The following is a 968,718-nucleotide window of genomic DNA, read 5'->3' as shown; positions in this document are numbered from 1 at the left end:
TAGCTTTGTGTGTCCCTTGAAATATACAAAAAGCACATGGACAAAATCCACAGAGGCTTCTCCAGGAAGCAAGTGATTACTGGCTGAAGGGCAAACAAATGGCAACAAATGGCAGCTCATTGGAGTTAGAGGAGAGATTGCACTTTTTTGCAAGGGATAACATGGGGTCTACTTTAGTACATTCGACTGCTTCTTTAAAAGATGGTAGATTTGTCTTACTTCTATTTCCCTACCGGAAGTGAAAATAAAAGAATTTGCTAGAAAGTTTCCTCTTTCTTTAGAGCAAGAAGTTTAGAGACCTGCGGTTTAACCTGGCTGGCAGCTCAGAACCGCACAGCCGATTGCTCCCTCCCCCCCGCCCCCATCACCCTACTTGGGATGGGGGGGAGAATCAAAAAAAGGTGAAAGCCTGTGGGTTGAGATAAAGACAGTTTATTAGGACAGAAAATAATAATAATAATGATGATGTGTACAAGTGATGCACAATGCAGTAGACTGCGATGCCTGGTCTATCCCTGAGCAGCCGGTCCCCCAGACCCCAGCCAGCCCCCCATATTAATTGCTCTGCATGACCCCATAAGGTATGGAATAGCCCTGTGGCCAGTTGGGGTCAGCTGTCCTGGGTCTGTCCCCTCCCAGCTCCTGCAGCACAACCAGCCTGCCTGCTGGCAGGACAGCAAGAAGCTGGAAAGTCCTTGGCTTAGTGTAGGCACTGCTCTGCAACAATTAAAACATCAGTGTGGCATCAACGTTATTTTTATCCTAAATCCCAAACACAACACCCTACCAGCTCCTAGGAGGAAAATTAACTCTATCCTAGCTGAAACCAGGAAACTTCTTTAGGGAGATGAATTAGCAGAAAGACACGGATTATCTAACCACGTGTAAAGACATTTTTTCTGCCCAGACTATTATTTATAGTAGAAATAAACATCACATGGTTTACTTCTCTGTTGTGAAGTAGGAGCTTCTGCATCACCTGCTGTTTGCAAAAGCAAATGCAATTTATACCTTAAGATTCTCATTTCTGTTAAACCATAATCATTACCAAGAACAAGGTTGATGCTGTGAGCAGCTTAGGCAAAAAAGCAAAACTGCCTGGAGCATGTGCACAGCACACGTTCCTCTCTGTCCCTTACACGCTATTTTTTTGTATTAGAATACAGATTTGTCAGTCATAAGAACATAACTTAAAAATATCATGAAATGTACCGTAGCTTTTTCATGAGCTCCATGTCCAATACTGACACAAGAATTCAGTGAAGATTCATCCCTTTGTGCAAGCCATGTGTGCCTGCCTCTGTGCATACAGGTGACCTAAAATGCCTTGCCTAAATCTGACAGCAGCGGCTGTAATGTTGCCATAGAACAGATGGAAGCATTTTTGCTTTACAGCATGTTATTTAACGTATTGTTTGGGCTTGTTAATGGTAAGTGTAGGTAGAGTCTATAGAGAAGAAAAATGGAAATCTCAACTGATTGTATCAAAGGCTTCTTCCTATACTTACCCACCATGCGCTTCTAGCCTGAAACACTGGTACCTAAACACAAACTGTGCACAGGAGTATCTGCTCAAACAGTACAGTTACAACCAGAAACTGCAAGCTTCTGTAGTGCCTGTGAGCTTGTACTCTCATTTCTGCTTCTTTTGTTTACAACAGTACAAAAAAATATTGCTTTGTCAGCTAATCTAGAGAATACCAGCCACGTGCCATACATATCCCAGCTCCTCCTCCCCAGTTATATAGGGTAAGGGTGCATATATAGTTCGGTACCAAACACATGGCCTCATGCCTGCCCTGCTGTCTCTTACTACTGTTGGCATGTCCTCACAGTGCATATGTGGAAAACAATGGAGTGTTGAAAAACAACCTCTTGGGAAACACTGGCGATTGTTCTCAAACTTCAGGCTACTCCACCAGGAACAGTTGGCTGTTTGTTGGGGACAGAAATGTCAGCTGGACACATACATACTGACTGGGGATTTGTTGTGGGTCTCTCCAGAACAAAACAAGAATTCACAGTGGGCTTGTGTTTATCTACATTTTAGTTGCCACCCCCTTTCAAGGCAATACTCCTCTGTACAAAAGATCAAGGTTAACTGTGTTGAGATGGACCAAACTGCGGTGGCAGGGTGTAGGTTTTTTACTACTTTACTACTGCTTCTCTGCTCTGAAGAAAGTAATTACCAGCACACACTTTACAAGAAAATTAGGTTGAGAGAGTAACATAACAGCTAACCTGACACAAGCAAATGCCTCTGCATGCCTTTAGCTCCGATGCAGTGCCTGCCATGTAGCAGCTTCTTCTTCTCCAAAATGCCCTGCTGAATTTCCTGTTTGATCCAAACAGAACACAGGTGAAACAGAGACCGTTTACTCCATAAAAGTGCTAAACCTGCAGGGAACTGTTCTGAGGCCTTAGCACATTCTGCCAGGCTCAACTAGTAAACCCCACTTCACACCAGCCCACTTTTGTGGCATTAGGGAGCAGTGTGCAAGAGCTATTTGGCTTTTTTTTTTTTTTTTTTTAATTTCCCTTTCAGAACAGGAGTGTATCAAACAACATTCCACATGAAGTGTTCTCAGAAATCGAACTGCAAAATTCAATCTGCTTTCCTGTGCTGGTACCTAAATGCATCTGGAGCTGCTGCTGGTTAAATGAAGAGTCCAGCTTAACTTTGTGTGAAGCACAACAGATTTTCACAATAGCTTTGTACAATCCCTTTGTGCAGATATCCAAGGGCTAAGGGGGCTGATCAGTCTCGAACGCTGTTCAAAACAGCCAGTCATTACAGAACACTGTCTGTCTTTCATACCGGGTCAGCAGAAATCTTGTGAGGATGGTCTTAGCTGTTTGCAGCCAGATCTGTACCCACCATTTCACCCCAGGGTTAAAAAGGAAAAGCTTTCATTTTCTAACATCCCTTTGCAATCTGAGCAGGGGGCGTATGACATTACTTTTTTGTACATTTCTTTCTCCCGAGAGCACAAAACCTACCGCTGACCTCAACATAAGTAGGCACAGTGCCATGGAAGCTGGTGGAAGTTACACAAGGGTGCGAAACGGTTTGTGGAGCCAGATCACACACTGGACCCAATGTTGGCTCGTGGGCTGTAGGTGGGGCTTTCGGCATTTGTGTGGGAGCTCTCCAATGAGACCCAGAGGGGTCAGGCTACAACATCTGGTTTTCATAAGAGCATCTCCCTCCAGTAGGGCTGAGGCATGGGCGGGGTTTGATCGAACTAAAATAAACACCGACATGCAGCATCTGCTACGTGCAGCCTCAGAAGGACAGCCTAATAGTTAAGACGACAGCTTATTCACCAAAACGTAAGTATGTCCACTTTCTGCACTTTAAAAATATAATTAGCAGCTCTATGGAATATCGTATTCTGGCTGTGTTTACTCACAGTCTCTGGAGGTGCTTGCAAGGAATTCAAGTATAAATATTTGGAGGGTTCTTGGTGTTCTCCATATAATTGCCTTATGTAACTCAAATATTTCTTACACGCAGCCACGATAGTATTGGCTGCAGTTACAGAAGTTCTGTGAGCAGCAGCTAAGAAGAGGTTTAAGGAGGGGTTGGGATTGGCACACAGAAACAAGCCAGCTAATACAGCAGCACATTTAAGCAGAGGAACATTTACTTCTCTGCTTTCTAAGATACCCAGGGAGCACAAACCAAGCATGTTTTCTATCAAGGTGTAGCAATGAGAAATAAAGTGAAGTGCCAGCAAAGCGTTATCAATTTTTTTTGAAATGGTAGCGTATAAAACATATTCACACTGTAAATTTCCATATAGATTGTTCACATTTACTTCCAATAACACAATTGGATTTGTGCCTTCTTGTTATGTTTGGATGATACATGTACGTATATACTATTGATAAAAAGTGTATTAATGTATAACAGTCCATTCCAGTCTGACTGCTGAACTTCATGCAGGTACCTTTCTTCAGGATGGGACAGGGAGGGGAACAGTGCCTGCTTTTTTTTTTTTTGGAATCAGTATCCAGCTGCATTGTTCTGGTATTCACACCACTACTCCACAACAATGGGAGCTACTAGAAAACACTTTTCAACTTGTGCATGTATGTGTGCTCCTTAAAGGATTATATGTGAAATCAGTGCCAACAGGTTGGGTTGTTGTTTTTTTTTTTCAATAAAATTCATAGATCCCAAACAGAAAACTCGCTGTAGCCACCTCAAAACCAGGGTAAAGGAGGAGATCAGAACTGAACAGCAGTCTGCAGCAGTGTATGATTACAGTGAATACGTAGTACTGCAGCTACCAGAATATCTCAAGAGATAACAGGACCATCATGTTTAAGACAGCATACCTTGAAGACTTTAAAAAATGCTGATCACAGATTGCACACGGTCTATCCGTTGTGTTAGATACCACCACCATTCAGCAAACTGAAACACTTGTGGACTTCAGGAATCAAGTGTCAGTGATCTGAGGTGGCATGATTTCACCGTGGCTCTCAGAGCAATGCTGTATACCTGCTGCTGGAAGTGGGGGATGCTGTCAGTTATAGCACCTTGAATTCAGTGTTTACGAAAGCCCGTGAAAGAAGTGGTCACGAGTCACAGAGCAATCAACAGCTTCTTGTGTGGGCAGCTATGAACAGCTGAGGAGGCAGAGAAATTAAAATTAACCCCAAAGCTGCTACTGCTGCCCAAGAAATACACAATAAAGCCATGTTCTGAGAAGACAATGCATTATGATCGAAGTATCACGAATCTTGCTGAATTAATGGCATGCTGCCATTGCAAATTGAGGTGCATGCTAAGGGTATTGTAATAAGGATATTGTAACAGAAAGCAGAGACTTTCTCTGGATGTAGTTGTGTAGTGCTATCTGCCTGGTGTTGACAAAAATGATAAACCAAGGCTCCAAATATTTCAAGGTAAGACTTAAAGAGCTCTCAATATTTCAGTAGTGGTTCTGATTATTTTGGAACAATGAGGGGAAGTTGAGTGTTTTCATGTTTTCAGCATTCTCCTTTCATGTGAAGGCTAGATAGGAAAGCAGCAACATATTCATAAATAACAAAAATCTCACCCAGTCACCAGACTCCGGAAGGTCTTCAAGGCATCAACTACTATGAGATTTCCAATAACGTTACGTATGCCATCAGTACTACAGCAGCCACCAACAGCGGTACCTTCTCATCCAGGTGCAAAGTGGTTTAACTGCTCAGGTCCATTTCACTTGCAGGATGATTTCCACCTTCTGTTTTGCAGCCAGGAAATGCCCTCACTTCACAGGGAAGGCAGCTTACACTGAAGGATGAACGCTCCAACAGCAGCCTAGCCATGGTTTCATGATCTTGATCTTGTTTCATGATCTTGTTTCTCTGTTCCCTCACAGCTAAAAAGATTTCAGTTTTTTTTGTTGAAACCCTTAGGATGAGGGGTGGAAGCCAAGCCCTTCACAATTTCTGGGACAATTACCTTTCAGAAGGCGTCTGGTCTTTGCCTGAACTTAGTCTTTGGTGCATATGTTACTGATAGGTCGGAGACCAGAGGCTGAGGAAAGCCTTTTAAATTTAGCAGAGAAGCCCTAATGTTTTCCCATATCCCATTCATACTGCATTGAGTGGAGGCCAATGAACTGTGTCTACCTTTCAGCTCCACCAAGATGATCAAATCCTTCAAGCAAACATTTCTGTCCCTGGATCTGCAGTCCCCTCGGTGGAACACAGCAGAGACAACGGTAACTCCTAAAGGCCAGGAGAACAGAGTTCTCCATTGTCAGGGTGGATTTAGGATTCCCAGTCTGAGAACAAGCATGAAGGAAGTGTTCCTACACTGTTCATGCCTAATTGCAAAGGGGGAAACAAGCACACCTACTCCTAAGCTCTGAAGAGCTCCATCTAAGGCAGAATAGCATGGTTTTGCAATGGAAGTGTCAGCATTTGACCCTGGGGGTACACCTGTAACTGCAGCTATGAGGCTGCTGGGGGTTATTTAATCACAATCCTTCCAGGCTGATTTGGAAAGAGTTGCCCTTTGTGTCATTAGTATTCATCTTGTGGTTACTGCGACTTTTGCTACCTTCCAGGCAAAGGATTATGAACTGCGCCAGTATGAAACAGCTAAGTGGGTCAGCACAGTCATCAGAGGAGAGACCCAGAAAGAAGCACTGCGCCAGGGCTTCTGGAAACTCTTCCACTACATCCAAGGGAAGAATGAGAAAGGTAGAACATGCTGGGTTTGAACTGCTAGAAGCACAAATGAGATGATGCCAAGTAGCTTACAGCAGTAGATAACCTTGGACACAGAGGCTTTTCCTAGTCTAACACCCACCTGCCTATACTAGGCCACCACACCTCTGCCAAGGCCCTCAGGGATTACACCTAGAGGGATGCTGAAAACTCTGTTCCAAGGACCACATAGGATTGAAGAAGCTGCAGCCTGGACAGTGAGAAATTGCTCTACAGTTAGAAATGAAAACAGAATGTGGCAGTACATTCCTTTGCATCAATGTCCAAACGAGCAGTAATGCTGGGAAGCTGTTTTGGCATGTGGTTTTAGGCAGCCTGCATCATCCCTTAGAGTTGCATTCAGACACTGTCTTTGCTTTCAGCTCATTACACTTTCTACCCTCCTTTAGAGATGAAGATTGATATGACTGTGCCAGTGACATGTCTGGTAAAGCGTGGCTGTGCAGACTTCAAGGTCTCTTTCTTTGTGCCATTTGAACACCAGGACTCTCCCCCCCAGCCCACAGACTCAGATGTGTTTATTGAGGAGCGGAAGGCAGCAGCCATCTTTGTCCGGTAAGCTCACAGAGGGTTGGGGCTCACCTAGCAGGTCTACATTCTTACTTGCATCTGATTTTTAACTGTGCATAGTGAATACACACTATTTAGAGCCTGGAGTTTAGATGCAGCAGTCATTCACCCTGACAACTTCTGATGTGCCATTTAATAACTACAAACTGCGTGAGAATTGCTCAAATACTGCATTGCTTCCCCACCCTGTCATCTCTTCAGCAATGCAAAGCAGGGAGCAGATATTTTGGCCTTCTACAAATTGTATAACCCCCCCCCCTTTTTTTTTTTTTTAAACTTCAACCAGGTCCTTCAGTGGATTTGCCTCAACAGAGAAATATGCTGAGGAAGCTGAAGTCTTGGCCAGAATCTTAAGAAACAGAGGCCAACTATTCCACGAAGATTTCTTCTACACTGCAGGCTATGACAGTCCCTTCAAACTCTTCAACAGGCACAATGAAGTGTGGTATTTTAAGAAGTAATGCAGGGGAGGAATACTAAGAGGCTACTAACCAGTTCTGAATGAAAATAGACCTTATTAATGGCTTTTGCTTTAGTGCAGAAGAGATTTAATTTGCACATGAACACAGGAACATCTCTAATTCACTTTATCTAGGATGAAAAACTGTTCAGCCTAAGAAGATTTCAGTCCTGTTCTACAGAGATGTCACTGAAGTTTAAGTAGCTCACACAGGCTGGGTTATGAGGGAGATGAAACTTAATGCTGTTCCTCATACTGAAAATCTCTTGGTAGCACTAATTATCTGAAAACATTCCTGCACAAGCATTTGTATGTCTGATTCTACTTCTTGGTAGAACTGCCACAGTAATAGTTCAAGTGTTACAGATTAAGTTCTTCATAAAACTTTTCCCCTATTGATATTACACCTGAAGCACCACAGAAATATGGGGAAGTACATTAAATCTTTTTTTTTTTTAAATAAAGAAACCTGGCACTAATTAGCTTTGGGAATAAAGCAAATCTTAACAGGCCCCAGTGCCACCCAAATGTTTATATTTAACAGGATTATCAAAACCTCCCTCCTCTGCTTATAGCTTTGTCTCCTGAAGGCTGAATGCTATCTTGCCCCAGAAAAATTATACTCAATCCAGGGGAAGCATGTCAGAATACAAGCTATATATTGTTGCTCCATTATAGACTGTCTCTATACTGTTTCCATAGTTGGTGTTTTTGAGCAATATTTTATCTTTTGGAATTATCTGACTAAAAAGTTGCATCAGCCGCTATGGGTCTTGGAATGAGCTAGTATCAGCACTTCAGCAGGCTTCAGTCTCAACAAAAACAAAGCTCTCCAAGTAGTTGCAGTCCAATAAAGCACCAGATCTTCTTACTGAAATTATTGCTGAAATTAGCATAATTAAGTCATGTATTACCAGACATACAAGTTTAGAACCAAATAGGCAAATCATGTTTAGCTCCCACCTATGAAACACTGAATGTACTTCTTTGTAGGTTTGCCTAAATCCAGACAGAGCAGACTGGAGTTGACATGAGCTCTGACACTGGCAATAGCCACACATCCTCTACAGTAAAGAACACTTGCAGGACTAGCATTACCTAGTTTGCTCCCTGCCCTAAAGTCAAACATTTGAAGCTTTTACAAAATAGCCTAGAGCTAGCTTACAGCAAGCCCTTCAAGTCAGAAAGCAGTTGACAACAACAGGCAGAGTTTACAAAATTTTATTGGCTCCAATTAGTGTATGAGGTAAATGTTACCACCGCAAAGTCTTGGCTTCCTAATGCTGTTCATGCAAGTGTAGCCCATTATTCTGGGATCTTCCACCTATTAAGTACAGCATAAGAACCATTATAAGGCACCAAACCAGCACAAGAAGCTGACTGGAACAGCTCAGACCTTAGATTTTCATCTCTGTTCAGTGAGAGAGTTCAAGCTAAGGTTTTAATCATCATTTGGTTCCAGCAAATAAGTTTTTATTACTACAGTTACACTCACCTTTCTCATTCCTCATATTAGTTTCAAAGTTGCCTCCTCACCTAAAGAAAGAAAATGCAGTTAGCACACAGTAGCACAACTACTAGAAGTTCCTCTCAGCAGTTGTGTAGCCTCAGAAAGAATGGAACGGAAGTGGTGATATCACAGTAACTCATCTGGCAGAATCAAGTTTCATCAGTGGCTACAAAAATTCCCTACATTTAAGAAAGAATCTGTGTGATCTTACCCAGTGAGGCAGCCGACAATAGTTCATTCCTAAGGAAGAGAGAAATTGTTTCAAAATAAGGTATCGCTATATGCAACTTCATAAAGCTATGAAATTCTATACAAATTAATTTTAACCTATAACAAGGCTGCATTTTGGCCACCAAGTGACAACTTCAACATTTAACATTCAAATAGAATACAAAAACTTAATCTTAATTGAATTAGCAATACAGAATTACTAATATCAGAAGAACCACAAAAAAGTAGTTGGTTATATTTGCTTTATGATACTGTCCCTCCCCAGAGAGACAGTTGGAGTAAGTTATGATACCTAAAATACAAGTCCCATGAAGGACATGTTTTTGAGATGAACTTAAATAGGCAATTTATTGTAGGTGAGACTGGGTCTAGTTGAGAAGTTTGTACAGTCTGGAACTTCAATTTGATGTGTGTACATTGAACAAAACCACAATTGCTACCACTCAGGTGATTTTTGCCAACTACAGGATATTAGATTTTTTTTTTTTTTTAATTATTTCAGGAGTGCAGCAGCGTTACACTGTCAGTTCATAAAACAGCCAGGTACATCAGGTAAGAGTTATAATGGGAATTGTATGCTTGCTGCTGTATTACATTAACAATATTGTATCAGCTTAAGTAGTTTCCACAATTTTTTTTATTTTTATTTTATTTTATTTTATTTATTTATTATTATTATTATTTTTTTATACTATTTCCACTGTGTAAAGACAAAATCAGAAGCTTGAGTCATGGAGGCCACATCTTTTGCTCATACAAACTGAACTCTACATTAAGTTTGTCAGTGACTATAGTTAAGAAATTGTCAGGGTACCAAAGCTGCTGGAAAACCTCCTATAGTGAAGTTCATTCTTGCTCCATGCACATCATTTTTATTCCCACAATAGCTCGGAGTGGAAGATGCACAATAAAAAATATATCTAATTATGCACTAATCTTATGCACTTAACATAACAGAAATATTGCAGAAATTACTGGACCACCACGATCAATAAAGTGTTCTATTTTACACTTACCTCAAAGAAGCAAAATCTTGGTTCTCACACACTCCTTCCTTCTCAGCTTCACTCTGTAACAAGTGCATTTTTATTAACACTCTACTTGGCCATGCTTGAACAGTTAATCTGAATGTGTGTACTGTTTCAGATCAAGAGTCCTCCTCAGTCTTCTTCAGAGAGATTCCCATTGCTTAAAATTCATCATCACAAACAGTACATGCTTAGAGTAGCTTAACATCTACCTCTTCACTCATATCACATAACTCTCATCTTGCCTCAGACAAGGAATTTACCAGATTACTCTGAATATAAGATCAGTACTGTCTGCCAAAGCCCACTGCATGCATTGAACAGCAAATAGGCATACTGTTTTCAATCAGCAGAAGTCATTGATGCAAGCTCTGCGCTGCTGAGTAAAGGCACATTCTTTCTGATCAACTAGAAAGTCAAATTGTGCAAAGCAGTCACATATTTCAATTGGTCTACACTATTTATTGCCAGGTCAGGAAAGCAGTTAGCATTTCAGTACAAAATGTTATCTTATGGCAACTGAGAAGCAAACAGCTTACCTAACATCTGTCACGGAGTATCTGGTAGTTCTTCCATTCTCAAAACTAAAATAAAAACAAAATAAGAGTTTCAGTGCAATGCTAATGTTATATTCCAACCATCAGACTTCAACGAACTTCCATTCTTGTTGCAACCATCACCACCTCTTTGCACTGTCTTTAGGGGTTCCACACACAGGTTGAAACTACTTACTGGTGCTCACAAATGCCCTCAGACTAAACTGTCATTCATCTGATGGCAGCCAGAAGCACTCATGTTACATCAACACCACCCCAGAAAAAGCCAGGTAAACTATCTCAAAGCATTCTGCTCTAGAAGAGATCCTCAATTACAGTTCCCTAAATTACAGTTCATATCAGTGGCATTTTATACCAACTGCACATCAACATTATAGTACTATTGCCACTATTTTTACAGCTACTGTCAGTTACAGGGTCTTTCAGTAAAGAGCAGTCTACATTAGTAGTTTCAGGTCAGACATTTGACAACATCATTACAACCCTGTAAGACATGCCACGCCTGTCTGCAAAATTACCAGATTATTTAAAAACTTCAAATAATTTCAGTCTTCCACATAAGATTCAATCCCCAGCACCTTGGTAAGTGAGGTTTGCTGGCTGCTAATAACTTGTGAAAATCTTGAAGGAGCCTACTACGTAAACAGGCACCAAAAGATGGCACTACAATTAGGGGCCAGCACCTCACAACTTCCCCATCCCACAGCACAGCTATAAGCAGTTATACAAATTCACTGGGAACTTACTTTTTCCTTGAGCACTACCAGCTGGTACCACCTCACAGCTCTACCACAACAGCACTAGAAAAAAAAACAGAATCAGGACAGCACATAAACAGACACAGGAATGAAATCCAGTCAGATGCCTGAAGTCAGATAGAGCTAATTACAGACCTCCACAATTGAAGTCAGTGTGTTTGCATTTCATCATACAGGCAGCTTATACTATCAGTCTGTGGACTGCTATCTGCTTTAGGAAGAAGGCAAACAGTGCAATCAGAGCAACTTCAGGAGCTCACAGATGCACTAAGTTTAGCAAAACCAGTCTGCCAAGTATGGGTCTTATCCAGCAGTTCTTCCCTTATGCATCCACCTGGTTTGGCTGAAAAGCAAGCAGCCAACACCACCCCCTTTGCCCACACCAGCCAAATACTTCACATGTATATTCTAGGCTTTCTACACTAATAAACTTGCAAAGTTGAAACAAGTACTTACATCATGACAAGAAACAACTCAGGAGTCTGCAAAGGAAAAGTCACTGTTAGTTGTGGTCCAGGAGAAAGTTTTAGCATAACAACTCCAAAGGCTGTATCAGTGTTTAGTCAAGTTTTATCCTCACTGGGATCAGAGACCTGATTCAACATCACATACAGCAAACTGCAGCGCTCCCATTCCCTTCCACAAGGGGGCCCAAACCAATCTCCCAGCTCTCAACATGAGATATCACTGCTGAGACTGCAGAAATCAGCACACCTCTGAAGTGGGAACACCTGACATTCAGACTGGTCTAACCAGGAAAAGCATTTTGGATACTGAACTCATAATTTCCTAAACATAAATGTAGCAGTACCACATTTATTTACAGAAGTGTTCTGTGAAATTTTAACCCTCCAAAATAATTACTTCATATTTCTATTGTGAAACATAAGGCACACTTAGGGCAGTTATATCTTTGCTTCACATTTTCCAGGAACAGAATGGATTTGCAGACTCATATATAAACAGAAGTTCCCAGGCTGAAATGCAGCCCAGTAGCTGACCTATTACTTCACAAGAGCAGCACAGCCAAACATAGCATCCAACTAAAACATCTTCTATTACCTTCAGTTTGAGAAGTCTCGTCTTTGCCAAGATCACTGACAGGTGAAAGCTTCTCACACCCAGCACAGGCATTCTGTCTCTGTCCAGGGCATTCTGCAAAGCAACACTTACAAGACTTAGAGCACAAACACCAGATGAGCCAAGTTTTCACTAAGAACTACATAGCAAACCCTATTCATCCTACATTTCAGCATTTGTCTGTCTCCTTTCCTGATCTTCTGAAGAGCTTGACAAAATGCAGAGGGTAGCATTTCACTGTAAGCTTTCCATTTCAGTTCTCTGTCAACTTATCCTAAGGTACAGGAGGCTGCATCAGATAGGAGCGAAAGACTGAACAAGTGATCACCACTGATCATCTGCTGAACTATGCTGTCATCATACGCAGCCTTTTCATGGACAGAAAGCTGGTTTTCACAGACACAGGCAATATAATATTTACCTTGCATAGCTTGTAGCTGCTTCTCCCAGTGCCTGCAACAAGAGAAAAATCAGATTCCCTCAGCTTTCTTGGCCAAGTCTACAATTTCCAAGCAATATACCACAACAGCAAGATACATCAGATAGGAGCGAAAGACAGAACTGTGTTCATCACAAGAATCTCTGCTGAACTATGCTATCATCACTGTATCTGCTGTGGAGTAATAGTATTGAGCAATCTCCTGTGATAGCTTTGGAAAATTGAATTCCCCAAAGAAAAAAATTAAAGAAATATTCAGGAGTATTTTGAATACTACGAAGCATCTATTATTTCTGTGCATTAGCAGAAAATAATCCCAGAACATTTCTTATCCATTTTACACACCCCACTGCCATGTGGCAGCAGCTCCATTGAGGAACCCTCAGCAGACTCCATAATGTTTCTTACCAGGTGATGTTTTTTCTGTAAGTGCATGATTCAAAACCTGAAAGAAAAAAAGCTTATGAGAAGTTTGTCTAAAGTCAAAATATCCAGGTAAATTCTAAGCTGTTGTGCCTCAGATGGAAATCATGGTGGTATGAGCTCTCATCATTGTCTTGGTCAAGAGTAGCAAACTATATTAGTCATCATTGTGGCACAAGAGGGAAAACTTAGCATAGGGAATACAGTTTGCCTACTGGTCACTAAAATAAGAAATGTACTATAGACAAACAGCAAATCCTTAAACACCATTTTATGTTAAATTTTCAGTTTTATATTTACCTTGTGAAGTAGCATCAAGTCTTCATATTGAGCAGCAGACCTAGAGGAAACAGGACAGTTTGAAGTGTGTGTAGAACCAGGTGCAGTATCTCTGACTGTGACACTAATAACAGAAAAAAGCCTCAGTGCAGAGTTTTCAGAAATCACTTCTGTCCACTACTCTAATAACTGAAAACATCACAGGCTCTCCAATTTAGTTATCAATCCTGATAGCTACAAGCACTTTTCTCTAGTCTGTTGCTGTGCATGATGAAATAGCAGTAACAAAGGAAATAGAGGTATCCATTATACTCCTGTAGTCCAATTAGAAGCTGCAATAGTGTTTTTGAACAGAAGCCTCACATCCCATCCTCAGCACAAAGAGCACATGACTCTTCCTAGTAGCATGAAAACTACTCAGAGACATCAGTCAACTGCTGCATTACAAATGCTGGTCCTGCAATGTTCTGGGACACAGGAGTACCCCAGGCTAGTATCTGCAAGTACACCTACACAACAGTTTATTTCCCAAATTAAAATCTGCATTTCAGCAGCTGTACTTACCTTTTGTGAAGCCACCGAAGAGGAAAGAGTGTATTTGATGCATCTTACACTGAAATCAAATGAACAAGCATTACTCTTTAAGAGACTAAAATCATTGCAGTCACCCATTCCCTTCAAAATATTTAAGTAAAACTTAAAGCAAAGCCCTGAGCTTTATAGAAAAGCCTTCCCTGATGCAACAGAAACAAGCCTGCAAAAGTAATTTCTAATCCTTTTTTTTTAATTTAGGCAAAAATCACAGGATCTTTTTTCCTTTAACTTTTAACCTTCTCTCCCGCCCCCACTGCAGTGCGCGCCCGGCCAGCCCTGCGGCCACGAGCTGCCCTGGGTGCCGCAGCGCCCCGCTCCGCGCCCAGCTCAGCGGTGTTGGCACTCATCAGCCCCTCAGATGTCCCTACCAACACGGTTCTCATCATGCGCAGGCACGCGGCGGGCTGCAGGATCCCACCTACCCCCCCCCCCTTCCCGGCACGAGGCCCGGCTCCCTTCAGGGCGCACCCCGAGGCCTAGGCCGCGGCCTAGTCCCCGCGGCCCCAATCCGCCTCCATCCTCCTCCGCCAGCGCCCGCCGCGGACCCACCGCGCCCCGCCGCGCCTCCGCACCGCCCGCCGGTACCATCAAAAGGCCGGGAGGGGGACACAACGCCGCGTGCTGCCGAGCCGCACCGGGAGCGTCGCAGAGCCCCCGATCCGCTCCGCCGCCGCGCCTCGCCTCGAAAGGCCGCTCGCCCGCCGCGCGCCCCTTATATAGCCGCGCCGCGGTGACGTCAGCGCGCCGAGCCCCGCCCCCTGAGCAGGGCGGGGCGGGGCGGGGAGGGGCGGGGCGGGGCGGGGCGGGGCGGGAGGGGGGATTTTCTTCCTGGGCGGGGGGGGGATGAGGGGGGGGGCAGCGTTGCGCTTCCGGGCCGGCGCCGGGGCCGATCCCAGCCCCGGGAGGTGAGCGCGGGGCGGGCGGGGGGGGGCCGGGGGGATCCGAGCCGCGCGGGGCGGCCCCGAGGGGAGCGGGGGGCGGGGGGGGCAGCGCCCGGCCCCGGCGCACGGGGCTCCCCCGGGACTCAGCGCGCTCCCGGCTGAGGCCGCCCGCGGCCGCCGCCAGCGCCCCGCAGCCCCGCGGGGCTGGGCTCGTGCCCCCCGCTGCGGGCAGCGCTCCGGGGGCAGGGCGCGGGGAGGTCGCGGACCCGGTCCCGGTCCTGGTCCCGCGGGGTTGTGGTGCCGGGGGTGCGGGGAGCGGGGTCGCCCAGCGCCGCCGCCGTGACCCCCAGCGCAGCGGGGAGCGCCAGGGCTGTGTCGGCTCTGCCGGGGAGAGCCCCGCGGCGCGGCTGCATTCCTCCTGCCTCCCTGTGCTTCGTCCTCCCGCAGGGGAAGGGGGCAGAAAGCTTCCAGACGCCGCAGCCTCGGAAGACGAGCAGAGAGCGAAGACACCGACCGCACGCCCCCCCGGTGCATGGTGCCGTTAACGTGACAGGTAGGGCAGCGGGGTGGCAGCGGGGTGGCATCGGCTTGGCCGCGCCTGAAGCGCTGCTCCGAGCCCTGTGCCGGCGCGGCTCTGCGTGCTACAAGCCGCTTCCTCGTCCTTTGTGGGTTTTGTCGCTTCCTCCCGAAGATAGGGCGAGGGGAGCAGCAGCCTTCAGATGTGGCACTGTTGAGCTGCACCTTGGGAAGTTGGATGCAGCCCTGAGCTCATCCGCCCCGCAGCCCGGCAGCCGTCCCCTGGTTTAGCAATCCCCGTGCGCGACCTCGGGAGATTGACAGGCTGCTCTGCAGCTTCAGGTTTAGTAACATATTTTGCCAAGTTTGCACAAAGGCAGTTCTGGCACACGAACATGCACTATCCTGCAGCGCCCGTAGCTGAGAACGAAAAAACATGCCGAAGCTCTAGGCCCCTGCCCTCCGAAGGCACATGTGCGTGAGCTGAGGCATGCGCTGGGCCCTTTTATTCGGAGATTTCTCAGAGTAGGCACTGTCAGCCTCAGTATTCCTGGACTGCCCGAAATTGTTTAGATATCTGCAGCACTCTGCCTAATCAACACTTCAGATGCCATCCAACTGGGGAGCAGCTCGTGCCACGAGAGGTCTTTAATGAAGGTATTTATTTTCCTTTTTTTTTTTTTTTTCTGGTGTGTGTGTGTGGGGGGGTGAGTTTACGGCTAATTTTGGACCATTCTGAATTTTGACCATATATGGTCAGGACTTCTTTTCAAACTTTGCCAAAATGAAATGTGATGATTATAAAAAAGAAAAAAAAAAAAAAAAGAGGAATTACGGAAAGGAAAGTAGGAGAGCTCGTGTGCTAATCCCCATTGTTCACAAGGCATATTCTGCTGTGCGCAGCACCTCAAACTACACAGTCGTTGGCTGCTTTTCTCGTGGAGTCGTTTGAGCCGGCTGGATGGTCGATGTGTTGGTGGCTGGAGTTGGTTACTGCTCTTTTGCTTTCACTGGCCTGGTGTCTGTTTTCTGCCCTGTGTCGGAAGTGCCACAATTGATGAAAATCTTTGTTTTAATGACGCGATTAAGAGGTCTTGAGTGCAAACACGTGCTGGTCAGCTTTTGAAAAGTCACTGGGGAAGACTTAGGCCCCTGTCTCTCCTTCATGATTCCTGCTCTGTAAAGGACAATCTTGTAACAATATTTATTTCCACTTCCAAAATGCTTAGAAGGTACAAGTGCTAAGTATTTTAATCCCTTATGCAATCATTACCTATTTTTAGAACCTGAACCATTTTCAGTGTTCTTTTTACAATGCAAATGCGCTTTTATTGAGGCTTGCAGAATGAACTGTTTAGAGCACTTAAGCCACAGGGAACGGGGATCTGTCAGGGACTGTTTTAACATAATGTTTGTAAAAGGCAATGTACAGAACATAAAGATCTGCTGTGAGCCACTTGTAAATTAAGCACTGAAAGCTCTCTAAAAATCCCGATATTTCAAACTGAATAGATGTAGATGAAGAAGGCTCTAAATGCAGAGGACAGAGCAGCTTTGTTAATGACAGCTTGTTTGGTTTTTTTTCTTTCTCGATCGGGTTACACCTGCAAGTGGGACAGCCATGGAGAAGAGCGGGAACATTCAGCTGGAGATTCCTGACTTCAGTAACTCTGTCCTGAGCCACCTGAACCAGCTGCGCATGCAGGGCCGCCTGTGTGACATCGTGGTCAACGTGCAGGGGCAAGCTTTCCGCGCTCACAAGGTGGTGCTGGCTGCCAGCTCGCCCTACTTCCGCGACCATATGTCCTTGAACGAAATGAGCACAGTTTCCATTTCTGTCATCAAGAACCCGTCTGTTTTTGAGCAGCTCCTTTCCTTTTGTTACACCGGTAGGATATGCCTGCAGCTGGCTGACATCATCAGTTACCTAACGGCTGCCAGTTTCTTGCAGATGCAGCACATCATAGACAAATGCACGCAGATTCTCGAGGGAATTCACTTCAAAATTAACGTGGCAGAGGTAGAAGCAGAGTTGAGCCAAACCAGGACAAAGCATCAGGAGAGACCCCCGGAGTCTCACCGGGTGACGCCAAATCTCAACCGTTCCCTGAGCCCTCGTCACAACGCCCCGAAAGGGAGCCGCCTGGGCCAGGTTAGCACAGTGCTGGACATCCGGGAGCTCAGCCCACCGGAGGAGTCTACCAGCCCCCAGATCATCGAACAGAGCTCAGATGTGGAAAGCAGGGAACCCATCCTGCGGATCAACAGAGCGGGACAGTGGTATGTCGAGACGGGAGCAGGAGACCGCGGCGGACGGAGCGACGATGACGTCCGAGTGCTGGGAGGAGTGCGCATTAAAATGGAGAACCTGGAGGAGTGGCTAGGGGCAGAGAATCAGCCGTCAGGAGAAGACGGGAGCAGTGCTGAGGAGGTCACAGCGATGGTGATTGACACCACAGGCCACGGATCAATGAGCCAAGAGACTTACGCGTTAGGGTCCTCAGGGGCCAAAGTGGTCAGGCCGACCAGCAGTGAGATTGACAGGTGAGTTCTCTTCAGCTTATGTCCTGACCTTGGCTGTAAGAGGAGACTGAGATGATTTTCACTTGGTTGGGTTGGTGCTTTTGAACGTTTCCCCCTAATATTTCACGTGTCCTTCTTAAGCCTAAGCACTGGAGGATTTTTTTCCTCGCGTTACAGAGTGTATCTGGTTTGGGTCATAATGTTTTGGCTGGACAGCCATCAGCCCAGGATCTCCAGGTGTAGGCTAGCTTGGGATCGTTAGTGCTCACAGATGTATAGAGTGGAATCTCTGCCTCTCAGCGTTTCAGCTGACGCAGGGTTTTTGTCTAAAAAAGAAGTTGCTGTGAAGCCTCAGTAGATGCCATGCTCAGCACTGGAATTAACAAGGTCGTATATAATACGTTACGCAAAGTACCATTGTAATGATGCCTTCTGGCCTGAAAATCTGGGAGTTGTTCTGTTCTAGGAACAAGCTGGCCACCAGCTGTAGGTCAAGAGGAAGCTTTCTTCCTGGTGGTCCGGGATAGCAGTGGGTCCTGGGGTTGCATCTGTTGAATCAGTTGTGGTGGGGAGCCCATTGGCCTCTGCTGTTGTTTGGATTTATATGAAACAGCAAAAAGCCTATACTGGGAATAGGGGGTGAAATATGCTGTGTTTTGTTTCTTCGTCCATTTGCTTCCCCAGCACTGCAGCATTTGTTTCCTTGCCCTTAGCTCAGACCAAAGAATGGATCTGATAAAGAGCGGATCTTGTGTGTCTGAGAGGGCTTGCATTTGATGGCGGGAGGTTCCCTTCACACTCCTCCTCTTCCAGCTCAGTCCCTCTGGTCCTATGGGGGAACAGCTTCCCGGAAACAGTGGATATTCCATCACTTACCATTTAATAAACCAGTCCGTGGGAGTTATGTTGAGCTGGCCCTTGGGAGAGCAAGCCTTTCCTAGCCTCTCGACTCTTCACCATGGGTCAGCGGGCCCCAAGCAACTCTTTTTTACACTGCACTCAGTATCCACTGTTTCCTACTTGGAGTCCCTGGCATCACTTTTGTGATATGCCGTAGTTTCACACTCACAAGGGGGATAAGCACGAGGGTGGTACGTGAGAGGTGCCCTTAGAGAACCAGTTTCTCCTCCTGTTGGAGAGTTCCTGAGTCACTGGGCCCATATCAATTTACTTGCTTGCAATAGCAACCCAAAAGCTCTCTGTGACTGAACTGGAAGCCAAATGACTCAGTTTTATTTTTCAGATGTTAAGACTGAAACCACAGACCAGTATGACTTGGTTTTTCCTTTATACTTGCGCTGTTCCGCCTCCTGTGTGTTAGCTGGTGAGGATGAAGAGATGCTATACAGGTGCCTCTATTGCTCACCCGTTGTTCTACACACCATAGTGACCTGATGCCCATTAAAAACTCCATTTACACTCTTCCCCCACCCCACAGATTTAGCCCTTCTGGCAGCATGGTTGCTGTGACTGAGCGGTACAGATCAAAAAGCGAGTCTCCCGGGCGGATGGATGAGCCCAAGCAGCCCAGTTCCCAGGTAGGCAGTTCCAGCAGTTTGCAAGTAAACGTTGGTGTTGAAGGTTAAGGGGACTACATTGCGGTGTAGCATGTAACCTTTTATATTTGCAAGCAATGCTGTTTGTAAAACGAAGACCAAATATTTACTAGTGGCAAGGGTTTGGTTGCCCATCCTCAGAATGCATGCCGTCAGTGTATGGTGTATAGCTGATTCTGTCTGTTGGTTGGGATTTCGTCCAGATACCTGGAAAACATGAGGAGTTTCTCTTGTTGTCTGAGGGCGTAAATGTCAACCCTCATTCTGGGCAGGGCACCAACTCCTGAGGAGAAACCCTGTTCACCTGGATCTGTGCTAAAACACTGCCAGCAAGTGCCCGAGCTGAAGGAAGAGGCGTTAGCTGGCTTCTGTAGGGGGCTGGGGGGTGACAACATGCAAACCTTTTCCTACTGGTACCAAAACCATTCCAAAAAGCACTCCAAGTACTACACCAGTAAAGCTTTTGGGTGGAGTATCGGAGGACTGGGGGTTTGTACAGAGGTCTCTTGTCTTTTGTCCCTTGTCTAATTCTTCTGTTGCATGCAGTCAGTGTTGCAGTGACAGTAGCGCAAGGACATCACCCAGCACCCTGTGGAAGGACATCTCGTGTTCCTGACACATAAGTAATGTGTTAGTTTGTAATCAAATGACTTTGCTGGAAGCATGTGAGGAGTTACCAGGCTGCTTTGACCTTGAGTAAGACTGAGTGAAGTGAAGAATAAAAACCATGATTTCTGTCTGCTAGCTTCCGGATGCCCTTCGATAAAACGATACCTTTTTGCTCTTATTTTGCCGAAGGCCTGTTTTGGGTCCTCAGAATATGTCTAGAAAATTTCAGGTCAAACTAACCCTCCAGGGCAAATGCAACAGAAAGCAATTTCAGCTCTAAGTATGGAAAAGATGCTGTTACTTCTCTGTAGTGAGACAGCCGCAATCTTAGAACCGTGGGCTTCAACACATGCAGGGAAGTGCTGTCACCTTTCACACTTCTGCTGTTCCCACGTCAATGTTATAAACAGCCTGCCTGCAATCCCTGCCCAGTGGCAGCGTGCGAGGGAGGCACCACAGCTGTGTGCATCTCCTTTAGTTCCGAGCAGCTTGCCACTGCTTGTGCAGCTGCACTCGGCGGTGCCTGGCACGGTTACACTGCTCCTTGTGTGTGCCCAGCCCCAGCTGTCGGGGCAGAGGCTCTTGTGCGTTCACACTGGTTGCTCCTCCATGCTTGGCATCCTCAGGAAAAGGCGTGAGGCTTGGAGTACAAACACGCAGGCCTTCAGGGGCTGTCTAGGTGTGCTGCCTCCGGGTACAGCAGCTCCAGAAAGCAGTGCCTGCGGCTGTCCTCGAGCCGTGTGGCTGAGGGATGCCCGTGGCTCTTTGGCTTGCAGCAGGCGGCAAAGAGCTGCTGCTCCTTGCCGTGCGTCTTGGAGCCGGTCGCAGCTCGCTCTGCTCAGCCTCTCCCCTGCAATATCGCGGGGGTGGATGGATTGCGTAAGCCTTTAGTCAAACGTGAGCCATTATAAAATGAAGCCTGAGGGACACCTGAACAAATACCCACGTGAAATGACACCCGGAGAGTTTCAGACGTGAGCTGGAGTTTATTCCACCTTCTTGTTACTGTAAGCTTATTAATTGGCTTTTTTCTAACGTTTAATAAGTATAGCAGAATACGGTATACAGTATTTTAGTCAAACTGCTCCAAGATTTTTTGGGGAAAAAAAACGGAGTAGCTTGTATTGACACCTTTGATCCACAGCTCAGTCAGTGGCTAACTGCCCTCCTGACAAAGGCTGTATTTTCTTCCCCAGACCCAGTGAATGGCTTGGCAGAGGGGGCCGCTAGCAGAGGTTTCTAATTGATTGCTCATTTGTCTCCAGCCCCAAGGCTCCAGTTAAGCACTTAAATGTGTGCTTGAGGTTGCAGGCATTAGTGCTGTTGATTTCTAGGTTTGGCACATGCTCCAGTGCTTAACTGGACTGGGGCCTAGAGGAAGAAACAGCAGATCTTTTCCGCATAGTTTTTTTTTTTTTTTCTTTTTAAGCTGCTTGTTTTTTGTTTCGTTTTGTTTTTAATCTGTTTTTTCCTTCGCAGGGGGAAGAATCAGCCATGATTGGAGTGAGTGGTTACGTGGAATATCTCCGGGAGCAGGAAGTTTCGGAGCGCTGGTTCCGGTACAACCCACGGCTCACCTGCATTTACTGCGCCAAATCCTTCAACCAGAAGGGCAGCCTGGACCGGCACATGCGGCTCCACATGGGCATCACACCTTTTGTCTGCCGCATGTGTGGGAAGAAGTACACCCGCAAGGATCAGCTGGAGTATCACATCCGCAAGCACACAGGCAACAAGCCCTTTCACTGCCACGTCTGTGGCAAAAGCTTCCCTTTCCAGGCCATCCTCAACCAGCACTTTCGCAAGAACCACCCTGGCTGCGTGCCTCTGGAGGGGCCTCACAGCATTTCCCCCGAGACCACCGTCACGTCTCGGGGGCAGGCAGAGGAAGAGTCTCCCCCGCAGGAGGAAGCTGTTGCCGTGGGGGAGACGGCACAGGGATCTGTGTCCACCACTGGGCCAGACTGAAAGGCAGCGGCAGGGTGTGGGGAGGAAGGACCACCTTCCCGTTTTGGCTCTAGAGAGTCAGCACCAACCTGGCAGGCTGGTACTGTAATTAGTGCAATGCCACCATTGGACAGAAAGAAGCTCCCAAGATGTTGCCAAAATAGAAAAATCTTTCTCTCTCTCTCTCTTTCTCTCACAACACCCCACAAACATAGTGTTAAAGGTTTTTCTCCCTTATTCCTCATCTTCCTGAGGAAAAACAAGACAACTGTGTCAATCAACTTCTTCTTATTCAGGGATCGACAGGATTTAAAATTTTTGTAATGTTCGATAGCGATCATTTGGGACAAGCAGTCCTTTTTATTTCTCAAAAGATTGTGGCCCAGCTGCCAATTCCTGCCGGCGCAGAGCCAGCGAGCCTGGCTGCTCCTCGCTGTGTCTTCTGGCCCGCATCAGAGGGGCAAGCAGGGGCGAGGGGCACTTGCCTTTCTCCCTTTCCCAGGTAGTGGCCACGTTAAAAAAAACAAACAGACTGTCCTAGTGGAACCTGCCTTGCCTGACTATATTTATCCCTGTCTTATTTTTGGTGTGTCTCTTTTTACATTTTTACGTAAACTATTATTTTAGGGCTTTTGGCTCGCCCGTTCCAGGCGTGTGGCCTCCTGCCCCTTGTTAAAAGCGGGCAGGGCTATGAAGCAGCATTCTAGAGGTCAGCAAAATTTGAAGCGCTTAGGCTACTGAAAGAGAAATTTAGCAGCTGTGAGGTTTGCGTCACTCTAATGTGTGGGGAGAAGGTTTGGAGGGGTCTTTCGGAGAGGGTTGTCCTCTGCTGGTGCTGAGCTGGAGGGTTCGGAGCGCTCCGACGTCCTGAGCGCTGCGCTGCCATGCTTCAGGTGCTGCCAGGCTTTAGGAAGAGGTTTGTTTGCTGGCTGAATGGAGGAGTTAGAGGCTGGCTACCAAATTCGTCCTTCACCCCAGCTCCCCCCTTGACACGCACTTGATCTTTTATAACAGCAATATGGTTTACTGAGATACTGTAATCCCAGCCAAGCAATCATGGGTGGTTGCTTTTGAACATGTTTCTACAAACTAGTTTGATAACTTTTTTATTGCTGAAATGAAAAAAGAAAACCCTACTTTATTTCCTCGTAATGGTTCAGGAAACTTAATATCAGTGGTTCCTAGAGCAATCACAACTCTGTCCCGTTGCATGGACTTAAACTTTTGTATTCTAAGAAGCTCTGATGTTTAGAGCAAGTTTAGCAAACCTGGAGAGACATGCCTGTGTTGTGTATTGTAGGTGTTTGCACGTGCTTACGTGTTTCCTAAACAGAAAAGCATGGGACAGGTAGATAAGTGCAAATATCTTGACATCTTCTGAAGAAGTCTTTTTAAAAATATGCAATACTTTAAGAGTTTTCTTTGGTTCTGTTGCTGAGTTGTTGGTGATGGAAGGGGAAAATGCACGACAGGTTGCGCAGATCGGGTTTGGGAGAGGACATTTGGTTGAAGGGATTCTCTTTAGGATTTTTAAAGTGTGTCTTAGGGAAGGATGAAGTTCTGATCCTTAGGACGATGGGAGGAACAATGAGACATTGAAAAAGAAGCACATTCCAGCTTGCTTTTGCAAAGAAAGCTGGACAAGTGGTTACAGCGTGGTCTTGGCAGGCAGGAGGCTTTCTGAGTGCAAACAAAGCTTCTCCTGCTGCCTGCCTGCACAGCTTTGGGCACAGGGAATATTTCCCGGCCTCGCTTTCCCCACCTGCAAATTGGGACTCGTGATCATTTTCCTGCCCTGTTAGAGGCAAGAATTTGGAGAAGGGCGAAGTGGTCTTGCCCGCCCTCCACTTTGAAGAGGCAAAGGGTCTCACTGTTCCTCCCACGTCTCTCAAAAGGCAGACATGGCTCTGATGCTGTGGTGTGTGGGGAGGGGAAGGGCTTGGTGCCAGGATCAGGTGCACCAGGGACGTGCTCCTAAGAGAGGAGCCTTGGCAGGTGTTCTGAGCAGGGCACCTGCCCAGCGCAAGTTCCTTGACCGTTTCGAACAGGACAACTGACATCTCCCCTTCCATTTTCCTTCTGTCCCTTCTTCTTCCTCTCCTGTCAAGTGCATCGACACGCAGGGGATGATGTTCTGAGCAGCCAACCAAGGGACCAGCCCTGTTCAGTTTCCTGTCAAAGGTCAAAGAGTAAGGTTGCCAGAGAGTAGTCGCAGAAGATGAGAGGTAAGAGGGTGGCTAAGGTAGGTTTCGTTGCAATCGAGGTGCGGGGAGGAGCGGAGATACGCAGAATATGCTGCTTTAGTCATAGCTTTTGAAATTACCAAAAATCATTAAGAAAAAAAGTTAAAAACTTTGAAGTCCTATCCCGTTCACACTAGAGAGTGTCAAAAGTTACTTTTAGTTGCTTCAAAGATTTTTTTAAGTGTTTTAAAATAGAACTTTTAAAAGAATACTACCAAACTATAAAAACATAAGATTATTTATATACATATATTATATATAAATATAGTGGGAAAGTTTCCCTGCTAAGCTTGCTGTGAAGAGAAGGGTGAAGGTGCAGTAACTGCTATACAAGCAACATTTTTCAGAAACAGATGGCAACTGATCCGTCAAAGCTTAGTGATGAAGGGCTGACATAAAATGGTGAATGCCTTATTTGTATGGCATAGCTGTGAGTTTCTTGAGCAGGTTTTTGTTTTTGTTTTACTGTATTGATACTGTGAATGGAGGAGCATCCTAGCAGCCCGGGGTGAGATTGGTGCATCCTGTTTGGCTGATTTGCTACTTTTAATTGGCCTGGTGAAAGTCGTGAAATTGTTCCTTCATATTGTTCTAGGCTAGCCTGAAAACAAAGCTTGTGAAAGGTTTTCTTTTTTTCTTTTTTTTTTCTTTTTTTTTCTTTTTTTTTTCTTTTTTTTTCTTTTTTTTTTTTTTTTTGGTGCAGAGGTTGCCACTGTACAAATGATCATTTCTGATTGCATGCAAAAGAGCCAATATTCTTGCCCAGGCCTCATTGAGGTGAAGTTTATAAGCTTGTAACTAGAGTCAGTATAAGGAATGGTAGTGGGAATCATTTTAATATTATTTCTGTACATTTAATGGACATGTATGTGTACGTATGTGTGGAAATCATGGTGTCTCTAATGCTTTTGTGAGCCGTGCTGAAAGCCGTCGAGGCCAGCTGCGCTAGGAGAGGGAACCAGTTCAGGAGGAGTTGTTTGTTCAACTTTTCTTTCAGCGATTGGCTTCCTCAGCGCAGATGCGGCTGCGACTGCAGGATCAGGGCTTGGAGGCTGTGTGCAGGCTGGAAAGACCTCGTGTGAGTTTTCCAGCAGCGCTGCAGCTGCTTGGGGTCGCTTCCCGTAGTGGCGTGGTAACATCTTTTGTTGCATCTCCATCTTGTAGCTCCACTGAAGCTGTGGAGAAACAGGTGCCGGCTTTCCAAGTGCCAGTGCTTCTGCGATGGGTTGAGGCACGGCTTGGCATTTCCACATCTAGCTTCAGCTTTTTCCCCTTTGCCAAAACTGTGATTTCAACTGTGATTCAAGGAGGATGTGAAGCGAACTGTCGTGTTTTAATACCTCTGTAACTTAACATTTCTGTCAGCTTCAGAGCTAGGGCTTGCTAACCCGTTTGTTTGCTCGCCTCAGGCAGCAGAGGGAACGTGCTCTGTTTCTGCAGCCTTCCTTTTTGGAGGGGGAACGCATTCCGTAGGTCTTTGCAGCGGCAAGGAAACCTTCCCGATGTGAAGTGTTGCGGTTCTCCCCGTGAGCCTGCAGAAAGCCCCAGTGCCAAGGCACAGCAGGGCAAAGCGCGGTGCTGCGGACGTTCCCTGCTGCTGCTGGGCTCCCTGTGAATAGCTGTGAAAATAACAGGAATTGTATTAATACTGTGCTGCTGCTTGGGGGAAAAGCTAACAGCCTTCCTCTCGGGAGGATGACTGGCGTAGGGCTGGAAGAGAGAAAGAAGCAGAACAGGCCGAGGCTGCTTACTTGCAGCAGCTACAGAGAGGGGGTTGTGAAATGTGAATTTCTAACGGGAGGCAGAGAACATGCTTGGCCACCTAACGCTGGCCAGGAACACCGGCCTGTGCAGAGCAGTCCTGTGGCACGGCCATGCCACCCGCCGCTGGCTTCCCGGTGCAGCTCCTCGTCAGGCTGCTGCCGCCAGGTCGTGGCCCTTTGCTTCGCCGATGTCTCCTCTGAAATACTTTTAAGCTGTGATCTGTTTAACCGAGCTTGCCGAAGTTTGGGTGGCTGAAGGCAGGAAGAATAGAAAGCATGTAGTGCCTCTGCGGCTGTTTCAAACCTGGCCGAGGTCGGCAGGGGCTGACCGTGGGCACTGGCCAGCCGCCGGGGCTGGAATGGTGCTTGGAGCAAGCTGCGGCCTCGTGGGAAGGCACAGCGGGGCAGGCACAGGGCCAGGAGCTCAGCCCTCTTCAAACTGAGGCCAAAACACATCAGTGAGACCGATCTCTGTGCTCGGCCTGCTCCTGCTTTGTGACAACTCAGTGACTTTTTAGCCAGGGCAGTTAGTCCCATGCCTCTCCGCCGCGATGATTTCACTTAATAATGTCACATAAAAGTTTGACGCGCAGTTCTTTAAATACTTCTAAGCAGTCTGGTCCTTGAGGACAGTCCTTCGTTGGGTGATGGAACCCATGTTGTGGGTTTGCAAGAGCAACGTTGTAGCTTTTATTTGCTTGGCCCTTCCTCTTCCCAGCAGAAGCCAGTGTACAAAAATACAACTGAACAGGTGCAGTTGGTTTGGGAGGAAGGTAGCTTGCAAGAGAGACTGAGTCATGCACCTTTAACGCCGAGGAAAATTAGCACCCCTTAAACTTATTATTTAATCTTCATAATAACCTTCTGTTTGATACTTGACGTGCCAACGTCACTGTGCCATTCAGGCATCCGAGTGTTCCTGCAGCTAAGTGACACCGATGCTGTTCTTCCCAGAAAAGTTTGGGGGATGGGAGAGGTCAGGGGGCTGTGACTCAGAAAACTTCTGGTGTTTCTTCTAGGCTTGGGCTCTGAGTTTCTGCAGTCAGAAACCCAGAGCCTTTGGGTGGAGCTGACTGCTATTATTCTGTAAGGTGGCGCTACAGTGGTGAGCACTACCCACACCAGGGGCTGAGATCATGCACAGGGCTTTGACATCGTCAGCGGAAGGTCCTAAAGAGCAGCTAAATATCTTTATTTTAATCATTGTCACTCAAAGGATATTTTAATATAAAATGCATACATACATTTGTATGTAGGTTTATATAGAGAGATATATTTGTAACCAAATAAAAGCTAGAACTATGCAAACACTACTGGCTGCTGCTTGAAACTAACACCTACCAGAATATTTTGGAATACTTTGGAGTAGATTTGTTGCCTTTTTTTTTTTTTTTTTTTTAAATAAAAAATGCAGCAGGGGCCAAAGTTTTGCTGCAGTTAGTCTCAATAGAAGCTTAGATCATTCTGAATCTGGAATCTGCTCATAAGTGGGTTATAAAAGTATCTGAAGAGTCCTCCAAACTCTAAAATATATCCAGCTGCGTTAGTATTATTGCTGAAAGGCTTTTGTTTGCAAAACATAGGAAAATTCAGAGGCTGGGACTGGGAGAGATGGAACTGTGGTGTTAGGGATGGTAGGTAGAGAAGAGGTAGAGTCAATAATGCGGGTGTTTGAAGAGGAAGGCCTGGGAACATTTTCTTTCCAGACATAGGACTGAGTTGGCTACAAGGCATCTTCATTGTGAACATCTCCGTCCTTGGGACGGAGGCTGTGATCAAAGCAGGACTGGGCTGAGTTCTGGTCCCAGGGAGGTACTGGAAATCTTCCTGTTGAGACTGATGGTGCCAGAGTTTAGCGTGCTGGGAGAAATTTCATGGGGTTTCTACCATTTCTTTGTGTCGGATCCGATCTTTGCTTTTAGGTTTAGCTAAAACATATCCGTCTGGAATCTTCACTGACCCGTTTGACTTTTTGTTCTTAGGGACTGTAGAAAATTCAGGTTTCTTATAACATTATCCTCATCCCAACTGTGAACAAGTTACTACTGCTTCTAATTTATTGTCTTTCTGTTCCTGAACGTCTGTGTCATCTGGCTGATTACCAGTGCCACCTTGCAGTGCTCCATTAGCTTTTATGCACAGGGAATTGTTGCAATGGATAAGGTGATGAAGCTAGTTGGAAGAGTAGAAGACTTTGGAGAGTAGCTTTTGCTTCCTCTAGCTGTCGTTAGGGAGTGCACACACACGTACCAGTATATGCATATATATGTATACATATATAAAGTATTTCAGTATAAACTCATTTAGCATTATTGTTTAATTTATATTTTAATCCAGTTATAAACCAAAGTATTACAGCTTGTGAAATGATGCTTCTTGGAAAGATCGTTGTTGACAAAAATGCAGGTAAGATGGAAGAACTTTTTCTTTTGAATGCTAGAAACTGGAAACCTCGGGCGGATTTAAGGCGTGCTAGTAAGGTTGGATTGTGGGGAGGCAGCGTGGGTGACCATGTGAAATGCTGTTGGTTTTTGTCTCACACAGTTTAACTTGGTGCTGGAGGAACTGCTACAGGAGCAGTGCGGCCTGGCAGAGACGAGGCACTTGCCTCTGCTGGAGGCGGTTTGAGTTCGTGCTTTGACCAGGTCTCGGCAGCGCTTCTGCTGCTGGACTGCCCCAGCAGAACTGCTCCGGAGCCCGAGCCGCCCCGCTGTGCCTGTTGGCCACAAAGCACCGTGCCTCTGCCCCGCCTGGTGATTTGGGGTACTTCAAAGAAGAATAAGGACTTCCCTGCTGGAATGCCTCAAGGATTTTCCTGCAAGGGAACTTGAGAGTGGCTTTGCCTTATGCTGTAAGATGGATCTGAAGTGATCCTCTGCCTGACCCTGTCCTGGTCAGCGCGGGATTAGGGTGATTTTTTGATACCGACGGGACAGACTGACTCGGTTCTGGCACTGGTTCTGCCTCTGTCCCCAGTGGCTTGCTGTTTCAAGCTGTGGTGTCTAACCAGGGTTGGAGGCAGGAGGTTCACGTTGAGGTGGAGTAGAGCTGCCACTGGACCCAATGCTCCAGGGCTTTGGCTCCTCTGTGCTGTCACAGTGATTAAAGCCAGCCCCGAGGGAGTTTCCAGGGCCTTCTGAAGGCTTCTGGACATCTTTGATGTACAGAGAAGTGGTTTTGTTAAACAAAATCAAGGCTTAAAGATGCAGTGTTCTCCATGGCACTTAAGTGTTCTGTAGGAAAACGAGCACGTTCTGGCAAGTCCAGAAGTAAAAAGGGAGAATGTGGCAAATCAGACCGTGGTCTGGCACAACTGGGTGCTGGAGAGAGGAGGCCACAAAAACAACTGCCAGTGTGTTCAGTCTCTAGCTTAGTCTTTTAGAAAACAGGCACTTGCTATTTAGTGATGTCTAGAGGTGCAGGTATTTTGTAGTAACCTCTGAAGAGATGCATGTTTTGCTGTCAGCAATGAAAAGAGGAAATGGGTTCAAAAGTGAAATCTGGCTATTTTTTTCTCTATGGGGGGAGTAATTGCCTTTCCGAGGAACTTACAAATGCTACAACTTGACCACAAAAAGTCTCCTGCAGGCTTAGCAGCAGCCGTGCTTCCTCTTGCTCTCCTGCTCAGCCCGCATGCCAGAGGCTCTTTTTATGGCAAGCTTCCCTGCATCCCTCCTATCGAGCAGTATGATACCCACCCACCCTTGTTGATTAAGTTCATTTAATACTCTCCAGCAGGATTAGTGCGTACTCGCAGCTCCTGGTGTACACGCAATACAATTTATAGCTCCTGAGTTCAGATCTGGCAAATATAAAAAGCCTGTAAGCTAATCTATTTCTAATTGTAGTCACTGGGGACTGCGGGCTGAGTACAAGAGCCCTTCTGTGCTGCACCAGTGCCTAGCAAAGCGTCACGGCCTCTGCTTTGCTTGGGTTTTGTGAGGAAAGAGATTCCATCAGGCTGAGGCATCCCGTAACCCTCCTTGGGGCAGGAGGACACTTCTCTGCTCTGCTGGCAGGGAGGAGAAGTACCTTAGACTGAGCTCTGGCTGCTAACTGGGCAGAACAGTTACTGAGACAGCCGTATGTGAAATTTCTGCCACTTCTCTTTAAATAACTTTCAGTAATATATATCCGTACATGCATAGCATTAGTTTTACAGAAAGATAGCCCTTTTCGCTGAAAATGCCCCAAACTGAACATTGAGTAGCAGCAGTGTGCTGCACGGGGCGGCTCCTTGGTGCTTAGGGGGTCGCTGCAGGGGTGTGCCTGAGGCTTTGGGCAAGGGCGTTGGAATTTCCTTCCCTTGTAATTGCTCTGATGGCTTTGGGACACTGCCCACAAAGCTGCTTTTTGTTTTTAAAGCTTTAATTCCTATCATGGAAATGCTGAAAAATCACAGGTCCCCTCCTCCCTGATTACTTTTAAGCTGTTTAGGTAATCTTGATGTGGCATGACGGCTTTCACTTTGTCATCTACATGCAACTTCTCCGTGAACTAGCCCAGAAGAGCCAGCCTGCTGCCAACGGGTTTACCTCTGCTGTTCAGGCACCTGCACTAGGAAACTTGTCGGACTTCACAGACAATCGGTTCAAGTCCGGGGCTGTAGGATCTGATGCTCGTACCAGGGCTTCCCTGCTGCCGACGGGCTGGGTTAGCTGGGGGACCAGAGCTGGGGGCTGTGCTGCAGCCTGGACCAAGTCACCGGGTGCTGGTGCCCACTTGTTGGGGTCCGTGATGTGAGGGACGTGGGCTGGGCTTTCTCCTGAAGTTTGCCTCGTGACTTCCCACAGACTGCTGCCTTCAGCTGCAGGACTGTCAGCACCGAGGATATGCTGGGGGGATCTGGGCAGGGGATCCCGTAGCTTCAGAACCAGAAGCAGCAGGACGTGCCAAGCGCTTCTGCGAATGAAGAATAAAAACTGCTTTTGGCAGGGTGGTAGAGCAGACCTGGGGGTACTGGCTGGTAACATATGTTCAGCTACTTGTTTTTTCAGGGTGAGATGAGCCATTTCAGAAATCTGGGACAGGAACAGTGGTAGCATTTGAGCCCTGCCTTCTCACTCCAGGCGGCCACCGAGACCCACAGCAGGTATGTCCGTGTCGCCGCCAGGGTGGGAGGGAAGGGAGCCCCAGTACCCGGCCGGGAGCATGGAGCTGGCATGCTGCGGGGGGAGAGGCAGCCCCGTGCTAGAGGTGCCCCAGGTAAATCGGCACCATCAGTTTCATTTTAAAAAAAAAAAAAAAAAAAGTATTCTAATTGGGTGATGGTGAGCTGGCAAGGAAAGTAGGTTGGCAAGGAGGGAGAAAAGGCACGTGTCCCCTGAAATACGAGGCGGGCTCATCTGCTCTCAGCACCAGCTGTGGCTGTTGCCACTGGAAGGCAACAGGAGGTGTTGAGTGGAATGGGGGTAGGTGAAACGACAGCACAGCATCCCTGGGGAGAAGCATGTGTGGATGTTGCGGGCAGGGAAAGGGCTGTTTTGGAACCTGCCTGTGTGCAGGAGCGTGCGGGAAGCCTCGTGGTCTTGGAAGACAAGAGATGCTCATGCCCAGTTCAGAAGCATTGGAGCTGAGCATCGCCGGTGTTCTCTGCTCTGGGATCTGCAGAGCTCTTCAAGGGATCTGAGAATGGAACCTAAGGAAATGAGCCAGGTTGTAGTGCAGGAAACTTTGCCCTGCAGATTTTGGAAACTCCCTTGGGAGAACCTCAAGGGTGGCAAGTGACAGTTGAGAACAGGTAGCACCAGGCAGATTGCAAAGTGCTGTTTTCTGAATATTATGCTTTCTAGCATGTGTTAAAGCTGTTGAAGACAGAAGTTTGCTTTCATTTCAGTACTCTTTCCTTCATGCCATTCCTTCTACTTAAACTCCGCAGCCAAGGAGAGGGTGCAGAGAAGACAGAGCCAAACCTCTCAGAGGCGCGTGGTGGAAGGAGCAGCAGCAGTAGGCAGAAGTTTGTACACGGGAAGTTCAGGTTAGGTATAATGAGAAACTTTTTCACCATGAACATAGCCAAACATTGGAACAGGTTGTCCAAAGAGCCTGTGAGCTCTCCAGCCTTGGAGATACTCAAGACCTGGCAGGTAAAACCCTGAGCAACCTGCTTGAAGCAAGCCCTGCTTCAAGGTGGGAGGCTTGGACCCAAGGGTCTGCCCCTCCCTCGGGTATGTGGGGCTCCTCTGTCACCCCACGGGGGTGTGAGGCACTGCCCCGCCACATGCTGTGAAGCGAGGGGTAGAGCCTTACCCCACCACTGCATTTCCATGTCACATTGTGTTTTTTTTTCAATTTGTCAAGGATTAATCCATGACAGAGCATCTTGTCTACAAAGGTCTGTGGAGAAGTCCAGCTGCGCCCAAGTGTGAGTGCAGCCTCCTTTTTTTCATCAGACTAAGCCAAGCTATATATATATTTTTTATAGAATTATCATATAAAAATGGGCAGCTTTAATGGGCTTCCTAGTTCCTATCAGTTAAGCTTTTGAAATATATTCAGGTGTCTTTTAAATACTGCTGTGTAACTTCCTTGTTTAATCTGACATATTCTGAGTTATTATTTTTCTGCAGTTGTCTAAGGCAGTACTTTAAGAAAATAAGTGCATTAATTTTTTGCCAACTGTCAGTTATGTTAAGCCTCCAGCTTTACTTAGATTTTGTAAATGTGCTTAATCCTCCTCAGCTTTATGGTTAAATGTCTTCATTATTTTTATTATTAATTGCAGTGAACTTATTTATTTAAACCTTCCCATTATGTTTGCAGTCTGAACCAATACCATTCACTAAGGCCCACAAAAACTGTGAAACTCACTAGAAAGTAAAAATGAAGCTAAATTGGTTAATTTTACTACTGGTCATAAAATACAGAAAGTAGCAGCATTAAAAAAAAATAAATTACTGAGTCTGGGGGAGGAATCATGAAGCCTCAGACAAGAAACTTCACTTGGAAATGAGCTACAACCTGATGATCTTTCACTGGTTCCCCATTTGGGCAAGGTCAGAAGCTGTCTTGAGATCGAGAGGTTTTTCTGGGGTCCTTTTTTTTTTTTTATTGATGCGTTTAGGGCATTGGTTTGGTCTGGATGCTCCCATGATGCTATTTTCTTAGACATCTTACACGTCTAAGGAAACTATGGATTACTGTGAAGCTTTTATTTAATACTTTATTGCATTAAGGTGGTAACTGAGCAACTGTTGGCTTAACAGAGGCACGGGCTGGTGTGGAGAAGGAAGGTGCCATGCCGGTGTTGAGGCAGGTAGCTGTGAGTTACACTAACACAACAGGGACAGTGCAATTCTCTGGATTACAGCTTCGAGTCTGGCTAAAAGCGTGAAACGTGCCTCGCATCACCCCTGCGGCTGGTCCCTGGCCCTGGGGTGCTTTGCTGGATGCACCAACGTGACCAAAAGTCAAAGTGAAGCAGTCTCACATTTGCTCTGTGAAAATACAGGGACGGGGTTGCTGTCAGCACAGGCTGTCCCGTGTGCGTGGTTAGAGGCTGAGGGCAAATGTGGTCAGGGACTCATTTTGTGCATGGTGCAGGTACTTTCCTTAGGGGTTTGAGAGTTTCCAAAGCCAGGGTTCTGCTGTTAGGTGAAGCAGCAGATCTGGATCGCAGGATCCAGATGGATCACATCCATTTGGGGATGGAGGGCAGAATTTGTCCTGCCCTCTGCCCAAGATGAAAGCCCTTCAGCTCCCCTGAAGTTCTTGCCTGGAAAAAAGCCCTGCGCCACTTTCCAGGGCTGTGTTGTCACAGAGCAAGCAACTATGAGAAAGATGTTGAAGCGCAAGGGGAGCGTTGTCACTCAAATAAGGCATGTTTCTTTTGTGATTGTGTACATAATATTGCTGACAGGTAGGAGAAGACAGGCCAAGGACAGAGTAATCCTTGCTGGCAGAACAGGGACTTTGCTGAATAAGCTCTTTTAAAAGTTGAGTTAGGAAGAGAATAATATGCAGCTCTATGTTCTTGTGGTAATTTATTCCTCACCTTGGGCCCCGTGCTTACAAGGAGGGCCAGTGAAGGACAAGGGCAGACTGTATCAGAGGCTAGTTGACAGAAATGAAAGCAAGCTATTCAAAATAGTGCTTTTGTCTGAAAAAGGGAAGGGAATGTACGTCGTTTTCCCCTAAGCCTCTGGTCTCTTAAACACTAGCTAAAGCTCTCGTGAGCTGTGCCCCAGTTGTTGCTGAAGGTGCCCTCTGCCCCCTCCTTTCCCCAGCCTCACCCCCCTTTCCTGTACAACACTGTGAATAGGACACCAGTAGCTCTTTTTAACATTTCCATTGAACTTGCTCAGAGCATGAAATGCTGTCTGATGCTGTCACGTGGTGACACTGCAGAAGATGAGCTGTGACTGAGAGCCCTGTTCAGCCCAACAATAACCCCCAAACAGGGACACCGCTGATTTAGCGCTTCCACGTGGAACAGTGGAAGAGAAGAGCATTGTAACAGGAGTTAACAACCTAAGTGGCTTTATATAGCAATTTGCTAATCAAATTTGATTTCGTAACAAGCTAAACTGACAATCAATTTCTAAAATAGAAAAAGCCTCTTGGAGGGAATAGTTGAGTATGTCTTCAACAGAAAGATTTAACTGGGCTAACTTCTAATGAAGAGCACAGGAGTTTTTTTCCTTTTTGATTTTGAGCAATCACTCCAGAAATTGAGTTGCATTAAGCAGCAGAAGATTCGCAGGACAGTAACTACCTCTCTCTCTCGGAGTGCTGAGGTTGCCATGCTACACACTATCAGCAAAGCTTTCACTTCAAACAGATTTGTTTTCCTTACCTCCGTTTCAGAAACGCAGGTCTGCTCTGTAAAGTGACTCTATGAAAATGGCATCGGGCAGGAGCGGGGAGAGCCTTTCAGGTGCCACAGTCCCCCTGACGCTGGTTCCTCGCCATGCAACCCCTGGGGACGAGCTGCGGGGCTGTGAGCGTGCAGGGTGCGTGCGTTCCTTCGCGTGTCCTGCGTCGCAGCAAGCTGGCCAGGGGCCGCAGGCTGAACTGCTAACCAGGACCCGAGCTAGCAGCACGGAGGGGGAGAGGAGAATCCCTCTCCCTTCCGCCTCCAAGGGAGCAAGAGCAGTGAAAAAGCAATAAACTTAAATAAAAATAACACTTTTATACGTCGGTCATTAGTCAGCAGATCTGACTCTGCAAATTTATATATATTATACAAGCATACAGGGAGCAGATCTGTCACAAAAAGGTGCCATTTTTTTCTAAGCAGAGTCCCTTTCCAAACTAGAACAGCACTTTAAAAAGGTTCCTCTTAAATAAAAAAAATAAATAAAAAAGAAAAAAAAAAAAAAGAAAAACCCTTTACTGAAGAAATGCACTTTAAATGGTAAGATGAGTATGGCTGTTGCAGGCTTTCGAGACAGCCGTACAGGCAGGGGGCTCGCCGCCAGCCACAGCCCGGGAGGGAGCGATGGTGCCAGACCCTCGGCTGCCACCGGCAGCCCCAAAACTACCGCAGCTCTACCTCCCGCTCCCGCACCCCTCCGGGCCCGGTGCTGCCCCTGCCAATGTTATGGACAGGATTTTCCACCCCGACCGCAAAGCTGGTCACAGCTCAGCCGTGCTGTAGCACTAACAGGACTGGCATGCGTTGACCTGTTGGAATACTTTCGTAACATGATCAAAAAAACAACAACAAAAAAAACACCCTTGCCTGTAAAGACTCTTGAAACCCCATTTGTGGTAGGTCAGAAGTTGCACCCAGTTGTGACACAGCAGGCGGCCTATCCGTGGGCACCAGGCTGAGCAAAGCCATGGTGAAGCTGTTACTGAGGTTGGGGGGGAGTCCGTACTGTAGATATGGAGCCCTAGTCAGTTCAGTATTTAAAAATAATAATTAAAATCCAAGTTGGTGTGTCCCACATTGATTCCGCTCTAAGCTGCTTTGCAGAGTAACCATTAATAAGAAAAATTGTGCTGTCACCATCAGCTGTTGGCCTAGAAATCCAACTTTTTAGGACAAGTGTCCTAAGACTCAAGACTTATTTTCACAGTTCAGAAATTTCCTGCTGTGCTATTATTTTTTCAATTTTATTTTTGGTTGCAATCCTTGTTTCAAAAAAAAAAAAAAAAAAAAAAAAGTCAGTGTTCACACTTAGTCTACAGTAGGTTGAAGTGTGATCCTGCTGTGTGTAACTTGTGGATATCAGACTGTTCTTAAAATGATTTTACAAGCTGTGCCCAAGCTGGTCCTCTGCCCTGGCTTTTCTTTTCCTCGTCCAGTGGCAGCTGGCAGAGGCAGATGCCCCAGCAGGGCTGCCTGCTCGCAGGCTGGTCACATACAGCAACAGCCGCTGCTGCTGGAAGGGGCCAGGCAAAGGCAGCGCGAGAACCAGAGTTGGGGAAGGGGGGAAAAAAAAAAACAAAAGGTAGAGGGATTGTACAATTGCATTTAAAGCAGTTTAACAAAAAGCGCTCTCATCAGACAGCTTTAAGAACAATGTGAATGAGAACTTAGCAACTTGGGTAGGAATCTTTGAAAATTCTATAAATGTATACTTGAAATTCTGTTTGTATTAAAACAAATTGCATTTTCTTCTTTCTTTTAACACTGTGTAAAAGAACATTATGCATGTGAGTGGTTTGAGAATTAAATGGTTTAATACTCAGATCCTGGTCTGTCTCTTGTAGCCACCCAGTCCTGGCCGATGTTGGCTTTCTCTGGGCTGCCCAGGCAGGACGGGCACCCAACCCTTCTGATCAGCAGTGCTGAGAGCACCCCGACCCTGCTGCCCTCAGCTTACCAGCGTGGCAGAGCCTGAACTGTCCCAGGCTGCTTTTCCTGTCACCTTAGATGCCTTCTGGTCCTGGGTTTTGAGCTTTGTCTACCACTTCTGCAGGCTCAGCCCTTTGCAGTCCCTTGGGCTGGGGAAGCCACTGCTCTCACACCCGATTCCTGTTGCAGCAAGAGGGCTTCCCCAGCTGCTGATGCCAGAGGAAGCATTTTGGTTCAGTGCCATGTTAGGGAGATCCAGGCATATCCTCAACCTTCCTTTTCTTTTTCCCCCCACCATCTTCAACGTCCGCAGTGTAGAACGATCACAACAAGAAAGGCAAAGGTTACAGGCAGAGATTGTACACAGCTGGAGCTGTGAAACGAGGTAAGCAAGCAGAAGGCAGCACCCAGCAAGAAAAGCAGCAGAGGTGGGTGTGGTAAGGGAAAGTGAGCTTTCTGACCCCTTTGTTATTTCCAAAATGCTCCCCCTTGTCTCCCAGAGTTCCAGCCTCTGTGTTAAAGTTGCTGCATGCAGTTTCTTTCAGAGGCATTACTCCAGATAAGCACACCAACAGGAGGATTTAAGACCCTCAGCATCACAAATGTCAGTGCCTCGTAGGCCTCTTCTCTGCGTAGGGCACTGACTGCAACAGCCATGAGATGCAGCAGAGAAGACAACTCTCCATGTCTGAACTGTGCAACACAGGTGCTCAAACCTTCCTCCTACAGGAGTGCTGCAAAGCCCAACTGCTCCCAAAACCACTCCCAAAACTACAATGGCCCCAGCCACGACCACACATCCTCCTGTGCTAGTCTTCCCACAGACTATTCACATCTGTGAACTACCTCACTGTTGGCGTGCCGAGGCACCTGCTGCTAAGATGAAACCTTTCTAGAAACAAGTTTTACTGGTCCTACAAAATCCAGATGAAGTTGCACTCTGGGGAGTGCCATCTGCCTGCACAGAAGCAGCTGCCTGCACACAGCACATCTGGAACACGTACCACGAGCAGGACCGGACCATGCTTTCACTGCCTTTTTTGCTCGTTTTAACCAGCTGCCTTGAACACAGAACTCATAGAGAAAAGCTCATCACACTTCACTTCTGCATCTCAAAGGCAACCCTGCCAGAGGTCCCACTGCAGCATAACCACCTCGGGTAGACCAGAATTCAAATCACACACATGGCGTGGCAGCAGGCCAGCAAGCCTCAGCTCTAGGAGTACACTCAGGTGAGATAGCAAACTCACACACAGCTGGAGATGGCAGTTGCATTAGTTGCAGCTATCACCTTAGTAGGACATCACCACTGTCCAGAGCCACCCCCGCTACAGTAACTTGAATGTGGAGCTAGTTTGAAGCTTACTTCTCAAAACAACAGATTCAGGAGCCTTGGCTCCATGAGGCTTTCACCAGCGCCTGTACAGCACTTGGACACATCAGACACACCAAAGCTGCTGGCAAGGAGGACTCTGCTACTCGGCAGCTCTTCTACCCAGCATCTGTTCAGTGCCAAACTTCAGAAAGATGTTTCTGGCCCAGCAAGCACGTGCCCTCTGGCTGTGGCAGTTCCACTGGCCTTGCCAGCTGTTCTGCCGGGACTGAGGAGTGTAGGTAAGGGCGCGTTCCTTGACAAGTCTCGGAAGCAACTTAGTGAAAAGCGTCCATTCAGAGATCAGTTTGTTACAGACAGACGTATAGGCTTTTAATGTACTGGGGGATCAGAGTTACAGTTTGATGCCTGAAAGGGAGGAGGGGTTGGATACAAGAACAACAGCGATGCTGGACTCAGTCCTGGATGCCACAAAAAATTCAGTTTCCTCTGAGCAAGAAGGAGAGGTGCCCTCTGAGACCCCCTCACCTGACACAGCAAGGAGGGGCAGGAGCAGCCCAGCTGGTTCCAATCCGTCCCCGCAGCTTGCACCAAACAGTAAGACCAACCGCCCCGGCAGCGATGTGGGCTGCGTGCCGATACCCTACTGCCCCTTTTTCAAGGGCAGAAAGGGAGAAGTGAGGCCCTGACAGCCCATTTAGGAGCAAGGATCAGATATTCTGCCCATGAAGATGATGGTGTTGAGGGCGGCTTCCCGGATGAAAAGCAAGAAGGGCCTGTTGGCTTCAAAGATAATTCTGTTCATAGGGAAGGAGCGGCCGGAGACAAGGACGGCTGTGGCCGCTGATGCCTCGCTGCCTTCTTCATTCACCTACCAACCAAAAGAGAAGATGGGTTTAAAATACAGGCATTATGCAGCAGTTGGAGGGCTCTCCCTCCTACCCCACCAGTTTGGAGCACAAGATGACAGCACAGGTCAGAGCACATTCTTTTACATTGGTAAAGAGGAGATCTCTACCCAAGGAAGGCAGGAGGATAGCACTGCCAGCCCAACCGTGCCAAGCTGTGCCACCCACCCGGCACACACCTGCCATGAAATAAGCAGGAAAGAGCACTTGAGTCTTGTCACAAAGCTTTGGATCAGGCCTCAGGCTCCCATCGTGTCCTACTTGTGCTCCCAACACCTGCAGCATCACTGGGGGCTGAGCACCTTTACACGCTCAAGGTACTGAGGTTCTACCTTACCCCAGAGCCCCAAATCACTGAGGAAGTGACCACCACTGGTCCAGAGCTACTTTTTTCCCTTTATGCTTCAAGTTTTTAAAAGAAAGAGCAAAACATATCCTGGGACAAAAGAAGGCTTACCTCAAGGAAGGCTTTGTGGAAAGCCTCAGATACGTACAGGTCTGTACGGCCCTCTGCAACTATGCCTGAAACCCAGAATAACAGAATGGGGAGAGTTACAACAATGTATGGAGAGAGCAGCTCAAGATACAAAACACCTCCATCCTTCATGACCTTTCATGACCTGTGTTCAAAACAGAAGGCACATTTGCCCTAAAACAAGGATATCCTCCATCAACTGTAATTGATTACTCAACTCCCATGCCCTTGGTGCTGAGCAGGGCTGTGCATCCTCGATGAGGACAGAGCACTGAGTCCCTCATGGGTGTAGCATCACTTCAATGTGGGCACAGTCTTTTTCCTCACGTGTTGCCCTGGCACCTGCAGAGGAGCGGTTATACCTCCACCTCCACCACCCCATTTCCACATCTGACCTGGGAGTCTCGCATTTTCTGGACTGAAGAGATCTTCCAGCCCCATTTTTCTCAGCTTCTCCTTGACACTGAAGCTGTCCTCAATGCGGAAGCGAGGGAGAGAGACTGTGAGAGAGACCTCCCGCATGGAGTCTATCCAGTCCTGCAGCTTCTCCGATGTCAGGTCTCGCTCTACCTCCACCAGCGGCGTCCCAGCATAGGGCAGGACCAGCACCATTGTGATATCGTTCCCCTTGTAAGGCAGCTCCATCACCTGCACTTTGTCCTGGGGAACGGATGCGTGGCGGAATTTGGACTCTTGGTACATGATTGGGACTTGACAGGTCTCCCCGTTGGCTTTATGAAACAAATCCAGTCTTGTGTTCGGAGTCGGGAACTGTGATTTCCAGTGCCCCTACAAGGGAGATTGAGGAGCACAGAGACAAACATGAGCATCATTACTCCCCCCAGGGAAGTTGGCTGCTCCCCCAAGTTTTGTTAGCTGTACCTTAAAATAAATGGTGTTGACCAGGACCAGGACAGTGAGATCATTGATGCTTCCCTCTGGGATCACTTCTGTAATGCGCCTCTCTGTCTTATTAGCCACCCACTCATTTATGATCTTCCTGGAAAGCTCTGGCTTCTCCTGAAGGACGAGACCAAAATAGGTTAAGTCAAGGGTTATAAAAAACTTCTTTGTAACCCTTCTGTAGGAGGCATTACAGGGTGCATGCTGAGGAAGGACACCGCACAGTGCTGCAGTGTTTAGAAATTAGGAGCTGCGAAGTGATTGTGGTTAAGGAGCTGGGACAGGAGGAGCTGTGTCCTGTCCTCCCGCCTGCCTTCACTTGTGTCCTGCATGCCCAGAGCGTGGCACTGCCTGCGGGCAGGAGGTGAGGATGCAGCAAAAGCAGAAGGGCAGGGAGGAAAAAACACTCCCCTCCCTCTGCCACAAACCAAAAAAAAAAAAAAAAACCCACACAGAAAAAAAGACACACACAAACAACAGAAGTTCACACTCACTTTGAAGTTCAACGGCCAGAGTTTGGCTCCATACACTATTTCGCTGATGTTCTGGTAGGTCTCGTTAAAGACCAAAGATTTCTCTCCGAAGAGGCGGTTGGCTGATATTAGCTCTGACGATTTGTTGGCTTTCTTGTAAAGCCGGCAGTTGAGCTTGGCAAAGAAGAAGTGGACCTGGTCGGACGTCTTTTCTGAAATAGTATCAAACTGGAAGACCTGGAGGGGCCAAGCAGCGAGAAGAGATTCACCAGCCAGCTCCTGTACTCCCCCACAGCTCCAGGATCCCACCAGCAGCCTTTGCCCTCCCTCGCCAGCCTAAGCCACAGAACTGAGAGCTCTACAGGCCTTCAGAGCTTTTGCTCCGCAAGTTTTTCCTCTGTGCCCCCAACCTCTGTCAGGGAACCAGTTCCAGCCCAGCATGTGAGCCACCAGGCTTTCCCCAGCGCTGTTACAACCAGCACAGTCCATGCTCAGGGATTCAACCCCCCTGCCCCAGCCCCGGGGGGCCTCACACAAGGCGGGCAGCACGGCAGGGGCCTGGAGGCAGCTCCTGGGTCAGCACAGGCCACAGGAGGTTTGGGCTAAGCCCTCCCGTGAGAAGGCCGAAGGCTGCTCCTTCCCAGGAGCAATTCTCATGGTCTGCTGAGTAATTCTGGTACTTGTTATCTGTTTTCTAAGATGTAGCAATTGCTTTGAGGGTAGGTTTCTGCAGCGCATTTTTTTCTCCCTAATCTGTTCCTAGCTGCCAACTGGAAGAACAATTCGAATTTGTCAGCTAGTCTCCAGCTCAAGGCTTTAGGCACAGAAAATCCCACAGCACAGCGCTCACAGACATCTGGGATCCCTGGCACCACCTCCTATGGGAGGGCACTGGCTCAGCGAGAGAAGGGTCCCCTCAGCAGGGGGGGCTGGCCAAGAGGGGAAGGATTTCAGCATTTTGCTGGTCTGCCCCCAGACTGCAGATGACCACAGGTGGTCCCTGCAGAGCTGGGATCTGAACACAGAGGCACGAGCAGCCTCACGTCTTCCTCCCCAGGGGCTGTTTAACCCAATGGTGCTTCTCAAGCCAGAGAGCCACCCTGACACGGATGGCTCTCGGCAGCTGTTGGCCACCGTCACCTCTGCAGCCTTTCAGCCCTTGGTGACGGCTACAGGGAAGGGCTGAGGAAACACCACCGACCTCCATGAGCTGCTGCAGGGTGTCACCACACGCTCCGAGCTTGGTCATGGCGAAGGCTGTAGAAATGCTGAGGGGCGACATGAAGATGTTTTCTCCATTGTCCTTGGAGTCGGCCAGGTACTTGTAGAAGACGATGGCGAAGCGCGAGTTGGCATTTGACAGCTCCCAGACCCGGGGGTTAGTGGACTCCGGGATCTTGCTCTTGCCCTTCCCTGGCTCTTGCCCCTCGCCCTCCTGGAACTTCTTCTCGGGGTTGCGATAGATGCACATGGGGTTCACCGGGATGTCGCGGGGCTTCGCAGTGCAAATATCTTCCACAACATAGGGCTTAGGGGCAGCCAGGCCCCAGACGCTGAAGAGACACACCACAAAGAGATGCATTGCCCTGGAACCAGAGAGAGAGCTCACTAGGCACCCGCCTGCCCAAGAAATCCCCAGTATTGTCACAGCACCCGAGCAGCAGGACCGCCACTGTACCCCCCTCCCATTGCCCTTTCATATTGCAGCTGCAGGACGAAGCAGGAGCAGGAATGCCTCGGAGCACACTCTGCTTTTACACATGACATAATGAAAACAGTGCTTTCCTACAGCCCCGGGTGCCTGTTTTTAAGCAGCCCTGGCAAATTGGTGCAAGGACATGTGGATCAAAGGTCTGAGCCTCCCCCACTGTACAGCTGCCAGAGCTGGGTCTGCAGTTCAGTTGCATTTATGCTTCTGTACAGCTCCTACCCAGCTTCCTCGTGTGGAGGGCCCCTAGATGCCACAAGCTTGGCAGACAAGCCAGCCTTAGACAAAATGTTTGACCGTTTCCTTCCCCTCTTCCAGTCCTTCCAAGTGCTGAGCATCTTCAGTCCCTAAAAAGCGCACTACATACAATCATATGGTGTAGCCAGGGTATTGCAGCTATTCCCATCCATGCTGCGATAAAAACTGACTGTCCCTGTTACCTGAGGAGGTGAGACTAACATCAGTGACCACATTCCAGCAAAAACAGGTCTTGAAAAGTCTCCTAGAAAGCCAGAGATCATTTACATTTCCACCTCTGCTAAAGCAAGGGATGCCCCTCCCACCAGCACTGGCAGCAAACCCTTGCTGGCCATGCAGGGGCTGATGAAGCAGCACGCAAGGCCTTCTGCACAGAGTGGTTTGGAGATGCCCTTTACGTGACTCTGTCGGGTTTATTCACGTGTCCTGCGGGAGGAAGCTCACAGACCACAGCCACAGCAGCTTGGGAAACAACTGCTGGAAAGGGCTGGCAGCTTGCCCAGGACATGCCCGCTGTGGAAGAGAAGCATCCAGCTTGGGTCTCCGCCTGCCCCCGTGCGCTCAGCACTGCAGTAACCGCGCTGCCGTGTGAGGAACCGGAGCATGGACAAGCTGCGTTCACCACCGGTGCCGCCCGTCTCTGCAGCACCTGGTGATCTGGGATGTGGGAGACCTCTGCCTTCTTTCACAGTCCCCTCACCGGGCTCTTGAGCAACAACTTCATCTGGGCTCCAGTTCTTCTGCAAAAGCAGCGATTACCTCATTTGGCACCAAGGCTGCGTTGAGCCCTGAGGGGCCCTCTCCAGCTAATAGCATAGCAACAAGCACTGCAAGAAAACATGCCAAAACAAGATGTTCTTGCTCAGGCCATGGCCACTCTTGGTGGTAAAAACAAACAGATTATCTTTCAAAAGGTTTAGTACGGGTGTGCAGAGCAGCTGCAACACCACGAAGAGCAAAACCTAAACCAGGCAGGAAGTCAGCCGCCCTGACACCAAAACCACCCAGGGCAGGAGGGGAAGAGAAAGGAAAGCTGTTCAGATGCTTTTGGGAGAGGTATGGTCACAAGGAGCACGATTGCCTGCTTCTTTCAAGGCAAAGGCAGATGGTGCCTGGCGCTACGCATAAAACCCAGCACACAGGGGAAGGGAGCATGTGTAGACTGCATGGTACAGTCCCGACTCCGTAAGTTAGGAGGTGATACAGAATTTTACACTTAACGCCTTAATTCAGATTTATCAGCCACTTTGGCCAGCTCAGCCCACCCAGTGCACGTACACAGCATTTTCAGGACGAGGGGAAGCACGAGACCTGCAGAGAACGCCCTCTACAAGAAGGGAGGGCTGCCCGTTAGAGCAGGAGCCCTCCCTAGCTGAGGCCAGCTCAGTGCCGTGTCACTCCGCTGAGAAGCGGCCCGCCTCCCTCCGCAGCTCTTCGCCTTCCCCTTTCCCCCTGCAGCACTGCCACGCATCCATATGGCAACCGCTCTCATCCTGGAAGGATCCCAAAAGCATTACAGCAACATCGCTGTCTAAAAAGGGTTACTGGCAGGGAAGAATGTACAAACTGGGAAGGGCTCATTTTTTCTGGGAGAAGTGTAGAAAGCCAAGAAGCGAGTTGCTGAATCAGCTCGAAACCAGAAGACTCCAGGCAAAGGCAGAGAAGCCCCCAGCCCACGCCTGCCGTGTGACACAGCCGGGCTGCAGCCAGCACAGCACATCCCCACCCTGCCGCCGCTCGGCTCTGCAGGGAAGGGCAGCCACAAACGGGGCTCAGAGCCCCCAGCTTGGGGAGCTCCCCCAGACACGCCGGGCTGAAACTGCCATCACTCTCTGCTGTGGCATGAGCGTCCCGCAGCACTCGCAGGGAGTACCAAGCAGTCCAGCAGCTCACACCACTTGAAGATGACTTATGCGCTCAAAAAGAGCTTTCCCTGATCCCCTGAGAGCCCCCAAATGGAGCAGAGAGCAAATCAGCACTGCTCCTTTCCAGCCAGCTCAGGGACTGGTGCACACAAGGGACAAGACCCAAGCACAGCACAAGCACCAGCAGGCCCGTGTGAGAGCCGGGCTGGCAGAGCCTTCTCCAAACAGCTCCTCCGGCCCGTGCCCGGAGCAAGAGAGCAGGCTGGCAGCAGCCTGGGTTCACAGGCTCCTACAAAGGGAAATGAACCTGTGACAAGGAGTTAATTAAAAATGAAAGAAGAGTGGAATTGGTTTCTCTTACCTGGCCCGCTGCCTCCAGCCTTCTGCTTTTGGGATGTAAAGACAAGTTGTTGAGAAGACAGGCAGTCTTGCTCGAGACCTGAGGGTGCCCAAATCAGTCCAAAGCAGTTTCCCCACTGGGTTTCTGTGCTTGAGCAGAGCACAGACGAAAGCAGAGGGTGGGAGGGGAGTAGGATGCTGAGGCCAAAGGCTGATGACCAGCTGCAAAAGGTTAAGCAAAGAGCAGAAAAAAACAGTGTTTGGTTTGAAAGAGGTTTTAAAGTTCAATCTGACAAGGGAAAGTTTGACCACCCATCGCACACCAATGCCAGCTGCCCATTTCTTGCCAATAAGAAAATTATCTGCTCATGAAAAAACTTTCAGGAGGGCAAATAAAAACCTGATCATCCTAAGGTATTTGTTAACCTCACATTAGCATCTCATAACTCAGCAAAATGCTTCTTTCTGCCCCGAGCCCTATCACTGTCCCATCAGTCCGTTTCCCAAACAAATGGGCACAATGTAGGACAATCCACCCCGCTTCCTGCCCCGTGGTTTCCAACACACGCCCTCCTAAATCCCCTCACCTTTCCACTTGCACAGCTGGGCAGCTGTGGGTTAACAGCCTCCACCCTGGCCCAAGCAGTGCTGGGGGCAGCATTGAGCAACAGATTTCAGGTCTAGGACACAGCTGCCCCACAAAGGGAGCGGCGCTGCCTCCGAACATGGCAGCGCAGGAGCTGGCTGGCTCTGCAGGCACCAAAGCCAACCGCTACTAGCCCAGTAAGAGCCAAGGTCTCAGCGGACAACACAGCTGCAGACTGGAATTAAATGGGACAAAGATTGGGGAAGTAAGTGCCAAAGAGGATGGCATGCTCTGCACCCAGCTTTGCTTTAGGGGTTCTCCCCCACAGCCCGTGGCCACAAGTGCCGCTCTCACAGTGGCTTTGTACAACACGAGCACCGTACCTGCTGTACCTTCGTGCTTGCTCTCATCTCTTCCACAAACTGGGGGGATCTTCACCAAGAACAAGCACAGAAGCTACAGGATCCCCTCCAAACAGTGCCCAGCAGCACACCCAAACCCACAAGCCCCTCATGTTTGCTTTCTGCCTGATGCAGGCCGGGGCAGGAAGCACCCAGCAGAGCAGATCTGTGATGCAAGGCAGGGATTCACTGCAGTGTTTTTGGCCACGTGGTAGCACAGGAGGTAAAATGTGCTCTGTGAGGACAGGCTTGCACGCTGTACCTGCTTGGGGTGCTCCATGAGGCGGCTGGTTTCCATGTGCTGAGGTGACACACGGGCTCACAGATCCCAGAGCCTTCAGAGGGAATCAGAGAGTCTCCACTCCCAGCAGGCAGATACCCACGCACAGGCTTCCATTCGTCCCACACTGAGGCAGTTCAAGGCAGTAAAAAAACAACCCATGAGCAAACATCTCCATACTCTGCACACCCCATACAGCTGGGGCTAACGTGAATGAACTGCCAGCAGTGTGACAAGGCACAGGAGCACTGCGACTTCACGTTCCTTGCAAACTGAGGCAACTGCCGGCATCCACACTGCAGGCAAGCCAGCTGCTTCCTCGAGGTATCCCAACCCTTGGGGAAGGGCTGACAGGATCTTTAAGCTGCCCGAGCTGTGCCCTAAAGGGTGGCTGACAAAAGCATCTAGGTGCAGCACTTCAGTGCCAGTTAATTATGGGTTCAGTTCAAAGCAACAACTCAGCAGCGGTGCCTGGGCTGTACCTAAGGAAGTATCCAAAATTTCAAGTGCTTTACAGCAAGTCCCTGGCTGCCTGACGGTGCTAGGGCAGAGACTTGTTCTCCCAAAGCTGCAGAGGGGTCCCAGCTCACACCGAGCAGCCACCAGCTGCCCCAACCCAACCCAACTACAGCACGGGCAGCCTGGGGCAAAGGGGATCAGGCACCTGCAGTCTCTGCTGCACTCACAGGCAAGAGCTGGGGAGTCAGAGCTGCACTCACGGGTCAGGGAAAGCACAAGACAACGACAGCCCAGCCAGGGATGTCGTGTCAGGGTGCTGCTGCCTTCCCTGAGCCCCCTCAGCACAGCACACGGCTCCCTGCCAGCTCTGCGGGAGCATCACAGGCTCTGCTTTTCACAAAAAAGAGCCCTGAGCTACTGAGAGCAACTGAGAGCAGCAGGGAGAGGCGAGTCATGTTTTCTGAATGTGCTTGCATGGCCCTCGTTTTGGAGAACCTGAAAAGAACCTAGAAAGAGACAGCCGTTAAACATACCTGAGAGGTAAGCAAATTCACGTCGATTTCGGTTCGTGCTTTGAGTGCTCACTGCTGTTCTGTGGTGGTGCTCAGGGAAGACACACTGAGCAAGGTGGGACGAGGGAATCTCAAGTTCTGGGCCAGGCTTTGCAGCTCACTCCTCTCCTGGTATCCCCACCCAAAGGTGAGAAGTTTTTCCAGCAGCTGCCATCCACTCGGACCAGCCTCCCCTCCTTGCCATGCAGTTTCCCCAAAGCTCCTGAGTTAAAGCCGCTCCTTTCCAATGGGATCAGACCCTCTACAGCACTGCAGATGGTTTTTTTTTTTTAGAAACCAACTGCTTGACAGAAACTCTGCAGCTTTTTATTAAAGCCCCTGAGCGTCCTGCAACTCTCAGACCAGTGGGAGAATGGGAAAGAAAGCCTTCACCAGTAGCAACGCCTATTTTTCTGCTGGATTGCTAGCTAAACACACCTCCCTTTACAGGAACTGAATGTTTCGAGCCTTTCCAGTGAGGAAGCTCAGCTGTGTGAAGCGTGAGGGGCCCTAACGGCGATGATGGGCTTTGGGTTAGCCAAGTGAGCACCTCATGCTGGATCTCTCCAAGTAGCAAAGGAGATTATTCTGAATATCCTTCCTTGTTCGAAGGAGCTGCTTGGCTTACACCAGCAGAGCCACCAGAGCACAGACCAGACCCTAAGAGAGGGGCACGGCTTCTCTGCTGTTCAGCATCGCTTGTGCTCCAGCACAGCGGAGAATAAACTTGCCTTGGTCTGAAGAAAGCCTTCAATTGTCAGGACATCACATCCCACTTCAGAGAAGGTACACTCATCCGAGACAGAAAATGAGAGATATTTCAAAGTGTTCACCATTAATTTATCATTTAATATAAATGCTGACAGAAAAGCAGATACGACCTTGTAGACACTTTCATCTATTTACAAACCAAGTAGCGAATCACCACCTTTCCACTCAATAAAGTATTTGTTTGTTGAATCTGCAGCTCAAAGGACCCTTACACACTATGTGGAAGCAGGGAGAGGCTGAGTCAGCTTTAGGAGGGAGAAAAACAAGGTGAAGAAAGAAATCGCATTTTGACATATGGCTTTTTCTACATAACCACCATGCACACACAACAGGTCTCCGCTTCCCCATTCTTTAGTAAGAAGTAACACTGTTGGCTCTACAGGTTAAAAAAGAGACAAACTCTGCTTTTTGGATCTCAGGATCCTCTTGCCTTTTGCCTCCTTCAATCTGCTCTGTTCCACTTCAGCACAATACCTAAAGGCTTTTCTTTCACATTTAAAAAAGTCTGTTGCAGGAGTAAAGACACAGGGAGTCAGAGTGAACTCCTCTGCTCTTTTTGTCATCTCAGAGACTTTCCAACAGGCAGCAAAGCCTCTAACGTTTCAAGGGAAGACATCTCAATACCTTACAGGCCTCAGTGTCTCCCCACGACTAGACCTGTATGTAAAAAGCTTCAAATTTCCCCTGAATTTGCAAAGAATTCAGTTTATGGAATTCTTCTCATACATCCTACTTAATCTCTACTCCTAGTAAAAGTGTTCTGGTAGTTACAAACAATACATATTCACAACAGCACTCCAACAGTCAGCCATCCCCATAAGGCTCAAGATTTTTTTTTTTGGATGGGGAAGAAAAGCAGGAAAGGAAGAAAACAGCAGGAGGAGGAGAAAAGCAACTAAAGAACCAGTTCAATAAACAGAAATAATGACATTTTGTTTAGCATTGACTTTTGAGAACAGCAGACAGGGAATTTCACTTATCCAATGTCCTAAATAAATTCAAGAAATAGTTCATAACCTGACTCAACAAATCTCACGGTCTCCTTTATTACCTAGACTATCCTTTTTATTTATTTTTTTGTTAAATATACCTCTGCAGGGCACAATCACATACAATCAATACGATTGGAAAATTACATGAGCTCTATCCCAAGCATATATGCACCAATGTTAAAAAGTTATTTAAAAAACCAACCAAACAAACAAAAAATAAACTCCACCCAAAAAGGTGATAATGACTGCAGAATGTCTCGGGGAGACTTGTACAGAACTAATAAGATCAAAGAAAACTAGGCTTACAAAAACAGGAGAAAAAAATGTCATCTATAGAGAAATCCCACAACTGGAAGCAGAAGATTTCAAAGAAGGGGGGGGGAACTGTCACAGAACAGATCCTGCAACTCTTCCTCCCTCCTCCCACGCATGCCTTGCCTCACCTCTTCTTCCCCATAGCAACAAACACAATGGGGAAGGAGCTCTCGACACTATGCTACCGGTTATAGAAAACAGGGAAAATAATCAAGCTCCAGTACAGTTGCTAAGCTGACTTCAGGGAAAGCTTCTCTTAGCATAGAGGCTGTTTACACAGCAAGCAGAGGCCAAAAGGGGTAAGGGGAACTTCTTAAAATCACAAAACCAAAGTCATTTGGTGTGCTAGATTTGCCCATGTTAGAGCAGCTTCCCTTAGGAGAGGCTGTGGATTGAAGGTACCAATTGGTAAACTGTGCAGCAGCTGCGATGCGAACAGTGTTCTCTTCTGTCTCTAGTTGCTTTATACATTTATGAAGTACTGCTGCCAAGTTTCATTTTAAAAAGCTAGAAATAAAGAGGTCAGTGCACACGTCCAGTTGTGGGATCCATCCAGTACACAACCTGGTTTGGATGCCAAAGACTTGTGAGTACTGTCTGCCACAGAGTTAGTAAATCCATTTAACATTACAAAGAAGCAAATAATTTCTTAAACATCAAATACTCCACAAGATTTTTTTTCCTTACAGGTATATATTTTGCCCATATACATTTCATATGTAATCACATCATCTTTTTTTTATTATTCTTCTTTTCAGAGACACTGCACCACCTGTTGTTTCTACCTTCCCCAAGATTGCGTTTTGTTAAATTGAAACTGATAACGTGTGTTTCTAAAACTTTCATTTGTTTCCTGGAGTATGAAAACTTCCAACCTGTATGTCCAAAGATACTCACTTTGTTGGATGAAGTTAGGTACCTGAATGTTCCAAAATGTTGAACACTTGGCAATCTGCACTAAAATCATACATAAACTCACTGAAATTGCAAAGATTACCTGGGAAAAAAACAATTATTTAGGTTACTAAGCTACAGACATCCAATTTTCATTACTGTGGTCACATATTCTAAGCTTCAAATGACTGGGATTTTCCTGATGCAGAAAGAAGAGGATACAGACAAATCCAAATTCCCACATGCTGCTGGGATGTAAAAAGCTGCACCCTCTTCACTTACCATAGTGTTCAGAGAGTTTCTGCAGAATGATATTACACTTGCCATTTAAAAAAATAAAAATCATTATTAAATTAAGTTTGCTCTTCTTTCCCTGCTAATCAAGGCTCTACCTGTATGACAATAAGTGCCTTGAAGACTGTGACAACACTGAACAGCTACATTCTTCTTCCTACACAAGAATAAAGACCACATGTTAACTGTGTAAACAGGCTTGACTGGGATAACATTCCCCTAAATCACTTACTTATGTAACTTGAACTCGCTCTTCAGCCTCTTTCATCCTCCTTTCAGTAGGAAATAATGCAGTTGATAACAGTTGAGTATGAAAAAGAGAATCCCCAATGAGGTTTAACATTTTAGATTACATTTGATCTGAGAAAGATCAATTTGAGCTACGTAGCCTGTGTGCTCACATCCTGCAAGTACCAGCCACCTGACTTCTAGCACCAAGGCCATACCTTAAGAGGTGGCCTAGAAGAGCTGTTTCACTTTCCTCAAATTCAGAGTTTACACGCAAAGAAGGCAGATGTTCTTCCAGTTCATTTCTAAATTCCTATTTAGACAACTCAAGAATTTCGTTTCCTTTTTTTTTTTTTGTCCAAGGAAATTGATCTATTATCATACAAAACATTAAGTTGCTGACACACTTTGTTAAAAAAAAAGTCAGTGCTAACAGCATTGGAAGTGTGTGTTTTCTAAACATGACAAAACTTGAGTATGACAGTAAGATCATGCCACAGTCAGCCTTGTGATGTTCCTTCTAGGTATTCTAAGACTACAAATACGTCTTCAAACACACAGACATATACCAAACTTGCATACTGCTGATGTGTTTTTTGTTTGTTTCCCACTTTAGAACAGAGAAGATGAGTTGGCACTCCTGCTGTTGAGCCTCCTGATTATTAGTACTGAATTTCTTGGACCATACAAGCGGCTCTGAAACAGCTAGTTTGTACTAGGGTTCGTCAGGACGCCACCTTCTAACCTGCTTCATTATAGTCCAGATTATAAATGGAAATCAGCAATTATGCTACTCAGATTCCTCTCTGAACCCCAAAACCTTAATAGCAGTCTGCAAGAGTTTAAGTTAGATCAAGGAAGGGAAATGCAAGTGACTTACTGTATTATCAATGAAAAGCTTCATTCCTAATCTTTTCTAAAGAAGAATTTGCCCCCACCTTACTCAATTCTTGCCATCATGAGACAATGTCATCATACAAGTTTGCTTCTTCCACATCTAATTTAATGTAATGGTAGTTTGACATATCTTTTCAGTTCCAATGGGCTTAACAGTCACATCTGCACCACACATTATCCTTTCCCGTAACTGAAGAGATTTAAAATCAGTATTCAAGTCAATTTAGATTGAAACTAAGACAAGGCTTCTTTGACAATATAAAACTTCTGTTCCTTCTCCCTCTCTAAATGAGCCACTCCATCAGCTGGGGGAGTGCACGTGAGACTAAAAACATGTCAGAATACCCCAGATACATCTCAGTACATTGCAAATCGCGTGACTACATGGAATGATTTTCCACAATTCAATGCATGGATAAGGCTTAACAATCAGGAACTTTAAAAAATTTCTATTAGGATAATACAGTCAACTCACAAAACCCTACAAAGATTTGACAATCAAATGGCTACACCAGGAAAAAAAAAAGTGTAAAGCACAAGTCTTTGGCTCTCCTTTAAAGAAAAACAGCAGTTTACCATGTTTATACAGATCCCCCGTTTGCCTACCAGTAGGGGCAATATCACATTTGTGCATCACTGAGTAATAACACCATTAGAAAAGGCAACTTCACAGAAGTTATTGGCTAAGCGAATTCATTTGAATGCTCTGTTTTGAGGCAGCAAGCTGTCACTGTTACACAATCAGGGAGGGTGAATGGGAAAGCCACAGAAGGAAAGAAAGGAAGGTACAGACAAAAGGGAGAGAATAAAGCTCAGAGGAAACTAGACAAAAGGAGTTGAGAAGAAAGAGGACAACAGTGCTGCAAGTTTTGAAAGGTACTCTGATCTAAAGAAAAAAAGGGCTGCTCTAAAATGGGACAGGATACACCAGTGCACAAAAGGAGCAGATGAAGACGTGGAGGTTTCTCTTATTTAGAGAACTAGGACATAAGAGAAGAAGCAGAGATGGTTACAAGGGAAGAAGGAAAATAACACTACAGCATAAAACAAACCACTTCTACAATGACCGAATCACTGTTCGACATACTAAAGCTTAACCTAACACCTGAAGCTTCCCATTCTGAGGGGTTTGTCCATGCTGGGGCTGAAACTCCCGTATCAACAAGTGTTCAAAGATGTCTACTGCAGTACAAAATTCAGCCTACCTACTAAATAACGCAGTAGTGCCCTAATGGTATTGTAGCATTGTTACTACTTGCCCCAGTAGGAGGGACTGAGCCACTGCCTAGGTGAGACCAGTTTCACTTAGGTAACAGTATTTCTGTACAGCCGGGGCCATGATAGGACCAAGCAATATAGAGTTGCTCCAGGGGTGCTGTAACCACAATTGCTTCCCTTACATGTACTATCAGTGCTATTAGCATGCTTTTTCAGAAAAAGTGAAAATTTTACGTGCAGCTTTCAAAAAGACTTAAAAGCATGCACTGTGTTTTTGCTGTTTGACTTCAGTCAACTCAACTTTTCCAGGGAAGCAGGGAAAAGGCAGGAGAGGGGAAAAAACCCAAAGCCAAAAATCAATATTGTTGGTAGATATTAAACAAACTGTTTAACAAGCCGAACTATAATACTGGGCAAACAGGCCTTTCACCTGGACACATTGATCACAACAAGGACACTATGCACAAAGTACAGCATGGAGAGCTGGACAAAGAAAAAAAAACAGTAAGGTCTCCCTTCTAATCCACGGGTTTTGGAAGCATTCACCATACGTAGGCCAGTAAAGGCAATCTGAATAGCTTCACTATTAATAGAACACCTCCCAAGAGCAGAAGTGGAGAGAAGGGGAGGGGAGGAAGGTAAATCAATCAGGAAAGGAAAATAGCTGGCACAAGTAATAAAAGGTGAAAAGTATTTTGCCCCTCCACATTTTTCTTCCTAGTGTTGAAAATGAATCTGTAGTTTCAAATTCATCATAACCATTTTTGACAATTCAGTTTACATAAACTGAATTCAGTTTACATAAAAAACCACTGCTATCAAAGAAAAGGTACATTCTGGGCTTGTCCTCCTAGATGCGAATATTGCACTCATTATCTCAGCTAAAACAAGCTCCCTGTGTTAATGAAGACACAGCAGGAAGAAGAGTTAAAATCAGCCAGGAGGTGGCTGACCTGACGGTGGTGCTCTGCGCTTAGGGATGGGAGAATGCAGCAGGGTGCCTGTGGCAGCTGAGTGGTGAGCATGCTGCCAGGGGAACCCTCTACTCATCACCAAGCCCAGGGCAGAGGAGGGAGGAACAGACCTGACAGGCTCAAAACTGCATTAGCCCAGTTCTGCTCAGCTCCTAAGGGAGCGGCTGGAATGCCAGGCTTCAGGTAGGAGATATGGATGGATGGGGGCGGGCGAAGCTGTTCTAGTGCAAAGACGATTCTTTGCTGAAAGTTAGAGGGATTTAAAAAAAAAAAAAAAAAAAAAAGCAAGCTTCAAAACTACTCTTAGCAGTTAAGAGGCCAAAGTTCAACTAAGAGAGAAATAAACCTGTGTAAAGACATATGGAGAAGGTGGGTGTGTGCTGAAAAATGCCTTTATTTTCATTCAGTGCTTCTACCTCCCAGACATTTGATCACAACAGCTGCACTCATGCGAAAAAATTCTTAAAACATACCCAATATATATACAGATATAACTATGTATATATGTATATATATATTTATATATAAATTTTTATTTAAATAAAAAAGAAAGCTCGAATCCCAAGCCAATATGTGTATCAAATCCTTTGACCAGCCAGGTCTGTAGGGCATAATCAAATTCAATGTGAAATAGTATACAAACGCGGTGCCTTGACTGGGCAAATTAAATAATTGCTACTCAAAAGAGTCTTCTGTTTGGACTCTCCTACTGGTAGGCAATAGTGGGACTGTATCCCCTCCCACCCCCCATTTTGTTTTATTTAACAGTATGATGAATGCAAAGCTTAGCCCAAGGTAGCTATGACCTCAGCAGGAGTTAAGGTTAAGGAAAAAACTAAAAACCAAGAAAATTATTAACTCTTGCTTTACCCAACCAAAGCAATGCAGTAATTTATTACATAACCAGTGCTTTCTGATTTAGTAGTCTAACCCAGAAAGAAAAAAATGAGAATGGGCCAAGAAGATGCAGAGGGAGCAGCACTTGAAAATTAATCTCCACAGAGTTCTTTGTATACAGGGTCTCACCCCAGTGCATGCAGATAAGTCAAAAAAAATGTGCAGCAAGAACAACTTTTTTTTCTAAAACTTTTAAAGAAAACAGATCTAGAAAGGCTTATGTTTTTTCCAAGTTATGCTTAAAAAGCCAAAGTTGCTTTTCACTATTATTGACAGAATCAATGCTGAAGCTTACATGGCATTTTTGATGCAACTTTCCTCCTGTGAAACATGAATCTAGGAAAGACTCAGTGCAGCGGTGACAGATAACCTGCAAATTGATTCTGAGGCATCTGATATTGATGCATACAGACCCTAAACAATGGGAACCTTAAAAGAGAAAAAAATGTTTTTGAAAGATTACTATCACTTACATGCACAAATCAAAGATGACTTTCTTCTCAGAAAAAGGCTCTCACAACAGCATTACCACTAATTAACTGGTGTACCATTGAACAGAAATAAGAAAACAATCAGGTCATAGAAGTTATGATGTTTTGATAGTAATTAAATAGCAGTGAAGAAATAACAAAGGCAAGAGTTGCTGAGAGGGTGGCACACTTTAAAGATCTGCTTCAAAAAGCAGAGGTCAGAAAGACCCTTAGCATTAACCTAATTGTACAGACTTCGGGTATGCTTATTTTAAAGGCCCAATGAAAATTGGAAACAAAACAAAACAACAAAAACTACAAAGCAACAAATGCTGGATGACCCAGCACAGTTGAGCAACTCATTTGCTGTTAACATCCTTCCAGCAACTGCACAGCCTTATGTTTTCCTTGTTTGCTATTTCTGCCTTGCTTGTGCTGCACAGCCTTCACTGGGTACTCAAGCCTCTTTACCCCAGGCCCCAGCTAACCAGCTTCAGAAATACCCATGTTGTAGTAGATCAGTCTGCATACAGCTGATCGCCTTAGCCCCAACAGAAAACAATACGCCAGCAACCTTTAAATAAAATGTGTATTGGACACTTCTTTTGTTCTTGTTTTAATCACACGTGCTGTGATAGCGCTTATGCTATGGACTGCACTGGTTGCATTGAAAAGATTCTGTCATTTGTACTTTAAATTTAAATTATTTAAAGAAGAATAAGTCTTGCAAAACCTAAGGTTCAGTTCCTAGCTACAAGGGAAAGATTTATTTTAAGAATTAAACTTGCTGCACATCTTTTGACACTGCAATTCACAGCTACTCTCCAACCCTCATTCCTTGTTTACTCTTAGATCACACAAGGAAGTGGCCAGGTTGTTTTATTTGTCAAGAAATTAAAGTGATAAGGAACTATGCACTGGCTATGTAATAATACCAAAATAAAAGAAAAACCTACTTCATTAAGATCATACAATTAATCAAACAGAGTATATATATAATATCTTTTTTTTTAAGCCCTGGGACCCAAGGCGTCCAAAGTTATTAAAATAAAGTTCATTCACAGAACAAAAACAAATTTAATTTGAATCGCTTGCAGATACTGCTAATTTTCATTTTTTTTTAATTAAAAAATGCGTTAATGTGAACTATGTGCAGGATTTGTTTCTAGTAGTTGTGTTTGTGCACATTGCCTCTGGACCTGCTGCTCTGCTACTGCTGTTACTCCTGGGTTTCTCCAATCACCCCTGGAAAAAAACGTGATGGAAGCTAACAACACCCCAGCAAAAGAAACTCTGGGGTATGCTGGCCTCACTTCATGGAGCAGATGTGGGTGTAACTCCCACTCTCTGGGAGTCGTGGTTGTCTCCTCCTCCCTCTGGGTCCTCTGACAGGCTGAGAGATGCTGTCTTGTTTGACAGGAGGCCGATGTTCTCCTGTGTCAAGGCAGATCCATTTGGAACATCACTGCTGAAAGAAAGTTGCAAGGAGAAAGGGGGTGGGGGTAGAGAGAAGTAATTACTCAAGGTTTTTTTTTTTTTTTTTTTTTTTTTTTTTTTTTTTAAAAAAAAAGCAAAAGGACTTCAATACTTGCTGCTGTAGCACCTCAATAAACAGTTCTGAACACATGTAGGCATGTAAAGACAAGCCTTGTCCAATCAACAGGTCGCCTCCTATGCTTCAGATAAGTATCAGAGAGAAAAAAAATAAGGCTAATTGCAGAGCAGAACTCAAGGATTGGTTATAAGAAGTGTGGACTTCATAAGCTATTGAGATGGATACATTTCCTGAATAAATACACTTTCTGAATAAATATGCAGATTCCAAACCGCTCATGTGAAGTTTTATAAACTTGACTTAACGAAGTATCTGCAGCACTTGAGCATTTCTGTTTAAGTATGACTGAGGTAGCTAACAGAAAACAGCTGCTACATGGACTCCCAGCATTGCTAGCCAACAACTTACTTCACGTAAGTATGAAATAAAAAGATTAAAGTAATCCCAGCATTTGTGGTAAAAAGTTGCTGCCTACTAATAAAAGTAAACTTCATTTCAAAGTTACAATATACCTTCCTAGAAAACATTCATATTACTAACCTTAACTGGGTGGAATAACTTCCCTCTGCATTTGGAACATTTCTTTTCCTTGAAACTAAAACAGCAGATAAAAATTTCTTTTATAGTTGTTGTGCTTCTCCTACTTCACCCTACTAAACATCCAATACGGAGTAGATGGACTTCTGGTCTGGCAAATACGTCATTGTTTCTGCTACATTAATTGATATACAGCTACCTGCCAGCTGCAATTCAAACAAGCGCTAGAAAACCTTAATGGGTGTGATCTTTTTCTAGTAGATGCTTGCATATCAGAGATGATTTAGCAAGGTGTATTATTTATAAATCAGAGATTGCCTCTGGTTAAATCACTCTCTTGTTGCGCAAAGGGAGACTGAAGACCCATGTTCACTAACCTGAATGTTAGTGCGAGGTCCTCAGCTGGAACCTTGCTTTGTGGTTCTAATTGTCCATTTTCTGTCTGTTTAGTGGTGCCCAGTTTGTTTTTTATATCCAGTGAAGACTGGCTCTCCTTTAGAAAAAAAAAAGGATAGAAGAAAAAAAATCTTTAACATAGTGTTAAAAAAATTGAGACTTTTTTCTTTGGGACCAATGATGAAAGCCTGTAAATTGGAGTTGTACAGTGTAGCCCACAAAAGCCATGAGACGAGAGACTTGCTAAGACACATTTATCCTCTCAGGACACAGTATTTCCTGAAAGGAAGGGATAATTCTTGTAACAACAAGCAAAGACCACAGACTGTAACAGCACACAGACTACTGAATGCTAGCCTGTACCTGCAGAAAATGTTTTCTGTATTAGAGCAGTTTACAAATCTCATGGCACAGTGACCTCGGAGACAACTCAAGGCTTTCAACAAACTCAATGCCACACATTTTCAAACAGCAACAAAATAACAGCGAAGTATTTTAAAGTGTCTCCAATTCAAGTTCTTCACAAAGAAGAAACAAGAAACGTCTCTAGAAGTTTTGAAGAGGAGAGAAGTGATGAGGGAGATGGGGGACTCCACCTATGGTCATCCAGCAGAGAGCCTTTTGCCAGGGTGGAAGGGCTGCAGCCATCTGCACGGCCCTCTGCTCCACCTCTCTGCCTCCCAGCCCCGCAGCACTCACCATGCTCAGCTCACGGGTTCTCTTCCCAATTTCCCTTTCCACCTGGTGTAGCTCCAAGCTCAGCTGCTCACTTGAGATCATCCCAGGCCACTTGGGAGGTGGGGGTGGGGGCTGTGGTTGGCCTGCCAGGGTAGTCGCCTCCCTCTGCAACAGCAGCCTGTTACTACCAGCCTAAATACATAAAGCCAAGCACATACACAACTGAGCACACAGCACGCTGAGCACAGAAAGGGCACTAGGCCATAACTCTGGAGTATTGCTTATTTGCAAAACCGAGTACTCTCTCTCCATGCTTAAAAAGGTCCCAATTGAAATCACTTCCAAGGCAAGTTTAAACATTTCTTTTTCCATGCAGCCAAGTCTTTTCCTTTTTAAACAAGCAACGTGAAATAGCGTCTACTGTAATGAATTTACATGGATTTTCCCTGCATACCCCTTCCTTATTGAAATTAAGGTGAAGCACATGAGCAAAACCAATCCTCTTTTGTGAGCTACTTGTTGAATAAAAGGTAACAGATAAGCAAACTTGCTGCTTTGTTTATACTAGTAGAATTTTTCAAAGCTCTACATTAGAGTTCAGTATTAGTACAAGTCACATAAAATGTTGTAAGAGGTGGACATCAATATGTAGCTCTCGACTGACCCAGATAAAGAAGCACAGGAACAAAGAAGGTCAGATGACTACAATCCCTTGCAAGCTACCAGCAGCCAAGTAAAGGCAGTAACCATGTCAGGCACTTAAAAAAAAAATCTGGAAACATCTGGGAATCAGTTCCTTATGTTTGTGCTCTGCGTTTAAACACAGAAAACACTATCTACTACTCCATGCAGCCAAACGTCTGGCTGGGCTAACAAGTAGAAATGCTCATTTGTTTGATAAGAAAGCAAGATAATCTAGTTCTTTATGCTCAGACTGATTTTGGTGATTGTGACAACCTTCTAACAGGTAAATTAATAAAGCCTTCTGGATTTCAAATACCTAGTTGCATCTTTGAACACAAGGGACAAATCTGTTGTTACTCAAAATAACTGACAAGTTCCAACAAATCCAAATTATGACAAACCAAAGTTCAAACCTGACTACGGAGGATTTAACGCTGACACAATTGCAATAATAATGAGGAGGAGAGGCAGGCCACTTCGGGTTGTTGAAACTTTCCAATACTCTTCCGTTGTGGCAAAGGCAGTCATGCAAAATTTAAAACAATTCCTCCTCTGGTTCCCAAACACGAACACAAGTTATACTCCAAGTAACTACTACTTTTAACTGTTGTTGCCACTTCAAATTTGTTAGCTATTAAGACAAATTTGCAATAACCCCTCAGCCATAACAGAAGTTATCAGGTAACGGTAGCTTCAGTGGGAACTGCAGTCCACCATTTATAGCAGTTCCTTCCAGGAAAACGCTAATATGACTAGTGGCTGAGGCATCTAGAATACATGTGGTTTTTTGTAGACAGAACATGTACTGATTTTTTTTTCCTAGGAAAGGAAAAAAAAATGCAACTAAAGCTTTAGTACATCCATTGTTTCACAATGCCTTGACATTTCTCCTATTTCTCACAAAATAGGAACAGAAGTATCAGCTCATTAATTCTTTTACAAATGCAGACTCCCATCTTTCCTTGTTTTTCAAGTGACTACATTTGTTCTAAACAAGGAGACAAAATATTGAGTTTTAAGTTTTCAAGCTAAACATCTTTAATATCTATTTTCTTTACTCATGTGTCTTAAGCCATTTAGGAAGAAACAGGCACAACACAAAGCCAAACACTGAACAGATGAAGGTCAAAGCTTTCTGTACATAAAATCAGACATTTTCAATGGCAGTGAAGCCAAGAGGAACAGATACATCAAAAAAGTGTGCCTCTGAGTTAACAGGTGAACAGAGGGGGAGCGAGAGAGATAATGAAAGCAAACATGAATGAGCACAGAGTGCAGCTTCAAATATGGTGTTGATTTCCATAATGTGAAGAGTAGGGAAGTTTCTGCTGCTAAGCAGACAAGTTTACACTTGTACCACAGGTCTGATGACTGGCATCAGAGGATTAAATATCGCTACAGAGTATTATTAGAGTCGGAGAAGGATTATCAGCGTATGTAAAGTAGCTTTGCTAGCTTCATCTCTCTCTTCCACTCCTTAACACCCTTACAGATGGTACCAACCTCTAGTCCTCGCATTTGTGTCTGCTGGCTAATCTGGTGGTCCACTTGCTGCAGCTCCATGCGCAGCTGCTGCTCCCGCTCAGCTGAAGGCAACTGTTTTCCATGACCAGCCACATCTGACATGGACAGTCTCTCCCTTTGGGATCAGAAAAATATTCAAAAGTAAGGAGATTTCAAAAAATATTTCCTCAGCTGCCACAGGAAGAGATAAAATGAAGATCTAGACAATGGCAAAGAAAAAAAAAAAAAACACAAACAAAACACTCCTACCTGTCATTGAAACGTCCCTGAGAAGGTATATTTTGATGGGGAGAATAAGGAGAGCCTCCCCAGCCACCATGAGTTCCATAAGGACTGTAGTCTGCAAGTGAACAGAAAAAATCATGTTGCAATCCTGCAAAACTGTCCTTCAACACACAGAGCAAGACAGACATTAGAAAATAATCAGGAAGGCCAGCTCTCTAAGAGTACAGAAGTCTAATATTTCCATTTCTGAAATTAACACAAAAATACAGCATGAGAAGTCACACATGCGTAAGGCAGGACTCTTCCTGTATGTGCAACAAGAGTTGCTATGGACTTTCTCAGTGGAAAAACAGCTTCAGCATCTCCAGAGTCTACAAGTTTGTGAAGGACTTCAGACATTCAGGTCACTAGGGGAAAATATCTGACAGCCACTGTAAGAACAATCATTTTTATTACCCAAGTCTCTAAAAGGCCTGAGTGTTGATTGATAATTCTGCAATACTTAGTTAATACCAGTTTGCAGATTAAGCCTTCATAGAAAGCTGAGTTCTATCTGTGATAAAGTCTAGAAAGTTGTTTCTTGAATTAATCAAAAGAGTTTTGTTTTTGTATCCTGCAGTTAACACCTGAAAAATCTAGAAGGAAGTTTTGGGGAAATATCATTAAAAAAAAAAAAAAGTAAAGATTATTCAGTACACCTCAAAAAAGAGAGCAGCTTTAGGAGTACGATATACAGCCATACTATACATATGTTTAGAAAACAGATGCATAGAAAGATAGAAAGAACTTCCTAGTTTATTGTTTTTTCCTAACAGTACTCAAAACTATAGCTGCATTAAGCCTGCAGCTGCAACCACCTATGAGCGCAGTACAGTACTTTATGTTACGATGGTTTTCCATTACATATCTGAGAAAGCAGTAGGTTTCTAGAAAGCTTTAAATTTAAATTTAAAAGAAGCTTCATCTGAGAGGGACCAACAGAACAAAGTAATTTTTCCAGAACAGTGACACCAGATTACCATTGCATTACCTGTGCACAAACTCGTCCTTGGAACAGGAAGTCGTGCAGCCTTTTTCTTTGGGCTTGTCAGTCTCCCGTAGCCCTATCTACAGTTATTTTAGTGTCTTAACATACATCTGATTTATATTTCTTAGACAAGAAACAAGCTGATAAGGGCTGCCTCCAACTTGCACTATACTGTAGCACTGAAGAAAATAGCAACAACCTGCAAAATCCCAGAGCACACATCCTACCTGAAATAATCGATTTGGTGGAAGCTCCCTGAACCGCCATGGCCTGCATGGGACCAGAATTCTGGTACATTGCTTTGGAAGTACGAGAGATAGCCCCAAATCTCGACACAGTTGGTCGGTCTCCAAATGGAATGAGGTCATCATCGCCAGTCTCTGCTGCTCTTCTCTGCATGTCCAAGCGTTGGTCACGCATGGCTTTACTATCTACATTCTACAAGAGATGGGAAAGGCAGTCAAGAACTTGACCAGAAGAGAACAAAAACACATTGCTTTTATAACAAGCTGACACCGGTATAGCAATCTCTCTCATATTCTTGATTCCTTTCACCCTTCAACTACACTTCCTGTTCTGCAGTTTGTAACTCCATTGTTAAGAGTTCGCACCTCTGTAACAGCCTAACTTGAGCCAACCGTTAGTACCACCACCGTGAAAGCTGCAGGATTAATTCTGATCAAACCAATAGAAAGGAGCAGCAGCAAAAGGAAGTAAAGAGAGAAAGTTTACTTGCACAAGAGAGAAAGAACTCCAGAACGAAGTCAAAGAGATCAGTAGGCATCGTGGAGGAATATACATTCCTTTCATAGTTCAAAAGAAATTCCTCTGAAGCCCAGCCTTAAGGCCCGTATCATCTAACAGACTGCAGATGACTCAAAATGAGAATTACTCAGTAGAACACTTGTATTGGACACATCCAGTACATCTTTCCATAGTCAGATTTTTCTTTAAGGAGTAGTACTGCTTGGAATGTCCAGCTTTCTAACTCAAAGTCAGAGTTACACACTCATGGGTCACAAATGAACAGATAAACCCAACAGTTAAGGGTTAAAAACAACTTTGCTGCAGTGCAAACTTAAATTAAAACTCTACAAGTTTTCATTGGGTACAAGGACTGGTGGAAACAAAGTAGCATAGCTAATTAGGAGTAAAGGGGGTGTAAAAAGAAATCACTACTGAGCTGGAAACTAAAGAAACTTAACATGCTAAAACTGAAAGAACCGTTAGACAACATCTACTTCAGAATTCTAAAAAAAACTTGTGCCATTTTAATCTTGAGCCTGTCAGATGCTAGCACCATTTCTAATTTGTTTCTTTTTACTGAGTGGGGAGGAAAGAAAGTAGCGCCATTTAAAGTGCCACCTGCATGAAATCCAACATAATACAGTCCCAGATGATACTACTCTTATCCTTAAGAAAAGGAATCTCACATGAACAACAATAAATAGAGAAAGAATTAATTCATTTGCCACCTGTAGAGAAGGTCTCCTGAGAATTTTTTTTCCCTGTGAAGAGACAAAAACCTGAAAAGCAGCAAAGATCCCATTTGTTTTCCTGGGATACAGCTCTGGGGCAGAACGTTAGCAATGAAAAAGGAGGCTGCTTCTTCTCAACTAAGTTAGTCTGTTTGCAGTTTTCTAGCAGTAAGAGTGAAATACAAGAATTTTCTGTTGGTTTCCTTGAAGGCTGCCACTTCAACAGCAATAAGAAAATACTGAGCATAACCTCAGCTCTTCCTCAAGCTAACTGTGACAGTGTTATGACTCAAGCCAAATACGTTCTGTAGTACAGAGCAGTAGAGGCCAAGTAAAACTGAACCAAAGCTGTATATGAAATTACTTTTCTAGATTTTTTTTATTTTTTCTCCAGGAGAAAGCCTTCTTTTTGTTCCCAGTTCCCACAGTTCCTTCAAGGCTTTCAAAGAAAGCTATTCAGCAGAAACCAAAAAAGAAATAAAATAGCATTGGTATTTCAGTCAGTGGTTTTTGTTTGTTTCCTCCATTCAAGATCCCCAGTAATAACACCCTAGCAGCCCTGCCTCTTTCTTTTTGCACTAGGAAAATAGCAGCTGCACAAAATAAGATTATAGACACTCAGAGTTTTAGCGAAGGATGGAATATGCAGAACCTACAGTTTGAAATAATTTTCAGGAAGAATCAGTCTAGTGTTATGTTACAATTACACTTCTCTTGAAAAGTTCCAAGCAAGTTTAGGGTATTCTTGTGGTCACAAAAATCACAAAAGAAACATTTAAGTAGAAGCTAGTAGCACTGCTACCACAATCACCACTCTGTACACATTCTTTGACCACAACGCATTTTTGAGCTTAAACACAATCACTGCCATCATCCTGGAAAGTAAATGGAAGAGGCCTTCCCAACTCAGAGGTATAAATTTTCCTCCTGTGTTCCCCTAATCCCTACATACCGCCATCTCCACACTCCTTGCTGCCACAACATCTTTGGGTTTTGCATCTTTGGTTCCAATGTAGGAGCCGATGGTGTCACAGGACCAGGGAGAATACTGGCTGTAGTCATTTCCTTTGTACTTCCCAGCTACCTTCAGGTCTTCATCCAAGTACTGTACAAAAACAAAAGTCTGGTTCTGTCAGTGAGGGGAAGAAGCACGTTCACAGCCACAGCTACTTAGTTCAACAGCAGGGAACTTGAAGAAAAATACCACAAGGATTTTTATTTATTTTTAAAATTTGATCCATTTGGAGTTGGACCACAACAAGCACAAAATTCCAATCACCTGGCTACACTCCCAGTGCTGACTGTTCACTTGGCCAGTATGAAAGTGGTATTTTAACCTTGGATAAAAACAAACAAAAAAACACTTCTAGCAAGCTGTTACTTAATTCTAAACATGTCAGGAGTAAACGATGCAAAGTCCAGTGGCTGTAAAGGCCGACTCCTTCAATTAATAATGGCTTGACCTCATTCTCTTGGTTGCACCAGAAGTAGATTATGTAGGATCAGTGGTAGATCACAGAACAGCCAGCCAGATTGAAGGCTGCACTATAAGGACTTCCCACCCACAACACAAAATCTCTCCACCATAAGTTTTCCAACGTTGTGCTGTTAAAATTTTCTTGTTATCTTCACTCCTCACCACACACAAACTCAACAGTGTTTTCTAAACATGTTTTTGAATCAGTTTTGTCAAAATATGCTTACCTCCTCCGAATGAAAAGGATGGGGCAAGGTTGGTGAAGGTGCAAAAGGAGGTGGAGAAATCACTTTCCTCTCCTCTAGCTGGGCCATGATCTCCTTCCTTCGTCGGTGAAGTTCATCCAGGCTGGGATGAGGCTGAAACAAAGACAGAAATACATTACAAAACTTATGAGGTACTAATATACAAAATTACTACTTTAGAAAATGCTGTTTATCCAAACAAAGCATAACTGCTATATGCTGCAAGAAGAGGAAAATTATACTTATCTACTTCGAACACTAAACTGGATCCTGCTTTTTTTTGCACGTTAACATCATTACAGTTACCGAGTTGATTACAATTACTGAGTTAACCAGTGAGTAGATTGCCTCCCAGTTTTTGATCAGCTTTATCAAATGCACCCCCTTCTGAAACTTCAAGCTTGTAATTCCTCATAAAACCCATCACCTCACTGCAAAAATATTCAATTTCTCAAGTAATTCATTTTTTCTTCTCACAGACACAGCTACAAAAATGCCGTTTAAAAACCATACCCTGTGGCATGAAGGTCTGATCTGACTGAGATGTGGAGCCACTGGGCAATAACCCTCTGTTTGCTGGTATCTGTCCCTGGATTCAGGTACATAGGAGGGTACAGCCGCTTGGGGAATTTCAATAGGCACAGGGCTTCCTCGGACCATCTCCTCTCGTTGATATGGCTGCACAGGGGGGTACACACGACGGCTGTCATAGTGTGGTGGGTAAATGGGTTGTCCCATAGGAGGATACTGCTGCGGCTGTGTGTACTGTGAGCTCACCACACGATCCTGCAGGTAGGGTGGGTAATGGTCTAGATAAGGTGGACCAGGTTCAGGAGCTGATGGAGGAGGTCGCACAAAGCGAGACATGGTCTGAGGATAGTAAACTCCTGAAATTAGGCAACAAGAAGAGACAAACAAGATACAGAATGTAATTATGACAACCGTTCATAGAAAGTAAAGATTTGTTCTGCCTCCTGGACAGCAGATGCAAATTTTAATACTCTGAACCACCAATGACTTCTAAGATTGAAACCTTCAGATAACCAGAAGGTACAGTAATTTATCTGGCACTTCTGGATAATTCAAATACATACATGGACACATGCACACCACTAACAATGAGCACATTCAATTTTGTGGACAACCGAGATCTTCTTTGGCACGCAGAAGTCAAATATAAGCTTTGTTCCCCAAAAATGCTCTGCAACTTTTTTTTTCTTCCCACTTTAGTTTTTCCATTCCTTCTTTTCCTTTCATGTTAGCTTATCTTCACTTTGTCTCCAATCTTACATTACATGACAAATATCATTCCCTACCTTTATAATTGTGCCTTTTCTTTTAAAAATCCCCTTCATTATTTTCTTTCTCCATTTGGCCTCTACATACATGCAACTTCTCCCCTTATTTCCTTTTCTTTTCCCTTTATTTCCTTTTTATACTGTTTTCTTTTGTGCCCAGCACTTTTCTAATATCACTTGTCTCTATCTCACACACGTGAAGACAGTTCTGAAATACCCATACACTTTTCAATGAGCACTTTTACCCCGCAAGCATAAACCCTTCTCAGGAACAGAGTCTTCAGTCAAGACATAAAAAGCCTGCTGAGAGGCAGCTCAGTAACTGCATTTACATGCTTAATACATCTGTATGTCAGACATGTCAATTTCCATTGTATTTATACCATAACCACATTAATTCCCACGGCTCATGTAACATAAGAAAACTCTAACTTAGTAACTTAAGTAAACACCAGGGAGGGAAGGAAGAATAAAATCAGCATGAAACTCAAAAACGAGACAGAGAACTTGGTCTCAAACTCACCCTGTTGGTATGGTGCTGGCTCAAACGGGGGGGCAGCTCCTCTGTGATCCTGATAAAACATATCTGCTTGCTGAGTACTATACAACTGAGACCCACGCGGTACCATTTGCAACTGCTTTGTGACAGACACTGAAGGCAGATCTGTTGGTGCCCGAGCAGGCACAGGATGAGGGTTCACTGGTAAGGCAGAAATAGAGTTCTTGGGGACAGATTCCAACCTAAAAAGTAGAAAGATGACATTGCACATTAAGGCCTGATATAGCTCACTGGTTCCTTGTCTATATTCCACCTTGTGAAGACTTTAATCATGTTTTCCAATTAAAATACAAGCAACCAGGGACATAAAGCAGTTTACAGCTTTAGCTTTAGTTTTCTACTGCACTCTACCACTACAAAACATCAACACCAGCCCCCAGACTAAAGAACAACAAAAAAAATGTTTTTTTTTTTTTTTCTCTTAGAGAATGGGTTTACTTGGTTCTACTGCATATTTACACACATGACACTTTCAACAAGTTAGGAAGACCCGTACAAGTCAGGAGGGGATCCAGGGGCACTGCTACTCAGATGGTCCATCTTCCCTGGCTTCAGAGCAGTTTCATAACCGGAGTCAGTCCCTCGAGAAATAAGTTGCGTCACTGTGCTGCCTGATGACACAATTCCATTTGGCAGAGCAGAGGTTTTCCTGTTGGGCAAGTCCACTCCCCCTTCATCCGAGAGGATAGCTCCTGAAGGTAGGCCCACTTCGTTCAGCTGGCCCAGGGAGGCACTCAGGGGTCTTCTTGGAACCAGACGCTTGTTCATTTTACGAAATCTTGAGAAAAAGAGATCATACATCAAAAATTGAAACAAAACGCTGAAAGGAATTTCAAGCTGTTGTTTTTTTTCCCCCCAAATACAGGTGCTACTCAAAGCTTGAAGTTGTAATTCAAATTTCCTAGGGGCTAGTGAGAGATATGTTTTTCATAGCAATGAAATTCTACCATATATCTGACCTGTTCATAGCAACTTTAATCAGAAGAACTAGTATCAGTCACACTAAGGATGGATTTGTCATGACAAGTATACCAACTATTCAGAGCTCAGGTTCTCACAGCAAGTTTAAAATCTTACCTCCTGTACATACATCCATTACAACTGTAGCAAAACCAAACAAAACCAAATATCACAAAATACTACCCATAATAATGGAAACTTAGAAATAAGAATTACAGGCTATTCAAGTCATTTTATTTAGAGAATAAAATGATAGCAAACAATTAAAGGGATCAAAGAAGATGAAAAGATTCCGTTACACCATTTGTCTGACAACAAGACAACCTAAGTCTTTAGTGCAATATGATATCATATATTAAAGCAGTTTGCCAAGATTTATGCTGCTATAGTCATATGCAGCTTTACCACTTGCACGGCTTGATAAATGAAGTGATTTCAGAGATAGTATTTCTAAACACAGTGTAATTCCAAAAATCTAACTGCTTCTGATAAGTCTAAACAAACACGAGCCTTTTAAGGTTTGACAAAAATCAGCAGACTGATGGTACTGGACTAACAGAGCAAATTCCAGAGTTGAAGGTCCTCCACTAAACCTCCTGCCATTAGATAGATACCAGAATGCAGGTGGGATGGCGTATCTGTCAGCCTGAGTGTTCCCACTGGTTATAACTGCAGAACAAGGGGCTGTTCCCTATCTAGGAAGCCTTCAAAGGGGTTGAATGGGTTGAAGCCAACACTTCCAAATCGTATCTAGCAAACAAAGTGAGATAACACAGACTAGGAGAGTACACACATTGCTGCAGACAAGGAAGAAAGTGGGCCATTATACTCTAGCACTCAATCCTTGGATAATCTTGAGGTTTGGCCACATAAACAGGATTATCAGCAGTGCAGCCAGTAGGAAAAAAAGTATTTTATATTTTTTAAATATGTGACTGACTGTATAGAGGCAGACAATTCTTACCATATATATCTGGGCTGTTCACCTGTAAGAGTTCAGTGGCAAGACACGTTAACTATCTTGTAGGTAACTCTGTAACTCTCCAGCAGCACCCCTCTTTCCTGGCTGGGTCACCCACGTACCCGAACTGTCAGTTCACGCTGCACAGTACTGACAGTGGACATCATTCAGAATGTGGAAAAAGGAGTAAACAAACAGGGATATCACCACGCTGTCAGCACCTGAGTAGGGCCAGACCACCTGTGGCTTTCTAATCATTTGCTGCTCCGAAGTTATTCTGGCATCTCCTGTCAGACAAGTGAGTCAGCTGGAGGGAGACACAGAGGCAAGCTGAAGTGAACTCCCCAGGTGAACTTACTGCTTCACCTGGGCATCCTGCTCAATGCCCAAACCAGTTCTCTACTGAAAAGCAGCAACAGGATGTTGGGAAACCACTGTTATGTTCTGCCTGGCAATTACTTCTGGTCATCTCCCTTCTATTAGGTCTCTTAGAGATGCAGTATTTGATAGCTCCTGACCCTTCTTCTGTGAAGGTTTGCAAGCAACTTGCAAGAGGATGACGACTAGACACCCCTGCGCATTCATCTAGAGCACAACAGCATGCTCAAAAGAGAGACAAACATATATAACACACATTCAGATCAAAAGTGACAGGAAGAGCTCATACGGTATTTTATATAATAAAATGCTTTGAAAGAAACCAAGTTGTACAGTGCTGCCCTCTGGATTCTTTTGAACAAATTTATGAATGTTTGCTGCAGTGTGTGAGGGACAAATTTCTTGTAACACCAAAAAATTAACCTATGCAAACAGGGTCTTCATCCCTTGCCAAGAAGGGGAATCAGCTGCTTTTTAAGCAGGTCTAGATTATAATTTGCAATCTAAGGCATTACCACATACTACCCTATAACATCTCTTGTAAAATTAAAGCTAATATATATATAACATATATATGTAATACATATATATGTTATATTTTATATATATAGGATCTACATAGCAACAGCAATTTTCTCCCCCAAAAAAGCATTTCAGATATTCTCCCATGCATATTGTACATACCAAGTATTTCTAAAAGGAAAACAATTAATGTAATATTTGCTCAAAGGAATTAAGCATAGATAAGAGACACAAGGAAGAATCAGAACTCAAAGTACTCCAACCACCTACAGAAACCACCACAACCTGAAGCAGAACATTCACCTTGCTTCACCCCAGGACAACATTACTACTACAGCAAACAATCCAGTCTGGATAAATTAGGCCTCCTCCACCCGCAAACCTAATGAACTGTCTTTCTTGACATACGCGACTAGTTTGGTGGTGAGAATACTGACTCACCACCCTTGATAACCACCCAAAACGGCACTACCATTCTCCATTTTCTTAATACTATGACAAAAGGGAAAAATTAAATAAAATAAATAAATAAAACAACTGTTTCTGCACAACATGTATCAAAGTCCTATTCTCTGAGATTTTGAATAACCGCTTTTGTCATTCTAAAACCATGTGCGCTGCTCTTTTTTCTTCCTATTTTGCCTATGCATTACATGCTATACAGCTAGTGAACTGCTGTATCAGTATTTCCAGTTTTAGACTTTAAGAAATCTACCAGTATCATCCTCTCTCTCACACCCAATTAAAAAGCCAGGATGAGAATCATGAAGGACTGACCACAACAGATGCAATCTAGTAGTATTTTAAGCCACACTTATGAGATAATGAACAAAGAAAGCCTACCCCCAACATCTCTAACACTTCTTGTGGAAATGTCAAATTTTCAAGCTGCTGTTGTATAAAGCAAAATATTTCATATTTGAGAATAAACAGCTCCAAAACCTAACAGGTGACTGTTGTAAAATTTTCATGTTATTTCTTGCCAATGTAATAGATAAGCAATGCTTCCTCTCCTCATTCCTAGATATGATTAAAAAAAAAAAAAAAAACTCCTAAGGATAAGGCGAAGCAAATGATTTGTACACTTACTTTTCTAGCTCTTCCTGTGAATGTGCAAAGGTGCAGCTGGCTCCTCGGGGGCATCCTCCTCTCTGTTTCATGTCTCGGCACATGTATGTCTTGTACTTGCTGTGCTGAGGAGGCTGGCAAGGTTAAAAAAACACAAGGAATATACCAGATGTAACAGCACTTAACCAAGAACTGAAGACATCCTTTTATTAAGAGAGAGGCACAACTGCTGAATATTCCTTCAATTTAAACATTCCAAAGGGTATCTAATGTGAAGCAACTGGAGCAGTATTGATGTTTGGTTGTTCAACAGAACATTAAAAGAATAGTTGTTTTGACAACTAAGGCACTATCACACTTTTAAAACTCGTTTATTCATTCCTGGATCTTGACTGGAACATAGTTTTAAGTTTCTGGAAACAGTTCAGTGAACAAAACTGATACAGACTGGAGAAAGATAATACCATGCTTAATCAGAAATTGCCAAATATTGATCAGGCTTTGTAGTAGACGGAAAATAAACGCACTTTGGTCAGTTACTTTTCCATTGCTTTCTGTTAGCTCAAAAACAGCACTGAATTATCCCTTTGATCTCTAAGACATAAACTTCACCAAGACACTTTGTGTCCTCCTTCGGACTAGAAGTCTCTTGATTACCTCTAATAATTATTTTTAGTAATAAATGTTGAGGATTCAGTCTTACTCCTACACAGATCATCAGGATATAGGCTGTCTTATAGATTCCTGTTAGTTTAAAAATATACAGTGCCTCGCTGCAATCTCACCATCTGCATGTATGCCTGTTTTCCAATCTTTAAATCAATTTTGACAGAAGGCCTGAGGTGATCTTGAAGTTATTGAAATGCACAAAATTAAATCAGTTGGAGGCAGAAATATTCCATATCAGACTTCTCACCAAGGAAAAGGTCTGTAAAAGTAGACTCTTGCTTTGTGAGAAACTCAGCCAGAAGATGCAAATCTGTAAGAAGTCATCTGCAGACTGTTCTTTTTTTTTTTCTCTTGCTATCTACTACAGTGAAAAAGGATTTAGGCAGAATGTATGTGAGCTGCACAGCCCTCTGCTGGCCACTGTTGCTAGCCAGCAAAACTCTGCCCCAAACTCAGCATACATCCCCCTTCCCACCTGGAGGTTGTGTGTTCCTTTACGAGCATATGCCACATCTAGGCAATGGCCCCTCCAGAACAAAAACCTTCATTGTTTTTCCCACCCTGATTTCCACTTGTGTATTCCTACTGCCTTTCCTCTTGCCAGTAACTGTGCTCATTAGACATCTGAGTGAATGCAAAAAGGTAGAAGAGCTGAAATAATTTACTTTGATTTTTCTTCCCCCTTGTCCTAAGAGAATCTTTCTACCTGTTCAGCTCCCTGAACCAGCTCTCCAGGAGGCTGAGTGCCAAGACAGAGAGGGAATGGGAACATATGACAAGCAGCTTTGTCTTTCTGCAGCATCTAGCATTTAGATCAACTTAGCTATACAACAAAATGAGATCAAAGGAACATGTGGTAAGATGTAATTGTGAGATAAGCTAGTATGTATTTGGCAACATCAATTTCTGAAACAATAGCAAAAAAATGGTTTAGAAACCCAGATGGTTCCTTCACATGAAGTCTTCCTAAATCTTTAAACTTTATACACCATTAAATACAGGTGTAAGATTCTTTTCATTAACAGAGCGACTTGGCTGAAATGTGTCATTAAAAACAAGAAAATTCCCACAGATCACAGTGTGAGGCACCCCAGCTCCTCCTCCCCACCCTCTAATGAGGAGTGTTAATTCATATCCCTATTCTTGTAGCTTGATCAGATTGTTTTCTTTTCGTCTTAGTGAGCTGTGCAAATCCATGTTTTTTTTTTTTTTTTTTTTTTTTAAAATATGAAAGAGTAGCAACGTTCTCAACCTGCTCCCTGTGAAACCAAATCTCTCCAGGTGGCACTAACAAACATCTGCTATTAGAAAGAGCCAGATAAGATTTACGAGTAAGCTTTTCTTGTATGATTTGGCTTTTACCTGTTGCTGATCCGTTCCTTTCTTGCTGTGATTCTGGATATAATCAACTAAGCCATGAACAACCGTCCTCACGGCAACCAGTCCATTTTCCAGTTGTTCCCATGTTGGAGGTGGAGCATCTATAGCATCGACAGGAAACAGAGAATATATATATAGGAAGAAAAAGAAAGTCAGAAGGATTTTCTAAAACCAGGTTTACTAAGAAACCACCAATATCATATTTTTTTTGTTGCTTCTGATAAAGCTTCACAAACGTCATTGAACAAGGATTAAGCACTTTAATTCAGAGATACGTACCACGTAATGAATAAAGGTATGTATAGAGTCAAGATTGAACCACACATAATATCAAACGGGCCACTCTATCAGCCATTTATTACCATGTCAAATCTCCTTTTACAAGAGCTTTCATATTCCAAAGACCTCCAGAGAAAATGCCTTGTACAAAATCTCCATGTAATGGATAATCTGTCTCAAAATCCCACTTCACAAATTAGGCAAGATTATTCTGTATAAATGCCATCATCACTTGCCTAGATCATGCAGTCACTGAACAGCAACCAAAATTGTTGTATCCCACATGGAAACATGTCACAAGGCTAGTATATGCAGCAGAGCATCTAACACAAAGCAGTGCAAATAAATTTCAGGCTTAATTCTAGAGGGGTACTTGCTCTATCTAGCTGACTGACACACTTGTCTAACCATTTAATCTGTTCCAGCAGGTGACACTCCCACTGGGTGCTGACACACTCTGCTGCAATACACAGCACCTCCAAGTGTTTCTCTAAGCGCCTTTCAAGATCTTTAACAGAATTATGTTCCGCTCACAAGTACGTGACACTTGCAGAGGAGCTGCAATGTACCTATAGAACAGCAGGGAAGCAACTCAATAGCACAGCAGAGCAATGACTTCAAAATCAGACTTCCCTACTGAAACTTCCAGCAAGGCTATTAGTGATTCCACTTTCCTTACCACTCTTTGGCTAACAAATTGCTAATACGCACTGTTTTGTCTCTGGCTAGTTACAATATGAACGATTTGGGAAGAAAGTACTGCCTTGCCTTTAACTGTGAAGTACAACTGTGAGAAAACTTTGTTTCTCACATAACTGGTCCTCATTTGAAAGGTCAGTTTATTTGCTTAAACAGACAGAAACTAAGAACTATGACTCCTGATGTCACAGTTTAGGCATTAACACACTTGATTAGTTTTGGTTTTAACAAAAATTAATGGGTATAAAACTTCAACTACAGCACTATCCCTTCCATCCCTACTCCCTCAGGGGGTCCATACTCGTATTGCTACTGACTTTTCCAACACTTTCCATCTCTCTTCTGTCAACGTCTTGGATTTTATTTACCCTTTATGCTCTTTCCAGCTTAATTTCCCCTTCCCAGACCATCGTTCACACTTCTACAGAATTCTAAATCAACAAGGAAAACAATAAATTCCTTAGCATAACACACCTGTCTCATTAAGACCAATTCTTGCCCAGCTTCTGTCTTTTCTGTAATTCCTTTCTTAAGGAATCTCCCCAGTTTGTAAATAAATTTGCTCTGGTAAAGAACTGGAGAGGATAAAAACTCAGACTGGCAGCTAAGGCTTTGCATTACGGGCTCTAATGATAATCCTGTTGCTTTGCAAATCTGGTTTCCAACAGCAGCATGTGTAATAAACAGGGAAAAGGAGAAGAGTAAGACTGCTGCCAGTCTCTCCAGTTAGAATTGCCTAATATGAGGCACACACCATGTAATCTCACAGAATTGTATGTATCCAATATCCTCATTCATGCTCACCTAGTGCTGTCAAACAAAGAAGATACCTTCTGAGAAGTTGTAAAATTATTCCTGACACTCTTTTGAATTTATTTTAGCTTCAAAATAGTTTTCTCACACAAATCACTGCTGTTCCCAGGCTGGTTATAAATACCATTTGAGAATCTTAAGTTTGAGTTACAGAAGATGTCTCCTACCACTTGAGAAACAATTTTTTAAACCGTTAACACTTTAAAGGCTCTTCTTGCTAAACCAAACGTGGTGGTTTCTTTTGGTCCCCCAGCCCTGCAAAACATCTAGACTGACCTGGACTGGGATCAATATTTGCCAGGAGCTCAAGGTGAGGTCGAAGACGATTCAGGTTAGCTGGATCTCCAGTCCTCTGAAGAGCAATAGTTAATTCCTGAACACTCTGTGCAAACGAGGCTGGGGTCTGCAACTTAAAAAAATTATAATAATTAACTTTCTACAGGCAAAGCAATCCTCAGCGTTTCTAATGGTTGCTCCACAAGATCACAGAGCTGCCTTACAAAACTGGACTATTTTTTAACTCACACAAGCTGACTTCAGCACCTTGTATTAAATTCCTTCTATGGTATTATGAACACACCCTTTTTTGACATTAGATATTGAAACGCAGTCCTAAATAGACAAAACAAGCTGGCGTTACTTCTAGCAATGTAACCTGTCTTTTCTGTGTTGTACTGGCACCCAGAAAGAAATGCAGATATTAGAGAACATTTAAGTAAGATTTCTGAACAGTCTGGTATCTCCAATCCCTGAACCAACAGCACTGCATCCTAGTTTACACCAAATGCAGATGACAGTAAAGAGCAAGATGGTAGAAGGAGAAAGATTACTAGCATCCCCGCATGTTAAGTATTGAAAAATATTGTAACTCTACCTAGAGCCTTCATATGTCCTCTGTCAGAACACCTGAAAATGTGGGCAAATACATCAATACGTAGCAGTCCTTGGAGCCAATCCTCCTGAATGGCAACCCAAAGCGATCATTTCACAGCTTTTGTAACTGTTCAAAGCATTACAGTTCAGTTCTTCCCAGCTAATTTAGGCACTTTTATGTGTTGCCTAACATCTTAGGGGAAATCCCCTAATTTAAACGTTTAGGGAACGTTTTAAACGTTTTAGGGAACACAGGACAAATGTTCCCTCTAACCAAAAAGAGGTATGAGCATTTCCAAATGCCAAGTCATTGTATTAAGAAACATGTTTCAACATCTCTTATTTCATTCACGTACAGACTAGGAGACCGATCTTCTTCCAACTTATTGGCTAGCTCCCTGCCTGAAAATGTGAACCATTAACCTCTCCTGCCACGTTCACAGTTATCATATGTTCACAAAGGACACCTCCCAGCTAGCCCCGGTGCAGCTAACCCCTGTGGCTTCTCACCTGCTGACAGAGGTAAAGAAGAAAGAGATAGCAAGATGGCAGAGGGAGCAAGATTCACTAGGTTACAGCTGTAATTATTCAAGCCATAACAGGTTTTGAAATAATATAGCAAATGATTAATGGGTGAGTACACCTGGGTACAACGCGTGTATATATCAAGCATTCAAATTATAAGCATATAAACCTAAAACAGTTGCAAGGAAGATAAAGTAGGCTGGTCTTAGGTGGCTTTACCTTATCAATGATAGACTGCATGTGGGATTTGTGAGATTGGTCTCCGTATAACAGGGAGGACCACTGATCTGGTGCAATGCGTAAACCTGCTTCCATAGCAATTTGAACAATCTGGGAATCGTGTTCCCTTCTCAGAGCTTCGTAAGTCCGAAATTCCTCCTTCAATTGCATCAGGGAGGAATCCTCATCACGCTTTGTCACCTAGCGGGGAGAAACAAGCCAAATACAATTAAACAGGGTAAGAAGATGTAAAGTCCAAGGCAAGAGAAATTGTTAGCCAGCAAGTAAATTCTTCCTCCCAAATGAAACCGAACTACGATAGTCTGCAGCCACCACCACTAGTGGTTCCTACTAAAATAACACTTGTCCACTTCTCGGTGGTTGCGGTTAATATCAAATATAGTTTACTCAGAATCTGACCCAAACATTGGTGGCAGTATCAGACTTCATAAACAACTTGACAGCCTCTAGACTTTACTTCTCAAACCAGGGTATTTTGTTTGTAGTGCACATTTTTGTTTTAGGGTATCAGTACCAGCAACAAAGCATTTTTCTAATTTAACAAGAGTGAAAGACATTAAAGTAGAGCACCTAGGAATGGACCATTAAATAGTGTAAAGCACTATAAACAGCTTAAATTCACTTTATTACAATTCTGGTACTCCAGTGCCTTGCATTTCTTTCTATCCATATCACCATTCAATTAACAGAACTGGAGATTTTCCAGCTTTAAGACTCTAAGAAGATAAGCCACACCGACTTACATACAGGTTTTGTTACTGTGCATCCATTAAGCCTGGACAACACCCGAACTTAGATTTACAGCTTAAACTTCCAATTTCAGCCTACACTGCCACCACAGATGTAGGAGAAAGAACTCTCTAAACACATTCCGGACTTGACTAGGAATACTTCTTATAACCATACATATTTTTAGACAGAATCAATAGTACAGGACAACGAAAACTGAAAATGAAGAACAAAAATGTGCATTTGTACACATTTTTGTACGTTTAAATGAAATGAATTTTAAATTGAGACGTCTTTTTGCTATATAAAGAAATATTTCCCTGCATTATGAAGTCTCCAGGCAGGATCTTCTTCATACCTTGAAGCATGAGGCTCTGTAAAGAAGCTGGACAACGTGCCCAATGCTAGTTTTAGAAGCCTGAGGAAATCGTGGCTCCAGTCTCTGAACCACAAAGAGAACCAAGACCTTCCGTGACAACGCAGATCCATCTTCCAGAGCTAGCAGAACCAGCTTTAAAGCCTCCTCTTGCATGGCTGGAGGGAAAACAATGAGAAGAGAAAGATGAGAGAAGACCAAGGAAGATATCAGCATTGTTTCATGTTTCCCTACAAGTAAGGGTGGGAGACCAGGTACAAGCCACACACGTGTACTTCCAGATTACCAGACTGTGACTGCAGAAATATTTTCTTTTATTATTATTACTTTTTTTTTTTTTTTTTTTTTTTTTTTTGCTTTATTCTCTTTTGGGTATCAGATGATAGGAAGACTTCTTCATTCCTGTCTGTATCTCTGTTCTAGTATAAGTTTTTGAAGTGCATTATCCCCACACCTTTCCCAGCACAGAATGCTGCCATACTGAGGCACAACAAGGCTGCTTCCTGGGCAGGTAAAAGTAATTAGTGTCCCCACAAACATATTAGGCGATGTACCACTAAGTATTTGACTAGATAACAAGCCTCTTTGATCCTTGCAGCAGTGCAGAAGTTAGCATCCCAAGGTTACTCTTCCTTTATCTATTTCAGTGGTAAAAAAAAAACAACAAACACTTCTGTTTTAAGCAACTGGCTTCCTATTTCACAGCATTCTTTTTTGTTGGTACTCAGAAAGTTAACTCTACATGTTCAGTAACCAGACTTTTTTTTTTTTTAAAGCAAATTTGATTTAGTGTTCTATGGAAAAGAATTTAGATTTCTAAATACGTAACTTAAAAAAAAAAAAAAAAAAAAAAAAAAAAAAGAAAAAAACACTTGACACACCCATACCCTATGGGTACCAGATCTCTTCTACACAACTCTAGAAGGGTCTTGCCTCTCCAAAGGACAGCTGAGAGACTATTTTCTATTTTATTTTATCACAAGAACAAAAGAACACAGAGCAGTCAGAATTTTACAGATTTGCAAAAGCATTAAAAAAGCGTAAAGTCCATGACAACATCCTAATAGCTATATCATTAATTCTGAAGACCTACTATTATAAAATCAGGCCAGTGCCCAATAAAAATCACTCGGACAATTTCAGTCACAAGGATGTCCATTTCTTAGTCCTTCCTAATTCTGAATTGCTTCTAGTACACAAGCAGTACTACATGTGTGTTACCTACCTGGGCCAAGAAACTGGCACCCCCTGGCTCTCACTGCAGCCCAAAGGTTAGAAGAAAGTTGCTGAGGATTTTGATGCTGAAGAATGAGCTCTGTGACTGTTCTTTCACCAAGTGACCGTGCAGCACGCATAGCTCTGATCCGTCCTTCTTCCTCCACTAGCTGGCAGTGAACTAGTGTCACAAGTTTCCTTTGCATAGGACGACTTAGAACGCTCTGAGTAGTACTGTTAAGACCCACACCTTCAAAATAAAACAAAGCAGAAAAAATATCAGCTACCTCTTAACTCCTCCTCTTGTGCCAGCCTTCAGCTGCCGTGCTGGAGAAATGCAAAACTAGTTCTCCTGATGTCCACTTGTTAAACAGAACACCTCAGAGAAGGGATATCATCACTTCGTTTTTGTCAGTTTGTTTCACCCAGCATTACAAGCTGACAGCTCCATGCAGTCAGCCTTCCCACAGATTGATGTTTTTGTCTCTGTGACTGCTTTGGCTGTCTAAGACGTTACAAATTCTCCCCCCATGTAGGAAGTCTGCTCTGAACCTTCCCCGATGGATTCTCAGGTGTCTCCTCAAGGACAGGATCATGCTGTAGCCCTTCCCTTATTTGTGGGCTTCAGGGATCACTGTCTTCTTTAACCACCTGTCCATTTTCAGACATAGAGTATCTTACCTATATTTGAGATCGATGCTGCTTTGACCTACCCAAACTAAACTGGTATGACCCAAACACTTTTGAGCTCACGTGAACAAATACATTCACAGATGTTCTGGGAACCACTGAGAGCAGGGTAAGAAACAAGTTACCAGACACAGAGCTACCTCGCTGAGCTTGTTCTGCAGCACGGGCCATGTTCATTAGGGCACTACTACTCAAGAGTGGTTACGGTACTACTGTTGTGCTGTACAAGTTAGAAAAGCTTGAGAGAACTTTTTGTAAAAGTCTAGTTTTGGAAACCTGACACCCATATTGCTCACCTCTCCTATTTCATTGGCTTCTACATCTAGGAAGGGTTGGCAGGTTTTCCAAGTCCACCATACGCAAGGTAGGTAAAATACATACTCTGGAACTCAGTTCAATTTTGTTACTTTAGAATTACTCAGACAATCCTGCACTTGTATATAATCTTATATATCAAAGTATTACTTGTTTCTCTTGTAGGTCCTATATCCAGTAGTTCTCTTGTTTCAGTTGATTCTTCTGCTACAAACATGCTGCACTACAGTTATCTCAAAGCAAAGCAGAAGTCAAACCATGATTTTTAGCTTTATCTAGTTTACTGAGGTGAATTCAACTAAGTTTGTCTCAACTTACTGTACCATGGCCAAATGTGCCTCAGCATTTTCTAGGCGTTATTTTTGACTTAAGGACTTAGAATTTATTTTCCCCCAAGTGAAGACATAACCCTAATGCCTAGGAAAGTGTTTTCAACCACCAGTCATTTTTAAACTAGATCTGTATCAATTTTTCCCCTAATAGACTAACTAGTCATTTGGACAGTTTGCTATGCACGTTACGTGTTTCCATATTTCATTTTGAAAGGAAACCATGTAGGAATTACCTCTTGCGCTGCTGAGTGGTTTGAGGTACAATGCTAATTCTTCCACACATTTCTTGCCCTCCTCATAATGCTTGGTATCTTCAGCTCCACTACATAAAGTAATTGGCTGCTGCTCAGGAACCTGAGAAGAGATGACGTACGTTTATGACAAATATGCATAAATAACAGGCAGTCATACTTACAAATGCCACATGAAACTAGTTAATATCAAGCATTTCCTGTTTTGTTCTTCTTCTCAGTGTTTTTCTACATTAGTAAGCATTTTTTTCCAGCTTGTTTAGTGAACAAATGGCAAAAAAAACTATCAGTTAAACGGAAGATTAAACTAGGCAGAAAATTTATGGTTGTATCAGACTTTTTATTTAGTGGCTGACAGGAAATAGAAGCATAACAAGAGATATATTAGCATGAGAAACTTAGCATTCTTTGCTACTATAAATTTTTGTTAAAGTCACATGAATATTGAGACATCTCCAGAGCTGGCTGACCAAATATAGAACAGATCAGACAAACTCTAGCTTGCAAGAACATGCAGATTCACAGCTAGGGCCTCACAGCTCTGATACCATCCAGGGCTAAGTGATCTGAGCTGTGTAGGTGGGAGAAATACCAAGCAGCAGATGCACTAGGCCACCCTTGCAGTGTATTCTGCCCAGGCCCAGTCAAGCAAGCAAAAAGACCACGTTACCCTGCATAGTACGAAGGAATACAAACTGCAGGTACCAATCTGGCAGCACAGGACAGTTACAGGCTTGATTTTATTTTTATTATGTTTTGGCTATGGCATTTATTCCTTCATCCAGGCATTCACCAGAAAACAATCATTTTTGAAGGGATGTTGAATCCCACCCCCTGCAGGTGTTTTTTTTTCCTCCTCCAATTTCAATTCCTACAGCTTTAACAAATCTGGGGGTGCAGCACAGCACCGTAGACAAACACTACTACTCAGCAATCAACTCAACAACTACAGGGTAGCATAAAGAACAGGAATTTTTCAGAAGACTAAACACAGGCACTTTTTGCGTATGCTACTGAAGTGCAAATAGATCTCAGACTGACTTCCACCATTTCCAAGTCAATCACTACAACATAATGCTAATCCTATGCAGCTGCTCACCCGAGCCTCAACCTGGAAGCACAAGTCTTCAATGCTTGAGCTGCAGACTGCTACGGACCCGTTAACCTTCACACATAAGTACCCCAGCCATGTCAAGAGTAACATTACAATGGCAGCAGTGAATAGAAGCCGTGAACTGATATAAACGTACCTCACCACAACCGTGGACAGGAGTTTTCCTATTAATTTTAACAGAAATCATGTTCCAGTGACATGATCACGCTTCTACAGGCCTACATGCTGAGTTGGGGGGAAATTCTCATTCTGACAGGCCTCAGAGAAAGCAGGGTTACTACTTGCATAACTCCTGCTTTGAAAGTCAGCAACAAAAAAAGCCTCCCAGTGCAAAACATAAGCTGCAACAATTACAAGAGTTGATACCACTCCAGAAACAAGATAATCAAAACAGCCTGGATCAGACACTTTTACTCCTCCTACAGGGGAAAACATGAGTTTAATCACACCAAGACAGGAAGGGTAGCCTGGATGCTTTCCACAGACTACAGTTAACTTATGAGGGATTTGTTTTCCTGTTTCTAAACAAGAAAGATTTCGCAAAAGTAGATTTTTGTAGCCCGATCTTACAGAGGTGAAGTGTAACTGTTTCACCAACACCAACCTCAGCCCTGCTGGCTTCTTGTGACTTGGGCACCAGGCATTAATTAACACTCTGGCATTCCCTTCCATGCTAACAGAACACCCCACCTCCTTTTCAAAGCCACTGCCATTTTCCCAGGCTGCTGTCTGGGAAGTCCTACCAGCACAACTGGCTCACTGATCCCACAGTGTGCATCTCATGCATTTGTGCCGAGACAGGCACTGCGCAGTCTCTGCCCTATCTCCAGCTGTAATGTATTTGGGGGAAATTCCCTCTTGCTCCTGCAAGCGTGCAGTCCGCCAACAGCACCGACTTGAAATGCAAGCACAGCACCACGACAGGCAGCAGACAGAGCGGGCTGGGAGCAGACAGGGCAGGAAGCAGCACTCAGCCTGGGATTTCTGTCTGGAATCAGTGCTGGGTTAGTGTGCATTCACGGCAGTGGCCTGGAATGCCGGACACAGCACAACACAGCTGGCAGCACACAGGCTGTCTGGCCAGCTCACAGAAAGCCTCCCCTGGCCCAGGAAAAAGCTGGCACAGGAAAACTGCCAAGAGTTGAAGAAACTATTCAACACTGTGCCTTTGCATTTCAGTCCCTTTTCTCCTCTTTGCAAGGGAAGCTTTAACATAAAATCCGAAGGTCCTGCACAGCTGTACTTCTGGTAAAACAACAGCTCGACAGAGATTTAACTTCCATCTTAAGCTGAAGCAAGCGTCACATGGAATGATAACACAAGAGGCTTATTTTGTGGCTTCAGGAGCCTTCAGAAGAGAATACATTTCTCCCCACATGGATCACACCACTGAGGATGAAATAACTCCCAGAAAAGCTTATGAGTAATTTATCCTTTTGCTGGTACTACTATACACAGTTCCAAGGCTTCCCCCCCTACTATTTCAGATTAGGGGAACAGCACTGACCAAGAAAAAAAAAAAAAAATAAGAACAAAAAAGCCATGATTCACAAAAGTCACATAAGAGCTGTATTTTAATGTTGGCTCTATCAAACAATCGCTGGGGGACAAGTGAGAAATCATTCAAGTTCAAAGCATTTTCACTTCCCCTTCTCAAAATATCTCTGAGAGCATGACCAAAGTGTCCGGCATGTCTGTTTACAATGCCTCTTGAGAACCTCAAAATAGATGCCCCGCAGAATGAGTTCATGATTTTCATCCTCATTCAATATTCCATTTTCTCAGACACCACACCCTTCACAGTTTTAGTTTTCACTGCAAGTACATTTACATAACACAACGAATGCCTCCCAAGGGAGGCTCGAACAAGACCAGAAAAATAACCTCAGATGCTTTATTTAAGCCTTGCTCATTCTGTGCACATCTGCCTGAGTGACAGGGGCAGGTACCGCGCAGTGGAATGCTGCCCATCAGCGTGGCTGCAGGACGAGGCAGGTTGCACGGTGCGAGGGGGGGGGGGGGGGGGGCAGAAAAGAATGCTAATGCACCATCCTCCATCCCCACGGATGGATGTCTTGTTTCCTGCTAAGAAACAACCAAAAAAAAAACAAACCAAGGCCACAGCCCACTGCCCAGTTCCTGAAGGAGCCTTCACCAAGGATAACTTCTTCACAGAAAATTCCTGTCATGGCGCTCGCTTCACCAGAAGCTACACCACCACATCACCAAGTGGTAATTCAAGCTTTGCAGCCGCAGTCTTCCCCTTTTCAAAGGGCTATGAGTTAAGATCACTCAGCATGTTCTCTCATTGTGCACATGATTCCGCTGCCTGCTGCCTGGAATTGCATTTATCATGTCCACAGGAAACTACGGAAGAAATTAAACCACCACAGGAATTACTGCCACTTGATGTCACCTGTTTGGAGTGCACACAATGCAGTTTCAGGTGCCGCAGAAAACAGGAGGGAAGAGATTAGATGACAGGTCCATGACTAGCACCTTCAAAACACTGCCCTGGTCATGTTTAAAATATTTACGTACCGTGAGTAATACAGGGATGCTTGAATAGTTAACATGCAAAACCTCGTTCCCTTAGAAATTGGCTTAAGGGATTTTTTTCCTCTACCTAAGAAGTTTAAAAAGCAAGCTATCCCAGGGATGATCTAATAAAGCCTTTCTGATTTGTATTAGAGGCACTGTGCCTCCCTTCCCTCACACTGTTCTTAGCTCTCTCTGAAGTGCTCAGCTAGCTCCAGCCCTCCCAGGAATAACAACTCTCACCCACTCCTTCCAAGCCCTTCTCCCCTGGCCTTCAGAGGCTGATCCTATCTACGTGCGTGCCAAACTGCCCAGCTACAATCCCACTGAACAGACCCTGTGTCCATGCTCGGTGTGCCCCACACTATGGCAGGGAAGCAGAAATTTGAAACTCTGCAACAGTTTTCGTATCAAGTATGGTTTTAAATTGGGAAACAATTTTACTCCTTGGAAAGGGGTGGGAAGAGGGAAAATTCATGAGCAGACAATAATTCAAGCAGGAAACCAACACTCTTCACCACGAGAGCAACGAAACCTTCACAAAGATAATGCTCTTATTAAGAAAATAGGTTACTGCTCCTCAGGTGCCTGTGTTACAAGTTCAGCACATTTTCTGCAGAAATACAGTCCTGCTTGCTTCACCCTGTGGCTCTGTGTGAAAGCCAGCCGATGTGACTTGCCCTGGAATCCTGTCGATGCTGCCAGTCACAGCAGAAGAGATTTGTTTCATGAACTGCCTGTTCTCCTCCTCTGCCTCCAGCAAAAAGCACACAACACTTATAAACGTGTGAACTTTTCAGAAACCTCCCCAAAGGGAGAAGAACAAACTGTTCTTTTCTCCCCCGGATAAAAGCTATAATTGTGTTCTACTGTATTTCCATCTAAAAGGAAGCCCGCTTTTTGGGATTCATCATTTAAAAATAAAGCATTACAGGTCTCTACGGACTCAGGTTAAGGTACACACGGGTTTGTTGGAGATTAGGGGAGTTTAAAGACACACACAACCTCCTGAAACTAAGACAAGAAGTGGAACAATAACGTGGGCTTTGTTTTGTTACGGAAATTGATGATACTGCTTGTTTCGTGCTCTGGCTTGCTGCTCTCAGATCGTTTTTGTTGATGTGTACCAAAGAGAGCCCATCTTCTTCATGAGACAGAGCTCAAAGTTGGTATAGTTTCTCTGCAGCACTGTTTTTTTGTCCATCAGCGAAGCCTTCCTCTGCAAAAGATGTCAAGCCTGGCCATTCTTAAAGAGACTCGAGGAAAAAAGCCACTGTTTCCCTGTCCTTCCCAGCAGAGCAGTCTAATTATGCTCTAGTACTCCAGAGTCTGGTAAACACTGCAAGAGGTGCCAGGAAGGGAAGGAGAAGAGGAGAAAGGATGGTGACTTACACTGAATGCTAATTTCATTCACAGCACTGCAACATGCTCACTGAAACTAGGAGAGCTGAGGGTGTGTGTGTGTACAAGTTTCTCTTAAGGGGAACGTGGGGACAGAAATAAAAGCCCCACTAAGCCCACCAATTACTGCTCACGTCACACACTGCAGTGAGCAAGCATGCATGCAGGAATGGGTGACAAACAAGAGGCAAGAGAGTACAGTCTCTTTTGGTGACATTTGCAGGTTTTAAGGTCACCATGAAACAAGGTTCTATGAATCTGGATTGTGGAAAATTTAAGATATGAAAAGGAGCACAAAAAAATATGCCATTAGGTCAAAATCTGAACCTAGAGCTCAGAGGGCTCTCAGGACACATACAGCACTGCCATACCCTTCTTCACACATACAGATGAGGAAGTTCTGACTAGCTAACTAGCAAAACCAGAATAAAACTCACAATTAATTGTAACAGGGGCTGGGTGATTTTCCATCTCATTCCACAGGATCTTCTTTTTGTGGAAATTCTAATTTAAGCTATCCCATAGCTTCCTACATAGACAAAGTATAACAAAGGTACACAAAACCACCAAACAAATGCAGAAGCAAAGACCTTTATCATAAATGTGGACATTTGGCTATAGTCGGAACTACTCTAGAAACTCCAAAGAGGAAGGAAGAAAGATACAAAGGAGCAAGAGGGGAAGAAGAGAATGGTAATATTTATGGCATCACCCACAGATCTCACACTGCTTGGAAGCCCTTCAAGGGTGGCAGCATATGCACATTACAGAAATGGAAGCACAGAAGCTCATTACCCTCTCCTGCAGAGCAGGATGAATCACCAGTACAGCCAGAAACACAAGGCAATTTTAAATCTTCTGATACAAGTTCCATACCAATACACCGCATGAAGAAGAGAAATAAGCATTCCTTGATAAACAAAAACACAGAACAAAAAAGGAAGTCGTAAAACCACACCTGGATCTTTGTCATAGTACCTTGTGAAAAATATCTTAAGAACACATTCTCCTTTTACAGTTTTTCCACAACACAGGTTATCTCTTTTCCCTGACCTACACATTTCCCTGAACTTTCTGCTGAAACTCTGCTGAACCCAGACAGGGAAGCAGGAAATGGGAAAACAACGGCCACTTCAAGGGAACTGCATTCCTTCTACATTTCTGCTTCTTACCCGTAAGTTTGACACAATCATCCCTTCTCTCCCCAAGATCATGACCCTGTCCAGCCTTGGGAGGTATGGGCTGCAAGAAACTGCTGATGCTCTAACCACGATACGCTTATATCAATTTAAGCCTGTGCTGCAACTGAACAGGACAGTCCTTCTTTCCCCTGGCCCCTCTCCCTAGGCTGCCAGTAGCACCAGTGGAGTACTCATTCTGGTCAGAACATCCTTCAGCTGGCCTCAGTGCACCCCTGCCAGCAGAAAGGGGCAGGCTCTCCCATTCTCCTGAGGGGGTTTAGATTAACATCAGCTCACAAAGTTATCTATCTCGTGCTTTCAGCAGAGCACAGATGGTCACACCTTAGAGAAGAAGGAAGGAAACAGAACCAGCCCTTTTGATTTAGTGTAGTTGTGAGCTGTCGACAAACCTAACACCAAATCAGTCAGTGACCAGTAGAAGCAAGATCTGACCTGCTGTTCCACTAGAGCAGGTCAGAGATCTAAAACCTATAATCACCACAGTCAGCCTACAGAAATGTAGATGTCTCTTCTACACTGTAACATTCTTTATTCATGAGTCTTTTTACTCCTTTCCTTTTGGAGGACAACACAGAAAGAGATAAAAAAAAAAAAAAAAAAAAAAAAGCATTGCTACCTGAGCACCCACTAGCTGCAGCAAGGCCGAGTTCACAGGAAGGAGTTCAATGTCGGTGTTGATAGTGGTCTGGTCAAAGGGGCACGCCTTCCGGTGGAGCTTGTTGAGGCACATCTTGCAGACAGTGTGGCCGCAACCCAAGCTGATGGGCTTTCGGATCGTTTCGTCGAAAGTCTGTGTGCAAATTGGGCAGGAGAGAAAATCTGTCCATTGTGGAGCTTGTACAGGCATTGCTTCAGGAGTTAATTGACAGGACAAAAATCTAAAGCACAGATTCCACTGGAATCAAAATCTTTGAAAAAAAAGTCTGTTTGTTTTTAAATATCTTCTGTAAGTACAGACGGTCAGCACATAGTGTGAAACATAACCTAAAAGAGAAGAGAAACACAGTTAGCATTCTCTGCTGGAACAGGCATTTCAAATCCTTTGTGCTATGCAAACGCCACTCACAGACGTATAGCTCAGCTAGGAGGGTAGTTCTAACATTAAATAGACTGAGTCACAACCTGTTTTAATTCCAGCTACTCTATGGCACTGGAAAAGCCACTTAGAACTGTTTCTGCTGTTAGGCATCCTTAAAAAAAAAAAAAAAGCAAGGTAGGTATCCACCTGAAGTTATGAGGCTGGATTAATTTTCCATTTTAATGTTTTCTTCTTTACAGGCAAGCTAATTAGCATCAACTAGATTTGAAACAAAACAAGACATTTTTAAAAGCATTATTGTACTGATTCTACTAAAACAATATTTATTTATTTAAAGTATTGATTAAAATTTTACTTTGACAAGGCTTCATCCAAAACCCGTATCACGAGCAAGTTTCCCCCGCCTTCAGGGGCTCCAGGCTGGCACACAGTGACTCTGCAGACACATCTGGGCTGCCACAGCCTCAGCAGTGCGGGGTGAATGGCTGGGGTGCAGCCACATACCACCTGCATCAGCACAGCTCACACACAGTGCCAGGTAACACCCCTCTGCTGCTACTACAGCACCAGTCCCAGGATCAAGCGGATTCCCATAGACCTGCGTTATGCCACAGGGACTTATCTGGGCACATCTCAATTATCCTGGGAATCCCCACGTGTTACGGGGTGTAAGTCAGCACTTCAAACTTGCCCTCAGCCTGTCCACCAAGCAGCGCCGTTCCTCAAAAGAAGGAAGAACTTCCACAAGTCATTTCTGACTCTAAGAGCAAGAACTGTCTCTCAAGAAAACCCTTTCTAAGCCTGATTTATATCATTAATTCCCTATCTAGAGATTTTATAGGCAGAGAAAGTCAAATTTTCTCTAATGCATTGACAGATGACACAAACACCATAACAGACGAGAACCCGGAGGCAGTCTGTTATTTGCCACTTTCGTATCAACACACAGAGGAAGCAAATGTTACTACCTGTGAGGGAGTGGGAAGATAAGACACCTCTCTGGGACGATAAAGAAATGCAAGACTACTTAATGCACACGATGAACGTTAAAAAACAGCACACAGGAGACATGAATTGATGTGAATAGAATCATTATCAGAAGCAAAATCAATAATGAACAAACTCAGTGTCTGTCCCGCTCTCTATAACCTGTGAAGTCAGCAAAAACCAGCTCAGGTAACACAGAATTAGTGCCAGGTTTTTCTCCATCTCTCACTTTCCCACACCGCATTGGCTTAGGCTTTACACCAAGGAGAGAGCACTCGCTTGCTATAATCTGTTTAAACAGAAGCAAAGCCAGCAACCTTTCACCAAATCTTAGCTATAACAAAAAGGAGAAAAACGTGAAAACAAGAAAAATCTCAACACCAAGTAAAGGCCAAGAGAAACTTCAAGTTAGAATTGCATAATTAAGAATCAAAGCATTTTAAAACAGCAACAAAAATGGGATGCTAAAACAGGCTGAAAAGCCCCAGGCTTTTGTTCCAGAGTGCAGCGCGATGTTGTTCAGTTAACATCATTTTGCCAAGGCAAACAATGAACAGTCACTAGTTAAGCTTTTAGCCGTGTTTCAACAGCACATCCAAAGCTTAGTTCTAAAGCTAATAAAAATAAGAGGCTACCTATATCATCACAAGATGCACAGCACCATACAGCCATATAACGAGGTACCCACTGCAAGTCCGTTTCCTCGGCAGCACCCTGTGTGGATAGAGGCACTGCAGGTGCTAACCCCAACATACCAGCATCCTGCAGCCTGTGCTGAATAGTGTTGTTTTTCCCTAAATGACCTCTTTATTAGAAAACCAGTATTTTTCATCTTGTCAGCAGACCGCCACATCAAACCCATTACTAGTGCCTCATTATATTCCAAAGGAAAACATGTACACTGGTCAGTTACTTGAATGAGCTAACTGCCTAAAACATTTAGGGAATTTACTTGCAAGCCTCCCCTTCCTTTATTGATTCCCTTTATTAATAAGCCTTGGCATTCAGCATCTCATCTAGAATCACTCTTTGTGAGCCAATCTGTAATAGGAACTACCTTGAAACACTACAATCCTCTCTGCAAAGAGCGTCAGTACACAGCTTCACAAGGAGCGTGCATCCTGCCGTACACCATCCGAGGTTCACAGTTTAAGAGCTGAATCACATTGCTTCCTTCCTACCCTGCTGGCATTAAAATAGCCAGAAACAATTTCCCAGACTCATCTGCAATTCAGAAGTAATTGGAACAGTCTATTTGAAACATTGATTATTAACCACCGTGTTAAACCAAGCATTAACAAGAGGAGCAATTTCTTACTGAGAAAATCTAAAAGCAGACACTAACACGAAGCTACCCTGCCAACAGAGCGAGTGGGGGAGCACAGAGACTTCACCAGCCCAGACTCAGAAGTGGAAAGAGGAGACTTCAGCACACATTAACACAGGAGTTAACTAATTAAAAAAACAGAGACATGTTGTTCCTGCTCATACCAGCACAATGAAGTAGGTCACATTTATTTAGTCTTAATGTTAGAGAGAGAAGTTTCTGTTTTCCAGTCGGGGGAGGGAGTAATTCATAGCATCACTGGTCCCTTAGCAAGTGTTGAAGGACAGCAAGGCAGGTTCCAAAACGCTAGGAAGCAAAGGAAGGCAGGCTTACACACAAGCACACTGCAGGAGGGTCCTCAGCAGCCCCAGCCTGGCGCTGAGCAGCCAGGCCAGGAGGGCACTCCCACCCAAGCAGGGGTGAGATGGCTACAGAGGCACGTCTCACTGGGGGTGAAAGCTCCCCTTCTGCCTCACGGAGTTCCCTGCCGCCCCTCACTGCGCTGAGCTTTTCGCTCTGCAGCACCTGGGGACAAGTCCTGGTGCCTAAACACCAGAGGAAGGCCGCTGATAGCGCTGACAATAGAAAATACGTCTGGAAGCAACCTCAGGAAGCCATCCATCCATTTCAGAGCAGTCTAACTGCCGAAACAGATGGCTAACTGGCTCAATCCAGCCAACCTTTTCCCCACAGAGGAAAATAGCTGTTGGAGCACCAAAACCTGTTCCGCCAATAAATCTCCCAAACAGAACAGCACAGAACCAGGAACTCCTCTGGTCCCGTGGCCAGTGGGAATGGCACGGCAGGGACCGACAGCTCCCAGGGCTGGCACTGCCCCAAGCACTGCCGCTGCCACGCAGCTCTCCACATCCACGGCTTCAGTTTCCCAGCTGGGTCCTCAGTCTTTGGGCTTGGAAGCGGTCGTGCACCGAGATCCAATAGAAACCTTACCCAGACACAAAGCGTACGGACGGGTGGGGTAGGTAAGAAGTGAAACTGGGGAAGATGCATCATTTGTACAAGGTCTGTGACTTGCCATGACCTTGTAAGTCAGAAAACACTTAGTTTCCAAGAACTGCTTTAAACACAGGAGACATTACAAGCTGCAAGGAGACAATGGCAAACAGTGTTTCATTGCCACAGACAGCTATCAGAACCACCACTGCTGGAAGAGGGAACAATTCCCAGAACAGATAAGGTAGAAAAAGCACATGCATGCCTTCATGGGACAACACTTTTTAAATATGCCTCTCCAGGATTATGCCAGAGGTACGGAGTCTGGTGAGCACAATGTAAAGCCTGCAAGCAAACCATACCAATTTGGGTAAGATCCCCCTCCCCAGGACATTATGACTTCTTAGCCCACTCTGCCTTCTCTTTCACACGTTAACTCCCAATATTTTAAACATTTACACATACATCTTCATGCATGACTGAAGATAAATACACGCTAGAAAAGAAGACCAGAAACTACACAGGTGCTGTCATATACAGGCGTGTAGTGAATAAGAGGTTAGGGACATTATTTGAATTGCTAGCATTTTGAACAGGGCCCACCATTTGCTCAAGTAATACGCCACAGATCTCAGGACAAGGAGGAGTCAACACACTTGCCTAGAAATTAGTTACCAATATTTCAGTTGCTAGTGTCATTTTATGCTATACCACGCACCTAGCCTACTCTAAATGGAGGTAATAGGCTTTTTTTTGTTCTGTTTTGCAAGCAAGCTTTACTACCACTGGTTTGCCTTCAGCTTCCTACTCACACACTGTGGTGTGGGGAAGAACACAAGAAAAAAAAAGCTACAAGACATCCATGGTGCAAGAACTAGAAAACACGGACCTGTAACTAGGAATGAAGAAGACCCAATGAAGACTAGGAATGAAGACCCAATGAAGACTAGGAATGAAGAAGACGTACCTTGGACACTGCACTGGGACCAGAGACAGTCTGAACATATGAAATGTCTGCATGCAAGTCTCCTGCTTATGCTTAGCGCTGTACAGGCTTTATTTTTCCAGTTAGAATTTGGAAAAAAATCACTGAGGTCTCTTCTCTTCTGGATCCTCCCCCATCCCCCCAAAATCCTTGAGATTCCATCCTTAACCCAGACTGGAAATGTCACACTGCGATCAGATCAGTGACCTGTCTCCCCTGGGATGCCACCGGAGAGCTCTGCCGGTGCTTCAGACAGCCAAGCCTCGGCACAGCGGCACGACGCTGTCTCGTGTTCCCTGCTCAGGCCGAGGCCACAGAGGCGGAGCTGCCTCCTGCCCCAGCCGTGTTCTGCCTCAGGGCCAGAGCCTCTCAGGCACAACTGGAAAGCTTCTGCAGCTTCGCCCTTGGAGATGAAAATGCTTTTAAAATCCACACTGCCTTGTGCCAGTACCTGCTGGCACCAAGCTCCGCATGTAATGACACCCAGGCAGACTCCCTTCTGCTTTCGGTTAAAATTCAACTCCCTCCGAGTTCACTGCGCTCCCCGAGCCCCTGGGTACAAGCCCCAGGTATCAGCCGACTTCCTCCCAGCCGCAGTACTCGGACCTAGCTCCGAGCCCAGCAGTCCCTATCATGTGTCCCTTCGTCACAGCCGCTCTCCGCGGGGCAGGCCGGCCGCAGTCACGTTACACTCAGGCAGATGACTCAGCACACCTCCAGGGCAGCCCCGCTCCCTCTGCAGTTTCAGGACACCCATCTCTTAAAAGCGCTGCCTGCTGCCCTGGCTGTACAGGGCTCCTTACGGTAGTTCACTCAGCCTTTTCTCACCCAAGCAGTATCAGCTTTTTTTGGACGTTTGAAGACCAAAATTCTGGGTAATGGTAATTTTTACCCACCTGCTTTTCATTTTGTCCTGAAGCTGTATTATTTTTACTTTGTCTTACTCAGAAATAAACCCAGCAGAACTTCCTCCAACAGCGAGCACACAAGCAAGCCTACTTAGTGCAAAGCTTAATGCAAAAGCAGTTCCTCATTGCCAAAACAAACTGAGCCTTGCCAACCAACCTGCTCATGCAAATACAGCTCTTAGCTAATCTATAATGTAATCTACTAAGGAAAACACCAGTTCATTATTTTCAAGACTCTTACTCCTTGGTAGTACCATAAAGATTTCTGAGAAAGAGTAACCTGCCCAAAGATGGGATCCTCTCTCATACTGGACTGATGTGGTGAGGCATGAATTACTTCAAAACCCCTCTGACTCTTGAGATGAAAAACAACTCAACAGCCTAAACAAAGCAAGCAGGTAACAGTAAAACAATTCCTGGCTAACGAGGACTACCTGATGCACACAGCACAGCCCTGCCCAACAACCAGACCCCTCTGCTACCACACAGACATGACTGATTTTCACTGGTGCTTCACAAGCAATATTTAAGTAAATAAGCCTCCCAATCTACTGCACTCTAGGTAGTGCAGATCATTTCTGCGTACACAAATAGCTTCTGTTTCCTGATGGGAAGCACAGCACATGATACTTAAAGTATCCAATTTTAATTTTTGGGAAAAACCGGCAAGCTAACCCATGTGAAACTCTGAGCAGCCAGAAGTAATCGGTTGTTTATAGGCCTAGCAAACACACTGTTCTCAAAAGGCATGCTGAAGCCACACACACACACACCCCAAAGCCAACCTCCTAGTCTGCAGAACAGGACAAACACCAGCCAGCGTTTTCCCTATCTAGTTCCACAGAAAAGTTTCTGGTGACAGGGGTAGAAAAAAGAAAGAAAGAGAAAAAGAAAAGGAAGAAAAAAAGGAGAGAAGAGAGAAAAAGAGAAAGAAAGCCCATGTCTGACCAGACAAGAGTAGGCAGAAGAAAAAGCTTCTTACCTCCACCTGGGGAGCTCCATGAACACCGCTACCACGACAAGCCCAGAATAGTATTTCTGACAGGTTGAGCTTTTCCACCCCTCTCCCGTTTGCTCTCTGAAACTTTGCTGTGCACCCCAGGCTGGCGGCAAGTGCAGCGCTTCCTCATTCCTCCCCTGCCGCGCATGCCCGCTCCCCGGCAGCTGAGCACTCGCCCAGAAGACAGACCTCAGTAACAAAAGAAATTCCCACCCAACAGCAAATCCTGGAAGTCTGTGTGTAACATGTTCCCACCCTTTTTTCAAAGCCATGTAAAAACCATCAGGCTCTGGTGACCAGAAGACTCTTAAAAAAAAAAAAAAAAAAAAGAAACAGAAAAGTTACAAATGTCACCAAGCTTCTGTCCCAACCCCCTGAAGCTCAGGTAAATCAGGTTCAAGGTTTGCTTTGTCTTCCTCAGTAACATATCTGAGCTATGAAAACAGATGAAGAAATGGATCTACTGTCATGCAAGTCTCTTGTTTTGGCAATCTGTAAAGTTCCTTCGGAAAATGGGGCCAATTAAGGACAAAATGTTATAATCCCTCATTTGAAACTTCCTGGCTTGTAACACCACGAGGGGCAGGGAGGGAGTATCGTAACTCTGCTCTAGTATCTCCCCAACAGAGGATCTAAAAGCAATTGAGAACAATTTGAGTTTCACAACATCCCATAAGGCAAGAGCTGAAGTCTCCTACAGACCAAAAAACTGATGAATAAAGTTATTTACTCAGCATTTTGTGAGGGGGAAAAACAAAACAAAACAAACAAACAAAAAAAGAACGAAGCTTAATGTGTCTTTTTCTTGACTTCTTAACTTTCCTTCAGTATTTGATCACTTACAGTATTGGGATCAAGAACAGGAAAAGGCAACACACGTGGAAAGGCAGCTGAGACCTCCCTGCTCATACTCCCTGACAGAACAGCCTGCGCTTGGCTGGGACAGTAAAAGTGTTCATGGAAGACAGACGTGACTAACTTCATCATTTCTGGTTGATATCAGACAGCCCTTACAGCTTGTTTAAAAGAAAGGGGAAGTGACCAACCCCTAATAACAAATGGCTTCATGGTCTATTACCTAGGAAAAATTTTTTACCAACAACCATAGGGACAACTAAACCCACAGCTGATTCAGGCTGGGGAGTGAGCAGCAGACAAGCAGGGCCAGAACACCGTATTTTCATTGCAGTTTAATCACCTGCATGGAAAATGCACAAACTCTTATAACAGCAGCACAATGAGTAAACCTGGATTAAAAATCAGGGACGAACCAAACAGATTAGCAGCAGATAGCATCTGAAATATCCACTGCGGTTTTCAGAGGAGTGGCTTTGGTCCCACAGGTCGAAGACTTGGGAGCTACCAGCCTTGCTCGTAAGAAGTGATGGAAGCAAACCCCTCGCTTTCTCCCGGAAGCAGACGCCAATCGAAGGGCTGCTTTCTGAACACCTAAGAATTAGAACAGCTAATTTGAGAATGAGAGCTAATTATCAAGCAATTGATGTGCCCCCAGACAGCTACATGCTGACACAACTGAGTCTGAAATTGGGCAGCAGACCAGCCACATAAACACCTCACCTAACAAAGCAACCTAAACAGCAGTGAACTTCAAAAAGAGAAAGCTACAGGAACTAGGCAGCCAACTAGAGACGGTGAACACTTTCGATGCACAGGCATCTGATGTGCTTGCTTCAGTGAAACATTTTTTCTGTCCATCTTCTAGTGACGTGAAGTATCAAAAGCAGCATGCCAATAACGAGATGGGCATTTGCTAATGAGGCAATCTAGATTAAATATCAAAATCACAAAGGCCAGTATTGTTCTTTCCCATGCAGGAAAAAGCTATGGTTACCTGACTACTACTAGAGGTGTTCCAGAGCTGAGAAGTAAGTTTAGGAAAAGGGGAAAATCAAGACCTTATTGCCACTGCAAGGCCTTCATCATGTCTTAGACTGAGATAAGTAGACATGAATCATTTTGTGAAGATCCAGGATGATTCACTGACACAGATGGCAAAAAAACAAAAACAAAAAACAATCTAACAACAAAAAATAAAAAAATAAAAAAATAGAAAGTGTTGTTTGTCACCTACTCTCTACTAAGATTTCTGTCCCAGCTTGATTCAGCAGCTGTAGTACTGCTTTGATGCCAGTAATTCTACAGCTACAATAATGCTACCACTGCAATAAGTAGCTGTGAGATGGAGAAGGGTAGAATTAAAGTTTGCCTAGTGACTTACCAAAAACTGTCCAAAAATAAAAAGCAGCCTTCCCCAGCCTCCAATAACACAGTCTCTAATAATTGCCACCACCACCTGCAAACTTTTACAAAAGCATCTCAGCCACTCTTTCTGAAAAGAAAAAAAAATATCAGAAATTACCAAAGCTGGAATTCTGGGAGCTGTGTAGGTGTTTCTGTTAGTTTGTCTCAAAACAAAACAAAACTAACAAACAAATAAAACAAAACAAAGAAGTTTACAGTTACAACTTTAATGAACATAAGTCTAGATTTACAGGCCTAGAGTTACAGGATAATCAGGTAATAAGTTTGAACTTCCCACCCAGCTCCTTCCCCCTCTGTTCAATGGATCGCATTGCATTATTGACTCTACCAAAGAGGTTTTGACTTAAAGTTACCTAGTAGACTGAAAACAAACCAAGCAACCACCACCAACAAAAAACCCTCACATGTCCAATGTTACAGGTGACACAGAAAGGAAAGGCTGAAACATGCTGCAAGTGTAGAATTAAGTGAATAAACCTGGCTACTGCCAAGCAGAGGAAAAAAAGCTGCAGCATCAATTTCACTGAATCATTAAAAGAGTAAAACGCAAACGTAAAAATTCCACTTTACACAGAACTTCACAGGGATTCAGGAAACAAGTATTCTACGTGTTCATTTGAAAATTTTGACTCAGGAGTTCCTCTTCCTTCTATTTGCTTTGACTAGGAGTTGGTTTTTCTTGTCACTGAGTAGATGCTGCCTCCATTTAAAGGCTTTACGTTAATAGCTGTTTACATAACAGTAGTCTCTAATAAAGCTTCAGTTACTCTATTTACCTTCAACTGCAGTTTATTTTGGAAGACTGCATTTAAACATCAAAAAGATCTTTTAATAAAAGCACAAAGTCATCAAAGAGCAGTAATGAATTTTTAAGCCACAGAAACCTACCGAAGCATTGCATGCCTGCCTGTTTCTTAATTCAGGAGTTCATTTTATTAAATGTACTGTAATCAAAAGAAGGGATCTCCTATTTTATGTTATATACAAAATAATCTGTAGACCACTGGGATATTATTTCAAAAGGTAATAGAGTATCTAGGTTATTGGTACAGCATTCATGATAGCAGGCATTCAGAACAACATTTTGCACCCCCAACCCCATTTTAATTCTACTCCATTATGTTCTCCATTCTCAAATGTTTTGAGAAAGAATTATTAAACTACATCAGCTTCAAGAACTCAACTGCTCTTCTTTGGGAACCTATTCAGCCAACCACGTGATATCACTTCTACATTAGTACAAAATTGTATGATATCATCAGCTTTGCAGAAAAGGCACAGGTTTGTAAACATTTGTCAGAACACTGCTTTGCCTACCACCACACTGCAGCCACAGCCACTTTCAAGCAGCAGAGGTGAGGAGCTGCTATCAGAGGATAATCTAAATTTTCCCCATTCTTCTCCCAGCTCACAGTTTAAGACTTGCTGTGCTTGTCTCATGAAGAACTAAAACCAGTATTGTTAGAAGTTTTTTTACTGGAAATACCTCTACCTACAAGCGGGACAATCTAAAGGTGGCTTAACACCACAGCAACAGAAACCTACCTCACTAAGGCACCAGACAGACCCATACTGCTCACCACACGCTAACATGGGCTAACCATTTTAACCTTGAAGACTGAAGCATCCAGACTTGTGTTTTAACTGCATGCCCAATGAAGACAGTTAAACAAATGTATTAAACAAACATATTTGGGGTTTGCAGTGCAGGTTTGTGCGGGGCTTACACTGGAGCAAATCAGAACCATTTCTTGGAGAGACAGCATGGCCTCGCACGTGCCAGCTCTAGATCAGACACATCTGTGTCATCTGTATCTGGGCCACAAACCGCCACAACCAAATCCCTCTCCTTCCCACGTTAGCTCTTTACAGGCTCCAGGAGCTGCTCCAGCTCTGTCAGCTGGTCAAGCAGTCTTGGGAACACTAGGGAAAGAGGGAGGAAGCACAGAAAGGGGAAACTGCGAGAGAGCCGCTTATAGCATCAACACGTGCTCACCAGGTTTTTAGATGCAGTTCCACGAGCAGCTTCTTGTGCAACAACTAGAGCAACAGACTTTTAAAGTACATTTTCACTAATAGAATCCATCTCTGATGTAGCAGCTAAATTTTCAAACCCTACTAAGCAACCCTACCAACGAGGATGACTAGAATAACAGTCAGGCATGACAAGAGCAGGTGAAATGGAACATGCAACTCAAACGACCACAATCGATCGAATTGCTCCTTTATGCTAAGTGCGCCTACAAAGGCATCTATGCTTCAGAAGTAATGCTCCACATCTAGGTTTAACCAATGTTTCTCAACAGTGCAATTCATGCAAATACAGTCAAACCATCCTTTTGGCTCACCACGGGGAGCAAAGTGCTCTCTGAATATGAGCAAATGCTGTAGCAGCTTGTACCTCTTCAAGTTTTCCACTGCTCCTAGAACCAGAGTTGCAAATGCAGAGGCCATCATGTAAATGCTACAGTAGCTAACAAAAATAGCTCAAGGGGACCAAACTAAGCCACATATGCCCCTCTGGCAACCCCTGCAGCAGCCTCACTGATTATAATAGTAGGAATATTAAGACAAAGAACATAAGTTTCACGGATGACTATTCTGCTTGTTTCCATGACAGAGGCTGCAGCTGTGTTTTAATAACCAACCTAGCTAAAGCTCTGGAGTCATCCAAGGTTAAGAGGCAGATTGTTGCAGTAATGGCACCAAGCCTGGAGAGTTTCAGCTCTGTTGCAACTGTTGCACAAAAAAAAATGAAGCTACTCAAACATACTGTTCCAAGATTTTCTCCACACCTCTGAGCACAGTTTTGTTACAAAAAGTCAAACACAAAGCAACACAGACAAACCTGCTCAACAATTCTAAGTAGTTTTAAATTACCACTCACACATGGCTCAAAAGCCTTTGAATATCAGTACCAGAGGTCACACCACCTTTGCTGGAAAGCAGGTTAATTCAGGTACTTCTGACTCAGAATGTAATTGAGCCTCATTTGCTTTAAATGCTACTGGCATGGTGATTCAATTTGTAGAATTGCTAAAAAGAGCAGTCCCAGAGGCCAGAAATAGCCTGGGGCAAGCTGCTATGCCTGAATGGGATTTTTCAACTTAACCCTTCAATTAAAAAAAAAAAAAAAAAAAAAAAAAAAGCACTGCTCTGGTATTTTGGTATTAATCTCACCTTCCAGATTTATAAATAGCATCTTTTCTTTACAACTTCGTAAAATCATTAAAAAACAATACTCATGTGGTTTTAGTGAATGGAAACTAAGGGCTTAAGTCTCAAGGTTTCCATTAACCACCTACCCTTATCCAATAACAGACATTTCAGAGCTTAACCACAAAAAAGAATACTACACAGTTTTTGATATATACTTTTTTAAATACACCTAACAATGCAAGACAGTTCTGTAAAAAGGAAAAAAGGAAAGCCTTGAACCTCCCATTGATCCTCCTATCAGTAATGGATGAGAATTATAATTATCTTTGGCAGAAGCCTGACTTCAAATAAGAAAAAGGACTATCGGATAATCTCTTAATAGGGGATTTTGAATTATAAAATCCTTTTAAGTTTCAAGTTACATAACTTGAACATGATCGAAGCAAAAGGGTAAAATACAATCCCAGGAAGTTACCTGTTAAAATCCACTGCCAACTTGCTGAATTTTGCTACTTGAGCCTTGTAATAGGAGATCTATTACAGAAATGTACTTCTTTCAGAACAGAGCGCTCTTATTTGCTGCTGACTCAGCAGAGCGCTGTTTACACAGTTTATACAGTTAAGTATTACAAGATTTACTCATCTCCAAAAACATATTACCACCATGTTTTAGCAGTATCAGCAACTGGAACCAAGTAAAATAAAAATACAGAGGATACTTCACCTCACGTGTCCTATTGCCAGAATTTTATCAGTATAAAGCACAGAACTCCTCACGGCATGCTAACTAGTCTATGTTTTTAAAAGCAAAGGGTAAACTTCTGCTAAAGAACCTCATTCATTAAGGAAAGGACTAGAAGGCATCCAGAAAGAAAACTGGAGTAGCTCCTCAGTGAAATGTCTTTGTACTTCACTTGGGTGTTCTGACCCCTGCTAAGGATTTTCTTATGGAAGCAGCCCCAGCCCAGCAGGAGCTGGTACCAGGCACACCACCACAGGCTGCAGCAAGACTACACGCGTTTGGGCCCTCACACGCCCTCTGACTGCAGCATTACTTGTTCCAGTACTTTGAGAGAGAATCTGGTAATAAATATTGCAGTTACTGTACACATTGACCACACTGAAAGCTACTTGGGTTTTTGAAGTTTCCTTCTCTTAGAGTCTTAAAATGGAGCGCATGCGTTTAGCTGCCAATCACACTTCCTTTGCTGCAAACCAAGACAGAGTAAGCACTAAGTAAGCCTCACACTGACAGTATTTTCATGAGTAGATCATTTAAACCCTCTGTCCTGTGCTGTGTAAGGCCCCAGTTAGACAGCAGGTATCTAAATATATTGTAAGGCAGAAGAAGGGAAAACCAGACATCGAAACCATCTTACCACCCGTGTCGTCAACGCCTCTCTATACCAATGCCTCTTTAGTGGCTTGGGAATAAAAGCTATGACTGTAAGCTAAAACCAAAAGACAAACAATCCAAAGGAAAATTCTCAAAATCCATAAAACAAAACTACTGTGAAGCCCTTGCAGTTGGTCTGGGAATTATTTTCTTTGATATACCAAGCCTAACAGGAACAAAGCATTTAAATGTATTTATTAGCATACTGCAGTCATTGGATTTTCACAGGCTTACTGACAATTTTCATTCCATAGTGACAGCTCATATATCAGCCCACTGCAGCAACCTGACTGATTTTATTCCCACTTCTCAAAAGCTACACTAATTCATTAATGCAATTTCAGGACTTATCAGCTGGGCTTGGAGGAAAGGATTGCTGTCACTCACTTCCCCTTCCTTAAGGCTCCCCATTGCTGTCACATGAACTGGTCTGAGGGTTTCTTCTTCCCCTCTCCTGGGAAAGGGCAGTGGGACAAGACAACTACCATTTTTATTTTGCAGGTGAATGCATACATTACTCAAAGGCAAACACAATGGTACGTATTTTTTTCTTCAGATTTTACATAAGAGAAACTATGCATGTGATCATTTTAATGCCTAGTGAGTAATACCAACACCACACCCCGCTCTCATCGTGCAGTGCCTAACGCGATAGCCACGCCATTACGTCCTCAAATACCAACGCATGCAATTTACTTTACCATTTACTCCTGTGGGTGCCTTCTTCCACGTATGTCCTGAAATCATCTAAATCATACCCAAGCTTCAGCTTGACAGTGATCAAGTTATTCTATTCTGAACTGGTCTAGCAAAGCTAAAAACCCACATAAAAATGGCTGTGATCATGTAATTCCTCCTTAGAAACACACCCAGAGACATCCCCGCCCAGTCCTTGTGTGCAATTTTGTTAGAAACATTTGACCGAGAAGTTCCACTGAGAAAGGAGTGACTGAAATGCTAACTACAGATTTCTGCTTGCTAAAGCCATGGAAATCCTCGCTCAGGCTTTGAAAACAGGGCGGGGGAATACTTAGTTTCTATTAGTTGCAACGCAGAGACATTGATGCTTAATGTAGAATAATCCAACTGGTTTGTTTCTGACACACCTGGTACAGAAAAAAATAGCTAAAAAAACCACACTTAAGGTAGCTTGCCCTTTTTAATGCCATCTGAATAGTCCTGTTTTTATTCATTCCTTTTTGCAAATGCTATAGAACTGAGACAGAACATCACACATTAAGGAGACGTGAAAGTGTTGCCAAGCGTTCCCCCACCCCTCTGGAACATTCTCTGCAAAAATTACAGTGCTTCGAGAGAGAATAAGTCTCAACAGCTCTGGTAATAGGAAAAAGAGGATACATCTCGTACAAGTATAACCTATGGAATGTGTTTTCATTTGTGGCCACAAAGCTGCCAAGCTTCCCCTAGGAGAGCTCTCTTATTCTAACCCAGTCAGACTTTATCAGCAGCTCTGAAACAACAAAGCCAAAACAAAAATGCCATTCTCCAAATTCACTCAGGCAACCAAAGGTGACTTACTGCAAGTCCTTAACTTGAGAAGTACCAACTGAACCACGCCTTTTTGCTTTCTGGTCAAGTGTTTCAGAGAGCATTGTCCACAGCACCATTCTTCTGCACTAAGGCACAATTATGAACGTGAGATAAGTTATTCATCTCTTTGCAGCTCCTCGACACAAACACATCCTTAAACCTGACAAACGGAATAGATGATTCAGAAGAGAAAAACAGAGGAAAACATGTAGTAAGCTGTCTGCAAGTCAGGAAAAGGCTCTTTGCAAAGTACAACACAATAGCTAAGCAGCATACAAAAGGTATTGTACAAGCCATGCCTTCAGACAGCAGTCACGTGAACACAAATACAAGAAACTAACAACGCACACAAGCATTAGCAACATCAGAAAACATCCCTGATGGCTCACACTTTTCTGTAGAGTCCAACAACTGCTGGCTACAAAGCAGTCATTTAAAATAGTCTGGATTATTCCAACCGAAGTTTAAATTTAAAGGATTAATAGCCTGGACTTTTCCAACCAAAGAAAGTTTAAAAAAGGAATTCTCACTTTCCTGATAACATTTTCCTTCTACTTGTTGCATACATCACCTACAAAGAAGTCACAGTATCCAGGCTTCCATTTTTAAGGCCTGAGCCGTTAAACAAAGAAGATAAAAATTAAAAAAATAAATCACCATTTTAACTAAACTGCAAGGTTTTTGCAGCACTACTAAGATCTCTCCTTTAATTAATTCTACAGGAGGCCTTTTCACGCAATTAAACAGGAGAATGACTCATAAACAGGAAGGACAGCCTGAATTGCAGCCTCTGGTTTAACTTACCAATCCATTTCAACAAGCCAGTTTAACCTAACTTATTTTTATCTTTCAAATTTACAGCAACAGCCAAAGTAGTCACGAGGGAGTGTGCCACGAACAATGCTTCCAAACTTCTCATCAGTTCCAGAGGAAGCAGTGACATTTTGAGAGTTGACAGCAAAGTCCAAGAACAAAGAGTCCCACAGCCGCTCCATTACCCAAGCAGCCCATCCTGGATTATCAAAGCAACAAAATTAATAAGCAATATGCCATCTCTGTTACCTTATCTAGATGAATTGAATAGTGGCTCAGATCAGAACAAAGCTTTTAAAAAAACAAACAAACCAACCCAACAGAATACTTAGAAGAAAAGTAGCTAATACCACAGAAAGATCATTAAAGACATCAATGCATTGAGGAGAAAATAACCCGCAAAAACCAGAGCATTGTAGCACACAAGCAAAGACCCTTATAATAAAGTCATTTGAAGTCTGAAAAGACACATGGGAAAGTGATATTTTCTTTCATTTGTTCTTTATCATTTTTGTTTTTGTCCTGATCTATTCTTGAGACAAAATCCACGTTCCCTTTACAAAGCAAGTAAAGCTAAGAATTCGTGTTCTTTTGGAACTGCTGAATAAAAGCTGCTGAGTACAAGCTGGTCATTTTCTAGCTTTCAAAAAATATAAATATTTTTGAATGTTAACATCTAACCACACAATAGTTATTAATATTGAAACTGTCATTGTTCACCTATGTTGTTGTAAGGAACAACTATTTAATCACGATCTTTTGAATTTGATTGTTTCTGTTGTTTACAACACAGTACTTTGTCAATTTGGTATGTTACTTGAGAACACCTGAGTTCGCCAGACAAGTCTTAAAAAGAAAAAAAATAAATCACTCAACTGCCACGTAAAGGACTTTTTAGTTGCTCTAGGAGAGCTCAAAAAATGCCTACCTCTTCAAGCCCTAAGTCAGCTAGAACGCACACCACAAGTACTGTGCAGGTGTTCCATGTAAGGAGGGGGAGGCTGAGACTTGCTTCCCAGCACGTTACACATTGCTCTTTCTTCTATACCTCCTCTGTGAAGCAGGACATTTTGCTCTTTCATAGTTCCACAAAACACCCAGAACACCTGACTGTGGCACAAAATTCAGGCTTGATTTTGTAAAACAGGCTGAAATACAAACCATCTCAAACAGAGACGATTGCTTCACTGGACTCATGAGCACAAACAGATATTTTCAAAATTTCATTAACATGATGTTCACTTGTAAAGAGAGGGCTTCTACTGAGTCTCTCAGAGAACAGCCTACACCCTGAAACATAAGATTTACTCATCATTAGGTCTGATCATAACTGCCAGAATTAGGAATGGTCATAAAATAATGTTTACACAGCATGTCACAAGTTCAGAGTGCCATGTAAGCTAATCAAACTCACTTTCTATTTCTTTTAAATTGGCTGATAATTTCCAAGGTCTTTTTGTTGTTGTTGTTGTTTTGTTTTTTTTATTTGTTTGTTTTTTTTTTATATACAAACCACTTTAGCCTTGCTGTGCTGTGATTACCAGATGCAACAGATACAAACACTGAAGGAACTCACCACTTTCATTTGTTTGTACAGTTCCAAATGTCAAATAGTACCTGAAGAACTTCCATTCCAAACTGATAACAAAAGGAAGGGGAAAAAAAAAAGAACAAGCAAAAAACATGTGACTTACAAGACAAGCAGGAGCCAGTAGTTAAAAGTTGTATTTAATTCTCATTTTTGCAGGAAAGCAGGCATTTATATTACACAATCATTGTAGTAAAACATGGAAGAGTTACTGATTCACATAAAACTGCTACAAACAACTGAAGAGGATTAAGTCAGTATGAATAACGTTTACTCTAAAAACAAAGCACAGAGAATGTAAAATGCTACTGAACAGTGGGAGTGTTCCAAAGAAGCTGGTTTACTAATAAGTGGGTAATTAAAACCACCCCCCTCAGCATGAATTTCAATTCATTCTCATTGCAATACCTCCCCTGAACCTGACTCCTTTTGCCTCAAAAGACAGCTCTTAAATTTGAGTTGGAGACCAACACTGCCTGCAACAATTTATCAAAAATAATTAGCTTGCAGGTCCCTGAAGACCTTCAGTGCATACTAAACAGACAGGATTCCTGCTTCTCTACCAGAAGTTTCCTTTCAAAACAGAAGGGAAGTTAGAAGTTTTAATTGAAAAACCTTCCAGCTTGTTCACCATTTTAACTGAAGTAATTGCTATAAATGACTTGAAGAGGAAATTCTGAGATGGCCTTTAGAACCAGGCTAACAGCACTATTGTTCCATCAGCTGATCAACCAGAAGTTTGTAACGAACAACAAATTTTAAAACAACCAGACCTCAACCTTCAAAGCTTGTCCTGACAGGGTTTGGTAAACAGGGAAGCGTTCTGAAAAACGATACTTGGAATGCCTGGATCATATGTTAAACCTAACTGCCTGCTTTTAAACAGTAGTTAAAAAGCATGATTTTAAAAACACATACTTAAACAGAATAGTGAAGGGATGAGAGTAACCAGGCTTTGTTAAAACAATAAACAAACCAAAAGGAATCAGGAACCTCCCAGAGCAGCATGGATTTCAGTTACTACAGCTATTCCACATGCTTTGTTTCTTCAGCAGGCTTGCAGCCGAAGTGCAATCATAGCACAGAAGTCCCAGATTAACACAACGTGCACCCCATTGTAGTTCTAAACATTTGTGTAATTGACGAATGGTGCTTTCTGAGAAGAATTACAAAAAAAAAAACACACTGATTTTGCAAGATTTTTTTGCAAGGAATCAGTGGTGGGATGGCTCTGTATAGCAAGAATGTTGTCACTTATGGCTATTTTAGTGACATAGAGGTTGGGATGAATAATTGTCAATAAACCCTGCAGCTTCTGGAATGCTGAATTCAACTCGCCTTACCACTGTATTACCCATCACTGAAGCAAACACCCTTTACTGCACTGTCTCAAAATACAGAGCAACCAGAGTGCCACTATCTGTGTGAAGCAAAGGAAAGATTGGTTCCTTTCCTTCTGCTACACTTGCAATACTCCTCAGTTTCACTGGGTATCTTCCATTTCTTATATTGCAAAACAGGAAAAAAATATATTTAATTGTCACAACAATCCTCTTCCCTTAATTCCTGTCATCTTCCTCCCAACCACCTCTCAGGTGAAGATTTTTTCTACGTTCCCATTAATTCCTCTTTTTTAATCATATAGGTAACATTGTACAAAATAGCGTAGGTAAAGGCACACAATCAAGTGACACAGATTTTTTGTTTTTCTACATGTAGCCTTTATGCTTCCTAAGATCCTGTTTTCTTTTTTCCAAGAAGAGTATGCTGAGTAATAGCTTCCATGTAGAAATCTGCAAAGGATGTCTAGGTCCTTTATCTGTGTGAATTCAAGTCTTTAGATTTTTCAAATGTCAATGGTTGGTGCTCAGGAAGTGCTGCTAACCAGATGAGGTGACATTTCTCATCTAAATAAGGCATCAGTCTCTTGCTCACAACAAGTTAAAGCTTGGCCCAGAGCCAAGAGCTACCTTCTCAATGGTAACCTGCTCTTGTTATTCTGCCAGTCTTACTGCAAATTATTCCAAGTCTGCCTGCGTAACATTTCTGTAACATGTTGCTGATGTACATAACAAGCCATTTGCACCTGCCAGAAGTTGCGCCAGACCACACGTACACACCTTCTTTCAAACTACATTAAAGACGAACCTCCTGGGAAAAATAAATAAATAAATCTTGCACAAAACATTTATCTAACAATTCCAGCACAGAGCACTGTACTACTGGTATTGCTCCTGGCCACACAAACTTCCAGCAAAAGATCTAGGAATCTTGATATTTCAATCAGAAGAGCTAGTTCCCCCTTCACCTGGTACCACACAACGAGTTGTTATCATGCAGTAACAGGAAAGTTATTTCCAAAAACACTCTAACCAGACAGCGTTTTATGTCAGAAGGACTATTTTAACAACCTAATAGGGCTTCACCTTCTTCCCATTTACGTATTTCCACAAATAAAAAAAAGCATTAGAAATCATATAGGTCTTTGAAATCTAATACCATTGCAGCTTTTACCGTACCGGTAATGAAGAAAATGAAACCGATGCAAGATAATGTCATCAGAAGTACTTCTTGAGAAAAACAAGTGACCGAAGTAAGTGATGGGAACTGCACCCAATATCTACGTACAGAGAGGAAAGTAACAAGAGTAAATATTTGTGGTTTTCCTTTTCAGTTATCGTGAGTCTGTAAGACTTCAGATTGCTTTACTGTAATATAGCCTACACTGAAGTAACCTTGAAGGTCACACCAATTTCAGCTGGTGCTGAATGTTTATATAATAACCTTTCAAAACAGAAACACATTATATATTTATTCGGTATGATAATAGCTGCATATTCATTACCAAGTGCAGTCCAAGGCATTAACTTCAAAGTACAAATTCTCCCGTGGCTTATCTCTCACGTACTTTGAGCCAGATTTCTTTTTTGGCCTAGCAGACCATATTACTTGGTATGCTCCAGCAAACAACTATTCTCCAACTTACTGGGGAGCAAAACCACACAGTTTTATCTGTCAGATGATTCAGTGAATCTAATGGGGAAAAGAATTTTACATGATGCATGGACTTTGCAAGTTCTACAAAGGATTGTCTGCTTAAAAGGTATTGTACAGCTGCGGCAGTCTGCTGCATAGCTATTTTGAGACACTGGGGATGCATGTTTGAGTCTAAATGCAGATGAGCACTTTCCTTTTCGTGCAGTTTTACACTTCATGTTATTTGAAAGCTACAACTTCACAAGTTCTTCCACAGGGATGAAATATTTTTTCCAGGTATCCAGCGTGTAAGCTATATGATTTCTCAGGTGGAGTAAAAAAGGTAATTATCTTTCATATTATTAAATAGTACAAAACAGGAAAGGTCAATTTCCTGTTTTTAAGTATCAGACACCCTTTTACTGCAGTGGTTAGTTAGGAGATACAGACACTAGATGATGGTGAAGTTGGATATCACACTTCACCATCACCAGAGGTGATCACTATCATCACCTGCAAGACCTCTGAATTAAATATAAATAATTTAGGTCAATATTTTTAATATACTTGCTCATTGAATCTTAGCATCTGCAGTGCTTAATTGAACAAGATAGACAAAGGTTTCCACCCAGATTGCTGGTCAATCACTGGCAGAGGTTTCTAAAAACAATCCTGTTCATTTCTGTCATCTGCTTTAACATGACCAAGTAGTATTATATAGCAATATGTGTCCTAAGATGCTCTTATATTAAATCTTGACATATTACTGAATGCAATTACTGGACTCATACATTCACCTGTTCATCGGAACATTAGATTTTAAAATTCTTAACAGCATACAACAATATTACAAGTCTCCAGAATATTTTTGTTTTAAACTAAAATAATTTGGATGCAACACTCACAAAACCCAGAAAACATACAAACAACTTCCCACCCATCTCCATTAACATTAATGCTGCACAAAAGTGACAGATGAGCATGGCACTCAAGATTCCGGTTGTCAAAACAGAGTATGTTGACAGCACCTGCATTTCCAAACCTCCCTCAACCCAACCCATCAAGCTGTCTGCTTTGACAGAACCTTTTCTAGGACAGGAAGGTAAAGCTATAAGCAGCTGCAGAGAAAAAGAAACGTGCCTTACTGATAAAGTCTGTCTCTATTTATGTTAGTGGAAACCATAAGTTCATATCCACATTAGGTATTAACAGATGAAAGAAAGCCATGGTCCATGGGTCTACTGGTGAAGCTTAAAAACTGCCAGTGATGCGCACACTTTTCCTAAGAACACCAGGCTACTTGTACAACCAGGAAGGCTCCTATTAGCTTCATGGACTCCAAATAGAGATATAGAAAATAGAGATATTTACAGTTGATAGAGCACCAACCCTGCTACCCTCGTAAAACTAAAGGGGTAAAAAAAAATAAAAATAAAAAGTTTAGGAACGCACATTTCCGTCTTGTAGTATCTGAGAGTTGCCTAACAATTCTGTGTAGGTATATAACGAGAGTAGAGCATAAACAAAGAACTTAACAGTGGCATTTCTCTTACAAGCAGGATCATTAAAAGATAGCACTGCTGAAACAGTTACAGTGATTAAAGCAGCTCCGCTACAGCCGAGGTTGCCTTGTCCCTTTTGATTATTTGAATCATTTTTTACTTGGCCATTTTCAGTATAATAAAAACCACAGTGAAAACAGTACCTACTATGTGGGGAGGGAGGGGCAGAAGATTTTTCAGTCATACTTGACCAAAAATTAAAAGTAAGAGAGCTATTCTTAGGTAAAAGACATACATCCGTATGGAGAAAATTAAATATTCCCACTTCTGAGGAAAAAATAAGCACATCGGTTTGCTCTTCATAAAATGGCACAGACTCCACAATGGCTTTTGAGGACAAAAACCAACACCAGGGCATTCCCAACCACCAAAACACATTAAAACGCGGCTGTGCCAATGCCGCACTCCCGGCACGAAACCTTACCCATCCTCGCCCTGTCATCCGACAGCTAAAATAACGCCAAAAACTAGTGAAAGCGAGCGGAGTTTCTGTTGTGTTCTGTCACGGCCGGGGCCACCTCGCTCTTCCCTCAGGCGCCACAGACAAAAGGGCGACAACCGGCGGGGGGAGGGCGGCGCGGAGAAGGGGGCTCCGGCCTTCCCTCTGCTGCTGCTGCTGCTGCGCCTGGTGCTGGTTGAACCGTGCGGGGATTTGCTTTTCTCTTCTTTCCAGGCACACACGGCCCCTGGAAAAACAGCAGCAGGCGCAGGCCGCGCACAAAAGCCGCCTGTCGCTCCCCCGCCGTAGCCTGAGGCAATGCTGCTTCGCCCCCACCCGGCCGGGCCCAACCGCCGGGCCCTCCCCGCCCCCCGTTGCCTCCGCCGGCCTCAGCAGCTCCCTCCCCGGGGCGCTCAGAAATCGAGCCCGGCAGAAGCTCGAGGCCTAGCGAGGCGAGCAGCAGCAGCAGCAGGGGCCCCAGCGCCAAGCACAGCGCCCACCCCTCCGCCTCGACCCCTCTCTGGGACGGGGGCGCAGCCCTCTCGCCCTCACCCCATTGTTCCCCGCACCCCCGGCTCCGTTCCCCTCCGGGGAAGCAGCGCACTCACCACACGGGCCGGGCTCCCCCCGCAGCGGCCACCGGCCCCCTCAGCTGCGGCACACGGGGGTGGCCGCAGCGCCCTGCGCCTCCAGCACCCACTGGCTCCGGGGCGCCGCCGCCGCCTCCCGTCGCCCCGCCGCCACCGCCGCTGCAGCAGCGGCCATCTTGTGCGTCGGCTGCCTCCCCGCTCCGCTCCGCCTCGCCTGCCTGCCTGCCCCCACCGCCTTGCCGCTGCCGCCCGCCCCTTCCTGCGCCCGGCCCCCCCCCGGCAGGTGGGGAGGAACCGGCAGAAAGAGCCGAGTCACGGGCTGGAGCCCGGGGACAGCCCTGCGGGGCGAGGGGCCGGCGCTGCCGGGCGGGGGTGCTGTCACCCACCGCGGGGCGGGCATCGCGAGTTCCCGTCAGGAGCAGCAGGCGCTCCCCTCTCCCCTTCGTGCCTTTTGGGTTGTTGTAGCTTTTTTTTTCCTTCTTTCATCCACCTTGTTTCCTCCTCCCTAGCGTTCACCGCGGCTGCAGCGAGGTTGTAGGGCCGAGGTTGTAGCTCTCAGTTACGTTACGTGTGTCCCGAGGAGCCGGGTGCGGTCCCGCAGCCCCCCGCAGCCCCCCGCAGCCCGCCATTTTACCTCAGCGCCCGCAGCCGAGGGAGCCCTGCCTCAGCGGGGCGCGCTGCTCTGCCCTGCTCTGCCCCCCGGGACTGCTTCACGCCACCAAACCTTAGAGTTTGGGGTTGGTTTCTTACTTTAAAGGGTGGTGTGTGTGCGTTTGCATGTGTGTGTGTGGGGAAATTAATGCTGCTCCCCATCCTGCGTATCCGTGCAGTTCAGAGGCCTCATTTCTTTATTCACCAGGCCCCCTGGAAGGCGCAGAGCTTGGCTTGCTGCTGAAGAAGGTCCTTCCTTAGCTTGCTTTGCTGCAGGATACATTTGTTTCATCATCATCCTCAACAAATATAAAGGTAAGAGGTGATGGGGACCCAGCAAGCCCTACTGCATCACGTACTATCTGGAACTATGTTTCTACATTTCGTCTACTTAAGAAGTTTTGAAATGAAGTCTTGAAGGATTTTTCCATATATTCATGACAACTTGCTGCACTGAGTTAGCACATACGGATTGCTATTTAGTTCTCAAAGCATTTTGAAACTGACATCGGGATATTTCAAGGTAGCATCAATTTGATTCACGTTTGAAGAAAACATGAACTGATATATAAGATGCTAAGGAATTTTGCCAACAAAATGACAAAACAAAATTTTGTTTTGATAACAAATACTGGGTTCAATGGTCCCATCCTGTTCCCCAGATATGTTATTATGTCTGTGCCTAGCAGGAGGCCTAAATGTCTGTAGTGGGCTCTCTGGCACCAGCACCCAGGTGAAGTAACATCAGTCAGAGGCAAAGCTTGGCACATGATTTGTTTTGTATGGCTTCTCTTGCACCTTGTTACTTAAGAAAATTCAGTGCTATAAAAACCACTAATAGCTAATTCTATGCTTTGCCCTTTCTATAAGGTGTTACGTAATCTCATCCTGATTTTTTTTCCCTATCATTCCCCTTTTATGAAAGGCTTTGATGTGCTAACCCAAAGTGAAGGCCTGTGCAGGATACTGTGTGTGGAATCACTGCATTTCTAAAGGCTTTACCCTACTGTAGGGAGCATGCGCTGCATTATCAGTTCAACATCCCAGCTGCAGAGGACTGCATGACCTTGAGACACCATTGAAACGATGCAATGTCAGGTCGGAAATAACCAGGCCCAGAGCCAGGGTCTTGAGACAGCAACCTGCAAAAGGAAGCTGGATCATGACATGCAGACACAAACCCGGAAACAATTAGCAGAGCTAGATTCCTAGACAAAAGGTAAAATTTACATGGTAGAATTTAATATTCAGCTCACATTTCTGGCTTTTGTATTGATTGCAGACTGCTGTGATTTTCACATTAATTTTACAAGAACTGTGGTGATGGTAGCTAAACATGAATTCTGTCACTTTTAAAAAAGAAATTGTCTATGACAGACTTTCACCAAAACAGTTAAGCTTAACGTTTTTCAAGGATCGGTGCTTGAATAAAATAATATTAAGAACAACTTTAGTTTCTGAAAACAAAGTTTTCTTGCCATAGTCACAGGCATTGGAGGTTTTATGAACAGAGAAGATTAAGATCTTTCCAAAGACCACCTTTAAATTAGCTAGACTCAATTCTAAATGAAATTGCAACCTAGGTTCTAAGTTGTGTGTTCTAAATTACCCATTAGCGATGTTCCTTGGCCTGTTTTCCTCTGTTGGCTAGAGAATTGAGACAGCTTTGTGAATTGGACCCTTCCTTCAACAATAATGAGTTAGTGTGAATTACAAACAGAAGTGCAACTTTGACAGTTTAACATGGAAGTGTGAGTCTTAAGCATTATGGCTGTTCTCTTGTTATATCAAAGAGCTTAACAAATGACTTAAACAAATCTAAAGGGATGTTTGCAAGCATCAGAACCTTTAGTACCATTGTTACAAAATTAAATATCTTAATAAATGATTTAATTGAGAGTACCAAAGTTTACCAGATTCAGAAGCTGGAGATGACCACAGGTTAGTGTGTTATTACATTTTTACCATTATGTTGGCATACAAATACTTCCTACAATGCCCAAATGAAACATTGAGATCACTTATTCCTAATGACCGTATAAATTATGTAAGAGTCTTTGTCTTGAAGTATAGTCTTTCATATAACCAATTGGCAAATCACAGCATGGTTTATTAAAAAAAAAACAACAACAGAATCATCATATTCATATCTAATTAGTCCTTCTTCTTGTGAACGAATCAAGAAGTGATATCACTGCATATTATCCTAGATCAGTTTAAATATCCGCTTCATCCTTTTACTCTAATTTAAAACTTTACATAACACAGAAAATTTTGAACCAGCATTTGTCATCTTTTGCAGCCTGCTTTCCTAAATGTTACACTAGAAATGTGAACCTTACTGAAGTTATTAGTATCCTGTTCAGACACAGAAGCCAGCACGAGGAACTAAAATGCTAGGTGTTCACTGCAACCTTTGTTTAAAGTTACAGAAACTATAAATGGTCAAGGCCTCAGGACATCCTCTTACTTCCTAGTGTATATCAAGTGGTTGTACACTGCACATCATATCATCCCGGTGTTTTCTTCAGTTGAGTTTTTAATACTCCAGTCTGGAGACCTTACCACTTCCTATAGTCAGTTCCTATATATGGTTCCTGTTTATTGAAAGGTTTTCATTTTCAGGTAGCTTATGTTTGCCCTAGCATTTAATTCTATGACCACTTAGTAAATTCTATCCAGTATTTACTTGCTAACAACAATTTTCAGTATTACAGCACAGTTTACCACAGTACTGCATTGTTTAGAGAAGTGCGATCTGGAATGACCTATGTAACTATGACCATGCAAAGATGCATGCATGCTCTAAATTTCAAAACCCATTTTAGAACTTCATCTGATTAACGCTTTTCTAGCTGATTATTCTTAATTCTGAATTTAAAACATTCAGAAATTTGTAGATGCGATTGTTCCCTCTTTTTTTCAAGAACTGATCTCACTAAATAGCTAGATTATTTTAATGTCTACCCTCTGCAGTTATCCCGCATTTCTTCCTTCATGATACACTGCTTTCACATATGAAACACAAAACATTTGCTTTTAGGATTACTGTTTTCATATCTCATTGCAGCTTGTTATTAATTCTGCTGTCATTTATCTCTAATTATTCAAATTGTTCTTTATTGTCCTGAAAAATCCACAGGAATTAGTTTAGATTCTAGAACGACATGTGTCAATTTTCCATGACTTTTTTTTTTCCTCACCAAAGAGGTGCTAATGTAGGCACAATTCTAGGATGTTATATTTGTGGACAACCTAGTAACCTTCAGATTATACATTCAAAATGTATCCCTCCATTAGAGTGTATTACCGAAAGGAAAAAGGTAAAATATCAGTGCAGCTGTCAGGTGGTATCATTTTGATTATTCAATTTTTGTATTACTGTTTCCATATAAGCTTCAATGCAGTAATACAATAGCTGTCTTCGTAAAAAGAAAGACTTTTAATGCGTTGGCAGTGTTTCAGTTTGCTATTTCAGTTATCTACATGACCACTAAAGCTGATAATAATGGAAAATTTCTCATTTTGAAACCTGTGATATCAAAATGAAAGGCAAGATTTAAATATTTTCCCAAAGGGCTGCAATCATTAAAAAACGTCATTGCTGTAGAAATAAAAAAAATCACACATCCAAAATTATTGCATTTGTGATGTAAAACAAAATAAAAAAGAAAATCTTTAGCACTTTTTAGCTCAGTATCTAAACCATAACATACGAAGTTTAGATTTAATTTATACAACAGAAGCCTTAATGATGTAATGGGATGTGAAAGGCACAAGTGTAAGATGAAAAGTAATTCCATGAATGTACTTTCACTTTCAATCATTCAATTCACACAAGCAAGATAATAGTATGTAACTCAGCAACTGTTATCAGATTTCTTTAAAAAATTGTAAAACTTAGTAACTACAAAGTAACTACAGTTACTTGATGGTATGCAAAATAGATTTGCAGAATATCAATGCAGTTCACATTTGCATTTTCAGACTACTAGGAATGAAAAAATAACATTTCCAGTGTGAAGGAAAAGAAGGAACGAGGAAGGTAAGAAAATTCCCTCTGATTTCTCATTAGAGGTACCATCTCATTAGCCTCCCTGTCCCACTGACAGGGATCACTTCATAGTGAGTGGCACAGATGCTCATGGTACTCCTTTTTGCTTACATGCCATTGCCTTGTTTGCTTTGATCCCACAGCTTCGAGTGTCATTCAGCAACATTTCTTTCTAGGCATAAGGGGAAAAAAAAACCACCTTGAAGCATTATAAAATATAAGAAGTAACAACATGACAAGAACACAGACCCACTCTGAGGCTGCGGGGATATCAGAGATTTAATGTTCACTGGGCAGAGCAAGTCAAAGGCACTACAATGTATTTGTTGTTCTGGTGCCCTCTGCTGAAATAACCATCTGTTTGGCTTCTGAATCCCCCAGGGAGAGCCAGGAGTCCTATGTGCCAAGTGCCATATGCTGCCACCTCTTTATCTTGCATTTTAGTTCCTTGATTTAGTTCCTTTTCTCTCTGTCTCAACAAAAAACAGAAGCACAAGCCTTTCCTTCCCTTCCTCCCTAGTACTTCTGTTGAAATTTATCTTTTCTTCCTTCATAAAGTTGTTGCATTGCAGCCTGCAACAGCCTTTCACTGGTTTCAGGAAAACAACATGAGTTGTGATGATGAAAATTAAGAAAATAACATTTTATAAGAATTCCATCTCATGTATAAAACCAAGAACCACCTAAAGTAGCCACATTATTTTTGTTCCTTTCTGGCAGCTTCCTCATGTTCTGTAAAACTGGGGGGAAAATGAAAGACGAGTAGGATGATACAGTCAGCACGGTTTTTCTACAGCAAGTCAATGTGTTTGTTTAGCTGCACGTAAAACCACAGCCTTACTCTCACTTTGAAGGGGAAGCTATAGAGGTTAAGTAACTGCTCAGGTTCACATCACAAGCAGTGGCAAGATGTGGAATAAAACCCAGATCTCACGGTCTGGTCTCCTGTTCCAACCACTAGACCTCACTACATCCTCCACACCTATGCAAATTACAGTAATTGCATTATGACTAAACTGCTGTCTGAGTAATTTTTCCAATCAAATTTCCAAGTTAGAGTACAAGTAAAAAGTGGGACTGTCTTAATTCTCCATGGTGGCATGACATTTCTGCAGTAAAATAAAACATGCTGCCTATTCCAGGAGTTATCCTTGCTTTGTGTCCCATGTAAAGACTCAAGTTTTGTACTGGTTTGCTTTAAGAACATCTGATACAGGACTTCCCCAGTGCATCTTCCAGCAATCATGACTATCAGTTGTTGTAGGAAAATAAAAGTAAAGGAGGAAACAAGCTTTAGCTAATTTTAACACATGAATGAATACATAAATTTGGATTATTATTATCATTTAGCTACTGTGGATATCTAGTAGCTTCTACTTTTTCAGATCTCAATTCTAGCACTTTTTTAAAAGTATGTTTTTTCAGGTAATTGCAGGGGGAAATAATATATCATCCCTCACTGTTTCTTGAAAAGAGTACTATAAATTTAGTAAGATATAGCTACACCACATGCTTGATAAACAGATTACAAAAATATTTTTTTTCAGAAGGAACATGTCATTTTTTTTTTAGGTAGGCTGAGATTGTTTTTGTGAGATTGTAGCTGTATGGTTATTTCCGTAATTCTTTTACCAGAGTCTACATATCGCATTCTACTTTCACAAGCAAATTCTATCACACACAAAACCCTACCTCTTTGCTACAAATTTCCTCCCCTGCTTTTAAATTTATTTTCAATAGAATATTTTCATTTTATTCTTTCTCTCATTACTGGTAAAACACTGTTACATAACATCCTAGGAGTTCAATTTGAGCAGGAAACACACAAGTATGATTTGTTTTTATTGTTAGTAATCTGATGTGTCAAGTGATGCTGTCTACTCTTCTTTAATTCCAGCAGGTGAAGGAGGAGGCATTTACAGAAGAAGAAAAAAGAAATTTCACCAAAGCGAATCCGTGAGTTGATTGAACAATAGTAACTAAGTAGTGGAATTAGCTCACATCACTAGACAGGAAGAAATAGTAATTGTGGTTTGGCTAGTAAACTACTGATATAATTGCTACAGAACAAAACAACAAAAAAAAAACACAACCAAATGAAGAAAAAAACAAAACAACAACAACAAAAAACACAAACAAACAAAAAATAACAACAGTGCAAGAATCGGAAAATACTCTGCAAATGTGATTACAGATGTGGCTTGTATATACATTTTTAAGACATTCAAATAATTTTAGTATAAGTGACTTCAGTTTATTGGAGATAAATGAAAACTAATTTCATATTCATTGAGGTACCCAGAAGGCTACAACATGGGTAAAAGTTTTAGCCTGTTAACAAAGTTAAAGTATTTTGAGAAGCGTTCTTTCTGGCCTGTTAGGTATGTTTCTCATTCTCATACATAAGGCCACAGTATCTCAAGTCTAGTTGTCTCCAATACTTCTGGTGTTCCAGTGGGTCTGCTTGGAAATTAGGAGTAAGAAAGAAAGAGAGACTCGTCTTGCTGTCATTGCAGTTTTTATAACTTGGCTGTAGTTGAACTTCATTTCAGCAGTTTGATATGGAAAGGTTGTTTATGCTGCAGTTTATCACTGTCTCGCCTAAGAGGCAGCTTTTCTTATCAGCATTTCCATTAGCACATAATGCTTTGCAATAAAAAAAAGGAGTGTCCTCTTTTTCATACACAAGAAAAGTCCCTCTCCTTAGATTTTCTTCCACAGGAAATGCACATGCATATATATGCTTATTTGTGTATTAAAGAGACAAGATAAAACTGTTTCTACTCCACATAGGTGAGTCAAACATTGAAAAGCACATGAGAGTGTACACAGACCTATTCACTGATTTATCAGATCTAACAGCCACAACCCACAAGTGTCAGGAGGCAATTAACTTGCTTTGTATTTATTGTACTTCTCAAGCTCACAAATCTAAAGGAGAATCATTGGAATGCAACATAAAAATTCTAAAAATCTGACCCTCCATCTACCTTTACATTTACCTGCTAAAAGAAAAAACAAACAACAAACCCAAACAAACAACAACAAAAACAGAAACCATTGAGAAATAAACTGTAATTTTAAACGATATTATTAGCAAATACTGAGCTGCAGCGTAGCATGGTAAATTATTGCTTCTCAAGTTTTTGGAAGTCTTGTCACAGGAATCTGCTACTTCCTGAGACTATAAGTGCTGGGTTGCTCTGCATTTTTCATTTTTTCTCTGCAACATGAAGGAAATATGTACTCTGTTAATCTTGTATCCTATAGCCATTGCTGCTCAGCCGTCTGTTCAGGGATTAGATCTTGTTAACAACCAACTGATAGATATTTTCCTCAGAAAACAGTTAATCGCACTCCGATTTTCCTATTCTTCTGAACTTTTCAGATGAAGGGATTGCTTTGGAGGTCAGGGATTCTCATACTAGATACATATGCTGATGAGCAGAGACACACTGACAATACAGAAGCTTTTTTGCCCCCTGTCATTTTGTACCCCGTTAAGACTGACATTTTGTCTTAGTCCTTACACCTTTGTAGGGCATCACTAATGGAACCTACCAATTGTGGTTTACCACAGACGGGCCTGAAGTTATATCAGCTTTTCTGCTGTTAAGATTCAGAAGCACATTTTTACAGCAACTTTTAGGCACGTCTTGCATTTTTGAATGAGATCAACAGATGGGGATTTATGGAAATAAGACCCTTGGCTTTAAAGGCAGAAGAGTATATAGATGTAGCAACAGTTACAGATATTTAGATCAGAGAATGTGTGTAATACACACAATGTTCATGTGGGTATGGGTGTATGTTTGTATGTTTATATAATACGAATAGTTGTGGATATTCTTTGTGTGCATATATATCAACAGCAAAGCACTTGGTGATGTGGTGATAACATTTCCTATCACACATCTTTGCGCTTACTTTGTTTCTTAAACAAGATAGCGATCTTCTAACTCAGCAGCATCTAATGTAAGCATGAAATGTCATGACGATAAGACTTCCGTAAAACATATTATTGTCAAGTGGATCTATATTACATGCACAGTGAAGTGACAGCTTACATGACACAGCTTTATCTCCATGGGTCTTCTGAAAATGGATATAATCCTTGTCAGTTTTTGCAGGAAAGTGACCTGTTTTTCCAGCCCCATTTCATGTAAAAATTCTATTCCTAGGTACTTAATGTGTTAAAATAGCCTTTTTTAAAAAAAAAACACTCTTCTGCCAAATCTGAGCTTGATACTAATTACATTATCAAACCTACGTTTCTCAGAAGGAGGCAGCTTCTTTGTTATGTATTCTATTCCATCTCCCATCCCCAAAAAGGAAAAAGGCTTCTCCCTTCATTCTACTGACCAGTTATTTAGTAGAGCCCCCTGGTTTAGCAAGGCCATTTGGAACCTGACACTTGATTCAGGTGTTACAGAGCAGCACCAGGAAGGCCACTAACAGCCCAGTCACTCTAGCACAATGACCTCGTGCTTGCATTCCTGTGTAAGGTCATACACTGTTACAAATGGCTGTGAGACAGTAGAAAATTATTTGAAAAACTTAATGGTTGGACCAGATGATCTTGAAGGTCTTTTCCAACCTTAATGATTCTGTGAAACCTTACTCATATCAGGAAACTTGCAGCTAGAAAAGTCTTCTGCTGAGCCTGGTGAGAGACAGGGACATTGTTTCTCGTCAGCCAGGCACAGGACATGTTGATAGGTAGCAAAAGGATTTTTAGGTTCATGATGTTATGTGGATGTCTTTGGGTACAGATCACAGCTCTAAAAAGTGTGTAGTTAACAAAAGGCTTGCTGTTCTTTTTTAATGTTCTAATTTCATGAAAATAATTTTACACTTCTAATTAAAAGCAGTGTATATCAATTTATTCTCTGTAAAATAGAGTAACGCTGTTTTTTGAGACAGGTGAAGTTTGTGGATTCAGCCTACATCTGTAACTGTTCAAAGGCCACATCTTCATCTTAAAAGTGGTAGCAATGTTTTCTGTATTTTCTGCCACGTAATTACTGCTGAAAATAAGCTACTTCTTCAGTTCCAAATGCTGTCAGATTCATACTGATTTGTTCTGTCAGAAATAACTTGTAGACTCACTTCTGTACTATTGAACTACCAAATATAGGAAACCAACAATCACATTATAAAACAAATAGTCTATATTCTGATCCTCGTTATGTGGACAGAATTCAACAGTGTGTTTATTTAGTGCTGTGTCAAGTTTAATTAGAATTAGACAATGTGTTGGACATCTTTAACACATCTTGTATCTAGAAAGTCTCAACAAGTATTTAAACTGTGAAATATTTCCCATAAACTTCAAATATTAATTAATTACTTGTTGAAGAGGATTTGACTCGATTTTATCTCTGGCATGTGATGTTTGGCACCAGCCCTATGGTTTTAAGGGTATCAAATCTCCCTGGAGAAAAGCCACTTCATGAGCTGTTCCTAAGTATTTCCAGTGCTGTTCTAAATGTGTAAGAAGTCACTCCGTTTTCTGAGTTCTAAAGCATGTTCCAGCAATAAAATCAATATATTAGGCTAGTGTGCTCAGAGGTACTGTAAAGACCCGAGGCAGTGTCCCTGTGATGATGCTAGGGTCTTAGCTGTGTGGGAAAAACAGCATGGCGGGATCAGTTCTAAACACTTTAAGGTTTTATTTTTATTTTTGAGCTTCTGGTTTAAAACAATATACAAAAGCACATACAAAGACCAAAAGTTTCTGGAACCATTCTGTCCATACAAGTTACACACAGGTATATCTGAAAATAGAATATATTTTTCCAGCTTACCTGCCCCAAAATTGTTGGTTTTGTTCCAAACTATGTAACTTCCTCCAATTATTTACGTGGATAAGATAGATTACCTCCTGAATAGGAATCCTGCCTCGAGCCTATTTTCAGACATTTCAGGCAGTCCCTCACAGTGTCCTGGATTCTGATACAGACAAGTCTCTAGCGGTGGCAGGAGCGGGTGCTGGCAATGCCCCTTCTGGGCAAATGCTGGATGACCTTGGCTTTGGCTCTCCATTATCCTTTAGAGAAGGTTAAATGGCATTCCTGTCAAAACAAGTACTTATATGTGACCTTTGCAGCATTCAGGTTGTGAAAATAATGCAAATGGACTTTATAGCTCCAATTTAGAATGCAGCTGGATTCCTTAATCACCATCTGTCCAGCAATATTAGCCTTCAGCTCCCCATAGTGGATACTACAGGAGAGGCCTGGCATTGATTTATTTTTTTTATTTTTATTTTTTTTACTTCAGTGGATTTTAAAATAAAAGATTTTCTTCTCAGCTTGTGGATGCTCTATGTCTTCAGGGTTTTTCTCATACCTCTCAGGACATTACAGGTGATTATTTGTGATAATCAGTGCTTTAGCCTGAGAGTTTATTATGCAGCAAAAAGTTATCTCCATTACTGAACAGTTGAGCTGGTGTGTGTATTCACTTTTCTCATAAACAATCTGCTTTCTTCATTTCAAATTCTCATATTGCCCAGGCTGGACATTTCATATGTCTTTGCTGGCTTTTCAAGTATCTATCTGAACTTCTTTCAGTCACGCTCAGGTTTTCCAGACTACTGGTAGCTTTTCACATTCTCCGCAGAACTCTCCCTGATTGAAGGAGGTGCCCAAAACAGAGAACTTTTCTTCACTAAAAGCCTTTTTGAGCTCAGTGGAGTGGAAACATTACTTCACTTTTCTTGTGCTTGACAGTCTTTTTCTTCCAGTAAAGTCGTCACAGTTTTTTTTTACAACCCTGAATCACTGTTGACTCATTTTCTTTTGTGAACTGCTCTGAACCAAGACTTCTTTTTGTAAATTAACTACTTAGCCAGTTTGTCTCCAGTTTACAGTTTTGCAGTCAGTTATTCCCAGCTCTACTTAAGTTTCTTGCCTCATGGAATTACATCCTATTTACTTTAGAACTTTGTTTCAACTTGCCATGATTTGTTCAGTTTTGTCTTCCAAAATGCTTGCAGCTCTCACCTGAACAGGATATCCTTCACAAGGATAATAAAAATATTCTCTGTCATACGGCACCAGGTAACATTAGGCAGTTTGAGATTCAGGACATAAATATTTGGAAATCTCACATGCTACAAACTTCTGGTTTTGAATGTGTGACACAACTTCTGGTTTAGAATATGTGACACTCAGAAGTAACTCAGCTACTTACCTATGTGAAACTTACATGACATGGTTAGAAAATGACACTCAGAAATAACCTAGTTACTTCTGACTGTAACTGAGTTACTTCTGAGTGTCATTTTCTAACCATGTCATGTAAGTTTCACATAGGCCACGTTCCTCTAGCCTTCTTATGAGAAGGGTGGATGATATAGCATGGGAATCCTCGCTGAAGCCAAGATCCCATGATTTATTTTTGACGTGTTCTTGATGATTTTTTTTAACACTTATTAATATTAAAAACATGACTTTCAGTTCTTCATGTTTATTACCCATATTCTCACAGAAGTGTGTCGCATCTGAGGATAATGACAGTTAATTTGTTTAATCGTGTTCCTCTCCTCTAATATTCTTCCCCCTTAATCTTTCTTAATTCTTCACACTGTTGTGGTTTATCTGAACCCTGTGGTGCGATAAAAACAGTCTGAAGATTATTTTACACCAGCTGCAGACAACTAGGACAGATAGCTCTAAGAGTGCATAATAGTAATACCAACAGAGAAACACTAATAATGCACACAACTGACCAAATAGTCCCGCATACAGTGGGCCAAATAGCTCTGTGGGAATGCTCACCCGTCTGCTTGCTTTGCCAGCCTTGAGAGCAGTTTGCTGCAGCACCGCAATGCAAAACGGCTGAGTAATAAATAAGCCAGCTCTGGGCCTTTTTGCATATTCAAAATGTGTCTGCTTTTCTTACATGAGAATTAAATGCTTGGATATATCAACTTTAAGTAGCTGCACTCTTAAAGTGATTTAAAAAGAGATTTAAAAATTGCACTTCGGCGTTACTGCTGCTGCAAGTGGTTGTGCTTCAGCCTTTCCCCTGTTCCCAGCAGTGCAGCCCTGCAGCAGGCAGCAGAAGCGGGACGTGCTGCAGCCCTGCATCATTCAGGACACGAGCTGCCTGCTGCGCTGCTGTCTGTCCGTCTGTCCTGGCTGTCCAGCGACAAGACACCCGCGTACACCCAGCGCCCGCAGGGCAGTCTGCGTGTCCCAGGCTCGCTGTTGGTGGCACTGACGGTTGTTTAGTGCTGGGGCCTGATGTTCCTCGAGGCTCCAAGGCTCCCTGTCTGACATGGAAAGGGCGCCAGTGAGCTGCGTAAGCTGTGGGGTTAATTTAAATGCAATTTGTTTCACACAAAAGGCAAAAGAAAAGAAAGCAACGGGACAACCTTTCATTATTTACACATAAACACTGCGGATATTTACTTAAACATACACGTCTATTTACCGTTTACACATTAAATATTTATTTAGCCGTACAAAAACACTGCTGATAAACAACCCACAGCTGGGATCCGCCGGCGGAAAAGTTTGGTTATCCCACGCCGGTCCTGTCGTGCCGTAGCTGGATCACCGGAGCCCCTGGGCGCTCAGCAGCCTCCCTGCGAGCCGCGCCGCTTCCCGGGGGCCGGAGGGCGACGTCTTTGCCGTGGGCGGGCCGCGCCCGAGCCGCTGCTCCTGGCCGCCGGGCGAGGCGAGGGACGCGCTGCCCCCGGGGGCACCCGGGCCGCTGAGGCGCCGAGGGGGCGGCGGTAGCGGCGGGTAACGGCTCGGAGCGGGGCGGGGACGGGAGGGAAGGGGAGGGCAGAGCGGGGAAGGAGGGGAAGGAAGCGGCGCTGCCGGAACGTGGCCGGCGCTGGCTCGGCCCTGAGGCGGCTGCGCGGCCCGCTGAGCCCCGCCGAGCCCCGGCGGCCCGGCCTGCCGCTGCCGCTGCCCTGCGGCCGGAGGCGGCCTGAGGCGGAGGCGGGCTGGGACGGGCCGCAGGGCGGTAAGCGGGAGGCGCCGCCGCCGCGGGGCTCGGGGAGGGAAGGGGAGGGGGCGGCTCCCTGAGGGGAAGCGGCGGGGGGCGGGAGGGCAGCGGGGGCCGGCGGCCGTCCCGGCCCCGCGGGGCTGCCTCCGAGCCGCCGCCCCGGCCCCAGGAAAGGGGAGGTGGGAGGGGGGCAGCCGGGAGAGAAACTTGGTGCGGGGCCGGGAGCGCTGCGCTGCCGCCCTGCTCTCGCGTAGGGCAAGGGGAGCCCCTTCCCAGGAGCCAGCGAGCTGCTGGCCTAAATCCGCCTCGTCTGCGTCGCTCGGGCTCACCCACCTTGCTGTGGTTCTTTTCTTCCTTCGTCTTCTACTTCTCACCAGCCCCCTTCCACAGTTAGGCCCTCCCTGGTCGTGGCTCGGCACAAAAATCCCTGTCTTGAGGTAAAGTACTTGAAAAAGCAGCTGAGAGCATCTGAAGTGGGTATGGCGCTCTGAATGAGCTGGGCTCGGCAGCTCTGCCTGTCTGCAAGTTTGTGAAGTGTGGCGCGTACTTTGGTCCTGCTGTCACTCTGCGAGCTCTGTGAAGACTGCTTGGTTGTGATTGCCTTGAGTAAATAACTTACTGCGTCTCCTACCCGCGTGCTAGCGGGAATCCCTTCTTTTCTGTGAGAGGGTGGAAAAAAAGATGTAAAATGGCAACGTTATGGTTTTTGAAGACAGTAACAGGTCTGGTAAGAAATAAGAAGTAGCCTGCTTAGGTAAGCATTGCTTCTCTCTTTCTCAGTCAGGCTGTACTCCCACGATCTTGTTGGTGACTTTTCAGACAGAGCTCTGCAGAAGGGCAGCTGGCTTTTCTGTCCCCAAAGGGACTTCTCAGTGACACCATCTCCCTGCATGCTCGGGCAGGCAGCATAGCCTTGTTTGACTGAGCCTCAAGGTGTAGGTGAGGATCCCAGGTGACTGTCATAAGTCATCATGTGCCGTGTCTTCTGAAGGCTTATGGGGGGTATGGGATAGGTTCTGCAAGCTCTGCCTGCATCTAGGTAGCACTGTAGGCAATGCTGTTTGTTTGTGTGGGTTTTGTGGTATTGATGGTGCTACTTGCGAGGTTAGTTGGCAGGCTAAGCTTGAAGGGACTACTGCTGCAGTTACACACAGGAAGCACAAATTGACTCGCTGTTGTAGGAATTGAAGCTAACTCAGAATGTGTTTTTTTGAAGTACTCTGCAACGTTCTCTTTAAGGTAGTTACAGCAAAATGTAGTACTGCTCAGTTAAAAACAGCATTCAGTCCTTTGAAAAGTGATCAAGATTCGGTGATGTTAGTAATGGAATTTCAAAAACATCCAGGCCATAATGTGGCTTTCTGGGGAAACCAAGTTGCTGGTGTGTTCTCAAGGGCAAGTGAAGACAATCTGAGTTGTGGTTACTCCTTCCCTGTGTCATGAATGGGACTCATGCAACCAAGAAGTGAGTTAGTCAAGAGAACTAATCTGGGCAAAAAGTAGTACTTCTTAATTTATTTTTTTCCCTTCCCAAGTTACTTTTTGGTTAGAACAACTTCCTGAACTAGTTCACTTGCCTGGTCTTATGGATGTTGTCTCCAGCCAAAGGAGGAGGAAGTGTGTTTTGGTAGGGAGGAAGGAACAGCTGCGGTCCTGGTGCAGTCGCAGCCTGTGATGGGTATCTGGGTCGTGCTTTTATGGCCGGTAAGTTAATCTAAGAAGGCACCGCTACTAAAAGAAGCTGCCCTGAGTGTATGATTGGTATATGGTGCTTGTGTTGAAGGTAGCAGGTGATATTAAGGGTGTAGGAGCTCCTGTGTGCTGCCATCCCTTGGTCATGAAACCCTGGTGTCATTTGTCTTTTTTTTTTTCTCTTCTCTCTTAGCAGCAGAGCCACCTCTGGTTCTGTATTTTAATTCTGCTTGTCCCCAGTAGCAGTTTGCTCTCTCCTTTGCATACCCTTTCTTCTCGCTAAACCTGCCGTTGATTCATTAATTGTGAAGAACGATCTGGGTGTTTTTAGACAGGGGTGTTTGTGCAGTTATTCCGCTCAAATTTAAAAATAATCATCCATATATTTTTGTTATTTCTGTTATAACAGGAAGGTTATTTCAAACTTGACTGACTTCAGTAATTGCTAACCTTCTGATTTCCAGTTTGAATTAATTTGTCATTAGGTTATATCCATTCTGTGTACCCAATGGACTGATACACCGTAGCAGCACTCTTAATTTTGGTGTAGCAGCACTCTGAAACAAATGGATGCAAAAATGTGTCAAATTGCAACACTGAAGCTTTTTTCCCTTCTGGCCACTGGCTGTACTAATCTTTCCTGTAATTGCTTTTTCTCCCCATGAATTTTAATGTTGACCTAAGTGAAAATTGAACCATACCTTTCAAATATTAACATAAGCTTTGTAGAAGTATTCTTTTAAAGAAGACTAAGATGTTTTAAAGTATATTTTCATAAGACTAAAATTTATGACAGCTTGTTCCAGCCTCAATCTTAGTTTGTTCTAATGGTACAGCTTTTAAAGGAGCCATTATTGTAACCTGGATCACTTAGGGGTTTCTCTTTGCTTTGATAGAATCCTGCTTGAGAGGCAAAGCTTGAAATTTTTGAAAAGAGATTGAAATTGATTTATTTCACCTTTTCATGTGTTCTTAACTTCAAAAAGAAACAGAAGTTGTGTTACAAAGTATTAAAAAAATACCTCCATGGATTTTTAAGGTTTGTTTGGTGTGTGTGTGTGATTGCTTATAAGTGATACCTAAATAAGTTTCTAAAACCTGCTAAGTAGATTACTCTGAAAGATGAGTAAGGCCATTGTGGGAAAACTCAGTTATATTGTTGCTTTGCGGAGATGTTTCCTGTTCTTTGGCAAGAGCAGCAGGAACAAAGGTCTTCCTAATGTTTTTAAGCAGACCGAAGAAAAATTAAAGTTTCTGCCACAAAGCAAGACAGGTCACAGCCCTCTGCTTTCCTGGTCTTGTCATCCCTGAGACTTGAATCAGAGTACCAAAGATGGTGTGTTTTCTTTCTAGGTCAAATGAGCTTAAAAGTGCAAAATTAACACTAGAAACATGTTTCTGTATGAGTTACAGGGAAGCACAGTGGTAAAATGGAAAAAAGTTTAAAGGGCAAGTGGCTGAGGGATGTTTACATTTGTGCATACTGCATCAGATGAGTGCTTCCTATATGTACAGGACAGCTGCAATTCTTAAATACATAACTAGCTTATTCTGTCTTGGATACAGGACTTTGCACTTGTCTCTGTTGAACTTCATGAGGCTCCTGCCAGCACATTTCTCTAGCTTGTCCCCATCCTTTTGAAAGGAGCACGTCCACGTCCTTTCCATTTCCTGAAAAAAAATGTTGCTTGTTTACCCAGTGCCTGCCTCACCAGTCTGGCTCTGAGGGTACCATGAGAGACAGTGTTGATTACCTGCTGTGTGAAGTGCTCTTCCATCATCCCCTAAACGGGCCATCTTGCAGCAAGCTGGTGTGTTGGTCAGGTGTCACTTGCCCTTGGTAAATCCACACTAGCTGTTCCCAGTCACCTTCTTGTCCATCTGGACAGGACGATTTGCTCCATCGTCCTCTCATGGACTTAGGCTGGTCTGTAGCTACCCAGGTCTTCCTCTTCCACCCCTCTTGAAGCTGGATGTGATGTTTGCTTTTCTTCCAGTCATAAGGAACCTTCCCCAGGCTTACAGCCTTTTAAAAACTTGCAGAGTGTGGTCTCTGTGACATTGGCCAGCTCCCTCTGGGCTCCAAGTTGCACCCACCTGGAAGCACACAGAGTTGTGTGCTTCTGTCTTGCTCAAGTGCTTCCAAACTCCATCTTCTTCTTTCGGAGGTCATTCTTCATTCCAGCAGACTGTGCTACCAAGCGCAGGGGTGTGGGAGGCTTGAGTGCAGGCCCTACAAGTGAAAACTGGGGCAAAACAGGCACCAAGCATGTCAACCTTTTCCGTGTCCTGTCTGAAAAGCAGAGGGCAGCGTGTACTCTGGTGCCAAAGAGACAAAGCAAGTTGAAAAAATGAACTAGACCTTAATTTTTGGCACAACTAAAAATAATAAATTCCAGGTAGAAATTTACAGCTTCAGTGTGTGTCCTTCCCTGTTGTGCACTGTAAATAACAAGTTGTTTATACTTAGGAGCAAGCTGGTTGAATTAATACTCAATGCAATCCATACACAAGTGCTTTCAATTGGAGTTCATTTTACATCTCTTTGTTGCTGCATAAACCCATTTTAGAAATCACTGGAATAAAACTTTGAAATTGTACCATTTTATTTGTGTGGAGGGGATAATTTGTTTCATGCTCTTGTTCAACCCTGCACATGTTATTCTTGTGTTTATGTCTTAGCAATTCAAGGACAAACAAAGTAGTTCTGGAAGTCGGTGAGCTGTAGTCTGCAGAGTGTTTGAAAAGAAAGTTCTTGTGTGGTTTGAACTCTCTGTGTGTGCTTGACGTTGCCTGTGACTTCTGAATGGGTGTAAGTGTTTGGGTTTGTGTTGATGTTGACTTAACCACAGGTTTATCTTGGTACTGTTTTTGGCTGGGTATGTCAATTATAGCGTAGCTGTGGGGGTCTGAGTAGGTCTCTGGCATTGATTCAGTCTCGCAATACGATTTGTAGCATGGCTGGGAATTCAGAATTGATTGCTGGTGGAAGGTATTTGAGAGGAGTTACATTTCCATGCAGTACTGTGCTCAATAAACCCTGTAGTAATGGTAAAATTGCAGCCTGGATGTTTGCCTTTCAAACGTGATCGTTCGTTTTATGTTCGGATGCTGGTAAACTCTTGTTACGGTGAAGCTTGTCCCTCGTGGTGGACAATAACTCCGTGACTTAATGGTTCAACTGCTTTTCAGGGTCTCTCACATGATTCCGGAATAGGAAAGAAGAGGCCAAGGGGCAGAAGAAAAAAGAGGTGTTTTTTAAGTACCAGCAAATTCTCAGAATAGAATTTCAGTCAGTGTCTGAATCTAAGAACAGATCCCGAAAGCTGTTTGGTAGGTGGCTGAGCAAGATTTCCTCATTGCTGTTGGGCTGAGGAGTGAGGTGTAGCGCGGTGGTGACCTGGGTGAGGCGTGGAGCAGACGTGGAGGCAATGGGCAGCAAAGCCCTTTCTTGGTACTTGCTGTAAAGCTCGCGTGGTGGTAATCCTTTTAACATAAAAAACCTGTTTTGAGGAGCTTATTTATGACCAATCCCTGATGTTTTCTTTTTCTTGCAGGTAAAAGCAGTTGTGAGAATATTTGCTACTTTCTCTCTTTATAGTCTTTCCTTTGCACAGCTTCTATAGGGCAGGTTTCCTACTGCAGGACGTAACTGTGTGAGCTGCCAGAGGAGAGTTACTGCGTAGTCATGGCCAAGTCCCAAAGGTACCCTTTTGGCAGTGAACAGCCCTTCTTAAACCTCCGTGCTTTCAGGGTGCAGAGATGAGTTCAACAGTGGCACTGTTTAGTAGAGCACAGCTGCTGGTTCTGGCTAACTTAGGTCCGTCATGTGCACCCTAAGACACGCACCAAGTTTTCCCTGGTGGGAATTGTGCACTGGGCAGCGATCTGTTGCAGCTGTCCATGCGTTTGGTAAGCTAATGCTCTCATTTTCCTTTTGGAAGAAAAAATGAGCGAGGGCTTTCTCTGAGAATCTTAAAGATTGACTTTTAGTATGTCAATATGTTTAGTACGTTTAGTAGTGTTTAGTTAATTTTAATAATATTCATTATTATTAGGGAGATAACACTTTTTATTATAAATATTTCTCGTTAAGAAACCAATAAATATAAACAACTGCTGCATTGAATTGCTTTTCTGTTCAGTACCATTATTATATAAGGAATGCCTTAGTTGGTGCATTGTCATCATGTGGTTGTTTATATACAAAACCAAATCCGTAACTTTAAGTTAGAAATAGGTGTAGAAATTTAATAGCTGGCTAAACTTTTAAAATAGGCTTGCAAAAATAATTTGCAGGTTTTTATTTATATTTATTTACACTTAAGGAACGTGCTGGTATATTTCTCTTCATTAAGAATGTTTGAACACTGCAAATTGATTTTTTTTTCACAGGAGACAGTTTTTGGCTGGTCTTCTGGAAGGAGAAAAAAAAAGAAAGGAAAACAAGAACCTTAGGCTGGGCCATTTGAAGTGCCTGTGGCAGAGACGTGGTTTCTTTCCCCTCCATTCTACAAACCCGATGCTTTATTTTGTTCTCTGGCGTATGCTTTCATTATTTCCTGTTATTTTGAACTCACATCTCACAAGTTACTTCTTGGTGGCAGTGCTGCCTAAGTAACGGTTGTCCCCAGTCCTCGCTGCCTGGTTTTGTCTGTTCTGTGCAGTGGCTGTGCGAACACAGGGGCTTGCTGAGCCAAGCGTTGCAGTGGCTGAAGGAGTGCTCTAATCCTCCTTTCTTTCCCTGGGGTTCTTTGTCAGTCACGTAAGTTGTCCAGCCTCTTTCAGCGCAGTACTGCCTGGACACTCGCAGTGGGAGCAGATGGTGGGAGGGGAAGCAGCTTTTTTAGGCAGTTCGTCACCTCCTGTGTCTTCAAGGTATTAATGAACTATCTGTAGCTTGTAAGTATTGATGTTTTCAGCTTGAATCGGCATGTGTGTGAGCATCTGAGTACAAAACAGCAATTAAGTTGAAAGAGATGAAAGAGAGCTTGATGTGCATGCCAGTAGTAGGTCTGGGAGTAAAACCTGAATTAGAGCTCCGACTGGGCAGTGCAATGAAGATGAGCCTGTGGAAATATCAGTCCTTTCTGTTTGTGTGCAGTTTGTGTTTGTTCCTGGACAGCTTTACCATAAAATGTTTTTTTATCCATGTTATACTTGATCCTAATTGTTAATACTTTAATCATTTGTTTTGGCTTTACAAAATTTCAAGAAACTGGCAACTGTTAGCTAGATTTTTTTTTTTTGGGGGGGGGGGGGGAAATAACTGTTCAGTGTTTTTAAGTCAAAAAAAAAAAGTGATTAAGGGCACAGAAAACTCAGTAACCGATTGCACATTGTTTTGAACATTAATTGTTAACTGTTCATTGCTGCAGGTATGTATAAAAACTGTTAAGAGAGAGGAGATGGTTGATGAAAACGTCCAAGGAAATCAGTTGTCAAGCCCCAAAAGACTAACATGAAGTTGGAAGTTCCTTGTTACGGCTTCTATATTTGCCTTTGACTATTACAATTTCTCTATTTTGATTCTTTTTTTGTTTTATTGAGACATCAGAAACTGAGACCCCCCTATGAAGGGGTCAAACTGAGGGACAGCGTAGATGAGTATCTAACTTCTGGTGGTAGCCAGAGAGATAAGGACAAAGGGTACGTAGTAAGACAAAGACAGGTGCTGCTCCTTCCAGTGTATCCTCCCAGTTTCCACCCCGGCCTCTGTGATCCTGCTTCTTCTTCCTTCTGGTAGCTGTATGCTTTCTGAGGTGGTATTGTGGAACATGGAAAAAGCAGCTGCGTTATTTTATATATTTTCTACGAAACTCCCAGGAAGCGCCGCAGTAATGTTCCGTTCTTACACTCTGTAGGAGTGCAGTGAATACCATCTGCTTTGCTGGGACTTGCGAACAGGTGAATTTTTGTTCCCTGCTCACAGAGCTTGAACACTTTGTTGGGTTTGTTGAAGACTGAAGTTCGACTTGAACGCGTGGCAGAATGCTGGAGCTCATCTAGGTTGCACTTTGTGTTTGGGGTTTGGATTCCTTGCATTGTAAATTGTTTGCTTGTCCCATGGATTAATGGCTTTTGTGAGTGTGAAAGGAAATGAGTGATCCCTATGATTATGTCCTACAGCATGTCCTGCTAAACGAGTTTATGGGTATCAGAATAATTACTGTCCTTTCGTTGGGTAGGTGAATACGAGTTGTAAGAGTTGATTGTGTCGAAACTTTAAAAGTGTATTGCTGGGATGCATCTGAGAGGTTCATGGCTGTGGCTCCTTTCTAATTTTGACTCTGTTGTTCTTGGCAGTATAGCAGGATTTAAAAATCCAAATGATAATGTGGAGTATAAATTTCAGCACCAAAACAGTGAGGCGTCAGTTAGGCACTTCACTCCAGCTTTTTCCTGGTGGTGTCAGCTTTATCCATTGTAACGCCGGCTTTGAGGTTATTGTGGGCCCCCCCTCATTACCTGTTGCACTCCTGCAGTCTCTCAGCTGAATGTCTGCCATTTTGCTGCCTTGTCCTGAGCTTAGGGGCTTGATAATGGGATGTTCCCATAGTGGTGCTCAAGGTAGCATGTTGGAAATGCTGTTATGGAAAGTAAATCCTTGTGTAATTATTAGAAGGTGAACTTCTGTCATTAGTAGTTCTGTGAATTTTATATTTTGCATTAGTTGACTGTAATACCCTCCTCTTGTTTCGTGAAGTAAAAATGTTTAATTGGAGTAGTTAGTATGTAAATATCGATAGTGAGTTTTATATCTATGTTTAATGACAACCACGCATAGATTGTGCTGAAACCCACAGCACAGCATGCTTTTTTGGGGGGAAGTTAACTTAGCCTTTGAGAAATTGAGACTGTGTTTTTTAAAAAACAAACAAAACAACAGCCAAAACCAATCCAACTGCATCTTTTTGGCTCAGGATTTTTTGGAATGGGTTTGTTTAGTTAAAAAGATCATACAACCAAAATCTTCCCAAAGAATGCACAGTTCTTAATAAATACATAATGCTTTGTTTTAGTCAAGGAAGGTATGTGGTATTCCTTGGCATGTGTCTTTCAGAAAGTTTCATGTGCGCCTCTTACCAGTTTCTAAAAGAGTTTGGGGACTTTGGAAAATATGAAGTGACCTGCATGTTGAGACCAAACCACTTTCTTCTCATCTTGATTGATGACATGAGCAAATTGTATTGATCCTTCAGACTTAACATGGAAAAAGCAGAAATAGAAATTTATTGTTATTATTATGTGATTAGATGGACAGAGCAGTTTATTAGTACCAGGTGTATCTGGTTACGTAGTGCCCTGTTCTTACCAGTGAAGTCTGTTTTTCTGGGAGAGAACCACTTTCATTTTCTTAATTCTTCTAAAACCTGTCATGACCTTTGAAACTAGTACTAGAGCGGCGTCGCAGAATATCGTTATAAAAACTTGCCCAGGGAATGTGGGATATCAGCAGATGACTTCTGGCATGCAGAGGTATTAAGAATTTACTGGTCAAATCAAAACTAAATACTGTTTACACCTCTACAGTTCAACATGCACAGGACTAAGGGAGGCAATAGTTAAAGCCACGTACTGTAGCTTTTAGTTGTGTACACCGTTATGTACTTACTACAGTCAGGTTTCCCAATGTGAAGCAGTTAACCTGACTTTCAGGAGGTTTCACTTTCAGTTAGTCTCAGCCCTTAAAAGAACTGTTGTCTCCATCTTTTCATGCTCTATCTAAATATTTTATTTTTCAAGTGATGATTTAAGATCTTAGCTTGGATTCTAAAAGATTTTAAGTGTGTTACTTCTGTAGAAAGTATTTGTTTTTAATGGGAAGCTTTGTTTTGCTTTATGTTATAAAGAAAATGTTTTTCTTATCTATTTTTGGGTGCACTGTTGAGACTGGACAGTCTTGCTGCAAAAGCAGGAGAACTTTTGGTGGCTGTCTAACTAAAACTCATAGGTCTTGCCATTTTGGAAAATCCATAAATGAGTAGTGTTGAAAAAAAAGAAGTCTGGAGTGGCTGCTCATTTACAGCTTATGATTGCTGTGACATCTGCTAGAACGAAAGACACAAGACTAAGGAAAATAACATTAAAATAGGCTAGGAAGTATCATTTGTTCAGCCTGCGGTGGTAGCGTTTGACCAGCTGCAGTTTAACAGCATCTGAGAAGTGGGAATCTCACTTCCTGTGGTCAGAGAGCACAAAGGTAGTTCCTGGGGTTGTGAACAAAACACTGTAATTTCATCTTGAATCTGTGAAACTTAATATTCCCCAAATTTATTCTGCAAACTTAAGATCACAATTGTAATGTATGGCACAGATTCCTCTGAGGAACAAGGGGTGTACTAGCTCAGGAGGCAGGCAGTGAATCGAGGTGTCTGGAAGAGACACTTCATAAGGCACTCGTTTGGCACGGGGAAAGATTGGCACCCAGGATCTCTACTGCCTTAGATCAGCCTGCTCTTCCATATGGTCTGCTTTGCATTACATCATGGTGTGTCTTTTTTTTTTTTTTTTTCTTTAATTTGGAAATAATAGCTTGTGGAGAAAATACCTGGTTAAAACTTTCAGTGTATTTAATGGAGAGAGGTTGTCCCATAGGCTAAATTGAACTGATGCTGTTATTTTTACTATTAGGGAATAAAACATTAACACCCTTTTAAAACACTGGTTGTCCTATGCTACTGCCACCCTCTGGAATATAGGTCATGAGATTTTTGGAGTGAGTGGCCATATGGTTTAGTAAATTAGCTAGTGCTTGGGTTCAGTTTGAATGCTGCCTGGAAGCATCATCTCGCAATCAAGAACAGAGGAAACGGACGTGCTGCCCAGGCAGACTGCAGCTGAGAAAAATCGGGCACTCTTTGCTGCTACCTTATATTTCCAAAGTAAGAAATGACTTACCGGCCCAAGAAGCCAAGTGTTAGTGCTTAGCTGATGGCAGGGAAGCAGTGTGAAGAAATACTTCAGGGCTCATTTACGTTGGTTGCTCTGTCCTTGAGGTACAACGAGCTGCTGTGCTTAAGCAAGTTGTCTGAAATCCTGGGAGGCTACCGAGTAAGCCTGGGTACCAGAACACTTGATGTGCAGATTTACTGTATTTGTGTGTGTTTCTGCCATAAGACACAAAAAGAATAACCTCTGTAGGGTAGTGGAAGCTGCCATATTTACACTTATTTCTGAAGTGTATATTTTGAAAGGTGGATAGAGAGGACAATAGCTTTGCTTTTAATTGGCAAAATATTAAAACAATCTTTAAATTGGTTCAATACTAATTGGATTAGCTGCTACTGGTTATACTTGTAAACAGCATAAAGTAGTATGTGTCAGTAAGAAGCAGGTATGCTGGTGTTGTCTGTTTGTTAGCTCCTTTCTCCTGCCACTCACTTGTGCGTGTGGACAAATCTTAGGCCTGAATAATTGTTTCTCTCTTCCTAAAAACACCCCCCTCAACCTTATTTGTAACTCTGTTTTGTCTAGTGTGTAGCTTGTTCACTGCAATGCTTTTTTCTTGGTTTGTGGAGTTTGTGCAAATGAAAGTATCCAGCTTACTGGCGGCTACCTGTGTGGCTAGCAGCTTACCTGATGTTTTTTCATTCACCTGGACTGATCTTTCATCTAGCATTTATGATACCCTGCCCTCTGCCCCTAAATTGTAGGGGGTTTGGATTGGTGGATTGGGTTTGTTTTACATCTGCTCCTCATCTTCCCTCTTGCCTTTGATTTGCAGCGGTGGCTGATCTCTGCTGAAGAGAAGAGATGGCCCTTCTCTGCTGGGCTGTAAATGTCAGCTGCTTCCTTGCCTGAGTCACACTCCGCTGATATACCAAGCACATGCCTACCATCGTTCTGGAAGGGTTCTTCACCCTGGTCATCTTAGAGTTAAGGTGAATAAGACCAGCAGTTTTCCCAGAATGACTCCCAAACTATTCATCTCTGCAATCTTTGAGTGGTTCAGTGGCTTATGCATAATCCGGTTTCAGCTCAGCAAAGCAGTTTCTCTCCTTTAGAATAAAGAGCATGGCATTCAAAATGGGATCTGTTTAAAAGGTTGTGCTAAAATTTATTTTGTAAGATCTGTGTGCAGTATGCTTTTGAAGGAAAATATACATTTTCTTGTTTATGTAGTTTTCTTTTGTTTCTGTCTTCCTTTAAGAGTTATTCCTTGGCTACAAAATTGACATAAGACCAGTCTGTATCTAGGCCTCTTGTTTCTCTGTATCTAGGCACCCGGTACAACAACTCAAAACAGTCTGCTGTCTGTGAACAGCCTCATTATTTGCTGTTGTGTATTAAATAGGAGTTTGCTTTCACAGAGGAGGCAGTGTTGCCAAAATAAGCTCTGTGGTTACTTTTCAGTTATATGGTTGATTTTTCTTTCCTTTTCTTGTGTGTGTGTGTGGTTGTTTTTTTTCCTGTTGTTGTTTTGAGCTCTTAACATTGCTTTAATGGAAATTAGAAGATGCTTTTATACATATACATATCTATACGTATTAATATTTTAATATAATATGTTTTAATGTTTTATGCAGCAGCAATCTCTTTGTGTTAGGTTGATTTTAATTTCAGGAAACAGTATTGGTAAGCCAAGTAAATGCTAATTTTGTTTTTTCCAGATGTTCTTTACAGTGCCTTTCACAGCCAGAACTAGGATTTTGGGAAACAATTGATGGATCATGGACCAGTAGTAGTGTGAACATAGGGACTTAGCTTCTTATAAGAACATTACACAGAGAGAATTTGGCATTAAGAGTAAAATTACAGTGCTGTTGATTTTGGTGAGATTTATACACTGGTTTTATGAAACATAGAGTTTTCAGCTGCATATGCATGCACTTGGTCAATAGGAAAGAAAAGGATTTTGTGGGAGATGGTTAGCTGCGCTGCTTAAACGTACAATGTAGTAAGGAATTTTAGAAAGCTATTCAGTCTTTGAGTGAAAAAGCATTGAAAAGCTAAAGCTTTGTGAAGTGTTTGTTGGCTTTCTGAAGAAGGTATGCCTCTCTAGTGGTAGCTACCTCACTGGGTGAGACTTCTGGTAGCAGTGTTTTGACATGCTGCTTAAAATACAAAGTAATGGTAAAGATACTCGGTTATTTGTGTGTGTGTGTGTGTGGGACTGTCCACGTCTGTCTGGTTTCCAGCTTCCTTAGCAGCAAATTAAAATATAATGCCCACCACTTCAGCAAACTGCAACTCTAAGTCACATCTGTGCTTTCAAGTGAAGTTGGCTAAATGCTCTTTTCGCACACGTGCGTTGCATTGTGTGGCTCAAAAAGGGAACAAGTTACGCTTCTCGGTGTACATTTGCACTTCAAACATCTGTTAGCAGAAGGTGAATCACTGCATAGTTTTATGAGACTTTCCAATTCGGAAAGCTCCCACAGAGTCCCTTGAAGAATATCAGTTCTGAAAAGAAGTAGGATTTGTTTACTGGTATGTTGAATGTAATACTGAAAGAAAATGAAATATAGGCCAAACCTACAGTGAACATCAGCAGTAACTTTGAAATACTCGAACGTGAACTGAAAGTAAACACAAAAATGTCAGGTAACTTCTTCAGAAGATTAGTTCCTGTTAAAGTTGGCATTTGCTAATGGGGACCAGTCTGAGGAACTTTCTGAATTTAGTCAGGTCTGCAAAGCAAGTCCCTTCTGGAAAGTCGCTGACCCTTCCTTTGATTCTCTCTTTCCTGTGGAAGACATGAGTCCTCCAGAGCTGCTGTTCTTCAGCTTCTCTTGCTCTTCTGCCACCGAGGCTGGCTTTGGCAGTCGCGATGAACCCATGGTGCCTTACTGGAATGAAGCAGAGAAGCTCCTAGGTTTGGGCCTTCTAACGCTTAGCACTGTACGCATATGCAGTGGGTTCTGGTCTCTGGCCACAAAACACTCGTAGTCCAACAGGAGTGGCTTAGCTTTTGTCTAGGACTTTGCATAAGCAAGGCGTTGGGAACTGAAGTACAGAAAGACAAAATGAGCGGTGTAAAGCTCATGGAGAAAAGCAACAGCTTTTCTTCGGTTGTCATAGTACCATTAGAACTTAAAATATTTTGCAGAGGAAGTTCTTCCCCCCCCGCCCCCCTCTTTTAGGTAAATCTGATTACTTTCTATGTCCAATATATTTTGTTTTGAAAAGCTGTTTGTCAGAAAGCCCTTTCTGAGATTGTTCCTCTTTTAGAATTGCAGTCGTTTCATCATACAGTTGCTTTATTTAGCAGAGTTTTGGGATAATTTCTTCCTGAGTAATTGTTGCTGAGTTTCTGAATTGTTTTCTTTGTGGTATTGCTCATCAGTGTGGAGGAAGAATTATCTTCTCTACAGGAAAGAATGTGACTGCTCAAGATACTTCTTTTGTAGAAATTACTTCCTTGCGGTAGTAGTACATACTTCCAGTATTACTGTCAAGAGAACTTTGAAAGCACAATTTATTGTCATCTTTTTGAAGGCATTGTTGGACGAGCGCTTCTGACTCTTCCTCCTGCTGGTTTGGGTAGTGACCGTCTAGCCTGTGGTTTTTATCCTTCGAGTGCTGTTGCCAGACCCGAAGGTGTATTCACACCATTTGAAACTGCATTAGCAGCTTAAACAAAGCCACTGGACTTCATGCAAAAGCAGGTGAGGTGTATTGCTTCTATGGGCTTTCCTGTCCCTGAGTGTCAAGTGCAGTTTGAGCAGTAACTGAATGCAAATGCTAAACCTCTTTCACTGAGTATTCTGAGAGGGCCTTCAGCTCCAGGATCATCTGCTCGTAATTTCAGGGAATAAACTGAACAGGACTGTAGGCTGTATAGCCGTCTATACGTTCTGATTAATGCAATCAACAATAATAAATAAAAAAAAATATTTCTGAGTTTAGTAGGGGGCCTGTTCTTTGCATATGCCTACTTGTGATACTGTCATTTGTTTTTTGACTTTTGTAAGGAAAAGGGGAGTTCAGGTTTATAACTCTGCAATGACTAAGGACTGAAAGTCCTTAATATGGGGTGAAGCTAATGAAGAAAGGGAAATAACATAATGATCTACTGATGTCCAGAAGTCGTTTGCCTTTTTTCTTGTTAATACAGTATAAAAAACCCTCTCAGGTGTTCTATTCCTTCTGTTCCCCAAATAACCTTGATTCATTCAAATGAGGTTTTTATTCTCTTCATTGCTTTTCTTCAAAAGTGCTTAGCTGAAGTATTAGAACCCGTGTATTTATGATGTGGAAAAAATAAACAAACATCGTTTTCCCTCTATGTAGCTTACTTCTTAAAATGCTATAAATCTCAGTAATCTTCTTGAGACCCCTAGTCAAATTATTAAACGCTCATGAACTTAAGTAAAATGGTTTAATTTTGAGTACAACTTGATCACGATTCTTGGTATATTTTCAGGCATTAAAAGTTATTTTTGATCACAGATTGGTCATGCAATATTGTATGGAAAGCTTTTGCTTTCTGAATGGCATGTGACTTGAAAGGGGGAGGAAACGAGCAATCTGTTCACAGTGAGATGTTCATCCTTATAATATCCACGTTTTCCATAGTTTCCATTATTTTTAATTTGTCACCTGGCATGATGTCTGTCATGGGCATCAAGAGGTGGTCTTAGCAGAAGACCTGTGTGGTTTGTAGACTTGTAACTGTGCTTGTGTGGGATGAGGAGTGTAGAGAAGCATTCTTCTGGTCAAGGAACTCACCTCCTGAACGGCTGACCTGTGCGCATTCATCTTTGGCTGTCAAGTGGAGACTGCCGGGGTTTTAACTGAGTTGGGGTAAAGAGCATTGGGTGAATAATGCTGATGGCAGCTTGGAGTAGGTTGGAATGAAAAGGTCGGGGTGGTAATTTATTCAGCTAGTATAGCTGTGTCTGGAAAAAGGTATGTGTCTGCACTCAGTGTGGTGGTTCAAGCTTGAACTATGCTCTAAAATACATTAAGTGCTTTGCAAATTGAATGTAATTGCAAGAATGCGAATGGTATGCTTTTAGCAAATTTGCACAGAATTAGAAACTCCCTGCAGTCATCTGCTGTTTATAATACTTCCTTCGTCTTCCTTATTTAGGAAGTAGGACTTCCCTTAAACTATCTTTATCCACATAAGGCAAGAAAAAACCTCAGTATGCCTTCCTTGTTTTGTTATCATTTTCTCTGGCTTTACCTGTATTTGTTTTTTCATCGCCTTCAAAGAATTCCATAAAGTGACGTTCTGCTATTGTATTGAGGATTGGCTTTGAAATTAATACTCATTTTCAGTTGGACTGGCTCTGTATTGCAAATAATAGATAGGTTCTTCAGTAACATTTTTCCAAGATTACATTTGTTAAAAAGCAACTAGATGGGGTTAATAAACTGCTCATAATGTACTCAGTGTCGTATATATAGATTTGGTTTTGTCTCTTGCCAGAAAGACCTTTAAAGCAAAGATACTTCAAAACACTGAAACAAAACTGACAGCAGTGGTGAATCCATTACTGAGGCTTGGGCAGAGCTCACCTTACATCATTTGTCTGCAAAAAATTCCTGCTTGTGAGTTCGACTCACCGCTGATCCAAATTTCTAATCTCTCTCTCAGTATTTTAGCCATTGTTTGGTGGCCTTTTTCTAACGTGAGTCTCCTAGCAAATTTTTGTGCTATAATACAAGTTAGTTATTTGAAGAATTTGAGTTCTTTAGTTGCTCTGAGACTTCTGGGTATAATGCCCTCGCTGCCTTGAAAGGTAAAATTGTGACTGCGTTAGGGAGAGGGAAAATATTTTGGTGGAGCTGTGTGTACATGGTTTTGACAAACCAAGTCTTTAAAAGACCAAAAGCATATTGACTGTGGTTTCAAAAGTGATACAAAATATTTTTGTATTGAAAGCGTAGTTCCCACGTTTGTCTTTTGATTCCAAATTACTGAACTGCTTCTTGTAGCTAGCAGGTTTAAATAACGCTTGCTGAGAAAGGAAGAGGGCTTTCATGGCTTTTCTTAAGTGATGTTTTTGTAGTTCCCTCTAGGTAGACCTAAATTTGCGTTCTTTTCGTGATCAGTTCTTGTTTTGAAACTGTAGCTCAGAAGGAGGCAGGGCCCAAGCAGTGTTTTAGGTCTCTACATCAAGGTAAAAATTGTGTTCGGCCTTGCAAATATGGCAGTAGGGAGCAGTTTTTGTCCCCCACTGCTCTAAGTGATCCTTCAGAACTCTGTGGCTTACGCACACCAATGCCCAGTGCTTAGCCAGACTAGGATTTTTCAGGAAATTGATATGGAAGCATACCATGTCTGCAGGTATCTGCTATTTATCAAAAGTATCTGGGGAAAAAAAAAGTAATTATATGCGTGTGTGTATGTATATTTGTGTGTGTATATATATATATATATATATATATATATATATATACACACACACATTTTAAAGAGAAAAAAATCACAGATATACTTTATTTTGAAAATAGCATGTATTGTCCAGTGTTCTTCATTCTAGGATGTTGTTCCCTAAGGGACCAGGAAAGATGTTCTGAATTGATGTAGGTGATGATTTCTTTGTGTTGGATACCTACAGTAGCTGTCGACATTCTGAAGTTCTGGTATTGGTCTTGATTGTGCAGGGCTTTTGTGTTTGTTTTGCTTTTGTTTTTTAATGAACTTGCTATGTAAAGAAATACCAATAAATTGCTATTTTTTGTTATTTTTTTCCCCTTTGTGGACAGGAGAAAACTTGTTCAAGTATTTACAGGTCTATTTCTTTGCTTTGTTTGTGCAAGTAACAGAATTAACTCTATTGTAGACAATTTCAGAGAAACTTGCTGAGAAGGATGTGATTGTGGTTTAGTATCATCTTTGACTTCATCAGTAGATATAATAATGAAAAAACAACTAACATAATAGCCTGTTAAATATGTTTTAATTTGTATAGTATACACTTTGATACATAATTTCTGGAAAACGAGTCATCAGATTATCTGCATCTTCACATAACCTGTATGCCACTCTAGTTAAGAAACAGATCTTTATGAGGGAGAAAGGAAAAAGGTGGGAATTTGGGAGATAGAGGGAGCAGGCTCTGGAGGATTATAAACAGAAGTGTAAGCTCCAAAGTAGGCTTGTTTTTGTGTTACCCATACACATAGATAACAGTTTCTGCTGTTGAATCATAGAATTTTTAATTAGACACCCTAAAAATCACACTTCCTATTAAAAATGAACTTGTATATCAATGAAATCAGTTTGAGAAATGTCATCAAGCACATTATAATGAATTTGTGTGACTTTAAGTATGATATTATCGTACAGAAACTTCCTATTACAACTATTATCATATTATTTACAGCTTGGAAACTCATTCCTTAACATTTTCCTTCTTCTTTAGGTTATTTTGGCAGGAGAAGACTACTGACCTGAGATGGAAGTCAAAACATCATTTAGTAAAGCCAGTAGAATTCCTGAAACTGTATCCTCGTTAATTAATGAAGATTTTGTCCTGGTTAATCAGCAGTCTGAGGACTCTGGAAAAGATGAAAAACCTCAGCTAAAGGTTTACTACTGCTTTATTTTAAATAAGTATTAAGATTCCTGCTGTTTCCATATACTTGCACCCCTTGTAGGTGTGGGACAATTGATGAAACAATTGAAATGGATTGGATATGGCTAAGAAAATAAGATTTTTCTATAAGAGAAGATTCTATAAGATTTCTATAAGATTTTTCTATATGGAAAAATCTGCAACAAAGTCTGTTATATTCTTTGAATGGAGAATCTAAGCACACAAACCCGTTAATTGAAGAGGTGTCTGTAGGTTTTAGATGGTTGTTGGACTAGCAGTGTGAATATGTGCAGTGTACATAATGGGAGGATACACTGGATTATATTTGATTTAATTTTCTTGATTCTGAGATCTTTGGTTTCAGTGCAATTTAGTACTAAGCTTTGAGGTATACATTAGTGTCCTCTGAAACTAGAAACTTATTGCCAATTTTGACTGGTGAGTGGGTAGTGTAGCAGTCTGCCAGGTGAAAATAGAATGGAAGTAGCTGGCTCCACTTCTGGTGTGTTGTGTGACTCAGGAGGAAGAATGCAGCTGTGGCCAGGTTACTTGTTTTCCCAGATTGTAAAGATTGTAAAATGTAATAGTCAAACTACAAGTAGCTATAAAAACTGTCATACCCTTCTACTTACAGGTATTTTCGAATGGAGATGATCAGCTGGAGAAGGCAATGGAAGAGATACTGAGGGATTCTGAAAAAGACCAGAACAATGCTCTCCAAGAAGGTTCCAGTGATGCCTGCAGCCAGGCAGCTGGAAATGGGTCAGCAGATCAAACAAATCAGCCATCTTTGCACCTTGTTTTAGACCCTTCTGCTACAGGTATTGACAAAATGCTTCCTCATCTTATATCCTGTTCCCAATCATATATGGCAGTTCTTTCCTTTAAAGTTTGAAGTTAAAACGAATATAATGCTTTCTGGAACTTCATTTGGTAACTGTTCTGGAGAATAGCCTGTACAGATCGTGCTTGGATCAATACCCCTTGCTATTCAGTTTTGGTCAATATTAATATTAAGCTGCTGAGTGGATTTCTTACTGTTGGAGTTGGACTTCTTACTCCCATGCTTCTCAGAAGCAACTGGAGATTTTGCTCTTAAACTTATTCAGAAAACCATACGTGAAAAATAAAACCAAATAGTTAAAAAACAAACAAACAAACAAATGTTTTCTTCATTTTCAGAAGTGTCTGCACCAAGGCCATCTTCTCCTACTGAACCCCTGGAAGAGGACAGTGTATTGTTTAACAAACTGACTTATTTAGGTTGCATGAAGGTGTCTGCCCCTCGGAACGAGCCAGAAGCTCTACGTGCCATGGCAAACATGAAATACTCATGTCAGGCCCCTTTACCCGTAACGCTTTATGTTCCAAATGTTCCAGAAGGCTCTGTAAGGTAATGTACAAATGTTCCTTTTGTTACTTGCACAGACGTGTAAAAGACGAGTTCTTTGTCGCTCACGTGGGGAAGTAGAGTTGTTGGATTTGGGGCTAGGATTCTTGTACGCTACAGTGGAAAACTTTGTCTTTGAAAGGGAAGCGATTTATCTGTGGAAGCGCTGCATTTGTGAACCCATTCGCTGCTTTGTGGTTATTTTCCCTAAAGCCTATGAAGGTTGATTTCAGCCTTTTCAAACCAATGAATCATGAAAATGAAATGTGAAGCTGGATCTTTTCAGTGTGGGATTACTCTGAGGGTCAAATTCTCTGTACTAATTATCAGTAACTGCCCACTTGTTAGCTGTAGAGCCACATAAGCATCTTGTTCAACGATTACTGGTATTTTGGAAAGGGAGAGCTGATAATGCCTGTTTTCTCCCATTTTTTTCTATTGTGTAATCACCTGCAAGGTAAATACGTTGAGGTAGTGGTAGTCCTGCAGGTCTTGGGTTAGCTGAGGGAGTTTGATTTATTCTTTCATTCTTCTTGAGGGATTGAGATGTTAGACTCTACTTCAAGACATAGCTATGGTAAAGCGAGGTCTCACCTGTGCCTGTCTCACAATGCATGCGTCGATTATCTCCAGATAGTAGAAAACATTTTTTTGTTTCCTGTGAGAAGGATCTTTTAATTAGTGATGAAAATGTCCTGTTAATCAGAATACAATAAAGGTTTTATCTGCAGCGGCCCCACATCCAGAAATAGGGAGCATCTTAATATTCAGGGGTTTTTACTTATTTATTTTAACTCTGAAGTTGAGATTTCTAAAGAATCTGGTTAGATTTCCTTCATTTCCTGTCTTCCTCTGGTAAGAGACATGGGTTCTTGGTCTAATTTAACTCTTGTCCTTAGTTTCTTGATAAATTAAATGTCTGAGCTTCTTGACCTTCTTTCTTCATCTTCTTGTGAAAACTGTGTTGACTATAATCTTCCCTAGACAGAGAGAGCTTTAGGCATATAAATTATTTTCTTCCATTTTGGTCTTTGAACTCGATTTAAGATTTCATTTGAGGATTTGAGGTTATGGCAATACTTCATTTGAATTAGGAAATTGCACTGCATGCTTTAAGTATGGCAGCTGTCACATGGGCGTTAGAAGTTAGGTTTGCTGTACTTATTTTCACAGATGCTGTGTGGCCATTCAAGAAGGTTGTTTTCTTGCAAGTAAAAACAGGTTTCTTTTATCTTTAATTGTAGAAGGCCACCTGTAAGGTAAAGACAGCATAAGAATCTGTGCAGAACTGTAAAGTTGAACCCGTGTGTGGTATAATATGCTCCATCGAAGTTCAAGTGACACCAGTGCCATTTTCGAGTGTTTCCATTCCTAATACCTGGCAACTTATCTGAAGTTCTATGTCACATGTTGCTCCAGTATTACAGTATGCTGAATCCTCTCTGGGCTTTTCTTGCCATTGGAAGAATACTTCTTTATTGTTTTTGACTTGGGATTCTGTTCATGTAACTAATGCTTAGTCAGCCTTGGTGTGAATGTGCATATGCATAAAGAGTGAGGAGACAGAGGAAGTCTGTGTTGCTCTGTTAGTGCTTGAAATTCATTGTGCAGTTGTCCATTGTGAGCACACTGTTCTCTTTAAAGTTTCTCAAATACTCTTTGGATTGTTTTAGGAGTTTGAAATGAGTTTAAAGCTTTGTGTGAGCCCTTAGAGCAGTGTAAGTAGCAGTTAGAGGGAAGGACTGGATGGGAAGGCATGTATACCCTTCTGGTGCTGCTGAAGCAGAAGTTATCCTGCCTGAGAGTGTGATTAGATCTGCAGCCAGCATACTGATAAGCCAGAGCATTACACAGCAATTTCTTCTTGATGGACCTACATACAGAGTGTTGTTGCTGTGATCTTTTCTTATTATCATTTGTTTTCTGCATTTATTTTCATAGTTGTTAATGCAATTTTCTTGCAGTTTTTTTTTCTTTTAGAGAAGCAAACACGAAACTTTCATTTACATTGATTATTTTTTTTCAGTGCTAAGGTTGTTTTCTAGTATGATAAACCTCTTTTTTTGTTTTTGTTTTTTTTAAAAAAAAAGTGTCACCTTGGAAGTATTTCAAGGGAGTTACTATATTTGTCATAGATGTATGGGTCCACTGAAGTTTTCTGAGATTACAAAGATGAGGAGGGTGAAAAGCCTAATTCCACTGGAAATGGTTTTTGTTTTTGAGCACAAGCCTGTTTGACAAATACATATAAATTATTAATTTTCTATAAATACCTAATTAGCTCAAAGGGTAGGGCAGTATAATAAATTCAGATGTTCACGGCAGACTGGATTTTACATTTTTGGTGTTTTTAAAGCTGTTGTGATTCATGATCACTTAACACTGCAGGAATTGTTTACTAAGATAAATAGTTTTACATGTTCTGCATAAACAATGCTTCCTTAAATGGATTTTTCTTTGGTCTTTGTATGCAAATTATGTTTTCACAGCTGTGGTGGTTTCTACATTTCTGCTTTTGTTTCTCATAAATGATTGCAGAGCAATGGTGGTCAGTATTATTGCATGAGATAGAGGTACTATATTTGTCTTACGGAGTGTAATAGGGGCTTAATTTGTTTTAAAACCCAAAATATTTCTCTCTTAAAGCTGGAACCTGACATACCTGTACCTACTCTGCATCTTGTATGCTTGAATTTAATAGTAATTACAGTTTAGATATTTTTTTAATTGCAGGAAAATCTTTTAGGTATGTCTGTTTTACTGACCTTTTTACTTGATCTTCCCTGTTCCTTCTCTCAACAGAATAATAGATCAATCGAGCAATGTGGAGATAGCTTCTTTTCCGATCTATAAGGTGTTGTTTTGTGTGCGTGGACAAACTGGAACTTCAGAGAGTGACTGTTTTGCATTCACTGAAAGCAGTTGTGGAACAGAGGAGTTCCAGATTCATGTTTTCTCCTGTGAGATTAAAGAGGCAGTGAGTATTAAGTGCTCTATAGTGACTCATATAAAGGATGGAAGGCATATCTGAAAAAGTTATTCTTGATGTGGAAACTTATATATAGCCGTGAAAAATACATGGATATTAACATGTAATGGATTTTACAGAACGTGCAGGTGGTCATATGTGAATATTAATAAAAATTAAAAGTTATACTCTAGAAAGCCTAGATTTAAGGTATTTTGTTTTTCAGGCATCATTTGGGTAGGTTTCAGACTCATTTTATAGTGTAGATCTTTGAGATTTACAAAGAATCATCTTACAGTACTATGGTTGCCCTATTTATTTTAGCAAGAATTGCATGATAGCTTGAGAGAAGGATTTTCTAGGGTAGAAAAATAAAGGATAGAAAAGAAGAATCTTATTTTTTAATGTTTGCATGAGCAAGCTGTGAGATGTATTTTCAAATGCATTACTTGAAATATAAATTGTTAAGCGTCCTCTAATGGTTTGCATTCCCAATCTTGTAATGTGTATTAACTTACTGAGTATTACAGCAGAAGTGAATATGATATGAATAGAAATAGGTAATATTACTATTGAATTTGCTTGGCTATTAAACACCAGATGTGATTGGTGGTGTTTTTTGTATTGTTTTTGTTGTTTTTTGTTTTTCTTTGGTATAAAAGGCAAGTGACAGTAATTCTAGAATTGACTGAATTTGGGATTGACTTCAGAAACTGTTGTATATTGGGATTTGTTCCTTAAGATAACATATCATAATACCACATTAAAATATACTGTGTCTTTTTATAATACCACTATTTCTTTTGCTTTTCTGCAGGTCAGCCGAATTTTATATAGCTTTTCAACAGCATTCAAACGTTCTTCCAAACAAGCATCTGATCATGTTAAGGACTTCGTTCTTCCCACTCCAGATAGTGATGTGTACACTTTCAGTGTTTCCTTAGAAGTCAAAGAAGATGATGGAAAAGGAAATTTTAGGTAAGCTGAATGGAAAAGTAGAAATTGTTCTGAATCATGCATGCTTGCAAAATTCACAACTCCTATGTTGCGGTGAAACTCATTTGACTTCTTTCCATTAGTAGACTTGCTATAAGTAGAAAGCTGTTGCTCTGTTTTTACTTTTTTTTTTTACTTTTTTTTTTTTCCCCACGTTTTCTATATAAAGGTTAAAAAATCAGCATCCATTTTTCAAATTAGCTTCTTCTTAAGACATTTTTTGGTAGAGATGCTCAAGATACATCTGTGCATATGGAAAAGACAGGAAGTCTGTACAAACTTCTGTTAAAACAGTTTTTCTGAATAAATAAAAGTTAGTACTCTTTTAATTGAGATTTTTGTAAGCTAACTAATTCCAAATTCATTGTAAGTTTGGAAAATTGTAAACTACTCTGAGCATTACAGGGGAACAAAATCATTTTTGCTTAACAGTTAATTACATAAATTTTGGAATGGACGAGAGAGTTGATGATGTGAAAATGTCCTCTTTATTTTTTGCTTCATATGTATTATACTTGCTATTATTTCAAAACACAAAATACCCCATGAATTATTGGCTATGTGGGCCTGATAAATCCTGTGGGCAGTTACGATGCTACATACGAACCAAAGTCAAACTTCAGTGGCTGTTTATTAATTTATGATTGTATTATGAGAGGTTCTCTCAAATTAACTTACCATTTAAGTTGGTTACTACTGTCTCTTCTGTATTTAACAGTTAATCTTCTCTATCTGTACTAAAGGAGCTTCTTTATTATTATTCTTTTAGCCCAGTACCAAAGGATAGAGATAAATTGTATTTCAAACTTAAACAGGGAATTGAGAAGAAAGTGGTTATTACAGTTCAACAACTCTCGAACAAAGAACTGGCCATTGAAAGGTAAGAGTAATAAGATAATGCGGATTAAGTTTTTGTGAGGAAAGTATTTAATCTACTTTTCCCTGGAAAAAGAAAGAAAAACAACAGTAGCATAGTATTATTGAATAATATAATTAATTTCTAGGTGCACAGTTCAGTTTCAAAGTTCTCTTGAAGTAATTTGTGTGATTGTTAAGATGGAAACAAGATGTCTTGGAAACATAGTATGTAATAGTCAAACTTCTCTTTTTGCATTTTAAATGTATTTTTTGAATGTGCTATTAGGATACTTATGGCATTCAAATGCTTTTGATTTTACTTTTTGTTGTTCTTAAGTAAAGCAGAAACACACGTTTATTGTAAGGCTGTATTATCAGCATCTCACTGTTTAGAGAAAGTGACCAAATTAGATTGTCTGGGCTATGTTAAACTCTGGAGAATATTTTTCCATTAGATCAATGTACTAGAATAGTACAAATTTGGACTCAATCCAGTGGTTAGAAGCAATCTCTTGTTGGAATCTTCCAAGACCAGTAGGATTTCATTGTAGTTTGTTTTTTTAAAAGTATGTTTCTAATGTTTATCTTTAAGTAGTGGTGAAGATCTTGGGACTGGTTGATAATCCATGTTATTTAGTAAAGTTATTAGTAAAGTTATAATAAAGTAAATATTATATTTACTGGAAATTAAATGAGGGGAACTCTTTTAGAATGAATAATTTGATCTTTGTGCAAGACATTTGCACAAGAAGCAGACCATGCACGTGAAGAATAACAATTAGTTAATGGGTTCGTTAACAGTAGACACTTGCTGCTACGATAGTGGGTATTGTATTAGCTTAAATTAGAAAATTCCTTCTTGATATCTCTATTTTTAAAAAGAGCAAATGCCACCAGATGGCAATCTTATCATAAAAGTAACAATAGGAGAATTCGAGTTTATTGAAAAGGGAATTCAGGATAACAGGAGTATCAAAAAAAAAACAAAACAACAACAACTCATAAAACCTGATTGATCTGTGTGCTTTCAAGGTATTTTTTTCAAAAATGAAACAAAACATTTAGACGAGGGATATAGAGCAGAGATTTTTAACGATAATGCTTTTCTATTGTAAAACTGTGCTTTTGCTATTCATCAGTTTAAACAATCTATTTTCAATAGGATTAAATTTTTAATTTAAATAATGTTGGCTTGAAATTTCAGTTCACGACTGATGAACTATTTTAAGCATTTCTGAATAACATTGAATCTCTATACATAATTTTCTTTGTGGGGGACCTTGAGGAGTCTGCTTTTTTTTTGTTTTTCTCCTAAAACTACCTTCATTAGAATTGAACGTTTATTTTGGTGTTATTTAGAACGACTCAATTTAGATGTTATTTTTATCACCACAAACTTGCTGATAAAAGTCGTGTAATAGATATGACACACACAAGCTTGTAAGTCATTTTATATACTCTTGGAGCATAATATATATGTGTGTGTTACACTATATAATAATACAATAAAACTGGTGTAAAAGATCAATTGAGCTTGCCTAAGAGAACACCAAAAGTCTCGGAAATATTTTTAAGTGAAATTATAATGCAAAAAGGAGGTTGCTAAAGAAATATGTTCTCTGGTCTAAAGAGTTCCAGAATCTTTATTGGCAGTCTCAGAAAATCAACCTGATACCACTGGCAGAACCTCTGCTGATGCCACTTCCTGGCGTTCAGGCTGGGCCCCTGGCTGGGTTGGATAGCACAGGTTACCCACAGCCAAGATACTCTGTCCCTTCCTACCTTTGTGGCCTGTTCTTGAACAAGCCCTGTGGAGCTTGCCTATTTTTATCTTGGTTGGAGCAGGTGAAGAAGCAACGTTCACTCCTGTCTCCCAGGTTTGAGTCATGGTGGCACTGCATTGGTTCGTTCCCCCAGTGTGGGATATCAAGTCTCTGTTTATGGGGTTCAGGAAGAAAATTCTAGTTACTAATTAGGGGGCTTTAAGAGTTGATTTTTTTTTTTTTTTTTTTTGAGAGTGAACAGCCTTTTATTTGGAGAAGTTCTAGAACTGACTCTGTTGGTTTTAAAATAGTGGTGTTTAAATATACTGTGCTACCATTCATACAGGAGAGTTACTTGCAAGTTATACAGATATTCCTTAGGTTAAGGTCTAGACTTGATGTCCTTAGAAGTGATATGCAGAATATTGGCTGTTTGCTGAGTGTTACTGGAAACTCATAGATCATGTTATCATGTTAATGTAATACCACTGGCTTTATTGGTGGGTAGCATTTGTATTTATACAAATGAAAATCTATATTAGTGAGGAATAGCTTAAATTCTTTTTCTTTTTACAGGTGTAGAAACTAGCTGAGTTTAAACAGAGTAGTGTACCTGTGTGTAGTCACTTGATAGCCAGCTCTAAGTGCAGAAAAGCCACAGCTCAGAAATGGCAGGACTGAAGCCCATGGTCTTTACAGGTCTTTCTGAAACTGAGGTGTGTGGTAGGTTGTTATCATTCTTCTGAAGGTGATGTTCGTAGCTGTCATTTTCACTTCTGAAATTGGCGGCTGAGCACAGTGACAACTGTTTGTGTAAAATCAAGCTCCTCTGCAAGCAGAGGTCTTGAGCTCCTTTAGTTCAGTTAAACTCAGTTTAGTCTTTTGAACTTCAAAGAGAAGCCCTGACTCTTCCTGTAGCAGGATGTCACCAGTCATCGTAAGTACCTATTTCTGTGAGAGGCAGGGGTTGCTTGTTGCCGACTCAGTCTTTTAGAAGCATATTTCTCAAACATTTTGGCTGGCACACGCCAGAATTTTTGTGTGCCTCTGAGAGAAGCACAGCAAGAGCTGGGATCTGTGAGCTGTTGCCTTTGAAAAGCATGGTTATTTTGCCTACATCTGAATCTCAGCCTCAGTGTTTTCTTTAGTAGATGTGCCAGAAGCTGGTGACTCCTCTGTTATAAGTTATAGATTATTCTTAGCTATTTCCACCTCAGGAACTAAAAATAGTGCAGTTGGTCTACTGTAACATTCTGCCTGGTCTAATTAGTCCTCCAGAGAAGTCTGCACATGTGGTTAAGTACAAGTCCTGGCATCCTAGCTACCATTGTTTTACATGGCACTGCCATAGGCTGTGTAGATACATCTGCATTGCTGCCTAATATTTCATTTACCACTTCACTTTTTAGGACTTTTGTAGTGCAGGAGCATGGGTAAGAAAAAATACCATTATGGATGTAAGTTAATGTATAAAAGTAATGAGGTAGAAAACAAAAATCATATATCCAAATGTGCTAGGGCCAAAAGTAATAGATGGTGTAATAATAGCTTATGTTAAGACTATCTTTTACAGTTCATATAGCATTATTGAAACAGTAATTGCTATTCTATCTCTGTTGATGATAGTGTTCTTGCCTGAAAGCTGTGAAACTATTCTGTCTTCTCTACTTTCCTATGACTGTTTAAATGATGCCTTACAATTTCTGCTTGCTGAGAAATCAAAATTTTCCTTTGGATAACTGGCCCAGATGACAGAAGAGTTTTTGTTGAGCCTTAGAGAAGGTGGGAGTGGGAGCTCCTCATAGTGCTTTCCCATAGCTTGTGGGGTACAGAGGAGAGGGAGCCAGTCTCTTCTTGGGAATGCGGAGTGGTAGGATTAGAGTCAATGGACACAAGTTACCTCCCTGGAAACTCCTCTGAGTTAGGCCAGTTGTTGTCAATATGAAGGGAGTTGAGCACTGGAACAGATTGCCCAGAAAGGTTATTTACTTTGTTGGTTTTTTTTTTTTTTTTCTTATTTGAGATCTAACATTAAAAAGTCTGTGCAAACCAGCTTGCACCTTATGTTATAAATGCATAATTTGGTTCAATATTTTTCATTCATCATGGAGTATGCTCAAAGGAGAGATACAAATGTGATTTGCAGAAACTTCAGAACTGAATTTGTACTTTCAATAGTCAGGAAGTTCAAAAGTTTAAATGATTGTTCACAAATCATTTAAATCATTTTTTTCCTTTTAACTACAAATCTTTTTTGATACTTTTAAATGACTCCACTGGAATTCTGGAATTCAAAACCCTGGCTTATTTACTATCTCCGTGGTGGAGTAATCTCATAGAGTTGCTAAATGGGCATAAAACTTCCTTTGTCTTTTCTGCTTAGGTTGCAAACTCTTTAAGGCAGAAGCTGCTTCCTACTCTTTTATGTATGCACATTTTAAATTGCGGGTAATGGTAGGATTCCTCAAAGTCTTGTTGTCTTGATTTCCTTAGAAGGATGCCAACAATAAAGCACTATGAGGGCTACAGTATGGAATATTGCATACAGTTCTGGGCCCCTTGCTTTGGGTTCGAGGACACAGAACTGCTTGAGAGAGCCCAGCGCAGAGCCCCGAGGACGATTAAGGGAGTGGGGCATCTCCTTTACGAGGGAAGGCTGAGGGAGATGGGTCTCTTTAGCTTGGAGAAGAGGAGACAGGGGTGACTTCATCAATGTTTTTAAATACGTGAAGTGTGAGTGTCAGGAGGATGGAGCCAGGCTCTTCTTGGTGACACCCAAAGATAGGACAAGGGGCAATGGGTGCAAGCTGGAACGCAGGAGGTTCTGCTTGAATATGAGAAGAAACTTTTTTACACTGAGGGTAACAGAACGCTAGAACAGGCTGCCCAGGGGGGTTGTGGAGTCTTCTCTGGAGACTTTTAAAACCTGCCTGGACACGTTCCTGCATGACCTGATCTAGGTGTTCCTGCTCCGGCAGGGGGATTGGACTAGATGACTTTTCAAGGTCCCTTCCAACTTGTAACATTCTATGATACTGTGATAACAATTCCTATTATGTGATCAGTAAGTATAAATAAACAAGAGGTACATCTTGAGATAGCTGCTGGTTGTTAAAATGCCATTAAAACCCAAGAAGAAAACATGACCTTTTGTCTAAAGAGAAGGAGACAGTAGAGAATAGGCATACATACAGAAGTGGTTATTGGCACATGGAACTATCCCAGGATACTTAAGGAGGTGATTTTTGCTCTTAGCAAATGGAAAGGGTGCGAGGAAGGTATGAGCCTACTTGCTCTGGTTTATCAGATCACTTCTGGCATGCAGTGAAGATAGTGGGATTGGTATAGAATCTATTTGAGCAAAATTAAACCTAGCTGTTTGTGCTGGATTAATACTGTGTTGTAGGGCTATGGTGTTTTTGATCTCATCCTAATCACGTTAATCACGTGTGTTGTCACAAGAGGTCAACAATGTAAAAGATGAAGGCCATAAGTTGCAATCATGAAGAGCCCTTGTGTCTGCAAAATACAGAACTTTGGTCTTAAGAAAAAGAACAAAAGTCTAAAAATAGAGCAAATTCTTATTTTAAGGGTCTGTGAGGCTAGGTGATGCTGCACCAGTAAGGTTATGAGTGATACAGTATGTGAAATTGTTACATTCATTTAGTTGTATGAAAGCAATTTTAAAAATAATTCCTAAATTCATTTTTGCTAGGGACTGAGTGAATTTCTTCTGTTCAATCTCTTTATAATGTACATGAATTGTTGGTATCCTTAAACCTAATATTTTAAGTTGTCTTTAAGAATAATTGTTTCTTCATAGGTTAGACACCAATTTCTGTTGTCTTTATTTTGGAAAATAATTTCATTGTCATTTCTGTAATCTGTGTTGTGGTATTTCCTGAGCATTACCATAATTCTAGCAAAAAATTACTAAGAAAGATTTTTTTTTATATTTGAGGCAGTGGGTAGCTGTGTCATTATGTTCAATAAAGTATTTTTATCTTTGAAATGATAATTTTTTTTTAATAAAACTTCACAGATGCTTTGGGATGCTACTAAGCCCTGGACGAAACGTGAAGAACAGTGACATGCATTTACTAGACATGGTAATGCTTAGTTCTAATAGTCCACTTAGATACAGGTGATTTAAAAACCAAATGAAAAACAAGCAGAAAAAACACAACCAAATAAAAGCACCCCCCAAAAATAAATCTCCCATTGTTTGTATTTGTTTGCTTCTGTTTTCTTAAATCCTGGATTTTATATCTTAGAACTAGAAACAGATGGTATGTGTAATGGACAAAATATTTCAATTAATTTCAAAACCTGTGGCATCTGTTTTTGTTAAATTGATGGAGACAACAATGAGGTCAGTTGATAGCTGGTTATTACATATAACCAAGCTTTCTGTATTGTGTTAAGCACGTTGCCTAAAAATATAGAGCAAGTAATTGAGTTTTTTTTTCTTATATATATATATATATACACACACACACACTTGGGCATTAAGGAAGTGGTGTTATTTTTTTTCTGAAAAAAATACATTTTCCATATTTCCAAAAATAACATTTCCATTTCTGAAAATTTTGCCATTATTTGCTTCATTTGAATTTAAATTCTTGTTCAGAACTTGAAGTAGTCGCTTGTCTTTTAAAATAAATATTTAAAAAGTATGTTGGTAAGCTGTCTTGCCTTCAGTTTCTTATATAAAATATTTTTTTTTCCATTATACATAATATTTCTTTTTTCTCTTCCCTATACCCTTTTTCAATCCATTATATCTGCTCCATTATAATCCATTATATTCTTTATTTAGGTTGTGTTTTCTTGATTGAACACAATGTTACTCTGAGCTTCCCAGAACTGTTTTCCCCACTCCCAGTCTCTTTGATCTACAGTCATGACTCTAGTAAAATCCTGTATGTTTTCACTTTTAGGAATCCATGGGAAAGAGTTCTGATGGGAAGGCTTACATAATTACTGGAATATGGAATCCTAATGCACCAATGTTTCTAGTACTTAATGAGGAAACACCTAAAGGTAGTTTAATTCTTAAATTTGTTTTTTATGTGACATGAGTTTGATGTATGCATGTTTTCCTGGGAATCATGGTGTATATGTCTGACTACATATACCACCATGTTCCAAGCATCCATGGCTAAAAGCAGAACTTGTGTATATAAATGTATGTGACATAAAAATGTGATGTTCATAGAGCATTGAGCATCATAGAGCATTGGGAAGGTGGAAGCAATGCATGGAAGTGCTTTAATATATAGCATAGTTCCTTATCCTTAGAATTGATGTTCTCTGACGTGATGTGAAGTTTGACTGCAAACCTGGAGTTTGTTTCCTGTCCCAAGGCAGAGTTTGTATCAGTTGTGTAAAGGCATATCTAAGTATATACGGTTAGTGGTGGTGTTCTTGCTGCTCAATTTTCAAATCACGTTATTTCTAGTAGTGTGTAGGCTACTGTGTGAAACTACTTGCTGTGAAGCTTGACATGGTTTCCATTTTAAGATACGACTTTGTGTTTGCATGTGGCTTTTGTTGTTTTTGAAATTCCCACTTGCTTCTTTGGTCTTGTGAGAAATACCTCAATAATTTTCTCCGACAGGGTCTTCTGTAAAGCTATTTTATTTGCGATTGCAGTGGCGGGTGTCCTGCCAGCCAGGAGTGCCCAGCAAAAGTGTATCATAACCTTTTCTTCTCTATTACCTAATGCTTGATTCCTCCTGTTTCCTCATTGACTGAGTACTACGGGTTCACAAACTACTTGATGCTTATTACTATACTTTATATGTACAATTTTATTTGACCAGCCATTAATTTCTCCTTTTCCTTTGTTTTCTTTCCTTCTTCTCTTGTGACTAGAGGGCCTGTTACTTTTTGTTTTCACTGATTTTGCACTGCTCCTCCTGTTTTTCTTAGCTATCCTCCTTATTTTGGGACAGTGGGACCTTCCCCTTATCTGCTTCACATACTCCCCACTGCTATGCCACTGTCAGGCCTGCACAATCACTTTAGAATATGCAAGGTTAGTGAAATTTTCCGCTGCTAAAACACAACTTTGTCTCTCACAGTCTGAGAAGACAAAAGGGCCTGGGGATCCATTATGTATGATTCTCAATATTAGTTTTAAAAAGCTGTGCTTCTTGGATGATAGATACCAGTTGTATTACAAAATGATGATTGCTAACCTTCTCTGTGATGATATAAGTTTCCAGAACCACCAATCCTTTTCTTGCTTTGTAAACCTGCAAGATAAACTTGGACTATTTCTGTGTCATCTTCTGGTCAGTTTATCCCGTGTTCTGCTCTACTTAAAAAAGTTTGAGTTAGGCTTAAGTATGAGGAAAAAAATAGCATTGCATACTGCTGCTATGAAGATAGCCAAGCACAAAGAATGGGACAGGGATGGATAAAAAGTATCCTAATGCTGTTTTCCATGCATGACGCTTTGAATCTGTTTGCACAGATATTTTTTTTTCCAAAAAAAAAAGTCATCGGAGTTATCATCAGATTAATAAATCAGATGCAATAGAATGAGTAATTTATAGAAAATGGTTTCAGTTTGAACAACAGTTTGTCATTTATTGTTTTAATTTTTGACACTTTTTCTGTACGTGACTTCTTGTGTTTTAGATAAGCGTGTATACATGACGGTGGCAGTGGATATGGTTGTCACTGAAGTAGTAGAACCAGTGCGGTTTTTGCTGGAGACTGTTGTGCGTGTGTATCCTGCTAATGAACGCTTCTGGTACTTCAGCAGAAAAACCTTCACAGAAACATTTTATATGAAGCTAAAACAGGTATCTTTTTTTTTTTTTTTTTTTTTTTTTTTAAGAAAATTTGATGCTGGGAGCATTCGTTTTGTCTGTTTTAATTTGTCCTTTACAAAAGTTAGTATGGCACTGCACCTTAGGGTTTTTTAACTTGTTGAAATGTTTAAATACCTTACGGTTAAGTAGCATATAGAAGTGTTCGATGCCTTTGTAAACTGAATTATTATATACGTCATAAGTCATTGGCTTTGTGGGCTTAAACAATTTTGAATCTGTCTATTGAATTCTCTATAACTTCATATAATCAGATGTAGGCACAGACATCTAAAACAAGTCTGTTTGGTAAAAATCAAGAAATGACATTAATTGTTCACTGTAAAATCAACTAATACGTAACATGGAAATCCTGGGTGTTAAGATTCAAAATACCAAGATAGGTGGCTGAAAGGATGTAATCAATTAAAGGCAGAGGAACCTTATGCAGTGGTTTGAGTTAGGCCATTACTACTTTTTTTTTTTCAAAGTATCTTGGAAGGGTGCATTTATTTCTTCCTCAAGCACTAAGAGATGATATATCCATCCATCTCATCTGGTCACGTTTGTTCAATAGTTACCTACTGAGTAGACTGCTAAGGACTCCTTCATTCTGGCATTGGGTAAGGTACATAAAGTGTATGCCTTCCTGTTATCAATATACGATGATATACAACGCATCCTCGTGCAGAGAGTTTTGACCTGCTTTCTCCAAAGATTTACCATTGAATCATAGAATGTGGGGTTCTTGGTTCAAAAAGGGAACAACAGAGGCTAGCTGTATCATTTGCACTGGCATCATGATCTATTATCTTTGACTAATGAAACCAAATAGGTGTGATTTAATTCTACTGAGCCTAGTGTGAATGTTTTAATTGTCATCATCCTGTGGGGTGTAGTAATGGGTCTGGCAAAACAAGCTGTGTTCATGCTATGTAGCAAAAGTGCAGCTGTGTTTAACACTTAAAGTAAATAAATAGCATGAAATGCTGTTTATGTAATTCTTCTGCAGATTAGCATAGTAACTTGGAATTCAAGAAAATGTGAGAAAACCAAGTGTTACATGCAAATGTTGAGGATATCTACATTTTCAATTTAAGGAAATCACATTCGAAGATATTACTTTTTCAACTGTTGGATACATAGCTATAATCAATTAACCTTTCCGCTTAAATCAGTTAAAACCCTACCAGTTTTAGTTTTGAGTACTACGGATGCTTTCCTTTTGCTTTCTCACCCCTTATAATGTGACAACACACACATGCCTCCCTTCCCTGAAGAAACACAAGCTTTTCTTCCGGCTGTAAAATTCCGAGGAGCTGTTCTGCAGACTTTCAGGGAAAGAGCATTTTTAATCCTGGCAATTTTACTCCAAGATTAGGCCCTGGTGATGGAAGACAGGATCTCTGGTCGACCTGTAGCAAGTTGTTACTCAACCAATTATCTGTTGGGTAATTTGTATTACAAGAGCTGTTGATAGATAACTCAGTAAAACTCAGTAAATAACTTGCAGGTAATGCTGAAAGAAGCTATATATAAGGACGCTTTCTTCTTTAAAAATAACTTTGCAGATGGCATTGAGATCAGCCACTTTGGAAAGTAGTTGAATTTAAGTGCATTTTAGCGAACCAGAAAGCTGTTATCAGTAGCCTCAGTTGTAGGATAGATGTTTTCCTCTGTGCAGGACAGTGAATGCTGTGGTATAGTTTGCCTGCTGATGTAAAATCATGACAGCAGTGCCATCCATTATTGTACAAGCGTAGCCTGTTTGACTGTAGCTGAGAAATTCAGGCATGCTGTCTGCCCAGTTCTGAGTTCCAGTGTGCAGAGTCCTTGGCAAGAAGCTTTTGACTTGGGCTGTCTGAGCAAGGTGCCCTTCCCAGTAAAGAAGCATTCATTACGGAGGTTCAGAAAGAAAGGAAGTAATGGAGTATCATTTCCCAGGGTGAGACTTGCCCGTAAGGAGAGAAAAATCAAAATTCTGGTGAGGAAAGAATCCTGTACACCTGCTAGTCTGAACCCAAATTTGTGAGGGGCAGTCAGGTATGAGAAACGGCATAAATGCAGGTTGCCGTGAGGTTTAGGACTGCTATAAACATACTGCCATGCTGCTGATACACATTCTCATCATCAAAACACGACCTTTGGAAAGGTTGTTGTAGATAACAAATTCAGGCTTCAGAAAAACAACTAACCAAGTTACCTGCATTGTGTACAGATGGTCTTGCAGTTAAGCAGAACATGTGCAAGGACCTGAAGACGCATGATTCTTGTATGTTGCAGAAGAATTCATAGTACCTCTCATGCCTTACTCCATGAAAAATAAAAGCTACAGATAGTGATGGTGAATAATGCTACAGGCATCAATATCTGATTTAGCCAAGTACTTTGTAATTATATGATAAAGGTGTTCTGTGAGAATAAAACAAGTAGAATGTAATAATGTAATAGCTTGCTAAATATTTAAAAGACAGAACAAAACAAAAAAAACCCAAGCGCCTTTATGCCTCCGTCCTAAAGTTCATTAAACACTTTGAGAAGCTCAGTCAGCAAAACTGATTGATAGTTGGAACCACATGACTGTCTTCTTCCAGGGTGTATCAGCTTTAAAGGAAGCAGATCTGAATGATTATTATCTCTGAAATAGTATAGATTTTCTCAATATAAAATTACTCATGTTGTTTTAGTACAAGCAGTCCTTATTTAAGCTACCTATCTGCATAATGTCAACAGCTTGTCGAAATTGCTAGTTCTGTTTAGTCGTTTCCAGCAAAAGGTGTCATGGAGTCGTCTTCCAACTCCTTCATAGTTTTGCTTTTGAATTAAATTGAATACACTCTGTGATTATATTCTTTTTCTTTTTCATGGTTAATTTGATGTTTTTAATATGCTCAAAAATTGTCTTATTAGACAAGAGCACAAAGAACAAAACAGAACGAAATTTTGTGCTGGTTCTAGTCCATTTAATATAGTCATTAGTTTGCATTTTGTACAATTCTCTGCACGTATATTAACCACTGCATGTAACTGAATAATAATTGTGTTCAGAACTTTAACTCAGAGGAAAAACTAGAGTTGACTTTACTTTAAAAACTTGCAGCGTTGTATCCAGTGGGGTATGGTTAACTAACTGTTTTCACGTCGAAGTTCACTGAATGTGAAAGACAAAGATTAAACTCTGACCTTCTCCAGTTTTAAGTAAAAATAAAACAATTTTCCCCTGCCCCCCAACTTTTGAGGTAGTTTGCCTTGGAAGTTATTGCACTACCAGAGGCAGATTTGGAAGAAAAGCTGCTCTTACAGAACAAAGTGTTTTCTGTTGAAAATGTTCTGGCCCCAAATCCATAGCTGCAGACACCACACTCAAAATTCCAAAGTTTCCAAGTTAAATTATGTGATAAATTAATGTATATACATGACCTCTACACATGTACACAGTCATATGAGCATATTTTTATATATATAATCAAACTTAGGCTACAAACACAAATTTTGTAGCTAGATACAGCAGATACATATCCCTATTGAGAGGAATATAGTATAAGTTATACTCTCTGGAATAAAGATGAGTTGGTCTGTTTTGTTTTGTTTTGGTTTTCTTTTCTGGGGTTGGTGGTGAAACACTAAGGAGTTTTTCATGATTTATGACTTAACGTTCTGTTGTTTCTTTAGTCTTGTCTTTACCTAATAAAACCCTTACTACTTAAACTTTTTTTTCTCTAAGTCATTTGATTCCTGTTTAAGTGGTGATGTCAGTTATTCCATTTTTTTTCCTATTCTCCCCTATTTTCTTTTGCTGCAGTTTCTCTTTGACCTCATCTCATTGTATCTGTGCTTAAACGGGAAAGCCTTTCTGTCATAGTTCTGAATGATAATTAAGATGGTGTCTAGGAGGCAGCTTTGGAAGTAATGCTGGTTTATTTGCAACTTCTGACTGTAATCCTTAAAAGAGAAGCACAGTTATGTTTTGCTGCCAGCCTACATATGCCATTACAAAGGAATCTGAGGGAGTCTTCCCCAAACTATTCTTTAGCCATGATATGATTTTTTTTTTTTTGTCTGTGTTTTGGTTTGGTTTTGGCAGACCATTAGAACTGTATTAGTCAGTAGTGGGGTCCTATACATGTGTGTATTTTGTTTTAGTCCGAAGGAAAAAGCCACACGAGTACTGGGGATCCAATTTATGAGGTTGTCAGTCTACAAAGAGAATCTGCAAGAGAGGAAGAACTGGTCAGCCCAACAAGTGGAGGAGGACCCATATCATCCCAGGAGGATGAGGCAGACGAAGGTAAGAATAAGTGAGCACTCACAGTTTCCATAGATAAGACTATTACATTTCTGCTGTTAATTTACTCATTTAATTCTTCCTGTTTGTGTCTATTAGAAGTACAGCTGGACAGTAAGATCACACACAATTTCCTTCTAGCAGCAGTTCTTTAGCATTAGCATTTTTCCCTGCACCATTATTTGTAGTTCTTTCAATACCAGCAGTAGACTGTGCATGTCCATTTTTCTGTGCACTTCAGAATTGGTTACTGCTGCACTTGTGCTCTGCTAATAAGATAGAAAACATTTTCTGGAGTGTTTTTTCATCTGACCAGAAAGCATTTGCCTTCAGTGTGCTGCTAAAGAATGACACTGAAATGGCTGGCTGTAAACGCCTATGTACAGGAAAACCAAACAAAATTGATGTGGAAATGGGCTCAAAGACAATTCCTCTGCCCCCAAACTGTGGGCCTAGCATGTGAGTTTTTCTCACTTCTAAATGGGGCTTATCAGAATACTTCTAGGTTCAGTTGGTGATCATGTTGGGGATTGCTGATGTTTCTGGAACCAGAGTATTTGCCTTCTCATCCCAAAGCTTATGGTTCCTCAGGGTATTGCCACATGTTTTTTGGAGCCCTTGGCCAACTGTAGTCCATGTGTACCCCGAGGGCTAGCTCATAGCCTTCAGAATAGGCTTTTAGTGCCAGCTTTGATTTGAATATTTGACCTACCAGAACTCATGATAGTTCTACAGTTATTCTTCAGATTTCTGGCACTGTTCTGTCAGTGCTGTAAAAAGTTTTTCTTATTGGAAAAATAAGTGGAAAAATTCCATTTTGATTCTTAGTTGATTGTAAATGGTTGGATATTGGTTCTGATTCACATTGCATAAACTCTGTCACTAATGCGGGAGCAGACAGATCTGGTTACTCCCTACTGTTTACAAACAACAGCAGCAACAAACGCAAATCCCAGGTGACGCTAGGCTTACAAGAACAGAGCTAACAGAGCTGGTCTTTGCAGAATTGGAAACCTTCCACCCCTTCCATGGGAGGGAACAGGATAGCTATTGACTATCACTGACATTCCACTATCAATTCTAAATAGTAAAAATGCTGTTGTCTCTAACAGAGCTTTTGTATTAAATGGGTACTTGGGATTACTTTGATTATAGCAGGAATTATTTCAGATTGACCTTTGAGTCTTGTAGTTCAGTGTAGTGAAGTTCAACATCTGTGGGTGTTCTTTTGTTTGCTGGATGTTAGAGCTGTCTCTCTAGAACTCTCTAAGTTCTAGAACTCTCTAAGTATGTCTCTCTAAGAAGTTAGCTTGTCTGGTAGGACAGAGTTTAAGTAATTACTTGAACGCTTTTTTTGCTTGTTTTTAATATTGCTTCTCACCAAGAAGAGCAAAGTGCTGTTCTTGAGTTTGATGAATGTAGCACAATTAGCAATAATGTAGATATTATCCTCTTGGTGCTATTATAAAGCTGTTTTACTTTATTATAGGGTAAAAGTATTCCACTGAGGAACCTGAGTTTAACTTTGGTTTAGCTTCCTAATGCTAGTTTCCATATTTTAAATGTAGATTACTTCCTAAGAGAAGACATTAAAAATATCATGATGTGACTCTGTTCTCATGGAAACTGCATTTAGAGCTATCTGCCTAGAAGTTATCTATCCTAGTGGATATGCAGGTTAAATGAGTCACTGCCAGTTGTTCTAAATAAATCTCTTCATTCTTTTTCTTTCTTTTTCTTTTCAGGGTACTAATTATGATGATGGAAAAAGAACTTGAGTTTACAATGTCTTGTCTTAGCCTTGGAAGAAGGCTTTTTCTTTTGTCTAATGTTAAGGCCATATAGATTTTTCTGCTTGCTATCATGGCAAGTGTGCATTATAAGGAATATTAGATAGGCCAGAGGCTGGTATTCCCATTTAGAGATATTGAGGATTATCATCTCTTTTCTTCTCTCTCTTTTTTTTTTTTTTTTGCTATATCTTTAGCTACATCCTATATCCCCACAGAACATTACTTAATTTAGTCCAGAAACACTACATACTGCAGTTTCATTTGTATAATGCTGTAAGAATGCATGTTTCATGTGCACCTTACCTGATTTCTGTGTACGCTGTGCATCTTACTTAGTAAGATGCCTTATGTTAGTAGTATGTGAATAAAGATGTTTTTAAGAAAGCATTTTTTTCAGTATTCTTGTTCTTTTTTGCTTTAATGAAAAGCCAAATGTATTTTCCCAAAACAAGACTGTTAGCTTTTTTTTTTTTTTTTTTTTTTTTTTTTTTTTTTTTTTTAATTTTAGCCTCTCTTTTATGTAGCTTTTCAGCTGAAAAATGATCTTTGCAAAGACTTTGAGATAGCTACTTAAGAGATCTTTCAGGTCAACGTGGAGTTTTTAATAAAATTATTAATATCATAATAGATATTTCTGGCAACCTAGCCTCGTAAGGTTTCCTGCTTTGGAAATAATGTTTTGCTTTTTTTTTTTTATGTTTATTTCTTGTGGATTTTTTTTTTTCTCCTTGGTAAGAAGTTTTCTCTTAAATTCAGGCTCTAATCTTTTTTTTTAAAAAAAAAAAAAAGCTTCAAATAAAATAGATTTATTACCAATGAGCTGAAAAGGATACTTTTTAATATTGAATTATGAGTAGAACCTTGTAAAAAGGTGCAGAGCACTATTGAGTGAACTAACCTTTCTGCCTTTTGGTGTGTTAAGAATGAGTGAGAACACATACAGAAAGCTTGATTGCATCTTGCATTATTCAGAAAAGTCAAAGCTGCATGGACCACTTTTACTGTCATGTCATTCTGAGGCAGGGTGAAGTGGCTGCATGTGTGAGCCTAAGGACTGGAGAAAACTGGTTTCTGACAAAAGCATTTGCAAGGAGAATGTAGTCCTGGAAACATTTAAGTGACAAAGGGGAAGAATAATTCTGCTTATTTTAGCAGAAGTGCTGGTTAGACAATAGATGAAATCATGACCTTTTGTTCTAATATTTTAATTATTATTTTTTAAGTGGTCTAACTTTTCAGGAGAATACCAGATAACTATTTGAGATTCATTTTAAATCAAATATTGTTAGGATCGTAAAGATCATTGTAAATAAGAGCAATTCTGTTTGAAAACACAAAATACTCTGTGTTTCCAAAGGCTTTAAACTGATTGTAATTAAGCTGAGGATTTTTTTAATTTTTACTTTTCAGTTTTATGTGGTCCCAAGTGTCTGGTTTCTAGCTCTTGTCCCAGGCCATTAATTGCAGGGTAAACACTGCATGTTATGTTTAGTAGACATCCCAAAGCAGGTAATTCATGCTAGGTAAAAGGTAACATGCCTACCAAGTCTCCAAAAGAAGCTCCTAAAAATGAGTTGTAGATTGCCTCTAGAACAGTCTGAAATGACTTCCAGGAATGCAGTACTATCTGTGCTTGTGTTTTTTGATTTTTTTTTTTATTTTTTTCTCCTGCAACATTAAATTTCTTGATCTTTTAAAATATTACATATCTGACAGCTGGGAATTGAGCAGAGATCTAGCTGACAGCACAGGGGATACTGATCCATAAACAGTTGGCTTAGACCAAGAAGGATCCTATTGAAATGTGTTCAGAGCTTAGCAATTGGCTTTTAATAAGGAGAAATTATATATAAATATCAAGCTGTAGGAGTAAGAAAGGGCAGAAGAGAAGAAATAACAAACATAATAGGGTAATGCTTTCTGTCTGTTCCCTCTAGTTATCTTGGCTCTACGTACAAAGAGAAGTATTCTACAATAGAAAAATTAATATATAAGATGTGGAAATTCAGTGAAATTTGACAATGAAAGTAGATTAAAAGGGTAGAGAATCCTGAAAGCTTCAAAGAAATTGAGATAGTAATGTTTTGGGAGAGCACAAAAAGACAGGGTGGGTACAATAATTCAGAGGTGGGCAATAGTAAATGATTAGAGATGATCAGCAAGACTAAATTAAGATCCTGGGTCAAACGTTGTGGGTGGGTAGAGGCTGTTTTCAGGAATCAAAAAAGCAAAAGAGTAGAGGAGGTGGCGTTTTAGGAGTCAATAAAGCTATTGAGAGTATTTTCTGATAAAACAGGGGCTTGTGACCAGGGAGAGTATGAACACACGAGGATGACTGAGTGAGACAAATGCCATTAGCACTATGGAAATAATGAACTCTGCATTTTTATCCTATTTAAAAATAGCTTTATGTAATTCATAAGAAACGTTTCTTAGAATAGCTCAACGCAGAATAATGTTGCTAGGTACTAAACAAGATAAATCTATATTGAAGTCTTATTCTTACAATAAAAATGAACTAAAATTTAAAAAATCGTAAATCCATTAGGCCATTTGGCTAGTGTTTATCTTCATCTCTTACGGAACTTCAGCAAAGGTGAAGTGTCTGATTTTTAAAGTGCTTTGGAGGAATATGAATCTGTAGCTTCCAAGTGGGAAAAAAAAATATTCTTGATGTCATTTTATGGGCTGTAGTATCCGTTGTCTTGGATTTTCATGCCTTACAGGTTAACATCTGTAATTAAAAATGTACTTGATTGACTTCTCCAGCTATTTTTGTGCTGCCGAAAAGAATGTGATCACTTTGTTATTATAAATTAAAAAAAAAAAAAAGGAAAGAAAAAGGCAGAATACTTTTTTTTTTTAGTTTGCTCTGGAAGGTGTTATTGATAGTTACAGCTGTGTTCAGATCTATTTGTGCATATTCGGATTTACTCATGCAAGTATGGCCTTTCTGTTAAAAAAAGCAAGAATTTCAAATGTTTTCAATTTGAAGCAATTTTGTGGCTTTCAAGTCAATTTCATTGTGATGAAATTGCAGGGTTATATATGAAATGGAAACAACCTGAAAATTCTCCAGCAACATGAAAATTCTCTCAATTGCAGTTTTACAGGTAAATGGATACACAGGGACAGTCATCTGGCAGGGACTTGTGTTCTTTCCTGTCATTTAATCCAGATCTCAGAGTTCATCTGTGAACTGGGTTTCCAGGCTAGGCCATCTAGAGCCATGTGTGACTTTCTCTGGAGTATTGTGTTCCAGAGGACATACCTGCAAGGTGCTTGTGGGAACATGGTTTTGTAAGGGATTCTTTCCCTGGTAAAATACCTTGTTTCGCTTTGTGAAGCTCAAGGCAAAATATCATTCCAGAACTCTGTCCTGTTGTTCATGAATAGTGGAGGGGAATCTTTTAGCTTTTGGGATTTATTCTTTGAGTGCACAGGTGAAATCTGGTTCTTTGATTTCAACCTTTTTTTTGTATTAATTTACATAAAATAACTTCAGATTGTGGTATAAAACAGACATTTTTCTCACAATAAGTGAGATTAAATTTGCATCTTGTCCAGAAGCAATAACAGATTATTTTGAATGTTTCGATGCTTTTTTTCTGTAGTGGTCTTTTCCTTGTCTGCCTACAAGCAGTATGGTAGCGTAAAAGTTGTTTGAAAAAGGATTTGCTGCTTTTTGGATTGCTGTTGGCTTCTTACGAATTAGAGCTTCCTATTGCTAGAGGATCTTCCCAGGTGTCAGTCATGAGTGCCATGGCTTTGTGTGCCTCAGAGTGCCACCATTATGCTCATACAAATTCACGTTTCATATCAGTTAAAAAAAAAAAAAAAACAAAAAAAACAACAACAACAACAAAAAAAAAACAAGTGCCTTTATATAGAGGTGATTACAAAGACTTCTCAACAAACAGTTCCCCACAGCTTTTTACTAATAATCGTGAGGTTCTTGTCTCTTTTTGGGTTTGGTAATTAACTTTAGCTGTTTTGTTCAGCCTTTGTATTTCATAAGTGGCTTAAATACTGCCCTGGCACTTTAAATAAACCATGGGCAATATACAATTCTAATGTTTTTGTAACATTGATTTTTTTTTTTAAACATAGATATATCAAATGTGGCATTAGACATTAATCTATACATTTTAAAATTCATAATATGGCAAATACAGAATAACAAATGGCATTGTCTTAGAATTGTGACAGCATCTCAAACTTGATTTTTTCTTGCGTGTTCTCAAATCTGTCATTTTTCAGACAGCATAGAACATGGGGAAGATGTTTATGTTTACAAGAATACCTCCACTGTGCAGCATTTAGTTGGCTTTGTCATTTGTGTGGGAGCAGAACTACTCAACTGAAGTGATAATTTCCTCCACTTTTTATTCAGCTTTAAGCATTTTTACATCCAACATAGAGAAGTCATGGTGGCACACTTGTATGTTCACTACAGGAGGGTAGGAGCATCACTTTGCACGTTTCTACACTCAGATTTGGCTGAACAGCTCAGGCTTATTTTTGTGAATTTTAAATCAATCTTTTTTAATGTGACAGCAGTGCAGTGCCTATGTAGCAACTATATGATTTGGAACTGAGATATATGCTTAAATGCAGAAATTTTTATTAAAAAGGAAACGACAGCTTTGCCAATGGGAGTGATTTCTAAGGGGAAGGTTAGGTCGTTCGAGAGGTATTGCACAGACTTCATAACCTGTGCAAAAACCATTATTGTTCGCAGTGTGAATATAACAGGGAGTGAAATACGGCATCATCTCTTCCACCTTCTTTCAATGCTTATCAGCTGTAGGTGTTTTCAGTCTGGGTTTCCAGTTGCATAGAGAAGTAATTAAGTTTGTAGGTTTCTTGCAAAGTAATGAAAATTTTGGAATTCATCAACATTAACTTACGTTTGAGTGACACTAAGTAACAAATGTATACATTTATAGTTCATAAAAAGGAATAGGAATAAAAATACCTTTTGCTATTACTGGTTAACTTTTAGGGGAAAACTTAGAATCCTTTTTGGTTTTGGTCTCTTTATATGTACTTCAGTAGCTGCTAAATTATTTTTCTTCAAGTTTATTGTGTAACTTAAGTATTAACGGAAGTTTATTGTGAGCAGAATTCAGTGCAAGTTTTCTTTGTTCATATTCATAAAACTTTTTTTTTTTTTTTCTGGTTCTGATTAATTTTCTTTCAGACAAATTGGGAAATATGCTGTATTTGCTCACTTTACTGAGCAGAATTTACTGAGGATCATCATTGTGTAAATATATCACTCGAAAGGCATTTTGAAATATTTTGTCTTCATCAAAATACTTTGTAATGCATTAAAAAGTTGAATCGTTCTGCAAATCTACCTTATTTGATAATACAGTGAATTTCATGGCTTAAACTTTGTTTCACTCTTGTCTTTTCTGTAGCTCGTGCTCTATAATTTCCTGTTACCTTATAAATGGAAGCTTGCTTTTTTTGTGGCCTTTCTCACGATCCTCTTTCATTTCTTACGTACAGAATGATTCCATGTCAGTAACGTCTATATCTTGTTGCCCTGATAATATGCTGCCAACTTCAGCTCCCCCTTCATTTTTGTTCTTCTCCTACATAAAAATCAAGCTTCTCATTTTTGAATTATTCCAATTCTATTCACACCTATCTTCACAACCTAATTTCCTTCTCCTACAGGCTGCCCTGCTCAGGTTGCTCCAACTATATTATTTTTCAGTTCCACCTACTCTTTATTTCACTTGCAACAGCTTCTCAATTAAAACTCATTAAAAATCCTTCTTTCTTCTTCATCTCAGTGCTCAAACCCCACCTGTTCATTTTTTTTTTCCTGCTATCTTCATGCATTTCCCGTCATTTTAGGATGTATTTTGCTTCTTTGCTTTTATGCTTGAACTCTTGGAATGAACAATATAGTTCTGTACTTTATTTGTATTTTTTGTTAACAGACAAATTAGTTTGACTCCTAAGGCACTGCTGTATTTCAGGTAATCTTGTAGACTTCTTGAAGCAGAGCAGACCTACCTTCCCAAAAGGTAGCTCTATATCTAGATAATGTATCTTTGTATCTAGCTCTGTATCAGGTTTCATCTAGGGGTTCTCCATGTTCTGCATTTGTGGGCTCAAAAGCATTGTGTTACCAAAATGAACAAGGGGGAAGGAAAAGCCAACATTTGTGTGTGTGTGTTAATTTCTGTGGGGTATTTGCTTACGGTAAAGAGCTACTGTCTGTGTAATTCTTCTGTTTTGAACACTTGATGTCTCAATATTTTGTTTGAACATGGCTCATCAAGCAAATACAGACTAGTTGAAGGGAGAAGGCAGAAATGAGCAGAAGCCTCATGTGGAAAGAAGTGGAGTTTTCGAGAGAAATAAGAATACAGAAGATTTTTCTTTTTGTTGCAAGATGTGCTAATATTGTTTTCTGTGGCAACTCTATTTAAGACAAAGTAACATTGGCATAAGTTGCAGAAAGAAAGAATTAGATTAGCAGTGAGAGATACAGTCCACGAGTTACAGTAATGAAGTCCTTGGAGTGAACTGCTCAGGAAGATGACTGGAGGGTTGTAGCGTTAGCTTAGAACAGTATCTTCAAGGGTCTAAATGATCAAGACCTGTGTTGTCTTTAGCCTAGTTCAAAAAGTGCCAACTTGGATAACCTACCGGAGCTGTCTCATAAGGCTTGACTTTATTACTCTGTGGGTTTCCTAGGAGATAGTCAAAGCCTCTTCTGGTTTTACAGTACTGCAGATGTGGACAACCATAGGGTGGCCTGCTGTGGCAGTTCATCATTTGTGAATGTTGTAGTAGAAAAAGAAACAACCCCTCTAACCTTACTGCCACTGGATATCAAGTGGAATAATTGTGAAAGTTCAAGTTGTTTTCCATTAAAATTAGCCTTTCAGGGTGTTCTGGGTTAGACTAGATCCAAAGAGGTGCTTCTGCTGTGTGGATGACAGGCCACATGAGGACGCATTTTGCAAATTATTTGTTACCAAGAATAATGAGCCAAAGTTTATTTTTCTACAAAGTGGTAAAAGGTCTTTCATATGAGCAGTCATATTTCTACAGGATGGAGTCTGTTTTTAAAGGGGCAAAAAAGTTGTAATTGAGCCTGGTAAATGGAGTATTGTAACATAACAAGTGTTAGTGCTGGGCCATTTAAAATACAACTCCCTGTCCCCTATTCAAAATAGTCTGCTCATATAATGAATAACTTATGTAATGAGTGTTTCTAAGCAGAGTAGGCACAAAATTACATACATCCAATAGGCTGCCAGTCTTCTTTTTAGTTAGTCATTAATTATAGTTTGTTCTTGAATGTTCCTGCAGATTTTTCAAAGAGGCCACTTGTGTTTGTCTATAGGCATACTAACAAAAGCAGCCTATATGCAAAATCTGTCATCTGCAGATCTTCCCCCCAACCCCAGTAGCATCTGTATGTGCTTCAGTATTTATCTCATGCAAATGGCCAATGTCTAAAACAAAATACAAGAAGAAAAGCAAGTACACTGGGCCAGGAGTAAGGTTATGGGCTGGTCAGTCTAACCTCAGTCTGTGGGACAGTTAGGGAAGAAGTCCTCCTGCAAGTTGGTTCTAACCACCTGAAGGACAGCAACGTGATTAGGAACAGACTACATCGATGGATGAAGGGCAAACCATCGCTTTCCTGTGACAAGGTGACCAGTGCTGTGGATGAGAAAAGAGCAGTGGGTGCTGTGTACCTTGACTTTAGCAGGGACTTCAACACAGCATCACAGTGTCCATACCATTAAATTGATGAGATAGGGACTGGAAAAGTGAAAAGTAATGTGGTTGAAAAGTTGGCTGGACTGCTGGGCTGAAGGGATTGCTCAGTGATGCAAAGTCCAACTGTCAGTCAGTAAGAAGTGGTATATTTCAGGGGTTGGTGTCGGGATCAGTGATATTCAAGGTCTTTAATAATGACCTGGACAGTGGGGCTGGGCACAGTCTCAGCAGGTTTGTGGACAACACCAACCACTGGGTCAGTGTGCTGGAGGGCAGGGCTGCTGCTCAGAGTGACTGAGGGACACACTGGAGAAAAGAGCTGCTGGGAACCTCATGGAGCTCCAAGAAAGGCAAATGTAAATCCTATATCTGTGATAGAAGAACTGTGTGACAATACAGGCTGGGGGCTAACTATCTGGGAGGCATCTCTGTAAAAAGTACCTGGAGATCTTTTCACCTGAGTGGAAAAAAACCTGCAAGGAGCCAGCAGGGTGGCCTCGCAGCAAAGAAGGCTGAGCCCAGCAGTCCACAGGTCCAAGGAGAGCTCTATCCCCTCTCCTCAGAGCTTGTGAGACTGCACTGGAGCACTGCATCCAGCGCTGGCCCCCCCCAGTACAAGACAGACAGACACACTGGAGCAAGTCCAGTGGATGGCACCAAGCTGGCCAGAGGGCAGGAGCACATGCCATATCTTAAAGAGTTAAGGAATTGCGTTCATTCAGGCTGGAAAAGAAAGCTTGCACGGAGGAGAGCCTTGTTGTTATCAGCTAATACATCAGAGGACTCAGGGGTGGACCGAGACTTTTCTCAGAGGTGTACAATGATGTGCCGAGGGGCTGCAGGCATCAGACACAAGTTGGAACAGGATCTGATCAGATAAGAGGACTTGTTTTAAACCACGATCCTGGTCCAGTAGCAGAATGGGTTGTCTGCAGAGATTCAAGAATCTTCTTTCTTGAAGGTCTTCAAGACTACCCTTGCTTTCAGGTCCCTGGGTGACCTGATCTAATTCAAGCTGTTTGGAGTAGGAGGTTGGACTAGATGACCTCCAGAGGTCTCTTCCAGCCCAAATTATTCTAGGATTCTGTGCTGAAGCCATATGGAGTGATGCTGGCTGTGGAAGTGCAGTCCTTCAGCCTTGCTTTAAACAGACTCTGAATTTAGAGAATTGTTTCATGGGGCACCCATGAATTATCCATCCACAAGGAAAGAATAAGTAATACGGTTAAGCAAAAAGGCAGAGAGGCTTGATGTTATCTGTAAGTATTCTTAAAGGCTATTTGTGTGTCCACACGTTCACAACCCAGCCCTTCAGGTTTGCTTCTTTGCAAATGTCACCTAGCCTCTTCCTGTTCTGATGAGGCATAGGTTTAATTTTGCAGGTGAGAGGCACTGAGAGCAGGGCGTATAAAAGAGGAAGGGAAAAATACACAGTATGGCTAGAAGAAGGGATCTGTTGCATTCCCTGCAGAATCAGACAGGATGTAATCATGCTCTGGCTAATGCTGCTGGCTTATAGATACTACAGAATGTGGGGAAAATGTGCGAAAGCACACTTCAGGGAAGAATATCTGCAGTTAAATATCCCTCCGAAGATACCCCTCCCCCCTCCATTTATACTTGATTTCTTAAACAGATCAGAATATGTAAATAATCTTCAGGATGGAAACAAAGCAGAGATTTTTTTTAAAGCTGTTTATTCTCTACCTTTTGCCCCGCTCTATTTTGAAGTTTGACGTTAGTGTCTTTTGAAAGGGAGCATATGGTAGTTCTAATTAAGGCCTGTGATTTTCTGACATACAACTGAATAATACATTCCAAATACTGTTAAGCCTTCCAGATGAAATAATTTTCAGGGCTGAAGCACAGTAGCTTTATAATCCATCTTGCTGGAATATATATGCTGTGTAACACTGATCTCCTTAATAACTTTGAAGAATTTGATGTACAATACCAGAGCAGCAAGGAAAGAAGGGTTTTGTTTCTGTTTTGTCTGATGCAAGCTAAGTTTGGATCAGATAACAATCAATGTGCTTTGTTCCTGAAAGTATTCCTTGTAGCTTTGTTTTTAAATGTTTTGGTCAGATTGAAATTTAATACATTCATCTTTATCAGGTTTTGTTTCAGATTGCTAGATTTGTTTGTTTTACCAGTCCCCCTGGTAGAGATGTTGTAACTCTTCAGTCTCTCCAAAGTAATTCAGATCTCTTGAGACCTCTGTGCCAGATTGTCTTGCTCTACCTTGAATGTGTGAAACCTTTTTGAAATAGTGGTTTATGACAAATTTCTAATGTGAGTCAGGTTTCTTGAGATTCTTAATATGTACCATATGTTCATCTTATGTCTCTGAATTGCCAGGATACTCTTACAATCTAGAGAAGGTTTCCTCAAATTCTTTTTCTCAGTTTCTAGGGGAGGTAGTAGGGCAGCATTTATAATTGATCTCTTTTATCCAGTTAGGCACAAATCAGGAGAGGAGAGGATTTAAAGAATGCAATGCATTTAAACATTTTAACTTTTTATATATATATATTACCAACATCGATATAAAGTGAGATTTCCTTGTAGAATATTTTAGGTAATTTTAAAATTAAAGGAAAGTTTAGTCTTCAAATTTATATATATACATATATATATATTTTTTTTCCCCCACTGGAGCTTAATGGTTATTGGAAGACCTTTTAGAGTGATATCAGATTTTAGTGAAAATTGTGTTGTGTGTTTTTTTTGTTGTTTTTTTTTTTTTAGGATCTTCATGTTTCCATCTTTAAATATAGGGAATATACGCAAAGGCTTGCAAATCCTTAGAATCATAATTTTCCTGTAGATTTATGATGAATGTTTTAAACTTCTATTTCAAATTAAACAATACAGCTTTACAGACACAAAAATATAAAACCAACCTGCACTTAAATACTTCCCACTGTAATTTAAAGCACGTGAGAAATCTTTTCATTTCTTTTCCTTTTCTCTCAGGACAGCATTTTTGCTGTTATTTGTCTTTGAAATACAGTATCTGCCATCATTTGTCCTCATGTTTTGTTATCAAAATAAGAAATCTGTGATGTTGTTATTAATGACTTGCACTTGGCAAAACTATTAATTCGAAAGGTGTAGTTGAAAACAGAATGACAAAGATGAAGACTTAAGGGGATAACTGTGTAAGTATTGATGGTCCTTCTGTACCTGAACTCCAGTTGTCAACAAGAAGTCAGATACGAAGTGTTTAATGTACCTGAGGAATTAAAAATACTAGGTCAGCAACCGATATGACTGGACTGATTGACTAGTTAAGGGATTCTGGGAGCAGATATGGCTTTAATCCTTCTTTTGTTTTATTTTAGCTTCTTAAGATAACTCGGTTCATAGCAAAGAACAACCTTAGAGACCTTCTATCATCTAAATCATCATGGTCCCAGAGGCCTCCAAGGGTAAAGGGACTACTTCAGTGTCTCCTTTTGGGTTGGGTTTCTTGTTTAGTTTTTAGCAATACTTTATTCAGATAAAACTGGAATAACTGCAAAGACATGTTCACGTGATGAGCCATTCTTAAAAGTTACTGTTCCACTTACTCTGAACAGCTGTACGGAGTTCTAAGACACTTTTAAACAGGATATGGTTACTGCTTATTTGAGCCCACAGTCACAGGCTCATGTTATCTCTTCTAGTTCTGTGTGTTTGTCATATATAATGCCCTATATTCCTACGTAAGTAATTTGTTCTTAATATTTTTGAGGTTTCTTATCCATTTTAAGCATTGTTTTCTGTCCCATGCAATATGACCTCTAATGTCACAGTGTCATTTTTGCTGCTCTTCTGTGAACTTATTTCAGTACAAAGTTCTTTCATTCATTGCTCCATGGAGGCTGAGAATGGTGTGCCACGTGAGAGCAGAGTGCTGTGTAATGGTTGAAGTGTACTGGAGCACTGTTAGCTGCTGTGTTTTACAAGAGACTTCTCTTTGTGTGAAATATAGAGTGGATGTGACTTTTAGATCATTTTTCATTGTGAAATATCATTGAACGGAGAGTTGACTGCCTTGAATCCTTTCTCTTGTAATGCTTTTCTACATCTCAACCCTTTTCCCCATAACAACATTGTGAATTGTTCCCTAGACTTCTCTTAAAGTTTATGGTAACTTTACTAATACACTTTTTTTTTTTTTTTATTAAATCAAATCTACTATACTTTCTTCAGATTTCCACTAATACTTTCTATGTCCCCTTGGTTTTAAAACTGATAAGTGAGAAGACTTTGTCTGGTACATATATGTATGCATCTTTATTGTCTGTTCTTTTTGGTAAATCTGTGCATGCTTTTGTTTTCTTGTTTGTGTCTTTGTTTTTATTTTGCAGAGAGTGATAATGAACTCTCCAGTGGCACTGGTGATGTGTCAAAGGATTGTCCTGAGAAGATTTTGTATTCCTGGGGAGAATTACTAGTGAGATGGTAATGCTGTTTTTTTGCTTGTTTTTCAATTTAGACTTTAAATACTAACCTTGTCTTTGTTTTGAGACCTGTATGCTCTTGTGCAGGAGGTTTGAAACTTCAATTTATGTAGTTTAAAAACTAAAATGCAAAACACTGAAGTGTATTTATAAATTTGGTTTGAAAGGTGAAAGGTGCTGGTAAATCCCTTTATTTTAACTTAGCTGTTTGACAAATGTCTTCTCCAGTTTCTGTGCAAGTCTTATTTCTTTCAGTGTTTTGGAGTATGTCTCTTTATGCTCGCACTGCTTGAACGAGTTTTCAAATAAAGAATTTCTGGCCACTTGGCTTCCTTGAGGTTGGATGTTGAACCCTCCTGAATCTCAGTGCCTCTTAGTGCTAGGATATAAAAGACGGAGTAAATCTAGTCTGCCATTGTGCTAGCTGATATGCATTTAACTAACTGATTTGTTTAGGAACACTTTTTTTCCTTTGATGTGCTGCATGTAATCACTTAAAAAGAGATTCCAGGAAGACTCTGACCCTCACTTAAACTCTTTCTGGTGAAGAGTAAGATGAGGATTATTTGAAAGCCTAAAGTGTATTCTTAGCAGTGTTATTTCTGTGGTTTAATTAAATGCTTCAGCAGCAGCATATATTTTGCCAAGAGAGAAAAAGTCTCTATTTGCTACCTCTGCAAGACCTTATGCTACTAGCAAATGCCAGAACCACTTATTTGGTTTTTCCCTTTTTAAGTAATAGCTCCTGCTGCCTGGGACAAATATAATCAGAGGTTCTTAATTTGAAATTGCCAAAGTTGTTTTTTCCGAACACCAAAAAGAGCAGAAAAACATTTTTAGGACTTATTCAGATGTTTTTCCCCTATGCTTGGCCACCTTGTAGTTTTAGAGAAAACCAACCTTTTGCTGCAGAGCTGATCTTTAATGGACATCTCATGGAAAAGTTTCCTCAAATGAGACCACCAGATTCTTAAAAGGACCCTTCCTTCTTGTTGCCTTTTTATTATGTTGTTATTCAAATTTCTGGTGAAAGATTTTGGGGGGGATGCACAAATATTTAATACAATGATTGTATGAATATTCCCACTATGGGCCCTCTGAATGATTAAGAAAATATTGAGGAAATGTGTGGAAGTGAGTTGATCCCTACACAGAAGTATGTTTTCCTCATCTGCAGTGGCTGTAAACGGATTTGCTCTGGGGCTATTTAGAACTCTCCAAGGCCTGTTCTAAAGGGCATCCCAAGTGAGTTTATAAATTGCTTGGAATTTTACATCTGTCTAAAATTTTGTTTGTACATTCTACGAGACTAATTAGTGAAGCCATTTTGAGCCCTTAGAAGAGCTGTGTGGCAGGTCTGTTTCAGTCTCCATTGCATTTGCATGGAAAGATGTTACCTTTTTTTTTTTTTATTTTCTTGCATAAACTTGACTGTCCATTGATTCAGTTAGTTTTAAGTTTTGCCTGTGACAAATATCTGGACTCGTGTAGGTGAGCATGCTGAAGTAAAGAACTGGTTGACTGCCCACAGCTCATTCTCTCCAGTTTCACGTAGCCAATAATTTCTTCATCTTAGTCAAGTACATTATTCAACAAGAAAAAAAACAAAAACACTTTTGTAGGAAACTATTTTGTAGCCCTAACATAAGTATAGAGACTTAACGCAGAGGATTATTTAGTAGCCAAAACACTAAATAATTTTTAGCCCAGCTAAAGTGAGTTAAAGGAAGAGAAGTGGGATATCCCAGCCAGCTTGAAGACTAGCAGTAGCAAATATCTTCTTTAGGAGTGTTTCACATAATGTTATTTTTTGAGATAAATTCAAGCATATAAAATACTTGGGTTCTTGAACAGTGTTATGTTATATCTTAAGAACAAAACCTGGAAAGCGTAACAGATGAAAAACGTTAACAATTTGAAAACTAAAAATAGATTGAAATCTTCTAGTGTTTTAAACATTGCACCATATGCTAAAGGAATATCTGTGCACTTGCAGAAACCATAAATAAACAAAAATTAACATTTCCACTTGGAGAACTGGTGTGCTGATTTGTCTCTTAGATGAAAAATTTCTTGCATTTTAGATGCTTCCTGTCATTTAATTAAAATGTCACTGTAACCTAATGGGCTGACTCAGCAGAAACATTGCTCTAAGTCTCCTTCAAAGGGTACCATATAACAAGGAATAAGAATAATTTCACAACAAGGTATGATAAACAGTTGGAAATTAGTGGAATACCTATTAATTTATTTCACAAAGCATACCACTTACTGCATCCTCAGCACTAAAGATTTTCTTGCAAGCTGGACTAGTTTAGCTGAGTACTTGTCAAGGTGGAGCATAGTTAGCATTGCTGTTCTATGTCCTTGCTCTTTGACCTTTTAAAATGATGCATTTGAACTTTACGCAAGAAAATTATAGCACTTTGTTACAAATTAAACATGTCAGCATCCATGAATGACCCACATGCTAAAGGATAAGACTGGGTGTAAGGCAGGCTTTTATTTAAAGCTCTTTTCTGTTACAGTCTGGCCAGAAAATCTCTAGCAATGTAATGTGCCTGGGCCTCTATACCAGGGAGGGAAAAAAAGTATATTTGTTCAATATTGCAGAACACGATTGTGAGGGTTATTAATGATCAGACTCTTTCCCAGACAGATATTCGGAAACAGAGAGGTTGCTTTTTAAAGCTAGTTCTGCTCTACAGCAGGCACTAGCATTGCAAAAACATTGCCTATACTGTAAAGCTTTGTAAATGTTTGGCAAATACATTAAAATATTGTGTGCTGTAGAATGCTTCATTCTTAGTTCCAAATATGGTTAGGAGTAAGGATGGTGGTGTAACATGGAAGGAGCATCTCTGTTAGTTGTTGCCATAAGCTATTTGTATTGTTTCTTAGTGTCACTGAAAAAGCTCTGTAACATTTATATGGGAATGTACCTTTTTAGGTGTTGATTTTGTGTTACCTACTTGTTGAGTCCTTAGAGAATGCCTTCTGTATTTCATATGTAATGCATATGACCAAATTAATTTAATATGCAGTGTCTTGTGAATGGTTCTTATTTGCACAACTTGTGTTTTAAGTTTCTAGTGTCTTTTATTTATTTATTCCTAAATTCCATCACTTTGTAACTGTTTAGAGTGTCTTGTTCTCTTAATAGTCCTGTGGATGGGACATTGTTTTTTGTTTCTATCTTTTTCCCATCACAAGAGTACTAACGTGACGTGCTACAAAACATACTGAAAAAGAGAAGAGGGGCTACGTAATGGCCTTCAGTTAGGCTGAGTAAATAATAAACTTTGAAATGATTTGTGTTGCACTACACGCTTACAAATACAGATAGTTACTGTGCTGAACAGAGTAAGGGCATTATAGAACAAGTTTCTCCCTCCACCCCCATTTCCCAGTGATTTGGGACAAGTATATCATGGATATCGTCCTCTGAGCATGGGAAAAAGGAAATTATTTAGAGCACATTTTAAATTTAAACTATAGTGGTAAACTGTTCACATACTAATGACCTGTTTCAAAGAATGAGTACTCTAAACATTTACAGAAAATTGAGGGTCAAATTATGGGTTATGTAGTTTATGTAATTCAGTGGCAGCTTGGTAGAATTTGGCTAAACTGCCATTCTCACTGTTCTCCTACCAGTAAAAATGAGAAACATAACAATGGTCAAAACAATAACGAAGCAAATTGTTGTCAGCATTTCCTACATTAGACAAGATAGAGCCAATGCATGCATTCTTCCTGCTGCATTGTTATGAAAATTGCCATAACCAGTCAAAGCCAGGTTTAATCTACGTCAGTAAACACTATTATCTCAAAAAGACTTTTTAAATATCTGTGACTGAAAGCTCAGCAATATCGTGTGCAGTAATTATCTCCTAAAGGTATGGGCTCAGTAACTAGTTTATGTTTGGAAAATATGTGATCTTCAGTATCCAACGGGTCTGATTACAGCCTTCTGGTGGCTGTATACACCCGCTTTTTGTAGGATGAATTATGTGCTGCTGGGGAGTCAGCCTGGAAGTGTGCTCCAGCGTTGTTTGGTGTGTACAAGCAGGTAGTAAAATGCCAGCGCAGCCCACTAGCAGGTGTGTTTGGAGAGCTGGGATTTTGCAAAGCTGTGTGCAAGGGCTACTGCTTTGTGGGGCTTGCAATATCCTCTTGGCATTAAGTGTAAAAACTTCAACTTGAACCTTTGCATTAGTACTCTTAAAATCACCTTTTAGTTGTTTTCCAAAATTTTTTCCCCTGTAAGGATTATTTTTCCTTTCATTTTTTTAACCTATGCTAAACATATACATTGAAGAAATATTTAGATCAAACTGTTTTCACAGATAGCATAGTCCTCTCTTTCAATTCAAATTGTTCTTTATTAGCCAGTTTAGATCAATTTCTGCAATTGTTTATTGTTCTAATTAATATCTCTAATCCTCCCAGGATTAATTTTGGAAATCGCTATGTTCTGCTGCTGGTGGTTATTGTAAATCCTTGCAGCAATTTTTCTTCCCATCTGAAGAATACTAGTTTAGTATGAGCAGTACAAGAATTATTTATTTGTCAGTTGATGACTCTTAATTTTCGGAGTAACATTGGAAAGTTGGAAAACTTCTCATATTTGTATCTTGATATCTGTTTCTGTAGAGTAATAGATGAATGATTGTCTGTTTCTTAGGCACAATAACCTTGTCGTGAGACCTAATGGATTATCTGCACTGGTGAAAAGAGGTGTTCCCGAAGCGCTGAGGGCAGAGGTTTGGCAGTTGCTGGCAGGATGCCATGACAACCAGGCGATGCTGGACAAATACAGAATTCTCATCACAATGGTAAGTGACTTTTTTTCTTGTTTGTTTTTTTTTTTGTTGACGTTTTACTCAGTTAAAATGAATTACACTGGCAGCAATTTTTTTCAGTGGCAAAGCAGCAGAAGAGTGAAACAGTTTGACTTGTTTGAAGCAACTGAAGTTGTGATTAGGTGACTTTACCTCCTGCCATGGGTACCTGCTGAATGGCATTAACAATGGAAATTGCTGACCTATATCTGTAGTAATACTTGACATTTAGCTTTCTATGCACTTGCTGTGATGATAATAAGCACATCAGCTTGTTGTTTGGTGGTGGTGTTTTTTAACTTCATGTTTTTTTCAGCAATTTCTGTTCACTGCATACTTCAGTTTACTGTTTCATTTTGGTTTTGCTTTAGTAACAAATAAGAAAGCAAGCTTGTGGGGTTTTTATTTTGTTGTTTATTTATAAAAGAAATTTAGAGGTATTTTACTTAGCAGGAGCTACTCTCCTTGCTGTACAGGCAGCTTGAGAAGAGAATCCTGTCAGGAATCTCCTGTTCTGTATGCTAATGCTGCCAGTGCAGTTAATAACCACTTCAAGTTGTCTGTAGCCTGTTCCAAAGTGCTTATAGCTGTGATTTAAAGATTGAGAACCACTGTACTAGCAAAAACTCTGTTCAGTTTCAGGAAGTACCCTCACTGTAGTCCTAAAATTCTTGCAAGGCAGGGTGCTTACGCACTCTGAGGAAAAAAGTGGTATCAAAAATGGTCATAATGACACAAAGAGATGAAGATACTCTCTACATGTTGCTCAAAGAAAGTGTTGGATTTGTTAGCTGGAGAAGGGACCATCTGTCCATGCGCAAGTTCTGGGGTACAGTAAACACTTTGTTTCATAATGTTGCGACATCTTTTTGATGCTTGCCCTCCTAATCTGATCTACCAGCTTTCTTACTAAAGTTTAAGAGTGTCCCCGGAGTGAGATTTGTCATCATGGCTTCTTTTTCCTTTACTAATAAAGGTATTTTGATAGTGTAAACCTTTCTTTTTGACGTGGTAGCTAGGTTATATTTTCCTTAGGAACCATTCACAGGACATCTGTCAGCTGCATGTTGCATCAAAACCACCTCCGTTATTTTGCCCTTGCTTTCCAAAAGTGGGGAAGATGTTTGTTGCACAGCGGAGGAGGGAGTGGAAAACTTCTAAAATACAATCCTGATCTTGAAGCTAGGGCCTCATGCCTTAAAAATACCTTGCTACGTTTGTCCTTTTCATGGCAGAAATATTTCAGTGACGTTATGTTGGAAGATGATATTGCATATAGTATTTAATATAAAAAAAAAATACACTGGTATGGATTATAAAATTAAATTCTATTCTGAAGCATTTGTGCAAACTCAGTTTTCTTCTAAAGTAAAACACTTTTATTCTGAAATCCAACTTTCTTGGATTGTCTGACTGTATGTAATTGCTGGTGCCTACACCATTTGGCATACATTAGATTAAAGGATTCATGAAAAGAAATGAACAAGAGAAATACTATACCAAAGCAAAAATAAGGTATGTTTTGAGGAATAGCTAACGTTAGGTGTGTTGGAAACACTTGTCTGTTTCATTTTGGTGTGCTTATAATGTGAATTAGGCTGTTTATAAATAAATAGGCATATATATATTCTCTGAATCCTACTAAAATTTTTGTAATAGTGTAGTAGTAGATCTTAAGTGTATCAATAATGAGATGCATGTTAAACAGATTTATTGAGTATTCATTGTTCACTTCTGTATGAAAAAGCAGAACTGATTTTTTTCTTCATTGTATGCTACCATCCCAATATACAAATGTGTACTTTATTTTTTCCATAATTAACTATTCTTCCCATCAAATGCATAGCTTTAATTTTGATTCTTTCGGTTTACTCATGAGTCTGGGCAGATTCATTGTCTCCTTGTATTTTGGTCATTCTGCTATATTGTCTCTGTCTTAATTAGGCTCACTTCTGATGTTTTTGCGTGTGTCTTGACCATTCAGTATTCTGTAAGCGTGGGCATCCTTGAGCACATTTCTGTAAGACAGACCAAGGCGGTAAGAGATGGCATAGTTCTGCACTGGGCAGTCCTGAGGATCGAGTGCACTGAGATATAAGAAGCAGGATCAACAGCTGAACCTGAACCCACTGCCTGCTTCCCTCCTTGTATGGCTCTTCCTTTGACAGCTCCCTGCTACAGCTGGCTTGCCTTGGAAGTTTGATGCCGTGTCCCATGCTGCTCAATTTTCTAGCTCTTTGTAACAGCTCTTCCAGCAGAGCCCTCTCTGAACGCCCTGGTGGAAAAATCTCTGTGCCTGGAGATTTGTAAGAAAGTACATTTATACAGGTGCAGGGTTTTTTGTTTGTTTGTTTGTTTTTGGCCTGGTGATCAAAATAACACAGCTAAATTGTGTCATTCGTAGTGAAAGGGTATAGAGTACTGTGGTCATTAACACATTAGCTGTTACTAGTAAGGTAAGGAATACTGGACAGTTTTGTTGAGTGAGGCTTGACTTTAAAAGCATCTTTGTTTATATGAGATGTAAATTTTTTTTTCTAAAGTAAATTTTAGAGGCCTAACTTGAGGAACAAATCTTGAAAACTGTCATTTCACTGTCACGAGTTGAATGTTAAACCCAGTAGCTGGAATTACCAGTATTGAACATATGATGCCTAATTTGTGACTTCAGTTTCTGGGGATCAGAGAGAACTATGTTAAATGCTGGGACTTTAAAGGAACTTTAAAACTACTCCAGTGTTGCTGGTTAAGTTCTGGTAAAACTGCTTACTAGTGGAGGAAAACAGTGTTGTTGGCAGGCTGAAAATGTGTCCCTTGTGATGAACTGAATGATAGCAGAGTCTCAACATTTAAATTTACTTCAGAGATTGTGATATAGACATTTGTTTTATGCCAATTGCATGCAGTTTGTGCAGAAGTGATATGTTAGATTGGCCAACTATTATTCACATCGCTTGACAAATCTGGTGTGCATGTTACAGCATGCGTGTGTGCGTGTATATATATATATTATATATATATATTCATCACTGTGCAGAGCTCTGAAATCTACTGCAGAGTTTTTCTGTTAGAAAACTGCTTTTTTCAGTGTGTTGTGTAAGAGAGTGAGTAATTTGGGATTTGTTTTAGTGGTTCACTTCAGCACAAAGGAAAACAAAATCTCCGTCCTGTAAGAAAAATGAGTGCCATACCATCTCCAAGAGGCACGTCCCATGTTCATCTTGTGCACTGGAGGCTGACAGTCAAGAACGTCCTAGTGAACTGAGTTTCCATTCTCATACCAGGGTCTTCACACGCTGATACGTTCCCCATTTCTGGCTGAGTTTGGAGTTCTAGGAGGGCAGGGATACAGAAATACTTCTGCTCACAGAAACATTTCTTACATCTCCTGCTGAGTTCCAGCTTGGTGATTTCTCTGGGCCTCTTAGAAATCTTTACTGGAGCACAATAGCAGGCCTTGCATACAATTTTAGAGAGTAGGAGTTGTGATTTGGCAGCTGTTTCCCTTCTGGCATATATGTAAATCTGCACTGTATGACAGAATCTTCCTTAGTTACCTTTCTGGTATGCGTGCCATAGGCTTTTGACCCTGCTGCATGTGGTACAGCACAGAGAGGGGAAAAGAAAACATATGTTAGAAGAGAGAAATATGTATTTCTCTCTCTTAAGGGGAAAAACGAAGGCAAAACAGTGTGACAGCACTGCTTATGTGATGATAATGAAGGGGTAATATATGTGATGATAATGAAGGGGTAATGCTGGTATATAGAGCTTTTGTAAAAGCATGTCAGGCCCATTTGTTAGATGAAGGCAGATAGAAGAACAGATGCACAAGTGAGGGTCACTTTGTTGAGGGAGTTTTTTCTCCTGCTTACCTTGGCAGTGTTTCACGTTCACCTTTGTGGTCCCTCTCAAGATGCTTAGGTGGACTGCTCCAATGATGAGATATATTTTGAACTCCCATAAACTAACCACCAGCAAGCCACAGTTTGTCTGCCTCATTACAGTTGAAGGCTCTGTCCCTGTCAGAATGGGTGTCAGGCATTGTTGATGCTAAATTACTAGAAATCTGTTGCCACTTGATGGTGGTAATAAAGCAACTTACTAAAGTGCACTTGTTACATTTGAAATGGAACAGATGTTTTATTTCTTACATTTATGCTGCCCATTAATAATGTTTTGCTTTTGTATTTTAGATGTTTTCCTTCTTGCATGTGTTTTCCCTGTTGAGTTTGTAGGGCAAGGCTTCTATTCACCTTTTCAGTGTTATGGGTTACTGGGTTCCTATTCCTTAGCACTGTTACTGTTGAAACTACCTTCTTTCAGGTCCTTTTTCTTAAGTTTAGAAAGCAACACGTGTCAGGGCTATATGGAGTTGCTTATGTAAAATAAAGAAAACGGAAAAAGAAAACAGCCACTCATGTTCTGTAGTTTGAAAACTTTGGGATGGATCCTTCTGAGCCAAGATTTATGATTTGGTTAATAGTATAATTCCTCAGTAAGAGATCTTCCATTTACAATCTGATTTCCACTAAGAAACGAGCAGTATGTATAAAGTTAATTTAACAGCATATGCAGAGAAGTTTGAAATGCTGCCGATTCTCTGGATTAAGAAAACAAAATCTCTCTTCAATTCTCATTTTTCTTTTCCCTCACTAGAATCAGAGCAAGAAGCCTGGTTTCAGATGAACTAGGCTTTGGTAGTAATGCGTTACTCAAGAGCAACGAAAGTTGACGTATGAATGCGAATGCCAATTTTTGAAATGGCTGATGATTTTGAGTCAAAAGGCTTAAAGAAAGACCGTATGTCTGTCCTTCCAAATGACTTTCAAGAGAACCAAAAATAAGATTGTTTGTTGTCATAATTACCTTTGGCAATATGAGCATGTGCCCAGAACAGTTAGAGATAATAACTAATTAAAAGGTCAAGCTTGAGAAGAGCTGGCCAAAAAATAGCTTTGTGTGCTGACTGTGTAATGTTGGTTTCTGTCTGGGCCAATAACATACCAAGTCATTCTACAGTAGAGTGAAAATCTGGAGAATTTTCCCAAATCTCAAAGCAAATATGAGATGTTTTGATTTGGGGATTATATATTGTCGAATCATGAAAATAATTTATGTCAGTAATGTGGTTATTTTAAATCAGTACTAATCACACTGAAGTAAAATTCTCTTGCAGTAAGGACCAGCTATATGGAAGTTTGTTAGGGCATCTAGCTGATTTAGAGCTAATATACATAGTTTATTATTTCTTTTCTGACCAGTACTGGAATTTCTGACTCCTACAAGACACATCCTCTCATTTTAAAGGAGTGAATAAATAAAAAATAAAAACCAAAACCCAAACCAAACAAAAACAACGGTATGATTTCCTACGTCTGTATACCTTTCAAATTAAGTTCTGCAGGTCCAGGTACAAAATTAAAGATTAACACTTGTTTGCTGGAAAGAACAGTAACTTATGGCAAATAGAAGCAGTCTGCATTCAAGAATGAAATTGCACTTTACATATTGCTTATACTAAATTTCTCGTACCCATGTACTCAGAAGCCCTGAGGTGTGTGCGCCTGGCTGCATTGGCCAGGGTCAGCTGTGTGATGCGTGGAGGACAAGGGATGCTGGCTGTGAAGTGCTCCCTACATCTCCTGGGTTTATCTTGGTTATTCTCAACAAACTTTTATTTTTAACAAGTTTTTTGCCCTCTTTAAGAGCGGGGCATTTCTTATGGCACAGTCCTTTCCCTCAAAGCTTGCTTTCTTCAGCCTCTGGATCAGTCACGTCCCTGCCCCTCGCCTCCGCTTCCTCCTTGCGGGTGCGTTGGAGGCTTGCGGCCTGTCCTGGTGGCAGGGCTGGTGCGTGGTGGCTTTGCTGCCCTCTCCAGCTGGCTGGGCATCTCTCGTGGGGCCTGAGCAGCGTGCAGCCTTCTGCTCGAGGTGTGGCAGGACACTTCTCGTCTGCCACTTGGGCTGCTGTCTCTTCTGCCCTCGTGTGTCAGTGCTTGCCCTTCTCCTAGCCCTGTCTCTATTGTTTCTTCTGGTGCTTTTGCAAGCAGATGCTGCCATTCGTGCTTCTTTCAGATCGATCTTAAGACTTCTGTTACAAATCTCTAAGAGTTACAGTAGAGAAAAACATTTGAATAAGCCCAGTTTCATTGTTCTAAGCACCTTCTCAGAACACAAGTGTTTTCATTGTAGTAGGGCTGTGGGACGTCTGAAGAACGGGTGTCAGCATCTTATCCCAGAAGTGTAATGGTAATCTCTTGTCCAAAAGTAAAAGTTAAAAATGGGATAGGTAAAATTAGCAAGTAGTGTTGTTGAAGTTTCATCATCTGCTTAAGCATAGCCATTGAATTAACTTCATTAAACTGTTTTTCTTGGTGCATCTGTCTCCAAAAAGATCTCAAAGGATTGAAGATGAACTTTCATGTAAACTCAATACAGAAATGTTTCCCTTTAACACTTTGAAATTACTGACACTGTTCCAAAGTAAAAAGGGTATTTGCTTCTTTGTTTCATATGTAATATTTGCTTTATTTTCTTTTAGTGCTTGCTTGTTAGCATAGGTAGAAATAGAATGTGGAGGAGATTACAAATGAACCATTCTGTCCATGTAAATGTAGTTGACTTGGAAACTGGTGCTGTGATGTCACTGCTTTTTTATTTGTGTGAAACAGTTTAGCCATGGTTTGAGAGGATTACTTATTTAGGAAGACTGTTTTGCTTGGAGTAGAAAATTAATCAAGCTTGTTATTTGCAGCTATACCAAAGGTTATTAGGTTAGCAGTAGGAAGAGGAATATCTTTTGTCCCAATGGCATCGTGCAGGGTTCCACTGCTCAGTGTTCTGAGACTAATTAATCAGTAAGGGAGGCTAATTAAAAAGATGACTGTTCACCAGCTGCCACAGCAGGTTGGTTAATGGACTGAAACATTAGAGTATTTTTGTGGCAAATATTTGTGTTTAGAATTCTGTATCTTTGTCCTCAGTGAAAATGGGTGAGCTTATGCTTCTGCGCAAAGTGCAACAACTTAATGCATTTGTAAAAATAAATAAATAAATAATAATTAATAATAATAATAATAAATGACTGCTTAAGCATTTTCTGATGTGTTATTAAATGCAGCTTATTCACTATATTATATTTAGTCCAATCAATTTGCACTTACACTGCAGCCTTCCTTAACGCATCTCCGAATTCTCTAAAGCAGTAAATAATAATGAAAGACAATGCAGCCCAAGAGTAGGCAGACAAGCTTTAAAACCTGGAGGTCTTAAAAATTATTTTCTTTGAATCACCGACTTTTGTAAATCAAGAGTGTTCTACAAGTGGTTTAAAAAAAAAAAAAAAGAGTACATATCTATGCTTTGTGTGACCCTGATTCAAATACGTGTCTATTAGAATAGGAAGAACATAAAATTCCTGATGAAAAATGCACTAACCTGTTTCCACAGTCTGATATCTTCATTTGGCACTTAAAATCCAGGAAGCGTTTAGTGTTAAGGCTGCAGATGCTAGGGCCTTACTGTTGGTAGCAACAAAGAAACGGTACCATTTCTCAAATGCATGAAGGAGGTAGCTACTTTGTCTACAAACACTATAAATGATTGCCTGGAGACTGATGAAAACATATGAGCACACCAAGATCTTGACAAAGCATGTGAGTTGGAGTTGTCCTCCCGGGTAACTAGTTATGATGAGGCAGTTTTGTGCAGTGATGGAGATTTCAAAACAGAACCGAAGGATCAGAAATGCGTACAGGACACAGCCCCTGATAAAAAGGCAACAAAAAGAATATGCATTGCATCAGAGCTGAGAGGACAAAGTAAATTTCTGGTGTTTACACTAAAGGCCTTTAGGCCTCATTGCTGCCTGTTCAGCCTTGCTAACATTCAATTACGAAAAAGTAATTTCATAACTCACTGTTAGGGTATTATAAAGGCTGCTCTTGAGGGCTGCATAGACAAGTGATAGTGTAAGTATGGTTTGCATATGCTGTGGAACAGCTACTTTGTTCTGGGTAGATGCAAGAGGAAAAGGTAATGGTGTCTGGAAAAAGAGCGGAACAAAAATAGTTTGAGTGTAATCGGGAGCAGAAGAGACACAAGCCAGCAGCCATGGAAACCTGAAGTAATGTTTTACAGTGACAGTGTTCTGTATTACTTTGGAAATAATGAAGTAGAACAGCTCTTGCTTGTACTTTTCATAGTACATTTGAAAAACTTTCACAAGAGTAATTAAAATGTGCTGAGTGTGTAAACCGTGCCAAATGGTATCCAGTGAAAGGCCAGCTCCAGGGCTGGTGTGGATGACAGAGATGACAGACTTCTGAGAAGCTTGTCCACGCTGATAGGGGCCGTGGCTATTGACCTGTTGGTAAGTTTGCCACTGTAATTTACGTAATGAGTGTTTTAGATGCCAGCTGTTTTTTGACTGTTCCTAGTATTAAAAGCAAAGGTTTTAAAAGCAATAACAGCCTGGGAGTATTGAAGGAGAGGTTGGACATGGTGCTTAGGGACATGGTTTAGGGGGTAACATTGGTGGTGGGGTGATGGTTGATGATCTTGGAGGTCTTTTCCAACCTTAATACTTCTATAATTCTAATCTGCGTTTTCTGCCCTGTTCAGTGGGGAGCATCCAGTATCCTCTGAGCTCTGCATGTGGTTACAGATACTACAGACACAGCATGCCCGTCTCCATGTTGTCTGTTTAACAATCAGTGGGAAATTTCAATGGTAATACTTTGGAAAATGCCAAGCTGTAATATTTTTGTTGTTCTAGCATTTTTTATCTTATTTTTTTTTATGCTAACTAGAAAAGGTTTTGCTTCACTTCTAAAGAGATTAGGTATCAAGAATGGTATAGTTATATGCTTCTCAGTTATTTAAAAATAAACGTTATGAGGATCAGGTATTAAGAAAAACATTTTTTATTTGACCAGAATGAATACTACTTGTTTTATTGCTTTTTTAATTAGATGCTTAGATATGAAGTAAAATAACTGTAGAGGAACGGATCACTGAGAGATGTGTATGTAACATTTCCAGTTTCATGTTTGTTTTAAATTCAATTTATTCAATATGTATAGGCAGATTCACAAGCTTTACTTACCCCTACCTTCCCTGAAAAAGGGGAGGGCTAGGATAACTTTTACTTACCAATTTTGTTAAACTTACATTGTTCATTTTGTGGCATGTAGATTCTTGACATTTTGTTAATTTTATGTCTTTTGTAGAGAAGGATTAAGACCATATGCTGGTTGGATTGATAGGACGCCTCATTTTTGGTATAAGCTGAGCTGTTATTCCTTGTGGTTCGTTTTCTGCTTGTTTGAATTATTTTAGTGGTGCTGCATGTTGTGGAATAATAAATTAGAGATGAACTGAAAATACTTACAGAAGTTAATAAGGAAGTATTGCCTCTGAAGAGCAGAGGTTGACAGAAGTTTTAATTCTTTAAATAGCTTCATTTAAATTCAGACTTCAGATAAAAGGTTTAGTTTATTACGAATGTACCAAGGTACCTAGTTTCATAGTAAATGTTAATACTTCTGTTACAAATTCAGAAATAAAGTGTCCCTAAGGTGAATTTAATTTGTCAAGTTTTGATTCATTTATAGCTCATCTGGAGAAAATCTTTCAATTTTTGTGTGCGCAAAATGAAAATCTTGTGTTCACTCTTCATGTTAAAAGAAATTCTTATGTTTAATGACAGCTCTTTTCAGGAAAAAAAGGAATAGCATCCATTAATAATTTTTATTTAATAATAATTTTAACCTTTATGCATGATATTTGAGGTATAAAACATAAAGAATTCTCTTGCAATTTTTTTGTACATAACCACTTATGATAGCATTAAAACGACACAATGCAATTCCGGGCTCTTGGGACACTGTACGACCTACTAGCTCTAAAATGCTATAAATTAACACATTTGTTCTGAAGGGTAGAGTGCAAATGAGATTTGCATTTGTCCTCTTGGAGACCATGTTCTGCTGTGGTCTCTGTGACTTTATAATCTGTTATCTGCAGAAGTAGGGGAGCGCAGTTGTTCATCACTTAAAATAGAATGATAGTAACAGTATTATGGCCTGAGTGGGTTTAAATGATGGTTACTGGAAGAATTGATACTTAAATTGATATTCTCATCAACTCTGTGTGTGTGTATAGCATATATGCAATATATGTATAGTATATATATGCTGATAATAGCATTTTGTTGGGCAAGATGAAGCAGGGATGTCTCAGTGTCTTGCTGTATCTTTACAATGTAGCGAGCAATAAGAGCTGGTAGTTCTGGTAAATTCTTTGCGCCTCAGAGCTTGTTCCTAAAATCCCTGATGCCCCTCTGTAGATAAAATGCTACTAGATATCCTGGGTTAACTTGCATACTGGTTTGTTAAGAGGTGTTCAGTTTTCCTGTAGCAGTAATGATGTTGATGCTGAGAGAGCAGCCACAGCAGAATTCGGTAGAGGTGTCAGTGTTCTGTGCTGCTCCTTTCTGAAGTTCTCTGCAGCGTGTTGTCTTTCTGCAATGCATATGTATCCTGTGCCTGCATCTTTCTGCTTAATCTGAACAGTGCCCTACACCATATCAAATAGTTGTGTGTGGACAATTGCAAGAGCACTGCAATCCCTGACAATATACATATTTTTTTTCTTTTTAAGTCAGCCTCCTCAGGGTATCACCTTTCATTTGAAATTCTTTGTATGCCAACTTCTTAACCATGCCTTGCTCTCAAACAAAGGTTGGATATCTGGAGTTCAGGAGGCTGCGTTACTCAAGGGCTGGAGTTATCTGACGGTGACTGGAGGAGACGAAGCATCATTTTGCATATGTTACTGTAATGGAGCAGTTAGTTTGAGAGGAGTTCAGCGATACATATAGGATCTGCAGTCTAGGAGTTGGAAGACTGCACTGAAAAACACAGTAATTGTATTTTAAATGCCTTGTTTATAAGGCTGACTAATTTCTGTTATTGCATGTATAAATTAATAGTGGCATTAGTCTTTGGGAGAAATCTGGGACAGCCTGAATCTGACATGTGAATTGGAAGGCCATTTGTGTGTCAGCTGCATGCAGAACTGCCACAGTGGATCCCAGTGCAGTGATTCCATCTAAAAAGGATTTTCTTGAAAATCTGAATTGCGTTTGAATGGTTTTTGCCTGAATTCAAGCTGTAAGTTCTGTTGTATGATTTTGAAAGGTTGTTTAAATTCTTAGGAATAAGAGTACCAGCCCAATCTGAGGTCCTGAACTTCCTCACGTAGAAAAGGGTGCAAAATACAGTTCGTAAAATAAGCGGTATTTCCTGTGCCTGCTTGATGAAAGCTATTGTTTCTAAATCCTTTTTAAGAGAGCTGACTACCTAATTGCTGGTTTCAATGTGTCAGTGTTTGATGTGATGGGAGTTAGAGAGCCCTGGATGCTCAGAAAAGAACACTAAGAATCAAAGGATCCCGAAGTACTCTTCATGTCTAGCTTTTTATTTCATAGCATCATAGAATATCCCGAACTGGAAGGGACCTGTAAGAATCATCGAATACAACTCCTGGCACCACACAGGTCTACCCAAGAAAATCAGACCATATTACTAAGAGCACAGTCCAAACGCTGCTTAAACTCCGACAGGCTTGGTGCTGTGACTGTGTCCCTGGCGAGCCTGTTCCAGTGCACAGCCACTCACTCAGTGAAGAACCTTTTCCTGATGTCCAACCTGACCCTCCCCTGTCGCAGATTGACACCTTTCCCTCGGGTCCTATCACCAGTCACTAAAGAGAAGAGATCAGCGCCTGCTCCCCCTCGTGAGGAAGCTGTAGGCTGCGATGAGGACTCCCCTCAGCCTCCTCTTCTCCAGGCTGAACAGGCCAAGTGACCTCAGCCACTCCTCATAAGTCTTCCCCTCTAGGCCCTTCCCTGTCTTTGTAGCCCCTATTTCTCTTTAGGAACCACAGTTTGAAGTCTCTTAAAATACCTTTGTTATCAAGGCTAACAGTGGTGGTCAATGCTTTAGTAAAGCACGTTTTACTACAGCGGTGGACAGTTCACAAACATTAAAATTGTAACAACAGCAGCAACCAAAAAAAGGCTTGACATGCACATGTAGAAAAATTAAAGCATACGTACGTGATGAACACAACATTTAAATTCCAACTGGAATTTAATATAGGGGAGAATGCAGATACCTATTTCAAGCTTAACTTATGTATGACTTCTTTATATTGTACTTTGGGATTTTATCACTACTCATTTTTTCTTTTTCTGTGATATTCTTCTAAGGGGATGAGCTAGTATTAACTACATTTCACAGCAATCACTTGGAAGGCAATGAGAGACCTATAGATCTTATTTACTGCCTGTATCCCATAAATGTTTTCCCTTTGTAGTGATGAGTATACTCATACCAATTAAGAGTAATTTCCCTATCAGTACCAAATTCACAGCTGCTGAGGTAAACTAACTAAAAGGAGACAATTGCTGTCTGCTAGTGCATTTACTCTTCCTAGTAATCTTTTATGTAGGTTTCTGTGAACATACACAAATATTTTGGCAGCTAAGAATTTTTTCTGGTTGTGAATTTTCATCAGATGTTTTTCGAGCTGACAATTGAATATTAGTGATATGGAGCTGTATCACTTTTAATCAGATACCATATTTGATAAAGCCATGTTTGTGTGGCCAGCTGGTCTCAGAAGTGATCCTGTGTCAAAATACAACCTTTTTCTGACCAGGTAGTACAATATATACAGTCTGAATCTAAAACTAAAGCTTCTCATTTGGGGGTGCAGTTTCAGACTATGCCTTATCCAGGCTGTCAGCTTGCCAGAAGAGGTTTCTTCTACTTCAGTTACAAGGCTGTTGCATCATGGTCGCTTGTAGATTTTTATTTAGAAAACTTCCTTCCCCACATTTCCCTGTCAGGGCAGTGAGGCTGCCTCTGCGGGTAGCTGTGGTGTATGGGCTGAGATGGGAGCATGCAGCTGGGGCAGGGCAGGAGGAGCAAGGGGCTGTCTCCTGGCAGCCTTCAGATAGCTGTGGGTTAATAGAAAATTGCACTTGAGCTATACTTCTTGTTACCTGTATGGCAAAGGAATTAGTGGCACCTTTTGGAATGATGCTGCCTTTTTTAAAAAACAAACAAACAAAAACAAAAACAAAAACAAAAACTCATAACTGTAATTTCAGAAACTGCTTTTGGTCTCTGTTGTCACACCTTGCAGCATTTCCTTTGCCTTTCTATGAAAATCACTTGCTCTCAAATTCTTCTTTTATGGAAAATTACAAATATAAAAACATGCGTTAGGGATAAAATGGGCCTGCACATATTAGAATAAATATTCTTTTGGGATGCTTATATATATTATATGTTTGGTACAGAATGGCTATATCTGATATAAAAAGAAATGTGCCCTCCGGATGGATTAATGTAGCTGTCAGTTAAGTGGCATGATATTTGGACTGCTGCACATTTTCTTTGAACTGAAAGACTTGCACTTCAGGCAAACATGCAGTTGATTAATTTTAGAAAATTATACAATGAGGAAACTAATTTCATAGAAAGCTCAGAACAGCATGTTTTCTGTCTTCAGTAACTGGTTGAGTCAGCAGCAAGCCTTGAGAATATGCAGCCTGACTCCTTGCGCCTAGGCATTACAGAGAACACTTTCTGAAATTTTTATTTAAACTTTGATATTCTTATGTCTAAGGTTTATCTTTGCTGATGAAAATTTATGTATAGCGACTCTAGTACGTGGAGTTTCCTTTGGTGAATCTGTGACAAAGTCAAGAGCTTCTGCAATTAACGTATTTTCCTGCATTGTTATTTGCACTTTAGAAATACTTGTAGCTTCGTGGGATGCCTAAGAGGGAATGAGTTTCCTGTGCACCTAATCTTGTGGATTAATATGGAGGTTGGGGAAGCAAAACTGCACAAAAATTTGTTACCCTTGCTGCACTTCCTTATGCGTTGCTTGATTTACGAGGTGCAGCTCTTGATTTCTGTGCAGGATTTGATCCGATTCTTTTAGCCCAAACCAGAATTCTTGGCCATGCACCCTGTGCACATTGAAAGCTCTGGTGGACAGAGCCAAGGCTTTCATGTGGGTCAGAAAAGAGTTGAGTAATGCTACTAGGAACCTTGGTGAACAGCAGGGAAGACGAAGTGCAAGGCATGTACTGTGCTAAAATGTTAGCCCTCATGGAGAACGCAAGCAAATGCTACGTGCGTGGTTCCAGTGGAAGGATTTCTATTATAAGTTACTCTTCAAAATCGTAAGTCTCTGAAACATCAGTTAAATACTTTGCTTAATATTAATTAAGGCTTATCTGGCTATGAGCCTTGAAAAGTTTCACAGTGCAAGGTTCTATTAACTTTTTAATTGAAGTGGCAATTTTGGCATCTGTCAAGAGCTGGCTGTCGGAGAGGGAGTTCTCTGTGCCTTTGCTGCACTGTCGAAGCCCTTGCGTAAGCTAAGAGCCCTGTAAAGATGGTCAACCAAGTATCAGAAATTTAAGTATAGTACTATCTTGTAATTATAGCCATGTCTATAATCCCATCTATATAAAGAGGCAAAACTCTGCTTGCTCAGACAGAGGACTTCTGGTGTTCCTGAACTTTTCAATGCTTGATTTAAAACCATCGAGTAACTTTCAGTTATATATTGTTCTCTGATCGCTGTGCTGACATAGTGTCCAGTCGCAGTTTATGGTGGTAATGAGCTGCTGTGTGATGCAGGGCTCACTAAGGCTGCCAGGGCATTAAGAAGGGAGCACGAGGTGTGGGGACTCAGAAAGCCCAATTTTCTGTTTGCCTTCACATCCTGCCTTGTGCTCTGCAGAGCAATCTGAAACCTGCGCTAATTGTGGTCTCCCAAGCAGAGTCAAAAAAAGGAACACTACTTGTCTCTGAAGCTCGTTCTGAAAATTGAGTCATAGACGTTACATTTTAAGCCAAGAGAATGTTTGATTATTCTACTTTTGACTGCCTTTAAAATTCTAGTTGCCATAACAACTTTATTTCTTTATTTTTAGCACATCAGTTGCCATAACAATAAAATATAGCTTTTTGAATGTAACCATTTTTTCCTCACTTTTTATTTTGCTTTGTTTTACAAATAACCTTTTGGGGGGGGGGGGGAGGGGAATGTAGCAAAGCTCTTCCCCTGTGAGCACTTTGGTTAGAACATGAGCTGAATTTTTTTTTTTTTTAATCTACTTTATCTGATTTCTTATGGAGTTTTTTGACTAATGATTGTTTTCATAAATTGTGCATCAAAAATAATGCAGATATTTGTGTGTAGTCTCTTCTTTTGTAGAAAATGACCACTGAGATTTTATTTTTATGCATTGTATGTAGTGTATTACAGTACTGTAACTGAGTAATTTCCAATCTCTTTATTTCACTGTATAGAATAGCTATAAATAAGATGTAGCAACTGCTGCTGAAATAGGGAGTGTTTTTCTTTACTCTATTGAAAGCTGTCCTTTCTGTTTGTTTGTTTGTTTTCTTACTGGAAGATTGTTTTGCAGCCAATAACTCCATTTTTGTCATGTCATTCTTTATCTATCTTTCATTAAAAATATGAGGACAAATTATGCTCAGTTTGCTCTTGCAGCAAACATAAGAGACGTGTTGGGAAGAAGGGTGTTCAGTAAACATTCTGTGTGCCTTTTCAAGCCAAATTAATTCCAGTGGCCATGTAAAAATAACTGCCACTGGCATACTATGCAAATAAAACAGGTAGCACCCACTGCTTCCATTTCTTCCCACGTGGCCTTCCCAGGCATAATGTCAATTAGTTGGAGTCCAGTATGTCGCGCAGTGTATTTATCTACCAAGCTGGGGCACTTGTGTGATGTGATACCTCTTCAAACCCTGTGAGATTCATGTTTAGCTTCAAAGCTCAATTTTGAGCAGAAGGGAAAAGGTTTAATAGTTAATTTAATATTAGTGATAGAAGCTGGACTTGAACTTGATCTATAGACTTGATCTCTGTATTCCCTGATAGAGTCCTTTCCAAAAACATTTCTAGATTCTCTCAAAAATGCTGTCTTTTGCCTGGGATTTAGCAATCCACAACATCATTTGCCCAGTGAGTGTTGTTAAGGCATGCGTGCACATGGGATGTCTCAATGCTAGTATTAAAGACATCTACATCTGATGTGCAGATGTAAGGTAAAATTAAAAATGAAGTGAATATGAAGTACTTAGTAATTTACCTACAGAAATTGTATCGTTTTTTTTGTTTTGTTTTGTTTTGAGGTTTCATGGAAGCAAAGCTTATGTAGATACACGTATTCCTTTTTTGGCTGCACAGATTTATCAGATACTTGGACCTGAAAAGATTTGTAATACTTTTTGCAAGACCTAAAATCAATTTATAAACAAGCCCTCTGTTTTTAAATGTATATAAGTGGTAAGTTTTATGAGGTAATGGGATAAAATATACTTGGAAAATCTTAGAGGGGGAATACATGCATTAAAAAGCAAACTCATTGAATTGTCTCTGCTTGGACATAATAACAAGAGAGGCCTGTACACAGAGTGCATGAATTGGAAAATTCTGTTCTTCAGTTTGCTGCTACTGTTTTTTTTTATTAAAGGGATATTTAAGCTATTAACGGTACTGACAAAGTATGTGTTCAATTTATTTTTTTTCTTTTGCAAATATGGCAAATAACGCCAATTTTTATTCAAAAAAAATATCAGAACTAATTTCGCAGCTCACATAACATTTTGTGTGTGCCAATTTCTAGACTTATATATAAACGTCCTCATTATATAATACAATCAAACTAGTTTAAGACAAAATTCACTAGATACTGGAAGTTGAATGTATTTAGATGTTATTAAACTTGTAATGTAGTTACCAGCTGAGAGATGATTTTATAAACTTGAATTAGCTAACTTTTAACTCTGGAAGGAAAAAATAGGTCAGTAATTCTTGCTTTCAGGGGCATTTTCAAACATCTGTCACTGCCAGGTTCCATATCTGTGAGTCTACTTCAGATGCTATTGTATGCTAAATTTTCCCTCCAGACTTCTTGGTGTAGGACTGTTCCTGATCCTTTCTCCTGCGTGGTATTGATGTAAGTGTGTGCTGATATTTCTCTTGCAGTGTGGAGTCTCTAAGTGATACCTCTTCAGCAGTTCCAGCTGGGAGGAAAATTCAGTCTAAATGAAGCTGAGCTTAAAACCCATAAAAAGAAATCGTACCACATTACGGTTTATAAATAGTTTTTATGCCATATTCTTTCCATGCTCCTCTTTTCCATTTCTTCACAAAACTGGTGGAATAGTAATACCGAGTAGCACATTGTTTAAAGATAGTTGTCTAAAAATCACAGATTTACTTGGGTGGTTTTCACCTTTTTCTTCTTGGGAAACAGTGAGTCCACATTTGGGATTGGTACCATGTGTTCCTCGGCAGATTTTGCACTAAAACAAATTCTGAATCTTTTAGCTCTTAACTGATTTTGCCTATACCAACAGGTAAAGCTGTCATTTTTGCTCCTAATGGTCCTGTTTGTGCAGTGTTTTTCTGAGCTAGAGCCGCCTCTTTTATCCTTGAGGAAGCTCTATTTAAAATCTGTTAAAAGAAAAGTTTAGGGTGGAACATGACCATTGTATAAGCAAATCAAAACTGAATTGTCTGTGTAACTAGGCACACGTTTCCAGCCAGCCCATCTTCTTATTAGGCTGGGTGCTCTGGGAAAATGCACCAGGACCGTTTAATATAGCCTGCGGCCATAAAAAGAGGAATTGAAGCCATTTCTGGCATGCATCTGTGAATTCGTCACCCAATGCTAGCTGCCAGTTAACAATTAGTTAGAAAAGAGAACTGGAGTGAAGCGGATAATTCTGAAGGATTTAAAACTATTTTTGAGAAGAAAATAAATTATGCATGCAAACGCAGTGTGCGTTGTAACTTTCAGCACAGATTCTCAGTAATCATGCGTAGCACATTAATGCAGCGTATTTTCCACCATCCTTCTAAGCCCGTATACTGTGTACACACCTATTTTTGTTAAAAGTAAGCTGACAGTGTTGCGCTGGGAGCTTTTATAGGATGGGTTTGTCATTGTGAAGGTTAATAATATTGTACTGAGATGGAAAAGAATTCGGAAGCACATGCAGTGGTGGACATTAGTAGTTTGCAGATGTGTGGCACTGGCATTGAGCTCAGTGGTATGTTTCAGGGATAAAACAGAGATGGTGCTCTTGGAAGAACTTCAAGAATTAATATTGGGCACAATTTTTCTTTCTTCTTTTTTTTTTTTTTTAAAGGCAATGAAGAATGCAAGTTATATGTGCATGTATTTCAACTTTATTCTTTGTTGCATCCAAACTTGTGATTCCGAAAGACTGACACATATATATGGTTTTGATCCTTGTGTTTACATCTTAGTAGTTGCTTTTGGGCAAGCCTCAAAGCTTGGCTTCCTAATCAACACTGCAAATGATTATTCATCATTTGAACTCATTTTAAATCAAAATCACCTTTAAAAGGTCATGCTGTAGTTTAAAACAACTACTTGTCTTGCGTTATGTGGAAAGACAAAGTAGGTGAGCATAATGTTTGTGATTTTTTAATAGGTATGCTGAAATGGAATTATAATACTGACCGAGTTTATGCTTTTGTGAAGACAGCTGGAATCCTTTTGAACATACTCTCTCATGGTGCACAGTTGTGATACATTTTTAGAATACCGTTATGAACGTATCTGTAGGATGTACTGCCTGGCTTGACACAGACAAAAGTATTAGTAAAAGCACAGCTAGGTCAAAATGTGCCTCTAAAAAGTTTAAAGGAATGTGATATTAAAATCAGTATTATTAAAAAAAATCAGTATTATTTTAATACACGAGGAATGATTCCCATAGGACAAGGGTAATACTGTGCTATTCAGACTATTCTCTAGGTTTCATCGTTTCTTTATTTACAGTTCTCTTAATTGCTATCTTTTGCCCTGTGATACATTTAACAGGTGTAACTTTTAATTGTCTCTTGAAAGCAGCACAATGTAATTAATAGCTAATTCAATTTTGTTTGCTCTAGTGTATTTCCACACACACAGACTGTTTTATGCTAGGATAGCTGCACAGCACATGGGTTTGTTATGGTGCTTGAAAGGCAGAAGGACGATTTGGAATGAAAAGCATGCTCTTTTAGAATGTAAGTATGCTTTCACAAACCGCTAACTAAGCATGAGTCACGTAATCAAAAGCAAGAGTTAAAGGAAAAGTCGGGGCTCTTCATCGGGCTGCCTGGAGCACTGGTGCTTAGTGAGTCTGCATGCTTTTGCCACTGAACTTTTTTAAAGCTATGTCTGGTTTAAGGACAGTTGGATTAGTTTTAATGGCAGCCACATGATCCTGTCTGTGGGCACCTCTATAATTTTTTGCTTTTCATACCATTCCTAAGACCTTTTTTCATGTTTCCATTTTCATTTTTTGTTCATTTTAGGGCTTTTTTTAATCATATGTGGTCAGTTAGTAAATAGCATCCTTACACAGCATTAATCCTAAACACTGTTTTTTCAAGCAGGTGCTATGTGTAATTCTCGACAAATGTTAATTATCACCATTCATTACACTTCACAGCAATTCCCTGAAGAAAATTCACTTCTTGATAGATAGCTTATTCCAGGGTGTTTTATTTATATTGTTGGAGGCATGGAAGATTGGTGGGATATGTCACTCCAAATAATACATGTGAAGTGAGTTCCATTTGTCCTAGGAGCTATGGCATAATCCTGAGAACCCTCTCCTGAACAAAAATGTTCTTTAACGTAAAATTCAGAAAATTCATGAGATCATAAGTAGTAATGTTTTAAGGGAAATTGTAGCAGTTTAAGAATTTGTTTAATACTTACTAAATACATGAATAACATTTGTAGCTAGTTCTGAAGCTACAAACTTCAGGGGTATTAAATGTTTACTAACAGCACAAAGGGCTGCACAATACTTGCAAACGTGCATGCCCAGCTTTCTCTCCTGATCCACCACAACACAGAAAAGCAACCTGAAGAGACACCTTTGTTCTATAGGCTGAGAAGAAGGTGGGTGGAAGAAAATATCAAAGACTTGGGCAAAAGAAAAGGAGTTGGTAGAGAGCTGTGAAGTAACTGCTGTGTTCTGCATCCCATGCTCTCAGCTGCATCTCCCTGCTCTGATCAATGGCTTTCTTTAAAAAAGATTTTAGAGAAATTTAGTCCATTTAGTCCAGCTGACAATCCAATATTTTAACAGAGTCTTGGAAGCCTTCAAAGGATAAATGAGTGATGCAATGAGAGAGATGTTGCTTTGTGCATTGCAGGATCTGCTTGCATTAGTCCTGTTTTCTTATGAAAAAAAAAAAAGAAGAGGGGGGAGAAGGATTTGGAAAATGGCAATATTCGGATTCATTTTCAGATAAGAGAAATGAGAAATAGGTTGCTTCCTTGCTCGGAGCTCCTAAGTCAACTTCTGGACAGGCTGTTTCTGTCAGAGCTTTCCCTTGCTTCCTTGCAGGGCCATGCCCATCCCTACAACTATCACAGGCTTTCTTTCTTTTCAGACATGAAGCTCGAGTTCCTTTCACATCTCCTCTGTTTTTAGCAGGGTGCTTTGGTGTGAGTCTCCTGTTTTGGATGGTAACTTCTGTTGTTTCTAGATGATTCCCAAAGAAGATGTGGAATCACTGCTTCCATTCAGCTTGAAGGAAGAGTGCTTCGTCCTCCTGGACAGCACCATCTGTGGGATTTATGCTGCATGCAAAATACCTACCTAGGGACACCTATTAGATTCTGCCACTATAACTACTCTTTCTCACTTCCTTTTCTTTAAATGCAAATGAAATTGTGAAGCGCGTTTTGTTTAGAACTGTGCCAGCATCCCTGATGTGTCTTTCCCCAGTGAAAACTTTTTCTGTACAGCTTTTTAACATGCTGCTTCTGATGAACTGTTCCAGTAATCTTGTAAACTTCTGGCTGCAATCGGGTAGTCTCACCAGGACTAGCTGATTTGTGCTTTAATTTTCACTCGCCTCCAAATGCATGTAAAATCCCGTACAGGTTGGTGCAGCCACTCCGCTGCAGTTTGCCCCAGGAGCAGCAGCGGGTGCTGCAGCCGCTGGCAGCTCACAGCAGGCCCTTTGTTTCTGTAGCAGAGGAACTCTGGTCGTAAAGAAAGAATTGAGATGTCCTTACTCTTCAATCACTCTGTCCCTTTCATTACAATTCAGGCAACAAGCATTCTACCTGCATCGAAAACCAACCAGCAGAGGTTGCCATTGATTTTTCTGTTCCCTCTTACCTGCTGAGCAGCTCTCGGCCTTCTTGTACAAGACCTGCAGTATTTGGCTGATGTGAGGGCTTGTTGTCAGAGCTCGGGCCTGTGCGTGCCTTACCAGGTGCTGCAGGGCTGTCCATCACCCGGGGGTGACCCCACGAAGGTGACTCGGTTGCAGTGGTGGCTGTAATGGGGGAGTCTCAGGAGTTAGCACTGCTCAAATCCATATCCAGCACAAGGGACTGGGATTGTCATGTCTGCGGTCTGCTTAGTTTTAGGCTTTGCCGTTGCTCATCTGCCTTGCCAGTGAGTCTCTTTCTAACAGGCCCTTTGTTTCTCTAGTGCTAACCCCAGCCTGGCCTGAGGAGGGGAGGGAGAAGCCCTGCCTGTGCCCTCGGTGTGTGTGGTGCTTTGTTCTGCTGCTGCACAGGAGGAAGGAGAACTGCTCCCTGCTCCACCTCTGCTCCCGATAGGTCTTGCTTAGAGCCCTACATGCAGACTGTAAATGTGGTCCTCAAATTTGTCCTAGCCGTTCACCATTTTGAGGTACCGGAGCGCTTTTTGTCTTCTCTTCAGTCCTTCGACGGCGGGCTCTGCACTTGCCGCGGGGCGTTACTGCGACCCCTTCCCCACAGCTCCGCCCGCTTTCGGGGCGCCCTGCCGGGAGCCCCAGGGCCGCGTCCCGCACCCCGCCGCCGTTCCCCCGCCGCGCTGCGGGGGGCGCCCAGCCGCGGCCATCGGCTCCTCGGCTGGGAGGAGGAGGAGGAGGTGGTGGAGGAGGAGGAGGAGGAGCAGGAGCAGGAGCTCGGGTGCCGGGGGGGGGCCGGAGGGGAGCGGCGGCAGCGGCCCCGGCCGCCCGGCGGGGAGCGCAGCGCCCTGCCCAGCCGCCCGGCGCAGGGCGAGGAGGATGCGCTCGGGGGGGGCTCGTCCTGCTGCCCGCACACGGGGCCGGGGAGCGGCGGGCTGGGACGTGCCGGCAGCCGGAGGGCTGAAGGACCGGAACCGTTGGGGGATGTGATAAAAGCCGATAAAAGCCGAAGGACTTGGCGCGCGGCGTGGCGGTGCGCGGCGGGAGGCGAACTCCGGGAAAGCGAGCTTGCCGTCGAGCTGCTGCAAGGGAATCGAAGACGATTTTTCTTTTCTGGTAGCTGAAATTCCTCTCGAAGACCCGGCAAGGACTGCCGAAAGCTCCAGAGAGGTTCCGGTACTTTTGCAGAGACTTGAAGCGAACGCCAGCGGAATATCTCAATGACCTTGGAAATCATTTTATGTGGATTCATTAATTCTCACCGCCAGTCTTCTGGTCTCAGGAACTCCAGGATTAAAGATGGTTTTAACCTGCTAGGGGCCTTTCAAAAAGCAAGATTGTATGCTATTAATTACCTGCCTAATGATTCCTGAACTAATCAAGCATTTACTTTAAACTGAACGCAGAAGATGCTTTCTTGTAATGTTTGCTTTCTCCACAACTGCGAATAAAATGAGCAAGGTAATGTCCTGCAATTAGAAGAACAATTTTGTTTACACAATTGTTATTATGCCGGTCATCTAATAAATCTAGCAATTCTAAAACTACCTAGAAGAAGCAGCAGAATAACAGAATAATGGAGTAGTAAACAATGGCAGCTTTTCTAGTCAAATCAGCATTTCATTAGCCTCACAGCAGAATGCAGATGGAAGTTTCTGTTCGTGTAGTGTGGGGGTTTGTGAAATGATTCAGGTGTTGCTACAGAGGTGAGCAATATCATGGATATAGCTATAAACTCCTGTGTGCCGACCCACTCTAGCAGATACAGCAGAGTTTCTAAAGATGATTATTTTAAATTGCCATTGCTGAAATTAAATTCAAGAGGATTTATTTTGTCTGTGGGGACCTTGAATTATGCTCCTGGCATTAATAATTGTAATGGACTATAACTGTTTAAAGGAATTATGAATATTGACACAAGTCTCCAAATTCTATTCTTAAACCCTTTGGATTTTTAAATGAGTAGACACGATCTTCCTCATTGTATGTGAGCTGTATGTTTTCTTTCTTGGGAGTCAGAGGACACATCTGCCTTGTCCCTCACCTGTCTCCCTCCAAATAAAATTCATTATTCATACCCAAACAGTGGTGAGTCTATTGGAATTAACCTTGACAAAAGTGTTTTCCTTTACCTTTCTAATGAATAGCATGGAGACAGAGTACCATCTCCTGAACAGAGCCAGAACAGACAGCATTAGATGATGAACTTTTTCATTTACTCTCAAGTCACTCTGTGATTTAAATTGAGACATTAAAAAGATTGCCTCCAGCAACCGCTGGACCAGGAAACCTGAGCTGTACCAAGATTCCTCCTTCCTTTCCTTCCCCTCACCCCCCTGTATTCCAAAGTAAATGACTTTCTCAGGAAAATAAACAGATTTCCCTGTCATACCCTGGGAAATGAAGGTGGCTCTTCAGTTTTTATTTCCGTATTTCACGGTACCTGTTTGTTTTAGAAGTGCCTTGTGTTTGTAAAGATTGCTCAAGAGCACTGGAGGAGCTGATCAGTGGCCTTTCTCTTTCTGGCTTTTTTTTCTTTGCTTTTTTTTTTTTGTTTGTTTGTTTGTTTGTTTTCCTTTCCTTCTTTCCTTTCTTTTCTTTCTCTCTTTTTTTCTTTCTTACTTTCTTTCCTTAAAGCTAAGGTGTGCCAGAGGTGATGCACTGATGCTGAGGAGGCATCAACAGCTCTGGAACTGTAGAACCCTCTCAAATGTAAGCACTGGCAGTGTCTACAGAGAGATCGTGAGACGCTGAAGCAGAGCTTAGCTGCTGTTAAGCATGTCATCTGCTCGCTAACACTCAGAGCGCAGTGTTCCCTAATCACAAAACATGAACCAGTCCCGATGGATTGAATGGAGGACTCTGAATCTGAGCAGTAGTGTTACGAACATATCTGAGCACCTCTCCTGCCCTCTTGGATTTGGTCACTACAATGCAGTTGACATCTGTATCCTTGAGACGGTTGTTATTATCTTGCTAACTTTTTTAATTATTGCGGGTAACTTAACTGTGATATTTGTTTTCCACTGTGCTCCACTTCTGCACCATTATACCACCAGCTATTTTATCCAGACCATGGCCTACGCTGATCTTCTTGTTGGAGTTAGCTGCTTGGTTCCTACCTTGTCACTGCTTCACTATTCAACAGGTGTCCACGAGTCCTTGACCTGTCAAGTTTTCGGATATATCATCTCTGTGCTAAAAAGCGTGTCTATGGCGTGTCTTGCTTGCATCAGTGTGGATCGCTATCTCGCTATAACAAAGCCTCTCTCCTATAACCAACTGGTCACACCTTGTCGCTTGAGAATCTGCATCATTTTGATCTGGATATACTCTTGTCTGATCTTCTTGCCTTCCTTTTTTGGTTGGGGAAAACCTGGTTACCATGGAGATATTTTTGAATGGTGTGCTACCTCCTGGCTAACTAATGCCTATTTTACTGGCTTTATTGTGTGCTTACTGTACGCTCCCGCTGCCTTTGTCATTTGTTTCACATATTTCCACATCTTTAAAATCTGCCGGCAGCACACCAAAGAGATCAATGATCGGAGAGCTCGATTTCCTAGCCACGAAGTGGATGCTGCTGGGGAGACTGGGCACAGCCCTGACCGCCGCTATGCCATGGTGTTGTTTCGGATAACCAGCGTGTTCTACATGCTGTGGCTCCCTTATATCATATACTTTCTGCTGGAGAGCTCTAGGGTGTTGGAAAACCCAGCACTTTCCTTCTTAACAACGTGGCTTGCTATAAGCAATAGTTTCTGCAACTGTGTGATCTATAGCCTCTCCAACAGTGTCTTCAGGCTGGGACTGCGGAGACTGTCAGAGACAATATGTTCATCTTGTATGTGTTTAAAAGACAGGGATGTACGGGACCCTAAACCAAGGAAACGGGCTAATTCCTGCTCCATTTAAAGAGAACTGGTGTGTGTCGTCAAACACGGAGTTTTGATAGTATTTGCTGTATCTGGGAACTTACCAGAAGAGGAATGTTTACGTGATTAGTGTGCTATGCTGTTAGAGCTGAGTTTAAAAGTGCTTTTGGAAAAGAGAAAAGCTGTTCTAAGAGGGGTCACTGAACTTTGCATATAGCTCTTGTGCAATTGTGAGGAGAGCCGTTCAACAGAGGTGATGAAGAAAGTCAGAACTAAAATCTTCCAAAGGGCATGTTATACCTACCACATCAAAGGAGGTTCCTCATAAAATAAATAAGTTAGTTACTACCTTACATTTTTGCCCTTGTAGAAAAGTTGTCTTACTATCTTTGTGTCAGAATATACTGTAGCCTTCTGAATTTAAATATATTTAAGAGGCAACAATCAACTACACAGTAAGTGGCTATCTGTAAATTATATTCCTGAGGACTTACAGTAGATGTTGCAGATTAATAACCAGCTCTGTCTCTGCTCAGATCTTGTACAATTTTCAGTTTTACAAACAGTCCGCAACGCATAAAACCTACACCGGGCATGATGCTTTTGGATAAAATGGCACATTCTGGTACAACTTTCACAGACCCTTGCCCTCATTTCCCCTGTTATTTATTTATTTATTTATTTATTTATTTAACTATTTAACTATTTTCCCTCCATTCTGTGCATCTCTAAATTCCATCAAGTTGCAGTGCTTCAGTTTGAGGACACCTACAAGGTAAAATGAGTTTCAAATCACTCTTCCTGGAGAAAGCAATACCCTTTCCTGGCCAGCTGAGTATCTGCAGCTGCCCGTGTACAATGACTTTTTCAGTCTTTCATTCTCTCAGTCCTGTTAAATTAGCACACAGTATTGATGTAGTGTCCTTTAGGGTGTACTAAAGCTTTTTCTTTATTGGCTACACAGATAATCCTAATGCAAATATGATAATCACACACAGCAGTGTGCTATTCTGCTTAGAAAATTAAAAATAAATAACAGAACCTTTTATTTGGGAAGTCTGAATAGCTTACTGTTGTAGCTGTCAATCCTTTGTGTGAACCTAGCTTGCACATACTGTATTCTTTTTTATCAAAAATTTTTTTAGAGAAAATGTAAATTGTGGTCTGTGCCTAATGTTTTCATAGCACATGGAATAGGTCAATGCTACAGGATTAAAAAAAAAAATACTCATTTTAAGAGAACTACTTCTGTGCAGTTGTTGAATCGATGTTTGTTGGACAAGTGCTTTTGGAGAAGGTGAACAAGACAGTCTAGTATTAAATACAGGCAAAGAGCTTCAGTATTTCCTTTTGTAGTGAACTGACTTTCAGGTCCACTGATTGAAACTTTTTTATTTTGCAAGGGCGCACGTTAGGTTTGTGTAATAAACTGCCAGGGGTTCAGATGCATGCCAATCAATAAAATATTTAAATTATTATTTTGAACCAAATGTAATTTTCTTAGATGGTTATTGGCTTTTAAAGAAGGCCCAATTATTGATTATTGGTGCCTTTTAACACTGCACTATTATTCCTTCTTTCACCAAAATGCATATGTAAAGACCGTGCCTATTACTTTTTGTACCAGAAGCTAGCCACGTTTGCACACCTGTGGTTTGACTCTAGATCTCCCTTAATTATGTACTCTGTTTTGTTGAGGTGGTTCTGAACCCCTGTACATTTTTAAACGTGTAAGAAAGTTGAAACAATGGAATAAAGTAGTATTATGTATATCAAACCCAGCCTTGGCTTTAGTTCCCTGCTGTTACACTCTGTTCTCTGTGAAAGTTCCTCTGGGCTCCGATCACCTTACAAAGGAACTCATGAAGGACTTACAAGTTGACTATTTAAAATCCCAAACTCAAAGCCGTTTGCTTTCTGTCTTAAGTATTTGTATGCTGGTTCCTAACATTGCACAACCTTTAAAGCAGATTGAAATACATCTTGAAACATTCCTCTGGCTAAGCTGAGCTGTTGCTGACAATTAGCCCTGACCTATTATGGAAAAATGAGTAGCTCTCCTTCTGTGGACCTCGTATTCCTCCACATCTATGGGAACGGGCCTGTCGCCTTCTTTTGAAAAGTTGCCGTTTATTTCCAAGGATTATTTTGGGCTGCTCCAGAAGGTTGTGTAAGCCTGTTTCTTCTCTCAAACAAGACTTGGATTTGTTTAGTTCTGTGATTATCTGTATTGTTTCCTGCTTAGTTAGGTTCTCAGTGTGCAAGACTTAGTCAAGGAACAGTGAAATATCTCATCTCTCCCAGCTCACGCGGCTGGTGCCATACTGATAACATAGTTCTACAGCTGTGCTCCAGAGCTGGGTGCTTCCTGCTTCTGGTTTTGTTGGCAGTCCTGGTAACGGGTTTCTGTGTGACCTCCAGAAATTCAAGAAAGGCTCTAGAAAATCCTTGAAGTTGGACAAACCTTTTATTAAAAACAAGAAACACGTCTTGAAGGCAGTAGAATATCTATTTAGCATGGTACTGTAACTACAAACATGTAGAAATACACAAGCTAACTCATTCATATCGGTAGTGCCTTAGTCGAACCCTGCTTGTAAAACCTCAACAGAGTTGACACACATCAACTCGGAGCTTTACTGCCTGCAAGCGGGAGGCCAGGCCGGGAGGCTTCCTCTCTGCAGAGGCTGCAGCACAAGGTTACTCACCAGCTGCTGGCCCCTTGCCCCACAGGGCAGAGTTAGCAATACATCCCTTTCAACCATCGTGCTGAGCTTGTTGAGTTATCAGGAGGGAGTGAAGATTTCTCTTTTCCTTAGGCAGGCTTTGAAGGGAGAAGATATAGCAGAAGTCCACTGCGAAGTCCACTGCCCTGCACACAAATCCTAGTTTTCTATACTCCTCACCTTTTTTTTTTTTTTTTTTTTCTTCCTTAACCATCAACATAACATTGGTGGAAGAGCACTAATTTGCTTGTTGGTAGCCTGAATTTCACTATTTCACTTTCTCTAAAATCAGAATTCATTCTGTTGTCTGTAAACCTGAGTCTCCTACTTTCCTGGAAAGTGTCAAATTAAACATCTTCAACAGAGTTAAATACCGCATTTCCTATTGCTGCTTTCAAGGTGATGGGATTTGACCCAGTGGTTAGTCATGCGAATTTTTAAGTTTAGTGTTTCATTTTTCAAAAGTGCTTTCTAAACTCATAATGTATTTATTTTTTTTTTTTTTAAGGGAGGTTTGTTATTGTTTTACTAATGCTATCTGAGGATTCCAGCTGGTGCTGACTTCTCTTCCAAAAATGATAAAGGCAGACGTTTCGATGGATAAAAAAAAAAGTCCAACAGAAATTTCAGTCACTCAATCTGTCACTTTTAATTTTCAATCTGTATAAGGTTCCATGATGTTGTATGAAAATCTGATTAAGGAATGGGACTTCTAAAGCTGGCATCTCATACACAAAAATGTTTTAAGAGTATGTTATCCCAGTTTCATGTGCCTAAAGTTCTTCATGAGGTATAAAGTTGCAAGTAATAAGATCACATAATGCTAACCAAATAAATAGATCTGATCGCACCATTACTGATATTATAGGTAATAAGGTAATTGCTAAAGCTTTAGGTTCCTTAAAAAAAAAAAAAGGGGGGGGGGAGCTAACAGCTACTTATATGTAAAATAGTAAATAAAAAGGTTAAAGTGAAGAGAGACATCTAATAGGTAAGCAAAACAAACATGCGTGGATTTCTTTTGTGCCGTTAGGTTTCTCTGGAATACTTCTGCTTGTAGGAGGCAAGGTAAAGGTCAACTGTGTTACTGTGTTTAGAAACTCATGTCTCCAGCCTAAGGAAAAGGAAAAAAAAAATAAATCCTGTAATGGCAGAAAAAATGCTACCAGAAAAGTATTATTTTCTTCTCCAACTACTATTTGCTTCCTTCTTTTCTGGAATAGCTGAGTGAATTCCTCTTCAAAATAGTCTTTAAAGGGAAAAACAACTGTAGTAATGAAAAGCACAAGGCTGTCTTTTAAATGTTTAATTACTGTTTTTCTTATAGGAAGATTTTTTTTTCCACTTACAAACCCATCTTGTGATTGTACTTGGTAAAGCATGAGGTCTCATACCAGGCTTATTTTTATGCAAAATCTTTGTGCATCCTTTGTTGAAAAGTTGTGTTCTGCTTTACTGAGCCACCTTTCCCAGGTACATTTTACGAAGACTTTTGAAAATAGCATTTATTTCATTTTTACAAATATTTTTATGTTATTAGTGTTTGGCAACTGAATATCTGTAGTGATGCTCAGTTTTTATCCTCTCCAAAATTAATAAAAATGTCTTTTTTTTTTTTTTTTTTTTTTTTTTTTAGTAAAGTAACTTACTAGTCAGTATTAGAAATTGGCTATTGAGAAAAAGTGGGTCGATATAACAATTTGCAATTTCATTAGCTTCTTATCCTGTGCATGACAAATGGAGCTGAAATATAAACAACAGATAGTTGCTGCAACAGGGTATCAAGTTGCTGGGAAATGCATCAGGGTTTCTGCTCTCCCAAAGCTGGTTTTCAGCATGGAACTGTTTCATCTTTCCGTATGGCGGCGGTAGCCCAGCAAATAACCATATGGATTGTTTTGTGCTGCTGCTGGAGTGTTGAGGCTCTGTACGCCAACGTCCGAGCTGCTGCGAATGCGCCTTAACCAAAGGTCTGGCTCAGTCCTGGAGCTGGCCCTGCCAAGGGGACGTGCCAGAGGTTCATCAGGCCATGGGTGCCGGGGGAGGCCAGTCAGCGGAGGTGGCAGCAGCCTCCTCAGCTAGCCTCTAGGATCGCCTCTTCTGCAGGGCTTTCAGTTCTGCTGTCACTGTCACCAGAAGGATCGGTTTAAGCCTTTGACTTACTGCCCCCTGTACCCTTGCCCTTTCTCTTTGTGCTGTTTTAAGTGCAGGGTCTACATCGTTCAACAAATTCACTGAATTAGGTAAAATATTTTGCGTGTCACTTGACTGGCGAAACCTGGCATCGCTTTGTTATCTAGGTGATGATTAATTTTTAGGCCTTTCCAGAAAAGGAAGCATCCTGGAGGTAGCATTTTCTTGTCGCTTGCAGACTGTCTGGAATGTTGCTTAAAGACGGCATTTTCCAAAGACTGTGTGATTTTTGCTAAACCAAATACCAAGTTAAAGTAAAATCTGTTTTTTTTCCCATTTATCCTATACGTGTTTATTTTTTTTTAGTTGATACTGAATTCATATGTAGATCTCTGCAGTCATTAAGTGTTTTTAATTGTTAACAATGGACTATGTCATTATTGTAGATCAGTGGGATGAAAGCGATTCAGAAGGATATTTAAGGTAGCTTCCTACTCACAGATTTTTCTAGTCAAGCTTAAATGGCATGACTCCTTTCTCCATCTGATGTTAGGAAAATCCTTCCAGAAAATATGATGTGAGCTCAACAAGCTTTAAGTGCTAAAGGAACAGTACGTGAGTGGAGGAGAAGCTGTTAATGGCTCTGTTCCCCAGCACAACCTCAAGAAAACATCAACAAAATCTAATCTCCCTTTAACATATATGATTTCTGTGGACTTTTCCTTTGTCTGTACTGTGTAAAAAGTACTGTGAAAGTACTGTGAAGGATAGGTCGAATATAAGGAAACCTTAGTGCTGTCAGCTGTGCTGACAGGAGGCTGGGAAAAGCAATTTCAGGCAGTAAAAATGCCTGGAGATTTTGGGATTTTATCACAGTCTTATGCTGACTCCTGCCAAACATAACCCTCTTGAGAAGAAGGTGATAGAAGTGCTACAGGCTTTTCATTTTACTGTTAATCACCCTGTGACTCGATTTGAGCAAAGCGAAGGCGATTCTGATCGAAATGCAGCTTCTATAAATGCAGTCATTACCAGGCAAAAAAGTTGTACGTTTTGCATATGATATTCACTCGGGCCTCAAAGCTTGTAATCTAAATTTTACAATCAGCAATATCAGAAAAAGTGACAAAACACAAAGTTTTTTGTGAAGAGGAAGCTCAGAGATGTCAGCATTAATCACGTGAGGGTGTTTCTGCATCTTGGTGATACTGCTTTTTCGGTATTTGTTTTCTTTAACTGAAATGCATATGCCTGTTGGCTTGTTTCTCTTCTTTTGTAAATTATTTGAATAAGCACAAATTCTTTTCATCATGGAAGAGGTCTGTTTTATGAAATATTTTCGTGAAAAATTGGATAGTGCCTTGGGGAAGTATGATCGAGTGCTCCCTGGGAGAAAGTGCAATGTGTTCCTAGCAAAACATACAAGTGCTTTGAATTTCATACACTTCAGTTAGGGAAGTCTTCAGATGTCTGTATGCAGTGAAAGTTTCTGGTCCTTGAATGTGTCTCTCAAGTGATATTTATGCTTGTGCATGTATTATTTAAAAGCTGTTCTTGCGTGACATTTGAATTTATAATTGCAAATGGACAAGTGGTATTTCCAGCGATCAGGCAGACTCGTTCTGACCTATGAAAGACGCCTGCTGAACCCACAGGCTGTTAAGGCTCCCGGAGTGATGGCAGCGCACAGGTTCTCGTGAGCTGTGCTGTTGTGGGGGGCACAAGGCCAGGATGTGCAGACTGAGGCAGGAGAGCTGCTGGATGAGCCTCTCCGTGGCTCTGGGGCATGGCAGCGGGTGACCTCTGGCTGAGTACTTTGTATTAATACCGTTGTGTTACTGTACGTCTGTGCTCACATCTGCGCTTAAACGCCAGCTGTCAAATACAAGGCGTTTGTGTCATTTTGGAAGATGCATTCTCTCGTCTTTCCTGCTGAGATTCCTGTAGATCCCTTTCAGTACCACGTGCCATTTAAACCTCTGATTCATGCTCACTGACTAAACCGGCCATGGTTTAAATGGTTCCAGTTGCAGCAGCAGAGGCAGCAGAACGAAACACGCCTGTGCCTCGCCTCCTTTTACCTTGGCGCTCCCAGGTCAGGCTGGCAGCTCCGAGCAGAGCCACGTTTCAGGGGCAGGGCTATGACATCCAGTGCGCTGGTGTGGCCGCCAAGCCCTCATGTGCTCTCGTACCCACGCTGAGTGGGGTTCAGCAGCCAGAAAAGGGCTGTGGGAGACAGCTGAAGGCAGCAGTGCCTTAAATGGCTTCTACAAGGTTTTTGCAGGGTTTAGAATAGTAAGGAAATTAGTAGAAAGTTTTATTGAAAAAAGGGGAAAAAGAGAGCTTCGTATGCTGAGAGTAATGAATTACTGGGTCAGGAACTGATGGATCTCTTTTTAACCTGTGCCCTCACAAGGTAAACAGGATCTTCATCAGAGAGTTTCAGTATAACCAGGTGGATTGTGGACACTCCAGTTTTTGTAATGATTATTGTGCAACTATACGTCCTTAAGGCTTGTAAACAGTCATATAATGGCAAGGTTCCAGTGGCAGCTTTTTCTTCATTTCAAGGGCTTTGGGGACCACTTTGTGGCTAGAGTCAGATGAGCACCAAGCATATGCTAAAACAACCAAAGCCAAAACAGTCAACGCTGGCTATCGGTGAAAGACCTTTATCCAAAACTGCTTTCTCCATAATACTGGCTACTTAAATGTTTTCCAGGCCACACTTCATATTGGCGTATGAAGATGACGTAAAACACTAAGAAATCTAATAAATATAATTACATAATATAATAAAATTAGTTTTAAGATTTTTAATTTTTCAACTCAGGACTTTAGGAGACCATATTTTCTGATATTCGGTATCTTGGGATCCAATTAATTATTTTCCTTTGCTGGCTGTGCTTTACGTTGACCTCTGGCATGTGTTGCTTTTTTTTTTTAATTCAATCTTAAATTTGAATTTGAATTTTAAATTCAATTTTGCTGTTACTTAGATGTTCTTCACTTGACTCATGTAAAAGCCTTTATGAGAATATTAGAAAGATCTCGTCCTTCACGGGAACACTATTGAGCCTTAAATCTACTTAGGATGTATTCCATTGTACCTAAAAGGAGCTGCTGTTGTACCTTTTTTACCAGATTTCAGGTGTCTTGGCAATAAGCCTCAGCTCCGGGTGCCAAGTTCTCCAACTTCTTCTGTTGAGCTAGAATAATGTTTGCCACTGATTTGTTTTTGTAAATGTTACTGACTAAAGAAACTCTGTTCTGGTGGTGAATCAACATTCTATTCTATAGAAATTTCTATTGCTATGGTATGTATTTCCTTTGATTTTGATGAGAGCATATGAGGGTTATTGCTTACGTGCAGCTAGAAGTTGCGTCCATGTTATCCCTGTGAATTTGTGGCTCCTTTCTTCTGGTTTGCCTTTCTTCTGCCTTGGAAAGCTCGTTTGGGGGGGGGGGGGGGAAGTGTGTTTGTGATGGTTGGTCGTTGATACAATTGTGCTTTGATGGTCATTTTATTTTATGAATTTCACTGCATTAGCGATGCCTGTATTTTAAAAATAAAAGTCATGGCAAAGTGCTCTTGTAATAATGGTATTGATTTTGTTTGTGGTTGAAAATAAATTTATAGCAAGACAATTTTCATTGGTAAAAGAAGATTTCAAATGTGATGTAGGTGAGGAACACCTGCTGATAATTTATTTGGGGAAAGATTTGAATTTCAAACGGCAGCTGAGATTCAAGAAAGAAATGTAAATGCTGATCCTGAAGTAAAACAGCCCTCGTTTTTCAGCTGGTAATGAAATGAGTTGTGTCCGTCTCCTGTCAGCAACAGGTTCTGGGTTACCAGAAGTCATCGTGTGGAAACATTAGTTTAACAAGCAGCAGCCAACCCCAAAGCTCTGGGATAGTAGTAGTTAAAATAAAGAAAATTATTTGAAAGCATCACTACCATCAGCATGGCATGCCAGGGTCTTGAATATTGTGTGCAAGCCTGGGCTGTGGTGTTCCAGCTGGAGGAGTGGTGGGGACCTGCTTGGCCCTAAGGCAGAGTGGAGGGGCTGGGGGTTTGGGCCTGGGGTTTGGGTCCAGGGCTTGGGCCTGGGACAGGAGAAGGAGGCACAGGGCAGTGAGAGGCCTGCACGAGGCCTGAGTGCCCTGGGCAGGAGGGTGGCTCACAGTTGCTCGCTGTCTCCCTTCCAGTGGAATAAATGAAGATTGAGGTAGTGGGATGAAAGCAAAGCCTGCGGAGTGATGAAACTGGGGGATGTGTTGACAAAAGACACTTTTCCATAGCCACTGTTGGCACCTGCTGGTGCAGGTGGCATGATGCCAGAGCTGAGGGTCAGCCTGAACGGTCTGCTCATAATTCCTGCTGTCGCATTGTTGCATCTTTAATACTTTTCTTATACTAACCTTGAATACTCCTTTTCATAGTTTTTCTGTCAGGAAGAGAACGCACAATTTACTGCATCTGTTTTTTATGAATAAAATTGTGAGTGAAACATGGACATCTGTGGCTGTGCATCTTTGTGTGTCTGTGGAACATGGCTGTGAGAATAGAAGTGTCAGGATGATCAAGTGTCCCCATCGTTTCTGCCTGCTGAAGCAGAATATCTGTTGGAAGAGCACCATCAAAGCAGTAGTTCTGATATCAAGTGATAGGGGGTAAACTTCTCCTTTTTTGCCCCAGTAATCATAGTAGCTAGGAGCCATTTTCAGCAAGTGTTACTGGCAGTCCACAGCAAAAAGGGCTTCTTAGCCCTTTCTAAACATCTTTTTTGTTGTTTGTTTTAAAATATAGAGTTGACTGAAGTTAACAGGGAAACTAAGAAAGTCCCACAGTGAACAAGGCAAGTGCCTTGATGAGCCATAGTAAGGATGGAGTATGACTGTGTTGTTCAACTAGTAATTAGCAGCATGTCATTTATTTTCAGAAACAACGCATCATCCATTCAGAAATAAAACCAAAATTCAAACCAGAATTCTGTGAAACTGGGGCTGATATATTTATGGAGTTGGAAGCAGCATCTAGTTTGCTCTGCCCGTCAGTGTATCTCCGTAACTGTATGTTCTCACCAGCTTTTTGTAGAGGAGAGCTATTTCATCCCACTCCTTTCATTCTGCAGTTAGATAAGTTAAATATGGCTTGTCCCTAATAACAAGTTCTCATTTTCTTTTAAAACCAGCATCAGTAGTGGTGTTCTGTGAATAAAATGTGATGTTTGATGTACGTTCAGGTCCTTTCCCCACTTAGATGCCTCATATAAACATTAGCGCCTTGTCTGGTTTGTGTTCTTACAGAATTTAAGCAGGCTTGCAGAAGCCAGCAAGACGATGGGAACTTTTAGTTTTCTTCTGTATGAAGTGTTTCTCAAATAATAACAGATATACTTGTGCAGTTGACCTTGAAATTTCAGGCAGATATTTGGTTTATACTATAGCTTTGTGTTTGGGAAACATTCTTGTTACTACTCATTTAAAATACTGAAAAATTAAGGTATAGGTACTAACAAGCATTTCAAACATGCCTCTCAACAGTATTTACATTCATGCACAGAAAAATTTCGGTCTAGAAGTCAGCAGAACTTTACAACATTTTCAGCAAGATGCCTTTTTGTAGCTTTTACATGTGGCAGCTTGTTCCAATGATTAATTGTAGGTAATTTGGTTCAACACTTCATCCTTTCTTCAAGTAAAATTCCCATTGACTTTTGGAGAAATCTTGAATTTTAAGGAGCCTTGGCTCAGTTCTCTACATTCAGTCTACCAGTGATATGGAAAGCCTTAAACTTGTGATTTTTAGGCAAGTGCATGACATGACTCATGATTGGCTCCATTGCAGTAGGAGGGAATGCATCAGCAGCATTACTAATGAGAACAGAAGTCTCACAGAAAAAAGTGTGCATCCGTGTGTGTGTGTATGCTAAACTGAAAATAAAGTTAACTTATGTCCAAAAAAAAAAAATCACATTTTTCATCTCTGTTAAGAAAAACTGCTAAAATGCTAGACCATAAAAGAAAAAAAAAAAGCGAATGTTTCAGTCTGGTTTGCTACATTGCACTTCATATTTTCAGTCCATTTCCAGAACAAGCACATTGACCAGCAGGATTGCAAAACAATATTAATTTTCCATGTATGTAAACATGCTAATAATTTAAGGGTATTAAACTATATTTTATAAGATTAGTAAAAAAAAAAAAAAAAATGTAGATATAGTTCGTTGCGGTAAACACATGACAGTTTAAAAAGTATAACTGCAGAATATTGTTTTGGAATGACTGTGTCTGAATTCCAAAAAGTTTAGCTAAATTTTGTTGTAGTTTCTTTGTTGAGCCCTCCCAACCCAATCTATTCTGAAAACCGTATTGCATTGCTCTTATTTTGTAGTTTAATAGGCATATTGACAGCTTTTCTTTAAGTGAAGTAATGCCATATGAACAAAAAGGCTTTAAGTATTTTATAATAAATTCATTCATTCAAGATCAAGTCTTATTTTTTATTATTGCCATCTGATACTGTCCATTTTACTTGGCAGAATACTTGAACATTCAAAAATAGTGTTGAAACCTCAAATCCTCTAGGAAATATATATACATTTTGAAATCAAAAACACAGTTTTCTATTTATGATTTAGACTGTGATCCTCACAAAACAATCTTATTTAATTGTTTACTGTTGTGTAGAATTTTTGTTAGATATTTAACATGGTTCCTTGACCACTGCTACAAGGAGCTTTTTTTCTGTGAGAGTTTTCCACATAACAGAAGACTGTTGGTCTTACCTCAGTTTATTATTTGTGCCTTCTTTATTGTCCACAGGAAAATAATCTCATGCATATAAATCAAGTTCAGGTCATATCTTTTGCTGTTACAGCTGGAGAAAATGTTTCATCTCGGTTCAGTCTTCTCAGCTCTTTCTGGGTCTTTGCAGCAGCATCCCTAGCTGTATTTGAGTGGGCCTGCTTTCTTATTAATCATTTTCCTTTAAAATTAGGGCAATATTTGCATACATTGTGTTACATTTGTATTTAATTGTTCTTAAAATTTCATTGATTTGGATAGATTTAGAGCCTGAATTTAGAATTTGGTGCCAGTAAATTTGTATCCTGTCTTGCTCACTGCCACAATCTTTTACAAGTGGTTTGGAAGATTGGTAACTTGGATCCTCATCAACCATGTAGTTATAGGTTGTAAAACAGGCAGCCTTCGATTAACACTCATTTTATTAGTAGTAAGGTCATTCACAAGACATAAAATGGTATGTAGGAATAGACACAAACCTATGCTAAGGTCTCTTTGACCTTGTGTTCTGCAATTCTGGCTTTAAAGATACCAAACCTAAAACCCACCTCAAACTCACAAAATGAATTCCTGAAGCCAGGACCTAGTCAGGCCACATAGGCCTACGAGCAGGCTTATGTCAGCCTCATGTGCGAGCACATGCATTGAATTTCATACACACAAGGCAGAAGCTACATGTGTTATGTTCCAGATGTGTTTTTGTGCTCCGATGACTGTCTTCCCTTAAAAACTCTTAAAACTTTTCCTCTATCAGAGAACAGGCCAAGCGACACTGGAATTCTGATGGAAATTATTATTATTATTATTATCATCATCATCATCATCATCATCATCATCATCATCATCATCATCATCATCATCATCATCATATTGGTGTGAGCAAAGAATTGTGTGTAGGTTTGCTGTTAGGGCTTATGTAAAATGTGAGGCTGGAGGAGGACATCCTTCCCTCTCAGCCTGCCACACGCAGAGATCCCATCTGGGGCATGGGATGAACTCCAGATAGGGCTTGGAATGCACCCAGGAGATGGTACAGAAACCTTGAAGCAAGCACAACAAAACAGAACCAAGCAAAGCTTTTCGGTGATGCAAGGGTTTTTTCGTGTGCAGGAGGCTACAAAGTGTTAATTCCCTCCAGCCAGTGTGGGAAGTTTGGGAAAGGGGCAAGTTTTAGGGGTTTCAAGAATGTTTTGGCTGAAACTTTATGCCTTGTTTTGGAGGGTGTTTCTTCTTGTGGTACTGTCAAATACAGGCTTCTGGAGCAATGCTCTTTTTATTCTCTAGTTAATTTATTTCTCCTAGCAGGACTGAGCATGAGAGAAAAGAGAAGCCTACACAGCCATCCTTACCTATCCTAGATTATATTTCTAACATTTTGGTATTTGTTTCTGTGAAAAGTCATTTTCTCAGACCTGTGAAGTAAAATCTTCCTTAGAAAAGCAAAAACGATTTTTTTTTTCCTTTGGATGGTTTTAAATTGCTGTTTTTTCTTATTGTTATACATCATTTTTTGATTTCAAAATATACCCGTAAGTCCAAATTTGATCTGATCTGGGGCATTCACAGTCTCTTAGTTTATATTCAGCTTATATTACCTAAACTTTAAGTAATAATATTTTAATTCTGTCATCAGGTATAATCTATCCAGTAATAATTCTGTTTAAAACAAAACAGAAACTAACTTATTCAGATCGTGCAAGAGCTGAGCTTCTAACTAATTTTGCACTTTCAGATCATCCATGTTTCTCTTGCCAAGGTTTCCCTTTGGTAGTTGATTGGTAACCCCAGTTCTCAATTTCTCATGTGCTGGGTCCACAGCTGCTCCAGATCTCTACTTGGGGTTTGTCTTTCAGTTTAAAAGATCTTACTGCTCTGAGAAGGTGTCAGAGGAAGCTTGGTGATCTGAATTGAAATCCTCAGGTCCTATTCAGACACAAGTCAGGCAGGGTTTCTTTGTCATCTGCTCCTGCTCACACCGTACTCGCTATTACAGGGCAGATACCCACAGGATATAGTCTGCAAAGTTAAAGGTCATTCTTAAGTGGTTATCAGAGAGGCAATGAATAATCAAGAAAGGTAGCATTTTGTGAGGCAAAAAATAAATCACATGGCTCAGAGAGCTTTGCGTATTGTGATCTTTTTTGATGGTGTAATAGATAGAGGTAGGTGAGGCCGCACCTCAAGTGCTGCGTTCAGCTTTGGGCCCCTCACTACATGAAGCACATCGAGGCCCTGGAGTGTGTCCAGAGAAGGGCTACGAAGCTGCTGAAGGGCCTGAAACACAAGTCCTGTGAGGGGCAGTAGAGAGAATTGGGGTTGTTTCGTCTGGAGAAGAGGAGGCTCAGGGGAGACCTCATTGCTCTCTGCAACTCCCTGAAAGGAAGGTGTGGAGAGCTGGGGGTCGGCCTCTTCTCACAGGTAACCAGTGATAGGACTAGAGGGAACGGCCTCAAGTTGCTCCAGGGGAGGTTCAGGTTGGAAATGAGGAGACATTTCCTCTCAGAAGGAGCAGTCAGGCACTGGGACGGATTACCCCCGGAAGTGGTGGAGTCACCGTCCCTGGGGGTGTTTGAGGAAAGGTTGGGCCTGGTGCTTAGGGACATCGGTTAGTGGGTGACATTGGTGGTAGGGTTGGACCAGATGATCTTAGAGGTCTTTTCCAACCTTAATGATTCTGTGATTCTATGGACTGCGCTTTGAAACTTGGGGATTTAAAGTTAAGTTCCCAAATACACATGCGGGGCTACTGAGTAGTCCTGGCCTGATTTTTCAGGGTTACTGAGCAACCCAAAATCCAAGTCAAATCACTCAGCAACTGTGGATTTGTTAGTAAAACAAGTAAGGAATCCTCACAGGTAACTTATAAACTTCCTGAGATTTGGAATTTGGTCATTTTCTTCTAACTAAGTTTGCATGGTGATTGTTTTCAGCCTGGTTAGGGATTATGAATACTTAATCTTTTATTTTTGATTGTTGGCTTCCAGGAGTTGAAAGTTTTGTCACTGATGTAAATACTGTTAGGAGTTAAACGTAATGGATACACCATCAGAATGAATCCTGTTTCCATTTTTCCTGTTTTTCATTCATTTATGTATTTTTAAATACCACTTATTTTGTCAGTCTTCTGTTTTTTTTTCCGATTCTCCTTTTTCCTTGTAGTTACAGGCAAGCGCTTTCTGCCTTTTCCAACAAATGGTGCTCTGAAAATTATCTCTGTTGCATTGTTCTGAGGGCACTGTGAGTGGAAGCACTGTGGCTGCAAATGCAGAGGAGAAAGAGCTGCTCCACAAGGGAACTGAAAGTAACTGGATGATTTGAGTCCTTTCCGAGACCGTGTCTAGGTGGTTCCTCCTGAAGGATGAGTGCAGCTGAATCCAGCTACGTGGCTGCATGCCAGCCAGCACATGCTTTAGGATGCTCTGATTCTGCCTTTTGGATCTGGCAGTTGTCTAGCATTTGGTTGAGATCAGAAGGGAGCAGAAAAGTTAGGCTACCTTTCTGAATACAAGTTATAATTATGGTATTGGTATCAAGTGTTTTTATACTACTACTTCCAGTTTAAGTTGGGAACTGGAAATCTCTAGGGCATGAACAGTTAATACTTAATAAAGAGCACTTGCAAAGTAAGCAAGTTTTTGTTGAGCAAAACATATTTCAAAGATACAGAGTTGTATTCCAAGTTGTGAGCATTTTAACTGGGTAAAAGACTTAGATGAGAGCTTGGACAGTGTAGGGGAAAACAAAGCCAGATGAAACAAGGGCTTGTTGTAAGCTGTTGTCCATTGCTTTCATGATGGGTTGTATCCATTGTATCCTTAACAGAGAGCTTGGTTTTGCTGGGCTCCATTGTAATGAAATTTATGAAGTAGGCTACTCTTTTAACAAATTCAGTGGTCATACTTCTGTCTGGTGTCTAGGACTGGTGATAGGATGGGCGACGTACTGTTGTTCTTCATCAAATACATAGGAAGTTGTTTCTGCTAGGTGGTGGCAGGTGGATAAGAATAAGTCATGTTTTGGCTCTGTTGGAACCAACACTGTTCATTTTCTCTATCTCTTTCCATCAACGAGTAGAGAATTTTTTAAGCTTCTTGTTGATGCCAAGAAGCAGACAGCACCCACTCCTTCACGCTCTTTTTTTTTTTCCAGTTCCACGGTGTGCATAACAAAATAATTACCTTAGCAATGAGAGGTTTCCTAGAAGTTGGCACTGTTACATTTGTATTTGCTATCTTGATCTGAGCATTAATAATCGTGAAACAGGATTAGCAATGTAACGTTTGGGAACACCTTGTTTGTTTGCCCCTGGTAATTCTTGGTGTGAGGCAATTTGCACTGGAGAGCTTTGCAGCATCCCTGGCTAAGAAATAAAATAACATCTTTTCTGAGGCAGTGGCGCAGTTTTGTTGAGGTGAATGACGTGTTTTAGAAAAACTGCTTTTAGTGCTTACAATTCTCCCTGCCAGCTGCATGTTTTCAAATCCTATGTGTGAGCTCTGGGAGCTGTGCCTCCTGTCCTGGGGCACTGTGCGGAGCAGGGCTGTGCCAGAACCGGTGCTGCTGAAACAGAGCTGGAAGCCAGAGCTCCGCAGAGGCTTTTCTGGAAAGCTGCAGGTGCACCTTGCAGCATGGTTAGGACAGTTTTCTGGAGTTTGGAGGTATTTCTTGGTTAAAGTGTGAAGAAAATCTCTGCTTCTGCAGAGGTTGCATTTGCTAGAGATCAAAACCAAAACAGCTTACACATACTTCACAATGAAAACAGGAAAAAAAAATTATACTGGTGTTAGTGATAAGTTTGTCTCCATTAAATAATTTGACGAGCGGTGTAGTATTTTAGAAAACTTAATCCAAGAGGGTCAACACACTTCAAACACCTCTGTTATTTCTGTGTAAAGTAGAAAGACATTTAGTAATGACTTCTGTTACAGACAGTGTGTTAACAGCATCTGAAGGGTACTGCATCCTGGCACAGCACTAACTGTGTGTCCTGTCTGTACTGTTTCATTCTATTGCCATTGTATAAGGGATACTGTACAGTGAAAAAATACCTTTTTAATACCAACCTTTTCACGCATCCCCTGCTTGCAAGTACAGTTACTCATTCATGCTCATACTATTCCAAAGTGGACGCGGTTATACAGGAAAAATACCTGAGCCACATGGACAGAGCATTAAAATTCTCGTAAGAGTCTGGGTTGTTAGTGCAGAAAGCCCCATGCGCAGGCATTAATGGTTCTCCACTGTAGTTGATTTTCTAACGCCTGAGTAAAATAGCAGGATAATTCTAATACTTGCATGGATGCTGCTGTGTATGGAGTCTTCAATCACAGGTTTATGGGATTGTTGTAGCATTACTTATGGGGAGGTCGCATCAGTGATAAATTGTATTGGTATTTATGGGCAATGTGTCTCGGGATGAATTATTAACAGGGTGTAAATAAATGGATAGTTTTGAAGTGCTGTTGTCAGCCCTATAGGTCATGAGGCTGTATTCTAAGTAGGCAGCTGAGAAAAGCTGTTAGCACTGTGACTAGGTAACTGCAGGCACCATAGTGGTGCTCCTCATCCTCTTCGTTTTGCAGATGCTGCTGCTGACAGGTTTTTATCATACGCCTCTCACTTCCCCCTGCCTGGGTAGATGCAAATGGCTCAGCCGTTCTGTCCTCCCAAAACAACTAAATTCTTCATGGTATCAAGGAGATAGCAGTGTGCATTTCTTTTAATAATGATAAAACCCCAGCCTACCCCCAAAAGTAAAGAAAAAATACAAGTCTTTAGACAGGGGAGCAAGTGGGATTGTTAAGTTGTGGTGCCCTTTGTGGATGAAATTGAGCTGTTGTCTATGGGAGCAATTAATTTGAATTATAAAATTGCATGTTTTTTTCTAAAAATCAACAACATAGAAGAAAGGGATATGAGTACAGCTTATTCAGAGTTACCTGAGTCAAACAAAATCTGTGTCATGAGGAAGAAGAATGTTTTACCCATAATTTAAACAAGCGACAGGAGATTTTTGTGAAGGACATTGCACTTACATTCCCTACTTGAGCCCTCAAAGACAAACAAGCAAACAAACAAACAAAACCTCAGCTCCCTAGCTCACCAAACATTCCAGGCTTTAAGAAACATGAAGGTGGTATCCACGTGTGCTTTTAACTTGCTTGTTATTCACAGATGCTATAACTGAGTGCCTTTAAAAGTGTACACTGCCCAACAGTGACTACAGAGACAAGGAAGAATGTGATCTAGTGAGAATATTGTGTTTGAAATCATTAATTTCCTCTGTCTTTATTGATGGTCGTATACATTTTGTCTATGGGTAAGAAGCTAAGACCTGGAGGTGTCAAGTGGCTTTGTGCTACGTGCCAGTGAAACTCCTCTCCTCCTGCCACTCACTGGGGGCAAGCAGAGGTGATGCCAAGTGAGGGAAAGCAGGAATCCCACAGTGGTTGGGGAAGATTCATTTCCATATGAAACAAAACTAAAAATACATCTTAATGCATCACTGGTATCGATGTATTGGTGAGAGCAAGTTTAATGAAAAGCTGTCTTATGCGTTTACAGGATAACATTGTTCCTGTAATTGGGCACTGAAAGCAGGCCTTGTTATTTGTTTCAACAAATGCCACAGAAATGACAAGATAAAGAAGTGAGGTCATGGAATGATGATGAAGCCTTTAAAAAAGATTTAAAATAGAAACAATACAAGCAAACACTTCCAATTATGAGATGGTGCATGAATGGTATCAGTGCTACTGTATAGTCAGCAGTGTTAAAGTTATTGTAACAGAACATGTTCTCAGGATACAGACAAAGTTTTATAGAGCCTGTTCCACTCGATCAATGAAACGATACTTGAGAAAAAGAAGAGAATGGATAAGAAATATATTTTGAAGTGGAGTGTCTAACACACTGCTCTGTCTGAAGCCATATGTGAGAATTTCAGTAGTCCGATGGTTCCTTATGTTACAAAGCCTGCGTGTATGGCTCTGCTGCGGGGGAAACGTGGGGCAGGCTGCAGGGCTGCAGGGCCCCAGGAGTTCCGCGGGGTGACCTGGCCTTCGGTGTCTCGCTTGTCCTGCACTCGTCCCTTTGTACGGAGTGGTGAGCGATGGAGAGGCTGTGCCAGGTGCTCTGCTCTGTGCCTTGCTGCGGGTGCTGGGGGCTGGCTGACGGGACTGTGGGTGGCTGTTCTTCTTCCGAGCTGCTCCGTGGGCTTGGCCAGGAAAATGCAAGTGAGGGGCTGCAGGGTAGGGAGCCCTGCACCCTCTCAGGCTACCTGTAAGCAGCTAAAGGGAAATTGAGACTGTGTGCTTCAGGCAGCAAGAGGAGCTTCCCTCGCTGATCTGTGCTGAGCAGTTTTCATAATAACATGTCAAACTTTATTATAGAGTTACTTTCCTTAAGGAGAGAAAGGGAAGTATAATCTCCCACTTTCGATTTCGCTCAATTTTATGTCTTTACATTAGTAATTGATTAAAATGAGATCACTTTTCCTCAGAAATTCGTTTGCAATTTGCAGTGAGGAGCATCAGAAGACTGCAATGCCTGTTGTCTTCGGTCCCCATTACGAGCAGCAGCGGCCTGCCTCTGCCTTCAGCAGGGTAGCTGCCAGTAGGCAGAAGCACGCTGGGGAACGTCGCTTCTTGGGAGTGCTGCTGCCAAAAGAAATGACATTGAAGCTCATGTTGGTTGTGTTTAACACACACATATTTTGCAGGGGGATTTAGCAACAGTTAAGTGGAAGTGACGCTTCCCTGCTTTAAGAAAGGTTTCGGTATAAAATATTCCAACCCAGGGACAATGTGTAACATTCTGGGTGCTAAACAGGTGTGTGGAGTAGGCATTTGTCTTAATTATGGTCAGTCATTTTCTTCTTAAAAGTGAAATACTAATATGATTTGCTTTTTAATTTATGCTGGACGCTTGGCAAAGCCAACAGCGTTGCCGGGCAAACCTGGTTATGGTCAGTCCCAGCCCTTTGTTGTGGTTTCTGCGGTAAGGAGACTCTGCTTGGCTGGGGACAAATAGCACGGCCCCAGCCTATGCAGGAAACATGATTCATTTCCTTCAAGCTGCTGCCCCCCCAGCCCATGTCCGTGCCTCCCTCCCGGTTCCTTTGGATTTCGTAGGTGTTGTGTTTGCTGCAAGGAAACTTCAGTAGAAATTCTTGAGGTTTAAAGTTGAAAAACCACCCAACGCACACAACAGTTAAAAAAATAAAAATAATAAAACAGGAGGAGGTGTTTGCAGGTGGGAGTTGAGATGAATAACAAGCTAACCTCAGCTTTGTTTCTTCGGTCTTTGGAAAAATACATGTCTTCTCTCCTCTCTCCTCACCTCTGTGACAAAAGCACTCAACTCCCTTGCCTGCATTATCCCCAGTGCAGTGTGAGGGAACTGGGCCCGCCGGGCTGAGCTGCTTTGGTGGCGGCCAGCGGTGCCTTGGCCAGTGCTTGCTGCTGGTTCTGCTCCACACGTCTCTACAGAGGTGCGTGTGTCTACGTGCAGGACGTAGAAGCATCCTCACTGCTGAAAAATACTGTGAAAAGGGATAGATTTGTTTGCATGCCCATTTCAATGTATATAAACTGGCTGTGAACATGTGCTACATCAGCACACGAAACCAATTGTGGAAATGATTCTATTACTGAAAAGCAGAGGAACTGGAATCCACAAGGTCCCAGGACTTGTAATGCTTTTATTGGTAAGGCCTTTGATAAAATTTGTATTTCTGGAGTTAAAAATGAGTAGTTATTAGATTATCTTAAACTCATCCACATAGGATAAACAAGATTAAACATTTAGTGATGGAGAGCCTTGCTCATAGCAACACGGACACTTTCTTGTTCAGGAGAAATAACCAGCCACTAGTTTTAACCTTCTAATTGCAATGATTCTTAAATAATTACTGAAAAAAAAAACTTTAATTTCACAAAATCCATTCTTATCTAAAAAGCAGGACCCAAATACGAGCAGATTAGCTGCTGTCTGCACTCTGTTTTTGGCTGTTGGTCTCTGTAAATGTCAAAGAGATGTATGTTGTGGTACTAACAGGTCTGACATGGATTGCTTTCATATTCATTCTGGTCGTTCTGATTCCCATCTCCTGGGCCTGATCAGTGGTATAATTACTGCCGTTTTTCCTTGAAGAAAAAGATCCTTGAAGAAGAGGAGCCTGTAATCACATTATTTTACAGCCTCGCTTTCTGTCTGCATTATGTTATTTTCATGCATTTCAACTTGATTGAAAATGCAATTTTTCTTTTTTCAATTTCTATATCACTTATTTTTCTTAAAATGTTATTTCTAACTTTAATGCATATAATTTCTTCAAGACTTCCTGTGTTTGATTGGGAGATATTGATTTATACGTATCTAAATTTAGGGTTGAAATACAGCATACTGTACATGCCATTGTCTTTTAATTGTAGGGAGTGCAGAACCATTTTTAGGTCTTACAAAATAAGATTCTTATTCTTAAAATGTGACCAATTATCTAATACAATCCTTTGTGACTGTGGGTTTGCATGGAACATGGCACAGCAAGCAGTGACGTGTAAGCTCTCTTTTGAGGAATATGTATTGTATTTTTAAAATACCTGCTGACAAGCGCTGCCAGAATTAGGCAGAAAAATTAGATTAAGAAGGTATTAGAAGCATGAACCTAATATCTGACATGCCACAGGTTTGTAACTGTGTATTGACTAATATCTTAATTTCATGAACTCAACCATGCATATTCAGTTTTCCTACTTCTATGACTGTATCTGTTCTTGTTTTATATCCCATATCACTGCGGCATCTAGCAATATTTTAAGAGTCTGTATGTACTCAGGCTGTGTTTTGTTTTAGTTGGACATAGTTCTAAAACTTAGAAATAAAAAGGCATATTTTTTGATGGCGCTTTCAAAGACACATTCATATGGATAATCTCCATGTGAGCGCAGCGATGTTTCCAAAAGGTAAGGAACAACTTTTTGGGGAAAGATGATCTAGATATTGGCAGCCATAGCGGCAGTGCAGAAAGAGGCGTGCGGCACTGCTGCTGCATCTTGCTTCTCTTTGTTATAAATGAAGTCTCATCTCAATCTGAATTTAGTAATATTTATAAAAGAATATTTATAAAAGGTATAAAAGGCAAGTAAACAGCGCTGGGTGTGCAGGGAGTTTACACTCCACCAACACGCACACACAAACATCAAACATTCTAAATATACAGAACATTGCTAAACCCAAATACGCCTATACATACGTACAGTCAGGAAAGCTAACAAACAATCCTTTAAGTTCCATGACTTAACAGTCTCCATTTTCTATTCCTTTTCTTGACTACAAACAAGTCTCCATTTTCCATTGCTTTTGAACAATATCTCTTGCTTTAAGTTGTCAAGCAACTCGGCCTTCAGGCCTTATGTATCCCGTTCTTCCTGGATCGAAGAAAAGCATATCCATCTCCTTTTCAAGGCCAATAGGCCTGGGTCAAAAGGCATGTCCAGGTCACCAGGGGGCGGAACAGCAAAAGACTTTGATGGCTGTAGCAGCAGAGGCATAGCAGTTGGATCAGTAAAGGAGCCAGCCCGCAGCTCCCTCACTGTCTGGTAAACCACACATTTGTGATTGTGGCCCCACAGGCCTCCATGCTTCTCTCAGCTTGAGCTTCTCTCCAGCTCCGGTGCGCCCATTTCCAGCAACTTTCAGTACGAGCTTCTCTGAGTGGTTTGCTGAGTGTGGCCGAACCCATCTTCATGAGGCGATCGATGTGCCTGTTCCCGTCCTGGTCTCCGTTCCACTAGCCTGTTCCTTTTCATTCCTTCTTTCTGCTTCTTTATTGATGACATAAGGCAGCTCGATGTGATGAATTTTTATTTTTATTTTATTTTATTTTTTATCTTGAGGACAGGCACCCCTCTTATATCCTTCTCCCCACAGCAGTTCTCTTCAAAACAACTTTTCATTGGTCAACAACTTTGCATATAACAGCAACGGCAAACACCCAGAAACTTCCATGCCTTAACGGCTGGAGAACAAGCCACCCGAGACTGCATGGAGTCTCCTGAATCACCCTTCTTAGTTCCCTCTAAACTCTTTTACATTCCTGATGGCCTCATCGTTAAGAGTCTGATGTTATCATCAATGATGGGGCTTGCTGACCTCCATGGCCACACTCCCACATCTCCCCCTTCTTTATTAATATCAACCATTTTCTCGACACGAATTACCACTCCATATATAACATCTTTGAGTGAAATACAGCTTCCACTCTATTTTGGCTAAAAGTTTCAACTTTGTTTGTGCTGTCATTTCCTTCTCCCTTTAAGTTCATGTATGATTTTCCACTAGGAGGTATGGAGGAATGTCTCGAGGCAGTACGACTGAAGAATGGCAGAGCTCAAGCACCTTTCCAGTTCCGCCCCTCCAGTTTTGTTTTGTCCTTCATGACTGCAAGTCAGGCTCTATTTTTCAGCACGAAATTTGAAGTGCAGTTGTTGAAATACTGTATTAGAAACTAAAAGAAGCATAAAAATTAGGAAAAGCCTTGAAAATGTAATTGTATGTAGTAGTGAACTACTAAAAGCTGTTCAGCAGTACATGTCGTGAGTGTTTAATTAGAGAAGTTAAAAGGTTGGTACTTGTGATTTTCCAGATGATTGAAGGCATTCAAAGCTTTTCAAGTCCGTGCCACTTCTCGACTCTCCTCCCACCTCTATTTTTTCATTCTCCTTTGGTTACCTCTGTGTGTGAGTCAGGGAGAGATGAAAAGAAATAATTATCAAAGCAGAAGAACACAGAATGAACAAATTAGATATTTTTTAAAATATTGTCAAATTCTGAGCTATATTTAGCACTCCTTTAGCATGGCAGAAGAATGGAGATGTGCGTTATATTTTGAGTTAACACATATTTGCAAATTGCACGATACTAAGAATATTCCTCAAAAGCAAGTATTGATGCAGCTCAACGCATATAAAAGAGAGAAGCTTTTAAATCAAACAGCATGAATTTTTTATGTGTTGGGATCTTCTCTTTACTATTCACAACCTTTTAAACTTGTGTGAAGACTCTCTACCAAGATTTTCATTTATTACATGCAGTTTTTCATGGTAATATTTAGATTTGTCTTCTCTTCTGGTAGACAAGTGCTCCCTACCCTGTCAGTCATTTGCCCCTCGCATGGCAGTAGTCTGCTTTCTTTGGGGATTTGGGAAAGAGCTTGGAGGGGGCTGCCTCTGACTGCTCACTGGGCTGGATACAGATGAATTGGATTAAATTCTGTCCTTGGTTTAAGAAGGATTTAAATAGATATTTCTAATGTCTCAAGGTCCTAGCTTTGAGGTGAACAGCAGAAGTGAGATGGATGTGCTCTGCGCATTGGAAGAATTTAGGATTTGTTAGGCCAGAGAAAGCAAGCGAAGCTGAGCTCTGAAGCCTCATAATTTGGGATGCTTTCTCGGAAAAGGAGATTTTCAAAAGAAGTTTCTGACTTAAGTTACAGTTCCGAGTATAGCTCGTGTCTCAGTCCCATGGCAGTTCGCTCATTTTCCCCCTCTGTGCCTAGTTACTGTGCTTTAATTTTTGAAGTGTTTTGATGCAATTGATGTGTCAGATTTTGCTGGGCTGCATCTCCTTACACTTGTCAGTGGGCAACTTTCCCCTTCCTCCCAGTGGGCTGTTTTCCTGCCTTTTCTCAGTTTCCACGCACACAGTTTGCCTGTCTATCCTGCTTTTTTTGGGTTTGTGGCTTTTTTTCTTCTAAATTTCATTTAGCAGTTAAGTGAGGAAGATGGTTTCAGTGCTGGACACCTTTTCTCTGAGGCTTTTCTGTCTTATATTGAACTCAGAACTTATTTTTTTCCTAAGGAAAAGAAGCCTGTGTAAGGAATTGATAAGTAATTGCAACAGTTTTTAACATTAGTCATTAAGATTCAATAAAATATTTAATTATCTCTCATTTTCTTCTTTCCAAATATTATAGTTTTTAGTGACAGATATTAACTGCAATGGAAATGACCAAAGGTGATTATAAATAAAAGAGATACTGGCATTTTGGTTTTCATTGTCCAAATGGATACATAAGAATGACAGCACATAATTCATATTAAAAGACACTGTGTCAATTCGTATTTAAACAATCGCTAATTGTATTTCCACTGCTTAAAAGCAAATCTTTCACCTGCTATGAAAGTGTTTTGTGGTGCTAAATTATTTCAGTATATTGCTTTTGTATCCCTTTGATAGATTTTTTTGGGGTTTCACCAACAACGGTATCCCAGACTTGTTTCTGGAAGTTGTTTTTTTCATCATGCTGGCTGTGTAAATGTCCTAAGGAATGTTCTGTGCGAAAATATGGACTTGATTCAGGATAGAGCTGTAGAAGTAGGGAAGAATAAAATCTGTGCTAAATTAGTTTAATCACAGATTAAGTGGAGGGATTTAAAAATAGGTAGTCTCAGATGGCATTTGATAAAGGTAATTAAAGCATGAAGAGTAATGATAAAAATCGTTTGTTCTGCTGCTCACCTGTAGTGCTTCAGGCTTAATGTTTAACAATCAAAGCACTTGTTTCTGGCCTGGAAACCTCACGGAGATGGAAACTCCTTGTCTGCTGCTGAAATGCTTGTTAGCCTCCACTAAATATACACATCTCTAAAGAAATAGACTGTTTCCAAAGGTATTGACATGGGAGCTTGTTGTGTTTTAACCATTCATTCGGGGCTGCATTTTTTCACAGAAATACCATCCAGAGAGAGTGATGTGTTAAAAGAAAAAAAAAAAAAAAAAAAGGTCTTTTATTAATTTCTCATGTGTATTATTTTAATATGAGTTGCAAATCCATTAAAACTCACATGATGCTGGCTAGCGTAGCTTGCTAGGTGGATATTCTTGTGTGAAGGCGTGGTGACCAGCTGTGCCCATGAGGGTCCACAAGGTGTACAGTAAGTGGGTGCGTGTCCTCCCCCTCTTTCTCCTCCTTGTGCATCGTCCCCCTCCTTTTCTTTCTCCTCCTCCCCCATCCTCCTGGTTCTCCTCCTGGTTCAGGGCTGCCTCCCAGGGCAGGGGGATGTGAGCACGTTGAAGTCACTGCAGGACAGGGCCATGGTTGCTGGAGATACTCGACCATTGCTGAATGTGGTCCTGAGCAACTTGTTCCAGCTGTCCCTGCCAGGCAGTCTCCAGAGATGCCTTCCAGCCTCAACAACTCTGTAATTCACTACTGGTTGAGGAACTCTAAAATTGCAGGAATTTGGCCGTGTATTTCTGTTGTGATAAGGATTTTTTGAAGCTGTGTTGATTATTAGCTTAAGCTCTCCATGTATTAGTGTTTCTTTGTGCTCAGAAGAAACCTCCTGTGTGCTTTTTTGCTTATTCAGACAGATGAATTTATCTTTTCAAGAATGAGATGAAAGTTTTACAAAGGATGTGTCTTACCCCAGTTGGCAATCTGAACATATAATTGAAAAAAAAAATCTTTGATAGTCACTTATGAGAAACTAAAATTCTGCCAGCTACCTTGGAAGAGATAATGAATGCTCCTGTTACACTAGCTCCTCCACTGAGACGAATTCTCAGGTGAAGGAAAAGTGGATGTTTAAAGTGTCAAGATTGTGCAAGTTAACAATACGTGGGTTAAAGTATGTTAAAGATTACCTTGTCAGAAAGATTACCTTCTAAAAAGTAAATGTGAGTATTTGCTATCTCCTCCTACTGACTTGTTCTGTAGCTACTAAAGTGTCTACTACATGCTCGGTACTTCACTCCTCACACTGAGCTGCTGAGCATGAAGACAGGCTTTGTGCATGCTCACAACAGAAATACAAAAACTTTGGCAGATGCTTGCTGCTGTTGGGGGAAATAATAGTGACCACCAGCTGCTGTCGTCCTGAACCAGACAACTGAGCTGGGACAAGTTCTTACCACTGCAAGTGACTTTAGAGCAAAGTTGGGAGCCTGACTCTGGAGTGGGATCTTATTTATCGCCTCAGAATTTCATCTTCCCTTCTCCAGATCTTGTTGGAGAGTTCTAGTCCATACAGCATGTCCTAAATAGAAACGGAGCCAGGAGAAGCTGCAGTGTGTCCGAGGGGTCTAGCCTGGAGACACAACCAGAGATGGGGAGAGGAAGACTAGTCTGGAGGTCGCCTAGTCCAACCTGCTTCCCGGAGCTGGACGGCCGCTATCCCTAAATGTAGGAAGCTGCAGCTTGGTCTAGTGAGGCCTTGAGACCTCCAAGGGGGGCGCTGAATGTGCTCCATGTAACCTGTTGTGCTGGGGCACTGCCTTCCTAGCGCCGGGTCAATGCAGAGCACCTTCGGGATGCTGTGTCACAGGTGCCAGGTGCAGAAGAATAACTGCTTCCCTCGAGCCACTGTAGGGAATGTATAAATGAACTAGCAGAGAAATGAGAGCTTCGTTTAGAAAGCATTGACAATATTGAAGAACAAAATCTGTGCAATGTGACAAAAGTACTCAAAGAAAATGAGTGTTTGAAAAATAAGCAAAATGTGCTTGCTCGATCTACTGATAATTCTACAAATACAGATTTATAAATGTAAGAAGTACTGCTGAATTTTGTGTCATTTCTGAATGGTGTGGCCAAAATCTTTATGTAGAGAGAGCTTTTTCTTTACAACAGAAAAGCCACAGCAGTGCTGCTGCTCGGCAGTTCTGATCCCGTCCACAATGAGAGCAGAAACGAGCCCTGAAGGATTGAATTGTGAGAGAGAGGAGAAAAGAGAAATCAAATGGCCTGTCTTCTTTTTTTTTTTTCCCAAATTAACTCTGTTATTTGGCAGACAGTAATTTTGTGGTCAACTTTCTTGCAATTTATTTCCTAGGGAAATGACACGGTTATCAGCCCTGTTGGTCGTGTGTGCTCCTAGGGGTCACCTCCATCCTTGGGCTGGGGATTGCTTGAAAGGTCGGGGACTGCTGGACATCTGAACTGCCTGGGTTACACTGGAAGCAATCAGCTACCTTCTGGTCACTCTGAGTCGAAGCAACACTCACAGGGTCTGTCCCCAGTGTCCAGCACTGGGCCACGATGCTGGACAGCACTGAGGGCTTGGGTGGTGGACGGCAAACCCTCGTCTCCTACCTCACTCCCGAGTCCTGATGCTGACTCATTCAGGTTAGGTCTGGCTCCCCAGCCGGATTATTTTTGGCTACTGCGGTTGATATTTGAGGTTTATTTTTATCTATTACTAATTTCTCTGTAACTGGAAGTAAAAATGGTGTCATTGTGAAGAATCGCTACAGTAAGAAAAGTGCCTGCAGACTCCACACGGTATTATTAATTATCCTTTTAAGGTTCTCTTAGCCTCCATATGATTTCTTTACAGCACACAGTCTCGAACCAGCAGTTAATTACAGCGATGCCGCCTTCGCTCCTCACCTCATTATCTCCGGCTCACACCCGGGCCCTGCGTGGCTGCCGGCTCCCAGCCGCGGGCCTGGCAGAGCGCGGGGTGAGCGCGCCAGCAGCGCCTTCGGCACAGGAGCCGGCTGGCAGATGGTGCAGGCACTATTTATAGCTCCGGCCAAGCTGCCCGAGGTGAGCGCTGCCCAAACAGTCTACCAGGATTGTTTGCAGCTATTAGGAGACCGAGAAGACAATTGGAGGAGGGAAAAAAAAAAGTCAGCATTTGCATTCTGCAGAAGCCACCTTGGAAATGTGGAAGTCTCCTTTAGTATTGATTTCTGCATTTTGTAAACAGTGGAAGCTATTTTTGCTTTTGATTTCTGCCCTGTCTCCTCCAGGCACCCCGCAAGCCTTCCGCAGAAGCCTCCCTTGCAGCTCCCTAGCACTCTTCATGGCTGAGCTTGAAGAATTTATTGTTCTGTGGAAGTTGTGCTGCCATGGCAACTCAGGCACACTGAATTTTAATTGCAAGGCACAATATATGTTTATGAAAATAATTAATAAAAATGCTAACAGGGATGATTTTATTACCTTAGTGGTATCTTTTCTCCTGTGGTATATTTTCTCCTGTCTTTCTCACTCTTGCTATTTTGCTGAAAAAGGATGCACTGGGGCAGAATTTTTTTAAATGACTAATTTTGCCGTTTTCACCTTAACCTTTTTTTTTTTTTTTTTTTTGAAAGATCCAGTGAAACATTGTTTTCTCAGTGTTTAACCCAGGCATGTATGGTCAATGTCTTTCAAATGTCATATCAAATGCTGTAACTAATTTTTGTACCTGAGCAGTCAACTTTGTGCAAGCAGATGCACACAATCCTTCAGATCCAGGCTTTGGGCTGATAGGACCCTGTGTGAGAAGGCAGAATGAAGAGATAGTATTTAAGTTTTGTATTAGTCAAGCAAACTTCTATTGCTTTCCAGTTACTGTCGCCTTTTTTTGTGTTCTGTAAGTGTTTGGCAGGTGCTCAGCCCAGCATCTGACCTGCTGCTGCCGTGCCAGCAGAGCGTGTGAGACAGATCCCTCTTCTCCCCCTGTGTGCTGTGTAGGACAGCCATGTTTGCACAGAATAAACCCAAACTGGAGAAACAGCGCTGTCAGTAACTTGAAATGGAGGCAGGGTGCACTGGGTGTAATCCTTGCAGGAGGTGAATTTCCTTATTGCATCTCATTCAACAGTCCAAGTCTGTTTTTGGTACCAACTGTGGGTTCTGACTGTAAGCCACACACTAGCCCTGTCTGCTCGTGAATAGCTAATTTTGGTTATTATGATGAAATATTTTATATTTTTATTTTAAAAAGAATTAAAGATGACCTGACTGGTTAGTTATGAACTGAATGAGGCACTGACCTAGTGCTCTCAATATGGCAAGTCTGCTTAGTTTCTCCACACGTTCTCCGCATTTCTCCCTGTCCTTCAGGCATGAAGATTTTTATGCCGTAGCTGCTAGTAAAGTGAAATGTCATCTAGCTCGTTACCACATTTTTTGCTGGGTACATACAATATATGAATTTAAATGCTAATGAGTAGATTTTTTTTTGAGGTGTGGTGCCTTGTGAAGTTTCTCTTAAAAATAAGGAAACTGAACAAGACTTCTTCCTTTAAAGATTAGTAGTATGTGGTATCAGTGAGACTTTCTTTTGGGACAGGAAAGCCAACTCCAATTCAATTATGTGTGTATGCATCACCACTTGTTACCGACCTTCTCAGGTGTTCACAAAATACTACCTCTGTTACGATACATTGTGCATTTAATGTGCTGGCTTAATGATTTTCATTGCTGTGTGATAGCTTTCAAATGGATGGGAAAACAAAAATACATTCTGCTCATTAAAGGGTTGTGTATCAAGTTCAACTTCATTAGTTTTGATTAGGACTGAGCCGGTGCCATCTGTGCTGTCAGTATTGTACATCTTTCACAGAAAAGATGAGAGATCTGAAATCCAATTCTCTCATGGTGTATTGCCCTCTTACTTTGTGTGGTTTTGTACAAAATTAACTTGGCTGGATTCCATTTCTTTGTAGCTGAGCTTTTTATTTTTGGCTTCAGGTACCCAGCAGCAATCTTTGGGCCAAGTTTTGATCTTGTGTGCCTGAATGGTTACCCTGATTTTTTTTTTCCGTGCTTCAAGTTTGTTGGTTTCAATGTATTTTCAAAACTGAGAAATACAGTGGTGTGATATCACCGTTTTTATAAAAAGCAGTAGAGAAAAAGTTGCCTGAGATAATACGGGAGTATCTTTAGAAGTATTTATGAAGCATTCAGAGCTGTACAGGCTGCAGTAACGAGGTGCAGAGAGCTAGGTCCTGCCTGGCAGAAGAGTTCTTGTGGGATCACCCATGAGTGGAACAAGCACTTGGAGTTCATTTACCAGCTTCTAGGAGTCCGCTACCAAGTCAGCCAAACCTGATCTCTTTTTAAAACAGAATCACAGAATCATTTAAGTTGGAGAAGACCTCTAAGATCATCTGGTCCAACTTTAACCTTGCCCTCAAAGGCAAGGTTACAGCGCTTTTGGGGCTGTTCTTTGCACATGGCCATTCCTACGGTGCTTTGTGAGATGGAATTCTTCAGATTTATTTATTTTTTAAGGGCTAGAAGGAATGTAGCAGGTGTGCAGATAATCTGGGAGCTAATGAATCGTGCCAGGTACTACCCGAGCTCTCATTTCATGAAGCAGCTTCTCTTGATCTGTTCTGTCTACTGCTTTCAGCTGAAAAGGATCTTTACACTTTGTCCTATAAGAAATATTGTCTGGCCCAAGGCTGCAGCTGTTCGAAAGCTGGGACATGGAGAGTTCCTTGGCAGCTTATGTGGGTCTGAACTGGGGCTGCAGCCTGCCTTCCAACTTCCCCGCGGACACCCCAACCTCCTCTGCTGCTCTGTTGCCTCTGTGGCTCCTACGGGCAGCCGGGGCACACACCAGGCAGTTGGCCCAGCTGGAAATGACCGCTGCCTTTCCTCTGTGGTAGCTGTGGCCTCCTTCAGTTCAGCATATGGTTAGTTCAGTGCCGGCCCCAGCTTAAGGGAGTGTGCGGGGACGTGTAGTCCACAGGCAGCATGGTTCGGGTAGCTGTCTTTATAAGGGACAAGATGACTTTTTAGCATTCGTGTAGCACACTCACCCTAAGATCTCAAAAAAAAAAACAAAACAAAACAGAGTGGCTTTGCTGCCTACACGTAGCAGCAGAGCCCAGGCAGTGTCTTTAGTGACTCGAGGCATCCACCAGTGCTTTCTAGTGTTGTGACTGTGTCTTAAAACAGCTTGTGTGGTTTGATGTTACAGTAAGTGGTGTGAATTTTAGACAAGTCCTGGATTCACAGTGCCATTTCCCACTGTTACTTCCATTTTATTTGGCAAGCCTGAAGAAATCCCCTATCTGGCTTGCTGCCTTCACCTCTGAAGTGAGGTGCTCTCTGCCGTGCTTGCCCGCGTGCTTGCAGTGCTCGAGCTGCAGTCGCTGCCTGTGCTGCTCTAGGAGACTCTCTCCTCTCTGGGAGGCAGCTGTAAAATAAGTAGTAAGCCTAATGAAGCATGATGAATTATTGGCCTGCAAATTAACAGTTAAGTACTTTGGGTTTATTTATTTATTTATTTTTGCTAAGACCCAGACATCTGTGCTTGTTTTCTCAAAAAGTAAAGAACAACCCCACAGCGTTGAAGTATTTCCAGAGAATCCTCTAGGGAAGAAGTGTGGAAAAAAACGTTGATGAAAAATACATTTAGTTTGCTCCTATGGTGAGAGTAATGTAGTATTTAAAGTGTGAGTTGAGCGTACTTTGAATGTAAGGTAGCGGTATCACATATCGCTTTGGTGTTGTTCCATGGAGATAAGTCCTTTCCAGCCTAGAAACACTGCTGCTGGGTACTGCTCTGAGGTGCACTCACTGCAGTGTCAATGTAAGGGGGCGTGCTATTAACGGTGTCGTTTGTGAGCGTTTTCCACCTCTTTTGTCTTCAGAGGTTTCCCAGTACTGTTTATTTCTCTTAGTAGTTTCCTCCAATCATTCTCTCAATTATTGATGAGGCCTTCCCTCGGAGCATTTGTTCATAATGAATGATTTCAAAGACAAATAAATTTTCCCCTCAGCAAATTAAGTGTAGTACCCTCTTGTAGTGTTTTATATCATTTTCTTGGAAGGGCACATTGGGAAAACCAATCCGAAGCACAAGCTACTTTGTTGGAAGTTGAATGCATTATGTATGTTTCTTTTACAAAGCTACAGTCCCTGGCATACATGTATTTGGGATGACTGAAAATGACAGGCAGCAGTGTGATTTGCAAATGGTATGACAAATCTTCCTTTTAAGTTAGCATTTTGTATATTAGTATTTTGTTTTTATATAGAATCATAGAATGCTTTGGGTTGGAAGGGACCTCAAAGACTACCTGGCTCCAGCCCCCAGCCATGGGCAGGGCCCCTCCACCAGCACAGGCTGCCCCCAGCCCCATCCAGCCTACAATCTAAAATGTGGATTAATTAATTCCGTGCTGGGTCTGGAAATCAGGGACAATCAGTGCTATCAGATTGCATGGCGTTTTCTTGTAAATGAAGGCTTGATCTGTGGCTTTATCATCATGTGTTCTTCTTTTCCTCTTTGTAGCCCAACCCAAAATGTCTTGCTGGAGGAAGCGATATCATTAGGGCAGCTGGGAAGCAGCTGAGTTAACGCGTCCCCTGGCCACTAGGAGCCTGCGATCTTTGTGTGTGTTATTCAGCACAGCTGAATCCTTACCTTCTTCAGGGCACCCCAGCGGGCAGGAGGAAACACCATCAGCCCTGCTCAGTCTGAGTCATCTTTGAGACTGAACTCAGCAGTGCTGAATGTACGGGGTACCTTTCACCCCTTCTCCCCACCAATTTGACTTGTGATGAGCTCTTTAAGCAGCAGAGTATATGAAGTAATACAAGGTAACTGGAAAAATCACAATCATAGTATACAAGATTTGATAGCTCTCTAGAGTTTTAAACCCAGAACCTTAATTTCTCCACACTGCTTTTTTTTTTTTTTCAATGTAATTTAAATGTCCTTTATTTATTTATTTATTTTTACTTTATTTGTTTGCCATTTCTGGCTGACAGTGGTTCTCAAATTAGGCAGAACTTTTAGGTAATTTTTCTACTGCTTTCTTTGAAATGATAAGTTTAGCAGGAGGAAATCTGTAGTGATAATTCCAAAATCTGTCTTCAGGCTGATCTTCCATATTTTGTCTCTTCTTTATGTGACATAAAGCAGAGCTGAACTAAAAATAGGCTATGAACTTTAATATAGTTAACTGCTGATTAAGCCACTGTCACACTTTGTTTTTAAGAGCAGCAATGTGCAGAGAGATTTAATAGGGTTAAAAATTAGATAAAAGCTTTTCCAATTACAAAGCTAGCATTATCTGTTAAATAAATAGCTCCCTACCTTACTCTGAGACAAGCATTGCAATTTGTTTATTTAAATTTTCATTATTAATAGGATAATGTTTTCTGATAGCTTTGCAATAAATTAGGCCTCAAGTCAAATACTTCTACAGTCTCTGGAGATCATGTCTTTTCCAGTTTAGGGACAGCTTGGGAAAGAGGTGGCTGTCATGGAGAAGAGTACTATGCAATATCAAAGCAGGAGAAACTCCAGGTGTTTACTAGATGCACATTCTGTTTTGCCTATAAATAGCAATCTACGTTTACACTTACTTATTCGTTGCATAAAAAGCTGCTGATATTCAACAGAAAACTTTGGTACCATATTCTGTTTAGAATCAAATGTGGTTTTATACAGTACTTTTGGTGTTTTCTATCTTTTATATTGGATATTGACAGGCATTTATATAGTGGGATTTTAATCTTTTGCCTCTGCTTAATCTCTCTATGAGAGCCTGCAACCCACTTTGCTGTGACAGCAGATTTAGGTTTCTGTCTTGGTCCTGAGAAGGTGCAAGTGCTGGTAAGGTTCAGGATCTGCGATGCCCTGGTCAACAGATCAGTGGTTATCAGTAGTTATCATCATTAAGATAATTAGTTGGTTTTAGTGAGAATGAAGTCCTTTTGGATCATAGTTATAAAGCAGCCTGGGGAGTTTTCCAATGCAAAAATCCTCATGGGAATGTACGCCATAATGCTGTCCCATGCTAGGTGGCATGGCACAAAAGAAATGTGCCCTTTGCTTTTCTAAACGGGGTTGTTGGTGTGCTACTAAGCTGGTCTTTCTGCTGATCCTCGCAGAGGTATGTCTTTTGAGCTTGTACGGGCTGTGTCGCCTCACATTGCCTCCTGGGATTTGCAAGTCTCTGCTCTGTGCTCTTAGACAGGGATTGTAAGGCCAGAGGGCGAGTGGAGAGGCAAGGGCTGTACCCTGGAAGCTTTACCACTGAAAGCTTTAGATACCTGCGTGGGGCAGCAAAATGAGATGCTTTTCACAATGGGTTGTGCAGCTGTATCGTTCTGCTCCGGATATGAGATTTTATTACAACAATGTAACTGGATAGCTGTGGTAAAGTTCCTTTAATTACTTAATAAGGTTTATCCGCTCCCCCACTTTCTCTTGAATACGAAGTAGTTTCAGCAACTGCTAGCAGCATGTGCAGTTTTCAGCAAGCTGCTATTAAATCTGAGACTCCTTGAGTGAGATGTCCTCCTCTGCTGGACTGAGCAGCTCTGCAGGTTTTGCTGGGCCTCAACCGAAAGCACTTACAAAGGAAAGTTTGGCCATTCTGCTGTAATCTGTGTGAGAAGAGCCCAGATTTTGCAAATTTGGTAGAGTTTGTTGTTTCTGTGTGAGTTTAGTCATACTTTGTGTTTGTTGGTGGTACTTTTTGCTTTTGGCATTGTTAGCTTGTTTACATTTGCTGGCAACACAAATAACTTCTGTAAAATAGTTTTGTCCGTCTAGTTTATTCCTTACTTTGCAGTCAGGAAAAGAATGAGTGTGAGAAGCGTGTAGTGTGTTCTGTGGGACTCATTTCATCCTCCGACCTTGTTCTGCACAGCTTCAAAGTGATAATACACACATTCTTATAAACCTATATGACATTCTGTTTTAAAATAGAACTAAATACCAGTTTACAGAAAGCAGCTTCATAAATTGCTTTTGACCTTCTAGATTAAAATTCCTTCTGGATTAAAAATTCTAACAACCCAAAACTTGGATGGATCTCACTTCTATGTGCCAAATGATCAGAAGTAATGTAGGCTATTATCTGTAAACCTCAAAGGCTACCAAGTATTTCAGAAGGAACAACCCCTGAAAATATAATAGAAACATTATGTGACTGATAGATTTTACCTACATAGAAATACAGATGTGAGGCAGAAATGGCTGGAAATGGATGTAGATATGAATGCGTGATGAGAGAGAAATGTAAACTCAGAAGTAGTGAGAAGCTATCTTTTTTTCAATAGTTTCTGATACACATCTATACATCTGTAAGTCGATCTTTCAATTACTATTTCCTTCAGTTGGCAAATTAACAGTTGTACCTGATGGTGAAAGTTGCAAACAGCCTAGTAAAACTCCTTGAATTAGGTTTAGATGAGCCATGATCAGATAGATAAGGAATCACACAAGATAACAAAATAAGATAGGGAAGTGTCTGTTAAGAAATGCACTGAAGCTACAGTAATGCTTGTCAGAAGGAGTAATAGGAACAGGAATGAGCACTTGTGATCTGTGTTGTTTTCAGTAGTACCTGTAAGTACCCAGGCTAATGTCAGTAATGCCGCGTATTCCATGTGTTCTTCAGTCTTGGCTTCTATTGGTGATAAAGTGCAAGAAGTGAGCATCAGTATCAAAAAATGGCAAAATGCACTTAAATAATCCCAAAGCAGAGAAGCAACTTCAGGAAGTCTAAAGTTCAATGTGCATCGGCTTTATAGGAGTTACAGAATTCTTGACGGTAGGATTGTTTCAATAGTGTAGTATATATTTAAAATAAGAAAAGAAAGCCTTTTCATCGATCTAATAGCTATAACCAGATTTTACAAAATTCTGTAGTCTGCATAGTGCAAAAGCAATTTGGATTTTCTTTAAAACTGATTTTTATTTATTTAAATGAAGATAAGGTATTTGATTTACAGCTTCCTTTTATGCAACAAGAACTAAATACAATCTCTCTGGTACTTCTCTTTTGTCTTGTTTTGTTTTATGTCCCATGATTTCTTCTTGTTCCTCTCCGTTTTGCCATCACTTCTTGGCTTCATTTCTGTCCCTTCAGTCTCAGTCTGCTTCTCCCCTGCCCTGTACTTCACTCCCTCCTTGCTGCTCATTGCCCAGTGACTGCTTTGCATGGTGACAGTCTGGCAGTGTTTGTTATCTTATTCTGCTGCTGACCAGCCCATCGTAATCATGTTTGTGAAGCACTCGAGGTCATTCAGCCACAGGTTGGAACCTTTCCTGCACCTCAGGCAAATACACACGTAATGAAGTAACTCAATTCATGTGAAGTATTTAGTCTGGAAAGCCAAGAGGATAAAATAAAGGAGGAAGGGAAGTGAAGACAAGGTTACCTCTTCACTGTAACCTTGTCTCTGTATGTTATCCTTCTTTATACAACCAAAATGTGCTCCCAGTTCCATGGCTCTGGGCGATTCCTCTGCAGACAGCAGCTTAATGTGAGTTTCCTTGATTTATGAGGAGTCATTTTGCTGGCAGTTTTGAGAAGACTTCAGAAGTCCCAAGAAATTGCCTTTCCAGCCAGCCCTGCCAAGCCCCAGGGGAGGATGCTTCTGTGTCTTTCCAGTTTTCTGTCATACCTGACTGGAGGATGCCTGCTTGTTACAGCTTCTGCCTACCACCAAGATCCTTTTAGGTGCTCTCAGAGGTGCTAAGGGTGTGGATGTTACTAAGCCTACTTAATTTTCTGGTGTTTTGTGGGTGGGCTTTGAGTTTTGGCAGACCTCGGTATAGATCCTGGTGGATGAGAATTAATTTTGTGTGCAAGCAGCCTTATCTCTAAAAAGTGGGGAAATAATCTTCTTTGCATCAAATGTAATGATCAAGTAACATAATAAACAAGGCTCCAGAATTATAAAATTGTGTTCAATTGATGATTACTGTTGAAAAATACTGTAAAAAAATATAGTTGACTTCAGAGAAGTGAACTTTTTTTTCTGGGGGGGGGGGGGGGGGGAGGAGGTGTGGGGGGAAGGAAGGGAGTGTTGTTAATTTTTACCCATTGAGCTTTGCTTATATATCATGTGGTTTTCAACATGGACGTTACTGTAAGTGAGTAACACAGCTGAGACATGTTTTGACTTTAAATGCATGGAAGGCACTTCTGTAAAAGCAAGTGCTGTCTCATGGTATTTTTCCAGTAATATCCTTTGTGTGAAGGGATTAACATGTTTTTGTGATTTGTTTTCATTTTGTCACTGTAACTTTGTTTTATTCCTCCATGCCTGAGGGTTTTTACTGAAGTGGGCTCATTGCATCTTCTGATGATAAAAATAGCTATTTTCTTGCGTCTCATGGTTATTCCTTGTTTCTGATGGGATGGGAAATCATTGATTTTCTTTTTGTTTTGCAGATTGGCACAAATGTCAAAGTTGCCAAGAAGGGCAGTGTTGATCCAATTAGAATTAGCATATTTAAACAGATTCCCTTTTTTTTTTGTCCTCAAGAATGTATGCACAGACAGAAATTTTGTTCATGTGTTACTTTTGAAAACTAAGGAATTCAGAAAGAGATCTTTGTGAAGTGACAGCATTATCTGTAAATCCAGAAAACCTCCCCATTTTAATCAGAATAATTGGAATAAACTAAACTTAATCATTATATAAGAGGTAGATGTAGGCTCTGTTGACTGATTCCAAGAAGAAAGAACAACTGAAGTATCCCTGGACTATAGGCTCATGCCTATACAGCAGGTACACTCTGAGAAGTAGTATATAGAAAACAGATATCATTTGAAACTAAGTTAGGGTTATTTTAGTGCACTGTGCTGTCTTTGTACTGTCTGGTCTTTATTGTTATGACCCATATATGACCAGATTAATGCTCTCTAATGTCAGTACTGTATTGATCTGAATCTTAGGTGGTACTGAATCTAAAGTGAATTTCATTTTCAAACAATAGGAATAAAACAGACCAAAATACAAAGGCAAAAATGGAGCTGCTTTTGGTGATTCACACACAGCCCCATAGGTCCCAATTATTGGCAGAGCTCTATAGCGTGGTCTTTCCTTTGTCATCTGCAGCTGTCACACTGCTGGCTCTGCTGGTAAGAATGGGATTTAGGGGACTTCAGGGTTTATGCTGAATTAAGGGATTGAGGTAGCCTGAAAGCGCTGCTTCTGCTTGTGAATTACAGGTGCAATTAGAAGGAGCTACTTAATGTGGTCATTTCTAGCCCCCATTCTGGGGGCCAACAAACTGGAAAGCAGCTTGGCAGAAAATGACCTGGGGGTCCTAGGTGGCACCGAGTTGAACATGAGCAAAGGAGGTCTCTGGTACCCTGCTGCTGCATGAGGAGGTCTGGGGGAGCTCATCCATGTCTCTAACTACCCCCACAGGGGTATGGAAAGGACAGAGCCAGGCCCAGAGGCAGGGCTCAGCCCGCAGCCCCTCAGGCAGCACCTTGGGGCCTGGCACAGGCTGCCCATGGAGGCTGGGGGGCTCCTCCCTGAGGGGCTTCCAGAGCCGCCTGGACGTGGGGCTGGGCACCAGCTGGGGGGACCCTGCTGGGGCAGGCCTGGGGCCTGAGGAACCAGGAGCCCTGTCAGCCTCAGCCGGTCTGGGATTCTGTTATTCTCTTCATTGCAGTATTGGTTCATCTGCCACTGTATGAAAGATTTCTAGTAATACACTCAGATATTGACAATCAGCCTAGGGAGCACCTGCTTAAAGCTACTTTATCTATACGGGGCATTATCAGCAGGTGAAGGCCCCTTCATGCTACATTAAACAGGAGAGGATTTGAGGAAAGGGTTAAAGCAGAACTGTAGCCCCTGTGTGTCAGCATCTCTAGATTGTTTATGTCCAGGATCCATCTTGCAGCAAATTCCAGAGCTGTGTTCGCAGTATGTGCCACCTTTGGTGACTGTGGTGGCTCAGCAGAGACTTGGGTAAGCGCGGTTTCAGCAGCTGTCTCTAGTGTCTGATACACTCAGAAAGATTCAGTGAGGAAATGTACATCAAGTGTTGACCAAACAGTAGATGAATAGAACATTATTTCCAGAATTTTATTTAAAAAGCAGTAACAAACAGAATAATATCTTATGTAAATGATATACTAGCCTTGCATAGCTTTTCCTTTTAGCACAGTGTTGTGTCACCTCCATAATCACTTCTGTGTTAGGAATAAAAGTGCTCGACATACACTAATTGCTTATTTGTGGATATTATCACTCTAGATTTATAAATGAGGAGCTTGATGCTCAGAAATTAATAAACAAAATTCAGTATATCTACAATTGAATCGGGTTCAGAGGCAGAAATGAAAACCATGTGCTTGTATTTCTGTCCTTTTCTCTAACCATCTGGCTGGCCTTCATCTTCTGCAGTGCACTGATTCCTGAAGCTGCAATAAAGACTTTAAGATATCATTGAAGAGTGGTTTTGGTGTTAAATACTCCAAACAAGCTAAAGAGCCTTGCTCTTCAGTGTTCAAGTCCGATATGAATGCCGAGTGATACCAAGGGCTGCCAGTGAAACCATCAGGTTTTGTATTTCTTATATAAAGAAAAAACAAAAACACATGGACAAAAGTAGGTTTAATTTCAGAATTAGTAAAAACATGCTGAAAGAGATGCTGACTACACAGACATCTACTTGGTCAGTGATGCTGCAGGAGATGAATCTTGTAGGCACTAGGTTTTTAAATGAGTTTACTTTTTTTAAATGTCTTTTTAGCTAGTAACTGTAGTTTTCTTTCTTATGTAAGAAAGAAAAATCTTTCTTGTAGTGAAGATTTCAAGACACTTAATAAAATTGAGCAAAGTTTTGTAGCACTACCTTTTTGATTTTATGTAAACAGTTTCAACATAGTCTTTCACAGCCATCTGCCAAGGGTGCAGTTCAGTATTGCTTGTTAGAAGCAGGCTTACCTGCTTCTGGAAGTTACCCAGTGAGTTGGTGGTAGAGTTGGGAATATTTGAATTTCAAATTACAGATTAATCACAAAAACATTTTTTCTAGCCTTTACAAATAGAATTGCATCTCTAACAGAGGAGACATAAGCAAAAACCATATCTAAAAATAAGCAAACCAGAAGGAACTTGAACAAAATTAACTTGCTACATAAATATGTTAGTGAATTAAATTTTTTTCTTGCCTGTTAATGAGGTAGTGCCTATACACTTTTCTAAGATAAGAGGTGAACTACTGGTGAGTAACCTGGACAACATGTCTTTCACCTGGTCTAATTGTTCTGTTCTTCATATCCTCTGCAGAGGTGAACCTTCCTAAGTAATAGCTATTAAAAACAAGAAAAAAAAAAAAAAAAGATAAAATCCACTGCGTAAAAAATTCTCTCCTCTCCACCTTTTAACAAAAATGTTTGATATCATTTTTGCTTAAGATTGTCTGACACAAGTAAAGCCCCAAACACAATAAAATCAAAATTGAAATGCTGTCATATCTACAAATAGATGCACGTGGCCCGTCATGCCAACTGTACATCATATGGAAAAGAAAGAAACCCAAAGCCATCTGCTTATGTACAGAGTTCCTTATATCTTGTGGGAGATCAGGGAGCTTTCAAGATAAGTGTTCAAGGGAAACTGGCTTCACAGCTTACTATGCCAATGGCAAAACTTTGAGCCTGGTGCATTCAAAATTTGATCTCTAGCCTGGTAGTACAAACAGCATTTTTCTTTTGACATTTTTCATAAAGGATATGGCAGAGGAAATAGAATAAATTATCTATCAGTCGCATACCAGAGAGGGACAGTGTAAAGAACAAGGGAAGGAGAATAAAACACAAAGATAGTAAAGGTCATGGAAAGTCTTTGTTTTGGAGAATGAGTGAGCACATGCAGAATGAGTATTTTGTAGCTGATCTAATGTTGCTGTGATTTGCTACAGAAAAATGTCATCTGGTTTGTGACTGATTGAAGGCTTAACCCTGATAAGAGCTGAGCTGCTTCTGCCTTACCTGTGAGAATGCTACAACAGCATGTCGTATTTTATAGCTGCATGTAGAATAATCGTTGCATTTATGCCAAGGAGAGAAGAGAGACTGACACTACATTCAGTTCTAGGTTTAAGCTGCCAGAAGCACAGGTCTGCTCAGGTTGGAGCTACTGATGGGGGGGTCTTTCTGCTTGGGGAAAGCAGTTTTGCCCAAGCAATGCAGCGGTCGCAATTTGCAAAGTGCAGTTGACCAATGTATTTACTGAGCTAACCTAAGTGTTATGTTCATGTCAAATATCTTGATGTGTGCCTTTTTTTTTAAAGTCTCTACAGAGTAATCCACTGCTTTTTTCTCAGTTTGCTTCTTTGTTAATTAGTACTCTTGTGTGTTTTCTGCTCTCTGCTGAATAAAAGCTGATGATGATAGAAATACCTATTTATAGAAAAGAGCTGAACTACAAGGTGTATATTACAAAAATGCTATAGAAGAACTGAACATAAGCCAAACCTCTTTTATTGACTGTTTTTAAAAGGAAGAGCTATTGATTTTTTTTTTTTTCCCAGATATTTATTGGTAAAGAACCTGGGATTTTGTTGGATCACACTTCTACTGAGAGGGCTATAATGTGTATGGAAAATGATGAGAGAAAGGGGTTGATGATATTTCATAGAGGTATCATCTATCAGAGGTCATTGTCATCTGGAGAGTTCCCAGATGACTGGAGAGTTGCTAGTGTGACACCCATCTATAAGAAGGGTCATAAGGAGTACGTGAGGAACTACAGGCCTGTGGGCCTGACCTCAGTGCCAGGAAAGGTGATGGAACAGCTCATCTTGACTGCAATTATGCAGCATAAGTCCTGTGAGGGGCAGCTGAGGGAGCTGGGGGTGTTTAGTCTGGAGAAGAGGAGGCTCAGGGGAGACCTCATTGCTCTCTGCAACTCCCTGAAAGGAAGGTGTGGGGGGCTGGGGGTCGGCCTCTTCTCACAGGTAACCAGTGATAGGACTAGAGGGAACGGCCTCAAGTTGCTCCAGGGGAGGTTCAGGCTGGAAATGAGGAGACATTTCTCAGAAGAGCAGTCAGGCACTGGGACGGGTTGCCCAGGGAGGTGGTGGAGTCACTGTCCCTGGGGGTATTTAAGGAGAGGTTGGACACGGTGCTTAGGGACATGGTTTAGAGGATGACATTGGTAATATGGTGCTGGTTGGACCAGATCATTTTGGAGGTCTTTTCCAACCTTAATGATTCTATGGTTCTATGATTTGTGTGCATGTGCTGGCACAGTGGGATGGTAGGTTTCATTGAAAGCAGGAGTTTGGGAGCATGTCAGTAATAAGGAGGGGCAAAGCTGCATGCTAGGTACATGGCTCATTGCAGACCAATACTGACTGATTTGTGTGTTCTGTGCTTGCTACCTATTTGTGAAGGTGGAGAATTTAAAGCTATTAGTCCTATTCCCATCAGAGTAACACACATCTTAGTTGTATGTGTGGAACTGTATAAGAACACCAAAAAAATCTTTAAGGAACAAAATAAGCAAAATGAAAAACAAAGTTATTTCTTCAGCAACATGTGTCGCGTACTGAAACAATGTCTAATAACATGGACTTGACAGTCAATAATTACATTTACAGCGTTTCAGGATTAAGAACCATGAATGATGCGTTTCCACATCATGTATCTCTGGCTAAAAGAGTGATAGACACCTGTGGCAGCCTGGGAGTGTTGCTTTCCATATAGGTCACAAGAGTTTTGGTATCTAGTCCCAAAGGAGTACGACACATCAGACTTACGATGTACTGTAGTATTAGATGCTGAAAACATTTTGATTATTTATTTTTTCTTATTTCCTGACACTGCGGTACCTGGCTATTTTGGGGTAGTGAAGAGATAAAGCACGGGTGGGACAATCTGATGAAAGATCAGCTGCTTACACCTCACCAGAAATGCAGACCTTGTAATTGGGTTCATTCAGGTGAACTTGTGCTGACTCTTTGGCACATATAAATCATTTTGTTTCTGCATGTAATGGAATAAAACCAAACCAGAAAGGTTTTTTATGAGATTAGAGATAAACCTTTGGAACTTAAGAGGTGCGGTATAAAATTGTCTACTCATATGCATTCTGACTCAGTCTCAATCACCCACAGTTCTGTGGTTTTGGTGTCTTCTTCCCAGAATCCCTGCCGTATTGTATACAGAAAGAATAGGACTTATCTAATGGGCAGGGTTTTGTTTGTTTGTTTTTCCTTCCCCACTTATTATTTTTCATTGTGTAACCCTGTGCCTTACTATAAACCATTCAAATCAGGATTTGAGGATGAAGTTATTATTTTCCGATTTGGCATTTCTGTAGGACTCAATCACTGCAGTATTTCTGCACTTCAGATGTTAATTGATTTCCACAACACCCCACTGAGATGGGGAATTATTATTAACCAGGGAAATGGAGCACAAGGATATCGAGGTCAGAAGTACTGCTCAGTTTGAGTGCCAGGTTTGAGACACCTGTGACCTGGTTTATTGTTTTTCTTAGTATTCACATAAAACTTTTGAAGCAACACTCCTTCCTTTCCTTGCGTTGTAAGTGATTCTGCATTTCTCCATACCGAGTCCACAGCGGTAATACAGGCAGCTATGTAATAAGGAAAACTCAACCAACGACTTGCAATTTTTCTTGTGGAAGCTGTATGCCTGTTTTCACAAAAGAATTTAAGGGTATTAGTTTGGAAAAGGATCTGAGTCTTAACAACCAGCATCAAGAGGCCGTGCCCTGAGAGATTTTTCTGTCTTCATTGCATTCTTCTGGCACATACCATCCATATCCTCCAGCTCTTACAACAAAGGAAAGCAAGGCAGGAGGCACTTTTACCGCATAAGCCAAAATCCATCTCCAGAATAGGTACTCTCAGGACAATACATGAGCAGGAATCTCATTTGAAGTGTCTGAAGTGCTCCTAATTAAAACATAATTCCTGATATACATACACAGTGATTGCCCTATATTTCTTACTTTGAGTGCCTCTATAGCCTTAATTTTCTTTTACTGTTTATTTTAATGTAAATAGCTTTCTTTCTCTGTATTTCTATTTCAGTCTGCCTTCTGGCATCCTACGTCCACATTCAGTGGCGTCTCAATAGTGCAAAACAACAGCAGTGTCGACAAGTCAGTATACCAGTACAGTTGCTTCACAGTTGCAGAACTTCAGCTGTTTTAAAGTGTGACGACTCAAAATAGAGAACTTGTTCAGTAGGATGTCAGCTGTCATAAAGTTGACATATGAAGATAATTCTTTTCCTCAGTAGAATATTGTTTCTCTGAGTTGGCAGCACAGAAATTATTAGAAGTGAGAAAGATCGTTAGAACTCGTCATGCTTTGATAGCCATCTCACCTTATCTTTTTTTTTTTTTTTTCATAAGAAATTAACTAATCATGAGTTTCAGAAGAATAAAAACTGTCTCTGAAATCCTGAATTAGGATAAGGGTAAACTAATCTGCAGTGGTACTCCTGAGAACAGGGCTATAAATGAATTCTGTTTGAAAAAAGGCAGAAAATTTAACATTTTTTTGTAGATATATATATTTTAGTAGTAGTTCTACACTGATCTCTCTGGACTTTTTTTTTTTTTTTTAAACTCATGGTTTTGTAGTATTTCAGATGGATGTTGTCTTTAGAGAAAAAGTTTGTTCTGTCTTTTATTTTAAATTCCTTTTTCTGTCCATTTAGTTTCCAATTATTTTCCCCTAGCTTTTTAGACGTGCCTGTTCTTACTGATGAATGAAGCCTCTGCTTCAGAATCCTTCCAAGGCAGTAAAAGTGAATTTGTATTTGGGCCCTTACACAGATATTTTGTGGTCCTCCTGTGGACATCTATGCTGGCAGCTTTTATGTGCTCACAGTTAAGGAAAAGACAGAAGTACAGGGAAGTCAAACATCATCTGCCTGTAGGACAGGAGAAAGATGAGTGTGGTGGACAAAGTGGCCCTCCTCTGACTTTCTTTCAAATGCCTGCATCTTTCCAAACTTGTGCTGAAGAATGAACAGGAAAATTATTTGTTTATATGAGAAAAAGTGATTATTATAAAGATACAAGTATAAAATAGAAGGGTTTTTCAAAGAGTGACTTGTTTACTGCCAATTGTAAGAAAAAGAGAAGATGCTGAACCAAGATATTGATTCTTTATCATGCATATTTTTATGGGAGTTTTCACAGGCGTCTTTCACTGTTCATGCTGTGAAGCTTATATATTTCAGGTAGTTTCACGAACAGTCACCATGAACCACCTAGAAACTGGAGGAATTGAAGTTTTTAACATCATTCTTAAGGCTAATCGAGACTGTGCCACTTGAAAAAGGGTATTTTAGGCAGTGCATTACAATTACTTTGCAGTGGTCAACAGCACAGCACTGTTACAGAGGTCTGTGCTTTCGCAGGAGTTTTGTTTGCTTCTGCATCTCTCAAAGGCTGGGGTTGGCCTCATTCAGAGTGAGACCACCAGGGTCCCGTTCTCTTTGGAGAGCATGCCTGCAGCAGGATGGTCAGTCCTGGGAGGTGCTCATGGGCAGTCAGAGAGGGATCAGACGTCAGGGTTTCAGCCTGTAGTGGGATTGTTCTCACAGCAGTATTTCTAGCATAAATCTGCTTCCAGACTGATATTTGGGGCATTGATATGAGAGCACTGAGTTGCCGTCCTCGCTGTGGGCCCTGAAGTTTTGTTTGCTGCAGCTGTGCCTGACCAGGCGGCCCCGTGTGGTACGGGAAGCCCAGCAGGCTGTTACAGCAGGCTTGGTAACTGTTCTGTGCCGGTGGGTCTTAAATGCTGCTCAGGGCAATTCCTAGGAATGTCACCAACCTGTCAGACCTGTCGGAGAGGGGGAGACTGCCATTATTTAGCTGCTCTTGTGTTTAGAAGCCAAGTAAATGAAAATACTCATTAAAGAAGTCTGTTTAGAGAGCTGCTCATTATTAAACATTTATTATTATTCCTGGTTTTGTTGCATGTGATTTAGACTGCGTGGTTAGTTTCAGTCGCTAATAGTTGTGTGATGCTTAGAGATCCTGCAAGTCCTGATGGTAACCTGGTGGAAGCACAAAAGCATGTTTATTTTCTCCAGCTGTATCAGCAAGTGTAATAAAAACACCTCCTCTCTGCAAGCTTTCCTCTTCTCAGCACATAACAACATGCCTGGTATTTTACAAAATACAGATTGCGTTGTTGCCTTGTACTAAAGATGTTACTGTCAAGCAAAGGGAGAGCAACAGTTGAGATCACTGAAAATTAGGGCGTCAGAAACAGAACATTCAGGATAGCAAAGATTCACAGAAGACCTGAACTTTGGGGGGAAAGTGGGGAGAGGAAAGAGGAAGACTGCTGTGTGCAACACCGGAGGATTGGACTGGGTCCAGAGGGTGTGGAGGAAGGATGGAGCTGAGGTGTAACACGGCAAGTTGAGAACAAAGGGAACAGAAGATTACTCAAACGAGTGCTGGTAGAAAACAAGTTAATGCCAAATTTGCACTTGATGCAACTCTAGCTATTGTCTTAGCTGCCATGGGAGTGAATGGAGAAACCACATGATTTCCTTGAGCTTAGGAAAAAAAAGGTTTATGATCTTTGGAAAAGAGGGCAGGCCACTCAGGAGGACTGTAAGGATGTTGTAAGGCCAACTGTATGAAGTTCAACAAGGCCAAGTGCTGGGTCCTGCACCTGGGGCACAACAACCCCAAGCAGAGCTACAGGCTGGGAGATGAGTGGTTGGAGAGCTGCCAGGCAGAGAAGGACCTGGGAGTGATGGTTGATAGTCAGCCGAATATGAGCCAGCAGTGTGCTCAGGTGGCCAAGAAGGCCAACGGCATCCTGGCTTGTATCAGGAACAGTGTGACCAGCAGGGCTAGGGAGGTGATTGTCCCCCTGTACTCAGCTCTGGTGAGGCCGCACCTCGAGTACTGTGTTCAGTTTTGGGCCCCTCGCTCGAGGTGCTCGAGCGAGTCCAGAGAAGGGCAATGAAGCTTGTGAGGGGTCTGGAGAACAAGTCCTGTGAGGAGCGGCTGAGGGAGCTGGGCTTGTTCAGCCTGGAGAAAAGGAGGCTCAGGGGCGACCTTATCATTCTCCACAGGTAACTTAAAGGAGGCTGTAGCGAGGTGGAGGTTGGTCTGTTCTCCCACGTGCCTGGTGACAGAACAAGGGGGAATGGGCTAAAGTTGCACCGGGGGTGTTTTAGGTTGGATATTAGGAAGAACTTCTTTAGTGAGAGGGTTGTGAGGCATTGGAACAGGCTGCCCAGGGAAGTGGTGGAGTCACCATCCCTGGAGGTCTTTAAAAGACATTTAGATGTAGAGCTCAGTGATATGGTTTAGTGGAGGACTGGTTAGTGTTAGGTCAGAGGTTGGACTAGGTGATCTTGGAGGTCTTTTCCAACCTAGATGATTCTGTGATTTTGATCTCTTGGGTTTTCAGTTTCCCATCTCTGGGGCAGCTGGGAGCTGCTTGTTTCATGGAGTCACAGACTCACAGAAGGGTTTGGGTTGGAAGGGACCTCGAAGCTCACCTAATCCTCCCCCTGCCATGGGCAGGATCACCTCCTGCTGGAGCAGGTTGCCCAGGGCCCCACCAGCCTGACCTTGGGTACTTGCAGGCAGCTGCCTTATTGCACAGCGTAGGTACACTGTAGGGCCCTTATGGGATTAGGAAACCACCTAAACCTGGGAGATTACCTGGTTGCTGACTCCAGCGGGTTTAAAACTTTTTTTTTTTTTTTTTTTTTTTTTTTTTTTTTTTTTTTTTGTGGAGAGTCCTGGATTACAAACTGTAATCTGAGGGCTTCTCTATGGTAAACAGATGTATTTTGTTCTCAAGATAAAAGTGTTTATAAAGGATTTCTTTCCTAAATTGCATGTGTAGTTTCTGTTGGTTTTTCGTTCAGGATTACAAAGGTAATAATTAATAGCAGTGTTTGCTATTTACTGACCTAAAGGTACTATAAAGGTAGTATCTCCTACTGAGAGTAACTGGAACCCAAAGATAATGGATTAGCTGCTGCAGTTCCAGCTCTGACGCTTTGGTATCACTTCCTCATACACACAGTAGCATTTCTCAGCTCTTTTTGCAACGATTTCCAGCTTTTCATAGCAATACAGTGTTGTAAGCAATTACTTCTTTATCTACAGAGGCAGGTATGGCTAGAGATCAATTCAGTTGACTAAACAGGGGCATTCGGTGTCATTTTAGACGTATGTGGGTATGCAGATCGTCCATGTAGAGCTTGCAGAGATGATGCAGCACTTACAGGAGGCTTGTATCCTTCTGCAGTAGCAGCTGCTTATCAGGCAAGGTATTTTAGGGCTTCTAAAACGGCATTTGACACACATGTTTAGGCACCTGAACTTATCCCTAGTTCCTTGTCAATGTAAAAATGAAATTAAAAGCTATCAAAGGTGTTCTAATAGCAAGGAGGATATGAGATTTACCTGAAAGTATAACATTTTCTTGTACTATTTCTGATTTTGTTCTCTTAAAGACCACTTAACAATGGACTTTGAACATTTCTAAGTAATAGCTCTAATTTGTAATTAACATGGTTTTTATGGTAGATTGATATACATTTAAAATTAATACCTCTGAGCCTTTGAGAGATGGTCTGATTTTCTTTTTTTGCTTGTAGAGAAATACAGTAAGCATATGTTCTGTAGGAAAAATGCACCTACAATTAAATAACCAGTCATTTTCTATGAGTTCTGAAGTTGAACTGCAAGCCTGAAGGGCAGAAAACATGCCACGTTGCTCTTGTTAAACTGTCAAATTATTACTGTGTTCAAAACTAGAAGCTTTTCAGTTTCTTCCCAAAGCATTTTTGGAGTATGACTCAGTCAGTAAAGCAGTTATCTAACGTAACCACATCGACTGCACATAGAATTTTGTGTTCTGTTTGTTTAATTACACTGTTACCAAGCCAATATTTTGGGATTTTTCTCTCATTTTACAGGATTCTGCTCAAGAGAGTGTCATCACACGAGATATTCATCGTACATTTCCAGCACATGATTATTTCAAAGATACAGAAGGAGACGGTCAGGAATCTCTATACAAAATCTGTAAGGTACAGTCAGTACTCTGAATTTTCAAGTGTTCATGTTTTTGCTGTGATTGTATTTTGCCCTGCTAACCTTGTTCTGATCCAAATCACTAATCAATACATTTTTAACACTTTACTTGGATGTATGTGAAGAATAGTACTAGGTATCCTGAAATAGTTTTTGTAACTTAGCATTTTGTATCTCCTAAGATGCACGTGAGAAGAGCTGAGGCTCACGTGAGTTTTACTGACAGGCAGCTTGCTATCAGAGGGCCGTTTCAGTAGAAGAATGGTGGATTAAAACTTTTTTCCTCCCTCCTGGCAGAGAGGATTTCAGAGGAAGAGAAATCCACAGAGCAAACTTTGCAGTTAGATTAAGCAGGAATATCTCTGAGATAATTATCTAGAGAACAAGTTAGCTGACCTTTCCACAACTGATTTCTGTGTATAGCTTTTCACTCACAACTTCAGAGCACCTCTGATCAAGGAAAAGTCTAATGTTTTTCAATTTAAATACATATATAGGGAAGGTGAAGTACTAAGTGAACAGATTTGGCTGGGCTATACAGATAGAGTTTTGTTGCTCAGGAGGGATCCGGAAGGTAGAACATTGCAGCTAGATAGGTAATTCTCTTGCTGTCAGATTTTATTGTGTTTTTGGCAGTTAGTTTTTGTTTTACATTTTTTTCTACATGTAGAAAAAATGACAAAGACATTTCTACTGCTCTTCTTTTCCTTATTACTCTGTTTCCTCCTCCAGCTGATTTATAGACAGAAATGATGGAGTTGTCATAACAAGTAGACATGAGTGTCCTGCCTTTGGGGTATATTGATACGTATTCCTGTTCTTCAGATAAATTCTATGATGATACAGTCTGCTATTCAAACAGTAATTTGGACAACTGTTAAAAATAGCTGCTTAGGTTACATATATTGAAGTTCATTGTCCTAAATAATCCACATAAAAATTAATAATAGGAAAATAAAAGATCAGGGAGGACTTCGGACCAGTTATATTGATTTCTCACTAATCTTGGAGGGCTTTGAAAAGAAAAACTAGGATGGGTAGGTAATTATTCACTTGTCAGTTTGCTATCAGTTAAGTGAAAAATGATGGAATGGCATTCAGCTTATCAAGAATTAAATGTGAGAAGTATATTATAATGAATGCCTGTAAGTTTATTGAAAATAGATCTTGACAAGCTAACATAAAAAAAGGAAATACGATTTTCTTTGGTGAAGGCAATTTTATCACAATTCTGTAGAACATGTAGTCTGATGCAATGCTAAGAAAATTATAATCACTGGACTAGTTAGAATATGAATAAAATACACATTAAAGAATTAAAAACTGTCTAACAGGTTGCTAAAGGTAGCAGCATTGAATCAAATGTATTTCAAACAAGGTGTCACGAAGATCTCTTGTTTATTTGATGTTCTCCTGTTAGTCACCTAAAAGAAAACAGAAAAGTCATTTCTGATAAAAATTTGTAGGGGACACGGAGAAGGGAATGGTAAATAATGAAGTGTAGAAGGATGTGTATGTAGATGAAACTTAGGTAGGAATAGAATCACTTGAACAACTCAGTCTTTTACAGTTGCTGCAGCTGCTTTTCATTACAGTGTCCAGAATTAGATGACTACTGCTAAATTGGAAAGAATCTGTAGAAGTTCCATGCCAAGGATGAACTTGATTTGAGAACATTCTTTGGAAAGAAAATCTCATTCTCATGAATGGGTATCTTAGCTTATTTTGTTTAATAAAGAGAAGATAAAGGAAGGAAACTGATTGAACTAGAAATGACTTAACAGACTTTTCTGTCTAGCAGACAGCTTCAGAGAGGTAGACATTTCAGTCCTTTCTGGGTTGTCTGTAGCAAAAGTGAAGAACTGCACTTCTCTCCCACAGCCGGGGCTTTTTCTGCCCTCTGGACCTCTACTTCTGCAGAGAAAGGAGCTGCAGATGTTGCTTCTCTCACCCTCAGGTTTCTGGAAGAGCCTAGATGAGAGTCCACCAGCATGTGCATCAGGTTGAGGACTGCTTTTCCCTTGAAACATTCTCTATCTGCAGTCGAATCACCTCTGCCATTTTGCCACTCTATTTATATGAACAGGTTCTGCATAGCATCTTTGCAATCAGCTTTTAATTTACTACTCTAAGCAGCTTTGTATCATCACCAGACTTCGTTTCTGTGCTATTTTTTGTGTTCTGTATGATTTATGGATATTTTCAGCAGCATCAGACCTAGCATATATTTCTGTAAGATTCTGCAAGAGACTTCACCTTCATTCTGTGGGCGAAAACCGACTGTTTATTCCTTCCCTTGATTTCCTATCATTTAATCAATTATTTGAGCCTTCTTCTGTGGCAGCTGAGTTTCCTAAAAAGTCTTTGGGAAGGAATCTTGTTGAATGTCTTTTAAAAATCCCTGTATACTATACTGACTGCCTTATTCTTTTATGTACTCAGTGGTTCCTTCAAAGAAGGATTTGTGAAGCATTGCTTCCTAGTATAACAGCCATATTGAATATTCAACATTGAATTATTCATAAGTTTACTGCTTTTATTCTTGCCAGTTTCTACCTACTTGCCAGTATGGAGATGAAGCTTAACTGTAAAGTGTATTTCTAGGCAGCCCCTTTTCCTCATACTTGTACAGTTTTCTGAAATGGTGATGGCTTTGTTCTGCAAATGACCCATCTATGGCTGTGTCTAGCTGGACCTTGAGTTTGTTATTGACTTGGTGAGTTTTAGAGGAATACTCTTAAAAACTAATTAATTTTCTTATAAAGTTGCCATTCCACTGGCTGCTCTATGTTACTGGAATAACTTCCATCAGAGGTGCTAATGCACTCACACCCTTCTTCTGAAATGGCAACAGGATGTTTGAAGAATGGGATTGCTGAATGAGGCCAGAAGAGGGACTACCCTCCCTCCTCAAGGTAAAGAGCTGAGGAGCGTTTTCTCCATGCCCTACTGGAAAGAGAGTTGATCTGAGCAGTCAGATAAAAAGGAAAAGCATTAAAAGCTCACTGCCTCATATGAACAGGTCTGTCAGTTCTAGTTCAATCTCTTAATCTCTTCTTCAGAACAGTGGGAAATCAGGAAAGATGGAAACTTCTTCAGTTGCATAACATTTATGTGACAAAGTAAAGTATCTAAAAATAAACTTTAAGGCTGACAGTGGTGATAAGGAATGAAAAAAGTTCCAGATCGGAGATTTCACTTGAGGACATCGCATAAGCTAGATTTTCCAGAGCAAGCATCTTCAGGAAATACTTACATTTCTTGCACCCTTTCTGTTTAAATAACATGAAAATTCAAGCTATATTTAAAGAGTTAATTCGCTGTGTTACAAAGCATAGCAGAAAAGTACTCTTGACCTCCTTCCATGCTTGCATATGTAGTTAACAGCTCTATCCTTCAGGGAATCAAGGTGTGTGGCTCTTGAGTTTTGGAGGGTACGCAGTGCACTATGTAATGCGAGATATGTTTTCTCTAATTTTTTGATTAAAGTAACTCCTCTTTGATAAACAACCACTGTGATGTTAATAGCAGGAACTGAATATGTTGCCTGGTAATCAATTTATCTAGGTTAATAATCTTACTGGACAAACTGAGAAAATTATATACAACATCTCTGTGTTTTTGTGAAAGTGGTTGAATAATTTTTCAGAGATTTGGAGTTGGTGTCAGTGTTTTCCAGTGAAAAAGGCATTATGAAAAGCTATGAATCATTTGTGTCATGATGTATTTTTGTTACTGAGTACTTATCTCCTTGCTTTATCAAATTCGGAGCTTTTTCTTAGACCCAGTCATACTTGCCTGGGATCAGTGTGATTTTTGGCTTGAAAAGAGACACTGCATTTCAGCAGTTGTCACAATGCCTGTTTGTTGATACCCAGATTAGTAGAGGGAATGATGAACTGTTTTTCTAGTAAAGCTAATACTTTACTCTCTTTGCTGTATAATTGAAATGCGAAAATGTCTTTGAATTGCTCTTTTGTGACCAGTAGCTTCTATATCGTGCTAAGCAACAAATGATGGATTACTCTAGGCTCATCCTCCAGCATGGCAGAACTGCTGCTGAATGCCATCCTGTTTTTTTTTGTTTGTTTGTTTGTATGTTTTGTTTTGTTTTCATTTTCACGTTGTTGCAGCATCTTCTTTCATATTATGACCTCTTTTCTGCATGCACGTGTTCTTCTGCATTTCTCAATATTTTCTTAGTATCTCTTCAAGTTTACAAATGAGTGGTTTAAGTATTTGTCCCCTTTGGTTTAATTACTTGTCAAAGAGCAGGTCTATTTCATTGCTATAGCAGTCTATTGTATTTTAGAATATACATAGGAGCATAAACAGAATCTGTTAAGAATCATTTTTCATCTATTTTTAGTTGTTTATTTTCTTCACTACTGGATTGAAGAGCAGTTTTAGTAAATATTGTTTCTTATTTCATGCAAAGGATTTTTAATGTTGCCTTGTCTTCTTCAATTTCTGTATTAATAAGGTTCCTCGTCTGTGCATCTGTGCTTAGCGAGGCAGCAGCAGTACTGTTCCTGCATATGGATTTTCTGCTGAGACTGTACTAGTAAAAAGGTCAGGGTTGTGAATCTCAAGTGCTAGAAATGGAGTAAAGACTTTACTGTGTTCAGGGGCTTGCCTGAGTGAGTGCGAACCCATCATTGTTCCCTGGGCCTTTGCTAGGCCTGTGGCTCTGTAGGAGGTATAGTGCATATGGTACAGCTGCCCCTCAGGGACACTCAATAAATGAGTAACTAATTTTGAAAAATGCACCTTTCAGTTAACATGGAAATTCCCTGTAGGATGGGACAGTCATAGGAATATCCCTACCTTCAGACTGTTGGCCCTGTAATAAATTTAGATGTGGAGCCTTACATTGTACTATTAGGTGTGGCGTTTTAAATTGTGCTCTCACTGACAGCTTCTTCAGGCACCATGCAGGTTTTTAACTCTACTGAGATGGACTCCAGCACAGAGTCATCTCTGTATCAAACACCGAGAAGATGTCCTGGATTGTTTCTGTCATTTCGGTAGTGACACAGAGAATAAGTCAAGGGAGCAAATCAGGCTTATAATTCTAAAAATTTTGCATTTCTGTTACATTTTCTGGCTTTTTTTCCCAGGGACAGAGATATCTAGCATGGCTGTTAACAAGCAGCTTGCCAGTTCGCCTGTCACTATTTCAGAGAAGCGAGTTCCCTGTGCCAGAAAACTTTACTATTGACAAGAGAGACACCGGTACTGCAGATGAGGAATGGAGATCTGTAGGGCCTCTGCTTGTACCTTTTCCATGGCATTGCTGTGAAGCGTGTCTGTATGGGTGGGGGGGGATGAAAGCTCTGGCAAACAAGAGAAAGATCTTTTTATGAGGCAGGCACTATAGAAATATTTATCATGAGATCTGCTTAATTTCTGATGTAATTGTAATTAATGGAATTGAGTTACTATGGTAAAGGCAAATTGGCAGTGTGACTGTAAGCTGATACTTACTAGTTAGTGTTTTGCATTTTGCTGCTATTTCAAGTACATGTGAACCTTCAGGAAGTATAAGCAATACTTTCCGTGCTTATGAGGACAAAATGGTGAACAAAGTTCAGTCTGGAATGCAAGATGTGCTCCTTACTCTTCCTTTTCTCAAACCGTTAGGACTGATACATAGTAATTGCAGAAATCCCAAAGCTGAGTTATTACATTCAGATCAGCAACCTTTCATTTTTCAGCAGTACATACCTAGAATTTTTGTATCCATGGAAGATTCTGATCTCGGAAGATTTTCCTCCAATAATTATTTTAAAGAAGAATTTCTGTCCATCTCTGGATTCTTCAACCACTTTCCCAATATGCATGTGGTTTAAAAAAAAAAAAAAAAAAAATCACTCCCAGAAAGAAGTCTACTTCTGTGATTCTCTACCATGGACTTTTTTTGATGAGACTCTTTTGCTTCCAAACTGTTCGCTTTCTGATGATTTGCTAATAACTGCACACTTCAGCTCTGCAGAAGACAGACAGTTATTAAAAAGACACTTTAATTCTGTAGATGAGGTCTTCGTTAAGTTAAAAGGAATTAAAGTAGGCTTTGAGACAGAATTGTTATTAAATCTCAGTTGTGAGAAAGAGAATATTTCAGATCCTGGTTAATTGATGCATTGTGACTGGAGGTTCCTGAAGAGCTTAAGAAAATAACAACTGAAAGTTTACTACATTATCAAAGCTTGTCGTGGGAAAAATCCCATTCTCTTGAAATTACAAAGTAAACAGTGACTTCAGTGGAAGTAGGAGGTTTGGGATTTTGCTTTGCTTTCATGTTTCATACAGAAAAACAAAGTTAATGCTCCTAAATTCCTTGAAAGGATAAATCTTAATTCATCTTAGATCTTTTATCAAGAACTTAATATTATTGAGGTATCTGTAGGCAGCATCCTTATTTTTGAGGGTAGTTTGGTTAATTACATCACATTTCAGCAATAACAAGTCCCATAGGTTATTTAAAACCAAATAATAATAATAATAATTGGAAATATGCATAAAGCTTCAAAAATGCATTTGCTTGGGGCAAATAAAATGAAACCATGTAGATTCTACAGACTATTTTTTTTTTAAATAAAAATCTTTTGCTTTGACTTATCAGCAGATTTTTTTCCAGTTTGATCTAATTCTCATGTTCAGATCTAAGTATCTTGTAACAGCTGCTTTTGAAGATGAGTTGTGGGGAGGGGCCTAGTGGAAATTAATTTAAAAACAAAACAAAAAACAAGCAGATTCAACAGTTAATACATACATATATATTTTCTTTAATAGTTCATGGTTTCTTCTAGGACATGTTAGAAATGTTCCAAGATATGTCCCATTTACTGGACCTCTCAGATGTGTTTCTCTTATGTCCTATGTATATACATGTCCACTAATTAACTTGCAATTTTTTAAAACCAAATTATCCAAAACTACTTGTTTGTAGTCCCATGGATTTCCTCTTTTTTACAAATGTCTCCCATTTGTTGTCTGTTCTTCTGATTAAGTAAGCCAATTAATGGTTTACCAGTTTATTTTCCTTTGAAACTTTGTGTCCACACTGTCTGTTCTTAATAAATTTTTAGTATTTTTTTGATCATTTTAATTTATAATTTCTTTCTGAAACTCAGTTGGAGAAAGACCCTTCAACACATTCCCTGTTAGAAGTGGTTCCAGCAGGATGACAACCTCAGTGATTATTCTGCAATAAAACAGACACCAGGAAAGTTCCTGTGGTTTTGTGCTGGAGTTAAAATACAATTTTGTACATCATGTTTCATCATGTATTTTCCAAGTAGAACCTTTGCCTTCCTGCTCTGGATGTGTTTGAAAATCGATTTATTATTAGTCTTATTGTGCTCAGGAAGTTGGTCATGAGAAAGTTCTTTGGTCTTCCTTTATATTTTTATGCTTAAAATGCAGAGCGAGGCTTTTCTTGTTGTTTGTTTCCTCCTGCTTTTCCCCCATTTTCTATCTTTTGCCACAATTTCATTTTGTTTCACAATCTCCAAGGCATATCTTTTTCTTTCTGACAGCTTTCCTTACCTCACTTTTTGTCTATGCTAATTCCGGAGGCAGTTTGTTTGCTCCACTGTGTTGATTTCCCAGTAGTTTTTTTGTTGTTGTTGTTGTTTGTTTGTTTTTTGTTTTATAAAAAAAAAAATTGTTTGCATTAGTTCAATACTGTTTTCAGCAAACTATTAGCTATTGTGCTAACATTGCTTCTGATAAGAGAATTTTCTGCAAATTATTACTGTTGCAGTATTATTACTTCTCAAGACAAAGGGAGCCTCCCCAAAAGGTCAATCATCTACTATTTTTCAGCTTGGATTTTTTGTTGTTGTTGTTAAGTAAAATAAAAGTGTTTTATGCAGTATGAAGAAATCATAAATCAAATTTATTATTTGCAATTTGGCATATCTGGAGCTGGCCTTTCAAAAGCAGAAATAATGCATCTTTTAGGAGTGCTACGGAAACAAACTAACAGGCATCCATAAACTGATAGATTTGGGGAACAAAGACATAAAGACTCTATTTACTGTGTATTATTAACCAGAGATGGTTTTAATAAGCCCTATGCAATATTAATTTAAGCGTTGAAAGTAATTTCTGTTAATTCCATGTTTGGAAGCTAAAGAGTAATTTAAAATTCACTTTTTCAAGGACAGCACCCTTATTTCTAGTTCCAAGTTCTGTGCCTGCTATTGTATCCTTCTGGAGTTATTTTGTGTATTTTGCTTTTATGGCTTGAATAGATGAAACCAATAAGCAACTTATAATGGTTCCTTAATTTTTTATTTTTTATTTTTGGCAATAATTTGTGTGATTAGTCTTCTTGTATTTACTTGACAAATGAAAATGAGCAGTGGGTTGGAATCCAGGTCACCCCAGTTCCAACTGCTGGGGACCAGCAGCAGCACAGACAAATGCCCAGTGATGGTAAGGCATGCTTTGGCTTTTCACAGTGCTGCAAATGTAGTAGGAGATGTATGGCTGAGTTGTTCGCAAACAGTGACCTTTAGCGGAATACTCAGTGAATATTCTTGATGGAAATCTTCTCTACTGGAGTCAGCGCATAATTTCTTAGAAATATTTCTTTCTTTGTTTCTGCCAGTCAGAGTGAAAAAGAAAGGTGGTTTAAAGACTTGACATACATTTTGGCCTCCATTTCAATGTTCTGGCAGAAATTATTGGCAATTATATTAATGCACTTGGCTTAAAAGGAGCCAAATGTCTTTCTGAGAAAAAATTCTTGACTTTTGAGGCACTTCTAAAATCCAGTGGGGCAGACCCCTGTGGCTTTGGTTCCCCCAGCACTACTCTTGTCGTTCATCCTGCTTCCACTTACTGAATTTGCAATCTGATTCCATTGCAAACTTAAAACCTGCAGGTAAGCACAGTGTTCCAGTTCGAAACACGCTTGGCTGTAAGCGGTGCTGGAGGTAGTCCGGGGGCAAAGCACATTTCTTGGTTCACGTGGCTTGTTCCTGGAGCTCTGGCCTGGTGCTGCTGTTGTGCTTCGCCTTGCTTTTCTCTCAGGATGGCTGTCTTTCTGCTGTCAGTCCTGCTCCTGCTTACTTTCTCAAGTCTCCTCAGATTTTTAACATCCTCTAACATCTCTTTCAAAACAGTATTCATCATCTTGTCTCTGAAAAGCAAAGAGGAAGGGAAGGTCAGTTATTTTTAATAGGAAGAAAAAAGTGGCGCAGCCATCATACTGTAGGAGAAGGAGTCTTCATTTTTCAGCATAGCAAGGAAATGGAAAAGCTGTTTCTGATGAAACTTTCAGTGTAGGGTAGTGCTCAGTGATTTTCAAACTAACAGCCTCAGATCCTGAACTTTCGTGATGTAAAGATTTGTTTTTCCAGAACGAAGTAAAGAAGCACGCTCCCCATCACACAAAGGCACCTGGTTCATAGCTTACATTTTTTATATTCCCATTATTTCATTACTGAAATGAAATTCCCATTCCTCAGTGAAATTATCTCCAGTTTAGGTGAAGGGAAATTGCATCCAACTCTTTTCATGCTGTTTTAAAAATAAAAATAGACAAATACAATGTTCATGGAAGACTCAGGGCGAAATACCCAGGTTTTCCTAAGTGCACTGAAAACCTATGCAAGGTGGGTTACAATCTCACTCCATTTATTATTTTAGCCTGCATGGTTGTACGTATTCTGAATATCAAAATGTAATACAATCAATAGCAAATGAGTAAATGCATTCTGAGTATATGTTGACTTTTATTTTTTCTAGGCATACTCTGTCTATGATGAAGACATTGGATATTGCCAGGGACAGTCCTTCCTTGCAGCTGTGCTACTCCTCCATGTGAGTTAATTGCAAAATGAAAGCTTTGATATTTGAAGCCAAAGCAGCTTTAAAATCAGTAGTACTGGAACATAGTGTTTGACAGATATTTACTCTTGTTTATTTGTCTCTGTTCATTTTCCTGTTGTTGCTTTTTGGCAAATAGTGAATAATGGCTTCTATCTTTACGGATGTAGATTTCATTTATCTAGGAGAAATCTGATAAATTATCAAGCATTTCTGTGTCAAAAACAGACACTGATGAGTTACATTTTTCCTTTGAATTTAATTCTTATGTAGGTAAACTTCCTTTGGGTTTAAGGGAGATATTCTCAGAGTAGCCAACAGGAGCAAGCAGTCTCATTAATTTTCAGTGTCCTAAGGACATTTTGTAATATCTTTTGAATGAGAGCTGAATTTGAACATTAGTATTTTAGCCTGTAACCAAGAACTGTAGAAACTTGGATCTGTCACCTCCTGTATATGCGTATGTACATGTATGTGTATAGTGATAGGGAGATAAATAAACAGTTTTTATATTTGGCTTTAACTTTGATCATGTTTCAGTGGAAAAGAAACAGATTCAAATAGTATGGATATTGGTGGATATTGTAAAGAATTTCTGAATAAAACTCCCCAGACATCAACAGCAACTCTAATTCAGGCCATTACCTTTTTCTATCAAGCTTTAATTAATAAATTATTAATCATGGTTGAAATATGCTTTAGATTGTGGTTTTGGATAGGACGTTGGTGGCATATATGCTACATGTACTCTCCCTAAGGCATCAAGAAATCAAATTCTGATCAATTCAACTATAATTTGTAATTCCTAGTGAGATCTAAGACTCCTCGAATATTTATGGAGCATGACACACAGTGGAAGTGTTATAGAGAAGCTTTAGATTTCTCAAGAGTAAACCTGAAATTAGTCAGGTTATTGCAGTCCCACATATGCTGCAAATCACCTCATCTCTCAGTTATTTTGCGAGTAAATTTTTACCCAAAGAAGTTGTTTAATTTCCACTGGAAGAATAAGCCAATTGCAATACGGGAGGGTTTTAGAAATGAGTAGGTGTCACATTCTTAATGTTCAACTAATACTTAGCTCCTTTCTCTTGGTAGTGTGCTGTCATCACGATAGAGACTCACCTTTGTTTCCAGTGTTTCTGCAGTTAGAAGAAATTGGCCTGTTATGTGGGGAATACTAAATGGCAATTGCACTCATTTTAATTTGCCCTTTGTAATGTTTGCTTTCATAATAGGATATTAAACTGAAATAATCAGAGAAAGGGGGGAAGGGAAGCTGTGTCACTCATGTAAGTTGGGAGCTTCCCAGGATGTCCTTGAACTTGTGTTTTTCTCAAATTTTCCAACCAATCTGTATCTGTGAAAGCTTGTGAGATCCTCTCTAACTCTCCAGTCTTTGCATGGATTCTATCCCCTTTCCTTTCCCCCTTTTTTCTGGGACAGGCTATCATTTCCCTTCAGTGTAGATATCTTTCAGGGATGGTTGGGTAACCTGAACTTCCATCCTGGCTTTTTGTGATTTTCCTGCTTTGGTGAAATCCCCATCAAAGATGAGCAAGTAATTTCTAGTCATGGGAGACCAGTGTTGCCAACTCTGATAGTTTTACTGTTAGTCTCATAATATTTGATTATTTTTTTTCTCACTGTCTAACTCTTGGAATCATTACTAAGTGAAAAAATAAAAATTCATTAAAAAAAAAAAAGCAGGTAAATTTCTGGCTTTTGTGATTCCAAGTAAAAATAATAAGGGACAGATAGCTGAATGTTTAAAATCAGAAATGCCCAAAATAGGCATTTTCTTAAAAATAATAATAATTTAAAAAAAAAGATAAACTTCATTTTATGATTTTGAATTCTTGGGGTTGGTAATATTGGAGAACCTATGTCCACAGAGTGAGGACTCCATGGCCTCTGCCTTTATGTCCTTTGGCCCAGTACTCACCTCTGTTCCCTCTCCCTGTGCTGGGGGAGGAATGACTGTCAATGCACGTGTGTCTGAGCATGCAAGGTAGGTGTGCTTGTGCATGAGCATCTGTCATTTTATTAGAAATAATTGTTACCTTACAAAAAATGTACGTGCTTGCATTTTACTCTAGAGCAGATTCAAGCTTTTTGGTCAGGATAAAACATTTTCTTCCCTTTTCTTTGTCTGCAGCCTTTATCCGCTGTCAGTGGGGATTGTTCTGACCAGATAAAATGGTGATAAAGAGCACTGAGATTTCTAAGAGCTTGTCCTAGGTGAATCTAGCCTGCACAGATAGCTAGCAGCTGACTTGGCAGTTCTTTATTCCAACTAGTTATTTTTATATATGCTGTCTGAAAATGAAAATGTCCACACATGGCCCTGGAGATAGGGCATAATCATAGGCTGAATTACAAAAGATAAAACCCAGAAGGTAAATATCATCAGACTAAAATTCTCTTTGAAAAAATACTGAGCTTTTATCTATTGCTGATATTTGATAAGGGACTGGCACGAGAGTGAATGAGGGAGTATACTAAAAGGTCAAGAATTGCCATTCTTGATACTCAGTAATTGTTTTCATTTGTAACAGTCTGGTGCCTGCAAAAGCAAGGTGTTTTTTTCAAAGACCTGATCTGTGGCCTGCAGGGACTCTGCTTGTGCATGTCTCCTTCCTGTGTTACCTGAAGGCATGGGGGAAAAGGGAAATGGCAGCACTGGAGGTTTGATGACACAGGGCTTCCCACAAATTCGACACTTTATAAGTTCAAGCCAATAAATCAGAGTGGCCCACATAGCTTTTCCATCAGTACCACCTTCTGAAATTCTGTTGGATGAGAAATTTTGGTCAAACTGGAATAGAGAGCTTATGGAGATACGGCTTCCGAAAAAAATCACAATGTTAATAGGGGGGAGTGGTCCCTCCAAGCTCCCAAGGAGGTTCTGTTGGCAAAACTTGTTATTTCCTTATTCATCGTTTGAAACCTGACTTCAGAGATTTTCATGTCTTGGGGTTTGGATGAAAGTAAACAAGCATTATTCTCACTAAGGGTTCTTTATCTTAGCTCTCCTGCTTTTTTCACTTAATCAAGTTTCTCTCAATAGAAATCAGTGTCTTGGGATGTTGTTTTTCTTTTTCTTCCCTTTTATTTATTTATTTATTTATTTATTTATTTATTTATTTTTAACTCATATTCTGAGGGTTGTGTGCTGGTTGATCTCGTACCTATTGGCAGAAAGAATACTGATGACAGTATCGGGGTGCTTTGCTGAAAATTTTAATATATCCCAGTTTTTGAATTCGTTGTTCCTGAGGTATTTAAGCATACGTGTGTGTGTGTTTCTATCTGTATAAAGAATTTCCATCCTCAGCTCAGTTTTCTAAATTATGTTTGTGTATTTTTCCAGATGCCAGAGGAGCAGGCATTCTGTGTATTTGTGAAAATAATGTATGACTATGGCTTGAGGGACCTCTACAGAAATAACTTTGAAGATCTCCATTGCAAATTTTTCCAGCTGGAGAAGTTAATGCAGGTGGGGCCAGAGTAACAAATTATTCTACTTTCGTAAATGGAAATATTGGTGAGGAGACTAATGTTTTGATTTCATAACCTACTGTATGATAAAACCCCTCTCCTTTAAGGTAGTATAGAACCAAAGCAGGGAAGTTTAATATCTGGATCCAAACATTGTGAGTCAGATTTATTTATAATTTCTTGATTTCTTTCATATACCAATCTTGCTGCTAATCTTTGTATCGAAGCAGAGTATGTATCTGTGTTTTTTTCACTCTCTGTTTGCTTACTGTCTCTCCTCCCTGTTTTGTTATGCTACTTAGAGAGAATTTTTCTGTTCTGTTAAGGCTAGCAAATCTTTTGGACTCCCACCATCAGTGTCCTACTTTCTATGAATTGTGTTGATGGTTAAGAGGTCAGGCAAATCAGGACATCCTGATGCTTATGAAATACAAATCAAGTGTAGGTTATTTTACAGATTTTGCTGTAATTTCAGTACATCGCTCTTTTTCAGATGTAATTATATCATATTCAAAGCAATTTAAATAAAAGGTTGCAGGTTTTACACACTGGTGTTCTGACTAATAAGCACTTACTAACAGTCCATTAAGCCTTGACCTGGATTTCTGTTATTATAGTGAAAACTAGCTGCTAGAGTCATTTACCATAAATGAACATCCATACCTCTGAGATTTGTTAAAAACAAACAAAAACGTTCACAGACCACAATTAATTGAATGATCTTTTTTCAGATTTCAAACTGTGCATATTTCCTACTTGATCAAGTACAATTTAATACTAATTAATTTGATTCTTAACACTAGTATATGGTCTTTTCAATATTTATGTTATGGGCATAAAGCTTTTTACTCCATTGACAGAAAATGAGTATATCATCAGTGTAGAGTATAATTATCGGTGATTATTTTGTGTTGGTTATATATGTTCCTAGTTAGAGACATTGTGTGATGAAGTCATGAACATTAGTGTGCTGTGCTGCTTTCATGCTCTGCAAGGTGGTCTATTACTTGTTTAGCAGAATAATTTGCAAGAAGACACAGTTAAGAAGTAACTTTTAAAAACATATACCATGCATGACATAGATTTCACATCTGCTCTGCCTTTTTCCCGTTGAAGATTTTGTAATTTCTCAGTATTACCTAATAGTATGTTGTTTGATGCCATGACAGAATCCATAGTGAATATTTTCCTACAAATTGTAACCATGGCCACTGAAAGTTATAAAGAAACATTACCATTGCTCTAAAGAAGCCAGGATTTCACTTTATGTTTTTCAGTCTTTAGCAACCTGGTACTTGCTGGCAATGCAGATGATGAACCTGAAGTAATGAGTAATACTGAAACATTTATTTTTTCCTTTACTCTAGGAGCAGTTACCTGACTTGTATAGCCATTTCTCAGACCTCAATTTGGAAGCTCATATGTATGCATCCCAGTGGTTCCTCACTCTTTTCACTGCCAAGTTTCCACTCTGCATGGTCTTCCACATCATTGACTTACTACTTTGTGAGGTAAAAATTCCTTGAATCAGGAATCCCTTTCTCCATCCCCCAAATGTGTTAAGAACTTTCATCTTTCTTTGTTTCATTTCATTGGAGTAATTTACAGTTTAATTTCAAAATGTGTATACTAAATTCTTTAGAAACCATGGTTATATCGAGAAAGATGTTCAGTGAAATGCTGGTTTGGTTTTCAAATTAGAATGGTGGATCGCTTCATTCTTTGTGAAGGGATCTAATTAAGAATATCTGATGTACACATCTGTTCTAATTTAATTTGTTAATAATTTATTCAAAGTTAGGAATTCTAATCTTTTGAAGATACCTAGTAGGCTTTTAGTAGGAAAACTCCCCAGATTTTCTGATTCAGAATGCCTAAAGACTGTAAGGATATTGCATGCTGCTTTGATGGCCTGGTATTAAACAAATAATGAGAACTGGTAAGCATCTCAATTGAATGAAGCTCTTTCCATCCTATTTTTTTTCTAATATTCCAACTAAGGAATACATTACTGCAAGTACAGAATGGTACATTTCTGAATTGTAGACATGTGAACTTTGTTTAAAAAAATAGAATGGAATGGGAAAAAAAAAAAAAGGAACGTTAATTTTGGTGAGGTGTTAGTACTTCTTTTTGTCACTGAGAAGTCAGGGCATAGAGATGGTCATATTCTACTTGTGTATTTTGAAAAATATGTATACATAATTGATATTTTCAGATGCAAAGGGCTTCACAAGTATGAAACACTGCTGGCTCTAGTTTCTTCTGTTCATTTCTTACTGTGAAGCATTCTACTTGTGAATTTTCAGTCTTGCTGCACACATGTTGGTAATATTAATTGCAAAACAAATATTGTCCACTACTCATAACTCAATACTTTTTCCTTAAGAGTATTACTTCCGCATATTGGTGCTCGGTTATCAAAAAGAGGTGAGCTAATACTTCCAGGAATCAATTCCATGTTTCCATATAAGTATGTTTTGCTTTTGACTTATCTGAGCTCTGATTTTTCACTACGCCTTGATTATTTAAGTAAGCAAATAGAAAGAGAGCAGAAGTTGTTAGTCTTGTTTCATCTTTGCCCTCCTTTTTGCAGAGATGGTTATGCAATAGATGAACATAATACCCTGACCACTTTTGAATTGTTAGTGAGCTCATTTTCCGAATGGACTTCTGGTGTGGATTTGATCATTCTTTGCTAGTTGAGTTCATTTCTTCATTCTGATATTGGTGTACAGTTGATCTCAGAAGTAACTGTTTTAAGAAATAGTTTGTCAAGAAGTACAGAACACCATTTCCTGGTGGCGATCATTCTGCTAGCAGTATAGTTACATCCTGACTTAAGCTTTTGCACTTCTTATTATATTAAGTTTGATGACAAAATACGCTGAAGAAATATTTCAGTCATTGTTAATATAGATTTAAAGTTTACAGTGAAAAAAAAAAAACCTTCCCCATTAAATATCTCACATCTGGCAGTGTTCATCTCAAAAGGTCTGAAGGAATTTCTCTGGGAAGGAAGGTGAAGGAATCCAAAAAGAAAGTGATAGAATCAACAGTAGAGTCTGCTAGGGAAAGAGAAACTTGTTAGCATCTGTGAAGGGTAACCACATAAAGCTAGAGAAACATCTTTTACAACAGTTAAAAATAAATCAGAACTGGTAAGAAAATTGATTTCAAATGGGAAGATGCATGCAGACATCTTGAGAAACAGTGGGGCAATGCGTAAACAGCATACTGAGGCAACAGCGTAGACTATCAAACTGCTCCTAATGTTCATGAGTCAACCAGTCTGGAGTGTAACAGGCAATTAGTTCTGAGAATCTGTGAAAGAAGCATAGATTAAAATTACATTAAAATGAAGATCTAGTTGGCCCTCATTGTAGAAGGAAAATGATATCAAAGGACTTGGGTCTGTTCAGCCTGGAGAAAAGAAGACTGAGAGAGGATCTCATCAATGTTTATAAATACCTGAGGCGTGGGAGACAGTGGGATTTGGTCAACCTCTTTTCAGTGGTTTGTGGGGACAGGATAAGGGGTAATGGTCACAAGATAGAGCGCAGGAAAATTCTGTGCCAACGTGCAAAAGAACTTCTTCACAGTGAGGGTGACGGAGCACTGGAACAGGCTGCCCAGGGAGGTTGTGGAGTCTCCTTCTCTGGAGATATTCAAGGCCCGTCTGGATGCCTACCTGGGCAACTTGCTCTAGGGAACCTGATTTGGCAAGGGGGTTGGACCTGATGATCTCTTGAGGTACCTTCCAACCCCCGCGATTCTGTGTGATTCTGTGACTAGACAGACTAGGCAAGAAATCATTCCTTAATGAGGGACTGAAATCATATTGTGAAGCTGTCCGTCCAGTCAGCCTCCAGAAGGAGCAGTCAAAAAATAATTTTGGTCTGCATTAAATTGCTCTTTACTTTATCTCTGAACAAACAGCATGCCTGTAATTCCAGCAACTGGAAGGAGAAAAAAACAGTTGCAGCTGCTAACACCAGAGCATATTCTTCTGGAAAAAAAAAAAATCTTTGAAGGCTTTTTTTTTTTTTTTAATAAGCTTCCAGCCTTCTCATTAATTTTTCATAAATACAGATGAATTTTAAGTAGCTTCAGTTTCCTTCCTGGCTGTGCTTTCTCCATATCTCTGTTCTGTCAGTCACTGACAAACTGTTTACATCACATGTGACTCCTATGAAAGAAAAATATTGGGGGAAGAAAAAGACTTAAACCATTGCTGCCTGGGTGCTGCAAACTGGACATCCCAAGGGAGGTTCTCTGGTGCCCACAAAAGTACTTGAGTTATGGATGGACAGTTTGGGTCATGCAGGAATTCTTGGATGAGATTTGTCTTTTTAGTTTTTGACTCTGGCTGGAAGAGTGACGTTGACCGTTACAGATACCTTTTAACTCTCAATCCAGAGAGGACTGGGTAAGTGGGCACATCTGCTTCCCTTGCTCGTGTTGTGGGATGGCAGCAGCCCAGCTGGGACGTGGCCCTCCTGAGCAAGACCAAATCCAGGGATGTGGCAGCCCATGAACTATTTGCTACATTGGGATATGAGAATAATCGAGAAACTTTTAAAATCACATCAAAATGCGTGCCATTACATTGAAGGTCTTTTCATCATTCTCAACTTAAATATGACTTGATAGATAAATAAATAAATAAATAGCCCAAACTCGTATGAATTTTGGACTTGCTGTGACCTGTACATGATTCTTTCATCCTGTTGTCTTCCTCTGACCTTTTTTTTTTTTAAGCCATATGCAGACTGTTGAAGATGTCATTCAACCCCCAAATTACCCAAATTTCCAGTGGCCTTAGAATTCTGCCTTGATAACTGTAGGACAGAGTCTGTCACCCAGGGTTATCCAAGAAGGAAATGTATTGAAGTGATTTGTCTTTCCTTGGACAGCAACTTGAAGAAAATTTCGGGCTTGCAGGCTGGTAATCCATAGTGCCATGGTACATATTATAAGGCTTAATACTTCACGTTTGACTGTAATAAAAAAACAAACAAACAAACAAACAAACAAAACACACAACCTGTAGATCCAGTTGAAAGCTTTTATATGATTACAGCAAAGTGCTTGCTTTTGAGCTTGGCTACGCAGATAAATTTGAACATGTCAACATCAGCTGAAGATCTTTCTACAAGGCTCCTTTTAGCTGCCTGTTTCAACACTTCGTTAGCCTCCTTTTGCTATTTCTATTTGCATTAAAGAGTAACTTTATGATAAAAATCCAAGTGCTATGTGGACTTGTTGGTCTTATCCATCAATGTGATATTATGGTATTGAACACCTTGTGAGTCTGCTTTGTTTTGCTGCCTTCTTTTACTGCAAATTTTAAATTATTTGTTTAACTTTTAACATTCAACTTCCTTTTGCATTTTAAAATTTACAATTCAGAATTAAAATATGTGTTTTAGAAGTACTAAATAAGTGACATTAAGAAAAGGGGGAAAAAAAGGAGAAAAGGAGAAAAGAGAAATGAAAAAAATGGTTGACAGACAACTTAAAAGCATTTTTTAAAATTTCATGAAAAGAAAATACTCAAATCAGTTGGGGGATGGGTGGACACGCACACACACACAGAAGCTCAAGGTTTTATTTGGTTATTACATGGTTATTAACCTGGAACTTTGAAGCTTTATTGGTAACCTGCCTTTGTCTGGCTGTTTTTGTGTGCAGTTCCTGAAGATACAAAATACACAAGATTGTACATCTTTGCTTTCAAGGAGTATAAAAAAACCCTTCATGCTGCCTTTTCGGGGCTGGTACAGAAATTTATATATTATAGTGTCAGTAATTATATAGTCTTCTTACAAAAATTGATAGTTTGACTACTGAGCTACGATTTTATGATCAGAACTAAATAGGAGAGGAAGCAACTGGTTATCTGTCACTTTTGAATATTAAATAATTCAGTGTTTTCTATACAGCTAGTATCAGAGAAGTGAAACTGCGTTTCCCAGGACTACATAGCAGCACGGGGGAAGATGTTGGCCTTTGTTTATCAAGTATCACATTTTGAATTTCATATAAAGTGGCTTTTATAATCAGTTTTGATAAACTACCTGTGATGGTGAAGGCTAATGGGTGTGGGCTTTTATTATTATTATTATTATCATTATATTTTATTTTAAATAGAAATTAAAGTGTGCCTTCTTGCTGGCAAATGAACACCTATCGCTGGTGAAACCGTGGCCCTGTGTTATATAGGCGTGGTGCCTGGGAGCACTGCTTTGTAGTGAAATAATGAAAACCTTAGACAATGTATAACTATCAGTGCTGAGGCTGTGGTTTCTGTCTTACATGTGCCGTACTGAAGAAGGGGTGTCCCAGGACCCCCTGAGCTGTGTGAAGTCGCTCAGACGCTAAGACCAGCCATCGCTGAGCGTTTGTCCTAACTGCAGAGTGGGTACCCCAACGGGCTGCTGGTTTGTGTCTGTCACTGCCAGATACTTCTGTGATCCCTTCAGCAGAGTTGAGAAAGAACAGATTAACGTTTTAATTTATTAAACTTCCTCAGGAACCAAGTCAGGAACAAGCCCACTTCCTCTGTAAATCAACATGCAGATGAAGTGTGAATTAAGTAAAATATTGTGCCTGGATTTTTATCTTCTGTAGAGCCACAGGGAAAGATTTGGAAAATTTTTGGAATTAATGATTGTTGTCGCATTGTTTGCATTTGTTAACCCTTCAAGCTGTGACAGTTTTAATAAACCTTACAACACAGCTGACAGGGCTTGCTAAAAATCAAATCTATTTCAGTAAAAACACATTAAAAACAAGACTGAAGTAATGAGTAGATATAGATCTGTGCTGAAACTTCTCTCATTATTCCCATGCTATTTACAAAAGTAAAGCCAATGTCATATGTGTGAGCTGGAAAAGGCTGGGGGGGTTGTTTGTTTTCCTTCTTATGAATGCAGGCAATGTGACTGGCGTGCAGACTGCGTCCTTCCTCCTGCCCGGTGCTCCTTGCATTATGGCTGCTCGGGAGCCAAGTCTCCTTTTGGAAGTCTTTATCAGCCACTGCTCCTTCTTGCAAAGAGACTGGAAAGGATTTCTTTCTGAGGTTGTTACAGTTGGGTTTTAAGTGGCTTAAGATGAAGGAGAGTGGGCTGTGTCTCAGGCTGCAGATGGAAGAGACTCGGATTTGAACATGTGTGTCCACTTGGGTAACACTGGTGTGCTACCTTTGGGGCTTGCTATGCTGAGGAAGAAAGTATGCATGGGTTAGTTGGTTTAAGGCCTTCCACATAGTCAGGCACAAGTTGCTATATAAAAGTCTTTATTTTTAAAATGGCATATATCAAGACTGTTAGGGTCTGAAATGTTGTCATTAAGGAGCGTGTCCCAGAATAATGTTACAAAAGCATAGCTACATTTGTGCAGTGTTCTTAAATCAAAGTATGACATGTACCTATACGTACAGTGTGTGGAGAGTCTCTTATCTCCTAAAACAGATGTTACTTTAAATGTTGTGAGGCAAAAGAAAGCTAGAAAATTAAGGTGATCCATAACCTAGAAAAAGGTAAGGAATTTTAAGTTGATTATCTGTGGAATAGAAATGACTTTTCTGCATCGAGAAGCATCTGCTGACATATCAGCTGTTATCATCATCTTCATTGCAAAAACCTAGGGTGTGCAGTAGGGTTAGCTCAGGTTTTCTGGCCCTGGATGCTTTGCTTTTATGTATTTAGGTGAATTATGTAAATCCATGCTAAAAGAAAGTTTAGCTTAATTTGTCTGATGACTACTGCCGTGTTATTTTTCAGTACTAGAAGATAAACTAAAAAGAATGAAAAAAGGATGTAGTATTTGATTGGGTGCTTTATGGATGAGCAACTTTTTGAAGTTGTTGTATGTGTGTGTTTGAAATGTTCAGATTATTATAATTAAGATTTTAAATTTATTTTCTAACTGAAGGCCACAAGAAGCATTGGGTGTTGGGATATAAAATTTCAATCAAAAGCAGAAATATTAGAGGTATATAACAAAATGTTCTATATTGCCACAGGGATACACAAGATGCTCTATTATCTTTTAAAGCTATACAGATTTTATAAGAATTCAAGTGTGGATTGAGGAAAAGAGTATTTTAATAGAGCACATTCAAGAGGTTCTTGGAGAGACACAAGATTTAACACAACCCTTTACACTGTGTTGTCCAGCTGTTCCTGTGAGCATCCATAATTTATGTGTCTTCCATTCATAGCTGCAGCTTGTTTATCCCGAAAATAACAAGGCTGGTGATAAATGCTCAGCATGAGCAAAGAAAAAACTGCTTCACAGCAATCTGCAATTCAAGATAACTTATGTGAACAGAAGGTACCTTTTTGGTGATGTTGATAAATGTTGTGATCCCAAAACATTGGGGCTGCTTCTGTTCTGAGATGCAGGTGAAAAGTTGCCGAAGATGAGGGATCCAAGCGAATGACCTAGTTGTGCCTTGCTGGGGTGAGACAGCTCATGTTGTATCACAATATGTCTCTGAATTATTTTCTCCATCGCTACTGAAAGATTTTAGCCACTTACTAGTTGATGTTCACTTGGTTGATTTTTCTAGGAATATAGTTAATTTCCATAATGCTTGCTTAACACCAGTGCCATCTGCTGTATTTGAGTAGCAGCATAGTCTAGGCAGCTTTGGCAGTACTGAAAAACACTTCAGAAATAACTGAAGGAAAAGGATCACAAATAGGAGAGTGATATTCTGTGAACAAATCCAGGAAGCTAAGCTAATTTGGGGACTGTTTTTAAAAGACAGGGTGGTGCAGCCTGCCTCTGCCAAAACACATTCTGTTACTTTGTACTTGGAACTTGAGGTTGTGCTGGATTTTTTGATAAAATACGTAAAATCAGAAAGTGAACTTTGCATTCAGGTGCATGTTGGAGAGGGGCAATGAAGGCAAAGGCAAGGGCCAAGGCTGTGTTGTCACTGGGAAAGGGACATCATGAATAACGAGTGTTGGGAAAGAGATCAGATGGTGTGGGGGCATACATTTTCCTTGTGTTGTGTGACTGGGGGAACATGCATAGGGGAAGGAGACACGTCTCTCTCAACAGGTGTTCTGAGCCCCTCATCTTGTCTCTTCTGAAGAAACTTGGGGTCTGGAAGATTTCTGCTTCTCTCAATGTGTCTAATGGTCATCCCATTTCCCTGTGAGAATTGGAGGACCTGTCTGTCTACAGAGATCTGAGGTCTCTTTTTCCATCCCCTGATGTGGATTCAGGCTCTTTTCTCTGTCCCTATATTAATCAGGTTAAGAAAGAGGGAAAGGAATGTCAAAGGGCCATCAGATTTAAACCTCTGAAAACCAGAAGAGCCAGTACCTGATGTTAGTAGATGGCTTGGTCAAGCAAATGGAGAAGGCATGCTGCCAGCCCATAACCAGCTGCCAGTGAATTAGGAGCATGCCACTGCAGAAACGCCAGATGTCAGGGAGCAATTTGATATGTAGAAATGACTTAAAATCCCACGGCTGTAATGTTCGTTCTTTGAAAACAGTCACAGAAGCTGGACAAAAAAAGGGCTAATCTCATAGCACGCTTGACCTTCATCCAGCCTTAGCAACATCTTAGAAGCAAATTACGTGAAAGTCAGCCAAAGCATCTAAATATTTACTAGCACTCCTAAATCACATTCATTTCTGTTAGAAGCAAACAACCAAAGAAAATGTAATGCAAAATCTTATTTTCATGGTTTCCTGGTACTATTACTCACATGCCTTTTCATGCTGTAAAATACAGAAAAATAGCACAATGAATACTGAATCCCATGGTACCATTTTTAATTATCTCCATGGTACCTGCTTATCTAATAACTCAGTCAACTGGTCTTAATTGGGTCTGTATATTACCCACCACATTGTAGTATCAGGATGGAGAAACGTGCATTTTCTTTGCTTCTTTTACATGTTTATAACATTTCCTGCTGTGAGTTTTTGTTGGAGCAATATATATGGGCGCACTGCAGGAAAACCAGTTTGCAAAGTCAGCTGTACCTCATACTCTAGCAGTAAGATCTTTTTGCAATATTTCTTTTCTCCAAGATAACTATTTAGTAAGAAGGCTGTCCATTGCTTATACAAACCTTGATATTTTACACAATAATAAGATCATGTTTTTGTAGCTTTTAGTTATATGAAGTCAAACCAGAATTTGAAAATTAAGTTTCTTTTGGCCTACTAGAGCAAGAGCTGTGAAGTAATTTTCCAGTGGAACTTAGCAATTCTTTTTGTGTGTGTCCATGATCTGCTAGGTTAGCAAGAGCTAATAATTCAAAGGGTATGTTAGTAGCTAAAGCAATAACCATGACTGAACACAAATGCACGTGGATGAGCTGTGTACAAGTGCAGACAGTCTTTGTAGCAAGAACTATACCTTTTATCTGGTGCCTTATTTGAATGAGTTGGCCTTTCTTTCCTTTAGTTGTCCTGTTGCTGAGCTTGCATAAACGCATGAGCCTATGCATCTAAGTAAAAGATCCAAATTAACGTGCAGATCCCTGCAGAGTGTGCTCCAAGTCTGCATTACTTACAAAGAGAAATTTTAGCTTCAGAGCATGTATTTGTGGTGTCAGCAAAGTAAATATATTTGTGACATTCCTAAAATTTGTTGTGTATTCTCAACATATTACAGTTGCCAACCAAATGTTTTGCTGAAAGCAATCCAAAACATAAATAGAATTTTAATTCTCCTTTAGAGTTTGTAACCCCAATTACCCTCTACAGCTCTTTTGAAAGAGTGTGCAGTCAAACACATCATTATGAAACACTTTCAAATAATGAAACAATGTCAAATGAACTTCAGTGGAATAGCTAATCTCTCTCTCTTTTTTAAAGGGAAAAAAAAATGGAAAATTCAGTTATTAGAAAACTAGCACAGGTTAACTGGTTCTTGATGACATGTCATGTGAGTCTGGAGACTTCTCAGCCCATCCTTAAGTGCTTATACATTCTTCTTCACTTGGTGTGGAGCTTCAGGGAATGTTGCATCGATATCTTCCCTACTTCCCACTATGTGTCACTCATATCTAGGAACAAAGCCACAGATAAGGGTGCTCATGTTAAATGAATTTCTCATACATTCTTTGAAGAGATTCACTTCCTTTTATTTGTGGAAATGATGCGGGGGTGCTTCCCTGTAACCAGAGGAAGGTCTGTCAGATGGTTTGGGCTGGAGAGGGATTATTGCTAGTATTTAATGTAGCCTAACTTCCCAATAGGCTTCTGTCAGCTAAGCAAAGCTTTAAAATGTGTGATAAACTCCAAAGAAGTCCCCATGACAAATGTTGTCCAGATACTGTATGATTAAATTGTTTGGCCTAACTCTTCTGTCTTCTCTGCGCCAGGCTGGTGAGCTTTGGCCTGTATGAGTTTACTGCTTCCTCAACACCCTTTTTTCCTGTCTCTTGGCAGATTTGCTAGGTCAGATGGATAGCTGTGCCTCCTCGCTTCTACAGGAAGCCACTAGCACCCTTTCTGTTGCAAATCACACCCAATAAGACCACTTTAATAGGCTCTTTGTCATCTTTGTTTGTTATTCCTTGTTCCCAATCCACTTTGAGGTCTTTGCGGAAGTCATCTCGTTTCAAAGCGCACAGCAAGTCGAACTGAGGGCACCTCAAGGAGGGCTTCTGTCTTTACGGGGAGTCACAGCTGCAGCGGGTGTTAGGGAACGGGGAAAACCTCTCACTAGAAGAAGGTTAACATAATAATATTTCCACTTATTTTAAGCCAGCCTTGATGTCAGTGTACATGTATCATGCGGTTGAAGCATTACATTTTTAGAGTCTCAGGAGATATGGTTTCAGGGTTTTGCTCATGAGAATTAGCTAGAACCTGATGGAAAGTACAGTCTTTTAACATAAATTTAGACAAATGGATACATGATAAGCGGGAGCCTTAGAAGGTTGTAAGATAGCACAAAGGTTGGGAAAGGGAACATTTCCTTTTCTCTTACCTCCTTGACTGCAGAATAGCAGAGTTGTCTGCTTTGACATGGGTTTGTTCGTTCTCCAGAAGTCCTGAGCACGAGCACTTTCATGGACCTCTTTGAGGCCTCTACACAAGCTTAAGAGGGTTCATAAATAACACCTGCTGGAAGAAAGAAGATACTGTGCAGATGCTTGGCTGGACAGATAAGCCTCTAGACAGGCTGTCATAGGAGCTGCTGGGCTTTCTGCAAAATGCTAACTAAAAGTGCTGTGGAGGAGCATATCCACACACTGTGTTCCTGGGGCTGTTGCCCATGGGCTTCATGTCTGAATCTGCACACTGTACACCCCTCCAGCATGCGTGCAGCATCAGTGAACCCCTTGGGGTGCAAGACAAGAGAATGGCTGCATGAGGAATGATATGACACAATGATAGGCCCCCAACCATTCCTGTGCTCTAATAACAGTTCTGGTTTAGAATCCTGAATATTTTTAATTTTGGCTGTTGCATGTTAAACAAGTGAGTGCTTAGGTAATTATTGACAACTTTCATGTTTGCAAGGATGTTTTTAATATTAAGATCAGATCTTCATGACATTAAAGCATTTGCTTCAAAATGGGTTAAACATAGGAACTTTGGTTTTAAAGAGTAATTATCTAAAGCTTATTTAATATGGGCTCACTCCTCTTCCCAGTTGTGGATGATTTGTATGTACTTTCATTTTTCCATTATAAAATTGCTGGAGGGATATTGCTAGCAATGATTTATATGTCTGGTACACATTGGTATTTTTGGTACTTCTGCTTCTAAAATAGATGGAGGAGTTTAAGCTGAATCTTATAAATCAGTGTGTTGTAAATAAAGTAGGCTTTTAAATAAGAGATTGTGGGGAAAAAAAAAAAAAAAAAAGAGTTGAACTAGCCTCCTTTTTCATAATCATAATCATTAAACTTGGCTATATCAGAACAGTCTTCCATGCGCTAGGAAAAAGTCATTCAAGTATGCAGATCAGTGGTTACACAATGAGTTGTTAAAATGGGTGGGTAAGGTGCTGCACTGGAAATGTAAAGCATTGTGCTGGAAATCCAAGCACCTGAGCAGAAGCCACCTCCAATTCACCCAGCTGTCGACGGGTATTCATCCTTAAGGTGCAGAAAGTCCGAGCTGGTCAGCATGGAGCTGCCGTTGCCTGCAGCACTTGCTGCCTCTGCTCTGCAGTATTGCCTTGGTGTGGGAGTTACCTCTTCTGTGGAGGAAAGGGAAAGGTGCAAATTGCTTTCTGTTCTCAGGAATAATGGGGTGCCAATGCAGTTCTGTATAAACGTCTTAAGTCTTTTGGCTTTCTCGTTTTTGGGTGTTTGTGGGTTGCACATCTAATGTAACATTAGGGAATCTGTGAGCCACCCTGGGCATGGTGAGGCAGGAAAAAGAGCTGGGGATCCTCAAGGCAGGAGGAAACCCATTTCTGCCACATTTGTTCTCCATACAAAGAGTTATGATGAGGAGAAACAGGAAGGAGTGTGATTAGTGTGAATTCATGAACAATTTGAGTTTCAGGCAAGTCAGAAAAAAAATATATTTAAAAAATAAACGAAGACTGGTTTTGTTTTGTTTTGTTTTTTCTTTTTTCTTGCTAATGCCGGAAAATATACAGGACATGAATTCCTCAGTAATCCAACAGTTATGCATTGTACCTAGTCATAAAATAACTAAATCTGATCAACCAGTTAGAAAGAAAGCAGAATGTTTGCCATAGCCTGTAGTTGTGACTCTCATTTATACATTGAATGCTCATACTGAATCCTCTCTGTTAGTAAATAATAGTTGTTAATGTGTCATGACTGTGCGCAATGAAGTGATGGCTTCAAGTGGATATTTGGAATAAAAGTGGGAGTGCTGTGAACTTAATTCACTGCTGCTGGTGCTCTGGTGTTAAGTGTCATGACTGAAATTCACAGCCAGACTTTTTTTCTATTAAAATTAAGTATAAAGAGCAAAATAACTATTGTATTTGAAATATTTGTTATCCCCTTTGGAAAGGAGTTTCCCATGAATGTTTTCTTTTTTTTTGGTTCAGTCCTGCTGCAATTGTGACCTCTAGTGGAAAAAGCCAGTTTGTTATCATAATGATGATGCATCAAATTGCAAAGTAATTCATTGTGTTGCAATATTCATTATGGCTGATGTAGTAGCATTTCCAAGACTAATTAATGGTAAAATCCCTTCAAGGCACTGTATGTATATGTCAGTGTCACTTGCGTGCAAATCTGTTAAGACATTTTTAGATATCTACTCTGAAAGATGTTACAAAGAAAGATTTATCTTTCCATTAAAGAAACATGTAAGAAGATATGTTAAATATAATCCAGGATATACGGCATTCTGAACACGAAGGACATGAGGCCCACATGGCTCAGTGCCAGGTCCTGCACTTTGGCCACAACAACCCCATGCAGTGCTACAGGCTTTGGGCAGAGTGGCAGGAAAGCTGTGCAGAGGAAAAGGATCTGGGGGTGTTGGTGGATGCTTACCTGAACATGAGCCAGCAGGGTGCCCAGGTGGGCAAGAAGGCCAACGGCATCCTGGATTGTATCAGGAATAGTGCAGCCAGCGGGACCAGGGAGGTGATCGTCCCACTGTACTCTTCTCTGGTGAGGCTGCACCTCGAGTGCTGTGTTCAGCTTTGGGCCCCTCACTACAAGAAGGATATTGAGGCCCTGGAGCGTGTCCAGAGATGGGCTATGAAGCTGGTGAAGGGCCTGAAACACAAGTCCTGTGAGGGGCAGCTGAGGGAGCTGGGGGTGTTTAGTCTGGAGAAGAGGAGGCTCAGGGGAGACCTCATTGCTCTCTGCAACTCCCTGAAAGGAAGGTGTGGGGAGCTGGGGGTTGGACTCTTCTCACAGGTAACCAGTGATAGGACTAGAGGAAATGGCCTCAAGTTGCATCAGGGGAGTTTCAGGTTGGAAATGAGGAGACATTTCCTCTCAGAAGGAGCAGTCAGGCACTGGGACGGGTTACCCCTGGAAGTGGTGGAGTCACCGTCCCTGGGGGTGTTTGAGGAAAGGTTGGACGTGGTGCTTAGGGACATGGGTTAGTGAGTGACGTTGCTGGCAAGGTAATGGTTGGACCAGATGAACTGGGAGGGCTTTTCCAGCCTTAATGTTTCTATGGTTTTATGATAACACAGCAAATAAGAATTACATAAGGTATTTTTCATATTTGGATGATCTTGAAGCTATTTATAAAGTTAAATTACCCAGATAGGTAGGCACAGTTGCCACTGCCAGGCAGAGGGGGGTGCACACAGCAGTGGGGCTGCTGGCCCTTGGCTGGCTGTACAGTAGGACCCCAAGAGCACTTTCAGCTAAGGTGCTCTAAAGGGGCATCCTTCAGTGTGTGCTTCCTTGGCTTCTGAGAAAATCTCAGGCTCTCAGTTGTCAAAAAGATGCTGAAAAATAGCGGAGGAATGGAATTCCAGATTTTTGTATAAAACAAGTGGAAACATAGCCTTTTTCACCCCTCTGTAGTCAGTAAATGAAGTGCTGTGTGCTTTCTTTGATTTTTACGTGATTAGACATTGTCACTGTATCATTTACTGAATGGATTTCTGTATACATGTGTTTCCAGCTTTTGTGAACCAGAAATCAGACTATTTGATGCAGATATCGATTTGCTGACCTATGAAATGGTTTTGACTTAGGCTATTACCAGGTGTATTTTGTACTTGTGTTTTTTTGTTGTTGCTTTAATGGTGTGTGTGAAAGATTTTACATGATTAATCTTGGCTTTCTGTTACTAGGCAAAAATCTTATCATCTTATCATTTTCTTGAGGACCTGCTTATGACAATATTCTGCACTGTTCGTGAAAAATATTGGGAGGAACCAAAAATCTGGAGGGATGTCCTGTGACATGCAGGGCACCTGGCTAATGACAGTGAGATTCCTAAAGCTCCCAAGAGCCTTTATTTTCTCCAGCCAGGAGTTTGGAAGCTGGGCCTTGGGGCTTTAATGATGAACTTTGAAGTATAGCAGAGAAAAGAGAGGCATTCCCTAGGGATTTGCAGTATCTCGTTAGAGATGCTACATAATGATAAGTAATAGGGAAAAGAGATTTGTATATGGGGAATGATTGAAATCTCTTTCTTCTTATTTTTCAGGGCATGAACATAATCTTTCATGTAGCCTTGGCTCTCTTAAAGGTAAGCCATTGATTAGAAGCTTTTTTATTCAACCGTATGGAATGTTTTCTCCAGCTGAATGTATTGTGTTGAAAGGGAATGATAACGGTGGGACTTCTGGGGGAGGGAGCAGAGGAGAAATATCATAGGTAGAGATGTCTTCAGAATTACACTTACGGTAAATTTGTTTTTATTAAACTTAATCATGTTCCAATGTTCCTGGAACAAGGAGTGCAGTCTCAGGATTTAAGTGTCTTCCGTGCAATTACTATTTAGAAAACAATTATGATTCACTTCACAGGGTATTTCTTTTGTGGCTGGATTCTTTCATATCAATACGCAAGAAAAGTAATTGAATATTATTTGGTATTAAATGTATTTGTAATGCCAAGAGAGGAATGGAAGCCTTTTATGAAATGGGTAACTTCTACCTTTCATTTAGGTGAACAGCATTTACCTAAAGCACAAAAACCCCACTGACCTCTAGGTAAACCACTGGTCCTTTGGATGGCAGCGAGACAGCTCAAAAGTAACTTATATCAACGTTCACAAGTTGTGCAGTTATATAAACTGGCTTTGAGACTGTGGGTGTGCACCCAGAGGTCAGAACAACTCCTCAGAAAATGTGATGAACGTTAGAAAGAACTAAAATCCTTAATTCAGACAAGTCATACCGCAAATTTATTTTTCAAGCCAAGTTTCTTTTAACAGACAATGCTCAGTCTTTTTATTTTATGTACATTCCACAATACACTGTTTTTCCAGTTGAACATTTCTCTTTGGCCTTTCCAGGAGAGGAAAATTCAAGGAAGTATTTTGTTAGTGTTATTATAAAACTATTTTCTAGGCTAAGGAGTTTTAAGAGTTGTTTTCTAATTCTGCTTGTAGTGATTCTTCTTGTGCTTATGCAGGATTCTCTATTTGCCTCTTTGGTAGTAATGGGCTCTAAATGGTAAGGGAAGTATTATCCTGATAAAATATTTCTGTATCATAGCCAAAAACAACTGTGAAGAAGATACAGCTAAGTAGGCTAGGATTCTAAATCAGAAGCGTTCACATCAGAGCACATTTCCAAGTGTTACCAGCACAGGGCTGGTGATTGTCTATCATCAAATTAGCATTATGAATTGCTCTCAAGCAGGAATTGCTGTTCTGTTAGGGGGTAAAATAATTTCATACCTGGAGACCTGAAATAATTTTTTCCTGTTCAGATGTGTTCATAACCTCTCTTAACCATTAAAGACAATGTGCTTTATTTTACTGGTCTTTTTAAATTGAAGAAAGTGAATACGAGTGCTGCAGAACAACAGCTTTAAAAGCTGTGAGTTTCTAAGGCGTGCTTCTTGCTGATTCTGAACCAGATGAGAACAATTAGTAAGGATTTGTTCTATGTTAAAACAGAGCTATATGTTCTCATCCTCAATCTCTTATATTAGTTTCAGTTTGGAGGAAGTCATAAATCAGAGGAATATCTGAGTCTTTACTCTGCAAATGCCAATTTTCTCACATTTTTGTGAAGTGTGTGCTTCTCAGTCCCTCACTAAATAACAACAGAAAGCTTTTAGATTGATCTTCCTCTTACTCAGTGCAGTTTCTCACTGTTGCAACCAGCTGCTTGTATTTAAAGTGAGTGGCTGTTGGTTTTGAAACGACAGTACTACTTCTGTGACCAATTACCCGTGACATCTCAATGCAAAAAAAAAAACACGCATTTAAGACACGAGAGGAATCCTTTCCCTTTCCACCTCCCACATACTGAGCATGTTTGCAGCAATGAGCAGCTAGCAGATTAAAGCTCTTCAGCCACAGAGGCCATCATTTGTAATAGGGCATTAATCTGATTTATCAAAGTATAAACAGAGTCTTATTTTTGTGTAGCTTTCCAATGCCTGTCGCTTCAGCAGGCACTGCTCATCAGTGTGCTCACCAGTCACGCTATCCAGCTGGTGGCAGCATTTTGCAGTTTGACATTAATCATTCAGTTACGTCATGTTGAGACTGCACCTGAATTAACATCCAGTGAGCTGAGCTAATAGCATAGACATTCCTTGCTTTTCATTTGCTGAGCATCGGAAAACATGGTGAATTCAGCACTGGGGTGTGAGAAGAGCCCTAGTGCTGAGAAAGGCAGCATAGACCAGTGTGGTTCAGAACAAGTCAGCAAGCAACATTGTATTGGTGTTTTCACTTACAAAATCTCCAGTAAGACTTAGTTGAGAGTGACAGAGCAAAATGAACCATTCCAGTGCCAGCATATTTTCTGGTCTCTTTTGTCATCAGCTAGTTAGTTTCTTTGTCAGAAAATACAAAATAAACATGAAAGTCTTCACATGTGGCAAGAAAGAAAGAAAGAAAAAAAAAAGCAATAAGCTTTGTTTCAAATTTGCATATTTCTGTAATTATTTCCGTAAACTTATGTTTCTGATCTTGCTACCTCGGGAAAAAAATAAAAAGCTAAATGCGTGCTTTAGTTTGGAATTAGCAAAATGAGGCAAGTATTAAAATATGTGATGTGGAAAAATCAGGTTCTAGGTTAGGTTACTACCTACTGACGAGGGAAGAAAGTTTCATAAACTGGAAACATAAGAAGTAACCACAGGTTTTTAAGGTAAGTCTACGTCCTAATTTTCTTTCCAGGGGATGCTCTACTCCTAGCTTGTGGTTTGTAACACCACTCAACGGCTAGGTTGTTGAAAGTTATTTCATCTGTGTAACCATTAAAAATGCATAGCTTAATGCCAGAGAAAAGCTATGGTTTTCATTGGTAAAGTACATGATATTCAAATTGAAATGGGTAGAAAATAGTAAGAAACAAATAAAGTATTTGTTGTTTATCATCTAGAGCTTCACTTCAGTAGGTATGTTGTCTTACAGTCAGCACTGCTATGTGTTGGTCCTTGAACTCAGGCAAATGGGAGCAGCATTTCTGATAGGGGCTCTGAGGTCTTAGGCTCCTGCTCTAGGCTATGCTCTCTGATGGTAACTGTGTGTTACATGAACAAGGCGGTGGTGGTTGTTGGTTATTTCTGTTGCCACCTTTCAGTCTCCGTGCTGTTTGTGGCAGTGTGTGCCTAACAGATTAGGAAGAATACCAGTTACACTGGCAGGGACAGCAGGTGATTCTATTAATTCTTAAATTAATAGATTAGTTGATACAAAGGCTCGTTTAAAAAATAATAATAATGATAAAAAAATTTTCAAAGTTGCCCTGGCTTATGAGGATTATTTGATATTTTTATATTATTATGCATGTGGACTGTAAAGGAACTTCTGGGCCAAAGAAATGCTTCTCTGCTGAATCGCACCATTACGTGACGTGGCAGCCATTTTATAAGCTAGTAACAGCAACAAAATTGTTGGTGGAAGGCCATTTTTTGCTTTTTGCATATATATATTTTTTTCTGCAACATTACTCTTGTTTCAGTCTAAACTTACTACTCAGCTTTCTACACTTCCCTGGTCTTAGATCAACTGTGTCCTTTATCTTAAATAGCCCTCTTGCAGAGACATGCTGGTGTTTCTCACCTTGAAGTATTTATAACTATCAATCATATTCTTTACTAAACAAATCAATATTCTTGGTATTCTTGAACCCTTGAACATCTTAGTAGTGGCCTTCTGCATCTGCTCAAATCTGCGTTTGTCTTTTTGGATGTGAATGACTGGATCTTTGAGAGAGGTTGTGTTGTGTTTCCTGTGTTGACATTGTATTCCTTATTTCTAGAAGAATCTACTTTATCTGATTACCATTAGGATTGTATTGTTCTCATATGTTTGTATGGAATAATATTCATGATTAACCAGAGTGATCCACAAATCCTGTTTCACCACTTTAGGTATGGAGGACTTCAGTAAGGGCAAAAAAATTGAATAAAATTATTCTGTACCAAAATAGACATTTACGTTTCACTTCTTAATTAACAGATTACAGGTTATATATTTATGTTTTTATTTCACTTCCAAGGCACTCATTTCTTTGAACAGACATTTGACCTAATCTGTCTTGGATTTTGTCTGTGATTTATCTCTTGCATTACCACTTAATGCCAACCCAGAACTTTAAAACCAAATCTGAAATTTTGTTCTGTGTTAAAGGCATAGCACAAAAATTTATGCTCATGTGAAGCAGACATACCAAAGATAGCTAGAGTAGTGATTCAGTCTCATAGGCACTGGATTCTGTTGTTTGTGGGTAAGTTACTCCTATTTCTTCAGGGAGCTATGTGGCTTGCATTGTAACCCAAATAGCCGGTGTAACATCCCTGAAAATAAAGCCGCCTTTTGTCACTCAACACATGCCCGGTGCTGAAATTACCACTTGCCACTATCTTTATTTGCCATCTTCACTTGCCACTATATTCATTCGGAGTAGCAATTGTCAGCTATCACTTATATGTAAAATTGATAGTTTTTTTTTCCTATTTGCATCAATTTACACTTGTCTACGTTGACTTGTAATTTACCGTACTATTTCCCAGTCATTCAGTCTCTTACAGTCCTCCAGCAATTCTTTACTGTAATCCCGTGTCTTTAAAACCCTGAATAATTTAGTAACATTCGCCAACATTGTCACCTTGAGATTCACCCTCGATTCACCCTCTTTTCCAAGCCATTTAAGAACAGGCTAACCAGCACGGACCCCAACACAGATCACTGTTGGAATCTGCTCTGAAAATTAATTTTGTTGTGTTCTCTCTAATAATGTTAAAGATGTAAACGTCACTCAATTCAGATTACACAGTTGTGATTAGACCCAGAGAACACAAAGGACAAAGTAATTTCTGATAAGGTAAGAGGTGAAGCTCTCATTGTGGGCATGATGTAATTGGTATGGATTTTCAGAGTTGTTCTGGTGCAGAATTTGTCTTATTCTTTGTGGAAATAAACTTGAAAGAGAGCTTTCTATTTTATTCTTCTAGTTTTATATTCTATTTAGCTTTTCAAAGCCGGTTACTTTTGCCAGTAAAACACTAAACACTAAAATGTTAAAGGCAATCCAATTCCTTTTTTTTTTTTTTTTTTTTGGACAGTTGACATAGAAAAGAGAGATGTTATCATACATAGGCAATTAGCAATTGATATAGCAATTATGAAAATGTTCAGTGTATCTCAGTGCTGACCTTTCAGTACCATGCCCCATTATCGTAAACATTTTATATTCTTGTCAACATAAAGCACAGGATAGGAGGTAGGACTAGTGATGCTTTTGCCGGGAAGATGGGGACAGAGAGAAGATACACTTGGCTAGGCTATGGGAGAATGTGGAGAATGTGTGTGCAGGGGAAGCAGAAAGGGAGAAAGGAATCCACGGCACTCACACGCTTGTATAACCCAGTGCCAGCGGTGCGGATGTTTGTTGCATGGATAGGAAGGCCAGAAACAAAATTGTATTTAAAAGCCCAGGTAGCCTACAATATGGAAATCAAAGCTCAAATAATAGGTGTTTAGCATAAGGTATTCTACTTCATGTGCAAGAATACAGGACAGCAAGCTAACGGTAGGGTAAGAGCAGTGGTGAAGGCACAGAAAGGAGCAGTGAAGTCTACGTGAAAGGAAAATCACAATTCCTCATCAGACATGGGTAAAAATAAGATGCAGTGTTCAGTTAGGATGTGGAGTATCTGAGAATGGCAGGGAGTATAAAATATCTTAAACTGCAAATCTAAATGACAGATCACTGTTACGCTGTGTGAAGAACTGGCATGATTTTCTCCCACATACTGTTTTGATATTCCCCCCAGCTCTTCTTCCAAAGAAGAGGCATAACAACAATGAAAGCCACGAAGTTTTTGTAGAATGAGAGCTGAAAAACCTAATAAACACTGGGCATTGGATTTTAGCTGATAATGCAGGTTTTTTTGTGAAGCTTTGGAACTTTTCAGGTTTTAGAGACCTATTTTTAAAGCAAGTAATCCAGGCCTGATGTAAAAATTGTAATGATGGTAGTAGACCACATCCCTTGGGATGCTAGTCCTGTAGTTAATTTTCCTCATTCCTAAAAATTTGAACCTTATTTCTAACCTGAATTCATCTGGTTTTAGCCTCTAACTATTGGATCCTATTACAACTTTCTAGAATTAAAGACTTTAATTAATAATCACTTCGTTCCATTATTCATAAGCCCAGACATTACCCAAAGTGAACCAAATGCAAAACTCTGTAAAGATGAGAGCTAGTAGCTTAAGTTTGGTTTATGCAAGGAAAAAAATAAGGCTTTTTATATGGACAGCACTCAGTTCTCTGCCCACAAGTTGTGTTTGGTCACCACTGACTCTTCCCATTCACCCCTATGCTTCCGGTTACGTCTGTATCTTCCTTGTTTCCCAAAGCACACAACAGAACACTCTTATTTCTTTCTTTTAATATTTTGAGTAATATTTTCATTCCCATATTGAGAATAGAACCTGAATGTCCCTTGAATATCATGTGTGCCCGCAGGTGTTTAAGCTAGATGTAAGCACTTGAAAAATTCCACACACACACACAAAAAAAGATCTACTTTCTTTTCTTTAAACCCCTTGCCCTACAAACATAGCTCACTGAGGTGAGACTTCAAGCTGTGATATATGACTGATCGTGGTCCTTGCATATGCACAGAGCACAAGCTCAGCCTGGGCAGAAGCGCCATCACCTCTCTCTTCGCAGTCCTGCTCTGTGCTCTGCTCCATCTGGGTGGGTTTCCTCTGCAAAGCAGCATCTCACAGCCCATGGTGCTTCAGCCAGCTTTCAGGTGATAACATGTATAAAAGAGCTCATTCAATACTGCACAAAATTTGCTGGCGAATTTGGTGGTGAAGTCAACTTCAATCCCATTTTGCCCCAGGAGAGTTCGCTGAGGCCTCGTTGTTGTCAGTTGTTGTCTCTGACCTGTGACTTCTGCTCTTTCTGATGCATCCGTTCTCCCACCTGCTTCACGTGTCTCCGTGAGCCAAGGTGACCTGTGTGCATGGGGAGATTTTCAATGATACTGTCCCTTTTTTTCATCTCTTCTTCTTCCAAGAAAACTTGCTTGTATTAGAAAGGAGTCTGGTATGGGTGGTGTATCAGACTGTACGAAATGAATTTATTTTTCTCTGCCATTTGCAGTTTTTATTTATGCTTGTTCATGGCATATTAAAATTAGTGTTCATATTTGAACTACTTGTGAACATCTTTCTTATTTCAATTCAACAAATCCAAGCTACTGATTTTTACTTTGCATTAGTATTTTAAATGATTTTTCTTGACATGATAGACAAATGGCTTTTATATCAAAAATAATGTATTTGCAGAAGTGTTTGCAATTGCTCTGCTTTAGATCTCCAGATCTCCTTGCGATATTTTAAATTATCGCCTTTCTCTGTGTTGGAATCTGTGCAATATCACCGCTGTGATTGAAAAGTGTATTGTTCTGTTACAGAGCCCAGGTTATAATTAGGCAGTGCAAAAGGGAAGCAGCATAAAAACATGCTTTCTAAAATACAGAACCGCAGAAATAGCCTGCTGCGTTGTCCTTAACCAGATGGCAGAGGCACCTGGCCTGCTCCCCGCACGGGGAAGATGCGAGGCAATTTAATGTGTGACATCACAGCATTTCCTTACAAACGTGCAGTTAATTTCTAGAACCAATTGAAATGCACATGCTGACATCATCCCCTCTCTACTGATTGTATCCAGGTTTAGAAACGCCTCTGGAGAAGACAGTGCTGGAAATGATCGTTATTTAAATTATTTAACTCGATCCTGCGCAGGCTAGGCTACATCTCCCTGGCTTTTCGGAAGCCGGCTGCTGCCCTCCTCGCCAGCAGTCCCTGGTGGTGTCCTTGCCCCTCTCCAGTTTGGCAGCCTGGGAGGGAGGTAGGAGGGTCCCTGCCCTACCTGCCCGGCTCCAGATTGCACTTTGTCTGTGCTTGCGTTATGCAGAAGCAGATCGACCAAAAGTCATTCCACTGCCTGGCAGGCTGATTTCTCCCTAAACATCGAGCGTTAGAGGATGCGGTTCATGTACACGAGCCTTGGATCCAGCAGCAAAACCCGTCACAGTTGAATTGATGTAAGGTAGACGGGGAGGGGGAGCTCATCCGTCCAGCCGCTCACTATTGGCTTCTTATTACGGCATTCTCCCCCGAGACGCACGCTGCATGCTCATTCACCCCCTCCCAGCCCCCTCCTCTCCTACCCCTTCATTACTGATGCACAGCAAGAGGCAGCAGCAGCAGCCGCCACGCTTGTCACGGATCCGAGCTTGCAATGAGCTCATCCTTTTCTCTTTGCAGCTTCCTAACTGCCCTGGCTTTATTGCTCTTATTGCTGCTGCTGTCTGCTCACACGCACAGTCTCAGACACGCTGAGCCCTGAGAGCTCTCCATTGCTTTCCTTCTGTCAGAGCTTTCCTGCACTCATTTTCTGCCATTTTCCTGCCTTTTAGGTACATTTTAGATCCATGTTTTCTTTGGTTTCTTTTTCAAATCTACTTCGGACTCTGGCTGAGCCAGCACAGTGGATCATATTTTTCCTTGATTCTTAGCAAAGATGCTTTTCTCATTTTGAGAGTGTCTGCTGTGCTGTAGACGCCCATCTGAACCGATAGCAAAGAGCTCAGGCTGGCTCTTCTGGCACTGCACTTTTTGAAATTGTGGTTAAAAGCCTGTTCTTCTCACTCTGGATACTTACTACTTACTGCTCATGGAAGAAGGGGTACCTTGCAAAACCCCAGCTGCCAAGCTCACACCACCTGTCAAAAAGTCACAGGACATGCATGACGAGAGAAGCAAGCTGGTGAATGAGTATGCATGTCGGGTGCTGGAACTTCTGGGGATGGGGCATCGCCTGTTTGTGCCTCGGCTGCTTGCGGTGAGATCACGTTTTCTTGAAATTAATTCTCTGTGAATTTGCCATCTTTCCTCCCAAACCTGCTTTCCCCCCAGGATTCTTTATGCTGAACGGAGGTGTGAGATGTCTCTTCTTTTTTTCCTTGGCTTCTTACAACCCTAAGCACCGACTCTTTCTTCTTCCTGGCAGCCTGGGAGGGCTGAACACAGGTCCTGCTGCTGGGAGCCAGTGCCACTCCTTCAGCAGCTCAAAGGGTCGCAACCAGGTCTGCATCACCGAAAAATCTTTTCTAAAGCTGTGAATGCTTTTGTTCTCAGTTCTGCAATGACTGCAGATAAGCAGCATGCCCTGTCTACTTCTAGGTGCTGATGGAAAGTGCGTTAATTCTCTGCAGTTCAAATCTTACACTTGTGACATCAAAGGTTTGTTTTAAGCATTCATAACATTTAAGCTGTGTTGATGTGTTTTGGTTTTCTGCTGTTTCTATATTCGGTTTTGACAAGGCAGGTGACACCATGTAAAAAAAAAAGTTTAAAATACATGTGTGGAATTATCTGGGAAATAAATTGTTAAAGATGTTCTTATCTGTCATAGCAACTGATGTCTGTGTGTGAAATGGCCTGAAATTGGTGTGGCATCTTATGGTACACAGAAGTACGCCTTCATCATTGCTGCTGCTGTGCAAAACACACCCAAAGCCACGAAATAGCAGAGAATCTGAAAGTCAGCAACTAGCCCTAGCTGGGTCTGCTCTGGGGTGCCATAAACTGAGCTACAGCCCTGGGGCATGCCTGCTCAGTGGTGTGACACCAGAATGTCATTTTTATGGGATGCCTGGGAAAAGAGTGCTTTTACTGACCTGTACCATGTTCTTGTAGCTTGGTGCCTTTCCTTCATTTCCACGCCCTGCGTAGTCCTGTATTGTGGTGTTATGGAGTGACCTGTCTTGCATTTTCATCGTGCTGCTGAACCTCTGCTTGGTGTTCTGCAGTACCCTCAGATAAATGATGGTGATCTGTGCATTGCAAGATGCTCAAAAAAATATATATAAAAAAAAAGCAGGTAGCTGAGTCTGTGTTGTGTTCCAAACGTTGTTAGATGGTAGGGACAATGTTCACAAAGTCTTAAATTGCTAGTAAAGTGAAGATGAATTTGGATACCTACAGGCACTTGTAGAATTGGGTGTTGTGCCTGCCGTAATGGCTAATAATGCATGGCTGAAGCTGCTGTGTTTGTAAGCATTATGCCAGTCTAGCTCAAAGTGCATCTAAACCTTCTTCCATCCCATCCAGCTGCTTTAGTGCTGTTGGTCTCCTGGTCAAGGACTACCAAATCATTCTGAATTGTTTTGTGATGACCTCTAAGGAAGCAGAGGCAAAAATACAAAGCTCTTTTTCACTTGACTTAATCAGGCTTTGGAGCTGGCCCTCCTGATAGGGCATACCAGGGAATTCAGTGTACTTCAGCAGCCAGACATCTGAGCTTTGCTGAATGACATTATTTTATTTATTTAAAAAAAGGGGAGGGGAAGGAAAAAGGCAAAACAATACACACAATGCTTGTGTTATCAAAGAGCCTTGATTTGTGAAGTCAATGTGATTTCCTGCCAGGTTTTATTAGCTAAATATACTTCTTTTGACATATATCCCTTCTGACATATACCCATTCCATGGAGGAGTAGAGACTGTTTCTGATGATTTTTTAAAAAAAAAATTAGAAAAGCCTGAGGACCAAGAATTTGTACTTTAATCAGAACTAAAGATACTTCAAAACCTTGGACTTTTGTAAAATTAAGAAGTAGATTCTTTTGTGCATATATAAGCATCTTTCTCTGCTGTGGTTTGGGGAATAAATGCCTATGACAGGCAGAATGTATACCTATATAATATATATAGGTGTGTATATATATATATATTATACCTATAGGTATAGGTATAATAACAACACTATATAATAGTGTTATTTGAAAAATATAATCTGTAACCTCAGAAAAATTCAGATCACCTGCTCACTGGCATCAGTTATATGTGATGATGAGCAAGTGGAACAGCACTAATTCTGTGTGGATTTTTCCCCTTGGGGATATCTGTGGGTGGGTAGAGCTAGGAGATTTTTTGTTTGCTCTTCCACACATTCATCAGCATTTTACGGGGCAGAATGAACATTGCCTTTCATAAGTCTGGATCTGCACACAAACACTGGTGTAATTTTGAGCAGAGGTGCACTGCTGTATGTAGGCAGTGGGCAAGCAGAGGATCCCTGCTGGATGCCAACTCATCGTGCACAAAACCCCAACTAGGCCTTCTGAAAGCTTTTGCCTATAGTCAGGTTATATTTTTTTGCCGTGACACTTTTATACCAAGCCGTGTTTAACAGAAAACACAGATTTTAACAGGAAAAAATATATGTCTTTGTGACAGTATAGCTTTCCCAGCAAAGAAGAGCGTAGAAGTGATGCCAATGAAAGGAGGCTTTTGATGGATCGTGTTGGAAGTGCATGCCAGCGCACCTGTGGCAGGGTAGCTTTGCCAGTCCATCTGTCCCCAGCCTGGATTCCAAGTCCACCCATCCTGGCAGTCCTTGGAAGCTCAGCAGGTCAACTTCCTCCTCTTGGAGCCATTTCACAGTCCTCAGGTCAAAGGGCAGCACAGCACAAAATCATGCAACATGCAGCATTGCAGTCTGCTGCTACCAGTGGGAAGGGAACCATCAGGTTAGAAAAAACACCTCCCATACCTTCATGTTACACTGCAGCTTCTACAAGAACTTAAAATCACACAGTGCATGTTAAGGATTTTTAATATTAAATATCAATATTAAATATTATAGTCTGCGAAATTGGTGTAAAATTACATGTGAGCATTTTGAATTTTCTGACAGCAAATTTAATAGTGGAGTAGAGTATGGCTGGATTCTTCTCTGCCTTTTACTTCATCTTGTTCCTGATTCATATTCCTAAGATTGTACAGCACGTACTTTATGTTCGCTCACATTCTATAGAAATTCTGTGTGTATATACCGTATGCATAGAACACTACAGATTTTTTTTTTTTTATCTGTTTGTGTAAAAGAGGAAGAATTAAATTAAGGAAGTGCCATGTGGTTGATCTGAAATTTCTTCTGCTCTATAAGTTCCCAGGTGGGAACAGGAGATTCAGTTGGTACAGTCAGTAAGGAATGAGACTGCAAAATTAATAATTGAAGACAGAAAAATTAAATTAAAGAAAAAAGCCAAGCCTATGTCTTAATCACATTTCCCTAAGTATTTTGGAGATGGCAGTAGTAACAGTATTTACTTTAAAATGATGATGATGATAATAGTAATAATATAAAAAACATCATTTAAGTCTCAAAAAAAAGAGCTGTGATGATCTGTTTTTCAGAACTTTGCAATTTCACAGAATTTTGTCTATTGACTTGAAAGTTTGCTGATTAATTCTGCAAAGGGGCTTGTCCTAAGTTTCAAATAATCCAATTAAGATCATTTTATGAACATATTGAAATACTTAAGTAATGTGGGAAGGACATGTGAGGGAACGTGTATAGCCAAACCCTAAAACGCAAGCTGAGAGTTTAGAAGTTCATTGGAAGTTGACGTTATGTTCATAGTTCTCAGTGAGGCTCATCTTTTGCCTGTTGTTTTTCTTTATATATTTTATACAAAAATATGATTATTTAAGAATTACATCTTGAATATTAAAAAATGCCCTGAAGTCCCAATGTGCCTCAAAATACAATGTACCTGCCAAATGTGAATTATTGCTTCATTAGACTTACAGATGGTTTATTGAAATGAGTTGTTCAGGAGATCCATGAGCTGAGTAACATGAACCAGCAAATTTACAAATCTCTGCCTGTCAAACAGCTGCCAAAAGGTGCCTGAAATGTCTTTATGATTTATTGATTAAAATCACAAAATGTCAAGAAATGTGAATAATAAAACAACAATGCTATACACTTTTTTGTACTGCATATATCGTATATGTATAAAAAATGTATATTCGTATGTATTTATATACACATACCGATTTTTGTTGTTTCCTGTTTTTAATTAGTACCTGAAAAGCTTTGTTTGCATAATTTAGACCAAAAAAAGCATTAACTATACAAAATGCAAAACCCAGTTAACATTGCTCTCAAAAGATTACTTTGATTTCTTCTGATTTTAATAGTGAAACTCTAACTTTCTGGTCAACAGATTATTTTAATGAAATGAAAATACTCAGCCAAGTAGAAAGAGCTGAATGTTAGGGGCCTACCTCTCACTTTATTGACATATATAATATTCTGGACTGGAAATGCAGCAGCAAGCTTGTCTCCAAAGAGGGCAAATGTATAATGTTGTAGGGAAATCTGTTTGACCTGTATGGCAAAAACAGCAGTCAGCATTGTGGAGAGAGAGGGGGGGAAATCACTTTGGAGTCAGCTGGTTGTTAAACCAATTACTGCTTTTCTATCACCGTTATCCAGCTGAACTTTGCCCAGAGTGCCTTGGTTGTCAGCGTGGCTTCTGGCACAGAGCACTGCTCGCTGCCAGCAGGTCACCCCAAATACAGCCCGCTGTGCGTCCGAAGCACTGACCAAGCCTCAAGCATGGCAAAAGCGTATACAGCCTTACTAAACCTTGTCCAGAAGAAAAACAGCGTGCAGAGGAGGAAATGGATGTGTTGGCCGTAGCTGTGTTCACGAGTGGGTCTGATTCATTAGGTGCCTAAGTGCACCAGCTCACTGTCCACATGACATCAGTCTTGTCAGATGGGGCCTCAGCCAGATAGTCCTTCTGCCAAAGTTTTGTGGACAGAATCAGATGTGAGAGTTGGTAAAGCTGAGCATTTCTCATCCACATCCTGAAGGCAGCTTTTGTTGTGTCCTTGCAGTGATGACCCAGCAGCTACCTTGGCTGGAAGTGAAGGGAGGATCAAAGAGATCTTGAGGGAACTCTGAGCAGCTTGAAGACAAAGTTAGAAAATGCTGCAGTCAAAGGGAAAGAGATCTGCCAAAGCAACTTCAGCTGCATTTAGAGTTTTCTCACTCTTACCTTGAGATTAATGTAGCAGAAACTACTAGTAAGTCTTCAGCAGGGTGTACGGTATGATCATCTCCAGAAATATGTAGGGTAATAGGTAAATGTACGGAATGGATATTTTGTTGGTCTTGATTGAGGAAGCCAAAGGACAGGTTGCTGTGCTGTCCCCAAAGTGGAAGGTTGGACACTGAGCAGTGATGATTATTGGTGCTCGGGTGGCAGACCTCTGATGTCAGCTCATGTTCTCCGCTATTGGAAATGCTGGATAACCATGAAAATGCCCTCTTAAATTCTGTGGTTCCCAGTTTTGTTCATCATTAAAAATCCATTCAAAAACCCTTCTCCATTTCCCCATCAGATAAAGCTTGGTCAAACTGCTATGTTTTAGTGGACCCAGCTGTAGCATTTTTAGCAGGACTATGGAATATGTCAAGCTGTGTTGGAGTCTCGCTGTTGCATGCTCTTAGTATCTGCAGTACCACATTGAAGTTCAGTTTGCTTTGGGAAGCAATATACTTGTACTTTTAATAAAATGTTTTACATAGTAGGTTTAATTATTTTCATGTAAATGAGCTACTGAGACTTGTTAATATGATACATAGGGAGAATTTGTAAATAAAACCCATTAGTAATTTTTTTTTTCTGTAGTGAGAATTAAATTTATTTCTACTTATTTGAAACAAATCTAACACCGAGGAGAAAGAAGAGTATCATCTAGTCTTACCTCTTTCATGACAAGGACTGCTGTTTTCCCAGTTCTTCCAGTGTGGAGCCAGATCCCATGTGTTTGGCTGCAGCGTGTTTGCTGGAAAGCGGTTGTGTGGAAGCAGCAACGGATTTTGGGTGGGTGAGAGGATAGCTTAGGAAAGGAGAGCCCCTTCAGCAAAGGCACCTGTGTCTCTCTGGAGGTGTCGGCTGAAGTGTGGTGGTACACAGCTCCAGCCTCCGTGGTGCTGCTCTGTACGCTGACACATGTTCCTTTGTTCCTTCTGGCTTAAAAGACATTCACATTTTGAGGTGATGTCCTGAATGTCTTGTCTGGATGTACAGTCTCTGTGAACCTTTTTAAGGAACAGCCTAAAGGCTTGCTTTTGCATATCTGTAAAATCTTCTGGTATAGTTCTCGCATCTCCAAAAATTAATGCATTTGTCCCTGACCCATGAATCATATTACTCCGTCAGTAGCAGAACTGGATTAATGCTGAGTGTTTAACATTTTCTGACCTGTTAGTCTTGCTACCACAGTGAGAGGTACAGTCTTATGAGAAATATCGAAATAAACATGTGAAACATTTTCTGGCAGAGTGTTCTTTGAGAAATTGTGTCACAGACTTCTACATATTGACTTGCTGATGCCTCTTATGAGTCATATGCATTTTTGCTTCTGCTGTTCATGTCTGCAACCATATCTATGTATCTATGTATTATCTTTTTAGGGTAGCACTATAAAAATCAGCGATGTTCTAAAGCATAAGCTCTCTAAAAACATTATGGATTCTCCTAGGTTTTTATTGTTTGCTTGGTTTTGTTTTGTTTTGTTTTTCCCTTACTCAGTTTCATCTTGACAGGCTTAGCCAGAATCCCTTTCTTACCCTGCAGGTACAGAAGGATGAAATACATTAATGTGTTGTAGTCCTCTGATTGTGCTACTCTGCCTGGGATTCCTGGGATAAGTTTTAGCCTCTGTCTTGTTTTATGAGAAATGGATTAGAGAGCTGATTTTAAAGAGGATGTTTTTTGGGCTAATGTGAATGTTGGTGGTTTGGAATGCAGTCAGTAAATGACAAATCCAGTAAAAGTGCACGACTACATGTTCTCAGTGTTTAGCGTAGTTCTCTGTGTTTGATTGCAGACCTCAAAAGAGGACCTTCTACAAGCTGATTTTGAAGGAGCTTTGAAATTCTTCAGGGTTCAGCTGCCCAAGAGGTACAGAGCTGAGGAGAACGCCAGGAGACTGATGGAACAAGCTTGCAACATTAAGGTAAGGGCAGTTTTCATTTCCGCTCATTCACCCAGAGTTCTTACAGAAAAAGTAAGGTACTGTGTATAAGAATGACAGTAGCACGTGCAAAGTAAAGCAATGAAATCATTAATTTATTATTTTTGGTGTATGTATGTATATCTGTACACACTTATTATATTTAAAGAAAGTACAGCACAGAGCTTTACCCTCTTTGCTTTGGCACATTCTTAATAATTAAAACAGTAAGCTTATGATCGAAAAATGGCACAGTCAAAACTTGCTAATTCATTGATTTATAAATAGTGACAGCACTAAACAATGAATCAAATATCTGATGATCATCATGGTTGTATATTATTTGTTTCGCCCCAAAGCTATTTATTTGCAGAGCGCCGCTCTCTGTATAAAACAATTGAAGTGGAGTAGAAACTTAGTTTTGTTTGTCTATCAAGCTTACCAAGAGAGAACATCTTTTTTATGTTCTATGCTACCAAGACCATGCTGTACACCCACAGGATGACCCAAGAAAGAGCCATGGGATGGGTTTTAACATTTGATTTTGAAATAAGTGGTTTTGTTACTTCTTGAAGTGTGAGCACTGATGGGAAATGTGTGTTTAGTGTGGTCCAATAATGGGCCAAGACCATGTGAACAGAAAGATTGCTCCTCTAACACTTTGCTTTATATCTCTCTCAATGTGTTTATTCACTTGCTTTTGTGCTGCTTGATTTCATAGTTTGTGTAATTTAAGGATTTATCAAGTACAGTAACATTATCTTTATGTTGTTTATTCAGTCCATATTTTTCTGATGAGAGGTTAAAATAGAAGTTCTCATGGTACTTTTTGGAATAGATGTTTATCGATTTTCTTGGGCTTCCCTTTCTAATTTCTTCTTGTAAAATACATTGCAAGCCATATGATATTTTTTATCATTTTTTTCAATTTGTACTGGGTATGTATTTCTAAGATGTGTTTTATTGGAAAGTATTTTGAAATGCATTTGAGGCAGATGGTAAGTGCACAGTGCCCTGCATGGGTTCAGCACGTGGGGCCTTTTAAAAGGAGAGAGTGAAATTCTGGACTCCTCTTTAGGTGGATTCAGGGTCAAGAATTATGACCTGGGATTAGCAGAGATGGGAAATAGCAGAAGATTCAAGCTGCCTTCTGCTGTGTTAATAACAGCCCACCCTTGCAAGGAGCCTAGCTGGGTTCTACTTGCCCACTGGGCTTGCAGTGCATTCCTTCATGCAGTGTAAGGCAATAGCAGGGGATCAAAACCGTCCTGAGCAAAACTGTTCTGATAGTTAGGCTCAGAACAGCTAAGCCTGTGGAGAGGCATGTTCTGAGATTCAGAGACTTTTAGTTGAGTTTGTCATCAGGATTAATAGCATAGTTTGGAAAACTAATCTAAATGGGAGGAACTCTGGACATCGGGGGATGTTGTAATCAGTGAGTAGCTTGTGGGTACTCTCATGGAGAACTGAGGTGGTCTGAAGTAGGGCCATGACTCATCTTAGCTCAGTGAATGTAGGTTTGCTTACAGCAGCTCTCTGCCTTTCTGAGTCACCAGCCTGCACGTGGGGTTATGCAGTGCCCATTTTCATCAAAAGTGGCAGAAAATGTGGAAGACTTACATGAATGTAATGCAACAAAACCCAGTGCAAGATCTTATCGGAGGAGAGGGTTGTAGTTACTTGGACTACATCTGTTTTCACTCACCTGTGCTCCTTCTGTCATGGATTTCATGCACGCCGGTGGCCACGCACTCACCACCACCAGGCCTACTGCTTGGCCAGGTGCACCCGTGTGTGGTGAGGAGGGCCAGTGGCTGTAACATCCTCACTACGTCTCTTGGGTTCCTCTTGGCCAATGTCAATAAACTGTTAGGCAAGTTTTTTGCCCTCTTTAAGAGCGGGGCGTTTCTTATGGCACAGTCCTTTCCCTCAAAGCTTGCTTTCTTCAGCCTCTGGATCAGTCACGTTGCTGCCCCTCGCCTCCGCTTCCTCCTTGAGGGTGCGTTGAAGGCTTGCGGCCTGTCCTGGTGGCAGGGCTGGTGCGTGGTGGCTTTGCTGCCCTCTCCAGCTGGCTGGGCATCTCTCGTGGGGCCTGAGCAGCGTGTGGCCTTCTGCTTGAGGTGTGGCAGGACGCTTCTCGTCTGCCACTTGGGCTGCTGTCTCTTCTGCCCATTGTGTGTCAGTGCTTGTCCTTCTCCTAGCCCTGTCTCTATTGTTTCTTCTGGTGCTTTTGCAAGCAGATGCTGCCATTCCTACTTCTTTCAGACTGCTCTCAGTATTTGTTACGCATCCCTACTGAGTGATTATGTGGTGCCTTGACTCTGTTAACTTGATGTCCCACATTAAATTAAAACACAAGGGTTGAACTGACTTCACATTCACAGTTTTTATTTATTTGGATCATTTTTCTCACTTTTGCCAAGTAGAATGTCTTTAGAGAGCCAAGTCTGAATCAAGGGAGCATGACCTCTGACTGCAGATGGCACATTAACTGTTTGATAGGCAGTAAAGAAAATCAGCTCATGAGGAAGAAAGTGATGAGGAGTAACCAACATGGATTTAAGAATGGGAAATGACACTTAGCCAAGCTGATAGCCTTCCATGACGAGACGTCTGGCTTGGTGGATGAGGGGAGAGCTGAGGATGTTGCTTATCTCAAGCACAGAAAGGCTTGTGATGCTGTCTCCCATAACATCCTCACAAACAAACTGATGAAGAAGTGGACTGGAATCTGGCTGAACTGCTCAGTTTAATGGGTTGTGGTTAGCAGGGTGAACTGCTGGAGGACAGCCACTGGTGTTGTACCCCAGGGGCTGATACTGGCATATTCTTCAGCTTCTTCATTAATGACTTGGAGGACAGAGAAAAAAGAATCCTCAGAGAGTTGCAGATGATTATTTTTTTTAAACTTCAGTGGTGATCGGACACAGTAACAGGTTGTCCAAAGGGAGTTGTGGAGCCTCCATCTGTGGAGATACTGAAAACACAACCGGTCCTGAACAGCCAGCTTTACCTAACCCTGCTTTGGGTAGGTGGGCTGGACAAGATGATCTCCAAAGTTCCCATCCAACCTCAATTTTTCTGTCAGTCTTTAATTAGTTATAACATGGTCTGTATTTACAAACAGGAACGAATAATTACACAAGTTGACATGCTCAAATAAGAAATTACGGTCTTGATAGTTACATTACAAGAGGTCCTAGGGACTGCAGAGGTTACATGAAGAATAGTTAGCTGTACTGTTGAATGCAGCAAAACCCGTGCTGTTAAAAAAGGCAACAAACAAAACCATTAAACGTGTATTTTCTGTTGTATAAGTCAGGCACTGTGTGTCTTCCACTGCTTCTCACTAGTGTATTAGTATTTGTAGACCAAACACCAGATGTTTGTAGGGTAAGCATCACACAGTAAGTGCCAGGGAGTGTTTTAGGTTTGTAAACTAATGACTGAGGCATAAAAACTTGAGAACAGAGTCATGGTGTAGTCAGACTTCATATTTGTGCTATATCTTTTGCAATATTTCTTTTCTTTTTTTTTTTTTTTTTAATTCCAAGTTACTACAAAATGCGTGCTTTAACAAGTAATTATCCACCTTTTGCTTTTCTTTTTTGCTTTTTTTGCTTTTTTTTTTTCTGCCATGAGCTCTGTCATGGTTCTAGAGAAGGCAAAAGAAAAAAGGCATGGCATTTTTTCCCCTTAGTTTCACACTTAAGTTTAACTCATGATTTCAGGAGCTAACCCTCAGATTTTAAAGGTGCTGTACTGGAAATAGTAGTCTTGTCATCTGATTTTAAAAACAAATTTAAAAGAATTAGCATGAAACTCTCCCTTGAGAACAATTCTGCGAATACAAAGAAAAAAATCCTATTAATTGAAAATTGTATTTAAAATGCGTTAGAGCCTGTCTCATTCAATTAAGGACTATCCATGGTGATCACCAACCAGGTCTGAATTTCCATAACTTACCACTGAGGAAATCATTGTGATCAAAGTCAGTGGAATTAGAAATAATGGCAGTATTTCCTGGCATGTGATCGTTGGATAGAATTCCGTGGCTTAGGAATGTTCTGTAGTAATTCATACTATGAAATAATATAGCCTAAGAAGCTTCCTGTCAGTTTCCACATATGCGTGTTACATAATTGGAGAGTAGGGTCCCACTGATACCCGGCTGATGTATTATATCCATCATTTGCAGAATATAAGATTTGTTCAGGTGGAAGAGACTGAATTTGTGAAAGTATCTGCTGAGACTCTTAGGGTAGATAGAGACCTGCATTGCATAAATTTCCCAGCTCAGAAACAGCCAAACAGAGGAGAAAGACATTAATCCTCTGAGTAGGATGTCAGATGCTAATTTAAGGGCTAATAAAAATTTAATAAAAGATGAAAATGACAAAAGATTAAATTCGGAGTTAATAAATGGGAGATATTCCTCCTTTGTTTCCTGTTGGTCTTCTGCTTCTAATGACCATACCTTCCATTTTGCAATGGCCTTTATGGAAGGAGGGGCGTATTCCTCCCAGAGCATCCAGCAAGCTTTACAGTAGTAAAAATGGGCTCGAGGATGATAATTTCCTACATGACCAGAGCATCTTGCATATTATGTCTCTGTGATAAAAAGTAACCCTAGAATGATGAACAGTGCTTTTTTTGCTCATGCTCTTGGGGGTGATGGTGGAATTCAGAGTTTTTTCTGTGTGTCTGGAAACTCAGTGTGATGAATGAATGAAGAAAGAAAGTGTTTATTCTAGATGAACGAAGGTTAAACTTAATGTTGCTGTTTTATTAAAACAACAGCACATTTGACATACTAGCTCAATCTGTCTGAGTTACATTTTGCATCTCCTAATGCAATTTCTCTTGCAGAGATCTGTGTATGTCCTAAGGAAAGTGTCATGTTGTTTCACTTTAATACAGGAAGCCTACCACCTCTATTCTTACACTTGACTTCAGTCAGTTGAACTGTAGATTGGGACAAAGTAAGGGGCATTGTGAGATTTTCTCCATAGGGAAATGTCTCGGTTTGACAGTACTTGAGTGAACTTGGAGAGTTCTGCTCATTTCTGTCCTGCGGTCTTTCAAAGACAAGGAGCTGGCATTCAAACCATGTTACATTGCAGACCGAGAGATGCCCCGCAGCTGAGCATAGCAGACAGGTAAGTGGAGAGCTACCGGGAACATCACTGTAGGCAGCCATCTCTTGGGGCCTGTGAAGGTTGGGGGAAGCCATGGAAGAGGCTCTACAAACACTGAGTAAAAGAACCTGCAGGACAGATTTTGTGATTGAAGGGCAGCTGCTGCAATGACACCTTCCTTCATGTAGTCCAGGAATAGCAGTGTCACCTTTTCTACTCTGTCATCACCATGAGTGGCTGGAAAGACCTGGCAGAAGTTCTTATAGGAGAAGCCACTTCCTAGCCATGTAGTGGTCTCCCCTCTCTGGAGGAAATGCAGCTGCTCAGTAGACCCAGCAGTGCTACAGGGTTGCTGCTCTCAACACCTCAGAAGCAAAGGGCCTTGAGAAAAAAATAATGGCTTTTTCAGTGTGTAGTGGGTTTACTTGGCAGTGTTTTGGTAGCAGGGGGCCATAGGGGTGGCTTCTGTGAGAAGAATGCAGAAGCTGCCCCATGTTAGATAAGGGGTCTGCTGCCTGCCAGAGCTGAGCACCCCCACAGCTGGTCTTGCAACAAAAGCTGTGTCTTGGCTCATGGGGAAACTGCATGAGCAGAGCCAAAGGTTGGTAGCAGGAGCTGTACAAAAGTTCTCCTTTCAGGGTAGTTCTTTGTGTAGTTTTAAAACAGATTAACTTTAATGATTTCGCTATTTCAATGTTTTGAAAATTCAAACCGATGTTTTGAAGCTAACACCTTGGTATTGTGAGAGATGGTAAAACAACACATGCAGCAGAAAGCAAAAGAGATACTGTGGAAAGGCTCTGAAACTGCACAAGGTTTTTATTCCTTTGGTTCTTCCAGCAATATATCTAATTCATCTTCCAATATAAAGGACAGGAAAAAAATTGCTCATTTATCAACTTCTCAAGAAAACACCAAACTAAACTGAAAAGAATTGTGTTTAGATCTATAGAAAACCCTGCTGTGTCTGGATGTGATTTCTTATTAAAAGCCAATGATCAATTCCACTTATGCCTGCGCTGTTATCTCCGTAGTGCAGGATCCTATTGTTGCTGTAAGGAGGGTCATGTTTTTTAATGCCTGCTCTGTTTTCAACTTTAGCTTCTTCCTTTCTGCTTGGCTTTGTGGTATAATGCAGCACAATGGCCTGGCATCTGGAAATCATATTAAAGTGGCAACAGTAGTGCAGTGGATTTAGATGTTTAATACTATCGTCATCTTGCTGATAAATGTTAACAATGTAGGAAGAGTCATGCATTTAAAAATCACTTTCAGCTATGAAGTATTTATTTGAACTCTACATATCTGGTTTTCCAGTGAGCAGACATGATGCTTGTGTTTGGTAGTGAGGTTAGATTTTCATGGTGTATAAGCATTAGGAAAACTTCTCTCTCTTTTTTTTTTTTTTTTCATTTGATTTGAGTTGGCATTGTAAATTGAATCAGGTCAATTGGTAATTTTTATCAACAGGGAAGGAATATGATTTTCTTATTAATAATTGCATATAATCACATTTTAACCATCTAAAGTATCTTTGCAACCAGACTGAATACAAATTGAATACAAATGTTGGTGTCCTTGTAGTACCCATTTGTCTGCATGTGTACTTGTACTTCTCAGAGTAATGCCATCAACAAGAAGAGTGTTGAAGGTAAGGGTTTTTAAAGTACTGTATAAGTTAGAGCCATTGTCCAGATTCCCAGCAAGTGTATGACAGTATATATCATTAAGAGATTTGCACTAGATAGTATAAGTTTAGTTGAGTACAGTATTGACATCTGGAATATATTCCAAGCGTTGACATTTGAAAACTGTTCCATGGTCCAGCAGGCCACAGGTAGCATATATTCTATATATTTTAACTTCCATTTTGTTCAGCGTCATGCTGTCAGGAGTCACAGCTGTCCAGGAGGACAGATGTTTCCCCTTTCAGACCCACAGAAGGAAAGCATGCTCAGAAGATCTTTTGGCTCAAGCTTCTTGAATCTGGCTCTTTCCATCTGCATGAATAACAACTCCTTTGCTTCCTCAGATCTTGGTATGAATAGCTCCTCTGTTTCTTCAAGAAAACCTACATGCTTTTTCTAGTAATGTCTCAGAATATCTGTGTGTGATAATTTCTCTCTGAACCTGCATTGTTACTCACACGGGAGGAGGACACAGTCATAGGGTCAGATGGATAGCACAAAGGTGCAGATTGTCTATAGAGATTGCTTTCTTCCAGAGTAAGCTTAAATTAACCTGACTTTAATTCAGAATGACTAGGCATGTCAAACCTAGCAAATGTATTTCATTGCATGTTGTATTTGCTAAAAAGCTCATTTGGATTGTGCAAAACTACTACAATTTTAAGTTGAAGCATTATTTTTTCTAGGAGAAACTCCAGATTTTTTGGAGAGGAGGGGGAAAATAAGTGTAATCTTCCACCCTCTTTGTGAAGGGGTGCCAAAAATAGTACAGAGAGCAGTAGATAAAGGTGGCATGGACTCTCACTGACATTTCTGTCTTCTGTGATCTTTGATACAATTTGTCTAAAATAACTCAGTTCTATGAAAGCGAAATTTTTTCCCAAGTTTGATAGGACACATGAATCCCATATGCAGGTTGGCTGGGAGATTTTGTTAGGTCCTGACTAACCTCCTGTATGGTGACGAGTAAGGATATTGTATAAAAAGTTTTTTATATCCAGTGGTCTGAAGGACAAGTGGTTGCAGAGTATGTAGAGTCACAGTTAACACTGTGAGCTTCAAGGTCATCTTAGTTGTTCTTTAGAAGAGAAAGTCTAAACTCTCTCATCCTTTGAAGAAAAAAAACACCCGAATGAAAGAGCAGCCTATAACTGTTTCTTCTGAGGGATGCCTTAAGTCTGAATATGGAGAAAGACTGTGATGTTGGAGTCCAGCAGGTTTGCAGTATCTCTTGTTCATGGTAAGATGTGTTCTTTTAGACACTTCTGTGACACACAAGAGGCTGTAGACGAAAAACAAATGTATCCCAGGATCGATACTTATGACCAGACTGAAAGATAAACAGAAAGCTAGGCTTTCCTGTTCTGTGGAGGAAGGTGTAGTTAAAAGTGCAGGTTCAGAAATTTCTAGAAATGAGGCCTATGCTTGTATTGGCCAAGCATTCCTTCAGCAGCAGCAAAACTGCTCAGGCTTAAGAAGGCAGAAACCTTCCTGGAGGTGGAAACTCATCTCTTCTTCTCTTGGGCTCATTCAGGCAGTCAGACCTGAGGAAACAGGCAGCACCTCAGCAGTAAGCAGCACAGCTTACTTCCAAGGAAACTTGGAAGAAATCTGTTTCTTCATATACAAAAGACCCTGGTGCCAAATTGCTGAAACCTTTGCTAACCTGAGTCTTTGTCTTGTCTGTGATAACCTATTTTTAACTGCAGGATCCCATAGAATATAGTGTCTTTATTCTTTTAAAACTCAGTTCCTGTAAATACAGATAAATTCTGTATTCTCCCTTCTGAACAGTGGGGAAAAAAGCTCTGTTGTCTGTTGGAAGTTCCTTGCTAGCAAAGAGAGTTATTATCTATTTCTATGCCTAGAAATCTTAGAAAATTTGCATTTGGAAGAGATTACATCTTGGCAGAAGTTTCAAGCTGCCTTGTGTCATATTTGATCAACCTTTCTGATATGCATCTTTGTTAGAAGTACTGTGATTATTTCGTTTCTACAGATGTTATAGAATTTAAAGCTTAAATTATTGGAAATGAGTCTTGACTTACACAAACCTCAGGTAATCCAGAGTCAATTACTACTGCATGGGGTGACTTAGGGGAAAAAGTGGATGATTCATTCTCAGCGTAGTGCAGAGGGCAGTTGGGTCTGGTCTGTTATCTGAGAAATTAAATGAAGTAACAGAACTCTGAGGCACTATGCCATACTTACACCTAAAGCTAAACTTTAAAAATAAAATAACAATAAAAAATAAAGTTAGAAAAAAAAAAAAAAGACAAAGGTTGACAATGTTCTTCTTTTTTTTTTTTTTTTTTCCCCAGAGCTTTTGCAAATAAACAAAGAAAAGACTCTGGGGACAGTGTCTTTGTGCAGTTTTTTGCTGGTGTTTGGTTTCTTAGGCACCTGCAGATGAAGTTCTGCACTTTAAAAATAAGTGTACAAACAAAACTAAGTATAGAAAAGTGGCAGTATGCATTTTATAAATGCAAAGGTCTGCAGTGACAGCAGCTTTTAGAACTGAGGTCCCTATTAATAACTTCCCATTACAAACCCTGGCTACTATTTTTGCCATTATTGATACAGTTCTAAGTCAAATACAGTGAGTGATTACTTGATTGTTATCTAAGCAATATGCAGCTACTGGAGTAGAAGTTTAGCTGAGTGCTTTGTAAGGCAATATTCACGTTTTTAGGATTTCCTTGTTGCTTTGCTTCAGGATTTTCTAGTGTCCTGAAGTTAATTCATTTTTATTTTGCTATATTATAGGCTTGTTTCTCTTGTGGAGAGTAAGTCGTGTAGTAAATATAGGGTTCAATTGTTCATATAATTTAATTTGTTTGTGTTTGGGCTTAAGTAAATGCAGGTGTGTTGAGGACTTGAAGAACTCCTGGGGGTCTTGGGAGGCTGGGAACAGGTTCCTACTCCTCTTTGCTTACACTTCCCCAGTTTCTCATCTCCACAACAAAAAGTAAAAGGGGAGGAAAAAGTTAAAAAGCATCAGTGTAGGTCAGGTCACTGGAAAACATTGCCAACGTATCAATGATTTTTCTCTTCAATTGTTTAAGCAGCAGTTGAAGATTCAGTCCTCGTAGTGGTTTCATATCTGTTTATAATTCTTTCAACTTCTTTACTTACTTAATACAATTACCTTGACAATAATTCTTAACCAAAATTTGACTCTGCAAGTGAAGTTAGTCAAAAGCTGGGGGGGGACAACAAACAAACAAACAAACAAACCAAACAAAAACAAACAAACAAAAAAACATTCAAGCAACAGAAAATCTCATCTCTGAGTAATTAATCAGCATAATACGTACTCTCTTAAATTGGGAAGTGTAGGGTACACTCGGTGTGCGTACATGACTCAGGCCCAAAGACAGCATGTCACATTGAGTCACCCAGTTACTGTGACAACAGAGCTGCAAACCCGGCAGCTTCAACAGACCTTTAGCCCAGCTGCATCTGCACATTTCACCACCCTGGAGGGGGATATTTTTCACTCCTTTCCCAAACAAGAAATAGAGGTGTGCTTCCATGAACAGAAATATGACGTGGCTGATACAGCTTGGAGGCCTTGACCTCTGAGAAAAATAAAACTAAAGCTAAAGTTCTTAGCAGAGTCAAGTGATTGTCTGAACAGCTTTTTCCTAATCCCAGAAATCCTTTTGTTAACCCATAGCTTAGAGCACAAGATCAATGACCTTATCGTCCATCCTCCTGAGGAACAATTTTACAGCAGTCTGAGAAAGCCACCTGATTGTGCCTCATGGGATGCTTCATCCTTACACAGTAGGGAATATCGATTATCTCAGCTAGTCAAGAGTTGTGGAAGAAATTGGAAACAGATCAAGGCTTTGATTCCTAAGTGGCTAACGAGAATGCTTCGTCCTGCTTGCTCACGCTGACATGCTCCCTCTCTCCCCAGAGGTAGCTGGTTGCAAGATACTGTGTTCAATAACATCTGCATCTTCTGATAAGCTACCTTCCTCACTTGAGGCTCTTTTTCCAGTGTTAATGGCACAAGAAAAAATTATTGTCAGGCTGTTAGTTTTGATGACTTTGCAATCTGTGTGACCTGTCAGAAATGAGATAAAAAATCATCACCTTCTCGGTGCTGTATTATTTTAAGTAGCCCTGAAAACAGTACATGTGATTTCTTTATTCGTGAGGTAAAAATGAAAGGGAGCTTCTTGCAGTGAGGAGCTGCAGTTCGATGCCTGCAGAATATAGATCCGAACAAACCCATTGCAAGGAAGAAAAGAGAAAACAGTCATTCTTACATAGGTCCATATAGACATAAATCTCATCACTTTTAATAGCAGCAGGATGTTCAGAGGCACTTTAGGCTTTTGTTTCTCTTGTAATAAAAGGTGAAATTCAAGCGTGTGTTGTAATGAACTTCCTTCAAGTGTACATAATTTGTTCTTTCCTTTTCCAAGCACAGCTTGAAGCAGGGAGTGTTCCTTTTTGAGGGGGAAGGACATGGATCAAGAAAGTACATCTTGCCAGGGACAGTTTGCGTCTCCCCCAGCAGGGTGCTTTGATGATGGGCTCATGCCAAGGCAGTGACTCTCTAGCCCAGTGGAATCTCTTTTTGCAACCTGTTTTGTCGTTCTGCCCTGAGATGCACCAGAGCCTTCTCTCCTGCTGCTGTGACAATCCTGACCACTCTGGGACTCAACCAAGAGGTGCCTGGGCAAGACTGGAGGAAGTGGCACTAGGAGGGTGTGCTGGGGATCGAGGTGCTGCCTGGGTTAGGTAACCCTCAAAAACCCTCCTCCTCTTGTTCTCTGGCAGCAGAGTAGCTCCTGACCTGAAGTGAAAAGAATCATCACAGACACCACTGATTCACTCCGAGGTGAATTAGGAGGACATGTGGCTGTGGGACGAGCCAGAAATCCGTCTTGCATTCTGCTTGCGCTCATCAATCTCTCTCCATCTGGCAGCTTCTCCTCCGGAAGCAGACTGAGGCCCTAATGGCCTAAGTGAGCAGGAAACGAGCAGCACATTTATAGATTGAGTGCTGGGCTGAGAGCGCACACAGCACTCATCAGGAACCCTGCTCTGCTGGGAGTGGCCAGGAGTCCCTCTTTGTTTTCCTTCCAGCTTTCTTTATTGTAACATCCACATTTCAGTAAGAATAATGTCTGATAGACGTACTGTGTCACAAACAATGTTTACAGACTACCTGTTTAAACAGGTGAACTATTTACCTGTATCCCTTACAGGTTTCCAGCCTTTGATCTGCAGTATAAGAATGCTATGCAAGATCTTGTACCATCATGGGAATTTGGGGGTAGGGGAGAGGAGGAAAAAAATGAAAAATGTTTTCAAGTCAGTGAGGTGAAGGATTTCATGGGTCCTTACTCGTCCAGGAGGGCATGTGTTGAAAAAGCACCTGCCTTAGGGTTATGTGTGTCTGTGTTTTGTATTTGTTTTCTTTTTGTTGCTTTTATGATAAAAAGCAAGTTGTAAGGATTAACAAGAGGACAAACAAGCCTATGCTTCTTGGAAATAAGAGCAATAATGGCTCTTAACTTTTTATGTGCCTTACACTACACTAATGGACCTAAACTGGTATTTTTATTCTAAAGGCAAATTTGTTGACATAAAGAAAGGAAGCTTGGCTGCTACAGAAGTGTAAAGAACATACAGTAAAATTCTGTAGGAAGATACTGAGCTTTTAGTTTTGTGCCTTGTCCAAGAAGATACCGAGCTTTTAGTTTTGTGGCCTTGTCCAAGTAGGAAGTAATTACAGCATAATTAAATTCTGAAAGTCTGGAAACCATGACGATTGACAGAATGACATTTTAAGAGAAATAAGCATGTGTATTAATGCATCTTGTCCTTCAAGCTCCTAAGCATTGTTGATCCTGTCTGCTCCTCCACCTTCCCCTTCTCTTCTGCTCTTAATATAATCTCTACCCTGCATATACTTGAAGTGGCTTCTGCAGGCAGTGCAGGCAGCTGTTTGCCATGCAAGGAAGACTGCTTCCCCATAAACTGGGGCTAAGCAGTGGAAAATGAGCAGTGTTGGGTCGTAGTTAATCTTTTAAATAAAAGTCTGTGTGGTAGAGAGTGATGTGAGCCAGTTGCTGTGCGTTGCTTTGCCCTGTAACTAGGATATTTGTATGAATATAGCAACCTTTTTTAAACTCTCTGGGGAGGTTAAAACCTGAAATGCATGCTGGCAAAGATTCACTTAGGAAAGTTGGAAAATGAACTCCCTTTTGAGTTTTGTTAGTGTTTGGTTCATATGACCTGAAATAAGCACATCTCTCTTAAGTCACTCATTTTGCTCAAGTTCAGAAGCTGTATGCTCAGACACAGCTCTTTGGCCGAGCGAAAAGAAAAAGCACCCAGGTATATGAGATTAGTGTGCTTCTCCAGCAATGTGATCACATTGTTCCCAACTGATTATAGTTGCCTATAGGTTGTTTTCTTGTGTTCATGTACTGTGAATATCTCAGGACAATCTGTTCTCTCTCCGTGTTTCTTTCCTCTGAGACTCGTCCTTACACCTTTGATAGATTCTCTTAATAGGCTCATTAAGGAAATGGAGGGCATCTCTCCTAAATGTTTGCCAAATCAGGAAGCCTCAGTTGCCTTCTTTCCAACCCCAAACAGGAAAAGAAAACATTGCCAAAGGTGCCTCAGCATGTGTAGCTCCCCAAGGACCCAGAAATCATGCCCATAATTATGCAGTTTGAAAATGGCCAATGTACTCTACAATCTGTAATTTACTGCTATGAAACATGATGGCTTGTAAAACAAGTTTCCGCTGTTCTTTTTATGTGTAAAAAGCAAGGGAAAGGTCCACTTAGCATTCCTTTCCTAACCTGACTGCCTTCTTGCACCACCGTCCCATGGGTGGTGGAGTGGGGATCCACAGCTGTGAGGGACCAGCTTCATATGCATTTAGCAGTGGAATCCATCTAGCTGTTGCAATCTGGCTCCAGAGTAAGTGACCTGGAGAAATCTTTCATTCAAAACTCCTATTCGAGGCTCCTATTTCCATGAAATGTTTACCAGCGTTGTTCTTGCTGTTCTCATTACTCTGTTCTCTGTAATCGCTGCTGTCTATGTAATGATCCTCAGTGGCCACATGGGGTTGTTGCAGAAGGCTGGAGAAGCAACATGATTTAGAATTATTTGGCCAGAATAAGTGGGTCTGTAAAGCTGAGATTCAGTTACTTGAAAGATTCACAGGGAGCAAATTCCTTAAGTGAAAGCTGAGATGGCATTGAGATAACCCAGAGCTGAAGTAATGGGGAGATGTGTTAGATGATTCTGAAAATGCAGTGTACAGTCAGCTGTCACTTACATAGCAAGGGTAGTCTGATGTGATTGGGTTTGAGATTTAAGATTGTTAACAAGTAATTAACCCGCGAGGTGACTGGAATGGACATCATTTGAATCAAGACTGAATTATTAACATGCCAGGTGTGCTTTGGAGTTTAGCAGGATGCAGGCAGGACAGAGCCCCTTTGCCACTGTAATTACAGCCTCCCCCACCCTCAGGAAGCACCCTTAGAAGATGCCTGCTGTGTCAGCTCATTGAGGTATTGCTCTTCTCCCCCTGCCTTTCTGGGGACACCTTCCCGGCCCCACAGAAGACAAACTGCAGGTAAACCTGCCAATTCCCTGCAGCCTCAGCCTGCAGCAGCCCGCTTGTTGCCAGGCAACCTCCAAAGTACGGGCTAGGCCGCAGGCCTCTGCTTGTCTGCAGCTGGCCCTCGACTCTATGGCTTTATTTGTGCTCTTCACCTCCTTATTCAGCTAAACAGATTTCTCCCACAACACGGAAGCAGGGCTGAAGGCCTCCGAGTCGCAGTAGTGCACCTTGCCTATCTGCCTGTCTTTTCTCGAGCAGCACCAGCCCTGTTTCTGCTGTTTTTCCTGGCCAGCAGCTGAGCAAACCCTCATGCTGTTTGCCAAGCTGCAGCAGCAGCCCCCAGGGGGCTGGAAGTATATTTTAGAGGCGTAGCTGGCCATGGACCACTGTACTCAGTGTGAATCTGTTTGGTCCCAACAGTTCTTGATGGATTAAAAACAAACAAACAAACAAAAAGGCGAGGCAGCTTTAAGCCATTTTTATGTTTGGTTTATTTCTGGCTGCTTTGATTTCAGCTTTATCTGTGTTGCAGGCTTCATGTAGCCTAAGTAGGTCTGTGAAGAGTGAAAAGATGTTATCCCTTACCTGGGAATAGCCCTCCTGCAGAAGCAGTTACACAGGAAGAGCTGCATTTTTGTGGGGTGCGGCTGGGCTACCAGCCAGGGCACAGGTTTGCCTTCAGTTGTATCGGCTAGAGGAACAGGTTGCTGCTAGAGGATTTGTTGTACAGACCAACCGGCAGCATGTTTGCAGTGGCTGCACCTGGATGGACAAAGGAGAGCAGAAGCGGAACGAAGCCATTTTTTCTGGACGTGCTCCCAAACTGGGGGAAGGTAGAGATAGTTTATGTGCAGCATCCCGTGTCGCCCAGAGGATCTCCTTGCCAAGCAAAAGTCAGCACCACTGGTTTTCATGGCTTTTCACAACCAGGAAAGTGTTAAGTGAAATAACAGAATAACAGAGTCCAACTTTATATGTCATGGTAGCATTGGTCATGCCAGCATGATCGTTCAACTCCAGAGATAACTTTGATGACAGAACTACTGCGCTTTTCAGTAAGGGCTTGAAAAGCTGTTCAGATGCTCTCACAAACTCCAATATTTTGCACCTTTACTCCATGCTGTAGAGCTTGAGAAAGAGGAGAAGGAATCCTGTAGAGATTTATTTAGAACAAACAGCTACCAAAATGTTTTTTCTTCCTTTTTTCCTTTTATGTTTTCTACTTTTTCATTTCATCATGCACACACGATACTAATGAGCTGATTGTCTGGACTACGCTTCTCTGGCAGCTGTTGCCTTGTGGTCCTCTCCTTACTGCCTTGTCTGCTACAGACTGACAGCTTTTTTGTCTGTGTTGTAGTTTTCATCACAGACTTCTTTTTGGTAGAAAGTCATTTTTCTGCTTTGGTGATCCATCCATTACCTGACCCTCTCTGGAGAAGAACAAAGACAAGCACGTGAATGCTTTGTTTTGTATGTGCACTCCAGCAGAACAGGGGTTGTGTACAATGCCTAGTGTAATTTTTTTTTTATTTTTTTTTTTAACATCAAAGTAAGATAAGGAAGTTGAGGTTTTATGTCCAGATTGAATTTTGGCCGTACTTGCTTTAAGCATTCAGTTACCTGTTTGGAAAACTAAAATATTTCTGGGAGCGGTTTGGCATTCTTGTATTAGCTGTATTCTGGTATTTTCTAAAGGAACTCTTGACCTTTTTGTCATTCATGACACACGTTTATCACTGGGATATCATGTTGTGCTATTTGCATTAGTGTGTACGTCTTGGTGCCATTATTCACTTAGAGCCCTGAAGTTTCCTGGGGGCTCAATCAAGTATTTTTCTCAGGTGTACTTGAGGCTGAGTTGTGAGCAAAACAGAGGAGGCTGAGAGCCATCTGAAATGCCCTAAAATAACTTCTACTGCCCTGAGAATTTGTTTCAGGTACTTCTAGCAAGATTGAGTTAATGGATCTTAATTTCATTAAATGAGGATAGAAAGAATAGGATCTTTCATATAGGAAGAAGTCAGATGTTTTAGGGAGTGGAAAATCATGATTAATACCCAGAAAGAGGCAAGTGGCTAGTGTGGATGGGGATCCCTACCCTTGTCATTGCTCTCCCTACCTGATGGACTTGGCTTTTGTTCTGTACATTCACGGGGTGTCAAATTAATATTTCATAGAGTCATAGAGTGGCCTGGGTTGGAAGGGACCTTCATGATCTAGTTCCAACCCCCCAATATATATACCCCTATATTTCAGTCCTGAATTTTCAAGTCAAGGCAAAATGCAGGGTGATTTGCAGTGATGAGAAAGGATGAAGTATACCTGGCTGAGAGAGACACTGCAGGAGATGTAGCTGCTCTGAGGCTACAGGATCAGTATTGTCAGTGTTCTTGCACCCAGCCAGCTGCCTGTAACCTGGAATCCTGCAACTGAAAGATTCAAGAAGGGCACAGGAATGCAAACAGTACTGACAAAGGAAGCTCAGCTCATACATTCCTGATAGATGGCCAAAAGTGTGGAGATCCTAAGATAAGGTGCTCAATCTTTAGCTCACTGTAAGCTTTTTCTTTTGGTGCTGTTTTACTCCATTGTGAGAGACAAGAAAAATTTGACTCAGACCTGTCTTGTCTTTCTCTATATATTGTATATTCCTAAATGGGGATAATGAAACTATTATTTTTATCCCAACATGGTTCAGCAGAGATAGCATCCATCTCAGTAATGTCAATACTATGCAACAAAATGAATGCTCTGTATCACAAGAATTGCTCATGCAATTCGTTCACGTCACTCACCTTATAACCACAAGGGGACCACTTTATGTACCACTAAATCAGTTGCCAGTCCCCAGCCAACTCTTCCAGTGCCAGGAGTGTTGCTAAGTCTGTAGTTCTCCAGCTTATTGTAAAGTTCTGCAGTGAGGTGTTTCTCTAGAAGCAAAAAGTAGTGTAACATACCAGTAAATCAACACCTTGGGCTGAGGAAAGTGATCAAGAACGGTGATCAAGTCTATTACTACTTTTACAGAATAATTAGAGGAGGAGCTTAGGACATCTGTAACCTTTCAAAACATTACATAAATCACTAGGATTTACATTACATATAGTATCCACGTAGAGACAGCAATATAGCTTTTCTTTTTATGTTAGTTATTAATTAGCTTATTATTTTTTATTAGCTTTTTTCCTTCATTTTCAGATCAGTATCATGTTTACACTATCAGATAAACTAGCACGATTCACTATTGCTGTAGGCCAAAGAAGGAACACTAGGGCTTTTTCTTGTTGTTTCCAAATGAGTGAACTAATGAAGACACTGATTTTCCCCCTATTCATTTGAACTGTAAACCCAGAGTTGAAATCTGGTGGAAGGGATCCTTTCTGAATACTGGTGGTTGGCAGGCTGAAGCTGCTGCCTTTTATCATAACCAACATTAAAACTGAGAGAAGCAGAAAGTAAGAGAAGCCAAAGAATGATCTCTCATAGTTATTCACGGCTATATGCCCAACTTTCCCATTTTTTAGGCTTTTTCTGTTTGTCTTAGGGATTGACTTTGACAGACAGTGAAAACAATGATGCTGATCATATAAAAAGTGTAATTTAGAAAATCATTATGGAAATTTATAGTAGAAACCTCTTTTTTTTAAAAAACTTATTTTTGCAACTCATCCTAAATTTTATTGCAACCTTTGTTTTTGTGCTGTTTTGTTGGTTTGGGTTTTTTCCTTCAAATCAAGCAGGAATTACCTCTCATGTACTCCATGTACTTCCCTTGCATTCCTTGCAGAAGGAATTACGCTTAAACACCTCCCCTCTATACAAGGCACGTTGAAAATCAAGAACAGGTTAAAAGCTGTGGTTCAATTTTCTCTCTAAATATAGCTCTTTTTTTTTGGACATTGAGGGGAGTCAACAGCAACAGAGCAAGCTTCCAAGAGAGCGCAGCCCTCGCGCTCATGGCAGAAATGCCAACATCAGCTTGAGCAGTACGTTGTGTGCAGCCTTCACACAGGGGTACAAGGAGAAAATGTTCCCTTGCCCTGCAGACATCTGTGCTAAGCTGGACCAATTCTTGTCTTTATTTTTTTAAGGGAGCGTCTCATTTCTTTTAGTCGTGGAGGTATAATAATAGCAATAATACCAGAGCTGTAGTTCAAAGTTTAAATAAAAAATAAACTTGGAATAAGACAAATGAGGAGGGAAGAAGGGTGTGTTGAAATATTTCAGGTTGTCTGCTGGCTGAAATACCTCATTATCATGCTGTTCCGGTAAAGTGTGTAAGAATCTGCCTTCTCTCCCCCCTCCACACATACCATTTGAGCTCTTCGAATAAGCTTATTAACAGTCAAATTGAGACAAGTTAATCTTTAAATCATATATAAATACAGAAGCTTTTCCCATTGTGGTATTTTGAGGCATTAAACACAGATGCAGATTTTCACAGTAGGAGACTAGATCAGCACAGTTAAGCACTGAAATAGTTTGTCTCCCAAATCATCTTCTGAGAACAGAATTTCCCTTTCACTGTACTAAGTGATGATGAATAAGGATTTAGCAGCAAAGGATAATGCCAGGCTTAGATTAGTGGATGGTGCAGATATCTTCTATGGCTGATCAGTTTGCACAGTCCAGAGCTGCTTCCCTCCTCTGGATGTGACCTGTACAAATCCCTCCATCTTCTCCTCTGGAGGACCACTGAGACTTCTTTCCCAGCAAACAGATCTCATGTCAAATGCTTTCTATATCTGACCCCTCTTACTCACCTTCAGTATGAATATGTACTAGCAAGTATGGTTTTCTGGACCTTTTTTGGCTACATTTCATCCTTTGACCTCCAAGCTAATATTTTCATCTTTAACTCCATCATAGTGGGACACACTGCTCTCCTGGAAAGCAGCAGTAGTTTATACTTTTAATGTATAATGCATGAAATGATCCCATTTCAGAGTCTACAAGCATTCCTCAGTCTAGACTGCCTCTCACAGTCAAGCTGTCTGACTTCTAAACCTCAACCACCAAGATACTCGGACTAGTCTGTCTGGTTTAATCCAGTGTGGTTGACACCATGTGCCATATCCTGCTCATCCACATAATTTCTTTATCTCATCTTCTAAGCAATCATAGTCCTGATTTATTTTTTGTTTGGGGGACATACCATTACTATTGTGTTAGGTACACATCAAAATGTCTCACCTTTCCCATTCAGCTTTCATCGGGGCTCCCAGTAGAAGATGGCCACAAACCTTTCTGGAGCTTCACCAGAAAGGGGTTTTATGTGGGGCTTCAGACAGAGGTACCAGCACAGCCCCTGCCTAACCACTGCAGAGCAGGATGGGCTACAGTGGTTTTGTGCCAGCCAGCTCATGTTGTGATGGATGGAGGGTGCACTGTAGTCCTGCTTTTATTATTATTATTATTATTTGGACTACAGGAATTTTTCATAGTGCCTGGCTCCTCAGTCTTTTGTTCGTTCTCCTTTTTTCTTGTCCCAGGCTAAAGGGCAGGTGCAAAGTTACAGTAACTAAATATACTAAATCACTGTGTAATACAGGGCACACCAGGCAGGACACTCTGGAGAAAACTTGACAGACAAATTACTAACAAGAATAACAAGAATAGTGATAGTATAACCTATAGTTTTGCACTTTTCCTGGATTTTGCCATTATTAACCTTCCACCAGGAGGTAGATAATGACTGTTAATCCCTGTTTAGGGAGGTAAAGATAAATTTGTGGGTATGTATCTACCTGGAGAAAGAAAGTCAGGAGTGGGGTTCAGCCTTGAGTCTCTTCGTGTGACGAACACCACTTCTCAATGTGCTACGAGACATTAATTAATGTCGATCATTTACTTGAAATAAAAAGCCAGTTGACCATGGATGAGGATAGCAGTACAAATCTATACTTATTGTGTGATTATTGCCTGTATGAAAAACTGGTTCTTTTACCCGGATGATTTTTTTTGCTTGATGAAATTGGCTCTGCTTGCATTAGCCTGCCTGCTGTTTGGGTGAAATCCCAGAACTGAAATACGAAATATGTCCAGAAAGCCAGTAAGTAATGTTAAGTGCAAAGCACTCCTACTACAACTCTTATGCTAATTTTCTTGAACAATACTTGATCCCATTTTTTTTTTCTTTTAAATACTAGTTGTAGCGATAAATTCAACAATTTTAACATAAAATTTCCTGTGTGGGATCACTTTATTACAGAATTTAGTTCTTAATGGCATTTGCCTGGTCAAAATGTCATACAAACCATTGTTCAGTTCTTGGATTAATAGCCCCAGAGAAGATGTACAAGAGACGTTTATCAGATTATTTATCTTTGTCCCTTCGGCAGCTGGAGGGACCTGTTTGCATTTATTTGGCCCCAAGGGCACAGATTCAGGAGATGCTGGCCATGGCCTGGAGCACATCTGAGGTTCCCTGGGACTTCCCCTACTCCTGCCCTGCTCTAGCTTCCCTCCCTGTGTATGTTGTGGGTGCCCACTGCCACTGAGCTGGGAGGAGGTAAAAAATAATTCCGCAAAGAGACGGGGCAAAACACAAAACAAGTGGCAGAAGTGTGCTGCCTCGGGGGAAATTATGCCCTAAGTCAGGTTAGGAATTTCTGTCTTCTGAATGGTTTCTGTGTGGAAATCTGTGATGCAAACCAGTGTGACCCCACTGGGAGTGCCTTAGGATCAGAGTGGCTGTTTGTGTGTCGTGAAGCTCATTATGAGCATCTCTTGCCTCTGCAAGCAGAAAAAAAAAATAAAAAATCACCTATTTTCCTAATATAAATGGATGGCTAGGAAAGAGTAATGCTCATCTATTGTAAGCCTCACTACGTTGTATTGGGTTCTACGTTCGATGCATGCCCTGGCTGTGCTGTAAAATCCATTTTCTCAAAAGCCAAAGACTTCCAGAAAGCTTACAGTAAGCTTCAGCGTGACTTTTACTTGGTAGCAAAAGCTGCTCAGGGACATCTGGTGCACTGCATGTGCTGCGCCCTGCTGCGTTCACCTCCCGTGACACCGCAGCTCTTTGTAGGGCCACACAATAAACCACGGCAGGAATTAGGCCAGGTGAGAGCCCTGTGCTGGCCTTGCCTCTGAAAAACACAAGCCAAAAGTCACCCCAACTCCCATACAAGCTTTTGGCAGTTAAGAATTTCAGGAAGAGAGGTGATTTTGCCAGACAGCTGGCATCTGAGGAGAACTTAGCTGAAGAGAGGAAATCACTGCTGGTGCCCTTAAAAAGTGACAGTGGCAGCATGGAAAAGAAATATGGAAACAGAAATTAAAAATGTGAATTTAATTAAAATTAAAAAGAGAGTCGTAAGTTAATTTAAAAGGCTGCAGAATATTCTGTCATGGACTGAGCTGACTGATAGCGAGTATGTACCTGTAGTCTAGCATCCAGTTATGCTGCTTTTTAATCTTTTTCAAGTTCATACAATTTTTAGAAATCAGATGGGTGGGTTTGTTTTAGCCAGCTTCACACCCTTGTTTAGCTGTAGTTCAAGCTGTAGTTTCATGTAAATGTCAAACTTGAAATGCAGACTTGACACAAGCCCTTTAAAATTGCAGGCATTAAGAACAGGCTCTGAGAAACGGAGCCAATACACAGAGCAGAATTAATTGAGAATATACTTTCAAAAATACAGGGAGTGACCTTCAGAAGCTTGTGGGGCTGTCAGCTGGCTTGTTCTGCCTGTTGTGATTTTGGTGGTGAGGCTGATGGTTTGAGGACTTTTTTCCCAAGCCTTGAGGATAAGTTAGGCGCTGCGGGGAAGGCAATTCCTACGTGGCAGATGTGGAGGGTGCAGGATGAGCACTTAGTTGGGCACACAGGTGACTGGGAAAGGCTGGAAGGAGGGTACCCGAGCGTTTTCTGCTACGTTCACTTCAATCCTAATTTTGTAAAGGTCCCTGCCTCTTTTACAGTGAGTTTGCTTTCCTGTACAACTGAAGCAGACGAGGGAGATGGTACCAGCATCTTTTATTATCTGTGCTCCCAGTTGATAATGCAAAAGGCAGAGCTGGCAACATAACTGAAGAACCAAAGGCCTTGCCCCTTTTCCTACGTGTGCAGCAGGCCACATGTTTACACGGAGGGGGAGAGCGCGGCAGCATCACCGGCTGGGTGGAAAAGCCCCTGCCTCAGCAATTGCAGCCCCGCTGACCTCTGCCACTGCTGGAGGGAGGATATTCACTCCTTCCAGCCAGCTTTCAGCTGTGAAAATGAGGTTACAGTTCTACCCGCTCTCGTATCCTAAGAATGTGGCATGGCTGCGGATGCTGCGGGTTTACCCGTGGAAGTACATGTGCTAAAGCACGTCGAGCCCAGATTTTTCCACACGTTGGGAGGATTATTTTAGGAGAAACACAGGTGCACACACCCACTTACTTGGGAAAAAAAATAGGCCATGCTATTTGACATTTTAAATAATAAAAATAAAACTTGGAGATGCGATTGCTGAACCAGCCTGATCAGCCTGAACCTGCTGGCTGCTTTTATCAACTGGCATAGAGCATTCTCCGTGAGCAATGGCTTAGTATTCAGAGCTCACTTTGAATCCAAAAGCACCCCTAGAGATATTCCTGATGTCTAAAACCGGAACAGAGTTATGAATAACATTGTAGCATTGCTGAGGGCTACACAGCACAATAGTAGAGGATTTGCTGCTTAATCCGGGGGATTGCCACCTTTGTGAAGGGCAGGCAGCTGCTCCCCACCTTGTGTCCCAACACAGAGGTTTCATCTGGCTGCTAGATGGGCACAGCAGAGACTTGTTGGGGGCAGCAACACGACCTGTGCTTGATCAGCTGCGACAAGGGGGCTTCAGGTGGGACCGCGGGTAACTTCCATGCATGCTGAAAAGTTGGGGTGTTCGCTGTGCTCCGATGGTCAGCTGGCCCTCCTTGGGTGAGGAGAGAAGGTGGCTTCATTTTGGGATTCACAGTGTTTGACTCTGTATGAAGTCTTTTTCACTGCCGGTTGTGTTGGAAACAGTTGATACTGGTCACTGCTGGGTAAGGGAGGTACCGAGAGAGCTTGATACTATCATTATTCATTCTCATTTGGGTGAAAAAAACACCCTGTAAGCTTACCCTGAATGCTGCCGAATGCCATTTCAAGTGCTATGAAAGGAGTGTTATGTTTCCTTATCTGAAGGCTGCTGTAAACTTCCCAGCGTCATTAATACAAGAAAAGCAAATGGCAGCAAGTGACATTTCAGAAGCACAGCGGCAGTAATGAGTGCTTAGCCAGAAACGGCACATACCTCACCTAAGTAACGCTTTCCCGTCTATCAGAAGATCCCGTCCCTGTCAGCTAGCAGTAAGACATTCCTGGGGGTGGAGTGAGAGTGAATTTATCTTGGGAGTGAGCAGGTTTTGCTTTGCTAAGCTAGCTGGTTTGCTCAATTCAGGAATTTTCCATTCACCTCTGTTATCCACCAGCACAGAAATCCCAACAAATGTAATTAGGGCTACTTACCTTAATTAGTTAAAGGTTATCTGCAGCTCACCTGTCCTTCTGCGAGCTCTCCTCTGTCATCTTGACTGCTCGGGTGAACCGTTTCTCCAAAAACTGCTGCTTTGGAGGTATGCTTTCAAAATACGTTGCGTGAGGAACTGCTCCTGCTCCTTGGGGAAGGCAGCTGCAAGGTAGAGCTGGTGTTACACAGAGAAGTGCTATTTGATTCAAAGCTGCACTATGTGGTTTTTGTAGTTTTTTTGACAGATTATTCATCAGTTCAGTAGTCCGAAATATTGGGGGGGGGGGGGTGACTGTATTGAAATTCTGGCAAGAATGCATGGTGTGGCCTGGGGAGGTAGTCACGGGTATCTCCATGCTTGCTGCCTTTTCCTTTCCAGTGTTTGCTGCTTCCACCAGTTTAGCCCACAAGTTTTAGTCTAACCGTATTGAAATACTTATTAAAATTTTGTGCTCTGTTTCATGTTGAATGCAGCACAGACTGTTAATGTGAATGCAGACTGCAGGTTCACAGAGATCTGGAGGCAGCTCAGCCATCCTAGCTTGAAATAACAGCTGAAAAACATCCTTTTTAAAGTGAAGATACGCATTAGCCAACATCCAAAATCAGTTGTTAGTTCCCGTGATTGCTAGTTAGAACATGCCAAAATTGTCAGCCCTCTGTTAAGGAGATATGTGAGAATTACTCAGGCAATGGTACATTAGAAGCCTGTATATCGAGCTCTGTTAAGTCATCAAACCCCTTCTGTTGAAGGTGAAAAAAGGAAATAGAGATTCAGGCTCTTAATTCCTTACAAATAAAAATGCCTGTTCTCTAAATCAGCAGAGGGATCCGAGTAGCTGCAGCTGCCGAGCACGTCTGATAATTTGCATTCCCCACCTCCTGCCCTTATTGCAGAATTAAATTGGTCCCTCATTAACATGGCAGTGTTTGTTGTTACACTGCGCGCTCTCTCCCCTGTGCATACATGACTATTCAAATGTAATCTCAGGCCGTGCTCAGAGCCTCTGAGCGATTGCCAGCGAGGCGGGGGCACTGTGGGAAGTTATTTTCTTTACCTCTCACAACAGGTGCCTTTGTCAGTGCGCCGCGTAGGCACCCGTGCTCCTGCCTGGGCGAGCCGAGGAGCAGCGCCTTGGAGCATTACGCTTTTAACTTCTCCTACAAAAACAGAAAAAAAAAACAAAACACCACACAAGGTGATGAAGCCAAAGAGGAAGCGGTCATTTAAAGTACTTCTGAAAACATGAGCAGATTTTAGCATATCAGGTATGATTTTTTTTTATAGGTGACACAAAGAGCAAACCTCTGAGCTGGATGTTGCTTCAGGATCTGAATCTGAAGTGTCCCTGCTGCGGGAAATAATTGGAAAAACTCTGTAAGCCTTTGAAGAAGGATAAAGATTTAAAAAAAAAAAATATAGAGGCATTTCAAGGAAAAAATACCTTTCTTCGTCCTGCAAGGGTTAAGCATGATCAGAAGCTGCTTTAGACTCCAGGATTTAACCTCAAGTACTGCATTTTTGTTTGCTATAAGCCTATTAGAATTCTCTCTGTTTCCTAGCAATAACATGTAATTTCTCCCCCTATTTAAGTGAAATACATGTTGAGTTTTTAATCCTGAATGCTACAGCTGTTGCTCAAATTTCCTATTCAAATGCAAATAGCACCTGGTTCTACTTAGACATCCATGTAATCTTTGACAAGGATACTTCAAGAGCACAGGAAAAAGAGAGCAGTGAGGTGCGTCTTGCCCTGCTAGGTCTGGAAAGCAAGAGCTTAAACATCTGCTACTGGCAAGTTGAACTGGATACTTCTACCAGGTTTGCAGCACCCAGCACATACTCTATTTTGGGACAAATGCACATCTGAAGTGATTTATGCTTCTCGAGCAGGTACAATTTTTTATATATATATTTTTTTCCAGGAAGAACAAAAGGCTTCCAGAGAGGAGAATGTAGCAGAGGAATCTAAGCAAAAGTGCTGGCTTAGTTAGAAGTTTTACCTTGCCAAAGTATCCTGAGAAGAGTTTCTGCTGGGGATGTGTGTTTGTTTTGTTTTCCAAACTATTTATTATTTTCTAGATTTTCATTTATAGCTTTGAGAATATTGATTTTTAATTTTTTTTCCACATTTTTTTCCTCACACTAGCTTTTTCTCTCTGTCAGATGTTATGATAAGTGAACTGGCAAGTCAGAAGTAATTTGAAAGACAACTTTGCTGCTTAGGGCTCTGAGACAAGATAGCATATTGCTTAACTGAAAGCAAAGCAGTCCTGGATTCAGGTTAAAAACCTTCTGCTGTGAATATTTTCAATTGGATAAATTGATTTTATTTCAATTGTGGAGGTTCAAGCTGATTCAAGGAAGATTTTACGCATTTCATTTGCGCTTTGCACGACTGTTTTACTGTGTTATGAATGGAAACTGAAGGACTCTTTTGTGGGGGGGTTGTGACTTGAGACCGTCATCTTCCTGCGAAAAGCAAGGAACCAAGTGGCACAAAACACAGTTCAGCTCTGCCTACAGGAGAAGGTGAATGTTTCTTGAGAGTTTCAAAGGAGAGATTTAGAAACTCATGGAAATCTCCAGGGAACGTTTGAAAGAAATCATCATAACACCGTTCTCTGTGAACTTACAAACAAGCCAAAAGAACTAACTCCCTGGGAAGCAAACCTCTGCTGAACAAGAATATCAGCTTTCTCTGGAGGAAAGCTAGATATAAAGAAAAAACTATCACTACCAAGTTTGAGAACAACAGAAGGGATTCCAGTTCTGCTGCCAAGTGCTGGTGGATCATTTCTTGATTAATTCTGATCTGGTTTGGCTACTGCTTTTTCACCTGCAGCCTAATACTGGAACTTAAACTACTTGCTGGGATTTTTTCAAACTTCAGGAGATGTTTTTGCAAGTGGGCTGTTGAGAATATGAGCAGGTGTTTCATATGTGCTTCCTGTAATAACAAAAGGCACCCTCGAGAGGGAAGCCTGTGTGAGAGCTGGTTTGCTAGGTCATATTTTCTCTTGTGACACTCCTTCCTCGTTAGCTTCTTCAGGTGGGTGTGAACAACTGACAAAGAACTGAGCCAAGGTTCAGGCTCGGATCGTGAACCTGCTCTCGCTGCTAACGGCAGCTTGCCGGCAAAATGATGGAAGAGATCTCCATAATGGTGGCTTACGATGCCCATGTTTTTAGCCAGCTGTGTGATGAAGACTTTCTAGCCAATCTGGTGGCAGTCAGCAAACCCAAATCTGTGGTAGGTGTTCCTCTTGCTCCTTTGTCAGTAGTGCTTAAGGTTATACTCTTTACAGTGGTTCAGTTCTTCTGCTGAAAACTATGTATTATTTATCTATTTTTTCTCTTTTATTACCTTTTCAGCAATTTACTTTTATCAACAAAATTAAAATTAACCCTTTATTTCAGTGGAGATAAGATTATTAAAATAATAACTTTCTGGGTTGCTAAGTTTAGAAGAGGACAACCTGCTTAGTAGCAAAATAATTGAAGTAATATTTTGGAAATCCTACTGAAATAAACTGAACTCTTCCAACAGTGGAATTGGCACTAAATGCTGTAAGCTCTTCCTGTGTCTGAACATGTCAGTTAAAGATTCAGGCCTGGGATCAGTGATATAGGTCACCCTCAGTCACTGAGTCTCTGAGGATGATTTAACACTTTTCTATGATCTTCTGAAATCAACTTAAGTACCTGTAGGAACTTCTTAGTCAAATTGTCTCTTGCTTTTTTGACAAGTAGCATATTTGTGTAAGTTACATGCAGTGTGAGCATCTGCTGCCCCCATGGAGATCCCAGCTCTTCTAGGGAGCTGCACTGAAGTCGCTGGTTTGAACTCTGAAATTTGGTGCCAAAATTCATCTTTGGTCTCAAATCGTACAGCTGAGCCCCTGTGTGAGTCAATCAACCTAGAATGAGTTGAAAGAAGACTTTGAAAATATATGAATGTCTAGATGTGGAGCCTAGCTTGAAAGCAGATACTGTTCAAATTTCACTGTGAATACAAATCAGGCTAATTATTTAGCAATCCAATTAAGCATTTGTGTTTGCAGATTTTGGTCTGTGAATGTATCCACGCACTAAGTACATCCTAAAGCTACCTGAGGTGGTTTGTTAAACTGCAACAAAGGAGGTGCTCTCAGAAGAGAATAATTTGGCTTTCTTGCCACACTGTGTAAAACCTTCCTACGTGTATTTCCTGCTTGGGTTTTTCTGCCTGTGCACAAATTCATCTTCTGCATCTCCCCCAGACCCTCACACCTGAATGAGGGTTTGCCCGGTCCCTTTGGTTGGGATGCCCTTCGCTGTCTCACCCGGACGTGAGGTGTGCTGGAGCAGCTGGCTATCAGTATGTAGCTAATCAGCATGGCAATCCAGACAAGCTGTGTACTTCCACGTGCCTTGGTTAGAGACCAGGCTCCATATAGCTTTTATCTTAGCCAGTGTACCAGGGGCTGCCTGCTGTGCTGGGGTCTCCCGGGTGAGCTGGCATGCTGCTGTGCTCTGGGGCTAACCCTAGTTGGTTAGATAAGAATCCGTGCGGTAAGGAAGCACGTCATGGGTGGCTTACCCGATAATTTAGACCTTTGAAAAGTGCTGCTTAGATGGCTTCAGTGGTGGCCTCTGTGCTCTATGGCTTCAGAGAAGAAACAAAGGATGCTGCCTTATGGACCTGGCTCGGGGTGCGTGGATTGCCCTGGGTCAGGAGCACCACGTAACAGCTCCTCCAGGTGCTTGCCCTGCTGAAGAGGCGATGAAATAACTTTTTTATTTTAGTGATTTCTCAGTGAAGTAACTGCTTACCTCCTAGCAAACAAATATTACGAGAGGAAAAAGTATCATTATTAATGTTTTTGATAAGATATGAGTGGTTGACTTTCCTGCAAGTGTGTGTTCATAGCAGCTCTGTTGCTCCCCTGAATTAAGGAGCATTAACATATTTCAGTGCATTATGCTGCCAGTTACTAAGTGAAGGTGGTTGTTTTTTTTTTCCGGATTTACATAGGAAATATTCGGTCTTTAAAATTGTTTTTGAAATGTTTAAGATATGCTAACAGTGGTGCAGTCAACCTAAGTAGGTTTAAGATGAAGCTCAACAAAATGGTGATAGGATTAAAGGATGCGTGGGAGCCTGTGCTACTATGGCATGACTCAGAAAGTTTCTTTCGGTTCTCTGTTGCTACGTTTAATCATGGGACAAGTGGGGATATGTTGGGGCAAATCCTACTGACTCTATCCTGGTCGCTTTACCAGTCTGCACCAAAGTATGTGCTGTCCGTAAAGCAAGGTTCTGCAGAACGAATTTGCAGAGTTTTCCTTTATTCTGAGAGTTTGTTACCATCATGGGTGTTTTTGTACCTGGGAATTCATCTGTTTGTTTGCAAAATCAAGGCTTGGCTATTTTTCAAGGTGTTTCTAGTATGCTTTTCTGGCTGCAGAGAAAAGTTAAAATATGATTCCAGTCGTATTTCCAAATGGAAAAAGGGAGCATTTTGGTGAAACATGTAGCAGTGCTTTTAGTGTTGCTTTCATGCAATACCAGACAAGTTAGTGGGAGTACTTTCTCTCTGTAAGAAACCTCGTACAGTACCAGCAGGTATTTGCTGTGTGTTTCAATGGCAGTTAACTCTGGCTGGTATTAATTCAATTTCAGTGTTTTGGGGGAATAATGAAAAATAATTTAAAATAGAGGATGCCATAAAGGTAGGTGATCTGAGGTAAAGTTTTGTTAGACGTGCCCCAAAGCAACACTGCATGACAGCAGTCCTGTAAGGTATCTTTTCAAAAACCTAGTCCTGTTGCAGCATGACCATGGCACCTGGGGTATTTGCTCTGTAGTCTTGCTTCTCTGCCGGTTTGCATCTTAGGTAATCACTTGCACCTGTGCAAAAGGAGTTTGCACTGTTAACCATCATGATATGGTCTCAAGGAGGGGCAGCTGGCTATCGCGAGAAAGAAGCACACAGAACCAGACAAATAGTGTCAGTAAGTGTGGGATCAGGATAACCTTCCTTTAGTTTGCTATGTCCTTGAGGGAACATTTCTTTATGTTATTCCAAGGCTACATTGCACAGAAGTGCAAAGAAGCATGTAAGTTGACTGCTGTGTTACTTTGTGCAAGAACCGAGTAGCTTTCCTCTAGGGAATTTAAATTCTCAACTTATCTGCAGAAAACCTGGATCCGAGGAGTTACAAATGTGCTGTGCTAAGTGGTATAATCCTCTTAATCCAGGGTTGAAGGACATTCTTCTGGAAAGCTTCGTTGTATTCTCATTTGCCTGCCTGCCTTGCCCCTCTGTTTAGGGGGATTATCAGGCATTTTACAGAAATCCTTTGTGGTTAGACACCAGCAGACCCTGCCACAATGATTTCTCTGTTTCCCATAGAGGCGGTGGAGGCAAACTGAGGAGGTGAGAGGGGACAGGTTCATGGCACAGCGAGTGGAGAGCTGAGGGTCAATGCCCAGGGTGCAGGGGTCTGTGGCCGGACCACTGGCACCTGGCTAAAAGTTGGTTTTGGGGTTGCCAGTGGGCTCAATGCTGAGGGTTGGTGCTGTTTAACATCTTCAGGCCTAGCCACTAACAGAGGACGAGCCTTCATTTTCAGCTGGCAGAAACTTGGTTTTCAGGTGGCAGAACCACAAGGGTGCATCTCAAGTACTGAAACCCATCGAGAGCTGCTGACAGAAAGGGATATTCCCAACCGGAGCGAGTTCGGCAGGGGGCTACAGACTCTTCTCAGAGATTCACAATGAAAATGCAAGAGGAATGGTCATGATTGGCAGCAAAGCAAATTCTGGTTTAATATAAGGGAAAGCAATTCTGCTGGGGGAGCCCCCAGCATCTCCACCCAACATCTCCTCCAGCCTTGGAGGCTCAATAATTGAGCTCATGCTAGAAGCTTTCAATGACTGAAGCTTTCAATAATTCAAGCTAGTCCTGCCTAAGCAGGAGGCTGGACCACGTGCCCAGTGGAAAGCCCTTCCAATCTCCGTTTGTCTGTGAGTTTGTAATTCTGTCGTCTCCTGTGGGGTCTTGCAGTTAGGAGGAGCTGCCAGCACATGAGAACCACATTTCTGTGGGTGGTATTATCCCCAGCTTGCTGCTGTTGCTGCTGCCAAAAGAAGAAAAAGAGTTTGGGTGGTCACTGTTACTAGGACTGGCTCTTTCCAGCAGATTTAATCCTCATCTGTGCCTTTCCCATTATCCTTCCTTTCTCTTTTCCCTTCCCAAAAGAAGCAGGGATCCAGCTTTCAGGAGCTCTCTAGGAGCTCTCATCTCTGCCCCTGCTCCTCCATAGGGCAGGGTCAGATTCTGCCCTAATCCTCTCGCTTTTTCTTTGGAGAAGCATAATTTTTCTTTTATATATATATATATATAATAAATAAGAAATACAATAACAGTTTGTTATAATCAGGTAATCCCAGAAGAAAAAAAAGAAACATCTAATCATTTTTGTCTTTCCCTTCTCTTCATCGTTCAAGTCCCTTGTCCTCTATGATAGCAGCACTCAGCTATGTTCCCTTTAAAAATCTGAAGATTTTTTAAACTTTTGTGTGTTTCACTCATAACCTGTCACCCTTGTTGTTTCTATATCTTTGATGCAGTTTCTTCTACCAGTACAAATCTTCAGTCTCCCAAAAAGTCAAATGAGGCTTGTTTATGTGAAGTAATAAAGACAACGAATATCATCTGAATTTTTATTTATAAAATAATACATACAACCTATTATGCTTTAGGGCGTCAGCTCTCCAATGTTATCTTCTTCCACTGAAGCTCATTAGGATTTGAAATAGGTAAAGAAACTGCTCGTGTGAAGCTGATGAAATGGGCAGTAGTGTCAGCCTGTGGTTTGCTTGGTAACTCTTACTTCAGATTTGACAGTGTGACTAACAAACATTAGTTGGCTAGCAACTTTTTTTCTCATCAAGACTTGATTGACACATTTGGATGCTAAAACTAAGCACATTTAAAATAAAATGCCTTGTTTCCGGTGTTTTAAACTTTAAAATTCCAGCATAATTAGGAAAACGGGCACAGCTTCCACAGCGACAGCGTGAAACACCTGTATGTGAAATCCTTTCAGGCCAGAGAGGCATTAACCTCCCTGCAATGGGGAAGCTCCTGGTCCTTTCTGCTGCTAATAACACAGCCTTAATTATGGAGCAGGCACTTGTCTGATAACACTCAAAGTGCTTGTTTAATGTACATAAATCCAGCCCCAAATGTGCGTCTTATAAACAGTGGAGCAGCGTATGTTTTACGGCACGGTACTGTGCAGCTGGCGTGTAGTTTGACTCTTCTTCCTGCCTAGCTGACCTTCTTCACTCATTAAACATGAAAATGAGTAACTGGTACTGAAATACCTCGGGCTGCTTGTTTTTATATTGCATCCCATTTGCTTTCTGCCATCCTGGACCTCCAGCTTGTGGCACCAAAATGTCTTGGCAGCAGTGCGTTACTGCTGCAGGGCAGAAGTGGACAGAGGCGAAGCTGCAGCCCTTGGTGCAGGGGCAGAAAGCGGCCAGCTCCCTGCTGTGCCGCTGGCTGGCAGCTCTGCTGGGTCCCTGCTTGTTCCTCTGAGGGTTCCTCTTCCTAGCCACGTGTCATCTGCAGATTTCATCAACAGGATTGGATTTTTCACTTCCAGGTCACTGATGTAACATCTAACAGAGCCAGATCTTTACGAGTCCCAGAAGAAACACTTTTGAATATCATTAACCAAACATGAAAAATGTCACTGAGTAGCAATTGCCTTTGGTAATGGTGTTCTGTTGTTTGTTTTTGACCCATCTCCTAAGCTTTCAAATTCATGCTATTATATACTCTTCTGTTTTTTTGTTTTTTTTTTTTTGGTTGGTTGGTTGGTTGTTTTTTTTGCTTTGTTTTTTAAATCTGTCACGTGGTAGTGAACCCAGTGCTAGAAAAGCCCAGTAAAGCTGTAAAGTTACTTTTATTAGAGGAAAAAAACAGAACGGTATCTCCACTTCACAAAATCACATTGATGTGGAACCGGCCACGTTCCTGTGCCAATTATCAGCTGGATCCTTATCAGTTTATCAGAGCTGGGGTGTGTGGTTTTCTGGGTTTCAGCTAACCAACTGAAGTGATCCAGGTGATTTGATTTGTGCCTTGCAAATATTGGTAATAACAGAATTCTCTTTTAGTCTAAGTGAATCTCTGCTGTGTTCAAGGATTTACTAAAAATGAACATCAGTGGGCCAGAGACCTCCTCTGCTAGTTCTGTCAGTACTTCTCTACTGCCTGAAACTGTACGGCCTGGTTTCCAACAGAGTAATGCTATTTTCTGGACACTTCTGACTCTTCTGTATAATGTTTTTGAGCTCTATTAACATATGTGAACAGCAGAGGAATCCTATTGTTTCCAATATGCTGTAGAATAAATTCTGTGTTGGCCTTCATTAGGCTGAACTTGAAACTTTTTATCTTCTGCTTTTAACGTTTTTTTGTCACTAACTTTGTTCCTGTTCAATAACCTGTATTATTTTCCATTCATGTTTTCTTCATGATTAAATGTGCTTCTTCTTGCTGTCCTCATATAGTAATTGGATCAAGAAGGATTTAATCAAACAATCTTTCTAATAAAGCACTCAAGAGTGGGATATTTCAGTATTTTGGAGCTTCCTCATTTTCTTCTTAGAAATAATTCCAGGAAAATTGATACACGCTTTCTAGGTACTCTAGAAAATCCACCACTATTACAAGCACATTTGGGAGAAGTGAAATAAGTTTCCAAACATGATCAGTTCACTAAGCCTTTAGGTTCGTTGACCTGGAATGTGTTGGGTATCAGTATAAATGTCTGCAACTGAAGAAGTGTAGGTGGCGAGCTACTTTGTACTAGGCCACATTTCATAATTGAAGTACAGAAGTAAAGTAACAGCTTATCAGAAGTCCTATGTGAGGCAGCATGCAATTTGCTTCTCTCCCCACAGGTGAGATAGGTCAGGTAAGATTGGTACGGCCACTTCAAATCTCTTAGATACAGGAGCTGTCATAAGATGAGAAAGCAAAGTCAGAATAAAGGTTGGAAGCTCCTGAAGTTGAGCCCTCCAGCGTTCTTACCTCACTTCTCACTTCTGTAGGTTGCCATTAATGTAATCCATTGCCACTTACTTAAAGCCATACACAAAACCCAAACTTGTGTGTGCAGTTATAAGAGATGCAGAGTACACATTTATCCATTTTCTGTTAATACCTCCATGAGGTTAATCCAATTTGAAAGGAGTGCTGAAACTAGATAAAAATGAAATTCATCTCTTTATAAAAGCCTAACTTTTTAAGTATTAGAATGTGAATAAAAAGTTCATACAGGTGGATGTATTAGTTAAAATATTCTGTTTGTTATCTACAACTGTTGTCACTCTTTGAAACCCGTTCTCGGGAGAATTTGACACATATAACTCCCGACCTTGTCTCTGGATGTACATTCCAGTTTCTCTTACCCTGGTGTTTGCGCTTTCATGCGCTGTTGTATGCCCATCTTTGTTTTTCTGCTTCCTTATAGCTGTGTCAATATGAACTTAGCACAAAAAAAAAAAAAAAAAAAGACCTGGAGTGCTGGTTATGCTGGTCATGTTGTTGTGAAGCTGTAGGCTGTCTTTTGTGCTAAGAAAAATCACAATGGTTTGATTTCAGAGTAGCATATTAGGTAAGTCAAGGCAGAGTTCAGCATATGCACAAAGCGCTGTGGTTCTGGCAATCCCTGCCAAGTCACAAGGTGCTGCAAGTTGCAGCATTAGGGAGTTTGTTCAGCCTTTACCCTGGGTGCCACAAGAGCGTGTAGGCAACACCAAGCACACGCAGATGGTTTAGGCTGAGCTGTCAGCGCTGTTGAGGCAGCACGGAGTTCAGTTAGCCACCAGCTGGGTGCCTGGGTCTTTCCCTGCCAAGAGGAAGGGGAGATGGAAGAGGCAGGCCTGGGACGGAGAGCTCGGAAAGAAAATGGGGCTGTGCTGCTGAGGTGGGGATGGCACCAGAGGGTGAAAAAGGTGGGAGTTAGGTGTTGCTGCTAACGTTATCTGACCTTTTCCACAAAAAGTGGGTGTTTTCGCTTTGTGGGAACTTTTTCTTTTGTAGAGTCCTTTCTTGAGAGGCGGTGGCAGCCTGGGTTTCCAGCTGGCCTTGGCATTGTGGCCATGTGTGGCCTTCAGCCCCTCCTGCCTGACGCATGCCTCCTGCTGCTGCCGGTGCCGAGATGCTGCTGGGCTTCCACCTGCTGGATGGTGAGGTGGTGAGTCCTGGTCCATCAGCAGTGGGTTAACCTAGCAGCGTCTCATGTAGTTGCAATGGATGAGAGCAAGTCTTCTGTGTGGGGGTTTATAGGTTGTGTTTACCACTCACTACGCCCACCTCGTCTCTCTCAGGGCTGGTGAGCAGCGGTGCTGTGCGCTCCCTTCCCCAGAGGTGCTCTCCAGCAGCACTCACAGCCTGTCACCGGGCAGCTGATGCTCTCAGACTCTCCGAGCCTGCCCTGCCTCCAGTGACCTGCTGGCTCCGTGACAAGAGGCTTTGCAGGTCCCATATAGGCTGAAAAATACACAAAATACGGCAAAACCCAAAGCCTCGTTAAAGGCACGGAGGAAACCTCGGCAGATGAAGGACTGTAAAGCTATCAGAGCAGGGCAAGCATTAGTTATCTGCCTAAAATACTGCCATCAGTGAGTGTTCCCAATACCTGGGAAACCGGGCGGTGTCTGATGTGCGTTTTCAAAATGCCTTCATTTATTGTGCTGTTTTAAACAATGAGGTTTTTATTTTGAGGCTTTTAGCGGTGTTTTTTTTATGGGGTTGGGCAAGTAGAAGGAAGGCATGGCTTTTGAGAAGATGTGGTAAAAGTTGTGTTAATTACTGAAAGGGAGGTAAGAGTATTTGATGTAACAGAAATGGCTGCGGAGCCCTGAGTGTAAGTGTATAATGATTCAGCCGTAATAAAGAAGAGGTACGTATTTTCTGCTTGTGGAGTAATGCACTAGAAAGTAATTGCTCTTAATAACCTGGGGGCCTGAATTATTCATAAAAGTAATGAAAGGTGTTCTTAGCATCAAGGACCTCACCACACATCAGAGAAATCTGACTGCGATTTTAAGGACACTTGCAAATGTAAGTGTGACAGCAGTAAGACTTTCTTAATATTGTGACGCAAAACGATTGATGTAAAACAACATTAACAAAATAATCCATGCTCAGAGAGCACCAGCAGGTTCCTCAGCAATGAACACAGCTAGCTCTTGGACATATGGCTTACACTTGCAATCCTCCTGCTCAGGAAGAAGACTTTATATATATATATATATATATATATATTTTTTTTTTTTTTTAATTTTATTATTATTATTATCATTTTTATTTTTTTTAAACAATCAGCCCTGTGCTGTGCAGGCAGTGTGACAGGAGGCAAGATGGGATGTGATAGTTCAGCAGTGTCCTGTGGACAGCTGGTTGCACCAGCCTCGTGGCAGGCTTCGGGTGCATTCAGCTGAGGGCGTGTAAGCTGCAAGCTGTTGGTTCTGTGGGCTAAATCTGTTCAATGGGACCGGCTTTACAGCCTCGATAATAGCAATATTTTTTACCGGGTTACTGATCAGTTGCTAGCCTCATGTTGGCAGTTTCCCATAAGTGTGCCAGTAGATAGATCTGTGTTAGCGTCAGGATCTTACAGACGGGGCTGGAAAGGGAACCCAAATACAGTGCAGCTGCTTCCTCTAGCTGGGGAGAGGTTGTTTCTTTGTGAAGTCACGCAAGAAAATTCCTGTGGGCTTTTTCCTGATTTTCTGATTCTGTTGTCCCAGGGACACAGGTGAAGACTTCACTTCTCTTCCCAATCCCTTCTGTTTCATTACTGTGATGTGTGAAGAAATGTGTCAAGAAGCCCAGGCCACGGGATTAGATTTTATTCATCCCAGATGTTCAACACTTCATGCCACCACAGGCTCTCATGTGGCAGTGACAAGAACAAGGGTGATTGAACTGGGAGGGAGTCATGGCAGAAAGTTTGAAAACTGCTGCTCAAGCCACACTTCATCCCTTTCAGAAAAAGTGGGGGGCAGTGCAGAGGGGTGGTAGTGGTATTTTGCACATGAATCCGAGTCATGAGATTTTAGGCACTGCAACGTGAAAAAAACACCTTGGGGCTGGGGGAGAGGAGTGGCTGACATGTCAGCTCTTAGAGTGTACAGGCGACAAACCTGGCACGGTGACCCTCAGTCAGGCAGCGTGCCTTTGAGGTGGGATTTATTGGTGAGCCGCGTGGGCACCACCAGGGAAAGCACTGTTCTAACGGAGAGCGTTTTGTTGCACCACCATGGCATTCCCTTCTCTCCCAAAAGCCAAAATGATTCCACTTGTTTTGTTTTTCAAATTTACTGAATTTCACCATTTTCTCTGTATTGAGACAGGATTTCTCCATGGGCTTTCTAGGGCTGCATGTAGTGTAACATAACAGTCCTCATTTCTTTTCATTGGTGTGGCTTAGGTCTACAGCAAAGAACGATGCACCTCGAAATGGGGGAGAGCTGAGGGTCTGGTTCTGCAGAGTCACCAAGGAGGTGTGTGAGTGTGTGTGTGTATAGACACGTATATACATAGTAAAACCTTTAGCACCAAGTGCTTTATACTGAAAGGTGTAAGAAAGACATATAACATCACACAGAACTCTTATTTTGCAAGGTACAAACCAACAGATAAGGTCTGTGATGGAAAAACTGCTGCTGTTGGTAGAAAACTCTTATGGAGAGCAGGACTTTGTCCCAAATGTCTGGTCAGTGCATCAGTTCCACCACCTACCCACTCCTAGCCCGTGTCCTCAGGATATATCAGGATTTCCATTTAGCTTACGTAGTCTTCTGTGGCAGAGACCTCATCGTTCGGACATTCTTTAAATTATGTCGGATAATACAAATGACCTGTGTACAGACCTCTTCCATCTAGAACGTTTGGAATATTTTCATCCTTCACAACAGTGCTCCTGTTGACCAGAGCTGATTTAAATGCAAAATGGTTGCTTGCTGACAAAGCAGGTGTAGCTGTTTCCCTTCACTGTGTACATCTCAGTACTAAAGCCCTTATCTATATGAGAGGAAGCAGTTTTTGTCTGTGAGCAGCTAGACATCCGTTGCAAGTATATAAAATAATCAGCCATTTCTAAGCACTGCTTTTAAGCCACTCAGGATGTTGGGTGTGGGTTTTTTGTTGTTTTGTTCTTGCTGAAACATAGTGTTAAAGTGGATAATAAACCCTCCATAGCTCAAAGTGCAAAGGAATTTTTGAATGCTGAAAACTAATTTGGGAATCTGGAGGTGAATATTTTGAAGAATCTCTGCCACAAGGCATAACGTGCTTTTCTGGAGCCTTTTTTTTTTTAATGCAGATTCCCCTGTAGTCCATATATGTGCCTCCAAAACACAAGTACTGCAATGAGTGCCAAAGTACGCTCCGGTGTTCAGAGCCACAGCTTGGGGAATCTGAATTTCTTGTTCTCTTTCCCTGTGTTGCTGGTGGATTGCTGTATAAAGAAGCTTCCCGAATATCTTTCGGCCTCAGCTAACTCTTAACTAAGTTCACTGTACTGTTAACTGAGCCTAACTAAGCAGATCTGTAAACAGAAGGGCCATGGCAGAATAATGTGTTATGCCAGGTTCCACAGGTTTAGATGAATGGAAATACGCTAGAGACTGAAGACTGACAAAAGGATCTGCTTTTGGAAATCATCCAGCGTTGCTGATCATGGCTACTGCCATTTTGAATCACAGCAAATTGTGCGAGTACGCTGTAAGCTTGCAACCTGCCTTTCCTCTTTTTATAAATTTCTATGCGTGTCTCAGCTGCAATTGAGATATTTTAATAGTGGGGTGATGTGAAAGAGTTGAATAAAAATAAAAGTTCAAAGCAAAGCTGATTTGCTTTGCCCCCAGCCAGCATTCAGCCTGGATTTGTGTTATCCTGAAGGCTCTCTTCAGGAGGTCTTACACCTACAGAACTGCCAAAGAGGTCGTGTACAGAAGGAATAACCCTCAACCCTGCAATGAAGGCACACTTAGGTGCGCTGTTTCAGAGCAAGTTGCTTTGCTGATATGAAAAGAGCATCTCTGTAAGTTCTTTTTTACAACTACAGGGTAGTGAGAGATGCTGCTCTGCAGCAGGCAGCCAGACAGGCGCACGTGAAGCAGACGATCTCTCCAGCATAGTGGACCTTTCCAAGGAATTCCAGGCAACATCTCCTTCCTGTCTCTGTAGATGGCAAAGTAACATCTGACATTCGGGGCTCTTACCGTGCTGCTGGCAATGCATGAGCGCGAGCAGAGTAACAGCAGTGCGGACCCACCTTTACCCGCTGCGATGGTACTGCAGGTTTTGTGCTGCAAATTTGCACAAAGCCAGGCTGCAGTGAGGATAATGCTAGAATCAGATAAGAGGCTTCTTCACAAAAACTTTTTGACCATGTTGCCCTAAACCCAGGGGTGATACAACATTCAATGAGATTTGTGGTTGTGTTTTAGAATGGGGATGTCAGGGTCCTGGCAGTGATACTGCAGCAAGGAGAAACAGTGATGACAGTTGTTCCACTTGCTTCACTGCAGGTTTGAAATCAGCCTGTTATCAGCAAGCCCTTCACTGCACAGTGACAAAAGGAGAGGCGGGAATCCTTCAAACTGTGTTCCAGCTTGTGCATTTTATTTAGGAAAGAGCTGATTTTAATCCCTACATTCATTCTCCATATGAATGCTGCAGAATTTCTTTCTGCAGTGTGAATGGAGTTTTGTGAGAAACTCTGATTTGGCCTTTTTCCTTTCAGACTTCATGCTTGTGGCTAATATTTCATTGGAGATAAAGTTGTTCTGATTGTTTTGCATAATGTCTCTATATGACATCCCACTCATCCCCTTTAAAATCTAATCCAAGAGACAAGTCTGTTGTGTCAACATGTTTCTGTGAGTTTTTTCTTTTTTGTTACTGTATCCTCCCAAAAGAAAAATAAATTGCTTATCTACTTCTGCATCTTATTTCCAGTGCCAGATCTTGCAAGGTGTTTCTTCACACCTTTTGCCAACCATGCTTTGAAGGAAGGATGATACATCTATCCACATCAATGACTGAATAGTAAAGCATCAAGTCAGTTTCTTCATGTATTAAATTTGAGTCTTAATTTGGCTTAATGAAGTGCTGAGCTGGACTATCCTTCCTTGAATCTAATTTGTCTTTTAAATATGAAGTATTAATTAGAGAAAAGTGAGACAGCAACTTCAGATGTGAACAAAGACAATGCATGAAATCTGTTCGGTTTAATTCCACTAATCCACCTTCTGAAGTTCTGTTTAAAGCTTGCCATCTTCACAGGACACACCTCAGAGAACCAAGCATCATGTCAAAATTAGCTTGCTTTTAATACTGTTTTAAACCATCACGTGAAGAAAACTAAGTATGCACAAGCGTAACTGGGATTCCCTCGAGGGGAGCATATAGCTGTGGTTTTGTGAGAGCCACTTGGAGCCAGTGCTCACTTGCAGAGCGAGGGCTGGACGCTGGTCCTGGGGTGCTGGCCCTGTCCTCTCCGAGTACCATGTGTGCTGGGGAGCGCAGCTTACAGCAGTGGGTAGAGTGGGGCACTGCAGGCTGAGGCACGTGACAGATGGGGAAAAAAGGGAAGTGGGACTGTAGGGTGTCTGTGGCTGCTGTCAGTGCGCACCCTAATCTCCTGTGTTGGTCACCAGCACGTCACATAACCTCATCTTTGAGGGAATGCAAGTGCCTGGCATCACTCCTAAATGCCAAGTGCATATGTAGCCAGGGAAACAGCAAAATTTTGACTACTTCAGAAATGGGAAAGGAAAGCATCACACAGTTTGGGCGCTGGCTGTGTGTCCCCAGTGCGTTTCTCAGAACCAGAAGGTGTGCAGAGAGCTGAATGCTGACTGTACTGGTCGCTTGATGAGACTATGTATTTTTGGAGGCTTTATGCAATGCTAGAAAGCAAGAGAAGGGGGAATGTGGGAAAGATGCTCTGCCCTGTGTGGCACTCTGATGATACTGGAAATTGGAAAACAGGTAATGGGATCTATCTGGATCAGCCTCTGGCTGTCTTCTGCATGTTCAGGAAATCACTTTACATCTCTGCTTCCATTTCCTTGGCTGCCAAATGAACATAATGATAACTACCTCTTCTGAGTGCTCGTGCTTCATTAGAGCAATAAAACATTTCAGAGGAAGGAGTCATAGATGTGTGATTTATTAATCCAGCAAGGTCAGACTGAACTGCCTGTAAACAGCAAAAGAAATTGCAGAATGAGGGAGAGGTCTCTTGGAGCTGAGTGAATGCCGATGCTCGGCACGCTGCCAGTGAGCAGGATTGCCAGAGAAGGTGAAGCAGATCTTTCAAGTCTTGCCTGAACAGGGAGCCAGCTAAAAAACAAGTATTTTTTTCTCACCTGAGGCATATCAGCTCACTGCAGTGACTCCTTGGATGCTCCATGCACCTGTCTATTATTTTTTCCAGAAAGAATTTTTGTTTGTTCGTTTCTTCTGCATGGACGTTTTGTTAAGATGCTCTGCGTGGCTTTTTCTATATGTATGACTAGTTGTGATGTGATTTTATGCATGAAGACAATAAAATAAAGTGAGTCAAGAAGATACTGAGATAAACAGATGAACAATATTTATAAACCATGAGAGTCTCCTAAATTTGATAACCATCAGTTCTAGCCAATATGTCTCGTGGTGCTTAAGGAAGAAGAAATCAATATTACAGAAGCTTTTACAGAAAATTTATGAGCACGCTTTGTTCAGGAGCAATCCATGAAGACCAAAGCACAGCTAGCACTAGGTGCTTATAGAAGGGCTTAAAGACAAGTCCCTTGCTGAATTCACAATTTGTTTAAGGGCATTAAATTAGGAAATATGGAAACAGGCTTTAATTTTGTTGTTGTTGTTGTTTTAGTTTAGCAGGGTATTTGCAGAAGGAGAAAGTGCTGTAATAAATCACAAAACTTCTTTGAATACTGTGGCTGAATAGACAATAACAGAGTAACCTAGTCTCTGCCAGAGTTATGAAGCATACCTGCTATGGTTTGTATTTCATGGGATAAGTGGATTAGTATGAACTGGTTCTCTAATAGGACTTTCCTACCACAACAAAATCCTTAAGATAGAATTTCACTGTATTTAGGTACTGCTTTCCAATTAAGACAAGGTTGTAGTGTACATTGGCATTGCCATGCCAAAGCCAGGATATTCTTTTGATGAGCACAGAAGCCGTTTTCTAACTACAACGCTGCATATTCTCATGTACCCTGATGCTTTGATCGGGGTTTAGCATATTTGCTGCTAACACTGGTAAAGAAACATTGGCACGCCACTTGCTGGAGAGCAGACCAGGCGTGCGGACCCTGCGCTTGGTCCCAGCACACAGCTGCTGGTCCATGGGTGGCTCTTGGAGGAGTTGTGAACTTGCCCCTGCTGTGGCCACAGAGGACCCAGGCATGGTCCTACTCACAGCTGTGAATCAAAACTGAGGAATGTAAAGAAGAGATGAGTGGTTGGTGGGAAGAGTTACAGGGTGTTAAGACGTGCCTTCTTGATTCGTGAGCTTGATTCCTGCTGAAGGACTCATGTGGCTGCATGCGTGGCACGCTTCTCTCCCTCTCTCTCTGTAGTGAGAGTTACTTCTTATTTGTACCGTAAAAGCTTAGTTAAAAGCACCAGAATCAGGAAAATATTTAGTTGAAGAGATCATCTCCTAAGTCTCACCTATGTTGCACCTTTTTGCTATACTGCCCCATGATGTTTCCCTCATGCCTATCTTAATTTTGTGCTGGTAGCACACAGGAGCATAAAATGCCAAAATAACACAAGAGAGCTGGGTCTGGAGGATCCTCGTAATGCTCCAGCCTGGAAGCCTTGATCTGTTTCTCTGGGTAAGATTAAAGTAAGCATTTTTGAAGGAGGGAATAGATGAGGCTTTGGATGTGTGATGGGTTTACGGAGTTCAAAATTCTGTGCTGAACTGATTTCTTATTCTTGATTACTAAATAGCCTCAGTGGTTTCAAGTTGCAGCTAAGACAAAAAGGGCTGGTTGTGTACCTAGTGTGTTGCCCGGCTGAAAAGTTAAAAAGCGCCTCTCATTAAATAATTTGTATTTCACTGTGGTTTGCAATACTGAGTGATAGAAGTGAAATTTGCATCTGTATGTCCGAAACACTGAAAGTTTTTGTTTCCCCTTTACTTTGCTTTTTTTTAAGGGGAGGGGGGCCTTGTGTAAGATTTCATTTGTGATTGTGGGCATCAGTATAGCTTTGTTAGCGCTGTCTGCTTCTCCAGGATAGCTCCTTGCACACTCTGCTGTGCAGGTCACGGGTTTCATGTTTTCTCCTGTACCTCCCAGAGGCCTCTCTGCAGTGACACTGAGAACTTGCTGGTCCCATCCCGTATCACAGAGGAAGGAGGTATCGGACTGAAAACCAACAACAAAACCACATGTAAAAATGTATCTCTGCTGATTGGCAGTAATTTTGTGCCCTCGGGCAAGGTGACAGTGGCATGCCCTTGCACCAGCAGTTAGCTAGACAAGATCAATACATACAAGAGGAAGAGACAGATACATAACAGATCAGAAATACATAACAAATCAGAAAGAGCATGTATTTACAAGTCCTGATGGTGTGTTGTGTTAGTGATCTCTCTGGATGCCAGCATATGATAATGGGCAGCTTCTCATTGTACAGCAGAGGTACAGTAATGCTATTACTGGTCTCCAGAGAGAGGCAGGATGGCTCGTAACGCATGGCGTTACCAATTAGGTGAAAGTAAAGCAAAGGATCTCCATGCGTTGTTTAAAAACATACTTGGGCTCTCTGTGTACCTTGTTTCATGTTCAAAGCTGTGCTTTCCCAGAAATCAAACTCCCTGGGACTTGACCTTTCTGCCTCGTTGTTTACCAAACGGCTTGTGATTTCTGTGTTGTTGCTTTGCTGCTTCCCTGCTGCGGCTGGAAGCGAGTGCTGCAGCGTCTCCACCTTAGCCTAGGATTCTGGTGCCAGACTGCATGAGGGCATTGGTCACAAGCTAGCAATTTAGACATTAATACTCTTTCAGCAATAAAAACCATTACTTTGATCTCCCCCAGGGAACTGTCCAGTCCTTGTGCATGCACACTCTTTTCTTCTAATCTCAGTGGTAGCAGTTTTTTTTGCTAAGGCACTTTGTTTTAGTGAATCATACATATCAAAGCATATTTTCCTCATCCCTGTTCTCTCAATCCTGTTGTTTGTGGTTCTTTCCTTCTTGTTTCTCTCATTAAAACGTCTCTCCTTCACTCTCATTTTCTGCTAAGTATTTGAAAAATTAACAACAGTAGGCGCAGAAGGATTTCTGCCAGTGTGAACTGTATTGGTAAGTGTTTGACATGGCTTGCTGAGTAGGGACGGGGGGGCAATGGGGAGCGACTTCATTCATCAGCAGCTTTCCAGCACTTGCTTTGCTTCCTGTTTGCAGGCAGAGCTTTCAGGCAGCCTGTCCAGCATTTCTCTAATCTCTAAATACACGTCTTCCAAATGTGTTCCACAGGTGCCAACAAAAAAGCTGAAGAAATATGAGAAAGAGTACCAAACAATGCGAGAGAGTCAGCTGCAACAGGAAGATCCCATGGACAGATACAAGGTATGGGAGATGCTGTATGGGAACTTGGTTCGTTGGCTACATTCTGTGGGAAGTGATCCAGTTCTAGCAGTTAAGCAGAGGTACGTGTACCACGCTCACCTCTCTAGGATATGCTGATGCAGATTTTAGGGAATTAAAATGGCAGGTGAAACTTTCTTGAAAGAGCACTTTGAACGCTTGGACTTAGTGTTTTACAGGAGTATTTGAATCACAATTTGTTACTCTCAAGACATCTTCAAATAGCCACATATAATATTTTTCTTCTTTCAGTTTATATGTTTGTAGGTAACTCTCCTGCTGTTGCACTTTTACGGGAGATCTTCATGAGACGCAGAAACAAAGGGTGATTCTCAGCTACAGACACAAAAAGGAGAAAATACATATTGTTCTAGCACAAGCTGTATGCAGTAACATCCACAGAGACTTTTGGAAGATGAACTCTTCCTTGACTGATATGATCCTTGTTTTTCATCTGTTTGTAGGAAATGTTAGTAATTTTTTTTTGCTAATATGATGCCTAGTACAGTGGGATCCTTAGCTCGCCTGGAGTCCTAATGTACTACTGCAATAGAATTCATAGTAATAAACATCCTGCTTTAGATCAGCAGAGGAATAGAGCTTCAGTTATTCATATGATAACTTGATAGTTCACCAAAAAAAAAATAATAGTTTTTAAATTTTGGATCAGTATTGCTTATCATTCTGGTGTATTTATTTTATTGTTACTGCTACATTCTGTTGCCATAGATTTTTGTGTGATGGAGGTTCTGCCTCTATGTTTACACTTTACATAGAGTTCAGGATTCATTTATTACTTGCTTATTTTAAAAAGAGGTTAGATTTCCTTAGGTGAAGCTGCCAGAATTGAAGCACTTTACTGCATATTGCCCAGTTTTGCTGGGAATTGATGTTGCTTACACACACCTGTATTGTTATCCTGCTGTTCTTCATTGTGCCTTATTATGTGAAGTGACAATGCTGTTGGTATAGAGAATGCCTGGAATGTGGAGTAGTAAATAATAGGGCGTGCAAAGGTTTACACAGTATGTGAACATAAGGAAAGTACACCATGTTCAGAAAACCACAGTGTGAAAACCTGTGGCAAAAGACTATGCCGTGCTTCATAAATAGGATGAGATAGAGTTACAGTTACAGAGAAAGTAAAACTGACTTTTTTAATTTTTATTTTTTTAAAGTATTTACCTGTGAACATCAATGTTTTAAATATAGTTTTTTATGTTAAGGAGTGTACGTTTTATGGTTCATGAGGACCGGGACTGCTGTAGCAGCCAAGAGTTGTTAACCAGAAAATTTCTATTAAAAAAAAATAAAATAAAAATTAAGTGGTTCACTCATGCTACTGTGGAATTAAAATAATGCTTAAAACCCAAAGAAGGCTTCTTTAAAGCTCTGTAGGAGCACCTTAACTAGTTAATCTTGGGCAACTGATGGTGAAGAATATATGCTCGTTTGCAGTTGGGGGATAATTAAAAAGTGGCTCTTTGGCCCCTGCGTGTGTGAGTCACTGTCACAGTCAAGATCACAGCCCAAGTTTGGGCTTGTACTTTTGTAACTCACTGGATTGGTTCTGCTCTTCTTACTGAGGCTGTGATTAGAGAGAGGCTCCATAACTGGTTAGCTTCACATTAAATGCACAGTTTGGACTCATTTTTCAGCTGACGGATGTCATGGAGAAATGCTTGTAAGTGTTCTCTGCTTCTTGTCTTGCTTGATTTTATTTATGTGTCTGGCTGAGATTGGTGGGAATGGACATTTCCATAGTGTTTCCTAGTGGGCAGAAAGTAAAAAGTCAGCTTCACTTGTCCCTTAAAAGATCATACAGCAGCCCATATGCTTACAAATGCATTTTGTTTTGGCAGCATCAGTGCTAGACGCTGTCCAGCTGGGCTTGGTTTGGGAAATGACTGAGTCTCCACTGCTTTGAAGAGCTGGTATTGCCTCTGAGCACAGCATTGCTGCTAGCTCCCTCTGGCCTTGCGTGCTCTCTGCCTGGGCTGTGCCCCCAAGGCCCACGTTGTTAAACTTTTTACAGCTTCTCTTCCAGAACAAAATGTTATTTTAATTTACTACCCAGGAAGGAGGTGTTCCTTAGATGCATGGAGATCCACGCCGAACATTCCTCTTCTAGGTCGAGGAGGAAACATGCTTTCAGTTTGTTGACAGTTTTTAGTTATAGCTTTTACAGATTTGTTGTTTGCAGCGTATCACAGTTCTTGTTGCCAAAAGAGATTTGTTGGGACTATAGAGGTGTACCACAGCAATGGGGGTGTGTTGGCACTTCGGAATTGCAGTGAGGAAGGACGTCTCCCTGTGAAATGACCTTCTGGGCACAGGAGTGCTGGGGCTGAGGAGCCCCGGGAAAAATTCCCTGTGTCTGAGGGCTGAGGGCAGCAGGGGTGTATCCAGCCAGCTGGCAGCTGCTGCTCCAAAGCCACCAACCTGAGTGCTCCGTAAGCTGCAGAAGAGGGCTGGTTTTGTGAAGCCAGGCCTGCCATTCACCAGTCACGTTTTCTTGAGAGGTTGAGTTCACGTGCTACAGTAAGATGTGTTACATGCCACAGGAGTTCCTGCGCAGCTCCTGTTTCACATGTTGATTGCAGTAGATTTGATTTACCAAAAGAACAGTATTAAAGAGAGCAATAAGGTTTGGTGTTTTTCTCCTGTATTTACAAGTTTTATGTAGGAAAAGTGTTTTGTTTTTTTGTGTTTTTCTTTTTTTGGATGTTTTCACAGTCAACTAATTTTATCTTCTATTACACATAACAAGCTATCACTCATATTTTTGTCAGATTTTAAAAGGTTGTAAAAGTAAACAAGTTCTAAATTCCTGTTTGCCACCAGTTTTCATGATTTTTAGTTAAAATAAATTAAAAATTGCCTATAGAAGTCAATAAAAAAGTGACCTGTATGTGCAGAAAAAACAGCAATATGATTCAGATTGATATTTTTCTATAATTTTTTTTTCCGTGTTTGAGAACAGAACATCTCATGTAACAGGGTTGTGGTTGATTTGATAAGAAATTGCTGAAGTTGGATCTAGGAATCTTTGAGTTTAAATAAAAAGGATATGTTCATGCAAAGTTGGCTGGAGTTTTCCAGTCAGACCCTGCCTGTGCCCAGGGTTCTGTTCTGAAGGTAGGAATGCATTTTCATCTGTGGACTTTGTTGCGTGACAGAGATGTTGTCTGTCTGAATAAAGGTAATTTGGAGATAACAGCCTTTTGTGTCTTTGAAGTGGAAGCAAAAACTAATACACTGGTCATTTTTATTCAGAGTCCTGGTAACTGCCATGAGGAAAAATGTAAGGTAACTCCTGATGTAGATTTTTTGTTTGTTTCTGGTTTTAAGAAAAAGGAAAGGAAAAAAAAAAGTGCTATGGCACTTCTGGGAATATTTTTTGAGTCAACAAGCAAAAAACACAAACCACCTCCGGGTGCTTGAGTTTTGCTTCCCATGAAAGGTTTTCCTGGACAGTTTGCTCTAAAAGCCTTTTGGCTTTCTAGGTGGCGTTTTACAGGATTTTCCTTCAGAGCTGCCTTCACAAGCCAGAGGTCTTTCCAATGGGCTTACGAAGACCTCAGTTTGCTTGCATCTAGGAAAGTGAATTTTAATTCATGCTGTCATTCTGCCACTGAGGACCTGTTCTTGCCCAAAGATCTGTGGTTTGGGTGTTTGTTCATCAGCAAATGTGACACTGAATTGCTTAACAAGGTTTGTGACTCATTACACCCAGCTTGAGTAGCAGCATAGAGAGAATACCTCATCATCACTAGTCATGTCTGGTATCGCTCCTTCATGCTGGCTGGATGGGAGCAAAGGGTGGAGTCTAAGCCTTTCGGTCTTCCTGGGCTGAGGCTCGCCTGCTGCTCTCAAGTTTGTCTTCTTTCTGTCAAGTACGTAATGGAAGTTGGAGAATATCCTCTTTAAAAATAGGAACCAAAAACCCACTGAAGATTTGGCTATTTTATTTTATTTTGGCTACTTTTGTTGGTATTAAAAATTATTTTATATCCTGTTTTCACTGTCTTTACACCAATGGTTGAAAGCAGTATTTGGTCTGTGACTTTACTGGAGGTAAGTTTTTTTTGTGTTTGTCCGTACCAGCGGTGTTTGTCCCTTTTGGAAATGCAGTATCCTCCTTTTAAAAGAGTTCACCAGATGCCTTTTGTAACAGGAAAGAGGTATTTGGGAAAGAGGGAATCTTGTGTTTTAATGATTGTAGAAACCTAGAAACTGGGTGATACTGAAGAGAAGGAAATTGTTGGTATAGTCAGTAAATTGTTAGTGGTGTCTGGAGAAAAGGCAGGGAGCTGTCAGTTTACACTGAGGACAACTAACAGGTCTGACTAGTTGGCTAATGTCAGGTTACAAAATACTGCTTGCGAGTCCTGCTATAATGAACCAGCTCCATCTATTGAGCTTCATTCCATTGCAACTGGTATTTTATAAAAACCCTGTGTATATCTCAGAGGCATCGGAAGTAATTTGCTAGATACAAAAAGCACTGTTTGATATTTTTGTCTTCATTGTGTAACGTTAGGTTTTATTTAGACGTAAGCAGATAAGAGTTTCCTCCTGAGGAAGGAGGCAGTTTTTCACTGCTAGATCTGGGGGGAGGAGCTGGAAAGGACAAACCATCTAATCGCACATACTGCCCTGTGTGGAGGAAGAGTAAAGGTGGCCCAATGAGAGACTCAGCTCTTAGATATTGACTGGATGTCCAAGGTAAGAGATATTTAACTTATTAAAAACGTATTGTGTAAATTTCAGTTTAAGAGGAGGATAGCGCATTTCCAACCACGTAGCTTGCTTTCCACTTGTCTGCGAATGCAAAGCAGGAACTCCGAACTTCACACCGTGCAGCTTGCTTTGCGGACACAGAAGCTTTTGGCAAAAGCATAGCAAAAATGTTAAAGCAAACTTCTTTCTGGGTTATTTTGTGGAAGTCTAAGAACTTGCTGATTTCTTGCTCTAAGCAACATCCCTACAAAAAGGTATTGGTGCTGTAGCACTTGACAGTAATACAGTCCTGATTTTGTCCCAGTTTCTAAGTGAACTTATGACTTTTTGATAACTGCTCACTAACAGACCTGTGTCTATATAAACCAACACTTCTTGGATGGTCTGAACAAAATACAGAAATAAAGCTTCATTGGAGTTGTTTATTATTATTATTACTGAAGATAGCAATTTGCTGTTATGCTTCCAAGTATATATCATCCCTACAGGATAATTTTACTTTAAAAATTCCTTGTCTCAAACAGAATATGATGCGATTAAAAAAAAATCCCCAAAGTTAGGTGTCTTTTAGCAGTGGTTATTTTAATTGTGTGAAATCACAAGTATTTTAGGGTTTCTATAACAAAACAAAGTTATTTAAAGTACAGTCTTTTGGGGAGGAAATGAACTTACTTTCCTGTAAAGGGTAGTGCACAATCCACTTACACAATAATGTCCCAGTAAGAAGAAGGTATTTGCAGAGGTTCTGCTTCCTGCCACAGAGGAAGCTAAGACAAAGAAGAGACCTTTTTTAGCATCCTCTTAGAACTGTAGTTGTCCTTTTTTAAGACAGGCATGCAAAAACTTTTTGAAACAGATGAAAAGCAGTTGTTTCACTGTGGTGAGCTTTGGAAAGAATTATTTGAGCATAGCTGGTGAACAAGAGGAAGTGAAGACTGGTGAATAATATGCTTATGCAAAGAAATCACATTTTGTAGGAAAACATTCAATGAGCAACTCTTGAAATATTTTTGCTGTTCTAAGTGCTGTTAATATATTCCCTTTTACTGTATTTCTTTGGAGACCATAACCTTTCAAGTGGCCTTTTTGAGATGTTAGCATGTAGGTTACTGTTTCTCCATCTATAAACTTCCATGTGAACTTTGCATTTTTCTTGAGTTTCCACAGCAAACAGATTCCATTTCCAGTCTCTTTTGCAGTCACTATGTGACTGAAAGTCAGCAATTTTTTTTGCTCTCTCAAAATCTGTTTGAGAAGGGCACCTGTATCAGACTCACCTCACTGTGTTCTTCTGAAGCCAGGGGATTTGATGTGGACTCCTGGAAGTCCACCAACCCACAGATACCTTCTGAATATAATTATGCTTCTCAGCCCTAAATAACAGTCACATAAATTGATTTTTAAGAAACATGAATTGCTGGTTTTCTTTTTTTTCCAATGCATTACCTTCACCAGTTAGTGCTCTATGTAGTCATTTCTGCCTTTATGGAGCAGGTAGGAGGTGCCTGCAGTCTTGAAGGTCTACATTTCGTGTTGTCGTGCATCGTGGGCAGAACAGGTTCTGGACCTGTGCTCAGGGACTGATGTCCCCTCTCCATCTGGCACTTTTTCTCAGCAGGTGTCCTGTAAAATGTACCTGTTGTCACTGGTGCAAGTTACAGAGAAAGCATACAGGTGGATGTACATGTTATATGAGTTGTAAGGAGTTCCCTTCTAAATGCTGTTCTTTACTGGTCCCACAGAGGACGAATGGTTGGTACCACAGCATCTCCAGAATGGACTATTTTTATGGATTGCCTGCAGATTAGGTTTTGTAAAATGGAGCAGAGGACAGCTTTCTGCATGGAAACATTATTTCGAGTTATCTCCCTGTTCACTGCTGCTGGGTGGGATTTTATCTGTCTGATTCCTCCTCATCAAAGGAAATAAGAAAGCAGATGTTTTTATTGAGAGGACTGTGTTTACTTTTGACAGAGAAACCCTACAGTGTGTCACTTATGTGACTCAAACATAACCATTGGGATGTAAGTGGAATTGCTGCATTTGCACTGCTGGCTTAATTCACTGTTGTTTCCCAGAGCAGCAGTCCTGTCTTAATGTGCACTCTTGCCTTATCAGTGTTTTATACATACAACATATTCGCTTACTGCTCTTTAATATTGATAAGAGTTAATTTCCTCTTTTGGTTGTTCCTTTCTTTCTGCAGAGGGAAAATCGCAGGCTCCAAGAAGCTAGCATGAGGCTGGAGCAGGAGAACGATGACCTTGCCCATGAGCTTGTTACAAGCAAAATTGCCTTACGGAATGACCTGGACCAGGTAATGCTGAAGGAGATGGCTCCAAACTCCAGCTTCGCAATGCTAGTTTTAGTAGCCCTGTTGTTTGCTCAAGTGAAAGCATTTACATAAAATTAAAAGCATTGGTATTTGTGCCTTTGTTTTCCTGACAGCCTTAATTCTAGTTGCTGTATCTCCACGTGGATGCAGGCAGAGGCATACACAGCAGTGTATTATTAACACTGACCGTACCTTCTCTGTTGCAGTTCATTTTACAAAATGTAAGCCATAATCTTTTAGGCAGGTACCAAAGAACAAACGTTTACTGGAAAAAGGTATCATATATTCCTCAAAAGAGCGATTGTAAGGGAAGTTGCTTTGCAGAATGTCTGCTACCTTATGTGGATCTATTTTTTTCACAGCAATTTCAGTATAGCCAACTACATTAAAGAGAATGAAGTGGTGTGGTATGAAATACAGGAGGGCCATATTCCACCACCCCTCATGATTAGCATCTTGCTTAGTGAAGGCTGTAGTGCCTCTTACAATGTAAAATCTTTTCCTGCAGGGGTCTCTCAATTTGATTTTCTGTATTTATTTGGCTTCTTTATCTAACCTCAGAATTGTAAACATCATTGGCCACAGTAGTGTATTTCTATTTAGTCAGACCCTTGGCAGCTAGGTACTTCTGATGTGGATTCGTGTGATTCTAAAAATCTGAGGCACCTTGGTGAGCAAGCACGGGCAGATAACCACTTTGCCTGCTGGAGTGGGCATTGCAGTGTAGAAGACAAAAACACTGCATCGAGGTGCTCTGTCTTCCCCAGGAATAGCTGTATGTAAAGCAGCTTTATATCTGCTTCTGCCCCTGCTGTGTTCTGAAGTATCATCACAAAGCTGTTAGACACACCTTTGCCAGCCCCATTCTTTGCTCTCCTGCATTTTAGCAGTTTCTCTGTAGATGAGTGGCTCCATTAAGTGTTCCCACACCCCACCTCAGTTCAGTGGCACTGAAAGAAAAGCTTTGTGCTGCTGCATTTCTCACTCGCAAGGAGAGGTGATACTGTACACCATGGCAGGTGCTTGGAAAACCTGGAATGACCATATAAAAGGAGGAAAGATTTTTAGTTGATTCTCCGAAGTATGTCCTAAACAAGTCTTTTGTCAAAAATACCTTTGTTATCCCTGAGCTCTTTTGTTTTGAGATGTCAGCCTTATCCCTCGTCTGTTCTATTGCTTCTCATTTTTGCTTTCTCCCATACAGCCTTGTATATGCAGTGAGCAATGCAGGAATCCTCAGTCCATCTTTTCAGACGAAGTCTTGGTGGAGCTGCTTCAGCTGCTCACAGTCACCACTAACACCCTCATTAATAATTAACACTGTAGCAGTAGATAAGCTAATACCATTGGTAGTAGAAAAAAACAAAGCGCAGGTCAGAGATAATATCTGCGCTGTTGTTGTTTGTAATATCATTTTCCCTCTTGTATTTCCAGCAAGTAAGTAATATTTGACTACAGTCATTGCCTGTTCTGCTCAGTAACTGGGTGGTGGAAGTGATGTGTTGCAGTATGTATCTCCCAGTTGGGGAAGTCAACAGAATACATCCAGGTGTTGAAAAATACATTTCTCTCCTGGTGCTCAATCCGGTGATCAGTGAGGACAGTGCTCTCAGAATCCAAAAAATTCCCAGTATATATCTACATAAGCTTGGCCCCTTAAAGAAAGGAGAAAGTTTGTATTCTCCAGTACGCACGCAGTATCAAGGCTCTCCAGGAAACAATTGTTAACAAACCTTTTTTTCTGGTGGTTCTCTTTGTCTCTTATACTTGTCTAAGCTCTGATGCTTTGTAAGGTACACTGCAGGCAACTAGCCTGAAAGATAGAAAAATTAAATGTTATCTAAAGTTACACAGGAGCTGAATCATGCTTCCTTCTCCTACATTAATATCATTCCCAACAAAAATATTTTATATATCATTTGTATTACGACATATGATCTATGCTCACCTGTCACCTGGGTGTGGGTAACACTTGACAAAAGGGTTCTTTTCCACAGTTGAAGCACAAAGAAATAATTTAGAAAATAGCTACTTGAAAAGGGAATTTCATTTACAAAATAGGTTGGGTGAGCCATCGAGGGCAGGAAAAGGCAACTCTAGATCATGAAGCTGCAGTATTTGTGAGATATATACACACCGATACACTTATATTGGCACAGATAACATGATTTACACCAGTGTTTCTAATTCTAGGCTGAAGACAAAGCTGATGTTTTGAACAAGGAACTTCTCCTGACCAAACAGAAACTAGTGGAGACAGAGGAAGAGAAACGGAAGCAGGAAGAGGAAACTGCTCAGGTAAGGCATTCTCCAGTCTTTCCTACTAAGCTGAATGCAAGCAAAAGGATAATCTGAAAAGCATGAATGTATTGTGGTTACGGAAGGGATTTTTGTCTTCAAAGTGCAGTGGCATTTAAAAGTTCAAAGTGCCAGGGTATTTTTTTTCTAAGTACACGTTTCAGTGTTTTCCTGAATGTCCAATTTTCTGTATCTTACTCCCTTCCCAGTATTATAACAATCATTTTCATAGGTGGTAAGCAGTCACAACTAAGGAGGCATGATTAGATGTCTCTTAATTATCTAGAGAGGGTTACTGGAGGAATTGTTGCCTTCTAAGAGGGTGCTGGTTCACTGAAACAAAGCTATGGGCATTCCTCTCAGAAGCTAGAATCAAAAGGACAGAACTGAGGGTTGGAGTGATTTTGCTGCCCAGACCTGACTTCACTCAATTGCAAAATGTTTAGTCTTAGTCTTTTGATCCTGCATATCTTATGTGCTGAATACTGATGTACATGTAAGCATGCTTTGAGAATGATACAGGGGCTCTCATTTTTGCCATTTGACAACACTGACTATAACAATTGATATTTTTTCTTCTTTTTTTTTCCTCTCTCTGCAAGTTCCGTGGTTAGTATATAAAAGGCAATGGAGGCCTTAATCCTGCTGAGATGGCTCTCCACGTTTAGTGGTTCTTAACGGTGGAGGAATGAGTTAGCTGGCACAACTAAAACAGATTCCTGCTTCTGTTTCTCTTTGTCGGCAACTAAAAAGATTTTTTTCCTTCTGTTTTGGGGATGAGCGTGATAGTGCTGAGAGATTCTTCTCCTTGTTCCATCTCCAAACAATTTGTCTGCCCAAACCCCCTGTGACAGTGTGCAGAGGAAAAACAAACAAACAAACAAACAACCCAACAACAAAGCACGTAACTGTGGACCATGCTGCACATGGAGAAAGAAAATTCCTGTATAGGACAGTTCTCTGAACAATGATACACTGTATCACAGTATAGACTTTTTTTGTTATCGTAGATGTTTGTATATTGAGTAAATCAGACTTTCTACTTCTGAAGCACTGGAAATTGGTAAGAAAAAGATGTAGAATTGTTGTAAACACAGCAATACTTTGAGAGAACAATTTGATGATGCATTTTGAAACCTTTTTTCAGTGTACTGTGTAACTTCTCTCCTTCAACTCCTAGCTGAAGGAAGTCTTCAGGAAGCAGCTAGAGAAGGCAGAATCTGAGATTAAGAAAACCACAGCCATTATTGCAGACTATAAACAGGTAATGGTTCTAAAGACACCCTCTTGTATTTATTTGTAAACTCTTTTCAACATGTCCTGAGAGCTGAACTTTTAGAGTTGCTTATCTCATCCTTTAAATAAGATACGTTATGTTTTAGGCTTTCAGAAAGCATTATAATTTGTGATAAATCTTTTTGATTTTCCTAATAGTCTGCTAATTTGGGAAATGAAGAATAACCCTTCTTTAAGCTATTTTGTGTACTGTAGGATGAATGTTTCTTTGCTGTGTGACATAATGCAGTGGAAATATCATAAACCAGTTAATCAATAAAATGTTCTGGTGTCCATGTTCAGGTTCTATGTTGAATGCTGCCATTTTTTTTGGTCTCCGTTATCCCCAGCAGTGGATTTGTTGAGGGTGAACACACGTACCTACCTGAGTGAGACAGAATTTAAGAAATGTTAGCTCTAAAAAAAAAAAAAAAAAAAAAAAAAAAAAGCTAAAAAGATTAAGTAATATTTTAATAAAATAAACTTTATCTAAGAGACTGCTTTCTCTGCTCCAGATTTGTTCCCAGCTGAGTACCAGGCTGGAAAAACAGCAGGCAGCCAGTAAAGATGAACTGGAAGTTGTGAAGGTGAGAGTGATGCCTCTACATACAGGACGGCTCTAACGCAAGTGTGGTCAGTGACACAAAACAAAAGGGGAAGTGAAATTTATTGCAACAACTGTGACATCCAAACAGCTGCACTGATAGCCCCATGTGCATTTTTCACACAATGTGAATGATTCAAGGGTGTATCTCCTTCCAGTGTTCTTTATCTTGTATCATACAGGCTGGAATTCTCAAACTGAAGTGCATATAGATTTTCATGTAGAAATGTATACTTTTGGCAAAAATGTACAGAGGCTGTATTTACTTAGATCTTTTATTTAAATGAAAACAAAAGATGTCTCTCTAGAGGAGAAAACGTGCTGCTACTCCAGCATGCATGCTGGAGGGGATCAGCATTGCTATTAGGCCACTGTTTATCTTTGGCTTTCTACACTTGCCTACCGTGTAAGTTAAGCAGAACAATTTTAAGTAATTAGCACAACTTGGTTCATACCCAGAATTTCCATAGCAGTTCCTCCTCTCCCTTCTAGTATCTGCACTGATGGTAAATATTTCCTGATCAGGTAATAATTCCATCCCTCTTCTGTGTCACTACTGAGTAGGCAGAATCATTTTCTCTCTGCTGTAACTTCTAGTTTTTTCCTTAGTACTCAAGCTGAACCTGATTTGTTGCTTTGTAGTGGTAATTTTTATCTGTTATTCATCCAAAAATATACTAGTATAGATGTTCCTATAATTTGCTGAACAGTTCAATATCCTGTGTTTGTTTGTGACCCAGGCCAGCTGTGCTATATCTTCAGCCATGAGCGGCTGGCTCACCTTGCCAGGTAGCATGAAAACTTTACTACTGTGTGTCAGATGTTGTTAGCAAAAAGGACCATCCCCTAGGAAGCTAAACAAGCATCAGGAAGGTAGCATTGTCCCTTGCAGCAAACACAGGCTGACTGCTTGCTTCTGGAAATGTGGAAAAGTTACCTGGGTTTCTTGGAAATATCAAAATCTGTACAAAAATTTGGTCAAGTGCTTTTGTGGAAGTTCCCAGCATGTAATTTATTCTTCTGAATTGTGCTGACATAAATACTGCAAAATATGAAAATGCTTTGGTAGCAAGAAGGTTTGAGTAATGAAGAGGAGCAAAAGCATTATCAGAGCATGCTAAATAGGCTTTAGGATTTCTTTATACTGTTTCATGCATTCAGGAAGTTGTTCAAGAAATTCTCAAATTCTCTTAATGTCAAGTGTGAAAACTTCAGCACAGAAAGGCAATCTAACATAAAAATGGCTCTTCCAAGAAACAGAGCGACTCCTGTAACATGGATTAAAAACGAGCTTTCTGGCTATTTCAGGGTAAAGTGATGGCCTGCAAACACTGCAGTGAGATTTTCAGTAAAGAGGGGACACTGAAGCTGCCTTCACTAAGCATGGAGAATAAAGGCATAGAAACAGATGACGAGAAGGATGCACTGAAGAAGCAACTGAGAGAGATGGAGCTGGAACTTGCACAGACCAAACTGCAGCTTGTGGAAGCCAAGTGCAAAATTCAGGTATGTGGAATGCAGGTACTGCAGGGCAGTCTCCTTAGCCTTGTCGTACTCTGTCCAAGTTGATCCGTGCAAGTTATGAATCATGGGGTTAAAAATGGCGCTAAAGGGAGCATATGCCTGTACCTGCTCTATACCTGTGAACTTCCAGAATCTTAGGATTGTCTGTTTTTGTTGTTGTTGTTGTTTGTTTGCTTGCTTTTAAAAAGAGAGAAGAACAAAAGAAAAGAGATTTCCATTTGTATGTCTAAATACTGTTTCAGTGATTTCAATGTTTTTCTCCCCAGTGCCTGGGAGGTTGCAAGGAACTGAGTCTGAAGATGCTCTTGTTTGTTTGTTTGTTTGTTTTTGATCAATTCTGACCATTTTGCTTTCTTAGGAGCTGGAGCATCAGAGAGGAGCCCTTATGAATGAAATCCAAGCTGCCAAGAACTCTTGGTTTAGCAAAACTCTGAACTCTATTAAAACTGCCACAGGCACACAGCCACCACAGCAGCCTCAGCAACCCCTGCCACCCAAAGAGGGCAGTACATAGTTCCAGCCAGACCTGATACAAGAGCACAAAGAACAACACAACTGAAACCCTGGAGGATTCTTCCAGTGGTCTCTCCTCTTGGGTAAAGGACAAAAGGCAGGAGTGCAGGCTTGAAGTGAAATTCTTCAATGTTTTTCATTCATTCTGATGTGATCCTTTTCAAAGGGGAAAAAATATTCTGTTTTATGTTGAATTCTTACTTCCCAAACTGCCTTGCTGAAAGCCACGTTCTGATACCTTCATACTTTTACACTTTATTTTATATGACTAGATGTTAAAATGAATAAATAATTCAAAACTAGTTCTTTAATACATGACTAATTATTCAAAATTATTTTTATCTTGCATAGAAGTTGTTTTTTTTTCTTCTGGAGGAAGAGAGAATGGAAAATGTAAAGTACTGCAGCATAATCTCTTCACAGAAAGCACAGTGTAACAAGTACTAGTGTGTGTGTGAGTGTCTAGGATAACTTATGCCCTGGGACCATCTCAGAAGTTTATCGCAGTGACTACGTCCTGCAGAAAAGCACTTTTTCACTTTTTTGTAAAGCTTAGGCCATAGCAAAGAAGCAAAGATAGTCTTGCACTGTCTTGGCACAATTGTTTGTGAGCTTCCCGGATAATTTCATAGTTTTGATCATTTTTTTCTTCAGAAATGCAAATAGTGCAGTTCTTTGTAGCACTGAGTAGCACTGTTGTTTATTTACAACTGAACTGGAATTTAACATAGTTACCTAGTTCCCCTTTTTTATTTCACGTTTATACTAAGAATGCCAAGAAAGAATTCCTTCCACTGGGAGAAAGGGAAAACTGTTCAACATTTATTCGATGTTTTTTCTGATAAGCCAACTGAAAACCTTGCATAGTTTTGACCTTTTGTAAGTCCTGTGCAATAAAGGGTAGCTTTTATGAATAAAATTAACAAAAACTTTTCCCTGGGTCTATATTCAATTTTTGAGTTTTACACGGAAGTGAGGTGTCAAATAAAACAAACAACAGGCTTTTGCTGCACTGATGAAGAAATCACCACAAAAACAAGATCAATTTGCCATAAATATTTGGCTAGGAAATGCTATATCGGTATTACTTATTTTTATAAAAACATTTTCAACTCTAATACAAAGCTTAGACTTTTCCCATGGGATAGACTTCTCTGATGATTCCCAAACCTCTCTGTTTGTTTTATATCTCTAAGGTAAGAAAATTCAAAAGTGTTTGTTTTGACTGAACATAAAGTGTTTATAGAAATACTTCTTTCATGGAAAATTAAACTATTGCTTGAACTGATGGAATATTTTTTTAATTATACTTGTCATGTCTATAAGGTGGTCTTGCAGATAAATATTGCTGGACAAAAGGTTGTGTATTAATTGTTCCATTTACAAAATTGTTCCAAGTACATTTGTTCTCTTTTGATCTTTTTTTAATTCAAAGGAATGCCATATCTTGTCCGTTTTGTACAATAAAAATTAATGATACTCATCTTGTGCTTTGTTGTCAAGCATAATTGTGAATTACTTCAAACAGGGCGGTACAAGTTTAATGTTTACTTGTGCCAGAGGAACAATTCTGAAAGGCAGTCACTTGTTTGAAGTAGAGATCAAAATATAATCACTGTCCTGACATAACTATCCTGCGATGAACTTCTAACTCTCTTCTAAGAATAAGGAGTTTAAAATGTTGGTATTTTTTTAAAGTACCTGCAAGAAAAGTGATCATCTGGAAACCTTAACAGGGTGAGGGAAAAAAAAAAAAAAGAAAAAAAAAATAGGAAAAAGCAGAAGGGATCTCTTTTGCAAAGAGAAAAAAAAAAATCTTCCTTTTTGTGGTCACTTCTAATAATATTTGCAAAGATGCTTCCATTCTGTAGGCTATCTAAACCTAGCATTATTAACTCACTTATCAGTACCATTTCACACTTGAAATAAACAGTGAAATAAATTTGAAGTGACACTTAAGAACACTTGATTGGTATGGTGAGAGTACTGTGCTGATGAGTGACACCAATGGTTGGACAAGTGTCCACATTTCTCATGTCATTTATCTTAAATCATACTTACAGGTGGATTTAAAACCTTGATTGGAAAAATGCAGTAATAATAATAATAATAATAAAAATGTTAAGACTGTGATTCCCTGAGCAGCTGAGTTCATGTAACAGCTCACTGCTGCTCCCTGCTCCAGCTCCCTGATGTACAGTCATGTCCCTATCCTTTTTATGGCACTTACTAGAGGTGATTCAAATTAAAAATTAAGTCTTGATTTTTTTTTCCCCATTTAGTCTTTTGCCAAGTCAATGTGTTACATCATGTAAAGGGTCCAATGAGAGAGAGTGAGTGGATGAGTGAAGCAGTACTTCCCCAGTTCATCAAAAAGGAAGTGTTAAATAAGCTTCCATGTTTCATAGAACTAGCTTTGACACACTATCATCCTTCTCATTGTAATATCTCTCTGACTGTGGAAGTTGAGTTTCTGTGAGAAATACATGTTTGCTACCTGCTAGCCATGATGATTTCAACACCCTGTAGGATAGGAACTGGCTTACCTTGTGCCTCTCACAGCACCAAAAAAGTTTCAGAAGGCAATGGCTGAATTACACATTTTTGGCAATGATGTAAGGGCAGTAAGCGACTTTCACCTTCCATCTGTGCATCCCGGGTAGCATTCGTAGCAGTGGCACTTGGAAGAGTAATATTTATGTGGAAACTATCTTCTCAAAATTACTGAAGGAATGAGAAAAATAGCTCTATGTTATTATCTTGATGAACAAGCATAGTTAAATGCAGAAACAAGGAAAGCAGCAGAGCTGCAGGATTAAACCAGGCAAGCTAAAGCTGCCTGCTGACTGTACATGCTGTTGAGATACTCAGTTTCTTGTAAGAAAAAAAAATCTGTTTTAATTAGTCCTTTCAGCAGTGGTTGATGGAGTACTTGCTATAAATACTCATATCCCAGACCAACTGATCTGTCAGGGATAGCTGGTTCAATATTCAGATTTTCAGAGGGAAACATCATCAAAGTCTTGCTGAAACTTATTTTCATGTGGCACTGGAACCCACTTCTTAAGATTCGAATGATTCTTTTTTTTCTTCTCCTTAGTCAGTATCGAACTATGTATCAACATAAAAATTGTATTGAAGATAATTTGAATGTTATAAATATATCTTTATGGAACTAAATCTATTTTTTAATTTTATTGAGAATGCACAGTTCTGAAATAAAGCCTTTACTTTGATTAGGGACAAACCTCCAAAGATTATTTTTAGTACAACTGCTTTATCTTGTCAGATTCTAATCTTCTCCTGAGATGCCCAATACAATATGAAAAAAAAAGGGGGGGGGTGTGAGGGGGAAATACACAACTGCTTTTTTCCACTTTAAAAAGTATTTACTTTGACTGTAACACTTTACAGGATAAATGAAGCAAGGCTGATTTAGTTCTGCAGTACATCTGTGAACTAGTCTTGGATTATCTTTGTGACTCAAACTTACTACGCTAAAGTAATAGCACTTCACTTACTTCAACAAATTCTAAACATACCTAGAAATAATTAAAGACAGTAACATAGAAAATATCATGGGTGGCTTTAATCCAAGAAACTGCCCAAGAAACTGCAAAGTCCCTGAGATCCATACCAGTGAATGATTAGTAAAACCTGTATCAGGAGAGGTAGTCAGCTGTGTAATCAGTACTACCAGCTGACAAACATTTCTTTGTATTGCCTGTTAATTAGTATATTGTCTAATTTGCTACGGTTAATTTACATGTTAGATAAACTTTTTTTTTCCTTGTTAGACATTTTAAAGAACTGAATTTAAAGAACTGGTTTGACCTTAAAATTTCTTCTAAATAGATGCTTTCACCTGTGCCATTGTGTGAAAAACAACACGGAATAAAGACAGCTGTTTACAACAGGAGAGGGAGCTCCAACATCTAACAGAAATAATTCAGGGCCTTGACAAAGCACAAAGGAGCCCATTGACTTCAGTGTCCCGGTATCAGTTGCTGACTGAACTTGGCACTTAGAAGTCAATACAAATCTAACTTTATTGACATAAAAACTTAAAAAATACATCAGAAATTAATGCTTTTTCCACAGGAAACAAGGAAGTCCATTCCCTTCTAGTACTTTCAGTGAGATCTGTGAAACTGCTTGTATGTGTCAAAGAACCTCTTATTTTGATTTCCTGTTAGACACGAGGATAATTGCCATACTTCTATGTAATCTAGTAAATCTAAATACCTTTGGCATTGAAAACAGAAACTCCGTTGTCTTACAATGCTGGTTTTCTCCCAGCTGCTGTAGGGAAAACCCTACTCTATGTCATTTTGGTTGACCAGCATGCCTCTTTTACAGCTCAACCCTGCAGAAAAGGCTGTTGTACAAACAGCTGGGTGCACAAAACACACAATGCTGTGCATGCCCAGGGCTGTGGGTGCACACAGCACCAGGCATCACATTGTTCTCACAAATGTGAAGGCTTGAACTAGATTCTATTTTCATCTATTATGCTACTATCCTACTGGGAGCTGTCCCGTTACCTCTTTCCAAGTAACAGTACTAAGGGGAGATACAACGAAGCACTGATTTTTGGACCTTTCAAGTTAGATTATACATCACAGCAGCCATTAAAACTGGGCTAATCCATAGTTGGTTTTGGGAAATTCAAAGAATTTGGAACTGGATGACTAATTATCAGCATTGATAAAGATCCTAACTTTTCTAACTCAGAAGTCTACACAATTTGTTTCAGGATCATAACTTAAGACGTACAGGTTAATCCTCCAGGAATACAGGGCTCTCCATTTCTCCTGGAATCCAGCTGCTTTGCGACTGAATGTATTTCATGTTATTTTTACCTGGGAAAAAAAAAAAATATGGGTAGAGAACTAGAACATTACTTCCTCTTATTTTCTTATTCAGTGGGACTTGCTTTTATTTAACCTGTAAAGGAATATATATGTATCTTTGGAAAACTATATCTTATATATAGAATAATATATAGGAAACTGAATCACAAAGGGATAAATACAGCAAAAGGATTTGGTATCACAGACTTCATTTGTGATTTGATACCACCAGAATCTTGAGCTGTACTAATTTCCTTTCAGTTTCTCTTATTTTTGTATTTTATATGATACATGGATGCTACTACCAATGCAAACAAAAGCAGATGTTCTCAGCTTTTTCTCCAGATTCCAATACCCCCCTTCCAGTAACTCTTAGGGACACACTGGTACTGATACCATCTTCAAAACTACCAGGAGCTCTCTTGAGCTTTGGGAACTATTGCTTTCCCAAGTAAGAGGATTCTCTGGCTTATTTAAACAGGGAAAAGATGGCAAGGCAGAAGAGGGTCTAATCAAGTATGATTCTGAACCAGAGCACTCTTGTCTGCCATTCAAGGTGGCTTCACTTCAGCACACTGAAAATAGAGAGCAGCTTCATCGTGCTGATGAACAATGACATTTTCCGGGTTTGTAGTTGCATTTGTTATCTGGTTATGGTCCTAGTATATAAAATATACTTTACTAGATAAACGTGGGGAAAAAGAACATTATAGTGCTGTGAGACTTTTAACTGAGAACAGCTTAGTACTGCCAGTTCTTGTGTAACAAATCCATGTATTATATAAAGTATAATACAGAAATATAAGTGTAATGCTTGTTATTAAAAGTGCAATTTAATGTACATGGTCACAACAAATGTTTACTTTTTTAATTGTTACAGAATTGTTTGGATCAGTACCTTGTTATCATTGTGTGAACGATGCCTTGTAAAATAAATGGAAATGCAAACAAAATGGGAATAAGGTGCTTATTTTCATAAGCCACTTAAACAGCTTAAATCTGTTTGCAATAGCAAATTGCTGAGTTGGGTTTTCTGGTACAGTTCACTCCACTTGGTTATTTTCAAGCAGCACTGTTGTGCTAGGACACTGGCTCTGCAGACTAGCTGCCTGAAACGTGTATGTCCCATAGCTAATTCCCAGCTGGCAGTATAGTGTACCTGTGCACAGGGGTAACCCATACCACAGTAATCCGATGGATAGGCACTGTGCTAGAAAGCTAACTGGTCACCTGGACACTCCTCTCCAAACACTGCTCTGAGTTTCCAGCATAGAGAACACAGTAGTAAACACACTTCTAGGAAAAGTTGTTCGTATACAGCAGTGGGGAAGCAGGAGTGGCTAAGGACTTCATGCTGCCCTAGCAGTGTGCAAGAGAAATGGGCACCATGCCTGAAGGAAGAGAAGCAGGGAGCAGGAGGAGCCATCAAGAGACAGAAACCCATTAAATAAGCATGACCATGTTACATATTTCCAGATAAAATCAACTGGCACAGCTTCAAACACTGTGGCTGAAAATCTGCAAGCTGAAGCTCAGTACTAGGAACGTTAAACATGACCACAGCGTTGGTTATTACAGCTCGTCAGTTAGTTACTAACAGTTTCTGAAGCCCCGGACCAGAGGGTTATGTCAAACACTTCAGTACGTCTGTTAAAACTGATTTGTGGAACTCAGCCTTGAAAACCAGTCTTTGGCTTCTGGTTTTCCATGACTTTCTTATCTTACTGGGATCTATTCTTCCCTCCATACCTTTGCAAAAAAAAACCCTCTACAGATTAACTAACTCCTGGATGGCCACTTTAAAAAAGGGGAAAAAAAAAAAAAAAAAAAAAAAAGGTGCACAAATCAACAAGTGAACTGACGTTCCTCAATTTCATATATTAGATGTTAGTATCTGGCACCCTTTCATTTAAAGAAAGTTGCTTTTCAAACGCAGAATGGCTGTATCCTGCCTCGGGCTCCCTCTTTCATAAGACACCTGTAGGAAGACGCTGAGTCTCACTCACAATCTTTCCACCACTGAAAGATTGCGAATGCATTTTATTTTTCCTCCTCTGGGAAATCTCAGTGCTCGAATGAGACCTGGGAATACACACGTTTTATTTTTTTTTTTAGTACACTGACTCGGTAACTGGTGAGACACATTTCGGTGTACTTTTCCCTTTGAGCACCTCCGGTAGAAATACCTGAGGAAAGCCATGCCAAGCCTTCTCCACAGGACCACCGTGTGTCATCAAAGCTCCCCTGGCCCACGGCAGGGTACAAAGAAAGATCGGAAAACGCGTGTTTGGGTCGCTCCGACACGGCCGGGACGGGCCAGGAGCCGCTCCCTCAGCTACCGCCGGGGCGCTGCCTCAGGGCGCAGCTAACGGTCGCTAACGGCCGCTAACGGTCGCCAACAGCCGCTGTGCCCCTCCCGTTCCGCTCGGCCGGCGGAAGGCGGCGGCGGGCTCCCGGAGGAAGAGGAGGAGGCAGCGACGCCATTTCCGCGGGGCGGGAGGCCGGAAGGTTCCAGAGGGGCCGCGGAGCCGCCGCTAGGGAGGCGCAGCGCAGCGCCGCGCAGCACCGCTCGCGACATGGCCGCCGCGCGCGAGGAGGTGAGCGGGAGCCTCATCCCCCCCCTCCTCCATCCGCCGTGAGGGCGGAGCGGCTCCGAGCGCGGGGAGAGGGCACCCGCGGGGGCAGCCGGGTGGGGAGTTGGATGCTGGTGAGGAGCGGGCGGCCTCGTGCTTCGCAGCGCACGGAGGGGTGGGCGGGCGGCTGCTGGGGCTGAGCGTGCTGCACCCGGCGGGCTCGGAGGCGCTGTGAGTGAAGGAGCTCAGCCGTGAGCCTGCATTGAAAAGGAGGGCGTAACTCACGCGCGTTGCGATCTCTCGTTTGCGAACCAGTTGCTGAAAGATTTGGAAGAGGTTAAAGAATTGCTTGTGAAAGTCACGAGGAAGCGGCTCCGCGATGTGCTGCTGACAGAAAAGCACAAGCTGGAGCTAGAAATCAAGAATCAGCCTCTGCCAAAGCCAAAGGATGCGGTAGAAGAAGAAAAGTCATCGCTGGGAGGGTACACGGTGAAAATAAACAATTATGGTAGGTTTAGTTTTCTTACTGCGTTTTACAGCTTAGGCATCTCCCTGAAGAGAAGCCTGGGAGGCATTAGTGTGAGTTACAGGTACCATTTAGTGCTATTGAGAAGTTCTCACAAATGTTAATTTCATACTGGAGACCTCACTTTAAAAGCTTCTGTGTGCTTACTGTGCTGTCCCAACCATGGCATGGTTAATTCTGTCTGGGTGATAGTTGTTCAGTACTGGTGGAGTGTCTTAAGGGTCCCTGGTGTACCAGCTAGTATTTTTCCATTGCCTAATACTTAGTAAGAATTAAAGAGTGAGCTTTGGTTTCTCTGCTTGCCATATAGGTGAAAGGAGAAGGAATTGCTCAAGATACTTGCTGTGCAGGGGAAAAGTGGGTCATGGAAACTGCAGCAAAACCAGACCTCTACCTCTGACTCCCCCCTACGCAGACGGGGTTGCTGTCCTTTTACCTGAGTTGATACATGGCTTTTCACAGAATTTAGAGAAGTTAGGGAACACGGCTATGTATGCACCTCCTTTTGCTCTTGAATTATGCCCAATTCACATCTATCTCTTGTTTCTCTGAAGATTGTTTTAATAAGGCATAGGTCATGGTCATTGTGGGGATGTTAGAATGGAATGTGTGAAGTTTATGGATGGAAGCTAGATCTTAATCTTTTTCCCTTGCAGGTTGGGATCAGTCAGATAAGTTTATTAAGATTTACATCTCTTTAAATGGAGTTCAGAAGCTCCCAGCAGAGAATGTGCAGGTGAATTTCACAGAGAGGTGAGTTGATCTTGTTGCACCATGCCACAAGGAGAGCACTGTTGAAGAAAGTTATTTGCAATGCAGAAATGTGTTTTGTTGAGTGCTGTTCTGCATCAGCCATGCCCAATGCTTCCCCCCTTTTCTCCGTTCTATTTATTTACTTAGCACATACCCTTAAGTATAGTGCTCCTTAAAGTGTTTTTTTTTTTTTTTTTTTTTTTAACTTTAATTTAAAAATGCTTGTTATACCTCATTGTGGTTGACAGGGTATGTAGTGTTAGCCCTGTTTTTTGATGGTGATAGAACTGAAATGTTGATTAAATAAATCTGCTTTACCAAGGTTGTAGGAGGCCAATGAGACAGAAAGAACCCCAAAGATTTGTTGTGAAGTCTGAGTAGGTCCTTTTCAGTACTCAGCATTAAATCTAATTGAAGATTTGGAAGCCTTGAGTAGAAAGTAATTCAAGCCAGGTGAAGTGCCCCAGAAATGAACCTGCTAAAGGGCTTTCAGACACTATTTTTGGTGGCAGGGTAGAACAGTCTCCCACCAGCTGGAATATTTTTTAATACCTTCCCTCTCCCCACCTTCTGGTTCCAGGTCGTTTGATCTTCTAGTTAAGAATCTGAATGGGAAGAACTACACCATGACCTTCAACAACCTCCTGAAACCCATCTCTGTGGAAGGCAGCTCTAGGAAGGTCAGTGCATCCCATCTGTTACAGATCTTTAGGCCCCTTACACAGTACCATGTTTGACTAGTTTAAGAGGTCCAGTGCTAACCTTCAGTCTATAAAGTGTCTAACAGTTTATCGATAAAGTGTTTTCCCTGTGAACATGATCTGTAATAATCTGTAGTTGTCACAATTGTGGAATCAATCTCTGAAGACCATGACCATGGGCTTCTACCCCAAAAGATCATGAATAGATACTATAGACTTTTTAAAATAGCTTTCCAACAGGATTTCAGAAATAATTAAGCAGAAAATTCCACTAAGCATCTATTATTTGCAATTTTAGAGTAGACGGGAGGCTTGACAGCAGACTGAAACCGTGGGTAGCTTAAAGAGGTATAATGCCCAAAACAGTGTCTAAAACTTGCTCTGATTTTCTTAAGGGTGCATTGCTCTGCATTGAATACCAGTAACATTTCACTGGTGATGACTGCAACTAGTAATACTGTCTTTACTTTGCTACTTGTAGCACCTTTGAACCAAAGCACATCATTGAACTAAATAATAGTTCAATTTGAAATTGCTCTAAAACTAGACTTGTACAAAATTAAAACAACTGAAATAAGTGAGAGTGATGTGCCAGTGATTTTTAATATGATGCAGAAACAAGCAATGGTTGTTTTGCTTTCTGAATTAAGCTAAAGCTCAAGCAGAACTTTGTTTGCTGTGGCATGCAGAGGTTTTGTAAAATTTAGGTCAGGGTTGCAATTAAACAGGCTTTGCTTTTAACTTGCAGACATACTGCAAGATTAAGCAATGTCCTTAAACTAGTTTCTTACCCTTGGAGAAATGAGTTGGGAAAGCATCTACCAAAACAAGGTATTCTAAAAACTCCTGTAAATATAGTCACCAGACAATCCTGGATACATTTAGTATCCTAAAAATTACTGAATGGTGCTTTTACAGCACTGCATGTTCTTCTCTACCGTAAAATTAGTACTATGCTGTAGTGTCAGTATGGTAGTACTGTGCTACTCTACAATGAGGTTATGACTTGGTGCCCTGAGGCTGAATAGATATTGCAACTTCTGTATATTACCTAAAATCAATAGCAGAAATAAACGCTTCAGGAATTTGCAGGGATAGAAAGACACTTGCGTCATAAGCTCATCTTATTCATTGTGATTGTAACTATTATTCTTTAGTATTCTAAACTCGTGTCTTGCTGTTCTCCATACAGATAAAGACAGACACAGTCCTTGTGATGTGTAGGAAGAAGCGGGAGGAAAAGTGGGATTGTCTTACTCAAGTGGAAAAAGAAAGCAAAGAGAAAGAGTAAGTGTTTCTGTACTCCTCTTCTGTAATCATCTTCTGTTAATTGTTTCCCAAATTGCTTTAGGGACAGTGCATTTCAACTCTTCTCTTGCCTGTGTAGTCAAACTGAAAACTGCTGCTCTGGGGGATAAGCCCATAAGGTATTTGAAAATCATTAGGTTAGTATATATATTATTATTTTTTTGGTGCACTCTTAGTGCACTTTTTTTGTGGAGGGAGGTGCACTTAGAGCAGCTGTCAGCCTCTCTTCTACTGATTTATTGCTAGTGATGAATGTTGCATCATTAGAAATGTGACAGATAAGGCCTGCAGTGAAAGTGCTGGAGATAATTAACCAAATAAAGAGTCAGTTACATCTTGCTGGCTGCATTCCTTTCAAGAACTGCTCTAGTGAGATTGACTGTTTTTAAGCTAAGTATATATTTCCTGCAGCTATGCTGGTCAAAATAATTATATAATTTTTTTGTGTGTTTGAAGTGCCTGCACAAAACCCCAGTATCCTTCTGGCAAAACAGGTTTTTGCTTACCTGGATTATTGTACAAAATCTCAAGCTAATTTAGATTACTGTGCTTCAAGTGCTTGGGAGCAATCCTACATGCAGCTTAGGTGCTGGATATGAAAGGGTGATAAACCACAGCAGGAGACACCTGCATGCAGGATGTTTTTTTAATATATCTAAATAGAAAATGTTGTACATAATACTCTGATATTGTTTTACAATAAACACATTTTCATCCAAAAGTGTTCTTCCTTGGAGTGTGGAAGCACTCACTTTTGAGATGCTTAGGCCTGCCAATGACTGATCACTTTGTGTATCTCTGTAGGATGACTTGCTTAGACTGATTAGTCCTAGCTAACCAGAGCAAAACTATTTTCCCATCCCACAACATCCCAAACAGCACTGGAGATCAGGAGAAGACGATTTGACTCCTGATACACATTGCTGGAGGGACTGGGTCATTTTATTTAATGTCTTGTGCAGAGAAGTACCATACGCTATCCAGCCTGTCAGGACTAATACTGCTGCCATATTCAAAGGCTTGGAGTATGACAAGTTACTTTCTAAAAGTGCTGGGGACTTTGAGGCTGGTAGCTAGCCCCGTACTTGGGTAACTTGCTCCCTCTGCTGTTTTATTGTCATCTGCATGTTTTTCAGGTAGCCTGCAGCTATGCTAGTAACTACCTATGTTGGCACATTCTGGGTCTGTTATGTTCGGGTCCTGCTCTGTAGGATTAATTCTGGGTGGTGCTTCAAGGATCATGTTCATTGCAAAATGCTTCCTGTTATCCTTAATAGGACAGCTCAAAGTGGACATGCACTTACTCTGAGTAGACCCTTAAGGATTTTCTCTCTTTATGTGGTGACAGTTGTGACTGAAGACTTACACAGTCTAAGACTTTGCCAAAGCAAAATCTTGATACCAAGATGTTTCTAACAAATATTAGTGTTTGGGTTTTGCAGAGAATTGTTAGATATGCCTCATATTCTTGTATGTATCCATCTTGCAGGAAGGCTGCCTATGACACCTCAGATCCTAGTGAGGGGCTTATGAACCTTTTAAAAAAGATGTATGCAGAAGGAGATGATGAAATGAAGCGCACCATCAACAAGGCCTGGGTTGAAAGCAGAGAAAAGCAATCCAAAGGGGACATACCAATGGATATTTGAAAGTACTCTAAGGGCCGCCTTAATATTGATCTTCCATGTGAGACTCACTGTGCTGCAAAGATCATTGTTTACAAAACCTTCTTCCAAGCAAAGACAGTCATTTTCCATTTCAGGTTGGAGAAAATATTTAAATAAAATAGCTTATAAAGCATTTCCTTCAGTCAAGTGGCTCACCATCTCCTGAAGAGTGGAGCGTAGGTAAATCCTTACCCCTCCCTGAAAAAGCATCTCAGCTGAGTGGAGTCTTTTCTGAAACTGAGAACAGAATGTAAAAGAAAAGGAATCCTAAACTAAGACGGGTCAAAGCCTCTCTGTTGCAAGTGACAATGGTACCCATCTGGTTACTGGGACTAATGTCATGCTAACTGCTGGGGTGGGTTTTTTGATGACGTGGGAAAGTATGTTGAAGAGTAAATACGATAAATGCTGTAGAAAGTAGAACCACTATCTCAAGACAGTGCACTTGCTATTAGAGCAGAAAAAAAATGATGTTTATGATGTGGTATTAAAATTGAATGATTACTTAGAAATTAACTACTGCCTGTTTAACCTTTTACGGCTTTTGAAAATGAAAACAGCTCATAAACCTCTGTGCTAATTCTGACCTCCTTGGGGTGTCTTTGAGGTGGCATCAGTCACAGGAGAACAGTGAGCTGCTGATGCTAGGTAGTGAGTTCACCCTGGCTCTAGCAGTATATAATGAAAAGAGAAAAGCTTCGTTATCTCCTATCGACTTTGAAGAGTTTTAAGGTAACAGAGTAAGTAGTACATTAAGATAGTTTATGCTCCAAAATTTGACAAAATTGAAGGTGATAGGTTGCTCTTAACGTGCTGCCTGTGTCTTCCATCTGATGGCAGTACGACTTGGCCTATTTAATTGCAGCCTCTCCCTGCTACTGTGAGGGACAGAATAGCCATTTCCTCTTTTATTGCCCTGCTTTGAAGAAGAGTACATGGCAAACATGAACTTAGCAGCAGGCTTGGTTGGGGTTACTGTTTCCTTCCTGCTTCCTTCTCATGTCTTTCCCGAGGACAAATTTATTTGATGTTACCTGCCAAATTAATCAAGCCATTACTCTCCTGTTGTGGTCTGGACTTAATTGCTACCTTGTAATTAAAGAACTGGACCAAGCTCTGCACTGTAAGTAGGAGAGGAATATTAGCATGTTGTAGTTTCTAATAGGTCCTTTATCCACTCTGTCTGTTTGTACATGTATTAAGTTTGCATAGCAAGAGTATCTAAACCTATGGCCATGTTTTATTTTTCAGTTCATGTTCCTTGTTCATGGTGGAATACTACTTTGCCCTGTTCTGCAGTTTCACTTACGCTTTTACCCAAATTACCATCGTGAACGCAATCGTATGGTGACAAAAAAAAGTGCTTAAATGAGCCTATGCTGTATGTCTTTATTTCTGATGTTGCCCTTATCACAAACCACAGATTAGTTCTGCAACAATCAGTGATTTTTCTCCTCTCATAATAAAATCGCCTTTCACACAGACCAGCTTAGTGCAGTTACCAGCTGACTGACAAAAAGCAACATACCAGTCACAATCTAGTAAATGCATGTAATGAATTAGCATGGCTCTTCTTCCTTCTGTATCAGTTTGATGCTGGGCTCATCCACAGGACAGTCTTGAACGCACAAACGGAGTTTGTGTTTTCTGCCTGAACGTACATCCATTCAGCGATCTACCACATGGCCCTCTGTATCCCAGACATCTGAGCGTGATCAGCAAAATGGCGGAAAACAATTCTGCTCAGCCTCCACCGCCTCTTCACCCCCCGAGGGCGGGATGTCAGAACACACCTATTTCGGATTCTCACAGGGCAGCTGTCCCGAGGCAATGCAGCAATCTCTTTATCAGCCACTTCCTAAAACAGAAGACCACAGCACAGAGTGTAACTATGTTCCCTGTGAATATGAAGTCTTATTTCCAGACCTCACAGCAGAGCTGTAAAATAGGTATCACCACAAGCTACCATTACCTCATGATTACGCTTGACCTTTTGATAGTAAACTTCCTCCTGCCCTTCCTTCTGGGCATCCTAACAGTGAATGTAAGATGACCTCCATGGAGGCCTCAAATTTAAACTTACAACCTGAAGCTAAAAATAAAAGCTGAAACAAACAGAACTACCTCAAGCCAAGTAAAAATAGAGTGGGCTAGTCCTTTAAGTTGAATTGAATTTAAATCAATTTCTTGTTAACTGTCTTCCTATGTAATATACTTTGATGTCAGTAAAAGGGATTTCACCCTTCAACAGGTGCTACAGGCAGAGAAGGACAGGTCAAAGTGTCTCTGCTCTAATGAGAAGGCTTAAGAAAGTTCTTTTTCTGTACAAGAGAGCAAAAACAGTTTTCAAAAAGCATGAGGTTGCAGCAACTGGAATTTCAGAACAAGTATGTTTAGCCAGGAAATGCAGTCTAAAAGAAGATGCTTGAGGTTAGGTAAGCGTCTAACTGTAGCACTCTTAATATGCTAAATTTTTAAGGAAAGAAGGGCTTAAAGAATCCTATGGTAGGAAACCTTGGTGGTTAAATGAAGGTCTGATGCTGGACTACAAAATCTCCCGTTATGTTGCATACTCCTGTTATAGAGTGCTGAAAAGCAATAATGTCAGGCTATCTTGTAAGGGGATCCTCCCTTTCAAAAGAGGACAGGATCAAGAGAGCAGCCAGGTGACTTTCAACTTTAGTAAAGGCAAGGTCAGCGGGACTTTTTGTCTTGGAACATTCTGTAGTTACTGCTTTTGATGTCCCATCAAGCACCTTACTTGTGTATGTGCTTGTATACCTACAATTTATCTAATAGGGCCAACCACTCGCAGTATTTTTTTAGCTTATTTAATTCCTAGGATTTTTATTAAGAAAGCAGCCTATACTTTCAGAGAACTCACAGCTTCTTCTTTTAAGATGTTACATTTGGAGTCCAAATAACATTTTGTAGAGGAGGTAAAAGTTACTTTCCTTAAGTTTTTGTTTCTAACTGCTGCTACAACTGTGACTTCAAAAGGTGACAAAAGCAGCTGAGGAATACCAAAAACAAAGCCAGGTGCAATCTGCCCTCCCACCCTTGCGTGAACATTCAACACAAACTAGACGTGCCAAGAAGATGGTAAAATCAGTACATAAAAGCAGATTCACAAACTTTCTCTCCCAGGACTTTTAAGAATGGAAGTATATCCCCACAACTAGGCATGATCAGACCAAATATATACATGAATATTTTAAGAGTATTTCAAACACTTGAAAATATTCTTAATGCTTACTAAGAAAGGCTGACTGCAGGGCAGCAAATATGTATACTTTAGAAAACACCTAATGTCCAGATCTGATGCAAATTTTATGTGCTTCTAGCTCACGCAAAAAGTTAAAATTACCTATTTTTAATCAAATAGGTGACTTTGGCAGGATCAGGCTTTCAAGTTTCTAAATAAACGCAAGAGCCAAAATCCTAAGTTTACTTAGACGACTATAAAAGTAACCATATAATACGCCATCATGGAAAACAGCTTTCCAAAGGTATGTAACTGATAACTAAGGAGCTGAGTTTTCACTGTATGTAGTGTTACAGCTACTACTTCAGGAGAGGCACTGGTGTAAGATGCCAACAAAGCCAGGAGCGTGCCCTGTTGTTATCACCTGGTCCAGCTGGTCAGTTTTAAATGCAGTGCCTGCAGCAGTGCTAACAGCCACGGGAGCCCTCACAGCGTGCCCGCAGGGCCCAGCTGAGCGCAGCGGCCCAGTACCTGCAGCTCCTTGGGCAGGATGGTGTTCTTTCGGATGGCGTTGATCCGCAGCCGCTCGTCAGCATACTCGTACGCCAGCTTCCTCCTCTTCACATCGCGCAGCATCCTCCAGTCCACGAAGTAGCTCCGCACTTGTCTTGTGCACGGTGAGGGGAGAACCTAATTAAAAAAAAAATCACCCACACTCGTTTTGCTTATTTGCCCAGTTCAGGTACGAATTACTCCCATAAACTTGAATTTGCCGGGCTTTTCCTAATTCCCTTCCCGCAGTGCAGCTCCTAAGACATTTCGCATTTTAGTTCGCAAAAGCCAGCGCGGAATTAATCTATCATCCAGCAGACACAAATAACCTCACAGTTTACCCCCCTCCAGCCCCCCAGTTGTTCTCAGGCGCTTCCCCCGGAGCCCCACGGGGGCCGTGCCCGCCGCCGCGGCGCCCTGAGGCGGCCGGGTTGCTGGAAGGGGCTGCCGGTGGCGCTGACCTGCCCAGCCGCCCGCAGCGCCCAGCGCAGCGCGCCCGCCGCCATCTTCTCGGCACCGCGCCTGGGCCCTCGCGAGCGCCACCAGCGGTCGCTGCCCGGCCTCGCCCTGACTGGAAGCCCGCCCGCAGCCCCCAAACGCGGTGCTGCCCACCCGCATCGACGGCCTCAAGGGGGCCTGGGAGGGGAAGGAAGTTAAAAACTGGGGTCTGTGCTCAGTCTTTCCTGCTATAGTGAAACAATTTCCTCTGCTTTTGTGGCTGGAAAAAGTAAAGAACCCGAACCACTTCAGAGGGTTGTGTATTATATGTCAGCCTCTGTAATGCCTCCTTCATTAGGGTGACTGAGCAGCTTCCACAAAAACCTCTGGATCTGTCCAAAAGGATCAGAGGTTGGAAGAGGAAAGTTTGTAGAAATGATGGGGGAAGAGTTCCATCAGGAAAATGTGATGCAGTGACATTGAAGCATTCACCACATTATGGGAACATTTTCAAGGAAAAAGAAAAAAAAAGCAATGCGGCTGTTGTTACTTATGGAGTGGTAATTCAAGTCGAGAAGTTGGTTGATATTAATGAAGAAGAGGGAGATTTGGGAGTGTGGCCATGGGGGTCAGCAAGCCCTGTGGTTGATGGTAACATCAGACTCTTAACAATGAGGCCATCAGAAATATAAAAAAAAAATGTTCGTGCGTGCGTGCGTGTTGGTGGAGCATAGACTCCCTGCACACCCAGCACTGTTTCCTTGCCTTTTATACCTTTTATAAATATTCCTTTTATAAATATTACTAAATTACGATTAAGTTGAGACTTCATATATAACAGCCCTGACATACAATCCCAAGAAGGTGTTGGATGTTTAAGGCTCCAGGTGAGCGTTGCCTACTGCTCAGCCCATTTAAACCAACCCAAAAGGGGGGGGAAGGCAGCAAAAAGTGCTTAGTGCCACAAAGCAGGCGGGGTACGGACCTCACAGCAGGGCTGCCCTACGAGCACCCATCCCAGGGCCCCCTGTGGGGTCCACACACGTGTGGGGTCCATCCCAGCATCGGGTCACTTCTGCCCCGTAAGGCAGACCTGAGGTGCAGGGGGCCCTGGCGGAGGCAGAGCCAGGTGTGCTTGGGTTTGTGTCACTCCTGGTGGGTTTTGTGGGTTTTAGGAGAGCAGCGATACCCCACAGCCGGTCACGGGTGGGTGCCGGCCCCACAGGGCTCGCTGGCGGTGCCCAGCAGCCGGCAGCGCCCCACGGCACTGCGAGCCCCCCGCTCGCCGGGAAAGGGGCGTGCCCTCATTAGCATGCGGCGCGGTGCACGCTGGGCATCTCGCCCTGACCTAAAGGCAGCCGCAGCGCGGGGCTTTATATACCCTCCTGGCACCCATAATGGCGTCCGGGGGAAGCTCACCGCCGAGGCCACCCACGGGGTGCCCGTCACCCGCCGGCCCCGCCTCGGGGAAGGTCTGAGGGAAGGGCCGCCCGCGGCCCCAGCAGGGCCCCGCCCGCGCGGGCGGGTGAGCCACCAGCAAGGGGGGGCGCCGCGCAGGGCCGGCCTGGGCAGGAGAAGCGGGGGCGGGGAAGCTCCCTCGGCCTCCCCCCGCCCCGGCGGATGCTCGTGGCCCCGCGGCGCCTTGAGACAGACTCACGGCCGGCGCGCTGAGTCCAATGGGTGGGGTGGGGCACGGCCCCACAACCCAATTCAGACTACTCTCCCCCGGGCGCCATTTTGTAGAGAAACCCCCAGCATCCTGCGGCAGAAACACGCACCCCCAACGGTTGGACAGAAACAGCTACTTAAAATACTCAAAACCCCACACCTAACGTTTGTAGTGTCAGAAACACTTCAAAAAGCCGCACCCCCAACATTTTGTTATATATGGAGTAATTCGTGTCGGTAATTCGTGTCGAGAAAGTGGTTGCTATTAAGAAAGAAGGGGGAGATTTGGGAGTGTGGCCATGGGGGTCGGAAAGCCCCGTGGTTGATGGTGACATCAGACTCTTAACAATGAGGCCATCAGGAATATAAAGGGAACAAAGGAAGGGTGATTCAGGAGACTCCATGCAGTCTCAGGGTTGCTTGTTCTCCAGCTGGTTTCTTGTTCTCCAGCTGTTAAGGCATGGAAGTTTCTGGGTGTTTGCCGTTGCTGTTATATGCAAAGTTGTTTGACCAATGAAAAGTTGTTTTGAAAAGGACTGCTGTGGGGAGAAGGGCATAAGAGGAGAGCCTGTCCTCGAGATAAAAAAAAAAGGCAACACAATACAATGAAGTTATGCCATCAATAAAGGAGAAAGAAGGAATGAAAAGGAACAGGCTAGCAGAACGGAGACCAGGACGGGAACAGGCACATTGATCGCCTCATGAAGATAGGTTCGGCCACACTCAGCAAACTGCTCAGAGAAGCTCGTACTGACAGTCACTGGAAGTGGGCGCACCGGAGCTGGGAAGAAGCTCAAGCTGAGAGAAGCCGACCCGCGCACACAACTGCCTCTTGCTGGTAAGCAGTTGCGCAGTATGGGAAATCATACATCCTTAGAAACAAAGACTGTCCTGGTAACCTTACAGCTTATTCTCCTCACTAACAATCAAACAGTTTATGATCCTGAAATACGGGACCAAATTGAGGTCAAGGTGTGGGACTCTGCTACGAAAAACGACAAGGTAGTGCCGGGATTGCTCGGCACCTGGCGAGCAGTCTCTGAGGCCTTAAAGAGCCCTGTGGGACCACAGTCAGAAACGTGTGGTTTGCCAGATAGTGAAGAAGCTGCGGGCTCCTTTACTGATCTGACTGCTACGCCATGGGCCCCTCTGCTGCTACAGCCATCGAAGGCTTTTGCTGTTACATCTCCTGGTGACCTGGACGCGCCTTTTGACCCAGGCCCCATTGGCCTTGAAAAGGAGATGGATACGCTCTTCTTCAATCCAGAAGGAACGGGATACGTAAGGCCCGAAGATCAAGTTGCTTGACAACTTAAAGCAAGACATATTGTTCAAAAGGGATGAAAATGGAGACTGTTGTTTGTAATCAAGAAAAGCAATGGAAAACGGAGACTCTTAAGTCATGGAACTTAAAGGATTGTTTGTTACCTTTTATGATTGTATAGGTGTACTCGGGTTTAGTATGTAAAAGCAATGTTCTGTATATTTAGAATGTTTGATATTCGTGTGTGCGTGTTGGTGGAGCGTAGACTCCCCACACACTCAGCGCTGTTTACTTGCCTTTTATAGCTTTTATACCGTTTATAAGTATAAATATTACTAGATTCAGATTGAGTTGAGACTTCATTTATAACACAGCCAACCTGTTAACTGACCTGAAGGTTTCTGCCCTGTGAATGTGCTCAGCTGATACCACTGATATATGTTACACAGAGAATTAAACTGGCATAGAGGGAAGATGTGTGACTGGCATGGAAACAGGTTTCTGGTGTTTGCAGGGAGAAAGATTCAAGACTTATTCCCTGATTATAATGTGTATAATTTCCTATTTCTGCATCTTTCCAGATGGTAAAATCAATCTGTAGTGTATAGGCAGTGAAAATTAATAAAGGGGGCAGACGTGATCAAAGGGCATTTGCATATTAGACCACATATTTACTTATTTAGTATTTTGTCATATTTCCCTCAGGTGTCTGCATGCTTGTTAGATGGTCCAGATAAGCAAGGAACACGAAGAGCAGGAGAAGGAGAATTATTATTTCATCCAAAGCTAAAGCCTTTCTCAAGTCTCTCTATAGCATCAAACAGTGCAATCAGCACCTAACAAGCTGTGCAGGTGGGAAAATGAGGTCCCTTGAAAGAATACCATGTTGAGAAGGGTCTGCCAAAGAAGGCTGAGGAATAGCAGAAGCTTTGAGTTGTGGTCTCTTTTGGTGGGATCGCTAGGTGGGATGTGTGTTGGAGCTGGTCACTGCCTAGGGTTAGGGACTGGGTTATGGTTCAAACATGAATTTGGGTTAGTGGTTGGAGAGAGAAAAGTGCAGACCCGCTGTGTGAGTGGGGTGGGGAAGGGTCTGCCAAAGAAGGATTAAGTGTACCAAAAGCCTTTTGGTTTTGTGTAGTTTTGGGTCTTTTTGGTGGGCTTTCTGTGTGGGGTGTGTAATGGAGCTACTCACTGCCTAGGGTTAGGGTTTGGAGAAAGTGCAAAGCTTCCTGGAGAGTTTATGGTGTTTTATTTTAATGCAAGAAAATGTGTCTTACTTCACACCCTGTCCATCCGTGGCTAAAATCTTCATGTGTATAGATAGTCCTTACCATCTCGAGTTTTTTACAGACAGTTTCTGCTTACAGAGACGTAAAGTAACTGGTCAGAGTCCTTGGATAGATTTTTATCTAAAAACATGTCTGTATAACACAGGTGCTTATGATTATCTTCTGGGCACCTTAGTAATAAGGGAAATTCTTCACTCGAAGGGCAGTGAGGCACTGGCACAGACTGCCCAGAAAAGCTGTGGATGTCCCATCCCTGGGGCTAAAGTGTTTAAGGCCAGGTTGGATGGGGCTTTGGGCTACTTTGTCTGGTGGGAGGTGGTCCTGGCCATTGCAGAAGCAGGTGATCTCTAATGTCCCTTCCAACCCTTCTGTTATGCTATGCTAACTGTAATTTTTATTTGAGTATTGCTGCTTTTTAAAAGTGTTACACTTTTGCTCTTGGTGTTGACTATACATGAATTTCACACCTCTTGTTCTTCAAAATTGCTTTTGAACATGTGGGTCTTCACAGCAGTGCTGAGGTGTTTTTTGCCACATGTACAGGTCTGGAAGGGCTTTCTGTGTGAGGTGGAGCATAAAATGAATAGGATGAGCTTCTTTCTGCTGGTAGGATGGACAACACTGAGTGGGGGATCCCTCCCAAACCCCCGAGGCAGTTCCCTAGGCAGTATGTGGGAAGGAAACACCCAGAGACCTTATTGGTTCCTTTAATTTGGAGCGTGGGGACTTAAATTCACTGCAGAGAGCAGTGGAGTGGTTTGCAGCTGGGCTGGGAAGAGAAGAGATCTCTGTGAGCTTTCAGCTTGCCCAGATCAGCTCTGCAAGTTGCAGATACATCAGAAGAGCTCTGTAAAAGGCAACTGAAAGTACTTGAAAGGTAAGAGAAGTGTTTTATTTTTTAACCTCTGACATTCTTGTTGTTTCTGAATGAAAAATCCATCTGTAGTACGTGTACTCTAAAGGTTTGAAAGCCTCACACAAACATCAACAACCCTATGTTATGGGGATGTATTATTACTGCAAAACATGTAGTATATGGAGCAGTAGTTAGTGTCACTCCTGGCTGAAGGGATTAAGGTTTAACAGGCTGTCTCTTCCAGTGGTATGAAACCTGCTGAAAGAAATGGGAGTTTTGCCATTGGCTTTATTGGAAGCAGGCTTTAACCTACAAACTAGTTATTTTAGAATGCTTGTTCCTGGCAATTTCCATTTTTGGCTCTCATTTCTGTGTCATAGCGATTGTTTTAAAAGCCCTTTCATACAGCAGGTCTTTCTGGAATTTGATCACATTTACATGTTATAATTGCAACAAACATTCTAAATGATTCTTCGTACTTTCTCACCTAAAATCTCCTTCTGTGCTTTCTAATGTACCTCTTCACAGACTCCATGTGGAAGTCAATTCAGTAGAAGGTCTTTACCACATAAAATGAAATAGACTACTGTTTCCACAATAATACCACTTTATTGTATATACTGGTTATATGTATGTGTATGTATATATGTATATATACACACACACATATATATATGAAAGACATTCTGTGGATAGGTAAAATTGATTAAATACAGGTGTTAAAACATTTTTGAACTATACATGTAACAAAACAAAGATTTTCCTCATGAAAAGCCAACTGCCTTAAGCTGGGAACTACTGATCTAACAGAAGAGAGAGAAGAGAGCTAGGGAATTTGTTACAAAATGCACATCAAAATGCACATTTATCCTAACCAGTAAATGTGAAAACACTGGTAAGCTTCTCTGCCCTTTCTAATGAGTATGTACCATTTTGGAAGCAATCTGTCATTCATGTGTGAAGAGTTGGTACACCTTGCTTATCGGACATCGCAAAAGGATTTGTGTCGCAGAGTATCTGTTACTCCTCTTGTGTTCTTCAGGAAACCTCCCTGGCTTTAGGATGGTTAGATGTGCCTGCTTTTCTAACTCAGCAATTAGGAAACTACCACCTCCTATGTTTCCAGTACTGTGGTACAACTTGGCAACTTCTGCTCTAGCTCAAGCTTGCAAAATGCTGTGCACAAAAAATAGCCTGATACATTGGCCCTTGGTACTTAAAAAGCTCAGGTCTCAGCCCAAGGCTCCTTTTTTTTCTGGCTGTTTTCCTTCAGCTTTAATTCATATTGCTTTTATTGTTGCTTTGCATAACTCTTGCTGTGTCCATACACATGTATTCCTTCTGCTGATGGACTAGGCCTCCTGGTCCCTGGTAATACTGGTTTTATTTCTCCATGGTCTTCTCTTCTGGGGACAGCTCTTTAATCATCCTCCAGCATGGTTAGTTCCCCACATTGCTCAGTCCTTGATCTTATTAATTGTTTCTGCCTCTCTCTTCCTTCTGCAGCCCCAGGGCTGTCCTGGACCTGCATGTCCTTTCTGCGCTGACTACAAGCTCTCTTTCTCTCCTCTGTCCCATCTCCATCCACACCACCTGGGTGACATGCTTCTAGTATTCACATCTGGGTCTTTATCAACTCCTGCCTTGATTGGACCAGCATCCAGTCATGCATTGTCCCCAGAAGTTCATACTGCAAAGGTATGTACCCCAAACCTTCAAGCACTGACATGTAGGGTGGAAAAAGCCTTACAGACTTAGATTGTTGAAGTCTTCCTCAGAAGTACTCTGAGAGCTGGAGAGGTCCTCTCCAGCTTTGGTTATCCTCTGCTTTCTTCTATGAAGGTTAAAAAGATGTGAGCAGAGCTTCTTCCATCCGTTTCCTTGGGAGAATGTTGTGTAGCCTAATAGGTCTGACTGCTAGGCATTCTTTCCTAAATTCTTCCGTTCCTTAGTCCCCCATTATCACTAGCTACATATATGACGCGATATTCTCCACGATGAGTCAGTTAAACCCACTCTTTAACAGCAGGGGAAAATCTCCTTATTACAAGATAATGAAGCCAAAATAGCTGTCCTTCTCTTTCATTATGCTTAACAGAAATGCTTACATTCAGGAGTTTTTCCTCTTGAATGATCTCCAGCCCCAGGAAAATCTGAGATCAGTTGGTGGTTTTCAGGAAGCCCTAATTTGTAATGATATCATGATGTAACCTCGGATGGTATTCAGGACTCTGTGCTGAGAGAAGGGATTTTGTGTGTACTTGGGGAGGTGGCATTGGATTCAGGGCCCTCACGTCCATAGGTCTGGAAATAAAGAAGAAGGATATAGGGAAGAAGCCTTGCCTCAGCAGGGCAACATATCCTTTGTCCACCCTCCTTTTCTCTAACAGTAAGTTAAATGTAGTAAAATACATGCTGAATGGAGGGAAAAAAACAAACTGCTCCTTGGGAATGAGAAGCAGGGGTGATGCCTTTATTATATATAATTCATACAAGAAAATTAAGAAAGTCTTGAAATCCGTGCTCTATTTTGTTGGATGTCAGTAATTTTGCTTGGAGGGAAATGAGGTAGTGCTGTAGTGGTCTACGTGCATAATATGATATTGGTAGTGTTTTGGTCTGTTTTTAGTAACCGAAGCCTCATGTTTCTGAGCATGAAGAAGACCTTCCTGTACAATGGTGGATGTGGACCTAATGGTAGTGATTTTTCCAAATGAAAGGCACATACAGGGATATTTCACAGAAACGGTTTGCTTTTATCATAATTGAGGACCTGGTGACTTTCAGAAACATAATTATAGTAGGAACAGCAGAGGAGCTGAAAACTTAGTGTTCTGTATGGTTGTTTAGGAGTGAAGTCTGCTGTTACTTCAAAAAGTATTATCTGGGAGATCGCTATTGTCTGGATTCAGATGTGCTGTTACTATGGATACATATTGGCCAAATGTTTTCTAGTTGTCACACTACCTAATTTAGCACTTAAAGTTTTTTTTTCTGCTGCTTGTGCACTGAATAACATGACTGCTTACTAAGTCGCATATGGTGGCATTTTGGTTTTGCATCCTGTGAGATGAAATTCAAAGCTTTTAACTAAGGATATATCACCTTCTGTACAGACTGACACCATTAATGCCAAAATTCAGGTTGTAATGTGGAATAAGCTAAGAAATAAATTTAAATTTAGACTTCTAATTTTACAGTTTATCCTTCCACCCAATGTTTGTTCAGTTTCTCCCTTCCTGTTATTCTTGTGTAGAAGGTATTCCTTTCTGAACTCCAAAATTCTTCTGTGGTTAACAACATAAAAGTTTTACAGCAAACAGTTTTGTTCTTGCTGAAGACTTTACCCTAAATGTTTGGACTTCGCTTTTGACTTTTAAATGTCAATGCAGTTCAACAGTAATTATTTTTAAGCCTTAGTTCTGATATTTAATCAGCCTGAAAAAAAAAGCTCTTCCTATGTACATCTGCGGGGTAGGAAAGAAAGAATATTTTTGAAATAAAAGTACAGGAAAACAAATGGGTTTACAACTTATCCTCACCGTGTATTAAGAGTTGCTCTAGTAGCTTCTAAATGAGCCTTGCCATTGCTGAGATAACACATCAGATATTGAGTCAAAGCAAAATAAACTTCAAGTTCCCCAAGCAGAGCCAGTGTTCAGGTACACACATTACTAACAAGTCAATTTAAAATGGAGGAAATGTTTGAATTCCCCCAGTCCAGGTAACAGTGTACGCTCTGCACTATATTGGGTGAGGAGGCTGGGTTTCATTTCATGCATCATTTGAGTCCCACAGCTAAAACCCAATAATCTAAAGGGCTTTTTTGAAGTCATGGACTAAGTCAGAGGTAATCAACACGACAGCTTGGAGCTGCAGGTAGCCAGTTCAGATGTCTCTCAGGACAGCTGTACCAAAAGTGAGCATTTTGAGAGACTTAATGAGGTGAGGTGATGCAAAACTGTCAGTCCTGCCTCTCCAAAGCAGGTGTCCTCAGCTCCACAGAAGCCTCTTTTCTGTCTTCAGCAGGCAGAAGCAGAGATGGGGACTCTAAGACAAGGGCTGGCACTGTGTCAGGTCAGCGCACGGTGTTGTCAGGCCCTGTGCTGAAGGTGGTACATTTGGAGAACCACAGGCTGTGGATGTCGGGAGGACGACATGGATGTTTGATGCTGCAGTGCAGATGGGCATGAGTCATTTTCCAGCTGCAATCAGCCATATATTTTATCCCAGTTCCCACTGCTCTTAGCTGACCTCAGAAAGTGCTCTACTTGTTATACTGAAAGATAAATGACAGCTCTCTGAATTTTTACTGGGCACAGCATCACCATAGTTGTCAAGCTTCTAGTTGAAAACCATGAGAGCTGAGGTGCTGCTGGAGATCACTTACCATGACCTGCCAATTGGTAATTTGGACCACAACTAGGAAACTGATACAGTGGCTGTTGTAATTGCAGTGGGGTGGGAAGAGCTATGGTGTAATTAATAATTGCAGAGGACTATAATGTTGTCATGTGAGAATTGCAAGTTTAAAGCTCCTAGTCAGGAGTTCTAGAAGCATGACTCTTTTCGAGGTGCTGACCAACCTAGTTCTGAATCAGGACAAAGTGGAGAAGTTGTCTTAAAAAAAAAATAATAATCATGAAATCCATCTTTCTGACCACATTTCTTACATTTTCTTCTTTTTGAAAGTAGCTGTGCTGTTTCAGGGATCAGTGCTTCCTCTGAAAACCTGCTGGATGGATTTTCAGAGCTGGTTTGCCTTCCTAGTTGGGGTATTGCTGTGCTGTGCTGTTCAGACATCTGCCGCTCAACTTCCTGCCTCTGACAACTGCACCAGCAATGGTCAACGAATATCCTTCAGCCACTCCTACAAGATTGACTTGCCAACGTCTTCTCAGATCAAGGTGGAGGCAGATCCATTGCAGCATGTGGACAACAGTGAGGTGCAGCTAGATCCTGGGGAGACTGAGGAAAACAAAGAGCAGAATATCATCTTTAGGCACAACATCCATGTGCACAAACCCAAAGGGGACTGTGAAACTCTGGCCCACATCAAAGGTCTGCTTGAGAGGATGGAGAAGCTAGAGAAACAAGTGGCAGAGCTGAGAGAAGTCTGCAGCCCTCAGAAGTGCTGTGGGGGAAGCCAAGGTACCTAACAATTGCAGTATCTGTTTGTTTGTTTGTTTTTCTTCCCACATATAGCTTTTTTTCCTCAGAGATCTGGGGACTGGAATTCATCTGTAAGGGGTTATGGAGGTTCCCTGTGAGTGAAATGCTTGAGTCCTGTGGATGAAGTGGTGCTTGGGGTTCTGCGATGTGAAAAGAAATACCGAGGTCCCAAAATGCATTAGTATGCACCATTTCTGAAACCAGTGCAAGGGAAATCTCCCCAGGCATGTAGATGGGAGGATTCAATGGAGGAATTTTGGAGTAGAAGATGGAGAAGGCCCTTTTTGTTACCGTCTTTCCTTTCTCATTTCTGCCTCCAGAATTTTTCAGTTGTTGAAAATCATTAGCTTTATTTCTTCTTTGATACCTGACTAAAAGAGGAGCAGAGTTTCTGGTGCTGATGTTTTGTGGCAGCCACTGGCTCTGCCTGCAATCCCAGGCTTATTCAGCATGGCCTCTAAGAAAGGATTTAACAAACTGGTGTTGTTTGAGGAATGGATGCAGGGAGAAGTGCTAAGTCCTTGGATACATGAAACAAACAAACAAACAAAAAAAGACTTATAGCAGATAGGAATAATGTGCTCTCCATCTTTACAGTAACAGTGGTGAGAAGTGGTGAGCTTCACTGACAACCAGGAAGATTGAAGTTAGAGGCTGTGAAAAGCTTTCTAGTTTATTGTTTGGTGTGTTTGTGGAATCTGCACTGCTGCTGACCCTGGACAAATGGACTGGGAAAGACAACAGTGGAGGTGGTCACCTTTGGACGAGGGGCAGGTGGCCCGTGTGATGCCTTCAGGTCTTTCCAGCCCATGTTTTCCCATGATAATTAAGCTTTCCCTTTAGTGGCCTTGAACGCACCTTCTCATTGCTCTGTTCCTAACTTTTTTCCTTTTTATTTTTTTTTCTTTCACCTGCATGCTGTCCTGGTGCTCTGGCCAGGCATCTCTCCCTGCAGCGGCCACGGGACATTCCTGTACGAGACGTGCAGCTGTAAGTGCTCCGAGGGCTGGGAGGGCAGTGACTGCTCCCGCCCCACCTGCCGCTGCCACGGCCGTGGGCGCTGTGATGGTGGGAAGTGTGTCTGTGATGAGCCCTATTTTGGTGAGGATTGCAGCCAGCAGCTCTGTCCTGAGAACTGCAGTGGCAATGGGATCTGTGACACAGCCAGAGGGGTCTGCCAGTGCTATGAGGAGTTCACCGGAGAGGACTGCAGTGAGAAACGATGTCCCGGGGACTGCAGTGGCAATGGGTTTTGTGACACAGGAGAGTGCTACTGCCATGAGGGCTTCTTTGGCCCTGACTGCTCCCAGGGTAAGAAAAGCTTGTGAGTTATTTCTGACTCCTTTCTTTCATTCTGAGTTTCCCTTTTTCCCTCCCTGAGAAGAACTGGGCTAATCCCATAGGCAAGCCAAACCTGGAGTCACCATATTTCTCTCCAAGTTCCTGCTGGGATTGTGCTCAAGGATTGCTGAGTGGTCCATATCTTCAAGAATTGCCTGGAAAACATTTCTGAATGAGGGAAAGGAGAAAACACAGGTTAAAGTACAAACCTACCTATGTGTAGCAGCTGAAGGAGAGAGAGAGAGAGAGAGGAGAATGAGAGTATCCTATAAAAAAAAAAAAAAGTTGTTTGGTATCTCAGCACAGTACTAGTTTAATCAAGAAGTCTGTGTTTGATGCCATAATCAGAAAAAGCTGGAAGGAAAATGAAGAGGGACTCCTGGCCACTCCCAGCAGAGCAGGGTTCCTGATGAGCGCTGTGTGCACTCTCAGCCCAGCACTCAATCTATAAATGTGCTGCTTGTTTCCTGCTCACTTAGGCCATTAGGGCCTCAGTCTGCTTCCGGGGCAGAAGCTGCCAGAAGGAGGGAGATTGACGAGTGCAAGCAGAATGCAAGATGGATTTCTGGCATGTCCCACAGCCATGCGTCCTCCTAATTCACCTCAGAGTGAATCTGTCTGATGATCCCTTTCACTTCAGGCCAGGAGCTTCTCTGCACATCTCCTGGGTTTTGTACAGTCCAGGAATTATTTTCCAGTCCATAAAAGGAATAATTAAATAGTGACTTTCTCATTCAGACAGACAAGGAGGTGAATGTTTGCTCTACAGATGGATGCTTTCTTTCTCTTCTAGTGCTTGCTCCTCAGAACCTGCGCCTGCTGAACTCCACAGAGGACTCCCTGACTGTCAGCTGGGACCAAGTGATTGATGTGGATAATTACCTCATTAGCTATTACCCAGTAGAACATGAGATGTTGGTGAAACAAGTCCATGTGCCCAAAGAGCGGCTCAGCTATGAGATTGTGGGTCTCCACCCCAGCACCACATACAATGTCACACTTTGTCATGTAAAGAAGGGGATTACCAGTGAGCCCAAGCATCTAGAAGCAAGCACGGGTAGGACCTGACAGTCTTTTTCTTCAGGGTCAAGATCTGTAGATCTTTAAATTTAGTTTCAAGCAACTAGAGCAAATGGTTTGACTTTGCAGGTTTTCAGTGTCCTGTCTGAATGCTGAAGAGCAGTTTCTCTTCCCAATCCCAGTCACAGTTTTCTGTTGTTTTCTTCTGGAGAATCTCTCTCTAGATCTGTGTTGCTGGAGCTGAAAGTATTGCAAGTTTCCTCTCTCCTTTTGTCTTGTCCAAATTGGACTGGCGTTGACACCTCTGAATTTCAGGGAATCCATGATGTTGCCCCCTGCAAGGAGCAGAAATAAAAGCAAGCAAAAAGGCAGCATGTTATTAAGACTAGCGTACTGTTTGACTGGATGAAGAAGACACTTCAGAGTAGGGAGGACATAGTTTCTATGTACACATCTGCCAAACATGCCTGCAGCAGTAAGTTTTCCTCATAGTCTCTTTCCAGGACTGAATGAACCTGATGTTACTGAGAACAGGAGGTTGTGTATGGAAAGACTGTATTTGAAGCAGTCTCTCTAGAAATGAAATGCTATTTTATTAGCAGCTCATGGCATGCTGGCTGCCTGCCCTTGGCCAAAAGTGAGAAGTTGGGTTATTTTGACTTTTTTTTTTTTTTTTTCCCTAGCACAATAGGTGGGAGATGATAACATGCCAACTCAAGAGCTTTCTGTCTCATGGATAAAACTAAGCCTTTTTAAAAACATGTTGTGCTGTACCCATGTAGCTTTTCAGTTTCGCTGAGGAAAATGTCTCGGGTCTAAGAGAAGGCAACTGGGGAGGGAGGAGGACCTTATAGTCACTTTCTGATGCTGATGCTGCTTCCTCCGGGCACTCTGCTTTGTGCTTTCCAGTCCTGTCAGCACCCAGTGCCATCTGGATGGCAGAGGAGATGGAGCACTCCCTAGAAGTGGAGTGGGAGAACCCACCAATGGATGTGGATTATTACAAGCTGAAGTTCAGGTCCCTGGTGGAGATGGATGAGAAGCAGGTTGTGGTACCCAAAAGCAGTGACCCCAAGAGCAGACACATTGTGACTGGTGAGTACTTGTGACTATTCCAAATTGGACAAGGACAGGGAGAAGTGGTAGGAGTGATTGATTTTGGTCATAGTCCTGAGACAATTCTCTCTCAAGTGTTCTTCACCTTCTGACCACTGTAGGCCAGAGTAAGATCTACTGGGATTCCCCTGTCCCATAATAACGGGTACCTCCACAAGGAGAAAGTTTCTGTGCCATATGGATAACAGGTTTCAAGGTATTCAGCTTTAATTCTGTTCTTGTCAGAAATAAAGCATTTTCTATTTCAGAGCTGGGAATACGGATGTTAGGGAAGTCCTCACTTACTGTGGTCAATGTAAACCCTAATGGCAAGACTGGAGTGCTACCAAGGCATTCTCAAGATGAATGGAAGTTTAGATAGAAATCCACGTTTTACTTTGATCTCTGCTGCAAACTTTTGTTGTAGAATTGTGTAGACTAAACAAAATAGCTTTGTTTAAGAAAAAATTCTGTCTTTCCTACTTGTTGGTAATGCTCCCTTTTGCTCTTATTAGGCCTGAAACCTGGCACGGAGTACGAGGTCACTGTCATACCTGTGAAAGATGGTAAAGAGGGGAAACCATTCTCAGTGAGTGGCAAGACTGGTAGGTGGGAAGTTTCTTTAATGCTAATGATGTTACTACAGGGTTCAGGGACAGTTCAAGGCTGCGAAAGGTACTCAGTTGGCTGTTTTCTTTATGCATACTGCAGTCAGGCGGGGGTACTTATGTGTTGTTTAAGCTTATCTATGCTGTTTGTTAAACACTAAACCTAGTCTTAGCTCAGTCTTCTGCCTTGGTTTTAAACCTACGGTATCTTTACCCTTAACTTGAAATGAGCTCAGAGCCAGGCCCAGCAGTAACTCTGAGTTTGCTTGTTCATGCCTTCCCTACCCAGACCATTGACAATTTAGTCTTGCTGAGACCTAGCACACAATTTCCAGTCTGTGTATAGCTGCTGCTGATGACTGCTTTGCAGACATTGGCTGCTGGTGATTTGTCTGGCCTCTGAGCTCAGGAGCAATAAAAAAGAAGGTAAGTTCTTCTTCCTTCTTGTATTCCCTGGCTCCAGCATTATTTTTCTGTTCACCAGGCTGTGACTGAACAGTAGTGGATATTTTTCCTATAAATGGCAGCACAGTCATTCCAGACTTTTAAGCAGGTCTGGAAAATCTGTTGGTTCTTTGATGCTTCAAACTCTTCAAAAACATGGCAGAATGTTTACGGGGTAGTTACTGTATTGCAAAAGGGAGTCTGAAGAATTTTGAAGTCTCATTCTACCTGTAAAACACTGGAAACTCTGAAAATCGATTTTCTTACAAAAGGGAGGGCGAGCGGCATCCAAAGACTGGAAAATACCAAATCAGGCCTGACATTCCTGAGTAAATTGTTCCATTAAAAATAAATTGATGTAAGACAACAAAACCTACAGCCTCTCCACTGTCATTTTAAGGCTGTGCTTCTTGCACATAGATTCTGTTTATTTGAAACTCCTATAGGTTAAGGTTAATGATCCTTGTGGGTCCCTTTCAACTCAGGGTATTCTATGATGGCATGATTCTATGAGTGCCCTTTGCTCATGTTTTCAAGCTGTTCTTCACAAACGTGGGGGCAGGAAAACTTGAAAAGAAAAAAAAAATCACAATGAATAATCCTGTTCATTTTCTTATATAACCTCTGAAATTTAGGACTAGAACAAATACCAGTTATTACAAGAGCCAACACTAAACATCACCTAAAATAGCAGTAGTCTGGGGGAGTCTGAGAGACAGGTTTGCAGGGTAGGCAGAAAGGAAGAAGCAACAAATGGCTGACACCAGAGACCCAGAAAGGATGAGTGCTGTGAGAAGGGCAGGCGCAGAGGTAGTGCTAGAATCATTACCCAAAGAAAGTGAGGTAAGAGGACTGTAAGATCTTCCTACAGAAAGTAATAGATTGTTTCATCTAGAAGGCAGAAAAATCTTGGTTTCTTCCTACCCTGACTATTCTGGATCCTTATGGATACCTTTCTTTCTTGAGGGGCTGTAGGAGGAGCCTGGATGACCGTTAAAACTGGCTAGAGCAGCAAGGCAAAATGAAGGAAATGTGTCCATGCTATGACAGGTATATCTATGGATTAACTTGCATGGAGTTCCCTAATCCTTTGTTTCAAAATGTTCTCCCAGGAATTGATAGCCCAACCAATGTGGTGACAGACCGAGTGTCAGAGGATACAGCCACTGTCTCATGGAATAAAGTGGAGGCTCCCATAGACAGGTACATGGTGAGATACACTTCAGATGATGGGGACATCAAGGAAATAGAGGTGGGCAGTGAAAACAGCATCATCACCTTACTGGATCTGAAGCCAGGCATGGAATATATCATCCACATCTGGGCAGAGAAGGGTCCCCAGAGGAGCAAGAAGGCCAGCACCAGAGCTGTGACAGGTAAGTTGTAGCAGCAGCAGGAGGAGGGAGCTAGGTTTGAATTTCAAACTCATTTTATTAATGTTTCAGTACAGCTTCTGCATTGCATGGGTTTTTAATAAGGCAAAAAAATCATGTCATTTTTACCTGTGTGGCTGAACAGGTCTCCAGCTTAGGAGAAGGTTCTTCTTTTTGAGTCCTGTTATGGACCAGTTACTGTCAGTAGTGAGAGCACTGAAACACAGCCAAAGCTAAAGCCTTGTAACTGGAATGTGTAATTTATGCCTTGTCTTAAAAATGCCATAAGCCACCTCTAAGCTGTTCGCTGGGTGACTCTTGTGACCTTGCCCAGCTGTGCTGTGGGCTCATACAGGTTTTTCACAGTCATAACAGGGTTCCTTAAAAAGGAAAAGCAAATGTATTGGTATCATGTCATAAGGTAAGAATCATGTCAGGAATCAAATCTCCTGAACAGGACATTTGGTCACTGTCCCCTGGTGGCAGGGAGCTTTAATTGCAGGGGTGCTTGCAGCTGCATCTGCAGCTCGATTGGGGAACTCCTTGAAGCACTGTTTTGCACAGTTCTTATGGTTCAGCCAGCCATGTGGCCGTGCAGGAGCAGTTTCCATCGACTGTTTTAGACCATTGTGATCACCACAGTGCTATACTAAAACTTCTAATAACTATTTCTGCTTATAGAAATCGACAGCCCAACTAAGCTGTTGACTGACCAAGTGACAGAGGATGCAATTACTGTTTCCTGGAACAAAGTCCTGGCTTCAATAGACAGATACAGAGTGAGTTACACATCGGCTGATGGGTATACAGAGGAGAGAGAAGTGGAGAAAGACAAGAATGTCACCATCTTAGCAGGACTGAAGACGGGCATGGAGTATGTGATTCGTGTCTGGGCAGAAAAGGGAGAACAACAGAGCAAGAGGGCCAGCACTGAGGCTGTGACAGGTAAGAGAACAAGGGTGAATTAAGAGCATAAGTGACAGCCCAGCTTTGCCTTAATGCTGAATAAGCCTCTCCCAAGGCAGTTTTACTGCTTTTTTTTTTTTTGGGGTGGGGGGGGGGTGGGAAGTCCTGTAGGTGGGTACTCCTGGAGTTTCCTCCAGGAGTCTCCTGGTGGCTCAGCACAGCCAGACTGTGACAACTTGTGTTTTTAACTTTTCACTCTGCAGATATTGACAGTCCTGCTCACCTGGTGACTGATCAAGTGACAGAGAGGACAGCCACTATCTCCTGGGACAGGGTCCACGCTCCCATAGATAGGTACATGCTGAACTACACCTCTGCTGATGGTGACACTGAGGAGATAGAAGTGGGGAAGAACAAGGCTGCCACAACTCTGATAGAACTGAAACCTGGCACTAAATATGTCATCTACCTCTGGGCAGAGAAGGGAACCCGGCAGAGCAAGAGGACCAGCACTGAGGCAGTGACAGGTATCTCAGGAGAATCTCTGTGGTACTACACAACACTGTGATGCAAAGGTGATCTCTGTTTCTGGCCCATTTCCTTCTGGCTTGTTGCAGAGCATATGCTAGACAGCAGTTCATCTTGTGGTCGCCTATGATGAGAAAACATCCATGTTCCCAGCACCTTCAGATAGAAAGCTTCAGATAGAAATGGTGTCGCTCCTTGAGTCAAGAGGAAAAATGCTAATTGCTTATAGGAACTAATAACTGAACTGGTCTGTTCAGAAACTATCAGAGTAGCAGAAGCTGCATTGTGCTTTAGTAAAGCACTGTGGTCCTCACTTACCAGCACTGCCTGCTGATTTTGGTGTCCAGGTGTGGCTGAGTGCTGCCCGGCAGTGTATATTGCTGCTGTTGAACCCTGCTCAAACTTAAGGTGGTTCAACTACTGCCACTAATAAGAAAAGTGTTTACCTGTGAATCCGGACTTGGAAGGGAATGATCCCATTTTACTCATCTTCTATAACTTGAAAAGGTAGAGAATTGTCTGAGCCCAGAAGAAGTCTCTTAAATATCAGTAATTCATTTAATATAATGAAGGCTTTTGCTCACAGGAATTGGCTGCTTAGCTAGGCTGAAGACTGACTGACTGGCAGCTTCCTGGGAATGGGGGATAGATGGGGCAGGACACAGGTCTTATGACCCTGATTAACTTGAAACCAGACATGGTGTACACCATCTATATCATGGGTCTTTAGAAAGCAAGAGCTTTAAAGAGCAATGTGTATGTCTTTCAGTTACTCATGCTTTATATTTCACACTTTATTTCTTAGAAATGGACAGCCCAAAGAATCTGGTAGCAGACCAAGTGACAGAGGACTCAGCCACCATCTCTTGGGATAGCGTCGAAGCTCCCATAGATAGGTATATGGTGAGCTACACTTCTGCTGATGGGGACACCAAGGAAATGGAAGTGGGGAAAGCCAAGAGCATTACAACTCTGACAGGACTAAATGCAGGCATGAAGTATACCATCCATCTCTGGGCAGAGTTGGGAAGCAAACAGAGCAAGAGGGCAAGCACGGATGTACTGACAGGTAACTGTGGGTGGAAGGGAAGAGGAACAGGGTAGAACCCCACTCTCTTGTTATTTTTTGTGGTCTCCAATTGCATTAGTGGGTAATGAAGATCCACAGTGGTAAACCCATTCTGGAGATAAGTGTGTGATTATAGCCTGGTATAGCAGAGACTATTACAGGCTGCAACAGAAGAGGCAGATGTCATAACACAGGAGTTGTGACAGCTGAGTACTGACCTTATTTCACTTGTCCTTAATCAAAAGTGTGCAGTGCTTTGCATGCTGCTATCGAGCCTAACAGTAACAGAGGTTTAACATCTGAAAGTTAAAATGTCTTAGATTCAGGGACAGTTAAAAATAATGGCCTGACTCATGACCCTAGGCTGGTCCTAGGAGACTGCAAAACAGGCTTAAATCTGTCCTGTTCAGTCAGCCATAAGGATTATGGTGTTCTGGGAATATTTCAGGGTCACTCCATATCCACTGGCCTTGCTAACGTACATTTTTTTAGCTTCTGAGTCAAGCTGGTGTGAGATAGAACAGATAAAGCTTAGATTTGGGGCAAGATGCCAGACAGTTCCCCAGTGCTTACAGAGGTTGAGGGCAGCTGATGGGAACAAATGAAGAAACTCAAGGAGAGTTTCAGCAAAATGTTTATTTTTATTTATTTATTTTTTTTTCAACTAGAATGAAAATGGATGCATATAGAAATTTCACAAGAAGTGAAACTGCCCAGAGAGGGAATGCATTTAGCATCAGTAGGGATATTTTTGATATATCTGCACACTTTTTTTCCTCGTAGTGATGTATTTCCAAATAAAATGACACCTGATAAAACAGTCTAACTTCTGATGAAAAAAATACATTTCTTAACTCTAGGTGATGGTTGCTTATTCCCTATCATTAAAACAAGCTGTAGCAGGGAGCTATTTGCAGTAATATCCTTAAGCCGTGGAAATTGCCGGCCTTTAGGAATAGCACTGTCAAATCTGAGGACTGTCTCTAAGGCTGCACTTCCCATCACTTGTTTTTTCTAATGGATTTGATACCTTTTAGCTCCCTCTTCTGTCCAACAGGAGGTGTACATATAATGAGCACCTCTAAGAGGATTTCTGAGTCATTTCATTTAAAGCAATTGTGTAGTAGTCTCCCATACCAAGCATGAGTTCACTAACAATGACCTAATGCTTCACTCAGGAACCTATTGAATGGCTATTTTCAATTATAATGGATAGCTTGTGTTTTGAACAACATGTGTGACTTCAGAGTTCTGTCACTTTGTTGTATTTGGTGTTTTGATTTCTTCTGTTTTTATACGTTTGTTAAGTGGTAACCCTATGTACACGGAATCCAGAGAAGCCACACTGCTCTGCTCTTCTTGTTTATCCAAAAAAGACATGGCTTGGCCTTGTCTTCATCTCTGGCCTTCTCACAAGTCTAATATTTCATTGTTGCATTATAATCCTTGTTACCATTGTCCTCCTAATGCTCTTCAAGGTCTGAAAGACCTTGCCTGGTTTATAGAGACAAGAACTGAATCAAAGGGCAAGTTAAATGGTATGCCCATTGTCAACCACAGAGATCTACAGAGGAACAGGGAATTGTGCTGAATTACTCAGTTGTAGTTTGCCATAAACTCAGGCATGCTTCAGGGTTGGAGCACTCTTCCCTCAAGGCCTGCACTGCCCACCAAGTACCCTCTCTCTAAAACATGGAAGTCCATAAGAACCTACTGCTGTTTTCTATAAGAGATTCCCCAAACACCAGAATATAGCAAGCATAGGGTGAAAATTAGTGAGAGGCTGCTTCCATTAGTGTTACTACTAGCTGAGCTTTAGAAATTTGCTTTTATCATTAGGGAAGCACTGGACCCCTGTTGTGGTTATCTCATAAGACAGATGCTTTTTGACACTTGCTGTGAACTGCCTTTTTCTCGGGCTTCTCAGGCAGGTGGATCAGGGGCTCCCAGACCCTGTGAGTCCCTGTACAGTTGAGCCAGTTGCAGGGCTGCAAAGCACCAAGTCTGATCTATAACAGACCTTGCCATGGTTGGTCTAGGCTGCTTCTTGCTAGCCATGAGCTTCACCAAGTAACTTCTGTAGTTCCCAGGTAACAGGATCAGGCATTGAAAGTTCTGCTCAGGCTCTATGATGGAGTTGCTGTCTTTCCTTTATGCAAAGGGACTTGAATCTTCATTTCTTTTTCAATAGAGATTGATCCTCCCAAGAACCTGCGTGTATCAGATGTGACTCAGTCTACTGGTGTAGTTACCTGGACTCCTCCTGCAGCACAGATTGATGGCTATTCTCTGACCTACCAGGGTCCAGATGGCACCAGCAAGGTATGGTGAATTCCTCAGCCCTGCAGAGCCCTCTGAGATAACCCCTGTGGTTATAGGCTCTGCCAGTTGGATCTCGTGGGTGTATGGACAACAGGGAAACAATGTTGAGGGGGAATCTATGCTATCCATAGCCTGGGGAGGCAGAACCTAAGGCTTTCAGGAGTAGAAGCTGTGGAGGGACTTCATGATGGTGCAGTGCCTCTTCCCAACAGATGTTCAGGGTGAAGAGAACAGGTTTGCTACTTCAGTTTGCTTTTCTAACATGGAAGAGTAGCACTCAGCAGGGATAAAGTAATAGTGTCGTAACAGTGTTTCTTGAGACCCTGCTCCAATTTTTCCTTCTGAGGAAATGGACTCCACATCTCAAGGGTATGCAGCCAGTGTGTGCCTGTCTGAACTCTACAAGAAAAGCCCATAAATAGATGCAGAGTGTGAGGCACTGTAGTCCAGAAAAGCTAAATGCTATTCAAACTTGGGTTGATCTTCAGTTGTTTTATTTGGCAGGCAGTGCAGCTGGGTCCTAGAGAACAACGGTTTGTGCTGGAAGGACTGGAACAAGGAGCAAAATATACCATTTTTGTGATGGCCTATAAGGGAGATCGCCAGAGCAGAAAGACAGACAGTACCTTCTCAACAGGTAGGATCGGGCCTTGGTGTTGCACTTTCCCCTGGGCTCTGCAGCTGTTATGTTTTATGGTAAAGGTCAGGGATGGAGTTCCTGTTCTACAGATACACTGGGAAACTATGTGATCAGAAGCAAGCCATCTAGTGAGTCAACAGCTTGTCTTCTGGCTGATTGTCTGTTCTAAGCCACACCATCTGGAGGCTTGAGAACACAACAGGATGGAGCAAGTGGAGATTGCCCACATTGGTCAGTGCTGCTGGCAAACCTTGCTGGCCAAGGGCAGGACAAAGCCTCCTGGTGAGCTGCCAGCAGGCAGAAGAGATTATAAGCTAGGGATTGTTCTGCACCGTTCTCTTAATAATAGGGTGCAGTTATATAAGTACTGTTGTAGCATTGGGCAGCTGCCTGGGTTGTTTTCAGAGATCAGGATATGTGCACCAGGATGACAGCAAATCAAACAAAATCTCACGCCAGCTTGATGTGGGAGTCTCTTGTACCATGCCAGTCCTCACAGAGGCTGCCAATTGTGGACGGGTTGTGAGATGCAGAGAAAATAAACTCCCTGATTACTGGCATTCCCACCATCACAGGCAAGGGCTCCTTGTCCTGCTCTCACTGTGACCCAAGACGGCATCTCTTGCAGCCTCTGGTGGCCCCACCCATGTGCCAGCTCCCAAGCAGTGGGGAAGGCTGCCTGCAGCTACCTGCTGGTGCAGCTGGGCACTTCCTTTTCTTCTCATCCAGAACCATTGTCTGTAGGAGATTCCTAAGGGTGTGAGATGCCTGCTCCAGCTTTATGGCCTACCTTGCTGATGTTCTGTCTTGCCCTCTCTCTTCTCCCAGTTAGCTTCCTCTACCCATATCCAGCAGACTGCAGCCAGATACAGCAGAATGGAGATGCCCTGAGTGGCACATACACCATTTACCTCAATGGAGACAGCAGCAGGCCAATGCAGGTGTACTGTGACATGACCACCGATGGAGGCGGGTGGATAGTGAGTGCTTCTCTGATTTATTTTTATTTTTTAAATGAATGTGGTCAAGTGAACCTCATACTGGGCTTTGCTGATGCTTTTTCCTCTGCTGCCCTGCTGTGTTTCAGCTCCTGCCTTGATGGAGTAGCAATGTTTTAGGAAGGGAGGTGGATGTTGATGGATAACTCTCAGACAGACAGTAGAAAAGCTGTGAGAGGCTGAGTGGCTCAAAAGCTTGACGGGGGATGCTGGACTCTTCATTACTTGTTCATGAGTGTGACTCGAGGCTTATATTGTTGCTGATTGAGGGTAATCACTGAGTTATGGCAGTTTAACATGCTGCCTCTTGCCAGTTGGGGCAAAGACAAGTTAGTACAACTTATCTTAAAGATCTTTTGTAATAAATTGACTAAGCTAGGTTATCTCATCTTGACCACAGTGTAAGGTTACATGTATGGACAGTTAATGCAGTTCAGCTGATGGTAATATTTTAAATGCTAGTACTGTGAGTCTGCACCCAGACTGTGACCACACAAGTGAGTCACTCAAGGGAAGCTGGAGGGAGAACACAGGCACTTTGAGGTGAAGAATTTGTATAAGGGTGAAATAATGAATCTGAGATTCTCCCTAAATGACCAAATAAAAAATCTTCATTCCCTTCTTCAATTTTTATTTTCACTGATAAGTGATTTTCTCCACTGAAACACATTGTGTGTTACTGCCCAAGTCCTGCTGATTCTGGTGAAGTTTAGAAACCTAAAAGTACCTCTGTATCTTGTCCATAAGCCTGATTCGCCCAAGTGTTGAGATCACGTGGGGATTTGCAGGATCCTTGCCTGCAGGGATTAGTGGAAAAGTAAATTGTACAATTTGTACAACTAAGTATTCACCCCAGGTGTTTTTTCGCTCTACAGTTACCTTAAAGGAGGGTATAGCGAGATGGAGATGGGTCTCTTTTCCCAAGCGCTAAGTGAGAAGACAAGAAGAAATGGCCTTAAATTGTGCCAAGGCAGTGTAGGTTGGCTATTAGGAAAAAATTCTTCACTGAAAGGATTGTGAAGTATTGGAACAAGCTACTCAGGAAAAGTAGCTGAGTCACTGGGGATCTGAGGTCACTGAGTCTATGGAGAGGTCTTCAAAAAACATGCAGATGTAGTGCTTGGTGACATGGTTTAGTGGGGGACTTGGCAGTGCTGGGTTAAAGGTTGGACCAGATGATCTTAGAGGTGTTTTTCAACCTTAGTGAGTATTTGATTCTCTGGAGTCAGAAAATGAAAACGAATGCATGTGTACCCTGATCAGCTGCAGCATACCATTAGCTAGATTTGTCTGTTCCTGAACACTTCACCTTTCAGAGTGTATTTGAATCACAATGAGGATTTCTCACCCCAATACTGTTTGTCTCTCCTCAGCCTGCTGTGAACTCTCACTCAGCAATTCTTGCTTTGCAGGTGTTTCAGAGGCGGAACACAGGCGAGCTGGATTTCTACAAACGTTGGAAAAATTATGTGGAAGGCTTCGGAGATCCCACTGGGGAATTTTGGCTTGGTACAGTACAGGGGTGTTACTGGTGAAGAGCTGAAGATTAGCGTTGTAGAAGCACCTAAATGTTGAAATACCCAGGCCCTGCTGAGCCTTCAGTCTTCACCTGTCAGCTTTTGTGTCTTCCCTGGAAGTGCTAATGAAACACTGAGGATCTGTAAAGGCTTGCTAAGTCTTTCCACTGACAAGTTTGAGGTTTGGAGTGGTCCCAGAGCAAGCCAAATTCTGGAAATTGCATGCTCCTATAAGAGGAGAAATAAAGAAATTACATTGATGAAAATGTAAAATCCATGGTATTGTGCAAAACCTAGTGTGCTGTCATTTTTGTTAGCTAGCTCTGCTTGGATCAGAGAATCCAGCCCTAAATAGGTCAAGGTCTTTGGAGCAAGGGTCTTTGAATGTTGGAAAAAATAATTGGAAAAAATAATTGGAAAAATAATGTTGCACAGTTTGTCTCATGCTGCTTTAAGCTTTTTTTTTTTTTTTTTTCCCTGACAATGTTATCTCTTGACAAAAAAAAATGGGGTAAGACAGCATAAACTTGGCAAAATGTCATGACAGCATCAAGCAGGGAAGGAGGCAGGCAGGAAATAGCTGATTTAACCAAAATGGCCACAGGGTGAGATTCCAGGACTGCAAAGGTGAACAGGCTTTTCCCTTTTAAAAGTATTTTTTTTTTTTCTTCCCTCTAGGTCTTGACCAGCTGCACAATCTCACAAGCAGCAGCCCCATCCGCTATGAGCTGCGGGTGGATCTGCGGACAGCCAATGAGTCTGCCTACGCTGTCTACGACTTCTTCCAGGTTGCCTCTAGCAGAGAGAGATACAGGCTGTCGGTGGGGAATTACAGAGGCAATGCTGGTGAGGAGTGCCTGTGACTCGTGCTTCCTCTGCTTCACACAGGGGAGCAAATGCTGGGGCCTTTATGTTGATTTTGCCAGTAGCATGGCAGCTTGTTAGGTCAGGTTAGATTGGATGTGGCTCGTTTTGAGGAGAGATGTCTGTACTTCCCAGGAGGACTGAGCAGGGCTGTCTCCTGTTGAGGATGGGAGAAAGTTGCTCTTTTGCTGGGAAGAGAATTGCTCTGTGACCCAGAGAAACACCAGCTGAACAGGCATGAAGCAGTTCCATGAGATAACCTGTGCCCATGGGGGAGCAACTTCTGGGGCTCCCCAGCTGAGAAATACAAAGAGAACTTTTTTTTTGTTCAGAAGGGGAGTTTGCTCAGCAGTAGGATCTATCCTCGTGCTGGCTTCTGCCACTAGCAAATCCTTACCATTGCCATTGTGTCCATAGTCTTCCACTTACTTTTTAATCTCCTGCTGCCCTAAGATCTGCATCTTCAGCAGCAGAGGACCCAGCCCTTGGACATGGCCTCTAATAGCAGCCAATTAGAAATTATTCTCCAGCCCCATCCTGCATTGTTGCCTTTCCCCTGACAGGCCTGCTTTGTTCTGCCTGACATAAACACTCAAGCCGAGCAACTGCACTCCCTTATTCCTATTCACGTCTGCAATTCCTTCCCTTAGGGGATGCCATGACCTACCACAATGGCTGGAAGTTCACAACGTGGGACAGAGACAATGATGTGGCTCTCAGCAACTGTGCTCTGACACACCATGGCGCGTGGTGGTACAAGAACTGCCACTTGGCCAACCTTAACGGGAAATACGGGGAGAGCAAACACAGTGAGGTGAGTGGCACATCTCTGTGTGATGGTCAGCTCTTCTCACTAGCCTTAGGAAGACTCACAGAGGGTGGGTGCTGCAGCAGAAGAGATTGCCAAGGCTATTTTAACTCATTTCATGTGAAAGGAAAATTATCCATAAGGAAGCTCACGGATCTTACTCAGTTATTCTCCCTCGATCCAGAGGGTTTGAGCTCACAGCCTCCTGATTCCTGTGTGGATGGAGATATCGGAGGTGGAGCTGTCTTGATGCACAGGGGAACAGAGAAAAGAGCAAGTGCTTTCAGTACATGCCTTGATGTGTGTCTTATTGTACATTCTGATTTTTGTGCTTGAAGACAGCTCAGTCCAGTTGGGTTCCAAAGCAGACAGATTTAGTTTGTATTAGGAGTGTCTGGAAAACTGATTACAATTACAGCTAAAATCTGGTGAACAATAGCATCTCTGTTTGTGGGGTGGAGGGAGAGTGGCAAACTCCTAGCACCGATCTGCTTGCTTTAATAAAAGGCATTCCTTGTTTTTTTTTTTTCCCAGGGAGTGAACTGGGAGCCATGGAAGGGCCATGAGTTCTCCATCCCTTTTACCGAGATGAAGATCCGTCCTCAGTCTTCTAGTAATGAGTCAATCCTTGGGAGGAGGAAGAGAACTCTACAGGGAAGGAGGAAGAAGATCAGGGCTTAAATTGTCCTCTGTGCAGGACCCCAAAATTATTATTTGGTATTTCTTATCAAAGTTAGGTTTGGATGACTTTTTCCAACACTTTGGAAGCAACTGTTGACCAACTTGCCCCCAGAAGGCTCTGTGTCTGCAGCCCAGCCTGCTTCCAGCCTTTGGAGCTCCTGACAGGTGATCTGTCAGAGACTGGGAGGGGGCTCGCTGGGGGCATTGGGCTTGTAGCTTCCCTGGTTGGCTAAATGTGACAAGGACCTGCTTGATCCAATGTATGCAACTTTTATGAATTGCGTGTAAAACAAGTGTTAATACATGCTATTGTTTCTTAAAACCCAGCTTGCTGACTCCTTGTTTCTCTGGTGCCATCCACCTCAGACTTCAACAAAAATAAATTTGATCCCACTGAAAAATGAAAGCTCCCTACATTGTACCAGAGCGCACTTTCCTGAGACAGTCTCCTTTCCTTCACTTGGTCTGTAGTCCTCGTTTCTTTTCCCCTCATCTTCTGGGGCACAGCATTCCTTTCTCTGCCTCCAGTCAAATTGCTGGGCTTTGGGAGACATTGTCAGGCTGTTAGCAGGGCTCATTAACCCAGGCAAAGTCTGTAGTCTGGCTTCCTCAGGTTCCTCAAGCTCCAATATCACATCTTTCCAAGTAAAAATTCTGCTCTATGTTCAGCTTGTCTCTTCTTGTCTCACAGTCAGACGACAAGCCTGAGGAGACATGCAGTGAATTAATGTTCATGCTCCCAGATGATGCCCAGAAAAAGGTGAGACTGTGAGGGTTACAGTCCTCCAAGCTCTTACTACCATCCCAAACCTCTACATGATGCTTACCTGATACAGGCCAGGAAGAAAATCCTCTGTGCGACTGTTCCATCTGCCGCCCTCTGCTTTTTCATTAGCAGTGTGGGTAGCCAGTGATTCTGAAATCAAATCGCTTATCATCCAACCCTAAAATGAGCATCTTTGAATTAAACTGATCATCCTGCACGCTCTCCCTCAGGCTTTTCTTTCAGGCTGTCTGCAGATTCAGGTGGGCTCCAGCATCTGGTTTCACATTTGGCTGCTTTCTTCTTCACAACCATAAAGGTGAGTTTTACTTTCTTGCCCTGAGCAGATATGTAAATTCTGGACCATCAGTTACGGCCAAGGAAGAAGTATGAGCTCACCAAACGATGCTTGCTTAAAGGCTTGCTTGTCTGAGCAGATTGGAATGTGATTGTCCTATGTCTTAGTGGCTTCTTCTATCCCAGTGCTAAGCTGAGCAACACGTTTTAAAGAATATTTATCAGACTGGGGAAGCAATAAAATTACAAATAAAGGAGGTCTGAAAATATTTCTGTCGTCTTTGCTTTGGGTGGTAGAATTATTATTGTTTTCAATTTAAACTAAGCTTTCTTTACAGAGGTGGAGTAATACCAGGCCCATAGCATTGCCAGAGCTATGTGGAAAAACTGGCACCATAACAATTAGTCCTTTGGAGTCTGCTCCAGAATGGAGACGGGGACTACGTGATCTCTTCATGACTTGATACTGCAAAGCAATTAACTGCTCTGTGGCTGCTAGGACCTGGCTGAGGAGAGCTAGCCAGAGAGTTGCCTCAAAGGTGAGCTCTAAATTCTTTGTACTACTTTCATTTCTATGTTGCTTGTCGGGGTGGGCAGGCAGAGACTCAGCTGAGCTGCATGAGGACATCCAAGCCCCCCCATATGAGGGAAGGAAGAGAGTAATGGAGGGCGGAGAGGAAAGGAAAATTGCACTTGAAGTGTTTTGCAGCTCTTTGCTAAGAGCATGAGAAAAGGACTTGGGAAAAGGAGAGAGATTATTTTTTGTGCTTAAGTGATTCCTCGCCATCATGCACTTGTCTGCATGAGAGGACAGGTTTCACTGTGATGGTCAGTTAAGGGGCATGGTGCAGGTGTGAGGCAGGTGAGCGAGGGGAACCTGAGGACTAGCCTTACGCAACAGCACTCTAAAATCAAATGTATGCTCTAAAAAGCAGCAGGAATGACTGCTCCCAGCAGCTCGTCCCTGTGCAATCCACAGAGGCAAAACATGATCCTCCCCCAAAGCTGAAACTTACTTGGGAGCAGGGAATGTTCTCTTAAGAAGGCTGGGCTTTGTATCTCAGCTAAAGGCAAGTGAGGCACCTTATTAGCAGTTTTGGAGGTGGCATTTACTTTTCCCTTCTAAGTGTGGGCCCTCCCCTTCACTCGGAAGGGCAGTCACCGGCAGCTGCTAGAGCTATGTGGGAAGTCAGTGTTTCCGAACAGCCACGGGATGGCATCCTCTCTTCATGCTAGCTTAGGAGAATGTGTCCTGTATCCAGCTGGCCTCCATAGAAAGACCTTTTTGGGGTTAACCAGTCTGTATTACAGCTTTAGAAGCTCAGACTGCTCCAATAACACAATTTCTTTGCCTGCAGGAGCTGGCTGGTCTGGTTTGAAGGCTTGGGCTGCTTGGGGTAGTCCCAGAAAAAAAATTGACATCCTCTTACTGCCCTTGTTTTGAGGCTATACCCAGCCCTGCAGTGGCTGTGCCTTAGGGCCAGAACAGCTTCTCAAAGCTTCTGCCTTGCAAATTTTGTGGACAGTGAGGTTTGCAGTGTGCCCAGGGCAGAACTTCAGTCCCAGAAGCATGCACTGCCTCGGCATCACTGGCTTGATGGGGACTGTGCTGTTGATGGCTATGCCAGGACCCATCTGCTGTGTTACGTCAGGCTCAGCACAGCCGCTGCTGCTGCTGGCACTTGGAGGGCTGAACTCTGCACAACGCAGCTGTGCGGAGCTGGTGGAATCCTCACCCACCTCCCCACTGTCCCCCCCACTTCCCAGTGGTGTAACTCAGCATTCAGTGGGCTATGGAGAGAGAAGACAGCAGCGTCTCACTGCACCGGGCGCTAGCTTAGCAAGCAGCCATGCTGCTTTTGGTCATTGCTTCAACCTTTCTTGGCTGAAGAAATAACACAACACTCAATGAGAATCCAATTCTCCCCTCCTAGGGGTGTTTCAGGAGCGTGTGGGACAGTTTTGGCAATCCCTGGACTGCTCCAGTTTAAGGGATGATCAACTTGACCCCCCCAGCCCCGGGGGCAGGTTTCATTTTTGTTTGTTTTCATGGACAGGGAGCTCTGCAGCCACTCACTGCCCCATTTGGGGAAGCTCTGGCCCTGCTGCATGCCTGGTGCAGACAGCTGCGAGGAGCTGCAGACACCGTGAAATACTTGTCTGATGAAAATCAGCTGGGGCTCATTCTGTGCTGCAGACCCTCCACAAGGAGGAAAAAAGCAGCGTTTTGAGCTGCAAAGAGGTTTTTTTCTTCCTCCTGCTACTTTTTGCCCTTGGGGAGAGGAGCTCGACTGTGTTCATTAGCAAGGCGAGGCCATTAAACTTGATTAAGCTAAGCTGTTTCTTTAAGAAAACATCTCGGAGCTGCACAGCTGGCTGCAGACAGGAAGGCACAGAGCCTCTGACCACTGAGCTCTCCCGCTGTCTTATCTAGGGCCAGGGCACAGATACAAGAAAAATTTCCCCATGAAAGTAAACATGACTGAGAGCTAGAGATACGGCACTTGATTACAGTTTTGCAGTAATTTATTTTTGTAAAAAAAAAAAAAAAAAAAAGGCAAAAAGTTTATTTTTTCCCCTGTTGCATGGACTCCTTAGGAAAATAAGAGGTCTATGCTGAAATGAAGTTGCAGGGAGACAGTGCAGGGGTGGCTGCAGTGCAGGGCCCACGTGGCGGCGTTTCTGTACCGTGCTGCTCTCGCCTCCTCGCCACGGTGGGTGCTGTGGGGTCACCCCGCAGCCCCTTCTTGGTCTGGCTGAACTGGGGGAGCAGTACCTGGCCAGGGGACGGATGTTTCTCTCTGGGATTAGGTGTGGCAAAGCCTCATTCTCCCACCATTATATGTGGCTTCCTGTTCTGGAGGAGGAGGGAGCTGCTTGTTTCAATGGTCACAAAGTGAAGTGGGAAATAAGGCACATATGGGGGCAATTTAAGCCCTGCATGAGGAGGAGCCTGGCCTCAAGGCTGTCACCAACACAGCCAGACGGAGCCAAGCCCTGTGATGTGACATTAGCGTCACCGCCCTGGTGGAGGCGGACAAACTGGGGCCGGGTGACACAAGTGACCGCTGGGAACTGGTGGCTTTCCCACCTGGGAGCTGGGAAAATGGCACTGCCTTTCCTCAGGCTGGATGTGGCCACGTCCAGCAGCTCCATCCAGGCTTGTCCTTGTGGGTTTGGCTTCTCCTCCCCAGATGTCTGGCTCTCGTTGGCAGCTCCAGTCTGCACCAGGGGCTTTAAAAAGTGGTAAAAAGCAGGAGGATGCAGGGCAAAAAATAGATGTGATGAAGCCTCTGATCACATCTGCGCATCCCTCTCTGGCAAAGCAAACTGGGGGAGACAGAGCCTGGTGGGATGGAGAGCGGGGCGCAGAGGAGATCCCCCAGCTCCTCAGGAGGTAGGTTTGGGGGGAGCAGAGGGTTAAACCTGAGCAGGGCTGAGAGCTGGGTGTGGGCTGGTAGCTGCTGAGGCCGGCTGAGCTATCGCTTGTCCAAGGAGGTGATGGAGAGACAAGGATGATGGAGATGGAGATGGGTGTGGGATCCAGCTGGGTAGGAAGGACAGGATGTACCCTCCAGCACATCCCAAATCCCAGATGCAGCTGTCTCAACAGCCATACAGCAGCTGGGAGAGCTGCCCGGCTGGCAGCAGCATGTGCTGGTGGGTCTGCGCATGTCCCAGTGCGTGGCATGGGCCAAGAGGAGGGCTGAGTGTGCCAGGCAAGTGTCTCTGCTGCTCCGATACCGATTCAGTGTGCCTAGCCCCCGGCAGAGGGGGCCTTTGGTCCTGCTCTTTAGTAGTCATTCAATAAATAACACTAATGCCCGTAGCTGAACTGTTACACAGCCTCAGGTTACGTCTCTGCTCTTGCAGTAGCACAGAGGTGGTGCAGCCTTTGCTGCAGCACGGTGGGCTCTTCAAAGGCAAGTCTGCACAAAACAGTCTTTCAAGGAACATTTTTGAAGTGCTGGTGCAAAAGGACTGGTCTTGTGGCCTCCTCGCTCCTTCCTGCCTCTAGGCTGGGTGGTAGCGTGGACTTCTGCTTTGCTGCCTTAAATTGGGTCCTGAGGTCTCTGAGGTCGGGCTGAGTTGCACCTCGCGGTGCTCTTATTGCCTTTGGTTTGGGGGCCAGAGGGGACAGGATGCCTCTGCGCTGTGCTGTAATGCTGCGCTCGGCTTGCTTTGTGACTCCAAGATGAGGGGGTGCACAGCCTGGTGGTGGGTCACCCCCAGGTGCTCAGTGGGACTGGTGTCCGTACATGTGTGTGTGTCCTTCACCGGGGTTTTGAGCTTCGGGCACACCGCTGCAGTGCGGGACACAAACCTGCGTCCAACTGCCTTGCTCTGTGCTCGCCCTTTGGTGCTGGACTCTGCCTCTTCTCAAAGTCACTGTGAAATGGCAGCAGTTTTGGCATCTCCTTGCCCCTCGTAGTGCGCAGCTGGAAGGACCGGCAGCATCTGCGGGGACAGACCGTGTGTCCTCTTGTCTGCTAGATGGGCAAGGATGGCCTCTTGTCCAGCAAGAGCAGCTTGGGCTGAGCTGAGATCCACAGGTCCTCTTCATCCTTCTTCTTCTTCTTCTTCTTGTTCTTCTTGTTCTTGTCGGCGTGTGGCTGTCCCTTGCTGCTGGGGCCGCCTTTCTTCCTACTTTGCCGCCGCCGCCGCCAGCTGGAGAAGCAGCAGTGGCAGCAGATGAAAATGGACGCGATGAGGACGACAAAGGGCAGGCCCATCAGCACTACGAGGCAGACAGTGTTGAAGACTCCCTCCTTGTGCTTGGTGCGGATGAGTTCCAAGATGGAATTAAAGAAAGAGCTGATCTTCTGCTCCATGTTGCCCCCTGGGCAGCAGGCTTCCTCTGCTTGAAGGCCCCTCGGGATACGTTTGGCTCCTGGAAAGAGCTATCGGGCTTCACAAGTGGCTCTGGATGGTGCCTGCAGAGACGAGAAATCACACAAGTCAGTTGCCTGCACCCTTGGCATTTTTTTCCTTGGAGATGCCAGCATGGCCAAAGCCTCCGCAGGGTGAGAGGTCTGCAGCCACAGAGGGGTCCGGCCAAGTGTCCCTCCAGCGAGGAGCACTCAGTAGGTGAGAGCCTGCTGAACCTGAGCAGATCACCCATGGTGTGGTGCGGGACCCCAGTCCCCAGAGAGCAGCCCTGCACCCAATTCCACCTCTGTGTGAGCAGGGGCTGTCTGCAGGAGTGGGATGAGCCTTGGCCTGGGATAGAGGAGTCTCTGTGACTCACCTGGGAATTGCTCCAAGGCTTGGGCAGGGCTGAGGAACATTTTTGTGGCATGACACGAGGTTTTCCTCTCCCTTGGAGGGAAAGGTGCTGCTGAGCCCCAGGTTTTTGGGGAAACCCTCCTGCAGGCAACCCGCCATGGAGGCAGGCAGGGGTAAGGGAGCTGCTGCCTCCACTCCCAGCTCTGGTCCTGCCTTAGGGCCAGACAAAGCTCCTCTGAGGCCTTTGAGCCCTGAATTTGAAGTTTTGGGGTCACTGAATTATGGACTGTGCAGACAGAGCCAGCAGGAGCAACATCAGGCTCTAAGACCATGTTTCACCCTTGCTCCATGTTTTACATCGGTGTCTCAGCCTTTGGTCTTCAAGCCCTATAGCCTTTCCAGGGAATACCGAAATCCCAGTGTGCACCAACGGGGAAACTGAGGTACGGTAAAAGGAAAACCAGACTTTCACAGGGTGACAACTCAGCTGTACAGCCTGAACCCCAGTGATGTCCCGGAGGGGCTGCACACCATCACCAGCAGCCAGACCCAGGGCGAAGCGGAGAAATTTTGAGCAGAGCCAACAGCCACTGGCAGCTGGGCTCTGCTCAGATAACCCCCAATCTCTGGGTCTCTGACTGCTCCTGCAGAGACCACACTCCCCCAGGGAGGAACAGGAGCAGCCCTGGCCTGCTTTTGCTTGAAGCTTCTACGACTGCGGTGCTGTCATTCCCCGCTCTGAACCATGCTTATTGCTGTTGCAGCACCTGTGGCCTCGAGGATGCTCGTGCACACAGCACTGTGGGTTTCCGCTGCACTTCGCCATGCACATCCTCCCGCCTAGCCTCACAGTCACACACCCTCCTAGTGACCAGAAAAAACCACCCGGTCTGAAAAAGAAACCAAAAGAGCCCCACCTAGCCCTAAACATAGTGCTTGTGACACCCCCAGAGGAAGCGGGGCTCTCCGTCAGGGGCGGTATCTGGGCAGCCAGGCTCCAAGGGGCAGCACCAAAGGGAAAATCCTGCCTTTGGAAGCGCTGCATCTTCTGCTTCCTGCACGCTCAAAGGGAAACTAAAAAGGGGTTTGTTCCCAGGGGAGGTACGGGACTGTCCCCTGGTGCCCATTGCTACTTCTGCTGCCCCCAGGTTCTGCACAGGGGGAACGCAGAGGGCAGCTTCTTTCAGATGCTCGGTGTCCCAAATTGCCTTCTCTCAGAGGCCTTTTTTTAGTAGAGATGTCATAAAGGTTAAATGGCAGCACAAATAAACAGAGCAGCTTTCCCTCGGCCTGAGCCATCTGCGCGAGGCAAGTTTGCCATTTATCCATAAATACCCTGGCCATTCATTATCCAGGCAGGAACATTGCCTCCTATGATACACTTAACTCCAAAAAGCAAGCAAACAAACAAACAAAACAACACAAGACCAACAACCGCCTTAGTTTCAGACAAAACAGGATGTACAGTTTTATTCCTGCACTGAGCTGCTTCGTGTTTACTGCCTCTGAGCTTCAGAGGAGGGAAGGAGGGCTGGGACTTCCTTTTAAGCTCATAATTAATTGTTTGCAGTTTAAAAAAAAAAAAAAAAGAAAAGCAGAGCCCTTTGAAATGCTTCCACTTGAAAATGGATCTGAATGTGCTGAAAAAAAGCCCTGACTGGTTGATTTTGGGATGTGCCTGGCCCAGAGGGACCTTCCTGGCTGAGGCATGTGGGGAAGCAGTGGAGCAGCGGGTCCCAACCCGAGCCCACCGACGTGGGGTAATGGCACCGGGGGCTGCGGTGCAGTGACCTAGCAGTATCCCTCTGAGGGCCCTGGCACTGCCCTGTGCCGAAACCACAGCCCCGGCCACCTCCGAGCACGGCTCCGCAGCTGGTTTATAAACGCCTTTTCTTTTTGGTGTGCGCATCGCCCTTTGTTTTGCGGATGAAGAGATGTCTATGTGCTAAAGAAAGGGGTTCTTCAGTTTTAAAGAACAGAGGGGAGGGGAGAGCAGGAAAACTGGTGCCTTTGGAGCCTGTGAGCGCAAGGGGTTAGCCGAGGCCACTCGTTGCTAGCTCAAAGGCTGCCTCAGTGCAGCCTCACCGTTTCGGAAAATTTCATGGTGTCGCTCAGTTTGGTGAAGCCACAGCATCTCCCTCCAAGAGAGAGGATGGAGAGGGAGAGCTGTGTCCATGCTATGGCCCCTGATGGACCTGAGCTCAGAGCCCGCAGAGCTGCTGGCAGGAGCTTGGCTGTTTTTCTCGGTTGAGGTATGGGAACAAAAATTGGGCCAGGGAGGTGCTCAGAGACAGGGCAGTGTCTTTGGGAAGGCTGCTCAATGCCCTGCTAAATGAGCTCTTTGTTTTTGGGTAGCCAGCACTGGCAGCATGTCAGGGGAAAGCTGACACGGTAACTCGCTCGGGAAATCCTGTGGTGGGGACATGGGGCTGGGGCTGCTCTCTGTGCCCCTTGTGTAAGGTTTTATTGACCATTGGTGCCCAGCGTCGGCTCTTTTAACTGGCGTCGGCTGGAAGCGAGCCGATTTTCAAGGGCGGGGAGCATCTCCTGCGTTACGGGCGGCCGTGGGTGGAAAACAAGCACAAACTGGGGCCAACACTCCTGGCTGGGGAGGCAAAGGAACCAAAACACAGAGTTGCCTTGGCAATGCCAGCTCGCCCATGCCTGAGACTGAGCAACCGCAGCGTGGGGGCCAGAGGTGAAGATTGTAGGGAGGCGGCAGCTCCCTGAGAGTGGGGCTGGGACCTGCTACGTGCGGACTTCTCCCTCGGGGCCTGCTGACACAGCCGGCACAGGGGTGGCAAGGCACGTATGGAGGGAGGACATCCACTTCCCCTTTGCACCTGCAGGCTTGAAGGGAACCCGGGTGAAATCTGACCCTGAGGGCCAGCGGTTCCCTTCCTAGCCGTGCCTGCACACTGCCCTGCTGGAAACGAGGCATAACACCAGCCTGGCCAGCCGGCATCCCCAACCCACAGCAGGCTCGGGAGATGTTCCTCAAATGGTAACAAATCCAAACGCACACCAAAAGCCACCACCCAAGCCCAAACCCAAGCGAGCCTTCGCCTTTCTCCCCCCTCCACCCTTCCAGCCCGCAGCGGTGCCGGCGCTCCCACCCCCAGCCCCAAAACTCCCGCTGCGGGCGCTGGATACCAGGCGCACAGCCAAACTCCGCCGTGAGCTCGGCCCCATCCCTGCGCCCCCCTCCCCATCAGCACGGCCCCGGCCCGGCCACCCGAAGCCCCCCGGCGCTGTCAGGGCTCCCGCAGCGCCCCCCACGGCCCGCATCCCCCAGCCCCTGCCCGCCCCCGACCTGCGCTCCGAGGCCTTCCTCCGTCTGCCCCGCGTCCCCGGCCAGGTGCTCGCCCAAACTCTGCCGGGGAGGCGACGACGACGCCGGGGCCCCCCCTCCCCTTCCCTTCCCTCCGCCCTCCCGGGGAGGGAACGGGCGCCCGGCCCCGCTGCCTCCGCCCCCGGCCGGCCCCTCCCGGACCCCCCCGGCCCCGAGCCCGCCCCCACGGGGGCGCCCCGAGAGGGGTCTGGGGGCTCCACAACTTTATTTAGTTCTGGTTGAGCAACGCCAGCCCCTCGGCCAGGTCCTGGGGGGCAAAGTGGAAGCATCCCCGGAGTCGCCCTCAGCGCCCGTGCCCCTCACGGTGCCAGCTCCCGTCACGGGGCACCGCGATGGCGCTGGGTTGGCATGGGAGGCTTCGCGCAGCCACCAGCTTTTTGGGGGCTCGGAGCCCACCACCTGCTCCTCTCACCCGTCCGCCACGCTGCCCTGCAGGCCGTGGGGCCACCCTGGCTCCTACAGCGTGTGCTGGGCGATGGCAAAAGGGGCACCCCCTGGGCAGGAGGTGCCCAGCGTGCCCGGGCGCTGCGGACGCCTTTGCTGTTTTTCAGAAGCGGCACCGAGTAAGAGGAAGCTGTGACTCAGAGGCCAATGAATCATTCCCACGCCGGATTTACGCCACTTTTTTTTTTTCTTCCTCCTGGCTCTCCAGCTCAGGCTGAGGAACCTGTGGAGACCTTTGTGGGAGTTTTGGTCCCTTTAAAGCTGAAACAAGACCTAAAAGTTTGGGAAAAGCTGAAGTGCCTCTGGCTGGCAGAGAAAACAGCACCAGTAGTGCATCGGCGCTCCAGGCGTGAGCCTACGCATCCCATAGGAGCCACAGGAGCTCACAGCAAATCGCCTATTTTTACCCAAAGCATGCAATCCCCCAGGACTTGTTTTGTTTGTTTTTAACCCAAATCAAGGGCAAAATCGTGGCTGGAAAGATGCATCCCACAGCTGAGAGCTCTTTTTGCCCCAGCCCCTAGCCGACATTAACGGGTGTGCATTCGCTGCAGCACTGCTTTTCAGGCAAATGTTTACTACATTCAATCGCAATTGTTACGTGATGTTAATTCCTCCTTGCTCAGGCTTGCCAGCAAACCCACCGCTTGCTGCAAACTTTTCCCCATCGAGGTGTTGCAGCCTTGCACCCTCACCCCCAAATTTCCTGATTTTGCCTCCCAGGCAGCACAGACAGGAGCGGCCGCAGGCATGGGCACACCTTCCCCTCGGCTCTCTGTTTGCACACACTGGCCCAGCTTAAAGTAAGCAATGGAAAACTCTGCTCCCAGGGAAACATTCCTTTCATTTTTCCCCGATGCTTCTGCCTTTTCCTTCCCTCTACCCCCTCCCAGCTATAAAAAAAAAAAAAAAGAAAGAAAGAAAAAAGAAAAAGGGAGGCTGCAGTTTAAACACCAAAAATAAAGCATGCCCAGTCACTCACTGGATAAAAATAGCAGCCCTTGGTATTTATTTGAACAGCAGCAGTTGCCTTTCCGGCTTTGGAGCAAAACCTGAGAGGTGGGAGGAGGATGGGATGGGCGATACTTTGGAGGAGAGGGTGAGCATGGCACAGTGCCTTGGCTGGCATCATGGAGTTTGGGGTCTAGGGGGCTCAATGGCAGCCTTTCCTCTCCCAAGGTTCGCTCTGCAATTTGCTGTGTAAGTGGGAACGGGGATCCCAGCACCCGTTGCCTCCCAAGGCTGTGTTTTTTGGGGGGGGTGTCAACCACCTGCGTGGGAACAAGCAATGCCAGGACACAGCCTCGGTGCCCACGGGGTTTTCCTTCCCCAGGGTCTGTATCTGACCTGGCTTCTCTCCATCGGGATTGCTGGCTGCAAGGCGGCCTCCTGGGGGTTAACGGCTGTGAGTGGAGATGCCGGTTGGGTTGGTTGGATTTCTTTCCCTTTATTATTATTACTACTTTTTAATCTCATGCTGCTCTGAACACCTGGTTTCTGCCTGATGCTGAGAGCTGCCAAAATTCCCTTTTAGGCAAAAACACGTTTGTGTTTGTGGGAGCAGGGTCGCAGCTGGCTCCCCCCTCCCAGCCGTGCTCTTTCCCTCAGCTGAGCGGTGCCCTTGGGGCCCCTGGGTGCAGCACCACCAAACCTGAGCCCAGGGGAGCAGTAAGAGCTGGGCAAGGTGATGCCATTTCTTTAATGATAAGCAGCTGCCTAATTAAAAAAAAAAAAAAAAAAAAAAGCCAGTTGCAAGTCGTTTCTGTGGGACATGCCACTTGCTGGTGTCTCTGGGGAGTTGAAGCTCGGCTCTCGAGGGGCTGGACCACTCTGCCTGGTGGCAGCGGCCCCACCAGGGGCTTGGACCACCTCAGATGGGATTTCCCAGATGTGTCTCTTGTCCCAGAGCTCTTGGTCACCTTGGCAGACTTTGGCTGCTGGAGCTGAAATTTAACCCGAATCTTCCCTGCTCCAGGAGCAGCAGCTCAGGATTTGAGGTGTTTGGGGTATTTTACAGGGGGTCACCATGTGCTGCAGACCCCTGGCTGCCAGTGTTGGTTGGTGGCACTGCCCCGAGCTCCCCCTGCTCACGCAGGCTCTGCAGGGAGGACAGCAGCTGGGTGCCTGAGGAAACGAAAGCGAGATGCAAATTGTGGGAGGTGAAAGAGGCAAAACATGCCTGAGGCCTTCCTCTTGCAGCAGCTTTACCTCTTCTTGCCCCCCCCCAGGAGGATGCTGGAGCTGGTGGGCAGGGGCAGCTCTGGGTCATGGGTGAGGAACCGATACGAGACGGGGAGTGGGCAGATGCTGGCTGCTTTCGACATGACTCGGGTGCCCTGGGGACGTGGGAGCAGGAGGGCAGCCCAAGGGCCTGGGCCTGTCCCCAGCGGCAGGGGGACATGGGATGCTGGCACTCCTCCATCCCTCCATGCCACTCCTCATGCCACAGTGCCCCTTCCTCCCCCCCTGCCCCCAGTTTCTCTCATCGGCTTGTCAAATCACTAATGATAGGATTTCCCACCTTATCGCTCCTTCTTTCACTTTCTGGAGGGTTTTTCTTGCAAAGCTGCTTTCTTTTCTCCCTCCTCAACATCCTCTTTTGTTGTGATGTCACCAAGGCTAGGGACAGCATGGGGACAAGGGGCTGTTGTGAACACCAAAGATGGCTTCTGCATCCCCCTCGCTCTGGGCACAGGGATGAGGTGATGGGCAGAGAAAGGAGGATGGTAGGGTGACTTCAGGAGAGGAGGTAGCGGGTTAATACTGCAGTTGTTCAGGCTCTGGGTTTGGGACTGGTGTCTGCCAGCCTGATCGGGGACCTTTGTCCGTGCTCCCAATGTTTGCTGGTGGGACAAAGTTCCTGAGCATCGCTCATGCAAGAAGGGGACTTTGGTAAGAGGGCTCTGATGAAACGTTTCAGGACAAAGTGCAGGCAGCAGGGCTGGGGGATCTGCTCGGGCTGGAAGAGCCCCGGGGGAACGTGGCTGCCATGCACAGCCCAGGAGGGAGGCGAGAGATGTGAAATGGCACCACGCAACTACACCTTGTTCAGTGCTGGATGGGGACCCTGGTGGGGCTGCCATCCAGCTCACTCATCTCTAAAAGGCTTTGTGGGCCTTGCTTGGTGCAAATCAGAGCCATTCTGGCCCTGTGCCTGCACTGGGCCATTGCCAGAGCAGCACACAGGGGCTGTTGAGTGCAGGCAGTGCTCGGCCGGGGCTCCTGGCAGTGGGGGGGCCGTGGCTGTGCCCCATGCACAGCGGTTCCTTTTTTTCTCTCAAATTGGAGCGAGAAACAGAAGTTTAGCAACCACCACCAAGCAAATTCCCCTGGTTTTGTCTCTCCAAAATTAAATTTTACAAATATTGTAGCAGTCTGGCAGAAGGGCTTCTTTCAGGCGTTCTCATCCCGGCTGGCAACACAGCGAGCATGGAAATTCAGGAGGAGGAGATCTAAATAAAGCCTCTGTGCGAAACGAAGGGAAACTTCCCATGCTCTCTGAAATTCAGACTTGTCCTGGAGATTTTGCTAAATTAAGGTTTTATTCTTTTTTACCAGGAGCACGTTCTGCTGGTGGAAGGAGGCTGCCTTGCAATTTGGCTTTTGAGGGGTTCCTTCGTGCTGGGGACAGATTCGTGTTTAAATCAGGAGGGGGCTTTAACCAAAGGTGTCGGGGTCTCCAGCTCCACTCCCGATCACTGGCACTGGTTGGTTTCTCTAGCTGTGAACTGCAGAGCTGAAGGCCCCTGGGAGCAGTTGAATTTGTGAACAGAAACTGAGGCCAAGGAGCAGCTCTGCCCCCGGCTTGCTCCTGCTGTACCTGGAGCCTAAGGACCAGCCACCCTGACCCAACTGTGGGGTCTCTCTGTTCTTCTGAATGGGGTGCGGGGGTAACTTGGTCCGGAGGAGACCTCAGAGGCTCAGGTCCCTGCTGCCCCAAGCAGACAGGGTTGCTCAGGGCTTTCTCCTTCTGGATCCTGAGAACTTCCAAGGATGGAGACTGCCCAGCCCATCTGTGCTGGGCTGTACCCAGTGTTCCTCCTTTTTTTTTTAAATTTATTTTTATTTTTAGCCCAGTTGCTCTGCCCTTTGTGTCTCAGTTGCTGTGTCCCCCTTCATGTTTCTTTGCACACTTGGCAAGCACGAAGACCACGTTCTCCCAGCCTAGAAGAACCTCGTGGCACAAACCCCTGGCACCCATGGCCAAGCTGTTGGGACACAAAAAAGCAGGAGGGGTCCTGGGTAGGTCCTGAGGAGGCGAGTCCCTGGTGGGAGAACAGGGTCAGGGCTTGGTGCCTCCTCCCAGGGTTGGATGGGTGCTAGGGGCAGGGGACACGGACAGGCGGGGACACAGACAGGCACACAGCTCGCTCCTTCGGTATCTTTTATTAATGTATAGAAAATGCATTAAAAAAAGGAACTATACATAGCCTAAGAGCGGTCAGGACTAAAAATACTAGTTAACAATGGTTAACAAGCGTCGATCCCATTCTCCCAGCTACGTTTTCATTACGGGGTGGGGAGGGTTGTTTAATATATTATTTATTTATTTTCTTTATGAATTTATCTGCTTTCATCTTCCCCCTCATTTGGCTGCAGTGGTCTGTGTTTTAGTTCATTAGAATCTGTCCAAGGGATTTCATTGCCTCCATTCTTCCTTCTTATCTGCGTGTGTTTGTTTTTATTTTCTTATTTATTTGTTTTGGATTTTTGAAGCAATCAGCACAATTGCAGTGTAATGCCTGCATGCAGGGGACTGCTTTCTGTTGGGCTGGTTCTGTCTCAGTGCCACCATCCCTCCAAGAAGCTGCTGGCACCTGCGGAGCTTTGGGCTTGCACCCCCAGGCTGGGTGCCGAGGGGGCCTGGAGGGCAGCATTTCCCCAGGGATGAGCCTTTCCCCCCCCATACCCCCAAACCTCTCCCCTACAGGGGCAGGGAGATGGTACCATCCCCACTCGGACACCAGCTGGTATAGGGAGGGGGGGAAGGTGGCCCTGGAGGGTGCAACCCATGTGTGGGGGGCTTGGTTGGGTGGTTGGTGGGGCTGGGCTTGGCCCCGGGACAGAGCCTTTGGTCAATGGGTGTAAGGATTAAAGTTTTTTTGGGGGGGTGAGAACTCTTTGTTGGCAGTGTCTGGGAGGGTCAAGGCTCACGGGCACTGCTGGGGGTGTGTGGCCACCCCAGGAGTGGGAGCTTTGGTTCCTGCTGAACTCCATCAGGGTGCCCTAAGCTCTGCTTCATGTGGGGTAAATAGCCCCTTGGGAAAGAGTTGAGAGTACATTTAGGCTCGTACTGCACTTTGAGATGCCCATGGTGAAGGAACACAAAGAGAAGGAGCAGAGGCAAAGGCTTCTCCCCAGTCTTTGAGTGGCGCTGACACTCCTCCAGCATCCTTCTGCCAAAGCCCAGATATTTCCAGGGAGGCCTCTTCAATAAATTATCCATCTCTGAACACTGTCTTGAGGATCAGTGTACTGAGAGCAGCTTTTCCTTTCAGGCCTTTTTTCTTTGGCTGTGTTTTAAAGCAGCACATGGTTGAAAGATGGGCTTCAGGTCAGCTGGGAATGGAAATGGAGGGAAAGAAAACATTGGGCAAGAGATGAGAAAGCTCCTTGGTGTTTCCTTCTAGGGTTTCGGGGTTAAAAGTAAGATGTGGCTTTGCAAGGCTGGGAGGTCCTGTGGGTCTTCTGCTGGATGATGGACATGAGGTGGCTCTGCAGGACCGGTGTGGGTTGGGGAGGGGCTTCAGGTTTGTTCTGGGGTCTAAGACAAGCCTGGGCCATACAAACTGGTTGGGCAGAGCCCGGCGATGGGCCACGTACTGGAGCGATGTTCTCTTGAGATGAGCACCGTGCAGGACCCAGCCTTCATTCCTGGGAGTGTCAGGCCTGAGCCACCCTGATGAGGGACAGGGCCAAAGTTGCTGTATTTGGAGAATGAATTCTGAAAAAAATGGCTTGCCCTTTTCTGGGTGATGGAGGATACAAAGAGGCTGTACTCAGTCATCTGGCCACTCTGTAGCATCACCATTAAACACAAGTTTGCTTGAAGCCACTGGCAGGAGCTTAGTCCAAAAAAAAATGTCATCGTGAGCTGATGAAAAATAAATTTCTGAAAAACTGCATCTTGTCTATGGACAACGTGAACGAGGGGCAATGGCCCAGAGGATCTGGTCATCACTGCTGATCATTTGCCTGGGCTTGGGTTAGGTTGTCACCAGGAGAGCAAAACTGCAGCTTGTAAATATCTTTCCTTTCCAAAGATTTTAGCAACTTCAGTGTTGCTTCACCAAACTAATGGAAAGGCAGCACCCTGCTGCCATGTGTGAGACAAGGGATGCAACGACAGCAGTGCCTGGGCAAAGGGTCCCTGAACCATCAGGACAGCAATGGAGAGAAGCCAAGCAGGCAAGAGCAGACCAAGAATCAGGGAGGAGCCAGGGTTTTGCACTGGTGAGGGCTCCTTTGTTGTTCTGAAAGAACCTGTTTGGTTTACAATAACACTGGAAGGTTGAATATTATCTCCAAGGGCGTCCCTCAGACCCAGCGATGGGGTGGTGTCAGCCGGGCTCTCTCATCCCAGCAGCAGGACTTATAAGAGGGATGACAGATGTAAGCAGGGAGGGAGGGACGCATGTCAGGAAACCTGCTCAAAGAATAATCAACCTCTTTGAGAATCTTCTTTTGAGCCTCCTGGAAAAGCAAGGCAAGTTTTGATTTTCTCTTTGTTTTGTGCTTATGAAAAAAGAGGTTTCTTGCCTTCCCCTTGATAGTAAATGCCGAGCTCCCGATTTCCCACTGACATCTCTTCATTTCACTTGGGTGCACCAGCAAACAGCACCGTCCGAGACAGGAGATGAATGCCATCCTCTGTAAGTCTCTGCTCCTGGCTATAACCACCACACAACAGTGCTTTTGTTAGGGCACTTCTTACCTACCAAAGCTTGGTGGTGGGGAAAAATGTTACCATGCTGGTCAAGTAGGAGGCTTCTTCACCTTTAATCAGCTCTACCTGATGCCACCTCTTGGCTCTTTGGCTCCTAAAATGGAGTGGGCTGCTCAGGAGGCATGAGATACTGCCATCAGTGACACTGCCTGTGTCAGATCCTATCATCTTGCTCAGCTGGCTGCTGCACCTGGTGCCTGATTTAATGCTGATGGGAAGGAAGAAGAGATGCCTCATTTCTGCATGAGCTGCAGCATCCTCCCTGTGGTCAGATGGCATGTTGTGAGCTGACTGGCTGAAGGTCCAGACCCTGTATCCGATCCTGACCTGGAGTTTGGCTGAGCTCGTGTGTCAATGCACAGCATGCATGAAGAGGCTGCGTTTCCTGCTGGAGGCCTTTCTTCAGCTCCACAGCAGCGATGAGTAATGTTAGCAAACCAAGGAACATGACCACGAAAGAGACACTGGCCTGAATTATAAGCTACTGCAAAGATGCCTTTATGTTCCCATCTGGAAGATGTTTCTTGAGACAAAGCAGCTTCAGTGTGATCAAATCAAAAAGCAGTGTTTAGCATTTGTAATGCTCCCTCAGCTGTGAATCCAATGATGAGCTGCATTGTCCTCAGACTTGTGGACAAGTCCCTTCTCCGAGGAACAATGCACAGCATTGACCGCAGCCCTCTGCGGAGGAGTGGATCCAGACAGATGGACACTTGGGTTTGTGAAGGTGGTGCCGATGACAGCAGAGCACAACCAAGGCTACCTGAAGTTTCTGTCTTCCTTAAGATGAGAGAAATTAAGGATGGGAAGGGTGAACATGTCTGCCTTTCATAGGTCTCCAAGTGCTCCGAAGTCTGAATGGACCAAGACTTCCTTCAAAGAGGGGAAAGAACTGATCTCCCATTAGAAAGATGGTGATACCAAGGCACTATTTGGGTCCCTCTTGTGATGGCAGAGAAGAGGGATGGTGTAGGAGAGGGAAGGGACTGGGCATTTCCCAGCTTGCATATATCCTCCTTCAGCTGCTGGCATCATTTCTCCACTTGCTGGAGGCCCCTGGACATGGCACCTGGGCTGGGCTGGGGTTGTGCAGTAGTTTATTGGTTGCTGGTCCTTCTCTGTGGCTCTTTGGTTTGCACCCAGTGACCTCTGTGAGTGACAATGCCATGGCATACAGAGAAAGCAGAGGAAACAGGCCCTAACAAGACTGCCAGACTGCATGAATCTTTTTTTTTTTTTGTTGTTCTTTTTTTCCCTTTTTCTTTTTTTCCTCTCCCAGCATATGAGTTGTGGGTTCTCTGTGTCTCACCTACGTATGCAGACCTTTTCCAGGTCCTCCTGGTGACCCCTGCGATAACCAAAGCTCAGGACAGGATGCCAGGGGGGAGAGGTGACCCCCTGCCTGCTGGGGGAGCTGGTGCCCATGGGGTGGCAGAGCTGGTGGGGTGGCCCTGGCTGCACCAAGGTCCCTGTCGGGAGGGGTTCTGCCATGAGCCCTGTGGCAAAAGCATCTGACAGGGTATTGCTGGGGTATTGACTTCTCTAAGTCTTTTAACAAAAATATCAAAAATCTATCGGTCTCTTTCCTTTTGTGTTAAGGGCCAAAGTACTGGGGTAGGGAGACTGGAAATTTGGTATTTCTCTGGGACAGATGCAAAGCAATGAGGTCTTTCCTCTCCCACAGCCCTTGCTTGTGCTGTGGTTCCCTCCAGGACTTATGAGGGTCAGGTTGCTATCTCAGAGGAGCAGTATTTTTTTTCCCCCTTTTCATATTATAAAATACAAACAAATGACAGAAAAGGTCAAGTGGTGGGAGAGGGGGTCGGCTGGCTCAGAGCTGTAGGGACCGTCGCTTCCTCCCAGAGATGTTACGGTGGTTGTAAGGTCGCATCTTCATTTCCACGAAGGGGATGGAGAACTCGTGGCCTTTCCAATGGTACCAGTTAATTCCCTGGCAGGAGGAAAATAGAGGTTCAGGGTAAAGAAAGACCCGTACGTGAAACTAGAGTGGAAGAGGAAGGAAACAAGCTTGACTGCCTAGAGAAGCCAGAAGGAAGAACCTGCTGCAGTGGGAACGAGAAGCTCTTCAGCTGCTGTGGCTTTGCTTGTTTTTTTCTCCCACAGCTCAAAGGTTCCTGATCAGGTTTGATGTATGCATTTTTTAGTGTAACTTAACAGCCTGCTATGGTAAATAACCAAGGCAGCCAAAGCGAGGCACGAAGCCCCAGTAGCTCAAAGGAGGCTTCGCTTGTTCTGGCTGCTACAGAGTCACCCCAGCTGTGATCTTCACCCCATGAACTGGCCACAGGGCCCCAGCCCCAGCCTGCTGCTGGGCTGGGTCCCACCACAAGGAGTGATGCTGAGGGTTCACAGCCCAGCTCGGCCCTTACCTGGCTGTGCCGGGCCTCTCCGTACTTGCCATTGAGGTTGGTCCGATGGCAGTTCTTGTACCACCAGGCCCCCTTGTAGGACATGGCACAGTTGGTCACAGCCACGTCATTGTCTCTGTCCTTGGTGGAGAAGGGGCGGCCCTGATGGTAGGTGAGGGAGTCCCCTGCGGAAAGAGATGCTGTTAAGGGCGATGGACAAACATGCTTGCTCTTGGCTTGCATGCCTCAATGCCCAAGCCATCTGGTCTTTCACAAGGAAATTGGGGTGTTCTAGTATGTGTGTCAGCCTATCGGTCACCAGCTCCAACAGCTGAAGGCTGGCGGGGTGGTGTGGGAATGACGTTTACTGGAACTGCCCACAGTTGGTTCATCTGAGGGCCTCTGCTGTTGAGTTGGGATCAGTGCAGACCATAGCAAATCCTAGAGCCTATTTGGATTTGGTAGGTAATTTGGTAGTAATCTGAGTCTGGATCTGAATTTTGGTGCTTTAGAAATGAACGAACCCCCCTGATTTCTTGCAGCCTGCATCTGCTGTGTAACTGCAGGACTTTGTCATCTTCCTTCCCTCCAGTTATACAAGGGGAACTTCTCCCAGAGGAGACCAAGCATTTGTCTCTTGAACCAAGATGTTTGGCTTATCTTTTTTCCTCTGGGTAAGGGGTGTTTTGGAAGGCATGTGATGTCTTTTTCTGCCCAAGCCACCTCCTTGCTATGGGGAGAGCAGCTCCTTTTGGGGGAGAGAAGAGCACTGCATGAGTGCAGCTGCAGAGCTGGAAGCCCAGAGGGCTATTAAATCCAGGACTATTTTTCTTCCCAAGCTGTGGGAAGAGCTTTAAGCGAGGTTGACCCACACAGGTGGGCTCATGGAGGCTTGCAGTCACTGGACACTTCTATCCCAGCCAGAGGGGCTGTAGCTGTACCTCTACTCCTCTTCTCAGGGAAGAGACCCCATGTTCTCCTCCCTTCACCCACCATTTTCTGGTGGGCAAAGCTGCTGTGTCAACTGAGCAAACAGGCGTGAGTGTCCTTGCAAAACTGGCTATGGTCTGGTCTGTGTGGGACAAACCCATGCAGAGGATTTCAGATTTTTCCATGGCTGTAGGGGAGGGTGAGAAACACACCCTGTGGCACAGCATCACTAGTGAGCTGAGGAGGCTGTTGAGTGAGGGGATACCTCTGACAATTGACCTGATAATCTGAACAGCAATGGCTCTGATATTTACTATCTGATCCCCGATGGAAAATTCCCTATGTCCTTAGTGTGATTTATCAGCCTGGTTTACGTGATGAACTGCGGGAAGGCAGGAAGGACTATGGGTTTGCATCTTGCTGCTCCAGAAGAGCAAGCTCTGATGTTGGGATTCCCTCTACAGCTGCAGAGCCACTGGTGGCAGGATTTCCCTACTCCACGGGAGGGGCTGTACCAGAAGTGCCATTGTAGTCTCCTATTCGGAGCTTGTAGAGGCTCCTGGAGTCGCCGATGGAGAACTTGTCGTAGTAGGCGTACGCCGCGTCCTGACCATCCCTCATGTCTATTCGCAGCTCATAGCGCCCCTGGGATGTGATCTTGTGTATGTTGTCCAGGCCTGGAGAGACATGCAGCGAGATGTTGGTGAGATGTGGCACCTGGGTCTGCTCTGAGAGCAAACAAAAAAGCTCCAGGCAAATAAACTGCTTCTGGGAAGTGAGAGCAAGGAGAGGAGCCAGAGAGCAACTTCTGGTTAAGCCTTTCTCTCCTGAGGCACTGGTAGGGGCTGAGCTCTGTCCCCACTCAAGCTTCAGCTCCCTGTGGCTATGGGAGGTGGGCTCAAGTCTCAGCTCTCTGCATGCTGCTGAAGCTGGGGGGAGCCCTGGTGCTGCTGGTGTTGCCCACCCACCTTGGGCTTCAGCTGAGGCATGAGACAGAGCGTGGCTATGCTGGAGGGCCGGCTTGTGTTCAGATCTTGGGGGAGAATGCTCCATTTCAGAGCTGGGTCAGATCTCCTATTCCCCCCTTTCCTACTTTGGGTAACTCACTGGCTAAGGCTGGGAGAGATCTTTGAGATGTGGTCCTCCATCACAACCTCTCAACAAGGGAAAATCCTGGCTCTTGAAGAGCCCCATCATGACCCCTCCTCAGCTGCCGCATGGAGCACCCAGGGCACCTTCACAGCGTGCTTTTTGGTCCCATGCCCATGTGTGCCTTCCCGACACAGCATCAGGGAACAAACAAGGGAAGGAAAAGGGTCTGGGGAGTGCAGGGGAGTGGTGAGAAGAGACAGCTGGGGCTGGGGAGGAAATTGTGCCGACACAGTGAGCTCAAACCTGGCACCTCGATGAAGGTCTTACCCAGCCAAAACTCGTCCTCCAGGTTGCCGAAGCCGACGCGGTAATCTGCCCATTTCCGGAAGAAATCGGTCAGTCCGTTCTGCCGCCTCTGGAAAACCTGCAGCAGGGAAAAGCCAGAGGAAAGCCTGGTGAGAAGTGGGACAAGCTAGCTGGGCTTTGGGATACACACAGCCTGGGGCGTGCTCTGCCCTTTCACAGAGCCTTTCAGGAGAGAAAACTGCAATGCCCAGCTGGGGACTGTTAATTTCAGCCATGCAGTCAATTCGGGTGCAGACAGGTAAGCTAAAGACAAGCTAGAAGATTATGGCATATTAATGCCATAATGGGCCTAGGAGGGAAGATTCAGCTTCAAACTCCCTGCTGTACCCATGGCACAGTTTCTCTGGCTTTCTAGCACGTGATTTCTGTTTGGCTGGCTCCTCTGTGATACCCAAGGGGATACTCTGAAGCAGAGTGAAATTTCCCAGCTAAAAAAAACAAACACAAAACCACTGCAAGAACTCAGCGTTTGAGGAAGCACTTTTTTTTTTTTTTTTTTTTTTTTTTTTTGGCCTTGTTTTGACTGTACATCAAGGGGGGTTTTGGGTAATACATGTGAGCGAGTGTTTGACACGAATAACATCAAAGTGCCAGAGCATTGTTTACCTAGGTTGCCAGTCCATCTAAGTCAAGACAAGCAGTGATTGTGCAGTTCAACAGCAAAACAGGCATTTGCATCTGAAATGCTCCTGTGCAGACCCAATCTGGGTGATGCCTGACACCATCATATTGCAGGCTGTGTGAATCATTCCTTATGAAAGCTCCTAGACATTAATTTCATTTCTAAAACAATAAATCAGCTCAGCTTCACTCACAGATTTTGTTCTCTAAAAGCACTGCAAATGTGTCAAATAAATCAAGGGGCATTTCTCCAAGTGTAACTATTATTACTGGAGCGTGGGCCATTCCCCATGGCGTGTGAAACGAAGCGAGCAATATTAAGCCTGCTCTTGTTCCTGCGCGGCGTGGTGCTTGGCTTTGCTGGCAGGATGGGGCTTGGCTCCTTTGCGATGGGGACAGCGTGTACGGGGGCTGCAGGGAGTGGTTCTGTCACTGTTCCCATTGAGCTGCAGTCTCTGGGTTGATGCTGGGGCTGCTGTGCTGCTGGAGGTGCTGCCCGTTAGGAGAGCTGGGGGAGCAGCTAGGGTTTTGTCATGATGCAGGCAGTATAGGGCCACAGCACCTTCTTGTTCCTCTAGGAACAGCCTGTGTTCCCAGGAAAGACACTATTCAAGCAATCAACATCTGAGGGAGAAGGAAAACATCAAAGCCTGCCCTTGGTGCACTCGCTACTCACAATCCAGCCGCCCCCGTCTGTGGTCATGTCGCAGTACACCTGCACCCGCTGGCCGAGGTCCCCGTTGATGGAGATGGTGTAGACGCCACTCAGCGTGTCTCCATTCATCAGGTGCTGGGCGCAGTCCTGAGGGTTGGCAAAGATGCGGCCACCTGTAAAATTAAAAAAAATATATAAATCGGGCAGGGGAACAACCTTTCCGCGTGTCTTGGGCCCTGCTGGTTACAATCCAGGAAGGGTCTAACTTGGCTTCTGCCAAGTCCCATGTTATTCTGCAAGGCGGTGGCCACTTCACATCCATCAGCATTGGAGAATGTAATGGAATAATCTCTGCACATATTAATTAATCTCCTGCACATCCTGTATTGGAAAGGTGTGCGGTAACATCATGGTGAGTGATGAGGCTCACTTCTTGGCCCATCTTTCTGCACCGTGTCTGAAACCCTGGGGTTTAAGCTGTCACTGGCGTATTTGGACAGCTGTGAAAATAGCAAAACCTGTTTTCCTCTTAGGATTGCCAACTCTAAATAAGTTTTTATGATTTTACTGACTCCAGGGGAATGCTCCTGATCGATGTCCTTGTAAATGATGTCAGACTTGCACTGGGCTGATAGTCGCTTCAAAATTGAGTAGGAATTCATTCACGTGAGATGCTGGAGATTGACAGCATGAGCCCTGTGGCCGTGTTCCAGGTGTCTTCCGCTGAAGACACATCTCATTTGGGGGACAGAGCTTAAGGGAGTCTCAACTGTGAGATCTCGGCAGCAATAGGAGGTCAGCTCTGTGTTCATTTTCTTTCTCATTTACTGTGAAAAGGGGACCTGCATCTTTTTTTTTTTTTTTTCTTCCATTGTCCAGATGACAGGGTACAGAGTAGGCAACGTGGATGTTGGCTTTCAAGAGCCTCTCGAGAGGAGACCTCAAGAGGGCGTGAGGGATGTGCTGCGTGCACCCATCCTGACTGCGTGACACCAGGACAAGGGTTCAGAACATCTGTTACTTCCCAAACCCCTGTGCCCTGAAGACCCAGAGGCGGTCGTTTTTTCCAAATATTGGAGATCCCCTATTTTTTTCCTGCCTCTGCAGTTTGTAGCACAAGGTCTGGTGAGACAGCGTTCACATTTTGTAGCATTCAGCAATGAAAACTGCTTCAAAGACATCCACTCTAGGCTCCCCTGAGCTCTGTGGAGATTACTTGTTTCTTAATTTATATTCATATCTTTAAGAGCCAAGCAGACCTTGAAAGGCATTTCAAACCACTATAAATTATAAATATTGTATCTGTTTCTTCCTTTTGTCCCATCTGTATACAACTCCCCAAGAACCTTATGCAAACATGAAACAAAGCGGCAGAGCTATTAATATGTCAGAGGGAATGGAGGAAACCTGGGATGTGTACTGTGAGCATAAGGAAGCAAAACATTTTAAATTAAGCCTTTTTTTTTTTTTTTTTTCCCTTTCATTTTCTTTTTCTCCTCAAACACAACTCCTCCTTTTCTATGGGGTAGATAGGGAGAAATTGGTTTCCTGCTAACGCCTACCTTAAGGCAAATTAAACCTCTCTTCAGATGCTGCATTAGCTGGCAATAATGTCTCTAATGCCATCAAGGTCCCAAATTTTTGTTTAATGGAAGCAGTGCTCTCATTGCCTGATGTGAGTGGGTTTCTGCTGATTTCTCTTTGCTAAGAAGCCATCCCTGAGAGGTTCTGTCCCTGACTCCAGAGCAGCCTCGAAGATTACAGACATTTTTCCGTTGCCTGCCTGAATTGCACTGGCTTTATGTGCCCACATAAGAGATGAGAAAAACAGGAGAGCCTCATCCATAGAAAAGAGTCTTGTCTTTTTTTTGTTGACGTAAATAGTTTCTATTATCTCTTGAAAGCAGGTGAGGGGACCTTTGCATGTAACGAGGATGGGGAAGTGTATTCACAGCAGATTCAAAGAAAACTCTCTTAATCGAACTGGCAGCACAGATGGGGGGAATTTTGGTGTAGGGGCATGGGCATCATCCCCTGGCTGCTCAGTGCTTTTGAAGCCCAGCAGAAATGCAATTGTATTCAGCCCTGAACAAAATGCACTCTGGCCATTAAGTGCATGGTTCTAATGTGAATGGTTGCAGAGGGTGGGGGCAACAGTGACATTTTCGTCCAAGCTTTGTTCTTGCACGTGTGAGCACTGTGGTGGCTGTGAGTACCTACCACTTGATTTAGAAAGGAAACCATTCCCCTTGCCTTAGCAGATCGTGACTTCTCTCTAATTAGATGGGGGAGGAATAATGCAACCAGACAAAATCGGTGGGATCACAGTCCTGAAGGTATACAGGCTCTGCCTCCACTAGAGGTGGTAGAGATGCGCCTCCTTGATATTCACACCAGATCAGACCATGTCTACAGTGTGGGGAGATGAACCAGGTCTCTCCCAGCTCACTATAAGACTGTGGTGGCACATTTTGTCAACTTTAATGTTTTTCCCTCTAGTTACCTCTTTGAGGAGAGGCAAGGGCAAGGCAAAGGGCCTGGTGGAAATGGGAGAGTGGGTGCCCGGCAGCACCATGGGTCATGGAAACGAGTACACCTGTGGATCTGGTGAAATGCTGCTTGAGGAGGAACAGCCCATAAGGGTGATGAGTGGTGTGAGCCTCACCTGTGGTGAAGGTAGTGGAGATGAAGCCACTCCGCATGGCGTTTTGGGCAGCTTGCAGGCGCACGGTGTACTCTGTGGTCTCAGAAAGCCCCTCCAGGCGGATCCATGTGTCCTCGGCATCCACAATCAGCTCCTGTACATGGGTCCCAGAAGGAGGTAGACACCAAGAGCAACAGATGAGAAAAACGATGGGGAGCCTAAAGAGCAAGCGAGGAGGGAAGGGAAGCTGCAGCCCTTGGTGCCTGGCTGAGGATGCTGCATGGCTGCTTATGACCTCTGGACTAAGTCAGCAGGAGGCCAGTGGATCACCTTTGGGATGGTGCAGGTAAGACAAAGCTAGCTGGTTCAGATGCAGGAGGTTTAAATGCTTGCATTCTGTGTGCTCTATTTACCAGCAGTGCTGGGACCTGCACATCCTCAATACTGGGCATGACTGATTGCCCAAGCACTGTAAGGAGCAGAGCTGGCCAAGCTTGGATACCAGACAGTTTTGGCTCCATCAGATGTTGTCAGGTTAATTTTTCTGGTCACCAGCCAATGCCACACAGCGTTGTATTGAACCCCTTCTGCAAAGCTGTTGCCCTTTGGCTGCTGCAAGCCAGTCGTGCTGGCAAAGGAAGTAAGATAATTTGCAGTGACACACTTCTGCTAGTGTTTGTAGCAGTTCCTCCAGGCAGACAGGTATGGACACACTCATTAAGTAATCAAATATATTGTATTGCGGGATTAATTAGCTGTCTGTACCTATCTTAATCTTTGCAAGAAGGGCAAACCACTTTGTTAACATCTCTGTTTGCTGGATATTTTTTTCCTGCCTCATCTTGCTTCACAATTGTCTTTCACAAGCTGTGAATTTTGTCTGTTCCTTCAGACTTCCCAGCTATACCCTCTTTGTCCAGACTTGCCTGTGTGTGCAGAGACTTTGCCCTAGGCAATCATTTTCAGCTTTCTCTGATAGTTTATCTAAAGTAAGTTTTGCTCCTGAAGAGTGTAGTATGCCCTTCTGGTCTCCCTGGCCTGGAGAGCGTCTTTTTTTTGCTTTGTTGGGTTTCCCCTGCTCACTTCTCCATGATCTTGGTGTCCCCCGCCTTACAGAGCCCCTCTCTCCAGGAGGACTCACCTTGCGGCTGCCGTCGGTCGATCTGTAAGTCATGATGTAGTTCTCGATCTCTCCCACGGGAGGCAACCAGGAGAGGAGGGCACTCCGCCGAGTGACTTCGCTTGCAGTCAAGTTGCTCGGAGGATCCAAAACTGCAAGGGTGGATGGGCACGCAGGGAAGTACAGGTCCTCACACACTTCCCCCCCTCCCAGCCTGCTCAAACCTGCTCCCCATCCCAGTGGGTTGGGATTCGACCCCCCCCCCAACCCCGTGCTACAGCCCAAAGTCCATCCTTGCCCTCAGTTTCCAGCCCTGATCACCCATCCCCTGCAGAGCTCTGCAAACCTCTAAAAGCCCTCTGCATGCTCTCTGAAGTGGAGTGTCTCTGAAATGCATGCGATACTGGGTCTATCAAGCTCCTTGGAAACTAAAAAGGTTGGAGACTATGGCCTTGGGAAAGAAGGAGACCAAGTCAAGGGTCTTCTCAGGAAACTACATCCAGGGGAAATCAAAGAAAGAGGTGGATGGATGTTGAAAGAGTGAAACTGAAGATTAATGTTTCCAGTGGTGAAATTCCTGTTCTTGTGTTGTGTCCACACCAGCCCTTGGGTGTCCTTTTGGCACATGGCTACGTTATTTGTAATGAGAGTTTAGGCTCAGACTTTTTGGCCTCTTTTCCTGCAGTGGGCGAATGGCTGGGGACATACAACAGGGCACATGTCTGTACGTACGAGTTGTGAAGTTGGTGCTGATGGTCTGGCTGGTGAGGGGCCCATTGGTGGCATACATAACGACCGTGTAGGTGGTGCTGGGCAGAAGGTTGGTCAGCTGGTACTCCTGGTTGGTCCCATCCACAAGAATTGTTTCTCCTGCAACTGTAAGCCAGAAGAGGTGAGTTAGGATAGGAGCTCCTCTGAAATACAGCTGTGAGCATGACCTCACGGTCAAAAAAACTTATATTGCTGAAATACCATGTTCAGGAGCTGAGCAGCAGGGGTGGTACTCAGTCTGAAGGATGGTCTTATTTTGCCACAGTGCATATATTTGCCTGCTGCTTTCTTTCCCTTCTATAGCAGGACTCATGGGCTTGCCATATGTTGGGTTTGCGTGGGATGGGAGATGTGTGGGGACTTGCTTGCCCCTGGGCTGCCAGCAGGCCAGTTAGTGAAGTGGGAGAATCCCAGTCCCCATGTGGACTGCCATGCAATGGGGCTGGGCGGTGGGCAGTGGAGATGCATAGGACCCCTGCAGGATGAGCTGGTGCCCAGGGATGGGGAAAGTCCCACCACCCACCAGCAGCTGCGTTCCCAAAGGAGGGACTCCTTCCTGTGGGGGACGACCACCAAGCTCCTAGCATTAGGGTGGGGGAGAAGTGGAGGTGAGCTGAAATGGAGCCCCAGCAAAGCTTGCAGCAGAGGGTTGTGGGGTCTAATCGCACCTGCGTGGCGGGTGAGGACAAGGATGTAGCTCTCCACGTCCATCAGCGGTGGGTTCCACTGCAGCAGTGCCTCCGTGGGGGTGATATTGGTGGCCGTGACACCCAAGGGGGCATCCATGGCTGCAGAGGGAATGGATTTGGACAGTCAGGTGCATGAAGAGACTGGACTGCAAACTGGAAGGGCTTCTTGTGGGCCTGCCTCGATGCCTAGGCACACATGCATGCCTGTAGAAGAATTATTGCTGCCCTAGCTGGAGAGCAAAGCTTGCACTGCTTTGCTGCTTGGCCTTGTCTTCCACTGTTTTCTTGATGTATGGTATGGGAAGTTAGTTTTTTTGTTTTGTTTTGTTTTAGGTTTTGAGGAGTCTGCGGATAGCAGAGTGTTTTATTCTTGCAATAGATGTTGTTTGTATTAGGGCTTTGACACATCTTTCCCCAGGGATTATTTCTGGAAGCCTGTACTTCATTTAGGAAAGGTTCTTATGGGTGTCCAACATCACTTCTCTGGCCTGGTACACAGATTTATTACTCCTTCCATGACAACCCATGTATATGGGAAAAAGTTTCCTTAGACATACTTTGAAAGTCCGCAGTGGGCCCTTGTGAGCCCCACTCATCATGAGTGAGAACCATTAGGTTCACCCCACTCTCACCTGTCTGATTGCCAGCACAAGCAGGGGCCAGAGCTGGCACAGTTTGATCACTGCCTGTCCCCTAGGAGCCCTGTCCCACCTGTGTACGTGGTGATGGAGGCCACCTCACTTTCCTCTCGGCCCCGCACGCTCTTCACCCCAATCTCGTACTTGGTGGCGGGCTGCAGGCGGTGGAGGCTGTACTCGGTGGCATCACTAGCGATGGCAGCGCTGTCTGTCCTCCCTGCAGGGACAGAGCCAAGAGCATTGGTGACACGGCTGGTCCCTGTGTCCCGTGGGGAGGAGAGGGCAATGCCACAAACCCCCTCCGGGGCTGACAGTGGGGGCAACTGGGTTCTGTGCCTGCAGGTGGATGCCGCTGTGCTGGCTTGACCTTTTCAGCATCATAGACAAAAACTGAGGCTCAGGGGTTGGAGGTGAGCTGGGGGAGGCTGGTGGAGGAGGTGGGATCTGGGGAGCTGTGCTGGTTGTGGCTGGGGTCATGCAGTGGTATGGGACTGGCCTCTGCCCCTGATCCCATCCCCAGCAGCTGCTTTTGCACCACCTTCTCCAAAAGAAAAGGAAAAGCAAAATGGGCTGCAGCTATTTGGACACTTCTAAAGCCCTTTCCTTAGCTTACGTCCAGGGCCACATGCACCCTGGGGTACAGCACTGCCAAGAGGGAACCTCCACGACGTCCCATCCATTACCTTCATTGGCACGGTAGGATATTCTGTAGTGGTCAAAAGCAGCGACAGGAGGGCTCCAGTAGACGATCATGGAGTCCTGGGTGATGTTGCCCACCCTAAGGTCCTTCGGTGCATCCATCCCTGGTGAGATGGAGCAGAAAGCAAAGCTGTGGGAGGCAGGTCCGCTCCCCGTCCCCTCGCCCGCCCTCCCGGGAGGGTCCCGTGCCCAGCGGGTACCTGTCGTGATGGAGCCCACGACGGGCTCGGAGCTGACCGCGCCATGGACAGCCACCAGCGACACCAGGTACTCGGTGGACGGCCGCAAGCCTGTCAGGCTGGCGTGCTTGAGGGTGCCATCAAGCACCAGCCGCTGCGCCGCCTCCTCATCCCGGGGGCTGTAGGTGAGGACCAGGTGGTCTGCTGGTGGGGACGGGTCACTCCACGTGATGTTCACGCTGGAGGATGTCAGCTGGGAGAAGTGCAGCTGTGTGATGGGCCGGACCCCTGCAAACCAGAGAGGGGAGGATCAGCCCACGCTGTCTGCAGTTCCCAGCCTCCAGGTTGTACCTAGTGCTGTGCACCAGTGCTCGCCTGGCAGATAGCAGGCAGAGGTGGCAAAACCCTGGGTCTGGGTGATCTGGTGGGCTGAAACTGGGATCCAGAGGCAGAACTGGGAGGAGGAAATTATGTTTTGCTCAGCTCTGCCTGCAAACATGCTCCATCCCAGCTCTGTGTGATGAGTGGTGGAGCCATCCTGCTATACCTGCTGTAAGCTGTCTGGGCTTCTCAAATTTTATTTTATTTTATTTTTTTTCCTCCTAGAGGTGCTTTTGAGGCTCCTCAAGGCCTGTTTTCTCCTCCTTATGGACACACGGGCCACTCTGACCACAGAGGACAGCAGGGGCTGGCAGTTCCCCCAACCCCACATCCTTGTTATGGGAGCCTCCAACCAAGCAAGCATGGTCAGTGCCAGCATCTGGGGGGACAGGACCCCTGCACTGGCAGGGCCATCACCCTTCTCAGGTCCATGGACATGCTCTCACGTGGATGGATTGCCTCCAAATCTCATCCCTGTCGCCATCTCATGTGTTTTGGTGCCAGGGACGTGTAGGCTGGTAGCAAGGCCAGCCCTGTGCTTGGCCTTCGCTCTGCTTCTTTTTCTTTACCTGTGAAAGCATCCACGGTGGCCTCCAGGCTCTGCTGACGTCCCCTCTCAGCGATGATGGTGATCGTGTACTCTGTCCCAGGCTCCAGCTCCGAGAGGGTGAGCTGTGACTTTTCTGGGGACACTGTCACTTCGGAGGCCATCCCTGAGGCAGGGGTGAAGGTGACTCGGTAGTGGTCGATGGGACCCATGGCTTTGGTCCAGGCCAGTGAGATGGATGTCTCCGTGGAGGCCGTCACCAGGAGGTCCCGGGGGCTGTCAAGCTCTGTGGGTTGGGTGTTGCAGATGCTTGTCCCCACGCACAGGTTGTCCCATGGGGGATGTGGGAGCTGGTGGTGGTGGGGCATAGGATCAGGCTGTGCTGAATGGGGCCAAACTCACCGGTTCTGGCGTTCATGGTCGCTGGCACGCTCTGCTGGCTATCCATCACGGCCGTAATCCCAATGCCATACTCTGTCCCCGGCACCAGGTCTGCCAGTGGGTGGAAAGGACACAAAGGTGCATGAGAGCAGCACCTGGATGGGTGGTCCTGGGGTGTGAGCCCTCCATCCCATGGCTGGGGACTGGGGGGCCCTACTGTTTGTCCCCAGGATGACCAGCTGTCCCACAGCTCAGCAGCTCCTCCGGGTGTTGTAGGAGAGCTGAGCATTTTTTAAAAGCCCCCAGATGCCTTTGGATAGGGAAATGGGATTAGTCTAGCTCAGAAATAACCAATTTATTAAAGCTGTTACTGAGGTCTGCGGTAATTGCTGGCATCAAGACAGAAACTGTGTGAGAGAGAGAGGGAGTGAGCTGAGATGGGAATGATAAAGTAGCTGTATTTGTTTCTGTAGTGATTCAACATCAAATATTGTCACAGGGTTGGTGTCTCAAAAAGAAATACATTATGCAGAGTAAATGAAACACACATTAATTAGTAAAGGCACAGTCTAGCTGGGAGCCGACTCGGGCATGTTGCTTGTGGTGGACGTATCCTGTGGTTCTCTCGCAGGGAATGGGAATCAAGCTAATCAAGATAATTTCCTCTACACCTGTTGCTGGTGGCTGCTTTATCTCTGTGGGACATCTCCTGGGTCTGTCTATCTCCCCTGCTTGGCATTTGGCAGCTACATTTATCTCCTCCCAATGGTGTATTGATCTTTCCCACTGGGTTAGAGAAAGCCATAAGCCTTCCAGCCCTACCTCTTCTCTCCCAGCAATTTTGGATAGGGAAAAATCACCAATATTTCTGACAGCTGTGCCAATTCACATCTCTGGAAAGAGACTTATGGGGCAGATCAAGGCTTGCTGGGTTTTAAAATTTTTGATAAGCTCTGCACAGCACCATTCCTCATCACTTTTCCTGGGGACAGAAGAAGGCTTTTATTCTGTGGATCCTACCAGGTCCTCAGCAACTGGAAATCCACCTCAACAGGCTGCACCAGGGGTAAGGAAACCCTAGAGGAGGGGGATGCCACGTGCTTGAAGCTACGTGAAGCTACGGAGAGGCTGTCTTCAGCTCTCCTGCCAGCTGCAGTGGCTGTCCTGTCTTCCTCTCCATCTCATCTAGCAAGGCAGCCCATGACCTAGAGAACATGGGACCATCACCAGATCCCCCATCCCTTAGACTGTCCAACTTTATCTCAATCCCACTTCTCCACGTGCATCGTTGCAGCAAAAACTGTCCCTAATACATATTTTTCTCACATACCACATTTTCAAGCTAACTGCTCTAATTGTTTTTCTCCCCTCCAGCCTTTCTTGTGACTTGGTGCTGCCATGACTGCATGTTTGCATTTGACTTTTCCACTGAATGTACTTGTTCCTGTAGACACAAATGGCAGAGGTGTTTGAACCTGAGATAATATGTGGAAGAACCTGGTGCCATGCTATACTGAAGATCTAGATGAGTGTCAAGCTTAATGAATGATTTTTTTTTTTAATATAGAAGCAATTTTTTCCCTCTAAAATGCCACTAGAGCTGCAAATTTGGCAGACAACCAGTTGTAGTTGAGAAAGGAAAATAGGTCTTGGATGGTTCTTCATGGTGCTCTTGCAAAGGGTGTTTGGGATGTCCCTGGTGAGGTTGGCAGTGGGAGGTGGTGGTGTTTGCTGAGCACAGTGACACCTGCATGCTAGCCTGGACTATGCAGTTCTGGAGGTACTTGCTCAGAAATGGCATCCCTGGGTCTGGGTTTGTTTTGTACGGATTTGGAAAAAAGCAAAGAACTCAATTACGGGGTATCAGTATCCCAGCAAGGGGGTGGGGAATAATATTTTTCTCTAGATCAATCTAAAACACCTTTCTCTCCCCATTTCTCACTCTGCCCCTTGCCAGCTCTGTTTGGGACCCTGGGACCAAGGTGCACCACTGTCTTCCTAGCTGAGCAGCACCCCAACCCATGGAAGGAAAATAGAGCTCTGTCCTGAGGAAAACCTTCTCTGCAGTAAGCAGAAAACCCCAAATCAGCCTCAAATCTGTGCCAGGGCCAGGGCAAGCACACAGTAGTGCTGGTCTGGGCTCTCCCTTACCCTAACTGCTTGTGAGGAGGATGAGTATGATGCGTGGGTGGGGGCATACCTGTGAGGGTGGCCCGGGTGGTGGGGCCAGTGTCCCGTGGCACCAGAACCTCGTGGTAGTGCTCTCCAGCTAGGGTGCTGTAGACCACCCTGTAGCTGTGTGCCTCCGCCTCGCTGTTGTCCCAGGCGAGCTCAAGGCTGGCGGGTGTCCGTGAGCCCACCCGCAGGTTCTTGGGGGCATCAATCTCTGTGTGACACAAGGGAGAGAGGCACAATCTCACCACCAGGCTCTGGGAGCCATGGCGAGGGGACCCAGGTGGCACATCCCCATGGCTGGGGGGCATCTGCTGTCACCTCCTACTCAGCACAGACCTGGGGGTGCCACCCGTGAGTTCACTGGGACCAAAGCTATAAAGCCACCAAACATTGGCCTGAAGTCCTAGAAAACCTCGAACATCTTTGCAGACTTGTTTGTGCTCAGACACTGTCCAGGCTGACCAAGTGGTTTATTAGTGCTGCCGAGGCTGTGTGCCTGGATTTGCACGGTAATCCCTCCTGCGAGCAATGGGTTTGGGCAGGGCAGGGTCTGGTGGCTGCTGAGTGTTGCTGTGAGCAGGGCATTAACACCTGCTCTGGGTCTGGCCTCAGGAGGGTTTTTTTTATGCTGTCATTTAGAAATAAAGCGAGGAAGGCCAACTCAGTGAAGCAATCGCAAAGAACATCTCATCCTAAGTACATATCTACACAGATATATACACACACAACTCACACACTGCGGTTATTGTAATAGGAGCCTAGTATCCACCAGTGATGTACATGACAAGTAATTTATATGCCATAAAAGAGCACTGATTTATGCTCTCTACCTCTTCCTTTATGGCATGGTAAATTAAACCTGTTAGCTATCTGCAGGCTCAACATTAATTAAGATTTTACTGACCAGTTCGGCTATTCATATACGATATAAAATAAGATAACTACATTTTTGACTGGGCTGCTTCCAGCTGCTTGATTGCCAATTTTTCAGGCAATGCCTTGGCTCTCAATGCTGAGCGGGTACAGGAGCATTGTCTTAAATTGAGACCTCCCTGGTGCACACTGATCTGTGGGTGGTATTAGGGAAGTAAATTGCTGTGTTTGTGGGGGTTGTTTAGTTTGGAGAATGGGAGGCTGAGGGGAGTCCCCATCGATATCTGCAACTCCCTGACAGGAGGCTGCAACAAGGAGGGGATTGGTCTCTTTTCTCAGGTGACAAGCAATGGGACATAAGGAAAAGGCCTCAAGTTGTGCCAGGGGAGGTTAGACTGGCCATTAGGGAAAATTTCTTCACAGGGAGGGTCAAGCACGGTAGTGTGCTGCCCGGGGAAGTGAGGGATTCCCCATCCCTGGAGGTATTTGAGAGACATGAAGATGTGGCACTGAGGGACATGGGTTAGTGATGGGACTCGGTAGGTCAGTTTGATGGCTGGACTTGGTGATCTAGAAGGTCTTTTCCAACCTAGATGACCCCATGATGTTATGATTCCATTTGTTCTGTAATGGGATGCAAGACACCTTCCTCCAGGTGTCTTCTCTTGGACCTGCACCCTAACCATCCCACTGCTTCCTCCCAAGCAGCAGCCCAAACCCTGAGCTCATTCATGCTGGGGAGAAAAATCCATGCTGCTAAAGCATGGACGCGTGCAGTGAGCCTTCAGGGGGGGCTGGCACTGCCCCCACTCCCCCCACCCACCCACCCACATGCCCGCCATATGCTTTGGCCTCAATCCCCCGGCCAGCTCCTCCGGCTACCTGTGGTGAACTGGGCGAGGGCCGGCCGGCTCTCGTTGGCACCCCGGAGGGCGCTGACGGCGAGGTGGTAGCGGGCACCGGGGCGCAGGGCCTGCAGGGAGTACTGGCTGAGGGGGGGCTGCAGGCGGAAGGTGGTCCTCCCGCCCTCCCCGTCCGCCAGCCCGTACTTCAGCAGGATGGCGTCCACCCGGGCACGCGGGGGCGTCCACTCCACGAAGGCCACCGTGTCGGAGACGTCCCGCACCAGGATCTGCGTCGGGCCGTCGATGACTGCGGAGGGTTGGGGGGAAAGGGGTGGTGGTTATTTGGGGAGGGTGAGGTAGGGAGTGCAGCAGATATGGGAATTCAACCTGACCTTCAGAGTGGCGTGGATTAAAGGTGATGTGGGCGAGGGACTTGACCCCTCCAACTCCAGGTGCTCAGGAGCCTGGTCCTGGTGGGTTCCCAGTCCCTTATTCCAGTCTCCTGGCTCTTTCTCAAACCCTCTGCACTTCCCCCTTATCTCCTCCTCAGCTTTGAACACCAGAGCAGGACCCAGTAGCTCTCCGGTCAATGCCCATTACAGATATAATGAAACTTCTGCCCTTCTCTCAAGCTGGGTGTTGGCAACAATTCCTCTTGGGCTTTTTTTCAGGAGGCATTGCCTGGGATAAAACCTCCTACATTTAGCTGTGGTCCATTTTCTTTGCTCCTAGATAACTGCTCAGACTCAGCAACGCATTGAAAAACATAGTTTTCCTTTGTGCCAGGCTCTTCAAGCCATTCAAACTGCTCTTATCGATGATCTCCTTCCACTCAATTTACTCTTTTCCTAGCCCTTCTGTCATTGAGAAAATTTATCAGCAATGATGTTATGTCTGTTATGCCTTTTGAAAAGCGTTGACAGTGTGTTAAATAACATGGGGCCAAGGACTGATCCAACCATCAAGAGCTGAGGAACGCCTCTAGAAATGTTCCTGCTTCAGTGCCAACTCCCGCTTTGTAGCTAAGCTGAGGGATCAGCTCCTGGAGCTGTCAATGTGTCGGTGCTGGGGGGAGAGAAGAAAATGCCACTGGTGGGTCCTTGTAACCAGCTGGGAGTGGGGCTATGGTGGGTGTCCACCACCGAACCCGCTCACATAAAGGGGATTTAGCTAAAGCACTCATACAGGAGAGAGACTAAGACTGTTTTGGACATTTTTATCTCTTTTGCGGAGAATCAAGCTCTTTCTCCTCCTGGACCCGCCAGTGCTTATCCCAGGGCCCAGGTGAGGGATGTTTTGAGTCCTGTGGGACCATCAGCATCTAACTGCTGCATGGATGGATGCTCCTGTGCCGTGGCACTGCTAACGCACTGGCAACCTGTTTGATCACTGCTGTGACCAGAAGGTGGGGAAAAAGGCACGCTGAACTATCTTATAGTTCAGACTGTACTGCATATGAATATGGCCAAGGTACTGTACGTATCAGAAATGTCACTACATAATAAAGGTGTGCTGAATCCTGTACCCCTGGGTGGGAAAGTGCTGGGGGAGATGTGCATGGGCAGGGGTGAGCAGGATGCAGTGGTGCTGGAGAACATCGAGTGCTGCTCGGTCCCAGCACGAGGTGCTGAGGCAGAACAAGGGTGGTGGGGGCAACACTGTGGGAGCACTGCAGAGGAAGGCAGGCCAGCGTAAGGACCCCTTCATGGAGAGAACCAGGAGCCCACTGGCCCAGCTGCGCTCCCCCTCACTAAGGTCAACCACTGAGTTTGATGTACCAGCCTCTCTATTTCTTTCCCCTGCCTTCCTAGGGAATGGGAAAGGTTTCGGCTCGACCAGGAGATGTCTCTGTTAAGCCATGTCAAGCAGAGCAGGACTGTGCTGAGAAAGCCCAGATCTTCAGCAAGCCAGGGGCTGCTGCTGGTGAGGGAACCCTCCCTTCAATCCACACCACCTCTGCCTCCCCAAAACCTCAAATTTAGCAGCCCGGAGAGAACAGCACCTTGTTACAATCCTCTGGGAGCTATCAAAATGCTGTTTCCATTTGCAACAGCTTGGACAGAGGTAGAGGTTTGCCTGGCTGCCAAGGCGGGCTGCAGCAGCTCTGGCCTGGAAAGCACCTTTTCCCTGCACTCTGCCCATTGCCATGTCCTCCTTGGCGCGGAGGAGACCTTATTCTTCATCAAGCTGTTTCTGGCTCCCTGCCCCAGTGCCTAATTTGCCTGAATGGGTGGGAGTAGAGGGTGTTTAGTAGCATGAAAGCAGGTGGGAGTTTTAATCTGCTACAGATGAGTAGGCAGTGCAATTACAGAGACGGTTCTTGGGGGTGTCCCGCCTCCAAAATGTGGCTCAGGTGAGATAAGCAGAGAAGAGGAATTATTCTGTTTCTCCAACTATATTAATACAAGCTGACCAGAGCCATGGCTCCCAACCCCATTAACCTCACCACTCTTTTTGTGCTCTCAGCAATTTGAAGGGAGAGGGTCAAAAAGTCTATTGCTGTGATGCACTTCTAGCTTGGGCACTTGGGTTGTGCTAGGCATCCAAATTCAGGATGTTGGATTGAAGAAAACCAATTTTGTGTGCCTGATGCCCCAAATATCTGGCTTGGACAGCTTTTTGGCCCTGTTTTTTTTTTTTTTTTTTTTTTTTTTTTTGAGCTGGTTTTGCTACAGGAGGGCTGCAAGCTCCCCATTACAGTGTATGGCAGAGTGGCTACTGGTGCTGGTTGGCTATACCCTCATTGCCAAATATCATTAGATCCAAATATCCTCAAATATCATTAGAGAGGCCACTTGGTGAGACAGTCAAAACCCTCATTTTGAGCCAAGTGGGAACCCAAACTCATGTATTTTCAGATTACAAAATATCCCTGCAGAAGGCATCACTATCTTTATCCATGTTGGGCTGCAGGGATGCTCTTGCTTCTGGGACCTTATTTTGGGGATGAAACATGGGATGCTGCAGTCCTTGGCCGCATGCTGCCTGGGGCTGGGCTCACTCACGGGTGGAGACGCTGTCGGAGGCAGGGGGGCTCCTGGCTTGGTCCTTGAGGGCCACCACGGTGACGGTGTACTCCTCACCCGGCTTCAGCCCCGTCTGGTTGAAGGTGGTGACGGTGCTGGGGAGCTGGGCGATCACACCGCCCTCGTTGTTCTGCCAGGGGACAGGGTGAGAAAAAGCATCGAGAATGAGAAATGGGTTAAAACACACACACACACACAAAGCTTTTTAAGGATGAATACAGGCGGGTTCCACACATCCAGTCCTATACCCCTCACACTGATATGTCCCACCATGGAGATGTAGAGCCTGGGGTGAAGTCACCCACGAAGTGTGAAGCACCCAAGATTTTAGGCTGAGAAATCCTTCCTTCCCCATCCCCTTTTTCTCTTCCTCCTCCCAGCCCCCCCCCGCCCCTTCCCCCCCTTTCTGTACTTTGCCATCTGTATATCTGCTGTTCCCCAGAACAGAAAAGATAATAAAAAACAAACCCTGCACTCCTTTTGCCTGCATGGCTGTTATTCAGGTGCCAGGATCTTTCAGCATTTCATACAGGGATGAAACCGTAACATCTTTATTTTGGCACCCTGTCCTTTTAAAGTATATTGATTAAATTTGCTATACTTTGTGTTTTGTGCTCTGAAAAACTCAAGTCTTTTAAGTAACTGCAAATGTCACCTTCCCTGCCAGTGTTTGGACAATGGATCTTTTCTTCCTGCTGTCTTCACCAATGATGCACTAAACAAATCTCTGCACATAGCTCTCAATTCATATTAATCTATTTTTCTCATTAAACAGGAAATCTTCCATTTTATCCATAAATTGCCATCTTACCTTTCCTAATTTTCTTTTCTAAATCTGTCATCACTTCTGCTTTTCACTGATCACCATGCAGAGCTGGTCTCATTACCCCAGATATCTCTGCATTGGTTTTAGTTCCCATTTCTTCCCCCAGTACAAGCAGCAGATGTGCAATCCCCACCTGAGACAGTTTTTGGGGACCAATAGCAATGTGGGGGTGCAGAGAGTGGCTTGCTCAGGGGGAGGGTGTGCACACCCCTGTGGGGCCACCAAGGACAAAATTAGTCTCCTCACACCCTGTTTTTGGAAAGGCAGATTGACCTCGATTTGCAAGCCCACAGCATAGGGGTTATTTGCAACAACACTGCTTTACTGATGTTCTTTTTTATTATATAAATATATTTATTTATTTATTCACGTTGCCACCTCTTGGACTAGATTTTGCTTTTAACTGGGGTGCGGCAATGGTTTTGTGTCTGCCTGAGCAAGCGTGGCTCCCAGGCAGCCGGGGACACAGCACCCTCTGCCTTGTTTTGGGAGAAAAGCCACTGGTAGAGACTTGAGAGAGTCTGATTTCAGCAGCAGGAGCAAAACCGCATCTTTACAATGCAAGACCACATGCCTGATGGACAGATGTTAAAATTAAAGCCCTGTGAGCTGCAGCCCTTCCCTCCTCTGAAAACCTGCCCCAAGGAACATCCATCCTTTTGCACTTTATCCCTTTGTTTCCTGAAAACTTTCTCACTGGTTTTAAGCTTATAAAAGGGAAATGAGAGACAACAAAAAGGGAAATGGGAGACAAATGGGAGTTTGCATTAGTTTGCATTAGGCTGGCTTAAGAAAAAAATATTGCTGATGTCACTGTGGGAGAGAAAGTTACTTCTATCCCACAAATTCCTTACCCTAAAATGTGTCTATACCCATTTATCTGTTCCAGGGGAATGTTGTTGAGATTAATTCACGTGTATTGGTGAAATGCTTCAAAGATACGCTGGGTTTTCATTACTAGGCTCAGGTGGCCTTTTCATGGCGTAGCCTTATTTCATTCCAAAATACGAAATTTTTGTATTCCATCCCAGTGCCCTTAGGTTTGTAACCATGGTACCCAAACTTTGCCTTCCAACACAATTTGTGTATCTAAAATTGCACCAAGATGCTCCCAGCCCTTTTTGGAAGTGGGGAATGAGTTATTTCAAGCCCTCAGGTCCCTGTTTTGTGCTGCGTCTCATGATGCTTTGCAGTTAAGAGCTGTTAAAACTTTGGGGCCGAGTTCTGCTGTGCTCTAACTGCCCAGAGCTGCCTCTGACTCCAGTGAGGATTTTGTACAAGAGAAAACGGCATAATTGAGCCCTTAATCAGCATTTCTTTTACTGCTGAGGATTGAATGCCTCTTATAAAGAGGCTCCATATACAATTGAAGCTATACTTATGGCTAAATGGTCTAGAAATTATGAATATAGATGAAATACTTGATGTACAATTTTTGTTACTGCACATGGAAAATATGTGATATTTAGGGCAACACTTTCATCCTTTTCATCTTTTCTGGCACCAATTCTACCTGTTCATCACCACAATTAAAATGCCGTGGCAGGAATTATCTGAGCATGTGGCTTGAGGAAGCTGGAGGTCTGAGAGCTAATGGCTGGTTGGTTAGGTCTGGGCTTTTTGGGGTGGCTTAAGGTGCAGAAAGATAGAGGGAAGGGTCATGGCAAAGGAGATGGAAGGGAAAAAGAGGAGGTGGCAACAAGAAGCAGCAAAGCTGGAAGATGTCCTTATATATATATTTTTTTTTTGAGGGGGGGGAATTTCTTTGAGAACTTGTGTCTTGATAACGAAGACTGATGGGGAAACACTAGCCATCAATTTGAGTTTGAGATGTTTGGGGTTGTCTGACAGGAAGCATGAAAACTGCAAAACAATGTTGTTGTTTGTTTGTTTGTTTGTTTTGGGGGGGAGGGTATTTGGCCCTGCTGGCTCAATATGGTTAGGGTGTAACCGCGATGCTGTGCTGGGGATGGGGGTAGTGGTACCTTGGGGATGAAGCTGATCTCCCAGCCATCAAAGGGAAAGGAGAAGGGCTCCCACTGCACCTCCGCCGTTGTCTCTGTGATGGTCTTGAACTTCAGCCCCTGCGGTGTGGCCAGGTCTGGAAGGGATCAGGAGGTGGTGAGAGCCAGAGCATCCTCCCTGAGGCTATTTTGTTATCAGGACGATAGAAATGAGGCCCTCTTGGTCCATGTTAGCAGTCATTGTCCCTTTGTCTCCCCTCTGAAAGGGCTGGAGGGAGAGGAAGGGGATGTCCTCCCTTGCAGCATCCTGATGCATTGCAACTAATGACACCATGCAAATGAACTGAGCAATGAGGTTGCAAAAGGGGTATCTGGATAGCTTGTTTTCCCCTTCTCTATCTGTCTTGTTTCCAAGGATGTTTTCTGGAGGCTGCTGTCACAGTTTTCACAGTATTCCTGTTTCCTTCTTGTGTGTTATGGTCCCAGACAGCACTAGTTATCTTGTGATGGACAGCAACATCCCTTCTTGCTGCGCTATCACCTGTATGGTGGGGATTTGTCATGGGGACTCCATCCAGAATAGGGAGCAAAATCTGTGACTTTTACAATATATCACAAATATGTAAAGTATTTGGGGCTCTGGGGGCTTCAACTAAACAGTGGATGTTTCCTTGATTTTCAGCCATTTGGGTTTTCAAACTGAGACTTCCTGTGGAGAGTGGACACATCTCTGCCTCTCCTATATCCCCATACAGATATATATATGGATAAAAATACTCCCAATATATATTTTTGAAGGCTCAATTTTCTGCTGCTAGAAGGTTTTCATGGAAAATGTGAGTCAGCTTGAGCAAGCTGCACAACAACATGGCAAGGCAATGTGTTATGTTAGGAAAGCCATCCTAGAAGATGGCAATTATGAGATGGATTAACCCTGACAGGCTGCTGTGAAAGCTCCTCATTACACAGGCGAGTGCTGTCTTCTTCAGCCACCTGACAAGCATCACCCCTGGTTATCTGGGCACCGACTGACAAGTGCAGTCAGATACTTACTGGTTGTCACCTTGGCGGTAACAGGGATGCTCAAGACATCGCTGATGACCGCGTAGATGCTGACGTTGTAGGCGACGCCTGGCTCCAGCTCTGTGATGGTGATGGTGCTCCAGTCCCCAGGCACCCGCTGCTGGAGCTGGGTCCCCCCCGGCCCCGCCGGCTGGTAGGAGACGACGTACTCGGTGGCTGCTCCAGGGCTGTCCCATGCCAGCTCGATGGAGCCGTCGGTAATCCCCGTCACGCGCAGGTTTTCGGGAGGAGCCACTGATGAGAAGGGTAGAGGGAAGGAGAGCATCAGGACACACATGGCTTATCCTCTGGCCATGGGTAAGGGAGGGTGGGCCTCTTGGCTGAATGTGGGTTTGGGCTCTTGGCCAGGGATCAGCTGTGAGTATGTAGTGTTACCTGCAACTGCAAGCCAAAGGGCCAGGAGAACCTGATTGCACTGCTGTTGTAACAGGAGCTTACCACCAACATTTGGACATGAGTCACTGACTTTTAACTCACCTCCCAAACTGCCATGCATAGAATCTTTGGGCACAGGGACAGGAGGGAGGCAGTCAAGCTGCTGCACCTGAGCAAGTCCTGCATGATGTGCTCTACCATCTATGGGTTCCTCCCAAGCTTTGTGGTGCTCCTATGGGGCTCTGGACACCTCGAAGCCCTTCCTCACACATTAGGATCTGTCACCCCACACACCCTTACCTGCTGAGCAGTCCTGCCCTCCATAACCATCCTCGCAGACACAGATGCCATCCTGGCAGATGCCACGTCCACTGCAGGCGTTGGGACACCGCAACCACCCGCAGTCCTCTCCGGCATAGCCCTCCACGCACACACAGGTGCCGTTGGTGCAGTACCCCTTGCCCGAGCAGTCACGGGGGCAGCGGGGCTGGGAGCAGTCCTCCCCAGCGAAGCCCTCCTCGCAGACACACTCTCCATCCACGCAGAGCCCGCGGGCACCGCAGCCGGCGGGGCAGCGGAGCTGGGAGCAGTCCTCACCACCGTAGTCGTTGTCGCAGACGCACTGGCCCTCCAGGCAGACGCCACGGCTGGAGCAGCCCCGGGGGCAGCGGGGCTCCGAGCAGTTGCTGCCAGCCCAGCCCTCGCTGCAGACGCAGCGGCACGACTCCAGGCTGAAGTTCCCATGGCCGCTGCACGGCAGGGTGTAATCCAGGCGCCCTGCAAAAGGACCCAGGGTGGGCGGTCAGAGCCCCGCCGCTGGGGCTCGGGGATGGGGTGCAAGCAGGGGGAGCATGGTACTCCCTACAGCTGCGCTCCCCTGGCTCAGGGGAGTTGGTGGCTTTAGGGCTGGAGAAGGCATGATTTGCAGGATGGGCGATGCTGGGGCTTGTGTTAGGCTTCAGGCATGTCCCCTCTGGAGCTCTGGCCTCCACGGGGTGCCATCAGCCCTGTCAGGTGCAAGAGCTTCCTTTGCTTTCTTTTTAGCTCCCCAGACCTCTTAGTGGGGAAACAAAACAAAACAAAACAAAACCACAACAAACAAACAAACAAAATCCTTTCCTGTCCAAGTCCTCTGCACCTGCCACAACTTAACTGGCTCTGTTGTCTGTTGTCTCCTCTCCACCTGCTGTTTCACCGTACAGTTGAGAGGTCCTGGTCTCTTACAAGAGGCAGCTCTGTACCCAAAGACATCATGTCTGCTCCTACCCTGGTGACTCTGATTGGGATGGAGCTGTTGGCTTTGCACACGGGTTCAGGTAGAGAATCACAGGATCATTTAGGTTGGAAAAGACCTCAGAGATCATCTGGTCCAACCTTTAACCCAGCACTGCCAAGTCTCCCAGCAAACCATGCCACCAAGCACTATATCTACATGTTTTTTGAAGACCTCCATGGATTGTGACTCAACCACTTCCATGAGCAGCCTGTTCCAAGACTTCACAACCCTTTCAATGACACAATTTTTCATAATATCCAACCTACACTTCCCCTGGTGCAACTTGGGACAATTTCCTCTTGTCTTCAATGCACGTGGGGGTTGTGGGAAAATAGGGAAGACACGGAGCCACCACTTGCAGTGTCCCCCTGTCACTCAGCAGACTTGCTCCGGGGAGGGAATGGGCACATGGGGATAAGGGATAAGTTGCTCTGACTTTGCCAGAGCTTCCCGCTATTCCCCCATGACATGGACCTGATGCTCCAGCTTTGGGTTTACCATTCTGACTTATTTTTCCCCTGCTAATTTTGACTGCTTTTCTTTCTTTTTCTGTGTAAAACACAGAAGAAGAGAAACCCTTCCAGCCCTCAGGAAGCCTCTACACCATGCAGAAAACACACCACCAGACTTTTTGTCCCCTCAGCTGAATTTCTCATCTTATCTATTACAGCTCTGTCTATGGCGTAGGCATCAGATACTCCTGTAGAAGGGCTTAGTTGTATGCTGTGCCAGACAGACATGTTTGGGTGGCTTTGCAGAATACTTCCCACATCGGGAATGGTGATCAGGTTCTCTTCAGAGCCCAGCCACCAGTGGAGTTATCAAAGAGAGAGAGTGCTCGTATGTTTGCTGGAAGACAGCAGCTTTCTGTGGGGAAGCGCCTCAGGCTGCGGGGTTGGGATCCTGATCTCGTTTGCAGTGCAATGAATTGAAAGCGACTCAGGTAAAATGAATGAGATTACTCCAGTTTTACCTCGGTACACATCTGCGATCCGAGTGGAGGCTCCAACAAGTGATAAATGTTTAATGGGACAGGCTATGTATGTTGCAAACAACCCAAATTTGCCCATCAGTATTTTAAATGAATTCCTTTAAATCAGTTTTTTCTCATTGTGCTTTCCACTTGGTTTTAACCCTTGCTGTGCACACATCTGTGGCCTGCATGGGTGTTTTCCATCCCCTTTCATCCAGTCACACTGTTGATGGGAGCCACATCAGGAGCGCCCCAGCAGGACTGAGCTGCACCAGGTGCCCTTCCAGACAGCACCTTTGATGAAGCTACCTGAGATGTAGGAAACCACTTGAGAGCTAGCACCTGCACTACTGAAAGGTAGCCTCTAGCCCAAATCTTTCATAACCCATCTCATTATTTCATTATCTCATATTACAGAGGGACCGAGCTGCATCTTTACCAAAGAAACCCTGATGGGTTTCTCAGAGAGCTTCAACAATTGCATGCATTGTTATTCAGATGAAGTATCCTGTTGATGGTTTTGTGCATTTGTTATAGGTTTTGTTTGAGTCTTTTAAGGCAATAGAAGTTGTTCTCTGTATTTATTTATTTATTTATTTATTTGCTTACATTTTCATAGGCACTGACTGTCCCTGCAGAGAAGATGAAGAAGCTTATTGCTGGCTCCTGCAGTGCTGCCTTCAGCCTGGGGACAGCCGAGGAGAACAGCAGATATTTCTCCCCTCCCTGCCCCATGAACAGCGGCAGATCTTTAACAGAATTGTGGGGAGAACACAGTTGGGGAACCCAACTGTATTCTAACCCCTCAGCAGATGTAATTTTATTTTTAATGAGATTTTGGCTCTGCCCGGTGGGTACCTTTTTGATCATGGGGTTTTCACAGCAAGTGAGCCTTGGGGACTTGAGTTACTGAATCCTCCCAGGGACTTTCCTGTCTTGGAGGCTCTAAGCTGGGCTTTTCCCTAAGAACACAGCCATGAGTGAACATAGGTTTTCCTCCATCACTACTTCGAGTGGCATCACCATCTCTGCATTTCTCCTGCCTTCGGCTCGAGCCCTGAGCCCCCAGCAAGAGCTAACAGGATCACATTACTACCTGTGGCTGCATTTTCTTGGCAGCAATTGGAGTTGCATTGGTCGCGGAGCATGGAGACCTCCCTCTCCAGCATCTCAATCCTGCTCAGCAGCTCCTGCAGGGACGGGAGGGAGGTGGAGCACTTGCAGGCCTGCTTGGGCAAGTTAATCCTGTGGGTGAAGGTGACCTGGCTCTCGCTGTCGGAGGTCTGCTCCGTGTACTCCGCCAGCCTGTCGTCTTCTGAACTCACCTCCTCGGCCGAAGGCTTGAGCATGGAGGAGCAGCAGCTGTCCAGGGGGATGTTGATGTTGTAGATGTGGTGGAAGACCATGGGCTGCTCTTTGATGGGTGGACTGCAGTTGGCAAGACCACCCTCCTCATCCACGGCTGGCCGCTCGGCTGGCTCTGTTGTCACCTCCAGCCGGCACTCGAAAGGCTTGAGGACGGTGCCCAGCAGTAGCAAGTTGAAGCTGAGGAGCACGTTCCTCAGCACTGGGTTTTCACTGTCAGTCCCCATTTTTCTGGGACAGGGAAAAGCCTTCTAAGCCAGCCTTGGTCAGCCAAGTGGAGGGAGGACCTGAGGACACAGAAGAAAAGGGAGCATTGTTGGCACAGGCCCTGCAGCTGTGCACAGGGTAGAGAAGCAGAATTGTCCAGAGGGATGTGGGGCCAGCTCAACATGAGTACAGCCCTGTTGGCTTTGGTGAAGTCCAGACTGGGTCCAGGAGGAACCCACAGGTGGTGGGGAGCAGGTGGGCCTCCCCCTGCCCACCTTTGTGCATGCTGCCCCTGCCTTCTGGTGCTGATGGCCCAGACCTTTGTGCCACCCCAATAACCCCTGGTGCAGCCCTCAAATGGTGGCAGAGGCAGCTTCTTCTCCCTGTTATATTTTTAAAGGAAAATGGTTAATTTGGTACTAATGAAACCTCACATGCTCGTGTATCTGGCAGGAACACCCCTTATGGGTTCTGCATTCAGTGCAACACCAGTACTGAGCAGTATGAAGGGTTAAGGCACGGGTGAAGGTGCCGCATCCCTGCCTTAGGTCCTAACTCGGTGCCCCAGGAGCTGAGCCCGGGGTTGCTAAGCTTCCTCCAGTAGCTATAGGAACGGCAGCCTCGACGCTAAACACCGTTAAATTACACCACGCAAGCTTGAGCTCCTTTAGGTTTGTGCTCTGAGCAGACAAATCCCTCGTGTTGAAGTGGCTTCACCTCCTACCCGTGCTCTGGATTATGGGTTAAAATTGCTTTGATTTGAAACAAAACAACTTCTCATTTCCATACCAGCTGTGACCCCCCAGGTGCCAATCTTGGCTCAAAGGCCACCCTTATCTGCAGCCTGAAATCCCCAGTGCCATCCTGCTTGTGCTGGGGATGGATTCAGCCCCATTACTCTCGCTGGGACTATTGTGTGCTGACCACCAGGCACATAAATCCAGACAATGGGTTCCTCATGGTTTTGGTAAAAAGGTGCAAGGAGCTGAAGAGCTCCTCACTGCATCACCAGAAATTTTACCAAAGCTCTAAGAAGTCATGAACTTCAGGTATTATTCAGAGCCAAGATGTGGTCCTGTTGAGATGGGACCTGCCTTGAAGGGCCAAGGCATGTGCAGTGCCAAGAGGTAGGAATTGCCCCATCCACTACAACATGCTCCTTCTGGGACTTTTGGTGGCAGGATGAGGTGGGATGACAACCTGGGGTTCTCCAGCAGGATGGGTGCAATAGCTCAGTGGTTGGGTTTCTGGGGATGGGAGAGGATAAAGGTGTGCTGCTTTGGTGTGATCTGACTTTGCTGCTGTCTGCAAGTGCCGTAATCTCGAGCAGTTTCCCTCTCTCACTGCCATTACCCCCTGCTCTGAAGCTCCTATCCAGCTCCCCAGGGAGCGGCTGTGCCTCTCCCTCTTCCCCTGTTGCTCAATGAAAATATTTCCTTACTGATTCCTCTCCTACAATACCAAGGTACTCCTGTAAATACAACTATTCAGACAACTCACAGCATTTATGGGGTTATTATCCCACATTACTGCAGCGTTCCTGCTGCACTTTTTCTTCTCACGAGCAGGCATGTGGGACACCTTTGGTAGGCTCTCTTTCTTTTTGTTTATGGTTTCTGGCAAAGCAAGAAAAATGGAAATAAAATGGAAACAACTCCAAGGTGGAGTGACCACCTCTTTCACCTTTGCTCCTCATGGTGACTTTGTCCATGCTCACAGGGGAGGGAAAGGAGGAGGACACCTGAGAAGACAACAAGGTGGGGTGGGTGTACCTTAAGCAGTGTTTTGGGGCTACTTGCCCAAAGCTGGGGACAACTAAGCAACTCAACTCGTGAGACTAACCAGAAAGTTAAGCTTGAGTGCCTTCAACCTGATGGTGAAGGCACTGGGTCCATCCAGGGCTTTTCTCCTTCGACACCCCTGCAACACCCCGTGGATGAGCCTTGCTCAAGGGGGGCTGCTCTCAGAGCCCCCCAACACCTCCTCCCCAATCCTTACCACCTCCTGACCTCCCCCGCAGCTTCTTGGTGGCCCTGGCTGACCTATGGGTGGCACAGGGACTAATTAGCACTGCCTGCCTTTGATTGACTTGCTGGCATGAGAGACTCACCGCGAGCTCCTTGGCCTCTCTCCCTGCTTTTTTTTTTTTTTTTTTTTTTTTTTTTTTTTTTTTTTTTGTGTGTGTGTGTGTGTATGTTCCATAGGAAAGTAATTATGGCCACATGCCAGTGCGCAGAGCCAGGCTGGAGCTTCGAAGTGAGCCCTGTTGCAGGGCTGCAGAGCAACCTCAGTGGTGGGAACAAAATAAAGTCCTCCCAAACACCTCGCCGCCCAGGAGAACCCAGCCTGGCCGCTGGAAGTGCTTGCAGGTAGGATGGAGGAGAGTGTGTGCACGGCCATGAGGACTAGGTAAGGATGGTGAGCAGGTCGCGTGGCTCACAGCTTCAATGTCATGGTTGGGCTTGGTCACCTTGGAGATTCTTTCCAACCTAGATGTGTCTGTGATTCCGTGACCCCAACCCACAGACAAAAAGACATCCATTTGCTCATAGAAACCACCAGGTTCATGGACCCGAACCCAATACTTGTCGTGCTGGGTGCCCGTGGGACACTGCCCAGCGCTCATTTCTGGGCAGCAAATGGTGGCATCACCTGGGTGGATGGATGGCTTCAGGTGGTGGTGCTGCAGGGGCAGTTGCATCCCCACAACATGATGCTAGGAGAGCTTTCTCTTTATTTTCTTTTATTATTATAAACAGAGTTGTGGGAACAATTTGGGGCTGCATGCACAGTTTGAAAGGTCAGGACTTGTCTACCCAGGAAGAGAAGTCGCATTAATGACAGGTTTGCGGGTGAATTTGGGCCAGCCCAGGCAGGAGTTTAAATTAAGGTTCAAATTCAAGTTTGGCAGGTGTCGAACGCTCAGCTCCAAAATGCTTCAGCTTAGGGGATCTGCGAAAAAATCAATCTGATACCATTTATGTGCACGGGGCTCAATAAAATGAAACAATCTAAAACTGAGAAAAACGTTTGAGCACTTTTGCCCAAAATGTAACAGAGCCCAGTGCTCTCTTTCCCTCCCAAACAGCCTCTCTGCACACAGGATTTGCATCTTAGGGGCCACTGAAGGAAGAAATAGAGAAAAAAAAAAATCCTGCAGAGCGTCCTCCTTAAATATATATTGTAGGTTATTTTTACATGTTGCAGTCCCGAGCAGCATCTGTGGCCCCTTTTTTATTGCCTTGCAAGTGCAGTCACAGCAGGCACAACTCACACCATGGGACCGGCACAGGTATGGCACAGCTGCAAAATATGGAGGGGGGAACACAAGAGGGATGTGGTGAGCACTGTGCTGGGGACGATTTAAGATTTGGACAGCCCAAGAGCATCTCCAAGTGAAACCAGATTGAATGCCTTGCTTTGGGGCATCAGGTGCCCCAGCAGTCCTGGGGGGGCCGGGGCTGTGGATGGATGCGAGCTGGCTCTCGAGCTGTGCCGGGATGCCCGGGGAGCGAGCACCTCCCCCTGCTGACTAATTGCATGGTTAAGCATGAAATACTCTGATGCTTTTAACAGCATTCCCCAACTATATGTGGAGGAAGAAATCTATAGTTCCCCGAGCTGCCTGTAAATTCGGCAGGCTTAATAATTCATGTGTGCCTTTGTGATCACAGCCTACATTATATCTTTCTTTCATTACATACTCTTTTATTGAATTTTCACGGCATATATCAATAGCCTCTATAAGCTCCCATGGGAAAGGATGAGCACAAAGTTTTAGGGCAAACTCATTTCATTAACACATCAGCAGCTGAGGCCTGAATCTGGCCCACAGCACCCAGCTGTACGAGACACCTTGCTGCAGAGTTTTGTAGACTCTTTTTACCCAGGAACACACAAATTCATGGTTTTAGACGGGGCTAGAATTTTTTGGATTTCCTACCCTTCAGTGACACAGTCACGAGCTGTGTTTCTGACCCCTGAAATGAAGCTCTGCTGGCCCTGGAGCAGCTCTGGTGATGCTCTGAAGCCATAAAGCTGGAATTAACCATAATTGCGGAGCATTGCAGGGCACAAACACCCTCTAAATCCTCTTCAATTACGTGATAGTACTTAATCACATGGCAACTGGAATTTAAGCACAGAAATAAATACAATGTTATTTTTGTCTTTGGCAGGGACATTGGTAATGAATTTTGGAGGGTGATGGAGGACCTGCTGGCACGGCATGGTGGGGGCTGCGTGGTGGGGCTGCCATCGCTTTGCATCCCACAGAGATTTATCGTGAACTGCTGAGAAATCTGACAAAACGGTTGGGCTTTTAGCTCTTCCTGTATCCTTGTCTGGCTCAGCTTTTTCTCTGCTACTCTGTTTTTTGCCTATCCTAAATGGACTTCAGGTGCAAATGACCATGTGATTGCTTTCTGCTTACGGCTACATTTAGCACCTGTATGGCAGGAGCTCAGTGTGGGGATCTGGTGCAGCACCACACGAGTGTGCAGAGTTGCCCTCCTTCCCTTTCTCTCCCCTGCTCCCCTTGCCATCATCCCTCCCTCTTCCCATCCTTGCACAGGCAGAGACTCATGGACAGACGGTGGCAGGGCCACGTGGCCATCCTCCAGCACGGAGGGAACCCAGTGCAAGAGACAGCCTGGATCCCCAGTGGATTCATCTCACATGAATTACACTGGCTTCAGGTCCCTCTTGGCCACGTGCATGAGGTGTTTTTTTTTTTTCCCCATTTGCTCTCAGCACACAGCAGCAAAGCCTCGTGCTCATGTACTGGGTGCTTGCTGTCATGTTTCATTAGTGCGCGAGCCGTCCTGGCCCTCCTCGCAGCCTTGCACTTAGCCGCGGTGGATGCAAATTCCCTGACTTGGGGAGCCCCCATCCTGGCTCCACCAAAGTGCTGCCAGCTATCACCCCCCTGCACGGATATTATGCAAATTAAAGATGCACGGAAGGGGCTGGGAAGCTAGATGCATTGGCCGGGGGGCCATGCAAAGGGCAGGAGGCGAGCACTGCTGGAAGGCAGAGTTGCGTCGGATTTCATCTGTGGCACCAGGGCACCTGGCCCCAAAACGGGATTTGGAAGTGCTTCCACAGGACTGCATGGCAAAGAAATGCCCGTCGGGCATGTCTTTGCATTCATTTTCCCCTGGGTGTGTATTTTTACACTGTGGAGAAGGAGCAGACCTGATGCGCCCCTCAGGTCGTGCGTGCTCTGGCATACCTCAGATTGTTTATACCTAGACTGGAAAATTCTCATTTTTCTCCCTTTTTAACATATCACTCAAGCTAAGCCATGGACTGCGGCTGATTCACATGCAACCTGGCAGGTGGCAGCAGGGATCACACTGTTTGAACCCTCCAATATTTGATATTTCCTACCAATTGCAGTTTCTGCAGAGTTTCCCCCAGTTATTCAGCAAAGCAGCAGACACTTGTGCCAGACTTTGCTCCCCTGGACGGAGCACACAGCCTCCCCCCACACAAGTAACACCGGCTGTGCATCGAGCAGCGTACTGCTCGTGCACCAACCACCTCCCATACCTTAACCTCAGCATTTTGGGAGAGCAGCAGAGATGCTCACCCCCAGCCCCATAGCAGGGCTCAAGATGATTTCTACCATCAAAAAGACAACCAGAGCAAGGAAATGAATCGTAGACCTGCTGCAGAGACTTCATTTGATAAATAATGTATATAGAGTTTGCAGTAATAACCACTATTTTTTTTTTTCCTGAGCCAGCCAGCTGGGCTGGGTTTAACACATCCTCGCTGTACTGTCAGATAGGTTAATCTGTTTTACTTATTTTATTATTTTTTTTTCCATGCCAGGTGAGCCTTGTGTGTGCGTATGGAGAGGAGGTGGCAGCCCTGGGTATGCACAGGGCTGCCTGCAGGTACTGGCTGCCCCAAACCCAGGGCTGCTGCTCCCTTCATCAGCCTTGAGCACACACCCATCTCCCGCTGCTTCCCCACAAGCACAGGGCACAGCTCGCCAGCTCCATTGTCTCTGGTTTAATCCTGCCACCAAATTCTTGAGGTAGAGTGGGAAACCCCCAGTCTGTCCCCATTTTACGTCCCTGTGTAGGACCTGGTAGCAGCGTCTGTGCCTTTTATTGCAGGGAAAATAAAGGTGATTGGGAAGCCTCAGTGCACCAGCATGGACTTGCACAGAAGACCTGAGTCAGGCTGAGTTTTTATTGCCCTATAATAGGCAAGTACCTCATTAAGGAGTGGATATAAATGTGTAATATAATTTTGCTGAGCTTGGAGCCGGTGCAGGGCATGAGAGCTTGGAAGCAAGCCTGCTGGTCTGTCAGGCTTTCTAAGCTCCAGCTTGGTTTTGCTCACTTAAATTATCCCACTAGCATCATGAGTGTTGGGGTTGGACAGTTTACAAGCAAGCACTTAAAATCAATTTTCCTTTTTTTTTTTTTTTTTTTTTTCCTTTTTTTTTTTTTTTTCTTCTGAAGAATTGCATGCTGAAGGAGACCCCTTCAATGCTGTGGCAGTGATGTGACACAACCCCTGTCACCAGCAGAAAAGTTCATTGTGCTCTGCTCCCTCCTCCCTCCATCCCCAGTGCCAACCCATGCACATACACAGTTGCCCTTTGCTGATCAGGGAAGGCTGATTCAGCACTTCTTATTTCTCTGAGTTGGTGAATTTTATAATTTCTAAGCCCAGATTAGCCACAGTCATCTGGAGCACTCTTTCTTGCCTGCCTTTGCTGCCCTTTCCCTTTTGATCCAAAGGGTAGATAAATAATGATAAATAACACACTGTGGTCTTCCTGTAGGGCTTGCTGAACTGAGAAACGAGATCACTTGGACGGCAATTGCAGCACCGTAGGAAGGGGGGAAATAGCCAAAAATATTTGCAGAGTTGGAGTGCAGCAGTGCGAAAGCCAGGGATTATTGGTTGTGCGGTGCTTCTGCATAAACCTGCGAGCAAACACCTCCTGGTGCCAGCCGGGAGCAGGACACAGCCACTAACTGAGATGGACAGGGGCTGCCACTCCCACACCCTAAGTACAGCAAACAGAAAGATAGTGACTTCTTCACCACGGGGGCACTGGCACTGGGTCTGTCCGTCTGTCCTGTGCCTGGGTGCTGGGGCAGACCCACTACAGCTCCCACCATAAGAAGATGCAAGTTCATGTTGAGTTGATTTAAAATGATTTATTTATTTATTTTACCCAAAATACTTTAGTGAAAAGTGCTGACGGCAACAGGATCCGTTCCTCCAGCATTTATCTAGTGGCTCAGCCTGTGCCTGCACACCTCTGGCTGTTGGTGTCAGGTTTGTAATTATGTTCTTGTTAGCACATTTTATTTTTTTCTGGGGGGTGGGTAGGTGATGGAAACATGCCTACATTTCATGTCAGCCTTTCTTGGCATGTCAGAAAGCATTTTCTATTTGCCATGACAGCAGGAGCTTAAATCAAAGCTTAAATATCCATAAAAACCTATTGGTTGCTGAATTGCCTGGTCCTGCGGCTGGCAGCCAGCTGATCCTGCAAAATCCACAGAAAAATGGGACCTGGGACAAGGTAAGGACCTGAGGGAGCAAATCTGCTCCCTCTGCTCCAGCTCCCATTCCCTCCAACCCAGAGCTGACTTTCCAACCTCCTGGTCCTTGGGACGGAGAGGAGCGAGGAGATGGCCCTGTGCTCCATGGGAGTCTGGGGAAGGGCTGGGGCTGAAAATATATTTTTATTTTATTTTATTTTTAGACAACCCCTTGGTGGTGCAACATCAGAGCTCCTCCTTGCCCAAACACTGGCTCAGCCTGGGCTGACTTCCAGGTGAAACAGCTCATGGATCCAAGGCTGCGCTGTCCTGGTGATTCACTCTGCCACAGGGAGGGCATCTCAGAGCCAGCAAATTTTTGTTCCCCCCCAATTTAATACCAGCTCCAGCATGCAAAGAGGTGCCTGGCAGGGTCCACGAGCCCTGGCTAAGGACTGAACATGCACAGATCTGTGCGCACATGGACTGAGTAATGCCCAGCTTTGGGGCTGCAATGTACCCCAATTTTATTCCAAACCAAAGGACCATGGATATAGAGTGGGGAGTCCGACACATAAATCCTTGCAAGGCTTACACTAAGAATTAAAAAGAATCTGCAACTAATGGAAAATGTAACTTTGGTTGCATTTCTTTGCTTTTTGTCCCCTTGAAAGTAATAAAGAATTTAATAGAAAATGATTTTCTTACAGGTTTTTTGTGGCTCATGCTCTATGAAAGTGAGAGAATTATTCTCCCTGCCATAAAAATGTATTGGCTAGTTAAAACCACTCTTAGAAAGAGCAACCCGAGCTATTAAATCCTACAGGTTTCAGGGTAACCCTGCTAGCTGCATTGCTATTACATCCTGTGGGACTTTTCCACAGGGTACAGTTTCTTAGGAAACTCAGACCATGCACGCCAGTATTTGGGCATCTACAAGAGCCAAAATCACAGCAATAACATCTCCTGCATACTGGGGATTTTATCCCCCTGACTTATTTTATTTTTCCATTTTCTCTCCAGCCACCTGATGAGGTGTGGGGATACCACCAGCAGGTGGGTCAACACCCGCCCATGGTGCTGCAGGAACCCTGGTCCTGGTGCAGCTCCTAGCCCCATGGCCCCATTTATTAGGTAGATAGATAGATAGATAGATAGATAGATAGATAGATAGATAGATAGATAGATAGATAGATATTTTTTCCCCTACATCCAACAGCCCTGACCCAGAATGACCAGTGAACATCCCAGACCCATGAATCTCTGAGGAACTCTCCGAGCATCCTGGCCAACCCTGTACCAGAGACATAGGATGTCATCTCCCTGCTACAGACCTCTCCTGCAATGACAGCACCTTAGGGGTGAAGATTTTTGCTACATGACAGTGCTCACAGTTTTTCTGTCTTATTATTTATCAGGGCTGGAACTTGTGGTGATAACACAAATGGGAGTTTTTCTACCAACGTCTCTGGGCTGGTTAGCCATTAAAGGATCTGTGCACATGCTGGTCCTGAAGTCAGGCCAACTTTCTCTTCCAATTTCCCCTCCTATCCTTCATCCTCACTGCCTGTTTTCCCTTTGGGAGACCTGTTGTAGTGATTTTTTTTTTTCTTTCATTTTTTTTTCCCCTGTATATAGCAGAGTTTGATTTGGCGACCAGCCAGGGGACTTGCAATTGCTTTGTCCTTTGGTCTGTTGGGTTATTTCGACTTCATGTTTCTCTATTGGGAAACTGATTAAGACCAAAAAAAAAAGTCCCATCTTCGATGGAAAATGGACTTTCAGTGATAAAAAAGATGTTCCTAGGTTATCCTGGAGGCAGGTGCAATCTCCTGTGTTCTTTTTTTTCATTTTTTTGGCCTTGATTTATTTATTTATTTATTTATTTATTTATTTATTTTTACTTGTTAGCTCTTTCTTTTTTTTTTTTTTTTTTTTTTTTTTTTTTTTCCACAGGTGCTTGAGCATTTAAAGGATGCTTCTCCCCTTCTCAGGCAGGCACAGATGTTACTTTAAACCCATGAAATCCTATCCCCTAGAAGCAGAGGCATGCTTTGGTGTGGAATGTCCCCGGGGGTGGATGACCTAAAGGCTGGTGGAGGCAGGCTTACCATTGTGGTGGCCTGTCCTTGAGCTCCGATGGCCATTGCCAAGGCATTCTGGTCATGCCAGCTTGCTGGCAAAGCAAAGATGTGCCAAACACCTGCCAGAGAAATGCCAAAAAATGGCAGGGAAAAACAAAAAATGGTGAGATCAGAAAGGGGATGAGAAGGCACATAACAAGGAGAGTGTGGTTGAGTATGGCAAATAAAAAGGGTGATGTAGTCTTAGAGCTTTGTTGTAGGTCTTAAATAGGATTACGGGGATAAACAGGACCCAGTGCAGCTTGTTTGGGAAGAAGGAAACTGGCCACAAAGGAATGAAAGAAAACGGGGCTCCAAGAACAGGGCATTTCTCCTGAAGGTTAGCAAGGGGCTGGCAGCAGGTTACTTGGATGTGGGTAACCTGAAAGGGGTGGCCAAAATAGGGTGAAACTGTTGGGCCAGACCTCACGTGAGTTAGGGTGGGGAGGTGGGTGGATGCAAGGGGCTTTTCTAACCTCAGGTGCCTCCACACCGTGCAACCTCATGGCAACAGTGCCTTCGATTACACGGACACCTCATGGGAGAGGTACGACAGGATGGAGCCATTCAGATCTCAGGGTATGTGATGGCAACATCTCGTTTCCAATGATGGAGAAAGCTACTGGAGAAGCTGCTATTCTGGATCTAATTTGGGCTAATAGAGAAGAACTGTCTGAAAAAAAAAGTGGGAGGTAATTTCAGGAAATAAATTACAAAATAGCGGAGCGCACAGTGCCACGAGAAAAGGAGCGAGAACAGCAGAGTGAGGATAATGGACCGAAAAAAACTCAGGGAACTGGTAGGTAACATCGCTAGGGAAGATGATCTGAGGGATAAAGAGAGCAGGGAAGCTTGCAATTACGTAAAGTGACTGTTCTAGGGGCACCAAAACAAGCCTTCCTGATGCAGTGGGATAGGAGGAAGGTGGCTCAGACAAAAAGGGTAGCAGAAAAGGGGAAATGAGGGCAGAAACCCAGTGATGGGGTTGGCAGAGCAGATGCTCAGCTAGGTATGAACAGGACAAGCTCCAACAGGCCATCAACCTAAAGGCTGTGAAAAAAACTTTTTGTAAATGCATTGGACAGGGAAGGGGAACTAAGGAGAGACCGAGCTCACTGCCTCCGTGGAGGGGGGGAGCTGAGAGGATCCACTGTGGGCTGTGCTTCAGCCCTCCCTCCCAGACAGCTAATTAGGCCAGGGTAATCATGGTGGGCTTACGAGGTTTCTCCAAGAGCTGCTGGTGGCAAGTGAGCATCTCTTCAGCAGGGCAACTGGAAGCCTGGCTCCAAAACAGGGAGCATTATGAGAAGGCAGGGAGAATTACAAGAAGTCATTAAGCAATCAATTTGTAAGAACCTGGAGGGTAATGAGGCTACAAAGCAGCAATCAGCACAGGTTTGTTGAGAACAAATGTGAAACCAATTTGCTCCTATGATGGGATACCTGCTCTTGAGGCGCAGGAGATATGCCAGAACTTGGTGATGAGGCTTGAACTGATGTGTGCAAGTCCCAAAAGCAGGATAAAGAACCTGGTCTGGTGTGGTCCTCACCACGAGGAGAGGAGAGGTGGTTGAAACACCTCCCTCAAGCCATCTGGGGAGAGAATTGAGGGTCTCCAGCCCAGCTGTTTCCAAGGGGTGGGTTAAGGCTGGTGATGTTGGTGAGCAAGCTCATGTGGAGAGGGAACGGAGTCAGAAACAGCGATGAGCTCAGCAAATGGCATGAGCAGGCTGCAAGCACCAAGGTGGAGGTGCACAAGGGTGATGGAGAAATCACTTAGAGCAACTCCAAACCAGGCATTAACAGGACTGCAGGAAGGACTGGGGACTGTGTGCTGAACTCAGGAGGAGACGACCCGATGCACGTGGCTGAAAATGACAACCGTGAGGCACGGTGGCATCAGCTGCCCTCTGCCTCGTCCCCTGAGGCAGTGCCTGTGCTGCTGAGATGAGCTCACTCTTGTGTCTGTCCTGGCCAGGCGCTGACATCGCAGCTCTGCCCGCAAGGACCAGCCCTGCCCTTGCTAGGTCCTGCTGCAGTCACCAGCTGGTCCCAGTCACCGTCAGCTCCACTGCAGGGGCTCCTCATCCTCATCCTCATCTTCATCCTCGCCACCAGCTGCCCCCTGCTCCCCGTCTCAGAGCCCTGAAGGACAGCCCTGCCCTAAAGCAAACCTCACAGGGCTTGCCCAGGACTTGTTCTTGTGTCTCTGCCTTGCACCTCGTGCTCGTGCTGCAGTGCAACGTCCCTGCTGCCACCACCTCTGCACTGCGTCCCCAGGGCCATGGTCCTGCCGTGCTCGCTACGTGTCCACATTTGTCTGAACAGTTGACCCCTTCAGTTATTATTAGCTTCCTGGTCACCTCCACCACTGCCTGTCATGATGAATTAGAAATATAGTCCTCTCTGCATCATGGTCCTCGATAAACCAACCGTCTCTCCTACCTGCTGCAGTCACCTCATTATAACTCCATTACCTTTAACAACAACTCCATTACCACCCATTATCTTTCTTATCATCTCCTTTACAAGGCTGTTATCTGCTCCTCCTCCTCTACAGCCATCCCCTCCTCAATTACGATTCCATTATCTTTATTACCACCCCATTAGAGTCATAATTATTCCCATCACAATTCCAGGACCTACTCCTCCATCCCGACAAGCCGGTGTCTCCTGCAGCCCCCCCACCGCCACCAGCACCACTCTGCTCTGCCTCTGTTGGGTAGTGCTGTCATCACCACCCGCCCTGTGCTCAGCATCATCCCTGTGATGATGGCAATATTTTAATTAGTCTTCATTACAGTTTTACCGATTTTATTTTATTTTATATTTTATTTTATTTTTTTTTTTGCTGTTATTGCTTGCTTTATCAGCCATTTTCCTTTCCCTGTTGTGGTTGGGATTGGTGCCTGGGTGTGAGCTGATGCTTCGGTCCATGGCATTGCACTGATTTGCACCAGCTCTGAGTGGGTATCTTCCCCTCATCCTCTATCACAATTACAGCATTTTCACCTCTGCTAAAGCCCTAATTGGTGACATTATCCTTCCATTAGCCTCCAGCTTCCCTGGTGGGTGCGACCACCTCCTCCCACCATCAGTGCCCCCTCTCCTGCCCAGGCAGGGGAACATCCGCAACCCTCCCTGATTTTCCATGCCTACAGCTTCCAACGGCTCCAGGCATGGTTTATTCCTTTCATTTTCCCCGTGGTTTTAGTGGAAGAAAGGTTTTTGTTGCAAAGGTGCCCACTTCCACAAATTCCCATGGTGCAGCCCTGAGCACCGCATCCTGTCGGTGCTGTTCTGGTGGCTGCTATGCTCTGGGCAATGCCAAAACCGCCCACCCTTCAGCCACAGCACCAGCAGCTTCCTGAAACCACCTTATTCACTCAGGAGAGGCATTCAAAAGCTCCTTCATTGGCATTAATAGTAGGGGGAGAGTCTCTTGCCCAGCACAGGGAGGGCTGCACCAGCACTGCACCCCTTGCTCCATGGTTTTGGGGATCTGGCAGTGTTGTATCTCACTGAATATCACGGGAACAGGGCAGGGCAGAGCATTAGCTTCTTATGAAACCTTCCTGGCTTATCGAGCATGATCAGGGCATCATATTCCAGGTTTTATCAGCTGATCACAGCCCCTTCTCCGTGTGTGGCCGCACAAAAATATCACAGGCAAAAACCAGGAGCGTTTAAACCTGGTGCTGGTGAAGGTGCTGGGCTGGGCTCCTCCACCTCTGGGGCACTGCTCTACCTGGAGAGAAAGGGTGGGAGAGAGCCTGGGTGTTTTGGGCACCATTTCGGGTGCTATGTAGGAACAGGGCACTGCTGTGTCCACCCTATGGCACTGAGCAGAAGCCTGCAGGTTACAGAGCCACAGAATTACCAGAGGATTGGGAAAACACCTCTCTGTGAGAGATTCAGAGAGCTGAGCCTGTTTAGTTTATCAAGAAGATTGAGAGGTGATTTCATTTATTCCTGTAAGAACTGTCAAGGCAGGGAAACACTAAAGAAGGCACTAAAGATCTCCTGAAAGCTGCGGAGAAGAGCAGAGGGGGATGGCAGGGAGCAAAGGCAGGTGGATTTGGGTGACTGATGCAGCACACATGGATTACAGTGCGAGCGATGCCCGTCTGCAGCAAGCGATGCTGCAACATGTGCTGGGCATCCCCAGGCCCCGTCCGTATGCAGGCAGCGCTCAGGGGCTGTGTGTGGAGCTGGGGAATTGGGGTGTTGGGAACTGTTAATTATGCCGGGCTGACGGGTAATTAACGTCGGCAGGGCGAGCTGCGATTTCGATCATGTTCGAATGCCCTGGGGTTATTTCCCACGATCGATGCAGTGCATAAATAATGCATCCCATGGCAGGGGGGAACACTGCCTATCGTTATCAGACTCTGTGCTGTTTGGATCAGTGATGCTAGGAGGGAACACGGCTTAGGGCAAAAGGGAAAAATGGGAATAAATACACTGGTGGGGCTTTGCTAATTCTAGCTCGGCTGAAGTGGAATAAATGAAGGGAGACAGTGCAGTTCTCATTGCTCAGCTACTATTTCTAGATTGCTATAGGATGGGTATAATAGAGGGCAGTGGGGAATTTGAGTGTCAAAGGAAAGGATTTGGCTGACGAGCTGGCAAGGCACAGGGTGCTGTGTTTAAAGCAGGTCCAGGAAGGAGCCTGACTCTCTGGGCTTCCAGCTTTAATCTGTAGCCACAGGTTGCCTCTTAAAGGCATCAGCAGGGCTCGCCTGAGCGAGCTGCCTCACTGCTGTAACCTGCTGTCCATTCCAACCACTAAACCGCATTATTTTGATATTTTTTTTTGTTGCTAAAAAAGACAAGGAAGTGGCAGAAAGTGGGCAGTGTGGTGTCCAACACTTTAAAGATTCAGACAACACAGCCAGCAAACCCGTGCTGGAAGAGCTGGTGCCACCGAGGCACAAGCATGCTGAACATCTGGAGAGGGAGCACCTGGGAGGTTTTTTTTTTTTTTTTTTTTTCTGGTTGTTGTTGGTTTTGTTGTCTTTTAATTAAATGGAAACTGTTTGGTGAGGTCAGTAAATGATTTGGGGGCCCAGCCCTTTTTTTGCTGTAGAGCCCCATGGGGCTGCTGCCTTGGGTTTGCGAGCTGTGGTTAAGAGCAAGCCCACTGCAAACCGCAAGGCTGGGAAGGGAGCACCTTGGGGAGTCTTTAAACACCGCTTAATTACATTAGCTATACACCAGCCGAGGGATAATTCACCATCTCGAGACAGACACTTTAATCCTGGCAGCAGGATGGAACCAGAAGTGCGCAGGGGCTGATGCAGGATGCTCTGCTCCCTGGGTACTGCCAAGGGGCTGAGAACTGCTGCCGGTGCCTTGCAAAGGACTGGCCCCAGGGGCTTCACTGGCAGCGGGTTTCTGAGTGTGCCCAGATACCCTCCTGAAGGAGCAATTTAGTATTTGCAAGACCCCAGCTGCTAGCTGGGTTTGGGGTTTGCTCCCCCAGTCCTGCTCTGTGGGGCTGGCAAATCCGGCTCAGAGCTGGCTCCCACACCATCATCAAGCTACAAACACTCCCGGAGAGAAAACTGGCACTTAGTACATGCTGGTACAGCCATGGGGTCATTCCCTTTCTCTGTATCTCCAATACTCAGAGATTTGGAGCTCGGCTGGTGGGGACAGGGCTTTCCAGCCCCCCAGGTCTGCAGCCCAGATGGTCTGCACAGATTACTGCAGCCTCAGGAGCCACCAATCCCGGGCAGTTTGGCAGGGCTGAATTCCCTCCAAATGACAAAAATAAATAAAATCTCTTCACATTAGATGCTGGGAAGCCCATGAAAAAGCTGTGTACACAGTGAAAACAAATACGTGGTTAAATAGCCTCTCCAACAGTATTTCTCTAAAACGCCTCTCTAAATAACGCAGAGTGAAAGGCTTGCTCAGCAGTGATTAACCTCCGCTCGGGAAGATGCTCTGTATCAAATCATTACCGTCAGCTGATTAAAAACGAATTAAACCGAACAGAAAACAATTCCCAAAACATCATCTCTCCTTTTGAATGCGACACCCAGATGCGAATCATAGCACACCCTATCCCACCAAAGAGCATGTGGAGGCACCTGGAGAGCCTGAGGATGAAGGGCAAAGGGGATGCAGAGAGGGATGGGGCGAAATAACTCAACCTGGAGACAGCTCTGCCTCGAGGGCCCTTCTTATTTCCAAGCTGCCGGTTTAGAAAAATAAAATAAATGAAGTAACGGGGAAGGACTGCAGCTGATTTAGCAGCCTTCGTCTGCTTGGCATCCGGTGGAGGTCTGAGAGGTCAGGAAGGACAGGCAGGTGGGAGAGACCCACGCCGTGCCAGGCGCTGGCACCATCTCCCATTCCTGCCAATCAAGCCTCGCCAGCTTTTAATTGCCACGCTCCATGTGACTCCAAGCAATGGCAAAGCATCAAATGCTGCTTCTCATGCTAGCTTTTTTTTTTTTTTTTTTTTTTTTTTTTTTTTTAAGTAATCCCATTTTTCTTGTTCATTTCCCTAATAACTGCACAATTGTTGGGTCCCATCAGTTCTGCCCTTCTTGGGGTTGACTCTCTTGGGGGCTACATCAGGGCAGGTTGGACTGGACATTGGGAACAATTTCTTCATGTGGAGGAAGGGTGGCCAAGCACTGGAGTGGGCTGCCCAGGGAGGTGGGGTGTCCCCATCCCTGGAGGTGTTTCAGAGATGAGGATATGGCACCGAGGGACGTGGGTTAGGACTTGGTAGGTCAGGTTGATGGCTGGAGTAGGTGATCTTCAAGGTCTTTTCCAGCCTAGAAGGTTCTGTGACTCTATGATCCTAGAGATGTGCTGCCCCATTGCCTAAGCTGGAGGGAGGAAGGAGGAAGGCCCCAAAATTCCTGCTGCTTGGACAAAAATCTGCAGTATTACTAAGGAGAGCCTAATTACCAAATCTAATTACAAAGGGGAGTAAAACACCTGGATTTTTTTTTTTTTTTTTGGCTTTTGGAAAGTGTCTTATGTATCATAAAAAATGAATAATGGACAACCAAGTGAGCCCATCACCCTGATACATTAATGAGAATCTATTTGGAGCCACCAAACCTGTGACTCAGCAGGTTGAGAAGTTGCAAAAACAGTCACGGTGATGCCCTGCAGAGGCTCCACGACCTCATCCCTTCCTGTGCCCCCTGAAACCAGCAGAAAACACAAACAGCAGTGTTAATAGGAGCACATATCTATGCACCCAGTTCTTATATACCTAGATACCAGCACGGCACCTGGGCTGTGCCAGCAGGAACTTCCCCCCACACTTTGCTGGGGCGTCCTGGTGGGGTACCACCACCCTCGCCTCCTGCAGCACCCATGCCGGAGGGCTTGGTGCATCCTCTGCTTCTCTTCCCGAGAGCAAAAGGAGCCCGTGCCCAGCCCAGTGGTGCTGCTCTGGGTTTTGGCTGGTGCAAGGCGATGCAATTAATAGCCCAGCCCACTTTGCAGAGCCATCGGGGTGTCGTTAAGGGGGGAGGGAAGGCACCATGGTGTCGGTTTGCAGTGCAGGGAATAAGCACCACTGTGCAACTTGCTTTGTTCCCAACAGCTTTTTTTGACTAGGGCTGTAAAATTAATGTTTCAGCAGATAGCCGAGAAAATAGGAGGCTGTATAAAGTAACTTGGGGCTTGGCAGGGGAATTCAAATGAGCTGCATTTGGGAGATGCCGGGGTTTTCTTCCTTTCCTGTCGTCTCCCCACCCCGCAGGCTGTGAGAGGCAGTGGTGTCTGGGCGGTGATGACGACCCTGTCCCCATCCTCTGCCCCCAGCTCCTCTCATCTCACCACTTATTTAACCACCCAGTTTTTCTCCCCATCACTTCCATGCTCTCTTTTTACCCAGCTCTCCAACAACTCAGCCCCTGCTTTATTCCCATCTAACCTCCCTCGCCTCTCCCTCGCAATCTGAGTTGGAGCATTACCTATTTATATTCTTAACCTTTGCCTCTCTTCCCTCTGCCTCTTTAATCTGTGCATCGATCTTGTTTACCACCCCCATTGCTTCTCTCCTCTTGTGCCCATCACTGCCCTGTGCTCCTGGCCCCAGCCCTGAGTCCCCACCAGCACAGCACCTGGTGACATTTCCTCCATGCACCACAGCCTGGTGGCAGATCGGTATGGGCACAGCACCTCAGCATCCTATCCTGGGGACTTTTCACCTGGTTTGGGGATTTAGCCTACTAACAGAGAAGTTTTCTCCTGCGCATCAGCATCAAGGGAGTGGCGATGTACAGGGGCACCCTGCTTTTCCCAAATTCCTTCACCCAGAGGGGTGAAGGAAGGGGGGCTGGAGAAAAGTCCCTCCTGCTCCTCATCTCCTTGCCAAAGCCTTCACCTGTGACACCCACCTTGCCCTGGCACCAAGCCGTGCTGCAAAACGCCAGCTTGCCTGCAGCAAAAACATAGCCTAGGAGGGTTGGTTGCCTCACTGTGTTCTGCCTGGCCCTGCATGCATTTTTTTCCCCTGCCTCTCCCTCCCCGGAGGGTGACAATTTTCCTTGTGCTCACTCCCGCCTCCGTTGTGTCATTTTTGGGTGCTCGCCCCAGGGACTGGACTTCTTCCAGCCACATGCTGCAGGCGCAGCCAAAAAAAGGCCACCCGTGCACGTGTGCTGATCAAAGCCCAGCCTGCCCCGCGGGCTGCTAAGCAAAATTCTGGGGGCTCATTTTCACCAAGAGCTCCCCCCGCCATTCCTCCCCCCAACCCCATGCCAGGCACCGCACATATTGAAGCTGAAAAAAAAGCCTTTTTTTAGTAGAGAAATCCCCTGGCTCTTCCCTCCAAGTGGGGACGTGGCTGTTAGGGTGACAACAGAAGGTGCAGAGCTGGGTACCTGCGGATTGATGGGCTGTGCTAGCCTTCGCAGCACGATGGGTGTCCCCAAATCCTGGGGTGGGTGTCCCCAAACCCTGTGCATCAAGTGCAGCCTTGCTGGAAGAAACCCTGCCCTTCGCATGCTCAATTAAAGATGTCAGGTTTTTACCTGTAATGTATTTGTAACACTGGCCCTAGCTGAAACCCCTGGCTCAGTGCCTGTGCCTCAGTTTCCCTAAGCTGTCTGAGTGCCCTGGAGACCTCTGCTCCCCCCCCAGTGCTGGAGGTTAATTAACTAGGTAATTAAGTAATGAACCCCACAATCACAAAGTTGGTGTGGCTTTAGTTACAGCTATTCCACCGGGCTGCAAATTACTGGGAAATGGGAGTTTTGTACTCAGCTGCAGTGCCGGCGTTACCGATAATCAAGAGGTGCCTGTGATGGGGACAAAGTGCAGAGAGAGAGAGAACATGGTAATTACTGTGTAATTACAGTAACGATTGGAGCGATGCTGTAAGGCGAACATGGGGCAAACACCCATCCAGGACATCGGCGGCTCCATGGGACAGGAGGGAGGACTGAGAGGCTCAAATTGTACTGCGAAGCCTCAGAGCTGGATCTCTTTAACTCCCCTGCTGCCCTGCTTAACACAGCTGTGTAAATTACTAATCCCGTGGTTTCTGCTCCTGGTTCCAGTGGTGGAGACCCTTAGCTTCACAGGGCACTTTTGGGGGGTTAAAATTCATTGCCCCGTCCAGCCCTGGAACTGTTCAGCCCCTCTGGGTGCCGTGGGCTGTCACTCCTGCATCGTGGGTGCTGGTGGCAGGGGTATCTTTGCTTGGTCGCCCCACGCATCCCTTCTGCCCACACTGGTGCTCAGGTCTGTCCTGAAATATGTTTGTCTCACCAGGCCATCCAACCCCAATTTCAGGACTTCTCCTCTCTCCAGCCCTATTTGTTATTAATTTTTGGAACCCGTTGGAAACAGACTGGTATTGACGCTGGGGGACTCGCTGTCGCCAGCGGCTGACCAGCTCCCATCAGTCCCGCATGGTGGGGCTGGCACAGAGCGTGGGGTTTGTGGGCATCAATGGGGCAGCCAAAACCCAGGCAGCAGGTCGGGGAAGCACGGGATCACACCCGGTGTCACCTTGGGATCACTCCTGGTGTCACCTTGGGACTGGTCCTGGTGTCACCTGGGGCTCACATGGAGGGCTAGCCATCAGCTGCAGCGTGCAGCCCTGAAATGAGGGAGATCCACGTACGCCAGGCTCGCTGTGGGTGCTGCAAAAGCCCATTTGGATGGCACCGAGGCGTACACAAGACCATCAGTCTAGTGGCCAGGGTCTAATTAAAGCCTCTAATCAAGGCCCCTTTGACACGGCTGTCTCACAGGTTGAGTTGTGAGGAAAGAGGGAGGAGGCGAATGAAGGGGAAAAGTTTGGCAGAGGGGAGCTGCAGGACTACAAGCTGATGGATGCCACCCCAGGGCCCCCAAAGTGAGGGACAGGGACAGCATCGCCCCACCTGGGGACTGGCGGGGACAGTCCCATGGTCCCCATGGTCCCCACGGCCAGGGCCAGGCAGAGCATCACCCGTACCGCCGCCCTGCCAGCACCCATTTCCATGGAAACCTGCCCTTGTGCTCCTTTAAGGAAATCATCCCCTTCCTTCCTTCACTCCTCCTGTCCCCTTCCTCTCCTCATTGCCACCTCTTCCCCAGGCTCCTCTCCCCTCCCTCCCCGCTCCTTATCTCAGCCCCTCTCATCTCCCAGCCTTTGTGCCGCTGCCTGTCTCCACTCAGCGCGCTCCTTATCTCCTCTCCCCCCCACTCCAGCTCTGTTTACATTGCTAAAACACTTGTCCAGGTCAAACACGTTTTCCTGATAACCACATTTCCATTGATTGCTGGGAAGAAAATCCTCTGGAGCTGCAGATTCTGTGCTCTGGGGATCGATAACAGGAAGCCCTTTTACCCCAGCCCAGTGAGCCACAGCCCGAGGGCGTGGGACCCCCAGGGGAATTTGGGGGGCGACCCAAAAAGCGAGTGGTGCCCATTTCCCACTCACTGCCACCAGCACCCAGGGGTCACCCTGGCCATGCGGAGGTGACAAACCATTGCATCCCACCGGGGACACCTGCGTGCTGCTGCAGGGTGCTGCACACCCAGGCAGCCCCCCCATCTGCAGCCCCGCTGGGAGCTGGAGCAGACCCCGGGTGGGCTCCCGCTGCCTGCTAATGCACTTGTGAGGGGGAAGCTCATGCGTTTCCACAGCGAGTGGCTTAGCCATAAATCCACAATCAATAAAGAGAAATTTAAAGGGATTAAGGCTTTCTGCTTCTGCTGCAAAGGAGCTGCTCCCCGCCAGGGTCTCTGCTCCCAGACCACTGCCGTGGGACATCAGGGTGAGACATGGCCGTGGGTGCCCATGGGTCCCACCGCCATCTCCTGGGTACCTGCAGGGATGCCATGGTCAAAATTCACCCCAGAGGATTTTATTTTATTTTGTTTACAATAAAATTGCTGAGTGGCACCTAACCTACTGTGCAAATCGATGCCTCAACCACAGGCTTGGCCCGTGGTTTACCTCGTCCGCAGCAAAGCACCAAGGGCAAGCCTGGGAACTGCAGCCAAATGAGCCGTGCCATTTGGTGAAAAAGAGGAAATTAAAATAATAAAAGCTTAGCAAGAAGCCAGCCCCGGTGCTCCCTGTGGCCAGGCTGCCCCTGCAAACTCCTAGGGCTCGGGACCGGGGGAGCTGGCACAGCGCAGCACAGCGGAGCGTTGGTAATGAGAATGAATCCAAAGTTTCCATGGGGCTTTAATAAAGTCCTGCTGCAGAGGGTGAGGGGAGATGTGCAATTCTGTAATGCTTGGGAATGGGCTGAAAGGCTGGGAAAAAAGAAGCAAGAGCCCCGCAGGCATGGTGGGTTTGTGGGTTAGGCTGCTGGGGGGATATAGTGTGTGCGTGGGGAGACAGAACCAAAATGGTGATGTCTTGGGTTAAATCAGCAGCGTGTGGCTGGAGGCAGAAAGCAAAGCCAGCGCCAGTGTGGGAAGCCTTGGAGCAAAAACACCCAGGTCTAATGCTGAGGTCTGAGCCCTTCCTGAAGGCAAACCAACGCCATGGGTGTCTGTGGGGCTGGAGGGGGCTCTGCCCCATGCCCCCCACCTGGCTGCAAGCCCATGGCACTGCTAAACCTCTGCCCTGCTGGGATGGCTTTTTTAATTGGATTGTGACAAACATTTAATACCTAATAGAGCTCACACCAGCACAGTTAATTAAGGATGTGACTAATCCAATTCACTCGTGGGAGCGCGGGAGGAGACGAGCGGGAGTGAGCGCGTGTATGGGGGGGCAGCAGAGGGGAGGGAGCCGGATGGGGAGAAATCAGCTTAACTGCTATCGCCATTCCTTTCATTTTGTGTGCACTCATAAATGATGAAGAAAGGCTTTTCTTTGCCGGTTTTTACTCCCTGCTCCCCCACCCCTTCCTCTGGGGGGGAAGCTGAGCACCACGGGAGCATCCCTGCTGTGGGTGGGATGCGGGACCCCAGCGCAGCCCCGCAGCGTGGCAGCCTTGTGCCGGGGCACGTAGTGCCGGCCGGGCCAGCTGTGCCAACATCTGTATGCTGGTCACTCCCCGTCCCCCCGGAGTTTATAAATAAAACAAGTGGAGTTATTTTAGCCCCACGGACAGGGCTGTCTCCCGCAGCACAGAGCTGCTCTTTCTCCGTCTCGAGTTCATTGTTATTCCCCAGCTGAGAACAGGGCGCGGATTGAGCGAGGTCCCCATCTGCGGCGGGCAGCCGGAGAGAGCCTCTCTTCATGCGAGCGCCTGACGCAATAAATAGCGCTTTTCAGCTGAGCCGGGAGGGAAACAAAAGCCCGGAGCAGGGAAGAGAGTGTGGTGAGGCTGGTGAGGGAGAGGGACGGGTCGGGAGCAGGAGGGGGAGATGGAGGGGAGGGAGAGGGGAAGAAGCAACTAATGAGGAGGCTGCGAAGCTTCGTGGCCCGGCTTTGGGCCATTGGCTTTCCCACCCACTTGCCCAGGGAGATGAAGCATCCCTGGGTGCGCTGGCCCAGGCTGTCTGAACCAGGCAACGCTTACCCCGAGCGGGACACCGATCCCCTTTCCTCAAGCATCCCCGAGCCACCCGATTCGCAGGGCGATTGCACAGCGCCGAGCAGGACTCCAGCACAAGGCTAACAAAAACCCTGCACTTCAGCAGAACGGCAAGCAGACGGATTCACCCCAGATTTGCTCACTGATTCCCTGCCCTGAGGGGACCCGGTGCTGCTGCACGGGCACTCTCCCAGCCTCCACCTGCACGGGGACGCCACATCCCTGGCAGCAGTGGGGATGCTGCGGGTGAGCACAGAACAGCCAAAAACCACATCATCCATCCTGGTTTAGCTGCCAAGAGGGGTGCTCAGCAGTAATGAATGAGGAATTACACAGAGGGCTCATCCCTTCTGTGGCTGGGAGCCCCCCGTGGCACTCCAGCCCTGTCCCCGTTGTAGGAAATAGTTACTTACATTAAAATTATTTGCTAAATGAAGCAATTCCTTGAGATCTATCTCAGAACTGTTTGTCTGCTTTACTCTGTTCCTAGTGCTCTGTGATAAATTATCTGGGTAATTAAGGGTAAGTTTAAAGCTCGTGCTTTGCAATGGGATTTCCTTGGACATCTCGGGGTGTGGGGGGGTCCCGTTAGCACCAGCTTGAGCGTTTTCCCCAGGAACCCCTGCTGCACCCGAAGGGAAAACAGCCCGATCTATCCCAATCAATCTGCATTTAATTACCAGCCGAGAGCTCCAGCTGGCTAATTTGGAGGCAACCGGCCTCCGGCGTCAGGGCTGTGCTCTTGCTCAGGGATGGGCTTTAGGAATCAGGAGTATTTTCAGAGCTTTCTGCTGATTATCATGATTTCAGCTGAAATAAAGGGAAGAGGTTCACATTTCCAGTTTGGAAAGGGTGATTAGGGACTGAAATGGGTTGGAAACACGGATGTGAGGGGGATGTTGCATGACCCAAGCCATCCTTGCCCCTCTTGCCTCCCAGCTGGAGACAGGAGACTCGGAGAGCAGACATCACCTGTGCTGCCCTTTTTGATGAGAGCTTTTGGGTGGTCTTGACTCCCCTATGCCCCCAACTGCCCACAGGGGGCACGGAGGGAGGATTTAGCATTGCTGTGATGCCTGCCTCACCAGCAAACCCAGCCACACCAGCAAACCCAGCAAACCCAGCAGCAACCAGCCGTGGGGTCACAAAACAACCACGGAGCACATGTGAAGGAGACCAAACCCCAGCTGAAGAGCAGGGGCATTTCTACACAACCTCTCAAGCCTTAGCAAGAGCCTGCATGTGGCCACAACACCTCACAGCACTGCAAGTCCTGCAGGATCTTGGCTCTGCTCCTCACGCAGAGGCAGTGAGCGCTGCTTGGACCTTCCTCTCATGGGAGACCCCCAGTCTGCCCCCCCGGGATGCTGGCCACGAGAGTCACCACCTCCAGGAAGGCACCAGAGCCAGGGCCAGTGGTGGGACAGCCCAGGCTGCACCTCCAGCCCTTCAATTTTTGCCTCCCCTGCAGCTGTGTTGCTGGAGGGGAGCACCGGCGCTTACGGACCTTCAAGGCTTTGACACTGCAAGGCAACAGGGAACAAAGCACGGGGGGAAATCAAACAGGTCCCTGGGGATCATCAGGAAGCTGCTGCAGGAGGTTGCGAGGGGTAATTATAGAGGTAAAGTGAAGGATTTAGAAATCAGGCTCTGAGATAAGCATAAGGAGACAGGGGGTTTGGAAGAAGAGGGCTGGGGAGTGTATTGTGGTGCAGCCCCATATGGATCTATCCCCAACCCCTGCAGCCATGCCAGTACCAAGAAGAGGAGAAGGGGAGAAGAGGAGAGAAGGAGAAGAGGACCATGCCGCAGCCACTGGAGCCCGTTCCTTGGGAAGGCTCACAGACCTCTGAGAGGTCCAAAGCATCCCACAAAGAGCCCCCTGGGACCAGGGACGTCCTGGCAGTGATGTTTGGGCAGCCATTCCCAACCATTCCCAGCTGAGAGCAGGGTGCCCAGCTCCATGACCAGGTGGCTTTTGAGTGTCTCCAAGAACAAAGACTCCCTGGCCTCTCTGGGCAGCCCGTGCTGGTGCCCTGTCACCCACACGGTGACCCTTGGGTGCTCCTGTCCCTTTGGCACCTGGGAGCACTCTCTGGGTGCTCCAGTAGCTCCGTGTCTCTTGACTTGGGGAGCCCAGGATTGGGTCCAGCACCCCAGGTGTGACCTCGCCAGTGCTAGGTGGAGGGGAAAAGGCACCTCCTTGGTCTGCTGGCAGCTTAACGCAGCCCAGGATTTCTGCCCACCGAGGTGCCCACCGGGACCCCCAGGCTCAGCTCTCAATGTGACATCTCCACAGGCAGCACACAGCCGGCTGCAGCTCCAGCCCCCATCCCGGGCTGGATTCCTCCAAACTTTGGGTCTACTTCAGACAATACCATAAGAAATCCATCTGTGCAACTGAGCCAAAGCTACCGGCTGAGTACCTTGTCCTAAGCTACCCTTGTCCCAGGCAGCCCCAAGCTACATCATCCTACGCAACCACCCTTTGGGGCAAGGAGCCGAGGAGCCCTCCAGCGCTGCAGCCTCAGCAGTGCCCGTCCCTGTGGCCCATGGTCAGACACAGTGGGGCTGGCTCTCCTCCTGGGGTGAAAACAGATGCTTTTGATGCACATCTCCAGGATACAGGAGGATACCACAGATTCCTCCATAAATTTCCTTCTTAATATTTTTTCCCAATCATTTGTATTCCCCACTGCCCCAGCCCACTTCTTCCTGGGGACAAGGGCTGTAAGAGCCCGCAGCAGGGCTGGGGGGATCTGACCAGCCCTGGGTTTGCCCTCGCTGCAGTTTTAGCTCTGGTCTGGCTGTGGGGCACGTGGCCGAGCCCCTGCGTGTCCCCTGTCCCCCAGTGCCACGCCGATGGGGATGGCGAGCGGCGGCAGCTAATGACATTGACATTTCATTTCTCATTACAGACACAATTAAAAGCAGAGGGGATTATAAGCGGCTGCCACGCCATGTCACCGTGCTGCCGGCTTTATCCCTTCTGCTTGGGCAGCTCCGTCAATGAATTGACTCCTTCCAGCACCTCACTTGTGGCTCTGCTCCGTTTGTTTATGTAATGCCTCCCAGCACCGACCTCGCACCCGCACGCCCCTGCTCACTGACGAGCATTTTCTCGACGCGTTCGCCACGCGCCCCGGCAAGACGAGTGGGGCCAGGGGGCTGCCGAAGCTGGGGGAGCCTGCCAGGAGCTCTGACAGGTCCCTGCTGATGGAGTGTGCCGGATTCATCCCTGCCTGGGGCACGGCCGTGCCTCTCCTTCCCCGGCTGCTCGGAGCACCGGGCTCCCCGGGGAGCGGCTCGGCAGGGATGCTCCAGCCCCAGCTCCTGATGGAGGAAAGAGGCCGCTGAGATCCGGCGTGTGGTGGTGCCAGCGGGGCCCTTTCCTCCGTTTTGTTTTCTCTCCGGCTCCACGAAATGACAGGGCTGGCGTTCAGACCCTCCGGGTTCCGCCCCAAACCCCCCCAGGTTTCACCCCAAAACGCAGCCACGCGCGGGGCGCCTCCGAGCTATTCCCGAGCAAGCAAGAGAAGGAGGAAAAAAAAAAAAAAAAAAAAAAAAAAAAGAAACCTCGTTCAAACTTTGAACGCGACCAGAGAGAGCCGGGCTTTGGGCAGCCCCCGCTGCTCGGCGGGGCCCGGGTGGCCTCGGGGCTGGGGCTGCCCCCACCCAGCCCGCCCGGAGCCGGGGCTGCCGCCTGAGAGGGGTCCCCGTGGGAAGGGGAGCCGTGGGCTGGAGGGAAGGGGTGTGGGGACGGAGGCACAAGGAGGCACAAGGAGCACGGAGCGGGGGGGGCAGCGAGGTGTCCCCGGCGCTGCCCGCAGGACGCAGCGAGATGCAGCCCCCCCCGCTGCCTCCTCTCGCCGTGTGACGCAGGTGCCGAGAGCCAAATTTCCTCAACCTCCTTCCAGCAACGAAGGGAACTCGCAGAAAGTGCGAGCGGCTTTTGCCGCACCCCCCCGATCCCCCGACCCTCTCCCCCACCGCCTTTCCCCCCCGCGCATCCCTCTCTCCCCGCAAAAAAACCTGCGCCCCCCGCCCCCCCTCCCCGGCCGGGCTCCGTCCCCCCGCCGCCTCCCTCCGAGCCTGGGGGGCGATGGGGGGCGATGGGGGGCGATGGGCTGGGGGCGATGCGGTGGTCGGGGGGGGCTGCAGGGGCGGCGGGGGCCGGGCAGCGCGGGGGATGCGGGGCGCGGGGTGCGGAGCGCGGGGTGCGGGTGCGGAGCTGTCCGCGGTGCTGGAGGCACTCACCGGGCCGGGCCGGCTCCTCCTGCCGCCGCCGTCGGGTGGGAATTTGGGGAGCCCCCGCTCCGGAGGGGTCCCCGGGCTCGGCCTGGCGCCGGCAGCCCCGCTGCCTGCTGCGGCGGAGCGGAGCGACCCCGGCACTGCCTGGCTGCCGCTCCCTCCCCTGCTTAAATTTCAGCAGCTTGTTTTTTTTTTTTTTTTTTCTTCTCCTTTTTTTTTTTTTTTTTTTTTTTTTTTTTTTTTTCCTGCTCGCCCCTCTTCTCCCCTCGCTCCCCGCTCCGGGCTCTCCTCCCAGCACGCAGCCACCTAGCGGGCAGAAGCGGGAGGAAAAGCCCGCCCGAAAACCCAGGCGGCACTGCTGCTGCTGCTCCTGGTGCTGCTGCTGGTGCTGATGCTCCTGATGCTGCTGCTCCTTCTGCTCCTGGTGCTGCTGCTGCTGGTGCTGCATCGCCGCCCCCGCCGGCCCTGCTGCAAGGCGGCTGCCCCGGGGGATGCAGCATCTTCAAAGGGGCGTGCGGGGAAGGCAGCACCATGAAATTCCCAGGAGGAGCACAAAAAAAAAAAAAAAAAAAAGTAACAGTGACAAAGTAAGAGATGGAAGGAGTGAGCCCGCTGAGTTTGGCTGGGCTGGGAACGCAAAGCAGCAGGGCAACTGCACGCAACAAGGGTTGGGCCTTGCTGCCCTGCTGAGGGTTAACAGGGGTGGAAACTGCCACTGGTGTGTGGGGCTTCCTGCCCTGTTGGACCACAGCATCACAGAACAATGGGATGGTTTGGGTTGGAAGGGGCCCTAAAGGTCACCTGGTCCCAACCCTGCTAGGTCCTTTCTACCCAACACCTCCTCCTAGAGCCCCATCCAACATCCCCAGGGACCAGGCATCTGCAGCTTCCCTGGGCAGCCTGTGCCAGTGCCTCACCGCCCTCTGAGTGAAGAACTTCCTCCAATATCTCATCTAAACCCACCCTCTTTTAGTTTAAAGCCACTGCACTGTGTCCCATTGCTGCTCTGCCCAGCAGACAGTCCCCCTCCATCCCTCCCGCAGGCCCCCTTCAGGTGATGGGTGCCAGCAGCTGCTCCAGACCTTGGGGAAGGATAAAAAGGCCAAGCTGGCACTGGGGTTTTTACACCTGTCCTTGTGCATCTCAGTTAAAAAGCCCTGAGTTCAGCAGTCCCTGCTGCTCCTGCAGAGCCACGCACTGGCGTCACCTCGAACAGGAGAAATGAGCCCAAATCCCCCGCGGCCGCTGCCTCAAATACGGCCAGGAGGAAGTGCCAATTGAGTTCTCTCCTTGCAGATTTAAAGCTATTTGTGAATTCCTGACAAATCCACCCAATTACCATCACCCAGCCAAAAAAAAAAAAAAAAAAAAAAAGCAGGGAAGATCCTGAAGAGATTGTGATATTGTATTTTAACAGATTCAGAGCACTCTGATTCCTTTCGATTTCACAACTTAGCTGAATATTCAAAGTAATGAGCCTCCCAAAGCTTTGTGCCCAGTGAGGAGCAGTGCCGTTGTTAGCTGAGGTTATTTCCCAGCTGAGCTGGTTCACCGAAGTTGGAAAAGGCAAAGCCAGCCTGAGGATGTGCGTGGGGTTAGGCAGTTTCCAGCAGTGGCTCCAACCTACTCCTTATGAGCCACACTGCACGGCTCCGGGGCAGAGGCAGCAACCTCACCAGCATCAGCAAGCAGAAGCACCAATACCTGGCTGGTGTTCTGGGCAAACCTCAACCCAACCTTTCCACAAGTCCTGCGTCCTCCGATCAAACCCCAGAAATCTGCTCCCATGCAGCAGCTGGGCAAGGGTGAACGCTGCTGGGTGCGTATGGAGCAAAGCAAAACCAGGCGGCAGCCCTGGGCTGGAGAGGCCAGCAAGTGGCCCTGCAAGCAGCGTGTTTGACCTTGCTGGGCAGAAACCGGGGAATTTTTTTTGGCTGAACATTAATATTACTGTGCGGCATCGCTGCGCGCTCGCGCTGCTCCAGCAGGCGGGTCGCAGCTGAAACCGCGTATATAAAATGCTTATTACAAGCAGATAGCTTTCTGAAAACATCCAATAAAGCTGTGTTTATAGACCATAGGCAGCACACAAGAAACCAAATGGATTTTTCATTTTGCCTTTGAAGGAAACGACCCAGTGGTGCCGCTGACAGCACGGACACCTGTTGCTCTTTGGGAGAGGCGGCGCTGTAGGAAAAAGAATTTTAAAAAGAGAAAACAAAAAAAAAGAAAAACAACAAAAAGGATCCAAAAGGGTTCCGGCTTTGGAGAAAAGCCACCGGGTGGATCTGCACTCCTGCTGCTTTCAGCACAGCTGCTTTGGCTTTGTGGGCATCTTGCCCCATCTCTGCCAGTCTTGTCCCAGACTGGTGCAGCAATTGCGCAGCAGCAGTTGTCCCCCTAGCAGGGGCTTCGCCAGGCTGCTCCCATCACACAGCCTCCAAACGCTACGCATTTGGAAAGCAAATGGTGCTGGACTGAGCCCCAGTGTTGCACTTGGGCATCCTCTTCACTGGCAAAATACAACCCGGCTCCCCCAGTCACGATGCTGCGGTGCGTGGCCATGGAGTCCGAGCTCACCCTGGGGACGCAGCATTGGGAAATCCTGTGGCTTGCAGTGCAGAGCGGAGGCAGACGGAGCAGCTGCAGCAGGAAACAAGTCAGTGCCCAGCAGAAAAGCTCCCCTTGCTCCCCTGCTCAATGGCAGAGACCTGGCACCATCTCCGTGGCTTCTGGGGACGAGGTTGGTGGCATTTCTGCAGGGGCAGATTGAGGCCGTGCCTCTGGCCACCCATCCTCCTCTTTGGTCCTTCTCCCTCTCTGGCTTCCATGCTGTCCCAGGTAAGTGGTGCTGATGTTAACGCCTCACCATCAAAGCATCATTGCAGCACAAGCCCTTGTTTTCTCATTTGTCCGTGCTGAGAGCATCTCCATCACCAGAATAAATCACTCAAAAAGGAAGGCAAGAGGCTGGGTGATGTCCCCAGCCCTCACGGAGGAGTGTGTTTAATGTCGGGTTCATCGCTGGCTGAGCCTCAGGTGGCACCGGGAAGACAGAAGCAAGGGGTTCACAGGCACAGAGCTGTCCTTCTGCAGGGGCATTTCAGTGCCTCTCTGACTTAAATGAGTCCAGGCAAGCAGGATTATTTATTCTGAAAGAGAATCTTTGGCCACAATGCTGGATGACGTAAAGCAAGGGCAGGCAAGTTTTTACCCCATCATGTCCAGAAAACAGTATTTTTGGATGTTCTCCTCTTTGCAACCTCTTGTTTCACAGACTTTCCAAAACCTTGTTCCTAGAAAATCTCCTTTACCCAAACCAACCCCCTCCTACCCAGGCGCCCACACCGCAGCCCCACCAGTGCTGCTGAAACCGATAGCTTTGCGTCAGGGTAACGAGAGGCTTCGCCAGCTTGCAGACAGACAAATAGCTCTGTAAACAGCTACAGGAAAAATAGGCACCCTGGGGACATTGTTACACGGACCACGCTAAGCACAGGGATTTTAAACCATGATTTTTGTGGCAAACAAGCCCGACATGCTCGCAGCGTGGGCGCTCGCACGCTGCATCCGGCTTGCTCGCCGCTTGCTGCTGCTCTTCTCCAAACCTCGGGGCACCGGGTGAGGGTGGCTCGGTCCTTGGGCACAGGCACAGTTTGAGGGGGTGGGCAGAGGAGTGGCATCAGCCCCAGGGTGGGGGACCCTCGCCTTCTGCATCTCCATCCCCTCCTCAGCGGTGGGGCAGAGGGGAGCGCAGGGGGAATTTGCAGCAGCGTACAGTGGGCTCCTGGGGTTTTTTAAAATGCAAAATTCCCTTGGGTGCTGCTCTTACCAAGAAAATTCATTCCGATGTTGCAGCGTGTTAAGGAGGGTATTAAAGCAATTAAATTCCACGTTCAGGTTTAGCGTCTGGTACTGAAATGAGACTCTGGCAGCCCTGGGTGCCGTGGGGAGGAGGGCTCCGGCAGCAGCCAGTGGCTCTTGGGACAGAAGTGGCCAGAAGGGGACTCGCTCCACAGCTGCATCACCCGCTGCCATACAACAGCCCCTGCCTCCCACAGCTCCCTGAGGGACAAGAGGAAGGAGGGATCCTTGCCCCCACTCCTGTTCTGCTGGATAAGATGCTTGGGCTTTGCATGGTGGTGAATTCACGCTCATTACACAGCTGGGTAAAACTGAGCCCAGGCAGGGCCAGCAGCTGGGAGCGCCCAGCTCTGCTGGGTTGTTGAACAGCCTGCAGCTGGCTTGTGGCGGTCCTGCAAACCCCAGCTCCTGTTCGCCATCATTCAGCTCCGTTTCTTGGGCAGGAACTTAACAGCAACAGGAGTCGACCCAAACTTGTGTCCTGGGGATGCTGCAGCAGGGTTTCTGTGCACTGCTGTCCCTGCAGCTCTGTCCCTGACTGCCAGCAGCTCGATGCCCCCTGCTTGATGTTCCCAGCCCTGTAACAACACCTTCACCAACAGCCAGGGGCTGGGGGCTCACCGGGTCCCACCAAGCCGGAGCACAGCACAGGACTTGGTCTTGTTCTGCAAGGAAGCAGCACGTAGGTAGGGGTGTTGGCATCACGGGGCTGCACATGGGTTATTAGGAAAGAAAGATGATAAATAAAGATAAATGGATGAAAGTGGAGCATGCTGGCAACCCTTCTCCATCATCCCTTTTCTTCCCTAAGTAGATCAAATTATGACCTGAAATCACTGAATGCATATTTTATTATGTGGATAATTTAAAGGATGAAGGCGAGAGAGAGAATTTGTAAGGCACAGTCATGTTAAAAGACAAAGAATTACCATTAATCTCCTATGGGGAAAAAAGAAGAGGAGGAAAGGAAACGTGGAGGGGGAAAGAGAGCACATAGGATGCTGCCTGCTCTTGGGCACCAGAAACCCGGCGGGGTGACCAGTGTGTGTTATTCTCCCACCCCTCCGTGAGCATCGTTTTGGCACCCGTGCTGTTCCCAAATAATTTCTGAGCCCCAGTGCTGCTCAGTCCCCAACTCATCCTCGCGGTCTGCTGGGCTTTGGCTCAGTGTCACCCATCCGTGATGGGAGCAGTGATGCTCTCATGCCTTGGAGGGGTCGCCCCGCTTCGCTGCCCCTCTGCCCCCACCACAGATCAATAGTGCCTTCAGGGTGTTTTTTGCTGCTGCCAAGCAAATGCAAACCAGCAGGGGAGGAGTGGTCCCTGAAAGACGGAAAGGAGAAGTAATTCTGTAAAAAAGATCCCCTAAACCCATTTACCCACGAGGATGCTCCTGAGCCTGGGGAGAGCTCCAGCAGGAGCATCCCCATGGGTAAATGGGTTTAGGGTCCAGCTCTGGACCCTAAGTGGGTTTAGCAGGTCCAGCCCTGCTGTGGCATTTGGCCAAAGGGGGTCCCGCAGCCCCAAGGAGGCACCAAGACCGCTCCTTACCTGCATGTGGATGTTCCTGCACCCATCTCCATCTACTGCGAGGGGCCCAGCCCCAAGGGACGAGGTGGGGCAGGGCGTGGGCACCGGCTGGCAGTGGGGGGGGGACACACGAGCAAGTGGCTGCCAGCCTTGTAAAAGGGGCCACCCCTACAGCAACCCCAGGAAAAGGAGCTGGCGCCCAGCACAGAGCCTTGCCCAGGGCCCTGGCTGCACGGGCACAGCCAGGGGGGGATTGGCGTTGGGCTCGCACTGCTGGCTCAGTTTGGGCTGTCACTTGCTATTATTCATGCCTCCTAAGGATGGCCTTTACATTCTTCATATTTGAAAGCCTCCAAATTATTTTCTTCGACTGCCTGGGAGGATTTTGGAGACGAAGTGACAGTGTGCTCCCAGCCCTCTCCTGCCGTCCAACTGTGGCTGATCCAAGGGGGCAGAGATTTTGGGGAGGATGCCGGGGCTGGTGCTGCTCATTCAAGTCCCTGAGGAGATCCCACATCACTCCCTCACCCGAGGGCTTTTTCCTGCTGCTTGATTTTATAGGACAAATTCTGATCCTGCGATGGTGAATCATCACCCAGACCCAGATTTAAGGGGTGAAAGTCAAAATGGAAACACTGAAACCTGCTGCTTTTGAAAAGCCTCCTGAAGTGGTTTGCTAAGGTGGAGCAGAGAAGGAAGCTGTGCTTTAACCCACCCAACCACTTTATTATCAAAGCCCCTGAAGATGTGGACCAAATACCCTTGTACTGCCTTGCTGAACAGAGAGGATAAGACCCACAATCCAAGAACCTGCTCTGAAAGCAAACCCAAAGCAAAGCATTTGGTGATGGTCACCAGAAGGCTGTGGGGATGCCTACAGCTGCCTCTCTGAAGGAAGAAGAGATGTGGGCTCTGGTCCCATGTCACAGGTCCTGCTACACCTGGGCTTGCCTTCTTGCTTTCTTCAAGGCACGCATCATGGTGCTGCTCCACCTCTGACCACAGCCTGCTGGCTATTGCTGGCCTCCAAAAAGGAGAAAGAGGACTCATGAACAAGGAAGGAGCTGGGCTTGCCTTTCCAATTATCTGTGGGTGTCTTTGCAACCTTCCGTGGTTAAACAGAATTACTCTAAACAAACAAGGACCCAGCACGCGGGTCGAACGCTGGCATTCGCGGCCCGCCTGCGCTCACTGAAGAGCACCGACATATTGATATTAATTTAAATTTCCCCTTGACCATCATTTTCAATTCTCTCCAGCTATGAACTCCTTTCTAGCACTGAAGCATGTTCCTCCTACTCTTTTATTGAATGCTTTGAAATTAATTAAAGAGGCTGGCTTGCCGTGCGGGATTTCCAATTCCCTTTCTCAAAGAAAAGCCTTCCTCGCCCAGCACCTCTCCCAGGGACACAAACACCGGAGGCAAAACCAAAAACTATTCTGGACCAGTGTCCACCACCTGCAGTTAACTTTTGCAGTGAGAGCAGCTCAGCACTGGACTGAGTTTCCCAGAGGGACTTACGAATCTCTGTCCTGGCTCAGTGTTTGAGCATCTCCAAGCCCTGGATGGCTTCTCAAGGCAGCAGACGAGACCCTTTGCAAGGCTGCACAGTCAGCACATTGCCTCTTCTGCAGGCAGAGTGACTGGGAGGGGGCCCTGTCCTTCCACACGGGTCGCTTTTCTTTGGGGTAACACACGGCAAAGCAAGGGCTTGGGAGAGCAACGACTAAGTCGGAAGAAATTGAACCAAACGCTGCTAAAAGATTACAGTAAGTAATTATATGCAGCTTAATATACATCAACAGCAGAGAGTTACCTGAAGGAAGAAAAATTAAGGGGATTAAAATAAAGAGCGTATCACTTGTGACAAAAAGACAAAGACAAAAAATGCCATCAACTCGTGTTTATGAGCTGCTGTGTTTCTAATTAGGGCCAGACACCAAATTTGCATTTTATCTTGATTGAAGCGGAATGAAAACCTAAAAAATAAAGAAGGCTGATGTTAAACTGTTTTCCCTGCTTAATTCAAGGAGTAACCTTGCAGCATTCAAAATAGCTGTTTTCCCTTCTGTTTTTGAGCATCTCTGCTTCAGCAGAGCCATTTCAATTTAAAACACAGAGGCCGCTCAACGTGGGGGGCAGAGAAGGCAGGCAGGCGCTTGACAAAAAGTGGCTGCCCGTGGCACAGAGCTGGGGTACAAGGGGAAGCGCCCACAGGCTCTCATCAAAACACCAGACACAACAACAGCAGCTCACAGAATAAATCAATAGGCACCAATAAATGAGAGAGGCTGGGGCAAAGCTGAGATCGAAGCGAGGGAAAGCAGAGGGGGCAAGGGCTGCTGGCAGGGCTCAGGGCGCAGTCACCCACCAGCAGCCTCTGGAAATGGGCACTTGGCAGGGAGCATTGGCTGCCCCGACTCTGACAGAGCCAATTTCGATCCCTTCTGCCACAGTGACTCTGGTGACTCACGTGGCTGAGACCTGCAGATAGTACCCCAGAGCAGGACAAACACCATCTTGTGATTTTTCTCATTCCCCTGGCATGCCAGTGACCGTGGGCGAAGCCCAGCGCGCACAGGGTGCTGCCCACGCAGCTCCTGCAGCTCAGCGCCCTGCGCTTCCTCCCCCCAGCCATGACTCTGCCAAATGATCGTGTCCTACACCCACCTGCTGAGAGCCACGGCTGTCAGCTCAAGGAACCAAGGAACGCACAAACTGACACAGGACAGGATCTGTCCCCAGCTTTGCTACAAGCCTTCATCCCTTCTCCTTTGTTTCATACTAAGATACTAAGAGCATCTTTTATTTATTTATTTATTTTTTTGCCTTGTGACCAAAGGAGGTCGCAAGACCCCACAACCCTTCTGGGAAGAGCAGTATCAGGCGTTTAACACGTGAAGGATATACAACACCTTTCAGCAGCTACAGCTGCTTGATGGGTGGCCTGAGTGGAGCAGGACTTCACTCTGCCCATGCAGGGAGCGCTATGCCTGTGCAGCAACCCCAGCCTCAGGGACACAAGGGAGATGAGCATGGCTGTGAGTGAATTCCAGGAGTGCTGTCTGTGAATGGAAACGCTTCCTCCAGGTACTGCTGCACATATCACACCTTTGCCAGACACAACCAGAACAGACACTCCACCCACCAACTCCGCCTCCCAGCCTAACAAGTCCTGGCAGCTCCCCAGGACTGTTACTCCTGAAGTCTGTCTGCACCTTCTTACCCCCCCGTATTCTGCCAACAAAGCAACAACAACTCTTAGCTTCACGCTTTATTCCCCCTCTGTATGTACAATTTAAGTGTATGCATGACCATTAAAAATAAGGCTACTTATATCATGGCTCTGAAACACATTACAAACCAACTCCATCCCCTCTCTTATTACAACGTTCACAATGCTCAGCTCCCACGGATGGTTTGCAGAGGGGCAAACACAATCGGACCACACGGGACAGTAGTGGTGCAGGGCTTTGGTAACTGGATCAAGAGACTTTCTACTCTAGCTGGGATAGTCAAACACAGCCAGATCAGTGGTGGTGAGGTCGTTACTGCGTGACATCTCGGTGAGGTCAGTCCGGGTGCCAGGTTCAGGTCACTTCAGCACAGTTGTTGGCAGGCAGCAGGAAGGGCCAGGCTCACGTGGGTGAATGGATGACTTGCTCCTCTCCTTCGGAGCAGCCCCTTTGGGTTGAAGCATGGGCACAAAGAAGAGCAAGGAAGCTGCCCTTCTCTTCTTGACAACCAGAGGACTACAGTCTCCAGCGGCGTCAACCTGGGTGACAATTTCTCAACATTTAATGCATCTAAAATAAAAATCAAAAAGTCAAAGGAACAACTCAACCATATCTCAAAATGAATTGCTTGCGTGTCCAGGTACGGCTTGGAGACTTTTTTCCCCCCAGTAGGGATGAACAGTCCAGGTAAAGGTAACTGGAGATGTGCAACTGACAGCAGCCCTGTGTGGTCCTGTAAGTTCCCTTCCCAAGAAAATCTGTTCCCATATGCAACAAGAGAGAATCTTCCAGCTTCAGCTTGTGGCTCAATAAATTTTATTATTCCTTTTTGTTTTTATTTAAAAGAATTTGTTTTCCTATCATAAAAATTAGACAACCATACCACCACCAGCAGCAGCAAAGTCTGTGGAGTTAATGTTGATGGCAGACAGTTCACTGGTGTTCCCAGTGTCTCAAAATGTCCTCAAAAGTCCATAAATGGAAAAAATAAAAACAAACGCGATGGTTTTGGGGAAGAACATCAAGGTGGTTTCGGTTTCTTGTCCCACTGAGGATCCCAGATGAACACTGTAGCATATCAGCAGGACCAAGTACCTCAAGCCTTGAGAGAAAACCCTTCATACCAGCTCCAGTACCTGATTAATAGGGAAGACAAGACATTTAGAATATGAATTTACGACATTCATTACCTCCTATATCAGCATATAGATCACTAGGACATGTCTGACCCTTCCTGTCTCCCCTTTTCCCCTTTACTCACCAGCACGCAGTAATACCACGCGATGAGACAAGAATTGTGAGGGGTGGCACCTGCTGAGTGATTTGTACAGCCGGTAATACCCCAGGCTGGTTTTAGCAGGGAGGGCTAAAGGCTTTAGCCCACGAGTACAGGATGGCACGGCTGAAGGGGGTTTGTGCCCATGGTGTAATTGCAAATTCAGCCCTTTCCCAGGCCCTGCCAGACCATCACACCATCCCCCCTGCCTGCTGATAAATTCAAATGGAAATATCACAATTCAAATAACCTTGGCTGTTTACACATTCCTCCCTCCACCTTCTCTCATTAAGAAGCAAAGAGCATGAGCAAAACCTCTCCTGTTGCTGCTTAATTCACTTAAAGATATCAACAGCATCTGTATGCTTTGCCCATTTTACTAAGAAGGAAGTGACCGAAGTAACAAGCAACCAGTTCCAAAGCCTGATAAATTAGTCACCTACAAACAAAAGGCTACAGCATCACACACTGCAATAACAGGAGTAACCACACCACTTGTGGCCTAAAAAAAGGAAGAAAAAAATAAATTTTGTCACACACACAGAGGACACTTGGGTCTCCCCTCATTTCTGCCTTTTCAGTGATTTTTTTCTGGATTTTTTTTTCTTTTTTTTTTTTTTTTTTCCAGCATCGTACAGATTATTGGCTCTGGTCTGGTTTCACAGAACTGCCAGCACAACAGGGGCACAAGGGAGAATCGGGAGGAGTCTCACAGCTTCACCAGGGTGGCAACCCAGCATGCAGCTTTGCAGACAGCAAGTAAATACCTTTATCAGCAGCTACAGAGTGTCAGAGCTCTGGGCCACATGCACGCAGCACTAACCACCAAGCCCCAAGAGCATGGTGAGGTGAATGCTGCTGAGCTCAGTCAAGGATGATAGTGGATCCAAGGCTCTCCAGAGCAGCCAGCACCTGGGCTTGGAACTAATTTTGCCTGGCTACCCATTTGATACGCATGCGAAGGGGGACAAAGCCTTTTTCATATTGCTCGATGCTTCATGGATAGAAATGCATCGAACAGATATTCTGGAGAGACTTTTATCTGAGTGCTGAAAACCTGGCAAAACATTCGCTTCTCTTCTGTGCACGGGGAAGGCTGTTGCTTTCATAAAACCCTACGCTGGCAGCTGCTGTCTGTTAAAGTCAGTCCGTGCGCTTGGAGTAGGCAAGGCGAGGGAGCATCCCTGCTCATTTCAAGCACTGCTCTAGCTGGCTGCACATCAGGAGCTCAGCTTTCAGCTCTACTGCACCCCACATCGGCAGCAGCCAGAGAACGGGGTCTGGCTAATGCCAGCGAGCTAACGCAGAGCCTCCTCTGCTGTCACAAAAATCAACACGAGCGCGTGGAGATGTTTGTGCCAGACAGCACTAATTTAAAACCTCCCCATTCAAAGCAACGCCACACAGCTGCTTTTGAACCAATGCGAAAACCCAGCGGCTGCTGTGGCAACTGAGACATGGCACCTATTATCAGTCAAGAAAAATACTGCATACATAAAACCCAGCGCTGGGCCCAGGTTTAATCTAAGCAGCACATCACTGCCGAGCACCGAGCTCTCCCCGATGCAAGCTGGTTTCCCTGCACACCACCCAGAGTGGCAGAGGCATGGTGGGTGCTGGGCAGCTGCCAGCAGCTTTTCTCCACCTCGTCTCTACCTCTGTTTCATTGCTCTTGTGCTGTCTGCTCGTTCCTCCGTGTGCCAGAGGCAAATACATCATTTAAATTGCAAACTTCCACAGCTGGGATGACCTCCTCTAATGGTTTCTCCTGGCTGTACCATGTCTGTGACCTTGCTCTTTGCTAACAACGGATTCAAGTGCTTAAAGAGAAGATGCATGAAATAACTTACCTTAATTGTACCCTGACTGTTAGCAGCAATCAGCACGTTGGACTCCTGAAAAAAAGAAGAGGCACTGTCACAATTCACCATTGACAGTTTTCCCCCCCCCCCTTTTTTTTTTTTTTGAAGCAGTAGTGAAGTAGTTTGCTTTTTCCTTTAGATATTAGGGGTAGATCTGATTGCAAGAGAACTTAACTCTTCCCATTTCCAGGGTGCTCTGGAAGCTAAAAGTCTTTATAAAAAGTTATGTTGCCTTAAAGAATTAGAAAGCAATAATCCTTACTGCTTGTACAGAGCTTTAAATCTCAAAAGCAATTTACAAACATGAATTAATCCTTACAGCCTCCCTGTGAAGTGGGCAAATAACAACAATCATTTTCATCTTTTGGCAGCATATGGACAAAGGTCTCTGGTGCCTTTCCTAACTGAACTGACTCATCAACGTGACAAAACCTCTCCAGCTCTGAGGCCACCCAACCTCCTGCCCAGCCGAGAGGTTTCAGACCAGTAAAACAAAGAGCAGCAGCTTTGTCTTACCCACCATTAGAAAGCAATAGCAAATACACAAAATTTGGAGAAGAAGAAAGGGCTTCAGCCCTGCTATTACTCAGAAAGACAGCATCGATTTACCTCCTGCGAATTGATGGAATTTCCTTTGGAGATATCCTGGTTGTCTGCAAATTAATGCTCTGCCACCCCAGCTGGGCAACCCCAGGCTAACAGCAGGTGCCAGCCACGGACAGGAGAGCCTCTGCCCTTCAGTCTGAACTCCTGATGTGACCAGCGAGTGCAAACACACCCTCCCGAACCAAAACCTTTTGGGGAAGGGAAGCCCCAAAGGAACCAGGTGCCAAAAACCCTATCAGAAGTGAGCGCTGGGGCAATGGCACCAGTGGTCATAGGCGATGCTGCCAAACCGCCCAGCACAAGCTGCTTTGTCTGAGGGTAGCTGGTATTTTTTTCCTCAGGCATGTCTTTCAATTTCTCATGCTGCTGCTATCCATCCTCATAGAAACTCGCTGTAATTATCCTGTCACTTAACACCTGCATTTTTAGAGGAAGCCGGTGACTGGAACAGCCCCGCTGGCATTTGGGGCTGGAGGTGGAGAGGCAGCCCCGTGGGCAGCAGGCACAATGTGGTCAGGGCACAAGGGGATGGATGGACTTGCATGCTGCCTCGCCACCAGATTCAGGAGCCTGCACAGCCACCAGCTCTCAAGCAGAGGGAGAGAAATCCTTTCTGACATGAAAACCCACTGATCAGGTAAGAGCAGCCTTCTGATAGCCTGCTGGGCTAATTGTTATAAATAGATTTGTTCACCCCCAGTACTACCCATTAGGGGATTAGTTACGACTCCTGGTATTATCTCAGCAATGATCCTCCAAAGTCAAAGCTCCCAAGAAGAAAATACATCCTCAAAGGAAGCATATACTCCAATTTCCATTAATTTGGTGGCTAGCAAAGTCTAATCCTGTGAACTCCCCAGCTTCTGGTTAACAGTTACAATCAGAAAACACCAGGGGGAACGCAGATCTAAGTGTGCTTTGGGAACCAGAACAGGTACCAGATTGCTCTGGGATGCCTGATAGGATTTTGGAAAAGAGGCACGGGTACCAATCTGTTGAGAAGTGCCAGAGACTTGAACTCCTGGGTACAGACAATCCAGGGTCTGAACGATTCCCGTTTTCACTGCAAGTGATTGGTAATTCATCCTGTGGCTGCAGTCTGCTGGGGTACCACTGTAAATGAACTCTGGCTCAATGAACAGTTTTACCTTGCTAAATAAAATAAAAATGCCAGAGAGTAATATACTCTCTCTCTCTTGTTCTTCAGAGGCACAGTTTTTTTTCAGCAGGGTCTGAGCTAATCACTGCTCTGCTGCTTTCATCCAGAAACAGGAGACACAAACAGGAGCAGACAGCAGCAAAATTAGCACCAAATCTGTCATCGAACGAACAGCGACTCGTGTGTTAAGGCGCTCTAACATTGCTTCTCTGGGAACACAGCTAAGTAACTTTTTGAATCCGCTAGAGGAACAACTCTCTTCCTTCTGCGTTGCCTGTAAAACAGCCAATACATTCAATGCGTTAAAACCTAAGCAAGTCACGAAGACGCTTAGATAGTACGAAGAGACCTGCAGGTTTATAACTTGCAACAGCCATGTACTGAACCGACCTTTTTGGACAGGGCACACGTGAATGGAGTTACCTCAAAAGACAACCACCACGGCCACCTAGCTGGTGGGATACCTATTTCCCCTGTGGCACCGCTACAAGCATCTACAGATCTCAGGCTACCACTGTCAGCTTCGCTTGCACATCCTGCTTTATCGCTACCACTTTGTGACTCTGTAGGGCAGGAAGGTCAGAAGGTTGGCCTTCTCCATCCCTCCTTGCTTGCTGCAGGGGCCAAAAGCTCCCCAAGCAGAGGCAGGAAAATGCAGAACAATGCAGAATCCACCACAACTGAGTAGTCCTGGCTCTGGAGAAATGGGTTTGCGAAATGACTCTAAGCATGCACCTGCGTGGGGTCCTGCTGTAGGAGGTCAGCAGCTGTAGCCCTTCGAGGCAGCGGGTGCCAGCTGCCTTTGCTAAAACAAGATTGAAGGGGCAAACACAAAAGGAACAAGTACAATCAAAATTGAGAGAAGGGTTTACTGCCTGGCAAACAACAGCATTTTGTTCCATACGGTTGCTAATCTCAAGTATTATTTCACCCCTGTGGAAAGCCATAGTCTGTGCTACCTGATGAGATGTGGCAACCTCTCCTATGCCCATCAGTGCAGATAAGGAGTGATGGGTGGAGACGTGACACAGCGTGCTCGGGTTCCACACACTGAGATAGCGTGGCATTTCAATAAGCCAGGGACAGACATAGCATTGACAGGAGACTGTTTAAGAGTTTTGGTCCTGTTAAATCAACAGAAAAAAGCAAGGCTCTGGGAAAGTCAGCAGAACGCACTGCTGCTTGCCTCTTGGAGACACAGAGGAATTTAAGAGGATTAACTGCCAAATGTAGGTGCGCCTCAAGACTCTCATCAGGGAAATGAGATATCATTATCAGATATTAAGGGAAGTCTGAAGAACAGTTCCTTGACACTGGGAAGGATGAGCCCACCACAAATCTTTTACTTCCTGGAGACTGGATGTATATCCACATGAAGGTAGGCATTATGCAAAATGAAGTTGTAAATCAGACTTGGGAATAAAGACAGACCAGATGCAAGCACCTCTGTCCTCAGCCTGACATCCCCATCACCTGGAACCAGCACTGGAAGAACGTGATTCATCCACCCACAGCAACTTCAGAGCATTTACCCTTGGGATTCAAAGGGACTTTCACTGATTGCGCCAAAAGAAGAAATTGCCACAGCACACTCTTGAGGGGAAAGAAAAACAAAATCAAATTTGGGACCTTCCTGAGTAGATGAGATACCTGCTACATTCATCATTCAAAGGAATTATTCACCTGGTGACAGCTGGGTTTTGAAGCACTCTGATTTGCTCCCCTCCTAGATGAGCCCTGTATGTGGATGGCCCTGGGGAAGCAATTTGTACAGGGAAGGGAGGGTGGGGAAGGAGGGCCTGGCTGACTGCTGGCATTCATGCAACAGTAGTCAGCACTAGGAGAATCAGAAATGATCTGAAAGTTTCAAGAAACTTGAAGAAAACTTAGCCAAAAAAATTGAAGCCCTGAAAATTGTCAGAGCTGCTTCAGTGTAATAAGGAATAAGACTCTGGGCAAGAAAACACTGGGTGGGGGGACCTAGCTAAAAATGTCACCCAGACAGACAGTGGTTACAACTGCAATGAGGACACATGTCTACTTGGAAAGCATGCTGATATTCAGGCAGACAACTCCACAGAGCAACTGCAAGGGTCATCTCTGGCCATCTCCCCTCATTACCGAAGAGGTGAGCAAGGGATCACTCCGTATGTCCCTTGAGGATGCTCTCTGTCCACCCCAAGCATTGCAGAGAGCACTGAAGTCTCCCCTGTGCCTCCTCTTCCCCAGCCCAAACACCCCCAGCTCCCTCAGCCACCCCTCACAGGACTTGTGCTCCAGGCCCTTCACCAGCTTCACAGCCCTTCTCTGGACACGCTCCAGGGCCTCCGTGTCCTTCATGTAGTGAGGGGCCCAAAACCAAACCCAGCACTTGAGGTGCAGCCTCACCAGAGCTGAATACAAGGAATGATCACCTCCCTGGCCCTGCTGGCTGCACTATTCCTGATACAAGCCAGGATACTGGTGGCCTTCTTGGCCACATGGGCACACTGCTGGCTCATGTTCTGCAAATGGGGCAGTTTCGTGAAAGCTGTTCTTACCAGGAACAGAGTCAGAGCTCTTAAAGAGGTGGGAAATGCACCGGGTAGCTAACAGCTCTGACCGCGTATGCAAATACATAAAAGATGCAGAAGCACTCTTCAGTGCCGTTAGCCAGACAAAGCTACGCTTCAAACAGACTTATCCAGCTGCTTCCCACCAGGACCACACTGAGGAAGAAGGAAAGCTTGGTTAAAGGAAAAATGATACAATCTGTACTTATTTCCTACGTTTGTACTCCCCCCCCCCGCCTTCTACAAACAGCAGCAACAATGCAATGGGATGAAGAAGTTGTTGGTTAGGAGGATTAAGGTACTGATAGTGGAGAAAGATGTTCCTACAAGTTATATGCGCACACATTTGTGCAATAGACTGAAAATCTTATTTGGGACTTCTGCTGTATCATAAATAATTACAGGCCAAGAACTTTTTGCCTCTCCCATTCCCACATTTCTGCACAAATAAAGCGCATTCCCCCCAGCCTTCCAGCCCCATAGCCATTGAGGTAAGCATAAATTTTCTGGATTTTCAGCAAGAGTTGTTCTATAGATTCACAGCTAGGATTCTTAAAGATCTTATTTTAAATTAGCAACTTCTCACCTTCCCGCCCCAGCAGACGTTTTTGCTAACAAATGCCTGGTTTGTCAGCAATTCCCTTTCAAGCAGACAGACTCACTGCCGACTAACCCCGAACATGCATTCAAAGGAGCTAGAGCCCTAATTAAGTAAAGCTGTTGGAACAATGGGAAAATATAGTGGGTGAGAAAGCTTGGCCATTGTTTTATGTTATTTATAGATGGAATAAGAGTGCACAGTTGAACTAAATCTAGTGCTGTTTGCACAAAAAACCATTTCTTCAGCAGTAAAGCTGCTCGGTCTGTACTGAGCATGGCCATTAGTCAGCGCTGGCTTTTAGGACTAAAGCCGCTGACCATCTTCAAAACATTTCACTGTACGCTTCCACATCGACATCACACACGAAGCCTTTTCATATATCAAGATGTGTGAAAGTAGCTCCCCAACAGAACACCAATGCTTGACTGCTCTCCACCTTGTAATTAGCAGATTATAATGGCTCTTCACTCTAAATCCCTCAAGATCCCGTTATTTTCTTGTTGCATGACTCAAGTCAGCTTTCATTTTTGAAAGAAAATTACAAATTCTAACCTGTGAAACAAGATGAACTTCCAACATACAAGTTTATTTTTTTTTTTTTTAAAAAGAGTTAAACTAGTAAATGACAATTCCTCCCATCAGGGTAATACATTGCACACAGAATTATCTTTTTTTCATTGTTGTGATACAATCTTTAATCGATGAACGGGTGCACGGTACAATTGTTTAAGAGCAATGCACAACCCATTATTTCCCTGCATTCCAGAATTTACTTTATGTGCCATCACAACTGCCTAATATTAATCCCTTCTGAATAAATTTAACAGAATACTATCTCCACTAGGAACATCAGGCCCAAGCAGAATTACTTCTTTAAGCTGAGAAGTTCTTTAAAGAAGTTCTTTATTTATTGTCTTACACGCAAACTATGCCATACCAAGACTTTTCAGTAGCAGCACCATCCAGCTCTTCAGGTTTTAAATCTGGAACAGAACACACATGCCTAAATGGTGAGTTTTTTTAATCCTTGGAAACTGTATTTTTATCTTGTTCTGAAGGTAATTCCTTTATACACGGAGCTAAAGCCTCCTTAGGCTTATCTGAGGAAAAAAATGCGATGACTAAATAAATCTAAAAAAGGTCTCATCTGTGCTTCTTTCTAACTCCAGCTGTAGATACTGAGGTTTTTTCCCCTCTCCAAGTTTATAAATGCTACACAATCACACCTGCATAGCATAATAAAGACATTTTCTTAACACATTAACCTACAGATTTACAGATGACAACACTCCTTTGGCTTGCTTTCTTTGGAAAGAGTTGCCCACAACCATACACGCACTCATGAAGCTTTTTCTCATGTAGGAATCCATGGGTACTCTATAAAGGGAAAAAGCATTCAACCAAATTAGTTTTCCTCATCCTGCCTCATGCAGAGCTTGAAGCTTCTTCACGAGATCTTCACGAATCTAGCCTCCCTACGAAGTGAGAATAGGCAGAAATTCAGCATCTCATTGAATCCCTGCCCTCATTTTTCTGCAATTCCATACTTTAACCTCTTTTCCATGGACGCTTTTATTAGGTTTTCTGACACTTCCACATCTGGCATTTTCCAACTGCAACTCCCAAAACATGAACATATCCTTCTTTCCTACCCTAAGAAAGCATCCCCAAAGAAGCAGTCTGCTCATTTTGGGATTTTACACTTAATGTATTTTCCTACTTCTATTCAGACCAAACTCAGCACAAGAAGATACCACGCAACTGGAAGCTTATTTGCTACTATATACACCCAGGTTTCTGTATTCACAGCACGCGGGTGCTCAGAGGAAAGCAGTCCAAGGCTTGCTCCAATGACACACTCAAATAAGTAGTAAGCTATCTCTCAGCCAAGTGAGAAATCACTTTTTCATAGCATGACCCTTCTTTTCAGTGTGCAGCTCTCAAGAAAACAAGCTCAACAAGGCAACTAAAGACCAGGCTAGAAGAAAAGAGGCACACACGTGGACGGAGCTGCATGCAACTGGGCACCGATTTGCTCCCTTCTGAATTCAAGATGCAAATGGGGCCAATGAAACTGCTTGGAAGAGGGCAAAGAAATCTGTACAAAGGGAAGAGCCAGCCAGCAAAGCCCACCCTAGGAACTGCTGGCACGTTACAGGCAACCACCTCTGTAATTTAGTCGTTTTGGAACCAAACTGCTTTTGATGAGCGCCTAATTTATTTAGAATACAAGATGAGAATAACTTGTCAGAGGCTTATTACTCTGCACCTAGTGCATGCTGAACTACACAGCTTAAACAGCTGTTGCACATCCATCGTCAGGCCAGGTAGAGAGACATGTTAAAACCAAATTATGTTGCTATTAACATACACACCCACCAACCCCTCTCCCTCCCCAATGGGCAAGTTTTCTCCTCCTTTACGTGTGCAAATACTGAGCCCCACTGCCCATCTATCTGTGATGAGATCTCTAAAGCTGCTCATTTCTATCACCATATACTGTGGGATTTCAGCCACTCCCCACAAACAATCAGCTCAAGGCCTTGAACAAAGCGCCAGCAGTATATAAATATAGCTTGCAATAAGCCTACAAAAAACATATACATAAACATGCAACACATTAGCATCAATTCTGCAAAACCACAGGAAATAGTTAGGCATTAGTTTTGTGAAAACAGCTTTTAGCATCTATTCTATTAGTACTAAAGCCCCCAAACATTCATTTGGCAATTCTACATAATGCGATGCAGCGCGGCGCTCGACAACTGCATCGTCCAAGAAGTGCATTCTTATGCCCATACATTTTCCTCCTTCCCTCCCTCCCTCCCTCCTCTTCTGTTTGTTGCACTCAGTCATTACCTCATGCTGGAGGTGATGAATTTAATCTCTTCCCAACCAAGGTCATGCCGCCCTGCCCATCAGTGCTGCATGTGGCAAAAGGAAGCCCTGGGGTGCGGGTATTACTGTTGTTATCACTGCTGCGTATGCCTCCCTCCTAAACGCTCATTTTTTAATCAGAGAAAACGTGTGATCTGAGAAATCACCACCAACTCTGCATATGAGTACTCAGAAGTGTGACCTAAATCTGGTGCTTTAGATTTTCATTTCGTGCAGACCAACTGCAAACCATCAGGGATCAAAGGCTGTAAACAGAAGTCACTAGAACGTGAAAAGCCTCTTCAGATCTAGCTCCCCCGAATTACACAAGCAGTTTACTCGACAAACACAGCCTACTGCGAGTGCTGCACAGCCCAGTCCCCAAGCACAGCAAGGACCACTGCTCCCAACTGCTGCCCTGGGCTGCTGCGGGGGAAGAAACAGAGAGATGCTGCTGGGAAACCCCTGAGAGATGCCAGAGACATCCAAGGCTATGCTCCTCAGCTCCTTGCTCCTCTGGAACTTGGAGCACTCTCCTTGCCCCACTGCGAAGGGCAAACTCCAATTTGTTTAAACCCTTCTTCATGTTTAGATAGCTCTCCTATGCATCTCTTTCACTCTAAAGACGCGTTCCCCCATCCCTCTCACCTTCTCTTTACTTCTTCCTTCTCATTTTCAGCAAGTCAGTGCTTCCTCTCCCAGCTACACTACATCCAACACTTTCCAGCTGCTCAGTTCCCTCTTTCAAACCTTCACACAGAAAGGGACAACTCCCTGGTTTGTGCAAAAACACTTCCATCTTTCCCAGACCATCTGTCCATATCCTTTGGGGATTTCGTATTTTTGGGATCAGTCCCTCACATTGGTTCTCTCACCACAACCCTACTTTCAGTGCTCTGTTCTCCAGTTTCAGGTGCCCGATCTACAGCACCATGCCACGTCTTTGCATCTCCGCTCTCCCTGCCTTTGTGAATCCAGCCTTGTAAATCCCGCTTCCCTTTATTTCCAACCCTTTTGCCTCCAGCACACTGTCACTAACACCAGCGTGAACGTTTTGCTTGGGTTCAGAAAAGGAATGGACGAGGGCTGACCCTCCGCTCCAGCCCCAGCATCCAGCCACTTGACCAACCGCACCTGCTGCCGCACGCCTCCTCTCCTCCGCTCTGAACTTCCAGGCCCCTGAACTCCTTAGTACACGAGGATGCCATACCTCTTCCCCTGGTGCTGCCTTGGCTGTCAGCTACAGCTTATTCACCTCAAACATCTGCCTGGTTAGAGAACAGAAGAACATAAGGAGGCAGAAGCCTTGAGGTTAGAGGCTGAAGCTCCACGTGACTTTGTGGGGAAGATATAACCACTGCTGGGCCAGGAGCCGTCAGCAGGAGGTGATCCACGTCAGCAGCCTGGCACACGCGTTCCCCCAGACATCCTTCCTTTGCTGCTTTTTTCCTGGAACACCAAGCTAATTTCATACGTCATCTGCTACGTCGAACTGGAGCGTGCACTTCTGAACGCTGACAAATGGTTTCTAAGTCAGTCCAAGAGGAATGGTTCAATGACACCTCCCATGCCCTCCAAAACTCAGCGCACTGCTGATCCTGCCAATGGTTTCCCCAGGCCATGCACTGGCGGTGAGGTCCTGAATTAAAACAGCCTCCACATGGAGACACCGCGGAATAACTCATTAGGTGGCCAAGCTCCTGCTTCCCTTTCTCTCCCAATGCCATTTATGTCCTCTAAGTTTCCAGTACCAGTTTAATCCTCTAAACAGGGGGAGTGCTGTAGGCTTAAAATTGACCTAACCCACCTTGATGCTAATATTTTAAATTATTAAGTCTTAGTTCTCTAATGCCAATAAATCATTTATATGTGCACATTTAATTAACAATCCAATCAGTAAAAACAACTTAGCATTCACACAGCATACTTTACCAGAGGAACCAAAGACACATTACAACATTAATTAAGAGTAACAAATGTCCTGGTGAGGCAGCTGAAGCATTATCCTACTTTGACATGTGGGGAAACCGAGGCAGCACCCCCAGTGGATTTGCTCAAGGTTAATCCAGATGTTCACAACGAGGCACTGAAGACAAGAAGCAGCAAGTAATCCCCCTGAGATTTCACTCTTCTAATAAGCATTCCTTTTCTGAGCTGTGCCATTTATTTATTTGCTGACGAGAAACCTGTTCCAGCTGCACTCCTCTCCCAGACGGACCAGGGGCACAAACCCCACCAGGCACACTGAACCCCCCCAGCCCACAGCAGCCTGCCAGGTGAGGCTGAAGGCACCAGGCCCAATGTGCTACCTAGCCGAGGGGTTTGGACAACATGCAGTGGCCCTTCAATGTCAGAAAATACCAGGAGCCCCACCATTCTTGCTCCTCTACAAAGCTGCGGCTTCACCTGTGCTTCAGACCCTGCAGAGCCCCTCCTGCTGTTGCCCCTTCCCTTCTCACATCCACGCCAGCTGTTTGAGGACATGCTCCGTGTCCTGAGCCTAAACAGTTCTGGATCCAGCACTTTAGTTTGATTCCCCTGGTTGGTACAGAAAAAGCAGTGGTTCTTGGGACCGATGCTATAGCTGACAGCCAAATTGATTTGCCCACAGTGCTGTCAGTGATGGCTTTTTTTTTTTTTTGGTAGCGCCTGGCAGCCACCTGGAATTCAGCACAGCAGCCCATCCCAGGCAGGTCCAGCCTTGTGCTTGCTGAAGCTCATTAATTCTGCTCTGTATGCAGTTACTTGCTGTTGTAATGCTTTAGGTTTCCCAATTATCACGTGATGAAGCATTTCAGACCCAGATGATGCCTACTGTCAGTCCCTTTAATTTAACAGCATGCCTGTAAGCAAGAACAGCTGCATTTTTGGAAGTTTTCACTGAAATGCAGAGGAGCTCATCTCCTCAACCTCTTTGGCAACTGGATCTCTGAAATCAAGGGACCTGAGTACCGATGCCTTACGACGGCAGGATGCAGAGCCGTCCTTCTCTGAGCACAGTGATGCACAAAGCCTTGCTTAGCCACATGGGACTAAACCCATCGCATGGCACTGTTCCCTCAAAGCAAAAGTGGAAGAACAATTAATGCATTATTGTCACAGATGGTGGAAATCAACATGGGAGAAGGGGTTAATCCTAAAAGATGTCAGGAATGGCAGAGAGCCAAGCTGAGTCAGGCTGGCTGGGTCAGCAAGAGGGGAAGGTTTTGGCAAAAAAACTCACAAAATGGCTGATGGACTAAGGAAATGAATTTATTTAAAACTGATAACGGATTCATACTCTGCTACTGTTCATTTTATATGGCTTGGCTGTCAAGCCTTCAGGGGCAATAAACTGTCACTTGCTGTCTGCTTGGACAATACCTAGCAAATTGGATCTTATACCGATTGCAGCTCCTCTGCGTTGCCCTAATGAAAGTCACCTCCACCTGCCACACATGCAAAAAAGCTCACGTTCAGACAAGCCGAACCCAGACAGCTCATTTGTAAGCTTTAACTGTAATAATGTTCCCTGAACATCCCCATCCGTTCTGACGTGAAATCCCGCCGCCAAGCCAAAACAGAGCCCTGATAGCACAGCAATGAGGGAGCCGCGGCGGATGCTGCGCGGTGCCTGCAGCAGGCTGCTGGCTGGAGACCACGATCCGTCACCTCTGACTGCAGCTAGGCGAAAGGGTCAGGGCGACGGTGGTTCAGACTGCACAGGTTAACGTCTCCCTCTGCAAGCAAGCCAACTTTGAAGGCTCGGGACATATGTTAAAATCCTGACCGGTTTGTTAATGGGTCTTGGAATGACGCTGCACAGGGACTCGAGCGCTCTGATACCTGCAGAACACACATTAACTATTCTGGATGCTCATGCCAGCTGGAAAAGAAACACGATGGTTTCGCTGCATCTGCAAGGCTTCTAATTGTGTTTCTGGATGGGCCAGAAGTTTGGCAGCCATGGAAATCAAAGCCTTCATTTCTCTTTAAGCCAGGGCTGGTATTTCTAACAGCAACTGGAACAAAACCAAGGGTTTAAGTGCCAAGGCTGAGGATGCTGTTTGTAGGGGGAAAATGACAGCACACCTGAGATGCTATACCTCCACCCAAGGCTGCACACAGGGAAGGTGGGGGTTTAGGTGCCTGCGTGGGAAGCAGAACTACAGCAAGGGCAGGGGAAGTGAGGCTCAGCAGGAGAATGGAAATATCTGACCCCTGTCAGGCTGCTTCTACCCTAAGGGCTGCAGCTGCGTGGTGGTAAGAACAGAAGAGGAAAGGATACCTGCCTGCAAGACAGCCCAGCCTGTAGCTGTATAAACCACTCCAGGAAATGTAAAAATAAATATACACAAAAATATATATACACACCCACTTCCTTTTTTTTAGAGCAGGAGAAAATACACAAGCTGCAACTCTGAACACAAGTGTTTTCACAGAACAGTTTTCACCACACTGGAAGGAGAAGTGTCAGGGGAAAAAAAGTTAGAAAAGATATCAGGGGGAAGGCCCAAGGACAAAAATCCATGAAGCAGCCTAGAACATAGCATGGCTTGTGTATCACGAGTGAAACCACCAGCACCTGGTGAGAAAAGGGACAAATTGTTTCTTGCAGAGAAAGTGTTAATATTAGTATGTATCTAAGCTCCATGAATTTATCCCTATATTAGTGTTATTTATACCATACACCTGTTTTGGAAAGAGGAATTGATTTAATGAATAAAAGTTTAATTAAGGTAAAACAATAGTTTCCATTAATCTTGAAACAATTCACAACCTGCTGCTCTCCTTTAACTTTCAATCCAGCTAATGGTATAAACAGGCTCAACTGCAGCACTACATACCTGAAACCTCCTGCAATGCAGACAAAGCAGCGCTTTACCTAGAAACAGGAAGCCTTCTCTCCCAAAAATAGCATTTCAAAGTGCTCCAAACGCAGCAAGCAAATATTTTCACTGGCCAGGGCATCATATGAACACAAAGGAAAATCACACGGTAGATAATCTGTTGATAAACTAGAGGTTGCCACTGAAAATCAGCTACAGCCTCTAGTCATTTTCTTCCTCTGCTTTCTATTCTGGTGCAACAGGGTAAGCACGGATAAGGATGGGGCAGCGGCGCTGGGCATCCTCCCCCGGGCAGCAGAGCCAGCCCCCAGCTCACCCACAGATGAGAATGAGGTTGGAGCCAGGCTGGCTCAAGGTCAGCATGGTCTCCATAAATCCTTATCGTCATGAGCATATGCACAAGGGAGCTGAACTGGACCTCGAGCTGGGTCATGCTTGCAAGGCTGTCAGGCAGGGTACTGCCTTTCACTTGTAACCTGAAAGAAAGCGTGGCATTGCTGAAGGAAGCTATGTTGCAGCCCGCCTGACATTTTTGCGAGTCAGCTCTCAAAGGAAGGCCACGTTGCAAAATATCAGTGTTGATTACCAAATGGTACTGCTGGTGTTGAAAGACATACAGTAAATTGAATTTTAATAAAGGTATGACTGTACATAAAAGGTGAAGAACTTCATTAAACATAACCATGCGGTGTACAGATGATACATATGAGGCTGTTTCTCTAATATCCTACTTCTGATGCTTTCTCTACTGCATTTACCTGGGGGAGAAGGGAGCAGGAAGAGACAATGGCTATGCCTTAGCTACTGAGATTGATGAGAGCACAGCTTTATAGCTTTAGTGCAGTAAGTGCCAAGCATGACATCTTCCCTACTTAGTTCTGCAGAATGAACTATTCAAAAGGTAATAATGAACTTCACATCATCTGAAGGACTCAATTGTGCTCTGCTGCCTGCTTCCCTGATCCCATCCATCTAAAACAGCCCAGGATCCAGAAGGACAAGTGAAACCAGCAACAGAAATGCACCTGAGAAATCAGAAATCACTGGGTCATTCAACTGTTGAAAAGCGTTTTAGATTTAAAAACTATGAGAATGCAAAAATAATTGCAATCCTTGGTGGGTTGTTAAGTCAGAAGAAAGATGTAGGATGTCTTTAGGTAAGTTCACTGATTGTGAGAGGAGGAAAAAAACCAGCCACCCTAACTTGACACACAACCCTTACAGCCAGAGAGAAATTTCCCTATTCTTTCACCTCACCTCCCTGCAACTCACTCGCCTTTTGGAGGGACACCAGGACATGGCCTCTGCATTCTAATTGCATTTGCTACTCTACTGATTGTGTGGACTTCAGTGGGCAAAATCAGTGGGGCTCACGTTATCAGGTATTCTCCACAATACTGGATGAGAAGTCATCTGAAGCTCTAGATGGGTGTTTTTGTCTACAGCCTTTAAATAATTCAGGGAGAAGAGCTGTCAAGCTGAATCTGCAAAGCCCCCTTGACTTTGTACTTACGCTATTAGCCCGACTGCCTATTGTTTACAAAGACGAAAGGGAAAACATTACAGGTTTATATGTCCGCAGAGGAGGGGAGTCAAGGACTAGAATAACAAGGGCTATCCATACAGAAGCCAAAAAAATGGATGGGAAAGCAGAAGATTCAATAAACGAAGTACAGTTGTACCAGCAAAACAGCAGAAGAAAGTTTCTGGTTCAGTCATACTATAAATAAACAACGCCAGTGGTTGCATGCATGTCATTCTTTAAAAAGGAAAACCCCAAATGCAAATGGTAACTTCAATTAATTAGCAATTAAAAGCACTATTTTTCAGATACACAGCTGCAACCACCTCTTCCAGATCTGTCTCACTTCTGCAAAACAGTGACAGGAACCAGGCAGCAGGCCAGCGCTCATCCAAAAAAACTCAAGAGAGCAATTCCATCCTCCCTGCTTTTCCTTTCAGTACCTGGGCTTTCTGGGCACACAAACATGGTCAGGTCTGTTGAAGATTCACTAGAGCCTGTCTGGGGACACCAACAGATGACTGCAATGGCCCTTGGCATGCCAGGGAGCTCTCACACTCTGAGGTGCCTTTTAGATACTAATATATGGATATATTTAAGTGACTCTGGGACATGAACAGCTTTGATGGGCTTTTGCACAGTTATTTTCAACCAAAACTGTAAAGCTGGCTCACAGCATACTACTGCCTCTAGAAGCAGCAGGACAAACTGAGAAGGAAGGGGAACCCCAGGACGTGGAGACCTGCTCCATCCCATGCACTTTTCCAGCAGAATTTAATCACCTCTCCAGCCAGCTTGCTATAAACCTAACGAGGACTTGAAAAAAGGACATTTTAATACAAAACACAACAGCTCTGATTATAGTCTTTGTTTACTACGGGGCTGGGCTACCCCTAAGCAATTATGCTTAGCTTTGGGTTGCCAATGCCCCCCTTTGGACCTTCACAGCTGGCAGCAGAACAAGCTGTGAAAGCAGCTGCAGGAGCTGTATCGGCCCATTTTGGCTTAAAACATGTATGGAGGGGAACGATCCAGTTTAGTTGGCTCTCCTAAAGCAGACAGAGACCTCCACTTTACTCTAGGAAGACTGCAACAGTGGACAAAACACTCTTCGTTTGCCCACGACTGGTCCCAACTGGTCCAGCAGCTTCCAGCCCTCGACAACTTGATTAAAACAGACTTTGGTACAGTCCTTTATCCACAGCTTCCGCCTGCATCAAATCCTAAATGAAACGTGATTGAGTGCATGCAAATAAGCTGGAGAAAAGAGGATTCAAATAATCGAAAAATTATCATTAAGTGCGCAAGTTTAACTCAGAAGGTCAGAGTCACTCTGGCCACAAGAAAGAGGCTGCACAGGACACAGGCACAACAGGGCTTGACAAGGCACGAAAGGCTCCTTTCTTATTCACCTGGTGACTGCTAGCTAGCAGCAGTGCCTGAAGCTGCAGTGCCTTTAATAAGCCCCTAAATCTCCTGGCCTTGACTACCCTCCTAAACCACAGGGAGCAGCGTGCCAGCAGCGTGCTGGCTGCCAGTGTCCTTACAGCAAGGCCATTAAACAACACGTACACTTTTTTTTTTTAGATGCGGTACATGCATCTATTACCAGTTCCCGAGTGTTACTGATCACAAACCATTTTCTTGTGGCAGTCCTCAAATTATGTGATGGACTATCAAGCTTGCAGGTCACAGCCTGGAAGTCCTCAAATTAGATGCTCCCCTCCACCCCATGCTCTCATCTTGCTCCTCCAAAAGGGAAAAAACAAACCTAAAAAAGATGAAATCGTTATTCTGTGCTGTAACTGGAGATTTAAGACAACCTGCATGCTCTACATGCTTCCTGCTGAAAAACAGGAGATTAAAGAGGCATTAATTCTTAAAAGTTATGTTTTTGTTGTTAGCATTGCTGCAGCATAAGCACAAAGTCGGGGCTGGCAGCAGCAGTGGGAGCGAGGGGAGGCTGCAGCTTTGCCCAGCGATGCCCACTGCAGGGTCCTGCAGGGCTGTCAAAAGGTCTGGGCAGCTGGAGCCTCCATTTGTCTTTCCTTGCTATTTTTTTGTTTTGACAGAATCTGAAACAAGGTTCCCAGTCTGGAAATACAGCTGCACTAAGGTACTTGAATTTCTGTCCTGGCAACTGCACAAAATCAGCAGTGGCTCAGTTAGTGGCAGACCTTTAAGCTGTCAGAGGCTTTTGCGGGTGGAAGGAAACCTTTATTCTTATTGCAAGACAAAATTCCTAATATGCTACACAGATTTAGCCCATTCCACACAACAGCTCATGACAACTTTAGCTTACGACAACTTAAAAAAAAAATCAAAAAATATTTCCTTTCTAAAGAGCCAGAAAATAAAGAAAAAGTATCTTCATGTGGTGCACATCACAAGTAGTTCATATACTCATGATTTCTCAGTATTGCAGGACTGAAAAAGGATTTTGATAAAGTGAGATCTGGGTAACGTTCTACATCACTGTTTAAGGACAATTCAATCATCTTCTGGATTAAGTCTTGCTCCCGATTAATCTTAAGAGAGCGATGAATAGAAAATCCAGGTCCCAGGAATGAGGAAGATTTTATCTGTAAACCCAATTCACGAGTAAAATCATCTCGCTTACAATGGATAATTCTAGTACTGTTCAAGTTATTTTCACACAGTGGGTATAAAAATTATCTCTAGATATCTCAAATTGAAATGACTGTTTTTAACCCTCATTCTGAGAACATGCACAGATTAACAATACTGTATCAAAAAAGGAGCTCAACAATCAAGAAATCCATTAAGCTACCAATGACACTAACAGCCAAGGGGATGTTTAAGAAGATTCAAGCCCATAATGAAAAAAATCACGCCATTTACTACTGGAATTGCAGGAAGGAACAAGTCCCTTGTTTAGAGACACAGTACCTCTGATTTCATATCCTTCAGCTACACAAATATGAGAATACAAACCTGAGCTCTGCTGATGAGGGAAGACAACAAACAATTCCAGCATTTGATTACTTTTTTATTATTAATTTCCAGCTAATCTGCTTCCTCCTTCCTTTTTTACTACCCTTTAAATGCTCTTTCTGAAGAGACGCTGCTGCTGACTTACTCCTTAATAGACATCATGGCTCTGGAGCTGGAGAACAAGGCAGGTACCTGCTGTTTCCTTGCAGGCTCTCAAAGTCTGAGAATATAGGACAAAGCACAGTGAATCTGAGAAGATAAAAACAACTGGACTAAACAAGACCTACTTCTTGTTGCAGCACACCTATATATGCTGCTACATCAGCAGCAGGAGGACAGCTCCTGCAAGAAGTTCACAATCAACTACCCTAGCCACAGCTTCCAGGCAAGAACTAAATGATGCAATAAGAAAGGGATCCTAGAAAAAAAACAAAACAACACAAAGCACATACACAGTATGTGTTCCTCTGGGTAAGGAGAGGCAGAGACAGCATGGCTTAGTGTGCATCAGATTCGTTACTTCATTAATTTTTATTTATAGGGAGATGGAGTCAAATTCCCCATTTGTGTGTCACCATTCCAGATATAAAGAATACAGAAGCCCCATCCTGGCTGAGAACACATTTGTCTGCATCATAAAACCACCTTAAACCTGCTCAGAAAGGAAAACGGAAACTTTAAAGTCTATATAAAAATGAATTCTCACCCGTTCTGGTGTGGGGAGGGAGCCGTAATTCCCAGGTTCAAAACAGGGATCAAAAGCTAAAGATTTTGAGACTGCAGTTGGCTTACAAGGAGACGGTCTTGTCCCCACCTGCACATTCAGTCAGCTCTGCTCCTGGGAAAAGCAAGGAGCATTTTTACAGGAACCGCAGGGATGGCTGCAGAAAGCATCCAAGGGACTTGGAGAGGGTTTGAGTTTGCAATCAAGGGTGCCCTGGGAAGGGTACTGCCAGCGAAGTGAGCCTCCTTGCCCTGGAAGCATACCGCTATCCAAACATTTATCTAAAAGAAATCTTTAAAGCAGTATTTTTCTTATACAAACATCTGAGCACCAGCAGAGTGATTTTCAGTGTGACTCTCTGCTTACCCTTCGTAAGGTAAATATATACTCTAACGTTTTGGAACAAGGAAAACTCGCGCATTCCCAGCGCAGGCTGCTTGCTGCAACACCAGCACCCAGATTTCGCAAGCTGCTAACTCCTGTTTTACCTCCCGTTCTCAAACGTTGCCTAACTTCTGCCAAATGAGAACCTAACGAAGAGAGAAAGGCTACAACAAGATGAATCCTTTTGTACTAAATAAGGACATTTGTATTTCACTTCCAGCTCATTTCTCTTTTTTTTTAAAACTGCTGCTGGCTCAAATTTATCCTTGCTAATGCTGGAGCTAACATGCGAGCTCTAAACCAAGACACACACAGAAGCACTATTAACCTCCTATTTTAATCAAGGATATTTTGCTCTAAACAAGAGAAGACTTTCCACAAGCACACACTTCCCAGACTAGACAGGCTTTCCATTAGTGGGTGGTCTGGAGAACAAACTTGTCCCAATCAGCCTGCTTTGTAAAGAAGTCTGTCTTGGAAGAGAAAGGCAACAATTGCTCAATTGAATTGATCAACCAAGAAACTAGGAAGAAAAAATATTCATGTATGCTTGCTTTGGAGGCTTGACCAAGGATAAGGATGCTGAGTCTCTGCCAGTGAGGAGGGGTGTGGTTTCTCCTGCTGCAATTAATTTATAACACTATCTACAGATTACAGGTAAAAGCAGCTTTTTTTCTTTAATGGATCTGAACCAATCTTTCCTCCCAGTATATGTAATACTGCTTATCTTCCCTCCAGTATCTCTCATTATTATAAATAAGTGGAAAACAATGCAGTTGTCTCATCTGTCTGCGCCTCTCTGCTCAGCTTAATATTCACTTCAGACATATGAAGTAAATCTAGAAAATCCACTATTGCATCGCACAGCTTACTTTCCTACAGCTTTAGCAACCAAATAAAAGTTCAGGAAGCGATTCTGATATACAACAGCATGAAAGAGGTGTTGCTGTTTGAGGCACTGCTTTCCTCGCAGAGCCTTGTGCGAAGGCAAACCCCGCTGCGCAGCTGCACGAGCAACACCACCAGCACCACTCCTGGCCAGGAGGTACCCATTAAATTGTAAAACATCATTTTCAAGCCATACCGGATTCCCTTCCTTAGGCAGGGCTGATTGTTATAACTGTAGGTATTCAACAGAAAATAATCACGTCCTAATTACATACCCAGGTAGTTTTGATTCCAGCTGACTGCGTGCAGGTAGCTAGCTCATCTGGCCTTGGTTAGGAGGTCATGACAACACTGAGAAGCCTGGGGTAGTTTAACTAGGCTAAAGAGACAAATCTTTTTTGCTGATAGAAAAGCAGCGCGACAAAAGCTGAAATTCTTGCCTTACTAAAAAGCAATGCAATTGATGTTAAACTGGTCACAAGTTATGGGGTTTCAGGATGCTCTGGCATTTTGCTATTGATAATGGAAGTGCAGAAAGCATAAGGAAGCCTCCAGAAGGATTACTCCAAAGCCAAGAACTGTTAATGTAGAGACCTGCATAAAGCAAAGCTTTTGCAGACCTGTGCATAAACGCTTCTACTTCCATTTCACCCAGAGGTTAAATTATCTGATCAAAATCTTGTGCTGGAAAGAAAAAAAAATCAGTTCATATTTTTTCCACTTCATTTAGACTCTGTAAAACATTAAATCCTTGCCAGTAAAACTGCTTAATTAGGAGCACCAGAGCACAAGGTTGATGCAGCTCATGAACCACAACTCCTGAATGGTGGTGGCCTTGCAGAGCTCGCCGTCAGGAGGTACACCAGAAAATGAGAAAAAAATATTGAGAGGTTGCTTTGACGGTAATTGAAGCAGTCACTTTTTTTTTTTTAAAGGGGATGAGGTTATAAAACCACCTTCAAGCAGCAGTGACAGCAGAACATCAGCAGTGAGCGTTCCAGATATCCTCGGTGTGGGAATTGTGCTGCTCCACTGAAGATGACTTTTGGGTGATGGTGAGCCTGATACCAATGGCTTCCTGAAACCTGCATCGCTCTTACTCCTCTGAAACCAGGCTCCTTCTTCAGCACAAAGTGGTGAGATGTATTTTTACCCTCACATTTCCATCTTAAACAGCCCCTTCATCTACTTCATAAACGACAAACCAAGTACTGCCTAGCTCCCTGAGTAGCTTCACGTAGCCAGAGCTCATCTCACAGGCTCCTTTGTTCCAACCAGAGATGTCAGCAGATAGATGGCACTTCAAAAAAAAAAAAACGAAACCACAAGCAAAGCCAGATGAACTTATCAGGGGACAGGATAGCAGAGGCTGCTTGTGTAGTCTTTGTGACTAATCCAGAAGAGACCACCTTTTGTTGGCATTTGAGATCAGGCAACAGAAGCAGACTCCAGTACCTGCAAACCTTGCTTGTTTCTTGCAAGGACTTACTGCTTGCAGTGTCTTGGAGCAAAGCCCCCTGTGCAGGGACAAGAAGGGGGCAGCAGTGTTATTTGGGGAGTGGGGTGGAAGAAATATTAGAAGTAGGTCTTCCTATCCAAAGGCTATGAGTTCTGGGGGAAGAGAGAGCAAGCCTGCCCCCTGTAAAGCCTCGTACCACAGAGGATGAAAAAATGAGGCTGAGCTCTCTCACAAAGACATCAAGAACAAACGGAAAAGAGGAGCTGACAACTCACAGTAAGCAGGTTTCTAGGCTTCATCTGAAAAAAAAAAATATATGTAAACCTTATAACAACCTAATTAATTGTTTGATTCAGCATCTTTACAGCCCAGCAGGACATGTATCAGAGTTCAGTCCAAGGGTCCAACAGCAGCACTGCAGAGGTTTGATGGGGGAGGAAAAATCATACCAAAGTTTAATTTGATAAGCAAATGCTCCCTGAATACAAATCTCTTATTTGCCCTCTACAGAATACATAAGGGTGTCCCTTAGCATTACCATAATACAAGCAATTTTCTATTAACTGGTCCTGTTGGGGATACAGCATATGTGAAGGGCCCCACAATACATACTGCTGCTCCTCAGCTTGTATGGTACAACGGGGAACAAAGGATGGAGCTGGGAATGAAGTCAAGGTTCCAGGTGCATTCCTGACTTGGGTTCATCCATTATACAACTCAGACCTTTATAATGAATTGATGGTTACTAAAGCAGCAGAGTCCCAACAGGGGAGAAACACAGCCACTTACAAGTTTAATGACAGCTGCAGAGACTTTGCGCCCCCAGCTCACAGCATGTACCATACCAACGCAATTTCTGATTGTGTGGGGGTACTGCTATTTTCTTAAAACCTAGGAAACAACAAGAACCTGCGTGGACCTCTGCTTACAGTGGAGTGAACTGCAATCCATTATCCATACAGCTGCACCGCCGGGATCAGCTACTGAGCTGTAGTGTCAACAGTACTCAGAGTTATGCTGACCACCGTGTCATTCACTTGCTCTAGGAAGGAGATGGCTCCAAGAAGGAAGACGTCAGTCCCATCTGCATCACGCTTCTCCCGGCACTAGGAGAGATGCGTTGGTAAGCAAATATCAGCTACGGAAGTCTGAATGTAAGTACTGCCTTCATTCAAGCGGTATGTGCAACTTTGATCTTTCTTCACTTCTAAAAAACATCACCCCCGTGGCAATTTTCTGTGATTTATGCAGGAAAAAAGATACACACCTCACCTTGCAGGAGGAGAGAGAAATTGAGTTTGTAAATGTAAACTTAAAACTAACAAATGAAAAAAAAAGAACCACCTACACTTCTTGGAAAGGCTATTCTTAAAATAGAAGCTAGAATGATATCAGACTGCTGCAGTACCACAGGGGACCTGAACTTCCAGGGCTGAACAAAGGCGACAGCCTCATCCCCTCTGCTCGCACAGGCTGCTCTGCATCTAGAAAAGGAAGAGTTAACGTATGCATTATGTACCAGCTACCTGCTGTCATGCCGTGTTGAGCCCTGAAACAGGAAAATAGGGGAGGCGAGGCATCTTTTTCTGCCCCCAAATGCCCCTCAGCAGACATGATGAGCGCGCAGAAGCCAGTGCTAGGGGCAGTGCCTGACACCCTTCAGCCCTGTCCCTGGTGCTCGCCCCCATGCTGGGAGGGAGCTCAGAGGGCACCCTGCAGCCGGGGAAAGGTGGTAATGAAAGAGCATTTACCAATATTTGTCTTCTTGTACGAAAGAGTCCAACTTAAACACTTTCTCCTAAAGCCTATAATTTGCATAATCACATTACCAAGATGGTCTTTCACACGGACTGAAGTGTCAAAACATTGAAGTTTCAATATAATGCACGAACTATTAATAATAGAGGATGTTTTTCCCCAAGAAGTTTTCTGCAGTTGGACTTCCAGGGTTGTGATGAGGCGTAAAACACTGTTATAGAGTAACTTTTTTTTTTTTTTTAATTAATTCTCTTTGGCCAAACAAACCAAAGCCCCAGAATGAGTGTTTGAAGAGATGCGGGTATAAAAGAATATGGACATGTTCAAAACAAAGGAGCACGCATACTGAACTACTGACTTTTTTTTTAATGTCTAAGGTAGAAACTATTCTGCACACAACAATAGTTTTCAAGTGGCATACAAAACAAAATACACTGTGTATGTTGGTATGCATAAGTAATAAGGTAAGATTTGGAAGAAAACCTCAAGCATGCCTGATGTTATCTTGCAATATTCTAGCTGCCACTGAAGATCCGAGATTCCCAAGCAAATAAAAGGAGGAAAAGACATGAAAAAGATAGATTGTAAATATGTTTTATTTCCCTTCTAAGGCTGGAAAGTGTGAAGCAGCTAAGTAAAAAAGCCAAAAATGTCTTGTTTAAAGCACAGCCAAAGGCCAGAGAGAAGAGGGCATTTAGAGAGGAGTGGGAAGCTATCACACAGCTTCCAGCTTCACAGCATGCACGCTACGGGGCTTAGGCAAGTTCCACCAGAGGGAAGAAAATCTTTGAAGATTTTTAGGAGGGGGAGAGGAAAAAAAAAAGAATAAATCTGATCAAAGCTACGTCTCCTAGCTTTCTTAAAAGCCGATCATTCTCAGCTTGCCATAAACTGCTGTGTGTATCAGTCACAAGGGAAAACTACTGCATTTCCAGGACACTGCAATGCCACACCAGAGAATAACCTGCAAGAACACCACTTTGGGAGATGCTGCTCAGGAATGCCGGGGCCAGCTTCCAAGGAACCTAAGTTGAGCCCTGCTTCAAGCAAGAAAAGATGAAGCAGAAAACATCAGGTCCCCTCCAGGGACACGCTCCCACTGCTGCCTGCGCAGCCACCTGGACCAGAAGGAGGCAAAGGATGGTCTGGGTTTGACCACTTCATGCAGGCTTTCTTCTCTCCCGTATGATAGATACACTTCAGTAATCTGAAGCTTCACTGCTATCTGAACAACTAGCTGAGGATGCTGTGAAAATAAGCAAACCTGAGCCAAAGACGTAAGTCAAAATTCTGGGCAGTTTTGAGACCTTAAACTTTTCAGCAGCAAAGAAGCACAAAAATATGAAGTGTTCCTCCTGTTCTCCCCCCCAGTCCCATTGAAAATTTCAAGTTACAAGGGACGTAGTTGCACTCGATACAAGTTACTCAGGAATGTCACTGAATAAGCAATTTGGTTATTTGGGAATGACAAAGGAGGTTTCATTTCTAACGTTCATAAGTCATCCAAATTAATTAGTGCTTTAAAATGGCAATGAATCACTTCCCGAAATAATTTGTATTGGCTAAATTAAATCCAGTGAAGGGAGCCAATTTGCTGATTGTAAATTATCAGAATCCACGCTAGCTCATGTGTATGCTGCGTACCATTTATTAGGCTACTGGGAAACAAAGGATGGCTACTTTTCATCACTGAACAAGATTACAGCCCTATTAAATGACCAGCTTATTGTGAAATAATTACAGGTTTCTATTTAAAGAATTCAAGCCAGACATCATTAAGAAACAAAGCTGAGCGTTGAGGGGAGTTGAAAAAAACAAACGGAGGAAAAGCTTGCTTTCCAAAGAGCTGCACCAAAAACCTACCTGAAGGGAATATTTCCATCTTCAAAGATTAATGAAGGTTAGTTCGGAGATGTAAGACTAGTTATGAAGATCTCTGTCACATGAGTGCCTAAAGGCAGCCTGAAGCCCCAAAGTCCCACAGCCTGCTTCTTGCACTGGTGGCTGGACAGTTGTTTCCAGACTCCTCTAAATTGAGCTGACTGTTGTGGAGTGCCAGCAAGGTGAGGAAATGCACACCAGCACCTCCCATGTCATCCAATGCAGATGGTTGCACAGCGCTGCCGTGCCCCTGCTCTTCCCCCTGCTGCAGTCCTCCCAGCACACAGCCCCCGACCCTCTCATTAGAGCTAGATACCTTGGACAGTCTGCAGCACTGCTCTCAATGCATCCCCTTCCTTACCCCTCCAAAAGACGAAACATATGTATATTTTATACATACACACACAAATAAGTAAGGCTTTACCTAAGCTAATTTACATAGCATTTTCCTGCTCTTAGCTTTATCTCCTTACTCGTATCGAAACCTTGACATTTCAGCTTGAGAAATCTTTCCCCAGCTAACCTGCTTATCAGCAGTAATGAATACTCATGCAAACAGGTACAAAATTAAATGGAGTCTTTACAGTGATTATGATAGATTGAGCCACGCTTAATCTACATAATCAAATTGCTTCTGTGTTCAGCAGTAATACCTTTTTGCTGTCCTGGGAGCAGGTTCAGCATTGGTTTCTCTTTTGACAGCTTCTTTCTGAGAAATGCTAACCATGACTGGGAAAGGGGCTATTTGACATACAACAATTGAAGAGATGTGCGATTCACATCTTGGACTCTGGAATATGGCAAACCGGGTCCAAACAAAAGGTGTCCCCTTTATGGAAGAGGAGAACATCATGACTTTAGTCTGCTTAGATGCTAACAAAATAGAAGAATGTATGCAGCCATCTCAAGACCAGATTTGGGTTTCAAATCAAGTTAGGTAAGTCCTGCTGAGGTGCCAGAAATAAGGGATGACAGGTATATTAAAAAAAACTTGACTTGTGAAACAAAGATTTGGTTCTGGGGGGATTCTGAAATGTGTCTCTGATCCTGCTTCTAACTTACCAACTCATATTAGCAGGTCACTTTGGCCAACAATTTCCTGAAGCCTTCTCTAATTTTCAAAGAGGAAAAAGAAGCGACAAATGGCATTACCCACAAAATACTAATGATTGCCTTAAAAATAATATAGCCCCGTTTACCGTTGTCCAAAATGCAGCATCAAAAGAAGCACAAAGGCTTGCTCCCTGAAGTACATGCTGAAATGTTTCTCTTTGAATAGTCTAACAAATAGTACCCTACAAGCTAGTGCTCATTTCTAAAAATTACTTAACTGTAAGAGTTGAAAAATAAGCCTTACGCAAAAAGCTAATAAGCGCTTACAAAGAACAGTTTCTCTAACTCAATACAGCTTCAACATGTGGAAAAAACACACTGCCTGTACCTCCACAGCTGGAGAAGCGACAGCTAGAGTAGAAAGGTCTCTGCATCATCCTAAGCAGGGGAAGACCAAGAGAGGGGGAAACAACAGTGGATTCTGGCAAGGACTGCTGGCACAGCTTGACTTTGGCTCAGGAGAAAGGAAAAAGCTTGAATTATACAAAAATAGATTTAAGAAAGAATCAATGACATTTCATCTGAAAGTTCTGGTTTAAGTTTTAATTAGGATCCAAGATTTTGCACTTAAGTGCGTGAAATGGAGCACATGTACTTCTGCTTCCCAAGATAACTGACAGATCTGAAACTTACTCATCTCAAAAGGTTAATTAAAGAACAATCCTTGAGAGCACCGCCATGGGGAAACAGAAGAGTCTGCTCCACTGGGGTGTCCTGGGGAAAAGCTGGCACACTACACCCGCAGCCCCCTGCCTGAAAGACTCCCATTTGCAAACCAAAGTTACTGCACAGCGACCACTGCTGTGGAGATGAGCAAGATGGTGTTGAACTGGCCCAACAAGGCACAGAGACCAGCACAAAGCTTACCCACAGCGTTTGCTACAGCTCTTTGGCAGGCTTCCTAGCCTGTGCTGAGCTCTGCACTTCGACATAGGTATCCTCCAGCAGAACCAGCATGACCACCCCCAGCAGTAAGAGTAGGTGTGGTAGCTCTTGTAATGAGGAAACTAAGGCCGGGTGACTCACTCAGGATCAAAGTCTGCAATTAAGCTAGAAATAGGCTGTAAGTTTGCCAATTCCCAAACATGCTGACAGCACTGCAAGGCAAAGGACTTCTCTCATCCGAGCATCATTAAAAAACACGCCGGCTTTTAGGGAGCCCATACATACGCAGCTCATTTGAGGATCTTGTCAATTTAAGAAACGTTATCAAAAAGGAGAATAAAAGTTCCATCATTTGAGCAAGACTTTGCGGATATAAGTGACCTTTGGCTGTGCAGTAATTTAATTTCCAAAGAACATGAGCAAAGTCTCAATTAGACCTGAGAGGACCACTACACCCTTACAAGAGGGAGGAGAAGTGTGCGGGCGCGTCGCTGAAGAGCACTTCACGTCTTGGGGAGGCTGGAGGGATGGTACAAGGAAACATGAAGGCTTCTTGGCAAAAGCAAGCGTGACTGCTTGCTCGCGATGTAAAGCAGGATGACACGCACTGCAGACATGCAAAGCAAAATGCTCAGCCAGTGGCTCTCAGATCACAGGCAGCATTTTGCTGTTTTCATTACAAACTGAAGCCAGGTACCAGGGCTGCCATGGGAGAAACACTAATTTGAAAGTAGCCCAGGGAAAAGCGGAGGAGTGATAGGAAAAAAAATCAGAGTGGTGACAGATTCTGAATGCTGCTTAACAAGGGAAAACTTGAATGTTATTTGGTGCAATCTTTGTGGGCCTGATTTAACTGTTCCTGAACTGTTATGGTTTTGAATTCTTACATTTTCATTGCACAGATTTTTTCATTTTTACTTATGAAGAATTGTTTGACAGCCCTTGGTGACTGCTCAGAAGTTTCCCAGCGGTTTGAACAGCAGGTTTGTAAAGCACAATAAGCCCGGTAAGGAGCGGGCAGCAACAGAAATAATGCAAGGGGTGAGACCACAATTATCGTGTGGTCTGAAGGAAAGCTGGACAGGAAGTCAGCAGGACAACCCAACAGGAAAACACTGTAGTAAAGAAAGTTAAAGAAAGGGCGTATGTGGACCCAGGTTCCCACAGCACATTTTTATCCAGCGGAAACAAAATTACAAAACTTCCAATAGTCACTCTTCATCTGAGATGTGCCATCTGTATATATGAAATCCCCAGCCAGAAAAACAGTGACCCTACATCATTTACTCTCGTGCCCACTGCTCCAACTGAAACACCCCACTTTTCAATTTTCAATTGCAAGTGCGATCTATTATTTCAGATGCTTGATCTTTGTTTATTTTTATTTTTTCTTTGCTCAGAAGCTTTCATCTGACATTCGTGACAGTTAGAACTGAATCACAGTTGTGGGGGCAGTTTCTTCATACTGAAACAGATTGGTAGATGTTACCCTTCCGAAATGTTATCTTTGTGAATGCAATGTCTCAGGACATCAATTAGGCAACATTCCATTTTAGCTGCTTGATAAGACTGCATTTAGGATGAGCTCCTCTCCTCCTCCTCCCAGCAAACCAGTTAAATATCTGATCTTCAAACACTTACATACGAGAGAGTCACTTGCTCAAGGTTTTTTTTTTTTACACAAGGTTTTCAAAGAGACTCAAAATTTACAAGCAGCATTCTTGGCCTCCAAGACAGCCCCACGCCTGAAGAACACTCACAGAAGTGGATTCAGGTCTGCTTGCAGCATCAGTACATGCTTTATATATATGAATTGCCTGTCACTGAGGTAACTGCAGCCTGGGCTCACCTTTTACATATCTAAACATGCAGCATGTATTTCAATGAGCAAGCCCATGTGGACAGTGTAACATTTAAATAAAGGTGCGCAGTATCTGTAAATGTTAAAGCAACAAAACTGCTGCACAACACACAAACAAATTGCATGTCAAACACACACTTCTGCTTTGGGGGTTTCAGATACAGAAGAAAATAAATTCAGACACAGAGGTAGAAGAATTTAGACCACAGCAATCTCTTGTCCCCCAACATTCCCCCCCCGCCCAGTCCACAGTGCTTCAGTTACCCTGCAGCTCTTGACTTTCTTACACTGGTCTGTACTATCCATGAACAGGGAAACACCAAATGCAGTCAAATCCTCAGCGGTGTCAAAGCAAGCAGGAGGCATCCCTTTAGCACCCAGCCAGCTGAACGAGCAGGAAGCTTACCCCATCTGGAAGCGCCCTCCAGCAGACAGCACTCACAAACTCATTGGTGTCATCTTCCTTCCTGTCCTTGTCCAGGACGCTCTTGACCGTATCAAACTTGAACGTCAGCAGTGTCTTTGAGAGGCCCTTATAGTATAGGTAAAGGGAATTATTTTCACTTCCTGGAAATAAAAAGTAAATATGCAAGATTACATTCTGCAAAGAGGCACAAAAATAAGGCTTCTTAGCTCTTCTGTTGTTTAAAGACGTAACACTTCCTCCTAGTAGTTATCATTGTGCTCATGGTGCCTTAGCAACTTGGCATGCTCCACAGCAAACTTTCACAATGCTTAAAGCAGAGCCAGGCTTTATTACAAGACAACTGTAGCTTTATTACAAGACAACTGTAAAATATCCAGGACCCCAACCTTACTCCAGAACTTCCTTAGGACCCAGCAATCTGAGCAGTGCATCTACACTAGCACGTGGAATGCCTGCTTGGCGTTACAGCCATGAGGCAGGTAGCACTGTCAGTTTTGCTTGCAGTAATCAAATATGACAGCTTGGTCTATGGAGGTTTAAGTAAGAGAAACTATACAGTGTGAAGACTTTGTTTAGAAATCCATCCCAATTTCTGCCTTGCAAGCTGTGGAGAGATCAGAGAACACACAAGCTAAGGTCCTCCTCCCTGCTGCACCGGAGCAGCCATCCCACAGGGCTCAGCATGCCATTGCTCTTCCACCAAGACTTGAGGATTTGCAGAGTTTCAACAGCCTGACGTAAGTGGCAAAGAGACAAGCTTCCAAAGGAGTAACTGCTTAAGGGTGATTTAGTCTTCTGGAAGCTGTTCACACTGAGGGTGTCATTGCTTCACCATGCAGAATGCTGTACGAAGTGACAAGAATGTGACTGCTTGTGTGGTCCAGGCTACTGACCTTTCTTAGACAGGTACAGGAGGATGTGTCAGTTGATAAACTTTAAAGACAAACACTATCAACAGCAACTGCATCAGCAATGAGCTTTTGGTGACAGCAAACCCGAATCACCATATACAAAGACCTCATCTTTAATGAGAGGAAACTAAGTTCATAACTCCTTAAATCAGGCTCCTTACACCATTCCTCATGAGGGAAGAGGAGGATGGAAGCTCAGACCGATCCTCTAATTAAGAGGTCCATGCAGCTATGTGGTACCTTGCTGGTATGCTTTGCAAACAGAGAGGCAGGAGCTCCAAGGAGTCACTCTAACACGTGTCAGGGTGGCTGCTCTACTCACCACAGGCAATGTAGTCCCCATTGGATGCCAGCCCTACAAAATTCTTCTCGTTGATGTGACCCTTGAAGGAGCGCAAACAGTGAGGTTTCCCTACGTTCCAGAGCTTCAGCTGACTGTCTGTTGACCTGAAAACAACACTTAAAGTCACACTGCTGCCATATGGCAGGTAATGCTCACTTGAAACGCTGCTCCTTAACACTCTGCTTGCAATGGAAGTGTAGGAAGTCTTGGTGCACTCAGTGAGATTTATTTCACTTTCAATCACATGCAACCCAGCTTGAACTTGGAAAAGGATCACATCATTTTATAAGACCATCAAAATGCATTACATGTTTGAATAAAAAAAATTCCTATTACTCTCCTTTTCTCCAATCAATTGCAGAATTCTCCACTGGACTGTACATAGCCTGTGGTCCTTCACCGCCTCCTCCAAATCCTTGCAGATCCAGGACACTTTTTTTTAATGTAACCTCTACAGAATAGGCAAAGGCTGTTCCTTTCTGCCTGCTTGCTCCAACTCTCATTCATGCCTTTACAGCACTCAAGGTAGGAAGCAGTCTCCTCCCCTCCAGCTGCCCTGAAAGCAGGATGTTCTCCTCCTGCCCAGCATCTGGGGACTGCCTGGATACAAATCTCAAACTTTCACTGTTTTCACCTTGACGGCGAAGCTAAATATTACTTTTAAAAATACACAACTCTGCTGGGATAAAATCAAAATCAATGTTTTACTTTGCTCCCCCACATGCAGACATACCTGCCTTCAAAATGTTTTTCTGTTTACCATAAGCAAACACTTCCCTTTTGGCAAAAGAAGGGAGGTGTGGGTAGTCTTCTACACCTGGCAGAGCTCAGCAAAACTAGGAAGACCTCGGTTTCTGAGAGAGATACAGGATTAATTTGTCTCCCCAAATCCAAGAGAACTCGAGCCTTTCACCTCCCAGGAGGTAATTCTCCAGCAAATGCCACCTTTGGATATTCTTACACTCCCTGACTTACAGGGATGCAATCCACAGGACATCTAGAAGTGCTGATGTGGTGGGGACCAGAGTCCAGCTAACCTACTCTTGAGAAAAAGAGAGCTGTTCTAATCTGAAATTTGAAAGGGATTGGGAGTAGGACCTGTCATCCTGCTGAGGTGGGAGAGAGGAGAGGCAGGTACAGGTTGTGTTACCCAACCTTTCTGCTTTCCAAGTATTAGAAGCTGAAAGAAAAAAACAACAATATCCATCAAATATTCCTGACATTAGTCCTGTACCAATGTCACATTTGCCTAAAAATATAGCACAAGAGAGAGATGCACCTCGTGCTCTACTGCAAAAACCTTATCTCAGCCCTCAATGACAGCTGGAATGACAAAGGAGTGATAAGGGAGCTGCAGCAAGATTTGTTAGTCATTTGTAATAATAGCACGAGGTCAGATCACAACAAAGGTATGAACTTTATCTCTAATACTATGACTCGAGCAGAAGTGCAATCCTGGTCCCAGGTCTTGACTGGGGGCACCCTAAAACAGGGTATTTGGTTTCTGTCTGATTGTTCCACATCCATTGCTGCCCTATGCTGCAGCTCCCTTCCCTTCTCTTGTACTTACCACCACAGCAAAACATTGAAAGGGGAAAAAGATATATACCACTTTTTCTTTTTTTGCCCAGAGGTAGAGGGACAAGCTTTCTTTGCTATTAGGGTAGCAATATTATTTTTAAAGCACTGCTTTTTAAAGCTTCAGAGTTGCTTGGAAACTAAACACTTCTGAAAACAGAGTGAAGCAGTGAAAGAAAATCCCTGGTCTACAAGCTGTCAGGTTCCTGTGATAGCTCGTGCTCTCAGCTAACCCATCAAGAAGACCTTACGTACATAGGCACTTAACCTCCACATTATATTCTAGATCTCCCTGTTAAAATAAAAACACTTAACCTATTAACTAATGGAATGCTCTTCCTGTTAACAATTTCTCATCAAGCCCTAGCCATGTTTTCATTGCTTCGGACAAGTGTGCCATGTAAGATGACAGTTACCTGCCACTGTACCACAAGGACGGGAAAAGGCCACTAATCCCTCTGCTATTACACTGCTCTTCTGGTTTCATACCCTCTCCAAAAAAAACATCATGGATGTGCTGCTCTGTTAAATCTGCCTCTCTGTAAATCAGCACTGCAATCAGCGTGTTGTGCTAAATACCAGGCAGTTCTGAACATCCCTGAGGTCAAAACCTAACTCTATAAAGCACAGTAAATCAATGCAATCTATAAAACAGCTTTAGTTAAAAAATTTAGAGAATATGAACATACTTTTTTTTTCCCCCCTTAAAAGGGATTAGTGCTTTGTTTTTGGGAGTCACTACTGCCGACTGCCCAGTTTGCAAAATTAAGACATGAAAAATCTACTCTCCCCACCATTTCTTGCTGTTCACACACAAAGATAGGTGAACCCTGCAGTTAGTTCCCTGTCCAGGTCTAACAGCCCTATTTCTATTCCCTCCCAGGACTCAGGGATAGCCATTCTCAAGCAGGAAAGTGCCATTTTGTCCTGAAGCATCACACATACGATGCTCCACTTGATCATGGCTGTAAAACATTCCCAAGTTCCTTACATCCCTATTAAATGCTTTCTTCTTAGTCAGATTTGGTTCAAAGCGTTCAATTTAATTTGCTCTGTGTTCCAGGTACGAATTAGCACCCTTACAAAGAGCTATAATGCTAATGGAATTAAGAAGAGAGGAACTGGTAAGCAGCACTAGAAGTCACCAGGGAACCTTCCATCACACTGCTCACATCAGCATAATTCACCAGCAGTCTGGATGCTCACACAAACACTTTAAAAAAAAAGCTCTGCTTTGGCTCCAGACTTCTTGAGCAAGCTATGTGCAAACCCAGGACAGAACTGGGATGGATAACCATCCCCTCAGCACAAGGCAGCAAGCCTACTTTCTGGGACTAGACCTAACCCCATGATTCAGTCCTGGTGCCCTCTGATGGCAATACATTCACATGTAACACCTATGATACACACCCCTGGCAGCCTACAGACCCCAAAGGTTTCTTGCGTTTTCCCAATCATTTAACAGTTACTTTAAATACACATTTAATTTCCCCATGTGATCCGACAGACACACTCATTCCTACATACAGGAAAACATACCTAGAACTGAGGCAGCCCCGTGGTTTTGGGGCACTTCTATCCAAGTTGCTTTCAGGCCATAGCCAAACATCCTCTTGGGATGTAGCAATACTATTCGATCACTTCTGTCACTCCCCAGCTGCCCTGTTACTGCACATTGGTAACATCCCTGAGGCTGCCAGCAAACCTGTGCTCAGGAGCACCCCCTGCACACAAGCTATTCAGAAGGGGACCATCCACTTGCACCGTCCCAAACTCAGGGCTTGTGGTCAGAAACTGGATCTGTTTGCCTCAGCGTTCCTCTTAAGCTTTTTAGCTCCACAAGACAGAGCAGAGCCAAGTGACACCAGGAACGAATTGCTATTTTCATCTTTGAAAAAGCAACGATCTGCTTCCGAAAAGCACAGCAGCGACTGTGCACACCCACCCACGCCGGGGAACTCGCACGAGGGCCCCAATGACTGCCAGAAACCAAGGGCTACGAGGTTTTTAGCCTACCTAATAGGAAATACTTACGCGGAGACAATTTCTTCCCCACTCACAAATTTTGCATAGGAGACTGCCTTGCGATGCCCTTTGAACACCATGATGGGCTGCTTAGTGTTGCGGAGGTCGTAGTAGTGGACACAGTGATCTGGGGATGAGAAAGAAGAGGTCAAATTCATCCGCTGGGGAGGACACACGGGACCTCTCAGAGGGAATCAGCTCATGCTGGAAGCCCTGACAATGGTTTCCACATGGAAACCTCACCTAGGGTAAATAGTCTGCACTATTGGAAAGTAGCATTTAAAAGCAGACTGCTTAGAACAGCCCCAAAATTTAGTTCTGCAAACCCCACTTAGCCCACATGCAAGGCAGCAGCTAAGAGGACCCTCGCTGCTCCTGCCTCCCTTCTTGGCACCATGCCTGGGCAGGCTAATTGCCAGTTCTCATTCCCTGCTCACCCCTCTTTCCTTCCTCAATCTGTCCCCTCTTGGAAAACTGTTCAGAAACCTTAGGCTACACACTCAGCCTGTCCACTGCTTCACAGCAGAGTGGAAAAGAGTGCCTGAATTTCTTATGGGTAACCCCTATACTTTAGTTTTTGGCTTTATTACCAAGAGAGAATTAGCATTTCTGCTAATGAGAGAGCAGAGACTGGATTCCAATTCTTCTTAAGATTTAATTCGCAGATGTGCTGCAGTGCCACAGCCACATAAAAGGGATTGCAACAGAATCAGTGGTACGCTTTATTTTCTGCACAACTGTGTCAATTCCCAGGAAAACAGAAAAAGGAAAGCAAGAATAGCAGCCCCCATGAGATCCAAGCCCCAAAGACACCCAGTACTCTTTCCAGCTCAGCAAGGTTAATAAGCTACTCCCTCCCTGACTTGCCATCATTAATGTCGGGCTTCATTTAATTATCCCCTGCTGTTCTGGACATTCAGGGAGGGGAGGCCACATGCGTGCATGGAGACAGAGCAGGAAGCCTCCCTTCTCAGCAGGCAACTCACAGCACCCAGACAGCAGCTGAAAACTGCTCTGACCCTCGTCCCGCTGAAACAGCACACCCCCAGTGGCAGATCGTCACAGAGATTGCATGAAGATGCATTTAAATGCCAGTAGCCACAGCTATTTTCGTATTTGCACGGAGTTTCAAAGCAGGGCTCTCAGCCATACAAACAGCGCCCGGCTGTCTCAGAATCCCACGTGGTTCGAGAGATAACTGGATTCCTATTGATCAGGCTACAGCTCTAGAAGCTGCCTTCAGAGCAAATGCAGCTTTTCACCTGCATTACTGGGCTAATTGCTGGCCACAGCAGGACAGGGGACTACAGGAGCAACCTGCAGCAAAGCGTGGTGAGCAGGCAAGTCGTCCTCCTCTTTGCTTTGGGCATCTGCGTATCACTCCAGCACCAGTGAGGTCTCCAGTAAAACTTCCTAACTGTCTCCCCCCCCCCCCAGACCCTTCTCTACATCCCTCAGGCTTCCTCCACGGGGTGCAGCAGGGTTCGGGCAGTGATGGGAGCTCAGCAGCTCTCATGCCCGCCCTTATGAGTGCTGAAACGCCAGCAGTGCCGCACCCCGAGCGTTCCTTCGCAGGCCCCCATTTTTTCTTCCCCCGAAATGAAAACCCTCAGAACTGCTGCTACTATCAACCAAAATCCCCAGAGCATCCCTACTATGTGGGCATTTTCATCGTCTTGAGAACATCTCGCTCCCTTCCACCTCTTGGAAAACTCAGCTGAAAGTAGACCCATTTCCCAGCCTGGCCAGCACACCTGATCCTGGAGCTAGGAAACAGTTAAGTGGTGATTGTTATTTTAACGAGCAGAAATGATTCCAGCAGGGCTTTCTATTAGGAGCCAGGTAGCAGATAAGCCCCTCAAGCCTCTTTTTGCTCCCAGTTTCAGCCTCCCCTCCAGCTGGCCTGTCATTAGGACACCTTCTGAGCACCAGATTTTATCCTTCAGAGGGTGACAGGGACAGGAAGGTTCCTGCGGAGGGCCCTGTCAGCAGCTGGAGCAATGCTGAGCATGAGAGCTGGAGCAGGAAAAGCCAAGGCCATTTGCTGCGAAGGGCCATGAAGTTGCATTTGCCTTCTGAACATCACCACAAACAGCTGTAAGGCCGCTGGCAGCTGGCCCCAGCACAACGTGCCTCCCCGTACCGGCAGGGCCATCAATCACTGCCTGCTCTCAGTGCAGCAAGAGAAAGGGAACAGCAAGGCCGGGGGGTTCTAAAATTAGCCACTTAATTATTAATTGATTATTTCAGCAGCCAAAGTGTTGGCACACAATCAGTGTTTTTTTTTTTTTTTTTTTTTTGTTTTTTTGTTTTTAATTCAACCGAAGCAGCTATTTTTAAGTAGATGTATGAAGACGTGTGCCTCCCGCATTCATTAAAACCCGAACAGGTGGTCGTGTTTTACAGTTAAAGAGATACTCTCTCTTTTAGGCCATATGGGCTTTCCGAAAACAAGATAAAAATGCCATCTGCTGAGGAAGCAGAGAGCCTGGAAATGAAGCTAATGAGAAAAATACAACTCCCAGGTAGGCTGGCAGGAGCCTCGTGGGGCACATTTGGATGAACTGAGGCTGGCCATGAGGACAGCATCAGGGGCACGAAGCTCGGCACGGCTCCAAGCAGGGGCAGTGCTGCTCCCAGCTGACGGTCAGCAAAAGAGTGGGCACCAAGGGGACACAAAGTTCCCAAACTCTGCAGCAGCTCCAAACTCCTTAAACGCCATTTGCTCCTGCCCTCGGCATTTCTAGAAGCCACAAAGTGCCTGCGTTTCATTGCTAGCCAGCACGCACAGGCTTATTTGCTTCTCATTCTGCTCCTCAACCATCAGCATTATAATCAACTTTCAGTGTGTGTTTGTTTTTTCAGCTCCACAGTTTCTATCCCTGGCCAGAAAACTCACTTAAAATAATTTCAGCTTGAAAACAATGCTTCCACAGTTAAAAGTCTCCTGCCTAACCTTAGGCAGCAACAACTTACTGCTTTACTCTGTCTTTTGTATTCTGGCTTAATTGAAATATACATGAGATAATGGGAAAGAACATGTATACATACCGGAACAAATTAAACACTCCAAAATGATTCTCATCCAGTTCAATGTCGCTGCATAAGCTGAGCAAGACAGAGTCCTGCTGCCGCTCCTCCTGAATCCCAGTTCTCTCCAGCAGGCCATATTATGTCTATTTCATCTATTTTATTTTATTTTTTTTGAATGGTCTCAAAAAGCAAAAAGAGCAGCTCAGCTTTGCTGCTGCTGCTGAGAGGTCACAGACCACGAGTCTGAGTTTTTTAATAGTGCTTTGCCAGATCTGCTTGCTTCCTGGAAGGAGGCTACACTCTCACCTTCGAGCTGCTTAGTGACAACTAATCACAAATTTGGACTTCTTAGCGCAAGTGCTGACAACTCCAACAAAACTTCCAAGAGATCTCACTGCCTCTTCAGGAAATATAGCCCATGTCAGCAGAGGCTGGCATCACTCACTGCTTATCAGCTCATAAATTCCCAAGAATGCAGCCAGCAGGAGCAGGGCAGGCGGGAAGGCCACTTCTGCAGCATGCAAGGCGAGGAGGTGAGCATCTCCCTCTGCAAGGGAGGGGGGCCAGTGAACAAATCGATGATGTGGTTACACAATCTTAGGAAATCAGGTTAAGAACTTCTGAAAAGAGCTGGGAATTGCTAATTGAGCCAGTAGCATCTTAGATAATTTTCAGACTGTTCAAAAAAGATGTAATTGCTCTTGTATTTTTCGCTGTTTAAACAAAAAGAGGTAAAGTCCGCCTTTTGCTAAAAGCGATTTCCCTTACTCTTCAGGAGATTTGTTACTAAAATTCACAAAGCAGCTGTTACTAGAAGGCTCGAGGCTCACATCACCTAGTGCAAAACTCTTAAAACGTACTGAGGAGCAGCAACTCCAAGGCAAGCTCTCTGCAGGAAGGTCTAGGAGGGTGCACCACACAGCAGCACCGTGCTGGGTTGCACGGAGCACTGGTCCCGCAGGGGTGGTAACGCATGCCCACTGAAGCAGAGCAACTGAGCTCTGCAGGTACCCAGCAATTCTGAGCCACCTTCACCTTCATCTTCCATGCCATGTGCTTCACCCACCTTCACCACCAACATTTACCACCCTAGAGCTACTTACAGGCCATCCAAGGCTTTTTTTTTTTTTTTTTTTTTTTTTGATCAAGAGCCACTTACTAGAAGGAATATCATCAAGCGATGGGCAGCAAAACACCAATTTACCTGCAAGGCAACAATTCTACATTCAAGGGATGTAATGACTAGAAAGCCCCAAGAGATGCACGCAAAGGTCCTGTAGCTCTTCTCTGGAAAATGGAATTGCAGAAGAACCAATGACCATTTTTCTTACTTCATACAGAAATGCATATTTCTCAACTGTTCAATATTTCTCCTATTGATCTACTCAAAAAATAAGTAATTTACATTGCCCTCATTTTTCAAGTGCTTATATGCCTGAGAATGCAAGTGGTGCTCACTGCTACAGATGAACATTACAGCCAAGAAACGCCCATATCCATAAAATTAAGTCCGAGTGGAGCAAACTAGGTGTTACTAAGGTCTGTTAAGAGGTCTTCTGTTACCAAAGCACATTCTGAACTTTTGTTTTCTTTTAAATAATCAATATCTTCAATAGCAAACTTAGGGATCAAATTCATTTTCTATATAAATGCTCCAGCTGCTGCCTGCAGTCCTGCTTGCCTCGTGCTGCTGCTGTTCTACTGAAACAGAAGCCCAGGGTAGGGCACAGCCTTATATATGTTTCCCTCATGCTTCTTTGATAGCGATAACCCTGTTTATTTAGCGTCTTGTGTCAGTGGTTGATTATCCCCTCAGTTTTGTCCATTTGTTTTTCTCCCTGATAGTCAAGTCTTGATCCAAGGCTGCCCATTTTCACCGTAACAAAAGCCCGCATGTAGGCAGTGAGAAGCAGAGACACCAATACAAGCCTGAGTGAGGGGTGGAGGAGGATTATTAAATGAATTGTCCAGCAACATTAAAACTGAAGCCAGGCAGAGCTGGTGCAAGATGCCTGTGGTCTCCCACAGTTAGGTTATAAAGAAACAAAAGAAAAAATAACCTTTAATAAAATGTTAACAAAAAGCCCACATGGTATCTTCAGAACGAAACATGAGAGGCATAATTTCATGGAGTTTGATTCTATTTCTACATCTGATGGTTAAAAAATGATTTTAGAAATCCTGAAGGAAGCATCCACCACTCAAAACATATTGAAAGAATTCACTGAAATCCGATTATTTATATTTAAACATCTACCTATAGGAATTGAGCTTCCCTTTCACATATTTCTCCTCTGTATACGAAGCATACAAGAATACTTAGTGCACAGAAGGGACAGACTGAAGACTTTAAGGCTACCAGATTTATTTCTTTCTGCTGAACAAGTTGCCTAGATGAGCTAAACACAAACACATCCCAAAGCCTTCAAGTGTCCTAAGTCCAGTGGCTCAAACAAAAGCTTGTGTTTCAAGTGTGTGGGTGAAAAGAAAGAGCACACATTATCACTCCCATGAGTGCTATTCCAGAAAGGGAAGGGCAAGACACTTTAATGAATTTTTGTTCAACAGACACAACCAACCAATAGAACAACTGATTTTTAACATCAAGACAAGTTAAACAGAAGTCTTTTTCTGCCAGGCTCAATGTGATTTCTCCCTAAAAAAAAGCAAGTTTGCATCCTCAGAGGTAAAATCTTAGGCTAGACTAAAAAAAGGAAACAATCAGGAGGCTTACATACAACGTTGGTTTTCAGTGCTGAAAACTCTCCTGTTAGTACAGAGCAAGAGGAAGGAGATAAAAGGGACTAACATCCCAATTTTAAATCCTGATTTCAAATTAAACTCAAATGAACAGTAGCACACTGAAGTACAACAGGCTGTATTGCAGTACTTGAGAGATGGCTTTACATACTGGATGCCTTTGTCCTCACAGAAACCTGAACAAGGGCCAAATAAACAAGCACTGCTCTTCCTCAAACATCTGAGGAAAGAGAGCTGCTATCAGAGTCCAAACACTGAAGATGAGAACTTTTACGAGATCTTACAAAAGCCTCAGTGCTACTCTTGACCTCAAAGCCATCAGAGCCATACAGAGTAGCTTGAAAACTATTAAGAAGAAAGCTGAACCTCCCCAGTGGACCTTCTACCTACCTCCATACCAGGAAACAGAGCCTCCCCAACGGCAGCGATTTCCTCAGAGGCTGGTCAAAAAACAACTCAGGATTTAATTATGAGAAAGTCAAAACAAACTTAATCCTTATGCAGAGTGCAATTTCTGATTAAAATCCACTTTTGCTCAAGGGCCCTTAAAATCATAGAACTATGTGAGATGGATTCCAGAGGTCTCTTCCAACCAGATCTTCTTGCTCAGAAGAGGGTCATGTGCAAAGTTAGATTCAACTCAAGTTCAGTAACTGTGCTCAAGGCCTAGTCAGTCAAGCTCTGAGCATCTCCAAAGATGGAGATTCTACAAACTGTTCTCTGGTCCTGGCTGTCCTGAAGAGTGCTCTTATGTCAAAGAATTAGGAAGAATATTTTTTTAATCCAAATTTACCTAAGCTATTTGCTATTGACATAAGAAAGATAAGGCATTTGTCTTCTTAGATCTTTCAGGTTTTGTCTATGTACTCCCACATGCTGGAGGAGGCATGAGGTACTGCCATTCAACCTTTGTTCTCCTGTAATTAAGTTTATTCTTACTAGTTAAAAAAAAAAAAAAAAAGAAGATGAACTAAGATGAACTACTGAATTTTAACTTTTGCAGAGTCTGTAATACCAAACAACAGCATTTAAAGACATACACTCATGTGACTGAGGTGGCTTTGGTCAAAAGAGTCATGAATGAAGTAAAGTTTCCTCCCTGACAGCAGAGAGGTGGGAGTGGAGTTTGACCATCCATGTGTGGGTCTTGCTCTGGAGAGAAGACTGGACAGAGTTGAACACTCCAGCTTTGGGAATAATACAACCCACCAAGACATGTAAAAATGGGTGCTCTCCAGGGCAGAACAGAGTATGGAATAAGTGGATCTTTACTATACCAACAGAAAGCCAAGATGTTATTTGGGCATTCAAGAAAGAATGGCAAGAAAGCCTCCCAGCCAAGGAAGCACTATAAAGAGAGATTCATTTCACTCAAAGCAATACCAGAATGGGCTAGGATCAGTACAGGCTTTGTCTTCTCTCCCTGAAAATGCTTGTGATAAACCAATGTGATAGTTTCCACTACATAAAGGACATGGATGCTCTGGGAAAATGAATGAAGACAATGCATTAAACATGGGAAATAACACAGACTTGAATTCAAGAGAACAAAAGCCCTGCAATGAAAATTAACACAAGAATTTTCTGAGGAAGAAATGAGATAAATATCGACAGTGAGCTGACATCAGCATCCTCTTTACAAACCATTTCCCTTACTGTAAGTGAAGAGATTAAAAATGGGTTTGATGCAGCTTGACGCTAAGAACCTCTGGCATACCAAATTGTGCAGAGCATTTTGCTGAAGAACGCACCACGCTGTTTTCCACTTGCAGCACGACAAATCACATGAGGAGAGAACAGAGAAAACCATCTCACCCTAATGTCTCCTTGTTGGAAGATCATCACAGCACGGGCAAAGCCAACTGATATTTATTTTTCCTGCTCACACCTTCCCTTCAAGAGAACCAACAAAAAAAAAAGAAAAATCTACCCCAATACAGTCATTGTTACAGGCACAATTAAAATGTTTCCTGGATATAGCTTTGTATTTATAGCATTCTGTTACAGAACCAAAGTACTTGTAATTTCTGTAACTAAGTCAAAATTATCCATTTGACACATTTACTTTACCTCTTATTTTTATCTGAGTTCCCTTAGCAGTAAAAGAACATTTTTTCCTCTGAATAACCATCTTCTTTTGCCCCAGGGGAATTTTGGCAATCTATTCGAGGAGCAACGCTCTGGTCTGCAGCAGTGAACTGGAACAAAGTCCTTATTTTGTATTTTGTGTGTGTGCTTGACATAATTTGGGATGCAGTACTTCATTCATGTTTGCTATCAGAGTTCTGTCTAGACAAGTGGTCTCAAACTCCATTGTTCAAGACTCCCAGGGAGCTCCTGCACACCCTGTCTTCATAGGTGTTACAAGCATTCAACATCCACCCAAAAAGGGACCAGAGGTTGAGAAAAGCATTCAAGAGATTTTTCCCTGTAGGTCAGAACTCCTTCATGTGCTCCTCCCTTACATCATGCTCTTAGAAGTATACAATATTAAGCAAGCTCTGTATGATTTATTTTGCTGGTGCCAAAACCTGAAAATATATTGTCAGTAAAGAAGGCACAGAACCAGTGATGTTACAAAGGAGACAAAAGATTTCAAAAGTAAAGGAAGGCATGCAGGTATTTGGGGATGACTGCATTCTGACAGCTCAATCTCATTTTCCCACACCACGATACAGATGATTTTAGAAGGCAATCGCCCATCGTATTTAGGGAACCCAACACAAATCCATCTCAGCTTTCCATGTAAATGAAGGCAGAGCACAGCTTTGAGAAGGAAATGCCTGATGGTGTTCTGTATGACTGACTGGATGATAAAAAAGCAGCATGGGAAACGCTCACCTCCATGAAAGCTGAATTCAAGAGAGCTGCAGTTGTATTCAACACATCTGCTAGCCTCAGCTTCATCCCTGGCAAAACCAACAGCACAATAACCACTCTATCAAGGAAAGGCTCAGGGATGTGAAGACAGGGGGTTACAGGTTAGCATTTGATATATTTTGCCAGAGCTCTACAGTAAAGATGATGCTTCAGCCAGTGATTTTAATCTCTTACAACACCAACTGCACCTTTTTTTTTTTTTAATGTATATCAACACTAGCATTTCACTGAAGATCTATATCTCCCTCTACTGAACATAAGAAGGGAACAGCAGCCTTGATGGGAACTGCCAACTGGGTTTTTAACCTTCATATTCAACAGATTCCCTATGGTTTGAAGTTACAGATGACATTTGCCGGGGTATGGATAATGGTCTTCATGCACTGGGGACATTTTTTATTGACTTGTCAAAAGCTTTTGACACAGCAGCCCATAAAGCCTCCACTAAGTAACTTGCCTCATATTAAGGAGAGAAGGAGGAGACATAAAGCATTAGAGATCTTAATCAGTTGAGAAAAAGGGCTCAGATGGGAAGGGAAGCAAAACAGATTTCTCTAAAACTCCTTTGAAACTTTGACCTTTATGGTTTTAAAAAACTATAAGAGACTTCTCACAGGAATAAGGGCTAGCTAGTTTGCATGCAATTCAAAGATTGGTTCCTACCAGATTGCTGGGGAAAAAAATCAGTACGGGTAAGGCAGATGTACCAACGTTACAAAACTAATTTAGAGAACAGCAGTAACAACCTACAGCTTTTAGAAGAATTCATTCTTTAAGACTGATGAAGAAAAAGTGAGTATAACCTACTGTTCTCCATAACTATGAACATGTTTGACTATATCTGCTAATGCACGCGTATCAATGGCTAAAAATGAGTTTTACAACGCCTAGAATATGTGAAGAGGAGTCATTTTATAGTAAAAGGTGCCCCAACCCATGCTGTCTATACAGACTACATATCCTAAGATCTGAAACATCTCACATGAGCACCACGAGTCCTACTAGCACAGTGACTGCTGGATACATCCAAAGCCAGCAGCTCTAGATCCTGATTCTAGATATTTCCAGGACACGATGTTTGATCTCACTGCAAACCAGAGCACTGGCTACTGATTGACTCCAAGTACTGCAGGTCATGGAGCTGCGATGGAGGGGAGAGACAGCAGTTGGACTCCAAGACTGCGTGCTCCGAGATGAGTTCATGCAGATAAGGTAACCTAAGATGTTAAAAAAGATAGATATGAAAATAAACATCCTCCCTAAGTTTTTAGGAGTATCTCTATGAAGCAACAGCTTTATATTTTTTGTTGTATCAGTGAACATCATACAATAACCACTCAACAAGCTTCAGAGCAATCAAACTGGCTCTAGGGAATGTGCAGACTGCTGCCATGTGCCTTACAACAAGCAGCTGAGGACACAAGTTGGCCAAACTCTCAAAGCTGATGTTGGCCCAGTACTACGTTGTGCTTAAGTAGCCTGAGGAGACAAGCCTCCTGCTACCAGGTTCTGGAGACGGCCATTGATTCATCACCTAAACTGCTCTCAAAGCAGATTCCACTACTGTTGGAATAATGGATATAACAGATACTGTCCTGACCAGTAATATTGAAGCTTCAGATGAGAATGCTTCAACCAAAGCCCCACTAAAGATATGGTGGGGTATGCAGATGATGAAACAAACATGGGAAGACTATAAGATGATACACAGGTATCCAATGTGGGAGAGAGGCAATCTGTGATCTAGCCAGGCAATGAAGTAAGCCATGTGAAGGGTTGCTGGGTTTGTACATGCATCTACAGCCTTACTTGTTGTCATCAGCTTCAGTTACAAATGGCTATCAGTTCCTCTCTAGGGGAACTCTCAACCTAGCACAAGCATTTAAAAATTCTCTTCTTGAAAACCACGTGCAAAGCTTAGATGCTCAGATGCTACAAAATGAAGCCTTCTAGATGACAGGTCACACTGCATTTGCAGGTTACATGTTTTCCTATGCAGTGTAACAATTTTCACCAGTTTGTATGGAAAAAAAGTAGTGTATGTTGTAAAGTAATCCTGCACTGTACCCAAATAAGATACTGGAATGGTTCATCTCTGCAGCAGCTTGAAAAGGAGGTACCACACTAATGCGCTACAGAAGATCCATTCCAACAAGTAATTCCTTCCAACTGAGCTACTAGAAAAACTAACTTCACAAACTCCAGGTGTGAAATGGGTTAAACTACTAGGAACACAGCAGCAACCAGTAGCAAGAACAATTTGGCAGTTGGAGGAAAAGACGAATCTCAGAGTTGCCTATTCTGTTCCTGAATTTCAAGGCTCATTTCAATTTTAATTTGGATTTTGTAATGTTGAATAAATAACTTCTGCACCAGTCATAAGACAAAATGTTCAGGAAAAGAATATTTAAGCAAACAATTAGCACGCTTGTTTCTGCCACTGATAGATTTATCCTTTTCTCCAGAGAATCAAATGGAGCTTTGAGTTCATTTTATTTGTTCACTTGTTACTGAAGTGTGACAACCTCTAGGATAAAAGTTTGGTAACTCCCAGTAGGTCTCTAGAATGCGACTCACTCATTATTGCGAGCGCCTTATACAACAAATCAGAGATGACGTTTTCTGTGTACAGAATGTAAAAGCTTATATAACTTCATGAAGTTTCGTGAAATTCATGCACATATCTCCTGGATGCCTGCAAGCAGTTTCTTGTCCCCTCCTGACCTGCTGGGAAGCAGCCTCAGCACTAAGACACGCTGCAGCACAGCCTGAAGACTCAGGGACTCACCTGGCCTCAGATGGGCATGAACAGGCAAGCTGGTTTCACTGCAAACATCATCGGTTTCGGTAACACCGTGTGGCTGCAGTTCTTCTCTTTGTCACGCCAGAAGCAGCAGCAGACTGAGCTACCAAGCAAGTCTGATCCGAGTCAGAAAGTCTCTTCAAACATGCATCAGGGCAGCAGAAGGCAGGTTGATACTTCACTTTATATTGCATCCCAGCATCATTTTAAAATCAAACCTTCAAGACCTTGTTCTAAACTGAACAATGTCACTAAGCTCAGCACTTCCCCCAACACATGCACTGTCAGTACAGATATATGATTGTTACCACTGAAGGAATTTGTTGTTTTGGCAAAATGACCCTCAGCAGATTGAGCAGGTAGCGTAGGTGCTTTCAAAGGCTGCCACAACTGAAACACTTGCCATGGTTTCTGGAATGAGTTTAGCCCCCAAGACGTCCAGTGTGCACTTCTGAATCATGGACCTTGTCCTCATCTTTCCTTGCCAACAACCTCAAAAATTAAGGACTAGAGGACACTTGCTGAATACCCACAAAAAAGGTAAGACACGCGAAGCCCAACCGACCTAACAGGCAAGTCCTTGACTGCTGCATGCCCTGCCAATTTCAGAAAGGCTCAATTTGGAAGTGTTGCTGTAAACTTCAGGGTCATGCTTCGAGGAAATGCCTGACCCTTGCCTGTGCATTTGAATACTGCACTCAATTCACGTGCTAAAGATAATGTTGTAGCTTAAGCTCAAAGAAGCTGCCCAACTCCACCCTAAACATGTCATATATTTGCACAAATGGACTCTTTCTGAGTCACTGTAGGTTTTCGACAGAGCGGAGTACTTACCCAGGAGAATCTATTAAGGTAGGACCTTGCTTTCAGCTGGAAAACATTAATTCACTTCCAAAAAGGCATACTGCCTTCTTGGTCATTAATATCACATCATTCTCCTAAGCTGAGTGACAAGGCAGGCAAGTCACCCAGATCTGAGGAAGCATGAAAGGCTAGCTCTACAGAGAGATATTTGGAAGAGAGAAATCACTGCTCCAGTTACTGCAGAAAAATCAATATTTCACTGGACAAGGATGGTCTCCAAAGCAGTCCTGCTTAGACACCGAGTATATTAGCAAAATTGAATGATGCTGATAAAGAAGCCACACGTGACCCTGAACTGTAAGTGCATCAGGGCTGTGCAGAGATTTTAAGGGGTGATGGAACAGTTGAAAATCAAAACAAAGCTGTTGACATAGCAACAGGAGCCCTTTTCATGTTGTACGCTGTGAAGCAGAATCATTAGTTTTGTGGCCTTTCAACAACAAATGGAAGGCTCCAGCGTTCAAAGCCAGAGTATGACGCTGCTCTGTAATGCTGTAGATGTTGCAAGATTTTTAAATAGCATGCAAAACCTTCTAGGCAAGGGCAAAACCATCTTGGAAGACCAACCACATTCTTGGGAAGCGTTCTGGCACAGCAGCATTGTACAAGTAGGGAAATGAGGAGGAGAGACAGAATGGGCAAGAAATGCACGAACAGGAGAAAGGTAAAAGCCTCAGCACTATGGAGAGACTTCCCCAGTGCAGAGGGTCTCAAACTCTGAGGCTGTAATTTTAGGTAAGCATTAAAGTCAACATAAATCAGCACTGTCCTGTTTTCCCAGGTCAGGTCACCTGAACCCATGCTGTCAACGGTTTACGACAATGCAGTAAGACCTGACCATGGTTAAAACTCACTCAACAAAACCATTAATCTCTGAATACGTCATAGCTGTTCTGCTGCACCTCTCCATCTACCTGTACTGCTTCCACTTGTTTGTAGAACTCTTGGAGAGCAGGCGCTCTATGTCTCACATCTGTGCAGCACTGAGGAGTCCCCCTCACCCCCAAACCAACCTACCAGATTTGTGGGTCCCACAGGGAAAAAAAAAATAGCATTCAAGAAGATGCCTCCAGTGTAAGAACTTTGGAATCTGAAGTTTTGATGATCTGATCTCCTAATATATGGGAAATAAAAGGTCAGTGGTAGCTGCTGACAGTATCACAGCACGCCACGATAAAGCATTGCTACTACAAAGAGCTATGCTTAGCTCATCGAGTTCGCAGACAGTCTGATCTCACCCGGGCTGCACAACTTGGCCATTCAAGCTGCAAACTGCATGTATTCACAGCCTTTTTTTTTTTTTTTTTTTTTTAAGAAGGGAAACAGTACTGCTAGAAAATATATAGGTTGAGGGCATCAGTGCTGTTGCTGAGGCAGAACAATAACAACTTTGGTCATGATTTATATAGCTAATTTCAGGATAAAGCCCTATCTATTTTTAAAAAGAAAAGACCACAGAATTACCTGATTTTGTATTCGGCAGTGATTACAGTTTATACTGCACAATGTTTCAACTCAGTAAGCATGCAAATAGAATATTTTATTGAAGTAACAGACAAAAGGGATCTTTTCTTCTTTATATGCCCTCTCCACTGCAACAGATTTTATCAGGTTGCAGTCAGATGTGATAGCTTTCTTCTAACCTGAAGTGCCTGTCGAATTTTAGGAGAATTATTTCCTAAACCAAATATTCATTTCTCTCCTTTTAGGCTCCTCTTCCACTTTATTGCTCATTTGTTCTGTTTTAAGTCACAAAAATGATCTTTTGGTCATCTAAAAGCTTTCAGAGCAAAGAGCCCAGAGAAGAAACATCCATCACTAATATTAGATGGTAATCCTGGGATTTGCTTCTATAGTAGCAGCTAAGCACAGTTTTCCATGCATTGAACTCGAAGCCCACCCAGTACTTCATGTTAAAGGAGCATTCCCCACACGGAAGCATAGTGTTATCACTTTTGACCACAGCTGTATCTAAACCAGAGCCCCACAGCGACTGAAGCAGAGGCTTCAACCAAGAAACCCACAGCTACAAGAGATTTCAGTTCCAACCCACATCAAGCCCTTCTCAGGAGATTTTGTTTAAGACTGACACTTCATCTTCTCCTGCTGTTGCTAAGGGCAGGGACCTGCCCAGGAACTCAGCATGGGGAAATGGATGACCATTTCAACAGGCTGCTGCATCAGCTCACCTAACTGGTACCACGTGTTGGTAGACCTTCTGAAATTTTGGGGAGATATGAAGATAAAGGGAATTCTTCCAAAACTGGAGCAAGTCTGGAAGTACAAAGCTACCTCCACATATTTTACCCAAGCGCAACTGTATGGCAACGCTGACAGAAGTCAGCCAAGAGTCAACATTTTACTAACAAATGAGAAGGGATCCATAAACTGAGACAAGGTAGAAAGAATCTTAAGATAATCATCCTGTTTTTATGGATAACACAAGGGGGGGAACCACCACAGAGATTCAAGGAGAAAGCTAGTCTAGTTGAAGCAACTGATTATAAAGACTGACTTCAAAGAGGCATCCTGAATAGATGGACACTAGTGGGCATGATGCCTTTGTCAAGGGCAGAGCAGAACATTTCATTACTCAAGATGTAAAAGAACAAGGCCTTACAAAAAGGGATCACAGCTATAGGGAAAGTTGAAGTTCCATCAAATCAACAAATACAAGTATACACAGGAGCAGTACTGCTCCTTAAAGACTGCACAAAACTCTGCTGTGAGCACAGTGGTGGTAAGGCTCGGTTCCTTTATCACTGGATAAAGCACTGAGAAAGTAGTTGACATTCTCAGAACTGGAACTTCAATGAGCAAGCCCTGGCAAAGACAAGCCAACTTTCTAAAACTGCCCCTTATAGTGGTCAATGAATTAGTGTCTTGTACTGCTCATCTTTATTCCTACAGAGGCAAACAGGAACCTCCAAATTCATGTGTCCAAAGTGTGTGCATTAATACTGCTTAAAGAAAACAGCTTTTACTCTTCCTTTATGAAGATTAGAGCTCACATGACAAATCACACTATTTACAAGTTATATCACTTCTTTCCATAGACTGAATGAATTTAGTAAACAAGATCATTTGGAACTCATGGAGGAGAAAAAAAATCCGTCTCTGCCATAACACATTAAACAGGACAGTGCCCACTTTCATATTCTACACAGAACAAAATAAACTTTTTGCCCTCAATTTTTCAGTTCAAAAATAAAACCACCTTTTAAGACCCCGGGATTTTTAATTTCACATATTTTTTCACATGTGTTTATGGCTGAAAGATCAATTACAATTCCTTTGTGGAAAATCATTCCCATCAGTTCAATTACTCCATGTAATTGTTTCAGCAATCATAGTTAAATATCCATTTTAATTTTTATTTAAAAACTTAATTACCAAGCATCAAGCAGATGTAAACACTTTAAAATTTTATCTGCTGTCTCCCTCCATGTTCTTCCCCAGTGCAAGTACCATTTTACCATCAGCGTTCTCTAAATCTCAAAAACACACGTGTAGTCATCTAAAACTTCCAACTAACCCATGACACTCACTAATGCCTTTCCCAAAATAACTTGAAGACAAGACCATTGTGGTTCATCAGGCACAAGCATGGCCTGATGGATAGACACTCTGCTTTCATCTTATGTGCCCTACAGCTCCAAAAATCTTCACAGATTTATCTGTGCCTTGTCTCCCCTCTGCCTTTCAGGTGGAAAGGAATCCCAGTTACTGATTTATCAGGAAGAATTCTGTATTGTGGTGCTATTACATATCTATTTTAATCAGCAGCTGATTCATTTGGAGCTGGTGCTCTCATCTTTCCCTAGAGCCTCTCACAGATAGTCCCTTTCATTCAAATGCTGCTAGTAGGTATTGTAATTCAATTCTATTCTTGCATGTAATTCACTAACCTTCAGCGAGATGCCTGTCAAGCAAGTCAATATTTTACACTCCAACTTGAATCCATTTTTGCAGTGTATCAAAATGCAAATTTATTTTTTCTCTTCTAAGAGTCAAAATTTAAGTAGAACCAGACTGGAAATTGGAACATCTAAATGAAATGGCAAATCAGTGGTTGCAAGAATGTGATCAACATATCTCCCGAAGTCCAGAGATAGCTAGTGCCATCAGAACATCTAGTTACAAGCACATTAAAACTCCCCGAGGAGAAAGGAAATGCAGAGTTGGTTAAACATTTATAATAGGTACCTCTGAGTTTCAGTTGCTGCACGCATAGCACGACACAGTTTCCTCCCAAAGTGATATCTGCTCTGCTTTCAAGTCTTTGTATTATTACCAAAACCTATTTAACCTAAGTGAATAGAAGTCTCACCATGCCTTTCCCATTGACTACTTTAAAAAAAAACAACAACACACAACATTAACAGAGATGCTTTGCCCAACATAGAAAACATCAGCCATCCACAGGGACTACAGTTGCAGCTATGGGAAACAAGTACAGCCAATCTTTTACAGCATGCCTCAGGTAAAACCAGTTAAAATTCCCAGTATGGCTTTGTAGCTTTCATAAGCAATGCTATAAATCAGGAAGAACAACTACCATGTTAACATATTAACCTAGCTTCCAGGCTCACAAACCTGAGATTTGCCTGGTAATCTTAGTTATCCCAATAAATACACTCTGACTTGCTTTTGTGAGTTTTTATCTCTGATGGACACCCAAATTAAGAAGTTGGACGGCAGAACAGAGTTGACACTTGAGTATCATTGATGCCTTCTGGGTGACTGCACGCTTGAAGTCCTACTCAGAGGCATTTTAACTGCAAAGACACCTCAGTTCTGGGTACAGCAGCCAATCTCAAGTCTCCTGAAGAAGCAGCTTAAAGCAAGGAAGAAACAGCATTTCTTTCTCAGAAGACCCTTTTACCTACCTGCACAGCCAAAAGCTAGGTGATACCTAGAAGAGGGGCTGAATTTCACACAGCACACATTTGCCTTGGCTTCGATGCTTGCTACTGAATTGTCCAAGTTGGTAGACCACAGCTTCACTAGAGAAACAAAAAGAGAGAAATGAATAAACAAAAAACAAACTTTATCTGAAAGGTGTAAAACATAGTTCCTTTATATGTAAGATTTTCATGTATAAGATTCTGAACAACCTCAGTTACCAAGATGCTAATGATCAGAAAAGGTCAGATTGCAACCAATGGCTAGTGAGCCTGAGAACACTCTCTGGTACATACACATCAGCATCTCCCGTGAGTATGGAGAAGGTCCACATCCCACGCAGCTGAGGGCTTCTTCGGAGCAGGTGACTCAATACATGTTATAATCTTAACATTTAAGACTAGAGGACTACAGATTCATATAATCAAGAGCAGGAAGACTTATGCCCTTTTTGTTCCTCGTTTCCTAGCCTGGCTGTACAGAAGAACTCCATGCTCCAAAGCAGAATTGCTTTGCACAGAATAAATACACCTAATTGTATGCTTAAGCACAGCAAGTAAGAACAACTTGTTTTATTCTCAAGGAACTGGCACAGACAGAAAAGAAATCAGTATGCTAGCTTCCTATGATGATATATTTCCTTAGTACAAAGGACTCTACTGTTTTGTGAGACTACTGTGTGAACATTGATTTAACCACATCATACGGAGTGAGCTCTTCCCCTGTGTACTGGCTTCAGGGCTTCCCAGGAAAACCAACAGAAAATACCACAGGCTTTTCAAAATTTAGCTTTCCCCTCCCTCCACAAAAATTTTGAGCATCATTTAACCTTAAAGATGAAGACTGTTAGGTGCTCCCCACATAATGCACCTTATTTTTAAAAGGTGCAGGTGAAACGCTGCCCTCAGTCTGGGCAAAGGGAGCAGCACACTGGCATCAACAGGGTCTGCTACAAAGACTTCAATCAGACAAACATTATCCCTTCCCCCTCTTCTCAATGAGGGGGTTGTGTAACATTTGAGTGTCATGAACAGCGTGCTGAGGAGTAGGCAGAGCAAGATAGAGGCTAGAGCTAAGGACTGAACATGCAGGAGCTACCCAAAGGCTCAATCCTTTAAACAGCTCCAAGAACTGCTTGGGCTTCTTCAGATCTGTAGCCAATGGGTCCTCTGCCACCTTTTGAGGGAAAGCTCACTTTGGAGGTAAAGGAGTGAGCAAAAATGGCAAAAAGGACCAGGAATAGTTTCCCCAGTGTTTATTACCTCAATAAACAAATGAGGTAATAAGTAGCCTGACTGCACGTCCTCCCACCCTTAGAGTGCTCCTCTATGCCTCCTCTCGGCCATTCGTTCCCTGGAGCTTTGAAGGAGAAGCAAGACTTCCACATGGATTACTCAAACATGTTTTAGACAAGGTTTTACACAAGGAAAGGGAGGAACATTGGCAGGTTCATTCTAAGGCACCTTTTTTTTTTTTTTTTTTTTAAGTAGTACTGCCAGCAACAGAACACAACAAGACTGTGCTGTTTCTGACCATACGTAGGAGAATGGCTTCAAGAATGAAGGAAATACACGACTGCTCAGAGTGCACCACTCAAGCTTTTTAAAATACAGTCCTGTTGGCATCTGACAGCTGCCTGGAACCATTATAAAGCTGCACACAGATACCAGAAACAAACACTGATGCATGCTGTATTTGCATATAACTATTATGTAAAATTCAATGAAAACAGCCCCCAACCTGTTGCTGGATTTTCAGAAATAAATCCATCCTTATTTACCTGAGCTATAATACAGCTCTAGCTACATTTCTAAATGAAACAAACAGCCTTACAAGCATAGCTTAAGATGCTCTCTGCTCCCAAGTGAGACTGGATGATATACCTCCCCAGTGTGTTTCTGCTGGGGGGGGAGGAGGGCAGCAGAGAAATATAGAGCCAGGAAAAAGATAATTTGGCACAGTAGCAAAACATCAGTATTTTGCTTTAATGAACAGAGATGTTCAGTCTAAGTTGCAGTGGCAGTAGAGGACAACATGTTTAGGAAAGTGACAGCATAGGGAGCAAATAAGGTTGTGATTAGAGGATGCTGGCAGACAATACTGCTTAAACCTGAGGTGTGCAGGGAGGTTAAATGTTCTCACCATCCAGAGCAACGTTCTGCCCAAACCTAGGACTGAAAACACACACTTGCCTTGGAGCCTTCTATCTACTTATCGATACTTAAAGCTCTGTCCAAAGCGGACAAGTCTCTTCTTGACACCACCTCTCCTCTACTAAACAAATGGCCGTTGGGTCTCAGTTCTGTGGCAGAAGCTAATTGAGGGCTACGCTGCAACTTGGCTCATTTTTGGTTCAAGTCTTCAGGTCATAAGCTCAGCCATTTACCCTGGTGAAGAGACGACCTGTGTGTTCAAAGCCATCATAATATTCGTTACCACTGACAGACACAGATTAGAGTCTGCAGCAATTTCTGTGATCTAACTGCTGTGGGATACGCTAAGCTCCAATTATATCTTAGTCAGTGCCATAAAAAAGGATATATGCGACATCTAACAACGCATAATGAAACTTGTCAAGTTTTACCTGGAACTGTCCATTATTTTTGCAAAAAGAACTGACAGGTTAATAAAGCATAATTCATAAGGGTAGAGTTTATTTGCTGTAGCTTTCAGCAATTTTGCTGAGGTCGAGGCAGTAATTATACAACACACAGATGCCTTTAACACTTAGAATTGTGTAAATGAGGCAAACAACCATCTGAGATTGACTATTTCTAAAACACATGTTCCCAAAGTGTATGTCTCCTAGTATTGCTGTTACTGACAGATACACCTCTGTGGCCAAGTGTCCCTTCACCAAAAAAATAAGATGCTGCCTCTTAAAAAAAAAACTCCCCCCCTTTAAAAGTGTCAGTCTTTTCAATATTCTTTTTATTGGGTTGGAGCTTTACACCAAGCGTGTCAGTTTATAAATTCATCTTCCATAGCTCAGTTCTGTGCCCCAGCACTGACTGAAAGAGGTGTAATGCCTGCACTGCTGCAGTAGCCAAAGGGCTCGATGTACCCAGCTGCCACGCTGAAGTCGAGCAGGAGCACGGTGTAAACTCAGGACTGTTAGCAGGCAACGACTTCACAGCATCCCTCATTGTTCACACAAAGCATAAGTCAGTCAGTCAGGTATCTTGGTTGCCACTTTAACCATCAGCATCATCTTGACCTTTTGAGGCACTCCCTGTTGAATACGACCCTCAAATCTCCAAGAAATTATTGAACCGCTATTAGCCAGGAAAATGAACAGACAAAGTTCAGCCTGATATTTTAAGAGCAGTTAAAGCAGCAGAAGCTGAAGGAGCTAGCTACCTTTGAAAATGAAGCACCAACGCTCTGAACATCCTCAAAGCTGGGGTGCAAACCCTGACATGCAGCTCCCAGCAATGCTGCACTCTTTCACGAAGCCAGCTCAGCAACCAAATTCATGGGTACTGTGAAAAATAGGTGCCGGTAATGCAGCTGTGGTCTCATTTACCAAGGCTGCACAGAAATAGTTCTCCCTTTTTGCAATGCAATAGTTACCTGCATTCCTCCTTGCCACGAGTCAAGGAAAAGTAACCTCCCACTGCAGCTCTGAGCCTTCAGGTGCTCCTGTTCTGCTCCACCTCTCCATTTTGTGCTGGTAAGAGTGAAGGGACTACAGCTAACAAGTGACATAAAACCAGGACTCTTCCTTTAGTTTCTCAAAGTTGCCTGCATTTCCATGTGTTTCGGAGAGCTTCAAAGACATCAGAAGAAAGAATAGGTGCTTGACTGCTCCAGAATTGGTCACTACCCTAGGGGAGGTTGAAATTCTACCCACAGGGCATTAGGTAATATCTTGCTCTCACTGTCTTGTGTCCTAACTTCACCCCAACCAGCAAACTGCATTCCTGGTCTGGAACAGAGAGCAATACTGGATTAGGAAACAGCTGCAAGTCTGCACTGGCTCCAGCACTACCCCAACCCTTTGATACTGATTGTATGCCTTCACAGAACTAAACCTTCTCCGCTGAAATAGCACAGCTTCACCTTTTCCTCCTTATGGGAGGAATCATTTTTCCTGCCATTACCAGAAACATATAAGAACTGAAATTAAGACCACGCACTTTCCCCAAACTGCTCATAGCACAAGTAAACATTTTAATTTTGCTCACTGCTGTCTCATGGGCTTACACTTTGGATCTCCAGGGACATACTCGACTACCTTTGCCCCTTTAAAAGGGAAGGGGGTGACAACCATAGATAAAAATGAGGTTTTCATGCATGCAGTTATTCCAAATACAATAATGCTTCTATGCTCTCATTATCTGCTATTAAAGTACAAAGACCTTTCACAAATAAACATCCCGGATCATCTTCAACTAATGAACATGATGCAGGACCCAAGAATACCCAAGGATGTTGTTTCCAACTATATCAGAAGCATTTTATCCCTTGTGATACTCTGTTCATCAGCACCCCCTTTGCTGTGTATGAGCCATGGCAGAGCCTGTTCTGAAGCCCTGATGATAGGATTATTAATCTAAAAGCTCCTTTCCCAATACATGTCTACTGAGCACACCGAGTGCTTTAAAAATTAGCCTCTAACTTGAAAAGACTGAGAAAAGACAAGCAGATACGCAGGCATGCAGGAAGAACTGGCAAGGCTGTCACTTTTTTGCTGGCTTGTCCTGATCACTTGACAAGAAAATTTTATGCCCATGCTTTCCAGGGAAGCATGAAGAGATTAGCTCCAATTGCTCTGGTCACACCAGTATCTATCAACACTGAAATTTCTTGTTAGAAAGCCCAGTGCAGCAGCCTCATACAAGCAGAGAGGTAAAAGAACAGGAAGGTTACACAGCTCTTATATTTCCCACCAGACACTGTACCTGGCCAAACATGTCCTTAATGCATATTCAGAGCTGGCCAGAACAAAATTGAGCACTCATTAAGGTAAGCAAACAGATTAAAAAATATAAGTTAGGCAGACTTATAAGTTCAGACAACTTATAAATGTGAGGAAAAAGTAGCACTTAACTCTTTCAGTATGATGACTGAGATGGAAGTTGGACTCCAGAATCAGTTTGATTTGGGTGTTTGCTGCTGTTGCTCTGTACCTTAAAGACTTAAAAGCTGTGCTTATTTCAAACACTCACAGAACTCCATTTGTCTCCAGTTGCTTATTATGTATGCAAATCACAGGCAAACCGTGGTAGGAGCAAAGGATAAAATGTTCTAGGCCAATTCTGCTCACCAAAACCCCGGTGTACCTTCAAAAGACCTTCATGGATTGAAGTGTGAGTTATGTCGATTTGCAAACGCTGCTACAGTCATTTCTAAGGAAATACTACACTTTTAGAAACTATTACTGAAAAAGTGAACTGTTAAACTAGAGACAAGAGCTCTGCTTGCAGCTGGCTTTGCAGGACAACTTGTTAACATGCTAATAAGTGTGTGTCTACCTGGAAGATAAGCTTTTTCAAATGCATAGCATGAGGGGGGGAGCAGAGCGATGGAAAGGCTGATAATTTACAAGGTGAATGTTCACTCACTGTATTTAAGCACAGAGAAAACTCTCCACTTCAACCAGAAGGAGGCAAGTGTATCAAAAACATCTAAAAAGCACCTTAAATATAAAATAATCATTAAAGCAATGCTGTAAATGAAATTACCAATGACATGAAGAATGTCAAATGTATTTGAAGAATACTAATGCAGTTTTCTTTTGAAACAGAATTTAAAAGCATTCTGCACAAGAAAGGTTTTCAAGGTTTAATGGATATATAAAATTTATCATTTCAAAGCAGACCATGAACAGCTCTGTCTAGAGCTGTATTAAACCATCTAGGAGAGCTCATCCCCAAGGACTATGAAAGGGACTCTACAGCTCCTGCTGCTTAATAACTAAATTTGATCTTGTAAACACATTACAGATGAAATCTTGTTCATTAGGGATGAAGAACATTACGTATTCTTCAGTGCTGTCTTTATTAGTTTCCTACAGCTTCTTAGGAAAGGAAGATTTTCCTACCAGTATGTTGGGAAAAGGCTCCTTTAAAGGATCTCCAAAAGCCCTTCGACAAATGGGCCCTGGAGCACAGAAGTTGAGAGCTTGTCCCAATGCTCCCATTCAGTCCACGGCCCAGCTCCATTAAACTCTTAGAAACACCCTGCACATCATGAAAGCAAGAGGCTTCCTACCACGCACAATCTTTAACATTGAGAAATACAGGTAAAAAGATGCCTTCTGCTGTTTAACTTCTGCTTTTTCACCGAAAACTGAATTTGTGAAATACAAATACACGCTGCTCTTTTAAAAGGCCCCAAGGCTTTAACTCAACAAGCTTAACTAATGTTAAAACACATTTTGCTTTGTTTAGCGATTTGGAAAATGCTAGAGAGCATACTACCTGAGAATTGTGAACATCATACCAAGAAATCTTAATCCAAACAAAGCCTCTCTTTCTCTAAGTTCTGAACAGTTTGGGAATATCTTGACACATTACCACATCAAGTACAATATCGAAGGCAGCTGAGGAATCAGCTACTTGAAATATCACATTTTTATGCCTCAAAGGGAATACACAAAGCACAAGCCTTCTGCACAGAGATGGGGAAAAAAAATACCTTTTGCATCATCAGAGCCTGAAGCCAATAGTTTTGGGTCCATCAAGTTAAAGTCAACACTCCAGCACCTTTTTTCATGTTCCTGTTTAGAGAAAAAAAATATTGCATGGTAGTGAGTTGTAATCTGATAAAATAGTAAAAGAAAAATGCATGCTGTTTGGTATAAATCATCAGGAGATTCCTGGCCAGAAAACTTTAGTATATTTAGCAGTTTCTCAAGAAAAGCCTTTTCTCCCAGACAGACCAATGCTTGTATGGCATGCCAGACATGCCATGAAAGAAAACAACAGCAGAACAGCAATTTTGAAAGCTAAAACCAGTTTTTATTTTTGTTTATTTTTACTTTTGTTTTTAAATCTTGAAGCAATATTGAGTTCAGGAAATAAACGTTAAAGATCTGTTTTCCCAGCACAGTTTAGCTGCTGTTCCATTGCGTGCTGCCAATTATTGTAGTAGAACACAGCTATATCTCCTTATAATGATTAAGATGCGTGTTCATAAGCCATTCCAAACACCTCTTCTCTGGAAGTCCTGGAAATCCTTACCTTCCTATTCAATTGGGAAACAAAACTTCTGGTGTCTAATCCTGTTTTTCCAAATGCATACTTATAAGCCTACTCCTCCCCAAAACACAAAAGAGCTGTATCTGCTATGCTGGCATATCCCACGTGGAAGCAAACCACTGCATTGAATAAATCTTTGTACAGGCCAGCAAGACAATAACATGAAAAGCTCACCAGGATAAAGTCACTAAAGGATTTCTAATACATGTGAAGCAGATGTCACTGTGTATGCCTTTAACTATGTAAATCCAAATACAAAAAATTCCAGTGATCTGATAAAGAAACAAAATTAGTTTGTTTTAACACAAGCAACAGCTGGTCCCATCCAGGCTCATTATTCAGTCTTAAAGAAATGCAAAAGGCATTTGTGAGGAAAACAGACAAGATTTTGTCCAGTATAATTTGTTTTTAATTGAGATACGCAGAGGATTAATGAAAACAAGCATTATAAATGGCTAAAACACAACAAAAGAACAAACAAAGCCTTAAGTAGGAATTAAAACTTAATTGAACTGTCAAGAAAGGAGAACTGAAGGCTAGCCTGCAGTTCATTGCCACTGACCACTTTCAATGCAGTATTCTACCTATGGAAGACCCTGCAGCACTTCCAACCTCTCCCTGAATGGGCTGTCTTTTCTTCCAGCAGCCTCCTTGGTCTGATCACAAGGCCTCACTGCTGAGCTCAGTCCACTTCTGCGCACGCACTGCTCTGCTGAGCACAGAACTCCATCAGGAAGCCTTCTGCCTACTGGTCCCTTCTGCCAGACTTACCAGTTGCACCTGCATCTTGCTCTTCTGCTTTACAAGCACCTGCAACAGCAAATCACTGCAGGATTTTACAGAAGGCTTTTGACAAAGACAGACATGGAACAGGTACAGAGAGAGAAAAAGAGAGGTTTCTAAAGAAAGGCAAGACAGAAGTTCAAGAAACTCATTTCTCCCCGTACAGATTCCCTGCCTGTGAGCAGCAGCAAGAAAACATCAACCATTTCATGCCTGTAACAAGAAGATATAGGTGACTCCTTCAGAGGACTACAGCTCCATAAAGCTGTATGGATGAGCCATTTGCCAAACAGAAGCACAATCTATTTTGCCTTGTGAAGCTTGTAAGCCTACTGCTGAACAAAAAGCTGCATCTTAGCCCTAACGCTGCTCCCCTGACACGGTCTATAGCATGGGGAAGTGTTGCTCACTGACTGTACATTACCTGGTAGACCTTGGATCTTTGTCCTGTGAACCCATCCCACAGGATGACGGTGCCTTCATAGTCGCTGCTGGCTAGCAGGTTCTTGTGGTAACTACTCCAGCTGATACAGCTAAAAAAAAAAGAGACACAGTCAGTCTTACCTTAAATCACACCTTACAACAAAAAAATCATGCTTGCAATGTCAGTCTCTTTGCACAATGTTCAACAAGGGATGATCTTGAACGTCTTTTCCAACCTAGATGATTCTATGATCTGGTCAGTCACTTCACTGAAACATTTAAGAGGTGCCAAAACCAAAACTCGCCAGAAACATAGCAAACCTTCCACCATGAGCTAAAAGAAAAGCTTTACTTGCTTGAGTGATGTCAGTTGCTCCAACAGGAAATACTAGGATTTGGTTGGCTTTGTTTATTTTAAGATACATCCATCTCTAATAATGCTGTTGTTCTGCTGCTCGAATTCCACAAAAAGCTCAGAGCTCAGGGTTTGATGACTTCGTCTCTTGCCAAGAGCTACTACTTTTATCATTACCACAAGGATAACTACTTGCCTAGCAGAAGCTATACACGCAAAACATATAGCTGCATGGAGGACAAACCAACCCCTCTCCCTACAATACAGCCAACAGCAAACACATACCTACACGCACAATGAAAGCCTGTGACTTCTGACAAAGTACTTTCAGCTATCTGCACATGGGGGGAAGCCCCTTCCAATTCAGAAGGGAACAGCAGTTTAGGAGATGTTTCTTACCAGGAAGGATATTGCATGGCTTATATTTTAAACTGAATTAAGTGGCTATGTAAAACTAAGCGACAATTCCACTGACAAACTCTAACTGCTAGCAGACAAAACAAGCGCAACAATACTGCCAAGTCACATTCAGACTGTTCTGGCACTATGCCTCCACTCTGCCTCCTGAAAATCTGACAGAGGTAAGCAAATTTGTAATACTTGTTCACCAATTTTTGGACCATCTGGCACAAAAGCACGCCAGTTGGTATCAACTGTGATGCATGTAGCAGAAACTGAACTGACAGAGCCAATTCACGCAGGTCATCAAACAGCTCTGACACAGTTAACTAGATTATGGCAGCCTTAAGGCCAAGTTTTAACCAACAATAATGCTGGAAGTCCACGTTCCTGTAACTTTTTAGTAATCCTTCGATTAGTGCAGCCACGCTTTGAAGTCCGATGTAGATACATGGAATCCCTAAGGAGCATTTTCACCTTGGCAAATTCTTGGTTCCACTAAACACTTGCATCCTGTTTTCCTTAGGAGTCAGGCACTTGCAGAGGGGAAAATCCTTTTCCTTTGTTAAGGCAGTTTAAAAATATAAGCACTATTGTTCTTTGATTAGCTGAATAACTACAAGCAACTCTGGTGTCCTATTCCTGACCATGCTCTAGCTTACCGGGGCATGAATATAACTTTGTAATTACAGGGAGACTATGAACACCAACTGCAGTCACAACTGATTGCTACATTGCTGTGGCACAAACAAGTTTCTTTGATGTTCTGGAGCAGCTGAGTAATGGGAGGCAAGAAACTCAGCTGGTTTCTAAGAGAAATTTGAAGAGAGATATTTGAAGAGATGTGTGAAAAAAACGCACTGTTGGTGCTCGTATCAATGGGAAACTTCACCGGGTAATCCAAAAAGACTTCCAGCTCTGACATGCTCTGTCTGTAAAAGTTACTCCAACTTAAAACACAAGACCAAGTCATCCAACAGTCCCATTTTCCCACAAGTCTCCCGCACCACTGCGTGATGCTTGGAAAATGATTTCAGGACCTTCCTTCCCCCATGCATCTTGGGAAGCTTGCTTTATGGAAACGGCCGCACTTCTGCCTGTGCCCACACCTCCCTACAGCTCACATACTTGCACACTGCTTTCTCCTAACAGCCTCTATTGTTTTTAAAGCTTTGCTTTCAGAAGTTTGAAAGTTTTACTTACCCAATAAAATCTTTACCTTGTACCATCAGCTGAAGAGAGCTGAGGTGACACAGTTTAGGTAGTGCTTCTCCTGGTTTCACATCTTCCAGAATAAGTCATTAATTAGAAAGGGTTAGTGTCACCTCACCTTGCAAGTTCAAGGTTGTCCCTAGAGTTAGCACTAGGATCACCAGGAACGCATCACTATGTTGATGCTACCACCTTCAGGTGCCCACAGAAAAGCAGGTCTTGAGTCTGCCATTTACTGGAAGCCTCGCTCAGAGGCTCAGGGGGCTCCCTGAGGACAGGTGCAGCTGGCAGGCACTGCTCGCCAGGACTAGGAGATTAGGAGATGAAGGCTGCAGCAGTCCAGAGATAAGAGATAACCACACCTGACATCTGCAGCCTCCGTCCCATACGTAGGACAGCTGACCACTGATGGAAGGAGAAGTGGTTCAGAGCTCTACAGCTACAGCACGAGGCCCTGGGCTGGGAGCAGCCTCCAAGTAATAGCGGGGGTAAACAATGCACTAGACATTTATCTGCTTAAAGCTTTTCCCCTGCCGCCTCACCTCCACTTGAGTCAGGGCTTCAAGGAGACAGCTGAAGAAAGAAATACCGAAGTTCAGCCATAGATGAGCAGACAGAATACAGCACAGGGCCAAGTCCCAGAGAATGCACTCCTCTATCCAGACAGCAGTGAGAGCACATCAGGCAGGTGGAGAGAAGGGGAGATGTGCTGGTGCCTGGCTGGTTAGGGGATCTGTGCTAGGGGAGCACAAGAGCCCTGTCTGACCTGCAAGAGAGAGCTAGGAAATGCAAGATAAACTATGCAGAGGGTAATAGTATCACTGGATCTTGCAAAAAAAAAAAAAAAAAAAAAAGTCAGCCCTAATGATGAAAATTCAGAACTATTAAGTGTGTAAAAAAAAAAAAAACCTACAGTGTAACAGTGCTGTCTGAGACGTGCTAGATCTAAGGATGTAAGTAATGTCAAGTTTATAGGGAGAAGTAATATGTTATCAGATCAATCGATACCGATGGAGAAAAATGAAGGCTTTCTGTGCCCAAAAGCACATTTATTAGACTTAGCGCAGCGAAGAGCAGGCTGTGTGTTCTGCACCACCTAAGCCTGCTGGTGCTAACAAGGGGTTAATGCTCACTTGGAAAGCATTTGTAGGTAGAGTGAGACAGGGAAAATGGGAACTGACAGGTGAAAAATGTTTGGGGATTTGCAGCGACTAAGTGGTTCAATTAACACCTTTTAAGTCACACACACCATAAATCTTTCATTTTTAAGGAATATGATTAAAGGATCATAATAAGACAAAACCAATCCTGTTCCACCTCTCTGCTTTAATTCTTCCCTCATCACCTGACTCTCTGCAAAGTCTGAAATTAGAAACATTCTCCCTGACACTGCAGTACTTAAGCTTCTTTATAAGTTAAAGCCTCAAAAGTAACTTTTTGTAGAGCACAATTCAGGGTTGGATCAGAGAGAGGGGGGCTCCCTCTCCAGGTAAAGGACACTTACCTGATCATTCGCCCTATTAAAATGAAAAACAAGCTGTTCTGCACACCCCTACCCTGACTGCCCCATGGTTGTATTCTCTGGCATCTGTGACAGTACAGAGCTGAATAAAAAAACAGCTGTCCTGTGGCTGGGACATTGCAGTGTCTCTCTTTAATGGGGCTTCTCTGGGATGTACAGAGGGCTGGATGGTACTGCAGTGTTCCCTTCTGTGGGGGCACAGATCTCTCTTCCTCGCCCAACATGGGGGATTTTGATGAAACCTGCAAAGCCTTTATCTTCTGGTGCTTTAGTAAGGTGTTATCATGGGTAACAAATTGGGTAAGACTCAGAAGTATATAGGTAAGCAAGATGGAGACAGGGAAAGGAAAAGGTGAAGGGAGATGGACCAAAAATGCAGCTTCCTCAGTCCTCAGATGAATTAAGCACCAAAACCCCAGAGCACGTAAAAACAACCTTTTGCAGACAACCTGCAGCCACACACAGGGTTAAAAAAAAAAATGAAATATGGATGCTGTGAGGTATGATACAAGAGATAGTTACCTAAGGTTGAGACAATGCATAATAAAAAGGGGTTGTTGCATAATGAAAAGGGGTTATGCAAGGTCAGCTGTTATTTTAAACACTAGTAACCATCCTTTTCAGTTTTTGTTTTGTTCTTCAATCCAGAAACAGTGCAACAGCTGCACCCCAGCCATCTACCTTGCTCTAATTTCTGGCAGCTTTATTTCCTAGGAGATTAGCTGGGAAAAACGCTACAAGCAGGTCTCACTGTTTCAGCAGTGGGTGATTAGCTCTCATTCTCCTAACCTCATCATCAGATCTGGACACATGGAAATCCTGACCCCAGGAAGATTTCTGTTCATCTCATTCAGTGACACGAGGGGGCTGGCTCAGTTAGTGCTGTCAGTCATGCTGCTGTTCCTTCCATGAACCAATGCTTTTATGGCTGAAAGGTCTCAAATCCAGGATCAAGTTAGCAGGTGTCAACAGCCCCTCTGGCAAGTGACCTAAACAGAGTTAAAGCTTTTAATAAGGCATAGAACTGCTGTGGTCTGATGTGCTTCTGAGTGCCAAACGCTTGGGATCCAGTCTATTACTATAAGTCAACTGATGCCCAGTCATTTTACAACAGAAATGCTTTTAAGGGAATAATCCATTACTGGCAAGGAGCATCCATGTAGCAATGCTAACCAAATACTTCAGAGACATGCAGAATTACACCATCACAACAAATGTTTAAGGACATTTTTTTTTCCCCCTAATCAATCCAAAGGAAGTGTTTTGTAGGTTTAAGAGGAATAGTTCTGCAGAATGACTACTTCATTTCACTCCAAAATGAGGCAGGTACTCTGGAAACTGGAATTAATAGAAGTTGAGTGCATACTTTTTATAGCCTGTTTAGTGTTATATGTTTTCTGCAGTGGAAATACAGACGTCCAACAACCATTTGTGAAGTTTTTCAGCATAAAGAGTTCATACCTCTCCAAACAGCAGACCGAACTGAAGAGCGCCATGCTGAGTTGTTGACTAATTTAAAACTTAATGTTGGGAAGCGAGTGACATTTTAAAACCTGACAGCAACGTGCCCATGAACTGCTATTAGGCTAGAGCAATCATACGTTTGATTTACTGACACCAAAAAATGAGAACAATAAAATACTATCAGCCTGCTAAAAAAGAGACCTTCTGATGCTTTGCTTTTACTGCAGTCGACTAAACAGATGCAGCTGATTTGGGAGGTTTGGGTAACATCTATCACCGAAGTACAGGTGCTGCAAACACACAGCAGTGGGCATGCAGAATATTAAACACGTATTTCAAAGGCGTGTTTACCTAACCGCACTTGCGCATCACCTATTATAGATTAACAAGGCCTAAAGCTTATTTCTTTTACCTGAACGCTAGCCTTCCTGTTTTTGTGTTTGTTTTTTTTTTTCCCCCCTCCTGCAACCTATGGTAAAGCAACAATTCTGCTTCTTGAATAAATCCCAGGAGAGCAGCAGCTCGCTGTTCACCCTGTCCCTCTTTTCCCCTACCACCCCGTGCTCTGGGGTGGGGGGAGCTGCAGATTATCGCCTGCCACTGCCAGGGACGCCGCAAATCACAATTAGCTCACAGGGTGCTGTTTATAGCTCCTACACAATGCCAGGATTTGCTTCTTGCGCTGAAGCTATGAATCTGTAAATGGGATTTTTATGAGGATTTGTGTGTCAGCTTGTGTTTTTCCTGGAAGCTTCTGCCTCTGTCATCCCCGGGGGACGTGGCGCGCATTTACCAGAACACTGACACACCAACTTCCTCCCCATTCTTAAAAATAAAGATCAGAAAGCTCAGCAGATGATGAAAAAGGAAGGTATTTAAGAAGCTGGTGGGTGTAGAGAGGGGGCTGGAAAAGAGGAAGAAAGGCTCGGATACAGCTCCAGGCAAGCCTGCAGCCCAGCACTGCCTGTGCAAAACCAGAGCCTGCAGCAGGCTCCGTGCTGGGCTGGTGCCAGTGGTGGCCGGGCAAGGGCTTCCCCACAGCTGCATCAGGACAGCGGGCTCGCTCCCAGCCCTCCAGTGCTCTCACAGACATCCCTCAGTGCCACTGCTCCCCTGACAGTCGTGTCACCGACGTAAGCAGTAGCGCCTCGTGCTCCAGCATCACTGCCTGGAATGAGGTTAACCAGGATCCACGCAGGGCGAGCATCCCCTGACGTCTGTCAGGAAAGCAAAGCTGCCTGCAGAGAGGGGAAGGGACCCTACAAGCCGTGCTGCTGTCACATGCCAGCTATGACAGAGCATGTCACCAGATCCCAGATGTGTGCTGTCCCCACGTCTCTGCAGGACGTGCCCGGGACAGGCTGAACATCCTCAGCTGTCTGTAGAGCACCACGCCAGCAGCTAACACTGTCTTGAGCAAGCTCATTTTATTTGCTTTCTAAATGGCCTCCTAAAAACAGCCGAGAACTCGAAGCTTTCCACAAGGCAACCCTACGACAAATGGGTTTTTGAATGGCAGCATGCCGGGGTCCAACCAAGGTCCAAAAATCCAACCAAGATCTTCAGCAGAATCCCCAAGAGATAGCGGGCAAGAGATGTACCGCCCACATAGCACTACAAGAATACACCTGTCCCTGGCATCAGAAAGGGCACTAGCAAGTAGTCAGAATAAGCCTTTGGAAGATCCCGTACCGCCACCCGAATTAAGATCAAACAGCTTTAAGCCAAGGCTTTCTACAAGCAGGCTCCACTTGTTTGGTTTTTACTACAACCCAGGCACATTTTCAGCATACTGCAATATTCTCTAACACAATTACTGTCTTCCTATATAAGTTTTCCCTCAAGCTATGCCACCTCAGAATAGCAAATTATTATACTCTTTTACACTGTGACAGCGAGCCACAGGACCAGTGAATGGCAGCACAGCTAATGGATATAGCAAGGATGCATTTGAGTGACAGCCTCACTTTATTTGTCAAAACCAAGAGCACCCACATGCAGAAGGAAGGCTGATATAATGTGAAGGTGCCAATGGGAAAGAAAAAGAAAAAAAGCATTTCCTGGGACCAATGAGCGAAACTAGAGCAAGGAAACGAAGAGGACCTTGTCCACCTCCGCTGAGGCAGGCTGTCAGAGGACAATACATTTAGCATCATCGTATATTTTTATATATATGTGCATAGAATTTGAGAAAGAGAGGTGTTGAACGCAAGCAGTGTCTTGTCTGGAGCGCAAAGCTGACAGGAGTAACATCACTGGATGCGGTGATGCAGCTCTGCGCACCAGTGACTGCCGGGGAAGGCAGAACAAACAATTACCTAACGCCTGGCAGGGCTGTCGGGGCAGATTCCTATCAAATGTGAAGCAGCGAGTTCGGAAGTAGACTCAGAAGGAAATACGGAGTTCATATTATTTTCCCTTTCTAATTAAGGCAAGAGGTATTAATCAACTGCAAGATTGTTCCATTATTCTGCTCTTCTCTTCAGAATAACGGAGCTGAGCAGCATGAACTGACTATATTTGCTCCAAAAAAAAGCAGAGCGTTTCACAAGTCCAGCAAAACAATCTCCAACAGCAATATGGCTTATCAATACAAGTTCCTCTCGTACTGTTTATGTCCATCTCCTCACAGGCAATAAATCAGAGGGGGGAAAAAGACAGTTGAAAGAGACTGGCATAAATACCAATGTCATGAAAAGAGAGCAGGCAAGAATGAAGAAAGCCGGTAGTTGATTAGAAAAGGCTCATTCTAAGCAAAAGGGTGCATTTAAATAAATGCAAACTGTATACAAACACAGGTGCACAGGGAGAGAGCCTATTACATTTGTATGCTGCCTAGTCCATAATGAACACCTTCACTCAAATAGAGAAATCTGGAAAGCTAGTCCCTAAGTAGTTGTATTTACATCTTCTCCTCCATAAAATACACATATACAATAATCAACATAACCAACAGAAGCGTGACTTATCTATCTTATGGAACATATCAAGTACAAAATTATTCTTTTATGCTATAAAGCAGACTTGCAAACATTATTATTCTTGTTGTACACCATTTTATTTTAGTAGAAGCTGGACTTACATAAATCTGTTGCCTACACTTTTGCAGGTGCTTTACTGTTTTAAAAATGTAGAGTACTGAGTAAAAACAAACGAGTTCAGGAGTGCTGAAGTTTTCTCTTATAGCACAGGATTGGTTTGATTGCTTATATTATTTACCTTTGAACTGTAACTGAATTTTTGAATTAGGCCTTTTTTTAAGTTACATTAGTTGGATTCTTTCAATTGAAATTCTGGGGTGGTCTATAATTTCTTTGACTTGAATCATCTAAAAAGATTAGAGATCTGGTTGACAGTTAACGATAGAAGCACAAAGCCAAAAATCAAGCGAAGTCTTTTCCCAAAAGCTCAACATAAGGAGGCTCAAACACTACTTCAAGCAGATATAAATTCATCGGCAGAAGGTGCACATGAGGCACGTTTCTTGAGGACTAGCAGCTTCTTGGCACAATGGAAATGACCCAGTCAACAAAATGAACAGAGCATGAAAGAACTGGTGGCTCTTATGAAGAGCCAGGGACAAAAGTTATCTTTAGATAAGCTCAGTCATTACCTGTAGCAGATCCACTACTCTGGTTTTACTCTGCTTTCAACCAAGTGCGTATCCAAGAGCATTTACAAGGAACATGAAGACAGTTCACTACCATATGCCCCTCTTACTGCCTGAACACCTGGGCCTCCTGTTCCCTTGGATGAGCCTGGCATACCCAATCCTTTGTGCCACCACCACCTTGTCCCACTCAGAACTTGAAGCAAGCTCTCTACCAGCTCCTGCTTTCTACCCTTCCCTTCCCTGCCAAACATTACTGAAATGAATGAAGAAAGCAAAACAGCCACTAGACAAAATAAAAAAGGTGATTCGAGTGTAAATGCAAAGTCAACACCTACCTGATTTTGGAATTACAGGTCATTTCATTCTCAGGGTAGTGAATATCCACTGCATCCTGAATGACTGTACCATACTCATAGACTTTAATCTTCTTTGTCACCCCAGCAATGGCAAAGTAGTCACAGTCTCGGTCAAACTCAATACTAGGGAAAAAAAAGCACAGATTGAGAACCATGCCACACAAGACATGCACTTAGCAGCAGGGTATTTTACCATCTGAACCTTCAGTTTGGCAGAGCTGACGATCATGATCCTTCTGAAGAGTGCAGTTAGCAAAGACCCCATTCAGAGCACCTTAGAAAGGTCTGGCAAACAGTTTTCTTGCTCTCAGGCACCATCTTCTAATCCCCTCCAAGTGCACATACATTTTGATTTACAAATTAACTTTTGTTCAGGTGCTCTGGAAGTTTTTACAGTTCAACTACACCAGCTACATTATACAGCACCTGAACATCAAAGCTGACAGCTCACCCTGGAAACATGCTTAAAATTCAGCTGTATGGTCTTTGAAAACAAGATGCTATGGGATAACTGCCAATTAATTTCTTTTGGTTGCATTGCTCCATCCCTTAGCTCTTGTATACAGCAGCTTAGTGAACTGTAAGTGTCAATGCAGAGTAAATCAGTACTTGTAGAGAAAGGCCCTCTAAATTCCCTAAGCAACAACAAAGGGCTAAAATGCATATCATCGATACTGTAAAACACTTGCACACTATGACTTCCACTTAGGGTTGCTCTTGGAAACATAGGCACTTACTTTCTTGAACTGCAGGGCAAGTTTGTAATAGATATCAATGAAGTTGCAAGTAAAAGCAGTCACCTCATAACAAAGTTAAGCCGCAAATGAGAAAAGCCTGAGGTTGTACATGACACACATCTGAGAAGGATGCAGGCAGCAGGTTATACAGAGCTCGCGTCATTGCTACTTTCACAGCTTGCAAGGGCTCGAGAGAAATCCATTAAACATCCAGTAGCCAGAGAAGTAAACCTGCTTTCTAGAAGTAGCTCCTTATTCTGAAGGAGCCTGAGGTTCAGCAGGAGGGATGCCTGCAGACACCTATCAAAAATTTGGTGCTACTCCTAGAAAGTGGTTGGGTGCAGCATTTGCCCTCAGTCCCCAGGTTGCTATGATGGGGTGCCAGATCTTCTCAAATCTCTTGACGAAGCAATCTTCTACTACTTCCACAGATCCCTCTTGGGCCTTACCCACTCAGTAATTAAAATTTCAATCTCACCGGTCCCTACCACAACTTTTTCAAGAAGCCATGGCATTTGCGCACCAGCCAGCAAGTTCTGAATGACAGCAGAGAACACCTAGCTTTGGCTGATCAGATTTTCACATTCATACAGCCTGTAAATCCTGAGCTGAGGCACTTAAGGTAACTTCCTACAGTCAGAAAGCAACGAACCAGTTAAAAGAGGGGGCTCTTCAGGCTGCCCTCACAGCTTCAGCAGCTCATGTTTTACTACCCCTTGCAATAGCTGAGAAGCTGAAGGCACTGCAATGCTTTCAAGGGAAGATAAATTCAACTGCCAGTTTTCAGATCCTCGTAAAGGATCAAGTTATCCAGTTATTTTTAAACCACAGAAGAGGAGGACTGTTGATATGCAGTCTGATGACACAAAATAATTCAATGAAGCAGCTTGAAATTTGGCCTTTTAACTCCAGAACCTAAAATTCACCAGAGCAGCAGCAGGAGACAGCCCCACCATGACTGGGTTTGCTGGAGAAGTCAGTTAGGCAGGCCAAGCCTGCCAAATCACAAGCCCAGAAAAAGGTAAAGAAAATGAACGTGCTAATGGCTGGGGATTAAAGTAGGCAAGAATGCACCTGTTTATATAAAATGGGAGAGGCAAAGCAAGCAGTAAAGCAGCAAGCTGCTTTCACCCCTCCTCAGATCTCTGTCAGCCCCATCACTTTTTATACAGGCACGACAAAAGCACCTTTCAGGCCTGTCTTGTCTTGCCAGCTCACTCTGCTCTATGGAAGAATTTTATAATCAAAAGTCCATATACCAAAAGAATGGATTTACTTGTATCACAATCTTAATTGAACTGCTGTCTCGGCTCCTGTTTACTGCCCCGTAGATTCAGGTAGAGCACAACCAAACTGATGGCAGCAATTCATCTACTTGGGTTCAATTTATACCTTCATCCTTCTGCTGAAGAAAAATAATATATTACCATGTCTTGCAAAAAGCCAAGTTATTAGAACAGAACACTGTCTCACCTGGGGTAGGTTTGCTTCTCCAAATAAGAAATTTGAATTAATGCTAAAGACATACTGTAGACATAACAAATGAGTATTTCAATATGTCAGTAAAGTTAACATACCATTAAAAAATTAATAAAAAGAATCAGCCAATGAAACGGATTGCCAGACCTGCGACCTTCAAACAGTATCAAAGACACTGCAGGGAGAAAACTGATGCACAAATAAACCACCACCTGCTCAGATGTTCATCGGCCATGAGAAAGGCAGGCAAACCCAGCACAGCAACCTCACGCAGCATTGCACCCTGCCCTCCACAAACGATGCATGGCACACAGCGCTCGTACAAAACATTTCTACTTCTCTGCCAGTCAGCCTTTAGGAAGTGGTTTACAAAAGAGAAATACGAACCGTTTAAACAACTAATGGAGCAGATTATTTACCATACAAAACCATTCCTAATATCTGCAAAGCTCTGCTTCCCCCTGGACTGATCAGGATTAGGACAAACAGCCCACTTGCATGGTAACAGTTATTTCCATGCTTTTTCCTGCAAGTCTTCTAAACGTGTTTAGTATTAAGCAGGGCTCATTTGCATTTAACTAGCTCGATGGAATTCCTGTCACTTACTGTCTGAAGCCTTTTTGTTTCAATATGAACACTGGCTTACACACATTTATCTGTATGAAATTCAGAGAACTTGGTTTTATTTGTTGCCAACAGACACAATGGGGCTAACTCTTGAAACCTGGTTTTCAGGTGACACATTTATACAGTCAAAGCATGTGAGAGAGCAGGTGGACTATAAACCCACCTCAACTCCAGCCTGAAGCAACCACCTCTAGAGACTGCAGGTTGCCCTCTGCACTGAGGGCTAAGACAGCTCATCACCAGAAATACCCAAACTGGCCAAGAACGTGGCTGCTTTCTGCAGCTCATGAACGGGCTTACCCTGAGAAAAAGAGTACAACTGCCTGGCTGGCACAGAGAAGGAAGGAAGGAAGCCCAAGATGCCACAGCAGGGCAGCAAAGCATGGGCCACAGGTAAAAAGACAGGGCACATCACTGTCACAACTTAGTCAATGTCAGCAACAACGTTTGTTTAATGAACTTGATGGTTTTCTTCATTTGTCCTTCCCAAGAAGGAAAAACCCATAGTTTGATTTTTCTAATGAGCTAAGGAGATACTTTAAAACAAGCTTCAAAAACTATTAGAAGGAAGGCTAAAGGAACACGAAAAACTAATAAAACCAAGAAACTGCTGTAGTATTTTCTGTTATTTCCAATATTTAAGGAAGTGCTGGAGGTAAGCCATACTTCAAGCATTTGAGCATCCACTGCAGTTTCCTTTCAGACTAGCAGTGACCCTTGCTCCTCGAATCTGTGCACATTAGAAGCAATTAACAATTGGTTTTTCCTCCTCCCTCCTTTTTAAAGCCAACGCTTTTGAACTCCATTTCTGACAAACAACTATCTGAATTTTTATAAGGAATCTTTTGGGGACACAAGAACTGCTGAGCTTTTTTGAAAAGATTTATCAATGCGCTACAGAATTTACTTGTAGAGATCAAATTGAAAGGAACCAATTGTCCTGTTTTAGGGAAAACAAGACAGACATCTCCAATTCCCGAGCCACTGCTTTATTTTTCCTACAAAGTCAAGCAACCAGCCTCATATGGAAAACAAAGGCACTCTCCAGAATTCTGATTTCTCTACTGCTTTTCCTTATTCTCAATCCGAGATTATAAATCAACTTCTTCATTTTAATTCTAAAACCCATGACCTTGGAGAGCACTTGTAGCTAACAAATGGAATTAGGAAATAAATTGCTTCTGAAACATGTCTGGAAGCTCGGCTTGGCATTGAGGGCAGACCTGTGGGGACCCAGTGAAGAATGAGTATTTCCCATTTTTACCACAGTATAAAGCCTTGCTACATTTGCATCCCGATGGTGCACGCAGTTGTGTTTGCCACATGCCCAGAGGACACACTGGAGCTGGAGAACGCATACAGATGGGCAATCAGAATAATTAAAGGAACGGAGCAGCTGCCTTACAAGGGAGGCACCAGAAAGGCTGAACTCTTGGCTTTGGCTAACAGAGGGCTGAGGGAGGGGAAAAGTGAGGCTGACAAAGCCATAGTGTTTACAAACCAGGTGACAGCACAACTGGTGTTGAAACACTTCATACTAGAACTAGCAAGCAGTCGCCAGAAGACTCACTTGGCATAGACAAAGGTTTGCTTTGTCCCACCACTGTCACCCAATCCTTGCTGCTGCACGGCACGGTGGTGGTGGCAGGGAGAACCTGACACTGGTAATCCCTGAACACTGTTTCCACTACACACACACACACACTACAATCACCACTAGTCATGAATCCTGACTTGATAACAAGACTGGGGGCAGCAGAAGGTGCCACTTCCACAGAGCATACAATTCAGTCCCTCCCATGGGACTGTATATGATTTAAGACTGAATACACCAAATCCTGTCAATTCTACTTCTAGCTAATACCAGGCTATTTTTACTTCTACGTCTCCAGTCCCATTTGCCATCTTACCTTGGCCCCACATCAATGGGGATGTGGACAGATTGCTCTCTTTAAATTGGGGAAAACATTAACTAGTGGGAGACAGGTGGGGTGACAGCAGCAGTGTTTGTTCTTTGCTTACATTTCCTGAAAGTCTCACTTCATGCTCCCACTCCTCAGCCTCTCAGGGATATTCTGTCGCTTCAACAATCCCCAAGCCTATTCCTTGGAGCCTGTTCGCCTACTTCCAACATCCATTTAGAAACAATGAAGTCAAAAGAGTATAAATATAGGTAACAGTCCAACATCGTGACCACCACTGCAGACTGTTTGGCACCTGGGACCAATACAGAAATTCGTATTAACATCACATGCCTGAGAGACTGTTTTTACAGCAGACTTTTATTTTAAGGCAATGTAATTAGTGTCACTAAGTGTGCACTAGCATACTAATTTGTGGTTTTAAAAACAAAGCTACGTTCAGGCATAGGAAGCTGCTCTAACAATACTCATTTTGTGCTTCATCACCTCAAAGACAAAGTTTTGTCACATATAAAAGCAAAGGTTACCGAGACAAAGTGTATGAGTGTATGAAGTTTCAGTATCAAAAGACTATTATGCTAAAGCTGTACATGGCTAAAATATTGTTTTTCTTTTTAAATTGTAAAGCAACAGTTGCATCAGTTACTCCTTACTGCAGAGCACCATCTAAATGAAGTCTGTCACTGGGCAAAATCCTGAGCCAGTGCCACAACACGCATAGAGCACCATCAGTCCATGTCCCACCCCATTCCAGTTGCTGTGCTGCAAGGGAGGTTTTTTAAATCAGCTGTGCCAGCACACCACAACCCCAGCCAGGCCGCTGTAGTCCCTAAATCTGAGGAAGTCCCCCTTAAAGAAAGACCCATCAGTTCTGCAGACTGCTGTACCAGCAGACAAGTTAGCTATCCAAACGAGACACTACTTACTGATTCCCTCACAGCAAACATCTTCATCCTTAAGAACCGCATCAACCAGGGTTAGACACGACCCCAGATCATCAGAAAATTAGCTTGATTAGAGGACAAATCTGACAGACGTCTCAGCTACCATAATTATGGCCTCTTAATGGATCAGATTCAAGACTAATTGAGATCTGATGAAGAACTGATTTTGGTGGATGAGACATCCCAGAAGACGACCTGTGGAGCACAAAGCACTCTAAATATAGTAACAGCCCAGGACTATTCCACTCGTTGCAGAGGTTAGATTTACTGCCTGTACATTTTTTTGCTTCAAGCAGTGATTTGGATGCATCCTCTTCACCTAACCCCATGTTTGGTTAGGGGATTCTGCAGGCTGCCTGGCATGTTCCTTACCAGGCCATGGAGAAACCTGTGCTGAAGACACCGCAGGAACCTCCACCTCCCAACAGGCAACAGGACACGAAGATGTCTGAATGCGGGGAAGAGTTATCAAGTATAAAATGAGGTTATCTTTCACAAACATTTGCCACTTTTTGTGAAATAGGAAGTCTCCACATCCCCTATGCCACAGGTCAAGACTATTTTATTTATTTATTTTTTAAATCAAAAGTAGCTTGCAGATGGAATCGGTTTTGGGCTTCCACCATTTCTACTATTTTCATTCTGATCTCTTTTCAAAAAGGAACATGGGTAAGTTCTGTGCAAGGTTCAAGTGAAAAGGACAATTTCAGTAACATCAGCTCCATAACTGACCCAGCAGAAACAAAGCCAGGGTGGAAAGAGGAGCGAAGGGAAGGAGAACACACAACTGAGCTAACCGAGCACTAACTGAGCACAAGTCTGTCAGCCCCAAATGGCAGCTGGTCCTAACAGGAGAAACTTCCTGCCACTTGTAAAGAGACGCATAGAAGCAAACAACCCCGTCACTCGGGAAGGCCTTCCTATTCCCTGAGCACACCTACAGTTCCCATTTACTTCCCACCCCCAAGGACTCCCTCACCCCCAGCAGTGAGGAAGCTCACCCAGTACCTGCAGTTATTTCTGTTCTGCCTACAGCCAGACTGCAAGAACTGGAAGAAATACCCAACCTCGTAGTCCCTTTGATATAGTGCTATTCCAGAAAAAAAGCTGAACATCCATTTGAACCCTTGTTCAGAGATCTCAGTTTTAATCTAGGTCTCCTCTAGCAAAGGGAAAGTGCTTTAGGAAGTAAGCATTCCTGCCCAAGATTAAGTACATCACTTTCTATGAAGAAATACCATTAGATGTTTCCCTCTGACCAAACCACAGGTGTGTCCATGAACTGAGTAGCACCAAGAAAGGGATGGGCAGAAGCGCTTGGGAGCTCCAGAACAGCAGGCAGACAGCCTGGGAAAATCGCATGCAGTACAGAACATGAGGGCTGTGAGCTGCATGCCTGAGAGTTCCCTTTTTTCTTTTCCCTGTTAGGCACTCACTGTTAACTTACCACAAAGAATATGAAGTAGATCTGGACCTGAACCGGGGCAGTAGATGGAGAATACACCAAAGCTTCAGTTTTACCTCTGCTGGAGCCAAGAGAATCTCTTCCCATCTATCCGCAGCAAGGAACAAAGCACCAGATCATGGGAAGAAGCCTGCTGGAGCCCCAGTAGCAGAACTGGGCAAGCCAGCAGCCCTCCTACAGTGGTATCACTCCTCACCATCCCACAAGAAGGCATGGTGCTGGCCAACAGCCCAGACTCCTGTGTTGCTGGTTACAGCACATCTCCCCGTCAACAGCACAGAGGATCCTGAGCTATTTCAGTTTGATCCCGTTTCTTGGAGCAGTTTGGGATACTCCAGCTGTAGATTCAGCAGCACCAGCTGCTCTTTGAATGGACCTCAGGTACCCACACCTGCCACTGCACCTCCTCCAGGCTTCAAGCAGCTGATGGAAACAGAGGCTTGCTTAGCAGCAGCCTCTTTGTAGCATGAAAATAAGCCAGCAGAATGTCAGCTCTTTGTGTGTTGATTATAAGCTTTTACTCATAACCACTCCTATCAGCTGGGAAACAAATAAGGAAAGACATCACTGTTTATTAAGTCTGCACTGCACAGAGAAGGTGAGTCCTCAACTCTTGAGCTCTCACAAAGACATTATTACACCAATCATGCTGCAGTCACACTTCCAGCGTCTTTCTCACAGCCACTGTAGCCTAGAGTTTTATTCTGCTCTGTTTGAAGAAAGGTATAAAAACGTACCAAGTTGACTAAGTAATGTCATTAGACCTAGTTCTAAGACCATTTCATGCTTTCAAAAATCCTTTTATGTGTAATGAAATGCCATCAGTTCTAACAGAGACAACTTAGCAATACTTCCAATCCACTCAGTATATTTAAAGGAGAATATTAAACTGAAATTGAGGTTTGGTAGGTTTAGCTCCATCTCTCAGTTCTGAAGTCAAAACCAACATAGCTACTTCCATGCTTTTTCAATCACTAGATGAAATAGAATTATTCCTTTTTTAAACCCAATGAGAGAGTGAATGCACTATGCTATGAAAAAGGCTGCTTCCAGCAATAGCTCAGCTTTCAAAACCAAGATCCCCTCTGTTTTGGTGGGGAAGCAACCCTGAAACTAATCTCCTCTAAATACAACCCCAAAACCCCTTCTAACTTTATGAGACTGTGTAGCTAGGGACATTCTATTCTACTAAATAAGTTTTATTCATATAAGTATTCAGGGGAACCTAGCTTAATTAGCACTAATGATGAGAAAACCTATAGGGAACTACTGAATTTTGCAAGCAACTGAACATAAAGCGCATTGATAAAAAGCCACTTTACTGCCAGGCGATGCTCTTCTGCATGCTGAGGAGAAGATGACGACAGTCCCAGGGTTTATATGCCAGATACACAGAAGTACAATGAGCCAAAGTCACTGCAGACAACTACCGTGCAAGTTAATGAGGATTAGATTCAGTTGTTTCAAAAAGCACCATTTTTAAATAAGCTAGGGTAGACAAATGTTTACCAAAAGTTGCCAACGGTTAAGTGCAGAATGTTTATCATTTTTGCTTATGATGCCATTTAACATTTGAGCCAAATTGTCGGTCTGCCTGCTGTAATATCTCAGGTAACCTATTCCTATAGGAAGAACAGGACCCTCCCTTTCCCCCAGCTTTGCTGATATTACCAGCTTATTAACAGCTCTGACAGTAGCACAAGCACAGCTTGAACATCATAAAATATTAAGGTAGAAGAGGTTTTAGGTCTCCAAACATACTCACCTGTTCTGCTTTCAAGCTTGAGAAACTCTTTCAGAAAGGAAGCTGGCAGCCTCTTCCCATGCTGTATACGAAGTAGGTTTGAGAGAGTAAAAAACTTTTTCCACACCAAAGCCTAACTCAGACCAGTTGAAAGGTTGTCTGTACAGCAGTACCATCCTAGCAGGATCATGCCATCAAGTAGGCATAAACTGAGTCACTTCTGATAGATATTCAAGTCCTCTCTGAGCATAAAACCAATCAAGAGCTTGCAAGCTTGTTTCCAAGCCACGGCATTTATTATGCCCCCAACAAAGGTTTTGTTTCTCCAAACTAGAGCACCGCAGCTGCAAACACAGCCGAAGGGGCAGTGGGACAAACATTAAAAAAGGAGTTCAGCATCAGAAATATCCATCAGCCTTGGGACTGTAAAACACAGTCCCTCCACAGGCTCCAATATCCTTCATTTATGTTTTATGCAGAAAAACTCAACCTGACTTCCACCATCATTTACACAAATAGGTATATACATGCTTGTTTGTATGATTACAAGATCATATCCATCAGTGTCACTTCATAACTGATTCTACAATATTTAGGCAACACATGAATCCAAAACATCCTTGTCTCACCCTGTATTTATTACTAGAGTCAACATTAATAACCATTTTTAATTACCATTTGCTCAAGCCTCTTCTCCAGGCTGAACTGCTGGTAGGGTTCTCTGAGCTGTTAAAGACCACCCCACACATCTCCGCACGCCAACCTGTCATTTAACAAACTAACTCCCCTAATCAAGGAAGGAAAACAAAAAAAAAAAATCTAAAGGTGTGCTAATTATTAAGGTAATGACCTGCTGCCAAAGCAAGGCATTTCCAACAGGTATGGCTAGAAATTAAAGAGACCCCAATAAACCACCTGCACCATTAACAATGGGCTTTGTTTCCTCGAGCAATCAGCCCAGAGGCTCACTGCATCCAACTCAACAGTTATGGAAAGCTGTAAAATCGAGAAGGGGGAAGGCAAGTTTGTGAAATTCATGAAAAATCTGTCCTTGGCTTTGTCAATGCCATTTTCCACACAGAAGATGCTGCAAAACCACAGCCTCCACGGCTGCAAGTCCTATTTCTGAGGTCAGATCACAGCCATCGCCTGCCAGCAGTGCTGCCTGTTGCACAGACAGGAGCAGGAACAGAAGGGCAGCTGCCTGCAGCCTCACAGAAAATCATAGAAAAGCCTGTTGGACTGAGCAGTCAGGAAGGGGGGGGGGGGAATACAGTGATGTACATGCCTTCCATGTGCTAGCAGCCTCCATCCTGGATATCCACCTCTCAGAGGACGTTTTTGCACTACAGCATCTGCTGTCAATCCCTGCGCTTTTACAGAGCCAGTCCTTGAAGAGCCCGGTCTCATTCGAATAAATGGTCCTCTGCCAGTTAACACCCCTTCTCAAGCGGGGCATCCCAAAGTACAACGAAGCAAACCTCACTTTGCATGGTGGCAGAGCCACAGGAGGACATGGCTTCTCCTTCAAAGAGAAGATGCTCAGCAGGAAGCCACAAACACGACAAGCTGACCGCACGCCTTTAGCGCAAGCCCACAGTCCACAGGCTTGGATTTGATTTATAAGCTTTAACAGCACTTAGCTACAGGTTGCTTTAGCTAATGACACAACACCAGATACCCAGGCTGGAAGGGACCCTGGGAGGTCTGCAGTCCAACCTCTTCAGGTCTGCTCCAGTGCTCAGCAGCACAGGGCTGCAGCCAGGGGGCACCACGCAGCATCTCCCAAGAACCGCTCGCATCAGCTGCAGGAAATTGCTCCACATTATAGAAGAGATCATGAGGAACAATCATTCTGTTTAATACATTTGGTTTAAAAGCTGATTCCCACATTGATCAAGGACTCTTCAATACTTTTTCAGACTATTCATAAAAATTCATAAAATTTGATTTAAATTAAAAAACCCATCTAATTATCTGCAGATGGAGACAGCTTTGAAGTACTAAAAGCTTAATGGGAAAAAGATCGTCTTACTACCAGATAGTCTGAAATTACTAGAGAAAAGAACGTCCCACTGGTGGCTATGAAACTTTCATTCATTAGCTTCCCAATTTAAAATTATGTAAATTTTATCCCTTAAAGTAAATGCAGATGTAAGAACAGGCTTCTGACTCTCCGCAATGTCAACACAAGCACCAGAAAGTTTATTTTTTCCATCAAGGACTGGAGATATGACCTGGCAAGTTCACCTTGGGTTTCACAGTCCCTTCTGGGATACAGGCCTGTCCTCAGGACCAGGAGGGTTACATTGCTGAGCTGAGATTGCCCCGAAGTCAGAGCTGGGAGCTGACACCTGTGTAACCCTCCTGCTGGTTACACATTTTATTCGGCTTCTGCTCACAGGATCCAGACCACAGCCCTGTACTAGGAAATGTATGAGTTCTATGCTCAAGAGGAGAGAAAGTAATAGAAAAGCTGCTTTTGTTTTTCCCAGCTCAAATTAAACACAATTCCACTTCAACCCCAGACAGCCTCTGGTCTGGAGGCCAAAACTTCACGTGAGTCAAAGTAACATAACAGAGCCAGAGGAAGGGCTCAAACACTGACGAGGTTCAGGTATTACTTTTCGCATATCCTCTGCCACTCTGCAGTTAAAGTTGCTTTACCTGAGCATTTCTCTTCTCTCCAGTTCGGAAGAACAAGCCAAGACAGATCCATCCACAGTTTAGAACTGCCACCTTTAAATAAGAGCCCATTTCAAAAAATGATTGACTTAGAAAAGGCTATAAGAAAAATTCAGCCCTCCTCATTTCTCACCTCCTCAGCATCTATTGCACTCAGACGTGATCCTGTGAAGGATAAACCCACTTGCGCGTTTCTTTCATTCGTCTTTACCACCGAGATAGAGGCATCACTGGTCACAAACTTAATAAAAGCGCTCATCTAATCCCAGCCAGCACAGTGCATTAAAAAAAAAAAGGCGAAAGAGACTTGTTATGGTAGATACAGAACTAAAAGGCACCTTATTAAGTACAGATCTCAGAATTTATATGGACGAGCAAGTAAGCTGAAGTAAAAAGGGGAATGAAAGAATAGAGTGGTTCAGTGAATAGACGGAAAATGTCCTCCTAATGGTTTTTTTCTTTTAATGTCACCTTTGAAGAAAGGACTTCAGGTCATGTTACTGAAAGGGTCAACACAAACAAAAAGTACAACCTTGAAACTGTGGCTTAATTGTACTGTTTGAATGCTCAGGAAGGTCTCTTCAGATCCACTACACTGCTTAGAGGCAACAGAATAAGTAATAAAACAATAAATCAAAAAAACAGCAGACCCCAAAGGTAAAAGCCATATCTTGATGAGTGAGATTTCAGCAGCCAAATATTTTATTTTTGCTTTAATGAGGTAAATAACTAAGCCTCTAGGCAAATATAGCTTTGGCTGTACTTTGACTGTATCCAAAGAGCTTTGTATACAAAGCCCTTTGGATGTCATTTTAAGACCTTCTGGAGAAGTGGTAAACTAGCCCAGAAGCATTTGAAGTATAAGCAATTATGAAAACCTACATACCATTTGCCCCAGAATCTTCAGGGCTTCTGGGACAGAAGCACCCCCGTTTCCACCAGACACGGGGACTCCAGCAGGCACAGCCAGCTTGCTGATAACCAGATTTCAGACAGACATCTTGCTGTAGCCTTTCTGCTATTTTTCTGTTCATTTTTTTTTTGAAATATGAAAGACTGCCACATTATTCTCTGAAGGCCTCTGACAGCGCTAAAGCAATTTTCTACATAAATCATTGTAATGCTAACGCTGCAGTTTACGGTCTCATCTTTAAAAGAAAGCCTTCTACTATTTACTGCCTCAGTAAGTGGAGAGAAGAAAAGTTAAGCTCTCACGACTGCTCTGTCTGGGGGCATAATAAATGCAAAATTTATTCCTTGGCCCAATTCTAGCAAAACTTCACATGCTCAGGAAAGCCATGTAAACACTTTGTGCTTGGAAAACTGGGCGTAGAAGAGACATTTAGCATATTGAGCTATACACACATTCATACTGCAAAGCATGCTCAAAGTCACCCTGATGTTAACAGAAGCAAAACCAAACAACTAGCCACTGCAAATCTTCCCATTTATTTCCACTGCTCATCCTCTGTTGGCCTTTCCTGAAGCAAGTACGGGTTAAAGAGGAGGGTTACAATTCTCATGCATGTGCCCTGCTTCTAAGCAAAGCAAGAACGCCTGGCCCGGCTTCCCATCTTGCAGCACGCACCTTATTCAATAAAATAGCAAATCCCTGATGGAAGATGCAGCTTAGGGACCGGCTGCTGCCCACCCCCTGCACTGCAACCAGCGGCTGCCACCGTGTGGATGCTGCCCAGGGAGCGCCAGCACTGGAGCACTGGCTCCTCGTCAGCCTGAAAGGCAACGGCAGCTTTCCTCGTACTTCACCAGGATGTTTCCAGGTAACACAACATGCAGGGGGTTGTTGATCATCTTTTATTAGTCCTCCAGTAGTCCAGGCATTCATAAATATGCTTGTGGCAAGTGGCTCAGGAGAGTACTCCTAATGCTCAGCTGGGGGACTTTTTCCAGCCTGCTTATAAACAGTCTTTAATTACACTTTTCATTCCTTTCCCATAAATCCAGTTTTATTTCCCTTATAAATAAACTAGGTTTTGCAGATAAGGAACATGTTTCCATCAACTTCCTTCGCACACAGAGTTAATATATCTTAAACTTCAAGCCAGCGGAGTTTTCAGAGCCCAGTGCACGTTAAAGCAATGCAAACCAAGCACCCCTGTATTCTGTCAGTTTATAATATCCCTTTATTTGATATATTTAAAAAAGCTACATTACATACAAGGAAGTTTAACTTCAGATAAATCCCACTTAGATTACTAAATATAGTTAAGACATCCCCTTTAAAATACAGGTGATTGGGTTTTGGTTGTTTTTGTGTTTTTGCTGGATTTTTTTTTTTTATTGATGATCCCTTATTTGTAAACCTTATTTGCTACGTATGGACAGATTTTTGTCAACAGCAACAGCTAACCAGTAAGACTCACCTTTTTGTCATTTATTTCAAGGTTCCTACAGAATGCCCAGGAGCACATTTAGGAATCAGTGTATGTATGTGTTTATCTGGTCCTCTAAACAATAAAACTTTTCACAGCATTTCACTCAGTGAGAAATCTTTTTAAAGCACCCTGGTAATTAATTCACCCCATCCGTGGTTACCTGTGAGTTTTTATTATCCTAAGCTGCCCTCACCAAGACTCACACACCTCACTTATTACTTTCAGAGGCTCTCTTTCAACTTGAGCCTACTAATTAGGATGAAGAACAATAGTGAACAGCAGAATGTGTTGGACAGCACATATTATATACAAATTCTTGATTAACAAATTCAAACTTTAAAGGAACTGTTTGGCTAGCCAGAAGCTAGCTAGAGTTACAGCAGCAGAACATTCGGCAGCATTTCTTTACCGAAGCACTTAAGGACACACTCAAATGTGAACTCTTACTCAGCCCACATACTAAAAACAACTAAAAATTTATTGAATGCTTCTAATAAGAAGTACAAGCAAGGGAGGAACATTAAGTTGGAATCCAAGCTTTTTGGAGTTAAATGCACTGAACATTAAATAACTACCGATTCTAGCGCTGGCTTGGAGGGAGGCCCTGAAGTATCTTCATTTTTAACAACAATAAAACACATACTTTTCAAACCTATATTTCACCCAAGAATTATAATACCTTCAAAACCAGAGTGAGATTTACTGCCCTTCCAGCATTTTCTAACCAAATACCACAAAAATGCTGTTCTTGCAGAATGTCAAGGAGAGAAAAGGGCAAAGGAGCAAAATCCAATCCATGCTCAAGTTGGTAGCTAAGGAAGTTTGTCTATGTTGCAGTGAGATTCCCATCTGCATTTCATTGCAGCTAGCATGAACCCAATCAGTGCAGGTTAAATATACGTCAGATCAGTGATTATTGTGTTCTGACCTCTGTGAACAAGTCGGACATTACGCATTCCTGCTACATATTGCAGTAGTTAGGGGATCAATGCTGCTTTAAAAATATATATATTTTATGCTACACATGCTTCAATTTTTTCATGTAATACGTATTTCTTGTAGTATTTCAAGAAATATTCAAGCTGTTCTGTCACTGTCTGAATTGCTCTAGTGGAAGGTATTAGATCTAGACTCTGAAAGCCCAAGCTCGATTCATCATATTATTGTAATGTTTCTTTCAAGACCTCAGGTATGGCCACTCCGGATCCCATGCTCCCTACCTATAAAATAGGGATGATACAACCACTCCTCATCAGAAGGTTGCTGTGAACAAATGCATTTCATTTTGTAAAATGTGCCTGGGAAGAGCTAATGGGTCCTGAATACGTGCCATATAGAAAAAAAATACCAATTAATATATTGCATCATCTTTTCTGACACTACCAACAGCTCTAAACAGGCTACCACAGACTAATTAAATCCCTCAGGGTATGCTTCCACAGCTGCTGAAACCAGCTGAAGGTAAGGGCTGCTGGCAGGTCCCAGCCTCTCCCCATCCCATGTATTCTCTCAGGCTTGAGAGCTGGTTCGTGGTGTTAAACTAGAAGAAACTAACCCTGTTAAACATTTCATCAACTTCGGTGTCTCAACAGGTCCACTGCAGGCTCAGATGAACTTCAGTGGTGCACAGGATGTGACCATCCCACGTGGCAGAGGGTGCAGAGATATCGTTGGCAAGAGCAGAGTTATCGAGTTGGCTTCACCACAATCACCCCCTCACTAGTTTGAGCACGGTAAACAGCTTTCAACACTTAGCAGAGGTCAAGCAATCACAGCTATAAACAACTCAGCTATTTACTACCTGCCATTATGACTGGCTCCACCAACACCATTTAACACCAGCACGGATTCATCATTACCAATTCCAAAAAAAAAAAAAGTGTTTCTTAAAATCCTAGACTTGTATCACTTATAATGCAACCATACTAACATGAAGAGCACTGAGCCCACAACAGGCTTCATGTCTTCCCAGAAAGGCTGCAGATGCTCATGAGCATCTCAAAGGTTCTGCACTTGGTCTTGAATACAAACTGGAAGAAAATAGTACTGTGGTACTCAAGTGCCTTCACAGATCAATGATAACCATACATCTGCCAAACTATTTCAGGAAGCCACAGTCAAGTGTTGTACATGTACAGACCATAACTTGTTTAATACAAGTCATTAATTTGGCCTCAGCTGCCTGTATTGCCATGAAACGTGCTGTTAGAGGCACAGTATTTCTTACCTGGAGACTATGCTGGAGCCATTGTAGAGGTCACTAGCATAGGACAGCGTTGCCAGGGGGCGGACAGAATTGTAGCGTGTGAACTTGGATAGACACTCCTGAAACTCATCCAGCTGGCTTGTGGTTCTGCTGTCATCTAGGGAGGGGTACCAGAGTTGGGGAGGATGAAGAATAATAAGGTGAATAAACACAGCAGCAAACAATCATCAAAATGCATATCTTCATGTGACACCACATCTGCCTGTTATTTGGGAAGGATTCTTGGTCAAAAACAGGTTTTATTTCCCACCTCTAGCATTCCCTGAAGGCAGCAGGATTTTCAGAGTGTAAATTAAGTCTTTCCAGTGAACCTACTGCATTGAGAATCCGCCTAGTGATCACAAATACAGCTTTCCTGGTAGATGAGCTCACTTATTTTAGTCAAATTCAAAGCCCGTAGGCCACGAAGATTATTAACAGAAAATCCTTAAGCACATCAACATGCAGCGTAAAGAATATGTCTAGCATTCAATGGAAGTGAAAATATATTCCCTTTCCCCTGAATTGTACTTCAGTTACAATATGCCTACATTTGGTGTCAATTACATTCCAAATACTTCTAGCAGAAAATATTTCTCTTGTTACTCCAAAAGCAACAGAGCTAGGGGAGAGCTGTTTCATGGCTGGAGAAGGGAGACAAGCATGAAACCAGAAGACTCCCTGAGCTGTAAGCTTTGTGGAATTATGACCTTCAGCAGACAAGGTGAAATTGAGCCAGCTTGAATAATGATGATAAACATTCTGTGGAAAATGGAAGTTTGCTACAAAAGTTAAAACTAAATTGCAGTATAGATAACTAAAAATTATTCCCTGCAACCTCAAGTCCTAACTTTCCTCAGTATGAATGGAATTTTGTTTAAACCGTTTTAAAATTTGGAATTTCCTAAATAAGGAAAAATTCCTAGCTTACAGCAATGCCCTGTGGACAAGCCAGCTTTCCTGAAAGTGATCATGCATCTGCAGTCAAACACCAGACAGAGCCCTCAGGCTTTGCAACTACCCCCAGAATTTGCAGCAGTTCCCCCTTTCTTCCTCTAACGCTACACTTCTGTTGTCTTTTTGCACGATAGTGTAAGAGACCAAGCTGAGAGCAGTGATCACTAACACACAGCACCTCAGTTTACAGGCAGGCCAGCATGCAAGTCACAGCACTGCACACCTCGCCTTCTGTTAGACTACTGCAGCAGCACAGTGCACACATCTCTTGTGCCTCTGAAGTCACGAATTCATGCTCTAGTTATCCTTATCAGTTCCTTATCAATAGCATAAGGAAGTGACAAAGCTCAACTCCCTAGAAGTCTTTGGAAATAGTGGGGTGAAAAGAAAAACAAGGTTTCAATGGTAAAATTCAACTATGATTTCTGGTGGGAAAACAGAATAATCACTTTCTGCACCTTGGTAATTCCCTGCCATCAGAAATAATTATACTGCTCCACAGTCATAAGGCATTTTGAAGTCTCCCTCACACACTGTTTAATGTTTGATTGTATAAAGGAACAGGGGAGGCCAGTAATTAGCATGTTTAAGGGTCCTGGCTGTGGGTACATTACCCATGTCAGATGGATCAAAATAGGCAAAATGAACAAAGTACTGCTCTAAATTAAATCATCTGCACCTGACCGCTACAGGAAACAGCTTGAGAAGTATGTAAACATCAGTCAGTATTTTTCAAAGACTCCTTCCTCCTCCTTTGACACTTTAATAGGCGCAAATAGCTGCTACTCTTCCATTTCCCATATTTTGAGATCAAGCACTCAGTCCTCCTATAATTTATTCTGTATCTATGCCTGGAAAACCAAGTGTTATTTCTCAAGACATTTTCCCTGTCAAAGTGCAAGGCCATTTCATAATTACAGTTATATTACTTCTCCACTCCTTAGTAGAAGGCTCTCAGGCATCTCCTGCAAAAACATATATCTTGCAAAAAGCATATAGCCACATTAAATCCTATTTAAAATGTGTCAAAAAGCAGGAATGACTCCGAATAGAAGAAAACCTAATTAAGTATTACAGGTTATCCCTTATTTAGGGAAAAACTCACACTTGCAAATCCTCCACTCTTGGTGCAGCTGACACACAAATAAAACAGTTTCATCGCATTCATATTTATAGTTCCAATTATGAAGAAGGATGCCTTCCACAAGGGAATGCCGGGAAAAGTCCCATTTGTTATCCTCTGTTAATAAAGGTATTATTTTAACATGAACACAGTTACGCATCACCCAGATAACACTGTATGAAAGCATCTCAGTGTGATCTGTGAAGTGCTGTAGTCTGCAAAGCATTGCTAGCACTTCAGTGCAGACAGGCTGGTCATACACAAGCAGCTTCTCCAATCTTCCAGCTCCTGAAGCACTCTCCCAGTGTGTCACACTCTGTTAAAGTTATGCTGCTGTGCACAACAAGACCTGAGCCAGGCACCACCCTGAAATAGATATGCCCAGGTCTTTCACCCAAGTATGAGCTCCCCTAAAATGTCTGGTAGCCTTTAAAAATAAAGGCTATTTTTTAAAAAAAAAATGAAAAAAGAAATAAGACCTTGATGATTTTGAAGTGGATAAGACTCAAACTAAATCCACAGAGGAGAACAGCAGGAATTTCTGCCCTGGCTTGCTTGCTGATACGTCCTCTGGAGGTTGATCCTTGCCTTCCAAGGTTATGAGGGAAGATATTCTGCCGCAGCAACCTCTGCCTGGTTCCCTCTTAAGCCTCTGAGGTTTCTCTCATCCCTGGTGGCTCCCCACTCATTCTTGCGCTCTGCCCTTCTTTGTATAAGCTGAGGCTCAGAGCCTGGTGTGGCAGATCTCTTGCGTGCCACAGCTCATCATACAGAACTTCCCCCCAAAGCTTGCTTCTTCCCCAGGGGAGCCAGAGAACAACCCTCCTCTCCCTCAAGAGGCATTCATTTGACCCATTCATTTCTGAGGAGAATCTTCTTATGTAATTAAGAACCATCCATCCTCTATGTAACAATTACTCTAGCTGCTGTCACACTGTTACTCAATTATGAATGAGGCAATCTAGGCAACTGTGAAAACAGCTTCTAATTCTACAAAACAAGTATTAAATCTAAGGTGTGCCCCATGGGATAATGACATGCCTGCACACTCAGCTTGTATGCTTCAAGCCATTTTTTAACCAAGACTCATGATCTAGACAACATGCAAGTGTCATATTGCCTGTTAAATATGTAAGCATTTATCAACTTGTTTTTACTTCTGCAGTACTTTGGTAGTAACGTTTTAACTGCTGCATTTATACCACACCTAGTAGAAAGGCTACCCAGGCACTGTTTTCAAGCATTCACATCTTCAGGACAAGCATCGGTGAAGTTGTTTGTTACACATTATGCCCTTTCACAGTACAGCATTACAGCACAATATACAACTCCCTCCTAAATGATGGAATCATTTTATAAGCTTAAAAACCTCAAAGATCAGTCAAAAACCTAGGTGGGATTATTTGAGTTATACACAAATATGCAGAGCAAAATTCCCAGGCAGGGAAAAGGTAAAGGCTGCTCTCTCTTTTCTGCAGACTAGGACTGTAGAAGTTAACTAATGTCAGGAGCTGAACACTGAGCAAGAACTCACCTGAGACACGTGTCATCCTTGTGGAAAAATAGCACTGCTCTAGGTCCTCAAAGTGAGCCGTGAGCCGCTTCCGTCGTGAGGCTAGCGTGCTGTTATACCAGGGCTGCTTTTTGGTCTGAATGGAGGAGAGAACCTTCTTCAGAAAAGTAAAGCCAGGCCCGGGTTCTATTTCAGTAGATTTTAATAAATTGCAAACAGTTTATAGATTATATCTGGCTAGTTAAAAAGTTTACAGTGACAATAAATCTCTTATTACTATCAACAGTTATGCTTAGAGTCTCAAGTTGTCAAGTTACAGGGTGCATACAAGCAGCTGCTTTTCGACAGTACTTGTTTTCTGAATCTTTGCAAATTCAGCTTCATACACAGAATAGCAGCAACCCCCGGAGCTTCCAGTTCTCACACCACATGGACTTGGGCATTCTTGCTAGAGCTCTGAAAAACTGCTTGAAAAGAGGGGTTGTTTATTTTAAGGAGGTAGTTACTAAATTATTTCTTTTAAAGTAACTCAGTAACTATAAAATAAGCAAATGAAGCAGAGATACACTAAGACACCATCAAGTTCAAAGGTTAGTTGAAAAGAAGTCCTTGGAAATATAAAAGTCATTTCCCAATCTACGTAAGCAGCAGTAGTGAGAGACAGAAGCAAGGGACTGAAACTGCATCCACCACCTCTCCCCCAAGAAGAACCAGAAAACCAAGTACTTGCTGTAATCACTAGTGAAAGGAACAAATTCCTCTATTACAGGAGAGGCATGAAGAGCACCTTGCTTTTAGTTAAAGTCTCACACATCACACTTGCTCAAAGCTAATGAGGAAACGCTAGAAGATCCAAGAACCATCAAGCTCCATAACGAAGGCTTCCTAGTGAGCACCCCGAACATGCACAGGGGCTGTAGTGCCACTCACCAGCACTAACAAAACCCATCCAGCACACACCAGGAAGGACTTAACTCCCCCTCAATCCATGCAGGAGAACAGGCTGCATGCATTACAACCATCCAGAAAGCTACCAAGGATTAACTAAGTTTATAACCTAGTCTGAAGTTCTTACAGCTGTATGAACAGTATCTTAACTTATAAGGAGGAAAGCAAACCCCAAGCCACAAGATCTCCAAGTGTCAGCTCCTGTGCGAGGCCCCCAGCTATGTGCTGGCATCATGACTCACAACCACACGCTGACTGTGCCTCTGCTCAACAGCTTCTTTCTTCTTGCAAGCAGCTCCAATCTCAAAACACAGCTCCAACGCTGGGAAGTACTTCTACCTCAACACCTTTTAACTGCAATTTTCTAAAGCTTCAACAGCTTTAAGAGAGCTTTAATGGAACACTCTTATGGCATCTCTCTTAATTTGGAGCACCAGCCTGCGAGGGCTCCAGCCTCTCTCGGCACACCAGAAGCACGAAGGGCTCAAAACAACTCCAAGTGCTGAGCAGCAAGCACTTCAGTCTTGTTAAGACAAACTGCCTGCAACGTGATGAGTGATATAACCCAAGCCTAAATCTGCTAGATGGGTCGGTACACACCGAGGTAGCCCCTGTGTTTTGAAGCAGCTTGCCTGCCATTTCACACAGCTGCTTGGTCTCCAGAGGAAAATCCCCCTGGAGCAGGTCTCCAGTGATCCAGCTGTCCTGGGAACCCATCTGCATTAAGCCATCTTGACATGATGCTCAGCAGCTAAGGATTTTAAGCAACTCTTTTTTTTTTTTTCTTTTTAAAACCAAACCATGTGATGAGCTTCTAAGCAAACAAGTCTGCTTCACAGCTACTTGTTAAGCAATGCCAGGAAACAGGAGTGAAGAAATAATGGGAAATAAGAGAAAACTGCTCACTGTGTTATGGAAACTAAGAAACCTGTTATGGTTGTTCCAGCTGAGAACATTAGTTAAGATTACTCTTATCAAGAGTTATTCTTCTGCCTGAACTCCAGTAGGCACCCCAAGGAGTCCTCTTAAACAGAAAGAGCTTCATAGCTGTATACAAGCTCCTGATTGCCAGCAAAAACGAGAGGTACTGCAACTAAATACTACCTGCAGGATTCCCCAGGACCTATGCAACTTGTCCACTGTTTATTTAAAATTGTCCTGTAGCTCAGTGATATATAAATTCTTCTTTAAGAACACATTTGCAAGCAATGCCAAGAGTCATCATATCAGGAAAGCACAATATGCTGTCCATTCCAGCATGGCTGTGTACTGCAGCTGTACTGAATCTAAGATTTCTGGTGTGACTGACAGTTTAAAGTACACAATTGAATTTACATTCTTAGAACTGTTTTTACTGTAAATAACTTTTCGCTGTAAACTCTTGTTGAAATGAGACTACCTTTGAATGAAAGGCTTAAGAGTTCTCTCTCAACTCCCGATCCAAACATACATTAAAGTTTGATTAGCAAATTTGCACTGGAGAATACAGTCTTTGCACTGTCAAGGACAAAAAATCGCATTTGAGGACAAAAAATTACTCTCACAAATAAGACTGTCACAGGAATGACTAGAAAATCTAGGTTGTTTGTTCTGTGCAGTACAGCTATGCCATTTCTTTCCACTTCAAAGGAAAAATTAAAGCACCGAGGCAAGTAGTGCCAGCGGAGAACAAACACACACTATAACATATCAGTCCCGAACATAAAACCCCCACCGAGAATTTACATGCCCTTTAGAGCATGGTGGAGCTGCAATCCTTCATTCAAGCAAAAACCTCACAGACCACAGTATCAGGAACTACAAACTTCCTTCCACAGGCTAACATAGGAAAGTTTCTCATGACCAATTAGTTACACAGCTGCAAAAAGCCCCAGATTCAGGTCTATCAGTTACTGTCAGACAGGATCCAGCAGCACTTGCACCTGTTAATTTGCTAGTTGCTTAATACTTGTGTGCCCACCAAGAGAGCACCAGAGACATGAGTTTGCATGTAACCAGCAACCAGCCTAAATAAGAACTTCTCTATAACCAAACCCCTTTTGAAGCAGTGAGCTGGATACCAGTGTGATCTTCACAGCTCAGCTGATCCACCCCCAAGTGACAGCACTGCCATGGGTTTGGAGCTAGGCCACGCAGGTCGAACCGAGTTTAGAGGCTGCCTGCCAAACTGCTTCATTATGTGCTCAACTTCTTGCCCTTTGCAATATGAAGTCTTAGTACAGTTTGTAAGGCCCTAACAATGACAGACTACAAGACAACTGTATGTTTGGAGAACAACTGTTCCTGTATTAGAAGTCAGATTTGATCCAAAACTATTTAGGTCAATGCAAAAGGTGAGGAATTTACATCCCTTCCAAAATACTGCTGACTTGAAGAGATGGAGAGCAAAATGTGTCCCCCCTGCCTTGGTAGAGTCACCTTTGGGAATTAAGTCACAATCTAAATACACTAGATTAATTTTCTTTGTCTGCATTACTATGAACATTCATTATCATGAACAGTCATTTCTGAGGCTAAAATCATAGAATGTCTCGGGTTGGAAGGGACCTCAAGGATCACCCAGTTCCAACCCCACCCCCTGCCATAGGCAGGGACACCACCCACTAGATCAGGTTGCCCAGGGCCTCATCTAACCTGGACTTGAACACCTCCAGGGATGGGGCATCCACAGCCTCTCAGGGCAACCTGTGCCAGTGCCTCACCTCCCTCTGAGTGAAGAATTTCCTCCTAACCTCAAATTTAAGTCTCCGTACTTTTAGGTTATAAACCATTCCCCCTTGTCGTTATCTGATGGACTAAAGAGTTTCTCTCCTTCCCGCCCCCCCCTTTTTTTTTTTTTTTTTTTTTAAATGTAAGACCCCTTAAAGGACTGAAAGGTTGCAATAAGGTCTCCTTGTAGCCTTCTCCTATAGGATGAGCAGCCCCAGATCTCTCAGCCTCTCTTTGTAGGAGAGGTGCTCCAGCCCCTTGAGCATCTTTGTGCCCTCCTCTGGACCCACTCTAACAGCCCCACATCCTTCTGGTGCTGGGGACCCCAGACCTGGACATAGCACTGCAGGTGGGGCATCACCAGGGCAGAGCAGAGGGGGACAATCCCCTGCAGTTTGCCCTCATAACCAGTTAAAGCAAGAGGCCAGTTCACTGGCACCCTGAATTGTGTTATGTTTTTCTTAATCTCTCCCCAACCTCCACATCTGCTACTCCTTTCCCCTGTGTGCAGACACATGTATTACCTTACCTGAGAACTGCCACTGAAGCCTGGAGGCTGGCTGTACTCCGTGGAGTCAATAATACTACTGCAAAACCAAAAGAAATAGTCTGCTTAAATCACTGTACAATCATCCTTTATCATTTCCAACCCATTTTTCTCTCCCATCCTCTTACATCCTGTAGAACCACTTGCCTTTGAAATCCATTTTACAGACAGGGAGCACAAGGTTGTTTTTTGTTTGGGGGGCTGGGAGGGATGTAGGTTTTCTTGTTGTGTTTTTTTTTTTTTTTTTTTTAAATACAGGATGTCTACAACAGAATGCTGATCATCTTTGTATATACAAGAAATTTGTTTACTGTCACACACAATTAAGTGTAGCGCAATCTAATAATTTTTAATTAGAATGTGAAGTCATCTTCTGTACAAAATATGCAGGGTAGGACATTCTGAAAATAACATGCCACCAATGGATTTCGCTTCCTTTGAAAAAAGGGAAATTTAATGCTGTGACATTTGAAACAGCACCATGAACAAGAAGATAGAGGAACCAACTTAAGGAAGACAAGTGTTCACGGCATTTCTGAATCAATACAGGATACCAGCAACAAAACATAGAATTAAACCCAATACCGACAGCCAGGATTATTACTGGAAACCGCTACCATGCATAATCAGTATTTATGACACAGCATACCTTAAATCGCTGTTTTCAAAAACATATGCTAACTCCAGGAATTCAACTTCCAAAGAATGCAAAAGCATCTGATACAGTCAGAAAACAGGTGGTTCAGTATTCTTATACACATGGGCAAAATATTTAGCCATCAGAATGCAACACCAGAGCCAGATTAAAACTTACTAAAAAATTTAAAATACAGGTTAACATAAAAGAATACTGTTTTAATAGTTACAGAGAACACATTGTAAATATCATCATGGCTTGTTTCTGGAAATCTTTATTCTGTAACTCATTTCTGCTATGTCACTTGGCTTGGACAGAAAAGAAGCTATGCTCATTATTCTCAGTTTTACTTATACGGTAACCCTGGATTTAAGCACTGCTTGGGAAAATTGAAGGTTTCTTTAAAAAGCTGCCAGAACATTCGTTTGTCCTGGTTTTGTACAAGACAGTTGTGCCTCTTGATGTTTATGTAATAGCTGCCAGAACTGATGCGTACACTTGACATCCTTGGTCATAAAACAAGTGGTCTGGCTGAAATGCCAGTCAGGGTACCTGCAAATCTAGAAGGATGAAATAGTGGTACTAGTGCTTAAATATTTCTCTGAATGTTTTAAAGCTCCCCTGGAGGTAGAAGGAAGTAGAAACAGATGATGAGAGATGATTTTAAAGTATCGCTAGTGGCTAACTAGCGAGATGAGATTGATTGGAGTTCTGTTACAAGCAAGACAAAAGCTACAAACAAAGAAAATCTAAGGGATAAAAATCATTATCTGCTGCTAGCTATTGCAGGGAGAAAGCAGCAGAGCTTTTTCAAGCACGGTCAGGGACAATGAACTTTAAATTAGAATGTGGCCACAAGAAATAATGAAACACGTACAGCAGATCCTGCCAGGAACAGCATGAGTAAGACACTTGGCTGGAAAGCAATGAAAAAGTACTCCACTCCGAGACAGGTATAGTGGCAATTAACAGCAAAACACAGAGACTTAGAGCGTCTAGTCTCGTTCTGCTGCAGGTTGTCTGGTGATGTAGAGCCTTCAAGAGTGCAGACGTCATTTCCCTAACCAGAATACAAATTCAAAGTCATTTCTGTGCAGAGCCTGTAGCAGAGTTAGCTGGCAAAAGCTTGTATGTTTTCCTTTTAAAAAACAGGAAGCAAATAATCAGAAAAATGCAAGTTTCCTCTAAGCTCTTCTTAAGAAGCTGCAGCAGTAGGCTCAGTTAAGAGATCCAGCTACACTAAAATGACACATTTTAAAATCTGGAACAAGAAGAACAGCAACGCAGCAACCTGTGGTCTCTAAATCACATTTGTTATGGTCTTATGCATGTGAAGAGTAATTAGAACAAATGGAGGGGAAGGAGATCAGGATTTTGATAACTGACCCTGAGTTACCAGGCAACTAATTTTTAGATCAGAATCTTTCCTGAGAAATGCCTATTAGAGTGATCGTTTGTTATTGCTAGTACTACCTGAACAGCTAGTCACAGAAGTTGCTTACTTGTATCTCTTGTTTGCACCATTTACTGATAGCAAAAATAGCACATACGCCTGTTCAGAAAAACCCTACCCAGAACTATTTGTTCTTTTCCCTATTCTTCCCATCTTGTTCTCTATTAGTATACAAACCCAGCAATCTGCAATCCTGTAAACAAGTGCCATGCTATTACCCAATTGAATATTTCATCATACCCTGAACAAGCATAAAGGGGAAAATGTTTGTTTCTTGAAGCAGAGAGTGTATTGAACACGACAGCATTCGCTTTTTTGCTAAGGGACTTAAAAAGGAAGATGGGTGGGAGGCACTGTAGTTTCACATTTTCAATCTGTTTGGGATAGGAAACAAAGCTATTAAAGATGAAAAGACACAGAATTAATGGAGCAAGCTTGTAATTCGGAGGAAGCAGATGAATAAGGGCAAGTCACCAGAGACCAGATAAAACTTGGAATTCCAGAGAACTATATTCTTGAGCTTTAAATTCAAAGGCTAAAGAAACTATTTTTTAGATCTCAGCTTGGATCCTTGGCCTTGTGCTATTTATGACACAAAATAGTAAATTTATATGACTATTTAATTTCAGTGTATTAAGCATGTTAACAAGTTATATTCTTTATTAAATATACATACTATTTTAATTCTGTTAAAATATTAAACTTGCAGATACTTAAACTTCTAACTGAAGTTAAATGAAGGAAGTGAAGCTATCTCAGAAACATTTGTATTTCATTCTTACTGATTCACAGCATCAATAAATGCACTTTGAAGATTAAATATATCAGTTAACATAGAACTGGAAAAACCAGCAGATTAAAGCTCCTATCAGTTGTTCTGCACTATTCTTTCCAATAAGGAGTAACAGTTAATTCATGAGATACTCTCCAGAACTTTTATTTAATGATGAAAAGAGAATGAATTTCAAGGGGTAGAAGTTTCCGGAATCAGAGGTTGGGTAATTTAAGCCAATTCAATTACTTGAAATACATAAAAACAACTTCTGAATAGGACAGGGATAGAAGCTGCAACAGCCAGGCAAAAAGTGATACCTGTTCAAACACCACCTTCACCTACTATTTTCTTTGCACACTCAGAACTACCTCTAACGCAGCAGTGTCAGTAAGAAATAGAAAAGCAGGTCTTACACTGAGAGAGAAGGCAACTCCAAACACTACAGAAAAACCCTAAACACTTCGTTTTACCACACTCTTGGTATTGTTTTGTAACAGGGGAAAACAACCTACAAAGGTTCAAGACCCAACCAAGATGGAACTGGACAAACATAATAAGACCTGGCAAAAACACAAACTCATGGTCTCTGCACCTGCCATAATCTGATCCACACCATCTCCCAGCAGACCTTAGCTGAAGCTCCCTGAAATATTCGAGACATTATCTTGCATCTTCCAAAGGAAGAACTGAAAACAACTGACCCTAGCACACAAAATAAGCAGGCATGAAGAAATAGTAAGAACTCTCAGTAGACTGAAACCAGTATAGGTCACACGCAGCAGATTTGTGAACTCTTTCACAAAGAGTCCTGGGCTTAAAATATTTTCTCAGGTGTCAACAGGTTTCAACAGAAAGTTCTTTGGGAGCTTGTTTGTTAACTTGCCCCAAGTAACACACATCTACTCATAAATACAATCTTCCTAGAAAAAAGGTTTCTAGGCCTGAAGCCATTCAACATAGAAGTAACAAGTCCAGCCCAACCCATGCCTAAGTTTTCCTCAAGTAGCAGTAACTTGAAACAAACCACAAGCAAAACTGTTTAATAGCCAATAACCGGTGAACTGGTAGAACCTGACAAAAATCTCATCTTCACAAAACTGCTGCTTAGCAGAACAGCAGTAACCCACATGAAGATGCACCTGCATCCAAAAATTGGGCAAACAGCAGAGTAACAAACACTGCTCCCATCCATCTTGGCCATATTCCCATCCCTTCCCTCAGGGCCAACTAGAATTTCCTAGAAATGAGAGATACTTGTCTCTATATCCAGAAACAGCATCTCAGTAAAAGCCCCAGCTACTACTGCTACGCTCCATAACAAAGCACTATACCGAAATGTGTCCAGGAGAGGAAATCTGATCGTATCTTTCTCACTTCTGTACTACCAGGTTTAGAACCCCTAGTTGTAGAAAAGGTACTGAGAAAATTTTATAACAAAGTCAACCACAAAGAACTCCACTATTAGGAAAATACACTTGGGAGAAGTAGTAGAGATGATCATTTAATAACATAACTTGGCCCTGTAAAATCTGAGCTTTCCTACAGCCAAAAAATAGGGCTATGAAGAAGTGGAACACTACAAACCCTGGCACGTGCAACTTGGACATAAGAAGCATCTGCAATTTTGTCATCAAGAAACCAGACTATGCAATATTTCAGACAAAAATCCACATTGAAAGTATGTTATTAGAAATATATTTCATTAAATCAAATCAGACATTAAAACATGCATACTCTTGATTCTGTTTAAATCTGATTCTGTGAGCCTATACCTTTAGCCACTCATGCTGAGTGGAAAAGCTATAGGACAACAGTATCATACAAAATTTAGACTTTTCATATGCGAAGCAAAACTGCATAGTGTTCAGGAAAGGTAGTATGTATTTAATAGTAACATTTCATACCATAGCAAAGGCCTAGAATTCAAGTTAACTAATCCATTCTACATTTAAAATTATCAGCTTTCCACAGTATCTGGGTAAGAGATGTGTTTTTTCATCCAACTATAGTCTCAGATGGTGTTTGCTTTCTTTGCTTTCACTGCTTTCTTCTACTAGAGTTTGTATCAATCAAAAACAGAACATACTGTATGGTACTCAAAGTCTAGTTTTGCTTGTGTTTTGTGCATTGCATGGAAAAGACTAACAAGCATAGTGCAATATGTACAGTCCCAAATCCACATTCCGAGTTGCAAGGTCCATACCTGTGCGAAGGTGAAGGAGCTTCGAACTGTGGCACTGTACTGTCCTCACTGACTGGGGAATACAAGCCACTCATTTCCTGAAACAGAAAGCCACATTACAGCAAAGCTGACAATACATGAATACATGAACGTTTCAATATATGGTATTTACAGAGGTGTTTTTTTCCCCTCCAAGCAAATAACCAACTGTATCTGCACTTCTTCAGCTTCCACCTAGAAGTCGTTACACTTTTCCTTTCAGTTTTGCTCCAATTGTGTTTATGAAACTCCACAGTGATTCCCCCCCTGCCCCAAAAGAGCAGTTATGAAGCTTATACTCAAAAAGAAAAAAAATGATTCAGTTAACATCAATGGCCTCTAACCCAGTACCTCTCAAACACAGCAGAACAAGCAAGCTCTAACCACACTTCTGACATAGATGCAAGCTTTTATCTATAGCCTTCACAGCTATAAAGTCATGTTGGATGTGGATCAGGGCAAGAACGGCCAAAAGAAGGCAAAGCAAAGGTGGCATCGTGCCTTAGACTTGAAAGAGGATATATCAACCTTCTGTGGGACAGATGCACAACAGAAACTTTGCACATGAACTTGGCTTTGTCACTTGAAGGCTAAATCACTGCAGTGCACCCAGTAGGAGATTCTATCTTTAACCCATTTGAGAAATGAAAGCTATGAAGGATGCTGCAGCTCATTAGGTAGGGGGGCAAGGTGTTCCAGGACAACATTACTGGAGCTTTTTAAATTCCCACTAGGTGCCCATTAGTTGCTAGGTAGAAAGTAAGATATTTGTGACAAAAGACATCCCAGACTTCAGAGGTCAGCCGTAAGGTCACTGTCACACACTGGATGCATATTCCAGCTGCCGTCCACTGAAGGGCTTGATTAAAGAGCAGAAAAGCAGGGAGCTAGATATTCTTCAAGGAATCCAACAGCTTTGGGAATAGCTTCTCCTAAATCTGAAGGCCTATTTTACCAGTCTAACAAGCAAATTTATATTTATTTCCCAAGAATGGGAAGATTCAGGAAAGCCAGCTTGTTACCTACCAAGCTATAATTTGTGCAGCTATCATCTGAAGGGAAGTTCTGGCGGTTGTCAGTTTTATTTATATTTTGATTATTCATCAGCATTTATATGAATTGTAAGTAAATGAAGAAATCTAATAGGCTTTTGGGCAGTGCATGGAAGCTGGCAGTGAAGCAGCAGACATGCAAATTGATTTCCAAGAAGCTCTAAGGGAACTCTGTTTTTGAGAGGTGGCCAAATTTGATGCATTCGTGAAAATTGCCTATTTCACAATCAAAACACTATAATGATTACAGGAAAGGACCAAACAGAAACCTGAAGAACTAAATAAGTACAGAAAGATTACGCTGATGGGTTTACAAATACTTAAAGAATAATTCTTAAAGTCTAAAGAGATCCCTACCAAAATTAGAAGAATTACATCAGGAAGTAGCAGATTCTTTCTGCTTTGACATGACAGGAGCTGGTTCTGTTCCTACCCTGCCTCTGTGTTACAGCTCTCTCGTGCACCCCAGTACATCTCCATCCTAAGAGTGGCACACTTAAAATTTAAATACCCTGTGCAAACAGCCAGAATAGGGCAACAAACAAAAATCAGTTACGATCAATAAACCAGCTGTTGATTTCTGGTGGTTATTCTAAAATACTTACTACCCATACAAAGAAATTGAAAGATATGATTATATAAGAGATAAGTTTCCATAAAGCGCCCTCTTACCAACCTGCAGCTTGCACACATCAACTATATGAACAAATTAAAGAAAGAACATCATCTGTTCGTTTTCCCATTACTGAACCCAACACCATAAATTTAACACAGCAGCCCCACAGCAAGGCAGACAGCTTGATGGAAATGAAAAATTGCCAGAGTTGGAACATTGGGGCACCTCACCTCTACTCGTTTAATATCTTCTTCCAGAACACTTAGCTCCTTCTGGATCTGTTCCAATTGCTGTGGATAAGAGAATGAGAGAAATCTAAATCAATCTGCACTGCACCACCACCATAAATAAAGATCTCTTTAGGGAGAAACCTTAACCATTTTAATTAGCATACTACATTATTCAAAAGTCAATAGGCAGTTCATATGCACAGATTAACGCAAGTAGGCATGCAAACTACATTCAAGACAAAAGTTGCTATCATGTAACGGTAAAAAAAAAAAAAAACAAGAGCATGAGGTACTTGGATTTTAATCACAAAGAGACCCACATTATGCAAGTAATGCTTCTGTAGTCCCCCATGCAAGATATTTACCTTCCATTCAAGGTATTTACAATTAGTTTACAAGCACTGAACATGATCTGGGAAAAACACCATGAACAAGACAGCAACCATTTTATCCTTTAATATGAAATACTTTACTAAAACTATTAAGGGTGTTTCTCTCACTGGCAGCTAACCTGCCAATTGATAATTTAATGTTACTGGCAAGATTTTCAGATTGGCAAAAAATACCTGTTATGACCAGGGAGAGATTTGCTCCTGGCACCAACCATCATGGTGTTTCTTTCAAGGTGAACTACTTACCTCGGTTACATCACAGACAGTGGTCAACCTAACCAAGGGCTGTCTTTGAAAGGGTCAGACAGGAACTTACACACTCGGTCATTCTCTCTCCCTTCTGTGGGTCACACTGGTTTTGGGGAATACTTTTCAGTCAATATCCCAGCTTTGCTCGTTTCTCATAACTGAGAGGACATGGACTTGAGGACTACCATTTATTCCGAGGCAAGAGCATCCCCTGCTTACCAGCTTGAATCCCCACCCTACTTCAAACCTCTCTTGTCCAAACACCCTCACATGCTATGCCCAGCCTTGCAAGACTCTAGCAGACTCACTTCTCTAGGTGGGAGCTCCAAGTCCGGGCCTACCCTGACCAATCCCAGCTCCAGTGTAAGCCTGGTTCACCAAGACACACAGCCCTAATGAAGAAATTGAGAACTGGAAGCCCAGCTGACTTGCCTCAACTCGCAATAAAAAGCTGCAGACAGCTAGCACTGTGGCATTTGACCAGAAGCTATTACCAAGTTGGCAAGTCCACTGAAAGCACACTAAGCACAACGCATTTTTTGAAGGCTTGACAAATTTTTTGCTTTCAGAATTTACAAGGGAATATCAAATAGTCCAAACCCAAAATTATTAGTATCGCATTACATAGTACACTTAGTATGACATATTCCCAAGAACATTTGGCAAAATACTTCCAAAGATTTACTCCCTCAAGTGCTTAGGCCTGATTTTAAAATGACAGCCTTTTGTTTTTAAGCAAACAAACCCTATCAATAACATTCCCACTGTTGATCAGCATTGCTAATTCTTATGTGTAACCCACTACTCTAATTTACCTTTTCAACATTAAGAACGCCTGTCCCTGAAGGCAGGAGAGGACTGCTGGGTCTATGTCTGTTTCTAAGATGGCCGATTCTTCCGTGGAACAACATGAGATTGTACCTGTATCCTAATCTTTCTACTCTGAAGTTTTCAGTTCGTACTTAATTTTAGTCACAGACAGCACAAGTTTAATGGTTTAAACCTAGACTGCCACAGATAATTTACAAACCACTACACCATAACAGATAATTCCATTTTCACTTGCAAAACCTACAGCAAGAATAGCAGGTGGTGCTATAGCTCCAAGATTAGTGGTAAAGCTAAGTGACACTCACACAGCATGGGTCCTGCCTGTACTCAGCTCTAGCAGTCAAATACCATTAGTCCCCCACTTTCATAAACTTCATTTAAAAATGAAGTTACAAAAACACACTGAGAAGTTCCAAAATTACAGCAAGGAAATCAGCTATTCTACAATGCCCTGGCTCATAGCCAAACGAGAATACTGAAAAATAACTGATGGTGGTTGTCACCACATAAACAGGAGAACTTTTTATAGGCACCAGAGCAGAGGCATTTTATCAGCCAGCTTTTATTAAATATTGCAGAGAACCAAAAGTACCAGATTTGGAACGTAATTTACTGGGGCTAAAGTTTCCTTCTAGTTACATTGGGGCAACTTGAACCTATCAAGCTTCACAGGTAAAGCCTAAAAATAAGGCAAGTGCATTGCATGGTTACTGTAGGAAGAGACTTCTTACCCCCATCAGCAAACGGGTTACTAATGCCCACATAGAGACCTTTTTTCTGGTAGGTCAACTTAAGTGTTTTATGGTTTTGCTTTAATCTATCAAAGCCCTTAAATCTGTTCATGTTCATTCCAATTAAACTCTGAATAAACAGACTGATTTATAAATTGCCAGACATTGAGGAACATTTAGGGAAAGCTAGATAAATTATAGTCCTTGTAGTATATCCAGACTTATAGGCTCTTAATTTGATTTTCAATCTTGTTGGGCACCAAAAAAATAAATAAATAAATAATAAATCAAGCCGAGTCCTGTCCCAGTGACGAGCAGAATCATGCCTGTCAGGCTCTAGATTAAGTCAGCATAACACCTAGAATGAATGCTTAAATAAATGCTAAAATAGAAGCACATAGTATAAACTCTCCCCCAACACAGATGCTTTCCCTGAACTGAAAGGAACAACGTGGACAAGCAGAAGGCTTCAGTTCAGCAGTTATAACACACCTAGTTGTTTCCACATCACAGTAGATAAACTACAAGAAGTAGGTGTATAATGTTCTGGTCCCAGATTACACAAATGCATGTGTACAAAAGGAAAAGGATGATCTCAAAATAGGTTGTTCGTATAACCTCTGGAAAACAAGTTTCAGAACATGCAAGTCATGAACTAATGGCCTGGAAAAATAGGATGTCAAGGAGCTGCATGTCAGTTACAAAAAACAAGCTAAAGGCACAACTCGGAGCTAGTCTCAGCTGAGCTACAAGGACAGACAAGCTCACACAGTGAATGAGCTGCACAGCTCTGCAGTGTGAGTACACAACTTGACTCCCACCCCACAACAACCAGTCAAAAATGCTTCCAGTACAGGCAGAATATAGCCCCCTTCCAAGTACAGACTCTTCAAAGGTTGCTGAAGAATTAAAGAATAAAAGCATGACTACTGGCAACCTTAAATAACCTAGCAGTAATAGGCAAAAAAAAAAAAAAGTGAAAGCAATGGCCAAGGAAAGAAACAGACTCAGCAGTTAGAAAAAAAAGGAGCTACCATAGCAGGGAACATAGGCTCTCGTAGCTTTCTTATTAGATAACCTTTTAGATCCAAGCCCTTCAGACCACCAAGCAGTCCCCAAGAACCCTCTGGTTTGTATACATATCTAGACAGTTTCAGACTCAAGAGTTCCCTAAATACAACTCTCAGCCCTGGACTACGTGCATGAAGTGACATCATCTCAGTGCAGCTATGCACAGATACAGCTCTCACCACCACCAAAACACTCCTGACTTTGCATACAAGAATCTAGGTTGGGAATAGTAACTTGGGTTTACACAGCACTAGAGGCCAGGATATGGTCAGAACAGGATTTCAGTCAGCTATCTACCAACAAGTGTAGCTGGGCACAGAGCTGTTTCCCATCCTCGTGCTTCCTGTTTTTCCTGGACTGAAGGCCCACGAGGCAGTGACTTCATTTGTTGTGTTTGTAGAGCACAGACAAAAAGCAGTCCTGATTGGGTCTCCTTGTCCAGATTTAAGTACTTACAAGAAAAGCTGCCATTACATCGGAGTTGTTCACACTAAACCTGGCATTTTTCTTAACTTTGTTCATTCACTGATGGATGCAGGATGCTACCATCTAGACCAGGGCTCAGCAGAATTTCCTGGTGTCAAGGAGAAGGCCTGGAAAGAAACAGCCTCGAAAAATGCATGCGGGAAAGAGCCATACACCCTTGATCAACTGTGTTTCAAACTCTAGAAAAGGCACAAGAATAGCAGAATTTATTTTCAATAGAAATATTGTGAAATTACTAATGCAACTCCCACCGAGCAGCTTAAATAGAATTTCAGGATTCATGTTTTTAGAAACAAGTCACATTATGTTCACACACACACCCTCAATGCTCTGATCCAGAAGTTTCACCACCCTACATACAATAGATCAAGACAAAAAAGAAACTTCATCCAATGTTATCTCTTTCTACTTATCTTTCCATCAACTTGTCTTCTAACAAACTTGAGTATAAACTTCAGTATATTAGCAGCTGAACCTCAGTTCAGACCCCCAAGAAACTGATTTACAGTTTCTTACCATAAAACTGAATACCTCAACTGCATCTCTACAATGAATTAGATCAATTTCTCTGAAAGCCAGCTGGACGTCTCATCTGTCTCAGGGTTTTCCTTCCATTATTGCTTCTAACACAGCCTATTATAACATACAGGGCAAGTACAGCAAGGAAGTAATCTTCAGAGTTGAAAGAGATTTTAGCCTTTTAAATTAACTGCAAATTTTGACATCAAATTCCATTTGCTAAAAGCTTTGATGTTACGAAGTCTTTGCATAAGTGAAAAATGATGCAATGTTTTTTGGTATGAAGACACGAAGAATGCATGAGTCTCTGAATGTTGTTTTCATTGGTCAAATGTGGAATCCAAGCCTTTTAGACATATAGGCAGGCCATCCATAGCAGACTTGCCTGCAGGGAATATTTCTGTGATCAATACTTCCTCCAAATGGCAACCATTTCTTCTTGATTGGGGACGAGGTAACAGAAGTTTGAAGACAGCATCCTTGTTGGATCAACGCACAGAATTCCTGCAAGCAGGAGGGTGGAGATACATGGCTGACCAAAAGTGTTTCATACTTTTAATTTCTACCCAGTTGCCCACTATAAATCCTCCAGTTTGGGTTGTGAGAGCAAGACTTTGAATGCTTACTAATATGGTCTGATTGAAGGGTATCACAAGAGAAGGACTGGTAGGGCAAGAAAGAAAATTGTCTAAACATTTAGATTAATTCAGAATTTATTACATCCCGACACAATGCCAGTTAGCTCCTAGGGTTAAGAGATGCCCCCTCTTTCTTTGGAAAGATCTCTCCACAGAAGAAAGAAAGGACAATCAGCTAATATATACTGAAATTTTTATGGTAATCCCTAGCCTGCTGCTCATACATTAACTGCATCCTTGGCTTATCACTGCAGTCAGAACTCATGTCTCTAATTGAGCAGCTTAGAAATGCAAATAGATTTAAAATACCAGTTATTTAAGTGCAACGCAAGGGAAAGAGTACTATAGCTATAAATTCACCTCAGGAGTCATGGAATGTAATCAAGACTATATGACAACATAAGAGCATAACAGATTTCTTGTTCTGTCACCTCCTCTTGCTTATTCATTAGTTCATCCATGTGTGTATGCACAGAACAATAAGATCTGACAGGTGAAGTGATTAACAAGCTAATGACATCCCTGGAGAATTCATGCTTGTAACTCCCTGCAATTATCCCACAAAAACTAATAACTCCTCTTATTTTTAGTATTTAACATGCTCATAATATGGAGTAAGTGGAGATGCTCGGGTAGATGCGTATCTGAGGCTGAAAACAGTGATGATGATTCTGAAACGCTGAGCAGGCACTCAGCACAGAAAACCTGAGAACACTGCAGGATTACTCCTCTGCCCCACGATATTTAAGAGCTGAAAACAGACCCCTTGTGTTAGCAGATATGAAAGAGGTCTCGTCACATTATATCTCATGTCTAACAAACATTATTAGAAACAAAAAGCCCATGAAGTGTAAAGATGAAGTGACAGCCGTCAAAAGCAGGATGAATGCATCTAGGGGATATCACCTGCACATTGCTGAACTTGATTTGTGATACCAATCATTAAGCTAATTATCTTCCTTCAGCAAGCAAATGTTCTACTTCACAGAAATGCATAACAGACTCTCCATTAAGTAGCTATGCTAAAAATGTTTTAGGACAAATTATACGTAACACATAAGCATACATATGCACAGGTACATAGGTGTGGTGGTGTCTTGCTTTATGTTGTAGGATTAAAATCATGACAAGGCAATTAGTAAAAAGTCTCCTTAAATAATGAAAATAGAACTGAGCAGAACTGTGTTACCTGGTATCATCAGCTTTCTTACAAAGGGTTCAAGATGAAAACGTGATCATTTAAAAGTATTTCAAGTTTAACTTTCATTAAGTATTTACGCAACACAACTAAGCTAACAGCATTAAAATTCTGACATTAAAATATAAATTTAAAGATGTCACAGGTTGGTCATTTTGTTTCTTATTACTATTTTGAAGAGAAACCAAGTCAAGTATTTTGTTATTAAACTTGACCTTCTAGAGTCCTTGGATCTTTTATTTCAACAGAAGAGAATGCTGGATGAAAAAAATGGGAAGTGTGCATTCAATTAACTATGCACACATATGGAAAGGCATGCAGCCACGCTACATTTGCTTTTGAGACAACCAACTATTGTGGATGATCAATACATTCCTTCCCTCCAAAACATATTCTGTTGAAAAAGTATTTTCAAGCTTTAGCCATTTGTTTTCAATCTTTTACAAAGTCAGTTTTTTTTTTTTTTCCCATTAGTATTGCCAGGAGTTTGTTTTTTGCCATATTGCCATAGGTCAGAAAGAAAACAAGATATAACCTTAAAAGAAAAAGGACTTGCAAATACCTTCGTGCAAAATACATGCAGTAAATTTCAACTTGAAAGATCAATGTTTTGGAAAGTTATGAGCACATCAAAACAGGATTTCTAATGGAAACTTCTGCAGGTGCTAAACCTCACATTTATCTTCTAGAGAAATGATGAAAGCGCAAGGAAGAGGCATTTGTCAAAAAGACTTTACTACAGCAATATTCTGAATTCTTAAGTATAAGTCTATAGAGTTTTCTTCTAGGTATAAACAGCCCACCAATATGCTCAGAAGTCACCATTTCTGGGAAACAGAAGGGAAAAAAACTTCTTAGTGAAGTAAGCAAGGAGGCTTACAGGTGGTTAATTTTATGCTCTGAACATGTTATGAAACAATAAGCAAGTACACTAACCCTGGGATAATAACTGTATTAGCAAACACTGTACCTAGTCTCTACATAAGAAACTGGAGTCTGATAAGTAAAACCTGTTAATAAAATCATGCAATAAATAATATTCAAAGAGGCACACCAGAAAAAGTTAACAAGGAAATTGCATATTTCTTTAAACATTTAAGACAGATTTGAAACAGGCACTCTCAAACTACACAAAAGCAACTTTCCTTTTTTTAAAAAAAAACAAAACAAAACACACACATGGTACACCTATAGCTTACTGAGTGAAATTCCAATTGCTCTGTGGTCATCTTTACTAGAACCACAATTGAATTAGTAAAAAAAAAAAAAAAAAAAAAACCACGAGTAGTGATCCTTCACATTGCCTCCACAAAATAAAGCCTGCTGACATGACTCTTAGCTACAGTGAATACCTTGCAGAAGCATTCCAAGGTCCTTGCATGCTGAGTTCCATCTTTACTTCTTAAGAAGTCACCTTCTACAGCATCAGAATACATACATATCCCCGATAACCTTCCTCTGCTTTACTTCATTAAGATCATCTAAAGCCCTCTTCGGAACTAGCACCTCAGGTTTCCACAGACATCTCCATGCAGGTTACACCCAGATACACCTGCACCACAGGCATAAGCCATGTCCTTGCTCCAAACAGTAGTTCTACTATCCAAATAAAAATGTGTTTGTTTTCTTTCTTCTATAAAGTAGTATGTGTAACAAACTCTGCTGCCTACAAGGAGGAGCTTAGGATTTCCTGTAGCAGAAGTACCAGCTGGATTAATTTAATCTAGCAGTACAGCTGGAGTCTTGATCACTGAATACACGTTCTGATATCTTCCCAAAACTATCTTATTGACTGCTCTGCATTTTCCATGCTTCTATCCATTGTTTCTTATCAACCAAAAAGAAAGATTGCTAGTACAAGTCTGACAAGGCTTCATTTCCTTTAAGAAGAATGGCAAGGCTAGATGCTAACACTACGGCAAGCTCTGAACTGACAGGCCTGCACAGAGGACTTTTGAGATGTGACAGTCTGCATTTCATGTTGGGATACAAAGGGCAGGGGGGGGGGGGACAGGGTTAAAGAAATTACACCAGAAGAAATCTCAACACCAGAGGGAACACAAGCAGGGACAAAGGATCTGAAGTAAATCCTCTGTCCCAATAAGCTTCAGGATGTTCCCAAGGCCAGTTCTTAGCCTTAAAAATGATGGAGTCCCCGTCCATTACTGCTAAAGGCAATGGTACACACATAATAGAAAAGGTTCCCCAGGTGCTGAACACAGTCAGTGGAAGAACACCACACATGTTAAAAAAAAGTGAAGCTATGCAGTTTCCCTTCATCCATCCCACTCAACACGTGACCTAAGGCAGGCACCAATAGCACTTCCTTCTGCAAGACTTGTTGCAACTCAGTTTCAGCTGCAGGAGAGCAAAGCCAAGCCATCATTGTTTTTTATTCTTGGTATTGCCCCCAAACGCCTTGCACTTGAACCATTACTCAAAAAAAGGATGCCCCGGCTGTGTATGAGCCTCCTGCCATACCAGCTTCACAGTTCACCTCCCAGACAAACATGGTTCTTGTGAAATTTGGGAAATCTTGCAACAGTCCTTCAAGCTGCATCAAGTTTTCACAGAAGGTATTTAATGAGCACACGTGGACAATGGCCAGAGCCTGCATTAGTTCTGCCACAAAGATTATTCAAGTTGCTTAAACTCACTGGATAGTCCTAAACATTAGGAATAGAAGAAAAATGAAAACAGATATTCTGAGGATTGAGGGGTGTCATAAAGTAACTTTCTACCACTTTAAAAAAAAAAAATAGATGTGGAGATGCCTCAGTGGTTTCAAACAGTGCTCCTGCCTTTGCTGTTTAACCAAAACCAACAGAAATAAAGATTTTCTTTTTAACCTTGAAGGCTTAAACAAATAGTCTGCTTCATGCTTCGGGATGACTCTGCAACCAGACCCTCAAACCATTCCGAAAAATGTTTCTCATGCGCACTGCCTTAACATGGTTCAAGTTTGCAGCACTTTGCATTCACACTGTTGGGTCTGATGTTCCGCAAAGAACAGTGCCTCCTGAAAGCTTTTCCTTTTGTGGTTTTCACCATCATTTCTCTAGGTTTCTAGGATATTTCTGGTACCAGGGTTTATGCTATTTGTATGACAGTTATAAATGAGAAGTCCCAAACCATGAAAGACAATATATTTGATTATGGAACCCTCTCTAATTCCTTAGGAGGCTCATTTTGAGACAAATGAGGAAGAGCACAGACTATTTGTTCTTTTGTGGCACAGCATTAGTCATGGCATTTGATACTCTAAAAAGAAAAAAAAAAAAAAATGAGACAGACCAGTTTCATTCCTCCTCAGGCTTTCAACTTTTCCATCACAGAAAATATCTTGTTTCAAGAATTTGGTAAAGCATGTGGGAAGAAGAGAACTACAGGATAGAGATTCCAAATTGAATTTACATCAGTGAGAGACAAAAAGGCAAGAGATTAAGAACTGAAGGCATCACACAAACAGATTAACTTCCCTTGAATCCCATATATCATCTGCATGAGACTTCCCCAAACAGGCCTTGTCTTTTTCTTTAAAGAGATAATGTCAGGCTAACACATCACTTAAACAGAAGCAAAACGACAGAAGGCCACAAACAACACCTCACCAGCTGAAAAACAAAGCAAGTTACCTCTCGTTTATTTCTTCTGGCAACTTTAAGAAATTCCATGAGGATCTGCAATTGGGCAGCATGGGACTCCTGTAACACAGTAAATAAGAGTGTTTCTCTTAATATCTATCCAACAGTTACACAAACATTCATTTTATATACAGAAATTCACACTTTGCATAAAAACGGCTTTCAGAGACAAGGAAAGGAAAATAGGTTAATGCAGTTTTAAGAACAGTAATTATCCTTTGCCTCACGTGTGTTAAAGTTTTGTTTGGATCACAACTTTTTACATGAAGGCAGAAATCCTTGTAGCAGTTCTTGTTTGTGTATTTCTGAAGAGTTACTAATAAGAGGAAATGCTTTTCTGTCTACTGCACCTGAAATTGCTTTTGGAATACAGATTCTTTGAAGACTAATCTTCTGTCCTAGAAGATCATTAGTGTCCACTTCTGTGATTTTCATACTTCAGTATGCTACTTCTGTATAAAAAACACTGCCTGCCAAAACTAACATTTGAAATTATGTAAAGGGATGACTGCTGAAGACTTTGTGAATGGAAGACAAAAATTACTGGTGAAATTGAAAATATCCATTTCCAATCTTTCCATAACAGGTCATTTGCCTCAACCATTGGTTTAATATTTTCACCTAAATAAGCCAAAAACTTATCAGAGCAAGAGAAGAGGTGCATAACAGGGAAAAAAAATAAATGTATTTTAGCATTAATATAGCCCTAATCCTATCCCAGCATTCTAAAGCTTCATTCCACCACCTACAGAAATACTTGCCACTAGAGGACTGTGAACATACACTCAAAAAGGTTCAGGATATTATCGCATACAAACCATTAAAGGCAGAGGGGACAGGAAAAGTAGAGAGATCAGGAGGCAAGAAAACTATTTTTCACGAGATATTCTTGTTCTTCCTCCCCAGCCCTTTGACTATAATTTAAAAAGTGAAGCAAGTAGAAATAAAATGTTTAGCGTTCTTGAAGTGTCAAGCTGGGTTTTTTGTCCTTTTTTTTTTTTTTTAGGACTTAGTATCCTTAAAAGATATTCCTGCTTAGAAGCACCTATACACTAGATCTTGTTTCTTTGTTTCACATTTGTCACAAGTGTGAAACAGCCTTGAGTACAAAGTGTTTTTACTCTGAAGTTATGAACTTTACTCCCACTTCATTTTCACTGAACCACAATGAAAGAGTTATGTACAAGCCCCCCACACAAGACAGTAACATAATTTTGCTCAAAGTCAATAAAAGTTTTCCAGTTAGCCTGTGGTTCTGATAGGAGGAGAGTAAGTAAACATTAATTCTGCAAGAGCGAATAAGATAAGCAGTTTCTAATACAACTTTTCCTCACCTGTTTTAAAACATAATTGAAATTCTACTCCAACTTCACTTGGCCAAATTCATAATTCAGTTGAATTTAGAAGGTCTGGTTCTTTTAACTGCAAAATGCTCATCTGAGACTAACAGCATGGAATGACCAAATACATAACAACTATCCCAACCTAGCCATGTTGCAGTTAAATCATAGAAATAGCTTTGCCTAAGCCACATTGCTTAAGTCTTCAAACTGACTTAATATGAGACATCTGAACTTTCACTACAATTTTTCTTTAAGAGGACAGCGACATAAGAAGAAAAAGCTATTAACTTTCATTTAAAAAGGATACAAGAGATTTCTTACTGCTTCTAACTGCTTCTTTTTTTGCACCAGCAGCTCCAGCATCAGGTTGACATTAGCCAAGTCAAGATTGTCTTGATCAGTTCCCAACAAATCTTGAATTATCTGCCACCTATGGCCATTCTAGAAAGATGAGAGACATTGGAGAGACATTAAGTTCAAGACACCCATGGCTATATCCAGCAACAGATATTAAAGGCAAAAATGCAATATTTCATCCCTTTGTAAAAACCTCAAAGCACAGAAATCACAATTCCCAACCCTCCCACATGTACAGGCCATAGCTCTTCTGTCCTACTGCTCTGTGTAACTGCTTATCTTGTTCGGAAGATATTTTGAGAACTTGTACTTTATGAGAGCACAGCTACTGCTAGGAAGAGAGTATTAGAGCCACAATTTTATCCGATTTGTGCCCTAGTTTCTAAGAACATATTTCTAGGGAGAGAAACAGTGTTGTTTATTGAAGCTCAGTTCAGTTACATCCATCTGAAATATTGTTAAGTGGCAATACCTTTTAATTTTTTAACCAAGTAATAGGTAAAGCCTTAATACTAAATGCAAATGTTAGAAAGTAGTATTGGTCTGTTTCTTTAATTCCCACTTCCCACGCTATTCCTCTTCGGAGCATTTTCATAGGAAATGAAACAGCAAGAAAGAAGACGAAACTAATCAAGGTGATCTTTTCATTCAACCTGTTAGAACTGAGAAGTACTCCTTGGAGAACAAGCACATTACCATGAAGCCCATTCTCCCTTCTCTACAGGTTGTTTGCCCTTCTCGTTGTCAGTAAAGTTAGCAAAAAAAAGTATCTTTTAGAACAGGAAAGGCTGAATAATATGTTAACACTAGGCACAGCTTTGCATTAGGAAACCTCAGGATGTGGTTGAAAGGTCTTTAGGCCTTCAAAAAAAAAAAAAAAGAGAAAAAACAAAGCTGGATCAAAAAACCCTCTCCTCTGAAGCTATGACGCTAAATCAAGATATTTAGGTTTGCAAGCAACTAGAAATGCCACCCTATCTAAAGCAGACAATTTCTAAGAGGCTATAACCTATTTGTATTGGCAAGATTAAGACAAAGAATGTAACATTCATACAGAACATTATTTCTTTTTACACAACACTTAGAACCTGTGGAAGCCACAGACAAAAAGCACAGCACAATTTCAACCTAGAACAACTAGAAAAAAATAAGTAACTTTAAATCAAATCAACATGCTATATAAGACAGATTTTAAGTAGTACAACTTAACTTTCAGGGCATAATTTCATTTTCATAAGAATGAAATGAGAATAAGCATCAGATTTATGAAAAAGGAACATTTCTCTTTTTATTTGGGAGATGGACTGCCCCACAAAGAGTTTGTTTTGGACATAAACACAGAATTAAAAGTTAAATGTGTTGAAGACTACTTCAAAAGGAAAAGAGGCAAAATATTAACCTTGAAAAAAAATTCTTCCAGAAATGGAAAGCAATTGGAATACGGTTTACATGTTTGTCAGGCTCAATAGGCAAGGTTGAAGAGAAAGATGTCTGAATAAATTGAGAAGTGGATAGGAAAAGACTCAAATATCTATAACAGCTCAGATTCTAGAATTACATTTGCAGTACAGACAAGACTGCTATATATTTGTTTGATATACGGTATAAATCTTGCCCTAGCCATCACTGAAGGGACTAAAATACAATCTTTACTGACTAGTGCTATTATTTTATTAATCTGCACTATTCAGAAAGCTTCAGAGATGCCGTAACGTGATTTCTTAATTAATGAGACATATCCTTTGCCAAGAAATGGTGCTTAACACAGGATTCATTTGCTGTAACATGTCTTTAATAATTTCACTTAACATCAAAAGTAGTACAAGAGGAGAGCATGCATATTAAGGAGCTCATACAGCAGCAAAGCTGCTCTTTTTAGAAGATGTTGGTATTTTTATTTGTTGCCAAGAGATAGACCCAACTTTTTGGAATAATTCACTGTAGATTTCCATCTGATGGCAGTTATCTAACTTAGATGCATCTACTGGCAGTTTTTAAAGGTGCTTTCTGTGAAAGTGGAACCAAATCCCAAGAAGTTATTGTACATGCCTTCAGGTTAGCTGCGTGCATTTTAAATGAGATATTAAATCCTTTATATTTTATCTTGAATATAGAACTGACTGCAAGTAAATGAATGAATCTTTGAAGACTGCTCTTTTCTAAAGCATACAACTACCAAAAGCATAGTTTTCTGCAATGCAGTCCTTAAACTAATAACACTTCAATAGAGCTGTACTTTTTAAACTGAGAAAAACAGGGGCTCTGATTTTCAGTATTACCTTGCATCCTTATTTATGACTTATATAGAAGCCAAGGAAGGAAACCAGACATAGTAAGACAATTATTATGCAAGTTTCCTGGTTAATATCATATACTCTTTTTGATCTTAATGTACAGGAGCATCCACTGCCGCAGTACAGGGTTTCCCTCAACCAGGAATGCAGCTCAGGCTAATTCGCACTCTGATTCCGTGACATGAACAAAGTTTAGAAGAGAACCAGGCAGTTTTTTCTGGGATGAGAGCCAGAACACCACTACTCCAAACACATCCTTCTCCCTCTTGTGGTTGGTATTATCCTTCCATTTCTCTGTAGAACGTAACTTCTCACACATGATCACACAAGCGTGTAGCACTTATGATCATTTATTAGTCTTATTGTAGCTGTAATTTCCAGCACTGAATGAAGATTATTACCTTTAAACAAGTGTGCTTCTAAGGGTAGTTTCCCACGTTATATTCAAGATATTACATGACATTTAGTTACACTAACACAGCTTGCTTTTACCTGTAAAACAGCTGGCAGGAAGAAGTGGAATTATCAAGGTTGAAGGAATACAGTGCCACCGATATCTGTATTACTACCCCATAAAGCAAATTCATGCAACAGCTCAACAATACAATTTATTCGAAATTAAGCCACATAATAACAATTGCTGTATAAAACCATTAAATAAAGTAAGAAAGTTGGAACATACGGTGCTACTCACTGAATGGTCCAGTTTGAATCTTTTCTCCTCAGATCTCTGTTTTTGTTTAAGAATCAGTTCATTGACTGAAAAACAAATAGACGTAAAAAGAGATTAGTTTTGAGCTCTCAAAATAAGCATATAAAATCCACCTCTATTTTTTTTTAATTATAAATTCCACAGTAAGTTTACTAGCCGTTAAAACAGTAGGACATTTTGTCCATTTTTCTCTAACCAATTTCTTCTTTGGACAATTTGTTAAGGATAGAGATTTAAAAAAAAAAAATCAGTAAACATAATGCCTACACATCCCTAAAATTGCTTCATTTATTTATTTTTAAGTACCATGGTTTTCCAGCTTTAAAGCAGATGTACATCTAAGAGGAGTATGAAGGAAATAAAACATTAACAGACTTACTACAGGCTGAGAACAAGTGCAGCCAAATAGAACAACTTGCTCCTTTAAATCACTACATTCTTTGCTTCAGTTATTTTTGCTACAGTTTTATTTCACTCCAGCTTAGCAAACACTGTAAAGAGACTAAGATAAGCTCACCCCTTTACATGTATACCTCTTTTTTTTTTTTTTTATACATCCTCCAAGACTTGCCTCAGCACCATCTTCTGCACAACATGCTTGGGTCTAAATCAGGATGACTGTTTCTGAAGCATTCATTGGCTACCATAGCTTTTAATCTATTATTAAACAGATATCCCAGCATATGAAATCAAGATTTAGTTTAATTTCGATATTTCACACTCCAATGCATTTTTCTTTGGTGTTTTCTCCTCATAACCCACTATTTAACTATTTCCAGTGAAGATCATTTTCCTTCTTTGCTTATGCAGCGATTAATTAGGATTGCATATGTGTACGAATATTTTATGTAATTTACACACACACACCACTTGGACCACGCCGTAGTCACCAAAGCAGTACCATAAGTAATTCAGCCTCCCCCTTTCAGTGTTCATACTTTGAAAACAGCACAAGTTCTTGATTATTAAACAGACAATGCAGGAAAACAAAAGTAGAGATCCAAATCTCAAGTCGCCAGAAAACATCTTCATTTTGTTTTTTATAGCATGCATAAAGCAGCAAGTCAGTCTCCCTGCTGTAACTCAGCATACATAAGACTGCTAGAGACAATGGAGTGTAACAACCTACACTACTAACCACTTTTTTTTAAAAATAAAAAAGTTGACCACTTTTTTTTTTTTAAAAAAAAAAAAGCAGTTGACCAAAGGAGTGATGCTTGGCCTTCATTTTCAATATCTGCAAGCAAGTTATTTATAGGATGAATTTACAAGTACATGCCTTCCATCACAACAAAGATGTTTCTTACAAAAACAAGCCTGGAGCTCACCTAAGAAGTTGGGATAAAGATGATCTATGTTGTCCACAACATAGTTACATTTGGGACATCTGTTATTGTCTTCCAAGCTCTGGTGAATACATTTATAGCTGTTTAAAAGACAAGATAAAGTACGTAAACATAAAGAAAAAAACATAAGTACAAAGGAAATAGCATCCACCTTAGATAATGTGTACTTGACTTGCACTGCTAGCTAACAGCTGTGTTGTCGAGAACTTACAGTGAAGTCAAAGCATTCCAATATTGACTAGGAGCATGCTACAGCAAAAAAAAAAAAAAGTTTCTTGGCAAGGATTACAAAAAGGTATTTAAGTACTTCACTCCTTTATTTCACTGAGGATTATGGCAACTTGCATACTTCAGTTATGCTTGAATCTTGAATTTGTGCCCTGCTTCCACACGCAGAGCTAGCAGACAGACCGTGTTATTCAGCAGCAACTTTTCCAGGTTAGCCAAATAGTTTGCAAGTGACACTGAAAACTACTGTGCACTTCACGTAATCGAGCACTGACAAAGTATCTTCACCAGGGTCTCACATTTCCCCTCTGCCTCTCAGCAGCTATTAATACGAGTCACTCCAGAGTCACTGTTGAGCTCTTAGCTATTTGAGGGACAGAGTAACTCCAAAGATGCACTTTAACATTAAATTTAAGCACCTCACTCCCTAAGAACCAAGCTTGATGTCAATTTCAAAAGGTATCAGACAACATTGCTCTGTTCTTCCTAAGTAAAGGTATTTGAATGCCTCTTATCTTGGACTTTTGAAAAAGTGTTACAGATCACCAGGTTAAAATATTACATATAGGGCATAAAATCAGATGTTATCTTACCCGTATACATATAGAGGTCAAAACATTCTGAAAGTTAACTGATTCTGTTGCTCAAGGTGTTTTATGCTACTAAAATATTACTTCTTGAAAAGGTGGGAGATTTGTTTCTGTTTAACAGACACCATAACAGTATGGAATACAGCAAACATTAAAGCCTGATAGTTCAACATTTATTCCAACCCCTAGTTGAGATCCAGAGGAGCAGATAACTGTACACCTGCCCCAGAGGATTCTTGTATGTTTCCACGAAACATTCTTGCTCCTTGTGACAACCAGAGATAACATACTGAAACAATGTGAACCTTGAACCTATTTGATACAAGAGCTTCCTAGTAAACATTTTGCAAAGAGAAAAAGATCAATGGGGAAAAGAAAGAAACAAGCCTAAAGCATCTTCTCTGAAGTTTAATAGAATCACCCTAGACAACCTGGAAGCCACTTCAAACCGTATGGTCTTGCACGAAGGAAGAGAGAACCTCCCAACACCAACGCTGGCTCCTGTGACCTCTGTAACAGCAGGACCCACTGCTTCAGGTGGTAACAGAAAGCTTCCATTTCCCAAGAAAATAAGCTGACAAACTGCTCTGACTCTGAGCATGGAATGCTACCAACAGTTTATGACCATTTTGTTGCATTACAGAGGAAATCATGGTGGCACAAAGTTTGGGTTTTAACACTTCATAGACTTCATTTTAGTTTAACTGGTAACCACCTTTTAAATTTTGATTTCGATTTCTTCAGCGCAGGGACAGAAAACAGAAGTAGCAGTAAACTCAAGGAAAGGGTTTCACAATGATGTCAGGTCACCAGCACCGCGTGATACAAAGATCTTACCAGAAGCTGTGTCCGCATTTCGTCATGTAGGCTTCTTCAATCATATCAAAACAGATGGGGCTGAAAACAAAATCAAAGACATCTTTTTAAGTTAAAAAAAAAAAAAAAAGTATTAATTCAAAGCAGCTACCCAATCACTCGTAGGTAATCTTTTCTGTTTGTAAAGCAGAAGAGGACAAAAAAAGTGCAACAACAGCTAGGCAGAATAAAGATCAAAAGGGCAATCGAGGGCTCTATGGCCTTGGAACGATCCTGCAGTTTGCTACAACTGGAAACCAGGTGAGCCTTCACTGGTGAGGCTTTCAACAGCTGCAAACTACCCAAAGCCAGAGTACCTCTGACAAGCAAAGGACCTCCTAGCTATCTGTATTAAATCTCAAACTGATCATAAACATTTGTTTTTATTGTGAACAGACACAAGGTGTTTATAAGCAATGCCAAAATCAGTTTATTCTCCTATTTTTCAGCCAACAGCCATTCATAACCAACTGCCTTCATAACTGCCAAGGACCAGGCAGGGAGCTGACAGGAGAAGGACGTGCAACTGTTACAGGACTGCTAACAGCTTTTGCAAAGCATCCATCTTCTCCAAAGTTCAGTTCAAAACACCTGACCTCAGACCACACCACTGGCTGAGCAGGTGTGATTTCACCTCCATTTCTCCCCCTCTAGGGGAGAAAGGCCCATCGCCAACGCTCCTAAGAAGTCCGTCCCACATCTCATCGCTCTCTTCAGAGAATAGAAATTTGTGAGACCCCGTTAGGCATTTAAACATGAGAAGGAGATACCTCTACAGGCTTTAAAAATAGTATTTGGAGATGAAGTTGCAGCCTCTACCAACTCGATCTCCATCAGAGTGACCAAACTGGGCATCATGGATGGCTCAAAGAGTTTGCCCACCCTGGGGCACAAACCAGGTTGTCTTCAACATCCCAGCACATCAGCTACATACACATGGCTTAGAAGCAAACAAATCAAACCAGAACATTATTCTTTGAACCAACCAAGCCACTGCCCACCAATTGTTCCCCAGAAGAAGCCACAAAAATGATTAACGACCACCTGCCCCTCTCTTCCCTAGCAGGTCCTTTTCTGCAAAAAAGATGTGTGAACATCTGAGGCTGGTTTCTCCCCACTGGTGACAGAGCTAAACTTCTCTGCCTTCTTCTAATCGTGCCACATAACACAGCCCCACTCCCCACAAATGCTAAAAACTGCTGCTTCCTACGGGGTCGGGTGTGTTTTCTCCAGCACACCCCTGCATTTCTTGCAGGCAGTGCACTAGGGACCAAGACTACCATGCTGTTCTGGCTGCAGTCGGATGTGGCAAATCAGAGCTAAACAAGGAAGATGTCCTCCTGACACCACAGCTACTCCAGGCCCCCATTTCCAAACTTATTCTTCTCCATACCAGCTTGACTGGAGAAATGACAGAATTGAAACAGCTGAGAAAAAATGATCAGAGCCCACAGAAACAGCCATTCAGCACAGGGTCATTCAACAGAGCCTGAAGTTTCCATTAAGAACAGTTTCACCCCAAAACGCTGACTGATTTACAAATGGAAAGAAGACTGATATCTCAATACTTATCAAAGCCAAGCTGGCTGTTACATGAGAGTTGCTGTGTGCCATTTGTTTTAATGGATCCTAGAGAGGGAAGGTTAAGAACAGATTAAAGGCCAGAGGCAGGAACTTGAGCCATACTGCAGCTTGCAGCATGTGCCAAAACTGAGCAGCACAGGTATGGCAAAATCAAGGCTCCTATGCATGAGGTAGCTCTTATTCTCTACTTGAGAGCCTTAAGCAGCAGTGCCATGTAAAAAGATGCAAAGTACTTCAGCAGCCATAGATTTCAGTGTTCCTTACCAGATACCGATACCTTATTTACTCAACAGTTCCTTGTCCAGCACTTTCTGAACTGCAAAGGCTTATCAGGTATTTTCTTTCTCTATGGTTGAGACATCAGGGCAGATATCAAACATTTTTGTTTTAACCAACTACTTGCCTCCGCATTTTGCCAGCTGTTTTCAGAGTACTTCAAGTGCTTTTGTCAACCTCAGCTACCTGAACACCTGGTGGAAACAGTCACTATAAAATTCAAGCACATTTCATACTTCCTTCTGTCCCACACCAAACAGGACCTGCTTACAGCTTCTCTCTCCTGTTCTGTTCTTCCTGGGCCTGAGAAGAAAGCGGGACCAACTCCAGGCTCTGTCATTTCCTCAGAGTGTGACCAGTTAAAGAGCACTGCCATTACTATCTGATCAGTACGAAGCTATAACACAAGAACAGATTATGGAGTTATCATTGTTTCAGATTATAGAATTGTCATAAAGAGCTGTTTAGGGTAACATTTCAGTTTGTGACCTCCAGTCAGTTTGAAGCACTCCTTATTAAAGGGACTTACCAGATCACAAACATACAAACATACTCAGTCCATGCCTGGCATCACCATTAATGGGTAAATACCTAAGAAAAGACTCAAGTCTACCTCTAAGTGTAGCAAACAGTGCTTCCTACAGCCAGGTAAGTTGGCTGTACCTCTCCAGGTCTGTATGCCACATACTCTTTTCCACATGTTCGTATTTATGAAAGAGCTCAGAAACAAGCACTGATATGAAACAGCCTCTGAAAAGTCAGCCTGCAGTATGATCCCCTCCATCTGCGAAGCAAAGCAGAGAGTAACTGGTTTTAGAAAGGTTTAGTGAACCATTAATTGGGAGGGTTAAGGTAAGGCTTGGGAAAACCGTAGGCAATTACACTGCTGGAGAGAAGGAAATCCTCCAATTAGAGGATTCCCTTTCAGACAGACACTCTCCAGGCAACTGCAGAAAGGCCTGGCTGCAGAAGCAGCACAAAGTCTGCCTTCAAATCCACAGCGTGCACAAAGAGGCACAAAAAGTTTCTCTCACCACCACGCAGTTGGCAAGTCAGACACACACACTTTCCTGGTGGGGCACGCCACACTTCCAGGAAGGTGCTACGTACCACAAACAGCACTCATGTACAAACTCCTGACGTACACTTGCTGAACGTTTCACAACCCAGCCCAGCAAGGTATGCCAACGTTTGGGTTAAAGCCTCAGCCTCACAGTGCTGAGAGGGCATTTTTGGATGACAGACAGGCAGGTTGCGCACACTGTTTACAGTATTTCCACACGCACCTGCACACACGCAACTCACCCAAACTTCTCTTTTCTTTCCCAACTTCAGCCTGGTGCAGGCAGGACCTGCTGCAGACTTTACAGCTGCCGCTACCAGGAACTCACGGCCCACGTGCAGAAAAATTGTCAAACGCTCCCCTCCCTGCAGCTGGCAGTGGCTTGACAGCATCCTTATGGAAAAATGGCACACAGAAAGCTCCTGCCTCTCAGGCTGGGACAGCCAAAGCTCGCTTAAATCAATTATTTAAGCCCTCACACATGCACCCGTCTTACTGGACATTGCTCAGAACTCCAAAGTTGCCAGCTGAGCTTTTATTTCTGTGCTACATAACTGTATTGCTACCTCAAAAAAAAAAAAGATAAGTACTATAATTTGAATCTACTGTTAATATAAACAAGAACAAGCCCTACAGCCCACAGAAACACACGGCAGTGAGGAACCCAGGTAAGTTAACTGTAATTATCACTTGCTCTTAAAGGTTCTGACCTGCACTTAAATACACCCAGCATGGCTCTCCTGTAAATACCAGGAGGGGGACAGGAATAGACATTTTGCCTTGATTACTGCTCAGCTGATTTTTCCTTCTCACTTAGTTCAGCCAGCAGTACTCCTGGATGAGGAGAAAACAACTCATTATGCACTCTCCTTGAAGCACTTACCTGTACAAAAAACAGTAAGAAACCCTGCTTTTTGAACCAATGCAAAATATTTCAACTGTCCCTTTCCCAAGGGAAACTTACTTCGTTTCCCTTCCCTCCAAACACATTCATGTCTACAACAGACAACAAACACAGAGCAAAAGATAACTCTAAAGGGACAGGGAATGATGGCTGCAGACCAGCCCTGCTGGAGCATTACAGCAGTGGGAAGGAAGAAGCAAGAACACTCACAGCCAGAAAACCCGTGAGCAGCAGCAAGGCAGACATCTCCCAAAACAAGTTCCCCTAAATGCATCTAACACGGCCTGGCACTCAGAGCAGGACCCCCGCTGATCAGGGACGTACGCTCACCCCAACTCTGCTGCAGAGCAAGCCACTACCCACAGGGAGAAGTAATGATCAGAAATTACTCCTTATTACTAGCCAGTAGTTGCTGGTTTTCCTGCCACTAACTTTTCAGCAGCTTCAGGTTCTCACTTTAGTAGTAGGGATATTTCCTATCTACCCTGCCAGATCGCTTACAAAGCTATAGGATCGGGTCTGCAGGATTTCGCTACGATGCCTGTCCTGCAGAGATGCCAAACACCTGACCCTCACCTGGAAGTCAGCACAGCCAGACAAGGCCACCCTGCCAGCTGTGGTCCATTTCTTTTCCTACTGTTTTACGGGTTCCTTCAGATGCACGACTTTCCTCTAACCCATGCTTGTCTCCAGTATCTCATCATCACGGTTTGCCTCTCAGCTGTGAACACTTACCCCAACTTTCTGTTCTCACATTTTAGTACATCCAGCCAGCTATAAAAGCCAAACCTACTCCTTATGTTTGAAGATTTGAAAGCCATTAACAATAGGGTGCTCTTTAAAACCCAGCATTACCAGCTAGTTATCAACGCAGAGCCTCGCTCCCCCACACCTGCCAAAGGGGCACTTCCAGTCAAAACCTGCAGTTTGGGCCAAACATTAGGACAACACGTGAAGGGACTCCAGACAAGCCTTTATCTCATCATCGCAGATTTTTCCTACCCATCTGGTTTTAGGTGCGAGGCTGACACAAGCACTACCGTTATGTCACGCCAGCCGACCATCCCCAGCAAAGCCCACGAGGGTTTCGCTGGCTCTGTCAGGATCAGCAGCCACGAGCCTCACACCTCACCTGGAGGGGCACGAACCCCAAACAGGGCAGCAGCAGCCCTGTGCTTACCTCCAGAAGGGTCACCTCGCCTCGGGGCCCTCCTGGGGGCGGCCTGGCTGTGTTGGGAGGCAGGGCGAGCCCTTCCCTTCCCGGGGGCACAGCCGAGCCGGGTGCCCGCGGGGCCGCCCCTACTATCGCCGCCCGCCCCGCGCTGTCGCGATACGCCCCCCCCCACCCCTCTCACCACACGAAGTCGTTGCTCTTGTCCTCGTAGGAGTTGATGAGCCCGTTGCAGAGCGGGGTGAGCAGCGGCCTCTTCCTGCTGCTGCCGCCGCTCGCCGAGGAGCCTCCCCCCCCCCCTCCTCCTCCTCCTCCTCCTCCCGCTCCGGGCCGCGCCGCCGCCGCCAGCCGGGCCAGCCCCGCGCCCGCCGCCACCGCCGCGCCCGAGCCCGACACGGCGGCCGCCACCAGCACAGGCCGCGGCGCCGAGCCGCCCGAGGAGGACGAGCCGGGCGCCATGGCCGCGGCCGAGGAGGAGGAGGAGGAGGAGGAGGAGGCGGCGGGCGGCGCGGCGGGGTGCGGCGGCGGGCGGCTGCCCGACATGCCGAGGCCGGGCCGGGCGGAGCGGGGCCGAGCGCGGCGGCGGCCGCCTCAGCGCATCGCCGGGCGAGCGGGCGGCGCCAGCGGAGCGATAAAGTTGGTTCAAAAAATATTTAAAAAAAAATAAAAAGGAAGAAAAAAAAAAAAGCAGCACCCCCAAACCCAAACGCGCCCGCCCGAGCGCCCCCGGCCCGGCGCTGGTTCAAGCTTTATTGACAGGCGGACACACGGCGCCGCGCATGCGCCGCCCGCGGCGGGGCGGGCTCCGGCTGCCCTCAGGGCGGAGCGGGCCCGGGGCTGGCGGCGGAGCCTCCCCGCGGAGCCGCCCCGCGCTCGGCGCTGCCCCCGGGCGGTGCCTGCGGAGCCCTCCGGGGAGCCGCGGCGCTGCCGGGACGGGCCGCGGGGTGCTGGGGCCGCTCCGCTGTGGAGGTGGGCGGGTGGGGGTCTCCTGCCCTCCGCCATTTCGCCTCCTGCGCCGTTCCTTGCCCTCAGCCCGTGGTGGTTGGTGCTTGACACCCGCAGCAGTCCCGGGCAGTCCATGGAGCCATAGAAACATTGAGGGTGGAAAAGCCCTTCAAGATCATCGGCTCCAACCACCAGTATCACCCACCAAACCGTGTCCCTAAGCACCAGGTCCAACCTCTCCTCAAACACCCCCAGGGACGGTGACTCCACCACCTCCCTGGGCAACCCATCCCAGTGCCTGACTGCTCTTCTGAGCAGAAATGTCTCATTGCCAGCCTGAACCTCCCCTGGCACAACTTGAGGCCGTTCCCTCTAGTCCTCTAGCTAGCTACCTGTGAGAAGAGGCCGATCCCCAGCTCCCCACACCTTCCTTTCAGGGAGTTGCAGAGAGCAATGAGGTCTCCCCTGAGACCTATAGGGGCCTTCCTATAGTAAGCTAAACACAGCACTCGAGGTGCAGCCTCACCTAGCTCTGTCACATCATCAAAAAAGATCACAATACACAAAGCTCTCCAAGACGTGAATCGTTTTTTGCCCCATAAAATGCTACCTTTCTGGATTATTCATTGCCTTCCTGATAACCATTTAAGAAAGACCTTTAAATTTGTAGACCATATCCTGTGGGCGGGTTCCCCCAGTTCACGAGTGGCCCCCCAAAGCCTGGGTCCATCCCGTTTTCCCCCTCCCTGGGTGCAGCGGAGGCCCCATGGGGCAGGAGGCCAGCCCTGGCTGAGGGGAAGGGGACCTGTCATGGAGGTGCAGCTGGGAAACGGGGAGTGCTGGCGAGGAGAGCGTGGGGTGAAAGCAGCCACCCCTCTGGCTTTTTGTGGGGGAGAGGTAGGAAAGTGCAGAGGATGGCTGAAAGAGCGAGGAGGTGTTCCCAGCTACTGTGTCTTTATTACAGTGCTGAGGAACAAGGTTGTCATGTTGTCCCTTGAGGATGCTCTCTGTCCACCCCAAGCATCCATCACCGGAGGACCTTCAAGGACGAGGAAGGAGCCAACTGTATCCCATGGGATGCTGTCACTCACAATTCTCTACTCTGCTGAGGCTTTCTACACAAACTGAATGTTGTCCAGCCCTGCAGAAAGGCATCATGCCTGGTAATGAGTTAGCAGTTTATGCTGGGCTTGAGCCTACTCTCTGCCCAAGCGATTCATAATCCCACTAACCAGACCCAGGGAATGTGCCAGTTTCCCTACAAGAAGGTGGTAGTCCCCAGTTTTACGGAAGCTAGGGCAGCCCTCTTCCATAAAGTTCCAGAAAGTTAATGCATAAAGCAATAATGAATGATTCCCCAAAGATGCTTTGTGTGTCAAGGGAAATGTTTCCTCCAGCCCCAGGATTCCGTGAGGCAAACTGAAGTCAGAGGGCTTCATGAAACAGCACTGCCTGCTTCTCAGCTTGGCCAGGCGTAATGCAGAAAGATACCAGTTCCTTCATTTCTCTTCAAATGACCTGTAGAGGTGTATTGCCTACTTTGCACTGAGTAACTGTATTGTCTGCTATCAGCTTTTCCTGTCTAGGGTTAAAGAGATTTTGAGGCAGCTGGGGAAACTCAAGGGCATTCCCCGAGGATGGTAATCCTAAACCCAGGTATGGGAAAACGCCCAGAGAGATCAGCTCTGCAGCACTCCTCCCAGTGCAGGCAGCAGAGTGCACCTTCAGTCGTCTGCAAAACCAGTATGAGAGCTGGTAAAACTGGTCTGAGAGAAAAAGGTGGCTTCAGGTAGGCAGTGTTGGTCAGATGTCTCTGGTGCATGTGGTAGGGCTAGCCACATTCTGCATCTCGCAAAGGGAGTGCAGTGAAACCCAGCTCTTGTTTTGCCGGGGGGGTGCTGATGTGCATGGACAGCTGTGGGGTGCAATCCCTGATCTCCCCAGATGCAGCTGGGCTTTTTTGTTTACTCCTAATGTTGAGAAAAAACAAACAAACAAACAAACCCACAAACCTGAGTCTGGGAAGTCAGAGCAACTTTTCTTTAAGAGCTGGGTCAGAGTTGTCTCACCTTTATAAGATGACATCTGCCATTACTGTCACTCCCATGATTTAACCCCTTGTAGCTGCTATTGAAAACTTTCCTTTTCATAGTTATTGTGGGTTTTATTTGTTTTCTGGGGGATGAGCCAAAGATTCTTCCCCTTGTTTCTATAAATAGCCTTCTGACTGGAAAGTCTCAGTTCTAATCCCACAAAGACACTGAAACACATCGATTCCCACTGATTTCAGTGGAGGCTAAAGCCATGCAATTTTTTGATACTTAATATTACTGGCTGTGCTCCAGGGAGGAAAAAGTGGGCCAGGTAAAAGCGTTTAAGGGTCAGATATTTCCCCTCCAATGCCTCTGTGTAACTGGCCTTCCCTGCACCACCTCCACCTGCAGGCCTAGTGGTGAGTGTGGCACTCAGCACCTTCGGCATTGAAAGACCAACTCCCTAATACCTGAGCTTCAGGATATCATTATGAACTTCCGGAGGCCCCTGAAGCAAAGATCTTTTCTGCACTGGCCAGATGAATACTGAACAGCCTCTGGCTTCTGCTAACCACCTGAAACCTTTCCTTCCTAGGGTTACCTTGCATTACCAGCTTCAAGATCAATGTATGCAGCCTAAAGGAAGATTACATGCTACTTCTTAGAGATACCTGTGTGTTGTAGCAGGATAAAGGACACGGTTTTAATGTTCACAGCTTTAAAGCTCACCACAGCTGGAACAGTGGCATGCCAGTTATCCTCAAGTCCCTGTTAGCACAAAATGAGCACTAAATTAATTTGCTACAGTCCAAATATTGACAACAGTTATTAGGCTCAGTGGCAGGGGTACAGGAGTGAAACAATAGATCAGCTGTAAGGGATTTTTCTGTTCCCTGCAGTAAGCTGCATGCCCATTGCTTACACGGCCCTGTGGCTGGGATCCCATTTGGGAGCAAAACTTGTGCTGGGTTCAGTGCAGGGGAGAGTGGGGATCTCTGCACTCCCTTGTAGTACGTTCTTCCTGGGGTCCTGTTCAAACCTGTCCCAAAGAATCCCTCTGTTTCCTCACTTAACCTGGGTGTTAAGCTTATGTCTTCTTTTAAAGGAGATAAACGTGTCCGTACCTTCAAAGGTGTGTGGAGCACAGCAAGGCAAGCGCCTTGTACCCAGCCCATCACTCAGTGCCCTGAAACCTAGACTGAAAACAGCTCGGTTACCCCAGGATAAGCTGCCTCTATCTGCCTTAGGGATTACTTTGCACAACAAAACTGGTGTTTCTAATAGGAGTACATTTTGGAAAACCTGCTGTAGGAACCTGCTCTTATTTTACCACATTGTCCACCCTCCGAAGGTGGGCACTGACTGCGTCCTGAACAGCATCATTCTGGTTCTTGTCCTGCGCGAGCAGGGGTGACACACTAGCCCTGACATAGGAAGGAGCAGAAAAGTTGTGTCTATAGGTGAGTGAACCTTAATAGCAATGTAGGTTCTGTTCTTCTGGGTACGTAAATCCTGCTCATTATAAGCCCCACTTTGTGACTTTTATATCTGCAGATCCATTTCCCTGTGCAACAGGCCGCTGCAGCCATGATACCCACTCCTGGCACAGCTGCAGGAATCGTGAAGGACGCCAGGGAGTCTGCAACTCCTTCCACGCAGAGCAACGCTGGCCAGGTGTTTGGGGAAGTGACATTCAAGTCCCAGGTTCCGCTCCTGACTGCCGGTGACTCATTAGGAAAATTACTTCTGCTCCCGTTGCAGAGCCTGTGGTTGCCACCTAATTTCCACCAGGGCCGTTACCCTGTTCAGGTGCACTGCAGCCCCCGGTAGGAGCTGCCATCAGGCTTGGGAATTGCTGCTCCAGAGGTCATTAGAGAGCCTTATTAATAATCATTGCATTAACCTCCCAGCTAGCCAGTGACAGAAACGCCATTTCTCTCATTTTCTAGCTGAAAAAAATGAAGCATGGAGAGATTCATCACCTGGTTACAGAGTCAATGGCAACTCTTACTGCTCCATAAATCTGAAAATTAGGCTGTCAGCAACTTCTCCTAAAGCAAACCTGCAGCTGTCCAAGAGACCCAGTTCCTACCCGTTAGGCACACTCCCTCCTCTGCTTACCGGAAGAAACCAGGACACATATCTCCAAGCTTTAATTCCTGAAGCCAGGCACAGAGGAGTGGGAATCTGGAGGGCGCGGTGGATGGGCAGTATTGGCTTTTTTCTTTTAAATTTCCTTTCTGTTTTAAAAGTGAAGAATCAAATATTGCTGGGAGGGAGGGTGCTTAGTGACATCTGTTACAGTTAGGATTATACAATGCTATTTAAAAATAGTTTTTTGTTTTGTTTTGTTTTGTTTTTTGTTTTTTTTTTGTTTGTTTGTTTGTTTGTTTTCCAATGCTTTATAACAACACCTTTGCCACTCCCAGGAGGAGTTTTGTGCATTAGCCTTAACCTAACTCCAAGCTAGTGTAGAGATTTTGGGCAAACGCGATTCAAGCATCATTTTCAGAAATAAAGAACCAGCAAAGTAAAATATTAACATTTACTGCTGCATTTGAACAGCTCCGATCATTTAAAGAAAATAAAAAGTGCTTATCTGGGAAAGGTGTCACCTCTTGGCTGCCAACTGGATCGTTCAGATCTTCTGAAGTGGGGTTTGATTTGGTTGAGCTAAAATGAGGTTAAAAACACTTGGTGGTTCTCCTGTGATACTGAAATGCTGTCTCCAAGGTTCCTGGGTGCTGCAGAGACCCAACCAGCAATGCACGTGCGACTCCGCTTCCACGTGTGCGGTCTGTGGCGAAGCTGCAGGGGAGCCTGACTTCATTTCTGACCCACCCAAGCAGAAACACCCGACTCACTGCTCAGAATTTTGAAATCACTTTTACAAGGGGAAAAACAAACAGATAGTATCTTATTACTAAACACCGCATTGAAATGCGCGTGCCCAGGGGTAGGGTGCAGGTTGCCTTATGGGACTATTTTTGCTGAGAGTCTTCGACCTTGCATTCAAGGAGTGGGCTTCCCAGGAAACATTAACTAAGCCTCTGTCCACCGCTCAGTGTAAGCAGGGCTGCTGCAGGTTTCTCTCTCACACAGGCTTGGCCTGTCCTCGAGTTGAGCAGCCCTGGGTCTGCCTCGGGATGCTGTACTAATTGTTTTAATAAAAATGAATTTGGCATCTCTGCCCAGGTTGATTTCTTTCCCACAAAATATAATCAACAATGATGTAGTTTGTGTGCCCTTATGATGTATAACAGGTCAATTTAGTGGCTTGCAATTGTTTTTTGAGCATTACTGTGTGCTGATATCTCCTGTGAACTTTCTCCAATATGCTACGGACAGCAAAATCATCTGCCTTGCCTGTTACCACCTGTGAGGACTTACTTCATGGCTTGAAATCTCCTCATGGTCCCAGCTGCCGAGGTCTGGTGCTTGCCTAAGCCACGGGGCTCAGTGGTGTTTTTAAAGAAGTGTGTGTGTGGCTTAGGTTGCTGTAAGTTTTCAAAAAATCAGGAACTGAAACTCATATGCAGAAATCTATTTCAAATCTCAGCATTTTGGAGCCTGTTGAATGACCATGCCAGGGCTGACCGGGCTGAATATGTTCCAGTCCACTGTCATTCTCCAGGATCGATCCTCCTGGTGCAGACTGGTAGGTTATGAAAACTTTCCCCTTCTACGGAAGGCAGCTGCCACCAAGGGCATGTCCAGGGGTGATGCACCGACCTGCTGCAGGTTTCCAGCCTGGGAAATTTCACACTGCCCAGTTGTCAAACTGAGCTTTTCCCTCTGTTTGTGTGCTATTCTTCATTGCCCAAAGCCAGTGCTGGGCGCATCTCCTCCTTGATGTAGGAAGCAAAGTGATGCGGTGAGAAAAATTGTCCTAAGAGCTCTGCAGTTTTCACCACCCTTGCACTTTTCTTTTCTCACCCCGGAGTGCCCAGGCACGTGCACATGGCACTTCATTCTGAAAAGGGGGGAGAAAGATGGGCAGCAGCAAGTCCCCTACATCTCTTCCCAAGTGTGTGCACAGAGGGGAGCTCTACCCTTGTGTAGCGTCTGCTTTCCAAGTGGATTTCCTTGAAGCTGGAGCAGCCCAGAGCTCTGTCATTGCAGGGGTGCATCCCTGGGGGCTGACTTTCAGCAGAGAAATAGGGGGGAAGTTCAGCTCTGCCTCTTGTGTCACACTAGGAACCCGAGGGCACCAAAAAGCCTCAACTGCCCTGAACAGTCCCACCTGGAACCTGCACCCATGCACCCACTGGCTGGGGATGTATTTAGGGTCAGGTCTGGGCCTCTCCTCCTGCTCTGAGCTGTGCTTGTGTCCATCCCTTGTCCTGCCTTCTGGCTGGTTGTGGGGTCTGCTCCCCAGCCCTGCCTCCCGGGTGGGCTGGGGGCCTGACCGATGGCTGGGGTGCCCGAGGGACCCTGCTAGCAGCACCCAGTGCAGCCAGGGCAATGGCAGGGCTCGTGTGAGCCAGCAGCTGCTGGCTTTGGGCAGGTTGGTGGGTGGCTGGGGAAAGCTGCTGGCTTCGCCCTGCTCCCTGGGCGAGCTCCGGCACTGAGGGTGCCTGTGCAGCAGCAGCAGCACTGGGGGGGCTCCCTGGCGATGGGAAGGCTCCCCCCGAGCCTAGGGGTGCCGAAGGAGCGGTTTGCTCTCACTACCGGGCTTTGCCATCAGAGGGCAAGCTCAGCCCGGGCAAAAGAGCTGCCAGGGCTCCTGCCTCGGGTACCAGCACAGCCAGCAAGCCCTTCCCTGCCCGGGACTAGACACCCAGCAGAAATTGCATCCAAGCAACAGACGTGGAGCTGGAAAAAAAAGGCAGTGCTGTTTGGTGTTTGCTTCCTATCCAGCACCCTGCTGCTCCCCAGAGTGGCTGCACAGCCCCAGCGAAAACGGTGGGGTGAAAAAAGCACCCCAAGGGGGGCAGGAGGCTGAGCAGCTCTGGGTGTTGGAGCTGTGCTCCCTGGTGCTGAGCTAGCGGAGGCACAGCGCTCCCCGGGGTGGGCTTGCTGCTGCCCACCACGCTCAGCTGGGGTTATTTCCCAGCAGGGGAAATGCTCCCTGCGCCCCAGGTTCAGCTCACACGAAGGCAGCCTCTGTGGGAGCAGTTTCCCCAAAGCCTTCATGCTGTAGAGGAAGGCAAAAGGCCTTTTTTCTGGGCTTTTTTTGAGCCGCCTGCACTGGCACACGATCCCCGCTGCCAGCCCCCGTCTGAGGCTCTCCCGGGGCATTTGGCGAGGGTCCGCATCTCGCCAGCCCCACCGCCACACGCTTCCCCCTCTCCTTGCCTCTTCCAATGAGTTTCAGCTTTAATCCACACCCCCCTCCTCGCCCAGAGTCTTCCTTCAAAAAGCCTGACGCTGGAGAGCTTTTCAGAGAGGAATAATGAACCAGACGCTTTCCCGGTGTCTCTCTTTGTTTTTTTCCAGCCGTGGGTCTCCCCTGAGGACAGAGGGCCCTTTGTGCTCCATGGGGTCCCCTTACAAAAGGGGGCTTGTGAACAGAGCATCCTCCTGTCGGGTACCACATCAAACTGAGTTTTTTCCACCTGCCCTCCTAGGCACGGCCAGGGTAAAAGTCCTTTCTGTGAGCCGATAGCTTTAGCCTTGGCACCTCACCATGCACACACGTAGGATCGCTCGGTGCCATCCCGCTGCCCACCCTCCTCCAGCCAGAGGGTAAACGAAGGGTTAACCTGGCTGTCATCTTCTCCCCTGCCCGTTCGGTGTTTGGACTGAAGCCACGTTTCGTTCTCTCGATGGCTGATAATTGAATAAGCTCTGCATCTCGAGTGAATTTAAAACCAGAGAGCTCTCCCCACCAGAAGTCGATGCATTCCCCTCGCAGGGATTTCTGTCTGGAGCGAACTCCTCAGCTGGAGCAGCAGCCGCCTCTTTTGGGGGACAAGGGCATGCCCGCGAGCAGTTGGTTCTGCCTCATGGGGCTTTACATTTAGTTCTGTACGGGCATAAAGGAGATCCCTGTTTGTTCCCTGCTGAAATGTAAGGCTGCAGCCTCAAAAACGGCCTTAAAGCTACTTAGCCATAAGTAACTCGCCTGTGGCTCGGTGATGTCCAGGATCCTTGCCCCATATCACAAGGAGAGGAAGACAGAGGCTTCACATGCTACTGACGTGGGTCTTGGTGTGGCTGGAGGAAGGGGACTGCGATGTAGCTGATTAACATCATGCTAATTAAATATTGGGTACTTCTCATGTACCCTCGCCATAAATCACCATTAGTTTCAGGTGGCAAATTCCCGTTGTAACTTAATGTGTGAGCACACGGTTGAACCTGAGGAAAGCTGTCTCCTGCAACACCAAGACCGATGATTTGTGGAGCTATTTAAAATATATTAGCTTCGGTCCTTCTTTGTATTCCCTTTTCACAGATATTCACACAAATGCCTTTGAGTCTGGGAACCAGCAGCTTTTTGGCACGTGTTCATTTTGCAAACAGGGGCATTCACACCAGAAATGCAGCTCTAGGCTTCCGTATCCACGCGGCCGGCAGGCAGGGATGCTCCATGCAATCTGTGCCCCAGCAGAAATACCTGGCACGGCTCGTGTTTCCAGCCTCACCCAGCAAAATAATTGCACGGAGCTGCTTACTGTCAATCTGCTGACTGCCTGTTATTAATAGGAGAGACGGACTGAATAATTAGGACTAATGATTAAATTAGAGAAAGTTGCCATCTACTCACGAATAGTTTGGGGAGAGAGGCAGCATCCGACAATTAAACGAATAGGCAAAAATGATTTGTTCCTCATTGCAAACATGCTCCATTCCCGCTTCCTGACTTTCATCCCTCCTTGAGCAGCCACCCTGAGACTGGGGTGTTCGGATGGTGTGAGAGATTCGTGAAGTTGCAGGATGCCCTTTAACTAACTTTGACCATCCCAAAGCTAGTTGTGGCAGCAAAAGCTGTCATCTGGGATCCCTCAATTGCCAAAGGGATGATCAAGCAGATGTCTGAGGGTGATTGGTGCTGTCTTAGCCAGTTTCCTCAAATACCTGGGATAAATTAACCTCTGAACTCCTTCTCATCTCTTTACTGACCAAAGACAGAGCCTGGATGTTTTGCTCGGTTTAGACAACCAACCTGCCAGATACCTCATGTGAGGTGAGGTAAATTCATACTGGGTGTTGTAGCGATTTTCCATAGAGTAGTCCAGGGAAGATCAGATACCCAAGGGTCTGGTGAACGTGTAAAAGTCTTCTCTAGACCACCCTGGGCTCACCACTATTCACAGACAACCCTTGTGCGCACTTTCTTCTCAGCCGCCCTCTGCCCACGAGCACATTTTTGTTGAGACTGGTTTTCAGCAAAGGTGGGGAAGCTCTGAAAAAGGTCATCCCACAAAAGTTCACTTCAAGTGTTGAAATCCCTTTGTTCCCAAGCGGGAACAGTTCTCGGGATGGTTGCTCTCCCAAGAACTGTTGAGCCAACTCATTTTCTGGTAGGAGAGGTGCCAGCGTGTTGAAAGCTGAGGGAATTCTGTGGAACACGTTCAGAAAGCAAATGATTGATTCACGATCATCTGTGGTGGAAAACTGATTCCAGGAATTGCGTGCGTGCCAAGCTGAAGCCCATCAAAGCCAGGGAAAAGGCATCTCTGAATTCAGGTCATCAGTCAGCGATGGGAAATGTCCCGAGGCCCCGATACAGGAAAGCTGAAACATCCAGCGTGCGCTTAAGTTTAACCAACCTCCGTTAACGTCAACGGTGATAAAATTAAACATGAGGTCAAGATTTTGGATAAGGATGCTTTATGGCCCGAAGGCTTACGTGGCCGAGAAGGTCAGGCCGAAGAGCCGGGGCGTTCAATATTGAGGAATCTAATCAAGGAGCTCCTGCGTAAGCTGCCGCGTGAATCAGTGAATAATTTGGAATAACAGACACATCTGAGTAATTCTTGACCTACTGGCAGACGATTCACGCAGACAGGCAACATCCATCAGCGGCGTTATCCCTCACAGAGGTCCTCTTTGGAGGCTCACTGGCCTCCACCCAGCTGATGGAAGGAGAAGCTGGGGGCGGCTGGGGGACAAGGGGGAGCAGAGCCAGCCCTCCACCCGCCGCTGCCCAAAGGACCACTGGAACAACAGGGATTTAGGGCAAAGGGAGACCCCTGGGTGCTTCAGGCTGTCCTTGAGAAGGATGGGGTGAAGGCAAAGTGTAGGGCACTGTGATGAAGACGCAATGCCCCATCCTTGCTCAGCCTTCCCCGTGGCCCCGTTTTGCCATAGCTTATAAGTCGTTCTCCAAAGTGAAGCTCTGGTGCATGTCTCTGCCTTCAGCCCCCAGCACGCTTTGCTGTTAAAGATACCCCAAATGTATGTGTGAAACGGGAAACACCACAGCTACAGATAAAGCCTAACCTGGAGATCTGACCAAAACACAGAATAAAAGAATCGAAATCTGGAGAAAAGCAAACTCGGTCCTGTTCCTCCCAAAGCAACTTGTTTAAGGAGATTTGTAAATTGTAGTAGGAGCTAAGCAGAGCTGCTCAAGAGAAGCAGCCAAATGGCACGGCCTGCTGTGAGCTTCCCCGGGGGTCCCCATGGACCAGGGGGCTCTGGGCTGTACCCAGGAGGACCCCATGTCCTGAGGGGACATGGCCCAGCCATCGGCCTGGCTCCCAGCTGTGGAGCGGAGAGGGGTGCTGGGGTGGGAAGGGGCATCGCAGTGCTATGGGACTGGGATCACCCAGAGCACCCAGCAGGGGTGGGGAGAGCTCCCTGGGACCCCATGCAGAGAGCTGCACCTGCTCCAAGCAGACAGGGAGTTCTGCTCCAAGCCGTCATCTGTGGGACTGACGATTTGCCAGAAAGTCTTAAAAAAAATAGAGTAAAACCCAAACACAGCCAGAACAAGAATCTATAAAATATCAACAGGGGGAAAGAGCATCTTCAATGCATTTGCTTGATCAAGGTCAGGCCTGGAGATGCCAGAGTAAGGGACAAAAAAGGTTTTATTTTATTTATTTTATTCCTTTTATATATTCTTTCCAGTGGAAAGTGAAGCAGCATGTACATCTCTTGCTTCCCCAGAGTGCTCCCACCATGTCTTGGGGGTGGGCAGCAGCTTGGAGCCGTGCTCAGCCCCCTACCCTCCCATTTCTCCCCCAGTTTCTGTGCACCCTTTGTATGGGTGGTGCTGTGCCAGTCTCCAGCAGGGGGACAAGGCGCTGTCCCCGCCAGCTGGCATCTGCGTGCGTGGCAGATAGCCATCGAGCTGCTGCTGCTGAGCTTTGAGAGCCACTATAAAAAGAGGTTGACAAGATCAAATGCTAATAGCGAGGTTTTCTGAAGGTCGAAATCGATCTTCTTGAGGGCGTTCGTGACAGGGAGATGCCAGAAGAAACCAAATAACCAGTGCATCGTGGAGTAAATCATTTAATTTTAAATGCTCTCTGGGAAGGACCCTATGAGGAAAAGAAAAAAAAAAAAAAAGGAAAAAGAAAAACAAAACAAAACAAAAAAAAAACTTAAAAACCCAGCCCTAAGTGCTTGGAAAGCTGCTGCTCTTCTATACCTCCCCTTCACTGCAACACACAGGGCACCACAGTCCTGAGCTAGAGGTGACAAGCCTGTTGCTGCTCTGTGCTGCCCTGCAGGTGGTCGGTCCCGGCTTGTCTTCTCCTTTCAGCTCACAGATCCACCTCTGTCCCCGTGGGCAGCAGGACAGGGCATGTGGTTAGCCCTGCCTACCAAGGACATGCTCCCAGTCCCCAAAAATTCATGGCTCAGGGCACCCCGAGCGCCCCACTGATGTGTTAACAGCCCCTGGAGGACTTTACTGGCTCAGCGCTGAGCACAGGTTTGGGTCCGGCCCCAAAGCCAACGCAGACATGCTTTTAGGAAGGGCTGGCCCTGGCCATCCAGCAAAGCACCACGAGGCAGCTCGGAGACCCAGAGGTCCCTCATGCAGTCCCCATCCTTGCCTTTCCCCTCCTTCTCCCCCCATTCCTCCTCTCTGCCACTCTCTGCTAATGGATCCAGCGTGCAGAAAGGAGGTTTCCGAAAAGATCTCTGAACCCAAAGAGACAGCCGGGAGATGGAGAGAGAAAGAGGCTTTCTGAATATTGAATTAAGGCTGTCTCCAGTATTATTGAATTCCCATAAGAAGGCAGCCAGTGAGCCCACTGCTTTAGTGTCCTATGAATATTTCATTGCTCGACTCCAGCTCTGTGCAAACAGTTCCACTGCACAAAAGCACCTTTTTGGCTGGTGGGCTCCTTTCCGAGCAAGTGGCGAGTGCCACCAGGCTTGCACCGGCTACCAAGTCACCGCAGCTTGCGGACACAGCCGTCTGACACCAAACCAAGCTAAATTTGCCAAAGCGGGGAGATCCTTTCTCACAACCCAGCCAGCACTTCCCAGAAGACAGCAGGTCAGGGCTCAGAAAGAGTTGAGAAGGGGAAAGAAAAGGGGAGCAGAATCAATAAAGAGCTGGGATGTGGCAACTGCCCTGCTGGCAGCCCTGTGCTGATGGCAGTGGGGCTTGGTGCCTCTGTCCCCATTAAAATTTTGTTTGCTTCTGCTTGCAGACTGGCAGCAAACCCTGTTCACCAGTGCTACAGAGGATTCTGGTGCAGGAGCATCGCTTGCCTACATCACACAGATGAAAAGGGGGCCTCGGGTGCTGCAAGAAGAGGTTTTCTTTTCCCCCAGCATTGTTTCTGCCTGTCTCTTGCCCGAATTCAAAGTCACACAGGGGGAAAGACAGAAAAAGAAAAATCAATCAAACCACTCCAAAACTCATAAATGGCCAAGTGTGATTTGGGACTGAAGCTCTTCCTGGGTCTGCTCTTGAGTGCCTCACCTCATCATGGTTTGCTGCCCCCTCTCAGGACGGTGTTCTTCACTAGGGTCAGTGCCCTCCTTGTGCCACCCCCTGCCTCTCCTCCGGGAGCTTCCCCTGAAATCACTCTGCCATGGGTGATCCTGCTCGGAGGCAGCCGTGGCCAAAACCCCTCTCTGCTTGTCGGTGAGCCTGGAGCTCTCCCAGGCTCAGCACTTCACACCTCCCCGCACTCTGCCAGATGCTGCTGTGCAGATCTGGAGTGATCCAAGTCCGGAGGGGGCTGGCTAATTCCATTGCTTTCTTCTTGTCTTTTTTTTTTTTTTTTTTTTTTTTTTTCTTTCAGTCTGGAAGCACTCTTCAAAGGGCAACTTAATGAGAATTAATTATTTTATTGTAGGCAGGGCAGATAATGCTGCTTGTTGCTGAGGTTACCCAATACCTCCATTATAAGGCTGTGTTTCCCATTGCTTAGAACAGTGCCCAAGGCACAACCGTTTAGGCAGAAATCATCTGCCAGAGGTTTGCCTCAGCCTGAACTCTGGAAAATTTCAGCCACATTGGGTCAGCTATTTCCAAGAAAGGCCAGAGGGATGACATTTGCTTTGCCTGTACCCAAGCAGCCTTCCTGAACCTCTTTGGAAAGCTGTAATGTCCTGCGCTTCATCAGGGGATGGGGAATTTTGGCAACGGCCCTTAAGGAGCCCTTAAAGAGTACCCTTAATGCTGCCCAGAGCAGAAACCCCTTGAAAAAGCTCTTGATGGGACCACGCTTGTGTCCCACACCAGTTCCTATTGAGCCCAGGATGGGGAAGGGGCGCAGGGGCCCCATTTCTCCTTCTGGGCACCTGCCTGGTGCAAGCAGGGGGCCTCCAGGCACCTTCAGCCTGTCTCAGCCACTTGCCCCCAGCAGGAGGTGACAAGAGAGGTGGCACGGTGCTTTCTGAGCATCCCGCTTTCCTCTCCTCCGGGGTGAGAGGGAGCAAGGGGCTGCCTCTCCCATGTGCTGGTGTGGCCCTGGAGCAGCCTGTTCTTTCAATAATGGATGAGAACACACCGCTCCAGCACCGCGCCGCTTTTGCAATTCAATGAGAAGAAAGAAGAAGCCCGGGTTAAACGGGGCGGCGCGGCTCCTCCCTGCAAGTGCGCTCCTCACGCATGCGTGGGGTCCCCACGGGTGAGCTCCTCTGAGCCGCCCATCGTGTGCCACCGTGAGCCCCTGGCCAAACCCAGTCCCGGTTATGGCTGCAGACGGCTTCAAGCCCATCCTCAGATCCCGAATCCTAATCCTCCGGGACGGTGGGCATCCAGCTTGGGCCGGCATCATCTCAGCTGGGTTTGGGCCACGGGGAGCCGTGCCCGCACCGTCTGCCCCGGCGGAGCCCGTGCGGTGCAGAGTCGTTTGGCGTGCATTAGGGCAGGCAAGATGGATTGCTCGGCTCCTAACTAGGACAGGGAGATAAGCATAATGGATGGACGGTCAAAGAGCAACCGTGCTTTAGATGGATGAATAAATCACTTTGATTGTTCGTACGTAAACAGGAGATGCCAGCGGGACTTAGCTCTCCAAGCGGGGCACATCTAAATTAAGCCCTATGATTGCTTTTGAGGATCTAAAAGGTGTCTGAAGTGCCCCTTGTTAATTGAGAAACCCCCCTGGCCACACACCTGCAGCACAACCAGTGTCTCTCAACACTCAGCCGCAAGCCTGCATCCCTCCAGCCCCTTGGGGACTGCCACACCATGTCCCCCTGCCATCATTTCTGGAGAAGAAGGCAAGAAAGAAGGGCAGCGTCCTTTGCCAAGGGAGGTGACTGCACAGCCTTGCCTTCCAGCACCCCTCTGACCAGCATGGGCTATGGCCACCAGCCCAGGACATCGTCCACCCCAGCTGCGCCCTGGCAGCAGGACGGGTCTTCGGCAGGCTTTGCAGCAGGCGTGGTGCCCTTAGGTCCAGAGGAAGCTCTGCTCCAGCATCTCCAGCACCTGGAGATGGGGCGATGGGGTTGGGCAAAGCCAGCACCCACACACGTCCCTGGTCTCCTCTTGCTCCCAGCAGCCCATGTGCTCTGCACGGCTGTGCCCACCATGCTCCCAGCCCAGAGTACAGGGACATATTTCTCACCCCAAGTGGTAGAGAGTGAGTGCCTGGTTTCAGCCCAACACGGGGCTGGAACAGGGATGCTGGCTTGCAGCTGCCGGGCAGAGGGGCACACTCACGGTGCCCACCTGGAGCAAGGGGACCGCATGGTCTGTGTCTCCAGACGAGCCCCAGGAGCCAGCAAGGCAGTGCTGCCTCCATTAAGCCTCCCTCACACCACCAGCTGCTGGTCTGTCCTCTGCAGCCCGGCTCCAGAGATGCTTCTCACCTTCCCCAGGGCTGACCAAGCCCTGTGGTACCCCAGGGCTCTGCCTCCCATCGTTTCCCCCAGCTCCAGCCCCGCCGGGCCCTTGGGTGCCAATCCTGCTCCCTTTACCCAACCCTCGTCCCGCTGGCCTCCCCCTCCTTCCCTGCCTGCTCGTTGCCTTAATCACCCTCTGATCAATCTCAGGAGGAACCAGCAATGCGGGAATGGCAGATGGGGAACAGAGCATGAATATTAATTAGCACCGAATTCCAAACAGAGGACTTTAATTACATTAAAAGCGCAGGCTCGGAGGCAGTGACTTACTTCCTGCCGTAAATCTGTTGACAGGCCATTTGCCTCCGTGGTGTCGGTGCTCCCTGACGAACGAAAATATACATTTAGAGGGCTCGTGCATGTGGGGAAATCGGTTCTTGTTTCCTAAAATGCAAAAGCAAGCTGGCGTGCCGGCGAGAGGGCTTCTCTCTCTGGGAGGATTCGGGGAAATAATTATTAGTATAATTACCTGGTAACAATACGCCTGTTCTGGGAGCTCTGCTCCTCGGGCTGGAAAACTCCAGCGCACGGGTAAGACCTGCTGCTTTGTTATTTGTGGTCTGGTCACTGGGGGGAGACCAAGAACCGCAGCGTCCTCACCGGGGTTTGGGTGCCGTGGTCCCCACAGAGCCGCCACGCGCCCGGGAGCATCACCGTCCATCCTCTGTCCTCCTCGGGGGGCTTGGCTGGGGTGGCCCTGCCAAAGCTCAGGGGGGGTGAATGGGAGCCAACGGGGCCACACCTGAGCCTGGGGGGCAGGAGGGGACATGAGCACACGGTCGGGTGGCTGGCGATGAGCTTCTGCCACCGCAGCTGCTGGCTGCAGGGGATGGATGCCTCTGGAGATGCCTCCAGAACAGCCTCCCCCCGAGCCGTGCCGGGGCAGCTTGCCATGCACAGAAAGTGAACCCCACAGGCACGTTGCCCACATTTGCCCTTTTTCTGCATGGATCTGAAGCTGGAGCCTCCAGGCCTGTGTTACCGATGGGTATGGAGGGTGCACAATGAGCTCGCCCCCCGCTCTGCCTGTCCTGCCCCTGCGCACAAAGGTGGAGGTGCCAAGGTGCAAGGCGAGCTGTGAGCTTTGCCACTTGTCCTCCACAAAGCACCACATTCCCCAGCAGAGGTATGGGTGCACACAGCAAGGTGGTCACTGGGTGATGGGGTTGTGCTGGGTGATGCTCCAAGGCCCACTGAATCCTTGGAGCTTCCCCCAGGCCTCCCGGGAAGTACCTGCCAGCAGACAGTCTCTTGCCTCCCTCTTGAACTGGAACAATCCTGCGGGGTGGACACCCACCTCTGAGTAACCCCCAGCACCCCAGGGACCATCTGTGCAGCTCCAAAAGAAGCCACAAAAAAATAAATTGAGGGGAGAAAAAGGGAAAACCCTAACCTTGGAAGGTTAGAGGAGACTCAAGGGTTTATGTGGGCTTTGCCAGCCAACAGAAACCACGACATGGCACGGCATTTCCTTGCCGTGATGCACTCGGCCAGAAGAAGCCAGGATGGCAGCGTGTTTTGGAGCAGCAGTCAGGATGCACCTCTGAGTGCCAGATATAAATGCATAGAGAAATGCAGGGGGCAGAGCAAAAGCTGTCTGGAGACAGCGAGGCTTTTTTGCACAAGGGATTGCTCTGACATGCAGGGACAGCCGCCCCAACCCAAAATACGCAGAGATGCTATAGTGCAGGCAGCACATCCAAGGGGCACCAGCGAGCAGATGTTGGTGCAGGCACGGGGAGGTTGGAGATGCAGCAAGGACATGTCCCTGTCCCACTGGGACCTGCCTGCTGTGAGCTTGGTGCCCTCCTGGAGCTCCTGCCAGCAGACCGGGGCTCTGCAGGGAGGGATTTTGGAAGCAAGCTCTGCTCCGTGCCGTCTGTATCAAGATGCTCCTCCTGCAGGTGGCTGTGAGCTGGTGTCCTCCAGGAGCACGCCTCTGCTGCTGGCACCGGGACCACAGCATCCTGCCTCTTCCATCTCTTCCCCTAAGCAGATGCCAGGGACACAGAAATAAACTCATAAACCCCTGACTTAATGGGGCTGAAACTCCCGACAGACAGCGGCCCACAGAGCCGCGGGACAGCCCCAGCCTCACTCTTCGCTTCCTCATGCCCACTGGAGGAGCTGCATGGTGTAAAGGCAGCTATGTCCCTGCCCTGTGGGAGCTGCTGGAATAATTTTCAATATCTGAGACACCCCATCTGGCAAAGGTCGTGCTCTGTTCTCTCGACGGTCTTAATTTAGCACCCGCAAGTTCTTGGTGATGTGCAAAATGCCGGGGCGCAGACATTCCCCGCAGAGATGTCATCGTCTGCAGCATCCTCACCTCCTGGCTGGGAGCAAGTGGTTCGTACTGGGGGCTCGTCGAGGCTCACTGGTTTCGCCCGGGGCTCCCAGCACCCCTGCCGCAGACCCGAAGATGAGGGAGCAGTCAGATCCTGCTGGGCTACTCCTCGCTGTTATTTAAAGCTTGTTCTGCAGCTCTGTGTCCAAAGGAGCTGAGGTCATGTACATCGCTTTTCAAATGCTTGAGCTGGTTTTAGACAAATCCAGCTTGGAGAAAATATCGTCACATGGGAGTGAGTGGCACGGAGAGGGCTGCGGGAGCTCAGCCTTCCTATCAGACTTTGGAGAATCCCATCCAGTGAGCCTGCGGGAGGGCTCTGGCAGAGACATGCAGCATTACCCCCGGCCCTGTTACGAGAGGTGTGAGCTCGGCCACGAGGCACACAGGAGAGGGGGCTCAGGGGGGTTCACAGCCGGATTTTTGGGGCTGTTGGCATTGGCACCAACTGTGTACGGGGGCTTCTCTGCAGAGCAGCCCGAGGCAGGAACCCAGCGAGTTCCCAAGCAAACCTCCAGCGTGCAAGGCCAGAGCCTGACCTCAGGGGTCCCGGCCATCTGAACGGGCTCCTAATCTGCTTGGGAAAAGATGTGGCGGCTGGGGGGAGGCTGGGCTGTGCCCCCAGATGCTTTGATTGCTCAGGCTTGCTGCCTCAGCCCGCAAGGTCTGGCTGCCCTGCGGTGAACAAAAAAGCCAGATTCTCCCCGTGTCTTTATTCCTACATCGAGCTCTCCGGTGGTTTCCTACAGAGGAGCAGAGGGTGAGGAAGGCTTTCGCTGATGGCTCTTGACAGGCGTGGGGAAAGGCAGGGCTCGGCCCCGGCTCCTGCTGAAACGCTGCTGCTCGCCTCCCCCCGGCACGGGCAGCGTCAGGTCAGGCACAGCCCTGCCCCTGCCCCAGCTGTGCCACCTTGGGGGGCACCCAGCAGGGACCTGCAGACTCTTCTCCTCCCTCCCCTCCTGCACCGGGCTTCCTGGTGCAAGCATCTCTCTCCTGGTGCTGCGGGCAGGGCTGGCACCCAGCTGGGACCTCCGGCAGATGTCCTCCCCTTGGATGTCCCCGAGGGAGCCCACGGGGCTGCATTGCTCCATGGCACCGCCGGGCTGGGGCAGGTGGAGGCCAGGGGCTGGAGCATCTTCTGCCACCTGCAAGCAGTGGGGCAACGAAGCTCAGCAACAGCTCACGGTGGCAAAGCAAAACAGGGGTGGCTCTGCTCCGTACCCCCGTCACCCTGGGGAGATTTCACCCAGAGATTTTGCCATGATGCTCCTGCCCACCTTGTCCTCCTGCAGAGCCTGCACGGGTACGTTTCTGCGTTTCAGGTTTTGTTTCTGCAGTGCTGGACCCACCCCAACCAGGCCATCCCTTGGGAGTGGGCACACACATTTGGGGCTCTCCTGGCTCCTTGGGGTGCAGGCTCCTGGTCTGGTGGCTGGGTAGCACAGCGGGGTGCATGGCGAGATGACGAACAACTGCTTAACATCAGGTCACTGCCATTCAAAATGGGCCGTCCCGCGGGATCCGCCGTTATCAGGCCCTGGTAGACAGGGCAATCGGGAGCTCGGCTCATTCCTGAACAAGTACGCACTGTAAGCAATGCCTGCTGGCGTTTGCCCCAGGACAACACGCCGTCGGGGCCGCCCCAGCCGTGCCAAGCTCTGGGTTATCTCGCCCAGTGCCCCCGCGCTGCCTGGGGAGCCCCAAACCTCCCCACATCCCTGGGTGCTGGACCCCGCTCGTGCCCCAGGACAGGCAGCTCCTCGGGATCTCCTGGGACTCCTGCTCCAGCTCTGATGTCCTCGCATGCCCCACACGTGTCCTCTCCCCTCCACGTGTGTCCTCCCCATGCCCTTACCTCTCCCTGTGCTCGCACCTCCTTCCCTGCTTCCCTGGGGGGATTCTCCGTGCCACCCCTCTTGGCCCTCCGGTTTTCCCAGCCCTACTATTTTTTGTGCCCCCCCCCGCCAGCTCTTTGGGAAGAAAACAAGCCCCCCGCGGCCAGCTCCTGCCGCTTGCTCTTAAATCCCTTCCCTCCTGCCTCGCTGCTTCGAAAGCCGGTACCCTGGAAGGGGCCTCCCAGCTCTCGCTGGCAACCCTGCTTCAGACTGACCGCCACAGATAGTGTTTTGGAGAGAAATAAAAAAAAAGAAAAATAAAATAAGAAGAAGGAAAAGAAAAGCCTTGCTGAGTGTACCTGCCTTACCGAGCTTGCACGAGGGTTTCTGGGGGGGAGCTCTGGGAGCTGCCGTGCCCACCCGTGGGCTCGGGGCACCCTTTGTGGGGTGGGTGCCCCCCGGCCGGGTGGGGGCCACGCAAGGTGGGTCTGGGGGGCTTTGCTCTGTCCCTCTCGCCTGGCCGAGGTGCCTCCAGCCCACCTTGCTGCACGTGGCCAACAGATGGGATCATTGTTCGGGAAGGGAGACGGAAAGAAAGAAAAAAACAAAAAGCACCGAAAAACAAGAAGGAGGGAAAAAAAGAAGGGCAGGCCGGCCGGGGGCACCCCGCGGCTCTCCCCGGGCGGATTTCCCACACGGAGCCCCCCGGCTCAGCCCTCGGGGGCGGCTGGGGGTGCCCCCTCCTCTCGCCCACCCCCAGGAGAGGAGCGGGATGGAGGCGACGGCACGGCCGGAGCCAGAACCGGAGCGCAGCGCGGGCTCGGTTCAACTTGGGAAGGAAATAATAATAATAATGGTCCTAATAAATAAAGAGAAAGAAAAGCGGAGGAGCCCCGCGCCGGACTGCCAGGCTGGAGAGCGGTGAGCGGAGGAAGAGGCGAGGACGGGGAAGGCTGCGGGGAGCGTGGGAGCGGCGGGGGCAGCCGGGGCTGTGTCCGCAGGTGCTGCCCCTGCTCCTGCTGCGGCTCCGGCTCCGCTCCGCATCCCGTCCCCGTCCCCGTCCCCGTCCCCGGGCCGTGCCGAGCCGTGCCGAGCCGGGGAGCAGGTCCCGGCGGGGTGCAGCGGCCGGGAGGGCGGAGGGAGGGAGGGGAGGGCGATGCGTCGCTCGGGGTTTATTAGATTGGACATAATCATCTTTAAATAAGGCAGCCCCCCCCTCCAACCCCTCCCCGGCGGGGGGAGCGGAGCGCCTCGGGGCTTTCTAGATAAGGGCGCCCGGCGCATCCCTCCCGGTGCCGGCGGGCAGCGGCGGCGCGGCGAGAGCGGGAGCCCCGGCCCCGCCGCAGGCACAGGGGGTCCCCGCGGCGGTGCCCTCGCCCTCCCCCTCCTCCTCCTCCTCCTTCTTCTCCTCCTCCTCCTCCTCCTCCCGGGCCCGCAGGAGCGGACAGAGGAGAGCGGCGCCGGGGAAAAGTTGGGGGCAGCGGCAGCGGCGGGGACCCGGGGAGGATGCCCCGGCGCTGCCCCGGCTGCCGCCCGCCGCCCCCCTGAGCGCCCCCCACCGTCCCCCCTTCCCCAAAACGCCGGGGTCTCCACCCCCGGTCCCGTCCCCCCCCCCCGCCTCCCCCGGCGCCCCTCTCCGTCCCCCGGGGCCATGCCGAGCCTCGGGGCTCCCCCGGCCGCGCTGCTGCTGCTGGCGGCGCTGAGCCTGGCCCGCGGGGTGCCCCGGCCCCCCCTCCCCGGCCCCCCGGAGCTTTGCGGCTTGGAGGCTCCGAGCCGCCGGGCTTCCCCCCCGCACCACCCCTACGGGCTGTACCCGGGCCGGGCCGCCCAGGGGGTGCTCGGCGCCGCCGCCCCCGGGAGGCCGCGGGGTCGGAGGCCGCGGGGAGCCGGGGGTGGAGGCGAGGAGGAGCGGGGCGAGGCGGAGGGGAGGCCGCGGGGCCGGGCGCCGCAGGTGCCGAGCCCCCCCCGGGCCCGGCCGCTGCCCGCCCTGTACTTCTCCGGAGGCCGGGAGACGCTGGCGGCGAGGCCGGAGGCGCTGCCCGAGGTGCCGCGGGAGCGTTTCACCCTGGAGCTGTGGGTGAAGGCGGAGGGAGGACAGAGCAACCCGGCCGTCATCGCAGGTAACGCCCGGCCCGACGGGGGCACGGCGGGGGCGCGTCCGGGGGCGCCGGGGGCTCGGCCGGCCCGAGACGGGAGGAGGGACCCGGCCGGGGGCAGGGGGGGCTGCCCGGCAACGGGGACACCGCCGAGCGCCGGGCGCTGCTCACCTGCGGCAGGTGACGTCCCCGCCCCGCTCCCCCGACCCCAAAGTGTCCCCTCCCCGTCCCAAGCCCCCCGCCGTCGCGGGACCCCAAACCGGCGCCCGGGCTGCGGGGCTCGGCCCCTGCGCGCCCCGGGGCTGAGACACGGAGCCCCCCCGCTCCTTCCTCCACCTCCCCTCTCCTCCTTCTCCTCCTCCTCCTCCTCCTCCCCGCCGGCGGAGCCCCGGGACCCTGCGGCCGCACGGTGGCAGCCGCGCCGCACGCACGGCCCCGGCCCCGGCCCCATTCCCGGCCAGGCTCCCCGGTGCCCCCCCGGCAGGCTGCGGGCTCTGTGTCCCCCCCGGGGCTCCCTTCTTCGGCTTTGGGGGGCGCTTGGCGCTGGGAGCGAGCCCGCAGCATCCCCAGCCGAGCCAGCGGGCAGGGGATGGAAAGCTGCGGGCAGAGGGCACCGGCACACGGCGGCCCCTCGGGAGAGCCGGGGGGCTGCTGCAGCCCCGTGCCGAGCCGCATCGGAGGGCTGGGTGGAGAAACCCTGCCCTTACCCTAACTCCCTTCCCAATTGCCACCCTCCCCCGGGCGCGTTGCTTAAATTTCCCTCCCCTTTTGCTGGGCGATGGCTGCATCCCCGTCCCCCAGCCTCACCGCACCCGCAGCACAGCTGTTTGCACCTGGAGCTCGGCCCCGCAGGTGTTAGGCTTAACTTTCCCCAGCTAGTTTCCTTTCTTTTCTTTTTATCAAGGCTTTTTTTTTGTTTTGTTTTGTTTTGTTTTGTTTTGTTTCTTTTTCCTTGCCGGGGGTGGGCCAGTTGTTACACAGCGACCACTGGCACCCGCTCGGGCAGCCAATATCTCCCGCTCCGCACTCAAGCTCCGGAGGCTTGAGTCAGCCTCCGGCTCTCTGAGTCACCCGCCGCTTCCCACCCTCGCCCTGCAGCTGGGAACGCGGGGCCAGCTGCCTGGGAAGGGGACAGGGCGGCGGGGACGTCTTTGATGCAGGCAGGTGACACAGAGAGCTGCTGGCCCAGGGCTTGTGCCCTGCAGGGACCGAGCCCTGGGGCCACCTGCAGCCCTGGGGCCACCTGCAGCCGTGGAGGAGCTGGAGATGCTCCCGATCCCCTGTGCACATGTGAGGGAAGGTGGGAGGAGAGCGGGGCAGAGCTGAGCATCTCCAAGCTTTCCCACCTTGCACCCGGCTGGGATTTGGTGTTGCTCAGATCAGAGGCAGTCTTGTTGGGTCGGAAGATCCCTCACCAGAGGCATCCCCAGACTTGTTCCCAGGTGTCTTCCTGGGGCTGCAGCTCCGTTGCTGCTTGGTCCCCAGGGGTGACCAGGAGGTGACACTTGGGGACCTGGGTGTACCGAGCGGGCAGCAGAGCACCTGGCCCGATGGAGAAGGTGCTGTGAGCGTGCTCCTTACAACGTGGGGCACCTCACCTTTTTGGACACTTCTCCATCAAACGTTTTTCCTGACAACTTTTCTGCAATCGCAAGCTGCAGCAGAACCAATGGGGTTTATTATTTCTTGGCTGTCTCAGCTTCTCCAGCCTTATACCCTGATGCTTTGGGGGGCGTTTTTGCAGCCAGTTTTTTCACGTATCAGTGCTCAAGCAGCGCTGCTTCTCTTCACTTTTTTGCACTGCTGCCAGCAGCCCTTGTTTTAAAACCCGGCGTTATCGCTCTAATCACTGATGAACGTCACAGGCCAGGTTCCGCTCCCCCTTCCCCATCCTCCAGACGAGATCCAGGTCCAAACACCTTCCAGCCAGCCCTCTGTCCACGAACACGCTCAGCTTCGCCTTCCCATGGCTGCCAGGCTCCTTCTCCTGCCTCCTGCTTTTTGGCTTTGCTCTGTCTCATCCTGGGGAGTTTTATCGGGGTGGGAGCTCGGTGGGGTGGAGGGGATCGTGTTGATGGGCTTATCCCGAAGCCTTGCTCTGGGGTGGGATGCTGAGGTACAGGGCTCGGGGGGCTCAAGCTCTGCCTGCTTGCAGGATTTTCAAGATGGTTCAAATTCCAGCCCATCGCTGCTGGCTGGAGGGAGATTCAGGATGGGGCCAAGATTTTTTTCAAAGCAAAGCAGCCCAGCTTCATGCCTGAGAAAGGCATCTTCAAGTGCTTGGCTCTTGCCTTCTGAAAAACCCGGCCTGTCAACAGCCAGAGTGTCAAAACATGCTGGGAAACGGGGCCAGCCCTGCCCCCATGCCAAGGTGCCACTGGTGGGGCTCGGAAGCAATGCTGAGCTCACCAGCCCCAGGTGACGACTCCACAGATGTCCCAGCTGTGGTGGCAGCCACCAGGAGATGGCTGCCGGAGCCGTGGTGGCCTCAGGTGCTTCCAGGCACCCATGGCAGCGCCACAGCCATTAACCCAAGAGGATGGAGGGAGACAGGGAGTGAGTCTGGGTGACGGGACACTGAGCTGCCTCGGAGATGGAGGAGCCCAGAACCACTTTGTTCAAGCAGCGGGTCCATTGCCCCTTGCTGGGTCATGCACAGCCCAAAGCTCGGGTTGGCGATGCGCTTGGGTGCACAGTGAGATGTGCTCTCCTTCCACGCTCTTTGGCCTCTCCTCCCCTCCTGGCTGTGTTCTTCCTCCCCTCTCCATCCAGCCTCTCTGGCTGTAGCCCCCTCCTGGCTCACCCAAACGGTGACCAGCGCCTGCTGCCCAGCCTCTGGCCACCTGCTTTTTTCTGCATCTTTCCCAACACATCCAAAACCTCCCCTCACCCTTTCTCCCCCAAGCAGAAGCCCGGCGGTGCAGATTTTGCATCCTTGCTGCTGCCAGTGCTTAGCTTCTCTGACAGCTCCTCAGCAGAGCATCCCAGCAGGTGCAGGAGACCCTGGGATGCCACGAGGATGCTCGTGGAGCTCCAGCCCTCACCACCTCTCCTTTCTTTCCATCCCCATCCCCTCTGCAGGCGTCTTCGACAACTGCTCACACACGGCCAGCGATAAGGGCTGGGCTCTGGGCATCCGCGCCCTGCGGCTGGGCGGCAAGAAGGACGCCCGCTTCTTCTTCTCCCTCCGCACCGACCGGGCGACCGCCGCCACCGAGGTGACCGGGTCCCACCGCTACCGCCCGGACACCTGGACCCACCTGGCCGCCAGCTACGACGGGCACTGGATGTCCCTATACGTGGATGGGGCGCGGGTGGGCCGCGCTGGTGGGCAGCGGGGACCTCTGCACAGCACTTTCATGGCCTCCTGCCGCACCCTGCTGCTGGGAGGGGACGCCTGGGGGGACGCCCACGCTTTTCGGGGACACCTGGCCGGGCTGGCCCTGTGGCAGGGAGCCCTGCCCCAGCCCCAGCTCCAGCGGCCCTTCCTGGAGGAGGCAGCTTTGGGGGTGGCACCGGTGCTGGCCGCCGGCTTGGACGCCCCAGAGCAGCGCTGGGCGCCTTTCCGCGAGGGCTCCTTCCCCCGGCGCCAGGCGCTGCTGCCCCCCGCGCCCCCCATCCTTCGCCCGCTGGGTCCCCCGGCCTGCGGGCAGACAGCGTGTGACAACGTGGAGCTGGTCTCCCACTACAACCAGCACTGGCCACTGCGGGGGGCCAAGGCGGTGCGGTACCGCGTGGTGAGCCTGGCCGAGGACGGCGGCGGGCGGCCGACAGTGAGCCGTGAGCAGGTCTGGCGGCAGCACCGGGCGCTGAGCGACGCTTTCCGTCCCTACAACATCTCCTGGCAGCTCAGCCTGCTGGAGGTGCGCAACTCCTCCCTGCGCCGCCGCGCCGTGCTGCTGGGCTGCGAGCCCAGCAAGGTGGGCAACGAGCGCTGCGACCCCGAGTGCGAGCACCCCCTGACTGGCTACGATGGCGGGGACTGCCGCCGGCCCGGCCGCTGCTTCTCCTGGAAGCGTCGTGATGGCATCTGCCACATGGAGTGCAACAACATGCTGGACGACTTCGACGACGGCGACTGCTGCGACCCACACGCCGCCGATGTGGGCAGGACCTGCTTCGACCCCGACTCGCCCCAGCGGTAGGTGTGGGGGGGTTGGGGGCTGCGGTGCCACCGGAGCTGCCCCGCGCGTGGTCGGTGCTCGTGCCAGACGCAGCAGCTTCGTGGCGTGGGGTCTGGCCGCCAGTGTGTGTGCGGGTGCGAGGTGCCTGTGGGGCATCCGTGTGTGGTGCGGTGCCCCTGGATGCCCCCCGTGCTGGGGGGGCTGCCCTCGGTGTGCTCTGTGCACCGTCCTCCTCCCCCGGCACAGGCTGCCGGAGCCTCTGAAGTGCCGGCGCTGATGGCTTCCAGCACTCGTGGCGCTGCCAGATGTGCTCTCTGGCCAGAGACAGGGGAAAAAAAAAAAAAAAAAAAAAAAAAAAGACATGGCTTTTCCTTTTTTTTTTTTTTTTTTTTTTTTTAAAGTCATTTCTGTCTCAGTGTCAGAGAGAGCTGCGTGTTCCCCGTGGCCGTGGAGCTCCCCCCCTGCCCATCCCCACCGAGGGCAGCACTGCCCCCAGGGAGCACATGTTCAAGGGAGGGTTTAGGGAGGCGTAGCTCCTTTGGTCTCCTCTCTCCATCACTTTTACTCTCTAGGCTGTGCGAGCAGGTAGGCTGTGGCCATAAATACTTTTTTCTTCCCAAGCCAGCCTCTGATCTCTGCCAGCTCCCAGGTGGGGACCGCAGGGCAGAGGGAAGCAGGTGCCTGAGGGCTGGGCAGTGGCTCTGGGGCCCTTCCCTCCTTCTCAAGCTTTTCTCACACTCCGGGGGAGGACGAGGAGCCTTTCTCCCAGTGCTTCCCTCCAGCCATGGAGCCACACACGATGCCTCTGCCCAAGTACCCCCAGCAGATGTTTCCCCACCCCTGGAAGTCTCTTTGGTGGCAGCCACCATCACCACCCTGTCTCTGCCCGTCCTCCTGCTTCCCAGCGTGGTGAGCGAGCTCTTTCCTAAGCACTGGGGGACGAGCGGTCCTCCTGCCTGCCCCACTGCTCTCCACGTGTGGTGGCCACCCATGGCCACTTGGCCACCAGGCGGGACTTTGCTTCTCCATAGGAGCATGGCCAAGGCTTGGTCCTTGCCCTGTGTGTGCAACGAGAGGAATGTTTTCATCCTCAGACAAGAAGGGCTCCACCTTAAAATAAAAAAGGCCAAATTTTTGCTGGTATGAATCAGGGCTTCCATTTGTCAGGATTTTCCCCTGAAAGTTGGGAAAGAAAAAAAATAAAAAGAAAACACAACAAAAAACAACACACACACAAAGCAAAACAAAACAAAAACCTTGCTTCTGTGGGAAAGGAATGGGAAAATGGGAACACTAGGGAAATAACAAATCTTTTGCAATTTTTCTTTCCGCAGACCTCGTTGGTCTGCATATAAGACAAGATTGATTGTAGGCTAAGCTCCGAAGGAGAAATCCAGTGTGCCCTGCATTTGGGAAATGTGGGGGCACAAATTGAACCCTGCTGCTGCTGAGCTCCCCCTGGCTGCCATTCCCTGCCCTCGGGGAGCGCTGGCACAGCCCTTGCCTCGGGCACCCCAGCAGCTGTGGTAGGCATATGGAGCAGTTGCACCCCGTTGTTTTTCTGGGAAAAACATTGGGAAATTGGTAGCGTGGGTCTGGGAAATGGTGAGGTGATCCAGAGCTGCTTGCATGGCTGGGTCAGTGCCGTTCAGTTGCCGGTGGATACCCCCAAATACACAAGCTCAAGGCGTTTTGCTTGGGGAAAGCTCCTGCTGAGCCAGTACATTTGGCTTTAGCCATAATTTGGCCAAACGAAGGTTTATGAGGAGTGGGGCAGCTGAGGAGCCTGCAGGAGGACTTTCAGGGTGGAAGCCAAAATGAGGGAAATAACGCGAAATAAAAGCAAACCGACCAAGGAAGGGCAGCCCGGGAGGAGCCGGGTGCTGGGAGGTGAGTGGGGGCAGGCAGCAGGATGCCCCCGGCCACGCTCCAGCTGCCGACACCTCCTTTCAGAGCAAGGTGGCACAACAAAGCCCCAGGACTTTTCGCGCAGTGAATCATCCCCGTCGTATTTCACTTCGAGGCAGCGGTTTGGGTGTGAATGCTTCTCAGTACTGCCAAAAATCATCCAAAGGAGAAAGCTGGAGCGAGGCACCAGGCGATTTCTTGCCAGGACTGTGGACAGATGCAGTTTTGGTGAAGGGTCTCTGTGCCTTGGCTCCCGTGACTTTAAGCACTTGTAAATGCCTTTAACGTCCTAGCGTCCTAGCGGATCCCTCACCTCCCTGGGGCTGCAGCTTGGAGAAGGACAAATGATGTCTGTGGAGGGAGCCGTGCTCTGTAGCTGGTGGAGATCTCAGTGTGCTTCCCCTCCTTGGCTGTGCTGAGCACAGGATGGAGAGGGGGTCTGAAGGAAGGGTGGCAGGGCTGCGGGGCAGGAACGACACTGACCAGTGCTGTGCCAGGACACCGTGCCCAGGCCATGGGGCATCTCCACTCGGCCACCTGGGCTGGGACACAGCCAGTCCCACAGCACCCCCACAGCACCCCCAGCACAGCTCAGCCAGGGGCTGGGTGCTGGTGGCTGGCTCCACGCAGAGCCAGCCCAGAAGACAGCACATCAAGGACATCCCAGCCACCCTGACTCACCATGGGAAGCGGGAGGGGACGGACAACGACAGGAGGGCTGTCGGCTGTCATCCTTTGCCCAGTCTCACCAGGTTTTAAAGCATTTTCCAGGAGCTGGTGGCAGCGCGGTTCCAGGGGCCGGGGTAACATCCGCGCTGATTCGCTGCAGACACGCATCTCCTTGCAGCGCCTGAGCGCAGCGGTAATTGGCGTTCTTGGAAGGAAAGCAGCAACAGCTCATTAGCAGCAATTAACACTCAGCGAGGGTCCCCCTTGGGCAGCTAGTCAATGAGTCTGGTGTGTGACACAGGGAGCGTGAAAAGGAAAACCAGAGGGCGGCCCACGTAAGGGCAGAGCTGCCGGGCCCTGTCTCAGCACCCCAGAACCCAGCAGAACCAGCACAAGGAACAGCAGGAGGTGGAAAACCACCGGGCTCCGCCAGCCCCACCAGAAGCACGGATGCTGGAGGAGATGGTCCCTAAAGGGACAGCCACAAGGGAAAAAGGGGCTGTGGCACCTCCCTGCTATGTCTCTGCCATGGCGCTGAAGGCTGTGTAGGAGAAGGAGAGGTATGGGGCACTGTCTGAGCTCTCCCTGCCCCACGCCTCCCCTTTCCCTCCTGCACACACATCCTCAGAGCCTTGTTCAGCTCTGCCTCCCCTGGGATGGCCACAGCTGCGGTACGGAGCTGTCTGATCCGCCGGGCGCCTGATGAGCCTTAATGCAGGCATAGCTGGGCTCCCCGCTAAGGGAGGGATGCTTAATTGGGTTAAGGTCCTTCGGGACCCTCCTGCTTTCGAAGTAGTGCCTTCAGAAGCTGACCCAGATTAACCTCAGGGAACGTCTCCTGTGGACACCGCCGAGGACTCATGGCTCTGAGCTGCTCCCAGCCCTTGAGTCGTTGTCAGGAAATTTGGCTGATTGCCTGATGGACACTAAAGGTGTCCCGGGGAGAGCAGGTGAGGCAAGGATGGCCTCTTGTTTCTTCTCCTCTCTGGCAGAGGTGCTGGAGAGGAGCATTGATTAACCGGGCTTTTTTTAGAGTCTGATGGATTTCTTGGTGGCGGCATTAATGTTTTATGAGAGCCCTTGGACTGAGCCCATAAAAATCTTCGTCTCTCCTTGTGGGAAAGCCCACTCTCTCTGGGCTCTTCCCATTGATTTCTAATTTCAAACCTTGGCAAAGACAGATGGGACTGTCCTGGGTAGAGCCCCTGATACCACAAGGACAGGCTGCCTGCCGAGGCGCTGATGATGTGACCGAGAGCTCATGTCTCTGCGATCCTGCTTCTGGGTGCCTGAGCTTCCCCCGAGCCCGAGGCTGGGGCAAAGCTCCTGGATTTGCTTTTGACTGGCTGGGTTCCCCCAGGGTGCCACGCAGGAGGAGGACAACCCAAATCGCCTGTGAGCAGCGGGAGTGGGTCCCTGCCCCGGGCTGCAGGCAGTCTGGGTGCTTTTGGGGGAAAACAGCCTGCCCAGATGTAAGCTATTGTTCTGGGAGCTCCCACCACCCTGGGGCACGGCTGTATCAAGAGGACAATTGTGAGGAACAGCGTGTCCGGGGGCTGGGACTGGGGGGTTTTGCTCTTTGTCCTGGCTTTCAGCACTCCTCTGTGTTCCTCCTCACCCCGCCGTGCTCGTGTCTGTGGCTGTGAGCCCAGGAAACACCGAAGTGGGGTGGCCCAGTGGCACCCCATCAGCTCCATGTCAGGGGGTCCTGGGGGTTATTTATCCACGTTTGGGTTGGCAAGCGGGGCTTCAGACACAGGAATCTAGTTTTCCTTGGCCCGACCAGCCCCATTATTTAGGAAATCAGATCGTCCCTCTGCAGAGGGGACAGGACTGCCCAGGCTAGGCACGGCCTGAGCCCCCCAGAACAGCCCAAGGCTCTGCTGGGGGGCTCTGGATGCTGAGCGCTGGTGACTGTCGCCTGCCAAGGGCTGTGCTGGGGACCAGAGGCAGCCCCAGGGTTGGCTTTTTGTGTTGTTTGTTTGTGGTTAACGTAGAATTGTTACATTGCAAAGCTTCCCCAATAAATTATCCCGTGTCCTTTTTATATCTGCGAGGGAGGCATTTTTAGAGTGCTGGCTTGCGCGCCGCACTCCGGCTGGGACACCCAATTGCCGGGACCTAAAAATAAGTTGGAGGCTGAGGACTTGTTTTTTCCCCTATCTTTTTTTTTTTTTTTTAAATTAATTAATTTTTTTTTTTTTTTTAAAGAAGAGGCAGAGATGTTTGGGTTGAACAGATTCCTTTTCCTCTCTTTGTGCATATCGATCCCCATCCCAGCCAATGTCAAGGCTACAAACATTTGCCCTTCAGTGAGAAGCTCGGGGTGAATGCAGCAACGTCTCAGGTCTCTCTGCAGCCCTGCCTTCTTCCCAGCAGCAATCTGAGGCACTTCGCACAGAGGAGGATGCAGGAGGTGGAGGCACCAGGTGAAAAGCTGGACCCTTGCCTTCCATTGAACAGCAGTGGGGGATGTAGGTGCCTACTTTCTTTAATGCCTTTGAAAGCCCTGTGCAGCAAAGGCTGTGTGTTCTGCAGTGTTTTTTAAGCATGGACCCACCTGCCTGTGCTGTGGGGAAGGGTAATACCAGCTGGGGAAACTGGGGCACAGAACTCCCTGCCACCACGTCCCCTGGCTGTGCAGCGCAGTGCTGGGGCTCTGTCTCCTGTCCCTCAGGTCCTAGAGGGACAGGAGACAGAGATAGAGGGGTAAAAGAGGCATTTAATGTGAGGAGATGAAGCTGTTCTGTCCTGACTAGCTGCGAGGCAAAAATCTGAGCTGGTGTCTGCACAGTCCTCCCTTGCCTGGGTTGCTTGGAGTCTCTTGGCCACGTGCAGCCCGTGCAGTGGCAGCGGAGGACAGGAGCCTTGCACCCACCTGTGTTGTCCCTGCTTTATGCTCCAGGGGACACCCACTTGTTTGCAGAGACCCCTTTATCCCCCTGTGCTGCTATTTCATTTATTCTGATGTGAGCAAAAAGTGAGAAGGAGCTGATTTACAGCAGATCCCCTCCCACGGTCTGAATGGGGACTGAGCTTATCTGCACAGCCTGAGGCAGGGGAAGAGTGCTGCAAGGCTCAGCCCTGGCCCTGGAAGTTTTTTATTTTCCTTTGAAACAAACAATCCAGGCGGAAAGTGAACCATACCTGGTTCTGTTTAGCTTGGAGCCTGCTCTAGAATAACTTGCCACTGTTGAGTTCAGACTGGTGAAACCGCAAGGGGCTGTGAGCGTATTCCTGCGCTCCCCCCGCGCACGCACATGTTCTGTGTAACGCAGCCTCTCGGCCGCCAGCATCAACAGCAGGAAGAGCAGGCGAGCGCTTATCCTGCCCTGGGGACGGCCGGGCTCTCCGAGGCGTGCTGGTGGGCACTGGAGCTGGGCTGCTGCTGCTGCTTGCGCGGGTTTTTGGAGCCAAGCCGTGTGGAGAAGGGCTGCAGGGCTCCCTGCCCCAGGTCGGGTCTGGAGCTCTTCTCCTTGCAAATTCTGTGTGTTAGCTCCCCCAGTTCAGCACTCTGTTCCTGTTCTCAGAGGTGATGATGCCTCATGCTGACGGCTCCCCTAGAATCAGAGAATCATAACCACAGAATGGCTTGGGTTGGAAGGGACCTCAAGGATCACCCAGTTCCAACCCTCTGCCATAGGCAGGGATGCCACCCACTAGGTCAGGTTGCTTAGGGCCTCATCCAACCTCCCCTCTTCTTCCCAAGGGCCAGCCTCTCAGACAACCCTCGTGTAGCCCCCATAGGTGTGCAGGGGCTTCCCCACTTGCTAGGTCTGTGCCCTCGGGGTGGCCAGGCTTGTGCTTTGGGGGATGAAGGGGGGGGTCAGAAGTCACTGTGATGGTCTGATCATCCTTTGTGCCTGCTGTGTATGAAGAGGAGACGGTGTTCTCCTCTTTGCAAAGCCCCCAGGCTGGTTTCAGACAAGAATCTCATATCCATGTCCCTGCAGGCTCCTGAAAATGGGCATGCCAGGGGAGGGACAATGGGCCTAAGGTGGGGAGTAACAGCAGCCCATGCTGAGCCCTTGGAGATCTCAGAGAGCTGCTAGGTTTGGGGGGAAATAACCATAAATCTATGTCTCAGTTTGGGGATTTGGGCTTCCTTTGGAATTTGTTCCTATTTATGGTTTTGGTCCATGTTAACCCCCAGATAAACCAAGTTTTCTGGCTGGGACTTTGAGTGCAGGATCATCAACTGGGAGCTTGTAGGTTGAGCTTAATCCCAGGGGTCTCGGAGGTGTGCTTGGCTTTTGAGCTCTCCCTGGGAGCAATGGGCAGCCCTCGGGGACACAGAGGATGAGGTGCTCTGTGTCCTCTGCTCCCTGCACGAGAGCCCAGCTCTTCTGAAAGCCTGGCTCTCCATCGCCACCCGCCCTGATGAAAGACGTCCTCCTACCTTTGTGGGTCTCGGATGGGTCGCGTGTTTTCAGATGATCTCACCCGTGAGGAAATTGCAAGTCTCTTTGAGGAAGAGATGGCCATGATTCATGCCGATAGAAATAGAAAGGCCAAACAAGCAAATGGAAACTCCCTATTGACCATGTCCCTGCAATTTAAAAGGGTTTTTACTACCTATTCCAGTACGCATTTGAAAATCATATGCATTTACTCTTACATACTACAATCAGATGGTTTTTAAGCCATTAAGGCCCATTGGGTCAATAACTACCATTTTCAAAAATCTATTAAATACCCATTTCCGTGGAAATAGAGCTTCTGCAATTGATCACTGCTACCAACTCCCATTAAAATAAACCCCAAATGCTATCAACTCCCCCAAGATGTAGAGCACTAAAACACAGATTGCTGGGACAAATTTATCCCAGGGGAAAGTTGATGGCCCATTATACTTAAGCAACACAAGAATTGTCACATAAGCCAGGAAGTTTATGGGACTTGCATGGGCTTGTCTTCCCCGAGGGGCTGAAAAGGAAGGTTTACGGGGTGAATCGGTAGTACTAACACAAGCTCAAAGCCAGCCTCTCCGGGGATCTTTTTGGGAAACATCTGGCGTATTTTGTATTAACTTTCAAGTGAGTGTTGCCTTTGGTTGTTTGGCAGAATGAAATGATGCTCTAGGGCTGAGGAGCTGTAAGAAACAATGAATTTGTGGATCTGTTCTTGGTGTCACAGGGTTCTCCAAGCAGAATTATACAAGGTGTGTGTGGGTGTGGGTGACACACACCTCTGAGGCTGCAAGAGGGAAATCTGTGAGGAAGGTCACCTTACAGAAATGAGGATGTCCTTCTTCCAATCCTTGTCTCTCTGCTCTGGGAGGGAAGCTCTTTTGGGCTGCTGGTGTTGTGATGGACTCTAAAGTGGGCTGTGGAGGTGTGAGCATGGTGGGATTGTAGGAGATCGCTGCAGGTTGTCCCTGGGTGAGAAGTGGCTTGAGGTGGAAGGATGGTGCCCGGGGGCTTGGAAACATGGGGGAGAAAGAGTTGTGGTGGGGACACCCACTCTCCCACATGGCTGGTAGCTCTTCCCACGCATGGGAGATGAGAGCTGTGCAAGTCCCAAAAGCCACTGTGGAGCAGAGGCTTGGTGTCCCTGCTCATCACTGGAGGGTGATAGCTCGGGCAGGTCCCCACCTGGAGATGGCCCAAGGAGCTAGGCCCACTTTCCCAGGCTCCCACTGCAAATACCTGACACCCACCAAGTTTTTTTTTATCTATGAACACTTTCATTCCTGCACTTTAATCTCAATTACATCGAGCTTCAGCCCCCTTTCCTGCTCAGAGAGCTCGTTCCTTCTGTTGCTGCTCTTATTTCTCGAAGGTTTTTTTACTTTTTGCTTTCAGCCTGGCTTCAGGGAGTTCCCGTTTCCCCCTGCTCTCCCCAGCCTCCCAGATGCAGCCTGTCTGCTGGTCAGTCCTGTTTTTCCATTCTTAAGTCAAGACCTGTCTTTATCTCTCTATTTAAGTTAATCTCAATCAATCCATCATTAATTCAGGACAAGTTTTCTTTCTTTCATCGGCTCTTTCATAATTCTTACACTGCTTACCAAAACCAGGTCTAAAATAGCACTGGCTTTTTCTGGTGCAATGATTATTTAGTAAAGAATTTTGTTAGCAAACACTTCCAGGAATAGCTGGATCATGCCAACGTTAGCAGCATTTACTCTTCAGCCTATCTCAGGGCAAAATGCCCTGCACGGCTTTCTAGTCTGACACTAACGTTATTGTTCTTTCTTACCCAAATCTGACCTCAAGAAGCTGCACGCTCCCCTCTGATGTAACATCTGCTGTGTGCTAACAGGCTGCAGCCTTCTTGGTCTCTTTCCCCAGTAAATCTGCACAGAAGGGTCACAGCCTTGAACCACAGCCCCTTTCTGATCCTGTCCGCAGCTTTGCCAGTGCAGCTCTCCGACCCTGCAGCATCAGCAGCTGCTTCAGTCCCAAAGCCAAATCCACCTCCCACGTGGAGACAGAGGGTTTCCTCTGAATGCAGCAGGAATTGGTCTTGTGTAAGGGAAACCCCTGATCCTGAAGGCACAATACAGGGGGGTTTTGGACTGTCACCCTTTTTTACATCTTAACGCTCAGCTCCTCGTGCTAATAGTAAAGTGTCTCCTACACAATGCTGTTGGTGGTGGCTGCTTCCTGCTTCCCATTACTCTTTCACTGACAGTGAGGTGTATGTGATGTTCTCATCCCCTGTGCACCCAAATGGCTTTGGGCTCCTTTCCTGGGCTCGGTTTTGAGGACCGCCATCAGTCTAGTCTGGAGGCAGACCAGACAACCCATCCTGGCTTGCACTCAGTGCCCAGCTGGTAGCATGTCCAGAAGGGAGGCAAGGTTGAGCATCACCTGGGAATTCCCATGCTGGGAGCAGGGATGAGGATTCACAAATTCTAGTAAGGGGGATTCATGCATGCTGACAGAGCCTGAGTCTGGAAGACTCTTCAGAGGAAGAGTCCTTTGGTGGGGTGAACTGAAGATGTCCATTTTGGCTCGCAGTCTGGAAGAACATCTCTTCACTGATGAAATGGGGAGTTGAGAGAGTCTGTCCTCAGAAGTATTCATGCCACTTGATCTAGCACCTATCTTCATGGATTGAGTTGTGGCTCTTCTGGTTTCAGCTGATTTTTCAGAAGAAATGTTGCTGTGCATTATCTTAACCCTTTGCAACCTTGCAGACGCATGTCAGCACACCAAAAATATTACTGGTGCTTGTTCCTGGGAAGCCTGAGGAATTCCTCATTTGTCAAACAAAGGTTTGGGTTGGAAAAAAGGAGCGTCCCTGCTTGGCAGGAGCAGGAAGAGGAATTTCCTTGTGGTGGGTGAGGGACATGAAAGCAGAATCCCCTGTGACTTCATTAGGCTGAATGGTTAGCTTGGAGCTGGCTGGGTCTCAAGTATTTTCCAGCTGTCCATGGAGGGCACTTGGACAACTTCCATCCAACCCCACTCCCACATCCCCTCTGAAAGGTCTACAGGGAGAAGACTCCTATTTTTGCATTGCAGTGGAATTCCTGTGGCATTACACATGCATCCTTTGCAATACCCAGAGAATTGGGATTGATTTACGGTGCTGCATGGGGTACGTGCTGGCCTTGCTTTTCATTCAGAAGTGCCATCTTTTGTCTTTCACTGGTAATGGTCATTTTTATGGCACCAAGTCTTCCTGTTGTGATAAGGCTATCACTAAAACCTGCTGTTCTTGCTTCTCTTCTACCACTTTAAACCAAATCAGGCTTATATCACAGTTTGCCCATTCTACTGCTGCTTGGAGAAACACGTTGCTTTCTCTGTTGGCCAAACCAACCCAGAGCTTTACTTACAAGCACAAGAGGAAAGATGTTTTCTTCACTGTGGGCTAGGAAAAAAAATGTGCAGGCAAACACATGAGAAGGGAGGTGAGGGTTTTCCTGTGAGGCACAGTCTTCCTATTGTGACTGGGTGTCACAGAGGAGATAGAGGTGGGCTCTGAGAAGAGCTGCATGGCGAGAGGACAGAAACTGATGGACACAAGTCAGAATGTGAGAAGTTTGTATTAGGCATTAGGAGTCTTTATTTCCATCAGGATATCTAAAGGTTGCCAAGAGAGGGAGTGAAACCTCTGTCCTTGGAGAAGTTCAGGTCTCAGCGGGACATGGCCCTGAGCAATTTGGTGTAATTAGACCTGCTCTGAACAAAATAGGGTCAGACCAGTTGGCCTGAGGAGGTCCTCTTCACCTGCAGCTGTGAGTCTTGGATTCCACAGTTCTTTGGTGACAGTCACTGAAGCTGCTTGACTTGCCTTCCTTCCCTCCCTTCAGTAGCCTGAAATGTCACACAGTGAGAGCATGTTGTTATTGCCCATGCAGAGCTGTGTGCAGGGATGCAGCTACTCCTTAGGCTGAGGTGGTCTTGCCATGCAGGTAGCTGCTCACCAGTGAGGCTTTTACGTTCTTGGAAAAGGGTTTGTTTTGAATCTGGCAAACCTGATCACCTTTCTCTGCCTGTCTTCTGTCTTCTGCTTTATTCTTTGGGTTGTGAGGTGGGTTTTTTTTTTGTGTTTTGGCTTTTTTTTTTTTTTCCTGCTCAGCTGAAATCTATGTCTTCATGTGTCCTTCTGGCTCTCCCTGTGTATGTGTGCTGGTTTGCAGCACTCACCGTGCCATAAATACCATCTAGTTTGGAATACTCAGTCTTGAAGGAGTTGGGAAGCTATTTGGGGAGCAGAGGAGAGGGCTGTCACTTGGCCCATTTGTGGAGACCAAAGGCTGCTCTGCTTCCCCCCAGGGAAAATCACAGAAGCGCCAAAGAGGAGGGAGAGCATGACCTTGGCAGTAAGTGACAGACAAAGACGCCAGTTGCATGCTCCTTGTCTCAGCTGAGGATGCCAGTGGGAAATATGGACTGAGGGGAATCAGAGTTGTCCATTCTAGAGTTGTTTTGGTCTTGCTCGTGTCTTTGGGGACACCAGCAGGATGATGTTTGTGCTTTCCCTGTCATAGCGGGTGAAATCGGGGTCCTTTTGTCTCCTTCTCCACCCAACCCATGAGCATCTCAGTGCTGAAACTGCTCCCCCTACACTTTACACAGCCCCGAGCCATCCAAATCTCTCAATGGAGGAAATTAGTTATTTATAATTAAGGGTTGACAAAAAATGTTGCTAGTGTCAAGGGAACAGCAGGCGACAGCCAGAAAAACATCATGTCTCCAGAAGAGAGGCGGCGGGAATATCCCTCTGAATAGGGCTGACGTCAGCCCTCGGAATTTGGACAGCCTGGAAGGCTTTGGGGCTATTTTTCCAAGATATCATAGGTCAGGAATCAACGTTATTTTTAATTCTGTGTCCCCCGAGCAGCTCTGGTGCATGAGGGAGACTTTTTCTCCCTGTTCCCCCTCCTTACACTCTATTTCTATGAAATTTTTGCTTCTCTTCCTTCCGACTCATGCCACAAATATGTCCTTCAGGTTTATTTATTCTTCTCCCTATCTATTCCTCCCGGCCTGCTCCCGTCTTGGTTGGGTTGAAGAGATGGCGTCAGCGTGGCGCGTGTCTGGGATGCTCAGGCGAGACATCACAGAGAAGAGATCATGTTATCCTAATTTGCCGTTTCCGGTTGGAAGAGTTTTTCTCTCCGCAAGCTGATGTGGCTGGGGAAAGTGTTCTGGGAATGCTGCTTTGTGGTGGGAGATCTCAGGGCCTGGTGAAGACAAGCTGGTCATCTCATCCCATCGCTAAATGCTGCCATACGCATCAGCCAAGATTTTCTGAAGTAGGTGAAGTTTTGGAGCTCCTTTGCCCCTGGGAATGTGGGGAGATGCCCAGGCCAGGATGGCCCCTCAGGGGGGTCAGCAGATCCCCATTACCTGCAGGGAGAGGCAGTCAGCAGGTCCCAGTTACCTGATACTTCCCGAGGCAGTAATGGCTTTTGAAAATCTTTGCTATTTCAGATGCAGGGAAATGGTCACCCTTGGGTTTCACGCACTCCTTTCCACATGTCATCCTGCTTTAGTATGCTTCTGAAATCTTGTTCCTTTATTTTTATTTTTTATTCACTTTTTCCTCCTCCTCTTCCCTTTGCTGTAGCAACCTCTCTCTTTCTAAACAAGTATGTTGGTATAATAACTTCACTAGGGATCTTGCCATTTCAAACAGTGTATTTGCACATTTCTCACTGCTTTCCCTGCTCGTTTCACATCTTGGATGAGAATATGCCTTTTTCCTCTTAGCCCGTGTTTAACTTTTTGTCCTTTCTTCCATAATTCAACACGGTGAGGAATGTGCTAATGGATGCCACTTTTACAGAAGCTGCTCGCTCACATACAGCCGGTGTGCCTTCACGGCTAGTCCAGCGTAAAGAAACTCTTGTGTTCCCTTCGTGAGCTCTCCATGCAGCTCGAAGATGCCAATTGCTCCTGGAAGCAGGGGGATAAGCGAAATGCTTTCCACCACCTTAATGTTGCTATTGGCTTTATGCTGCAGATTTAGTCATTCTTATGACATATTTCCACAATGGTGCATTTCCATCATCATTCCACAGTGATGTACTTGAAGCCTTTCCATGCGTTTTTTTTCCGCTTAGGACCTCTGAAATTAATGCAGTCTTCCCTTTGGTTTCGTAAACTGTGGGGTCAGACTCCTCAGACTTTGAAGACCTGGAGACATGTCTTCTAGGACTACCTGTCCCAGCGCTGTCTCAGCCCACGAGGGTCATGGCACTGACAGTGGAAACAGTAGTACTTAATTTAAGAGAGTATCTGGCACTTACAGCACAGCCCAAGGCCCTGCAGTCCCACTACTATTATTATTGGAATTGGAGTTGTTATTATTAAGTTAGATCCTGATCCTTTTACACTGCTGAGGACATGAACTCTGTAAAGACCAATGCTGTTCGTGTACTGGTGAAGGCAGTGTAGATCTCCAACGTGTGCAGAAAGCACTACACAGGGGAGAATAAAACCTAAATCTCCCAACTACCACTTTTCTCCGAGCACAGAGACATGCCAGCCCTGCAGGAGTAGTGAGGATCGTTGTCGTGATGCCCAGGTGCCCATGGTGTTACTGCTCTGCTGTTCGCTGTAGGACAGGTGCAAAGTGACCTTTAGAAATGGATGTATTGCATATCCCCATTCCAGTATTTTATTTTATTTTATTTTATTTTATTTTATTTTATTTTATTTTATTTTATTTTATTTATTTTATTTTATTTTATTTTATTTTATTTTATTTTATTTTATTTTATTTTATTTTATTTTATTTTATTTTATTTTATTTTATTTTATTTTATTTTATTTTATTTTTTACTCCTACGACTGTTTATCTTCAGCTCTGGAGACTGGAGGAGAGACAGCCAGCAGTGTCATTAGGAGGCTTCCCCCTCTAGACATGCCCCTTGGTGGAGCTGTCTCCAGACCTGTTCCCCTCTCCTCATTAAGCTTATTTTGGAGTTTAGTTGGTACTTCTCCACCCTTCTGCAGCCATCCCAGACCACCCCCTCTCAGAGGGAGCTCTCTCCAAGGTCAGGCCATGCTCTGTTTTGAGCAGAACTGGAAGAGAGATGTCTCAGAGTGAAGTTGGAGGAACCTTTTGCTCATGTTCTTCCCTACAGAACATGCAGGCGTGGGGGCGAGGTGGCACCCCGTGGCACACGCCTGTGTCCTGCCGGGACTCCTTGTTCTTACCACCCGCTGCCACCTCCCACCAGACCACTTGTCCTGAGGAAGCGGGCAGAGAGGAGAGCCATGGCTGTGAAAGCCTCCAGATTAGAGAAGCTGGGGAAATGTCTTCATATTTGTGTAACTGCATCTCACCTAAAGACGTCTCTAACAGTCCCTGCTCCTCCCACACTTTACCAAGTTGGTCCCAGGCAGCTGAGGATGGAGTCTCCAGGCCTGCTGGCCCCTTGCCCCCCTATCTACAGGCAGCTCTTGCTTTTCCTCTTTGCCCCACCGATGTGTTTGCTGACTGTCTCCTCTCCCTCGTCCTTGCAGGGTGTACATGAGCGTGAAGGAGCTGAAGGAGGCCCTGCAGCTGAACAGCACCCACTTCCTCAACGTTTACTTTGCCAGCTCAGTGAGGGAAGAGTTGGCTGGTGCTGCCACTTGGCCATGGGATAAAGAGGCTCTTAGTCACCTCGGTAAGCAAGCGAACCTACCCGTGGGGCCTTGGGGGCGTTGGCTTCTCTCTCTCAGTGGGCTTGGCAAGAAGAGGCACTAGACTTTGCTCTCAGGTAGAGTGGGAGAAAAAGTAAGCTCATGTTTTGAGACAAAGCCTTTTGCCTTCAGTTACAGGTGCTTAGGGAGGTTTTGGAGTTATCACCTCTAGTTTAGCCCTTCTGTGGCAGGAGCTGGTGTTTTGGCACTGAATTGTGTTCAGTTCACCCCAGCCTTTTGGGATGGGGGCAGCTGGGAAAGTGAGCACAGACTTCCACCGCCATGGCTTGGCTCAACACTGAGGACGTGTAATGAACATCAAAAGTCACGGTAACAGGCTCTCTGCTTCTGTATAGAAAGGAGTCATCTGTTCCTAATGTCTATATGGATGGGGCTTTCAGGTAGCCACAAGCTCTGTTAGTGGTGAGGGCAGGGAATCAGTGGGGCAGGGAGTGAGGGGAAAGCTGCAGGTTCGCCATCGGTGCTGGCTCTGGAGGGGGAATAAGAGTGGTACTTGTCCAGATGCTTTAGGTGAGGAGGATTCTCTGAGACCTTCCTGGCCTATCCACCAGGGTTCTGGAAATGGTGAACTTCACTCTGCAGTGCTTAATGACAAACATATAAACCAGGAGCCTTGGTGACCTCAGAGCCAAGGCTCCTGAGCTGAACAGGCAGCGAGCTTTAGCCACTTCCAAATCCAGCTGCAAATGTGAGGATGACTATCAAATTAAACCTCGTTTTTATAACTTGGCTTGCTACCTGCTGAAGGCAAGGTATTCTGGCTTCAGTGAATTCAAGGCAAACCATTAAGGTCATCAGTCTTGGCAGACTGTGAAATTGTTAAAACGGCAGCTGCTTCACTAGAATGTAAATGTACCGTGTGTTTTCTCCTATTTCTGTTGTCTCTTTTTTTTCCTGCCTCTCCCTCCACCTCTTCAATGTCAGAATTTTCTGGCAAGGCCCTTTACACTTTGTAGTCAAAACATCTAAAGTGTTTCTCAATAAGTAACTGGAAATAATTACTCGTGACACCTGCGCAGCAGACCTAGACCTTCTGCTTTTACAAGTGCGTGATGTTCAACCCTTAAAGTTTTACGCCGCTCTTAAAGACCTGTTTTAAAGTTCTTTTGTGCCAGTTTCCCTCCCTCAGTGAGTTTCAGGGCTGGTTTTTCAATAGCATATTGCTACAATTGCTTGTCGAGGAAGGCAAACCTCCATGAAATTTATTCCTTCAGCTTCCAGAAATCACTTCCAAGGCTCAGCTGGACAATCATCTTACTACAGCAAGTGCTTCAGCCACACATGTTCTTGTCAGACCCCTCCCGATGGCTTGCAAGGAGGTGTACGGAAGGGTAATCAGGGTAACTGGTTTAATCAAAAGCTTGCATTTAACTCTGGTCTTGGAGTTTGTGTCCAGCCAGAGTCCTTAAGCAGGGATTGCACCATCTGGAAATGTTGGATCAGGGTTTTACCAGGGAGGTTCAGGGGAAAAGGGGTGTTGTCCTGGCTCTAGTGCCAGAGCTGTGAAGTGTGAAGCTGGATCTAAACTTCTCTGAGGCTCTGGCACAGACCAAAGACTTTGGTTCAAGACAGTCCTTGGTTTTAGATTTAATGAGCTGGGGAGGGAGGGTGACAGATTCTCTTCTCTGTAAACAGTAGGCTCCAGCACATCATCAAGTGTTTTGTACTAGGCACAGTGTATACCATTGTCAGTGCAGAAGAAATTTAGGACTGAGCAGGAGGTTACCTGCTCTGAGTAAATCTGAAGGTACGGTAGGGAGGAAAGAGCAAAGAAAGCCTTGGGAGGAGTGAATAGTAGCTTGAGAAAATTTCCTGAGCTTTAAGGCCCTAGCAGTGACCAGGGATGCCAACAGGCTTTTACAGAAGAGAGGAATCAGTCTCCAGAAAGACACTGTTCTTCCCTTCTTGCGCTGATTCTTGCAGGTCTCCTGCCTCTCCTGATGTTAATGGCTTAGGTCAGCCCACAGGTTTTGCTCCCCCTGTGCCGCTGTCTCTTCCTGTGGAGTAGAAATGCCACCTTGCAAACATAGACGCTGCCCCATTGGCTTTCTTTTGCTTTGATTCTCCAACAAAATCAGGTTGATTCCTTGAGTATCACTTGACTTCCCTAAGAAGCTAACTTGCCTCCTGGCCAGACTTTCCTCCCCACTTTTCTCCATTTGTCTCTCTGAAATGGACTTTCTTAGATGTTTTCAAGAGAAGTACCATGAGACTTCTCTCCAACTGCCTTTCTTTATTCTGTTTCAACCTCTTCTCTCATCCCAAAGCTCGCTAAACATATTGTTTCCAAATTATCCTTCTCTTCTTCTCTAGATGGTTTTAATCTGCCCTCTGGACTTTGAACTCTGTAGAAACTCTTTCATGCCCTCCAAGTGTGTCCATCAAGAAGGTCCTCTTCACCTTCCTGTTGGCATTGTCACCTTCTGGAAGTTTCAGAAAATTTTGTTTTTTCTTCCCTTTTGTTCACCTATGATTGTTTTTGGGGTATTGTAAATTACATGAACATTCCAATGCTGATGACCTGCAGATCCATTGCTCTCCTCCAGGTTGTTTTCCTGAATAAACTCAAATTTCATGCAGTTTCTGCAGACTTACTGTCTTAGCCCAGTAGCAATACCAACAAATAGCAGCTATGTTCCTTGAGGCGTAAAGGGTAATGACTGACTTGGAGAGGGTGAACTGGTCTGTGACATCTCTATAGGCAATATTTCAGTTGCTTTACAGCTTCCAGACAGAGACAGCTTGTACCCAGCCAGCAGCAGAAGCAAAATCTCAAGTCTGTTTGCAGTGCTTCATCTAACCATACTTTGTCTCAGTGTTTCCACCATAATCACAGTCAGTTCTTCTCAAATTCAGAGTGTTCTTGCTAGGAGTCCAGGACTAATTTTCTGAGAACTTGCAAGTAAATCTCTTTAACTGCAAAACACAGAGATGAAGAACTCCTGTCCTATATAAAATTCATCTTTCCGCAACGGAAAGCCTTGCCTCAAAAATCCCAGCAATGCAATAATGTAGACACTTCAAACTTTGTCTAGTTGCATGTGAACGGTATTTGCATAAACATGGTTGAAAGGCAATGGGAGCATGAATATTTGATGTTATAAACATTTTCTGTAGTTATATAAGCTGAGGCCAGCTCATATATCTGCTGAGGTCATTGGATCCTGACGGAGGGCCAGTCGTTCACCAGAGGTACCTCTAGCAGCGGCCATCTTCCTGCCTGACTAACCACCGTGCGTTTGTTCCACCAGCTGCCATTCTCCAGTTGCCCAGCCTTGGTTTGGCAGGCATGTCCAAAGACGTCTCTGGTTCACCTACCCTTGATGCCACGGGGACACGACACTGACATTTTTAGCTTGGCTGTGCAAATGCTGATCCTGGGGGGGTTCTTTGGTCTTGTCCTCAGGCATGAGAGGACGAGGTCACTTGACGCCTGATTTAGTACACCTCCCAGAGCAGAAGGAAGTAAAGGTGGAAGGAAAGATCTGATGTGCAGAGGAAGGAGAGGGGACACTGTTCTTGTTGCAACGGGATGTTATGAACACCTCCATATCTTGCCTTCATAGCAGAGACCCTCCAAGTGGGGAAATGCAACTCCCAGGTCTAAAGCTGGGGGGTTCTTGGAGCCCTTTGCTCACCAGGGAGCTGTGGGGAGAATGGAGGGATGGGGAAGGTCTGGAAGACAGGCACTGTTCTCATGCTGTTTCTAATCCTGCCATCTAATTAGCTGTAAGAAGGACTAAAAATATGACTGTCCTTGTGGAGTGTGGGGGAGGAATGGGATAGGGGAAGCCAGCAGAGAGGAGGGAGTGACAGGGTATCCCAGCCTTGGCATCCCTCCCCTGCGACAGTTTTCTCTCTCCCTGCATCAGAATCCCATTTTTTCCCCTGTTTGGGAAGAGCATCGGGTTTCTGGTGGAAGGAGGATGGTTTGGTCGCAGGGCCTCTGGTGCCCCTCAGGCCCGTCTTTGTGGTTAGTGCTGCAGGATTCGTGCAGGGCTTTCACATCTCACTCGTTTTGTTTATGAACATTATTTTCTTTCTGCATGCACATTCCTCCTTTCAGACCTTTGGGCAGGCAGCCCCCTGCCTTGTTCAGGCTTGGGTTTGGCTGCAGAGTTGCCTTTCCTTTGTTTTCTCTGTTTGCTTTGAAATGAGAAGTAGCTTTCTATATGCCCACTAGGTTCTCCGTCGATGGGGTGCCCTCTGCTATCTACAGTATTTGCTAGCCTGAGAGCTGGGAGAGAGGAAGCGTGCAAAAACCTTCTGAACGACAGGATACAGTCGAACATGAAGGTCCTGAAAGGATTTTCAAGCTCTGTAGCTTATTGTGGCTCATAACCAGTCAGATCTATAGGACCAAGGTACAAGGTCCTTTACTCCAGTGCTCTGGGGAGAAAGGGCATGCGGTCACTATGTGCCCCATCCTTTGCCTTGGGCCAACAAAATGCCTGGGTTTAGCCTCCACATTGGGGACAAAGCATGAGGAAGAACAACCACCGTGAGTTTTTTGCTAGGAAGTGGTGCCATTTCACGCCACTGCTGCCTCCCAGCCCCTCCGTGAGCCACACGCAGCGCAGGGCGCTGCATGGAAGGTGCCACCCTTACTTCCTCACCCTTTCAACCTGTTGGGCTTGGAAGAATTGCTCAGGGAATCTCAGAAGGCCCCTTCCAGCCCCAGCCCCGTGTTCATAAAGCACGGCTCCACCAGAGGAGTCGCAGTCCTGCTGGTCCCCTGCCAGGGACACTGTGATCTGAAGAAAGCCCTCGCTTGGAGGGAATGCCCTGTACTTGAGGACAGGAGGTAGGCCAGCAGCGCACGGAGCTGATTCAGGAGCAGATTTCAAGCTGTCTATGCTGTGGCTGGAGACAGGATCGCACGGTGGCCCTCTGCCAGTTTTAACTTTGCTGGCAGGGGCAGCGATCAGCAGCAGAGATGCAGTAGCAGAGGCTTTGCTGTGAGGTAGCTGGCACAGTAAATTCTCCAGGGCCTTGCAAAGGAGGGAGCAAGCTGCACGGGAGCCAACTATTCACTGCACTGCCATCCGAGCTGTCTAGGTTAACAGTAGTTGGGTAAAAACAGCCTGCCATGCCATGGAGGTATTGCCTGGAGTTGGCCTGGGCACATGTTGGGAGCTGCTTTTTTCCCTCTTGTCTTGATGATATTTCCCAGCCCTTGCTCCTGCACCGCAGGGCAGCACAGAGAAGTGGCTGGAACAAGGAGAAGGGGATGAGGAAGGAGATGGCCACTGAAAAACAGGGAGAAGAGGAGAAGTTTTGAAAGAAGTTTGTTTGGGCAGAATACAGAAAAGAAAAGGAAGAGAGAGGAGAAGAGGGGCAAGTTTTGTTCTTGAGCATCTTCCACAGAGAGCTGCCCAGCTGGTGTGGGGCACGGCTGTCATTACAGGATGTGCATCCTGCCATGGCAGTCAGATCTGGCGGCGAGCAAAGGGAAGACTCTGCTCCTCTTGGCTTTCCTCGACATCATTGCTCCTTCCTCTTCTCATAACGGGCAGGTGGGCAGGAGAGGAGAAACACTTTGTCCAGCAGGCTGCTCGGGGCAAGGTGAGCATGGGACCTACCCAGTGCTTTTGGATCTTCTGGACTCTTGCTGAAGGTGGCTCCCAGCTGGCAAAGCCAAGCGTGTCAAGACTTTGCGAGGCAATTGGTTCTCATCTGCCGTAGGAGCTGGCATACTTTAGCCACCTGGGCCTGGGGGTGAACTGTCTAATCTCTCCTCTGGTTCAAAAGATTGTCCCTGTAAGCCCAGGTCTCAGTTTGGTGCCCCAGCTCCAGACTTCATTTGGAGTTTTAAGTGTGAACCAAAGTAGACAATGACTTATAAACACAGAGGGAAATGGTAGCTGAAACAACTGAAGACTTTTTGGGGAGCAATATGGTCAGAAGGGGGAAGAGAAACCAGCCACCCTACTCTGAAGCAAGGGAGCCTTCTTCCAACCCTGCAAGGCCAATACTGGCCCCCACCTGGCACCTTCTTTGTGACCTGGAAGCACAGTGAGAAGAATTTTAGCCAGCACAAGTGAGTAAGGGCAGCTGCTCACTGTCGCTTTCTTACAATGATTTCCCTGTGCTTGAAATTCCAGGTGGTGTTGTCCTCAACCCTGCTTATTATGGTATGCATGGCCACACAAACACCATGATCCACGAAGTGGGACATGTCCTGGGGCTGTACCATGTCTTTAAGGGAGTGAGCGAGAGGGAATCTTGTGACGATCCCTGCAGGGAGACAACTCCGTCTATGGAGACGGGAGACCTCTGCGCTGACACTGCCCCGACCCCAAAGAGTAAGCTCTGTCGGGACCCAGACCCTACCAATGACACCTGTGGCCAGATGCATTTCACGGGGACGCCCTTCAACAACTACATGAGCTACACAGGTGAGGAGCAGTCATTGCTAGAAATGGGAAGGGGTGACCTCTGTGAGAAACTTGTGTTTCACTCCCTTCCGCCTTGCTCCCCAGCTAACGTGCTCCCTCCCATTGTGTGAGGATGCGGTTGCAGGAACCTCATAGCCCCTCTCTTGCTGTGGTTTCCATCCCTCCCTGCCTGCCTGCCCGTGGCTTGCTGGAAGTGCACTGAGGCTGCTCTGCCTTCCTGTTGGCATGTGCTTGTTCTCCTGTCCTGAAGCAGTGTTATTATTATTATTAATTTATTTACGGTTACTTATTATGACCGGAGCCACCGTGGCAAGCGCGGGGTTGTGGAGCTGCTGAGGCAGTGCCATCTTGTGGCCCTGGGGACACACGACACCAGCCATCCCTGGCAGGAGAGCCACCAGGCGCTGGTGTCTCCCAGGTCTCCCCAGGGTTCTCCAAAAGAGGATTCGGGGATCAGGGAGAGTGCCAGCTGATCCCTGCCACCCTCATCCTGACCGCTGTTCCCCCAGATGATGACTGCACCAACACCTTCACCCCCAACCAAGTGGCCCGGATGCATTGCTACCTGGACCTGGTGTACCAGCGCTGGAGCCAGAGCAAGAAGCCTGCGCCCATCCCAATCCCACCCATGGTCACGGGGCAGACTCAGGACTCCCTCAGCATATACTGGCTGCCTCCCATCAGTGGTGTCATCCACGAGAGGTGAGAGAGCAACATCCTCCTCACATCGGTTTACTTGTGCAGGGATCTGCTGGGGCAGAGAGCAGGGGATGGGGGGAGCCTTTTGGGAGTCAGCGAAGACACCAGGGAGGGCTGGCACACCCCTCATGCCCCCTGCCAGCTGGCGAGTCTCACCCCAGCCTTAGCAAGCACCCATTCCTGCAGCTGCCCTGGTGATGGAGGGTGTAGATCTGGTCCTGGCACCTTCTTTCCTGTGACCAGCTCCTGCGGAGCTGGGCTGTGTGCAGGGCTCTCCCACCAGCCTCTGCCATCGGGGTGTGGGGAGGCGATGCCAAGGAGCATCGGGAGGTGATGCCAATTCTTAAACCCAAGAGTGCAATCACGGAATGAAAAACGAGCTTCATTTAGCACTTATTGTATAAAATAGCCATTTACCAGGAGGAAATGCAGCCTTGTGGTTAAGGCAGGGAGCTGGAACCGCAAGAGCTGGGTTTCGTTCCCAGCGCTGTCGCAGACTGGCGGTGTAACTAACTGGGGGTAACTTGAGGGATGTTTCAAGCAGGAGAAATGGAATCAGTCATTTGGCCTCCTCGGGCAGCTGTCTTCCTTTTATTTTGCTAATGCTGGGGAGTCACTGAGACCTGGGCAAGCAGCCCGTGCCTCTGTTCAGCAGCCCCTCTAGCTAAAGCAGTTCAGTTTCCACCAATTTTCAGGTCTATGTTTTTATTATTGGACCTTAAGCACATCTTAGAGATTTCAAGCTTGCTTAAAAGCTGCTTCACAAAGCCGTCTTTTGCAATTTAACTGAAGTGTTTTACGGCCACTGACACAAGCATGGTTCCATGGTTGCTGTCTTTTCAAAGAATTAATGTTCTCCATGATGGGCCTTTCATGCTGGGGGTGGCAGGAGCCTGTTACCCACCCAGGCATGAGAGCCTCCTGGTGCTGGGTGTTGTGAGCCATTCAGACAAGAACAATCTGTCGTGGGGCTTCCTGAGAAGTTGGGTTCCTTGGTTTTCTAGCTTCGTATCTGATCCTGCTTGAGCAAACTTGTACGGAAATGTAACTGGCCATGATTATACACGCAATTCCTTTGTGTCTGTGGTCTGCAGGGAGCTGGACACTCTCTGTGATGACTGTGCTGAAGACGGCACTTTCCGTCAGTATGTGCACGAGGCCTCGTCCCCTCGGGTCTGCGACTCCTCTGGCTACTGGACCCCAGAAGAGGCAGAAGGTACTCTTGTCCTCTCTCTCCTTGTCCGTGAATCCTCTGGGTGGAGATGAGGTCTTGCTGGGAGAAGGAAAAGGAGCTTTTCTTTGAGAGAGTGAACCTTCTCCTCTTCAACGAGGCTTGCTAGTGCAGGAGGTGCCCAGAAGGTACCCAGAAGGTTTCATTGAAATAAAAGGCTTACAATATAGATATTGGGGCCTCATCCAAAACCATGGGGACGTTCCCAGGCTTTGAGACCACTCTGTCCGAAGGGAGCAGGAGAAGCCCCTTGCCCAGTCCCATGCATTGTATACCAAGTCCTGGCTGATCGGGGTCGGATGCTATTCTTGCTGGTTTGCAGAGCCACCTCATGAGCTGCCTGGGAGCTCTGGCTCGCAAGGTCACGCAGCTGCTGCAGAAGTTGTTGGGCTTTCTATGCTGCAGAAGGGGCAGGAGACCAGGTGAAACAATCCCATGTAGTGTGCACGCTGCTGTTGAAACATGTGGAGCCAGAGGATCTGCTAGTCCTGTGTGTCTACATGTGTTTGAGCCACTAAGGCTGGCTGAAAATGCACCGGTGACTGCTGAGAAAGTACAGCTGGGACTTCGTTACCCCCTTGGGACAAAGCCCATGCTTTGAGAACAGGAGTGTCAGCATATAGCTGGGGTTCAGTGCCTGAAAACTCATCTCTAGATTTGGCATATCATAGGATTATCTCCTGCTAGCATTGCAAATCACACACACACATGCATGCGCACACAGGCAAGTTAAAGAAATAATCAAATTTGTGCTTATTCAGTGATACCAAACAAATCAAAGCTTGGCTCATTTATCTTCAGTAGTTCCTGTTTCCCCTGCCTGTCTGATTCACTGGCAAATTAAAACTGCAGCTGGAAGTATTGGATGTTTTTTTCTCCTTTGCATGAGCCTGTAATTATCACAAGCTCATGTTGGCTCTGGTGAAAAAGAGACAGGTTTTAAGGTTTTTAGAAGAGGAAAGTTAAATGGATGCAGGCTTTGAACTGCTGCTCCCTAAGGAACGCTTGCAGTGGTTCATGGAGACAAGAGTATTTCACTACAGGATGATGAAATCTGGTGATGCTTTCTGAGACTGAAAGCCCAATGCTACATCTGTCTTGCTGAGTGCTAATCCTCCACCAGGGGAAGAAAGCTGGACAGCTGTGGCCAGCCTGGGCACCATACTGGAGGTTCTGGTGGCCCTCAGCAAGCCTTCTGCACCCATGAGACCACACAGCAAGCTTTGTGTCCTCCAGCCACGTCCAGGCAGGTGCTAGAGCTACTGGTGGCACCAAGACCTGATGCAGTGTGGGTACCAATATCCTGTCTGTCAGAGGGCTTGGCAGATCTGATGCTACCAGGAGATGGGAGGCCAGTGGTGCTTGTTGCTTTCTGCGATGTCCACGACCTCTGGAACCTGCAGCTATAGCACAGATGCATAAGCTCCTATGGGGACCCTGTGGGGAGGATGGCCCCTTTGGGTCACCTGTAAGGTCAGCTGTCACCTGGTTCTCATCCTCTTCTTTGTCCTTCTGCCTAGGGCCCCCAGACGTGGATCAGCCCTGCGAGCCCAGCCTGCAGGCCTGGAGCCCAGAGCTCCACCTGTACCACATGAACATGACCGTGCCTTGCCCCCAGCCGGATGGCTGCATCTTGGAGCTCCGCTTCCTGCACCCTGTCTACCCTGATTCCCTCACCCTCTGGACCACATACCTCTCCACTGACTCACCCAAGGCACTGTCTGACATTGAAATCCTGACAGAGCAGGGGGAGTCCATCCATTTGGGCCCCCTGGACACCTTCTGTGACGTCCCTTTTACCGTGAAGCTCAACATCCACAAGAAGGTGTCCGGAGTCAAAATCTACACCTTCGATGAGAGGATGGAGATAGACACGGCCCTGCTGACCTCCATGCCCCACAGCTCCCTCTGCTCCTCCTGCAAGCTGATCCAATACCGTGTCCTCCGCGAGCCCCCCTTTGCAGACGGATCCCCTGCCACGGCAGCACAGGCGCACCGCGAGTTTGTCGATACGTGAGTGCCAGCCGCGGGCCCCCAAGTGGGTTTGTGTCTGGCCCGGTGCTGTGAGCGGACTCCATGCTCGAGCTCACGGGGTTACAAGGCCCGGCCACTGTGTCTTGCTGCAAGCAGCCTCCCCGCCTGCCATCGAGGAAGCTTGTTGCTGCCCCGTTGCATTAGCACAGGCCTTGCCAAGGAGTTGAGGCTAACAAGAAGGAACTCATTAAACCCAGAAACGAGGCTAGTAAAGTGGTTGTTAGAGTTCATGCAGCTTCTCCCCGGCTCAGTCCCTCAGGGAAGGAATGGCAGGCCCCTCTGCATGACCTGGCAGCAGCTCTCTTCCCACAGCAGCTGCCTCTGGCAGCTTAGGGTATGAAGACGCATGTCCAGCCACAGCACTGCCTGGGCACAGACATGTGATTCCTGTAACAGGGGCGATCAAATTTGTTTGCAGGTTGCATGGGTTGTTCCCTCCTGCTCCTTGCTCACATCCTCCATGTTCCTGCAGGGAAGTGACGCCTGGGCAGGTGTACCGCTACCAGGTACAGGCCGTCTCTGGGACAACCCTGGGAGAAGCTTCCCCACCGCTCGTCCACGTCCACGGAGCGCCCTACTGTGGGGATGGGAAGGTGACCGCGTAAGTCAAGAAACCCATGCTCTCAGCTGAGGGTCTTTAAGCTGGCAGGTCATCCTGCCCAAAAGGGAAGTGCAGGGGTTGGTCCTCCACCCAGGGGTACCGGCCTGAAGATAGCTGTGCTCCCATCTTAGGAGATGGAGATGGTCTTTGTGAGGAGCAGGGTCTGGATGAGGGGTCCAACCTGAACTTTGTCCCCGTTTTCATCCCCTGGGCATGATGCAGTGTCTTTTCTCCTCCCTCTTACCCCATGCGGTGTTCTTCCTTTTCTCCCCCCTTCTATGGAAATGGACCCGAGGCATGGAGTCCTCACTTGTTATGAGGCAGAAGCACCCAGGGAGTGTGAGTCAAGGGTGGTGTTAACACATCTGGGTGATGTCCTCTTAGGAGCCTGGAGGAAGAATGTGATGATGGGGACTTGCTGGATGGAGATGGCTGCTCCAGGAAGTGTAAGAAGGAAAAAGGCTTCAACTGTGTCGGTGAGTCTGAGTAGATTTGAGATACCCTTGCTAGGCAGAAATCAAAACAGTGAACTGCTCTCACTTCCCTCATAATAGTCCTTAGAGCACATGGTGGTGCACGTCACTGTAATAAAATGTGGATCTGCAGCTGGAGTGATCTACAGGACTTGTCAGGCCCTCATGATAGGAAATCCCAGGGCCAAATGACCAGCACGCCTCCTGGGAGAGGAGCTGTGTGTGCCTGCAGCCTGGTTTGCAAGCAGGGCATTCTCCATCTCCTTGCAGGAGAGCCGAGCCTGTGCTACGTGCATGATGGAGACGGCGTGTGTGAGCCCTTTGAGAAAACAAGCAGTGTCCTAGACTGCGGTCCCTACACGCCCAACGGATACATGGACCTGTGGGCAGCAAAAGCCTATGCCTCGCATCAGGATGAGAAGTCCTGCCCTGCTTCCTTGGCCACTGGAGAGCCTGTTGCGAAGGTAAGTGAAGGCATGACAGAAAAAAAGACTTTTCTAGCCCATCCCCACCCCCTCCCAGTAAAGCTGGGGGATTTGCTGTCTGAGCAGGATTTTACTGAGGCAGAAATCAAAGCTTCAGAGCAGCTCTGGAAGTGTTGACTGACTACTGTGCTCCCATGCAGAGAGCCAGTAGAAGACCAGAGCATTTCCTACACCCCTCTTGCAGTAGTTTCTAGGGCCAGGAATTGCAGTCCATGGAGGAGTTTCTCATCAAATGGGGGGCACCTCCCCTGTATGCAGTAAGGGACCACCCCTGTCCCACCAGCTAAGTACACGTGAGCAGTGGTTCCACAAAAAAAAAAAAAAAAAAAAGTAATACCTTATAAAATTGGGGCCTGAAAGGATAAAATCACATGTACATCAACATCTGTGCTGCTCTCAGGCTGTCTGATCTGAAGCCAAAGAAAAAATCAATGGGAGAATCATCTTTCATATAGGCTTTGGAACAGGGCCCTGGAGGTCCTCGGATGGGATTTCACCTGATCAGTGTTAACATGGTGTAACATGGTGTGTGTGTGTGTATTCTTTCCTAGCAAGCTGAAGAAGGGGAATAAGTGTGTAGAGAGGGCACATTTTTAGCCATTTATATGTGCACTTCAGCTGATCTGATGATCTGAGTATCATGAAGATGGTTCCTTGCTTAGTTAAATTGTCCGTATGCACGTGATTAGTGGGATGCCTTGGGCTTGGGTGTCTAATCCTCTAGAAGGACACACGTATCTCCCAGGCTTTGTCCCCCAGGCCTAGAGGGAGGCCTGGCACACCGCAGGGCACCAAATGGTGCTGAAACCTGGTATTCAGGCAAAAAAATCTCATCTTTAGATCTTGTTGGCTCAGTCACAATCCAGAGACTATGGTCTTTCTGCCATCCTACAGCCTGTCTCAGGTACACAGGCACCATGAGGTACTTCAACAGCATATTTACACCACCCCAAAAGGACAAAGGCTTTCTGCACACATGTATGAGGAACACCTCAGGGTCCTTACCTCTGCTTCACACTGTGTTGAGCCTCCCCTTAGTTCCTGTAGGTGCTCTTTAATTCTTTCTCTTACTTCCCTCTCTTCTTTCTGGGTTGAAAAAAACCAACAATACAAACCTCTCTTCTTTCAGGCATGTAAATCCTACCTTCACGCTGTGCCAAAGGACCTTTCCCAGGCTGCTTGGTTCCCATGTTCTCGCAGCCAAGACAATGCTCAGGATCCAAATGAGGAGAGGATGCCCTTGGGCGGTGAGAAAGTTTGGCTCAAGGTAAGCGAGGGCGTGTGGTCAGGCACAGAAAGATATGCTTGCCTTTATCCCAACACTTTGGTGACCAAGGCCAGTCCTCTTCTGCCCTTCTGTAGGAGCTCTGGCAGCCTGAAAAGCTGCTCGGATGGGACTGTATACCCTACCAAGGTCTTTGCAAACCCTGAATGCCTGTGGCTGGGTCTTAGGTAGTTGCCCCATTCCCACTGTGAACAGCAAACCCATCCTGGGGCAGACTGCCAGGAGGAGGGCTGTGCCAGAAACCAGAAGCCCACAGAAATGTTTTGAGGCTGAGAAACAACTTGCTCCTGACTACTCCCTGCAGTCGAGCTGTTCTGTTACACCCGCAAAAGGGTGGGCACAAGCTGGCTGAGCTGTGCTAAAGGCCTGGGTTGTTGCTGTTGTTGCTCCCCATGGCTGGGAAAAGCAGCAGCGGGTGCTTCAGAAGCTGTGAGGGTTATAAGAAGAGCAGCATCTTTGGGGATGCTGGGTCACCTGCTGCCTGAGCCTCCAAGAGAGGCTGCTCTCAACACGCCAGGATAAAGATCAGAACATCTGCTCTTTAGCCTCATGAAAATCCCACTTCCAGTTGGCTTCACCTGGAGATGTACTGTCCTCCTGCCTCGGTGACTCCACACCTAAGGAGACGCTTTTATGTGCCCAAGCTGCTGGTCCCCAGCCTGCGCTGGTCTTGGGAGGGTGTCTGGCACATCAACCTCTCCATCCCAGCAGGCAGGGCAGGGAAGAGCCGAGGGCTGGGCCAAGGCAGTTTTTACAGTGTTGATTTTCTGACTGCAGCCACAGTTTGGAGGTTTCGTGGCTGCTGCCTCGTGTTACTGGAAAGATGGGTTGTGGCTTGCTGCTTCCTCAGCAGCCTGAGGGACACCTTGCCCTGCTTGGCTGGAGGCTGTCTAGAGAGGACGTCATCCTGGGACTCTCAGAGCCTCAGGGAATCACCAAACCCAAGCCAATAAACTTCGCTCTTGCCTCTCCATCCTCTCTGAGGTCCTCTCCAAAGAACTTCCTTTAACTGATTTTTTTCCCCCCCTCTGTCTGTGCTCACAACCTACTTTCCAGGTTCAGTCTCTGGTGTAGGCCATGACGGACGTACCTCCTTTCTTCCTTTGCTAGTGAGAAGGCAGAAATCTCCCTCTCTGCCCTACCTAGATGAAAGCTTGCTCTCCACTTCTCACCGGGGGTTAAAGCATGTTCCAGTTTTATTGGAGCTTGTGGTCAGTTCTCTTCCTCTATGGATGTTTATATTAAAGACTTTCATTATTGGTTCTCCATGCTCTCTTTAGGAGTGCTATTATTTTCCGCCCATAAAATTATTTATGGACTAGTAATAAATATGCCCTTTTCTTTCTCTCTCTCTCTCTTTTTTTTTTTTTTTTTAATAGTTTTCCTGATTGGTAACATATTGGGTTGGGAAAGACAGATTCTTGTTGACAATTTGCCTAGCACGCCCGCCTGTGCGGACAGGAACGGTGCTGCTCCTACACGCGTGCACATGTAATTTCGTGGCTACCACCCCCCTCAGCCAGCTCAGAGCTGCACCTGTGTCACCTAGGCTAAAACCATGCCACGAGCCTCACCACAGTGTAGGAATTGCTTCCTACCTCCTCAAGAGGTAGCACCAATGAGCGAGGAAAAGGTTGGGTTGTGTTGTAGGGGGGCAAGAGGTGCACGTGGCTGTACCACCTAATGAAGCATCGACCGTGCAGATGGGAATAATTACCACTTGCAGATCTGCGGCCATGCTTTGTTCTCTGTTTGCAACACATCCGATGCAGGGAGGAATCAAAATCACTTGGAGGCAAGTCACGATGCGTAACACACAGGAAATTAAATGTGAAGGGGGGCAGGGAGGGAGAAGAAAAATTAAACAGATAGCCTGCTGTGGTCAAACACAAAATATGTAAAAATAAATTAAGAAGTATTTTTTTTTTTTTTAAGTAAATTGGGATGTTAGGTAATCCAGCTGCCCTGGCTCTAACTTGGGGCCACTCAGTGCACTCCTGCAGGCTGGGAGACCTGAGCTGGCACCCAAGGCTGGCTGCTGTCAGTGGCTGTGCCACTTTGGCTGCCTAGGTGGGATAGGGAGCAGTGGGGCAGGTGCTGTCCTCACCCCATGCTAGCACCGGCCGAGAGCTGAGCTCTGTGGTGTGCAAGGGCAGTGCCCAGCATGGCTGGGCTGAAACGCCGCTTGGTGGCTGCTCTCCGGGCTGTGCCTGGCCAGCCGGGACTTGTCCTCCTCCCAAATGCAGCTTCGCCTTGAATTTCTGGACTCCATCTATGCCTGCATTCAACAAAAACACTCCATAGGGTGGATCTGGATTGAAACACATCTTGGCGCTGGGTGTGGGGGGGTCTGGGGTGGGGGAGAAAAACATTTCTATCCTCTTACTTCCCAGGAACGTCTGCCCCGCCGTGATTGATGCCACCCATTTCCCAGCTGCCTCCTGTAGCCTTCAGGGCTGCAGACAAGTGGGGAGCTGTCAGCTCTCCGAGCAGGCAGGACTTCCTGCCACAAATCTTTCCACGTGTTGGCTGACGGACAGCTCGCGCTTGCTCTGGCTTCTGGGGCCGTGTCTTTTTTTTAGTGGAAATAGTGCGGCAGCAGAGCCGGGGCTTGCACTACCCAGGTGCCTCGCTGGTGTAGAAGGGGGAACCTGGCGAGGAAGGGCAGAGAAAGGGGGATCCAGGTCTTGGTCAAATAGGGCTTCGTTTTAACAGCAGCAAATGGGGAAGCTGGGGAGATGCCATAAATGTATGGCAAGGCAGGACTGGTGCACGTGGGAAATAGTAGTGAAGGGAAAGGAGGAGGGGAAGGACCATGTTCCTGCACCCTCCTTTCCTTCCCCCTGCCCATTCACTGACCCCACGCAGTGTGTGAACCCCAACCCTCCTCTCCCCACCTGCTCCCTCCTTGCCTCCCTCTGGTGCCATCAGGAGGGTTGCACCAGGTGTGTGTGCTCCGACTCTCCCCCAGGTGTGCTTCGAGCGACCCGCAGTGCCCACCTCCATCCTGGTCTTCCTGGCCTCTGACGGCACGGCCCCGAGCGACCAGCACAAGCCGAGGGTGACCGTCCAGCTGAGCAATGTGGAAGGGCTGAACCGCTCCTTGGGTGAGCACCGGGCACAGCGCCTCTGCTGCCCAAACTGTGCTCTGGGCTTGTCTGCCAAGACACGTGGGCAAGCAGGGGTGGTGGTGGAGCACCAGAATGAGACACGGTGCTACCAGCGCTGAGCCTGTGCCTTCTTTTCTCCTCTTCACCTCGCAGGGACGCACGAGCTGTCGTGTCAGCACAACCCGCTCGTCATCGATGCAACCCGCGGCCAGAAGGACCCGTCCTACCGGGCCGGGTCGGTGCTGCTCAACTTCTCCTCCCCGCTCGTGGGCATCGCAGCCGTGGCCTTGCGGACGCCAGCTCTGCCGGGCTCTGCTGACCCCACCACCTGCCTGCTGCCGCACGAGGAGGGACACGGCCATCAGCGATACAGGTATTGCCGCCTCGGGCGCCTTTCCAGGGGCTCTGGGCTTGGGTTTTGCTGGGTTTGGCTCCATGCAGGGAGTGCCTGAGCTTGAACTGGGGGGAAGGGAGTGGACCAGGTGGCCCCTTCCAACCCCAGCTGCTCCGTGACCACTCTTCATCCTCAAAGAGTTGCTTTGTGACTGTTCTCAGGTGGGTTTTGAATTGTTACTGGAAAGGCAGGTGTAATTAGACTTGATTTGTTTATCTCGCTGCATGGGTGAGGGGGCAGGAAAGCAGACTTTGTGCATGGCCTGTGCATATGCACAGAAGTGCATGAAGGCAGTGTTTCCTGATGGGAAAGCCAAGCTCTCTCTGCTGAGCAGCTATTGCTGAGGGTTTCTTCTGTGTGTGCTTTGCTGACATCATCCCACCCAGTCCCTTCCTTCCCTGCAATATGGGGAACATGGACGAAGCTCCCCGTGCCACGGCTGGCAGCCTCCCTTTGCTGGCTTGGGCTGCCTTGCTGATAAAGACGATAGCTGCCACAGTGCTTTGATGCCAGGCATGCAGCAGTGCCCAAGTGTCTTTGTAAAGCTGTGAAGGAGAGGAGGTGTTTACAGGATGGGGTGCTGCTTTCCAGGCAGCTTGAGCTAGCAAAGGCACAGGTAAGGACCATCACCCAAGATAGGTTAAGTCGACAAGGCAGCAAGAGCATGCAGACATGAGGAGGGACAAGAGGATGATACCCAGCTTTGACCTGGAGCAGTAGTGGGGCTGGCAACCCCTGGTTGCTAAAATCATGTAACTGGGAATGCTGAGTTTGGGTATGAGCTATTGTGGAGGCACTAAGAGCAAAGGGCTCTGGCTAGGGTCATCGCATCGCTACTCCTGTTGTTATTTTTCTGCTGCTGATGGCCCTGGATGGATGAACATCCCTGATAATGAATGAGCGTGTGTGTGTTTGTCTAAAAGCTTGTGGGATCACGGTGCGATTGATTTATGTAGAGTTCTGGAAGCTGTGAATATCCAGCAGTTGCTTTTTACTTTTTTTTTTTTTTTTTTTAAGTGCATGTGTGATTTATACAGAAACATAAATCTTAGTGAGTCAGCATATAAATATTATTCTCAGCCTTACATTAAAGGATCAGTGTCCACCTGAAATGCAGTCCGTTTCCTCCTGGTAGCTGTTACAGCTATGTACACACATGCTTCCAAGCCCCTAGCCAACTGATGTGGTTTTTCAATTACATTTTCTCATCCTTTAAAATAATTTTGTGCTCTCATTGCTTGAGAGCTTCCCCCTCCCCCTCAGAAGTGGCTGGAAGGATGAACAGACTGACCAGACATAGCTCAGCATCGCTTATGCATGGGCAGAAGTACATAAAGGGACAGAGGAAAGTAAACTTTTCATAAAAACATACAGCCGGTGAGAGAGAAGAAGCTTCAAGGGGAGACCCTGTCAGCTCATTTTCTGTTAGACACCAGTGGATCCACATCAGTAGGGATCCAATCCCACCTTCAGGAAAAACACCACTTCCAGTGTCGGGAAAGAGAAAGGCAGCAAAGTCAGGCATGGGGCTGGCCTTTGGAGAAGAGATTTCCGGAGCAGTTTCCTCTGGCCAGAGGCATCGTGAGGTTTCAGCCATTAACAGGGTGGACACAGGGCTGAAATCAGCCTTGTTACAGTGTCTTAAAAATCTTCTGCTCATCACCCAGGCAGGAAGAATGGCAAAGTGATTAGCTTCAGCCCTTCCTTATCATGAAGCAGCTTCAAGCACCCCAAGCCCAGTCTGCTGGCCTCCCTGCAGTGACCTTCCCTGCTCAGCTGCGAGGGGGCAGGATGTTAAACTGCAGGTTATGCAAGTGTCTTTAGCAAACACGCTAAGCAAATCGGATCCCCAGAGTCTGAGGAGTAGGAAATGCTATTTATAGTGTTGCTTTTCTGGACAAGAAGCTTGAATATTTAGAGGGGGTAAGGCTTTGATTTACAATCTCCAGTAGTCTTGCTAATAATAAAGGATCTGCCTTTGCTAAGTCAGGAAAGGTCCAAGTATTTTTTTCCCTTTTATTGTGTTTATAAAATCTATTTCATATCCAAAACAAATGTTGAGTAGTACTTTTATTTTTCAGGGCTAATAATTGGTTTCACATAAGGGCAGGTGGAATCTGGGGAAAAGTATCCCTATTAAAAAAAAAAAAAAAGGAATGTAAAATCTTTATAGGTTTAGAGATATTCAACTGTAAAAGATCATAGAAGATCTGTGTTATTCCAATAAAAAGTTGAATTGACCATTCGCATGCACCCAGCCTCGCATACACAGTACGTGCATGTAAGTGCTTTCCTAAAATAACCCAAGAAAGGGACAGTAACAAAAGCAAGAAAGAAACGAGGTTTCCTGACTTCAGCCTAGAAATGCTCGTTGCCAAAATAATAAATATGACTGCTTGGTATTTCTGCAACATCTTTCATCTTGAAGGATCTCAAAGTGCTTTGGAGGCTTAGGAAAACAAAGAGATCACGTTTCTGCTGGTGAAATGCAGCCATCTCCAGGTCAGGATGCAGAAGGCGATTGTCGCTAGAAAAACACGTCCTTGTTTTGAAGAAAGAGTTGCCTTCTCCCTTCAAACCCACCTCAGGCATCACAGGTGGGAAGAGCACTGGCAGACCAAAGTGGCATGGACCTTGCCCCTCGCTACCAGCACCACCACCCCCTCTCCACTGGGCTCTTTTTCGCATTCTGCACCGAATCGCAACCACATGAGGTCGAGCAGAAACCAGACTTTTAATAAGTTTCCTGAAAATTCCCATCTGCAGAGATATACGTGCCTGGTATGAAACTGGATGCAGGGCACTCTCCTGTGGGTCTGTCCCTTCCAGACCAAGCAGCACCTAGAGCAGGGAGCGCTGCCCCTCGACAGGACTGCCGTCCCACCAGGCTCGGGCTCTCTACCTTTCATGCTTTTCTTTGTATTTTAACACTGAGCCACAATCCCTCCTGTTTTCCTTGGTACAGACTATATAGTGAACCAGGGGAACATTGTTCATTTCCTCTGTTATTTTTATTTTTAGCTCAGTTTTATTTTTAGCATGTTTTATTTTATGTTAGCATATGCTGGGAAATGCCTTGGCAAGTTAACAGGCAAGGTGCTACAAAATGCAGGCTGCATTGTGCTTCTATTTCCTGCGTGCCTGCCCTCCTCTGCACCCTCAGAACTTCATTTTGTGCACTCAAGGGGAGCCTGGCCGGGCTTCCTCCTTCATGGAAGGGGACTGTCAGGAAGGGAAAGTTAGAGGGAGGAGGAGAGTTGTATCTGTTAGTGTTAAAAGATAGCTGCGTCTGTGCGGCTCTGTGCACATCCTCTCTCCTTGCCTGCAGGACAAAACTTCTCAAGAACCAAGTGGTCCTGACCACCACCTTTCCCAGGGCATGGGCTTACCTCAGCCTTTGGCTCTGCCCTCAAACCTCTCAAGGTGCCTCTCCTCTGGCAGCAGAGGTGACAATGCAAACCCTCGGAGGTGCTAGGACCATCTCCAGGGGCTGCTCCATACCCTTTTCTCTCCGCAGCCCAGCTACCTTCTTGGTTTTAATGTTTCTTATATGGGCTTTTTTAGGATGCTCAAGGCCTCTTCTGCCTTTCTCTGGGGTTAGCCAGTCTCACCTAGGGAAAACACATTTCTCAGCACAATTTATTTTCACCAGTTTGATCCTGAGAGTTGAACACAGCAGCTGAACAGTTCAGGAACAGTCTGCTTGGTGTCACCTTAGAGGAAGGGCCACCTGGTCCCAAAAATATTCCTTAAATGTGGCCAGCCCCTGATACGCAGCAGAAAGGTGAGCTGCCATGGACATGCTGTGTGTGATGCAAGGGACGTTCCCTTCCTGGCTCAGGCACACCTCCTGGTGAGACCCTTGAACCTTGGTCTTGATTCCCTCACTCTCTTACCAGTAGGGACATTACGTGAATCACGCAAAGCCCTCTGTCCTCCCTGTGTCCCATGAAGAAGGGAAGGAGCTCTGGGAGACCCGGGTTTGCTCCTGGAGGCCCTCAGTGTACCGCTGCAGCCAGCCTGACCCGTTCTGTCCTGCCTTCCCCAGTATTGCACACAGGCAACGACATTTTGCCCAGAAGCTGGATTAAACACATCCTTCGGAAAGCTTTCCTATCTTCTATTACAGACTGCAGGAGGTGATGAGTTCAGCATCTCCCCTGCTGAGCTATTCTTGCATCCAGTAACCCTCTGTGCTGAGAAGTGGCCTCTTTCATGATTTCAGGATGAAAGCTGTCCATCTCCAGCTCCAGTCACTGCCTTTTGCTCCATCCTCCCCAGCAAGGGATTGTCCCCCTCTACTTCGCCCTTGTGAGGCCCCACCTGGAGTGCTGCCTCCAGGTCTGGGGCCCCCAGCACCAGAAGGATGTGGGGTTGTTAGATCGGGTCCAGAGGAGGCCACGAGGATGATCGAGGATGGTCACAGCAAGGCATGCGGCCTGGCAGACACATCCTGCCCGCGTGCTGTGTTCAGGAAGGAGCCAGGCCAGCTCCTCACAGCAGGATGAAGGTACAGCCCATCCTGCCTCAGGCTGGGAAGCACAACAGCCCAAACCCAGCGTCCTGTCCAGCCCTGCTTTCTGAGCTTCTGTAAACCTAGTTTGGTGCATTCGACATCTCACTGGTACCTCCTCTCTATCTGTGAGGTGGATGACAGCAGATGACTCATAGGGATGTTATTTTTTTGGCAAGTTTCTTTGGGAGTCGCATACAGAAGCAAACATCTTTTCTTGAGGTGGCAGCCTCAGTGAAGATCTTAATCAAGAAGTATCACCACCGTTGGGTCTGTACATGCAGCCTGCTCCCACAAGGACGGTTGCCATCAGGTTTACTGTAATAGTGTGAGACCTTTCCCCTTCATGAGAAACATGCCTGAAGGGAGAAGAAATTTCCAAGTATTTCCAAAACACCTTTTCTCATTTCCCGGCTATCCTCTTTCGCTAGACCGCATTGGGGTAAACATCTTTTATCTCACTGATGTTCAGTGCCGCAATCCAGACTCCACCAGAGTGTATGCAGTGACTACTTTCAACCTGGGGAGATTTGGCTGAAGCCTTTACCTTTCCATCAACACCTCCTACAGCCCCTTCTCCCCCAGATTTGCACTATGAGATGAACTTCATATAATAATAATTTTCCCCTGCTAAAGTTGGAGCTTGATGTTAAGGGCTGTTTTAGGAGCAATGTTTGGGTTGAAAGCTAGGGTAGATACTACAGCAATTTATGGATGATTTATTGTACTTTAGGCAGCTGCACTGTATTTGGCTTGGCTTTGCTTGACTTGGGTAAATCCATCAATATTTTCTGGGTTCCGTGAAATAATTGCTGTAAAATGCAAAACTTTAGCTTTTCAGAATTTGGGTTTCATTACAACAAAATGATCCCTTCTTACCAGCATTGTCACCACTGGTTCAACATGTTCCCCTGGTGGTGGTTGCCTCACATATTTATTAAAGAATGATGAAGAATCCCAAAGGAAAATCTTTACCCTAAGTGTATAGAATTGGTCCCATTTCATAAGAAAGCTCTTATCATTCCAGAGTACTTAAGGCCATCCCTAGGCAGAATTTCACAAATTTCCAGGTCTGAAATTCTCTTTCATGTATGAGTTATGGAACTCGATGAGCCCAGAAAGTCATGCAGGCTGGTGCTGATGTGGAATAAGTTAGGAGAAAAAGCTTTGCATTTTGTAAAAATGTTGTTGACAAATCATTAGTTTGAGCTTCAAAGGGTGCTGGGATAAAAATGGAAATTTTTTTTAGATGTTTCACACAGAAAAAAAAAATATATTGGCTCGCCATACGTCTTAAATGGTCTGAACCAGAAATGGCCAAATGTCAGGAGTTTGCAGCTGTGATACAGGAATTTCATTTATCATCAAAAGGAGAAAGAGCTCCTTCATGCTGAGATCAGAACTGGGCTAACTACACCGTTTCCTTGTCCAGCCTTCGTTGGGGTGTTCCAGCGGCTGGGAGCAATGATTTATTCCATTGCGTTACCCGAGCCATAGTAAGGCACGATGGAGCCAGGCCACATGGCTTTTCTTGTCCTGCACTTGTATGGCATCAGGCTCAAAGATGTCCTGACGCAGAATAATGCAAAGGCACTCACAGTGGTGTTGGCAATGATAAAGGAAGTGATCAAGGCAAAGCATGTAGATAGAATGACTTTTTGCTTTGTTTTTAATTGAGCTTACTGATGTATTTGAGAATAGCAGCCAGCTTTCAGTGATGAGAGCCCCTCTTTAGGTCTGGAATAGCAGCATTAGACTTCAAAGTACAGGCTGAGAGCTCAGAGCTACTCAGGACTTGAGAACATGCCTCAGATGGTGTCCAAACTAAAATGCAGTGTTTTTTTTTTTTTCTGTTTTTTTTTTTTTTTTTTTTTTTTTTTTTTTTTTTTTTGTGGGATGTGGGCATTGGTCGTCACACAGAGAGAACAGCGGCAGGTTAGTCACCTTCTGGGGCTAAGAGAGAAAGATAAAAGATATCTGCACATATAGAACGTGCAAGGTAATGCACGTGTGGTGTATATAAAAAGGAATGTTTCAACCTCACATTATGATACACAGCTATAAATCTCCCCATATACCTACCTCTACAAATCATGGTGCGTTTGTAACATAGTCAGTAACGTGCGTGTTTCTTGGTCTGCTTTCTACCAGCACTGCCAGTTGTGTGTCCAAACTGGTGGAAAGCAGAGCTGCAAACGATGCGTGCTGTGTTAGTGCAGCAGACGTCCGGAGGACCAGGGCTGTGTCACTGCTCCACCAGCACCCGTGGAGCTGCCCTTGGCCCAGCTGGATGCACTTGGAGGTGCCACCACAATGAGCGTGGCCTCACGAGCAGATGAATGTGGGTCAGGACAGCGGCTGCATCCCGGGGAGGTGCAGCAGGGGCAGGGACCGTGTGTGCGTGCACGGGGGGCGCGGACGGGGAGCAAAGCAGCCGCCCGGAGAAGGTAGCTGCAGGAGGGGATAGGGCCACAATTGGTACCAGATGCCCTCAGAAGCTAATGACCTGACAAACGCTCTGCTCATAAAACAAATTCTTTAAAAAGGAAGCAAATGGAAATATAAGCTAGTGAAAGAATTTGCAGCAGCTGCCCTGAAACCATTTCTCACTTCATAAACAGGTCTGCATTGAAAAAACAGCCTCTTTTTTCTTGTTCTCCTTTGTGGTCCCCTCCCGTGCCATTCCTCCCCTCTGCCTGTGCCCACCAGCTCTTGCAGGGCTGTGGCCCCCAGGTTTCCACCGTGCCTTTGGCTCGGCAGACTTGTCCAGACTCAGCGGCACATTGCGTTCCCTTAATATCCATGTCAGTACCGGGTTTTTTGTCGTTTGAGGAATTTCTAGCCATGTGTCCTCAGCTGGAGGGCTTGAGCAAATGCAGGAGGCAAAGGCAGCACGACATATGCTTCCTGTGGGCCAAACGTAGTGCACAAAATTGGGGCAGCCCTGTGCAAAGTGGGGCTTGGCCAGGGAGCAGGGGAGCATCAAGGGGCATCTTCTGCTCCCCCTATATTGCCTGGAGCTGCAGCACCTCTGCCCCACTCCAGGAGGGCTGCTGTCAACCTTAGCACCACTTGCAAAAGGATAAAAACAGAGAAACAAGCAAAAAACAAGAGTCCTACCCACCAAATGTCCTAGGTATACCCCAGCTGAGCCTATAGGGCTGGACAGATGCACGTGGAGATGTTCTTGTTCCCGAAGAGCCTGGCATCACCGCAGCTTAGCACAGCCAAGTGGACATGAGGCTCTGGACTCTGCTGACAGGCCTGGGGGAGGGGTCTGCACGTACCTTGAAGAACATCTCATGGATGGCATGGATCTGCAGGGGCTCCTTCTTCAGCTAAACCATTTTTTTTTTTTGCAGTTGGAGCATCCCCCATGGGTTCTCTGATGTCCAATGCAGTGCTTGATGTGCCTGTTGCCCTTCTAGGAGTAGAGGCTTTAAAAGGCTTCTTCATCTTTTCTTCCTGTCCACTTGTTGCTGCTAATCTTGTCATTAAATAGCAGCACAGGGAACTCTTACTTCACGCTAAAGCTGACTGAAATTGAGGTGTGGGTTCAAAACTTACTGGGAAGGAGGAACACCCAATATTGCTGTCTGGGCTTTGTTGCCTCTGGAAAGCCAAGCCTAGAATAAGCAGGGGCTGAGGAATAGGCATGCATCTCTGTACCCATCCGTGGCCTGCTGGGCATCCCATGCAGGTGCCACCTGTAGAGCCGCCCCCTGCTGCACAACGCCAGGGGCCTGCTGGCTGACCCCATCCCTCTTCTTCTCCGTAGCTGTGCCCACGGTGCCTGTGCAGGGCTGGGAAGCTGTACGAAACCCCCTATTGCTCACACCGCCAGCATGAACTGCACCTCTGACGGCCCGAGGCACATGGAGTGCTCCATCACCTGCGAAAAGGGCTTCGTGCTCCGCTCCAGCAATGGGAAGAGCCTGGGCTCCACGCAGGTGAGTGACTGCTGGGCCGGTTGAGAATGGGCTTAAGCAGCCCAGGGTGGTTGGTGTGGCCCCAGGACACGTTGTCCTTCCAAACCCAGGCTTTTTCAATGAACTTCAGGCTGATGACGGCCCTGGCACTGGACCTCAGTGCTGGTGGAGCTGCTCCGGACCCTCTCCTTCCTCTGCTGCCATTCCCCCAGGCTCCCAAGCCCCGTGCAGCCACAGCTCTGCCAGGCTAAATGCCACTGCAGGGGACATCCCAGGCTGGGGTGGTGCACTCCCAGAGGGAGAAGAAGGCATTTCTCTTCTCTGGATGGGCACTGCTGGGAGGGCTAAGCATCCCAGGGGCGTTTTCTCTTTTAAAGTTGAAGTTAGAGGCTCGGGGAAAAAAAAATGACATCCTTGCAGAGCGACTATATTTAGAGGGCTGCAGAGGAGAGCAGCCTCCAGGAGCTTTTCTTCCTTTGCTCTGTGCTACTATACTGCTGCCCAGCCCCTGGGGCAGTGCAGAGGTCAGCAAGAAAGAGCTCATCCAGCAGCCTCAGGGCTGTGCTGGCCACCACGCAGGCCTGAAGGGAAGAGCAGAGCCAGGCTGTGGAAGCAGGGTGGACCTCTCTGCCCTCCAGAGAGCTGCAGGTGCTCGCCCCTGGCAGGTACGTGTCCTGTGAGAGGTGCTAGAAATTCCTTTCCTGGTCTGTGGGGAGGATAGAGGAGAGCATGGTGTAGCCAGCAGCTTCGTTCGCATGCCTGCAGCTCGCCACATTTCCCTAGTCTCCGACAGTTTGCCTGTATGACCCTGCGTACCTGTATACATCTCCTGCCATTTTAAGGAAAAATGCACAACTCTCCACTGGGTGTCCTCTCCACCTGGCTCAGTTTCACCACGATCCTGCCATGCACCAGAGAGCACCAGGCTAAAAGTTAGTGATGTCCCTCAGGGCCACCACGTCCAGGTTCCATCTGGATGTGCTGGCTGGGAAGACAGACCACAGGCAGCGTGGTTGTGCTCAGTCAACGAAGGGGCAACAGGAGGAGTTGAAATAAAACTGTTTTTTTTTTGTTGTTGTTTTGTTTTGTTTTTTCCCCTGCAGACCCTCTCTGAGGAGTGCTGGATTCGGGTTAGTGGGCTGGGGATAGCAACTGTGGCCCGCCATCGTGTTTTGGCAAGGTCCAGGGCACATACTGACCACATTTAGGCCTGGCACCCATGGTACCCCTGGTAGTTGGGACTCTGGTTCTCATGCAAGCCCCCAGACTCATAATTACAACTTATAAATACTGGTAGACAAACCTCAGATTTCAGTGGGCGCCATGGGCATGACAGGACCAGGACATTTGGGGAAAAACAGTCAACAGGAGAGGTGTACATCAACAGCTGTGTTAAGAGTTGGTCTTGTAGGGGAGAACAAAGCATTGCACAGAGCTGGGAATAACTTGTAGTTCAGGAAATTTTGGGGTATTTTGAAGGGATATCTTTTGGCCCTTAATGTGCTCTAGCACCGCTTAGACAATGTCACACTTGGAGGCAAGCAGTTACAGAAGGCCTCTAGAGGTGACTTGCGTGTCACCCCAGGGACCAATCACTGCTTTCACACCCTCAGCATCATGCCTTGAACCACAAGGAATGCCACACTGTGCCACACAAAGTCCCTGAAACCTGAGCCAGCCCGTTTGGCTGCAGTACTAGAACATGCTGTTAGAGCTGGGTTTTGGGGGTCTGATGGAGCCTCACTTTCTCCGCAGCAGGACGTGGTTCTGACGTGCAGCTCAGGGCGGTGGGACCGATCTGTGACTTGTGACCCTGTTGACTGCGGTGTCCCTGACCAGTCGCATGTCTACTACGCCAAGTTCTCCTGCCCCAAAGGGACCACCTACCTGAAGCGATGCTCCTTCTCCTGCGTCCACCCAGCCAAGCTTCAAGGTACGGTCTGGAGTGCCAGGGGATTTAACCCTCCCTTTTTGGTGCCACCTCTCCGTGCGTGTCCCTAGGTATTTCGAAGTGACCATTGCTACTTTGAATGTCCTGGGTGTCCTCGCCTCTGCCAGCCAGGTGAGCTCTTGGGAGACCTCCCTACATGGTGAGCATCCATCCCTCTTGAGCAGGGACACCGTGGTGTGGGGATGCTCCCTCTGACGCTCACCCCCTGGCTGGCGACCCATATCCACTCCCTTCAGGGTGTTGGGATGTCTTCTTCTGAGACCTGGTGAGGTCTGGCAGGCTCCGGCATTATGGGGATGAGGGAGGCCAGAAGAGTGTAGGGATCCAGTGCAGACAAACAGGGAGGACTTCAGAGAGCCAAAAATGGGCTGGTGGCTGTGGGAAAGCATATGGTTCAGGAAGCCTGGGGCACTATAAAGCCATAGAGACTGATGCCCACAGCTGCAGAGCAGTCTCGGAGATGTGCACCACCCAGACACACAGCAGTCCTCCAGACACGCCATGGCCTGGCTTTCATTCTGCCGACTCCATCAATACCCACAGGAATGTTTTTAAGCCAAGTCGGAGAAAGAGAGCTACTGTTCCTGTCTATACAAGGCTGAGCTGGATGGGATTTCGTGGGTAATTGCCTTGACAGCTTCAAGCATTGGGACTTTATGTGAGTTTCCACCAGCGCCTTTGCTCCGAACAATCGCATACAACAAATCATTTTAATGGGTGCCCTATTTTATGGCGACATTTATAGCTGAAACGTATGAGAATCATTTACTGTTTTTTTAGTTAAATCTACGGAGCAAAAACTGCAGGGAATTAAGGTCTCATTTCATGACAGGAGGGACGCCGGCAGATCCCAGCGTGAGCTGATCAAAGGGTAGCGCACGAACGACAACTCGACAGACCAAATTCTGCACAAACCCATGCCATTGCCTTCGGTGGGTCAACTGAGGGCAGGGCTTGAAGCCGATATTTCCCTCACAGCCTCCTCTTGTTCCCGTTGAAGTCAACGGGAGGTTTGCCACGGGCTCCCTTGGCGGGAGGCATCCCATCCGTGGAGTGCCCTGGGTGGCTTCCAGCAGCTGACACAAGTCCTGGTGGTGCTCAGCCAAGGCTGTCGAGGCGCGCGGGTAGACTCGCAGAGGTCCAGCTGCCGAGCTGTTGAGGCAGGAACGTGTCTGCTGCTTGTACTCCCCAAAGGCTGGCGTCCTTATGGGCAGCCTCTCAGTGCTAATAAATGCTTAGAACAGGAAGGGAAGGGATCGCATGGCTCCTGCCACAGCACTTGGAGGTGGGGACAACCCATTCGCCTTGCCGCCGGGAGCACCGGCCCGTCGGGAACGCAAGCGCTGAGTGGAGCCACGGTCTTGCCCTTGTCCAAGAGCAGCTGTAGGCAGAGCGGTGATCCTATAAAAAGAAAGTGATGCTCAGTTCCCTGTCAACTCTGAGGTCAGAATTCCCAGTTACACGAGGTAGGGCTCCTGTGTCTGTCCTGCTGGCACTTCCCATCTTGTGCTGTACACGTGGCAAGACGGCTTGTAAGGGCAGGTGTTGGACAACCTGCAGAAAGCACCCAGGGAGACTGAAGTTGAGCTGAAATAAATACGAGAGAGAGGTAGTCATATACAAAGCCCCCAGCCCACTGACAACTCTCCTGAGGTATCACCAGAGAGGGGAATTAAAGGGAGAGTTGGGGGAAGATGTGCAGAACCAAAATCGCATCTCCAGCCCCTAGCTGTCCAACTAGCCCATGGTCTTCCAATTTGTTGCTTCCCTTTGTGCCCATGCCCACTCTAACAAGAGGACTTTTGAACCCAAACACGCTGCTTCTCTCTTGGTGCCAGGAATGAACCAGTGGCTGACCTGCCTGGAGGACGGTCTCTGGTCGCTCCCCGAAGCCTACTGCAAGCTGGAGTGTGACGCGCCTCCCGCGGTGCCCAACGCCAAGCTCCTGGTCCCGCGGTGCCTGCAGGGTAACCACGACGTGGGCTCTGTCTGCCGCTACAAGTGCAAACCTGGATACCACGTGGCCGAGAACACAGCAGGCAAACCAAAAAAGTAAGTCTGTGGTGGGTCTGCCACCACTCCTCCCTGCCTCCCCTCTTTCCAGCTTGAAGGAGGATGGGCCATGGTACGCTGCATTTATTGGAGCCCTGCTTTGGCTGCTGGGATAGACACGAGGCAGAGCAGCTGACTCTGGTTGTGCTTATTTCCTCAGATGTGAGAGGTATTCTCCTAATTTAGGTCACAGCAGGTGGGAATGAGATGTAAGCTGCCATTGAGCACGTTAAGTGCAAGTTAAGTGCCTTAACCTAAAGCACATGAGTTGTCCCACACACCTCAATGCACTTGTCACTTGCTGAAAATGAAGCACATACAGAAGTGTGTGCAGGCTCTCAGGTAATTAGCTAATGATGTACCAAGATGCTAGAAGACTCCTGGAGCTGCCGCCTTTCCTCAAAGCAACAATCCCAGCACCGTGACCTGTTTTAGTTGTAACAATTGACAGCCTTCTGTCAGGGTTAACATTTTACCCCCTGCATGTCTTGGCTAAATTTAATCTCAAACATTTGTAGTTCAGTTGGAGAAGATTTTCCCAGTGCTTCAGGGAAAAATTCCTGGTGATTCACTAGCACTGTGCTGGGCCAATAACATGATGCTGGTGGGTAGAGCAGCGTTTTGTCTGCGATACCTCCAGCTGAAGTCCCCATTGGGTCTGGTCACTACAGATTCCCTGGCACAGGCGGGGTCCTCCCCAGAGTCCTGGTGCTAGCCCAAATCAAGTAATTACGTGCTAATTGTTTAATGCCCCCTTCCAGTTTTAATTGGATGCAGACCTCAGCTCTACTTAGCTCTGGGGTAGGGTTGTTGTGCTCTGGGAAGCAGTTGCCAAATTTCTTGCCTAGTAATGAAGGAAGTGGTTTCTGTAAACAGCTTTTCACAGTGTTAGGAGGATTTCTTGGGCCAGGGGGAGCTGAGCAAATTACGATTATGGCTATGGTCACATGGACTGCTTTGCAAACCGTGGAGCAGCTCGGATGCCTGTGGCATTCAGGCACTGGATGTGCAATCAGATCAACACAGCTTGCACAGTTAGGCTGTCTCACCCATGCTGCCACAAGCACTGGGGAAAAGGATGCCCTCTGGGAGACCCCAGCGCTCCTCTGATGCGTGGGACATCCCTACAGGCCCGAACAGCCTGTAAGTCAAGTCAAGGAAAATCACATGAAATTGTTTACATTTTCATGGCAAAGGATGTTGAGATAGCGCTTTCCCATTTGCTCGTATCGTTATTACTAATCCACCCAATATCTTTGACAGTAGGGCACAATCCTATTACAGCAAGCAAAAAAAATAAAAAAATTAAAAAGTTAACAAGCAGAAAATCTGTTGCTTTCTCATGTATGTTAACTGCTCTATGAGTGGCCTGATCCAAAGCAAAAACCTTTCCCTGGAAGTGTCTGCGCACTGCTTCATCTGGAGCTCTGTGCATGCACTCAGCTTCAGTGCAAGCCCCTTGGCACGTGCAGCGAGCAGCAGCTACTAGTCAGTACATGGGCCAGTCGATTACTAGGTTGCTGGAAATCCTTCTGGTGTTTCAGGCCTGGCAGGCAGACCATCAGAGCTGCCAGAGGGGTTGCTCTCTGTTCAGGGACGTTTTTGGAGAATGGAGTTGTTAGAGAAGGCGACGGGGAGCTCTGGAAGGGGTTGGCACTGGTGGGGTGCAGGCTCCTGATGTGCTGGTGAGGGAGTAGAGTTTCAGCTGAAGACTCAGGCATCAGGTTTTGGGGTGTCCTGAGATCTCTCTGGGCTCTTTCTGGGTTCAGCAAGCTGAGTTCATGGTCTGTTATCTCTGCGTCATCCACCAATCCAGCAAGAACCAGCCCTGTAAAAGATTTGGTGCTGTACAGGTGTTGGTGGGCACAAGAAAGCATGACTGCAGTGTCTGACCAGCCTTCTGCAGTGCCTTTCCCTCCCACACGCCATGCAGAACACCACGGCTGCTGCACCTGGACTGGGGCTCCAAGCCCTGAGCCTTGCCCCTAAGATTGTAGGGTGATGGTGCCCACCTTCCTGAGCCTGGCTGGGATCCAGCTGTCTCTGTCCCACTCGAGATGCTCTTGGACACAGACGCTCGTGTGGTTTCCTCACTTCTGTTTTGTTAGTTGAATGTTACTGCAGGGGCAGGCGCTCACACAAGGATGCTTAGGAGGCTTCCGCAATCTTTTGAAGTTCATTTCCCATAGCATAGGTGGAAGAGAAAGAGGATAAAGAAATACGTAGGCTCAGAGAAGATGCTCTGGTGGGACACACCTGGTGGTTCGTCTCCTGCTCCTGCTTGCTCCCTCCCTCACTGTTACCCCTTCCTGGGACTACTCCTGAACGGGCAGAGGCGAGAAGCTGGCCAGCATGACCAGGAGATGTGTCAGTGAGCAAGGAACGAACGGCCCATCACCGGAGATCACAGGAGCCATGAGACAGCTCCCACGGGGATGTCAGCCCCTCCAACCCCCTGCCCTGTTCAAAGTCCATGGCGGGCTGGTGGAGAGGAAGAGGAGGTGAAGGAGAGCACGGCCTGGAAGAAGTTAGGAGCCTGAGGGCTGGCAGTGCATCAGAAAGACCTCAGCAGGCAGAGCAGGACAGCCCAACCCCGCAGCATCGCAGCTTGGCAGGGCACGGGGCCATTGCACATCTGTGGTGGGTACAAAGGCGTGGGGCTCCTGCTTCCCCTGCCCACATCTGGCCCCTTCCAGATAAAAGGCAAACACACAGCAGTGGAGAGAGCCAGAAAGCCAGGTAAAGAAAACACAGGCTGTCAACTGGGCTCCCATGTCATTTCCACCTCTCGGGCCTCTGATGAAGATTTACAGCCCGGGTTGCCCAGGCTGTTTGGAGCGAGGGGTGGAAAGCAGCAGAGGTCCTACAGGACGGCATAGCTTTCTTTTAATTTACCGGCAAATCTCCCTCCTTCCTCCCCTCTCCTTTTTGAAGCCATCGGTCTCCTGCCCTGGGAGATGAGGTGGGCTTTGGGCTCATTTATCACCGTTCCTGCATGGTGGACCCCAGCCCAGGGCTGGATCCTGGCCAGGCCCCTGTGCTCTCAGCTCCTGGAGCTCGACGAAGCTCATGCCTTCACGTCAGGCACAGCCCTCGCTGGCCTCAGGCGTCTCCCCTGCCTCCTTTCCCCATCAGACATTGGATTGCCCAGTTGGAGGGGGAAGCGTTGACTCCGATTTTCCTGGCTTCCTTGTTAATCCTCAAGAAATGCCGCTAACCCAGATCAGAAGAAGTCAGGGGGTCTGGAAACTTCAAGCTGCTACAAGTTCCTTTTTTTTTTTTTTTTCAATTTTATTTATTTTTTAAAGCCTCTCCCTTCCCTTCTCCGTGCCTGAATACAAACTGCCCACTTCACACGCCCAGCAGTGGTCCCCACGCCACCTTCTGCCCTGGGGTCAGCCCAGGCCACCCAGTTTTGAAGTTTGTGGTACAGAGGCTCGTGGTGGGGAGAGCCTCCAGAGCAAGGCAGGCTCTTGGCCCAGGTCTGGAGGGGATGCAGGGAGAAGCTGGGGCCTCCAGCACCGCATCAAGATCAGGAGCCCCAGAGAAGGCAATGGGGCTGCAAACCACAGCACGTAGCCACGCGAGGTGCCGTGGGGTGCCTTCTCCCCAGCCCTTCCCCAAGTCCTCGCTGAAGGGCCTCCACTGCGATGTGGGAGACGTGATTCAGAAGAGCAACAGTGACGTGCAGTGGCTGCATCAGTTATATATCAGGTGGCCGGGTGTACTCCTGCTTTGTGAAGGTTTTTTGCTCGGTGCCAGAGGCTTTGCACTGCCGGTTTGCTGCTCTTGCCCCGAAGCCATCACTTTGACCTCCCGCATGGCTGTGGTGCAGCCATGCACGAAAAGCCTCCTCTGCTCGGATTTACCCCTTGCCTGCCAGGCAATGCAAGGAGGGGAAACGGCTGCGTGAGGAGCCAACCCTCCGATGCACATCAGTGCCTCACGTTACGTGCCTTCGCTGGCCTTCAAAGGTAGGCAAAGTGTTCGGAGCAGCAGGTCTGATGGGGACGTCTTTGAAAGGCAGTGAGCATCATCCTAGGGGAAAGGGCAGCAACTGGGAATATGAAATCACCAGGGGGCTGAAGCTGCAGATGTCCGCAATGGGATCTAGAGATGTTTCTCCCCATCTCCCTTCCAAAATCTGATGTGGTTTCAGTTTCCTTCTGTCAATTTGAGGCTGCTGGTCCCAGGAGGGCATTGCAGGACTGCTCACTGCTGGGATGCTCACACCGTGGCAGCCCATGTTCCTGGCGTGGTCTGGTGGGGAGATTTTTGGCAGAGCTCTGGGGGTTCTGCCATGTCCCATCCCTTCCTGTGCCTTCTCCTTGATACTGGTTGGAGCCTGTGTTTGTCAGAGCAGGAAACGTCTATCTCTTGTATGAAATCCCTAGGAAAACAAAACAAAACAAACAAACAAACAAAAACAACACAGGTATCTAATTTCTGAAGGGACAAGGGGACTCTCTGAAAGCTTGGGATTGCAGAAATGTACACACCCCCTTTGGGATCAACCAGACATGCTCTGGGGCTAGAGAGCACATCCCTCTGTCCACCGCATGGTCGGCCTAGGGTCCTGGGGTGCTCGTAGCATACTCCGAGGGGTGCTTGCGTGGAGGTGTGAAGGGCAGGTTGACCCCCCTCTTCCCCGTGGGCTCACAGGGACATCACCAAGCCCACTGCCTCCCGCTCTGGTGGCAAGGCATGAGCACTGTCCCCTCGCTGCACCAGGCTGCGTGACCCTGCCCTGTGCAGCGGGAGCACCCAGGTGGTGAACAAGGGGCAGTTCAGTGCCTCCCCTGGGGGGTTCTCCAGCCCCGCACCGGGCAGCAGAGGAGACACCAAATCCCCTCTGTGTACCCGTGGTGTGCTACAAACGCCTGGAGCCCTGCCTGCTGGCACCCCAGGGGGAGCGGGCAGAGGCTAGCAGCCGGAGCAGGCATCTGGTGGAAAGTGACGGGAGCCTGTTACAGAGGGGGAAAAGTCTCATTAAGGACCTGCAGTCAGCTCAGGGTGAAGCTCATCAGCACTGTCAAAAGCCACGTGTCATTGCTGGGTCGCGGCGATGTGTCCCCAGCTCGCCCAAAGCCTCCCGGGGGGGTTTCATGTCCCTGTGCAGATGATGCGACATCTGTATTCCTGCCAAGGAGAGGAGACGGAGAAGCGGGTGGGCTCCGCTTCTGGCCTTTTGCTCCTTTTCTTTTTCATCATCTTTTTGGCAAGTGGTTCTCGCTGGGGCTGTTTCAGCAGCACAAGATGGTGTTGGTCTGCTCCGGTGCGGCAGCTCCTCGGCGAGAGTGGGATTGACAGCTCTGGCCAGCGTACAAAGAGGAGCCTCAGGAAGAGCTGGGCACGGGCCAGCAGGATTTACTGGGGGAGGCTCGCTCCTCCGAGCAAAATATGCAGCTACTGGCGGCAGGACAAGGCAACGCGGCGCACGTACCCGCAGGGGCTGCAGGGCAGGGAGAGAGCAGTTAGAAGTGCTGCAGTAGATGGTGGGAGGGTGAGAAAAAGTGCCTGGGACTCCTAAACCAGTGTGAGGGGAAGGGAAGGTCCTGGCTGAGCATGGGTTGTGCTGGGGAGTGGCATGGCAAAGCCCCACGCCTGGGGGTTTGAGAACCAAGGAGGGGCATCCAGGCTGCTCCTGCCTCTGCGGGATGCACGGCCAAGAGATAAGGGATGTGTTTTGGGAGGCTGCAGCCCAGCTTTCCACCTCTGTCTCCCCAGGAAGTTCCTGAAGATCCAGTGCCTGGAAAGCGGGCAGTGGGAAGAGGGGCACTGCGTCCCTGTGGTGTGTGAGCCACCCCCGCCGGTCTTTGAGGGCATGTACAACTGCACCCAGGGCTTCGAGCTGGACAGCCAGTGCGTGCTGAACTGCGAGCCGCCGGGCATGCGGGTGAGTGACGGGGACAGGGGGAGATCGGCCGCACCTGGGGCTTCACAGAGCCTCAAAACAGCAGGGCTGGGCGCTTGGGTGCCACCAAAGAGCCACTGCCCCTCTGCTTTCCAGGTTCCCATTGTCTGCACCAAGGAGGGCTCGTGGACGGAGGAGTTCACGCTGTGTGAGAGCCTGCAGGGCACCTGCCCGCCACCCCCGGAGCTGAACCTGGTGGAGTACAAGTGCGAGCAGGGACACGGCATAGGTGAGAGCAGGCTGAAGCTAAGCATAAACGCAACCCCCGTGTTGATTCAGCCCTCCCGGAGAGCTAGCTGGAAGGTCACGGTGACTCCTCTTCGTGTGCCAATCCCCACTAAATCCATGGAAATGTTTTCTCTTCTGTCCCCTTTCTGAACACAGAGCCTGTGGGTGGCTTTAACCCTGTGCATAGTTGTGTTCATGGGCAAGACTGAAGCTAAAACCGTGTAAGCATTTCTTCAGAAGGAGCAAGGACTCGTCCCTGGGGCGAGCCCAGCCCTCTGCAGTGTTTTTCCCACCCTCCAGCCCTTCACTCCCCGCGTGGTCTCTGCCCTTGTTATGACTGCTGACATTTGCAGGGTTAATGAGGCAGGCCCTAGATAAAAGCTGGAGTGACAATTGTGTGTAACAGGGCACTTTCACCAGACGAGGGACCACATCATCCATTTCTTTCTCCAAGACTCAGTCGCTTTTCAGCCGCAATGCTCAGTCACAGTCGTTACATCCCATCTAGCATCCTGCTGGATAGGACATTTGGGCACAACCGGGGTCTGAGCAAAATTGGCTGAGGCAGGGCTGAAGCTGAGCTTCAGACAGACCTGATGTGAAGCTGGGAATAGGGCTGGGACCCACATGGTTTTCTAGGGTGGCTTTTTTACATTTTTTTTCTTTTCCTCCAGGGTCATAGGAAGGTGTAGAAAAACTATGAGAGGTGCTTCTTGACATGTGAACAAACATCCCATAGCATCCAGGCCAGTTGTGTTCTCCTGCTGGATCCTACGTCCTGCCATCAGGGCTTGGATCTTTCTCTTAGGGCACGTTCAATTCTTATCTCATCCAGGAGAGGTAAATCAGCCATCAAAAAACTCCAGTAGGCTCTTGTAATAAGTCAGGATTTGGGGAAGGAATTGTCAAGTGCTAGGGGGCTACGGGTCTCCTTCACACCCACCTCTGCCCAAAGTGAGGAGCCTGCAGGTTGGGACCTGGTGCCCGCCTGTAACACGCCGCTGCCTGGTTCCTGCTGGAAGCCCTCAAGGCTGTCTCTCCTTCCACAGGCGCTGTGTGCACACCCTCCTGTATTATACCCCCCAGCGACCCCGTCATACTGCCCGAAAATGTAACTGCTGAGACTATGGATCACCGTCTGCAGCCCACCAGAGTCCAGGTACATGGGGAGGTGGCGTCCCTGTAGCAGGGGATTCACTGGCCACGTAGGTGGGGCCCTCAAAATATTTATCGTGTGGCCAAATCTGTCCTCCCTCCTCTGCATCTGGTGCTTTTCCATACCAGCACTTTCCTTTGCCCGTCTTGAGCCCTCCTGGGTAAATTGGTGTGGCAGTGGAGGAGCAGCTGGGCGATGAATGCGTGTGGCTATTCAGGCTCACCCGTGCCCAGGCGGAGGATGCTACTGCACGGCCTCCTGCTCTCCGAAACCGAAGCTCGGCGTAAGCCATCAGCTCTTGAGTGAGCTTTCCAGGACTTGCAGGATGCCTCCGCAAAGGAAGCTAAAGGCAGGAATCCCACTGACTTTTGGGACACGCCGCATGCCTGGATCTGGCTGTTACTGTCAGCCAAGGCACTGGGAGGATTGAGCATGGAGCAAAAGCCGCCCCTGGCACTGGGCAGGGTGCAAGCCCTGGTCCCTGCTCACCTGGCAGTGGTGAAGCAGCCCTGGGCAGGCATCTCTGTGCTGGGGAGGAGGCATCGCCGTCAGCTGGAAGGTGGCTCCTGCTGCCAGGACCCGCTGGCCGCCCGCTCCCCTCTCCCTCCCCAGCCCTTACTCATTCTGTAGGCAAAACAGCTCAAATAGCTCGCATAGTTTGGATCTCGACGGCACGACTTTCCCAAAAAGCAGCTCCGCTGGGGTAATATTTCTTAAAATAAAACCGAGATGCAGAAGGAAGGAGGTGGAACAAAGAAAAGCAAACAGCCTTCCCCGGAGCCGGCGCCCCCATGCAGGCGCTGCGCCCTCCTCCCCGGGGGCCCAGCATCATCCCTGCTCCGTGCCTGCGGGCGCTGCCCTGCCTTGGCTCCAAGCAGCAGACCCGCAGCACGGCGCTGCCGGGGGCGAGGACGCCCGTGGCGTGTGGGATTGCGGAGCACGAGCCTTGGAAGGAGGCACCGGGTGGCTTGGCCACTGGTTCTCGTGCAAGGGAGGCAGTTTGGAGCAGGGAAGAAAGGCGTTATTTTAAGCAGCGGCGCTGCCCCTTGCCAGCAGCCTTGTTTTCCCCTCTGCCTCGTTCCCCTTTATACCACCCAGCCCTCCCGCCGGGCTTGTGTTCCCGGGGGCTGCCAGGCTCCCCAGGTGATGGGGTCGATGCAACAACCCACACAAGGGGCGGCACCGGTGGTTTTCAGCACTGATCCATCGCATCCCACTGCCAAGCAGGTTTGGGGATTCGTTCAAGTCGTACAGAAACCACATATGAAATGTCCCAGTGGGGCTGGGATTCGAGCATCTTTTGGGATGAGCAGGAATTGGCCATCCTGGGCCTCTCTGCCCAATCTGATTGCAACTGCTTCTGAGTCTGCCTTCTCTGCACTGACCGAGGACCCTGAGGACACTGGACCTCGGGACCAGGTTTGCTCCTGGCAACACATCAGGTTGGACTGGAGGCTTCCTGGTGCAGGATGGAGCTGAGAAACACAACAGAAGCCCAGGATGGCACGTGAAGCAGAGAGAGATGCCACCAGGCAGCCTGCAGCTACCTTGCCCTTCCCCAGCCACATCCAAACCTGCTGCTAAAGCACAGACCCAGGCAGAGCTGCCACATCCCGTGCTGCCGTGCATCCTGCAGACGCCGGAGCCAGGCTGGGGAAGACATACGTGCCCGTCCGTGCAGCTCCTGTGCTATGGAGGGCATCCTAGGACACTTTCACAGGCCAGCTCTCGTTTTATGGGGCCTCAGATTTCAAAGCCTGCCTGAGCTTTACAAGGAGGAAATTGTCTGTGTGGTGGGGCTTTTCTTCCCCCATATAATCATGTGTGCTCCCAACAACCCCCTTCTGAATTACGGGGATGGAGCGTTCCAGTTAGATGAAACCGAGACCTCTGCATCTTGCTCTTGTGTCCAGTTGGCTGCAGCAGCTAACTTCAAGCCTCGTAAATACCAGCAATGACCTCAATGGCGTGGGTGAACGTGAGCCTGGTGTATCCAGACCCGGCCAAGTTCAGGGACGTGGGTCCTCAGGTGTCCCCCCTCCCCCCTGCCGCCCCGGGGACATGGCTCTTGGAGCCTGAGCAGGACTCAATGGGCGAATTGATGCCGGCATCCAGCGACCGCAGGCTGGATGGGAAGTTGCTAAATCCAGCTGGGTGCACTGAGATGAATGGAGGGCTCCTGTCTGTGGTGGCCGCAGATGGCTTCTTCCCAGCTTGGCTGGTGGCCACCGTGGCATAGTGCTGCCAGCCAAACCCGGTTCCCTGGAGATCCCTGCCATCTCTCCTTGTCCTCTCCCTGTTGTGCATATATATATATATATACATACACCCACATGCCTATTTGTCTAGCCTCTGTTTTGAGCAACATGCCCTGCTCTGTGGGTGAAGCTGGTGCTACCTTGCTGGGCTTCAAGAGGTGAAGGGAGGGCTCGGGGGTGATGCTGCTGCCCTGCCCATGATGTCGAGGGAACCCCTATGCCCCCAGGAAGCGGTCGTGGTGGCTGCCCTGCCTCTGCCACCTCCTCTAACTGCTGTTTTCTCCTCTCCTCCTCAGCACATTGTATGCACAGGCAGGCTGCGATGGTACCCAGACCCCTCCAGCATTCACTGCATCCAGTCGTGTGAGGTGAGTCGCGGCCGGGAGCCTTCACCGTGCGCTTGCTCCACATGGGGCCGGGGCTTGCAGGCCAAGCAGGAGACCAGAGCAAGCACACTTGGCAGCACGTGGTGGAAGCAAGCTGGGTTTTCAGAGCTACCACGGACACCAGAGAGGGGGGAGGAAACTCCCCGGGCACAGTGAGAGTTAGTGGGAAACCAGCCAGAAGCTTGCAGATACCACAGGCTCTCAGGTGCAACTCCTGGCTCTGCGGGCTCTGCCAGCCCACAGCCAGGTCTGGGCCAGTAGGGTGGATTCCTGGAGATGAAGGGACCAGAGGTAAGACGCCTTTCCCCATCTGCAGGAGCTGCAGGGACGAGGTGAGGTCTGCAATGAGCTGGCGCGGGGCATCGTGATGTCCTGGCGTGTCAGCGGCTGGGGCGATGCTGGGGGTGAGCCTGCAGCGTGCCGCTCAGCTGCAGAGCAGGGCCAGGGCTTCAGACCGCGCTTCCTTCCTCACGCTCTTCTTGGCCAGCCCAGGAAGAAAATTCTAGCAAAAGGATTTCACTGGCAAGGGGTATCCCCAAAATGTGCACGCTGACTCCAAGCCTGAATATTTCCTTAACCAGAACTGCAGTTCTGGAGTAATATGGGTCCAGAAAAGCCCGGTGTGACTCACACGTCCAACCAAAACAAGGAGGATTTCCAACGTCGTGTGTGCAAAACAAACCGCTCCCCAAGAATCTGCAGACAAAGAATTCCTTGCAGAAATTGGTTAGCCACTCATTTCATTTTGAATAATTACCAGGCAGGAGAAAATCATAGGCAGCCTGGAGTCAGTTCGCAGAGGAAATGAAAAATAGGCAGTCTTTGTCGAGCACTATTTGTTATTATGATTGAGGGTAAAAAAAAAAAAAAAAAAGGGGGGGGGGAATCTGGAATGTTGTATGCTGAAAATTTGGGATTTTTACCAAAAAGGAAAATGTAAATGAAGTCTGCACACCAAAAATAGCTTTGGGTTTTGCTGATTTTTTTTTTTTCTTTTTTGGATGCATTCATTTCAATGCAAATGATCGGTTTTGCTCACTGATTCTGCCTAGCTCAGCTCTTTGTCGGCTGAACTACAGGAGAAGGGGCAGCATATACCACCATGTGTGACCAGACGGTCTCAGTGCTGCAGGGGGCACGTCCCCAGGGAGGAAATGTTGTGCTCAACAGGACATGCAGTAGTTATTTCCCAAAACTGATTGTCGTGCTGTGTCTCTCCTGTAACCCATGGGCTACTAGCTTAGGGGAATAGGCTGCTGTGTGCTAGAGAGGTGTTGGATGGTCAAGTACCATGGCTTGGTGGTGGATCCAGTATCTTGGGAGCTCCGTGTCTTTCTATAGCATGCCTTTCAGCTTGGCTCTAGGGCAATGTCTTTGAAGCAGGATGGTTCTGCACCTCACCTTTGGTCTGTGTCTTCAGCAGGAGGTCCCATAAAGGATGATGGAAAAATGCCAGCCTGTTTGTGTGTGCTTGAGAGAGAGGGACTGACTACATGAATTTCACACCAAGTCTCTGTCTCACACCAAGTCTCTCCTATCTTCTCGTTAGCCACCTAAACATGCTTGTGGCCAACACAAGCTCTTTCTGTTCCTGGATGCTTGTCACCCCCATTTACTTTTAGAAAGCAATCCCAGACAACAGTTATAGCCTACAGCTATAACAAGCAAGCCAAAATCTTGCAGTGTCCTAAGAGCAAAAAAAGAGTCCACTCTCATCTTTCCAATTGTATACTTTTCTACACCTTCTCTGTTTTCAATTATTCTTTCAACAGGAATGACCAAGCAGTACATACTCTTCCCGCTGAGATCTCACCAAAGCCCTGCAAGAAAGCCTTTGTGTGCAGGAAATCTCTCGTTTGATAGGACCCAGGAACATAGCTGTCATTTCTGCAGTTGCATCAGTCTGGCAGCTCAGAGAGATCCTGAGGTCAGCAAGTACACCCAGATCTTTCTCTGCATCCTTTGTTTCCAACTGATGAGCTCCAAGCGAACAGCAGATGTTTTACTATCAGTATAAGAGCTTGCCCTTCAATTTTACACAAGCGAATGTCATCCTGTTTCTCTCCCTAGTTCTCCAGGTCATCTAACTATTTGTCAGATAACCTGATCCTCCTCTGTGGAACAATGTCTTCTTCCTTGTTAGCAATTTCATCAGCCCAGGACTATTTTTAAGGTCACAGTCACTCACTGCAATACTAATGAAGATTCATCCTTCAGATTGTTTCTTTTGCCCTCGTGCTTTCCTTTTAGAAACAGCTCACAGTCGCCTCGTCCCTGTTCTCCTCCTCCCTTCTCATGTCTTTGATTACTCTTTTCATTGGGTTTTCTTCTACAATCTTGCAGGTCATTAAGTCTTGCTAGACAACTTTTATTTTATTTTATTTTATTTTATTTTATTTTATTTTATTTTATTTTATTTTATTTTATTTTATTTTATTTTATTTTATTTTATTTTATTTTATTTTATTATTTTTTTTTTTTTTAACATGGGTTTTATAGTAGTCATTATATTGCCACAAAGCACAACTATTACCTAAACTGTCTCATTCAAAGTATTTCTCTGGTGTCTATTTGGCACTAGGGAGAAGAGAGATGTTACTAGTCCCCTCATTTGATTGGGGGAAATGCCCTGAACATCATTCCCACCTCATCTGTACTTGCTTGCACCCACATCGCCTCACTGCCCTTCGTCTCCTGCCTCCATCCTTGTGACAAAAAGCCCTGCAGATCTTGGAGGTCATTTCACTTGGGGGCCAAATTCTTGTGGGATGTGGGGACATCAGATGGCAAGAGTAGGGTAGCGATGGAATACAGCCCATTAATCTGGCTTTGCTGCATGACACCTCCCTCCCCATCCCTTATTTTTGTGTCTCCTTCATTTGCCTGCACAAGAAACGTTCTGCTTTTTTAGCTTCTCATGGTTCAGCTTTGACTTGCCAGCTGTGCAGGCCACCCTAGTCTCAGATTCCTCCTCATTTCCCTGCAGTCCCTCACCAGGGGTACCTCCTTTAGGAGCCCAGCCTCTGCTCTCCACTGAGCAGACAACTGCTGTTCCAGTGGCCTGTCCATGTCCCCTCAGGTCCACATCACCCCTCGGAGATATCACTGTCTCTCCACTGACGGCAGAGAGCACGTTGGGTGAGGAAACATTCTCATTTGGCCATTTCAGCTAGGGGAGCAGCCCTACCTGGGAGGAATGCAGGCCTCCTGCCTGCTGTTCAGCCTCTTCCTGGAGGACGCACTTCAGGCTGGGGCATGGCAGTAGCCACCAAGCCCAGCCTCAACCCACCCGGCCCCACCTCACCCATCTCCCGCTGGAAATTTCAAGTCACTGCGCAGCAGCACCAGAGTGATGCTCGCTCATCATTCTCAAACTCTGGCGGCAAGACCAGCCTGCCTGCTCATCCCTCTCGCTCCTCTCCCCACCTCCTTTCTCTTTCCATTAATCTGGTCGTCCATCTGCCTCCCGGTCTCTCGCTGCACCTTGCCAAGTTCCCCATCCCCGCGGCGCAGAGGCACGTAGTTGGGGATGCAAAGCCTTCCAGGAGCTCGTCAGGAATACGAGTTAGCGCTGAGCGCACTTCGCCTCTCGAGGGCCAGCGGAACATCTCATCCCCTGCCATCAGCAGAAAAACAGACGGCAGCACCAGGGGGAGAGGGAGGGGGCTTGGGGCTGGGTGGAGGAGGAGAGAAGGCTCTCCTCCCCACCGTGAGCCTGGTGCTGTGCTCGGTCCATGCGTGAGGGTGGCCAGTATTTGCCACATCTCTGAAAGGAGAGCATCTTCCAGTCCACGCTACTCATCAGCTCTGCACCCCTATTTCTCCCACCGTAGGGACTCCTCTCTTTTCATACTGCGGTTCCAGTGGAAAAGCTCGCTTATTTTATCATCACCATGTTTACTCAGCATTACTCACAGGATGGTGCCACCGCCACCATCCTGCTCAGAGCCACATGGGCTGCTCTCACAGCGATCAAGCAGACACAGGCAGCCAAGACCTCCTGCAACGACATTATGACCTCACCATCGGCTCTGTTCCACCATTGTGTGAAGGTAGCAAAGGGTTAATTGCAGTTTTAATTGCGGTAGGTGCCCTTTTGGGGAACAGCCGAGGGGAAGGCTGGGGGGCTCTGCCTGAGGCTGGGGCATGACCGGAGGCTTGGCCACAAGATGGCTGCCTGGCGCGCTGGGTGCTGGCGGGTTGAGCTGCTGGGACCTTCTCAGGTCTTCGTCACACGAGGACAAGGTCTCACTGCCCTTGCGTGTGCTGCCGACTGTGTTATCACGATCGTAAAATGCTAAGCTGTTCTCTCTTTCGTGGTTTTCCTGAGTAATTGCAGTGGCAATTAGGAGTTAGGGATCAAAGCGTGGTGCTGGCTGCAAGCTGTTACCGCGGTTCGTGACCCAACAGGTAGCTGAGGACCCTGAAGGATCCTTGGCCCTCCTCACCGCTATGCATAAAACCCTCCCTTGGCATGTCTGTGGCCTGGGGCCAGCATTTGTCAGCCGCAATTAACCCCTTTGAGAATGCATGCAATAGGGACGTTGGGAAGTCTCATCTAAAATCAAGGTCCCACCGTGCATTAAAGCGATGGGAGATGAGGTGTGGCACCCTGCTGGGGTGTCCTCACCATCGACGGGACCACTGTGTTCTCAGACCCTCAGGACTCTGGTTTTATGCCATGGCAAAGCTCAGCTCAGGAAAGCAGGCAGGAGCATGATGCTTGCTCTCCTGGTGCTTAGGGCAGTGAGGACTGCAGGTGACCCAGTTTCTCTGAGGAGACTCTCTGGAGCAACCAGGTATTTTAGCATGGCCAGAATATAAAGTCACCCTCTCATCCTGCTCATATCACCACTGTCTCATCTCCTATCCCCATGGGAGCATTTTGTGACTCTTCTATACAGTCTGCACTCTTCCTCTGCCTGCCACCTGACTTTGAAAATGGGGAGAGGATCCTACTGCTCTTTTTGTAAGAAAGCAAGAGGCTGTGCGACTGCTGTTCCCTCAAAGGTCTTGCCAAAGCCTAAAAGCCCGTGTGGTCCAGGTGACCAAAAAGGACTCTGTGAGTGGCCCAAGGCTCTGGTACATTCGCATATTGGTTAGTGTGTGCCATGTTGGCCTCCACATCTCCAGAGGATACAGTGAAGCAATCAAAGTGATTAAAGGGATGCCACAGCTAGGCATCTTGAAAAGACTGGGACTCTCCAGTTTGGAGAGCAGGAGGCTGCTGGAGGTTTGCCAAGTCACAGAGGTGCTGGGTAAGATGGACGCAGAACTAGGGAGCGCTGCCAGAGGCTAGCAAGGGGGTTTCAAACAGGTGAAAGAAAATATCTTGTACACAGTGAGCCCTGAACTCTGAACCTGGCTGGCAGGTGAGGCTGCAGAGGTGGGCAGTAGCTTTAAGTTCAGGAAGGGATTTAAAATATTCGAGGACATAGGATGCTTAAAGAGATACAAATAGGACCAGGCAGGGCTGTATGAGCAGGAGAGAACCTTTGTCCCCTGCACACATGTGGAGTGTGATTACAGAGATCACATTTTCTTAAGAGACAATGCAACCAGAGGGAAGCAAAGCAATCACACAGGAGCGTGGTGAAAGGGACAGGTTGCAGAGCCCCCGTCCTCCTCTCCCCTCTCTCTGCAGTGCCTTCGTGCAGCCAGGGGCACAGACAGAGGAGTGGAAAGCCACTGAAAGCACCCGCTGAAATAAAAATCAGCGAGTTGCATTGGATAATAAACAAACATCCCCGAGCGTAGCCCAGCCAACTGCTCTTCCAACACGAATATTCCCCTTCAGCTCCTTCATCCCTCGTACATTGTTTTTCTTTCTGTTTAAGATCTGTAACAAGAACTTGGCAGAAACCAGATACAAGTGGGTCAGGAGGCCCTTGTGGTTTTCAGGGCTTGTTTTCCATAACCCGTTCTATCCTGCAACATATTTTGCACGAACGGCTTGGCAGGAGATCCCCTGCTGGGCAGCAGGCGAGGTGCTGGGGCAGGGCGGCAGGCTGGTGCTCGTGGCAGGGGAAGCCCAGGCTTCCTGCGTGCGGGGACCCACCTTGGGGAGCCCCGGGCTTGCCAGGAGCACTGTCTCCACGCGGCATCTCCCTGTCCTCCCCCTTGCCTGCTCTCTGCTTCTTCTGGGCGCTTCCTCCCCCCATCTGCTGTGAGCACTGAGATCAGGGTGTAGAAAGGATAAGGGGAATCCACCCTGACCAGATCATGGACCAGATGCTTTTATTCAGGCAAAGATCTGCTCTCATGTGGTGTTCACCTACACCTACACCACCTTCCCATCCCCTCCTTCCCTCATGCCCCCACAGGCTGTGCAGAGCCCTTTCCAGATTGGCATCTGCTGAGATGCAGGCTCTCTGAGGAGCAAGGGTCAGGGCTGAAGAAACATCCCTGGGCCCAGATGTTTGCAGGAAACCCAATGTCCACGGGATCCTCTTTGCCTGCAGCACCTCCAAATTACCAAGGCTACTGGGAGCTGGGCAGTTGCTTGCTTGCCTTGGGCACCACAGTCCAAGTGATGGCACATAGACTGAAACCAGACAGCAGGGTGCCTCCTTTCAGCCCATCCCTTCTTCCTTCAAGTATTCCTTCGAGTACATGGAGTGCTCTTTCTCAAGCAGCCAGCCTCTGTTTTCTTTATGAGGCGTGGGCCGCAGGATGCCAGAACTGGAGCAGATTTTCCTGAAGACCTGAGAAGGTGATGAAAGCAGCCTGCATGTTGTGCTGATAAGGAATGGCTCAAGGACACCAGCAAACTCAGAAACAACTGGTGTTTCTCTGTTTTGCTTTCTGGCTGTGTCAGAGGTGTTGGGGCGGGTCTGTGACTTCTCCAAGCAAGCCATCCTGTAGGCACGTGGCTCCGAGGGACAGCTGTGACAGTTCAAAAGCAGCACAGAAACTAGGTAGTGCAGAAATATTGGGTCAAGTGCTGGGTCTGCAAGAATTTCTCTTTCCTCTTCCTCGAGCCACTTGTCCCAGGTGCTTCTTGCCAAATTTCTCGATCTCTCCTCTCTAGAGTTCTCTTTCCCTGGGTGAAGTCAGCCAGGTAGCACTTGCTTGCTGTTTGAAGTGGCCCAGAGCAGTGAGGCATCCCAAAAAAAAAACTTTTGAGCTGTTGCCAGCTCTGTTCCCTCTCTGTCCCTCCCTGTGTTTTTCAGAGCTGATTTCCTCCTTGCGTGCTGGAGAGCCTCAGGAAAGAGAGAGGGAAAGTCAGCGTGCTTGGGGTGTTGGGGAGGGGGGAGAAAAAATAATGAAATAAAAGACACTCTGCAACAGAGAGAGGGCCAAGAAAAATATTTAATCCAAACAATGAACATTGTCATTTCCTCCCACAGTCTGCATTCCCCGTCAACTTCCCTGGGCAAGCCAGGGGAGCCAAGAATTGCCGGGCTCTCTGCCCCACCAGCGTCAGTGTGTGCAGGGAAGGGATGCGTCCTGGGGACACTGTGCTGGAGCATCCCTTTAGCTGTGGCTGTGGCTGGAGGGACTGAAAGCAGCCTGTGTTTTCTGCAAGGGAACAGTGGTTTGGAGCAATGCTGAAGGGATGGAGACAGGGATTTTTCCACAGGGGAATTTTTAGGGACCCAAGTAAAGACTGTGGGGTGGTGGATGCACAGCAGGGTTGTGTGAACCAGCCTTTAGCAAGGCCTAGGGCACCCTTCATGTCCTCGAAGAGACATCCTGAAATAGCTGAGCTCTCTGAAGCATCTTGCCTGGGGACTGTGGTGGCCCAGGTCTTGTGCAGCCTCCTTGTGCTCACCATCCTCCTCCGTGCAGCAGCTTTCGCATATGTGCTGTGAGATCTGCGGCTGTCCCCGAGGGGAGCAAGTCCCTCGTGGAGGCTTATCACTTAGTCACATCCCTGTGTCCCTTGTTGCACCATCTCCCTTCGATCTTCTCCAGTCTTCCCACCCAAGCCCTGGCAGACACTCACGCCACAAGAGCAGAAACAGCAGCGATGAAGCTGATGCACAAGGTGTGCGGCCGAGAGCATCAGCAGCTTTTCCAGGGCTGGTCCCCGTGCCAAAATGATGCTCGTCCAGGGCTGCTTTGAAAGCTACAGCTTTCCAGAGAGGCACCTGTGTGGTGGCATGTGGCCATCCTGGCATGTACATTGTCCGAGGCCTTCCACATCAAAGCCCAAAATACTGATGCCCAAAGTGAAGGACGTGAGGACCTGTGTTTCCTCTCTGGATGGGATCACCATGGCTGCAAAGCCCAGGACCTGGAGGCTGGGGGAAAACATTTTGCTTACTGAGGCTGGATTAATCCCCAAAAATGGGGATCTGGGCTTTTTCTAGCTAGGGGCAGACTGAAATCACAAGCATTTTCCACAGCAGTGCAGTAGAGCTGTTCAGTACATAATTGGCCAGGTGTATGCTGCACTTTTTTTTTTTTTAACTTTTTTTTTCAACCTTCCTCTGAAGCATCTGGAATGGGTCATTGCCAAAAGCAAGGACTGGGGCTTCAGGTCTGCTCAACCAGAGCAAAACCTGCATTCCTGAGACGTGCTGTTGACCAACCGCCCGTGACGCAGCACCGAAGTATGTGCAGTACTGATGGCATCTGTGGTTTATCCGCCGTGCTTCGCCGCCTTCCCCAAACCCAGCCTCTCCGGCTGTCTTGCTCACCACCATTCCTGTCACACCCTTCCAGGCTCTTTTGCAGTGAATCAACTCACTTATAAGGCAGTTTGAAGAAAGCATCTGGACCTCACCACCTCGCCAGTGACACTGGGGCAAGAGCCAAGGAGGTGGCCCTGGGGCTCCCTGCACTGTCAGATTTGGATCAGCCAGCCGTGGGGACAGAGCCTGTGAGTTCAGCCCCAGCCCTGGGGGCTCTGCAGGATGGAGGAAAAAGCTGTGAGCAAAACACTCGATGCGTGGTTACTATTTTTATTAGGGCAGCGCATCGCCTGGGCCCTGCAGTGCCAGATGCCAATCTCCACGTGCTAACACTTGTCCCAGCGATGCTCCTGTCTGAACGAAGAAGATGGATGGTATAGCCCAGCTCATGGTGGCACACAGCCTGGCCAAACAGCTCCCTGTCACATCCTAAAACACTTACAAGTCCTTCTGGGAGTCACCAGCATGCTCCAACCTCCCTTCACCCCATGCTGGCATTGCTTCCTGCAGAGCTGCATGGCTCGAAGACAGGCTGCAGGCGTCTGTAGGTGATTCTCTCTCTCACATCACCTGTTTGTAGCTGTTTGCACTGCCCATGTCCTCCCCGGCCATGACTCTTACGAGACCTCAATGAGACTGATGCAAGTATGGACAGAGGAAAGCCAAAGCCCACGGATGTGCCCCCATAAATGAAGGGCATCCAGCAGCACCATAGTTTTCTCTTTCTGCTTGCAAAGACTGAAACCAGCTGGAGGCTCTCTGGGCAAAGCGACAGGATGCGTGGTGTCTCCCCTGGGGATCTGCTGAGAGGTGCAGCATCTCCTCGCCAGCCCGTCCCTGGTAGCTCACCTTGATCTGCTGCAGCCCTGTCAGAACTGAGACTGCCCCAGCCCATCCCGGGGCTGCAAGGAGCAGGGCTGGCGGTCCCCAACCCATGCTCCTGGCTCTCTGGAGCCTCCGGTCCAATTAGTCATTTCTTATTTTCCCCTCATATGTTTTTCCAATGTAATTCGGAGCATGAGCTGTTAAGTTTCCCCAACAAGTGTTGCCATAGGAGCCTGTATTTGTTTAGGGTGGGGTACGGGCTCCAGCGGGTTGAGGGAAGGGGGGCAATTAGCCCTAATAGGTGTAGGGAGAAAGCAAGAGCCTCTTCTTGCTCATCCTGTCCCTGCCTCTGTCCTCCCCCACCTTGCACACAAGACACAATCTGGAAATCATTTCAGACCTGTGCAGCCGGGACCGGCAATCCTCTGCAGTAATTAGATGGAAACTGCAGGAGCAGCAGGTGTTGTTTTGCCAGTGAGTCATGACACATGGAGCAAAGCTCAAGGAAAAACTCTGCCGTGAAAGCAAATCGCATCCAGAGCGCGTCCCCGCCAGCAGCCAGCCCCCAGCCTGTGTCCCTGCACCTGCCAGCCCCAGCATCGCCACCCCAGCCCACCGCATCTCGGCCCAGACACGTTTGCTCACCGTCCTTTGAGAACCACCGGAGGTTTTCTTTGGAAGAAGACGAGGAGCGTGTGCCCTATTGCACTGGTGAAATCGCTCCCCAGGGTCCTCTGGGCTTCAAACAGGTGGATGTCCCCATGGAGAACCAACGCAGGGCTCAGCTGGCCAAAACCAGCAACCACCCTGCCTCTGTTCCTCAGTTTCCTCATGGGAGAAATGCCAGCAGTCCTCCTTAGCTTCCCAAGGGGCTGGGAGTGCTGGGAACTTCTGCAAGGCACGAGGTGAGAGCCATCGTGCAGAGCCCCCTCTCCCTGGGCTTAGGACGAGCTTTGCAGAGTGCTCGGCTTCAGGGCTTCGTGCATCTTCTGGCAGCTGTGCTGCTTGCCCACATCCCCTGGGAACTCAGGTGCAGTGGTTCCTGGGCTGGAAAGAGGCTTGGATGAGCAGCTGGGGGCATGAAAAGAAAACTCTACCCAGCTGCCTGGGGTAGCCCCAGGGCTGTAGGTGGCTGCAGCAGCGCTAGCGCCGACGGGTTCAGCAGCTTGCCATAACCCCTGCGCCTGTTCCCTGTACTGGGGGAGCAGAGGGGCTGTGTTGGGCCGCAGCCTAGGGCTGACAAAAAGACACGTTGGTTTCCTGGTTTGGGCTCGGCTCTGGTGTGAAGCAGTGGCACTGTCATCGTGCTGGCCTCAGCACGGTCGGTGCAGGCGGCCCCGGTGCGGTGACATTTCTCTGCAGGCTGCTACATGGTTTAGCAGCACTGTGGGTGAGTGGCCACCAAAGGCCAGGGTCGGGTGTGTTCTCCTAAGCCCTGTTGTCACCTGGGGCCTCCAGACCCAGTGAAACGGGCTGGCTGCTTCCATGAGCAACGGGATGGCCAGGTTTCCACCAGGAGCCTCTCTGATGACAGCAGTCCTCCTGGAGGATGGCCACGGTTGCTGGGCCAGTAGCTACCAGCGCAGAGCGGGAGAATTATTTCATTACTAATCACCCAGCTAATGAATGGCCTCTCCGTTCTGTTAGCACATTGGGTTGTTGCTTGGCGGGGCTGATGTGGATCTGCGATAAATAAACCTCAGCTGCAGATCGTTCCTGACAGCTTTTTGCAAGTGCTCCACATGCACGCAGTTCGGCTGCACCCGTCGCACGGCCTCGTTTCGCAGCCCCACTTGGCTGCTGCTCAGCTCCAGTTGCTTGTTTCTCTTCTCTGATCAGATGACTCATGTAACTAAACATAACAAAAAAAAAAAAAAAAAGAAAAAAAGAAAGAAAATAAAGTGGATTTCTGAATGGCTGTTTGTGCCATTTAATATTTCTGGTCAGAAAGCTATTCTCTTGGAATAGCTTTCTGTTTCCACATTACTGCTGAAAGCACAGGAGGTTGCTAATGATGGGGCATTTGTCTGGGCTGCACAAGGGCAAGCTGGGCACTGTTACCCCCAGGGGGCCAGGTGGGGCCCCCACTGACTCATCAGTAGGCTGATGCCCTCTCCACTCAAGCCAGAGTTGGATTTTGCCTACAGGGAGCTAGTGCTCGAAGATCCCTTCTCTTCTTCCCACCCAGACACCAGATAATAGCCGTGCAGTCCAACCTGGCAAGGTTTGGCAGAGCCGTGTGCTGTGGACTGGGCAAGAGCCTCCACTGGAGAGCCTAAAGGACAATTCCCCTGGGGTAGGGCCATACCAGGAGCATTCTGGAAAAGGTTTAGTCCTTGCAACCAGCACTTGCCAGCGTTGGCTTGGCTTGGGCACAAGTGCTCCTGGGGGACTCCTGACCTTGCCAAACCTCTCTCATAGTCTAAGGGATGCTCCATTGCTCCTCATAACAGCCTCTCTGTTTTTAGCTGCCCAAGCCAGGTCACCAGGCTCAACCTCAGAGCCAAGCTCTTTGGGAAGAGGGGTGATGGAGGGAAGAGCTGGGCCAGCCTCTCACCGAGCCCTGCCCTGGCAGTGAGCACGCAGAGAGCAGGATTACAGGGGCACTGCATGAGGACGGTGTTAGAAGGTGGACGAGCAGGTGAGGTGGTGAACTCACTCCTAGGTGGGTTGCGCTGGGCTCTGTGGAGAGGTGCTGAGTAGGATGGGGTCTTGTGGCACTCAGTCTGTTGCCCCCTCATGCAGTGTGGATTTGCCTTCTCGTTTCCTGGCACAATTCCCTTGGGCAGAGGAAGCCCATCCCAAAGCTGCTGCCCCGTGAGCACCGTCTTCTGGTGGCCCTTGGCTTGGGGTTAGGCGGTGCATCTTGGAACAAGGCCCTGACTCATCAGGGGCACATGGTGGCCTTGCTGAGGACCAAGGATCTCTGCTTTTGGGGGCAACCTTCCACTTCTGAATAACCCTTTCATCTATGACTCCTTTCTCTAGCCCTTCCAAGCAGATGGCTGGTGTGACACCATCAACAACCGGGCATACTGCCAGTACGACGGGGGTGACTGCTGCTCCTCCACACTGTCCTCCAGGAAGGTAAGTGCCTGGATTTAGGAGTAAGTGGTCACTGCTAGCCATGTTGTTTGGCTTCCCTGGCTGCAAAAACTGGCCTGCAAGGCAATTCTCCCATCAACAAACCCATGATTTTAAACCAAAGCCAGCTGAAGCTGATAGACATCGGTTCCACTGATTACAGTGAGGTTTGGACCCATGCCAGTGGGACTGAGAGCTCAACCCAGCTCCCGCTGAAGCTCACAGGATTCCCTCTCATTTTGGGCAATAAGTCCCAAATAAATGATTTCCATCATAGTGCTAGTCATGGTGAGTCAGAAGTCACCTTGTATAACAGAGCAATCTCAAGGGACTTTGGCATTTGGCATGGTCTGTTGGCATCTGCTGTGGGTTGATTTTCCCTCCCAGCACTCGGGGTAAAGAAGGAGGAATAGCACAGAGCGAGCAACGCAGCGGAAGAGTTGTGCAGACCCTTCTTTGTCTCCCACCACAACCACCCCTCCCATCTAACTCGCTATCCAGTACTCACAGCCCATCCTTCCTAAACATATCCAACAGCAAAACAAACCATAGGGCACGAGATAATTTCTCACTGCAAAAATATGTGAATTTGGATCTTCTCATCTTTGTTGTGGAGCTTGAATCATTTTTCCTTTCATCACACACACATACAGAGAGAAAGGGAAAAATGAAATCCTGGGAAGATCCAGCTGAGATAGGAGAGAAAAGGCTTTACACCCAAGTGATGAGTGAAGCCTGTGTACCGGTATCACATCTCAGAGCCAGGCATGGCTCTCAAGGGTTTGAGACATCTGCATTTCTGGCCAAAATACAGGATGGGTTTGCAGTGGAAGGCAGGGGGATTCAGTCCCATGGCTCTCAGGAGACCCAGCCCCAGCTCATGACCCTCCTAGGTCCCAGCTCTCCAGCAGCATGAGTTCCTCCAAGGAGTGCAAAAGATGAGGCCGTGCTACCTCCGTGCTGTGGCTGAGCCGGGAAGAGCCAGCAGTGGGCTGAAGGACAGCACCACAGGCTCAGGCATGGACACGGCGGGCTTTCCACCATGGGTCAAAGTAAAACCCAAACCTAGACGTGCCTCACCTAGTCCAAATGGTTAACACCCACCAGGGGACAGTTCTCCCGAGGGTTTGACTTTTGGAGCACGAGACTCAAGCTGACCCCGATGGCAGAATTTGAAATGCAAGTTACTGAAGAGGAAAATGCTAAGAACAAACCTCAGCCGTGGGTCACAGCTACCACTGGGGACACCCCATGGTGGAGCTGTTTTCTGGTGGGCGTAGAGCCCAGCAGTCACCACCACACCAACATCAGCCCAAAGTCTGTCCGTACCGAGGTGGAGAAGGCTGGTGGAGCTGCAGGGCTGCTGGCAGGCCAGGGGCCTCGAAGCAGAGGCTTGCTCTGGTCTTACCTCTCCCTTGTGTCCCGCTAGGTGATCCCATTTGCTGCTGACTGTGACCAGGACGAATGCACGTGCCGTGACCCGGCGGCGGAGGAGAACCAGTAGCGGGGCCGTGGAGGACCTCTGTCGGTCAGGCGAGCGCCCGAGGAGCGAAGGGGCACCAGCAGGTGGTGGCAGGGTGCCGGGGGCAGGAGGCCTGAGGACGAGCCGGGCAGGAGGATGGCAGTGGAAGCCACGGAGCAGGTGGTGGCTGTGGAACAGGAGGCCGGGCGGTCCCATCCCCATCACCGCACCCTGCCTCACAGGCTCCTGCCCGGGACTTCGGGGTCTGGCCCGAGGGGCTCAGCGCAGGGTCCAGCACCAAGAGCCCAGACGCTGCCACGGACGTGTGTCCTGGACCGGCGTCTGAGCGTTTGTCTTTGCTCTGGATTTTGTCACTATTCACCCCCCTCCCTCTGCTGTACAGGCTTCTTTTAGCAAGGTCGAGGTAGTTGTGATCTCTGCAAATATTTAAACTTAATTATATATATATATACATATATATATAATATATAAAAATATATATTATATTTTCTTTGCTCTTGATGAAGCTGAGAAAGGATACCCTTTGTCACACACCCATGCTGCTGTGAAGTACAAACCATTGGGAAAAGGGCAGGTCCGGGCGGGAAGAGCAGGGAATTCCCCCTCGTTTGCTGAGAGGGAGCTGGAAGGAGGACAGAGAGAGAAGCCAAACATCCCAGCCAAGCCAGGAGAGAGCTCCCAGGTGGGAGGCATGGAGGCCAGGGCCTCGAGGTGTTCTCGGTATCTGCCGAAGGCAAGTTTTGCCCTTGGGATTTGCCTGCTGCTGGTCCTGGAACAGGATTTTGAGGTTGAGAAGTGTTGCTGTGCCCTGGACGCACCACAGCTGGTGAGATCCAGCTAGATGAGGGATGTGACGGGCAAGCTGGAGTAACTGTGATGCTCTGAGATGAAGGAAGCTGAAGTGGCCCTTCTTTTCTTTCCCCACATCTCCAAGCATAAGCTTCAGTCAGCAGCTCTTGGGGGAATCCAGGCCGTGTAGAACAGGGAGGGACAGGACCCAGATGACCTGTCAGGACGCCTTGAGCATCATCTGCTGCTGCTGAGCTTCTCCTTATTGCTATCTCTGTGGCCCAGTCCATTGCACTGCACATCCAGTCAATGAGTTTCTTCCTCCTGTAGATACAAAGTGAAAATCTTCAGATTCTCTCCTCACCCCGAAAAGCTAGAAATTTTGCCCCCTGCCCCGAAGCTTGGTGTGGGACCCTGGGCCAGCCCCATAATGTGGCGGGCTGGGAAGGGCCCAGCTCCAGCTGGGGCTGTCACTGATGGTTTTGTGCTGCAAAGAGAAAAGGGATGGAAGGAGGAGAGCTGAGAAGGGACCCCAGAGCAGGAGCACAGAAACCCATCTGTGTCCAGGAGGCTCTGCAGCTCCAGGCTCAGGCTGGGAGGCCCAAGGCTGCTCAGCTGCATCCTCAGTGCCTGGCCTGAGCCAGTGGAGTCAGGCTCCAAGCCAGGGTTTGTCTGGTGCAGGAGCGATGGAGAGAGGGTGACACGGTGTGGAGAGACCAGGGATTTTCAAGGCATCCTTTGGCTTTTACTAGCATCCTCCTCACAGCGCTTTTTGTCAGGCATCTCCCAAAGTTATATTTGGCTGAAGGACAGGAGCAGGGGGCAGAGGCACCTGGACATCCCACCAGCACTGAAGCAGGAGATGCCGTGTCCTTCTCCGAGCCCTGAGTGCTCCCATAACCTGCGGCTGGTCACATCCTGTCCTGCCCTCGCTGCGTGCCCTGGCCCAGGCAGGGATGCTCAAGGGGGTGCTGGGACCCACCTCCTCTGGACATTTCTGGTCCTGTCAAGCACAAGCAAAAACACCCCATCTTTTCACCCAAATGCACCGTCAGTTTGGCAGAGCTGCAATTGTTTGGCTTCAAGCAACTTTTCAATCAAATAATAATAATAATAATGAAATGGAAAAAGAAAAATAAGCTCTCTGTGAGTCTAATGCCCCATGGAAGGTGCAGCTCAGGTGTCCCATCCCACTCCATCACAGGGAAGGGGACACCCAGGGCCCCCCAGGCGCAGGCACAGCAGGAGTGGGGGACACCATGGGGACCTGGTGGCCAGGGGGTTGTGGTGGCCACACGTACACGGGACGAGGGTGACACGCAGAGGGAGATGGGAGAATTTCAAGCCTTGGCATCTTGTCACCTGCCTGATGTCAGCGTTACCTGGGCACCTATGTGTTTAGATGCTGAAATTGTACACTTTTTGCATGAAAATCCTGGTCTCGGTCATGGCTTGTCCCTGATCACCAAGGGCAGGAAGGGACGGGAGGGCTGGAGGTGCTGGCTTGGCTGGTAGAGATCTGTGCTTCTCATGGCTGAATAGCTTCTACATACCGAAATATTGTTCTTCTATAGCGACACTGAGCGGTTTTTGTCCCCTTTAGGGTTTTATTCACAACGGAGGCTGCTGCTATTTTTATTTTTTTGTATTTGATAATTATTTTTTATAAAAATCTATGAAAAATAAATAATCTTCTCATCCACCACCTCTCCTGCCTCTTTGCTTCAGCTGATGGGGTCCGGGCTGGGAACAGAGGTGGTCCGGTGGCTCCTGCACCCACCTGACCCACAGCCCTCCTCTGTCCCAAACCACGGACTCCCCCAGCACTGTCCCAGCCCACCAGGAGAAGGCCTTTTGGGTTTGGGGGAACCTCAATGTCCTCCACCAGCTGCAAGGACAATTTTGCAGCCAGGCAAGAAGGGTGACCATCACCTCTGTCTCTTCGTGCCAAGTGGCCTTTCACTGCTTATACTACAAACTGCCCCACAGCTGGTGTCTTTTGGTAATTAACCCACCATAAAAGTAGGAAATTTGTGTGTGTGTGTGTGTGTGTGTGTGTGTGTATTTCATGTGCCACCTCCCTGGGGACAGGGAGCACAGGATGGCTCACATCAGTGCCCAACATGCCAAATGGTACCCTGGCAAGAGAGTTAAAAACAAAAATGATAAGAAAGGTGCTTAATAATTTTAGAAAGCCTTATATTAATTTATTTTTTAACAACCACTTATTATTTGCACACACAGACAAAAAGCCCTGCATGAGGTGGGTGGCACCACAGTGCTGGGCTCCAGTTCTGCCATCAGATGGTGGTGAGCCCAATGGATGCCAGTGACTTCAGCACCCACCATCGTGGAGTGTAACGGGGACCAGGACAAGCTATTGCCACAGTGCCAGCTGAGCCCGGTCCCATGGATGTCCCCAAATCCCACAAACATCCTATGTCCCCAAGACAGGGGACATCCACAGATGGTGGCCACATCCCAACCAGGGCCAGCCCGTTTGGTCATGTCCTAGGGGCTCCAGGATGGTTTGTTCAGAGGAAATATTGCTTTTTGTAGACTTTAAGGAAAAGAGCTTCCAGGGCTTCTCTTTCCCATTGCCAATGTGACTATTCCAAACCTCTCCCCCCATCAGACCAGGGCTGTAGCCCACAAGGCAATGTCCCCCTGTCCAGACACTGGCTCTCAGCGCTCACCTGCCCCAGTGCGGGGTGGTCCCCAGGGAGCCCCTGCACCCTCTGGCAGCTCCGCGGCAGGGTTTGAGCAGCCCAAACCCGAGCTAGGAGCTGTTTGTCTTTCCTCCACCACACGCCTCCCTTGCAGACGCCGGAGAAGGTGAGTCACGGCCGAGCGAGCGGAAAGGTCAGGCAGGACTGGAAAACACAAGCGACGGCAGCGGGCTGGGGGGCTGATGGATGCCGTGGGGCAGCGCCGAGGCTACAGAAGGCAACAACATCGCAAATTTCCTCCTGGCATGAGCATGTCACCGGTCCCAGCCCCAGAGAGGGGCAATGGGAAGAGGACATGCAAGGAGGAGCCCCTCGCGCTGGCTGCGTGCTGGGTGAGCCCTGCTCCATCACCAGACACCTGGGGGGGCGAGGGTGGCTCGGTGCTGTTGAACACCCGTCCCCTTGTCACCACAGCCCGGGTGTGTGGGGCCCTTCCTTCTGCCGGCAATTGGAGCCAGATGTGCTGATGGAAACAAGCTGAGCCGCCCGGGCTCATGCTGCTGCTGGAAGGCAGGGAGGCCACGGCAAGCCCTGGGGGTGCTGGGTGTGGGGACACAACAGGGCTGCCTCCAGCACTGCCCTTCACAGCACACCCAGGGGGGTCTGGGGTGCTCCTGTTGGGGATGCTCAACCCATCCTGAGCGTCCCTCTGTATTATCTTCTATCTGTCACGTCCCTTGTCCTGCCTTTATATCCTGCTCCCTCTCCTCCTCCAGCAGCCACACGCCTCCCCCTGGTGAGCACCAGCCCCTCCTTCGCTCCTGGTCTTTGCAGGAAGCCTCTCGCTGCTCCCCGGAGGAGGAACAGCAGTTCCCAGTGACACCCGATGTCCCCAGAGCACAGATTCCCACCAGAACCAGATTTTTATGGAGGACAATTCATTAAGAGGCCCCACAGCCTCAAGCATGGGAGGGAGCCACCAAGCAACCAGCACTCCAGCTGTGGGGCTTGCACTTAAAACAAAACAGGGCCAATGTCTAGGGCAGTAGCCAAGTGAAGAGCAGTTTTTCCATCCCATCCCATCCCCTCCTTCCCACCAACCACCCAGCCTCGAAGCAAGAGAGCCAGGCCCACGCGTCCCCAAGACAAGGGGGACATGCAGTCGAGCAGGGTGGTGGCTCTTCCAGATACACAGACTGGGTTTTTGGAAGCTTTGGCAGCAGTTGGGATGCCCAAGGAGTCCATGCTGAACTTACAAAATGAGGTGGTTACTGGCACCGTGGGGACATGGTGTCTTGCGTGAGGGCTGCAGTGCTGGGATGTTACCCATGCCTGCTCTAAAATGAAGAAATCCCTGCAAGCACCTCCTTGTAGAGGGTAAATAAAGTCTGCTGGCCAACAGCAGCCTTTCCAACACACACACATGGAGCTGAATGGCACTTAAACCAGCAGATTTTCATCATTTTAGAACGCCAAAATCAGGGAATCACACCTGCATGTTTCTGGAGAGCTGGGAGACACAGGTGGGAACAAGGCTGGGGCTGTGCCTACCCCCTCTCCAGGCCCTAACGCTGCCTTTCCCTTCAGCTGGTGGTGCATCCTTTACAGCCCACGTTGCCCTGTTGGGGGTGACTTTCTCCCCTGGCTTTCACATCAGGATCTTCCAACACAGCAGTTCATGCCTGTGACCCCATCTCACTGCCATGCAGCCTCTCTCCTCCTCTTCCTCCTCTTTCTCTTCCTCCTCCTCCTTCACAGGTCATTGTGCAACAAGCTGGTGGCAGCCACAGCAGTGAGCTGCATGGAAAATAGTAGAAGGAAAGTATCGGGTGTATTTTTAACTTATTTTCCTGCAATTTAGCAGTGGGAAGAGAGAAAAAAAATCAATTTGTTCCATGAGGCGGAATGAAGTCTGGTTTCCTATGGATTTGTGCTCCATAGCCCCTAAATCCCCCCTCTCCCATATCCTGCCAGGCGTCCTGTCTGCGCTCACAGCAATCCCCAGCCGCCCCCGGGTCTCCCACCTCCTGGCAGGGCTGGTGGCAACATGCAGCAGACCAGGGGAAGGGCCCTGCCGCCACCAGTGTGCTGCCTCTGGATGCTCAATTGCACTGTAAGTGAATTTTAAGGCATCCTTTACGTCTCCCACACCTGCTCAGGCACCGCTTTTTGCATCGCTTGTAGGCAGCTGATGTTCTCAATGCTGCTGCTCCTCTGCCAGGGGTCTGCCAAGTGGGGCAGGGGGTGGTAGACCACCAGACTGCATGGTCCCATCCACCTGCTATCTGAAAACAGGCTAAAAGGCATTTTTGGGGAATCCATTCCCAAATTCCCAGCATCCATGGAGGTTTGCGAAGCAAAGCCCCTTGCTGAGGGTGTGTTAACACCGCCCACCCCCCAAACCCAAAGGGATCTGGACCTTCCTGTGCCGGTGGAGCAGGTGAGGGTAACCGAGGCGAGGCTCCTTCCGTGCTTTGGGACTTGGCTAACCTGCTGGGCAGACGGGCTAATGCTGAACTCATGTGAAGAGGCAAAGAGTTCAAAGCCTTGGAGCTTTTCATCCGCTCCCAAGAGATGACATCAGCTGGACCAAAACTGCAAACAAACATCCCAGATTGCCAGAGCCACGGATTACTAACAGCTCCATTTAATAGTCGGTTAAATTATCATCTGGAGTTGTACATAGTGCTAGTGACTTTGTTGTTGTTGTTGTTCTTTAAAACCTTTTTTTTTTTTTTTTTTTAAGTAATCTGGAAGGGTTTTGCATTTCTTGCCATGTGGCTGTCCAACCCTAGAGCACCCTACTTTCAATCTACAGTAGTAAAATGTCACATTAGAGTTTTAATATAACATCAAGGAACATGAATTGTAGCCATCTTTTTAAAGAAAAGGACCAAACCATCTTTATATGTTAAATAACGGCACAACAAGTAAAAGGTAGTAATGCTATTACAGGGGAAAGGGTGCAGCAAAGAAAAGTTAATGACCCAGAGGTTCATCTCAGGTGAATGGTCATTTGTTAATTTGGAAATAAAACAAGGAGAGAGGGCAGGAGGGTGAGGGAGGTTGGGAAAAAAACAAAACACGTTGTCTTCTCCTGTGGTTGGCAGCACGGAAAGAGGCAGGAGTCCACAAGAGGAAACACTGTGCAGAGCCAGGGCTGGCTGTTTGGGGCAGGAGCCTTCGGCAGATGAAGTCCTCCAGCTCTGCAGGGAAGGGGATGCCTCGGGGCTAACTGAGCAGCTGTCTGAGATAAGCATATGTGCTATAACTCAGGGATTTGGGAAAAAAAAATAAAATAAAATAGTAATAATACAAGTTTGGGCAAGCCAGGGCTGCCACGAAAATGGGCACACACCGCACCAAGACAGGCATGTGGCGACTCCGCGACAGTCACCCAGGTGCCACAAAGTGGTGCCTGCCATGGGTTGGTGACAATGAATCCCACCCTGTGCGAGGGTCTTGGTGTCCGACCTCGTGTGGGTCACCTCGCCCTCACCCTTAGGGTGTGCCTCTCCCAGCCAAGGGAGCCCTCACCCAACCACAGGGCTCAAAGGAGGCTCTGTAGTGTTTCAAGTGACCATGCAAGGGCTTAGAAATTGTAGAGTGGGAGCAGAACAGAAACATCTGCAGGGCCCCATGGTAAGTTCTGCGTCTGGGTGAAAAAGCCACCAAGCACACGGGGTTTTCCTGGCAGAGTCAGGGTGCGTGGCTGGCTGGCTGCGCCCGCCCTGCTCCTGCACCTCATAAGCAACATGAGGGAGGAGGCTGCTCCCAAAAGGAAAACTGTCTGTGTTTCCTATAAAGGCCACGTAAGCAGTATTACATGGCCAGCTACCAAGTCGCATCCGGGCCAGAGCAGCCTCTGTCCAAGCATCCCTCTGAGGCACTGCGCGGAGGTGCCCTTTGCTCACCGCTGGCCGGCTGCCTGGATGGAAGCTAAAGGATGTCTCAGTGTCGGCTGGAAGGAAAAAGAGACCGAACCAAAGCGTCTTGGCCAAGATTCCCCGTGGCTGAAAGGAAATGGAGCACCTGCCCATGTGTACCTGAGCATGGAGATGGTGCTGGGCTTGCTCTGAGCACCAAGCCCTCGGCAGCGTTTAGTACATGAAAATGGAAGGAAACGTGAGGGGAAGCCTGAAGGCTCTGGTAGACTTCTTGCTTGCAAAAATCAGGTGTTTGGCTGCTGAGCCCTGCCAGATGAACTCCTTACACAAATGACACTCGGATGCCCAGGTAATACTGATTGCTGGTGGCTGTGCCCAGCAGCTCTCCCACCCAGCCTAGTTGCCCCTGCGTGAGAGCTCTGCCCATGGGGAGGAAAAAATGCAGCACTGTCCTGCTGGGGGATGCTTGTGTGCTCTGATCGGCTGCTGTGCGACTTCTGCGGCACAGCGCTGGTGGCCGTGACCGGCTGCAGGCCATGGCAGCCTCCCCTCCAGTGCTGCACAAATACTGAAGCCGTGTCCTCAGCAGGTAGTGCGAGGAACGAGGTGGAAAATCAAAAAAGACAAGGCTGAAGATTGCTCCTGCCAAGACTGAAAAATGAAAAGGAAATTTCGCTCTGAAGAGGCATCATAAAAAATCTCTCTGCGGGACTCCTGGCTTGTCCAGATCAAAGGTGCACAGCTGGCAAGTCCAGAGGTGCCTCCTTTGCGAACCAGGCTGGTAGCTGAGGCTAAAATGAAGCCGTTTGCTGCCTCCAACAGCATCAGTGGTAACGGGGTTTTGGGGAACGGTTTGCTCTGAATGGAGCCCAGCCTCCATTTTTCAGCTTTTGACAAACACTAGTTTGTCATTGCTTCTAAGTCTTTATTACGGTGGGTTAAAAAATAAATAAATAAAAATAAAAAAGGAAGGGATTTTTGAGTTGACTTCCTAGGATTTTGGTCCCACGAGAAAAAAGATCGCGCTGTCCAGCTGACCGCTGGCCCTGCGGCCAGGCTGCCTCTGCCCCGAGCACCCTGTGTCTCCGAGCCGACAGGGAGCTGGCCGTGGCAGAGGAGCCCCGAGGAGGTGGGCTCACCGCCGCCCATCTCCTCCCCTCACCTGGGCCAATGACACCACAGCTGAGCCAAGTCTCATCCAGACCTCATGCTTTACAACTGTAAAAATAAAATTAAAAAAAAAAAAAAAAAAAAAATACACCCCAAACACCCTCTTGGCTGCCTGGTGGCTGTCTTGCTCAGCAATAACCATTAGCATTTCATCCTGACCTGCATGCCCATCTCTGTTTCCCCAGCTCTCCCTTCCCACCTGTGTCACCGTGCTTCTCCTGCGACCAGTGGCCCCTCGTGGCTGGGGCAGGGACATGGGGTGGTGCAGAGGGCCGTGCCCCACAGCCTGCCGTCTCCACGCCCCCGCGCCCACCACAAGGAACCTCTTGGCAACATGAACGGAACAAACCAAGAAAACAGGGTCCAACAAGACTCCTAACTAGAAAGACTTTTGGCCAAGCCGAAGAAGAAACTAATACTGAGGCAGAACTGCACAGAGCAGCCATTTTGCTCCCCGGTCCCAATTTTTGTCTCCAGAGACACCCTCCCTCCCCGCTGTGGGTCCGTATATAAAACCCTCCCCGCCACCCCGGGAGGGCTGGCGTGCAGGCGGGTGCCTGCGTCCCTCAGTAGTCCTTGTCCCCATAGTCGTTGTAGAGGACGCTCAGCGTCTGCTCCTCGCACGTCTTCTTGAGGTCCCGGCTGAGCTCCGACCAGTCGAGCCCGTAGGGTTTGATCTCGCTGTAGCGGCAGGCGAGGTACTTGAGGGACGAGCGCTGGAGGCTGATCTTGGGCTCCTGCAAGAGGCCGTGGCACCAGCTGCTGAGGTCTGCCAGCTGCGAGAGGATGAGGCCAGCCTTCCTGCAGCGGGGGCGACAGAAGCACCACGGGGAACGGTGGGGAGGGCAGGACGAGAGCGTGGGGAGAGAAAAGTAAAGGTGGTTAAAGGGTGCCCGAGCCCAAAGAGCGTCTCAAGTGGCATCGCCTGACACTGCTGCAGCTCCAGGACCCCAAATCACAGGGTGGGAGAGGGGGAGAAAAGAGGCAGGGGGGAGAAATGCGAGGAGCCGTCAGGCACATGCGGGGAGCATCGCTCCCTTACCACCACGTGGCTGAGGGGGATGTGGTGGAAGAGAAATGTACAGCGTTGGGAACCAGCCTGCTGGGACATCACTGAGCATGAAAGAGATTTAGGGGAAAAAAAAAAAAAACAACACTCAAACTATCATGCCTGTCATCTGTATTAGGCTGGCTTGTGGGGTTTTGTTATGAGCCCCATAAGATGCGGTGTCATAAAATGTAAGTACAGTCAACGACACTCCTGACACATGACTTATAATGCTTAATAACAGTTTAGGAAATGTGTCCCACAGGACAGCGTGCAAGCTAGAAGGAATACATCAACGCATACAACATCAGCTTAACACAGAAAAGCTCTGAAAGAGAAACCCCCCCTCTCTTTTGAACATGTATTTTCCGTGTTTTCTGGTTGCAGGGAAAGAAACGAGCAGCAGGGGTTGGTAAGGAGCCGTCAGGCAGCCCATTCTGCTTGTGCGACCCAGCCAAGAAAGCCAGGGGAAGGGGTCGGGAGGCAGGGGGACAGGAGGGCTGGGCACAAGCCACCCCCTGCAGCAGGGCCCCTGCAGCACCCCCAGAGCAGCACCACTTTGGTGCGAGCTTGTGCTGATAATGAGGAAGTGCTAAACCACCAGCCCCTCGTGCTGGATTAGTTACAAGAGCAGCACGGGCGATCCTGGCCAAATACAACCCAAATTGTCTCTTTTTCTCTTCAGGCTTTTTTTTCTCTGAAAGTTGTGCTTCTAATGCTCTTATCGAGAGCAACACTTTGTTCAGATAAAACGCGTTATGTTCGTTTTAAACGTGTCTAGCACTTCAGGTGATCTCAGGGGAATCTGGCAAATGTGTAGGTAATGGATCCAAATGAAGTGTCTTGCAGGTGAGTATTACATGTGCCTGGAAACCCAGACAAAACTGTCATTGTCCCAAGGGCTGGAACAAGTTTCTCCCAGCCAGCTTCAAGGCCACTTTTTGGGCTGGCATAGACAAGGAACAGGAGACACGTCCCCATGGTTGCAGTAACTCTGCACGGGGCAGGCAGCAGAGAGGCAAATCGTGATGCTGGGGACAAAAACCTTTGTCACACTCTTGCTTGGATAAGCAGGGGCTGCGAGCCACAGCTCTCCCCTTGCTGGCTCCATGTGGCTGCAGCTCCAGGCTGGACAGGTCTGACACCAATAGGGAGGCCACAAACACCAGCGAGCTCCACCAGGATCCGCACCAAAGCCTCTTTTCACTTGTGGCTTGCTGGAAAACGACCCGCCCTCCTCTCCACGTCTTCGTATGCAAAGTCCAGAGCTCTCTGCAGCCTTTCCCAGACTGGGAGGGACCGTCTCGCTTCGGTAACCCCGACCGAGCTATCTGCACGCAATACTTGCTTCCCTCAGCCCAGCAGCCAGCCCTGGTGAGCAGGACGATGAGTGTGAGCAGAGCCAAAGGCGGCACGGCAGCGCGGAGCTGGGGGAGCATCGCCGAGTCGCTCGCGTGGGTCTGCGTCCAGCACTTCAAAGGAGCAGCAGCAGCAGCCATACAAATCCTCCATCTGCTGGCTAAACAATGTCATCTGCAAGTGATTTGTCCTGTCACCACCAGTCTGGATGCTTCGCCCTCGCAGACAATCAGACAGGAGGCTTGCTTTCCAAGATTTGTCATCACCAGATCCCGCTGCAGCTGCCTCAACCTCTCCTTCCAAGCAGCGCGAGCTGCGAGCACTTCATCAGCAGCTTGCGTCACCCCACCCTAAGCTCTCCAGCATTTCCAGAGGGTGGAATTAACCCTCTGACTTGCAGCAAACAGCAACATTTGGTCATCCCATGGCACTTCTGGTCACCCTGTGCCAACACTGCTCTGCCCTGTGGGGCTTGAGCAAACGGCTTCCACCCCACGTCCTGGTGGTGCTGTGCTCTCCTCACTGGTATCATGAGCACTGACGGCAATGCCTGCCCTGGACAGTGGCAGTGGCTGTGTGACAAACCCAGTGTGTCACTTCACTTGCTCCTCACACAAACCACTGCAGCAGATGTCAGACAGGCTGTGCAAACCGGGGCTGGATTTCACGTGTGGCAACAGAGATGGTCCTACTCCCATCCTGGGAATGAAGCCATAACCAGAAGTCTCCGTCCACTGGGAGGTTGCTCCCAAGCTTTGACGCTCTGCCTTAGAGACTTCAAGTTTCTTAGAAAATAAATAGAAAAAGGGGAAAGAGGAGAAAAGCCAGCTTTGCCCCAGGAAGCTGAGGATCACTGGAGGGTTTCCCAGCAAAGCTGAACTAGGAGGGATGTGAAGGGATGCTACAAGCAAGACAGCCACCAGGTATCTACTGAGACCTTCTGCCTCCCTAGTGGAGACTTGGAGAGCAGAAAAGGTACGTGTGCTCTCTGATCCTCTGCCAGAAATCCACCCGTGATCACCTGGAGAAGCAGGGCTGGAAGGGAGCCAGAGGTGAGACTGATGAGAGGAGGTGTTGAGCAGGGGGACCGTGCGTTTCCCAGACGGGATCTGTTGCTGACGTACATCTGAAGAAATTCTGAATACTGGACGGGCTCAGGACTCCAGTTCTGTGGAGGCCAGCTGCTAGGAAACACCACTGCAACCCACATAATTTCTCAGCCCGGCTTGCTTAACCGCCCGGAAACAGCCACGTTACTGGAAAACCACTCAGACAGGGGCAGGCACGGGAGGAGACGGGCAGAAGGGGACATCTGGGGACACAGGGCAGGGGACATCTGGGGACACAGGGCAGGAAACACCCCATCTCCAGGCAGCTGCAGGGGTGGTGCTGAGATCAGCACACAGACAAGTCAAGCCAAAGCCCAGGAGAAGAACAGAGGCGTACAACCAGACCCTGTGCATGTGTTGGCACACACAGCAAGCCCACCCAGCTCCTGAGCCTACCTGGGCCCCAGCTCGTCTTCACAGCGCCAGGTGAACTCCCCGAAGCTCTCATAGTGCTGGTTGTAGTGGTAGAGCACTCGGTGAAGGCTGGGGGAGCCCAGGTCCAGCAGGGTGTTGTAGGCTGTCTGCTGCTCCTTGCCACTGGTGTAGCCGTTGAAGAGGTTGTAGATCTTGTCGGCAATTTCTGGGCAGGAGGACAAGGGCTAGTCAGTGGGGTGCAAGAGATGAGCACAAAGAACAAAGCCCACCAGGACAATGCTTGGCTCTGGTGGAACCATGAGGCACATCTTCCACGGCCTTTACTGGAGCCAAGATTTGTCCCCCGGGGTATGATTAATGTCGTATCAAGGCACTGGAGGAACAACAGAGAGAAGGCATCACCCGGACTCAGCTGGACTAATCAATCCAATGTAGGCTCCTGTAGTTTGATCCAATTAGGAGGAGAAACGGGTGGTGTCATCAGGTACTAGTGGTGAAATACCATTTATTTACCAGAAGGAACACAACTGGGATTACTTTGGGCATCACAGATGCTATCAGTCACTTGGGCAGGTCAGGTCAGGTCTTCTCAGCTATTCCCCCACCCGTGCCCAATATGTCCCCAGAGCCTACCCCTCCACCTGTCTTAGCATGAGCACAGGCTGCTTCTGTGCTTGTTTGTGGGGGGAATGGGTTCCTCCTGCTGCCCCCCATGCCAGCCTTCAGCATCACGCACTGCCTGGGCCATCGGGGGTGCAGGGGACATTGAGGCCAGGACAGGAGCAGCCAGTGGGTACAATCAGTGGGGACAGTCAGTGGGGAACCCCCCATCACTGGTCCCAAGCGTCACCCTAGGCATGCTCACCCTGTGACCACAGACATACAGATTTGGGGTGGTTTTGTACCCCTTTTCCAAGCCCTGCCCGAGTCCCAGCCAGGCCTCCACATCTTGCACAACAAAGCTGCTTTCCAGTACTCCCAGCTGTATATGCGAAGTGTCAGGCCAGCACCAGCTCCACCTCACCTTGAGCTTTCACATCATCTACCACAGGGCAGGGTGTCTTCACCGTCACATCACTGGACCTGGAGCGTCTCCCTGTGTTGTCGACTCCCCAGAGGGTGAACCTGGCCGAGGAGGACAGCGGTGAAGGCTCCCGAGCCCTCACGCACACCCGAGCGGCGTCCCACAGGCAGAGGTGACTCACATGTAGGTGGTGTCGGGCTCCAGGCAGCGGATGATGAGGGAGATGGTGGAGGAGAGCCTGTCGGGCACCTGGGCTGGCATGGCACAGGGAGACTTGGCACCAGAGATGATGTCGTCCACGAAGCTCAGCACCATCTCTACGGGGACAGAGAAGGACGCACCGTGGGTGATGGTACCGGTGTCCCCAGGGCTGGCACCTCTGCAGCACGGCAGGCAGGGAGGGGCTGCTTTCTTTCCCACAGGATAAGGTAATTTTAGCAGCATCCCCTTGCAAAGAGAGAGGCAGAAGCTCCAACACCTCCATCCCACCCGCCACCCGGAGGCAGCCCCCACTCACCGGTCTCCACCTTGGAGTGGTCCATCCTGTCGGTGACTTTCTCCTGGCGGAGCAGGTAGTCGACGATCTGCACCCCGATGGGGGGCTCCGAGTGCCCCCACTCCAGCACCACCAGCGTGCTGCTGGGCTCGTGCACAGTGGAGAGCCGCAGGCTGGGGGGCAATGCCGGCCCGTCAGTGTCCCCAGAGGGACAGGTCCACCAGCAGCCCTGCCACCCACCTGGATAGAGGTGACCCCCCTTCTCTGCCCCCTCCCGGCTGTGGGCACACTGCTCCCCAGAGCTCCTTCCTTGAGGTTGCTCTACCAGGACGGATCCAAAACCCCACCCCCAACGCCCAACTGAATTTGGAAAAGGCACTGCATCTCTGCACCCCCTGCCTGGTTCCCACATCCCCCATCCGCTCGCACCCCTGCCCCACAGAGCCACCCAGGGCCCACCACCACGGGGCCATCGCCACCCCCTTGCAGGACTACCGAGGGTCCAGGCACGGGGACCTACATGGGGTGGGGGAGAGGCGCACAGGTGGGCAGCCCGTCGGCCCCGAAGGCACTCGAGTCACAGCGGCACCAGTCCTCGATGACATCCCCGCTGCCCGAGCACCACAGCGAGCTCATGGTGGCCTCCTGCAAGAGCTGGGAGGGAGGAGAAGGGGCTGAGCACCAGGTGGGCATCCCACCACCAGAGCTTGTGCTCATCCATTCCCCATGGGTGAGGCCAAAACGGTTCAGCATGGCCCATCCACCCTGGGGATGAGGTCAAGGGCCGCCAATGCCACCCTGATGCCACCCCAGCTCCTCACCCGCTGGGTCTGGTTGTTGGTGACCAGCTCGTAGATGGGGGCCGCCTTGGTGACCTCGAGCAGGATGGGCTCAGCCGGCGTGTCAGGGCCGGAGGCGACGTGGCAGAGGGGGCAGGACGAGGGGCAGCGCCCGCGGCTCTGGCACTCCATCCGCACGCCGGCCGCCATGCGCTTGGTGCCCGACTCAGAGAGGCTGGCGATGTACTCGGGGAAGGTGAGCACCTTGGGGTCCCGCTCACGCTCCTCCGACTCATCCGAGGGGGAGTTGCCTGGAGAAGGGGGGGAAAAGAGGGGCACGGGGGTGGGCTCCAAGCCATCAGTCAGGGGATGGTCCCAGGAGAGAAGGCTCTGAGGCAGGCAGCGCCCAGAGGACCCCCTGTGTCTGTAAGGGCTGCTCTGTAGGGATGAAATGCTTACTGGCCTTGAGAGCAGGCATCAGGACGGGAAAATCCACCCTGGCCTCTTGTCTCCCAGTGCCTCAGTTTCCCCAGCCCTTGCAGCAGGTCCCCACGAGAGGGAGCCTCCTTCTTGCAGCTGGAGGCTCACGAGGAACAACCTGGCTGCCTCCCCCAGCAATCAGCCCAACCGCTGATTTCTCCTCTCCACTCCCTTGATTCTCACAAGCCCCCACCAAGACCAGCAGCCCGCAGGCATTGAGGCACCAGAGCACACTGCACACCCACAGGGACAGGTGCACAGCAGTGATGTGGACTCCCACCTCCAAAAGGCCTGCACATGGCAGCACCCTCACAAATGCGGGCTGCAAATTGTCCCGAGCTGCCCTCAATCGTCCCCACGGCTCCAAAAGCTGCAGCCACTGCTGGCACAGTGGGCCCCAGATTGCCTTCCTACCCTGTGCTGAGGCATCTGTGCCTCACACTGCTGTGTGTGCCTGCACATGGGCATTTTGTATTGTTTTTTTTTTTTTTTTTTTTTTTTTCCCTCCTTTTTAATTTTATTTTGTATCTTAGCATTGCTCTCTGCAGAGGCAAACAGCTCAGCCTGCCAATCCCTCCTAGAGGCAGACAAACCAAAAACAAGGGATGCAGATCCAAAGAGCTCAGAATAAGCAGAAAAGATGTGTCAGTGCTTCCAGATGGCCAGGAAGTTCCTGAGATGGCTACAAAGCCACCCACCAAGACTTCCTCTGGTCCATCCATTGCACCTGTGCTCGGTTTCCTCTGTGGGGAAGGGAGATGAGGAGCGCTTCCCTTTTGGGATCTGCCTCATGGCTGGCTCTTTGCATCTGTCCACCTTTCCCCCCAAGAAATGTAGGGGGAGGGCTGGAGGGGGCACGTGTTCTGCACTGGAAAAGGGCTTTCAGACAGGACAGGTGGCCAGAGGGCTTGGGAAAGCCTCTCCCTCTAGCACCACCAGCCCCAAATATCCCCCGCTGAGTGTGGCAGAAGCGCATACCATCACCCCCACAGTCACCAAAGACCATGACGGGCGTGATGGAGGTGGGCAAGGTTGCAGCCAGGCCAGGAAATGGGGTCTTTCCCGGGTTTGGCTTTCAAAGCATGGACATGAGGCAGAAGAAAATGGTGAGACAGAGGCAGTCCTACAGGTTCAGCACCACTGCAGCCCCCAGCCAGGCTGCGATGGGGCTTTTCCAAGCTCTTTGCAAAGGTGCCCAGCGCCCCGATGCCACCACATCCCCGTGGTGTCATCGTGAAAAAAGGGCTGGCGTTGACAAGGACAAGGCAGGCTGGTGGGGTGGGAAGAAGCTACGGAGGCTGAGGCCACTGCGGGATGCTGTGGGGAGATCTTCCTATTGCAAGGGTCGGCCAAGCCAATCTCTGAGACCCCTGCGAGGAAAACAGGGCTGTTAGACAAAAACCCGGGTATGAGAGCATTGCTCGGCTACCCCATCGAGCTGGAAATGGATCACTTTGGGCTAGCTGTGAATTGCAGCTTCACAGGCACCAGGGGAAAGCAGAGAAGCCAGAGAATGAGTTGTCTCTTGCAATTTCTCAGTCGATATCCAGCTCCTGACGTTTGCAAACAAAAAGGAAAGGAGGGAAAGTGGCAGGTGCCAGAGCAAAACCGAAATGTGATACTGTGGGTGGAAAAAGACTGCCAGACCTGAAAAGCCTCCAAGCAAGAAAATCAAAGAGGAGGAAATTGCAGGAGGGGAAAAAAAAAAAAAAAAAAAAAAGTACTCGCAATCAAAAGATGCTACATCTGGAAACAGCCCTCAGCAAAACAGCAGCAGGTCTGGACTCTTGCAGGTGGGCTCGGGAAGGCGTCCAGGCTCCAGGAGGCCTCAGCCCGCAGCATCCAGGCTCAGAAATGAACGTTTTCCACCCGAGGGGTCATCCACACCCAGGATTTTGAGCTTTCCTGCTGCTTCTAATGCAGTGTGCAGATGCTTCCTTCTCTGTACTGAAGGCAGAGCCAGGACTGGGCTCCCGCAGGCTCCCCCCTTTTCCCAGAGCCCGGTGACCAGTTCGTCACTGGTGTGCAGACAGTAAAACACAGCGCTGGCACCCGGGGAGAAGAGAAAACATTAGCAGAAGGAAAGTCTGGCCCCGGGATGTGAGTGGAAGAGAGCAGATAGGGAGGAGACAAAGGGAGCGAAGGGACGGGATTAAAGACAAATAGCAGCTAAGTCCAGAATCAGACAGGATGGCTTGGTGGGATTAGCGCATTCATCTTTCATCTCCCTGGGGGTGTGGGTATTTATACGCCTTGCTGGCCCGGGCTGACGCTGGCTGCAGTCCACGGGGGTCCTTTGACCACAACAGCAGGGTGGAAATAAGAAAATGAGGTTGGATGCAGCCTCTGCAAGGGCTGGGCGCTCTCCCTGTTGTGCAGAGGGCAAACCCAGCTTCCGCTCAGCAGGCAGCGGGGTGGCTTTGGGGACCTGTCCCAGGGCTCCTACCTTTGCTGATGTCCTCGTACTCCAGCCAGAGCTGCCGCTGGACCTGCCTGTTGGGGTACCAGATGGAGCAGGACTCCTCGAAGCCGTACACGGCCTCCTGGATGTAGTGGTTGCCAAACTGGTCCAGCAGCGCCACGAAGTCCCCACGGGAGGTGGCCCCATCCAGAGAGTGGAGCGCGTTGCTGAAGGCTGGGGGGGAGAAGGGGGGAGATGCCCAAACCCCTGCAGACACCGAGCCCCTTGGGCCCTCCGGACCAGCCAACCCTAAGCCCACCACTCAGCAGAAGGTGCCATGTCCTCTCGCCACCCCTTTTGGCCCCACTTACACTGGGAGATGGTGAGCTGGTTGAGCCGGACATGGTACATGACGGACTGCACCTTCCAGTGCTGCAGGAGCGGGTACCCGGACACCTCGCTGAAGTTCACCATCCCTGCCAGAGAGAGGACACGGCGCTCAGCACCGCTCAGCACCACTGCCAGGCGTGGGGACACCGCGGAGGGCGCAGTGCCTTGTGCCATGCCTGGCGCTGTGCACCCGGCGGGGTGGGAAGGAGGCATGGAAAGGACCAGCACTCATCATGTCCCCGCCGTCAGCTGCTCCGCGGCAATTAAAATCATGGCTTTGAAGGAAAAATGATGGCTTCGTTTCATCCTGCCGTCCGGGGCTCCGCGGCGGAAGATAACGAGCCTCCTCCTGCCTCCCTCCCGGCGGCCGCTCCCCAGACATGCCCAGGTGTGCTAATTACTTCGCTAATGAGAGTTGCGCTTTTTAATGAGCTGTTGGCAGGCCTGGGAACGGTCACCGTCACACCACAGCTGCGGCCAACACGGAGGCCCAGGGGACAGAGCAGGACACGTGTGCATGGGGAAATCGCCCTCCTGTGCTCACGGTCCCTTGGGCACTGTGGCAATGCTGGGGCTGAGCAAGACCAGAAACCCTCCCAAGATGGCCTGGATGAGGATGAGGGTGGTCAACCCAGTGACAGACCCAGCTCCTGAGAGCCAAATCCTGGGACGAAGCCAGAGAAAGGGAACTGAGGCTGCTCACAGCTCTGATGTTGGTGGCCAGAGCATCCCACAGCTGGCTGCACACCTCCAGTGCAGCACACCACTGCTTGGCAGCCGAGCAGCCACGCAGCAGGGCTCAGGCAGGACAACAACGTGCCTCCCCCCTCCGCAGCGAGGAGGAGAGGCAGAGGATAAGGAGGATGCGGTACTCTGCCTCCCAGTGCCGCTTCCTTCAGCGCCGGCTGCTGCCAACAGCTTCAAAGCCTCGCTCGTCCCCGCAAAGTGTTTATGCAAAAACAGCCCTTCCTTACTCAGCAGCTCTGCCTCTCGTGTATTCACAGCAATGCCCAGATCTGCCTACTGACAAGCACAGAAGATTTCACTCCTTTTCCTTTTTTTTTTTTCTTCTCTCTCTTTTTTTCCCCTCCTAATCAGCCACAAAGAGCCAGCAGAGCAGTGGGAAATGAATACAGCAATTTGCTGGCTTCTGTCTCCCTGGCGTCATTGCCAGCAAAGTCCCTGGCCCCCATCCCCTCTGTGATGCCGTGGCCGTGGTGGCACTGCCTTTGTCACCCCTGCAGCACCCTCCAGGCTAGGAACCCACCGTGACCTTGGTGCTCATGGTCAATGGTCTGTGAGGACAAACCAAAATATTGTGGTTTTGAATGCTTCTTTACAACAATTTCTGGCTTGGAAATCAAATTAAAGGCATTTGGAAAACGTTTTTTGCCTGGAAGAAGAAAAATCTTTTTGAAAAACCCCCAGCTCTCCGGTGGGCACCTGAGCTGTTAGCCACACAATTAATTCACAGCCTGTGCCCCGCAACCGGGCAGCCTGGCAGCAGGCAGCCTGCCACAGCAATGCTACTGACTGCCCCCGTTTGCAGGTGGCTGAAATAAAATCGGGAAACGTGCCGCCTTCCCCTTGCAGGGCTGGGCACGGGGTGCTGCAGCCAGGCAGGATATTTCACACAGCATCCCCAGGAGGGTGTAGGTCTGGCCGGGCTCACTCACCGGTGAGGAACTCGGGGTCAGGTGTGGGGTCTGAGAGCTCCTCTTGGCACTGGTTCTCCAGGGGCACCGTGGCCACCACCAGCCCATCTGGCAACTGCTGCTCCAGGCCCCGGGCAAAGTTGTTCTGCCTGCAAGTTAATTGGGGAGAGGAGGATGGGGTGAGGGGACAAGGGATGGCAACACCTGGCTGCCATCCCACTCCAAAGACCCAGCACCAAGCCTCTGGGCATGGGTTATGAAGACAGATGTGGTTTCAGATGTGCCTGTCCTGCCAGCCCCTCGGTCTTCTGCAAAACTTGGCCAGAGATGGCTGAACCACACACTGTGCTCTTGGAAACCCTGCCAGCGGCCACCTCCCCACGTCCCCCCTTACCTAAAGGTCCCTTTGAGCACCTGCCCTGGGGCCACCTCCTTGGAGTGGTTGTTGTAGCCATAGAAGATCTCCCCAAAGAGTGTCTGGTTCATGGGCAGCTCGCGGGGCTCGCCGCAGTCCCCCGCCTCAGGGCACGACTCGGAGATGAGCTGGCATGACCGCCCGTCCACACCCAGCTTGTAGTCCTCGATGCACCTGGCAAGTCAGCAGCGGGGCCCCATCACCTGCAGCCCCACCAGCGAGGCCCAAGCCACTCCAGGTGGGACACCCAGAAATGAGGACACCCTCAAAGCCACCCAGCCCCTGGGGCCACTTTGCATTTTGCGTTTTGCTTGGGAAGAGGTTATGGTGCAGAAACCCCCACGTGCTCTCAGTTCACTTGGCCAAGGCCACCTGTGTGCCCTCACGGAGCGAGGAGGGGTCTCCTGCTCCCGGGGACACGGAGGTCCCCATGCTGGGGACAGTGCTGGGGGGCTCACCCACAGAACATGAGGATGTTGTAGAGCAGGGGGTCGTCGGGCAGGGGCACCATCTGCTGCAGGCACAGCTGCTCGCAGCCCCCGTTGAAGCCGTCAGAGCAGTCGACGCCGACGTGGCGGTCGTAGCAGCCCGTGCCGTCCTTCATGGGGCTCAGTCCCGCTGGGCACTGGTGGAGGGGAAAGCGAGAGAGATGAGGGGAGCCCAGCCAGCCAAAAGTGGCTCCTGGGATGAAATCCCAGCTGGGTGGGGCAGAGAGGAGGCTGTGGAGGTGGTGGGTGCTAAAATGCTGCTCCCTGAGGCCCCTCCACCAGCACAGAACACGCTACAGGTCATAGGAACACCTGAAAGAGCCACCAGGTGCCCCCAAAACACAAAAAATATTCACTCTGGGGTAATGAGGAGAGCAGGAGGCATCTCTTCCTCCTCCGCCCTGTCCCCCCACCACGCACCACGCAGCCCGTTGAGTCCAGCTTGCGGTCGGCGATGCAGCGGAAATTCTTGCTGCAGCCCCCGTTGTCCCTGGTGCAGTCCCGGACAGGGCCAAAGGAGTCAAGGAGAACCTCCAGGCTGTCGAAGGAGGAGGAGGTCATCAGCTCTTCCCTGCGAGGAGGGGGAGAAGGTGTTTCACTGCTCTGGTTGGCACTGCTCTGGTTGGCAGCAGACGTACCAACCCCCAAGCTCTCACCACCCCCACATCCTTTGGGTTGTCCCCCTGGCTGCAGAGCCACACCAGGCTGTTACAGACCCTCGTCCCCGCTCTGCAGTCACACCCACCTGACCTCCACTGCATCCTCCATCACCGTCATGTCGGTCTTGCACTTGGCCGAGGGGTTGATGGCCAGCTCAGCCGGAGGGATGACAAAGCTCTTGCTCAGTGGCAGCCACATGCCCTCCCCCAGGGTGTAGGTGAACCTGGCAGGGGAGCAGGCACACAGGGGGGCACCGCACCCAGAGGGCCACCCTTGTGTCACATCAATGCGGCGACATCATGCAGATGTCCACCTCCACCAAAACCCAGCCCTTGAACCCGTCCCTCTCCCTGGGGTGGTCCCGAACCCATCCCCAGATGGATGCAGGTATCTCCAGCACCCATCCGCCAGGAGCATGCTGCTGGGGAGCAGGAGGAGAGGTGACGAGGGATTATTCATGTATTTATTCCTCCTCTCTGAGGTGTCCAGGGAAAAGGAAAGCACTTTTCCTTTTGGTAGAAATCCTCCTTCAGAACCTACATCTTGCTCTCCTTGTGGATGGGGAGGAGGAACTGGCTGCTGGGCATCCAGCATCCCATGAAACCCATGTGGCCGCTGTAGTAGGACCACGCCAGCCATGCTCACAAGTCCCCAGGAGGTGGCACAGGACACGGTGCTTGGCCATGCCATCACCAGCCTGCTGCACCCTCCCCAGGACCAGCACCAGGCAGCGGCCAAACCAGCAGGGAGGTCCAAGGGGTGGGGATAAGGTCGAAGCAGGGCTTACCGAAAAATCTTGTCGGATGGCTGCTCGCCCAGCACCAGGTCAAAGCCGCGCTGGAATATGGTGTACGGCCAGGGTCTGGAGGAGAAGCACAAGGACATCACACTGGCATCCCCAAATATCTCCCTGGCTGCGTGCTATGTGCTGCAGCAAGAGCCACTGCACCTGTGGCACACACACATGGGTGCAACCACAGAATGGGTCCTGGGATCACATAGCTCAAACCAAGCCAGGACAAGGCAGGAAAATAGCCCCACACCCAAGATGTTTGGCCTTTTTTTTTTTTTTTTTCTCCCAATTTTTAGGAGTTAGGATCCTATATGGCTGGTGCCCCCATTCAGTGGCATACCTCGCCGTTTATTTCAGGGTACGCTTGGCTCCAGCCCCCCCTTCCCATCACTGCAGAGCATGTGTGAGCCTCACACCCCTGCACCCTCGGGTACCACCCACCTGCTCCCACAGTGGAGATTTTTATCACATCCATCAAACTGCAAAAAGCAACCCAAAACACATCTGAAACTTTCCTCTGCGAGCCTTCTGGAAGGAAGCATCTCAGGCCCAGGGACAGTTTCAACCCCTTGCCTTATCCCCCTTCAGTTTCATAGTTTCAGGTGGCGTGGGTGCTAACCCAAACCCAGACAAAGCTTTTATTTCCTTTATCCTGAAAAATTTACAGCTTTTAGCATCATTTGCACAGCATCTTTTGTGGAGCATTCTCTGCATTTTTTACACAGCATCCATTGCAGAGAGACTGGCAAGTCAGAGACCAGAAAAAAATAAATAAAGAAAAAAAAATGCAGGATACCAGACAAGGGGAATCACAACCAGACCCAACCAAATCCCATTTGCAAGGCAAGCTCAGAGCTGGGAAGAGAAAGAGATTTTTCCACCCTGCCACCTTTAAGAGACCCGGTGAGAGCTCGCCTCCCCGCAAGGGGCACCACAAGCACCTTGCTCCAGCAAGCCTGGGGATTTTCTCTCCAGGCAATTACAGCTCTCCTGCATAAGCACTTCAATTTCTAATCTGAAGTTATTTCAGCAAGGACAAAAAAAAATAAAAATCCTGATTGCAGGATTAGAGCACGCTGCTCATTTCCTGGCCGGGACACAATGGCACTGCTGTGGCTGGCTGGGCGCAGGGGATTACATCCAGCGCCTCGCCCTGGATAAGGCCCTCTTGCTCCTTGTGCCTCGCCAGCGCCTTGAATGCTGCACATCCCCGCCTCCCTGCAGATAGATGGGCTTTATTCTTGCTTCTCTGGAGTGTGCCAGGCTGGGAACAAAAGCAGAGCATGGTACTGTTCCTTGGCGGGTCGGGTGGGAAAATGGTGGTGGAGAGCCACACTCTGCATGCCCCGGTGCTCAGCACAAAAGCGGCAGTGCCATGGGAGCCCAGGAGACAGCACCGCTGTGCCACTCAGCCTCCAGTCTGCCTGCGAGGTGCAAATCAGCTCCCAGGACACGTTATGCCCCCCAGTGTCCGACTTCCAACTGTGCCTAAAATTTTGTGCTCTGAGCCTGGCTCTCCAGGAGCTCCGCACCGACTGTTCCTCCCAGGCAGACAAAAGTCCCCTCCTCGCCTACTTGTGCCTCCTGCTGCAGAGGGTGGGGGGAGAAGTTCTCCCCCACTCACATCTCACCCCCCTCCATCGCTGGCATGTCCCCCCCGTGGCTCTGGTGTTGTTTCATCCCCTCTTTCTTCCCCTGTGCCCATGCAGCTGCCTGTCTCCCCACCTCCTGTGCTCCGCAGGCGCCTCGCTGCTCTGCTTTCCTTGCTCTTGGCAGGTATTTTGGCTGCGTGGCCTTCCAAGCTCACAAAGGGTACGGAGACAGATCAGAAGCAGCTCTGCATCTGATCAGATTGGATTAAATGGGCCAGAAATGACAGCCCTTGGCTCCCTGCAAGCCTTGGCATCTGAAACAACAAAACGGGGGGTCCACGGGGCAGCCGACAGCCAGAAAGCTCACCAAGCACCGTGAGCAAGTGCCTACAGCCAAAGTTCTGCCAATGCATCCCCGGGACGGTCTTCAGGCCTCTTGTTTTTTCCAGCTGGACTCACACCCTGCTCCAGACCCAGGCTCAAGGGGAAGCTCCCGATGTGCCAGACAAGCCCTCGGGACCTGGTGCTGTTGGCATTTCTCTGATTTACCTCCCCTGCACCCCGGAGCTGTACCTGCCTTGCAGCCCCACGGGGACAAGGTCAGACCGACCTCCAGCCTTGGGAGCCACCCTTGTTATCTATGGGGCTTTTTTGCCTCTGTTGGATAAGGAACTAAAGCCTGGGCCCATGGGACACGGCAGTGATGAGCTAACCTGGGGCTGCTGGAAGGGAGCTGGCAGGGAGAGCCGAAGGTGCTGAGAAGTTGCTACACATGAGCACGGCTGCAGTGCCACCAGAGAATTAGGTGGTTGGTGGTTATGGGCTTAAAATAGGTCTGGGCCATGGCCCCTTGATGCTTTTTGGGGTTTCCACCCAGTGCCAGCCCCACTGAGGCTCTGCCTGGCCAGGGTCTCGCCAGGCTCCGGCTGCTGTTCCCCTGCCCACCTCCCTGCCCGCTGCTCTCCCTTCCAAGTGGCTCTTTATTAAAAATGCTAATGCCGGCACTTTCTCCTGGGCTGCCCGTAAATCTGCGAGGAGAATGGGGCGGGGAGGAGGAGGCGGAGGGGTGGTTTGGTGAAAGGATCTGAAAGAAAGACGAGCTTTTTATCTGGCCGTCCTTCCAGCTCGCAAAGCCGCGGCGCACAGCGGGGGATAGAAAGAGGCAGAGGAGAAAGAAAAAAAAAAAAAAAGATAGGCAGAAAAAGGAGTGGAAAAATAAAAAGGGAGAGAAAGAAAAGAGCTTAAGCAGGGAAAGTGCTGTCCTTGTCACTTTTCCATGTCCCTGGCTGCTCTGTGGGGTTGGAGGGAATGGGACACGGGTGGGTACACAGCACAGAGGGGGGCAGGGGGACAGCTCCACACAGAAGGGGCACCGTGCGGAGGGGGTGAGCAGGACAGGGATAAAGGGGTGCCCTGCCCTGCTGGGGTGGTCCAATTTGGCTGTGGGATTTTGCTGTCCCCCCAAAAGGGAGAAGCATTTGGGGTTGGGGACCCCCAGCAAATCCACGCTCTGCAAGGGGATGCTCCCAGTGCAAACCAGTGGTGAGCACAAGGATCCCACTGCTGACTTTAGGGGGAACTTCCCTGGGAAGAGCCAGGGCAGGAGATGACTACAGCAGGAGACAGACACCCACAGCAGGAGCCATCCCCACCAATACCCAGGAAAAGCAATTAACACCTCACAGGGTCTCAAGCAGTACCCAAATTGTTGAAAGGGAACCATTTGCCCTATGGGTCCTCTGGGCCCACCTTGGCGCAGGTCCTACCAAGCAGAGGGGTCTCACCTGGCAAGCAGTGGGCAAATCCAGCCCACCCTACAACCAGGGGGCTGACCCCATTGCTTTCCCCTGCCCATATTTTTGCCCATGCTGGAAGAGCGTGACAGCACACAGCCAGCCACATTGACCACATCACCTTAAACTGGCCCCAAACCTCCCCTTGCAGTGGTGAAGAGTGAAAATAGAGGAAAATGCATGTTGAGACCCTTAAATGCCAAAGGTGTTAGACCTCACTGGGGGTATCTCCCAGGTAAGGAGACAGCCAGTGAGGGGACAGCCATCAGCCATCGCATTGCAGGTGCAAGGGGTCAAGAAATTAGGGAGGTGGGCAGGCTACCCGGGTGCACAGCTCGCCGATGTGACTTCCAGGACAGTCCTACCATGGTGCCACCCTGGGAATCCGGTTGGATCAGCCAGGTTGGCCAGATTGCTGGAAAGCTACCTGAGAAATGTTGGAGAAGAAGCCGCGGGGCAGCTAATTAAAAATGCATATCAAAGTCGGGAGGCAGGCGGCTAACAAACAGGCAACGTACAGCAGATTTGTTTAAAACAGCTGAAGAGCAGCACACAAAAGCAGACGATCAAAATATATCTGCTGCACATGATCAAAAAGTTCTCGTTTTTGAAAAACTGGTGCTGATTTAGGGACCGGATGCGTTCAGTAAAGGATGCATGGTGATGGCACGGCTCTCGGTGTGGTACCCAAAATACACGCAGCACACAAAGCCACTGCAAATAAAGTTCAAAGATGAGCTCGCCTTCACGAGCAAAATTAGATGCTGCTGAGTGCACAGACACTGACTCAAATGATAATCACTGTAAATAAAAACAAACCAATCGGAAACGCATCCAGAGCCTCGCAGTGCGCTTTCAGATAAAAGCGCCGCTCTGTCAGCGCTGAGAGACCGTGCCCAGGCATCCCAGCAGTGCTCCACAGCACGACCGAGGGGCTGGCAAAAGCAAAGCCCCCCCAGTCCTGCTTTTGTGCCCTGCCCCCCAAAAAACCACCATAAATCCCGGCTTAAGGTTGCAAGTTCTGCAGGGAGTTGGGCAAACTGGAGGAGCTGCGACAAGAGAGCCCCAACCCATCAGAGCCCCCACAGACCCAGGGAAAGGCCGGGGGGCTTGTGGTGGTCCCATCCTGACCAGGCACAAACGCTGCTGCAGGACGGAAGGCAGAGCACAAACATAGCAAAATCCTATAATGCCAAAACCGCACATGGGAAAAAACAAGTTCCCTGGTCCTATTTATCCTGGGGACGATGCCAAAGACCCCTTTGAATTACGCCGAGCAAACAACTCCTTATTAAAGGGCAGGAGTGGATTTGTCCTTCCTGCCCTTGGCTTCCCTCCCGCCTGCTGCCATCCGTATTTTTTCCTAATAACCAGCCTTTTCTCCCCTCTCCCTTTAGATGGAGCAGCTAGGTCAGCGAGGAGCTAGCTGAGGTGCTCAGCTGCAGTCCCACACCCTAGAAGCACAGCAGCAGGAAGCCAGCACTCACAGATGCGTGTTGGAGCACAAAGTCATTCTCCCCCTTGCTCTGTGCATGCTGGCTGTGGGCTCCTCCAGCCCAACGGGAGACACTCAGCATGTCCTCGGCAACATGGGAAAGGCGAAGACCCCATTCCTATGCCCCCATCCATTAAGAGGAGATGGGGGAGCCATGGAGAGCTGGGGACATCCCTGACGGTCGCTTGTCCCCCTTGTTTTTTTTTTGCTGTGTCTGGGCTTTCTGCATGCTACCAAAACATCAGGAAATTTTGCTCTTGTGCTTCCGGGGGTATGATGATGTCGGGCAAACATCTCCTGGTGCTGGCTGCCAAAGCAGAGCCCCCAGAAGGAGAAGAGGAACAGCCCCGATACTCTGTGGGTGCTGTTCACTCTGAAACCTAATAACAGCAACATCTATGCCAGCGCTCCTCAGCTCTGACGACTTCAAACAACAAAAATCCTCACCTCCTGAGGAGCCCCTGCAGAGCTCACAGCTCACGGTTCACCAAGGTGCTTTTAACTCTTTCACCAAAGAGGATTTCCCACAGCCCTGCCACACCGTGCTGCCACCCGAGCCTGGGCACGGCGCTGGGGGCACACTCACCCCTGGTTGGTGCCCCACTCATTCCGGATACAGAGGTGCTTATGGACGGGGTCCTTCATGTAGCCCTCGTAGCAGAGACACTCACCTACAGGGAGAGGGGGGACATCAGGGACAGAGGGCCCCGCAGGACCCCCACTGCCCCCGGCTTACCGGTCTCGGGGTCGCACTGGTGCTCGCAGGGGTCAAGGAGGCGGCGGGCGCAGAGGTCCAGGGCCCAGGGCCCGCTGGAGTTTTGCTGGGAGAAGAGGACGACCTGCGCCGGGTTCAGCCAGTCGCTGGCGTCCAGCTGGCTGCCCTCCAGCAAGATAAACCGGCTCCCTGCCGCCCAGGGGGCAATCAGCGGCTCAACTCTCAGCTCTCCATCCCCTGACAGTGCCCTCCAGCCCGTGACAATGCCATCCGTCCGATGACAGTGTCCCCTGTCCCGTGACAGCCTCTTCCATCCCATGATGGTCCCCTCCATCCCGTGACGGTCCCCCCCACCCCACATCCATCTCTTGCATCCCTCACCCATCCCCTCCATCCTGCAGCAGCCACCTCCGCATTGAGTGCATCCCCACCATCCCACCCCCATCCCCTCTGCCCCACGCTGCTGTCCTCCACCCCAAACCCGTCCCCTCCATCCTGCACCCACCCCACACCCACCCCCTCCATCGTTCCCCCTTCCCCTCCATTACAGCTCCCACTGCACAGCTGAGGGAGCTCGGGGGGAGCCACGGGGCACTCACCATCGGCGATGAGGTGCTCGGGGACGTGGAGGGTGATCTTGACAACGAGGGGGCAGCTCATGTGTGAGGAGCACACCAGGCTGATCACGCAGCTCGTCACGCTGATGAGGGTCAGCGTGGTCTTGTTCACAGGGCTGCGGGGGGACCCCACTGCAAGGCACAAAAACTCTCTCAGACCCAAGACCCAGCCACCCGGGAGAGTGCTCAGAGGGGTCCTGGGCTCTGCATCCCCGTCCTTGCCCCCCACACCGTGGGGCAAGCCCACAGGGAAAGCCTGATGAGCAGGCAGAGCTGGAGGACATCGGGGTTCAGAGACCCGCTCACTGCCTGCCTGCACCCACCTCGGCTGCGCCTCCGGCTCCGCGAGGGGTCTGTGTAGAAGGTCAGCTGGGGATCGGTGTCCGCCTCCGTCCCCGAGTCCCCCTCGGGGTTAAGAAACGCTGAGCCGGCTGTGGGGGACACCAAGTGTCGTCACGGCGGGGTGACTGCATGCACATCTCATCCTCCATCACCCTCTGCTGCTGTGGCCTTGGAGGCTGAAGCTGGACGCAGATCTTCTCCCTCCCCACCACAGCCCCCATTGCCGTGCAACTTCTCCCCCCTGCCACAGCTCCCAGCCCCAAATCCCAAACCCCCGTTTCCATCCTGCAGCACAGCTCTCGCCCCACCACTCCCGTGGGTCTGGGCAGTTTGGGGAGCTGCCGGGGGCTGGCACGTCCCTGTACACCCCGCACCTCGTGCCTTGTTGTTGATGCGCTTGCGCTGGCTGCTGGAGGTGTGGGAAAGCAGCGTGGCCTGCTGGTGGTTGGCGTCCACGGGGCTGGTGGCGATGATGTTGTCCTTGTACTTGTTCATCAGGGACAGCTTGGCGTTGTCGCTCCCTAGGCGGGAAGAATCGAAGGCAACATCTTTCAGGGACAAAGACCGAAAAAAGAAGAAAAGAAGGGAGGCGAGAAAGAGATTTCCTTCGATGGACCCCCAGCATCCGTGCAAGGTGACTGTGGCTGGTGGACCAGTCTGCCCCGTCCACCAAGCCCGTAAAAATACTGAGGTTCAGCATTCCCCCTCCTCCCAGGGCACTTCTGCATATCCAGATCTGCAAAGAAAATCCCTGGAGAGCTGTGGGAACCACAGCATAGCTGTCCCAAACTGTGCCTTGACTAAGAGGGTTTCACTTGTACGGCTCATTTGGCAATACAGCCAACAAGCAAGTGTGTTACGAGCCTCAAATAATCTCTGTTGGTGATTAGAAGAGCATTAACTCTGAATCATACTGATGGCAAGCCTAATTTTAATATTAAAAACCTCAGCTGGTGCAGACACCAGGAGTTCTGGGTTGGAAAAGGGAATTTGGGAAGGTCACCAGGGGGGAGCTCGGAGGAAACACCATCTGGGTCCTCAGCCAGGCCACAGGAATCACAGTTTTTCCCCCCCAAAGTTCTACCTTGCCTTGTCCAACTGCGTGCCACTCAATGGGGACCACCCTCAACTAGCAGCAAAAACCCCACTAACATCCCACATGCAAGGGAGTCCCAGAGAAACGGGCCAAACCCTGGAGGGAAAATGCACACGCGCGAGGAAGATGAGGCAGAAAGGGCCCGGTTTGGCCCCATAGCTTCCCAACCTGGCGTGAGGTCCATGCTGGACTTCTCATTGCACCCCTGCAGCGAGTCCAGGGTGCGGGTGACCTGGCTGGCGAAGTCCTCGCCGCCGTTCATGCACTCGCGCTGGAGGTGGTGCCGCAGGTCGGTGATGTCGTACTCGTAGCCGTCCAGGATGGGGGTCTCGCGGATGCTGAGGGTGCCGCTGGAGTTGTGGCCCTGCACGCGGGCGTTGCGCAGGCTCTCCCGCCCGTGGCCCCCGATCAGCACCGAGGGGATGTAGTGGATCTCGTTGGCCGCCTCGGCGCTGGCGCTCTTCTGGGGCTGCGGCACGCGGCGCCGCTTGCACCACCGCCGGCGGGTGTAGAGGATCATCACCAGGCAGAGGATGGAGAGCAGCAGCGCGATCATCCCTCCCTGCAGGACCAAGGGCGAGCAGGGCTCAGGGGGGGTCCGGCAAACAGCCCTGGGGCGCTGGGAGGGGGGACAGGCTGGGAGAAGCCCGGCCGTGCTGATAAGAGCATTCTGGCACCAGGGGGTAAAGCCTGCCTCGAGCTGGACTGGCTTTGAAGTCACCACCGAGGCGTGAAAAGGCAACGTTTAAAGTAGAGCGTGTTTTGTTTCGCGCTCCCGCGACAGCTTTGAAAGCAGAGGCGGGGTTTATTGCAGGCAAACACTCCTAGGGGCAACTTTTTCTGACCCATTTCCAGCCGCTTTCAGTGCTGTCGCTCTTAATCTTGGGAGATTTTCCCAGGGCGTCCTGTGGAAATTTCAGCATGCAGGAAGAGACGAAGGCTTGGGGGCGCACGGCTGGAGAAGCTGTGGCCCCACAGTGCTGGAGATGGCCAAAAGCACACCCAGCCCTGCCACCCCCCCCTCTGTCCCCAAGACCACCCCCCATGGAGATGGCACTGCTGCAGCATGGACGGAGGCGGTGAGATGAAAGCTCTCGCTGGCCCCCTGTGCCAATAATAATAATAATAACAATAATAATAATAGTGCCAGCTAAGAGCTCCCTGGTCATCTGCAGCTCCAGCCCCCTCCTCTTTTTCAAGCAATAGGTGATCTTGATAAAATAAAACGCGAGTAACAATCTGCTCCATTAGGACAAAACATTAAGGAAATTATTGAATGAGAAGCAGGAGAAGCGGCTGGAAAAGGAGCTGTAACAGCCATTATGGCTTAGCCCTCTTCCATTCCCAGGATAACGGAGCTGCAATATACCCTCCCAGCCCTCCTTACAAAATTTGTTTAAAAGAAAAAAAAAAGAAAAAGACAAAGGAGGAGAATCCAGTGATGGAGGACACAGGCAGCCAGGGCCCAGTTCTCTATGGGGTTTAAATCCCTTTGGGTTCCTCTGATTCCTGAATGTGGATCCTATTCCCTGTCCCCACCGGAGATGGCTCCTACGTCACAGCTCCCATCACCCCTGGAAGGGTTCACCCATGGGTGGGGGGTGACACGGGGACTTTGCTGCCTTTCCTCAGCTGTCCTCTGCATGCGGCTCTCACCCCAAAGAGCAGGCAGCTCTGCCTGCTGCCTGAGCTGGGCGGCTGGTAAACGAGGAGACCAAGCTAGAGCTCGAGCCGAGTGGAAGCCCCTTGGCTGCAGATGTCTATAAAAGCCCCGTTATTTAACTGAAACAGCAGTTTTTCTGCCCTGGTAGTCCGAGAACCCATGAGGAAAAGCAGATGGTGGCCACTTGAGGTTTCAAGAGTTTTACTCCAGGAGTAAAAAAAACAGTGGTGGAGCCACCTGCCTTGCTGAAGGGGCCAGGGCACCACCTCAGTCCTCAGCTCCTCCCCACGGGAGCACAGAAATCCTCCATCCCCTCCCACCGGGCACTTGGGAAAAGCCTCCAAGGGGTCCTGGTGCTGCACATGAGTTGCATGAGGGTTTCTGGCATGGCCCACGTGCCATGATGAACACAGCCCCTTGCTCACGCTTCTCTCCGAAGGGGAAAGAAAGAAAATCAGCCTTGAACATTACACGTGACTGACGCTGGGCACAGAAGCCAAGCTCTATTTGTCAGGATGCTGCCAGAGCAGAGCTGGGAGTGATGGAGAAGAGGGGAAGATTCAATCCGCACTTACACATTTTGGTACAGGGGTTGCGGGCATAATTTCCATCAGTTTGATAACAACTTTATTTCATGCACTCCTGCCTGGGTCTGTGTACTCAGTGGTGTCCAAGAGCACCAAAACAACAGCAGCAGAGCAGGACAACCGTCCCCCCAGTGATGCACGCTCATGGGATGGGAGCCAGGATGGTGACAAAAATAAGGAAAGGGACCAAAATGGGTTTGGGGTTGGCTTTGCCAGAACTTTTTCTTTTTTTTATTATTTTTTTTTCCTCGAGACTAATCAAGCGCAAATGATGGAGGAGAAACCTGGCCCCAGGCTGCAATCTGGAAGAGCTACCGACGCTCTCATTAGGGTAGGCACCATTAAACAGCCTGTTTGCAGCCTCGGCAGCACATTGTCTCCAGCTAATTATCTTCCAGCGGCTCAGAAATTGTCAGTTCTTCAGATTTTTTTCCGAGACAAGAAAAAAAATAAAAACACAGCCCCGACTCCAAAGCAGGCACCTCTGCGTGCACCAGTGGCTGGAGGGGTGCGTTCAGCCCACCCCTGAGGCTCAGCTCCCCGTCCTGGGGCGCGAGGAGCAGCGGGAGCAGACACCCTAAACCAGCACCTACCATGACGGAGATGTGGAGGATCCTCAGCTCCTCCTCTGCCGACTCAGTCTGGGGCTCATCAGTGGGCTCGAAGCCGGGCAGGTTGGGGGCCCCATCCTGGTGGTGGATGTGGAAGAGCAGCGTGCCGTTCTCCAGCCACTGCTGCCGCCAGCGCACCAGCGGGATGTCGTCTGTGTTGCCTGAAATCTCTGAAAAAAAAAAAAAAACAAAAAAAAACACAAAAGGTAGTCATGAAGGGAATGTAGAGCAGGAGGGGACACCAGGGATGTGTCTGCTTCTTCCCCAAAAATTGGTGGTGGGAGCAGCCAGGGGATGGTATGTGACCATGGATACCCAGCAGCATGGCTTTTGCCCGTAAGCTCCACGTTGAACACAGCCCGGCTGTGGGTGCAGAGGATACAGAACAACCTCTCTGGGCAGTGATGGGATCAAGGGGGCCGTGCTGCTAATTACTGCAAACAAATGCCATGAATGGGGAAAGGTGCATGTGGCTACCATCACACCCGCAGCTCCGGCTCTCACTGAGATGCGTTCAGAGGTTCCCAACCACGTTCTGCAGCTCCCCCCATGGGACACAGCCTCAAGACCTGCAGCAGCACCTGCACCTTCTGCCCGAGCATCCTGACCCTTTGGCTTCAGGGTCCAGGGGCACCGGGACGGACGGGCAGAGCACTTGAGTTATTTCCCTGAAAATGCAAGCTCTGTTCACATTTGCATCCCAAGGAGGCACAGCTTCTGCCCTGCACTGCCCCATCTGTGCCGCCCACTTTGGTGCTGGCAGGAGCCCACCCGTGCCTGTGCTGCAGATTGTCACCTGTATTTGGCTTTTCTCAAGCTGCCTTCAAATGAAAGCTGGAATTCAATTACAACGACAAAAAACACAAAACATTTTAAATGTACTGTTAATTAATTTCATTAAGCTGCCTTAAGTGAGCTAACTACTGGGGGGGGGGGGGGGGGGGGACTGCATCAGAAACCAGGTTCAGCCCTTCCAGAGCGATCTGATTAATCAAACGAAACATTAGCTGCAGCAAGAGAGTTGGCAGGGTGTTCCTGCTCAGCACGGGCTCTGTTTCTGGCAGCAATCAGCACGCTTCCAGTGTCCCAAGCAGAGAGATGCTGAGCTCTCCTCAAGCCACCGCAGCAAAGCCGAGAGCATCTCTGCAGCCAGAAGCACTTTTGAAATTCCCTCTAAGCACCAAGCTGCGTGTTTCGGCACACAGATCCCCTTTGAAAATCTGGTCCCGGGAGCCACCAGGGTTTGAAGCAGCCCGTCTCCTCCTCTCCCACCTGGTCTTTATTCATGGGCTGGAAGGGGAAAACAAGCTTCCCTGCCTCCTCAGCTCCCCACGGCTTCCCAACTTCAAATGAACTATTTCAAATTGAAGAAAATATTCTCTCTGCACCTGCCTGCTAACGTGAAATTAGGAGTAATTAAGGCAAGGGCTTTTATGCACAACAGGAACTCAACGTACTGACATTTGGAAAAATGTAAATACCAGCATTTCCCCCATTGTGAAGACTGGAAATAATAGATACTAAGTATATGACATTGTGACATTTAGAAAGCTGGAGTTAAAGATGTTTTCCCCTGATCTGACATATCATTGAAAAAGCAGCACCCTTCAGCTCATTAATATTTGAGGAGGACTCCTTGATGGAAGTTATTTAAATGATTAATAGATTATAGTAAATTTAGGCCTTAAAATAGGTTGTCATAATTTCAAATTTATTTAAACGGGCTTATTTTTAAAAGAAAAATGTATTTCGATAAAAAATGGATTTAAGAGATTTAAAAGAGCACCACCCAGCTGCGGAGCTCCCATGTGTGATCCCCTCCCAGCCCGCTGCACTCCCTCCTGCCGCCGCATCGGCCACAAGTCAGAGGTGCTGGGAGCAGGAAAGCATCCCAGGAGTCAGCCCCACCACCCCAAACAGGTGGGCTACCACCACCATGGCATCACCCCACGGGGCAAGGCTGCTCCTCCACTTCTGCTCCTGCAGAACCAGATTGGAGAGCATCATCCTCAGACCTCCTCCTCCTCCTCTCCCCAGGGGTCTTGGCAGCTCTCTGGCTGCCCCATTATGCTCAATTTTTGTTCAAAAACAGATTTATCCACGCTGTCCTGTCCCCTTAAAGTTTTCCTGGAGCTTGGCTCAAGCAACAGCAAGACCAAGATAAAGACCAAGACCAACACAGAGCCACCTCATATCTCTGCTCTCCCACTCCAGCATGCTTCATCTTGTCTCACTCTCCAAGCAAACCTCTCATCAGCTGGTGAGAGATGCTACCACACCCCTCAGAGCTTGCTGGGGCCATTTATCTGGGTGCTAACAGGGCTCAGCTTGTCACTGGGGCAGGTGGGGGCCCACCCCATTGTCCAGCTGGTGGGTGTCAGCCCGGTGCCACGGGCCCAGCTGATCCCAGAGGAGGTGAGGAAAGTAGGCAGAAAGACCCCAGAGCAGGCAGAAAGCCAACCAAGGGCGAAGGGAGGAGGATAATTTCAAGTTCAAAGTTTGAAAGATATTGATGATAGGCCTGGTCCCCGCCTGGCTTTCATTAAAGCCTTGGATGTGAAGCCATTAACGCCACTATTAACTTCTTGCACCTCTGTTAAAAAATAGCCTGCCCGAGTCAGGGGTTAATAACAGCAGGAGACCACTAATTACGCTGTGCCACGCTCACCTGGTACCGAAAGCAGCCCGGGTTCCTCACGTCCACAGGAGCAGCAGCCCCCAGATTCCCCATCTGGTGCCTCCAACATCAGGGCCAGGGCGGCTCCTCTCCCTCACCACCTGTGAGGGGAGGCTGGGGAGGAGCGAGGCAAGGAGAGGAGAGCAGGGAAGTCTGGATGAAGTTGCTGCAGGTGGTGGAGTTACACCTGCTTCATTATCACCCCAATAAACCCATTTTCCTGGGGAGAGCCGCAGCAAGCCCTGGCCTTCATCTCTGCATGCTCTTTTGCAGCAAGGCCAGGTTTGTGTGTGCACACAGAGACACCGTGCCCAAGCCCAGGAAACATCAAAAGCAGGGTCCCAGCACCAACACGGAGCCATTCCTCCATCCTCTTCCCCCCACAATGCCTCAGGAAAGAAAAACACATAAAATGAGCAACTCTCCTCAAAAACAAATGCAAGCCAACATTTTTTATGGAAAAAAAAAAAAAAAAAAGGCAAAACAATTTTCCTTTCCATTTGGAAGTGTTTTGCACTAATAGATGCCTCTGATTAGTCAAATGAACTCTGCCATAATGTCAGTCTCTGCAGAGTGCAGCTTTTGACTCGGACTTATATTTCCTCATTAACATTTAAACCTGGCTTATTTTCCATCTGGAACCCAACTGTGCTTTTATTTAAGTTCCACATTTGCTCCATGCCTGAACCTCACAGGTCCTTTAAAAGGCTCTGTCCCAGGTGAAGCAAGCCTTGGCCCCCAAGGGCTCAGGAGCCCTCCCTATGGTGAGCTGCTCGCCCTGCGCTGGGACCTCAGCAGTTGGGATGTCAGAATCCATATCCTGGTATAGGAGCAGGTTTTACTTCTGAGGTTTTACTGACGCATCTTTCATGGGGTGATATTCATGTTTTTATGGGCCTGTTTAAACAAAATCACATTCATCACTGACTATCCATATTTTATTTGCATTTTTTTCCCCTTCCCAATGTCAGGCAGGAAAACCAGCTCACTCTGGAGGTCACTCTACCTTTTTAAGACAACCTAGCTTTCCTGAACCAGCAAGAACAAACCTCATTTTACCTGTCAGGAGACGGCATTTTGGGGCAAAATTTCCACAAGACCCACAGGCATGGGACAACCTGGAGTCTCGAGGAAAGGCACCCAGCTACTAGTGGAGTGTCCTCTGGAGAAGTCGGAGATGTCACCCTACCACGCTGCCTGCACCTGGGGCTGGTGCACGTGGAGCCCTCGGCTGCTGTAGCTAGGCTGACAGCTAGCCAGGTTTCCCCTTGAAATATAGGGTGCCTTTGCTTTTGGGAAGGTCATCGAAGAGTTGCTTTTCAAAGCTGTACTCACACTCTACCCTCAAACTGGGGTTTTTATCCCAAATATGCCATGGCCCTAACGCTTCCCTTTAACAGCAACCCTTTGGAGTGACACTGTGCCACGTTTCCAGAGCAAAGGACCCTGATTCATCAGGAACTGGTTCAAGGTGACCAGTTTTACTCCATAGCTGCTGATACTCCATAGCTGCCATGTCCCATTGCTCCTCTCTGCAGACCCACAGATGTGTCCAACCACAACTGTGCAACATCACCTTTAAAGCTATTTTCCACCAGTTCTGTCAATCTTGGCCAAAAGCTGCGAAAATCTTGGCTGATGTGCACGGCTGAGATAAGCAGGCTGGGACATGTGTCGGTGGTGGATTTGGTGGATTTTCACTCCTGTTTTGTTAGTTCGGTCCCATTTACCTCAACCAGGAAACACATAGGGGCTGTGGGAAGAGAACAAATCCAGGTCCTGGACCAACATGTGGAAGACAAGCTCGTGAAAACCACACAAAACCCCACACCGTGACAGCACGTGAACATATATGATATATAGGATACATGCCAGCAACTGAAGAGACACAAAATTGATGTTTAAATCCCCAAAAGGCCCACATTTGCAGTGGATATCCCAGCCCAACACCCTGCAATGCCATCGTATCACCTCCTCCTGAAGGAAGCATGGATCTCCACAGAAAGAGCCCAAACGATGGCAAAGTTCCCAGTTAGCCACAGAAAACTGCTGCGCTGGCCTCCCAGCAAATACCAGGGCAGACTCAGCTTTAGGAAACTGGAATCAGCATCCTCCAGATCCCACTCTACTCTTGTCTACTGGCCTGGAGAGCCCCATAGCTCTCCCACTGCCTCTGTTGGGCTCTCTAACACTTGAAATTAGGAAGCATCATGGCCAAAGAGCAAAGTACTGGGAAAAAGGCAAACTTTTCCAGCAAATGGCATGGAAATAGCCCACATCAGGAAGATTTACAGGGGAGGAACACCCAAGAGGAGATGCGGCCAGGGGGTTCCCTGCACCGATCGGAGGAGCACAGGGGATTTCACATTCCCCATCTTTGCCCTCCATATGGACACAGCAGCAGAGCTGGCTCAATGGCAGTACTCATGGAGGAGGTTTTAGAGCAAAGAGGTTTTAGAGGAAAGGGACAGAAGCAGAGCATGAACTGCTCGTCCTCGTTGATGCTCACTTACAAGCACCAGAGAGGACAACTGACACACCACTGACTGCTCAGAAAGAGCAAGCGACCAACCAGAGGAACAAATTTGATGGAAAAGACCCCAATCTCTTAAAAGAGCTCTTGTGCATCATGGAAATTACAGACCAATAAATCCTACTTCTGCCCAGCACAGTCTGTTAGAGGAGCCAGTAGGTGCGTGGGTGAATGTGGGTCACGCAGCACTGTGAGCCAGCAGATAAGGGTGATCCAGTTTGATGGACCCGTTTCAAAGAGCTCTTGTCAAAATCAGCCCTCGCATCTCTCCGGAGAACCCAGATAGGGAGATTACAAGAAGGAAAGTCCTCTCAAAGCCCACCAGGCAGAGGAGGTAAGAGGTTACTCCTTAAGAAAAAAGGAGGTTACCAAGGCGCCCCACAGAGATCTTCGTCAGGACCTCGGCTGCTCAGGAACGTGCTGGAAGAGGAGGTGAATGACAAAGTTGGTCACCAGTGCTAAATTTAGGCTCCTCAAAGCCAAAGCTGTGAAATGCTAGAGGAAAAGTGGGCAAGGAAGTGGGCAGGTGAAATGCAAGTTTGGTGACAGCACGCCACTCTTGAAAGCTGCCAGCAGGATTCAGGTCAGGCATCTCATAACAGAGGCAGCAAAAGGGGCTTAGGGGGGGAGACAAGGAAGCGGAGATGTCAGAAGTGGTTTGTGGAGAAGAGAAACCAACTGTGCTAGGGCTCCTCGGCAAGGAAAACAAACAACTGAGCAGGGAGATGATAAAAGCCTATAAAATCATAAAGCCAGTGGAGCAGTGGAAAAGGCAATGATTATTCACTATTTCTCACTTTGCAAGAATTAGGAATGGAAAAACTAACAAAAGACTATGTTTCATCCACCATAAAGCATGAAAGCACTGAGAAAGGAACCAATTTTGGGGAAGACAGATACACCAGCAGCGATCGAGGCCAGCAGCCCAGAGGCAAATCCAAGCTGGAGAAACTCCTGCAACGCACAGCAAGGGCCAGCAGCAGCGGTGGCGGGGCAGGCGGGGGAGGCAGGGGGATGCATTACAGCAACGACACGGACCTCACTTCAAGGGTAAATCTAGCCCGCTCCCGCAGACTAATTTGTTTAAGTGCTCGTTACACCGAGGCCAAGAGGTCGGGAGAATTAGACATCATTTTGGCGTCCTCGGCGCAGGAAATGAGCGCGGCCGCTCACTGAGCGTCTGCCATGGGGACCTGCCTGTCTGATGGGGCACACGGGACCAAAATAACCCTGCACACTCCTGTGCCAAGAGTTTCTCTAAGAGGTGGGTCTCCTCTTCCTCCCATCTCCTCTGACACCGGTCCCAGGGGATGGAGAAGGTGCTGTATGGGCTAGAGCCAACTGCAGCCTAGTGCCATAAACCCCTCAGCCTTTAGGAGCACTTATCAATTTCAAGCTCCACTTTCAAGTTTGTGGAGAGGCTTGAAGATGACAGGGAGGAGGCAAGAAAAAAAAATCAGGGAAGAAAGATGTAGAAGGGGAAAAAGTTGTCTGCGCATCTTGAATTTATCACTCTTGAGAGAAAAGCTTGTCAAGAGGGCCAGAGACCAGCCAGCGCACGGTGATCAATGTGAGGACTTTTGGGTCTAGTCAAGCTTGTTTCAGATTTACAGGAACTGAATAGAGGTATAAATCTGTCACTGCCTGACGAAAATGGAGGTAATTAAATCTGCAGGTGTATATAATTGTCATATTGATGATCTATATAAATCAGCGGGGCCAGCAGAGGCACCAAGCACCAAGTTGAGCACAGAGCCTCCCCACAAGGAGTTTTCTGCCCACCTGCATTGCAAGGGGCAATGGGTGGGTGGGCACGGGCTGAGGGGACACCTGTGTCACCTGCCCCTCAAGCCTCCCCTCCCCTCCCATCCCTTCCCCTCTCTGTGGGCTGATCCCCAGGGAATTCCCCATGGCGCCAGGAGGATGTGGAGTCCAAGACGGTGAAGGTTCCAGGAGGATGAAGGCACAAGGAAGAGGAGGGGTTCAGGAGGATGAAGACATCAGCCCTGAGCTGCTGCTTGCAGAAAGTGGATGCCACGGGGGCTCCTCACAGTCTCTTTGAAGCACCGAGCCCAGGTGCAAGCAGGGCACTGACTTGATCTTGTAGCAATTTTTGATTTTTTTTTTTTCCCTCTCTTTAATATATTTTAACCTTTGTTATTTTGGGAACTTTGAAGCCTAAGCTGCTCGGAGCTGGCTGCCTTTGTCAGAAGGACAGAAAGTGCAGAGCGGGAGCTCGGAAGGGGGGGATAAAAGGCAGGCAAACCGCAGCAGAGCTCTGCCCTTGGAGACCTCTGAAGATCCAAACCCCTTCTCCTCACGTTTTTAGACCCCTCTCCCACCCAGCTCAGGGGTAGAGACCATGGGCCCAGTCCCCTCCAGCTGGCTGGGAGCAGGAGCAGTGCGGTGACCGAGGGACGGGGTGGCAGAGGAAGGCTTTCCTGCATCATCCTCACCCGCCGGCACCCCGCACTCGCACGCCAGCCCCTCTGCTACGTAGCAGGGAGGGGGAATGGGATAATTAAACATATAAATGAGGGTTCTGCATTGCAGTCTGAGTTATGTAACAGGGCTCTTCATCTCCAGCACGCCTCGGCTGGATCGTGGCTGCGCGTCAGGGCAGCACGGCGTTTACCTGCCGGGCTCTTCAGGCAGGGAGTGAGGCTGTGGGGAGAAACCTGGGGGGAAAAATTAAGAGGAAAGCGTCCTGTTTTTGTCAGGGCAATGCTGCCATCCCGGCGTGCCATCGGGGATGGAGCTGGGGTGCTGAGAGCGGGGCTGGAGGGACACTGCACCCCGTTTTAGCAAATATGCAGCATTTCGGTAAACAAGTGCAATTAAACCCAATCGAGGAGCAAGCTGTGTTTCAGGCATCTGGAGAGCACAGAGCCCTGCCAGACTCCAGGCTGTGGCGAACTGCAGGCTCCTGCACTGCCAGACACAGCTTTTCTTTATCCCCAGGGCTCCCTTCTCCCCCGTGCAGCTGCCACTGGGGGGGGGGAGGAGGACACAGGAGGGATGCTTGGGGCCAGATCCACCCTCGCCCACCGCCTCCTCTGACCCAAAGGATGTTCCTCGTGTTTGAAACCTAATTGAAAAAGATTTTAATGATTTTTTGTCCTTCTGAAGAGGCAGAGTCCTCTGGCTGATAACCAGCCACGCACCTTACTCTGAGCAAGGAAAGTGGGAAACATAATAAGGAGAAGCTTTTACAGCCAGATCTGGGAAGGGTTTGAGCAAATGGACACGACTCGAGCGATGTTTCTCTCCCATACCCACCAGCATTTCCATCATCCACCCAACAGGACTGAGGTCCTTCAGGTCTGAGTGGCCAAGGCGTGATGCGCACCCAGGGAGAGAGCATCTCCCTCTAAAAAGACTTAAAAAAAAAAGAAAAAAAAGTTGGGTTGCTTTTTGTCCTGAAACAAAGCTGCAATTGCTGCCGTGCTTGCTGAACCACGCATCTCAGACACCTGCTGAAACTTCACCACCAACCTGTGCCAAAAAAATGGGTGCTCTCCAGCACCAAACCCGTCTGCTTCTGCGCTGAGCACCAGGGAAAAGCCCGGGGAGCTGCGTCCAGGTGTGCTGCCAGGAGCCACCTGTGCTCTCCTGCGAAACGCCACCGCCCTCCCACAGGTGGGACAACAGCTCCCCACCAGCACGAGTGCTGCTGGGAGGCAGGCTCCGGGGAGGCTCTGCAGCACGTGGGCTCCCTGCGCACAGCCAGCATCTCCAGGAGGCTTCCCCATGGCTGGGGACACTGGGGACATCATTAGGGGACTGGGCACCATGGAAGCGCCGCGCTGAGCCGGGCTTAGCCCCCCGTGGGAGCACAGCTGCCAAGCAGACCCTGGCAAGAAAACTTGGGACCACCACGTCTCCCTCCCCAGATGTCCTCCCGGCCCACCAAAGCCCACTGGGCTGATTTGTCCCCCTGGTGCATCCGTCGAGCCCCCCACGGAGGGAGAAGGGTGGCTCTGAGCCCCGGCAGCGCGTTGCCAGAGCCGTGCCCTTGCCCTCCCGCTCCCCTCGGGATGTTCAAATTAATTGGCTTGTCTCCTGGAGCTGTTAGCTGGAACAAATAAAAGGGAAAGGGGGGGTGCCAAAACCCATAATAAGGTCTACAGTTCCTCTGAGCTACAAGGGCTGCTTTAAATTTCGTGTTTTTTTTTTTTTCTCTCCCTCTCTCTTTCTTTTTTTTTCATTTGAAGGAGGTTTCCATGGTAACTGTCTCCCATCACACAAGAGCCTGTCCCCGGGATATTTCGGGGTTGCTAATATCTGCCTTCCCAGGCAGCCACCGTGTTGTGACGGTGACATCTTGGTCGGGTTTTTCGGTGCCCGCAGCTCCAGGTGCCACCACCGGCCCTGGATGAGCAGGGGGGGACCAGAGGGACACTTGGCCATGAGGCCACCGTTTGGAGCAGGGCTGCTTTGGGGGAAAACCAAGCTCTGTGTGGCCACCCCAGGGCTGGCCAGACCCTTCCAGGCTCCCCCGTGCTCAAACACCACCAAATCCCACCCAGAATCTCCCTGAAAAGGCAGGGCTGGTCTGTCCGTAACACCTCCTGCCACCTTCTCCAACCCTTCTCCATCTCCTTCTCCTACCGGGTTGGTTTTCAGCTGGATCGCTTCCCCGCAGGAGCAGAGCCAGCTCTCTACATCCCCGATATCTGCTTGCTCTGCTATGCTCATTAGTCATACTAATTACTGAAATGCCTCAGAGCCTGCCAGCACAGGGACCATGCCTCCTCCTGCACCACGGTCACACACCCAGGCTTCTGTGACCGACGTGCCACCACCAGCTAGCGACCAGCCCTTCTCGGCACCGAGCAGCCAGCAACGAGCAATCAAACTCTTCCCTTTTTTTAGGAAAATCCTCCCGACCTGCATGCTGCTGCTGGGCGCGAGCCCCAGCAACGTGCCAGTAAAAGGACACTCCATTTGCAATGACAGAGCTGCCAGTACCCAGACGCCTCCTTAGTCCTGGGAGGTAAAAATCCCTTCATCCGAAGGGCTCCTCTGCAGCGAGATGCTGTCCCCCAGTAATGACTGCCCTGTGCCCCGTTTAGCTGGATAAGCAGTCCTAAAAAAATTAAACAGAAGGTGGGAAATGGGATGGAGCCCAGGAGCAAAACCTGCTGGCTTGGGGACGGCAGGGCAGAGGCAGGTGGCGGAGTGGCAAAGCTTTGGAGGGCTTTTGAAGCACCCACGCAGGCAGCATGCCCCCCGAAACTGCATCCACGAGGGACAGGGCTCTGTGGGGACGGGAGCGAGGAATAAGGCTGTGAGTTCAGCAAGATGGGAGCATCGTTCTGCTCACCTAGCAGCCAAAATGGGGGGAACCAGACCCCCACAGCCACCCTGCCCCACAGCCAGACACCCACGGAGCCCCAGGGCAGTGGCACAAGCTCTGCCATGGGCTCCCCCCGCTGCTTTCTGGGTCAGGGAGATGCCCCAGCCCCACTGCCGCTGGAGCCGGCTGGATGCACGGTTGCTGTGGCAACGGGTTCCCAGAGACAAAATCCCATTTTTTTTTTTCCAGGAAAAAAAAAAATAAATAAAATATACAGCAGCCCTCCATAGCTGGTATGCCACCAAAACACTCGCTCCTGGCCAAGGGGGCAGTGGGGGGCTGTGAGGGTGCCTTCAGCGTGAAAATCGGGTGCTAAAGCAGCAGAGAGAGGAGATTTTGCAGCACTGAGGCCTCAGCGATGACCGGCAGATGTTCGCTGGAGAACAGAGGAGGTGGCAAACATCAGCACGGAGGGAAGCACCCTGCACCACGCAGTGTTAGGGTGCCAGCGACATCATCCCGCCAGCTGCAGGAACGCGGGAGCATAGATCATAGCGGCGGGTCTCGGTGCATGCGACAGTGTCCAGGATCAAAGCCAAGTTCAATTAATGGCTCACAATCTTATTAGAGAAATTATTTCAGGATCTTGAGTAAAAGTCCGATATATCCACTCCATTCCATTAGTCAGGCTCATTTAGTAATTCAATCAATCTAAGCAAGGCAATTGAGCTCCTCTGGTATAATTTAACTCGGTTATTCTCTGGGTACTTAAGAATTTCTTAATATTTGCTCCATTATTTCACCATTACACCTATTCTCAGGTGCAAGGTTAGCACCAATGCGATGCTGTGGGTCCCACGGCAGGGTGGACCAGCCCCACTGCACCCCACTGTCATGCCCTAGTCTTGGGGACAGGAAATGGGGATGGGGAAGGGGAGCTCCATCAGCAAAGGCGGGGTGCCTTCACCTCCCCAGAAATGAAGCCAAGCCATGGTTTGGGCACGGAGATCGCCTCGGTGTGCAAAGAGCTCCCCATTATTTTATTTCAGGGTGGAGGGAGGATGTGACCATCAAGGAACATCACTTTCAGCCTGACACACGCGGCAGGCAAGTGATGGGAGCTCTGCTCCCTGTGGGCAGAGGCAGCTTTGGGTGTTGGGAGGTTTAAGGGCTCCCCGTGGCTTTGCCACAGGAAGGAGGCGCTTTGGGTGACCAAAGTAACAAGCACCCCGTGCCCCTTGGGGGTCCGTCCCGCTGCCACCCTGACCTCAATGCCCCCAAGCACCCTACAGCAGAGCCAAGAGCATAGCAGAGAAAATATAAAAGCATAGAAAAATAAATAAATTAATTAAAAGGGCAAGAAATGGTTAGGTATTTCAGGGAGATATCCTGCAGCGGTTAAATATGCCCAGCTCATCAGTGCCTTTGAAAGATCTCACCCCTCTAAAAAATTAGAATTGATTTTGTATTTAAAAAGGAATCTATTTAATTTGAAAGTAAGATAATTTGAAATTGTGACAGCTTGTATTAAGGCCCGAGTTTATGATAATCCATTAAAGTCACTGGGGCTGGGAGCGTCTGTCTGCTGAGCAGGTGAGGCAGCCAGCCAAGGCCCGGGCAGCAGGGGACACTTCTGGGGACACAAGGGGACACGGTGCCACCGTCCCAGAGCAGCTCAGCGTGGCTGCAAACTGGGTAGGCAAAAAAAGCTCATTTGGCTCATCCAAACCCAGGGAGAACAGGACATTTTGGCATCTTGAACCCACCAGCTCAGCTCCCCAGCATTCTTGTGCTTCGAGCCCGTTTTGTGCACCAAACACATTTCGCAACTCCTCTTTGGTACGTTGATGAGAAGGGAAAGGAGGCAGAGATGCTGCCTTTTGTGCATTTTTAATTGCATTGCAAATGTCCTCCGAGCCCGCCTGGCCGCGGGAAGCCAGGCTGCTCGGAAATACCCCGCTCGCCGTTTATAACCTGAGAGGGAAGGGACCAAAGAAGTCCACAGCCCGCCTGAGTGCACAGCCAGCTAATGACATATCAAATGCGGATTGATGCCGCCGAGCCAACGGGCCAGGAAGAAGGGGTTGCGAAGGTTGGCAGAAAGGGAATATTGAGCTGAAAATTAGCATTTCTTAATGGCCACTGAGCGGTGAGAGGCAGCCTTCCTTCAGGAAAGCCATAACTAATGCAACGAGCACCAAGTGAGATGAAAGGCAGCGATTGAGGCTCCCCCGATTTAAATAAGGACGAAGCAGGGCGCTGCTCCATCCCCACCTCCCAGTGCGTGCCAGTGAGCACGGGAGGTGCTGTGCACGTGTCTGAGATGCTGCCATGTGAACACGGGGCACCAAACCCCTGAGCAGCTGCAGTCCCTGCCCAGTGCCCCCCCATCAATAAACGGGGGCAATAAAACCCCACAAACAACCTGCTATCCCTCTGCTTTGGGAGGAACTCGGAGCGGGGACCAGCAAGCTCATGGAGCTCATGGACTCCCTGAAGCAACTTTTCCAACCCCCTGGGAAGACTCCAAGGACGACAGGGAGCTGCCAGGGCACCCAAGGGGGTTGTAAAGAAATTGGGGCAAACTCACAGAGTAACACGGTTATGCCCATGTTTGCCCTCGGATAAATCCATGCTAGCTTTGGTGCAAAGTGAATGAGAGTGCTCAGCACCAGCCAGGGATGCTCCTCTGCCCCAGGGGCTTCTTGGGCTGAGGGCTCTCCAGGTGCAGAGGACACAGCCCCTGAGGTAGCAAAGCTGGGTCTTGTGAGACCTCTGTGCACTGGAGGGCTTCCCCCAGCCAGCACAGCACCCAGGATGATGACGGCAGTGATGATGATAATAATGGTAACAGCAATAACAACAACAACAACAACAATAATAATAATATCAACAACAATAATAATAATAACAATAATGACACTGCGCAAGGTGGCCATGCCAAGCTGGCACATCCCCTGCTGGGAGGGACGGAGACGAAGCAAGGAGTCACCCAGGCAAAGCCACGGGGACAGTGAGCCCCCGGGGTGCCCATCCTGCTGCTCCAGCACCCCCACACCCTGCCACAGCCCCAGGCACCCGCAGGCTCGCAGGGGACCGATATCACAGCAGAGCCTACCGCGATGTGCCCTGGGACCCCTCCCCATGCAGCACCACGCATCCCAGCCCCGGATGCGAAGGGCAGGAGCATCCCACGCCCCAGAGCCATGTGTGTCCGGCTCCTCGGGAGCGGGTCCGAGGAGGGGACGAGAGCCCGTGCTGCTTTTGGGGCGTCAATGCCACGCGTGCGCAGCTCCGCAGCATCCACTGCGCTGCGGCCCCGTTGCCAGAGCAACGCTCCCTGGCCTCCGCCGCAGCATCACACAGAGGGGTTGTGCCACGGGTGGGGACATCGCATCCCACAGCCCCCTCCAGCCGTCCCCCATTCCCCGGGCACAGAACCAGGGGTGTCCCCACAACCTCCCCCCCATGGCATCTCTATCCCTGCGCCCTCCTCTGCCGTTCCCATGGGAGCAGGGGGATGCCTGCGCAGCAGCCAGCGCTGCTCCGAGCCAGGACCGCGGGTTTTCTGCAGGAGGTCTGGGGGACGGGAGGGTGACAAAGCACTGGGGACACAACCCAGAGAGGGGCCGTTGCAGGAGGTGGCCATCAGCATGCAAAGCCATGCGCCAGCACATTATTTTGGGGACAGCACGCAGGCAAGGGGGGCATACTGAACACGTCACGGGGCACCCAAAGGTGCTGGCAGGGTGCACAGGAGGCACGCACAGACACGGCGGGGGTGCAGCCGTGGAGCCCACCCAGGGCTTACATGGGGGGTTGGTAGGAAATTGGTATTCGGCACAAATATCACTGAAAATTAAAAATTGCAGTGGCTGCTACAGCGCGGCTGGCGCCAAGGGGAGCGGGTGCCCGCGTCCGGGTGGCGGAGGCCTTGCTCTGATCCCAGCACAAACAAAGCAGCAAGCGGTCAGCTTTTGGATGACAATAAATAAATAAATAAAAATATATATGGCTATAAAACACACACAGCAGAATGAGGCCACCAGATCTGAGGAAACGGAGCCCAGGCAGCGCAGGGAGGTACCTGGCCATGGGGGGGGAGCGCAGCCTGGCCCACGCGAGCAGGCCGCGGCGTGGGGACCCGGGGGGGCTGTGGCAGGGCCCCCGCGGGCAGAGCGTGGGGACCGCCGGGGACATTTTCCCACCGGCCTCCACTCGGGGGGGCTCCGGCGGCCTCCCCCCGGCCTCGGGCTGCGGGCCGCCGACCGGGGCGAGCCCCAGGGTGGCGGCCCCCGTGATGCCGCCCCGGGAGGGGCGCAGGGAGCCCCCCAAACCCCCTCCCCGGCCCCGGCCTCCGGGAGCGCACGCTGCGGCGGGGCGGCCGGGGCAGGGATGCCGCAGGGAGGAGCCCCCCGGGCGGGGATGCTGGGTCTGCTCGGGATGCTCGGCTCACCCAGCACGAAGTAGGGCAGCTCGGTGTTCTCCAGGTCGTCCACCACCACCATCTCGCCGGGGAAGTCGTTGCGCACGGAGAAGAGCAGCTTGGGCTCGGCGGCCGACGGGCCGTGCATGATGCTCAGGTCGTTCTCCCGCAGGAAGGGCAGCGCCGACACCGTGATGCTCTTCAGCTTGCACTCCAGCTCCTTGGCCGCCGCCTCCGCCGCCGCCTCGGCGGGGCCGCTGCCCGCCGCCAGGCAGCACCCGGCCAGCAGGGCGCACAGCCCGGCCCAAGCCATCCCGCAGCCCCGCCGCTCCGAGCCCCGGCCGGGCGGCGGCGGCGAGGGGCGGGGACGCGGGGCACGGCGCCTCCCCGTGCGGCACGGCTCGGCACGGCTCGGCACGGCACGGCACGGCACGGCTCGGCACGGCACGGCACGGCTCGGCACGGCACGGCACGGCACGGCACGGCTCGGCTCGGCACGGTTCGCCGGAAATTAAATCCCCCCTCCCCGCCCCGTTCTCAATCTCAGCCTCGTTGAATGGGGAGGGTGCTTTCGGAGTTGGGAAAGGATGGGGAGGAGGGAGTGGGGGACACGGGGGACACTGCACACACACGGCCCGGTACGGAACTGCTGCCAGCACGGCGGGGAAATGTAAGGGAAAATGAAAGGGGGGTGTAAGGGAAGGGTGGAGGAAATGTAAAGGGAAATAAGGGGGGGGGCAGAAGGGGAGTGTGAAGGAAATATAGCGGGGTGGGGGGGATAGAATATAAGGAAAAAAGGTGGGGAGAATATGGGAAAATATAATATTTTATGTTTTTTTATATATAATATAAATAAAAGTGATGTGGATTTTATAATATTTTATATTATTTAATATAATAAATGGGGAGAAAATGGAAAAAAAATATAGGATAATATAGGGGAAAATATGAGGAAAACATAAGGAAAAATATAAAGAAATAATAAGGAAAAATACAAAGACAATATAAAGGCTATATAATGGAAGATAAGGGGAAAAAACAGTAAAAATACAGTAAAAACCCACAGCAGTGTTTTGTAAGATGGGGCCTGGCCTTCTCTTTGGGGGCAGAAGCCCCCTGGCAGGCTGCCCACGGCTCTCTGCTCAGTGGGACCCAGAAACCGACCCCAAAGCCCTGCCCCAACCAGCGGGAAGCCGAGGGGACCCCCAGGGTCCCCGCTTGGGGGAGCGGCTGCTGCCCAGGAGCATCCCCCTGCCGTGGGAGGAAAATAACGCGTGGTAGGGGTCACGGGCAGAGGGACAGACCGTGGGTAAAGACACAAGTGGAGGAATTGGCCGTGGGAAAGGACCCAAGCAGAAGAACTGGCCCTGGGAAATGACACGCGTGGAGGGATAGACCATGGGAAAGGGCACAAGCAGAGAAAATGACCGTGGGAAATGACACGAGTGGAGGAACTGGCCGTGGGAAACGACGCGAGGGAGCCCCCCACGCCGGGCCTGCTCCCCTCAAACACCACCCACCTCGTCCCCAAACCCAGCTCTGTAATACCCGGCCGTGGGACGCAGGAGCAGCGCGGGGCTGCGTGGAGACCCTTTCTCGGGGGAAACCCTTTTCGGTGGGGGACCCCCGCCTTTTGGGGAACCCCCCTTTTGGGGGACCCCCTCCCCTTTCAGGGGACACGCAGCCAGCGGGCTGGAGGCAGGGGGCTGCCGCCTGCTGGGGCTCACCCCGGGCACTGCCGGCTCCGCGCTCTCCCCGCCGCAGCCGCCCGGATCGCCCCGCGCCCCCCACGCGTGTCCGCGCCCCCCGCGCCCCCACGAGGCGAGCGGCCGCGGGAGCACCAATGGGAGGGCCCGGGGAGGCAGGCGGCGCCGCTGATTGGCTGCGGCCCGTGCATATATCAGGGGGCGGCCGAGGGCGAGCGTGGAGGCGGCGGCGGCGGCCGCGGAGCGCGGCGGGACCCGGGTGGCCGCTGCCCGCCGGGGGGCTCCGCGCCATGGGGCGGCGGGGCCGGGCCCGGGGGGGCTGAGCCGGAGCAGGAGGGGACGGGGCAGGACGGGACGGAGAACCCCGGAGCCTGGGGTAAGCCCTCGGGAGCGCGGAGCATCCCCGGGGGGCGGCCGGAGCTCGGGATGAGGATGATGTCGCGATTATCGGGATGCTGAGGCAGGGCGGTGGGGTGCCCCACGCTGCCTGTGTCCCCCCCTGCTCCCCGCGGGCAGCCCACTAGGGATGCGCTGCCGCCGCTCGGTGACCTTGTCCCGGGGGGGACGAGCCCCTGCGGCCGGGTTTGTCCCGGGACGGAGCGCGGAGCTGCCCCCGGGGGGGCTGGGGGGCAGCGGGGGGCTGCGAGCCGCGCCGGGGCCAGGAGAGCCCCGGGACGGCGGCAGCGGGGAAGGTGCCCTCTAAAATGCCCAAACGCGCCCCCACCCCGCCGGGCACGCAGCGATCAACAGCTGGACCCTGGGAGCTGGGGGGGAGGGGGACAAGGGGGGGTCCCGGCCCCGGTGCCGCCGCACGGTTCCCGGGGCGAGAGGGGGAGGATGCGGGATGCCCGTGTGGGGCCGGGAGTGGGGGCTTGGGGAGCGGTGGCTCGGCTCTTCCCCTGCTCCCCCCCGGTCTTTAATTTCGGGAGGAACCCAAACTCTGAGAGCTCTGCCTCCCCTTTTCGGGGGAGCCCCGCGCTATGTCCCCCTCTCCCCCCGAGCGCTGCGTTGGCACGGGCTGGAGGTGCTGGGAGTCCTGGGGTGCCCCCAAACCCCCCTCGGTGGTCCCGGGGCCGGGCCGGGCGCTGCGGGACCTGCCGGCAGGTGTCAGTGTCCCCCCTCCGTCTGCAGCCGGGAGGGTCGGTGCCGAGGACCCCCCTGCGCTCTCCCCAGGATAGGTTCTGGGGGGGGATCAAGGGCGCGTTTGCTCTCCGAGAGCAGCGGGCTGAGCCCGGCATGAGGGCAGGGCTGGGGAGATCTGGGGGGGCCCCGCTGACACCCCACATCTCAACCCAGCACCAGCCCTGTGTTCCCCAGGCTGCCCGTGCCCGGCTGCTGCCATGCCTTGCTGCTTGTCGTGACACCCGGTGCCACGCTGGTGACACTAAGCAGGGAGAGGGGTGGCTGGGAGCTTCCTCGCCTCGCACCGGTGCCCACCCTGACAGCGGGGAGGGGGACGCGGGGATGCCTGGGGCTGGGAGCTCGGCCTGAGGCTGGAGGAGCCGTCGCTGCGCTGGAGGGAGCCGTGCTCCACATCGCTCTGCTCAGAGGGCTCCTGCCTGTGGGTGTGAAAGTCTCCAGCAAGCGAAGCCAGAGGGCACAGCACATGGCACCAGTGTGGTGCGGGGCGCCCAGCTGCCACCTCCCTCCACCGCAGCCCGGGCTTCATCTCATTTGATGTCTTATGCAAATCCTTCGCTCCCCGAGTCCGGGGATTTTCTGACATTTTCCTTTGCTCTCACCTCAAAGTTCCTCACTCTAAGGAGAGCTAATAAAAGGAGCCCAATTCACAGAGTCCTGCAGGTTTCTTAACCAGCCTGCTGGGCTGGGAGGGGGCAAGGCACTGACTTACTGAAGCCCCTTTGCAATAGCAAGAAGCAGGGATGGGCTCAGAGCGGTGGCTGGGATCTCTAACGCCGCCGCTCAGGCAAGGACAGCAGGCTGGGAGGTGGCTGTCCCCGCACTCAGGAGCTGCGGGCCCGCTGCCAGCGCCCCACCGTGCCCGCTTTGCTGCCCATTACCACACCGCTGCCGCCACGGCGGTGCCTGGCTCGCGCCCATCCTTCCCCTGGCAGATCGATGCGGTCCCGGCGCTTCCTCGGGACGCGATGCAGGCGTGGGTGGGAAGAGGCAGGGCTGGGTCCTGCGTGGCCCTGGGTGGGGGCAGAGCTGGGCTGGTGGCTCAGCTTGCATCGGCACACGCAGCCAAGTCAGCCCACTCCAGGCACTAAACTGCACTTAGCCTCTGCCCAGCCTCTCTTAAGCGGCCTTAATTTGATAAACCGTTCCTGCATTTAAAAGGAAGGTGACACGGTTCAGGTTGCATTCCCACTAAGAGGCATCTCTGTGGGGCTCAGTGCTCCCCCATCACTGCTTCGTGGCTGGCCTGTCCCAGGGGGTGCCGGGGCACCCGCACCAGGGGTGCTCGTGGGGTGCTCGATGCACCCTGAGCCAGCCCAGCCTCTCCCCGGCGCACGCCTTGTGCGGCGTGTACGTGGCCGGATCAGTGTCTGCAGCGTGAAAGGGCAGAAATCAATGTTAATGTCCCTGACAATTAGCTAATGTCTTAATTATCGAACTCCGCTTGATTAGCAGTGGAGCGCGTGGCTCCAGAGCTGCTTCACCGCTGGCATTGAAGCGAGCAGGACGTGGCCCGAGGCGGCAGGGTGCTGCTGCTGGCACCGGCACGGGGCTCCTGCGGCTCAGACCCGCTGCTCATGGACACCTGAGGGGGAGGAGGGAGGCTCGAGAGGTGGGAAATCACAGCAAGTTATTTTTGAGATGCAGCTCATACAACCGGTGGTGTCGGGGACAGGCGTGGGACATCGCCAAAGGGATTCCGGGCTTCGTCCTGTGGGCAGTGGGGACACAGGGCTGCAAGGAGACCAGGCAGGCCTGGCCAGGAAGCAGGCTGTGGTCCTGGACAGGTCTGCCAATAATATTTGCATTAGCCTGTCTCTTCCTTTGCTTTAAGGTTTTTATAGAAAAAGGGGAAGGAAAAAAAAAAATAATTAGCAAGCTGGAAGTTCTCCAGCTTTTGTGATACAAACCCTAAATCAAAAAAAAATAAAATAAAAAAGAGGGGTAGTCAGATGCTTCTTATCAAATCTCCATTCTTTTGGATCAAGGATAAGTGATTAGGAAGTTATTTCCAGCTCTAGTAGTGAGGTCAAGGGGGTCACTTGCTACCAAAGAGCTTTGCTGTCCCCTGCTTCTGTACGTCCATCCTGATTTCACTTAACCCACCACCAACATAAATAATAAATATGGTAACGATGGTGCGGGATAGCCACCCCTGGTGCCTTCCCATCCCGCCTGGCCTGTCACACTTCTGTCAGCAGCGATGCTCACGTGCGCAGCACCTACCGCACCCCGGTGTGCACGCCTCCACCCGCGGTCTCACCACCAGGCTGCATGCAGGCGGCTGTCCCGGCACCCCGGCGAGCCCCTCTGCTTCGTTCACAAGTGCCAGGGATCCAGCTGAGCCCGCGTCATCAACACGCACCCTTAAGGGTTTAAAAATAGAAGAGGTGGGGAAAAAAAAAATAATAATGTGTTTAATCACGGTGATTCATCCACCATAGCCCCTGTTCGGCAGAGCGTGGGGCTGGCGAGTGTTTGGTGGTTCCTGCTACGGGGAATGAAAACATGGTGGCTATGTGGTCCCCAAAACCTTGTCCCATCTCAGAGCTAGCCTGCTGCTGGGGGCTTCTCCTAGGTTTTAACTTGCAGCAGAGCCTGAGGATGGAGCACAAAGCTGCCAGGCGGGCAGGGTAAGCCCCGGATCTGGCCGTTTGAAGTCTGCAGCCTTTGCTGGGCTCCAGAGATAAGCCCGGGAGCCCTCCCTGCATCCATCCCCGGCTCAGGAGTGGGCAGCGGCTCTCCCCGCCCTGGCCCAGTTCCATATCTTTACGCCCAGCATTTACATCGGCTAATGAAGAACAAGTCAGTTCTGATGTTCCTGCGCTGACTTTGAACTCGGCTCTGTTTGAAGCGGGTTTTCAGGCAGCCAGCCCTCGCGGCACGAGGCAGGAAGCCTCTCCCTGCCCCAGCCTGGCCAGCTGGGAGCCACGCGCCTCACGGCTCCAGCAAGCAAAAGGCAAATTTGGGCTCTTACCCCAGGCTGCTGCTCCCGTGTTTAAGATGCTCAGCGCCAATGCTACCACCAGAAGGGTCTCAGCTCATGATAAATTCTGGTTGGCCTCAAGACACCGATGCGGTCAGCCCAGGCAGCTGCAGGGTAGATGAGAAGCTTGTGCAGCCACCCCAGATGACCTACACATCCTCATGGTGCATCCCCCAGATGCTCCATGCCCCATGTCACTGGGGGGCGGAGGAATTGTCCCCACCTGGCCTCTCACTTCTGGCCAGCAGGACCAGGATGAGGTTGCCCCATCCTCACAATCCATCCCCTACATGGTGCCGTTGCAGGGCAGGGCCCGTCCCCGAGGAGCGCGGCGGGGCGAGAGAATGAAGAAGCCGGCCGGGCGGCAGCAGCATGGGGCGGCAGGACCTGCGGCGTGCTGACGGGCCCCCGCCGATGCTCCCGTGGCCACTGGCCCTGCTGGCCCTGAGCGCATGCTGCGGGGCGGGCGGCGTGGTGCCCGAGCAGCATGCCGCCGGCGCCGCGTCCCCTTCGTCCCCATCCTCATCCTCTCCCGGCCGGGCACCCCTGGACTGGCTCCTCACCGACCGGGGTCCCTTCTACCGAGCCCAGGAGTACGTGGACTTCACGGAGCGCTACCGGCAGGGTTTCACCACCAGGTACAGGATCTACAGGTGAGAGGCAGCGCCAAGGGCGGTGGGGTCGTGGGGAGGGGGTTTGATCCCTGTGGGGGCTCCAGGCTCCAGGTCTCCCCCCAGCAAGGGAGCAGCCGGTCCCCACCCTACACGCATTTGGCTGCAGAGGCTGGTGGGGTCTCTTCAGCCCATCCCCACCGTGTGCTTGGCTGGCCAGGATGTGGCCCCAGGAAGGTGTTTCCCCAACCCAGCAGCAGTTTGCAGTGCAGGGTGAGATGCAAGCACACAGCTAGGATGCTACAGGAGCAGGGCTGATGTTGGGGGTCCTCACAAAGCCCCCTGCAGCCCAGGAGGTGTTTGTGGCACCAGAGCAAGCCCTGCTGCACCCTACCTGGAGACCTGACGTCAGTGCAGGGACGGCTGCATTGTTATGAAGCCCGGCACCCCCAGGGAGCTCATTTCCCCTTCTCCCCTTCCCTGCACGCTGCTATCCTCCGGGGATGCTGCTGGTGACGGAGGTGGGACGGGAAGGAGCACCCGCTGGGACAGCAGCCGGCTTGCACCAAGGAGGAGGAGGAGGAGGAAGACAACCTGCAGGCAGCCTCGCTTTGCCCATGGGATGGGACTAAGGGGGACCTGGTGCAGTGCTGGTGGCCTCCATCCCTGCATATCCCACTGCACCCGGGAGAGGGAGCATCACCCCCCTCACCCCAGCATCATGCTTTTTGAGCCCAAAAGTCACCATGGGAGGCAGGCCGGTGCCTGCCGAGTCCCTCAGCTGCTTCGTGCCCATCTTCCCTCCCTCCTCCTCCTTCTCCTCTTTCTCTCCCAATCAGCTCTAATTAAACTGTTGGAGAGACACCGCCTGGTTTTAATTAGAGCAAAACGCTGAAGATTAGGCTGAAGCTGGCCGCTGGGTGTTGACAGGGCTGTTGGTTGAGGCAGCAGCAGGCTGGCACAGCCCGCGGTGCTGAGGGCTCCCGGTTGGCACAGAGATGTCACCCAGAGCCAGCCCATCCTGCCCTCCTCCTTCCCCACTGCCATCCCACCACACTTCGGGTCTGCTCGAGGCACACGGTAAACCCCCAGCCCCTACAAGAGCCCACTGGTGGAGGGGAAAGGCCAGATCCTGCAGTGCTCTGAGCAACCCAAGCTTTCAGTGGGGTCCAGCACCAGTGTCCCACATCCTGCCGTCACCGTGCCCGCCACCCCCAGCATCCTCACCCCATCCACTGCCTCGTCCCGGTACCTCCAGCTTCACAGAGAGCGCTGCCCATTATCCAGAGACACCAGACCTTGGATTTCCACCTGGATCCCTGGGGATGAGGATGGAAGCTGGATGAGGCTGGCAGGATGAGGTCTGGCCCAGCAGGCTGGCACAGGCAGCAGAGTGGTGACAGTGTCCCAGCAGAGGTGACACCAATGTCATGTGCACAGCTCCGATGCCTCCCATCAGTGGCTCAGGGTGGGATGGAGCCTTGCACCCGGGCACCCCATTCCCCACCCACCTCTGTGGCTCTCACCACCGCTCTCCTCGCCTTTGTCCCGCAGGGAGTTCGCCCGCTGGAAGGTGAACAACCTGGCCCTGGAGAGGAAGGACTTCTTCAGCTTGCCGCTGCCCCTCGCCCCCGAATTCATCCGCAACATCCGCCTGCTGGGGCGCAGGCCCAGCCTGCAGCAGGTCACCGACAGCATCATCAAGAAGTACGGCACACACTTCTTGCTCGCTGCCACGCTGGGAGGTGAGCTGGGAGGGAAGCTGCCCGCTCCGGCAGCCACCCCCAAGCACAGGGAAGGGGAACAGGAGGGCAGTGAGCACTGGTGGGACCTGGGGGAGAAATGTTGACACAAAGGGGAGCCCAGCAGCCCCCCGGAGCATGGCGTGTCCCCACAGGAGAGGAGTCGCTGACCATTTTTGTGGATAAGCGCAAGCTGAGCCGCAGGGCAGAGCCCGCGGGGGCTGGGAACAGCTCGGCGGTGTCGCTGGAGACGCTGCACCAGCTGGCGGCCTCCTACTTCATCGACCGGGAGAGCACGCTGCGCCGGCTGCACCACATCCAGATCGCCACCGCCGCCATCAAGGTGGGCGAGGGCGCGAGGGAGGGGACGGCGGGCGGGGGGACGGCGGCGAGGCGGGGGCAGAGCAAAGTTTGGCCCACCCGCGTTATTTATGGCAAATCGGGCGCGCTAATGAAGGCGCGTTTTTCAGCGGGGCTGCCGGCTGTCGACAAGGCAATTAGCAGGCAATTATTTCTCCTCTCCGAGCTGCTGCCGCAGCGCCTTGCGAGCTGAGGCACGGCCACGGGCTGTCTGCAGCCCCCTCCGTGCACAGTGCTGTGTGGCAGCACGCAGCCCTGGCCCCCTGCCCTGTCCCTTAGCCCCTATGGGTCCCACCTAGGTGACAGAGACGCGGACGGGGCCGCTCGGCTGCAGCAACTACGACAACCTGGACTCGGTGAGCTCGGTGCTGGTGCAGAGCCCGGAGAACAAGGTGCAGCTGCAAGGTAGGGCCTGTGCAGCGGGGACAGCGCGAGTGCCACCGAGGGGTGCTGGCGGGCAGGCAGGGAGGCATGCAGGGTGCTGGATCAGGCTGCTGCTTTAAGAAAAAACAAACAAACAAAAAAAAAAAAACACTAAAAATAAATCAAAGCTGGCCAGGAAGGGGCCGCTGCTCCTCTGCCAAGAGGAGCCGCAATCGATGGAGAGCCCAGACAGGCGGCTCCACTCTGAATGGATGTGGGCACCCAGGAGGGACACGGGTTGGGATGGGGTCCAGGCTGGGCGTGCCGGGTGCCCTGACCACCCCGGGGGCTCCCTCCTGCCTGCAGGGCTGCAGACGGTGCTCCCCCCGCACCTCCGGGAGCGTTTCGTGGCGGCTGCCCTGAGCCACATTGCCTGTGGCTCGGCCGGGGAGCTGCTGTGCCGCCAGAGCGACTGCCGCTGCCAGTGCCAGCCCGCCTTCCCCCACTGCAACTGCCCCGAGGCCGACGTGCAGGCGCTGGAAGGCAGCCTGGCCCAGCTCCATCGCGCCTGGGAGAGCCACCACGGCCAGTTCGAGGAGTCAGGTGAGGCTGGGGGAAAGCTCCGCGGGTGCTGGGACCCAGACCCCAAAGCAGCTCTGTGCCTGGAGCTCTCCAGCTGGCCCTGATGCTGTAGCAGTGGTGGGTGGCAAACACATCTGGGGAGCACCCATGGGTGCTCAGGATGGGTGGGGGGTGCTGCAGGGGCACCAGAGAGTCCACGTTTAGCATGTAGGATGGGTCTTGTCATGAAGAACAAGGAGCCTGCGGGCATTTTTTAATGGGAAGTGACAACCTCTGGTGACACCAAGGACAGGGTCTGGTCACACCAGCCCCCTGAGAGCCATCCCAGGGTGTTGCAGGGCAGTGAGGGCAGCGCTGCGTGGTGGGCCACCACTGTCCCAGCAACCCTCAGAGCTTGGGGAAGGGAGCACATGGAAGGAAAAGACCTTCCCTCACACCTTGTGGAGACACATCCCCACCAATATTTAAGCAGGGAGGGGGGGAATCCCTGAAGGAAGAACCCTGCCTGGAGGGAGGTTTGGCTCCTGCTTTACCTTTGCTTTCTTCTCTCGCTGCTTACCCCACTGGGCTTGCTGACTCAGTCTCTCTTCTCACAGAGGAGTTCCAGGCACTGGTGAAGAGGCTCCCAGGGGACCGTTTCCTGAACAGGACGGCCATCTCCCACTTCTGGGCCATGGACCTGGATGTCCAGCACCGCTACCAGCAGCTGGGCACCAGCCTGAAGCTGCTCGCCAGGAAAACCCACCGCATCATCCGCAGGCTCTTCAACCTCAGCAAACGCTGCCACCGGCAGCCTCACTTCAAACTGCCCAAGGAGAGGTAGGCTGCCATGCTCCCCGTCCCCTGAGGAGACACCGGCAGAGCTCCGAGTGGGGCTCAGCCCCATGGCTGGGACCAGAGGGGCTCCCACCTTGCTGGGGGGAACTCCTGGGGTGGGTGGGCAGCAGAGGCAGCTTCACCACCTGGGGACATGGTCCTCAGAGGTTGGGTTCAAGGTGAAAAACCAGGCTTGGTTGAGTTGTGTTGCCCCCAAGAAGTGAACAGAGGGCGGGTGGCCCTTCAGAGCCCCCCTAAGCACCTGTCCTCCCCGTCCTTTCTCCTCTAGGTCGCTTCCTTACTGGTGGAGCCGTGCGCAGTCGCTCCTCTACTGCAGCGAGACCGCTGTGCCCGGGACCTTCCTGGAGGAAAGCCACAGCTGCACGTGCCCCTTGGAGCAGCCCTCCTGCCAGGGGTCCATTCCGTGTGCCTTGGGCGAGGGGACAGCCTGCGCCAGCTGCGCTGAGGACAACACCACCCGCTGCGGGGCGTGCAACCAGGGCTACGTGCTGGCCCAGGGCTCGTGCCGCCCCGAGGTGGCTGACTCGCTGGAGCACTACCTGGGGCTGGAGACAGACCTGCAGGACTTGGAGCTCAAGTACCTCCTGCAGAAGCGGGACAGCCGCATCGAGGTGCACTCCATCTTCATCAGCAACGACATGCGCCTGGGCAGCTGGTTCGACCCCTCCTGGAGGAAGCGCATGCTCCTGACCCTGAAGAGCAACAAGTACAAGCCCGGGCTGGTGCACGTCATGCTGGCCCTCTCCCTGCAGATCTGCCTCACCAAGAACAGCACACTGGAGCCCGTCATGGCCATCTATGTCAACCCCTTTGGGGGGAGCCACTCGGAGAGCTGGTTCGTGCCCGTCAACGAGGGCAGCTTCCCAGACTGGGAAAGGACTAACGTGGATGCCTCTGCCCAGTGCCAAAACTGGACGCTCACCTTGGGCAACAAGTGGAAGACCTTCTTTGAGACAGTCCATGTCTACCTGCGGAGCCGCATCAAGTCTCTGGACGACAGCTCCAACGAGACGATCTACTATGAGCCCCTGGAAATGGCAGACCCCTCCAAGAACCTGGGGTACATGAAAATCAACAGCCTGCAGGTCTTCGGCTACAGCCTGCCCTTTGAGCCGGACGCCATACGCGACCTGATCCTGCAGCTGGACTACCCCTACACACAGGGCTCCCAGGACTCGGCCATGCTGCAGCTGGTGGAGATCAGGGACCGGGTGAACAGGCTGTCGCCCCCCGGCAAAACCCGCCTCGACCTCTTCACCTGCCTGCTGCGCCACCGGCTCAAGCTGGCCAACAACGAGGTGGCCAGGATCCAGTCCTCCCTGCGGGCCTTCAGCGCCAAGCTGCCCAACGCGGTGGAGCAGGAGACGGGCAAACTGTGCAGCTAACAGCCAGGGCTGCTCAGACAGCGGAGCGACAGGGACGGGAGAGAGGAAAAACACCCCCGACAGATTGAATCAAGGCCTTACCTTAGTGCCAACTGCGTGCTTCCACAGTACACCCAGCCACTGGCTGAAGGGATGCAGGGCTCAAGCGGAGGAAGGCAGCAGGACCTAGGGCACAGGATGACTCTGGTGGGGACATTGCTTCTGCTCGAGCACGCCACGCTGGTGGCCAAGGGGATGTGCTGCTGGCTGGGGGACACAGCTCCGATGGAGGCAGCTGCTGGCCCCACCACAGCGAACCCCTCAAGACCCCAACCTGGTGCACACCATCAGTTCCTCCAGCGACAATCTCCGTAGTGCCCCAGCTTCACAGGCTTTTTAAAATGTCTTTCTGCTGATGCTCTCACATCCCAACCTTCCTGCGGCTGCGTCCTCGCACGTGGCATGGGGGGGACCAAGATGTGATGGGCAGAGCCGAGGCACCACCACCCCGCACATGGGCAGGGACCTGGTGTCTGCCCCATGGGCACTGCTGTTGTGGACACCGGGAGAGACCTCTGGGCCACTTTTCTTTACAGCAAAACAAGAGCAAGAGAAGGAAAGAGAAGGAAAAAAATGTTTTATTTATGTATTTATTTGGTTGGTTTGGGAGGGAGTTTTTTAAGCCTATTTATTTGGGGAGGGTAATTTCTCGTCGGTGGCTCCAGCCAAGGGACATCTTAGTAAAATGTATCTGTTTAATATATTTTTTAAAAAAATGCCTTTTTTTGAGCAAAAGAGTAACCAAAACAACTGAGAAAAAAAAAAAAAAAAAAAAAGAACACTTACTGTCATCTCTGGCCCTGGCTTCTCCATTGCCATGCTGCAGGGGGGTGGTGAGGAGACCCCCGTGCTGTGTCCCCCACGTTTCTCTGTGCCCCCAGGGCAGAGGTTGGGAGCTCAGCCCATGCTGGCCGGCCCTCTGCCTCCCACCAAGGGCTTGGTTAGCTGCCAGGGCTGTGGCAGGGGCTCTGAGGCGGCCCATTATGACCGTCAGATGCACTCACTGTGGCACATAGCACCTCCTCGGGCATGGTAGATGGAGGCTCTCATAGTAGGAGCCTCTCATAGTGCCCCGGAGATGCGGTGTGGAAGGAGACAAGCACTTACTGACCTCAGCCGCCCTTTCTGGGCACTCAGCCACATAGATGATGGTCAGAGCTGTGCCGTGGTGCCCTTCCCTGGGCTGTGGAGGGAGGTTGCTCCATACCTGCAGTGTCCTCATTGCCCTCCTCGTTCATTGTCCCTTAGAAGGGGCAAAAACCAGGTGCAGCTCATCCTGAATGCCCCCAAAGCTGCCTCAGCTCCCCATCAGCTAAACCCAGCGCAGGCAGCAAGGGCAGCACTGCATCCCCCATCACAGGGTCTTCAAAAGACATCACTTCCAGCCCCATGGAGGTAAGACAGGAGTGGGAAAGCCCCCTTCCTACCCTGCTTCCTACCCCAGGGCTGAAGAAGAGCAGCAGCCCCACTGCTCAAGGCAATCTTCACGACTCTGCCAAATCCTCCCTGGCTGCCAAAACTTGTCTGCGTGACGGCTGGAAGAGCCACGGCAACCCGGATTCATCTCTCCTGCTGCTCCCCCTCTCCTCCATCCTTGGGCAATACAGATGAAGAGATAAGCAGGAGGAAAATAAAAGCGGAGTAGATAAACTATATTCCCTGTCTGATCCATCAATCCATCAGGCAGCCTATTGTGTTTACAGCATCCCTCAAGCTGTCACCTGGACTTCTGCTCTCTGTACAGCTGTCATCCTTTGCCCGTGTCTCCTGGTCCTAAAAAGAGAAAAGTCAGGCAATGAAACACACAGGGAGGACGGGAGGGTTACAGCCATCATCTTGGTAAGGGTCAGGGTGGGACATCTGCCCCAACGGGGAGGGAGAGGCAGCCCTGGGTGTGCTAGGGAGGGACAGGACGGGTCACAGCTGAGCAGGAAAGCAGTGACCTGGGGGATGTGGTAGTGGCAGCACCCCCTGCCCGAGCAGGTGGCACCAGGGAACATGCTTGGAGTGCGGGGAAAAAACAGACTGCCCCTTGACCAGCCACCCTCCCTCGCCACCCTCCTCATAACGTGGGCTGGGTGCGTGGCAGAGATGCCCCTGAGCACGCAAGGGATCTCCACGTACACACCCAACCAGCAAAGCAAACCACAGGAGGCAGTCCCTACGAACCCAAGGGCACAAATTGGGCAGCCTAAGGCCTTTTTGCCTCCAGCTGCTCAGCCAACACCACTCTGCTGTTTGCAGGCCTAGGAGCTGTGCCGTGCCTCAGTTTCCCCGCCTGCACAAACACGCTGTGCTCCAGCACCCAGGGGTGTGCCCACACCACCCCACGTCCCAGCAGCACCCGCATAGCTAAGAGGCGAGACGAAGCCTTGCCGCTTCTTTCTCAGCCTTGTCTGTTATTTCCCCATCTCCTGACAAGCTCAGAAGTGCAACCGAGGTGGCAAATTAGCACCAGAGACTCGTTAATTGGCAGGCAGGAGCCTTCCCCTGCTGTTTGGGTTGTCATCAGCTGCTTCAGCACATTTTCCCTCTCTCCTTCAGTCTATTTTCTCCCCTTTGCAGTGGTTTTCCTCCCCGATCCCTCACTTTGAAAGCCACCAGCCCTGCACCTTCCATGAGCTCTTGGCTCTGCTCCTGCATCACAGAGCCACTGCAACGCACCCACGTTGTTTTTCCAAACTAGTTTGCCTGTTTCGCTGATTTAACAGCCCAAAATTACAGTGTATAAACCATGGGGAATACGATAAATCCCCAGTGGCTGCTGGGAGGGGAGAGGTGCCTGGAGCTGACCTGCTCCTGGGCTGCATCCTGACCCCGTCCCACAGGGGGTCCCCTCTCTCCCAAGAGGTGGCAGCGTTGGGAGCGGTGCTCTCAGGAAGGCTCCTGAGGGAACAGACGCAGTGATTACCCAAATTAGTTTCTAATAGCTTTTATCTCCTAATTTCTACTTTGTCAAGTGCTAAAATCCATTAATAACCAAGAGACCATGTGGAAAAACATTTAACATCCCAGCTGCCAAGAGCTCCCACCTCTGTCACACTCCAGCAAGGTTGAGGGAGAAAGGAAAAAAAAAAAAAACTAAAAATAAATTCAATTTTCCTCCCAGCACGTCAGCGGAGCAAGAGGGGAACCGTGCACACAGAGCTGGGTATCCCACACCCCGTGCCCCCAGCGCTGTGGTCCCCTGGCCGCAGGGAGGTGTCCCCAAGGGTGACGTCCCCCTGAAAGTGACTGTTGGTTGCTGGGGGTAAGGGCACGAAGAGAAATACCCCCAGACACACACAGTCCATAAAACTACAGTCTGTTTCCCCTCTAATTGGTAATAAATGTAAATGTTTAGTTATGCCCGGCTTGGGAGCTATGAAAAACACATCTGGCTGGCTGGCGCCTCTGCCTGCCATCTGCGGCGCACAGGGAAGGGGAGCACACGCACGCGTGTGTGTGTGTGTATGTGCACACCTGAGTGCGTGCAGGAGCTGCAGGAGGAGAAGGTTGGCTGGGTGGCCCCTCCACCAGGCCCACACCATCCCCTCACCCAGCAGCAGCTCCAGCCCCACGGACACTGCTGTCACCGCTGCTGTCCCTGTCCCTGCTGGGCCCACACCTCACCGTGCCCACAGGGAGCCCCTGGAGCCCCCCTTCCTCCTCCTCCTTGCTCTTCCTCCAGCAGCGCCGCCTCTTCCTTTGAAGCAGGTTTTTCTCAGAGCTGCTTTTTCTGGACCGTCCCAGAAGAGTCCGTGTGCTCATCCCTCCCCTCGCCTTGATCAAGGCTGAAGCCTGACATCCGAGCGCGCTGATCAAAGCCGTGTCTCCGGGTGAGATTTGCTGGCAAGGAACAGCAACAGTTGGTGCCGAGCTGGTCCGGGAACACCACCACAGATGCTGGTGGGGGGAAAAAAAAAAAAAAAAAAAAAAAAAGGAGAGAGAGAGAGAAGCCACTGCACCGATGATGGGAGGCATAAAGGATCTCATGGCACCCGGAGCAGTGAGCCAAAGGGGTCGTCACTGCTGCTTTGAGGTCCCCAAGTGTGGGCCAGCAGCCAAAGCACCTCCCCGGCTGCTCACACCCACCGTCGGGTTTGGGTCTTCATCCCCCAGGAAGGCTGGAGGCGGGAGGAAAGGCCAGCAGTGACGTCCACAACATGCTCCTGGCAGCCCGCGAGCCGCCGCGGCAGCTGGCTTTGAGCACTTTTCATCTAATTCAATGAAAATGAGCTGTTCGAGTGAATGAAGATAATTTAATAATGAATAGCTCCAACTTATCGGAGAGGCTCTCCGTTCCTGCCTGACAGTCACTGCCTCTAAGTGCAATTTAATAAGGGAATCACCATCAGTCAGCCCCGTGGTTGGAAATCAGCACTTTGCTGCTTGGGGGAAGTGCTCCGCACCTCCCTAAAAGCTGGGGCTGCTTCTTGAGTAGCCTAAAACCCAACGACTTGTAAAAAGGAAGAGAAAAAGAGCAGGGGAAAAAATAAAATAAAATAAAATGGCAGATCAGCACATCTTCAGAGGCAAAATGTAATTAAAAATAAAAGCCAGCTTGAGGAACGCCGTAAGTCAGCCCATGCAGCAGTGAGAGCTGCAGGAGGAGGAGATGCTGCCTGAGCTGGCAGGGGGCAGAGCGGAGTGGTCCCGAGGGGTCCCCAGGGGTCCCCAGGATGTAGCAGGTCAGTGCAGGAGGTTCTAGGGAGAACCACTGCTCGCTGCCAGCTGCTGCCCCACGTGCCACCATTCCCAGCAGGAATGGGGACATGCCAGCTGGCGAGGACCCTCAGCATGCATAGGGGTCGTGCCAGCCCTGGGTGGGATGCTAACAGTCCTCAGCACCCCAAAGTCCTTCTGTTCCAGCAGAAGGTGGTGGTAAAACAGCCAACACGTGAGCCACTAGCAGCATGTTGCTCCCCCGAGGCAGGGATCCGCATCTCACCAAGCACCAGCCCCGGCAGTGTGGGGCCTCATCCTGCTCAGTGCTGCAGGCGCAGGTGTCAGCGTGGGGAACGCCAGCCCGGCGGATTCCTGCAGACACCTGCCAGCAGCGGGCGCTTAATTATTAATTGCGTTTCCAGTAGCAATTGTTGCTCGCGCCAGCGGAGTTGGACGAGACATCACAAGCAATTAGCAAGCCCTCCGCGCCACTACGCTGCCGCCTGCTCAGCGCCCTGCTCACGTCCTCCTCAGGCTGCCAAGGGGGGAAGGAGGAACCCAGCCTCATCCACGGGTCGTCCCCTCCTGCAGCCACAGCACCAAGGTTGGGCAGGATCAGCCCCCGGCCCAGGTTTAATTGCCCATGGCTCCAGCACCCCTGAGCTGCTCCACAAGCAGAGCTATCCCAGGGCCCAGCGCCGGCCGCAGTCCAGGTGCTCAACCAAATTAATTTTTATCATAACCAAAGTGACCGGTCAGTGGTCTCCAACCAGGCTTTTCCTCGTTATTGAGACGGTTTCATAGCGAGAGCAATTTGGGGAGCTTATTTTCCACTTCATTGAGTGTCGTGTTGCCACAAATGAATATATTCCTTGGTTGGTGTGATGGAAAATACAGCTGTAAATGCTTTCTGCTTCATTTGGGCAAAGAGCTCCAGATAGGACTAAATATAAAGAGAATTTAAATGCCGTACTTCATTAAAAAAGTTGTTTGCCATTCTCTTTCTTCCTGAAAATACAGGGCTGCTGGTGGAGAGCGCAGAAGGATTTAAATTTACATCAGTGTCATGCTGATGGAGCCGATCGCCGCCTGCCCCTGACTGATGGCAGACGCCTGTCCCTGGCGGCTCGGGGAGGGAGCCCAAAGGCAGGGGACAGAGGAGCGGATGGGATGAGGTGCCCAATTCCCACCTGGTTGGTTAGGGACCCTTACCTGCTGCAGAGCCACCAGGGCCAAAAAGAAGACAAAATCCCCCTCGCCTTGGTGGCAGCTGGGATTGTGTCCGCACACAGGCCATAACTCCTAGACTGCACAGGAGCACACAGGAGCAAGGCTTTCACAGGGGACAAAATGACCACCACAACGCTCTCTCTTACCCCTAGCACAGGGCTCTGGCCAACCAGCTGCTCTCCACAAACCTGCACCCATGGGTAAGAACGAGCCACAACGATCTCCTTTCCCTTCCCTTTGTCCTCCTCTGAGCACGAAGCTTCCACCACTCATTTGCCAGAAGCACCCAAGGTGCTCCACGAAGGTGGGGACAACGGGTGCCAGGGGCTCTCCAGGTCCCACCTCCAGCCCTGTGCCTTCTCCCTTGCCTTGCACGTGTGAACAGCAACCGCCTGGAAACTGGATCAAGGGTGACGTGATGCAATTATTACCTTAATGGCATCTCAAGGCTATCGGCGCCGGCTGGAAGTAAAACTTGTGTTGAACAAGTTTAATAAGCATATCATCTAGTACAATATTCGCACTGAGGGGCAGTGTGGCTTTAGGAAGGATTACAGTAGCTTTGCAGCTTTGCTTAGCTTTACATGGGATATTTCACACGCCGCAGATAAAGCAGGATGAGCCCGCCACAGCCGATAGCAGCAGCAACCCCTAACGCTGCCTCCCAGCCGCTGTTCAGCAGCAGATTATGGGCTCACCCCACAGGCTGAGACCAGGCTGCAGAGACTCTGGTCACCTCCTCAACAGGAGGACACCAACCCCTGGTGTCCCTCCTGCATCCCTGCATCCCCAGCAGGGACCTGCTGAAGGCGTCACACCGGCACAATGTTCTCCAGCAGGGTCCTGACCTGCTTCTGTAGACCCCATGGAGAAGATCTGGGTTCCCCAGATTCTACAGACAGAGGCCGTATGGGATCTGGGGGCATGGGACCTGGAGATGGTCCCAGGGCTGTGTTATGGGGACCTGGAAAGCAGCGGCTGCCGAGCCCATGTCCCCAAGAGCAAACTCCCTGCCACTGAGCAAGTGGTTTTCCATATCTCGAGACCTTTCTCTGCCCAACACATTGAAAGTTTTTCATTATAATGATGAAAAATCAGGAGAGAGAAATGCCTCCTCTCCAGCTCCCGTGTGCTCACCCCGTGCAGAAGGTGCCAGTCAGCAAGTAAGGCACCAGGCTGCCCCGTGCTCCCCGGCCTTAGATAATGTCCTATATAAAGCACTTGCATCCGCATGCTGAGTGTCTCAGAAATACTGCTTCTGCCTAATATATGCATTGGTTTTTGCTCAGCTTTTGAACCAGCAGGTCGCCTGTTGTTAATTAATGCATCGCTGAAATTATGTTTGGGGGCTACTAAGGTTTATTGGGTAGAAAATTATTTCAAATACAGAGAGCAGGCAGTAAAGATTGGAAATATGTTTTCAAGTATAAACCTAATTGCTACAGGGAATCCCTTTGGGATCCATTTGGAGCCCTTGCTTTTTTATTTCCTCCCTCTGTTAATGACACAGCCAAGGTTTGTACAACAGCAAATGCACCACTGCATGCCGATGAAGGGGCAGCCAGCGGCTCGAGGTGGGACCCCGGACCTGGTGGTGGCCTTGGTGGCAAGGCTCAAGAGCAAGGTCCCCTCGGCCACCCACTGCCTCGGGGGTGCTGCCCATGCTTAAGTGCTTTCTTGGACCACAGCCCAACTGAACAGAGGTGTTTCAAGTGGCACAGATGGGATTTCTCATTTTTCTTTTTGTTCCCTTGCCGCGGCGGTGTCCCCCTGGATGTAAGTAACGTCACGCTGGTGACCTGCACAGGGGGCTGACCTGCACAAACACTAGAGAAATTTGCTTCTTCAAAATCATCCTTGTTTCTGGCTGGGAGAACAGTAACATTTCTTCCCAACCACTGCCTTGCTCCGTTCTGTCTGGCTCCTCGAGGAAGCATCCCCCTCCGAGACGCGCTCCCCATCGCAGCTTGGAGGGATTGGATACCAGCATCCAGCCCCAGTCTGAACCACCCACCCTCTAGAATTCCTCCTTCCACAAAATCACCGCCACCTCAAAACCACAGCCCAAACCAGCCCCAGTTATTATTTTTAAAGCTGCTCGGCCTGAGAGGCCGCCTTGGGAGCTGCAGGCACGTCCAGTTGTTCCCGATTCAACCCGTGCTCTAACTTCAGCTTATGGCAGCCGTTACCAGCCTGGCAGGATGTGCTCACAATTAAGAAGGATGTGGGGAAACGTGCCCTTTTTTCTTTTCTTCAAAGGCAGACGTCACAGGCTGTACCAGCCGCTGCCCCCCCAGCAGGAAGCTTGCTCTGAAACCGAGTCCCCAACTGCCAGCATAAAGCCAACCCACGCAGCCTCAAACCCAGCAGACATCACCATTAAAGCAGCTTCAGAAATTTCCCTGAATTTCAGGAAATCTCTCCCTGTCCCCCAGACGTGGCTCCAGCACCTCAGAAAGGGGAATATCGCCAAGCTCATGAGCTAAACCAAGGGTCAGCAGGGACAAGGACTTCTCCTGCACCACAGGAGGACAGCAGGTGCCCTAAGGCACAGGATTAACACAAGACCAAGACAGCAAAGATCAGTCCAGTCTCACTTTCAACACACCAGGTGCCCAAGACTCTCCTGTCTGGGAAGGCCAAATGGATAATCCTTCCTATGAATATTGAGAATTACCTTGGAACAGCGGACGGCCCTTCCCACCCATGGTCCCTTTTTAAGGCCCCTCCAGCATCATCTCTTTCAAGCCTCAGAAACTGCTTCTAAAAACCCAGGCTCCATTTTCTTATGACCAGCTTACCAGACAGGGATGCGTCTTGCTCTACTGGAGTCCTTACCAAAGCCACTGCCTTAATGGATGTCCTGCAAACCCTACTGGGGGCTAACACTGATCCCTCTCACTACGGCAGGTCTGGGATGTGGCCAAAGCATCCACAGGAACCCTCAGTAGGATCCCAAACCCTTGCCACTTTGCAAGTGATTTCTAGCTCCCATTCCATAGCAGCAAGGACCACTAACACCTGCTGGAAACTTCAATAAGGAGCCAGAGCACAAAGGATCTACATCTGTGAGAGCCAGCGGTGGAAGGAGGCGCCACCAGCCTCCAGGAGCAGATGCTGGAGGCTGGGAAGTGGCATTGGCTGCCCAGGAGCTCCTGGAGATGCTGTCAGTGCCGGCGCTGGCTGTGGACCCGGCCTCCAGCTGCACGCTGCTAAAAGCAGCACACCCGAGCCAGCTTTTATAAGGCCGGGGGAATTCAGGGGGTCCTCGTACCCCAGCAAAACTCCGGGATTTAGATGCTCAGCGATACGGTTGGAACAATTTCCTTGATCTTTTATTACCCTGGTAAATAATTTATTGGGACAGCCATTTTAAAAAATCCCATAAAAGACCCATAAAACATATTTATCTCTCACACACACACAGAAAAAAAAAAAAAAAAAAAAAAAAAAAAAGCTCTTTGGCTCCAACCAACAAGCTGAAAACTTGTTTGTATACTTCACTGCACATAAACTAACCAATGCCTTGTGACAGCTTTAAGCTTTTTAACAGCTCTCTCCCTGCTGCTCTTTATTTCCATTTTTCTCTCTATGACTTCAGAAGAAGAAGAAAAAAAAAAACAAAAAAACACTACGAGAAGTTTCTGCTTTTGGACAGACACTGACAGCTGGGAACTGCCCTCCACTTTTCCTGACACCCCGTACATGGGGATGGTTGTGCACGAGCCCTGCACAGCCCACCAAGCCACATCTTTGTGCCTCAGTTTCCCCCTCTAAAAGGACACCCTCCTTTTCTGCCTTTTCATCCAAGATCTCCCTGTGGAGGATGGAGGTCTGTGAGCACCTTCTTACCAAGGAGCCTCCAAGATAAGGAGCATCCATAAGGAACCTTTGTCTTCTCCTGCTGGCAGAGCACAGGGTCCTTTTCTGCACAAAGACATGAATAAATGGAGAATCCAAAAAGAGGGATGAAGAGCGCCTTTTCCCACCAAAGCCAGGCCCGAGCCACGCATACCAAAGCTTTTTATTGCTCCCTTGGACACCAGAGGACCCACTGGGCTGAAGCCTGGCCAGCAGGACGAGATCTCAGCCTGCTGCCAAAGCACAAAAGCAGAGCACAGCCACGTTTAGCGCTGCGAGAGGGCTGCCTGGTGCCAAGCAGTCGCTGCCTCCAACAGCAGACAGATCCACATCCTCCTGCACTGTGCCCACAGACCCGGCCCTGCCAGCAAGACGCCAGCAGACACCAACATCTGGGCATGGGATGACTGACCTTCATGCACAGGGACAGGCTGGGGTGTTTGTTCTCCTCCAGCAGGGAGCGAGGGAGACGTGGGGATAGCGGTGGGGCTGGCTGAGCATCCTGCTGCAGTGCAGAGCATGTCTCCAAAGCAGGCGGAGCAGCTCTGTGATCAGGGAGAGCGCAGCCCTCCTGTGCTGGATCAGCAGAGCCAGCCACCCGAGGGCTGCCAAGGCACGCAGCCGGCCAGGCGTGCATAGTGCCTGCTCCGGGTGGCACCTGGCTTCATCCCGACGTGAGCCAAAGAGCTGCTGCCCATGCCGGCTGGTTCCCCAGACCAACCTCTCCTCACCTCCACTGCTCGCTCTACAGGGAGAGGAGAAGCTCAGAGCCAAGTCTGGCAGCCAGCAGCTGGGCTGACACAGCACAGGTCACGGAAAGAAGGCGAGTGGCCAAAGGAAGCCGGGGTCTCTGCGGGCTGAGCATCGCTTCTGCCCAGCTTCAGTGCCTGCAGGAGCACACGCATGGCACACGAGCTCTCAGCCAGTCTCCCCAGCAGGTTAAAGCCCAGCAGAGCCTCCGGCTTCAGGTCTGCATCACCTCTCCCACCTCGTTCCCCTCTTCTCCAACTCTCATTGCTTCTTCCCAACATCTCCTCCCCATCCCACAGCCGTAGAGCCATGGGGTTTCATCCTTCCTCAGCAGCAATAAAAGGAGCATCATAATTACCATCAGTGGAAGGAAGCAAAACGGACACTGCAAGCTGCAGGATGGCTTACAGCAGTCTTCCTGGAGCAGAAATGATGCCCAGAGCTACAAACCTGAGCAGATCCTTGCAGCCAAGGACAGACAGGCCTCCCCGGGAGAGGCTGAGGCTCCAGGCTCGGCTCTGGGACCACACCAGCATCCCCACATCCTGCAGCTCTTTCGGCTGGCGCTTCCAAACTGAGGAGCACATCAGTGGTTAACTCCATTTTCAGATTTAAAAGTCAAATGCTGCCACAGGAAATTAAAAGATAATGCAAGGAATTATTTAAAAAATTAATCTTTATTACTCTCCACTCCCAAGCTGCTAATAAAAAAAATGCGTTCCTCATGCAGTCTCTATAAAAACAGGTTATAAAGCAGGGAAAGAGAGAAAAGCAGATGCTTTTAAAAAAATATCTATCATCCCTCCGCCCTGTCTGCCCATCACAGCTTTTCATCTACACCTGCACGTCAGCCCCCAGCAGTTTCGAACCCAGCCAGCCCCTTTTACCCTGGGAGGCAATTATTCCCCTTTTCCATCTCCTCCCCCTTCCCCCCCCATTTTACCTCTCCAGGAGATCAGCAACCCCTGCTCCAGAGAGCAGGCTAGAAGGTGTTTTTAATGGCACACCTTCCTTGCTCCAGGTATCTCTGAGCACTGTATAAAACAGAATGAATTATAGCTCATTACCAAAAGGGCAGGCATTGGGGAAGTAAACAAAGCAGCTATTACAGAAGCCAGCAACAGCTCCGCAATGCCAGAGCAGGGTTGAAACAAGCAGATCACCATGCCTGAGAGAGAGGTCAGGGCTCTTTGACTGCTCTGAGAAGCCAGAGGCTGAGAAGCAGGTGGCAATTGCGGTGGTTTATTTGCAGTGGTTTATTCCGAAGATGCTTCTGTCTGGAGCTGCGCTCAAGCAAGCAGCACGCTCCCCGGTTCTCACTGGTGCTCGAGCCCACAAGGGAGACAGAGCAGAGAGAGCTGACTGCACGCAGGAGCACCTGGAGCCCCACGCTGGGGCGGACACAGGGGTGGGGTGTCCCTCTGCGGGGAGGCGGCTCGCTGAGGAGGCTTTGACTATGATGGATGGTGCTGCGCCGAGTTCTCACTGATGTAGAAAATTAGAGAGAGATCGCTGCAGACACGGGCCCATCCGAGACACTTGTTGTCTGTCTCCCGCACACAGGCGCCTCTCCCAGGAGCCCCCCCTCCAGCTCATAGGCTCATCACTCAGAGTGCTCAGCTGGGAAAAGCAACACTTTTTTTTTCCCCCCCAAAAAAAAATTACTTGATTATATTATTCTTGGACATGCATGAGGCGTTGATTTCCTCACTTAGCCACTTGTTTGCTTCTTCTCAGCTAGGAAAAAAAACAGCCCATCACTTTTTTTTTTTTTTTTTTTTTTTAAATATCTCCTTGCCCAAGGTGCAGAAGAGGCTCTAGCCAGGACAGGAGCCTTTTTTTTTTTTTTTTTTTTCCCCTGGAAATTGCTCCCTAAAACCAGTGACTTGTGATCCACCCTGGGGCAGATCTGAAAGTTGGGAACGGGAACTACACGGAGCAATGCTGCTGAGCTGATGTAACCTCATGCAGGATGGTCCCCTCCTGGCTTTCTCTCTTAACCAGTTACTGGTTTTCTTGCCCTTCATCATGACTGGGTTTGTTCTCCATTACCTCTCTGCTAGACACCAAAACGTTTTGTAAAAGGTCTTGAAAAACCCATGTGTGCTTCCATATGAAATAACTCTAATGGTCTGCACATCAGCTCAGGCTGGTGGATCTTCAGGAGACGTGTCCCACTGAGGGACACAACCAGGCCCTTGCTTTGAAACAATGCCAACCCTCAGCAAGAAGTAACCTGCTTCTTGCCAGCCAGGCACAGCAGCCAAGCTCATTTCCCTCTAGCCCCAAGATCTCCAAGCAGGTCCAGAAGTGGCAGAGGACCTGCTCTGACCACCAATGGTCCCAAAGAAGCCCCATGCTCCCACCACGACCAGTCACCTCCCTTCCACCTTCCCAGGAGCAACTACAGGAGGATAGGGGCGTTGCCACTTGGCAAGCATGGCTACAGGAGATGGACCGAGAGGTGGGATGTGAGATCACCACCACTGGAAGGGGCAGGGAAACAGTTGGCTTTCCTTCATGACTCCCAACTCCTGCCAGCTCACCAGCCTGGGGCAGTCGAGCTTGTTTTTATGGAAAACGGGCAACTTTCTTTTCTGCTTTCGGGTAGATGGCGTGAGGCCATCAGCGACCTTGGGCAGCAGCACCCGGCTGGGGGCAGCACCCCCATTTTGCACCAGCCAGCCAAGCAGGTTGCAAATTTCCCTGAAACCCACCACCCAACAGGGATATCCAGGGTCCTAAAGTGGGGACGGTCACTACACCCAACCCTGGTGAGGCCTGGCTCCTTCCTAAACAGGACAACCCAGCCACCAGCACAGTCCTGCTGCTGCTCTGAGCACCCCCGCGGCCACCAAGCTCTGGGGGCTGGCAGCAAGCAGCAAACACCAAATTCAACCCAAAAGCCTGAGGCACTCAAGAAAGCCATGCAGGAAGAAGACTTGGAATAAAGCATCCCTCTCTCTCCCTCCCACAGCCACCAGAGACTGACCCCAGCATCTGCTCCCCATTTCCCCAGTGGTTCTTAATCATCTGCCCCCCTGGAAGTCCCTTCTCGGGGTGCAGAACAAGCCCCGCACATTTCCTCTCCCCCCCCTCCATCTGCTAATGACTTCCCTCCTCAGAGGCTGTGCCTCCCCCAGCCCGATCTAATGGTGGGAAATTAGCATTAAAATGATAGCTTGCTATTAGCAGCGCCTCAGCTCCCTATCACGCTCCAGGAACGACAAATGACAGGCTGTGATTTCCCCGCCGCGATGCTGGGCAGAGGGAGCTGCAAGGAGCGCTGAAGTTACCCAGGAAAGTTTGAGGCTCGTCTCTCCCACCTCCCCTTCGCCATCCCCATCGCGTTCATCCATAACGCAGGCAATTCTACAGCAGATGGCACCTGGGCAGGAAAGCAGACAAATTGGCTCCCACCTGCAGGAGCACGACGAGCTTTCAAAGCAGGCTGGCGCCTGCTCGCCAAGAGCCCCACGGCGTGGAGATACTGGAGGAGCCTGCCATCGCTCGCCTTCCTCCCTCCTCGCATGGTGGTTTGCAGCGTGGTGGTCCCTGCTGCATCCCTGCCCAGCCACAAGCAGGCAGCTGGCACCTCCCAGGATCTGGTGGAAGGAGGGGATGGGCGCTGCCCCCGAGCCAGGCACCCAGAAGAGGTAATTCAGACCCAGAACCAACGGAGTGATGCTTTCTTTGTGTCAGCACAATGCTATGGTTTGGAGGGCTTGCAGCTAGCCTGGAGCTAGAAGGTTTTCTTGGGCCCCTGCTGAACATCCATCTGCTTGTCAAAAAACCAGCTCAGCTCAAGCTGCCAGCTCTCTCCTCCTGCCAAAGCAGGGGGCCGCCCTCCCAGAAAATTCCCCCCCTTGACCAGATAGCTGTGGCAGGAGTGCAGAGGCACTCATTTTGTTTTCTGCCTGCTCCTCCGAGCCCACCTGGCTCAATGCATTTCAGTACAGCCAGATTTTGGAAGCAGCTCACACCAGGCTGCAAGAAACCAAGAGTTAGGATGGAGGCGAGCACACCCAGCAGTGTCAAGGCAGGGCGTCACCTCCCCGGGGACACCTGGGTGACCTGCAGAGTTACAGCCAGCTGGGCACGTCCCTCCCTGCACAGCCTCCTCACGGGGACAGGGGACACACTGAGGACAAGACATGTGGGAGCACACGTAAGATGTGTTGAAAGCGCCCAAGGAGTCCTGTGCTAAAAGCTTCCATTCTGAAATCAGATCTTTAGCCATGTGTGTAGGGTTGGACAGTCTCCTGCCTCTGTGTCATCCTCACTTCTATCCAAAACCACTTGGCATCAGCAAGAAAAGGCAAGTGTCCTCGAGCCCCAGTCTGCCTGCTGCCCTTTAACAAGCCTGGGAGGTGAGATGCAAAACAAGAAGGGAAAGGTCGGTAGGAAAAGCAGGGTGAAACAGTCTCCCCAGCATTCCCACCAGCAGCTCAGATGCAGGAGCGAGGAGAGGACTCATCCGATGATGGATGGCAGAGAGCTGAACCTTGGTGAGGTGGAACAAGAGCAGAAGGAAGCATTGCTCCCAAAGGCAATGCTCACACCTCCTCAGGATAAAAAAAAAATAAAACAACCATCAGAGGCACCAGCAGCAGCAGAAGGGAAGGCACTCACCCTCCTGCATGTTGGTATTCAGCTCTGGTCTGCTGGAAGGGGCCACAATCCAACCGCACATTTGTATATTCACTGAGCCGTACACCCCGCTCTGCGGACTCCTGACAGATGCAGATGGCAAAGCCATTTTTCATCAGGTGAGGGAAAAGGGGAGAAAGGAAAACAAAACAAAGATAGGCTCAGGCATCAGCTGGAAAAGATGCAAGACAGGATCAGGGCTAATAGAGAAGCAGAATCAGATTAAGCTCTTGGATCTTGAAGTGCACAAAAAGGCCTGTCCCCTGCCTGTTTTCTAGCACAGCCTGGCAGCAGCAACCACCTCCATAGTTTCCTCCGTAAGCAGCTGGAAGATGAAAGCTGGACCCGGAGCAGCACTCGGGCTTTGCTGAAATCACCCTTGAGGACAGCAGGCTGGCAAAGGGGCTGCTGGAGCAGTATGGGCACGGGCACTTTTCTACCAGATTAGCTCCTGTTTAGAGGAGGCAAGAGCAAGCCTGGGGGGAACATTAGCCATTAAAACACAATTGTCTGTCATTCAGACCCCGACTTCTCTCAGGTCTGAGTTCTTGTGGCTCTGAGGGGATGGCCCTGGCAGACCTCCTGCTGGTCGGAGGCTGCCAGCATGGCAAGGGCTCTGTCTGCGCACTGCTCCCCAGGGTGGCAAACGGCAGCTCCCAACAGCCCTGGTTTGTCTCAGACAGGGACAAGTGTCTGCCCCCTGGTCACCCACCCAGCAGCCCCTAGTGCTGGCAAGTTACCAGCACCACAGAGCTGCCTCCTGGCACAGTGAGAAGCAGTGCTCAGCGCTGAGTGCACCATCCCTGGGGCATCACACACATACGTCCCACTTGGTGCTGGGAGCAAGCAGCTCTTGATGTGAGCCAAAAGGAAAGGCAAGGAAGTAGCAGCCTCGTGCAGGAAAAGTGTCACCTCCTCCAGTGACATTCAGATAGCCACCGCCAGCCACAGCATCGCCTCCTCCACGTGCAATCGAAGCTGACAGTGATACTGCAAAGTATCAAAGCCTCTCCTGGCCTCCAGCCCCTGCACAGCACGGCCAACAACATCTCACCACTTTGTTGAGCAATCAGATCTTCCTTCTCGGGGGTAAGCTTGCCTTGAAGCTCTCGATCCTTCTGGGCAACCCCGAGGAGGATTTCATTGTGATCTCTGCTGCATCCTCTTCGTTTCTAAAATGTGAGGCACACAGAAGCCAACATCTCCCTTTCAAAACACCACTCGTGTTCATAAGCTGAAGTCACCAAAGGTTTCTGGCTGCACAGTCAGACCCACCTGGGATGCTCCAACACCGCACCAACAGCTCTGCCACAAGTCGGAGCCCAACAGACCCAGGAGGGAAGGGAAATGGTGGCCAAGGCTAGCGCGTGGCAGGGACTCACCCCAGCAGCCCTGCTGCTGCCTGTGGCATTTCCAGCTGACATTCAGTCCCCTCGCCCCGGGAACAGACAAGCATAGGGCTGGGGAAGGTTACTGCCAGGCCCTGGTGGAAATGTCATCCTACCACATATGCTTCGAGCAAGATTCACTCCCAAGCAGCCTCGCTCCATAATAAAAGTGTCAGAGCAGCTGACTTGCCTCCCCCCGACCTCATTGCCTCCAGATTTATCCTTCCTCGGGTCTCTCTCCCCTCTGTAAGCTAGCACGTGCCCTTCCTTGCAATAGGCTGGCGCTGAAACTCAGCCAGCCGAGACCGTAGGAGGAAAAAAAAAGAAAAAAAAAGAAAAGGAAAAACAAGCCAGGTGAAGGGGTCAGGGAAAAAAAGCTCAGAAGCCAAGTTTTCCTCTAATTTTGTCTGCTCTCAGTTCAGAAAGGGAGAAGGAGAGAGCAAGAGGTGCCTCAATACAGGAACACTCTCCCTGCAAAAAAAGCAGCACAGACACCTGGGCGTGCAGCTGGCCCCTGAGTGCTCCTTTGGGTAGGGAAGGGAGAGCTTGGTGCAGCTCAGGGGAGGCATTCGGGAGCTTCTCTCCTCCACCTCTATTTCACAAAAGAGGAAACTGAGGCACTTGGAAATTTGCACAGCCAGTTAGCAGCACAGCCAAAGCCTGAAGCTGACTGATTTCATGTCCCACATCAACAACTTGGCTGCCAGGCTGAGGAAGCTCAAACCAGATTGCAACTGAAAAAAAAAAAAAAAAAAAAAAAAATCACAGAAGTGAATGTCCAAGCCCCTTGAGAGCCGTGCTGTGGTGGGCACCCCGAGAAGAGGCAGTGGAGGTGAGGCTCCCTGCAAGCTGCAGTCTCTGGGGCGCTGCGTTACCTCCATGGCAGGGCTGTGCTGGTGTGAGCACAGCATCGCGGGCACCTGCAGAGCAAGAACGGTCTTCAGGGAGTTAAAGAGAAATGTTAATGGTCCTTTGCAAAGAACTAAAAATATCCCCACTGGCCAGAGTTTGTTGGTTTGGTTGTCTGTTTGTTTTCCCCCCTTCTTTCTGCCTACAAAGGAACATGTCTCACAAATTAAAACGATTTCCCTTCAACCTGCAAGACAGAACCTGGTGAGGCATCCTTATACTGTGAGTGGAGGACCAGACCTTCCTGTGCCAAGCTCCCAGCCGGGGTGCTGCGTGCACTTCCCTGGCACAACCGACACAAAGAGCAGAAGTGAGTCCTGGGCATCTCCACTGCCACGGGGGGACACAGACTAAGAGAAGATGACTGCAACAGCAGCCTGTGAAATGGCTTTCCTTGGAGAGAAGCAGAGAAAACCCCCTACCCCAAGGGCAGTCCTGTTACATTTGCAAACACGCTGCAGGAGGCAGAGCCCACGATACCTCCTGCGCTCCCAGACCTTATCGCCCAAGGACAACATTTTCTGGCCTGTGCAAGGGCGCCCGTTCACTTGTAGACAGGCAGGAGAAAAGCAAAGCCATCCCCCAGGCTATAAAAGCCTGGCTCTCCATGTGGGGGCTGTTTCACACATCTGGATGCAGCCAGCCCTTAAAATTTGGCAGCTGGCACAAGCTGCTGGGACCGTGTTTGCTCGTCCTGTTAGCGCCGGGCAGGGCAGAGGTCCGGCAGGCGAGGTGAAGGGACACTTCATCTCTGTCAGGTCCTCCTCTGCTAATGAAAATATTTCTCCACTGTGTCCTCCAGAAGGTTTCCTTCAGCTCCAGCCCCCGTGTGATTGAAGGCTGATCTCTGTTCCTCTCAGCTGAGTGGCAGCCCATGAGGAAGGTGATGGATTGCACTTCCCTTCAGCTCGACGTTTAACGGTGCTGGCAAAAAAAGAAAGAGCCAGATGTTTGCAGCCTGTAAGCCAACTCCTCCCATATGGGGAGCTGGAAGAGCTCAAGCAGGAACGTCCCCCTCTGCCATGAGGGAGCCCCCCTGTAAACGGAGCCCTCCCTGAAGGGCCACGAAAGACAACCTGCCCTATCCAGCACCCTTAACAAGTCAGAGCTGGGACTAAGGACCATAGAGCTCCTCAGCCTCCTCTCTGCTGCTGCCCTGCTGTTTCTGCCCTTGCTGGAACAACCGAATCGCCCATCACGGTGCTCCCTGCACCCTCCACCTGCAAGGCTTCGCAGCTCTTCTCCTCCTTTGTGCCCCCCCCAGGCCACCAGCACTGCTGAGGACACCCAAGCACAGTGCCTCACGGCCTTGTGTTTGCTTTCCTTTCTCCTCTTCCTCATCTTCCCCCAGCCCTGCCCGCTGAGGCACTGGATGTTTATCAAGGAACAAAAGAAAACAAAAAAAACACACCCTACACTGGGAAGGAAAGGAGAAAATAAGGATATGGAGGCAGGAGGGAAAAGAAAAGAGACCTTCCAATTGCTGGTAACCAGCCCTGCTGCATGCCCACGTGCCCTCTCATATACCAGCGGGGTCAGGAACGGTGCTTTTCTCACCCCAAACCCTGCAGCAGAGGTAGAGGAGCTCACTCACAACTGGGAAATTGCCCACGGGGCCACCGCCTGCGCTCCCTTGGCCACCTGTCTGGGTTATTTGGCTAGTTTACCTTGGCAGGAGGGCTGCCAGCTACAGGCAGCGCCACGGGTGCCCGCTCACGCAGCCGCAGACCACGCGGCTCTTGCTGAGCTGCCTTCCCCTCGGCGGGGGGACAGGCTTTGCTCCCAGCCGGGAGGAAGGAGGCACCCAGCACGCTGCCGCAGCGCGGGAGGCACTCAGCCAGCCACTAATGCTTCCCACCGTCTCAGAGCAAAGGGAGGAATTAGCTTTTATTAGCTCTTAGGAAGAGCGCATCACTCCTGCCCTCTCCTCCTCTCACGAGGCTCGTGCACAAGCTGCAAGTGAAGCAGAACTGACTTACCTCCTAGCCAGCAGCCCCAAACTCCTGTCGGGCTGTATAAATAACCCTGTAAGTCTCAGACAAGCTGGGAGCTGGGACAGAGCAATCCTCCAAAGGGTATTGCAGCGTCCTCGCTGCCCAGAAGTGCTTTAAAGAGCTGGGTGCTGGGCTTTGACACCTGCATCTCTCCGGTGGCACTACAGGGGTCCCAAAGAAGGGACCATCCTCCCTGCCAGCACAGTGTGTGGCTGTTCCTGCTGACAGCCGTGCCAGGGGCTGCTATTTGGGGTGAGGTCCGTAGCTCCCTGCAGAGCCACGTGCGGTGCTCCTGACCGCCGGCACCCAGCCGCCAGCACGGTGAGGGATGGTGCTGCTCCATGCCAGCCGCTCTGGGGCTTGTTAGTGGGGTGATAAAGGGGATGAATGGCCACAGAGAAATGCTCTGTCTCCTGCCGCGGCATTCATTATCTTTCAGCCAGGCAATTCTTCACGCCGGCCAGCAGCTCCGCGCTCGCTCGTTTGTCGTCCTCAGGGGCTGTTCCCACAGAGCCCGTGCTCTGCTGCTCGTGGGCCCCTCCGGCAGCGGGAACACCAAGTGCAGCTCATGAACAGCCCGCAGCACGGCAGTCCATGTCTCCTGGAGGTTTGCCTTGCTCCCACACAGCCCACTTGCCTTCCTAAGGCTCACAATTGGGAAACCAGAGCCACTACCAGCCCCCAGGGCGGCAGGAAGCAGAGCCAGGCACATTTTTAGCCTGAGTTCCTATGGGATGCGGAGCATACGCAGTCCTGCCACATCAGCCTGCCCCCTGCCCACTCCCTAAGAACTCCTGGCACTGAGAACAGATTTCAACCTGTCCTGACAAAGAGACAGAGGTCTCGGAGACAGGCAGAGTCTATAAATTTCAGGGGAACAGACTGTCAAACAGAGGATGGAAATTATTAGTACCTTCAAAACCGTAGTGTATCATCCATTATTAGACACCAGACATTCTGCGTGGGAGAGCAAGACGTTATAAATATCCCAGGAAGGGCAGATGCTCCATTCAGCACAAGCAGCTTACTAGACACCAGAGAATCTTAAATCCAAGCTATGGAGCCATAGGAGATACGAGCTCATGGATCCCACCGCACTCAGTACAAGTGGGAGAAGGATTTAGACCTGTTTGGCTGACATTAGAGCCAGCCAAGAAGGCACGTTAACCTTTGGCAAGCCTCTGGAAATGGGCCGTGTGCTTTTTTCTCACCTTTCTTCCAGTGACCAAGCCGAGGCCCCACTGCATTAACACCACTGGCCTAACCCCCCCGTGTTGCACGCATCAGGAGTCCATACAGACATGTCCAGACACTCCCTGAAAGAGAAGAGACATCTCCAGCTCCGAGGAGGAGCACTGATGGACTGAGCAGTTCTCCCCCCCTCCTGATCCCCCCACAGCACCTCTCTGCCACACGGACAGAGACTTCAGCCTCCAGCAAGATGTTTCATCGCAGGCTGCTGCCAGCAAGTGCCAGGAACGCAGCCCGAGGCAGAGGAGGAGCCTGGGGAGCTCGCAGCAGTACCACTTGCACATCATTAGCGGGCTGCTGAATCGCAGCACTCCAGCCTGTCCCCCTGCCCACCAGCCCCTGCTCCACAGCAGACCCTGCCCAGCCTCAGCACGAGCACATTTACACGTTTACACGGCAGTGACAGCAGGGAGGTGGCAGGCAGCAGCACCCCACATCCCAGCCTGGCCACGCTGAGCTCCCCACCACCAGCAGGCAGCTCGCGCCCCGCTCAGCCCCACGCTGCTGTCAGAGGGCAACGCCAGCAGCACGGGGCTGATGGCCGGCCTGCCGCCTCCACCTCCCTTCAGTGACCCAATTAGGGGACCCTAATTAGACTGTTTCAGGGTGGAAGCTGGAGTCATTCTTGACAGGAATTCCCACTGCTGACCACTGCTCCCTGGGGTGGGAACAATTAGCAGCCAGCACGGCACACGGCCAGGCAAAGGTCACAGAGCTCGCAAGGCTGAGCGCAGCCCCATCCGCTGACCCCCGTGCAGGAGGAGCAGCCCCACAAGCTGTATAGGGGCAGAGCGGGCAGTCCATGGGCTTGTTTAGGACCTGCACAGACCCAGTCATTACCATTTCCAGCCTCAAGACAGCCAAAAGCCCTGGTAATGGAAAACAGCCATCTTCCCTTCAGCAAGTGACCACAGCCCAGCTGGCCAGACCCATTTTGGGGAATTCTCTGATTTACCTGGTGAGGTCAAGTCCCAGGAGGTGCTGTCAGCCCGGTGGATCACATATCCTACATACCTGCAGCGCTTCAGCTCAGCAAAGAGAGAAGGTAAGCACGTGCCACAGCGCATCCTTTATTCCATTTCCTTCAGGGGTGCTTGACTCCCTGTTCTGCCAAACAAAAGGAGTGACAGCAATTGAATCTAGGCTTGTGTTTCTTACAAAAGAAAAAAAAATAAAATCCAGAAATCCAGTCACTGTATCCTAATTGTTCTGATCCAACCTTTCACAGCATTGGATTGAGCTAAAGGGCCGCACCTGAAAATATGCCAAGAGCTGCATGAAATGTTAATGTTGCAATTAAAACAATATGAATATTGCAGCACCGCTCTGCTGCTCCCCATCCACTGAACAATTCTCATTCAATGGAAGTCAAGTTACATTTGAGGAAATAATGAGGTCTGCTAATTAAGTCTGGCCTAGGAAGACAGCAGTCTTAAAAGGAAAAAAAAAAAAAAATCAGATCTCCCCCAAAATGTGTACATTTGCTGCTGATTACCTGCAAAGGGAAATCATTAATGCTGTGCAATGCCAGGATCACAGGTCAGCACCATTGTCTTATTGCACACATCCAGAGGAAATTATCTTTTTAATGATAAAACACGTTAAGTCGTGACCCGCTTTGTCCCTAGGAGCTGAAGAGGAAATGCCAGGCTGACACTTTGCACATTCTGCAGGCAGAAATCAGACACCTGACAGTGAATGCCAAATTCAGGCCAGGCTAGCGAGAGGCAGGCGCAGGCTCCAAGGAGCTGAAGGCAGCAGCTAACGCTCGGCTGGCACGAGATGGATCCCAGGGAAGGGATTCAGCCTGGGCTGTAGCCTCAGCTCCCCAGCCACCAAGACAGCTGAGTGACAGTGATACCAGCTCAAGTCGGGGGAGGCCACAGTGAAGCAGGCCCCCAGCTGGTCCCTGGGGAAGGCAGACTGGGCAGGATCACCATGTTTTAACTCTAAAAAGAAGCAACAGAGGAAGACCCCTCCCAGTCCCTTGGCTGCTGCCCCAGGACACAAGCACACGTTGCAATGTCACGAGGACACAGCCTGCAAACAAGAAGTGTCAGATCCAGGGGTCCCCAAGGAAACCTATACCAAACACAGAAAACCCAGCTTTCCCACCCTGTTCTCGTCTTTCATCTTTTCCTCCCAGATTTCTTTTCCTAAGCCAGTGGCTGGGGCTGTTCCTGATCTCCCATCAGGTCTCCTGTGTTATTCCCAGCCCAAAGAACTGGGCAGGGAGTGTCTGACACCATGAATTTCGTGGGGAAACAGAAGGCTGGGAACGGGCCCATCACGTCATTCTGTTTGCTGTGCTGTTGCTGATCTGGCTGCCCTTTCTCTCAGTCAGAGTTTCAGCAGCACGTAACACCCACCCATCCTCTGTGACCTTTGCCATCAGACCCAGTCCTATTGAGCAGCTCGGAGCTGACCCGGGGCTGGAGAACAGCTTGCTGTCTAATGAGCAGGCTACAGCAGCCCTATCTGCTCTGCCACCACTGCAACAGCCTTCCCTAATCTACCTCCCTGTTTCCCAGCAGAAAATGCATCCATTAGAGGAGAGAATGAGGCTGCTTGGGTCCTGGCTCATTTCTTGACCACTGCTGACACTGAACTCCTGAATTCCAGCCTGTCTGAAACACAGACAGCCTTCCTCCTCACCTCCAGGCAGAGAACAAGCCACGCAGATGGGACTTGGAAAACCAGAAGATCCAAATGTGGGGGAGCTCCAACCATCAAGAAGAAAACACTTCATGCAAAAGAGGAGAAAAACCCAGAGGAAAACATTGGTAAATACTTCCCACATCGTCCTAAGAGCCTCACGTACCCTTTCTATCCATCTGCGGCCTCCTGGAGATGCAGGAGCTATTTCTGGCCACCGAGGTCCACCCAGGCCACATCCCCCAGCAGCAGCTCATTTTGTTTGAGGGTGGGTAGGTGGTCTCCTGCGGCCAGCCCCCTCCTCGCCGCCTTCCCAGACACACCAGCACTTGCTGCTCTGAAGTGTCTGTTCTGCAATAAAGAGCAATAAACATGCCAGAGTAATTAATGTCTTAACAACTTATTACAATCCTCAGATAATTAATCACAAAAGCTAAACATGCTGTCTCACCCTCCTAATGTGTTAATGCTCTAATTATTATGCCTCAATTAAGGGGAAGTCAGCGCTCCTTGCTTGGAAGTGCACGTTTAATAAGGGTGCTTCAATGCCGGCACGTTGAAGTGGGAAGGGAGGGGGGCAGTGGGAGTGAAGGGAGCGGACACCATTTTTAATGAGGTTTCATGGGTGGCTCGAGGCGAGGAATTGACAGCCCCTTTCTGGGATCTCACACATGATTGCACGTGGAACTGGGGGCCATCTGCGGTGGCTCCGTGCTCCGCTTCCCAGCGGGCTATTTATAGGAGGAGCAGCATGTGGGGCATGGAGACGGCAGGGACTGGGGATGAGCAGCTACGTTTGGCCAGCGCCGAACAGCAGAGCTGGCAGCTCACAGAGCCAGCAGCAGCAGGAGTAGGTGGTGTCCTCCATCCAGCCCCTTTCTTGCTGGGTTTCCAGACACGCGGACACTTGTCACCGCTCCTGTCCCACGGGATGTATCCGCACACCCGTGTCTCTCTCTCCAGCACAGTCCTGCCTCTGTGACTCACCTTGATTGAGCTACCACTGGGGTGATAAGAACAGCCCTCAAAATCCAGGAGAGCCCCAGAGATGTGACAGACCAGCTCTTCTGACTTCAGCCCTCACCTGCTTGCCTTCCGCAGCTCCTTGTGGACATGTACAGCTGTGCGCCATGCCTCCAAGAGCACACCCCTTAACCATGATTGTTTTACAGGTGGAGAAATCAGAGGCCAAAGAGATTCTCTAAGGGACTTTGTGGTGGTTTCTACCTCTCTGGTGCCTGACTCTGAGCCTCTCTGGACATTGGAAAGCCTCAGAAAGGGGTTCTTGGTGGTGGTCAGGAGCTTGAGCAGACTGTGACAGTGTGCTGGGACCTGGGCCCCTCGCCACAATAGCAGGAGGTTCCTGCTGTAGCAAAGACACAGCTCTGCACCCACGTGTCCTCACTCCTAGGGAGGGCTTTTGGTGCAAAGCACAGTCAAGGCAAAGATGGCATCACCCCCAACCACCCTGCAGAGCAAGGGCTGCAGGGGAAGGGCCTGGTGAGAGGTGGCCCAGCTCTGCCATGCAGCAGGCATCCAGAGCTCAGCACCATGCAAGCAGCTCTAACAGAAGAATGGCTGGTGCCCAAATCTTCTCGACAAAGTCTACCAACAATTCCTTTTTCTGATAAAAAGCTTTTGAAACAACTCCTTCGCACCACCCCCCAAGTGGTTCTTCAGAAACAAGAAAGCTCCCCCCGAACCAGCCAGGATTCTGCTCCATCTGAGCCTTTTTAAATTTCTCAGACAAACAAAACACCAGAAGCATTTTCAGCCTAGGTTAGACTGGAAAACGATCACATTGCATTTCCTCAAAAATGAATGCACTGTGTAGGTTTGGATGGCTCCCTCTAAGGAATAAGGGAGAAGGAATAAGAAACGAAACAAAGCAAAGCAACCCGGAGGGGACATGAATTTTAAAATCCACGAACAGTTTTGGTTTTCAAATAATCAAAATGAAAAAATATTTCGCATAGTCACTTCCACAAAAATATTTTTGTCACCCTGATTGTTTGATGATTTCTCATGAAAAACAGGAAGAAAGCTGTCCAGCTCTGTCCATTCTGTCTGTAGCACCTCTGAAAGGGAGCTGAGGTCTCCCCACACACACAGCCTGAGGATTTCCCCAGGGATGAGGGCTCCAGAGGAAGACTTGTGCACTGGGCATCCCTCGACGCTGCTCTTCATTCCAACATCAGCCTTGACCTGCCCAGACTTTCCCTCATCTGCTTGATGTTGATGACTTCAGGCATCCCGTTCTAGTTCCCCACACTGAGCTGGAGACACCTAGCACAGCACTTCATCTCAGAAGCCTCGCTTCACTCCACGAGCTGCTATATGGAGGCTCCACCAGAACCCAACTGTACAGCTATCCAGGACCAGATCATCAAATTTGTTTAGGTCTGGGCAAGCACAGCTTGCCATTACTATGTTTCTGGGGCTAGAAAATTTGGGTTGGTTATATTGGAGTCAACCTGTTCAAAAGCATCAAGCCAGCTGAATATCTGGTGCCAGGAGTTTTGGTGAAGGTGACTGGCTTGTGTTAGCTTTCTCCAGCCCTGCAGCATGCTATTTAAAAGGAAGAAGCAACACACGGACCCTGTGCTGGAATATTCTCCCTGGGATGCTCTGGGCCCTATTTAGCTCATACCTACTACCTGGACAAGGAAACAAACCTGAGCTTTCCTCCCTATGGGACCCATGTACCCAGTACCACTTGTTCTGCCAGCCTGAGCACTCTCTCATTCTCAGAAGCAAACAAAACAGAGATAGAGGGGGGGGGGTGGCTATGCTCCTTTGCACCTTTTCCAACTGAACTGTGAGCATCGGCTGCTTGGAGTGAGCCACTGCCCCAAGAGCCTGAGCCATGGTCTCTTGCATGCTTGCACTAAGCAGCTACTGCCATCAAGCACAGGCAGGCAGGTTCTCAGCATCCTGGAGCAGGGCCTGGATTTTGAGGGCAGACTCTGGAAGAAAGCAGATAACCACTGCATGAATAAAATATGAGATGAAAGGACCATCAGACAAAAAAAAAAAGTCATTGCTTCCCAAAAATAGACAGGGGGTCCAAAGTGCTGGACCAAGGAGCCAGTGCCACCAGAACCCTGATGTCCCCAACCTCACAGCCCCCATCAACAAGAGCTTTCTGACTGTGCCTCACTCTCTCCCTCTGCCTGCTGCCTTTAAGACAGCGAGCAGCACGACAGCTGGGAAACCCAATCTGGTCCAAATTTTGTTACAACCCTGCTGGTTTTTATCCTTGTTTACCAGCATTAATTTTAATGGCTTTCCTACATTAACTTTGTCCTGAACCAGTCGGAGGAAAATTTTTGCTCACTTGCCTTCTGGAGAACAGTCTGGGTAATTTTCCCTCGTCACATAACGACCTGCCTGGGCTCCTCCGCAATGACAGCCACACTGTGTACTTTGTTGAGGGCAATAAACTTCCCAAGGCTGGGGGAAGGGGAGCTGCATAGCCCTGAATATGTAAATCCATGAACCATTCATCCAGTCTTTGTTCAGTCTGGGGTTTGGCTTGCACTGATCCAGCAGGTAGAATGTTCTTCCTCCTGTTCAGCCTGGAAGGGAGCTGCTGAGCCTGCACCAAGGCAAAGCAATGCTTGCAGCTCAAACAGCACCCTTCCCCAGGTTTGGGCAGCTTTGAACTGGGTTTGTCACTGGCCATCTGTCTCTTATTCCCCCCCCCCCCCCCCCAATCATTAAAAGTGCCTGTAAAACAGGTCCCAAAAGAGAAAACGGTGCTCAAATACGCACAGAGATGCTTTAGAGAGGCACCTTCCTGAAGGAAACTTCCCAGCAGTGTCCCACTTGGGCTCTGCAGGAGAGAGATATCTTCCTTCCCTTTGCTCACCAACCCCTTTCCTTCCCCCAGCTCTCAGAAAGCTCTGGCAGCCCAGGCCATGGAAAGCACAAGAAACACGCGGTACTTTGTCAGCACCTTTCTCTCCCTGTTACAAAACAGGGAGCAGCTCTTTCCACCAAAGAAACACAAGGATTCAATTTGCGTATGTTCCCAAAGCCTTCTGTCCCAGAGCGTAGGAAAATGAATATGGCCACACAAAAGAAAGCCATTTGATGCATGACATGGTGCCCACACTTTAAAAGTACAGATGTTCCCTCTGTGCTCCAAGGGGTGATTTGGAAGGCAGAGGGCTCAGAAATCCCAGTACATCCACCTATGAGCACCTGGGCTGCTGTAGAGAGTGTTGCCATGGAAAGAAGAGGGAAGCAACAGTTAGCAGAGATGGCTGGGTTATTCCTACCAATTAACGTGAAGAATTTTGACTGCTCTTCTGTGTTTTCTGTAAGAACCTAGCAACCACCTCAGAAGTGTTACTCACACATCTCCAAAGCGTTTGGCAGGGTCGCACACATAGCAAGCTAGGCGAGCAGGGAGGGATAGCTCTCCCTTTTGAGGCCTCCTGAGCATGGGCACACTACAGGTGTGTGTTTGGGATGCCAGGATGCTCACGCAGCAGGTGCCGCCAGTCATTGGGGCACACAGCAGGCCACTCAGGACACCCAGGCTCTGCCTCCTGTGTCCCTCTAACATGCACGAGGCAGAACCAAGAGTGGCAAGGAAAAGGCTGGAAGAAGGAATTAGATGTTCTACCCTTGTGGGTTAAAATTGGGCGATTTGGCATTGCTCTAGTCAGAGGTCCTGTCTGGAGAATCCCCCTCCCAGGCCATCCTTACTGCTAACGTCAGCCTGCTGTATGGGTTCACCTCAGATGCTCTGCTTCCATGAAGAATCCTGCTGCTCTGCACTAATAAAACAGAAGAAGAAACAAGACCTCTGAGATTGCAACAACTCCACCAGAGTCCAGGGCGTCAGAGACCACAGCATCCCATCTTCTTCTACTGCCCTGGAGTAAGGAAAAGGAGGGCACTCCACATGCACCAGTCTTGCCTCTTCCACAAAAGGGGCATTACAATCTGACAGAGAACATCTTCAGCCCATTCATTAAGTTCATGGCGTTAATTGATTTCTCTCCAACCAAGCCATAAAAACCAAAGCTGCATGCAAGCTGCATCCTAAAATATCCTTGTAAATCTCAGACACCACATTCATTAATTACAACCCAGTGATAGTTCAGGCCATTAGTTCTGGATGGTAACTTCATTTATTCCCGCGTTAATGCTTGATGTCAGTGGTTATCTCATTACCACTCTATTACTTACCTACTTAATCCATCATTATAGCCCAGGCCAGAAGGAAGGAATAGAGTTTGCCCTGTGTTGTAGGAAGACAATGCATCAAGCATCTAGGAATCACAAACAAAACACTTCTGTAATCTGCAAGCTGGGGTTATATCCATTAGAAGAGGAAACACGGATGAGAGTTGTTAACACAAACACGTTCCAACACTGAAAAATTGTGGATATTGAGGATTAGGGTTCCTCTTCAATCAGAAGCAAGAGCTTTGGCAAGAGTGGAAACGCATACTAACAGTCACACAAAATTGACCTTAACTCTGCCCTCCTCCTCTTTAGACTTTCCTTTCTCCAAACCCTGGGTTAGATTCGAACAGTTTCTGTCTTCAGCATGCTAAACACTCTGAAAAGGCAGGTCAGAGTATGGGCATTGGGAGCTGCTACCTGCTGAACGCTCCAGAAAACATCCAGGCAGAATTGCAGATACTGCTAGCCCTGAGCACTAGTGACAATGCACCTAACGCCACATAAAGATGCAGTAGTTACTCTCATTTCACAAACACACAGCTGGAGTTGCTCTCCTTTGGTGAGCAGGCACTTCTGAAGATGTGCTTTATTGCACCTGCAGTGCTCCTGCCTGTCCCTCCGCGCAACTTGACCTACTCGACGCACTGATCCAGCCCCCAGGGGTCCAATTTGGGTGTTTCAGCACAGAGAGCAACTTCTTCTTTTCATTGCCGCCTTCATCCCCCAAGTAGTCCTGTTGGAGACAGCGTTTCAACCTTTCCTTGTGAGGAGGAGCACTCCTGCTTGACTGAGAAAAAGGGAAGCCCCCTGAGGCTGACCAGCCGTGAAGCCAATACAGGAGCCAAGGGGGTGGGAAAGGGGCTCACAGGGACATTTCTGTTGCAGTAAGGCAGGTTCTCCTAAGAGCAAACAAAGTACCCCTGCTCTGCCTAGATATGATGCCCTTGCAATAGGCTGAATTCAGTTTTACTGCTTCTAAGTGACACGATACAGAAGGACTAAGGCCTCTAATGAGGAGGAAACTGATGCCACAAAGGCAGAGAGAAAAGATACAGCCCCAAGTGATGTCAGGAATGAAATATTACTGTTTTCCTCTGTGATCAGTAAACGCCCAGCTAATATGCCTGTGCTGCTCAAAGTGGACTCTAAACAGTGCTGTGGCAAGACAACTGACAGGGCAAGCCTGCAAAATGCTGCAATCAGATGTAATTAAAATACCTTTGCTTCCCTGTCTCCAACCCCTTGGCAATGAAATCCATCACATGCTATGGACAGAAAATAGTTAAAATTCCCCCTGAAGCTGGGCTGTTGACACCAGAGTGCACAGATTTTAATACATCTTTGATTAAACAGCTTTCTTGCAGAAAGCAAAGAGATGGGTGATGAACCAGAGGACCATGCTAGAAAGAACAGCCCAGGGAAGGCAATTGCTGCTGCAGTGGAAAGCTGCCTCCCCAGCCAACAGACCAGAGGCTAGAAGAGCCCCATCCCAAGGGGAACAGGCTGCAGCTCTTTGCTCCCATGCCAGGCTGCTGCCCCCAAGCTCTCTGCCCCAACTCCGGCCAGGAACAGCATGCACACTGCAGTGTCCAGCCTCTTATGAGAGCCTGTGGTCAAAGCGAGCAGCAGAAAGGCTCAGAGTGCTCAGTGGGAGGCAGAGCCAGCATTTCCGTCCCTGAAGTTACAAAGCACGGGTGGATTCTCCAAGATGTTGCAGGATACCAGCTTGGAGAGCAGTTTTCCCCATAGGCATTCATAACATCTCTTTCTTGTTCCACCTCACACAGATGCTCTTGGACTGATAAGGAATGAACTCTCTTGGCAGAGGGGGGCAAAGATAAAGTCCTCCCCTGCCATCTATTTATATCAAGCCAGTAGGAACTCATTATCTTTTACATCTCTGGCACGCACAGCTGGAATCAGTCATCAGGCTGGAAAGTTATTAAAGGTGGGCAAGAGGGAGCCAGAACTCATTAACCCTGCTTTCTCAGAAAAGCAACCTCAAGATAAGAAGTAAGGGTGTTACAAGTGGGTTTGGGCAGCTGTCCTGTCCGACTCTTTGAGAGCTCAGAAAGAGAAAGCCCAGACAGGACAGTGAATTGAGCATAGCCCAGGAGCTCAGAACATGGCACAAAGAGACCTACTGCACCTAGAGCTGAGGTTACTGAGGTTAAATACCTCCAGTGGGCACACAGGCTCTGCAAAGGGTGCTACGGACATAAGGTGCAGGCCATGGATCAACACAAACTAGTGACCAGTGCTTACCAGTTCTGCACCTGTGTACTTTTGGCCTATAATGGTGGTCAGGAGCTCTGCAGCTGCTATTATCAGGTAGAGAAGCCTTGCACATATCCCAGAAGAAAAGGAGCTTTCCCATCATGTATTCTACAGGCTTTGTGTATGAAGATATTTGGTAAAATACTCCAGATCAGGAAGAAATTATAAATCAGAAAGAATAAGATATTCAGTATTGCCAGCTCTTGCAGTAGTAAAGCGCCTGCTCCTGGAGTCAGCGGATTTGCACAACATTCATCTCATTCCTCATCTACTTCAAAGGGTTCAACAAGAGGCTTGAAATCCATAATCCCCCCCCCACCCATCCCAGCCTGAAAGAAGCCAAGGCAAACAGCAAGAACCCCATATATTTGGCACCCACTTTATTGTTTTGCCAGGACTTGCCTGTCAGTACCCCACACAAACCTGACACTCGGGAACCATCAGCTATTTGCTCTTACACATTTTGAGACAGAGTGCTTTCAGTCCCACCCCTGCACTATGTTCTGAGTCCTGGTTCACAAGCACAGTACAACAGATCTTCAGATCTGCAAATAGCTGAGAGGAAGCCGAGTTCCCTTCTGAGTCATCAGAAATCCAAAGCCACGCTAGCAAATGAACGGCCTCAGCAGCCGCAGAGAGCACTGCGCCTCCACCTTCCCTGCAGCACTTTAGTCTGGGTAAGTAAAATCATGTCTCCAACAAGAAAGCAGGTGTTTTAAAAACGTGTTCACCAATATGTCTCAATTAACAATGTTTTAAACACCATTTCACACCCAGCCCAAGTGAAGATACAGCTGTATCTGGGGCTGAGAGAGGAGTGCCCTCCCACAAGGTATCACAGCCACTTGGAGGCCTGATTTTTACACCTGGTAAAGGATTTGAGGCAGGTGGGCAGGAAGCATCTTTACCTTAAGGCTGCCTTAAGCAAAGTCTCATCTTTGAAAAGAGAGTTAGGCAATAAATGTGACCTTCTTGCAACTTCTCTTGCTCAAAAAGTCATTGCCCAAGACTTACTGTGGCTATATGTATGCAGGCACCTGCTCGCAGAGACAGAGAGAGGAGCAGCTGGTCCTCGCCTTGGTCTCTTGACGGTCAGTTCAGACACTGACATTTGAGCATTTTTTTTTCCCTCTGCAAACAAAACACATCAGCTGAGCACTCCCAGGGAAGTAGCATGGCCAGAGCAAACTCCCAGAAAAAGCCTTGGCAGCATTCCCCTTGCTCTGCGGCTGTGAGTGAGCCGGAGTAACAGAGCACGACACATGGAACAGCAGAAGCTGAACGACGCACGTGTTACTGCAAGGAAAATAAACAGTTTTATGGGGGCGGGGGGAAGGGAAAGCACGTCCCTAACAAATACTTATTAAAACACAACCTTATCCTCGTCTGACCCTAACTCCGACTGAAGAAAACTGGGAGACTGGCATAGCTGTCGGTGCACTCAGGCGATGTCACTGACCATCCATGTATATAATTGCCCAGGAGGTCCCAGAACAACCCCCTCGCCTTTCCTCTGGCATACTTAGCTGCATCAGTTTAAGTCACCAGTGTTTTTAAGGCTGCTCAGCCTTGCTCTCCAGGCTCCCAGAGCTCTCTGACATCAAAACATCTTCCAGTTACCCCAGACAGCCTCCCAGCGCAGCCAGTGCACCTTGTTCTCCTCTGCTTGTCTTGGATCCAGCAGGATACTCAAGTCAGAAGTCCTGCAACCCCTGCTGAAGATCTTCCATGTCTTTCGCAGAGATCAGCAAGGGAGGTGCTTCCCATCCAAGCCAGCCAGCATACTCCATCAAGAGAAGAGATAAATGGGTTTGGGGGCTTCAGAAAGCCCTCTAGCTTAGGACCCAAGTGTGTCTGTCCTATTAACAGCTACACCACTGCTTGACAGGAGCAGAAGCATGACCAGATTTTATTGATGCTAGGGGACATACAGATAAGAAATCTTAGGAAAGCTAGACGTGTGCTGAATGGTTTGACAGACTCATGAAAAAGGTCACCTCTGCTGACCACCCAGCCAGCAAAGGGCTTGGTGTAGCCTCCCCATCAGTCACTGCCCATCAAGCGTAATCACACGGCATAACAAGTCTTTAAATAAACTTCACATTTAAAAAGTAACAAAGAACCAGGAAAAAGAACACTGGAAGGGGAGAGAAGTTCAACCACTATAAGAAACCATGAAGACAATGCTCATTTCACAGTTTCATACCTGTAAGAGTTGATTTTTTTTGTTCCCCAGCTTCAATCACCTCTTTGTGAGTGAGATTTGGCACCATCCTGGGTCCCCTGAGGAAGCAGAGGCAAGGATTTTTCCAAAGGATTTGTCACCCATATCTCCTGCAATGCTCCCCTGGGGATTTTCTAATGAGCAAGGCTCTCTTCTGAAAAAAATAAAAAAATAAAAAAATAAATCTACCTTTAAAAGACTAGGCCATGGCCATGAGAAACCCAAGAGCAATATTTTTAACTTCAAGCCTCGCGTTTGCCCATCAGCACTGCTGCCCTCCACCTGTTTCAGTAGGATGTTTTCATTATTGTTCAATTTGCAGTGAGTTTAGCTTCACGTCCTTCATTGGATTATTTTTATATTTAATGTCCTCTCCTCTCCTACTCTTCTTTTTATAGAATGGTAATCCAAGTCCCTTGGTAAGGCTGAGTAATCTTGATCAGATTTTAATCAAAGTAAGCCAGATCCTCAGCTGCCAGGATTGATGCATCTGCCTTTAAATATTTGAACTATGTTGCTTTACCCCAGCAAGGAGCAAGCCCCGTCCTTTCAGAAAATTTAAATTCCTCCCTATGCATCAAACTAAAACAACAATACAGAACAAGCGACCTGCTGTGAAGGGGGTTTAATTTATAAAACCAATACCCAGGATTTCAGAACTAAATGAAAATCTGAGATAATCCCTCCCTAAATCCAGCCTGGGAAAAACACTCTGGACAGATCAGTATCAAGTAACTTCTTAAACACACTTTTTCCTCTTGTGAAATCTAGCGTCAAGCCTGAGTCAGAGGGAAGCTACCCACAGTGCCTCGCTCTGACATGACCCGGAGAATCGCATTTTCCACTGGTATAGAAATTGCATATTTTACCCATGCAGGCTTCTCCAGGATGGACCCGCTTCTGCTTTGTTCAGCAATGACCCTCAGTGTCTCTGCCAAACCCCAGCATCCAAAATCAGCATATTAGTTGAAAAATAATGAGATTTCTGGAATACAAAATGCTGGTTCCATTTTCCTTGCCTTTAAAGATGACATGTGCTGGCTTCCCTCCACAGATGAGAAAGATAAAAAAGTACTTACATGAAAGAGAGTCTCATCTAATCACCTGACTGCAGGAGACAAGGCTGAGGTTGAGAGGGAGGCTGTCCCATGGAACGTGTCAGGGTTTGGACTGCAGAGTCTAAGCCAAGACAGAAATAGATGACTGCCTGGCAGACTGGTAAAGGCAAACCAAGAGGGTTATACTGATTTACTTCCACATTTGGGGCTGAACTCCTTGGTAACATTAGGTTTTTCACAGGTTCTCTTAGGTCATTTTCACTGAGACAGAAGCTAAATCAAAAGCACATCTTGTACTTAAGCATCTCCTGAGGAGTTACACTGATGCATCGCAGTAAAAATGCATTTCCATCCTTACTGCTAGGATGGTATATGGTTCTGGCAAAACCTGAAGACCTTTCTCTAGTTTCTGCCCACTCCTGAACAGGAGAAGGACAACTTGAGCATCTCATTCTGTCTTTAGACAATCAGCTGAACCTGCCCTCATTACTGGCTCCAGCTGGGTTAGCCAGGCAAGCTAGGATCAAATCCTGTCCTGCTCATGACTGTTTCTGCCACCCTGCTCCACAGCCACACAGCTCACTTTTGCTCTCCACACCCCAAAGTCAAGGCATGCCAAAGCTGGTAAAAATAAAGTCCTCCCCTTGGAAGAGCCCAAGACAGCCCAAGCCTTGAACTGCACTTGGATCTTTACCCTGTCCTTCACGCAAGCCCAGAAAAAACAGTGACCCACTCAGCTGAACAAATGATGCAGGATTAGATGCTGTCACATTAGGGACAAAGCCATAGGAAAGTGCTGTTAAGTTGCTATTGCTCAATAAGGGGACCAAAGAATGGCTGAGAAAAAAAAAAAAAAAAAAAAAAAAAAAAGACAAATCATCTGGTACTTATGGTAGTTTTAAGTAGAAAGCACAAAAAGACAGAGCTAAGGATGAGATGAGGAGTTTGTTTCTTCCCCCGTGGCTCTTCCACTTCTCTGTGGAGTAGATGAGTGCTCCAACAGACACAACCCCACCAATTTCCCCCATACAGAAGGAACAACAAAAGAAGGAATAGCAAAGCCCCTGGTGTCACAGCCAGGGCACGGCCCCAAGTCCTGCATGTTTGGGGGACCATCCAGGCAGAGCTTGCCAGCAACTCTTCCCACCCACAGCCAGGCCAGGACAGATTTTGAGGAAGTCCTGGACCTGCAGTTAGCCTCTGTTGTTTGTGAAGAGCCAAAGGCCATCAGGAAGCATAGAGCTGACAGCATGGAGCCTGCAGAAGGCAAAAGATAAGGTATATAAGAGATAAGAAAGCAAGGGTAAGGGATCACTTGCCAATTCTCTTAGTCCTAGCCTCAGGGAGGTGAGAGACAACAATGCATTTAGCAAGAAAGGTTAAATCCAAGTTGCTGGTTGCTCTTCCAGCCTCTAGACTTGCCAGACAAGCTGCCCACACTGCACCAATCTGTCAGCAAGCAGACAGCTGGGAAAGCTAAGGCGAATCAGCTAAGGTGTGACTCAACACAGGTTGCATATTAATAGGCATTGCACACCTATTAAAGCGCCCTGCAAACAGTCTCACAAAGTAGCCTACATGGAGAACATCCACAGAGGGGTTAATGACCATCGGGTCCTGCAAGCAGGCTGTATCTTTTGTCCATTCCTATTAGCTCACCCGAGCATCCCTGATGCGAGGCACAGGTTCCTGCAGCAGATGGTCTTATTAGTGCCCATGTGTGGCAATGAGGTGCCACCAACAGGTGGCCCAGACAGTAATCAAAGCACTTCACCCCACTTGCCCCAAAACAAGTTCAAGATCATGCCAAGGGCGACCAAGATCAAAGCAGAGAAAGATGTCATGCGTAAGTGGTCCGGATTATCCTCGCACGTCTTCTGTGCTGCTCAGGTCTCAGCTGGAGCATAATGTCCTGCTTGGGATGCTGACCTCCAAGACCATATGAACAACTGGAGACAGTCCAAAGGAGACAGACAACAGCAACTGGAAATCTGTAGGAGACTGTTGGCAAGGGAAGATGGAAAGCTGAAGACGTGGTTACATCTCCCAACAAGCAAAAAGGAAATAGGGGGAAAACCTGTTCCTAGCGCTGCTGTGGGAAGGACAAGAAATCATAATTTTAATTTAAAACAAGAGCCCTTTCAGTCCAGGAGTAGTAAAAGTTTCCAAGTGTATGGACTGCGAAAACACTAGGTAGTTGTCACTTCTCTTTCTTCAAGACACCCGTACTTAAATTAAACCCTTTGGGCTGCACTACAGAAGACCCCATAACTCAGCCATGAGGCAGTCAAGAGAGTTACGAGCTCATTCTGCACTGCGACGTGGGAACAGATAGTCCAATGCCAGCAAAAAGGAAATTAATTTCCAGCTCATCATAAAAAAAAAAAAAACAAAAAACAAAAAAACAAAAAGCCACACAGCAGCTGCCGCTTAGAGGGACCTTTAAAAACCTTTCCAGAGTGAGAAGGACAGCAGGGGAGGGAGCGGGTCCATGCCATTTAATGGCTGGCAGGAGTAGGGGATGGAGTGGCAAATCTGGGTGAATACAGCATCTCCTGAGCTTTGGATCTGCTGGAATTCTGGCAGGAGACCAGGATTTGCACCATCCTCTTGGTATTTTTGTCCTACCTGCCCGCTGACTTCTTGTGAGTAAAACAAAAAAAAAAAAAAACAAACAAAAAACAAACAAAACAAAAAAAAAAAACACAAACAAAAAACAAACAACTGTTTTGTTGGCTGCTTCATCATGGGTCTGCCCTGTTCCAGATGTACTTGCTGGAACTAATTTCTGCGTCATCTTCATACTTGTCCAAGCCAAAACTCTTTCTTATGCTCTGTAGCCCAAACCACCCTGGATTTCAGCTCTTCATATATTTTTGGCTGGATCTGGAGCTCAGGGAGCTGGAGAGATGCTTGGAGAAACCAAGCAAGCTCTGCCTATTTGCCTCACTACTCATCCGAGAGCAGCTCAATACAGAGCCACGGCAAAGCCTCACCATCCGATGGCAAGTCTCCTAGTGACGCAGATAAGGCTCGCAGCAGGTTTCACTAGAGATCCAGCTGTTCCTGAAGGCCAGTCTTAAGTTTTAAGTCCAGAAATATTCCAGTTTCTCCTCTCACGTTGACTCGCATTTGCGCGAGGCTTGGCTCAGACCATCACGCGTACATTTGCAAGGCTGAGCACAAAGTCAACTCAGCTGAGAAGAAACTTCTTGACCTCTTCCACCTCTCCACTCCTTCTCCCACGTGCATTGCTGTGAGAGCATGAGGCACGTCTGCACTGCAGCGAACTATCAGGCTCTGTGCTCTGCCTCCTGCTTTGTTTATAGAGAGTTTGTGGAGATTTGCAGGCCTAGTGATGAATTATAGGGAGGAAGACAAACATATTTTACTGTTCTGGGCGAGGAGCGCTGGAGTCCCACGGACATCTGGAGGAATTATTTGCAGAAAATTAACATTGTTTGTCATTTGCATGATGAACTTCTGGATCTCAAATGAATGATGGGAAGAAACCGGTGGGAGATGTTCATTATCCCTGATGGAGTGAAGCCCCTTGACATGATGCTAAGGTCGCCATGATCTATGGACCTGCTGACTGACAACTCCGAGTGCTCTGGAATTAAACACACGATATAACTGGGGGCGGAAGCGATCTGCCACATTAAATGCCGAGGCGTTAATAATTGTTGCTTGCCTCCGATTGCCGGAGTTTTGGATGCACTCGTTCTGGCTGTTTCACAGGGCAAACAAGTTAACCCCTTCCTGACTACCCTGACGAATTTCAAAGGGCACAGCATTCAGCGAGACATCTGCAGGTATCCAGGCAGCATCACAGATTAAAAGTAGTTTTCCAGTCTTGCTTGTTTATCTCTTGATGTGTCTTTTGGGAACATGTTCTCAGAAGCTCCCTGACACAGATTCCCCACCTCTGGCTCTGCAGCAGCTTCGAGCCCCAGACTGCAGCACACCGCACACCTTCACCAGCCCTGCAAGGGAGATGCTCAAAGTCACAGCATGGCACAGAAGCCCCTCCAAGTTTTCCCAGTCCTCCAGCACAGCACACCTCGTTCCCACATCTGTTAATATTTGCCATTTGGGAGCTAACTTCAGGTTTCTTCCTTGCGGCTCCAACCTGCTCTGATGCCAGGGAGCAGCTCTTCTCAAGAGCTGGGAGTACCAACAGCTGCGAGGCAGGCACTCAGAGGAATCGCTTCTGAGAAACACTGTCTCACTTAGGACATGGCACTTGGCTTCCCAGCATCTCAGTTTCTTCCTTTGAAAACCTGAAATATTCTTTAACCTGCTTCTGAATATTGCTGCTATGTTCCCTGGGTCAGGGTTTCCTGAACTGGGGGAGAAGGTTCCCTCTCCCTCCCAAGCAAAGAGGCATGGCTGGGTACAGAAGGGGTGCGAGCTGTCCCCAGAGAGGAGCAGTGCAAGGGCATTAGCTGTGCCAGCCTCGTTAAAGAGGGCAAGAAAAGCAGAGGGCACTTGGGCCCGTATTGAATTCACTCACAGAAGCACTGCCTCAAGTTCTTTTGTAAGCTCCTCTCAATTCCTTTTACCGCTGCTTTCACCACCTACCTCTAAGCAGAGAAAGCAGCACTCCCCTTCCTCACAGAGCTGGGAAGACAAATTCACAGACATTTTTGAGACAAAGGGGAACAATGGGTACTTGCTGAAAGACAGAAATCAGAAACCCAAACGTTGGCTCAAAATGATGCCAGGACCACAGGAGCATCACCACACAACAAGGGAAGCGAGAGAAATCTTCAGCTGTGGACCCAAGCCTTGAGAGGAGCATGAAAGGACAGAGATCTGAGGAGGGATAATTGTACCGACAATATTCTCTGTGCAAAGGTACAGCAAAAATACACCGACACCTTGTCTCATATCAAACAAAGCACCATGCTGATTAACACAGGCTGAAAACTCAGCCCCTGCCGCTCGGAAACATCTCAAGGCCATGACACAAGGAACAAGTGGATGGGGCAGCACGGTTTGATCTCACCGGGAAGGAGAGGGATGGGAACACTGTGTAGGTTTAGGGCAGGTGTGCAAGAGCCAGCACCGTACCCACCATCGTGCTGTGAACAAACACAGCCCAGGTAATGGCTCCACTCCAAGCTCTGTCCCCTCTTACTGGGATTGCAGCTGAGGCAGCGAAGAAAAATGAGCATCTGGAAGTCCATATGAATAAGCTAATGTCGCAGGGCTGTCAGTCATGTGCTAATACCCTTAGCTAAAGCAACATATTGATCCTGATTGCCTGGAATTGCACTTGAAAAGGGCTGGGTGACATTTCCAAGGAGACATGAGCTACTTTCAAGTCAATTAGCGGCATCGGAGGATTCGTGCTGAGGGGACGCGCTCACCTCTGAGGAATGCCAGGAGAGAATGAGAATTGAATTAAGCCTTTTCATACGCCGAGAAACAAATCCTTTAATGGCCTGTAACAGCTGACGGGACACTCAGGGTCGCCAAAAGCATGCTGGCAGCAGCTAGGTGAAGAAGCTTCCTGTGATGAAGCTGGGGACTGCAGAGGAGCTGAATCCCTGCTAAGAGCCCAGGAGGGCATGCAGCACTCCGTGGGATAATCCTCTAGATAAGGGAACGGGGGGAGCAAAGTGTAAGGTCCAGGTCAACAACACATGTAAAGCTCTCAAATCCTCTCCAGTTATCTGACCTTTCCTGGGGCTCAACAGGAACACCACAACCAGCAGCAGCTCACTTAGGACCGAACAGCATGGGACCCTGGTGGAACAAGCCCTCAACGATAAGCCCAAGGACCAAGGCACAGCCAGGATTTAAATGAGATCTTTTGTCAGCTGCTTTCCCCAGAAATTCCATCTTTGCATGGATCCCAAAGACTCCTACAGAGCCTAGGACCCCAAACAAGTTTGAAACCAGCAGAGCAAACCCAAAGGCAGAGAAATCAGGGTAACTTTTCAATCCCTGATTCTTTTTCTACTTGCGGGTGCTCCGACCTATATTTAGTTTCCATGGTTCCTTTTATGTTCCTATAAACATGAGGCTTGTACCTGAATTCAAGGCTTTCTGGACAGCTTTACAAAGATGATTTCCTGCTTTCTTACAGCACCTGCGGTCATTCTGTCACACAAACCAAGGAGCGTAGCTCTTCGATCCCCGTGCAGAAGGGCGAGGAGTTCTGGTGAAAAGCACTTCAATCCATTTTGCAAGGTGAAAACAAATCCAGCAGCTACAGAATGACCAGGAAGCCTCGGAGGTCCCAGGAGCATTTGAATCATCCTGAATAAAGAATAGGGGAAAAAAACAGTAAGAGAAACCAAGATGTTTTCTCTGGTATCAGTTCTGCAAGGAGCTCTGCAAGCTCTCAGATACTGTAGGCTTTCTTACACAGACGGCTAATAACATCCACCAGCCAGAAGCCCAGTGCCATCTTCACCACACCAGTGACATTCAGAGGCCTCAGAAATGCCAGTCTTCTGCATGTTGCACCAGCCCAGGGAAAGCTGCCCCTTCCCCACAGCCTCCAAAGCCAAGCGGCTCAGCCTAAGAGCCAAACCATGTCCTCATCCCCCCACCACACCAGGGATGCTGCAACAGGAGCACTGACAAGGTTTCCTGGCAGGAAACCACAGCTGCAGCACTGCACGTTTTGCTGGGGGAGCAATCCCACAGCTTGCTCCCCATCCTTGCCACGAGGCAGGTTTTCCTAGTCCAGCACAAGCCAAGACCCTTGCTGCATGCTCCCAGCTTTCCCCCTTCCCTCTTCTCCCCACTGCCATGGCCCTGAGCTAAGGAACAGAGACAGCCAGCTTCAGTCCCCAAGGAAATCAAATGGAAATAGTTCCTTTTAACTCAGCTGAAGAAAAGAGACCGTGTTCATAAACCTGCAGGCTTCGAGAATAAATTGATCTCCTAATAGCCCCCACAGACAGGAGGGGGCTTGGGCAATGGATTCTCCCCTGGGTGAACCACCGAGTGTCCTTCCAAGTTCTCAGCCACCATCTCTCACTGGAGATCCTAGCACAGCTGGTGAATTTCCAAAGCCAAAACTGAAAGCAGAATTATGTCACACCCAACAAACCCTCCGGAGCCAGGACCCTCATCCTTTTGGTGACAGGCATTACACACACCTCAAAACAGAAGCGCTTATCCAAAGTGCAGCCAGAAAGCTTAAGAAACCCATTTTCACTAGAACAACACAGAGGAGGGTGTCAGGCTCATTTCACAAGGACTGGTAGGAGCCCGGATCTCAATTAAAGCTAGCAAGGCTCAAAATAGCCTTTTGCAATATTTCAGCCTGCACCATAAACTGCAGGTCATATTTCTGAAAGCACCTGAGCGACACAAACGTCCGAGCTGCGGTTTCAAAGTGCCCCTTGTTTCAGCACCCGCATATTTTCCTCCGTGGATGGAATATGGTTAGGAGTGACACATGACTACTGTGCAGTACTAAAAAAGTCCAGCAGATCACACTGGTGCGGACAGAGGCTACGCTTACAGGCTGACAGCAGATGCATACAAGCGACTTTTCCAAGGCTGCACAGTAAATCCAAAACATAACAGAGACTAACCCCAGGTCCTCCAGACTCTCCGTTTTCTCCCAAACTGCTGCACTTTCCTTTGTCTGCTGTTAAAAGCCAACTTCAGGATACAGTATGGCAGCATGGACACGCTCAGCAGCCATTCCTCTAGTGAGGAGCACAACAGAGAGAGAGAATCCACTCTTTGTGCGACAGGAAGAAAGCACAGGGGATCAGCAGGGTGCTCCTGACAAGATGGGAAGGAAAGCAAAGGGGGTTTATATATTTTTTTTGCCTTTACTGTGAAGAGATGTCTGCATTTCCCTTATTAACGGTAAGGCTCAGCCCTAGCTAGAGAACAGCAGGAGAGGCTAAAAAATGGGATCTTTTCAAAGCACCATTTCTCTATAAATATTGAGCACAAGCTATTGCCCAAAAGAGCAGCCCATTAAGTTTCTGGGGCACTCTCAGCCGTGCAGGAAGCCAAATTTGTTGACTTAATGACCCCTTCTGTGTTTTCAAGCAAAGCAACACCATCCCGCCAGCCACCAGCAGCCCCGGAGGACCCCCACCCTCTCCAGGATGCCTTTGGTGTCTCTAAGGCTGCAGACAGGGCAGAGGTGGATGTGCCCAGCTGGCTAGGTGATGAGGGTTAAGGGTGGGCTCCGTGCTTGGTCAATGGAACAGGGAGTGAGAAGAGAGTTGGGGAAGCTAGAGGGTTGGGAACAGGGAGGACCTGCCCTGGGTTTAAAAGCTGTTTGCCCTCACCCTGCTTGCCATTACAAATTTCACGTCCCTGGCACAGACAACACAAAACCCAACCTTGTGTCAAGTTGGGGGGTTCAGGTCATTTTCCTCAGAGCCAGCTTTAATTCTCTTCAAGCCCCGATTCACCCCGGCACCCCCCATTGCAGCAGCCTCAGGGAACCCAGAACCAGTGACCCCAGAGCTCACATCCCCACACCAGCAACCTCTTAAATCCCCACACCCTGGGAGATCTTCCCCCTGCCTTCTTACATCTAGCCCTGAGGGCTCAGCTGTGTCTTTTCACATACACATTTTTATGGAGGCAGGGGAAATTAAGTTTTATTGCAATCAGGGCTGTGATTCTCTTTGTCACATGCTCCTACAACACGGGGCGTCGACATGACATGTATCACCAGGAGGGCCACCAGTAAAACCACAAGAACTAGCAACCGAAAGACCTCGGTTCAGGCCAGAGGCAAAGAAAAGACACGACATGACAAGTGGCTGAACATCTTGTATTGCTCTCACATGTGTCCTCGGGTCAGGTGTGGAGCAAAGACAGTAAGCCAAGGCAATGAAACAACGCTGAGCATGTTTTCCTTGCCCTGTGCCATTCATACTCAAAGGCTGTTCCAGCTGCAGCTACACACTCCCCACGCAGCTATAGACAGCGAGGGTTTCTGCTCTTTAAATCTGCATCTCTAGTCTAAAAGCCTATGGGATAAAATCAGGCTTGGGAAAAGGAGCAAGGTCTAGCTTTCACCATCTAAGAGCTGGCTGAGCAACAGCCTGAGTGCCAACAGGACAGAGATAACAATACCAAATCAGATAAAAAAAATAAATCAGTTGTTCTACAAGGGCTTTCTGGAACCACTAGTTAATTAAGCTGGCAGTGGATAGGAGTCTATATAAGGAGTTCTGGTCATCCTCTGCAGGTGAGATTAAAGAAGGGGAGTGGGTTTTGGTGCCCACCCTCTGCCTGCCTGTAAAAAAGCAAACCTATTCTCTCTCTGCATGCTCTCTACTTTCACAGAGAAGCAAGAGTTAAAACCAAATCCAGGCTGCTTCAGCAAAAGCACAGACACTGCCAAGCACATGAACATGAGGGAGAAGGCGAGCACAAGCCCGCGGCTTGCAAGCTGCCCAGCTTTATTATTTTCTGAAAAAAGAGATATCTCTCAGTGCAAAGGTTTGTCAAGAAATACAAGGGATCCAATACCTGTGAGGAGCTCCTTCTGAAGCAATTCTCCTCTTGGGAGCACCATTTGGAAGCTGAGGAGCAGCTTTTTGCTTTGCCCCTTCTCAGCCCTCCCAGCTTCCCCCGCAGGTGCTGGTGCAACACCATTAACACCCACAGACCCATGGACCTGCCCGCTCCGTGCCGCACTCCAGTGGCCTCAGCAGAGTTAATCCCAGACAGGATCTGCCTAAGTTTGTGCCCCTTCTGAATGTGTTCCTTTCCACAAGGTGAACTGAAAAGGAAGAATGGATTTGGAAAGCCATCCGTGAACAGGAACAAAGAAGTGCTGTTCTCTAAAGGCCCTCAATAACAGGGCTTTCTCACAGAAACCACAGAGCACCATGATGTCTCGGCACACAGGAAAGCCAAGGACTGCAATTACCTTTGTGAACATCCTTCAAGACACCACAGCAGCACTTTTTTTCCCAAACCCAGCCCTTCCAAAAGTGATGGCTTCACAGGGTACCTTAAGCCCACTAAAGGTACCCTTGTAACCACAGTCCCATCCGAGGGTTTAAATCTCACCCAGGAGCTGAAGCCAGAAAAGTTAAGTGGTTTACACACTTCTGCTGAGATGATGAGTATCGTTTTCTCCTGGCTCCCCACATGACTTACAGCCCCCTCTGGGCAGTGCAGAATTGCTTTTGAAGAGCAGCTAGAAACACTTCAGCACTTTCTGAACAGATAAAAGGAGAGCTTGAATCCAGCACATTCTGGGGAAGAGGGAGATTTTGCTTCCCAGCAGCCATTTACAGCGGCAGCACAGCCTGGCCCGGACAGCAGTAACCACCCTGGTGCCCCGGCACAGATCCCAGCACCACCCCGCAGTTGTGTTTGCCGTCGGAAGGAGCAGAACTGGACTCTGCCAGCCTCCAGTGAGCACTCAAATCCTACCACATTTGGTACACCCCTGCAACCATCCAGCTTCCCCAAGGCTCTGACTGCCAGCGTAACCACGGCAGAGCCAGCCCTGCTTTCACAGCCAGCTTAGGGGCAGATGCTGCAGAGGCTGCGAAGAGGAGCTGCAGGGAGGAAGGCACCAGCACATCCCAACTCTTCTCCAAACCACAGCAACGTGATGGGCTCTTGGCAGATAACAGCACAGTGTGGATGCAGAGCAGCAGACCAGTGGCAGCAGGACCCCAACAGGGCGAGCTGCACCCCAAAACCAGCAATGAAACCATGGGACTGAGCAGCAGCACACTATCCCTCCTCCCTCCATGTCTTGCTTGTCCCAGTCTCATGAGGCCTTCCAGCAGTTCGCAGCTCAGGAACATCTTTCATTAGTTTGCTTAAATGCTCTCCAAACCCATTTAAGCTTTAGCATCCCCAGTATCCTGTAGCAATGAGTTCCGCAGTTTGCAGGCACACTGCGGCAAGCAATTTCTCCTTCTGAAGCATCCATAAAGTAATTTCACTGCAGATGCAGAGTGAGATGAAAAAATCAGGAGGCTGTCCGGAGGAAAAGAAATAAAAACAGCCACAGCTTTAGGAAAAAGAACTGGCAAGTAAAGGTTAAATGAACTAGGTTCATTCAGCCTAAAAAAAAAAAAAAAAAAAAAAAAAAAATTAAGAAAAAAAGAGAAGGCTAAGGCACAGAGGCATAACAATCTTCCAATAGCTAGCAGGTTATTAAGACAGAAGTCGATTGTTCTCTGTGTTCACAGTGGCAGGAGAAGAAGAAATAATTTAACTTGGAGCAAAGAAAGCTTAAGTTTAGACATTAAAAAAAACTTTCTCACCGGAACAGATATCAGGGAAGTTGCAGAATTTTTCACTGGAGACAACTACGGAAAGGTTAAGCAAACACCTGTGAGAAGGGGAAAGGTGTAATTGATCTTGCCTCAATGCCAACCTAGAAGGAGATTTATCTGCAGCAGCTCGTTCCAGCCCTCTGTTCTGCGATACGAACAAAACTTCCAAAATGCTTTCTTCATGCATTTTTAATTGCGTTTTAATTTTTATCCTCATGTAGCTTGAGACACGTAAAAGAAGCAGCCATGTCTAATAAATCAGGAATTACATGTTTCCCATTTCTGCAATGTAATAAAAAGATGTAAAAGTTCCAAATCAGAACAGATATATGTTAAGCTATACAGTCACATCAATAAATATGTATGGGTGTCGCGTCCCCTTCTGCTTTGCCAAAAATAGTACCAAATTATGCCAACCAATGAGAAACTATGTTTCATTAGGAAATGAACTTTAAAATACAAGATTAAAATGTGCTTTTTAAATCAAGATTTCCTGCTTGTTGATTTAAATCATGATTAAAATGGGTGATTTAAATCAACCATCCTGAACAAAACATGCATCTTTCTTAAGTCTTCAGGGTGGAGAAGACAGTGGTATCCTAAGGATCAGCCAGATAATTCTAGTTTCTACTACGCTGCTCTTTCTCCAGCTAAGCAGTCCTATTGCGTTCATCTTTTGTGAACTAAAAGTAATTTCCCTACACAAGCCTGACACCCCGAGTCCCTTCCATTAACCTTCCCCAGACCTTGTGCCTGTACACCTCTCCTGCCCAAGGAGCATCATCAAGGAATTTCAAGCTGACACCGAATCAGGCTCAAACAAACTTCCCTGCTACAATTATAATCAGATCCTCCCTAGATGCAAATAACAGCCCCCACCCTTCCGTGCGTGGGCTCCAATCACGGCTCGTGAATAATTACGGCAGGATTTCAAGAGCCGCCCTCAAGAACAAGTGCACTGTGGAATCAACATGCCTTCTTGCGGGGCTCAAAGGGTAAAGACAAAGTGGGAACTGCCCGCCAGTGAAGCAGAGAACAGAGGGCCCCAGAGACTTCACTAAAAACAGCTGTTGAGCTTTTCATCCCCAAGTTAGAGCCATGACACCCATGAGAGATGCAGTGTACCTTTGCCAGACCTCCAGCGTGACCTCAAACATTTCATCCAGGGATGGCTGAGCCTCTCATCCCAGCCTTGTCTCATTTTCCTCTTCCCAGCACATATTCCCTTTGCTGCTCAGTGGACGTGGTAGCCAGACATCGTTAGGAACAGAGCAGAGTCTAAGTGAGGTTTGCAGGCTGAGGTGGCTCTGAAAACCCCACTGGGAGCTATAACCATGCCTCACACGTTTGGGTGGCACAATGCCAAAGCTGACCTGCAGTCCCTGAACTGACACAGCCATACAGCTTGATGCGTGGCCCTACTCCATGGAGAAAAAAAGTCACAGCCAAACACAGCAGGAGAGCACTGCTGGACATCACACTCCTCAGCCCCACTGAAGAGCACCAGGGTCCCACAGCAGGCAGTGGCTCCACTCATCCACAGAAGGGACCTGAAACAGAAAGTAAATCCTGAGGGGTACATGGCCAGGACACCTCACAGCTTTCTCTTTCCTTTCCTCCAAACACCAACCTATGGTTCAGAAGACTGCCTAAACGGCTGTTAACTATAAGCTATTTTTAAATATATATATAAAAAAAAATTATTTCCAAACTTATCTAACAGATGGGCAGAGCGCTACCAAAGAGGCTGAGCTTCAGTTATTGCAAATCCAGAATGACTCTCCAGTCACTCCAGGCACATACAGACACCTGACTGACCTACATGGGCCACGTGGACTACCCCAGTGCCAGAGCCTACCTTGCCATATTAGACTGGGAGAGAGATACCCTGAACCAAACTTTCCAGCAGTAATGTGTAAAGTGAAGTCAACTTGGTCAGCCCAAGAAAATAGCTCTGGGAATTATAAAGATCTCAGCCCCAATTAGTCCGTCCAGGAAGGAAACACCTCAGAGTCATTTTAACAGTCTTGACGGTGGTAATTTTAGTGGAATGGGAGGAGGAGTGGAAAAAAGGCATCAGCAAGGACAGAAGGGAGAGACACAAACAGTACAAGAGATGGAAAAGAAAAGCAAAGACGAGCACAAAGAAATAAGCAGAGCTCTAAGGGGGAGCGGAGAGCACAAAAAACAACTCAAATTTTTCTCAGTGTATACCGAGATTTCATCAGAAACAATACAATTCCACCAAGTAACACTTCAGTAGGAATGCAGCAAAAATGAGAATTCAGATTTTTTTCTCCTCCCCATAAAATTGTAATTTTCTCTCTTTGGGCTCTTAAGAGTCAAAAAAATCAAAGAACTGTGAAGATTGTGAATGCTATTTTCTCATTTCTTTCTTCTTATCCCTGCCATTAAATGAAATAGAATGAATGGCACCTAGGCAGGATTCACCTTCCTTTCCCTTCCTACCTATTCTAACTTGCCAAGACTTTTTTTTTTAAAACAAAATATAAAGAGTCTGTAAAAGGAAAGGCTAACTTGTGTTGAAAATTATCTTTCTAGAAGTCAACAAAGCTTTGAACACAAGCACGGAATGGAAACAAAAGGCAGCAAAAACATTACTAAAAATAACTTTTAAGCTTCCCATTAAGTCCTTCTTTTCTGTACAATGGATTTGGTTTTAACTCTTGCTTTAAATTGGCTGCTGTGTTGTCTGTTGTTTTTACTGATTTAATATTTCCCTCCGTGTGAAGTTGGGCGTCACAACAGGGCGCTGAGCAAGTCAGGCTTGGGATTTCCACCTCTGTATCAAAAGCCAAAATATGTTCTTGATCTCTTGGGCAGAACAGAAGAGAGTCCAGAGAGAGCATTAAAAACAAATTCAGCACCTTCCACGGAATGCGAGGCACCTCTTCTCTTTCTGTCTGTCATCCCAACCAATTCTCCTTGCCACCCGAGAAGCAGGCCAGCACCTGAGCATATTTCGCAGATCCTCCTGTGATTTGCAAACTCGCCCTGTGATGAGAGAAATCGGCAGCACACTAGTCTGCGTCTCCTGCTCTCAGCGAGCAAACTGACTGCCTGGCCCTGGTTTCTGTCATTAGAGACAGGAGTCGTTAAGAATTCATGCCCACTGCCAACACTGCATTTTTGGAGAGGTCTTGCACTCAGGCAGAACTAATGAGCAGGCAAAGCAAGAGAACGACAGCTAAAGCAGAAAACACGCAGACAAATATATCCAAATTGAGAATGCAGACTTATCCGAAGGTCTTCTCCCCTCCAAGGTACTTCAGCAGCATCGCATAATGAAATGTTTACCCAGGGGAAAGGATGATTGTCATACCTGTTATATGGATGGGGAGGCTGAGGTAGGAAGAGTGTGACTTTATCCAGACACACTGGAGGGCTGTGTTCAAACTGGGACTGCATTTGAAAGGACTGGTCCTGACATATTCATTCAGCTGAGGAGATCACCAGGTGAAGACAGCACCATCACCCAGATGGGTCTGATGGCTGTGAATTCTCAGCTGTAAAAATAGGCCAGATAATGCCTGTCTGTCGAGGATTTACCCGCCTGTACTTGCAAAATACTTTGCAGTCATTGGACAAAGGATTTTTATCAAAATGCAGCCAGAGGCTGGACAAGATAATAGCTTCCCCATCTTCCAGCTCCTGCAAAAAATCCTGCTGGTTTCTGCGAGCAGAAGGCAGTGCTTCTTGCTGTAGTTCCGCATGCAAGAGCCATCCTGCGGAGCATGTGCTTACCGCTAATAAGAGCCTTAAGTGCAGTGGGCGAGCAGAGAACTTAATCACATATAGGAACAGGGCATGCAGAGAAAGGACTCTCAGAGGGCCGGGCTCCCTCTGTGCCTGCGGAGCAGTTTGCATAACGAAGGATGCTCTCCATGTATACATGCCTGCGTACCGCTTCCCTGAATTGTGGCTGCTGGGAGAATCGTAACGAAAGCATTTCTCATTCACATCTGTTTACATTGTAAGCCATAACGTTACAGCAGCATTTATTCCTCCTTCTCTTCCCTTTCTCTTCCCTGCCTGCTTTTTCCCCAAGCATCCCATTTTTTTAGACCTATAACCCTGAAAATGATGCAAGTCTCCCATTGATTTCAATTGGCTTTTGTTTAAGGGCTTGATAGCCGAGAGAAAAATTGAATGATCATTCATTGAAAGAGACAGATTTGGCCCAGTTCCCCAGCTGGTGTAAATCAGCACAAGCCCACAGAGCTCGGAGGCTCCCTGCCCTCTGCTGATGGCTTCGCCCACTTGTGTGCACGCAAGGAATTTCAATGCTGCTGCCCTGCCCGTACCGCACACAGACCCAGCGTGCAGTTTTCAGCTCTGCTGAGCACTGCATGGCCAGGGCTCATCCTGCTCCCTCTTCCCACCCACAGCAGACACCTCCATGGTCAAGGCATCCTCACTCTGGCTTGGGAAAGGTGAAAGAGGACCTAGTTATGTATTTACTCTGCCTCCCTCTATCTCCTCACACACCAGAGCCCACCCAGCACCCCGTGGGGAGGCTGCCTGTGCTGGGAGCATGGCAAAAGGCACCGGGAGGATTTACAGCAGCAGGGGCCTAAGGCAAGACAAGACAAATGCCATGCATGACTCCGTAAGCCATGCTGCTGCTGGAAACCCTCTGGAATTAACTTCCCCCTGTGATGCAGATAACCCTTCCTTCCATAGCTCACCTGCATGTCCAGCCTGAGCAGGATGCTCCTGAGAGACGGGGATGAAAGAGGACCAGGAGAGGATGCTGCACACCACAGCACTACCATCTCAGGGTCTGGGGTCAGCCAGGGCTCTGAACAGGAATGAGGAGATGGGAGAGGGCCAAAGGTAACCAAACCTCTGCTAAAAGGTCTTTTTCCATGCATTTGCATTTACCTGAATCAAGGCATATTGCAGGAGACAGGTCCAGGGAACAAGAACTATTTGCCTACAGCCTGATAAGCTGGGTTCTCCTTCCCCCCCCAGAGGAAATTGCTTTGGTAGTCCAGGAACGGAAGGGAAGAGCCAAAGCCATGAAATGATCAAGCTAACAAGAGGAAAATCTCCTCTGGCTGGCATGTCTCTTGCTCACCTTGATTAGCCGAGCAGGATATAGACATAAAATTACAATTGCTTCCTCCATTCCCCCTTGCCCCCCTTTGTGTGGGGAAGATGTTAAAAACGTCAGGCTTGATTTACCCTGACACTCTGACTGACTCACGATACCTATAAATCCTCCCCACCAAAGGCAATCTCCTCTTTACCTGCTGCACAGCTGCGGATGGCAAGGGGGAGAGGGGGGGGAGACTGTCTCCCCCTCTCACCGTGTACATCAAGTCCAATAACTTCTTCTTTCACCTGCCTCAAAAGAGGAGACAGGGACCTTTTGTTCGGGTTGCTTATGCTTTGGTGTGAGTGTGTTTTAAACAAGGCCGAGTGATATCCCTTTTGCTTTGCGGCTGTCTGTGTTCATTTTTATTGATGCAAGAATCTGGGTATGTGCTGGAGCACACACGTTCAGCTCAATCTGACCACTGCCAACTGCATTACAGCTCAATTTCACCAGGGTGATTAGCTCCAAAAGGAGAAGGGGGGGGGGGAAACGATAACCTATCCTCGTGCAAACTTCCAGGCAAGAGAGGCACGAAAAGCAATAGCTGGGGTGCGTTTTGGATAGAATAACAATAGAAAGCTCTATCCAGGAGGGAAGGAAAAGGGGTGGATGAAAGGAGAGAGGGAAAGATCTAATAGGAGAAGTGAATGCAGTGCAATCTGGGATACAGTTCTGGCACATCTCCAGAGGCCGCAGTAGTTCCTACAGGATGGAGGCTTTCTTTTAAAAATACTAATGGGCTGATTTGCAGAGCTGCCTGGCTCCCAGATCTCCCACAGAAACTACTCCTCAAACATCATTAACATGTGCACACTGCTGAGAAAGCCTTCCAAATATGACCCTGCAGCCGTGCTGCCTGCCTGCAGAAACCAACTCCAGCACAGTACCTAAATGAGAAATGGAAAGGATCTGCCTTCCCCTGCCCAGCCACCACGCATCATCCTCCCACTCAGGTGTTTGCTGTGGTACCATCAAGTCCCATAGGTGGGCTGAAATTCACAACTTGGCTCTTACCTCTCAAGCCCACTGTCAGGCTTCAGCCTCATGTGGTGTCTGCTGCCCCACCAAGCCCAGATGTTTCTGGTCAGGACCATGATGTAGCCCACCAGCATCACAGCCCCTCCATCCCCATGCTTTCTCAGCCACTACACAAGGCCACACACTGAGAGAGAAGACTCTGCGGACATCTGACCCTGAGGAGAGAAAGTGCTGTCAGTGAGACCTCAGCAGCTATATCCTCCAGGGCTCAGCCCCTGAGCCCCTGCTTCACAATAGAGGATGCTCTGGGCAGAGGAAACACGGCCACAGCCTTGCAGAGGGGAGGAGGGAGGAAGTAAATGAGTGATGGGATACTTATGGCCCTCTTCTTTCTACAAACCCTTTGGTTGTGCTCTGCAATCCCCTGGGATCTGCCTTCCACAACAACCTAGGCCCACTTCACATCTATACTACCCTCTCGGACTCCACAGCAGCCCACGGTGATGAATTACATATGTAATTATGCACTTCAGGAAAATGTACTTTCCTTCATTTGCTTTAAACCTTCTGCTTAATGAGTTCACTGGGTAACCCTCTTGAATCACAAGACATGGCAAACAATCATCTCTGCCACCTCTTCTCCACTCCGGGCTGCATGATGCCTCGATTGCATCCCTCTCCTACCTGCCTCTTTTCTAAGCTGACACATCCCAATCTGCTTGATCTCTCCTTATGCAGAAGCTCCCCCATGCCTTTGATCACAATCTTTATCTCTTTTTTTTTTGACATTTCCTATAACCTTCCAAAAAGGATGATGACAACCCCAGAGGTGGCAGTCTCTCTCTCCTGGTAATGCTTATGTCTACTGCTGGTGTAGACCACCACAAAACATGGATGAGATATCCAAAACACACACCAGCGCTGGCAGAGAGCTGGCCATCACGCGCAGCTATTTGCACAGCCCAGCACCCCCTTGCCACAACTGTTCCAGATACTGAAGGCTCAACAACATTTTTCATGTTGTACTTTTAGGAGGTTGCTGGAAGGATACTTTGTCAAATTACTGGAGGGACTAACAAGACATATTCCGGAGCTTCAGGCTGCTTGTATTTACTAGCAGAACCACTACAGAGTTTATATCTTATCTATAAAAACAAACACAGAAACCTCTCCGTCCCAAGGGGGAGAAAACACCATTTGCACAGTACAATACAACCCAACAATTCTCAGTGACACTGGCACACTGAGCTCCCTTGCAATCTCCCGGTTAAGAAAAGTTCCAAAAATGTGTGCTGTGCGATAAACAAAAGCAGCCCTGCTGGAACTCTTGTGATATGGAAGCCTGTTTCTCTGTAGTTATTTATAAACTCTTCTTTCCAATAGTCGGTACCTTCATAAACTAGAGCAGATCAATACAACTGGAAAGTTAGAGGCAGATCAGAGGGAATTACATGGCATCTTGTATGCATCTTCAGAAATTTAAAGAGAAGAGCTGATCAAAACGTGTAGGTCACTAAACCTTTTTTTTTTTTTTCTCTTTTGAAACAGGTATTTTCTTCATTTCCAAATATTTTTTTTTTCCTGTTTGACATGAAAAATGCCTTTTTTTTTTTTTTAATACTTTATTCTCCCCCCCCAAACCAAGTAGTTTCTGATTTTTTTATTTTATTTTTTTTTTACTGGAAAATGTAATATATTAGAAATCAAACATACCATGCTTCTGGCAGGGGGGTGAAGAGAAAAAGAAATCTGACATGAGTTATTGTATTTCAAGCCTTATTTTAGCCTTTTTTTTTTTTTTTTTTTTTTTTTTAAACTCGAACCCAGCCATTGCTTGGCTTCTAAGCTGTTCAAGAAAGAAAAGAAAAAGCGCTGTTTTCTCAGTGGAAGCACTGCAGCTTGTGGATAGCCACGTGGTTATTGTTCATGTGTGAAAAACTTATTGGCTCCAGGCTCCTGACACAGAACGGAGATCACCCCCAGCCATGGAACTGTGAGCACGGTTTGAGGATTTTTATTCTGCGAGGCCAGGAACCAAGTCCAACTCTCCAAGTTGCCTCTGAGCCACTTCCTCAGGCTGTCTGCAATCCAAATCAAATCACATCTGACTTCAAGCCAAGACCAGAAAACTTGATTATCTTTCTCCCCTATCCAATGGGAGATGGCAGGTTGAGGGGAAAGAGAAGGGAGGAGTGAAAAATTAACACAAGCACTTAAGATGTTATGAAACTGCAATATGCATCTCTAGCCTGCCCCCTGGCCCTGAAGCCCATACATTATTTAACAGAAAAGAAAGCATAAATGAGCCAGAACAATAGCTTGAGGGAGGGAGAGGAATATATATATATATTTTTAATTCTTTAAACCATGCCCATTAGTTTTGTTTCTTATTTAGGATACTGCATTAATCATGCTAATATTTTACAGCCGGGCTGTACACTTTAGCCATTACTTTAATCAAACCCATCAGCGTACCCAAGAACACGCTACCAGGTGGGAATAGCTGCTACCGCTTGCTGTTAATTACTTTGCATTTTACAGCAATCAGCAGCAGGGGCTGAGATCATAATAAATTCATGACTTATGGGTCCATAAAATCATTACCGTAGGAAAATATGTTTTATCAGGCATTCGTTGGGCTGCTGCTCAGAGAGAGATTTCTTGAAGGAAATGACACCCATGAAATTAAACCAATCCTTGCAGTCAGCAGAAATGCTAATGTGGGCACAAACAGAGCCGAGGCTTGTGCGGAGCGGCGGGGTGTGGGAGCAGAGGGATAGGAAGATGGAGAAGGAGAAGGGCTGGTGGGCAGCCAGCTGCCCAGGGCAGGTAGGACACAAGGAGGATGGGGCAGCAGGGAGGACGACACTAGGATGCTAAGGGGAGACTCAGGGTAGGATGAAATTGGGGAAAGCACAGATGTGGAGAGAGAAGCAGGAGCGGTGGCAGGAAGGAGGTCTGCAGGAGCAGGAATTGGTGAGGGGAGATGGCCATGGCATTTACACCCTGCTGTGCCCCCCAGGGCTGGTCCCTGCCTTGGCCTCCAGGGGCAAGAGGAGAATGAAGGCAGGTCTCAGCAGGGAAAGGCAGAGCATCAACAGCTTTGCAGCCCAGAGAGACATTGCTCCATGGTGCAACGTAAGCACAGAGACACGGAGGGAAAGTCCCTTTCATGCTTTTAGTGGGAGGGATCCTTCCAGCTAAAGATGCATTGATTAGTTGATGTGCAGAGGCTTAAAAAGCCCAGGCTACATGCAGTTTCCCATGGCAATTTTCCAGGAGGAAACAACACATTCATGACAAATCACAACACCTCTTTGCTTACATGATGCGCCTGTGATTTTGTACATAGGTAACATCAGCTCAACCAGAACTTCCTATCCCCAAATAGGACCATCTGAAAGCAGCAGCTTTAATTCAATCACCTGAAATCCCACACAGATAACATCAGATGTTACAGATGTGATCGGTGTGGGACCCGCTCAGCGCCAAACACTGCAGTGCCATCACAGTAAAATCAAGAACGACAGTGAAATCAAGCAGTGTCAAATTGACATAAAGCAGCAATAAAGAAGCTTCAAGATTTGAGAAGCATGAAAGGAGCCTAAATGAACTTGCTGAATAGTTTCTAAGTCTTTTCTGCACTCACATAAAATCCCATGGCACTTCTGGAGTCATTAGCCCTGCCAGTTCCTAAAATAAAAAAAAAAAAATACACAATAAGTTCACTTTTAATTTTTTTATTTTTTTTCCAGTTGAAGACCAACTGAGCTTTCTTTGGCAAAGAGCCACTAGCTCTTCAAAGCTCTTGCATTTCTTGGCCTGTGAAAATGAAAAAGTGGATTGCGAGCTAGAAAATACCCCCAAAGTGTTAACTTGGCCAAGCCCTTGTTTTTTACTGTTTGTTTCAGTTTGAAAATACTAAGGAAGCTCAGCCATAGCTGGTTTGTTTGGTTTATTCGCCTCTTCCAATTACGCTGTGCAAACAGGGAACATTATTTAGTGTTACTTAAGCATGAAATTATAACAGATCATTTTAAATATCAACATCCTAAAAATAAATCTTTGTATCACGGCACAGCAGGACTAGATCTACTAGCTTGTTAACGTCCACCAGAGTGGGCAGATGGCAGGAAAACCACGGTGGAGAGCAATCCACGTACAAGATTTGTTGCTTTCCTTTGTGAGGATGGTGAGAACCTGGCCAGCTCAGCTCCATGCTGCTGCAGAGGGCCCCAGGAGGAAGCAGACACAGCAGCTGCGTGCCTGGTGTGCTCCTGAGCATCATCCAGCACTGAGCCCAGAAGAGCAGCACCAGCTGAGGGTCCCCTGCCACCTCCATGGTGCCTGGATGTCAGCTCTGGGGGAGGTGGTTGGTAGGAGGGTTTGTTATTCCCTCACCCCGGGGAGTCTTCCTGAAGGAAAAGCACCCCGTGCTGCTCCAAGCAGTAGCTATATCCCTACTCCTTGGAGAAGGGGGGATCCCCACACTGTGATGGGGAAGTCAGGGCTTTGGCCACACCACATTACAGCTCCCTCTCCAGATAATGCACCTGGATTTCTTTCCTTTAAAAACTTGGGAAACACGTGGAAATGGAGAAAAAGACGGTCCCGTGCTGACTAAACGGAGAAGGAATGGGCCTTTGCCTACAGCTGGGATGTGCTCCCAGGCCATTTAAACTCAGAGGTTTTCACAGCACAGGAAGAACAGCCCCAGAGCTGCATTTGGCTGGCACCAACCCTCAGCATCCAGACACCCGGTGCCTCATCAGAGCCTCCTCGGCACCACGCTTGGTGCCTCAGAGCAAGCCCAGGGCCAAGCCTGCAGCACTGCTTACACCAAAGCCCTGCATGGCCCCATGAAACCAAAGGCCACCACAGCCATGCTGAGCTCCCCAAAAGCTGCAGCAGAGCCACCCAGCCCCTCACCCTTCTTCTGGCCTGCCGTAAACCAGAACTCTTTGTGCAGAACAAACCAGGAGGAAGAGCACATTGCGGCAGAGCTCTGCTGTCCCCAGACACACTGCTTTTTCTTTGCAAGCTGTCTTTACCTTAAGAAACCTTAATCACTCTAATCCCAGGCAGCAACCTGCTCCAACCACAGCCCAGACAGCTGCTCGCTGCTCCACATCCCTGGCCTGGTGTCAGCCCTGGCTGAGAGGGAGCAAGGAGAAACCAAGACCCGGGGCCAGGTGCTCCGCCAGCCCCCAGAGTTCCTGACCGCACAGCGCGAGCGAGCCAGGGCCTCGGCATGAGGGGCTGCTTTTCTGGGGGGTCAGCACCCCACCTCTAGTTAATCCCCTCCCTGCCTCCCACAGTGGCAGGAACGATCCGCACCATGCTTGAAGATCACTGTGTCACTTCCCCCAAATTTCCAACGAGAAAAAAAGCACTGTTAAGCCGTACAGAAAATGGTGGATTTTTTTCTCTCAGAAAATATCATGCTCCAGCCAAGTCCACCTCCACCCCAAGGACCTAGGCCAGATAACCTGGGTGTCCCAGGCCCCTCACCTTCTTTCTTTCTTGCAACAGACTCCACGTGGGCTGTTACAACGGGGCCCATAAGTAACCTTATCTGACAGGTATTGCAGCCTGGAGATTTCCCCGCTACGGTCCTACCCGGCTATAAATATCTTTCTCTTCTTCAGGGAAAGAGCGTCTGACCCAAAGTGTATGAAGCCTCCTGACAGGCTGGGAAAGGAAGAGAAGAGGTTTAAATGTCAGCTAAAACAATCTTCATTTTCTTTTCTAAATTTGCAAAGCTCCCCGAGTCACTGGAGTGAGGCACACGCCTGTTTGAAGTTCAGCTTGAAAATCCTTTTGCAAAATATTTGCTGAAATACAATAATGCTGGAATTGGAGGGGATTAAAACTGCTTCTGTCCTTGCCCCCATCCCCCTGTAGCCCCTCTTTAAGAGGGTTTTTGTAGAGGCAGGGACTTATATCTCCATGTCTTGAAGGCGCAATACAAAAGAGAGCGGGAGAGAAATAAAAACGTAAAGCTCCTAACATTACTATTATTGAAATGCCTCATTTGACATTTTGACTGTTTCAATTAGCTAACAAGGAACGCTCTGCTTAATCCACCCTCAGATGCTGAAAGAAACTCTTTCCCTGCCTCCCCAGCCCCAATCCCTCTCTGCAGCTCTTCCCAGCCTCCCTCACCCCAAACATGTGGGTGATGCTCTAGCCCCACCGGCTGCCCCAGGGAGCTGGCTGACACCTGGGAGCATCCTTCTCCCAGCCTCTTCACGCCTTCACACACAGCACCAGGAATTCCAAGAAGCAAATAAATGGGCACCCCGAAAAGCCCAGAACAAACAGCCAGTGCCTTTTCTTACCATTTCAGGAAACACAGCACTAATGGGGCACTTCTAGACCATCAGAGAACAGGCCTCTCTCCCTTATTAGCACTAATCAACAAGGACTGCTTGCTGGTTTGAACTGCAGCATGCTGAAAAATTACCTGCAATGATGTGGTAGCCACAAGAGAGGGCTAAACACAGTGAAAAGGTTCCCCACCTCCTGCACGTGGTCCTGGGTTAATTTCATCGGGTTCGTTTCATTTCTCCGGGATTTACCTGCCACTATGATTTTATGCCAAGGAAACTGAAATGCTGGGAGCTCTCCTGCTGGCACAGGGAACGGCCGGAGCTTTCTGCCACGAAGCGTTTCACCACCTCTAAATGCACACACTCCATCCCATGAGTGAGCCATTGCATGCTGCTGGTCAGAGGGGGGCCACAGGCATTAGAGGGCAAACACTGCTCACTCCATAAAACGAGGGCCACCACGCTCAGCTGGGGGAGCTCTCAGGTGGATTGATTACCGTATGGGGAGCAATTGGCTTGCCTGGGGCACAAAAGCAATTTACTAGCTCTTCCACAGCTCCATTCCCACAGACAGCTCTCTGGGCACCACAAAGTGTGTTTTCTCCCAAGTCTGCAGGCAGAGGAAGGCATGGGGATAGAATGATGCACACGTGGCCATGTGGATGATGTTTGATGTTCACAGCACAATGACTCGTGGAAAAGGGCCGGGCTCCTGAAGGCAGTAGGCTCTTATGAACCTTGGTCAGGCAATACTATCCATCCTTCACACCTGCTTGAGGAAGCCAGGAGGTTGAGAATACGAGGGAGATTTAAGTAGGGGGAACTTACTGGGATTCTTCCTGCTCTAACTAGGAGGCCTTTCGGGTCCAAACTCAAACATCTGGAGGCTGGCAGAGCAGAGGGAGCTGCCTGTCAAGCCAAGTGTTGATGGACAACAGGAGGTAGAGGCAAAGTGTCAACAGCAAGTAAAGGGCCTCTTTTTGGGGGGGATTCAAGACCAAACCTGCCCATAAGGAAGGGCTTGCACAACTGATGGGACAGATCCTGCCTATTTTATACCAACCACAACCTCAATCTCTTTGTCCTGTCCCGATCAAGATCAATGCGCTCCACGGGGGGGAGAACAAAATCATGCTCATTCAGAATAGCCTTTTCATAGAGTCATTAAGGTTAGAAAAGCCCTCCAAGATCATCTGCTCCAACCATTCCCCTGCCACCAATGTCACCCACTAAACCACATCCTTAAGCACCAGGTCCAGCCTCTCCTTCAACACCCCCAGGGACGGTGACGCCACCACCTCCCTGGGCAACCCGTCCCAATGCCTGACTGCTCTTCTGAGGAGAAATGTCTCCTCATTTCCAACCTGAACCTTCCCTGGCACAACTTGAGGCCGTTCCCTCTAGTCCTATCGCTGGTTACCTGTGAGAAGAGGCCGACCCCCAGCTCCCCACCCCTTCCTTTCAGGGAGTTGCAGAGAGCAATGAGGTCTCCCCTGAGCCTCCTCTTCCCCAGCCCAAACACCCCCAGTTCCCTCAGCCGCCCCTCACAGGACTTGTGTCCCAGGCCCTTCACCAGCTTCGTAGCCCATCTCTGGACACGTTCCAGGGCTTCAGTGTCCTTCACATAGTGAGGATATTTGAGTTTTTCCTTTGCTACTTCAATAATTCTCTATGACCTCTGCTTGTCACAGGTATGTTAGAAAGATTTAATTTCCTCTAAGCACGAGAAAAAAGCAAAACCTATACAAGTGCTTCCAGAACCACTGTTCCCAGTGCAGCCTACCTTCCTGTAGCACGCAACCAGCTGGCTTTGTAAGGGCTGTGCCAGATGCCGCTGGCACTGCTGCTCTTCAGTACAAAGTTAACTTCCATCACAGGGATCTTTGCAGCAAAACACTTCTGCTGTAGTTCAAGAAAAAATTCGCATGCCAGGCAGCACTTAATTGAGAGCAAGCATGTGCCAGGAGAACAAACAACTAACAGAGGGGCAGGAAAGCTTCAAAGAAAAGCGACCCCAATCCTCTCCTGAAACCTCCTGGCTACTTTTGAGCTCCCAGCCCCACGAAAGACACATGGACTGTCATAAAGAAGATGAGCAAGAAGCCCCAACCTCTGAGCAGTGCTGGAGTCCCACCACATAATCACTCCAGCTCAGCTTCACCTTCAAGAACAGGGATGTGCTTCCCAGCTCCGTGACCAGCACCTTTCTGCTCTGTCATGCGGGAGCCTTCAGCTCATCGCCAGGTCCATTGCCAGCATGTAACTAATTGTCTGTGTGCCAACAGCTGATTAACCTAAGCACGTCTTCCCCCTGCCAGCTGTTCCTGCCCCAGCATACACGCAGCACGTTACCTCTCAGCCTTGCTTTTGTGAAGCCAAACTCTCAGTGTCTGATCTTCATGCCCCTGAATTTCTTTCTGGTCTCCTACATACCTGCTCCCTTTTGACTTCAGAAAAGGTGACCAGAGCATCCTCACTGCTCCTGATGGGGTCTCACCAAACCAGCTAATGATGGTGCTAACACACCCCCCAGCTTACCACAAACACCTCACTGGGGCTTCCTACAATGCCATCTGCTCCAGCCTTGGCTGCAGCTCATCATCCTGCTGCCTCATACTCACCGGGGAAAACAAGTTAGCTAGGTTAAAGGTTGGACTCATGAGGTTAAAGGTTGGACTAGATGATCTTAGAGGTCTTTTCCAACCTCAATGATTCCATGATTCTAAGTGACCAGAAAGCTATGGAGGTCCTAGGGCAAATTTCCCTGGAAAGAAAAAAGAAGATTTAAGAAAAACAAAACGATAAATCTATAGACTGGGACTGGAGACCCAGCCCACCCTCATGACAGCTTTGAGAGATTTACTGTCTTCTAACTCTGTTAGCCAGGCAAAAAGACAAAATGTGTGCTGAGAGCTGGGCAGGATAACCAAACCATCTATCCAGAGCAGAACCTTGGAGCAACCCTGAAAATAAGAGACTTAGTTTCCCATATCCCCCAGAAGGGATTATCCCTCTGGGATGGTTCTTCTCACTCTCTGGCGCGGTGACACTCATGCATCCTCATCTGTATGCTCAGAAAGCCCAGGACACTGGGGACACAAACTTCCCTCAGCTCTTCCCCAGCATGGACACCACCAAGTTTGTTTAGACAAGGTCGCTTCACTTGCTTTGCTCCTCCGCATTCCCACTACCAAAAGGTGGGAGGTGATCTGGAAAAGTCCTTAATGTTCAGGAAGGGCAGCCGAAGTCCCACCAGCTCAGCACAGTGCCCAGGAGCCACTTTACCAGCAAGCAGAGCTGTGGCTTCATGAAAAAAGCACCACTGTGCATGCAGAAAGGAGCTGGCAACAACTCCCTCCCAGGCAATTGCCTAGATGATGCACAGGCACAAAATACCTGGTGCATCCCATCGAGAGGCACCCCTATTAATCATACCCCTCTGCAGTTAAAGTTATTTAATTCAGAGGTGAGAGAAGCTGCTCAGCTGTTTATGTCCAAGGGTTAAACTTGCCCCAGCCGCACACTAAACACATTTTTTACAATCTGGCAGTGATCCTTGCCTATTAAGCATCTCTGGCTTCAGAGAAGAGGTATTGATTTATTTCACTTTTATGGCTGGAGGTATTTATTCCTATTTGCTTTCTCGCTTCTTCGCCCCACCTGGGGTGGGGTGGAGAGGGATGAGGAGGAGAAAAAAATTGCAAGACTGGTGGAGCCAAGAGGTGATGACTCGTGGTTTTTTGATGGAGGGCATGAGGGCTGGGACAAGGGGGGTGGGAACCAGCTCCTGGGCTGTGTCAGGTTTTGTCACAGCTTTTATTTTCATGATAGAAAGGGGCAAATATGTGGCTGGAAGAAAAGGAAATCACATCAAACTTCAGAGGGAAGGCTCCTACCAAAGCTGTGTCCCCAAAGGGTGCTTTCTGAGTTACAGCTTGATTGATCTGTACCAGCCAAGGACCTCAGCAAATTTCTCCTGTGGGAAGAACGTCAACATTTTCCCATATCTTAAAATGAACCTGGAAAGGAAGATAAAACCCTGCTGCCACCGGCGACAAGCCTGGACTAATATACCTGACCCTGAGCCTCTTCCCCGCATCACCAGACTCCCGTTTCCAGGCAGGACTCATGGGCAGGGCCCCCAGCACAGTTTCTAACGCTGCATTTCAGCTTTAGTCATCTGGCTTTGTTCTGCAGTGCCAGCACAAACACACTTCTTGCATTGGCACCACCTTTGCACACTCAAGCTCAAGGCCTGAGAAGACTCCGACTGCCGAATATCTGCCTGAGGTCAGCCACACTTCTCTTGGACTTTCTTTCCACAGCATCTGTCCAGCTGTCAAACACAGGCACAAACACAAACGAGCTTCACCCTCTGTCTTGTACCAAATTCTTCTGCCTCCTAGTCTGGGGCTGGCTTCTCAGAAATGCCAAAAAAGTCAATAGAAGACTCCAAACACGTCTATTTTCAGCAGCATCCAATGTCAATGTGACCCCCTGAAGCTCTGCCACGGAAACCTCTGGTGACGCAGGAGCAGCCCCCTTTGCCTCCTCACACAACCACCCTTGCAAGCAGGAAGGAACAAAGCACCCTGCTCTCCTGTGCCTGCACAGCCTGTTTTGCAGCAGGCAAGCTTGCAGACAGGATGCCTTCCACCCCTGCGTGCACATAATGTGTACACAGCACACAAGCCTGCAGTCTTCAGGCACCACCTTGGGATTTAGGGAAACAGCTGTAACCAGGTTTCTGAAATCCCACAGCACTGGGTCTGGTGACAGAAAGCAAACAAGGACTTGGTTGCAATGCTCCGTGCTGGGAGGAGAGGGGGGAGAGGAGCATTGGGGCAGGGGTACCTGGGGGGGGAGTAGGCTTGCTCCAGCAAGGAGAGCTGGGGAAGGTACGAGGGAGGTGGGAGGTGTGTTTTAGGAGCAATGGGGTGAGCAGGGTTGGGGGCTTGGTACCCTATAGAGAGGGTGAAGCAGTTTGGTGTAGCAGAGCACAGCCTCCCAGCCTCCAGCCAGCTCTGCCCACCTTCCCCTGCTGCCAACGGGGCACGGGCCACGTGGGGCTAACACCTCTCCTCCTGAGCAGAGACGAGAGAAGCACATAACAGCAACACCCCAGCCAACAGAGCAAATGGTGGGGGAATCCAACCCCCTCAGGAAGGGGCAGAGGATTTCTGGGCAGAGTTAGGAACCACCCAGAGACCCCTTAACTGCACCCCACTGGACCTGCATCAGCTAGGGTCTCCAGGCAGACCCAGGTCCCTGTCAATCCCCCCCTCGATGCTTCCTTGTACATCTTAGCCTAGGAAAGGAAAATTTCAGTCCCCACCCTGCTTGTTTGAGATCCCTCTGCATCAAAGAGAAGCCCACAGTCATCCAGAGCCAGGCAGACAACATGCAAATACCGAAAGAAGGAAAGAAAGGAGCAGGCAGGCGAGCTGGTGGCAGATAGCACGGGAGCTGCCACTGAGCGCAGCCAGTTCATGCTTCATTAGCATCCCCTCACCAAGCTGCGAGCACAGCCTTTCAGTCTGGCTACACACAGACAGGCAGGGAGGGAAGGATGCACATTTTCCATACGGAGCTGATCTCCCCCTTTCCAAAAGCCAGCCAGCCCCCACTGAGGCTTCCTTGGGCTGAAAGGTGCACAATTCTGCTCCAGCATCTCCCGCGCTAGTTAAATATACCTTCAGGCAAGCGTCAGGAGTGAGCCCAGTTTGAAACTTATTGTGTTGTCAAGATGACAAGTGCTCTGCCAGGCTGTTAGTCTCTGCTGCCCTTCCCGTGTCTGCTCCCCCTCCCCTTCTGCTCATTAGAAGCTCCCTTGATAAAGCAAGGCTGGCTTTTTCTTTTTTTTTTTTTTTTTTTTTTTAAATCATTTAAATGTTTTCTTAACTTCAAAACATCAACAGCTGCGGGACTGCAAGAAGAGCAGCGATGACACTTTCCCTTCCATGCAGACGGAGGCTCAGCCCGCCACAAGGCAGAAAGGCGGCTCGCTGGACGCAAAGCCACGGCAAAGAGCCCCAGCAAAGGGGCAGGGCAAGGCTGGAAGTCAGGCACCTGAAGCCCAAAGCACAGGCTAGAGAAAAGACCGTGCCCAAACCGGCTGCTCGTGCAGTGCAGGGTGGGAGGAAGCAGAACCGCATCCATAGGACAGACCCAAGGGGACAATCAGCAGCTTGACACACAGCTTTCTCCTTCCTAGCCTGCTTCTCAGTCCCTGGGCCTCCATATTCTTGGATTTCCACTCCTAGTTGTGCGGTCTTTAAGCATATCAGTTAAGGATGGAGTTAACCAGCTCTGCGAAGCACAAACCTATCTCCTCTTGAAAACAAGCTGACCCTTCCTACAGGCCTCCTATATTGCATCCTCCTGCCTGGGTTCCTCACAGCAATAAAATAATAATAAAGAACCCCACTACTCTTTTGCCCCTTTAGAAGTGTCAGAAAGCACACTGACTAGCAGCCCAAGGCCCTGGCAGAGCTTGCTCTACGTCTTGGCCAAGCTACTGAATCAGAGCAGCTTGAGAGGAGAGATGAATTAAGCACTCTCCTCTTTGCCTGCAAACAAAGGCCTAGGGGTGAGGAATAGAGGCCCTCGAAAACAGAAGGGACCCAGAGGACTGTCAGATATGCCTCTTGCCACAATTTAGCCTTCCTGTCGAGCTGCACTCCAGACTTAAAGCTTTCATTTTTTACTTTGACTCTGGTTTCCCCTGGAAAAGAGGTTTATGGAGCCGTGCGACGTGCCTGCCCATCCATCTCCCCCAGCACATGCTCCCCGGCAGTTCCGAGACCAGCAAACACGGGCAGAGGTATCGCAACGAGGACAAGCGGGCAGAGGAGAGATCCTGCTGCTCTGAGCAACCTCTGCTGAGTGACGGAGGAGGATTCCCAGGAATCTGCTGGCCCCAGTGACTCCAGGCAGCAGCAAGTCCTGAGCTGCCGTGGATGCCTCTCCTGCGTGGTCAGTCCTTCCCCTGGGATGGGCTCTGCTGCCTTCTGCAGATGCTTGCAGCACCTGGCACAGCGGTCCCGAGCCTGAGCCTTCGTGGTACCGCTGCCATATAAGTAATCACGATTAGATACTCTAAATGAGCATCCCCATCTTCTAATAAACATCATAAAAATAGGAGAAATGAGACTTAATTCACTTTTATTGTCACAACTGACATGTTGCAAGATCTTAATTGGACTGAAAAGAGCTTCCAGTAAGGAGACGCTGTTTAACTAACTCATTAGCAGCAGCCTGACAGAGATGGATGCTCCAGTTTTAAGAGGAGGTGAAAAGGAAAAACAGATCCCATCCCATCCCCACCTGCCCACGGCCTCAGCACATCTCCCAGGCAGGGGCTCGCACTGAAGAGCCTCCTCTTCAACTCAGGCACACAGCAGCTAGCATAGCTTGCACCCATTCAAACACACCTGCCCCATGTCCCCAAAGCAGGGAGCTGTGGGCCAGAGCCAGAAAACAGCTAGGCTAAACTGAAAATATCGAGCCCTCTGCTATGCACTGCTCTCAGGATATTCAGAAGTCCCAGAGTAACAGGTACTCCCGAGGTCCTGAGAGGCAAGGCAAGGCGTGCAGCTCCTTATCTTCCCCTCACAAAGCAGAGGGACTGCTTTGCCTCGCACATTAAATAAGATCACCCTAGGGGCCAAGGCAGATAAAACATCACCCCCACCAGGCAAACTGTCTACTAAATTCTGAAACCCAGGGGCTAGGACAGAAAAAACAGTGTGGTTCTCACTGACACTGCAGCATCAACAGCACCCCGAGCACCTCCCGAGCCATGGACAGACAGACAGACAGCCTCATGCTGTTTGCTCTCCCCAGCAGATCTGGAGCAGTGCCTGGCTGGTTTACTCCAGCTCTCTCTGTCCCGATGCAGATAAATTTAGTTTTCTGCTCTCGCTGCCTGGGGAAGAGTAGGGAGGGGGAGCTGACATCTTTCAAATGAGACCTTAAAAATAAGCTGTCTGCACGTCTGGGCACTGAAGAATCCTGAACAGAGCTTTGTCTGGCTAAGCCAGCTTGCTCCAGCACCCTAACCAGGTTGTACCCTAACCAGCCTGCTCCCCACCTAGCAGCAGCCACACTTGTGCAGTGTGCAGTCCTTGTTCACTGCACAACTGTCACCTCCAGCACCTCACTGTGCCAGGGATGCCCCTGGGGTGCCATCACGCTCTGTGCTGCACACACACACAGCGACAGTTCCTGCTCTTCGTCTCCTAAGGTCTTGACGGAGATCTGGAGGATGAGAGGTCAGGGATATTGAGCAGTTCCAAAGCCAGGAATAAAGCCCAGATCTCCTGCCTTCCCCAACCATGACCCACTCTAACCACTACGCCAGCTTCCCTTCCAGTGAGACGCTTACCTTCCCTGGGGCTGAAAGCTCCTCTGTGAAAGCAACTAAGCATTTGATAAAGAAAATAACAGGATGAATAAAACCATGTGTTTGTACAAGAAAGCTTTTGCTCTGATCTTTAGTGCTGCAGTATGTTTTGACCTACTACTGCAAGACTCAGCTACATCTTCCCTCCCTCCAAATGTGACAGAAGGCAAAAAAGAAGCCGCGACGGTTGCTGCAGAGCCCTGTGCTGGGATTCCAGCTGACAAACAGCATCAGCAGAGCTGCCCACACACATGGATTAAAACCCACACCCTCCTCTCTCCCGTCACCTGCAGGAAGTGCATGCACACACACACACGGGGCCCGATTCCCTGCTCAGCCACGCGGCGAAATATCAGCAGCCTCCAACAGGTTTGTGCGCAAGGAGAAACACACCCACGAGATACATTTCCTAATGAGGGCTGACATTTACCAGTTACCAGAGATCCCAAACTGCCAGGAATAAAACTTACAGGCAGAACCAGCTCTGCTTGGACAGGGCTGCTCCCTGGCAGCGCGGGCGGAGGTGGGCGCAGGCTCCAAGCAGTGGCTCGTCGCGGATAAGGAGCCCAGGTTGGTTTTGCTTGTAGCATCTGCTCTTGTGCAGCATCCAAGGGAAGGATCAATGACTCTAAGTGGCCTTTGGTACAGCCTTTCCAGGCTCTTTGGCTACTGTGAAGCCCTGTTGGCTTATCAGGTCTGCATTGATACAGAGGTAAGAGGGACACTTATCACCACCAGAGGCTCACGGAGCAACGAAGGCCTCTGAAAAACACTAAAGCTGCTGGGATCTCACCACAAACAGGATTTTGACTGAGGTTTGTTCCAGAGAGCATCAGTGCCAACTCCTCTTCAGCATGGGCCAACCCTGAACCACACACAAACTAAGTGCATTTTGCATCGGACTCCAAAACCCTGCTGGACATGCCTCATCTGATTTACTACCACTGCCAAGGAAGGTGGATTTATTCCCAAATTTAGCAGCTGCCAAATCAATGCGAGTGCTCACATGGGGATTTGCCACAAGCTTTTGTTAAGCCAGGGCAGGATTTTCACACTGCCTTTCCCTCGAGATGCATCAGGCCCACAGCTGGCAGTGTCCTCACTCACTCCATCACAGCCCAGGCTGCTCATCAGGTGCCCTGCTCCTGCCTGAATCCAGCAGCAATCCCTCTTGGAGCCAGTCACTCACCTTTCCTGGGTGACACAGTGACATAAAACAAGCAGCTGACAAGGAAATGAGGTCAGGGCTCCAAATTGCTCTCCTAAACTTCCCCCCTGACTTGGCATGCGTGGCACATGGCAGTGGGTTTATTTTTCAGCAAACAAGTTTCCTTTCTTCCAATCAACTCAGAGGCAATAAGAGGTGGGTTTCAACGAGGCATAAATCTGCCAGCAGCATATCAAGGCTTCTGAATAGCAAGGGCACAGACAATTGTCCAGTGGAAAAGAAAAAAAAAGGTCAGAGCAGTAACTCTTGCAGTATTTGTTCCACAAACAGAGAAGGTTTACACAGCTTTTCTGGGCAATTATTGGGTAGGAAATAAATCTCAACAGAAACTCATCTTCTTCTCCCGCTTTGCAGCTGAATCTCTTTGCCTCACGCCCCTAGCAATGTCCCCAAAATGCTTTGCAACAAGATGTCAGTTACACAACCCAAGGCTGTGCCCAAAGAGCCAGTGGAGAACTGTATTAAATTTAATAGCATTGCTCCAGGTAATCTACGACCAGTTATAATCAATTGTCCATGCCCACTGCAGCATGACTATAGCCATCTTCAGTGCTGCAGGTGCAGGACTAGCTGAAAAAGCTCTGCGTGGGCTGGAGACAAGAGATAGCTTAGCACAGCCTTGAATACCTGGAGAGGCAGCGAGGAAGCCCAGCCCACAGCTGCTGGGCTTGTTTCAGGCTATGGTTCAAGGGCCCTTGGTGGACTGGAGAGCCCTGGCGCGAGCACACCAGCCCCGCAGAGACTGTTATCCTCACAGGGGGAAGCCAGTCTCTCCCCTTTGGTGTTAATTCAGCAAGGCAAGGAGAGGATCACAGTCTGTTGTACACAGGGGGAACAACACAGAAGGCAGGAAGGATTTCCCTTGCTGCGAAGCCGGGACAGGATGGGTGTCGCACTGTGCCCTGCATCCCGACCCCAGCATCATTCCCCCACCCAGGGCCAGATACACTCCTCTGCAGCACTGGGGGAGCAGAGCACAAGCAGCCCAGGTGAGGAGCTGGGGCTGGCAGAGACAGGCCAGGAAGATGTTTCCCAGGCCCTCCAACCACCACCACAAGCCCTGGAGCTGCTGCTTCATTTGCCTGTATCTACACCCAGCCCCTGACACCCTGGCTGTAAATATTCCAACACCTCAGCCTGAGGGAGGCAGCCCTTTTAGACCACATTGCAAACACTTGCACACAAGGGCAGGCTCAAGGCAGAGGCATTAACAGCTGAAGTCCAGGCTGAGAACCACGACTGCAAGCCAGAAAGGAAGACCCAGATCCCAGGACAGCTGTTACCACAACGCCAGACTACAAGTCCAAGCAAGATCTTGGTCTAGCCTTTATTTCTGGTCCACAAAACAGAAAGAGTCCTCCCAAGATGAGGGTATAATTGGATTCATAAAACTTTGAGGAGCCGTAACATGGATGAACTGCTTGTCTGATCTTTGTTGAATACAGTGCTTGCTTTCCACCCTGCCTGGCTAGGGACTTCAGAGGGGGGCTGTATTTTCTTGCCAGCTCCTGGGAGGACAATAGAGGGAAGGGTTACAGGATCCCAGTCTACACATGCTGCATTTCACAGCGCTCAGAGGCAGGAAGACATCCCCAGCTCTCTGAATCTTCCTCTCCTCTTTTTGACTGCAAGTGGGTTGAGCCCATGAAAAAGTGCAGCCGGGAAAAGCCCAGTGAGCTCAATACCCCTGGGAGCTGCAAGGACATCAGGGAGATGTTAAAAGCACGTGGCAGCTGGCTCCTCAGGCAGCCTGTCACTCAGACCTGCTTTTGGAGGGCCCTGAAGAAGGATTTGTAGCACGGGCAAGACAGATTTTTCTTGATCTAATGCTGTCTGTGGGGCCAATGAGGGACAGCAGATTTCTGGTAGGCCTCCAAGCCTCCCTCCCTTGCCAGTGATGGCCAAAGAAAGTACCTGTTGCACTGGCACCCAGGAGAGATAATGAACATGGGCACAGCGTCCGAGCTGTGGTCTCCATCCAGCATCACAGCAGGAGCTCTGGGGAAGACAGAGGGCATTTATCCCAGCATCCCATCACTCAGGCGCTGAGCAGAGCAAGGTGCAGGAAAGAAGTAGCGAGTGACAGCTCTAAGTGTGAAGAAGTAATTACAGTCCTGTTTCCAGTGACATTTCCCTTCCCTAACCTCCCAGCTTTTCTCCTGCTGAACAGCAAGGCCCTGTTTCCACACGCACTCCCCTCCAGGCAGGCTGACTGCAGCAAATGGAGCTGCCCTGCTCAAGCATCCCTGCCTGCCCTCCTCGAGCACACGTGGGAAGCAAGCTGAACGTCAAGAACGCCAAGCACTTCGCCAGCAGCTCCCAGTCACAGCATGGCATCCGCATCACTCCAAAAAACCTGGTACCTCCCAGACCGACAGCAGCTCTCGGAGCGATCGAGCCAGAGCCAACTTTATCACGCGGAAGAAAGGAAAGCCAGAAAACTATTGTCCAGCCTGCTGAAACCACTGGTCCCCTGAGGTCACAAATCCCAGCCACTTTCAGGAAGTGATAAGAGGCAGCAGGGTGTTAAGCTGTCCACTCCAGCTCCGAGTAAATCTCAGAGCTTCCCCAAAGCTAGGCATGGAGAAGAATGGCACAGCTTGCCTGAAAGCAGCTCCTGGCCTCCTGAACAGTAACATTGCCATCTAGAGGCCCTCTTGCCTTGCTTCTGGAAGGGCCTGGTGAAACTTGGTAGGTATTTTCACCCTCCCAAGGCTCCTGCATGGAAGAGAGGTGTTAGCAGGGCCAGGGGCATGAAGGTGCATGTGTCACACTCCAGGAAAATTTCAATACCAGGTAAGGAATTTTAAAGGGTACTGCAATACTCAGCTGTGCTATTTGCTTGGGAGCACTTGGACACACGGAGGCTCAGCCAGAGCAGGGATGCTCTCTGCACAGCTCTATGTAAGGCTCAGAAGGAAGAGCAGGGTCCCAGGTCCCAGCCATGCAAGGGGGGAAAATGGGTCAGAAAATTCTACCCCCCAGTGAGGAAGCCAGGCCTGCACCCAACCCTCCAGGGCTGCAAGCCAATGGTTGGAGGCAATATCTGGAACCACATGGGTCTGAACAGAAGATCTGGAGACCTAAATAAATCCATCACAGATCAGTCCATGAGAAAAAAAGCCAGTGAGCAGGAGGAAAGGACAGCTTTTGGAGATGCCAGCTGAGAGACTCAGGCTTTCACAGCTGACCAGACAAAAAGCAACTGCAGATATGGTCCTATGGAGAGCTGCAGGACAACAAATGCCGTGCAGTCCAACAGGACAGGTGTGCTTCACTAGCAGCTGCCAGAAAGCTTAAGCCAGGAGAATTCAGCCCCAAAACCCAATAATTTTGTGGAGCACAATGCAGACCTAAGCCACCTCCCCACAGCTCTAAGGCTGTGGAACCAGAGTAACCCCCAGAGGCAGTAAAGGAGCGTGCCTAACCTGTCAACATGTCACAGACTGATATCTCAGCTTCCTAACACACAACTTCTCAAACAGCAGAGCTCAGCCTAGTTACGTACACTGCAAAGGTCTCAGCCACACGCAGCCCTCCACACTCACACTCAGCTTCTCTGTACCTTCAGTCAGGGGTTATCCGGCCACGCTCATCCTTTCTGAGGGCTCTTTTTCATCAGAGCTAAAGCCAGCGGTCCAGGAGCTGAGCAATAGAAAGCCCAGTAGCAATTCTACACCCTTCCCTATGCCACCAGGACAAGGGGCCAGCAACCACCCCCCCACACTTCCCATTTAACACTTAGCAGGCACCCCCAGCAGCAGCCACTCAAGTGGCGGCCCAGCAACTGCTAAATCACTCCTTGAGCAGCACCAGCTGCAGCTTGGACACTAATTGCTCATTAGCACGAGTCACCTCTCACACGGCCATCTGGGTGGCTCCCTGAGTACCACAGCCCCCTCCTGCCCAGCTCCTGCATGGTCCTGGAGAAGGGGTCTCAACCTCAGAGCTGTGTTGTGATACTTGGGAACTCAGCACCCATGCTGGTGGTGGGTGCTCTGAGCACTTTGCTGCCAGGTTAAGTCAGTAAATATCCAGCTTTAGGCAATTCTGCAGCCAAACTATGATTTTTGTGCTGCTCGGGGCTCTCAAGGACAGTCTTAAGGATCTAGGCAATTTCTGTCAGACTTTTTGCGGAGCATGGCTCATCAAGCTGATACTCGGTCTTGATCACCACAGTGACCAACTTCCCAGAAAGAAAATAAGAAACCAAAATAAGTAATTCCTCCCAGCAAGACCTCTCAACTTGCCATTTTAAAGAGCCGCAGCTCCTGGATGCTGTTTCTTTGCCCTCCGTGGTGCAGCAGGGCCTAGAAGCAACAGCAGTGGTTGGGATCCCTGATCAGCAGAGAGGGTCAGGCCTGCCAGAAAGGAGCATGATTCAGGCAGCAGACAAATGCCCCCTTTGGGCTGCTCACGGTGTCTTCCCCTGGTACGTTCAGTGCCCCACGGTGGGCACACACCTTGCACCAACCTCTCTGTATGTGGCAGTGCACATCGTGGTGCAATCTGCACCTTTTCAAGCTCACCTGGGAAGCACCCTGCTCACACAGTCTGCAACTTCAGGCACATCCCCAAATCCAGATCAGCGCTTAGTAGGGAAGCCTTTGTCAGCAAAGATTAATTTCTGCAGTTTGCAGCTTTCTACCTGAGCTACCTTGGAGCTTGAGCTGTCTGGGGAGGAAAAGAAAAGATAATAAAATCCTCTGAATGCATTGATCAGAAAGAAAGTCTGGTTGGGTGTCCCACAATAATGTCACATTTTTACACTGGTGAATCTGCTAAAGAGTAGGAAAAAAAACAACCCACCACCTGAGTGGGGAAGGCGAGAGTCTATTTAAAAAAAAAAAAAAAAAGCAAGGGTTTTATAGAGAAACCACTATTTGTTCTTAATTAGGGCTGGTCCAGACCAGGTAACAATTACTGTTCTTGTGCCCGGAGCCACGCTTAGTGCTTGCTAATGGCTGAGTAAGAAGACACCCCGGGATGAAAGCCCCCGGCGCCTCTGAGGACTGACGATGGAGGGGAAGCTTCCTGGTAGCTTCTTCTTCTCCCTCTCTGCGGTGAGATTCGTGATGGATGCCTGAGTCCCAGCCCTCTTCTCCCACAACACATCATTCGATTTGCCGCAGACGCGGGGCTGGAGGTCTCTGGCAGTGCTCGGCGTGCCAGGAGAGGTCAGCGTCTCTTTGAATAACGTCCTCGTGGAGCGCCAAGAAGTGACATCAAGCTTTGCCCCTTGCCACCCCCTTGGCACAGCGAGGACGCCAGTCAGCACGGGGGTTTGAGGAGGCACATTCCCTGCCGTCTCTGGCTGCCCATGCATGATTTATACCTGCTGTGTCAGACAGGCATTTACATACACTGGCACGGCCGCACACGCCGCCTTCCCGCAGCTGCAGTGGGGCTTGCCCTCAGTGAGCCCATGTCCCCGGGGAGCAGGGCTGGAGGAAAGCGCTGGAGCCAGTGGGGAGGCTGCTGGGCACCCCGTTATCTCCCTGCGGAGAGCCGAGCAGAGCCCCATTACCTGCTCGTGCGTGGGGCATCTCCTGGGAGGGCACTCGGGAACGGACCCTACCCGGTGGCTGGTGGAGGGCTCACGCTGGCACAAGGGGATGCACATCGCAGGACGTTTGCCTTCCAACATCCATTTCCCAAACTCCCCTCCCAGCCACAGCATGGACCTGCAAGCCTTTCTGCTGCTCCCTGACCCTCCTTTGCCAGGCACAGCTGGTTCGCAGCTCAGGCAAACCAGTGACGGCAGGCAGCTCACGGAGCAAGGAACAGCCAAAACACAGAAGATACAGTCCCAGCCGCAGGGAGAGCAGGGGGAGCAGCATCACAAAACGGGGAGGCTTTGCAGAGCACAGACCCCCAGCCGGCCCAGAACCTAGCTATGAAGTTCCCCCTCTTCCCAGCATTTTCAATTTCAAGTTACTAAATGGTTTTATTAAAACAACTCCGAACATCTCACACCAGGACAGGACCTGTGCTGTGTTTCCTCCTTTCCCCCCCTCCCACCCACCTCTCCCTTTGCCGCTGCTCACCAGCCCAGACAGGAACGCACGTGAGCAGCCACCTGCAAGCACCCCGGAGGGCTCTGGAGCCTGCAGTTAATATTTACGGCGGTGTTTCTGCTTCTGCTGCTGCCTCTACCCAGCAGGGCCGGGGACGGTGGGGCTTTCAGGGCAGCGCTGCGAAGCACTCAATCTGAAATCACAAATATCGTCCCACCACCGGTTGGCTCATCGCAGGGTCTTCCATCATCGTGGCCAACTGGGACCCTGGGTGATTTTCAGCTGCAAAGTCAGCATTCAGATGGGGCTGGTGCCGCTCTCCCTGCAAGGAACATCGTGTTTAAAAAACAAAGTGCAGCTAGGGAAATGGCGGGGGGGGGCAAGAGGAGAGATGCTCATTTGTCCTTGGCAGAGCAGCGCCGAGGCTCCAGCAAACACGCAGCTTTGAGGGCAGGGGAAAGCACTGGCAGCTACAAATTACTAATCAATGTCGGGTAACAACAACAGCAGCTAATAATGAAAGGCTGATCAGCTTACTATGGCAGTAATTATTCCTGACACCAGCCCTCTGAAGGGGCATCCAGGCTTAGCACGCTGTCTACCATGATGATAACCCAAGATAACTAGAGAAATTTTGTGCTGGAGGAAAGGAGGGGGAGAGGTAGAAGGGGGGAAAAAACTCAGCAATTAGCTAGACTTGTGGTGCTAATTACACTGTGAATGGTGTGCAGGCTTTGTCAGAGCTAACTTGAGCCTTACCCACGATGCTGTCGAGGTACGCGAGGTGCCAGCACACCTTGCAGAAAGCAGCAGTGACAAACGGTTTTGGCAGCTGGTTATTTTTGAGAACACAGCTCACTGCTGCCAGGGCCCGCTCAGCCCACCCTAAAAACTGCACCAGCCCTTTGCCATCACCCTTGCTTGGGGAGAAGCCTCACACTGCTGTATCAGCTGAAATTGCAGGGCTCCTCTCCATGTTTCCAGGTGGTGCTGAGCCTACTTTTATCAGGGTGCAGGACCAATCCAGGCTGCAAGCCTTTTGGGACGAGACACAGCCAACGTGAGACCAGAAATCTCCATTTACCAACGTGTTCGAGGAGTATGTGTTCAAAACATGCTGCCTTCACCCACCGCTGTACGGGAGGCTGTGGCTACAATGCTCTGCAGTGCTCCAGCAGCCAGCAAACCAAAACCCCCATTGCTTCCAGCACATCCCACCCTCCACAAAAAGCCCCCACTGCCACCCGTGCCCCAGCAGAGGAAGGCTTCTTGCAGCCAGCAGGGGTAGCGACGTGAAGGTGCAAACACACGTGTGCTTCCCCCAACACCCGTGTGCTTCGTGCTGCGAGAACAGGTGAGAAGAAAATGTTAGCAGCCCCAAAGGCTTGCGATCACACATGCCTCCCTCACCCGCTTCTCTCCCAGGCAGCTGTAATTAAGCGCACCGTCTCCTTGCACCCTGCATCCAGGAGGCTGCCGAATTTCTCTCTCGGTGGCTGTAAGCACTTTGCAGACATGAGCTTAGCAGCGAGGCGGCTGCTTTGGGTGCGGGTCACCAGCATAGTCCAGAGACTAAGAGATTGCAGCATCTCTATCTGCAGATCAGTTCAGCTACAGCAGCAGCCCCCATCCTCCCCGGCTCTTCCCTCTACTCCCAGGCACACTGGCTTTGTCCCCTGAAGGGGTACAGAAGGCTCTCGGGCCGCCAGGTCTTTGCAGAGAGCCCTGCAGCCTGCAACCCCTGCAGAAATTCAAGAGTCAGAGATGTCAAACACAAGTGAAGGTGCCCGTCAGCTCTATGTTCATGGCCTGCTCCCCAAAGCTGCATCCCTCTGCCCCACCCCGCAGGGTTTTCCTGCTGATGCCCTGGAAGATCCACCCCCCAGCCCACGAGCAGCGCTGCCATACAGCCCCAAATCCTATTACAGGGCAGTGCCGGGGGGACGCGGCTCCCAGCCCTTGCACAAACAAAATCCTATTACAACAGAGATCCTGATTCCAGCCTTTATTTACAGAAATTATTATTACAAGGGACCCTGAGGGAAATCATGGCTGTGGGCTTTATACGCTGAATTCGTCATTGCTAGGGAAGAAGCCTCGTAACGCTTTGAGGCAGATAGTGAGATGCAAACTACCTCCGAGTTACATGTCATGGAGCAGGGAGGGGAAGGGGGAAAAAAAAAAAAAAAACACACAACAAAACACAAACACAGACTAAGCTGTTGCAGGAGAAGAGGAAGGGGAAGGCATGCATATTTCTTTTGTCCAGCCCAAGGCAATTTCCATCAGCAAGGTGCACTAAATCCTTTGTACCGCTTGATTAAATTACAGCTGAGCTAAGCAGAGGCCCTAGTTCTGCAGAAAAAATAGCAGCCCAGCCTCAGCATCCTCTGCAGGACAAAGGGCCATGGCGCTGGCCGGGCAGGTGTGCAGCTCGAGGGGAGGCTGGGAGGAGAGAGACAAGGGAGAAGCTGCAGGGCTGAGGCAGTCCCGAGCCTGCACCACATGCAGCAGGCAGCTCGTGAACACCCGACAGCGGGGGGAATCGATAGGGCAAGGGGTGCCAGCGCCGGCACTGAATGTGAATGCGGGGCTGGAGCGTCTGCTTTTGGGCAGGAGGATACAGGTGAGGGAGGGGAGAGAAGCTCCATGGTGTCCTCTGGAGGTGGCACACGGGGACAGTCCTGCCCGTGGCTCCTGCACGGCGCTGCGGCATCGAGCGCCAACGCAGCCCCATGCTCAGAGCGCTGCCCTCTCTCCTACCTTGAGCTGGGGATACGAGCAGTGGAGGCAGGTAGGGGACAGACAGGTCTCCTCGGGGCGGATCGGCCTGTCAGAGGCATGCCGTGCAGGCACGCTGTGAGCGGGCACGAGGAGGAAGAGGAATCTGACCTTATGCAAACCCGCAGTCGGCGCTGAGTGAGGCACTGGAGGAGGAGGGGAGCTGCTCCGCGCTGCGAGGTCCCACAGGCTGTGGCACGGCCAAGCAGCACCATCAGGGCTATAAATTGGGGTGCTGGCACCGGGCAGACCGCAGCAACTGCTCCCAGCACCCGCAGAGCTCCGCGCTCCTGCCGCGGAGACCTCCAGCAGAAAGGTCTCCCTCACCCTGCAGGTGCTTGCATAAACAACCCGTCAGCGCTTTGCTGGCGCACAGCCAGAAAGTTTGACCCTAATGCCAGCTACACAGGTCACGGATGCTCTGACAGTCCCTGACGTGCACACATTTTCAAGCAGCTGTCCCTTCAGCCATCGCCATCCACTTGTCTCTAGACATTAGGCACTCCACATGAAGGTATCTCCCCATGGTGAGGGGCCCAGGGAGGCACCAGCACAGCACAACAACAACAGGGGAAGGCAAATCCTTGCGGACAACAGCAAGGTCCCACCAGCTGGGGGCTGCCACCAGCAGGACCTTGACAGCTCTCCAGGAGGGAACCCAGAGAAATGGTGCTGCTCAGAGGGGACATGAGCACAGGGTGCAATCTCAGCCTCAGGACTTCCCAAATTTGAGGCCAGGGCCAAACCATTCTTCCTTTGTGTCTTCAGCCCTCTCGGCCTCCTCCTGCGGCTTCCTCCACCGGCAAGGGAGGCCGTGGCCTCCCTCCCCTATGCAGATTGTGGCGCTGACAAGGCAGGGTAACGAGGGTGCTGGCCCCTGCGAGCTGTTTGCCAGCACTTCAAGGTGAATCTGACGATGCAGCTGCTTTCCTAAGTGTTAAGAACGTGCTCCGCTCCGGCTTTTCATCTCAAGCAACACGCAGCATGAAGGGCAGCTTGCCAACACACACACACACACACACACAAATAAAAAAAAATTACATGCAGGGCGAAAAGCATCACCCCTGGGAAATCTGCATCCAAGGAAGTCTGAAAACCTCCCCCCAAAAAGTGATATAAGCACAAGGTTATTCAAATCCCTCCCCTGCTGAGGCAGTCTCTTTCAATTTGTTCAGTGGAAGCATTTCACGCCTCACCTGCAGACCGACTGTTTCCTGAAGAAGGAGGGACCATAGAAAAGTTTGAGCACAGCAGAAAGCCAAGCCCAGATCATGCCTCTTGTTTTATTGCTTCTCCCCCACTGAGGCACACCGGGAGGGAGTTTTCAGAGAGGCTGGTGATCCTGTTAGCGTCCGAGCCACAGACAGCAAGCCAAGGCTGCAAGGAACAATACAGCCCTCTTCGTGAACTGGTCCTGCTTTTTTTTTTTTTTTGCTCTTTTTACAGTACAATGGGAGGCTAAACTCACACTCAAATAGCAGTGCTGGGGATGAGTCAGTCTTCACTGTTGTCAGCTGGAAGAAGGATGAAATTACATCGCTTATCAGCCACGAGCCAGCAGGGGAGGTGGCTGCAGGACCTGTGAGCCAGGCTGAGCCCAAAATAGGGATGTTCCCAAAAGCCTCAACCTTTTGCTCAATTCCTACACACGCTCAGCATTGCTCCAAAGCCTAAAAACAAGCTAAACATCTGCTTGCAGAGACAGCAATCTGCCTATAGAGGAGAAAACTCGTTGGGGGTTCGATGACAATTTTAGCACCAAATTGTGACAAGTTCTTAATGTTTTCAAGCTGGGAGTCCTGCAGGGTCAACGGACATGGACTCACTGATCACAATGTCTCTGAATGATCACACCCAGCTCTTGTCTGGCCATCTGGTTAAAGATCTGTATTACTCTGACCCTGCTCTAAAGCCAAGCCAACGTTTTACGGCTTCATTTTTTAGGATGGAAAATACTCCCTACCCCAAAGCTGCAGAGCAGTGGGAGCAGAAATGGAGGCGAGCATGGGGAGGATGAACACTCAAGGATGGTCACTTGGGGAGAGATGAAGGATCACAGGGCAACATCCGTGCTTCTGATGGACTCACTGAAAATCAGACATTACAGTTTGACCCCTTTTACAAACCAGTGCCTCCACTCTCGCTGCCATTGCAGCAGCCTGGCTCCACCTTAGGCGCTGCCACCTTTCCCATGTAGCTGGTTCCTCTCCCTGTTTTGGCCAGCAACCAAAAAGCAGCCAGCCGGCAGGGTCTCACAGCTGACAGGCCAGCTAACAAGTCCGAGACGTGAAGCAGCTGAGCAACTGAAGCCATTGGTTGCAATTACTTGCAGCAGAGCCATGCCTCGGCCGCTCCACATAAATCTCAGTCCACTGAGGTTTCCCCAAGTCCTCCCATGTTAGCATTTATTAATGACACCTATTCCCTCACACGCCTCCCTCTCAAGATGCAAGAAGGGGAAGCCTGTCACAAAGAAAGAGCCACCTGATGTATTGCAGAAGACATTTCAGGAGCACCTCCCAGCTCCGAAGGCAGCTGGTGCTGCAGCCCTTTGCCCGCAAGAGAGGCGAGCGTGCTCCTGGGGCACGCTTAACCCCAAGAAGCCGTGACTCACCGACGTTTTCCTTCCGTAATTTGGAGTGTAACAGGCTGCGTAATGCCAGCTCAGGCTCAGTGATTCACATTGGAGGGGATGTGTGAGAGATCACCTCTTACCCAAATGGATATAATTTTGGCTGACAGCTGTAATGGGCACCGGAGCCCTGCTCTCTGTGCGAGATTCAGCCAGAGATGGCTGCAGCCTTCGCGAGGCCCAGCTCTCTGCCTGGAATACAAAGGGAGCAGCTGGCATCGAGATCGATGCTTCAGGGACTGTGAGCTCAACAAGGCGGCTGCCTTCCCAAACGACAACGTAAAGCAGATAGAGGAGCTGCAGGCTAATTTGATGATTTAATCAATACGATAATTCTATTAATTCAATAGTTTGATACAAAGCCACTTCCTTTCTGTTTGATTTACCTGAGAGAACTTCATTTCAGAATTTTCATAGCTTAGCTGATCAAATACATAAACCAGGAAACGTGTTACTCAGATGGATTTTCTTTAACTGCAAATTGCAGGAGAGGCAGACCAAGCAATGACCCAGCAACCACGCAGCACGGCCCCGAGATTCCCACCTACAGTCATCACACAACCCCCTGGAGGCTCATCCCAAATGTAGGATGTTTCCTGGGCTGTGGGGCAGACGAACCAGGAGCGAACCCAGCAGAGAAGGGAGGTGCTGGTGCACCCATGTCCTCATGTTCCACCTTTTCTGGAGGTTCGTGTCCCACATCCAGCCTGGGGTCCAGCCACCTCTGGTGAAAAAGGACTGCTATCAGGTTCATAGCTGTTTCCATTTATAGGAAGAAGGAGTAATGAAGTGTCCTCCTTCGGGAGGTGCCTTTTTTTAGCTGTCGAACTGTTTTAACTTTGTTTCCTAAGGAAGCAGCAGCCAGAGAAGCCAACGAGCACTCCCACCTCCCTTGCCCGAAGGCACGTTCGCATGGTGAGCACCATCCTCCGTGGTACCACCTCGGAGAGAGCCACTGCAAGAGGCTGACAAGCCATGGTAGGAGCCTGCCAGGCTGCAGCAGCCCCTCTACAAGGCAGGGAACAGGCATCGTCCACCCCGTCCCAAAGGTTCCCCCGTGCCACTGGGCAGAGAGGAGAAGAGCAGCTCCCGGAGCTGGGGGTCTCCCCTTTCCCTGGGGTGTGCAGCAGCCTTACAGCAATAACACACACAGGCACGTAGTAACTCCCAGTGTCACCACAGCCTGCTTTCAGAATTATCTTTTTTTTTATTCCCCTTTCCCCACCTGACAATTAGCCAATGCCTGACACTGCCAGCAGAGATGCGGTAAAGGCAGCAGCAGGTCAGCCTCCTTCAAACAATTCCGGGGTCTTCCTGCCAGGTCCCTCTCTGGGTATCACCATCCCTCCAGCAAGAGAGAAAAGCCTCTAAATTAAAAAGATCTGGACAGCAACCCACCAGCTCCCACTCCTGCCCTGATCAATGAAGCTTGCTAATTAAAAGCAGTTGACCTGAGCAAAGAGCGGCTTGGAGATTAGCCTGAGGGAGACAAGATTTAAGAATTAAATTACTTGACTGGTCTGTTCCATTTTACTCGACAACCCTGGTTTTCCCTCCTGCCACACGTAGGTAAACGGTGATTTTGAGGACTCGGTCCCAGTTTGTAGGGGCACAGATCAGAGAATGAGGCTCTGCTGTTTAATCCACCGCCAACAACCCCGTCCGTGTGCATCCATGTGGGGCTGTCGGAGCAGCGCTTGTCTGACTGCCAGGTGACAACTGCAGAACAGCCAGGGGGCACCTCAGTCCTCCAGCTTGATTAACTGGTCCTTTGCACCCTGCCACAGCACTGGGACCACAAGCAAGCACCCAAGCAATCCCCCTGATGCTTGCTCTGACTCCATGGCTGGGGCCTCGCTGATGTATTCACCTCCGCCTGTAACGCCGGGGAGATTTATGCCTAGCAATCCAAGGAGACGACCACCACCCAAAAGCACGAGTGCCCAGGTCAGGTCCCCATCATCCCATCAACCAGTGAACTGCTGGTTTGAGAATCCCACCGCAGAGGGCTATAAAACAGATGGGAAGCCCTGAAGCACCACCACACATAGCAAACATGCTGGGTCTCGTGTCTGGGGCCTCGCACTGTGCCCTGGAAGAGCAGCAAAGCAAACAGAGGGCTGCGCTCTTCGGAGAGCTCTCACATCTAATTTTCAGAGTTGCTCTGCCCTGCTCACGTCAGTGGGAGCTGCAGAGCCTCTGGAAACCCTGCTAATAGGAGGCAAAGGAGAGGAATGTAATGCTTCCTTGCTTCAGGAGAATTGGCTGGAAACGTGGCGTTGTTTTGTCCATACGAGAAGAAATTCTGGTTCAAATATGAAATAGGCTCTCCTTCAGACGGTGATATTTCAGGACCTTCGCCACAAAATATCCGTAATGGAATTTGCCCAGAACATATGCGTTTGCACAGGGAGAAAGAATATTCCTGGGAGAAAAAAGCAGTTTCCTTGCAGAACGCTCGGGGGTTTGTGTATGTTCCGCATATAATCTTGGCGCTTGTTTTCTTTTTAAAATCACTGTGTTGGAGTTGAGGGGGATAAGACCAAGAAAAGGAGCCGTGGCAATCTGCTGTGCATAATTTATTAATCCACTGCCCTGTTCCCTCCTGCATCCCTTCTCTTTCCCCATTCCAGACCCTTTCTTGCTGGGATGACTGGGGAGCTCTGGCACTCCTTGGGCTTGTGCTTGCTTCTAGAGGAGGTTGCTTCTGGATAAACTGCTCTCAGGGTCCTAGGTGATGTATCCAGTGGTGGTGACACTCCTGGCCCTCCTCTCCCATTCATTTCTGGCATGGCTGCAGGGCCTAAAGGTTTTCCCCATGCTCCAGGCCAACCTTCAGCTTCCCTTCCTCCATGGTTATGCTCTCTTCTCACCATCATGCAGCCTGCAGCAACCTGCTATTTTCCAACCAGCGTGGTTTGGACACGCCTGAGACTGGACTGAACATCAGTGCAAGGCAATTTCTACTGCAGCTGCAACTCCCAGACTAAAATAACGCTGCATAGCTTCCTCCAGTCCTCTTAAATATACTGTCTGTAGGGTGAGACAAGGAAGTGACTGCATAGCATCCAGCAAGAGGAGCTGGTCATAAATTATGACCCTAATGTACTACCATCAGAAAAAAAAAATAATAATAATAATAAAAATGCCTACCTGCAAATGCCAACCAAAGGAAAAATAATACAGCACCAGAAATGAAAGCAGAGCCAAGCTGCATCCCAACGAGCCAGTAATCCTCTCCACAGAGGAGGGTAAGTGCATGGCAGCAGGTGTGGAGTCACACACACCTCACTGCAAAACCACAGATCGGCCCCAAAGGTGCCCGGGGTGGAGGAAAGCCGTACAGCTTGTGGGGGGCAGCTAGCCTATGTGGACATGTGGCTGATGCATTGCTTACACAAAGGTGTCTGCGATGTACCGAAACGCTGTCACTCAGAGCGCAAGCCCTAATTCCCCTGCTGCTGTCACCGAAGTAACCCCTCGCTTTCATTACCGGGAGGGAGCCAATTGCAAAACCAACCACATTTTCTTCTGAAGGGGAGAAATTTCATCGGCATGCAGAAAGCCATCCTCATCTGACTTGTGAAGAAAGAGATTTCTTTCAAGAAAGCTCCTCTCTCCCGTGACACCTCCCTCCTGCCCAAGGCGAGAGCAGCAGAGGAAGGCGTGAAGAGCAGCAGTGCTGGATAGTCCATCAGAGCAGGGTGCTGAGCCACAGGCCCTTCCAGCTACCTGGCTGAAATTCAAATGCTGGATTAGTGTCTCTGGCACATTCTTAATAGGAGGCAAAGGAGAGGAATGTAATGCTTCCTTCCGGCCTTGCAGATCTATGAACCTCTCCCAGGTAGCAGACAGTCTGGCCCATCAAACGGAGGCTAGAATCAGAAATGAGGCCCATTTGTCAGATAAAATACCTAGGTCCGAGGAGCCAAGCTGAATCCGTATCAGGCAGAGATGCTGTAACAACACGGCAGCAGCTGGGAGCCCCAGTCAGGTGAAGGTCAGGGCTGCTTGGCATTCAGTGCAGTCACAGGCCTCTCAGAAATCCAGAACGAGCAAAGGACAAACACCTCCCCTTGGCAGGCTCGCTCCCCTCCAGCTGCATTTGATGGGCTTTGAAGGTTGGGAGCTTGGCGGGGCTGGCCGCAGCGAAACAGGGAGGAAAATGGACATATGGCAGGAGAGGTTAATCCTTAAAAACAGAAAGTGTTTTCGTTCATCTTCCCTTTGGTCACCAGGGTGGCGCCAGCTGTGACTTGTGTGCTGGGACTGAAAGGCAAACTCCAGCTGGAGCTCTCGAGAACCGGAGCCACTTCTATGTCTTCTTTATACTGAGTTGTGGCTTCCGTAAAAAGGAGGGTGACAAGCCCTGAAGGTGCCCTTTAGCCATGTAACAGGAAAAGTACCGTGAAAGACAGACCTTGGTAGATCGCGATCCAAACGGGATGCACACAGCATCCCTCGGGGTCCGTGACAGCTTGCAGCCACCCGACAGCTCCGGGCAGGGCTCGGGCACTGCCTTCTGCCCAGAGCCCTTCAGCGGGTAAAAGCAAGCGGGAGGGCTGCTGTTACTCCCAGATTTGGAGCAACATGTCCCATTTCTACCACCAAATCCCTACAAAAGCAGAGCTTTCCCACCTCCCCCTTGGACAACTACGAGGACCAGCAGCTGGAAGCCCCTTCCCACTGCCAATCCCAGCGCCGAAGGACCTGCCATCTGCGCGGCAGCCTGCCTCCTCCACTGATTTGTTGTTTTTTGCCCTGATTGCACGCCTCGGGCAGGCGACAGTTGCTTTGTGCAGGACTTGGAGGGGGGAAGTTTTACAGCTTGGCTGCTGCCAACGCACAGATGTTACAGGCTGGGTCACGGCAAGGTGCTAAAGGCCTTCAGAAATGTTGCAAAGCATTAATTATGTTCCCGCAGCTGTTCTTTAACCCTCGTACGCTTCTCCTTTCTTCCAGGGGCTGCCAGAATGACAACTGTGAACGGGAAATCAAAGCAGGAGGCTTTGAAGGGAAGCAAAGCAGAGACGCTAAAGGTTAAGAGAAACAGCACTCTGAAAATAGGCTTTTTTTAAAGCTGCTTGTCCCTGCCATTTTCTGGAACGCCTCCTCCTCTCCCACTTGGTGCAGTGCTGTATCCAAACGGCACCCAAGGAGTGACAAAGAGCCCACCCAAACCCCGAGGCATTGTAAAGAGTGCCTCATCTGGAGGGCCAGCAAGTGCCGACGAGAGCAGGGAGATGGCTCTGCTCCCGACAGCCAGGGCTCCTGTCGGGGTTGCCCAGGGGAAACTCCGCTCGCCCAAACCCTGCAGACCCCACTGCAAACCCAAGCACCGCTTGCACAGCCCCGGGGCTGGGCTGCGATGCAGGGAAGTGGTCTCGCCACCACCAGCAGGATCCCCCATCCTCTCGCCCGAAGCTGCAGCCCGGCAGAGCAGAACTCCTTTTCAGACTCGCAGATGTTGTGTTCCTGAATCATCTGCCCGCACGGTTTGCGCTGGTGAGAGCAAACGAGATTGTTTCTGGAACCCTTTGTGCTGCAGCTCTCTGCACAATGAGCTCCCGCACACTTCCAGGCTAAATAACTTTTTATGTTAGAGATGAAGTAGGGGGGAGAAAAAAATACAGTCACAACAACAGCAAGCAAACAAGCAGAGGCTGTAGCAGCATAACAGCACGCTCTTATGGAAAAGCAACGCTGCTGTGCCTGCACACACCCCAAACTGCAGCATCTTCCAGCACCTTCCACGTTTAAAAAGGCAGGAAACTAACTGAAGACGACAAGCTTTGCCTGACATCTCCTGGACACATCTTCAGCCAGGGACGGTCACGACACAGCATGCTAGCCGGGACCTGAACTTGTGCTTAATGGACTCGGCTGCTGCTGCTCTCATCGGCTGCCGGCACGGGTATTAGCTCCATTGCCATCTCTGGAGCTCTGATAACTATAAAAGCCCGATGGACAGACCTTGAAAAGAGATCCACAATAGCATTAACCACTCTGAGCTCCAGGGCCGTGTCACACCTAACGGGGTGAAGGAGTTTCCTCCAGGCAGCTCAGGGCACTTCTCCTCCCTCACCCAAGCGGCTGGTGCCAGCCGCTCCTCCCTGCTGGGGACACCACGGGGGCACGCAGCCCCTGCAGGGGGTCCTCTCCCCCATTCCTTCAGAATAGCAGCAGGAATTGGGGATCACCACCATCACCCCAAATGAAGCTCACAGTCCTTCCTCGCTGGATGGGTTGTGCCCTTACCACCACGCAGACACGAGCTCCCCGCTCAGGTGGGCTCACGGCCAAATGACATCAGGGAAAAGGATTGGCTGGGACAGCCTTCCTGTTAGACACCTCTGGAAACTCCCACGCTGCTTAAATATTGAGGCAGGAGACAACATTTTCATCTGCCTAATAGAGCTCTTCAAGCCACACGCAGTCACGTGGCCGAGGCCGGCTATTTTAGAACAATGCTCAGCCGAGACTTTTGTTTTTAGCAGAATAATTTAACACCCCTCTCTCGCAGAGTACTTTTGCCTCCAGATATCAGAGCCACTCAGAAAGGCAGGGTCAGCTATTCCAGGAAGGAAAAAAATAAATAAAAATAATAATAAAAAAATAAAGGCAGCAACATAACCCACAGCACCTGTGATCCCAGGAGCAGAGGCCCCTACCTGCCCCAAATCCCCTGCCCTGATGGAGGAGGCTTCTCCAGTGGCCACTCTCCTCTGATCTCTCCACTTCTTTTGCGAGCATTTTTTTTTTTTTTTAAATCTTTTTCAGCCTCCAAGTTCAAGTTACTTAAATTTTGCAGAGGGGCTGACATGTTCTGATGAAGACGATCCCATCGGTGTTATTGTCTGGCTGCCAGCTCCCGGGAAACAGGCGAGGCACGAGGGCGGATGCTGTTTTTAACCGGGGGCCGCGTCTGACTCGAGCGTTCGGGGAGTTAATGAGCGCTGTGCGGCGGGAGGGAGGGCCGGGGGAAAGCAAACACAGAAAGCTTTATTTTTACATGTCGTTATTTTTGTAAGAAAGACAAGCCAGGGACTTTATGGAGAGGGGCATAAAGGGGATTGTTTAACAGCAGAATTGCAGGTTTGCGGCTGGAAGAGCCTGCAAGGACATCCCGTGTTCCCACCCCGGGACAGCCAAGGTGTTCACACAGACACGCTGCAAACCTAGGGGGACAGCCTCTGCTGCCCTCCCCGTGCACAGGGTGGGTCTGCATGATGGGGTGAGGGGTCTCCAGGCTGTGCAGGCACCCTTGGAGCACTCACGCCAGCTCTGGAAGAGGCTCAGGCCACTCAGCACCATGCAGGCTGAGGCCAAACCCTGGAAAAGGTGGATAGGAGCAGCACATCTGACACTACTCCCCTTAAAGCAGCAGGGAACAGGTTAAAGGAGGAGATTTATAGACATATATCTTTGCCAGAACCACCAGGTGATCATGTGTACACATTTCTCTACTCTAAGACCTAATTTTCCACCATTTCCCTTGATTTGCTGTTCCTTTTCTCCCATTTCCTTGATTTAGGGCCCAATTATTTCTTGTCCTCTTGCCAGTGAAACAAAATATTTCATAAGCACTCCTGTCGTCTCCCCCCACTCCCTCCCTCCTCTGGATGCTGGTTTCAATGCCTGACTCATGCCTCGTGTTCTGCAAAATTTAGAGTATTTTAGTGAACACCTAACGATGATTTTACCATTTTTCACAGCGATGCAAATGGGATTTGGCACTGACGAGCTCCGTGTTGGAACTTAAGCAATTCTGTGGCCCCCGCAGCTCTGGCAGGTCTTTGCAAAGCAATCCCTGGGGACTGTCACCTGCAGACAATTTCCTTCTGACAAGGCTGTTTGCGTCCTTCAGCAGGGACGAGCCCCACACTCTGTGCAGGGATGGGAAGAAGGCAGACGAGAAAACTCTGAAGCTCACCTGGATCCTGAGCAATCCGCAGATGTAAGTGGTTTGAGTGCAGTTTCCACACAAGGGTAACATCAGTGAGAGCAACAGGACTGTGCTAGCACACGGCCACACTCTGGCTGGGCTGGGCCAGCGGCTGGGTTTGTCGGGTCCACATCAGCCCTGGGTGCTGCTGCAAGGAAGAGCTGGGGACTGACACCCCTGCACAGGCAGATCCTTGTCCATCAGCTTACAGACAAGTTCTGCCCTCGTTAAAAAGAACCGTACAGAATCTGGAAAGGACAACGCTGCCTGTCCCTGGCGGGCCCCTGCTCTAATATTCCAAGTGCAATCAAGTCTTTGCAGTGGTTCACCACAGAAGGAGCCCTGAAGCCCACCCCTCACTGCAGCAGAGGACAGACGGACGTCTGTCAGAGCACTGAGCACCAGCCCGTGGGAATAGCTCCAGGCAAACGCTCTCCTCTCCCCTTGGAGCAATGGCTTTACAACAGCTTTCCATCCTTCTCCCCCTGCCCGGGCCCGTGCACGCACAGCATACAGCATTTCTATAGCATCCTCCTACCAGTTCCCATAATCATTTCCAAACCTGTCACAATACAACACAACCATGAAAAAGACAGTTAAAATGCTATTTCAATACTGGCAACCTTTCTCAGGGAGATATATCGGTAAAGTTTGGTGAGGAAGGTTAGGGGAATGACAGCACAGATCAGGTCAGAGATTCCCTAGCCTGTGAGGGGGGAGAAAAAGCTGTTTGCTCTGAATCAAGTAGAGCAAGGACTCAAAACCGTGTCTCCCATGTTCTGAACTCATGTCTCACATCCCAGCTCCCACAGCCTTCCCCATAGCCAGAGTCTCTTCAATGTACACACACATCCAGCAAGGGGCATCTTCAGTGGTTCCAGTCCTTCCAGTGGCTGGTAGCACAAGGAGGAAAAATCCGGAGTGCCTGGAGGATGTAGAGGAAGGGATAGGAAGAGGCACTCTGTGGCAAACCGTCCCAGGTAGTTCAAGCTACGTCTGCTTTTGACCCAAAAAGAAAATTCCCACAGCATGTGGAATAGTTTCCAAAACTGATTTTGGAAACCTGGCTCCATGCTCAGCCATCACTGATGGGGACAAGAAAGTTGGACACACACTGGGAGACACAGAGCCCAGGCCCTAAAGCACCACACCAGACAGCCCCAGGCAGGTTAAAACAACGTTCTGTTATGGCATTGGGCTACTGCTCTCCAAAAAGCCTTGCAAAGTAATCAGCCACCAAATGCCACAAGAGAAAGATCGCTGCTAACACAAGAAGGGACGGGCATCCCTTTCCTTACCCTCATAGGATCAGCCCTGCCGACTGCACTGGCCTGGGGCTTGCTTGATTAACGTCACTTTTAATTCCTCGTGCAGATGGGCTGGCTGGCAGCACCCCTCTGGGTGAAGCGGGCTCACCCCAGGCCCTGTGCAGCACACCAGCTTACCCCAGGGTGCCTGCCAGCCCCCTAAAGCCAGCATCAGGCAGTTCACATTCCTGCCAAGTTCCAGCATGGGGCTCAACATCCCTGGAAAGTGTTGGAAATAGTAAAAGCCAGCCACCGGGGCAGCTTTATATTGGATAGAGACATTCTACCCTCTAAAGTGTGTTTGGAAGGACTGCTACACTCCTTCCCTCCTCCTTCCTTATAGGAAAGGAGACAAATGTCTGGTCAGATGTTCACAGCCCTGGGCAAGGGAAGCACGGCACCCTAAGTGACAGCTAACAAAAGTACTGGAGAACAGAGCTCAGGCACAGGCAGGGACTGCTCACACACCTGGCTCGCCCTGCCAGCGTGCCATCAAACCCAGACCACCTCCGGCAAGCCCGCTGCGGGTCTTTCGCAGCATCCCCCTGCAGCCCAGGGGCTGAGATGCTCATTAGAGCAAGCAGAGCCCTAGCCCTGAACGGCACAGGAGCTGTGTTTGGTCCTTGGAGAGCTCACTAAGCTAGTACTTCTGCATGAGACGGGTGCCTGTGCACCAGAACCTAAATATAGCTTGAAAAAATAAAATCAGGCTCTACTCCATCGGAGCAAGAGAGAAGTCTTCAGAGGGTAAACCAAGACAGGAGTGTTTGCTCAGATTTATGGGGAGTCTGAATAACAACTCGGAGAGATCTGAACCAAATCCATCCCCTCGGTGGAAGTGCAACTACATAACCCTGAAAGTCTAGCTATAACGGCCTTTGCTGCCTGCCAAAATCCACAAAGAGGGGACAAAAGGTCCCTTAATGACCTTCATCAGTGACTCAGATGACAGGACAGTGCACTGCCTGCGAGTTTGTGAATGAGACAAAGCAGGGAGAAGTGGTCAGCAGCCCAGATGGCTGCACTGCCATTCAGGGGGACCTCGACAGGCTGGAGAACCTCAGCAGGTTTATGGGGAAGACAAAGCCCCATGTGTGGGCAGGCACAACCCCGTGCACCAAGAAGGAGGAGCAAAGATGAGGGAGCCAGGGTCCTCTTGGTGGTAACAGGCATGAACTGAAATACAGAAATTCTGTTTAAACACACAACCTTCTTTACCATAAGGGCAATGAAACAGCTGACCAGGTTGCCAGGGAGGCGTCCACCCTTGGAGGTTCTCCAAGTCTGCTTCCCTGGAGATACTCAAGTGCTGCAGCTCCATCTGACCCTGCTTTGCGCAGGCAGGTTGGTCTAAATGATCCCTAGAGGTCCCTCCAACATCAGCTATTCTGCAATTCTGTTGGACATGGGATTCATGGCTCCCTATTTTGATGCTGGGAATAGCAGGGATGTGGCTAGGGCCACTGCAGATCTCCCATTCCTTGTCCCACCTCATCTGGTTTCTAGCACAGGGCTGGATTCAAAGAGCTCTGGCACTTTCCCCAAAAGGAGTTGTCAAACAACCTTGAGAAAGCAGATGTCTGCCAGAGATGAGCTTTTCCATTCATCTACGGGATGGATCAGATCACAAGAGCAGGGGCAACAGAAATCCTACAACACACCAGTCCTCATATGGTAAAACATCTCCCAGCCTTTTATTTGCAAAACTGGGGCAAAAAAAAAAGACACCACGAGAGAGAAAGATGAAACTTGGTTTACTGGACCCTCCTAATGGAGCTCTAGTGCCTAGGATCAAAGATTAGTTGATTAAAATCCAATTTCAAAGCTTATTAACTTTTGAATGAGAAATGCTGCTATGGTGAGCTAACTCAGGCAGGCTATTTCTGGCTTGGCAGAAGTGGCTGGCAGGGAAAAACAGCTATTTGCTTATCAGCGTCTAGCTTAAACCCGGACAAAGCAGGCAAATCCGACCTCCCCAGACCACTCTGAACAAAGACAAAATGAGCAGAGGGACTCCCCTCCGGTCAATGTGGCATAGCAAAGAACGGGGCTAGCTCAGATGCAGAGAGCTCCGTCCTCAGAGCGGAGGCAGCACCATGAGCAGCTCTGTCCCCCTGTGCCAGGGCCGAGATCGCCTGGCCCTGCTGCCAACCTAGGCAGCCAGCCAGCAAAGCTGAGATCTCCTTCTTGCCACCAGGTTTTATCCTGAGGGATGTAAATCCCTCTCCCAGCCTGAGATTTCCTCCAGCCCCCATCCAAGGATGTTTTAAAGCATGCAGGGTGCCGTGTGGACCTGTGTCCCGGAGCTTCGGGGTTAGACATATTCCTTGTCCCAAGAACAAATCGGGGGTAAGCACTGTCCTTTGGGGAGCCAGCTGACCCCATCCCCTCCTGCTCAAGCTGCCCCTCGCAGTACTGCCTGCAGAGTCCCCAGCTTCTCACCTCCTTCCCGCAGCAACCATGAGGACAAGAACCAAAGTACAGAACCACAGCAACTTCTGCAGGCTGTACGGGTCTTTCCTCTGCGGTACAGACCTTCTCAGAACATCTCTCACCCCGGCAGACAGTGTTTAGGGCCATCCACGCACAATGGGCTTCACCTCTTCTGATGAAGGACTGAATTTATCAGCCGAGTGCAGTAGTTGTCAAGATCAAGTATTGACAGGCTCTCAGGTGTGCCTGGCGAGGGTGCCAGCGTGAAGCACCAAGGTCTGCATCTGCCTCTCGCCCCACAGGCAGTGAAACACACGGCCTGTCCTCAAAAAGCCCCAGAACAAGCAGAGGTTAACGTCAAAGAGAGCCAGGAGAAAGACAACTCATGCCAGTGCATATTAAAGAGAAGGCAGCAGGTTGTCTGGGTGACCAAGTTTGCTTTGAGGAGAGGCTGGCGATAGGTACCTGACAAACATCTCTCCGGGAAGCAGCTTGGTACTTGTCTCTGCTCCCAGACTCAGATGCATGCTGTCCAGCGCAGCACATGGCTGGATGAGCCCCATTTTACTGCAGTCCTTCCACATCCAACCCTGAGTGGCCACCAGACCATTAAACGACACCCGTCTTTCTTCTTCAGGAAAAAGGCATCTTTTACATCCTGCCTCAGGCACACCGCTGGGCATGAAGGAGGAGCCATTTACCTTCCAGAGGATGAACGCTCATGGGCTCTGCTGGGCTGGAGCAACCTCCCTGCACGTTGACAGGAGCCCTTCCTCGGGATTCCTGCCCTCCTGGATCAGCCCAGGCTTTGAGGAGAGGGAGGTGGGTTATTCCCACACACCTCACTGCAATCCCCAAGCAGGGCTGGTGCCTCTGGGGATGGGAGCAGCTCTGAGAGCACAACCCACAGGCCCTCCCCTCCCTGCCAAATGGAGCAGCAGCTCTCTGCGTGTGATGACAGAGAGGGGACAGCAGCACACCTCACCTACCTGCAGGCCAAAAGGGCTGGTGTCCCTACACAGCCTGGGACAGAGCCAGGACATCAGCAGCAGTTTTGCGAGTGCCGTGCCACGCTGCGCCGCCTGCTCCCGCGGCAAGCCACGAGCGAGCTGTGAAACAGCGCTCAGAAGCGAGGACAACACCAGGGCACCCAAGCAGACGCTGAGGAGAGGTGACAGTAACAAGGAGGGTTATGTTTAGCCTCACATCTGTGCTGTTCGGAGGCTCTCTTCAGGGGCGTCGGTGGTGGGAACATCTCAAGAATAAATCTTTTACTTGAAAAAAAAAAAAAAAATCCAGCCAGGGAATAAAAAAGCAGTCTAAGAACAGTTCAACAGAGAGAGGCTGTTGAACAGAAGAGGCCAGGGGATGTGGAGAGTGGGCGTGTGAGACCACTGGCACAGGACAGGACCCATGGGGTGGGCAGGCACGCTCCTGCTCTGCCTGCTTCATGGGATCATCTTGCAGGGGAAGCAGCAACTAGCTCCATTCTCACCTGAGCTCCTGCACTCCAAAGCCAGGCAGGAAGCCAGACGCTGGACAGGAGCTGGGACCTTCTGCTGAAGGTAGCCCGGAGTAGAGGACACGCCGAGTCTGTGAGCCTGAGCCTCAGAGCAGAACTAGCTGCTGCAGAGCGGGGATGAACATCGCAGAGCCCTCCCCACCTCCTCCAAAAAGCATCGGTACTTCTTTCTGTAGCCTCCCTCCATCCCAAAGTGCCTGGAGCAAACCCTACTGCAACAGCCAGTGCCAGCAGAAGAGCCCATGTTGTGTGCCCAGGACCACCCAGTGCCCACCAGGAGCTGCACGCCGCGGCAGCAGGAAACCAAACCCAGGCAGGCCCTGAGGGGACACTGCCCTGCCACTGCTTCCACAGCAAGTGACAGACCTGAGCCCCACTGCAGGGCAGGAGGCTGCACACCACGTTTCCTCCCTGCTAGATCCTAGGCACGTTCCCATCTGACCCCAGCCCTCCTGCACCCCGCCCAAGGCTGGACCGACTGGCTGAGATCAGCTCAGGCCCCACCTGCATGAACCCTACGTGCTCACATCAGAAACGCGAGTCCTTCATTTGCTTCATCCTGTAGTCACCGAAACGTAAGCATCACTCCTGGTCCTACTTCTGTATTTATTTTTATGGTTGCAGGTATTATAATTGTTGTACTAGCAGTGCTTTAGTTGCTATTATAAATACAAAAACTCACTTGCCTATACAAAATATATGTGCAGGCACGCATACACACACACTCACTCCTCTGCCTCTTGAGAAATGGGCCCGTTCCGCTTTCTTCTGCTACTGATAAAATATTGATTAGGGAATTTGAAAATTTGAAATGATTTAGGAGTCCCTGGATGGGAAACGTAATGTACTGTGCCGGTCGCATTATGAGCCATCCATCACCTGTCAGCAAGCAGCAAGAAAGTGACAGAATCAATACAAACGTGTCTGAAGATGGGTTTAACTCATTTCCCTTCCCCCTCGGGCAATGACTGGAGCATCCCAGCCCTAGGAGAAAGGAGGTTTGGGAACAGGCCGAGGCCAACCTCCAGCCACCCAAAGGGCAGGGGGTTATGCTCCTTCCACAGCAGCCCACCTGCGCCAGGCTGGGGAGCTAAGGGGAGCAGGCTTGGCCACATCAACATCCCAAAAGTAGCTGCCCCCCGACCCTGTGGGGTCAGCACACTGGGCTTATGTACCCGAGTCCTCTGCACGCATCGCAGCACCTCCCCGTGGCACTGCGTGCCTCCTAGTGAAGCTCCTGACCAGCCTGGGACAGCTTTTGGTCCCTAAAGCCTCCCACTGCTGGTAAATGTTTTCAGCTCATGTCTCTCCCTGCACACAGGCACTTCACCCCATGCCATGATCCCAGAATATCGTCCTGCTTTGGGAGGGACCAGGCTGGGCAATGCCACAGCGTGGATCTCTGCCTTGCTGCTGCCCACGTACATCCTCAGCATCACCTCCCCTTCTGCATCACACCTCCAGTCAGCACGGCCTGACCCAGCTACTTCCCAAATTACACCACAGAGCTTGTTTCCTAAGCATTTGTTGTTCTTCCTCAGTCTGAGAGTCTTTTAAAATAAAGGAGGGAGGGGAAAAAAAATAAAAATCCATCTGCAGGGTGATATATCGTGCTCCCATACTTTGCAGATGGATTCAATTGGCCTGTGATCCTATTTTGCAGATTCCCTCAGAGCACTGTAATTCATCCTGCGAGATGTTTCAAATGAGACTGGACAGAGCATGGGAGAAATGACAGGAGCCAAGAGCCCTGCTGTGCGGGCAGGGTGACCAGGCAGGCTATTGCTCATGTGTTATTAGAGTTAATTATTCTGAGGGCACACCACAGGAGGTGATGGCAGCACAAGGGCAGCTCAAACACAGCCGACAGAGCAGCCTGGGCACGGAGAGGCTGCTCCCAGCAGCAATCCCCAGCTCCAGCCTACCCACCACGGGCCAGCATCAACACCAGCTACAGAGCACACTGTGTGGGATGAGGGGCAGAGCAGGGGAAAGGGGACACTTCACAGCAGGGGACACGCTCTGACCTACCATCCATGGGGTATGAGAGCCAACAAGTTGCTGGGTGGGAGCAGCAAGGACCTCCATCCAAACTGGCCCCGGTCTTACTCCTTGTCTGGCTCTTCCCTGCTGTGTCAGGCGGCTTGTAGGTGCCACCTTCTTGTCTCCTGGGCAGTGCTTTTCTTCCCTGTTCTTTCTGTAAGGGTGGAGGTTCAGCCTTCGAGCAGAATCAGGCCACTCACTTGGCCGTAGGAGGTTTTTAGCCCTTCTAGAGGGAGCAGCAGGAGCCAGACGGCTGCAACAGCCCAGCTCTGCCATTGCTGCTGCTGAGGCTGCAGGTAAAGCTTCTTACAGAAATTCTCATTTATTTTGCCTTTAGTTCTATTATTTAATAGACTGCAAAACCCTTAACGTGGGAGTGAGTTACTGCATCTCTGCAATTCACTCCGGATACATCCCTTCTACCTTAGCATCCCTAATAGACTCTATAAATGGCTTCCAAATCCAGCAGAAGTGGTCTATTTGCTGCCTAGTATACCATGTAATCTTTTGCAGAGGTGGTATTGATCTTGTTAAACCTGCAGCCATCGAGTCCTAAAAAGTGTCTCGGCATTTGCTTTCCTATAGCAAAGCAGCTCTTCTAGCCACGTAGCAACATGCAGGTGACAGCACCAGCCTACCCTGACCTGCAGACAAGACGGTCACTGGGTTTCTGAGACCAATTTAATAGGCAGTAGAGCCATGGCTACAGGGTATGTAGTCAGAAGCAATACCCAGTCTCACGAAAAAAACGTCTGAGTCATTTTAACTGTCAGGGACAGAAATTAAGGACTAATTCAGCCCGTAACAGGTACTGAATGCTGAGCCCAGAAGCAGTTTTGCTCATGGCTAATGGATTTTTCACAGTAAAGCTGGCTCGTGGCTCGAGGCGCACAGCTCCAGGACGCTCAAAAGATTCATTTGCAGCAGTCTTGCCAAATTTTCCTCACCCATTCACAAAAGGAGAAAGTCATGTGGTCACACTAGCACAATCCCCAACAAACAGCTTTAGCCGTGGCATTTTGCAAGCATCCCTCCTCCCCGCCCAGCCACTCCATATGCCCCAAGGCGAGCAGCAGGCTGCTGTGGCACCAGCACTGCCAGCATTACGTGCTCATCAGCAGGACAGGTGGTGGGCACGTGGTGGCACACGGACAGCTCAGGAATGGGATCCCAAAGAGCCAGTCTGGGATCTCACACAGATTCCTGAGGGGTTTGCTCCTCACTAGGAGGAACAACAAGGTCCTTTTAATGAGTACAGCCGGACCCCAAAGGCTGCTGTGCTAGAGAACAAATCACACTTGCATTAATGCGTTGGTGTGAACGGTCTCCAAGACTGCTTTGTGCAAATGGCTTTTGAGCAAGCTCCATAGGAAGTGAATTGCATTTTCTCTGCCAGCCCTCCACAAAGCAGCCAGCATCACAAATTCACACAGTCACGTGTATTTTTTTTCACGTTTTTCCATACAAAACCAAGATTCTTACCTCCCAAAACCCCCAGACCATGGCTATTTTGTAAAACTTAGACACACAAAGCTTCTGCTCTTTGGGAGCTCCCTGTGTGATGGCCACCAGCTTTGTGTAACAGCTACCCAAGGAGGGCTCCTGGGGTGACTGAGGAGAGAAGAAAGAGACACTGACAGGCTGCTTTAGCCACACCAGTTTGGGCAAGCATTTCTCATACAGCGACCCCATCACTCATGCAAAGCAGCCATTTTGTATGGTCCAATCCATTGCTTTGCCTCCTTTCCCCACCTCTCCCATCAACATTTATCATTACAGGTCACCAGAACCCCTCGTGTCTTTCTCCCTGCAAGAAGGCTCACAGGTGACGTAGGCCTGGTGGGCCACAGACACCACCACAACTGTCTCCCGGAGCAGTTTGTGACATGGCTTTGCCTGGGGCAGGTGCTTTGAGCCTGGAGCATGCTCAGAGACCTTACCCTGCACCACCTGCAGTGGCTCCAGGGCCCCAGGCAGGAACAACTAACCTGTCCCATGTCACAGAGAGGAGAAGCAAGCAGTGCTGAGGCTGCACGAGGTAGAGCACGGGCAGAGGTGCCAAGCCGCAGAGCACAAAGTTAGAATTCTCTAAAAATACGCATATACATGTGCAGATATATGAAGCTCGCTTTTTTTTTTTTGGAGGAAAAGGAGCGCCACAGTATGCTGAGAAGGGAGCAGAGCAGAGTCCAACCAGAAACGTAACTGACACTATCGGATATGTTCCCACACCGCCCTGGCAGCAGCATCCGAGGAGAGGACAGATGGTAACTCCACGGAGAAACGTTAGGACCATGACTAGTGTCTTCCTCCTAGATGAGGCTCTCATGCTGCCAGCTTACATCAATAACGCGAGGAGGTGCTGATAAGTGGCGGCCGTCTGGCCCAGAGGCGCTGGGGTGCCAAGAGGAAGGGAGAGGGATGCAGTTCTCACCCTCTGACATTGATGCTGCCCCAGTTGTGTCAGCGCTGCTCGTCAGCCCATCTGTCACGGCGCTGGTTCCTTCTGGGCCTGCAGGACCGGCGAAGGCTGCTGCACGTGTTGGACCATTTATCTTCTCGGGTTGTTGGGACAACAGGCCTGACAGTCCCATCAGTTATCCCACAAAGCAGAGCCCAAACATATCCTCAGAGAAACGGATGGGGAACAACCGCAGGAACCAGGGGAACACCACAAGCTGAGGGGCTCCTGTGGCCTTAGGGGAATGCAAAGCAGCAGCACAGAGAGCACCAAAACCGGCATGAGAAGTCTGTGGGGAAGAGCCCTGGAAATTGAATCTTTCGCCCATCACCTGTCGTACCTTAGCCAGGCCATCCATACCTATGTGCTGGCCACGTGTCCTGGAAGCAGTCGGGGACCTGCACCTCTCCCTCCCCCCAGAGAAGAACCAGGATGTATATGACAGATCATCAAGGCACTGAAAGAAACAGGCACAGGCATTAGCAACTGGGTGACTGAGAAAAAGTGTCCTACAAGTCCTCAGGACACTTGAGCAGGAGGAGCTGCTTCAGCAAGATGGCAAAAGAGGAGCCCTGCTCAAAAACTGCCACAACGAGAGCTCTTCCGACCAGTGCGCCTGTTCCCAAGGGACATGCCCCCAGGCCATGCATCGAGGCAGCTCCCGACTCCCTGCCCGTGCTGCCTTTTGGGTAGGGATGTCCCCATGAGTAATTATGATCCAGGTTCTCACCATCACCCCCAGCCGCCCACCTGCCCTGCTGACACCCCAGCAGAGCAGGAGCCCAGCCAACACAAGGCTCGGGATCTGTCCCAGCACCTCAGAACATGGCCGGGAGCCAGAGGCCAAGCTGAGGCCTAGAAAATGGAGGCTGTCTAGGTGGGGAGGAGGCAAGATGGGGAGATAGCTCTTCAGGCAAGTCATTTCAACTGCCTCGAGGAAACAGGCTGTTAAAGTGATGGAAATAAATGGGTTGCTTGAGAGTCTCAGAGCTGCTTTCAGAGAACGCTTTCACGTAGGAACGTTGATTGCAAATACTTATTAACCGCTCCTTCATTATCAAAGAGATGAGATACATATGTTTACATATTTTGATATGCTTTTATTAATCCTACTTACTGTTTAATTCCCTGCCCTGCACAGGCATGCGTGGTTATCAGAAGTCCCTCAAGCAGGAACAGGCCTTCAGTAAGAACCAAACTGGCTCTTGTGATCACAGCCTCCCAAAAGGAGGGTCTTCCTTTGGGCAGCTGCTATGGCCACCCACCCCTCTGGCTATTCACCACAGCCGTGAGCCAAGAGACCACAGGTCCCTCTAATTCAGCATCCCACCTCCAACAGCAGCCAAGCATGGTGCTGATGGAAGGAGCTTAACAGAAGGTGGAACATGGAGGTCTTCTCCCAGTACACTTCTCTAGCTTCCAGCAGCATGGGTTTATAAACCCCTGAGCAGGCCCGTGCTGGAGGGGTGCACAGGTTGGCAGCCCCTGGCCCCTTGGGCAGGGGGCTCTGTCCAAGAGAGGCATCGTGCTGACAGCCAGATTCCCGCAGGTTTTCAGAGCCCACATCACCACCAGCCCTCTTTCCAGAACTCCTGCCTGGGTGACAGCAATGTTTCAACTCAAAATTGCCCTCCAAACACAAGAGAAGCGCAAAGATGTTGGTATGGCCTCCAAATGGTACCTGGCCCAGGTTGCAGTCAGCCCAGGAACACATTTTGTTTTCAAAAAGAGCAAAATGCCACTGAAAAGCCTGGTGTGCCACTGAGCCTTGGATTCTTCACCATTAGCACCTTGCCTTAAGACTGCACGCAGCACGGCTGGTGATCACAAGAGAAAATGGGAAATGGCTCTCTCTCCACACACAGCAGTTACAAAACACTGCATCAGAAGGGAAAACCCAGCAGGGCCCAAAGCAGATTGATCACAGGCATAAATTGAGAAGTGTGGCGTATCTGATGGTCTTCATTCCCTGGCAAATCTCTCTCATCAGCTCAAGCAATGAAAAAAGAGCTTAAGCTTTCTGCAAGTAGTGAGGACGTTGCTTTGGTGCAGTTGCAGCTTTCATACCTTCAGAGCAATGATGGTGGGTCACAGCAATGGGATGTTTCGGCACACAGACATCAGATTCGCAGACCTCTAGGCCCTCAGCATCTCTGAGAAGTCCAGAAATTGAATCAGTGTCTTTGGCACAAAAGCCAGTCCCCAAGTAACCTGTAGGCAACATCTAGGTTCTGCTCCCCATCACACACCCCCTGCAGATACCTCCTTCAAAAGGGCCACCACGTTAGCCCCAGAAGTCACTGAACACCACATCCTGCTGGGCACAATCCTAACCCAGCGCCCACAAAGTCGTCTGAGAGCTACATCAAAGCATCTCTTCCACCGGGAGAGCCCTCAGACACAAAGCTCCGGGTCTGTCTGTATAACCCACGGAGTGTTTTTACCACAGAGAGCAAACAGCAGCAGGTCTTTCCGCATGCACAGACCTCATCCCTCCCTCATTGCAACCATGCAGTCCCGGGGGCCTTAATTAACTGGCATGCCTTCTCACAGGGAGCTGCTCTGTTGGAACATTTACATGTTAAACTCCTTTGGACAAGTTCACAGGCGGGCGGCTAATCCTCTCCCAGGTTTCAATGTCATATCAATTTCCTGTTCGAAGCCGAGTTCTCTCCATCAGGGGGTTTTAAACTAATGAGATGCACTGAGGCCTTCAACTCTGGGAATATCAAATGCAGTGGGATTCAATTTCGCTTGATTTTCATGTGTTTTTCCCTTTGTAATTAACACCAGACAGCATGCAACTTCTCTTCATCTTACCACCAGATACAATCTCCTCGCATGACAAACATGTCAAGAAAGGTGATGCTTTTACCCTACACTGTCAAAGGCTTCTACGAAACTTTTTTGGCCTTTTTTTCTCCCTCTGTGAAGATAATTTACTGCCTCAAGATGATATTCAGTACTTAAGATCTCCAAGAGCAGTGGCATAGGTCCCTCAGGTCCTGCAGGTGCAGGAGGCCCTCCTGCTCCCTACTCACATGGATTATACTCCATGGAAACGCTGGTGCATGGACACAGGCTCACAGAGGATTTTGTAGGTCAGTCTTTCCTGCCCTCATTAGAGGGCTGGGTATCTCCAGTGTTTCTGAGCAAAGATGAGCAGGTATGAAACCATCTTGCAGTTCTCCCCAAGGCAACCCATTGGGCTTCCTACCATAGTGAATGTCCCTCATTTCACAGTGAATGCGTGCATATTTGGGTACCAAAGGCTTTCTGTGCTGTTAGGACATGACAGCCTGCAGCAGCCACAGCTTGGTGGCCAACACGCACCGTTTTTAAACATAAATGAGCACAGCTGTGCCACACCTGACAGGACACAGAAGGGAAGGTGATGCTCCTTTAGATCAGAGGAGTTTGGAACAATCCCTCTGTGTAGCATGGTGCACAGACCTGGTCAACTAAAGGGAAATTTCTACAGGTGCAGGCATGTGAAGGTGTTGAAGGTGGATGTCCATTACTGTGACAAGATTCCAGCAAGATCCCAAGGCCCTGATCTGCCAAAAACCCCTGCAGAGGGGTTCCCCTGATCACTGTGGGCAGGGAACAACCCAGCCAACAGAGGAATAAGATTGCTCTACCTGAAAGCAGGGCAAGCAAGTGCTGCTTTGCTCCCCGTGGTCTCCTTTCTCCAGGACTGCAGCAGGTTGAAGCTCTTCCACAGATAAGAAAATAAGAGTTACCAGCCACCTAGGCCAAGCAGCTTGACCCTGGGCTCTCAGTATGGAGACCCATAAGAGTTCAGAGCAAGAGACCTTGATTTGGGGTCATCTCTCCAAGGTAGACTTTTGACAAGCAATTTTGCAGCTATTCAAGGCATATATTAAATAAGCACTGTTGAAAGGCACAGTGAAATGCCTATATGACATTTGCCAGATTAGTATGTAAAATACTTAATTAAAAACAAAACAAAACAAAAACTATTTTATCTATGAAATCTCAGTTGGCATCCAACTTTTCCACGTAGGGTAACAGATGTTGGAAGGGACTTTCCCTCAGTAACACAGCAAAATCCCATTTCCCAGACTCAAAATTATGTTCCTGCCTCGTGCACGTCACAGACATCAGGCAGTCATCTCATTCCTTGAGGCGATCCCAGCAAAAAGAAGCCATTGCAATAGATGTTGTGTCGTGTCTGCCCTCCCCTGCTCCCATCTCAGGGCCCTGGAGGACGTTGACTTTCACTAACCAACACATTTGCCACCTGAAGTTGCAACAACAAGCTCTCCTCTACCAGCAGTATCAGCAGTGTCCCAGTGAGTCCCCTTCCTGTTAATGTTCACACTGCTACGCAAGAGCCTGGAGAAGCAGCCAAGCCACCTCATTGCGCTGTGCCAGGAGCCCGCAAGTTCAAAGTCCTGAGCAGCACCTTGGAGCAGAGTTCATGAACACTTTATTATAGCTCCATCACGGAGTTCCCCGCACTGCCCAGCAGCTCCAAACGAGCCCTCTGCGGCCGTGACAGCCAGCACCACAGGACAACCGAGGTTTCATTAATATTCATGTCCCATTGACATCCGAGCAAGCAATGAAAGCAAGCTTTCTACAGCAGATCATTAAGTGGGGGAAAATGAGTGACCTCTTAAGACCAGCTGCATCACAGATGTCACCAGGAGCTGAAGGGACAGAGACAGGGTCACCACCCAGCACTTCTTTTAATAAATAACAGTTCTAAATGACTGTGGCCTTGCTATACCCAGCGGGACACACGTGAGACTAAAAGCAGCTGGGCAGAAGATGCCAGAAGCACAAGCTGGGCACCGCGGTGCCTCCTCTGTGCAGCGGGGAAAACGAGGAAGGAACATCTCACCAGCCTAATTCCTAAATAAATCAGTGTTTTGGGCACAGCTAGCTCCAGCTCAGTGGGAACTGGAGCTGCCCCAAAAGCAGTCCATCCATACTCACCTGTCACAGGCACAGAGAGTATGTGCCCTCACTAACCTTCAAGGAACTCCGTATGCCAGTGACCCGTTTGAGAGCTCTTTCACCCCATCGCAGGCTGCTGACGGGTTTCCAGCACCCCCCGGCTGCACTGTTACCTCCTGAATACCCAAGTCGTGGCTGGAACCATGCAGCCAGTCACCTTAATGCCAGCAGAAAGCATTTGCAGCCTGGTTCAGCTTCCAGCCATTTTCACTGAGAAATTTAAAGACCTTTGGGTCTGTAAATCAGTAGCGGGAGACATCACCAGCCCTCCTCGTCCCTCTAGCAGTGTTGTGCGCACACCTACTGCCACGCTGTGCAGCACAATTCTGTCAGGAAACAATTCCTCTGGACAGCTCCTATGGCAATGACAGAGATGTGGATCCATTTCTGAGCACGGCCTGAATGAAAGACATCTTCAGCTGCCCTCTTTTTGTCCCCAAGGGCCTTCCTAAGCAGGCAGCCAGTGTGGAGACACAGCAAGGCTGAGGGGAAGCAGCCAGCGACAGAGCCCTGCATCCTCAGAGCCTGGCACACACACACCTCCCTCTGCAAGCCAGTGGCATCGAGGAGCATCCCAGCACTCCCAGAGCATCCCAGCTCAGGGCATTTAACGGGAGCTCCCCCAGGCAGCAATTACAGCACTGCACGTAGCAAACACCCGATCTCAGATTACAGGCCCTAATTGCTGCTATCAGTCAGAGTAACACTTAGCGTCAGGTTAATGCATTTCCAGGGCTCCTAGGAGAGGATGGGGAAGAAAAAGAGAGCCTTAGTCCCAGTTTACCTCAAGTTCATCAGGAGGCCATAAGCAAGCAACTCACAGGCAAACTTCCCAGTTGAGGTGCCCCTCTGTAGACAATCAGATGCCCCGATTCCCCAGGATATTTAGTGTAGCTGCAAGCCCTGGGGAATCCCCTATTTCTTCTCAAAGGCTGGCCTAGCACCTCAGAGAATCACTGCGGTGCACCCCTAAGTGCACAACATGGGACAAATGGATCCTCTGTCTCCAGCCTTGCTGAGCTGAGCAGCATGGTCCTGCAGGCCACAGGGCTTTGTCCCCAGCACAGAGATGTTCTCGCTACCTCTGAAGCACCCAAAGCAGCACACAAGAAAATCTCTCCCAGCCTCCTAGCCCAAGCAGACAGCTGGCCTGCCTCTACATTTCCACAGCAAGACACTAATGGGAAATCACTTCTCACCCAGAGCCCAGCCCTCCCTGCTGCAAGGAGCCACCAACACCAGCCACAGCCTCGACGTTTTTTAAGCCCTTTGACTGAAACCTGACACAGGGTTCACACACACCAGACAATGCAGATTCACCCTCTGAACTTTTTCATGACTCCTGATCTCCATTCCCCCGTGCTACTGAGACCAAACAGCACACCAAGCTAGAAGCAAGTGAGCAAATTCCCACTGCCCCTCCCCACGTGTGGCTGAGCTGCCTCACCTGCCTCAATAACACCTCGCTGCCTGCCTCCTTACAACCCCAGGGGTATCAAGAAAGGAGTTTGAAACTAAAAACCCGAGGAGCGAGCTCAAGACCATAAAACTTCTTTCTAAAAATATTTCCCCTGACATTTCAAATTTCATTCTGTTTCTCTGCCAACACGCAGGAGTCTCCGTGTCTGCTCAGGCAGAAACTGCTTGCCACCCTCATCCCTCGGCAGGGAAGAGACCTGCCATTCATTCCCCCTCCACCACCACCCTCACTTCTCCTCCGCTCAGGCTGCCCGCAGCTTGCTTGCCCCCAGTGCTGCCTGCTCCCTGCCTGCCGCTGCAAGCACAGCGCGTTATTTTAGCACCTCCGCCTTGCAGAAATACCAGATATTTGCACCTGTGCCATCTTACACAAGATCACTTTTCTCCCCCAAAAAAAGAGGTTTCCTGAGGGCCATGACACACAATCCCAAGAAGGTGTAGGATGTTTAAGGCTCCAGGTGAGCATTGCCTACTGCTCAGCCCATTTAAACCAACCCAAAAGGGGGGGGAAGGCAGCAAAAAGTGCTTAGTGCCACAAAGCAGGCGGGGTACGGACCTCACAGCAGGGCTGCCCTACGAGCACCCATCCCAGGGCCCCCTGTGGGGTCCACACACGTGTGGGGTCCATCCCAGCATCGGGTCACTTCTGCCCCGTAAGGCAGACCTGAGGTGCAGGGGGCCCTGGCGGAGGCAGAGCCAGGTGTGCTTGGGTTTGTGTCACTCCTGGTGGGTTTTGTGGGTTTTAGGAGAGCAGCGATACCCCACAGCCGGTCACGGGTGGGTGCCGGCCCCACAGGGCTCGCTGGCGGTGCCCAGCAGCCGGCAGCGCCCCACGGCACTGCGAGCCCCCCGCTCGCCGGGAAAGGGGCGTGCCCTCATTAGCATGCGGCGCGGTGCACGCTGGGCATCTCGCCCTGACCTAAAGGCAGCCGCAGCGCGGGGCTTTATATACCCTCCTGGCACCAATGGTGCCGTCCGGGGGAAGCTCACCGCCGAGGCCACCCACGGGGTGCCCGTCACCCGCCGGCCCCGCCTCGGGGAAGGTCTGAGGGAAGGGCCGCCCGCGGCCCCAGCAGGGCCCCGCCCGCGCGGGCGGGTGAGCCACCAGCAAGGGGGGGCGCCGCGCAGGGCCGGCCTGGGCAGGAGAAGCGGGGGCGGGGAAGCCCCCTCGGCCTCCCTCCGCCCCGGCGGATGCTCGTGGCCCCGCGGCGCCTTGAGACAGACTCACGGCCGGCGCGCTGAGTCCAATGGGTGGGGTGGGGCACGGCCCCACAACCCAATTCAGACTACTCTCCCCCGGGCGCCATTTTGTAGAGACACCCCCAGCATCCTGCGACAGAAACACGCACCCCCAACGGTTGGACAGAAACAGCTACTCAAAATACTCAAAACCCCACACCTAACGTTTGTAGTGTCAGAAACACTTCAAAAAGCCGCACCCCCAACATTTTGTTATATATGGAGTAATTCGTGTCGGTAATTCGTGTCGAGAAAGTGGTTGCTATTAATAAAGAAGGGGAAGATTTGGGAGTGTGGCCATGGGGGTCGGAAAGCCCCGTGGTTGATGGTGACATCAGACTCTTAACGATGAGGCCATCAGGAATATAAAGGGAACAAAGGAAGGGTGATTCAGGAGACTCCATGCAGTCTCAGGGTTGCTTGTTCTCCAGCTGGTTTCTTGTTCTCCAGCCGTTAAGGCATGGAAGTTTCTGGCTGTTTGCCGTTGCTGTTATATGCAAAGTTGTTTGACCAATGAAAAGTTGTTTTGAAAAGGACTGCTGTGGGGAGAAGGGCATAAGAGGAGAGCCTGTCCTCGAGATAAAAAAAGGCAACTCGATATGATGAAGTTATGTCATCAATAAAGGAGAAAGAAGGAATGAAAAGGAACAGGCTAGCAGAACGGAGACCAGGACAGGAACAGGCACACTGATCGCCTCATGAAGATAGGTTCGGCCACACTCAACAAACTGCTCAGAGAAGCTCGTACTGACAGTCACTGGAAATGGGCGCACCGGAGCTGGGAAGAAGCTCAAGCTGAGAGAAGCGGACCCGCGCACACAACTGCCTCTCGCTGGTAAGCAGTTGCGCAGTATGGGAAATCATACGTCCTTAGAAACAAAGACTGTCCTGGTAGCCTTATTCTCCTTACTAACAATCGGACAGTTTATGATCCTGAAATATGGGACCAAATGGAGGTTAAGGTGTGGGACTGCTACGAAAAACGACAAGGTAGTGCCGGAATTGCTCGGCACCTGGCGAGCAGTCTCTGAGGCCTTAAAGAGCCCTGTGGGACCACAGTCAGAAACGTGTGGTTTGCCAGACAATGAGGGAGCTGCGGGCTCCTTTACTGATCCCACTGCTACGCCATCGGCCCCTCTGCTGCTACAGCCATCGAAGGCTTTTGCTGTTACATCTCCTGGTAACCTGGACGTGCCTTTTGACCCAGGCCCTATTGGCCTTGAAAAGGAGATGGATGGTAACGGTTGCCATAGTAACAGTTTCCATGGTAACAGTTACAGTGGTAATGGTTGCCATGGTAACGGTTCCATAGTAACGGGTGCCCTGGTATAACCCATGGTAACGGTTGCCAGGGTAACATTTTATGACTGAAACACCCCCCAAAACCCTCATGCCTAACATTTTATGACAGAAACAGCCCACAAAATATGCACCCCCAACATTTTATGACAGAAACCTCCCCCCCAAAAAAATATCATTTTATGACAGAAACACCCCCCAAAAAACCCGTACCTAACATTTTATGACAGAAACACCCCCCCCCAAAAAAAAAACTAACCTTTTATGACAGAAACTCCCCCAAAACCCTCTCCCCAATATTTTATGACAGAAACAGCCCCCAAAACTGCCATATCTAACATTTTATGACAGAAACTCCCCCCAAAAGCACCACACATAAGCTTTTATGACAGAAAAACCCACAACACCTGCACCCCCAACATTTTATGACAAAAACACCCCCCAAAACCGCCATACCTAAGATTTTATGACAGAAACACCCCCTCAACCTCCCTCCCCCAACATTTTATCACCCCCAGATGACAGAATCACCCCCAACACCCCCACCATTTTATGACAGAAACACCCCCCAACACCCTCAGAACCTACAGGCAGAAGCTGGGGGGAGCCAGACACTTTGTGTCATCCGCTCTTGCCCCCCCATCCCTCCCCGCCAAAAAAAATAAATAAAGAAACCACAAACACCATTTTATATCAAAGCTTTCCACAAACTGCTGTTGGTTTCTCGCAGCCATACACATGCATTGCCCCCTCCACTCACAAAGGGTTGGGGTAGCGGCGCTGGGAGAGCAGCCTGGGCTGGCTGGGTCGGGCGGCGGTGAGCTGGGGAAGCACAGGAAGAGACATTCATGGTTTGTCCCCACTGCCCCCCAAAACAGGTGTGATGGCTGGCCACAATCTCGCCTCTGTTATGCCCAAAAGTCAGGGTGCTGCCCCCCCGCCTGGTTGAGCAGCAGCCCAGAAGGAGGCTCTCACCTGGGAGATCTCAGCAGGGTTGAAAAGCGGGATTGTCCCCAGCGGTGGTTGCTTGGAGCCAGGCTGCAGTGGGTGAAGGGAGAGACACCAGTCAACCCCGACTTCAGAGCTGCCCCAAGCAGAGGGGTGGCTGGACACCACTACGCCCACTTCCCCTCACCTGCTCTCCAGCCTTGTGACTGTCCACATCCCACGGGCCTTTCATGTCAATGGACACTGCAGTAGCAACAAAGAGATTTCACTTTTTGGTGATTCTGGGGCATGCAACTCAAAAACACACTTAAAGAAACAAAAGGAGCAGCTTCCCAAAGGGAGGGGGCAGAGATGCCCCATGCCACACTTACCGGGGTATCTGGAGGGAGGCAATGGGGAGGCTGAAGGACTCATCCCAGCTGCAGGAGCAGCATCAGGTGGGGATGGCGACATCCGTTCCTGAAACACATCCACCCATCTGGGGCTCTGTGTGTGGAGAAGGCCTTTGCCCTGCACGTTCCGGTTTGGGGTGCCAGCCTGCACCCCCTGAAGAGCCACTATGGGGGCTATAAGGCAGCTGGCTGGAGTGAGCAGTCTTTGGGGAGATTGCCCAGAGCTTGGGGCACCTCCCAGAGCAATAATGCTTCATGTATTTACAGTTATTTTCAATAAAGGATTCACTTCTAGGATTGAAGGGTGGAGGGGAGGGATGCAGGGAGCAATGCACCACCCATCCTCATAGCTGCACCTGTGTCCCTCCTACCTGTGGTTCTGGTGTGGGGCAGTCTGCAGCAGACGTGGCTTTGGGAGAGGCTTCTGTAGTGGGCTTCGACCGAAACCAGCCAAACCACCTGAATCCAGAGCTCTGGCAAGCACAGGTTTCATGGTCAAAGTGGCAAGCAGGTGAGGCTGCTACAAGCCCAACGGATGGGAGCAGGACAGTGCCTGCAGCTCCCCCTTGTACTGCTGACACCCAGACAGACATTTTGTCCAAGGCACAGCTGGGAGAGGCAGCCAGGCACAGTACAGCCACACTTCCCGTCAGCTACAGCTCGCTTACCTTGTCCTCACCCGGCGTCACCTCTGCCGCTGGCTCCTCGGCTGCGCTGTCTGAAGACGGCTGGCTGCCTTCCTCCTGGGAGATGGTCGAGCTCTCCGAGACCGAGCGAGCCCTCGCGCTTAACCCCTGCTGGCATCGGAGACCACCTGGTCTGTAACATGGTGCTTGCGGAGCACCAAGTGTGACCAGAGCAGCCTGGGGCCACCACCACACCAGACTTGATGGTTAATGTCCCCTGGGGACCTGTTGTGTCCCTTCGGGCAGGTGGGAAGGTGCTGCCAGGTGCCCCAGATTTGGGATGGAGGATGCTGGAGAGGGCTGCCATGACCCCTCAGCTCTCCCTAAGGGGACGGGTGGCACCGTGATGTGTGGTACGGAAATGAATGTGTGGAAGGAGAGGAATCAGTGAGTCCCACGTCCCCATCTCGACACCAAGCACTGCAGTTTGACCGCTCGCCCCAACTCACTGGCTCTGCTGGCAGGGACGGCTGCTTCTGCACCCCATGGGTGTCTTGGGGCTCTCCAGCATCTCCTAAGGAGCAGAGGAGAAGACATGGTCAGTGCTGAGCCCAGGAAGCTCCTGCCCCATCTGTTGAAAGTCTTTTAAGTCCCTTGCTGCTTTGGACAATGCCTCGCAGGAAGGACAACCCACATGACCAAGGTGATGGTCCTGGTGGAAACTGCTTGGGTGCATGGTGACATTTCCGTATTTTCCCAAACGGACACCCCACTTGACTGCCACGACTTGGGGACAGGCATTTCTGCAGAAAAGCCAGGCTGGTGCCTACCTGCTGGTGGCACCTCCTGTGGAGAGGGCTCAGAGGAAAGCCCTCCTGGAGAGGTGGCCGGTCCCGTGCCCAACACTGCAACTTCAGCAGGTGCCAGGGGCTGGATGGACACGTCCTGGTGGGGACTGGGTCCCTGTGGTGGCACAGGGGGGACAGGCTGGTGCCACAGCTCCTGCTGGTAGCCATCACTCGGGGGCAGCTCGTGGTCAGGCTCTCCACCTGCAAAACACATCCGAGAGCTCAGACCAGTGTTTGCAATTCCATCGGGCTGTTGCACTGGGTTTTCTCCTTCTCCATTATACATCAGCAGGAGCTGCGAGGGTGAGGAAGGACCCCAGGGACCACACGTGGGTGAGGAAGGAGGCAGGGCACGGAGCAAGAGGCTCCAAGGAAGGTGGGCTGTGACTGATGGTGGAAAACCTCCTGGGAACCTGCCTGAGGTTGCAAACAAGCCCAGAAGAACACTGTCGAAGTAGAGGCCAGGAGCAAGCAACACGTGCCCAGCAGCTGAAAGCAATCTGGGGCCCCGAGCCTTTTATTTCCCCTCTTGCTGCAAACCCAAGTGGGAGTGAAGACCCACAGCTCTCCAGCTGCAGCCTCACACGTGGGGGAGCTTCTTGCTTCAGGCAGATTTGTTCGAGGGTGGGTTTTTGTTTGAAGGGAAGGCTGAGGAGGTGGCGAGGGTTGGTTTTATTTAGCACATGCAGGCGATGCTCTGCCTGATGTTAGACACGTGTCCCAGGGATGCCCCACGGCGCGTGTCCCTCCTGCACACCGCTTGCTCCAGCTCTGTGTCTCTGGGCAGAAATGTGCTCTTCACAGAGCATCTTCTCTCCCATCACCCTGAGATGCCACCAGGCAGGAGCCAGACCCCGCCAGGGGAAGGACCACACTTCTTCTTGGATGAGGCTCTACCAAGTCCTTCACTTGGCCTGCTGGCACCGCTCCCGGCCTGCTTGAGGCTCTGCACCTGCCTGGAGATGCTTGCAGCAAGGAGAAGGGACCAGTGCACCACCGATACTCGGCTCCACATTCAGCTGGAGAAAGCCCAGGAGGAAGCCACAGGAAGGCTGCTGTGCCCATGCCCATCCCAGCATGGCACTTGGGAGGACACTTTGTGGTCAGCCCTTGGACTGGGTCGCTGGGCCAAATCCTCTGCATCCAAACAGGCTTCATCCAGGCTTTTTCTTTGCAGGATGGATGAATTCAGCATCAAGCCAGCTTTCCCTGCACACCGGTCCATTGATGAGGAACAACCAGGCAGCGTCCCGTCCCAAGGTTGGTTCTGGACAACCTTCTCGATGAAGCAAAGTGCTGGGCATAAGGAAAGTAAGCAAGCAGCGGCAGCCACGGGCTCGGAGAAGCCATCCCATCATACCTGCGATGTATTTTTTTTTTCAGAGAGGGACGATCATAGCCTCAGCCCTGATAGCAGCAGGAGGCAATCAGGATTGATGATCCTTTTTACTGCCTGGGAGAGCTCCTTGAAGGGGAATTTGGCAGCAGCAGGGAAAGCTGATAGGAAGAAATGGCTCGGAGAAATCTGTCTTGTTTTATCCTGTCTGCTCCAGCCTTCATCCTCTACCCATCAGTGCTGGCGTCTCCGCCGCCACTCCTCGGCGCCAGAAAACTGGGTACGAGCAGGCAGCCAGGAGCGAGCATCCTCCTGATGGAGGTGGCCGTGGGGCACCACCAAGGAGCCACCCGGCTGGGCTTCTCCTCGATGGGATGCCCAACAGATGTGTGCCACCAGCACCCTCCCCACCCACAGAGATAATTAGGCCCAGTGAGGTAATTAGGCAGGCAACCTTTGGTACCTGGGGTGGACGCAGCAGCCCAGGAGAGCTCCGGCTGGGTCGGTGCCACCTCTGGAGGGAGGTTGTCCTCTGCCTGCAGGGAGCCAGAGGACAAACGTGACAAAGAGGAGGACAGGGGGGCACAGGGCAAAGCCCAAGGACACCGTGCAGCCAGTGTGAAGCAAAGCACAAGCTCAGTTAAAGGAGACCCCCATACCGACACCCCCATGGCTCTGTGCCCCGCTGCGAGCAGGCAGAAGGGGAAGCCAGAGGGACACAAAACCACCAGAAGAGATGAGACCGGGAGCACCCCAGGGCTGCTCCTCACCTCCCAGTGCTGGCATTGTGCTCGGAGCTGCAGCAGCCACTCTGGTTCCAGCGCCTGGTCCTGCTCGGGCATCTCCAGCAGCAGCGGGTCACAGAGCTTCAGCCGCTCGGCCAGCTGCAGAGACAGGGACAACGGGGATTTTCCTGATATCTAGGTGAAATCTGCCCCACTGCAAGCTAAGCCTCTTGATTCTTGCTCTGCAAATGCTGCAGGGATGGCCAGGCACCAGCCCCTAAAATCAACCTCCTGCACACTGGAGAACCCTTATCACATCCCCTCATGCCCCCTTCCTCCGCCAGCTTATCTTGCCTGCAGAAAATAACCCTGAGGTCATTTTCCCCTCCACCTCTTATCACCCGAGCTCTTCTCTTCATCACTGGCTGCAATCTGGCACTGTCCCTGAGCACAGCATCCAAAATGGGGCACAGTGCCCCAGCTGAGACCCCTGAGCATGGGGGATTATCACCTCCTTGTCTCACACATGCCATTCTTGCTCTCACAGCCCAGAATAACATGATAACATTGGCTTTTTTTTCTTTTTCTTTTTTTTTTTTTTTTTTCCAGCAGCATCCTGTTATCATTTTACTGCTCAATATTTTTTCCGTGCTCCGCTGTCTCCCCCAGGTCCCTCTCTGCAGCATTGCTGCTGCATATTTTGTTTCTCCAGCACAAGTAGGGTCCATGCCACCCCAGCCAAAGCCGTCTGAATGACCCGGGACTCCTGCTTAGACCTGGATCCAGTTTCAAGACAGAAGGTCGAGGGGAAACAACAGCCAAAGCACAGCTCTTCGTCCAGTCTGTTCTTACTGTTATCGACCCTCTGTCTGGGGACTTGTTGAGCTCTCTCCCAGCTCCATTTCCCCGCCTGGCACTGATTTATGCTCTTTCGAAGGCTGCCTCCCCAAGGGCCACCCTGCAGACCTCAGCATCCCCCCTCTGCACCAAGTCCACATCGTCTGCTTCTTCCTAATCCCAAAGATGTTAGAAACGGAGCCTAAACCAGCACAAACCCAGCTCCCACCACCACCAGGTGACAGCGAGATGGGACCCGTCCTGGGGACAGGGACCAGCCGTGGAGCCACCCAGCACGGCTGGCTGGACCCCACCATCCCGGCTTTGTGCAAACACACGTGTGCTCATCCTAAATCAATTGCAGGAAAGAGGAAATTATAAGCATGATTACTCCTAAACGGGGGGAATGTTTAATCCAAAAGCTAATGTGCACTTTGATCCAATATTAATGAACCAGCACCTGGTTGTATATCGTCCCCAGCTTCAAAAGAGGGGAAGTCTTAATCAAACACTAATGTGTATCATAATTTGTAACACAGTCTAAAACATCAAAGACAAGAGTGTCTACGAATGCACTGGTTTTTCAGATGAAAGTGTTTTCTCCCAGGAGAAGCATTATCCCCAGCAGAACCGCAGATCTGAGAGGCTGTTAGACAGTAAATAGGTTTCGACAATTGTGTGTGAGGGGGGTGTGATGCACAATGCCGAGTTTTGGGGCTGGATGCCATTCCTTCAGCATCCTGCACCCCCATTCTCCCCATCTCACCCTGCACCCTGCAGAGGACTGCCACGGGAAGATGTGCAACCTGCCCCTGGGGACATGGGACACTGACGTGCATTGTACCCCAGCATGGGATGGGGGATTTCTGGTTCAAGCTGCAACACTGTCACCAAAAAGGGGTGATGTGCAAGCACCAGCACCTCATATGTGCCATAGGCACCTCCCAGCTCACCATGAGCATGAGACCATGGTTTTGCAGGGAAGAAGCTCTGAGCTGCAAGCAGGGACATGCTCCCATCCACGGCCAGCCCAGAAGAGTCCCCAACCAGAAAATTCAACCATGAGATGATGTGCTGGGGAGGAAACGTCAAGCACCCTGTGGATTGTGGCTTCTCAAAAGCAAATCTAACAGTCTGGGCTATTTAAAAGTTCAAAACCTCTACAACAGAAAGCACCCTTGGCCTCTAAACAACTCCATCGCTGTTCGGCAGGTGATACCGTCGATGTGTGCGGGCACCCAGGTGAAGTCCCAGACTTGGCAGGAACCCCAGCGATGCCCCCACCCGGGATCTGCGCAGCAGGGACACAAGACTCACCTTCACCAGCTGCCGGGCCAGGACGGGGTGGCTGGCTGGATCCTGTCCCAGGAGCACGGTGGCGATGTGCTCACAGTAGGTCAGGGCCTGGGCTGGGAGCCCATGGTCAGCCAGGCGAGAGGCGTAGAGGAGCTTGTACACCTTGAGAGAGCAGTGGTCATAGGGCAGGAGCGAGGGGATGCTCACACCCGCCAGTCCCCAAAACCCAAAACCCTGCCTTGGAGCAGCCCCTTGGCCACCGCAGCCCCACCATCAACCCCAACAAACAGCAAGGGACCAAGTTGTGCAGAGCAGCCCCTGCCCTCAGCTCCAGCAGGGCCGGGGGATGCTTATGGGATGCCTTAGGGCCAGTCTGAGCAGCATCCGTGCTTGCTTGCCCTCACTACCTGGAAGGGGAGCAGGAAGGATTTGGGCTGCCGCAGCTGCTGGCAATACTCAAAGATTTCCATGCGCTGGATGGCCTCCGTGCTGGCGAACTGGGCAAAGGCCTGCCTGTGGGGCAGAGGGGAGAGGGGTGCTCAGGGCATAGGAACGAGGTTCTCCATCCCAAACTGTGGGGCCGCAGCTCTGCCACGGTGCCAGCCTGCAGCTGGAGGGGCCCAGAGCACAGCTGGCATTAAGGGCAATAAAATCCCCCCCAAACAGGCTTCGGTTTTGTGGGAGAGATCCCGGGGATGAGGAAGAGAGGGGAGAAGAAGCTATGGTGGGACCGGGCTGACTCACCGGTGGCTGCTGCCCAGCAGCGCCATGCGGTCTGCCTTCGCCCCGAAGTAACCAAAAGGAATATCTGCCATCAGGTAGCAGAAGTGAGCTGCCTCCACGGCTCCCCGGCCAGCTGGGGGAAGGCAGACAGATACTCAGCCCTGGCAAGCAAGCAACACCAGCTCGGTGCTGCTTTGAAGGCCTTCAAGCTCGCCTGAAAATCCCAGGCGTCTCCAGAAGAGCAGCTAACTGAGCAGCTCCCAGAAAGGGGTGCACGTAGCATCGAGGCCTCAGCTCACCCAGGCTGTCCCCCATGGTGATGATGGCCCGGTGGTTCAGCTCCATGTCTCCCACCTTGTTGGACAGCAGCACGGCCAGGTGGGGCCTCCAGTCTCCCCACTTGGCATCCCCGCAGCTCTGGAGGGAGAGGAAAGCCCAGGTGAGATGAGGCGGTCACCACCAGGCAGGTGTCCCCAGTGGGTGACAGCACAGGCCAGGACAGGCTCACGGACCTGTGCCACCTGTGGGATCCTTCCCGACATGAGCTGGAAGAAGGTCTGCAGCGGATCATTGGTGGCCAGTGTGCTGGTGAACCTGTGAGGAGACAGCAGAGATGGGGATGCTGTGCCGGCACCCCAAAACTCTCACACACCCCCTAGGGCACGTCCCAGAGGCTGCAGCAAAGCAGTGTCCTGGGAGGCTTTGTTTTGCTGCTGAAGGCAAGGCAGAAAGGAGAGCAAGCCCCACCAGGCTGGTGAGCTGTGCTGCCTCCGGAGCAGGCGAGTCTCAAGGACAATGCTGGATAAAACCTTCTTAAAAGGATTCGGGATGCGCGAGAGAAAATTTTTGCTTAACCCTCCCTGAAGGGATCAACCCAATCCAGCCTAAGTATATTAATTCCACCAGAAAATGCTCACACGAGTAGGATGAACAGCTCAGCCTGGGCTGGATGCTGGCAGAGATGGCTCAGCTACCCCTACCCCAGCCTTTGCCCACCTGCAGCTAGAGCAAAGCCAAGCCCTTGGAACAAATCCCCCCAGCGTCTCTGGGGAACAGTTTTCCTTCTGCTTCCCGGCCCCCCGTTTGGTTTCTGCTGCCCGTCAGGAAGCCTGAAGGACTCAGCCCCACCTGGACAGGCGCTCTCCTCTCCCCTTTGGCTCCTCTGAAAGGTCCTCTGTTTCAGTGCCTCAGGGCTGTGGGCACCCAGGGGGATACCTGCTCACAAAGCCCATCGCCAGCAGCTCACCTTGCTTGAACTCCCCCACTTACCCTGCGAGCACCCAGCTGTAGGTCCGCGGGTCCATCTTGCTGGAGAGGAAGAGGGCATGGCCCCACAGCTGGTTTCTCATGGCCCAGAGCAGGGCATCCTGCAGCCAAGGCAGAGGGGTAAGGGGTCCGCGCTCACTTCGGTTCCCTGCCCTCCTCCTCTGCTCACCCACCTCAGAGAAACACCCGACATAGTCCCTGAGGTTCAACTAATACCTTCCAAAAAGTATTCACGAAGCCCTATTTAGCTTTCTGACTACCACAACGATGACAACTATTGTACAAACACAACTTGAAGAGCCAATCCTGCAACCACAAGATACGTCCTGACCGCCCTTCAAACCTGCCTGGAGAGGCCAACGGGACCAACAAAAAAGTCCCCCCTACATCCCGGGTCCTGCTCACGACTCACTTTCTTTCTGCCGTAGTAGAGGAGCTTGGTGAACTTCTCCACTATCTGCGCCTGCGTCTCCACCACGGGAGGGACCTCTCCCGTAATGAGGTCCAGCGTCCCCGGCTGGCGCCACTCGTCCTCCGCCAGGCTGGTTGGGTTCTCCATGGGGTTTTGCCTCTTGTACTTCTCCTGGCGCCTGCGGTCCTGCATCAACAGCTCAGCCACGTCTGAGCCCACCATGGACTGTGGAAGGGAAGGTGGGGAATGGAGGAACAAGGCCTGTGGAGGCTGCCCAACGCCACTTCCAGCTCAGTGCCCGTGCACTCTTCCCAGCAAGACCAGCCTTGGCCACCAGCATGCAGCTGGGGGGGTAAAGAAGCCAGCACCACTCCCAAGACCATCACAGCTCTGAAGATCTCGTTCACCCACTTCCAAAAAGCAGCCACAGGCTAGATGTGGTAGATTTCGTTGGATTAAGGGATTCATCTCCTCGCAATAGAGCTGCCATTGCATTGGGCTGCTGGTGGTTCACAAGGACAAGAAGCAATGCAGAAGGGTTTTGCTCCAAATACCCAGGCAGTACCACAGTGATTGACAGCAAATTGGGGATGGGATGGTTTTAACCTTCCCCTAAAGCAGCCACTGGATCAAGAGACACATAAAGGTTCTCACTTGTCTCACCACAAAGATCAAAAGGGTCAGCACCTACCCCGTTCTGCCGGCAGAGGAGGACCAGGAGTTTCCAGAGAAGAGCTGAATCTCTGCCTCTTTGTGTTGAAAGATCACAGCTTGTGGCTATCTTCTGCTGGCAAAATGTCATCACATCTACCTTGTGCAGATCTTCCCTACGGCAGCAAACAAAGGCATCAAAAGAAACCCAAGGGAAAGCAATCTAGGACATCATTAAGAATCAAAGCGCCCCCAGGTTCACTGACAGGGATGCCAAAGATTCAAAGAAGCAAGAGACAGAAAAGAGAAGATCCTAAGCAGTCAAAGAAACATACTGCATTGACCCCACTAAGCTCAAAAATGCTTAACAAATTTGGTCATTTTGATGACTTTTTGCAAGTTTCTGTGTTTCAGGGGTGCTGAAGGCATCTCACACCCTCTTCCCTACTAATAGCTTGTTCCCCAATCTACCCAGAAAGATCCCCCACTGCTCCTCGGTGCAATGCTGTCACAGACGTGGATGTCCAGGGCTGTAGGAGCAGGCACACATACAGGCAGTATCTTTTATTTGATTAACTGCCACAGTGCAGGGCAAAAGACACGGCTGTGACCATATAAACCCTTAGGGTCTGACAGAGGCAGAACCTTTAAGCTGTGTGCAAACCAGGCAGTGCTACTCTGTCTTACAAAGAGAAAAATCTGACAGTCGTATGGAAGGGGTGGCTGAGAGACATGGGGAACATCAGCCAGAGGAGAGGGACCTCCAGATCTTCCACCCAGTTGCTGAGCACCTGCAGCTTTTGCTCAGTAAAAGTTTTTTCTCCTTTTGCTTGCTGGTGTGACCAGGAGAATTGCCTGGTGCAACACGCTAAGATTCATTCCCAGGCTCACACCGCAAGAAGTTGAGTATTAGGTTGAATATCAATGGCCTCAAAGGGGAAAAACAAACAAACAAACAAACAACAACAACAACAACAACAAACTTAGGGAAGAGTAAACCACAGAAGTCCAAAGGATGACCCAAAACTCAGTTTGTTGGGGCATGAACACAAAGTAAGGTCAGACATACAAACCACACCAAACCCCCACCCCGTGGGCATTCAGAAAAGCCACTTGCCATGACACAAACCAACCAACACTACATGGAGGGGACAGGATCCCCATCCCAACCCAGACTCAGCCCTTGCACACATCACCTCCCAAAACCAGGGGGGCTCTGGAGCCTGCCTTGGGCTTGTGCCAGCACAGGATGTGGCTCTAGGATCCACCAAGTCCATACCTGGCCAGGGGCCCTGGGAAGGCCTGCAGCTCCTCCTGCTCTTTCGTGCCGTGAAGGATTACCTAAAAAAGAGCAACAAATTCAGCAGCTGGGCTCCAGTAAGGAGGCCAGCTCCCACTGGGCTAGCTGAAAGTCAGTGCCTTGGCCCAGGGTTTACCAGTGCCGGTGAACCCATCCTCTGTGCCTTGTTAAGGTAACCCCACAGCATGAACACTAAACTATCATGTGAGGCCCTATGGCCAGGATGGTCCTTGAGATGGCACCTGCCTCCTCTGGGAGGCAAGAAAGGAGAGGGAAGTGTTGTGGTGGACTCAGAGGATGGGTATGGCCTCCGTATAGGAGGACCTCAGAAAGGTAGGCAGATCTGTCCCTCAGAGAGGTACGGAGCACGTCCACCCCAAGGGAAGGGGATCGCTGTGAGCAGGCCATGGACAACACGAGGGTTGTGGAGCCAAAGGAGCAGGAGATGGGTCCAAAGGCTGAGAGCGATGCCCAGGTACGGGCTGGCACAACGAGGCCCAGGAGGCCACGAGGGCTGGAGACGAGATGGAGCAGGGGGTCGGGAAGGCCGCTGAGGAGGCTGCTTGGGTGAGTAATGGGGTGGAAGGGGCAGCTCCAGGGAGGGAACCGCAGGTGGATTTGGGAGCTGGGGCGTACCTCCAGGCTGTGCAGCTTGACCAGGGGCCGCTGCCCCTCAGCAGGGCTGTGGGGACACACCAGCACCAGCTGCCCTCCAGCCCCGAAGCACACCGCCCTGTGCGGCAGCGAGAACTTGGGGGGTGCCAGGCTGGACACCGAGGGCCCCCCTGCAATGACACAAGCCAGCGTGAGTCCCCCCACCCTGACCCCACATCACCACCTCCACGGTGAGGTGACCAGCTCCCTTCCTGGCCCCTCAACTCGAGCAACGTTCCAGTGGCCCCCCATACAGGGACCGTCGCCTAAAGCAGAAGACAAATGGGTGGCAGCTCCTCGCACCCAGCAGGATCACCTCCAGCAAAGGCCCACGCCACAGGACAGCAAACCTCCCGACAGCAGCCATTTGTTGACGTGTCCTCACCTCCCTGCGCTGGGCTCCAGCTCTCCGAAAACGCGGTGTCGCAGTAATCGGCTCCGTCGCGGATGTACTGGCTGAGCTCGTAGCCACTGGAGCTGAGCCCCGACTCGCGGTACTGCAGGAGCAGGCTGGGCTGGAGGGGAGAAGACACAAACCTGGCTGAGAAACTAGGGGCTCCACCACTCACCCAGGGTGGCTGGACCCGCGGGAGCACAGCTGATTGCTGTCCTAACAGCTCAAGCCCTTCAGCATCCTAGATTCACCAGCCCAGCAGACAGATTTCATAAATCCTAATAACCTCCAGATAAAACGTTTAGCAGCAAGAGTAACATAGCAAAGCAGCCCTTTTCTCCTCATCCTCTCCCAGCTGGAGGAAGAGCACAGGATGGCTCCCGAAATCCCTGGGAGAGCCCCCAGCCTTCCCCCCCATCCCTGCCCATCCTGGGGTTACCTCTTGGTGCTGGCCGATGGCCTCTCCCCCTGCCCACGACCGCCTGGAGCCCTCCTTGTACACGTCGTAGCTCTGGGACCTGCAGGAGGGAGCAAAAGGAGACGCTCTTGGTGCTGGAGATTTTGGGACCGGCCACAAACCCGCTGGTTTGTGTGAAGGGACGAGCCACAGCCCGAGCACCCCCTCACCTTTCCTGCCCGGGGGGGCTGGTGGCCAGGTTGGGGTGGTAGCCCCTGTGGTAGTGCTGGTCCCGGTAGGTGCTGCTCTTGCTGTAGGGCTCGCCCTGCCTCACGTCTAGAGAGGGAACCAAGATTTCGCGTTGTCCCCCGGAGCAGTGAGCCGTCATGGCACAAAAGCAAAGTTACAAAAAAGTACAAAGTTACAAAAGCAAAGCAAGGAGCCGGGCAATTTGCTGCACGCACTCCATTTGCTTCCAAATTTGCCTGGCAAGTCGGAGGTCTGAGGAAGCCTTGCGCATGTTTGCCAACAGCATCCTTCCTTCTTTCCTGCCTCCCCTTTTCCTCCACCCAGAAATGCAGCAGAAATTAGGTCCCAGCCGCCCTGACCACATCAGCATCCCCACACTCAGCCTGCACCCAGGCACGATGCAGATTTTGAGCCATGCAGGTCAAAATTAAATGCTCCCTTGGGACGCATTAAACATGCCCAGCTCCCAAATGTAAATTTAGGGCAGCACAGCCCAGGGGGGACAGCACTGTTGCCCTGTGAGCATGGGCAGGAGAAAGCCCCAGGAGAACATCCCATCCCGAAGAAAATATCACCTCCTTCTGCAAGCCAGAGGTCTGTCCCCAGACCCAGAGGAGGGGGTACCTCTGTCACCCTGCCAGGCCGCAGGCTGCCGCTGGTGGCTTTGGTAAGCGTGGTTGTCCCCATAGGTGGCCGCTGGGTACTGCCAGTGGGGGTCTTCATGTCCTTGCCTGGAACAACACAAGGCGTGGAGCTGGGAAAGGACACCACGCCAGCCCCCGGCCCCATCCAGGGATGGGACCTTTAGGGTAGACCTTTTGGAGACAAAAAGCAGCTTCTCTGCCAAGAAGGTTTCACCGAACCTTCCAGAAAATTCGTTAGTAAGGTGGAGGGACAAGGAGGGGCTCAGCGCGAGCCATGCTAAAAGCCACACGCCTCCTACCTGGAGTAGGGCCTGAAGGGGTGGCCGCTCTCGTAGCTCTCTGCCCGGGATGCCGGGCGGCACGTGTCCCTGCCGGGGGGGTGGCCCTGCTCCCAGGAGCCAGGACGAGGTGGGGGACCTGCGTGGAGGACAGGCCACCGAGGAGGTGGCCCGTGGTGGCCCTCTGCCCACACAGACCACTTCTCGCCCCGGGCTGCACGGCCCTGCCAAGGCAGGGGTGGCCTCAGGGGGGCCCAGGGCTCCATCCAGAAGATCCAAGGGGCTTTGGAGGCCTGAGAGCAACGAGATGGATGACAAAGGGCTTCAACAAGGGCTCTTCACCCACCCCCAAGCCTCCTCTGAAGCCTGTGGCCACCTTCTGCCCACCCTCCTGCAAGCCTGCCATCCTGTTTCCAAAATACCCATAGCAGAGGCAAGATAAAGCATCGATTTCCCCTTTTGGCTCCCCATGAAGCTTCCCTTAAAACATTGGGATCAACACGGCCATCGCTGCGAGCAGCCTGCAGCCAGGCTGCATCCTCCTGGCCAGCCTCCAAAGCGCCCTGGGGCACTGCTGCCCCACACAGGGGTAAAACCCACTCCCCTCCGCAACAAGAGGGTAAAACCCCATGCTGTACATGTCATACTACGAGCAGTGCCCCTCACGCTCAAAATTTAAGGCATTTTGGGGTCATTTCACATCCGAACAGAGGTGAAACAAGGGTTCCACCTAACTAACCTCCCCTTGCCCCGGTGCAAGCGGGTAGGTGCCCATCACTCGGGTTCCCCCCCATTTTCGGACCCCCCAGAGCCGCACACACCTGCTGGGAGGCCGCCGGGGCCCTTCTTCCGCTCCCCAGGCGCCACTGCCAAAGTCCACTGCCACCGCAGGGGACAAAGGGCAGCGGCTCCTCCGCCCAGGGACCAGCCAGGCCAGTGCTGCTGCTGCTGGTGCCGGGCCCCCGGGGATCCCCTCCCACCTGAGAGGAAGCACACGAGCCCCTGAGTCCCCCCAAAAAAGCATATTTTTTCCTGCATTCTTTTTTATTATTATTTTTAAGCCATGGTTCACGCATCCTCCCTTGCCCATCTTCTTGTTGCTCCCACTGCTGTACTCCCTAAGAAATTAGAAATAAAACCTGCAGATTAAGCTCAGCTGATCTGGACCCAACCACAGATGCTCAAGCAAACAACATCCGTCCCACGGGATGCTGACTGAGACAAAATTTGGGCACAACGGACTCAGGCAGCACCCCAGCAATGCCTCTAAGTCCTTACTCTGCAAGGGACCAGGGATTCCTTCCTACAGAGCCTCCTGCAACCCCTCAGAAGCCCTAATCACTGAAAAATGGAGGGAATGAAGGCAGACTGCATCACAGAGACACACAGCAAAAGCTAAACGTAAAACTGCCTTCTGCCCAGCAGCCCAGTGACATGCCATCTTCTCCCAAAATGACAGGGTGGCCCTAGAAAAAGACCAGGGCCTCTCACTCCCAAATGTGTCCTGATCCCACCTGCACCACCAGGAGAAACCCCGTTTTAAGGATGCTGGAAGATTACAGTGTTTCAGCTTCAGAGCTTGAAATTTCCACCCCACTGGGACAATAGAACTTCTCCCTGGTGATCCCAAGAAATAAGCGCTCAGTCTCCACAGAATTAAGGGCTTCAAATAAAAACCAACATCTGCATCACTCAGCCGTGCCACCAGCCTGGAGGAAACAAACCAGGGAAGCGTCATCCCCACACCCACAAGCTGCTTGGGCAGGGCAGAACGAAGGCTCCCCTTTCAGTTCCACAGCTGCTCTTCATCATTTTGGGTGGCTGGGAGCAAAGCAAAATGCCTGATATGGAAAGGGCAGCCCTCCTGGGACAGCAAGAAAGGAGCCCAAGAGAACACAAAGATGTCGCTTTAATATATTTAATATATATTTTAGCATGCACACACATAGGTTTCTCCCCCTCCTCTCTCCACTGGCTAATAATTCCAGGTTTCTGGCCAAGAGGTGACTACTGGCTGCTTCCAGCCCATTTTCTAGCAACCACGAGGATTTATATGTGGGACTCGTGAGGGCCAAGCAGCGACACTTGGAGCACTTGTGGTTTCTTAGGCTGCTGCTGCCTGCAAGACCTCGGGGTCTGGGCTGCAGGGAAGATGCTCGACCTGCACAAAAGCAGCAGTGGCTGGTGCTGCCGGGGTTTGGGATGTGGGAAATGCTGCCCGGCTGTGCGCTGGGGAAGGAGGTTGAAGAACCACTGCCAGCAACATGAAGCTGTGAGCAACAGCAGCTTAAAATGGACAGCTGGGGAACGCCAATTTCTCAGGAAAAGCAAGCAGAAAAGTGTGTTAGAAGAGGAGAGCCAGGGGAAGGAGCTGGGAAATGAGAAGTGAAAGGAAGAGATACAGACAAAAGGAGCAGGTAGGCTGGAAAGAGGGAGAAAAAGAGGGAAAAAAAAAAAAAAAAAGTAGCCCTTGAACTGCATCTCTCCTAGCCAATATATTTCTATTTGAGAAAGATCCAGAGATGTCCTGGGAACCCCAGAGCTGTGCCACAGGACTGCCACCAAGCACACAAGTCCACTGCAAGGCAGGCAGCAGGCACTATAGATGGCATTTGTTACATGAAGTTGAAGGGGCACAGCTATCTCTTTAAAAAATCATATTTTTCACTTTAAAAGGTTTCCCTGCTGTTGTCACAGTAACAAGATTAGGTGGAAAACATTTTTCTCCATGCCCTGGGGTGTGCATCACATTGCCTGCAGCCAGCCCGGGCTGGGGCACCGAGCCCAGCTGGGGAAAAATCAGCAAAGCCTGAGCAGAAGTCCTTGCAACCAAAGGAGAAACCGAGGTGGCCGCAGCACCTGAAGCTATTTTTAGCTGGTTTACGTTGTTTCTAATCATCTCCAAGATGAGATCATTATCGTAAATGGCATGAGTAGGAAGTGTTGCCCACCTCTGAGCTGCAGCCCCCCGGAGGTGACGCAGGCTGTCTGCCGGCGGGGCTGTGGGAGCATCACGCCCCAGCACAGCGGGTTTGCGAGGGCTGGTGGCATGCGGAGGGAACACCAAAAACCTCGTCCCGTCTGTGGGGCAGGAATGTGAGCAGCAAACGGACTGCAGAAACAGGGAGACTGATCTGCAGGTTCTTCAAAGTAAAGACACCAGCACTCGGGACACACACCAGCATCTCACATCACATGAAGACTGAGACCACCAAACCCCCCCAGGAGCTTGCCGAGTATTGGCAGAGCCCTCAGTCTCAATCAACCTCAGTGGCAGCTCATTAATTAGCCTGAGCACTCCTGCCAGGTGGGAGCCCAGCTCTGGCTGGGTCTCGTGGGGGCATTTTGGCCTTCCCAGGGTGGGGAAGGTGGCGGCTCGTGAAGCAGCAGAGATGAGAGCCGCTGTGTTAGCTCCATCGTGTGGATCTGATCCACAGCACAGTACTTCCCAAAGCCCTTCTGTCTGTCTGCTTCAGCCCTCACTGGTGGTTTTACACCTTTCCTCTCCACGCTGGGTTGTCCCCAGCCTTGAGGAACTTCACCATTCCTACAAACACACATTTAGCAGCACCAAAATATGCCTATTAATTTTTTTTTTGTGACTTCAGGGCATGAATATTAATCGCATTCCGGAAGTGTTCAGCATAAAACAAATTAAGAAACAGCAGTTTACACCCAGCGTTGTACTCAGAGAAAAAGCAGACGTGCAAAAAGCTCTTATCTGCAGAAATCAAAGCGTGCCTGTGCAAAGTGCCACACCACATGGGCAACGCCAGCCTGCCATTACAAAGAAACCCCAAAAAAACTTCAAAGCCTTCCCTTTCCTCCATCCCCACTACAGCAGGACCTGCAGCTCCTGGCTGTGAATGCCACATCCATCTCCCATCTCCCTGAACCGAGGCCATGCAGCCAGGCATCCCAGCGGGGTGCCCATGGGGTAACGGGGACACAGCAGCCAAACCCCACCACACCGAGGAGGGGTCAGTACCCAGGTCCCCTTGTCTTTCTGCACAGCTCCCTCATGTTTTCCATGCCAGAAAATTGGTGTTTGTCTCCCTGCTCAGTGCCTTACAGAGATCACCTGCAAATAGGCCTGGAAATATTCAGAGGACAAACAAATATTGAAGCAGCAGCAACTCCCGAGGAAAGCCGATAGCTCAGAGATACTCGGCCCCACCACTTTCCAGAGCGTCCTTTTGGAAAGATTGCCATCTTGTGTCTCCTCCGGTGCTCGAGTGTTGGTTGCCTCTGTACCAGAGACCATGGGGCTCGTTCCAGAGCTTTATTACACACAATCAGGGACAATAAAGACCCCTGACAGTTACAGATGGCTTCGGTGTGTCCTGTTCTCAGTGCTACCTTGTAAAGTTGGACAGTAATGTTTCCCTCATTTTTTTTCATCTCAATTTATGACTCCTCTACCATGAAAAGCCACTTATGCCCTCCACGGTTACATACACCATATCCTTCAAGGCCAGTAAATCACAGGCTCAAGTCATGTCAAATTTCGCAAAATAAAACTAAATTGCAGCTGTCCTCCGAGGCAAGAAGCTGCAGAATTGACAGGGAATGAGGTGTTTGAAGGCAGAAACCTCGCCGGCGGCTTCCTGCGGTCCATGGGAGCAAGGGTCACTGAAAACCTCGACGTGGAAAAGAAACACCTGACACAAGGGAGCCCGGGGTATCCTCCGCTTCACCCCAAGGCACCTCTGGGGGTATTTCTGTGGTCTAAGGTTAAGCGTTCCCAACCAGCAGAGTTTCTGGGCAGACAGAGGAACTGGCTGAGCACTAACATAGCAGGGATGCAGCTGAAGCCACCTGGGCACCGCACCAGGTAGGGAGAGGCTGAGGATGGGGGCACACGAAGCACATGCTGACCCCCAACAGAGCTCCTCCACAGACACAGGAGGAATCCGACCCCCGAGAACAGAGGACTACAAGCAGCCATGATGGGGAGACACAAAAAGATGCAAAACATCTCGTGCCAGATCCTTGGCTGATAAAAAACACCGTGCACAGCATACAGCTTGGGGCTGGGAGCTGCTTCCCCACCGCTGAATCTTTAATGTGCGTGTACACATCGGTTAATCAGCGGCGCGGGGGACGGAGCGCTTTGTACCTCCTCTCCACGTGTTCAGCAATTAAAAGGCTTCTCATTCAGGCACGGAGAGGGAAGGCAAGGGACTTTGGCTGCGAAGCATCCATTATTCAAAAGTGTATCCATTATTCAAAGTTTTTCTTAAAGTCTTATTGTCAGCTTGAAAGGAAAAAGAAAATGAGGTTTTGAAAGCTGTGCTCCGCTGATATTCCACTCCAATTTCTGCTGATTTCAAGTGGTACAACTCCAGCCACTTTGAAGAGCTGAAGAAATCCTTCCTGGCTCCTGAGAAAGGCAACACCCTGTGGGTAGTCACAGTTGTTTCCCCTTCGCTTAGCTCCAGCTAGCGGGGATGCAATATACCCCGGCCCACAGCATGCTCCTCTCCCAAGCCAAGCTGTTCTGCTGTCCCACCACAATGCCAGTAAGCATTTATTCAGGGGAAGGACATAGCAAGTATCCAGCCAAAGCCATCAGACAGCCACCAACACCCTGACTGGCTTGCTGAGACCTGTAGACCCATCTCAGAGCAGCTGGGTGAAGGCTGGTGTGATGTCCAACCTTCTCACAGCACCTGGGAGCTGCAGCTTCGCTTCATGGTGCCACCAGGTAAGGGCTGAGCTGGAGGCACATGGTCTTGCAGGGAAGGGCAAGGAAGGGCAGGGTGGGAGCCCCTGAGCAGAGCTTACATAGGATCCCAACCCCACAGGTGGGGACAGTTAGGGAGGCCCATCATGGCCATTAACCATTATAAGGTGCACAGAGGGCTGCTAGGGTTCATACACAGAGTGGGAAAGTATAGGTTAGTGCTCTAGTAGTAGCTGATGAAGTTAGTGCTAGCAAGAAATAGTTGCAGAAGCTGCGCATCAGGCTCAGAAGTGGTTGTTAAAGCTTGAAAAATGCTTCAAAGCCATGAAATAAGCTTTTTATTGCTTTGGCTAAAATAATTCTTTGTAAGCAGACACCAAGAGGTCCTTAAAGGCTTCTCTGTTACTGAAGAGATAAGGTGTGGGGTCTGCAGACCTTCCTCCTTGGGTGGCTGGATCTGAAGATGAGGCATGGCAGAGGTAAGCACTACTCAGAGTTAACTGCAAGGGACTCCTGTGACCTTCTTCAGGGCTTCTTGTAATAGAAGTAATTTCAAAAACACTAACTATTCTTGAAATCAGGTTTTTTAGATTTTTCCATGTAACTAAGCTGAGGAGCTACTGTGGTGTGCCCTGAAGAAACCAAAGATATTATTTTAGCTAAGCAAATCGATGGAATGATGGTAATTAAAGACTAATGAACATTAAAGGCTAATGACCATGCTGACCTGGGTGCAGCATAGGGCTTGAAGCCCTTACATGTGGCTGAGTGCAACAGGGCAAGGGTCTTGCTCCTCCCTTGCTGGGCACTACTTGTAAATATTATCGGTAACTTTCAGAAGACAGCTTGAACATACATAATGAAGCTACTGTTCAGCAGTCTTTGAAACCTGAGATTTTCTTTTAGATGGCCCATTTACCTAAAACACAATGATATCCAAAGAGTGGGTGCTCATCAAGTGCTTCCAGGGTACTGAAATGAACCGGGTATTATCTACAGCACAGCTATGGCTCACAGCTTATTTGGATGAATTCTTCCCTGCAATAGACCATTTTCTGCTATTACCAGTGGAATAAGCTAAAAAAACCACCACTTTTCTCCTGAAAGGAGAAGCTGTGCATACCATGATGGATTTGCAAGGCTTTTAAAGGATGGATGGGAGTTAAATAACTTCCTCCAGGGTCTGAGGCACAGCAGCAAAGATGGGAGCGAAGCAGGGCTGGAGCTGCTGCCGCAGTAGAGGTGCACTAAGACAGCCAGGAGGGCTATTGCAGCAGAGGAAGCACTTTGTAATTGGAGGCGATGCTGAAGCAGCTTGCAGAGCCAGAGTCTATACAATGCTAGGAGCTGGAACAGCAGGGCGCAGCACAGACAAAGTTAAGTGTTGGCAGATCAAATGGCTCAGCTATTGTGTCTCTACAGTCCATTACAGCTTAGGTCTCTCTCGTTAAGCCTTGAAGAGTGTAACCTGCTCGTTACTGGAGCTTTGGGCTCCTTTTGTTTGCAGCGATGTGTATGAAGGTAACCCCACCTGTGATCCCCCTCCTGGGACCAAGCTGAAGCAATGCCAGGTCAAGAAGCATGCTCCTTCCCCAGGCACAACAGCCTGGGAGTGTGGGAGGCAATGGGGTGGGCGGGCAGGGGAGCAGTCACCCTTCCTGGCTGGTCACTGCAGGACAGGTCACTGGCTTCATTCCCTGTTCAGAACACACGTGCCTACCTTCATCCCTCCACCCATGTCATCCTCACTTTGTTCTTCCCTTCAGACCCAGCCATTTCAGCAGGATGCTCATCAGATGCCTGGATGGGCACTGCTCTTTTGTATTATCCCTGTGGCTCCCAAATAAGCATCAGCAGGAGCCCTGTTAGTCACATTTGCTTTTTGTCCAGCTCAAACCATGTTTGTTTTTTTTTTTTTTATAAAAAAAAAAAAGGCTGTAACTGACCTACTTTCCTTCTCCCATAACCAGCAACCACAGCTAACATAGGACATAAGGCTGTTGTCAGTAAGGGATAAGTGCTCCATAGCCTACTGATGGGCAAGGTGTGTAAGAACTCAGTTTATGCCTAGGCTATATACATGACTCTTTGCCCCAAGAAACATTATCGGGTCAGATTTTGAGTACTGTGTAGATTTATTGAAGATTTTGGGAGGCCAGGCAGCCTTGTCAAAGTTACTGCTCCTGCAGCAACAGGACATTGTGAGGTAAGCTTGATGCTGAGATTTACTATATTGCACGCACACACAATCACATAAGAAATCCCTGACAGTGCCATGGTGTCCCTGGGCTGTGTGAAAGGTGTAGAGCAAAGCACTGGCCATGTAACTGAGCAGTGGCTGCAGAAGTTTTGGGTTGCAGAGCTCTGAGCCTTGGCAGGAGCCTTTCCAGGTGGTGGCGAAGCAAAGAAAGGGGACAGCTAAAAGCATGCACACAACAGCAGCCACCCCTGTTCTGCTGGCATGCAGCGACTCGCAAAGCCACCGTAACTCATGTCCCCGCCTCATGGGGCTTGTCCACTGCTGGGTTCAGAGCTTGGAGTCTCCTCTTCAGGGCAGGGGAAGAGCAGGAGGCTGAGTCTGGGGAAACAGCCCTCTTACTTCATGGAGATGATGACCTTGCCTGTGGACTTGCGCTGGAGCACATGGTTGAAGGCTTCATTTACCTGTGAACACAAAGCCCCAAGTGTTTATGGTGATGGTCATCAGGACAGGAAGGGGCAGAACGAGAACATGGGGGAGAAGTCAACTGCTGTGTTGTGATGCCTGTGCTGTTACATGCAAAAAAAAAAAAAAAAAGTTAAGATAAAACAAGGATCTGGTTGTATTTCTGTCGATTGTACAACAGGCTGTAATACAGATTGGCATAAACAAATAGCTCTTACTTTGCACCTGAGTCCCTGGAATCGACTGCTGGGATCGAAATAACTCAGGAGCCGATAAGCTCCTGGGTATTCCTCCACCTTACATCCCTGAATTTGCTGGATGGTGGCTACATCAATACTTCTTAGTAGCTGAGCTGTTACCTAAGGCTTACAACACCATCAAAAGAGGGGGAAAAACATGTTTTGAACACCTTCAGAGGTGCTCAGGGGACAATGCAAATGAAGGCACCTCACAATCCACTAATCCATTTCTAAAATATTACCCCAGCATACTATTCTCCAAGACCAAACTCTTTGGTATGGGAGTGTGCATTTTTACGACCTCCCCATTGAGCATGTTGCAATTTTAGCCCTGCAGTACCAAACCAGGAGTTAACGGCTCCCTGGCTGAAACCCAATGGAAGAAGATTAAAAAAAGGTGAGGGAAAATGGGATTTTTCGATTTAATATTTTTTCTTAGGACTCTAGAGGCTTCTATGCCAGGGGTCTAACTGCACACACAAACCTGTTTCTACCCACATAAAAAGGACTTTGCTAACAATCCTCAGGCATCAGCCCAGCACGAACCTCTTCCAGCTTGAAGACCGCTCCGATGTGGGGATGGATCTTTCCCTCCTGGCAATACTGAAGAACAGAGGAGATGGCAGAGGAAAAAAGGGGAAAATCCTCCTGCTGGTACCGACTGCAGTACACTCCCATGGCAGACACGTTCTTCAGAAGCAGCAGGTTGGCAGGAATCGAGGGGATTTTTCCTCCAGCAAAGCCCATCACCACAATCCTGCCCTCCCAAGCCAAACTGCATGAAGGGAGGAAGAAGGCATGCAATGGGTATCCCGAAGCTCATCCCAAGGCAACGCTCACATGCCAAGGAGAGCTGACAGCTGTGGATGATGAGCTTTCAGGCACAAGCGCATCGGTGCTCTGGGCTGTTCTATCCAGTGGTAGGTTTTAAAAAACAAACTTGATGTGCATGGGGGGCTCGGGCAGAGGTTTCGTCCCTGGGGGCTGGTGGGTGTCTGGACCCTACAGCAGCCCCTAGGGCTGTGTTAATCAGCCCTGACATGCGTTAATCAAGCCACAGGAATGCACCTTACAAAGCCACCATCTCCTCAACCAGTTCAGGGCAGATAGCCTAAAGGATTTGCTTCACCTTCCCCCCAGTGGGCAGCAAAGCCTTCTGGCATGCCAGCAGCATCACCTCTGCTGGCACAGCTTCGTCACGCTCTGGTTTTGGCTCACCTTTGCAGAGCTGCCTTGAAGACGTCACCGCCGACAGCCTCGATGGCCACATCGACCCCTCTGCCACCTGTGAGCGCCTTCACCTCCTCTCTCAGGCTGCCCCGGCTGTAGTTCACCCCATGGCTTGCACCTCTTGTCACAGCCAGCTCGCATTTGGGGTCGCTGCCAGCTGCTGCTATCACCTGAGACCAAAGGGAAAGCCGGCACCCGGTACAAAAGCTGCTCTGCTCAGGAAGCACTGAGCATCTCAACCAGGTGCACTTCTCATTTCATTTATGGGAAATGGGAACAGGGAGTTGGAAACCCCACTCTTTCTCCTTATATATGGAAATGTTTTCTCAGATGTGAACATTTTAACCTAGTGCTTCTTTTGATGCACAATTGCCTGAATGACTTTAGGAGCCTGGGGCTGCGAGGAGTGTCTAACCCCCTTCCAAAAATGATGATCCGCAGGGGAGGTGCAGGAGGTCCCAATGCTGCCCACGGGAGCGATGGAGACTTATACCAGAGCCCGAGGGAGATGGAGGAGAGAGAGTGGGCTGTGATAACTAGGGGAAAAGAGGCTGGTGTCAGACCCAGCAAAGGCCTGGCCTCGATTCTCTGCCTCTTTCACCACAATGCTAGGCCACCTGCTTGTCAAGATGTGGCACTGGAGTACGCACACGGAAGGACAGGCTCTGGTGAAAAGGCTGAATACCTTTGCCTGGAAAACGTTGGCAGCCAGATCAATGATGGCAAGCCCAGTGGCCCCAGCTCCTGCCGTCACCAGCACTGTCTCCCTGGGAGGGAGAAGAAGAATGAACAAGCAAAGGTCTATGGCACAACAGGAAAACATCCCTAATTCCTGAACGAGGCAGTATTTCAGTGGCACGAGGATCACCCTCCCACTGGGGGGTCTGTGGCCTCCCCAGGCTCGGCCAGATCCATGCCACTTTTTCTACCAGAGCAGCAGGCACAGGTACATTAACTGCAGGCTGCAGAGAAAATGCAGGTCCTGCATGGTGCAGGCCTCTGCTCCAAGCAGCATTAAGCTGCACACCCTGGGAGCTCAGTGCCCTGACAGTTTTACCTGTGGAGATGCCTGGGGCCAGGCTGCAGTTCCTGTGCCACCCCGAGCTGCTGCTTACCCTGGCTGCAGCCGTGCCCGGTGGCACAGAGCCAGCCAGGCCGTGCCGTAGGCGATGGGCAGCACCGCTGCGTCCTCGTGGGAGACACTGTCAGGGATCTGCCACAGCATCTGCAGACAGATGTGATGCGGGAAGGGACGGGGTGAGGCTTGTGCACCTGAGCCCTGCTGAAGCAGACCCACTGCACGGCATCAGGGGGGCCTGCTGTGAGAAAAGGCTTGTTTTAAGGTTTTTTTTTTTAAAACATCTATTTTGAAAAAGCTCCCCCACGCATGTGGTTCCACAGTGGCAAGGAAAGTGGAGAAAGCAATCCTAAAGGGTGGTGAAGCAGCAGCTCCAGCAAGGCTAAAGAGCTGAGCAGAGGCAAAGCTCTCCCACAGTTTGGGGGGAGAAATGCTCCGTCCTTACCTTCTCATCAACGACACACTCCGCTGCCATAGCTTTAGTGCCAGTCACACCAATTACTCTGTATCCCTGCCAAAAATAGCGATTGGATGGGCATCAGGAGAGAAATAGCTCAGTCCTGCTGTTCCCTCCGAATTAAACATTTCATTTCCCTGCATTTTCAAGAAGAACTGCGAACAGCTCAAGCTGTGTCTAACAACAGCCCACGTAGCCCATTAACTGCAGGTATTTACCCCTTTCCTCTTCTGAGTTTCCTGCGTCCTTACATCCCTGTGTTGTTCTTACCTCCTTCACGGCACTAACGTTTTCTCCAGTCTCCATTACAGTCCCCGAAAACTCCATCCCTGCAGGAGGACAAGGACATGCACGTGTTGACACAACCCATTTTTGCATATGCAATTAGCAGCATCCTCAGCTGATGGACCTGCAGATGAGGTCTCGCTTCCAGAACCATGAAGCTGTGGAAATCACCCAGCAACAGGCATTTCTGTGCTCCTCAGCCCTCTCGCCTTTACTTATAACGCTGCAACGCAAAGAAATAACCACCAGACTCTGCTTCCAAGGCTGCTGAACATCCGTGGGTTGCACCCACACAGTGCACATGGAGCAGATCCCCGGACCAAGCCATGAAGTTTTCAGCAGCAAAGCACCAGTTGGGCAGAAGATGGCAGCATCAGCACAGGGGACAGCAAGTGCTTGCTCGTTAAGGCAAGACTCTTTCAGTTTGGAATACCAATATATTTTTGCAGAGGAAGGAAGGCACTTCCACACCGTGAGACTTCAGAAATGTGCTTTTTTTGCACGTCTTTTTTGCTGCGAGACAGCAGTTCCTGGGCTGGCGGAGCCAAAGGAGCTGTCACAGCCCGAAGGAGCACCACACACACGCTGCCTGTGCACGGTGATGCTGGAAGGCACTGGGTCAGAGAGATTTTGCAGAGGGAGAGAAGGTGCCTTCAGCCACGTGCTTATGGTGGTTATTGCAGCTCTGGACAGAAGGACCCAGCCCTGCCCAAAACCACTCTGTGCTTTGGTGTTCATAGCTTCCAGGCAAACAATACTTTCTGTTGCTCTCCCTAGACTAGCAAGTTCTCTTTGCACGCCACCTTCGAAATGCAGTAATATGTTACGTCGGGTATTATCAGAGGGTGTTAAAACATGATCCTATGGACCCTAAAAGACTTGTCAAGTTAGCTGATGCTTTCTTGGCAGTGGCCTTCTCCTCGCAGGGCCGCTCATCTCCCTAGGATGTGCCACTCGAGCACATTTGGCACTGCCCCCTCTGCACAGCTCGGTCGCCTACTCACCGGGGGTGAAGGGAGGAGTGTGTCTGTCCTGGTACAGACCCTGGCAGGCCAAGATATCGGCAAAATTTAACCCGCAGTACTGGACACCCACACGGACCTGCAGGAAAAGGGGACAAACATTAAACCCTGGAGCACGAGTCCCAGGGTCAGCAGCTCGGTTTTGCTGTGGCCGCAGGGGCTGTCCCCAAGAAGTTGTCCTGGTGGCAGCGGACAGCGCGTGTTGAAGGGTTTCTGTCCCGCTCCTGCAAGACCCCATGGCCCTACCTGGTGGGGCTGCAGCGGGGGGGGCGGGAGGTCCTGTAGGATCAGGGGCTTGGCCAGCTCGGTGCACTGAGCCGCTCGGTAGCCACGGGCACCTCGCAGCGAGGCCAGGCCCAGGGCGCTGATCCTGAAACGAAGGGGCACGGGGACACCTCAGGGAGGGAGATGGAAGGGGGGGTCCTGGGGCTGAGCTGGGGGGCAGTGAGGGCAAAAGGGGGAGAAAGGGATGCGGAAAGGGGGACGGGAGGGGGGTATGGGGGCAAAAAGAGGGGGCATGGAGAGAGGGGGGCTGGGAAGTGGGAAGGGGAATGGGGAAATGGGGAGGGGAGCGGGCAGGAGGCAGCCGCCCCGCACCGCAGCGCTGCCGCCGCCGCCGCCATTCCGCGCCCCGCGCCGCCTTCCGGGCCCCCCCGCGCTGCTGCGGGACGGGGCCGGGCCTCGGGCGTCGAGGGCGGGCGATGGCGGCGCAGTTTGTCTGCCTGGTGCCCTCTATCAGCCGGCACCTGGAGCCGTAATGAAGGGCAGGACGGGGGCTGTAGGGATGGCACCGGCTCCTCGCCCGGCCCCCGGCAAAGCAGCCCGGGCTGCGCTCCTCTGCCTCGCCTGAGGAAGGCCGGAGTGCTGCGCTCATGGAGGGACGTCGCTGCCCATCCCTTCAATGCCCCATCACTGACTCCCCAACGAAAAAAAAGCACCAGATGCCTTGCAGAAACCATGTCGGGCACCATAAAGGCTGAGGGACCAAGCGCTGAGGCTCACATGGTGGCTGAGGGAGCCCAGACCTCCTCCCAAGGAGGGAAGGGGGCTTGGAGCTGCGACACCGCAGCACTGCTCTTGCTGGGCTGCTGATGGGACCCTTACATGGTTACACCCCCGCGTGCTGGTGCTCCCGAAATGCCTAAGCTGTTTCTGTGCTTCTCCGACGTCCTAAATCTCCTCTTGGCCAACCCTCAGTCCAGCTTGTGTGCTTCAGGCCAACGGCCTGGTGTGACCAGCGCACACAGCCATGGCTCACCACAGCGCAATTCTTGCTCGGAGACCCCGTTTCCTTCTGTCACACCCAACTCTGGGGTCCTGGCATTTTATTTTAAATACAGCTTGAGCCAGAACCCTCTGGGGGTAGGGAAGGACGGGGGCTGTGTTTGCACGTAGGTGAGCTGCTGACGCAGCTGCCTTGTGCTCCAGACCAGCGTGCTTTCCTTTGTTTATTCGGACTCCTAAAGGAACAATAGGTTGGAGGATGGGGAGGGGAGGCATATACATTTTGCTCCTCCTTTCTTCCGACATGTCATCATCTCGCAGCTCTCGACCGGTTCTGTTTGGAAGGTGCCACCGCTGTGCTCAGCTCCAATGGCAGACGTGTAAGGGCAGCAGCATTTTGGGGCCGTGCATCTCCAGGCTACCCCAAGCGAAGCTGTCTGTGTCTTTGCACACCCTTTGTTTGCAAACAACGGCCTCTCTAGGTAACCACACGACAGGCCATAAGTTCCTATGTATTTGCATCTGTCTCTGCTTACAATAGCAAGGGCAGGGAACCCATCTGTTTAGGCAACACAGTGCAAAAATACAGCAGAGATAGGCTGGATAAAGTAGTAGGATAGGCGGCCCAGAGAAAGAAGCTCGTGTTCCTATAGATGCAGAAAAATCCAGGGGTTATGTGCTACGCAAAGTTCAATCCAAGTCACCTAACCAGGGGTTTAGCAAGAAAAATAGGGATAAATCCATCATTCCTTCCTTGTTGCCCGAAGATAAAACCCAACCCATGTAGCCATCATCACAATATCTGCTGCCATCAGCTCCCACTGGCCAGGGGATCAGCTCCATCTCCTGAAAAGACCCATTAAAAGACTACATTTTAAAATGCCAGTCCCCTGCTCGTTAGAACCAGCAGGAGGGTTTTACAGATCTGCTTACGAGACTGCTTAACAAGCAGCACAGCTCTTCTGAAATAAGGGATGCTGCCCAAATAGCTGCATGTCAGGGGCAGGCAGTATAGCCGGTAGCTTTCCAGCTGCGTTTTCTCTCCGCGGGGATGGACGGACAGGGACAGCACCTTCCATGGCCATGCTGGCAGCAGCACAGTGGGCAGCGAGCACTGGTCGTTGGCAGGATGGGATCTTGCCAGCCCACATCTTTGGTGTTTCACACCAGCCTCGGCCCTGTGCTGCCCAGCATCGCGTGTACGGGACAGGGAGTGGAGAGCCAAGAGCCGCACCAATCTCACCACACGTGTAAATAGAGAGGGGATGTTGTCCTGCTGAAGTGAGACCAGATGTTCCTCCTGTCCCTTAGTGAAAAATTACAGTTTCATTAAAATAGCAGCCGCCTTTGCAAGGTAGAAACCCAGCGTCAGCGCAAGTATCCTGGGGGCAGCTGGCACAAGATGAAGGAGGGATGGCGGCAGCCGTTAAAGCCAGGCTGCAGTTCTTTAATATTTAACTTTCCCCTGTGCTGTTTTTTCTCTTTTTTTAATCAGCATGCGCATTATCTGCCGGCCATGTTCAAAGGGGGCTTTGCAGTGGAGATTTTGGTGCTTAATCCCAGGGGCAGGAGGAGCGGAAGGCTGGCTCGGGAGCCCTCAGGGCTCCATCGCCCGGTGCTGCAGCAAAGACCGGCCACCGCTGACCACAGCAGGTCCGAGGGAGCAAAACTGGGGTCAGCCCCATCTGGGCGATGGCTGTGGTCCATCAGGCTCCATCTTTAGGGAATTAGCAGGAGGATACAGGCATGAGTGTGACCAGCGCCTGGCCATAGCCAGCTGCAGATGCTTAGGAAGGGATTTCGGAAGAGGGAACGAATAAAGCAATCCTTCCTCCGGCATACCCTGCCGGCTTCCGGCAATCAGCAGCGGGGAGACTTCCTGAGCTGCAGGCTGCACGAATCCGTCTAATCCTTTTTTTTTTTGAATTCATTTATACTTTTGGCCTCCGTGACATCCTGTGGCAGTAAGTTCCACAACGTAATTATGTGTTGTGTGAAAAAGTGCTTCCTTTTGTCTGCTTTGGACCTGATAGTTTCTCTCCGCGCTCCTTAGCTCTTGCATTGCAAGGAATAAAACTCCAGGTCCGTGGCATCCTTCAGATTTCTCTGCCTTTGCTTGCCCCGAGGTGCTGCTCTTCCATGCTGCAGCCCCTTCCTTTCTGTAGCTTTTCCTCATGCCCTTTCTACTCCACCGCTTCCACTGTCCTGATCCCTTCCTCTGTATCTCTTCTCATTTTATTTTTCCCTTTTTGAGACAAGATCACCAAACTGAGACCTGTTTGCTCCCAAAGACGTGGATGTGTTCTGGAAGAAGGTCAGCGTGAAAGCTTTGTTCTCCCAAGTCGTGCTGATGTAGCTCAATTTCTCCTACAACACGCAAAGGCTTTGGCTGAATGGAAATACAGCTGCAGCTCCCCTCACACGCTTTGCTTTAACCTGTTCTGTTTGAGTAAAGCTCCAGTCCCAATTTAACCAGAGCCTGTGGGTTAACGTGACGGCCACAAGCAGATTAGCTCCTGGCCCTGCTTCTCACAAAGGGAATTCCGTGCATGCACTTGGTTACTGATCATTTACGCCTGCACAAATCCCCTCTGCACTACTGGCCGAGAAGTCCCCAAGCCAGAACAGCTGAACTGATGCACATGAAACTCAGGCATCTCTTATTTCCAGGACATCTTTATTTACAAAATATGTCTATTTTTGCTACTGCCATGCCTGCAAAATCAGCCTTCCTATTTTAGTCATCTCTGCTATTTATTATTGTTTATATTGCACCCAAACCCACAAGCGAAGGCAGAAGAATGGATTTTGTTTTCTGCTGCAGTGCAAATTTCAGAAACTTCACTTTCCGGTCGCTCCAGACCTCGTGTTGGGAACGGGCCGACGATACTGGCAGACACAACCAGTCCCCGCTTGATGGGAACCAGTTGTCGGTGTCCCGTGCCGGTCCTGTGTAATTGTCGTCCCGGCACTATGTGGCAGCTTTTTCAAACTCCACAATTCCTCTTTTGGCAGCGGCTCAACAGCCACATCCTTCCCTCGCAATACGCCAGCTCCTGTTCGCGTTCTCCAAGCAGCTCTGTCCCCCCTTCCCCTGCAGCTGCCCGTGCAAGCTTGCTGCAGCTGCGGCAGGTAGAGCCAGGGACACGGGCAAGGAACAGGCTTGGGACAGGCTGAAGGAGAGGGGAGGGCTGCAGAGAGCATCGGAGAGAAAACCTTGACGAGCTTATTGGATTACGGCCACTAAGTGATAAGCTTGGAGAATATGTTATTATTATCAGCAGCAGTGGGAATGAGCAAGGGTAGAGTACGTAGGAGGGAGGAATTGGCTGCCGTGCTGCTTTATGGTATCATTATGGCAATTTATGCAGATGTCCTCTCTGGAAGGAGTAGCCCTGCACACCCTCAGCTCCCAGTCCTTTGGAAACCATGACGCAGAGCATGTTCTGGGGTGGGAGGGAGCCAGGAGACGTTGCTGGGTGTGCTGGCTCCCCAGGGATGCGCAGCCCACATGGCCAGCTCAGATGGCGAGGGGCTGCATCTTTATGCGAAAGACTGGAGGAATTGTCTTGCGCCTGTCACAAGGGTGAAAGGATGAATCCTCGCCAGGTTTCTGCCTGGTCTAACTCTTCTTGTTTTGGGGGGTAAGTTTTTCACCTTTACTTCCCAGGGAATTGAGGCTGACACCACCAAACTCAGGATCTCTCTTTTCTCATGGTCCTGAGTCTCACCTCATAAAACCTCAGTAAGCATTGAACCTGCTGATCTGTTTCAAACAAAAGAAAGAGTCATAAAGGTCCAAGAGCTAATTAAATTCCAGCAGGAATAATGAACACTGGCAGCAAGGTAAAGCAGAGAGATCCTACGAGTCTCTTGACTGCAGGTGTCCACCCCTTGCTAGATCCCAGGGAGTCTCCCTTGGGATGTGAATCAGTGGGAAACCAGGCTGCACCGGTTCTGCCGATCGTGAAACAAGCCAACATTTCGAGGAAGGAGGTTTCTTTGTTTTCAAAGTCAGCCTGGAAATTGCAGCAGGGCACGTATTCCCACCCTACAATGGAAAAACTGCGATGCAAACTCATCCCATTCCAGTAAACAGAGCTCCCGACTGGATAGAGAATGACCCAGTTGTAGGGCAAGATTCAGGTCAAACTCTTAGTCAAGCATGAGACAGAAACCCCCAGGAAACAAGGTTTCATCAATTAATCACAGGGCTGGCAGGACTTTTTTCTCTATTGAAATAGTTCATACATCTTCCATTGCGAACACAACTACAACAGCGTGAGTGTACTCGAATCCAGTTGGTTCAGTGCTGCTGTGCGAGTCCTGCAGCTGCGAGACAGCACCCGAGACAAACTTTGGGGTTTGGGCAGCTGATTTTGTTACGCTGCAGAGCTTGGAGAGTAACGGCCCCTTCAGAGGGAAGTTATGGCTCTTCGGCCGAGGTGCTGTAACTCACCAGGCGCACGCTCGTGCTCTGTTGTAGTGCCAAATAAAACAGGATGGCACGCAGCACGGCGAGAAGTGGGGGAGCTGTATCTGGCTGAAAGCAGCTTTATGGCCGCGTAATGGCTCTGCGGCCATGCCAAGGACAGCGCTGTTTAGGTGTCTGAACTAAGAAAAAGTTGTTAGGCTCTTTCTGTGTGCTGAGATGGGCCTGCAGAGACAGCCGGCGCTCAGCTTTTGGTTTCAGTACGTTGTTTCAGAGAAATGTGGGAGAAATGGCTGATTTGCTAAATCACCTATGCACCATGGAGATAATCACTGGATCTTTGTGCTCGGATGGATGTGCCCAGCTCGTATTGACCAGGGACGGGCCCAAACCCGGAACGAGGGAAGGAGCCCAAAGCCAGCCGACCCCCTGCCCACCCTCCCTGCGAACCCGCACCTCAGCGTTGGAGTAAAACATGATGGGACACACACACGCTGCCCTCACAGATATTTTATTCAAGATTTTTAAGAACAGACGCCTCAATCAACACGAACTTGACCCAAAACCAAACGGAAAGTTAACGCCTGGTGTAGCTGGGCAGCACAGAAACCCCGGGGAGCGCCGCCTCGCACCCATTTTTGAGGCTAAAACCTCCCCTTTGAGACCCCTGCGAGGGCCGGCTGCAGCGAGACCCTCGTGGCTCAGGACCCCCAGCGCGGCCTCACCCCCGCTCTGACGCGGGGCGGAGCAGCACAACCCCCTCGGGGGGCTGCCCCCACAGCCCCACAGCCCCCCCAGCGCCCAGCTCCGGGCCTAGGCCGGGGCGGGGCCCCCTGAGGAGCCGGGTGCGCGGCGCCCAGAGCGGGGCGGCCTCGGGCTGGGGCTCGGCCTCCGCCGTGACGCAGGGGGCGGGGGGCGGCGGGGCCGGGGGAGGCGGGGATGGAGCCGCGCTGAGGCGAGGCGCGGCCGGGGCGCAGCGCGGGCGGGCGGCGGCGGCGGCGCCTCCTCGGCGGCCCCCCCCTCCCCGGCTCCCCGGCATGGAGGCGCCCCCCGCGGCGGGCGAGCCGCCGGCCTGGGCGGCCGAGGCGCTGGCGGAGCCGGAGCTGGGCTCGGACGAGCTGGAGGCGGCGGCGGGCGGCGCGCTGGACCGCGTCCTGCTGGAGTCGGTGTGCCAGCAGCAGGGCTGGCTGCGCGTCTACGGTACGGGGGGGACGGGGCTGGGGAGGGGGCCACAGGGGGACGGGGCGGGTCGGGAGCGGAGGGAACTTCCCGGCGGGCCCAACTTTTCCTTCAGTTTTTTATTTATTTTATTTATTTTTTAATTAATTAATTAATTAATTAATTAATTTTGGGGTGAGCCAAGCCCGTCGTTGCGCACCCCCTGAGCTGCTTTGCCCTTCCCTTGCTCGCCCAGCCGCCCTCACGAGCGAAGCCCCCAGCGCTGGCGGCACCGAGCTGGGGGGCCCCGCTCGGACAGGCCCGGCTTCCCCGTCGCCCCTCGACGCCACGCAGAGCCCCCCAAAACGCCTCGTGTCGCCGGTGTCTCCTCACAGCAGGTCCTGCCCTGCCGCCCCGCTCTCTGTCCTGCCCTGCCCGGCATCCCGGCGAGGTTCTCTGGGCTCTTCCTGGTCTGTGGGGCTGGAAGCCAACACGCCCCGCTATCGGTGTCGTTACGCACACGCTACCGGTTGCGTTGTGCCCAAAAGGTACGGGAGGCACAAGGAAGACACCTCCAGGAGCCGTGCTGGGTCTGCTGGCTGAGCACAGCTGGTTACGGTGAGCACCACCACGGCCACTTAGCCTTGGGCACCCCCAGCCAGGAGGACCAGGCTGCAGGTTTGCAGGGGCACACGGGCTGTTCAAAGAGCTTTGTGTTCATTTCAGGAGCTTGAAAAGCTGGTGCGGTGGGACGAGGTTGTCTGGCTGCTTTCTGTCTGGTGCATCAAGGAGCAGAGTTATACTTAGCGCAACTAATTGCCGTAGAAGTTTGGGATTTTCAGTAGTTTCCCCTCGTCTAACTTGCGGCTTCTTGCGTGGCTTTCTTTTGTTACTCTCAGCCTGATGCTGAGACTGTAAAACGCAGCCTTTTTTGAAAAACAAAACAAAAAAACACCTCTGCTGCTGGCGGGGGGAGCTCAGAAGAAAGCAGAGCGCCTGCAGATTGTTTGTTTGTTTAGAGCACTTTCCGAAGGTAAAATGAGAACGTACTTATGAAGAGGATGTCTGGCACCAGCCTATCTGATTGTTACCCAAGGTTATATCTCGAATGAGTGGAAGCAGGAATGTGGTTTCAAAATTAGCCACAGTGAGAAACCCTGCTCGTTGATAAAGTCGTGTCATGTGTTGTGATGTGTTTGTAGTCTGACACTAACATGTAGATAAATGGACAGAGATTCCACGCGATGGAGCAGCTAACCGATAGGCTATAAAAATCAGGGCAGGCTTCAAGCATGTAAAAATACATCGTGTAGCCCAAGGACAATAACTAATTATTCTTAGTTTAAAAACAACTCATTATCTCTCTCCCTCGTGAAGAATCTGATGTGGTGGTGGCTTCCCTGCTTCCTATGAAATTGCAGTTGGGTTAGCTAGCATTTGTTTATTTCCTCCTGCTTCCCAGCCTTTTTTCTTGTATGAACACATCTGGATAAGTTTGCGGATGATGAATCGAACTGAAGCTGTGCCATGTTTGTGCACAACTAAATATGGGTTACAAATCTATGAGTGACAAGTGTTATTTATAGGATTAAAAGTAAAGCCTTGCACAGTTGTTGGAGGAACCACAGCAGCACAGCTAAAGAAAACAGGAGCAGAAAGCTTAGCCTTATTGTCTGTATTGTCTGATAAACAATGCGAACACTAACACTAATTATTTCACCATGAATGGCTGGGGGAGGGAAGGAATATCTAACATGAAAAGATGAGAACCGTTTTCTGGCGTATCAAGAAATGCAGCTTTTGATGTCACAGCGTTTCTTTTCTGCGTGAGACGTGGATAACTGTGCTGTGGAGTTGTTCCAGACAGAAGATAATAGTCTGAAAAGCTGTGGAAGCGCTTCTTTTAGAGTAAAGGAGTTGGGTACCTGCTTGGAGACGACTCCTTATTTCTGTGCATCTCTGTTCTGCAGCGGCGTGCCACCCAGCTCGCCTCTATCCAAGGAGACAATTAGTAGCGTGAGGGGAGCTGGTCCAGTTGCAGAGCCTGTAAAACTTCATCTGTAAGCAGAGAGAAGAGTTTAGTCGTAAAGTACCCCCATTACTGGTCTCTGTGGCTTGCCAGCAGCATGACAGCGATGTGAGTACAGTAGGACTCTGCAATGCCTGTGATGTGATTTCAGTGTGACACTGAGGTCTCGTCTGACCTCACTACCAGATCCAAATCACAGTCTGGCTATTTTTGCATTTCCTGCATTCCTGCAGTAGTCACAGAGTAACTTTTTCATTCTGTTTTCTGGACTTTCGGCACCTTCTGGTTAGGTGAATTAACAAGGACCTTGCCAAACCATGAAAACCGTTTCCTTGCTGAAGCACAGAGCTCGTACCGCAAGCAGCGTCCTCAAACCCCATGTTTGAACAGTGAGTGGGAACAGCACATTTGCTTGTCAGAGTGATAGGTTTAATTGCTTGTGAAACACAAATCATGTGAATGTCGTCAGATGATGTTTCCAAGCACTAGTTTTGACACACAACTGGTGTTTCTGTAAAATGCGTATCAGTGTGTGTTGTGGTTGATGGCTTCCTTCGGCCTTATGGTGCGTGTGGAATGGGTGAGAGGGAAGAGATCGTCTTGCTTGGGTTAATACTATGGGTTTTTTCCCTGTAATAGGGATAACTGACTTCTGAAAGCATCCACCAGTGTTTTAAGTCAAAGTTTCAAGGACTCTTTCTCCGTTCTGTGGAACTGATTTGGTGGAAGACAGGAGAATGACTGAATTTACAGCTTTCTCAGTGCTAACAGTGAAAACAGAACAATTATATCGCTTGGTATGGCTGACTGCACATCCATGGATTTTGTAACAATGAATTATAAAGCTAGCGTTGCAGCATTGGTGTTAAATGTTGCATGTGATGGGGGCAGAATCGGATTCTGTCAGACTTACAACCTGTTTAGATACAGACTGTAAACTTCTGCAGCGATGGTTGTCAAATCTGTTTCTGGAGCGCCTGTTCCAAGCTCACCGTAAGCACTGTGCACCAGAATGATGAATTGTGAGCTAGGAGTTGCTGAAATACACAGAAAACAGCACGTGGAAGAGTCTGTTCCTTCCTGAGGGTTCATCTTGGGAGTGGGCAGTGCTGCTCTGGGGCCTTATCAGGACTAGGAAATGTCTTTCCCTTTTAGCACTGGTGCTAAAAGACGATAGTGGTTGTACAGGCTCTAGTGCGGATCGGACGTGAATGTTTTCATCACCTTGTCCTCTAATCCGGCCAGCAGCCCGGAGACATTCCTTACTGCCAGAACAAACCTCCTCACCCCCCTCTCCCGGCAGCAAGAGCCTGCCCTGCAGACCGAGGCTTGAAGAGCTCCACGCTTCCTCGTGGATATTGATCTCCAGGCAGAGCTTCGCTGGCTCCGACTCCAAATAAAAGCGCTAGACCCCATGTAAGCAGACATAAATGTCTCTCAGCTGCCTGAAACTCGACTTTGAGGCTTTTAAGTATTGGCTGCCTGAAAATATTAGGCTTGTGCTCGGGACTGAAGCTCTGGTAATCCACACAGTGTCATGTGGAGATTAAAAAATAGCTGAGACTCAAGCACTGTCCAGAAGCATCTCTAATCATGTGAAGCTCAGTCCAAAAACCCAATTTCTATGAGTTACCCGTTCCAGCAATCCATCATCTACCTTGCTCAACTGTATTTTATAAATGACTCTGTGACTTGGGCTCTTGTCTGGGGTTTTCTGTTTCTTTACAGCCTGCCTCGCTGTGGCTTTGTAGGTAGCTTGATACTTTTTTTTTTTTTTTTTTTTTCCTCCTAATTTCTACTGTGAAGGTTATCCATTTCCAAACCACCTCTCTTTGGGGGAGCACCAGTAACAAACAGCATCTTGTTGTTGTCAGCAGATGTTCTCCTTCCATACTCATGGCGAGATTCCTACGAGATGCCCGTGCGAGGTCAGCGACCGTCCCTGGGGGGTCACGAGCTCCCCAAACCCAGGGACCGCGTCCCATGACCCGGAGGAGATCCCACCAGGTGGCGGCATTTTCTTTACGGTGGTGCCGGAGCTGCTGAGGATGCCCGAGGCCGCGTGAAACACTCCGGGGAGTGGTGTCCTCTCCACTTCCAACGCTTATCGCCCGTCTCCAGAAGCTCAATTAAAAAGTCACCTAAAGGCTGCCTAACAGGGAGTAGGTAGGGAGGGTGTGCTTAACGTAAAGCCAAACAAAAATTCCTAACAAACCGAAGTGGCGAGGCAGTCTGGTGGTTGAGGGACAGAGGGTTTTCTCCTAGAGATGGGTGCAGGCAGTGTGGCTGGGCTCCGTTCTGCATAGAGCTGCCCTGTGGTTGGTTGCAGGAGATGGTGTGCTGTTACAAAGGAGTTCCTGCGTGGCACAAGCTGAAGGGATGGACGAGAGCTTGCTGAAAGGCAGCTTACGAGCTGTGTGGCCTGTCTGCAGAGGTGGTCTCGTGTTGGAGAGTGGAGGTTGGTGTTCCCGAGTATTGCTTTTCCTTCGGATCAATAGGCTTATTTTTAACTCACCTAGCAACCTGGTGCAGAAGCAGGCTCTGGAGACAAAGCTCGCAGGGCCGGGCGGTGCTGTTTCCCGTGCATTTATTTGGCCAATGCCTGCTGTCAGCATCTGACCTTACTGTGGCCTTCAGGTACCAAAGAGGCACGTTGCTTGCAAACGTTAAGTAACAATGGCATAAAGCACTCCTGCATCTCGTCAGGGTGGTAAATAGCAATCACTTGTGGTCGGTTGTGCTCTGTAAAGGACGGAATTTAATCAGAACCAAGAACCAAGCTTTTAAGGAACTGCGTTTGCTGCAGACTGCAAACAGACGGGCGTGCTTTGGGCAGGGGTGCTGCCTTCCCTTGCCAGCCAGCAAGGGGCCATCGAAGGGTGCGACTGAAGCTCTCATGCAGGTGATCTGCTCGTGCCTGCAGTGTGCCAACTCCGCTGGGAACTCCTCTGGGCTCCAAGGAGTTGTAGTGCAGGGGGGAATTGCAGATCCTCCGTGCTGCTGCCGCTGTTCGGTCTCTGCTCGCTGCCTCCTGTGTTTGTGGCTGTGACCCGGAGCACAGCTGAGGGCTGGGTGTAGGCCGTTTTCTCTTTGCTTTATTCCCAAACTTTATTGCAGCATTAGCCCGTTGACATTAAAACCATTTGCCCATCATCTTTTGTAAGGAAGGCTGACATTAATTTGTACATAAATGGTTGTTTTGGTTTTCTTCACTTTTGTTACAAGTTTTTAGCTGTGCTCTTTCAGCAGCTGCCTGTGTTGTGCCAAATGTTGCCTAGGTTACTAATTTATTAAAAGTCACTTAAATATTTGGAGGCATCAACAATGCTAGTGTGTGTCGGGGAAAATGAGGATGACATTATTTTAAAACACCAGCTTCCTGACTCCTGTATTTCAGTCACACGATTTATCTCTGGCTGAACATTTTCATGCGGTGCTGTTTCCTATTTTTAAACAATAGGGGAAAAAAGGGAAGATAAGAGGAGCATAACTGTGACCCATTGACTTATTATGAGATCATGAGTTCCTTTCAACTGATATTTATAGGTTTAAAAAAAAAAAATAGTTGGGATTTCAGCATTTTCTGGTGTATATGCTTTCTTAGCCCCAAGGTCACTGAGTCGAGCTCTCATCTGGATTCTTTTGAAATCCTCTGTAAAGAGTCACAGCAATCATGGAAGTATAATTTGTCTGCAGGAGAAGGAAGCGAGGGAAGAGAGAAATTACTGCATTTTGGTTTGTAAACTTCTAACAGTCCTTTGTGTGTTTTGATGCCGCCACCACCCCCCTCTCTGAAAGCCATTACAGAAATGATCAGGAGATGATAACATTTGTTAATTCTCTTTAATGGGATTTCAAAAGGTCACAATACTGTAGAAGGGCTCTTCTCTAGGAATCTGGATTATTTTTAATTACAAAACAAGTCGAGTAGTGCGGGTAATGAGCTCTTGGAGGTGAGGGGGGGGGGGGTCCTTGCACTTAAGTAAATGTAAAACCACGTCCTGGCTTTAGACCCTTTATTATCTAAAGAATTATTATTATTTTTTTTTGCTACAGCTGCGAATGCCCCATTAAAAATTAGCTCTTACACTGCAAGCACTGGCAGGCACTTAGTTCAACACATTAATTCTGCAAACTGTGGGAAAACGACACCCAGTTCAGCAGATGTGCAGTGTCTGGGGTGGATTTGCATAAGAATGCGTGTGCTGCTCCGGTCGGTTCTGGCTTGATTGAAACTTGCAGGCACCTTTTCCTTTCCTGTAGGGCCGTGTCTACATTCTTGGATGCTAGTGGTTTAATGGTAAACGCACTTTTTCTTCTTTTTTTTTTTTTTTTTTTTTTCTTCTTCTTAAACTGTTTGCTTCTTTGTGAAGAGAATTTATTTTATTTACACGGTGCTGTGCTGCAGATGCAGGTGGTGTTTTACAGACAGGGGCTGCTTTCCCTGCCTTTTGGAATTTGTCATCTGGACCGGAGAAGAAAGGAAATAGCAATGATGAAAAATGGCAAATGAGTGTGGAAGTGGATGGGGAATTACACGGTAGCGTATTGTGAGAGGGGAGGGGGCCGAGTGCATCGAGTCCTTGTTTCCAGGGAGGTGTGGGACTGGGAATCAGCGCTGCGATGACAAGGGAAGGAGTGTGGGACTGAAGATGATCACCCCTCAGTCAGGCTCAACAGAAGCATCCAGGCTGGAAAAGGTCTTCAAGATCGCCAAGTCCAGCCTCCAGATCCCTCCCAGCAATAGGCTTTCGTGTCACTGCCCAAAGGACTCAGGAGAACCTCTTCACCTCGCACTTTTTCCCAATCTGGATGGCATGAGAAAAAAAGCAGAAAAAAAAGCAGAGAAAGTTATTTTGGGTAGACCACAGACACCGTAGCGTCAATTCGGAGAGAGCTCGCCACGTTCTGGGTAGCAGAGACTTTGAACAAGGTGCTGGAGACTGGATATTGGAAAAGAGGATGGCAGCTCGGATTTTGGTATGAAGTTTCTGGCAAAGAGAGAGAAACTAACTCAAAAGCAACGCTTTGCGTAGGCTTTACCCTTGTACACCAAATGCTGGGTGCCCACTGCCGTGATCCAGGGATCTGGGAGAAGAGGTTTTGTGTCAGGACTGCTTTCAGGGGATTTTTGGCACGGAGGAACAAAAGACAATTTAGCAGTATTCTAGACGAAGCTTAATGCTCGAGGAATGCAGCTCTGGAACTGCGCTGCCCCGTCTCTCCTGCTAGCCATGGTTTTGTGTCGGCCCGGGAGCCAGCAGAGCACTTTGGGGTTGGCGAGCACCGGAGGGAGCGTGCCGCACGCCTCTCGGGGCATCGTTTTGGTGGCAGGGGGCTGGGAAGGAAAGGAGAGAGATGTTCTCCCTGGGCTGCGGGGAGGCTGTGAGCTGGCACTGGATGGCAGCTCCCAGCTTGCAGCCTTACCAGCTTCCAAGTTTGAAAGCTTACAAGCTCGCTTCTTACCCTTTTTTTAGGGGCATGCACTTCACAGAAGAGCTCGGAGTGACTGCCCAACAGTGGAAGTGCATTTTTCCTGCTAGGAAGCGTGACCTGCCATCCCCTTTTGCCAGCAAAGGTTGAGAGGAAATGCAGATGGAGCTGACGCTTCTGGGGGGATCTTTTTTCCAGGGTCAGTAGCTGTATGGCAGAGGGAGTTAAAAACTCGCTTGCTTTCTTTGGTTTCTCATCCCTTGAGTCAGTGGATCGGCTTGAGATAAGCGGAGGTAATTCACACCTTAATTTAGCTGACTCCTCAGCGCATGAATGCCATCTCAACAAGATAGGGTACAGATGCTGCCCTCGTCAGCGCAACGTGTAGTAGCAGGGATTTCCGATTTGAGGAGGCGTCTGGAAAGCAGCAGTGGCTGGGAGGGCTAAAGTGAGTGCTTCGGTCTCCTGGAGGACTGAAATAATGGTGTAGCTTCAGTTCTGTGCAGGGGTTTGTCATGGCAAACGGTGACAGCTTTATTAGCAATTCCCGTGCTGCCCGTTGGGTTTTTTAAAAAAAGAAATGTTTTTACTTACATAGCAAGGCAATGAGTGGTGTGAGTGAGTGCATCAATGGTTTTATGTGAGAGCGCTGCTCAGACGCAGGAAGATGAAGAAACAGGGCACAGCTAGGTCAGAAAGCTGGCCCAAGGACATGCAAGAAACTTGGCATCAGAAGTCAGATCTCCTGAGACCTCTGCGGTGCTTTGCTTGCATAGCCTGAGTTGGATTGCCTTGCATTTGGGCTACCTTTAAGCCTGCTGCTTTGCTTGGATCCTCTTGTGACTATTAATAATCCTCTCAAATACCCTATTAGCTGTCAGATCCACAGGTCAGCGGGGCAAGATGCTCTCAGGGGAAACTCTCTCATTCAGGTGTTTATGGCCGCCTGCTCCCTTTTTTTTGGAAACAACAAAGGTGAAGTTTTGCTGACCTTCAGACTGTAATAAACTTATCTCCTTACAGTGATAGCAGCCTGACCTGCTGGTACGAAGGAGTTTGGAGAGCTGGCACTGATTAACTTCTCTTCGTTTGTGGACAGGGCCAGGTGTTGGACTAAATCATTGCTTCCAAGAAGGTAACTCTGCACTGTAGAGGAAAATGCATCACAGATGGAGACTGGAAAACTACAGAGCAAAGATTATACCACCTGAAGCTCCAACATACTTTCCGTGGCATGTGAAATCCTGTGCCCCTGTGTAACACGTCTTTGTTTAGTCGGCTTTGTGAGGGGAGCTGACGGATCCAGATCAGTTTTCCGTATTAGTTAGGTATTTTATCTTGACACGCAGGAGTGGAGTGCAGTACGGGCATTATGAAAGAAGAGGAGACAAAAAGCTTCCCGAACAAGATGTTTTATTTATGTTACAGGGTTATACCTCAGGCCATGCAGACAAGCTGCTGCAACAAAAGTACCATGTGCTAACACTTGCTAGGAAACCATTAGACTTCTTTGTCAAAAAATACCGAGAGTTTGCTATTTTGAGGTATGTTTCCATAATTATTTTCCATCTTTTTGCTCAGGATGGTGACTAGTTGATAGTACCCGGAAAAACGGAGCAGCATCACCAAAGCAGAAATTGAGAGCTATGGCAAAAGGATGTGGTGTAAAAATTCAACATGCTTGTAATCCTGCTTGGAGGAGATTTATCTCTGAGATGGCACAGGCTCCTGGGGTCTCTTTCTTTGCTCTCTGGCAGCACTTACATGGGATGTCAGTGAGGCATGGTGTGACTGATTACCTCGCTGAATGGATTTCATGGGGTTCTTCCTTAACTCCTCCTTCCATAAGCTGAGGTCTTGCTCGGTGAAGTTTTCAAACAGCCTAAGCTCTGTGGAGGTAATGAGTTTTATATCCCAAGTAGGAAGGTAGCAAAAAAGCTTGATGGTCTTGCCGTAAATATTTATGTCGGTTTTCTTTCACGTGCCCTCAGCTGGTGACTCCTCTGCTCGAAGAAGCCCAGCATTGCAGAAAGTGGTCGCTCACATCAAGATTTGTAAGTCGTGGCAGAGCACAGCAAGGCTGTGTGAAAGGCAGCTGTCCTGGCCTTGATCCTATGGGTTACTAACTTCCCACTTTTGTAACCATTACATCAAAGTAAGGAAGAAATCCTTTCTCTCTCTCTCTTTTATTTTTGGTCATCATAGACAAGCTTTATAGAAAGAAGTTATGAATTTTCTGCTCTAATTTCTTTCTTTCTTTTGTCTTAGCTAGTAGGAAAGTCAGGACTGTGATGTAAACAGCCTCTGTGCACCAAATGATGGATGTGTAGGAGAAAGGAAGGATGATAAGAAGTAAAATACTCCTGGTTCATGCCCACTGCTGGAAAGGGAGCTTGTATGCTATAAAAATGAAAATATGTCTGAAAGAGTGGTGGAGAGAAAAAAACAAGCATTGAGAGGAATGCAGTACTAATAGTTTAATAGCTAGGTGCTTTGAAGAGGCATTGTTCTTCCCTATACTGGCAAAACTTACTTTCTGCTAATTCTTTGTCAGAATGCATTTGTTTTTTCTTTGTCAGAAAATAGAATAGGGTGCAGCTAGAGAGTTCTCTGAAAATGTAGTGTGGCTGTCATCAGTAAACCTCTGCTTAGTGTAAGAGCACTGTTCACCTGGAGCTTTGTGTCCTAAAGTTATCTGGATCCTGCCTTCATCAGAGTGTTAGACCAGTTATCCCACATCCTATGTTTTAGGTGGTTTGGGCTTAGTGGCTCTCAGCACCTTTGACCTCATCCTTGGACGGAGAAGGCAGCCAGTCAAAGATAATTTTTATATAGATGAGCCACTAAGCAGCTGTGAGTGATCCTGATCTCCTTAGCCCTTTTAAATTTTTTGTAAACGTGTCATGAATGATGCTGTGATTCTGTAAGCCCCGTCTGTATGAAGAATTTGAAGTGCAGTAGCTGTTAATGTCAGGAGATGGTAAAGGGATAGTAACTGTTTTCCTGGCAATCTTCTGACTCTGTTCTCAGAACGGTTTTGAAACAAGATCAGCTCAGGACACAGAAGGCACTCTGACGAGAGGTAAGGTAGTTTCCCATGTGAGTAGTTAGGTGTTCCTATAAACATGTGCCAAGAATTAAATTGACCTACTTTTTCCTTGCTGAGAAAGTGCTTACTCTGTGGGTTACACTAACCTGGACGTTTCACTAACAGCTTAGAAAAAAGGGAGAGTGGACTGATAGAGCCGAGCTTTCCGTGTGCTCATGATGACAGCTTTGGGTTGCAAGCCAGCCGGCAGCAGCCAAGGCTTCATTAACAGATGCTGTCCGGGCCGTGAGGTCCCTGGGTTGGCACATCCATCCCGTTGGAGAATATAAGCACCAAACCCAGTTACACGTCTGTCTTGTACCAAACCGGCTGTCAGGTGATTTTGAGAAGCATCTTGAGTTAAAACTGTGATGAGAGAGGGGTGTGCAGGGGTTGAGATCCAATAGGATAAATCTTTGTTGTCAAGATTGTTTGTGTTATTGATGGAGTTCAGAAGGGTTATTGTTTCAGTCTGAAAACCATGCAATTACGTTTAAAAATACAGTAGCTTTAGAAGAGACTGAAAGGAAGAGCCTTAAAGGAAGAGTAGTACATCACTTACTGGGTGCTTGTATTTCATCCGAGGAACAGCTTGCCGGCTGAAATGTTCTAGCCGTACTTTTGAAGCCCATTTATAATAACCACTCAATTCTGCAGCTGACACAGTATCCCTCCCAGTTTTGTTTCCAGACTTTATTGATGTGGCTTCTTTGTGACCTACTTTGTGTTTACCACTTAAAGGTTGCTTTTTTTTTTTTTTTCATTCCGTTCCAAAAGGAAGTGCCTTCCATGAGAAATGTTGGAAGCTCGCTAGCCAGTTTTACCCTGGTGGATGGAAACTTGGACCTGACCGATTGGGTGGCCTTCGACTACACCCGGGATGGACGATGAGACTCGGCGGTGCTTTCCTTCCTAAGCTCTGTTGCTAATCGCTCTGAGATCCTGGAGAGGGGGTGTTCGGAGAATTAGGGAAGGAAATGCCTGTGTTTCCGTGGAGCTCTCGTTACTCATTGCTGCGAACGGTGACTGTAAGGACGTTGCATTTGCCTCTTGTCCTTGCAGGGGGGCAGCAGTATGTCATGTGCTTATTACTAGCGCGGCTTGAGGAAGGAGCATCCCAATTCTTGCTCATTTTACTCATTCTGGGGTATTCTCCTTTTGCATTCCTCCTTGCGGTTTCTTTCTGTAATTTCCACTAGTGGTGATTCAGTTCAAGGCTTAGCTGTATCTCCCGTCAATTAGTGGTGCTTTTGCTTTTTATCTGGGGCATGAGGTATGTGCTTGCTTATTCGTGGGGACACTTAAAAACCAGCTAATGTGATGCAGATGTGCAGTTCTCAGCAGCTGCATAGCATTTAGCAAAGTCTTATGGAGGAATTAATACCTCAAGGCATTACATATCATTGGAAAAGAGTAATTCACTTCTGTAACTTCACAAAGTGGACATAGCTTAGTATTTATAATCATCTCGTAAGATTTGAGGCTTCTACCCAACCCCATTTCACGTGAGTGTCGTGTTGGTATAAAGACAGGTTACCCCAGAGAAAAAATCCACACCAGTCCTTCGCCTGGAACCTTAATGGCTTTTTGCTTAAATGGCTTTGGATCCAGAGAGTAGCCAGATCTCTTGTTTGTTTGTTATAAAATGGGCATGCTATGAATTGTAATAGTTTTGGCTTGGAACAGCAAAGACAGCCATGAGGAAAGTAGGATTTTTGTGTGTATGTCAAAGGAATTTCAACAGAGGTGACATCGATCTTTCATTACAATTTGGACACAAGCTTGTCTCCGCTCCGTTGGTGTTGGGCATGCTGACTGCGTTAGGAAAGCCTTCAGCAGAGGATGAGTGAAGAACTTAGAGCAGCAAGAGCCGCTCACCAGTGGTGCAAGTTGCAAGGCATCTGAGGAGAAAGTTCTTCTTGTCGCCCGCTGTTACAAATAATGTTCTGCACTCCCTGCCTTGTTGCCCTGGAGCATGTTGGACTGGACACAGCACGCATGCTGGTATCAACGTGAGGTGTGGGTATGCTTGTACGTGGAAAGCTGGAAGGGCCCAAGTTGCCAGTAACGAGGCTAAAAGTAACCGGCTTTGAGTCACTTGCCTCAAAAGCTGAGCTTAGGGCTTTGGGCTGAGCCTCAGTAGGTCTTTGAGGTTGAATGAACTGGATGTGATTGGGCAGAAAATGAAGAATTCAGCAAAAGCTGTGGATGCCAGCTGCAGTGTGGTGTCAAGCTGTGTTACCCAGTGGATTGCTGGACAGAACAGCTCTTTCTCCACATTTCTTGCCAGCAGGGTATGGGGTGAAGGGGGGGAAGCTGTTTTTGTTGGAGGCGAGCTCAGTACAGAGGCCGTGCTTGTACAGAGGCAAGGCATGTGAAAGCTTCTAGTGGTTTGTAGAATTTTTAGGATGTTTTTTTCTCTGGTTGAAATATCCAGTAAGGTGGGCAAAATGCTGGCATTCATGAGGGAAAGCTATTAATTTTTATCCCATTTTTATATTCAGTATTGCTCTTCATCAGAGGATAGGAAGCAACGGATGCAAATCTGTTCTCCAACACATGCGGACACATTTTGTTGCTTGGAAGCTGAACAGGAGCTGTGATGAGTTACCAGCACCCTATTCCAGAGCTCTGACAATCTGCCATCTCCTTAATATTCTGACGAGCCATCATGGGTATTATTCCTCTGCATTTTTCCCCCTTTGTCCTCGTCAAACCCATGTTCTAATCTGAATGCCGTTGGTTTTTAGGATTGAAAGAGAGATTGGCTGCCTCTATGCTTTGCTCAGTTTTCCTTTGACAACAGAAGGGGAGAGAGGACAGTATGATTCCTCTTTTTCCCTCCTATTGATAGTGCCAATGCGGCCTGAATTAGAAGTCACTTCGAAAATTGAAGAGTTTTCTCCAGTTCTGTTCCTAAGTGTGTCTCTCCCTTAAGAGTATTGCAACACATAACTGCTTCCTGATAGGAAGAATTCCCTAATTGGTAAGAAATCGCAGTACATCCGAGGAAGAAGTCTTTTTGCTTCCTAAAACTTTGAGCAACTCTGCTCCCAGTTCTCTGGCAACAGTGGCAGCTTATCTTTGGAAATAAGTGCAGATGGATTTACATGTGTCTCCCTTAAAAAGTAGCTTGCCTACCCAGATGGCAATTAGATACAAGTTAATGGTAATGTAAAACAGCAGGATCTAGAGTAGTTCTCCAGCCTAAGGGCTGACCATTTTTACCATCCAGCTGTTTTCCAAGTGATTTATTTCATTTTCCCACTTGGCTTCCTCGCCTCACCCCTCGGTCTCCGTCTCGGTGCTCGCAGCACGGTGTGGGTGGCGGGACGGGGAGAACAGCTGCGCTTCGCCGCTCCAATAACTGGTTTTATTAGAGTTGGAGCTGTGTCTGTTACACCCAGACCAAATGGCTGCGTTCATCGGGTGCCTTCTAAACCAGGCTGCCGCCGTTTCCACCCTGCTTGCTTGCTGTGGCGAGTGGCAGCCCTGGCTCAGCCTCCAGCCAAGAGGGGAGGCCGTGGGGATTTGTGTGGACTCTGTCGGGGGCCAGAAGTGCTTGTGCCTTTCTCCCACTGCTTATGTGCCAAGCGAGGTGTGCAGAAGGAAGGACGTGTTCCCCAGCAGCTCAGGAATCAGTCTGAACCGCCCCGCTGTCAAAATGATGCAAAAACACCCTTATGCTGTGCTTTTAGCTGGAGGATCTAATGCAGAAATCTGGAGGAATGCTGCAAACATCCCCTTCCTCCTCCCTGGAGGGGTCTGGAGGGCTGGTGAGGAGGCTGTGCTCTGAAATCCCACCTCTGGGAGGTTTGCACCTTCGCTGTGAGGAAGCAGGAGCTTTCCTGGCTGCTGGGCACAAGGTACCCACCTCTGTTCACATGTCTTCACAGCAGGTTTTTTCTTTCAAAGACTGCTTGTTTCTTTTGGAGAGCTTGTAGAGGCAAACGCAGCGGCTAGGAGAAAAGGGGTTTAATTTTATCTTGCCTTAGCTGTGCTTTGAAGAAAAGAGAAGTTGGTATATTTATGAACAAGATGTATTTTTGTAAAGTGCAGCGTGTTTTTTTAACTGTTCTGCTTTTAACTGGATTTCTGTGGGTGAGGTGCCAGAATCAAGCCCAGCAGCCGGATGCTGTTCTTGCACTTCAGAGAGAAAATACCCAGAAAGCCAGGCAAATGGACAGCAGTCCTGAAAATCTAAAAATCTCTTCGTAATCCCTGCCTCACTCCCTTGTGTTACTCTGTGCTTGGAGCTCACAGCAGCCTGAAAGCAGAGACTGAAGTATTTCAAGGGGGATTTGACAAATCCACCTGTCAGTGTCACCAGACGACTGATTTATCATCTCTGACAAGTAGAAAATTGCTTTGACTTGTCTGCAGGACAAGTAAAATTTAGTAATAGTGATGGGGTATTTTAAAAATTGTCATGATCATGTAAATCCTGTTATCTCTGTAACCCAACGTTAGCAAGCTCTGAACTGTAAAATGACATTAACTTTCTCAAAAAAAAAAAAAAACAGTCCAGTGTTAACTGGATATTTTTCCCCCTCGGTTCATTTTTTAATCCTGTTGTCTTTCAAAGGATGACATTTCTGTCCCTTAGCCCTATTTTCCTGCTAATAGAATATTGAAGGAGATGTCTTCCTAAAGAAGGAGAAGAAAGCTACATTGCGCTGTGAAACGCCAAGGAAGCAAAGTACGCCTAATCTGACAAAGCATCAGTGTTTAGGCTGTAAGCTCATTATAAGCCTTGTGTAGTGGGAGCTGATTTTTTCAAATTAATTTCTATGTATTACCATAATAAACATTTTAATAATATCCTTTCCTTCCCTCATATCCTCAGCAGCAGAGCTACAGAGTCCTTCATAGCAGCCCACGTGGATCTGCTCACAAGAACGCTTATGGGTATCTCCAGCTTAATTCAGCAGCCCGGGTTATGCTGCTTCAGCCGCTTCTCTCGGTGCGTTTCAGCTGGCGTTCAGGATGTTTCCAGAAAATGCTTGGGGAATATTAAGCCTTTCTTTTTACCCTGATTTTATTTGGTAGTAAGTTTAAAGAAATCACATCTTTGTTTAAATCTCTCAAGTGGCCGGGAAGGGACTTTTTGTAGGTAGCATCCAGCACCTTAGGAAACAAGGCTTGCGCTTGCAGGGTTTTATTTGGTGTGCTCATTGTCTGCCCGTAATGAGAAGTGGAGCTGAGTGTTTGCTGCTGCGGTGGATGAAGGGCTGGGGAAATTGAGAAAGCAGAAGTAGGACGCTGTTAGATGATAGAAACTGGTAGGGGCCAGGGAGCTGTGCAGAACCCAAAATGACTTGCAGCTCCCTAGGAGCTCCCTAACTTCCAGTTTGTCACACATTTGGTCCTGCAGCTCACTCCCCTGTTGCTGCTGTTCTTCACTCTCACCATTCGTCAGCAACTTCCTAGAAATAAAGTGTCCAAAAAGTGCCCCAGCAATCCCGGACGGTCGTAACACATCCTCTGGGGTCAGTCATTTGCATCTAGAAACCCTCTTAGTTACTGGCTCGGTTTTCCACAACAGTCTCATGTTCAGTATGCTGTCCACGATTACTCCATCCCTTTCAACACTTCTGCTTCTTGAGTTTCTTTGCCATCAGTAGCTTTGAATATTTGCCAGCTATCCTTGGGTGTCTTATCCTTAATGTCTTGTGCTGTACCACGCTAATGGGCAGCGAGTAGAAGAGATCTCAAAGCTGTCTATGTGAAGGCGAGGTGAGCGTTTGAAATCAAATTAAAATCTCCCAGCAAAATACTAGATTAATTGAGAGTTGTGGTATGTAAAGCTGGTGGTACTCGTCTCTTTTCCACCCTCGGCTCCACCCTTCCTTCTTTTGCCCTTGTGTCACTTGGGCTTATCTGGGGGACCAGGGGACCTTTTTTAAAATAAGATGCAGCAAGTGCAGTAGTTAAATGTAGCCATCCAAGATAACTGCAAAAAAGGATTTAGTAATTTTAAAAGTCTTCTCTCAAAACTTCCACAGTAGAATTAAGGCACAGATAAAATGTACGACATTTCCTCAGTGATTACATCCATTAGTACTGCAGTTAGACAGTGAAATCTAGATATGGTTTTGTTTTTCTGTTTTTCTTTTTTTTCTATTTTTTTCCTCTCCCCCCCCCTTTTTTTTTTTTTTTTTTTTTTTTTTGAAGCTCGTAGATGGCTGCTGGTAAGTGACAATAATTCTGCTATCTTCAGGCTTTTTGGCGGCGGCTTGTTAAGAAACCTTGTATTCCCAGAACCGCACTGTTTGAAAAACGGGGGGGTTGGAGGGTTGTGGCAAATGAGGAAGTAAACAAAGAGCCTTTGGAATTTTAGTCTGCTGCAAAGAGGAACAGGTTCATTGTTGCAGGAAGAAATTGTTTCTAAGTTCTAAGAAACTTTTGAAAAAAAAAAAAACAAAAACAAAACCCAGCAAAAATAGCAGCCCTTAAGCCTGTGACCTGATACACACTTTAAAAGTGTTTCAACATCAACATGGATACAAGCAATAAAGATGGAAGATAGGAGTTAAAAGCACCTCGAGTGAAAATACTGATAAGACCAGAAGAAACAGGTTTTGCCATAGAGATGAAATGCTTCTTGCACTTGCATTTTAATCAGCCTTATGTTTTTTTAAAATTGTTTCAGAGGAAGACAATCACACAAAGATTACACAAAGCAGCTCCTTTACTGCCAGCACATCATGCCAACAAGAGTCAGGAGATGTGATGAAATCAGGTTTAGAAGGCTCTTTTGCTAAACTTGAGTTGTCATCTTTTTTTTTCTCATTTTATTTTAGCTGTAATTTTGTCTTATGCAATTGATCAAGGCATAAATGTACACTGCTTTTCAAAAAAAAAAGAGTACTTCTAAGGGCATTTTTGTACCAGCCTGAAACAGGTTCTGTGTCAAGGTATGTCCTGAATTAGGGAGCACTGAAAAAGAGAATGCTACGAGTACCTGAGAATACAACCCCAGAAAAATCAGGTAATCTCTCCAGGCAGTCGTGCTGGCCGCAGTATACGGGGTGCACTCATCCTCGTGGGGAAATGGCACAGCCCTTGTGGGATTGTCCTGCTCTCCGGTGGTGGGCACAGGAGGTGCCCATCGACCCCATCCCTCCAGTTGGTGCTACGTGCCTGGGTGGCTCCCGCCTGTAGCTGAGGAATGTGCTTTAAAAAGTCACTTTCTGGAATACCAATTAGTTCGGTTTTGTTGTGTTTTTTATTTTTCCTATCTCAAATATTAAGCTGTTGATACTTTCAGTGGTTTTGACCCTTGTTTCCTGTTGGAAACGTTCTAATGTGGAGAAATAACAGTGGCTAATGAAGGCAAAGGCTGCTTGGATTTGAAAATGACCTCCGGGCAGCCACGTTTTTGCTTATTTTAAGTCATGTAGCACACATCATTCCATGTTTTTTTCTCTTCTTACAGTATCAACTTGCAATATTTCATCTTCTTTCCCATTTGCTCCACGTGCATCCAGTTAGGAGAAAATGGTTTGCCCCGAGTCTCTCCTCTTGCAAACCGTAAGCCCTCAGTAACACTGGTGCTGCTCTTGTCACCAGGCTGGAGCTTTATCAAGGAGCAAGAAATAGGCAGAGTGCAAAGGAATGGCTGTGTTAGGTGCAAAGGAATTACTTTGTTAGTGCTCAAAGCTTTGTCTCGAGTGGGAAAATAAAAAGCCTTGTTAGAAGTTCATTAAGCGTGCTATCGCCAGTGCCCACTTTTAAAGATATGTAATCAGAGAGCAAACTAACAGCAGCTTGACAGTGGGATATAAAGAAGATGGATGATACCTGCCTGAAATCCTACAGGTTCTGTTCAATAAACTTAGTTACTTTGGTTAAATGTTACCATACTTTACTTGTCCGGTTAAACATTTTAAATAAGTTTTGGCAGCTGCCTGAGTTAATATACATATGCTTGGTTACTTTGCCTTCCCTTTTTTCTTTTGCCCTACAACCTTGTTAATCTGATCCTTCTTTCAGGCAGCATCCTCCCAATGCACAGGTTCATTAGAAAAATGCCAGTTTGGAGAAGTCTTCTTAATAGAGCCTGTGTGCATCCACTTTGTCGTAACAGTATATGCAAAGTTGTCTTTTTTTTTTTCTCCTTTTCCGCAGTGTATTACTTGCAGTGGTAGGTGAAGCCAGCAGCAGGGACCCCAGCAGTTCCTTGTTGGGGCTGAAGTCTTTTGCAGTGACATTTCTGAAGCCTGGCCTGAGTAAGGCTCAGTCAGCACTCACTGAAGGGGATGCGTTTTGCTTTATCAGTCGCAAGGCTTCAGGTCCACCATTCACTTAACACCTTTGACTCTTTCTTTGCGGGCTAAAGAAAAAAGGAAGTCCATCTTCAGTAACATGTAGCTAAGCTAGAAACAGAGATAAAATGTGTTTTGATCCTGTCTTCATTTGAACACCATTTCAACCGTAAGAGATGAAGAAGCTTCACTGGCCACAGATCCTCTGTAGCACTTGTAATGCGCCACATTCTTCCAGCTGACTTTGGATACTTCTTTCCTTTCTTTCTTATACTTGTGATACGAGAGGTTGGGGCAATTTCTCCCCCACCTTCTTTCTTTCTTCCTTCTCCCCAGAGAGCACACGTTGTTTTCAGACACAGAGTTGCACGGTGAGGTAAGTCAGACCCCTACTTCTGGTTTGGTTGTGGTGACCCGCAGGGCTCTGTGGCCGGCACTCGAGGACAATTACCTGGAAATCCGCGCGCCCTCTTCCTAGGCACTGCCTCCACTCTGTTCTGGCTCAGTGACCCTGAATAGCGTGTTTGTAGAGCGTTCTCCTTCTTTATGAAGCAAATGCAAATCTACCAGATCCCGCATTTCCCAGCAAGAGGCTTTCTGTCATTCTAATTCCCTTATCATAAACACAGCAACTTCACTTGTCCCTGAATCCTGGCCCATCTGTCTCGGATTTACTAGAATAGTATCGCGGTTTAAATAATGCTCCCTCCATCTGTGGGAACAAACATTTATTGTTTTATCTGCAGAAGGAATTGATTAATATTAGTGTTTGCAAAGATAAACTGCATTTTATCTTGGCTTTTAGCAGCAGTCCCCCTGGCTGCACCTGCTGTTGGAGGCAGCGCGTGGGGAACAAATGAACATGTTGCCTTGCAGGCTCCGAGGGGAGACAGCGCTGCTCTAGCTCTCCAAAGGGCATGTTTATAAATGATTTTTTTTAACGTGAAGCGTCTGTTTCAATTTGGGGTTTTACTTTTGAGATCAAATGCTTATCCCAACTCCCTTTATCTGCCTTTCTCGAGCATTTTTTTTTTTCTTGGGCAAGGGTATAAGAAATTATAACATGATTCAGCTGGGGGATACACATTTATCTGGGTGCTGTACCATTCGATTGGGCATCCTCGATGGACCAAACCTGCTGCTTTTTTAACCTGGCCGCTATGTCATTCATACTTCTGCTGGTTTCACAGGTGATGAAACTTTATTTCCCTGTTTTACAAGATAATTTTGCAAATGGTAGGGTTTTTTTCTTATTATAGTGACTGTTGCAGTCTACTTTGTCTACTTTATAACTGGCGTGTAGAAGCTGTGTGGAATCTTTTAATAAGAGTTGTTGGGGGGGGATTGAAAAGTTGTTAATTCACATCTACTTGCTTGTGAAGAGAAAAAATAATTTGTGGGTTTTTTTGGTCATCAGTCACTTCCATGGTCGTTTCCCACTACTGGATTCCTCTGCATCCTCCAGGTTGGCGCTCTCATCCTCAGCAGCAGAGCCTGTATCGGCTCCTCCGATCAGTTAGAGAAGATTGTAGGTCCCTGTTGTAAGTCAGAGCTTACACATGTGCCCTGCTGCCCTGGAGAGCTCGGTTAAAGGCCTGTTTTTCTCTGGACGAGGAGATGGGTTTCTCCCAGTTAGAATTTACCTGTTTCTACTGTTACAGTCACTGCTGAGAGCAGCTTTCTCCTTCAGCCCAAAATAAAACAGCCCACCACGTGTCCTCGGTTCATGCTGGCTTCACGGAGTGAGCTTGGGCTTTGGGAAGCTGGGTGCAGGTGCAGCAGCAGGGCTGCTCTCCCCTTGTTGCTCTCAGTGGGACAGAAAGCAGGGTGAGAAGCTTCGCTGAATTTTTCCTCTCTGCTCATTACTCAGACTTTTTCGGTTTCTTGCACGTTGAGATATTTGTGGGGCCTCAGCATGTCCTTGGCTCTTTCTTGAGGTCTGGGACGTTCGATGCCCATGGAGCTGCTGCACATCCCACCTTCCATCTCGCTGTGGGTGCTGCGTGAGGGCTGAGCGTGACAGGTTTGCCATGCCCTGTTTTTTTGTTTATTTTTGTTTTTTCCTAAGCTACCTTCCTTCCTTTCCCACTGCCTCTTTTTAGCATTTTTAGCCACTACAACATTTCTGTTATAATTAGCTCTGAATATGTCTGTTGTTATCTTTATAGAGTTTAATTTTTAAAAGACGGTCTGGAGGAAGTAATGTTCATTTGGCTGAAATCCTTTTATTGTTCCAGCTGAGAGGCCAGCTTGGTGATCATACACAAAACTGACTTGTAAAAAATTATCTGCTTGCCCTATTCAGCTCCTCAGCCTAGGTACGGGACCTTATGTACCTTGTGATGTACAAGTGGAAAGAAAAACCAACCCTCCCTCTCCAGTGCACGCTCTGGTTCACTTTGATTTCATCTGGATTAGCATCAGTGCAATTTGTCTATCATATCTAGGTCACCACTGGAAATAAGCTCAGGGTATTACGACCACCAGCCATCCAAGAGCTGCCCGAGCTACGTAAAGCAAATCTGATCGTGACCTGTTCCCTGCTGAACCAAACTCCCTCGTCAATTGTAGATCTTGCAAACTTTTCAGCCCTTTCACTCAATTCCTGATTGTGCATGTGCGGCTGAATTTTGTCTCCGAGTTTAGTAGTGTGAAGTTTTTTTATTTTTTAAGCAAATCAAGCAGGATATGGGATCATTAACTTTGACTTCACCTTGCACCATCTTGCAAACAAATCAGCGGCTATCGAAGTGCCCTTCCCAGAACTGGGTGTGGTGGCTGAAATAAAACATGTCAGGAGTACAAAGAGAACAGAGTCCCATTGTTTCGGGGCAGGCAGAAAGATGACTTCTGAAAGCTGAAGTGTGGCTTTATTTTTTTATTTTTATTTTTTTTTAAGTAGGATATTTGTGCTGCTCTTGTCACTTTTCCTCCAGTATTATTATTATGTTGATTATCTAAATAAAGTTATCCTGCAAGGAGCCTTCAGGGCCAGTTTCTGTAATTTGAAGCTCGTTTCAAACTATCTGCTCCAATTTAATTGAAGAATTTCAGCGAGTGGTAGCTTAGCTTTGAAGTGTTCCTTTGCACCGAGGAGATCTTGTTAAAGAGGGATTTCATTGAAGCAGAAACTCCCTAGACAGTTGCCTCGAAACCTCGCCTCAGAGCGATGTTCCTGTTCCTTTCTCTGCCTCTTCTCCATTGTTACACGCTCGTGCTTACATCTAGCTTGCATTTGATGCTAGTTTTCCAGCCAGGGTTTTGACGTTATGAATGCGATGCCATACAGGGCTCTGTCTTGTACATTGAAGCCTGAATAGATTCCGTGCCGAAATAGCAAACAGGAACGACTGGAAGATGAGAAGGCCTCCTGGGTATCTGATTCCATTTTTCTCGCTGAACAAAACTTACTGTATCGTTTCTTAACTGATAATAGTCCTCAAAGGTTTGTAGCCAGGATGCTCGTGCACGTCTGTGTCCTGCTCTGGGACCTGTGCCCCTGCATGGGGTCCAAAGTGTGCCTGGTGTAAGTGTGATGGGCACCTTGGCCTCGGAGAGGTGCTGGGCGAGAACAAAAGAACTGGGCTTGGCATGAGGAAGGCAAGCTGAAGGTTGTATAGTCCCTCTGATCTCAAGCTGCTTGTCTCCCAAGGAGCCCTGGATGGTGGCGCAGCGGAACCCAAGATGAAAGGAAAAGCGCACGCAGTGAAAGCAGAAGTCAGGGTGGGGGCTTCCTCGTGGAGACAGCCACGTGTGGAGAGGGGCATTCCCAGCAATGCAGGGAGTGTCTTTGGGTCTGTCGGTCTGTTCACTCAGAGCACTTGCTAAGACTGAAAGTGCTTGAGAAGTGATTTTAAGGTGTTGATGGTTTTTTTCCCCCTTAAAATACAAGGAATTGGAGTGCGAGCTTCTTCCCTTGCAAGCTACTACTTCCATGTTGCATCAAGGTACGTGAGCACAGCCCAAAGTCCAGCTTTCAGCAGGTCTCTTGCTGAGGTCAGTCCATGTAACATAATACATGCCATTGTACGGCAACACTTTTCCTTTTTAAAGCCTTTGCTTTTATTTACAATCAGCATTCGTCCACATGGGAAGTGAAAAGGTTTCCCTTTAAGACCTGTTGTTACTCCTCCCATGCCTGTTCTTTTAAATGGATTCTTGTGTGCCTCTTCTCTCTGTTTGCTTTTGGAGCAAATGTGATAGAGTGACTTTGGGGGAGGGAGGGAGGGATTTAAGAGTCCAATATCCTGTTTCACTACAAACCTGATGATACAAATTTGAGAACTAACGTCTTGTCAGAACAATTTCAGGCCATTTGCATTTCTGCCACTGTGGACCAACGCTTGGTCTTTCAGTCTCCTTTGGAAATGTAAAATTCAAATTTTAAAAACTTCTCGTTTTCAGACCAAAAGCTTAGACTGTGTAAGCTGGAAGTGTGCTGGAGCAACACGTGCTAGTCAAATGAGATAAATATTTGATGTCCTTCAGCCCTGGTAACAAAAGGACCATAGTGTGTGCAGTCCCTCGTACCGCCTGTGTCAGAGTTGCTGACTGCTCGCCTGTGGCTGTTTGCTGCTGATGCAGTGTTGTGTTTCTGCAGACACGCTCCAAGCTGTGTGCAACTTCCTTTTCTTTTGTATGAAAAAAAAAAAATAAAATAAGCAAAACATAAGCTGAGGGGTGTACGAAAGAGCTGCGCGAGACGGAAAGCAAAGGGCAGGCAATGCAGTGTGTTTATCAGGGTTACTTTGTGGGTAATCCTGTTTCTGAGGATTGCTTGCCTCACCTTCACTTCCTTACCCCCTTTTTCCTTTTGCTCATCTTCACGAGTGCTGCAGCTTTGCTTAATTCCTTGAGAAGAGAGGTAACGAAGTGGCAGCATTTCCAAGGAACGTGGCATCACGCCGCTGACGGGGCAGCTTTCCTCGTGCTTGCTCTTTGACTTTGTGCTTTCTTGTACATGTGAATAATCAGGCTCCTTTTCCAAGGGCTCTTTCTGCCTGCTGAATCGCATGGAATATAGATATAGCAGCTCCCAATAGATGATTTCTTTTTCCTGTTGTAATGGGTAGAGGTGAGTAATGGTGTTTTCCTTTTTTCTAACTAGTCAGGAAAACAGAGCAATCTATAACACGTCCAGGATGCCGATAGGGCTGCTATGTGTAAAAGATCGGAGTGTCGTGTCAGAGCGGGTTTAAGCAGGGGTGATAACCATGCACAAATTTGGCAATATCTACATCCCATCTACTCACAAGAGGCAGAATTTGTCATGTTCCTTGTTAAATATCTTCCCAAGCATTTTCAGTTCTCCAGAATCCTGGTCTGTAGGTATGGGACCAAGATAAAGTTGAATTCATCTGCAGTTGTAGAAAGTTTGCAAATACTTCATGTGACTCATTTTCATAAGCTTGACCGGAAAAGTGACATGTGTTTTACAATGCTGTTTACAAGAAAACTTCCAGGAACGTGTTCCTGTGAAGGATGACTTGTAGGCAGTGACAGAATTTACTGGGGGCCCTCAGGACTGATTGAGCTCTGGCGGTAAGCCTCCCCTTGCAGAGGAGAGTCGCCTGCTCTGCTCCTGTCGGGGGGCTGAACAATTCCCTGGCACCCTCCTTACCATGCCAGCAGCTGTGTTCTGGAACCAGGAGCATTTCCACAGCGATAAGATCATTAAGAATTGCAGCACCGTGACTTTTACTTCACTAGCAGCGAGGAAATCCTTTGATTCCGCTGCAGGCTGAGAATTTCTATTGCTAATCTGCCACAGAAAGGTGAACGAGACTTAGCTGTTCTGCGTCTAACTGTGGCCTGTGTGAAATGAACTTATTTGCAGTGTAATTTTTTTCTAATCACATCCATTTGTCGTTCCCTGAGTAGATGATTCCTCACTGCCGATAACCGCCCGGCCGCTCTTCCCTTCTGCCGCCGCGGCTCCCTGGCAGGAGCGACGTTTCCTTTCCAAGTGCCATTGGCGGAGCTGCAGCCCCTGGGGGGGCCGCATTTAGGCCTTCTATTAATGAATCGGCTCGTTCCTGTAATTACAGGGCTCTGAGAGCCGCCCCTGCAGCTCAGGGCCTGTTGCTGCTTCGCCCTTGCTCTGGTTGCAGCCTAGCCCTTGGTGCTTGGTGAGGAGGTGGCAGCACCAGGAGGTGCAGGAGGTGTTTTGTGGTGCCCAGCCAGTATTGCAGTAAGCTCTGGCACGGTCCATTTATCCATGACACGGTGGGAAAACGCTTTTCAATTCCATCATGACCTCGTTGACTCAAAATGGCACGTTTTGCCATGAGACGAAGTGGGAATAACGCGGCTGCTCCTGAGCGGGCTCCACCAAAAACCTCAGTGTGGGGCTATCCGCGGGGCTGTACCCAGTTGTGCAGTGGTCCCGGTCACTCACCTGGCTGCCGAGAGGTCAGGGAGGTGGGACAGAGCAGAAGATGCCATTTTTCTATGATTTTAGTGTAGAAAAATTTTCCTAGCTTTTTTTTTTTTTTTTCAGCATCCCTGGCTTTGCTGTGAAGGAGGTGGTGCAGAGACAGAGAGGAAGGCTTTGTATTTTTGCTAGCAGCAACTGTGCGAGCAAACTTAATTTGGCATTCTTAAGGCCGTTGGTGTTTTTCCAACTTTACCCCTCAGCTGTTGCTGACTGCATTGCAGAGGCCTCTGTAATCCTGCCGTGTTGCTTTGTCTCCAGCCACGGCCATTTATAAGCGGGGATTGGATTCAGGTTGCGTATCGGATGAAGTTCGCATTCCCTTTTATTTTTAATTCTAATGTAAATATTTCTTCAAGTCTTCAGAAAAATGTGCCTGACACCTCACTAGCCTGAGGATACGTGCTTGTTAGCTGAGGTGAAAAATACCTGTAGGATCTTGTCCTCTCCGGTTTCTATAGGAAAGAACCAGTTGCATACACTTCATTTATTGCAATTCCTGTGTTTCATCTCTTCCCTCCACCCCCCGAGCAACCACGCTGGCTTTATTCTCTCTCCTCTTCCTCCTCTCTCATTTCCTTCTGACATAGCTCATGGTATATCTCATCCTGTCTCTTTTGTCTGTGGGCTTCCTTTCCTTGCAGCTGCCCCACGTGGGGCAGCGTGCCATCCTGCTGCTTTCCCATCAAAATACATACCCTGTGGATGAGGATGTTCCCTAGGTTTGCTGCTACCTGTGCTCTTTCTCAGTCTGTTGGAGAATTAGAGACGTTTTCAGCAGCTGCCAGCAGAAGGCAAAGCTTTCTCTCATCTCTGTGCCACGAGGACAATCTTGGCTGTCCCCTACTCAGCCTCCAAATTTGTGCTTTATTTGGGGAAATAAATGTGAGGGGATTTGTGGTTTTTCACTCACCCTGCCCCTCCTCCCTTACTATGATCATTTTACGCAAAACCATTTTGCACAAATGACGCTGCTCAGGTTATTGACGTGGTGGTGGTGCATTAGCATTTGAAGTCCTGCTCCAGAGCGCCTTCCACGACAATGGTGCCCCATTTAAAACTGGTCTCTATCTCAGTTTTACCCTTGTGAGGAAGGCTTTGCCCTCATTAAGTAATTTTTGGCTGCTTATTGTCAAATAAGGCGACGTGGGCACGATGCTCAGGTGCACCCCCAGGTTTTCCAGCTGGCTGCTGGATTGTGGTCGCACGCGTGAGCGGCCGAGCCAGCTCTGCTTCGGTAGGCAGGGAATTGTTGCTCATGCGTAAGGATACTTCCAATTCCTCCTGTAAGGGAAGCATCTCTCTCATAAATGCTGCCCCTGCTTCTTTCTTTTGCCCTCTCCGGACAGACTTTTGAAGAGGAAGGAAGAGAGGAAGGTAGGTGGGGTTGATTTCTTCTTGCTAGTTACAGCTCTAAAAAAAAAGCCCAGGATGTCAAGCACAGAAGAAGGGAAAAATCACCGCTCTAATTAAGTAACAGAGCTGGACTCTGGTGGGAAGGTGGGATTTACTTCTTTGGGCTATGATATCTTGAAGTTTTTCTCATCCCATCTTTTCCAAAGCACAAGTGGCTGCACTGTGGCTGTGTGTGCATCTGCTGACTTAAAGGAAAGTGGATTAGGAGGAGTGGTACAAAACGACTGGAAACAACTGCTTCTCTGTTTCGCTAAGGGAAAAGCAATTGCTTCAAAAAACTGTGCCTTCGGACTTTCACAGAGCCAATGTAAAATTCCCTGATTTCTCAAAAACGGTAGTTTGGATTCGCATGATGACATGGGACTGAAATGCTCGTTTGAGGTTTTCTGGGGAAAAATAAATCCTGGAGCACTTGGATTGCCACGGGTTTCAGGGGTTATTTCAGAGAGCTAATTACAAGATTCTCGTGTGGTTCCGAACTCTTCTGTTTTTGTAGCAAATGTGCTCAAGTTTGGGGATTAAGTGTGGGTTTTGTGGCAGCTGTCTGCCAGCTGTGAGAGCGAGCGGTCGGGTCTGGAGTTACAGCGATGGAAAGCGTTCGCTGGAGGAAGCGCGATGGGGAGAGAGGTGCTGGGAGCAGAGAGGAGAGCCGGGCCCATTTCCCCTCTGTCCTGGGAGGGGAACCGAGCAGCCCGGCTCTTCTTCATCTGCCAAATCCCAGCCCAGAGGGGTGCTCCAGGAACGGGGTGCTGGGCTCCCCTCCACCCGGGGAGGTCGTCCTGTTTACTAACACAGTAACAGCTCTACCTTGTTATTTTACCTTGGTGGTATCCTACAATAAATAGGTAATAGCGTTTTGGGGGATTATGTTCTCTTTATGCAGAGTACCATGAAGTGAAGAAGTGCTCACTTGTTCTTTTGTCTCTTTAGCATCCTTCAGCTGGAGATCCTCCTTCAAAGCAAGGGTGCAGGGTGAGGCAGGGCCTGATGCGTTTTTCTCTGCTCAGGTGCTGACAACAACGTTGTTCATCTCTCCTTCAGCAGAGCCAGTGGCAGCGACTGGGAACGGCCCTGTGCTAGCAGTGATCAGATGGGAGATGCGTGTGATGCAGGTGCAGACAGTATAGGGTTGTAAAAATATATTTGCATCTCCTATATGGACCCTAAAATTGTTTTTCTAGAGAGATGCCAAGCCCCATTCCCAGTTTATGTGCATCTGTTTACACTGGGCTAGCGACTGCAAGATCCTGCATGAGGACCAGGAAAGTGTGAAGACAAAATTTGAGTGCACATTTCTTCCATTTTCTCCCCGTTTTTTAAACTGTTGTAGAAACTTGACCCTGTTTTAGCTTCCCACCCTCCCTCTCCCTGATTTCTCCCTTCCATTCTTCCCTCCCTTGCTTCTTAAAAAAGTGCAGTTTGATTAAGAAGCTGTAATCTCTTTATTGTTCATTTCACTTAAAAGCACCTTAACCGGCCTAATGAACCAGGGGCTGTTTCTCAGTCGGTTTGCAATAAATTTCCTGGATTCTGGGTTATTCGCTCAGCAGCTAACCGAGGCAATTAGGCTGCTGAGAACTCCTTGCAGCTGAGGGCTGCCAGGCTGGCACTCCTGGCCCTGGGTCAGCCACAAAGGCTTTCCCCCTTACTGGCAGCGGTGTAATTTGTGCAGGTTTCAAAGGCATTTACTCGCGTTTCAGATTTCCTATCTTCTGAATTTAGCTTCTTGTCTTTTGTGTCTGGCTCAAATTGCAACTCCGAAGCAATCTTTAGCGCGCCTTCCCTTGCATGCTTACGCAGAAAACTGTCTGCCTCCTGGGGCCGGGAGGGCAGTGGGAAAAGGAGAGAGCAATCTGCAAATTCTTCCTCATCCAAACCTTTTGTTGACAAAATAGGAAGCCTTATCCTTCTCTGTAGATGTTGTATGTAGTCTTCGAGTACCGGGTAAGCTCCAGCAAAGGTGATTTGTTCGTTGGCTATGTTGTGCTTGAGGCGAGAAGTGCTTGGCACAGCGCAGCTGTATTCTGGGGGCAGCGTTTTGCCTGAGCCTTTTGTGACAACCTGGAGCTGCCGAGTGCTGCAGATCCCAGCAGCTGCTTCTCCCAGGACAGCCGTGACATCCCCTCCTCCAGACTCACTGTTCTTGACCTCTGCCCTCTGACAAAGGACCTGGCCTCTGCTTCCTGGCCTCTGTTGTTTGTTTTTTTTTGTTGTTGGTGGTGGTGTTTTGTTTTGGTTTATTTTTGGCAACTTTTTTGCAGTGTTTCTTGTCCTGTCCTGAGTTAGTAGAGACATTTGGTTTTGATAGCTTGGATTCAAGAAGACAACGGGTCACTTTACCAGCACATTTCTGGAGATGTGCGTGGTCTCCCCCTCCCCCTCTTGCTCTAGGTGTCCTATAAAGCATAATCATTCCATCAAACACAGCAGTGTTAATAATGCCCACAGATACTGCAGCCTCCCACCGCCCTTCGCCTAGCGGGAAGCATCTCCCGCTGGCTTTTTGTCACGTCGCCAGCCTTGACGCTGCTCTTTCAAGGCTGGCTGAACACTTTGGGCTCCTTCCCGTCGCTGGCTTGGGTTTGGGGTGCAGATTCCCCGCTGTACCCACAGCTTTGCTCAGCGGCCACCCAGCCCATCGTGGAGCTTCCCGAGAGGAATCGCAGCCATCCCCTGCTAGTCCCCGTCCTGCAAGCTTCCTTCTGCACCTCCTTTCTGCTCGCTACGTCCGTGGCAATACGCTTCTGTGGCTTGCTCACCGCTGGTAAGATTTTTAATAGTAGTGGCTAGTAAAAGCATTGCCTGAGTCGGGTCTTTTCCACACATTTGTAATGGTTCTGGTGTTAAGGTTGTGTGTCACTCTCAGAAAAATATTAGATAAAATTGAGAAATGATCAGCTGCGCTGGGAGCTGCATGGGGAAGGTGTTTTTAACTTCTGAAGAAACTTTTTAAGTGGAAGGCCTGAGAAACAAAGTGATTTGACTCATGGCTTATATTTAGTATCATTACCTACTGCACTAGGTTCCTTTTTCTTCTGAGCATTAATGTTTCTGTTCAGGAAGGTTAACAGGGAAAACGCCCAGCAGAAGGCATTTGTGTGCTTATCAGAGGGCAAATGCATGGAAAACATCAGGTCAGTGTGCTGGATGTCAGCTTTTTTTTTTTTTTGGTTTAAAGAGCATGTAGAAGGAGGAGTATTCGAGGGTGGGGAGAGGATGTCCTTCCTTTTTGGTGAAGCCTGTAAAATTGGAGGTGCTCATGGGTCTTCAGTTCAAACGTGGCCTGCAGTCACAACACCCTCTTTTGTTTCTTGAATCAGAACTGGCTATCATAAAGACGGGATCCTGTGCTTAAAGTGTGTGCTGGGATCCCAGCCACAAAAGGGATAGTTCTGAGGTTTCAAGTGAATTTGTAATTAAAGCAAAAAATCTAAGTACTGTTTTTGCATATAATGTTAAAAATATGATTGACCTTAAGGTTTTTCACAAAATCACAGAATGTTAGGGATTGGAAGGGACCTTGAAAGATCGCCTAGTCCAATCCCCCTGCCAGAGCAGGAACACCTCATGGCTTTTGTTCGGAGCAAGTTTTTACTACTTCTATCCGTAATTATTTTCAAGCAAGGGAGGCATGCCCAGATTCAAAGGGCTGCTTGCGGAGCTTCAGCCTGAAGCATTAAACTTTCAAAGATCTTTGGGCAGTCCTAGACGGCAAAAGAGCCCTAAACCCAGGCATGTTTGGGACAAGAAACTGTGGGACTCGTCCTGTTTCTGGGATGGGGCGAGGAGCTGTGATCAGCTCTCATCACCAAAGCATAAACCATACAAATAATTGTGATGTGTGTCAGGTGGAAGTCCCTAATACTGGGGAAGCAGGGTTAAAAATGGAAGTGAGTGGAAGAAGCGGAGCGCAGAGCTGAAGGCCGTGTGCTGCTCTTCGTTCTCGTTCCTGTCTCTGGACCTGATGGCGTTAGTTTACCCCAAAGACCTCTTCAAGGGGTCAACTGACCAGGCGGTTCTGTGTAGGTGACCTTAGATAAATACCACATTCAAGACCGTTTTCCTGTTCCTTATGGTGTGTGAGAAGCAGCAGAGCAGCCATAGCACTCCTCCCTGTATACAGACATGAAGGAATTTGACGTCTCAGAGCGCAGCTGCTGGAAGCAGCGTTTTCTTTCCCTTGCTGCCAAGCTGTTTGATCCTGGGGCTTGTTAATTTTATTACCTGGGACACCCTTCACAACCCGGCTGAGGAGTCCCTGCTGCCTGGGCACCCCAAGTAATCGCTCTTTCGACCGACACAAATCTGAGGCGCTGTGCAGAGCCCTGTTCCTCCTGAGATTCCCCGTGAGAACAGCATCGTTCCGCCGAGGAATCCCTGGTAATATTCATGTGGTAATTGTTTCAGCACTTGGCAGGGATGAGGGTGTTAATGCGAAGCCTTCTTCGGCTGGCGCATGTTAAAGAAATGATTTGTGTTTTGCGCTGTAGCAGCGATTTCATTACATCTGAAGAATGAGGTTCTGGATGTCTCGGTGTGGATGCACACACACGCTGGTATTCAGGCAGCTCGCTGACGTATTGGACTGCACGAAGCTCATGTTATCTTCTGTACGGATCAGTTTCCCAAACGGGACAGGCTGTTGCCTAAATTTCTTAATACCCACGTGCTGCTTTGCTCGCCTGGTGTTGGTGCTGGACACCAGGTGAGCGTCCCGACCCTCTCAGGGGCTCCCAGGAGATTGTGGATGGTCCCTGGTACGTGCACACCCGTGTGCACCTGTGTGACCACGTGCACAGCCCCAGTGCATGGTAAATATTTCCATCTATGTGGCTAGGAGCCCCAATTCCAAGTGGATGTGGACTTGGGGTTGTTGGAGATGACTGTTTCTGAGTCGTCCCAGTATAGGTGGGGGTTGGCCACGGGGCCCACTTAACTGGCTGGCAGGGAAGAACCTGGCCCTTTGGGCCCTGACCCCTCAATCTCACATTTCCATGCCTTCAGGGATAGCAGCAATTCGATTTTACTTTGCTCCTATGGCACGATTTGAGAATTTGGTTTGTCATGAAAAACAGGAGGGGAAGAGATGGGCTGTGGGGCCTTTGGGTAGCCAGCTCTGCAGGGAGACAACAAGAAGGACGCTTGCTGAGTAGTCCCAGACCTTTCGGTGTTTCATCTTGGAGGGAAGAAAGCTTTTTATTAGGGTGGTCTCTGATAGAAAAAACAAAACCAGCGTGTCTGAAAAGGTGGCAGCTTTTTCAGAAGGTGCCTCCTGTGCCTCCCCCTCTTTGCCTTCCCTTCCCTCCCCGGAGGGACAGGAGCTCTCTGAAGTCTTCCGTACAGGCACTGCAAGACACTCGGTGCTGGAAATCCAGGAGGCTCTCCAGAGGAGGAAGCGGTGTCTCCTGTTTGTCCTGAGTTATTCTGTCACAACAATGGCTTCAGAATTGACCTAATGTAAGAGCTGGGTTTAATCTGATGGGAAGATGTTTGTGTATTTAAAATAGTTGTTCCTCGCCGGGGCCACTCCCTGCTTTTGTCCTTCTCTGTCGGACTTTTCAGCTTCGCTTAGCTAATGTGCGCTGCTTGTTTACAGCAGAGATACTGCAGCATGGAGAAGGAAGTCGCTACGGTTCGTACTGATTCAGTTCCAAGCTTCCTGTGCGTGTGCACACACGTGTGTGTGTGTGTGCAGGGAGCTTTCAGCCTCCTCCAGCCAGACCCTGTGCAGCCTCAGTAGGAAAAGCAGCGGGAGCGGCGCAGACGGACGCAGACTAGATGCTGGCAGGTTTTTTTATTTTGAGCTCTTCCACCCAGTTTGGTTCGGAGCAGGTTTAGACAACACGGTTAAAAATTCCGGTATGGCGAGCCTGGTGAGGAAGATGCTAGTGCAGACAAAGCCGTGGAGCGGTGAGTAGGAGAAACGTCTTGCCTGATGGAAAAGATAACTGGGCAGAAAGCATTGTGCTAGAAGAAAGTAGCGGGCAGAGAGCTTTGGGGCTTTGTTGCTATTTTCCTCTTCCATTTCCAGTGTGAGGAGGCTATCTGGAGATATCAAGAACTTTATCCATGGAGGATAAGGTTATCCAGAGGGACATGCCAGTCGCTGGGCATTCACTTCTAAAGTCCCCTCCTCAGCCTGCCCTGGGATTTCTGCCTTCGCTTGGCGCAATGACAGCAGCTGCCCATGGACACGGGATGGCTTTTTGCTTGTTTGGGAGATGCTAGGGGGGAGCGGGGAGCTTGCAAAAGACATCCACCTCGGGAGCACACAAACTGTCTTGGCGGTTTTGACAAATGGATGGGGCTAAGAAGAAAGTGATGCTAATAAGCTGTAGGAGAAATAATTCCGCCGCTTTATTTTTATTCCTTTGATTTGGTGCTAACCGGGTTTCGGTACGGTTCTCTGCTGTTGCGTTGGTTACAGAGATCATCGTCGGCAGCGTTGTGTATTTTGGATTTTAAAATATTCCAGTAGTAGCAGCAGCCTGTGCCTGGGGTTTTTCATTTAAATTTATGGTGTTTATTCAACTCTTAATTGCACAAATTAGAATAATTGTGGAGTGTGATTATATGTGGAGCTGGTGAATGTTTTTAAAAAGCTCTCAAATTTATTTTATTTATTCAGGAGTTTATCGTTAGCTGCGTCTCTTGTCTGGTGTAGGTGTCCTTGCTTCATGCTGCTGCTCTGCGAAGCGAACATCAAACTGCCATAGCAGGGAACGATTTTTGCACCCTTATTTCCAAGTAAATCAATCTTTAATAGGATGGAAATCTGTTCGGTATCTCGGGTAAATCAGGTCTGTTGGGGTGAGTTATCAGAGACTGGAAGAACCCTCCCCAGGCAGGAGACCCCTCTGCTGAGGACAGGAGGTCACGATCTGAGCGGAGAGCCATAAGGTTGGTGCGAGTGCCCATTTTCTCGATGTACGAACCTCAACAAAAGGTTATTTCTGGGAAATAGGACTTTTTATGTGAATTACTTGCTGCTGTTGTTCTCTCACAAAGCAGCAATTTGGTCTGTATTTGCAGAGGAGACAATTCAGACACAGGTGTAATTTCTTGAATAGAAATTATGGGCTGGATGCTCAAAGCATTGCTTTGGCCCTTGCTAGCAAGAATGGCTTACTGGAAACTGGTATTCCCTTCTAGCCCAAATGTACTTGTCTCTCTTCATTTACTCAAGGCCTTTTAGAAACTATGAATTTTCTGCCTCTAGGAAAAGCAGAGACATCATTTGAAGCTGAATAATCTCCTTGATTGCATTGTGACAGACGTGGCATCACAAAGACCGAGAATTAAAGAGGGTAACTCTCTGATCTCACAGGGCCTAACCTGGGACTTGGAGTAAATTAACCAATCTTTGTGAAAGGAAGCAGAATGAAAATACGTAAATACAGCTATATTTCCCCATTTTAGGGATAAGGAGACTGGAATGATTGTAGTTGAAACTTCACTTGAAAAAAAGTCAGTCTGAGAACTAGAGGTTTGTTTTTTTGTTGTTGTTGTTTTGTTTGTTTATTTTTTCTATACAAAAGTCTAGCAGGTATTAAATGACTAAAGCAAACATTGACCTTGCATAGATTTTTTCAGAGAAGTTTTAGCCCATCAATGCTTAAGAGAACAATTCTTTGATGAAAGAAACATAGCCAATAGGGAAACATGCAATAAACATCAGTGCGATAACTTTCTGCATAATTTTGGAGTCCCTGGAGAGGCTCTTTGGGCTTATCACACTATTTACACTGTGGGGATGTGTGTTAAATGCATTTTATTTTTATTTTTATTTTTATTTGTTAAGTACGTGCAGGACCTTAGGAATTTCAGGATGCTGGGAGAATGACACGAAATGCAGCTGTTTGGAGCACGATTCCAGAGGAGGCACACCTGATGAAAAAGCCCTCGGGTAGGGCACACACCTCCAAGCACTCATCCTGCCCTGCACGAAGCTGTGTGCCTGAAGCCACTTGGGTTTCTTTATCAGGGGGGGACTGTGTGTGCTCAAGACCTTGGTTCTGTAATCCCTGCCTCCTGTCTGAAGCTAGTGCCTGCATGAAGGGATTGTTGCAATGGCTTCAGATGGAAAAAGGAGTGACACAGTAATGAGACGTTATAGGGAAGCGTAAAGGAGACTTCCAGTACTTACTTTCCTGTGTTTAAGATATGGGGAGCAGTAAGAACATTTATCTACTCCTTATGCTGTGTTACTGTATGTAATTCTGGCTGAAGGAACATCTGCAGCAAGATAGGCTCATGAACACTTTGGTGTGCCTAAGTAGAGTCTGTTTCTCATTACCACTTGTCTTTATTTAACTCTTCTCATGCCATTAAAAAAATATCTCTTACTTAATTCTTAATTCCTAGTGATAGATTTACTTATACAGGATATCTGGATGTTTTCCTGGGTTTGCGTGTTCCAAATTTATGCATGGTTTTAGCACTGACAACTGGCAGCAGCGCTCTTTCAGAGATTTCAGGATTAATGAACCAAATGAAGAGCATCAATCTTTAGGAGGAACTTTCAAGTGGTGACTTCTTTGTAAGAATACATGTTGGGCACAGGTTATTTCAGCTGCAGTTATCTTCTACTTACTTTGAGAGTTCTTTTTTAAATGACCCATCTGTATAAATATGCTCAGGGTTGGTTGTATAAGAGAACTCGTGAATGTTTCACCAGTGGTGCTGGAGCTGAACATCTTAAGATTTAGATCTTTATTTAAAACAAAAAGGTTATAAAAAGTGACGGTCAAAGGAGACAACTGGCATATTGCCAGCTTAGCGACTGCTATTGTGTTTCTCTCTCCTCTCGTGAGATCCCTGTTACTTTTAAAATGCTGTTTAATTTGGCTGACTGCTAGGCGTCTACAACTGTAGGAGAAAATGCAAATCATTTTTGGGGGATTTGAGGTAAACTGAGAAGAGCTTGAGCCATGCCTTAGCTGAAGAGGCATTTAAGTCAACTAAAATTGGCTCTTCCTTAAAATCATTGTTTGTCCTATGAAATAACAAAGATAAATGGTATGGAAAACCTAAAACATTTAAGAACAGCAAAATAACAAAGACTTATAGAGAAGCACTTAGCTAAGCAGTATCCTTTGTTTTCTAACTCCGTGCTGTATTTCCTTTTAGTTAATGTGTGAAATGACACCCATTATTTCAGCTGCATCACCACAAAAGATGCTGCCATATCATCTGAAGATTGTGCAAGATGATGTTGGGTGCAAGAGGCTGTTCAAGGAAAGCTGAGGTTGTCACATCAAAGCTCTCAAATAACAAAAAGCAATAGCCTTAATGGCTGCCCCATCTTAACGGTACTTTCTCTGGCAGGTGAATAATGAGAGTCTAACAGGAATCTCCAGTGCCTCAGAGGATTTCTAAGTCGTGAGGAATATCTTATATCTGAGAATGCCAAAGATAACACACTGGGGGCCTTTACAGTAAACCGCCATACGTGACTAGTACAGCTTTTAAAGGTAATATGCTCGAAGTTGTCATATCAGACCTCCATAACCAAGTGAAATTCAGCGTTAATTTCATCACCTGCGTGCACTGACACTTATGCTCCCAGTTCAACTGAGTGTGCTTCGGAGCATATTTACCAACAAAAGCATCTTGTGGCATCAAAATCCTGCAATTCAGGTGTCAGAACTATTGCAAGTCTGGCTTAAATGTAGTAACGCTGTATTATTCCATCATGCAGCCTTCCAAAACCTAGCTTCAGCAAGTCTTTTAATATTCTTGAAAAAAATAAGTAATAATAATAAGGCATTATGTTGCACATTCATTTTTCTTGCATACCTTCTAGCTTAGCACAGAAATTTTCAGTATTATTTCCTCTGCAGACAGGTAATTGCAGGGAGAGGAAATGAAGCAGTGTTAAGTACAGAATCTTAAACCATGTGTATAAAATCATATTTATGTTTATTGGAAACAATAGAGTGTGTTAAATTGCTTGAAATACTGATTTTTTTTTAGGTGCTGAAAAGGAAAGTTGTCATTAGGAAACCTCATTTTTATTTTTAAGATCCTTTGTTTCTGAATGTACCTTCTATTAAAAGTAAGCCTCTTCTGTTCTTTGTACCTCCATATCTGCTCTTTACTTTTTAAAAAAAAAAAAAAAAAAAAAAAAGGGACAGTACCAAGGTTACTTCTTTTGTTCCCTACTTGCTTTTCTTAGTGAAAGTAAACTGGCAGTTGTGTTCTGACATGACAAGATAGGTTTTTCTTTATTCTTGGAGTGCAAGTAGTATTCTCTGACAGCTCCACAGACTGGACTTGCCTTTCTATCTCTGCAATAGGTTTGTGCTTAGATCCTCCATAAGTGAATAAAGAGTTCCATGTTATAGGCTATCCTCAAAAACAGGACTAAAAATAATTCTTAGTATCCGTGCTGTGATACTGCTTGTGGAGTTCAATAGAGCTCTCTGAAGGGGCTCTCTCCAGTTCGGAGATCTGTTTGTGCCCTTCCATCCCATGCTGTGGATGCCCTGACTGTTTGAGGACAAGCTTTTTTTGGTAATCAACACAATTTTTCCTGATTTAATTCCAAAGCGATTTAAGCTGTACCAGGGGAAAGCCACTTTAGTGGCTGCATTTCAGTAAGGTATCTTAAAAGTTTCTTTATCCATGTTAGATAACTGCTGAAGGTGCTCAGTTTTCCAAATATGCCATTGTTATCCACTGAGAGTTCAGAGGGTGTTTATCACATCAATTGTCATGCAGTTGTTGTCCCTTCTCCTAACCAGCTCCCCACTCCCACCACCGTGTAAATAAACACCACCTATTGCTGACGGTGTAAACACTTAGAGCATTCAGGTTCTGCCCTCAGTATTTCCAGCTATTATCGTGATTAAATTTGCAGTCCTGAGGGTTGTTATCTGATAACAGTAACAGAGGGAATTAGTTTTGAAGATGAGATTTCCAGTTTAGTAGGGCCTGAGAGGAGATAGCAAATGAGATGATAGCTGAGGTTGAGGGAAGAGGAAATCTAAACTGTGAGTTCAGTTAATACTGAAAGTTGCTTTGGGGCGGAAAGTTATAATTAGGCTAGTCAAAAAAGCACAAACATACGTAAGTGATTAATTTCCTGCTTGTGTCTCAAGTTTTTTAAAGCTTACAAGTGCTGCTATGAATCTTTGGATATTGCCAGTTACTTTCTGGGACAATCACAGGCAGTGGCTAGCTCTTCCCTGAGCTAAATTCGGCTTTTTCCTCTGTAAGGGCTCAAAAATAACTGCCCGTGCTAAATTATAGCTTTCTAGCTGTCAGATTTCAAGAGCTCTACAGAAATTGTCCAGTTCGCATGGCCAGGTAACGGTGGCGTTAGACATGTCTATGTCAGAAGAAGCTGCAGTTGAATTTCCTTGATGCTTTATTGCTCCTGGAATAGCTGCAATTAGGATTTGCAGATAATAAATACATCTGTGTCTTCCTTCTCTTCTCTTCTCTGCTTTCTCGCTACTACGTGTCATGTTTCATGACTCTAAATTTCCGAGCATTAAATGCAAGTTTATTCTTTCATTTTCTTTTGTGAGAAATTGTGTTGTGTGCCACTAATCTCTTTTGTATTGCCTAATTGGTAGGCAATTCTGCTTAATTTTCCCAGTAGTATAGTTTGTGGCAATTGGCTTCAGTCATTTTAGTGGGAATCCTTTTGTGTTACCTTGAATAATAGAGAAAAGATGTAGAAAGGGGATTTTTTTCCTTTCTGGAATTATGTGGAAGTTGCCACCTTTTGGTCCATTTAAAAATGCCCTTAACTATATAGTGCAAAAATTAGGGGCCTTAATGGTACAGGAGCTGAAGCTCTCACTTTAATGGTACTTTCATTGCTCGCTTTAGAAGGTGTTAAAAAGAGAAAATGTAAATTAGCGTTAGACTAGATTCGTTGCATTTTTTGCTTTGTGGAAACTGTTGAATTGTAGTTCATTTTGTAGTCCGCAGTTGTAATTTTAAAATGGACCTTAAATAATGGGCTGAAATCAAAGATGCACAGGGGTGAACTCTCCTGTGAATTTCAGTGATATATGAGCTCTTAAATTCCCTGTGGATTGGAACGGAATAGATATGAGCTGTTCAGCTGTGAAAAACACAGTGAATACAACAGGAAAGGCTGTATGATTTAATCCATCTATTGATTGTGTTTGATGGCTGAGCAGAGGAGAGAGGGAACAGAAAAAGTAAAAGGAAAAAAATCAGTAGGTAGAGGAATGGAGAACAGACGTAAAACTAACTTTTTTCCAGTGAATGTGCTAATGAGATTCTGAATAAGGAATTGATGTGCAATCATCTCTGTATAAAACTTGTGCTATTTCTGGAAAGCCTTTTGTAGACTCGAAATTCCGCTGTAGACTGATTTCAGTAACAAAGTCAGTTTAAGACGTATTTGTCTTTGTTCTCCTGCCTTTGGTACAGGTTCTGCAGATGAGCCTTCATAAATGGTGGAGTTGTAAGCTCCCAGTCACTAAACTGAAAGGTTTAAAAAACTCAGAGCACCAAAATCCTCCCACCAGATCGCCTGACAACCAGAGCTTCTGCAGGGTACAATGGTCCGGTGTGAATAATGAATTCTGGGTTTGCTTGTGTTGCAAATCAGGATGCAAAAAAAAATATATAAAGTTGACTTTCCCTGGAGTGGGCAGCCTTAGTGATCCTCCTTCTGTCAAGCTGCCCATTGCAGCTTTGCAAACATGTACCTGAATTTCCACCCAAAGCACCAAGGCACACTAAATGGGATGTACATGATAACATGTCTTGGTAGTTTGGTAGGAAATGTGAATTTTGTGGGAAATATTATGCCAGAATGGAAAGGTAAAGAAGCTCAAAAGAGACCTTTCTAATGTAACCTCTTATATCTAAAGAGTGTGCAAAGGTTAATTAAAATTTCCAAAATAAATGTCTTAAACATAGAATTGATGGTGTATTTACTGCACGACTGTGAATATCTATAGCATAATCAGCTATTTTCAGGCACTTTCAGTATCAAGAGTTTCTTGCTGCTTTGTGATAACGTCAGCTGCACCTTTGGGCTAGTGGGGTGAAGGAAGTCTGGTGGGGCCTGAGACCCAAACTCTGATGGTGAGACCTTGGGCTTCACTTGGTGCTGTTGTTGTGTCTGCTGGGTGAATACATTGCTTTTTGCAGAAGTTCAGTGAAGTTATGAATGGAACAAGCTGGGACCTGAGACTTCTTGCTAGTGAAACAAGTAAATGTGCTAAAGCTCTTTTTGGAAAAGCTATCTCGGTGGTGCTAGGAGCAAACCTGAACACTTCCTATTCCGGCTCCTGTGTGCGTCTGTTGTCAGGGAGAAGTTGAGAAGGAGGTGGGACAGGTCAGCTTCAAACACTAATACATACATTTAAAAACAAACAAAACAAACAAGCACAGAAACAAACCCTCAAGCCTTATTAAACTCTTAAGGTGATTTGTTAAGGATTATCTTGAGGATTGTCTTTTTATTTTTAATTGCAGGAAATTATGTTCCTTGAGGGGTTTATATTTTAAGAAGATAAGCTCTGATTTATCCCTGATCTTTTTTCCTTCTCTGTTCCACAGTTTACTCTAGAGAAATAATCATTTTTCTTCTGTCAGACTTTTTTTTTTTTTTTTTTTTTTTTTTAGACAGCCACGCTCCTCACTGCAGCCCCTGTCAGGGAGTTGCAGAGTGCGATGGGGTCTTCCCTCAGCCTCCCTTGCTAAGCAGCCCCAGTTCCCTCAGTTCCCTTGTTTTCTCATCCCTCCACCAGCTTCGTTTCTTTTCAACATAAGCAGGAGCAGCTCCGTGTCCATCTGGTAGCAAGGGGCCCCAAATCGCACGTGGTGCTTGAGGTGCCAGCTCACTGGTACTGAGCACAGAGGGGCAGTGGCTTCCCTGCCCTGCTAGCCACGCTATTCCTGACACAGTCTGTTTTTGAGAGACAAGTGTAGGCAATCTGGGGACGCTTTCCTTTGGTCTAACTGGTGCTTGGATGGAGGTCTGTAGGAGATCTGCGCTGCCCTGCGCTCCTGTGGTGAAATGAGGACGGTGGCATCAGGGCTGGCTGCACTTTTAGTGAGGTGAAGACTGCTCATTTACAGAGCAAAGATTAAGGTCTGTGTGTGTGTTCTTTCCTCCTCCTCTCTGTGTCCTTCACGAGTCACTTGTGACCTAAGTTGCATTTTCTGAAGCTCCCAGAGCCGGGGCACCGCTCGCCTCAGGCCTGGGGACATGGCGGTGGGTGCAGGAGCCCTGTGAGGAGGCCCGTCACTGCCCCTGAGGCCCGAGCTGGGATTTTTAAAGAACAAAAAAGGACGCATTAAACCGAGATAGGAAGTTGCATGCTATCCAAGCAGTACAACCAAGCTCGTGCCGAGCTGACCCCGAGCTTTATCTCTATTTGTGGCATTCCTGTGAGATCTGATGTTGGCATTGTCCTGCTCCAGCCCCGCTCGCTGTGAAATGAGGAGGCGACAGGAAGCGAAGGCCTTGCATTTCATCTAACGTGGCGGTGGTGGGAATACCAAATTGGGAGGATTTCCTGGCCGTTCTTGTTTTTTTGGAAAGAAGAAAACAAAACCTGACAACAAAATACCTTTGTTCTCTTGGCCTCTTCCCTTGCTGCTCCTCACCATGTCTGCCGCGCGCATCGCCAGCCCAGGCGGGATGTTTCCAGGCTTCTTTTTGAAGATATTTATAAATAAGTTGAGCTCCATATGCTTTTGGTGTTGTTGTTGTTGCTTCCCCAATGACTTCTTTACTGTAAGTCATTGTAGTGCTGCATAATTGATCCATGCATGACGACTTGCATCCAGGGAGGGAAGTCGCAAATGGTTTTGGCCTGCACTGTGCGAGCGTAGAGAAAGGAAATGAAAGAATAGCTTGACAGTAACCCGAACAATGACAGCTGGGGAGAGAAACTTGTAAAAGTAAATAAGTAAATAATAACTCAAATTAGCTTTAACTTGTTCAGAAACAATAATAATGTGCTACATAACTTTCATGAACTAAAATAGACTGGGGAACAGCGAGCAGATTTCTCTCCTTAAGCCTCATTCTGCCCTGCAAAATCAAGCTTTATTTTTATAAATGTCGATAGATCAAGCAGGGCAAAGGCACTTTTAAGTCATGAGTATTTTTAGTAAGGAAGAAAAGTACTTCAGTGGTGTTTCTTCCCATACATTATTGTTATAAACTGCATTGCATCAGTAAGCTTCAAAAAAAATCAAGATTTCAGGTTCCATGCCTTCAGTTTGTAGATTTTCTTTCCCAGCATAAAAGAGGTCAGTTCTGCTTGTTTACACATGTCCCTTCCTGTGTGTTTGGGGAAAGGGTGAAAGAGAAATACATGGCTGGATGTGTGCTACAGCCAGGAATATCTGTGGCAGAAAAATATCTGCCACAGTGGGGATGGGGAGTGTGCTCCAGGCATGAGATTAGCTTCATGCTGCAGCATAGGCTTAAAAAAAAAAAAAAAAGAAAAGATAATGCTGCATTAATTCATGCAGGCTTAATTTTTGTAGCACAACGACAAAGCAAAATTAGTAATATTCCAAAAATGTAACCGTGACTCAAAGAACTTTCTCTTTTTCTCCTCATTCTCCCTCTTCACCTCATTTCCTGCTTGGACACCCAAAGTCTGAAACTCAGAAGGGTTTTTGAATGGGATTTTTTTTTTTTCCCATGCCTTGATTTAAAATAAAAAAAACCAACCCTGTTCCTGTAGATGTGACTCAGTCCTATGATGCCTATCTGCCTAGTGTCAGGACTCAAGCTATCTGTGGGAAGCAGAATACACACATACCCGAACCGTGATGCAAGTTTTGAAATTGCCCCAAGTGCACTCGGAGCATCGGACGCGCAGGATCGCGCCGTGCATCTGGCAGCAGCCGGAGCTCGTGGGGCCAAAGTGGTCATGCACCCTGCAGGGGGGAGAAAATCCAAGCTGCACATGCATTCAGATAATTAGGTAAACAGTAAAGATGAGAGAGAAGTCTGTCTCATTCTAAAATGTCATTTTTTTGGTCTCCTAAAAGTCTCTATTTATAGATTTGGCAGCGAGATTTATCACAATAATCGGGGCATTGTTTAAACAAGGTCACTGGTGTGTGTGTATGTGTTTATCTCTGTTTAACTGGATTGCTTATTTGAAATAGAAATACCTCCAAAAACATTATGCAGAGCTATTGGAAACTTGCGCGCTCGACTCCTGCAGCACATGGTCTTTATTAGAAAATAGATGCAATTATTCAATTTTGCAGATTAAAGTCCCGAGGGATTTGTACATAAAAACAGTAGAGATTTGATTACGTCCTGATTTTATGTCTGACTGCTATAGGAGTGTTTCCTATGTGTAAAATCTTTTTTTAAAGTACGGATTACAATATGTTGCTAAGTGGAACCGTACAAATGCCGTCCGGTCTCTGTGAATTGGGATACACGTGTTCATTAACTTGGTCTAGTTTCAGTGGTTACTTACGTATTTATAAAAATCAGCAGAGCTTTGTGTTTTGTATTTACAGCAAATACTTCTGGCCTGTTGGCAGGTTGGTTTGTGCAACGAATGTTTGAAACTTTGGGATACGATTTCAGCATTGGACTTTGTTGCTGGCAGAGGTTCTGAACCACTTTGTAAGGACGGAGCATAGTTTACTAATAGTACTTGTGTGGTCGCAGTAAACATAGTAAATAATAGTTTATTGTTCTTTTCTACTGATGAAGTGAGTAAATACAAGGCTCTGAAATATGGTCACGGAGTAGTTTGTGCAGAGATGTTTTAATCAACTTTTTTTTTTTTTTTTGGACATCAGGAATGGGTGGGACAAAAGTATATTTATTAAAACTTCTCTCATATGAACTTGGTCACCGCTGGGTAATGGCAGGTAATTTTACTGGCCTGGCAGTAATTTGCTTTGTGGACAATTAGTGGCTTCTTTCGGAAAGCTGGTTTCTTTGTTGGTACGATGGCTGTGAGAGTAGCACCCCAAAGAGCCCAGTACAGAACTATTTGAGGGTTTAAATAAAAAGTGTTTAAGAAATAGCTGGAGTGGATTTTATTCTGAGCAAGAGCACGAGGTACAGCTTTTCCTTTTCTTGTTAGAGCTTTTGGTTAAAACTTCCTTTTTTGCCACAGAAATAATTGAGAATATTTCTAGAGATTGCTGAGCTCTGCCTGTCCCCTGCACGCTGGGCTCGGTCTGGAAAGGACTGGCCACAGAAATGGGCAGTTTTGTCGTCCAGTAACCCAACGTTTGCACCAGCCAAAGTCGTTTTGGAACCTGAAGGAGCAGTAGCCTGTGGTACAGTAATAACGGGTGAGGACACACGCAGGAGAGGGAGCGTTTGTGTCCTGCACAGCATTAGGGCCAGGCTGAGGGCCCTGCCCAGCTGGCATGTCGAAAGCCACCTCAAAAAGTGGTTTGAATGCTTGGAGACTTTGCCTGGGATGTGATGACACGTGCCTTGTGCAGCTCCATTCTCACAACATCCAGTTCTTTGCTTTTGTCCTTCAGCAAGAAGGCGTGTGCATCTGTTGCAAATCTGCTCCATAAATAGGCTGAACGAGAAATTCCCTTCCTTCCTTCCTTCCTCTCTCCTCACAGCTTGATGCTATTCTGTGTCTTTACTCTTTTTGGGGGATAGCCTCTTTTGCATGTGCTGCCATAAAACATGTTTTTCATCGGGTAAGCTCCTTTCTTCCCCCCCGGCTCGTGCAGGTCCATGCCTGCAGGTCATCTTTCTCCACGTGTTGGCTCAGCGCACTGCTACCGGTCGTGAGATCCCCAGCACTGGCACTGGGCACATCCTCATGTTGGTGCTTTATTGCTGCCCAGCCTCTGGCTTTTGCACCAATTCACCTCTGTTCCCTACAGACAACCTGTGTAGAAAGGGCTCTTCTGGTTAGAAGGTCACTTGCATTTCATAACTGCTCTTTTTATCTTTTTTTTTTCTCCTTTCTCTTCCCGATTTACTGTCAATTGTCACACGCAATTCGCTAATGTTCATACATCATTTTGCAGGGGTCATGAGGTAGGTGTTAGGCTAATTCTCCTACAGCTCAAGGAATTTCACTGCCTAAATTTGGAGCCTGAAGTAATTTGTGCATTGCTCCTGCTGCTGGTTGGTTGTACTCCCGGTTCCCACCGCCTTGTCTCGGCAAACACTTCAGAGCTGTCACCCGTGGCAGTCTGCTCTAACAGATAGAAACACCACTGAATACAAAGGCTGTCCTGAACCCCCATGCAAACAGGATACAAAGCTGACCAGCAACTCACGTGTGTTTTTGGTGATTTCAAGAATTAGGCGTGTGTGGTTATGTTTCTTCACGCACAGATTCTATAAATGTCAAGCGTCTTGGGTGTTAAATACTGCAGAAGCATGTTTCAGGCTGTGTGAGCTAATTGTTTGTTTGCTTTCTTGTTACTAACAGGGCTTTTAAAAAGTCTTGCTAGTTTGGCCGTGGAAACCCCCAAGCCTGTTGGCTTTTTCCAGCAACAAACCAGACTTCAGCATGTGTAAGTGCTTGGCACAGGGCATTGGAAAAACCTCTCTGCAGATGAGCTGACGTCCTGCTGCTGCCCTTCTGCCCACCTGAACTGCCAGTCGTGCTGCTTAACTCCAGTGAGGGCAGCAGTCATGAAAGGGGACAGCGTTTGTACTAAAAACTTGAAGCATTGATAGAGTCACTGCAAACATTGCGATTGTGGATGTTGCTCCAGTTTGTTCCTTACTTGTACCATAACAGTGCACTGATATGCAACGGTAGTGATGCTGGGGAGTGTTGTGGATTAGTTGGTGGCTATCTTTGTTTACAAAGCTAGCATTGCATGAAGGAGCTGGTGAAATAGAGGTGGTTTATTTGCTCTGAGGTTGTCTGTTGTGGAGAAGAGGATAAAACAAAGCCAACAAAGTTAGGGCAATTAAGGAAAAAATATATAGAATGAAATCCTGCACCAAATTCCTTATTAATCATCATCAAAAAACAAAACAAAAACAAACAGTTTGAATCATCTCTAAGTGTAATTGCAGATCTGTATGAAAATTTACGTGCGGTCTCCCCTTCCTGGGCACCCGGTTGAAGAGGATTGCACAGATGCTTGGGTGGCTGGGGCTGCAGGCAACAGGCTGGGCTCTCTCACATCTGAGAAGTGATATTCTCACCAGCTTTTCTACATCTCTTTTCCTCTTCTGGGCCCCAGCCAACTTGCATTTAACGTGGTGGATGCTAGAGTTAACGTAGGTCGTCGAGTTAATAGGTCGTATTTTTGCAACAGCCTGCACTGAGGATGTGGTCCTTGACAGCTGCATAAAAATAAAGGGTGGAAAGTTTGAATATATACACCTGCTATTTGAGCGCTGTTACCAAGACCGTTCTTGAGATGTTTATCCACTAGCATGCCTAAATGTTACGACTGTTTTTCTCTTAGCAATGTTAAGGCTGCCTTTGGTTTGATGCAAGCTGTGACGGCCTCGAGCAGTGCTGTGTTCTGCTGGTAAAACCCTGCTGTAAGGTTGCAGGAATAAAGGTGTTTTTATTTTCTCTGTCCACAAAAATCCCAAACACTTAAGTCTGAAAAGGAGTGAGGAGATGGGAAGGTAATTTTGCCTGCTGGAAAGCACTATCACTAAAAAGGTGAATCAGTAAGCTGCTTGTGATATTGAAGGTGATACCAAACCCCACCTGTAGGCATGAAGAAGTAGATGTCGGAGTGGGGATAGGAAGTGTTTGTATGGTTTGGGAGATGGTTGGAACAGGTTGGAGTTGGATAATCTTTGAGGTCCGTTCCAATCCCAGCCATTCTGTGGTTCTGTTGTGTTACAGAAATTGTCAGTGAAGGTAGGTTAATGCTCCTGTCTCCCTTTAGGGGCTAAAATTTGTGATCTGCAGCTCTGAAGGATTTCCTCTCTGCTTTCATCCCCTTTCTGCATCGGTGGCTTCACAGTACAGCACATGGGTGAGCCTGCGGAGGAGGCAGCGTTGCAGGAGCAGCTGTGTCACCACCCGGCAGGGCTGCGGGCTTCTCCGCCTTGCAGAAACCTGTACCTGCAGCTCTGCGAGTTCGAGGCAAGTGCTGCCAGTCAGTAGGAATGCTCTTTTTGCTGCTCTGACTCTCTGTGCTGCAGAGCAGTTGCCAGAGTGTTTACCTTCAGGTTACAGGTTTGTTTATTTGCACCAGTGCATGTTTCCAAAATATTTGGCTGGCTTGGGCTGATGTTGCTCACAGCTGTGTGTGGGCTCGCTTAGCCGCTGTGCGCGCTTGGCTGGCTTCTAGATGTACGTTTTTATGGCCCTTGAAACTTGGCACGAGTTGTGTTTTGTCAACAACAACAACAAAGAAAATTGCTGGTGAAATTAAAATCTGGCATCGCCGTTCCTACAGGTTTGCTCTTGGTGTATTGAAATGGGATTTTCTTGCAAACTTTTCTTGGCGTTGATCCAGAACGCAGCATCTCATAAATCTGTATTATCACTCCGCTCACTTGTCAGGGTTGCAGCATCTTCTCATGTAGACCATGGGAACAGCATGGAAAACTGAAGCTAGGAAACTTTCAAATGAGGAGTTTGTATGAGAGCAATGGCAGAAGGAATTTGCCATGGAATTAGGGGGCAGAAACCTTCAAGAGGTTTTCACTGCCTTCCTTCAGAAACTAGACATCCCAAAACTGGAGGGTAAGGGACATGGAAATTCAGCACAACGCTCCAGCAGTTGCAGCGTGCCTTGTCACGGGAATGGTAGGTCATGAAAACTGGGTGCTCTTGGGCGTGTGGGTATGGCGGTGTCACTGTTCAGCTTATTCTTAGATGCCCTCTGTTCTCAGCATAGCGATGGTGAGGACAGCCTGCCTTTTTTATGTACCTGGGACAGGTGAGCTTGCTGTGTAGTCCCTGCTAGGTATTTCCAACTCGAAGCTCTGCTCCCAGCGACTCCACTTTGGGCTCAGTAAATTATCTGTGTTCCAACCATGCGGATTCCGATCTCCAGCAAGCCTTGCTCTTTGAGTTGCTGTAATCCCAAATGCAACAATTTTTAAGGTACTGTTTGGTTTGTCCTCTGCATAACTTGGTGCACTGAGCACGAGGCGGTCAGGTGCACGGCTGCGTGCTGCTCCAAGAAGTGATGTTCACCTGCAGGAAGTGTTGCGGGGGAAACAGATGCATCTCGGTGATAGGGGATGGGAAGGGGATGTTAGGTCATTAATTACTTAGCCTTGCATAAACAAAACTTAATAGTTTGAAAAGTCAGTAATTTAAAGGGGAGGAAAAATCTTTCATCTTCGGCTGTGCTATTTAGCTAAATGTCAAGCTGGGTCAATTGGAAGAGTTTTGTGATGATTTCTGCTTTATATATTGATTACTTTTTCTTGAACAGTGCCAGCGCAGGGAGCGTTGGACTAGTTTTGAAGGGAGAAAGGATGTAGGGGGATCTAGTCTGCAAAGTCAGGGATCCCTGCCCGGGTGAATCACTTCGGGTTTATCCGGGGATGGTGCTGGGTGTGATTGGATTCACGTTTTTCTGCCTGGGAGAGAACTCACTTCATGGCTGGTAGCTGGGGACTTAGCTTGGTGTCTTCTCAGAAATGTTGCTTTCTGAACCTGCTGTGTTTATCATTTTGAGGAGAGAACACAGCTGAAGGCCCACGTGTGGTGATAAAGCTGCAGGGCTGGCTAGGGGCTCTGGTGCCCTCTCTCCTTTGGTTACTGCTCTCCTCTGCCCCCCTCACCCCATCCCTGCCTTGGAAAATCTTCTAAAAAAATTGCTGGCAAGTTTGTGCTTGGTCCAAAAGTAATTTAAAATGGAGTGGTTCGGTCATGGGAGGTTTCAATTCACGTTTTTCTCAGTATAAGCTGTAATAAAGATGAACTTAAGTGTTATAGTTTGCATGTGCCTTTACTGGAGCACAAGACGAGAGTGAGATAGCATTAAAAATTATTTTTTATCGTCAGAGACACGTTCTCCCTCCAGCTGCTTGGCAGCGCTGCTTTTGTTTTTCACATTGTTATTGTTATTTTTGTAATTGGCTGGTGGTGTTTAGTAAACAACTGATACTGCGAGGAATTTCTGCAGCTTCTTGCAGCAGAGCTGGGTAGGTTTTTTGGAAGGCTGAATGGTGGAGGGAGGACTTCCCACGCAGGAGGCCGCTGCCAAAGACTTGTCTTCATATGCTCGGTGAAAATGTAATGCTGCTCGTGTAAATTTTCTGTGAAATGTTGTTACACATTTAAGAAAGATTGTTTTCCCAATATAATGCTAAAGCTGGAGTACAGTTATATTTCAGGGTAGCAAATCTGCATTTTTTGCATAAATTACTTAAATATTTAGGAGCAGTGAGATATATGCTGTTAAACATGTCAAATCAGATGATTAAATGACTGGATTGTTAGGAAGAAAATAGTAATTTTCTGAAAAAGCTTAATGAATGATCTGGCACAATGAACTACAAACACACCAGAAAAAAAAAACACACCCTTCTGAGAAAATTTGCCAGCCGAGGATCACATCTTTATGCAGCAGGTAATAAAGACGGGAGGCATGAGTGAAAATATTCCTGACTTTCTCAAGTGAATTGACAAGCTCCTTTCTTCCACGGCAATTATTTTACCTGCTGACAGCTGAGTGGGTGGCTCTCCGTGGTTAGGGATTTAGCAATGCGCTGGCAGTCACTGTTCAAGTTGATTTCTTTGTGATAGTCGGCCGTGCAAGCGCTTCCCAGGAAAAGCTGCTGCTCTGAAACGACTTCAGCTTCCACGCGTGGCCTGCGGAGCAAGGAGAGCATTCAGCGATGTGAATCGCCGCCTTGCATCTCACACAAGAAATGCTGAAGCCAACTGAAGCCGATTGTAACTGGGTGGCGTTGGATGTGAACAGATTTGTTTGGGCATCGCCTTCGCTATGGGTGATGTGGAGGAGGAGGGAAGGGTCCGGTTTGACTCAAAGCCCAGACTAACATTTTTGAGTGAGCAGCTTAAAAGAATTGTCTTCTTTGTAGACTAAGCAAACTTGTGCATCAGTGGTTTTATGTCAATAAACATGTGAGCCTTGCGTGCCCTTTTTAGAATCGCTTTGAGAAGGCCCATGTTACCCCGTGCAGGACGCAGTGAAGTACCCGCTAAGTGAGGCAGCTGGGTGACTGCTTTCTTGGAGCAAGACGCGTGTTCATCTGAGCGGTGGCAACAAGAAAGCAAAAGGGAAATCAAAAGTGAAGACCCTTCTGACATTACTTGAACTTAAACTGTGCCTAAATCCACGTGCCGGAGTAACGTTGCCACAGCTGGTGGCAAGTTACCCGAGTCGAGCCGCTCCTGTTGGTCCCACCGAGTCCCCTGGTGCAGCACCTAGGTGCTTCCGAACCCTGTTGCCAAAAAGGCGCCTTGTATCAGCTCTCCGCTTGGTCGCTGTGTTTCAGCAGCAGCTAGAAAGCACGCTGAGAATCTCCAGCAAGCAAATCCCGGGAGGAGTTGAGCTACTGCAGTGCCTGTCTCTGTTTTCTGTCCTCCCCTGCCCTTCGGCGCTCCCAGCAGTCCATACAGATGTGCTAGTGGAAACTCACACAAGCGAGGCTTGCAGAGCTGACCAGAAACCTACCTCACGTTCTCAGTTTTCTCGGCTTATTATGGCCTGTGCCATGAGAGCAAACCACACTGTCGTCTGCCGGGTTTATTTGTACTTATTTCTGAAGTTCCATGAGGCCGGTTTTACCAGACTGACTAATTCAAAGCATTTGTTCAAGGCGCTGCTGCCTCTTGAGGGGTCAGAGGCTCACCAAGGAAAAGCAGGAGCTGTTGCTGGAAGGGGTGGGTGACCAAGTACCGGTGGCTGAGGTCGAGCTCAGTGCCATGCTTGCCTTAGAGGCAAGGCCCCACAGGCCTCTGTGCTCGGTGAAGGGGATCGAGGAGGAGAAACACTGCTGGCTGTGGGTGAGCCTTACGTCGGGAATTATTTACAAGACCTCAAGCCATACAAGTCCGTGGGACCAGGTGGGCTGCCTCAACAGGGGATCAGCAGCCCCTGGGATCGAGAAACAGAGAAGTGTTTCCTGGTCTGCCTGGAGAAGAGCCAGCTCGCTTCTTCCCCGGTGAATTCTCCACCAGCGTTTTGCTCAGGTACATTTTGCCACCGAGGACACGTGCGCTGAGCAGCACGACTTCCTGCAGAGCAGGAGAGGCAGCTTGGGTGCTTTCGATGCTGAGTTGGTATTGCAGTGTCCGAGCTGTCCGAGTGTCTGAGGTGGGTGAAACTCCTTGAACCAGGCAACTTTACTCAGCCACTTCTCTTGCTTCAAAGTGAGAACGCAGCTTGCTGCTGAATAGAGAACTGATTTCTCCGCGTGGTGCAGGTCTTGGGTAACTGCGTCCTTGTTTCGGGGAGCAGTGACACCCTTTTCCCAGTGCATGCAGAAGTGAGGAAGTTTTGCATCTGCAGCTGTCAGGAATGTGCTTTGGCTGATGAATGCCGTCGAAGCTTAAAGGCGAGATCCCATAGCGGGCCGGTTAAGCTTTATTGGTCTGCCAGACCAGATTATCATTTTATTTAACCAGAGAAGTAGTTTTCATTGTCACTTGATTGCCAAGGGTCTGTCAGCATTTCCATTATAAACCCCCTATTTTCAGGGATTTGAGTAGACTTGAGATTTAAGTGTTCTGCTCTGAAACTTGGCAAGCGTGGGCTGAGTTCACCAGCAGATATTTTCTTTATGAGATTTTAAAATAGTCAGCTGTTTCTTAAATTGTAGAGAAGGCAAGGGTGTTTTTTTTTTTCTTTTCCTCTTGGTTAAACAGATAGGATTATTTTTTCCACCCTGCTTATTCCAACGAGATTTATCAAAACAAAACCCTATTCTCTTGTTTAAAGAAAGAAAGAAAAAAGAAGAAGACAAATATGCCCACTGTCAAGTTGTGTTTGCCAGCAGATCATGCCTCAAAGCTTTCCCAATCTCTGCTTCGGTGTGTGGTTGATGAAGTCCCACCCACCCTCTCTGCCCTTTTTCTCCTCCCCTTCACTTCTCTCCCTTTGGTGTATTTACACTCTCACTATATTAAGTTGCAGCATTTCTTCTCCCCCCTTTGCCTTGCTCCGGGAAGCTTCCAGCACCCGGTTCTGAGCAAGCTGGGTGTTTCACTTCTCTCTAAAAGGAAACTCTGGGGCCTTCCTAAGTGATCCAACGTACCCGTGGTAAATATCAGCTCCAGGAATTGTCTTTCTGTTGTGTGTTGCTCTATTTGGTGTATTTACTGCTTCGCTGAAGGACGTGTGCATTGCTCTCAGTGTGACTATTGCAATTTCTGAGACTTTGGTGCGACTTTGAGTGAAGGACTTTCACAGTCGTCTTTTTTTTTTTATTTTAACCAAATCTTTGATGTTGACTGAAGAAAAGTGAAGTGTGATTGGTGCAGAACACCACTGTGGCTTTTCATGGCTGGGCTCTTTTAGTCATTTCCTGAGAACTTGGTGCAGAAGGGCGACAATGCAGGAAGCGGCAGCAGGCTCGGCGAGGCTGCGCGTGCTGCTGGAGGTGAGGGCTTGTCCCTGCTGCTGAGATGTAGAAGTACCTGGCGCTGGGGTTGATGCTCCTCGGGGAGAGCCTCCGCTGTCCTTCACAGCGGTGAAGAGCATGATTTGGGCACCAAAAGCTGAAATTCAAGAGCAGGAAAATGAGTGCTTTTAAAAAGTACTATAGTCTCTCTCCCAGGACCTTTAGAAGATCCTTGTCGGAACAAGATGCTGGCACGGCTACCCTGAAGGAGTATCACTGGTACCACCAAATGAAAAGCAAGAAGATGAATAAACAAACGGCCTCGGACCCCGAGAAGGCGCTCGGAGCGTACAGGTGGCAGACACATCCGCGGCTGCCCTGGAAGATAAGCAAAAGAGCGCGCTCCTGCAGCCTCAGAGGGGAAGGCAACGACCCGAGCCTTGTCAAAAGTTCTGCAAGCGTGGATGCTACCAGCACTGATGACCTCCACAAAGAGCCAGCGGAGATGCTTTTCCAGGCGAGGACCAGGTCGCTGCGGGTTCCCTTCAACCGCTCTCTGTCCGAACCCGTGCCGCACTCTGCGGCCAGGAGCACAAAGCCCTTCCTGCAAGCCGTGCGCTCGGTGGACTGCGAGCAGCAGGGCTACTTCGTCCGTGGCATCTTCTCCACTCTCTCAAGCGGCTTTTCAAGGATAATAAATCGAAGGGGGGAGCCTGTCAGTGGGTCACTGGGCGAGTGGAAGGCAGATGATAATCAAACCGATCCGGCCACAGGTAACGGGCTCTGTTTTGTTTTGTTCTCCTTGTGTTACAGGTGTCTATAGTTATTCTTTGGGATATGCCATCGTTGTTGAAACTGGTTTTGAACTTGGTGTTTATTAACATGAGATTTGCAACTTTCTGCTCTTCTACCTTAATTTAAAAAAAAATGGCTAAGGAGAAAAAAAATAAAGGCCTTTCCTGATTAGGGAAGTGGTGTGATGTTTTGGCATGTGCTTAAAAACCTGCAGGTCCCTTTAAAACAGATGTCTTGGAGGAAGCAGAAGCATTGCTCTCCAAAATGAACTGCGTGTGTGGTGTGCGCAGTCCTGCGAGCGCAGCAGCCTCGGAGGAGCTGTCGTGCACTGATGGATATATCAAGCCTGCTACTGTAAATGGAGTACTAGGGGGAGAGCGAAAGAGAAATAAAGCTGTCGTTTAACCAGTGCTCAAGGCAGTGGAACGGATCTACTTCCTCATACCAGATTCAGAGTTTTGTAATCAATCAGCTAAATTGATGTCTGCTCTGTGTTAGATGCCAGGGATGGCAGTGCTGGGAAGGTTTAGCCAGCCGGGATTGAGGTCAGCAGGATGCCAGGCCGAGATTCCCTTTCAGTCTGCCCTGCTGCTAACAATGCTCATCAAGTGTGTGTGTGTGGGGGAGAAATGGGAAGAAGGAATTTGCCTTCTGTTTTCTCAGGTCTTTTGTGCAACTTCTTCATGGGCTCCCCAGTCTGAACTGAGTGACTGCAGATGCATTGGGAAAAAAAAAAAAAAAAAAAAAAGGTTAAATTTAGAATAAAAACAAAAATAAACCTCCCTTCGCCCCGAAGCCTCAGCACTTTCCAGAGTCCTCCAGATTATCTTATTAAAACCTGATAACATCTGGATCTAGTTAAAACTGCTGGAGAAGTCACCCATAATAAAAAATAAATAAATTCATCTTGCTGTTATTACTAGGAAACACTCTGTCCGCATGGGTGCTGGGTCTCAGCCACAGTGGCTCATCTCTTACAGGGTTGTGTTTGGTGCTAGGAGCAGTCACATTGCTCTAAACCAAGAACAAGTGGCCAAAGAGGAGGAATAAGGCAGAAGGACCATCTCCCCTGGCATCCCAGGGTTTGTTCAAAGCAGCCACGTACAGTCTGTGACTTGTATTCCTCCACGACCTTGCTCGGTTGGAATTTGGCTTGATGCTGCTTGTTGAATCTCGTGGCATACGTGGAAAAAGTGAAGACAGAGGGTTGCTTTATTGCTGTTCTTGAAGGCAGCTGTGTTAAGGGGTTGGTTTGATATTAGGAACAAGGATTTCCACTGTAGGCTTCTGCTGTTGTTGAGAGCTCCTGGGAGGCAGAGGTATTATTGCGAGCTCCCTGGGAAGGTTTGTTTGGTCCTTTCCACCCACCAGCATACGTCAGCAAGCTATATTGGGAAGGTATTCTGTAGGACATGAGCATTTTGCATTAAAATCGTGCAATCTCTGGAGGGCAGAGCATGCTGTGGTTGCTTTTTTCTTGGTCCTGGTGCGCTTTGATACCGAACGGTTCTCTAGTAATTCATACGAGCTGTTAGCTGGCTAGGTTGTTGGGGTCTCTGATTCTGGTAGTGTGAAAAGGGAACAGTGGAAAAGGATTATTTGTGAGAAGCTACATGTCGATTACGGGACAAATACAGAGTCTTCTGGCTCTTGGACCCTGAAACCTCTGCCCGAGCCAGCCAAAGGTGGTTTCACAAAGAGCCTCGCAGTTCAGGAACTGAGAGAAAACAATGGGACTCAAGGTAAAAGCCAAACCCTCTCGAGGGAGGAAGTCATAGCTGGGAAGGTGCCTGGGGAAGCGAGGCTGTGCGGGCACCTACATCACCTCCTGAACCAGGGCCCTGCTTCTTGGAGGCTTACCCCCTGCTCCTCGAGCAGACAACAGCTGGGCTCTAAGAGAACTCGTTTGGCCCCAAAGATGTGCTGCCTTGTGGGGTTTATAGACACAGGACAGCGAGTTGCTGGCCTCAGGATGTTGGCCCTGCTGGGTCAGCCCTGCCCCAGCGAGCCTGAGAGCTGGCGGCACCACCGGGAGCTGGACAACAGAAAGGGAGAGAAATGTAACTCGCCTGTCCTGCCTCCTGTTGAGGAATAAATCCAAGGAAATGGGTTGTTCTCCTGTCCAAGAGGCAGGATTTAGGAATCCTGCTGTTAAGCCCCGTGGTCTGCCCAGACTTCCGCCTTGCCCAGAGGCAGTGTGAGCCACGGGGTCTCTCCAAAGCATGCAGGCGCTTTAACTTGGAAGGGCTGCAGTGAAAGTGTCCCGGGAAACATCTGGTTGGACAGAATTTCTTGTCGCTGTGACCCAGAACCAAGGAGGACCTTGCCTGGGGTGTTAAATACACAGCCCGAGAGGAGAGGCATGCTTTGGGGTTGAACCGAGAACCTTCAGGCATGCTGTCCGCCTTCTGTCCAAGCAGCCGAGCCCTTTCCTTACTCTTCGTTAAAACCCTTTCCACTTCCTCTGAAACAGTTGCAGATTATCAGCTTAAAAGGAAGAGAAAGGAGTCTTCCTCCTGGAGCGTGCCTGCCCTGCCGTGCTCGGCCTTACCACTGCGCTGGGGTCGCGGCGCTGGGACCTCGGCGTGGGCTCGGGGAGTTTGCTGCTGACCTTTGGAGAGCAGGGGCAGAGCAGTTCCCTTCTTCCAGAACCGGTTACCTCCCAAAAGAGGGTTGGTTGTTTCTTTTGGCAGCTTGCGGAGGGAAGTGGGATTTAAAAAAAAAATAATAATAAAAAAAATCTGGATAAATATTTTCCAGTTGGTCTCACAGTCTAGGAAGCATGTTCAGACGCTGCTTCATCGCTCCTTGGCTGCAGAAATCCCTCCTGGATCGGTGCAGGCATCCTCTTGGGCGAGGAGGGACGCCGAACCTGCGGAGAGCTGGCTCCTGCCGCGTGTGCTCGCTCCCCGGGGACGCTGCAGCTTCTCCCCTCCGTGCTGCTTGGGAGCAGCATTTGGTGCGTGTGCCCTGGCTTCTGAGCGCTTCCACACCCAGGCGTTTCGCACAAGCCTTTAAATTGGCATGTGCAAAGCCCCGAGTGAGAAGGACTTGGGCTCAGTACGCAGTTATTATTTATACCATCGTTAATTAAAGAGCACTTTAATTTCTAGCAGATGTACCAGCTCGAGGAAAGAGAAGTAGCACTCTGATAAGCTTAATGGTTGTGAACACACCGAGTTTTCTTTAGGAGCGAGATAAGGAAGGAGCTATGCAGACAACTCAGAGCCTTGGATCCAAGGGTTGTGGGTGAGCTGCTGCACTCGGTTTTATTTTGTTTCTATCTCTGAGTATTGCCAGTGACCCTTCAACTCTGTTAAGAGTAGATTTGTGAGAGACTTCCCAGATAACATGTATTTCACTGCTCCTTCTTATCTAGATCTCAGGGCAATGCAAGTTTAATTGGAGATTGATGACAAAATAACTCTTCAGTAGAATCAATTACCTGTATCTTCAGTGGCTATCTCTTGGGGGAGGGAGAAGGTAAACACTGATTTCTTGCAGTTGACATGCATTTGTCTTCCACACTCACTCTACACTTGAGATTTTTATGGTGACACTTCCCACAGGATTATTTCCTTTACTTTCTTCACCCTGGGTAAAGATCTGTTTCTTCAGTATTTTAATTTTATGCTCTAAATCATTTTAGAGTTTTTTTGTACTTAGGCTGAGAGAGTGTAGTTTCTATCCTTGCTTTTCTGGAATTGTTCTTTTTTTATTTCTTACAGTTCACTAAAGTTACTCAAACGTGGTGCTCTTTTTAGTACCATCTAGGTTGATTGAATTCTTAGTTTTGTATCTTTCCATATAAACTTCTGTGGAGAGAATCTGCATTTTCACACTTATAACTCAAATTATAGCCAAGGCATTTTGGTTTCTTCAGTGATTCCCCAAACACGAAACTATTTCTTCTGTCTGCAGTGGGAATTCAGCGTTACTCATTGAGGCAGCTTTTCAAATTTTCATGTTTCCAGAAGTGCTTTCTCATTTTAGAAGTGCTCCTACTGACTCATGCTCCCCCGCACCCCCGGTTCGCTTTTTCTGTGGAGCAGTTTATTTTTGGTGGGGTTTTTATTAGCGAACCTCTACACAATTGAGCTCTCCGTGTAACTCACACGCCCATTGAAGCGCTGTGTAAATGCCACTTTATCTGCACCCTGCCGTGTTCCTACGTTTGGCTGCAAGGTGCAGGCTCGGTGTTTGCAGTCATTAACCTTTAATTGCCAGAACAGCTTCAGGACGGCTGTTCAGACCTAGGCTACATCAAAATGACCGAAGCTTTTTTGGAGAGTGACAGCTATGGGAGCAGCAGTCTGCAGCCGAGTATTGCTCTGGTTTTCAAGCTGTGGTGTGTCTTCGTGGGGCTAAATGTTGTGGTGCGTGGTGTACTGAAAGCTGCAGAGGGGTGGGACACACCGGGGAGCGTTTCTGGCATTTCACAGCTTTGGATACGGATCCCACTTCTTCCCCCCAAGGATTTCCTTCGGATCTTGACCCATGTGCCTTGCTCAGTACGACGCCGTATCGTTTACTGTGGGTAATAGGCTAATGCTATGCAGATGAATGTTTATGATTTCAACAGAAAACAATTAGCGACAATATCTGAGGCTAATAAAATTACAGTCATCCGGCGCTAATTATGCTTAACAAAGGGTGTCTCTGGGCAGGTAGTTGCGCTCATTTCAGCTCTGGCTGTTGATTTCCCTCCTCCTTAATCCCAGACCATTTTGTCTGAAGCCAGAAATTAACAACCACCGGGATGAATGAGGACATTTTTATTTGTGAGGATTTTCCTGACTCATGAAATGATGACGAGGGAATGGCAGAGTCTTGCATTCCAGGTTGCTTTTTGCTGCTCTTGGGGTCTGTGCCTGTGTTTTTGCTCCTTGTGCGGAGTGTGCTGATAACCTGTGCTTGCAGTACTGTTACCTGTGGTTACGTTGGTCATGAGAAATTCTTGCATGGGAATTACCGTGAGGGTAAGTGTGTCCTAGAGATGTCCCCTGGCTGTTCTTTGCAGGGAGACAGGGCTTGAAGAGATGCAGCTTTCACAGGAACAGCTAAGGAGTGGAGGTGTGGGGATTAGGAGAAAGGGCTCTCAGCAAAGTAGAGATTTCGGGTTGTGGTGGGAGAAGCTTTTCCTTTGATTCCAGGCCAGACGGGGCCAAGAGGAAGCAGCCGGAGGAGGAAGAACAGCCTTTGCTGTGCAGAGGAGGAGCTACGTCTGGCAAGCAGTTGGACTGGGAGCCTTTGGCCAAGTTTCACGTCCTGCCTGCCCAGTCCCCGGAAAGAGGAGCTCCGGGGCGAGACCCAGGGGGCAGGAGCAGTGCATGGTCTGGGGACAGCCCCGGCAGCCTGTCCTCGCCCTTAGCCCCACAGAGCAGCCAGCCCAGGTGTGGGAGGCGTGCAGAAGACAGCGGAAATAAATGGTGTTAGACTTCTCTCAAAATGCTGTATTTGTCTTAAAGATGAACATAAAACGCAGCTGTCGAAGCGTGCTGAAAGGGGAACTTCGCACAGCGGCTCGGCTCTTCTGGAAAACCCTGAGGTTTTGCCACTCCAGTAATGGGAACCTTAACTCTTGGAGGCATTTAGAGCCTGTGGCCAGAGGGCAAATTCGGCCAGGGTGAAGCTGCCTTCAGGCAGAGCTCCCTGCTTTGCGTTGCCCCAGCGCTGCCGGTAATGGAGCTCGGTGCAAGCTGAGAATTGCCGGTGTGCTTACACAACCAGCACTTCCTAGGCACATTGACCCTTTTTTCTTAAAATAACAAACCCAGAGGAAAGTATTTGTTTTAGGTCTTTGTTTCATTTTTCCAAATAACGAATGGTGTACATCTGTAAGGCTAACAGCGCTTGATTTAGGACTCAAAGCAATGGCATGTTAGAAGTAAACAAACGTGCACAAGATTATCTCCGTGCTCTTATTTATAGCGTTACTTGATCGCTTGCTTCAACTAATTAACTTGTTTTATTTAGCCTTATGCTTTCTGTGCTGATACTTTGGGGGTAGTTACTCAAAAGACTCTCTAGGCTCTTCTGAAATAAATACTTCATAATCCTGTAAAACATCACTTGTTTTAAAGGAAGCTGTTTATATAAATAACAAGCTAATGCATGAACCTCTTGACATGTTAGCATTGAAACCAACTGTCCCCTGCGTGGTTTTGTTCTTACTACGAGGGAAGCTGAAGCCAGACATCTGGTCCTCTGTGGGCAGGAGAATGCTGTGCTAGTTACAGGGCTGCTCGTCTGAATGGAGTCAGAAGACATTGTGTACAGAGGGGGTGAAGAAAATGACTGAAAGAGAGGTTTTGAAGAGGCTTCGGTTTTGGAGAGCAGGCGTTCTCCCCCTCTGTTCCTTGTGGGGGCATGCTGGTTGTTTGAGTGTGTGCATCTGGTGTAGGAGCATCCCTCCCAAAGCTGCTCCTGGGGAAAGTGGCGCAGAAAGGGGCAAAGTTCCTGCCGGTGGTGTGTGAGAGCAGGGAGCGAGCGAGGGCGTTTTTCCAGCTCCAGAGCAGTGTTTGTCAGCTCTCGCCATGCTTTGCTGTCAGTGCTGTCTGTAGGTTGGAGACCTCGGGGATCAGCTGTGTTGTGGTTTTATGGCTCCTCCCTTCAGTGAGATCTGAGTTCTTACTCCCGAGCTGGTTTATTTGCAGAGCTCTCAGATCCCTCTCCCCTCATCACAGCCAAATCCCTGTCTCTAGGTGAAACGCAAGGAGCTACGCTGCCAAGTCCAGCGGCAGGCTGTAAGCAGACCTGCTTGGACACCTCGGGGCTCAGTGCGTTTCCCCAGGAAAAGCAAAAGCCCCTTTTCAATGCAGTCACTTCTGGGGCGATTCTCCTCAGACAGTTGCTGACTGACACAGATGCTTTGGCATGTGGTTTTGATGAATTACCACTGAAAAGCCTGCCAAGCTTCTGATACTTGCTCCGCATCTCCATCCACCTCGTGGCTCCTGCCGGCTGCACGTGAGGAATGGCTCTGTCGCGACACTGCTGGGAGTGTTTTGGGCTGCCTGGCGAGGGCTGGCTTCTGGCTGCACTGCTGTGGCCACAGGCTTCCTGTCAGCCCGGCTGCTGCCTGATACAAACACAAGTATGGTTTCGGCCACAAGTCTTGAAATGATGGTCCTTGCCTCTATGCAGCTTCCTATGCACCTTCTTGAACGACACCGGGACTTGGTTTAATCAAAACAGGGTGAAGTTTGGGCAAGGAACGGAAAAGAAATGAGTAGCTGTCCTGGGTCTGCTGTGAAGGAACCGAGATGTCTGTCTCCTGGTTTTCGTGGCTGCAGACCACGACGTCCGTGTCTCACTGTCATGTGCAGGGTTGACTCCTGTTCCCTGTTTGTCAGCGGCGGAGCTGACCTGGGTCACTGAAGGCTTTTAATTAACCCAGAGGGCTCGCAGAAGGCATGAGGCACGCGGGGAAGTGCTGAGTGCTCCTCTGGTGCGGGTTAGGGCGGGAGGTGAGGCCCTGGAGGCTCTGCGGTGGTAGGCAGTGGCAGCTTCATTTATCTTGCACTATTAAAACCTCATCGAGAGGAACTGGCTGGGCTATTCACCCTGGTGCTTTGGAAAACCAAGTGGGAAGGCGCTGGATGTGACTTGTAAGGCACGAGCAAACCAGTGAGCCCCAGTAAAGCATTAAGCAGAACCATCTTCTGGTGCTGGAGAGATGAGTCCTGCACGTGTCCAACCCCAGGTGGGTGCCTCCCTACGGCTCCGTGGTGCCCAGTAGGTGCCTGCGAGCATGAGCGGGGCCGGGTGGACATCACTGCATCCCTGCCCTGTGCTGCCTCCAGATCGGGGTCCCCCCTGTCCACCACAGAGCTTGTCACTGATTTTTCTCCCTTCCCAGGGAGATGTGGTGGCTGCAGCTGCTGTGGAGCTGTGCTAACGAGGTGGTTCTCGGCTGCTTTATCCAGCAGCAGGGAGCTGTGTGCAGGCTGCAGCACAACCTGGTTGTGGTGAGAGGTCCTTTTATCTCCTGCTTACATAGGCTGCAATAGCTGCAGAAGGGAAGAAAATCCTTCCAGGAAATAGATATTTATTTTTTCTTCTTCGCTGTAGGGTTTCTTCGGAGCTTTCTGTGAACGCTGCGTGCCCACAAACAAAAGTGAAGGGCTGTACATGTGGTCGTAAGATGCCATGGGGTTTGTCTGGGGGAAATTATTTGCGTACAGCAGGCGTTTTGAGTTACTTTGACAGAAGAAGTGAATGGCTGCTATGCATGAATTGAGAAATCGGCATTAGGGCTGTGACCGAAACAAACTGGCTGTGCACATGTGTGAGGCTGGGAACTGGGCCTCAGCCCCCAGACCCCCCCCCCCAGCTCTGTGCTCTCGCTTCTAATGCTGGCCTGTCTGTCTCCGAAATGGGTGCTTTTGTCTGTCAAGGCAGTAGGGGACAAAGTCTGCAGACAAGGAGGAAATACCCATGTGCAGCATGTGCTGGCGGCATCTGATTTGAACGTGCTCGAAGGGGAATCACGCGCTCGTTTGGACGCAGGTGGATTTATTTTAACGGCAGGACTCCAGGTAGGAGAGCTACGTGGGAACAGACACGTGGGTCAGAGAGGAATGCACACTACAAAAGGTAGGAGGAAGAAAAATGTCTTATTGTCCCTACATAGAAAGGACTTGCCCTGGCCGAGTCACGCGTTTCTGAGCTGTCAAGTACGTGGAGGAAAAAAACGTGACAGCACAGAGCCAGCCCCCAGCAGGCTGAATTAAACACACACATAGCAGTCTGCGCTCCGAATAACTCCTGCATGGGTATGTAATTTAAAAGAGAAATGCTTTCAGGGTGATGATAGGTTTTGTCTACATCTGTAATGTCTCATTTGTCTGTGGATGCCCAGCAGCCTTCGCTTTGTTTATTCAAAGAGGAGCAAACATGAGGCTGAGTGTACTTCCCAATGATCGGTGCGAATCAACATAAAAAATGCAGGTCTTTATAAAATATATATGGACACAGATACACGCTTAGCAAGGTTTGCTGGATTGATTGCTCCTAAACCTAGAGCTTGACTCCTCTTAAGCGCAGAGGATTCCCAAGGAGACAGTCGTAGCCCAGGGACAGTGGAGCGTGGCCACTGATGGATAAAATAAAATTCAAGCCTGTTTGCATTTTAATGGACCTTAATCACATGAGGGCTCAGGAAAGAAAAAAATAGATATTTTTATTCTGTTCATTATTGGTCTGATTGCTTCAGGCCTAGCGAAACTGGGCAGCAAAATATCATTTTTGGTTTTTGTACTGCTGTTAAAGAGGATTTTACAAAGAAAAGGGATGTGCATTATCATCATTAGTCACCAAGAGCAGAACAAACAGTGCTGGTCTGTAGATGTGGCAGGGAAAGCAGAGCTGCAAGTTTTTGGCAAACTAAGTAGCGAGGAGGAAATGAGCAAGATGCCATGCATGGTTTTTATCACCAGAGATTTACAAAAATAAGTTTGACATCCGTCAGGGGCTGGGGGTAGGGTACCATCCGGCTCCAGCGGCATGGAGGCAGCACGGTCTGCCTTCGACAGCCTCAAACTCCCGAAAAAGGCAGCTCTGCCTTAAGCCCTCGCTCTCCAGGGCTGCCTCTCATCTGTTGGTCGCTTCTGCTGATCGTGATGGGATCCTCAGGCACGTTTTGAAGGCTCTTGCTTTGTTCTGCTGGCATAGCCCGGGTCTGCCCGGGTCACCGCTTCCTCCTGCTGCTCGTCCCGTCCGTAGCAGCAGGCACACTCATCCCCCCATCCCCAAACACGAGATTTTGTCCAGAGCACGGTGCAAAGACCAGCTAAGCAGGGTGTTCTGGGATAATGCAGTCATTAAAAAAAAAAAAAAAAAAAAAAAGCAGGAGTGGAGGGTGTTTAAAATGCCAAGGTATTTTATGTAACGGGCAGAAAATAGAGAAGCCCAAGTTTTTGCCCCGTATTTTCTTTTGTTGTATCGCTAAGTGGATGTTTGTGTCTGTTTATACTCTGGTTTCGTGTGTGCTTTGAAATCTCATTGTGCTCGGAGGTGGAAAGTTGGCTGCTTCAGTAAAGGCACGTTAAGGACAGCTATCTACAGTAGCTGGAAGGAAATGCTTCTCAAACTTATTGTCCGAGTTGGTTCGAGTTAAGTCTCTTGGGTACGTGAACTTTCCTTACCTTCCCCACCCATCTTCTGGCAGCAAACAATTCTTAGTATTGCGACTTAAAAATTAATACATGGAATAAATCCGCGCTGCCCCTGTAAGTTGTTTCCCAAAAGCAGTGACGTGAGTCTCAGGAGCAGCTCAGAAAGCACTTGTGTCAGTAACTCCCTCTGGAGATGGGGGGGAGTGCCATGAAGCAGTGCAACAACCCTGTCCAAACTGTATGAAAATGATCACGTTGATGTAAAGATTCCTTCTGCCCTCCTAGTCTGGTCGGATTTACTGTTACAAAATGCAGTAGCAGGGCAGGATTGCTAATGAGATGTTATCAGGGCTGCTTCTGCAAGGTTGTGACCTGTGCGTTTCTGTTTCCTACTGCTGAAGGAAAGAAATTTTCTTGTGACTTGTTTGTCTTCCTTACTGGGCTCACTTGGTCTCCTTCAAGGATTGTGGAGATGAGCACCTGTGATTTTACCCTGATAAAAGGGGATTGGGGATCTGTTGGGGGGGCTTTGTGATGTCCATTTGCAAAACACACGGCACGGAAACATTTGGGAACAGGTGCGTGTTGGTGCTGAGGCGATTGGCGGCGTTAGCACTAAGCATGAGAGAAATCAACACTACAGAGTGAATAGTGGGAGGTTTCTCCTTGCACGCTTGATGTTTTGCAGGCTTTGGAATGGAGCAGGAGCAGCACGGGCTCCGGGGTAGAGGGGATGTGGGGTTGCCTTTATCTGGGGCAGCCTCGCCTGCCCGAGAGAGGAGGAAACGTATTACATAGAGGGAAAACCCAGTGGGTCCAAGAATACCTGAAATACTGCACCCTAGCTACAGATCCCCTTTAATTAACCAGACCTTCATCAAAGGAGACGTTAATCACGCTCATTTATGTTTGCCAAAAGCCGAGGAAACCTGCTCCTCCTGTTCTGGGGGGACCTGGGAGCCTGGATCTCCGCGCTGCCGAGAGGGCCCCGCCGAGCTGGCCTGCACAGGGCTCCTCCCTGACACTGCCTTAGCCCAGCGCGTGCACGTTCTCTGCCCTGGCACTGGTATTTCTCCTCATGTTGCCTCTTTCCTGCACAGTTACTTTGCTTCAGCGTCCCACAGAGTAGACGAGAAGAAAGAAATCACCTGCTGCCTTCTGGAAATTCAGAAGGAAATTGGAAACTGCACTTGGATTTGCAAATGTTCAGGCCTTGTGGCGACACTGAGAGCGATGCTCCCTGAGTCAGGAAGCTCCCGAGCCCTCGTGGGAGCCAGCAGCTCCATCTCCTGCCTCGACCAAACTGGCTGTCACCTCCTGAGGTGTAACCAAAGGGAGATGCATCTCCCAAAGCCAGCTTTCCCTCCCTGGGAGGAGATACAAGAGCAGGGTGAATTTACGAGGGGAAGCAAGCCTGGTGCAACCTTCAGCTGGGGGTTTGAACGTAGAGCTGGAAAAAAGTCATTACCTCTGAGCACTGGGTTGAGTGTGGGACTCAGGTTATTTGCAACATGGCGTCTCTTTGCATAAAGCTGGATATGGCTCAGAATCGCCACCACGTCCATGTATGATCCAGTCGTCCTCCTCTTCCGAGTGTTTTGCGCCTGAAGCATCTTTAAAGGATGAAAAAGTTCGGTCCTTTGTATGGTAGCAATGCAGTGCTACGGCACAATGACTCCTCAGACATCAGGGATAGAAATGGAATGAGGAGTGTGCTGGTGCTTTTTCTGGGGGGTGTTTGTGTGTTTCAGTAGGTCCAATCGATTAATCAGTGTCTAATGGCTGTTTCTAGGTTCTGGAAACACTCTGCAGGAGCCAAAGGGAAGGGGAGTGGGTCTTTTTCGATAGCATGAGGGGTTACTGGGAGACTTCTGCTACTTTTGAATCCTTTGGGATGGTCCCTTACGAAGTCATTGGCTTCAAGTTGTTAAATAAGAAAGCGAAGCTTCGCCTCTGTACCTGAGCAACCTGGTGGATTAGAACTGAGTGTCCTGCGAACTCTTCTGCAGGGAAACTACGCTCCTAGGTCTGTGAAATGCCAGCTGTGGGCAAAAATCTTCTGAGCCAGCCCCCTCCAACCAAAAAAAAAGGAGATGCCCTGATCACTCGTGTGTGCTCAGGCTTGAAGAAATGTTCAGGTGGCACGCTGGGAGGTTACACGTAGCTAAAGGAGAAGAGCAGGAAGAGCAGCAGCAGCACTGGCAGAGGAGTGAGCACCAAAGGCTCCCAGGTCTAAGGGAGCACTCCACACAGGTTTGTGGTTGTTCCACCCCCTGAACTCCTCTGTCCCATCCCAAAACCCACAGCCACACAGAGGTTTGGGTTTTCAGACCACAGGGGCTGTGCTTCTGTAGAGGTATGCTTAAGGGGAGGGGAATTCAGCAGTCGTGGCACTGCTCTGAGAAGTTAGTTTTTGGGCCGAGATCAGTGGCACCGAATGCATCGGTTTTCTTGAAGGAAAGCTGAAGGCAAAGGCTTCTAAAACAAAATGCCTGCGTGGTGCAACACAGGCTGCCTTAAAGACGGTGTTTGTTTTCTGGTTGCTCACCTTGAGCTTGTTGTGGTCACTCTCCTACCACCTCGGGTATGCCTGCGGCTTGTTCTTTTCCCAGAAATGCTCCTCAGCCTGGCCTAGCCCCGTGCCTCCCTCCCTTCTCCTGCCAGAAGGAGGCAAAAGGGTCTTGAAAGAAAAGCCTCAGTGGTGAGCAGAGCCGCGTGTTGGGGGCAGAAAGGATAGAAACAGCTTTCACCAAACTTTTTTTTTTTTTTTTTTTTTCCACAGCTGCCTTGGGCTGAGGTCCTCCTTTTTAAGTAGAGGATGCTTTTCCTCAGTCTCCTTCCTGCACTGCTGCAGGCCGGCTGCGAAGACCAAAGATTTAAGAGGGAGCAGAGCAGGCGGGGTGCTCGCCGCTGGAGGGGCTGTGGGATGGAGCTGAGGCCGGGTGAGAGTGAGCATTACAGGGGGAAGGGCACAGAGCCGGGTGAGAAAAGGAGCGTGCATAAATTAAGAGGGAAAACTGCAGCTTTTTCTCCCAAGAATAATTAACTTTTCTGCTATTCTTCATTTTCCAGTTGCTTAAACCTCTCACGAAAGCCTCTCCTTGCTTTAGGGAGAAGTGTCACTTGAGACTCTTCTCCGAACTTGGCAGCTTGGCAACAGGGGCATGTAATCTTTCATAATCCTCTCTTCAGGTTTGTAATATCCATTTCTGTCTGGAGCTTCCAAGGCGTTTTGTAGGGCAAGCGGGAATTTAGCGGAGAGAAATGCACACTTAATATTCAGGAGCAAAGACGAGTGGGCCTGGGTGAAGAATGAGACCTGAATAAGAAGGAAGGAAAAACCTGCTCGGTATTGTCAACGGGGTCACAGCCGTGGCTTTGAGCAACCGCGTGCGGGCGGCTTGAACCCCTCGGTGCCCTGGGAACCGAGCTGGTTTTTCCCCGGCTTGCAGCTTCTCTGGGGGTGATGTCATGGGAGCGACAGAGCCCTGCAAGGAGCTGCCCGTCTGCGGGCCGGGCCCAACCTGCAGCACACCTGCGTGCTCCGGGAGGTTCCCACCGGGGCTGGGTTTTGCTGTCGGCTTCCCCTCGCCATCGCGGCGCGATGCGGTGCTCCTGGCCCGGGTCCACCCGGGGAGGTGCTGATTTCTCATCCTCCGCGCTGTGTCTCCCAAACCTGGCTGAGAAAAGGAGCAGAGGGGGAGAGGCTCGGCTCAATTACCCCTCCGTACGCTCAGCGTTCGGCTAGGCGCCGCGTAAGGAGCTTAGAGGAGCTCAGCAGCGTTCAAGCTAATTGGCAGCTTTAAAGTGCTATTAAGAGCTTCCACACCTTTTGCTCCGAGAAGCGGCGTGGTGACAGTGAGCTGGTGCAGCTTGCTGCGCTCTAATCAGAATTACCCTCCCAGACCAATTTTAGCTTTTCGCTTAATTTTGCTTCCCATGCTCACTCCTTAGCTCATTTGCAGGAAAGCTCCAAGCTGTTGGCTCACTCTGCATCTGCTAGCTGAGCTCCTCGTAAGATTTTAAGACTTGCGGTTTCTCTTCTGGAATGACTCCACGCTTCTCCCTTCTGAAAAAGAAATCTCAGCTCTCAGGGCTGCGTCCTTGTGGCCTGACTGAATTTGGGTCCTCTGGCTTGTGCTCGGGTACTGGGAGCACACAAACATTAGGGGCTGAGGGTGGTAAATGTGCTAGGAGGTCTTGGGAAGGCTTGGTTTTGAGTTGTGTGTGTTACGGGGAAACGAGGGTGGAAATCTTGGCGAGTCTCTAACACAGTCTCAGCCTTGGTGTGAAAACTACTGAGCTTTTGATAGGCAAATGGTGATACTGCAAGTTCGGGGCAGATGTTTTAGGGCAGACCAAGTTAAATTGGCGGAGCCATCTGGGAGCTCAGCTGGGTGAGCGAGCTCGCTGCAGCCGTCTCTGTGCAAACAAGTCACATCTCCCCTGCTGCAGGAATGGAGGGATGGGAGCAACGTCACCACGAGGAGAGGCAGCAAGAATCCATCCTTCTGGACGATGCCAGGTTCATTAAACAATACCATTCTGTCATGTTTTTTCTTTTGTATTGAGGTGAGATTGTTGTGCCTGGGGAATTGGGAGCAGGAAGGCAAACCTGCCACTGCCCCTCCTCAGGTCTCATCAGAGCTTTTTGGCAGCTGGTGGAATAAAGCTGTGCCCTCGCCTCTTTGCAGAAGAGATGCACAGCCCTCATTCAGAAGGGGAAAAGCTCAAAACCCAGCTCCTGGGCCGTGAGCAGCAGATACCTTCAGGCTTCTCATCTCTAAACGTTGAGATTTCCTTTGCCATAGGCAGCACAGGGATGGTAGGGATGGGAAACATGCACCAAGTGCACAAATTATCATCGTGGTGGTTTCCGCGAGGGTATGGGGCATGAAGACTTCACCCGATGGACCAACTTTTTCATGAACACGTGGCTGATGAGATTCTCCAGCGGGCTGATGGAAAACCAATTTTTTTAGACTGTGCTTGATCACTACCACTCAATAAAACAGCAGTGGAAAGTTAATAGGTTACTACTGCAAGGTTGGCCAACACTAGAAGAATTAAAGATCTTGTAAAGAATTTGTGTCGCGGTGCCAAAGGTGTTGGAATCTGAGAAAGTCCTGGTGCTGCTCACGGGCTCTGCTAGCTTCTAAAACACCGTTTTCACCTATTTAAACCTTTTCTGGCTTCGTCCTGTCTAGAATGGGTTTTCCAGGTAGCGTTTTGGCTGTAACCAGTTGGTGCAAGAGCTCTTGCAATCACTGAAATTTGATGGTTTGGCTGAGCTTTCTGACCTCCTGCCCTTGCTCTTAGGTTTCCATGCGAGGATTTGGTTATCGCTGCACGCAGCTGCCGGAGGAGAGCAAATGAGTTCTGCTGAACCGAGGGCTCATCGCTGTGTGTGCGCCGAAGGTTGCTGAGTGTGGCTGTTAAAGATATCGGGAAGAATTCACACTAGATGCTTACCTCCGTAGTAAATCCTATGTAAATGACGTGCCTCTCATCCCAAAGGGTCTGCTCGTGCTTTCTGTGTGTAAGACAACACAGCTACTTCCCCACAGGTCTTTTTCCAGCCGTGAAAATGCAGGTAGCTCCTAAATGGTGTGCAGCCATGCCACGCTGATCAAGAGAGAGTGAGCCATGCTCTGCCTCACAGTAGCTACAAGGCAGTTCCTAGAAAACCTGCAGCCACTTCACTGCCTGGGCCGTGATTTCAAATAAAATGGCAGAATTAATAGCTTCATGTCTGCCATGTGCACTGGCCGTATCTCTAGGTGTGTTGTGATTCAGAGAAGAATTAATCACCTCTGAGAGCATTATTTTCTCTGGCTCGGTAGCGTGTGAGTCTGCTCATCCGAGTTACCCCACGTAGCATGTGCTGAATTTCCTCTGCAGAGTTACCTGATCAGGCGTGAGCACCGTGTGCTCCCCGCTGGGACGTGAAGGATGAGAGCCCGTGCATCTTCTGGTGGGATCACGCCTGGGTCAGAAGCGTGGCCAGAAACCATTGCTTCGAGTTGGAAGCTGGACTTTGAGAAATGGGAAATGCAAACACAAGCTGAATATATATCTGCGTGAGAGAAAGTAGAAGTTGTCTTGGTCATGCTTTCCCAAGCAGACCCCTGGTAGGTGCCGAGAGGTCAGCAGTCCCCTCACAGCTGAGCGGGGCTGCTCTGATGCTCTCCAAATCTCTACTCCCTGTTAAATCCCGACCCCACAGACCTCGGTGTGAGCACAGCACAGCGCTCTGAAATAGCTGCT

At 46.6% G+C, this 968,718-nt stretch overlaps 19 protein-coding genes and 9 long non-coding RNA genes across 96 annotated transcripts in view; 12 read left to right on the top strand and 16 right to left on the bottom strand.

The window, feature by feature from the left end:
* Window positions 1-2,317: 2,317 nt before the first annotated feature.
* Window positions 2,318-14,884, bottom strand: LOC311440521. 12 transcript variants are annotated; one of them, XR_014695449.1, is made up of 13 exons: window positions 14,716-14,829; window positions 14,137-14,185; window positions 13,594-13,696; window positions 13,279-13,315; window positions 12,853-12,884; window positions 12,414-12,506; window positions 11,808-11,833; window positions 11,340-11,393; window positions 10,576-10,620; window positions 10,025-10,077; window positions 8,989-9,017; window positions 8,763-8,803; window positions 2,318-2,335 (listed from the first exon to the last, which is right to left on the bottom strand). It is a non-coding gene; the product is annotated as an uncharacterized lncRNA (long non-coding RNA). The 12 variants fall into 12 exon arrangements; XR_014695443.1 differs by lacking the exon at window positions 2,318-2,335 and adding an exon at window positions 8,473-8,591 and having other exon boundaries at window positions 13,216-13,315; window positions 13,594-13,633; window positions 14,752-14,884; XR_014695446.1 differs by lacking the exon at window positions 2,318-2,335 and adding an exon at window positions 8,473-8,591 and having other exon boundaries at window positions 13,594-13,633; window positions 14,752-14,884.
* On the top strand, window positions 3,194-7,779 carry HEBP2 (heme binding protein 2). The gene is made up of 5 exons (XM_084527543.1): window positions 3,194-3,333; window positions 5,642-5,726; window positions 6,075-6,210; window positions 6,627-6,792; window positions 7,094-7,779. The coding sequence occupies exons 2-5, from the start codon at window positions 5,652-5,654 to the stop codon at window positions 7,266-7,268; spliced, it is 552 nt and encodes a 183-aa protein (XP_084383669.1). The 5' UTR covers window positions 3,194-3,333; window positions 5,642-5,651; the 3' UTR covers window positions 7,269-7,779.
* Window positions 14,885-15,022: 138 nt separating the features above from the next.
* On the top strand, window positions 15,023-36,841 carry ZBTB37 (zinc finger and BTB domain containing 37). 5 transcript variants are annotated; one of them, XM_084526923.1, is made up of 6 exons: window positions 15,023-15,071; window positions 15,495-15,600; window positions 16,171-16,220; window positions 17,175-18,107; window positions 19,525-19,624; window positions 21,731-36,841. In XM_084526923.1, the coding sequence occupies exons 4-6, from the start codon at window positions 17,185-17,187 to the stop codon at window positions 22,217-22,219; spliced, it is 1,512 nt and encodes a 503-aa protein (XP_084383049.1). In that variant the 5' UTR covers window positions 15,023-15,071; window positions 15,495-15,600; window positions 16,171-16,220; window positions 17,175-17,184; the 3' UTR covers window positions 22,220-36,841. The 5 variants fall into 5 exon arrangements, with proteins under 5 accessions (XP_084383049.1, XP_084383046.1, XP_084383045.1 ...); XM_084526920.1 differs by having other exon boundaries at window positions 16,137-16,220; XM_084526919.1 differs by having other exon boundaries at window positions 16,103-16,220.
* A 1,782-nt stretch (window positions 36,842-38,623) lies between these two features.
* On the bottom strand, window positions 38,624-45,437 carry SERPINC1 (serpin family C member 1). 2 transcript variants are annotated; one of them, XM_084526925.1, is made up of 7 exons: window positions 45,233-45,437; window positions 42,242-42,626; window positions 41,062-41,277; window positions 40,547-40,684; window positions 40,060-40,453; window positions 39,647-39,711; window positions 38,624-39,152 (listed from the first exon to the last, which is right to left on the bottom strand). In XM_084526925.1, the coding sequence occupies exons 2-7, from the start codon at window positions 42,620-42,622 to the stop codon at window positions 38,979-38,981; spliced, it is 1,368 nt and encodes a 455-aa protein (XP_084383051.1). In that variant the 5' UTR covers window positions 42,623-42,626; window positions 45,233-45,437; the 3' UTR covers window positions 38,624-38,978. The 2 variants fall into 2 exon arrangements, with proteins under 2 accessions (XP_084383051.1, XP_084383050.1); XM_084526924.1 differs by having other exon boundaries at window positions 39,647-39,705; window positions 40,053-40,453; window positions 45,233-45,432.
* A 2,878-nt stretch (window positions 45,438-48,315) lies between these two features.
* RC3H1 (ring finger and CCCH-type domains 1) lies at window positions 48,316-110,420 on the bottom strand. 14 transcript variants are annotated; one of them, XM_084526888.1, is made up of 21 exons: window positions 103,044-103,242; window positions 102,228-102,399; window positions 87,267-87,634; window positions 80,378-80,498; window positions 78,818-79,057; window positions 77,575-77,750; window positions 76,467-76,667; window positions 75,126-75,258; window positions 73,041-73,159; window positions 71,031-71,143; window positions 67,617-67,898; window positions 67,085-67,302; window positions 65,777-66,150; window positions 65,246-65,377; window positions 64,494-64,664; window positions 62,291-62,501; window positions 61,061-61,151; window positions 60,791-60,926; window positions 58,625-58,795; window positions 57,907-58,022; window positions 48,316-56,905 (listed from the first exon to the last, which is right to left on the bottom strand). In XM_084526888.1, exons 3-21 carry the CDS (start codon window positions 87,495-87,497, stop codon window positions 56,752-56,754), a joined length of 3,390 nt encoding a protein of 1,129 aa, XP_084383014.1. In that variant the 5' UTR covers window positions 87,498-87,634; window positions 102,228-102,399; window positions 103,044-103,242; the 3' UTR covers window positions 48,316-56,751. The 14 variants fall into 14 exon arrangements, with proteins under 14 accessions (XP_084383014.1, XP_084383017.1, XP_084383007.1 ...); XM_084526891.1 differs by lacking the exons at window positions 102,228-102,399; window positions 103,044-103,242 and adding an exon at window positions 110,226-110,420 and having other exon boundaries at window positions 75,126-75,252; XM_084526881.1 differs by lacking the exons at window positions 102,228-102,399; window positions 103,044-103,242 and adding an exon at window positions 110,226-110,419.
* Window positions 110,421-110,539: 119 nt separating this feature from the next.
* On the top strand, window positions 110,540-359,107 carry RABGAP1L (RAB GTPase activating protein 1 like). 18 transcript variants are annotated; one of them, XM_084526909.1, is made up of 29 exons: window positions 110,540-110,662; window positions 111,067-111,173; window positions 114,846-114,903; window positions 116,810-116,868; window positions 141,891-142,055; window positions 142,699-142,885; window positions 143,247-143,457; window positions 146,257-146,431; window positions 147,240-147,400; window positions 148,188-148,298; window positions 154,082-154,148; window positions 154,980-155,082; window positions 156,688-156,854; window positions 161,004-161,148; window positions 175,052-175,145; window positions 179,832-179,982; window positions 254,296-254,409; window positions 264,176-264,250; window positions 267,630-267,755; window positions 269,125-269,268; window positions 283,867-283,908; window positions 299,577-299,705; window positions 344,222-344,314; window positions 351,282-351,392; window positions 353,604-353,708; window positions 354,889-354,972; window positions 355,499-355,570; window positions 356,896-357,093; window positions 357,470-359,107. In XM_084526909.1, exons 5-29 carry the CDS (start codon window positions 141,924-141,926, stop codon window positions 357,623-357,625), a joined length of 3,153 nt encoding a protein of 1,050 aa, XP_084383035.1. In that variant the 5' UTR covers window positions 110,540-110,662; window positions 111,067-111,173; window positions 114,846-114,903; window positions 116,810-116,868; window positions 141,891-141,923; the 3' UTR covers window positions 357,626-359,107. The 18 variants fall into 18 exon arrangements, with proteins under 18 accessions (XP_084383035.1, XP_084383036.1, XP_084383038.1 ...); XM_084526910.1 differs by lacking the exon at window positions 110,540-110,662 and adding an exon at window positions 110,745-110,944; XM_084526912.1 differs by lacking the exons at window positions 110,540-110,662; window positions 114,846-114,903 and adding an exon at window positions 110,745-110,944.
* GPR52 (G protein-coupled receptor 52) lies at window positions 202,126-206,934 on the top strand. Its single transcript, XM_084526926.1, has 2 exons — window positions 202,126-202,745; window positions 203,922-206,934. The coding sequence occupies exon 2, from the start codon at window positions 204,114-204,116 to the stop codon at window positions 205,197-205,199; it is 1,086 nt and encodes a 361-aa protein (XP_084383052.1). The 5' UTR covers window positions 202,126-202,745; window positions 203,922-204,113; the 3' UTR covers window positions 205,200-206,934.
* LOC311440264 (uncharacterized protein) lies at window positions 322,114-325,203 on the bottom strand (the record flags this gene model as incomplete). 5 transcript variants are annotated; one of them, XR_014695287.1, is made up of 5 exons in its annotated part: window positions 322,114-323,157; window positions 323,662-323,793; window positions 324,690-324,792; window positions 324,938-324,983; window positions 325,077-325,192. XR_014695287.1 is itself a non-coding variant. In XM_084526928.1 (4 exons), 4 exons carry the CDS (start codon window positions 325,201-325,203, stop codon window positions 323,040-323,042), a joined length of 483 nt encoding a protein of 160 aa, XP_084383054.1. In that variant the 3' UTR covers window positions 322,114-323,039. The 5 variants fall into 5 exon arrangements, 3 of the variants coding, with proteins under 3 accessions (XP_084383054.1, XP_084383055.1, XP_084383056.1); XR_014695288.1 differs by having other exon boundaries at window positions 322,114-323,160; window positions 325,077-325,185; XM_084526928.1 differs by lacking the exon at window positions 324,938-324,983 and having other exon boundaries at window positions 322,114-323,160; window positions 325,077-325,203.
* LOC311440267 lies at window positions 349,632-364,933 on the bottom strand. Of its 2 annotated transcripts, XR_014695289.1 has the most exons (6): window positions 364,664-364,933; window positions 362,401-362,486; window positions 360,171-360,348; window positions 353,144-353,223; window positions 352,261-352,442; window positions 349,632-350,698 (listed from the first exon to the last, which is right to left on the bottom strand). It is a non-coding gene; the product is annotated as an uncharacterized lncRNA (long non-coding RNA). The 2 variants fall into 2 exon arrangements; XR_014695290.1 differs by lacking the exon at window positions 364,664-364,933 and having other exon boundaries at window positions 360,171-363,507.
* CACYBP (calcyclin binding protein) lies at window positions 364,776-371,489 on the top strand. Its single transcript, XM_084526927.1, has 6 exons — window positions 364,776-365,074; window positions 365,366-365,558; window positions 366,233-366,329; window positions 366,910-367,009; window positions 368,223-368,317; window positions 369,828-371,489. Exons 1-6 carry the CDS (start codon window positions 365,054-365,056, stop codon window positions 369,985-369,987), a joined length of 666 nt encoding a protein of 221 aa, XP_084383053.1. The 5' UTR covers window positions 364,776-365,053; the 3' UTR covers window positions 369,988-371,489.
* Window positions 371,375-374,338, bottom strand: MRPS14 (mitochondrial ribosomal protein S14). Its single transcript, XM_084526932.1, has 3 exons — window positions 374,224-374,338; window positions 373,742-373,900; window positions 371,375-371,863 (listed from the first exon to the last, which is right to left on the bottom strand). Exons 1-3 carry the CDS (start codon window positions 374,266-374,268, stop codon window positions 371,681-371,683), a joined length of 387 nt encoding a protein of 128 aa, XP_084383058.1. The 5' UTR covers window positions 374,269-374,338; the 3' UTR covers window positions 371,375-371,680.
* A 2,067-nt stretch (window positions 374,339-376,405) lies between these two features.
* On the top strand, window positions 376,406-401,103 carry TNN (tenascin N). 3 transcript variants are annotated; one of them, XM_084526896.1, is made up of 19 exons: window positions 376,406-376,706; window positions 377,838-377,984; window positions 378,965-379,298; window positions 383,973-384,428; window positions 385,389-385,760; window positions 386,584-386,847; window positions 387,720-387,905; window positions 388,421-388,510; window positions 390,070-390,333; window positions 391,012-391,275; window positions 391,500-391,763; window positions 392,570-392,833; window positions 395,025-395,155; window positions 395,660-395,792; window positions 396,624-396,775; window positions 398,206-398,302; window positions 398,989-399,156; window positions 399,825-399,988; window positions 400,517-401,103. In XM_084526896.1, the coding sequence occupies exons 4-19, from the start codon at window positions 384,017-384,019 to the stop codon at window positions 400,661-400,663; spliced, it is 3,372 nt and encodes a 1,123-aa protein (XP_084383022.1). In that variant the 5' UTR covers window positions 376,406-376,706; window positions 377,838-377,984; window positions 378,965-379,298; window positions 383,973-384,016; the 3' UTR covers window positions 400,664-401,103. The 3 variants fall into 3 exon arrangements, with proteins under 3 accessions (XP_084383022.1, XP_084383024.1, XP_084383023.1); XM_084526898.1 differs by having other exon boundaries at window positions 377,838-378,094; window positions 383,970-384,428; XM_084526897.1 differs by lacking the exons at window positions 376,406-376,706; window positions 377,838-377,984 and adding an exon at window positions 378,655-378,699.
* A 3,492-nt stretch (window positions 401,104-404,595) lies between these two features.
* KIAA0040 lies at window positions 404,596-410,858 on the bottom strand. 2 transcript variants are annotated; one of them, XM_084528196.1, is made up of 2 exons: window positions 410,714-410,858; window positions 404,596-406,657 (listed from the first exon to the last, which is right to left on the bottom strand). In XM_084528196.1, exon 2 carries the CDS (start codon window positions 406,553-406,555, stop codon window positions 406,214-406,216), a length of 342 nt encoding a protein of 113 aa, XP_084384322.1. In that variant the 5' UTR covers window positions 406,556-406,657; window positions 410,714-410,858; the 3' UTR covers window positions 404,596-406,213. The 2 variants fall into 2 exon arrangements, with proteins under 2 accessions (XP_084384322.1, XP_084384321.1); XM_084528195.1 differs by lacking the exon at window positions 410,714-410,858 and adding an exon at window positions 410,263-410,398.
* Window positions 410,859-417,996: 7,138 nt separating this feature from the next.
* Window positions 417,997-473,773, bottom strand: TNR (tenascin R). Of its 2 annotated transcripts, XM_084528498.1 has the most exons (22): window positions 473,633-473,773; window positions 446,286-446,841; window positions 443,241-443,717; window positions 442,536-442,799; window positions 441,504-441,619; window positions 438,672-438,822; window positions 435,704-435,973; window positions 433,974-434,159; window positions 431,795-431,884; window positions 431,415-431,678; window positions 430,486-430,752; window positions 430,270-430,389; window positions 429,660-429,803; window positions 428,928-429,047; window positions 428,221-428,364; window positions 427,510-427,640; window positions 426,390-426,522; window positions 423,746-423,897; window positions 422,410-422,506; window positions 421,506-421,667; window positions 420,082-420,245; window positions 417,997-419,642 (listed from the first exon to the last, which is right to left on the bottom strand). In XM_084528498.1, the coding sequence occupies exons 2-22, from the start codon at window positions 446,779-446,781 to the stop codon at window positions 419,523-419,525; spliced, it is 4,068 nt and encodes a 1,355-aa protein (XP_084384624.1). In that variant the 5' UTR covers window positions 446,782-446,841; window positions 473,633-473,773; the 3' UTR covers window positions 417,997-419,522. The 2 variants fall into 2 exon arrangements, with proteins under 2 accessions (XP_084384624.1, XP_084384625.1); XM_084528499.1 differs by lacking the exon at window positions 473,633-473,773 and having other exon boundaries at window positions 446,286-448,358.
* LOC311440946 lies at window positions 421,573-423,767 on the top strand. The gene is made up of 3 exons (XR_014695659.1): window positions 421,573-421,693; window positions 422,432-422,537; window positions 423,648-423,767. It is a non-coding gene; the product is annotated as an uncharacterized lncRNA (long non-coding RNA).
* An 8,509-nt stretch (window positions 473,774-482,282) lies between the features above and the next one.
* On the bottom strand, window positions 482,283-607,500 carry COP1 (COP1 E3 ubiquitin ligase). Of its 2 annotated transcripts, none has more exons than XM_084526917.1 (20): window positions 607,002-607,500; window positions 601,802-601,861; window positions 600,129-600,226; window positions 598,771-598,847; window positions 595,759-595,878; window positions 594,086-594,154; window positions 584,336-584,395; window positions 582,420-582,496; window positions 577,334-577,391; window positions 573,169-573,283; window positions 569,537-569,672; window positions 553,290-553,433; window positions 544,391-544,499; window positions 542,621-542,702; window positions 535,963-536,079; window positions 518,743-518,860; window positions 515,110-515,234; window positions 513,856-514,016; window positions 485,384-485,428; window positions 482,283-483,393 (listed from the first exon to the last, which is right to left on the bottom strand). In XM_084526917.1, exons 1-20 carry the CDS (start codon window positions 607,358-607,360, stop codon window positions 483,376-483,378), a joined length of 2,148 nt encoding a protein of 715 aa, XP_084383043.1. In that variant the 5' UTR covers window positions 607,361-607,500; the 3' UTR covers window positions 482,283-483,375. The 2 variants fall into 2 exon arrangements, with proteins under 2 accessions (XP_084383043.1, XP_084383044.1); XM_084526918.1 differs by having other exon boundaries at window positions 598,783-598,847.
* A 21,346-nt stretch (window positions 607,501-628,846) lies between these two features.
* PAPPA2 (pappalysin 2) lies at window positions 628,847-703,638 on the top strand (the record flags this gene model as incomplete). The annotated part of the gene is made up of 22 exons (XM_084527718.1): window positions 628,847-629,315; window positions 632,373-633,432; window positions 647,923-648,068; window positions 654,210-654,503; window positions 655,013-655,205; window positions 656,297-656,418; window positions 657,954-658,446; window positions 658,940-659,068; window positions 659,453-659,544; window positions 659,812-660,005; window positions 661,156-661,293; window positions 664,283-664,418; window positions 664,575-664,794; window positions 673,107-673,278; window positions 675,013-675,190; window positions 677,047-677,260; window positions 682,988-683,156; window positions 683,271-683,403; window positions 684,452-684,561; window positions 687,113-687,184; window positions 699,655-699,753; window positions 701,180-703,638. The coding sequence occupies 22 exons, from the start codon at window positions 628,847-628,849 to the stop codon at window positions 701,252-701,254; spliced, it is 4,908 nt and encodes a 1,635-aa protein (XP_084383844.1). The 3' UTR covers window positions 701,255-703,638.
* On the bottom strand, window positions 675,713-677,418 carry LOC311440609. Its single transcript, XR_014695483.1, has 2 exons — window positions 677,066-677,418; window positions 675,713-676,795 (listed from the first exon to the last, which is right to left on the bottom strand). It is a non-coding gene; the product is annotated as an uncharacterized lncRNA (long non-coding RNA).
* LOC311440666 lies at window positions 694,012-698,381 on the bottom strand. Its single transcript, XR_014695530.1, has 2 exons — window positions 697,312-698,381; window positions 694,012-694,395 (listed from the first exon to the last, which is right to left on the bottom strand). It is a non-coding gene; the product is annotated as an uncharacterized lncRNA (long non-coding RNA).
* Window positions 703,639-707,316: 3,678 nt separating the features above from the next.
* ASTN1 (astrotactin 1) lies at window positions 707,317-749,025 on the bottom strand. 3 transcript variants are annotated; one of them, XM_084527709.1, is made up of 23 exons: window positions 748,697-749,024; window positions 733,714-733,901; window positions 731,039-731,432; window positions 730,149-730,322; window positions 729,756-729,863; window positions 729,415-729,564; window positions 728,837-729,004; window positions 728,687-728,771; window positions 723,215-723,289; window positions 722,513-722,650; window positions 722,188-722,338; window positions 721,738-721,904; window positions 721,259-721,453; window positions 720,886-721,013; window positions 719,191-719,295; window positions 718,865-719,053; window positions 715,981-716,249; window positions 715,680-715,813; window positions 715,181-715,332; window positions 714,845-714,980; window positions 714,664-714,764; window positions 713,661-713,844; window positions 707,317-710,549 (listed from the first exon to the last, which is right to left on the bottom strand). In XM_084527709.1, the coding sequence occupies exons 1-23, from the start codon at window positions 748,977-748,979 to the stop codon at window positions 710,315-710,317; spliced, it is 3,909 nt and encodes a 1,302-aa protein (XP_084383835.1). In that variant the 5' UTR covers window positions 748,980-749,024; the 3' UTR covers window positions 707,317-710,314. The 3 variants fall into 3 exon arrangements, with proteins under 3 accessions (XP_084383835.1, XP_084383836.1, XP_084383837.1); XM_084527710.1 differs by having other exon boundaries at window positions 730,149-730,295; window positions 748,697-749,022; XM_084527711.1 differs by lacking the exon at window positions 728,837-729,004 and having other exon boundaries at window positions 748,697-749,025.
* A 1,680-nt stretch (window positions 749,026-750,705) lies between these two features.
* On the top strand, window positions 750,706-761,196 carry BRINP2 (BMP/retinoic acid inducible neural specific 2). 2 transcript variants are annotated; one of them, XM_084527860.1, is made up of 8 exons: window positions 750,706-750,748; window positions 754,804-755,136; window positions 756,664-756,854; window positions 757,007-757,194; window positions 757,511-757,616; window positions 757,941-758,177; window positions 758,753-758,975; window positions 759,262-761,196. In XM_084527860.1, the coding sequence occupies exons 2-8, from the start codon at window positions 754,871-754,873 to the stop codon at window positions 760,376-760,378; spliced, it is 2,328 nt and encodes a 775-aa protein (XP_084383986.1). In that variant the 5' UTR covers window positions 750,706-750,748; window positions 754,804-754,870; the 3' UTR covers window positions 760,379-761,196. The 2 variants fall into 2 exon arrangements, with proteins under 2 accessions (XP_084383986.1, XP_084383985.1); XM_084527859.1 differs by having other exon boundaries at window positions 754,804-755,151.
* LOC311440683 lies at window positions 760,764-771,488 on the bottom strand. The gene is made up of 2 exons (XR_014695538.1): window positions 771,356-771,488; window positions 760,764-762,190 (listed from the first exon to the last, which is right to left on the bottom strand). It is a non-coding gene; the product is annotated as an uncharacterized lncRNA (long non-coding RNA).
* Window positions 771,489-797,196: 25,708 nt separating this feature from the next.
* On the bottom strand, window positions 797,197-812,074 carry LOC311440682. 2 transcript variants are annotated; one of them, XR_014695537.1, is made up of 4 exons: window positions 811,902-812,074; window positions 810,475-810,587; window positions 808,654-808,780; window positions 805,983-807,315 (listed from the first exon to the last, which is right to left on the bottom strand). It is a non-coding gene; the product is annotated as an uncharacterized lncRNA (long non-coding RNA). The 2 variants fall into 2 exon arrangements; XR_014695536.1 differs by lacking the exons at window positions 805,983-807,315; window positions 808,654-808,780 and adding an exon at window positions 797,197-800,783.
* A 35,644-nt stretch (window positions 812,075-847,718) lies between these two features.
* Window positions 847,719-884,213, bottom strand: LOC311441046 (protein transport protein Sec16B-like; the record flags this gene model as incomplete). 3 transcript variants are annotated; one of them, XM_084528675.1, is made up of 28 exons in its annotated part: window positions 847,719-847,766; window positions 866,734-866,795; window positions 866,949-867,011; window positions 867,109-867,164; window positions 867,293-867,380; window positions 867,685-867,786; window positions 867,982-868,110; window positions 868,449-868,513; window positions 868,770-868,988; window positions 870,587-870,659; window positions 870,894-871,007; window positions 873,003-873,143; window positions 873,389-873,494; window positions 873,726-873,837; window positions 874,004-874,121; window positions 874,217-874,298; window positions 874,974-875,071; window positions 875,383-875,607; window positions 876,074-876,209; window positions 877,313-877,374; window positions 877,970-878,118; window positions 878,373-878,502; window positions 878,821-878,899; window positions 879,009-879,114; window positions 879,652-879,758; window positions 879,971-880,242; window positions 880,771-880,929; window positions 884,031-884,213. In XM_084528675.1, the coding sequence occupies 28 exons, from the start codon at window positions 884,211-884,213 to the stop codon at window positions 847,739-847,741; spliced, it is 3,264 nt and encodes a 1,087-aa protein (XP_084384801.1). In that variant the 3' UTR covers window positions 847,719-847,738. The 3 variants fall into 3 exon arrangements, with proteins under 3 accessions (XP_084384801.1, XP_084384800.1, XP_084384802.1); XM_084528674.1 differs by lacking the exon at window positions 847,719-847,766 and adding an exon at window positions 858,873-859,123 and having other exon boundaries at window positions 867,982-868,107; XM_084528676.1 differs by lacking the exon at window positions 847,719-847,766 and having other exon boundaries at window positions 866,660-866,795.
* A 1,761-nt stretch (window positions 884,214-885,974) lies between these two features.
* On the top strand, window positions 885,975-889,200 carry LOC311441049. The gene is made up of 3 exons (XR_014695764.1): window positions 885,975-886,114; window positions 888,869-888,936; window positions 889,067-889,200. It is a non-coding gene; the product is annotated as an uncharacterized lncRNA (long non-coding RNA).
* On the bottom strand, window positions 887,750-893,303 carry LOC311441047 (quinone oxidoreductase-like protein 2). The gene is made up of 10 exons (XM_084528677.1): window positions 893,209-893,303; window positions 892,858-892,981; window positions 892,594-892,690; window positions 891,575-891,633; window positions 891,293-891,358; window positions 890,885-890,994; window positions 890,455-890,536; window positions 889,758-889,939; window positions 889,086-889,314; window positions 887,750-888,299 (listed from the first exon to the last, which is right to left on the bottom strand). Exons 1-10 carry the CDS (start codon window positions 893,232-893,234, stop codon window positions 888,231-888,233), a joined length of 1,044 nt encoding a protein of 347 aa, XP_084384803.1. The 5' UTR covers window positions 893,235-893,303; the 3' UTR covers window positions 887,750-888,230.
* On the top strand, window positions 889,334-892,587 carry LOC311441048. The gene is made up of 3 exons (XR_014695763.1): window positions 889,334-889,463; window positions 891,458-891,514; window positions 891,604-892,587. It is a non-coding gene; the product is annotated as an uncharacterized lncRNA (long non-coding RNA).
* Window positions 893,304-898,940: 5,637 nt separating the features above from the next.
* RASAL2 (RAS protein activator like 2) overlaps window positions 898,941-968,718 on the top strand; it is a 174,704-nt gene continuing 104,926 nt past the window's right edge. For 2 of the 7 annotated variants that reach the window (XM_084526875.1, XM_084526874.1), the window contains exon 1: window positions 899,218-899,467. In XM_084526875.1, coding sequence (XP_084383001.1) covers window positions 899,305-899,467 — 163 coding nt within the window. In that variant the 5' untranslated portion in view covers window positions 899,218-899,304. Of the gene's footprint in view, window positions 899,468-931,822; window positions 932,002-951,468; window positions 952,312-968,718 lie in introns of those variants that run through there. The other 5 variants (XM_084526877.1, XM_084526876.1, XM_084526873.1 and 2 more) reach the window with 5 other exon arrangements.

This window comes from Aythya ferina (genome assembly GCF_964211825.1).
Source record: "Aythya ferina genome assembly, chromosome: 8".
Classification (NCBI taxonomy): domain Eukaryota; kingdom Metazoa; phylum Chordata; class Aves; order Anseriformes; family Anatidae; genus Aythya; species Aythya ferina.
The sequence above is the reverse complement of the archived record's forward strand: the minus strand, read 5'-3'. Positions and strand labels throughout refer to the sequence as shown.

Coding starts and splice junctions, on each gene's coding strand:
- HEBP2 (XM_084527543.1), top strand. CDS start 5,652: ATGATCAAATCCTTCAAGCAAACATTTCTGTCCCTGGATCTGCAGTCC. Junction 5,727..6,074: donor GGAACACAGCAGAGACAACG/GTAACTCCTAAA, acceptor GCTACCTTCCAG/GCAAAGGATTATGAACTGCG. Junction 6,211..6,626: donor CCAAGGGAAGAATGAGAAAG/GTAGAACATGCT, acceptor ACCCTCCTTTAG/AGATGAAGATTGATATGACT.
- ZBTB37 (XM_084526921.1), top strand. CDS start 17,185: ATGGAGAAGAGCGGGAACATTCAGCTGGAGATTCCTGACTTCAGTAAC. Junction 18,108..19,524: donor ACCAGCAGTGAGATTGACAG/GTGAGTTCTCTT, acceptor CCCACCCCACAG/ATTTAGCCCTTCTGGCAGCA. Junction 19,625..21,730: donor CCAAGCAGCCCAGTTCCCAG/GTAGGCAGTTCC, acceptor TTTCCTTCGCAG/GGGGAAGAATCAGCCATGAT.
- SERPINC1 (XM_084526925.1), bottom strand. CDS start 42,622: ATGCATCTCTTTGTGGTGTGTCTCTTCAGCGTCTGGGGCCTGGCTGCC. Junction 40,454..40,546: donor TCAACACCATTTATTTTAAG/GTACAGCTAACA, acceptor TCTCCCTTGTAG/GGGCACTGGAAATCACAGTT. Junction 39,712..40,059: donor AGAAAATGCGAGACTCCCAG/GTCAGATGTGGA, acceptor TCTGGGTTTCAG/GCATAGTTGCAGAGGGCCGT.
- RC3H1 (XM_084526881.1), bottom strand. CDS start 87,497: ATGCCTGTACAAGCTCCACAATGGACAGATTTTCTCTCCTGCCCAATT. Junction 65,378..65,776: donor TCAGACCTTCATGCCACAGG/GTATGGTTTTTA, acceptor TCTTTGTTTCAG/CCTCATCCCAGCCTGGATGA. Junction 60,927..61,060: donor CAGGGACGTTTCAATGACAG/GTAGGAGTGTTT, acceptor CTGATCCCAAAG/GGAGAGACTGTCCATGTCAG.
- RABGAP1L (XM_084526909.1), top strand. CDS start 141,924: ATGGAAGTCAAAACATCATTTAGTAAAGCCAGTAGAATTCCTGAAACT. Junction 142,056..142,698: donor ATGAAAAACCTCAGCTAAAG/GTTTACTACTGC, acceptor TTCTACTTACAG/GTATTTTCGAATGGAGATGA. Junction 175,146..179,831: donor GGAGAATTACTAGTGAGATG/GTAATGCTGTTT, acceptor TCTGTTTCTTAG/GCACAATAACCTTGTCGTGA.
- GPR52 (XM_084526926.1), top strand. CDS start 204,114: ATGAACCAGTCCCGATGGATTGAATGGAGGACTCTGAATCTGAGCAGT.
- CACYBP (XM_084526927.1), top strand. CDS start 365,054: ATGGCCGCCGCGCGCGAGGAG. Junction 365,559..366,232: donor GGTGAAAATAAACAATTATG/GTAGGTTTAGTT, acceptor TTTCCCTTGCAG/GTTGGGATCAGTCAGATAAG. Junction 368,318..369,827: donor AAAGAAAGCAAAGAGAAAGA/GTAAGTGTTTCT, acceptor TCCATCTTGCAG/GAAGGCTGCCTATGACACCT.
- MRPS14 (XM_084526932.1), bottom strand. CDS start 374,268: ATGGCGGCGGGCGCGCTGCGCTGGGCGCTGCGGGCGGCTGGGCAG. Junction 373,901..374,223: donor CGCTGCGGGCGGCTGGGCAG/GTCAGCGCCACC, acceptor TTTTTTAATTAG/GTTCTCCCCTCACCGTGCAC. Junction 371,864..373,741: donor TCCTGCCCAAGGAGCTGCAG/GTACTGGGCCGC, acceptor CTTCTGTTTTAG/GAAGTGGCTGATAAAGAGAT.
- TNN (XM_084526896.1), top strand. CDS start 384,017: ATGGATTTTCAGAGCTGGTTTGCCTTCCTAGTTGGGGTATTGCTGTGC. Junction 387,906..388,420: donor GAGCAGACACATTGTGACTG/GTGAGTACTTGT, acceptor TGCTCTTATTAG/GCCTGAAACCTGGCACGGAG. Junction 391,276..391,499: donor CAGCACTGAGGCTGTGACAG/GTAAGAGAACAA, acceptor TTCACTCTGCAG/ATATTGACAGTCCTGCTCAC.
- KIAA0040 (XM_084528196.1), bottom strand. CDS start 406,555: ATGGAGCAGAAGATCAGCTCTTTCTTTAATTCCATCTTGGAACTCATC.
- TNR (XM_084528498.1), bottom strand. CDS start 446,781: ATGGGGACTGACAGTGAAAACCCAGTGCTGAGGAACGTGCTCCTCAGC. Junction 428,365..428,927: donor TGTCCTCACCCGCCACGCAG/GTGCGATTAGAC, acceptor TCTGGCTTACAG/TTGCAGGAGAAACAATTCTT. Junction 422,507..423,745: donor CAGACGGGGGCGGCTGGATT/GTGAGTAGCGAG, acceptor TCCCTGCTGCAG/GTTTTCCAGAGGCGGCAGAA.
- COP1 (XM_084526917.1), bottom strand. CDS start 607,360: ATGTCGGGCAGCCGCCCGCCGCCGCACCCCGCCGCGCCGCCCGCCGCC. Junction 595,879..598,770: donor ACCATTCAGTGAGTAGCACC/GTATGTTCCAAC, acceptor TCATCTTTCTAG/AATGGCCATAGGTGGCAGAT. Junction 485,429..513,855: donor GGAGGGCGCTTCCAGATGGG/GTAAGCTTCCTG, acceptor TCTTTTTTTCAG/GAGTCCAACGTGCTGATTGC.
- ASTN1 (XM_084527709.1), bottom strand. CDS start 748,979: ATGGCTTGGGCCGGGCTGTGCGCCCTGCTGGCCGGGTGCTGCCTGGCG. Junction 714,765..714,844: donor GAGCCCGACACCACCTACAT/GTGAGTCACCTC, acceptor CTCCTCGGCCAG/GTTCACCCTCTGGGGAGTCG. Junction 713,845..714,663: donor AGATGATGTGAAAGCTCAAG/GTGAGGTGGAGC, acceptor CCTCCTGCCCAG/AAATTGCCGACAAGATCTAC.
- BRINP2 (XM_084527859.1), top strand. CDS start 754,871: ATGGGGCGGCAGGACCTGCGGCGTGCTGACGGGCCCCCGCCGATGCTC. Junction 755,152..756,663: donor ACCAGGTACAGGATCTACAG/GTGAGAGGCAGC, acceptor TTTGTCCCGCAG/GGAGTTCGCCCGCTGGAAGG. Junction 756,855..757,006: donor GCTCGCTGCCACGCTGGGAG/GTGAGCTGGGAG, acceptor GTGTCCCCACAG/GAGAGGAGTCGCTGACCATT.
- LOC311441047 (XM_084528677.1), bottom strand. CDS start 893,234: ATGGCGGCGGCGGCGGCAGCGCTGCG. Junction 891,634..892,593: donor CACTCCTCCCTTCACCCCCG/GTGAGTAGGCGA, acceptor GTCCTCCTGCAG/GGATGGAGTTTTCGGGGACT. Junction 888,300..889,085: donor CGGTCTTCAAGCTGGAAGAG/GTTCGTGCTGGG, acceptor TTGTGTTCACAG/GTAAATGAAGCCTTCAACCA.